The 1,153,433-nt window shown below is 41.2% G+C and overlaps 2 protein-coding genes across 9 annotated transcripts; one reads left to right on the top strand and one right to left on the bottom strand.

The window, feature by feature from the left end:
* The first annotated feature begins 126,139 nt into the window (after window positions 1–126,139).
* On the top strand, window positions 126,140–745,232 carry LOC140480791 (disco-interacting protein 2 homolog C). Of its 5 annotated transcripts, XM_072576180.1 has the most exons (40): window positions 126,140–126,399; window positions 288,230–288,373; window positions 509,070–509,141; window positions 522,356–522,466; window positions 524,753–524,878; window positions 539,323–539,535; window positions 547,964–548,095; window positions 559,222–559,341; window positions 561,574–561,771; window positions 568,117–568,208; window positions 576,596–576,706; window positions 587,111–587,185; window positions 596,525–596,648; window positions 599,339–599,448; window positions 600,657–600,759; window positions 608,737–608,801; window positions 609,962–610,055; window positions 610,324–610,443; window positions 613,162–613,276; window positions 614,226–614,365; window positions 620,716–620,852; window positions 625,743–625,951; window positions 627,146–627,260; window positions 628,351–628,552; window positions 629,225–629,334; window positions 634,460–634,540; window positions 643,937–644,060; window positions 644,371–644,492; window positions 655,628–655,739; window positions 666,188–666,297; window positions 671,083–671,181; window positions 675,991–676,121; window positions 683,754–683,922; window positions 686,010–686,180; window positions 715,671–715,732; window positions 728,930–728,987; window positions 737,684–737,758; window positions 739,615–739,789; window positions 740,652–740,775; window positions 743,753–745,232. In XM_072576180.1, the coding sequence occupies exons 1-40, from the start codon at window positions 126,315–126,317 to the stop codon at window positions 744,003–744,005; spliced, it is 4,989 nt and encodes a 1,662-aa protein (XP_072432281.1). In that variant the 5' UTR covers window positions 126,140–126,314; the 3' UTR covers window positions 744,006–745,232. The 5 variants fall into 5 exon arrangements, with proteins under 5 accessions (XP_072432281.1, XP_072432283.1, XP_072432282.1 ...); XM_072576182.1 differs by lacking the exon at window positions 671,083–671,181; XM_072576181.1 differs by lacking the exon at window positions 587,111–587,185 and having other exon boundaries at window positions 126,141–126,399.
* Window positions 745,233–767,384: 22,152 nt separating this feature from the next.
* Window positions 767,385–960,833, bottom strand: zmynd11 (zinc finger, MYND-type containing 11). 4 transcript variants are annotated; one of them, XM_072576188.1, is made up of 15 exons: window positions 960,638–960,833; window positions 874,047–874,182; window positions 862,155–862,314; window positions 859,650–859,811; window positions 852,904–852,981; window positions 841,780–841,872; window positions 840,948–841,035; window positions 831,306–831,361; window positions 830,127–830,204; window positions 824,799–824,917; window positions 816,548–816,755; window positions 802,256–802,324; window positions 797,965–798,237; window positions 786,403–786,588; window positions 767,385–768,837 (listed from the first exon to the last, which is right to left on the bottom strand). In XM_072576188.1, the coding sequence occupies exons 2-15, from the start codon at window positions 874,160–874,162 to the stop codon at window positions 768,715–768,717; spliced, it is 1,809 nt and encodes a 602-aa protein (XP_072432289.1). In that variant the 5' UTR covers window positions 874,163–874,182; window positions 960,638–960,833; the 3' UTR covers window positions 767,385–768,714. The 4 variants fall into 4 exon arrangements, with proteins under 4 accessions (XP_072432289.1, XP_072432288.1, XP_072432287.1 ...); XM_072576187.1 differs by lacking the exon at window positions 960,638–960,833 and adding an exon at window positions 959,816–959,835 and having other exon boundaries at window positions 802,256–802,321; XM_072576186.1 differs by lacking the exon at window positions 960,638–960,833 and adding an exon at window positions 959,816–959,835.
* Between the last annotated feature and the right edge of the window lie 192,600 nt (window positions 960,834–1,153,433).

Below are 1,153,433 nucleotides of genomic sequence, written 5' to 3' on the forward strand. Positions count from 1 at the left end.
TGGCACAATGCAATGTGGGGTGTTCTGTCCAATTCATCAATGGTATGAAGTTAGAATACTGTCTTTTTAAAACCAGTTTTCAAGCTACTTTTGTATAATGTTCAATGTTAAATGATGTATTCTAACAAGTCATTTTCCAGGTATTGTTCCTGTCAATTTGATGAAGTAATTCAATACTTGTATGGCCAGTAGTTGCAAACAAACATTTTGGGCATTTGCTCCATAGATTCAAATTAAGGAATGCTTAGATGCAATCAGCTAAACTTTATTATAACTACTACTTACCATATCTCTAATTGCTTCTTGAGTGTAATTCATCTAGTTATTTTTTTCATGTTTGTTTTTTTGCCTTTTGCCGAAACTTGCCCCATAGCTTCATTTCCCTTTGGTTCAAATAACTATTGCCTTTTTGTTCCTAATTCTGTCTAGTATCTTTTTTGATATTTGAATCCTTCAATGATCAGTTTTGTGAATTCACTTCAAACCTCAACTCTACCCTCCAAAGAAAACAAATTCATCTTTAGTCTTTCTGCAAATTGGATTGCTTATGGCTGAATTCATCATTGGTTGCCTGTCTCTGCTGGAATATCTTTCCTGTGACTTCTGATCAAAACTGCAAGTAGGACACAAAACAAATCAATGTCGCATTGCAACTTTCAACAATGTTAACAAGAATCTCCTTACAAATATCAAAGTGTGATTTGAGATGTTTGTGCTGGATAGTTGTATGATCTTGACTGTATGGTTAAATACCTTTGAATTTTTTCGGTGATTTTAAAATGGAATTATCATGTTAAATTTTGACGTGGAGTTTGGAGCCCTGCTGCCTGAATCCGACATTGGCTTGGATGCAAATAGAAGTTTCTAATGGGATGCAAAGGGTCTGGTCGGATGAAGATCTTCAGTGTCAGCAGAATCACAAATAAGTTGTTTGTTTTTCTGGGACAATGAGCTTGGCTGACAAATGACACCAGCATGGAGATTTGAAAGCTCTACCTAATCTGTCATGCCCAGCTTCAGGAAGCCCCAAGTAGAAAACTGAGTTGGAAGTATTGCGCTCTTTTCCTGGATGAACTAAGAAGCTGACTTTAATTGGAAGTTCCAAAAAAGCCACTAAGGAGTCCACATCTGTATAAAACAAGACATTGTGAAAAGCCACTTAAGTAATGAGTAGTTTTATTTGTTTATATCATAACTGTCCATCTGTTCTGTGAGTGGAACTGAGAACCTGTTTTGGGATAAAGCAGGGCGGATATTAATGTTATTTTCTCTGATTAAAATTGGGTAATAAATAGTTAAGCTTCTACAAAGCCGGTGTCTGGAAGTTAATTGCCAAGCCTCTAGTTATTCAAAAGTTTGATTAGACAATTGGAGTGACTATGAAGGGTCTTTGGTACAATTTTACAATGTCAACAGTACACCAACTGATTTTGGTTTGGCTGGTTGTCTCCATGTCATGCCATATTATCATCCATCTAGAGTTTTTTTTTAAAACCCATTGGCGGGGCTCGAACTGCAACTTTGAACTGATACCAGACTCCAGTCCCATGCTGATAGTAATTCAGTTTGAAGTTTGGTTCCCTATGTGTAATGTTATAAACTGAATTCTGCTTGGCTTGTTGTAGAAGCCAGGGTACTCACCCAGACCAATAGAAGGATGAAGGTCCATGGTTCATAAACCTAGAACACTGATCAACCAGTCTGCCACGCAAGTGTCTCAGCACTGTCATTTAACAGCTATAAAAGTGATATGCTTGTCACATTTTGTTTGACTGTATTGCAGTGTCAATTTGTGCAAAATTCATGATGTGGAATTATCCTAAACTCTGACCTGCCAAGTTGTGGGATGTTTTTCAACTGCATCCAAAGCATTGCTACGTAAACAATGAAGCGCACAACCTCAATGATACCTTTTAACATAAACGTGAGTTGACTTGCTACCCTATCTTCAAATAACCTTTTGATCATACTTCGATTTGGGTAGCAAGATATGCTGCTGAATACCAAGATATGAGTAAATATCATCTGCAAACTTAAAACTAATTGGATTCAGAGAACCACTGGCTGCCTTGATAACTGAGTAATCACCCATATATGGCTCAGGTCACTTAAAATCATGGACACAGCTTCGTTCAGCAAAACAATTTCTTAAAACTTGGATTAACTCAATTTCTGAGATTAACAATCCTCTCTCAATCCTCCCTGCATTTGATTTTGGTGGTGGGGGGGGGGGGGGGGGGTGGAGAGAAGAGAGAAAGAGGAAAAAGTACACATTCAAAAATAACCAGCAACAACTTGGATTTTCCCATCCCCACCTACCTTTTTATGATCTTATTTTCATAGAACTCTACAAAACCACTCTGGACAAATCTAACATCTCCCACTGTATAGCTCTGAAGAAAAGTGGAGGAGCTTAAAAGATATGCGGCCCAAAATGAATAGGGGTCTCTGACCCAAAATCTCGACCGCCTACTGGCAATTGCAAAGAGCTTGTGGGCAGCCCTCAACACTATATTGACTAAACCTGTAGTCTAAAAGTGAACATTTAATTCTGTAGTTGGCAGTGGCCAAGCCTTTGCCTAATTCTTTTTCACTCCTGGGATAGTGATGTTATGAGAGATGAACACTTATTGCCCATTTTCAATTTCTCTGGTGGTGAGTCACTGCAGTGATGTTCTGTAAGCTGTGAGGCAGGAAGTTCCAGGATTGGAATCCATTCAGAGGATTGGTGCTTTCCCAAGTCAAGGTGGTGTAATTTGAGGTAATAACTTGGAATGGTACTCCCATGTCTGGTTCTTGACTTTCTAGTAGGCCAAGGTAATTTATGGTGCTGTTTCAGGCACCTTGTTGACTTGTTGCCACTGTTTGGCAGGAGTGAATGTTGGGATTTGTGACCTTTCTAAAATTTGCACATTGCACTCTTGATGTTCAAGTAGACAAAGTATCAATAGAGCTAAAGTTCCAATGCAATACATTTTCTGATTTGATGCTCTTGAGCTCTCCTGGATAGGGTGCATTTCTATCCTATTGCTTGAACAATCAGTCTTCACGTTAGCTATATTCTCCTGTTGATTTGCATGGTCTACCAGTTTTCTAAATGGGAAAGATTTAAACAGATCTGACCTCCTGAGCTGGACATCCATCTGTCACTGCCTCTTCAGATTCAATGACCTTCCATTGTCCCAAGTTCAGAAATATCTTCCTGAAGAACAATAATGCTGGACTCAATGTTGCTTCTGTTTCTCTCTGCACAGATCCTACCAAACCTGAGTTTCTGCAACTTTGCTTTTGTTTTCGTGCTGCTACCAAGTCAGTCATAGAGAAATATACAACACTGAAACAGACCCTTTAGTTCAATCATTGATACTGGCCAGATAGTCTGAACTAGTCCCATTTGTCAGCACTTGGCCTATATATGTCTGAATCATTCCTAATTACCCATCCAGATGCCTCCTCTACCCTCTGTGAAAAAGTTGCCCTTTAGATCCATTTTTAAATATTACCCTCACCCTAAAATCTATGCCCTCTAGTTATGGCCTCCCCCACCTTTTAGGTAAAAGACCTTGTCTACATACTTACCTATTCATGCCTCTAATTTTATCAACCTCTATTGTGTCACCCCTCAGCCTCTGACACTGAAGGGAAATTAGCCCCAGTCTTCAGCTTCCCTATAACTGAAACCCTTCAACATTTGTAAATTTTTTTCTGAGCCCTTCCTAGTTTCATAGACCCGAATTGCACGCAGTATTCCAAACATGGCCTAACCAATGTCCTGTACAGCCGCAACATGGTCTTCCAAATCTGATACTCTGTGTACTGACCAATAAAGGAAAGCATACCAAATGCTACCTGCACTATTTTATCTACTTGTGACTCTACTTTCAAGAACTGAGCTTCCATTCCAAAGGCCTTTGTTCCACACCAGTCCTCAGGATCTTACCATTACATGTTTCAGTCCTGTCCTGATTTGCTTTGCTAAAATGCAGCATCTCCCATTGATCTAGACTAAACTCTTGCCACCATTTAGTCCATTGGCCCATTTGATCAAAGTCCCTTGTACTCTGAGGTAACCTTCTTCACTGTCTACTACACCTCTGATTTTGGTGTCCTCTGCAACTTAGTAATTATACCTTCTGTGTTCCATCAGTCATTTATGTAAATGACTAAAAGCAGTGGCCCCAGTGCTGATCGTGTTGCACATCACTCCTTGGGAAAGCAATTTCACCACCCTAATTCTGCAAAAATGTTTTTAAAAATGAGAAGTGGGGATTTTCTCACCATGTTTAGTACCATGTGTGACAACTTGGGCATGAACTATTTCAATATCCTAAACAAAAGACTTGGACAACATCTGGGCTTGGCCTAAAAAATTGCAAGTAACATGCAACACTAACACATATCAAAGAATAATGGTCTCCAGCAAGAGAATCTAACCATTGCCCTTTAGTTGTATCACACAAACCATTGCCCTTATTATCACAGAAATATGTCAACATTCTGGGGGTTGTCATTAACCAGAAATCAAAGTGGGCAAGCCACTACATTTACAAAAGTAGGTCAAAAATAGTGCAATGTGGCAAGTAAGTCCATTTCTGTCAATTGAATGCCTGTTTATCCATCATTTGCACAGTTAAACCTGTAATGGAATACTCTGCACGTGACTGGTTGAGTAAAGCCCAATGCTACACAGAATGTAGTATGCCACTGCATTCTATTCATCACCTTTCAACGTTCAATCCCTCTGCTCTTGATGTACAGTAGGTACCATTTACACAAAACACAACAGCATGTTCCATTTCACACTCTTTGCTGATTTGGAGCAACTGATGCCATTCCCTCATTGCTAAGTCAAAGTCCTTACTCCCTCCCAAATGCCATGGATGCAGCAGTTCCAAAAGGTAGCTCCCAATTATATCGATGGCTATTGCAGAAAGGCAACAATTGGCATTGTCAATGATACCCTCATCCCTTGAATGAATTAATGAAGAAGTCCGGTTCTCTTGCTGTTAAGCCATGACTGCAAGTGGAACTGTTCAGCCATGTTTGGCTGCACTCAGAGGCATCACTTCTGTGTTTCAGGGAGCAGCTTTACTTGCTGCTAGTTCAATAGATGTACTTTTATGGCATCGCTATTAAACTCTTACCTATCTACCAAGAGCAATTTTATTTATTGAATTTGAATTTATTGATACTTGTATTGAGGCATAGTGAAAAGCGTTGTCTTGCAAGCAATCAGAGAACAATACAGTGCAGAACTGCCCCATCGGTCCTCTATATGCTGACCTGTCAACTATTCTCAGCTGATCTCCTACGCTATCCCAATATCATCCATGTGCTTATCTAAGGATTGTTTAAATCTCAGTAATGTGGCTGAGTTGACTACATTAGCAGGTAGGGCATTTCACTCCCTTACCACACTCTGCATAAAGAACCTGCTTCTGACATCTGAATGTAGATTTCTCCAGCTTCCTCCTTTTTCCCCTCTTTTCCCCCCCCCCCCCCCCCCCCCCCCCCCACCTTCTCTCAGTCCCCGGGCTCAGCACTGCCCTCTTGACTTGCAATTATCTTCCCAGCCTCTCAGCCCCCACCCCTTCTCCGGCCTCTCCCCCTCACCACCTTCCACCTATTGTATTCCCAGCACCACCCCACCTTTTATCTCAGCCTGCCTGGAACACCAGCCTCATTCCTGAAGAAGGGCTTATGCCTGAAACATCAATTCTCTTGCTCCTCAGATGCTGCCTGGCCTGCTGTGTTTTTTCCAGCATCACATTTTTCAACTCTGACATCTGTCTTAAATCTACCACCCCTCAATTTGTAGTTATGCGCTCTCATACAAGTTGACGACATCATCCTTGGAAAAAGACTTTTACTGTCTACCCTATCTAATTTTTTGATCATCTTGTATGTCTCTATCAACTCTTTCTCTTCTTTCCCCCCCCCCCCCCCCCCCCCCTCTTAGCCACTGCCTTTCCAATGAGGACAGACCCAAGTCTCACGGCCTTCCCTCATAAGATCTCCCCTCCAGAACAGGCAACGTCCTGGTAAATCTCCTCTGCACCTTTTCCAATGCTTCGACCCCCTTCCTGTAAGGGGGTGACCAGAACTGTACACAATATTCCAAGTGTGACTGTACCAGCGTTTTGTATAGTTGCACCATGATATTGTGGTTCAGGAACTCGATCCCTCTACCAATGAAACCTAACACACTGTATGCTGCCTTAACAGCGCTATTCACCTGGGTGACGACTTTCAGAGATCAACGCACATGGACTCCAAAATCTCTCTGCACATCCACACTACCAAGAATCTTTCCACTGATCCAGTACTCTGCCTTTCTGTTCTTCCTAAAGTGCATCACCTCACATTTAGCTGCATTTGCCACCTCAGTCCAATTCTGCAGTTTATTCAAGTCCCCATGCAACCTGTAACATTCTTCCAAACTGCACTCCTCCACCGACTTTCGTGTCGTCTGCAAGTTTACTATTCAATCCACCTGTGCCTGTGTCTTAAGTCACTTATAAAAATGACAAACAGCAGTGGTCCCAAAATAAATCCTTGTGGCACACCACTAGTAACTGGACTCCAGACTGAATATTTTCCTTCAACCGCCACTTGCTGCCTTCTTTCAGAAAGCCAGTTTCTAATCCGGACAGATTGCTAAGTTAAGAAGCATATATTGTAAATAATAGGTAAACTGTGACAAAGACAAAAACAAAAACACAGGTACAGGCGAATGTTGAGAGTTGGTGAGTCCATTCAGTATTCTAACAACAGGAGGGGGGGGGGGAAACTTACAAAACCAGCTGGTGTGTGTTCAGGCTTCTATACCTTCTCCGTGGTAGAGGTTGTTTATATGAAAAAAAATTGCCAGGGAGGGATGCATCTTTGAGAATGCTGGCGGCCTTTTCTTGGCAGTGAGCCTGATAGATGGATTCTATAGATGGGAGGTTGGCCTTTGTGATTGTCCACTCTCTGTAACCATCTCCAATCTTGAATGGTACGGTTGCCATACCAAGTAGTGATCCATCCAGGCAATGCTCTGGCACACCTACAAAAGTTGGCAAGGTATTTGCCATCATGCCAAACTTCCTTAGCTGACTGAGGAAAAAGAGACATTGGGCTCTTGTAACCAGTGCATCCACATGAAGAGTCCAAGAAAGCTGCTTGTGGATGACCACTCTCAGGAGCTTGACACGCTCCATTAGTTCCACCTCTGCTGTTAATGTGTAGGGGGTATGAGTAACATCCTGCTGAAAGTCAAGAATGAGTTCCTTGGTTTTGTCGGTATTGAGAGCTATGTTGTTTGCAGTGCCCCCATTTTTCCGGGTCTTGCACCTCCTGTTTGTTTTGTCACCATCTGAGATTTGACGGTGGTGTCATTAGCGAACCTGTAAATGGCACTAATCTGGTATTTGGCGATGCAGTCATGGGTATACAGTGAGTACAGTAGGGGGCTGAGCACACACCCTGGGGGGTTCTAGTGTTGAGTGTTAGTGAGGATAAAATCTTGTCCCCAGTCCTCACCGATTTGTGTCTTGAGAGTCAGGAAACTGAGGAAACAGTTGCAGAGAATGGGGCTAAGAGCTTGCAACTTAAGTTCTTCAATGCAAGTTGTAAAGTGTAGCCATTTTTGTATGTAGCAAACATGACAATATGGTTCCACAAATAGGTGCTGATGATCTTGAAGAGAACTCCCCTGCTCTTTGCTAAGGAATTCTTTGCTTCTACCTCTAGAAATCGACAGAGCTTTGTTTTTTTTTAATATATATCTGACACCATAGCTAAAAGACACTGCTTTCAACCATGCAGCTTCAGTATTACTGTGCACACATCTCCAGAGAGGGACTTCAAACCAGCATTTTCTGAACGAGCATAATCACTGAGCTATAGTTAATATAGTCAGGAAATGTGCCCCTCAATTCTGACAAAACGTTGAACGAGTCGGTGGTTTAGTAAATGCTAGTTGTTTGGACTATTTTATCATCAGACAAAGGGCAGCAAGTGGAATAGTGTAACTTCAATAGTTCAGTTATCCTTTATTTGTTTTGTTTTCAGGTACACTTGGTTTATGCTAAGATCTTGTTGCTAATTGTCTCTCAGCCAAAAGTGCAATATTATTTTTTAAACTCAAACTTATATCCTAATCTGCTGGGGAATGGGTTCATACTATCTTTATGGATTGTATTAACAAAGGAAGCACACGGTGAGGTCATTGCATGAGAGAGAGAGAACCTGCACAGTTACTGCCTTTGCTGTTTGAATTCATGTATCGGACATCTGAGTACATCTGGGAAAATTAACCAAGTGAAATTCACAACTGATCTTGAAGGAACTGTTGGGCGAAGTTCACAACATCGAATCAGATAAGTTCATCGTTGTTTTAAGTGGCCTACAGAAAGTCTGCAGGAGGAAGTAGACTGGGTTCTTTCTTGATATGTTTTTGGAGATATGTCTCTTGATTAAACTTTAAAATATAAGCCATAACTATTAATTTAACCTGGGGCAGTGTTTGTAGAGGAATAAGACGGTGTTAATTTCTGGGTCTGTAGATTGTGAAGGAGCAAAAATGGCCTTTAATAGAGTGATATGTGCTTCTTGTCAGATATGAGTTGAAGGCTACTGTGGATTATATCTGCCATAAATGCTGTTGGCTGTGAATCTTATCAGATTAAATGGCTAGTTGGCGAGACAGTTAGAAACATTTGAGGAATTTGCAACAGCAACAGTATGTGATGGATGGCAGTTATCGGAGGGGGAGAAGAGGAATGTCTGAGTCACGTAGATGGGTTAACTCCAGGAGAGGTAGGCAGCTAGTGCAGGAGTCTTTTGTAGATCTACCCATTTCAAACAGGTATGCTGTTATTGCTGTTTTGGAAAATGTAGGGGGTGATGGATTCTCAGGGGAACATAGCACAAGCAGCCAAGTTTCTGGCATTGAGACTGGCTCTAATGCAATGAGGGGTATGTTGGGTTCCAAGGGATCACTTGTGTTAGGGGATTCTATAGTCAAGGTACAAACAAACATTTGTGGCCAGCAGCAAAAAAGCAGAAGGGTGTGTTGCTTCCCTGGTGCCAGGATCAAGGATGTCCCCAGAGAGGATGCAGTATGTTCTCACTGGGGAGAGGGGCCAACAAGAGGTAATTGTCCATATTGGAACCAACGACATAGGAAGGGAAAAGGTTGAGATTCTGAAGGGAGATTAGAGTTAGACAGGAATTTTAAAAGGAGGTCCTCCAGAGTAGTAATGTCTGGATTGCTCCCGGTGTTACAAGCTAGTGAGGGCAGGAATAGGAGGATAGAGCAGATGAATGCATGGCTGAGGAGCTGGTGTATGGGAGAAGGATTCACATTTTTGGATCATTAGAATCTCTTTTGGGATAGATGTGACCTGTACAAGAAGGACGAATTGTACCTAAATTGGAAGGGGACTAATCAACTGGCAGGGAAATTAGCGAGAGCTGCTCGCGAGGATTTAAACTAGTAAAGGGGGGAGGGAGCTGGGACCCAGGAGATAGTGAGGAAAGAGATCAATCTGAGACCGATACAGCTGAGAACAGAAGTGAGTCAAACAGTCAGGGACAGGGTAGGACTAAGAAATTAAACTGCATTTATTTTGATGCAAGGGTCCTAACAGGGAAGGCAGATGAACTCAGGGCATGGTTAGGGATATTGGACTGGGATATCATAGCAATTATAGAAACATGGCTCAGGAATGGGCAGGACTGGCAGCTTAATGTTCCAGGATACAAATCCTACAGGAAGGATGGGATGGGGGCTTGGCCTTTTTGGTAAGGGATAGCATCCCAGCTGTGCCGAGGGAGGATACTCCCGGAAATACATCCAGGGAAGTAATTTGGGTGGAACTGAGAAATTAGAAAGGGATGATAACCTTATTGGGATTATATTATAGATCCCCTAACAGTCAGGGAAATTGAGAAATAAACCTGTAAGGAGATCTCAGCTATCTGTAAGAATAATAGGGTAGTTATGGTAGAGGATTTTAACTTTCCAAACATCGACTGGGACTGCCACAGTGTTAAGGGTTTAGATGGAGAAGAATTTAAGTGTGTACAAGACAATTTTCTGATTCAGTATGTGGATGTACCTAGTAGAGAAGGTGCAAAACTTGACCTACTCTTGGGAAATAAGGCAGGGCAGGTGACTGAGGTGTCAGTGGGGGAGCACTTTGGGGCCAGCTACCACAGTTCTATTAGATTTAAAATCGTGATGGCAAAGGATGGGCCAGATGTAAAAGTTAATGTTCTTAATTGGAGAAAGGCCAATTTTGACGGTATAAGGCAAGAACTTTCAAAAGCTGATTGGGGACAGATATTCACAGGTAAAGGGATGGCTGGAAAATGGGAAGCATTCAGAAATGAAATAATGAGAATCCAGAGAAAGTATATTCCTGTTTGGGTGAAAGGAAAGTCTGATAGGTATAGGGAATGCTGGATGACTAAAGAAATTCCTTCCCAAGATCCACAAGCCTGACCACCCTGGCTGACCCATTGTCTCAGCATGCTCCTGCCCCACTGAACTCCTCTCTACCTACCTTGACACTGTCCTATCCCCCTAGTCCAGGAACTCCCCACATACGTTCGAGACACCACCCACGCCCTCCACCTCCTCCAAGACTTCCGTTTCCCCGGCCCCCAACGTCTTATCTTCACCATGAATATCCAATCCCTCTACACCTCCATTCGCCATGACCAGGGCTTCCAAGCCCTCCATTTTTTCCTCTCCAGATGTCCCCAACAGTACCCTTCCACTGACACACTCATTCGTTTGGCCGAACTGGTCCTCACCCTTAACAATTTCTCCTTTGAATCCTCCCACTTCCTCCAGACCAAAGGCGTAGCCATGGGCACACGTATGGGCCCCAGCTATGCCTGTCTCTTTGTTGGCTATGTAGAACAGTTGATCTTCCATAATTACACCGGCACCACTCCCCACCTCTTCCTCCGCTACATTGATGACTGCATTGGCGCCACCTCGTGCTCCCGCGAGGAGGTTGAGCATTTCATCAACTTCAACACATTCCACCCTGACCTTAAATTTACCTGGACTATCTCTGACACCTCGCTCCCCTTCCTGGACCTCTCCATCTCCATTAGTGACGACCGACTTGACACTGACATTTTTTTACAAACCCACTGACTCCCATAGCTACCTGGATTACACCTCTTCCCACCCTATCTCTTGCAAAAATGCCATCCCGTATTCCCAATTTCTCCGCCTCCGCCGTATCTGCTCCCAGGAGGACCAGTTCCACCATAGGACACACCAGATGGCCTCCTCCTTTAGAGACCGCAATTTCCCTTCCCACGTGGTTAAAGATGCCCTCCAACGCATCTCGTCGACATGCCGCACCTCCGCCATCAGACCCCACCCTTCCAACCGTAACAAGGACAGAACGCCCCTGGTGCTCACCTTCCACCCTACAAACCTTCGCATCAACCAAATCATCTACCGACATTTCCGCCACCTCCAAAAAGACCCCACCACCAGGGATATATTTCCCTCCCCACCCCTTTCCGCCTTCCGCAAAGACCGTTCCCTCTGTGACTACCTGGTCAGGTCCACACCCCCCTACGACCCACCCTCCCATCCTGGCACTTTCCCCTGCCACCGCAGGAACTGTAAAACCTGTGCCCACACCACCTCCCTCACCTCTATCCAAGGCCCTAAAGGAGCCTTCCACATCCATCAAAGTTTCACCTGCACATCCACCAATATCATTTATTGTATCCGTTGCTCCTGATGTGGTCTCCTCTACATTGGGGAGACTGGGCGCCTCCTAGCAGAGCGCTTTAGGGAACATCTCCGAGACACCCGCACCAATCAACCAAACCGCCCCATGGCCCAACATTTCAACTCCCCCTCCCACTCTGCCGAGGACATGAAGGTCCTGGGCCGCCTCCGCCGCCGCTCCCTCACCACCAGACGCCTGGAGGAAGAACGCCTCATCTTCCGCCTCGGAACACTTCAACCCCAGGGCATCAATGTGGACTTCAACAGCTTCCTCATTTCCCCTCCCCCCCCACCCCCCCACCTCATCCTAGTTTCAAACTTCCAGCTCAGTTACTGTCTCCTTGACTTGTCCGACTTGCCTATCTTCTTTTCCACCTATCCACTCCACCCTCTCCTCCTTGACCTATCACCTTCATCTCCTCCCCCACTCACCCAATGTACTCTATGCTACTCTGTCCCCACCCCCACCCTCCTCTAGCTTATCTCTCCATGCTTCAGGCTCACTGCCTTTATTCCTGATGAAGGGCGTTTGCCCGAAACGTCGATTTCGCTGCTCGTTGGATGCTGCCTGAACTGCTGTGCTCTTCCAGCACCACTAATCCAGTATTTGGTTTTCAGCATCTGCAGTCATTGTTTTTATCTTAAAGAAATTGAGGGTTTGGTTAAGATAAAGAAGGAAACCTATGTAAGGTATCAACAGGATAGATCGAGTGAATCTTCAGAAGAGTATAAAGGAAGTAGGAGTATACTTAAGAGGGAAATCAGGAGGCCAAAAAGGGGACATGAGATAGCTTTGGCAAATAGAATTAAGGAGAATCCAAAGGGTTTTTACAAATATATTAAGGACAAAAGGGCAACTAGGGAGAGAATAGGGCCTCTCAACAATCAGCAAGGCGGCCTTTGTATGGAGCTGCAGAAAATGGGGGCGATACTGAATGAGTATTTTGCATCAGTATATACTGTGGAAAAGGATATGGAAGATATAGACTGTAGGGAAATAGATGGTGACAGCTTGCAAAATGTCCAGATTAGAGGTGGAAATCTTGAAATGGTTAAAGGTGGATAAATCCCCAGGACCTGATCAGGTGGTCCTGAGAACTCCGTGGGAAGCTAGAGAAGTGATTGCTGGGCCTCTTGCTGAGATATTTGTATCATCGATAGTCACAGGTGAGGTGCCAGAAGACTGGAGGTTGGCTAACATGGTGCCACTGTACAAGAAGGGTGGTAAGGACAAGCCAGGCAATTATAGACCAGTGAGCCTGACGGTGGGCAAGTTGTTGGAGGGAATCCTGAGGGATAGGATGTATGTGTATTTGGAAAGGCAAGGACTGATTAGGGATAGTCAACATGGCTTTGTGCATGGGAAATCATGTCTCATAAACTTGATTGAGTTCGTTGAGGAAGTAACAAAGAGGATTGATGAGGGCCGAGCAGTAGATGTGATCTATATGGATTTCAGTAAGGCGTTCGACAAGGTTCCCCATGGGAGATTGATTAGCAAGGTTAGATCTCTTGGAATACAGGGAGAACTAGCCATTTGGATACAGAACTGGCTCAAAGGTAGAAGACCGAGTGGGTTTTGGAGGGTTGTTTTTCAGACTGGAGGCCTGTGACCAGTGGAGTGCCACAAGGATCGGTGCTGGATCCTCTACTTTTTGTCATTTACATGAATGATTTGGATGTGAGCATAAGAGGTACAGTTGGTAAATTTGCACAGATGACACCAAAATTGAAGGTGTAGTGGACAGAGTTATCTCTGATTACAACAGGATCTGGACCAGATGGGCCAATGGGCTGACAAGTGGCAAATGGAGTTTAATTCAGACAAATGTGAGATGCTGCATTTTGGGAAGGCAAATCTCAGTGGGATTTATATACTTAATGGAAAGGTCCTAGGGAGTGTTTCTGAACAAAGAGACCTTGGAGTGCAGGTTCATAGCTCCTTGAAAGTGGAGTCGCAGGGAGATAGGATAGTGAAGAAGGCATTTGATATGCTTTCCTTTATTGGTCAGAGTATTGAGTACAGGAGTTGGGAGGTCATGTTGTGGCTGTACAGGGCATTGGTTAGGCCACTGTTGGAATATTGCCTGCAATTCTAGTCTCCTTGCTATTGGAAAGATGTTGTGAAACTTGAAAGGGTTCAGGAAAGATTTAAAAGGATGTTGCCAGGGTTGGAGGATTTGAGCTATAGGGAGAGGCTGAACACGCTGGGGCTGTTTTCCCTGGAACGTTTGGAGGCTGAGGGGTGACCTTATAGAGGTTTACAAAATTGGGGGGCATCGATAGGGTAAATAGGCAAAGTCTTTTTCCAGAGGCCAGGGAGTCCAGAACTAGAGGGCATAGGTTTAGGGTGAGAGGAGAAAGATACAAAAGGGACCTAAGGGAAAACTTTTTCACGCAAAGGGTGCTATGTGTATGGAATGAGCTGCCAGAGGATGTGGTGGAGGCTGGTACAACTGCAACATTTAAGAGGCCTTTGGATGGGTATATGAATAGGAAGGGTTTGAAGGGCAATGGGCTGGGTGCTAGCAGGTGGGACTAGATTGGGCTGGGACATCTGGTCGGCATGGACGGGTTGGACCAAAGGATCTCTTTCCATGCTCTACATCTCTGACTAAGGTTTTGAAACTATTTTCATTGTCTCTGTGCTTATTCTTCTTTGTCTCCATTTGTTCCTGAACTTTACCACTTTACTTGTACTACAGGTCAGGAGTCTTAATGAGAGACTCAATTAAGCAATGTGGGGAATATGAATGATTTCCTTAGATTGTAAGAATAATTGAGATTATTGGAGGGGGATGACTTATTTTAGTTTCATTGTTTTTCTCTCCGATGCACCCCCTGCATCAAAAAGTCACTATATTGATTGTTTTGTGTTTTAGACGACTCATTTATAACCTGATTTGTGAGCCTTTGAAAAGTAGCTGGTATATCTTCATTTGAAGTGACTTTAATTTATATTGCTTGTAGGCCACCTGGTATTTTAAAAGTGAGATTCTTCACCTTGATCTGTTAGTGATATTTGCCAATAAAAATTAACAATAAAAATTAACAATAAAAATTAACAATAAAAATTAACAATAAAAATTAACAATAAAAATTAACAAAACCTATGATCAGTGCAAAACCAGTAGATTGAATTTGTATTGGCACCAAAATCTGACAAACTCCAACTATTATGACGCAGTACAAGGTTGGACACCAATATACTTGAACTATCAGGTGATGCAGGGCAAGGGCAACACCAATATTCATATGAACTACAAACATACTGCTTTTGTCATGTCCGTCAATTTGAAGTCTGTTATATTCGTGTTAACATTAGAGTTTTGTTTCTTCCTGTGTACTCGACTTTCTCTCGAATACTTTGATTTATTACAGGGCTGATAAAGACAAAAATTCTGCCTAAAAATGGTGCATTTGCTCGGTTAGTGAAACTTCCAGGTCATCTGAAAAATAGATAAAATAATGGGAGCACTCTTTCCATTTAGGGCCAACATGCATAGGGAAGCAGTATATTAGCCAGGAATGAGCGTGCTCACGGGCCAACATTTAGCGAGCAGTTGCAAGTATGTGTTTGGACCTACAAATATCGCAGTGAGCCCCTCAAATCTAGAGACTGGACAGCCCCATCTCTCAGCTCAATAGTTTTCATTCCTGACTTTAAGTCTGCAGGCTATTTTTGGAGGCAGCAGCTCTGACTCAAGTCTGTCTTTGGGAGTTGTAGGTTGGGTACCTCCTAACTGTTCAACATGGTGAGTCCTGCTGACTTGAGCCAATTAATCAAGGTATAATCTGGATGGAATTTGGTGATGGTTGGATGGAGTATTTCCCTGACCAACATCTTGTATATCTAAAGTATCTTGTCCCAACATGGTGGCTTATTAAAGCTTAATGACTTCTATCACGTGCTTAACAATAATCTGTGCTTCAGCAGTGCCACTCAGTTGCTGGTTGAAACATGGGCTTTTTTTTGTGAAATTCATTTGAGATCTTAACAAGGCTGCATTTGATTGTGTGCAACATCAAGGGGCCTGAGCGAAACTAGAGCTGGAGTGGGGGGAGAAAGGGACACTCTACTCTTGCCAATTTCCTGCCTTTTCTTCATAACCATGCATACTATTACTATCCAAATAATTGTTCAATGCCATCATGAATGCCTCAATTAAATATGCCTGTCCCACATTTTCCAGACAGTGCATTTCATACCCTAACTATTGGCTGAGAGAAATATGGTTTCCTGGCATCACATTCAAATGTTTACCCTCCCCTCCTTTTAAGAGCAGGAACAGCTTCTCTCTAGCTTCTGTCTAGTCTGCTCATGATTTTGAAAATGTCTGTCAAATCTCCTGTCAACTGCCTTCTCTCCAGGGAAACAGTCCAAACTTCGAGTCATAGAGATGTACAGCATGGAAACAGACCCTTTGGTCCAACCCGTCCATGCCGACCAGATATTCCAACCCAATCTAGCCCCACCTGCCAGTACCTGGCCCATATTCCTCCAAACCCTTCCCACTCATACACCCATCCAAATGCCTTTTAAATGTTGCAATTGTAACCAGCCTCCATCACTTCCTCTGGCAGCTCATTCCACACACTTACCACCCTCTGTGTGAAAATGTTGCCCATAGGTCCCTTTTTATATCTTTCTCCTCTCACCCTAAACCTATGCCCTCTAGTTCATGACTCCCTGACCCCAGGGAAAAGACTTTGCCTATTTACCCTATCTATGCCCCTCATAATTTTGTAAACCTCTATAAGGTCACCCCTCAGCCTCCGACGCTCCAGGGAAAACAGCCCCAGCCTGTTCAGCCTCTCCCTGCAGCTCAAATCCTCCAACCCTGGCAACATCCTTGTAAATCTTTTCCAAACCCTTTCAAGTTTCACGACATCTTTCTGATAGGAAAGAGACCAGAATTGCACGCAATATTTCAACAGTGGCCTAACCACTGTCCTGTATAGCCACAACATGACCTCCCAACTCCTATACTCGATACTTGGACCAATAAAGGAAAGAACACCAAAAGCCACCTTCACAATCCTATCTACCTGCGACTCCACTTTCAAGGCGCTATGAACCTGCACTCCAAGGTCTCTTTGTTCAGAAACACTCCCTTGCACCTTACCATTAAGTGTATACGTCCTGCTAAGGTTTGCTTTCCTGAAATACAGCACCTCACATTTATTTGAATTAAACTCCCATCTGCCATTTCTCAACCTACTGGCCCATCTGGTCAAGATCCTGTTGTAATCTGAGGTAACCACCTTCGCTGTCAACTACACCTCCAATATTGGTGTCATCTGCAAACTTACTAACTGTACCTCTTATGCTCGCATCCAAATCCTTTATGTTAATGACAAAAAGTAGAGGACCCAGCACCCATCCTTGTGGCACTCCACTGGTCACAAGCCACCAGTCTGTAAAACAACCCTCCACCATCACCCTCTGTCTTCTACCTTTTGAGCCAGTTATGTATCCAAATGGCTAGATCTCCCTGTATTCCGTGAGATCTAACCTTGCTAATCAGTCTCCCATGGGGAACCTTGTCAAACGCCTTACTGAGGTCCATGTAGATCACATCTACCGATCTGTCTTCATCAATCTTCTTTGTTACTTCCTCAAAAAATTCAATCCAGTTTGAGAGACATGATTTCCCATGCACAAAGCCATGTTGACTATCCCTCATCAGTCCTTGCCTTTCCAAATCCATGTACATCCTATCCCTCAGGATTTCCTCCAACCACTTGCCCACCACCAACATCAGGCTCACTGGTATATAGTTCCCTGGCTTGTACTTACCACCCTTCTTAAACAGTGGCACTACATTAGCTAACCGCCAGTCTTCCAGCACCTCACCTGTGACTATCAATAATACAAATGTCTCAGCAAGAGGATCAGCAATCACTTCTCCAGCTTCCCGCAGAGTTCTAGGGTACACCTGATCATGTCCTGGGGATTTATCCACCTTTAACCATTTCAAGACATCCAGCACTTCCTCTTCTGTAATCTGGACATTTTGCAAGATGTCACCATCTATTTCCCTATAGTCTATATCTTCCATAACCTTTTCCACAGTAAATACTGATGCAAAATACTCATTTAGTATCTCCCCCATTTTCTGCGGCTCCACAAACAGGCCATCTTGCTGATCTTTGCGGGGCCCTATTCTCTCTCTCATTAACCTTTTGTCCTTAATGTATTTGTAAAAGCTCTTTGGATTCTCCTTAATTCTATTTGCCAAAGCTATCTCATGTCCCCTTTTTGCCCTTCTGATTTCCCGCTTACGTATACTCCTACTTCCTTTATACTCTTCTAAGGATTCACTCGATCTATTCTGTCTATACTTTACATACTCCTTTTTTCTTAACCAAGCCCTCTTTAGTCATCCAGCATTCCCTATACCTATCGGCCTTTCCTTTCACCCCAACAGGAATATTCTTTCTCTGGATTCTTGTTATCTCATTTCTGAAGGCTTCCCATTTTCAGCTGTCCCTTTACCTGCGAACATCTGCGCCCAATCAGCTTTTGAAAGTTCTTGCCTGATACTGTCAAAATTGGTCTTTCTCCAATTTAGAACTTCAACTTTTAGATCTGGTCTATCCTTTTCCATCATTCATTTAAATCTAATAGAATTATGGTCACTGGCCCCCAAGTGCTCCCCCACTGACACCTCAGTCACCTGCCCTGCCTGCCTTCCCAAGAGTAGGTCAAGTTTTGCACCTTCTCTAGTAGGTACATCCACATACTGAATCAGAAATTTTTTGAACAAATTCCTCTCCATCTAAACCCTTAACACTGTGGCAGTCTCAGTCTATGTTTGGAAAGTTAAAATCCCCTACCATAACCACCCTATTATTCTTACAGATAGCTGAGATCTCCTTACAAGTTTGTTTCTCAATTTCCTTCTGACTGTTTTTGGGGCGGGGGGGGGGGGGGTGTCTATAATACAATCCCAGTAAGGTTGTCATCCCTTTCTAATTTTCAGTTCCACCCAAATAACTTCCCTGGATGTATTTCCAGGAATATCCTCCCTCAGCACAGCTGTAAACTTATCAAAAATGCCACTCCCCCTCTTCTCTTGCCTCCCTTTCTATCCTTCCTGTAGCATTTGTATCCTGGAACATTAAGCTGCCAGTCCTGCCCATCCCTGAGCCATGTTTCCGCAATTGCTATGATATCCCAGTCCCTGTTAGGCCCCTTGCATTGAAATAAATGCAGTTTAATTTATTGGTCCTACCTTGTCCCTGCCTGCCCTGACTGTTTGACTCATTTCTGTTCTCAACTGTACCCGTCTCAGATTGATCTCTTTTCTTCACTATCTCCCTGGGAGCACCCCCCGCCTCACCTTACTAGTTAAAATCCTCCCGAGCAGCTCCAGTAAATTTCCCTGCCTGTATATTTGTCCTCTTCAATTTTAGGTGCAATTTGTCCTTCTTGTACAGGTCACTTTTACCCCAAAGGTGATTCCAATGATCCAAATATGTGAATCCTTCTCCTGTACACCAGCTCCTCAGCCATGCATTCATCTGCTCTATCCTCCTGTTCCTGCCCTCACCAGCTTGTAGTACTGTATTACTACTCTCGAGGGCCTCCTTTTTAAATGTTTGCCGAACTCTGTCATCTCCCTTCAGAATCTCAACCTTTTGCCTTCCTATGTCATTGGTTCCAATGTGGACACTGACATCTTTCTGGCCCCTCTGAAACATCCTTGATCCTGGCTCCAGGGAAGCAACACACCATTCTGCTTTTTTGCTGCTGGCCACAGAAACATCTGTCTGTACCTCTGACGAGAGAATCCCCTAACACAATTGATCTCTTGGAACCCAACGTACCCCTCGTTGCATTAGAGCCAGTCTCAATACCAGAAACTTGGCTGTTCGTGCTACGTTCCCCTGAGAATCCATCACCCCCTACATTTTCCAAAACCGCATACCTGTTTGAAATGGGTATATCCACAAAAGACTCCTGCACTAGCTGCCTACCTCTCTTACCTTTCCTGGAGTTAACCCATGTATGTGACTCTGAGACCCCCCCCCCCCCACTTCCAATAACTGCCATCCATCACATACTGTTGCTGTTGCAAATTTCCCATTGCTTCTAACTGTCTCTCCAACTGATCCATTCGATCTGATAAGATTTCACAGCCAACAGCATTTATAACAGATATAATCCACAGTAATCCTTCAACTCTCTTTAAACTCCCACATCTGACAAGAAGTGCTACTTCACTCTATCCTCAACTGAAGTTTCTTATTCTTATACATTGCTTTTGCACACTCTCTCTCCTCAAAGCATCTTTCCTACAATTATATGCAATACTCCAGCAGAGGTCTAGCGAGTGTCCTGTACAAGTTCCACATCACCTCCCACTTCTTGTACTGTTTCTATTAGTAAATCTGAGAACATACTCCTCTTTAACTGCTCTCTTTGCCTGCCCTACCACCTTCATCCTGGCATGTGTGCATCTTCTGTCTGGTGCAAACATCCTTCCTGTAGTGTGGCAACCAGAACTGCACACAGACTCCAACTGTGGCCTAACATAATATACAGCTCCATCATAACCATCTTGTTCTTAGACAAGTGAGTGAATACAAGAATACCATATGCCTTTCAATAGTACTTATCTACCTGTCCTACTTCCTTCATCTATGGATGTGCACACCAAGGTCACTTGGATCCTCTGTACTTCCTAGCTCCTGACATCTGTTTGCTTGTTTTGTTAGTTCTCCCAAAATACGTCACCTCACTTTTCAGGATTAAATTTCATTTGCCATTGTTCAGCCATCTGCAAAGGAACCTCGATTTATCCGAAGGACAGAGGCAGGGTGTGTTTCATTCAGTTAATCAAATACTGGATAACATAGTTTAGCTGAGCATCGGGACCTTGTGACCTTGACAGATAATCCGATATTTGGATAATCAAGTTTCGGATAATTGAGGTTCCTCTATATTGCTTATTATTTTCAAGCCCTTGTTGCCTTTGAAATCTTCCAACTTCTCCATCCATTTAGTGTCGATGCACCCACAATTGTTAGGGAAAGAGATCAGTATTCTAATCCAAACACACTAAGAACTGTGACATATTTCTAAGTCAGTATAGTGAGTAGCTTAAAGGGGTAACTTACAGGTTGTGGCATTTCCATGTACCTGTTGCCCTTGTCCTTCGAGATTGTGTCTTTGGAAATTGCTGTCAAAGCCACTTGATGAATAATGCAGTGTACCTTGTAACACTGCCACTGTGTTAGTGCTGGAGGAAGTAAATGTTGTGAATGTAGTGCAAATCAAGGGCTGTTTTGTCCTGGATGGTGTCACCCTTATGTTGCTAGAACTGGATTCATCCAAGCAATTGGAGTATTCAGTCATACTCCTGACATGTGCTTGTCGATGGTGTAGACAGACTTTGAGAGGAGAAAGTGAGGACTGCAGATGCTGGAGATCAGAGCTGAAAATGTGTTGCTGGAAAAGTCCAGCAGGTCAGGCAGCATCCAAGGAACAGGAGAATCGACGTTTCAGGCATCAGCCCTTCTTCAGGGCTTTGGAGAGCCAGGTGAATTACTCACTGTACAATTCCTAGCCCTTGACCTACTCTGAGGCACAGCATTTATATAACAGGTCCAGTTCAGTTTTGTGGTCAATGGTAATGTCACAGATCATCTCAACCTTCTATCTCCACTTAATTTTCAAAGTGTGAATGGTATTTTGCCACTTGTTAGCTTAAGTTTGGATATTGTCCAGTCTTGTCACAGTTGGATGTGGATTGTTTCTTTTTCTGAGGAGTCACAAAGAACATTGCACAATGATCATTGAACATCCTCACTTCTGCCCTTATGATGGATGGAAGGTAATTGATGAAGCAGCTGAAAGTGATTGGGCCCAGTACACCATACTGAGGAACTCATCCAGAGATGTCCTGGAGCTGAGATGACTGACATCCAATAACTATAACCATCTTCCTCTGTGCCATGCATGGCTTCAACCAATGGAGAGTTTGCCCCAATTCTTCTTTTCTCCTCACCTCTGGAATTCATGTTTGAATAAAGACTAATGAAATCAGAAGCTGAGTGGTCCAAGCAGAACCCAAACTGGGTGTCAGTGAGCAGGTTATTGCAGAACATGTATTGCTTGAAAGCACTGTTGATGACCTTTTGCATCACTTTACTGAGTGTAGACTTCTGGGGAAATAATTGGCTCGGTTCAATTTGTCCTGCTTTTTGAGTACAGGACAGACCTGAGCAGTTTTCCACATTAAGGCGATGTCAGTATTGTAGCTGTACTGGAACAGTAGACAGATTCTGGTGCATAAGTTTCTCAGAACAATTGTTGAATGTTATTAGCCCCTTCGGTATCCCACTTCAGCCACTTCATGATTATCGCGTGCAGGGAATCAAATTAACTGAAGACTGGCATATGTGATGCTGAGGACCTATAGCAGAGGCAGGGATCATCTAGTTGGCACTTCTGGCTGAAGATTGATACAAAAGTAGTGAAGAATCGAACTCATTGATATGGATCTGTTTTGCACGTTGGCCAAATCAGAGAAGGGTTGGTTCCTTCCAGAGCATTACTTGGGTCTCTCTAATTGCAGGTCCAGTACCAACATGGTCATACTATCTCAGACAGGCATGCTTCGACCTCATCCACTATGCTTCGATGCATGTGCTATGGAATCCTGTTGACTATGAGCGAAGTATAATATGAGATTTGTGCGCACGGCCCACCCAAATGTCATGAAGCGGGGATTTGTTTTGGCATCAGGTCATGACAAACACCAGACATGGGATTTATGTGGAATTTTTCTTGTGGTTTGTCTGGTTGAACCAATCTTTTTGATCCTTATACCATGAGACGACTTACTCCCAAAGATACCCATTCTTCCTGAGAGAGTCTGTTTGCTGCAGCTGTCTTTCGTGATACCCTCACTCATTGTCACAACGCACTCCCGAAGGAAGTTCTATTATATTACGCTTTTTGCTATTGCGCAATGCAAGGGACAAGAAATAAATCGTTCATTTCTTTCATTCATCCGTCCATCATTATTTCAAAGAATGTCAGCGTACCAGTTGGATTTTTATTGTCAACGTTGCTGATATCTGCTTTTCACTTGCAATTTATTTGTTCTATTTGAATTTATATTCCTGACTTCCCCATGCCTCTGGTTCATTAATCTTGCCACCATACAGTACTGCCATGCTACTGTACTCCTTGCAGGTCATATTATTCTATCCTTTCTGGCAGAATGACAGAGTCCATCTCGCTGGAGGTAAAAAGCAGTCTGGGAAAGAAAGCATTACAAGGAATAGTGCACAGCTCCCCCACCCCCAACTGTAGCCACACACTCGAGGAAATCAACAATTAATAGAGCATCTAAAAATAGAGCGCTAATTATGGGTGACTTTAATCTTCCTGTTGATTGGGTTAATCAAATTGGAAAAGGTAGTTATGCTGACAAATTAAGATTACATTGGGGATAGTTTTCTAGATCACAACATCATTGAGCCAACCAGAGAACAGGATATCTTGGATCTGATAATGGGTAATGAGGCAGGTTTAGTAAATGACCTCCAAGTAAAAGATTCAAAGAAACAAAGGACAGCACAGCACAGAAACAGGCCTTTCGCTCACTAAGACTGTTCTAAACTAAGAACCTTTTGCCTCTACATGGTGCGTATCCCTCTGTTTCCTGTCTATTCTTATATCCATCATGATGCCTCTTTAATGTTGTTATTGTTATCACTGCCACCAAAATCTCTGGCAGCACATCTCAGGCACTATTCTTCTAAATTCCAAAGATTATAGTCCCAGTCTACTGAATCTCTCTTCATAACCCCCTCAACTCTGGAATCATGCACTGATATCCCCCAAGTCCCTTTGTGTTGCAGCTTTCTATACTTGTTCTCCATTTAAAACCATTCTCTTGTTCTCTTTTCCAAAATGAATCAACTTCCCAGGTTACACTCCATTTGCCAACTTTTTAAGCACTTATCAACATCTCTCACTTAAACAGTTTATATCCCTCTTGCAATTTCCCTGTGCACTTTTTTGTGTCATCTGCAAATTTGGCTACAAAGCATTCACTTCCTTCCTCCAAGTCATCAATGTATTGTAAACAGTTCCAGTCCCCACACTGATCCCTGTGGTACCTCACTAGTCACAGTTCATTCAGCCTGAAAAAGTTACCCTTAATGGCACTCAATATTACTTGCTCATAAGCTAATTCTCTAACATGCCAATATATTACCTTCAACATTGTGGGTTCTGATCTTCTAGCTTGACCTTTTCGTGATGTACCTTGTTGAATGTCTTCTGGAAGTCTAAATACAACACATTTATTGGTACCCCTCTATCCACTCTGGTTGAGACTTGTCAAAAAAAAACTGTAATACATTATTTCCCTTTCGTGAAGCCATGCTGACTGTGCTTGATTAGATGATTATTTTCCAGAAGTTCTCCAATGACTTCAATAATAAGTGATTCCAATATTTTTCCAACAATACATGTTCAATGAAATCGGCTGACTGGTTATCTGCTTCATTGTCTCCCTCCCTCTTTTAATAAGAGTGTCACATTGGCAGTTTTCCAATCCCCTGGGACATCTCCAGAATCCAATTTTTGAAAACTTACAACCAAAGTGTTCACTATCTGTGTTTCTACCTCTGAGTCATACAGCACTGAAACAGACCCTTTGGTCCAACTCATCTGCAGCAACCAGACATCTCAGCCTGATCTAGTCCCATTGGTCAATATTTGGCCCATATCCCTCTAAATCTTTCCTATTCATATACCCATCCAGGTGCCACTTAAATGTTGTAATTGTATCAGCCTCCACCACTTCCTTGGGCAGCTCATTGCATACATGCGCTACCTCCTGCGGGAAACCATTTTCACTTCAGTCCCTTTTACATCTTTCCCGTCTCACCTTAAACTATGCTATCTAGTTTTGCACCACCACCAACCCAGGGGAGAAAAGACCTTCGCTATTCACTTAGTCGGTCCAACCTGACCATGCCAATCAGATATCCCAACCCAATTTAATCCCACCTGCCAGCACCCAGTCCATATCTCTCCAAACCCTTCCTATTCATAAACCCATCCAAATGCCCTTCAAATGTTGCAATTGTACCAGCCTCCACCACATCCTCTGGTAGCTCATTCCATACACGTACCACTCTCTGCGTGAAAAAGTTGCCCCTTAGGTCTCTTTTATATCTTTCCCCTCTCACCCTAAATCTATGCCCTCTAGTTCTGGACTCCCCGACCCCAGGGAAAAGGCTTTGTCTATTTATCCTATCCATGCCCCTCATAATTTTGTAAACCCCTATAAGGTCACCCCTCAGCCTCCGACGCTCCAGGGAAAACAGCCCCAGCCGGTTCAGCCTCTCCCTGTAGTTCAGATCCTCCAACTCTGGCAACATCCTTGTAAATCTTTTCTGAACCACTTCAAGTTTCGCAACATCTTTCCCATAGGAAGGAGACCAGAATTGCACACAATATTCCAACAGTGGCCTAACCAATGTCCTGTACAGCTGCAACATGACCTCCCAACTCCTGTACTCAATATTCTGGCCAATAAAGGATCGCATACCAAAAGCCGCCTTCACTATCCTCTCTACCTGCAACTGCACTTTCAAGGAGCTATGAACCTGCACTCCAAGGTCTCTTTGTTCAGCAACACTCCTATTAAGTGTTTCAGTAGTGCTAAGATTTGCTTTCCCAAAATGCAGCACCTCTCATTTATCTGAATTAAACTCCATCTGCCACTTCTCAACCCATTGGCCTAGATCCTGTTGTAATCTGAGGGAACCCTCTTCGCTGTCCACTACACCTCCAATTTTGGTGTCATCTGCAAACTTACTAACTGTACCTCTTATGCTCACATCCAAATCATTTATGTAAATGACTAAAAGTAGAGGGCCCAGCACTGATCTTAGTGGCACTCCACTGGTCACAGGCCTCCAGTCTGAAAAACAACCCTCCACCACCACCCTCTGTCTTCTACCTTTGAGCCAGTTCTGTATCCAAATGGCTATTTCTCCCTGTATTCAATGAGATCTAACCTTGCTAATCAGTGTCCCATGGGGAACCTTGTCGAATGCCTTACTGAAGTCTATATAGATCACATCTACTGCTCTGCCCTCATCAATCATCTTTGTTACTTCTTCAAAAAGCTCAATCAAGTTTGTGAGACATGATTTCCCACGCACAAAGCCATGTTGACTATCCCTAATCAGTCCTTGCCTTTCCAAATACATGGACATCCTGTCCCTCAGAATTCTCTCCAACAACTTGTCCACCACAGACGTCAGGCTCTCTGGTCTATAGTTGCCTGGTTTGTCCTGACCACCCTTCTTGAACAGTGGCACCACGTTTGCCAACCTCCAGTCTTCCGGCACCTCTCCTGTGACTATCGATGCTATAAATATCTCAGCAAGACTCCCAGCAATCACTTCTCTAGTTTCCCACAGAGTTCTCGGGTACACCTGATCAGGTCCTGGGGATTTATCCACCTTTAACCATTTCAAGACATCCAGCACTTCCTCCTCTGTAATCTGGACATTTTGCAAGCTGTCACCATCTATTTCCCTACAGTCTATATCTTCCATATCTTTCCCACTGTAAATACTGATGCAAAATATTCATTTAGTATCTCTCCCATTTTCTGTGGCTCCACACAAAGGCAGCAATGCCTATGTTTGAGGGGCCCTATTCTCTCCCTAGTTACCCTTTTGTTCTTAACATATTTGTAAAAACCCTTTGGATTCTCATTAATTCTATTTGCCAAAGCTATTTCATGTCCCTGTTTTGTCCTCCTGATTTTCCCTCAAGTAAAGTCCTAGTTCCTTTATACTCTTCTAAGGATTCACTCAATCTATCCGATCTTTACTGACATATGCTTCCTTCTTTTTCTTCACCAAACCCTCAATTTCTTTAGTCATCCAGTTTTCCCTATAGCTACCAGCCTTCCCTTTCACCCAGACAGGAATATACTTTCTCTGGATTCTCGTTATCTCATTTCTGAAGGCTTCCCATTTTCCAGCTGTCCCTTTACCTGCGAACATCTGCCTCCAATCAGCTTTCAAAAGCTCTTGCCTAATACCATCACAGATGGCCTTTCTCCAATTTAGAACTTCAACTTTTAGATCTATGCTTTTCCATCACTATCTTAAAGCGAGTAGAATTATGATTGCTTGTCCCCAAGTGCTCCCTCACTGACATCTCAGTCACCTGCCCTGCCTTATTTCCCAAGAGTAGGTCAAGTTTTGCACCTTCTCTACTAGGTACATTCACATACTGAATCAGAAAATTGTCCTGTACACACTTAACAAATTCCTCTCCATCTAAACCCTTAACACTATGGCAGTCCCAGTCGATGTTTGGAAAGTTAAAATCCCCTACCATAACTACCCTATTATTCTTACAGATAGCTGAGATCTCCTTACAAGTTTGTTTCTCAATTTCCCTCTGACTATTAGGGGATCTATAATACAATCCCAATAAGGTGATCATCTCTTTCTTATTTCTCAGTTCCACCTAAATAGCTTCCCTGGCTGAATTTCTGGGAATATCCTCCCTCAGCACATCTGTAATGCTATCCCTTATCAAAAATGCCACTCCCCCTCTTCTCTTGCCTCCCTTTCTATCCTTCCTGTTGCATTTGTATCCTGGAACATTAAGCTGCCAGTCCTGCCCATCCCTGAGCCATGTTTCTGTAATTGCTATGATATCCCAGTCCCATGTTCCTAACCATGTCCTGAGTTCATCTGCCTTCCCCGTTAGGCCCCTTCCATTGAAATAAATGCAGTTTAATTTATTAGTCCTACCTTGTCCCTGCCTGCCCTGACTGTTTGACTCTCTTCTGTTCTCAGCTGTACCTGTCTCAGATCGATCTCTTTCCTCACTATCTCCCTGGGTCCCCCCTTACTAGTTTAAATCCTCCTGAGCAGTTCTAGCAAATTTCCCTGCCTGTATATTAGTCCCCTTCCAATTTAGGTGCAATCCCTCTTTCTTGTACAGGTCACTCTACCCCAAAAGAGATTCCAATGATCCAAAAATGTGGATCCTTCTCCCAGACACCAGCTCCTGAGCCATGCATTCATCTGCTCCATCCTCCTCTTCCTGCCCTCACTATCTCTTAGCACTGGGAGTATTCCAGATATTATTACCCTTGAGGACCTCCTTTTTAAATTTCTGCCTAACTCTCTGTAATCTCCCTTCAGAATCTCAACCTTTTCCCTTCCTATGACCTCCTGCTGGCCCCTCTTCCCCGTGAGAATATTCTGCACCCTCTCTGAGACATCCTTGATCCTGGCACCAGGGAAACAGCACACCATTCCACTTTTTCTCTGCTGGCTTCACAATGCAAAACGCATTACTTATCAGTAGTTTCTTATTTCACTTAGAATTAAGGAGAATCCAAAGGGTTTTTACAAATACATTAAGGACAAATGGGTAACTAGGGAGAGAATAGGGCCCCTCAAGGATCAGCAAGGCTGCCTTTGTTTGAAGCTGCAGAAAATGGAGATACTAAATGAGTATTTTGCATCAGTATATACTGTGGAAAAGGATATGGAAGATATAGACTGTAGGGAAATAGATGGTTCTGGATTAGTGGTGCTGGAAGAGCACAGCAGTTCAGGCAGCATCCAAGGAGCAGCAAAATCGACATTTCGGGCAAAAGCCAAACATTGATTTTACTGCTCCTTGGATGCTGCCTGAACTGCTGTGCACTTCCAGCACCACCAATCCAGAATCTGGTTTCCAGCATCTGCAGTCATTGTTTTTACCTGGTAAATGGTGATAGCTTGCAAAATGTCCAGATTACAGAGGAGGAAGTGCTAGATGTCTTGAAACGGGTAAAGGTGGATAAATCCCCAAGACCTGATCAGGTGTACCCGAGAACTCTGGGAAGCTAGAGAAGTGATTGCTGGGCCTCTTCCTGAGATATTTGTATCATTGATAGTCACAGGTGAGGTGACGCAAGGCTGGAGGTTGGCAAACATGGTGCCACTGTTTAAGAAGGGTGGTAAGGACAAGCCAGGGAACTATAGACCAGTGAGCCTGACCTCTGTGGTGGGCAAGTTGTTGGAGGGAATCCTGAGGGACAGGATGTACATGGATTTGGAAAGGCAAGGACTGATGAGATACAGTCAACATGGCTCTGTGCGTGGGAAATCATGTCTCACAAACTTGATTGAGTTTTTTGAAGAAGTAACAAAGAAGATTGAGGGCAGAGGAGTAGATGTGATCTATATGAACTTCAGTAAGGCGTTCGACAAGGTTCCCCATGGGAGACTGATTAGCAAGGTTAGATCTCATGGAATACAGGGAGAACTAGCCATTTGGAAACAGAACTGGCTCAAAGGTAGAAGACAGAGGGTGTGGTGGAGGGTTGTTTTACAGACTGAAGGCCTGTAACCAGTGGAGTGCCACAAGTATTGGTGCTGGGTCCACTTTTTGTCATTTACATAAATGATTTGGATGTGAGCATAAGAGGTACAGTTAGTAAGTTTGCACAGATGACGCCAAAATTGGAGGCATTGTGGACAGCGAAGAGGGTTACCCCAGATTACAACAAGATCTTGACCGGATGGGCCAATGGGCTGACAAGTGGCAAATGGAGTTTAATTCAGACAAATGCGAGGTGCTGCATTTTGGGAAAGTAAATCTTAGCAGGACTTGTACACTTAATGGTAAGGTCCGAGGGAGTGTTGCTGAACAAAGAGACCTTGGAGTGCAGGTTCATAGCTCCTTGAAAGTGGAGTCGCAAGTAGATAGGATAGTGAAGAAGGCGTTTGGTATGCTTTCCTTTGTTGGTCAGAGTATTGAATACAGGAGTTGGGAGGTCATATTGCGGCTGTACAGGACATTGGTTAGGCCACTGTTGGAATATTGTGTGCAATTCTAGTCTCCTTCCTATCAGAAAGATGTTGTGAAACTTGAAAGGGTTCAGAAAAGAGTTACAAGGATGTTGCCAGGGTTGGAGGATTTGAGCTATAGGAGAGGTTGAATAGGCTGGGGCTGTTTTTCCTGGAGCGTCAGAGGCTGAGGGGTGACCTGATAGAGGTTTACAAAAAATATGAGGGGCATGGATATGAGACAAAAATATGAGACCTATGGGGCAACCTTATCACGCAGAGGGTGGTGCGTGTATGGAATGAGCTGCCAGAGGATGTGGTGGAGGCTAGTACAATTGCAACATTTAAGCATTTGGATGGGTATATGAATAGAAAGGGTTTGGAGGGATATGGGCCGGGTGCTGGCAGGTGGGACTAGATTGGGTTGGGATATCTGGTCAGCATGGACAGGTTGGACCGAAGGGTCTGTTTCCATGCTGTATATCTCTAAAACTCTGACTTATGACTCTTTCTCCACCAATAGTGAAATGCTTTTTGTTTTTATTTTTTTCAGAAATTTGTATCTGAGCAGCTTATCTGATTTTATTGGAGGCACCTGTACCTAATTACAATGAGAAGATTTGTTTTGCAAGTAGTATATGCAAATCATAGAATAAAAGGACATACTGATCATTAGGATGCTTATTCAGAGCAAGGCATACAGGTTGCATTCCATGAGGTGCGCTAAGCAAGGTAAACATGATTTGATGTTAGAGAGCTCCATTCAGCAGTCTTATAACAGCAGGGAAGAAAATGTTCTTGAACTTATTGGTGCGTGTGTTTCTTTTCTTGTTTGTGCTTTTGTTTCTTCTGCCTGATAGAGGTTGAAAGAGAACAGATATTTCTGTGTATAATGCAGAAGATGCAGGATCAGTTTTTTCCAAAAAGAAAAAAATCCTAGGAGGAGGCATGGGTGGCAGTGGCTGACAAGGAAAGTTAAGAAACATATAAAGTTAAAAGAGAAAAAGTATAACATAGCAAAGATGAGTGGGAAAACGGAGGACTGGGAAGCTTTTAAAGAACAACAGAGGATTACTAAGAAGGAAATACGCAGAGAAAAAAATGAGGTACGAAGGTAAACTGGCCAAAAATATAAAGGAGGATGGTAAAAGCTTTTTTTAGGTATGTGAAAGGCAAAAAAATGGTTACGACTAAAATTGAGCCCTTGAAGACAGAAACAGGGGAATATATTACGGGGAACAAAGAAATGGCAGAAGAATTGAACTGGTACTTCAGATCTGTGTTCACTGGGGAAGACACAAGCAATCTCCCTGAGGTAACAGTGGCTGAAGGACCTGAACTGAAGGGAATTTATATTTGCCAGGAATTGGTGTTGGAGAGACTGTTAGGTCTGAAGGTCTACATCCCAGGGTACTAAAGGAGGTGGCTCGAGAAATTGTGGATGCGTTGGTGATTATTTTCCAGAGTTTGAGAGATTCGGGATCAGTTCCTGCGGATTGGAGGGTGGCTAATGTTGTACCACTTTTTAAGCAAGGTGGGAGAGAGAAAGCAGGAAATTATAGACCAGTTAGTCTGACTTCAGTGGTGGGAAAGATGCTGGAGTCTATTATTAAAGGATGAAATTACAACACATCTGGATAGTAGTAACAGGATAGGTCAGAGTCAGCATGGATTTATGAAGGGGAAATCATGCTTGACTAATCTTCTGGAATGTTTTGAGGATGTAACTCTGAAGATGGACGAGGGAGATCCAGTAGATGTAGTGTACCTTGACTTTCAGAAAGCTTTTGATAAAGTCCCACATAGGAGGTTAGTGAGCAAAATTAGGGCGCATGGTATTGGGGGCAAAGTACTAACTTGGATTGAAAGTTGATTGGCTGATAGGAAACAAAGAGTAGTGATAAACGGCTCCATTTCAGAATGGCAGGCAGTGACCAGTGGGGTACCGCAGGGATCAGTGCTGGGACCGCAGTTTTTTACAATATATATAAATGATGTAGAAAATGGTATTAGTAATAACATTAGCAAATTTGTTGATGATACTAAGTTGGATGGCAGGGTGAAATGTGATGAGGATGTTAGGAGAGTACAGGGTGACCTGAACAAGTTAGGTGAGTGGTCAGATGCATGGCAGATGCAGTTTAATGTGGATAAATGTATGGTTATCCACTTTGGTGGCAAGAACAGGAAGGCAGATTACGACCGAAATGGAATCAGTTTAGTTAAAGGGGCAATACAGAGAGATCTGGGTGTTATTGTACACCAGTCAATGAAGGTAAGCATGCAATTACAGCAGTTGGTGAAGAAGGCTAATAGCATGCTGGCCTTCATAACAAGAGGGATTGAGTATAGAAGCAAAGAGGTTCTTCTGCAGCTGTACAGGGCCCTGGTGAGATCACACCTGGAGTACTGTGTGCAGTTCTGGTCTCCAAATTTGAGGAAAGACATTCTGGCTATTGAGGGAGTGCAGCGTAGGTTCACGAGGTCAATTCCTGGAATGGCGGGATTAACTTACACTGAAAGACTGGAGCGACTGGGCTTGTATACCCTTGAGTTTAGAAGACAGAGGGGATCTGATTGGGACATATAAGATTATTAAAGGATTGGACACTCTGGAGGCAGGAAACATGTTTCCGCTGATGGGTGAGTGCCGAGCCAGAGGGCACAGCTTAAAAATACGCGGTAGACCATTTAGGACAGAGATGAGGAGAAACTTCTTCACCCAGAGAGTGGTGGCTGTGTGGAATGCTCTGCCCCAGAGGGTAGTGGAGGCCCAGTCTCTGGATTCGTTAAAGAAAGAGTTGGATAGAGCTCTCAAGGATAGTGGAATCAAGGGTTATGGAGATAAGGCAGGAACAGGATACTGATTTAAGGATGATCAGCCATGATCATATTGAATGGTGGTGCAGGCTCGAAGGGCAGAATGGCCTATTCCTGCACCTGTTGTCTATTGTCTATTATTGTTTATTACTGGGATGGGAGGGTGTTTGATAGTATTGGCAGTCTTTCTGCAGCAGCGAGAAATGTAAATGGAGACCCTGGATGGGAGGTTAGCTTCTGTGATGGTCTGGGTTGTGCACACTAGCTTCTGTCATTTCTTACAGTCCTGGACAGAGTAGTTGCCGTACCAGGCCATTATGCACAGATTGATCACAGTACTTTCTACTGTGCATCTGTCAAAGGTGGTGAGGGTCCTTATGGACATGCCGAATTTCCTAAGATGTCTGAGGATGAAGAGGTGTTGTTTGTCATATCTATTGGAGAGGTCCAGGACTGGTTATCTGTTATTGTCACGCTTGGGAACTTGACACTCTACCGTCTGAACCTCCGCTCTGTTGATGAAGATAAGGGTGTGTCCTCCTCCTTCCTGAATTCAATGATCCGTTCTTTTGTTTTGCTGACATTGAACGAGAGATATTATCATTGACACCAGGCACTCTATCTCCTTTTGTATTCTGATTCTTCATTGTTTGATATCCGTCCCACCACCATGGTGGTGGTGTCAGCAAACTTGGTGGTGTTCTAACGGAATTTGGCAACAGTCGTGGATGTGCAGAGAGTTCAGAGGGGGCTGCAAACACGCCCTTGGGATGCTGCAGTGTTGAGGGTTATCGTGGAAGAGGTATTGTTGCCTACTTCCACTGATTGCGGTCTATGGGTCAGGAAGCTGAGGATCAAGTTGCAGAGGGTAGAGTGGAGACCTGGGTCTTGGGGTTTGGCGATTAGTCTGGAAGGGATAGTGGTGCTGAAGGCAGAACTGTGTTCAATGAATAGGAGCCTGACATAAGCGTCCTTGTTATCCAGACGTTCCAGGGATGAATGTAGGGCTAGGTAAATGGACCTGTTTCATCAGGAGGCAAATTGCCGGGGATTGAGACTGGCTGGAGGCTCGAGTCCATGTAGGCCGTGACTAGCCTCTTCAAGCACTTCATGATTATAGAGGTCAGAGCCACTGGGCAGTAGTTGTTAAGGCACATTGCATATGTTTTCTTAGGTACCAGGATAGTGGTGGTGGTCTTGAAGCAGATGGAGACTTTGGATTGTAGCAAGGAGAGGTTGAAGGTATCAGCAAATACCTCCACCGGTTTGTCCACGCAGCATCTGGGTGCAGGGCCAGGGACTCAATCCAGGCCAGTCACTTTCCTCTGGTTTACACTCAGGAAGACCAATCTGACATTTGCAGCAGTGACAGAGGGAACAGGCAAGTTGGGGCTTGTCTGGATAGGTGACACCACACCACTGGCATTCTGCTCAAACTGAGTATAGAAAGCATTGAGCAGGATGCCTGTGGGAGGAATGTGTATTTGTCCACTTTTTTATTCTGTTTCATTTTGCATCCCGTTGTGTTGTGTCGACCTTGCCATGGGCAGTGGGTGTCCATATGGTTGGTGTGAGGCTCTAACTTTGTCCAGTACTGCCTCATGACATCTCTGGCCTTGCAGAGGTTCACATCTGGGTTTTCTGTATAGGTCTGGGTCATCCAAGTTGAATGCTGCATGCCTGGCCTTTGGTAGGCAGTGGATTTCCTGTTTTATCCAGAGGGTTGTAGTTGATGGAACATGTTCATCTTGGTGTCCAGTTACTAGCGGCGTACCACAAGGGTCGGTGTTGGGTCCATTGATGTGCGTCATTTTTATAAATGACCTGGATGAGGGCTTAGAAGGGTGGGTTAGTAAATTTGCAGACGACACTAAAGTCAGTGGAGTTGTGGATAGTGACGAAGGATGTTCAGTCTCTGGTGGGAGAGGAGACCTATTGGTGGTATTTTGGTAGTACCCTCCTGAGGGTGGCCTGGTTGAAGTCATTGGTCACGACGAATAAAGACTCAGGAAATTTCATCTCCAGAATGCTTTTGTTTTTGTAGTGGTATATATTTCATCCAGGTAAAAACAATGACTGCAGATGCTGGAAACCTGCTGTGCTCTTCCAGCACCACTAATCCAGAATATATTTCATCCAGGGCATTCCCCACATCCACATAGGGTAGTATAGTGGAGATGAACTCAGATTGGGGGGGTAGTAGGGACGGCATTTCGTTTAGATATTCTAGGTCTGGGGAGCAGTGGCTCACTGGGGTCACTGTGCCTGAGCACCAGGAGTGTTGATCAGGAGGCAGACTTCATTGCCCTTTACCTTACCTGAGGACGCTGCACAGTCAATGTGATGTATGGAGAATCCCTCAGCTTGCAAGGCATAGTCAGGTATAGCAGGAGTGAGCCATGTCTTTGTAAAAGAGCATGCAGTAGTCTCTCAGTTCCCTCTGGTAGGTAACCATGGTACTTTCAAAAGCATCTGCTGACTTCAGTATATCCCACATATCATCTTATATCCTGATGTCCAGCCAAAGAATGGGATTAGTAACATTTTTCTCCCTGATCCATTTCCATGAAAAGACAATCAAATTCCCAAATATGATGGTGCTAAATCAGAATTTGTAGCAAAAATCAAATTGCATGTTATTTGCAGTGGAGGAGCTCAATGCAAAGTAGATGAATGAAAAAAATGTGGTAAATCAGGGAGGAGATTGGATGTGAATAGCCATAGGGAAAAGGTTCTCTACAACAGCTGACTCACCCATTTGTTTTACAATTTTGAACTTCATGCTCTATGCCTTTTATTTTTGCGCTATTTTTATCTTGAAATATGGACAGTATTGGTTTTGAATGTCTCAACCTGATTTTGATGCTCCAGTTGTTAATAAAACAAAACAGATTACCTTTTTTGGAAATGAACTTTTCCTAAAAACCCTTCATGCAGTGGCACAGTGGCAATGGATTAAATTTTCCAATTGTGAGAGTAAAGCAGTTTCAAATTATGGTCATGGTGTCCAGGTTAGAATGGCACACAGTACACAGCTCTGCTGCTGTAGCTACTGGATCACCTGTGTATATTTAATCTTCGATATAGCCATGGTTATCAGTTGCTATGGCAATGTGCACTTTATCGTGCTTCACAGCATCAAGCTATCAGACGTTCAGTGACATTTACACTACAGCTTTAGCATTTGCACAAATAAGTTTTTGATTCTTACTGATGGCAAGAAAATGCAGTATGAATCCATACTAGGTTCCATTTGAACCTGGATTCACTTTTAGCTGGTGTTGATGTGATACAAAATGCTTTGTACTGGCATTGCAGTTGCTCTTGTTTGCTCACGCGATCATGACACATGGAAAAAATATGAAGTAAAAATAATTTAAAGTTGTTTCTACTTGCATTTATTTGTAGTTTGTGCAAGACTTGTCTCTCCCCAATGACACTTGCATTCACAATGTGGAAAGTCATTTTGGTCAAACTGATGGATATTTGTTTTTAATCATGTACAATCCATGTTTGTCACGTAGCTATTGCCCATCAATTCTGTTTAATTACTAAACATGTAATTTAACCAGTTGTTGGAGTTTGCATCTATTTAAGGCAGCAGGTCTTGCTGCACCCTGGTCCGTTGAGCTCTCAAGGAACTGGCTGGCCCCTAATCTGTGTTGAACTAACAAATTGTCAGCAAGGATAGCAGTAAGGATCTAAAATTGGGCACAAAAGAAAAATCTCCCAACAGTCTCTGACCTGGTTGCGATCCCACAGTGACTCCCCCTGCTGGAAAATGCACAATTGTTTGCTGTGATGACCTTCAAGGTACAACAGTCTGCAAATAGAATCAAAGAACACAGAAGATGGCCATTTGGCCCACAAATGCTTGTATTAACTCTTTGGAAGTATGTTCGACCTAGCCTTTCTCTTCATGAAACAGGGCAGCAATTCTTTTTCCTTGTTAAATACATAACCAGTTTCATTTTTGAAAGTTATGATTGTACTTGTTCAATATCCTTTCAGACACTTCATTCCAGATCATCATTTGCTCTATGAAAGGAGTGCTTTTCACTGGTTTTTCTGCTAATTAGTTTACATTTTGTCCTTCTGGTTGTCAACCATCTTGCATCAAAAGTATTTTATTTTTAAAAAGAATCTAAAACCTTCATAATTTGAATAAACATTGATTTACTGCCAACATGAATGGCATCTTGGCTGTTGAGCTCTGAAGAAGGTTTCTATTCCACAAAAAAGCAAGAAAATTAGTGAAAAAGATCAAGTGACTTGAATTGCATTTACAAAGTTTCTGATTCACAATCATGTCTGTATAAACAATATAATGTCGAATGATGCTCACCAGCTATCATGATGTAATACTTTTGTACGGTCCCATAGTATACAAATGAAACATGGCTCAGATCATACTGAAGAATTGTGAACTTTTGTTACAGTTCCTGGTATTCAATCACAGACAATTGCATATTTGGGCTCAAGCTAAGATATTCGTATGCACTGTAGAATGCATTTTTAAATTTGTTCGCAGGATGTGGACATCACTGGCTAGGCCAGATTTATTGACCATCCCTGATTGCCCTCATCCTCTGTTTCTATGCCCACCAGGCAGTTAAGAGTCAACCACATTACTTGGTCTGGAGTTGTGTAGGCCAGACTAAGTAGAGATGAACAATTTATTTAATGTCCTTTAATGTGAACCAGACTTTTTCTTTTACAACAGTCAACTTTTGTAACATGGTCGCACCTTTTAAATTTAACCATCTGCTATGGTTGGATTTGACCACACATCGCCAGAAAACTGGCCTAAGCATATGATGCTGCAAGAGGACAGAGTTCAGCAAGGTGAAGACTCTGTGCTTTAGACCATTAGGTTACATATCACCATTGAGTGATGACATCTTGTGACTGACCCTTAAAGACATTCTACATCCATTGCATGATTGTTTTTACTGTTCATTCAGGGGATGTTGGTGTCGCTGGTTGAATCGGTATTGTCCCTCACTGGTTGCTTTGAAGGTGGAGGTCAGCTATCTTGAAATGCAGCAGTCCATGCAGGTAAATCCACTTTGTTGTTGGGCAAGGAGTTCCAGGATATTAACCCAGCAACACTGAAGGATATATTTCCCATTGGGAATGATGTGCAGCTTGGAGAGGAACACTCAAGATCCTCAGATTGCTTTCCATTCCCATGCAGAGGATAAGAGCAGTTCATACCTGGGAACACCAACACATGCATGTTCCCCTCCCAAGCCACTCAATGTCATGACTTGGAAATGTATCACTTTTCCTTTGTTGTTACTAGATCAAAATCCTCCCTAACACCATTTAAGACCATAAGAAATAAGAACAGGAACAAATTATTCAGTCCCTTGAGTCTGCTCTGCCATTTAATAGGATCACAGCTGATCCAACATTCCTCAGGTCCACTTTCTTGCCCTTTTCCCATAACCCTTGATTCACCACCTCATCAAGAATTTATCTAGCTCTGCTCTCTGAGCCCAGTGGTTCAGTGGATAGCACTGCTGCCTCACAGCACTAGGGACACTGGTTCACTTCCAGCCTTCGGCAACTGTCTGTGTGGAGTTTGCACATTCTCCCTGGGTGCTCCGGTTTCCCCTCTCAGTCCCAAGATGTGCAGGTCAGGTGAATTGCCCATGCGAAATTGTCTATAATAATCAAGGATGTTTAGGTTGGGTGCATTAATCAAGGTTAAAAGTAGAGTAATAGGGTAGGGGAATAAGTTTGGATGGGATACTCTTTTTGGAGGGTCAATGTGGACTTGTTGGGCCGAAGGGCCTGTTTCCACATTGTAGAGATTCTAAGAGTTTCAAAGACATTTGGACCCTTTGAAGGAAGAGATTCCTCCTCATCTCAGTGTTAAATTGGCACACCTTTGTTCTGAGACTGCACCCCTGGTCCGAGACTGTCTCTCATGAGGGGGAGCATTCTCTAATCATTTACCCTGTTCAGTTCCTTAAGGAATGCTATATATTTCATAGAACATCGGCTTGTTCCATGATGTACTTTCCTTTTGGCCCACAATGCTGATGCCAAGGATTATTCCTAATCTAAAATAAAATAACCTAATTTACGCACCTCTCAATTCACTGCTGTCCATGTGCATGTCCAGCAGTCACTTAATTGTCCCTAATGACTCTGCTTCCACCACTACCACTGGCAATGCATTCACAACTCTATGTAAAAAACGTACCTCTAACATCTCCTCTATACCTTCCTCCTAACATCTTAAAACTATGACCTCTTGTGCCAGTCAATGCTGCTCTCAGGAAGTCTCTAGCTATTGTCTCTATCCATGCCTCTCGTTACCTTGTATGCCTCGATCAGGTCACCCCTCCCTCCTACTCTCCAGAGAGAAAGGTCCGAGCTTCGTTAACCTCTCTTCATAAGACAAGCCTTCCAGTCCAGGCAGCATTCTTTGCACCCTCTCCAAAGCCTCGTATTGTCCCTATAATAGGGTGATCAGAATTGGACACAATATTCCAAGTGTGGTCTCACCAGGGTTTTGTAGAGCTACAGCAAAACCTCGTGACTCTTAAACTCGATCCCCCTGTTAATGAAAGCCAAATGCTTTCTTAACAACCCTATCCACTTGGGTGGCAACTTTGAACGATCTATGAACTTGAACACCAAAATTCCTCTGTTCCTCCACACTGCCACGAATCCTGTCTTTAATCCTATATTCAGCAGTCAAGTTTGACCTTCCAAAATGCATCACTTCGCATTTTTCCAGGCTGAACTCCATCTGCCATTTCTCAGGCCAACCCTGCATCCTATCTGTCATGCTGCAGCCTGCAATAGCCCTCAATACTATCAATGGCACCTCCAGCCATTGTGTCATTGGCAAATTTGCTAACCCACCCCTCAACCTCCTCATCCAAGTCATTTTCAAAAAGTACAAAGAGCAGAGGCCCAAGAACAGAGCCCTGCGGGACACCACTCACCACTGACCTCTCGGCAGAATATCTTCCATCTACGATCACTGTCAGCCAACCTAATTCTGAATCCAGATAGCCAAATCTCCCTGTATCCCATAACTCCTGACTTTATGAATGAGCCTACCATGGGGAAACTTATAAAATGCCTTGCTGCAGTCCATGTACATCACATCTACTACTCTACCTTTGACCTGTCTCGTCACCTTCTCAAAGAATTCAATAAGATTTGTGAGGCGTGGCCTGCCCTTCACAAAGCGATGCTGACTGCCTTTAATCACACTGTTTTTCTAAATAGTCATAAATCCTATCTCTCAAAATTCTTTCCAAAACCTTGCTGACCACAGACGTAAGACTGACTTGTCTGTAATTGCCAGGGATTTCCCTATTACACTTCTATTCGCTTCCCTCCAATCCTCAGGTACAAAGGATTTCAATGAATTCTCTCATTCTTCTAAACCCCAGTGAGTAGAGTCCTAATCTTTTTACTTTTGCTCTCAAGATAATCCCTCCATACTCTGAATCATCCGAGTGAGCCTTCTCTGAGCTGACTCCTAAGCAATGATACATTACCTTAAATAAAGGGGCAAATTTTGGACTGCAGTGCTTCAGGAAAGCAGTTCAGCCACCATCTTCTCAAGGGCTACAGGAACGGGCAAAAATTTCTGGCCGGCCAGCCAGCGACACCTATGTCCCAGAAGTGAATGAATTAAAAACAAAAGATGGTGGTGTTCCCATGAATCTGCTCGTCTTTGTAGGTGGTGGTGTTTGTAACACTGCATCCCCCTTTTCCAAAGAAAAATTCCAAACCGATCTACCCTTATTGTTCGCACACCCTTATTGTTAGCACATCTCAATTCAATAATTATGCATCCATGTCAGAACGCTATTATTCAAACTTAAATTTAACTTCATAACATTACACTGAAGCTTTGATAAATTATCCTGATTGTTTGCGTACCCAGTTAGAGAGGTACATATTCTACTTGTTTGCCCTGGCCTGATGACCTTTCTTGCCACTGGTTTTTACTCAGCATCATTGCACACTCACCACCAATATCGTTTTCTTGCTCACTTTCTAAGCATGATTGACATGTCATATATCAATGTGAACTAGCTTCTGTTCCTTTGAAATGTAGCACCATGATCAGTAGTCACTTTGTTTGAGCTGTGCTGTTGAATATCTTACAATCCTTTGCTGATATCCAGTTATTAGTGACTCTCAGTTTCTGTTTGGTGGATAGTTATGGTGCTTCTCTACATGTTCACTGGTAATGCACCTATCTCATTCTCTTCTATTGGAAGAGAAAAATTCTGTTCCTCTTTCGTTCTCTCCACTGGATGGGTGTGGATTGAATCTCTGTGGATGGTTAAGATACTGAGATTTATGTCTGATAACTATTACAGCACAGGGATAGCATGCCAAACCAAATCAGCCTCACTATCACTGAATTCACAACACAGTGATTTTAAAAAGGTTCAATCACCTTCAAAGTTCCTCAATTCTTCCTAACCAGACTTTATTAATGACAAATCTTGGACACTAAATTTATAACTTAAAGTTAACAATTTATTATGAATTTTGTTTATTATAAATAATGTAGGCAGAGCACAGATGAATAACAGGGCAATCTAATTAATAACTTGCGATCTAAGCCCAATCTTTTAGAAGGCCCTGTTGTGGTGCAGTGGTACTGTCCCTACCATTGAATTGAGAGATTCAGCTTTAAGTCCCACCTGCTCCAGAGCTGTGTAATAGCACCTCTTAACAGGTTGATGAGGGAAATGGATTAAATAGAAAAGAAAGCTAAACCTTTTTATCACAAATCCTGCAGTCAATGACAGACAGAGTTATGGAATAATTTCTTAAAAGTAAAATAATCATAATTTGTCAGTTCAATAACCACCTCAATGAAATATCAGGCTTTCATTAAATCCTTGGATGATGGGTTTACAGAACTGTATATCTTGAATTTCAAAGTCACAAGTCAATGCAAACAGCTTCCACAGACCTCTGGTGACTGAATTTGTTTCTAAGAATCAGGGTTTTTTTTCTTCGATCTTTCAATAAGTTGACAACTGGAAAATAACAACAGAAGAAAATGAAAATTCCAGTCCTGTCCAGCTGCTTCCAAATTAAACTGCCTACAATCCAAACCCCAAGTCAGAGCTAGTTCATTCTTTATTTTCTCTTTTGTTCCCAATGTTCTCTGTGACTGGTTGGCCAACACCAGTCTTTTTTTTCATTGACCAGTTCAACATTCAACCAGCTCCTGTCCGAGTATAACAATATCTTGGTGTCAGTTCATCCATCGTGTCCTTAGAGCAGTTATTAACCTGCATCATCTCTCCAGGCCAGTTTCCAATAGCAACATCAGAGTTCTGTTCTTTTATTTAAACCAGCTGCTGATCAAAGTTCAATTCTCAACACCAACTGTCAGTTTCAAACCAAAAATTTAAAAAATGAAAGGAAAGTAATGTTGGCCTCAACTGAAGATATTATTAAAGGCATTGCACCTGAGCTACAAATAAGTTATTCATTCTGCTGCTCTTAAAAGTAATTTATTTGTGATTTGTGTTCAATGTTCCTTTAACCACTGTCTTTATTTCAAGTGTTTAATTACAGATATGTGGATGTTTGTCATTATTGAGAATAACAGAGCTGATAATTCCCTGTGCTTGCAATAAGCTTCCCAAAGAAAGAATATAATTTCCTGTCCCTTGTACTCTGATTTTTACTTAGCACTCAGAGAATATGTTCTATCATGTTATAAGATATTGGCTCAGTGGGTCTATCTAGGAATTAGCGACGTAACGTATGCTAGGATGGCCCCAGCATGAATCTCAATCTCTGCTGTTACATGATTTCAGCTATAATGTGATAGGAGCATTGAATGTTTCTTTTTGGCATCATACACCTCCAGAGGGGAAGATTCAGGCCTGAACATATTGAACATGTACATATGGATACCAGCCAAGGTTTAAACACAGTTTCATTGTGATACCAGTGGCGTAGTTTGCCACTCTAAGGTTTGCACAGAAGAATGTCCACTTGGGCAACCTGGAGCCAACAAGGAGTCAAGCACCTGATAGATCAGGCACAGAACCACTTTGCTGGTTTACTCATTTTCCTCCCCATCTTGAATGTTGAAGCCAATTGTAATATCTGTGTAGCCACTCCACTGAGACAAACTAACCCAGAATAAAACGAGGATTGAGCAAGGGAATGTTGTTTTCACACCTCAGCTGTTCACTGTCTTGAATTGCCAAAGCATTTCCAGCAAGAAGCAGTACTAGTGAATTAACATCCCACTCCCCAGTGGCAGAATGAGGCTGAGTCAATTTAATTTTATTTACCCATTTCTCTCCCAGTAGGGGAACATTAAAAACCAAGGATGGGCACAGGGTGGTAGGGTTCAGGGGATGGGAGTGATGTGGGCATTCTGATGGCTTGAGAGTAGTATAAGTAGCTCTAAGTATTTTAATTGCTGGTAGAGTTTTAATTACCTGCAATGACTTAACCAGCTTAACCTTCAAGAAGCTTACTCTGTTATTCTCATTCATTCACTATAGCAATGTTTCATTGAACAGCATTTTTAAATATTGATCAGGGAATTGATAAGAAATTTATTAGATCACTATTTAACCTAATCGTTGTTCAATAATGAGAATTTAAGCAGCACTTGAAATGGAAATTGTTATTCTTATAGTAAATGATGATGTAACTCATGTTAACTCCAAAAACAGGGACCAGAGAGAAAAATGTAAAGAGCAGAACTTCGACATTGCAAGAGAATTATTTTCAGCAACCTGTAAATATACAAATATAAATATTGTGTTGCAGTACTGAAGAGAATGGGATTGTCCTTTTTTTAATAAGGACAATTAAAGAGCACTGGAGATAAAGACTAGCAGCTTAGAAAAGGGAGCACCCTTGGAAGGTCTTGTGCGCATCCAATGTCCAAATATGCATCAGTATCTATCAAACCACAGTAAGGAACAACTGTAGTGTTGTGCTGAAGGGTCACCTGACCTGAAACATGAGCTCGACTTTCTCTCCACAGATGCTGATGACCTACTGAGTTTTTCCAATAATTTGATTTTGTTTCTGATTTCTAGCATCTGCAGTTCTTGTTCTTTGTGACCACAGAGATAGTTTAAAACATCTAAATAAAGTTCTTACACACACAGATATGACACCTAGTTTTTTTTTTTAAGTACAGTATGTCCACAGTAGAAGATATACAATGCTGACCTATTATCTGTGAGCCAACCGTACAGAGTATTTGTGACATTACAGTTTCAGATGTTCTCATGATAAGGTTATTAACCTGAAATGTAAACAGGCTCTATCTGCGGATGCTGCCTGACCTGAGGATTTTCAGCATTTGCAGTTTTTTTTTTATTGTTTCCATGTGAACCTGCATAAGTGAATTATTCAAATAGTGACCGATAACACTGTTCACTGCTAGAAAAGTACAATTTTTGTTCTGACTGAGAATAATTATTAAAGTCACATTATCACTAATGTAAATGCCGATTATAAATTATGCTCACTTGAATCATCATCTTTCCAGGTCATTGGTGGAGTCAAGTCATTATGCCTGATACACTCAGAATCACTTTCATCAGCTCTACTGAATGTATTTGAGGTCTAACAACAGAAGCAATAGAATCAAAACATTTATCCTTTAATAGCTAATCATACTCTGTAGTTTGAGTTAATGGAGATAGATAGTCAAAATATTTGCATTAGTTTCCTCCCATTGCATTCTTAATTTAAGAACAAAGCTGGAAAACCCAACAGGTCAGGCAGCGTTTGTGGAGAGAAAAGGTTCATATTTCAGGCCAATGATCTTTCGTCAGTGCTGAAGTGAAGTAGAAATATAAGAGGCTGTGATCTAGTGGAAACAGGGAATTGCAGGACGAATAAAGGAAAACATCAGTGATAGTGGAGATCACTGGAGATTAGCAAAAAAATTCCATGACATCACAGCCAAAAAATTCATATCAGGCATGATACAACAAAGGTAGTGTCTAAATGAGGAATGAAATGTTTCATAATTTGAATGAAACATGAAGGGATCAAGAAGAAAAAAAACCAAGACCAACTCAAAAAAACACAAAAAAAGGAACAACATAATTTGATAGAGGCAGAGGTTATAATCTAAAACTATTGACTCCAAAAGGATGTAGAGAGTCGTAGAGATGTACAGTTTAAAAAATAAGGTGATGTTCCTTGAACTTGTATTCAGATTCATTTGCACACTTGTAGCAGGCTATGGACAGAGTTGTGTTCTACAGACAACTAGTCCTATGCTTAGCATTCGCTTAATTCTATTTATTTAAAATTTCCCATTTTTTCCAATGCCTTATGTTCCAATGTGGAGATCGACACTCCTCTGATAACTAAATCCGAAGCACACAGAGAAGATCTCCTTGTTTCATACTCTGATAAAGAAGGGCGACAAGGGGTATAGTCTAGATTAGAGTAGTGCTAGAAAAGCACAGTAGGTCAGGCTTCATCAGGGCTTTTGCCCGAAACGTCGATTTTCCTGCTACTCGGCTGCTGCTTGACCTGCTGTACTTTTCCAGCACCAGACTCTGATCTCGAGCATCTGCAGTCCTCGCTTTAGCCTGACAAGGGGTATAACCTACCTCTCGACCTCTAATCTGTTACAAAGGTGTGGTTAAATGAAATCAAATCCTTTCACTCACTCTGCAACGAACAATAACAGGATTAGTGGTGCTGGAAGAGCACAGCAGTTCAGGCAGCATCCAACGAGCAGCGAAATCGACGTTTCGGGCAAAAGCCCTTCATCAGGAATGTCGATTTCGCTGCTCGTTGGATGCTGCCTGAACTGCTGTGCTCTTCCAGCACCACTAATCCAGTATTTGGTTTTCAGCATCTGCAGTCATTGTTTTTACCTTGTTGATTTTAATTAACAATAACAATATATTCAGCTCTAACAGTAAACAATTTGACAGAATTACGAACAAACCAGACAATTTTCCCCTAAGTACTACCTATACCCTAGCTAAACTAAATTCTACTGGAATGAATGCTGTTCAAATTAACACAAGTTTCACATGTACAAACCTAATTAATAAGAAAGCAATAAATTAAAACTTAGTCTAACAAAGTTCATACAGACTGGGTCCTTTGGAATATTCTTTTATCCTATCCAGCCTTTCTCCTCTGTCTCCTCCTGCTATCTTGCTCAGTCCAAAACATCATCTCAATCTGCTGAATTCTGGGGTCTGGGATATTAGTTGATTGCACCATTTTGGAAGTCTACGTTTTAGAAAGTCAAAACAGAGCAGGACATCTACACTTAATGTAAGATCCTGGGAGTGTTGCTGAACAAAGAGACCATGGAGTGCATGTTCATAGTTTCTTTAAAGTGGAGTCGCAGGTAGATAGGATAGTGAAGATGATGTTTGGTATGCTTTCCTTTATTGGTTGAAGATTGAGTATGGGAATTGGGAGGTCATGTTGTGGCTATACAGGGCATAGCTTTAGGGTTAGAGGGGAACGATTTAAAAGGTGTCACAAAGCTGGTCATTTTTTTCTCTAAAAGCTGTTCCTTCTCAAGGTTACCATGTCCTTGTTTTTTTCAGAGGGATTGTAAAAACAGTCTGGGCTCCGAGGCGACAGATGAAGGGGTCTATGAAGAGGCCTTTTTGTTTATACATAAACTGTTGACACTTTAGGCCAAAGCTTTTATGTTTTAGGAGTGACCTGTGCAATGAAATGGGAGTGATTTGTGTCAGTTCAGCAGTGGGCTGTGTGGAAACAGGCTGCGAGACTCTCTCTCTCTCTCTCTTTGTAAGCCTCTGTTTCAATGTTTAAGAGTCATGATGTGTAGATGCCAGTGTTGGACTGGGGTGTACAAAGTTAAAAATCACACAACACCAGGTTATAGTCCAACAGGTTTAATTGAAAGCACACTAGCTTTCGGAGCGTCGCTCCTTCATCAGGTGGTAGTGGAGGGTTCGATCGTAACACAGAATTTATCGCAAAAATTTGCAGTGTGATGTAACTGAAATTATACATTGAAAAATGCCTTGATTGTCTGTTGAGTCTTTCATCTGTTCAAACACCATGATAGTTTCACTTCTTTCATGTGTAAATCACAAAACCTTTTATATAAAAAAAGTTACATTCTCAGGTTAGCTGTAACAATGGGTGTTAGCTCGACAATATGTTGAAGATGTTAGCCCCCTGTGTTGTGTTTATGCCACGATGTTTAGCTTGATTCTAATCTAAAAGGTGAGATCAGAGTTTTACATGAATTCATGCAGTTTTTGAGCCAAGTACAATGTAACTGCAAGTACAAATTCACCCCACAAAATATGTGTGCTTGTGCGTCTTTGTCTGTCTGTGTGTGATGTCGGTCTGTCTGGGTTGGGGTTTGTTAGTGTGAGAGAGGGTGTGTGTGTGTAGTGAGTGTAGAGTGTCTTCAGTCTGTAAGGGGGTGCGTGTGTGTGTCTGTCTGGGCTGGGGGTTTGAGTGTGTCTGTGAGAGAGTCTGAATATGTATGTGCATAAGTGTAGAGTGGTCTAAAGTGAGTGTGTGTGTGTGTGTGTGTGTGTGTGTGTGTATGTAGTGTAATGGTGGTCATCTGTAATGTGACATGAACCCAAGGTCCCGGTTGAGGCCCTCCCTATGGGTATGGAACTTGGCTATCAGCCTTTGCTCGGCCACTTTTCGCTGCTGCATGTCCCGAAGTCTGCCTTGAAGGATGGTCACGCGAAGATCTGAGGTCGAATATTGGTCGGCACGGTGGCACAGTGGTTAGCACTGTTGTCTCACAGCGCCAGAGACCTGGGTTCAATTCCCGCCTCAGGCGACTGACTGTGTGGAGTTTGCACGTTCTCCCCGTGTCTGCGTGGGTTTCCTCCGGGTGCTCCGGTTTCCTCCCACAGTCCAAAGATGTGCAGGTCAGGTGAATTGGCCATCCTAAATTGCCCGTAGTGTAGGTAAGGGGTAGATGTAGGGGTATGGGTGGGTTGCACTTCGGCGGGGCGGTGTGGACTTGTTGGGCCGAAGGGCCTGTTTCCACACTGTAAGTAATCTAATCTAATCTAATCCTGGACCACTAAAATGTTCCCCAACTGGAAGGGAACCCTCCTGTCTGTTGATTATTGTGTGGTGCCCATTCATCCGTTGTCGTAGCCTTTGCTCGGTTTCCCCAATGTACCATGCCTCAGGGCATCCTTGCCTGCAATGTATAAGATGGACACCATTGGCTGAGTCACATGAGTAACTACCACGTACAAGGTGGGAGGTGTCCCCACATGTAATGGTGGTATCTATGTCCACACTCTGACACGTCTTCCAGCGCCTATCATGACAGGGTTGTATGGAGTTGTCCTGAGAACTGGGCAGCTTGTTATGAACAATGATTTGTTTGAGGTTTGGCAGTTGTTTAAAGGCAAGTAGTGGAGGTGTGGGGAAGGTCTTGGTGATGTGCTCATGCTCATTGATAATGTGTTGCAGGTCACGAAGCACATGGCACATTTTTCCAGCTCTGAACAACGAAGGGTACCCTGTTGGTTGCAGCACGTGTCTGCCTCCTGAGGAGGTAATTACGGTTCCTTGCTGTGGCATGTCGGAACTGGCGGTCTATGAGTTGAGCATCGTACCCCGTTCTTGCGAGGGCATCCCCGAGTACTTCCTAGTGCCCGTCACGTTCCTCCTCATCTGAGCAGATCCGGTGTATGCGTAGGGTTTGTCCATAGGGAATGGCTGTTTTAATATGTTTTGGGTGGAAGCTGGAGAAGTGTAGCATTGTGAGGTTGTCTGTGGGTTTGCGGTAGAGTGTGGTGCTGAGGTGTCCATCCTTGATGGAGATGCATATGTCCAAGAATGAGACAGATAGTCGAGAGTAGTCCATGGTGGGATGAAACTTGTTGATGTCACTGTGTAGTTTTATCAGTGACACCTCGCCATGGGTCCAGAGGAAGAAAATGTCGTCATTATACCTGGTGTATAATGTTGGTTGGAGATCCTGCATAGAGAAGAAGTCTTGTTCAAACCTGTGCATAAAAATGTTGGCATATTGGGGCGCAAATTTGGTCCCCATGGCTGTTTCATGTGTCTGGATGAAGAACTGGTTGTCAAAGGTGAAGATGTTGTGATCAAGGATAAGGTGGATGAGTTGTAGGATGGTGTTCGGAGATTGGCAGTTGTTGGTGTTGAGAACTAAGGCTGTTGCCACGATGCTGTGGGGGATGCTGGTGTAGAGTGCTGAAACATCCATTGTGATGAGGAATGTTCCTAGTTCAACTGGTCCACGGGTGCTGAGATTTTGTAAGAAATCAGTAATGTCGTAGCAGAAGATGGGGATCCCCTATACAATAGCATTCAAGATGTCTTCAACATAGCCGGAGAGATTCTCACACAGGGTCCCGTTGCCCGATATGATGGGACGTTCTGGTGTGTTGGCTTTGTGTACATTTGGAAAGCAGTAGAAGTCACCTACACGAGAAGTACGTGGCATGAGGGACCGTAGGGAACTCTGAAGGACTGGATCCAAAGTCCTGATCAGTGTGTTTAATTCACAGGTGTGTTCTTTGGTTGGATCAGCTGGTAGTTGCCTGTAGTGTTCCTGGTTGTTCAGTTGTCTGTACACTTCCTTGCAGTAATCTGTTCTATTCTGAATGACAATGGCTCCTCCTTTATCTGCTGGTTTGATGACAATGCTGTGATTGATTTTGACAACCTAGATGGCATTGCGTAGTGAATGGGTGATTTGCTCTACCTTGTGGGAAGGCTGATGAATCTGGCATTTATATATTTCCTGACGGTTTGAGCATACATGTCAAGGCCAGGGCAGCGGCCCTCCGGTGGGGTCCATGTTGCGACCTTCTTTGGTCGCTTCTCTACAGATCCGTATGATGACTGTTGCAGTTCATCAGTGGGCTCATTGGGATCACTGCTGGAACCTTGAAAGAATTCCCGGAGTCTGTCATGGTAGGCGCTGGAAGAAGTGTCAGAGTGTGGACATAGATACCACCATTACACGTGGGGACACCTCCCATCTTGTATGTGGCAGGTACTCACGTGACTCAGCCAACATTGTCTATCTTATACGTTGCAGGCAAGGATGCCCGGAGGCATGGTACATTCACCCCACAAGCGTATATGTATTTGTGTGTGTGTGTGTGTAGTGAGTGTAGAGTGTCTTATGTCTGTGAGGGTGTGTGTGTGTGTGTGTGTCTGTCTGTCTGTCTGTCTGGGCTGGGGGGTTGTGAGTGTCTGTGAGAGAGTGTATGTGTGTGTGCATGAGCGTAGAGTGGTCTAAGTCTCTGAGAAGATGCCGATGTGAATGTGGGAGTGTGTCTGTCTGTCTGTGTGTGTGTGTGTGTGTGTGGAGGAGGTGGGCAGAACTCTCTGCACGGTGCTTGCAAATTTCTTATTTCTCAGTTCACCCAAAGAACCTCCCAGGAATATCCTCCCTAATTTATTCCTAATCAAAAACAACCACCCCCACCTTCTGATAGCATTTGTATCCTGGAACATAATTCCCTTCAAATTCAGGCACAGTTCGTCCTTCTTGTACAGTTCACTTCACTCCAGTGATCCAAAAATGTGAATCCTTCTTCCCTGCACCAGCTCCTCAGCCATGCTTTCATCTGCTCTATTGTCCAATTCCTCCCCTCACTAGCTCGTAGCACTGGAAGTAATCCAGGTTTTACTACCTTTTGAGGACCCCCTTTTTAAATTCCTGTCTAACTCTCTGTAATCTCCCTTCAGAATCTCATCTTTTTCACTTCCTATGTCATTAGTTCCAATGTGTACAATGACCTGCTACTGGTCCCACTCCCCTTTGAGAACATTCTGCACCCTCTCTGAGACATCCTTGATCCTGACACCAGGGAAGCAACACACCATTCTGATTTTTCACTGCTGGCCGCAGAAATGTCTGTCTACATGACAATCGATTACTTGGAACCTGATGTACCCCTCATAGAGCCATTCTTGGTACCAGAAACTTGACTATTCATGCTACATTCCCCTGAGAGTCCATCGCGTACATTTTCCAAAACAGGCATACTTATTTGAAATTGGGATAGCCACAGGAGATTTGTACACTACCCCTCCTACCTTTCCTGGAGTTAACCCATCTCCCCGACTGTGTCTGCGGCTTTTCTCCCTTCCAATAACTGCCATCCATCACACCCCCTAACTCTTGTAAATTCCTTATGGTCTCTAACTGCTGCTCCAACTGATCCATGCGATCTGATAGGATTCACAACTAAACACACTTCCTGCAGACATAATCAGTAACATGGAAACTCTTCCTAAACTCCCACATCCGACAGGAAGAGCATATCACTCTCTACTAAAGGCCATCTTTGCTCCTTCACAATCTACAGACCCAGAAAATAGTACCGTCTCATTGTTCTATAAAAAAACACTGCTCCAGGCTAACTTAGTAATTTTAAAATTTCATCAGTTTAAAAGAGACATTGCAGTAAAACATTATAATCAACAAAGAACCCACTCCACTCACTACTATGGACTTACAGCAAGGTGACATGTAAAAACTATGCACTTGTCTGTTACTGTGCTGTGAGCTCTCCCACACAGTTTCGTCCAAGTTCAGCTGTGAATTTCACTGTTCGTTAATTTTTCCTAGATGCACTCTGATGACAGAGATACTTGAACTTAAATAGCAAAGGCAGTAAATGTGCAGATTCACTGCTGTGTCAGACAGCAGTGTCGGTTTCTTTTTCCTCTCAACCTTACCAACCATGTCGCAAAGATGTTACTACAATTGTTATGGGGGATTTCAACATGCAGGTAGACTGGGAGAATCAGGATGGTATTAGACCTCAAGAAAGAGACTTTGCGGAATGCCTCCGAGATGGATTCTTAGAACAGCTGGTGCTGGAGCCGACCAGGGAGAAGGCAATTCTGAATCTGGTATTGTGCAACAAACCAGAATTGATCAGGGACCTCAAAGTGAAGGAGCCATTGGGAAGTAGTGACCATAATACAATAAGCTTCAATCTGCAATTTGAGAGGGAGAGGGTACAATGGGAAGTGACAATATTTCTGTTGAATAAAGGGAACTATGGAGCTATGAGGGAGGAGCTGGCCAAAGTTCAATGGTGCAATACTTTAGCAGGAATGACAGTGGAGGAACAATGGCGGATATTTCTGTGTGGAATGCAGAAGATGCAGGATCAGTTCATTCCAAAAAGGAAGATCGATCCCAGGAGGTGGCATGGGATGCCGTGGCCTACGAGGGAAGTTAAGCAAAATATAAAGTTAAAGAGGAAAAAGTATAACATAGCAAAGATGAGTGGGAAAAAGGAGGACTGGGAAGCTTTTAAATAGCAACAGAGGATTACTAAGAAGGAAATATGCAGAGAAAAAATGAGGTACAAAGGTAAACTGGCCAAAAATATAAAGGAGGATAGTAAAAGCTTTTTTTAGGTATGTGAAAGGCAAAAAGATGGTTAAGACTATAATTGGGCCCTTGAAGACAAACGCAGGGGAATATATTACGGGGAACAAAGAAATGGCAGAAGAATTGAACTGGTATTTCAGATGGGGAAGACACAAGCAATCTCCCTGAGGTAACAGTGGCCGAAGGACCTGAACTGAAGGGAATTTCTATTTGCCAGGATTTGGTGTTGGAGAGACTGTTCGGTCTGAAGGTTGATAAGTCCCCGGGGCCTGATGGTGTACATCCCAGGGTACTGAAGGAGGTGACTCGAGAAATTGTGGATGCGTGGGTGATTATTTTCCAGAGTTCGATAGATTCAGGATCAGTTCCTGTGGATTGGAGGGTGACTAATGTTATACCACTTTTTAAAAAAGGTGGGAGAGAGAAAGCAGGAAATTATAGACCAGTTAGTCTGACCTCAGTGGTGGGAAAGATGCTGGAGTCAATTGTAAAGGATGAAATTACGACACATCTGGATAGTAGTAACAGGATAGGTCAGAGTCGGCATGGATTTATGAAGGGGAAATCATGCTTGACTAATCTTCTGGAATTTTTTGAGGATGTAACTTTGAAGATGGACGAGGGAGATCCAGTAGATGTAGTGTACCTGGATTTTCAGAAAGCTTTTGATAAAGTCCCACAGAGGAGGTTAGTGAGCAGAATTAGGGCGCATGGTATTGAGGGCAAAGTACTAACATGGATTGCAAGTTGGTTGGCTGACAGGAAACAAAGAGTAGTGATAAACGGCTCCATTTTGGAATGGCAGGCAGTGACCAGAGGGGTACCGCAGGGATCAGTGCTGGGACCACAGCTTTTACAATATATATTAATGATAGAAAAGATGGTATTAGTAAAAACATTAGCAAATTTGCTGATGATACTAAGCTGGGTGGCAGGGTGAAATATGAGGAGGATGTTAGGAGATTACAGGGTGACCTGCACAGGTTAGGTGAGTGGTCAGATGCATGGCAGATGCAGTTTAATGTGGATAAATGTATGGTTATCCACTTTGGTGGCAAGAACAGGAAGGCAGATTACTACCTAAATGGAATCAATTTAGTTAAAGGGGCAGTACAGAGAGATCTGGGCGTTCTTGTACACCAGTCAATGAGGGTAAGCATGCAATTACAGCAGGTAGTGAAGAAGGCTAATAGCATGCTGGCCTTCATAACAAGAGGGATTGAGTAAAGAAGCAAAGAGGTTCTGCTGCAGCTGTACAGAGCCCTGGTGAGATCACACCTGGAGTATTGTGTATAGTTCTGGTCTCCAAATTTGAGGAAAGACATTCTGGCTATTGAGGGAGTGCAGCGCAGGTTCACGAGGTCAATTCCTGGAGTGGTGGGACTACCTTACGCTGAAAGACTGGAGCGACTGGGCTTGTATACCCTTGAGTTTAGAAGACAGAGGGGATCTGATTGGGACATATAAGATTATTAAAGGATTGGACACTCTGGAGGCAGGAAACATGTTTCTGCTGATGGGTGAGTGCCAAACCAGAGGACACAGCTTAAAAATTTAGGACAGAGATGAGGAGAAACCTCTTCACCCAGAGAGTGGTGGCTGTGTGGAATGCTCTGCCCCAGAGGGCAGTGGAGGCCCAGTCTCTGGATTCATTTAAGAAAGAGTTGGATAGAGCTCTCAAGGATAGTGGAATCAAGGGTTATGGAGATAAGGCAGGAACAGGATACTGATTAAGGATGATCAGCCATGATCATATTGAATGGTGGTGCAGACTCGGAGGGCGGAATGGCCTACTCCTGCACCTATTGTCTATGTGGTCACTGCCTTTGTCAGTCTTCCTTATTTTAAAAGTGCCAATGTTTTGATCTTTTCCCCCCAAAGTTCCAAAACAATGCGACAACACATAAAATCAATAATTGTTGCTTCTGGAATTCGAGGCAATCACCTAAAATACCGTAAAAAAAGGAGCAGCTCTTACAGCCACAATTTTTCCTATCCACCATCTTGGATTACCCAGAATCCTCCTCTTTATAGTGGGATTGGTTTGAGGTAGTCAAAACCAACAGATTTGAATTTAATTGCCCTATAGTCTCCAAGTGCCTTTTTAAATTAATTGGCTGAATTTAAACTGTTGTCTGTTTAAAAATGCTGTTTGAGTCTACTAACTGAAAAGTCTTTTCACACACTTGTTTCAGTTTTGGGGCTCTCTGCACAGTGCAAATTTCCACACACAGACAAAGCACAATCTCTGAAAGGGACGATGCCATGCTTTCCCCCATTTTACAATTTTACCATCTTTACACACCAACTTTGTGACACTTAGCTTATCTGATGCAAATACTTTCTTCCACTATATGTAAACTTGAGTTCATCCAAAACTCTGCTGCTTTATCCTGACTTGCACCACTGACCTGCTCACTGTGCTACAGCTGCACAACATACATTATCATTTGTAATTTTAAAATAGAGAGAGATAAATTTTGCTTTCAGATCTTTGAAATTAAATAGAGTCATAGTGATGTACAGCATTGAAACAGACCCTTCGGTCCAACCCGTCCATGCCGATCAGATATCCCAACCCAATCTAGTCACACCTGCCAGCACCCGGCCCATATCCCTCCAAACCCTTCCTATTCATATACCCAAGCAAATGCCTCTTAAATGTTGCAATTGTACCAGCCTCCACCACATCCACTGACAGCTCATTCCATACACGTACCACCCTCTGTGTGAAAATGTTGCCCCTTAGGTCTCTTTTATATCTTTCCCCTCTCACCTTAAACCTATGCCCTATAGTTTTGGACTCCCCGACCCCAGGGAAAAGGCTTTGTCTCTTTATCCTATCCATGTTCCTCATAATTTTGTAAACCTCTATAAGGTCACCCCTCAGCCTCCGCGCTCCAGGGAAAACAGCCCCAGCCTGTTCAGCCTCTCCCTGTAGCTCAGATCCTCCAACCCTGGCAACATCATTGTAAATCTTTTCTGAACCCTTTCAAGTTTTGCAACATCTTTCTGATAGGAAGGAGACCAGAATTGCATGTAATATTCCAACAGTGGCCTAACCAATGTCCTGTACAGCCGCAGCATGACCTTCCAACTCCTGTACTCAATACTCTGACCAATAAAGGAAAGCTTACCAAACACCTCCTTCACTATCCTATCTTCCTGTGACTCCACTTTCAAGGAGCGATGAACCTGCACTCCAAGGTCTCTTTATTCAGCAACACTCCCTAGGACTTTACCATTAAGTGTATAAGCCCTGCTAAGATTTGCTTTCCCAAAATGCAGTACCTTGCATTTATCTGAATTAAACTCCATCTGCCAATTCTCAGCCCAGTGGCCATGTTTGTTTGTAATCTAATGTTTTCCACAAAATCCTGAATGAAATGTACATACTAAAAATGACTCCACACTGACTGGATGTTTTCAGGTTATTCAATAATCACTCAAAAAATGTTTCATGTTCAAAGTTCAAACTGAAGAAATAATGGGAGATGATGACATAATTCTAATGTCATAACTGGTCATCCAAAGGCCAGGGATAATACTGTAGGCATGAAGGATCAAATCGTAACTATAGCAGCTGCTGGGGTTTGAACACGATCAATGAATCTGGAATTGAAAGCTAATCCAAGCAATGGCCATAATGAATTGATCATCAATTGTTGTAAAAGCCCACCTAGTTCACTCATATTTGGGGGAAGGAAATCTATGTCCATACCTGGTGTGGCCTACATGTGACTTCAGGCCTACTCTTAATTGCTCTCAAATGGCCTGACAAGCCATTTAGTTCCTCGGCAATTAGGTATGGACAATATACATCAGTTTTACCAGTAAGAGTATGTCTGATAAAATAACGAAGGAACAAAAGAGATTTGAAATAAGTTCAATGACATAAAATGAAGAGCTGTGGTGGAAGATTTGTTTTTTTCTTCTTCTGGAGGAAGGTAAATACTGTAGTTCCTGGGGACAGGTGACTAGGGTTTCTGATATACAGGGACAATTTCAAAATTTGTGGTTGATGTAAAATGTTGGAAATGTGTGAACTGTGAGGAGGATGGTGATAAATTTAAGGAGGACATAGACAGGTTGGTGGACATGAGCTAATGGAAACTTAATACAGAGAGAATGATTTCATTATTTTTGTAGGAGGAACAAGAGGAGGCAATAATAAAGAGTAAATTCTGAAATGGATGCGGTGTCTGAGAGGTTATTGAAGGTGGAAGGGTAGGTTTAGGAAGAGGTTGATAAAACCTATGGGATTCTGGGATCCATAAATGAGGGCACAGTGTACATAGGCAAGGAGGCCATGATGTGGAGGAGCTGGTGTTGGACTGGGATGGGCAAAGTTTAAAAATTACACAACACCAGGTTATGGTTCAACAGGTTTATTTGGAAGCACTAGCTTTCGGAGCACTGCTCCTTCATCAGGTGGTTGTGAAGCAGGACCATAAAACACAGAATTTATAGCAAAATTTACTGCTAAAGAAGTTATTGCTATAAATTCTGTGTCTTATGGTCCTGCTTCACAACCACCTTAAGACGAAGCAGTGCTCTGAAAACTATTGCTTCTAAATAAACTGGTTGGATTATAACCTGGGGTTGTGTGATTTTTTTACAGTAAGTATTGAGGTTATAATAAGCCCATATAAACCACTCATTCTCTTCAACTAGAGTTCTATGTCCTGTTCTGGGAACCATACTTGAGGAAAGTCATTGGAAAGATGCAGAAAAGATTTGTTGAAGTTTTATCAATTTTATTCATGGGATGATGTATATTCTCTAAATATCTGAAGCGTCACAATAATCAGAGAGAACAGAGGATATATAAATATAACTGCACTTTAGGAACAGCACTGGCACAGTGGGCCAATAGCCTCCTTCAATGCCGTGACAAATCCATGTAGGTGTTGCTGAAAAAGTCAGAAATTGTTGCCCACTCTAATTGACCTCGAGTCGATCTGGAGTCATATTTAAGCAGACTTCTTTCCCTAAAGCACATTAACAAACCTGGTGTGTTTTTATGGCAATCAATAATGCTTTTATGATTACCATTAGATCAGCTTTTAATTCTTCATTTATTTATTCAATTTGAATTCCACGGTTTACTTTATGAAATTTGCACTTAAGTCCCCAGAACATTAGCTTGAGCTTTCGGATTATTAGCCCAGTGGCTGACCTTATCATTATGCGAGCACATCACTCTAGTTCCAGTGATCAGCTACTTTACAGATGGGAGAAACAGGGGCCGTTATCCCTGAAGGCTGAGAGGCTGCTTAACAAGGTTTCAAATCATGTGTGATTTGGTCGAAGTTGTAAGGGAGAAACTCTACACATTGGCAGAAGGGTCAAGAGTCAGAGGACAACATTTTAGAAGTGACAAACAAAAGAAACAACGGTGACATGATACCCTGGTGGTTAGGATTTGCACTGCACTCCTCAAGAGTTTTCACCATAGAATCCCTCCAATGTGAAAACAGACCATTTTGGCCCAGCAAGTCCACACTGACTCTCTAAAGAATATCCCACCCTGACTCATTCCCCCTGACTAATGCACCTAACCTACAATTCCTGAACATTATGGGCAATTTAGCATAGTCAATTCAAGTAACCTGCATATTATTAGACTGTGGGAGGAAACCCACGCAGACGCGTGGAGAATGTACAAACTCCACACAGACAGCCACCCAAAGGTGGCGCAGTGCTAACTACTGAGCCACTGTGTCTTCTTACATTAAGACTCAACTTGTGATGAGTTTTATGAATTCTTATATAATCAAGGTCTTTTAAAAGTGAGCTGGCTAAGCATCTGAAAAGCAAATGCACAGAAGTTACAAAGACAGGGGAGTATGACCAGCTGAATTGCTCTTGGAGAGATTTGACACAGACACAACAAGCTTAAAAGCCTCTTTGAGTGCCCTTACCAATATATGTTTCAATTTGGCTACTTCAATTTGACATGTAACAAAAAATTTAATATCTGTTCAGATATGGCATGACATACCTCCTTTAGCATGTGGGACTTGAAGCCAGACTTTAACTGTCCCAGAGGTAGGGATGCTACAACTTTGCCAATAAAGAATAAAGCCCTTTTTTATTTTTATTAAAATGTATTTCTAAATGTAACATACACACCAAAATCCATTCTACCAAGTCTACATAATTTTGCTGCTGGTTTTTCAAAAAATCAATGTAAAATATTAACTGTGTATCACTTTCTGCAGGTGCTACCTGACATTGAGTATTTTTGACATTTTCTGCTTTAATTTTCTTCCTCCTCATTACCTGCTGATTGAGTTTTGTGCCACCAGAAAATGTAATCATCTTGCCATTGAGTCCCTATTCTAAGTAATGGTCACTCTCGTACAACAGTACTGTTTACTTCCTAGCATGATAATTTTCCATTTATTATCATGCTGTTTTCTGTAAGTTCACAATCCATTTGGACAATTTATCTGCCTCATGAACCTTCACCTTCCTGACAAGTGTTATGCCTGAAATCATGTTAAATCTCTTTTGAAAGTGCAAGTTAGCTGTCATTTACTGCATTGATCTCATCATTGATTGCTTCCTATGATAACTTTAGATATTCATTGATAGCATCCAGTAAAATGCCATCAAGCATTTTCTTCACTTGATATTAAGCTGAGTGGTCTGTGACTATATAAATTGTGACTTCCTCCTTGTTTGAATAGTGTCAATATCTTTTTTTCAGTCTTCAGACACTACAGCATTTACAGAGCTGTGAACAAACTAGCCAATGCATCTTAATGTTCTTGTGGTTCCTTGCCATTACAGGAATTGATTTAGATGAATAGCAGAGATACGTTTTAAGAGGAATGAAGGTACGTATAATGTGGGAGGAAAGAATAAAATAATGAGTGGCTGCTGTGGGGGACATCATATTTGCCCATTTTTGGTTCTCACCACAAACACTGACAATGACCTCAGTTGTCTCCCTAGCCAGAGTCTCTGTTAGAGCTATAGAAGCAGGGAAAGGTTATAGCATAGAAAAGAGGCCATTTCAAACCATTTTGCCTGTGCTGGCTGAATAAACTAACTGCCCCTCTAATCACACTCTTCAGCACCCAGCCCAGAGGTTTGATGGTTTTAATGCTTCAAGTGTGGATCCAGGTTCCTTTGAAACAAATTGTGAGTTTCCACCTCAATCACAAACTGATCAATGCATTCCAGACACTTACCACCCTCTGGGTCAGAATGTTTTTCCTTGTGTCCCCACAATTCTTCCTTAAAACTGTGTCCCCCAGTGACTGACCTCTTTGCTGCAGGTCTTTCCTGTCCACAATGTTCACAACCCACATTATTTTGTACACCTCAATTAAGATACCCCTCAGCCTCCTTGGGATCTAAGGAATGTAGTATATTCAATATTTCCTCACAGCTGCAATTTTCAAGCCCTGGCCATGTTCTTGTAAATGTCCTCCATACTCCCTCCAGAAAAGTTATGTCATTTCTGTAATGTGTACACAACATCAGTTGTGCCCTAACCAGTGTCTTATATAGGACCTGTTTTGCACCCCTACAGTTGTATTCAGTTCTTTGCTAAGAGAAGAAAAGCATCCCAAATGTTTTCTTTAATGCCTTATCTATCTATCTATCCACCACTTTCATGAACTTGTGGGCATGCACTTGAAGGTCCCTCTCAATACCTCCCCATTTATGTGCTTTCCCTTGATTTCCCTGCCTAAATGCATTACAGTACCCTTTTCCAGATTGAATTCCATTTGCCTCAATTCTGCACATTTGAGATCATCCTGTAGTCAATAACCATCCGCTTCACTATCAAGACCTGACCAATTGTAGTGTCATTTGCAAATTGCTCAATCGTACCTCCCAGATTCAAGCCCAAACTATTAACATGCACAAACAGCAAGGGACCTAACACTCAAGCCTCTGGAAAACTGCTAGCAACTATTTTCTACTTGCAAAAAATGGGCATTGACTGTGACACTGTTTCCTGCCACTGAACCATGTTTTGGATCCAACTCACCAAATTTCCTTGTATCCCATGGGCTTTAATTTTTCTGACTAGTCTGCCATTTAGGACCTTGTCAATTGCCTTAACAAAATCTGAATAAAATAAAAGACCACATCCATTGCACTACCCTCACCAATCCTCATTGTTACTTCCTCAAAAAATTTACTGGTAAAATTTAGCAATCCTATTGCACAATAATATTGGTTCCAGTAACTTACCCGCCATCAATGTTAGATTTGACTGACCCATAACTATTTGGTCTATCTCTCGTACCTTGTCTAAATAACGTTACAACATTCGCAATCCTTTGGTGCTTCGCCTGTATCTCATGAGGATTGGAAAATGATCGTCAGGACATCCACTTATTCCGCTCTGCCTTCCTCTAACAGCCTGCGACATTTGCCCTTGGTGATTTATCACCCTTCAAGGAAAATAGTTCCTTCAGTACATCCCTTCTTGTTATTCTTAATTTATGTAATATTTCACACCTTTCACCCCTTTGAGCTAGAATATCTATACTGTCCCTCTCCTTTGTGAAGCTAGAGATAAACTATTCATTACAAAGTTAAAAATCACACAACACCAGGTTATAGTCCAACAGGTTTAATTGGAAGCACACTAGCTTTCGGAGCGACGCTCATTCATCAGGTGATAGTTATATTCATTACAAACACTGCCCGTATCTTCTGCATCCACACATTAGTTATCATATACACTGCTGATAGGATCTACCATCTTTGGATGTAACATCTTTGGATTTTTCTTAATTTTACTGATCAATGTTTTCTCGTACAGAACTTACCTCTTTTCACTTGCCTAAATTCCTTTCTGACTTAATCCCTGTACTTTGTATACCTCTCTGAGCCTTTTAAAGTTACTACTGTTTTTGATATCCTAGGGCATTTAGATTTTACCACTCTTTCTCTTTGTGGGAAAATGTCTATACTATCTGCATTGAACTTTAATTGTGAATATTTCTCCTACTGGTCACTGAGTTTCCTTCAAGTTGCTGTAACCAGTCCACCTTTCCCAAATTATCTCCCAGCTTTGCTTTAGTTTTCCAGCCATGTATTCAATCACTCAATTCTCCAAACAATATTCTCACCAGCATGTGGCACTGGGAGCAATCCTGAGATGACTGCTTTAGAGATCTTGCCTTTTCAGTCTCCTACCTATCTGACTTAAATTTGCTTTCAGGACTGCAACCCCATTCCAATCTCAAAATAAACCAGGATTGCATAGACTGCAACTTCTGGTTGGTTGCCCCCTCTCAGAAGAATGCTGCTTTATAACATCCATTACTCTTGCGGGGAAGAGGCAATATATCATCCTGAAGTCACATTGGCCACAGAAACACCTGTCAGATCCCCCAATTATAGAATTTCCCAACACTTTTGTTCTTCCATTCTTCATCCACTCCACCATCCTCCCATAGTTGAACCTCCCAGGATGTCATTGACTCCAACCCACTGTTGTCACCAAAATATCTAATAATTCCCAAACTTTAAAAAAATACAGAATTAAACCAGCCACTAATTAGTTAGCTTCTCCAAGTTTATGAACCCTTGAATTAAGACCGCTATAAATGCTGTTAAATTAACCTATACACAATCTTGCCATTCTGTTTGACTCTGAGCTGAGGTTTCGACTCCATATCATAAATGCCACCTACTTCTATCTCCATAAACTCAACTGTATCTGCCCCTGCTTCAATCCATTTGTTGAAGTCTTCATCCATATTTTGGTTACCTCCAGACTCTGCTATTCTAGTATCTTTCCTGACTGCCTCCAGTCCTCCGCCCTTCATGAATATCAGCTCACTCACAATTTTAAGCCTATCCTGCACCAAGTCTTAACTGTCCACCATCCAACTGTCCCCGCATTTGGTCCAATTTAAAATCCTCGTTATTGTGTTTAAATCTCTCCCAGCACTCACTCCTCCACAGTGCTACAACCCATAGGATTTTGTGTTCCTTGGAATCTAATTTCTTGTGCATTCTTACTCTCCACTGTACCTTACTAATGGCAGCTCAGTCCCACACTTATGAATTCTTTCCCTAAATGAATTCTTTCTGCAGTGAATATCTTACTATTCTTACTATTCTTAAGCCACTGCTGTTTGGTTTTTCCTAACCACTGCCATGGCTCTGTTGGTAACATTCTTGCCTGTAAGTCAAGATCAGAAATCACAGAACACCAGGTCATTGTCCAACAGGTTTATGTGAAATCACAAGCTTTCGGAGCATAGCCCCTTTGTCAGGTGAAGTGAGAAAGAAGCACACAGAGCACAGAGATCAAAAGATCATACAAATGTTGAGTGGAGTGTTGAATAATAATTCTCTGCAAGTGACTAAGAGTGTTAGACAGTGTGAGTAAGATGTTCAAGACCCAACTCAATGACTCGAGCACAATGATCTCATTTAGCACTTGTATTACTGAGACAGTGATGCACCACTGGGAGCATGCAATCTTCAGATGAGATGTTAAATTGAAGGTTCGTCTGCTTTCTTGGGAGCGTGTAACACATCTTGTGTTTTTCGTTCAGAAAAGAGTGGGGGAATTTTCTTCAGGATCCTAGACAATGTTTATTCCCAAATCAATCATAAAAACAGATTACCTGCTTGTTATCGCATTGCGATTTTTGGAAGTGTGCTGTGTCCAAATAATTTACAAAGTGCATTTCCTATACTTGCAACAATGAGTACATTTCAAAACTACTTCATTGGCTATAAGGTGCTTTGAGATTTCTTGAGATCTTGACAGTTTCATAAATTTTTTCCCGTTTGATGGCTTTTTCTTCTAACTCGGAGAAATATACAGTTTTTACGATTTTCTATAAAGTCATTAGTTATTAATGTTCTGGAATACAGTGAGGACAAAAGTAAAAACAGACAAATGGAACACATGCATAAGAAAATGGGAAGTCCTTTTCTCATTGTAAAGTTTGTGTTTGATGTGTTTGTGGAAACCTGTTAAGTGTGGATTGACCACAAAAGGCCTTTATTCCTGATGAAGGGTTTTTGCCCAAAACGTCGATTTCGAAGCTACTTGGATGCTGCCTGAACTGCTGTGCTCTTCTAGCACCACTAATCCAGAATCTGGTTTCCAGCATCTGCAGTCATTGTTTTTACCACACATTCTCTAGTAGCTGATTTGCTTTCCTTCTACTGAATTCAATAAAAAGAGATATCTGTGCTCTGTACAAAAGACAACAAGCTAGAATTTGATAGTTTTCCATTGTGCTGAAATAATAGTTCAGGTCTGGAACAAATTTAAAACCAAAGATTTTGCAAACACAAAACAAATAAAAACATTGGGCAAAATACATTCATATAGAAAATTATGGTTTTCTGTGCATGAATATCATTTATTTTAGCAGTTCAGCCTCTGGCAGAGATTTTCACTGAATACAAGCAATAACAATGTAGACTGCGTGCAAACATCTTGTATACAAATTGTAAATTAGAATGATTACATAGTTTAACTATTCAGTACTGAAAATTGTATTTCCATTTGGTGAAGCCTTTCACCAAATGTTTATTATAATGATCCTCTTTGTGCCTTTTTCCCAACTTGTAATCTGGCAAAAGTATCTAAACTCTGGCTCCACAGGAATTACTCCACGTGTCACATGTTTGGAACAAAACCATATTTCATCTTTGTTTATTGAATTTATTTTGTCCCACAGATGGAAACGAATTAAGGAAATATTCCATAAGATACAGAAATAACCAAGTTGGGGAAAAGTACAGATGCAAAGTCCAAGACCTAGCGCCTTCCACAATCTGTTAGACTGAGTCTTGCCTCGGCTAGTGTTATGAACCAGACCAAATCCTTGCAAAATAGATATTTTAAGAAGAGAGTCTAGACCCTAACTTTTTCTTATTCAAAGAAAATTGTAAGGCATTCCATTCCAGATACAATTTGGTCAAACTACTCAACATTAAGCAAAACACACTACAGTTAAAATACAGACAAAATAAAGGCATCGGCTTAACTGTAACTCTATCAAAATGTTTAACAAAATAATAGATATATTTACGACTAATTAACTGTTCCAATAATGGCAACATCCCATCAACAGTGTTGGCAAAGGCAAATTCAGTGAAATAAATTGTCTCACACATGCAATTCTGGCAGCAGAAAAAGAACCCCAGCTTTTGACTAAAGCAGAGAGGGAAATAAGAGCTCCCACATCCAGCTTCAAGGCCACAGCAACTGCTGAAAGCTAAAACTAGAAATGCTGGTTCTGTGGGAGCTTGGCCTCACCCATTCAGATTGTTTCTATTGTTCCAACTTTTAAAAAAGACCCAAGGCCTCACAAGCTGTTTACTCTTTTGTCTTTGAGCAGACCAAACAGCACCTCTGTCTCATCTTTTCTTCATTTAAAAAAAGGGCAAACTACACCTCTTCAAGTTATAGTATTATCTCACCAGCAGAGCACAAACACTTCCTTGATGTCCTCAGAAGCTATTTGTAACTAACCATACACCATGTCCTTACTGGTTTGGAGTACTGATGTGATCTCTACTCTGAGGTGCATGCAGTACAGGCAGCCATCTTACAAGCACTTCAATAAAGATACAATACAATGGCTACAACATTTCCTCTCCTGGTACAGTTGAAATGAAAGATAACATGAAACAGAACGGGCATCCTTTCCAGATGCAATAGCAAGTCTGAGACTATAATAGTTTTAATTAATCCGGAGAAGCTACGAGTGTCTGTACTGTTAGCACATCAGAATAGCAAGCAAGACCCAAGACTCACTGACGCTGGACATTGCAACAATTGAAATTAAAATCTTCAATGATGTTCATAATTACCCAATTATTCCTAACCAGACTTTATAAATAACAGATATCAGACACCAAGTTTATAGCCTAACCAGAAATTAACAATTCATTATTGATGCTGCAACTTTCGTAGAGCCAAGTTAAACACATAGAATGAGCTGCCAGAGGAAGTGATAGGGGAGTGGCACAATTACAACATTTAAAGGCATCTGGATGGTACATAAATAGGAAGGTCTTTAGAGACCAAATGCGAGCAAATGGGACTATATTATTTTGGGATATCTAGTCGGCATGGACGAGTTGGACTAAGGGGTCTGTTTCTGTGCTGTACGACTCTGTGACTGTATAATGTCACCTAATTAATGTCTATGATATAAATCTAATCTTCTTTGAGAGCAACTTCCACTCACACACAGGAAGACGGACACAGTTAAAGGATAAATTAAAAAGAAAATAAATTTACTCCGTGATGATCCCAAAATAAAACCTTCTCAGGTGAAGTTGCGGCTCTGTAATGGAATAATTCTCACTCCGAGAGAACAACTTAGTCTGAGAACCCATTACTCTAGTAAGACAAAACTCTGGAACTCAGATAACAAAGACTAAGCTAAAGCCACTTGTGTCAGCAGAAACAAGCTAAAGGTTTGGACTCATAACTCTGAACGTGCTAGAACAGATCTACGGTGTTTTGCAGGCCGCATGAGCAGAGGAACAGACAGCATGATGCAATGTCTCTGACTGCAGGACTACAAAGGAAACTTGATTCCAAGGTCAATAAACAAAAAGTTCATCTTGTCGGACACAACTAATAGAACTAAAGAAGTGTCTAAGGCAATAGCATAAATCTACAGAGGGTTAGCTGAACAGATTTTGAAATACAGCAAGAAAGTACTTCATTCCAACCAGCAACCATTGGAGAAAAATTACAAAGTCTTGTGATGTGCTATTAGACTCAAACACTTTAAAGAATATGTACGTAAATAATGGACTAAAGTGGGACTCACTAGAAAAACAAACAGTTATTAATGTATAAGAACTATTGTTTATATTGTGCATAACTTGGGTAACTCTTAGTTACAGATGTATGAAAATATGGTTTCGTTTGCTGTGAAAAGTGGGAGAGTTAGATTGAATTGTGATCTTGTACATATGGTCTTTCTGCTCCACCGTAGTCATGTGACCTTTTATCATGAGTACACACTGTAGGTAAATGTCTTGCAGGCACCTTAACAAATCATAGAATCCCTACAATGCAGAAAGAGGCTATTCAGCGCATTGAGTCTGCACTGATTCTCTGAAGAGCATCCCACCCAGACCTATCTCTACATCCCATCCCCGTAATCTGGCATGGGTTTTTACCATGTCTATCCCACATATCCTGCACATCCATAGATATGACGGACAATTTAGCATGGCCAATCCAGCTAATCTGCACATCTTTGGACTGTGGGAGAAAACTGAAGCACCCAGAGGAAACATACGCAGACATAGCGGGAAGGTGCAAACTCCACACAGACGGTTGCCCAAGACTGGAATTGAATCCGGGTCCCTGGTGCTGTGAGTCTGTGGTGCTAACCACAATGTACATCTCGCATTGTCCCGATTCAGACCTTCTGTCTTTGCCCTCTACTTGGGTTTCTTTTTTAGGGAGAATTTGAATAGAGCTGATTAAAAAGAGTTTCTGAAGGCAACTCTATCCATTGTTGTGTCAAGAGGATGAAGAGCACATGCTTCATTTGATAAGTTCCACTTCATGTAATAGATTTGGAGTTCGCCTTTGTATGGGAAAATGTGAAGCTAATCTGAGGCTTTCATTATTACTCTCCTATTTCACCTCTACAAAGGAGGTGGATTTAAGACAAACTAAACAGAACAAAGTCAGGGCTTGGAGTCTGGATTTAACCAAGTGGCTTCATTTCAGAGATATTGTAAAAACCCCAGACTCCAAAAAGTCTGAGAGTTTGAATAGATTCTAGGCCCATTTGTTTACAGCTAACAGACACTGCCTCAGGTAGAAAGCTTTCAAGTTAAAAAAAACTTATATAATAAAGGGGGAGCGGCCAGTTCAGCAGCGGTGTGTGTGTGAGAAGCTGCCATTGTCTCACCTCTCTAGCTTCAAGCCTGTAAGATTTTGTTTAGTTTTACCTTTTCGTGCCAAGGGATATTTATTGATATTGTTGCACATATTTTGAAACAGCATCATTAAGTCAGGATAGTCTGTTCAGTATTCAGATTGGATAAGTTATTTGGTATTCTGTTTTCTCTTCTTTGTGTTTCATTCAGTAATCTTGGAAATTAATTCTGCTTTTGTTTAAAACTAAGTAGTTGGACCAGCTAATTCTCTCCTGGAAAATCCACTGTACAGTTGCTTAAATCAAATAGCAAAGTTAGGGTCTGGGCTACCTTCATGAAATGTTTTGAGAGATCTGGCCTGGTCCTTACCCGCACCACTCTCTGCATGAAAATGTTACCCCTTAGCTCCCTTTTATATCTTTTCCCTCTCACCCTAAACCTATGCCCTCTAGTTCTGGACTCTCCCACCCTGGGAAAAGACTGTCTATATATCCTATCCATGCCCGTCATGAATTTTGAAACCTCTATAATGTAACCCCTCAGCCTCCGACACACGAGGGAAAACAACTCCAGCCTATTTAGCCTCTCCCTATACTGTAAATCCTCCAACCCTGGCAACATCCTTGCAAATCTTTTTCTGAACACTTTTTCAAGTTTCACAAGATCCTTCTGATAGGAAGGAGACCAGAATTGCATGCAATATTCCAACAGGGGCCTAACCAACATCCTGTACAGCTGCACCTTGACCTTCCAGCTCTGATACTCAAAGCTCTGACCAATAAAGGAAAGCATACCAAACGCCACCTTCACTGTCCTATAGGGAGCTATAGGGAGAGGCTGAATAGGCTGGGGCTATTTTTCCTGGAGCATCGAAGGCTGACGGGTGATGTCATAGAGGTTTATAAAATCATGAGGGCTTGGATAGAATAAATAGTCAAAGTCTTTTCCCTGATGTGGAGGAGTCCAGAACTAGAGGGCATAGGTTTTGGATGAGAGGGGCAAGATACAAAAGGGACCTAAGCAGCAATGTTTTCACACAGAGGGTGGTGCATGTATGAAATGAGCTGCCAGAGGAAGTGGTAGAGGCTGATACAATTGCAACATTACAAAGGCATCTGGATAGGTATATGAAGAGGAAGGGTTTAGGGGCATATGGGCCAAATGCTGGTGAATGGGACGACATTAGGTTGGGCTATCTGGTCAGCATGGACCAAAGGGTCTGTTTGCATGCTGTACATCTCTATGACTGTATTTCAGTTCTTGCAGAGTAGAATTTTGTCCTGTATGTAATATACATTATATACCTTGGAAAATATAAAAGAAGCTTTACAGAATTTAATGCAAAAACAATGCTAAACATGAAAGAATCTTTGAATTACCAGCATGAACAAAAATCTGGCCCAGGTGCAAGAAAATGCAACTATGACTATTTGCCCCCAGTTCGTATTGAGTTGTTTGTATTGTAAAATTAGTGTAATCAGGTAATTTTCCTGGGCAAGCTGTTAAATGAAATAGAATCCAGATGCCAAGATTATCGGCCCCAAATTGGACCTCAGCTGTCATAGCATCTGATTTGATATTTTCTCCAAGCTAACAGCAAACAACAAAATAAAATAATTAAAACAGTATGAAAAGACCAAAAAAAAAGCAACTAATTTACACCATTGTTAATTATTATTCTTTTGAAATCTTCAACTTTTAAAAATATTAACACATTAAGAAGAACATAGAACATAGAACATTACAGCGCAGTACAGGCCCTTCAGCTCTCAATGTTGCGCCGCCCTGTCATACTAATCTGAAGCCCATCCCACCTACACTATTCCATGTACATCCATATGCCTGTCCAATGATGACTTAAACTTGGCAAATCTACTACCGTTGCAGGCAAAGCATTCCATACCCTTACTACTCTCTGAGTAAAGAAATTACCTCTGACATCTGTCTTATACCTATCTCCCCTCACATTAAAGTTGTGTCCCCTCGTGTTTGCTGTCCCCATACTTAGAAAAAGGCTCTCCCTGTCCACCCTAACTAACCCTCTGATTATCTTTATGTCTCTATTAAGTAACCTCTCAATCTTCTTCTCTCTAACGAGAACAGCATCAAGGTCCTCAGCCTTTGGTCGTAAGACATTCCTTCCATACCAGGCAACATCCTAGTAAATCTCCTCTGCACCCTTTCCAAAGCTTCCACATCCTTCTTATAATGCGGTGACCAGAACTGTACACAATACTCCAAGTGTGGCCGTACCAGAGCTTTGTCCAGCTGCAGCATAACCTCCTGGTTCCGGAACTCAATCCCTCTATTAATAAAGGCCAAAATACTGTATGCCTTCTTAACAACTCTGTCAATCTGGGTGGCAACTTTCAGGAATCTGTGTACATGGACACCGAGATCTCTCTGCTCATCTACACTCCCAAGAATCTTACCATTTGCCCAGTACTTTGCATTCTGATTACTCCGTCCAAAGTGTATCACCTCACATTTGTCCACATTAAACTCCATTTGCCACCTCTCAGCCCAGCTCTGCATCCTATCTATGTCTCTCTGTAAATGGAACAATTCTCAGAGTTCCATTACTGAAACAAAATGTACAGTTCTGATGAAAGGTTGCAGACCTCAGACGTAAATTGTTTCTTTCTCCACTGATGCTGCCTGTCCTGCAAACTATTTCCAGCATTTTCAGTTTTTATTTTTAGATCAAGTATGTTTTTACAATCCATGTTTGCTTGCCTAGATCTAAAACCATCACATGGCTTCCTTTCTAATTTATCAGTTTACAATTTTCTCAAGCTTCAGAATACCAAGAACTCAGGCAGTGTCTAGAGTCCATTCCCTTCCAAGAAAGATTTCCACTTTCAGTCTGTAAGATATATCTGTCACCATACTCAAACTACCTGAGTGATTTTTAACATTTCCATTAACTGTTTATTGGACTCTGGGGCCATTTTAAAAATACAAAGCATCCCACCCAGACCCACAGCCCCTAAGCTATCCCTGTAACCCTGCATTTTCCAAGGTTAATTCACCTAAACTGCATATCCTTGAACATTAGGCAATTTATCATGGCCAATCAAGCTAAACTCCATGTTTTTGGATTATGGGAGGAAACTATAGCAACTGTAGAAACCCCACGCACATACGGGGAGAATGTACAAAGTCTACACAGACAGTCATTCGAAACTGGAATTGAATCTGGGTCTCTGGTACTGTAAGGCAGCAGTGTCATCCAATGAGCCACCATGCTGACCCCTCAAGTAAAACAGATCATTCAGCCATTTATCTCCCTGTTTGTACATGCACTTGAAGGATTGCAGCAGTTCAAGAAGGTAAGTCACCATAACCTTCACCAGGATAATTAGGGATGAGCAACAAATGCTGGCCTAGCCAATGATTCCCACATACCAAGAATGAATAATAAAAGAAATTACAGTTTTTGACAGACTATAGGTCGCATAATTTTGGTTGAAATTAAGCTGTCCACTAAGTTGAGAACAGAATAAACTTTAGAAAGCAGGACTTGATAAAATTGAACAAGAAAGAAACTCATGTTCATCTGTGGTAATTTGTTATCAAACCTTTGCTGTTCACATAATTAATCAATTATATGGAGAAGGCCATTTATTTTCATCATAGAATCCCTACAGTGTGAAAAGAGGCCATTCAGCCCACTGAGTCCACACTGACCAAGCGAAGAGCACCCCACCCATACTTAACCCCTACTCTATCCCTGTAACCCAACATTTCCCATGGTTAATCCACCTGCACATCTTTGGATTGTGGGAGGAAACCAGAGGCCCCACAAGAAAACCATGCAGACAGCTTCCCAATGGTAGATTCACCTGGGCCTTTGGCACTGTGAGGCAGCAGTACTAACCACTCAGCAACCTGGAATAAAAGATCATTTGCTAAAGATAAAGTATATGACAATTAAGTATAAAAGGCAGAATGAATTCAAAAGAAACAGGGCCAAGCCAGCATGTAGATTTTACAACCTTTCCCACCTATTGGAAAAGGAAATCTTAATTGTCACCACAGTGAAGAAATTGTCACAGCAGAAAGGTGTGCAGAAATTATTCACCATTCATCGAAAGTGAAAATCAATGTAATGGGTTCAAAATCAAATGCAGTTACTTACACAGATCATTAGTGAGGCTGCACTTGGAATGCTGTGTGCACTTTGGACATCCAATCTTCATAAGGACTTTGGTAAATTATTGAGGGTTTATTAAGTAAAGACAGATGATTCAAAGACTTGTAACTGTAATGTCCAATGAGTGGCCCAGTGAAAGGGACAATTTCTATGAATGAGAAAAAGGATTGAACAGAGGCATGATCCAAATTTCTTAAAAGGTGGAAGCAATGCATTGTTTCGATATAGGAGTAACTAAATCAATATTAATTATAAAATTGGCAACATTTTAAGACCAAAAATAGACGATATTTACACAAATTGGCAGATGTGCTTCCTGTATCAGAAAAATTGAAAAGTACTTCATTTGTCTATAAGACCTTTTGGGGCATGTGTTGAAGGAAGGTGTTTAGAAACTCAAGTCTTTGAGCCTCAATAAAGTGGCAAAGCAAGGCCATAAGATCATGAGGCCATAAGTCATAGGAGTGGAAGTAAGGCCATTCGGCCCATCAAGTCTGCTCCGCCATTTAATCATGGCTAATGGGCTTTTCAACGCTACTTACCTGCACTGTCCCCGTAGCCCTTAATGTCAGAGGCCACTTACCATTGACAATGAAGTAAGTCTTTCGAAGAAATCTAGTGATCTATCTGTTGAGAATTTTCACCTCCTTCACCATGCAGTGGTAGTGCAATTGATTGCAGTGGTCTTTACTGAAGATTCAAAGTATGCAGCTAAAGTGATGTCATCAGGCTATCCAAACAGTTAATTGCACGAAAGGAATTTCACAGATAGGCAACTGACAAAGGAGCAAAATACATTTTCAGAACTTTCACAAATAGCACTCTAAAGGTTGGGGCCAGCAAATGGGGTGAATTGAAACAAATATATTCCAAAAAAAAACTGCTTCAAAAATTCTTTTAAAAGACTAAGTGTAAGTGTAAATTCCTACTAATTCATCATTTATCAGAACTCCACAAATATTAAGATACTTTTACAAAGCCAATTTAGTTTTTTTGAAGATGTTTATTAATCACACCTCCACTAAAACCCAGTTACAACTAACCAAACAAGGTGTACTTTTCAAAAGATTTCAAATATCTTGGAGTGCAGGTCCATAGCTCCTTGAAAGTGGAATCACAGGTAGATAGGATAGTGAAGAAGGCGTTTGGTAAGCTTTCCTTTATTGGTCAGAGTATTGAGTACAGGAGTTGGAAGGTTATGCTGCGGCTGTACAGGACATTGGTTAGGCCACTGTTGGAATATTACGTGCAATTCTGGTCTCCTTCCTATCGGAAAGATGTTGCGAAACTTGAAAGGGTTCAGAAAAGATTTACAAGGATGTTGCCAGAGTTGGAGGATCTGAGCTACAGGGAGAGGCTGAACAGGCTGGGGCTGTTTTCCCTGGAGCGCAGAGGCTGAGGGGTGACCTTATTGAGGGTTACAAAATTATGAGGAACATGGATAGGATAAAGAGACAAAGCCTTTTCTCTGGAGTTGGGGAGTCCAGAACTAGAGGCCATAGGTTTAGGGTGAGAGGGGAAAGATATAAAAGAGACCTAAGGGGCAATTTTTTCATGCAGAGGGTGATACGTGTATGGAATGAGCTGCCAGAGGATGTGGTGGAGGTTGGTACAATCGCAACATTTAAGAGGCATTTGGATTGGTATATGAATAGGAAGGGTTTGGAGGGAGGTGGCAGGTGGGACTAGATTGGGTTGGGATATCTTGTCAGCATGGACGGGTTGGACCGAAGTATCTGTTTCCATGCTGTACATCTCTATGACTTTAAATAGCGATGCAGAAAGAGGAAATTGAATTTTTTTACCGATTGCTGCCTGGGGTTGCGGTTTTGGCGGGGGTGGGGGGAGCTAAACAGAGTCAGTGAGATCTGCAGCACAACTTGTGTCCACACCCTGAGCAACAGAATACAATTTCAGGATTTCTGAGTTGATCTATGTATGCCCAGCATCCTGTAGTCAGCAGTTCTCAGCTGGAATATTGTGAAAGGTTTTGGGCCCCTTAACTATAGAAAGGTATACTGGCATTGGGAGGCATTTCAGAGAACATTCACTAGGCAGATCCTTGTATGGAGGGACATTCTTATGAGGAAAAGTTGAGTAGATTGGGTCTGCATTCATTGGAGTTCAGAAGAATGAGAGATAGCTTTATTGGAATGTACAAGACTTGACTAGATTTATGCAGAGAGGTTGCTTGTCCCTTGAGGGAGAGATTAGAACCAGAAGGCATAATATCAATTAAGGGGTCACCCATTTAAAACAGAAATGAGGAGAAAGTTATCCTCTCAAAGGGTAGTGAATCTATAGAGGTATAGATTCTACCTCTAGTGGTTTATTACGTGTATTCAAGACTGAGATAGACAGATTTTGAATCAGTAAAGGAATCAAGGGTTGAAGGGAAAGGTGGAATATAGAAAGGTGGAATCAGGCTCTAAAGTTGTTGAACCTGATATTGAGTCACAGAGGCTGCAGGTTCCTAAGCAATAAATGGAATGTTATACATCAAGAGAAATCAGTTAATGTTTTAAGTCCAGTGACCCTTCTTCAGAACTGATGGTAGCTCGGAAACAGTTGGTATTTATACAGATGATAAAGAGAGGAGAGAGAAAATATTAGGTTGAGACAGACAGGTGGAAATAGAGCCCAAAGAAAAGAAAAACAGTTGGACAGAGGGAATGGTTAAAGATTAGTCTGGGGGAATGAGTGGCTGATATTGGGAGCTATTAGTAGCTGACAATGGGTTGTGTGTGATGCCAAGGCCTGGCATGTGGGGTTGGGAAGGATATGGCCTCAAGACCCAAAATTGTTGAACTCGACATTGGGTCCAGAAGGCTGTATAGTTCCCAAGCAGAAAATGAGGTGCTAATCTTCTAACTTCTGCTGTGCTTCATTGGAGCATTGTAGCAAGCCTGAGGCAGAGATGTTGGCCAGGGAACATGATGGTGTGTTGAAGTGGCAGGCAACTGGTCACATCTGCCAACTTTGATTTGGGGGCCTCTGAAAGGTCCAACTTGTTCCTCAACCGAGGATTCCCCAACTCCCTAGTTGACAGGTCCCTCGGCCAGGTCCAAACCATCTCACTTCAGCCCTTACTTCGGTCCAGACTGTCCATGATGACAGATATGCTAACTTAATCTCGTCCCATTTGCCAACACTTGGCCCATATCCCTCTAAATCAAGATTAGAGTGGTGCTGGAAAAGCAGCATCCAAGGAACAGGAAAATTGATGTTTTGGGCAAAAGCCCTTCATCAGGAAAGCCCATTGGCAGGCAACTGGAAGCTGATAGATAAATGTGTTCTTTGATGCGATCACCCAATCTACATTTTATGTCCGCAATGTAGAGGAAACCAAATTGCGAACAGTGAATGCGGTCGTCTAGGTTGAATGAAGTGCAGCTAAATCTGGAAGTATGCTTCACCTGGAAGTATATCTGGGCCTTGGATGGTGAGGAGGGAGGAGGTAAATGGGCAGGTGTTACACCTTCTGAGCTTGTGGAAGGTGTGGGGAGATGTTGGAAATAGCAGAGGAGTGAACCTGGGTTCCTGGAGGGAATGGTCCTTGCAGAATATTGATAAGGGATGGGAGGGTAATATGTGTCTGGTCATGGAGGAGATGGGAATGTTGGCTTACAATCCTTTGTATGTGGAGGCTGGTGAGGTGGCAAGTGAGGATTGGGAGAGGGAAGGGCAGAATTGAGGGAGACGAATCAAACAGGGCTAAGGTCTCTGACGACGATAGAGGGGAATTGTTGTTTGAGGAAATAGATGGACATTTCTGAAGTACTCCTGCACAAGATGGCATTGCCAGAACAGCTTATCTGATCGACTATGAATGGCAGTGCAGAATGATAGCTGAATGGCCCTAATTTTATCTTACATCAAATGGTCTTCTGGTTGCAGGAGAGTAATGACAGCGAATGTCGACAGTTTGCAGGTCAACTCCTATCACCCCTACAAATCTGACCCATTCTTTCTCTTATATTTCTCCTGCTCATTTAATTTGCAGATTCATTTCTGGCAGCTACTTCAGGTTCCAGGTTATGGATTTCCAGTATATCCTTTTGAGATTGCAGGTATTATGAGCTCTTTCCAACTGGATGGGTGTCCAACAGTGCTGAACAATTCTGCTTATGAGAAATTCTTCCTTCCCTGCAAAACTCACCGAAAACAACACACTCTTCTCATGTAACTTAAATTTTCCTTGTCTACATTCCAAATTCACCATCTCACAAAAGCAAAATAGAATGATCAAATTACACAAATAAGCCTGGGCTGAAGGACATTCAATGTATGCCTGCTGTTTCATCCACAAGGCCATAGTTCTCTTGTACAATCACTGCAGTGGAGACCCAGGCTATTCTCTACCACTTCAACTCTATAAGGGTCACTGTTGTGTATTAGCTTGACTCAGTGTTTGAATCTCACTCCCAGGGACATGCGTCTTATATGTTATCAATGCCATGGTATATCCAGGATTGGAATTGTCTCTTGAAGAACGCTGTTGGACACAAATATCTTTACACTGTTCCATTGTAGAAAGTCAGCATGCTGCTCCCTTACACTTTTTATCATAATTCTGTTCTTGCCGAGACCTTCAAATTAATTAAGAGACTTGAGGGACTGCGGGAAACATTCACTGTTGGTGAGCCTTTCTTTTTAACCTTTGAAATCTAGGATTTCTTTAGGTTTTTATTTGTTTCAGACAACGAACCGAGTATGTTAAAATAAAAGCACCTAATGTCTGGAAAATCACCAGGAAGTCAGCAATAATTGAGGCATTTCCAAGACTTCACTGGGACAGGAAGAGCTTTAAAAGGAACAAAATTGAAAGGGGGTTCTTACAATACAAACTTTCACAAGGGTTCAGAGTGCAATAATGAACCTAAGTCCCATGGTGGTTGCAAAGTTAAAATGACTTATACGGGTTGCTTTTAAAGTATTCCTGCATGATATTTTGTGATTGTGACTGTAAGGGACAAAAAAAAGTAAAGTAAGTCAGCAACTAGAGAAAGATTGTCCATATGTATAATTTTTAAAAAATTGTTTTTTAAATCAACCTGTAACAGAGATGTTATTACGCACCTCTAGAATAGATGGAACTTGAACCCAGGCTTCTTAGCTCAGAGGCAGGGACACTACCACGGTAGCACAGTGGCACGATGGCACAGTGGGAATGGCACAGTGGCACAGCTATTAGCACTGCTGCCTCACAGCGCCAGAGACCCGGGTTAAATTCCCTCCTCATGCGACTGACTGTGTGGAGTTTGCACATTCTCCCCGTGTCTGTGTGGGTTTCCTCCGGTTGCTCCGGTTTCCTCCCACAGTCCAAAAATGTGCAAGTCAGGTGAATTGGCCCTGCTAAATTGCCCGTGGTGTATGGGTCTGGGTGGGTTGCGCTTTGGCAGGTCAGCATGGACTAGTTGGGCCGAAGGGCCTGTTTCCACACTGTAAGTAACCTAATCTAACTACCACTGTGCCACAGTTGCCATTATAACCACTAACTTTATCTGCATTTCCTGATCCAAGTGAATCCCTGATTAATGCTCACCACTTCCATACAATAAAACACAGTTAACATACACTTCATTGGTTTTCTCTCTTGACATAAAAAATATTGAGTTAAATTACTTACAATAAAAATGTTAAAACAAATTTAATGAAAAACAAGAGATTGCAAGAGGCCCCCTACTTGGCCCATCAGTAATTTTTTTTTTCTGTTTACATACATTACGTTTTGCAAAGCAAGCTAATATTTTCCTTTCTCTCCAGCATTTGCTTCAAGCAGAATGCTTGGCAAATAGAATTCCATGGCCATTTCATCCACAAGAATCTACATATCAGCAGCCAAAGTAGCATCAGTGGTCCAAATGGAAGGGGGATGCGGATGCAAACATTCTTCCTCCATTTCCAGCTGATCCAGTTTTCACCAGTCGCAGTAAGAGGATGGGCATGACATGCATGAAGAATATCATTATGTCGTTATTAATGATTGACTATTTTCCACAACCTATCAGTAACTTAGTAGGAGGATCCTAAGTACATAGTCTGATTGACAGCTCAAAAAAGTTATTAAAAGATTAGCTGTTTTTGACATGGTGTTACAAATACAAATCTGTTTGCTTTTACAAACATATGAACAGGAGAGCAGCAGTGGGCTATTCCACCCCTCGTGACTGCTTCATTAATAGGATCATTGTTGACCTGATTGCTACCTTAAATCCATATTCCAACCTATTTCCAAAAACCTTTCAGCCTTGCCTTGATGAAAAAAACTATCCATTATTGCCTTAACTCGACTGAAAAGCTCTGCTTCGACTGCATTTTCAGGAAATGAGATCCAAAGACCCATAACCCTGTGTGAAAATATTTTGCCTTACCACTGTTTTAAATGGGTGACCATTTATATTTAATTTGTGACCCCTGGTTCTAGATTCTCTCAAAAGAGGAAATATCATCTCCACCTTGAACCAGTCAATAACCTTCAGGAAATTATGTATTTCAAAAACATTGCCTCTTACTCTTCTAAACTTCAACAGATACAAGCCCAGCTTGTCAAGTCTTTTTTCATATGGTGATCCGCCCTTCCAGATAATAGTCTAGTAAACATTTTCTGAACTGCTTCTAATGCCATTGAAGTCCTCAGGAAATCAACTGTACATTTTAACTGGAGATGTGATCTCACCAATGCTCTGTATAGTTTAAGCATAAGTTTCCTACACTGGTATTCAATTCCCCTTGAAACGAATGATAACTGTCTACTAGCTTTCCTAATTACTTGCATTAATATTATTCATTTGTGATTTATGCATGAGGAAACCCAGAGTTTTGCAATATCTCAACATTTAGATAACATGCTTCTTTTTCATCCTTCTTGTCAATATAAACAATTTCACATTTTTCCATTTGCCAGATCATGACCTACTCGTTTAACCTACCTGGATAATTTTGTATCTTCCTCATGTCCTCTTCACAACTTACTTTCCGACTTTATCTTTGTATCATTGGCAAATTTGGCAACCATATTTCCCATGACTTCATCCAAGTCGTATGTCTCGGTTGTAAACAATTCAGTGAAACTGAAGCAGAGAGACAGGTGACGCATCTGAATGAGACTCCGGATCAGTGGCAGTCAGGTTGAAAGAGCAGATAGAGTACAGAGGTGTCAGAGCAGACAGACCTGGGGTAGAGTAGCTTCAATAAAGTCTAGATAATTAGTACAACTAAATTTCTTCACTTGAGTTAAGGAGTTCCAGTTGTTTGTTTGACTTTTTTAGTCTATACTTAAGTAAGAGTAAAGATAAAGACTTCATTGTTATAAGTTGTAAGTTGTTGGAGGGGAATCTGATGGACAGGATTTACATGCATTTGAAAAGGCAAGGACTGATTAGTGATAGTCAACATGGCTTTGTGTGTGGGAAATAATGTCTAACTAACTTGATTGAGTTTTTTGCAGCGGTGACAAAGAAGATTGATGAAGGCAGAGTGATAGACATTGTCTACATGGACTTGTGCAAGGCGTTTGACAAAGCATGGCAGACTAGTTAGCAAGGTAACGCCACATAGATTAGAGAAAGCTAGCCAACTGGAGACAAAATTGGCTTGAAGGTAGGGGACAGAAGTTAATAGTAGTGGGTAATTTTTCACACTGGTGGACTGTGACCAGTGGTGTGCCATAAGGATTGGTGCTGGGTCCACTGCTTTTCATCATTTACATAAATGATTTGGATGTGAATATAGGAGTTATGGTTAGTAAATTTGCAGCTGACACCAAAATTGGTGGTGTAGTGGACAGTGAAGAAGGTTATCTCAGAACACAATGGAATCTTGATCAGATGGGCTGAGGAGTGACAAATGGCATTTAATTTAAATAAATATGAGGTGTTGCATTTTGGTAAGGCAAACCAGGCCAGGACTCATACAGTTAATGGTAGTGTACTGTGAAGTGTTAGTGAATAAAAGACTTAGGGGTGCAGGAATATAAGTTTCTTGAAAATGGAGTTGCAGCCAGACAGGGTGGTGAAGAAGGCATTTGGCATACTGCTTCCATTGGTCAGTGCATTTAGTATAACAGTCAAGACATCATATTGCAGCTGTAGAGGCTGTTAATGAGTCCACTTTTAGAACATTGCATTCAATCCTGGTCTCCCTGCTTTTGGACAGATGTGGTTAACCTTGAAAGAGTTCAGAAAAGATTGACAGGGACTTCGCTGGGATTGGAGGGTTTGAGCAATAAGGAGAGGCTGAATAGGCTGGGGCTTTTCACCCTGAAGTGTTGGAGGTTGAGGGGTGACTTTATAGAGGTATATAATATCATGAAAGGCATGGATAGGGTGAATAGCCAGACATTTTTCGCAGGACAGGCGAGACCAAAACCAGAGGGCATAGGTTTAAGGTAAGAGGGGAAAGATTTAAAAGGGACCTGACAGGCAACTTTTTCACACACAGGGTGGTGTACATATGAAACGAACTGCTGGAGGAGGTGGTAGAGGCTGGTACAGTTACAACATTGAAAAGGCACCTGGATGGGTACATGAATAAGAAGAGTGTAGAGGGATATGGGCAAATGCTGGTAAATGGATATCAGGTCGGCATAGACCGAAAGGACTGTTTCCATGCTGTGCAACTCTATGTCTTTATAAAAGCAAATGTCCATATTTGATTTTGTTAAGGCATCTTTGAGGAATCCAAGCTCATGATCTGCACATCTAGCACTATGTGGTAAATCCTAGACTCTCCTTGTGGCCTGGATACATTGTATGCAGTAGTGGCGTCTGGTGAGGGCAACTTAAGCTCCAGGTTTTGGAGCCTAAGCAGAAGCTGGGGACACTGCAGTGCATTCATGAGGCTGAGAGGTTCATGGATAGCATATTTCTGGACAAGATCGCCCTGTAGTTTAAGACAGTGCAAGCACAGAGGGAAAGGTGACTGGTAGACAGAAGGAGGAGATCAGGCGGTAGTGAGGAATCCTCAAGTGCATCTCACTTGCAAACCATTTTTCTGTCTTTGAAAAAGTCAGAGTGATGTTTCCTTTGTGCAGGCCATTCAGAAGCAAGACCATGGCACTGTGGGTGGCCCAGCTGCTTGGGAAAGGTTGCGGGAAAAGGAAGAAGTGTGGAAAGGTGATAGTGGTAGGGGATTAGATCATCAGACAGGCACTTGTGCAGCTGTAGGCGTGACTCCAAGATGGTCTGTTGGCTTTGGGGGTCAGGAACAAGATGTCATGGACCAGCTTCAGTACATTCTGAAGGTGATGAGTGAACAGCAATACCTTGGGTGCCTGACAAGCAAATCAGAGGGGAGAGAAGCTGAGATTCAATTAGAAGATACAACACTAGTGAATGAGTCCAGAAGCCAGAGATGAACTAGATAAGAAAGAGGTGAGTTTAGCAAAGCTAAATGGAATGTAGTTTCATGCAAGGAACCTGAGGAATGAAACAGGTGAGCTGAGGGCACAGATAGGCATTTGGGGGCTGTGATATCAAAACAGTGACTGAGACATTGTTGACAGATGGGGCGGATTGACAGGTCAACATTCCTGGTTATCCAGACAAGGTAGAGAGGGGTCGTTGCAAAGCTGAATCAAAAAATCAATTATAGCTGTGGGGAGAGATGATACCTTGGGAGAACTAGCCATTTGGTTACAGAACTGACTTGAAGGTAGAAGACAGAGGGTGGTGGTGGAAAGTTGCCTTTCAGACTGAAGGCCTGTGATCAGTGGTGTGCCACAAGAATCGATGCTGGGTCCACTGCTTTTCATCATTTATGTAAATATTTGGATGTGAAACTAAGAGGTATCATTAGTAAGTTCACAGAAGACATCAAAATTGGAGGTGTAGAGGACAGCAAAGATGGTTGCCTGAGATGAGCCAATGGGCTGAGGAGTGGCAGATGGCGTTTAATTTAGATAAATGTGAGGTGCTGCATTTTGGGAAAGCAGATCTTAGCAGGACTTATACACTCAATGGTAAGGTCCTGGGGATTGTTGCTGAACAAAAAGACCTTGGAGTGCAGGTTCATAGCTCCTTGAAAGTGGAGTCACAGGTTGGTAGGATAGTGAAGAAGGCGTTTCATGTGCTTTACTTTATTGGTCAGAGTATTGAGTACAGGAGTTGGGATGTCATGTTGTGGCTAAACAGGACATAGGTTAGGCCACTGTTGGAATATTTCATGCAATTCTGATCTCCCTCCTATCGGAAAGATGTTGTGAAACTTGAAAGGGTTCAGAAAAGATTTACAAGGATGTTGCCAGGGTTGGAGGATTTGAGCTATAGGGAGAGGTTGAATATGCTGGAGCTGTTTTCCCTGGAACATTGGAGGCTGAGGGGTGACCTTTTATAAAGTCATGAGGGGTGTGGATAAGGTAAGTGGACAAGGTCTTTTCCCTGGTGTGGGAGAGTCCAGAACTAAAGGGTATAGATTTAGGGTAAGAGGGGAAAACTTTAAATGGGACCTAAGGGGCAATGTTTGCATGCAGAGGGTGGTGCATGTATGGAATGAACTGCCAGAGGAAGTGGTGCAGGCTGGTACAATTACAACATTTAACAGGCATCTGAATGGGTATATGAATAGGAGGGGTTGAGAAGGATATGGGCCAAGTGCTGGCAAATAGGACTAGATTAGTTTAGGATAGTCGGCATGAACGCATTGGACCGAAGAATCTGTTTCCGTGCTGTACATCTCTATGACTGTATTTAAACTTCTGATGGGCAATTCCCATCTGCCTGGAACCCTCCAAAAAAGTCAGAATTTTGAACATCCCAATACACTTAAGCTTTGTAGATATGTAGGTAAAATCAGAGGACATATGGATAATTACATGAATAGGAAAGATTTGGAGGTAAATGGGCTAGGCGCAGGCAGGTGGGACTAGTTTAGTTTGGGATTATGGTCGGTATGGACTGGTTGGACCAAAGGGTCTGTTTCTGCACTGTCTGACTCTGTGAGTCTAAATGAGGCCATATGTGTATAAGTAAAATAAACCCAAAAGGGACAAACATGCTGTTGAGTGTGCATTATAGGACCCCAAACAGACAGGGATGAATACAGGATCAAATATGTACTTAAATTTCAGTGTAGTGTAAAAATAATAGTAATAGTGTGGGATTTCAATGATCCAAATATTAACTGGGATAGTTCTGGTGTGCAAGTTAGGGAGGGAGCAAAATTCTTAAATTACAGTGAGAGAACTATTTTTTGCTAGTATGTAGAAAGCCCAATAAGGGAGGAGGCAGTTCTGGATCGAATATTCAGAAATTAAACATGCCAGGTGGAAGGAGGACAGCTTTTTGGAAATCACAGCCATAACTCAGTTGGCTTTAGGTTGTAGAAAAAGATAATGATGGCTCAGCAATAAAATTTCTAAACTGAAGAAAGGCTAATTTTACGAAAGAGAAGATATGATTTAAAGTGAACTGGGATCAGCTACTTGCAGATAAAACTGTGTAGGATCAGTAGAAAGCATAAAAAAATGTAACGGTGAGAGTCGAGGGTGAATATGTTTCGACAAAGACTGGAAAACCATAGATGTCAAGATACATAAGAAATTAAGAAATAAAGAGAAGTTAATGATAGATATCAAGGGCTCAAAATGGTAGAGTTCCGAGAGGTGTATAAAAAGTACAGGGTGATCTTTAAAAAGAAAATCAGGAAAGCAAATCTAAGTATATAAAGAGCAAGAAAATAACTAGGGAAAGGGTAGGACCTATTAGAGATGAAGTGTGTGGGAATCCAGCATGACATGAGCACAGTTTGCAAAGACTACTTTCAATCAGTGTTTACAATGAATAAGACCAATGCAGGAACAGACATGAGGGTGGAGGATTGTGAAATATCAGAATAATTAAAGGTAGAGAGAGGATGTACTCATGGGCTCAGCAGCCTTAAAAGGAAAACCTTTGCAGACCAAGGTGAAATTTTGAAGGAGATATTGGGGCCCTGGAAATATCATTGTTAAAAAAAGAAGATATAGACAAGAAGTTACAGGCCAGTTAGTTTAACCTCATTGATGGGGAAATCATTACAAAGAATTCTGAGGGAGAATTTATTTGCATTTGGAAAGGCATGGATTAATTAGGGATAGTGAATATTGATTTGTTTAGTTAAGCTTGTGTTTGACAAATTTGATTGAATTAATTTGAAGAGATAACCAGGAGTGTTGATGAAGTGGGTCCCAGTATTGTCAGTCAAGGGCACAGTCCTTATGCATTGTTACGGTCAGTTATCAGATTGAAATTTTCATTGTCAGGGAACTGTCTGATTGTAGTCTCAGGAATAGGTAACTAACAACTGTAGACTAGCGTCATCAGTTAGGGGATGTGTATATCGTCATTTGAGGAGCAGCTGTAACAATAGTTAGGGGACTGGTCAGTAGTAAAGAGAGCTGCTTATTTAAGTTGGTCTGAGATCTGGAATGAATGCAGTTCTTGAGGTCTGTTCATTAATTATTAAGGAGCATGCAAGGTGGGGCAAGGGGGTCTTCAGGAGCAGTGGTGGACATCTGTGAAAAAGGGTGGGAGGACTCTATTTAGGTACCAATCTATGTCATCCTGCAGATCCGTCTCTGTAATGCGTACCATTTTATAATTATGTATTTGTACTTATGCTCTCAGTTCACTTGTTTTGTTCCAAATGCTGTATATATTCAGGTACAGTCAATCCTTCGATAATGCAGATCATAGAATCCCTACAGTGAGGAAACAGGCCATTCGGCCCAACAAGTCCATACCCACCCAGACCCATTCCTCTACCCTATTACTCCGCATTTACCCCTGACTAATGCATCCAACCTACACATTCCTGAACACTGTGGGCAATTTACCTAACCTGCATATCTTTTGGATTATGGGAGGAAACCAGAGCATTCGGAGGAAAGCCACACAGACATGGGGAGAACGTGCGGGAATTGAACATAAGTCACTGGCACTGTGAGGCAGCAATGCTAACCACTGAGCCACCGTGCTGCCCCGTGCCATTCTTGTGCAACCATTCTTGCATTATAGAAAAGTCATGCTTTAGAAACAGCACTCAAAACGTTGGTGCTGTAATCGCAATGCAGCCAATACACATCTTATAAGTTTGCGTTTTCGAAACAGCGCTCCAATTCGTCAATCACATTATAGTAAATTCACGGTGATGAAACGTGTGTTATAATAGAACAATCTGTACATAATCTGTAGTTTTCTCCTTTTTTTGTAGCCACTAATCTTATCTGTTGACTTACTCATAGATTTGTACTCGCTAAACCTTTTTTTCAGTCTGTTTATCATTTCCTGTATTAATAACTTTCACTTTGACCTTGTCTCTACTCTTTGATTTTCCATGTCTTCCAAATTTGATCCTGTGCTGATTGCTGCTCCTTTAACAAATTTAGGTTATTCTTGCTTCTTTTTCAGGAGGTCGTAACAACACAGATTCTGAAATGTCTGGGGTTGATCTACTTGAGAATGCATTCAAGTTTTAAAAAAATTGTACAATGAAAGGGGAGTGGCCAGTTCTCCAGCTCAGCTCTACTCTGGTTTGGTTTGGTTTGGTTTGGTTTGGTTTTAGCAGTCTGGCTATTCACTGAAAGCAGTCAGCTCAGTTTGAGTTTGGTCCAAAAAACAGCTATTAGAAGAAAGAGAGCATTCCATGCTGCCATCTCTCTTTCTCCCTTAAGATCCAGTGTTTGATTTTAACTTTTTTGCCAAGGGGTGTTTATGGGGATTGTTGCAGGAATTTGGAGCAGCATCATTAAGTTGGGATAATCTATTGTGTTTTCAGGTAGGTTAAGTTATTCAGTATTTTGTTCTATTTTGTTTGTGTTTCATTTGGTAATCTTGTAAATTAATTCTGTTTTGTTTTAAAACTAACTGGTTTGACCAGCTGCATCTCTCCTGGAATAGCCACTTACACCTGCTTAAAACAATTAGCGAAGTTACTGTCCGGGCTACTTTCTTGAGGGAGTCTGGCCTGGTCCATAACAATCCATTGTTCCCGCAAATTAACATCCTCTCTACATTCCTAGTTAAGCAAATCACAAGACCACAGCATGGTTAAGATGGGCAGTGTCCCAAAGGTACAACTCCCACTTTCCTCAGTACTGGTGCCAGTGCCACGAACTGAAACCCACTTCACCCACGTCAGTCTTTGAACAAAACATTCATCTCTTGAATCTGATTTGTTCAATGCCAATTTTCATGTGGCTCAGGTAGCAATCCAGAGATTATGATCTTTGAGGTGCTGCCTTTGAAGTTGGCACCTACCTCCTCATACTCACCACACAGAACTCTGCAAGTTCCTCTCCAGTCCTGAACAGTTCTCCCAAACCCTAACACCAGGCAGTCAACACAGCCAACTAAACACATGTTCTTTGCTGCAAAGAAGAGTGTCAATCCCTTTGACCCCTACCATCACTATATCCCTTTTTCTCCCCCACTTGAAACATAGAAATATAGAAAATAGGAGGAACAATTGGCCATTCAGCTTTTCAAGCCTGCTCCGCCATTCATTATGAGCAAGGCCGATCATCCAACTCAATCTCCTATTCCTGCTTTTACCCCATACCCTTGGATCCTTTTAGTCCCAAGTGCTATATCCAACTCCTTCATGAAATCAGACAATGATTTGGCCTCAACTGCCTTCTATGTTAATGAATTCTACAGGCCCACCTCTTGGAGTGAAGGAATTTCTCCTCCCCTCAGTCCTAAATGGTTTACCCTGTATCCTCAAACTGTGACCCCTGGTTCTGGACTCCCTGCCATTGGGAACATCCTTCCTGTCTTTACTCTACCTGGTCCTGTTAGAATTTTACAAGATTCTATGAAGTTCCCCTTCATTCTTCTGAACTACAGCGAATGGCCTACAGTACCACGGTGTCATGGTCAGTTCATAGATTCACCCTGAAGCATCTGCTGTCATCTAAACAAGCTGAACCTTTTAAACAATTGCAAAGGTTGACCCTCCTGTGTTCCTGCTCTCTGTGCTCCCTGGTCTACCTCACCTTAAGTCACATTCCGATATTTCTAAACACTGATCCAATCAGAAGACTACATCCTAAGATGTGTGACTGTCTCCTGGTACAAATAATCCAGGAATGCTCCCCCTTCCCTAATGTATTATGACATCTACATTCATCCTCCAGCTCATAAACTCTTAAACAAAGCTGCTCAAACTTCAAACACTTACTGCAAACCTGTTTTTCCTGGATAAAACTGGAATTCACAAGCTTCCTCATTTCTTCCATTGTAAACTACATGAAGATTCAAACAATTCAAGAATGCTTTCATAAATTGGTATTTGAAGAAAAAAATGAAAGCTGTAATAGATATTTTGAACTTTTTTCTATTTAATGTAAGCATGACTCTTGAGGATTGTGGATACTGGGTATAATAGCAGGAATTGCTGGAAAAGGTCACCAGGTCTGGCAGTATCTGTGGAGAGAAATCAGAGTTAACATTTGGGTTGAGTTCCTTACAAGGGTCATTTGACCCGAAACGTTAACTCTGATTTCTCTCTAAGGTACTTCCAGACCTGCTGAGCTTTTCCAGCAATTTTTTTTTCTCTGATTTACAGCATCTGCAGTTCTTTTGGTGGATACTGGGAAAATTGGCATGCAAGGTGTAAGGCAAAGGATGATGCATGGGTTGGCAATAAGTTGGAATGGGGGCTGCAGGGCACCGTGGGATGTATTGGGAGGGCATGAGTTGGTATAGATTTGGTATGGAGACTATAAAGGACAAGGAATACGGAGCTGGGGATGCATGACTTTACATAAGTTGGCATAGTGAATGGATTGTGTGGTGGTGGCAAGTGATCCAAATGATGAGGGTTTTATTTCACAAAACAACTGGGGCAGAGTTACAGAGAATTGATATGGGTCTTCTGCACAGATGTTTTACAGCGACTGCATTGCAGTACAGGAGTGCCGGTTTCAACTCCATCCTGCACCCGTCCACCCTCAGAACAAGCATCACTCTGGGAATCTGGAACATAGAGTTATTTACAGCACTGAAGGAGGCATTTGGCCCATCAGATCTATACAGGCACTCTGTACAGAAAATCAGCCAATCCAACACTCCTAACTGTATCGCTGCAGTCCTGCAAATTTATTTCCTTGAATGTCTTTCCAATCTATTTTTGAAATCATTATTTGTCTCTGCTTTACATCCTTGAGGGCAGCAAGTTTCACTTCCGTACCATTTGTTGCATACGAAAGGGATTTCTTAAGTATCCCTGAGTCTCTTAGCTAAATCCTTAAATTTACCTCTTCCAGTCCTTGTACTATCAGTTTTGCCTTGCCCATCTAATTCAGAACTGTCATAACTATACAAATACTTTGCAAATCTACTATCAATCTTCTTGCTCTGAGGAGAACAACCCCAGTTTCTCCATCCTAACTTTATAATTAAAAACAAGGAAGAGAGTAGCATAGTGATAATGTTACAGGATTAAATAGATCCAGACTAATTTTTGGGGATATAGGTTCAAATCCCAGAATTGCAGTTGATGGAAATGAAATTAATAATATCTGAATTGAAAACTAGTCTCAGTATTGGTAGCCACTTTGATTGGACTAAAAACCCATCTGGTTCACTAATATTCTTTAGTGAAGCAAATCTGCTGACCTCAACTACTTTGATAACTTTTAACTGCTATCTGAAATATCCCAACAAGTGTTATGAAGGTTCATAATATCTTATTCTTTGAGATCACGGTTCTAATGAGGAAGAAATGTATTTTCAGTTCAATTAAGATCTGACATTTTTTAAATGCCAAAAAATCATACTCAAAAACGATTTTCAAAAGAGCATTTACAAGAAGTCATGTGATTTTAGCCAAATGACCAGCAAACCACCTGGAAAGACAATTGTTAAAGTGTTTGCTGACTTGACCTTTACAATTCAGAGAGAAACAAGGAGTCAGAAGCAAGTTCTCGTGAGGGGAAGAGGTCCATAACAGCAGATGTGCTGTTATTAGTTGTCTCCAACCAGTCAACACAGAGGTAACGTCCTGGCATGCCAAAGGAGAGGTGGTGTCAGAGTGGTAATGTCTTTGGGCTGGTCATCCAGAATCTCAAGCTAACATTCTGGAGACGTGCATTCAAATCCTTGCAGGGCAGGTGGTGAAACGTGAATTCAGTACTAAAGGAAAAATGTTGTTGTAAAAATCACTGCTGAATTTCTGCTCAACGGTAAACCCCAGGATATTGATAGTGGGGGCTTCAGCCATGGTTACATTCTATTTTAAAGGAGAGACCTGTGTTGAAGGTAGCTTGCGAGGTTTGGAAGAGCTGTTAATAAATCATACACTATTCTAGGCTTCATTTTTAATTAGTTAAGTAAATGGCTGATTGGGCTAGCACTTATTGCCCATCCTTAGTTGCTCCTGAGAAGATGGTGGCACATGGTTTTCATGAATCACTGAAGTCCATTTGGTGTAGATAGACCCACAATGCCATTAGGGAGATAAATTTGAGTTCGTAACACTGAAGGAAGTCAGGATGGTGAGTGATTTGGAGGGGAACTTGCAGGTGATGGTGTTCCCATGTATCCGCTGTCATGCCAACTATAAGCAGTACATCTTGTCATACTGAGCATTGGTGGTGAAGGATGTGATGCCAATCAAGGTGCTTTGTCTTGACTGGTTATTGGAGCTGCATTTGGAATATTTCATCACAGCCGTGATATGATCCTTATAGATTGCAGACAGCAGTTGGAGAGTCAGGAAGAGTTTATTTTTCTGCAACATTCCTAGCCTGCCATCTGCCATATGGCCAGTCCAATCCAGTTTCAAAGGTAATACTATTGAATGTCAAGGGTTCATAATTAGATTCTCTCTTGTTGGAGATGGCAATTGCCTGGCATTTGTGTGGCATGAATGTTGTTTGCCACTTGTCAGTTTCAAACCTGGATATTGTCCAGGTCTTGCTGCACGCACATGTACTTTTCCAGTATCAGTACCCATAATGCTGGAGGGCAAACTCCTGCAGAAATATCCTGGAGTTGAGATGAGTGGCCTTCGACAACCACATTCATCTTCTTTTATGCCAGGTATACTTCTAAACAATGGAGCACTTTCCTCCAATTCTGTTTAATCCAGTTTTGCCAGGGCTCCTTGATGCCACATTCAGTCAAATGCAGCCTTGATGTCAAAGGCAGTCACTATCGTCTCCCTGATGGAATTCAGGTCTTTTGTCAATGAGTGAATCAAAACAGTGATACGGTCAAGCAGTAAGTAACCCTGGTGGACCCAAACTGAGCATCAGTGAGTAGGTTATTGCTAAAAAAGTACGGTTTGAAAGTATCTTTGATAATACCTTTCACCATTTTACTGATGAACAAGAGTAGACTGATGGGTAGTAATTCGCCAAATTGGGTCGGTCTTTTTTTTTGTATAGGACATATCTGGGCAACTTTCCATATTGTGCATAAGATCATAAGACATAGGAGTGGAAGTAAGGCCATTTGGCCTATTGATTCCACTCTGCCATTCAATCAGGGCTGAGGGGCATTTCAACTCTACTTACCCGCACTGTCCCCATAGCCCTTAATTCCTTGTAAGGTCAAGAATTTACCAATCTCTATCTTGAAGACATTTAACGTCCCAGCCTCCACTGCACTCCGTGGCAATGAATTCCACAGGCCAACCACACTCTGGCTGAAAAAAATGTCTCCTCATTTCCTTTCTAAACTGACCCCTCTGACCCCTCTACTTCTAATGCTGTGCCCATGGGTCCCAATCTCCCCACCTAATGGAAACAAATTTCCAGTGTCCACCCTTTCTAAGCTATGCATTACCTTGTAAGTTTCTATTAGATCTCCCCTTAACCTCCTAAACTCCAAAGAATACAATCCCAGGATCCTCAGCCATTCATCGTGTATGTTAGGCCTACCATTCCAGAGATCATCCATGTGAAACTCCGTTGGACACGCTCCAGTGCCAGTATGTCCTTCCTGAGGTGTGGGGCCCAAAATTGGATACAGTATTCTAAATGGGGCCTAACTAGAGCTTTATAATGTCTTAGAGGTACATCACTGCTTTTATATTCCAACCCTCTTGAGATAAATAACAGTATTCCATTTGCTTTCTTCACCACAGACTCAACCTGCAAGTCAACCTTCACAGAATCCTGGACTAGCACTCTCAGATCCCATTGTATTTTGGCTTCATGAATTTTCTTACCCCTTACTAAATCCATGCTGACTTGTTCCAAACTGACCCTGCCCTTCCAAGGATTTAGAAATCTCATCCTTAATGATGGATTCTAGAATTTTGTCTACATCCGAGGTTAGACGAATTGGCCTATAATTTCCATCTTTTGTCTTGATCCTTTCTTGAACAAGGGGGTTGCAACAGCAACTTTCTAATCATCTGGGACTTTCCCTGACTCCAGTGATTTTTGAAAGATCACAACCAACGCCTTCATTATTTCCTCAGCCACATCCCTCAGAACTCTCGGATGTAGCCCATCAGGGCCAGGAGATTTATCAATATTTAGACCTTCTAGCTTTTCTAGCACTCTTTTTTATAATAGCTATCATACCCAACTCTACCCCAGACTCTCTTTAATTGTTAAGATATTACTCATGTCTTCCCACTATGATGACTGACACAAATACTTATTAAGTTCTTCAGCTATTTCTTTATCTCCCAGCATTAGCCTTCCTGCATCAATTTGGAGTGGCCCAATTTCTACTTTTGCCTCTTGTTTGTTTCTTATGTATTGAAAGAAACTTTTACTATAATTTCTAATATTACTGGCTAGCTTACCTTCATATTTGATTCTCTCCTTTCTTATTTCTCTCTTTGTTATCCTGTGTTTGTTTTTGTAGTCTTCCCAATCTTCTGATTTCCCAGTGCTCTTGGCCACTTTATAGGCTCTCACTTTTTCTTTAATATATATCCTAACTTCCTTTGTCAGCCATGGCTGCCTAATTCTACCACCCCACGGATAATCTTTCTTTTCTTTGGGATGAACCTCTGTACTGTGTCCTGAATTATACCCAGAAACTCCTGCCATTGTTGCTCTACTGTCTTCTCCACTAGGCTCTGCTTCCAGTTGATTTTCGTGAGTTGCCTTTATTTAACTGTAACACAATCATATCCGATTTTGTCTTCTCTCTTTCAAACTGCAGACTAAACTCTGCCATATTATGATCGCTGCCTCCTAAGTGTTCCCTTACTTTAAGATCTTTTATAAAGTCTGGCTCATTACATAGCACTAAGTCCAGAATAGCTTGCTCCCTTGTCGGCTCCAACACAAGCTGTTCCAAAAAGCCATCTTGTAAGCATTCCATGAATTCCCTTTCATTGGATCCACTGGCGACATTATTCATTCAGTCCATTTGTATATTGAAGTCCCCCATGATCACCGTGACCTTGCCTTTCTGACATGCCCTAACTACTTCCTGCGCCCTGGTCCTGACCACTGCTGGGAGGTCTGTACATAACTCCCATTATGGTTATTTTGCCTTTGTGGTTCCTCATCTCCACCCACAGAGATTCCACATCATCTGAACCCATGTCGTTCAGTGCCATTTTATTTCATTTTTAACTAACAAGGCAACCCCACCCCCTCTGCCCATCTCCCTGTCTTTTCAATAAGTTGTAAATCCTTGGATGTTTAACTGCCAGTCCTGAACCCCTGCAAGCACATCTCTGTGTTGCTACCACATCATAATCATTCACGATAATTTGTATTGTTAATTCATCTACTTTGTTATGAATACCACCAGCATTCAAGTAAAGCACCTTAATGCTAACTTTCTTATCCTTTTCATTACCCAGCTGTTTTTTTATATATCAAATTGAGGAAATTGAATTGGATAAAGACTGGCAAAAGTGACTCCAGGGATCTCAGAGAAGACCGAGATGGATAATACTTTCCATATTTCTCACTGAAGACTCTTGCAAATGCTTCAGCCTTTGCCTTTGCACTGATATGATGACTCCTCATCCTTAAGCTTAGGAATATTTGTGGAGCCTCCTCCATCAGTGAGTTGCGTAATTCTCCACAACTATTCATACAAATCATAGAATCCCGACAGCATGGGAGCAGACCATTTGGCCCACTGAGTCCATACTGACCCTCCAAAGAGCACCCCACCCAGACTCACCCTCCCACCACCCTACCCTTGTAACCTTGCAATTCCCATGGCTGATCCATCTCGTCAGCATATCCCTGGACATATGGGTGATTTAGCATGGCAATCCACCTAATCTTCACATCTTTGGACTGTGGAAGGAAACCAGAGCACCCAGAGGAAACCCACGCAGACGTGGGGAGAATGTGCACTGAGCCACCATGCATCCATGAATGGATGTGGCAGGGCTTCATGGCTTACTTCTGATCTATTGTTTGAGGAATTACTCAGCCCAGTCTCAGTTGCACAAAAGTATTCCAATTTTGTAGCTTCACCATGTTGACAGCTCATTGCAAGGTACTCCTGGCGCTGCTTCTGGCATACCCTCTTCATTAAACCAGAAGTGATCCCTTGGATTGATGGTAATGGTAGAGTTGGGGATAGGCTGGGCCAAGTGTTTGTAGACCATGTTGAAGTACAGTTCTGCTTCTGCTGATGGTCCATGGCACCTCATAAATGAGAAGTCTGGAGTTGCGAGGTTTATTTGAAGTCTATCCCATTTAGCAAAGTGATATGCCACATAACACCTTCCAAAACCATCACCTCAATTATCTAGAAGGACAATATGAAGAGATCACTAGCTGAAATTTCCCTCCAAGCTACTTTCCATCCAGACTTGGGAAATATGTTGTTGTTCCTTCAGTGTTGCCAGTTGAAATTTTTGGAATTCCCTTCCTGATAGTACTTTGAGTCTACCTACTGTTGTCCCATTTCCCCACCTCGGTCAAAGCAAAATGCTCAGAGACACAGTATAGTTTTACCTCCATCTTTATTCAGGCACTGGAGGGAGAGAGAACAATCGTCCAAGTGCACAGAGACATGCACTCATGGTCTTTCTCAATGAACTAGTTAGTCATTTTACAGGGAGGAGCATCCTGATAAGGCAACATACATATTAATTGAGTGACCTTTACAATCAGCGAGCATCAATAATAAAGATAAAGCCATCTGCTGTTACACAATGAATAAGTGACTTCACATAATGAATACTTTTCACCTTGTTAAACTGACTTCACATAATGAATGCTTCCATTATTGTTAAATGGCTCTACATAATGACTGCTTTCTGCCTTGTTAACCCATTATCCTTGCCTCTCGCACCCCATTATTAACTGTCAGTTCTTATCTGATCTGAGTCATGCTCAGCTTAACCTCTTGTTTCGCAAAACTCAGAAATTAACTCTTTCCCTACCTGCACATACCCTATCCGCATTCTCATTTCCTCCTTTTATTATTTCATGATAACCACTAAGATGGCACTACCAGATTTCATAAGACTAACAGCCAATATTTAAGCAAGTTATTGATACACAGTTTACAATGATAACAAAAATTACTAGTTCATTACCGTAATTAGCGTTTGAAGAATCCTCCCATGTAGAAAAATATTCACCAGTAAAGTTCTTAAATCCACAGTCCTTACTGACCACTCCATCCCCATCAAGTTGAGTGGAAATGAGCCAGTTCTTCAAAATCTCCTTCAGAAAAATTCCAACCTGAAAACAAAATTCAGTCTGTTCTTGAATCACTCTTTGGAGAAATCTGATTTGTTGGATAAGGGTAGTAAATGCTTCACAAGACTGATGAGACTTCCATTCTTCCGGAGATGCTTTAGATGAAGGATACCAGCGCATCTGAGTATGCAGAGCAGCAGCTCCAACTGCAGGCTAGGTGAATGCAGCATTCTTCGCTGCTTCTGCTCCCGCTCTGTTGTTAAATATAACAAAGCCAACTGGCTGTTTTGATATTAGCTTGATCAGTGAATCTGCATATTCCTTAAATGGTCGAAAGACAAGGCAAAGCTCATGAGGTTGAATGTCTGTAGGATGGTCACTGACAAAAAGCATACTGACCTCCTCTTCACTGTTATTAGCTTTATTTTTCGTGCTCATGAATGGGAAGCTGATTGAATCCATTGGATCAGGTTGTGGAAGGATGGGCGGTGGTCCGAAGGCATGCTTTACCTGTGAATGGTGAAACTCGAGAGACGATGTTAGCTGCTGAAGGTATCTTTGCATTTCCTCTCTCATTCGTTCCTTGCCAAGGTGGTTATCAGTATGGAGACAGTCGCACATTTAACTACACTAAATTGTGTCTGCCTATTTCAACATTCTTTGAATTCTTGAAGTCTGTTACTCTGTTCAACTATTTATGACATTTTCAAGTTTTATACAGTCCATAAACTTCTAAATTGTACTGCCTGAACAATTCAGTCAATTATAAACAACAATCAGTGGTCCAAAAATCAAATCCTTGGGTACCTTATTCTGGTTATTCAAAAGTTATTTTCTTTTAACAAATTGATACTTGGCCTAGGATGCTCCGCTCAGGAACCCTCCAACCACACAGGATGAAGGTAGCTTTCTCCAGCTTCCTCATTTCCCCTCCCCCCACCTTATCTCAGTCCCAACCCCCGGATTCAGCACCGCCCTCTTGACCTGCAATCTTCTTCCCAACCTCTCCACCCCACCCCCTCTCTGGCCTATCACCCTCACCCTCACCCTCACCTCCTTCCACCTATCATATTCCCAGCACCCCTCCCCCAAATTCCCTCCCCCCTACCTTTTATCTCAGCCCTCTTGGCACACCAGCCTCATTCCTGAAGAAGGGCTTATGCCCGAAACGTCGATTCTCCTGCTCCTTGGATGCTGCCTGACCTGCTGTGTTTTTCCAGCACCATATTTTTCAACTAATGTGAAAGTTGTCAGAAAAAGTATTTCAAAAGTCTGGAACAGCAAGAAAACAACAAAATGTTTCCTGGGCTTTAGCAATTGAAGAAACAGTTTCAGTTCAGATTTAAATCTCAAATATTCGTGGGAAACATGCTGAATATTTTAAAATATATTCTCCACGTGCAACTTCCCAAATAAAACAGTCAAAATTATGGTGGCAACTTTGATAGAGATCAGCATCCTTTGAATTTGCAATATGAAGGGGGTCAATGAAGTCTTCACAATAATTAACAGAATTGAAATAACTCAGCCTCAAGTTTGAATATTCTCTTGAAAATCTTAACACAGTATCAAAATTAAAAATGCACTCTTCTTTTTGTGAACATTCAGCATTAAAAAGACAGCAGCAAAGATATCATAATACAATACTCTCATTTGGTTCAAGCATGACCACTGACCCAATTGTTCCTTTTTAAGTAGGCATTGTAGAATTTCAAACAAATCAGGGGCTCAAGGCACTCAATCAACTCGTTTTAAGGTTACAAGTTTGATAATTTTAAAAAGGACATAATGTTGTACAATTTCAATGTAAAAACAAAATCTGCCCCATTTCATAGCCCACAAAACACATTGAATTGAGATCCTGATTCAAACAAGGCAAAACCATTACTTAAAAGGATTTTCTGAATCAGGATTTTAACAAACTAAATTTTTAAACATCAACCTCAGCATGGCACAATTTACATTGAAACTTTTCCTTTTCAACCCAACTACTAGTGCAGCCTTAATTTCAGCATTTTTTTTGCATTCTTTCACTGAAATTACACTTATAGAAAGAGAAAGCTCTCACAGCGGACCACATGGCACCACAATCCAAGCCACTCTCTTCCTCCTGAACATCGACTCAGAGAGCCTCAAATTTCACCACTTGGGGACTTTAACCTTTTCTCACTTTATTCCTCAGGGAGGCTTGAACCCCAATTAAACAAAGAATGCTCAAATCCCAAATAAGCACAGAGAGCTTGAAGCTCACTTTAACACAGAAAACTCGAACCACAGCACAGTGCAGAGGACTTCAACCTCAACTCAACCCACCCAACAGACTTGAACTCCAGTACTGCGCAGAGGACTCGAACTTCAACCAAATTCACCCTAGGTGACTTTAACCCCAGTATCGTGCAGATGACTTGAACCTCAATCACAACTCTCCCACCCCAATGCAGCGCAGAGGACTCAAACCTCTGTCTGCCATCGCGCTTGCAAAACTGTATCTCTCGACTGAACTAATTACCATTTGAGAAATCCATAGAATAGAGCACGATTGGAGGAGGGGACTGTCTCTGGCACACGGAATATGGAGAGGGACCAAGGTTTAAAATCTTAACTTGTGGTCCCATCTATCTTGAGACACCAAAGTTCTGGGCAGTCGCTGGCACCACCTAATCATAACTATCCATTTGGATCCTGCCGACTACGCCAATATTTTTGTCCCGTTGCCTCCCCCTCCCCAGTCGAAGGAAAATGCTCAGAGATGCAGTATAGTTTTACCTCCTTCATTTTATTTTGGGCCCTGGAGGGAGTGAGAATAATTGCCCATGTGCACAGAGATATGAGTTCATGGGCTTTTCTGGAACAGCAGTTTCTCAATGAACTACATAGTCATTTTACAGGGAGGAGCATCCAGATAAGGCAATATACATATTAATTAGGTGACTGTTACAATCAGCAAGCATCAATAATAAAGATAAAGCCATCTGCTGTTACACAATGAATAACTGACTTCACATAATGCATACTTTTCACCTTGTTAAACTGACCTCACATACTGAATGCTTCCAATATTGTTAAATGGCTTTACATAATGACTGCTTTTCCATTGTTAACCCATTACCCTTGCCTCCAGCACCCCATTGTTAACTGATAGGAATATCAACAGGGACTAAGGTTTAAAATTTTAACTTGAGGGCCCATCTATCTTGAGGCACTGATGTTCTGGCAGCCGCTGGCACTGTCTAATCATAGCTATCCATTTTGATCCTGCCGACAATGCCAATATTGTGCCCCGTTGCCTCCCCCCTCCCCCCCTTTAGTCAAAGGAAAATGCTCAGAGACACAGTATAGTTTTAGCTCCTTCATCTTTATTCTGGGCCTGGAGGGAGTGAGAACAACACCCATGTGCACAGAGACATGAGTCCATGGTCTTCTCTGGAACAACAGTTTCTCTATGAACTGTAGAGTCATTTTACAGGGAGGAACATCCAGATAAGGCAACGTACATATTAATTAGGTAACAGTTACAATCAGCGAGCATTAACACTAAAGATTAAGCCACCTGCTATTTTGTAATGAATAACTGACTTCACATAATGAATACTTTTCACCTTGTTAAACTGACTTCACATACTGAATGCTTCAAATATTGTAAAATGGCTCTACATGATGACTGCTTATCCACACTGTTAACCCATTAGTCTTGTCTCCAGCACCCCATTGTTAACTGTCAGTTCTTATCTGATCTGAGCCATGCTTAGCTGAACCTCTTATTTCACAAAACTCAGAACATAACTCCTTCCCTGCCTGCTTATACCCTATACACATTCTCAGTACAGCACATGGACTGCAGCAATTCAAGAAAGCAGTTGACCATCACATTCTCAACAGCAACCAGGAATTGGCAATAAGTGCTCAACCAGCCAGCAATGCCCATGTTTCATGAGTGAACAAATAAAAACTGAGTGGAGGATATTCTGACTGTGAAGATGGGGAGGAAGCTATAGAGTGGAATCTCTGGTCAAGAGGATGAAGAAGGTTTGTGTTAGGATGAGATGTGAAGGCTCAGTTAGGGCGCTTGAGGGTTACAAGGTAGCCAGGAAAGACCTAAAGAGAGAGCTCAGAAGAGCCAGGAGGAGACATGAGAATTTATTGGTGGATAGGATCAGGGTAAACTCTAAGGCTTTCTATAGGTATTTAAGGAATAAAAGAATGACAAGAGTAAGATTAGAGCCAATCAAGGATTGTAGTGGGAAGTTGTGGTGTGGAGTCAGAGGAGATAGGGGAAGCACTAAATGAATATTTTTCAACAGTGTTCACTTCAGAAAACAACAATGTTGTCAAGGAGAATACTGAGATACAGGCTACTAGACTAGGTGGGATTGAGGTTCACAAGGAAGAGGTATTAGAAATTCTGCAGAGTGTGAAAATAGATAAGTCCCCTGGGCCGGATGGGATTTATCCTAGGATCCTCTGGGAAGCCAGGGAGGAGATTGCCGAGCCTTTGGCATTGATCTTTAAATTGTCATTGTCTACAGGAATAGTGCCAGAAGACTGGAGGATAGCAAGTGTGGTTCCCCTGTTCAAGAAGGGGAGTAGAGACAATCCTGGTAATTATAGACCAGTGAGCCTCACTTCAGTTGTTGGTAAAGTGTTGGAAAAGGTTATAAGAGATAGGATTTATAATCATCTAGAAAAGAATAATTTGATTAGGGATAGTCAGCACAGTTTTGTGAAGGGTAGGTCGTGCCTCACAAACCTTATTGAGTTCTTTGAGAAGGTGACCAAACAGGTAGATGAGAGTAAACCGGTTGATGTGGTGTATATGGATTTCAGCAAGGTGTTCGATAAGGTTCCCCACAGTAGGCTATTGTACAAAATGCAGAGGAATGGGATTGTGGGAGATATAGCAGTTTGGATCAGTAATTGGCTTGCTGGAAGAAGACAGAGGGGGGTGGTTGATGGGAAATGTTCATCCTGGAGTCCAGTTACCAGTGGAGTACCGCAAGGTCGGTGTTGGGTCCACTGCTGTTCATCATTTCTATAAACGACCTGGATGGGGGTGTAGAAGGGTGGGTTAGTAAATTTGCAGACGACACTAAGGTCAGTGGAGTTGTGGATAGTGACGAAGGATGTAGTAGGTTACAGAGAGACATAGATAAGCTGCAGAGCTGGGCTGATAGGTGGCAAATGGAGTTTAATGCAGACAAGTGTGAGGTGATACACTTTGGTCGGAGTACCCGGAATGCAAAGTACTGGGCTAATGGTAAGATTCTTGGTAGTGCAAATGAGCAGAGAGATCTCGGTATCCAGGTACACAGATCCTTGAAAGTTGCCACCCAGGTTGACAGGGTTGCCAAGAAGGCATACAGTGTTTTAGCTTTTATTAATAGAGGAATTGAGTTCTGGAACCATGAGGTTATGCTACAGCTGTACAAAACTCTAGTGCGGCAGCACTTGGAGTATTGTGTACATTTCTGGTCACCGCATTATAAGAAGGATGTAGAAGCTTTGGAAAGGGTGCAGAGGAAATTTACTAGGATGTTGCCTGGTATGGAGGGAAGGTAAAAACAATGACTGCAGATGCTGGAAACCAGATTCTGGATTAATGGTGCTGGAATAGCACAGCAGTTCAGGCAGCATCCGAGGAGCAGTAAAATCGATGTTTCAGGCAAAAGCCCTTCATCAGGAAGGGAAGGTCTTACGGGGAAAGGCTGAGGGACTTGTGGTTGTTTTCATTAGAGAAAAGAAGGTTGAGAGGTGACTTAATAGAGACATATAAGATAATCAGAGGGTTAGATAGGGTGGACTGGGAGAGCCTTTTTCCAAGAATGGTGATGGCAAGCACGAGGGGGCATAGCTTTAAATTGAGGGTTGATAGATATAGGACAGATGTCAGAGTAGTTTCTTTACTCAGAGAACACTTTGCCTGCAACGGTAGTAGATTCGCCAACTTTAAATGCATTTAAGTCGTCATTGGACAAGCAAATGGACATACATGGAATAGTGTAGGTTAGATGGGCTTCAGATTGGTATGACAGGTCAGCACAATATTGAGGGCCGAAGGGCCTGTACTGCGCTGTAAGGTTCTATGTTCTATGGGACTCTGTCTCCACAAGGTCTGTGTGGTGATCCCTCTTAACGATACTGTATTGGGCAGTTACAGTTGATTCATTTATTGTAAGTATATTTTGTTACAAAATACAGTGAAAAACGTTGTACAGTGTCGCCACTCTCGGGCACCATCTTAAAACACAGAAAAACAAACCAAAACATAGAATATAAAGACAGAAAATGAAGAAATAGAGCAAGTGTCCAACTTTATAGTCCTTCTTGTTAAGTGCTCCACCAGGGGCCAATGGGCTGGTGTGCCGCCACCACCGCTGGAATGAAAGTCACCAAACTTTTGCACCATTTCACCTCGATGTCCTCACCACTGTATAGTCTTCGCTGCACCTCACCAATGCAGACTCCACTGATGCTGCCAGGTTTCCTCACCTGCCCAAACTTGACTCCACCACCGCCGTGGGTCTGTTCTGATGCACTCACAACTGATGCCCCCAGCGTCTCACGCTGAGCCCAAACTCACCTCCACCACAACCTCCATCAATCTGTGCTGGAAACAGACGCCGCTGGGAACTCAAACTCACCTCCGCAGCAGCAGCCATGAGTTGGTGCTGAGACCACCTTGACGATGTAGAAACTGCTGAGAACACAAACCCGTCTGTGGCCCCGCCACAAGTCTGCGCTGCTGGGCCCACTCACCACCGTTGCTGTCACTGCACCCGAGCTCTTTACCACGAGCTAAGTAAATTAAGACAGAAGAGAAAACAAAACAAAGAAAGCAGACAGAGTGGATGAGCCTCGGTATCAGAAGCCCAACTCCACTACTATCTTATCGGAAGCAGTAGCAGACAGCAAGCAGATTGCTAAGGGTGAGGTCAAGTATGTTTTTACCTTTTTGTTGGTTTCTTCACCACCTGCCACAGACCCAGTTCAGCAGCTATGTCCTTCAGGACTTGACCAGCTTGATCAGTAGTGCTACTGTCGAGGCAATCTTGGTGATGTGCGCTGAAATTCCTCTGTGTCCTTGTGACTTGCAGTACTTTCTCCGAGGGATGTTTGATATGTTGAATTCGTTAACAGAGGGAGTCAGTAGGTAGTAATTGGCAGGAGATTTTCTTACCCACATTTGACCTGATGCCACAAAATTTTATGGGATCCAGAGTCAATGTTAAGGACTCCGGCGGCAACTCCATCCTGACTGTACACTGCATCGTCACGACTGCTCAGTTTGTCCACAAAGTGGTATAAGACATTCCCAGGAACGGTGATAACATTATCTGGTAGGATTGTAATATTGTAAGGTAGGATTCTGTAAGTATGACAATGTCAGGTTATTGTTTAACTAGGCTCTATTCCTGATGAAGGGCTTTTGCCCGAAACGTTGATTTTCCTGCTCCTGAACTGCTGTGTTTTTCCAGCACCACTCTAATCTAGAATCTGGTTTCCAGCATCTGCAGTTCTTATTTTTACCTATTGTTTAACTAGTCCATGAAGCAACTTTCACAATTTTGGCACCAGCATCCGAATATTATTTGGAGGGCTTTAACAGGACCATGCACGCTTTCATCATTTCCAGTCATGATTTGGAGATGCTGGTGTTGGACTGGGGTGTACAAAGTTAAAAATCACACAACACCAGGTTATAATCCAACAGGTTCAATTGGAAGCACATTAGCTTTTGGAGCGCCGCTCCTTCATCAGGTGATTGTGGAGGACACAATTGTAAGGCACAGAATTTATAGCAAAAATTTACAGTGTGATGTAACTGAAATTATATATTGAAAAATACCTTGATTGTCTGTTGAGTCTTTCATCTGTTTGAATACCATGATCGTTTCACTTCTTTCATGTGTAAATCACAAAATCTTTTTTAAAGGTTGCATTCTCAGGTTAACTGTAACAATTGGTGTTAGCTAGACAATATGTTGAAGGTGTTAGCCCCCTGTGTTCTCTGTCTATGCCATGATGTTTAGATTGATTCTAATCTAAAATGTGAGATTACAGAGTTTCACATGAACCCATGCAGTTTTTGAGCAAAATACAATGTAACTCTGCAAGTACAAATTCACCTCACAAAATATGTGTGTTCATGTGGGTCTCTGTGTTGTCTGTGTGTGTGTGTCTGTCTGGGTTGGGGGTTGTGAGTGTGAGAGAGAGTGTATGTGTGTGTGTAGTGAGTGTAGAGTGTCTTAAGTCTGTGAGGGGGTGCATGTGTGAGTGTGGGAGTGTGTGTGCGTGTCTGGGGTGGGGGGTTGTGAGTGTCTGTGAGAGCGAGTGTATATCTGTGTGCATGAGTGTAGAGTGGTCTAAGTCTCTGAGAGGATACCTATGTGAGTGTGGGAGTATGTGTGTCTGTAAGGGTGTGTGTGAGTGTCTGTGTGCATGTCTGTGTATATGTGTTTCCGTGTGTATGTGTGTGTATAGGAGTGCGTGTGTGTGTGTGTAGTGTAATGGTGGTCAAATGTAATGTGACATGAACCCAAGATCCCGGTTGAGGCCCTCCCTATGGGTACCGAACTTAGCTATCAGCCTCTGCTCGGCCACTTTTCGCTTCTGCCTGTCCCAAAGTCCGCCTTGGAGGATGGTCTCCCGAAGGTCAGAGGTTGAACATCCTAGACCACTGAAGTGTTCCCCAACTGGGAGGGAACACTTCTGTCTGTTGATTGTTGTGTGGTGCCCATTCATCGTAGCTCGGTTTCCCCAATATACCATGCCTCAGGGCATCCTTGCCTGCAATGTATAAGATAGACAACCTTGGCTGAGTCACATGAGTACCTGCCACGTACAAGGTGGGAAGTGTCCCCATGTGTAATGGTGGTATCCATGTCCACACTCTGACAGTCATGCAGCGCCTACCGTGACAGGGTTGTATGGAGTTGTCGTGAGAGCCGGGCAGCTTGCTACGAACAATGATCTGTTTGAGGTTTGGTGGTTGTATAAAGGGAAGTAGTGGACGTGTGAAGAAGGTCTTGGCGAGGTGCTCATCCTCATTTCCAGTGCCTTAGTTGACTCCAGGCAGTAGATCTGGTTTCATTCCTTTTCTTTAAACCAGCAGTTGATATAAGTGAATGGCTTGCTTGTCCATTTCAGAGGAGAAAGTGAGAACTGCAGATGCTGGAGATCAGAGCTGAAAATGTGTTGCTGGAAAAGGGCAGCAGATCAAGCAGCATCCAAGGAGCAGGAGAATCGACGTTTCGGGCAAGAGCCCTTCTTCAGGATTCCTGAAGAAGGGCTCATGCCCAAAACGTCAATTCTCCTGCTCCTTGGATGCTGCCTGACCTGTCCATTTCAGAGGGCAATTAAGAGTGAACCACATTGCTGTGGATTCGGAGGTACATGTAGGCAAGATTAAATAAGGACGGTTTTCCTCCACAAAGGAATATCAATGAACCATATGGTTTTTCACAACAATTGATAATGATTCATGGTAATCATTAGACATTTTACTCGAGGTATTTCTCAAATTCAAATTCTACCTTCTGCAAGGTGGGGTTCATACCTGGGTACTGAAAACATTTTCAAGATCTCTGGATTCTTTGCCCAGTAGTAATACACTATGGTATCACTTACCCCGGGATTAGTAGGACCTGATCAGGTATACCCTAGAACTCTGTGAGAGCCAGGAAAGTGATTCCTGGGCCCCTTGCTGAGATATTTGTATCGTTGATAGTCACAGATGAGATGTTGGAAGACTGGAGGTTGGCTAACGTAGTGCCACTATTTAAGAAAGGTGGTAAAGAAAAGCCAGGGAACTTTGGACCGGTGAGCCTGACATCGGTGGTGGGCAAGTTGTTGGAGAGAATCTTAAGGGACAGGGTTTACATGTATTTGGAAAGGCAAGGATTGATTTGCGATAGTCAGCATGGCTTTGTGCATGGGAAATCATGTCTCATGAACTTGATTGAGTTTTTTGAAGAAGTAATGAAGAGGACTGATGAGGGCAGAGCAGTGGATGTGATCTATGAGGACTTCAGTCAGGTGTTCAACAAGATTCCTCATGGTAGACAGGTTAGCAACATTAGACTCTTCTAGGAGAAAGTGAGGACTGCAGATGCTGGAGATCAGAGCTGAAAATGTGTTGCTGGAAAAGCGCAGCAGGTCAGGCAGCATCCAAGGACTTAATGGAGGGTTGCTTTCCAGACTGGAGGCTTGTGTTCAGTGGTGTGCCACAAGCGTTAGTGTTGGTTCCACTGCTTTTCGTCATTTATATAAAGGATTTGGATATGAATATAGGAGGCATAGTTGGTAAGTTTGCAGATGACACCAAAATTAGAGGTGTAGTGAACAGCAAAGAAGGTTACCTGAGAGTATAACGGGATCTTGATCAGATGGGCCAATGAGCCAAGGAGATAAATGTGAGATGTTGCATTTTGGAAAGAAAATCAGTATAGGACTTATACACTTAGTGGTAAGGTCCTGGAGAGTGTTGCTAAACAAAGATCTTGGAGCTCAGGTTCATAGTTCCTTGAAAGTGGAGTCACAGATAGATGTGATAGTGAAGGTGGCATTTGACATGCTTGCTGTGAATTGTCAGTGAATTGAGTATAGGAATTGGAAAGTCAGGTTGCAGCTATACAGGACATTGGTTCGGCCACTTTTGGAATATTGTGTACAATTCTAGTCTCCCTTCTATAGGAAGGATGTTGTGAAACTTGAAATGGTTCAGAAAAGATTTACAAGAATGTTGGCAGGGTTGGAGGATTTGAGCTACAGGGAGATGTTGAATAGGCTAGAGCTGTTTTCCCTAGAGCATCGGAGGCCTTATAGGGTGACCTTATAGAGATTTATAAAATCATGAGGGGCAAGGGAAATAGGATAAATAGACAAGATCTTTTCCCTGGGGTGGGGGAGTCCAGAACTGGACAGCATAAGTTTAGGGTGAGACGGGAAAGATTTAAAGGGAACCTAAGGGGCATGTTTTCATACAAAGAGTGGTGCATATGTGGAATGAGCTGCCAGAAGAAGTGATGGAAGCTGGCAGAATTAGAGCATTCAAAAGGCACCTGGATGGGTATATGAATCGGAAGGTTTTAGAGGGATATGGGCCAAGTCCTGGCAAGTGGGCCTGGATTAAATTAGGATACCTATTTGGCATGGATGAGTTGGAATGAAAGATCTGTTTTTATGCTGTTCATCTCTCTGATGATGACTCTGGTAGGCTATCCATATGATATCCTTACTGGGTAATCTGCAGATGCGCTGACTTTTCTAAAGCCTTTGCCTGTTCATGCTGCATGTTAAGTTTTACTTGTATTTTTCTCAAAGAATTTGATTCAAGAGCCTAGCTCTCTCACTGGAGATTATGTAATTCCTTACAAAATAACTTAATCTAGCAACTATACATAGAATTACAATTCTCTTTATTGACCCTAATTTGGCGTCATCACCAAAACTAAAGCAAGTTGCTTGTTAATACTCCTTAACTTTTGTCATCATTGCCAATTGGTGAATTAGCATAATACTTTAACCAAACTGTTCCACACCATGGCCTGTTCGCACTCATGCAAACCACTCAGCTTAAAGACTACAGAAGTGTGCACTGAGATTGATCTGAGGCCTTAGTTCTCATTGTGTGACAATGCCTTACATGCTACAGCTTTAAGTTCAGTCGCCAAAGTCTTACCAGATCATAGGGCTGCTCTCTCATCAGGTAGAGACAACTGGTGGTGATTTCCCCTGAGGGCTACCATAGCTGAGGTGAGGGGAGAGGTTGAGAAAGAGAATCCTTCATGGTAACCTCAGCTGATGTGGGAAAGTTCCAAAAAGCAGTATCTCTGATGTCCTCATAAACTCTGAAAGCTCAACTATGAAATCAATCAAACTGGCCAACTGAATATCACTCCATCACTCTGTAACCATTAGCAACTTGACTTTGTCAACAGGAAACTAAAGAACTGTGAGAAGTCAACTGTGAGAAGTCAACTGATTCCTCTCCTTTAGTTCAACATCTTGATTCACAAGAGATTTTTTTTGGTTTCATTAAGTTTGCCCATCTATCGTACCTCTGCAGAGCTGTCTCTCATCCTAACAGTGTAAGTTTGTGTGTATTTGGGATTAAGGGGATATCGTTTTATTTTGCACAGTATTTTAGTTGATAACCAGTTTTGCCATTTATTCTAAGATTTCATTTTGACTATAATAATTTTTTTTACTTTATTTGAGAAATAAACTTGCTGGATAACAGTAATACGGAGAAGCAAATTGACCATTTTGACAATCAATGAAACATTTAAACTTTTTGGTGCATATTGTGAACTATTCTTCCCAGCAGGGTTGTGATAATTGGTTTCTGGTAGATAGTTGGAAGACATCCGATTATCATCATGGTCAAACAATATGTAATTTTTTATGTGATTTTCCACAATGGCTATTTCGATTACAATTTTCTGACTAACTTTTTTAAACTTCTAACCTTGTTCTTGACACAACCATTGTCTGCTGCCATATTGCATTCTAGAAGGCCAATTGGTGAGGCAAATTCAGTCTTTATGGAATTTATAAGCATTTATTTACAGACTTACATATTACATACATGCACCTCCTAGCCCAAATAACCAGTTTCAGCCGATGTTTATAATAGGAGCACACATGAATTCCAATGAATGCCTTGCACTGTATACAAATAAATAGTTAAAAATCACACAACATCAGGTTATAGTCCAACAGGTTTATGTGGAAGCACTAGCTTTCAGACTGCTGCTCCTTCATCAGGTGATTGTGGAGAATAAGATTGTAAGACACAGAATTTATAGCAAAAATTTACAGTGTGATGTAACTGAGATTATATATCGAAAAAGACCTGGATTGTTTGTTAAGTCTCTCATCTTTTAGAATGACCATGTCGGTTTCAGTTCTTTCAACTGTAAATCGCAAAACCTTTTTTAAAAATTACATTCTCAAGTGAACTTTAACAATTATGTGTCTTACAGTCTTATTCTCCACAATGACCTGATAAAGGAGCACTACCCTAAGAGCTCGTGCTTCCAGACAAACCTGTTCAACTATAACCTGGTATTGTGTGATTTTTAACTTTGTACACCCCAGTCCAACACTGGCGTCGCCAAATCTAAATTACAAATAAATACACAATTAACAAAATGAGATTATTCTATTATTGATCTATTTGTTTCTGTGTATTATTGCTAGGTATAAATGAATCTAGAAAAGTAATTTTAAGTTATGTAATAATTGCCACTTAGTTGGTGAAGTTTCTGCCAAAGTCAATGGGAAAATATGCTGGTCACTCTTTATATTCACTAGGATTCAGACCCATCTATTTCTGTGAGCTGCAATCAAGCCATGAATCTGCAAAATAAGGTGGAGGAAAAAAGGCAACACTGTATCGGAGCTTATTTAGAAGATCACTTCGACATGATCCTTCCTTGCAATGACAAGGTGCTTCTTCACATCAGCCCCAATCTTTGACTACTTTCCACCTTTGTTCCTTCGTACAGCAGTCGTGTTTTAACTGAAAGCAATGTTCTCGTTCAGCTTTTCTATTCCACTTAGTATCACATAACTCGTTAAGCTATTTTTATTTGCTTTATTTTCGAAGGTTGAAGAATTTAAGTGACCTTCCTTTATAACTCAGTCATGTAGTATTAAGGGGCAGCCTTCTGCCCCTGTAATGCCTCCAGGGCTTGATTGTTTCCCTTGTTCTTTGGTGTTCAGAATGGATCACTCAAAATATGGGCTGATGAGAGCTTTTCAAAGGTTGAAACAGGACAGATTCAAATTGCGTTTTACTGATTTGAAATGCAGTTTAATGTTTTGTCAATCCCAGCTCAACACTCATATCCAAGTATTGATTTTATTACTACTCCTAAATCTCTATTTGCCCTTTCTGCAGTAATTTTTCTTTTTTGTTATTTTAGTAAATTCAATCTCCCTTTCTTTTGCAGTCTATTTATTAGAACATGCAACACTCGAGCTGATAATCTAGGTTAATATTCTGGTGCTTTTCCAAAGGAGTGTTGCATTGAAGTTGTGTTTGTCTCTTCAGTTGGACACCAAATGTCCCATGAAGTGAGTAATCAAAAAAAACCCAGAGTTCTGCTTTCACTTTCAGCCACCATTTTAATCTCAATCATCATCTATTATGTTGTCACCAAGCATATGTGACACAAAATGGATGATATCATGTGAGCTGTGTATTATACACAATGTCTGATGTTCAATTTCTTTACAGTCACCAGGTATCATGAGCAGCTGATCTGAGATCATCCCTTTTATGCTGTTGTCAGTGAGGAATTGCTATTCAATTAATTAGTAATTGCCCTTCTTGCTGTTTCTGTGACTTTGCCTTGTGCAAAAGATTGTTTTATTTGATCTACTGTTTTATGTACCATGCCTGAATGGTCTGCAAAGAAGAAGCTGTGCTTCAGTGTCCCAGTGGCATGCTTTAGAGTGATGTTCATGCAGCCATGTGTCTCATTGTATAGCATTTATATTTTGTTGCTATTCTGAGCTTTCTTATAAGGGTCATTAATTACAATTGCAGATTACAGCACTATTGGCCCAAGTCATCTGTTCATTCTATTTTGGTTTTCAATAAAGAAACATATGGATAACCACATGGTAAAGGCATACTTGATATGGATAACAGATATTATAACTTTTCTATTGGTCTGAACCTACTTGAGCATTCAATGAGCAGTACACCTTGTGTTCATGTTAATAATGGTGTTGATATAAGGTGCCCTGGGCTCAAGTAAATTTGTCTCCTATGCCTTATTTAGCTGGTATTGTCTTTTCACAGTGAAAATGATTGCAGATAAGGACAGTTTCAATGTGGAGTGCTGTTTGTCAGAGATGCTGTGGATATTTACTTCAGTTCCCAGGGACATGATATTCTAACAGTTATTTTCTACACTCATACAGAATTGCTGGCCAACATGGGAACATAGAGATGCATTTGCCACATGTGCCAAAAGCCATAAGGTGCTGTTACCAAAGAACTGATATGAGAACAGGCTCCTAACATTAGGCAAAGAATGTAAAGACAGTACCTTCCATTGTCTATTCTTGAAGAATGAAGCATGGAGCTACAAGATAGAGTCCACTGAAATTGAAAACTACATGGCCTTTTTTTTTCCAAGCTACAAATGATGTCTTTTCCATTTCAAAGCAAATTGCTTGTCAATCAATAGAGTAGAACTGGATGTTAAATTTTCTGTAAACTTTCAAAAACAGGACATTGGTTTTCCAAAGGTAAAGATCTTTGGTCATTTAAATCAGTCAAAGATAGGACAGGATAATTTCTCAGCACATTTTTCTACAGCTTTTAATGCTCTATAGACTTTTTTTCTAAGTGAAAGGTACTCTAACACATCTTAATACTTACATGGTCAATGTAAAATTTCATTTAACCTTTCAGAACAGAAGCCAATGATGAATCACTACAGTTTAATAAAACATCTACATTGCATTACAGCAGCTAACAGTGACGTTTGAAATTCTCAAAGCTTTCAACACTTAAATGTCCAAAGTTTGACAATTCCCCAGCAGGTTTTCCCTTGTGGTCATGAACTCTGAATAATGTAAGTTGCTGAGGGCTTCTAAAACACACATCAAGACACAAAAATAGCAGCATAGTGGAGGAAGAAATTCAAGACTGAAAACAAAAAATGCTGGAAACCACAGTGGATCAGGCAGAATCCATGGAGAGACATACAGCTAATGTTACAAAACCAGATGATTCTTCATCGGGGTTGACATGAAGTGTGGAGGGGGCAGCAATTATGCAATTGTGGGGGTGGGGGGTTGTGGAGTGATGTGGGAGAAAGGCTGCTGGTAGTGCAGATTAAGCCATTGGAATGTGAGAATGGCAGAACAATGGTGTGTCTAATTGCCAGACTGGAAAGAACAGACAAAACTGGGGTGGACAGGGGGGACAGAGGGCATGGTGACAGAGAATGAAACAAGTTAAAAGATAAGGAATGGGAATGGGTTCACAGATCTGATGGTGTTGAACTCAGTATTAAGTCCAGATAGTTGTAAAGTGTCTTGTCTGAGGATGAGATATTGTTCTTCCAATTTGCACTGTGATTCGCTGGAGCATGGCAGCACGCCGAGGATAGACACATGGGCATGCAAGCAGGACGCTGTGTTAAAATGACTGACGACAGGAAGGTCAGAGTCATGCTTCCACACGGACTGGAGGTGTTCTGAAAGTGGTCACACAGTTTGCACTTGGTTTCTCCAGTATAGTGGCGGTCACAGTGGATACATTGAATGCAATAGACCAGATTGGAGGAGGTACAGCTGAAATGCTGTTTCACCAAGAAAGATTGGTTAGGGCCTTGGATGGTGAGCATGGAGGAGGTGAAGGGACAGGTGTTGCACTTTCTGCAGTTAAATGAGAAGGTGCCATAGAAAGAGAGGATGGTGTTAGTGGTCAAGGAATTGACTGGGGTGTCCCAGAGGGAATGATGCCTGTGAAATGCAGACAGGGGAAGTGATGGGAAGATGTTTTTGGTGGTGGCATTCCACTGGGTTGTCTAACATGATGGAGAATTATCCTTGAAATGTGGAAGCTGGTGGGATGAAAAGTGAGGACCACTGGGACCTGACCATGCTGTTATGAGTGACAAGAGGGGGCAAGGACAGAGGCACGGGTGATAAGTTGGATGCAGCTGAGAGCATTGTCAACCACAGTGGTTGGCTAACCATGATTATGGAATAAAGATGCCATTTCAGTTGTTTTGGAAGGTGATATTATCTGAACAGATACAATGTAGGCGAAGGAACTGGGAGAATGGGATAGAATCCTTACAAGATGTGGAATGTAAAGAGCTGTGTTGAAGGTAACTGTGGGAGTCAGTGGCATTGTAGTGGATGGCAGTGGACAGTTTATTCTCTGAAATGGGGACAGAGAGATCAAGGACAGAAAGGGAGGTGTCGGAGAGGGACCATATGAAAGTTATAGAAGGGTGGGAAATTGGAGGCAAAATGAAAAAAATTTTCAAGAAATGAGTTGTGGGAGGGGCCCAGTGTAGGACTGGAACAAGGATTGTTCCACATACCTTATAAAGAGGCACCATGCAGATGCCCATCACCATTCCTTTAATTTAGCAGAAGTGAGATGAATTGAAAGAGAAATTGTTCAGTGAGAGAACAAGCTCAGCCAAGAGAAGAAGAGTGGTGGTGGATGGGGATTGGTCAGGAGTCTATTCGAGAAATTCAACAGTCTTGTATGCTTGGGGTTGCAACCCTTTCCAACCTGTGAAAAATTCCAAATTAAAACAGCACAGGGTCAAGAAGGCACTCAAAATTTACAACGGTTGCAAAATGTTTCCGACTCCGTTCTCGCTACCCTTAGTGGATGAAAAGCCAGCCCATTGGTATCTGTCATTTGCCTATGGTCAGCTGATCTTGCTGATAGTATTTTAGGGACAGGCAATAAATATTAGCCTAGCCCTGATGAAGCACATATCCCATGTGTGAATAAAAAAAATATCTGTGGTGGCTTTTAAGAATTGGGTAACATAAAAACTTAATGTATGCTATCTTTTACTTTTTACTTTATTGTCCATACAGAAAATTCCATTCCATTCCATTGCTTAGTGATTAAAATAAGCCTATAAGTAAATTATAACAATATAGAAAAAAAAGCATTCTTTCACAAGAAAGCAAACATTAATTAAAATATGAAATAAAGCTATTCTAATGCAATTAGAATAATCACTAGGTGAGTCCACTGTGGATCCTTACATCAGCTCTTGTTTAATGTTCTTACCTTTACATTTTCATGAATAACCAGACTGTGGGATAAATTGGTTCTCCCATGGAGCAGAGGAAATTAAGACAAATCTCTTCTGCTGTACCCAGTTATAAATGTTGACATCAATGTATGCAGGCTGTTAGGAGAAACACACAGAAGAAATGTATTTTAAAACAACAAGTGCATTTACCTGTTTTATTATAATGCTAAAGGTGGCCTTCCAGGAAATATAAGCCCCTGCCTGCTCACTGCATCCCAGATAGTGAATGAACCCAAATGTGCCTCAATGTATTATTGAAACATTGATGAAGGAAGGTCCAGAGACCTCAAATTAAAGGCATGGTGAAATGAAGAAAATAAGATCAAGTCATCTTTTCCATGCAATAAATGCTATAAATGTAAGTCATTGATGTTGTAAAATAGCTGATAAAAACATTTAGATTTGTGATTGGTAGACAAGAATTCTAATTGGATAAACTAGTGAATTCTAATTGGAATTTGCATTTGATACCCAAAGCTTGATCTAAGAGGACTGTAGATTTGATAGTTCCCCCCCAAATCAGGTTAATTTGATTTGGACTCTTGTCATCCAATAGAGAAATACACAGGCACATAAACAAATACAGCGCAAGGAGTAAGGCCTACAGTCTTCACCTTTTGAGGAGAGGACAGAAGGTCCACAAGAGTCCAGAGTTTGCTAAGACAGAGCACTGATATTACATGGCAATTGTAAGCTGATTGACTGGTGAATAACTGGAGTTACGGAGTGTATGTAAACTGCTGTGATTTAGAAAAATGTTTTCCAAAATTTTTTTTAAAACCTTAAAATGCTACCCATATAATTAATTAAAGGAGGTGGGATGGAAGAAAGTATTTATTTAATTCTTTATTCTATTCTCAAATTATAAGAATTATCAGATTGTTAAGACTTAAATTAGCACAGGAATTGGTCGTGAGAAGAGGCATTGATTTAATAATGAATGAAATCAATTAATTGCTTAATTAAGACATAACAAAGGAAACATAGCAAGTGATGTGTTGTGACTGCAGAATACATGCCAGTTCCTGGATGCCAGTTCGATCCATAGTAAACATAAATGCCATAATATTCTGCAACTTCTGGAACTTCACCTCAAGCATATTAGATGGGGGGCCAAGACGCAGACATTGACAAATTGAGGGGGGGGGGGTGTTGGTGGGGAAGAGGAGGTAGAGTCACCTAGATACTTTGCTCTGGAAGGTATTCACATCCCTTAAGTTAGGGTCTTTGGATTTGGTCAGAAGCAGGAAGGTGAGTCTGTGAATGCAACAGGTAAGGGGACTCAACATGCAGAAGACTTTGCAATTGCTCCAAAGGGTCTGGGGTTCTTACTGTCTTTATGGGTGAAAGCAGTGATGGCATAAGCAAAGGGACCATGACAACACAGCATTGAAAGCCATGTTGGTATTCAGGGATAGCACAGTCAGACAAATAAATGCAGTTCTTTGCCGCTGAGAGGAAGACTTTCAATGTCTGCCCAGTGCCAGGGTTTGGGATATCTGCTCTGGGTTGGCAAGGAATGTACAGTTGGCAGAGTGAGGAGAATGTGTTTGTGGTCCGTGTCAGAATCAACAACACAGGTAGAGTTAAGAAAGAGGTTCTCCTGAGGGAGAATTAGCAGCTTGAGTCTAAATTAAAAAGCAGCACCTTAAAAGTATTATTTTCAGGATTATTACCATCACTACAAGCAAATTAGCATGTGGTAAACACTCTCAGGGTGAAGTAATTTCTCCTCATTTCAGTCCTAAGTAGTTTACCCCAGGCTGTGACCCTAGTTCAGGACTCACCCACCATTGAGAACACCATTCCTACATCTACTCTGTCTAGTCATGTTAGAATTTTGTAGGTTTCTAGAAGATCTCCCCCCTCATTCTTCTGAACTTCAGTGAAGATAATACAACCGCTCCTCATACATCAGTCCAGCCATCCCAGCAATCAATCTGGTAAACCTATGCTGCATTCCACCTACATTAAGATCATCCTTCCTCAGGTACGGAGTACAAGACTGCACACAACATTCCAGGGTGGTCTCACCAACGACTTATATAATTGTAGCAAGACTGTACTCCTGTCCAGGTGGAGGGAAAGCTCTGTTAATTCAGAATAACTTTGTGCAATCAGGAGAAATAAGACCATAAGAAATAGGAAAAGGAGTATGCTGTTTGGCCCCTGCTCCACCATTCAATAGCCTCACGGCTAAACTGACATTCCTCATGACCACTTTTTTGCCCTTTACCTGATAAACCTCAGTTCCTCTACTGATCAAAAATTTATCTTAGCCTTAAACATACACAAGGTTTCAGTCCACAGCTCTCTGTAGCAAAAAAATTCCAAAGATTCACAACCCTCTGAGAGAAGAAATTCCTGCTCATCTTTGTCTTAAATTTGTGTCCCTTTATTCTGAGGCTATGCCCTTTGATCCTAGACTTCCATATACATCAGAGTTTTACCTGCACTTCCACATGTCATTTACTGTATTTGTTGCTCCCCATGCGGTCTCCTCTACTTGCAGAGCGCTTCAGAGAACATCTCCGGGACACCCACACCAACCAACCCCACCACCCTGTGGCTGAACACTTCAACTCCCCCTCCCACTCCATCAAGGACATGCAGGTCTTGGGCCTCCTCCATCGCTACTCCCTAACCATCCAATGCCTGGAGGGTAAACATAAGGGTAAACATCCTGTCAGTATTGACCCTGTCAAGCCCTTTAAGAATCCTCTATGTTTCAATGAGATAACTTCTCATTCTTCGAAATTGCAATGAGTCCCAACTTGTTCAACCTTTGTTCATGAGACAATCCCTCCATACCAGGGCTCATCCTGGTGAATCTTCTCTGAACTGCCTCTAATGAAATGATGTCTTCCTGAAAAAACTGCGCAGAGGCCAGTATCCAGTCGCCAACTCATCCATTATTTACTTGTGAGCAAAAGGGCCTCCCCATTTATCTCTCCACCCCGGAGGCTCCCTACCTCTATTCCTGATGAAGGGCATTTGCCTGAAATGTCGATTTTCCTGCTCCTCGGATGCTAACTGACCTGCTGTGCTTTTTCAGCACCATTCTGATCTAAACCCTCATTGTTTACTTGTGCACAGTACACTGGCTGTGGGCAGCCCATTCAGAGTCAGTCCCACGAACTGAGAAGATTCTAAATCCCCTGTTTATATTTTTTTAATGAGGAAATTCTAAATCTCCTGCTTTTTTTCTTGCAACCGCAAGAAATGCAAAACTTGCGCCCACACCTCCCCCCTTACTTCCCTCCAAGGCCCCAAGGGACACTTCCATATCTGCCACAAATTCACCTGCACCTCCACACACATCATCTATTGCATCCACTGCACCCGATGTGGCCTCCTCTATATAGGGGAGACAGGCTGCCTACTTGCGGAACGTTTCAGAGAACACCTCTGGGACAGCCGGACCAACCAACCCAACCACCCCGTAGCTCAACACTTCAACTCCCCCTCCCATTCCACCAAGGATATGCAGGTCCTTGGACTCCTCCATCGCCAGACCATAGCAACACGATGGTTGGAGGAAGAGCGCCTCATCTTCCGCCTAGGAACCCTCCAACCACAAGGGATGAACTCAGATTTCTCCAGTTTCCTCATTTCCCCTCCCCCCACCTTGTCTCAGTCAAATCCCTCGAACTCAGCACCGCCTTCCTAACCTGCAATCTTCTTCCTGACCTCTCCGCCCCCATCCCACTCTGGCCTATCACCCTCACCTTGACCTTCTTCCACCTATCGCATTTCCAACGCCCCTCCCCCAAGTCCCTCCTCCCTACCTTTTATCTTAGCCTGCTGGACACACTTTCCTCATTCCTGAAGAAGGGCTTATGCCCGAAATGTCGATTCTCCTGTTCCTTGGATGCTGTCTGACTTGCTGCGCTTTTCCAGCAACACATTTTCAGCACTGAACCCTGACCACTAGACATTGCTTTTTTTCTAGCATCTTTATCTTGGAACCCCCTGGATGACTCTGGTGGAGTTCAGCCAATGTCTGACATTGATCTTAATTGAGGACAATCACCCTTGGTCTCCATACTCAAATGCCGTTGTCTATGGTGATCTGGTCTTGCCATGTCAAGAAAGACCATAGAACATAGAACATTGAACACAGAACAGGCCCTTCGGCCCATGATGTTGTGCCGAGGATTATTCCTAATCTAATATAAAATAACCTAACATACGCACCCCTCAATTCACTGCTGTCCATGTGCATATCCAGCAGTCGCTTAAATGTCCCTAATGACTGCTTCCACCACTACTGCTGGCAACGCATTCCATGCATTCACAACTCTCTGCATAAAGAATCTACCTCTGATGTCTCCTCTATACCTTCCTCCTAACACCTTAAAACTATGACCCCTTGTGCCAGTCAATCCTGCCCTCGGGAAATGGCTCTGGCTATTGAGTCTATCCATGCCTCTCATTATTTTGTATACCCTGATCACGTCAACTCTCTTACTCCTTCTCTCCAGAGCGAAAAGTCCAAGTTTAGTCAACCTCTCTTCATAAGACAAGCCCTCCAGTCCAAGCAGCATCCTGATAAACCTTCTTTGCACCCTCTCCAAAGCCTCCATATCTTTCCTATAATACGGCGACCAGAACTGGACACAATATTCCAAGTGTGGTCTCACCAAGGACTTGTAGAGCTGTATTCTGATGAAGGGCTTTTGCCCGAAACGTCGATTTTCCTGCTCCTCAGATGCTGCCTGAACTGCTGTGCTTTTCCAGCATCACTCTAATCTCGAATCTGGTTTCCAGCATCTGCAGTCCTTGTTTTAACCTACCTCTAGAGCTGCAGCAAAACCTTGTGGCTCTTAAACACAATCCCTCTGTTAATGAAAGCCAAAACACCATGTGCTTTCTTAACAACCCTATCTACTTGGGTGGCAACTTTGAACACCAAGATCCCTCTGTTGGTGCCAATAATCCTGTCTTTAATCCTATATTCAGCATTTAAGTTTGACTTTCCAATATGCATCTCTTCGCATTTATCCAGGTTGAACTCCATCTGCCATTTCTCAGTCAAGCTCTGCATCCTGTCTAAGTCACACTGCAGCTGGCAATAGCCCTCAATATTATCAATGGCACCTCTAACCTTTGTGTCACTGGCAAAATTACTAACCCACCCCTCAACCTCCTCATCCAAGTCATTTATAAAAACTACAAAGCGCAGAGGCCTAAGAACAGAGTCCTGCGGTACACCACTCACCACTGACCTACAGGCAGAATACTTTCCATCTACAACCACTCTCTACCTTCTGTCAACCAACTAATTCTAATCCAGACAGCCAAATCTCCCTGTATCCCGTACCTCCTGACTTTATGAATGAGCCGAGCACACTTTTCAAATGTCTTGCTGAAGTCCAAATACACCATATTCAATGTTGTTCTTTGTCGACTTGTCTCATCACCTCCTCAATAAGATTTGTGAGGCATGACCTGCCCCTCACAAAGCCATGCTAAAGCCTTTAATCATGCTATGCTTTTCCAAATAGTCATAAATCCTGTCCCTCAGAAATATTTCCAAAACCTTGCTGACTACAGACGTAAGACTGACTGGTCTGTAATTGCCAGGGATTTCCCTATTACCCTTCTTGAAAAGAGGAATAACATTCACCTCCCTCCAATCCTCCGGTATGACTCCCGTGGAGAGTGCGGAAGCAAAGATCTTTGCCAGCGGCTTAGCAACCAAGGATAAATCTGGTCTGGCCCTGGGGATTTATCAATTTTAATATTTGCCAAAATTTCCAGCACATCAACTTCATCAATCTTGATCTGATCAAGCCTATTTCCCAGCTCCTCAAAGTTCTCATTCACAACAAGGTCCCTTTCCTTCGTGAAAACCAAAGCAAAAAACTCATTTACGGCTTCCCCTCTCTGCTCAGACTCCACGCACAAGTTCCCTCTGCTATCCCTGATTGACCCTACCTTCCCCCTGATCATTCTCCTATTCCTCACGTATGAGTAAAATGCTTTTGGGGTCTCCCTAATCCTTCCTGACAAGTCTTTTTTGTGCCCTATCCTGGCACTCCTCAGTCAATTTTTGAGCTCCTTTCTAGTAAGCCTGTAATCCTCTAAAGCTGTGCTAGACCCTTGCTTCCTCCACCTTACATAAGCTGCCTTCTTCCTTTTGATGAGAACTCCTCTGTTCTTGTCATCCAAGGGTCCTTAATCTTACCCCTTCTTACCTGTCTCTGAGGAACAAATTTGTGCATCACTCACAACAACTGATCCTTAAACAATCTCCACATGTCAGTTGTGCCCTTTCTGTTGAACAATTGCTCCTAATCTGTACTTCCCAACTCCTGTCTGATAGCATCATAATCTCCTTTTCCCCGATTAAATATCTTCCCTCGGTAACTGTTCCTTTCACTCTCCAAGGCTATGCTAAATGTGAGGTAGTTGTGATCACCATCACTAAAGTATTCTCCCACGGCGAGATCTGACACCTATCCTGGCTCGTTGCCGAGCACCAAATCCAAAATGGTCTCTTCCCTCGTCGGTCTTCTACATACTGAGTAAGGAAACCGTCCTGAACAGACCTGACAAAAACGGTTCCATCCAAACCATCTGCACTAAGGAAGCTCTAGTCAATAGTGGGAAAGTTGAAGTCACCCATAACAACAAACCTGCTACATCTGCATTTTTCCAAAATCTGCCGGCCTATGCGTTCTTTGATCTCCCTACTGCTATAAGGAGATCTGTAGAACATCCCCAACGAGGTGGCTGCACCCTTGCTGTTCCTAACTTCCACTCATACTGACTCAGTCATCAAACCTTCCTCGACAATCTTTGTTTCTGTAGTTGTGATGCATTTTCTGATTAGCAATGCAACACCCCCTCCTCTTTTTCCACCTTCCCTGTTCTTTTTAAACGTTCTAAACCTTGGAAGATCTAGCAACCATTTCTACCCCTGTGAAACCCATGTCTCCGTTATGGCCACAACATCATAGTCTCAAGAACTGATCCAAGGTCGAGAGTGTGGTGCTGGAAAAGCACAGCAGGTCAGGCAGCATCTGAGGAGCAGGAAAATTGATGTTTCAGGCAAACGCCCTTCATCAAGAATAAAGCTGTGAGCTGAGAGGGTGCTGAGATAAATGGGAGGGGGTGAGGCTGAGGGGAAGATAGCTGAGAGTGCAACAGTTAGATGGAGGGTGGGGGTAATGGTGATAGATTGGGAGAGGAGGGTGGAGCAGATAGGTGGGAGGGAAGATGGACAGGTAGGACAGATCATGAGGGCAGTGCCAAATTGGAAGGTTGGAACTGGGATAAGGTAGGGGGAGGGGAAATGAGGAAACTGGTGCAACCTCATCACCTCAGGGGATCTCCCACCCACAGTTTCCAACCTCACAGTTCAGGAACCCTGCACCACCTGGTTCTACCTCCTACCCAAGATCCACAAGCCTGACTACCCTGGCCGACCCATCATCTTGGCCTGCTCCTGCCCCGCTGAACTCATCTCCATGTACCTCGATACTGTCCTATCCCCCAGTCCAGGAACTCCCCACAAATGTTCAGGACATCACCCACATCCTCCACCTCCTCCAAGACTTTCATTTCCCTGGCCTCCAATGCCACACCTTCACCATGGACCTCCCTCTGCCATGACCAGAACCTCAAAGCGCTCCGTTTCTTCCTTTCCCGACGTCCCCACCAGTACCCTTCCACTGACACACTCATTCATTTGGCTAAACTGGTCCTCACCCTCAATAATTTCTCCTTTGTATCCTCCCGCTTCCTCCAGATGAAAGGGTTAGCCATGAACACCAACATGGGCCCTGTCTGTCTCTTTGTTGGTTACATGGAATAGTCCATCTTCCGCAGTTACACCGGTATCATTCCCCAGCTTTTCCTCCCCTGCACTGATGACTGTATTGGCGCCACTCATGCCCCCAAGAGGAGGTTGGAGAGTTCATCAACTTCACCAACACATTCCACCCCGATCTTAAGTACACCTGGACCATCTCAGACACCTCACTCCCCTTCCTGAACCTCTCCATCTCCAGCAACAGTGGCCAACTCAACACTGACACCTTCTCCAGCCCCACCAACTCCCACAGCTACCTGGACTACATCTCCTCCCACCCTGCCTCCTGTAAAAATGCCATCCCTTATTCCCAATTCCTCTGTCTCTGCTGCAACTGTTCCCAGGAGGACCATAGAACATTACAGCACAGTACAGGCCCTTCAGCCCTCGATGTTGCGCCGACCTGTCATACCAATCTGAAGCCCATCTAACCTACACTATTCCATGTACGTCTATATTCCTGTCCAATGATGACTTAAATGCACTTAAAGTTGGCGAATCTACTCCCGTTGCAGGCAAAGCATTCCATACCCTTACTACTCTCTGAGTAAAGAAACTACCTCTGACATCTGTCCTATATCTATCACCCCTCAATTTAAAGCTATGCCCCCTCGTGCTTACCGTCACCATATTTGGAAAAAGGCTCTCCCTGTCCACCCTATCTAACCCTCTGATTATCTTATATGTCTCTATTAAGTGACCTCTCAACCTTCTTCTCTCTAACGAAAACAGCCTCAAGTCCCTCAGCCTTCCCTTGTAAGACCTTCCCTCCATACCAGGCAACATCCTAGTAAATCTCCTCTACACCCTTTCCAAAGCTTCCACATCCTTCTTATAATGTGGTGACCAGAAGTGTACACAATACTCTAAGTGCGGCCACACCAGAGTTTTGTACAGCTGCAGCATAACCTCATGGTTCCTGAACTCGATCCCTCTATTAATAAAAGCTAAAACACTGTATGCCTTCTTAACAACCCTGTCAACCTGGGTGGCAACTTTCAAGGATCTGTGTACCTGAACACCGAGATCTCTCTGCTCGTCTACACTACCAAGAATCTTACCATTAGCCCAATACTTTGCATTCCGGTTACTCTGACCAAAGTGAATCACCTCGCATTTGTCCGCATTAAATTCCATTTGCCACCTCTCAGCCCAGCTCTGCAGCTTATCTATGTCTCTCTGTAACCTACAACATCATTCGTCACTATCCACAACTCCACCGACCTTAGTGTTGTCTGCAAATTTACTAATCCACCCTTCTATGTCCTCAGGATGAACATTTCCCATCAACCACCACCCTCTATCTTCTTTCAGCAAGCCAGTTACTGATCCAAACTGCTATATCTCCCACAATCCCATTCCTCTGCAGTTCCAACACAGAACACACCAGATGGCCTCCTTCTTTAAAGAACATAATTTCCCATCTCACATGGTTGATGATGCCCTCCAGCGCATCTTATATACTTCCCGCACCTCTGCCCTTGAACCCCACCCTTCCTCACCTACCACACCACTAACCTCCGTACACATTGCATCATCCTCTGCCATTCCGCCACCTACATACCGCCCCCACCACCAGAGATATATTTCCCTCCCCACCCCTATCCGCTTTCCATAAAGACCATTCTGTGACTCTCTTGTCAGGTCCACACGCCCCCCTCCCCCACCAACCCACCCTCCCCACCCGGCACATCCCCTGCCACCGCAGGAATTGCAAAAGCTGCGCCCACACCACCCCCCCCCCCCCTTCCCCTCACCTCCGTCCAAGGCCCCAAAGGAGCCTTCCACATCATCAGAGTTTTACCTGCGCTTCCACACATATCATTTACCATATCTGTTGCTCCCGATGCAGTCTCATCTACATTGGGGAGACAGGACGCCTACTTGCAGAGCGCTTCAGAGAACATCTCAGGGACACCCGCACCAACCAATCCCACCACCCCATGCCCCAACATGTCAACTCCCCCTCCCACTCTGCTGAGGAGATGCAGATCCTGGGCCTCCTCTATCGCCACTCCCTAACCACCCGACGCCTGGAGGAAGAGTGCCTCATCTTCCACCTCGGGACCCTCCAACCCCACGGCATCAATATGGATTTCACCAGTTTCCTCATTTCCCCTCCCCCCCCTTATCCCAGTTCCAACCCTCCATCTTGGCACCGCCCTCATGACCTGTCCTGCCTGTCAATCTTCCTTCCCACCTATCTGCTCCACCCTCCTCTCCGACCTATCACCTTTACCCCGACCTCCAGCTACCTATTGCATTCTCAGCTACCTTCCCCTCAGCCCCACCCTCTCCCATTTATCTCACCACCCCCTCAGCTCACAGCCTCATTCCTGATGAAGGGCTTTTGCCTGAAATGTTGATTCCCCTGCTCCTCGGATGCTGCTTGACCTGCTGTGCTTTTCCAGCACCACACTCTCGACTCTAATCTCCAGCATCTGCAGTCCTCACTTTCACCAGGTCCAGAAAGGTTTCAATCCTGGTTAGGATAGTTCTTATGTTTACCTTAGTTTCACTAGGACAGGATTCTTTGTGTCCACAGTCAGTGTATCAGTGATTGGAAGGGTGGCCAGGAAGCTTAAATTCAAAACAGAGTCTTCCGGGGAGGCACCCCCAGTGGTGTATCTGCCAGTGGGAGGTGGCTTGAGGCATCTTCATTAGCCACTTGGCTTCCTTGTACTTGTACACACTGAGAATAAGGGCCTAATGCTGAAATCCACCAGGAGCTATGGATTGCACTGTCTTGTCTTCCTTCAGTATCAAGCAGGTGTTTGTGATCTGTTACTATGAAAAAATCCTGTCTGTAAAAGTGCTGGTGGAACTTCCACACCCTGAAGATGTTTGCCAAACCTTCCTTCTCTTTCTAGGCATCAGCCAGTCTGGAAGCATACCTAAAACCAAGATCGAAACCTTTCTGGAGCTTTCCTCTCCATTGAACCACCAGTGAGCCAACACTACCCCGATACCATACAGGGAGGCATCTCATGTCAGCATTACCTCTTGCTTTGGAAGTTAGTGGGCCAACAACTTAGATGACGATAGCTGCTTTTTCACTTCCCTAAAGGCTACTTCTTGGATACACAACCATTTTCAAGGCTGACCCTTTTACAATAGCAGGTGTAAGGGTGCTAAGATGAAGGCCAGGTTATGTATGAATGTTCTGTAATAATCAACTAATCAAAGTAAACATGTATGTTCCGATAGTTGTGGGTGCCAGGGTTCCTTTGATTGCCCTCACTGTCTCTTCCAACAGGTGTAACTAAGTTTTGTCAACTCTGTAACCCAAGTAGATCACTTGGGGCACCTGGAACACACATTTTCCCTTCTCAAGCATACACCTGCCTCGGAGAAACATTTAAGCACTATATCCAAGTTCTCCAAGTGCTCTTTATTGATCTTCCCTGTCATTTGTACATTATCCAAATCAGTAGCAGTTTAGGGGTAACCCTTGTAAAATGCTCTCCATGGTCTGCTGGGAAAGGGTGCAGTCTTGTATATTGGTATAAACCCTTATGGGTAATAATTGTAGCATAGTTCTGGGACTCGTCATCCAGTCATAATTGTAGATCGGCATGACTCATGCCCAGTTTTGTAACAGAGACCCACATTGCTAACTTTGCATACAAGTCCTCTGTGCGAGGGACTTGTACTTGTCAAGCAGTGACAAGCAGTTTAACGTTTGCTGAAAATCCCCATAAACGCGAACTGAGCCAACAGACTTCTCATTTGGCACATCTCTGAAGGTGGGAACAGAGTTAATATTTCGAGTGCAGTAAGTATTTTTCAGAACTGGTCCTGTTAGTGACCTTTTGCAAAAACAAAGATTTGGCTATCTTTTTCAGTGCTCCAGTTGAACCATTGTACAGCACCGAAACATACCCTTCAGCCCATCCTGTCTATGCTGACCAACAAACACCAAACTACAATAATCCCATTTACCTGCACTTGGCCCAGGTTACCTGGCATTTTAAGTGCTTGTTCAGATACTTATAAAATGTTGTGAGAGTACTTGCCCCTACCAGCCTTCAGTATGTATCATATTTCTACCATCCTCTGGGTGAAAACTATTTTCCTTAGTCACCCTCCCCCCACCCACTGCACACCTTCCCCTCCCCCCAAAAAAAGAACACTGACTCCTCACTTTAAGCTTAGACCCTGCAGTCTCAGACACATCTGCCAAAGGGAAAAGATTCTCATGATCTTCCATGTCTATGCTTCTCATAATTCTGTATGCCCTCAATCAGATTTCCACTCCCCCACTTCCTCTAAACACATCTTTTTAAGGCAAAACAAACCCAGCCTATCCAGTCTGTCCTCATAACAGACTTTTCATTTCAGGTGAATCCTTCTCCACCCTCTCCAGTGTAATCATGTATGTGAAGATCTGCTTGATAGCTATCTGCATAGCAAACTAACTGATATCACTTATGATGTGGTCAGAAATGAGCCTGAACCATAACTGAGGACTTTAACATCCATAAGACGTGTTTTGTGTACTTTTGCATTTGGCCCCAGTTCCTGCTGCAACAGGTTATGGTAGCCAGTGACTGTTGGTCTGCTGAAGTACAGTTCCTCATTCATTGCTCCTCTATCATTTTAAGGTAAGACACCCTGTTGCAAAACTCCTACAGACTGTAAGGCATCATTTGCCCATTTTTGTATTATCGCAGGCCTGTGCATTAAGACTTGATGTTATTGCTTTTGCTGTAGCTGTCACTATGGTGATCTCAGCAACACTCACATTTGTATTGCTAAAGTCAAAGGTCAGCACCCCAACAGCAATTTAGTCTGAAAGACTTTCCAAGCTCAGCCACAGCAGACAAAAAATGGCTTTAAGTTCTCAATCAGGCAAAAATCTCTCTGCATACACTTACCTAAACACTGCTTAGGAATAATTTATATATCACAGCTTGGGGAAAGCTCCTCCAGTCTCTGTATCTTGCTTTGTTTTCTGGGAATATTTAAAAATTAGCAAATGAAGTTCACCCAAGCATCTATTTCCCAAACGGTTTATAATGTAAGTGGAGGACTCCTATTTTTAGATGCAGATACAATAGTAATATTTCAGAGGCATCTTCACAGATACATGACTAGGCAGGGAAAAGAAGGACACAGACTGTGCAGAGGCAAAAGGTTTTTAGTTTAGAAGGCCATCTTTTATTGGTGCTATCTTGAGGGTGGCATGGTGGCTCAATAGTTATCACTGCTGCCTCACAGTACCAGGGACCCAGGTTCAATTCCAGCCTTGGGTGACTGTCTGTGGGGAGTTTGCATGTTCTCCCTGTATCTGTGTGAGTTTCCTCTGGGTGCTCTGATTTCCTCCTATAGTCCAAAGATGTGAGGTTAGGTGGATTGGCCATAGAAATGTAGGGTCACAATTATGGGATGCTCTTTGGAGGTTCAGCGCAGACTCAGTGGGCCAAATGGTTTGCACTGTTGGAATTGTATGGTGGGCTGAAGTTCATGTGCTGTACTGTTCTTTGTTCTTAAATAACTTAATAAACTTGTGTAGTATTGAGGGCTGCCACTGATGTCAAAAGAGAACATTAGTCAAGATGGTAGCACTCATAGTTTGGTTGCCTTTCTGATATGGGATGTCCCATCATAAAATTGGTAGGAGAAATGCTGACTTTACACTCGAAAACCGATCTAGAAGCATTCTTTTTATCTTACTATTCTTTAATTTTCACACATATTGATAATGTTTTCTTCATACTATTTGTTTCACTCATGTAGCTATCTCTCTAAAGCAGATTTATTTTTTGTTGTCACCCCAAGCATGTTGAATATTTATTTTTTCACATTGCTAGTTGCTGCACGCAGTGTATTTTTCTTTACATTGTATATTGATTAGTTTCATATTGCACAATTTGTATCTTTCTCTTTCACACATTTCATCCAGTTTCTAAGACATAATGTTCCTCTTTGTCTTACACAGACATCTTGCATACTTCTCTGATACGGTATTGTGTCTTGCAGGGATAGTTTCCTTTATTGAGCCAGGTACACTGCATCATTTTTTCTAAGATGTATTGTTTCTCTTCCTTATGCTTTCTTAGAATCATGACGCATGTTTCTAAAAGAAATATCCCTTTTCAGTTTTCTTTATTCTTTCAAATAATCGTGTGCTACTGGCCAGCAGCATTTGTTGCTCATCCCTAATTGTGAAAAGCTCATGGTACGCTTTCTCTTTGATTCACTGCAGTCACGGGGGTAAATCCACACTGATGTTCAACATGGGATATAGTTTTTACCGTGAGATGTTGTTTTTTCTGTATTATGGAGAAATGTTGTATTACATGTTGTATTTTTTCTCTGAAATATTGTTTCTTATTGGTTTGGCTTTTCCTCAAAGCATATTACAAAATTCTTCATCTGACATGTATCTAATTCGCGAACACAATCCATTCGGTTGAAGTTCTCTTCCTGGGCGTGAAAGCTCAGTTAACTTAAAATATTGGGTAACATCTCTGTTAAATAATAGAACAACTGTTTCGTATGTTTCTAATTTCAGGGCCAGGGTACTTTTCTTTTGTCTCAGACGTACTGTACCTTTGTCGGCATACACACTGTATCTGTTCCCTCACAAAGTCACATAATCTCACGCGTATTTCGCCTTCACTGTTCACTGCTTCCTCCGTTTTACACAATGAATCTTTCTTCCTTAGGTATTCTGATCATTTTACCTCACAAGGCATGCACGTTTCATTTCTCTCGAAGAATTTTTTTTCGATTACCATTCTTTCACAGAGATTGTTTCAGCCTTTCTCAGATAAATTGTATCATTCTCTCACAAAGATGCACTGTATCATTCTCTCAGCCTGACAAATTGTATCACTCTCACACAGATTACAATGTATCATTGTCTCAAACCGATACATTGTATTTCTCCCACACAGATACACTATCTCCCTTTCCTCTCTCAGACATATTGTTTCTTTATGCTTCGCATTTTTCCCCCACTCTCTTCCTCCTCCTCTTTACCTTACGCTCGCTCGCTCGCTCCCTCCCTCTGGCGGCGGCCCCGGTGCGCTCGCTCCCAGCGCGCGCCGTGCTGTGCTCTCCTGGAGCGCGTGCCTGTGTTGTGGCCGCGCACCCTACTCAACCACCCCCCCTCCCCCTCTCTCTCCTAAACACAGACAGAGCAGACGCAGACATGGCGGTAGTGTGAAGCGGTGGAGATTCCCCCCTTCTGTATAATATCATGCATCTCCTACAGCCCTCTGCAAAGTGCTGAAGTGTGGCCTCGTCACTCGGACACAAAGAGAGAGAGAGAATGGCGGACCGCAGCATTGATAGTCTGCCTCTTCCTCTCGAGGTGAGGGCGAAGCTGGCCGAGCTGGATTTGGAATTATCCGAAGGTAAAAACGGATTTTTCCCCCTTCTCTGTCTCTCCACCCCCTCCCCGTACGTTTAATGGGGTTGCTTCCTATCTCCCTCCTTTTTCTCCCTCACCTCTTTTGTCAACACTCAGCTTCACTTGGATTTAAAAAAATGTTTGCTTTGCAATTTATTAATGAATCAGTGTTGCCTTTCAGCTGACACTTCATTTAGCGGTGAAGTCGAAGGAGGTGGAAAAATAATATCAGGGCTGGGTTTTGCTCTGTTCCTCGCTTAACGGTTCCACAGCAAAGCTTCTTTCCTTTGATTTGTTGAAGCTATTATTTCATTAGAATTTCTCCTTCCGATTTGGATTGGATAGGATAAGGCAACATTGATATCTTAAGAAAAAATTGTAATCGTGGCGTCGATGCATAATATTTCTCCCTTGGTGTGAATTATTTGTAACGATTTATGACTATCAATGTATTTGCCAAACTTGAAATTGTAGTATTAAAAAAAATCATTTGACTGGAGAGGCGTGTTAATCAAGTGTGAGTGTATGTTGAGTAATATATAACAAACAGATGTTCGGTTTAGGAATAGATCTCGCCAGCATATTGATGACAGATAGTATTATTTGAATGTAAAGGCAGGAGACGGCATATTCTAGTACTTCATCCTGACATGAAGGAAAGACTTGAAAGTGGGGAGATACTAATTAGTGTCAATGTGCTCTTTAAAGTCGATGTGGCATTGTGTTGGACTTGGTGCTGGCAATTGCAGTGTCAGTCTGTAACATCAGCGTGCACTGGAAGTTTTTGATTTTCAAATAAAAGCAGGGGAAGCAAAGTCCTCTCCCTTTTGTAGTCTGCTTTCCTGCTCATACTTGTCTGGACGTAACGTGACGCTTGTTTTATCCCGCAGTTTGGAACACACAAAAAGCCGTTTGAGCCCTTTTGAGAAAAATGTTATGACCCAGTGTCCTCTAGTTTTAAAAATGACGAGTGTCAAGTTCATCAGTATATACATTTTGGCTGTTCACACCACCCCAAAGTGCTGGGTTCCAGACAGGCAATCTATTTGGATGTCTGTTCATCTTTTAGAAAGAGGCAGATATTTTACCATGACCTTCCCTTAATAGCTTTGTGTATCATTTGAAAACTAGAATGAACAGAGCTGGCAGTCTGACAGGAGAGGAGCTTTGACCAGTTGCTAAAGGGTCAAGCTAAAGGCTGCGGAGTGATCGATCAAATTAACCCTTTCTCTCGTTTCTTTTCCATGAACCCAGATGTGCATCATTCTTTCGGTACGGCCAGATAGTCAAATTTCAGTAATCTTTGGCTATTGTTAATACAATCGTTTTGCGTGAATCTCGCTGGGTTAAGTTTTTTTTCTTGTATGGGGAGCGCAGCTCCATGTGTAACGAGATTTGTGATCGAGGAATGAGCTTTCAAACTGTTGACACTTTGGTAGTACTGTAAACGCACCGGATGTTTCTTTTTCTGTTGAAATCCGATACTTTTAACGACGGTGCGGTTCAAATCAAGGTGCAACGTTGTAATCACGCCTTTAGACTTTGTTCACATGCTGGTGTTAAAAGTGTGTGTTTGCTGCTTCTTGGCATGTCACTCAACAGTAATCATTGACAATAACTGTAGCAGTAAGTTTGCTTCAACCCTTTTATGGAGTGTGCAGTGTTGACATTGTATTGGTTGGACTAGTCCCAAGACTTGCAACTGAAACGCTTAACGGTCGAGGCTGAACACAACGAGGAAGTGAAGGAATACCAAATGCAGTACTTTTTTTCCCCTTGTAAACACGTAGTGATCTCATGATATGCTGCCGTTATTAATGACGTTCATTCTGCAGTCTGATTAACTGCCAATTTGAAATTGTCCATATGTGACCTCCACACTTCGTTTTTCCCCCACACTGCCGAGCATATTTAGAACGTTGTAGCAGCTTGAGAATCTTTGCCGGGACAGTTCTGCTCAGAAGAATGTTCTCTCGACTTTCTAGTAAAATTGAGCCAGTGATTTTTTTTTCTTGCCTTTTTTGGATTTTGTCTTTTGTAGCTGTTTTCTTTGAAATATTTCCGATGGAGAGAATTGTCCCGCCATAAATTGCATGTGCACGGTCTGTTGCCCGGTCGGTCCCTTACAATCAATCATGCACTTGCAAAAAATTAACGCTGTTATCATTTGTGTACTCGCGCCATTAAGAAGGATATTTTTTTAAAAAATCTGCAAAGGGGGATGTTATGTCGTGAAAAACATGTGCCTGCGAATAAAAATAGGTATTAGGATTGAGACTATCTGAAACAAGTTGGAATTTGGTCATTTCGAATCAGAACCACACCAGATTGGAGTTCAGAGAAAAATGACTTGCAAGCTTTGGTTTGACACTGATAAAGAGTTGATCCAGTGAAACAGCAATCCTGGATTGTTCAGATTTTCCACTGGACCACCTGCGTATTTTGTAATTAGAACAGTGCTAGAAATCTGGCAATATCTGTAGAGAAAGAGTTAGCGTTTTCTGATATAACTGTTCAAAACTGAAAACGTAATTGGACTTGGAATGTGAACTCTTTCTCTATCCACAGATGCCGTTAGGCTTGCTAAGTTTCTCCAGCGCTTTGTTTTTGTTTCCGATCTCCAGCATTTTGCTTTTACTTTTGCAATTTTTGTAAATCTACCAGGCCTTTAAACAGAAAAAGATGACATTAATGTAAATCCCACTTTTGTGGGAGACACTTCTGTCAGTACATGCATGTAGAAGTGCAGGAAGTGATCTCTGAAACAGGACAGTTTGAAAAGCAAGTCAGGTGAGGGCCAAGCAATACTAACCAGCTTCCATTTCATTCGTAACTCAAATACTGCTTCCAGACTGACATCTTTGCCCGTGAAATGTCATTCTTGTGTTGCAGTCTTGGTTGAGCAGATATACTGATAATCACAGATCTATTGCTATCTTTCCTGTCTCTTCCAAAAACGATCCAATCATGATAAACCATCACCAACAGCCATGTTACAAGGCCTACAAGTTTTTTCATAACAAGATAGTATTTGGAAATCAATAATGCTTCAATTTGTCATGCATACTGGCCAAAATCAGCTGTATTGACAATTTTGGCATTGTGTGCATGGTACACCAGCTGCCTCAGGCATTATTAGACACAGTGGGTTTTGACTTCGAGGAGCAGAGGTCAGTGATTTGAGGGGAATAATTTGTAGGTTCTGCAGGAGCAACAAACCCCCTTTTTAAAAATTGGTCATTCAATTGGGACTAGTGAGAAATAGGTGGAATAAAAACAGTATCTGTATGTAAGTGCCTTGTTGAGATTCAATGGATGTGTGATCATTGAAGAGTTGTGGAATATTGTAGTCGGCACAGAAAAAAAAGGTAGCTCACATGTTTACAGGCATTGATAATATAAACAGACAAGGTTTCTGAAACCTTACAGATTTATTACTATAACATTTCCTCTAATCTTTGAAAGCTTTCATGAAATAATATCAAAAGGAAGCCTACTATGTCTTTGTCATCAGTCATAAATGTACAATACCTAATTTAAAAAAATACATTGGGAGGAATCCAGGTAGGCAACTGCCTGTGTTGTAATATGTGTTCATTTGTGCACATTTGTCATTGTTGCTTTTTATATTAGTTGAAACCTGGTTTGATTTTATGAATGGAAAGGCATCTTGCTTGTCATCTTGTATTAAATTTATTCTGTCAGTGATCTTCAATGAAAAGCATAGGAAATTGCACTGAAATGAGGAGTCCCTGTTCTGTGGTTCCTTTACAGACTCATTTTTAATGTGTCAGATTTGCTGATTTCTTGTTTTTATTATCAGATGATGGGGACACTGATCATTCACAGAAACTGCACAGTAGAAGGAGAACAAGCAGAAAGTCTGTCTTCACCTTTCTCCCCCTTTCCTTTGGAAATTTCATTAACCAACAGCTTAGTTTTAATGTGTAGTTTACAAATGAGCTATTGTTTAAGTTACATGAATTAAGTTCAGCAATTGAAACAACCACCAAATTGACGAATCTGTCGGTAAATTCAATTCTGCAGCCAATCAGTGCATAAATAGAATTATGTTCACATGGATATAAATGAGATAAGCCTATTGTTTGAAATTCTGAAGTTTTTTGGTAAAAGTTTACTTTTCCATATTTTTAGGGAAAGAACTTGAACTTATCTAGTGCCCTTCACAATCTTTTATGGTGAATGTAATGCTTTTTGACATGTAGCCCATATTTTACAGTAGGAAATGCTACAGCCAATGTATACAGAGCAAGGATCCACAAATGGTAATCAAATAATCCAGTTTAAAATTGGTTGGAGGAAACCTGTTGGCTAGGACAATGGAAATAAGTACCTCACTTTAAAAAAAATAAGTTCCTTGGGTTCATTTATGTCCACCCAGCAGGGAATTGAAGACTCAGTATCATCCAAAAGAAGACACTCTTAAACCCTTCCTATGTACCCATCCAGATGCCTTTTGAATGTTTAATTGTACCAGCTGCCACTACTTTCCTTGCAGCTCATTCCGCACATGCAACACCCTCTGCGTGAAAACGTTGCCCTTTAGGATCCTTTTAATTCTTTCCCCTATCAGCTTAAACCTATGCTCTCTAGTTTTGCACTCTGCTACCCTGGGGGGAAAAAAGACCTTGGCTATTCACCCTATCCATGCCTCCCATGATTTTATAAACCTCTATAAGGTCACCCCTCAGCCTTCATCCAATCAATTTGTAGTGTTTTTTTATGGGTGGCACAGTGGTTAGTACTGGTGCCTCACAGCTCCAGAGAGTTTGCACGTTCTCCCCGTGTCTGTGTGGATTTCCTACAGGCGCTCCGGTTTCCTCCCACAGTCCAAAGATGTGCAGATGAGGTGAATTGGCCATGCTAAATTGCCCGTAGTGTTAGGAGAAGGGGTAAATGTAGGGGAATGGGTCTGGGTGGGTTGATCTTCAGAGGGTCGGTGTGGACTTGTTGGGCTGAAGGGCGTGTTTCCACACTGTAAGTAATGTAATCGTCTAATCTAATCTAAATAAAAGGGGCTATTTTTAAGTAACCTTTGTTTGTAGGCTCATTTTTTTTTCATTGTCAATACTGTGATGTAGAAATGGAATAATATACATAATTTGAAGACCTGTCCAGATCACTGAAACCTGATCAGCGGAAGAAGACCCTGCACCATCCTGGACCAACTGTCGAATAAATATAGGAAATTCACCTTGCACGATTATGCCTCAATAAATGAAAAAGGAATTAATTGAGTTCCTGAAAAGATTGCAATGTGAAACTAAAAATAATTGCAGGATATTTTCAAATTCTACTGTCAGCAGAGCCTGAATGTTTGAAAGTGAACATTTATAAGGATTGTTTTGAGGTGTTTGAAAGATATCCTATTTGAAAACCATACATGAATCATAGCATTTTTCTGTTTAATATTAGTTCAGTAGCTATCCTGTGTATTTGTCTCCCACCTCCTTTCGTAGAACTACAGTAATTTGAAAATAATCTGCCATGACTAAGGTGCTGGCTACTGAGTCACCACTTGTTGTTTTTCAGTGCTGGGGGCAAAAGAAAGTCATTATTGTACATTTTTCTGAACTTGACAGCCCGAAAACCATCTATTGTTTGGATGGCATAACTTAGAAGCAAAGGAAAGAATGAACTCTGCCTACTATGTGTGAAAGTCTACGATCTATTTTAGATATTTATTTGCTGCTCATTCATATATAATAAAATGATTGTTTGATTCATTGTTCAGAGGTTTGGGTCTTTGCAATGGGAGAAGCAAACCATCCATCTGGGGAAGTCCTTTGATGGTACTGTCTATTTAAAATCATTTTTATCAGTTGCATATGAAAACTTGAATCTACTTGCTCTGGTTTATTCCAGGCGGTCATAGGAATCATTGTTTCTTTTTGTCCCATGTGTAAATGTGTTTAAAATCTCAAGTAACCTTTTAGGTATTTAGTTTTTAATTGTTTTGTTAGTTTGTTCTTGTCTGCTCCTGCAGACAATTGCCTTGGTTTTTGTGGAGGAGTAACTTTTATATTGTCTAAAATGCATTCATAATTGTTCACTATAATGTAATATATACTGTTATTTTTCAGGTAATTAGTTGATTATCACTTAATCCGCTGCAGTGATTACATTGGAGTTACTAATCCCTCAATTTAGGCCACTTCACACAATAATTAAAAGAAGTATCATGATTGTACATAGCCTTCAAATGATAACCATTGACCTCCACCCCAACTAATCTCCACAGTATTTCTGTTTATCTCTCTTTTTTTAATCTGTCTCTTTCTCTCTTCCCTCACTTCCTCTGTTCCTCAGTTTTGATCTATCTTTCACTGTCTCATTCCCTTTTCTCTCATATTTTCCTTCTCCTTTCTTACTCCTACTCTTTCCCCCAATACCCCTCTCCCATTCACTTTTCTGATCCAGTCTGCTTTCTGTCCATCTATCTCTGTCCACTGGTAACTTGCTTCAGATGACTTGAGGCCTCAGTGGACACATACAGCATGCTGTTCAATCATAAGTGTTAGATTTTCTAGTGTGGCATTAATATATATGATTTAGGAGCAAGGTTAGGTTATTTGGCCCTTCAAACCTCCACTGCCATTCAGTAAGATTTCTTGATGTTCCAATTTCCTTTTTTCCATCCATTCCCAAAAATGTTCGCTTCTCCAGGTTAACAAGAATCTATTGACCTCTACCTTAAAAATATTCAAAGACTCCACCTCCACCACCTTCTGAGACAGGGTTGTAAAGTCTCTCAGCCATCTGTGAGGGGAAGAAAAAGATTCCTCATCTCTGATGTAAAAGAGTAGCCCTCAATTTTAAAGCAGTGTTGTCTTGTTCTTGTGTCACCCAAGAGACTAAACATCATTTCTATGTATACCTTGGGAAGACCATTTAGAATCTTTCTAAGCTTCAGTAAAACACACCTTCCTTCTCTGACCTCTGGTGAGAACACATCCAACCTGCCCAACCTTTATTCATAAGATACCCTGCTCATTCCAGGTATCCATCTGGTAAACCTCCTCTGAACTGCCTGTCCAGTGCATTTACATCTCTCACTGAACGAGACCAAAACTACACAGAAATTGATCTGGTCTCACCCTGTGTAACTGAAACACAGGATCCCCATTTCATTGTTTGATTTCTGTCATAATGAAGGCCAGCATCCTATTAACCTTCCTGTATACTAACCTTTTGTAGCTCATGCACCAGAACTCCTAAATACCTCTGCATCTTAGAATTCTGAAGTCATTCTCCACTTAAGTAATTTTCTCCTTTTATACTCTTTTTGATAAAGTGTACAACTTCACATCTTCCCACATTATACTCCATCTGCCATATTTCTGTTTCCTCATTTATCTATATCAATTTGCATTCTCGATATAGTATTGTCAAAATAATTATCCAACCTATCTTTGTCAACTGCAAATTTAACCACAAAACTTTCAATCCCCACACCTAAGCCACTGATATATAGTAAATTGTAAACTATTTAGCACCTCGTCACATACTGCCAACCTGAAACGCCCATTATGCACATTGTGTTTTTTGCTTGCCAGCTAGCTAATCTTCTATCCATGTTAATATGTTGCCCCCTATATTGCAGTTCTCTCAATAACCATTTCAGGAGCACCTTGTTAAATGCCTTCTGGAAATCCAAGTGCATCAATAGGTTCCCATTTATCCACAGCACATTATTCCTTCAGAGGATTCCGATAAATTGGTTAAACAGGATTTCCCTTTCACAAAATCACGCTGACTCATCCTGATTACCTTGAGTTATACGAAGTGTCCAGTTATAACTTCCTTAATTATCAATTCTAACAGCTTCCCCATGACTGGTCGCAAGTTTCCAGTTTCCTGCCACACTGCCTTATTGAATAGAAGTGTTATTGTGCTATTTTGTAGTCTGATGGATGCCTTCTTGGATCTTGGGGATTTTGGAAAATTAAATCAACATATCTGTGTCACTGGCAACCTTAATTTTAAGTCCATTAGGACTCTCAGATTAAATCAACATGCAGCTCTATCAGTTTGCTCAGTACTGCTTGTCTAGTGATTATAATTTCACCAACTTCTTTTTATAATTCACTCATGGGACTTGACATCTCTGATTGGGCCCATGTTTATTGCTCATCTCTAATTGCCCTTGAGAAGCTGCCTCTTTGAACTGCTGAAGGCAGACCCATAATGCCATCATGGAGAGAATTCCAGGATTTTGACCTAGCAATGGTGAAGGAATGGTGACATATTTTCAAGTCAGGATGGTGAGTGGCTCAGAGTGCAACTTGTAGTTGGTGGTATGTTTCCTTGTATGTGATCCCCTTGTCCTTTTAGATGGATAGGTCATGGTTTTGGAAGGTGTTGTATCAGGATCTTTTGTGAATTTCTGCAGTGCATCTTGCTTAGTAGCAACAGAGTGTACTATTTGTGTTGGCAACTGAATGGCACCACATCCACAAACATTCCGATGGGTCGCTTTGTTCTGGATGGTGTCAAGTTTGAGTGTTGGTGCTGCATTCATCCAAACAAGTGGAGAGTATTCCTGACATGTTCCTTGTAGATGGTGGACAACCTTTTTGGGAGTCAGATACTCGTTGTAGTATTCCTCGCCTCTGACCTGCGCTTGTAACAATTGTGTTTATGTGGCAAGTTCAATTGAGTTTCAGGTCAATGGTAAACCCAAGGTTGTTGATGGTGGAGAAATAAATGATGGTAATGCCATTGAGTTTCAAGTGGCAGAAGTTAGATTGTCTCTTATTGAAGATAGTAATTGCCTGGTATTTATGTAACATATTATCCAGGTTTGTTGTATTTGAACGAAGACTACTTCAGTCTCTGAGGAGTCGAGAGTGTGGTGCTGGAAAAGAACAGCAGGTCAGGCAGCGTCCGAGGAGCAGGAAAATCGATGTTTCAGGCAAAAGCCCTTCATCTGGTCCTGATGAAAGGCTTTTGCCTGAAACATCAATTTTCCTGCTCCTCTGACGCTGCCTGATCTGCTGTGCTTTTCCAGCACCACACTCGCAACTCTAATGTCCAGCATCTGCAGTCTTCATTTTTCATCTCAGTCTCTGAGGAGTCACAAATGGTGCTTAACATCCCCACTTCTGACTCTTAGATGGAGGGAAGGTCAATAATGAAACACCTGAAGACGGTTGGGCCTAGGGCTTTCCCTTCTGTCAACCACCTGATTTAAAAGTATTACCAAGATATTTTGTATTCTGTATGGCAAAGACAGAAACAAAATACTTATCCATTGTATCAGTCATTTCTTTATTATCTATTATTAATTCCTTATTCTCACCCACTCGAGACCCAACACTCACTCTATTTACTTTTTTATAGGTACATACTGAAATTTGTGCTGTTTATTTTTACATTTCTAGCTCAGTTTCTTATCCTGATTAACTTTTTAGTCATTCTCTTCCACTCTTTATATTCTGATCAGTCATTTGATCTGCTATTATATGCTTTTTCCTGAATTTTGATGTTCTTCAGTGTTTTTTAGCTCACTATGAATGGTGAGTCTTTCCCTTGGAATTTTTATTTATTATAGGAATATACCTATTCTGAGTATTCTGAAGTTTCCATTGAAGTTAGTGCCCCTCTACTAGTCTATTAGCTGAATATTTAATTTAATTTCATTTCAACTAGCTCACCTTTCCTGCCCACATAGTCATAGAGATGTACAGCTAGTTGACCTTTTTAAAGTTTACAATTGTTTTCTTTCGATTCCTGCTTTTTCCTTTCAAAGTACAGTGTGTTCTGCTGTAATGCGACAGCTGCTTTACTCTGTAACCTTACACTTTAGAAAATCACCCTGTGAAAGACCGCTACAGAAAGTTATTATACTGTTCAGTAGAAAGTTTGTGTTATCCAAATAACATCCACAATTTGTCAATCGCGTTATAGCCAATTGGTGTTCATAGAATCCCGACAATGTGGAAACAGGTCATTTGGCCCAATAAGTCCACACTGACCATCTGAAGAGTGTGCCACCCAGACACATTCCCCTACCCTATTACTCTACATTTCCCCTGACTAGTGCTCCTAACCTACACATCTGTCTACTATGGGCAATTTAGTATGACCAATCCCTAACCTGCACATCTTTGGACTGTGGGAGGAAACCGGAGCACCTGGAGGAAACCCATGTGACACGGAGAATGTGCAAACTCCACGCAGACAGTTGTCTAAAGTTGGAATCAAACTCGGGTCCTTGGCACCGTGAGGCAGCAGTGCTAACCACTGTGCCACCCTTATAATGCATGTTATACCAGAAAGAACTATAAACATAACGTTTCCATATTATGATCACTGCATTTTTACTTTGAAATCATTAATTAAGCCTGTCAGATTACACAATACCAAATCTAGTATACCTGCTCTTTGGTTGGTCCCAGAGCATGCTGCTGGAAGAAAATATCTTGAAGTCATTCTGTGAACTCCTCAGTGAGGCTACAATTACCACTTGGTTTGTTGCAGTTTATATATACATTCGAACCACCTTTAAGAATTATTGCAACCCTTTAACACAAGTACCCAGTATTTTGTTTATTCTGATTGTCCTACACTGTGATAACCATACAAAGGCCTGTAGGTTACTCCTTCAAGTGACTAGATTCCCCTGCTGATCCTCATCTTCATTCAAACAGGTTTTACATCCTGATCTCCTGAACCAAAATCACCTCTAAATTTTTCATCAATGCCATCTTTGTTGAGGCGTGCTGTCCCTCAACCCTGAGTGAGGTTGGGCATAATGGTGGTGTGAAGAGGTGCTATAACTGGTCATGCTATCTTTGGGGAGGGAAAAGCAAAAATGAGGGACAAGTGTTTTTTGTACCTGCTGGCAAGCATGATTTGGTCTGTTCTGTTCCTGCATTAGCCCGTTTGCTAATGCAGGAACTTGCTGGTGTCACCATCACATGCAACAATTTCATTGTTCTCCTGGCCAACCACTCATCTTCATAATGACTGTGCCTTTGGTTGAACAGGCATTTTGAATTTCCTCTTTTGAAACTCCTACTAGTCCATGGTTTCTTCCCCCTTTCAAGAACCATCTTAAAATTTACCTCTGACCATTTGGAGGTAAGTCGTATTTTTCACTACTATTGCATTTTGAGACACTCTTCTGTGTTAAAGCTGCCACATAAGTTTATGTTATTGGTGATGTCTGTTGATTATGAATAGTATTGTGTCTCAGTTGGGATCCTGATGTCAAATTGTGTCTCTCAGAATATCCATTCATACAGGATAGCAGATTGTTGACAACAGTCATTGAATTGTACCACACCAATTGCCTCTGCCTTCATTTGTGGCGATAAGAATATTGATAAAATCTATTCCATGGAGTGATTTTCGAACAGTGAATTCATGTTGGAATGGATATAAGTTGTACAGTGCTTGCATTTGTAATTTGTTGCTATGGAAATCCTTTCCTGAAATCACTGGCTCATCTTTTTTTTGTGTATTGATACCTGTGCTTATTTTAAGAGAGTATTGAATCTGCGATTAGATGTATTTGTAATTTACATGTCTTCATGAAGATTCAGGGCTTTTGTAACTGGTTTTGGGTGATTAATTATGGTCATATACGATGGGATCCACATAAGTTTGGTTTGGAGAATAAATCTAAAATTGATTTTAAATATAAATACATTTATTAATTCAGCAAAGTATTCCTGATAAAACAATTCAAATCACTCTTTTTGACAGTGATCTTATAGTAATTGAAAGTTCATTAGTACAGGACGATCAATGCAAATCCGTTAAAGTCAGGATAGGGATTTAAATTTAATTAAGCAAACTTCTTGAATTGTATCGTGGACAGTTGCACATCAGGTCACTCAATTTGGCATAGTAAGAAGGATCCCTTTTGACTTTGTACAATTTGGTTAAAAAGAAGGAAATATTGCATTGACTTTTGCACTCTAGTACATCAGTAAAAATTTTGTCAAACATCAGCAAATGCAATTGTGCAAATTCTGTAATGAGCTGCATGTTAACACTTGAATTTTAATTTGGATTCATGTGAATTAATAAAGTAAATTAAATTTGTAAAAAGTTTTGCAAGCAATATTAAAGATTCTTAACAGCTCACTGTAGATGAACATATGTTATGGTGTATTGAATCCCATTGTCTCAATTTTGTTTTCTCGCAGACCTGAGGTGGTCAAATTGCTAGTGTATGTCCTGGTTCAGAAGGCATTTTAGCAAGCTGGACCAAATCAAACTCACTAACATTTATTTGTAACACAGTAAAATTGAAATATTTTGATGACCCTCAAAACAGCAATTGTTTAAGAATAATCTGTTATTCTTAAAGTCTGTTCATTACCAGACTTTAAGAATAACCAATAGCAGACACACAATTTATAACTTAAATGGAAATTAATTAATAACACTAACTTTAGTAGAGCAAAGCTAAATAACAAGGTTCGTAACATATGATTAATATCCATGACTTAAACCCAGTCTTCTTTCATTGTAGCCTTCACACCCTCTCTCAGCCAGATAGATAGACACAGTTAAGGGCTAAATTGAAAGAAAATGAAAGTATTGCAATGTGCCTGTAAGCTTCTGCGTTCACAGCCCTCTGCCCTAAAAAAAACACCTCAGTCAAAACAATTCAATTTAGTGTTGGTCTTTATTTTTCACCATTTTATGTGATTGGCTGGCCAACACAGGCCTCCCTTTGACCATGCAACAGCAATCAGCTGTCAGTCCTTGATCATAGCACATCCTGGTACTGAAATGTCTGCAGTGTTCTTAGAGTAACTAACCTTCAGTTACCTTTCCAGTCCAGCTTCCGTATGAAAATATGTTAGTTTGCTTGTTTGTTGTTCTCCTTTTTGTTTAAATGAGGTGCTATTCAAAGTTCAATTATTAACTTCAGCTCACCGTTCCGAACCAAAAATGAGAAAAATAAAGAAAAATTAACTGTGGTGTTAACAGGGGTAAAAATAGTATATTTGTTGTTAAATTTGTTATTCAGTGAGCATCTTTCTGGAAACCTCACAGGTGGATATTAAGTGGGAGATGGGTAAGGCTGAGCTGCCTCCACAAGTGAACTGTTTGCCAGCATTTGTCTCTGTCTGTTTGGCTAATGGTTTCTTGGGATGAAATATAGGAGTACTGCAGGCATTTTGGAGCGTTTTTTAATGTGAGCTGCAACTTTCAAGGAAGGAGAGGAAAACTAATTAATTGAAGTGTAAAAGAAATGTTGAACATATTAATTGTTTTCAACAGTCTGCACCCTGTCCAGTCCTCCTGGCACAGAACGTGATCTCCATGTGTTGATTTCCTGCTGCCTGACAAGCTGCAGGTGGTATAGTTGCTGACCCTGAGTCTGTGTGGTTGAGGTGCTCAAACAGAGTGTGTATTGATTTATTGTAACAAAATGCTGTCAATTAAACACTGAAGTAGAGTCTTGATCTGAAACACCAACCGTGTTTACTTTGCAGATTTTGACTGGCAATCATCTATGATTAGAGCGTGTTCTGTGCTTATTGTTTGCAAGCTATTATTTTTAAGATTATATGCATTGCTAAGGTAAGGTTTTGTTTGATAATTCTGAGTAGATGTAAGTAATTTCACTTCTGTTTCTTTTTAAAAGTATGAATCAAATATGGAAAATTAAATAATCTATTAATCAGTTTGCAACTCTGTGTACTCATGTTAAAAAAGCTTTGGAGATTAAAATTTAAACTTGTATTTGCATAATTCACTTGCTTTTTGTAGGATTTGGATTTTTTTCAGGCCTACTAGAGATGGGTGGAAAGTCACATTCCTGGGTGGCAACTCAAGTACTAAAATGCTAACTAATCTCACACTGCCGATTTTAAAAATATAATCAGGCTAACCATATATTTAGATTAAATAAGGTATTTTTGTCAGAATTTGGCTGTCCCTTTTTATATTGCACATTGACCTTTGTGCTTCACATGTGTGGCACAGTTTTGATTTAACAAGATTTTTGACATTTTCATGGGAAACTATTAAGTTTAATTCCCTGTACACCCTCTCCTGAATGTACAATTGCAGCTATCTTCTTTTGTCTTGAATACATTGACCTTGCAGGTTGCCCTCTGTTATCTTACTTGAGGGCCAATCTTTACACTCAGTCCAGGTAGTTAATATACTTCTAAGCTACCTGAGTTTTACATTTAGAGTCGGTGTTGACATTTCTAGCAGCTCTGGTTGACACTGGAGGGAGATATCTTGAAAAGGAGTTTCAAGGATGACAAGAGTTAGAGATTCATATAGCGTGGAAATAGACCCTTTGGTCCAAACATTCCATGCTGACCATGTTCCCAAACTAAACTCGTTCCACCTGCTTGTGCTTGGCCCATATCCCTCCAAACCTTTCCTATTCATTAACTTATCAAATGTCTTTTAAACGTTGTAACTGTACCTGCATCCACCACTTTCTCTGGCAGTTCATTCCACACATGAGCCACTGCTTTTCTTTCCAAAAGTTGCCCCTCATGTCCTTTTTAAATCTTTCTCCTCTCACTTGCCTACCCTAGGGAAACAACCCCTGCCATTCACTTTCTTTATACCCCTCATGATTTCATAAACTCCAATAAGGTCACCCGGCAACCTTCTATGCTCCATTGAAAAACATCTCAAACTTTTCAGTCTATTCTTCTATCCCAAACACTCCATTACCAGCAATATCCTGGTAAATTTTTCAGAACCCTCCCAATATTAATAATATCCTTCCTATAACGAAGAACAACCAGATTCATAGTTAGTACTCCAAAAGATGCCTCACCAATATCCTGTACAACCTCAATGTGATATCCCAACTCCTACACTGAGTTCTGAGCGATGAAGGCAAGTGTGCTAAACGCCGCCTTAATCACCTTGCCATAATTTTCAAAGAATTATGTACCTGAACCCTTTGGACTCTATTTCACAACACTATCAAGGGCCCAGCCATTAATTGTACAAGTTCTGTTCTTGTTTGTATTATCAAAATGCACTATCTCATGTTGATCCAAATTAAACTCCTGGCACCCCCTCAGCCCATTGATCCAATTGATCAAGATCCCTTTGTAATCTTAGATAACCGTCTTCCCTGTCCACTATACCACCAACTTTGATGTCATCTGCAAACTTACTAACCATACCTCCTATATTTTCATCCAAATAATTTACATAAATGACAAACAAATTGATCCAGTACCAATCCCTGTTGTCACAGGCCTCCAGTCTGAAAAACAATCATCCATCACTACTGTCTCCTACCATCAAGCAAATTTTGAATCCAATTAGCAAGCTCACCCTGAATCCCGTATGATCTAACTTTACTAATTAGTCTACCATGAAGAATCTTGTCAAAAGCTTTACTAAAGTCCATGTAAAGAACATATACCACTCTGCCCTCATCAATCTTTTTGTTACTTCATTAAAAAGCTCACTCAAGTTTGAGACACAATTTTCCTTGCACAAAACCATGTTGACCATTTCTAATCATTACTTGCCTTTCCAAATATGTGTAAATCTTACCTTTTAGGATCATCTCCAACAACTCGCCTTTACCGATGTCAGACTGTCAGGTCTAGTTCCCCAGGCTTCTCTTTACTGCCTTTCTTAAACAATAGCACAACATTAGCCACCACAGGTCCTCTAATAAATCACTTGTGTTAATAGATGGTACAGATATATCTGCTAGGAGCCCCACAATTTTTTCCCACAGTGTCCTGGGATACACTTGATCAGATCCTGGAAATTTATCTTCATGTTTAAGATCTTGAGTACTTCCTCTTCCATATTGTGAATTGCTTTGCAAACATCAATATTTATTCTCCTGAGTTCTCTAGTCTCCATTTCTTTTGCAACAGTAAAAACTGACATGAAATATTCTTTTAATATCTCTCCCATTTCTAAGGTTGTCTGTCTTGTTGTTCCCTTGCTGTTAATGTATTTATAGAATCTTTTTTAGTTTATCTTTAACCTTATCTGCCAAGGCTATCTCAAATCTTCTCTTTGCCTTCCTGATTTCCTTCTTAAGAATGTCCCTCCTCTCTTTACACGCTTGAAGAAGTTCAGTTGATCCCAGTTGTTTATATCTAATATGTTTTTTTTTATTCTTGACTAAACTTTCATATGTTTATTCATCCATTGTTTCCTTCAGTATCATTCACTTGATATAAATTTTAGCATTAATGTTCTGTGTGGTTTTGCTGCACAATGTTCCTGGATGTTCTGACAAAGATTTTTGTATTTTGGTTACTGATTGCAAATATGTACTCAATATATGGAATAAAAAAACATTGTGGTTGATAGATCAATGCTGTAAAACAGTGCCTTTTCATATTGAGAGGGTTCAATGTTCTATCTCTGGAATGATCTGAGTTTTCTATCTGAGCTTTATCACTATCAATAAGGCTCAAGTTAGGATGTGTTGGAACAGTCTCCACTTGCCTGGATAAATGCAATTCGGACAGTACTTGAAGCTCAGCACCATCCAAGACCAGTTGCCTTCAGCATTCATTCTCTTCACAACTAATGGACTGTGCTTGCAACAACAGTTTGTAACTGTCTACAAGATGCACAGCAGCAACTTGCCAACATTTCTTTGACAATAGCTTTCAAATCCATGACCTTTACAACCTGGAACAAGTGCATAGGTACACCATCACTTACAAAGGTATTCTGAGTTACATGCCATCTTTATTTGGGAACGCATCACAATTCCTTAGCCTTTACTGGGTCAAAATCCTATTGTTTGCTAAACAGTGGTCCTGTGAAAAGCACTGTACGTACATTGCATGTGCTTCAGAAGTTCAAGGTGGCAATTCTGTCATCTTGTCAAGGGCTGGTTCAGGCAGGCAACTAATAATTGAACTCACTAATGATGCTGTGTGTATTCTTAGCTGAATATATGATGGCAATGGTATACCTTTAATTCAGGGAAATTCCTTTGCTTTATATCTTTATAAATGTGAATGTTTGGCTCAGTAAGTTGTAAGAACAGAAGTGGACATTCTCCCCATATATGTTGCTGTAATACAGCTTGCATGTTGTGACCTCTGACACTTTCTGCATATTCTGCATTAGGGGCATTTCGGTGAATAAACTACTGAGGTGCAAACATCAGAATTTTCTGTAGTTGTCATACTAAAGATTTTCAAATAATTTGCCAAGAGCATTGAACTGTGTAGCTAAATGCTTATGAATCCACTATTTGTGGTGTAACCATTTCACTTTATTACAATCAAAGGCAAGAGGTCACTTGTTGGAGTTGTGTTCATGCCCCCAACAGTAACCACATGGTAGGATAGAATATCAGGGAAGGAATAATGAATAATGGAAGCTTGTCAAAAGGGAACAGCAATTATCATGGGGGATTTTGACGTACATATACATTGGAAAAATCAGATTGATGGGAGGGACAAATGTTTAGAGGAGGAATTCATTGGAAGTTTTCACAACAATTTCTGAGAACAGCAGATTGTGGTACCATCCAGAAAGCAGGCAATATTGGACCCAGAACAATGTTATAAATTACTGACCTTTGTAGTAAAAGCTCCTCTGGGTGCCTGTGGCTGGATATTAAAAAAAAAACAAATAATTACTAAAAAAAAATACATGAGGGGAAAAAAGTAGAGTGAGAAAGCTGGCCAAAAATATAAAAACAGATCGTAAAGTTTTTTCAGCTATTTAAAATGAAGACTTAGTAAAAGAAGTGTTGGTCCATTAGCAAATGAGTCTAGGGAATTAGTAATGGAGGGTAAAGTAATGGCAGACAAATTGAACAGGTATGTTGCATCAGCCTTCAGAGAAACGATACAAGTAGCATCCCAGAAATAGCTGTACAATGAAAGGGAGGAGGAATTTAAAAGAAAATAGTACTACTGCCCTGGTAATTGTAATTAAGTAAATTTTTGGAACTGCAAGTTGATAAATTCCCAGGCCATGATGGATTTCATCCCATGGTCTTAAAAGAAATGAAATAGTCGATGCATTGGTTTTAATTTTCCAGAAAGGTTCCTTTTAGATTGGAAAATAGCTACTGTTACACTTTATCCAAAAAGGGAGTGGGGGAGAAATCAGGAGACTACAGACCAGTTAGCTAAATGTCTGTCATTAGGAAAATGTTGGGAGCTATTATTAAAGATGTTCTAATAGGATACTTGGATAAGTTCAAGGTTACCAGGCAGATGTCCATGTTTTTGTCAAGGGGAAATTGTGTTTAACTAATTTTGGGAGTTCTTTGAAGAAGTAGCTTGTGCTGCAGATGAAGGGAACTAGTGGATGTATTTAGATTTCCAAAAGGCATTTGATAAGGTGCCCCAACATTGGTTATTGCAGAAAATTACAGCTCATGGTATAGGGGCTAAAATGTTGGCACAGAGTGAAGATTAGCATGCTAACAGGAAGCAGAGAGTATGAATAACTGGGTGATTTGAAGGCAGATGGGATGTCATGAGTGGTATGCCACAGAGGCAGTGCTGGGACCTCAGTTCTTTGCAATGTACATAAATAATATGGATGAAGGGATCAAAGATATGGTAGCTAAATTTGCTGATGACATAGGTCAGAAAGTTGTGAAGAGGATTTAAGGACCCTATAAGGGGGAGCGAGATTGTGAAGGAGCAAAGATCTAGCAAATGAAGTAAAATATGGGAAAGTGTGAACTTTAACATGTTGACAAAGAATTTAATAAAGTGCATATCTAAATACAGAGGAACCTCAATTATCCAAACACCTTGGGCAGGGAGTAATTGTTTGGATAATCGAATGATTGGATAATTGAATGCCGGATAGCACAGTTTAGCCAAACGTTAGGACATGGCAATCTTGTCCGGATAATCTGAAATTTGGATAATTGAGGTGCCTCTGTAGTGAGAGATCATAAAGCTCTGTGATACAAGGGGATCTAGGTGTGCTAGTGTCTGAATTACGAAGGTTAATGTGCAGGTACAGCTAGTGATCAGGAAATCTTATAGAATGTCCTGTTTTATTAACTGTAAGAGTAGGCAGTAAGTACAACTGCTTCAGTTATACATATTGTGAGACCACATCTGGAGTAGTGTACAGTATTGGCCACTGTATTTAAAGATATTTGGGGTGGCATGGTGGCTCAGTAGTTGGCACTGCTGCCTCTTGGTGCCAGAGACCCAGATTTAATTCCTGCCTCAGGTGACTGTGTGGAGTTTGCACATTTTCCCTATATCTGCGTCGGTTCCCTCCTGGTGCTGTAGTTTCCTCTCAGTCCAAAGAAGTGCAGGTTAGGTGGATTGGCCATGCTAAATTGCTCATAATGTTCAGGGATGTGTAGGTTATGTGGATTAGCTACAGGAAATGCAGGCTAACAGGGATAGGGAAGATCTGGGTGGGATATTCTTCAAAAGATCAGTGTGGACTCGATGGGCCAAGTGGCTTGTGTTACAGACCAGGCCAAACCCCTTCAAAATATCTCAAGAAGGTAACTTAGACCCTACCTTTTTCTTATTTTAAAGGTAGATGTGAAGTGGATATTTGAGGGTGATGCAGCTAGTCAAAACCACTTGGCTTGAAACAAACAGAATTTATTTAAACACTACAGTTGAAACATGAACAACAGAAACCAGAATTTAGAATAACTTAACCATTTGAAAACTCAACTGACTCGATATCACAACCTAAGGAGCTGTTCCCATAAAAAACACTCCTTGGCAAAAGGTAAATTCAAACTCTGGTTCTTCCATGCAGGAGGAAACAACTTCCACAGAGATTTCAGAGAGAAAGCCACTCAGGAACCGTCTGCTGAAGCATGGAACCTTTCTCCACAGCAAAAGTTTCTCACTGTTGCAGCTAAACCAAACTAGAAAAAAACTGAATTGAGAGAACTGGCCACTCCCCTGCCTTTGTTCAACTAGGCTCTTGCCCAGACATTTAGGAACCTCTGTCTTTAAGAACTCTCTTGGGGAAAAGAAGGGCCAAAATAACCTTGTTAAAATGACAGCATCGTCACACCTGCTTCCAAACTATAGGGATTCTAAGTTGAAATTCTACATGTATATTAATACCATTGGAAGCAGTTCACAGAAAGTTTGCTGGATTTATTTCCTAATGAGGAAAGGCTAGACAGGTCAGTTTTGTATCCTCTGGCATTTAGAACAGTTGGAGGTGACTTAATTGAAACATAGGGGAATCTAGAGTTGGGGTCATAGTTTAAAAATAAGAGGTCACCTATTTAAAACAGGGAAACATTTTTCTCATGAAGGGTTGAGAGTCTTTGGGATTTCCTTTTTCAAAAGGTAGTGGATGCACATTGTGTAAGTATTTTTAAGGCAGGAAGTGATTCTTGATTCCCAAGGGGATACAAGCCTGTCCGGGGATATACAGGAATGTAGAGTTGAGGTTCAGGTCAGATCAGTCATGATCGTAATGGTTGAGTGGCCTACTCTTTTTCCTTTATCCTTGTGTGTATGTGTAATTCTGTGCAATATTTCAAATGCTTTTCTTCCCCTGTTTCTGAAAAACATATTGATGAAGACTGTTAAAAACTGAAGCTGCCTTCTGGTTAAAGTACAAATAGAATACACACTTCCACAGTGTATTTGTTAGTTAAAGTATAAATATCCTCTATCAACTTAAGGAAGGGTTAACTCTGATGTGAATTACTTTCCAATTAACTGACCTGTGTGTCATCATAGCTGCCACCATTCCTTTATTGCAATCCTTCAGAGTACACAGTTTAATCTTAACAAATCTGACATGGTTGACTCTCACTGTTTCTATTTTTCTTTAAATGGAGATTTTCTTTTCATTCCAGCTGTTGCCAGGGTACCCGGACTCTCCGTTCTAATGGCCAAGCAATTTGTTGCGATAGAATCTCTGAAAACAATGAATATCGGATTTCCCTTAGAGGCTGCATTTGATGACTTGCCTCGCAAAGTGGACTATTTTTGAAGTGTTTTCTGGAAAAAAAAGCTTTTCTGATCTTAAGCCAGAAGAACTTGGATTAGGGTATTTAAGGACTGAACTTCTAAGTAGCATGCAAACTATAGAGTGCTTTATTGGTAGAAGATGGGGGAAACGGTTACATGTTGTTTGTCTTCCATATGGTTATTTTCCTTGTCATGCATATTAGTCATTCTGTCTGAAAGGTCTGCTGTGTAAGAGATAGACAGCATCTGCCAAATTTGTCAGGCATCAACCGGCATGAGTCTCCCAATGAAGAAGCAGTTGGGGATTTATGGATTTTTATTTTAAACTTCAGATCTGATTTCTTGATTGGGTACCTCATTGTGCTTTTTTGGTAGAATTGGAATCCCTCTTTGATCTGCCAGCAGGTGTGTGAAGGTGGCCATTGAAGCTAAGTGAAACAAAACTGAATGATTAGCTGTCTGATGAAATGATTTAAATTGAGATTGAAAGTTTCCTTCCTTAGTTTTATTAACATTTATATGTCTGAAGTTACTTTAGCTGTTTGAAACCCCTGTGATGGGAGTTACTTAGCATGAACAAAATATGTGGCAAGCAACAGAAACTCTCCTCTGCGATAGAACAACTTGACTGTCACTGTTTCCCTTTGAACCACTGAAAAGGGAAGTTAAACTTGTATATTGATGGGAAAAAGGCATACTTTAGTTAAAGCTTTTTGTCACTGGTCAGTACATTTATTGGGATTCCTACAGTTCCACACACTGTAAGACTGGCCTTATTGGCATCCTCCTAGATCGGCTTTGAGCTGTTTCTTCACTATGCAGACTTGATGCTGAAGGATCAAGGCCATCCTGTGGGTTCATGACTACCCTTAAACAGATTTCTTGCTGTACATTGTGCAAAATCATGAAAAGCCTAAAGCAAGAGCTAATTGCTCTTGGAGCTGAAATTTGTCTAGGAATAACATGAGTAGTGTCTGCCACTAAGAATGTAGCCATCAAGGTGAAAAAGGTGTTCTGCCAATCACTTGAATTATGTGGTATATGAATTTCATTGCCAGTGTGATGACAGGCATGTAGGTTGCATGTCCCTAGCAATCATATTAGATATTATATCCCCTCAGTTCTTCACAACAAGCAAATTACTGACTATACGCCATCAGCTCCTGCTTGCAAAATCTGAAGCCCAAATTGCTGGATAATCCTGTGTGAGAGAAGAATTATACTGACAGTCAATTTACGATTGTCAGTCAGGGTCACAATGTGGTGTGTGTGCATGTGCTGGAAGCTAAACAGGTTAACACACAGGACATTTTTCGTTTCAGACAAAATATGTATATGCACACATCCTGTTTCCCTGTGACAAGAGGTGACAGCCAATCATTTGTTAATTTTTGAGGGCTGTTTGGGAGTTTTCTGTCCTATCGGAGTCAATCTGCCTTGTTAAAATTTAAACTGAGCCTGCTACTGTAATTATAACAATATTACAACTAATACTGTAATATTTACTGTATTAATCATAGGATTGATTAACGCTATCGATGCATTCTTCCTGGCACCTCTTCTACCAATCTTAGTAGTGTGGATGAGCAAAGAGATCTCTGTGTCCATGTACATAGATCCTAGAAAATTTCCACCCAGGTTAGTAGGGTTGTTAAGAAGGCATACAGTGTATTAGCTTTTATTGGTAGTGGGATTGAGTTTTGGAACCATGAGGTCATGTTGCAGCTGTACAAAACTCTGGTGTAACCTCACTTTGAGTATTGTGTATAGTTCTAGTTGCCGCATTATAGGAAGGATGTGGGAGCATTGGAAAGGGTGCAAAGGAGATTTACCAGGATGTTGCCTGGTATGGGTGGAAGGGCTAATGAGGAAAGACTGAGGGACTTGAGGCTGTTTTTGTCAGAGAGAAGAAGGTTGAGAGGTGACTTAATTAAGACATACAGATGATCAGAGAATTAGACAGGGTGGACAGTGAGAGCCATTTTCCTCGGATGGTGATGGTGAGCATGAGGTGACATAGCTTTAAATTAAGTGGGAATAGATACAGGACAGATGTCAGAGGAGGTTCTTTACTCATGGAGTAGTAAGAGTGTGGAATGCCCTGCCTGCAACAATAGGAGACTCACCAACTTTAAGGGCATTTAAATGGTCATTGGAAAAAGACATGGGTGATAATGGAATTGTGTAGGTTAGATAGGCTTCAGTTTGATTCCACAGGTCGGCACAATGTCAAGGGCCCCTGCACCATAATGTTTTGTTCTAATCTAATCAGAGTTCACTCATCTCAACAGTCTAAATGTATTCTCTCTTCCATACTGGAATTCTTGCAAATTATCCTGATGACTACAAGTCGAAATGCTTTGACAAAATATGTTCTTTTTCAGCAATACGTGACATCTATATTACTAAGCTTGTATGCCTGTCACATGTTGAATACCTACAACCTCCAGCCAAGCAATTGCCTCCTGTTGCCTTCATGATATCCATTATTGCACTTTGGGAGTGATTCTTTATAGATAGAGAGACGTAATGAGATGTTTTGTAATTTTTTGTTTCATTCTCTTCATTCTCACTCATTCTTGCCTGTCCTTGACTAGTCTGTATCATTCAGCAGCTACTACCAAAGGTTCGAGAGTAACCTCACACACAACAAAGAAAAAGTGCTTACTCTGGTTATGATGGTTGAGATGCCAGACTTCTGCATTGCATTGCAATTACCTGGCATTTCTTATAGAATATACAGTAATAAAACAATACAGTACAGCACAGGGACAAGCCCTTCAGCCACCAATCTGCACCCATTCCTATTTCATATTTAGACCCGGTATTTATTGCTCATATGCAGTTTCTATTTCTAATTGGCTCCTATTGATGTGAGTATCAAGATATGCCTTAAATGTGTTAATGTGCTTGCTTCCACCATCTCCACTGGCAATGCATTCCAGGAACCCACCACTCTTGTGTGAATAATTTTCCCAGCACTTCTTCCATACATTTTCCCCCTCTCATCTTCTGTGCCCTCTTGTACTTGCCCTTTCTACCCTGACTATAATCTCTGACTATCCACCCTATCTATAACCTGTCATAATTTGGTAGATCTCTATCGGGCTGCCCTTCAGCCTCCATCTTTCCAGTGAAAACAGTCCAGAGTTTATCCAACCTCTCCTCATAATTAAAGCCCTCCAGACCAGGCGAGATCATGGTCAACCTTCTCTTCACTCTCCAAAGCATCCATTTCCTTCTGGTAGTGTGTCAAGACCAGCTGTAGATTTTGCAAAATTTGTTCTGAGCACAATTTAAAACATAATTAGATTGGGTGGAAGGACTCAATTCAGTGATATGCTGAAATGGATGGAACAAATTCCAAGATACAATTATTCTTAATCTCCAGAGTTACAATCAAAGTTCGCCAGCTGTGATGAGCTTGTATATTTCAATGTACCATGCTGTCCAGAAGCCTGAGTATTCCTGTTGTGAAGATTGCACCTTTCATTCTGTGGCAGAAAAAATGTATAACTGAAGAAAAGCTACATGACAAAATAAATCTAATGCTTGTAATCCACTTACATAAGTTTGAATAGAACCCAGTTGATCTCCTAGCAACCTGCATATGAGCTATTATTGACTCTTTGAGAAAGCTGGGGATGACTACTGTGAAGAGTGTAACATTTTTACTTCATATATGTCACAGAAATGATGTGCTTCCAGAACTATACATGACTGAAATGTTTACCAAACAGCTTCCCTTGCTTTTTAGTTCTAATCCACATCTCAGCCACATTCCAGTTGGTAACATTCTCGCCACTGAGTTACAAGGTTCTGCATTCAAATCCCACTCGGGACTTGAGCAAAAAAGTCAAGGTTTTGTTTCTTTATCTGTTCATGGGATGAGTGCTTCACTGACGATGTCAGCTTTGGTTGCCCACCCCTAATTGCCCTTAAATTGAATGGTTTGGGAGGCCAGTTCACAGGCCAGGTAAGGATCAGCCACATTTCTGTGGATCTGGAGTCACGTAGGCAAGATTGCCAGATTAACTACTTGTTGCTCTACCAGAAGTGCTGCCTTTTGAAACAGACATTAAATTGAGACTTGGTCTGCTCCTTTGAGTAGATGCAATAGATCCCTGTTTTGAAGAAAAATATGGGAGTTATCCATCATCAAAGGCCTGCCCTATATCTTCCATTGAAAACCACAAGAACAGATTATTTGGTAATAATCGTGTTGGCTACTTGTGGGAGCTTTGTTTGTGCCAGTTGGCTGTCAGCTGTCTTCCATCCGAACAGTGACTACACTGCATTTAAAACTACTTTCTCTGTAAATTAAAGTAATAAGGTGTCTTGTGGTCATGAAAAGCTAGGTTAATTCCCCTATAAACAATAATCTGTATAAAGTTATTGAATATAACATATTTCTAGTGAATCAGTTTTGAGTTTTTTCAAAACATTGTGCTACATTTTTTATGTAATTCAGAAACTGGCCATTCTGTGTAACCAATCCATGCAGCATTTATGTTGCCACTTCAGCCTTGTCCCATCCATAAACACATCTATACTATTTATGCCAGCTACTTCCTATGGTAGTCTAGCTCTGCGTTTTCACCCCTGTCCAGATAATTAATTATTTTATGAATTTCCTGTTTAATTTTTCTCAGTGGTCTTTCTGCAATGATGATTTGGAGATACCGATGTTGGACTGGGTTGTACAAAGTTAAAAATCACACAACTCTAGTTGGCTGTCCTGTTATTCCTGTAATGATGCTTGTGATTTTCATCTTCCCCAGAAGTGAAAGTCATCTTATAATTTTGAAGGCCTTTTGTAGGCTGCCCTTTAGCCTGTTCATCTTTTCCTGATTGATATAGCCTCGTAGTTCTGGTGTCATCCTTGTAAATCATTTTTTCAACAACTTCAGTGCCTCTTTAGATATTTTAAACAACCAGTTCAGACACATTGTGATACACAACCCAAGCAGATGGGACTTGAAACTGGGCCTTTTGACACAGAGGTATGGAAACTACCACTGTACCATAAGGACCCCTCTGTTTCGGTAGCCTTTTTTCTAATAAGATGATCAAAAACTTGCACAGTACTGCAAGTTGATCTGACCAAGATTTGATGCAAGTTGACATAGCTTCTCTACTTTTACCATAAGTTATCTAATTTTGCTCAGCGTTTCCACCATTCCTTATTTCTCTGCTATTAAATTATGCATTCTCCAGCTTAAAGTCATGAATCTTCCAAAAAAAGACACAATCTGCAATAGTTTGGAACCAAGACACAGCTTTCAAGAGTAACTATTTGAAAGGCACTTCAATTTGTTCATACTAATTCAATGTGTTGCCCGTAAGTGAATGTGACTTTAGTAATGCAGATAATGAGACTGAACATTTTTATTGTACAGTGAGTTTGTTACCAGCATCAGCATGTTATTTTTGGTCATGCCCCTGACATTTCTTTTCGAAGTTGAAATGTAATTATGGTGAAAGGATGCAAGCTTTTTTTAATCCACTAATGAAAGCCTATTCTCAGTAAACTCACACTTCAAAGCTTTGTGTTCTTCATGGTTTCAATTATGCATCATTAATTATGGAATAAAACAGGCATTCTCCCATATTACATTAAAATTAATTTCATTTCTCAGATTATTGGGCTGTGCAAACACTCTTGCCATTCCTAAGAGCTTTGAGACTAACCAAATGATTTACAGAAGTTAAATGTTGTGAAATTTCCATGTTGATCAGTAGAAAACATTTTTATATTTTTCATCTTATTATTTTTGTGCTTGAAACTTCAGAAAGAATTCATCGAATACAAGATTATAATGAAGTTGCTGTAAAACAAAGGTTGTGCGCAACAAGATAAAATTCAAGATGTGGAGTAACATTCACTTGATTGGCACCTCATCTAACACCTTCAATATTTAATTCTCTCCATTTCTGAAGGACAGGGCAGCAGTGTGTACCGTCTACATGAAGCATTACAGCAACTTCTTAAGGCTCCTTTGTCAGCGTCATCCAAACACATGACATCTACTACCTATAAGAGCAACACCACCACCTGCAATTTTCCATCCAAGCCACACACTATTCTAACTTGGAAATATATTGCTAGTTATTCACTGTGGCTGGGCCAAAATCCTTCCAACAGTACTCTGGGTGTATGTGCATTACATGACACGTGGTTCTAGTGGGAAGCTCACTATCACCACCATCTTGAAGCAATTCGTGATAATTAATTAAATGCTTGCCAATGATAGTCACATTCCCAAGAATGCATTTTTAAAAATCTGCATTTTAGAAGGTAGTATTTGAGAATTATTTTTTCAAATTAGTTTGATCATTTCATTTGCTGAGGTGTGCATTACTTGGCTAATACATTTGTTTAATAACTTTAAAAATCAGAAGTCATAATGCATTGACAATTTGAGTAGAAAAACAATGCATGGAAGTCAAGAACAACTAAATCAGTGATAATGATGTATTTCATTGAAAGATGCAACATAAATGTAAATACCACCTGAGGAAAGCTGTCTTGAATTTGTGGTATTTTACATTTGTGAATGGTTCTTGAATGTTAACAACACAGTTGGGAAGAATCTATCTTCTTTGCAAATTCACTGTTCGTGTAGAGTGGCAGACAATGTCTTCTATTCTTGAGTAATTTGAAAAAAAAAGCACATGGGTAAACAGCTTCGCATATTTGCCAAGTACTGTTTTCATCAGAATTTTAACCACACATGTTAAAAACAGAAGCTTATCATAGAATATACACACACCTGTTGCCTGTGCATAAATTATATTGTTTCAACTAATATTGATGAGAGGAGTAGAATCCAGTAAAATTAAAAATCACACAACATCAGGTTATAGTCCCAACAGCTTTAATTGGAAGCATAGCTTTCGGAGCGCCACTCCTTCATCAGGTGGTTGTGCGCTCTGAAAGCTAGAACTTCCAATTAAACCTGTTGGACTATAACCTGGTGTTGTGTGATTTTTAACTTTGTACACCCCAGTCCAACACCGGCATCTCCAAATCATGACCAGTAAAATTAACCTTTCAGTATTGGAGTGGCAAAGCGAAAATGGTTACTTCTAACAATAAAAATGAGTGTAGATAGTGTTTTCGCTCTGTCTGCTGGCCTGTTTTGACATATCTCAAGATCAATCAACCAGATTTAAAACTACACTTGGCGAAGAGGATATTAAAGAACAGATTCACTTTTGGTGAAGATGCAGACATAGATTCACATTCTGGTAAGCTTTAAAGGATCCATTAATATTGGGTGATGGGCAAAAGTGGCTCAGTTATGTGGTGGAACTTATCACAGCCAAAATATGAAATTTCAGAACAGATCTTTGGATATGAATTAGCTTGATGCTCCTCCGCCAGGTGGAAGAACATAAAAGATTTTTTTTCAGCTTTTTATTTAAATAGCATCAACCAGTCAGGGAAAAGCTCTGAGGAGCTGCGTTTTTATATTAACTGCTGGAAAAATGGCAATGTATAGTAAAGTTTATAAGAGCTGTGGTTTTGTTCATCAATTTAATAATACTGTATTAAGACAGACAAAGATGAATTTCTTTTGTGAGGGTAGTAAATCTGTGAATTTCTTTACTATAGAAGGCTGTTGTATTCAAGTGTATTCAAGGCTGAGATAGATGTTTAATCAGTCAGGGAATTAAAAGTTATGGGGGAAAGATAAGAAAGTGGAGTTGAGGATTATGAGATTAACCATGATCTCACTGAATGTTGGAGCAAAATCAATGGATTTAATGGCCTATTTCTGCTCCTACAATTAATGGCCTTACGGAGTACTTTGAGAATTTGGTTTGAGCATGTTCATTGGAGGTGGTTGTATTGCTGTCATGACCAAAGTTTATTGAGAAGATGGTGATCAGCTGCCATCTTGAGATGTTAGTTTATCTGGTATAGGTAAACCCTTAGTGCTGCTCTGGGAGGAAGACCAGGAGTTTAATCTGGAAATGGCAAAAGGATGGTGATATACCATCCTGATGTAAAAATATGTGATTTGGTGGAAAACTTGGTAGTTGTCTTTCCACCAGATGGTTATTTTTCTTCTTCTATGTGGTAGTGATCATAAGTTTGGAAGGAGCCTTGGCAAACTGTTGAATTACATCCTCTAGTGGTACACAGTGCTGCCACCCCACAGTGGTGATGGGGGGAAATGACTGTTTAAAGGTTTTGATGGATCAGCATTGAACAGGCTGCTTAACTCTGGATTGTGTTGAGTTTCTTGAATATTCATGGAGCTGTGTTCCTTCTGAATATTCTGTCACACTTCTAATTTGCATCTTGTAGTTGTTGGAAAGGCTTTGTGGAATTAAGAGGTGACCTACATTCTAAGAATGCAGAGTCTTGGATGTGTCCCTGCACCCACACTATTTACCTGACTGATCCAGTTAACTCTCTGTTCAGCTGGGAGACACTGCACACAGAACAATCCAAATATTATATTGTTAATCTGAGACCTCAGCCGCCCTGCAGTCAGAAAGAAAGGATGGCAGTTCCATTGTTGGAAGGCAGTGCTGTTATATAAATAGGGTGCAAGGTAACATATGAACGTACAAAGAAGAAGGCACCTGCTGCATCAAGTCTGACCGCTGTAGGCAATGGGTTACCTCATAGCCCTGTTTGTTTCTCTTGCTCCACTCATCATGCTCGCTATCCTGCATTGTATTGAATGTCAGTTGCCCCAAGCTGTACCTTTGAAAGATTCTACTGGCATACAGTTCTTTTAATGGCAAAAATGGTCGTTATTGATGTACCTGCCAAACTGTCTGGAGAAAATCTGTACAGGCTAAGGAAGAACAGCAAAATCCTTTGTCATCTTGAATGGAGAGACCTGTGTATTTCAGTGCACAGTCTGGCAGAAGACTCTTCCTACAATAAACAGCTTCTTTGCTATTATTGGAGGTGGTGCCTTATTTTCTTTACAAGCTTGCTTTGGCAAATTGGCAGTGTAATTGTGTTGTGAATAAACTAATTACATCAACTGAGAAGTACAAACTTCAAGCTTACAATATCACGTACAGTGACTCTGTCCTAGGCAGTGCAAACATTTATTTAGATTGGATTTATATTTTTTGTATCATTTATGATTAGATTTAATTTTTAAAATGAAATTTGAAATCTAAATTGTGCATTGATCTTAATTTTTGCATTTTTGCGAATGGGGCATAGAATTCAGTTGACCGCAGTGACCATGATCTGAGATGATCTGACTCTTCTGCTTGATGGAAACGGTGCTGCCATATTAAGTGGAAACTAAATTCAACACACTGAATTATGTGATGAAGTTGGGAGGTGTTGGACAAGTGTCCCAGATGTCACTAATTCAATTGCCAACCTGAAATCCATCCTCATCCCACAAAGAAAAAAGGGCAGCATGGTGGCTCAGCACTGCTGCCTCATAGTGCCAAGGACCCAGGTTCGATTTTACCTTCTGGTGACTGTCATTGTGGAATGTGCACGTTCTACCTGTGTCTGCTTGGGTTTGCTCCCACAGTCCAAACGTATGCAGGTCAGTGCATGTCCAGGGCTGTGTGGGTTAGCCAAGGGAAATGCAGGGCTACAGTGATTGCATTGGGTCTGTGTGGGATGCTCTTCAGAGGGTCAGACTGGGCCTGATGAGCCGAATGGCCTGCTTCCACACTAGGGATTCTATGATTCTTTCTGTTTCTTTGTTTATGGGCATTACCATGAGTGCACCTAACGCTGACCACCATTTATAATGGAGTTGTGCTTAAACTGATTAGCCTGACTGGTTTAACAGCTGAAAATTATGTTTGCAATTTTAATTGTGTCAATTCCTTAAAAACTGAGAATAAAGTTCAAATGTGGCACTCAGCTTTTCAAAAATCTCATCATTATCCAGGTTATGAAGTATTTGTGCCTTTGCTTGCCTTTACCCACAATCAGCAGCAACATTCTTGCACAAAAGTCAATTTTCAATCATAAGTTGTTGACCTGCGTGAAAGAACAAAGCTCAAGGCCATCAAAATTAGATAATCACCAAGAAGTTGAACTGGGCATTCAGAAGAAATGTCCTTACTGAGAAAGTGATGAGAAACTATGAAAGGATTGTAATGAGACTTTGTGTGTTTTTACTTTTGTATATGGATATAAAACAGAAACTGTTTCTGCTTGGCGAAGATAAAGGGGGTACTATTGTCATAGGTATACAATATGGAATGAGGCCCTTCACTCCATCATGTCCATGCCGGTCATCAAGCATTCTATCTACTCTAATTCCATTTCCTAGCATGTGGCCCATAAATCTGTATGCTTTAGTTTTGTGTTCCAAGTGGTCATTGAGATGGTTCCTGCTTCTAACACACTTTCAGGCAGTGAGTTCCAGACATCCACCAGTCTCTGAGTGAAAATATTCTCCTCCATTCCCCTCTAAATTTCCTGCCCTTTGTGTTAAATCTGTATCCCTTGATAATTCCCTTCTCCTAAGGGGAAAGACTTATTCCTTGACAATATTTATGCACCTAATAATCTATGTCGATATCAATCAGATTCCTCCCCTTAGCCTTCTTTGCTCCATGGCAAACGATCTCAGCCTATTTTGTGTCTCTTCAAAGCTGAAATGCACCAGCTCAAGCAACACCCTGGTGGATCTCCTCTGTTTCATTTATTTTTCTGGGCTAAAAGCTTTCATCTTTCCTTTCTCACTTGTTCAACACTGTAACGTCGAATGTGTAGTTTAATGATTTAGGTCTTCTGTTCAAAACTCACTCCACAGATTCTATGGGTAATTTATTTTTGTATGTCTCTTGATTTGGGATTATTCTAGTGGTTAACCTTGGGGTGCATTCATATTTGTTTCACCCCATCATGATCCAAAGTGAGTGTGATATCGGTGGATGAACAAAGAGTAACTAGTTTTGTCAAAGAGATTTATCTGATATAATAAAGCTAATAACAGTGGATGCTGCAATTCTGAAACAGAAACTGAAATTGCTGGAGAAACTCAGCAGGTCTGGCAGCTTCCATGGAGAGAATGAGTTAACGTTTCGAACCCAATCATTCTCTTTCAGAATGAAAGTAGCTAGGAAAATATAGTACTGAAGACATGGGGATGGGAGGGAAGAAGGAGTGGAGAGAGAGAGAGAGAGAGAGAGAGAGAGAGAAAATGCTAATGGCAGTTAGACAAACAAAGAGATGGATGATAGTCTGCCAAGGAGAAAGAAAAGCTGGTAATGGGGACCAAGCTCATCGGCTTGGTTTTACATTAAGATTTGTCAGGGTGAAATGATGGAATGAGTTGCCATCAAATTATTCCATTCCAATGAAAACTGTCAAGTTCTTTAATGTTCAGAAAATCTGTCCCTACCAATAAGCATTTAATCTGATTTAAAGGCGCAGTCACTGTATTTGATTTAATCTGATTTAAAGGCGCAGTCACTGTATTTGATTTAATCTGATTTAAAGGCGCAGTCACTGTATTTGATTTGATCTGATTTAAAGGCGCAGTCACTGTATTTGCATGTATTTGAAAAGCTGTTTTACAGGAATTCATTTCCAAAATAGTGAACTTAGTGTATGATATGACATTTTACTGTAAAGATTTTTGAAACTGTCTTCTTGCAATGGCATTTATAGATTCCCAGCAACCTCTGTTGGTTTCATTTCTTTTCTTCACAGTTAACTATCTTTAAATTGTTCTTTTGCTGTTTACTGCCTTTGGTTTTCTTTTTTAAATTGATGAGTCACACCTTACTTTACTTGAAAATTTCTTGGAATGGGTCTAGCAGTCATCAAACAATTGTAGCTAAAATTGCATTTTCTTTTGTTTCCTGGAGAAACTGTGGATTAAAAATAATCTTTGTTCTTGTAAGAGATGTAGGTGTCACTGGCAAAACCATCATTTGTTACCAATCTCTAGTTGTGCTTGAACTGATTGGAAGTGGCTGACAGAGGCAGAGGGCAGTTATGACCAACCACATTGCTCTAGGTCTGGAGGTACATGTAGTTTGAACCAGGTAAGGAGAGTAGAACTTCCCATTAGTGGCTGAAAATCAATAGTGAACTAGATTATGCAACTTTATCAAATTCAAATTTCACCATCTGCCATAGTGGGATTTGAACCCTTTTCCACAAAACTTTAGCCCAAGTCTTTGAATTACTAGTCCAGTGACATTATCCACAACACCACACTCTCCTTTCTGTTGATTCCAATTGTACAATTTCATTTGAGATGAATACTCTCCTCTCATTCATGTCCTCTGTACCTGGTATTTTTACAGTTGCTCTAATGGCCTTGAGCTACTTTGCTCCTGCTGTGGATCCTTCCACTCCCACTTTTCCAGATCATCTCCATGTTGTTACTAAATGCACTAATCATGATTTTCCAGAAGTGGATCCTCTTCTGGATGTAGGTTTGCTCGCTGAACTGGAACGTTCATTTCCAGATGTTTCATCACCCTACTAAGTAACATCTTCAGCGGGCCTCTGGGCGAAGCACTGTTGATAATTCTTGCTTTCTATTTAGATGTTTGGGTTTATTTGGGTTGGTGATGTCATTTCCTGTGTTGTGACATGACCAACCCAAAGAAACCCAAGCAAATAAATAGAAAGCAGGAATTATCAGCAGTGCTTCACCTAAAGGCCCACTGACGATGTTATCTAGTAGCGTGACGAAACGTCTGGAAATGAACCTTCTAGCTCAGCAAGCAAACCTACAACCAGAACCTCAACCTGAGCTACAAATCTTCTCAAAACTTGCTATGGATCCTCGTACACCGTCAGTAGGCTTCCTTGACAATGGACTCTTGGAATAAATAGTCCATTTCAATTATTATTTGTATGTGCGTAGCCCATGTACGTATGTAGTTTTGTACAGGCAGAGTTGACCCAAGGTTAACTAATGAGAGTGTTCTTCTTGTAGCCACATTGTTAAAGTTAAATGAAATTCATCTAAGGCAGAAAACCAAGCTGAATAACACTGTTAAATTCCTGGTTTAAAATGCACTTTAAGCTTGGTGATGGTATGCTGTCATCTACTCAGACTGGAACATAGGTCTCCGCCAGTCTGTGAATCTTGTTTCCCTGGAGATACCTAACTCAAAAGCCACATACGTTTTGAATTGCATTATGTACTTAAATTAGAAACTCTCCAAGACCAGCTGCAAATTTGTTCGCAAGAAATAGTATGATCTCAGCCATGGTTGAACCCTTACTGTGTAACTGAAGAATGCATAAAGGATTGAAGGACATTGCTCAGAGTCTTCACAAGGGATAGCATTTAGTGCTATTTGAGGCTTGGTTGGAGCAGGTGAAAATACTGAATGATGAGTAAAGCAATTGTTTGACATTAATATAAATGTGAAGAACAAGTAATTGTGGTTTAGTTGTATGCTTCATTTATCTACACACTTTGAATCTTGATGCTTATGTCACTGAATTGGCAATATTCAGACCACTTACAGCTGGTTTAGCTAATTATGTAAATTCATAACGACAAGGTTTTTTGGTGTTATAGCGTTGTAAAATATTTCTATGGTATGATTTCCAAGCAATTGACTTCATAATTACACTGAAGCTTAAAGTATATTGGGTTTGTTATTTCTCATACCATAAGGAGAAATAGTAAGTCTTTATCAGTCATGGAAACTAAATCAGCAGGTATGGAATGTTGATTAATTTTGAGATAACTGCCCTCTTAATGAACTACAAAAATTGAAGTTACAATGCATGAAACACTCCAGGGTGCTTCACAGGAGCTTTATAAAATAAGAACATGATAAGCACTTAAGACACAGAAGCAGCAGCGGGCCATTCAGTCCATTAAAGCCTGTTCTGCCATTCAACAAAAATGATTGATTTGCCTCCTGCCTCAACAGTTCTTTCACGATAACTCCTTATTGATGTCAACTCCCTGATATTTCAAATATCTATCTTTTAATACTTTCATTGATCTAGCCTCCACAATTCTCTGGAGTGGAGAATTCCTGACATTCTGCGAGAAAAGAATTCCTTTGCATCTCAGTTTTAAATGAGTGTCCTCTTACTTTGTAACTAGTTTGAGATTCATGCACTAGTGGAAACATCTTCTCAGCATTAACCCTGTTAAGGCCTCTCAGAATCTTTGTACTGAGGAATTGTTCGGCATTCGATTATCCGGGTATTGGATTATCCAGCAAGATCGCAAGGTCCCGATGCTTAGCTAAACTATGTTATCTGGCATTCGATAATCCAGATTTCGATTAACCAAACAAAATTCTCCCCGCCAGTATCCTTTGGATAATCAAGGTTCCTCTGTATTTTTCAATATTATCACCCTCATTCTTCTAAAATCTAATCAGTAAAGTTCTAACCTGTTTAGTTCTTGATACATTAGCCTCTTCATCCCAAGAATCAGCTGAGTGAATCTCTTTTGTACTGCCTCCAATGTCAGTATATACTTTTTAAATATGAGGATTCAAACTCTACACACAATTCTAAGTAGGGCCTCACCAATACCCTGTACAGTTGCAACAAGACTTCTGTTCTTAATCTTCAATATTTGCCTTTGTAATTACTTGTAGCACCTGCAGACTAACTTTGTGCTACATGTGGATCCCTCTAAGCTGCAATCTTTTGGAATCTCTTTCCATGAAATACTAGTCTACCTTTTTTGATTCTTCCTACCAAAGTATGTGATTTATCACTGTGGTGTAATTAGGACATTACAAGTCCTAATTGACCAAAAGATTGATTAAAAATGTCTTAAAGATAGTGGTAACAGAACAGGGCTATGTAAACGGTTCAGATGTTAATTTTTTAAATTTCACCTTCTTTTCTAAGCAACCTGTTCCAAGATGTTATTACACATCTCTGGAGCAGGTGGGACTTGAACTCAGGCCTCCCACTCCAGGGGTAGGGACACTACCACTGCGCCATCAGAGTCCTTTACACATTATCCTTTTTAAGTGTAACCTCAGCATTAAGCTGGCAGTAATGCTATTTTTTAATTCAAATGAATAATATTGCAAGTTTTATTTAATCACAAGATGGACAATTTTGTATGTTGAGGACAGGTGAATAAAATGCTACGTATTAGAATTAATCTGATTTTTTTAAAATACATTGTGAACTTTCTTTAATTTTGTTTATTTAGCCTATTTTTCCAATCAGCCTGATTAGCTGATTTTTTTAATTTACAGGCAGTTTTAATAGAGTGAAGTCAGTTAGTTGTTTGGTTGAAGAATTTTTGACTCTGTTTGATGATTCACAAAGTGGAATGATTGTCTGTTTTGTAAATGCTGAAAATAAACTCTTCCACTTCTAAAGCAAATCCTAAATCCACTGTCTTGGAATATATCTGCTACTAACAGCTGCTAACTCATAGAGACACACCCACTCACCACACCACAAACCTATCCTTAATCAGCATCTTTAGATGACTGATTTTATCCAGTCAGTCTCTGGATTAAATCTCTGGAAGGCCGGAAGGTAACTTAATTAGGGGGTGTATCCAAACCCCACCACATTTCCGCCTTCACCAAGGAAAATCTCCCATCAGTTGAGGGCTTTAAGTGGCCAGTTTATGACCATTTAAGGGCTTGGGTCTTCTGCTGTTGGGATTAACCCAACTGTAGAAATGCCTGTGGCAGCATTTTTGAAAGCTGCTGCCCTGGAAACAGTTGTCACCTTGAAGTGGAGGAGAGCACCCTTGATCAAAGTCAGACAGTGGCTAGGTGAAGGATTGGACATATCCCACTGGTAGCTGCCACCCTCTCCCAGGCACCCTCAACCTGAGGGGCAAGTCCCTTCCCTTCCCTACACCTGTCTGCTTAGTGATCTTGAGACTCTGAGTGCACTACTGGCAGTAGCCATGGTCACCTTTGTTGTACTGCTAAGTGCAGGAGCTGGCTGCTCACTAGGAAGGATTTAAGCCTCCACAGACTTGACACCAGGGGAAGGCCTGCTAGTGGTCTGTCTGATTGCTGTGTGGTTTGGCTAGATTCCCTGGAAGAGCCAGTTAGGGACTCCTGCCAGCTCTTCAGCTGGATGATGAAATCACAGGTGCTTAACAGGATCCTGAACTAATCCATATGATACTTGTCCATTGTGGCACAGATGACCTCAGTAAAATGATAGTATAGCCAAGCAGTTTTGGGAGAGTTGGTCAAAGCTTCCAAGCCCAGTTAAGATCTTGCAATGACTGTTGGAATGGCCATAGGATGAAACCCAAGATTGCATGTATTTATACTTCTTGAGGTCAAAAAACCTGCTGAAATTTCTTTTTTGCTTTTGTATGATTAATAATTTTTGGTAAAGTATATAGAATCGTACCATAGCTAATAAATTTCAGAGGAAGGTAGCTAGTACAATGAATGCAAGGTGGAATGAGAAACCTCTTTAATCCAAATGTGATAGACTGGTATTGGGACAATCTGGGCAACTGTCTCCTGCAAATTTCAAGTCTACAAGTTGGAAGGAGAATAGGGATTCACTACATTGGTTGGACAGTGTAGGTCCTAATGTTGCATTAAGAAGAATGGTGAGGCTATTATCATTTACTATTATGGACTAAATTGGACAGCAACTTCCAACATTTTCTCATGCACTGGTAAAAGTTGACTTAAATTGTTTGTTTTAACTGAAATGCTCTGCTTCTCGTGAAGCCTTGCTCCACCAGAATCTCACTAAGAGGCCATGCATTTAAATAAGTGAAGGGCATGATGTTGCTTAATTACCCATTTGATATCCACTGAACACACCCAGAAAATATTGGTGCTTGTCTGTTCAAGTATAAACAACACAGAACACTTTTTTATGATTGTCGCATCTCATTCCTTCAGTTTTAATTTGCAAAAGTTCTTCGATAGTTGGTGGTCAGATTTTAAATGAAAGCAGGATGTTATGATGTTCAATGAAGGAGAAAGTGTCAGGGGGTCAATGTTTTTGTTTTCTACTAAGCAATTTGGAGTTGAACTGAATATTCCAACTTGCATTTCCTGGTTTTTCACACTGTGGACTGAAATGTCATTTCCAGAGTGCCACTTTATGCAGGTGCTACATTGGTGCACCAGGAACAGGTGTACCATGGACCATGACCTGCACAGCCTATGTGGGTTTATTCAGTGGTATTGGTGTGGTCTGTGCAGGTACTAATTGGTAGTGCTGCTTGCTGCCAGAAAATCAATGTAGTCTGTATAGCATCACTTCAAATTGGTGTTACACAAATGAAATTTTAGTTCTTGTGCCTTGGTGGTAGCGATTCTTCAGTCTGGTTGAAGAGCCACTTCATGACTTGCCCTGCTCTTAGTAGTTGTGGATCTCCTGTAGAGGGCATCATGTTATTTTGGACTTATAATTTCTGTCACATTAATGCAAAAGTCCACAAGGTTTGTGTGCAAGTAAAATGAGTGGAGATTGCTCTTTGTTTATGGCAAAATCCAAGCTGTAATTTCAGGAAAACTGTTCAAGGATGGTTCTCTCGAGGTCAGGGTTAGATGTGTTTTCTGAGGTTTCAGAGTTCACTGGAAGCAACGGACCATTTACCGCCTTCATATCTGATTAGCAGTAGGAAAATGAAATGTTATCTTTTGAGTCCTACATTTGGTTTAGGGAAGGTGTGGATTTGCAAATTGTTCTCAATCAAGAATGATAGATCTATGCCTAATTTTTAAAGCTGTGGGAAGAAATAAAACAGGAAATCGATGTTTGGCTTTGGAGTCCCTTTCGCAATGGATATGGCAATGTCATTTATTTACATCTCAGTGCATTGATAGACTTACTGATTTCCTTGAATTGGATCTTGTTCTCTGAAACAAAAAAAACCCAGACTGTGTGTTTTGTTTCAGATAATGGTGATGTTTTCCTGATGATTCTCCCAAGGTGATTGCTTTGAATTAGTTTCATTGAATGTTCTTTTGAATGTATTTAATTTGTTTTTGCTGTGTGACTTTGAGTCACACTGTGAAGCGTGAAATAAGATTATGGTATTTGGGCTATCGAACCCACTCTTTTCAGTACAGAACTTATTTAATCTGTAGACCAAGCTCTTTGCAAAGTTACTTGTTACTCTGTAGCAAAACTCCAACAATCTATCTATTGCCTCATCTCATGTTCCTTCATTAACAAATTGACTTTCTTGGCTTTACGTATCTGTATTGCCAGCAGTTCAAAGTCATCATTCAAAAACCATCATATTCACACATAGCATCTGTATCTATACTAATACCTTCTGGATTAGTGGTGCTGGAAGAGCACAGCAGTTCAGGCAGCATCCAAGTAGCTTCGAAATCGACGTTTCGGGCAAAAGTCCTTTTGCCCAAAACGTCGATTTCTAAGCTACTTGGATGCAGCCTGAACTGCTGTGCTCTTCCAGCATCACTAATCCAGAATCTGGTTTCCAGCATCTGCAGTCATTGTTTTTACCTCTATACCTACACCTGTAGACTCCAATCCAAGTCCAAAACATGTATTCATTTATAGCTTTTGCTATGAATCTTTTTATCACACCTGGAAAAGTCCTGTTGGTAACAAGGATCACAAAATTGTATAGTTTTAACATGTAGTGACATTGCCCTAGCCTAGCCTTCCAAGCCAATAATAAATTGCATGAAGTCAACTTAATATCTGCATCAATTTTTGTTCTTTGTTTCAAAATTGTTACACCAATTGAGTTGCATTTGTAAAGAAAATGGGAAGGTTAACATTCACAAGATAATTGCTTTCAGTCTTAATTCATCTGTCTATTCAGAAATGCCCTTCTTATTTCAACATATAATTGTTACTTAAGTGATCTCGGGGTTTTCACTTTTGGAAGTCTAACTGGAAGGGACGACCCTATGATTAAATAGACCTATTATGTAGTTGAAACCTGAGCCCTCTTGTCATATGATTGCAATTTACTTTGAAACAATAGCTCAGATTTACCTTTTCCATTGCCATAGCTATCTTATAAACCACTAACATCGCCTCTTTTTTCCCCTCTCCATCAAACTGGAAAGCTGTATTTTGTCGTCTTAAGCTTAACTCGAACCGCTCATACCAGAGGTTAACCTCATGACTTTCTCTGCCCCATTCTACATTTTTAATGTTTAATTTCTGTCTTGGTGAAGTATTTAACAAACTTCTTAAAATATGGTCTGAATAGGGCACGGTTTAGATTGATCGGATTTGTATTCCACTGTTTTTGTCATCTATTTCAATGGTTTGTTGATTGCTGGGATTGCATTTGGAGACTTTGAATGTCAAATGTACAAAGACTGCTAGCTCTCTTGACTTCTTTCTTAATTATTTAATGCAACTCTTGTGGAACATTCATCCAGTTTTCTTTACATTTGCAGTGCTTCACAATTATGGATGTTAAATTTAATCTCTCTCATACAAGTACATCAGGAGCTAGGATGACTTCCTTATGCTCTGATTCAATAGGTTCTGAAATGGCTGATAAATCTTTTGCATAGTCAACAGACTGCTCATGTAGAGCAGTTTGTGCTCGAATGATTGTGTGGATGTTTGAAAGTTTGAATGCCTTGACTTCACCTCCATCTTTCATCATGAAAACACTCTGTTCGGTGCTCTCCCAAATGAACCTTCTCCAGTTTGGCTGGTTATGAGTCACGGTCACCCATGAATGGGTGGATCTCCTTCACCACCCCAATGACGACTGGAGAATATTCCTAAAACGTGTCCACTAGCTTCTGAGGAGTCTCCTGCCATGAGTTCTGGGTATATGTTCTGGCTACTTCTGAGGGTTGTGGAATTCAGTGCCCCACAGTGCAATGGAGGCACAATCAATCAGCAGGTTCAAGAAAGAAGTAGATATGTTTCTGATGAAAAGCAGAATAAAGGGCTATGCGGAGCAGGCAGACAAGGGGAGCTGAGACCAGGATAAGATCAACCATAATCATGTTAAATGGCAGAATGGGCTCGAAGGGCTGAATTGCCTACCCCGTTCCTAATTCCTATGTTCCTCCTTTTGGAAAGTGCTTGAAATTCAGTGACAAGAAACAGAGTCCAACGGCAATATTCTCTCCCAAGCCAATGTTCCCAGCTTTGCAGTTCAACTCTGTTGATGGGGCATTCATCAGTACACCTGACACCAGGCTGTTGAAGCAAATTTTATTTAGGGTTGTGCCACTCACAAAAATGCTATGTCCAACATGCTGTAATTTCTGAGTTCCTGCCTTTGGGTTTTCTCAAAATTTTCTCTAAGTTTGTCTTATGTATACTCTTTTTTTTGTCTCTGAAAGGATGTGATGGAAATTAGGAGCAGTAATTATTTCAACATGGAACTTCGGCACCTGATTGTATCTCCCCTTACTTCCGTCCCGGCATAACCCATTTCACAAATATATCTTCGCAAATCCATTGTTCCTATCCCTCAGACAGTTTACTGTCCATTTCAGTATTTACCTTAAATTCTACTTTTTGATCTGTGATCTTCACTCTCATTTGTAACCACCAGTCTCTTCTTTCCCCTCTGGTCTCTTGCATAATAATATGCAAACCCTTTGGAATTGTCTCAAGTCAATATGTAATTGTGTACTTAAAAGCCTGAATCCACATTCTGATCAATTCCCATGAGCATGCTACTGTTAATCATGTGTAAATCAAGGTTAGTCCGATCACAACATTGTAATGGAAATGAACTCACAAAGGATTCCTTTCAGGGCAAGAAACATGAAGTTTGAAAAATTATTCAAGTGTATAAATAGTATTTTCTGACATGATGCCAATTTTATTCTTTATCTTTACTATTCTTGAAGCAAGAATTTTTGATTGTGCAGCAAAAAGTGCTAATTGATGTAATAGTGGCATCCAGCAATGCCTTCATTTAAAAACTAAGATTCCTATTGCACGTCTTTGCACCAATTTTTATTTTAAAAGAATGTACACTAAGTAGAATAGCACAACACAGAATGACCTGGACAATTTGTGTTGAGGTGCAGTCTGAGCCTTCAGATGTATTGAGCCAAGCATAGTAGAGTACAAAGTTTCCTTATAGATAAGGAATGTTCCAGACATTCAAATCTTACGACTGGCACGGTGGCACAGTGGTTAGCACTGCGCCTCATGGCGCTAGAGACACGGGTTCAATTCCTGCCTCAGGCGACTCTTTGTGTGGAGTTTGCACATTCTCCCCGTGTCTGCATGGGTTTCCTCTGAGTGCTCCGGTTTCCTCCCACAATACAAAAAATGTGCAGGTTAGGTGAATTGGCCATGCTAAATTGCCCGTAGTGTTAGGTGAAGGGGTAAATGTAGGGGAATGGCTCTGGGTGGGTTGCGCTTCGGCAGGTCAGTGTGGACTTGTTGGGCTGAAGGGCCTATTTCCACTCTGTAATCTAATCTTAAAAAAAAAACTAATCTTAAAAAAAAAATCCAATTTATTCATCTTTGCACTTGGAATTGGATCAGTATAGAATGTTGAGATACAACTGGAACAGATTTAATATTTTCATTTAAACATAAATGTGAAACTTCAGTAGTGTTGCAAGAGTCCAGATTTTGAAGAGGATTGATGTTGAAGAAGAGTTTAGGCATTATGGTCTATTGAACCTCAGACACTGTTTTGATAGCTCAGGTAGTTCTGTTTTTAATCCCAACTTTTTGCTCTTTTTCTGTATCTAATATAATCAACAGGGAAGAAATATATAAAAGTATAGAAATGGATAAAATTCTGCAGTTCCTCTGCCTATTCTAAAATCAAAACCTGACTATTGCCTATTTCATTTATTCTCCATTGAATTCTTCCACGAAGTTTGACTTCATTAACATTGCATTTTACACGGTCCCAACCCTTGTTATAAAGCAATTAAATCTAAACTGCCTCTTATCTTCCTTTAGAATTACATATGATATGTGCTGCAGTATCATGCCATTTAACCCAATCAATCCATGGAAGTGCTATGCTCCATTCGAGCCTCCTCCCATCTTTTTTCATCTAAATGTATGGTAGATTATGATAATAATCATACGTCCTCCCACCCTCATCTGCTTGATTAGTTTCTCCTTAAATGCATCTATACTATTTGCTTCACCTAGTCCCTGTAATAGAAAGTCCACATTCTTACCAATTTTTTTTTTGGAAGAAGATTATTCTGAATTCTCTTGAATTTCTTGGTGACTATCTTTTATGTTGTTCCCCTCAAGAGGAAACATTATCTCTGTTTGCACATTACTAACGTTGAAGAATCTTAAAGACCTTTATAATGTCATCTCTGAGCCATTTACACGAGGGAAGAAAACCAACCTGTTTAATCTTCTTCTGACGTACATTTATGCATTTCTGGTACACCCTTTTAATTTTTTTTCTGCACCATGTCCAATGCTTCTCTATCCATTTTTATTAATGGCAATTAATTTAGCAAGGAAATTCCAAACCTTGGATCTGTGGCAGGTGTGCACACAGTCAAACACAATGGATTGGGAATAAGGATTAGTATTTTTAAAATGAAGGCTTTGAGCTAAGGTGGGTCAGAGAACACTAGTTGGGACAAGTTGTGAGTTAGAATATGGACAACATTGACAACTTGCGTTTATGTAGCCTTTGACATGTGTCAACATGCTCCACAGGAGTGTAATTCGACAAAGGTTAACACCAAGCTAATGATGGAGGTATTGAATTAAGTGACCTAGGATTTGTCTACGAAATAGACTTTATGGAGAATTAAAATGAAGATGAGGAATCAAGTAGGCTAGTAATGGAGAAATGTGTAGAAGGAATTTCATTTCATCAACTGTGTTTGGGAAAGGTAAATTCATAATTGGTTGTTTTTGAAATGTTTAACTCATAATAGATTTTAGTTGTTCTAGTTATTCTATGCTTCTGGGAAACACTGCTACAAATTCATCATGTTTTAGTTTGGCAAGATAATATTCAAATTTAGTAGATTTAATTCAATTTATCAAACTGGCCAATTGAATAGTTATTTATTTGTGTCCAAAGTCCTTTCCTTATAACTAATATGGATTATCACTTATACTTTCAAGGGATCTTGTATATAAAAAAAGGCATTTTTTCTAACTGACTGCTAATGAATGTTCCATTGTATTTTACGCTGGAACGCAGACCCCAGCTATTTATATCATGAGGTATGTTGGCCCATAGGAAGCACTTAAGTGTTTGTTAAAATCACATTAAACTAATTTGTCATTTCATTTTGTGCTGGTAAAATTGCTGACAAAAAGACTGCAATGAAAGCTCACACTTTATTAAGCAAAAACAACACCTATTCATTGGTGTTCCCCAACCTGTTTTTATATTGCTAAGTTTACTCAATGGACACATTGTAGTTTCTGTAACCCAGTTCTTCTGTATTCCATAGCCACTTTAATGGTTAGTGAAAAATATATTATTCTAAGAAATTAGAAAGAAAATCCCTTTTGCATTGTGAAATAAATCATGGATAAGAAATTGGGCTGCAGAAAATTCACATGACTATTTAACAAACTGTAATCTAACTCAGTTTTTGCAGCCTTCCTCAAGCAATTGTGAACTATTTTTAATTAACCTGTTTGGACTTATTATGACACACGTCCAGAGCAGGTCAGACCTGGCCTCTGACCTTCCTATCCATAGGTAGAGACATTACTAATGCACCACAAGACCACCTTCTGCAAGTAATTATGTGTTGACATTTTAATTTAGCTGTTAAACAGAATCAAACTTCAGGTATGCTCTCAGGCATATTAACTAGGCCACCTTGTCATGGAATGACTTAATAAATAAATAATGTGGTAGTTTGATCAGTGAAGCTTGTAATTGTTCTATTATTTTTAAAAAGTTGTTTGTAATGTGAGCATTGCTGGATCATCCAAAGTTTATTACCCATCCCTAATTATCTTTCAGATGGTGACAGCTATATTTTTGAACTCCTGTCCATGTGATTACAGGTACATTGATTATCCTGTTAGGAAGACAGTTCCAAGGTTTTGACCTAGCGACAATGAAGGAATGATGATGTAGTTCTAACATGGTGAGTCGCTTACAGGGGGATCATGCAAGACATGGTGTTCCCATGCATTTGTCCCATGTCTAGCCAAGTAGAGGAGGATATGGGATTAGAAGGTAATGTTGAAGGAGTCTTAGTGAGTTACTGCAGTGCATCTTGAAGATGCTGCCATTGTGCATTAGTGGAGGAGAGAATAAATATTCCAGTTAGTGGTTGAGTGCAAATCAAGCAGGCTGCTTCATCCTGGATGGTGCTGAAGCGCATTCATCTATGCATATGAGGAGTGCTCCATCACACCCTTGACTTGTATCTTATAGATGATGGACAGGCATTGGACAGACAGGCGAGGTCTTACTCACAGATTTCCTAGCCATTGACCTGTTGTAGCTGCAATATTGACACGCTGGTCCAGTTCAGTTTCTGCTCAAGGATAACCCCAAGGATATTATTACTGGAGGAATGCAATGATGGTAAAACCATTGAATGACAAATGGGGATGGCTAGATTCTCTCTTGTTTACCTGGCATGTCAGTGCTGTGAATTTTACTTGTAACTTGTCAGCCTATGCCTAACTGTTGACCAGTTCAAGCAACATGCTGACATGGGCTGCTCCAATATCCATGATGCTGTAAATGGTCCTGACTATTTTCCACTTGAGAAACTTTGCAGTGATGTCCTGGAACTGTGTAGATTGACCTCCAGGAGCTATAGCCATTTACCTTTGTGTAGGTTTGACTCCCAATCAGTGTAGAGTTTCTCCTGATTCCTTTGGTTCTTGTTTGGCTTGGGCTCCTTGACGCCAAACTTAATTAAATGCTGCCTTGATTTCATGGTTAGTCATTCTCAACTCGCCTTTTTTGTTTAAATCCATGTTTAGACCAAGGTGTAAGTAAGGTCAGGAGCAGGAACCCAAACTGAGCGTCTGTAAGCAAATTATTGCTGAGTGAGTTCTGCGCAATAATGCTATTGGTGATTTCTTCCATCTTTTTCTTAAGGATTGTTCAGTGGTCACTCTTTCCTAAACTGTTCTGGATAAATGCAGCTACATCAGGCAGATTTATTTTTCCTTTCGTTCGTCCACCACTTCCCGTGGACCCAGTCTATGAACTGTAACCTTTAGGACTCGATCAGTCATGGTGCTGCTGAGCTGCTCTTCATGGTGGACGTTGAAATCCCCCATCCAGAATACAATCTCCTCTGTTGTCATCCTCCGTGCTTCCACTAAGTGACATCCAGTACGGAGCAGCAAAGGGTGGCAGTACGTAGTAGTCATCAGGAGGCTTTTCTTTGCCTATATTTGACCTGATGCCATATGATATCATGAGGTCATTGAGTCAGTGTTGACACCCACCTAACTCCCATGCATGCCATTGTGCCACCACATCTACCGTATCTGTCCTGTTAGTAGATGGCGAGCATCCAAGGGTGATAATGATGTTTTTGGGAGATGGTCTATAGGTACAATTGCATGCGTAGGACTATGTCAGGTGGTAGCTTGACTCTTCTGGGAGACTGCTCTCCCAGTTTTGGAACTAGATGTTAATGTTCTACCCTTTGCAGAATTGAGCTGAATATGCCATATGATCCCGATACATTGGTCAATGCCAGGTGCATTGCATTTAATACATCTGCATTTAATTATTTTTTGACATTCCTTGTTGATTTGATACAACTGAGTGGCCATTTCAGGGGGTAGTTCAAAGGCAACCACTTCGCTTTGGAATGAAGTCATGTTTAGGGTAGACCAGATTTTCTTCCCTGAAGGACATCAGACTCTTTTTATAATTTTAATGTTGGTTCGTAGGAAGAAAACTAGGCTCCACGTGATAACTTGTGATTTTTCTTCCCTCCACAGCTTCATTGTGGTTGTTAATCCCAAGGACAAAGGGCCAGGACAGATTACAGACACAATTTCATTAACATTTTTGGCTAGTTATATTGTTATTTTCCTAAAATTTGTGGACTTGGCTAATTCCTGAGCAATTTTTTATAAAATAAAATCCTGGTGCAGACGATTTTTTTTCTTTAGTCAACAGGAAGGAATAATTGTGTTCTTTTTCCTGTAGCCTTGGAAACGTAGACACTAAATGGCATACTTTAGTGCGATGCTTGTAGATAATTACTACTTTTGTGTGGCTCAGAGGTAACACGTTGGTCATTTGTCAAATTTCAAAGGCACTGCATTGTTAAAGCCGATTCCATAAAGGAATTGAATTACAGGCACTGTACCATTCATTTTCATTCGTACAGCATCTTTTTAAAAAATAATATGAAGCAATTGTTGCCCTATTTGTTCACGTATGATAAATGCATTGAAGCTGCATGTTTTAATTTGTAATTTTTATTCATGGAACTGATTATGTAGAGATTAACACCATTTGAGTGATCTCAACAAAAATGTATGAAAGCCAACAAAACAAAATGCACAATAAATATCCTGTCAAAACTGACATCCAGCACTGGCTGTACTGGAAAAATTACAGCTATGATTTCTTGTCTACCTACAGCCTTGCCGAGTTTTCCCAGAATAGTACATATTCTGGGCAGACACGTGGTAAGCTGAGCTGTTTGGGAACTTTAGTCAGCACAATGATACTGACTCTTTCTCCAGGATCAGTTGTCACATATTTTGATGGTTAAGTATAAAGAAAGTAATTTTGAAGGAAAAGAAATGATTCAGTATCTGACAATCTGAGATTGCTTTTGGGGGAAAAAAAAAGTCTGGTTAGTTTTGAGCCTTTCGATAATTGTTCCTTGCTGTACAGATTTCCAAATTGGACTAAATTTTAAGCAGGAGTAAAATTTAATGGATTGTGTTCTTTTCATTTTGCAGGACACAATGAAAATCAAACAAAAGGTTTTTTGTGTATAGGAAGGCAAAGGAAGAGAAATAGTTTTACTGTATTAATTTCTACTTTCCTATAATCTAAATTATATCCTGGAATACAGTTTTTAGTACAACTGTAGTCCAGTGGAGTGCTGGAAATGACGTACTGTCCTAACCACCCCTACAGAGGAATAAAGTACCCTTAAATTCTTTTGGTAATTTTAACTTGATCCCTAACTGGTGGACAAATGATAAGATCATGTCAGCCACCTGTTTTGAGAAGTCATCGGAAAGTTGAAAAAGGACAATGCTGAATATGGAAATAACCACATTAAGGCCTCATTTTTAATTGGTGCAATTACTCCAAATTTTTATTATTTTTCTTAATAGTGGATGTATAGTACACACAACCATCTTTGAGAGATCCTACAAAATAGTGGTTAGTCCTGTGTCTGTCAGACGCTTTGGACTCTGGTCTCCCACTGTGACTTGGCTGCATCTTGCTTGGCCATCGTAGTGTAGCCAATCATGTTGTTTATCTAACTTCTACCATACCAGTGGCATGTGGTAAAAGAGGGAGAGGTTCCCAGTCAGGCATGTGATGGGAAGAGTTTCTACAATCACTGTCCATACTTCAGACTAGAACATGCATGCACCTGGGCCTCTCTCTCTTATCTGTAGCACACTGTCATCACAGCTATTTTGTTTTAGTAACTATGTTGCATTATTGGGTGTGAGAATCAATGTCTGATCTCATACTGTTCTTTCTCACTCCAGAGCAGTTCAATGTGATGATTGAAGGAAAGTGGTCTCATTTGTTGGGCGGAACAAGTGCACCATGAAAAAATAGAAAATAAACAAATTCACTGTAAAAATGGAAATGGAAACTAGGGTTTATTTTCAAAAGGTACCTGCACCAATTGTTAGGATGAAGATGTAAAGGATCTAAGGATGGAAGGGTATCATGGGGAGATTAGGAAGAGAGTCATGTTGAGTTTAAATGCAAGCACAGTACAATTGGCCAAAAGGCCTGTTTCTGTGTAAGTTTTATGTAATTTTGTTTTGTAATAAGTTTATGGATACAATCGTGTTCTGAAGACGGGCCACAGGACCTGAAATGTTAACTGCACTTTCTATTCACAGATACCACCAGACCTGCTGAGTTAATCCTGCAATTTCTTATTTTGTTATGGATGCAGTTAATTATTTGGTATGGAGAATGTGCTGCAGATCGTTGCATTGAAATTTGTAAATAGTAATCCATATTAGAGTGGGAGTACTCCGTGATGGGACCTGCTTGGGTCTTGTGTGAGAACATGGTGGTATTTCTGTTAGGATAAGCCAGTGATGGTTACCTGTTGGAATTTAGCAGGAAACTAAACCTGTCCCGAAAGCATTTGCCTGTTGGGTTTCAGCTGAGTGGGTTTTGCAATTAATGAATGATGGTCCTCCCAGAATAGGCAACATATCTGTGTCCTTTAAATTCCATGTGAGGCCTGTGCATTACTTGTTCCAATTGGCAACTATCCCAGTTTTTATTTTTCCACATCTGGTAGGAAATTTGGATGAACCAAAAAAAAATGCATCTTCTTGATCCCAAGAATCAAGTCAGTGTGAGTCCGTGAGCAATGGAGAGTTCCTTACCTTGCCAGGAGCAAATTGAAAATTAATATAATTGGGTGCAGGCTGCAATATTTCTAGTGCCCTCACAGATCTTTACACAAAGAAAAAGGTGTTGAAAGCCATGATGAAGCTTTTTTTTTGCTCAGCACGTGTGATGCCATTCCTTGAAGCTGTTATCACAGATTCTGTCTGGTGATATCATCTCAGTGAGATGTCAGAATTGATTTTAATACCAAATTATTCCTGCAATCAAATTAACAGAAGTTTTGCTTTGCTTTCAATTGGTGCTTTATTCTGAATGCTAAAAAAACCCAGAATTTAAAATCAAATGTAGTGGCTGCTAATACAACATAAAATAAACAAGCTTCATGTTTTTGTTTTTGGTTGCAATAAATCTATGATTTTTTTCCCTCAAGTATATCGTGTAAATAATTTGCAATACATTTTCAAGGCAGCTGAGGCTTTTCATGCATAAATGTAGCTTTGAAAGAATGACTAACCTTTTTTTTAGAATTGATTGCTCACAAATATTTTTCTTTTGCAGCCGAGGGCTATGAATCTAAATATGGTTGGACGGTTGAACATTGCATGCATTTCTAGGCAAGCACATGGACAACAATGACTGAACTTTAAAGTTTTATTTGAAATGTTCTGCATGCCAGTCCTTGATATCTCACAGGAATTATGGGCAGGTCAGGCGGTGTAGCTACAGGGCAGCTCGCAATAGAATCTGTGACAGACCCTCATTAGTAGATCACAGTTTGTGCTTTGTTTAAGCCTGGTGGCAAAAGTACCATCTGCTAACAGTAAGTTCCAGATCAGCCAACAATCCAAAAACGTAATTTATTTTAATAGAAAGCTCTCAAACCTTTGAGCTTCAAACTCTTGAAAGTGAATGCTGTGTTCCTATGACTATTTGAAATGTTGTTGAAAAATGTGATGCTGGAAAAACACAGCAGGCCAGACAGCATCCGAGGAGCAGGAGAATCGACTTTTCGGGCATAAGCCCTTCTTCTGAAGCATCGATTCTCCTGCTTCTCGGATGCTGCCTGGCCTGTTGTGTTTTTCCAGCATCACATTTTTCAACTCTGGTCTCCAGCATCTGCAGTCCTCACTTTCTCCCTATTTGAAATGTTGACAAAGGAAGCAAATTATTAGGTACTGGACATGGACATTGTGGTCATGTCATAATTTAGGATTTATTTGTCACTATCTTAAGAGTGGTACTTTATAGTGCGACAGATAAGTGTTTTATCTGCTGTCGAGCTGAATCAGCACCTTCCTATGGATTGCTGCTACCTCCTCTAAGTGAAGTCATGTACAGAACCTATTTGGTCTAGTATGGTAGAGGAAAACCACCTCTTGCTCTAACTAGAAGAGAATCTTGTACAGAGTAAGTTTGTTGCATGTTAGCAACTAGTTATAGATTTCACTGAAATGATGGACACTGTTCAAGTGTCTATAAGGGGGACATGGATGGCATGACTAATTTCTTTGAAATCCTAAGCTGCTCTGCCCACAAGTCTAATTGGCATCATCTTAGTTGCTAAGGCACGCCTCAATGTTAACCCTTTCAGTCCTTTACACCTTTATGCACCGATGAGCATGCAGTATATTTCTTTGGTCTCCTGTGATCAGATTTCTTCTTTTCAGTTGCCCAAGTAATGGACAAAATTAGAAGGTGTTCACACAAAATAACACTAAGAAATGTGGTTGCGAGAAATCAGAAAATCAGAAAAATAGAAAATGCTGGAGTAACTCAGAAGTTTTGAGAAAGAGTCACCAGACTCAAAATGTTAACTCTGTACAAAAGTTGTCGGGACAGCTGTTTTTTCCAGCACTCTCTCTTTTTGTTTCAGATTTCCAGCATCTGTAACTCTGTGTTTATTGATACAGAGGGTGTCAGATGTCTGAAACTCTTAATGTACACGGCTGTGGACCAAGAAATAGAGAGCAAGAGTAACTGGTTGGACAATTGCTGGCTGGTGTGGATATGTTGAGCCAAATGGCTTTCTGTGGTGCTTTGAATTTCTATATTTCTCTGATACTTAGTGTTTTTCTGTCAAGAGTTAGGCATGCTTTATTTCCACAGAACTGCAGGTCCATAATTTATTTCCTCTTGCACAGTCACTAGATAATTGTATTAATACTACTTACTGTAAAATACATCATGGGCACCATAATCAATTCATAATATAAGGCATAGATTATTTGAATAAAGAGTTTGTGCATGGAGAAGCATAAATAGGTGTTGTAGCAAGTTTTTTTTCTTCATGCAGTTTTTCTCTATGAAATTTATTTAGTCTTGAACATTGTGATTCCATTACTCTGTGGATATATGATGCATTCTCCATTTGTGTTCAATGGAATAAATATTGAGTGTTTGTCCATGTATTTATTATGAGCAGTTGCAACCCGACAAAACCCACAAGGCAATGTTTGTTTTTATGTCTGTGTTTTAATGAGGACACCTTGACTAATAATTTTATATTCACTGCTTAAAATTGAAAAGCAGTTGAGGTATTGTGTCATGCGAACAGTACTGCACTCACTATTGTCCTATAAGATAATAAGAAATAGCAACACTAGCAGGGTTTTTGGCCAATTGAGCCTGCTTCACCATCCAATAGGATTGTGGCTGATCTAACACTCTTCACATCTAATTTCCTGTATATTCTCTAAAACCTTCTCTTCATCTCAACCTTAAATATACACAAAGACTGTGCCCCCATAACACTCTATGGCAAGGAATTCCAAAGACACTCAACCTTCCGAGAAAAAAATTCTTCACATCTCAGTCTTAAATTGGTGCCCCTTTATTCTGAGAATATGTCCTCTGGACTAGCCTGTCACATGAGGAAAAACATCTTTTCAGTATTTACCCTGCCCAGCTCCTTAGGAATCCTATATTCCTCAATGAGATCATGTGTCCTTTTTCTATTCCAATGAGTAGAGTCCCCACCTGTTAAATCTTTGCTCAGAAGATGATCCCTCCATACCGGGGATCATCCTAGTGAACCTTCTCTGAACTGCCTCCAATGGAATAATATCTTTGCTTAAATAAGGGGGCAAAATTGCTCAGAGTACTTCAGATGCGGTCTTACTAGCATCTTATACAGTCGCAGTGGGACTTGGAGTGGATGTCTGCAAGTAAACATTCTGACTCTTCCACATTTGCCTGGTAAACCTGTTCCTCCTCAGACACACTTCAACATTTGGCCAGAAAGAGTTCCACCCTTGGTCATCCTTCCTGCCCTGTGCAACATGAAATTCGATCTAATAATAATTATGGAGTGACATTGACAAAGGCTCCCCAAAGGGGTAAAGAAGAATACCTTGCCTGCTGCATATGTCTTATATACATTCAGGAATCTGAGGGCATGTATTGCTCACTCATCAAGAATTTAATTGGGAAGGGGTACTTGATTCTGGTGAGCAAGCCTTTTTAATTAATTTGCATGAAATGTAAATGAATGTTAAGGGTTACCTGGCCCATTGTGTCAGGACATTCGATCTGTCTTTAAAAGTCCAAGAATTTAATTGCAAAGTTCCATTCGACCCTTGGGATCCTGATTTTTTTGACCTCTTGTGTAATTAAGTTTCTCACCCACCTTGCTTTCAGCTGTCAGGAGCAACACAACATTAAATCCAATATTTTGAGTGTCTGTGATCTTTACTAACTGCTCCCAGTTCTGTGAAATTTCCTGCACAAGTGGAATCCAGAAGGACAGGAAGAAGAGCAGAAGGAATAATAGAGTTCTTGGTGTGGAGAGCAGGAAACATTAAATGACAATAGCTTTGGCATTGCAAGGCTAAAGGAAGTGTAATGGGACAATTAACTAAATAAAAGTTATCTAAAAAAAAATACTGTGGCACGTTAGATGAACATTAAGGAGCCAATAGAAGTGAGAGAAAAATATCAAGCTAGCAAAGAAACTCAAACATGAGGCCAGCGATTTTAGTTGAAAGTTATTGTACTCTGTGTTATGTCACTGCAAAGTGTTGAGTTGAAATGTGAGTTGCTGTTCCCTGAGCATCTACTGGGACTCACTCAAACACTATAGCAGGACAAGGAGAAAGAGGTCAGAGTTGGGAGCAAGGTGCCAAATTTAAAATGACACACAACTAGAAGCTCAGACTTATCCCTGTGGTGTAAATGGAGATGTTCTTCAAAGCAATGTTGTTTCACTGTGGATATCCAGTCATTCCCTCCCTCTTCAAATGGACTAAGATCCTTCTGTTTCTTCCATGAAATGAGGCCCAACTAATTCCCATTTACCTTCGCCATCTTGCCTGACTGAACTTGTTCTCTTGGCATCTATGTACCTTCAAATAAATCATCCATGTTTTTTGGGGGTAGGAGAGGAATAATAGAACACCTACGATGTGGAAGCAGATCATTCAACCCATTGAGTCCACACTAATCCTCCAAAGAGATCCCATTCCCCCTACCCTATCATGTAATTTAGCATGGCCAATCCACTAACAGGAAACCAGACTACCTGGAGGAAATCCACACAGACACGAGGAGAATGTGCAAACTCCACACAGACTCTCATCTGAGGCTAGAATTGAACTCAGGTCCCTGGTGCTGTGAGGCAGCAGTGCTAACCACTGAGCCACCCCAAATGAAGCTCGAAATAAAATTAACATATTCGTTTGTTGTAAAACTCATGGACCTGTGTGTATATAGTGCTGTATTTGCTCTGATCATTCAAAATTGACAATTTATAAAAGGTTGCAGAGAGTATTGCCCATGGGAAGACTGATGTTTGATTTGGCATTTTGTGGTCTACTGTAACCAGATTCCAATGAGTTAACATTTAGAGTGATGTGAATATTCAAAGACATGAATTCATACTTAAGTTATTTTTCATATTGTTTCAATAGCAATTATAAATTCAGGTTTTATACATGGACAAACTATTTCCCGTTTTGTTCACGAATATCTGCTTTGATTGCTGTCTCTCTCAAAAATCAGTCTGTTCGTACTGGCTTTCAGTCCATCCCTTTTAAAGTCAGTAAGGTATTTTATATTTTCATTCTCATATCAGTTATCTTTCCTGTTTGCATCCTATTTCAAACATCAGTTTTGATAACTGCCACAATGTTTTGTTATGTATTTGATTTACATCAGGTTAATCCCTGTGGTACATAATACAACAAGGAAAGAACGATGTTCACATGTTTAATCGTAAGCACAGTTTTATATTGCAGTGGTAGCCTATTCTCAGATGAGTGAATCATAGCCAAGAGTTCAGAACTTTGAGTAATCCTTTATCAATGACCCTAACAGCGTTCTCAAATTCAGCAATCTGTTCTTTGTCACTGATATTTTATGCAACAATTGGCTGTCTTTTCAAATACTTTAAGAACAATGTGCTCACTTTGTGTTTATGATTTGGCAAACTTGATTAAGGGTTTTCTGAAAAGCCCTTTTATTCTTGAGTAATGTGCTCATTTAAAAAAAACTTTTCAAACTGTATGCTGTACTCATGATGCATTCATAAATCTGACAATCGAACAAGAATATAGATTCCATTTTTTGTATTGGTAGTTGCTGTGGGAACAAGTTCCTTGAAATTTCAGGCAGTGTGATTGCCTTGTATGCCGTGCATAATTTTAAATCTTTCTAATATATTTTGCCTTTATTGGCATTATTTATTTTGGCATTATTCCACAAATCCCCACCATTTAAAAGATTGAAAAATCATTTTGTAAAAAATTTGCTTTTAAGCCAATTTGTGGTTCATCAATTATTTGGCAATGACAACTTGGAGTACTTTATTTGGGCATTAAAAACCATGCATTTTGTCTACTTGGTGATACTTAAAGCAGCAAGCAGCTGAAGAAGTTGATGAAAAAGTGGACTGTGATGGATTCCTGTATTGTTATTTGCCTGATGGAGATCTGCTGTAGCACTGCCTTCACTTCATGACTGTCAGCTAAAGTTAACTCAACCAAGCACATTGGAAATCTGACATTACTCATTAGGAGCACCAGGAGGACCAATATAATATCCACCTGAACCCACCCTAGGTTGCAGACCTGATGTTTGGCAAATTCCTGGAATTGACAGTGATGAATGAATATTCTGCCTTCAGTAGAACTGGAGGAGACCACTCTCCTGACGTTTTGTCATAATGAGTGTATAGGTAACAACAGTTACACTATTACATTGTGCTGGTGTGCACTGGCACAGGGTATAACAGGTGAGTGAGGTACCTATCTTTTTGAAACTTTATCCCTGTCACATTTTTCTCTTGACCTGCAGCATCAGAAACAGTTTGTACATCATCATTCATTTAAGATTGTAGGGCATGTTGAACTGCATCTGTGGTACATGACAGCACACTGCATGAATGTAATGTCAATTATAAACAAAGGTGTGGGTGGTTGCAGATAATATAAACCCTGGTTTGTGGACTTAAATACTCAATTTCCTTGATATTTAAACTTGGGGTGTAGGCATCACTGAGGCAGTGCTGTTTCTGCAAAGGTGGTTGTGAGTTGCTTTCTTGAATTGCTGCAGTCTGTGCATTGAATGTGTTTCCATAATGCTGTTAGGTACACATTTGCAGTATTTTGATTTTGTGATGGTGAAGTAACAGTGATGATGTATGTTCAAGCCAGGATGGGGTGTGAATTGATAGGGACTGTTAACAACTACTGTGCTGTAAGGCTGTTTCCAATACTCATTTCCAGTATTGTGGCAGTGGGACAAAATAGGTGTTATCTTTGGAGTAATTCATTACTATTTGGATTGGGTTTTGCTCTCAATTATTATTGACATGCTGGCCAATTACCTTGGGAGTAACTGTACATGTGCCACTATGAAAGAGCATATGTTCACACTGTGGAATGATTCAGTGAGCAGTGACAGATATACTGGGGTGAGCTTGCACTAAAGTGGATGCTGAAAATCTGAAAGAAATAGAAAATACTGGAAACACTTATCAGGTGGCATCTGTTGTGAGAGAAACATTTCATGTTAATGACCATTTGTCAGAAGTTCAGGTATTTCTACAAATCCCCCTCCCCGTTTTGATTGCATTCAATGTTCTGACCCATAATTTCTCAGATTCAGATTCCCAAATCAATGATGGTGGTGTTATGTCGAGCCATAAATGGATTGCCAACTGTTGTTGTGGTCTCCATTGTTGAGAGTACAGCTGCAGATACCACAATCCCATGGCAGTCTGCAAGGGAATGACCACCTTCCTTGCTATTTGATAGCTGTCTGGTTGCTATACTCATGCAAGCAAACATACTGTTTTTAGTTGTTTGATATAAAGGGTCAAATGCATTCTCATTTCAATAAGACAAATGGCAACAGGGAGGTCTGTGTCTTTCAGGTGCTAATCAATACATTTGGCTTCTGCAACTCAATTGAAATTTAATATTTTGATTGCCAAATTAGCACCAGTATTGGAGATTTCATCTTCTGAATGCTGTAATACTTAACAACATAAGAACCTCAGGCCATTAAGCCCCTTGAGCCAGCTCTGCCAGTCTAGATCATGGCTGATCATCCATTTCAGTGCCCTAGGCAAAAACAATGACTGCAGATGTTGGAAACCAGATTTTGGATTAGTGGTGCTGGAAGAGCACAGCAGTTCAGGCAGCATCTGAGGATGCTGCATTTCAGTGCCCTGTTCCAGTGCTATCTCTATAGACCCTGATGTCATTAGTAACTAGAAATCTATCAGTCTCTATTTTGAATGTACATCATGACTGAGCTTCCACCAATGTTCTGTCTCTTTTGGGAAGTTCTGTACATGTGGATGCGCATTGCCTCCGCTTTATGAATCCATTGGTCAAATCTGGCCCTTGACTTCTGCACAGCAGGAAGAAAAGATTCCACTGCCCTTTGGGGTAGAGAATCTCAAAAAGATTCACTACCTTCTGAGTGAAAAACTTCCTCTTCATGCCTTTTATTCTGACGCTGTGTCCCCCGGTCCCCTACTTTCCCGAGACAGGGGAAATATCCTAAATAAAAGCAAATTTTCGGAGGCTGAGGGGTGACCTTATAGGGGTTTACAAAATTATGAGGGGCATGGATAGGATAAATAGGCAAAGTCTTTTCCCTGGGGTTGGGGAGTCCAGAACTAGAGGGCACGAGTTTAGGGTGAGAGGGGAAAGAGATAAAAGAGACCTAAGGGGCAACTTTTTCACGCAGAGGGTGGTACATGTATGGGATGAGCTGCCAGAGGATTTGGTGGAGGCTGGTACAATTGCAACATTTAAAAGGCATTTGGATGGGTATATGATTAGGAAGGGTTTGGAGGGATATGGGCCGGGTGCTGGCAGGTGGGACTAGATTGGGTTGGGATATCTGGTCGGCATGGACGGGTTGGACTGAAGGGTCTGCTTCCATGCTGTACATCTCTATGACTCTATGCTGGAATCTGAAACCAAAAAAGAGAAAATGCTGGAAAATCTCAGCAAGTCTGACAGCATCTGTGAGGAGAGAAAAGAGCTGATGTTTCAAGTCTAACTGACCCTTTATCAAAGCTAAAAAAAGGAGAAATAGGGAGGTATTTATACGAGGCTGAGAGAAGGTGAGTCATGGCTCCAGAAGCAAAGGTAGCAATAAAGCGGTGATAATGACCGTGCATAGAGAGATTATAGGGAGATTAGGAGCTGTGAATGACCAAGGCTGAAGCCAGTGCCAAGTGACAAAGTATGTGGGGGGATGGGTGAATCAGAGGCAAAATGGAGAAGGGGTAGCAAAGGGGGAAGAGGAGAGGAAGAAGGTGATGAGAGAGTGGGGAGCGAGAGAAAGAGAGACAATAAAGAAATAAGAGGTACAGAATAGTGAAAAAAATTTTTAAAAATAAATAAAACAAATGAAATAAAATTACGGAGCAGAATGAAAACAGAGGGGTTGAGATGAGTTAATCATCTGAAGTTGTTGAATTCAATGTTGAGGCCGGCAGGCTGTAATGTGCCTAGTCGGAAGATGAGACGCTGTTCCTCCACACTTCAGGCTCTCTGCCTTTATTCCTGATGAAGGCTTTTGCCCGAAAGGTCGATTTTGCTGCTTCTTGGATGCTGCCTGAACTGCTGTGCTCTTCCAGCACCACTAATCCAAAAAATGCTGTTCCTCCTGTTTGCGTTGAGCTTCACTGGAACATTGCAGCAGGCCAAGGACAAACATGTGGGCATGGGAGCAGGATTGTGTGTTGAAGTGGCAAGCCACAGGAAGGTCTGGGACCTGATTGCGTATAGACCGAAGGGGCTCAGCAAAGAGATCACCCAGTCAGCGGTTTGTCTCTCTGATATAGAGGAGACCACATTGGGAGCAACGAATGCAATCGACCAAACTGAAAGAGGTACAAGTGAAACACTGCTTAATCTGAAATGAATGTTGGGGGCCTTGGATGGTGAGCATGGAAGAGGTAAAGGGGCAGGTGTTGCACCTTCTGCGATTGCATGGGAAAGTGCAGTGTGTGATGGGAGAGGTGTTAGGTGTGATGGGAAGATGCCATGTGTGATGGGAGAGGTGTTAGGTGTGATGGGAAGATGCCATGTGTGATGGGAGAGGTGTTAGGTGTGATGGGAAGATGCCATGTGTGATGGGAGAGGTGTTAGGTGTGATGGAGGAGTGGACTAGGTCGTCCCGGAGGGAACGATCTCTGCGGAATGCAGACGGGGGGGGGGGGGAAGGGAAGATGTGTTTAGTGGTGGCATCGTGTTGGAGTTGGCGAAAATGGCAGAAGATTATTCTTTGCATGTGAAGGCTGGTGGGGTGAAAGGTGAGAACAAGAGGGACCCTAACCTTGTTCTGGGAGGGGAGGGAGTAGGTGAGGGTCATGGCACGGGAGATGGACCGCACGCTGTCGAGAGCCCTGTCAACAACTGTAGGTTCTGCATCCTTCCGGTCGAGCTCTTTAAGAAACTTGTAAGTTTCCAAGAGATTGCCTGTCATTCTTCTAGGAAGTTCTCAGCCCTGTATAAAAGGAAGGATGTGCTGATGTTGTAGGGGATCCAGAGGATTACAAGAATGATCCTGAGGATGAAAGTCTTGTCATATGAGGAGTGGTTGAGGACTCTAGGTCTGTATTGGATGGAGTTTGAAGGATGAGGGCTGATCTCAGTGAAACTTACAGAATATAAAGAGGCCTGGTTAGAGAGGATGTGGAGATAGTTTCACTAGTAGGAGAGACTAGAACCCAAGGACAGCCTCAGAATGGAAGAACGGTCCTTTCGAACTGAGATGAAGAGGAATTTTGTCAGCCGGAGGAATGTGTGGAAAAGGCTATGGAGGCCAAGTCATTGAGTGTCTTTTAGACAGCAGGAAAATTGGGTTGAGAAACATATTAGCCATGACAGAATGGTGAAGCAGAGTCTGGGGGCTGAATGACCTAATTCTGCTCCCGTACCTTATGGTCTTATGGTTTAAACTCCAGAAGATACAGGCTCAGTCTCCACAGAAGGACCATAGAAAAGTCATAGCACAGAAAGAGGTAATTCAGTCCATTATGTCTGTGCTGGCTAAGTATAGAAACTGCCCATTCCAATTCTATTTTCCAACACCAGCTCCTTGCAGGTTACAGTGCTTCAGGCACAGATGCCTTCTAAATTGTTTCAGCATTTCCATTTCAGTGACTAAGCTGGGTAGAAGTGAGTTCCATACATTCATCACCCTCCGGCTGGTAAAATTTCTCCTCATTTCCCCTCTAATTCTTCTATGGATCACCAGAAGCCTGTGCTCCCTAATAATTGACTTCTCTGCAAGGGGTAACAGCAAGTCTTTGTTTGCCCTCTGCACATGCATATGTTCTCATCTCCCTGAATTTAATTCCATTTGCCACTTTTTCTTTTGCGTGCACTCTCTCTCAAATCATGGATATCATCCTGCAGGTCATAGCTATCCTCTTCACTGTCAATCACCTGGTGACTTTTTGCATTGTCTGAAAATTTCTCGATTGTGTATCTTCCATTTCAGTGTGAATCATTAACATATATCACAAACAGCAAAGGAACCCAAAACTGGGAATCTAGTTTCTACTTGCAAAAACATCCATTGACCATTATCTATTGTTTCCTGTCACGATGGCAGTTTTGGATCAAACTTGCCATGTTTACCTGTATCCAATGAATTTTAAATTTGCTTTCCATTTTATCTCATGGGACCTTGTCAAAAGCCTTACTAAATTCAACGTAGACCACATCCACTACTCCGCTTTCATCAATACTCCTTGCTATTTCCTTAAAAAAAATTAAATTACGTCATACAAACTTCCATTAGCAAAATCACGCTGACTATCGCTGCTTAATATGTACCTTTCCAAACAAGATCATGCCTTTCGGCACTAATCTTAGTAATTTATCCTCCGTGGTCTGATTTGCATGCCAATAATTATTTGGCTTATTCCTCGCAATTTTTTTAAACAGCGATAGAACTTTTGCAGACCCATGAGTGGATTGGGAAGAGTGATCCTCAAAGTAACCATTATTTATTATTTGACTTCCTTTAACAGGCTAGGTCCAATTCATCTGATCCTGCTGGTTTGTAGGATTGAAGTGAGAGAATGGAAAGTGTCAATGTCCAAATAGAACTGGGTGGCCTTGGTCATAACGCACTGAAGTCGAATGTGTGTGGTGCTGGAAAGGCACAGCAGGTCAGGCAGCATCTGAGGAGCAGGAGAATCGATGTTTTTGGCGCAAGCCCTTCATCAGGCATGAGGATTGAGGGCCAGGGGCCTGAGAGATAAATGGGAGGAACATCGGGTGGGGCGAAGGTAGCTGGGAATTTGATAGGTAAATGAAGGTGAGGGAGAAGGTGATAGGTTGGAGAGGAGGGTGGAGTGGCTAGGTGGGAAGGAAGATGAGCAGGTCAAGAGGGCGGTGACGAGTTGGAGGCTTGGGACTGCGATAAGGTGGGTGTGACAGTGGGGGAAATGAGGAAACGGCTTAAATCCACATTGATCCTGTGTGGTTGCAGGGTCCCAAGGTGGAAGATGAGGCATTCTTCCTCCAGGCATCGGGTGGTTAGGGTTTGGTGATGGAGGAGGCCCAGGACTTGTATGTCCTTGGTGAAGTGGGAGGGGGAGTTAAAGTATTCAGCCACGGGGCAGTGGAGTTGGTTGGTATGGGTGCCTCAGAGATGTTCTCTGAAATGATCTGCAAGTTGGTATCCTGTATCCTCCGATGTACAGGAGACTAAATTGGGTGCAACAGATACAATAGATGATGTGTGTGGAAGTATAGGTAAATTTCTTTTGGATGGGGAAGAATCCTTTGGGGTCTTGGATGGAGGTGAGGGGGGAGCTGTGGGCACAGGGCCCCCATAACTCACTGAAGACTTGTACAGAGGTACAGCAAGAAATTCAGAAGGCAAATAAAATGTTAGCCTATATCATTAGAGGATTTGAATGCAACAGCAAAGTGGTCTTGCTTCTGGTTCGTCCAGACTAGGAGTATTGTCATTTCTGGTCCCCTTGCCTGAAGGATTTACTTGTCAAAGTTAAAACAGCTGACTGATTCCTGGAATGGTGGGGAATTGTTCTATGATGAGAGATTGACAGCACTGGTGTGTGAGGTCACGAACATACAATGTGTCCCAGAGAAATACATCTGCAGGATGACTCAGCAACTGCACATGTTTCGAGCTCCACTTTTTGGAACTTCAGCAGCAGCTGGAGTCCTTTGATGTGCACGTGTGAAGCAAAGGAATAGATGGAGCATTTCGGAAAATTATCAGATCGCAGAGGTGAAGCGTAAAGGTAGCGAGAGAATTGGTAACTGCTGGGCAGTTTAAGAGAACCAGGCAGGCACTGCAGAAATCCAGATTTGTTTGCAAATTGGTCATTCTGCATGGGCAGCATGGTAGCATAATGATTAGCACTGTTGCCTCACAGTAGCAAGGATCCAGGTTTGATTCCAGCCTTGGGTGACTATCTCTGTAGCGTTTGCAAGTTCTCCCTGTGTCTGTCAGTTTCTGCCAGGTGTTCCAGTTTCCTCCCACAGTCCAAAGCCATGCAAATGAGGTGGATTGGTCACGCTAAATTGTCCCATAGTGTCCAGGGATGTGTAGGCTAGTTGGGTTAGCCACGGGAAATACAGGGTCATGGGGATAGGGTGGCGGACTCGGTCTGGGCAGTCTCAATAGGTCAAATGATCTCTATCTGCACTGTTAAGATTCTTTGTATAATGTGAGGACGATGATACCATGGGAGAGTGCAGCCAACAGCCAGTAACACATTGGTGCATATGTTAGAGGGTGAATTGTTCAAGCTTGAGCAAGACATCGAGAGAGAGGGAGTGGGGAGAGGGAAAAGTGTGATAAGGGGGTAAAAGAACAGTAGGGGACAGTGGCAAATGTTTCATATTCAGGGAATCAAGGCAAAAAGGTTTCTGTAGCTGTCGACACTACTCCAGGACCACATGTAGCCTCCTTGCTACCTGAGCAAAATCTGTTACAGAATGCTGCGGGTGATTCTTCTGGGAGAGGACAATTAGACAGAGGTCCACAATAGCAATAACGTAGGTAGGTATGGGGATGAGGACCTGAGAACAGATTACGGGAGGTCGGTAGGAGATTAAAAGACAGGACCTCTAAAGCAGTCGTCTCAGACCCCCAGTGCCACGTGTTAGTGAGCATAGAAATGGAGAATTAAGCAATTAAACAGTCGAAAACCTGGGGTCAGAAGGTGGACGTTAGATTTCTGTGGCATTGGGGCTGGTTCAGGAGAAGATAAGACTTGTACAAGCCAGATGATCTACACCCAAACAAGATCCTTAGAGAAATTTGCTCATGTTGGGAAGGGGTTCAACTAGATTGATGGCAGGGGGTGGCGGGGATGGGTACCTGATGACAAATTCAGAGCAGGAAACAGGAGGCAAAAAAATAGCAAGTGACTTTGAATACCATAAGCAGAAATTAGAAAACGTGCAGCTCATAAAGTTGGCACTTTAAAGGTTATGTATGTATATACTAGCTAAATAGCAAGTAAAGCTGAGGGCACGGAGAGATACATGGCCACGTGATTTCATTGCTATAATAGACACTTGATTCAAATAAAGCTAGGATTGCAGATTAACATCCCTGGTGTTTTCAGGCAGGATAGAGAAGGGAATTTAAAAAGGTGGGGGCAGTGGCAGTATTGATTAAAGAATTGATCACATGTATTAAGTGTGATGAGCTACTAATTGAAACATCAAATGGGCCCACAAGGATGATCTAAGGGGAAAACATTGGTAGCCACACTGCTAGGTGTGTACTACAAACCCTTTGTACAAGTCTTCACTGACATATAACCAAGGCCACCCAGTTCTGTTTGGGCATTGACACTTTCTATTCTCTCACTTCAATCCTCTTAACATAGTGGATTGCCTCACACTTAGCTACATTATATTCCATGCTCTTGTCCACTCATGGCCTGTCTGAATCTTCCTTGCATCCTCCTTAAACTCTCATTCACACCAAATTTTGTATTATCTACAAACATGGTATTATTACAGTTATCCCCACTTGTAGCCCATTGGTACAGGTTATGATCAGCTGGGGCCTAAGCACTGACTCTTGTGAGACTGATTAGTTGGGTATCACAACCTGAGAGTGACCCATTTTATCCCATCCTTGTTTTCTGCCTCAACCAATCCATCCTAATATGTCTCCAATCCTGTGCACTTTAAATTTATTTACAAACCTCCTACATGAGCCTTCCAAAAATGCAACTACATCACTAGTTCCCTCTCATCAACAATGTGAGTGAAATTCTCAAAAAAACTCTTATCAAGTTTGTCAAATGTGGTCCTTAATTGTGTGTTCTCTCTTCTTCCCTGTATCCTTAGACTGGAATCCCTAGTGATATTACATTTACATTTACTTTCAATCTACAGATATTAGATTAGATTAGATTCCCTACAGTGTGGAAACAGGCCCTTCGGCCCAAAATGTTCACACCGACCCTCTGAAGAGCAACCCACCCAGACCCATTCCCCTACATTCACCCCTGACTAATCCACCTCACACTATGGGCAATTTAGCATGGCCAATTCACCTAACCTGCACATCTTTGGACTGTGGGAGGAAACGGGAGCACCTGGAGGAAACCCACACAAACCCACCCACGGGGAGAATGTGCAAACTCCACATAGACAGTTGTCCGAGGCAGAAATTGAACCTGGGTCCCTGGTGCTGTGAGACAGCAGTGCTAACCACTGAGCCACCGTGCTGCCCCTAATAATCAAATGCACTTGTTCCCTGGCCGGGAATCGAACCCGGGCCGTGGCGGTGAAAGCACCGAATCCTAACCACTAGACCAGGGAATGTTATTGTTGTAGAATTAACAGAAGTTTTGAATGATGATCACTAATATATCCAATTTTTCTGTAACTATCTTTTTCGAGGTCATTTGGGTCCTAGGGATTTGTCAAGTTTAAGTCTCATTAATTTCGTCATGACTACTTTTTTTTAAACTAACCTTATTCTTCAATTCCCCACTTTCACTGGATCCTTCAATCTCAGTTATTTCAATTAATTATTTTTCTCTGTGAAGACACACACACAGTACTTATTTTATTTCACTTCTCTACCAGTTCTGTATTTATTATAATAAGTTCTTCTGTCTTTGCCTATAATGGACTCAGGTTTCTCTTTTGTACATAGGTATGTATAAAGCAAAATATTAAAAATCTGTGTTTAAGTTTCTTTCTTCATTACATTCATTACAATTCACTATAATTTTTTGCTCCTCCAATGCTGTATTCTAAAATTCTCCCAATCCTCAGGTTTACAACTTTTTACCAACTTTATTAGCCTCCATGTATAGGAACAATATCCTTCCTTTAATAAGGAGACCAAAACTGCACACTATACCAGTTCAAGTATCATGAAACCACTGTAGAATAGCTCCTGTATTCAAATCCTCTCACTATGCAAGCCATCTTAACATTTGCCTTCTGGACTGCCTGCTGCACCAACATGCTTACTTCAGTGACTGATGAACATTCCCCTATCTATCTCAGTTCATTACCATTCAGATAATACTCTGCCTTCCTGTTTTTGCTATAGAGGGGATGTAACGAAGTTCTGCCTGACTGATTACCGAGATGGTGGGACTGACCTATGAGGAAAGCTTGAAACAGTTAGGATTATATTCACTGGAGTCTACAACAATGATAGGTGATTTCATAAAAATGTATAAAATTCTAACAGGACTAGATAGGACACATCCCAAACCAGGGATTCCAGTCTAAGGATACAGGACTAAGATAAGAAGAGATTTATTTACCAGAGAGTGATGGGTCTGTGGAATTCACTACAGGAAGCAGTTGAGGCCAAAATATTTTCATTTCAAGAAGGAGTTGGATATAACTTGGGGCTAAAGGGGTCAAAGAATATGGGGGAAAGCAGGTATACACTATAGAGTTGGATGATCAGCCATGACCATAATGAGTGGTGAAGCAGGCTCAAAGGGCCAAGCGGCTGATTCCTTTTTCTGTTTTCTAGGTTTCTGTCTAAAAGGAAAATTTTTGTTTTGAAAACAGTGCATTAGTTACTTGAGCACTTGCCATTAGAAACCTTTTAATGTGGTTTTCTAATCCACAACAGCCAATTTCCTCTTCATACCCTCATAATAATCCAATTCATAGATTTAAACCTCTAGTTTCAAATATTCCTTCTCCTCTAAAGGTTCTTGAACAACAAATTGCAATTTAGCCCATTCTAATTACATAATATTAGATCTAAATTATTGTACACTATTCCTCAGTTGTCCAAGAGTGTGGTGCTGGAAAAGCACAGTTTGTCAGGTTGCCTGACCGACTGTGCTTTTCCAGCACCACGCTCTGATCTTCAGTATCTGCAGTCCTCACTTTCTCTTACTATTCCTCAGTAAATTGCTCCATCTTGAATAGATTTGAGGAGTTTTTTTTCCCTTATGGCTTTAGTACTTAGTAGATTTATCCAGTTTATATGTTGATTAAGTCATCCCTGAATATTGCACTCCCATTGTTACATACATCTCTAATTTGCTAATATAATACGGTGACCAGTCTACCAATAATGGCGGCCTCTTGCTTTTTCTTAATTCTGCCCAAATAGATTCTGTATATTGTTCCTTTAAAAGGTCTCTTGTGACAGTGGTAGGTTCTTTACCTCTGAGCCAGGAGGCCCATGTTCAAGTTCCATCTGCTCGAGAGATGTATCATATCTGAACAGGTTGGTTAGAAAATATCCATCCTATTCCGCTGATTGCAGATCCTCTCTCACTAATGCACTGAACCTGTCCCTTACTATCAACACTACCCCATTTTCCGTTGTGTATCCTTCCTAAATTTCATATCCAGATCTCGGGTTTGGTCATCGAGCAGCCATGTTTCTTGGAAAGTGCTGGAGAAACTCAGCAGGTCTGGCTCCATCTTTGGAAAGAGAAGCAGAATTAATGTTTTGAGTTCAGTATGGCTCTTCGGAACTGAAGATGCTGCCAGATGTGAGTTTCTCCACTACTGGGTTTGTATTTCAAATTGCCAGCAGCTGCAGGACTTTGCTTTTTGTTAACTGCTATTTACATTGTTCACATAATGAAGTCAGAAATTTCTCTCAGAACACTTATTAAGGCCATTAAAGTGCTCAAACGTTTTAAAAAAAAAACTTTAAAGTCACGTTGAGCAGAAGATGCATTTAAAAATGAAGTATTTGTGCCCACCAGAAATAAATGAAAAGTTTACACTTCATTGAAGATAATATTTGAATTTTGAAGAAGGATTAGTTTTCAAAATCTTCGAGGAGAAAGTGAGGACTGCAGATTCCTGAAGAAGGGCTGATGCCCGAAACGTCGATTCTCCTGTTCCTTGGATGCTGCCTGACCTGCTGCGCTTTTCCAGCAACACATTTTCAGCTTAGTTTTCAAAATGTTAACTCTATCACTATGGATCAAAGAAGAAAAAAAGAAAACTGCCCCACCACTGCAAGAATTGCAAAGGAAACAATGACAGTTGCTCGTTCCCATTATGAATGTTGATCAAGAGATATTCCAAGCAAATATTGAACATGCAGATTGGAATTGAAGGATCAAATGAAGCAATGATTTTCAAACAAAGGATGCCTGAAAATATCTACCTAGTGCAGCACCTCATCAATTGTAAGAATATTCTATGGAGCACAAAGCTCACAACAAAGGAACAATGCAGTTCAAAATCAACTCTATCATTTAAGTTTGTTTGAAACAGGAAAGCAACCTATAACTGATTACCAGATTCCCAAAGTCTAATCAGTTTATTGTCAGATTAAATTTGTATATTCTTTAATTCTCCCATCTCAAGATTCCTAAATATATTCTGAGGAAGGGTCACTCACCCCAAAACATTAATACTGATTTCTCTCCACAGATGCTGCCAGACCTTTTGAGCTTTTCCAGCAATTTGTTTTTGTTTCTAATGTCCAGCACCCACATTCTTTCAATTTTTGTTTCCAAAAAGCTTATTTATTGTGTGTAATGGGTGCACGCTTATGCTTTACAGAAACAAAACAAACTAAAAATCTCTCATGCTAGTTTCAATTTATTTTATCAATCTTTAACCCATCTTTTGGATGAAGTTGGGAATGAAAGTAAATGAATGATCATACTGTAAGTAATATCCTTTATCAAGTATTAACCTGCAAGAAGTGAACTTTGAAATCAGTCTAAATTTAACACATGCATGATTTACTTAGAGCTCAATGCATGACAAAACATACATGTCCTTGTATTTCTATTGCACAACTGATCAAGAAATTGCGAGTCTCACCTGGGAACAGTTGGCATAACTCATAAAAATAGATTAGATTCTTAAAGGTGATCTCAGTTAACTGAAGCTTCATATATTCAACGATTCTAAAATGGGTCTTGCTTATGGGAACCATCTTACTCAGCCAAGTCAGTGCAACCAACACCTGACTGTACAGGTAAACTGTCTAAAACAAAATTTATTTGTTTTCTGCAATTGAAATATTAAGGTAAAAACAACTAAAATGCATACAACTCTGCTATGTACTTTCCTTCAAAACATGAAGGGAAATACAAAGTTAAAAATCACACAACACCAGGTTATCGTCCAACAGGACTGTGAAGGAGCGTTGCTCTGAAAGCTAGTGTGCTTCCAATTAAACCTGTTGGATGATAACCTGGTGTTGTGTGATTTTTAACTTTGTACACCCTAGTCCAACACCGGCATCTCCAAATCATGAAGGGAAATAGGCATTCACGGCATGCACTCTTCCGAGAGGAACGCAAACCAACTAAACATGGTAAACATGCCATTAAATGATCCTTCGAGCAAGTAAGCTTGCGAATTGGCAATCATAACAAATTCTCTTTTTTTCCCAATCTGGAATGAAACAGCATTTTCATGGAATTAGTGAAACAAATGTTTGGCCCCTTCAGACAGAATGGCCAATCCTAATGCACCCTGGAGCAATGTTAATTTCACACCACTTAACTAAGTTGATAACCATTGTTAACTCCCAACTTTAGGTTATGCAGGCAGCTGTGCATTTCAGAAATTAGGAGCATTCAAGATGAGCACACAACACATTGGCAAAGCCTGATCTACAGACAGGACAAAGGAGCAGCTGGTGGATGAATTCCTGGAATTGAAAGAGTTGCTTTTTGGCTTTTCACGGGTCATTACTGCCAGGGCCTGTTGCCAAAGGTGGCAGACTGAGATCGCTGCAGTCTCCATTATCTCATGCATATGGAAGGTGGAGAAAAATTAGCAGCGTGACCGCAAGAAAGCAATCAAACTAAAGCAAAATGATTGCAGCAATTAACTTGATGACAACAACAACTTATATTTGCATAGTCTTTAACGTTATAAAACATCTCAAGGCATTATAAACCAAAGTACAATACTGATCCTTACAAGAAGATATTCAGCTCAATGGGAATAATTGTGGTCAAAGAGGTGAGGGGGGAAAGATTTAAAAGAGACCTTACAGGCAAGGTTTTCACACAGAGGATGGTGCGTGTAGGGAATGAGCTGCTAGAGGAATTGGTGGATGCTGGTACAATTTTAACATTTAAAAGGCCTCTGGATGGGTATATGATAGGAAGGGATTAGAAGGATATAGGCCAAGTGCTGGCAAATGGGACTAGATAAATGTAGGATATTTGGTTGGCATGGACAAATGGACAGAAGGGTTTGATTCCATGCCATACATCTCTATGAAGTTGATTTTAAGGAGGGTTTTGAAAAAAGAACAGAGAGTAGAGAAGCAGAAAGTTCTGAGAGGGAGTTCCACAATTTGGGGAAACTGTAGCCATTATATCAAGCGAGATCAGTCTCATCTAACTTGTTCCGGTGGAGAGGCAATTGAGGAAGACATGGTGTGGTCAACCACATCAAAGGTTGCAGCCCAGTCAAGAAGAATGTGAAAAGATTGTTGACCATTGTCACAGTTTGATTGAAATTCATCAGCTGTTTAGGTACTGTGGCAAAGACAACAAACTAATGGAGGGATACAAACAGAATTCTTGTAAAGATGGACATCATTTTGGGAACTGACACACATACTCTGACTTTGGAGAGGAAAGGAAAGTTGAAGATTGGCAGTAATTTGCATGTTGCAAGGTCAAGAGTCAGCATTTTTGAGCATGTGATGACAGCAAATTTAAAAGGAGACACTGCACCCAATGACAGAAAATGTAACAATAACAATGAACGTGATGACACTACAGGAACACTGGGTTGTGTAGAATCATAGAATCCCTACAGTGTGGAAACAGGCTATTTGGTCCAACATGTCCCTACTGACAGTCTGAAGAGTAACCCACCCAGACCCAGTCCCCTACACTACATTTCCCCTGACTAATGCACCTAACCCACACATCCCTGAACACCATGGGCAATTTAGCATGGCCAATCCATAGCCATCTTTGGACTTTGGGAAGAAACTGGAGTACCCGGAGGAAACCTACACAGACACGGGGAGAATGTGCAACCTCCACACAGACAGTTGCCCGAGGGTGGAATCGAGCTTGGATCTCTGGAGCTATGAGGCAGCAGTCTAACCACTGAGCCACCATGGGTTTTTTGTTTGGGCAGAATAGGGTCAAGGTAGCAGGAGATGGGCATTGTAGTCAGGATGAGGGGAGATAGGAGAGAAACGAACAAAAGACACTGGTATGAAAGGTTTGTCCCAGTGTCTCAATCAAAGGGAGGGATTCAGCAAAGTCAGCTGATTAGGAAGTCTCAATCAACTTGTTCATAAGCTCATCCTGGTTACTATTACATGCAGGGTTGAAGGAGACAGGGTAGAGGGATTTAATAGAAAAGTGATTACCCTTGCAATCCTGAATTTTTAAGAAATTGAGCAATTTTAGCATGAGAGGAGAATGGAACAGTAGTTTGAGATCCAGTTGGTTCCAACAACAGATGCCTTTGTTAGTTGGCCTCCATGTCCTTTGAAGTCTCTGTCCCTTGAATTTAATCAGGGCCACACCCTGAATGAACAAGGTGGGAGAGTGTAATGCTTTTACTGAAGATTAAGGCTTCAAAGTGAGGTTGTGGTTGAACCAACAAGAGCTACCGAAATAGTGTGGCGAATGGAGTGTTAAAGGTTAGATAGTTCAGGTTTTGAAAGCAAAGTTAGAAGTGATTTGGAGTTTGGTTTATTTCTGGGTGGACATGGAAGGAAGTAGAGTTTGGGTTTGGAGGGGAGGTGTAGATGGGAGTGATACAAAAGACTAACAAAGATGGCTTTATCTGAAGGAGAGTTGTCAGACCCAAAACTTGAACTCTGCTTTCTTTCCACAGATGCTGCCAGACCTACTAAGATTTTCCATCAATTGGTTTTGTTTCTGACATCTATGATCTGCAACTCTTTTTTTGTTTGTTTTTTGGCTTTATCTGTGATTGATATAAGACTGTATCAAGATGAACAGACTGGACTTGATTCCACTAAAGTTTTAGAAGACTTGATTTAAGTGTTTAAAATCCTGAATGGTTTTGATGAGGTGGGTGTGGAAAGGACTTTTTAGGACAGAGTTGACATTTTTTTTCCAAGGCACCAGAGGTAGGGTCACTGAATATTTTTAAGATAGATGAATGTATTCTGGTTAGGCAGGGGAATTGAGGGTTATTGGGGATAGATGGGGATGTGGAATTTGAAAACAAACAGATCAGCAAAGATCTTATTGACTTTGGGCTGGACAGTCTACTTCTCTTTCATTTTCTACATTTTTGTGTACATGAAATGGCAAGGTCATGGGGCTGCCCATGAATCTGGTGGGAACGTTAACATAGGAGAGATTTAGGAAGGGTAACGGGGAATTGAGCTTTGAGGAGACAGAATATGATGTGTTAAGATGGAGGTTGAAATCAGCAAGGAAAAGGAGATCCAGCTGAAGGTAGAAGCTAAGGAAGGGGAAAAAAAGTGAAAATATTTCAATGAAAAAATTAATTAACTTGGAAGAATACTTGGAAAAATGTTACTTTTTTTTTACTGTGGGATCCTGCTGCCATAATTGCATGGGAAACAACAATCAGATAGTGATATAATACATAGTACAACACATTAAGCATCAATTAAGTTTATTAATAAATAAAATTTGAGTTTTTACTAAATGTTACAAGCATAATACATGCTTTATGCTATACTTGAACACCACTGCAAACATCACCATCATAATCAAATTTACTGTGTGACAGTGTATGGAGATGTCCAAAATTAAAGATTAGATTAGTTGCCCTACAGTGTGGAAACAGGTCCACATTGACCCTCCGAAGAACAACACACCCAGACCCATTCCCCTACATTTACCCCTGACTAATGCACCTAACGCTACAGGTAATTTAGCATGGCCATTTCACCTGACCTGCACATCTTTGGACTGTGGGAGGAAATGGGAGCACCTGCAGGAAACCCACGCAGACACGGGGAGAATGCGCAAACTCCACACAGACAGTTGCCCAAGATGGGAATTGAACCCGGGTCCCTGGTGTTGTGAGGCTGCAGTGCTAACCACAGCCACCGTGCCAACATCTACAGTTTGTTTTTGTAAAAATTGCTGACTTAAAGTTGTAAAACCAGAGGGCATGAGGTTAAAGGTCTGACTTCCATAGTGTATTTTTTATTTCAATCTAGTAGTGAAAATATTGTTAAAAAGTCAGAGTTGACACAACATTTTCAGCACAGTAGGTGAATTGATTGTGCAAGTGGAAGTTGCAGAAATGGCTGGAGAAACTCAGCAGGGGAGGACAGAAAGCAGAATTACATTTGGTTCCAGTCAGCCACCTTCAAAATTGTCACTGTTCTGCAGAAGGGTAACTGGACCAAACTGATCATGCTGCTTCCTCTCCACAGATATTACCAGCCTGCTGAGTTCCTCCAGCAATTTCTGTTTTTGTTTCGGATTTCCAACCTCTACAGTTGTTTTTGGTTTAAAAAACATGTCACTGGTTTATGATGTTACAGTTTAGCAGGCATTGCTGATCAGAAGTGCTGGTCTCAGAATTCACACACAAATGATTGATGTTCTTATCTGTAAGGTTTGTTTTCCTTCAAAGAAATTGCTGACTTTAAGTTGTAAAACCAGAGGGCATGAGGTTAAAGGTCTGACTTCTACAATGTATTTTTTAATTTCAATCTAGTTTACATTTTTAAAAAAAGTCATGTACCTATTTCTTATCCAGCATCTCTAGTTAAGATAGCTAAAGAATCTCATTCCAACCTCCGCTAATGCTGCTGTTAAAAGGCCAAATACCTCTTTGTCAGTGCAAAGGGATTACATGACACATGGGGAAGTTCTTTGAAAAAATTCCATTGTTAGGAATTAGATATTGCTGGCGAGACCAACAGTTATCCTCACTTAACCTGAAGAAGGTGGCAGTGGGCAGCTGTCTTGAACTATTGTAGTCCGTTGTGATGAAGATTCGCCCACAGTGCTATCATGAAGGGAATATCAGCAATGAAGTTGCACCTTTCCACTTTTTTCACAGTGCTGTGTAACTGCACTGCATTGACAAATGGTTCCGTCAAGATTTCCTTGTTTGCTGTGTTGTGGGTTACATCAAATGAGTGATTTCCAGTAATGGAACAAGTGGTCTCTGGGAAACCTGAGTGATCTATTCTGTGGATAACGCCAGTCTTCAACTGAAGTGAGACATGTGTTTTAAAATCACTTGAGTTAACCTTGTATTTACTTGCTTTCTTTACAACGGTACAGAACTTCTCTTTCACCAGCAGTCTTACATTAACTTTGGGAAACGAAGTGATCTGTAGCGAGGGCTTCATTAGTGATCCACTGTGGTAGCTGATAAGACATCATGGTCAGCCTAAGGGCGCTTTACCCCTAATTTGCTTGCCTTGCAAAGAAGTGCTCAACCTTCATGCAGTGAATTTAATAGAGGTGCAGGAAGAAAAAAAAGTAGAAAACTAACCTTTTTTAATGGTACTGCACTGATCATATGGATCCTGTTTTAATTGCCTATTTCTGTGAGGTTAGTGGGAATTAGGTTCAGTGTCCTGGACATTAGAAGGTAGTGTGGGTGCAGGACACTAAGCAACCAGGGTTATAACTTGTCCTTTTCATGGGTCGTCCGTCAGGATTGAGGATGGCTTGCTTTCCCTCCGGTTCAATATACTGTATTCTGATAGCAGCTATCCATTGGCTGGGAAATGTGCATGTTTAATCCGGAGAAAATTCGGAGAGGATCTAGCTTTGACTAGATCCTCTTCCAAATGAGTTAGCCTATCAGTGCTTGCAGTGAGATGATATTTGAAAGATAGCTAATTAGCTGAAATATCGAAGTCCATCGTGCGACTGTAATCCACTGTTGGTCGTGGTCAATATTGGAACAGATATAAAAAAAGTGTACCTCTGGTAATTAATTATTTACACTTGCATACTTTGGCTCAAAGCCATCATAGTCTTTTTGATTTCTTTTCATTTGGATGATTTGGAAGACCTCATTGGACACAATAATTTTGGAAAGGTATGTTCAGTCCTTTAGAAGAAAGTGATAATTTCATCTGATTTTTCTGTTCCAGCATTGAAAGGGGCTCAAGTAATCCAGCAATAATAAAAATTACCTTACAATTGAATGTTGCTTAATACTTGCAGTCTAGGTAACAAGATCCTGTCCCTCAGGATTCCCTCCAACAACTTGCCCACCACTGAGGTCAGGCTCACCGGTCTTTAGTTCCCTGGCTTGTCTTTACCGCCCTTCTTAAACAGTGGCACCACGTTTGCCAATCTCCAGTCTTCCGGTACTTCACCTGTGACTATCGAAGATCATAAATACCTCAGCAAGAGGCCCAGCAATCATTTTTCTAGCTTCCCACAGAGTTCTCGGGTACACCTGATCAGGTCCTAGGGAGTTATCCACCTTTAACCGTTTCAAGACATCCAGCACTTCCTCCTCTGTAATCTGGACAATTTGCAAGATGTCGCCATCTATTTCCGTACAGTCTATATCTTCTATATTACTGTGGAAAAGGATATGGGAGATATAGACTGTAGGGAAATAGATGGTGACATCTTGCAAAATATCCAGATTACAGAGAAGGAAGTGCTGGATATCTTGAAACGGTTAAAAGTGGATAAGTCCCCAGGACCTGATCGGGTGTACCTGAGAACTCTGTGGGAAGCTAGAGAAGTGATTGCTGGGCCTCTTGCTGAGAGATTTGTATCTTTGATAGTCACAGGTGAGATGCTGGAAGACTGGAGGTTGGCAGACGTGGTGCCACTGTTTTAAAAAGGGTGGTAAGGACAAGCCAGGGAACTATAGACCAATGGGCCTGACCTCAGTGGTGGGCAAGTTGTTGGAGGGAATCCTGAGGGACAGGATGTACATGTATTTGGAAAGGCAAGAACTTTCGGGATAGTCAACATGGCTTTGTGCATGGGAAATCATGTCTCACAAACTTGATTGAGTTTTTTGAAGAAGTAACAAAGAAGATTGATGAGGGCAGAGCAGTAGATGTGATGTTTATGGACTTCAGTAAGGCATTTGACAAGGTTCCCCATGGGAGACTGATTAGCAAGGCTAGATCTCATGGAATACAGGGAGAACTAGCCATTTGGATCCAGAACTGGCTGAAAGTTAGAAGACAGAGGGTGGTGGTGGAGGGTTGTTTTTCAGACAGGAGGCCTGTGACCAGTGGAGTGCTACAGGATCAGTGCTGGGTCCTCTACTTTTTGTCATTTACATAAATGATTCAGATGCAAGCATAAGCGGTACAGTCAGTAAGTTTGCAGATGACACCAAAATTGAAGGTGTAGTGGACAGCGAAGAAGATTACCTCAGATTACAACTGGATCTTGACCAGATGGGCAATGGGCTGAGAAGTGGCAGATGGAGTTTAATTCAGATAAATGCGAGATGCTGTATTTTGGGAAAGCAAATCTTAGCAGGACTTATACACTTAATGGTCAGGTCCTAGGGAGTGTTGCTGAACAAAGAGACCTTGGAGTGCAGGTTCATAGCTCCTTGAAAGTGGAGTTGCAGGTAGATAGGATAGTGAAGAAGGCGTTTGGTATGCTTTCCTTTATTGGTCAGAGTATTGAGTACAGGAGTTAGGAGGTCATGTTGCAGTTGTACAGGATATTGGTTAAGCCACTGTTGGAATATTGCATGCAATTCCGGTCTCCTTCCTATCAGAAAGATGTTGTGAAACTTGAAAGGGTTCAGAAAAGATTTACAAGGATGTTGCCAGGGTTGGAGGATTTGAGCTACAGGGAGAGGCTGAACAGGCTTGGGGCTGTTTTCCCTGGAGCATCGGAGGCTGAGGGGTGACCTTATCGAGGTTTACAAAATTATGAGGAGCACGGAAATGATAAATAGGCAAAGTCTTTTCCCTGGGGTTGGGGAGTCCAGAACTCGAGGGCGTGAGTTTAGGGTGAGAGGGGAAAGAGATAAAAGAGACCTAAGGGGCAACTTTTTCACGCAGAGGGTGGTACATGTATGGGATGAGCTGCTAGAGGAAGTGATGGAGGCTGGTACAATTGCAACATTTAAGAGGCATTTGGATGGGTATATGAATAGGAAGGGTTTGGAGGGGTATGGGCCGGGTGCTGGCAGGTGGGACTAGATTAGGTTGGGATATCTGGTCGGCATGGATGGGTTGGACCGAAGGGTCTGTTTCCATGCTGTACATCTCTATTACTCTATGACGGTATAGTGGTAATATTAGAGTGGTGCTGGAAAAGCACAGCAGATTAGGCAGCATCCGAGGAGCAGGAAAATCGCCATTTTGGAATCCTGATGAAGGGCTTTTGCCGGAAGCATCGATTTTCCTGCTCCTTGGATGTTGCCTGATCTGTTGTGCTTTTCTAGCACGACTCTAATCGAGACTGATTTCCAGCAACTGCAGTCCTCCCTTTGGCCTATAGTGGTAATATCACTGTACTCGTAATCCAGAAAACTCAGGCTAAAGATTTGGAGATATGGTTCAAATCATACCATGGCAGCTTGTGGAATTTGAGTTGAGTAAAATGTGAAATTGAAAGCTAATTTCAGTAAAGGTGATTACCATCATCTATCCTAAAAACTGATCTGGTTTTGAAGAGGGAATCTGTCCTTCCCTTATGTGACTTGCATGTGATTCTAAACTCAGTGCAATGTAGTCGACTCAGAAATGCTTTCTGAAATTGCCACTCGGTTCAGGACACTTAGGGATGGGCAACAACTATAGCTTTTGCAGTGATGCCCGCATCCCAATAATGAATTGCAAAAAGGAACGAGACTGCCTACCTTTGACTGTACCGTGAAAGAATTTTAACTTTGAAACTCATTTTTGCTTTACTTTTAAAATCATAACGTGCAATATTTTTCATTTGGCGTTAAGAAAGGTTTCTGTGCAGTTAGTAACTGCAGTGGTCAAGAACCATTTCAGTGGATCTTTTGTTGTCTGGTATCCGTGTACAGGAGTGTAAATAATATGATGTCTGTTACATCTGCAGACAATAGGGAATATTCATTGACTAAACAGAGAATAATCATCCATGATGCAAACCTAATGCATCTAAATCCTTTAAATAATGACTGGATATATAAAAGGCCTTACTTTTTGAAAGTAATGTCAGGAACTAAATGCATTTAAATGCTATTGAGAATTCTTTTTATTCTTTGGATGTGGGAGTCATTTATTGCCCATCAATAATTACCCTTTGTGACAATGCTATTGCTTTAAGAGGTGTTTATTGTCCTTTTTCTTTGGAAAAGAGATTCTAAGACAGAGGTAGGAGCTATCTATGAATCCAATAAATTAAACAGCTTGTGAGACCTTGGGGTTTTTTTTCTAAGTTTGGAACCATGGAAACAGCCTGAATGGCTTAGGTGAAGTTACCACACAACCAGGATTTTTAGTTTTAGTTTCAGTAGCACTTGCTAGGGTCTAGAAATTGGGCTTGGGAGCTGTAGTAAATCTCTCCTTGCTGTGCTGTCTTGCACATGCTTTCCCTATCCCACACTGTCTCGCTCTGAGATTTTTTTTTTCTGCATGGTTTTTCCTCCTTGACTGGAGAATTGCTTGTGAGAAATCTATTTTCCTGAACTTGCTTTTGCCAAGGGTGTGTTTATGGAATAAAAACTGAAAGAATTGCAGATGTTGTAAATCGGAAGCAAAAGCAGAAAGTGCTGGAAAGGCTCAGCATGTCTGGCAGCATCTGTGGAGAGAAAGCAGAGTTAACGTTTCGGGTTCAGAACTGATGGTAGCTAGGAAAATGTCAGTTTTTATGCAGAAGTTAGGATGGGGTGGAGGGGTAAGGAGTAAGGACTCCATACCTCCTCTCACCAAGTTCACGTTGGCAGGTGGAATAGAAAAAGCAGAATATTACTTAAATGGAGAAAGACTGCAGAATTCCGAAATACAAAGAGATTTAGGTGTTCTGGTGCATGAGTCACAAAATGTTGCTTTAGCAGGGAAAGAAGGTGGAATGCTCTCCTATATTACAAGAGGAATCAAACATTAAGGAGGTTATGCTTCTGTTACACACGGCATTGCTGACCAAATTGCAAATACTGTGTGCGGTTTTGGTCTCATTATTTAAGGATGGACATAACTACATTGGAGGTGGTTCAGAGAAGGTTTACTAGATTGACACCTGTATACTGGATTAGTGGTGCTGGAAGAGCACAGCAGTTCAGGCAGCATCCAACGAGCAGTGAAATCGACGTTTCGGGCAAAAGCCCTTCATCAGGAATAAAGGCAGTGAGCCTGAAGCGTGGAGAGATAAGCTAGAGGAGGGTGGGGGTGGGGAGAGAGTAGCATAGAGTACAATGGGTGAGTGGGGGAGGAGATGAAGGTGATAGGTCAAGGAGGAGAGGGTGGAGTGGATAGGTGGAAAAGGAGCTAGGCAGGTCGGACAAGTCCGGACAAGTCAAGGAGACAGTGCTGAGCTGGAAGTTTGAAACTAGGATGAGGTGGGGGAAGGGGAAATGAGGAAGCTGTTGAAGTCCACATTGATGCCCTGGGGTTGAAGTGTTTCGAGGCGGAAGATGAGGCGTTCTTCCTCCAGGCGTCTGGTGGTGAGGGAGCGGCGGTGAAGGAGGCCCAGGACCTCCATGTCCTCGGCAGAGTGGGAGGGGGAGTTGAACTGTTGGGCCACAGGGCGGTTTGGTTGATTGGTGCGGGTGTCCTGGAGATGTTCCCTAAAGCGCTCTGCTAGGAGGCGCCCAGTCTCCCCAATGTAGAGGAGACCACATCGGGAGCAATGGATACAATAAATGATATTAGTGGATGTGCAGGTAAAACTTTGATGGATGTGGAAGGCTCCTTTAGGGCCTTGGATAGAGGTGAGGGAGGAGGTGTGGGCACAGGTTTAACAGTTCCTGCTGTGGCAGGGGAAAGTGCCAGGATGGGAGGGTGGGTGTAGGGGGGTGTGGACCTGACCAGGTAGTCATGGAGGGAACGGTCTTTGCGGAAGGCGGAAAGGGGTGGGGAGGGAAATTTATTCCTGATGAAGGGTTTTTGCCCGAAACGTCGATTTTGCTGCTCGTTGGATGCTGCCTGAACTACTGTGCTCTTCCAGCACCACTAATCCAGTATTTGGTTTCCAGCATCTCCAGTTATTGTTTTTACCTCCTAGATTGACACCTGTGCTGAGTAGGTTGTCTGAGGAAGATAGGTAGGTAAGCCTAGGCTTGTTTCTACCCAAGTTTAGAAGAGTAAGGGGTGACTTGACTATCATATATAAGATCCTGAATGGTCTTAATGAAGTGGAAGTGGGAGGGATGTTTCTTCTTGAATCAATGCAGAACTAATTGGCACAATTTAAAAATTTGGGCTGCCATTTCAAGAGAGAAATAGGAAGATATTTTTGCGGGTTGTGAGACTGGAACAGGAGAGTGTGGAGGTGGATTTATTTGAATATTTTAACAACACAAGTAGATAGTTTTTTTTTGTTAGCCAGGGAATCGAGAAGTTTTGGGAATAAATGCAAATGTGGAATTTGAAATACAAACCGATCAACCATGATCATATTGAATGGTTGAGCAGGTTCGAGGAGCCAAATAGTCTACTTTTCCCCATTTCCTACATTGGTGTGTTCATCTTGGAATTATGCTGTAGTAGGTTAATGTTGAATTTTTGCATTTATAGAGGTATCAATTTTTAAAAAATAAATCTTCTCTTGGATTCCTCCAACACTGCCCTCACCCTCTCTCATACTGACTTGCATACATCCTCGTATTTTCTGTTTTTTTACAAAAATGTATTATTTAAATGCCACATTTTAAAAAATTGATGCTGGGATCCTTGTGTGTGGCAATACATCATAGGAGGACCTATTTAGGTCCTGTTGATATTTTTAAAATCCCATACCTCGACATTTGTTATTTCGAATGGATGGATCATTTATTAGTCTGTTTCTCAGCAAAACCTATAATAACAGCCCCAGTCAAATGACATGTTAATTTTTCAAGTTCGAAGGCTCTTTTATTACTTTGGCCCTGATGTTATAGTGCTACTAGTACTGCATATGTTGGTAAGAAAATTCAAAAGCCATGTTATGTACCCTGTAGAGAATAATAGCTGGAGTCTGTGCAATTTAATCTTGTGGGTTATTTTGAGCATCAGATGCTCTGATTTAATTGCAGTAGGTTTATGCTGTCATTAGAACCACACAAATTAATACTGTGTAACTCACTATTATCTTCCATATATGTGCCTTCGGATGTGTTTCTGAGAATTTATGTGGGTGGTCTGCGTTTATAATGGGAAGACTTTTTTTTAAACTGATGCCAGTCACAGCTTTTTTCACACTTTAAATGCCTGGTAACATAACCTGTCAACAACAAGTTCATGCACATTAATCAAACTGCAGAAAAGTCTCATGACTCTGCTGTGGTACTCCCTCAGAATAATTCCTATGAGGCAGTTGGCTTATCCCTTGAAAGTTAAAGGGGATTTAAACTAACCTTATGTAATGTGTACAGTACAGCAAATTTCTGAAGTAAAGATGCTGAATCAGCTAAATGCAAATCAAATTAACCGAGAACATGGTGGATGAAAATGTACTGTCAACAAATTGAGTGTAAATTAGATTAAGAATTTTCCAGATGATTTCAGCTTTAAGTGTTGCACTTGGTGTTCTTTTGTAAAAAGCTAAATCATTAATTGGGCCAGATTTAGGTCCCTTTCCCAGTCTTAATTTACCTTCCTGCTAGCCCATGTCACCCTTAGTGGTGCACTATAGCTTGGCCTTTTTGTTAAAATTTTAATAACTGAATCCAAAATTGGGCTAGCCTTCATAAATCTTTACAATGATTCAAACATGCCTGCTGAAGTAAATTCCAGATGTCCTTCTGACTTAATAAGTATGCAGAGCTCATGAACCAATTGTATTCCTTGGATTGCTTCCCTTTGTGATGTGATGAGTTCCATTCTTGCAGTTTTGTTCCACTGATATCATAGTCATTATCTGTTTCACGATCTAGCTGAAGCTGTAATTGAGTTCTAAAGTTTGCACTTTTGCACCTTTGATCTTTAGAAGAGACTAATTGAGGGCCCTTCCCTCAAAAAACAAAATATGCTTTATGTGTGTAATTAATGTCTTGTATACAATGCATCACAGACTAAATTGTATATTATGCTGTTAGGTGGCACAACAGAGCAAGTTTTTCTAATTGGCTTGGCTAAGTACAATCTGTGAAATTAACAGTTCTGACTTGCGAGGCAAGAGGATCCTGCACAAAGCTAATCAATCATTCACAATTTTTCCCATCAACAATATGTGCTTCAGAAAGGAATTGGAGCTCACATTTATGTCATGTCTTGTACATCTTCACCTGCCATGATCCTAAGCTCTAAAATTTCCTCTCTCCATTTCTCTACCCTTCCTTGCTCTTTTAAGATAAAACTCTTAAAGTCTACTCTGCTGACAAGAGTTTCTGGTCATCTAACCTGATATCTTCTCATGTACTTGGTGTCAAATTACATTTAATTACATTTTTAAATTGCTTCAGAACATTTTACAACATGATTGATGTTATATAAATGACCATTATTAAGAGCAATTTTAGTAGGGGCAGAAGCCTAATTGCATAGTTTCAGAAGGAGTTCTCAGAAAGGTTGGGCACAGATTTGAAAGGATACAATTTACTCAGGGACTTGAGAGAGAGAAAGAATGCTGGAGGAAGGATGGGGAATTGAGAGCTTAATTTGTTTGAGAAGCTGGGGCAGTGATGACAAAATTCAATAAGTGGGCAACAGTTCCTATTTAATTCAGAAAACAAATTGTGTGATCAGCAATTTAGTGGAACGAATAGAAGTGGGTCTCATTGACTAGACCATTAAAAGTAAGAGGGGGTCTTGTAGCATGGTGGTCATGTCCCTGCCTTTAGGCTCAGAGATTCCAGGTTTAAATTTCACCTTAGGACTTTATTGTCATGTTGTCAGTCCTAATGTTGATAATGGACCTGAACAGCAATCTCTAAATCCTTCCCATATGCCTGTGATGAGTGGGAAGAGTGGGAGAGATTTCTGGTCAGCGAGAACTATTATACTACCTGCATCATAACAGCATCCCCTTGTATAAAAACTTCACATACTGAGGGACTGGCATGCATATGCGTACACATAGGCGTGTGCACACATGTGGATGCATTTAAGAAGACTTATAGTTCTGATGAAGAGTCACCAGACTTGAAACATTAACCCTGCTTTTTCCCCATAGGTGCTGCCAGACCTGCTGAGTTTCGCCAGCAATTTCTAGTTTTGTTTAAGACTTCAAGCATGACTTTGTTTTATTTTATTATTCAATTACTGCCCTGCCAGTCTGCTCTAGATTATCAGAGTGATGGAAGGGATCGTTGATAGAGCTATCAAGTGGTGCTTGCTTAGCAATAACACACTTGCATGTTCAGTTTGAGTTCAGCAAGGGAACTCAACTCCTGACCTCATTACAGCCTCTGTCAAAAATTGACAAAGGAGCTTGGCTGCAGAGGCAAGCTGAGAGTGATAGCATTCAACTGAGTGTGATGTAGAGAAACTGGAAGCAATGGTAATCAGGAATGGGTACATGGGATAAACTCTGCATTGATTGCAGCCATACTTAATACAAAAAGGTGCCTGTGGTATTTAGAGGTCAGTCATTTGTCCATCTTGAGCGGAATTTCTTAGGATAGTGTCCCAGACTCGAGCATCTTTAGCAGCTTTATCAGTCGGGATATCTGCAGATGATTGCACACTGTTCACACACACGTCTTAGTCACTGAAGCAACCTGTGTGCACGTGCAACAAGAACTGGTTAACATCCAGGTTTAGACTGATAAGTTGCTCGTAGCTTTCATGCCGCAGAAATACCCGCCAATGACCATCTTCAAGAAGAGAGAATCTAACCATCACACCTTGATATTCAATGATATTACCACCACAGTCCAATCTGATGTGACATCATTGACCAGAAGCTGGATCAACCATTATAGATATTGTTGCTCTAAGTTGTCAGAGCTTGGAATTCAGCACTGTGTAGCTCAATTTCTGCCTCCCAAATGCCCCTCCACAATTCACCACCTTCCATATTCACACCCTGTATGATATGCAAAGTCATATCTGCGTGTACCATCTACAAAGTACCCCACAATAACTCAACTCACCAAGGCTCCTTCAAACAGCACCTTCCAAACTCACGACCTCAATGGGAGGACCTTCACCTGGACATTTTTCTCCAACACACTCACCATCCTTATTTGGAATGATATTGCCATTCCTTCACTGTCACTGGGTCAGAATTCGATAACTGCTGCTTTTTCAAGATCGGGTGCACGAGACCTCCAGAACTGCAGCAGTTGAAGGAAGCAGCTTATAACCATCTTCTCCCAGGCAATAAATGCACAGTTAGCAATGCCCATATCCAATGAGTGCATTAAAGGTCTAGGTGGGAAGGTCTATGTTCATTTAAGAACAACTTAATGGCCTCAACCTTCCATGAGACCAATTCTCTGCCTTTGTGGCAGGAGAGCAAAGTGACTGCTTTCTATACCAGAACACAAGGTGAGGGGACATCCCAATTTTGGAGCACAGATGACAGCGGTTGCAGAAGGCCACTTCTATGCCATTGCCTCCGATTGGTCAGCAGCTAAAGTGTGGCAAAACCTCTTGGCGAAGAGGCAGAGAGAGGTCTGCAGTCATCAGTTAAGTGTCCTGCAAGGAGCTTGATCTGGGCACGCTGACTGGTGGGAATGAGGGCTACTGACCCACACTGAGTTCAAAATGAACAAAATCTTAGCCAGTGTGTGGAAATTAGCCAGTGATCGTAAATACTGAATTGTCTTTACATATGTACCTTGGGTGATTTAAGTATAATATGCCTAATCTTAGGCCACAGTTAAAATGAAAACTTGTTAATGTTTGAGTGGCATTGTAAAGCTACTGTCAAATTCATTTTTGTATTTAAGCGTCCTCATATTAAAATCAAACCTGAAGCATTGACAGATTATCTCTGGTAAAAGAGCCCATGTAATAACGTATGTAAAATAGACATTATCATGTTATAAATAGCTCTCTATGGAATGTAATTTTCAGTTGTAACATTTCTGTATCAAATCATCGTTGTTTCACAGGACAGAAATAATCTGTTATCTTTTGTAGTCCTCAATCAATATAATTTTGCCATTATTAACTGTCATTATCATTTTTTAAAAGCATATGTAATTTTTAAAAAGGCAGAAATTGTGAGCCAAAGACCACAGTTGAATTGTTGTTTTGATGACCTTCATCCTCCTCTAAAGATCTCTCTAGAGTTTAATGTGTTTTGAAGCTAGAGATTTAAATTACAGATAAATTACTGACTCATTGCCATTCTGACTCTAGATGATTTTGTCATCACTGAAAAATAATGAAGATAACTTACTATAAAACTTGATTGGTATTCCTGTAAATTAACTGTTACTATCCCTTTGGTAGTTTATTGTGCTTTGTTTTCTCTGCTTTTTGTTTTTGATCCTATAATTTCTTTGGCACTTTCCCACCCCTATCTCAACCTATCAATGAGTGGACACTATATAAATAATTTGGATGCAGGCATAGGTGGATGGGTCAGTAAGTTTGCAAATGACACTAAAGTTGGTGGAGTAATGGTCAGTGTGGAAGAATGTTGAAAGTTGCAGGGGGACTTGGATAAACTGCTGAATTGGGCTGAGAGGTGGCAAACTGAGTTCAATGCAGCTAAATGTGAGGTGATTCACTTTGGGAAGAATAACAGGAAGGCAGAATATTGGGTCAATGGAAAGATTCTTGGTAGTGTGGATGTGCAGAGGATTCCTGGAGTCCATGTACATAGATCCCTGAAAGTTTCCAACCAGGGTTGATAGTGCTGTGAAGAAGGCATACGGTGTGTTGGGTTTCATTGGTAGAGGGATTGAGGCCCGGAGCCACCATGTCATGCTTCAACTATACAAACGCTAGTGTGGCCGCACTTGGAATATTGTGAACAGTTCTGGTCACCCCATTACAGGAAGGATGTGGAAGCATTGGAAAAGGTGCAGAGGAGATTTACCAGGATGTTGCCTGGTCTGGAGGGAAGGTCTTATGAGGAAAGGCTGAGAGACTTGGGTCTGTTCTCATTGGAACAAAGAAGGCCAAGAGGGGATTTGATAGAAACATACAAGATGATCAGAGGATTAGATAGGGTAGACAGTGAAAGTCTTTTTCCGAGGATGATGATGTAGGCTTGTACGAGGGGGCATAGCTACAAAGAGATATGAAAGACTTTTTCCTAAGATGATGATGTCAGTTTGTACGAAGGGGCATAGCTACAAATTGAGGGGTGATAGATTTAAGACAGATGTCAGAGGCAGGTTCTTTATGCAGAGAGTGGTAAGGGCGTGGAATGTCTTACCTGCTATTGTAGTTAATTCAGCCACATTAGGGAGATTTATACAATCCTTGGATAAGCACATGGATGATGATGGGATAGTGTAGGGGGATGCGCTTAGAATAGTTGACAGGTCGGCGCAACATTGAGGGCCAAAGGGCCTGTTCTGTGTTGTATTGTTCTATGTTCTACATTCTAAGCCGGAAAGATCTGTGTAAGCAGCTTTTGTGTCATGTCGAGGTATGAAAGAGTTTGGGATGGTCTGTGTCTATGGTTGCTGTGTTCGTGGGAGCTCAGAGAATGAAGAATGCAGTACAGAGTTGGGGTTGCTGTTTGCCAACATAATTTTGTTGCGATTACCTTGCCTTTTCCTTTCCCTGCAATCTTTGCTGCCAATGCCGGTTGTTCACTTTCATCTATTATGTCATGACTTTTCACTTAGACTCACATCCTTCCCTCTTCTATCCACTTACTTCCCATGCAAGCTTTGACCCATCCCCAAGCCTGGTTTATCATGCTCATTCCTGAATCTCTCATCTCCTGCATTAATATGGAAGTAAAATATTGGAGATGCTGGAAAGCTAAAATAGAAAATCAAAATGCTGGAAATTCATGGCAAATTGCACAGCTACAGATACAGCCAAGTATTTTCTGTTTTTATCTCTCATCTGTTTATTTATCCAAAATAGGGGTGGGGGTTAAAGAGTGTTAGTTGTGATGCTCTGATAATGTCTTTGGATGAGACTAACTTAATAGACCATCGGCAAAATACATGTTTTTTTGAAGCTGTTCATCTTGCACTCAACAGGACAATTCACAAGAAGAATATAATGAGTGCAAAATGAAATGATTTGACAAACTGTGTTTTTGTCAGCAGTATCAAAGTTCTGTACTGCCAAATGGCTAACTAATCACAGAATTGCTCAATTATTATTATGCAGAAGGAGGCCATTTGGCCCAACATGACTGCACTGTCTGTCTGACCATTTTGATTTGGGTTTCAAACTCACTTCTTTTCATTCATAACCCTGCACATCACTTCCGTTTGTTTAATCATCCAGTGCATCAATTGAATTGGCTTCCACCACATCCCTAGTCAGTACATTGGGGCCCTGACTATTGACTGCTGAAAATATCATTTTTCTCATCCTGCTTTTACCAACTACTTTGCAACTGTGCACTCTGGTTCTCAATTCTGTTGCAAGCAGGAACAGTTTCTCCCTATCTGCTCAGTCTCGACTCCTTATTTTTAAGCAATGAACCCTAGTTTCAGTTCCTCCCATCTGAGGAAACACCCTTTCCACATCAATCCTTTCAAGACCATTCAGGAACTTGTATGTTTGAATTGGGTCACCTCTTTTTGTCTTAGGCTTCACTTGAATCTGGAATTTATCAAGCCTTTGCATCATAAGACAAATCATCCATTCTGGATATCAGTTCAGTCAACCTTCCATGAACTACTTCCACTCATGTTGAAAGCTTGATGCTGTACACTGTACTCCACATTGGTTCCACCAGTATCCTGTCAATGAAGCATAACCACCCTGTTACTATATTCAATTCCACTTGTAAAAATCAAGGGCATTCTATTTTATTTCCTAATTATTTGCTGTACCTGCTATTCATGCATTAAGGACTTTCAGAGTACGCTGCAACTCAAAGCTCTGGAACCTTTCACCATCTGGACAACATGCATCTTCTTTACTCTTCCTGCCAAAATAGATAGTTTCATATTTTCCCACAATATAGTACATTTGACAGGTTGTGGCTCGATTGTTTAACCTCTGCGAATCCACTTGTGTCCTTTTTTATTCATTCATTGGATGTGGGCATTTCTCGCTAGTCCAGCATTTATTCCCCACCCTAGTTGTCCTTGAGATAGTGGTGACGAACTGCCTTTTTGGAATGTCGCTGTCCATTTGACTCAGTGCTGTTAGTGAGAGAATCCTAGGATTTTGATGCAGAGACACTGAAGGAGCACAATACATTTCCAAGTCAGGATGGTGAGTGGCTTGGAGGACGACTTGCAAGTGGTGGTGTTCCTAGGCATCCGCTGCCTTCGTCCTTCTAGTTGGTAGTCGTCATGGGTTTGGAAAGTGCTGCCTGAGGAGTCTTGGTGAATTTTTACAGCTCATTTTGAAGATAGTACTCCCTGATAGTCAATGGTGGAGGAATGAGTGGTACCACTGCCACAAAGAATCAACTGGGCTGCTTTATCCTGGATCATGTCAAGCTGCTTGAGTGTTGTTTGAGCTTCGCTCATCTAAGCAAGTGGGGAGTATTTCAGCACACACCAGACTTGTGTAATGTAGATGGTGGGCAGGCTTTGGAGAGTCAGAAGATGAGGTACTCATTGCAAGATTCCTGGCCTCTAATCTGCTCTTATAGCCACAGTAATTGTATGTCTTATCCAGTCGAGTTTCTGTTCACAGTACTGTTCTTTTTTGTTTAGACATGGATGGTTGTGTCCTTTATTAGAATACATGTGTTCCGTGTATTCTAACCCATTGAAATATCTGCAACAGTATCTTTATCGATGGATCCCTTAACCTAATTTGCTTTAGCTGGCTCTGCTTTCATGCGTTCTTAATTCTCCTTTTATTTAATTTTAATATGCTATTCTTGGACCCACTCTTGACGCCTTCAAACTGATTATAAAATTCAATCAAGTTATGACCATTGTTATCTAGGCATGTGATAAGATTATTTAAAGCCCTCCTGTTATTTCACAATGCCTGTGTATAGTTGAAAATCACACAACACCCGGTTATAGTCCAACAGGTTTAATTGGAAGCACACTAACTTTCGGAGCGATGGGAGCGTCGCTCCGAAAGCTAGTGTGCTTCCAATTAAACCTGTTGGACTATAACGTGGTGTTGTGTGTATTTTAATTTTGTACACCCCAGTCCAACACTGGCATCTCCGAATCATGTGTATAGTTGGATCTCTATTTGGCTTCAGAACTTTTCTTTTCAAGAAACCATTTGAAAAATGTACTATGCAGGCCACATTTGCCTATCAGGTGATTAAAGTCCTCAATAAATGTCAACATATCTTTATGTTAAGCCTCCACCATTGCTTCTTTTATAATCAGTCCTACTGTGTGGTTATCACTGGGGGAGGGGTATCTGCACCACTCCCATAAATGACTTATGGCCGTTACCATGGCTCAACTCAATTCAAACTGCTTTTTGTCCTGGCCTTATGAGCATTGGTCGTGCGTCTCTATTTTGCTGATACTATCATTAATTAACACAGCCACTCCTTCATCTTTCTTTCATAGTTTTCTTGTCTGCATAAATCCTCATTAGTCTTCAACATTCAAGGACCAATATATATCGTCATGCAGCCTGAAAGAACAGTTGGGGCCTCAATATTAGGTCTTATCCAAAAGGTGATATCTCTGACAGTGAAGCAATCCCTCATTGTTACACTGGTGACAGCCTAGATTTTCAACTCTCATTTCTGGAGTGCCCCACATGAAAGAGAAGTGTGCTGCAGGAAAATAACTTGCTTACACTTCACATTAAAATAAAAAAAAGCACAGTTGTTGGTGCCAGAGACATTTTAAATTGATACTTGATTTTGATCTCTTAAGTAAACTGGTTTATCTTGTCAGCAGGTCTTTAATTGTCATTCATAGAATCATACAGTGCACAAGAGGCGCTTCAGCTCGTTGAGTCTGCACTGACAGGTGATAAACACCTGACACTCCCATTTACCACCATTTTGCCCATAGCCTTGAATGTTATGATGTGTCAAGTGTTCATCCAGGTACCTTTTTCAAGGATGTGAGGCAACTTTCCACTACCACCCCTGCAGGACCCACATTCCAGACTGTCACCACCTTCTGATTAAAAAAGGTATTCCTCACATCCCCCATCAAAACCTCCTGCCAATTGGACACCTTGAACCTGTGTCCAATCTGACCCTTCAACTCAGCAGAACAGCTGTTCCTTACCTACTCTGTCCACGCCCCTCATAATTTTGTACACCTCAAGATTGCCCCTAGATCTTCTCTGCCCCCATTAACAGAGCCCAAGACTACTCAACCTTTTCTCAAACTTGAACTTTTCATCTCATCCTGGCAAATCTTCTCTGCACCCCCTCCAGTGAAATTGCATCCTTCTTGTAAATGTCGTGACCAGAGGTGCACACAGTACTTAGTTGTGGTCTCACCAAATTTCTGTACAATTCCAACAGGACCTGCTTCCCTGCTTTTGTAATCTATGCCTCAATTGATAAAGGCAAGTGTCCCATATGCCTTTTTCATCACCTTACTAACATGCTCTTCCGCCTTCAAAGATCTGTGGACAAACATGCCCAAGTTCCCTCTGTTCTGCAAAACTTCCTAGTGTTATGCATTCATTGAATACTTTCTTGTCAAACATTCCTTCCAAAGTGTATCACCTCACACTTTTCAGGGTTGAATTCCATCTATCACTTATCTGCCCATTTGACCATCCTGTATATGTGTAGTAGCCAAAGACACTCAGCCTCACTGGTAACCATCCAACCAGTCCTTGTCTTCTGCAAATTTATTAATGAATGACAATAGTGGACCCCTATGGTACACCACTGGGTACTGGTTTCTAGTCAGTAAAGCAACCTTCTATCATCACCACTGTTTCCTGAGCCAATTTTGAATCCACTTTATCCAGTTACCCTATATCCCAAGTGTATTTGTTTTCTTGCTTAGTGTCCGATGAGAGACCTTGTCAAAGGCGTTGCTGAAATCCATATAAACTTGTGATGCATTGATCTTAATCATGGGGAAGTGAGTTGCTGAACTCTGACACTAATCCTGCTCCAGGGTCTGCTATAAATAGTTAAAGATAGCTGGACATTCCAATTTAAGTTCCAGCTGAAAGATGAAAAAATTGCAGTTGTTTTATTTATCATTCCAGGCCTCCCATAGTTACTAAATTATTCTTATATGGGTAATCCGAACATGCAAGGAGCCAAGTCATTTCAGGCAATTCTTGGAAACCACACAATGTCTGCTTCTAGGTGTAGGATTCAAGTGTGCAGTGAGCTTGTGCAGCTTATTTCCATTTCAGGAATTAAATAAAACCTGACAAATGTTGTTTTAAACCATTAATAACTTATGGTACTAGTTCGATTGAAGAGCGGTTGAGCAGTTTATAAGGAGCAGAATGTACACTTCCTGTCAGAATTTAGATGGAAGAGTGTGCTGAAAATGAAATGGTAGAAATCAATAGCATGGAAAAAGAGAAACTAAGTGTTAGAATTGGAAGGGAGAATGTTCATTGATGAGAGTGATGGGAGAGTTGAATATTTTGCCTGTGGTGCCAAAAAGATGCTAATAAGTAGTCATCTCGAAACAGAGGATGCGGCACGAAGCATGTGTTTTGAAATATTTATCATATTATGGAGTGCCTTAAAAATGAGAAGTAGGATTTTTGAAATTTGATTTGTTCATTCATTTGTAAGTCACTGGAGCTGGCTAAAAAGAACATCTTGACTTTGATGTGATTATGGGGCAGGGAAATGGGCCTGGAAAGTTACAAATTAATCCACGGATTTCTTTGCATGAATCTCACACATTACTCCTTGTATACCCAAGTGGGTGACAGCTTGAAGCACATCCATTTGAAAATTTGCACGACTTACCATAAGCTTAACTTGCAAAGAACTTCACTGTTATTGAAGAAACTAGAATGCTCTTCAGGCAGCAGAACTGCTTCATAGACCGATGTCTAAGCTTTGAGAGGGAGAGGGTACAATCGGAAGTGACAATTTTTCAGTTGAATAAAGGGAACTATGGAGCTATGAGGGACGAGCTGGCCAAAGTTCAATGGTGCAATACCTTAGCAGGGATGATAGTGGAGGAACAATGGCAGATATTTCTGTGTATAATGCAGAAGTTGCAGGATCAGTTCATTCCAAAAGGAAGAAAGATCCTAGGAGGAGGCATGGGTGGCCGTAGCTGACGAGGGAAGTTAAGAAACATATAAAGTTAAAAGAGAAAAAGTATAACATAGCAAAGATAAGTGGGAAAACGGAAGACTGGGAGCTTTTAAAGAACAACAGAGGATTACTAAGAGGGGAAATACGCAGAAAAAAAATGAGGTACGAAGGTAAACTGGCCAATAATATAAAGGAGAATAGTAAAAGCTTTTTTAGATACGTGAAAGGCAAAAAAATGGTTAAGACTAAAATTGGGCCCTTGAAGACAGAAACAGGGGAATATATTACGGGGCACGGTGGCACAGTGGTTAGCACTGCTGCCTCACAGCGCCAGAGACCCGGGTTCAATTCCCGCCTCAGGCGACTCTCTGTGTGGAGTTCGTGGGTTTCCTCCAGGTGCTCTGGTTTCCTCCCACAATCCAAAAATGTGCAGGTTAGGTGAATTGGCTATGCTTAATTGCCCGTAGTGTTAGGTGAAGGGGTAAACGTAGGAGTATGGGTCTTGGTGGTATACGCTTCGGCGGGTCGGTGTGGACTTGTTGGGCCGAAGGGCCTGTTTCCACACTGTAAGTAATCTAATCAAATTGAATTGGTACTTCAGATCTGTGTTCACTGGTGAAGACACGAGCAATCTCCCTGAGGTAACAGTGGCTGAAGGACCTGAACTGAAGGGAATTTATATTTGCCAGGAATTGGTGTTGGAGAGACTGTTAGGTCTGAAGGTTGATAAATCCCTGGGGCCTGATGGTGTACATCCCAGGGTACTGAAGGAGGTGGCTCGAGAAATTGTGGATGCGTTGGTGATTATTTTCCAGAGTTCAATAGATTTGGGATCAGTTCCTGCGGATTGGAGGGTGGCTAATGTGTTATACCACATTTTAAGAAAGGTGGGAGAGAGAAAGCAGGAAATTATAGACCAGTTAGTCTGACCTCAGTGGTGGGAAAGATGCTGGAGTCTATTATAAAGGATGAAATTATGACAAATCTGGATAGTAGTAACAGGATAGGTCAGAGTCAGCACGGATTTATGAAGGGGAAATCATGCTTGACTAATCTTCTGGAATTTTTTGAGGATGTAACTCTGAAGATGGATCAGGGAGATCCAGTAGATGTAGTATACCTGGACTTTCAGAAAGCTTTTGATAAAGTCCCACATAGGAGGTTAGTGAGCAGAATTAGGGCGCATGGTATTGGGGGCAAAGTACTAACATGGATTGCAAGTTGGTTGGCTGATAAGAAACAAAGAGTAGTGATAAACAGCTCCATTTTGGAATGGCAGGCAGTGACCAGTGAGGTACTGTAGGGATCAGTACTGGGACTGCAGCTTTTTACAATATATGTTAATGATATAGAAGATGGTATTAGTAATAACATGAGCAAATTTGCTGATGATACTAAGCTGGGTGACAGGGTGAAATGTGATGAGGATGTTAGGAGATTACAGGGTGACCTGGACAAGCTAGGTGAGTGGTCAGATGCATGGCAGATGCAGTTTAATGTGGATAAATGTATGGTTATCCACTTTGGTGGCAAGAACAGGAAGGCAGATTACTACCTAAATTGAATCAATTTAGTTAAAGGGGCAGTACAGAGAGATCTGGGCGTTCTTGTACACCAGTCAATGAAGGTAAGCATACAGGTACAGCAGGTAGTGAAGAAGGCTAATAGCATGCTGGCCTTCATAACAAGAGGGATTGAGTATAGAAGCAAAGAGGTTCTGTTGCAGCTGTACAGGGCCCTGGTGAGACCACACCTGGAGTATTGTGTGCAGTTCTGGTCTCCAAATTTGAGGAAAGACATTCTGGCTATTGAGGGAGTGCAGTGTAGGTTCACGAGGTCAATTCCTGGAATGGTGGGATTACCTTACGCTGAAAGACTGGAGCGACTGGGCTTGTATATCCTTGAGTTTAGAAGACTGAGAGGGGATCTGATTGAGACATATAAGATTATTAAAGGATTGGACACTCTGGAGGCAGGAAACATGTTTCCGCTGATGGGTGAGTGCCGAACCAGAGGACACAGCTTAAAAATACGGGGTAGACCATTCAGGACAGAGATGAGGAGAAACGTCTTCACCCAGAGAGTGGTGGCTGTGTGGAATGCTCTTCCCCAGAGGGTAGTGGAGGTCCAGTCTCTGGGTTCATTTAAGAAAGAGTTGGATAGAGCTCTCAAGGATAGTGGAATCAAGGGTTATGGAGATAAGGCAGGAACAGGATACTGATTAAGGATGATCAGCCATGGTCATATTGAATGGTGCAGGCTCGAAGGGCAGAATGGCCTACTTCTGCACCTATTGTCTATTGTCTATTATCTATTGTGTTAATCCAGTGTCCCTTCTCTCCTGATATACCAGTGGCTGGGTTAGATTGTGTCTTACTTTTCTCATGAAAAGCTTTGAGCCTCCATTCTGAGTCAAATTCTTGGGAATACTTGGTTACATCATTCCTGGAGATGATAAATGTTGGGTACAGTATCATCTGGAAAGAGGAGCTTCTCAATATCTTGTCAATACAATGAATCCAAGTTCCAGTTTTTATAACCTTGTCTGCTATTTGTCAAAGCAGGCAACTCAATTGCAAAGATGTAAGAATAAAAGAAATTGAATATTGGTAAGAACAATTCATAGCATATTTTAACAGCAAAGTGGTTTATGGATTGTAATAGTAACCTGCTGTGACTTTGTGTTAAGTTTAAAAAGAAATTTGAGTTTAGCATTGCTGTTTTGCTACAGCTAGGGCACATGTTTCTGCTGGTGCAGGTGTATACTTTCTTTTAGCTCAAGTTGTTATTAGTGGAGCCAGGGATTAAAATGAAGTTCCCTTACTCTGTGCATGATCTGCAGGAATATATCAGTAGCCATCATTTAATTCTCTTCTAAAGTGTATAATCAGTCTGTTTTCAAGTGATATCGTATTAGAGGTATAGAGCATGGAAACAGACCCTTTGGTCCAACTCATCCATGCTAACCAGATATCCTGACCTAATCTCAATTGGAGGTGTATTGGACAGCAAAGAAAGTTACCTCAGAGTACAATGGGATCTTGCTCAGATGGGCCAATGGGCTGAGGAGTGGCAGATGGAGTTTAATTCAGATAAATGTGAGATGCTGCATTTTGGAAAAGTGAATCAGACCAGGACATATACACCTTTTAATGGTAAGGTCCTGGGGTGTGTTGCTGAATAAAGACACCTTGGAGTACAGGTTCATAGCTCCTTGAAAGTGGAGTTGCAGGTGAATAGGGTAGTGAAGAAGGCATTTAGTATGCTTTATTTATTGAACAGAACATTAAGTATAGGAGTTGGGAGGTCATGTGGCAGCTGTACAGGAAATTGGTTAGGCCACTTTTGGAATATTGCATGCAATTCTGGTTTGCTACCTATTGGAAGGATGTTGTAAAACTTGAAAGGGTTCAGAAAAGATTTACAAGGATGTTGCCAGTGTTGTAGGATTTGAGGCATAGGGACAGAATGGTGCTGTTTTTCCTGGAGTGTTGGAGGCTGAGGGGTGACCTTAGAGTTTTATAAAATCACGGATAAGGTAAATAGACAATGTCTTTTCTCTTGGGTGGGGGAGTCCAGAACTATTTAGGGTGGGGAGGAAAAATTCAAAAGAGATCTAAGGTGCAACTTTTTCATACAGAGGGTGGTACGTGTATGGAATGAGCTGCAGAGGAAGTGGTGGAGGCTGGTACAATTGCAACATTTAAAAGACATCTGGATGAGTATATGAATAGGAATGTTTTAGAGGGATCTCTACTCTTGTAGAGATGTTGAAGTCTCACACATCCTTCTTAGAAAGTAGTGAGAGACTGATGCTGCCTCTACTTGGAAAGGCCTGCTGAAAAACGTTGCCATGAGGCAGTGGTGAGGCCGCCAGTGGGTCTTCCTGTGAAATCAAGCGCCTCTAGATGCAGAAGTCCTGCCCAGTGAGAGCTGCAAACTAATCAGAAACTGGCCACACCTGTTTAGTAACACCATGGAGGGGTGACATGGCTAATGGAGGAAGAGCCCTTTGAGAGAACCAGGATTGAAGAGGGCACAGAACAAAGCTAAGTGAATTTGATTGGCTTTGATTTTGGGTCCCTCATCCTTCAGGCTGCCCATAGCAATCATGCATGCTTCATGCCTGGTTATAGCTGTCTAATCCCAGCAATGATGGGCTTGAGACTTTTAAGTAGACCATAATTGGTCACTCAAAAGCCGCAATTGGTGGCAGGATGGGAAGATTGACCAAGGGGTGGCTATGCCTCCACTCCATCAAATGACATGACCTTCCTGCCTCAAAGTTCACCATCTCCATGAGCAGAATTTACCATCCTCTGTTGAGCTTTAAATTCGCCAGGTGTCAGTTTAAGTAGAACAGGTAAAGGAACAACGTGCTATATAAAGCCGTGAATTACACTTTTACTCTTCGCCTTTGGAATATAACATGATCTAATTTCCCACTCATTTGCTGCTTGTCAGATAGATGTCCACTTTTTACACTGAAATCCATTGCAGTATCTAGGGTAACTTTAAATGTAGATCTGTGTTGCTGATTGGGAAGTCGAAATGAGGTCTTAGGGCAGCAAGCATCCTGTAGCAACGTAATCTGTGTTATTTGACGTTAGAAGTATAACCAATGTTTAAGAATAGCATGGCTTTGCCTGACACTGAAATTAGTAGATGACCACTATATTTCACAACTGCTTTGTATCCTGTGATTTCTACTAGTTTATGAGCTCTGTTTGCCTCCTTTTAAAACTAACCCACTTGTACTTGCATCCATTTATGTGCTTTTTTTGTAGCTTTAAAAATTTTTCTTTATAAGGTCATATTTATAACCCATCCTTTGCCAACCATGTCCCAGTTGAAGGTACTCTTCTCTCTGTGTCAGAAAGTTGAACTCGAGACTCATTCCAAGGCTTGAGCAGTGAAATCAAAGGTGAAATTCCAATGATTCTCTTTGGCAAAAGGTACCATGCTATACTGTGAGAGGTGCCATGTTATCGATGAGATGTATCAAACTGGTGTTCTTGTGACTTCTGCTGATGAGTGCAACCCTTAAGTGCTGATCAAACAGTTGTAGGAAAAGGTGGGGAGAAGCAAGTGGAACAGAGGGGAAGATTGGAGGGATACTCAAGATCAAATGTGTCATCAAACAAAAGGGAGGAATAATGAATATGGAGTTTTTTTATTTGTTTTTCACACAATGTTGCTAGTGTTGTACAAAAGAATTCAATGATCTGGTGTTAAGGTATGCATGGTGCCATTTGCCACAGAGAATCACAAGATCCCTATACTGCAGGTAGAGGCCACTCAGCCCATCGAGTGCACCGATCCTGCAAACAGAAACCCACCATATGCCCAAAATCATGCATTTACTGTAACTAATCTAGCCTGCACATCCCTGGACACTGTAGGGCAATGTCGTATGGCCCATCCACCTAACCTGCGCACCTTGTGGACTGTGGGAGAAAACTGGAGCATCCAGAGAAAATCCACGGAGACATGGGGAGAACATAAAACTCCACACAGACAGTTGCCTGAGTGTGGAATCAAGCCTGAGTGTCTGGCATTGTGAGGCAGCAATGCTAACCACTGAGCCACCATACTGCCTGGATTGAATTGTCCCATTAGTGATTAAAATTGGTGATGAATGATCATGTAATCTAGTTACAACTCTTGATGAAAACTATAAATATCTGGTCTACTTGGCCAAACACAAAAATGTTGAAAGCAGTTTTTGACAAATTGACCGTACAGCAAGTGACTAATTATGCTTTTAGTGTATAAGATGCTTTGGCTTTAACCAAGCCACCAGGAATTGAATTCTAACTTGTGAATCAAAAACCACATCTCCCACGCGTAGTTAGTTTAAACTTAATTTGACATTTTTTAAAGGAAAGTTTGACTCCAGGACTTGGTGATTTAATGGATGAAAACATTGTCCGTTTGCCCAAGTTGCTAATAGTTTTATGAAATCCAAATGAACTGATTGTAGCCAAAATTAACTTAGTCCATACTACAATGCACAACAAAAAGTACTAAATCTATTGCCCCATTCAGAGTTCAGTTTGATCACATAGAATACTGGTGAAACGATCACACTGTGAAAGGGTGTGTATTCTTCCAAAGTTGGAAGTATGTATTTGGCACAGATTGTAAAAGAAACATCTGTAACTATGTTGGCTCTTATAACTCACCTGTAAGTACTTAAGTTTGAAAATGGATGTGGGAATAGAATCGTTCCCAACATGACAATTTAAAAATATATATCATTTAGCACAGTTTGTGAATGTGCTTTATCCCCTCGAGTTGAAACAAACCATTGGACCACACTCCAAAAGTCTTCCAAGAAGATACACATTGTTCATGACGGTATCGGTAAGAGTCCTTGTGGAGACAAAGTCCCACCTTTCTATTGAAAATAATTTCCATTGTGTTGTGTGGCACTATCACCGTGCTAAGTGAGACAGACATTGAACAGATATAGATTAGAGTGCTGCTGGAAAAGCACAGCAGGTCAGGCAGTATCTGAGGAGCAGGAAAATCAATGTTTCGGGCAAAAGCCTATTGAACAGATCTAGCAACTCAAGACTGGGCATCCATGAGGCACTGTGGGCCATCAACAGCAGCAAAATTGTACTCCAGCATGATCTGCAACCTTATGGCTTGGTTTATCCCCCACTCAACCATTACCATTGAGCCAGAAAAATCAACCTGGGTTCAATGGAGAGTGCAGGAGAACATGTCTGGAGTAACTCCAAGTATACCTGAAGATGCAGTGTCAACCTGCTGAGCTTCCCAAACTTGCATACCAAACAGCATGAAAAGCAAGTGATAGACAGAGCTGAGCGGTCCCATAATCAACGGTTCAGATCCAAACTGGTTTGACTATATGCATTTGGCTGACAAAGACTTTGCCATAGTACCATCAATCAGCCTTCACAGTATGACGCCAGAGGCTGTAGATAGCTTTACATATCTAAATTCCAAAATCACCAGCAATCTGTCAATTGATAATGAACTTAAGATGGGCATTGTGAACACTGCAGCTGTTAGATCCAAGCTGATTGTGAGAGGGTGGAAAAGCAGCAACCTGACTGAAAGCACCAAACTGTAAATCTACAAAACCTGCTTCCTCGGTCCCTACCTCTACACTGGTAAGACCAAGACAACATGTACCAGGCAACAGGAAAAGGCTGAACAGTTTCACTGTCTTTGATATATCGCTGGCATCTCTCGGCAGGGCAAGATCTCCTTCTGGAACTTAGTAGTTCCATCAACATAGCATTGCTGTGCTATGGCTATCTGCATTGGCTTGGCCATGTTCATCAAGTGGGTGGTGGTTGAATAAAGAGTCTCCGTGTGGCATATGGGTCAGCTGATCCTTGTTTCTTGGGTATCCAACCTCTGCAACAATTACAACTGCAAGTGAGAAGTTAAGATGACCAATATTGAAATTGACAATTGTGGTGTAGTTGACAACCACGATCTCACAGGCCTACCTCTTTGAGACGCTTTGGAAGAGAAGATCAGAGAAGAAATGCTCATTTGACCAGAAAGAGTGCTAAGAGAAAACAGTCTAGTGAATAATCTGTCCTCAGCTTATACTCTGACATTTACTGCAAAGGAAATGTTGAGCTTCTTAGCCACACCAGACAGTTCTTAGCACAGAGTTGTTCATTACAGCATGAACCATCATCTTCTGAGATTGAAGATTGTTGTGAAAGCCACAATTAATGGAAAACTGCATCCTTTCGCTCCTGTTTAAAATCTTTTCTGCTTGATTCTTGCTGGGTTAAGTGTTTGGGATGCATCCTCACATATTTTGACCTTCACACATGTTTTGTCAGAATGACAATTATTTTTATAATTTAATAGGGATGCCATTGGCACAAAATATTTGCAATTTAAGCATTATAACAAATGTTTTGTGCCTAAATAAGTTTGTATTACTTCAACATGTATCGCTATATATAAGTTCAGCTGTTGGGAATGGCTCTTCATACCAATTGCATTGCTGACATTCATGTTTCCAGCCAAGTGAAATAGTATTTACTGTATAAAAGAATTTAGTTTGTTGCCACAACAGCTGTAAACTGCTCAGCATAGTAAGAAGGATAGATAATTGTATTCCAGGTTAAAAATTGTACTAAAATTATGAATGTTACTGAGCAGCTTTGTGTTCACTCTACTTGGTTTTACCTTGAAACACCTTGTCTTGTTCAATATTTCAAATAGTAATGGTACTTTAAGGTTTTGCTTGGAGTAGCATAGTGCAACAGTTCTGTTTACCTGTTGAAGTCATTGATGGATTTGTCTTGCAAATTCTTTTTTTTTGGAAGATATAATTATGTGACATTTCAGTCAAAGTGCTTAAAGCTGTCTGATTTATTTTTCAGATTACTCAGCAATAGTTTCGGAAAGTTTTAGTTTCCCAGGCGTCAATTCCTCCCTGATTAAGTCATCCAGTCAATAAAAGTAAATTGGCCCATCTTCCATACCAACCTTTTTTTAACAAAATCTCAAAGCATCTCCTTTTGTATTTTCAATGGGATTCAAATAAAATGTTTTAAAAAGTCTGTGATATCTTCAAAACAAAACTTCAAATTGTGAAGAGCATAGGGAGATATGCTCTGTACTCAATGACAATAAATCGCTACCTTTTTTGTTTTGATAATGATTTCTTTTGCAGCCTTGATGGGCCAATAAAGTAAATGCCTGCATATTGTAATATATTTTACCTGCGAACAATTAGATCAAGATACTTGAGCCTAAAGCCCTAATATAAGCAGATTTTAGATTAGATTACTTACAGTGTGGAAACAGGCCCTTTGGCCCAACAAGTCCACACCAACCCTCTGAAAAGTAAGCCACCCAGACCCATTCCCCTACATTTACTCCTTGACCTAACACTACTGGCAATTTGGCATGGCCAATTCACCTAACTTGCACATTTTTGGACTGTGGGAGGAAACCGGAGCACCTGAAGGAAACCCATGCAGACACGGGGAGAATGTGCAAACTCCACACAGACAATTGCCTGAGGCAGGAATTGAACCCAGGTCTCTGGCGCTGTGAGGCAGCAGTGCTAACCACTGTGCCACCATGCTGCCCAGGTTGTGGAGATGCTGGGACCAAGTCAGAAGTCACATGACACCAGGTTATAGTCCATTTAATATCACAAGCTTTGGAGCACTGCTCCTTCACCAGGTGAATTCCAGGACTTCAGTTGATGAAGGAGCAGCACTTCAAAAGATTACGATATTAAATAAACCTGTTGGACCATAACTTGATGTTGTGTGACTTCTAAAATAAGCAGAATGACATCTCTGTTAAAGTTAAACATTTTATTCGGTTGTGCTCAGTATTTGCATGAATTTCAATGTATTTGCATTATGATGTAAATGCTAACCATTTTACATTTAGAAGCTAGACTGCTACAGTGATACAGTGTGATACAGTGGGAGTAAACCAAGGAGCTACCTTGAACTGAAAACATGTTCACACAATGAAGCTAGTTGGGGAAATACCTTGTGCATCCTTTGGCACTTAGTATATCTACCAAGTGATGCTCTTAATTGCTCACGACTAGGGATTCTGCTATTCAATTTTTAGTGAAAAGTTGATAATATTACAGAAGTAGATCCTCAGAATACCATCTAAAAGACTTGAACTCTCCAAAACCCAAAGCAGGGTTTGAGAAGCATAAATCAATAGTTCTGACAATCAGAGATTTAGTTTAATAGCATTTCTAATGCTCCATTTATTGTATAATGAATAACTCAACATTTAATTATTTAAAAAAAATCTTTTTGGCACTCTTGAATGCCAATGAATGCTTTGATTGGGCTGGTTGGCACTGATACTTTGCAGAAAGAATTCAGTGACGGAAGTAATTTTACTCTCAACCTCTGATTACATATTGGCTCCAGCAGCCTGCAGTTTTGAATTATTGGCTGAGAGAGATAAGACAATTGCAGACCTTTTGGCATCTATTCTAGTGCCCTTGGCACATGAGCTGTATTGCACAAGTTCATCGCATCCCATTCCATTGTGTATACCGAGCGGTTGGAATGAGAGTCAAAATCGTGTAAATATTGGTTCGGGTGTCTAAGATTTTATGCAGCCCAACTGTGCATTGGTAGTGAAAGGTTCTGCTTGTCTTTGTTTTAAATTGTATTAAGCAAAAAAAAGGGATTGCTTGGTGGTAGAATTAACTTTTAACTTTTAGCCAAATCTGATGCAATACAAAAGACAACCAAAGTGCTGAAGGAACTCAGTGGGTCTTGCTGCATCTATGGAGAGAGGAGCACAATGTTTCATGAATTTTAAAGTAATTTTTGCATCCATACTTTTATCATGTGATTGGCTTTCCACTCTGATTACGGAGTCTAAATGTAGATTCCAGTGCATTTAAAAATTGGGTTGAATGACAAAGCAAAGTCTGGATGCTGAAACTGAGTTGTTTGAGAACAGAGTCCTGCTGTCAAGCTCTTGAACCCCACTGCTGGGATCTAATGGAGGTCACATGACTGCACTGGAAATGGTCGTTGTGATTTTTTTTGGAATGACCAGAAGATGGGCTCACCATCGAATTCAAGGTGGTGGGCAGGCTGTAGAAGCTGTATGCCGATGAGAGGGTTTTAAGTTTGAAAACATGCAGCAAGTAGGGGAGAGCTTCCTCTGTTGGGAGGTGCCAGGCATGACCTGCCAGCGTTGGCTTACTGCTTCTGCTGCACCAGGGCAGGCAAGTAACTTGGAAGTCAACTGCAAAATTTAACTTTAAGTGGTGAAGTCAGCTATTTGCTACATGCAGGAAGGTGGCCGAGCCATTCCCATAACCCAGCTTCCAGGAACATGACCTGAAGGCTAGATGGAGACAGAGAATGACAAACAGGAATGAAATTCCATACCTCCTCCCATATCTGGTCCAGGCGGAGACTGGAAATAGAGCCAGTTATGTCTATATAGCATGGTGCACAATGCTATCTAATCTATTGGATGACTCTTCAGATTATTTTAGGCTGAATAACAGGCAGAAAATATCAAATTGACAAGCTGAATTATTCCCTTCTATATATTTATGTATTTTATTTTCATGAGGTATTTGCGTCAGGTGGAAGAGTACTTAAATGACCATACCTTATTGTCCTGGAGAGGATGGTGATGAGCTTCCATCTTGAACTATTACAATCCTTGGAGTGTAGGAACGCAGCTCAGGATATATACGTGAGTATTTTTGCTTCAAAGAAGTACATCAAAGGAGAGGACATTAGTTTGTATAAAAAGAGGACTTGAATTTATGTAGCACCTTTCAAAATCTCAAGCTGTCCTAAGGCTCTTCTTTATCACAGTTGGAAGTGTGGTGACTGTTATGTAGGTGTACAATTATCCATGAACTTGTTTTTCTCTCTATATCTGGACCAATTTCTTGTAGGCATCTTTTTTATTTATTTGTGGGGATGACTTGTGAAATATCTTGGTTAGTGGCTGAATTGCTTCAGAAGGTAACATGCATCTTCATTTCTTTGCCTTGCCTGTGCTCTCTTGCTAGCATATTAAAACACATTGTAGTTGTTGATTCTCTTAAGTTTTGGTCTTCTTGCTACATCATCCTACCAATGAATGGCAACTTGCCTTTGATGCTTTCAATATTAAATGGCTTGTTAGCATTATGTCTGGGCTTTTTGAGCTGGAGTAAATTTTACCTTTTAATGAAACATATGTTTTTGTTTTTGAATATTTCTCCCTGCAATATACAAATTAAGGCTCAAATTATTTGATGACTAAAATAGGAAATGAAGGAAAATAACACAACGTTGGAGTTGTAGATGGCAGGGTTTGAAATCTTGAATCAATGTTTAAGCTGTGCACAAGTTGACCTTACAATAACTCTGTTGCAGAGATGGGAGCAGAGTTCCTGTTCAAACGAAAGAATGTTAGGTTCAGGCTTGTTAAAAAGTTTCACCCGAATCACCTTTAAACTAGGAAGTTCATAAATGTTGCTGAATCCCTTACCCATGCTCCCATGCTATTTGTTCCTCTACATTTGAATATTCCAATGTGGAGTTAGACATCCCTCCATTTGCTAGAATTCTGCTACTCATGTCTGTCCCCCAATACCCCTGTGCTTGCTAACCTATACTCAGTCCTGACTAAACAGTGGCTTAGTTGTAAAAACTTTACCTTTATTTCAAATCTCTTTCTGTCACCCTTTCCTACTTCTGTAATATCCTGGAGTTGCTCGATATCCTGTTCTGTGCTGTTCTAACATCTCTGAATTTAATTGTTACATCGTTGGCAGCCTGTGGCTTCAGCTGCCAAGGCCTGAAGCTCTGGAATTCACTCTGTAAACCTTTCCATCCTCCTTTCCCCTCCACATGCCTTTCCTCAAGGTGCTCCTTCAAATTCACTGCCTTGACCAAATATTGGGCATCTGCCCTATCATTAATGACCCAACATTACCAGGTAGCTGAATGTCAATTGTTGTTTTATAATATCCAGTGAAGTGCTTTTGGATATTGTAATAAGTAAAACTGTTGTACTACTAAAGTAACAGTTGTCATAATTCATCATGGACAAGTTCAGCTCTATTCGTTTTTGACTTGATTCTGTAAATATTGAGGAATTATAATATTCTTTCGGCAACTGGATTTTATGATTTTTTTTCATGCCACATGTAGCCTTTGTTGACAGACCATTTATTGCCCATCAAAACTTGTCATTCAGAAGGTGCTGGATAGGTTGTTCCAAGATTTTGGTGCAGCGATGATGATGGCACCTCGGTATCGGTCCAAGTTGGGATATGGAGTAGTGCTTAGTGTTCCTTTACACCAGTTCCTGTCTTTCTAGTTAGTGGAATATCAGAGAGGCAGTAAGTACTTAATTAGAGTTAAAAATCACAATGCCAGGTTATAGTCGAAGAGGTTTATTTGGAAGTACAAGCTTTCGGAGCAAGATACCTGAAGAAGAAGCAGCGCTCCCAGTGCTTGTACTTCCAAATAAACCTCTTCGACTATAACCTGGCATTGTGATTTTTAACTTTGTCCACCCATGTCCAACACTGGCATCTCCACATCAAAGAGTCATAGAGATGTACCAGAATTGCATGCAATATTCCAGCAGTGAATAATTTATTTGAGGTGCACTCAGTACCTAAGGTACATGCAATATTCTCAGTAATGATTTTTTAGGAAAGCAGATGTGAATTACAAAATAAGTAAGCTTATTTAAATGTTGGTATAAATACCATTTTTAGGCCGAGTTTCCAAAAATCATTAATCAACCACGTTCATAGAATCAGAGTCATACAGCATGGAAACAAACCATTTAGTCCAACTAGTCCATGCTGACCATTTTCCCAAACTAAACTAGTTCCACCTGTCTGCTCTTCGCCCATACCTCTCCAAGCCTTTCCTATTCCCATACTTATCCAGGTGTCTTTTAAACTTGTAACTGTATGTGCATCCACCACTTCCTCTGGCAAACCATTCCATTTTCGAGCCACTCCGTGTTTCAAAAAAAAAAGTCCCTCATGTCCTTTTTAAATCTTTCTCCTCTCACCTTAAAAATACACCCTCTCATTTGGATCTAAAAAAAAGCTGCTAACACATGGCTGGCATTTTTGTTTGCTAACTCCTTTGCTTACAAATAATAAAGAGAAAATTGTTGGCTAGCAACAAAGTAGGTGGTAAGACTTGTCTCTCACCATTTAAAGTACATTGATATATTTCAGAAGTATCAGAAAAGACAGCATTATTTCAGGGATTTAGGTCAGCGAGAAATTTGTGAAGCTGAACTTGGAAAAAAGATCAGTAATGAAAGTAGAATTAAACTGCTTCAAACTGAGAAAATTCAAAATCTGAGGTACTCTTTGTGCAGCAAATGTACGGGAGGAGTGAATGGCCAAATCTAAGTTTTTAAAAACATTTTATTTGTCTTTATTTAGTGTGTTTAGGGACATTTTTGTGGGTAATTTCATAAAGGATTAAATCAAATTGTTAACATACATTTCCATATGTCTCTATCGTTATTCATATTATCAGAAACTTCCTGGCCTGTAATCGATGATTATTTAATAGTAAGCACAGTAAGATTTCAGATAGGCTTAGGAAAGTCAAATTTGAGTCAAAATATTTTAATATAATTGGCTTTTCCTTGAATTAACATGCATACTGCACCTTTTGCATCCGTCAAGTACTGCAAAGTCATGTATGTTTTGAAATTCAGTTCTTGTTGTGAAAGTGAACAGAACTTAAATGAGGGTTTCAAAATATATATGTTCTTCATGGGATGGAATCTCCAATTTTATTCTGTATTGAAAAAAATCATAAACACTTAAGGAGTGTAAGAACATAAGAATTTGAGCAATGGGATACTGATTTAGCTCCTCAGGCTTGCCCCAGTTCGTACCTTCTTATATTGTATAAGATCATCCTGATCTGTCCCAGGCCTTGTTTTCATGTGAGCTCCTCATAGCCCTCAAATCAATATTGAAAGATCTACTCACTTTGCTTTTTAAATACTTCCAGTGATCTACCCTCCACAACTCTCTGGCTTAGAGAATTTCAGTTGTTCACTAATCTCTGAAATAAAACTCACACTTAGTTTTAAATGAGTGTTCACTTATTCTGTAAGTATGTGCCCTTGTTCAAAATCCCCCTACTGGGGGAAACATCTTCTCAACATCAATCTCATCAATCAAACACACTCAAAATCTTGTGTCTTTCAATATGATCACCCCACCATCTTCTCAACTATAATGAATAAAGATCTATCCTATTTAGCCTTTCAGAATAAGTCATTCTCTTCATCCTAAAAATCAGCCTGGTGAATCTCTTTTTGAACTGCCTCCAATGTCGGTATGTCCTAGCTTAAATCCAGGAACAAAACTGCTTCAGAGTACTCCAGCCTCATCAATATTCTGTGAAGAGTCTCACTGTCTCTTGCCATTTCCCTGTTCCCCATTATCACTTCTCACGTCGCATCCTCCACAGCCACTTATACTATTTCTTTTTATACACTGAAACAATCTCTTGCTGTTTGTTTTTATATTTCTTGGCAATTTGCTATCATAAATTTTCTCACACTTTATTAGCTTTTTAGTCATCTGCTGCTGGTTTCTTTAAGAAAAACACCCAACGATCTGGCCAATAACTAGTTTTTGCTGTTTTATATGCCTTTGTTTTTGATTGGATTCTCTTCTCTTAACTGCTTTTGAAAGTCAGAGATGACTTATTTTTCTCATTGAGTCCTTTATAACTGGAATACATTTTCACTCATCATTATAAGGTATCTGCTTAATTATTTCCCATTGCTCATCTGTGATCCCTTAGTCTATTTTCCCAGTCTGCTTTAGACAACTCATTCTTCATACTCTGTAATTGCCTTTGCATAAGTTGAGACAGGTTTGAGACCTGCGTTGCTCTCCATCAAATTGAATTTGATATTCTGTCTTGTGATTGCTACTCCTTAGAGGATTCTTAACTTTAAAATCTCTTATTAATCCTATATTGTTGTCTATTACTAGATGTCAAATAGTCAATTCTTGGCAGGTCTGCAATTCACTGCTCGAAGAAACAATCCCTGATGCACTCTACAAATTTGTTTTCCATGTTACCTTTGCCCATCTGATTTGTCCAGGTTAATATGCAGTTGAAAATGACAGTTGTAGTCCTCTTCTTACACACATTCATTGGTTCCTGATTTATGCTCTTTTGGGAGCCTATGGACAACACCCACCTGTGACTTCTTTTCCTTTCTATTCCTTATTTAAACCCAAATTGATATCACATCATGATCTATTGCACTCCTATTACTACTCACCAACATACTGGTACTTTCCTTTATTAGCAACGATATCCTGCCTCTTTTCCTTTTTTATCTTTTTTATTCCAGAATACCCATGAATATTGAGTCCTGGTCACACCGCAGCTATGTCTTTGTAATAGCTATCGAGTCCTATTCATTTACTTCTATGTGTGTCGTGACCTTGTCGATCTCGTTATAAATGCTGCATGTTATTCAGATAAAATAGCCTTAAGGTTTGACTTTTTACTGTTATGACTTATTCTGGTTCTAATTTCTGCTGCACTCTTCTGCTTATATTTTCTGCCCTTTCCTGTCCCATGATGATTTTCCTTTGTCTGTTCATTGTCCTAAGCTTCCCGCTTGTATTTTTTTTCAGCTTGCTTTCAATTGAACCTTCCTCCTATTGCATTTGATTTTATATAAAGCCTAGTCTCACTGAAATATTTTTCAGTAGTTCACACAAATGCAATTATTAAATTGTACTTTAAGCAAATACAGAGGCCATTCTGTGATAATAGTGTTCTCTGTTTGTTTAACATCTCATTTGAAGGCCTGCGCCTCAGAATGTCTAACAATTACTTTGTATATTGCACTTTCATGTCAGCCTAGATAGTGCACTCAAATTGTTGGATTTAAACCTGCAGTCTTATAATTCAAAGGCAAAAATACTACCAATTGAGCCAAGTTGAGAAACCAGTGTAATTTTGAATTTGCGCCCAGTATTATCAACTTAATGTACAAAAATAATTATCCTTTGACAAACTGTAAGCACTACTTATTGTTATAACATGACATTTAAATGTGAGAGGATACATTAATTTATAATTGTGATTACTTTTAAATTAATGTATCCTCTCACATTTAAATGTCACGTTATAACAATAAGAAGTGCCTACAGTTTGTCAAAGGATGAATATTTTTGTACATTAAGTTGATCATATTCGGCCTAAATTCTAAATTACACTTGTTTCTCAACTTGACTCAATCAGTAGTATTCTTGCCTTTGAATTATAAGACTGCAGGTTTAAATCCAATACTTTGAGCACATTAATCACCATATATTGTCTGCAAAGACTTCATGTATAACAAAACTGGCTTTTTTATGTTGCTCAGCCTTTAGAAAAGTTCAACTTGCTCAAAAGAAATTTTGAGACTATGTCAGGCTTTCTGCAAATAGCTTTATAAAAAAAGCATTGATAACGGCAGCCAGCATGTTAAATCCCTTAAGCAACTGCCACCTCGTGCTCCCGTGAGGAGGTTCAGCAATTCATCAACTTCACCAACACATTCCACCCTGACCTTAAATTTACCTGGACCATCTCTGACATCTCCCTTCCCTTCCTGGACCTCTCCATCTCCATTAGTGACGACCGACTTGACACTGACATTTTTTACAAACCCACCGACTCCCACAGCTATCTGGATTACACCTCTTCCCACCCTATCTCTTGCAAAAATGCCATCCCGTACTCCCAATTTCTCTGCCTCCGCCGTATCTGTTCCCAAGAGGACCAGTTCCACCATAGAACACACCAGATGGCCTCCTCCTTTAGAGACCGCAATTTCCCTTCCCACGTGGTTAAAGATGCCCTCCAACGCATTGCATCCACATCCCGCATCCTCTGCCCTCAGACCCCACCCCTCCAACCGTATCAAGGACAGAACGCCCCTAGTGCTCACCTTCCACCCTACAAAACTTCGCATAAACCAAATCATCTGCCGACATTTCCACCACCTCCAAAAAGACCCCACCACCAGGGATATATTTCTCTCCCCACCCCTCTCTGCCTTCCGCAAACACCGTTCCCTCCGTGACTACCTGGTCAGGTCCACACCCCCCTACGACCCACCTTCCCATTCTGGCACTTTCCTCTGCCACCGCAGGAACTGTAAAACCTGTGCCCATACCACCTCCCTCACCTCTATCCAAGGCCCGAAAGGAGCCTTCCACATCCATCAAAGTTTTACCTGCACATCCACCAATATCATTTATTGTATCCGTTGCTCCTGATGCGGTCTCCTCTACATTGGGGAGACTGGGCGCCTCCTAGCACAGCGCTTTAGGGAACATCTCTGGGACGCCCACACCAATCAACCAAACCACCCCGTGGCCCAACATTTCAACTCCCCCTCCCACTCTGCCGAGGACATGGAGGTCCTGGGCCTCCTTCACCGCTGCTCCCTCACCACTATACGCCTGGAGGAAGAACGCCTTATCTTCCGCCTCGAAACACTTCAACCCCAGGGCATCAATGTGGACTTCAACAGTTTCCTCATTTCCCCTTCCCCCACCTCATCCTAGTTTCAAACTTCCAGTTCAGCACTGTCCCCTTGACTTGTCCGGACTTGTCCGACCTGCTTATCTCCTTTTCCACCGATCCACTCCACCCTCCCCTCCCTGACCTATCACCTTCTCCTCCCCCACTCACCCATTGTACTCTATGCTACTCTCTCCCCACCCTGACCCTCCTCTAGTATATCTCTCCAAGCTTCAGGATCACTGCCTTTATTCCTGATGAAGGGCTCTTGCCCGAAACGTCGATTTCGCTGCTTGTTAGATGCTGCCTGAACTGCTGTGCTCTTCCAGCACCACTAATCCAGAATTTGGTTTCCAGCATCTGCAGTTATTGTTTTTACCTGCACAACAAATCTGTTCATGTAGTTGAACCTCACTCTGTTACATGTGTCAGTATACCTCTCTGTTGAATATATAGGTTTAAACACCCTCAATCACTGAATGAATGTCTTGAAAATGATTATCTACCATTGAACATGCTGTGTTTCCCATAGCGATTATTGTAATGACACTTGTGACACTGATTCTCTACATATGGAAATATCTCAATGGCCATAAATGTTTGGACAGGAACAACAAATTGGCAGCATATGAGGTGCTGAAAATCGACGTTTCGGGCAAAAGCCCTTCATTGGTCTTTGGCACAAAACGTCGATTTTCCTGCTCCTTGGATGTTGTCTGACTACCTGTGATTTTCTAAAACCACACTCTTGAGTCTAAACTTCAGAATTTGCAGTCCTCACTTTTGCCTCGTAACAACAAAATGTCAATTCACAAATGTAACTAATTCTATAATATTTCTATAAACTATAAAAATAGTTTTTTTAATTTTAAAAGGAATATGAACATAAGTATATGTCAGCTATTTGCAGGATTAACTTCTTTGACTCCTGGAGCCTCCTTGAGCAAATTCATGGCTAATCTGTTTGTAACCTCAGCTACACATTGAATGTCAAAAACTATTCACTCCTTTTGCTCATCAAGAATCTATCTACCTGTCCCTTTTAAAAAAGAAAAACAGTTACTCTGCCTTTGCCTCTGGGGACAAAGAAGCTTCAAAGAATCATGACCCTCTAAAAGCAAAATAGTTTTCTTCCTCTCTACTGTAAATGGAAGACACTTTCTTCTTGCTCTCTGTCACCTGGTTTAAGTCTCTCTCCAAGAGGGCCAGTGACTTTTAAGGCTCCATCGTGGATCTTGCATATCTTGATCAGATCACATATCATCTTTGAAGCTCAGATAGATATCAGCCCAACCTGTCCAGCCATTCCTCCATTTCTGAATTGTTTAACCAATTTCGTTCTCCCTGTGAGAAAGTAATAAGTAATATGGCTTTCTCATTGATATTGCAAGGTGATTCAATGCCAGTGACTTGTATCTCAACTGTTGTCATTTTCTATAAACTAACAATTCTGGTTAAATTGAACACAAGCTCCCATAAACTGATTGAGCAGATAACCATTTTTGGTGATGCTCATCTTAAAGTAACCACAAAATTATTCAGGCATTATTCAGGTCAGTCCTTTGCAAAATCAATTTGAACACTGTCCAGATTTCTCAAATGGATTCTCAAATAGGACAAGTTCCAGAGAGAACAAAAGAAATGGTATACTGGTAACCATATCCTTGACAGGTTCTACTCTACTGTCTCCTGTTAGGGGCTATCTTGACTTGCAAGTGAGATGGCAGCCTTTCAGTGGTTGTGTGCATTGAGTTTAGATGATGTGCCTGCATAGCTGGGACAGCTGAATGGCTTCCAGTTTGTGGAGGCAGTGAGATTTGGGTGTATGAGGCTGGCAGCATTGGGTGATGGGGTGTGTTGAATATCAGGTTAAGATGTGAGAGCTCTAGTCTGAGTGTGTTGCTTGGTCGGCGATGTAACTGAGGTGCAATGAACAGTGAGTGGGGCTCATGATGTATGGGAGAAGTCATGTAAAGAAGCTCAAGGTGACTTTCCTGGTACCCACTCCTCCGTCTGTGAATCATTCTTGAGGATCCCCAGGTCACTCACTGGACCCCTCTTCTACCATGTAGATTCACCTCTCATGCCTTCAACATTGTCCTACCCTTCCAAAAAAGAACACTGGTGTGGTCAAATGTAACTTCATCATGATTACCAATCCCCATGCTCGTACTTTGGGAAAAATGTCATAGCCCATTTTTTTTTCAAGCCTGCAGAGCACTCCTGACTTTGCAAAGCAGATCACTTCGAGTCATGGAGTCATAGAGATGTACATCATGGAAAGTGAGCCTTCAGTCCAACCTGTCCATGCTGACTAGATATCCCAACTCAATCTAGTCCAACCTGTCAGCACCCAGCCCATATCCCTCCAAACCCTTCCTATTCAAATACCCATCCAAATGCCTCTTAAATGTTGCAATTGTACTGGCCTTCCCTACTTCCTCTGGCAGCTCATAACACACGTACCACCCGCTGCATGAAAATGTTGCCCCTTAGGTCACTTTTATATCTTTCCCCTCTCACCCTAAATCTATACCCTCTAGTTCTGGACTCCCCCACCCCAGAGAAAAGATTTTCTATTTATCCTATCCAAGCCCCTCATGATTTTGTAAACCTCTATAAGGCCACCACTCAGCCTCCAACAGTCCAGGGAAAACAGCCCCAGCCTGTTTGGCCTTTCCCAATAGCTGAAATCCTCCAACCCTGACAACATCCTTGTAAATCTTTTCTGAACCCTTTCAAGTTTCACAACATCCTTCCAATCGGACGAAGACCTGAATTGCATGCAATATTCCAAAAGTGGCCTAACCAATGTCCAGTACAGCCGCAACATGACCTCTCAACTCCTGTACTCAATACTCTGACCAATAAAGAGAAGCATACTAAATGCCGCCTTCACTATCCCATCTATTTGCGACTCCACTTTCAAGGCGCTATGAACCTGCACTCCAAGGTCTCTTTGTTCAGCATCCCGAGGGCCTTGCTGATAAGTGTATACGTCCTGCTAAGATTTGCTTTCCCGAAATGCAGCACCTCACATTTACTTGAATTAAACTCCATCTGCCACTTCTCAGCCCATTGTCCATCTCATCAAGATCCGGTTGTAATCTGAGGTAACCTTCTTTGCTGTCCACTACACCTCCCAATTTTGGTGTTAACAGCAAACTTACTAACTATATCTCTTATGCTTACATCCATATCATTTATATAAATGATGAAAAGTAGTGGACACAGCGGCGATCCATGTGGCACTCCACTGGTCACAGGCCTCCAGTCTGAAAAATAACCCTCCACCACCACCCTCTGTCTTCTACCTTTGAGTCAGTTCTGTATCCAGATGGCTCGTTCTCCCTGTATTCTGTGAGATCTAACCTTGCTATCTAGTCTCCCATGAGGAACCTTGTCGAACACCTTGCTGAAGTCCATATAGATCACGTCTACTGTTTTGCCCTCATCAGTCTTCTGTTACTTCTCCAAAAAACGGAATCAAGTTTGTGAGGCATGATTTCCCGTGCATAAAGCCATGTTGACTATCCCTAATCAGTCCTTGCCTTTCAAAATACATGTACATCCTCTCCCTCAGGGTTCCCTCCAACAACTTGCCCGCTACCGATGTTAGGCTCACTGGTCTATAGTTCCCTGACTTTCCCTTACCACCCTTCTTAAGCAGTGGCACCACATTAGCTAACCTCCAGTCCTCCGGCACCTCACCTGTGACTATCGATGATACAAATTTCTCAGCAAGAGGCCCAGCAAACACTTCTCTCGCTTCCCACAGAGTTCTCGGGTACACCTGATCAGGTCCTGGGGATTTATCCATCTTTGTGTTTCAAGACATCCAGCACTTTCTCTTCTGTAATATGGACATCTTTCAAGATGTCACCATTTATTTCCCAACATTCTATATCTTCCATGTCCTTTTCCACAGTAAATGCTAATGCAAAATACTCGTTTAGTATCTTCCCCCATTTTCTGCAGCTCCACACAATGGACGCATTGCTGATCTGTGAGGGGCCCTATTCTCTCCCTAGTTCTGTCGTTACTTTCCTTATCAACCTGTTCAGAGATGTCATTACACATGTCTGGACATGATAGAACTTGAACCTGGGCCTCCTAGCTCAAAGTAGGGATGCTACCACTGAACCACAAGAGACCTTCTTGTGGATCTGTTGTTGAAGTTGCCATTTTCTCAACTAGTGCTGAAGGAAGCCACCAGTTTTCAAGAAACAGTTGCACAATGCAAATGTGTTTTTAATTGGCTGACCCTACCTAAATAGCTGATTTTCATAACACATTTCAATCTGCCCCCTGCCAGTGCAAATGACGTCTCCAGGTCTTTCGTGTTAATTGGGCATTGAATAGAATTAATGTTTTGTCATAAGAACATGCTGGAAAAAGAAGTTATCTCTGGAAATCTGAGACAAGCATAGAAAATATTGGGAATGCTATGGGGAACTTTCACGTAAATGCTTCAAACTGAAACATTAACTTGGTTTCTCTGTCCACAGCTGCTATCTGAATTGTGTGTATTCCACGACACAATTATCTGTGTTGGATTATCAAGTAAATCAGTACATATAACAATATACAACTGAATTTATAATGATTTTAGATTTGTAATGATTTGTAATACTAAAGAAAAAAAAGTGCAGACAAGTTTGGGGATATTTGAAATTTGTAATCAAGATTTTTGAATGTTTTAAATTAATTAGTCAGTTCTCTTGCATGGTCATTTCCCCATATTGAGAGTGAGGAAGCTGAGAATGCAAATTTTTGTTTGTTTGGCTAATTTGAGTGTTACTGAGAGTCATAAAAAAGTTGAAACTCAGTTCAAAAGTTGAACCTGGGGTCCTGTTCTCTGACATCCATGCAGCCCTGCACCAAGCAAGGTCACAGAGTTTTAATTTAGAACACGAGTTTTTGCCTGACTTTCTCTTTTCATCCTTTCTGTCCTTTGGCCCCAGTGGCCCTGCATGGTCATTCCTGATATACTGAATGAAATCCATTAACTCGGCTTGCCAACGCTGATTAGAAATATTACTGGAGATTTATTCACAACTTCCTGTTGCTGACCACCCTAATACCATACTCTGCCCAATGTACGTGTCCTCATGACTCTGCTTCTGTTGGCACTTCACTACTTCGTTGGTCAGTCGCGTTTTATTTCCGACTCCAATATTTTTTTAAATGTCCAAGGAAAGTTTAATAAAAAAGCAAAAAAAGAGCAACATCACACGGCAATACCGAAGAACTACAAGCAGCAGAAGAAAAATATCTACGTAATGTTTTCAAGAAAAACACAATTCTTCCGATTCTTCAGAAACAAACGCAAGCAAGCAGACACAACGCAACTAAAAGCTATAGCCACATTACCGTACGTCAGAGACATATCAAAAATGGCTTCCCAACTACTCAGACCCTTGGTATCATGGTAGCCCACAACACACTTAAACAGCAACTAATGAACCTAAAATATCCATTAGATGCTACCAGCAAAACTAACGTCATTTACAAATTACCACGCAAGAACTATAAAACAAAAAACACGACATTGAACAAACAAGCAGGATGCATGAACACCAATGCGCCACCAAAAGACAAGACCCACTATCACTAGTTTCTGTATATACCTACAAAGAAGGACACCACTTTGACTGGGTCAACACACGTATTCTAGGACAGACAAAACAAAGACATGCAAGAGAATTCTTAGAGGCATGGCATTCTAACCAGAACTCCATCAACAAACACATCGACTTAGATCCCATCTACCTTCCCTTGGAAAAAAAGAACTGGAAGTGAAATCACCCGCTTTAAGAAACCAAGACCTATACATAGAGAGGTGGGACATCCCACCGGCGGCTCTCTCTGATGATGTTACCTAGTTATGGTGATGAAATGTCTGAAAACAAACCTTCCAGCTCAGTGAGCTAACTTAAATACTTTTAAAAAACAGTTTTTAAAAATAAAAATACTACTTTGGATGTTTATAATAGTTTTCTGGAGATAAATCTTGGAGATTTGAGGGTTGGAAATCCTACTGGAATCAGTAAATTAACCTGCTGCCTACATTTGGCTGAGATGATATGACAACATGTGGCCTTGTAAGCCATTATGTTTTTATGCTTAATTATATTCACAGTTAAGTGTTGCATTTATTTTGGTTGAATCAACAAGCCAAAAAAAGTGAGTGCATATTTCAAGATTAATCATGAAATAGAAATTCTGCTTTGTTTTTCCACTCCATGTGCAACAAAATAAATTATTATGATATAATTGCCATTCCAGAAACCATAGTTGCATTGTGCCCAGGACTGGGGAACTGAATATTCAAGGACATTCAAGGAAAGGGTGGTGGAGTTGCCCGAACAATATGAAATGGGAAAATGTGAGAATCTCCACTTTAGGAGAAAGAACAGATTTGCAGAGTAGTTAAGAACATAAGAACAAAGGGCAGAAGTAGGAAATTTAGCTCCTTGAGTCTGCTTCACCATTTAATACGCATTTGGCTGATCTCATCTTGGCCTAAGCTCCTCACTTTCCCCACATACCTTTAACCTGTTACTAATTATAAATCTGTCTATCTACTCAAAGGTGGCATGGTAGCTCAGTGGTTAGCGTTGCTGCCTCACAGCATCAGGGACTCTGGTTCGATTCCCACCTAAGGCGACTGTCTGTCAGTATGGAGTTTGCACATTCTCCCCGTGTCTGCGTGGGTTTCCTCCAGGTACTCTGGTTTCCTCCCACAATTCAAACGATGTGCATGTGAAGTGAATTGGCCATGCTAAACTGCCAAATCAGGGGTAAATATTGGGTAGGGGCATGGGTCTGGGTGGGTTACTCTTCGGAGGGTCGGTGTGGACTTGTTGGGCTATAGGACCTGTTTCCACACTGTAGGGAACCTAATCTAATCTAATCTCAAATTTATTGTGTCCTGCATCCACCTCACTCTAGGATAGTGAATTACATAGATTCATAGCCCTTTGAGATATATAAGTGTTCGTCATCTCTGATTTAAATCTGCTGCTTCTAAAACTATTACTTCTCACTCTGGATTGCCTCACATGAGGAAGCATCCTTTCGACTTTGTCAGTTCCCTTCAATGTCTGATATACCTCAATGAGATCTCCTCTCATTCTTTTCTGCTGCAGAGAATGTAAACCTAAACTGCTCAATCTATCTTCGTGGATGCCTATATGCTAGTTTTCTACAATTTGTACAAGGCCACCCAGATCCCTCTGCACTGAAGCAATCTGAAGTTCCTCTTCATTTAGGTAATTTGCCTTTGTATTCTTCCAACCAAAATGGATAACCTCTCACTTATCCATGTTAAACTTCATCTGCCAAATTTTGCTTCAGTCACCTAACCTATCCATATCCATTTGTAATTTATTTATTTATTGCAGTTTAGCTTCCCATGTATTTCAGTGTCATTTGCAAATTTGGATATAGTACCTTCGAAAATGGCGAGAGTTTGAAATGTGCAAAGGGACTTGGGTGTCCTTGTCAGTAGGTCACAGAAGGCTAACGTGATGGTGCACTAAATTGTGAGGAAGACTAGGGGAATGTTAATCCTTTATTGCATGAGGATTTGAGTGCAGGAGTAGTGAAGTCTTGTTCCAATTTTGTAGTTTCTTAACTAACCAACACCTGTGGAGTATTGTGTGCAGTTGTTGTCATCTTACCTCAGAAAATATATCATTGCCATAGAGGGAATACAATCAATGTTCACTGGAGTTATACCCAAAATGACAGGTCTGTCATGTGAAGCAAGATTGGGCACACTGGGTCTGTATTCTTTAGCATTTCAAATGAGAGATAATTTATTGAAATTGATAACATACTTAGTGATCTGCTTTTATTCACTTGTAGAATGTGGGCATTGCTGGCTGGACATTTGTTGCTCATCCCTAGTTGCCCTTGAAACTGGTGATGAGTTGCCTGGTTAAACAGCTGCAGTTCATGAGCTTTAGGTAGATCCACAATGCAGTTGGTTGGGAATTCCAGGAATTTGACCATGTCACACTGAAGGAACAGTGATATATTTCCAAGTTAGAGTGGTGAGTGGCTTGGAGGGGAGCTTGCTGGTACTGTTGTTGCCATGTATCTGTTGCCCTTGTCCTCCCACATCATGAATTTGGAAGGTGCTGTCGAAGGATCTTTAGTGAATATCTGCAGTGCATCTTGTAGGTGGCAAGTGTCTTGAGTGTTCTTGGAGTTGCACCCATCCAGGCAAGTGGAGGAGTATTCCGTCACCATTGCTAACTTGTGCGTTGTAGGTGGTGTACAGCCTTTAGGGAGTCAGCAGGTAAGTTATTTGCTGCAGGAGTCCTAGCCTCTGAGTTGCACTTGTAGCCATTGTAATTTTGTGCCCAATCCAGGTACGTTTCTGGTAAATGGTAGCCCCCAATCATGTTGTTCATGGGGGATTCGGTGATGGAAATGCTATTGAATGTCAAGGGGCAGTGGATAGATGTTTCTTATTGGAGATGGCCATTGTCTGGCATTTCAGTGGCGCAAATGTTACTCAGTTTTGTTTTGGGAGAAATGAGGACTGAAGTTGCTGGAGTTCAGAGCCAACGGTGTGGTGGCGGAAAAGCACTGCAGGTCAGGCAGTATCCTGATGAAGGGCTTATGCCTGAAACAGATTCTTCTGCGCCTCGGATATGGCCTGACCTGCTGTGCTTTTCCAGCAACACACTCTACTTAGTTTTCTTTTAGTCCAAGCCTAGGTATTGTCCAGGTCTTGTTGCATTTTGATATGTTTCAGTATCTAAAGAGTCGTGAATGGTTTGAGCATTGTGTAAACATTGGTGACCATTCCCCACGGGATAGGTGTAATTGAAATGTTTCCCCTGGTTGGGGAATCTAGAATTGGATGTGTAAATTAGAAAGAGGAGGGATGCCATTTAGGATCAAGATGAGAATTTTTCTTATATTTGGAGGTTGCAAACCTTTGGAATCCTCTCCCACAGAGGGTGTTGGAAGCTCAGTCTTTGAGAATATTTAGGGGTTAATATATGTTTATCAATGGCTAAAGGGTTATGCAGATAGTGTGGGTAAAAGGCAGTGACATATTTGACCAGCTATGATCATGTTAAATGGTGGACCAGACTCAACAGGATCAACGGCCTATTTCTGTTCCTGTTATATGTTGCTAGATTAGTCATTAGCTTCTCAAATGTAATGCAAATATGTTTTAATATTTCCTTTTAATTAAAGATTTCCCAGTATTTCTTTCGAAGTAATTCAGAGGGTGAGTGCAGAACACATCTTTTGATTGTCTGCTTTCCTTTTCTGTGTTTGTCTTTCATCTTCCTCTTGGTGCTGAGGGCTCTTCTGGAGGATATGACAATATGGGTTTAATCAATGCTCAGCTGCCTTGTGTGCCTGACAGCGTTTTGGGAATGAGCTTAGATGATGAGTAGTGTCAGGTTACTTTCGATACATTCTTGCTCAACCCGACCTCAGCTGACTTTTAGATTTTCTTTCAAATAGTTCTCAGGACTGTAAACACTGATTACTCACCTGCCTGGAAAATTCATATCAACTGCTGTTTTGGCAAAGCTAAGGAAACTCTGTGAGCCATGGAACCTAACCAAAGATCCTCTGTTCTGTATTGCTAAGAGTTGTGCAGCACAGTTTATCAAATTACTAAACTATTAGCATTTCTCAGGGTTGTGATTCTTCATCTGTTTCAATGCATAACCACTTGTGAAGTGGCGTTCCTCACTGCCTCCTATCTGTGTTTTGAGCAAAGCAATTTTGGCCACAATAAAAGGTTAGGCTTGCTTTGAAAAGATTGTGAAATTTAATTGGTCACAGATGCTTAACAACTTGCTTGTTTCTGGCAGAATGGACTGTGCCTTTGCCCTATGCACTCAGATGTGCTTATTGTGTGCAATGTAAATTTGAACCATATGTGAATGCTAAATAGGTCCAGCTATGCTTTAAGTTGTGTACAGTGCTGAGATGATTGACCACAACCAGCAGAATCTGTTTTGGACTGGTGGTTGCATGGACTGGTTGTTTAGACATAGTTTACCTATTAAAATATGGACCCCAGTATATTATTAAAATTGATCTTTCTCTGCACCTTCTCTGTAGCTGTAACACTATAGTCTGCATTCTGTTCTATTCCACTGATGTACTTATGTAAGGTATGATTTGACTGGACAGCATGCAAAACAATACTTTCCACTGTATCTCAGTACATGTGGTAATAATAAATCAAATCAAATACTGGTTTAGCTTTGTCAATTTTAATCTTCAATATTACGTATCAGACAATATTTATAAACTATGTAAATGCCCTTTGAATGTTCTACAATCTTGGATTTGGAATAGTGTTAGATCAACTATGAATCAAGATACGCATTCTACATCCCATCTCTTCATAAGCAGTCATTCAGAATCATAGTAGGTTAAGAGTGTTTACGTGATATTTTGTAAAGAAAGTTAACAATAAACTTAAATTCCATTGGGAAAGAATGGGCTTATTCAGGCTGAGTCAGCCTGGCTTTTTGTGGTGATGGTGTTGTTTCTCAAATTTGATTGAGTTTTATGAGGAAGTGACAAAGGTGATTGAGAGTAAGACATTGGATGTTGTCCATATGGACTTCACTAAATGATTTGACAAAGTCTTGTAGGTTGATCCAGATTAAACTACAGAGGATTCATGATTATTTGGTAACTTGGATGCAAAATTGGCTTGGTTGTAGAAGACAGTAGTTGTGGAGGGGTGTTTTTCTGACTGGAGGTCTATGGCCAGTGATTCCACTGGATCACTGCTGGGACCTCTGTCTGTAATATATATATAGGTCTAAATATTACATTTGGGGACAACATGAAAATTGATGGAGTTGTGGATAGAGAGGAAGGCTGTCAAAAGATATAGGAGATATAGATCAATTGGAGAATTGAGTGGAGAAATGATGGGTGGAGTTTAACCTGAAGAAGTGTCAGGTGATGTATTTTGGGAGGTCAAATACAAGAGAAAAGTACACTGTAAATGGCAGGACCCTTAGGAGTAATGATATATGCAGGGATCTTGGGGTGCAATTCCATAGCTCCCTAAAAGTGGTAAAATAGGCATACAGTATACTTGCTTTCATCGTTCGGGGGATTGAGTATAAAAGATGGCAATTGGTGTTGCAACTGTATAAAACTTTAGTTAGGCCACCTTGGGAATATTATGTGCAGTTCTGATCACGACACTATAGGAAGGGTAGGGGGGATTTGGAGAGGGTGCACAAGAGTCTTATCAGGTATGTAACCTGATTGGAGTGTATTAGTTATAAAGAGAGGTTGGATCAACTTGTTTTTGTTAGAGCGTCAGAAGCTGAGGCATGATCTGAGAGAAGTACATAAAATTGAGGGGCATGGGTAGGGTGGATAATTAGAGTCTAGATTAGAGTGGTGCTGGAAAAGCACAGCAGTTGAGGCAGCATCCGAGGAGCAGCAAAATTGACGTTTCGGGCAAAAGCCCTTCATCAGGAATACAGGCAGAGAGCCTGAAGGGTGGAGAGATAAGTGAGAGGAGGGTGGGGGTGGGGAGAAAGTAGCATAGAGTAGAGAGAGGAGGAAAACTTCTTCAAGGCAGGCATCTTTGCAAGAGGATTCGCAGTAGGGTTAAAATCAACTAGGTAAAAACAATGACTGTCGATGCTGGAAACCAGAGTCTAGATTAGAGTGGTGCTGGAAAAGCACGGCAGTTAGGAGTCTTTTTCCCAGTGTGGAAGTGGGAAATCTAGGGGGCATAGGTTTAAGGTGGAGGGAGAAAAGTTTAAAGCAGATGTGCGAGGCAGAGGGTGGTAAGTGCTTGGAGAAGGAGATATGATATCTATACTTAAGAGGCATTTAGACAGACACGTGAACAGGCTGGGAATAGAGGGCTATGAACCATGTGCAGGTAGATGGGATTAATTTAGAGTACCATCATGGTTGGCACAGCCATGGTGAGACAAAGGGCCTCTCCGTGTGTGTACTGGTCGCTGTTCTTTGTTTATTAAGTTATTTCTGAGGGTAGTATAAATGTATGACTAGCAATTAAAAAAAAAACTATCATTCTAGAGGGAAACAGTTTCATACAACTTCTCTCCACGGATGCTGCCAAACCTGCTGAGTTTCAACAGCAATTTCTATTTTTGTTTGTTTTCAGATTTATACCACACCTGTTGTGACCCAAGACTTTATTGAGCTGCTTCTGAATTATAGTTCCTATTATATGCAGGAAACATGACAGCAAGTTTGTACGCAACAAATTCATTAAAACAGAAATGCGATAATTATTTATTCTTCTGCTGTTGATCAAAGGTTGAGAAGGTTGAGAAGATTACAGGAGAGAAAACCCCTTGCTCTTTACATCTTTTAGGTTCACCTGTGAAGGCAGACAGGATCTTGTTTTAGTGACTCATCTTAAAGATGGCATCTCTGGGCCTACAGTCTTTTGCTAGTGGGACTTCAACCTGGAACCTCCTGACTTGGGTATGACTTAGTCCCCACCTAAGCCAAAACTGAAAGTTTAATTACTATTGTACAAATATTATGAAATTAACTTTTTCTATGCAAAATTTGTACCAAGACTTTTGTACCTGGATGCATCAGGAATACAATCTTCCTTGACTTGAGAATTTTTATTTTCTATTGTGTCATGCACAGGAAATCCGGTGCCTTATTCTGTACATTTATTCATGTTTTGGCACCATCTTTTGTGTTGTGTTCTTGAAAAATATGTAATATAATGTATTCAACTTTGTAGAAATCCAAAGTTTGCCAGTGATGAAGAAAACACATTGAAGATGTGTTGTTGATAATTGTAATAATAGTTGTAGCTAGTTTTTCAAATTCGATGAAGATTTGGATAATCTGCTGAACTGGAAATTAATAACAGTAGCTTTACCACCAGCAGGAGAAGCTTTGATTTAATTTGGTTACTGGGGTTATTACCTAAGTATAACCCACTTGGGTTGCTCTCAAATGCACCTGTGACATATGTTAATTGAACTAAGGCTGTGAAGTTGAGGTGGTGAATGGAGTGTCAAGTTTAAAGCCAGAAACATAAAATGTCTCTGCTCCAGTCTAATTATATCTAATAAGAGCCATGCAGTTTTAGTCACCTTATTTAAGGAAATATATTGTTTCATCGGAGGCAGTTCAGAGAACATTCATTAGGATGACCCTCCCAGTATAGATGATTGTCTTATGATCAAACGTTAAACTCACTATCCTGATTTGGAAATTTATGGCCCCTCCTTCAGTGTCACTGGGTCAAAATTCTGGAATTCCTTCCCTAATGGCATTGTGGGTTAACCTACAGCAGGTGGACTGCAGCGATTCAAGAAGGCAGCTCACCACCAAGGCCAACTCGGGACGGGCAATAAATGCTGGCCCAGCCAGTAATGTCTGCATGCCACAAAGTAATAAATAAAATAAAAAATAAAGTTGGTACTCTACTCACTGATGTTTAGAAGAGTGACAGGTGATCTCCTTGAAACATGTAGAATTTTTAAGAGGCTTGAAATAGTAAATGTTGAGAGGTTGTTTCTCCTCATTGATCAGTTTAGAATCAGACAGCATAGTTTGAGGATGAAGGGGTGCCAGTATCAGACTGAAACGTAGAGGAATATTTCCTCTGAAAGTTGAGTGCTTTTTGAACTCATTGCCATGGAGGGCTGTGGGACAGAGCCCTTGTGTTTATGTTTAGTGCTGAGATGTGCAGGTTCTTGACCATAGAGGAATTGAGGGTGATGTGGAAAATGCAGAAGAGTGGATGTGAGGAGCATTTGATTAAGTATGATCCATTGAATGGCTGAGCAGGCTTGAAGGGCTGAATGGCCTACTTCTGCCCCTATTTCTTGTCTTAAAGCATTAGTAGTATATGTGTTGATTCCATGGACTGGAATGCCAGGCCTCCTAAGTGATATGAAAAATGCCAGTTAAAGAAAAAAATGGCTAACTGAAAACTGGGTACTAAAAAGGAATGTCATGAAGTATCCTGAGTCATTACTCTCAAATTCCAAGATGCAATATACATTCTCTGCTTTTTAACACTTGTGTTAACATCACAAGTGTTTTCTACCATTCCTCAATTGAGCATTTTTGTTTTCATTGTCTGGCTGTCTGATTTCATTTCAAGTACAGTGTTCCACGTTGGGTTGACGGCAAGGATTTGTGCTTCATGTTTGCCAATGTATCCACATCCAGTAAGTGCTATTCCAAATGGTTGTTAGTTGTCATTATCCATGGCTGATTTGGAACAGCAGATCTGGCTAAGTGTTTGGTGACTCAGAATTGTGACTTCACATTTTTGAAAGCTGTTCTTGATGCCAATCTGCACGACTGTCCCCAGGGAATAACAATCTTACTGCAAACACTAGGTTAGCATACTAAGTATCCTGCAGCACAGTAACTGTCACCAGAATTGATACACTTCATTATTTCCTGAAAAGTCAAGGAAAACTGCTTTCATTCAATGATTCCAGAATCTCCAGCTTCCAAAACTTGTTTTTGTGAATATGTGGACCATTTTTATCTTGAGGGTTATAGCTATGATTTTGGTTTGTATCTAACTACCTTTAAAGTTTCTGTGATAACCAGCTCCATGCTGCTGCTGCTTCAAACAAGTACTTCTAGCTGATGTGCCCATGTTCCACTTCTGTCAAGATTGAAACTGACAATCAAAAATACCATTTGATTATCGCTGTATATTGGACAGCAATGCTATCGGAGTAAATCTAATAGCATCTGGCCTTTGCACATTTGTTAAAAGTGTGGGCCGATAACATTGCATTGTGGGAAAGCAGGCATCCAAAGCTTGCAGAATGGGCTGAACAACTCCATTCTGCTCCACAAGGTTTCTGTTTATTTTTAAAGATCTGTGTGAACATGACAGACAAGCGTCCACATGATGAACCATTGTGGAGGAAGTATAATTTTGAGTGTGTGAATTCAAGGTCGACGTAGGTGTAATGAAGTGAAATAAAGAGAGGAATGGAAAGATTGGATTCAGAAAAAGAGAGAATTGATGAAAGAAAACCAATGTTTTAAAGCTGCATTTTAAAATTTATCAGAGAGGTTGGACTGGGTAAAGAAGACTAATTACGTAAAACCAATGATTACATTTTAGTATCTTGTACCCTTTGATATAGCAATGCAGTTGGTTCTGATATAATGCAATATTTCAGTTCTCACACAGTCTTGCATCATAAGAAAAATGTGTAATTGCCGTGTCATTGAACAAATGGGACTGGAATTGTGTTATAGCCAAAACATTCAAGGAAATTTTTACATTCTGCAAATAATGATCTAACTTCTTTAACTGCATTAAAGCTGGTTCACATTGAAAAAACACTCATTATAGCAGAACAGACTAGTAGGAGTTTTTGATCTTTGTAATCTTACGTGGTAGGTTTTGTCAAATTTGAACATTAAAGTTCATGTTATGTCATCAATGTTGTTGCATTTTAGTAATGCAGGGTAGTGGTCTGTCAAATTTTTTTCTAAGTGACATTTTCATACTATCTTTGCAAGTTGTGAACAACATTCACTAGACGAAATAACTGAAAAATATTAACCTTATTGCTATCTTCAGGGAGTAATTTGAAACAACAAAAGTGCAGACAGATTGGAAAGTAGGAACATAACAGGAATGCATTTTTAAAAGGGTAATGAGAACATTAGGCAAGCGAGTTTAATGTGTGTTGTGGGTAAAGTGATGGAAGAAGAGATGAGCCTCACATCCAGATTGGTATGAAATTGGAGACAAGATGGGGGCTGGATTGAAGTGCAATGAGGTCACAGGAAATGTGAAACAATTTCAGCTATTTTTATTGAACAGATCATTTCAGCTTGGAATATTAATCTTTGGTAAGATGCTTGTGGTCCAAGCAATGAACACTTGAATGCAAAAGTATACATGTTAAAAATGCAATTCCATCTATGTAACTAGGGGAATGAAGATTGAATAGCTGCTCAAGAAAAAAATGGTTAAATTAGTTTGTTTATAATGAGGTACAGCACTGATTTCAATATTTTTCTTCCACCATTCTAAATGTTGCACTTTGGTAGCGAGGGGACATTTTCCATCAATCCATAAAGTAGACTCTTTCAAAGACTTGCAGTTTCTTAAATTTAGATTCAGATGCCCCTCAACGTCTTATTGTCTTGAGAAAAATCAAATTGACTTGTTCTAACTCATATAATAAATTTCTTATTTCCTACTAAAAACCATCTGAGGCAAGTTGGTGTGTGAGGTAGGTACAATATGGAGTTAGAATCCCAAAAGTTTCTTCAAGGCTGGGCAACATTGATTGAAAACCTTAGCAATATTGCTTTGTCACTCAGAGTTGCATGTAAATAAGGAAAAGCATGCAATTTTTATTCTGCAAATTGCATTCTTGTGAGATTTTATACCAGGAACGTCTGAACACCATCGAAGAAACAAATTAGCTGACAGGCAGCAACTATATCTTCATGAGTGCAACTCTTGACTCCACTTCTAAAGAATACATGACATTCATCTGGAGGAATTTATCAGGTTGTGTTTCCAAACATTTTCAATAAATGGGACACTATCTGTAAGCTCATGGCCTGGCATATTCCCTAACTCAAAACATTACCATCAAGTCACGGGATCAACCCTGGTTCAGTGGAGAGTGCAGAAGGGCATGCCAAGAGCAGCATTAGGCATGCCTAAAAATGTGGCGTTAACCTGATGAAGCTACCAAACAGGGCTACTTGCATGTCAAACAGCATAAGCAACAAGTGATAGACAGCAATGCAGTCCTGCAACCAATGATCTAAACTCTGCAGTCCTGTCACATCCAATCATGAATGGTAGTGGACAATTAAACTCCTCACTGGCTCCCAAAGATCTCCATCGTTAATGATAGAAGAGCCCAGCACATCAGTGCAAAAGATAAAGTGGAAAGCTTCCCTGTAACCTTTAGCCAGATGTGTCAAGTGGATGATTCATTGCGGCTTCCACAAGTCCCCAGCATCACAGATGTCAGTCCATAGCCAGTTTAATTCAGGTGGGAAACACTGGTTACTGCAAAGGCTATGGGCCCTGACAACGTTCCGGCAATACTACTGAAGACTAATGCTCTGGAACTTGCCACTCCCTGAGCCAAGCTGTTCCAAAACAGGACAAATCTAACCTGGCCAATTACCACCATAATCAGAGGACTTTTGATTATCTGTAAAGTGGTGGAAGGTGTCATCAACAGTGCTATCAAGCAGTACCTGCTCAGCAATAACTTGCTTAGTGACACCCAGTTTGGGTTCCACCAGGGCCACTCAGCACCTGACCTCATTACAGCCTTGATTGAAGAATTGACAAAAGAGCTGAATTCCAGAGGTGAGCACAGGCTCTGGGGGGGCCCCAGTGACCACCCTTGACTTCAAGGCTACATTCAATGGTGTATGGCATCAAGGACCATAAAACCGGAATCAGCAGGAATAAACAGACAAACCTGCTGTTGATTAGAGTCATTCCTGGCACATGAGAAGCTGGTTGTGGTGATTGGAGGTCAGTTATCTCAGGTTTTGGGTATCTCTGCCAGAGGCTTCTCAGGATAGTATGCTAAGCTCAGCCATCTCCAGCTATTTCAGAAATGGCCTTCTCTCCATCGTAAGGTCAGAAGGAGGGATGTTTGCTGATAATTGCATAACGTTCAGCACCATTCAGCACTGTCACTTCCTCCCATGGTGAAAAAATTGTTGCAGGAAGAATACTACACTTTAAATCAAATCTTCAGTTTGGATGAGGCATGTTTATACTGGAAGCGAATGCCATCCAGAACCTATATTTCTAAGAATGAAGCACACACTCCAGGTTTTAAGGTTGCAAAGGATCTTATGACTGTACATTTGAATGCCAAATCTTGTGGAAACTTAACGCTTAAGACTCTGGTGGTATACCACTCTGCCAACCCATGAGTCTTGAAAGGCTACATTAAGTCGAATCCAGGTGTTTGTTTCAGGTCAAGCAAATGCAGTTGGATGACAGGGCAAATTTTTTGTGACCTTATTGTTGATGCTTGAGGCTGATTTTAGAAATTATTGCAGCAGAAAAAAATTGGGTTTCCAAGATTCTCCACATTCTGGACAATGCACCAAGCCATCCTCCCACCATTAATGAGTTTTCTGAAAACATCGAAGTACTATTTCTACTTCCGAACACAACCCCTCTCATTCAGTCCATAGACCAGGTGCAATAGCAGCTTTTAAGGAAGATGGCAAAGCATAAAAAAATTAGTTACCTTGTTTAAGCCAGCCCCCAAGAAACAGTGTGGGGCCAATGAACCACAGCTATCCATTTCTGGACTAGATATTTTCTTTCATTGTAACCCTACATCCAGAACTGCACCTGAAAGTAATGATGATGCTGATGATGACCCTCACCCCCTGCCTTAATAGATGACTCAGCAAACTCAGAAATCCCTTCGTGTTAAATTTACTGTATTATTTCATTAAGCTGTGCGATTTTAAAAAAATTAAACTGTGCTAACGTTTGTGTTAGATAAACTATTAATTTTGGTTAGATTTTTTACTTGGTGCTCTGCTCCAACCCTGTTTTTTCCCATAGTCCCGGTTATTTCTATTGTGCGATTTCCATAACATGAGATCGCACAGGAACGCAACTACCATGTTATAGCAGAACAGATTGGAGTCCACTGATGTGAACCTTCCAATTTCAAGTGAATCTCTCACTTTGTTTTGTCAGTATTGACATTGGTATTCGCAGGCCATGATCAGCACATTGAAATATAGTTTTTTAAAATTACACTGCCTTTATGTTGGAGCGGATTCTTCACAACCTGAAATAAATGGATGAAAGGTGACAATGATGATTTAGTATTGTGTCACCTGTAGCAAATGTTGACATGCCCTGCATGATTGTAAGTGGCCAATTATCGATGGTTATTTTTTGGCCATCAGCGCTCTTGTCAAATGTTTATCACAAATTGAAGTGGCATAACACAATGACCTTCAACTCAGTTGCTAACTCCAACACTTTTTCTAAAAATAAAATGTTTTTTGGCCAATTTTCCTATCTCCTACTTTGTTGCATGGAGTTGAATCCTTGCTGGTGTTTATGCAAAGGCATTGTCTCATCTTCTGTGCCATTTTAACATGTTCTGATGAGCCTATATATTCAAAGATAGATTATTTGACAGGAGGCCAGCATTATGTTTGTGGACCATGTTGTTCTCCTTGAATATCATTGAGATTTGTTTATGAATTCATAACCTGGCATGGTCCTCCAATGTCACTATCAAGCCTGAGAATCAGCCCTAATTCAAAGGAGAATGCAGGGCATCATCACAGGAGCAGCTGAGGAAACAAACTCTTAGATCTGTCATGTCAGTTCACCATAAGATATCATGTTGGTTTCAATAAAATCACCTTTCACTCATGCCCTGCTGTGCCACATTCTATGTTCAACTCCAGAGAACGTGGATTCAAGTTCAAGAAGTTTGGTGCATCCCGCATGCCCTTAACCCAACACTTGCACAGCTGGCCTTGCCATCACATAGTCTGCTGTTAATCACCAACAGACCCCATTAACAGCTATTCACCCTCTTGGCCAGATCATTATCCACACCTTTGTCTGTCTAACTGGTGTTTCTCTATGGGCTCTATCTCCACTATCGTTTACTCCTTACCTCCTACCCTATTGTCTGCATATAAACCAACATTTTCATTGCTACCAGCCCTTCTGAGGAAGGGTCTCTGAACCTGAAATGTTAACTCTGATTGCTCTTCCAAACCTCCTTTCCAATTGGTTTAGTTCACTTGATTGGATGACTGGTTTGTGATGCAGAATGATGCCAACAGCATGGGTCTAATTCCTGCAAGGGCTGAAGTTACTGTTAAGGATTCCCCTTCTCAAACTCTCCCCTTGCCTGAGGCATAGTGACCTTCAGGTTAATCCACGTCCAGTTTTCTCTCTCTAATAAGAGAGAGGCCCAAGGTCCAGTAGGACTACGGTTTTATCTTTACAACATGTGATCTCAAGAACTGGATACATAACATCATACATTATCGTACAAATAGGCCAAAATAGTTCTTGGGCATGTTCTGCCATTCATTGAGATCATGGATACTCAGATTTTGGCTTCAGTACTGCATTCCTGGCTTTTCCTCAGCTAGCCATTGCCTTGTTGTTCAGGAATCTGTCTATTTCAATCTTAAATATGTTCAATATTGGTCTCCAAACTTTCTGTGCTGGAAAATTCCATAGGTGCGCTGCCATCAGTCTGAATCTTGAGCGCTTTAAGGATAGATCCCTCTATCAGGGGAAGCATGCATACAGGTAAAGCCCCTTCAGGAAGTTATAGTTATTTTAACTAATATATCCAGACATACTATGGTACATCTGAGACTGATTTGGATTTAAACTTGGACCTTCTAGCCCAGAGGCAGGGAAATATCAGAGCGCCACCAGACCCTCTGGTCAGGCTCTTGTTTGTTTCATCACCAGACATATCTGAAGATGAGTTGTCAATCTGGTGAAGCCACCAAACAGGACTAATTGCATGCCAAACAACAAAAGCAGCAAGTGATTGCCTGGCTCTGTCTATCTCACAACCAACAGATCAGATCTAAGCTCTGCAGTCCTGCCACATCTAGTCATGAATGGTGACGGATAATTAAACAAGTTGCTGGAGGAGAAGGCTGTACAAATATCCCCATCCTCAGCAATGGAAGAGCCCAGTAGAAAAGTGCAAATGATAAGGCTGAAGCTTTCGCAGCAATCACCAGGTAGGAGTGTCGAGTGGACGATCCAACTTTGCCTTCCCCAGTGTTTCTCAGCATTACAGATAAACCATCCTTAGTCAATTTGATTCATTCCATGTGATATCAAGAAACGGTTGGAGACACTGGATACTACAAATGCTACAAGCCCTGACAACATTCTGGCAATAGTACTGAAAACTTGTGCTCCAGAACTTGCCGTTCCCCTAGCCAAGTTGTTCCAGTACAGTTACCACACTGGCAGCTACCTGACAATGTGTAAAATTGTCCAAGTAAATCCTGTACCTAAAAAGCAGGGCAAATCCCACCCGGCCAGTTACTGACCCATCTGCCTACTCTCGATCATCAGCAAAGTGATAGAAGGTGTCCTCAACAGTGCTATTGAGCAGCACCTGGGCCACTCCGTTCCTGACATCGTTACATTCTTGGTTCAAACATTGACAAAAGTGCTGAATTCCAGAGGTGAGGTGAGAGTAATAGCATTTGACATGAAGGTTGCATTCGACTGTGGCATCATGGAGCCTGAGCAAAAATTGAATCATTGGGTATTGGGGGCAACCTCTCTGGTGGTTGAAGTTGTACCTGACACGCAGGAAGATACAAGGGCTTTTGCCTGAAACGTTGATTTCGCTGCTCGTTGGATGCTGCCTGAACTGCTGTGCTCTTCCAGCACCACTAATCCAGTATTTGATTTTCAGCATCTGCAGTCATTGTTTTTACCTACGCAGGAAGATAGTCATGGTTGTTGGTAGTCAGTCAACTCAGTTCCAGGATACTTCTGCAGGAGTTCTTCAGGATAGTGTCTGAGGCCCAACCATCTCCAGCTGCTTTATTAATAACCTTTCATCCATTATAAGGTCAGAAGAGAGGATGTTCACTGTGCAATGTTCAGCACTATTCATGACGACTCATGCTCAAGCGGTCTATGTTAAAATGCAACAAAGATCTGGACAATATCCAGGCTTGGGCTGTCAAGTAGTTAGCAACATTTGTGCCAGACAATAATCATCACCAAGAAGAAACACTCTAACCACCGCCCCTTGGCATTCAGCAGTATTACCATCACTGAATCCCCCACTATCCACAGTTATCATTGACTAAAAACTCAACTGGACTCACCACATAAACACAGTGGCTACAAGAGCAGGTCAGAAGCTAGGAATACTGTGTTGATTAATTCACCTCCTGACTCCCCAAAGCCTGTCCACCATCTACAAGGCACACGTCAAGAGTGTGATGGAATACTCCCTATTTGCTTGGATGAGTGCAGCCCTAACAACACTGAAGAAGCTTGACACCAGCTAGGACAAAGCAGCCCACTTGATTGGCACTGCATCCACAGGCATCAACTCCCTCCACCCACGTCACTCAGTAACAGCAGTATGTGCTGTCTACACGATGCACTGCAGAAATTCACCAAAGATCCTCAGACAGCACCTGCTAAACCCATGACCACTACTACTTCTATCAAGAAGGACAAGGGCACAGATGTAATGGACAACGACCTTCAAGTCTCCCTCACCATCCTGACTTGGAAATATATCGCCATTTCTTCACTTGTAATGGCATTGTGGGTCAACCCACAGCAGGTGGACTGCAGCAATTCCAGAAAGCAGCTTGCCACCACCTTCTCAAGGGCAACAAAAAAAGATTTCTTACTGTTCTAAACAGCAATGCGTATAGGCTCATACTTCTCGAATGATCCTTGACAATACCTTTATCACAGAAATCACTCTTGTGAATTTACTCTGAGTTATTTCCCATGGAAGTATTATATTCCATTTCGAGTGTGCACTGCCCAAAGGCAGGTCTTTAGCTCATTTTCCACTGTTTCATTCTGAGCTTGTTTTTTTTTTGACAGTTTTTGTCAGTCCTACTTTGCCATTGTCTTTCTCTTTCGAGGGTTGGGCAGGGGGTCAGGTCCGATGTTTATCTCAGCCAGATGAGAATTGAACCCCATTGTTGGTATTACTTGGAACCACATTCTACTTATCTCACCAGTTGAGCTAATCTTGACCCATAACATATCCTTCCTTAAATGAGGAAGCAGAATGTGTTCTACATATGGTCTCACCAGTTGTAACAAGATTGTACTTTTATTTTCTATCCCTCTTGTAGTATAAGTTGAAAGACTATTTTCACCCTTAATTGCTTTTTGTGTCCTAATAACTTTAGGTGATCCATGTGCAAGGATACTCAGCTCTATCTGTAACATGGGGTTCTGTAGACTCTCTCTCTGTTGGAAAAATAATTTACTTTACTGTTGTTTCCATCAAAAAATAGGTAATCTTACAATTTCCCACTTTATATTTCATCTGCCGAATTTTTGCCCACTCACTTAACCAATCTTGTTTCTTTGTCTTTACAGCTTAAATTCCTGTGTTATGAGATAGCTTTGGCAAATAGAATTAAGGAGAATCCAAAGGGTGTTTACAAATATATTAAGGACAAAAAGGTAACTAGGGAGAGAATAGGGCCCCTCAAAGATCAGCAAGGTGGCCTTTGTGTGGAGTTGCAGAAAATGGGGGAGATACTGATGCAAAATACTCATTTAGTATTTATTATGGAAAAGGATATGGAAGATATAGACTGTAGGGAAATAGATGGTGACATCTTGCAAAATGTCCAGATTACAGAGGAGGAAGTGCTGGATGTTTTGAAACTGTTAAAGGTGGATAAATCCCCAGGACCTGATCAGGTGTACCCGAGAACTCTGTGGGAAGCTAGGGAAGTGATTGCTGGGCCTCTTGCTGAGATATTTGTATCATCGATAGTCACAGGTGAGGTGCTGGAAGACTGGAGTTTGGCTAACGTGGTGCCACTGTTTAAGAAGGGTGGTAAGGACAAGCCAGGCAACTATAGACTAGCGAGCCTGACGTCAGTGGTGGGCAAGTTGTTGGAAGGAATCCTGAGGGACAGGATGTACATGTATTTGGAAAGGCAAGGACTGATTAGGGATAGTCAACATGGCTTTGTGCATGGGAAATCATGTCTCACAAACTTGATTGAGTTTTTTTGAAGAAGTAACAAAGATGATTGATGAGGGCAGAGCAGTAGATGTATATATGGACTTCAGTAAGGCGTTCGACAAGGTTCCCCATGGGAGACTGATTAACAAGGTTAGATCTCATGAAATACAGGGAGAACTAGCCATTTGGATACAGAACTGGCTCAAAGGTAGAAGACAGAGTGGAGGTGGAGGGTTGTTTTTCAAACTGGAGGCCTGTGACCAGTGGAGTGCCATAAGGATTGCTGCTGGGCCCTCTACTTTTTGTCATTTACATAAATGATTTGGATGTGAGCATAAGAGGTACAGTTAGTAAGTTTGCAGATGACACCAAAATTGGAGGTATAATGGACAGCGAAGAGGGTTACCTCAGATTACAAAAGGATCTTGACTAGATGGGCCAATGGGCTGAGAAGTGGCAGATGGAATTTAATTCAGATAAATGCGAGGTGCTGCATTTTAGGAAAGCAAATCTTAACAAGACTTATACACTTAATGATCAGGTCCTAGGGAGTGTTGCTGAACAAAGAGACCTTGGAGTGCAGGTTCATAGCTCCTTGAAAGTGGAGTCGCAGGTAGATAGGATAGTGAAGGCGGCGTGTGGTATGCTTTTCTTTATTGGTCAGAGTATTGAGTACAGGAGTTGGGAGGTCATGTTGCGGCTGTACAGGACATTGGTTAGGCCACTGTTGGAATATTGCGTGCAATTCCAGTCTCCTTCCTATCAGAAAGATGTTGTGAAACTTGAAATGGTTCAGAAAAGATTTACAAGGATGTTGCCAGGGTTGGAGGATTTGAGCTATAGGAGAGGCTAAACAGGCTGGGGCTGTTTTCCCTGGAACGTCGGAGGCTGAGGGGTGACCTTATAGAGGTTTACAAAATTATGAGGGGCATGGATAGGATAAATAGACAAAGTGTTTTCCTTGGGGTCAGGGAGTCCAGAACTAGAGGGAGTATGTTTAGGGTGAGAGGAGAAAGATATAAAAGAGACCCAAGGGACAACATTTTCACACAGAGGGTGGTACATGTATGGAATGAGCTGGGCAGAGGATGTGGTGAAGGCTGGTACAATTGCTGGTTCAAGAGACATTTGGATGGGTATATGAATAGGAAGGGTTTGGAGGGATATGGGCCAGGTGCTGGCAGGTGGGACTAGATTGTGTTGGGATATCTGGTCGGCATGGACAGGTTGGACTGAAGGGTCTGTTTCCATGCTGTACATCTCTGATTCTAAGTGACAAAGCTGATTGAGGGTAGAGCTATGGATGTTGTCTACATGAATTTTAGTAAGGCTAAAATTCCTCATGGTAGGCTCATCAAAAAAATTGAGATGCATGGGATCCATCGTTCCTTGGTCACGTGGATTTAGAATTGGTTTGCCCATAAATGGCAGAGGGTAGTAGTGGAAGAGTGCTTTTCTGGCTGGAGGTCTGTGACAAATGGTGTTCCACAGTATCCCACACTGGGATCTCTGCTGTTTTAGATATATAAATGACTTGGATGGAAATGTAGATGGGTAGGTTAGTAAGTGTGCAGATGATACAAAGATAGGTAGAGTTGTTGTGTAGAAGGTTGCCAAAGCATACAGCAGCATACAAATCAGTTGCATGTATGGATGGAGAAATGGCTGACATTTAATCTGAGTAAGTGTGAGGTGCTACACTTTGGGAGATCAAATGTTTATGAAAAGCATACAGATAATGGCAAAAGCCATTAATGTACAAAGGGATCTTTGGGTTCAAGTCCATAGCTTCCTGAAAGTGGACACTCAAGTTGATTGTGTAGTAAAGGAAGTGTATGGCATGCTTGCCTTTATTGGTCAGGGAATGGAGTACAAAGGTCAGGATGTCATGTTGCTGTTTTGTAAGACTTTGGTAAGGCCACACTTAGAAGTATTGTGTTCTGTTCTGGTCACCACATTACAGGAAGGATGTGGAGGACTTGGAGATGGTGCAGAAGAAGTTTACCAGGATGCTGCCTGGATTAGAGAGTATGAGCTATAAGGAGAGGCTAGAAAAACTCAGGTTGTTTTCTCTGGAACAACAGAGATTGAGGGGAGACTTTATAGAAGCCTGTAAAATTGAGATGCATAGAGAGGGTTGACAGTCAGAATTTTTTTCCCAGAGGTGAACTGTCTAATACTTGGAGGCTAGCATTTAATGAGAAGGGGAAATTTCAAAGAAGTTATGAGGGGCAAGGTAGTTTTAAAATGCAGAGTCTTAGGAGTTGGGAACATGCTGCTAGGGATAATGGTGGAGGCAGATATGTTAGGGGAGTTTAAGGGACTTTTAGATAAGCATGTGTATTATGTTGGGCATAATGCCGTAGGCCAAAGGACCCATCACTATGCTGTACTGTTCCATGTTCTATGTACGCAATAGTTGTCCGTGATCTTTACTGTTTCCTTCCTTCCAACTATTATTTCCTGGTCTCATTTCCCAATAAACCAGTGTTTATGTTAGCTACTTTTTTTCTTCCTTAGAACAAAGACTATGGGCTCTGACTATATCCTCGCTGTATTATTGAAGATAGGGGCTGCAAAACTAGCTGCACTCCTTGTAAATAACTTACAAAGTGGAACATTGCCCAGGTATATCTTGTCTACAAAATCTTGGACAAATCAAGTCTGACCAATTATTACGCCAGAACTTTACTTCAACAGAGCAGTTAGGAATGGGCAACGAATACTAGTCTAGCCAGCAATGTCCCCATCCCATGCTTGAGTAATTTTTTTATTCAACCATCAAAGTATTGGAAGTTATTGTTGAGTTTGTTACTATGCAGCACTAACCTGTCAATCAATGCTCAGTTTAGGTTCTAGCAAGAGCACTTGGCTTGATGCATCATTGATTTAAACATGGATCCAAGAAATGAATTCCAAAGGTACGATGAGTGTGGTTTCCTTGATGTGAACACAGTATGGCGTCAATTAGAATAAGGAGAAAAAATCTCCACTGGTTGGACTCATACCTAACAGAAAGGAAGCTGGTTGTATTTGATGAAGGTTAGTCATTTTAACCTCAGCACATTACAACACAAGTGCTGAGTCCACCCATAAATGATCATCTTACCATTGTAAGCTCAAAGGTGAGGATGCTTGCTGATGATTGATTGCTCTGTGTTCTATTGCATTCATAAGTTCTCAGATAATAAAGCAGGCTTTGCTTGCATTCAACAATACCTGATAAAATATTTAGGCTTGGGCTGATCATTGGCAAACAACATTTATACTGGAGAAATTGTGGGGCATGTCCACCTCCAATCTGAGAGAATATGACCACTTCCCTAGGACATTCAACAGTTGAAGCATTGCTGTATCTCTCACCATCAATATCCTCTGGATTACCTTTAAACTAAAACTGACATGAGTCACTATATAATACTGTAAAAGCACATTGGAGACTGGGGAATTCTGTGATAAATATTTCACCTCTTGATTCCTAACTTTTATTTTATAAAAAGCTTTGAGTTGTACTTCCCACCTGGCTGGGAACTGCTTTGACAACTCACATAAACTCACCATGGACAAAGCTGCCCTCTGGCACCCCATCCCTTATTGACAACATTCACTACCTCCACCAGAGGTGAACCAAGGCTGAATTGAATATGATTTATGTGAAGCTGTGTAGAAAACTAGCAACTATCCATCAATAGCATCTTCCAAATCTATGACCTCTATCTCCTGGAAGGAGCAGGTGCAGCACATACATTGGAATGCTACAATCCACATATATGTTTCCATGTCCTTATCCTGGATTGGACCTCAATCATTCTACCTTCACTGTTGCTGGCTCAAATTTGTAGAACTCCCCTTCTGACAGTATTCTGGGTGCATCTACCAAATTGATTACAGTGGTTCAAGAAGATGATTCACCATCACCTTCTCAAGACTTGTTAGTAATGGGCAATAAATGTTGACAATGCCAGAAAAATCTATATCCCGTGGTTGGAATAAATGAGTACTTTCCAATATTTCATGGTTCCGAGGCCGAAACTAATGCTGCAGTACAGGGTGCAAACTTCAGGGGGTCATATTGCTAGAGGCTTTATCACAAACCTCCCATGACCAGCTGTTCCGATCATTTTTCTGTACCAAGTGGAAAGTGAACAAACTCCAATTGGTGAGGTGATGTTGACTTCCAGTCAAAGAAATTCTCTAACTATTTTCAGTACTTTTAATACCTCTGTTGCTTAGTTGAAAAATAACATTTTAAAAAACTTTCAGTACTCAAGTTTTTTTCCTGGGGTGTTGGCAGTCGTTTCCTAAAGAATAACCTTTAATATAAGGAAATTGCTGGACAATCCTGGAGTGTTGGCTATTGCACTCCAGTGATTTTGCTCAAAGGTGACTTGGCATAATTGTGTTCAATTCTATTCACATTTGAGATTTCTGATAGAGGTGACAGGTTATTAATAGGATGTTAATAGGTTATTATAATGGTGTATCTGGCTGATTTCAGCTTCATTTCTTCTGCAGCTTAGAGTACTAAGACTAAATGCAATACATTTAACAACACCTTGGCTAAAGATGGTTAAAGAAAGCAAAAATCTGATTTTAGCATGAGAGCTTACTGATTGTTACAGATTAGTTTCGCTTTGTTTAGAACATTTATGAGCTGAGAGACTTAAAGGAGTGACAATGTACATAATATATTGAAACAAGGACCCAGTAGTTCACCAGTATATCTTTAATTGTGGTTTGTGAAGTTTTCTCTGTCAGGATAATTAAAGTTCTGTTTAGTTTGAATCTGAATTTGCATTGCAGTTTACCCACAGGCATTAACCTAATTGAAATGATTTTCCACTGGTACACTTACTTACAGTAAATAACTGATGAGCACCTGCAAGTTATAAATTGTGGAGGAACAAATGCCCCTTGTAATGGTGGGTATCTTGGTATAAACATATTCACAGCTAAAACTAAAACTGTATGGAGAGGGTGTCATTACTGGTAATATGGTTGATCATTTTGCAAACCTAAAGGTTTTATGCCCAGATGCTAAACATGTCAATGACTTTATGAATTCAGAAAGTTTAATTTGAAGTTGCAGAGTAGGCCTGATAATTCTAAAACTGATAAATACGCATCCTTGCATTACATAAATCTGTTAGTATCCTTTGAAAAGGAAGAAGCAATGAATAATATTAGCTTGTAAATTTACCTTGTATTTGTGTCAGTGGTTGCAAAACTTTTGCTAATGGTTTCTTGTTACCAAATACTTTCATGGCACATTGGGCATGATTAGAAGGCAATTTTCGATTAGCTTTGTTGACATTTGATAAGTTATCTTTCTTTGCATACAAATAACAAATGGAAGAGGTATTACTTGTGATAAGATTGCAATTGCAAACTGCCTGCACAGTAAATTTTTGACAGTATTCCAACTTGAAGAATTGGAAGCAAAGTCATAGCAGTTTTGACTGTACTAAAATAGACTTAAGATTGTGTAGGTTTTTTTTCTTTTAAATCTCTCCTGTTCTGAAGGGAATGAATCATGTTGATTTTATATTGATATCTGCCATCTTTTGCACTGCTGTCTGGGGTAGAGATTTCCAAAGGTTAGTGACCTAAAATTTCAAATGAAGTGGACCACTGATGACACTGCACCAAAGTCATGTAGGTTGGGAAAACCGTGTTTATTGAAGGAAACCCCTGGAATTTCCTAATATCCTACTGTAGGTTCCAGTAAATCTGATTTTAATGTGATGAGTAAACCTCTGGCTGAAATTATGAGATCAGATGGTAAAGCAGAAATTCTTTAAAACAGTTTGCTTAATTTATTCATTACATTGTATTAGAGAATATGATCTGCATTTGGAAAAGCTTGTTACTTTTCAGTCGGGAATCCCTAGTGTGGAAGCAGGCCATTCAGCCCATCAAGTACACAGTGATCCCACCCAGACCCACCCGCACATCTCCCTACCCTAGTCCTGTAACCCTGCATTTCCCATAGCTAATCTTAGCCTGCACATCCATTTACACCATGGGCAATTTAACATGGCCAGTCAACCTAGCCTGCACAACTTTGGACTGTGGGAGGAAGCCAGATCACCCGGAGGAAACCCATGCAGATGTGCGGACAATGTGCACAAATACCATAAGACTATAAGAAATAGAAGCAGGAGTAGGCCACTTGGCCCCTTGAGCCTGTACTGTACATCAACATGATGATGGCTGATTCAATACTCCTCACGTCCACTTTCCTGCACTATCCCTATAACCTTTGATTCTGGCCTTGATTGAGAATCTGCCTACCTAAGGCTTAGATATACATTAGAACTCTGTTCTACAACTGTGATGATGAACTCTAAAGGCACCCAACCCAAAGAGAAAAATTCCTCCTCGTTTCAGTCTTAAAATGGTGCCCCTTTATCCTCAGACAGTGCCCTTCTGTGAGATGAAACATCCTGCTAGTATTCACCTCCTAACATTACAGCACAGTGGCACAGTGGTTAGCATTGCTGCCTCACAGTGCCAGAGACCCGGGTTCAATTCCCACCTCAGGCGACTGACTGTGTAGAGTTTGCACATTCTCTCCATGTCTGCATGGGTTTCCTCCCACAGTCCAAAAATGTGCAGGTTAGGTGAATTGGCCATGGTAAATTGCCCGTAGTGTTAGGTGCAGGGGTAAATATAAGGGAATAGGTCTGGATTGGTGCGCTTTCGTAGGTCATTGTGGACTTGTTGGGCCGAAAGGCCTGTTTCCACACTGTAAGTAATCTACTAAGTCTCTTATGAATCCTAAATGTTTCAATGAGATCATCTCTCATTCTTAATTCCAATGAGTCGAGTCTCAAACTATTCAGCCTTTGCTTATAAGACAATCCCTCCATACCAGGGATCGTCCAAGTGAACCTTCTCTGAATGGTCTCCAAAAATCGCCCTTAAATAAGGGGACTAGAACTGCTCTTCAGATGTGGTCTCACCAGCACCTTGTACAGTCGCAGTAAGACTTCCCTACAATTATACTCCAGCCCTCTTGAAAAAGGAGCCAATATTCGATTAGCCTGCTACACCAGTATGTTATCTTTCTGTATTCCGTACATAAATACCCACAAGTCCCTTTGTGTTGCAACATTTTGCATTTTTTCTCCATTTAAATAATAATCTATTCTTTTGTTCTCCCTTTCAAAAATTTTCCTACTTTATTTTCCTGGATGTAGGTTTGCTCACTGAGTTGGAAGGTTCATGTTCAGATATTTCGCCACCATATTAGATAACATCTTCAGTTAGCTTCCACACGAAGCATTGCTGATGATTCCTGCTTTCTATTTATATGTTTGGGTTTCTTTTGGGGTGGTGATATCACTTCCTATGGTGATGTCATTTCCTGTTCTTTTTTCAGGGCTGGTAAATCAAATACAATTGGTGGTAAACTGGATCCAAATTACCACCCCCTGAGAAAAATAACAGGAAATGACATCACTGTGGGAATGACATCACCAACCCAAAGAAACCCAAACACACAATATAAAGCAGGAATCATCAGCAATGCTTCTTCTGGAGGCTCACTGAAGATGTTACCTCGTCTGGTGATGAAATGTCTGAACATGAACCTTCCAGCTCAGCAAGCAAACCTACATAAAGAACCTCAACCTGAGCTACAAATCTTCTCAAAACTCGCTAACTTTATTTTCCATTTGCTACTTTTTTTTGTCTGAGGTCATCCAGAACTCTATTGTCTTCATGCAATGTTTCATTAAGTCCCATTATTTGATAATTCCTGACCCATGACCACCAATAATTTTAAAGTTCTCATCTGTGTTTTCAAGATCTTGCTATAGCCTTGCCCTTCACTATGTCTGTAACTTCTTCCAGCATTACTACTCCCCTGAGATAATCTTCCAAGACTGACCTCTTGAGCATACTTGGTTTTAATTCTCCAGCACTGGGGTTGAAACTTCAGTCACCTGGGCCCTAAGTTCTAGAATTCCTTCTTTCATCCTCACTTACCGTGCCTCCCTCAATATGCTCTTTAAAACCTAACACTTTGACCAAATATTTGGCCATCTATCCTAGTCCTGATATTCCCTTTTGTAGTTCTGTGCAAAATCATACTTGGTATGTTGTTGTTTGCTAAATTAAACTCTCAATATAAATTTACATTTTACTTTTCATTGTCTCCGTTTTATCTCTGCTAGATTTTATTGTTGTGTAAAGTTTATAAACCAATAAGACTCTCCTTTCACCCACAACCACTCTCCTTACTTCCTCCTGTTATCACTTGATATTCCAGTCAATTGTCATGTTTAATAAATTGAGGCAGATTTTCTATTCCACACCACTTCAAGTTAGTGCCATTGAAATGTATTTATCTTTTATTTGTTAAGCATATCTGACAGGGAATTAGCCGGAAACACCCATAATTGGTGTAACCACTTTGTGACGCTTATTTTTATTCATCACCATCTTTCAACAGGTTCAGTAAAATAGTACAAGAGTTTTATCTGTTTCAAAGCTGCAAAGAAAGTAACAGATAGAGATTGACATTGTACAGGCAAGTTTTTAAAACATAAAATATACAATTTTATGGTTATCACTGTCCAAGCCTACAGAAAGGCAATGGCATAATGATAACGTCACTGATCTAATAATTCAAAACTCCAGGCTGGTGCCACGTGTTCGAAATCCACCAGGGCAGATGATGACATTTGAGTTCAACAAAATTTGAAATAAAAAGGTAGCCTAGTGTGACCATGGCAATTTAGTGTGTAAATCCACCTGGTTTATGAAATCCTTTCGGGAAAGAAATCTTGCCATCTTTACCCGGTCCATCTTGCATTTGAATGTAGGTTTGCTCGCTGAGCTGAAAGGTTCATTTCCAGACGTTTTGTTACCTTGCTAGGTAACATCTTCAATGAACTTCATGTGAAGCAATGCTGAAAGTTCCTGCTTTCTATTTGTATGTTTGGGTTTCTTTGAGTTGGTGATGTCTGGAAATGAACCTTCAGCTCAGCGAGCAAACCTACATCCGAAACCTCAACCTGAGCTACAAATCTTCTCAAAACTTGCTAAAATCTTACATTTGACTCCAGACCCACTCAATAATCTGAAACACAGTCTGGTTAACCCTGAACTGCCCCTTGGCATTAAGAATGGGTCATAATTGCTGTCTTAGTTAAGGTGCTGACATCTCATAAACCGTGCCTAATGATCCTTGAACTGAATGTGCACTTGTTAAGCTATTTCAGAGGGTTATTAAGGGTCAGCCACATGCTGTTATTCTGGAGTCACCTGTAGACAAGTTATAGAGAGAGGAAGAAGTAAAGTGGTAGGTGAAAGATGGGGATAGCACTGCCAGGAAGAGGGAGAAGAGGAAGCTATCAGGTCAGATTGAAGATGCAATGGTCTGAAACTTAAATGCACCGAGTTTTGAAGAAGAATGAAAGGAGGAGAATGAGAGGAGATAAGGAATAGTGATGAATCAGCATCATAGTGGACTGAAATAAAATTTGAGAAGCATAAAGTTTGTGGAAAGATGCATTGATTTCCATTGATCTATATTGGTGAAGTGGAGGAGATTAAGGCCAGTGAGAACGAAGGGTGCAACGAAGAATTCAGTTGACTTGTGACTGAAAGCCTAGGACCATACTTGCAGCTTGAACGGAGGTCACCCTACTTTAGGCTCACCCTATTTTGAGCCCTTAAGTAGTGTACTAAGTTGGAAGAAATACAAATAAATTGCTTTATCACAGACTGCTGGAGTGTTTGTGGTCCTTAATGGTTGGGAGGAGGAGATGAGAGGGCAGATGTTGTTGAATCGACTCACTTTCCCTGGAACATGCTGGGGGAACATTGTAGATGCTTGGAGTGATGAAAAAGTTGGATGATTATGGTATCACAGATGGAATGGCCCCATCAGAATGCTAACAGAATAGAGAGGAAGATGTGTTTTGTGGTGGTAGCCCTCTGGAATTGGCTGGAATACAGGTTATGGCAGAATAATTTTAACAAACTGGGAAAAACGTGTCTAAATAGCCCATTTGACCCCAAATATCTAAACTGTATTAATTCCATTGGCTGGCAGTTCTCCAGAATTTTTGTTTGAGTGACCATAATCTTTATACATTAGTATTTATAGATTACTATCAATAGTTAGTGTTAGCACATGATTTCCTTGAGGAGAACATTATAGCAAAACAGGATTTTTTTTTGAATGGAGAAAAGGTGAGAAATATATACATTCAGAGAGAGCTGGGTATTCTTTCACATGTATTTCAAGTTTGAATCACAAACAATGAGGAGGGCAAATATGTGTTCATTTATTTGTGGATTTGGGTAGAAGAAGCAGAAGTTAAAAATGTATAGGATATTTGTGAAACCACAATTGTCATATTGTTGTTTTCTTTTGCTTTTGCCTGAATTAAGGGGATACTTCCTCTAGAGAGAGAGAATACTCCAAAGGTTCTCTGTGTAGAGATCAAGTAGTGTTGAGCCTTTTTTGTTTATGTTTATCATTTTTGGTTTGGAGCTGAGTGCTGAAGGTGACTTTTGAATTGTGAGCAGCAACTTATTCTTTGTTTTAAAAAATAACAAAACTCATTTGTTTATAAAGCCAGGCCTGGAAGTTAATTGCAGATTGATTCTTGTTCAAAACACTGTATAGACCTATCAACTCTGGACATGCATAATGCTCAAACAGATGGCAGATGTTTGAATGTTAACAGAGGCTTCACAGGGAGGTTACTGCCAAGAAAATGTTGAAAAAAGAAACAGAAAGAGAAATCAAAGTTTACACTGGTTTGAACTTTTTTTTGTCAGAATGCTTGAGACTGCCAAGGATACTGGAAGGCAACCTCATTACTCTCTGGTTACCCTTTTATTATCAATTTATTAAAGTTCAGAGAACAGCATCTCAGTTAGAAGAATAAATGAATATTCCTTGGCACTTACTGGAAGCTATTTTTATTGACTGGTCTCTTCAGAAATCAAGCCTGCGCCTTGCTTAAGTGAACCGACCAGTTAAAGTGCCTTTACTTTTTTCTTTAGTTTTTTTCTTTAATAGTATCTTTCTGTTGAAAGATTATGTATAAATTAATTAGGTTGAATTTTTGTTAACCTTAACACTCCACTGTTAAAGCTTCTGTATTAATTATCAAATGTTAATTCTTTTTGTTCAAGCTATACAATCTGATAATGATTATTCACAAGGTCTTGTTAGGAGCCATTGGGGTGACCTTTCAAGTTGAATGTTTTAATTTTACAGTATTGTGAATACAGGGTAAGGATTTGATTTGTCTGTCTGTATTTGTGTAATAACACTAGACTTTGTCTGGGTTACCTGGAGATTAGACGAATGAGGAGTGACCCCTAATTGGAGCATGCATAATTCTTAAATGGCTTGACAGGGTAGGTGCTAAGAAAATATTTCCCTTAGCTTGGGAATCAAAAATGGGTTTAGAGTTTCAGAAAACCAGGTTGGCCATCTAGGACTGAGATGATGAAGTGGTTGTGAATTGTTAGCATTCTTTACACCAGAGAGAGGTGGATGATGCTGTCTTGCATATATTCAAGACTGTGATTGGTGGATTTTTTGCAACTAAGGGAAATGGAAGATGGGGTTGACGTGGAAGATGAAGTGTGATTTTCCTGACCTTGCTCCAACTCTTATTTATGTTCATGTTTCCATGCATATACTCATTCCTGCCTTCCTACAGTGATTCCAGATGGTGTTCAGCTGACTTGGTGTTGAATCTTTGGCCAACTTTCCATCTTGCTTATCCAGGATTGGTAACCAGTTCATGTCCTGGTTGATGTTAGGTGACAAATGATTGGACCTGGAGTATTTCCTACCTGCTTGGCTTACCGACTCGCCAGGTAAAATTGCTGCACAATGCTGCATTTTATGCATTTTTTTAATAGTCTGAAGTTTTGTGGATTTAACTCCTCATATTTAAGATTTTAAAAATTCATCCTATTGACCCACCTAGAATATTCACTCTTTCTAATACTGGTGCACAGAGGTAGCTGTTTGCAATTCAGCAGCTTACCAAGCCGGCAGCATCTTCCAAAACTGTGAGCAGAAGCACCTCGAGGATAGAGGACATTAGATGCGTAGGAAAACCACCACCTGCAAGGACTGTAACAAGCCACGGGATAGAATTAAGTTGCTATTTATTCATTGTCACCGGGTTTTTAAAAATCCCTGGAGCTATCTTCCTAACAGCATGGTGGCTCAGTGGTTAGCACTGCAGCCTCACAGCGCCAGGGACCTGGGTTTGATTCTTGCCTCAGGCCACTGTCTGTCTGTCTGTGTGGAGTTTGCACATTCTCCCTGTGTCTGCGTGGGTTTCCTCCGGATGCTCTGGTTTCCTCCCACAGTCCAAAGATGTGCAGATTAGGTGAATTGGCCATGCTAAATTGCCCCTAGTGTTCGGAATATTAGGGGTAAAATATAGGGTAGGCGCATGGGTCTGGGTGCGTTACTCTTTAGAGGGTCGGTATGGACCTGTTGGGCCGAAGGGCTTGTTTCCACACTGTGGGGCATCTAATCTAAATCAGATGGACTGCAGAGTTCAAGAAAGTGGCTCGCCACCTGCTATACAAGGGCAGTTGAGGATGGATAATGAATGCTGGCTTGGCCAGTTATGCTGTCATCCCATTATTCAATAAAAGAGCATCTTCCATTTGGGTTTTAAATTGAATCTTTTGGTGTAGCATCTTGCTTATTTTTGATTTTGTAGTTATGTTTTATTTAGTGTGAAGATGATAGATTTTGAGAAAGGAGGTATAGCTGTTACATTCATTTAAATGTCTTTAAAACCTGTTTTGGAGGGGATGAGATGTAAAGGCCATATATGCACATAGACACATTTGACTTGTGACAGAAAATGTTTGTGCTAAGATTTGGCATGAAAACCACATCGACGGAGAATGATGTTGCTGTCAGTGCAAAACAGCATGGATGGTGTCATTTGTGATAAATGTAACCAGTTATTTCTGTTTTAGTAGGGAAATTAATGCAATTCAAATCTGAAACAAAGATTCTGACAAAAGCAATTATAGTACTGACATTTAACTTCAGGGCGAAGTATGTTATTAGAAGCTGCAGTACTGTATATTCAATTCTGATTGTTGCTGAGGTACTAATTCCCAGACTAGAGCTATAATTTTAGTATAGGGAGAGATTGCATCTGAATGTTTACCAAGTTTATCTTATGAAGGATATGTGGTCTTACTTCACTCTCTAGACCTCGATAATAAAATATGTAAAAAAGCTCGAGTGGCTACATTAAATGTTGGTCCATTAGAGAGTGAGACTGGGGAAATAATAATGGGAAGCCAGGAAATGACGGTGTATGTGAATAAATACTTTGTATAATATGTACTATGCACAATATAATGCAGCAGTCTTTACAGTAGAAGGCACTAATGACATTCCATAAATACTAAATAATTAAGGGGCTAAAGTGGAGTATGGTTTTTAGTGATAAAAGTACCAGGAAAACTAATGGAACTAAAGGCTTATAAATCCCTTGAACCTGATGGGTTACATGCTTGGGATTTTAAACGATGTAGCTGCAAAGATAGAGGATGCACTGGTAATGATCTTTCAGGAATCCTTGGATTTGGATAAGTCGTAGAGGATTGGAAAACTGCGAATCTAACACCTTTATTCAGAAAGGAAAGCAGACAAAAATAAGTAATTATAGGCCAGTTAGCTTAACATTTGTCATAGGGAAAATGTTGGACTCTATAAAAAAGAATGTAAACGAGAGCTTTTAGAAAATCGATCTAATAGAATAGTGCCAGCATGGGTTCATGAAGAGGAAATCATGCCTGACATATTAATTAAAGTTCATTGAGGAGGCAACAACAGGATATGTAAACGGGGACCAGTAGATGTAATATACTCAGATTTCGAAAGGCATTTGATAAGATATCACACATAATTCTAGTTAATAGAAGCCTGTGGTGTTGGAGATAGCCAATTAGGATGGCACGTTGTCGCTTTAAATATAACGATGAGGCTGCATGAGTCACAGTTGCTCCACATTTGAAACTTGACTGTGGATAACCAGCAGACCTGAAGCAAGAACTGCCAAATGCAGTAGATGAGTAACTCTAAACTTGCCTGCTACATTTAGTGCACCTGCCTCAAATCCCTCTGACCCTTCAAAATCTAAGCCTCTCCGTGATTTCTCCCCAAAGCCTCTTTCAACCTCTTTTTCCCTCCCTTCAACAATCTCCCCTCAAGACCTGACAGCCACTCCCTCCCTGAAAACGAGGGATTGCAATTCCCTGAACCACCACCTGCTGCTTCCTCACCCTACCAGGGAGTACGGCCCTTCTTTATTTTACTGTCTCTACTGAAATACTTCCCATCATGCCTGGTGATCAGGTTGGCTCCTGGCTTGGAATCATTGTGATGTCATCAGCACACCATAAAGTTGACTTCACAGTGTGTAAGGGAACCACAATTATACTTCCCCATATCGTAATGATCCCCCTCCACTCCTGACAGGTCTAGTAAATTAAAATCCAGCTAATATATTTGTGCGTTATGTTTTTGTAGTTATGACAGTTGGTAAATATGGCATTGCAAGGTTCCCTGCCATTGGTAATCCAATTATGTCTTCAGAAACATCCATCAGCACTGCTGGACATATATGTAACGGAATGCCAGACTATTAATATCTTTTTGGAGTCTGTGCCTGCTTAATGGTACAAAACACTTATTTTGAACTTCTGTTGCAAATTTTTTAAGGATATTCTAACGAGTTCAGAGATGTTTAGATATAGGTTGATTTCCTGGTGGGATGCAATTCTTGTAGATTGAAATGTACAGTTTTGTCATTTCTCAAGTTTACAACGGATGGTTCCATTGGGAAATTCCCATCAGTTATCAAAGGGTAGCAAGCCAGCAAAAGTGAACTTTCTGTTTGTTATTGCAATTGATTAAGAGGTCTTCAGCCAGGATAGGAATCCATTTCTATAGATTGCTTGCTGAGTCTTTCAAACATTGATTAACATATTTGATTTATTGTAGAAAATACCCCTTCACCTTCCTAACTGGTCAAAGGATAATAACAAAGAAAGACGTGTTAATTGGTTGGTATACCAAATACTTTGGTTATCTGCTATACTAAATATGTTGGGACTTACAGGAGCAGCATTAAGTTAATTTCTCAAAGCTCTTCATTGCAAACTCATGATTAAAGATAATCTGAAAATTGGCCAGTATTTATAATGTTTATACTTTTGGAACAGAAAGAAAACTTATATGTAGCACCGAATTGTACATGCTCAAGTTATCATTGACTCCACATTTCTTAAAAAATAAATTAATGCTTTATAACTTGTGTTCTGTGATCTGTTAGTGTAGTAGTTTGGGACATGATGAGCTCGAGCATGTGATGGGGAGGCAGTTTTAAAACCAGTCTACATTGCAGTGTCAGAGCGGTTTGTTAATTGCTCTATGCAGTGTAGTTCTAAATATTTTAAATGCGGATGAGTTTGACAGAATTGTTGCAAAGCAGAAGGAGGCTCTTTACCCTATTGTGTCTATACCTGTTTACCAAACTAACATCTTAAGTGGCTTGGCCCTGTATACTCCTCATAATCCCACACGTTGTTCCTTTTCAATGAGCATCTAATTTCCTTTTCATTTCTTGAATAAATCTGCCTCAGTCTCATTTTTGGACAATGCCTCCTAGACCACATGCTGCGTGAAAAATATTTTCCTTGCAACAGTATTTCTTTTATTAAATACTTCAAATCTTCGCCTTCTTGTTCTCAATCTTTATAAGATTGGACACATTTTCTTACTATTCAATATGTCCAGACTACTCATGATTTTTAATATTTCAATTAGTTCTCCTTTCTGCCTTCCCTTCTCTAATGTGAACAATCCCAGATTTTCCAGTCTGCTTTCGTAATGGATGTTTCTCATCCCTGCACTGTATCCAATGCCATTGCATCCTATCTAAAGTGAGACACCCAGAACTAGATGCATTACTTAAGCTGAGACCAATCTGATATCTTAAGTTCAATGCTAAGCACCATTCAAAACTCCTTCGATACTGAAGTAATCTTTGTCCAAATGCAGTAAGACATGGACAGTATCCAGGTTTGGCTGACAAGTGGCAAGTAACATTCACATGACATTAGTGCCAGACAATGTCGTGCTCCAACAAGAGATTAATTCAGAGCCATTACCATTGCTAAATCCATCTCTACCAACATCCTGGCAGAAATTGACCAGAAATTGAACTGAAATATTAATAATTGAAATTGGACAATTTACATCTTGCGGCTGTAAGACCAGGTCGAGGGCTAGGAATACTGCAATAAATAACTAATTACCCGATTCTTGAAAGCCTGCTTACTATATACAAGTCAAGAGTGTAATGGAGTACTCATGACTTTCCTGGCTGAGTGCAGCTCCAGCAACACTCCAGAAGCTTGACACCATCCAGGGCATAGCAACCTGTTTGATTGACATTGACCACCATCCACTCCTTCCATCACCGACGCTCTGTATCAGCAGTGTGTACCATCTGCAAAATGATCTGCAGAAATTCATTGAGGCTCGCTAGGCAGCACCTTCAAACTCATGACAACTACCATCCAGAACACAAGGGAATGTCACAACCTGCAGGTTCCCTCCAAGCCACTTACCATCCTGACTTGGAAATACGTTGCCGTTCTGCTGGGTCATAACCATGGAAATGCCTCCCTAATAGCATTGTGGATCTACCCACACCACATTTAACTACAGTGGTTCAAGAAGATAGCTCATTCTCCAGGAAAAGTACGGATGGAAAATGTTTTCAGTGAAAACCATATCCAATGCACATTTCTTTTTAAAATAATGAAGGTCAAAAGCAGTAAATACATAAAATACTATGACTTTCAAGCCACCTGTCTGACTTGGACATCCATCATCCACATTTTCATTGCTGCTCGATCAAAATCTTGGAATTTTCCATGTAACTAATGAGAGAGAACTTCCACCACCCAGACTACATCAGTTCATAATGAAGACTCCCTATCATCACTACATTGTCAGCTGGGTGTGAGCACTAAATGGCTACTGACAGCCACATCCGGAGGAAGAATAATGCCATTGTGTCAGCAGATGAGTTGGATGAAGGTAGAACTGGTGATGGGAATTATAGCAGTTTATTTTACAGTGAACAGTCTGTCTGTGAACTACAGCAAGCAGAAACTGCATTACAGCCTCCCAGTTGAGAACATTTTTCCAGTAAAATGTCACGAGTGAGAACATGTAATATCTGCTTGGCTCTGCATTTGACTGAGTGCTTTGAAGTGGTTGAGACATTTTGATTCATTAAAAGTACTAGGTATACACAAGTTGTTCTAAGTCAACATCTTTGAAAGTCACTGAGTCAATCTCGGTCACTGAAAGCAGTGAGACCTCCAGGCAAGATTGAAAGGGAAGTACGCAATCAAGTCCATTTTGGCCAAGTGTAGTACTGTCATTATATACACCATAAAAATAAGGATAGCCATTAAAACTGACTCATTGCATAGCTACACTTTTCAATAAAATGAGTTTTGGAGAAGGAATCTAGAAAGAGACAGTGGTTTTTAAAAATGATTATCTAAGTATTCTTTGTAACAGTTTACTTGTCAACTAATTGTACCCAAATTGTGTCATTTTAAGCAGCCTTATCTATATTCAAGGTTGTTCATGTTCAAGTGGCTGCCTTAAAAGAAAGTTGTTTAAAATAGTGTTGGATCTTGCATAACACCTTTTGCTTGGTAATGAGAAAAGAAAAAAAGAACAAATTGTGCCAGCCACGTTTTTATATCTTATCATTTTCCTTTTGAAGGAAGGATTGTTTCGTAGTATTTGAATCGTACCAGAAAATCTGAAATCGGAGCTGTTCTTTTCTCTCTCATGAAGGAATTCTGATGTATTTTCTTGGCTTGTTTTCTGGTGACCCTCATCAATTTTTGAGACCTCCTAACATTTATCAGCATTCACCATGTGGAAGAAATGGATTGGGGTTTTTCCTTGAAATAAGTGTAACGACAAATATTAACTTTAATGTTTATTACATCGATTTCAAATATCTTCAGACTTTTTCATGACTTTACACAGAACACTTAAATTGTCACTTGAAAATCTTTGATTGCATTTATGTTAATTTATGTTTGAGTTTTTGTTTTGAAAAACAGATCTTAAATTATAGATGGAAATAAAGATCGATGTAATACATCAATCCATTGACCTGAACTTTGCATGAAGAATAATGATGAGCCTATCAGCACTTACTGTTGTTATGGAGTATACCAAATGGCAGCTCCTGGAGAGTTTTGTGCAATTAAATCTGGAAAGATGCTGTCTGATTTGCCTTGCAATCCTTCAAACCTGGTGACAGTGATACCTTGACAATGGTGAATGATGCTGCTGTACTTTCCTGTTAGCAATAACATGGGCCAGAAAGTGACCGTTTGTACATTCTGAATTTCAGGCAACAGGGGAGACTTGATGCGACTTGATTTCTGTCAATCTGTATGGGCCTGAAAATTTAACTTTACAAATGTGGATTCTCATTCCTTTAGTGTGTAGTTATGTATTCTTTCATGGGATTTGGGCATTACTGACTAGGCCAGCATTTGTTGCACTTCACTTTAATGTTGTGGTGAGCCAACCTCTTGAATTGCTGTTGTCTGTGTGCTGTAGACACATCCATACTGTTGTTAGTAAGAGAGTTCCAGGATTTTGACCCAGTGACTATGAAAGAATAGTAATATAACTCCAAGTCAAGATGATGTGTGGCTTGGAGGAGCACCTGCAGTAGTGTTATCCGGTATTCAAAAAGAATGGGTACCCAGTGAACCCAGTCTGCCGATTTCTCAGCAACAAACCCAAACAAGCAGACAAAACATGTCCAGAAACCCTAGCCACTCTCCCCGACATGAAAGACATCTTGGAAATGAATGCCAGACTACTCAGACCCCTTGGCATTATGGTAGCTCACAAACCCACCAACACAATAAAACAGCTGGCAATGAACTTGAAAGGCCATACACAGATAACAAGTAAAACTAATGTCATTTACAAAATATCGTGCAAGAACTGTAACAAACACGACATTGGACAAACCAGCAGAAAACTAGCCACCAGAATACATGAGCATCAACTAGCCACAAAACGACATGACCCTCTCTCACTAGTATCCTTGCAAACAGATAAGGAACAACACCACTTCGACTGTGGCAACACACCCATCTTAGGACAAGCGAAACAGAGACATGCAGAATTCTTGGAAGCATGGCATTCCAACCTGAACTCTATCAACAAACACATCGAGTTAGACCCCATCTACCACCTACTGGGAAAAAATGAACAGGAAATGACATCACCACAGGAAATGACATCACCAATCCAAAGAAACCCAAATACACAAAGCAGGAATCATATACAGTGTTTTGCCTGGAGGCCCATTGAAGATGTTACCTAGTAGGGTGACTAATTGTCTGGAAATGAATCATCCAGCTCAGTGAGCAAACCTACATCCAGAACCTCAATCTGAGCTACAAATCTTCTCAAAACTCACTAATTTGGTCTTTGTCCTTCTATGTGGTAGAAGATACAAATGGTGCTGAAATTTGGTGAATTTTTAAAAAAATTTTTAAAAATGAATTTATTCCATGCTGCTTTGCTTCTGTTATTTGTTTTCTGTATACGATTAAATATACTCATTTATATTTTCCTACATCTACATTATGAATTCCATCTGGTTGGAGAATCACGATGATGCTTCTTACATTCAATCATGCTACAAATCAACTCTAGGGGACACCATTCTCGGTTAGCAGCCTGGGAAATAGCTGTTCAAAGAATCTGTAAATCTTTAGTGTCCTTGCTATTGGATGCCAAATCCAGGTCACCAGTGAATGCTTTCATGTCATTTGCTGGGCAAGACAATAACGTTTACTGTTGTGGCCTCCCTCAACCAAACGATGCAGGTACAGATTGCACAGTTACTTTTGAGTGCTGGGGAGAGGTATGTAAAAGCAATGTAATTGCAAATTAAGGCTGTCTTTTCTACTGTGTAGAATGGTTGTATCAATTATGTTGAAGACTTTCTTAGGATCCAGTGAGAAAACCAAAACTGATGTTAGGATATTGAACCAATATTTTAACGGATTGACTCCTAAGTATATTTAATGAAATTCATCAATGTGGATAGCACTTAGATGAGCTAGATTGGTTTTCAGCAACAGCATTGTCCTGTAACCCACACAATGCAGTACCCTTTTGTTGCGTATACTAATATTAGTATGTTTGAGTGAAGCATGAAGGACAGAATGGACTCGTTGAGCTGAGTTGTCTGTGTCTGATGGATGTAATATTAAAACACATTATTAAACTAACAGCTTCCTCTTCAGTGAAGGAAACATGCAGCCACGTCTTTTTTTTTGTTATAGAAGTCACTACAATTATTGACATTTGATTATGTCATTTCACCGTTTCTAGCCACCTCTTTTTGGTAGTCTGTTCTCCATCCTCTCCTCCACCTCCTCCACCTCTTCTATCCCTTTCAATCCACCGCTAATCCCAGTGAGCGTGAACTGCTTCAATTTCTTTCTCCTGTAAAGATCGGAAAACCGTCACACTGGGGGAATCAAACCTACCTTTGGCAAACATATTGGTGTTATAATATGATGTTCCATTTCACTACCCTTAAAAGAATTTCTAATATTCTATTATATCCCCTTAGGACTGCAAGCTGATTAGTGTGTGATGGATCAAATGGATTTCATTAATTGTGCTCTGCTTCCCTTGTTTTCTTTATCACTGCCTTTCTCAGTATAGAGGATACTGCTTCACACTTGGAAACCGTCACTAATACCTATCGAGCTGTATGTTATGGTCATAGCTGTTTCCTTAAACAATCATGCCATTCAGCCCTTTCACATGTTGTAAGCCTTTATGATCTATGTGCTTGTAATTTGGATTGGATATTTTTCTATTCATAACTTGTAATAGACATTTATTCTTAATACTAACCTGGGCAATGTCATCTATCTTCTCTATCTCTTACTCCCATTGACCATACATTACACAGCCATAGGGAGCAACTGTTCCCATTCTATTTTCATTTGATATTTTTCTAGTCTGTCTGAGTCTTTTTTTCATGTTTTCTCTGGTATCTAGTTTGCATACAACCACTAGTTGAACAAAGAACACGTATTAATATTTTCACAATCGGAGTGTGCCTCAAAGCACTTTGTAACAGATGAAATTTACTTTGAAACAAAAACACTATTGTGATGTAGGCAAATGCAATTATAATATGTGAATAGAAAGTTTTCACAGATAACAACAAGATAGATTCTTAAAAGATCTTACTTTTTTGTTTATTCACCCATGGGACGTGGATGTTGCTGGCTGGACCAGCATTTATTGTCATCCCTAATTATTCTTGAGAAGGTGGTGGTGTGCTGCCTTCTCAAACTGTTTTCGACCATATCATACAGGTAAGCCCTCGACACTGATAGGGAGACACTTCCAGAATTTTGACCCACTGGAACTGAAGGAACAGCGATGTGTTCCCAAGTTAGGATGGTGAGTAACCTAGAGGGAAATTTGCAGGTAGTGGTGTTCCCATGTATCTGCTGTCCTCTTCCTTCTGGATGGTATTGGTCATGGAGTTTGGTGAATTACTGCATTAGATAGTAAACACTGCTGCTCCTGAGTGGTGGTGGTAAAGGGATTGAATGTGGTATGAATTAAGCTGGTTGTCTTGTTCTGATTTGTGTGGAACTTCTTGAATGTTGTTGGAGTTGCACTCATCGAGGCAAGTATTCTGTCATACTCCTGACTTGTAGATAATGAACAGGCATTTAGAAGTCAGGAAGTGAATTACTTGCTGCAGGATTCTTCAACTCAGAACAGCTGTTTTAGAAGCAGTATTCATATAGTTCGTCTAATTCAGCTTCTGGTCAATGGTAACCCTAAGAAGATACTTTGGGTCAGGATAGCTATTGGCTAATTCAAAATAAAAATTGTGCTGCTGTTATTTGAATAATACCACATGATGCTTTGTGTTCACCTGAAAAGGCAAGTGGGACATCAGTTTAGCATTTAGTGCCTGTCCCAACAGTACAGAAATTGTACTAGTCAGTACGAGATTAAATTGTCAGTTTCGGTTATGTGGTCAAATTAGACTTGGATACATGACAGTTCGAAGGATGATAATTAAAATAGGTCACACATTTCGCTTACAGTAGAATAGGAATTTTTATTGGGCTGTGACCTGATAGCTTGTGCCATGCTCCTGCAACATGACTTCAAGTCCCACCGTGACAACTTCCAAATTAATCTGGAATAAAAATTACTAGCATTTGTAATGGTGGGAATAAAGTTTTGGGAAAACTCGTGACAAACCTATCTGGTTCACTACTTTTTCTCTTAAGGATGCAAATCGGTTATCCTTACCTGGTCAAGCCTTTATGTCGGTGTTGATCCACTGACTCTGAAAAGCTATCTCAACTAGCCTGGAAAAGCTACACAGTTGTCTCCAGGTTAATTAGAGATGGACAATAAATTAAGCCTTGCTCATAAGGCTACATCCTATGATGTAATAAAATTTTATCGCTGAGCCAAGACTTTTACTTCAGTTCAGTGTATTGAATTCTTAACCCTTCCTTCTAAGCCCTGAACCTCAGAATATTTCAATGTTCCAGTATGATAACTTCATAAATTGTGACTAATCTCTTTTGGTGTAATGGTAAAAGGTCCTTTTTCATGTTCTGATGGACCCATTTTTTTCTTGGCTCTGGTTATCCTAAGATGATGATGTTAGTTTGTACAAAGGGGCATAACTACAAATTGAGGGGTGATAGATTTAAGATAGAGCAGGTTCTTTATGCAGAGAGTGGTAAGGGGGTGGAATGCCCTGCCTGCCAATGTAGTTAACTCAGCCACATTAGGGAAATTTAAACAATCCTTGGATAAGCACATGGATGATGATGGGATAGTTCGGGGGATGCGCTTAGATTAGTTCACAGGTCGATGCAACATCGAAGGCCAAATGGCCTTTTCTGTGTTGTATTTTTCGATGTTTTATGTTCTTATGCCTTCATTTAATACCCCTCGGTCATCAAAAAATGAAGTTTGAAGATTGTAATCTTGCCGTACTACTGATTTTCTTTTGTTTTAGAACTGTTGTAAATTGAATGCATGCAAGTCACAGAACTTAACTGCTCATGGCTCCTGTGTATTTTCTTCTTTCTCTGAATTTGTTTGAAGCACAGTGCATTCTCCAGCTGTTGACCATGAGTTAATATTTGCCAGTAGTTGAGATGAGATGACACATGGGCAGATGAGAAGGTCTGTTACTGGGACCATGGTTGAAAGTAGCAGCAGATTCTGCAGGGCAAGATGACAATTCTGAACTTTTTGTATTTTCAATGAATAATAGATAATTCTGAAGGCAGACTACCTTTAAACTTATATCCATGACAGATTTCCTGTTTGTGGTGTTACCACTGTCATCTGATTCTGAAATAAATGCACCCCCAAGGCTGACACCCATCACCAAGTCATCCATTATTTACTAATGAACAGCGCACTGGCTGTAGCTGGCCAGTTCAAAGTCAATCCTCAACTGAGGAGATTGTAATTTTCGGTCTCCTGGTTACATGGCTCCTATGTACGATCTAAATGCTGTCCCATGACCTTGTCCGTTCCCACATTTATGCCAATTAACTGTCTAACTATCATTGTTACTTTTAGGGCTAATGCATTATTAGCCATCCATTTTCAGGGTTGAACAATGCTTTGAAAATTTTTCTATCATGCAAGCGAACTATCCTTTTTGCGGTTTTCAACCTTCTTGTTCTAACTTTATGGAACCTCTTTAGTTGCCTTTCAGTTTTTTCTAATAATGATCAGTAGTAACAAGCAGCCTTATTAAGAGCTCAAGGTAACCGTATGCATCTGGGGAAGTACAAGAATGGTTCATGCAGTTTAAGTATTCATATTAGGTTTTCTCTATCTAGATGGATGCTCCAGTTAATAAGGGCTTTATGTTTAAGAAACTGTAGTTGGGAAAACAAAGTTAGGAAAATGAAGTTTCATGGCTGTACAAATTGATGAATAATATCAATATTATTGAGCCATATCAAAACATACATGCAAGTATTTCATTAATACAAAGAGCCCACCAGCCAACTCGTCTAATACTTGGGTTTTAAGATAGACAACAAACTGAAACTGGGGACAGGATAGCTTGTGGATCTTTGGCTCTCTAGTTCTGTCCAAGATCTTCGTTGGGCATTGCTGTCCATTTGCCATGTAAGGGTTTATTGACATAAGCTTGCTAGCCTATGTAAATGTTTTGGTGCATTAATTGATCAGCAGAAGTTAAGGCGGCACAGTGGTTCAGTCGTTAGCACTGCTGCCTCACAGCACCAGGGTCCCAGGTTCAATTCCAGCCTCTGGTGACTCTGTGTGGAGTTTGCACATTCTCCCTGTGTCTAAGTGGGTTTCCTCCGGGTGCTCCGGTTTCCTCCTACAGTCCAAAGATGTGCAGGTTAGGTGAATTGGCCATGCTAAATTGCCCATAGTGCTAGGTGCATTAGTCAGAGGGAAATGGGTCTGAGTGGGTTACTCTTCGGAAGGTTGGTGTGGACTGGTTGGGCTGAAGGGCCTGTTTCCACACTGTAGGCAATCTAATCTAATCTAATCATGTTTCACTTAAAATATTTTAAGTGCTTTTTTGGATTGTTAGGTTCACATACACTCTGAAATGGCAGGTTTTAGTCGCAATTTACAAAAAATACAAATTTAAAGCTGAAAACATGGCAAACTTGAAGCAGTTAGAGAAGTTGATGTTTTGAATAAGATGTCTTGGCACATCTAAGAATACATTCGCCACATTTTGATAGAGGGTTACTATCTTTAATTTTTAACTTCTCTTGACTTTTTTTTGCAGCCATAATTAGGTTTTGAATTATAGTTTAATTATTTTCCATTGTTGATTTAAAAAAAATATCCTTCAAATGAGCTCAGTGCCCTCAAGAAGCTCTCTGAAGTTAATGTGGGTGCTATTATTGCTTGGATGAACGCTTGGAGAATGAAGAGCAGGTGAGATGGGGAGGGGCTGCTCACAACAGGCAATAGCCAATAAATGGGGTGTACAATGCTGGAGTGGCTTTCTTGTAACCATCTCAAATGCACTTCCTCATGCAAGTTATGCTAAAACATTTCTGAATTCTGAAACAAAGCCCACTGCCTATTTCCTTTGTCAGTCCCTGTGAAAGTCACCCTCTGATAGCTAAATCCTTTGTCGCTTGACCAGCTAAATCAGTAGTCATTATACTGAGTTACTCTTGGCGATGGCCAAGAGTACATTCTGTGGTACCTTCTGTGACCTTGCTTCAAAAGTGATGTTCAGCATTAAAGAGTACTGGTTCATCAGCTGAGGGAGGGTGGTCGATGTGTAACCATCAGGAGGTTACCTTGCCTAAATTGACATTATGCCATGAGACATTGTGAACTCTGCAAATCACGTGGAGGACTCCTAAGGTCACTCCATCCTCGATGTATACTACTGAGCCACTGTGATGATGTTGGAAAGCAGTGATGCAGAGGCAGCGTAGACTTTTCTAAAAACAGAAGGAAAATTATGCTTGACAAATCTGTTGGAATGTTTTGAATTTGTAGCTGATAAGGGAGAACTGGAGAATGTGGTTTACTTGGATTTTCAGAAGGCATTTGATAAGATCCCACTTAAGTGATCAGCATATAAGATCAAAACACTTGGGAATTGGGGCATGTGTACAAACATGGATAGTGAACTGGCTGGCAGACAGGAAACAAAGAGTAGGAATAAACAAGTCATGAAGTCATACAGCATGGAAACAGACTCTTTGATTCAATCAGACATTCCGAACGTAATCCCAAACTAAACTGGTCATGCCTGCCTGCTCCTGGCCCATATCCCTCCAAATCTTTCCTATTCATATACTTATCTAAGTGTCTTTTAAATGTTGTAAGTGAGCCATTTCTGAGTGTCAGCCAGTGACCTGTGAGGTACTACAGAGATCAGTGCTTGGATCCTATTCACAATATATGTTCATGATTTATGATGATAATGAGGGAAATAAATGTAAGATCTTCAAATTTGCAGATAGCACAATTTGTAAACTATGAAGAGGCTGCGGGGATGCTTCACTGTGATTTGGGCAAGTTGAGTGGGCAGATGAAGTCTATTGCGGACAAGTAAGATTGTCCAATTTGGTAGCAAAAAGAGGAAGGTGGATTATTATCTGAATGACAATATATTGTGGAAAGGGAGAGGTGCATTGAACTTGTGTGTCCCTGTACACCAGTGGCTGAAGCATGCAGGCATAACAAGTGGTGAAGGATGTATGTTGGCCTTCATAGTGAGAGGATTCAAGTACAGAAGCAGGGATATCTTGCTGCAGTTGTATAGGCCTTGATGAGGTCACACCTTGGTGTGCAATTTGGTCTCCCTATCTGAGGAAGGATGCTCTTGCAATAGAGGGAGTGCAAAGATGGTTTACTAAACTAATTCCTGTGATAGCAAGACTGAAGAACAGTTGAATCAGTTAGGATTATATTCACTGGAGTTTAGAAGGTTGAGGGGTAATCTCATAATAGCTTAAAAAATTCTAGCAGGACCAGACAAGATAAATGCAGGACGAATGTTCCCAATGATCGGGTAATCCAGAACCGGGTCACGGTCTAAGGAACAAAAGCAGAAATTGCTGGAAAAGCTAAGCAGCTCTGGCAGCATCAATGTTTGGATCCACTGACCCTTGCTCAGAACCCTCAGACCTCTCAGTCTAAGGATATAGGGTAGGCTATTTAGACTGAGATAACCCAAAGAGTGAAATTCTTTACCACTGAAGGTGGTTGATGGCAAAAATTGAATGTTTCCAAGAAGGAATTAGATTATAATTCTTTAGGCTAAAATGATCAAAGTTTATGGAGCAAAAACATGGTACGGAATGGGAAGATCAGCCGTGATCTTGTTGAATGATAGAGAGGGCTCATCAGGCTGAAGGAACTATTCCTGTTCTTATTTTGTGTGTTTTTATATTGAATTGTGGAGTAGATGTGATGATAGTTCATAAGATATAGGAGCAGAATTAGGCCATTCAGCCCATTGAGTTTGCTCTGCCAATCGACAACAGCTGATATGTTCCTCACCCCCATTTTCCTGCAATCTCCTCATAACCCTTCAACCCATTAACAATTAAAAATCTGACTAACTCCTTAAATTTACTCACTGTGCCAGCATCAACTGCACTTTAGGGTAGCGAATTCCACAGATTCACGATTCTTTGGGAGAAGTTGTTTCTCCTCGCCTCTGTTTTAAATTTGCTACCCCTTATTCTAAGACTATGACCTCTGATCCTAGAATGCCCCACAAGAGGAAGTATCTGCTCCATACCTATTTTATCCACACCTTTCATCATCTTGAATACCTCAGTTTCATCTCCCCTCATTCTTTTAAATTCCAGCGAGTATAGGCCTAAGCTGGTCAATCTCTGTTCATACGACAAACCTCTCATCTCTGGGATCAATCTAGTGAACCTCCTCTGAACTGTCCCCAATGCTGTTACATCTTTCCTTCACACAATACTTCAAGTGCAGTCTCACCAATTTCTTGTATAGTTGCAATAACTCTTATTTACTTGTATATTCTATTCCTTTAGCTATAAAAGCCAACATCCCTGTTCCTTTCTTTATTATCTGCTATACCTGCACGCTAGTTTTCTATGGCTCAAGAACAAGGACACCCAAATTTCTCTGCATTGGAGCACCCTGAAGTCTCTTTCCCATTGAGATAATAGGTCGCCTTCCCATTTGTTCAACCAAAATGCATACCCTCACACTAATGATCCCTATGGTCTACTCCTGCTTCTTATTTCCTATTTTGTATATGATGATCTATCTTGCCAGTAGGATTTTGGCTGAAAAGTATGATTCTGTAAGGATGAATGCTTGATTGTTAAATTGAGCAACTGCCTTCCCAATTTTGGTACAAGTCCCTGGATGTACATGAGCAAGACTTTGAAAGGTTCACTGAGCTGGCTGTGCCGTTGTTCAAATCCAAAGTTGAGGTTGCTGAATGATGCTTGTACATTGTCTGCTTGCATAGCTTTTAGTTTGACATTTCCTGTGATGTAATACTGAGAAAAGCTTTTTTTCTTTAATCTAAATAAATAACTTGAAAAGTTGGACACTTGACTTTGAAGCTTAAAAATGGACACTATCTAAATGAAATGTAACAACATGGAACATTAAACTGGAATTATGTGTAATGTTGATATTGTTTAATGTATACCTGAAAAAGTTGACAGTGTGAAAAGTCTTGAAGTTCAGTTAGATCTTTAGACTAGAGTAATAGCATTATGTCATAGAGAGCTGTGGTTAGCAAGTCCCTATGCATCACTTCCTTGTTTGGAACTTGGGTGTCAAACTTGGATATGCAAATCTTTGAAGTTGTTATTTCTTTCATCCTGTGCGATTGAATGCATTTACTATTAAAACAATAATTGGAAGAAATGGTTGCAATAGAACTTTATGTCTACCACAGGAAGTGATGCAAAGGAATTTCCTAGGCACGTCTGCGAAGAAGCAAGGCACAATGGCATCGCCCTGTTATCCAAATATCCAAGTGAGCTGCACGCAATTACTGACAACACCTTTGTTCAACTAGATACAAAATCTAAATATAATGGTGAGTAACTCTTCAGCGTATCCAGAATTAGATGTAGGGAGGAATTGTCCTTCAGTGCTGTTTCTGTGTTCTTGATTTGATTTTTGTTTCTTTATGGTTTGTTTGCATATGCTTGTACGCTTGCTGTTTGCTATATACATTGTGTTGTCCTCATTTTGTAGTAGATTCTGTGTAACACCAGCACAAGCATTAGTCTTTGAGTCCATTCTCTGTCATCACGTTCTCAAGAGTTCAAAGTGCTTCATCTCCAAAAAGCATGCTATGTCTTGATGTTGTGTAATAGTAATGTGAAACTAAACCCGAGACAACACTTGTCGTTATTTTAATCAACTTGTTTGGACATGCTGTGAGACACCTCCCAGGACTTGAGCCTGGACCTTCTGGCTCAGAGGTAGGGACCACACCATTGCATCATAACACCTATTAGTTAACACGCATATGCTGTGTCAAAATGAAAGCAGTTAACAATAATATACTTATTAAGAATAATTGGGACTTTATTATACCTTATTAAAGTTTATCAATTATTAACTGGTTGAAAGAGTGCATTATTGTAGCACTGTTAAGTGATATATACAATATTATGATTCTAATACTTAAGTACTGCAACAGGCATTTTTCAACCGTGGGAAGGAGGCAGAAGATGAGAAATTACAGGGTGATTAGCCTGGCTGGTTAACTCCTTTATCTAACTAGCTCATCAGCTCCTCAAAGAATTCTAACAGATTTTTCAGGCATGACATCCCCTTGACAAAGCTGTGCTGAGTCAGTCCTATTTTACCATGCATTTCTAAGTACTCCTGCAATCTCAGCCTTAATGATGAACTCTTAAAATCTTACCAATGACCAAGGTCAGGCTAACTGTCCTATAGTTTCTTGTCTTCTGTCTCCTTATCTTCTTGAACAGGGGTGCTACATCAGCCATTTTCTAGTCCTCTGGATCATCCCTAACTCTAATGATTCCTGAAAAATCACTACCTCCACTATCTCCTCCAGAACTGTGAGGTATAGTCCATCTGATCCAGGTGATATATCCACACTAAGATCTTTCAGCTTGCCCAGTGCCCCCTCTTTGGTGATGCCCATGACACTTACCTCTGCCCCCTGACCCTCTGGAGGTTCTAGAATGCTGCTGGTATCTTCCACTGTGAAAACTGATGCAAATTACCTATTCAGTTCCTCTGCCATTTCTTTGTTCCCATTGCTATTTCCCCAACCTCATTTGGATCCAATGTCCACTCTTTTAGTTATCTTAAAAATAACTCTTGGAATCTTCTTTTATATTATAAGCTAGCTTACCTTGTATTTCATCATCTCCTCCCTTATTGTGTTTTAAGTACCCTCTGCTGGTTTTTAAAGGCTTCTGAATCATCTGGCTTCCCACTAATTTTCAAAACATTGTATACTTTTTAACTTTTATGCTGTCCCTGACTTTCCTTACCAGCCAGAAACTAAAGCTGCCACTTTGAAACTTCACAGCAGCAGTGGTGAAATGAAATCTGGATTGAAGACTGTTCTCAATAATGGTGACCATGAAATTGTTGTCACTTCTGGTTCCTGAATGTCCTTTGGGGGAATTACTTGGTGCAACTTTTGTGTATGGCTTCTGATCCACAGCACTGTGGTTGACGTTTAATTACTCTTCAAAATGTTCATCTTCCCTGTGATGGCTGTGCATTATGAAAGGATTAAAAAGAAACTTGAGTGTTAATTTTAATGGATTCAGATTCTAGCTCAGACAGCTGAATGATTAGAGGTTTGTGCTTATTCAATTCCTTTGACTATAGTGAGAAAGTCAACATAGTTGGGCCTGTGAACTAGGGAGGGTAGCAATCAGAAATAAAAAGAGAAAATGCAGAGTTAACATTTCAAAGTCAATATGATTCCCTATGCTTTCACATGGGAGCAGAAATCAGTTGAGTTCCTTATGGAATGCGTGTTTGTAATCTTTGTGTAAGGATATGTTTGGCTCAGTTCAGGCGCTATTGGGTTCAGTAACCTGTTCGCATTCATTCATTATTGTGGTTGAAACATGAAAGCCATTTGTGACAATATTCTGACAGTAGCAATTTTGGGAAAAGATGAAAGAGCACTCGAATTTTCTTAACACTGACAGCCTGAAGTTGGCAAAACACATGATAATTTCTGTGATAGCCATCTCAATAACGATTACAGATTTGTCACAGAATGGAGCTGCAAAGAATGGAGCTCGGGATAAATGAATAATAGACTGTTCTGTTGTCAAACATGTGATTGGAGAGTTGCCATGGACAACTTTCAGACCAAACTGTTGGTCAAGTGATGATTTACTTAAGTAAGTAACACTGTGGTGGTCTAGCCCATCAATTAGCAGGAATAAGATGCTAGACTGCCTTTCAGATAGATCTAAAACATCATATGGCACTATTTGAAAAAGAGCAGGGAAGGTTTTCTGGTGTCCTGGCCTATATTTACTTCTCAGGGAGCCCAAAGCAGAGGATTATCTAGAGATATGCCTGATGAATGTTTATAATTCCTGATGAAGGGCTTTTGCCCGAAATGTCTATTTTCCTGCTCCTTGGATGCTGCCTGACCTGCTGCGCTTTTCCAGCACCACTCTGATCTAGACCTTGCTGTGTGCTGATTTGTCTACATGGCAACAGTTATCAAACCAGAAAAATGCGTCAGTGGTTCTGAGGAGTTTTGTGATGCTCTAAGGGTGTGACAGGTGTTAGAGAAACGGCAAATTCTTTTCCTTTGAGTGGCAGATGCTCTGTCATTTCATGGTTCATTTTTATAAATTGAAGCATCTGTCCAGCACTAGTTGAGTGTGTTTTGTAACTTGGTGGCATCTGAAGATGATGAATAACCATTGGTGTATTTATTTTAGCTTGAGGGCTATGCTTATGTCTCTTGGTACATCAGTTAGAGACTGAACAGTACTTTATTGAATATGTGGAATTTTGTACAGATTTCCCTGCCAGTAATGAAATAGTGGTATCAAAGCTCAGTTGTCAGCAACAGTGACAATGAGTAAGAATACCATTCCACTTTCTCTGCCTCTTCAATTGGAAGCATCAAATGTTATATTAATGCTTGGAAATATTATTCCTACATTTGAGCGGCCTTTAAATGTTCCTGCATGTGAAACAACAACATTAGATGATTTGTCAGGTAGAATTTTCATCCTATGATAGGAGTCTTGTGTCGGTGACAATCTTAATCACTTTGCTGTTGTAGGGCATATGGTTTGAAGCAAGTGAGGTGGGTTATGTTAAGCGGTTATGTTCAAGCATCAGTGAACTAGAAGTGACACAGTTATTTCTACTTAGTGTAACATGGGAATCAGAGGCCGGCACCACCAATTGTGACAATTATAACGTTGTGACTTCTTCATGTCTGCATGGTATATGATCTCCTCAGAACTTATCAAGGCAGCTATACATCCCTGTTTTATCATTCAGTGAAAGAAACTGGCCAAGTCTTTTTAAGCTCTTGGCTTCTTTAGTTACGACTTGACTTAAAGTTAATTATTGTACCCCATGAGACATTCAGTGTGGTTACTTAATATTATCTCATTTATGAAAACAACATCTGTTTGTTTTCAATATATCATATATATGTCTTTTCGAAAATTTTCTCTAACACAACTTTTGTATAGCATTTTGCACATTCTTTGCATTTTGGAAGAAGCAACAAGATAAGTGTGTACTGAATGAATGGTAAGACACTAGGAAGCTCAGGAACAGAGGGATCTTGAGCTGTTCATTAAGAACGCAGTAGAGTAGTCAAGAAGGCATGCTGGATGCTTGCCTTTATCGGTTGTGGCTTAGATTATGAGAGCAGGGAAATTATGTTGGAGATGAACAAAACTTTGGTTAGGCCACAGCTGGAGTACTGAATGCCATTCTTGTCACCTCTTTTCTAGAAAGGAGGATTGTACTGGAGGAGATGCACAGGATATTCACAAGGATTTTGCCTGGGGTGGAGTGTTTTAATTATGAAAAGACCTGGATAGGCTTTTTCAAATAAAGAAGGCTGAGGCAGCACCTGATTGAGGTGTGTGATGATGCTGCTCCTTTAACAAGGTTATGCTTTCCTTGGATTTTTTTTTCAGAGTGGTTGTAAAAGAGACAGACTCTGAAAAGTCTGGGTTGCAAGATTTCAGGATCAGTTTGATTATAGCTGACAGAAACTGCTTCAGGCAAGAGGCCTTCAAGTTAAAAAAAAACTTTCACAATGAAAGGGGAGTGGCCAGTTCTCCCAGCTCAGCTTTTCTCTGGTTTGGTTTTTAGCAGTAGAATTGTCAAAAGCTGTTGGACCCAAAGATCAGCAGGTCCAGGCTGATCCTCCTTTCTCTCTGGCTTTTCTCATGTAAGACCTTGTTTGATTTTACCTTTTGTGCCAAGGAGTGTTTATGGGGATTGTTGCAAGTATTGGGAAAAGCATCGGTAACTTGGGATGATTTGTTGGGTTTTTGGGTAGGTTAAGTTATTCGGTGTTCTGTTCTCCTTTGTGTTTCATTCGATAATTTTGTAAATAAATTCCGTTTTGTTTAAAACTAAGTTGTTTGACCAGCTGGATCCTTCTTGGAATACCTGTGTTACACTTGCTTAAAACAACTGGCAAAGTTAGGGTCTGGACCACTTTCTTGAAATGTTTTGGGGGGGGTTTGGCCTGGTCCATAACAAGTGCATAGATGGATAGGAAGCAGCTGTTCCCTTGAGTTGAAGGGTCAACATGGAGGGAGCATAATTTTAAGTTGAAAGGCAGGACAATTAGAGGGAATTTGAGGAAGGATCTTTCACCTAGAGGGGAATGGGAATATGGAATACACTACTTGTGAGGGTAGCTGAGGTGAGAAGTCTCACAACTTTTTAAAAACTATGCTGATGAGCACGTGAAATGTCATAACATTTGGGACAATTGGCCGTGTGCTGGGAAGTGGAATTGTTGTAAAAAGGTTGGTTATAGACTCAATGGACTTTTGTGCTATCTGACTGTCTAACCCTTTGCATAATATTTTGCTCTTGAAATTAGGCCCAACTCAGCTGTGCAAAACTTTAACGCATGGGCAGAAGTTATGCATTGTTAAATTGAAGGCTGGTGAAAGGTATTGAAGAATGTGATTGTCGTTATGCTAAAATAAGCTGGTTTTAAGTAGTCACTCTTAATATTTAGACACATTGCCATGAAATGACATTCCAACTTCATTCTGTTTGTAATTCACATCATATGTGAATTGAATGGCTCATGAACTTTGCTCATTCTTTTACCATCCATTCATCAAATTTTTTGCTATTCAAGTCTTTTGCTTCTTTGCTTGTTTGTGTTCTTTCATTTTTAGGCAATTACTTTCCAGAAGATTTTTAAGATCCAGGAATTAAAATACAATAGTCGAGGGCACAATACCAAAGCTTGCTGACAAGAGATGGCCAGTAATGAACAGAATTGTGCAATATTGCACAGCAGCAAAGTCGTGAAGGGCGCTTTCATTGTTGATGTAGTTGATTGCAAAAAGCATATAGGTTGGAAGTACTGATGACCAGAATCGTTTCAGAGCTGAAGGATGAGTGGGGCTGGTTAGTTATAATGTTAGATTGGAAAGGCTATGATTGCTTATCTTGGATCAAAGGAATTAGAGGGGAAATTTGATATATCTATACAACAGTGTGGCAAGCTCAGATTAGGTAAACTTGAGGAAACACTTCCCATTGGATGATGTACAAGGATGAGAGGACACAGAATTACGATTTTGAGAAAGAGAGCTCTAGCAGACTGTGAGGAATAACAAGTATTAATGGCCGGGAACCTGCTGCCTGTGAGGGTGGTGAAAATGGAAACAATCAGTGATTTCAAAAGGAACATGGATGGGCATTTGAAGGAAATAAACTTCCTACAGGGATTGTATGGGATTGCTCACTAGGGAATCAACAAGGGTTTGATGGCTGACTGCTTCTTGTGTTGTAAATGGCAATTTGTAACTCTGTGACAAAATCTTACTGTGACAAAGTCTTGAGAGATGTAGGAAAGTGTTGATGTGCACATAAACCAACAATTAAACACTTACAGGTCACTTGTAAGTAGAGATTCCATGAAAAAGAATGTTAACTTTTTACCTTGAGACACAAACTATTAAAGTAAGGAGGTGATCTTGAATTTGTATAAAATCTTTGGTTGCAGTTGACTGCACATAATTTTGACAGCTCATTATGGAAAGTGTATAAAAGGAACTGAAAACATATGAGTTTGCTGCTACCAGAGACTGATGGCTTATGGTTCTGGTGAAAACTCTGGGATGTAAAGCTATTTTCATTGGAACTGAGAAAGTTAAGGGCATTGCATTGGAGAGACAATGAAGGATTATGACAAGAAAATAGTGATGAGGCTCATTTAGATCGCTCAGTTAATGCCCGCACTCATTTGACAAAATAGCAAGAGTTAAATTTTAAAGATCTTCACAGAATTGAATTTTAGAATTGAATTGAATTCACAGAATTTATTGAAATACTCTGGGCAGTTTTGGATGGCCTTTTATAGGATAGACGTTGAAGTTATCCATGTCAGATTGACAATTAAGGGAACAATGAATATGTGACTGAGGCAAAGGTCATTGCATATTTTCAAGTCAAATTGACAAATATTTGAAGCAACTGATGATGTAGTGCAAGGAAGAGGATTGTTGTAGGTCATAGAGTCAACAGGACTGGCCCAATGGGCTGAATGCCTATTTTATCTAATTCTGTCAGAAATATCTTGGTTATATTGGTCAACAGTTAACTAAAAAGGAAATTGCAATGTGGTCTTGAAGCTCTTCCCACTTTTAAGAACTGAGGTGGTTCTCGATAATTTCTTAGAAATTTTTGAACAATTTTTAACCCATAGGATTAATAGCTTAGTGATTTATTTTACGACATACTATTCTGAAGCAAGGTTATGAAATAGATTATAGAGAATTAAAACAGAATGCTGAAGAAAGATTCTTCCATTCAATCACTTCATCTTTCTGAGGCCCCTTTCAAAATTCGCAAAAATGTTTATTTTGCATTTTGCTCCTATCTTGGCTCTAGATCTTTATCTCTTTAACCACCGAAACATAAATTACATTTCTTTTTCTTTTTTAATGTTCATGGCAAGTCTCTATATTACATACATGTATAAAATTAGCAGCTGAAGAGGGAAGTATTTAGTTATTTGTTTGTATAAGCTTCTGTGGTTGATACCTGTCATGTTAAGAAAATATAGCCACACATTCAGATTAACATTACTAGTTGCTTGAACCATAAGCACACTGATACATGTTGTTATTCTTCTGGTTAAAATTCCATATTTTAAAAATTATTTTATTTCTTGGCTTAGCAATTAATGATGCATTTTAACCATAACAAGGGAGATTCTATATGCTAATTATCACAGTTTACCATTCTTGGGTACACTATATATAGGATAATAAGGACGTTTTAATTATGTTGTAAGATTATACCACGTTGGAGGATTGAGGTGGCAATTTTAACCATAAGCATGAAGATTTTTATTTAACGTCCTGAGTTGTGTTTTTGCTTTCCAATTCATATGTTCTAAGTATTTCTGTACCGTGGTATGCCAGCTTTTAAGTTTGATTTTTTTTGGCCTCTCTATAACAAACCAATTACATGAAGTCTTTCTCATTAAGTCATGGGAATAGGACATTGCCGACAAAGTCCATAATTTATTGCCATTCTGAATTCCCCTTGAGAAATTGGTGGTGAGCTGCCTTCTTGATCTGCTTGAGATTACATGGTATATGTTCCACCACAGTGCTGTTCGTGAGGGAGAGCTGTAATTTTGCAGGAGATATTTGGGTAGAAGTGCACAGATTGTTGGAGGTGATAAAACAGGTTGAGATGGTGGTTTCAAAGGTATATGAGATTCTGGGAATAATAAATAAGAGTCTTGGAGTGGCAAATCAAGGAAGTTTAGCAAAACTGTTACGGGAAATTAGTTCTGCTTCAAGTGGAGTAATGTATTAAATTTTGGGTACCACATTTTCAAACATTTGTGAAGGGTTAAGAGAAGATGCAACACTGAAAGACTTCGTTTCATGGATCGATTAGAGTGTGAGGGCTGTTTGCTTTGGAGAAGAGAAAAGTAACAGCATATTTGAAAGCAGTTTTCAATATCATGCAGGGCTTAGGTGGTGTAGGTAAGGAGAAATAGCCCACTGACAGAAGAATTTATAATCAGAGGACACCAATGTGAATTGATTGGCAAAAGAAGCAATGATGGTGTTAGGAAAAGTGCTTTTACACTGAGTGGTTAGGATGTGTAATGCCTCCACCACCTGATCGTGTGGTGGAGGCATTTTCATTTATGGCTTTTCAAAAACGTTGGATATGAATCTGAAGAATAAAACATAGGGCTGTAGGGATGGTGTGGATGTGTGGGATTATCAGAGATCCATCACGGCCATATTGGCCTGAGTGGCCACCTCCTGTGCTTTGAACGTTCTGTGTGAATAATCTCAGCCCCTAAGATAGGTCTTTCATTGCATTATTGCACCAGACAAATGAACTATCACTCAAAACCCAATGTGTCTGCCTGATTCCAGGTTACAGATCTTGGTACCTACCAAAGTGATTACTTAGTTGATAAAATCATAGAATCCCGACAGTGTGGAAGCAGGCCATGCAGCTCATTGGGTCCGCACTGACTCTCGGAAGAGCATCCCACCCAGACCTATCTCCCCCACCCTACCCCTGTAACCCTGCATTTCCAATGGCTAATCCATGTAGCCTGCACATCTTTGGTCAGTATGGGGCAATCTACCATGGTTAGTCCACCTAACTTGCACATCTTTGGACTGTGGGAGGAAACTGGAGCACCCGGAGGAAACCAGACACTGGGAGAATGTGCAAACTCCATGTAGATAGTCACCTGAGGCTGGAGTTGAACCTGGGTTCCTGGCGCTGTGAGGCAGTAGTGCTCACCACTGAGCCATCATGGTGAATTCTGAAATTCTAACACATGTCTCACCCATGGAGGACAGCCATTAATTAGTAACCAACAGAATATTTAAGTATGAATTTGTGCCTGCATTTGGTAGACTGTAGGTGCCTGGCACAACCTGATGAAGAGCAGAACTCATCATGGAATATCTTCACCATTTTCCTGATCATAGTGATACATTGGCGTTTGTTTGCTGATTGGATTAAGCCCTTGCTTCAAGTTGATGACCTGTATATTCAAAGGAAAGAACAAGTTTTGCATAGTGCCGTTCATGTCCCCAGACCATTCTAATGTGCTTCTCAGTCACTAAGTTATTGTTTAGACACAGGGATGACTCTAACATTTTTTGGTGAAGTGATTTGTGTTGAATTTTTTGGAGGGATTCACACCAGGAGCCCACTGACATTTCTTGCCCTATCTTAGCAAACCCACCTCATTGTCTACCTACTCCACCCCCATGGTGTTTCTCACATCTGATTCTATATTCTGTTTTCACACTAAATTGTCCATAGTGATAGGTGAATTAGTCAGGGGTAAATGTAGGGGAATGGCTCTGGGTGGGTTATTCTTCGGAGTGTCAGTGTGGACTTGTGCGGAAGGGCCTGTTTCCACACTGTAGGGATTCTAATCTAATTGTAATTCTCATCTCCAGCTCAACATGCACCATCCCCACAACAACTGATACCTATGCGTCACATTCTAAGGATATGGTGTAGGAGAAAGTGAGGACTCCAGATGCTGGAGATCAGAGTCATGCTGGAAAAGCACAGCAGGTCAGGCAACATCCGAGGAGCAGCAGAGTCGATATTTCTGGCATAAACCCTCCATCAGGAAGGGTGCAGGCCATTCAGGATTGAGATAAGAAGAAATAAGGGATGGCTGGAAAATGGGAAGCCTTCAGAAATGAGATAACGAGAATCCAGAGAAAGTGTCTTCCTGTTCGGGTGAAAGGAAAGGCTGGTAGGTATAGGGAATGCCGGATGATTAAAGAAATTGAGGGTTTGGTTAAGAAAAAGAAGGAAGCATATGTCAGGTGTAGACAGGATAGATCAAGTGAATCCTTAGATGAGTATAAAGGAAGTAGGAGTATATGTAAGAGGGAAGTCAGGAGACCAAAAAGGGGACATGAGATAGCTTTGGCAAATAGAATTAAGGAGAATCCCAAGGGTTTTTACAAATATATTAAGGACAAAAGTGTAACTAGAGAGAGAATAGGGCCCCTCAAAGATCAGCAAGGCGGCCTTTGTGTGGAGCCGCAGAAAATGGGGGAGATACTAAATGAGTATTTTGCATCAGTATTTACTGTGGAAAAGGATATGGAAGATATAGACAGTAGGGAAATAGATGGTGACATCTTGCAAAATGTCCATATTACAGAGGCGGAAGTGCTGGATGCCTTGAAACGGTTAAAGGTGGATAAATCCCCAGGACCTGATCAGGTGTACCCGAGAACTCTGTGGGAAGCTAGAGCAGTGATTGCTGGGCTGAGATTGCTGAGATATTTGCATCATCAGTAGTCACAGGTGAGGTGCTGGAAGACTGGAGGTTGGGCTAACGTGGTGCCACTGTTTAAGAAGGGTGGTAAGGACAAGCCAGGGAACTATAGACCAGTGAGCCTGATGTCAGTGGTGGGCAAGTTGTTGGAGGGAATCCTGAGGGACAGGGTGTACATGTATTTGGAAAGATAAGGACTGATCAGGGATAGTCAACATGGCTTTGTGTGTGGGAAATCATGTCTCACAAACTTGATTGAGTTTTTTGAGGAAGTAACAAAGAGGATTGATGAGGGCAGAGTGGTAGATGTGGTCTATATATGGGCTTCAGTAAGGCATTCAACAAGGTTCCTCATGGGAGATTGATTAGCAAGATTAGATCTCACGGAATATAGGGAGAACTAGCCATGTGGATACAGAACTGACTGAAAGGTAGAAGACAGAGGGTGGTGGTGGAGTGTTGTTTTTCAGACTGGAGGCTGTGACCAGTGGAGTGCCACAAGGATCGGTGCTGGGCCCTCTACTTTTTGTCATTTACATAAATGATTGGGATGCGAGCATAAGTGGTACAGTTAGTAAGTTTGCAGATGACATCAAAATTGGAGGTGTAGTGGACAGCCAAGAGGGTTACCTCAGATTACAACAGGATCTGGACCAGATGGGCCAATGGGCTGAGAAGTGGCAGATGGAGTTTAATTCAGATAAATGCGAGGTGCTCCATTTTGGGAAAGCAAATCTTAGCAGGACTTATACACTTAATGGTAAGGTCCTAGGGAGTGTTGCTGAACAAAGAGACCTTGGAGTGCAGGTTCTTAGCTCCTTGAAAGTGGAGTCGCAGGTAGATAGGATAGTGAAGGCGGCATTTGGTATGCTTTTCTTTATTGGTCAGAATATTGAGTATAGGAATTGGGTGGTCATGTTGTGGTTATACAGGACATTGGTTAGGCCACTGTTGCAATATTGTGTGCAATTCTGGTCTCCTTAATGGAAAGAAGTTGTGAAACTTGAAATGGTTCAGAAAAGATTTACAAGGCTGTTGCCAGGGTTGGAGGATTTGAGCTCTAGGGAGAGGTTGAACATGCTGGGGCTATTTTGCATGGAGCGTCAGGCTGAGCAGTGATCTTATAGAGGTTTACAAAATTATGAGGTGCATGGAAAGGATAAATAGACCAAGTCTTTTCACTTGAGTTGGGGAGTCCAGAACTAGAGGGCCAAGGTTTAGGGTGAGAGGGAAAAGATATAAGGTCCAGCCTTTCCACACACACTGTGGTACATGTATGGAATGAGCTGCCAGAGGATGTGATGGAGGCTGGTACAATTGCAACAACATTTAAGAGGCATTTGGATGGGTATATGATTAGGAAGGGTTTGGAGGGATATGGGCCAGGTGCTGGCAGGTGGGACTAGATTGAGTTGGGATATCTGGTCAGCATGGACAGGTTGGACCAGAAGGTTGTTTCCATGCTCTACATCTCTATGACGCTATGATTAAATATCTTCACCCAGGGAGTGGTAAACCTGTGAAATTCTCTGCTCCAGAAAGTGGTTATGGCCAAAGCATGGAATGCTTTCAATTCTCAGTTAGTTGTGGTTCTTGGGATTAAAGGGATCCAAAGGTATGGAGCAAAACTGGAACAGAGTACTGAACTGGATAGTCAGTCATGATCATATTGAACAGCAAAGCAAACTTGAAAGGCTGAATGGCCTATTCCTGTTTGTATTTTCTATGTTTCTATGTAAAGCATGAAAGATGTAGTGAGTTGCTTTAGACATTGAAATGGGTCTTGTTGGATTTCTTGTCTGATCCTACCACGTTGCTCAGACCCCTATGAGATTCACTGTGGTACTGCAGCCAAAACTGTCATCCACCTTGCAACAAGTGGAATATAAATTACTATTGTTTGTTTTGAGATTGTTGGTTGAGAGGCAACTGCAGAAAATGTGTAATAGCCAGCAGTCAAAGTGGCCTCTGTGCAGTGAAAACAGATAGTGTTTGAGGTTAGGAACTTCTCACCAGAGGCAAGACTGGGAGAAATTCTCTGTTGTTGATTTATGTGAGGAAATCTTTTTCTCTCCATTTGAAGTCCAAATTGGGTCTTGGTTTAACTTCTCTTTTCCTTATCTGTTCTTTTCCATCATAAGTAGACATGAAAGATCCCATTATGCTGTGCAAAATAAACCTCATGCGGGAACACACTTATTACTCATGTACTCCTAATTGCTCCCATGGCTGTGGTTTACTCTGGCGTCAATAACATGAAATAATCATCTTCTTTTATTCCCAAAACTCACCACCATCATGAGTGATGTATGGTACTGGGCAGGCTTCTTGTTGTGGGCGAATTGAATGTTTGCCACAAACCTTTGGCAGGAAAGCTGTTCTACCTGCTCTGCCTTTGAAACACTGTGTGTGTGTGTGTGTGTGTGTGTGTGTGTGTGTGTGTGTGTATATGCACTTATCAATTTGTGCTGCGATTCATTCCTCGTGATACTCCAGGGTAAGCAAAAGCTTTTACTTCACTTTTCAGCTCAGGATAAATGACAAGCCATTTGCTGCCAGTGAAGATGGTTGATGCCAGGAGAAACTGATTTGATTTTTAATGGCTTTGAACATGGTTTTCTGTGAGCAATAAAATAAACATGCTGCCCAACATGAAATACTGGCTGAAAACACAATGTCATGTGCAGTTTTATTCCCCCTTTTGGTGAGGTGGTATGCATTCAGTTAGCTCTGGGCTGAAAATAAAGGAACAAACAGCCTGATATTCCAGGAGTAAAGTGCAAGGGGGGTGAATCATGGGCTTTGTGGTAGGGTTTTGTTCACTGAGGTTGGAAGAATTTCAATTTGATCAAAATAGCTCATGTCTTCGCTTCATATGACTTGGGGCACCCTGTTACATCAGTGACAGTTCACAAAGGCCTCTTTCTAAAAAAAGGCCTGTGGTGGTTGTAAAGCAGGAAATGCTGAATTCTTTCTTTCATTGAGCCCAAATATTTGACCCAGTATGCCACAGATAAAAATTATATAAGAAGCGGTCAACTACTAACTATTGTCTGGACTACCCTTTTTTTTGCAGTATTTCTAAAATATGAGTGGCATCCATTGAAGTATCTAATCTACTGCAAGAGCTCGTTTTTCATCTCTGACTGTTAGGTTCACGTATACGTTGATACTTTGCGCGAGACCTTAAATCTTAAGCATTTTTGTGGCCATTTTGCAAAGCAGTTTTAGAGACGTCTACAAATCGCTGCCAATATGCAGGACTAAAAACTCTCAAGTTGCATAAAAATACCCTTGTGATATTCACAAAGCATTTTTTTATTCTGCTTTTTCACAGTGTTGGGTGACTGTTGTGATCCCAGCAGATAGCAACACTGCACAAGTCAGATCCCAGTATAAGGCCTTGCTTGATAGACCGTAGGTTTATGTTTTGTTTCATGCGGTGGTCAGTCACTGAACAGTATTCGTAAGAGGTTGTCAATGTATTTTTAACAAAAGAACATAAATATTTATTTCACACACCAGTCTTCTCTTCTGGAACTTCTCTTATTGGCTAAAAAGTGGAAGCACAGTTAACATTGCAGGACATTGGAGAGATGGACAAACATGTTAAACGTATGTGAATTCAAATGTGTTGACATTTTATTTAAACTGTGTGTTTTGCTTTGAAAAGAGATGGACACATAGCATTTTGCCTTATTCATCTTGCTTGCTATTAGGCAACCCTTTGGTTGTGGGAAATTATTATGCGGGATACTTGTGATGTGCCATTCTGCTATGTCATTATGACTATGACATACAGCTGCTGTGGTGCACTCATTTTATAACTAATTCCTTCAGTTAGTATGCAGTTGAATATGTAGTTTAAGGGGGAAAAAGCATCTGTTAAATGTACCAGTAAAGTGAGCGTAGAATGTAATAACCACATAAATCTAACTTGATTGAGTATTGAGAATAATGACTGATGTGATCAAGAATGGTTTTCCCTCAAAGATTGTGTCTTCACCTGGATTTGTTTCTATAGCAACCATTGATTTTCATTCTATTAAAGGCAATAGCAATAGATCTTTCTTTAACAGCAGGTGACATTAATAATGGGGTGCTTCCATTTTCAATGAGTTATTTGAAAATAGCAGGCATTGACTCCATAGGGCTAATAATTTTCTTGGGCTGAATGATGTTCAGAGTAATTTTTTAAAAATTGGCCCCTTCTAGAATATACACACATGTGAACTGTGTACCCCCGTCCAAATTCCATCATTAGTTTTTGAAATACCATCATAGAATGAGAGAACAACTAGCCTGACACTTAGTGATCTGTAAAAACATTGTTCTGCATATATAAGAAAATAGGGAATAAACCCCAAATTATTAATGTCTGAATATTTCCAACAGAGGGCACAGAAAAGTTTCAAAGATGCGCAAATGTTTCCATGAAGCATGATAGCATTGATGGAAATGACTGGAGGGACATAACAAAAGAAATAGGAGGAGGCCAGTCAGCCCCTTGAAAATGTTCTGACATTCAACAAGATTGTGGCTGATCAGACTTGACTAAGATTTCCTGTCTGAATTTTCTTTACTTTGATAATATTTGAAACCCTTGTCAGTCAAAAACCTGTTTATCCCAATCTTAATTATATTCAAGGACCGAGCTTTCATTACTTTCTCTGAAATCCAAAAACCCAACCATTGAGAGAGAGATTTCCTTGTAACACATAAACCTTGTTGATAGTCACTGAAAATAAGACAGTAGCATATGTGTCAAACTGCAGCATGGTGGTTCAGTGGTTAGCACTGCTGCCTCACAGTGCCAGGGACCCTGGTTCGAGTCCAGCATGGCTGACTTCTGTTGGAATTTGCACATTCTCCCTGTATCTGCATGGGTTTCCTTCAGGTGCTCCGGTTTCCTCCTACAGTCCAAAATTGTGCAGGTTAGGTCATAGAGTCATAGAGATGTACAACATGGAAACAGACTCTTCGGTCCAACCCGTCCATGCTGACCAGATCTCCTAACCCAATCTAGTCCCACCTGCCAGCACCCGGCCCATATATGTCCAAACCCTTCCTATTCACATACCCATCCAAATGCCTCTTAAATGTCGTAATTTTACCAGCCTCCACCACTTCCTCGAGCAGCTCATTTCATACATGTAGCACCCTCTCTGTGCAAAGGTTGCCCCTTAGGTCTCTTTTATATCTTTCCCCATTCACCTAAACCTATGCCCTCTAGTTCTGGACTCCCTGACCCCAGGGAAAAGACTTTGTCTATTATCCTTTCCATGCCCTTCATGATTATATAAACCTCTATAAGGTCACCCCTCAGCCTCCGACACTCCAGGGAAAACAGCCCCAGCCTGTTCAGCCTCTCCCTATAGCTGAAATCCTCCAACCCTGGCAAAATCCTTGTAAATCTTTTCTGAACCCTTTCTAGTTTCACAACATCTTTCTGATAGGAAGGAGGCCAGAATTGCATGGAATATTCCAACAGTGGCCTAACCATTGTCCTGTACAGCCGCAACATGACGTCCCAACTCCTGTACTCAATGCTCTGCGCAATCAAGGAAAGGATACCAAATGCCGCCTTCACTATCCTATCTACCTGCGACTCCACTTTCAAGGAGCTATGAACCTGCACTCTAAGGTCTCTTTGTTCAGCAACACTCCCTAGGACCTTACCATTAAGTGTATAAGTCCTGCTAAGATTTGCTTTCCCAAAATGCAGCACCTCGCATTTATCTGAATTAAACTCCATCTGCCAATTCTCAGCCCAGTGGCTCATCTGGTCAAGATCCTGTTGTAATCTGAGGTAACCTTCTTCACTGTCCACTACACCTCCAATTTTGGTGTCATCTGCAAACTTACTAACTCTTCCTCTTATGTTCACATCCAAATAATTGATATGAGTGATGAACAGAAGTGGACCTAGCACTGATCCTTGTGGCACTCTAATGGTCACAGGCCTCCAGTCTAAAAAACAACCCTCCACCACCACCCTCTGTCTTCTACCTTTGAGCCAGTTCTGTATCCAAATGGCTAGTTCTTCCTGTATTCCATGAGATCTAACCTTGCTAACCAGTCTCCCATGGGGAACCTTGTCAAATGCCTTACTGAAGTCCATATAGATCACATCTACATCTGCCCTCATCAATCCTCTGTTACTTCGTCAAAAAACTCAATCAATTTTGTGAGTCATGATTTCCCACGCACAAAGCCATGTTGACTATCACTAATCAGAACTTGCCTTTCTAAATACATGTACATCTTGTCCCTCCAGATTCCCTCCAATAACTTGCCCACTACCGACGTCAGGCTCACTGTTCTATAGTTCCCTGGCATTTCCTTACCACATTTCTTAAACAGTGGCACCATGCTCGCCAACCTCCAGTCTTCTGGCACCTCACCTGTGACTATCGATGATACAAACATTTAAGAAAGAGGCCCAGCAATCACTTCCCTAGCTTCCCACAGAGCTCTAGGGTACACCTGATCAGGTCCTGGGGATTTATCCACTTTTATGCATTTCAAGACATCCAGCACTTCCTACTCTGTAATGTGGACATTTTGCAAAGTGTCACCATCTATTTCCCTACATTCTTTATCTTCCATGTCCTTTTCCACAGTAAATACTGATGCAAATTACTTGTTTAGTATCTCCCCCATTTTCTGCGGCTCCACATAAAGGCCGCCTTGCTGATCTTTTTGGGGCCCTATTGTCTCTCTCGTTACCCTTTGCCCTTAATATAATTGTAAAAACTCTTTGGATTCTCCTTAATTCTATTTGCCAAAGCTATCTCATGTCCCCTTTTTGCCCTCCTAATTTCCCTCTTAAGTATATTCCTACTGCCTTTATACTCTTCTAAGGATTCACTCGAACTATCCTGTCTATGCCTGACATTTGGTTCCTTCTTTTTCTTAACCAAACCCTCAATTTCTTTAGTCATCCAGAATTCCCTGTACTTACCAGCCTTTCCTTTCACCCTAACAGAATCTACTTTCTCTGGACACTCGTTATCTTATTTCGGAAGGCTTCCTGTTTTCCAGGCGTCCATTTACCTGTGAACTTTTGCCGCCAATCAGCTTTTGAAAGTCTTTGCCTAATACATTTCTCAAATTTAGAACTTAAACTTTTAGATTGATCAAACTAAATTGTCCATTGTGTTCAGGGATGTGTAGGTTAGGTGCATGAGTTGGGGGAAAATGTAAAGTAATAGATTAGGGAAATGGTTCTGGGTGAGATACTTTTCTGATGGTCAATATGGACTTGTTGGGCCAAAAGGTCTGTTTCCACACTGTAGGAATTCTAAAATCTGTTCTAATGAAGTACATGTCACTGAGTCAAATGCCTTCATGACAAGACAGCTTTAGGGCAGAGGAGAGAAAAGAAAATAAGTCATGCAGTCTGGGTCTAAATACCATGAAGGATGTCCAGCCCATACACCCAAAGACTGATGGATTAGGAATTGGTCCATTCAGTCACATTGAGACCCAAGGCATAAACTCATGAACCTGCGTAGACACTGCCCTGAAGTCCTGAGGGACAGCTGCTGCTGCTGCTGCTGGAATATGAAGATATAGAAAAAGATATACAGAATGGTTGAAGCTAGATCAAATGTCCTTTACAGTTTCAAAGCTCTACCAAAAAAAATCAGTTGTAGAATTTGATATGGTGTTAAGAATACCTTGAATCCTAATCCAATGGTAAATTCTGAGTTGAAGTAATCAATAATCAATGTTAAATGGTGATAAAAATGGGCTAGCTCATTGAACTTGTCATCTGAACCATTGTACCTGGGACATTACGTGAATAAAAATTATTTTTGGAAATGGAATGAACATGGACTAATGTGGCTGTAGTATCACCTGACAACAGATTGAGGCAAGCTTTGTAGGCCCCATTTGCAATAAACAAAATGGTCTGTATTTGAAGGCTTTGAAACTAAGCAGTGACAAGAAATTCATTTCTCTTTATAATTCATACGTCTGAGATAATTTCACATGTTAGATGGTAAACATCTTTCTTGCTATTCAACCAGGCTGGAAAGACAACATAGCTATACTCCAGGATACACACTGAACTATTTTCAGCAGCAGAGCAGTGGATCAAATGGATTTGTAAACAAGAACTGGAAAATTTCTTACCTGTTTCTCTCATCGTGAGAAGCAGTTAAAAATAATTTTGGAAAACCACCATTCACCAATAACTGAAAGACACTGACAGCTTCTGCTATGTTGCAGATAGGAGTGAACAGTTGATCAACTGTGGGCTCAGGTTTAAAATCTAACGCTTCAAAGACTTTAAGAACTTTAAACTGCTTTGCTTTGATTTTCTCTTCCGTATCACTTTTCCTAAAAAAAACCTGTGTTTGTCTTTTTCATTATTTCTCTTGGAAAGTAATAAAATTCCCCTTTTTCACTTAAGGAAACCTTTTAATTGCCTCCTTCATTTTGATCTCATTAATTGTATCATCAATTGATGTGTGTAATATTTGTGTGCTGAAAACAAATTGTTGCAACCAGTGAGGGGAAAAAGAGAGGTGATTGCTAATCCTCACATACTTATAACAGTTTGTTCAAGTTTAATGTACTGTATATCCCATATGCTTTCTGCACTTGAGTTAATCTACTATCAACTGGTTTCTCAGTGTCTTAACCTCTGCATATCTGCCTTTCTATAGAATTGTTAGGAACTCTCCAATTTGGCTCCCTCAAATTTTGTCACATACTAAGTATCTACAGGTACTCATTGTAAAACAGTTTAAAGTAATGATTGATCAATTTCGTAAAATTTAGTGAGAACAAATCCCTAAATAATTGAGTGATGATATATCTGAGGAACAAGATCAAGGATGCCCTACCTTCAGTCTAGTTCAATGGTTTCTGAGATGTAGATGAGGGGTCCAGTGTGTGATTTGCAATCGTTACCACATGCAAGGGTGTTAGTGCTTGCAGGATCAAATTAATGCGTTTCCTGGAAATTTGTGGGCTGTCTCAACTTGACCTCTGTACATTCCTGATGAAGCCTCTCAATGTGTTTGATGTCTTCCTGAAAAAGGAGGTTTTGATCTTTCAGGTCAGTTTTTTCACATTGTTAAAGTATTTCTGCTGTACTGTCAAAGTAATAAGCAGCGTAGATAAAAGGCACCCCTTCTATATGGTGAACTTCGATTTTAAAGTATTTGAGAGGGTTCCAAATCGAAGATTACCATAAAATAAGAGCTGAGGGCATGCGGAATAACATAACAGCAAGGATAAAGCTAATCTGACAGGAAGAAGAGAGTAGGGATAAATGGGTCATATTTTAGATGGCAAGACACAGAAGTGCAACTATTTGCTATCGACAATAATAACTTGAGTTAAACAAGCCCCAGATAAATGGTTTCTAAATATGCTGACTTGATAGGACAGAGATAGGTAGGAGAATGACATATGAATTATCTACAAGGTATCTGCAAATGGATAGAGATCAGTTAAATGATTGGCAAAAAAATTAGTAGAAGGAGTATAATGTGGGAAAACGTATACTTTTTCTCTTGGACTGGAATACTATAAAAGCAACACATAAATTAAATGGAGAGATTACAGAAACTAGCAATTGGCTCAAAGGTAGAAGACAGAGAGTGGTGGTGGAGGGTTGCTTTTCAGACTGGAGGCCTGTGACCAGTGGTGTACCATAAGGATTGGTGCTGGGTCCACTGCTTTTCTTTATTTACATAAATGATTTGGATTTGAACATAAGAGGTGTAGTTAGTAAGTTTGCAGATGACAGCAAAATTGGAGATGTAGTGAACAGTGAGGAAAGTTACCTCAGGGTACAATGGGACCTTGGTCAGATGGGCTGAGGAGTGGCAAATGGAGTTTAATTCAGATAAATGCGAGGTGCTGCATTTTGGAAAGGCAAATCAGAGCATGACTGTACACTTAATGGTAAGGTCCTCGGTGTGTGGCTGAACAAAGAGACCTTGGAGTGCAGGTTCATAGTTCCTTGAAAGTGGAGGTGCAGGTCGATAGGAGAGTGAAAAAGGCATTTGGTTTGCTTTCCTTTCTTGGTCAGAGTATTGGGAGGTCATGTTGAGGGTGTAGAGGACATTGGTTAGGCCTCTTTTGGAATATTGTGCACAATTCTCGTCTCCTTCCTTTCAGAAGGATGTTGTGAAACTTGAAAAGATTCAGAAAAGATTTACAAAGGCGTTGCCAGCGCTGGAGGATTTGAACTATAGGGAGAGTTGAATAGGCTGGGGCTGTTTTCCCTGGAGTGTCGGAGGTTGAGAGGTGACCTTGTAATGGTTTATAAAATCATGAGGGGCATGGATAGGATAAATAGACATGGTCTTTTTCCTGGGGTGGGGAAGTCAGAACTAAAGGTTTAGGGTGTCAGGGGAAAGATTTACAAGGGCCCTAAGTGGCAACTTTTTCACACAGAGAGTGGTGTGTGTGTTCAAGAGAGGAAGTGGTGGATGCTGGTACAATTACAGCATTTAAAAGGCATTTGGATGGCTATATGAATAGGAGAGGTTTGGAGGGATATGGGCCAAGTGCTGGAAAATGGGTCTAGATCAGGTTAGGATATTTGGTCAGATTGGCCAAGTTGAACTGAAGGGTCTGTTTCTGTGCTGTACATCTCTATGACTCTATGATTCTAGAACTGAGCGAGTCTAAATATTTGGATAATTTGTTTTATTAAAAAAAATTGGTTTAATCTTTGTGCCAAAAACCAAAAAAAAATCTATGCTTGTTGATTTTCTTATCATGTACATGGTAACAATGTACCAGTTGCTTGCTCTGGTACAACTCCTTTATTCAAAAAAACAAAGACAGAAAACCCATCATGAGAAAATGGTGGAAGTTATTAAAGAAGTTATAGTAGGGTGCTTAGGTAAGTTCAAGATAATCAGTCAGAGTCAACGTGGTTTTGTGAAAGGGAAATCTGTTTAGTTTGTGACACATATTGTGGACAAAGGTGATAAAGATGGCTGTACTATACTTTGCCTTCCAGAAGGCATTTGATAAGTTGCCATATCAAAGGGCCATGTGGAAAATAAAAGTCATGGTGAAGGAGGCAAAAATATTAGCATGGATAGAAGATTACCTGACAAACAGTAAATAGAAAGTAGGCATACATTAGTCATTCTGGTTGGGCAAGACGTAATGAATGGTTTGCTACATGGGTAGATGCTGGGACTTGAATTGTTTATGATTTATCAAAGGGACTGAAGGTATGTTAGTCAAATTTGCTGATGACACTAAGGTGTAGAAAGTACATAGCTTACAAAGAAATATATTTAAATGCATGTACAAAGATTTGGCAAGCAGATTTTCATGTTGGAAAATGTAAAATTGTTTGTTTTGATAGGAACAATCTAAAAATGAACTATGCAGAGGGATCTGGACATCCTAGTGTATCAATTTCAAAAGGCTAGTATGCAGGGACAGTGAGTAATTAGTAAAGTCAACAGAATGGCATTTGCTTTGAGGGAAATTAAATGCAAAAGTAGGAAGCAATTATACAATGTATTAGTGAGATGATATTTTGAGTACTATGTACAGTATTGATCATCCTATTTAAAAAATGATGTAAGTGAGAAGCAGTTTAGAGAAGGTTTACCAATAGGAGGATTGAGCTGGCTGCCTTGAAGAAAAAGTTAGTCAGACTTGTCTTGTATTCACTAGAACATAGAAGAATAAGAGGTGACTCCGTTGAAACTTAGAAGGTCCTAAGGAGTCTTGAGAGGGTAGATGTGGAAAGGACCTCTTTCTCTTGCACAAAAGTCTAGAACTAGAGTTAGAAACAAAGTGTTGGAGAAATTAATTTTGCTGATCATTAAGGGTCTTTGGATCTCTTTTCCTAGAAGGATGATGGAAGCAAAATCCTCAAATATTTTTAAGGCGGAGGTAGATAATATTCTTGTAAAGCAAGTGGGTGGAGGTTTTTTGAGGGGAGGTTAAGGCGGTAAGATATAGAAGCAGAAGCTGGGTGTTTGACCCATCAAGCCTGCTCTGCCATTCAAAGAGATTAAAGCTGATCTGATAATGATCTGGCAATGGCCTAATGGTATCATTGCTGTACTGGTAATCGAGAAAACCAGGTAATGTTCTGGGAACCTGGCTTCAAATCCCTTCACGGCAGATGGTGAAATTTGAATTCAATATAAACCTGGAACTAAAAGTGTAATGCTGACTGTGAACCCATTATAAATGCTCAGAGAAACTCATCTGGTTCACTAATGTCCTTGAAGGAAGGAAGCTACCATCCTTATCTGGTCTGGCCTACATGTGACTCCAGACCCACAACAATGTAATTGACTCTTAACTACCCTCTGGTCAATTAGGGATGGGCAATAAATGCTGGCTAAGCCAGAGACTCCCTCATCCCATGAATTTAACAAAATAGATGCTCGAAGTTCTTTTAGCTATTCTGCTCCCATGATTTGGCCATTTTTTCAAAAAGTTAAATTTGCTGTGTTGCATTTCTTGGAAATTATTAATCATTAAGTCTGATAATTTTCAACAACTAAATTCAATAAGTGTTGGATCTGTTTTGGAGGCAGAAAGTCTAAATAGTTGGATAATTTGTTTTATTAAAAAATTTGATCTCTATTTTCATTTAATCTTTGTGCCAAAAAACCAAAAAAACTATGCTTGTTGATTTTCTTATCATGATTGTTTTCAAATGTTTTGCTAAGCTGATTGGATTTTCATACAGATTAAAAACATTTTAAAAAGTGCAAACACATCATATTTGTACAGTTGGTTACCTCAAGCCAATTCTCATTTCATAATAAATCTACAATTGAAAAGCAACTATTGGCTTAATGACTACTGTTAGGAAATTATTCCTTCCCGTCTTCACGTGTTGGTCAAAATAAATCCAACGAACAAGTTTTTGCTTCATCTGAAGTAAAAGTAGTTATACAATTTCCTCATTCACAATAATTAACGAGGATCTTGCCTCTAGCTTCCTGTTTGAACAACATGTATTGAAACAGGAATACAGGGTGTTTTGTCTGCAGTGATGGAAGTACTTCATCATTCAGAATGATCTGTTTTTGCCAATCTAAAAATAAACTTTCCCTTCAGTCTGTTGGCAAGTGGATCAGCTCGTTTTTTTGAAAGAGGGGCTGTCTCTTGGCTTTGTTTTCCCTTCCTTTTCAGAAAGTAGTGCAGATAATAAATAGCTAATGTTATTCTTTTTGGACAGTTCAGCTGATGATCTCCAGTTTAAGGTGAATTAATTTTCAGTTTCACCCACTCACCCACTCTCTCAATCACTCAATTGTCAAGGGTAATTTTACTCTTCTTTTAGTTCATGCAGTGGGTTCTGTTCTGTTCAAATGTTTCAGTCACATGACAAATTGGCAGGACAAAACTGTATGTTCTTCACTTGAAGATCAGTCCGTAGACTGTTATCAAAGAGGATAAGTATAGTATGTCTAATCTCAATGCTGCTGTAGACTGACTAATAAATCATATTCTGCTGAATTAACAGCTGTTTGACATTCCCTTTTAATGGTGCATATTGGGAGAGGCTGTGAAGTAGTTGTAATGTCATTGGACTAGTAACCCAGAACCCTAGGGTAATGTTCTGGAGGCATTGGTTCAAACCAGACCATGACAGATGGTGAATCTTGAATTGAATTGAATTAAAATATGGAATGAAAAGCTGGTCTGATGGTAACTGTGTTGATTGTCCTAAACCATGGCTTACTGATACCCTTTAGGGCAGGAAATCTGTCATCCTTAGCTGGTCTGGTCTACATGTAACTCCAGACCCACAGAACTGTTGACTTTTAACTGCCCTTTAGCCAATTAGGAATGGGTGATAAAGGCTGGCCTAGCCACCAATGCCCACAGCCCAAGAACAAAATAAATGTTAAGTTATATAGTATGGTTTGGACGTTGACAATACCAGCATTTTGCTCATCCTTAATTCCTTTTGAGAAGATGCAAGTCAGAGATCCATGTGGTGTAGATACACCCGCAATACTGTTATGAAAGGATTTCCAGTATTTTGAATACATGCTGAAAAACCACACAACATGCAGGCAGTCAATCTAGATAACATTTTATAAATTCTTACTTTAGAAATCGAACCAGTCTGACTCAATTCTGGGATACAGTCAAATTCTAACCTCACACCTTTAATACATTGTCTGAGCAGCGATGACACACTTCTGATAATAAAACTTTAAGTGACCTCGAGAATGTGACTTAAAACAAGTTCTAGATGAACCGAAACCTGTAACCCATTCTAAAAGTTGAAAGGCTTAACAACAACCTAAGTTTGTTCAATATATTATTTCAGTTGTATGACACTAATATTTTGCGATAAATTCTGTGTCTTATGATCCTGCCCCACTAGTTACCTGATGAAGGAGCAGCTCTCTGAAATCTAGTACTTTCCAATAAACCTGGTGGACCTGTTGTGTGATGTTTAACTTTTTCCATACCTTGTTCATGATTTGTAATGCACTGTTGGCTGAGTTGGCAAGTCACAGTTTTTAAGGATATACATTACAATCATGGTCTATCAGTGGTTCAGAGAATGAATGTTTAATGTGGTGTGTAGGATGTCAATCAAAAGGACTGTTTGGTCTTTGTCTTTGTTGACCATCTACCTGAGTGTTGTTGGAAACAAAAATAGAAGTCACTGGAAAAGCCCACCAGATCTGGCAGCATCTGTAAATAGAAGTCAAAGTTATCGTTGCAGGTCTGGTGTCCATTCCTTCAGAACTGATGGTAACTAGGAAAATGTCAGTTTATAAGCAGAAGAGAGGGTTGGGAGGTGGGGGGTAAGGAGTAAATGATTGGTAGTGTGACAAAGCTACTCCAAAACAAGGTTATGCTGTCCTTGGCTTTATTTTCAGAGGTTATAAACAACACAGACTACAAAAAGTCTAGGGCGTTGGATTTTAGTGCCAATTTGGTAATAACTGACAGATACTGCCTCAGGTAGAAGGCTTCCAAGTTTAAAAAAACTGACACAATGAAAGGCAATTTCGCCCAGCTCAGCTTTTCTCTGGTTTGGTTTTGGTTTTAGCAGTAGTTGGGAAAAAAAGCTGCTAGATGCAAAGAAGCAGGTCCAGGCTTACACTGTCTCTCTGACATCTCTCATGTAAGAACCTGTGTTTGATTTTATCTTTTGTGCCAAGGGATTTTTGTGGGGATTGTAAGTATTTGGAACAGCATTACGAAGTTGGGATGATCCTTTGCGGTTTCGGATAGGTTAAGTTATTTAGTATTCTGTTTTCTGTTGTTTGTGTTTCATTCAGTAATCTTGTAAATAACTTCTGTTTTGTTTAAAACTAAGTGGTTTGACCAGCTGGATCACTCCTGGAATACCCACTTTACTCCTGCTTAAAACAGCTCACAAAGTTAGGGTCTGGGCTACTGTTATGTAGGTGTATATTGTACCTTTGAGAGAGACTAAATGAGCAAGGCCTGACTGAAAGCACAGAGTGCTGAACAATGTAAAAATGTTTCAACCTAGTGTTACAAATAGCTGGAATTGCGTTGCCATGGAACAAAAACAAATTCAAAATTGGCCAATCAGTTTAAATTACACCCCAGATATCAAAATTGAATTTAGTGTTTTGATGTTGGGCACTTGGATACTGAGGACATAAATGGGCAGGGGTTATTATACCTGCAGCGGTTGCAGGGGAAGGTGCTTAGGAGTGGTGGGGGGGGGTGGTGCTGGGAGTGAAGAAAGAGTGGACCAGGGTGTCCTGGAGGGAATGGTCTCTGTGAAAGGCAAACAAGTGGGTGGAGAGGAGTATGTGTCTAGTGATGGCATCTTGCTAGGGTGGCGGAAATAACGGCTGATGATTTCTGGATGTAGATGCTGGTAGGATGGTGGGTAAGGACAAGGGCAACCCTATTGCTGTTGTGGGAGGGAAGAGAGGGGGTAAAGGCAGAAGTACGGGAGATGTGTCAGATCCAGTTGAGAGCTCTATCCACAACGGTGGCGGGGAGACCTTGGTTGAGGAAGAAGGTGGACATTTGGGAGACACCCTTGTCGCAGCCTTGTTGGAACATATGCGACAGAGACAGGAACTGGGAGAATGCGGTGGAGTCTTTACAGGAAACAGGGTACAAGGATGTATAATCCAGGTAGCTCTGAGGGTCCGGTGAGTTTATAGTGGATATTATAGCCAGTCTATCCTCAGAAATGGAAACTGAGATGTCAAGGAAGGGAGGAGTCAGAGATCGACCAACTGAAAGTGAGAGTGGGGTGGAAATTGGAAGTGAAATCGATGAACTTTTCCAATTCCAGAGAGAGGGAACTTGCACCAAAGATATCATTTGAAATATCAGAGAAAGCACATCGACCTGGACCCAATGTACCGACCACAGCAATGGACAGCTGGAACTAACAACCGGAAGTGGCAGGTTTAAACCACTACAAATGGCGGAGGAACGATCACAGAAGCGCGTCACAGGAGGCTCCCAAGCACTGAGGATGTCACCAAGACAGGGGACGAAACATCTGCAACACAAATTCCTAGCTCAGCGAACAGAACCACAACAACGAGCACCCGAGCTACAAATCTTCTCTCAAACTTTTATCAGAGAAAGAGTTTAGTAGAGGCCAGAATAGAACTGAAACAAGGAATGTTCCATGTACCCCAACACGAGACAGTTGTAACTGGGGCCCATGCAAGTACTCATGGCCATCCCTCTACACCTGAAGAAAATGAGCGTAGTTAAAAAGAGAAGTTGTCGAGAGGGAGGACGAGCTTGATGAAGTGGAGGAGGGTGGTAGTGGGTGGGGTCAGTTCAGGCCTTTGCTACAGGAAGAAGCGGTGAGTCATTCGATCATCCTGACATGGGATAGATGTGAAAAGGGATTGCGCATCCACAGCAAAGAGAAAGCGGCTAGAGCCTGCAAACTGGAAATTCCAAAATTGGCATCAGAGGAATCACGGACGTAAGTGGGCAGAGACTGGATGAGGGGAGAACCACCAAGTCGAAGTAAGAAGAGAGGAGTTTTGCGGGGTGGGAGCAGATTGAAACAATGGGCAATCCTGTTGTTGGATTTTCAGAAGGAGATAGAAGTGAGCTGTGGGGGGGGGGGGGGCTGGGGGACGATCAGCTTGGAGGCTGGAGGGGAAGTCACCAGATGAAATTAGGTCAGTGACTGTAGTTGATACAATAGCCTCATGTGCCATGGTCTCGGGGAAGATAGAAGGAGGTATCTGAGAGCTGGTGCTCAGCCTCTGCAATGTTGAGTTGTGTCTGCCAGACCACTAGAGCACCACCCTTATCTGCCAGCTTAATGACAAAATCTTGGTTAGATCTAAGCACATGGAATGCAGTCAGTTTGGAAGCAGATATGTTGGATTGGTAGAGGGGGACAGAAGTTGAAGCGACCGATGTCATGTCGACCATTCTCAGTGTACAGATTGAGGCCAAAGGGAGGGTTCAAGGTGGACAGAGAGGGGTATGGAGGTGAAGAGGACGGAGGAGCGGTTCGACATCACATTGTGCCTGAAATTCATTGATGCGGAAGCAGAGGAATAAAGCTGAGACCTTTGCAGAGTACAGAACATTCAGCATTGGAGAGCAGAAGATTAGGAGGGATGGTGAATACCTGACAGGAGGTGGGGTTGTGGGAGGAGATAAAGTCAGAGTGAAGAGGAGAGGAACAAGGTACCAGAGGGCCCATGGGTATTCCTGAGTAGTTGCATCCTGTGGGTCTTGATGTCTGAAAGGAAAAGAAAATGTTTCTTGTTAGTGCAGTGAATGAGCCGAGTGTTAAGACCATAAGACCATAAGACATAGGAGTGGAAGTAAGGCCATTCGGCCCATCGAGTCCACTCCGCCATTCAATCATGGCTGATGCGCATTTCAGCTCCACTTGCCAGCGTTCTCCCCGTAGCCCTTAATTCCTCTAGACAACAAGAACCTATCAGTCTCGGCCTTGAAGACATTTAGCGTCCCGGCTTCCACTGCACTCCGTGGCAATGAATTCCACAGGCCCACCACTCTCTGGCTGAAGAAATGTCTCCGCATTTCCGTTCTGAAATGACCCCCTCTAATTCTAAGGCTGTGTCCACGGGTCCTAGTCTCCTCGCCTAACAGAAACAATTTTCTAGCATCCACCTTTTCAAAGCCATGTATTATTTTGTACGTCTCTATTAGATCTCCCCTTAATCTTCTAAACTCCAACGAATACAATCCCAGTATCCTCAGCCGTTCCTCATATGCTAGACCTGTCATTCCAGGGATCATCCGTGTGAATCTCCGCTGGACACGTTCCAGTGCCAGTATGTCCTTCCTGAGGTGTGGGGACCAAAACTGGACACAGTACTCCAAATGGGGCCTAACCAGAGCTTTATAAAGTCTTAGTAGTACATCTCTGCTTTTATATTCCAACCCTCTTGAGATAAGAGACAACATTGCATTCGCTTTCTTAATCACAGACTCAACCTGCATGTTTACCTTTAGAGAATCCTCGACTAGCACTCCCAGATCCCTTTGTGCTTTGGCTTTATTAAGTTTCTCACCATTTAGAAAGTAGTCCATTCCTATATTCTTTTTGCCAAAGTGCAAGACCTCGCACTTGCTCACGTTAAATTCCATCAGCCATTTCCTGGACCACTCTCCCAACCTGTCTAGATCCTTCTGTAGCCTCCCCACTTCCTCAGTACTACCTGCCTGTCTACCTAACTTTGTATCATCGGCAAACTTCGCTAGAATGCCCCCGGTTCCCTCATCCAAATCATTAATATATAATGCGAACAGCTGTGGCCCCAGCACCGAACCCTGCGGGACACCGCTCGTCACCGGCTGCCATTCTGAAAAAGAACCTTTTATCCCAACTCTCTGCCTTCTGTTAGATAGCCAATCCTCAAACCATCCCAGCAGCTCACCTCGAACACCATGGGCCCTCACCTTGCTCAGCAGTCTCCCGTGTGGCACCTTATCAAAGGCCTTTTGAAAGTCCAGATAGACCACATCCACTGGGTTCCCCTGGTCTAACCTACTTGTTACCTCTTCAAAAAATTCCAACAGGTTTGTCAGGCATGACCTCCCTTTACTAAATCCAAGCAAGTGGGAAAACTCCATAACCCTCCTGACTTGAACTTTGAGAAGGCAGGTGACAAATGACTTGCCTCAGAATTCCAGCCTTTAACTTACTCGGTGTTTAGGTAGCTGGTCCAGTTAGATTTCGAATCCGTGGTTACCTCCACATTCTTTTGGTGCATACAGGCTTGTCTCCATATCTTGGGAGGGATGAATTTGCCTTGCAAAAGGTAAAACAAAAGTTAACAATTAACTCTTGCCAAATTTCACTGGACTTAAAATCTCCTGATGGTGAACGCCAGGGCTGCACTGTGGCTCAGTGGTTAGCGCTGCTGCCTCACAGCGCCAGAGACCTGAGTTCGATTCCATCCTCGGACAACTGTCTGTGTGGAGTTTGCGCATTCTCCATGTGTGTGCGTGGGTTTGCTCCCACAGTCCAAAGATGTGCAGGTTAGGTGGATTGGCCGTGCTAAATAAAGGATGTGCAAGCTATGAGGGTTAACCATGGGAAATGCAGGGTTACAGGGATAGGGTGGATCTAGGAGCGATGTTCTTTCGAGGGGCGATGTGGACTCGATGTATCATATGGCCTGCTTTCACACTGTAGGGATTCTATGAAAATAAAGCTTCACAGGATGAGGATAACTTTCTTCACTCAGAAGCTTATGAACTTTAGAACCTTGACCTCCAAAGGTTGCTGGTGCTCTGCCATTGAGCACATTCAAGGTTGAGACAAATAGGAATTTGGTGTCTCAGAAACCAAGGGACATTCCTTGCAGAAGATCGGAAACTGGATCAGTCACAATCACACTCGTCAGAACAGGTTCCAGAAATCATATACTATAGTGGCTTCAATTACATTTTTAACTGTGGAAATTAAAAATGTAACTGTGATACTTCTGTTGCGGAATTTCAAGACAAGATGGTCTTCTGCATTGTTGGAGAGGTCCATTGCTAACCAATTATCAGACTGAGTCTGAGTGTTGTCTGATTTTTGCTGCATTTGAATATGGACTGTTTCAGCATCTGATGTTGGAACTGCAAATTGAGAAATCATCTGTGATCATGCCGTTATAATCTGATCGTACTGTGGAGGAAAGATCATGAACGAAATAGCTGTAGTTGTTTGGTTTGGACCACTACCCTGAAGAACTCTTGAAAGAATGTTCAGAGGCTGAGACCATTGCCCTCTGACAACAACACCATTTAGGTACAGCCCTGGCCTTGGATTACTAATCCAGCCACATGACCCAAAAGTTACATTTCTTGATCTATGCTTTAGACTGTAAGACAACTGTATCGAATAAGATGTCATATGCTTTCCTGAAAGAAGATGAGGTTCCTCAGAGATGCAGTTATTTCCAAACTCCTGTTGAGTGGCTTGCAGATGAACTCTCCAGGGGCCGTGTCCATACGTAACGGCTGCTCTTTATAGATGCATATAGAACATTCATGTTCTGTTTTCTCTTACACTGATTTTAGCTTCCAGGATCGGCAGGTTTAAATAAAATCATGACTGTTGCCATTTATCATTGAACTACTTGTGAAAATTTTGAATATCATCTTAACATTTCTAAGCTATTTCTGTGGTTTTTCAATTTTGATTGCTGAGCTAAGGAGTGTCTTAGTATACTTTCTAAAATCTACACATCTTTGTATTTTTTAAAAATGTGTTATATAATGTACATGACTTTGCAAGCATATTAAGAGCATTGAATTTTATACATGTTGGTTATTTAAGCAGATGCTCAGCCATCTGTTAGTTTACCCCTAGAAAAACAGATGAGTAAATGAGAGGAGAAAATAAAATTCATTTGATTGGATTTGTCTATCAGCATTCTGATGATAAACATGTTATGCAATTAGGATTAAAATCTGGACATTTGCCTAATTCTGTAATCTAAATGGTGAAGGTGTGAAAGTTTTAAGGTTGATTGAATGGCCCAACTCGGGTCAAAGCCAAGACCTGGATTACATTCAGGTTTGAGCTGACAAGTGGCAAGTAACATTAGCCCCACACAAGTGCCAGGCAATGACTATATCCAAGAAAAGAGAATCCAACCATTGCCTCTTGTCATTCACTGGCATTATTATTGCTGAATCCCCTACAATCAATAGCCTGGGGTTACTGTTGATCAGAAACCCGAACTGGACTAGACATATAAATAGCATAGCTATAAAGAGCAGGTCAGAAACAAGGAGTTCCACAGCGAGTAACTCGTCTTTAGACTCTCTAAAGCCTGTCCATCATCTATATGGTACAAGTCAAAAATGTGATGGAATACTCCCCACTTGTCAGGATGAATGCATCTCCAACAACACTTAAGAAGCTTGATATCTTCCAGGGCAGATCAACCTGTTTGATTGGCATCACATCCACAAGCATCCACTCCTTCCACCTCTGACACTCTGTAGCAGCAGTTACCATCTACAAGATGCACTGCAGAAATTCCTTTCAAACCCATAACCACTTCCATGTAGAAGGACAGGGCAGCAGATACATGCAAATACTGCCACCGCAAGTTCCCTTCCAAGCCAGGCACCCTTCTGACTTGGAAATATAGTGCCATTCCTTCAGTGTCACTAGGTCAGGGTACAGGAACTCTTTCCCTAATGGTATTGTGGGTTTACCTATACCAAATTTACTGCAGGAGTTCAAGAAGGCAGCTCACTACCTCCTTCTTGAGGGGAAACTACATATGTCTAGCATATGAGGAACGGCTGAGGATACTGGGATTGTATTCGTTGGAGTTTAGAAGATTAAGGGGAGATCTAATAGAGACGTACAAAATAATACATGGCTTTGAAAAGGTGGATGCTAGAAAATTGTTTCTGTTAGGCGAGGAGACTAGGACCCGTGGACACAGCCTTAGAATTAGAGGGGGTCATTTCAGAACGGAAATGCGGAGACATTTCTTCAGCCAGAGAGTGGTGGGCCTGTGGAATTCATTGCCACGGAGTGCAGTGGAAGCCGGGACGCTAAATGTCTTCAAGGCCGAGATTGATAGGTTCTTGTTGTCTAGAGGAATTAAGGGCTACGGGGAGAACGCTGGCAAGTGGAGCTGAAATGCGCATCAGCCATGATTGAATGGCGGAGTGGACTCGATGGGCCGAATGGCCTTACTTCCACTCCTATGTCTTATGGTCTTATGGGCAATAAATGCTGGTCCAGCCAATTATACCCACATCTCATGAGTGAATTTGAAACTAGTACTAACCAATTCACATTTTAAATACTTTGTGTAAAGTTTCTCCCGAGTTCCTAATTGGACTTAATTGTGACTGACTTATATTTATATTCTTTTATTCTTTCCTGGGCTATGAGTATCAACTGGCAAAGTAAACATTTAATACTTGTATCTACCTGCCCTTAAACCAAGTGGTTTTATAGATTATTTCTGAGAATAGTTTAGAGTCAAACACATCGCTGAGATATTTTGGACTCATGTAGGCCAGACCGGGTAAGAATAGCAGATTTCCTTCTTCAAAAGACAGTGTTAAATTTGTGGCGTTTTGTTTTTCAACATTTGTTGATTGTCATTGCTGACCATGACTGATATTTGCTTTTTATTCCAAAGATAAATTGGTTTTAACTTCAATTCCACCAGCTGGTGTTCTGTGGTTTGAGCCCAAGTTGCCAGTGGTTTGAACTCAGGTTGCCAGAGGGAAGTCTGATTATTAATTCAGTAGCATATGCCACTATCTTCCCCTAAAATTAACAGAAATCACAAAGCTGTTAGTGTCAATGTATTGAAAAAAACCATTATTTTCTGCTTTTTTCAGCGCAATAAAAGCTGACTGTTTCCTTATAGGACCAGAAATATGATATGGTGAGTAGTACATCAACTACCATGAATACCATGTAGCCATTTCTTTCTTTTGGAAACAAAATTACAGCTAAATCTTCACAAATACAGGTAATTAAGTGGATGAAGAACTATGCAATTAGAGCAGGGAAAGAGTAACCTTTCCCACCTTCATTCCAGTGATACTGTGGAGATCATTGAGTGCTTGCAGTTTTGGGGAATCTGCCACAGATCCCATTTGCTGACAGTCTATGGGAGCTGTTCATTTGGCTGATCATTTGATTTGTTGATTTAGCAAGTAAGATTCATGAACTCAAGAACGGTGCAGAACCTTTGTCATCTAATTGTGATCATGAACTGTGGAATGATCTGTCATAAAACTAACTTTATCAGTTTAATCATGTCGGGCTTTTTGGTAGAACTGTTCAAGTAATCTAATCCAATTTCCCCCAATTACTGTGAATGTTTTCCCTTCCAATATTATTCTGATTTCCTTTTGATTATTCCTAATGGATCTGTATCCCCTTGGACAAAGTCAGAAGTCACATGACACCAGGTTGTAGTCCAACAAGTTTATTAGTGGGCGGCACGGTAGCACAGTGGTTAGCACTGCTGCCTCACGGCGCCAAAGACCCGGGTTCAATTCCCGCCTCAGGCGACTGACTGTGTGGAGTTTGCACATTCTCCCCGTGTCTGCGTGGGTTTCCTCCGGGTGCTCCGGTTTCCTCCCACAATCCAAAAAATGTGCAGGTTAGGTGAATTGGCCATGCTGAATTGCCCGTAGTGTTAGGTGAAGGGGTAAATGTAGGGGAATAGGTCTGGGTGAGTTGCGCTTCAGGGGGTCGGTGTGGACTTGTTGGGCTGAAGGGCCTGTTTCCACACTGTAAGTAATCTAATTTGAAGTCACAAGCTTTCATAGCTCCTTTGTCAGGTGAAGTCTTCATTTAAACTTGACAAATTTGTGGAAATATTCTGGATGGGTAGTTCTTCGAATATGTTTTAAGTTAGTTTCTTAGAACAACACACTCTAGAACTGACCAAAGAGCAGGTTAATTAGATTTGGTATTATGTGATGTTCAGATCTTAGAGCATCCATAGTTTTATTCAATTACATATTCATTTGATAGGGAACATTGTGTCTAAAACTAATATTTTAAACTTAAATAACAGTATGTATGGGCATTGTGGGTCCACCTACACATGTGGACAGCAGCAATTCAATGTCAGCTCGCCACCACCTCATAAAAGGCAACTAGAGATGGGTAATAAATGCTGGCCAGCGAAAGACACCCTTGTCCCATGAGTGAATTTAAAAAAAAGGAAGCTGAGCTATTTGCGGTGAACTGACACATTAGGCTAGAGGATAGATCAATATAAACACTGTGGCAGATATTTAACACAATACAAACATACAGCATAGGATCAAAAGTAGACCTTTGGCCCCTTTAGCCAATTCTGGTACTCAAAATCCTGAATGGTCTTGACAAGTTGAACATGGAAAGAATGTTTCCTGCTAAATTAGGGGACAATTATGGTGTCCAATGAAGAGATATTATTTCTGAGGCTTGTGTGACTCTGAGCTCTGCTTTGGAAGGGTCATTGAATATTTTTAAGACAGGTAATCGATTATTTTTAGGCCTGTGAATCAAAGATCATCAGGGATTGAAAGGAGTGTGGAATTTGAAACACAAACAGTTTAACCCAATAATTTTCCTAATTCAGTTATTCATATGTATTATGACAATTAGCAAAAAATACTAAAGGGAAAGCTATATTTAGTGTATGAAAGGAGAATGCTGATCATTTGTCAAGTAGACTCTGTTTTGTAGAGGAGTTGTCATGAAGAATGCACTAGTTAAATGACAGCTCAACACATTGTCTAGCAGTCCTTCACTCTCTGGCATGCACCACACTGACTTTCCATGTTATGTTCCCTTCTGTGTCATTCACTCTACATTGATAAACAAAAGCAGAACTTCTTTCCTCTACCTTTTCAATATGCGCTCAAGTGTTTAAAATCTTATTAAGCGGGCATTGGATAGGTATATGGAGGATAGTGGGTTAGTGTAGGTTAGGTGGGCTTTGATCGGCGCAACATCGAGGGCCGAAGGGCCTGTACTGCGCTGTATTGTTCTATGTTCTATGTAAACAGAACAGACTTCCATACCTGTGTGTGGCACAACTCAGGCTGCCAATGGAGCTCTAAAAGTGATGAAGCATGCTTTTCCTTTAATACACAAAATATAATTTCAATTTTCTTTAGCCATTAAACTACTTAATAATAGGGGGCTAAAAAAAAATTTTGTTGTCTACATAGAGTCATAGAGATGTACAGCATGGAAACAGTCCAACCCGTCCATGCTGACCAGATATCCCAACCCAATCTCGTCCCACCTTCCAGCACCTGGCCTATATCTCTCCAAACCCTTCCTATTCATATACTTATCCAAATGCCTCTTAAATGTTGCAATTGTATCAGCCTCTACCACTTCCTCTGGCAGCTCATTTCATACACGTACCACCCTCTGCGTGAGGATTTTGGCAGTTTCTTTTGACAAAGTCCCTCATGGCAGTCTGGTCCAGAAGTTCAAATCACATAGAATCCACGGTGATTTGGCAAGTTTGGATAAAGGTTTGGCTTGGCTTGGCTTGGCTTGGCCATAGAAGGCAGACGGTATTGTAGAGAGGTGTTTTTCTGACTGGATGTCTATGACCATTGGTGTTCCACAAGGATCAGGGCAGGGATCTCTGTTTGTAATATATATAAATTAGTTGAATGAAATTGTCAGTGGTATGATTAGTAAGTTTGCCGATGACATAAAAACTGGTGGAATTGAGGATAGTGCAGAAGCATATCAAAGGATGAAGCGTGATGTAGATTGGCATGCTGTTGGATGGAGAAATGGTAGATAGAGTTTAATCTAGCCAAGTGAGAGGTGATGCATTTTGAAAGGTCAAGTGCAAGAGGCAAGTGTACAGTAAATGCTCGGAGCTGTACATGGCTATACAGAGGGATTTTGGGTGCAAGTCCATTACTTCCAGAAAGTGGCAACACAAGTAGATAATGATAAAGAAGGCATATAACATGCTTGCCTTGATCAATCAGGGCATGGCATAAAAAAATTGGCAAGTCATTTGCAGCTGGCCAAGACTTTGGTCAGGCCACATAAGGAGTACTGTGTGCAATTCTAGTTGCTGCCCTATAGGAAGGATGTGGAAGCTTTGGAAAAGATGCAAAAAAGGTTTGCCAGGATGTTACCCAAATTGGAGTGAATTAGCAATAATAAGAAGTTCGATTGGAGGACCGCTTTTGCTAGAGTGTTGAAGGCTGAGAGCAATAGAAGTATATTAAGTTATGAGGGGTATGGATAGGGTGGATAGTCAGGGTCTCTTTCACCAGAGAGAAAATGTCACATATGAGGGGGCAGAGATTTTAAGGTGAGGGGAGATGTAAGAGGCACGTTCTTTACACAGAGGACAATAAGTGCCTGGAAAGAGCTGCCAGGGGAGGTGATAGAAGCAAATACAACAGTAAAGTTTAAAATAAAATTTCAGGTAGGTAGAGAATAGAAGGATACGGACCATGTGCGGGCAGACGGGATCAGTTTAGAATTGGTCGGCATAAGCATAAGTGGACCAAAGGGTTTGGTCATAGTCATAGAGTCGTGGGGATGTACAGCACAGAAACAGACCCATCAGTCCAACTTGTCCATGCCAACCAGATATTCCAACCCAATCTAGTCCCACCTGCCGGCACCTAGCCCATATCCCTCCAAACACTTCCTAATCATGTACTGATCCAGATACCTTTTAAATGTTGCAATTGTACTAGCCTCCACCACTTCCTCTGGCAGCTCATTCCATACATGCACCACCTTCTGCATGAAAAGGTTGTCCCTTAGGTCTCTCTTAAATGTTTCCTCTCTCACCCTAAATCTATGCCCTCTAGTTCTGGACTCCCCCATCCCAGGGAAAAGACTTTGTCTATTTGTCCTATCCATGCCCTTCATGGTTTTATAAACCTCTACAAGGTTATCCCTTAGCCTCCGGTGCTGCAGTGAAAACAGCCCCACCCCCAAGGGTGGCACGGTGGCTCAGTGATTAGCACTACTGCCTCACATTGCCAGAGACCCGGTGTTCAATTCCTGCCTTGGGTGACTGTGTAGAGTTTGCACATTCTCCCAGTGTCTGCATGGGTTTCCTTTGGGTGCTGCTGTTTCCTCCCACAATCCAAAGATGTGCAGGCCAGGTTAATTGGCCATGATAAATTGTCCCATAGCATTAGGTGCATTAGTCGGAGTGGAGAAAGGGTCTGAGTGGGTTACTCTTCGGAGGGTTGGTGTGGACCTGTTGGGCCGAAGGGCCTGTTTCTACACTGTAGGTAATATAACCTAATCCATTCAACCTCTCGTACAGCTCAAATCTTCCAACCTTGGCAACATCCTCATAAATCCTTTCTGAACCCTTTCAAGTTTCACAACACCAGAATTGCACACAATAGTCCAAAAGTGGCCCAACTAATTTCTTGTACAGCCGTAACATGACCTCTCAACTCCTGTACTCAACACTCTGACCAATAAAAGCAAGCATACCAAATGCCACCTTCTCTATCCTATCTACCTGTGACTCTACTTTCAAAGATCTATGAACCTGCACTCCAAGGTCTCTTTTTTTCTCTCAGCAACACTCTCCAGGACCTTACCTGTATATGGCCTGCTAAGATTTGCTTTCCCAAAAATGCAGCACCTCACATTTATCTAAATTAAACTCCATCTGTCATTCCTCAGCCCATTGGCTCATCTGGTCAAGGTCCCATTGTAGTCTGAGGTAACCACCTTTGCTGTCCACTACACTTCCAATCTTGGGGTCATTGGCAAACTTACTAACTGTACCTCTTATGCTCACATCCAAGTCATTTATATAAATGGCGAAAAGTAGTGGACCCAGCACCGATTCTATATTGTTTTATGTTCCATATTTACGTTATGTGGCTCCATGAAATTTTTATAACATTGAGACGGCTCAGAAGCAAAAATGGATGGTCTAAGCCACGGTATTGTCCGTGCTGAAAGTTTTATCAAAATGGTGCATGTGCAAAAATAAATGTGGTGCAACAAAAATCTGAATGGGGCTTTGTGATGCTGCTGCAAAGAATTTACCAAACTGCTTCTCATCTTGAGCAGAAGCAGTCATTGAAGGTAGAGCCCAGAAGTAGTTAGATTAGCCTACTATTATGGAAGCAATCTTTTATCATTATCTTACTTTTAAAAGAACTGTTCATCTGCTACTGTTACTTGGCTGCAATGTGTAGGTTTCGAGGAGAAAGTGAGGACTGCAGATGTTGGAGATCAGAGCTGAAAATGTATTGCTGGAAAAGCGCAGCAGGTCAGGCAGTATCCAAGGAACAGGAGAATCGACGTTTCGGGCATAAGCCCTTCTTAAGGAATGAGGAAAGTGTGTCCAGCAGGCTAAGATAAAAGGTAGGGAGGAGGGACTTAGGGAGAAGAAGGGCTCATGCCCAAAACGTCGATTCTCCTGCTCCTTGGATGCTGCCTGACCTGCTGCGCTTTTCCAGCAACACATTTTCTGCAATGTGTAGGTCAGAAACAAATAGAAAATCAATGCCATTCCACAGCAATAAGTAACTGAGTTCAATTTTTGATTTGGCAGTTGATTTTTGTTTTTTGATCAAGATTAAAAATTATAATCACTTTGTCTTAAAAGATAACATAAGCATTTGCAATAACATTAATAATTCCCTTCATGACTACTAGCAATTGATGGTTTGTGGAATGAAGGAATTAAAATCTGAAAAGCATATCATGTTGATACATGCCAGCTGACCATTTTGCTGTAAAAAATGCTTTTCTATAGTATGAGCTGAGCAAGCATTTTGATTCATTATTTGCAATTTAATTCGTATTATTGAAGGATGCTGAGCGAATGACCAATATTTAGCAATATCTATTTTCTAGAGCTTTAAAGTTCAGCAAAAAAAAGTGTATAATAAAGTCAGCATATGTTCTGCCAAGTCAAAGCCAATAGTGCAGATAAATACTTGAAAAAGAAAACAAACAGTAAAATGGCAGTGGAGTTAAGTTAAGTGGATAGTTCTTTCAAAGGGCTATTGAGGTGGTAGACGTTCTATCGTGGAGGATCTGATTAATTCATCTAAAAACGATCTTCCAGTAGTGCAGCAATCCTTCAGTAGTGCATTGGGAGTCTGGTTGAAGCCTAAGTCAGAAACTACTATGGCTGGGGAGGGGGAGTGGGGAATCATTTTGAGGCAGGCCAATTACACAGATTAGTGATAGACTTGAAGACTGAAAACATTTTAGAAACCGACAATGGATGACCAGAAACACAAGGGGGATATTAGAATCTGAGAGAAAACTAGCAAGAAATATAAAAACACTTGGCAAAGTATTCTGCAAATGCATTAAAAATAAGGTAAACTGACTATTGGTCCCTTAGAGAGTGAGATTAAAAAATTAATAATAATGAACAAGGAACTAGCAGAAGCATTAAATGTGTACTTAGTATCTGTTTTTACCGTAGAATTCACTAGGAACATTGTAAGAATAGTAGAAAATCAGGAGGCAAAAGAGAGGGAGGAACTTGAAGCATTAAAATGCCCTGGTGATTGGAAAACTGCAAATATGGTGCCTTTATTTAAGAAAGGAACATCTGCCATTGGAAAAATGCCAATTAATGACGAGGAAGTGGCAGAATCATAGTGAAGTCAGGCATAAATGACGTAGTATTTCACAAATCTATTGAGTTCTTTGAGGATGTAATGAGCAGAGTTAAGGGGTATCAGTGGATCTGTATTTTGGTTTCTAAAAGGTATTCAGTAGGATGTTAGCATAAAAAATTGCTACAAAGACAAAGGTTCATGGTTTTGGGGCTGACATATGGATGGAAAACTTGCTGGCAAACAGCAAGATAAAAGAATTGGGATAAATGGACAATTTCAGGGCAGGAAGCTAACTTGTGCAGTGCCACATGATCAGTGCTGGGCTGTCATCTATTCGTGATCTATTTTGTTGACATGTGTGGAGGGACACACTTCATTCTATTTATAAATGATACAAAGAGAGGTAGGAGAGCAAGTTGTGATGTGGGTACAAAGAATCTGCAAAATGTATAGATAGATTAAAGTTCAAAGTTTGTGAGAAGATTTGTAGCTCGGGTGCTCGTTGTTGTGGTTCTGTTTGCCGGGCTGGGAATTTGTGTTGCAGACGTTTTGTCCCCTGTCTAGGTGACATCCTCGGTGCTTGGGAGCCTCCTGTGAAGCGCTTCTGAGATGTTTCCTCCGGCATTTATAGTGGTTTGTACCTGCCGCTTCTGGTTGTCAGTTCCAGCTGTCCGCTGCAGAGGCCGGTATATTGGGTCCAGGTCGATGTGTTTGTTGATAGAATCTGTGGATGAGTGCCATGCCTCTAGGAATTCCCTGGCTGTTCTCTGTTTGGCTTGCCCTATAATAGTAGTGTTGTCCCAGTCGAACTCATGTTGCTTGTCATCCGCGTGTGTGGCTACTAAGGATAGCTGGTCATGTCGTTTCGTGGCTAGTTGGTGTTCATGGATATGGATCGTTAACTGTCTTCCTGTTTGTCCGATGTAGTGTTTTGTGCTGTCCTTGCATGCCTTCCTAGAGGCATGGCATTCATCCACAGATTCAATCAATAAGCACATCGACCTGGACCCAATGTACCGGCCACTGCAGCGGACAGCTGGAACTGACAACCGGAAGCGGCAGGTACAAACCACTATAAATGCTGGAGGAAACATCACAGAAGCGCTTTACAGGAGGCTCCCAAGCACCGAGGATGTCACCTAGACAGGGGACGAAACGTCTGCAACACAAATTCCCAGCTCGGCGAACAGAACCACAACATAGATTAAAGTGACTGGGCAAAGATTGGTAGATATAATGTAATGTGGGCAGAGGTGAAGTGTCCACTTTGAGAGGAAAAAATGTTATTTAAATGGCGAAAAACTTCAGAATGCTGCATTTCAGGGAGGCTGTACAATAGTGGTAATGTCACCTGTCTAGTAACCAGAACCACATGTTAATATTTTGAATCCCAATGTGGCAGACGGTGAAATTTGAAGTAAAAAGAAGACTAGAATAAAGAGCTAGCCAGTGCTGATCATGTAATCGCTGGTCTTTTGTTGTAAAAGTCCATTTGGTTAGGTTCAATAAGTCCAATACGTTTTAGAGAAGGAAATCTGTCATCCTTGCCTGGTCTGGCTCACATGTGACTCCAGATCCATGGCAATATGATTGACACTTAATTGCTGTTCGGCAATTGGGGATGGGCCTAGCTAGTGCTGCCTGTACATGAATGAAAAAAAAACTGTAGGGTGTCTGGGTCTCCTTGTTCAAAAATTGTGCAAGAGGTTACTGTGCAGATGCAGTAAATAAGTAGGAAGTCAGAGATTTTTGGTCTTGACTACAAAGGGTTGGAGTATAACACTTGTATAACTTACAGGCATTGATGGTGCCACGCTAGAGTATTCTGGGTCATTTTAGTCCCCTTATCTAAAGAAGGATCTACATTTTGGTGGTTCAAAGAAGAGTTCACTAGGATGAGTCCTGGGATGAAGTGGCTCTCTTGTAAGGGAAAGTTGACCAGATTGGATGTATATTCATTGAAATTTGGATGAATGAGTGGTGATCATATTGAAACATTTAGGCTTTGTGATGAAGGCTTTGTGGCACAATGTCGTGTCCCTACCTCTGAACCAGTAATTCCGTGTTCAGTCCTGCCTTCTCCAAGGTGTGTAATAACATTTTTGAACAGGTTAATTAAAAAGATCTGTAAAATTCTGTTGGATTTGCATTGGGAGATATTGAGAAGATAGTTCCCCTTGTGGGGGAGTGTAGAATGAAGGGATATTCCATTTATGATTGAGACGGTGAAGATTTTCTTCTGAGAGTTGTTAGTGTTTGGAATTCTCTTCCATTGGGTGCAGTGGAGACAGAGTCATTGAAAAGATCCATGGCTGAGTTAGACAGGTTTTTCATGTGCATATAAGTCCAGCATTATGCAGCCAGGCAACAAAGTGAATTTAAATTTGCAGTCGGATCACCCATGATCTTACTGATTGGCAGAGTAGGCCAGATGTGCCAAAATAATGCTGTTGATTGCAAAATTTAATTGTCGTGGAGGCAGTTCATGCATTCTGTACATAACAGGGTGTTTATGCAGTCCACAAGGGCAGGAAATGTATGTTGAGTGACTCAATTAAGTGGGATAGGAAATTTCAATTTCCTGACCAGCAACGATGAAGTCAGAGGATTCCCCTCGCTGTGAGCCTTATGTCCAATTAAAACAAAACATGAGGTGGAGATTTTTTTTCTCAGAGACAAGAGTCACTGGGAAGGGGAACCCACTCCCTTTCCAATGTGACCATTCTTGGCCTCCTCCATTGCCACACCGACCCAAACCGCAAATTGGAGGAACAACACCTCATCTTCGGCTGGGCAGCCTACAGCCTGGAGGACCCAACATTTTGGTTCTCCAATTTCAAATAACCTCCCTTCTGATCCCCTGACTCCCTTCCCAGCCCCTCCCCAGCCCCTCCCCCTGCCTTCCACTTCTTCCTCTCATTGGCCTACCAGGTCAAACCTCTGCTGGTCTTCATCTATTCTCACTCCACCACCCTGCCCCGGTTATCCCCTTTATCTGCAGCACCCCCCTACACCCACCCCCAGCCCTGAAGAAGGGTTCCAGCCAAAATGTCGACTTCCCCACCTCCTGATGCTGCCTGGCCTGCTGTGTTCTGCCTGTCTACTTTGGATTCCAGCATCTGGAATTTTTTTAATGTTTTAAATGTTCATATTAGAGCAAAACGTTTTAAAAATATTGTCTTACCTTCAGGAAAATGTCAGTGAAGCACAAAAATCTTGTTCACACTGTTCTCCAGTTTAAAAGTGATGTTCTTCCATTGGCTTTGAGCAATTTTTTAAAGTTTGCCTTTAACTTTATGGCACCAGGGTGAGGAAGTACCCTGTTGCATGGTGACTGAGGACTGGCTCGGGTGAATCAGTGGTGAAGAGATTTATGGAGTTGGGTTGTGGGCATGGAGGTGGAAAGTTGAAAGATCTGGCGGTGATAGGGACAGTCAATGAAAGTAAGAAAATGAGGTGGTGTTTGTACTGTCCAAATGTATGTCTATCTCAGTGTTGGCTGGCAGTGTCCTAACGGAGCTTTTGCATTCACTGAAACATTTCTATTATTCCAGCTGAGATTACTTTTGAATAATGTCCTTTGCAATGTATAGATCAGAATGCCAGCTGAGCTTGGAGGTTCATCCATGTCTGTCAGAGTGGTGAGTAAAAGACTGGACATGAGCACAAGCTAAAGTATAATATTGTTTATTCCACAATTGTCTTGAAACCATGAATGCACGCCAACCATGAAATGTGATTGTATATTTGGCTCTCTGACTAAGCTAATTTCAACAAGTAATTATGGTGCTCATGTGAATGAGGTGATACCACTGTAATGTTTATAAGGGAAATTTAACTTTGAAAAAACACCCATGTGATCTTTGTGGTCCCAAGTCTTGTGTCAGTAGCAACATAATTGAGCATGAAGGTTTTGGCTATGATGCAGAGCTTCCCTATTTGACAAGGAGGCTGTTTTATAGACTGCCCATAGGTGTAGCATTGTCAGCTGATGGTGGGTTTTACTAATGAAAAGCTTTCCTTCTGCTAAGCTGAATGTATTTTGCAGCTGGGAATTAGAATTTTAATTGTGGTTGCACAGGAAATGTTAGGAAGAGGGAAGGCAGAAATGCACATAGTCCTGGTCATGATGTCAGGAATAACAAAACAAATTCTTAACATTGCTACCTGCACCTATGCATCGCAAGATCCAGTGCAAAAGGAAATGAAGCAAAAAAAGAAGTGTTTCTCGTACATTACAGCAATGGCACCATGTGAACATCTGGTGCAACTTTGAGACCCTGTGTGTCTTCGAGGTGGAGTTTTAATTAGTTCTGTGACAAATTTCAATTTTGAAGCTCACATTAAGAATTGATTAAGGAATGAAAAAAAAATTTAGTCTTTACAGTTGAAGAAATAATGCAGATTAGTCAATTCATTTTTAAAAAGTCTGCACCAGCAGATGAACTTTTAAGTAGATTCATGATATTTAACTAGTAATGTTAAATTCTCCTTGCAAGTGAGTTTACTTTGAAGTAAAAGTATAATCAAAGTTGTGTTTTGTGTTCATAATGTATGGTGTTTCGAGCAGCTTTCACATAATCTTCAGTCTTTAGTTAATTTGATCTGATACTGAATCAAGTTTAGATCCTGGCTTATCTGCTAGTTTCTGGATATTACACACCCTTTTTATCTACAGGAAATGTTCCTGTAAGCAAAATATTTCCAGTGTAAAGTATTTGAACCTATTGTGGATCCCATAGCTTTGGATTGTAAATAGATCTGTGCTTATTACACATACATCACAGAAAAGCTGTTCCATGAATGGAATACACTGAACAGTTATTTCATGGAGTTCCAGATTTCTGCAAATATGCGTCCTCTCAGAGGATATATGATCAATTGATTGTTGTGTGCTTTGTCTGAACATGAACAAATGCTGAATTACCAAAGTAGCTAGCTTTGCTGTGAATTTGTTTGAATAAGTCAAGTTTATAAGCATCAAGGTTGGTCAAACTTTATTCAAATTCCAAAGTAACTGTTTGATTACCCACTTTATTATACCTTTTTTCTATCCCTTATAAAATGATAAATGCATATATTTCATTGTTAACTAACCAATTAGACAGTTTTAATCCTGTCAGCCAGAGATTTGTACTCCTAATTTTCCAAATCTATGGATTTCTTGGGCAAGTGGTCATTCATTAGCAAGTGAGGCTTCAAGTCTTCCGAAACATGCCTGATCTGTGTGATTAGTTTTGGTCAATTCTTTTTTCCATTTGAGAATTCCTGAATTTCATTGTCTTACATTTGTCATATTCCTTTGCTTCTGAAAAATATGTAGTTTGTTCAGAATTCAGCAACTTATTTAAACTCTTGTGCAATTAATTATGTTTTATTGTTTTAGCAATTGTTTAATAATCTTTACTGAATACCATTCAATAGTCATTGCATCAATATTGTACATAATTTTTTTTAGCAATAACATTTTTGTTGAAGCTTTTCATTATGTGCTTATCAGAATTCACAGTATCAATGTAAAGTGGCAATGCCTTGGACAATTGGTAGAGAAATTGCGTTCCTGAGTCCTGAGGTCATGTTGCAGTTGTATAAGACTCTGGTGCGGATGCATCTTGAGTATTGTGTGCAGTTTTGGTCGCCATACTATAGGAAGGATGTGGAGGCACTGGAACGGGTGCAGAGGAGGTTTACCAGGTTGTTGCCTGGTATGGTAGGAAGTTCGTATGAGGAAAGGCTGTGTCACTTGGGGCTGTTTTCATTGGAGAAAAGAAGGTTTAGGGGTGACTTGATAGAGGTGTACAAGATGATTAGGGGTTTAGATAGGGTTGGCCATGAGAACCTTTTTCCACGTATGGAGTCAGCTATTACGAGGGGGCATAGCTTTAAATTAAGGGGTGGTAGGTATAGGACAGATGTTAGGGCTAGATTCTTTACTCAGCGAGTCGTGAGTTCATGGAATGCCCTGCCAGTAGCAGTGGTGGACTCTCCCTCTTTATGGGCATTTAAACGGGCATTGGATAGACATATGGAGGATAGTGGGCTAGTGTAGGTTAGATGGGCTTGGATTGGCGCAACATCGAGGGCCAAAGGGCCTGTACTGCGCTGTATTTTTCTATGTTCTATGTAATTGGAGTTAACTGGTTTAAGTATAGCAGTTAACTGTCAAGCATCAAATAGATGCATTCTTTGTGGCAATACCTTATCAATGTGAGTTCACTTCCCAATTATTCAGCACTGCCTTCTCAGAGTATAGACATGTTGTTCCCTTTTACAGTTGTATTTTTGCAACATGTCTTAATGAGTTCAAGACAAAAAGTTTTGACAAAATGTATTTTTTCCAGCTTGAGTTCTGCACTAGGAAGTGACTATAAATGTGTTCATTGCATCAGTTGAGGTTAAGTACAGGCAGGTGGAGGGCATTGATTGAGTACAGGAGCTAGAACAGCTGAAACTGCTAAACAACAAACAAGGTTTTAATAAGTTTTAGAATTTTCAAATTGCCACTTCTGACCACTTGCCCAAGTAATCCATACATCTAGAAAGTTAGTAAAGGTTTCACTCTGCAATCAAATTTTACTTTGTTTTGTAATTCTCGTTTGAACATTTGATTTTTGTTCTAAAACCCCTTCAAACAGCTGCCTCTATTTAAATTTGGTTTTATTTGCTTAAAATGGTTTTAATTGTTTTGAAAAATGTATAAAGAGACACTTAGTGACATAGTTAGAAGCAGAAATAATGATTTCAAATCGAAATTGGATGGGTAATTGAGAGCAATAAACTTGCACGGCGATAGTGGTAAAAGAGGGATGAACTGACAGGATTGTTCCACAGAGAGCCAGCATGGACTTGATGGATGTAATAACCTCCTTTTGTGTCTTTATGATTGTGGTTTTCTGACTGTTGCAAATGTATGTTTCACCTATTACAGGTTCCACATGACCTAATTGTTTGTTTTTGTATTGTATTTGGCAGAAGATAAGTTGAATGTAGCATTCAAGTTAATGACTATAAAGGATCTATTTTAGCAATTAACATCACAGCTATTTTGATGCGAACAAAGGAGAAATCTATTTTATGATATTGTTGAAGTCTTCAAATAATGGAGTACAATTTGAAATGATTTTATAAATATAATTCAAAATTTGTCACTTTTAAACCAGAGGAAATCACTTAATTTGAATGACTGCAATCTAAAATCAAGTAGGATCTGTTTGTATTCATTTGAGAGCCTTTGTTAATACTGTTATGTTAATTCACTGAATTTATGACTTCTATTTCTCAAATTCAAGATAGCTACGTCAAAAACATTTTTTAAAACTGCCAACTGTTGACATTTTAAAATATTCTGCAAATCCTGTTTCATTTTTATTAATGTGTGTGAAAACCTGAATGCAAAAGCTCAGGGCCTTTTACACCCGGTGTTATTGTTGGTGAAAGAATATGATTTTGAATAACAGTGGATGATTAAATCAACCCTTTTTGATCAACCACAACTTCAAACTACCTGTTGTCTGAAAGGTCTGCTCATCCCTCCCTTCAGAAATACATCGAAAAATGTCTTTAATCGATTCATGCTGTCTACTGTTTCTTGATAACTTCTTGCATTCATTAATTTTTATGAATAAACACATCTTGTCTGGCTTCCTAGCATATAATATGTCTCTCGGTAATTAAATAGAATGTATACCAAAGCTGTTATCACAGAAAAATCCTTTAGTGAATTGTGTTTCTCCTGATACTAATAATCTTTACACTCCTAATTGTGTAGTCTTACAACAGGCGTCTATGTAGCTTTTAACTTGCCTTGTTCAATGGAATCATCTTAATAATACAGCAATACTGGTTCCATTTGATCTTGCCAAGGCACCAAGAGATGAAACTGCCACATTGTGGAAAGTCTTGTAAGTCAATTAAGTCACGCTCCTTCCTTGTGTCAGAGGTCTGATGACTATTGTACACAATGTTTGCAAATCAGCTGTTCAGAGTCTCCAGTAAGGTGTGTATCAAAATACATGTGTAAAACGTATTTCTAATAATATATGAAATAAAAGGGTTATTGCAATATATTAAAACTCAGCAGAAAATATTTTCCTAGGATTTTTTTCATATTTGCTCTCTTTAGTTTTATTTGCCTACGTAGGATTTAAAAGAAAATGTTGCAATTTCATAAACAGAGATCATAAGATATAGGAGTAGAATTAGGCTATTTCCCCCCATTGAGGTTTCTCTGCCATTTGATTGTGGCTGATATGTTTCTCAACCCCATTGTCCTGCCTTCTCCCTGTAACCTTTGATCTCCTCACTAATCAAGAACCTGTCTATCTTTGACTTCAATACACTCAGTTACTTGGCTCAGTAACAGTGCCTTCTGTGGTAATGAGTTCCAACGGTTCACCACACTCTGGCTGAAGATATTCCTCCCTGTCACAATTCCAAAGGGTTGTGCCTTCACTGAGACTCCGTCCTCTGTTCTTAATCTGTCCTACTAGTGGAAGCATCCTCTCCACATCCACTTCCCCAGCCCTCTCAGTATTCTCTAAGTTTCAATGAGATCTATTCCCTCTAACCCCAGTCCATCTTCAACCAGAAGTGCCAACTGAGTGATCCATGAGGTTCCTATTGTCATGCCTGTCAGACCTCAACTAATTTGATTCAGAGTCAGAACGGCAGAAGGTACCAGATACTGCAAAGCTTATATTCACTCACAAAGTGCCAGCAATAATCCTGAATCTAATCACTTGAATCTTCATTGATTGCCCAGCAAAATGACTCAGATATATTCTGCCCAAAAAAGTGGGACAAATCCAACTGGGCTAATTTACCATCCTCTCAGTCCTTGACATCAGGGCAGAATTTGGTTGAGTGTGTTAAAGAGCTGTGGCAACGTGGAGTCAATGGGCATCAGGAAAATTGTTGGAATCATATCTAGAACAAAGAAGATGGTTGTCGCTGTTGGAGGTCAATCACATAGGGCCCAGGGCATCTCTGCAAGAGTTCCTCAGGTTAGCATCCTTGGCCAACCTTAAGCTGCTTTATCGTAAGGTCATAAATGGGATGCTCACTTATGATTGCACAATGTTCAACACCATGTGTGACTATTGCGATATTGAAACAATCCATATTGTGGTGCAGCAAGACCTGGACAATATCTCGGTTTGGACCGATAAGTGCAAGTGTTATGCAGTGACTGTGTTCATCAAGAGAGAATCTAACCATTGCTCTTTAATATTCAGTAGTATTACCGTCACAGAATCTAGCACCACCAACGTCCTTGGAGTTGGCATTGGCCAGAAACTGAACTGGCGAATCATGTAAGTATTATGGCTCCAAGATAGGTCAGAAATTAAGAGTTCTGCACTGAGTAATTTGTGCTTGTCTCTCCAAAGCCTGTTTAACATCGATATGGCACAAGTCAGAAGTGGGGTGGAATACTCACCACTAGTCTGGATGAGTGCAGCTCGAACAACACTTGAAAAATTTGATACCATCTCAGTTTAAGCAGCCCGTTAGATTGAAACCCCATTAATTACCTTCATTATAACAACACAAAGCACTGCAGATCCTGGAAGTCTGAAACGAAAACAAAATTGCTGGAGAAATTCAACAGGCCTGGCAGTATCTGTGGTGAGAAAATAGTTGTTTCTGGTCTGGCCTGCAGGAGGGTCTGAAGAACAAAATCCTTGAACATTCTTGAATTGAGGTTGTTGATTAGTAAGGAGAACAGGGGTTGTGGGGAGAAGGTAGGAGAAAGGAGTTGAGAAACATAACACCATGATTGAATGGCACATCAGACTTGAAGGGCTGAATGGAAATGATAGAGTTGTGCAGCACGGAAGTAGACCCTTTGGTCCAATGCGTCCATGATAACCAAATTTCCTAAACTAAACCAGTCCTATTTACCTGCATTTTGTCCCATATGGTTTTGAACCTTTTCTATTCATGTACCTATCTAAATGTCTGTTAAATGTTGTAACTGTACCTGTATCTATCACCACCTCTGGTAGTTCATTCCACAAAAGAACCACCCTTCATGTGGGAAAAGTTGCTATTAGATCCTGTTTAAATCTTTCTTCTCTCACCTTAAAAGTATGCCCTCTAGTTTTGAACTCGCCTATCCTAGAGAAAGGTCTTTGTTCACCTTATTCATGTCCCTCAATTTTATAAACCTCGATAAGGTCACCTCTCAACCTCCTGTGCTCCAGTGAAAAAAAGGTCCCAGCATATCCAGCCTTTCCTTATAACTCAAACCCTCCACACTCAGTAATATCCTTGTAAATCATTTCTGCACCTCTCCAATTTAATTATATCCTTCCTGTAGCAAAGTTAAAAATGACACAACACCAGGTTATAGTCCAACAGGTTCATTTGAAAGTACAAACTTTTGGAGCACTGCTCCTTCAGGTAGCTACCTGAGGAAGGAGCAGCACTCTTCCTCCATTATATTCAATCTGCCAAATTTTTGCCCATTTGCTTAAGATGTCTTTATAACTCTGCAGACTTTGTCTTCCTCACCACTTTCCTTCCTACCTATTTTTGTGTCATCCACATATTTGGCTATAGTACATTGACTTTCCTCATTTGAGTCAATTATATTTTGTAAATAATTGTTGTCACAACACTAATTTCTGTGGTCCACCACTAGTTATAGGTTGCTATCCTGAAAATGGCCCCTTTATCCCACCTTGATTAGTAAACTGGTCCCCTCTCCAAGCCAATGTACTACCTCAACATCTAAAAGCATTTCAGTACAAAATTTAAAACATTGAAATAAGTTCAGTTCAGAAGGATATTGGATTTTTGCCTAGTCTTGAGTCTTTGTGGCCTACTGGTCACTGTCTCAATTTGAGATACTTGGAACATCTTTAAAGTATTGCAGAAGAAAATGTTCCAATATTCCAACATAAGCAAAGGATTTAATCCTGAAGAAACTGAGGCAATGAGGGTCAATCTTGATTGTGCCTCATAAAAGCCCCAAGTGAAGAAGGCATTTGGTATGCTTTCCTTTATTGGTCAGAGTATTGATTACTAGAGTTGGGAGGTCATGTTGCGGCCGTACAGGGTGTTTGCTAAGCCATTTTTGGAATATTGCGTGCAATTCTGGTCTCCTTCCTATCGGAAAGATGTTGTAAAACTTGAAAGGGTTCAGAAAAGATTTACAAGGATGTTGCCAGGGTTGGAGGATTTGAGCTATAGGGAGAGGTTGAATAGGTTAGGGCTGTTTTCCCTGGAGTGTCAGAGGCTGAGGGGTGACCTTATAGAGGTTTACAAAATCATGAGAGCATGGAAAGGATAAATAGGCAAAGTCTTTTCCTTGGGTTTGGGAGTCCAGAACTAGAGGGCATAGGTTTAGGATGAGAGGGGAAAGGTATAAAAGAGACCTAAGAGGCAACTTTTTCATGCAGAGGGTGGTACGGATATGGAATGAGCTGCCAGAGGAAGTGATGGAGGCTGGTACAATTACAACATTTAAGAGGCATTTGGATGGGTATATGAATAGGAAGGGTTTGGAGGGCAATGGGCTGGGTGCTGGCAGGTGGGACTAGATTGAGTTGGGATATCTAGTCGGCATGGATGAGTTGGACCGAAGAGTGTGTTTCCGTGCTGTACATCTCTGACTCTATGACTATGACAGTGATCCATGTGTTTTGGAAAACGAAAGGGGCTCCCACAGCACATAGGCAAATGATTTTGACAAAGAAGGCTCTGGCATGGTGATGTGATGCCAATGACACCTCTGTACATGCACGGATAATGGTTGCAACATTTGTCAGCCATCTTGACACTGGCTACATGGCATGTTTCCCTGTAAAATGTAAAGTATAATACTGCAATCTTGATAAAGTCATTGACCTTGCATTATCTCCCAAACACATCATTCTAGTACTTTACATCTAGAAATAGCTTTATTAGCGTACTGCACATATGTCTTTAAAGTAAGAGACTAAAGTAAAACACAAAAAATAATGCTATGTTCTTCAAAATTGTGTTGTCGGCTCTTTTCTGCCCCTCTGAGCATAAAGCATGTTTTCTTTGAAAAGTGGTTCTTCAATTTTTTCTCGATTGATTTTTGATTCTCAGTGCAACATTTTAATTTTAGTGACTACTGTTTTGGTTTTCTTTCTCACTAGCTTATTTATTAGGTGTCACGTGGTAACAATACAGTTTTTGTGTTGATACATGGAGTGTATTTTTAAAAGTTATTGTTTATTTGGAATCATTGTGGGTGTCACTAGCCAGGCCAGCATTTATTGCTCATCTCTAACTATCCAGAGGGTAATTTAGAGTTAACAACATTGTTGTGAATCTGGAGTTACACATTGGCCAGACCAAGTATGGACAGTGGATTTCCTTCCCTAAAGGACATTAGTGAGCCAGATTTTTATTGGTTTTCCTGACGATCAACAATGGATTTGTGGTCATGAGATCCTTAATTCCAGATTTTTATTGAATTCAAATTCCATCATCAGCTGTGGCGGGATTTGAACCCAGGTTCTCAGAACACTATCTAGGTCACTGGGATAACAGTCTAATGATAACACCAAGAGGGCATTGCCTACCCTTAGAAAATAAATTTCCCCTTTTGCTGTTGTAGATAGCAGGGATATGAATTCCTCATACACTCCAGTGCACTAATAATTGCATGAATAGAGCCAGAATTAGAAGAACTCCTCTTAAATACCTTTGTTATATTTAAAGCTTCAAAACACATAGGAAGCATTAATTTTCCAGATAATTTAAATAAGCACAAGACCACAAGCATAAGTTATCAAAAGATTTTCTCTCGAAAGACTAACACTTCTACATTCAAAAAGCCATTATTATTCCTCCATTTAAATATTTACAAATTTAACAACTGATGCACAGTTTTCATTACAATAGCATTCACTACGTTTTCCCCATATAGTAGCTCCTGAACTTATTAGTAAAGGACAATTCAATATTATTTGTAAGGAATCCATTATGTCGACAATTTCAAGTTTTTCTGTCTCCAAATTTTCTGAATATTGTTTTGTTGTTAGGCTTAAAACTATTGTCTTTCACTTTCAACTTCGCTTTCCTCCCTTACAGACTTACTTCCCCACGCTTGGAGCCTTCACCTCCCATATGTTTTTTTTAATAGCCTCCATCTCCCACACTTTTTGTAGCCATCTTATCTGACCCATTCCCTTGTTGTAGCCTTCTCCCCCACCCCTCCTTGCAAGTTGCTCCGATTCCAACCCCACCCATTTATTGGTGCCTTTCCCCACCCATCACCAAAAATACATGATCCGCGGCCCGCTTCAAGGGGCACACCTGTAGCTGCAGCAAAAGTCCTGCTAAAAGGCACAGCCCTTGGGTAAAAGATGGACCTGGCTCCCCAACAGCTTCCTCATTGTCAGCATTAATTGCTCACTGCCTCTGTGTTCACAGGCAGATTTTCTTGTGCTTGCTGCTGATAGATTCTTTCCTGCCAGGGCACAAAAACTGTTCCTCACTGATTCGCAGCAGGAGGGAAGAGGTTTGATGATGGTGGTGTGGGGTGGGGGTGGTTGGAGCCATCGCTGTGCAACCTCAATTTAATGCCACGTCTACGGAAGATGACAGTGCACCAGTCGCTCAATGGTGCGCTGTTTTGATCTGAGTGTTCAAACCATGAGTAAGTCTTGAAACCACAACATCTGACTCAGACTAGAATGCTGAGCCACGGGATGTTGGAGAGAGACAGAAAAATATCTTGAGCTGACACAGCAACTTTAAATGTGGGCAACTGTCCCGTGGAGTTTACTGAGCAAACTCTAGTGTTGCTAAAGCAGTAGGTACCTGAGGAAAGCTTGTTCGACAGCTACATTGTGCGAACTAATTGTAGCACTAACAGCTGAATATTGTATTTTCTCCTCTTCTCCCAGAACCACTAAACAAAATGCTTCATTTCATCTTGTCATTGAACTCCAGAGACATTGCAGACTGGTATGCATTCAGTATTGCTTCCACACCAGGAAGGTAAATACCAGACTCGTAATATTTATAAATCAATCAAAATCATGACAGATTGAAGTAGGGATTCTCTATTATATGTAATTGGCTGCTGAGGCCATTATGAACTAAAAGGCATTTTGAGCGTTACAGACAAGTTCATGTACTTAAGTTCAACATGGTAGTGTTCCATGTTCATTCTTAAAACATATCCACTGGGCAGTGTACAAGGTCTCCAATTCATCTATTGAAATACCTATATTTGGAAAAGAGACAAAAATCCCATTCAGCTTGGAAAAAGTTACACTTCAAAACAACTTCTGATTTGCCCAACTGATCATTCTTTTCATTGAAAACTATTTACCAAAATCAATCCTGTTGCTAAGTTTCAGAGGTTCATCACACAGTTGAGTACCCGCTTACTTTGTGATATCCTATTTCTCATTCTATTGAACAATCATCTCCAAAAAGATTGAGAGAGGATTTTTAACAACTTATTTGATGTCGATAGATGGATTGTTAACCTTATTATCGAACATAACTTCTTCTTTTGCCATACAATTTAAACAAAAAGCAATAAAACATAAATTTCAAAGCAATAAATCATGCTGAAATCTGCATCATACCAAACAAGGTTGATTTTCAAAGCTGACCAATAGTGACAAAATGATAAAAAAAAACTACAATGTTTAATCAGCTGTATAGGTGCAAAACAATCTAAAAATGCACTGAATCTTTTACCGTTTGCAGAATTTTAAAAAAATTCATGGGATATGGGCATCCCTGGCTAAACCGTCATTTATTGCCTATCCCTAATTGTTCAGAGGGCAGTAAGGAGTCAACCACATTACTCTGGGTCTGGAGTCACATGTTGGCTAGACCAGTTAAGGATGGCAGTTTCCATCTCTAAAAGACATTAGTGAACCAGATGTTTTTTTTCCAACAATCGACAATGGATTTATGTTCATCATTTAAACTCTTAATTCCAGATTTTTGTTTCTTATTAAATTCAAATTCCACCATCTGCCATAGTGATCTGATATTTCCCACATTTCTGATTTATGCAACATTGAGTTGTGCAGCTCCAAGGATCCTTCAGTGGTTGCATGTATCGATTCTATAATTGACAGGTGTATTTACAATAGATACATCAGTGGGGGTACCTTTACCACCTGAGATTGGTCCTAAGGCAGGGCTGCCAGATTGGGCCTTTGTGCCAGCTCTGCCCTTTGAGGCTCAGTTTGGCAAGGAGTTATCCAACCAAAGCACTTTTGGTGATGGACATTTCTTGTGTTCCCCACTTGAATTACATTCTGTGACCCTGATATCATTCGTAAAGCTTTCAAATTCCCAAATTCACCACAGTTCTCACAGCAAAGATACATCCCCATGAGGAAGAAAGATTTTGGGAAGTGGATACGCTGACCATGTATTTTAAAACTTAATCATGGGATGAGAGCATTACTGGCTAGGCCAGCATTTATTGCCCTGAAGGCAGTTAAGAATGAGCCACATTGCTGTGGGTTTTGGAGTCACATGTGGGAGAAACCAGGTAAGGATAGTAATTTCCTTCCCTAAAGACAATTGTTTTTCCAGCAATCGACATCATTAGACTCATAAAGCCAGATATTTATTGCATTCAAATTCCACCATCTGCCATCGCAGGATTTGAACCCAGATCCCCAGAACATTACCTGGGCCTCTGAATTAATAGTCCAGTGATAATACCACTTGGCCATTGCCTCCCATAAATGGTGAAAGAGTTTCAGTAAACCACAATGATATCCTCACATCCCAGATTGCGTCTCATATTATAATTGCACCTGCTATGTGAGAAATTTATGTGGTAGCTACTGATCCCCTTCATGGAAGTATGTGGCTCAGAAAGACTTTGTTAGATGTCTGAGAACAGATCACTTCACTGCTCCATAAAATGCAGTTGGCATGTGGCCAAGTGAAATGGACTGGGTAGAAAGGATTATGGACTTCATATCATCCATAAAAAAGACAACGCGCTGAACACATTATCATTAGTGTTAAAAGCCAGTTCATTCATTTTTTCTTCTGAAAAATACTTCCATACCTATCAACATTCTCTGTGAGGTTGAGTGGGCAGACTGCTTACTGATTTCTGTCTGCTTTTATCCTGTCAAGTGTCATTACAAATAGATCTCAGCCTCTTTCTTCCTACCAAGTGAGAAAGAATGCTTTCATTTGGAATACGTGAGCAAACTAAGGTCCATGTATTTATCTGTTATTTATAAAATGCTAATATCCAATGGTAAACTTGTGTCACAACTTCCATCCCCAGAAGAGTGTTAATTTTAGTAATCACCGACATTCTGGATTCTCTATTTAAAGAAGTTATCCAGAGTCATGCAGCACGAAAACAGACCTTTCTCTCCAACCAATCCATGCCGACCATAATGCCAAACTTAAAGTAGTTCCACCTCTCTGCACTTGGCCCATACGCCTCCAAACCTTTCCTATTACTGAACTTATCCAAATGTCTTTCAAACATTTTAACAATACTGGAAGTTCATTCTACAATAGAACTACTGTGAATAAAAAAAAGTTGCCCCTCTTTTATTTTTAAATCTTTCCCCACTCACCTTAAAGATAAGACCCAGTCTTGAAATCCCCCATCCTAGCGAAAAGGTACCTGCCATTTACATTATCTCAGAGAAAATGAGGACAGCAGATGCTGGAGATCAGAGCTGAAAAATGTGTTGCTGGAAAAGTGCAACAGGTCAGGCAGCATCCAAGGAGCAGGAGAATTGACATTTCGGGCATAAGCCCTTCTTCACGTTATCTATACCACTCATGTTTTTAAAAATGGCTGTAAAGTCACTCCATCACCTCATTCGCTCCAGTGAAAAAGGTTCCTGATGAAGGGCTTTGGCCTGAAATGTTGATTTTCTTGCTCCTTGGATGCTGCCTGACCTGCTGTGCTTTTTCAGCAACACACTTTCAACTCTGATCTCCAGACCTCGCTGTCTCCCTGAAAAAACATTCTAGCCTCTCCTTATAACACAAACCCTTCACTCCCTGCAACATCCTATCTTCTCTGAGCTCTCTTCAGCTTAATGATTTCCTTCCTGTTACAGAGCGATCAGAACTGGACACTACGCCAGAAGAGGCCATACCAATGTCCTCTTCAACCTCAATATGATGTTCCAACTCCTGTAGTAAAAGGTCTGAGCAATGAAGGCAAATGTGCTAAAGACCTTCTTAACCGCCCATGTGATGCAAACTTCAAAGAATTATGTACCTGAACTCTACAGGTGCCTCTGTTCTACAACACTGCCCAAGGTCCTACTTTTAATTGTATAAGTTCTGTCCTTGCCTGTTTTACCCAAAATGTAATATCCTGCATTTATCCAAATTAAACACCATCTGCCACTCCTTAACCCATTGACCCAATTGATCAAGATCTCGTAATCTTAGATAACCTTCACTGTCCACTATATAAATAATTTTGGTGTCATCTGAAAACTTACTAACCATGCCTTCTATGTTTTCATCTGAATCATTTCTATAAATGACAAACATTTATAAGTGGACCTAGCACCGATCCCTGTGGAGCTTGTATCAAGCCTCCAGTCCGAAAATCAACCCTCCGCCACCGTTCAGTCTTCTGGTAAGCCCATTTTGTATCCAATTGGCAAGTTTGCCCTGAATCCCATGTGATCTGTGGCGGCTCAATGGTTAGTACTGCTACCTCGCAGTGCCAGTGCCAGGGTTCGATTCCAGCCTTGGGTGACTGTCTGTGTGGCGTTTACATATTCTCCCTGTTTCTGCGCGGGTTTTCTCCCACAGTCCAAAGATGTGCGGGTCAGGTGAATTGGCCATGCTAAATTGCCCTTAGTGATTGGTGTATTAGTAGGGAGTAGGTGAATGGGTCTGGGTGTGTTACTTTTCGGAGGGTCGGTGTGGACTTGTTGGGCCGAAGGGCCTGTTTCCGCACTGTAGGGAATCTAATCTGATCTTGTTTTACTAATTAGTCCCTCATGTAGAACCTTGTCAAAGGTTTTATGAAAGTCCAATTAAACAATGTCTACCGTTCTGCTGTCATCAATTTTCTTGGTTAGTTCCTCAAACTCAATTAAGTTTATGAGACATTACGTCCCTCATGTACAACCATGCTGACTATCCCTAATCATTCCTTGCATATGCATATAAATCTGATCCAACAGAACCCACCACAGAAGTCAGACTCATCGTTTATAATTTCCAGGCTCCTCCTTGCACCCTTTCTTAAACAATGTCTTGGAGTGCTGGTGTTGGACTGCGATGGACAAAATTAAAAATCTCACAATACCAGGTTTTAGTTCAACAAGTTTATTTGGAAACCCTGGCTTTCAGGGCGCTGCTTCTTCATCAGGTGAACAACCACCTGATGAAGGAGCAGTGCTCCGAAAGCTCGTGCTTCCAATTAAACCTGTTGGACTATAACTTGGTGTTGTGTGATTTTTAACTTTTTTAAACAAAGGCAATCTGTAGTAATCTTGGCACCTCACCTGTAGTTATAGATGATGCAAATATTTCTGCAAGGGGCCCCAGAATTTCCTGTATAACTTCCCACAATGTCCCAAGATATACTAGATCAGGTCCAGGAGATTTATTTCCCTTTTATATTTCTTAAGACCTCCAGCCCTTCCTTTTCTGTAATGTGAACTGTTTTCAAACACCAACGTTTATTTCCATGAGTTCTCTAGGCTCCATTTCTTTCTCCACAGTAAAAACTGTTATTCATGATTTGTTAGCTCTGGTATAATGTTTGCTGATGATCTCCTCTTTGAAATTACAAACTAATTTAGCATATCTAAATGATGATATAGGAATTTCATATTACATCTAAACTGATAGTCACCATAATTCATTGCAGAGTTGTCAAGGTAATTTGCTCTAAACAAGAATTGCTTATTATGTATCAGTGCATTCTTACAGCACTGATTAACTTGATCGAGCCTGCAGGGTCACTTGTATAAAGCAAATTTTGTCGGTGAGTGGGACTTGATGCAGGGTAGCAATACAGAAAAAAAATTTGACAAGAGTATTGCTGAACCAATAATGTGAAGTTCAGTCAAACCTTCACAAAGTCAGCAGGTTTTAACCATTCGCAAGACTTTTGGAATAAATGTGTGTCCAAAGATTACTGCTTTTCCAATTTTGCTCGCAAAAGGGCAATTACTTTATTCTGCACAAAGAGCATTTTGGTACTCTGCAGTTCCATGGTCATTTATCTTCAATGAAATCTCATTCAGCTGCAAGATTCAGTGATGATGTGGCTGTTCAGAAACTTTGCAAGGCAAATGTCATTTGACAACTTTGAAAATGCACCACCATAGGAAAGATTCTTGGTGACATGTGAAGTTGTTGTGTTGGATTTGGGGTTTACAGTCATTCCTGGCCAATTCAAATGGGTCAATGGACTGAAAAATGGCAGATGGAATTCAATCTGCATTTTGGTACAACAAGCAATTTATACAATGAATGTTAAAAATCACACAACACCAGGTTATAGTCCAACAGGTTTAATTGGAAGCACACTAGCTTTTGGAGCGATGCTCCTTCATCAGGTGACTACCACTGGATGAAGGAGGGTCGCTCCGAAAGCTATTGTGGCTCCAACTAAACCTGTTGGACTATAACCTGGTGTTGTGTGATTTTTAACTTTGTACATGCTAGTCCAACGTCAGCATCTCCAAATCATGTATACAATTAATGGGAGGGTTTTGGGTTGTGTTGTAGAATGGAGTGACCAAAGGGTTTAGGTCATGTTCTTTGAAGTTCGTCTCACCTGGACGAGGAGTTAAACAGGCGTTTGGCATGGTTGCCTTCATTGCTCAGACCATTGAGTATAGAAGTTGGGAAGGCATGTTGAGATTTTACAGGATATTGGTGAGGCCTCTTCTGAGTACTGTGTCCAGTTCTGCTTGTCCTGTTGTAGGAAGGATTTTATTAAGCTGGAGGTGGTTCAGAAAAGGTTTTACAGGATGTTGCCAGAAGGTGGAGGGTTTGAGTTATAAGGAGCGGCTGGATAAGGCTGGGACATTTTTCCTCTGGAGCATAGGAGGTTGAGAGGTGACCTTAAAAGTTTATAAGGTATTGAGAGGTATAGATGGAGTTAATAGCAGTTGTCTTTTCCCCTGAATGGGGAATTTCAAGACTGGGGGGCACATTCAGGTGAGAGGAATGAAATTTTAAAAAGACATGAGAGCCAACTTTTTTATGCAGAGGGTGGTTTGCAAATGATGTTCCTGGGGAAGTGGTGGATGTGGATACAATTACAACGTATCCATCCAAATGTCTTTTACACATGAATTAGAAAAGTTTGGAGGGATATGGGTCAAGAGGAGGTGGGTGGGACTGGTTAGTTTGGGATTATGTTTGGCATGGACTGAAAGGGCTGTTTCCATGCTGTATGACACTCTGACCACATAATTCTCCACTATTTAATTATTGATTATATATTATAAACTGATTCCCAATGTGCAATCCACAAGTTAGGAAGTGTGATCACCTGACACTGCTACAGTACAAGTTAAATGAAAAGATTTTCTGCCTGGAAAGTGTTTTGCAAAGCTGTTCTAATTCATCAAATGTGTCTTTCAAGTGACTGTAGTTTTTTTTTGACGGACTTTCTCTTGTACCCAATCTTAGCCTTTCTAAATTGCCTGGCCATGGACTTTTTTTGGATTTGATTTATAATTGTCACAGGTACAGTGAAAAGTCTTGTTTTGTGAGGAGTACCGGCAGATGAGATCATACAAAGGGTAACAGAACAAAGCGAGGAATACAATGTTACGGCTGCAAAGAAGGTGCACAAATAGCAAGGTCAACATTAAATTTGAAGTTTGAGAGGTCCACTCAGAAATCTAATAACAGCAGGGAAGAAGCCGTTCTTGAATCTGTTGGTATAAGTGTTTAAGCTTTGTATCGTCTGTCTGACAGAAGAGGTTGGGAGAAATTATAACCAGAGCGGAAGGCTCTTTAATTATGTTGGTAAAAACAATGACTGCAGATGCTGGAATCCAGATTCTGGATTAGTGGTGCTGGAAGAGCACAGCAGTTCAGGCAGCATCCAAGTAGCTTCGAAATCGACGTTTCGGGCAAAAGCCCTTCATCCTGATGCTGCCTGAACTGCTGTGCTCTTCCAGCACCACTAATCCAGAATCTTTAATTATGTTGGCTACCTTTCAGAGATAGCGAGAAATATAGGTGGAATCAGTGGATGGAAGGTTGGCTTATGTGATGGACTGGGCTGTGTTCACAACCCCCTGTAGCTTCTAACGGTCCTGGGCAGAGCAGTTGCCGTACCAAGTCACGATGCATCTGGATAGAATGCTTTCTATGATGCATCTATAAAAATTGGTAAGAGTCTTTCTGGTCATGCCTTAGCCTCCTGAGGAAGTAGCGACATTGGTGTGCTTCCTTGACCATCACATCAAAGTGGGTGAACCAGGAGAGATTGCTGATGATCATCAGTCCTAGGAACTTGACGCTCCCAACCATGTCTACTCCATTGATGTAGATAGGGGCGTGCCCTTCTCTTTGCTTCCTGAAGTCAATAAACAGCTCTTTTGGTTTGCTGATGTTGAGGGAGAGATTGTTATCTTTACTCCATGTCACCAAGCACTCTATCTCTTTCCCGTATTCTGTCTCATCATTATTTGAGATCTAGCCTACAATGGTGTCGCCAGCAAATTTGTAGATGAAGCTAGGGCAAAATTTTGCCACACTATTGTGAGTGTACAGGGAGTACAGTAAGAGACTGAGTACACATCGATGTTAAAGGTAGTCTTTGAAGAGGTGCTGTTGCTTATTCTCACTGATTGCGGTCTGTGGATCAGGAAGTTGAGGATCCAGTTGCAGAGACCTAGGTGTCGGTTTGGAGATGAATTTGATTGGAATTATGGTGTTGAAGGTGGAGCTGTAGTCAATGAGCAGGAGCCTGATATAGGTATCATTGTATACAGATGTTCTAGGGATGAGTGTAGGACCGGGGCGATGGCATCTGCCATGGACCTGTTGCGACAGTAGATGAATTGCAAGGGATTGAGGCAGGCTAGAATTATGAGTTATGACTAACCTCTTGAAGCACTCCATAATTATGGAGGTCAGAGCCACCGGGCATTCTCATTGAGGCACACTGCTTGAGTTTCCTCTGGTATGAGGATGGTGATGGTCACTGATATAATAAAATTTAACAAAAGTAACAATTCAAACATTTTTGCAGTTTGGTGGCTGAACATCAAACCAGCACAAATTGTAAGGATCGACTGATTTTCAGTGTACTATATAAGGCTTCTTTTGAAGGAAAGAGTTAGAAAGGCACATGCATTCAGAAAAATTTCAGACCATGCATGTGGTATATTTACTTTGTTTTGCTGCCCTCTCTGCTGCCCTCATTACTAAGGAGGCTTAAATAAAAAAGTTGGTTCAAAATTGACTGCCCTCCCTGAACCCATGTGTTAATCCTTTCTCAGTGTAGCAAATGGTGCAAAGATAATGAGGTTGGGATGGAATTTTCTTTTACATTTCCATTTGCAAAATTAAGGACCGAAGATTGTTGTGACACGTTACTGTAACTTTTCAAGTTGTTTTTTGAGAAAATCTGACCAAGCTTGAAAGATTGTTGCATGTGTATACGTTGTATTTTAAAGACCCTGATTTGTTGAAATCCTATAGGGCAATTTGGTAGCCTCCAGTCGAGATCACTGTTGGAGCTGGACCTCAAAGTAAGTGGTGGGAGATTTTTCTGGACCATGGCCCCAGCAAGGGAGCTTGAGGGGTTGGGTTTTCGAAGCCAGGATTGGAAGGAAAAATGGCAGGGTGCCTCTAAGCTCAGGGATGAGTGGAAGCATTCATTGCTCTCAATTTCAAAGAGAAAATTCATTGACATCAGTACCAGACAGGCAGGCAACATGCTTGATTTTACAAGTTTCCCTCATGTTCAAATCTGCCAACACAAGAGTGTAACATTCAACCTGTGAGCCAACCATAAGACATAGGAGTGGAAGTAAGGCCATTCGGCCCATCGAGTCCACTCCGCCATTCAATCATGGCTGATGCGCATTTCAGCTCCACTTACCAGCATTCTCCCCGTAGCCCTTAATTCCTCTAGACAACAAGAACCTATCAATCTCGGCCTTGAAGACATTTAGCGTCCCGGCTTCCACTGCACTCCGTGGCAATGAATTCCACAGGCCCACCACTCTCTGGCTGAAGAAATGTCTCCGCATTTCTGTTCTGAAATGACCCCCTCTAATTCTAAGGCTGTGTCCACGGGTCCTAGTCTCCTCGCCTAACAGAAACAATTTCCTAGCATCCACCTTTTCAAAGCCATGTATTATTTTGTACGTCTCTATTCGATCTCCCCTTAATCTTCTAAACTCCAGCGAATACAATCCCAGTATCCTCAGCCGTTCCTCATATGCTAGACCTGTCATTCCAGGGATCATCTGTGTGAATCTCCGCTGGGCACGTTCCAGTGCCAGTATGTCCTTCCTGAGGTGTGGGGACCAAAACTGGACACAGTACTCCAAATGGGGCCTAACCAGAGCTTTATAAAGTCTTAGTAGTACATCTCTGCTTTTATACATCTCTGCTTTTATGGTACATATTTGAGAAAATTGTATTGGAAGTGTGCTTGGGAGCTAAACATTACTCTGTCTTGGAACTATATTGTCATTCCTTCACCAATCCTGGTCAAAATCCTTGAATTTCTACCCAAACAGCATCAGATTTTAGTGGGACACAAAATCAAGCTCAGACACTCAAAAGCAGAAAATTAGGTTACTATAGTTGTTGTGGTTGCTCAGTATTTAAATGTCCCCATTCATGCCTCTGAGCTCACTGAATCTGCTCCATTACTTAATGCAATCATGATTGGTCTGATAACATTCAACTTCACTTTACTGCCTTATTCCCATAACCCTTAATTTCCTTTCTGATTAAAACTCTATCTATCTCCACCTTAAATATTCTTAATGGCCTCACCTCTGTGGTAAGGAATTCCACAGATTGGCTACCCTTAGAGAGAAGAAACATCTTCCTCATCTGTAGGCTACCCCTTACTCTGAGATTATGCCTTCTTGTCCTAGCTTCTCCCACAATGGGAAACTACCTCTTCTCATCCACTCTAACCTATCACCATCACCCCCCACCTTCATCCACCTACCGCATTCTCAGCTACCTTCTCCCCCCTCCCCCCCCAGCCCCACCCCCTCCCATTTATCTGTCAGCCCCCTTGTTCCCCCCCACCCCCACCCCAACATTCCTTATGAGCTTATGCTCAAAACATCGACTCTCCTGCTCCTCGAATGCTGCCTAACCAGCTGTGCTTTTCCAGCACCACACGTTTTGACTCTGATCTCCAACATCTGCAGTCCTCGCTTTCTCCTCTTTGCATCCACCTTGTCAAGTCCCCTAAGAGTTTAGTATGTTGTAATATGGTCTTCTGTCAGTCTTCTTAACTCCAATGATACAGCCCCAACTTCTCATAAGAAATTCCCTCCATACCCGGGATCAACCGAGGGAACCTTCTCTGGACTTCCTTCAATGCCAATTTATCTTTCCTTAAATAAGGAAACAAGACTTTGCACATTACTCCAGCTGTGCTCTGACTCGTGCCTTTCACTGTTTTAACCAGATCTCCCTATTTTCATACTTCTTTCCTTTTGAAATAATGGTCAGCATTTCATTAGCCTTCCCTGTTACCCACTGAAATTGGATGCTACCATTTTGTGATTCGTGTATGAGGATACTCAAATCTCCTTGTGCTGCAGCTTTCCTCATTTAAGTGATATTAAGCTCTTCTACTAAACTCCATAAGCTCTCACTTTCCCACATAATATTGTATTTGCCAAGCTTTTTTGCCCTCTTACTTGACCTGTCTTATTCCACTGTAGAGTTATTGTGTCATCCTCACTACTTGCCATCCCCCTAACTTTTATGTTATCTGCATGCTTGGTGATGGTATATTCATTGTTGTCATTCAAATTATGAATATGTTATAAGTAGTTGTGACCCCACCCCTGTGAAACTCAACTAGTTACAGGTTGCTATCCATAAAATGCCCCTCAAATCCAAACCTGTCTTCTAATAGCCAATCCTTGATCCATGCTAATATATTACCACCAACTGCATAGGCCATTTTCTTATAAAGATGCTTTGTGCACAGTACCTTATGGGATACCATTTGGACATCCAAATACATTACATTAAAAAGAAACTGAAAATAACATCACCCACCTTAAGAAACCAAGACCTATAAATCGAGGGGTGGGACATACCACCAGCACTTCTCCGGAGAGACTCACTGATGATGTTACCTAGTATGGTGATGAAATGTTTGAAAACAAACCTTCAAACTCGGCGAGCTAACTTGCATACTTACATTACATCTATTAATTCTCCTTTATCTATCTTGCTTGTTAGCTTTTCAATGTAATGCAGTCATTACTCCGTGAAGCTGACTTTGGTTGATTATATAATGTATTTCTAAAATGCTCTGCTATAACCTCTTTAATAATAGACTGTAGCATTTTCCTAAAACCAAATGCTAAGCTTACTGGCCTATAGTCTGTCTCCCTATTTGTAAAAGAATGTTACGTTCACAGTTTTCCAATCCTCTTGGACTTTTCAGAGAATTATTGGATTCTGAAAGATTACTAGCAGTGAATCCACTATCTCTGTAGCTACTTTTAATATCATAGTGTGTAACCCATTAGATCCAGGGTAGTTATTGATCTGTAGGCCCATTATTTCCGTACTATTTCTTCTCCAGCAATATTTATCATGTTTTAGTTCCTCCCACTCCCCACGCCCCCATTAACTTTAACCTCTTGACTATTTTGTAATTTTGGAATGCCATTTGTCTACTCTATTGTAAGGTCTCATGCAAAACATTTCTTCAATTCTTCTGCCATTTCCTGGCATCCCATTATTATTTTCCCAGCCTTGTTCTCTAAGGACCTATGTTCACAGCTTCTTCATTTTTATTATCTATCATACATATATAAAAAAAGCTTTATTATCTGTTTTTATGTTACTTGCCTTCACAGTTTATTTTCTCTCTCTATTTTCTTTTGGTCATCCTTTGTTGGCTTTGAAAACTTTCTCCATTCTCTGACTTACCATCAAACTTTGCCACGTTTTGTTTTCAACTTGATGTTGTCTGGATTAACATGAATGGTTTATCCCCTTCCTAAAATCTATCTTCCTCACTAGGATATATCTTTGCTGTGAGAACTGTGGTGAATTTGGGAACTTGAAAGATTTACCAAAGATATCAGGGTCACAGAATATAATTTAGATGTGGGACATACCAAGTTTCCATCACCAGAAGTGGTTTGGCTGGATAAGTCCTGACCAAACTCTCTGATTCCCAAAGGACAGAGCTGGCACACTAGTCCTATGGCAGGGCTGCGAGATTTGGGAGATCTCAATTGGTGTAACTCCCACTGATGTACTTATCTTAAAAACATCTGTCATAGAATTGATAGCTGTAACCACTGCAGAATTCTTGCACAACTCCATCTTGTTGTATAAATCAGAAATGTGGAAAATATCAGATCTGGATGCATTTTTTAATTCATTCATGGGATGGGAATGTTGCTAACTAAGGCAGCATTTATTGTTAATCCCTAACTGGTATTGAGAAGATGGTTTTGAGCTGCCACCTTAAACTACTGAGGTTCACATGGGATAGTTACAGCATAATCAAGGAAGTTTCAAGGTTTTAATTAGAATTTCAGCAGCATCTCTATTTCTTAGGTTTGTTCTTTCTTGCCTGCCCACCTTTTTTTTTCTTATTTGTATTACATCTTCAGTTGTTAAGAAAGACCCCAAGTTATTGCTTTTTGTAATGTCTCCATGCATGCTGAATAAGTTTCTGTGTGTTTCCAACCTTTTGTTCCCCTCACTTGGGTCTCCCTTTGTCTGCCTCCACTTGATTTTTCTTTTAAGTAAAAGCAGCAAACAACATTTTAGAGTTTTATGTCACTCAGAGTTTGGTTGATTTTGATAATAACATAAGCAAGTGAAGGTTTCCATTTGATGCTGACTTAAGGAGGTTTTTGCATTTGGACTGATGCAGACATTTCAAGCATAATTGCCCTGCTACTTTTCTGATGGCTTGAAAGATGTGTTTAGTGCTAAAAGTTCATTCTGGCTGGGTAAGAGAAATTTGGCATGAAGCTTTCAACTAAGCACATTTGTGCTTTCTAGTTGTTTCAAATTAAACCCTGATAGCACGAAAGCATTTGTGAAGCCGTGGTTAAAAGTTCATTAAAATAGACAAAACGTTGTGAGCTGTTTTCCAGAATCTCCAGTTTAGCTCCCCATAAACACCACAATATTTTGTGAACATCTATTATATTACTTTGCCTCGGACAATTATTGTTCTTATGAAGAATTGTGCAAATTTTTTCGTCGAAAGTGGGAGCAGTTAATTAATCTAAGTTCACAGGTTACTATAATTTGTTTGTTTTTTTGGTGTAGTTCATTGGCAGGAGTACTATTTGTCTACACTCAAGTCAGTTGCAATTATGCTCTCAATATGTTGGTTAAGTGAAAGATTATTGAGAGAGGAAATTTAGCAATATGGACAGAATGATGAGTAAGTGATGGCATTTAAAGTTGCAAGTTTGTGAATTTAAATAAAATAAGTAGACTTTAGGGTCAGTGGGTGGAGTGATGTTGTTTTTGTGAGAGGAAACAATGTTTCAATCAAGAGGGATGGCACAGGGGCTCATTGGTTAGCACTGCTTGCTCACGGCGCAAAGTACCCAGCTTTGAGTCGACCTCGGATGAATGTCTGTGTGAAAGGTACACATTCTCTGAGTCTGCGTTGGTTTCCTTCAGATGCTCTGGTTTCCTCCCACAGTCCAAAGATATGCAGGTTATGTGGATTAGCCATGGAAAATGCAGGGATAGGATAGGGGGGTGGGTCTGGGCGGGATGCTCTTCGGAGAGTCAGTGTGGACTCAGTGGGCCGAATGGCCTGCCTCCACACTGTTGGAATTCTATGATTCTAAGTTGGGCAGAAAGAACATCACTCTTTGCTGAAGAGACGGAAAAAAAGAGTTTTAGTAACTTATTATAATACAGCTTAGAATGACAAATCGATGGCAAGTATAATTTGAAATGGAGAAGTGTGAGATGATATGTGACATTTGTGTGAAAAGGTGTGATGTTTTGTGAGGAAGAACAACGTTAATAAAAAGACACTGGCCAGTGTGGTGGGACAGGCTCATTTTTTAATTACAAGTAGATAAAGCTATTCATGGGACATAGAGTATGAGAAGTATAAATTAGTGATAAATTTGGGTACAGCATTAATTAGCCCTCAGCTAAATTACATGTCAACTTTCACACATCATATTCTAGAAAGGGTGTTCAAGAGTGATTATTCACCATGGTAATGTCAAGATTGTGAAACTGTATTCATGATGGGGTGTGGGGATTATATCTCTCAGAAAAAGAACACCCTTTGGACTCAACATTGAATCAACAATGTCAGACTGTAAGCTCTGCCTACCATTTTAATTTGTGTAGTTTTATCAAGTGCCAGTCTGTATCTTGGTTTCAGTTTTTGCTTCCACATATAGCCAGCCTTTGTTCTGCCATTCTTTACTACAACATTTTTTCTTAATTCATTCATGGCATGAGGGCATCATTGGCTGGGCCAGCATTTATTGCCCATCCTTTAATGGCCAGAGGGCAGTTAAAAGTCAACCACATTGCTGTGGTTCTGGAGTCACATTTGGCCAGAGCTGGTAAGGATGTTAGTTTCCTTCCTGAAAGGACATTGGTGATTTTTTCCTGACAATTGATAATGGTTATCATTAAACCTGTGTCCCCAGGGCATTACTTTGGTCACTGGATTAACAGCCCAACGATTACACCACTCCTGCAGTTATGACTCCCACTTTGATTTACTCATAACATCTTTGTTACTGAATGTTTCTTTCTGTCTAATCTCTTCCTGATCATGTATTTTGTACTATCAGCAAGATAAAACCCATCACATTTCCGCCTCTCTTCACTTCCTCGGAAAAATCATTGGAGTCCAAGGGTCAACTCTGTTCTTCTGTTTGCAGGTGCTTCTCGATCCACTGAGTTTTCAATTTTGTTTTTTATACCGTTTTGAATTGCTCTGTTAATGAGATGCTGAACGGATGGTGGACTGAATTAATGAGCTACTTGTGCTACAGTTTGATGCTACTTTGCTCCTGTGAAATAGCATTGAAACACAGAAGAGTTGTAGCTCAGAAGGAGGAAATGCAACACACCAATGATGCAATGGCCCTTTTGAAGGAATTAAAAACAGAAATTGCTGGGAAAACTCAACAGTTCTGACTGCATCTGTGGAGACAAAACAAAGCTAACATTTCAGGTCCAGTGCATCTTCAGAACTGATGGTAACTTAGAAGAGGTTGGTATACATACTTGAAAGTGGGGTGAGAGGGGGTAGGGAAGGAGTAAACTATAGGTGGTGATGGAGCCCAGAAGAAGCGATTGGGCAAAGGAATAGGTCAAGACCAGCCTGGAAGACTCCATCCATTCACCTAATTCTTCAATCTCTGTCTCATTTGTTCCAGTGATGCCAGTTTCTAAAACATTTCTTCCCTGAAATGTCCACATTGTTCCTCAACCAAGGATGCCTCGCCACTGTGGTTGACAGGGCTTTAGCTGTGTGCAACCCACGTCCTGCACTTATGCTCTCACCCCTTCTCTTCACTCCAAAAATACCAATAGGGTTCCCTTGATCCTCACTAAACACCCCACCAGCATTCACATCTAAAGCATTATTAGCCACTATTTATGCCACCTGCAGTGGTATGTAACCACTGGATACACATTGCTCTCCCTTCTGCAAGTACTGTTCCCTCTGGGACACCTTGGTCCACTCCCAACAACACCCCACACTCCCATACCACCTTCCCATGCAATTGCAGAATGTGCAACATCTGCCCACTTACTTCCTCCCTCCTCACTATCCAAGACCCCAGACACACCTTTCAAGCGAAGCAGTGATTTATTTGCACTTCACTCAATCTTGTTTACCATATTCGCCGTTCACAATGTGGTCTCCTCTATATTGAGGTGACAAAATGCAGGCTGGGTGACTGCTTCACAGAACACCTACGTTCCTTTCGCAAAAATGACCTTGAGCTTCCAGTTGCCTGTCATTTTACCACACCACTACCTTTCATGGGCAACATCTCTGTCTCAGGCTTGTTGCAATGCTCCAGCAAAATGAGGTGCAAGCTGAAAGAACAGCATCTCATTTTTCACTTGGGGACCAGCCAGCCTTCAGCACTCAATATTAAGTTCAATAATGTCCTTACCCCACACACCAGGCCTTGTCATCACATGGGCTGCTACCACAAACAACCCGTTGTCAGCTACCTTGGACTCCCTAAACAGCTATTCATTCTCCCAGGCTGACCTTTACCCATTCCTTTGTCTGCCCCAATTGCAGTTCTCTCTCTGTCTCTGGACTCCATCTCCACCTATTGTTTACTCCTTCCTCACCCCTTCTTTAGCATATATACTGACCTTTTGCTAGCTACAAGCAGTTCTAAAGAACGGTTGTTGGACTTGAAACATTAATTCTGCTTTGTCTCCACAGATTTGGCCAGACTTGCTGAGTTTTTCTCGCAGTTATTGTTTTTATTTCTGATTTCCAGCTTTTCTGTTCTTTGGTTTGTTTGAACGAACAGTCCACCTTATGGCACTCTGTTTCCTTCTCCATGTAGCCTTGCACATTCTTTTCAATTCAGTTCCCTCTTTGAACGCCTTGATCACGCCTGGCTCTAAAGCTCTCTGTGGCAGTGCCTTTCAATTCAATAACTACTCAGTTAATGAAAAACTTTCCCTCATGTCATCTTTACTTTCCTTTTTGGTGATAACTTTAAATCTGTGCCCTCTTGCTCTTGATTCTTCCATGAATATAAACATTTTTTTTTCCTATCTATTATGTCCAGATTTCTCATGATTTTGAATACCTTTATGAAATAATTTTGCAAGCTTTTTTTCCCCAAAGTAAACCGTTCTTCCTTCTCCAATCTATTTAGTCCATTATGACTTTCACCAATACTCACTACGACTTTGTCCGCATGCCTAATTGCACTGGGAATTATGTAGCCTGAGGTAAGAACTTTCCAGTAGTTAACACCAGAGAAGAGTCATTTCATTATTCACGTGTACAAATCTGGCTATTGTAGATGCAATTACACTGAAGCAAGCCCTTCCTGCTTTATAGGAGCCCATGGCTACAGCTAACTAAAACATGTTGTAATTAATGAGACTCATCACCCCTCCTCTTAAACCAATTATCATTTATTTTCTCCAGTTCTAGTAGTGCCTCAACTTAGCTGTTGTATTTGAAAAACAAATGTTTTATCGTATGAGTAAACAATCAATGGAATAATCATCTGGTGATCAGATTGCTTAGTTCCATCACCACAAAGGGTGGGTGACTTGATTCACACAGGCACAAAGTGGAAACATCCCAATTTGATTTTGAATGTGATTAATTCTTTGAGTAGGAAGCATGGCATCTTCCCTGCAGTTGACCAAGGGGGCCCTTGTGAATATAGTTATGTAAAATACTCATCCCAAACCAGCTTGTAAGCAGCAGGTACAGAATCTAGTTTAACACAGAAATGCTTCTGGTGGTGTAGGATTAGAAACTTTGGGTATGTGTCCTTTGTTGAAGTGTAAATACTTTGGGTATAATCTAAAATGAAAAGCTCACCTGAGTTGTTCAGAACTATTTTTTAAAGTATCACCCTACCTCAAGTCATAGAATCTATAGAATCCAGTTAATTATTTTCAGAATGGGAGAGTGGGTTGAAATATGGACTTGGCTTAAGTTGCTTTGTTTAGGAGGTCAACGACTTAAGTGTGAAGAATCTCTGAGTAAGTAGCTCTAACCAGATACTTGTATAAATGTGAAACAAAACTTGGACTATATTTTACCAAAGCAGAAAAGTTGCACCAGTGCTTTTCTTCTGAATGCTGTTTCATCTTTTGAATGCCTGTGAAACTTTGTGTTCAGAGACACAATTTTTTCAAGCAACACTATTCATATGTGTTAATGGTAAACATCAGACTTCTAACAAAGCCCAAGTCTTAGCCTGGCAACTAAACTGTTGTGAGGATATCTGGATAGCAATCAAGAGCAGGAAATTTGATGATCTTCACCATCTAATCTCTGGGTGTTGGAGACAATTGGAGCATCCCTACTGTCAATATGCTTGATTTACAACTTCTCTTCGACATGGGTAATCCCTCAGAATCAAGGTTGGCTGGTTCCTCTCTGGTTCGAAGGGTTCTGAGATGGTTGATATCTAATGATATCAATGCACATCTACAGACTCTGTAGGGTTGGAGATGAGGCTGGGCAAATGAGTTGTTTGGAGGTTTGTGCTCTCTCTCCAATGTCTCAACTTCATTTCTGTATGCTTCCCACTTCAATCTCTCACTGTGTTCAGTGTCTTCCTCAATAAACTTTCTCCATTTTGGAAGGTTACAAGCCAGAAATCTGTGATCTCTTTAGAAATGCTTTGAAGAGATTACTAAAGTGTTTTCCTGGTTCTTCTGCTGTAAACGATTGTTGTGTAAGGTAATGGCTCTGAAATGATTCAGTATGGAAGACTGTATTGAGTTTCATCCAATCTGTTGATGTCGTAAATTGGGAAAAAGCAGACCATGTTGGGTGAAAACATATATCTACAGGTCTCCCAAGAGTCTTAGTTAAACTGCCTAATATACTGAAGTTACTTGTAGCTCATTGTTACTGCAAGCTGGTAGTGGTTGACAAACTGAATAGAACAATTGTTTTGAGAGTTATATGTCAAGTACAGGAATGATTTATCCCATTCAGCGCAGTTGTTCTGAGTGATTAGCTTCGATTGCAATTAACCCGTGGGATGTGATCATTGCACTAAGGTGAAATGTTGGGTTATGGCACTTATGGTCCTAAAAGGAGTTAAAAGTCAGCCAAAAGGAGATGGGATTAAAAATGACAAGATTATGGGGAACAAAGGTTTTCCTCAACTTTGAGGTACTGGGTAAGAATTGTTTTTTTTTTGGGAACCTAATAGTACAGATTTCAACAGTGATGAAGAGAGCAGCGTGAATATGCAGCATTATCCATCTGTACCTTAGTAAGGTCAAGTGAAAGAAAATACATTTTGTTTTTCATTAACCAGTATGTAAAAGAATTTTAGACAAATGTAGATACAATGGTTGAAAGCAAGTGCCTGAGTAACAACTGCTGATGTGCTAGACTTAGTACCTGCCTAGTTGAATTACTTGCTGACGTTTTCTGTGTTGGATTATACATGAGGAATGACAAATTGGATGAGGCGCTGAAGGACTCTGAACAGTGGAGGAGCTATATTTCATCTTGATGCAGTCCAGTAGTTCCTCCCCGCCCCATACCCAAGGGGGATATGTTCCACGACCTACTGCGGAAACCTAAAACTGCAGATAGGAGCGAATCTATTCATTTCAATGGAAATCTACCTTCCCGGCAGCCTCCTGGTCCCTGGTTCCGGAAGGTTCCCTATAGTATGAACGGTCTGCGGATTCTGCGGATTCTGCGATTCTGCGGATACGGGGGTTAGGGTTGATTGGAGAAAATAAGAGAATATTTTATTGTAGTAGTATGTCAATGAGAGTTTTAATTATTATAATGCTAGCATTAAACACAAATAAGTACAAAATGCTCATGGCGATTTTCTGATCCTTGGTTATCTATAAAGTTCCTTGCTGCCTTTTCCAACAACCTTTTCCATAGGACTCCTATAAGAAGAATGCAGGAGTTTTCCTATTCCCATTAGATGTCAGTTTTGTTATTTTTTCATGACTGTATTAAATCTGCTCCCATCACCCTGCTATTCTGCGTTCTGGAAATGACACTGCAGTTTGAATCTGATCCGTGGAGTGAGCTAGAAAAGTGCAGTTGGTCCTGGACACTGTCAGTTTTCACAAGGGTCCCTGCTATCTGCCTGAAGCAGATAAGCTGCCAATCGAAAGCAATATTTTTTGGAATTAAGATTCTGAAACAGTGTTCCTCCAGCATGCTGTGATTCCATTGCATCATCAGCAGCTCATTCGGGAACTATTGCACTCGTGTGTGTGTGTGTGTTTTTAATCATGATGTGAAAATTTGTGCTGCTCTGAAATTTTCCCCAGGGATTGCCGAAATGAGGTTTGAGTGGAATTTTCATATCGGGGGTTTTCCAGGAACCCAGCCTGTTACAAAATGTCTGTTACAATAACACCTCTTGCTGAATTATCCAAATAAAAGGGAGTAATCCGAATGCATTAAAATTCCAGTGCTTACCTTTACAGAATCGTTTTACAAGTCTAACTGAATTGACTCCATTAGAATTTTCAAGCAGGCCACTAGATTTTTGTTAGGCATGTGCATTAGTTAATTCGCTAAACTAAAACCTATAGGCCTACATCCAATGTAATCTTTGTATCCTTTTAGATTTCAACCGAATTGTAGTATTTTCAGTCTGACTCATCAAATTGGTTCCCTGCACAAAGCCAGTGTTGCGTTTCAAGCAATGAATAAATATGCTCCTGAGTTACCATGTACCTGGCAGGTTCTGCTTCATTTCCAATTCCCTTTTTGTTCCAACTTGAAGAAGTCTTAAAGTGGTGGTTTTGATCTTGCAATAGTGCAAGTGACGGGGGGTGGGGGGAGGGGTTAAATTGGGTTTCTGAATTCAATACACCACTTTAAAAAGAGTTATTTGGTCTCCCATTTTGACTGTTGATTTTTAACCTGGTTACTTTTATTGTTTTACTTTTTGAACCTGTCCCAGGAAAGTGAAGTCCTAATTACATTGACGATACTGTGACATCATTACGAGACCCATGTCATTTTTAATTGCAGGTTGATGCATGCAACCCCCCCACCCCCCTACTCATGTGCAATGGACCCATTCTCTGAAAAATGAGAGTCCTTTTCTGGGCCCTATAAAACAGCTTGTGCAATGTCTAATAACCTGCGATGTATATGTTGCAGCACCTCAGGATGTAGGATGAGTCGAAAGCAGTTTCCTCCTCTCCACACTCCTCCAGCATGTGTACACTGAGCTTCTCTTGAAGTATAAACAAAGAATCATTTATAAATGCTATAGTTCATGTCGATGATAGGTATTTAAATGACTGGAAAATGTACATCCCTGCATGCTAATTTGCCTTTACATGTAAATAGGTTTTGTCTCCAGTGCAATCAGTACAAACATGGCTAATTAATTGTAAGACGATGTTAAAAACAATTTGTCTGGAGGTTGGAATAGTAATTAGTTCAACATGTCTGCACTTATGCTGCTCACCTCTCCCTTTCATATTTCTGAAACACTGATGGTTCACCAACTCTGATCCAATAAAGTTGTGGTTGGTCGAGAAAGGTTTCAAAAACTTTACATGTTGAATTCAGTGCTTATCGATGGAGTTTGGATACTGAAGTACATGATTATATTTTGATATTAGAATCCCTACAGTGTGGAAGCTGGCCATTTGGCCCATTGAGTTCACACCGACCTTCCAAAGAGCATCCCCTCCCCCTCCCTGTAACTCTGGATTTGCTATGGCTAATCCACCCAGACTGCACATCCCTGAACACTATGGGACCATTTACCAGGGCCAGCCCAACTAACCTGCACATCTTTGGACTGTGGGAGGAAGTCAGAGCACTCGGGGAAACCCATGCAGACACCGGGAGGATGTACAATCTCCACTGAGACAGTCATCCCAGGGTGGATTCAAACCGAGGTCCCTGGTACTGTGAGACAGCAATGCTAACCACTGAGCCACCTTGCCACAGTAGGCAATGTCCCAAGCTAGCTTTCAAAAGAGATATCTTTCCGAAATGACTATTTCCAAGGTATAATTGAAATTATTTCTCTGATTTGCCTATAGAGATTTTTCCTTATGAGCCATTTTGGTAGTGAACATTCTCACTGAAAAGCCAGTAAAATCACAAACATATGATTCTGCTCAGACTGTAATTGCCACTTGTTGCACAATAGTTTTGGACAATATATAGAACTTGTTTAGTTATTTTAAGGAGCCATCCATCAGAGAAATAATCTGACAAACTCTTCTAGACTCTCCAGAAATCATAATATATGTCCCTCTCAAGATTAAACAGCTGAAGCAAATATGAATTGTTTATTTGAAATGTTCTAGTTCTTAGTAGCTTTTAAATATTTGTGCTGTAATTATGAAACTTAACTTGTAAAAGCTCGAATATATATTCTTCCTGGAGACTTTGTAAATGACATGTTTCACTGCAGCATCCCAGAACTGGTGAACACATCATGGCAGACAATCGAGAGAGATGGCGATTTGAGCTCAAAAGTTAGGAATTTTTCAGGCAGGCATATCTCCTCACGCGCACTTGCTAATTGTGAGTTGATAGGAACCCTGGAAACTTGAACAGTCTTCCCCTCACTTGTTGAAGTATAATGATTATGAACTTAAGGATTGATGTTTTATCATTCATAAATCGGTCCTTCAACTAAGACTTAAATCCATTAAGTGCTATTTTGAATAAAACATTTATCGATGGACCAGGAATATTACTTTAATTGCATTTATTAGAAAGAAAACTCTTGCATTTATTTGGCAACCTTTGTAACCTTGGCCATCTCCAAACGTTTTACCAGTTCAGCATTACTGTTTTCAGAGTGGGCTGCTACTGTGCGAACTCGGGTGATAGATGTATCACACAAAGAGCGATGATCTGCTACTGGTTAATCTGTTTTGGTTCAGGAAGGAATATTCATCAAGATGCTGGGAAAATAATACTTATTGCGGGGAGCTCCCTTTTTTTGTCCAAAGGGTGCCATGTACTTTGAACTCAAATTGCCGTCTCTCTAGATTGTCCATCTGCCATGATGTGCTCACCATTTCTGGAATGCTGCAGTGAAACATGTTGTTTTACTATGTCCTCAGGAAGAATATATATCCACCTGAATAGAAAACAGGATCATCTGGAAAGAAGCATCTTTGCAAATTAGCATTCCTTTAGTTCTATTATGAAATATAGACCTGCATTTTTAAAATTTAAGCTCGAGAGATGGCTTGGAACTCTCATCCCTTTGACTTGTGTCTCAGTCCTACCAGAATTAATTTGATACATATTGATGCAAATATTAGCTGCGCTACAACAGTGTGGTATCAGCTTGTTCACTTATCTTTGGTAACATAGATGTAGTGTCATATCTAGATGATGAATGTGAGCTCACATAAAGATTATATGTCTCAATTTGTTTCTGTGCAAAGATATGAAGTGACAACTTCAGCTTCTGAAAAAATAAATAGCCCACTAGCACACATCCAGGTATTAATCCATGAAGCAAGAAATTGAACTTTAATAATCCATGATTTGTCTACTAACCTCTACTTTTCACCCAAGGTTTTGATAGGGTGATTGGCAAAAACCTGGAGAAATAAAAGCACCATTACGTAAGAGTGTGCTACTGATTTAGAGATTTTTCTTAAAAAAAGACCTGTAAATACAGGAAGTACATGGGAAAGGAAAAACAAATGTCTGCTAGCTCAGTCAACAAACTACCTGGAAACAAAATACTTACAATCCTGATTCATACAGTGTAAAATGAAGGATTTCTTTCTATAAGCTTCCTTGTGTTACACTGATTTATGGAACAAATAATTTTGGAGCATCACAACTTTAAATAATTATTTCTAATTTGATTAGACAAAAAGTACTATATTGGAAGGCACAGGCCAAAGATTACTGCTCCAGCAAACCTTCATTCTGCAATTACTGTATATAGAACCTGCAAAGACTATAAAACATTGGAACAAGAATGATAAATCACTTACTTATAAATTAATATTTCTAATTCATCTTTCAACCCTCTGTCATCCCCAAATATGCAAGTAATCCAAACTGCATTTCCAAGCTTACGTCAGTGTCACGGTCACCTTATTGGATTTGGAGGTAGGTGAGCACTTTGGCAATCTTCGAGGAGAGAGTGAGGACTGCAGATGCTGGAGATCAGAGCTGAATCATTCCTGAAGAAGGGCTGATGCCCGAAACGTCGATTCTCCTGTTCCTTGGATGCTGCCTGACCTGCTGCGCTTTTCCAGCAACACATTTTCAGCACTTTGGTAATAGTGACCATAATTCAGTAATGTTTACAATAACAATGGGTAGGGATAAGTACATACCGTAGGGAAAGATGTGAACAGTGGGGGTGGGCAGGAGGCAATTATGATGTGATTTAGGGTGCATAGGATGGGGAAAGAAACTGCAGGGGATGGACACTCTTGAAATGTGGGGCTTATTCAACGAATAGCTACTGCGGGTCCTTGATAAGTGTATATCTACCAGGCAGGGAGGTAGTTGTTGAGAGAAGGGGCCATGGTTTACTAATGAAGTTGAAGCTCTGGTTAAGAGGAAGAGGACGGCTTACGTGAGGATAAGGTGTGAAGGCTCAGACAGGAGGCTTGAGAGTTCTAAGTTAGCCAGAAAAGATCTAAACAGAGGGCTAAGAAGAACAAGGAGGGGACATGAGGAGTTGTTGGCGGATAGGATCAAGGAAAATCCTACAGGTACATCAGGAATAAAAGAATGATTAGAGTAAGATTAGGGCCAATCAAAGATGGTCATGGAGTGTTGTGTGTGGAATCTGAGGACCTAGGGGAAGCGTTTACTGAATACTTTTCGTCAGTATTCACATTGGAAAAGAGCAATATTAGTGAGAATACGGAGATACAGGTGTAAGATTAGATGGGATTGAGGTTGACAAAGAGGAGGTTTTAGCAATTTTGCAAGAACTGAAAATAGATAAGACCCCTGGCCCAATAGGATTTATCCTCATTCTCTGGGAAGCCAGGGAGGAGATTGCAGAGCCTTTGGCTTCATTCTTTGTCATCATTGTTGACAGGAGTAGTGCCAGAAGACTGAAGGTTAGCAAATGTTGCTCCCTTCTTTTAAGAAGGGGAGTTGGGACAGCCCTGGTAATTATAGACCACTGAGCCTTACTTGGGTTGTGGGTAAGGTGTTGGAAAAGGTTATAAGAGATAGGACTTATAATCATTTGGAAGAGAATAATTTGATTAGGGATAGTCAACATGGTTTTGTGAAGAATAGGTCATGCCTCATTAACCTTATTGAGTTCTTTGAGAAGGTGGATGAAGGTAAGGCGGTTGATGTGGTGTATATGGACTTCAATAAGGCATTTTATAAAGTTCTACAAGGTAGGCTATTGCACAAAATAAGGAGTTTCGGGATTGAGGGTGATTTAGTGGTTTGAATCAGAAATTGGCTAGCTGAAAGACGACAGAGGGTGGTGGTTGATGGGAAATGTTCATCCTGGAGCTCAGTTACTCTTGGTGTGTTGCAAGGATCTGTTTTGGGGCCACTGCTGTTTGTCAGAGCTGGGCTGAGAAGTGGCATATGGAGTTTAATACGGAAAAGTGTGAGGTAGTTCACTTCGGAAGAAGTAACCGGAATACAGAGTACTGGGCTAATGGTAAAATTCTTGGCAGTGTAGATGAACAGAGAGATTTCGGTGTCCTTGTGCATAAATCCCTGAAAGTTTCCACCCAGACTGATATGGTTGTTAAGAAAGCATATGGTATGTTGGCGTTTATTGTTCGGGGGTTTGAGGTTCAGAGCCACAAGGTCATGCTTCAGCTGTTCAAGACACTAGTAAGGCCACACCTGGAGTATTGCCTGCAGTTCTGGTCAACACATTATAGGAAGGATGTGGAAGCTTTGGAAAGAGTTCAGAGGACGTCTACTGGGATGTTGCCTGGTGTGGAAGGTAGGTCTTACAAGGAAAGGCTCAAGGAACTGAGGCTGTTTTCGTTGGTGAGAAGAAAGTTGAGAGGTGACTTAATCGAGACGTATAAGATAATCAGAGGGTTAGATAGGTGGGACAATGAGAGCCTTTTTCTTTGGATGGTGTAGGTTAACATGAGGGGACACAGCTTTAAATTGAGGGGTGATAGGTTTAGGACAGATATTCGAGGTAGTTTGTTGACTCAGAGTAGTAGAGGTGTGGAACAGCCTGCCTGCAGCAGTAGTAGACTTGCTGATGTTAAGGGCATTTAAATGGGCATTGGACATATGGATAATAATGGAGTGGTGTTGGTTCGATGGGCATCAGATAAATTTCATAGGTTGGCGCAACATTGAGGGCCGAAGAGCCTGTACTGCTCTGTAACGTTCTGTGTTCTATGATTTGATTGTAGCCTGCGCTGTTTGACTCATTTCTGTTATACTAAATAAAAGTATTGCTTTCCTCCAATAAGAGCACAATTTCTGTTCTGCTTCTTCATTGATGTACTGACAGTGTAAGCTGTCAGTATAGGGAAATCGCTTCAGAGAATTTGTATTCTGTCAGTTTCTGACAGGGCGCCTTGGCCTGTCAAGTTATCATAAATAGATTTTGGATCCAGTTGAGTATACTTGATAGAGCAAGTTTAACATTTTACTTCACTGCTGAGAACCGCTTAATTGGGAAAACTAAACTATGATACGAGGTTTGTTTAGCAAAGAAACTTTCTCATCTTTTTGAAGAATAGGCGAATGTTGCTAAACGTACTATGTGTTACACATGGGATTCATTGTGCAGATTGATGAGCAGAAGGTTCTCTTGGACAACAACTGGTTTTAAACACACATTAACTTGACTGTCATGAGAGGTGCAATACTATATTATAGTGGATGGGAGTGCTTCTTTTTGGGGTTAAAGCAGGAAGTTGCTATGAACTCATCTCCCCTATTTTATCTCTTGCTACTTTGATGGATTCCTGTCATGCGGTTTATGTTTTAAATAGATTGTATTTCCTTCATCCATCAATGTCATTGAGCATTTTGAAGAAGATCTTTAATATTAGAGTTTTATTCCTGACTAGGACGTGATTCTCTGAAAGCATAGGAAGTCAAAGATGATAAAGTAAGGGATTAGTGAGCACTGAATGACTAGTGACAGAATATAGTTAATAGAGAACATTTAGAAAAGAACATTCCAGTTGCTTTAAAGAGATCTGAATTTGTGACAGTTTGAATACTGACTTGACTGCCGGTCAGGTGAAGCAGTATTGATTTATAAGTGATGTGAAGATATTGCACATGTATTGTGAATTTGTTTCAGCTATATCCATTTATAACGGCTGTCTTCAAAATCGTATAATGTATTTGCATCTGTTTTTGGCATGTATAACAAGTTTACAACAAAAGTGCCTGGTTTTAGTTGAATAGAATGAGGTTCCAGGAGCTGAAGATGTATTTATGCCCGGGTGCTGACACTGTACACGTTTAACAAGAACTTCATGGAATCGTACAACACAGAAGGAGGCGATTTGGTACATTGTGTCTACGCTGATGCTTTGAAAGAGAAGTCCACTCATTCACCTGCTCTTTTCCTACATTTCTTTCCTTTTTAAGCATTTATCCAGTTCCTTTTTGAAAGTTACAACTGAATCTGCCTTGCCGGCTGTGTATTCTTATTCTGTGTATTCTCTGTGCATTTTTGAAAAGAAATTCTTTTCACCACCTGTGTGGCTATTCTACTTTATTCTACCTTAAAACTACACTCTTTGGTTACTTACTCTTCTGCTCGAGGCCATTTCTCCTCCTCTGCTCTGCCAAAATCCCTTCTGCAGAAATTCATTAAATATCCTTCAAACATGCTTGAAGGAGAGCCATCCCATTTTCTTCAGCCTCAGCTGCTGTAGCCAAAAGTCTCTGGTTTTGTACTAAACAGTCCAATTATTAGTTGATCTGTCCATTGTCTTTTACCAGATGGCTTCAAGTCCAGTATTTTGACTTCAGTCCACCTATCACAAAGCAGGCGCAGAGACACATGTATGAACACAATGAGACAGCTTAGTTTATTTAGTGGCATACTCAACTTTAGGTCAGAGTAATGAATGCTTTAAGTTATCTTGTTTTTCCTCAGCTGTCCTACCAAAACGTATCACTTCAAATTCATTTGGATTAAAATTTCATTCTCCAAGTAACTGACCATTTCACCAGACAGCTTATCGGAACATAGAAGAATACAGCGCAGTACAGACCCTTTGGCCCTCGATGTTGCACCGATCCAAGCCCACCTAACCTACACTAGCCCACTATCCTCTATATGCCTATCCAATGCCCGCTTAAATGCCCATAAAGAGGGAGAGTCCACCACTGCTACTGGCAGGGCATTCCATGAACTCACGACTCGCTGAGTAAAGATCCTACCCCTAACATCTGTCCTATACCTACCACCCCTTAATTCAAAGCTATGCCCCCTCGTAATAGCTGACTCCATACATGGAAAAAGGTTCTCATGGTCAACCCGGTCTAAACCCCTAATCATCTTGTACACCTCTATCAAGTCACCCCTAAACCTTCTTTTCTCCAATGAAAACAACCCAAGTGCCTCAGCCTTTCCTCATACGATCTTCCTACCATACCAGGCAACATCCTGGTAAACCTCTTCTGCACCCGTTCCAGTGCCTCCACATCCTTCCTATAGTATGGCGACCAAAACTGCACACAATACTCCAGATGCAGCCGCACCAGAGTCTTATACAACTGCAACATGACCTCAGGACTCCGGAACTCAATTCCTCTACCAATAAAAGCCAGTACGCCATATGCCTTCTTCACCGCACTATTTACCTGGGTGGCAACTTTCAAAGATCTGTGTACATGGACACCAAGATCCCTCTGCTCATCCACACTACCAAGTGTCCGACCATTAGCCCAGTACCCCATCTTTTTGTTACTCTTACCAAAGTGAATCACTTCACACTTACCTGCATTGAACTCCATTTGCCACCTTTCTGCCCAGCTCTGCAGCTTATCTATATCCGCTGTAACCTGCCACATCCTTCCTCACTGTCAACAACTCCACCGACTTTTGTATCATCCGCAAACTTGCTCACCCAACCTTCTAACCCCTCCTCCAGGTCATTTATAAAAATGACAAACAGCAATGGTCCCAAAACAGATCCTTGCGGAACACCACTAGTAACGGCACTCCAAGATGAACCTTTACTATCAGCTACTACCCTCTGTCTTCTTCCAGCCAGCCAATTCCTAATCCAAACCTCCAAGTCACTCTCAATGCCATACCTCCGTATGTCCTCTTGAACTCTGTCACTATCCTCTTCACTGTTCATATTATTGTCCTAGATGATAAACATATGATAAGGACGTGCACTTCACTGCAAACATTGCTACTTTTGATGAGCTCTTAAACCAAAGGCTCATCTGTTTGCTTCAAGGGATTTTCCTTGCCTTCTTCCAGTCTGAAAAGATAACCATGACTATTATAATTATCTCATAAAATGCCTACAGTCAATCTGGGTTTCATTTGCCTTATCAAACAAAAATTGGTTATGTGTTTGTTCATCACATTGCTGTTTGTGTTGTACTATTGCGTAGATCTTAGAAAGGCATCTCTAAGGCAGCTAAATGGCACCATGACATGTGATGTTCTGTTTTAAGAGGTCTCCATCCCATTCTCTGATCATTCAGCACTTATTTAGCCAGTTATTTAATTCAGTCAGTCATTTAGTTAACCAGTCAACAATGTACAGAATGTATTAGTAATCTAAGCAAGCATGAGACTCCAGTTGTATAAGTTTGAGATGTCATATTAGTAGGTTGATAAATTGTCACATACCTGCTTCACTGGGAATCCATACATTGTGTGGGTTAACTTTTAGAAAGCCGCATCATATCAGTTTGTATGATCTGACTGAGTAAAAAAGATACCATATTTGATTATGACAATATCAGTTTACACCAGTTTTGTGGTTAGAAGCAAATAGAAACTTAATGCACAGTGGAAGCAAAAGGTCATTCCATCTGTCACACCATCTCTGACCAGAGTCTTTTCCAATTTGCTGGCGTGGGGTAATATTACTGGACAAGTGATCCAGAGCCTGCACTAATGAGTTCAAAGTCCTACCGCAGCAGTCAAGAGAGTTTAAATTCAAATAAATTCAAATTTAAATTTAACTTCAACTAACTAACTAAATGGGAATAAATGCACATCTCAGCAATGGTGATCATGAAATGAACATTAAACTACTGGATTGCCCTAAACTAGTTCACTACATCCTACAGGGGAGGAAATCTGCAGTCTTTACTCAGTCTGACCTATATGTAAGTCCAGCTCCTCCACAATTTAATACACTTTGAGTAGAAAGTACGCTACTCAGTTCAACACTGTGACAGTGCTTTCACCACAAACTGCAATAGATCAAAACGGCAGCTCAACACCATATTCTCAAGCGCCCTCTGTCTAATATAAATGTTGACCTTGCCAGGGATGCTCATGTTCTCCAGAATGAATAAAAATGAAAAGCCAGGTTATCTCTTAGATTATCTATAACTAATAAAATATCTGATTTTTGAACCCAATGACTTTTTGTTGAAATGCAAGACTATAATTGGACTTCTGTACACATGACCACAGTGGAATTTTGCTTTTAATTTATGCAAGGCTTTAACGTCTGGGAAACATTTTTAAAAATTCGTTGGCGGGATGAGGGCATCACTAACTAGGTTCGCATTTATTGCCCATCCCAGAGGGTAATTGAGTCAACCAAACTGCTGTGTCTGGAGTCATGTAGTACAGACAAAGTAAGGATGGCGGTTTCCTTCTCTGAAGGACATTAGTGAACCAGATGGGTTTTTACAACAATTAAGAATGCATTTATAGTCATCATTAGACTTCTAATTCCAGATTCCACCATCTGCCATGATGGGTTTTGAACCTGGGTTCCCAGAATATTACCTGGGTCTCTGGATTGACAGTCACTAACAGTCAACTTCTTGTTCTACAGGTACAGTCAGATCAGTGGCTTTAGCTAAGCATTATGAAGGTAACATGTCTTTTACTGTCCAGATATTGTTGCACCATTTCCAAGTACCGTCCTCGGTCGGTTGCGTGTCTGGGATTCCCTGACAATGCAACATTTCAGAAATTTAGAAATTCGAAATTTAACATTTTGAACATTTTCTATTCAGTGAAATGTAAAGCTGAAATGATTTGCTGGAGATCATTCTCTCTTCAATGTACAGTGAAGTTGATGCATGTATCTTTTAATTAATATTTCTTTACTCTTTTGCGCTTTCCCACTTTCCCTGATTGCTGCTGCAAACAGGTGTTATACCGAGAGTTGTAGCCAAGTAGTAATAAAATATCAGTGCAGTGTTGGTGGATACCAACATTGGGCAGCCTGGGAGTTGGCCTGTGACACTTTTGGATTAGAACTAGGAGTATTGTTGTATCTTAATGCTCTGCCACCCAACCAAATGAAATGCGACTCTATGAAGGAAGTAATTTTGAGTTGCGAGTTTTCTCACTCGTCAGTAAATATCTCAAGTATCATAAGGCAATCTATAACACTAGACAACTTGGCACACGGTGACTTTTGTGCCATCCTGTCATTTGTCGATGTTTTCAACACCAGGACTATTGTTCAATAGCATTCCTTGACTTTTAGGTTTCTTTGCCTCATCAGAGTTTAGAAGAATTGACAGTGATCCAATGTACACATACCAGATGCTGTGGAGACTTGACAAGGTGGATGCGAGAGGATATTTGCCTTCATGGGAGACACTAGGATCTGAAAGAGTTGATTCTGAGGTGTGTTTTTAGTGCTGTCCAATATGACTTTGGGGAGCAAAGGGGAAGCTTTCCATATTAAATAGGGTTTAAATGTTTTAGTAGGGTCAGAGGTGGGGGCAAAAGAGGGGGGGGTGTGGCTTTGCTTGTCAAAGATAGTATTACAGCGGTGGAAAGGAAGATGGACGAAGATTTGCCATCTGAGGTAGTTTGGGTGGAGGTTAGGAATAGGAGAGGTGAGGTCACCCTGTTAGGAGTCTTTTACAGGCCTCCTAATAGTCCTCGAATCGTTGAAGAAAGGATTGCGAAGATGATTCAGGAGAAGAGCGACAGTAATAGGGTGATTGTTATGGGAGACTTTAACTTTCCTGATATTGATTGGGAAAGCTATAGCTCAAGTTCGTTAGATGGGTCAGTGTTTGTGCAATGTGTGCAGGAGAGTTTCCTGACACAATATGTAGATAAGCCAACAAGAGGTGAGGCCATACTGGATTTGGTTCTGGGTAACGAACCAGGCCAGGTATTAGAACTAGAGGTAGGTGAGCACTTTGGGGATAGTGACCACAATTCGGTGATTTTTACTCTCGTGATGGAGAGGGATAAGTGTGTACTACAAGGCAAGAGTTATAGCTGGGGGCAGGGAAATTATGATGCGTTGAGGCATGACTTAGGATGTGTGGATTGGAAAAGTAGATTCCAAGGCAAGAGCGTAATTGATATGTGGAACTTGTTCAAGGAGCAACTATTGAGTGTCCTTGATAAGTACGTACCTATCAGGCAGGGAGGAAAGGGTCGTGTGAGGGAGCCGTGGTTTAATAAGGAGTTGGAATCCCTTGTTAAATGGAAGAGGGCGGCCTTTGTAAAGATGAGGCGTGAAGGTTCAATAGGGGCAATTGAGAGTTATAAGGCAGCCCGGAAGGACCTGAAGAGAGAGCTAAGAGCAGCAAGGAGGGGACATGAAAGGTCCTTAGTTGGTAGGATTAGGGAAAACCCTAAGGCTTTCTATAGGTATGTTAGGAATAAAAGAATGACTAGGGAAGGAATAGGTCCAATCAAGGATAGTAATGGGAAGTTGCGTGTGGAGGCTGAAGAGATTGGGGAGGCGCTGAATGAATACTTTTCGTCAGTATTCACTCAGGAACAGGACATTGTTGTCGATATAAATACTGAGGCACGAATAAGTAGAATGGATGGCTTTGAGATATGTAGAGAAGAGGTGTTGGAAATTCTGGCAAGGGTGAAAATAGATAAGTCCCCTGGGCCTGATGGTATTTATCCTAGGATTCTCTGGGAAGCAAGGGAGGAGATTGCAGAGCCATTGGCCTTGATTTTTGTGTCCTCTTTGTCGACAGGAGTAGTGCCAGAGGACTGGAGGCTAGCAAACGTGGTTCCCTTGTTCAAGAAGGGGAGTAGGGATAATCCTAGTAACTATAGGCCAGTGAGTCTCACTTCTGTTGTGGGCAAAGTCTTAGAGAGAATTGTAAGGGATAGGATTTATGCACATCTGGATAAGAGTGATGTGATCAAGGATAGTCAGCATGGTTTTGTGAAGGGCAGGTCGTGCCTCACAAACCTTATTGAATTCTTTGAGAAGGTGACTAAGGAGGTAGATGAGGGGAAAGCGGTAGATGTGGTATATATGGATTTTAGTAAGGCGTTTGATAAGGTCCCCCATGGTAGGCTACTGTAGAAAATACAGAGATATGGCATTGAAGGTGAGTTGGAGGTTTGGATTAGGAATTGGCTCTCTGGAAGAAGACAGAGGGTAGTAGTTGATGGCAAAGGTTCATCTTGGATTGCCGTCACTAGCGGTGTTCCGCAAGGATCTGTTTTGGGACCATTGCTGTTTGTCATTTTTATAAATGGCCTGGAGGAAGGGTTAGAAGGTTGGGTGAGCAAGTTTGCAGATGATACGAAAGTCGGAGGAGTTGTAGACAGTGAGGAAGGATATGGCAGGTTACAGCGGGATATAGAGAAGCTGCAGAGCTGGGCAGAAAGGTGGCAAATGGAGTTCAATGTAGCTAAGTGTGAAGTGATTCACTTTGGTAAGAGTAATAAAAAGATGGATTACTGGGCTAATGGTAGACTACTTGGTAGTGTGGAAGAGCAGAGGGATCTTGGTGTCCATGTACACAGATCTCTGAAAGTTGCCACCCAGGTAAATAGTGCAGTGAAGAAGGCATATGGCGTACTGGCTTTTATTGGTAGAGGAATTGAGTTCCGGAGTCCTGAGGTCATGCTGCAGTTGTATAAGACTCTGGTGCGGCCGCATCTGGAATATTGTGTGCAGTTTTGGTCGCCATACTATAGGAAGGATGTGGAGGCACTGGAACGGGTGCAGAGGAAGTTTACCAGGATGTTGCCTGGTATGGTAGGAAAATCCTATGAGGAAAGGCTGAGGCACTTGGGGTTGTTTTCATTGGAGAAAAGAAGGTTTAGGGGTGATTTGATAGAGGTGTACAAGATGATTAGGGGGTTAGATCGGGTTGACAGTGAGAACCTTTTTCCACGTATGGAGTCAGCTATTACGAGGGGGCATAGCTTTAAATTAAGGGGGGGTAGATATAGGACTGATGTTAGGGGTAGGTTCTTCACTCAGCGAGTCGTAAGTTCATGGAATGCCCTGCCAGTAGCAGTAGTGGACTCTCCCTCTTTATGGGTATTTAAGCGGGCATTGGATAGGTATATGGAGGATAGTGGGTTAGTGTAGGTTAGGTGGGCTTTGATCGGCGCAACATCGAGGGCTGAAGGGCCTGTACTGCGCTGTATTCTTCTATGTTCTATGTTCTATTATAGGGAATCTAATCTAATATTGAAGGCTTGAGACCTAACATCAAGGTCACAATTTCAGTAATGATGCCTGTTAGTCCAATGTAGCCTGTACCTGATTTCTGCCATGCAGTAAATGATAGCTTGTTGTAAGACGACTGCCTCTTCTCATAGAACAGAGTAGTATCCCCATGGTGTAAATTGAGACCATTTGGCCCATTGGCTTTGCACTGATCCTCTGAAAAGCATTCTACCCTATCCCTATATTTACCATGGCTAAACCACCGAGCCTGCACATCTTTGAACTGTGGGAGGAAACAGAAGCACCCACTGGAAACCCACACAGATGCAGGGAGAACATGCAATCTCCACACTAACAATAACCCAAGGCTGGAATTGAACCCGGTTCCCTGGCGCTGTGAGGCAGTCATGTCAAATTTGCCACCGAGATTAGATGCATTGGTGGTTTTTTTTTCAAACATACCAGGCCATTTCCATATAAGTCTTTGACTCTCCAGTGAAACATATTCCAGCCAATCCAGCCTTTTCTTATAACTGTAGCGATGATGAAGGGATTTTGCCTGAAACATCGATTTTACTACTCTTCGGATGCTGCCTGAACTGCTGTCCTTTTCCAACACCACTAATCCAGAATTATAACTGTATCCTTTCAGTCTGGGTAGCATCCTGGAACAATCTTTTCAGGGCTCTCTCCAATTTAATGATATCCTTCCAAAGGATGGCAACCAAAACTGTACAAAGTACTCTAAAAGTGGCCTCACCAACATCCTATACAACCTCAGCATGATGTCCCAATTCCTAGACTCTCTGGTCTGATTCCTAAGTCTACTTAGCAGAAAGCAGGGTCAGAGACCAATGGAATGAACTCAATGAGATGGCTTCGTTTACTTATCTTTGGGTCAGAGTAGTGAACTCTTTAGTTTGTCTTGTTTCTTCTTAGTTATCCTACCAAAGTGTATCACTTCACATTTATTTGTATTTAATTTCATCCTCCAAGTGTCTGACCATTTCACTGGCTGTAGTGTTGAATGGAGTTTTCCTTGGAGTGTTGGAGGCTAAGGGGTGACCTTATAGAGGTTTATAAAATCATGAGGGGCATGGATAGGGTAAATAGACAAAGTCTTTTCCCTGGGGTTGGGGAGTCCAGAACTAGAGGGCATAGGTTTAGGGTGAGAGGGGAAAGATATAAAAGAGACCCAAGGGGCAACCTTTTCACACAGAGGGTGGTACGTGTGTTCAATGAGTTGTCAGAGGAAGTGGTGAAGTCTCGTACATTTGCAACATTTAAAAGACATCTGGATGGGTATATGAATAGGAAAGGTTTGAAGGGATATGGGCTGGCTGCTGGCAGGTGGAACTAGATTGGGTTGGGATATCTGGTCAGCATGGATGAGTTGGACCGAAGGGTCTGTTTCTGTGCTGTACATCTCTATGATTGTTTAAACAAGAAGTTACTATGAATTGAAGAGGATGGTGGCAACAAATCTATCACTTGGATCTTACATATGATGGGCTACAGTGAGGATTAGTCTTACAACATGGTGGCAGAGTCCATTTAGCTGCAGTATTCAAAATGTTGGGAGCTGTCGTGATTTGAAGATTTCTCTGGCCCAACTTTAAGAAGCCTGCTCAAAACAGACAGCAGGCGAAAGAGCCAAACACTCAAGTTTCCTGCAGAGAACCTGTGGCAAAAATCCCCAAGGGAGAATCTGGCATTGTATTTAAAAAAACTGGTTTTAAGACCTTGTGAGAGTGTGCAACGATGAGGATGAGCTAGGAACTCGATGGAGCAAAACTAATCACAACTAGACAGGTACAGATCACATTTGGTGCCAATCATCTGTAGATGCAGTCCTAGTCAAAGTTCAGCTGTTGAGTGAACTGGCACCGGAGGCTTTGAGAGTAAAGCGGAAATCCCTGGGGCAAGTGAAAACTTTGGGGGGAGCGGGGGAGAGGTGGTGGAGAGTTAAAGCACTGTTTACAACCTGAGAAACTGAGAACTGAAGTAGTTGTGACTTAGATGGAGTGTTGCCACTATAGTCAGTGCATGGCTACATTAAGGAAAACCATGGACCACAGAAAAGATTTAAAATGAGATTGCAGAGCTGGGAGTGTCACAAAGCTGGAATTAAGGCAATAATGGGGTACTTTGGAAGCATAAACAGACGAAGTCTTAAAGAAAAAGAATGTTATAAGGGTACAGAATAGATAAGATGTGTATTATTTAAACCATTGTCAAATGGAAAACATTTATCCAAACCACACATTGCAAATCATCAAGGAAGAATGGTTAAAGAGATGGGATTCATTTAGTAAAATGGTTAAGGAAACTGGAACTGTCGATTAAGTGTGATTAATGATTCATCCAGAGATGTTTTATAAAGTGTACAGATTCTCTATTTTACTCATTGACATTAGCAATGCAGGAAAAATTTCCAGTGCAGCAACTGTCATATAAAATTAAAGGCCATTAAAGCAAGGCAACTTAATAATTACATCAGGCAAATCTGGTATCTGAAATACTATTGCATGGAAGATCTTATTTCAGAGATGAGCCAAATAGAATGTGATTGTACCCCTTAGAGAAAATAATTTTAAAGATAGACAAAAACCTCAAAATGAGATATCAAATCCAGAAGCAGTACAAATTAAAATACTTTGATATACAATTAGTAGTATAGCTGATTCTTTTGTAATTTGCTAAGGTAAAAAAAAACTTTCTGAAGTACTGAAAACCTTTGCTAATTATTTTAACTTGAGAACAAATAAAATTATTTAAAGGGCATGAATTATAAAATAAAGTTCTGCATTCAGGGCAATCCACAATTGACCTTTAGTAGATAATGTGATTATTGGGGTTTTAGGGTCAGAATTTGAGACACATTTGCTGAACTTGTTGCTGAATCTTGGTCAAGTTTATTATAGTTAAAGAAGACTTGAATCTTGAGGAAGCAATTTTCTCACATCTTCTCACAAACTTTGAAGCAATTTAAATGGTGAGTGAAATTCAAATCTGGAAGCAGTGAATATCTACCTTATTCCAGCAGATGATTAAAACCATTCAGTTGTAAAGACACACAACTTCAGAACAGACATACGAGAAAACAGTGAGTAGAGTTGCAAACCTTCATTGTTAATGTTATGGAGTAAGAAAAACTCTCAGGTGCAAGCAATGCTCAGCTATTAAAAGCGAATTACCTATAAAACAATAGGACATTTTCAGAAACTGTGTGGGGAATAAAAGTAGGACACAATCTAAGGCAGCAAACGTCAAATAGCTACACTATCAGAGGTGTCATGATGTAGACCAGACTATAATAGAAATAAAGCCAAACATATTGAGGAGGCATGGTGGCTCAGTGGTTAGCACTGCTACCTCACAGTGCCATAGATCCAGGGTCAATTCCAGCCTCAGGCGACTGTCTATGTGGAGTTTGCACATTCTCCCGTTCTCGATGTGGGTTTCCACTCAGCTCCGTTTTCCTCCCGGAGTCCAAAGCTGTGCAGGTTAGGTGGCTTGGTCATACTAAATCACCCATAGTGTCCAGGGATGTGTAGGTTAGGTGGATTAGCCAGGAAATTCAGAGTTGCAGTGATACAGTCAGGAGTGGGTCTGGATGGGAGAGTCAGTGTGGACTTGAGATGAATGGTCTGCTTCCATGCTGTAGGGCTTCTGGGATATTCTGAAAATAAATAGGTGATCCAGAACTAGCCTTTTTACAAGAAGATATTTATGTCACAAGACATCTCATTATTGTCAACCTTGACAAGAAGCAATGATCACTATATTATCAGAAGGGGTACTGTTTACTTTAATACAAATACATGGTCCAGGAAGTAGAGCATTTGAAATGAAATGTATGCTTGAAGTAACTCTCTAAGATGAGGGGTGCTAAATAGTGTAGTACTGATATGTATTTCTTAATCAATAATTTTCGCTCTTGAGCATGAATGTGTTCAGTGCCTGAGTCATTTTCAAATGGTTGATGGAATCAAATTAGTTATCCCATAACTAGATGTTCCTTGAACAGAGGCTTCGGTTACTGAACAATTGGTCAGGGACAGTTGATAGAAGATTTCATTAGGCTTTCAAAACTAATGGCAGGACTCGAACAAAGGACAGAATCCATTGAGACAAGCTATAATCTTTTGGAATAAGACATTGTTCATAATGTTGGCAAGTCAGGATTGGCAGAAATGTTTTTAGTTGCTAAAACCAACTGATGTCAGACCTCAAGATTTAGCTAAGTTCATGAAGCAACAGATATGATGAGATAGCAAATGAGCAGTCCACCCCACTGGAGCTCATTGAATCCTCAACTGATGTAATTTGGACTGCAGTACAACTTGGTGAACAGACAGCCATGCTGGGCATCAGCCTCATTCAGATGCTGAGAAGACACTAGATGAAATAGAACACTTAATTCCGATATCTCGCTATGAAGAATCAGTACCGGTGACGTAGATCTTTCCAAGCAAGAAGAATCCCAAGTAGTAAGATTGAGGAAGTGAACATGTTGGCTTCATCAATAACGCATCCAACCTAATTAACAAGTTGAAGTAAAGAGTCTACACATTTCAACACAGATTGAGAATAAAAGGTTGCTCACTCAGATTGAAAATGTGGTGCGAACAACTCCATGGAAGACTCTACTATGTCAGAGAAATCAAATGTCCACAGATTCAGGACACAAGCAAGCAGAAATTGGCTGTCTGGCTCAGAGATCCAAGTTACTGCCAAAAAGAAAAAGAAAGGTCTGGTACAGAGATGCAGGATATTGCAAAGGGGGAGTTAGGCAACAGAACAGCCTCCCCCTGCAAAATAAATTCTTGAAGTTGAAGGTTTTTTAGCTATCACAGTGTGCAATATCCTGTTTCAGCAGGAATAGAATTGTTCGTGAAGGAAATACAAAAGACAAAAAGAGCTCCAGATTATTTCCCAAAATAATCAGGAAAGTAGAATTGAAGCTACAACCAGATCAGCCATGATCTCACCAAATGGCAGTCTGGCCCATGGGGCTAAGTGCTCCTCCCACTCATGTTTATACGTATGTATATAACATTTCTGTTATTAACAAGATGAATTACCATTTTGGCATTGGGATTAACACTTTCAAAACAAATGAGCACTTTGCTGTATATTTGCTCTTAGTCCAGATCAAGAATGGATTATTTCAAAATTGGTTGTTGATTTTGCAGAGTTTACACATCCTAATAGTAGTATTGCGTTGGTTTAGAGCATGAACATATATATTTTCAAATTGTACAAATGTTTTCAACGTCATATGTAAAAGCATTGCCTGAGAACTTCTATCTGTAGTCTTTCAGATTATTCTAAATGTTTGAGAGAAAGAAATATAATGGTTGATTTGTATTTATGTAGCACCTTCTATACCTCAGGAAGTCTTACATCACCTGACAGTGAATTTATCGTACATTTGAAGTGTACACCACTACAATACAAGAAATGCAATTAACCAATTCTTTGCATGCTTGCCTCTGAAAGTAGCAATGTAGTAATATTTGTATAGTCTGGTCCAATGGTATTGGTTGAGAGATGAACATTCAGCAGAATGTTGGAGAACTCTTCTTCAAAGTGCCATGTCCATCTAAGAGGATAGATGTCTGCTTCGCATCTTGTAAAAAAACAGGACCCCTTTTAACAGAGTGGCATATACTCACTGCTGCAACCTCGATTGCGTGTTCCAGTATCAGGCATGGGATTTGCATTCTGACTTCGGACAGATTTCTATCACTGTAACCTGTTTCAGATTTTTTTTCTCAACGTTGATAAACTGGTATTTTAATTGAAATAGTAAAATATGTTTTAAAAAATACTTGCTCTGTGATGCATGTGTAAAAGATTTGAAATGTACACTGCAAAATTTGACACAAATAGATTGCAAGAATTGATTGATCAATCTTGGTAGTAGAACCTTGTTTAACCTCAACTATAACTGCTTGGAATTCCATTACTGATCCAAAAAAAAGGTAAGATATATTTAAGGCTCAAGAACCAAGTACTTTTACTCCTTGCTAACCTGACTACCCAACTCTGGTTGAAATGGACATAACCTACACTAACAGTGTGTCCCTTTGGTTCCCATCTCAACAAAATAGTGGTTTGAAATTGTTCCAATTATTATGTCAACAATCATGTTGCCACAGAGTCAGATTTTGTTTAATTCCAATCACAATTAAATTGGGAGCATTGTTATGCTTTGGGTTAATGTTCATTATAATTTCGATTAAACCTGTGTGCACGCATTACAATTTGGCTGTTCCCAGACCTGGCGTCATGAAAGAAACATCAGTTAATTGAAAGTGAGAAACTTCCACCACTGTTTAATCATTATTGGTCCTTGGGTTGATGCTGCAATCTGTATGCACACAGCAAGAGCTCACAACAAATGATTTTGCGTTGTTTGAGGGAAAACTCAAGGCATTGAGGGTCACCCTGCCCCCTGAATAATGCCACTAAATCTTTTACATTCAGCTGGCCAAGCAGATATCGTCTTCATTTAACATTCGCATTGAAAGGTGAACCCCACCCCACCAGCAATGTTGTATCCCCCAGCACTATTCAGAATTATCAGCATACATCCTAGAATAGGAAAGAGATCCGTTGACTTTTGATTGTTGCAAAGAAAATTAGTGTGTGCACTGCTGTTCTCTAGTCCTCGTACTCTTTTGGTTGTAACATACATTTAAATGTTTTAGACAGTATTATGATCGTAATGAAAATGGACAATCAATGTTTAGCTTTCATTATTTAACTTTAATACCTAATGCTATAATAGATAAATATGTTCTTTGCTGAAACGGCTGCTGTTATAACTTCTTCAAGTCTAGGCAACCCACATGGAATACAAAATTGAAGCTTTTCAATAACTATTTTGTACACGAGGCACTGACACTCAGTGAAGTGACAAATAAAAAGCTTCTCTACACTTGCATGATAATTGACCATAACTGTGTGTACTGAAATATGAAAGAGTGCTTCCAATTGCCTATCTTAAAATTACACAGTGACAAGCAGCAGAATCTGAGCAAAAAAGAGAAAGCAATATGGAATGATAACAGCAAGGATACTGGAAACTCTTTGTTTGTCTGTCTGTCTCTCTCTCTCTCTCTCTCTCTCTCTCTCTCTCTCTCCCTCTCTCTCTCTATTTCAAGATCTGTAGCTAGTACTGTTACTCAACCCCAGATGATGGAAGAGCTTGCAACTTTAGAAGTAGGAAGAAGTTTAAAGTAATGATTGATGAAGAAGAGATATAGAACCAGGGAGTGAGAGCAGGTAAAATGTGCAGGTCGAAATGAAAAATTGTAGGCCGAATCAATAGGTATCAGCTTATTTTCACTTGTGAAACTGCAGCACACCAAAATGCAGGTGGCTTCATTCCATTTTTTTTTAACTATCCTAAAAGGAATAGTAGCTGGATCCCCAATGTACAGTGAGATTCCCAGGGAAAGGCACTTACTTAGGGATTCTATCTCCAGGCAGTAATACAGTCCTGGTCCTCTTGGAGAACTGGAGGCCAACTGGAAAATACCACTGATTCCATGATGAGCCTTTAATAATGTGGGTTGAAGGCCTACCACATCTGGATTACCATCTCCACTGCCCCCGAACCCCACTGAAGAAAACAATTTTGTGTCTGGCATGTGGGATGATGGAATACAGATCTGGGAAATCGACTAACTAACAGAAATGTATGGGCTGTGGCAGTTGGTGGAAATTGATTCCAATTTTAAAAAAAGTCTGGAATTAAGAGTCTATTAATGATCACGAGGCGATGGTGGATTGTCAGAAAAACTCATCTAGTTCATTAATATCCTTGCGGGAAGGATATCCACCTGGTCAGGCCTACATGTGACAGCAGACCCACAAGAATGCGGTTGACTCTTAACTGCCTTCTGGGGCATTTTATGATGTGTAATAAATGCTAGCCTGGCAGGTGATGCCCACATCCCATGAATGAATTTAAAAACCATAGGATCACATTTCATTCTCCTGAACTGCAATGAATACAGGTCAAGCCTGTGATATTTCTTCATAAAATAACCTCTTCATACCAGGAATTAGTCAGGTTCACCTTCTCTGATTCAACAGTCAATAAACGTAGTGCTGCATTGTCGACACACTGAAACAACAATGAATCAGTCATTAGTAATGTGAACCTTCTCTGCAGTGCTAAGACAGCCCTTCCTAGCATATGGACAACAGAGCTGGACACTGTCATTTGATAATGTAGTTTAAAGTTCAACAGCATTTCTCCTGATTGTTCTTAAAAAAAACAATGCTTATTTTGGTTTAAATCTAATAATTTCACAACTGGATGAAGTAGTATACAGACTGTAGCTTGTACATTTGGACTTCTAGATAATTTAATATGAAATCTTCAATTACTTTGCTTTCTGCCTCTTGTCCATATTGAAAATTATACTTAATTTTCATTGTTCTTTAAGTAAAGGTTCTTTGATCCGTAAAGTCAAGATAATCTAATTACTAACTTATCACTTATTATGTCATCCTCACACACTGAAGAAAATGCTGTATTATATTTGAACTGTATTTCTCCATTTCCTTGTTCAAATAGCCATTGAACACAAAAAGAATAAAAGCAAGAGTGTGTTCATTATGTGCGCTGACTGGAAAGTTTCACATCGCCAGGCATACAAGAGTAATGATATGAAACCATCAAACATTGCTATTGTTACCAAGAGTCCAGAGAGACATTTGCGCTGAGGTACAGTTAATAAACCCTGTACAGCATTGTGGAAGCACTGAAACAACACTGGCTCAGTAATTATGCATATGAAAGGGCAAATACTGATGTTGTACTGGAGTTCCACAGCGTACAGTCAGTTCTGCTATAATGCAGTAGTTCTGATCTTGTGCAATCCTGTGTTACAAGAAAATCACGTGATAACAGTATCAGTTAAACTAATGGGGTTGAAATCGTATTATAACCAATACACGCTTCGAGTTCATGCTTTAGAAACAGCATCCCCAATTCATCAATCGTGTTATAGCAAATTTGGGTTAACGAAACACACATTATAGCAGAGTGACCTCTACTGAAAGGAGTGCAGGCTTCACTGCTTAAAGTTCAAGTGAATATTTTCTATTGTTGAGAATGTTGAGGTAGAGCAGCAAAAGTTACATCCCTCAATCAAAGGACTGGGTGATGGTGATTTTTCTGGTATGCTGTGAAGCCACGACTTTGAAAAGGGTTGGCAAAATGGCAGCAACTCTACTTCAGATGCATTGGAATAATTGCTCTTCTGGAGAATATGCATGACTGTTTGAACAGATCAATGAGTACAATGCCAGAATCTAACCACACATCTTTGTTCTGTTATTTATTTCTATTACATTGATTGGGAATATATCTGCTCAGCTTTTGTTTTGCTGCAGTGGATTTTTGAATATTTGTGCCCAGAAACTACACTAGAAACTGTTGTCAGTAAGTGTAAAATCAGTTGTGTTTCTCTGACTGGGCAACAGAACTTTTTTGTTTTAAAGTTATTGTATAGTCCAGCAGGTCAGCTGCATTGTGTATTAATTTCTTAATGAAGTAAAATGGTTGTAAATAGCATGCAGGATTAGATTTCTGCACGTTAAAAAAAATTATTAGCTAACCCTTTGTACCATACTGAAGAAACCCAATTATTTTGCTTGAAAGGTACTTTTTGTTCATAGAGCATTTACGAAAATTGAAATTTGTTGATAATAGGCATAATTTGTATTCTGGAGTTTATGCCTTAGGGTTGTATAGAGTACCACCTGGGAATTGAAATCTGAAATAAAGCGACGCATCATGTTCTTTTGGTGTTTTATGTTCTTCAATGGAAGGAACTACTAATTGCACCTAATTAGTTGTAATAAAGCTCCAATTTAATAATATTTTATATTTTCCCTTAATGTGAAAATGGAAATTACCAGTTTTGGCAAAACAGCAATTCTTTTGCCTCTGAATCAGAAGGTTGTGGGTTTAAGTTCCATCTGGGGAGTTCAATATATTGTGCACACATGAGCCATAGTACAGTACTAAGAGAGGGTAGAAAAGCATATTAAAATGCTGTCAACTCTCTACGACTGTGAAAGGCTCTAGAAAAATTTTGTCTTTTTTCCTTCCTTTCTCACTTTTCCTCATACTACTTTCTTTCGAAGAAGGAAAATAAAAATGCAATTAATTTGTTTCCAAAAGGAAGTTCATGCAACATGTTACAGTTCTGCAGTAGACCAGTGTATGCATATCGTACATGACATCATGGAATGGTTACAACATGAAAGGGAAGCCATTGAACTGTCATGATATTATTTGCTATGGTGAGGAGCCACATTCCCCAATGTGGATGGACGACATATGGCTTTTGGTAAAGATGCAATGTCACATGAGGTTGGACGCATCAAGATCAGTAACTAAGTTGTAGTTTAAACTGTTAATAAACCTCTGTGAACTTTTGAAGTGAATCTACATTACATCTGTGTTACTTACAGATAACACAAGAACACAGGACAGTGCTTATTTTCCTCAAAAACAACTCCACTTGTTCTACTCCACCACCTCTTGACTCTATTGCCTACTTCATGTGGCTGGATTTTTTTTATCTTCAGATATTTATGCATTTCTCTTTGATTAAATGTGCCTCCACGTGACTATTGGGCAATATACTTGAGATCCTAACCTGCCATATTGTGACAGCCCACGTGCTTTTGGGGGATTAAAGCTACAATTTATTATGTTGGGGTCCATGAGCCTTTAAGAAATAGGTTTTGTTACAAGAGCTGATTTCTAATAAAGCACCTGTATGATCAGGTTGCCTGGGAAATAAACAACCAAGGGTCAATAAGGAAGTTAATTACAAGCGCATGTGGTTTTGCAGGCAGAGTTTGCTTTTAAAACAATTTGCATGGCAAGGTACATCTCTTTCCAAAAGAGTTTATTTGACATGTAGTGTGATGATTAAAAAAATTAAAGCTTCTTGTTAGCTGAAGGATTTCTAACAGTGAATTAGATTTTGAGGACAGCCAAGTCGAGAATGGGGAGGGAGTTCTAGGTACAAGACTCCAGAACTAAAGAATATTCGGACCAAGAGAGCTCTGATGTAAGGTGCCTATGTTTTATAAAATAAAAAAAAACTAGCTTTGCTAGTGTTAAACAACTTCAGGATAATTGAAGAAGATTTGGGAAATACATTGTCAGAAGAAAGCAGAAGTCACAAAACAATCTCAACTATTACATGATTCTTCTAAGCAGTTTCCAGATCAGTTGGTGAAATTTCCAAATTTTGATAAGTATCTGACCTGAGTTTTGGGCATGTTTTCCAAATAGAGAAGAGAATTTGAGTTAGGCTGTTCAATTTAGAAAATAAATAATTGAGTCCCTTATACTTTCAGTATTTTTAACGAAGTTAACTATATAAAATGATTATCAGCATATTTGTTCTTCGATTTTTATTTAGTGAAAATATTTTGTTTTAATCTGTAAAATCCAGTGGTTTCATTATTTCTGGATTTTGTTATCTAAAAATAAATAAGCATTTTAGTGGTCTCTGTTGAGATCATAACAATTGGTGGTCTCGCCTGTTTCTGAAAAAAAACACTTTTTGCTCATGTCACAGTTGCTCCCTTTTTCCAACACCTCAGATTAGTATTCTGTGTTTCTGGATCCTTCTGCCAAAGGGACACTTTTTTTTTTATTCACTCTGACTAGATCCTTCATAACAAGTTAATAGGGTAGTTAAGAAGGTATATATAACATTTGCCTTTGTCAATCATGGCATAGATTGCAGAAGCAGGGAGGTTTTGTTGGATCTGTTCAAACTTTAGTTAGGCCACAGCTGAAATATTGTGTGCAGATTGGTCATAACAATGTAGGAAGGATGTGATTGTCCCTGGGGGGTGCAGAGGAGATTCACCATGATATTGCACGGGGACTGAGTATTTTGGCGATGAAGAGATGCTGGATAAGAACAAAGAACAAAGAAAATTTACAGCCCAGGAACAGGCTCTTCCACCCTCCAAGCTTGAGCCGATCCAAATCTACTGTCGAAACCTGTCACCCAATTCCTAAGCATCTGTATCCCTCTGCTCCCCGCCTATTCATGCATCTGTCCAGATGCACCTTAAATGAATCTACCGTGCCTGCCTCTCCTACTTCTGCTGGCAACGCGTTCCAAGCACGTACCACCCTCTGTGTCAAGTACTTTCCGCGTGTATCCCCCTTAAACCTTTCCCCTCTCACCTTGACAGCGTTGACCTCTCATTATTGAATCCTTTACCCTTGGAAAAAGCTTATTGCCATCTACCCTGTCCATATCCTTCATGATTTTGTAAACCTCAATCAGGTTCCCCCTCAATCTCCTTTTTTCTAATGAAAACAATCCTAAGCTACTCAACCTCTCTTCATAGCTAGCACCTTCCATACCAGGCAACATCCTCATAAACCTTCTCTGCACCCTCTCCAAAGTGTCCACATCCATTTGGTAATGCGGCAACCAGAACTGTACACAGTATTCTAAATGCGGCCGAGCCCATGTCTCGTACAATTTTAACATGACCTGTCAGCTCTTATACTCAATACCCCATCTGCAGGCAAGCCTACCATATGCCTTCTTGACCACTCTATCCACCTCTGCAGCAACCTTCAGGGTACAATGGACCTGAACTCCCAGATCTCTCTGCTCATCAACTTATCCCAAGGCTCTTGCATTTACTGTATAATTTGCTCTAGAACTAGACTTCCCAAAATGCATCACCTCACATTTGCCTGGATTGAACTCCATCTGCCACTTCTCTGCCCAACTCTCCAGTCTATCTATATTCTCCTGTATTCTTTGACAGTCCCCATGCTTTCTGCTACTCCACCAATCTGTATGTCGTCTGCAAACTTGCTGATCATACCAACAGTGCCCTCTTCCAGATCATTTATGTATATCACAAACAACAGTGGTCCCAGCACTGATCCCTGTGGAACACCACTGGTCATCTTTCTCCATCTCGAGAAACTCCCTTCAACTACTACTACTGTCTCCTGCTGCTCAACCAGTTCTTTATCCATTATCCACCTTGCTACAACACCCTGCACACCATGTGACTTCATTTTCGCCATTAGTTTACCATGGGGAACCTTCTAAAACGCCTTACTAAAGTCCAAGTATATGACATCTACAGCCCTTCCTTCATCTATCGACTTGGGTCACTTCCTCCAAGAACTCCTTTAAGTTGGTAAGGCACAATCTTCCCACACAAAACCATGTTGCCTATCACTGATAAGCCCATTCTTTTCTAAATATAGATAGATTTTATCCCTCAGTATCTTCTCCAGCAACTTTCTCATCACTGACATCAGACTCACTGGTCTGTAGTTACTCGGAATATCCCTACCACCCTTCTTGTACAGGGGGACAATATGAGCAACCTTCCAGTCCTCTGGCACCTGTGTTTAAGGATACTACAAAGATAACTGTCAGGGCCTCAGCTATTTCCTCTCTCGCCTCCCTCAGCAACCTGGGATAGATCCCATCTGGTCTTGGGGCTTTGTCCACCTTAATAACCTCTAACATACCCAACACATCTTCCCTACTTATGTCAACGTGATCCAGAGTCATCAAACTTTTATCTCTAATCTCAACATTCATCATGTCCCTCTTCCCAATGAACACTGATGGAAAGATTAGGTTGATTTCTTTAGAGCAGAGAAAGCCAAGAGGGGATCTAATTGAGATGTATAAGGGGCATGGACACAGTGAATAACGCTCTTCCCTTAGTTGAAGGGTCACTAATGAAGGGCCATCATTTTAAGGTGAAAGGTAGGATGTTTAGAGGGGGTTTGCGGAAACTATTTTTCACCCAGAGGTGGGAATCTCGTATGCACCATCTGGGAGAGTAGTTGAGACTGGAAACCGCGTAATCTTTGAAAAATAAAGCACTTGGATGAGCACTTAAAATGGCATAACATTCAAGGATATGGGCCAAGTGCTGCAAAACTGGGCCAGCGAAGATTTAAAATAGCTTTTGTTAGTAGGGAATCGATGTGCTGAAGGGCCTTTTTGGTACTGTATGATTCAATGATTTTGAAATTACTCAGTTTTTTTTCCCCCTTATACATGTGCCCATTGAATTTCTTATCTCAACTGATGCCATTAGATAATACAGTATGGTATTCAGGGTATCTCGTTAAAAGAAGAAAAGGAAAGTCAGATTGCAAGCTTCTTGACCACCAGCAAGCAAATCAACAGCATTGAATTGGTTTAGGAAATTTTCTTTATTCATTCGCGGGAGTGATAAAGGCCGCCATTTATTCCCCTCCCAGAGGGCAGTTAAGAGTCAGCCATATTTCTGTGGGTCTAGAGTCACACGTAGGCCAGACCAGGAAACAATGACAGTTTCCTTCTCTAAAGGATATTAGTGAAGCAGATGGGTGTATTTCAGACAATCGGCAATGGATCCTTGGTTACCATTAGACTCTTAATTCACAGACTATGGGGAAGTTTAAAGAAAGGGAATAGGAGCAAAGGTGTTTCACTTAGAATGAATGAAACATGGGCAGCAAAACAGATTTATGTTGTTCAATTGGCAGCCATTTGGAGAATTGGTCAGTGTACTGGATTTCAAGTATCACAGTAGCCTTGCAATGAAGATCGCAGTGTTAAAATACAAAAGCTGAGGATATGGCAATATTGCAGAGATTGCTCTGAAAATTCCCTTATTCTGTATGCGTTTGTAGCGAGTTTTGAGATGATTTGTAGCTCAGGTTGAGGTTTGGGATGTAGGTTTGCTCACTGAGCTGAAAGGTTCATTTCCAGATGTTTCATTACCTTACTAGGTAACATTGTCAGTGGACCTCATGCGAAGCACTGCCGATAAGTCCTGCTTTCTATTTATATGTTTGGGTTTCTTTGGGTTGGTGATGTTATTTTCTGTGGTGAAGTCACTTCCTGTTCCTTTTCTCAGGGGGTGGTATATGAGGTCTAACTCGATGTGTTTGTTGATAGCGTTCCGGTTGGAATGCCATCCTTCTAGGAATTCCTGTGCGTGTCTTTGTTTGGCTTGTCCTCGGATGGATGTGTTGTCCCAGTCGAAGTGATGTCCTTCCTCATCCATATGTGAGAATACTAGTGAGAGAGGGTCATGTCTTTTTGTGGCTAGTTGGTGTTCGTGTCCTGGTGGCTAGTTTTCTGCCTGTTTGTCCTATGTGTGCTTATTTCTGGACATAACTCATATTTGAGCTAAAATTTTGCTTGAAAATCATTATTGCACCAGAGAGTGGTGGGATACATATCTATGCCTATAACTTTTCAAGCCCCCAAAGCCTGTCCACCATCTACAAGGCCCAAAGCAGGAAAATGCTGGAATACTTCCCACTAGGTTGGATGACTAAAGCTTCAACAACAGTCAAGCTTGGCACCATCAAGAGCAAAGCAGCCCACTCGATTGACATGACATCCATAAGCATTCTCTCCCTTCACCACTCATAGTCAGAAATTAACCTAGACTCCACAGAGAGCATCCTCCAAACCCTATGACCACTACCATTCAGCAGGAGAAGGGCAACACATGTGGGAAGACCATCACTTACAAGTGCCCCTCAAAGCCACATACAGGCCCAACTTGGAAATATATTAGGTGAAAGTGAGGACTGCAGACGTTGGAAATTAGAGTTAAGAGTGTGGTGCTGGAAAAGGGCTTTTGCCCGAAACGTTGATTTTCCTGCTCCTCGGATGCTGCCTGATCTGCTGTGTTTTTCCAGCATCCCACTCTTGGAAATATATTGCCATTCCATCACGAATATTGGGTCAAAAGTCTGGACCATTCCATCACGAATATTGGGTCAAAAGTCTGGAACTCCCTCATTAACAGCATTGTGGATCTACTGACACCAAGCAGACTGCAGTGATTCAAGAAAGCAGCTCATCACCACTTTCCCAAGGGGAACTAGGGGTGGACAATATATGCTAGTTAGCTAGTGATGCCTGCATTCCATCATCTTTTAAAAATTGTATTAATGCTCAGATTTTTGCACGGTATTTCTCTTTCTGTATATAAAACCGATTTTCCCCCTACATGGGGCTACCTTACCAGTCTTGGGTATGTTCACGTCTTGGATGGAGTAAATAAAAAGGAATTGGTAAACCACTAAACCTAATGTCAAATTGACCCCAATTCAGGAAACCATGAACAAAATCTTTAAAGTGAAGTACAGATTCTGGTGGGGGATTGCAGTAAGAGAATCTGCGGAAACCCCCCAGTGTAGAAAGGCTATTCTGCCCATTGAGTCTGCACTGACTCTCTGAAAAGGATCCCGCCTATAATCTCAGCCCCCCCCCCCCCCACCCCTCATCTATGTAATCCTACATTTACCATGGCTAATCCACCTAACCTGCACATTCCTGGATACTACAGGGCAATTTAGTAAGGCCAATCCTCCTAAACTGCACATCTTTGGACTGAGATGCTTTGAATGAATTTCAATGGATTTCAATATGCTGTGACTGAATCCTAAAAGGTCTACTCAATCTTTTACCCCTTAGCATTGACAAAGAACAAGGTGTTGCTTTAAAGTTTGTTTTTGTTCATTTATTTTAATGATTGACCTTGTTGACATCAGGGAAAAGTTTGTGGGTTTTAAGTAGAGCCTGATTCAGTTCCATGGAAACATGTTGATTAACATAATTAGGTGTGCGATATTTTCTCACTACATAACCCAACCAGCCTTGGAATGTTTCTTTTCTGAAATTTAATTGAAAGATGATTTCATTGCTCCTGGCAGTTTCCACCACACCTTCATCCATAAGTCATTCATCACTTAGAAAGTCTAGCAGCATATGTTCACATTTTGTTTTCACATGGCAGGGGCCTGACAGGTCAAGGCTGATCCTGTCCTCACCTGATTGGTGAACATAACAATCATGGAGGAGGAATCTCTGCACGTTAATTTCCTTCTCAACATGAAAGACTGCCAGTAATGTTATCTTCCACCTCTTCCCTATGCCTGAAACCAGTTATCAAAGACAAATGATAACATTTGTGATCTCCCTAATCAGTTCCTCAATGTGGCTGAATCCAAAATCATCATTTTTTCTTTTCACTGGTTTGATAATTTTATTTAATAATTCAGCTTCTTCAATCAAAGTAAAACAGACCCAAGAACACTTAATTCCACAATACACTACCTTAACTGTTGTAAAATAAGATTGCATTTTGTAGATTAGTTCAAATGTTTAATAGCAAGAAAATAATAGACTTTGCATCTGGAGAATGGTTTTTGTGATTTCAAGGCAACAGAAATCTCTTTTCAGCAAATTAGGTACATTTTGAAATGCTATCACTTCATGGGGACTTGACAAACTCCCTTAGACAGTAATAAAATAAATTACCAGATAATCTCTGCTGGCCATATTGGGTTGAGTGATACGCATTGACGAGGACATCAGCAAGAACAACCCTGCTCCTTTCAGTGGGAATTCACACTCGATTAAGAAGCGGAAAGGATCTTAGATCCCTGCCTCATCCTATGATGGCATTTGCATATACAGCACTTCTTCAGCACTATAATATGAGCATAAAGTTTGCATTTGAATCTGGGGTGTGTCCCATGATCTTCTAACTCAGAGGCATGGGTGACGTCATAGAACCACGATGACATGACCCCTCTTCTCAGTGACACACTACCTCCGGATAATGTGAGTAAGTACATTTGACACTGCAAAATTGTGTCTTAATGATTACTCACAGGCACTCCTTCTCACATGTACCATTTCATTACTTGCATGACAAAAGACGATGAGTTTACTGCGTTAATCAACAAATGTTAAAAGAGGGGACTAATAAGCTTTTTCCCTTCCTTTAACGGATAAACTGTGTTTCTTGTTGTTTCACATAAGAGTTTTCAGAACCAGTTTGCTATCTACCCAAAGCTCCAGCCTAACCTTTACTAGCCTGCTACTCTATACAGCTTTCCCTCTGCAGCTTGCTGTGATGATAACCTTTTACAGTCTACTCTGAACCAGAGGGCACAAGGATGTTGTTGCAGCAATACATTAATTTACTCTAAGCAATATCTCAAGTTAATATTGGTTATTATTAAAGGCAAACCCAAAATATTATGGCTGCTTAAAGTCCCATCCAGCTTGTGGAGTATTTCAAGTATTTTCTGTTTTCATTTTTGGGACAGCTAGTGGTTTATTGGAATGTTAGTGACATTGGTTTAATACCTGTGTTGGGGAAATTAGAAACCAGTTAAGTTTTTTTTGACAGTGGATGGTTGTATCCTGAGGCTTTTCAGGTTCATGAGATTTACACACATCCACTGCAGCCTGCTAGGCTTCATTAGGTTTAGACTGAATTCCTTTAACATTAAAATACAAGTTGCAGTTGTGCTGGATGCTCGTCATGTTACCTGGAGGCAGTGGAATTGAAAGTGAATTGCTTGGCTCCACCACCTCAAGGGGAATTGCAGATGGGCAATAAATGCTGATCTTGCCACCTGTATCCTCTGAATTATTTAATAGGTCAACACACGAGTGGAACTATTTGTTCTGAAAGGACTATTCACTTAATCGAAACTGCATTTGAAAACACCTGGATGAAGTGATGGGCTTCTCAAGTAAGGATATGATTAGCTCTTTGGGAGCTCTCATGGCACAATAGTAGTGCCCCCTACATCTGGACCAGGAAGCCTGGATTGAAGGCCCATCTCCTCCAGAGATGTGTAATAACCTCTCTGAACAGGTTGATTAAAAATTATCTGTAATTAGCTCTCTTATACATCACATAATCTTGACAGATATCTCAGCTGTTAAGGTCAGAGCCTTTCCTGGGTACATAAGAAGGGGGCATGCTGACTCAATGGTTAGCACTGCTAACTCTCACTGTGAGGGATTAGAGTTCAGTTCCAGCCTTGGGATACTGCAAACTCCACACCAATGTTCTGTCCGTGTCTGCATGAGTTTCTCCTTTTCTTCCCACAGTCCAAATATGTGCAGGTTACATGGATTTTCAATGCTACATTGTCTTATATTGTCCAGGGATCTGTAAATTAGCTAGATTAGTGATTATAAAAACAAGATTACAGAAATAGGTTGGGGGTCTGGGTTTGGGTAGGATTGCCTTTGGAGGGTTGGTGCAGACTCAGTGGGCTGAATGGCCTCTTTCCCCACTGTAGAGATTCGATGATTCTAGTCTGTGACATCACTTTGCCAGTGATGCTGGTTGTTAAATATTCATACATTTCCCAATCTAAGAGGATCTCAAATATACTTTGATTCCAACAGCAGGTATGCTTTTGAAAGCAATCGCAACAATATTTAGGATTCTACATTGAAACCTTTAATTTCAAGTAATTCTTTTTTGAGAACCTAACTCTTAAAATGAAAGGATTTTTCAAATACCCCAAATGTTCTAGCTTGCTCTGTTTTATTAATTTAACTTGTGTTGCAACTCCCTACTGTTTGTATGCAATGTGAAAAACAATTTATATTTATAAAGCACATTTCACATATGTTTATAGCCAATGCAGTATTTCACACAGCAAAATCTCTCAAACGTCAATGAAATAAATGAGCAGATAATCTGTTTTTAGTGACACTTGTTGAGGCATGTTAGGAAAAGGCACCTGGTGTTCTTCAACAAGTGCCATTTGTTCATTCGATGCTGATCCAGCCAGACAGAATTGAGCTACCATCTCATCCAAAAACCAAAAAGATTGCCTATTAATTTTTGAATTTTTGAGAAGTTGAATTTGATTAGTCCAAACTGATGGACAGATCCTTGGTTTAACCTCTAGCCTGAAAGGCGCCCTCAGGCGTGCATCACTATTCCAATTTGCGGTGGCATCAACTTACTAACTTGTGAGGTTGCAATGTTACCACTGAGTCAAAGCTCATAATTTGGTTTCTGTTTGAAAAAAAAGCGTTCTTTTAATAGTTAACGTAAACATGATAAGTTAATCTTCAAGACATGCATAAGGATTGATCGACTTATGACCAAGTAATGTTACAGGAAAAGAGGACGGAAGCATTATTTGGGATTGAAGTAGACTTAAGTGTCTGTGGGGGAAGCACTTCAATAAGAATAATTATCGTGTGGTGCAAGGAATCAAAGTTGAGGAGATGTGGTAAACCAGAGAGTAGAGACTAAGCAAGAAATAAGGGTATTAAAATGGGAAATGATAAACAGGATATGACAGTAAGTGTTGCTGAAAAAAGACGGATTTTGTAGAAGCTTTTTGTCTTGCGCTGATCAGGACAACACGCAAGAAATACCAAAATAATGGGGAAAAACATTTCTGTTGTTTAAGAGGTTCATGGATGTGGACTCGGGTAAGCAGAGGCTGCATTTTTGATGGTTGCTGTGGAAAATGCACCAGTTACTGAAGACGGGCAGTTAATTGCCAAGCTTTGTTTCAATTTTAAAATAAGCAAGTTGACTCTGCTTGCTTTAAACAGCTAACTTCACTGTTTTCTCAAAGTTACATGTAACTTTGTAGGTTAAGTGAGCAGGCAATGACTTGGCAGATGAAACATAATGTGGGAAAACGTGAAGTTGTGCACTTTATCAGGAAAAATAGAGGAGCTGATTATTACTTAATTGTAGAAAGACTGCAGAAAGCTACAGCACAGAGGAATTTGGAGTCCTTGTACAAAAACTTTAGCTAGTGTTCAGCAGGTAATATGGAAGGCAATTAGAATGTTGTCCGCTGCATCACAGGGAATGGATTATAAAAATAGGGAGGTCTTGTGAAGACAATAATTAAATGGCTCCATTAATGGCTCCATTAATTAAATGGCTCCTTTAATTAAATGAATTAAATGGCTCCATCCTATGCTCAGATTACTTTGAGATAGAAAAGTCGAATGTGTTCCCTTTTCTGGATATCCTAGTTGAGAAATTGATTGGGGTATGTAGTCTGCTGTGGTCTACTACAAGCCAACTTTCACTGGTGAGTATACAGAATGGGATTCCTACTAGTTTCATATGCAATAATATTGACTTTATCAACAACTTCAAAAATAGAGCCTGAGCTTGTTCACAGCACAAGCTTGATGCTGTAATAGGATGCATCAAAGTCAAGGACAATGACTACTCTGATCAGATCATTTCTTACTGTATGCCATGGAAAATCATGAATAGCCTTAGGCTGTCACTTTTGGTCTAGTAAAATACCCAAACTACCTGCAATTACCCCGGAATGTTGAGATATATCAACAGTTTGAGCAGGTGAAGTAATCTGTTTGACACTGTGACTGTGCAGTCGCAACGCAAGTGGATTTTACAGCAAACAATACTATACCAGTCGAAACCTAATATTTTAATAGGTCAACACATAATAGGAATTATGAGGGCATGAAAGCAGAGTTAACAAAAATGAAGTGGCAATTTGGTTTAAAGGATATGTCCATAATAATGCAGTGGCCCACATTAAGGGGATATTTCAGAACACACAAAATAGATAAATTTTAATGAGAGAGAAAAGCTTAAAGGGACAGATTCACCATCTGTGATAAACTGAAAAAGGAAAAGATGGTATGAAACTTGAGAAGAATAAGCAAATGATTATGTAAAGCAGGGTGGACAGAACATAAAAAAACAACAAAGATCGATGAAAACATCAGGACAGAAAACCAACTAAAAATACAAGAGTAGTAAAACTTTGTACAGATGTTTAATAAGGAAAGAGTTAAAGTGAGCATTCATCCTGTCAAAAGAGTATTATAGCCATACTAGCAGATGGCACAAGAATGGGTGGGAACACAAATAGTGAGGAGGGGGTTCTAGCCAGGTTAAGTGAGCAGGCAATGACTTGGCAGATGAAACATAATGTGGGAAAACGTGAAGTTGTGCACTTTATCAGGAAAAATAGAGGAGCTGATTATTACTTAATTGTAGAAAGACTGCAGAAAGCTACAGCACAGAGGAATTTGGAGTCCTTGTACAAAAACTTAGCTAGTGTTCAGCAGGTAATATGGAAGGCAATTAGAATGTTGTCCGCTGCATCACAGGGAATGGATTATAAAAATAGGGAGGTCTTGTGAAGACAATAATTTGACCACACCGGTGAACCATACTGTGAACAGTTTTGGTCCCTTATCTAAGGAAAGATATTAGAAATCATAGAATCATAGAGACATACAGCAGACAAACAGACCCTTCGGTCCAACTCATCCATGCCCACCAGATATCCTAAATAAATCAAGTCCCATTTGCCAGCATTTGGCCCACATCCTTCTAAACCCTTCCCATTCATATCCCCATCCAGATGCCTTTTAAATGTTGAAATTGTACCAGCCTCCACCACTTTTTCCTGCAGCTCATTCCAAGCATGCACCATCCTCTGCATGAAAATGTTGCCCATTAGGTCCCTTTTAAATCTTTCCCCTCTTACCTTAAACCTGTGCCCTCTCGTTTTGAACTTGCCTACCCCAGGGAAAACTCCTTGTCTATTTACCCTATCCATGCCCTTCATGATTTTATAAACCTCTATAAGGTCACCCTTCAGCCTCCGATGCTGTAGGGAAAATAACCCCAGTCTATTCAGCCTCTCCCTATAGCTCAAACCCTCCACCCTCGCAACATCCTTGAAAATCTTTTCTGAACCTGTTCAAGTTTCACAATATCCTTCCTATTGCAGAGGGATCAGAATTGCATGCAGTATTCCAACAGTGACCTTACCAATGTCCTTTACAGTTGCAACATGACCTCCCAACTCCTATAATAAAACCAGACAAAGTTGGAAATCTTCAACAGGTCACTACAATCCATTGAAAAACAGCTTCTAACATTTTAGATATTGGCTTTTCTCCAAAATGGTAAGTTTTTCCAGAAAGGAAGCACACAAAAGGGATAAAACATACATTGTCAAGTTACTATAAATGTCTGTGAAGTGATTGGTTGGAGGCATTTAATTGGTAGTAACATGAGGAGGACCAAAAGGATGCACAATGAGAAAAGTATGCAACTCCAAGATTAAACATACTGATGAGAGTGGGGGGAGCAGAATTGGTATGAAACAAGAATGGAATGAGGGAACATCCAAATAAAGAGCAGGAGGTTGTAATTGGCACTTCAAGTGGTTCTTCCATTAAGCAAGGTCATGGCTAATCTTACGGTAATAGCTAGTTTATGGATGACAAAAAAGTAGGTGGAATGGCAAGTGGTGAGGATGATACAAAGAGTCTGTAAAATGACATAGTTTTTGCCCACTTGCTTAACCTATGATGTGAGAAAATGTTAGCTTAGGCACTTTGACAGGAAGAATGGAGAGAGATGGCAGAAAGTTGTGGCACAGAGGGATTGGGGGTCCTCATGCATGAATCACAAAAAAACTATCATCCAACTTCACTGAGTAATAGGGAAAGGAAAATGGACTGTTGGCCTTTTTTTTGCCCAAAGAGAATTCAGTATGAAAGAAAGGAGGTCTTGTTAAAACTGTACAAAGCACTAGTCAGACCACAGCTGGAATGCTGTGAGCTGTTTTGAGCCCTTTATCTAAGGCAAGATATCCTAGCATTGACTGACCCCTAACTGCCATCTGAGCAACTAGGGATCGGCAATAAATACTGGTCCGGCTGGCAATGCTCAGGTCCCATGAATAAAATTAACAAAAGACATTTAGAAGGGACCTGGAAATTGTTTTTAAAAAAGTAGCTACTTTAATTTTGCATTAATTGAAAATATAAATAATGTGACTAATATGGGTCATTATTAAGCTAGAATCTCAATTGCTTGCACATTATGCATATAAATCACTATGTTTTGCAAATGAATATCTGATTGGAAATAATGGAGTCTGCCATTTGTTAGGCAAACAAGATGACCTACAGTAATTAAAATTTTTTGAATGAGATGACAATCTGTTATTAATAAAGCTAATTCCCATTCTAATAATAACATCTAAATTTCCATAAACAAAGCAGATCTAGAATTCAAAAGCCATCATTTCTTTAATCAATTCACTGTGATTAATTAATTAAGTGGAAACATCTCATGATTAACCAAAAGAAACTTGCAACAAATAGGTTAATTAATGCATCTTCAGAATTCTGAACAAGATGTTTCCCAAGAGTACTCCATTGATTGTTAGCTATTTGTTGACCTCTTCAGCAAATTTTATTCATGAATCATTACTCAGTGAGATTTTCAATAATTCTCCAAGATTGATATGAATGTTTTTTGAATATACCAATGGAAATGCTGGAAATTATTTCAATGAATTGAAGTTATTTGTGGTCCAAAATAATTTTTTTGGTTGAAGATCTAGTAACATATGTTTCAATGTTTATGCTACTGGATCAATAATCAAGAAACCTGAAAATTTGGAATCATATAAACTGGAAATTAAAGTCCAAATTCTACCATAACAATTGGGAATTTCCATTCATTATGTAAATCTTAGAAAAGTTGGTAACAATAATGGTGGGTAGGGAACTACCAGATGGTCAAAAGACAAACACACACTTTCCCCTTTAGGGAAGCAAATCTGTCTTTCTTACCTGACTCCAGAAAGGCAGCCATGTAATTGGCTACAAACAGCTCCCTTGAAGTAGCTAACCAACACACTCAGCCATATCAAAACTAGTTTGATGGACTGCAGTATTTTAAAAATAAAGAGACCCATCATCTACTTCTCAGGAGCAATTTGAGATCCAGACTGGCCTTGTTGATGATGTCCGAATCCTGTGAATGAGTTTTTAAATAAAAACAAATTTTTGGCTGTGAAGACACATCTGGTCTTCACAATGTTCATGTGGATTTCCACTTGGGAGGTGATCACAGCTTAACTTCAAGTTTCCAAATGAGTCTCATTTGTCTGCTGTCTTTGTTATGCAGTAGATCTATTTCCAACTCTTTATCTTTATGTATAGTCGGGGAAAGGCATAGTGGTTTTCATCTGATATTGTGAGTGATTGGCTGATGATCATTTATCCTCGACCATTTTCTTTTGTCAGCTGTGGATTACCATTACCTTCCAATCTCAGAGGCAAGTCCTAGATCTACCTCAGTTGGAATAAGAATCAAACCTTCACTGTTGCCATTATTCTGAATCACAGTTTGGGACCTGAAAGCAGTTTTGCAACCCTACAAAATAATAATATCAATTTATGTAAATGTTACGTATGTTAAAATGCCTTTTATGGCATAATAGGTAATTACAGACATATAATTTGGATTTATTTCCAAGTTTGTGATAAGGTACAGCTGAAACAACAATAGAAAATCTGGAAAACTCAGTTGGCCTGCCAGTATCTTTGTAGAGAGCAACAGAGTTGATGTTTTGAGCTTAATGACTCTTTGGAACTGGGGCCACTGAATTGCACTCAATATCCTAAATTGGAAGTAGGGCAAAGAGGGAAGTGAGGGAAAAAGAAATCACGTTTCACAAATCTATTCTCTACCTGCTTACAGTTCAGCGGTAATTGTGAGGCAGAAAAATCAGATAATGTACACGTTTCACAGAATTTTGGCAACCAAGTGCAGTAAACATACCCAAGAATTCTCTCCACCCCATGGAGGCAGGCTGTTTTGCACCTCCTCTCTCATTTAGAATTGTGTAAGAATACTGGGCATGGAAGTCATTTTGAAGCTATTCAAGTGGGATGCAGTGACTTATTGTTTTGAAAATAACACGTGATTAACGAATCTACATGTCGCTGTTTTTGTATGTATCTAAAAATGAAGGGCCCTGAACAACTCTACTTCTCAACTAGCCAATAAAACTGGCATAAAGTTGGTGTGTTTGTAATGATTGACTTGCAATGATCAATGCAGGGTGTGACGATGTTGCTCCTTTAACAAGGTTATATTGTCCTTGGTCTTTTTTCCAAAGGGTTGTAAAATGCAGAGGTTCCGATTTGTCTGGGATTAGGTCACTTTGATTATAGCTAACAGATACTGCCTAAGACAATAATCCGGGAAAAGGGTTTTGAGATTTTTTTAAAAACACTTGTAAAAGGAAAGGGGGTGGCCAGTTCTCCAGTTCAGGGATTTTTCCAGTTTGGTTTAATTTTTAACTGGGGAACTTAGAGAACATCTGTGACAATGAAAAGAGGTTCCATGCTGATTCTCTCTCTGACATCTCTCTTGTAAGAACCTGTTTGAATTTACCTTTTTACCAAGGGGTCTATTTGTGGGAAGTTGCAGGAAATTGGAATAGCATCATGAATCGATAGAGTCGGTAGGGTCTTCAGACTGGTTAATTCATTCTATATTCTGTTCTTTTTTGTTTGTATTTTATTTGGTACTCTGCAAATAAATTCTGTTTTGTTTAAAACTGAGTCATTTGACCAGCTGCACCACTCCTGGAGTATCAACCTTACATCTGCTTAAAACAACTAGAAAAATTAGATTCTGGGCTACCTTCTTGTGACATGTTTTGAGGGGGTCTGGCCTGGTCTGTAACAAGGGAAATGTCCTTTTTCAAGTTGAAAGCATAACCATCCCAATGCAGGATTCCATTAAATACCCAAAACAAATACTTTCAACTGAAAACCAGAAGTCCACTTTTACATACTAAAAAGCAGGAATTGGCACAACAGTAAATAACTTGAATGATCTTACTTCGATAACATTTTTCATGACTCAAAGCTTTGAAGCACTTCAGCAGTTAGTTTCTGTTGCAGTAAATGAAATGACAACCAATTTGCATACAGTAAGCTTCCATGTTGAGAAATTGACAGCTCTAATTTTTAAAAGATACTCATTAAGAAATTTGCCAGTCAGAGCAATAGAGATACCACCATACCTCCCTCCAAAATAATGTCAGAGGACTCTTATGCTCACCTGATAGAGCTCATATGTCAGGAAGCATGTACTGGCCTTGGACTGTGTTCAGAGGAGGTTCACGAGCATGGTCTAAGGAATAAAAAGCTGAACATATGAGGAATGTTTGAGGACGCTGGGTCTGTACTTGATGGAGTTTAGAAGGATGAGTGGGGGGGATCTTGTTGAAACTTACATAATACTTAATGGCCTGGACAGAGTAGATGTCAAGAAGATGTTTCCATTGGTAGGAGAGACAGGACCCAAGGCCACAGCCTTTTAGAACAGAGTTAAGGAGAAATGTCTTTAGCCAGATAGGGGTGAATCTATGGAAGTCATTGCCCCAGAAGTCTGTGGAGGTCAGTCCATTGAGTATATTTAAGAAGGAGATAGAGAGGTTCTAGATTGTAAAGGTGATCAAGGGTTACAGGGAGAATGGGGTTGAGAAACTTATCAGTCATGATTGAATGGCAGAGCAAACTTGATGGGCTGAATGACCTAATTTCTGGTTCCATGTCTTACGGTCTTATGGTCATACTGAAGTGCCATCAGTTGAACCATGACTGACTGACAGACCATGTTATAGCTTTACTGGAGCATTTTTCTGCAGTGTTGAAGACCCAGTGCTGTGTTGCCCATCCAGAAACTAGCTTTTCCTGACATAGATATTTCAGATGAATTTCTTTTAAATTAATTCATGGAATGTTGGCGTCATTGGCTGGGCCAGCATTTTCTCCCAGTCCCGAAAGAGTCAACCACAGTGCTGTTGGTCTGGAATCACAAGTAGGCACCAGTGTTTTTTCCCCCTAAAGGATATTAGTAAACCAAATGGGCTTTTCCAAGGATTAACATGATCATTGTTAGACTCTTATTTTAAAAAATTTTACTGAATACAAATTCCACCATCTGCCATGGCTGGATTTGAACCCATAGGATCCCCAGAACATTACCTGGGTTTCTCGAATAACACTCCAGCAATAATACAATGAGGCCATCATCTCCCTACTTTAGTCACTCTAGCTGGTGTATTAGATCTCGTGGTATTGGAACAATTCCAGCTGTATGAGAGTAAGGATCTAAAATGTCACCTATGAGCAACCTAAATGTTAAAGATTTTTACATATTTTCCCCAAGTTGCACATTCACTTCAGAGAACATAAGAACAGGATTAGGCCATCCAGCTCATTCACTCATTTCACCTGTCCCATGAATCTAGATCATGACTGATCACCTTGATGCCATTTCCTCTCACTCTCTCGATATCCCTTTGATTTCTGTCTTGAATCTGCTCAATGATTGAGCTTCCACAGCCCTTTGCAGTGGAGAATTTCAAATAATCCCCATGTTGAGTGAATAGACCTTTCATTTCAGACTTAAATAGCCTGGTCCTTAGTCCTGGGATTATATCCCCTGGGTCGAGAGTCACCAGCTAGAGGACACATCCAATTGATATCTACCCTGTCACACCCAGTTATTAAGTTTCTAAGGTTCAATGAGATTGCCTCTCTTTCTTCGAAACTTGAAGAGAACATTTATACAAATGATTGGGATGTGATCATAAGAGGTAAATATAGTAAGTTTGCAGCTGACACCAAAATTGGAGGTATAGTGGACAGTGAAGAAGATTTGATCCTGTTCCTTTGATGCTGCCTGACCTGCTGCGCTTTTCCAGCAACACATTTTTAAGCTCTGATCTCCAGCATCTGTAGTCCTCACTTTCTCCTAGTGAAGAAGGTTACCTCAGATTACAACAGGATCTTGATCAGATGGGTCAATGGGCTGAGAAGTGGCAAGATAGAGTTTAGTTTAGATAAATGTGAGGTGCTGCATTTTGGGAAAGCAGATCTTAGCAGGACTTATACACTCAATGGTAAGGTCCTGGGGATTGTTGCTGAACAAAGAGACCTTGGAGTGCAGGTTCATAGCTCCTTGAAAGTGGAGGCGCAAGTAGATAGGATAGTGAAGAAGGTGTTTGGTATGCTTTCCTTTATTGGTCAGAGTATTGAGTACAGGAGTTGGGAGGTCATGTTGCAGCTGTACAAGACATTGGTCAGGCCACTTTTGGAATATTGCATGCAATTCTGGTCTCCTTCCTATCGGAAAGATAATAGACAATAGACAATAGACAATAGATGCAGGAGTAGGCCATTCTGCCCTTCGAGCCTGCACCGCCATTCAATATGATCATGGCTGATCATTCCTAATCAGTATCCTGTTCCAGCCTTATCTCCATACCCCTTGACTCCACTATCTTTAAGAGCTCTATCCAATTCTTTCTTAAATGAATCCAGAGACTGGGCCTCCACTGCCCTCTGGGGCAGAGCATTCCACACAGCCACCACTCTCTGGGTGAAGTAGTTTCTCCTCATCTCTGTCCTAAATGGTCTAACCCGTATTTTTAAGTTGTGTCCTCTGGTTCGGCATTCCCCCATCAACGGAAATATGTTCCCTCCTGCCAGAGTGTCCAGTCCTTTCATAATCCTATACGTTTCAATCAGATCCCCTCTCAGTCTTCTAAACTCAAGGGTATACAAGCCCAGTCGCTTCAGTCTTTCCGTGTAAGGCAATCCTGCCATTCCAGGAATTGACCTCGTGAACCTACGCTGCACTCCCTCAATAGCCAGAATGTCTTTCCTCAAATTTGGAGACCAGAACTGTACACAGTACTCCAGGTGTGGTCTCACCAGGGCCCTGAACAGCTGCAGAAGCACCTCTTTGCTTCTATACTCAATCCCTCTTGTTATGAAGGCCAGCATGCTATTAGCCTTCTTCACGACCTGCTGTACCTGCATGCTTGCCTTCATTGACTGGTGGACAAGAACACCCAGATCTCTCTGAACAGCCCCTTTACCTAATTTGATACCATTGAGGTAGTAATCTGCCTTCCTGTTCTTGCCACCAAAGTGGATAACCAGACATTTATCCACATTAAACTGTATCTGCCATGCATCTGCCCACTCACCTAACTTGTCCAGGTCACCCTGTAATCCCCTAACATCCTCATCACATTTCACCCTACCACCTAGCTTTGTGTCATCAGCAAATTTGCTAATGTTATTGCTGATACCATCTTCTATATCATTTACATATATTGTAAAAAGCTGCGGTCCCAGCACGGATCCCTGCAGTACCCCACTGGTCACTGCCTGCCATTCCGAAATGGAGCCGTTAATCACTACCCTTTGTTTCCTATTAGCCAACCAATTCTCTATCCAATCTAGTACTTTGCCCCCAATCCCGTGCGCCCTAATTTTACTCACTAACCTCTTGTGTGGGACTTTATCAAAAGCTTTCTGAAAGTCTAGGTACACTACATCCACTGGATCTCCCTCGTCCATCTTCCGAGTTACATCCTCAAAAAATTCAAGAAGATTAGTCAAGCATGATTTCCCCTTCATAAATCCATGCTGACTCTGTCCTATCCTGTTACTATTATCCAGATGTGCCGTAATTTCATCCTTTATAATAGACTCCAGCATCTTTCCCACCACTGAGGTCAGACTAACTGGTCTATAATTTCCTGCTTTCTCCCGCCCACCCTTCTTAAAAAGTGGCACAACATTAACCGCCCTCCAATCCTCAGGAACCGACCCCGATTCTATTGAACTCTGGAAAATAATCACCAGCGCATCCACGATTTCCCGAGCCACCTCCTTCAGTACCCTGGGATGCAGGCCATCAGGTCCCGGAGACTTATCAACCTTCAGACCTAACAGTCTCTCCAACACCAAATCCTGGCAAATATAAATTCCCTTAAGTTCAGGTCCTTCAGCCACTGTTACCTCAGGGAGATTGCTTGTGTCTTCCCCAGTGAACACAGATGTTGTGAAACTTGAAAGGGTTCAGAAAAGATTTACAAGGATGTTGCCAGGGTTGGAGGATTTGAGCTTCAGGGAAAGGTTGAATAAGGTGGGGCTGTTTTCCCGGAGCATCAGAGGCTGAGGGGTGACCTTATAGATGTTTATAAAATCATGAGGGGCATGGATACGATAAATAGACAAAGTCTCTTCCTTGGGGTGGGGAGTCCAGAGAAGAGGGTATAGGTTTAGGGTGAGAGGGGAAGGATTTGAAAGAGACCTAAGGGGCAACTTTTTCACACAGAGGGTGGTACGTGTATGGAATGACCTGCCAGAGGAAGTGATGGAGGCTAATACAAGGGCAGCATTTAAAAGGCATCTGGATGGGTATATAAGTAGGAAGGTTTTGGAAAGAAATAGGCCAGGTCCTGGCAGGTGGGACTAGATTGGGTTGGGATATCTGGTCGGCATGGACAGGTTGGACCGAAGGGTCTGTTTCCATGCTGTACATCTCTATGACTCTATGAGAACATAGACCCAATTTCCTCACTCTCTCCTCAGAAGAAAATCCCACCATCCCAAGGATTAAACTAATGAACTTCTGTTGTACTTCTGTGGCAAGTATAATCTTCCTTAGATAAGGAGACGATACTGTAGACAATACTCGAGTTAAGATCTCATTAAGGCTTTCCACAACCGCAGCATGATACCTTTATTTCTGTGCTCAGATCCTCTTGAAATGAGTGCTTGCATATCAGTTGTTTTCCTAATTGCTTGCTGCTGCTGCTGTGTATCAGCTTTTTGTGATTAATGGACAGGGATACCAAATTCCTTCTGGACACATCCACTTCGCAACCTCTCATCATTTGTGAAATAGTCAGTCTTTTTGCTTTTTTTCTCTACAAAAATATACTGTATTCCATGTGTTCTGTTCTGGTCCATTTGCTAAGCCAGTTCAAGTCGTTTTGAAATTTCCTTACACCCTCCTCACAACTTGCATTCTCACTCAGTTTAGTGCCATCACCAAATTTGAAAATATTACTACTACAAATATTCCAAACTCCTTATCAACGAACTTTATATCGATTGCAAACATTTGTGACCTGAGCACTAACCCTTGCAGTAACCCATTGGTTACAGACTGTCATCTTGAGAATGATCAATTTGTTCCTACATGCTGCTTTATGTCAATTAACTAACTAAGTCTCGATCTATATTCCTGTACTTCCCCCAATCCCATGCACTCTAATTTTATTAACTACCTCCAGTGTGGAACCTTACCAAGAGCCTCTGATAATCTAAGTACAGACACATTCACTGGTTATCCTATGTGTATGCTAAGCGTTTCATTCTCAAAAAAGATCTTGTCAAACATGATTTTTCTTTCATAAATTCATGTTGAGAATGTCCAATTTTGTCATTTTTAAATGTTCATCCTCTATAATAAATTTTAACATTTTGTCTACTAGTTGCCAGCTAACTGGTGTGGTTCTCCACTCTTCTTCCCTTCTTATGTAGAGGCCTTACATTTCCTACCATTGATTCAGCAGGAACCTTTTCAGAATCAATAGAATATCAAAAGATGACCATCAATGCCCTCAGTATCTCTATTCTTCCTTCCTTCTGCACTCTGCGGTGAAACTCCTCTGATCCAGGAAATTTAATAGTCCTCAATCCAGCTATCTTTATCAGTGGCACCTCCTCATTAACACTAATTGCTCTGAGCTCTTCAATTACTGAAGTTCCTTAGTCACTGAGGTTTTCTTTCTGGGTGAATAGGCTACTCATTGAATTTTAAAAGTTACAGAAGTTGATGGTGCAGATTTGTGGCTGTCATGGGAAAATGAATGGGGTCGTGGAATATCATCCCAAAGCACAGCGAACGTCCCAGAAAATCCTACACAATAAAAATACAATGTGATTAATTCAGTGGCTAAACAAGCAGACCTAATTATAATTGAACAAAACCGTGGAATACAAAGTTCTAAACATTAGTAAAAGTTTTAAGATCTATTTTAATAAAAATGGAACTCAACCTATTCAGTTACCAGAAAGGAGTGTCGATAGTTATAACTAACAATTCTTTTAATTGGAAAATAAGTCAAAGATTAAAGTCCCATTGTAGACAGATCTGAAGCCCATTATTATTTCTATGATTTGTTGTGAAAGTGTACAGAAGTGAATGGGAAGGGGGGTCAAATCAAGACAACTTTAAGAGGTGCCTACAATAATTATACAAAAGGCAAAAACTTAATTATTTACATACTTAATAAGGTTTGGATACATCAGCTCTGTGAGTAAACTGATCAAACAATGCTAGAATTAGTTCTGCATAGTTTAGTAGATCATGACTGAAAATACAGACTATTACAAGGAAATTAACATTTCAAAAGCTAAGAAAACTAAAATACCCAGTGATTTAATAGCCACAGAGTTAATGCAATAATCTATTTCCATTGTGTATGTCAGTTAAGTGTTATGTTTGTGAGGAAGGGAAGGGCCAGATCACAGCACATGCATAGCAGCTGAAATATAATGGAGAGATGCAGGAAATTGTCAACTTTGATCAGGAAAACAGAAAAGCAGAATATTCCATGTGGGAGAGAAACTTAGTGTTTTTGCATGTGAGTCATCAGACTCATAAGCAGCGGTTTCCAGGTTATTACCACTTAGCCCATAAAATATTTTTCCTCACATTCCCATTGAGATTCCATCTCTTGCTCAAAGTCTTAATTCTGTGTTCCATAATACTTGTACTACCAGCTAATGAAAATAGCTTTCATAGCCCACATTATCTTAACCTGATCTAAACTTGTACACCTCTATCCAATGCTTCTTCAAATTCCTTTGTTCCAAGGACACCACGTGCAGCTAATATCTCTCTTGCCTGAAATGGATATTGATCGTCTGGCAACTGGATTCTGATCGGTAGAGGTTGTACCATGAAGAATGCACCAGGGAACAGTTAACTATCAAGGTGACTCTGAATGGGGAATGGCTGACCTTAAGCTTTGGTTTAGTTGAGGACAATGTGACACGTGGATTTGTTGTTTCTGTTTGCAAAGGACTGGACTGTGTATGACCAAATGAATATATGTGCCATCTGGCATCAGAGCATAAGATATAGGAGCAGAACAAGGCCACTTGTCCCATCAAGTCTGCTCTGCCATTTGATATGTTTGTGGCTGATATGTTTCTCACCTCAATTCACTTGCCTCTCCACGTATCCCTTGATCCTCTTATCAAACAAGGACCTATCTATCTCTGTCTTAAAGATATTCAATGAATTGGCCTCCACAGCCTTCTGCGGCAATGAATTCCACAGATTCACCACCAGTTGACTGAAGCAATTCCTTCTCTTTACTCTGAGGCTGTGCCTAGGGGTCCTAGTCTCTCTTACTAGTGAAAGCATATTCTCCAAATCAACTGTATCCAGGCTCCTCAATACTCTAAGTTTCTGTTAGGTCCCCTCATCATTCTAAATTCCAGCAAGTACAAATGCAGAGACCTGAACTGCTCCTCATAGGACAGTCCCTTAATTCTTTGGATCATTCTTTTAAGCCTCCTCTAGATCCTCTCCAAGGCCAGCACATCCTTCCTTGGATTCATGGCCCCAGCTGCTCTCAATATTCCAAATGTAGTCTGACCAGAGCCTTATACAGCCTCAGCAGTACATGCCTGATATTGTGTTCTCATGTTTTTGAAATGAATGTTAACATTGCATTTGCCTTCCTAACAAATAATCAGGAAGGCAAATGGAATGTTGGCTTTCATTGCTAGAGGGATTGAATTTAAGAGCAAGTGGGTTCTATTGCAAATGTTCAAGTTGTTGGTGTATTGTGCTCAGTTCTGGTCTCTACTTAAGGAAGGATGTACTGTCTTTGAAAGTGTTGCAGAAGAGGTTCACCAGGTTGATTCCAGAGATGAGAGGGTTACCTTATGGAGAGAGGTTGAGCAGCCTGGGACTGTACTCACTAGAATTTAGAAGAATGAGAGGGGATCTTATAGAAACATAAAGTTATAAAAGGGACAGAAAAAATTGAGGCAGGCAAGTTGTTTCCACAAGTGGGTGAGACAAAGATGAGGGAGAGTACATTTAGGATAGAGATGAAGAGGAATTGCTTTTCCCAGAGAGTAGTGAATCTATGTAATTCCCTGCCCAAGGAAGCAGTAGAGGCAGCTTCATTAAATGTATTCCACAGAAAGTTGGATGGGTTTTTGCATGGTAGGGGAATGAAGGGTTATGGGGATAATGCAGGTAGGCGGAGCTGAGACAATGGATAGATCAGCCATGATCTTAATGAATGGCAGAGCAGGCTTGATGAGCCAAATGGCCTACTCCTGCTTCTATTACTATGATGCTATGATAACTGCCAAGCAAACCTACACATTAATCTTAAGAAAATTTTGAAATAGGACTCATAAGTCCCTTTATGCTTTAGATTTCTGAAGCCTTTTCCATTGAGAAAATAGCGTATGCTTCTTCTTCCAACCAAAGTGCACAACCTCACATTATCCCACATTGTATTCCACCTGCGACTTCTTGGTCCACTCTCCTAGCCTGTCCAAGTCCTTTGGCAGCCTCCCTGCTTCTTTAAGTTTAGATCAGTGTGGTGCTGGAAAAGCACAGCAGGTCAGACAGCATCCGAGGAGCAGGAAAATCGACGTTTCAGGCAAAAGCCCTTCATCAGGAATGTTGCCTGACCTGCCGTGCTTTTCCAGCACTACTCTGATCTAAACTCTGGTTTCCAGCATCTGCAGTCCTCACTTTTGCCTCCCTGCTTCTTTAACACTACCTATCCTTCCAACTATCTTGAAGTTAGTTGCAAACTCAACACCAATGCCCTCCATTCCATCATCCAGAACAACACAAATGGGCCATGCTGTGAGCCAGACTTATCATCTTAAATTGGAGACGGTAGGGACTGCAGATGCTGGAAGCCAGAGTCAATACATGTGGAACTAGAGAAGGGTCCCAGCCTGAAACGTCAACTTTACTGCACCTCTGCTGCTGTCTGACCTGCTGTACTTCTCCAGCTCCACTTCTCTTATCAACATAAATTTGTTGTTTGCCTAATTATTAGCACAGTTGGGATTGTTTCACATGATTGTGTAATGATGGAATCACATCTAATGTTGGGCACTATATTCTGAATTTCTGTAAAAATGCAATGGTTGGGCACTATCTGTACTGTGCCTGTAGTGAACAGTGAATGGAATGTACTTTCTGGTAAGATATGCCTGTTGTTGGAATGTAATGCCCACATATCTGGCATCACACTTTCATTGAAATTCATATGTCACAATGTCCATTGGTGCAGTAAACAAAATATTCTTTTTGATGCAGAGTCCTGTTTGTGGGGAATATCAGTCATGTTGCTGCTACTTCAAAACATTTATGGGATATGGACATTTGCTGACTCTGAGACCATTTATTATTCATCCCGAATTGGGAAGGTGACATTGAGTTGCTGCCTTTAGCCACTGCAGTCCACATGGTGTATGTATATTTATAATGCTGTATGAGAAGGGGTTTGAGGATTTTGATCCATTGACAGTGAAGCAATGAGTTGGAATAGTGAGTGGTGTGGAGAAGCTTTTGATAGAGGTGGTTTTCACTTGCACATGTTGCCCTTGTCCCTTCTGGTGGTGCAGGTCATGGGTTTGGAAAGTGGTGTTGAAGGAGCCTTAGTAAGTTGTTGCAGCATTTGAATATCTGAGCCAGATCAGTTTCCAGACAATGATAACCCACAAAATGTTGACGGTGGGGGATTCACCAGAACACATGAAATGGGACCAGGAATACAACATTTATTACCTTTAAGCCAGCCCTGCCATTCTATAAAATCATAACTGGTCTGTTTCATGCCAGAGTAGAGAGTGTGGTGCTAGAGAAGCACAGCAGGTCAGGCAGCATTCGAGGAGCAGGAGAATCGACATTTCAGGCATAAACCCTTCAACATCGATTCCAAAACAAGTGTCAAACTAATTTATTTTTAAAGGCTTTCCTTGAAATGTTTTGACGACTAATTTGTTGGTTTTGGGGAGAGGTGGATTTTATGGTGCATCTAAAGAAGTTAATTTACTAGGACATTGCTTCCACAGAGAAACTGTACAGTTTTTTTTGCAAAAAGTTGCTAATATTTTTTAATATATTAAAGAAAATAAGTAAGCAGACAGCAGTTAGTGAGAGTAAGGAAGTCACAATGTTTAGATGATAAACAGCTGTAGTCTGGGAGAGAAGTGAAGGCACTACTATCAGCGTAAATTATGGCATTGCCAGCCCAGCTTCTTGAGTATTTGACAGCTTAATGGACCACACTGACTTGCAGCCAACCTCACTTACATTTGTCCTCTCATCCTCTAATTCTAATGATAGCAAGTAAGTAATCCTGGATCTTTCTGATCACTGCACATGTTTCCATAGGATGTTTGTGGTTTTACTTATGATGGTGACATGCACTCCATCCCCCCAACCCCTACCCCAGTCTTCTGCAGCTGCCACCAAACAAACACTTTTTTTTTGCTGTACAAAGGGCATGATGCAATTGAAAGGAGTGTTGAAAGGCATAGGGCACCATCACTGCCACTCTGCCCCTCCAACGCATATTGCTGATGAGTCCATCAGTATTATCTGTAGGAGAGAAGCAGTCTCTGATTGCAGGAGCAGCTTTCATGTATATGGGTGACATTACTTTCATTGGATGCCTGAAATTAAATACATCCTGTGCTCCCCTCTTCCATTGTACCTTGCTTTTGATGCAACTTGCTGTGTACAAGTTAACTGTTGCAGTTTGACAATACAAAGGTACTTCACATGTTCTAAAGCAACCTGGGTGTCATTGAGTCATGAAAGATGCTATATAAACATTTAGAGCCATAGAGCTGTACATTATGGAAACAAACTCTTTGGTCCAACTCATCCATGCTGACCAGATATCCTAAATTAATCCAGTCCCATTTGCCAGCATTTGGCCCATATCTCACTAAACTCTTCCTATTCATATACCCATCCAGATACCTTTTTAAATGTTGTAATTGTACCAGCCTCCACCTCTTCCTCATTCCATGCATGCACCATCCTCTGCATGAAAAAGATCCCCCTTAGGCCCCTTTTAAATCTTTTCCCTTTCATCTTAAACCTATGCCATCTCGTTTTGAACTCCCCGACCCTAGAAAAAGACCTTGGCTATTCACCATATCCTTATCCGTCATGATTTTATAAACCTCTATAAGGTCACCCCTCAGTCTCTGATGCTCCAAGGAAAACTGCCCCAGCCTATTCAGTCTCTCCCTACAGCTCAAATCCTCCAACCATGGCAACATCCTTGTAAAACTTTTCTGAACCCTTTCAAAGTTTCATTAACATCTTATAGCAGGGAGACCAGAATTGAATGCAATATTCCAAAAGTGGCCTAACCAACATCCTGTACAGCCGTGACATCACCTTATTTTTCTTTTTATGCACTAGCTAATCACTTGACCAGTGTACCCATACCCCCTGTCCTAAATGGATAGTTTATCCTTACTCTCAATTACAACAATCAGCAACAATGTTGACAACCCAGGAGCACAATTCTCCATGATAACAAATGGTAGCTTTCCAAATTCCTTCAGGTCCCTTGATAGATTATCACCCAAATCTTGAACAATGACTGAGCTTAATCTTGATTTTTCTAGTTTCATGCTGTTAATTATTGAAAGCCCTGATGTTGATCAAGAGATTGACAAGTGCTGCTGATTGCACCCATGCAAATCGGTTGTGCACTACTGAATCTGAAGAAGACATTTCAGAGATAACAAGTGAGGAACTGAATACGGAATGTGTCTGCAAATAATTTGATAAAGAGAACAGTTTTGAAAAACAGCTTTTAAAACAAGAGACATTCTAGTTTTCAGCTGAGCCTGCTTTAAGGATAAAGACATTCAGCATCAATAAACCATAAATTAGTTTATTTTAATTCATTCATTAACTGAAAGATTGAACTTTTAAAGTGGAGATGCTTTCCCATTTAGAGTTGTTATCGCTCTCTTGATTCACTTAGTGTACCATCTGCTTTTTTTTGAATGTGAACTTTTAAAAATAAATAATGTTTTACCCTTAGAAACAAACTCATTGTACAGAATTAAGCCATTTGGCCCATTGTGTTTATACTAGCTTAATCACAAATTAATTTCCTGCACCAGTTTTTCATCTTCCTCTACTTAAAATAATCACTTACCCATTCCTTTAATGATAGAATGTTCTCTGCCTTTCTACACTGGATAGAAAAATATGCCATGCCATTTAACAAATCTTTCAAAGTTCAGTGGATAATCGGGAATGCAAATGGAATGCTGGCCTGTATTTCAAAGGAGATAGAATATAAAAGAAAGGAGATTTTGTTAAAAATATATTAGATGCTACTTGGACAGTAGCTGGAATATTGTGAACAGCTTTGGGCTCCTTATCTAAGCAAAGACAGACCTGACAATGGAGTCGAATGAAGCTTCAGCAGGCTGCTTGCAGGTGTGAAAGGACTAGGAGAAGGTGAGGACTGCAGAAGTGGGAGATCAGAGTCGAGAGTTTGATGCTGGAAAAGCACAGCAGGTCAGACATCCCTGATGAAGGGCTTTATGCCTGAACCGTTGATTCTCTTGCTCCTTGGATGCTGCCTGACCTGATGTGCTTCTCTAGCACCACACTCTTGGTATGGAAGGACTGTCTTATAAGAAGAGATTGAGAAGTTGGGCCAGTATTAATGGAAATCTAGAAGAATTAGAGGCAACGTTATTGAAACACACAAGATTCTTAGAGGAGTTGACAGGGTAAGTGTGAAAAGGTTTCCCTTCGTCAGAAAGGCTTGGACCAGAGCGCATAATCTCCGAATAAGGGGTCACCCATATAAAACAGAGATGAGGAAGGATATCTTTTGTTGGAATGTAGTGGATCTGTAGAATTCTTTACTGCAAAGAGATGCAAGGGTGTGTTGTTAAATATATTCAAGGCTGAGACAGATATTTTAACCAGTAAAGGAATTAGGGACAAAGGGAAAAGATAGGAAAGTGGGGTAGGTGATTATCAGATCAACCATGATCTCATTGGTAGAACAAACTTGAAGAACTGAAAGGCCGACTTCTGCCCTTATGTTTTATGGTCAAATTACACTTTTTTTTGTGCTGACTTATCTCCTTACCATTTAGTAACCATTTAAATGAATGGCAATCTCACTGATGGCCCAATGAAGAATTAAATGAAATAGGTCAATGGTTGCACCACCAAACCACTCATGATGTTGAATATGTATCAAATAACCTACCCAAAGTCCATTCTTATTAACCTTATTAGTTCTACCTGATTAACATGAGTGCTTCTTCCTCGGTAATGTTCCACATGGACCACTGAGTTGAGGGAGATATTCAGAAGAATGATTCTTTGCTGATATTTGTCCTGATTCAATTATGGGTTCCAGATGCATTTTTTTGGACTCTGAGGATTTAGTTGTTTTAAATACCGTCACGCAAGCTAATCTTTATTTTAACTATACCTTTTTTTTCGAAGTTAAAAATCACACAACATCAGGTTATAGTCCAACAGGTTTAATTGGAAGCACACTAGCTTTCAGAGTGACGCTCCTTTATCAGGTGATAGTGGAGGGCTCGATCGTAACACAGAATTTAGAGCAAAAATTTGCAGTGTGATGTAACTGAAATTATATATTGAAAAATTGATTGTCTGTTAAGCCTTTCATCTGTTAGAATACAGTGATAGTTTCACTTCTTTCAAGTGTAAATCACAAAACCCTTTTTTAAAAGTTGCATTCTCGGGTTAGCTGTTAACAATGGTGATAGCTAGACAATATGTTGAAGGTGTTAGCCCCCTGTGTTCTCTGTCTATGACCTGATGTTTAGATTGATTCTAACCTAAAAAGTGAGATAACAAAGTTTTACATAAATTCATGCAGTTTTTGAGCTCAGAGTTCTACATGAATGTATGCAGTTTTTGAGCAAAGTGCAATGTAACTCTGCAAGTACAAATTCACCCCACAAAATATATGTGTGCATGTGGGTCTTTGCCTGTCTGTGTGTGTGTGTCTGAGAGTGCATGTGGGAATATCTGTGTGTGTGTGTGTGTAGTGCAATGGTGATCACCTGTAATGTGACATGAACCCAAGGTCCCAGTTGAGGCCCTCCCTATGGGTACCGAACTTAGCTATCAGCCTCTGCTCGGCCACTTTCCTCTGTTGTCTGTCCCAAAGTCCACCTTGGAGGATGGTCACCCGAAGGTCCTGGACCACTGAAGTGTTCCCCAACTGGGAGGGAACCCTCCTGTCTGTTGATTGTTGTGCGGTGCCCATTCATCCATTGTCGTAGCCTTTGCTTGGTTTCCCTAATGTACCATGCCTCCGGGCATCCTTGCCGCAACGTATAAGATAGACAACGTTGGCTGAGTCACATGAGTACCTGCCATGTGCAAGGTGGGAGGTGTTCCCACGTCTTGCAGCGTCCACCGTGACAGGGTTGTATGGAGTTGTCCTGAGAGCCGGGCAGTTTGCTACGAACAATGATCTGTTTGAGGTTTGGCGGTTGTTTAAAGGCAAGCAGTGGATGTGTGAGGAAGGTCTTCAATGCATTTCTCATGTTGCCTTTCTATATACCTTCCCCATAATGTTGTTCTTCTCTGCAAATATTTTGCTTATTTGTCACTAATTGCTGGAAGAACGTTTCTGATGACCACGGTTTGGGCAACAGTTAAAGGATATGGGGGGGTAACGCATTTAGGACTGAGATAAGGAGAAGTTTCTCTTTATTTAGAGAGTGTTGAGCCAGTGGAATTCTCCCCCACAGAAAGCAACTGAGGCCAAAACATTGAATATTTTTACGAGGAAGTTAGATATTGTTCTTGGGGCTACAGGGATTAAAGGGTGTGGGGAGAAAGTCGGAACAGGGTACTAAGTTGGATGATCAGATATGATCATATTGAATGGCAGAGCAGACTTAAAGAGCCAAATGTCAAGATTAGAGTGGTGCTGGAAAAACACAGCAGGTCAGGCTGCATCCGAGGAGCAGGAAAATCGATGTTTCGGGCAAAAGCTGTTCATCAAGATCTAATCTTGACTCTAATTTCCAGCATCTGCACTACCCACTTCTACCTCAAAGAGTCAAATGGCCTATTCAAAGATTCATAGCATCATAGAAACCCTACAGTGTGGAAGCAAACCATTTGACCCCTCGAGTCCACACCAATACACCCTCCTATTCTATTCCTGTATCCCTGCATTTCCCAACTAACCTACACATCCCTGGACACTATGGGCAATTTAGCATGACCAATCCACCTAACCTGCACATCTTTAGACTGTGGGAGGAAACCGGAGCAACTGGAGGAGTATGCTTCTATTTTCTATGAGGACCATTCTGTCCTGACTGTGTACCACAGCACCACCATCTCTGTGCGATGGAACATGCCCAGAGTCTGGAGCAGAGTGAATAAGAATGGAAAATGCAGAAAGCAGTCAGGAAGCCAGGCAGCATCAGGAGGACGGATGGATAGAGTGTGGGTGATCATGTTTCAACTGTGAAATTTTATGAGAATCCTTCAGATCCTCTTCAAAGGTAAAGTAGCTATACGCTTACCAGATCATGGAGGTGCTCTCTCACTAGAGAGATGTGACTGCAAGTGTTCAAACTGAGGGTCACCATACCTTAATTAATTTAATATTTACCATATAGACACTTTTAATTTTACACAATCTGAATTCATGTATGATGCAAATTCAACTACAAATTCAATTTTGAACTTTTAAATTGTGCATTTTTAGAAAACAATTTGGAGAAATGCCTTTTTATGTTGACAAGGTGTAAATTAATGTCTGGTCTTGTCCTTTCTTTTCCCTAAAGAAACATTAGGTTGAAGCTTTTTTTTGTGAATCCATGTTCATATGCTGAAGAAATTGGCATGAGCATTAACAACGGGATTGGTTCGGTCACAGCAGCAGGAAGAAAGTATAAGCATCTGAATCCCAAAAAATGTGTAATTTTTTGCAGCCAAATTGAGACTAACCCTTTCATGAAAGTTTATATACTGATGGTTGGCTCTGGCTTGTTGAGAGTTTCTCTGCGTATTTTGATTGGATACAGTTGTAGCATGGCATTTTCTTGTGGTCTGGCCAATTATTTTGGAAGAAATCTGCACTTCTCCCTTAAGGCAGGAGCCTCTTGAGGTAGTGAAGGATTGGGAAACCAAGTAAGACCGTGCCTTTAGAAATCAGAAATTGAGCTGAAGTTGTGGGGCAGCAGCCCACAGATGTTAAATTATTCTTGGACCTCCTTTTAATTGTGATCCATTCTGGGGTGATGACTTATTGACCATTGGTATCATCAAATATATCTTTATGGTTAATACATGGTTCATTTGTTTTCTCTCCATGTCTCTGATGTTAAGCAGGCAGGTGTTCAATTGGTCTCTAGCTTTGTGAGAGTTGAGCTCTTGTTGCTGTGGTGATCTGTCTTTCTCTGTGTACTTGTTAATGATGTGTAATTTAGCAATCCCTTAAAAAAAATCCTTTGGTCTGCTGGAGCTGAGTTTAGAAAATGGCTTTTGTTCATGAAATGTATTTTTACTAATTTCTATGTGACTCTACTATGCCCTTATGCTGTTAAAACTGTCCGGTATTATATGTGAGTGCAAAAATTTCTTTTCGAAGGCTTGAACACTAATTAAAACCAAAAGATACAAGCCAAGGGCTGTAAGTAGCTTTTGGTCTTTGAATGTTTGAATGCACATTTTTAAAAACTGCCCATCAGTTAGATGACCTTTAGGAACATGGAGGGTACCACTTGAGCATGCAAGATTATAGACACAGTACTTTGGAGGATGTCAAATCATGTTAAACTGGAGGGAAAAGCCAAGTCCCGATCCTCCCGAACCAGTCTCTCGTTCCCAGATGGTCGAATTCACTGCCTGCTGCCCCCATTTATCAGGCTGCCGAAATTGTCAAGTTGCCAGGCAACGCTGCCCAGGACAAGGAGGAAAGCTGCAACATTCCTCGCCACCTGCAGCTCACCAACCGCCACTGCTAGGAGCTCAGCAAACTCCTGGGGAGGGTAACCATCGCACCAAGTGATGACCTACCCAACACCCAGGCTGTAGCCCTGTCACCCCAGCAAGGTTTACGCCTGAAGAGGAGGCGAGATAATGGAAAATCAAAGCAGCGAAAGAAGATTATAGGATTTCTCAATCTCAGAAATAAACATCTTTCCATCATCTAAAATTTAAATTTTGTTTTTCAAACTCTGGCTGGTAACTTTGCAGAAAATTGCAGCTTTCAAAACATTTTTGTCCTTACTGGTTGATAATGTATTAAGTCTGCTCTGTTTTTGCAATTCATTTTTCTCCTCAATAAAACTGAATTTTGTTTTTGTAAATAAAGATTAAGATGCCCCTCAAACATTTGCTATCTCTTATGTACACCTCCTTGTGAAAATGTTAGATTGCATATCCGTTGTTTCTTGAACTTTTTCATGATCTCACAATGACTCATAACATTGGAAATCAAAGCTGCGATCCTGGTGAAGCCTCATTAATTGTTTTCTCAGGAGATGATGACTAATACATTTCCTTAGCTGATGTCACTGCCACAGTGCCACCCCCAGATTCTGTCATATTATGCTTGGTGTTAGCAGCATTTCTCCCCTTTATTATAGATTGTGCCTGAAGGTGCACAACAGCAATATCCCTTTGACTCAGAGGTTGGTCGTGACCATGAGTGGAAAAACATTGAAGTCTGAGGACTTTAGAACATAAATGCAGTTTAATTCTATAACCACATAGAATCTCAATGTTGTGGTCAATTTATCTTTGTTATCTTGCTTCTCTGGTATTTATTGCAAATACTGGAAAGCGTTTCATTTTGTTTGAATTGATCATGCGTTTATCTCGGTCTTGCTTTTTGTAATTGGTAATGGATGTGGAAGACAACTGGCAAGGTTAACATTTGTTGCCATTCCCTGTATGACTGACAGTTATTTCAGAGGGCGGTTAAGAGTCAGTCACATTGCAATGGTCTGGAGTCACCTGGAGACCAAGCAAGGATGGTAGATTTATTTCCATGATAGACCAGTTGGATTTTTATATTGATCTAGCTGTTTCACATTCACCATCATTGACACAAACTTTAAAAAAATGTAGTTCAATTTAGTTCTTCAATGATTTCAGTTGTCCAGCTGGCATGGATTTAGACTCCTGGTCACTAGATTATTAGTCCAGGCATCTATATTAGTAGTCCAGTGTTACAATCAAATGGAATGTCGACCTTCATTTTAAAAAGAATGGAGTATAAAAAAAATGGAGGTTCTGCCAAAACTATATGAGGCAGTAACTAGTCAGTCCACAGCTGGAATACTGTGAATAGTTTTGGGCCCTTTATCTAAAGAAGAGTGTACTGGCATTGAAGGCAATCCTGAAAGTTTTCCAAAGGCTGATACCAAGTGTGGAGGGACTGTCTTTGAGTTTTGAATAGATTGGGTCTGTAATCATTGGCATATAGCGGAATGGGAGACAACTTCACTGAAACGTAGAAGATCCTTAGCAAACTGAACAGGGTAGACATGGAAAAATTGTTTGCCCTGTGAGAAAATCTCGGACCTGAAGGCTTAATCTCAGGATAGTAGGTCAGCCATTTAAACCAGAGATGAGGAATTTATTCTCTGAGGGTACTGAATCAGTGGGATTTATTTTAACCAGGAAAGGCTGTTGAGGCTTGTGATGTATATTCAAGGGAGTCGGGGGTTATGGGGAAAAGGCAGGTAAGTGGAGTTGAGAATTATCACATCAACCATGATTTCATTGAATGGCAGAGCATGCTTGATGGTCTGAATAGTCTAATTCTATTCCTGTGTCTTAAGGTTTTATAACAACTGTGTTACTGTACGTTGAATTGTGAGCCAAAGATCCTGGATCTGCGATGAAATGAAATGGTGAGAAGTGTGCTGACAGCTAAAGACAGTAAGCTAGCATCAGTGCCAATGAATTAGAGAAGGCTGGCCTGCGAACCTGGTGTAACAGAAAATTGTCTGCTACTCTCTTTATGCAGTCAAGCAAATAGGTGGAGATGGTGCGCAGTGAGAGTTGTAATCCAGAGGCCGAAGCTAATGTTCTAGGGACAAGGTTTAGAATCTCACCATGGCAGATTTTGAAATTTGAACTTAACAAAAGTCTGGAATTAAAGCCGAGTCTAATAATGACCAAGTGACCATTGTTAATTGTGCTTAAAAAAAAACCATCTGATTCACTGATGTCATTTAGGAAGGGAAATCTGCCATCACTGCCAGGTCTGACCTACATGCGGGTCCAGATCCAATGTCATTGAGTCTTAACTGCCCTCTGAAAACTACTCAGTTCCAAGGCATTTAGGAATGGACAACAAATGCCAGCTTTGCCAATGATGCCTGCAGCCCTAAAAAAAACTGTTTTAAAAGGAAATCAGTGAGTGCAAATAGCAGGGACTAAGTGGGTATGGTTTCTTGCAATGTTTGAAGATACAGGCCATTCCATTATAACGCATGTTTCGTCAACATGAATTCACTGTAATGCGGTTGATGAATTGGGGACACTGTTTCAAAGCACGAACTTTTAAAACATGTGTTGGCTGTAATGCAATTACAGAGCCAACGCATTAAGAGCTGTGTAATTTTTTTTATAATGCGAGGTTGTACAAGAACACAACCATCTCATGTTATAGAAGAATTGACTATATTCCATCAAGGGGAGTGGGTGGGTGGGTGGTAGACAATTTCACAGTGGAATAGAGGTGGGCATATCAAGAATGAGGTATGTACGAAGTTTCTTAAGGCTACGTGTGTGAGGCAGTTTCACTGTGGCATAGGAAAGAGACTTAGGATGGAGCAGGAAGGCAATAGGAGTCAGTTAGGAAAAATATAAATAATGTTGCAAAATTTGAGGCTGGAAATGTCTCAAACTGGTCCCCCTGGTGTCACCTGGAGAATGATTAAGAAGGTCTCGAAGGTAAAGATACAATAGCATAAACAGCCTGAGAGATCAGCCATAAAGATCAAATTAGTTATTACTGATGAGCAGGAATTAAGCAACATGATGAGTCAAAACCAGTTAAGAATGTGCTCTGGGTACTAGTGACGCTGGCAAGGTCATATTGTTTTCCTATTTCTAGCTGCCTTTCATGAGTGGTTGAGTGCCTTGCTTTTGAATCTGTTCTGTTTATTTGTCAGACATTATTGTTAAAATTCTCATTGGAAATTCATTAAGGTATTGTGATTTTAGTGGCCTCTTTTTAAGATGCTCTTATAAAGTTTTATTTCCAATGAATATTTCCATAGATAAATAATAAATAAGCAATATTTAATGCAGCATAGTCATCGCCCAGTGAGGTCTTTGAGACCATGACTCTGGGTTTAAGAGCTCCATTAACAACAAACTGAGCTAGCCAGGAAATGCCTCCACAAATTCTTTCCAACTTGCATCAGCAGACTGTTACTTAAATTTGCAGTCACTATTTCAATGTTGTGTATCTGTGAAATATTGCAAATTTAACCAAGTTACCCCAATAATAAAGCAGAAATCTGAAGCAGCATTAGAAGCTCTGTAGCCACACTGATGCTAATGCCAGAAAACCGTCAAGTTTCAGGGTCAGTGGTGAGTAGATGTGTCAGAAGCCACTGCATTGCCATGAATGCCCTTGTCCAAATGTTCCTGACACTTTTCTGGTTACCAGCAGAAGTTGCATTGTTGAACATACACATCTCCTAAAGGATGGAATATGATCGTTAATATTTCAAGCCTCTTTTATCCTCATGTGGTGTGACATTTGTCTCTCTCCTGAAATGTTGTGCAATGAATCACAATTATGGTGCAGAAGGAAACTATTCAGCCCATTGTGTCTTCACTAGCTCTGCTACTTGATGCCAATATCTTGTCTTTTCCCCATATTTGTCACAGAAATTTGAGGGTGCATACATGAGGATCAGTGGTCGACACAACATCGTGGGCTAAAGGGCCTGTTCTGTGCTGTACTGTACTGTACTGTACTGTTCTATGTTCTATGTTCTATCTCCACACCATTACATTCCAAATAACAAATAAACATAGTCTAGAATGCCTTAATTGAACCTGCCTCAACCACATTTCCAGACAGTAACCTAACAACTTGTTGTGTGAAAAGGTTTTTCTCATATCAGCCTTGCTTCATTTACACATCTCTTTAAATCTATACCTTTTTGTTCTTGTTTCTTTTCCAAGTGGATGAAACCTCACCGTATGTACTCTACCCAGCCCATTCATGACATTCATGATTTTGAAACCTCACTGACATCTTCTCTCAGCTTCTCTCCATCGAGGACAGTCTCAACTCCTTCAATCTATCCTCATAGCTGAAGTTTCTTATAGTGTCATACAGTACGGAAACAGACACTTCAGTCTAACTCGCCCATGTCAACCAGACATCCTAATCTGACCTAGGTCCATTTGCCAGCATTTGACCCATATCCCTCTAAACTCTTCCAATTCATATACCCATCCAGATACCTTTTTTAAATGTTGTAATTGCACCTACCTCCATCATTTCATCTGACAGCTCATTCCATACACGCACCACCCTCTGGGTGAAACCTTCTTAAATCTTTTCCCTCTCACCTTAAACCTATCCCCTCTAAGTTTTTGATTCCTCCACCCTAGGAAAAAGACCTTGGATATTCACCCTAACCATGATTTTATAAACGTCTACAAGGTTACCCCTCTCTCTATAACTCAAACCGTCCAGTCTTAGCAACATCCTTGTAAAACTTTTCTGCACCCTCTCAAATTTAACAACTTCCTTCTTATAGAAGGGTGGTAGAATTATACACAATATTTTAGCATTGGCCTCACCAATGTCCGGAACATGACATCCCAATACCTAAAATTGGAACCGTTCTTGTAAATAATTCCTTCACACTCTTGCTAAAGCATTCACTTTCTTTCAATAATATAGCACCCACAAATTTATATAGTACTTCAACTGAGGTCTAACGAGTTTATTGAAATGAGCTTGTTCTTTTGAATCTTGAAAAATTCTAGGATATTTAAGCTGTCTTCCCCAAAGGTAATGAAACATCTACCTGGAACCTATAGTAATTGTTACCACAATGCTAAATTAACTCATTTACCCCCTTCCTGATGTCAGTGATCCCATTAAAAGCATGAATCATGGCATCCAACTTGAGCTCTTGTAACATGAACAGAAAATGTCTAGTCCTTATTTGCCTATCTAGAGCTCCTATAGTTAGTCCCCTTGGACAGAATTTGACACTTGTATCCAGTGTAATTATTAAAACCTAATAGTCCAATCTGCAGACCGGCTTTCTACAGTTTATAATTTCAGTATTTATGAAAAAAAAAGCACATGCTGTGAAAATGTTTTGTCTTGCACTTATCAGGACAGTTGCAAGAATGCCAAATTTTAAATGGGGCAATAATTCAATCTGACTGAGAAAAGAGTGTTGATTGGTGGCAAGCCAGCTGTGATTGGTTGAGGTTTGCTGTGAAGAATGTACCAGGGAACAATTGTCCCTTATGATTTTGTTTAATAAAAAAAGGGGTGCAATAGCTGAACATGCTAATTCTTCTTTGTTGGATGTAGACTTTGCTGGTATTTGTTGCCCATCCCTAATTGCTCTTGAACTGAGCAGTTTGCTCAATCATTTCAAAGGGAACTTTAGAGTCGACTGCATTGCGGTTGGTCTGGAATTACATATAGGTCAGACCAGGTAGGGCAGCAAATTCTTTTCTCTTAAGGTCATTAGTAAACAATATGCTTTTATGATGATGATAATTGTCATGGTCACCATCAGTTAGACTAGCTTTCATTTTCCAGAATTTATTAATTGAATTCAAATTCTGCCACATTTCCAGAAATTAAGCTCGGCTTCTAGATTAAGCCTAGTGAACTCCACTTGTCGTATGTCGTCATAAATTGGTTGTTGTCAATTGGGGTAATTATAAGCACACTCAGGATTTTCAGTAAGTGCTATCTAGTTGCCGAATCACATCTGGCATTACATTAATGCTAATAATACTATTAACAGAGGCCAGTTAATTTTTAATGAGGTGAGTAGCCATTGTCAGGAAGATTGTAATAGTATGCTGGCAATTTTACAGCCCTGTTTGATCCTGGTCCAGGTCTTGAAAGTGTCTGTTTTATGACTCCCACTCAAGACATTTGCCGTCATACCATTATTAAGCTTTTAAGGATTATGATGAGGTCTCTTGCAGATTCAAATATTTATAGCAGAATCCACAGAGCCCCTCAATTTACTTAGTCAAACATTTTCATCATACTTATGAAAGCAATGGCATTATTCTCTACATTTTTCTCAGATTTGTTTGGCAGCAAATTCTGTCTGAGAAGCCATGCTCTGTAGGACAATTTTATCGATCATGGGAAGTAGGTGATTCAGGATGATGTATTTCAGAATTTTTTCTGCTGTGGGAAAAAGGGAACTGTGTCGAATTTTCACATGATAATCTAACTCTGTTCTTGAATATAACCATAATTGTAGCATTCATGGAATTGGTCAGAGTTCTCCCTCCCAAATCTATAGGATCAGTGTGTAGGGCTTTGTTGTGCTCAGAGTTGTACTAGCTTTGAAAACCTTTGCTGGGATACATTTGAGGTTGCAGGCTTTATTGATTGTCATCCCTTTGATTGCTTGTTGCTGTTCTCACAGCGATGGTGGTTCACCGAAAGTTACTTCGGGATAGCCAGGAGGGTTTCAGATGTCACTATGGAATCATGGTTCACAAATCGTTGAAAATGTTCTTTCCAGTGTAGTTGGATAGCATTGTCATTCTTAAAAAGAGAACCACCATCCTGTGAGTGAAAAGAACGTTTTCAATGACCTTGATCTTTGACTTTGATCCTGGTGACTTCAAAATAAAAGCTTTGCTTATTGTGATGGTCATTATATTATTTGGTCTCTTGGACATTTTCTTTCCACCATAATGTCCTTGATTTTCTGGATTTGCCTATGGGCAACTATTTTGACCTCTTGGAATCCCACCATTTTGATTTCCAATTTTGGATTTTTCTGCCAGGCAGTGAAGCTGCAGTTCTCACTTTTGCCTCGTGAAGACTCAGTTTTGTTCAAGGAGGTCACCTAATTTGGCATAATTTTAGCTGAACCAGCATTGGTGATGACAATACTCAAACCGACTGATTTGGACAGATGGGTCTTGTTATAAGTGACTTTATATGATTTGGAATTGAGTTGATTATGGTGAAGATGTTCCTGTTTGGTCATGACCTACATCTGGAATACCTCCCTTTGGAGCTGAACCATCAATACTCCTTTTGGAATTTTGAAACTTGCAATTGCTTTGCAGAGCTGAATATTCATCAATGAATAGATTTGTCTGTGATCTGTCCAGAAGGGATCTATCCTCTGCATAGATAGAGGGCTACATACATTTCTTCAACTGTTGAAAAGAGCAATGTCATAAATCAATGGTGGCCCAGTGGTTAGCACTGCTGCCTCCCAGCACAAGGGACTTGGGTATGATTTCAGCCTTGGGCGACTGTCTGTGTGGAGTTTGCACATTCTCCCGTGCCTGCGTGGGTTTCCTCCGGGTGCTCTGGTTTCCTCCCACAATCCAAAGATATGAACGTTGAGTGAATTGGCTGTGCTAAGTTGCCCATAGTGTTCAGGGGTGTGTAGGCGAAATGCAGTAGTCAGGGGTAAATGTAGAGTAATAGGGTAGGGGAATGGGTCAAGGTGGGTTACTATTTGGAGAATTGGTATGGACTTGTTGGGCCAAATGGCCTATTTCCACACTGTAGGGATTCTATTCATTCAGAGCTTTGAGATAGGATTCATCCATGTGCTTTTGTGTTTATCCTTTTGGTGGAAGAGGGTGTTTGTTATAATGATGTTATGCTGATGCATTTTGTCAGCAGGGAGATGCAAGTTACATTAGCTTTCTCCACCCTTTTCCCAATGTTCTGGACATTGGAGTTATGGCCAGTCCTGAGGTTACAGATTCTGAGATGAAAGATCTTTTCCTTTTGGATGGCAGTGAGAATTTTATTAATGTTAATTGATGGATTTGATTTCTTGTCACGTGCACTTAAGTACAGTGAAAAGCTTTGTTTGTGAGCAGTGCAGGAACATCATAGTAAGCAAGGACATACAGATCATCTAGGTGAGAAAAACTTTGGCCAGAGTGACAGATACAGCTTACACCGCACAGGTTAGACAAGATCAACATTAACAAGATCAGCATTATTTGAAGTTAGACAGTCTATTTATCAGTGTAATATTGGCAGGGAAGAAGCTGTTCTTGAACCTGCCGATGCGTATGTTTAAGCTTCTGTATTTTCTGCATGATGGAAAAGGTAAGAGGAGAGCATTACCAGGGTGGGATGGGTCTTTGCTGCTGTTGATAGCCTTTCTGCAGCAACAAGATGTGTAAGTATAGTCCATGAATGGGAGGTTGGCTTCTGTGATGGTTTGGGCTGTTCACCCAACTTTATTATTTCTTATGGTGCTAGACAAAGCAATTGCTGTCCCAGGCCCTTATGTGCTTGGACAGTATGCTTTCTATGGTGCATCTATGAAAGTTGGTGAGAATGGTGAGTTCTCAGAGTAGAACATTCTTAAACATCCTCATTAGTTTCAAGGTTTGGGCATGAGCACTGATGTTGATGGTTTATTATTTGTGACTGAGTTATTTTGAAATGTCAACAGCCTTTCAATTATGCATTTGGGGACTTATGGCAGTGCAGCCAGTAACTCATTGGGGATGGCAGAAACAACTCTGAACTGAAAGGTTGGTGCCAGCCTTTCCAGTAGAAGGTATATCCTTGATCTTGTTTTCTCAACTGCTCCTCACCTTAAAAATCAGTCTCACTGAGGTAGCAATATCAGTTTGGTGTCTTAAGAGCTGCTGTGATACAATTACAATGCTTTAAGGAGCAATATAGCACAGGAACAGGCCCTTTTGCCCACTCAGACTGTGGCGATATGATGCCTTTTTAAACTTTCAAAAACTTTTTGCCTTTGTGTTGTCTGTATTCCTCTGTTCCCTACCTATTTATATAGCTCTCAAGACACCTCGAAAACACTGCTTTTATATCCACCTCCATCATCTCCTCTGGCAGCACAATCCAGGCATTTACCACCACTGTCCAAACATTCTGCGATTCACAGCTCCTTTAAACTTACCTGACGCCTATGTCCCCTTGTAATTGACATATCTACCCTGGGAAAAAATTCTGACTGCTCATTCTATCCATGTTTTGCATAATTTTACTTCCTTCCAAGCAGTCATTCCTTAGATTGTCTTTGAGATTATCATCGAGTTATAGAGTCAGATGTACAGCACGGAAACAGACCCTTCGGTCCAACCATGCCGACCAGATATCCCAACCCAATCTAGTCCCACCTGCCAGCACCCGGCCCATATCCTTCCAATTCCTTCCTATTCATATACCCATCCAAATGCCTCTTAAATGTTGCAATTATACCAGCCTCCACCACATCCTCTGGCAGCTCATTCCATACACGTATCACTCTCTGCATGAAAACGTTGCCCCTTAGGTCTTTTTTATATCTTTCTCCTCTCACCCTAAACCTATGTCCTCCAGTTCTGGACTCCCCGACCTGAGGGAAAAGACTTTGTCTATTTACCCTATCCATGCCCCTCATAGTTTTGTAAACCTCTATAAGGTCACCCCTCAGCCTTCGACGCTCCAGGGAAAACAACCCCAGCGTGTTCAGCCTCTCCCGAAAGCTGAAATCCTCCAACCCTGGCAACATTCTTGTAAATCTTTTCTGAACCCTTTCAAGTTTCACAACATCTTTCTGATAGAAAGGAGACCAGAATTGCATGCAATATTCCAACAGTGGCCTAACCAATGTCCTGTACAGCTGCAGCATGACCTCCCAACTCCTGTACTCAATACTCTGATCAATAAAGGACAGCATACCAAACGCCTTATTCACATTCCAATCTACCTGCGACTCCACTTTCAAGGAGCTATGAATCTGCACTTCAAGGTCTCTTTGTTCAGCAACATGCCCTGGGACCTTACCGTTAAGTGTAAAAGTCCTGCGAAGATTTGCTTTCCCAAAATGCAGCACATCGCATTTATCTGAATCAAACTCCATCTGCCACTTCTTAGCCCATTGACCCATCTGATCAAGGTTCTGTTGTAATCTGAGGTAACCCTCTTTGCTGTCCACTACACCTCCAATTTTGGTGTCATCTGCAAACTTACTAACTGTACCCATAATGCTCGCATCCCAATCATTTATGTAAATGACAAAAAGTAGAGGATCCAGCACCGATCCTTGTGGCACTCTACTGGTCACAGGCCTCCAGTCTGAAAAACAGCCTTCTACCACCACCCTCTGTCTTCTACCTATCAGCCAGTTCTGTATCCAAATGGCTAGTTCTCTCTGTATTCCATGAGATCTAACCTTGCTAACCAGTCTCCCATAGGAAACCTTGTTGAGCGCCTTACTGAAGTCCATATAGATCACATCTACTGCTCTGCCCTTATCAATCCTCTTTGTTACTTTGTCAAAAACCTCAATCAAGTTTGTGAGACATCATTTCCCATGCACAAAGCCATGTTGACTCTCCCTAATCAGTCCTTGCCTTTCCAAATACATGTACATCCTGTCCCTCAGGATTCCCTCCAACAACTTACCCACCACCGACTTCAGGCTCACTGGTTTATAGTTCCCTGACTTGTCCTTACCACCTTTCTTAAACAATGGCACCACATTAGCCAACCTCCAGTCTTCTGGCACCTCACCTGTGAGTATCGATGATACAAATATGTCAGCAAGAGGCCCAGCAATCATTTCTCTAGCTTCCCACAGAGTTCTAGGGTACACCGGATCAGATCCTGGGGATTTATCCACCTTTATGCATTTCAACACATGCAGCACTTGCTCCTCCTGTAAACTGGACAATTTGCAAGATGTCACCATCTATTTCCCTTCACTCTATATCTTCCATATCCTTTTCCACAGTAAATACTGATGCAAAATACTCATTCAGTATCTCCCCCATTTTCTGCAGCTCCACATAATGGCCACCTTGCTGATCTTTGAGGGGCCCTATTCTCTCCCTAATTACCCTTTTGTCCTTAATATATTTGTAAAAACCCTTTGGATTCTCCTTGATTCTATTTGCTCATGCTGTCTCATGTCCCGTTTTTGCCCTCCTGATTTCCCTCTTAAGTATACTCCTCCTTTTATTTATACTCTTCTAAGGATTCACCTGATCTATCCCGTCTATACCTTACATATGCTTCCTTCTTTTTCTTAAGCAAACCATCAATTTCTTTAGTCATCCAGCATTCCCTATACCTGCCAGCCTTTCCTTTCACCCGAACAGGACTATACTTTCTCTGGATTCTCGTTATCTCATTTCTGAAGACTTCCCATTTTCCAGCCGTCCCTTTACCTGCGAACATCTGCCCCCAATCAACTTTCGGATTTTTCTTGCCTAATACCGTCAAAATTGGTCTTTCTCCAATTTAGATCTTCAACTTTTAGATCTGGTCTATCCTTTTTCATCACTATTTTAAATCTGATGGAATTATGGTCGCTGGGCCCAGAGTGCTCCCCCACTGACATCTCAGTCACTTGCCCTGCCTTATTTCCCAAGAGTAGGTCAAGTTTTGCACCTTCTCTACTAGGTACATCCACATACTGAATCAGAAAATTTTCTTGTACACACTTTACAAATTCCTTTCCATCTAAACTCTTAACACTGTGGCAGTCCCAGTCGATGTTTGGAAAGTTAAAATCCCCTACCATAACCACCCTATTATTCTTACAGATAGCTGAGATCTCCTTACAAGTTTGTTTCTCAATTTCCCTCTGACTATTGGGGGGTCTATAATACAATTCCAATCAGGTGATCATCCCTTTCTTATTTCTCAGTTCCACCCAAATAACTTCCCTGGATGTATTTCCGGGAATATCCTCCCTCAGCACAGCTGTAATGCTATCCCTTATCAAAAATGCCACTCCCCCTCCTCTCTTGCCTCCCTTTCTATCCTTCCTGTCGCATTTGTTTCCTGGAATATTAAGCTGCCAGTCCTGCCCATCCCTGAACTATGTTTCTGTAATTGATATGATATCCCAGTCCCATGTTACTAACCATACCCTGAGTTCATCTGCCTTCCCTGTTAGGCCCCTTGCATTGAAATAAATGCAGTTTAATTTATTAGTCCTATCTTGTCCCTGCCTGCCCTGACTGTTTGACTCACTTCTGTTCTCAACTGTACCACTCTCAGATTGATCTCTTTTCTCACTATCTCCCTGGGTCCCACCCCCCCCCCCCCCCCCCCCCCCCCCACCACCTTCCAAGTTTAAGTCCTCCTGAGCATCTCGAGCAAATTTCCCTGCCAGTATATTCTTCCCCTTCCAATTTAGGTGCAATCCGTCCTTCTTGTACAGGTCACTTCTACCCCAAAAGAGATTCCAATGATCCAATAATGTGAATCCTTCTCCTGTACACTAGCTCCTGAGCCATGCATTCACCTGCTCTATCCACCTATTCCTGCCCTCACTAGCTCGTAGCACCGGGAGTAATCCAGATATTACTACTCTTGAGGACCTCCTTTTTAAATTCCTGCCTAACGCTCTGTAATCTCCTTTCAGAATCTCAACCTTTTCCCTTCCTATCTTTGGTTCCAATGTGGACAATGACCTCTTGCTGGCCTCTCTCCTCCGCGAGAACATTCTGCACCCTCTCTGAGACATCCTTGATCCTGGCACCAGGGAAGCAACACGGCATTCTGATTTTTCACTGCTGGCTACAAAAATGTCTGTCTGTACCTTGGACTAGAGAATCCCCGAACACAATTGATCTCTTGGTTTTCTAATGTTCAGAATTGTAAAATTTCTTTCCTTGACTACAAAGATGGTGATCTTTCAAGGTCTGTCTCCTCAGCCAGGAGGATGTGGGACAGCCTATTATTTGGCCATCTTATACCTTATTCTCCATCTGGGTTGAGTAGAAGGCATTCAGAAGAGCTCTGTGCAGTGACACCTTCTGCTGCCCAAAGCTATCTATGTCCCAATACAGGTCTCCCATGACCTGCATTCACTCATCACCTGTGTGCTGATCCCCTCTGGAGACTCCCAGGTTCAAAACTCTCTTGCCTTCACCCATGTTTTATCACGCCTTTAACACAAAGATGAGTTGTTTTTCTCAGAGATTTGTGAGTCCTTCAAACTCTTTTCCTCAAAAGGTGCTTGAGGCTCAGGTGGATTTTTGATACGCAGTGGGTTGGAATGTGGAGTAATCAAATCAACCGTGACCTTGACTGGCAGTGCAGGCCTGAAGGGCTGAGTCCTTCACCTAATCCATGTGTTCATGGAGAATTTGGGCATGGATCTGAGTAGAAGCTGAGAAGTGACTTTGTTTTACACGGGAATGAGGGGTGCCAGCATTGTTGACAGGGTCATTCTGATTTCGGTGATGTGTCAAACCTTGATGACCAGGATCTTCTTGCAGTTCTACAGCTTCCATCTGCCTTCTCAACTGGTGAGATGCAAAGTCTCCCTTTACCTATTCTGCTGTTGAGCACTATTTGGACTGTGTACTAAATGTAACCTTGCTGTCATGGGTACATGGAGCCCTGACAACATTGTTCAAGGGACTGCGAGATCCCACAAACCTCTCCTGCACATCGAGGTGAGGATCCACAGATGGTAATTAAACTTGGCTTGTCTAATAGATATGCCAGATGTTAAGCTGCACTTGAAGCATAGATTGTACTTCTAGTGATATGTTTAATTGCCTGAGTATTAGCACGGTCATGAGCTTTTTGGTGTTTGCAGTTTTCATTGCAGCACTGAGCATGCACCCTTCCTGTTTTGTGAATTAGAATTCTGAAGTCCTTCTGCTCAGCAATGATGGTGTATACATACCTCGATTAACCTAAGTGAAAATTGATCACAGGGCATTGGAAGACATCTGAAAATTACACATTCACACAACTGCCGTTCATATCCACTCAGACATTATCTATTGAACTCCTGGTAAATCATTTGTACAGTGATCTGCGAATTTCTGAACTGTGGTCACTGTTTCCCGCCTTCTCCCACCCACTCCTGCCCAAATGCCTTCATCCATACATGAATAAAGAATGCTTAAGTCTTCACAGTATAAATCTGCCCTCAAGAGGACACAAAGAACTACTTATGTTGTAAGTCTTTTATTGGAATTGATGTATAGTGTGGTTTGTAATGTTCTTTCCTCAGAATAAAGTGGATGATTTGGAAAGGAGAAGCATATACAATGGATTAAAGTAGTCAGGATTCATATCCACACATTGAAGCTTTAATTTGTTCCCACACTCTTCTGGGTGTCTGTACATTTTCTTATTACATATCAATTTCAGTGCACTCTTCTTTGTGTAGCAATTACTCTGATTTATCTTAAATGTTCTTGTACGTTTACCCTTTTTTTTGGTTTATTGTTATCATGCTACCTTCGTTAATCTGGTGATGTACAAGTGCACATCTGTCTGATTGGTAGCGCTTTAGAATCCTTCCTTGTTAACATAAATTGCTTTTTACTTGCATCAAATTGCAAGGAATAAATATATCTTTCTCATCTTTCATAATATAATTTTCTGGAGCAATCCCATTTGTGGAATCCAAGTTTATTAAGAAACACTAAAAGCTGTTTTGTTTTCTGTTGTGATGAGAAGAATCAATTATTATGGGGCAGAAAGCGGCCATTTGGTCCAACCTATCTGCACTGGCTCTTTTTGGAACATCATATCTTCGTATAGTTCTCCTGCCTTTTCCCTGTAATCCTGCACCATGTTTCTATTCAAATAATCATCTAATTCCCTCTCTACTGCCTCAATTGAAATTGCCTTTACCACACTTCCAGGTAGTACATTCCAGACCCTAACTATTCACTGTATGAAAAAGTTTTTCCTTGTTGCATTTTTTTTGTTTGCAAATAATCTTTCATTGGTGCTGTCTTGATGCTAATCCTTTCATAGTGGAAAACATCTCTCTCAATCTGTGCACACGTCCTTCATTATAAGTTCTTATCCAAGCCACTCACCATTCTGACTTGGAAACATATTGCTATTCATTCACTGTAGCTGGATCAAAATCCTGGAATTCCCTCCCTAATGGCATTGTGAGTCAGCAGTTCAAGAAGTCCAACTCGCCACCAACTTCTTGAGGGCAACTCTGGATGGGAATAAAATTGCTGGCCAGCCAACAACAGCCAGGTCCCATAAATTAATAGAAAAAATTGAAAACTCCTATCAAATTTCTTCTCTGCCTTCTCCTTTCCAAACAAAACAACATCAACGTCTTCAGGCTATCCTCGAAACTGAAGTGTTTCATCAATGGAATTATTGTTGTAAATCTCTTCTGCACTCTAACCAAAGCTCTTCAAGAATGGTGTTGCGACAAAGTCCTAGAACTCCCTCCCTGACGTCATTGTGAGTCTACCTATACCAAATGGACTGCAGTGGTTCAAAAAGGCAGCTTACCTTCTCAAGGACAACTAGGAACAGGCAATAAACGCTGGCCCAACCAGTGACACCCACATGCCATGAGTTAATTAAAAATAAGAACTGTACATCATGCTCCAGTTGAGATGTAACTGGTGTTTTATAAAAGTTATGTCCACCCTCCCTGCTCTTTTGTTCTGTGTCTGTTAATAAAGCTTCTGTTGTCCTATGCTGTATGTTTTACTAACTGCTCTCTTCACCTGTCCTGGCTCTGTTAATCCCTCTGTTTTTGTAGACAATTTACAGTAGTGGCCCTTACATTTTAATAGAGACAGTATAATTTAACATCTCTCACCTATCCACCAACTCCATCCATTTGTCATTGTCCCTTTGAAGTTCTACATTGTCCTTCTCACAGTTTGCAAAGCTTCCAGATTTTGTGTCATCAACAAAATTAGAAATTGTTCCCTGTATATCGGAAACTAGAATGATTTAGACAACAGGAAAAGCAAAGGTTCCAATACTGTCCCCGGGTAACTCCATTACAAGTCTTCCTCCAGTCTGAGAAGCATGTGGTTCTGATCACCGAGCCAATTTTGCATCCACATTGCTACTATCCATTTTATTCCAAAAGCCCTTATTTTGGCACATAACACGCTTGACAGCAATGTATCCAAATGACTTTTGAATGTCTGTGTCCACCAAATCAGCAGCTTTACACTCATCAACTCTCTCTCTTGTCTCTTCAAAGAATGCCACCAGGTTTGTTAAGTGTGGTTTTCCCTTATGAAATCCATGTTGGTTCATAATTAACTCACCTTTGTCATTGTGGATTGATAATCACTAATTGTTGTTTTGAAGAATTTCCGTGCAGTTGAAGTTAAACTGACTGATCTGTAATTTCTGGGCCTATTCTTAAACCCTTTTTGAACAAGGATTGATGGATTGTTGTCACATGTACAATGAGGTGCAATGAAAAGGATTGTTTTGTGTGCTATACTGGCCAATCGTACTATACAAAGTGCATCAGGGTAGTAGAACAGAGTGCAGAATACAGTGCTACAGCTGCACAGAAAGTGCAAAGAGAGAAAGAAAACATTTATCCCTTCAAAAATCTGATAACAGGTGGAGGAAGCTGTTCTTGAATTTGTCTGTACGTGTATTCAAACTTTTATATCTTCTGTCCAATGGAAGAGGGTGGAAGAGAGATGTTGTGAAACTTGAAAGGGTTCAGGAAAGATTTACAAGGATGTTGCCAGGGTTGGAGGATTTGAGCTATAGGGAGAGGCTGAACAGGCTGGGGCTGTTTTCCCTGGGGGGTCAGAGGCTGAGAGGTGATCTTAGAGGTTTACAAAATTATGAAGGGCATGGATAGGGTAAATCGGCAAAGTCTTTTCCCTGGGGTCAGGGAATCCAGAACTAGAGGGCATAGGTTTAAGCTGAGAGAAGAAAGACATAAAAGAGACCTAAGGGGCAACCTTTTCACGCAGAGGGTGGTATGTGTATGGAATGAGCTGCCAGAGGATGTGGTGCAGGCTGATACAATTGCAACATTTAATATGAATAGGAAGTGTTTGGAGGGATATGGGCCGGGTGCTGGCAGGTGGGACTAGATTGGGTTGGGATATCGAGTTGGCGTGGACCGAATGGTCTGTTTCCATGCTGTACATCTCTATGACACTAATCTTTGACAACGTTGGTTGCTTTTCCAAGGCAGCAGAAGTGATTGATGGAATCAATGGATAGAAGGCTGGCTTTGTGTGATGGACTAGGCTGTGTTCACGACTCTGTGTAATTTCTTATGATTGTGGGAACAGCAGTTGCGATACCAAGCCATGATGCATTCGGATAGAATGCTTTCTATTGTGCATCTATAAAAAGTGATAAGAATTCTCGTGGACGTGCCAAATTTCCTTCGTCTTCTGAGGAAGTAGAGACTTGATGTGCTTTCTTGACCATTGTGTTGACATGGGTGAACCAGACAGATTGTTGGTGATCATCATTCCCGGGAACTCGACGCTCTCAACCTTCTCCACCTTAGCACCATTGATACAGACGGGATGTACCCTCCACTCTGTGTCCTGAAGTCAGTTGTAATTATCTGGCACTATCCTGAATTTGAGGAGGATGTAAGATTTATTGCCAATCCCTCTGTAATTTCCACTTTCACTTCCTTCATTATCTTTAGATGCATTGCATGGTTTCTGGGTACCTTGTCAACTTCAAGTACTAACAGCTTATCCAGTATCTTTTCCTTATAAATTTTGATCCCCTCAAGTGACTATTATTTGCCTGCTATCACCATGCTCTGGGTAGCATCTTTATCTTCAATCAAGACAAATGCAAAGTATTAATTTAATATCTCAGCCATACCACCTCCTTCCAGGTGTAAATCCACTGTTTTTAATTGAATCATGGGATTTGAGCATCACTAGCTGGACCAGCATTTATTGCCCACCCCTGATTTGTCAGAGGACAGGGTTTGGAGTCATCAGCAGGCCAGACCAAGCATAGACAACAGATTTCTTTCTTGAGGGCCATTAGTGAACCGGATGGGTTTTTAAAAACAATCAATAATAATTGCTTGGTTGCCATCATACCGGCTTTACATTGGATTCAAATTTCACCATCTGCCATCATGGGATTTGAACCCGCGTTCCCAGCACGTTAACTTCATGCTCTGAATGACAAGTCTAGTGCCTTACCATTATGCCACTACCTACCCAGCTTCAGCTAATTGTCTCTGTGAGGAACTTAATTGAATGCTTTCCAGAGGTCCATAAAGATGACATCCATAGACATTCTCCTGTCCTCTGCTATAGTCACGTCTCCACAGAAATCCATGTCTGATCAGCTTGAATATTTCAAGATGTTCAGTTGCTTTCCTTAATCAGAGACTCGTAATTTCCTGACATGTTGCAATATCAGGAAAGTGGATCTATAACTCCGCAAATTATCTATCTTGAAATTTACGTGTGCATTTCTATTCATGAGATAAGATGTTTTGGACGATTTAAGCTTAGACATGTATCAATCCTTTATATCCAGCAAGCAATCCTATTCCAACCTCTGCCAATACATGACAACTGGTTGAGCTAGACGTGCACACTTAGACTGATAAGCTGAATGGAACTGTGACTGAAATGTGAACCTTTTTACACACTTTCACCTGGCAAGGGTAAAACGAAGAGCAGAAGTGAACATGTGGAGTGAATTTATGCATTTTTTCCTTCCTTCATTATTTTGGCCAAGTCAACTGGATGATGTAAATCATTTTTCTCATTGGTGCAGATTTTAATGATGTCAGGCTAACTCTTTTTTAGAAAACCAAGATTAGCAATCTGATTCTTTTGTGAAGAGGTACTTCTCTTTCTTAATGATTTACGCTGTGACACATAGCTGTCAGATCACATTTGGTGCAGTAGTTAGATCAGGACAATAATGTCATCATGTAATAATTCTACTATGATGGATTATAAAGAATGTTACTTTCTGAATTAAGCCCACTTTTTAGAGCTGCTTATTAAACTTTTGATTACACCTCTGTGAAATGCCATGGAAATGTTTTCAATGTGAAAGGTGCTATGTAAATGGAATTCCTTGTAAATGTTAAATCATTAAGGGCTTAGCTAATTGTTTTATCCCTAGGTGAACTGTTTTTCACGAATTGCTTGTGATTTTCACAATAGACATTAATTGGCTCTTAATTGCACACTTCTTTGCTTTGCAGAAATTTAGCAATTAGATTAAAATGGGAAGAATTAAATGTTTGACTGGGTCAAAATTAAGATGAATGGTCTTTGCAACTTGATGATCTAACCTTCAAGGTAGATACGAATGAAAAGTTTTTTCCCCTATAACAAATCTGTTGCTAATAACACAACATAGAACTTATATAAAAAAAATCAAGTGTTGGATTATTCAAAAAAACAAATTAGTGCAAATGTGCAAATTAAAATGTTGCAGCTTTGGTTACAGACTTGTAAATTATTAGAACCGAAAACAGTTTGAAGAGTTGTACACACAAGATTCTACCTGCCCTGCAATCTGGCTCCATTTCCATGTTGTACCAAAACTCACAGTTACTACTTCATATATCATTATATCTGAAGCAGAAATTGCAGATCTTTGGACCATTGAAAACATTTTGCCATTTGCTATTCTTTTTAGTGGCTTTTAATTACTGAAGAACAGATTAATTGGCAGGGCATGTTTTAGTGGGGTTCAGTTTTAGGGGCGACAGTGGTTAAGAAAATTTAGAGCTAACCACTCTTACTCATAAAGTATGAAAACAAAGTAAACTACCAGAAATTTGTAGTAGATTTTAAGTTTAACTGATGTGTTGGCATTTTGGTATTAAACATTTAAATTCTGTGGATGTTGAAAGTCTGATATAAAAACTGGAAATGGTTGGCAGAGCAGAGTTACATCAGGTCAATGATATTTCATAGAACCTTGTCTGCTTCTCAATCCCCATTTGTTATCTGACCTGCAGAGAATTTCTAGTGTTTATGTCGATATTTTATTTCCATTTCCTGCGTCTGCTCTCTGTGAAGAAATCAATTTGTGTGATTTGTTTTTGTCGAAGAAAAAGTGGAAGTTTTGTGCAGTTTTGAATACTTAGGTTGTTTAAAGATATTGCTGGAAAAGCGCAGCAGGTCAGGCAGCAACCAAGGAGAAGGAGAATCGAAGTTTCGGGCATGAGCACTTCTTCAGGAATGAGGAAAGTGTGGCCAGCAGGCTAACATAAAAGGTAGGGAGGAAGGACTTGGGGGAGGGGCGTTGGAAATGCGATAGGTGGAAAGAGGTCAAGGTGAGGGTGATAGGTCGGAGTGGGGGTGGAGGCAGAGAGGTCAGTAGATGATGTGTGTGGAGGTGCAGGTAAATTTGTGGCAGATATGGAAGGATCCCTTGGGGCCTTGGAGGGAAGTAAGGGGGGGGAGGTGTGGGCGCAAGTTTTGCATTTCTTGCAGTTGCAGGGGAAGGTGCCGGGAGTGGAGGTTGGTGGGGTGGTAGGTGAGGACCAGTGGGGTTCTGTAACTATTTCTATTGGTCCCCACTGGTCCTCACCTACCACCCCACCAACCTCCATATACATCGTGTCATCCGTCGTCATTTCCGCCACCACCAGGGATATATTTCCCTCCCCTCCCCGATCAGCGTTCCGAAAAGACCACTCCCTCAGTGACTCCCTCGTCAGGTCCACACCCCCCACCAACCCAACCTCCACTCCCGGCACCTTCCCCTGCAACTGCAAGAAATGCAAAACTTGCGCCCACACCTCCCCCCCCCCCCCCTTACTTCCCTCCAAGGCCCCAAGGGATCCTTCCATATCCGCCACAAATTTACCTGCACCTTCACACACATCATTTACTGCATCCGCTGCACCCGATGTGGCCTCCTCTATATTGGGGAGACAGGCTGCCTACTTGCGGAACGTTTCAGAGAACACCTCTGGGACACCTGGACCAATCAACCCAACCACCCTGTGGCTCAACACTTCAACTCCCCCTCCCACTCTAACAAGGACATGCAGGTCCTTGGACTCCTCCATCGCCAGACCATAGCAACATGACGGTTGGAGGAAGAGTGCCTCATCTTCCGTCTAGGAACCCTCCAACCACAAGGGATGAACTCGGTTTCTCCAGTTTCCTCACTTCCCCTCCCCCTACCTTGTCTCAGTCAAATCCCTCGAACTCAGCACCGCCTTCCTAACCTGCAATCTTCTTCCTGACCTCTCCGCCCCCACCCCACTCCGGCCTATCACCCTCACCTTGACCTCTTTCCACCTATCGCATTTCCAATGCCCCTCCCCCAAGTCCCTCCTCCCTACCTTTTATCTTAGCCTGCTAGACACTTTCCTCATTCCTGAACAAGGGCTCATGCCCGAAACATTGATTCTCCTGCTCCTTGGATGCTGCCTGACCTCCTGCGCTTTTCCAGCAACACATTTTCAGCTCTGATCTCCAGCATCTGCGGTCCTCACTTTCCCCTTGTTTAAAGATATATCAAAATGTAATCCATTGACAATGCCTGGAAGATGTTCCCCCTTTCATTGATTGGTTAAATCATAAATTTGCATATGGTCTGATAGTTCAACGAGGACCATAGTTCAAGGGATTTATCATCAGTCCAATGCATGTTCCTATATGTAATCTTTTGTTGGTATTCAAGCAGCTTTCAGTTAAGTTTGATGAAGGGGCCAAGCACAGATGTGCTGTATGCTGGAGTAATAGTGCAGGAGTAGAAATAGAAGCAATTGCCAGAGGCTCATCATTTCAAATGGATACGTAACTGCAATGATAACTCAACTAAGCTAGTCAATGCAGGAAAGGGATTTGAGGAGAATGATGTGATGAGTGACGTCAAAGACTGTAGACAGAATGAGGAAAGTTAATGCATCATGGTTACACTAATCAAGTTGAGTACTAATTTGAAGCAGTGAATGACGCAGTGAATGTTAATAAATGATGGCTTCTTCTCTCTGATTTGTCAGAGATTAGAGCTGCAAAGTAAGAATAAGAAACAAGTTGAAAACCAAGTTGGAAGCTCATAATCTTTGCCATGAAAATATTGCAATCTTCTGACATTAATAAGAACAGGAGTAGGCCATTCAACCCCTGAATCCTGTTCTGTCATTTAATGAGTTACTGGCTGATCTGTGTCCTGATTCCTATCTTTGGACCATATTTCTTAATACCTATTGTTCAAGAAAAATCTATCTGTATCAAATGTGGAACGAACATCTGATCTAACAAACTGCCATTTGTGGAAGCAAATTTCAAAATGCTGAACAATTTTGGGGTGTTGAAGTGCTTCCTGCCATCTCTGCTGAACAGTCTGGCCCGAACTCTCAGACTATGTCCCCTAGTTCTAGAATCACCAACCAGTGGAAATAGTTTGTTTTTACCTCCTGTGTATTTTTCTTTTCTGGATCTGAAGAGACATTTATGTTGAAGGTAAAGTGTTTTAACAGGCGTGCACATTTTTAAATGGGTTGCACTTATTCAAAATAGTTGGAATTATCTGACAATTCTTACACCAGTTAAATCTTCAGAAAAGCTTCTCAAACAAAAATTGTTCCAAATTCTTTTTTTGAAAGTTTGGAAAAAGCCAGGTTTTGCAAGTTGTCATTCTCATTCATGGTTAGGGGTGCAGTGGAGACCCTCTAGCTTACGCCTCTAGTTTGAAGATGAGCTTTGTTCATTTTTCTTCACTCGTGGGGCAGCACTTATTATTTATGTGAAAGTGGTGGTGAGCTGCAACTTGAACTGCTGCATTCTATGTGCTGTAGGTTGACCCACAGTGCCCTTTGGGAGCGAATTCCAGGAGTTTGACCTAGCAAAGTGATGGGATGGCAATACACTTCCAAGACTAGATGGTGAATGACTTGGAAGGGAGTTTTCAAGATGTGATGTTCCCATGTATCTGCTGCCTCTGTCCTTCTAGATAGAAGTGGCTGTTGGTTTGGTAGGTGTTGTCGATTATCTGCAGTGCATCTCGTAGATGGTCCACATTGTCAGTGGAGAAGGGAGAGGATTTTTATGAATGTGATGCCAATCAAAAGGCTTCTTTGCCCTTTGGTGGTGTTGAGCTTATTAAGTGTTGTTGAAGCTGCAACCATCCAGGAAAGTGGGGAGTATCCATCACACTCCTGACATGGTGCCTCATAGATTGTGGACAGTCTTTGGGAAGTCAGGGGTGAGTTACTTACTGCAGTATTCCTTACCTCTGACTAATGTGGCAAGTCCAGTTACATTACTGGTCAATGGTAACCCCCAGGATAACAGTAATGGTTGGTTCAATGATGGTAACACTGTTGAATGTCAAGTGATGGTGATTAGATTGGAGATGGTCATTGCCAGGTATTTATATGGCATGAATGTTACTTGCCACTTGTCAGCCCAAGCCGAGATATTATCTAGGTTTTGTTACATTTGAACAGTAATTTCAATGTGTTTAACAAGAATTTTAGAATTTATGTTTTGGTGAGTAATTGTCACAGTTAACTAATCATCTTAAATCTTAAAGTTACAGGGAGAAACATTGACTGCTAAGTAGATATTCCTGACCAATTGGCAAAATTTGAAACATAGAATCCCTACAGTGTGGAAACAGGCCATTTGGCCCAACACATCCACACCGATTCTCCAAAGAGCATTCCACCCAAACTAACCCTCATACCCTATCTCTGCACTTCCCATGGCTAATCTACCTAATCTACACACCTATGGACAATACAGGGCAATTTCCCATGGCCAATCCATCTAACCTGCACAGGAGACCTGAGCACTCTCAGAAACCCACACAGATACGAAGAATATGCAAACTCCACCTGAGGCTGGAATTGATTCTGGGTGCTGACACTGTGAGGCAGCATTGAGCCACCATGCCTGTTGCTGTTCAGTTGTCCCTTGCTCTTTAATTATTTGTTGCTCTTTTGCAATGTGTGTGAAAATACTATCTCTTAGCCTTTGTGATGGCATGTAGAAATATAACTAAGATGATAAGCATAGGCTAGTATTTAAGAGAGGATGGTGGAGTGAATTTGTTTTTCTTAATGTAAAAGACCTGCAGTGTGGACAAGGCTTTAATAATATGATCAAGTGTGACGTATCCATGGGATTGACTTGATGAGCTAAAAGGTTTTTCTTGTTCTGGATTTTATTTCTATATAATAAAGGAAGTTTATTTTATTCTTAAAATTAAAAAAAAAACTTTAGTTTGTCATGTGTATATGAAATGAAAGCTTATTTGCAATAGTATAGGAAAATGAAAAGTAGAAGATAGATCTATTTTACAGCAGTAGGAAACGTGCTTGTATCGACTGATATTATTCATTGCATGAACATGAATAATGAGTGGATTAAACAGTTGATTTTGCGCATTGTTTGGCTGAACAGCGATAAGCTCAGACTAAACATGTATGGGTAAGTAATTCAGCTGTGCAGTTAGAATGCCCAAATCTTCCTCTGGGAGCTGTGCTCTTCAGGAGGACTGCAAGATGTGGGAGCCTGGGGTTCCTTCGTATCATCATGCTGATTGGTGATGGAAAGGATTTTTGGCATAGTCCCAGTAAGCTAAGACTTGATATTGAGGCCATTAATTTTCTATCACTGCTGTGATGCTTCATCCTGTAAACCTCAGAGCTGTCAATCAACGAAGGCAGATGCCCACTGCAGACTGCAATAAAGCAAGCGAATGAGGACTATAATTTAGTGCTTCCAGTTGAGCAAATTAACCATCAGTAGAATAAAAGCTGGCGCACTGGGGAATTAAATGGTAAGAAGTAGCTATTTTGACTGGCAGCTAGATTTATAATGCAGATTTTATTTGTATTTCGAGCCTTGAAAAGTAGTTCAAAGACCAAAATGATGGTTAGGTGCTTATTTGAGCAGCAGACCATTCTGTGCACCTGTGGATTTCCTACGTGACGAATGGATGGTCGATATTCTAAGCCTTTTGAAAGCGAAAAGGGCTGGTTTCCATGGTGAAGCAGGCAATTTCACGAGCCTGTGAAAGGAGAACGATCAGTTGGAATTATCAATTCATATCAACATGCAAGCAAATGTTAATTAAAGTATAATGATTAGGTCACCAAAGAGATTACATAATTTCCCATTTTGGCAATAGGCTGTATTTTCTGAACGAATAGGTGGAACCTTAATGGGACATTGGGGGGCTTGCCTTCTGATAGAAAGCCAACAAGAGATCATTCCCGTTGCTGCTGCTTTTTGGGAGAGCCTGTCAAACCAGATTCCCAGCAATTAATGGCAACATCAACAGCAGGAGGTTCCTGGAATCCAGACACCCTGAGTTCATGTCCTACCCTACTGAGAGCTGCTGACCAATTAGCGGTCTTGTTCTTGTATTTAGGCGCATCACTTGTAAGGTAGTGGATGTTGCAGGGAGAACACGTTCTGAAGTCTACAGAGTGACAAGTCATAGAGTCATACGGTACAGAAATAGACCCTTTGGTGCAACCCATCCATGCTGACTGGGTGTCCTAAACTGAGCTAGTCCCATTTGCCTGTGATTGATACACATCCCTCAAAATCATTAAAATGACGGGAAGGGGGATTTTGCTGAGTTGAGGGTCACAGGGAGAAGCGTTGGATGATAAGTTAGCTGCATGGTTTTAGCTACTTGCATGCCACATGCCTGCCACTGGGTTGATATCAGTAGTTGCCAGTTGGGGATCACAATCACTGGTGGAATGGGAAGGTTGACCATGGCAATCCAATTTAGAATTTAATTCTGGTGGCGGTGGAAGGCCATGGGGGTTCACAGATGTCACTGTTCCATCTAATTACATTCCCTTTAAACCTCCATGCATGCTATCAACAAGATAGGAATAACGTGATCAAGGATAGTCAGCATTTTGTGAAGGGCAGATCGTGCCTCACAAACCTTATTGAATTCTTTGAGAAGGTGACTAAGGAGGTGGACGAGGGTAAAGCGGTAGATGTGGTGTATATGGATTTTAGTAAGGCATTTGATAAGGTTCCCCATGGTAGGCTACTGCAAAAAATGCGGAGGTATGGCATTGAAGGAGAGTTGGAGGTTTGGATGAGGAATTGGCTGGCTGGAAGAAGACAGAGGGTAGTAGTTGATGGTAAAGGTTCATCTTGAAGTGCAGTTACTAGCGGTGTTCCGCAAGGATCTGTTTTGGGACCATTGCTGTTTGTCATTTTCATAAATGACCTGGAGGAGGGGCTAGAAGGTTGGGTGAGCAAGTTTGCGGATGATACGAAAGTCGGTGGGGTTGTTGACAGTGGGGAAGGATGTGGCAAGTTACAGTGGGATATAGATAAGCTGCAGAGCTGGGCAGAAAGGTGGCAAATGGAGTTCAATGTAGGTAAACGTGAAGTGATTCACTTTGGTAAGAGTTACAAGAAGATGGGGTACTGGGTTAATGATCGGCTACTTGGTAGTGTGGATGAGCAGAGGGACCTTGGTGTCCATGTACACAGATCTCTGAAAGTTGCCACCCAGGTAAATAGTGCTGTGAAGAAGGCATATGGCGTACTGGCTTTTATTGGTAGAGGAATTGAGTTCCGGAGTCCTGAGGTCATGTTGCAGTTGTATAAGAATCTGGTGCAGCCGCATCTGGAGTATTGTGTGCAGTTTTGGTCGCCATACTATAGGAAGGATGTGGAGGCACTGGAACGGGTGCAGAGGAGGTTTACCAGGATGTTGCCTGGTATGGTAGGAAGATCGTATGAGGAAAGGCCGAGGCACTTGGGGCTTTTTTCATTGGAGAAAAGAAGGTTTAGGGGTGACTTGATAGAGGTGTACAAGATGATTAGAGGTTTAGATAGGGTTGACCGTGAGAAACTTTTTCCATGTATGGAGTCAGCTATTACAAGGGGGCATAGCTTTAAATTAAGGGGTGGTAGGTATAGGACAGATGTTAGGGCTAGATTCTTTACTCAGCGAGTCGTGAGTTCATGGAATGCCCTGCCAGTAGCAGTGGTGGACTTTCCCTCTTTATGGGCATTTAAACGGGCATTGGATAGGCATATGGAGGATAGTGGGCTTGTGTAGGTTAGGTGGGCTTGGATCAGCGCAACATCGAGGTCCAAAGGGCCTGTACTGCGCTGTATTTTTCTATGTTCTATGTTCTATCAAGTCAGAAGCTAGGAATTCTGTGGCAAGTTACTACCCTCTGACAATCATCTCCAGGGTTCAAATTATTCCTTTCAGTGATATTTTGGAGACTGCAAAAATTGAATACTTTCCACTTGCCTGAATGGGAGCAGCTTCAACAACACTTAAGAAGTTTGATAGCATGCAGGGCAAAGCAGCCCATTTGTTAGGCACCACATTGTCCTTTCAGGTGGCAGAAAACACAGGGGAACAAATGCATGGGAATATTTTCATCTGCAAGTTCTCCTCCAAGTCAATTGCTATCCTGGCTTGGAAATATATTGCTATTCATTGTTACAGGACCCAAAATCCTGGAACTCCTTTCCTGGTAGCATTGTGTGTATCTCTATGTACCAAGGACCGCATTGGTTCAAACTGGCAGTTCACCACCAGCTTCTTCCTGCCAATTAAAGATCCGTCATAAATGCTGGGCAGCCAGTTACACCTACATCCCATGAACAAATATGTATGTTTTGAAAATTAGGCTTAGATTCCAAGTATAAAGAAACACACATTGGTTCGCAAAAGGTGAGATTGATAATTTTGCTTTGCTATCAGATGCAAAATTGTAACACGGGAATTTGATAAATTAGCTTCATGAGAAGTAAATTCAGTACTTTAAGTTATTTAAGTGCCTCAACTGCATTAGCAACAAGTACACACACTCCATGCTTGTTTGAATTCCCACACATTATGTTGTTACCATTTATAGTAAAGATGCAAAATAAATTATGTTTCATTGGCAGCAGCAGCTACAGCTAACCCTGAGTATCAAAGGCTTTTGCTTTTTTTAAGTGTGACTCATTTCATGGCCTTGAATTGCAAAGCTGATTTTGAGAATTTTTGCTTCAATTTTTGCAGTCTCCAAAATATCACTGAAAGGAATAACTTAGTCTGCTACAATTGGACTCTTGTGTTGGAAATTCGAGCCAAACTGTACATTCTCCATAAAATATTACAGTAGCCAACAAATATCAAATTTTTCACTGGATTTATATTACTTATCCTCTTTCAAAATTGCATAATTTTCTTTTACTATACTTCGACATACATTGTTAATAATATTGGAGGATTTTTATCTGGTAAGAAATAATACATTATTTGGCTGAGAATTGTAGGTGTCTTCCAGAAGTTTATATCTTGCTCAGTTTGCAAGTTGCGAACAGAAGTTGAAAAACAAAAACCCCATGAATAGACAAGAAACCAAATAAGAAAGGAAGATAACTCTCCAATATTAACCCTTTTGCCAGACTTTAGGTCAAATACCTTTAGGTTCATTAATGATTAAGGGACAGCGAGGTGGCTCAGTGGTTAGCACTGTTTCCTCCCAGCACCAAGAACCCAGGTTCTGTTCCAGCCTTGGGTGGCTGTGGAGTGTGTATGTTCTCCCCGTAGCTTTGTGGGTTTCCACCAGGTGCTCCAGTTTCCTCTCAAAGTCCAAAGATATGCAGTTTAGGTGGATTGGGCATGCTCAATTGTTTCATAGTATAGTGTATCCAGAGTTGTGCAGGCTGCGTCAGTTAGCCATGGTTCTGGGGATAGTGTCAGGGGAAATGCTGTTCGCAGGGTTGTGCAGACAGGATGGGCCGAATTACCTTTACCCACATTATAGGAATTCAATGATTCCATAACGATTCTCTGAACTGGAAGGCCCAGGTTCAAGCTCCTCTATGGGATTTGTTGGCCACCAGAGTTTGAATGGCTCGGAGCAGGGTGTTATTCAGCCTGCAAAATCCTTCCATTGTTTCATAGCATTCTTCAAGGATGAAGAGAGTTTGAAGATATGCCAACCAACAGAACTATCTGTTTAATATTGTTGCACACAGAAGCCTGCCATTGTCACAAAAATACTTGCAGCATACCTTTCCACAAACCCAGTGATTCTCTAAGCGCTAAATTGTAAAGTTATGGGACTAGACCAATGAATCAATAGTTAGTTCAAATATCTGTTGATTTGGACCTGAAAAAAAGTGATTGTGGTAATTGTTGAATTCCTATTTTCACGTTTGTAATATTATCCGTCTTGACCTCAGCCTAAACCCAACTGCTGCTCAACCTGTCATTCTTGCCATTTTTACTCTGTCATGTCACCGTACTTTTGATTGGACTCCCATTTTTCACCATTTGTGGACTTGGAGAATTCTGCTGCCTATATCCTAAATTGCACTTTATGCAATAATCCTATGCATTGGCTCCCAGTACTGCAATGTTGGAAATTTAAAATTCTCATTCTTGTTTCCAAGTCACTTCAGGACTTTTCTATTCCTTATCTCTGTAATTCCACATAACCCTGATGGGACTCTCCCTGCCCCTAATAATCCCACCATAGCAGACAGGGTTTGAGTTGTCTAGACTGTTAGTTTAAGAACTTTCACCTTTTTGCCTCTCCATCTCCCCGGTCTCCTATTCAGAGTGCCTCTCAAAACTAACAAGGTTTTGATGTCCTAACATCTCCTTATGTGAGTTAACAAATTCTGTTGTTTGATGTTCCCTTGAGGCATTAATGGTTTTGCATAAATGTAAGTTTCTGTGAAAATTCATTTATTCATTGAGAAATTGCAAGATCTTGCATAGAACTTGCATAGTTCCAAGTTTGAATATTATGTGACCTGAGGGGTTCTCGTAGATCATGGTGTTCCCTTGTGCCTGCTGCCCTTGTCCTTCTAAATGATTGACGTCATCTGGTTGGAGGATGTTCTGCATCTTGTAAATAGCACATTCTGCTGCCACAATGTGTCAGTGGCAGAAGGAATGAATGTTCAAGGTGTTGGATGGATTGCCAAACAAGTGGTCACATTGCCTTGGATTTTATTGAGGTTCTGTGGTGAGTTATAGGTTCAGTTATGAGAAAAGATTGGAGATATTTAGGATTTGTTTCCTTCAATAGAAGAAGGCTAAGATGAGATTTCACAGAAGTTCTCAAAATGATCAGGTTTTTGGACAGTGAAGATAGGGAGAACCTGTTCCCACCACTAAGTGAATCAAGAACCAGATGACATAGTTTAAAAGTGTTTTCCAAAAAAAAAATGCAACAATAGGAAAACCTTGTTCACACAACAAGTACTTAGGATCTGGAATGCATTGGCTGGAACTGTGGTGAATGCAGATAAATTGAGGTATCCAAGAAGGCGTTGGATGTATATCTACATAAAAATAGTGTTCAGGCTACAGGGAAAAGATGGAAGATTTGGCACCAGGTTAAAATGTTCAGGCAGTCCATGCAGGCGTGATGAGCTGAATGGCTTCCTTCTCCACTATAACAGTTTGGTGATTTTGTGATGCTTGTGTTGTGAGTGATGCACTCCTCCAGACCAATGGAAAGTATTCCATCATAAACTTGTGCCTTTTCGAGCTGTTGAAAGGAACTTGGGGAATCATGTCAGTTGCTGTGCAGAATGCTCGGCTTGCTGACCTGTTTTTGTAGCCGTAGTGTTTAGCTGGCTGGCTCAGTCGAATTTCTGGTCAATGTTGACTTTCAAGATGGTGAGTGAGTCAATGATGACACTGAATGCTAACTGAAGCTTCTTAGACTGTACCTTGTGAAAGATGATCATTGCTTAGTACTTGTGTGATGTGAATGTTCCCTGTTGTATTTGATAGTCGTGCAATTGTCAGGCCAATCATTATTTTTAGGACCATTAGGGATGGCTAATAAATTGATTTGCAAAGGTTATTCACACTCCATTAATGGGAACAATTTGCATTTATGTAGTTCTTTTAACATAGTAAAAGCAACTCAAGATACTCATCAGGATCATTATAAGACAATTTGAGACTCTAAATCAATTTAAATCCAAGAGTGCAAGAACTGTCTTATAAAACCACTTAAAAGTTAGAAAATCTTTTTGTCAATGCTGAGTCATTTTAATAAAAGTTTTGAAAGAATCGTGTTTCATTGTGATATATGGTTGATTCATTGCCTAAGCTAGAATGTTAGAATTTCTGGAAAGCTCATGAGGCCAAGATCAATATCATGCTGCAATACATCACACAGTTAACTCAATTCACTGTCTGTGGCTCACTGTCCAATTCACACATGACAGAATTGATGGAGACAGCTGTTACCTCTGCTGCTGAATGACAGCATGAGTCATTATCTTCAGGAGACCAACAGGAGAGGAAAAAACAGTTCTTTTGTGAATAGATTACAAATTTTAATTGCAAAACAGATTGCACTGCAAAGGACAGTCATCAATATTTAGAAATCGACAGTGGAAATAATTTGGCTAATTCTAGTCATTATTTGAGTGAAAAAGAATTTTCAATGATATTGAAGGATTGTAGTTTGCAAATTACTTATTTAGTGTGGTGCTATTTTCTGAATACTGTTGAAACTTATAGTCGAAGTGTTTTCATGGTCACATTTTGGCAAGAATTGCTGATAACGGTGGTGTTCTGCGTATATATAAATTAAACTTTTCTGACACTTTTATGCAGAGTCCTATCAGTCGTAATGGTGGGAACATCTCCATTTTGGGAACTTGAGTCTGCACGATGCATTTGTCATTTGCACTTCACCAGCGTAAGCTAATTTACATGCTGCCGCTGGTCCCATCTGACTGAAGAAGGGTAGGGTGATGCCTCCGGTAAGAATCATTTCTGATCAAAGGAGCAACATCATATATCAGAAAAGCTCACTGGTTTTTGAATATTTAAGGCTGCACCAACCACAATGAAGAAGACTTGGGAGAACTACTCCCTGGTTCTCTCTGATTCACTTGGAGGTTATGCTAAAGAAAGTGAGGTGAGCTCTTTCTCGGATGAAATGGAGAGGATAGCCTTTCAAGCTATTCAGGTCTGGATGGAAATGGCAGAAGATCTCAGCAATTGGAGTGTGGGTCCCCCACCCCTGTCCCCCACCCCCGTCCCCAACAGAGAGTGTCTCAAGATGAGCTGTGACCTCAGGAAGGGGTCACAGGTGAATGACTGAATACTTTTAGGTGCCAATCTCTCCTTCGCAGTACACTTAGGTCAACACAGATTGCAGTTAAATTCATTCCTCTTTCTCCAGACAGCTGGACAAAATACCCTCCCGCTCTTATCCTATTGTTATCTCACTCTCTTAGCCACCCTTCCCAAATGGTGTCCTTCCTTACTGTACAAACAGGCCATTGCAAACACTGTCATGCTACTGCTTTCCTTCCATGCAAGAGAAGTGAGCACACAACTCCATGAAGGACAGGAAACACTGAGGTCATCCTCCCATGATGAGCATGTTAACAGCCATTGAGAGTGCTGGTTCACTCTTCTGCTGCGATGGAGACCATGTTCCAGGAAGTTAACATAGAACATCGAACATTACAGCGCAGTACACGCCCTTCGGCCCTCGATGTTACGCTGACCTGTCATACCAATCTGAAGCCCATCTAACCTACACTATTCCATGTACATCCATATGCTTGTCCAATGATGACTTAAATGCATTTAAAGTTGGCGAATCTACTACCGTTGCAGGCAAAGCATTCCATACCCTTACTACTCTCTGAGTAAAGAAACCACTTCTGACATCTGTCCTATATCTATCACCCCTCAATTTAAAGCTATGCCCCCTCGTGCTTGCCATCACCATATTTGGAAAAAGGCTCTCCCTGTCCACCCTACCTAACCCTCTGATTATCTTATATGTCTCTATTAAGTGACCTCTCAACCTTCTTCTCTCTAACAAAAACAGCCTCAAGTCCCTCAGCCTTTCCTCGTAAGACCTTCCCTCCATACCAGGCAACATCCTAGTAAATCTCCTCTGCACCCTTTCCAAAACTTCCACATCCTCCTTATAATGCGGTGACCAGAACTGTACACAATACTCCAAGTGCGGCCGCACCAGAGTTTTGTACAGCTGCAGCATAGCCTTGTGGTTCCGGAACTCGATCCCTCTATTAATAAAAGCTAAAACATTGTATGCCTTCTTAACAACCCTGTCAACCTGGATGGCAACTTTCATGGATCTGTGTACCTGGACACCGAGATCTCTCTGCTCATCTACATTACCAAGAATCTTACCATTAGCCCGGTACTTTGCATTCCGGTTACTCCGACCAAAGTGAATCACCTCACACTTGTCTGCATTAAACTTCATTTGCCACCGCTCAGCCCAGCTCTGCAGTTTACCTATGTATCTCTGTAACCTACAACATCCTTCGTCACTATCCACAATTCCACTGACCTTAGTGTTGTCTGCAAATTTACTAACCCACCCTTCTCTGCCCTCATCCAGGTCATTTATAAAAATGATGAACAGCAGTGGACCCAAACCCAACCCTTGTGGTACACCACTGGACTCCAGGATGAGCATTTCCCATCAACCACCACCCTCTGTCTTCTTTCAGCAAGCCAATTACTGATCCAAACTGCTATATCTCCCACAATCCCATTTCTCCTCATTTTGTACAATAGCCTACTGTGGGGAACCTTATCAAACACCTTGTTGAAATCCATATACGCTACATCAACCAGTTTACTCTCATCTACCTGTTTGGTCACCTTCTCAAAGAACTTTGCAGAAGGTTGCAGATGTCATTACCAATAAAAACATGAGTTTCCTAATGGATTTGATACCTTGTGCATATGAGCTGATCTTCTGCCTCAATACCTTTTGTGTGTGGGTATCACCTGCGTGGAACTGTGTCTCTGTGTCCATCTCCTTTGCTTGAGCAGGAACATGCGGCTGAGGAGAGTGTGGTTAGTGCTGCTGCTGGTGTTACAGCTGCTGCTGTTGGAAAAGTTAATGGTAATTCAGCCTCGAATCCTGACCCTCTCAGAGGTGGAAGATAGATTTGCATGTGTTGAAGGCTGGATATCTAAAAAGATGAAGTGCTTTTCAAGACATAAATCACCTGTCAAGCAGTGGAGTGCTTTCTGCAAGATCATGCCCTTTGAAAAGCAGTCTTCCATTGCCAAGGCTGAAGCTGTTTAGTTTAACTAATCAAAGCCTTCCAAGCTTGCCAGTTTCACTGAAGACGATTTTCTTATTGTGTACTTGATTGGATAACCCCAGGGTATTGTTGACAGATTAGCCAATAAGTTCCATGACTGGGAAATCCAGGCCGAGAGCACTTTACAATTGGCTTCTTTACAACCTGAACACCAACTGTTTTTTTTTAATAGATTCATGAGACTTAAACCCTTTTCCAAGAGAACAGTTACGAGCCAACCAAATTGCTGTGGGACCTGAATTACAGGTAGGCCAGACTGGATTAGGACAGCAAATCTCCGTCCCTCAAAGGCATTAGTGAACCACATGAGGTTTTTTTTCCTCTTTTGTTTTCTTCTCCAACAGATCTCCGAGTTGTCCCCACCCATTCTATGTTGTCGTCAGAAAAACTGGAAAAGGAATATGTTCCAGATTTTAAAGCTAATTTCTGTGAATTTTCTATTCCACTCACTACCTGCTTCCTCCCCCAAGCCTCACCCTCCTCCAAACCCACATCCAATTAATTGAGAAAATTTTCCTTCAGTATTAGTTTCAGAACTTGTGCTTTTAGTTAAAACCAAATGGTTTCTTGAATGAAAAGTCACACCCATTTGAAGATTAAAAATGAATTTAATAATTTTTTAAGAGAACGGATAAAATATTTTGCTGCTTGATGTACATTTTGATTATTCAACTGGAGAGTGCAGGGATATGCAGCCTTTCAGTTAACAATGCAATTTGTGAACCCCCCAATGGTCAAAAGGATAGTGATAATTATTTTAGGAGTCTTTCTCTATTGTGTTGCAAAACGTGTTTAGTTACTATACAAGGAATGAAATAATTATCAGAAGTTAATAGGACAGCAGTTTCAAAAAACCCAGTAGGACATAAGCGATGTACTTTGACCTAAAATGCATTAATAGTATGCACAGGCTGCTAGTAAATGAAATGTTGGTTTGCAGTGAGTTTGCTCTTCAATGAAATTAGTCATTGCCTGATCAGTGGGAAATTCTTGAAGAAGTTAGGGATCTACTGCACATGCTGGTCTTGTCAGGGACACATTCACCCTGTGAAAGAATAAAAAAGATATGAAACTAATACCACAGTTTTGAACAGAAGGTTTATGTGTTAGCATGGTTGAAATGAATTAAAGCACCTTTTTTTAAATATCTAATTGTGGAATCATAGTGAATTTTTTTGATGATGAGAAAGGAAACAAACACACCAGAGACCTTAAGTAAATAGTCCTCCATTTTTAAGTTATTTCCAACACTTCATATTCAGCCACTGCAATGTTGTGGAGCTGTACAGTTTGTTGTATTTTACTGAGTTGTGGCTGATGTTTAGCACTTTTTAAAATTCTCCTACATGTGTCAGCAGTGGCTTATTGCTAATGCTGTTGACTTTGAGTTGGAAGAGTGTTGTCGCACTCTGTAAGAGATTTGAGCATGTTGACACTGCAGTGCATGACTGAGAGATTGCTGCACTGCCTTCAGCCTGGCATTGTGAATGAGATTTTCATTTGATGCTGTTTCCATTTTCTCATGTTGATATAAAAGATTATATGCCATTCACTTGTAGAAGAACAAAAGAGTTCTGTCCAGTGGCGTGGACAGCATTAATTGCTCAAACGTCTTTCAAGCAGAACACTTAGTTATTAGAACATTGCTGTTTGTGAAATCCTACTGCAAATGAAATAATGCATTTCTTGCATTACTACAGTGCAAACACTTCAAAAGTAGTTCATCATCAGGATGTACTGTGGTTATGAAATATAAGTGCGAGTCTTTCTATCAACTATTACCTTGAGAAAAAGGCTCTAATTGGAAATACCTATCTTGTACAATTCTTAGTGCCTTCAACAGTCACTGGAACTTGTAACCAGTGTGAAAGAAGATGCAACTTCAAATTCTCAGCAGCAGAACCCTGACAACTGACTGGCATGGATGTATTGTACACGGGTGGAGGTTTGTTTGGATTGGGATTCTTGTATAAAGAAGATGAATAACTGTAACACACTTGAAGATTCAGAGGTTAATTTTTAGGCCTCGCTGAGATCAGTGTCTAGCAGGTGCTAAAAATAGGCCGGCCAACTGATGCGGCAGTTCTGAGGCTCCATTCCATCTGTGGGTTACTTTTTATTGGGGAGGAGGATGGGGGTGTGATTTGGCGCAGTGATAGTTCAGATACAGGTGGGTGTCCAGCATGACTCATAGTGATCAATTAAAGGAGGACAACTCAGGTTTTCTGGTCAACCTCTGGGGCTGTGTTTGCATTGGGAATGATTTGGAATATATTTGTGTAGTTGAGCCTTGAAGTAACAAAGGCTTAGCTGAGTGTTTGAGCAGCAGATGAGCTGAGGCACAACCAGATTTGGACAATGCTGCAAAAGTGGAAAGGGCAGCCTGAGGAATTAGCTCAGGTACATTGTCAAAAGCTAATCTTAGGTCAAGCTACAATTTCAGACTGTTGCCAGGAACAAAGAAGGTGCAATGACTTCAATCTTAGCTGTATTTCGTCAGAAGTAATTTGTACTGATTCTAGTGTTGTGTAAGTGAACTAGACCTGACTGTCATGTACATATATGTGAACAACAGATAAATTCAGGTGGATCTTTTGGTTTTTCACTTGAAAATAAAATAATTTTAATTGATACAAATTTTATTCTGTAACTGGTAAAGTTGCTTTAGAGATGTTTTTTGCGCTACATTATAAAGCACAATGCACGTACCTGATTAGCCCAATTTGACAACTTGAATTTAGAATCAAAGGAATGTAATGAGGTGAAATGAAACGCTAATGCACTTTCATGAAAAACATTGTCTAATTAATTAGGTAATCTCTGGCTGGAGTGCAAAGGCACAATAGCAGAAAGAGTCAGATTTCCTCAGCCCTTTCTTTCTCATTCAGACTTGCATCAGTTTTCCATGATGATAATGGATCTCATCAAGGCTTGAATTTTAATCAGTTGAGAAGTGACAGCCCTGGTTTCCCATTGTTTTCAGGCACAGCTGAAGGAATCTAAAACACAGGAGTGACCAGGTGCCCCCACAACTGGTGGTAAACTGAGAATGAAGGAGACATGGATAGAATCTTTCCTCCTCTTCCATCTCCTTGAATGAGCTAATAGCACTAGTTACATTGACCAGTAATAGAACATCGAAAAATACAGTGCGGTACATGCCCTTTGGCCCTCGATGTTGCGCCAATCCAAGCCCATCTAACCTACACTAGCCCACTATCCTCCATATGCCTATCCAATGTCCGTTTAAATGCCCATAAAGAGGGAGAGTCCACCACTGCTACTGGCAGGGCATTCCATGAACTCACGACTCGCTGAGTTAAGAATCTACCCCTAACATCTGCCCTATACCTACCACCCCTTAATTTAAAGCTATGCCCCCTCGTAATAGCTGACTCCATACGTGGAAAAAAGGTTCTCGTGGTCAACCCTATCTAAACCCCTAATCATCTTGTACATCTCTATCAAGTCACCCCTAAACCTTCTTTTCTCCAATGAAAACAGCCCCAAGTGCCTCAGCCTTTCCTCATATGATCTTCCTACCATACCAGGCAACATCCTGGTAAACCTCCTCTGCACCCGTTCCAGTGCCTCCACATCCTTCCAATAGTATGTCGACCAAAACTGCACACAATACTCCAGATGCGGCCGCACCAGAGTCTTATACAACTGCAACATGACCTCAGGACTCCGGAACTCAATTTCTCTACCAATTGTCCAAGGCATTGCCACTTTACATTGATACTGTGAATTCTGATAAGCACGTAATGAAAAGCTTCAACAAAAATGTTATTGCTAAAAAAAATTATGTACAATATTGATGCAGACCTGTTTATTCTTGCTGTGGAAGGGAGTTCACTGGAAACACACCAGATGAATCCCTCAGACAGTATGGTTATTTTATGAGGAGGAATTGAAGAAGCTGCGTCTGCATTCCCTAGAGTTTTGAAGAATAACAGGTGATCTTGTCTAAATCTACAAAATTCCTATTGGGCATGACAATGTGGGTATAGAATCACCTGACTAGTGATTCTAGACCCGTGGGACATAATCTCAGATGGGCAGACCATTTAAGGCTGAGATGAGTAGAGGACTGTGAAAGCTTAATCAAAAAGCCAGTTCAAGATAGAAATTGAAAGAAATTCTGGAGACAATTGATACCAAGGGTTATGGAGATAGTGAGGATTGTTGCTTTAGGAGAAGCCTGATGGGCTGATCAGATGTTCTTCTTCTTGTGTTCTGATGTTAGCTTTCCCAAAGTACATGGTGCGATGGGGAAGTTGTGATTCTATTTTAGGAGAGGTGAAGCACTAATCATCGTGTTTATTGTGTCTGTTAGAAACTATAGAGTAAACTTAGGATCAAATCAAAATCGTAAAGAAAAATGGAATAGATTCAATATTCAGCTTTACTGAGTGTTGTATAGCTAGTTAATTTAATTGACACACAACTTACACTGAGTGTGAAAAAGTTTGTGCGACTCACTCTCTCGGCGGAGCAGGTAACGGCTGTCTGATGGTGTTTAGTTTAAGTCGCGGTACAGTCCAGTTATTTTTTTAAATGGTTAAAATTTAAAGTTTTTTTTAAAATGCCTAGCGGACCCGGAAGCTGGTGTCGCGCTAGCTTACCTGGGAAGGTTTTTTTTTCTCTATAAAAGTGCGCAGGCGAGAAACGCGAGGCACTACAGGGGTAGAGCTTCCCGCCCGCCCTCCTCCTCTAACCTAATAATAAGACCCATTGTGGTAAGCAGGTAAGTGCTACATTTTGCTTGTTTGTTTCATTAGATCCAGTTTTCTTTTTAAAGTTTACCTTTTAGAGGGATGGCAGCGAAGGCAGTGCAATGTTCCTCTTGCAAGATGTTTGAGGTGAGGGAAGCCATTAGCGTCCCTGCTGATTACACTTGCGGGAAGTGCACCCATCTCCAGCTCCTCCAAGACCGTGTTAGGGAACTGGAGCTGGAGTTGGATGAACTACGGATCATTCGGGAGGCAGAGGGGGTCATAGATCAGAGCTTTAGGGAAGTAATTACTCCGAAAGTTATAGACAGATGGGTGACAGTGAGGGGGAGTGGGAGGAAGCAGCCAGTGCAGGGACCCCCTGCGGTCGTTCCCCTCAATAACAAGTATACAGTTTTGGATACTTGTGGGGGGGACGACTTACCAGGGGTAAGCAACGAGGTTCAGGCCTCTGGCACGGAGCCTGTCCCCGTTGCTCAGAAGGGAAGGGTGGTGAAAGGTAGAGCGATAGTTATTGGGGACTCAATAGTGAGGGGCACAGATAGGCGGTTTTGCAGGGGCAACAGAGACTCACGTTTGATATGTTGCCTCCCAGGTGCAAGGGTACGTGATGTCTCTGATCGTGTTTTCCGGGTCCTTAAGGGGGAGGGGGAGCAACCCCAGATCGTGGTCCACGTTGGCACCAACGACATAGGTAGGAAGAGGGGTGAGGATGTTAGGCAGGCTTTCAGGGAGCTAGGTTGGAAGCTCAGAGCTAGAACGAACAGAGTCATTGTCTTTGGTTTGTTACCCGTGCCACGTGATAGAGAGTCGAGGAATAGGGAGAGAGAACAGTTAAATGCGTGGCTACAGGGATGGTGCAGGAGGGAGGGATTCCGGTTTCTTGACAACTGGGGTTCTTTCTGGGGAAGGTGGGACCTCTATAAACAGGATGGTCTCCACCTGAACCTGAGGGGCACCAGCATCCTTGGGGGGAGGTTTGCTAGTGCTCTTTGGGAGGGTTTAAACTAGCTCTGCAGGGGCATGGGAACCTGGACTGTAGCTTTAGGGTACAGGACCTTGGGTGTAGGGAGGTTAGGAACAAGGCATCGATCTCGAAGGAGGGTGCCGGTAAACAGGAAGGTGGCTTGAAGTGTGTATACTTCAATGCCAGAAGTATAAGAAATAAGGTAGGTGAACTTGCAGCGTGGGTTGGTACCTGGGACTTCGATGTTGTGGCCATTACAGAGACGTGGGTAGAACAGGGACAGGAATGGCTATTGCAGGTTCCAGGGTTTAAATGTTTTAGTAGGGTCAGAGGTGGGGGTAAAAGAGGGGGAGGTGTGGCATTGCTTGTCAAGGATAGTATTACAGCGGTGGAAAGGACGATGGAGGAAGACTTGCCATCTGAGGTAGTTTGGGCTGAGGTTAGAAATAGGAAAGGTGAGGTCACCCTGTTAGGAGTTTTCTACAGGCTTCCTAATAGTCCGAGAGACGTAGAGGAAAGTATTGCAAGGATGATTCAGGAGAAGAGTGAAAGTAATAGGGTGGTTGTTATGGGGGACTTTAACTTCCCAGATATTGACTGGGAAAGCTATAGCTCAAGTTTGTTAGATGGGTCGGTGTTTGTCCAATGTGTGCAGGAGGGTTTCCTGACACAATATGTAGACAGGCCAACAAGAGGTGAGGCCATACTGGATTTGGTTCTAGGTAATGAACCAGGCCAGGTGTTAGACTTGGAGGTAGGTGAGCACTTTGGGGACAGTGACCACAACTCGGTGACTTTTACTTTAGTGATGGAGAGGGATAAGTGTGCACTGCAGGGCAGGAATTATAGCTGGGGGCAGGGGAATTATGATGCGATGAGGCATGACTTAGGATGTGTGGATTGGAAAAATAGGCTTCAAGGGAAGGGTGCAATCGATATGTGGAGCTTGTTCAAGGAGCAGCTATTTGGTGTCCTTGATAAGTATATACCAGTCAGGCAGGGAGGAAAGGGTCTTGTGAGGGAGCAGTGGTTTAATAAGGAATTGGAATCCCTTGTAAAAGGAAAGAGGGCAGCCTATGTGATGAGGCGTGAAGGTTCTGTTGGGGCAATTGAGAGTTATAAGGTAGCCAGGAAGGATCTGAAGAGAGAGCTAAGAGCAGCGAGAAGGGGGCATGAAAAGTCCTTGGTTGGTAGGATTAGGGAAAACCCTAAGGCTTTCTATAGGTATGTCAGGAATAAAAAGATGACTAGGGTAGGTATAGGTCCAGTCAAGGATAGTAGTGGGGAAGTTATGTGTGGAGGCAGAGGAGATCGGAGATACACTAAATCAATACTTTTCATCAGTATTCACTCAGGAACAGGACGTTGTTGCTGATGTGAATATTGAGTCACAAGTGATTAGAATGGATGGCTTTGAGGTATGTAAGGAAGAGGTCCGGGGAATACTGGAAAGGGTGAAAATAGATAAGTCCCCTGGGCCTGATGGCATTTATCCGAGGATCCTCTGGGAAGTTAGGGAGGAGATAGCGGAGCCATTGGCCTTGATTTTTATGTCGTCGTTGTCTACAGAAGTAGTGCCAGAAGATTGGAGGATAGCGAATGTGGTCCCCTTGTTCAAGAAGGGGAGCAGGGATAGCCCGAGTAACTATAGGCCAGTGAGTCTCACTTCTGTTGTGGGCAAAGTCTTAGAGAGAATTGTAAGGGATAGGATTTATGAACATCTGGATAGGAATAATGTGATCAAGGATAGTCAGCATGGTTTTGTGAAGGGCAGGTCGTGCCTCACAAACCTTATTGAGTTCTTTGAGAAGGTGACTAAGGAAGTGGACGAGGGTAAAGCAGTAGATGTGGTGTATATGGATTTTAGCAAGGCGTTCGATAAGGTACCCCATGGTAGGCTACTGCAAAAATTACGGAGGTATGGCATTGAGGGTGCATTTGAGGTTTGGATTAGGAATTGGCTGGCTGGAAGGAGATAGAGGGTAGTAGTTGATGGTAAAGGTTCATCTTGGAGTGCAGTTACTAGCGGTGTTCCACAAGGATCTGTTTTGGGACCATTGCTGTTTGTCATTTTTATAAATGACCTGGAGGAGGGGCTAGAAGGTTGGGTGAGCAAGTTTGCGGATGATATGAAAGTCGGGGGAGTGGTGGACAGCGAAGAAGGATGTGGCAGGTTACAGCGGGATATAGATAAGTTGCAGAGCTGGGCAGAAAGTTGGCAAATGGAGTTCAATGTAGGTAAGTGTGAAGTCATTCACTTTGGTAGGAGTAACAAAAAGATGGATTACTGGGCTAATGGTCGGCTACTTGGTAGTGTGGATGAGCAGAGGGATCTTAGTGTCCATGTACACAGATCTCTGAAAGTTGCCACCCAGGTAAATAGTGCTGTGAAGAAGGCATATGGCGTACTGGGCTTTATTGGTAGAGGAATTGAGTTCGAGTCCTGAGGTCATGTTGCAGTTGTATAAGACTCTGGTGTGGCCGCATCTGGAGTATTGTGTACAGTTTTGGTCGCCATACTATAGGAAGGATGTGGAGGCACTGGAACGGGTGTAGAGGAGGTTTACCAGGATGTTGCCTGGCATGGTAGGAAGATCATATGAGGAGAGGCTGAGGCACTTGGGGCTGTTCTCATTGGAGAAAAGAAGGTTTAGGGGCAATTTGATAGAGGTGTACAAGATGATTAGGGGTTTAGATAGGGTTGACAGTGAGAACCTTTTTCCGCGTATGGAGTCAGCTGTTACTAGGGGACACAGCTTTAAATTAAGGGGAGGTTGGTATAGGACAGATGTTAGGGGTAGATTCTTTACTCAGCGGGTTGTGAGTTCACGGAATGCCCTGCCAGTATCAGTGGTGGACTCTCCCTCTTTATGGTCATTCAAGCGGGCATTGGATAAGCATATGGAGGTTATTGGGCTAGTGTAGGTTAGGTAGACTTCGGTCGGCGCAACATCGAGGGCCGAAGGGCCTGTACTGCGCTGTATTTTTCTATGTTCTATGACTGTGTTAAATGCAGGTTACTGCCTCTGAAGTTAATTTACTTCCACAATAATATACAAGGCGGGGGGCCAAATCTTATACAATAAATGAAACATTATTTGGAAATCAATTTTAATTATTTTTTGTGGGTTTATCCTTCAAATTGATCTCCACCTTATTAAAATGTGCACTAATTGGAAATGTGATATCAACAGAAATATTGTTTCTTGCTCAGTTATTGAGCTTCAAAAGTTTTTGTTTTCTTTCCTGTTCAAGATCCCCAAGATGGATTGTAAATGAGAGAGACAAAATTGGTTAAAAAGGGAATTACAAGCAGCCTTTCCTGTTTCAGAGTATGGCAGTGCTGTGTCTTGACCAATTGGCGTAGTATATTCTCGATGCGCATTTGTTTTATTTAGACAAGTGTGGTAGGGAATGGGAACAGAGCAGTAGGTCAGCAAGTAAAATGGATTGAGGAGGAGTCCGAAATTAAGGCCAGTAAGGCTAAGAGAAAGAACAGACGGAGAGATTACTGAACACAGTGAGACTGACAATCTGAAATGTATTTGTTTCGATGTGAGGAGTACGACAGATAAGGCAGACAAACTTAGAGCTTGGGTTAGTGTATAAAACCATGATGTTGGAGCTATTACAGAGACTTAGTTGTGAGATGGACAAGACTGGCAGCTTAATGTTCCAAGATTTAGATGTTTCAGGCAAGATAGAGGGGTGTAAAAGAGGTGGCAGAGTTGTTACTGAATAGGCTGAATGTCACAGCTGTACTGAGGGAAGACACCTTGGAGAGCTCATCCAGTGAGGCCATATAGATACAGCTCAGAAATAGGTCAAGTGCAATCACTTTGAGGTTGTACTACAGGCCTCCCAACAGCCAGTGGAAGACAGAGGAATAGATATGTGGTCACACTTAGGAAAAATGTGAAAATGGTGGTGTTTCAATGGTGCTTGATTTTAACTTGCCATATGTTAACAGGGAATCCCTTAGCTCCAGGGGCTTGGATAGGGCTAGGTGTGTCCAGAAGGTAACATGTAAATAGTCTGAATGGTAAGGAGCCATATTAGACCTGGTATTGTGGAATAAGCATGCCCAAGTGATTGGCGCTTCAGTGGGGGAGTTTTTTGGGAACAGTGACCATCATTCTGTACGTTCAAAGTTTGGGAGAAGATTTGTAGCTCGGGTGCTCGTTGTTGTGGTTCTGTTCGCCGAGCTGGGAATTTGTCTTGCAAACGTTTCGTCCCCTGTCTAGGTGATATCCTCAGTGCTTGGGAGCCTCCTGTGAAGCGCTTCTGTGCTGTTTCTTCCGGCATTTATTGTGGCCTGTCTCTGCCGCTTCCGGTTGTCAGTTCGAGCTGTCCGCTGTAGTGGCCGGTATATTGGGTCCAGGTCGATGTGTTTGTTGATAAAGTCTGTGGATGAGTGCCACGCCTCTAGGAATTCCCTGGCTGTTCTCTGTTTGGCTTGCCCTATAATGGTAGCGTTGCCCTATAATGGTACGACAAGCAACATGAATTCGACTGGGACAACGCTACCATTATAGGGCAAGCCAAACAGAGAACAGCCAGGGAATTCCGAGAGGCATGGCACTCCTCCACAGACTTTATCAACAAACACATCGACCTGGACCCAATATATCGGCCACTACAGCGGACAGCTCGAACTGACAACCGGAAGCGGCAGAGACAGGCCACAATAAATGCCGGAAGAAACAGCACAGAAGCGCTTCACAGGAGGCTTCCAAGCACTGAGGATGTCACCTAGACAGGGGACGAAACGTTTGCAAGACAAATTCCCAGCTCGGCGAACAGAACCACAACATTCTGTACGTCTTAAATTACTGTGCGTAAGGATATGAGTACTCCTCAGGTGAAAGAACTAAATTGCAGGAAGGATAAAGACCACAATATCAAGAATCAGACAATGCCAGGTTATTGTCCAATAGGTTTACTTGAAGTCAGAAGCTGTCGGAGCATTGCCCTCTCATGTGTTCGTTAATAAAAACTTTGTATTGGTATTCACAAAGGAGAAGGGCGTGGTGGATGGTGAGCCTAAAGAGAGGTATGTTGATTTTGGGGTGATGTTGATATAAAAAAAAGTGTTGGGTGTTTTGAAAACATTAAGGTAGATAAGTCTCCAGGACTTGATGGGATCTATCCCAGAATACTGAGGGAGATGAGGGAGTAAATTGCTGGAGCTTTATACGAAATCTTTGTATCCATTTTAGTCAGAAGTGAGCTCCCAGAGGACTGAAGAATAACCAGTGTTGCTCCTTTGGAAGGGCAATAGGAAATTACAAGCTGTTGCGCCTTATGTCAGGGTAGGGTAATTATTGGAGAAGATTCTTAGGGACAAGATTTGCTCAGTTGGAAGTGAATGGACTTATTAGAGACAGCAGAGCGTGGCTTTGTGCAGGAGCAGTCAGGTCTCATAAACTTGATTGAGCTTCTTGAAGAAGTGACAAAGGCAATTGATGAGGGCAGAGCAGTGGATGTTGTTCATGTGGACTTTAGCAAAGCCTTTGACAAGGTCCCTCATGGCAAGCTGATACAGAAGGTGCTTTCACTTGGGATCTGTGCTGAGTTGATTAGATGGATACATAACTGGCTTCATTGCAGAAGATAAGAGTGGAAGGTTGTTTTTCAGACTGAAGATCTATGACCAGTGGTATTCTGTAGGGATCAGTGATGGGACTGCTATTGTTTGAATATCTATAAATGATTTGGAGGAGAATGCAGATGTCTTGATTAGTACGTTTGAAGATGATACTAAGATTGGAGAGCTGCGGATAGTGAGGATTGCCAGAGAATACACTTGGATATAAATACGCTGAAGACTTGGGAGAAATAGCAGATGTAATTTAATTCAGACAAATGCAAGATGATGCATTTTGCAAGATCTATGGCAGGAGGGAATTGTCTGGTAAACGGCAGAACCCTTAGATCACTCTGGATGTTAATGCTTCTATGTGAAGAAGTCCAAAGTTCCCTGAAAGTGGTAACACAAGTGGATCAGGTGGTCAAGAAGGTTTAGAGCATCTTTGCCTTCATCAGTTGGGGCATAGAGTATAAAAATTGACGAAGGCACGCTGTCGCTGTGCAGAACTTAATTTCGGCTACGTTTGCAAAACTGCGTATAGTTCTGGTGGCCATACTACCAGAAGAATGTGGAGGCTTGGGAGCGGATGCAGAAAAGGTTTGCAAGGATGTTGCCTGGTTTACAGTATATTAGCTGTGAGGAGGTATTGATTAACCTTGGTTTGTTTTCACTTGAACATCGGAGGCTGAGGGGAAACCTGGTAAAAGTTTACACATTCATGAGAAGCATGGATAGAATGGATAATCAGAGCCATTTTACCAAGATAGAAATGTCAATTATTAGGAGACGTAAGTTTAAGATACAAGGGGGTAAGTTTAAAGGAGATGTGAGAGTCAATGTTTTTACACAGAGGAAATGCAATGCCAGAGGAGGTGGTGGAGGCAGATACAACAGCAATGTTTAAGAAGCATCTTGACAGATACATGAACAAACAAGGAATAAAGAGATATGGACTACTTAGAAGCAAAAGGTTCTCAATTTAGAAAGGAATCATGTGTCAGCACAACTTTGGTGGACCGAAGAGCCTTTTCCTGTGCTGTACTGTTCTCTTTATCCTGTGAAATTACCCTGCACAAATGGTAGAGGTGAATATTGCAGGTCTGTGTCTGCTATATTGTATCCAGCTTAAAAGTTCTGTACAATACTGTATCACATGTACTGCTAATCAACATTCACGACATTAATACAAACCTCCAAATGTTTACGTGTAACTTACATTGCACCTGTAATTCACACCCATGTCACATTGACCTGAATAAGACAGTGTGGTACTGTGATATTCGGGAAAAAGTGTAAAACTGTGACTGTGGATTAAAGCAATTATTCAAATTATTGTTGTGTTATTGCCTTCAATCTTCTAGTTGAGGTATAGGTAGTGTTAACTACTTTGTGTGTTTGTTTAATGTGTTTTATTTACTTCATTGTGCGTTTGCTTAACTCGTCATGGGAATTTTAAAATAGTAAATGCAATTTCTAAGCCTATTACTTTACTGAATGGTGGTTGACTGACTCCTTCATGAAGATAACTGTTATACAGTAGGTTTACAGATTTCACTTCCAAATCTAAGAAGTGTTTTTTGGATTTTCACAAGAATAGGGCATGATCATGATGATATTGTGCAATGGAAATATTTACTGGGTCCTGAGGAAATCACATAGGGTCAACCAACTTGGGCTGTGTTTTTAAAATTAATTTAAGCATCACTGGCAAAACCTGTGAATTCGTTGGCTTTCAGAGGGTGTTAAACCACACCATGTGGGTCTGAAGTCACATGTAGACCAGACGAGGCAAGAATGGCAGATTTCCATCCATTACTGGACCAGATGAATTTTTACAATGGATCAACAGTGGTTACCATTTTATTATTCCAGATTTTATTGTATTTGGATTTCACATTCTGCCATGGTGAGTTTTCAACTCATGTCCCAGCCACTTAACCGAGCTCCCTGAATCACTTGTCCAATGGTATTTCCACCATACCACCATACTTGACACATTTATAAATATGCATTTGTAACTAAATAGTCTTAGTCCACTTTACAACTTATATATCACTTCTGAAATGACATTTCAATAGTTGCAGAATTTGCTGCATGTTTGATTGCAGGTAGAGTTGAAGGAGGGTGTTGATTGATTTGTTGTCAACTATTCCGAAAGAGAAGTGCTTTCCTCCAGCTGGATGATTTCTGAATTATTTATCATCATGTATAGCATTAGCTGAATTGCTCAAACAAGGCAAAGTAATGTCAAGTTTTATATTCAGATAGCCTCCTGACTTCAAGCTCACATTGACCAAATCTAATTGTATCACAGTCAACTGTAGATTGCAGTACTTTCTGGAAAGGAGTGCCAAGTTGGTGGATAATGTTTGATGCTTGAGATGTGATGATACTATGGCTTTCAGAGGTATATTTTGTCTTTTTTTTTAAATCACTGCAGGAGTTTTGTTTACTGCTTCATGAATGAGGCCTCATCCCTGATGAAGGGCTTATGCCCGAAACATCGATTCTCCTGCTTCTTGGTTGCTGCCTGACCTGTTGAGCTTTTCCGGCACCCCACTCGACTTAAATTTCTATGACACTGAGCATGATTTCAAGACAGCCCAAGGCATTCAAAGTGTAGTCACCAACATAATGTTGGAGATGTGGCAGCAGAGCCTCAAAGCAAGTCCAGCAAATACCAATAGATACAATTTACCTTTATATAGTGTATTTAACATGTGAAATGTCCTAAGGTGTCTCTTGGGAGCATTATGAAACAAGAGATCATACTGGGTCCAGCTGATGCAATGCCAGAAGACCAAAACCTTGGTTGAAGTGGTAAGTACCGTGATTTATTCATGAGATTTGATAACACGTGCCAAGATTCTTTCTTGTTGGCTTGTGCAAATATTCCTTGCACTCATCAATCCAAACCTGGATATTGTCTAAGTCTTGCTGTATATGGACACATGCTTTGATATCTGAGGAGTTGCAAAAAGTACTGAAAATAATGCAGTCATCAGCAAACTTCATCATTTCTGACCTGATGACAGGGGAATCATCATTCATGAAGCAGTAAACAAAACTCCTGCAGTGATGTCATCTGGCTGAGATTTTAAGAGTCTGCAAAAGGAGAAAGTGAAATAGAAAGGCAGAGAGCTCTAGGGATGGAATTCCAGCAGCCTACTCACAACTGAATAACCTTTTTATTAATTGGGTGATAAATATTAGACAGGTTACTGGGGAGAAATGCTCTATTGTTCTTTAAAATAGTCTATGATTATTCTATGTTTATCAGCAACCTGACAGTATTAGACCACGCACATTTTCCAACCAATTTGATGTTCCATTTGAGTGAAATACACCTGATTATCTTCATTCAGTGCAATTTTAATTAATTGATTTTGTGATTTGGCTTATTTACCCACCAGTGGTCTATTTTTCCTCTGCATTTACTGCAGCTAATTTTGAAACATTCTGCATCATTTATTGTAAGTCATTAGCAGTGCTTTAGGGATGTTGAAACCTTGTGGTCCAGATTAAATGGCTGCTTTTATTCTCTCTTAGCTTTTCTTACTTTTTAGGATTTTTTAAATTCCCCTTTCTCCATGCTTCACTTTGCCTCAGTTGTTTGGGAACAGAGGCAAATTCATTGAGCTCTAACAATAAAGTCCATTCTATTGTTGTGAACTTAAGTCTTGCAGCATTCGTGGTCTGAAAACTTATCGAAGGTTATTCCTAATACTGAGCGATGCTTAATAGAGACTTAGCATGATGATATTGATGTTTGTATAGCACCTAAAATTTAGCATTAATTTTAGCATTCTATTATAATCTGTACCTGTTGTGAGGTATTAGTGTGTCTATTAGTTATAATGATTGGATAAAAGACTATTTGGCTTTTGTGGGCAATGTTATGCAGGCTAGACTGATAACGGTAAGTCTTGGATTAGTAACATTTTTGGATGCAAACTTTTTGTCGTACGTCATTCTGTTCTATACTGCTATGTATCGTTCTGTTCTGTTCTGAATTTTCTAATTTAGGAGACTGTCATTTCAATTTAATTTCACATTTTTCTTTGCCAGCTGGCATATACTTGGTTCCTAGGCTGTTGTCCGTATTCTTTTTGAGCTTGTTATTCCTAAGCACATAAGATCAGTCTAATGTGATTTGCCCTCCAGTTTCTTTCAATGTAGACATGTCTATATCCTTCTTGACATCTCCTGCTGTTATCCCCAGTGATATCAAGAAAGAGCCATGGTTAATAATGCTGTATCATTGCTTTGAACTCCTTTCCGTTTCTTTTTCATTCCCTCTGTACTCTTGCAGTTAATTTCTCTGCACCTGCTGGACCTTCTTTCTTAATTTCTTCAGACTTCATTTCATTTACTGTTTCATAGCTCGAAATAGAAGCGTTCTGTTTATTTCATAAAACTTTGGTCTGTGTCAAATTTTACAGTTCTTGCTTCCAAATATTACGAACAGGGGAACTGTTTCCAAATGGAGTTCAGTTTGCCCTCAGATATTTTTCCTGACTGGAGAGAAGCTCGGTTCATGAAATGGAGTCTCAACTTTTTGTACTTATGTATTGTCTTTAACATAAAATAGGCCTAAGGTGATAAAGATCTTGGTTCTTTTAGAAGTACTGCCACTTAACGTTGCTAGAAGAGGAATGTTACCCTGGAACTTCAAGGAATGCTAATTGAGAAATATGTTGATTGGAAGTACTTAGCGAAGGTTTCTTAAAAGGATAGTGGCAGAGAAGCTGAGGAGGGACTCAAATTGTTCAAAGCTGTGTCATCAAAGTAAGTGGAGCTTCATGCTCAAGGCAGGGAAGTAAGGTTTTTCACAGAATCCCTACCGTGTGGGAGCAGACCATTTGACCCATCGAGTCTGCACTGATCCTGTGAAGAGCATTCAACCCAGACCCACCCCCTACCATGAAACCCTACATTTCCCTGTGACTAATGCACGTAGCTAGTGTATTCTTGGACAGTATGGGCAATTTAGCATGGCGCACCCCACACAGCCAGTCGCCCGAAAGTTGAATTGAACCTGGTCCTAGACGCTGTGAGGCAGCAGTGTTAACTACTGAGCCACTGTGCTGCTGAGTCACAGAAGATCCGTGGACAGAGGAGGATAGGCTGATGAAAAGTTGTGGAAACATCAAAAGGTTGAGAAATGAAATTTTTATTTTGTATGTTGGTTGAAGAGTAAGACATGCCTTTGATTTATTATCATTTCAAGAGTTGTTGAGGATAGAGTGACTTCATCTTGGGTTCCCTTATCCTTAATGACTTATGAAGTGTGAGCAAGGATACAGCACAGAGGCGAGCGGGCACAGGGTGGAGAAGAGTGAGCCCAGCGAGGAGGCGAGCGAGCCCAGGGCGGAGGCCAACGAGGAGGAGGAGGCGAGCGGGTCCAGCGTGGAGGAGGCGAACGAGCCCGGCGAGGGGGAGGCAAGCAAGCCCAGCATGGAGGCTGAGAGCGAGCTCGGCGAGGAGAGGGCGAGCGAGCCGAGTGAGCCCAGCGTGGAGGAGAGCGAGCCCAGGGCGGAGACGAGCGAGCCGAGCGAGCCCAGTGTGGAGACGAGTGAGGCCAGTTCTGGGGAGATTGAGCCTAGCACAGTGGAGATGGAACCCTTGTGAGGGGTGTGGACCCATCATGGCTAAATACTTAAGAAGGACTGTCATGTTGAACTTCTAACTTTATACTTTTATTTTTCTACTTTATTCGCAATAGGACTTTATAATTGAGCTTTCAACAATGTTTCTTTATTTTTCTAATTTGTTGCTAAGGTTTTGTACCCAGGTACCTTCATAGCTAAGATGGTAATGGGAGTGACGACATTATACACTTTTTACTGTATTCCTGTACTTGTGTACACATGGTAATAAAATCTAATTTCCCTGAATAAATGTACTGTTATAATGAATTCAGGGCATTCAAACTGCACAAAGCAGCTATTATCAATATACTTGCCTTGATGGAAGCTGTGAGTAATGGCCAGAAGGAGAACCTCAGGTGTGCAATGAACTGACAATGTTTCAGTCTAAAACTTCACCGGCAAAGGGTGCCACTGGCTGGAGACCTTTCGTAGGTCAAAAGATTTGCAGTAGCAATTAGTGTGGACAGAAATAGTGTGCAAGGGTATGGGCGAGAAGGTGGGAGATTGGCATGAGCTAGTAATACTCATTTGAAGAGATGGTGCAGGGCCGAATGGCTTCCTTCCGCACTCTAACAATTCTGTGAAATCATTCGAAAGTCCTGAAGAAGTTTACGTTTAAGACCTACCTGCTCCAGAGGTGTATCTTAACACATCGGAATAGGTTGAATAAAAGTATCTCTTGCAAGAAATTTTGTGCGGTGGAAGGTTAGAAGGTCAGCAAGCAGACGACAATTGTAAAACAGACAGAGGCGTACCATGCATCAGGATTTATTCATGGTGGAAAATGGCATTAGGCAAGCACTCTCAGTTGTGATATTTATTGTCACAAGCTTCAAGACCTGAAGGTCAGTTTGGTGCATTCAGTCTGGTTCTGATTCAGGTAGGATCAATGATAAGCAAATGGATTTTCTGTTGGGGAAACGAAAGACAGCTTTTACAATGTTGAAGTCCAGGACTCTGATCTCAGGGCAGGTCTTAAACACAAACTTTCTTCACTCCCAAACTCTGAGAGAGAGAAATCCACTTTAGGCAAAGCCCTTTTAAATGATATGGTGATTAATCTGAGACTGGGTTTTGAAAAGTATTTGGAAAACACTGGAGTATTTTTGATATTTTCTCATTTTTTAAATTCACTTTATGTGATGTGAGAATTGCTGGTTGGGCCAGCACTTATTCCTCATCCCTTGTCCTTGAGAAGGTGGTGGTGAGCTGCTCTCTTGAGCTGCTGGAGAGGTGATGGCCTAGTGGTATTATCACCAACTGTTAATGCAGACACCCCATAACGTTCTGGAGAACTGGGTTCTAGTCCCACCACCGCAACTGGTGGAATTTGAATTCGCTAAATATCTGGTATTAAGACTCTAATGATGACCATAAATCCATTGTTGATTGTCAGCAAAACTTAGCTGGTTCACTAATGCCCTTCAGGGGTGGAAACTGCCATCCTTACTTGGTCTGGCCTACATGTGAATCCAGAACCACAGCAATGTGTTTGACTCTTAACTGCTCACTGGGCAATTAGGGATGGGCAATAAATGCTGGTGAATAAAAAAGAATGCTGATTGAGAGAGCTGGAAGCCAGATCGAGCTAGGAATGTTTGGGAACTTAGAGAAGCTGACTCTACAGATGATATCACCGAGGAAGATAGGATATTGGTAAATGCAGCAGTGCCGTCCCAGGAAGGAAAAGAAGCTGTTGTTGATAATATGTTGCTAAGAAATACAAGTATTTATGGCTGGAAAAGGGAGGAGCGATATGTCATGGAATAAAATAGTCAACTTTGTTGAGTTCTGAAGAGTGTTGAATGTACGAATGTCCAAATATCTAACGATATCAATGATTTATGATATTATATGAAATTATTTCAGCAAATGAATGAAGTTGCGTTGGAGGTATTCAAATGAGGTGTCTTGAGGAAGGAGCACAGAACTAAGAGATGACAAATCCTTTGAGGATTTGAGAGGAATGGGAAGCTGAAAACTGGCCATAGCAAAAGAATTCCTTCATTTGTAATTTTTTGATTACAATTGCTTTGCAATCAAACAACCTCTTCAATGATGTGAACTTACAGTTGATTGTTTCACTGATGAATTGTGAATGTTGATTGTAGCTGCAAGCAGATGTAAAATATTTAATGCTATGCAATGATAAATACAGAGTAGATGGCAAGAAACTCTTCCCTTTGATGTAGGGATCAGTGACCAGGGGGCACAGATTCAATGGAAGGAGCAAGAGGTTTAGAGGGAGTGAGAGGAAACTGTTTTTCACTTGGAGGGTGGGGGAAGTTGGAACTCACTGCCTGGAAGGGTGGTGGAGGCAGAAACCTTCTTAACATTTAAGAAATATTTAGAAAAACACGAGCAATACCAAGGCATATACCAGGCTTTGGGCCAAATGCTGGAAAATGGGATTAAACTAGGCGATTGTTTTTGGTGCATGGACACAGTGGGCCAAAGGGCTTTTTTCAGTGCCATAGACCTCTATAACCCAGATCTCTTTTGAAGCACTATATTCTCCAGGTGCCTTGATTTAATATTCTTGACCAGAATAGCTAAGCTTAAACAACTTATCCAGTTGTTCGTTTAATTCTTATATTATGGAACCTTGCTACGTGCAGATTGATTGGTCCCACTTCCTACTTTTCAAAAGGCCATTCATTGTGAAGTGCTTTCAGTTGAACTGAGATTGAGAAAAGCATCATATGGATGTAAATTATTGCTTTCTTCCTTGCAAGCTTTTTTCTGAATGCCAAGTAGTTTCCTATTCATGTCTACCCTGATAAATTTACATCTTTTGGTACAGTAGTGTTTTAACATGGTTGACAATTAAGATCTATGTTTTATTTTTGATAGCCATCCATCACTGCCAGTGCTATGAGCTAGTGAGGGCAGGAATATGAGGATAGAGCAGATGAATGCATGGCTCAGGAGCTGGTGTATGGGACAAGGATTCACATTTTTGGATCATTGGAATCTCTTTTGGGGTAGAAGTGACCTGTACAAGAAGGACAGATTGCATCTAAATTGGAAGGGGACTAATATACTGGCAGGGAAATTTGCTAGAACTGCTTGGGAGGATTTAAACTAGGAAAGTGGGGGGATGGGACCCAGGGAGATAGTGAGGAAATAGATCAATCTGAGACGGGTACAGCTGAGAACAGAAGTGAGTCAAACAGTCAGGGCAGGCAAGGACAAGGTAGGACTAATAAATTAAACTGCACTTATTTCAATGCAAGGGGCCTAAGAGGGAAGGCAGGTGAACTCAGGGCATGGTTAGGAACTTGGGACTGGGATATCATAGCAATTACAGAAACATGGCTCAGGGACGGGCAGGACTAGCAGCTTAATGTTCCAGTATACAAATGCTACAGGAAGGATAGAAAGGGAGGCAAGAGAAGAGGGGGAGTGGCATTTTTGATAAGGGATAGCATTACAGCTGTGCTGAGGGAGGATATTCCCGGAAATACATCCAGGGAAGTTATTTAGGTGGAACTGAGAAATAAGAAAGGGATGATCACCTTATTGGAATTGTATTATAGACCCCCCCAATAGTCAGAGGGAAATTGAGAAACAAACTTGTAAGGAGATCTCAGCTATTTGTAAGAATAATAGGGTGGTTATGGTAGGGGATTTTAACTTTCCAAACATCGACTGGGACTGCCATAGTGTTAAAGGTTTAGATGGAGAGGAGTTTGTTAAGTGTGTACAAGACAATTTTCTGATTCAGTATGTGGATGTACCTACTGGAGAAGGTACAAAACTTGACCTACTTTTGGGAAATAAGGCAGGGCAGGTGACTGAGGTGTCAGTGGGGGAGCACTTTGGGGCCAGCGACCGTAATTCTAATCATTTTAAAATAGTGATGGAAAAGGATAGACCAGATCTAAAAGTTGAAGTTCTAAATTGGAGAAAGGCCAATTCTGACGGTATTAGGCAAGAACTTTCGAAAGCTGATTGGAGGCAGATGTTCGCAGGTAAAGGGACAGCTGGCAAATGGGATGCCTTCAGAAATGAGATAACAAGAACCCAGAGAAAGTATATTCCTGTCAGGGTGAAAGGGAAGGCTGGTAGGTATAGGGAATGCTGGATGACTAAAGAAATTGAGGGTTTGGTTAAGAAAAAGAAGGAAGCATATGTCAGATACAGACAGGATAGATCGAATGAATCCTTAGAAGAGTTTCAAGAAAGTAGGAGTATACTTAAGAGGGAAATCAGGAGGGCAAAAAGGGGACATGAGATATCTTTGGCAAATAGAATTAAGGAGAATCCAAAGGGTTTTTACAAATATATTAAGGACAAAAGGGTAACTAGGGAGAGTATAGGGCCCCTCAAAGATCGGCAAGGCGGCCTTTGTGTGGAGCCACAGAAAATGGGGGAGATACTAAATGAATATTTTGCATCAGTATTTACTGTGGAAAAGGATATGGAAGATATTGACTGTAGGGAAATAGATGGTGACATCTTGCAAAATGTCCAAATTACAGAGGAGGAAGTGCTGGATGTCTTGAAACGGTTAAAGGTGGATAAATGCCCAGGCCCTGATCAGGTGTACCCGAGAACTCTAGGAAGCTAGAGAAGTGATTGCTGGGCCTCTTGCTGAGATATTTGTATCATCGATAGTCACAGGTGAGGTGCCGGAGGACTGGCGGTTGGCAAGCGTGCCACTATTTAAGAAGGGCGGTAAAAACAAGCCAGGGAACTATAGACTGGTGAGCCTGACCTTGGTGGTGGGCAAGTTGTTGGAAGGAATCCTGAGGGACAGGATGTACATGTATTTAGAAAGGGAAGGACTGATTTGGGATAGTGAACATGGCTTTGTGCATGGGAAATCATGTCTCACAAACTTGATTGAGTTTTTTGAAGAAGTAACAAAGAAGATTGATGAGGGCACAGCAGTAGATGTGATCTCTATGAACTTCAGTAAGGCGCTTGACAAGGTTCCCCATGAGAGACTGATTAGCAAGGTTAGATCTCATGGAGTACAGGGAGAACTAGCCATTTGGATACAAAACTGGCTCAAAGGTAGAAGACAGAGGGTGGTGGTGGAGGGTTGTTTTTCAGACTGGAGGCCTGTGACAAGTGGAGTGCCACAAGGATCAGTGCTTGGACCCTCTACTTTTTGTCATTTACATAAATGATTTGGATGCGAGCATAAGAGGTACATTTAGTAAGTTTGCAGATGACACCAATATTGGAGGTGTAGTGGACAGCGAAAAGGATTACCTCCGATTACAACACGATCTGGACCAGATGGGCCAATGGGCTGAGAAGTGGCCGATGGAGTTTAATTCCAATAAATGCGAGGTGCTGCATTTTGGGAAAACAAATCTTAGCAGGACTTATACACTTAATGTTAAGGTCCTGGGGAGTGTTGCTGAACAAAGAGACCTTGGAGTGCAGGTTCGTAGCTCCTTGAAAGTGGATTCGCAGGGAGATGGGATAGTGAAGAAGGCGTTTGGTATGCTTTCCTTTATTGGTCAGAGTATTGAGTACAGGAGTTAGGAGGTCATGTTGCGGCTGTACAAGACATTGGTTAGGCCACTGTTGGAGTATTAGGTGCAATTCTGGTCTCCTTCCTATTGGAAAGATGTTGTGAAACTTGAAAGGGTTCAGAAAAAATTTACAATGATGTTGCCAGGGTTGGAGGATCTGAGCTACAGGGAGAGGCTGAACAGGCTGGGACTGTTTTCCCTGGAGCGTCGGAGGCTGAGAGATGACCTTACAGAGGTTTACAAAATTGAGGGACATGGATAGGATAAATAGACAAAGTCTTTTCCCTGGGGTCGGGGCGTCCAGAACTAGAGGGCATAGGTTTAGGGTGTGAGGGGAAAGATATAAAAGAGACCTAAAGGGCAACTTTTTCACGCAGAGGGTGGTACGTGTATAGAATGTCCTGCCAGAGGATGTGGTGGAGGCTGGTACAGTTGCAACATTTAAGAGGCATTTGGATGGGTATATGAATAGGAAGGGTTTGGAGGGATATGGGCCGGGCGCTGGCAGGTGGGACTAGATTGGGTTGTGATATCTGGTCGGCATGGAAGGGTTGGACCGAAGAGTCTGTTTCCATGCTATACATCTCTATGACTCTATCTATGACTCGTTCTCAAAAGACAATGTTTGATCAACAAGATTATTCAATTCCTTTGCCAGGCTGCATTTTTGTGAGTGGCTGAGGAATCTGAGAACTTTTATGGAGCAGAAGGAGGCTGTGCAACCACTCTGTCTGCACTGGTTTTCTGAACATTTAGTGACAATCTCCTGCCTTTCTCCATCATCATGAATATTGTTTTGAGTTAAATAATCACCTAATGGCCATTTGATTACCTCCATTGAACCTACCTCCACCACACTCACGGGCAGTGCATTCCATATTCTATGTACTTATTGAGAAAGAAAATCTTTCTCTTACCTCACATTTGCTTCTTTTGCAAAACATTTTTAAACTGTGCCCTCTCTCCCATTCTTGACTCATAAATGGTTGGCACTGTTGTAAGTCAGAGGATCAGATGATGAAAGCTTGAAACCTTTCAATATATCCCTTATGAATTCTTTCTGTGGAATGACACATCTTCATCTGTAACACTATCTTTATGTCGTGACTACCCTAATCCTGCTTGTTTCTGCTTGGGCATTGTGCACTTAGCATTTCTATACATGGTAGTGATTGACATATTTGTAAAATTCCTCGGTTTTCATATGCAAGTTTCATGGCGCAATCCTTTTTCTGGCCACTTTGGAGTTGAACATAAATCTTGGTTGTTGTCACTTATCATTGAAAACAAATTGCTCCTGCAGCATGTCTCTTTTTTTTGCTGCAAACTTGATGTTTTGTATTTTTCAACAAAAAGGCATTTTGCAAAGATCCTTCACCTTTGGTTTAATTTTTAAAATTGTTCGTATGTGAGACATTTTGCAATGGGTAATTAGTCTGTTAGATTTTCTTTCTGGGCTAACCTTATGATGATATTGACTGAGTTATATGAAATCTCGTGGTAAAACCGTTGACCATCGCTGGTCATTGTGCTGTACCCATTGCCGGAACAAGTTTGCTGTCTCATCTGGGATTTAAATTGCTTTATGTCTCTGTATTACTGCACAGTCAACCTGAGAAGTAACTCGTCTCTCCTCTTTATCAATCAATTACACTCCAAGGTGACATTTATATACCCTAACAACCATTCCAAATATTATTTGACATATCAGTTATGTTGACATGGCAATCTAGAATGTAAGAACGGAGCAGGAGAATCCCATTTTGCCTCAACTCTGCATTCTTGCCTATCCTGGATAACCTTGGTGCTATTGTTAAACAAGAATCCATCTATCTCTGCCTTGAAAATATTCAATTATTCTGCTTCCACCACACTCTAGGATAAGAGTTACAAATTCTCATGGCCCTTGAAAGAAAAATAAATATCCTAATCTCATACTTCAATGGGAGATCCCTTATTTTTGAACAGTGTTACCTCTCACAAGGAGAACCATCGTTTCAATGTCTACCTTGTTAAGTTCTTTCAGAATTATGCATGTTGAAAGTATGTATGCTATGACCTGTCTCACCTTCATATAGAATCATAGAATTCCTATAGTGTGGAGGCAGGTGATTTGGTCCATCAAATCCACACCGACCCTCCGAAGAGCATCCCACTCAGACCCACTTCTACCACCCCATTGCTGTAAACCTGCACCTTCCATGGCTAACCCACTTCGTCTGCACAACCCTGGACACAAGGGCAATTTAGCATAGCTGATTCACCTAACCTGCATATTTGAGACTGTGGGAGGAAACCAGACCATTCGGAGGAAACCTACGTACACTCTGGGAGAATGTGCAAACTCCATACAGGTGCCTGAGAATGGAATCAAGCCTGCATCCCCAGCACTGTGGTGCTAACCACTGAGCCACTACGCCGCCTGTGAAGTGTGAACTATTGGAGTTAAAGAATTGACTTTTCAAGGAGAAGTCCATTAAAGTGACTAGATGATTTATTTATTCACCCTCTGGTTCCCTTTCAGAATGCAAGAATGTTATTTTGTAAATTTGTGTGCTTAAACTCAAACTTATCAACTTCATGTGAGTTTTTTTTAAAAAATACATTTAAGTAAATATTTTAATTACATTTCACCATACTTTGAGGCTCTTGTTTTCCACCTGCAAATACTTTTTAATTATGTTAATTGAACTGGAAACTGTTTCTTCAGTTCAAGCAATTAGAAGTAATACAAGCAGTTAGAACAATTAATTTGTGACCCATGTTAAGTTTTTAAGATTTTAATTATAAGAACTAAGTCATTTCCAATTATAGTCTGAGTTTGAGAGCATCAATCTGAATGTTTAGGTAGTCCTGATTTGTTGCAATATCCATTTCACTTTCAAATAAATTTTCATAAGTTTTAAAGAGTTTATTTTATTTGTTACAACAATTGTAGAAGAAACAATTTTTAATAAAAGCAATAGTTTTTCAGTGTATCTACTTCAAGATGCCAGCTTGTGACACTGGTTAAGTGGGCATAGGTCTCTTGTTCTGTTGATTGAAGTTTCTCATTTGTCTTTGGTCTACCCTCTTCTGAGTCCAGCCCCTCAAGCTCATTAACCTTTGCTGACCACAATCTTTTGTGTCACATGATCAAAGGCATCTGGAATTCCAACTGGCTTCTTAGTGTATGAACAGATTGGACCTTTAATGCCTCTATGGTTCAGTGAGTAAAGCATCACACTTTTAATCAAAATAGGGCCCTCTTGTGTTGCAGAGATAGTGTCCTTGCCCTAGACCAGAGAGACCTCAGTTCAATTCCCACTTGCTCCAGAAGTGTGTAATAACATTCCTAAGCAGGTTGATTCGGAAAAATAGGTAAGCAGTTCGTTGTCAATTTTAAAATTAGCTCGGCACTGTTCTGACCAATTCCTCATTTGGTTTCTTCAAAAGTAATGGTCATCTTAAATGTGAAGTATACAGACATTAATTACAAGTTTAAACCAATAAAAAACATAGCTTTCTATCTCAAAAATTTTCATGGTTTTTAAACTTAACTTTTCTTTAGCTTGCGCCATAAATTAGCAATAAAAACATAAAACAATGACTTATTTTTCTCCCCCAAGCTTTATGGCTTTCTTCTTCCAGAAAGTGTTCTACAACTAACCACAATTAAACACAATATAATTTAATTCCTCACTTGCTTAGTAAAGTCAAAATTATTGATTATTGAATAGTACCTCAATCCTACAGCATGAGCATTTTTAATGAGTAATGGGAAGATAGGAGAAAAGTGATAATGTTATTTGAATAATAGGTTTGAATTGCACCATTGCAGATGGTGGACTTTGAACTCAACTAAGAAAATTTAGTATTAAAAGTTAATCCATAATCACCTTCGATTGTTCACTATCTGATTCACTAATGACCTTGAGGGAAGCAAATCCACTGGCTTTACCTGGGTGAACTTAAGTGTGACTCCAGTCCTTTATCAATGTCATTGACTTTGAGCAGTGACCTTCAGTTGTTGCTTGATTTTACTTTTAACAATATGATTTCAAGCTTAGTTTCACAGACAGAAAGAATAAGCATTTTTAAGTTGTGTGAAAGTGAGACAAAACACTTGAATCAACTGCAATTAGGTTCTTCTAGTGGTGAAGGCTTATATGTGTTGTGATTTCTATGTTTAACAAGTTGCACTTAAGTTTATAAGCAGTTAGAGGCAGCTTACAGCAGTGGAACCAGAAAATTGTCTTGTTTATTTTCTTCATTCTTTCATGGGGTGTGGGCTTTGCTCAGTGGGCCTGAATTTGAGCTCGTGAACTGAATGGCTTGTTAGGCCATTTCAGAGAGCAAATAAGAATCAACCTCAAGGCACGGAGTTAGATCCACAGCAAGCCAGGACAGATAAGGATGGCAGATTTCCTTCCCTAAAGGGCCTGAGTCTTTTCACAACAATTGCTGATAGTTTTGTAGTCACCTTTTCTGATACTAGCTTTCAGTTTCAAATTTATACATTAACTTCAATTGTAGGATTTGAACCCATGACCCCAGGCCATTAGCCTGGGTCTCTACTAGTCCATTGACAATAGCACTACGCCACTGTTTGATAAAACTCCAAGCTTATGACAGCTTGAGTCCTGGTCAGCACAAACATAGTACGCCTTAGGGCATGTATACATCGTTTTCTTGAAAGTTTCAAAATAATTTCCTTAAGCGCTGGGTTGACATTTTTGCTGTGATCTGTTTGAAATCTTAAACATTTTAAATGTGATTGAAAATAAAACAATGCATTGGTTATAATTGGTTGCAATGTATATCTTAATTCTTTAGTGGGCTAAAGGCTGAAATGAACTGCAGTTTATAATTGTTGTACAGTCTGACTCTCAGACTATTTAAACTATATACAAAATTAATGGTTTCCAGCAAAGACTGACTTCATGCTGAATAAATATAGAACTGCTAAAATGGGTATAGTTTCATGGAATTGTTTGCATATGTAGCATTACAGGGAATTCTCAGCAACATTTACATTTAGATGAAACAGCTCATGTTTTTATTTAGGTGCAACTAGATGGATGGAAACTTTATTTAGATTTTGTGCTGCATAGTGCAGTTTTGTTCTCAAAACATCTAGGTAGGTAAAAGCCCCAAAGGGAAAGATTATTAACCTGAACATTGAAATGTCTTTTAGTGGTGTTTCCACGTGAGAGTCTTCGTTGCTCTGATTTTGAAATTGGTGTGACATAAAAATGTCTGACTTATTAAATGAAGACCATTCAGGTTTAATAAAACATAAAGCAGTACAGCAGGTGTAAATAATTTATAGCTATAAGCTTGTGCCAGAATATTTTGCTGAGAATCAGTTAGAGCACGTGGAGCATATATTTTATTTGCTGAGCATCAAAATTGATCACCTTGCATGTTCATACACCCTGTAACAATCCTATTAGTTGTATCAGAACTAGATGGAACTGTCGATATGAAAGCCCGGCTAGAACAAGGGCAGCACCGTGGCTCAGTGGTTAGCACTGCTGCCTCTCAGTCGCCAGGGACCTGGATTTGATTTCACTCTCGAGTGACTGCATGGAGTTTGCATGTTTTCCCTGTGATGACGTGAATTTCCTTCAGGTGTTCTGGTTTCTTCCCACAGTCGAAAGATGTGCAGGTTAGGTGGATTGGCTATGCTAAATTGCCCTGTAGTGGCCAGGGATTTGCACAGAAGGTGAATTAACCTGGGGTAAAATAGGGGGTTATGGGGATAGGATTGTGGGCTGGGTCTCGATGGGATACTCATCAGAGGGTCGGTGTGGACCTGATGGGTCGGATGGCCTCTCTCCACACTGTAGGGATTCTATGAAGTGGGAGAAACAATTTAAAATAAGTGGTCTTTCATTTAAAATGGAGATGAGGATATTTTTCCTTTTACAGTTCAGAGTCTGGAGCACGCTTCCCACAGAATGGTGGAGGCAGAGACTTGGTGAAGGTAGATGGATTCTTGACCAGCAAGGTTCTCGTAGGCTTTCAAGGATGAGCAAAGCTGTGGAGTTGAGGCCGCAATCAGATTAGCAGTTATTTTGTAGAATAACAGCAGTTAATTTGCATGTTCATAAGAAACCAAGAAGGATCTCTGGTGGTGGTGGTGTTTGTTTTATTTTGTGACATTTACACTATTCTGATATGGGCAGTATTTATTGCCCCTGGTGACTCTCCTTCTTGAATACAGCCAAGCAACTTGCTGGAGGGTGAATAAGAATCAACCACATTGCTTTGAACTCAGAATGATGTGGGTCTGATTTGGTAAGGACTGCAGATATTTTTCTGTAAAGGACATTAATGAGCCAGGTGGATTTATAATGTAATCTGGCAGTATGATGGTTGCCATTATTGACCCTTGATTTTTAACTGCAGAATTTATTTATTGTATATGAATTATTCACCTGTCATGTAGGAGTTGAAACTCCTGTCTCTAGATCATTAGTCCAGGACAATGGATTACTCGTCCAGGACAATGGATTACTAGTCCAGAACACAGCCATTACGTCATCATATCTTTCCCTCCCACCATATAGTGTACACAGACTAGGAGCAGGAGGACTCAGTGTTTGAAGCCTGCTCTGCCATTCAACAAAGTTATTAATGATCAGATTACTTTCCGTTCCAGTGTACCTTTAATAGCCATTTACCCACTTAGTCATGAAGAGTCTATCCATCTTTGACTTAAAAATGTTCAAAGACTCTGCTTCCATTGCTTTAGGGGGGCACGGTGGCACAGTGGTTAGCACTGCTGCCTCACAGCGCCAGAGACCTGGGTTCAATTCCTGCCTCAAGCGACTGACTGTGTGGAGTTTGCACATTCTCCCCGTGTCTGCGTGGGTTTCCTCCGGTTTCCTCCCACAGTCCACATATGTGCAGGTCAGGTGAATTGGCCATGCTAAATTGTCCGTAGTGTTAGGTAAGGGGTAAATGTAAGGGTATGGGTGGTTTGCGCTTCGGCGGGTCAGTGTGGACTTGTTGGGCCGAAGGGCCTGTTTCCACACTGTAAAGTAATCTAATTGCCCTTTGAGATAGACAATTGCAAATATTCACTACTCACCATGAGGAAGAAATTTTTCCTCTGCTCGCTCTTAAATGAGTGACACCTTACTTGTTGCTACTTGACTCCTGGCTCCAGAATTCCTAACCAGAGGAAGCACCCTCTTCATATATGCCCTGCCAAGACTCCTCAGGATCTTGGATGTTTCAATCAAGTTTCCTCTTATCCTTCTGAAGTCCAATGGATACAAGCCTAACCTCTTCAACTTTCTTGTAAGACGCCTATTCCAGGTAAACCTTCTGTGAATTGCTTCCAGTGAATTTAAAGCCTTCCATAAATACAGAGGCCAATACTTTACACAGTACTCCATTGCTATGTATAAATGAAGAATAACCTGTTTTATATTCAATTTATATACTTTATATACAATTTTTATATTCAATTCCCCATGTGATAAATGATAACGTTCTATTAGCTTTCCAAAGTACATCCAGTAACTACATAATAACCATGCAGAAGGCCCAAATCCCTCTGCATCTGAGAGCTCTACAATTTCTCACCAGTTTTCTTTAATTCCTCCTGTCAAATTGGACAATTTCGCAGTTTCCCACATATACTCCATTTACCAGATTTTTACCCACTCACTTTTTTACTACCTATATTTTTTAGTTGCCTCCTTATGCTCTCTTCACAGCTTAACTTCCTATTCATTATCGTGTCATCAACAAATTTTGTTCACTATACCTTTTGGTCCCTCATCCAAGTTATTTTAATGACTTACAAAAAGCTGAAGACCCAGCACTGATCCTTGGGGCATACTACTTGTTACATCTTGCCAACCAGAAAATGTCCATTTATGCCTATTTTCCAATTACTGTTGGTAAACCAAATACAATCATCCGCCGACATTTCCGCCACCTCCAAACAGACCCCACCACAAGGGATATATTTCCCTCCCCACCCCTTTCCACCTTCCGCAAAGACCGTTCCCTCCATGACTACCTGGTCAGGTCCACGGCCCCCTACAACCCACCCTCCAATCCTGGCACTTTCCCCTGCCACCGCAGGAACTGTAAAACCTACGCCCACACCTCCTCCATCACCTCTATCCAAGGCCCTAAAGGAGCCTTCCACATCCATCAAAGTTTTACTTGCACATCCACTAATATCATTTATTGTATCTGTTGCTCCTGATGCGGTCTCCTCTACATTGGGGAGACGGGGCACCTCCTAGCAGAGCGCTTTAGGGAACATCTCCGGGACACCCGCACCAATCAACCTCACCGCCCCGTGGCCCAACATTTCAACTCCCCCTCCCACTCTGCCGAGGACATGGAGGTCCTGGGCCTCCTTCACCACCACTCCCTCACCACCAGACGCCTGGAGGAAGAATGCCTCATCTTCCGCCTCAGAACACTTCAACCCCAGTTTCCTCATTTCCCCTTCCCCCACCTTACCCTAGTTCCAAACTTCCCGCTCAGTAACTGTCCCCATGACTTGTCTGGACTTGTCCTACCTGCTTATCTCCTTTTCCACCTATCCACTCCACCCTCTCCTCCTTGACCTATCACCTTCATCCCCTTCCCCACTCACCCATTGCACTCTATGCTACTTTCTCCCCACCCCCACCCTCCTCTAGCTTATCTCTCCACGCTTCAGGCTCACTGCCTTTATTCCTGATGAAGGGCTTTTGCCCGAAACATCGATTTTGAAGCTCCTTGAATGCTGCCTGAACTGCTGTGCTCTTCCAGCACCACTAATCCAGAATCTGGTTTCCAGCATCTGCAGTTATTGTTTTTTACCTCAAATACCCACAGATGCTGCTATATTACGCCTACACTGTGAACTTTTATTTTCTGTAATGACATTTAATGTGGCACTTTATCAAATGCTTCTGAAAAGTTACAAACAGCACATCTATTTGTTCCCCTTTTTCCACTGATCTTACTACCTGAAAGAACTCCAGCTAATTGTTAAACTTTTGTTTTCCATAAACATTAGTGGCTCTCCTGATTATCTTGAATTTTTCTAAGTGCCCTGTCATAAGATCCTTAGTAATAGCTTATAACATCTCTCCAGTTTCAGATGTTAAGCAAACTGACCTGGACTTTTAAACTTTCTGTCTCCTTTTTGTGAATAAAGGAGTCACAGCTGCTATTTTTTAATCAAGTGGAATCTTCTTCGAATGTTGGGAATTTAGAAAATTAAACTTTGTGGCACCTTGACTATGATGCAATGAATTCATCCTATCTTGCTGCTCGGTGCCATGTCTATTACTATCTACGTTCTGGTTGGCTGCAGGATCTGCTGTTCCAAGAAACTATCCAGAAAACATTCTATGAACTCCGAGCAATGTTTCCTTTGCCCACCTTATACTTCAAATCCATGCATAGATTCACATTCCCCATGATATCATTATACCATTCTGACAGGCTCCCCATTATTTCCTCCTTTATGTTCCTTCTCACTGCGTGGATGCTGGCCAGAGGCATGTACACCACTCCCTCGTGAAGACTCTGTGTTATAGCATTCCAATTCTCATTCCATCCCTACCCATGTGTACGTTGCCTCAAGGCAGGTTATTTGCTTATGCTCTCTGGTGATGCTTCCCCCTGAAGCATAGAATGGGGTCAGGGCAAGGAGCCATTCCCTCACCAAAAGCAGGAATTGAACCCATATTGTTTGCATTGTTCTGAATTACACACATCCCATTGAGACAACTGACCTACCCAGCCCTTGCATGCATACCACAACCTTATGCCAGCTCCCAGTCTCCATGGGGAATTTTGATTATAACACCTTTACCTATAGAATAAATGAAAGCATTCTATGCATCAGTGATGATTTTCCATTTTTAGCACAACATTTTTTCCAATTTTGTTTTCAGTTTTTACTTGTGTGAATGATTAGGTCAAAGTAGAAAATTGGAGAGAGGCCACCAAGCATATATTTCAGACCTCTTTAATATTTAGATTTTTATGCAACATCATCATATGGAAAAATAAAGCCCATGTAACAATTACTGAAGTAACCATTAAGCTATTCTCTATGCTCAAACAGTAGCTCTTCCAAGCTTCAAAATATTCAAGATTGTGCTGATCGTGTCTGATAAAATTGAGGGCAAATTTGAGGGAAATTATCTGATTCTAGCTGGAAATTTTCTGCAATTCTAAACACGTTGCAGGAACATCCAAGATGACTTTGATTCCTGGTGTTCTGTAGAGTATTGATGACAGTAATATTGTCACTTGTGTATATGAAGTAGCATGACTTTGGCATTTTATTTAGAAGCCGGCTCAAATAATATTCTAAAACCCATGGACAGAGGACTTTTATAACAAGCAACAGCAAGAAACAGAGAGGAAAAAGTATTGCGGAAGTCTGTTTGTTTAATAGTACAGATTTAAATGGGAAAGTATGGAGCTGCTCACTTACTAGTGGGAAATTCCATCATAATGCCATCTAGAGGCACATATATATATGATGACTGTCAAGAAAGGGAGAAGTGATGGATAGTGTGGCAAAACTTACATATCACATATCAATGAGGTACTTTTGCTTGAAGTGAATAAATAAGAAAATTGAAAACGTGTGTACAGATGAAGTGATCTGTGTGTCAGCAAAACAATTTGTTTATTGTTTAGCAGTTATCATGTGTCTGTTCATCTTTGCAGTTGTCTGGGTAAACTGTTCATATTCATGGTCATGTTTGGCTGACGATAGGAGTTTATACCTATTTTCGTTGATGTGACTATCACTGGCAAGGCCAACATTTGTCATGCATTCCTAATTGCCTTTAAAGGTAGTGGTGAGTTATGTTCTTGAAACCCTGTAGTCCACCTGGTGTATGTGCACCCACAGTGTTATTAAGAAGAAAATTACCTGTTTTTTAGCCCCGAGACAGTGAAGGAATGACCATATCCTTCTAAGGCTCAGAGTTACATGAACTGCGAGGCGGCCTGCTCAAAAAGACATTGATCAGTTGGTGGAATGGGTGGATAGATGACAGATCAAGATCAATATGGAAAAGTGTAAGATATTACACTTCAGTGGAGAGACAGTAATAACAAAAGGTACTATTCTGAAGCATGTGCAGGAGCAGAGTAACCTGGGTATATATGTGCATGATAAAAACTGAAAGAACTGCAGATGCTATAAATCTAAAACAAAAACAGAAATTTCTGGAAAAACTCATCAGGTCTGTCAGCATCTGTGAAGAGAAATCAGAGTTAATGTTTTGGGTCCAGTAACCCTTCCTCAGAACTGGACCCGAAATGTTAAGTCTGATTTCTCTTCACAGCTGCTGCCAGACCAGCTGAGCTTTTCCTGCAATTTCTTTTTTTTTATTGTACATGTACCTAAGTCATGAAAGCTTGCAAGACAGAGGAAAAAAAAAAAGAGTTGTTTTTAAAAAAAACCTATAGTATTCTAGGTGTCATTAGTAGTGGCGTAGAGGACAAAGCAGGAGGTTATGCTATACTTATAAAGGACATTAGTTAGATCTCAGCAGGATTTCTGTGTACAAGTCTGAGAGCTACATTACAGGAAGGATGCATTGAAGTAAATTGGAGAGAGCACAGAAGTAGTTACAAGAAAGGTTCCAGGGATTAGAAATTTCTGTAATGAAGATACATTGGATGAGTTTAGACTGATTTGCTCATCAAGGAGAAAACTGAGAGAAGATTTGATCCAGGTTTTCAAAATCATGAAGGGTCTGGACAATGTGGATGGAAAGAGACTGTTCTCATTCGTACAAGGATTGTGAACCAGTGAGGACAATGCAGCAAGCTGTCCTAGCCTGGAGTGCACAACCTGGAAGTGTAGTGGAGGTGGGTTTATTTGAGATATTCAGGAAGGCTTTGGATGATTATTAAAGTAGAAAAGATGTACGGCTACGTTAAATAGGGATTGGCACTAAGTCATAATGCTCATAGTTCACTGTGCTTACGATGGGCTAAACAGCCTCCTGCATCCTAACAATTCAGTAGTATAGTTTTAAGTTAGAATGGAGTGTTGCTTTGAGGGAGACCTTGAGTGGTAGTGTTCCAATGTGTCGTCTGCCCTTGTCCTCCTGCATGGTGAAGGTTGTGGTTTGGAAGGTGGCATCAAAGAAGGCTTGATGGGTTGAAGTGTAACTTGCTGATAGTACACTGTATTGCCACGGTACATGAGTGTTGGAAGGAGTGAATGTTTGAAATCTAATTGAGTCTTTGGAAAGAATGCATATTATGTACAATTTAAGTTGTTAACAATTAATGTTAATCAAGCCCAAACTGGAACTGTGGACTAGACAATTATCTCTTATTAAAATATTATTTCTTGCAAACACTAAAATGATCTGGTTAAATGGAGAACAGGACTTGCTTGTTTTAACCGACTTAACAGGTAGGCTATCCAGTTAATATATTGTGAAATGCTGTATTGAACCTACAGTTCCTGCCAATATTGTCAACAGGTGTCTTTCCTGCAATTTATTTGGCAAGACAGAGGGTTGTGAATGGTCTACTGAACCAATAACCTCATGGGATCTGATGAAAAACGTTCCTGAAGAGCACTGCCAAAACTATTGAATGAATGGTCTACAGCGAGTGAAACGTTGTGACTTTTATCAGCATACTAAATCTAGGAATAGCTGAATCATGCTATTTTCCTGAAGGGGGTTTTATTCTTTTTAAGTCATCTGTCATCTAAAGTGATATTGACTTTGTTCATGAGATGAAGGAAGAATAGCCTGTCGGAGATGGTTCATAGCTAAAAGCAGCCTTTGTGGTGAGTGAGGGATCCCCTGGGATGAAAACAGAATGATAAAAGCATTGCAGTAGAGAGTGATTCAGTTAATTCCTGAAGAAGCCAGGAGCAACATGACATGAAGTCATTATTATTTGTTGTCTGAATGAATTAGTCAAGTTATTACTGACCAAATTTCAGCCCTTGCATTCATTTGTTTTTGGTGACAAAGCTAATTAAAAGAAAATTTGTACTATTTACGAAAGTTTTTCCGCTAATACTCTTTGGTCAATGTTGCAAGTAAGGAAATTAATTGCAAGAAAACATTGGAATGTGATGCTTAGTATGAGTTTCAAACCTGTGCAAAGCCACATTTGTAGACGGGTATAAAATGAAGATCCCAAAACAGAAATTGCTGGAAAATCTCAGCGGATCTAGCAGCATCAGTGGAGAGAAAGCAGGGTTGACAAAATTTATGTTTTGTTTCTGGTTTCCAGCATCTGCAATTCTTTTGGTTTTTAGCTTACAAAATAAAGATCACAGGTACACATTGGTGATACTAATCAGTTTGATTCATTCCCCAAATTGAAGGTTACTTTTTAAACATTCATTATCATTCAGTAGCTTCAAGCTGTTGGAATGATTTAATTGAAAGTCCAAAGATTGTTTTTTATTAGGGTGAGATTTTTAACTCCAGCTTTGTGTAACATTAGTAATAATCCTTCCATCTGGTAAAGTAAGTGCCCACTAATAGAAAATTAATTTTTATCCTTCTGTTTTGTGAATTGCCAAATAGTAATGAGAGATTTTTTTTTCTTGGCTAGTTCTGTTTTCCTGGCACATGGTGGCATAGTGGTAATAGAAACATAGAAAGTTGGTGCAGGAGTAGGCCATTTGGCCCTTTGAGCCTACACCACCATTCAATATGATGGAGGCTGATCATGTAATCTCAGCATCCAACTCCCACTTTCTCTCCATATCCACAACGGCCTCGTCCAGCTCCCTCTTAAATGTATCTGACAAACTGACCCCAACAACTTTCTGTGGTAGAGAATTCCACACCTCTGTGTGAAGAAATTCTTCCTCATCTCCATCCTGAATGGCTTACTCCTTATTCTTAGACTGTGTCCCTTTGTTCTGGACTTGCCCAACATCGGGAACATTCTTCCAGCATCTAGCCTGCCTAGTCCCATTAGGATTTGATACTTTTTTTGTGAGAGACATCCCTCATTCTTCTAAATTGCAGTGAGTACAAGCCCAATTGATCCAGTCTTTCTTCATGTTAGTCCTGATGAAGGGCTTTTGCCTGAAACGTCGATTTCGCTGCTCGTTGGATGCTGCCTGAACTGCTGTGCTCTTCCAGCACCACTAATCCAGTATTTGGTTTTCAGCATCTGCAGTCATTGTTTTTACCATTCAGGGAATCAGTCTAGTGAACCTTCGCTGGACTTGCTCAAGAGCAAAAATGCCCTTCCTCAGACTCTGAGACCAAAACTACACACAATACTCAAAGTATTAATGTTAAGTTAATGTTTTGGTTACATGAGTTCAAATCCTACCGTGGCAGATGGTGAAATTCAAATTTCAGTGAACAATTCGGACAAAAAGCCAACCTAATGGCAATTAGGTATTTGACGATTGTTGTGAAAATCCTCACGTGGATCTCAAGTGTTTGGGGGAAGAAAATCTGCAGTCCTTGCTTAACCTGGACTACTTGTGACTGCAGACCCACAGCAATGTGGTTGATTCTTAACTGCCCTCTGGCCAATGATGTCTGAACAAAATAATATTTAGAAATGATTTTTTTCATTAAATTTGTAAGAATGCACTACACATCATCTTGCTTTGAATATTGCCAAATATTGTATAACTTCATTTCAATACATATGTTCCACTCTTGGGTGCCATACTAGTCTTAATATTTCCAACATCTATTCCGTGTCAGACAAATGACCTGAAACATTTCAACTTAGAAATGACCAGAAGTGCTCCCTGTTCCATTCTGAGGAATCTCAGTACAGTTTCAATATTCTTGCTGTTCACATGTCAGACATACTGCTGAGTGGTTCTACAGTTTTGAGCCCCCATCAGTGGGGATGAAAGGTCTGAAACAATGACCTTTCCTTATTTTCCATTCAGCAGCTGCCCCAGACTTTAGTGTATCCTTCAGCATGTAGCCCTGGACCTTGAAATGTGTCACTTCATTGAGAAAGTGAGGACTGCAGATGCTGGAGACCAGAGTTGAAAAGTGTGGTGCTGGAAAAACACAGCAAGCCAGGCAGCATCTGAGGAGCAGGAGAATCGACGTTCCGGGCATAAGCCCTTCCTGAAGAAGGGCTTATGCCTGAACGTCGATTCTCCTGCTCCTCAGATGCTGCCTGGCCTGCTGTGTTTTTCCAGCACCACACTTTTCAACTCACTTCATTGAGGACAAGTCTTTGTACTGGGGAGAAAAAGAACTAAGGATGCTGAAAATCAGAAACAAAAATAGTCAGTACTGGAAAAATTCAGCCAATCTGGCAGCATGTGTGGAGAAAAAGCGGAGTTAACATTTCAGGTGCAGTTCTAAAGAAGTTGTCTCTGGACCTGAAACATTAACTCTGCTTTCTCTCCACAAATGCTAGGTCTGCAGACTTTCTCCAGCAATTTCTGATTTTGTTTCTCTGTACTCTGAGACCAGCACATTTAAGGCAGAGGAAGGAGCATCTCTCATCAAGTTGATTGTTCGCCAAGTGCCGTTTAGATTGGATTTCCTACAGTGTGGAAACAGGCCCTTCGGCCCAACAAGTCCACACCAAGTCTGAAGAATAACCCACCCAGACCCATTTCCCTCTGACTAATGCACCTAATGCTATGGGCAAATTAGAATGGCCAATTCACCTGACCTACACATCTTTGGACTGTGGGAGGAAACTGGAGCACCCAGAGGAAACCCATGCAGACATGGGGAGAATGTGCAAACTCCACACAGACAGTCACCCAAGGCTGGAATCGAACCTGGGTCCCTGGTGCTGTGAGACAGCAGTACTAACCACTGAGCCACCATGCTGCTCGTAATATTGGTCCTGGTGAGTGACCTTTTTGGTCATCAATAGCTTTCACTATGCTATTTGACAGGTTTGTCAGTCTGTTTGATGTACTTACGTTGAAGTTGGATAATTAGGAGGCAACAGATTTAGAATGTACTGCCTAGCAATGAACAACATTGAGTTTTTTTGATGGTTGTCATTAACTTGACCAGCTGCATAATTTGAGATCTTTGCTGTTGCTGGTTTCATTTTTTGATAAGATTTCAGATTCCACAAGTGACAATTGACCATAAGAACATAAGAAATCCTGAAGGACTACTACACTTGGAACATTGACCAACATTAATGCTGCCTGGCTTGCTGTGTTCTTCCAGCCTCCTGCTTCTCTACTAGGCCAATGGCTCCTCAAGTCTGCTCTGCCATTCAATAAGATCAGTGTTGTTCTTTTTGTGGACTCAGGTCCACTTACCTGCCCACTCACCATGGCCCTCAATTCCCATGCTGTAATTCACAATCCCTTGGGTGAAGAAGTTCCTCCTCAACTTAGTCCTGAATCTGTTCCCCCTTATTTTGAGGCTATGCCCCAAAGGTGTAGTTTCACCCATCAATGGAAACAACCTCCCTGCTTCTATCTTATCCATTCCCTCCATAATTTTATATGCTTCTATAAGACTCCCCCGTCCCCCATTTTTCTAAATTCCAATGAGCATAGTTCCATTCTACTCTATCTCTCCTCAATAGCCAACTCTCACAACTCTGGAATCAATCAAATGAACCTCCTCCACTGCCAGTACATCCTTTCTCAAATAAGGAGACCAAAACTGTACACATGACTCCAGGTGTAGTCTTAACAGCAATCGCCAGCGAGGTTGCAATACAACCTCTCTGATTTTCAACTCCATCCCTCTTGCAAGGAAGGACAATAATCCATTTGCCGCCTTAATCACCACTTGTTGAAAACCAACAATTTATGATTCATGCATAGGAACACCCGTGTCCTCTGTACAGCAGCATACTTCAATTTGATCATCTGATTCAACTACTAAAACTATCCAATAAAATTGATAATCTAACTAAACTGTGTCATTTTGTGGAAAGTCTAGTCTGCTGCTATTCCCCTCAATCTCAAAAGTTAAAGAGGGGGATTTTAGACATTTAGTTTACACTTTTAAAAAAAAATCATGGAATGTCAAGCCCAGCATTTACTGACTATCTCTAATTGCCAGAGGGCAGTTAAGAGTCAACCACTTTGCTGTGTGTCTGGAGTCACATGTCGGCCAGACCAAGTTAGGATCTGGCAGTCAAAGAAATGGTCATTTAATGCTGAATGCTGTCTCTAGTTTGATTTGTGTAAAATTCCGCAGTGCCTTGTGAATGGTAGTATTGTACAAAGCATTAAAAACATTGCCCTTTCCAATTCATTCCACAGAATTTTGTGATGTTTACAAAGGAGTTGAATAATCCATAGACGGATATGTTATTATATTTAATACAGTCAAATTATTTTGGAAACAAAAAGAGAAGTTGCTGGAAAAGCTCAGCAGGTCTGGCAGCATCTGTGGAGAGAAATCAGAGTTGATGTTTCCGATCCTTTGTCAGAGCTGATGGTAGCTTGTACAAAATTGGGTTTTGTGTACAAGATAAGGTCGGGGAGTAAATGATAGGTGGAGATAGAGTCCAAAGAGAGAAAAGAATGGTCGCACAGGCAAAGGAATGGTAAATGATCAGGCTAGGAAAATGAAAACTTGAATGGGGACTGTCAGTGGCTAACGATGGATTGTGTGTCGTAGCAGGCTGGGGTGTGGGGGTTTGCTGCATGATATCAGGATTAAGAGCAGAGACTGTGATGTACAGGGGATAGTTTCGCTGTAATCCCCGGGCCCGCTTGGCAATTTCCATCAAATTAAGTTATCATTGAAAATTGAAGTCTGACTTGAATCACTTTAATTTAAGTGGTTTCACTTATCGTGTGCTGCAAACAGAATGGATAATGATGAACCATGGGATATGACTCATAATTGAAGTCAGCCTATTGGTTGGATATCAGTTGTATCCCAAGATCTTTCTACCCTGTTTTTCTTGGACATTATGTGGTATTTTAAGTGAAAAATCCTGTAGATTGCATTTCTCTTGAATGGACTTGGGGAATCATTTAGGCGAAATATGCAAGCAAACCACAGTGTGATTGAATGTGATAAAGTACCAAAGTTGCTTTCCCCCTGCATGTTCCTGACTCTTTCACCATCATCAGCACACCCTGCCCGAACTATTTATGACTCATTGGAATACAGTTCCCGAACTGTTCTGTTATCCTTTTATGTCTGAGCCTGGATTGTGATTGCCAGCAGGCTACTTAGTAGTGAATTGGGTATTGTGACCATTGCTAACCAAATGCACTTAAATCAAGAGGAGTCAAGTGAGGAATAACAGGGGTAGAAACCTCTGCTGATTTTCTTTCCCCTTTGCTTGACTGTAGAATACTGCTTTGTTCTGGCAGTTTCTGGTAATGTGTTTTTTTCTGAGATATGTTAACTGAACGTGGGTTACAGATCAAGCCATGGAACCTTTCTAACCCAATATTTCTTTATTATTGTTATTATTTAAGAAACTTTGATAAAGAAGATATATTTCATGCCTTTGTTGGGAAATAATACCAGTGGACATTTGTCCTCAAATAAAATTGTAACTTAGGTTTAATTCTGGTTAGTGAAGTGGCATTATGATCACCCTAGCCATTAATAGTGGTGTCCAACAGAGAGAAATGTCCATTAAAATCAATACTGCAGGCTATATACTATTCAGAAATGTAACCAAAGACTCTCAGTTTAAACATAATCATTAAGGATTGCCCATCGGCAAATTGTGACATTCTGCATGTGAAGCAGTCTGAGCAGTGAATGATGCTATGCATAGAATCAAGTAAAAACATGATCCACTTAGCTAATATGACCTTTCTGTTAGAATTTTTTTAAATCTCTGGTAGCTGACAAAATAATGCTGAATCATCTTTAACAGGATGTCATTGCATCGGTATTGAAGACGTCTTAAACTGCACACAGAAGTTTATTGACCCTGTGGTGGTGTCAGAGCACCAATTGGAGCTATCGAGACTAATTCCATTTTTTTGATTGTTTTCTACTCCCTTCTATATTCTTCCTTTTCAACTATTTATTTGAATCCTTTTGAAGTAATGTGTGCATCAGTAAATACTTGTAATCCAGAAATCCATTTTTAATCAGTCTTTATGAAAAACATAATCATGTTTTTCTGTTCCTTCTTTGATGATCCTTAAGCTGTGTTTTTTTTCTTTGAAAACTGTGAATTCAATTTCTCACTGTTTAACCTCTGAAAACCTTTGATAATCTTCAAAATCTCTGTTATCACCTTTGTAATCTTCTGTTCTAACAAAAAGAAAGAGAAGTTTTTTTATTCAAGATTTTATCATGGCAACAATTTGTCATTTCTAGTATATTGGTGAATTTTGTATTCTTTGCATCTCTCAGCATCACTTATATATGAAGTGCTTAAAAATACAAGCAAAATTGTCTTTTGTTAAACTGGGATTTAACCAAAGTCTGTGGAAGTTCATGAACATTAAATAACATTTATGTTGCATGCATTTATATCTAAACTAATTTTTATGGCTTTTCTCAACTGCACTTTTATGTTTAGGGATCTATTAATGTGTAACAAAAGATCCCATGATTCCTTGAGAATCTACTAAGAATTTTACTGATTAGGCCATAATTCTTTTTCTCTTAACTTGTTCAATTACATCAAATCGTATTGATTGTTTACCTGCTCTTTGCTGACTTGGCTTTCTCCTGGAATTGTCAAACTTGTGACCATGCTTACAAATTAAGTAATATTGGTGTATTTCAGCATCATTACATGACTAGAGTCAATGAATGTGGTGCTGGAAAAGTACAGCTGGTCAGGCAGCATCCGAGGAGCAGGAGAATTGGTGTTTGAAGGGCTTTTGCCTGAAACATCAATTCTCCTGATCCTTGGATGCTGCGTGACCAGCTGTGCTTTTCCAGCACCACACTCTTCAATTCTAATCTCCAGCATCAGCAGTGCTCGCTTTCTCCATCATTACATAATTAGTCAGGAAGAAGAAAATTGAACGAGTGGTGATGATATGGGATCTATGTTGATGGAAGATGCATGATATTAAAAGGATTAGGGAAGAGATAGAAGCTGGCAACAGTTGTTGATGAGAGAAAGCAAGGAATAACTCCTTGATCGGCTAAGAAGCCATTTCATAAGCCAAGTTGTGGGAGAGCTTTTGAGTGGGGACTGCAAGAAGTTGGAGCAGTTGATTCTTGCTGTAATTTTAAGCTAACTAATTGCCTAATTGGTCTGTTGGCAATCAAAATGTCTTTGCCCTAAATCTTTTGCAATTGATCTTAGATTTATTTCTTCATATTAAGATGCACAACTAGCAATCCAGTACCATCCTCCCCTATTGAACCATTCCTGTAATCTCTGTTTTAATTCTGAAAGCTCCAATCTTTCATACACCATATCCTTTCCTTAAAGAACTTTCAAAGTTTTAATGGAGAAAATGATTGTTGTTTTCTGAGCAATGTTAAGAGCAAGCTTAAACTGTGCTAAGAATATGAGTTGTCTTTGAGCAATCATGTCATTCTAAGTAAATCTGTTTGAAAAAAATCCAAGGAAAATGTTAAAATATGAATTTCTATCGGTTTTGGTTGGTGTGTTAAAATCTCTTAAATTTAATTAAATCAAAGAACTAAATAGTTCTTGAGCTATCTCAACAGTTCCTGCCTCTACCACGCTTACATGCAGTGAGTTCCAGATACCCACAACCCTTTGGATGAAAAAAAACCTCACATCTTCTCTCAACCTCCTGCTCCTTATCTTAAAACGAAGCCCCTGGTTATTTTCCCTTGACTAAGGGAAAATGTTTCTCCCTATCTACCTCAGAACTTTGTCCTCAGAACTTTTTGTGCATCTCAATCAGGTCAGCTCTCGATCTTCTCTGATCTAAGGAAAACAACCCCAGCCTCTCTAATCTCTATTCATAGCTGAAATGTTCTAACCCGGAAAACATTCCAGTGAATTGTCTCTGCATCCTCTCTCATGCAATCACATCCTTCCTGTAGTATGGCGAAAAAATACAGCCCTGTGTGCAGAACTAATGCTCTATACAGCTCCATTATAACCTGCTTGGTCTTGAATTCAGTGCTTTGACTAATGAAGGCGAAAATCCCATATGCCGTCTTAGCCACCATATCTAACTGTCCTGCTGCCTTCAAGGATCTATGGGGACACACACCAAGATCCGACCATTCAATGTGTACTTCCTTACCAAGTTGGTCCTCCCAAAATGCATCCCCTGTCACTTCTCAGTATTAAATTTTATTTTGCTCTGTTCAGCTCATCTGACAAGCTCTTTATATAAATTAATTCATTAATTGTGGTGTTGTGAAAGACAGCAAAGATGTTTTAAGTAAAAGAAAATATATAAAAAACTGTCAGTTGCTTGATGTTTACAGTCCACTGTGTGCAGACACCAAACCAGGTTAAAAACACAAATATATGAAATATTTATGCACTGCCACTTTAATTCATTTGATCTTTACAAGCTCTTGTGCAGTAAAGTACCCTTTCAGTTAATTTGATACGAATAGATTTCCTAGCTGAATGATATCCAGAAGGAAAAAAAAGACAGACAGTGGAACTGAGGAGGCAGTTCCTTCACGTTGCCAAAGCCTCACAATGTTGGTTCAAAACATTCCCTTCCATGGTGATGTTTATTTGAATTTCTTTAGAGTTTGAAGTACAAAGATTGGATTAAGTATTTTCATGTAAGCTGTTATTACAATGTGGACTGAATTACCACAAGTGTGACTTGAAACTGACTTAATCACAGAATTTGAGAGAATTAGATAGAACACTTGAAGACAATTTCAAAAGAAAATTCAAAAGAGCAGAAAAATTAAAATGCAAAGCTAACACCAATAGTGTTATGATTTGGCTGGTCTTCTGCACTGAAATTAGTACTTTGATTAGAATCAGGATTAACTTGATTGCTTTGCAGTTCCCTCCCACGAGATTGCAAAGGATGGTTTTCAAATTGTACAGACTGTTCCTATAATTTAAGATACATAAACTGACTGGAATTATTCACATTTAATACGTTACTCTTTCTGAACCCTAAACAGAAAATCATGAGTGGAAACCTGAACGCATTTGTGCAACTAACATTTTTAAATCATAAAACAGTTAAATGAAAGAGTCTAGATTCCTGGATATCCTGCATGAGTTATGTCTTCGTGTGGCTTGTAACTACTTTAATTCTGGAATTGGAGTGATGTCTTCTGCATTGTGTTCTGCTCGGGACACTAGAAAATAGTTTTACTTCCGTACTACCACCTAGCACTATTATATTAGTACAGAGTTATTGAAAATATTATCTGCATAATTGCTTACAAGTTAGGCAAAACAGTATTGTTGATGCAGTCATTGCAATTTAAGATAAAAGGTATGTTACAACAAGTTGTTTCTCATTTGGTTGTCACATACTTACTTCTTTTTTAAAAAGACAATTGTCTTTTCAATTTTAAATTAATAAAAATTGAGCTCAGCAGTCCTTTTTTTATCATATTGTTTTGAAAACCCTTTTAAAGATTCTGCAGCGATTTTTAAATCAAACTATTCCATCTTTGCAAAAGATTTAATAACTTTAATGAATTGGACTTCACCTTTCATAGCATGTGTTATGATCCGATATAGATTCACAAATTCAAACAAACAAGTTTGTTGGATGTCTCCAACGAAAACCACAATGGACAAGATTTCATTTCTTCTTATAGTTTTCACTTAACAATTGCATCAAATCAACAAAAATGAACAATGAATTAATTTGCAAATCATAGTCGATATAAATTACAAATTCTGCATCAAAAAACAGATGCAACAAAGATGGACTTCATAGCTTTATCAGGCAGCCCATTCAACACCTTGAACAACAATTTCAGTCACAAAAACCTTTATGACTCTTATCTTCCTTGTGGAGAATATAAAATCATTTTCTTCATGGTTTTAGTGATGGATTCTCATCTAGCAGCAGCTCCCCTCAACCTAGGTTCTACAGGTTCAATCTTCAACTGACAGTTCAATCAGATCTTGTTGGAATGTAGTCTTTTATCTGGACCATCAACTTTGAGCTGACGCACTGTGTTGGTGATTCTGGTCAAACAGACACTTTAATATGACTGAAATGGTGGCAGCAACCTTGTTTTCCTTAAACAGATTTAGTCTGTGTTTTTTTTCCCAAATATGCCACCATTTACTCCTTGATAAAACATGGTCACATGGGCTATTTTCTGTGCCATGCTCCCTCCCCAATCTCAGGATTGTGGTTTATACGCAGTTTTTTCATGCAGTTTGGTATCCTGTTGGGCTTTCACAACTGAACCCTAAAAGTGCAGGTTCATCTTGAAGTCATGGGTGATTTCCTAAATGAGGCACTGTTATATTGCAGTAAATTGCCTGTCTAATTTCCTAGTCAAACTATTTTTCAAAACAATTCTGGAAAATTTGTGGCATGAAAATAGTAGACTGTATTTCTTCAGAGTAGGAAAATATTGTTGTTTTCATAGTCTAAACTAATAAGGATTAAAGACATAGTCCACATAAGTTACTTACAATGTGAAACCTCTGCATCATGATTATGACTGTACAATTTTGTCAGGAATCATGTGATTTCCAACAATAAACTTCCTTAATATTTGAGAGAAAATATCTTAGAGTGCCATGCTGGAGTTCTGATGTGTCTGACACTTTCCTTTGAGGACTGAGGATGTCACAAGTCTCCTTCAACAGCCCTTTCCAAACTCATGATGTGAGGTTCTTAACTGGGTCGTGTGTGAGTGATTTAGTTTGTAGCCCATCTTTCAATCATATAATTCCAATGTTGAGATTCCACAACCTTCATACACAACTATAATGCCTCTTGCTGTTTTGATATGAGCTAGTTTTAGCTTTGGCGGCACATTTGTGCTTATGTACTCACTAATTTGTAACTAGCAGGCCATTTTCAATGGATGTCAAGAAAGATATCCTTTGGGTTGAACTTGGCTGATGCTCAACTGAAAACTTTTACTGTAGTAATTTAAGAATCCAGTGCTCTAACAGCGTGGGAGGTTTGCTCTGTGGATTGTTGGACTAACTAGTGATCTGTGATTTATTTTGACTTCAAAATTACTTCGATGCAAGTAGAGATGAAAATGTGAGATCCCCCATGTGATTGAGAGCACTTCGCTGTCCCTGTTTCTTTCGGCCTGCATGTATATACTGTATTGCCTTACAGATGTTAGCGATTGTGTGACTATAGGTTTATTAGGTGATCGCATCAAGTGGATTCTAATTTGAATCTTGCTCTTGGATTTCTTGATGATCATTTGAGTGGGACCCAATGGTTGGTTTGTCCCCAATTTTTTTTTTCCTTACTCACATGAAGTCCCTTCTAACATGAAATAGTATTTGCCATTGTTTGCACATTGTTGAGACACTCTGGGATCTACATGCAGCTTGCAATTTGCCATTACCAGGAAAAAGTCAGCATGCAATTCAAAAACATTGCTAACATGTATATGAATGGTGGAATGGCAGTGATGAGGATCGTACAGAACTGTTGCTTTGTGAAAGCTGATGAACATGCCAGATACTCCAAATATGTCACAAAATACAATCTTAAGTTTGGTGTCTTTGAATGAGATTAGCATTTCTAAAATCTAGAGAAGCTTTGGTGGTTTGTTACTGTTTTAAATGAGAATATTTCCATTCCTAGGTTTGCTGAGAATAGGGCAGCCCTGACATTTCTTGAAGGTATTGTCTTGTGTCAGATACGGGTGCGCAATTGTCACTGTCACACAAGACAGTTTTCTGTGTTGGAAAGAGAGAGCCAAAATATACCCTGGTCAGCTGGCTTTATCTTGGCTGCATTATTTCATCCTTTTTGCTATGGTACTAATGCCTGGTGTGCTCTGTTTTAATAGTACACTCAGTTGTTGGTTTGTTTTCCAATAGCTGACAGGCATACAATACTTGGCGTGTAAGCACAGCTACAGTGGTAGTATGATTTGGACACATTTCAGCTCTACTTGTGAGACTGCTGTTGCTTTGGTTTCATGGCACATCAGCTTTGCACAGTGTTCAGAGGAGTTGAACTTTGAGTGTAGTTTTTGTTTGTCTCATTTTCGCTGGCTGTGGTTTCAGAGAACTGCAATGACTTTTCTGTCTTTCTACAGTACATTAGAGCATAGGTAGCTTGAGAGACATCTTTTGATGATCTGTGTTTTGGTTTCCCTTTTTACCAATTCAGTTTCACCAAAGTTGCATTTAGTACAATTTGTAAGGAGCATCCAGGAGGGTTTCTCGAGCAGTATGTACACAGACCAACTCCTGAAGAGGCCGTACTGGACGTGGTGTTGGGAAATGCACCTGCCCAGGTGGCTGAAGTAGGGCATGAGTTTGGGAATAATGCTCGCAATTCCATAAGTTTTGGAATACTCATGGACAAAGAACGAGAGTAGTCCTAAAGGAAGATGCTAAATTGGGGGAACGCCAACTATACTAAAACTCAGCAGGAGCTGGAGAATGTAGATTGGGAGCAGCTGTTAGAAGGGAAATCTACATTCGATATATGGGAGGCTTTTAAAGGGAGGGTGATAAGGGTTCAAGAGAGATGGCCTCCTGTGAAACTGAAGAATAGAAATGGCAAGATTAGGGAACCATGGGTGACAGGTGAAATTGTGAGATGGGCTAAGAGGAAAAAGGATGCGTGCATAAGGTCTAGGCAACTGAAGACAGATGAAGCCTTGGAAGAATATCGGGAATGTAGGACCAATTTGAAACAAGGAATTAAGACGGCTAAAAGGCGTCATGAGATATCCTAAGTGAGCAGGCTTAAGGAAAGATCCAAAGCCTTTTATTGATGTAAAAGGAACATGCGGGTAACTAGGGAAAGGGTTGGCCCACTCAAGGACAAAGGAGGAAAGATATACGGCAGTCAGAGAAAATGGATGAGATTCTTATCAAGTACTTCGCAACAGTATTCATCAAGGAGAGGGACATGGTGGATGTTGAGGTTAGGGATAGATCTTTAGTTATTCTAGGTCAATTTGACATAAGGAGGGAGGAAGTGCTGTGTATTCTAAAAGGCATTAAGGTGGACACGTCCTCAGATCCAGATGGAATCTATCCCAGGTTACTGAGAGAAGCGAGAGAGGAAATAGCTGAGGCTTTAACAGATATCTTTGCAGCATCCTCGAACACAGGAGAGGTCCCAGAGGACTCGAGAATTGCTAATGTTCCCTTGTTTAAGAAGGGTAGCGGGGATAATCCAGGTAATTACAGACCTGTGAGCCTGACGTCAGTGGTATGGAAGCTACTGGAGAAGATACTAAGGGATAGGATATATACTCATCTGGAAGAAAATGGGCTTATCAGTGATGGGAAGCATGGTTCTGTGAAGGGAAGGTCATGTCTTACAAACCTAACAGAATTCTTTGAAGGGGTGACAAAGTTGATTGATGAGGGAAGGGATGTAGATGTCATATACATGGACTTTATTAGTGCGTTCGATAAAGCTCCCCATGGTAGGCTGATAAAGAAGGTGAAGTTGCATGGGGTCCAGGGTGTTCTAGCTAGATGGATAGAGAACTGATTGGACAACAGGAGACAGGGAGTTGTAGTGGAAGGGTGCTTCTCAAAATGGTGACCTGTGACCAGTGGTATCCCACAGGGATTCGTGCTGGGACAACTGTTGTTTGTGATGTACATAAATGATTTGGAGGAATGTGTAGGTTGCCTCATTAGCGAGTTTGCAGATGGCACTAAGATTGGTGAAATAGCAAATGAAGGGTACTGTCAGAGAATACAGCAGAATATAGATAGATTGGAGAGTTGGGCAAAGAAATGGCAGATGGGGTTCAATCCGGGCAAATGCGAGGTGTTGCATTTTGGAAGATGCCATTCAAGAGTGAACTATACAGTAAATGGAAAAGTGCAGGGAAAAATTAATGTACAGAGAGATCTGGGTGTTCAGGTCCATTGTTTCCTGAAGGTAGCAACGCAGGTCAGTAGAGTCATCAAGAAGGCATACAGCTTGCTTTCCTTCATAGGATGGGGTATTGAGTCCAAGAGTTGATAGATCATGTTATAATCGTATAAGACTTTGTTTCGGCCACATTTGAAATACTGCATATAGTTCTGGTTGCCACATTACCAGAAGGATGTGAATGCTTTGGAGAGGGTGCAGAGGAGGTAGAGGAGGTTCACCAGGATGTTACCTGGTATGGAGGGTACTAGTTATGAGGAATGTTTGAGTAGATTAGGATTGTTTTCATGGGAAAGAAGAAGGTTGAGGGGAGACCTGATTGAGGCCTACAAAATCATGAGAGATGTAGACAGGGTGGATAGCAAGAAACTTTTTCCCAGAGTGGGGGACTCAATTACTAGGGGTCATGAGGTCAAAGTGAGAGGGGAAAACTTTAGGGGAGATATACGGGGGGATGTTCTTTACATACAGGGTGGTGGGTGCCTGGGATGCGTTGCCAGTGAAGGTAGTAGGGGTGGGAACAGTAGCATCATTTAAGATGTATCTAGATGAATGGGCAGGGAGCAAAGGGATACAGATAGTTAGAAAATAGGCAGCAGGGTTAGATAGAGAATGTGGATTGGCGCTGGCCTGCAGGGCTGAAGGGCCTGTTCCTCAGCTGTAAGGTTCTTTGTTCTTTGTATACTGTTGGTTATTTGGCTCATTGTTTCTTTTTCATTGCATGAAGCAAAGAGGATTGATGATCAGAACAGTGGATGTGATCCATATGGACTTCAGGAAAGTGTTTGACAAGGTTCCTCAAGGGAGACTGGTTAGCAAGGTTAGATCTCATGGAATACAGAGAGAACTAGCCAATTGGATACAGAACTGGCTCAAAGGTGGAAGACAGAGGGTGGTGGTGGAGGGTTGCTTTTCAGACTGGAGGCCTGTGACCAGTGGTGTGCCATAAGGATCTGTGCTGGGTCCACTACTTTTCATCATTTATATAAATAATTTGGACGTGAACATAGTTAGTAAGTTTGCAGATGACACCAAAATTGGAGGTGTAGTGGACAGTGAAGAAGGTTACCTCAGAGTATAATGGGATCTTGAACAGATAGGCCTATGAGCTGAGGAGTGGCCAATGGAGTTTAATGTAGGTAAATTTGTGGTGCTGCCTTTTGGGAAAGCAAATCAGAGCAGGACTTATACACTTAACAGTAAGGTCCTAGGGAGTGTTGCTGATGAAAGAGACCTTGGAGTGTAGATTCATAGTTCCTTGAAAGTGGAGTCGCAGATAGATAGGATAGTGAAGAAGGTGTTTGGTATGCTTTTCTTTATTGGTCAGAGCATTGAGTATAGGAGGTTTAGAGGTCATGTTGCAGCTGTACAGGGCATTGGTTTGGTCATTTTTGGAATATTGCGTGCAATTCTGGTCTCCTTCCTACTGGAAGGATGTTGTGAAATTTGAAAGGGTTTAGAAAAAATTTACAAGGTTGGAGGATTTGAGCTGTAGGGAGAGGCTAAATAGGCTGGGGGTGTTTTCCCTGGAGCATTGGAGGTTGAGGGGTGATCTTTTAAAGGCTTATAAAATCATTTAAAAGGCATTTGGATGGGTATATGAATCTGGAGGAATATGAGCCAGGTGCTGGCAAATGGGACTCGATTAGGTTAGGATATCTGGTCGGCATGGATGAGTTGAACTGAAGGGTCTGTTTCCGTGCTGTATATCTTGATGCCTCTGAGTGAAAATGATTGTTCTTTGTGTTATCATTTCCCTTGGATTAAGATAAGACATTGGCTCATCATCATTTTGCTCAGCTGTAGAGACAAAGTGTTTTTAGTTTAGAAAAGGATCTTGTGTCAGCGCAGTCATGGTGGGTAGAAGGGCCTGTTCCTGTGCAGTGCTGTTCTTTGTATGGGTTTTGAAAGCATCTTCTAATTCTTCACTGTCAAAGTGGAAAGTAATGCATTTTGCTATTAGTCCTATGAAATGGCACAAGCTGTCACTGCAGTAAATCACTTTAGCCATTCTTACTGGCGTGTGAACATAGAGGATGCTCCAGATGTACTTCATAAGGGGGTAAATTAGACATAAACACTGATGTCAAGAAATGATGAGACCTTTTGTGACACTGTCCTGCTTATTGAATCTGAGCATCTTATGTGCCTTTGAATACAGCCTAAGTGTTTCTTTCTGTAGCTTTCATCGCAGAATATTGTCTGCAACTTCAAATGGGAGTTGCTTTCAAAGGGTAGGGAAAACCCTTCAATAAGATTCATTTTGCACCGCATTCTTGTTACCAATGAGGAATTGGTCTTGGCCAAATATAAGATTCTTGTGACTTCCTCAAAACATTGCATGCAAGCCAGCATACAAAAATGGCTACTTTTATAACACAATCACGACCACGCTTTTTGTGCTACTACTTACAGCCCCACCTTCTGGTCTGATTCTGTATGGCAGTTTTCAATGAACACTCTAAATTGTTGAATCAAAATATTGCAACACTACGGAAAGCTCTGCCACCTAGAAGGAGAAGGACAACAGAAGATGGAAAAACAACCACCTACTTGTTCCCTTCCAAGGCCCACACTATCCTGACCTGAAACTAAATTGCAATTCCTTCATAGACAGTAGGTAAAGATCTTGGAACTCCCTCCCTAGAGATTATTCTCATGAACTTACACTACATGAAATGTGGCAGTTTTTCACCAAAAAGAGCTAGTGATGGACAATACTGTCATTGCAAGAACAACTAATAAAAAATCAGTAATTTTCCACAGCACAATTCATAATTGTTTATTTGGGGAAGGAGAAGGGAAATAGTGTAAATCATAGAGTTGTAGAGATGTACAGCACGGAAATAAACCCTTCAGTCCAACTTGTCCATGCTGACCTGACATCCTAACCTAGGAGAAACTGAGGACTGCAGATTAGAGTTGAGAGTGTGGTGCTGGAAAAGCACAGCAGGTCAGGCAGCAGCCGAGGAGCAGGAATGTCAACGTTTCGGGCAAATTCCTGATGAAGGGCTTTTGCCCGAAACATCGACTCTCCTTCTCCTTGGATGCTGCCTGACCTGCTGTGCTTTTCCAGGACCACACTGTCGGTTGATATCCTAACCTTATCTAGTCCCATTTAGTCATGGAGTCATAGTCATAGAGATGTACAGCATGGAAACAGACCCTTTGGTCCAACCTGTCCATGCCAACCAGATATCCCAACCCAATCTTGTCCCACCTGCCAGCATTTGGCCCATATCCCTGTTAACCTTTCCTATTCATATACCTGTCCAGATGCCTTATAAATGTTGTAATTGTATCAGCTTCCACCGTTTCCTCTGGAGATGGAGAAGTTAACATTTCAGGTATAACCCTGAAGAAGAGTTACACCTGAAACGTTGACTTCTCCACCTCCTGAGGCTGCCTGACTTGCTGTGTTTTTCCAGCCTCCTGCCTGTTTACTTTGGATTCCAGCAGCAGCAGTTTTTAGTCTTCACCACTTCACCTGGTAACTCATTCCATACACGCACCACCCTCTGCGTGAAAAAGTTGCATATAATGTCCCTTTAAAATCTCTTCCTTCTTACCTTAAACCTACGCCCTCTAATTTTGGACTCCCCCAACCCGGGGAAAAGACCTTGTCTATTTACCCTATCATGCCCCTCATGATTTTATAAACCACTATAAGGTCACCCCTCAGCCTCCAACACTCCAAGGAAAACAACCCCAGCCTACTCCTATCGCTCAAACCCTCCAACCCTTGCAACATCCTTTTATCTCTTTTCAAAACCCTTTCAAGTTTCAAAATATCCTTCCTATACCAGGGAGACCAGAATTGCACACAATATTCCAAAAGTGCCTAACCAATATCCTGCACAGCCATAACATGACCTCCCAACTCCTATACTCAATGCTCTGACCAATAAAGAAAAGCATACCAAAAGCTGCCTTCACTATCCTATCTAACTGCGACTCCACTTTCAAGGAGCTATGAACCTGCACTCCAAGACCTCTTTGTTCAGAAATACTCCCCAGGACCTTACTATTAAGTGTATAGGTCCTGCCCTGATTTGCCGTTCCAGAATGTAGCACATCACATTTCTCTAAATTAAACTCCATCTGCCAGTCCTCAACCCATTGTCCCACCTGATCAAAATGTTATTGTACTGTGAGGTAACCTTTTTTCTCTTTCCACTGCACCTCCAAGTTTGGTGTAATCTGCAAACTTACTAACCATACCTCCTACGTTCACATCCAATTCATTTGTATAAATGTCAAAAAGTTAGTGGACCCAGCACTGATCCTTGTGACACACCACTGGTCACAGGCCTCCAATCTGAAAAGCAACCCTCCACCACTACCTTCTGTCTCCTGTCTTTGAGCAAGTGCTATATCCAAATTGCTAGTTCTCCCTGTGTTCCATGTGGTCTCAACTTGCTAACCAGTCTGCCATGAGGAACCTTGTCGAATGCCTTACTGAAGTCTATATAGATCATAAATAAAGGTGCAGAGTGGAACACATCCGAAATGCTGTGCCCATGAATGCCTTATAATTATGTGGTGTATATATATTTCTATAAAACATATAGTGTCAAAAGATAGCACAGGTGGATCTGGAGAAGAAACAGATGATAAATAGTATGCTGACTGGATGACTTGACAGTAAATTCCTTGGGAGAACTAGCTGTGATCATTATTTTCATATTCACTAGCAATGGAAGTGCTAGTCATTTTCTGACACATTGGGTGTGATTTGAGCTATGAGACTCTAATTACCCACTAATGAAAGATGTGGAAAAATATTCAAATACTGAAAACTGAACAGAAAACAAAATGTTGGAAGTACGTAACTGGTCTATCTGCAACTGTTAGGAAAATATAAGTGTGAATATTTTGAACAAAGATCCTTTTGTGAAACCTGGTCTGATAAAAAGACCTTTGCTCAAAACATTAACCTAACGTTTCTCTTCTGATGCTGATGGAAGTGCTGTCTATTCCTAGAACTTTCTATACTTATTAAATAGAAAGGATTGAACCTGGTGGATAATTCATTTTGACAGCGATTACAGGTCCATAATTAATGCATAATTCATTGTTGATTACTTTAATAGAGGTGTCTATGTTATTCTGAAAAGCTGTTGATGACTGGGCAGCAAATCACGTGTGCCAGCCCAGTCCTACTGAAACCACTTGAACTGGGTTTCCTTTAGTGAAATGATCATTTACTTGGGCAAGAGTTTCAGAAGCCTCAGACCCAGGATGGTGTGATTTGATGAGAAGTGCCAAAGCAGCTGTTGTGATGGAAACATAACAAAATTTGTTGCAGTAATATATTCCCCGTGCTTTCATTTAATAATGGCTTGTTTTCTCTCATTTACAGGAGACATCACACAAAAAGGCTACGAGAAGAAGCGATCCAAATTGCTTGGGGCTTACCTACCACAACCTCCAGGTACACTTAGTCATCTAGAGAGAAAACATAACTATTTATGTAGCATGTGAAAAATGTTACCTGAAGCAAATAATAAGTTGTCTAGTTTTCAAAGAATGGATGTGCAAAGATTTCAATTCAAATTGTAAGTGTATTTGTTGTAATTTTAACAGTAGGTTTAGTATTTCCCAAAATGACTTGAGATTATGTTCTGTACATTAATGCTCTTCAGTTACCAAATTAATTGAGGGTTTAAAATAATAGGGAATGTGGATAGTGAACAGCTTGGAGGATATCCACATTATTTATCCTTGAGTGTCTTGAGGTTACAGCAGACTTGACTTGTGAATCATGGAGAAGTCAAAGGATTGCACATTCCATTTTACATGGATAAATTTCACCTAAAAGTCTTGCACTTTTGTGGAACAAGAATGTTTTTCTGTTAGTTTGAAGAATTTTAATTGAAATATTAAAAGAGCAGAAAGTTGGACTCCCTCTCTGTCATGTTTCTATGTTATTCTCACCACTCATCAGACCATGAAGCTGCATGTGTGCCAAACTAAAACAAAACTTGGATAATACCCAGACTTGGACTGAGAGGTACCAAGTAACATTGTGTCATTTAAGTGGTGAGTAACAAACTTCACCAGGTCAAGTCAAAAATCTTAACCGTCGCGAAGTAATCCACCATCAACTTGAGCTACATTGTTGAACACAAGATAACGGACCAGGAATCATGGCAACAGAAGAAACACCAGTCTTTCTCGTGGTCAAAACTGAGCAAAGTAAGGAGTAGCTCACCTTCTGCTCCCTTGAAGCTTATTGAGCATGTGTAATAGTCCATGATTCGCATCTGAATAAGGAGGTTGACACCTTAGGAGGCAGGCAGTACTTTTTTTTGCTTTTGCTATTGGACTCAGCATTCACTCTTTCTTGGAGTGGGAAAGAGGAGGACCGAGAGACAGTCACCGAAACCTACAAGAGGAGATGAACCTGTGTTTGTGAAATGGTGAGAGAGAGAGAATGGGGACAGCAGCTTCATAAAGAGCAAAGAGAGAGCAGTGTCAGCAAATTTGTGAACAGTGTGAGTGAGCAGGAATAGCAGGTTTATAAAGAGAAGAGCTGACCTCTATGAGAAGTTCAGCATTGGCAGGACATAAAAACTGTTGATAGAGAGCCCCTTCAACCTGTCTCGAACTGCCAGTTATAAAGTGCAACATCACAGGACTACAAGTAAGCAGTTGGTGGATATTTGTTTTGTGTCTGTCTTTTTGATTGGTCAATGTTTTTATTGATTAGGGAAGTAGTTTAAATCAAATGTTATTGCTGCTGAAGAGTGAGTAATTTACTTTAAAATATTTAGCATCTAATTTACTAAAATAGAATGAAGATGCCTAGGCAGGCGTTTGATGCATCTGTACTACATGGGAGCTGATGGACTTCAATGTGATACACAGTGACTGCCTCTGTAGCAATTGCTGGTTGCTCGATGAACTTTGCTTCATAGTTGATGAACTGAATACAAACTGTGGATGTTGTGATACAACAGGGAGGTGGCAAAAATGCTGTGTTTCAGAATGCAGTGACATTCCTAGGATTAAATACTTCAGATTTGGTTGATAGTCAGGGACACGAGTATGTGACAGCGGGTGAGAGAGGAGTGGAAATCCTAAATTTGGTTTTGGATGAACTTCAGTCCATGCCTTTGTCCAATCGGCAAAAGATTCTTTTCTTGGTGTGCAGGAGGACACAGACTGCAGGGAGGATGAGTGAACTGACTAAAGTAGTATGGTCAGAGCACCACTGAAGGGGTCAGGAAATAGAATTATAATAACAGGGGAAAGCATAGAGAAATCAATAATGTTCTCTGCAACAAAAACAGAACATCCTGATGGCTGTGTTGCCTACCTCGTGTCAAAGATCAGGACATCTCTTCTGGACTAGAGAGGAGCATGGAGTGGAAAAGGAAGGATCTAATTGCCATAGTCCTTGTTGGATTAAGAAGGAAGTTCTGCAGATGGAGAATGAGCTAAATTAAAAAGTAATAATCTCTAGATGCACATTGATGTAGGGTAAGTAGGATCAGAAAGACTCTAAAATTGATGTGGGAGAAATGGGCCCTGATTCATGGGACTCTGATAGCTAATACTGGGGAAAGATAGATTGGGGCTTATTTTGAACAATGACAGGACCAGTATCCTGGTGAATCGGATAACTAAGATTATTGATAGGGCTTTTAAACTGATTATTTCAGGGAGGATTCATTTGAAGAGAAGTTTCAAACATCAAAAAAAAAGTGAGCAGATTAATAAAGAGGTGAATGATAATTGAAGTGTGACAGGAGAGGGACAGAAAATATATACAGAGAAGAATGCAGAGAAATTAGAGCCAGAGTGATTAATGATTGTAAAATGTCAAAATTTAAGGCTCTTTATCTAAATGCATGCATGGATGAAATAATAGCACAAACAGAAATAAATTAATATGATTTGGTACAGGTGCACAATCTTTTATCTGAAACACTCAGGACCAGCTGGTTTTCAGAATTCGGAATTTTTCAAATTTCAGAATAAGTGACAGTTCAACGGTGAAATTTTTAAACATCTTACCGAACAGCAGACCTGCTGTGAGTAACGGGCCCTGAGACAGAATTGAGGCCTGCCAGTGCTGGGCCAAACCTACCTACGTTGCATCTGAGTGACACATATCGAGTGGCTGTAGAGTTGGGTTAACTGTTTGCATGCCAAACAACCCTGTTAATCAGGTAAAAACTTCACAAAAAACCTTCGGATTTTGGAACATTTCGGATAAAGGTTGTCTACTTGTAATATGGAGATTTGGTAGCAAGGTGACGAAGACCGAGACCTCAATATTTAAGGGTTTTTGGTGTTCTGGAAAAATAAGAGAAAAAAGAAAAGGAGTTTGGTTAGCTTTGTGTAAAAAAAAAAGTGATACATGTGCAATAAATTATAATATGGAATCAGTTGGTATGGAAATATGGAATAACAAAAGAAATAAATCATGAGCAGAAGTCATCTATTGACCCCCAAAGATTTGCTTCACTGTAGGACAGAGTGTGCTTCAGGAAATTATTCCAGCTTGCAGTGTCCTGGGTTCAACCATCTTCTGCTTCATTAGTGACTATTCCTTATCATAAGGTCAAAAGTGGGGATGTTTGCCAATGATTGCACAATGAAGGTCACATTCAGCATTTTTCGCAACTCCTCAGATACTGGAGCAGACCATGTTCAAATGCAGTAAAATCTGGACAGTTTCTAGGCTAGGGCTGAGAAGTGACAAGCTACATTCATAGCACGCTTTTACCAAGCATCTCCAATAGGAGGCAATCTTACCTGTGTCCCTTGATACTTAATGGTGTTACCATCACTGTCAACATCCTTGAGGTTACCATTAATCAGAAACTCAACTGCACTCACCACATAAACTCAGAGCAGGCCAGAGGCCGGGAGTACTGGGGCAAGTAACTCATCTCCCCAAAGCCATCTACAAAGCCTAAGTCAGGAATGTGATGGAATGTTCCCATTTGCCTGAATGGGTGCAGCTCCAACATCACTCAAGCTTGACACCAACCAGGTCAAAGTAGCCCTCTTGATTGGCACCACATCCAGAAGTATCCATTGCTTTTAACAGCAACGTTCTGCAGTAGCAATGTGTACTATCTACAGAATACACTGCAGGATTTCACAAATGATCCTTAGACAGCACCTTTCAAACCCCCAATCACTTCCACCTAAGTGGACAAGGGCAGTAGATGCATGAGAACACCAGCGCCTGCAAGCTCCCCACCAAGTTGCTCAGCATCCTGAATTGGAAATATTTCGCTGTTCCTTCAGTGTTGCTAGATCAAAACTCTGGAATTCCTTCCCAACGGGCACTGTAGGCTGCAGCATTTCAAGAAGGCAGCTCACCAGTACTTTTGCAACGGCAACTAGGGACTGACGATAAATGCTGGCCAGCCAGTGACACCCACGTTCCATGAGTAAATTCTTTTAAAAATCACCAAGTTTACTATGATGGTTGTAAGAACCATATTGGGATGAGTGGGATCAAGCCCTATTGCTCCATTAGCCAGCAGAAATGTTTAAATGACTCATTGAATCACCAAGATGGTTAATTTGCTTGATTGTGCCTGCTACGTAGGATGGAAAAAAACTCTCAGCAGATTTTCTCAATAAACAGAAAAACACTTATCAACAGCTCATTATTCAACCTTTCTCAACCATATTGACTACTTCTATGCAAATGAATGCTGTACCCCTTTAAATCCAAGTGCGCAAATGAGAGAGAGATCTCTACAATAATATCATATTATGTTAGCTCTAAGATAAAATAGAGCTAATTCTGAGCACCACCCATCCAAGATGGAATGATGGAATGAGGTGACTTTCTCACAGTTGAGAGTTATCGAAGATCCTTAATTTGGTAGTTAGCCATTCAGATCTGGGTCTTTGCTTGAGTTCAAGTTCCTCTTTTTAGCCTTTTCAAGGTGGTACTTTTCCACTCTCAGAGGGTACAAAGGGATAGACCTTTTTATGGCTTTCTGGAGGTCAGAGTCCAACAGCACCTTCTCAGGTCTATGACAAACTACAACTTAAAATTCCAAAGGCATTTGCTCAGAACCTTTCAATCCAAATGACCACAGTTTCAGTTCATCTCAGAAAAGTAACAAATTTAACTTCTCCAAAAGCCACATGACTTTTTGTAACCAGTAAGTGAACACCACATAGCTCCATTTTTGATGTTTTGAGCTCCAAAAATCCAAAAGAAAACTACTTGCTACATTCTCTGTGATACAGCAGTATCCAAACTTCTATTTTTCCCAGTTTGTATTAAAAAAAAGCATATTTGGCATCTTATTTCATTGCAACCTGTAGGAGGGTCAGAGTGGTAATGGTGCAGAAACATTTTCAGATTATCCATCCCAACTTGGACATATTCCTTCATTGCTGCCGAAGATGGATTCTAGAAATGGCAGGATTATGAACACCACAAGATCTGCAGTTCAATGAGGAATAGATTCTAGGTTAGAGTGGTGCTGGAAAAGCACAGCAATTCAGACAGCATCCAAGGAGCAGGAAAATCGACGATTTGGACAAAAACCTTTCATCAGGAATAATGGAATGAGGTGACTGATGAAACGTCGATTTTCCTGCTCCTCGGATGCTGTCTGAACTGCTGTGCTTTTCCAGCACCACTCTAATCTAGAATCTGGTTTCCAGCATCTACAGTCCTTGTTTTTACCCAGTTCAACGAGGAAGCCCACCCGTTCATGTTAATTGGGGATGGATGATAGATGCAGCCTTTAAAGTTTGGGGTTCCATTCCAAGAACAAATTTTAATTTTTTAAATAAAGGCTTGTTCCCTTTTGATTCTGGTTCGTAGAAACAATCCTCCAGGTCAAATCTTTCAGTTCTCGAATTAACAGCCTGTCTAACCAATGCACATACACTTTGCATAACAGACTCAAATGCAGCAGGTGCTATAGAGAGCTGAAGTGTGATGTTTTCACCATCTGTTTTATATGTGAAATTTAGAGCTGTTTAGGCCCTAGATCATGTGTAGAATTCGCAGCAAAAAAAATGGCTATTCGAACCACTGAAATCTTCTGGTGTTCATGCTCCACACGCACATCCTCTCGTCTTACCTCATTTAACAGTACAAACATGAACCTACACCCTAAACATGAACTTCTAATCCCCTTTACCTTTGTGTCCTATCTAGCTTTCTCTGAAGTGCACGCACACATGCCATTCACCTCATCTGCTCCATGCATTCATACACTCAAAATTTTAACCACAGATTGATTTTGTGTTCATGTATCAGCTACAATTACTTTGTAATGAAAAGCTTTCATTTTAAACTTTGCTTTTGACAGGGACTAATCTCAATGACATGGGGTGTGTACATTGGCACTGCTGATCTTGTTCTGCGCACTTAGATTCTTTAAATCATGGTTAGAGCTCAGGATGCAGCAGCATCAATAGTTGGCACTGATTAGCAGAAAGATTTATTTACCTTTAGAGCCAAGTTCAGAAATAAAATTGTTCAATGTTGGGTATCTTTAGGACATATAAACATAAAAATAAAAGCAGGAGTAGTCCATTTTTGATCAGATGGGCCAATGGGCTGAGAAGTGGCAGTTGGAGTTTAATTCAGATAACTACAAGGTGCTGCATTTTGGGAAAGCAAATCTTAGCAGGACTTGTACACTTAATGGTAATGTCCTAGAGAGTGTTGCTGAACAAAGAGACCTTGGAGTGCAGGTTCATAGCTCCTTGAAAGTGGAGTCGCAGGCAGATAGGATAGTGAAGGCATTTGGTATGCTTTCCTTTATTGGTCAGAGTATTGAGTACAGGAGTTGGGAGGTCATGTTGCAGCTGTACAGGTAATTGGTTAGGCCACTGTTGGAATATTGCATGCAATTTTGGTCTCCTTCCTATCGGAAAGATGTTGTGAAACTTGAAAGGGTACAGAAAAGATTTACAAGGATGTTGCCAGGGTTGGAGGATTAGAGCTATAGGGAGAGGCTGAACGGGCTGGGGCTGTTTTCCCTTGAGCGTCAGAGGCTGAGGAGTGACCTTATAGAGGTTTACAAAATTATGAGGGGCATGGATAGGATAAATAGGCAAAGTCTTTTCCCTGGGGTCGGGGAGTCCAGAACTAGTGGGCATAGGTTTAGGGTGAGAGGAGATAGAGATAAAAGAGACCTAAGGGGCAACCTTTTCACACGGAGGGTGGTACGTGTATGGAATGAGCTGCCAGAGGAAGTGGTGGAGGTTGGTACAATTGCAACATTTAAAAGGCATTTGGATGGGAAATGAATAGGAAGGGTTTGGAGGGATATGGGCCGGGTGCTGACAGGTGGGACTAGATTGGGTTGGGATATCTGGTCGGCATGGAAGGATTGGACTGAAGGGTCTGTTTCCGTGCTGTACATCTCTATGACTCTATTTGGCCTTTTAGGCCTGCTGTGCAATTCATTATGATCCTGGCTGATCATCTACTCAGTAGCCTGTTCCTGATTTTCCCTCTTATCCTTTGACCCCTTTAGCCCCCATGCTAACACCAGTTCTTGTTATTGAGATTGTACAATATTTTTTCCAGAACTACTTTCAATGGGAGCGAAATCCACACGTTTAACACTCTCTGAGAAACAATTTCTCCTCTTCTCAGTCCTAAATGGTTTGTCTAGCATCCTTTTAGATTGTGACCCCTGATTCTGGACTGTCCTGTCTTCGGGGACATCCTTCCTCCGTATATCCTTTCTTGGCCTGTTGGAATTCTATTTGTGTCTATGAGATTCCTCCCTCATTCTACTAAACTGATAAAATGTTTCTTCATACGTCACTCCTGCCATCCCAAGAATCAGTCTGGTAAATCTAATGAGCTCTCCGTGTATGAGAACATCCTTCCTAAGATAAGGAGACCAAAATTATGTGTAACACTCCAGGTGTGGTCTTAACAAGGCCCTGTACAATTCCAGCAAAAAACTCCCAGCTCTGATATTCAGACCTACCATAATACCCGCTGCAACTGATGCTTACTTTCAGTGACTGGTGTACACAGACACCCAGGTCATGTTGTACCGTCCCCCTTCTCAATTTATGACCAATCAGAGATTTGCCTTTCTGCTTTCATTACGAAAGTAGATAACTTCATATTTAACCAACTATGCTGCCTCTGTCATACATTTGTCCACTCATTCAGCCCCCTACCACTCTTTCACTGGCCAGATGTCCTTGGGCTGAGACCTGTCAGGCTACACAAGCTACATTATATTCTTGAATTTTTTTTCAAGGCTGAAGAGGGTAGATATTTGTTAAAAGCCGGTGGGGGTGAAAGGTGATTGGGATCATGGGAATGCAGATTTCAGTATGGTATGAGATCAGCCAAGGTGTCACTGAATAGCTGAATCACTGACAGGGGTCAAGTGGTCTACTCCACTTATTTGTAAGAATCTATCTGCCTATGTATACCTTAAAACTATTCAAAGATTCTGCTTCTACCAAGCTTTGAGGAAGAGTGTTTCAAATACTCTTAATTCTTTGTGAGAAAAATATTCTTCTTATCTCTTTATTAAATGCATGACCCCTTATTTTTAAGCAAGTGACCTTTCATTCTAGATTCTCCTCTGAGAGCAAATATCCTTTCCTCATCCAGTCTGTAAAGACCTTTCAGCATCCTGTATGTTTCAATCAATTCACCCCTGATTCTTCTAAATGCCAGTGGATGCAAAGCCTAGTCTGCTTAGCCTTCCATTATAAGGCAACGTTCTGTTTCAAGGTTTTGTTTTGTAGACTGTTGACACCTTATCCTCATGCACCGATGCGATCAACAGGTTAATAAAGGACGCAACAAAGAGTGACGGAGATGGATTCCATAAGCGGTTTCAAAAGCTGGATATATATTTGGACATGATGTACTTAGCAGGCTATAGAGATAGGACTGGAGAATGGGACAAGCTGGATAGCCTTTCAGGAGCTGGTATCGACACGGGTTGAACTGTACTGTGGAATTCTTGGATTCTTTTCATTTGCTTTCCGATCAAGCAGAACCTTCACCCAAACTGGAGATTTTTGGAAAATTAATACCAATGTCACTGCCAATATCAAATTAATATTAATTATCTCACTGAACACTTCTTTTGAGACCCGAGGATGAAGCCCATTAGGACTTAGAACTTGTTAGTCTGCAAATCAATAACTTGCTTAATACCACTTTGCTAGTGTTTTTAATTTTGAGTTCCTTCTTCCCTTCCATTTCCCGAATTACATCACTTTCTGGCATCTTACCAATATCATCGATGGTGAAGTTGGATGCAAAATGTCTAATCAATGCATCTGCCCTTCTTTATTTTTCATTATTAATTCCCCAGATTCACTTTATATAGGACTGTAATGGGCCAGGCCAAACCCTCTAAAACATTTTCAAGAAGGTAGCCTAGACCCTAACTTTCTCTTATTTTAAAGGTAGATATGAAATGGGTGTTCCAGGGTGATGCAGCTGGTCAAACCAGTCCTCCTTAAGCATAACAGAATTCATTTAAACACTACAATTGAAATATGAACAAAAGAAAATAGAATTTAGAATAACTTCACTATTTGAAAACCCAACTAACGCGATACCACAACTTAACTAAGGAGCTGTTCCGATTCCCCCAACATCCCACTAAACACACCACTTGGCACAAGGTAAATCAAACATTGACTTCTCTCCTGCCGTAAGAATCTATCAGTCAAGAATCATCTGCTGAAGCATGGAACCCTTTTTCCCACTGTAGCAGCTTCTGTATCTGCTACCAGCAGCTTCTCTGCTACAATTAAACCAAGCTAGAAAAAAAACTTGAAATGGGAGAACTAGCTACTCCCATGCCATTGTTAAACTAGGCCCTTTCCCAGACATTTCAGCACCTCTGTCTTTACAACCTCTCTTTAAAAAAAACCCAAGGACAAAATAACCTTGTTCAAGGAACAGCATTGTCATAAGGACTAATGCGCACTTTCTAAATTCTTTTTCTTTTTTTTCAGTAATCTCCAATTAGCCGTGTTTTTGTATTTCTAGCCAGCTTTCTCTCACATATTATTTTTCTTTCTTTAATAACCTTTTCAATCATTTTTTGCCTTTTTAAATATTAGTCCAATCTTCTGACCCACCACCCATCGTTGTGCAATTACATGCTTTTCCATTATATTTGATATTAGCTTTAGCTTTTAACTTAACCACAAAGGGAGGTACACCCCTTTTGGTTTTTCTTTCTTGTCGGAATGTAACTCTTTTGTGTGTTCATTTAATATCCTCTTAAATGACTGTTACTACATCTGTCATTGAGATAACCCTTAACCTAATTGGCTGGTTCAATTTGGTGAGCTCCACTTTAACACCCACGTAATCATCCTTATTTAAATTTAAAAACCAGCCTTGGACCCACTCTTCTGTTCCTCATTCTGAATATAAAATTCAAACATATTATGGTCACTGCTTGCATGTCAATTACACTTTAGTAATCCGGTCTAAACTGCACAGTCCCTCCAGTATTCCACGCGCAGTATTGGCAAGCCAACAGTGGCAATGACTTCCAGTTGTGAAAGCCACTGCTGCTCACAGGCCTTGGAGGCCCATGCAACTGCTAAGAAAATTAGACAGAATGGCGGTCAGGCCCCAATTTGTGTCATCTTGCAACCGTCTGTCTGCACTGTTAGTTTGTTTCACGTGCTGCGTGAATTTAGATACAGAGCCTTTTATTTTTGCCCTTATATTGGTTCGGTAATCCGTAGCTTTATCCGTTGATTTACTCTTAGATTTGTACTGTCTGTGCCTTCCTGTTACAATCTGTTTATGATTTTCAGTATAGCTGACTCATCACCACTACTCCTTGGGCAGTGAAGGCTATTGCAGTAAATGTCCACCTCCTGTGAAGGAATACAGAGAGAAAAAAAAACCTCAATTTGAATTTAGTTTGTTGGCCAAAAATTCAGAGTTCTTCATTTGAAATGTGATATGTTTTTGATCAGCATTTGCAGCGATTGTCTTGTACAATGTTTTATATTTGTCAAACTGCTAAATGAAATTCTCACTTTCTATGTTATGTTTCCCGGTTTATATAAATTTATTACTTCTCTGTCTCTCATACTGCAGTTGTACCTTATGACTTCCAGGCACTTCCTGATTCTCAAACACTTTATGACTTATGAATCACAGTCACTTTCATGCATCGTCATGTCATCGTGATGACTAATGGACACAAGTGTACATTTTACTAAAATAATAATGAGAGGTCATGACAATAAAATTATACAGTAAAGTTACTTAATGAATAATAAACCAGCTGGTGATGTTTGATTCAGTAACCCATGACCCCAGAGAGTAAATAAGTTGGGTTGTTCAGATGTTATAAAGCAATTTCTTATACATCATTCTCCAGATGTTATAATTGTGGTACAAACAAAGGGAAGATTTTCTCAATGTAATCCAGGTGCAAATTGCTCTCATTCTGATAAGTATCTTTTCCTTAAGTTTAAGCTAAAACATATTTGCATATTGCTGAACAACTACCTTAAATGAGCAGAACACACACTAGCTTTTAGAAAATAATATTTTCAAAGGTGAGTGTGTCAGCCCTTGACATTAAGGCCATATTTGATCAAGTGTCGCATCAAAGAACCCTCGCAAAATTAGAATCAATGGAAATCGGGGGGAAAGCTCCATACTGTTGAAGTCATACCTAGCACAAAGGTAGATAGTTGTGGTTGTTGGGGATCAGTCAACTCAGCTGCAGGACATCTCTGCAGGAGCTCATCAGGCTAGTGTCCTCGGCCCAGCCATCTCCAGCTGCTTATCAGTGAACTTCCCTCCGCCATAAGGTGAGAACTGTGGATGTTCACTAATGATTGCACACTGTTCAGCACCAGTCACAACTCCTCAGATACTGAAACAGTTCAAATGCAGCAGGATCGAAACAATATCCAGGCTTGGGCTGACAAGTGACAAGTAACACTCGCACCACAGAAATGCCAGGCAATGACCATCATCAATAAAAGACCATTTAATCACTGATGTCTTTTGATATTCAATGGTGTTACCTTTACTGAATCCCCACGAAACACATCCTGGAGGTTACTATTAAGCAGTAACTAAACTGGACTAGCAATATATATAGTGGCTGCAAGAGCAGGTCAAAGGTTAGATGCAGAAACTCAACAAGACTCCTTAGATGGCACCATTCAAACCCACGACCTTCAAGAAGGACAAGGCCAGTAGATGTATGGGTACACCACTGCCTGCAAGTTCTCCTTCAATCAACACACCATCCTGACTTGGAAATATATCATCATTCCTTCACTGTAGCTGGCCCAAAGTCCTGGAATTCCCTCCTCAGGGGTATAGTGGGGCAACCTACAGCACATGCACTCCAGTGGTTCAAGAAGGCAGCTCACCACTACCTTCTCAAGGCAGCTGTGGTCAGACAATAAATGATGGCCCAGCCAGTGACAATCACATCCCATGAATGATTAATAAAAAAAAATTAAGCTTATGTTAAAGAAGGGTAACTTGATGCAGTTTGGTTAATTATGAGAAAGGGTTTATCACAAAAATAAGTGTTTTGAGTCAGAATACCTGGGTTAACCTGTGAGTAACCTGAATTTCAAGAACTAAGAGTAACCTTGATAAACTAGACAAAACCATTTGTTCAATGTGTTGTGTCCAGTAATCAGTTTTTTTTTCCCTTAATCTTGTATGTGATGTTTGGCTTTCAGAGGGCTGTTCAGAGGGAACCACACTATTATGATCTGAAGTCACATGTAGGCCAGGCAAGATACAGTTGGCAGATTTGCTTCTGTACAGGTCATGAATAAACCTAGATTTTTTTTCTGACAATTGGTAGTGGTTACATAATCACCGTTAGGTCATCTTCTAAATTCTAGATTTTTATTGAATTCAAATTTCACTATCAGCCAAGGGGGATTTGAACACACATCTTCAGATTATTAGCCTGTGGTCTTGGATTGCTGGTCCACAGCTGTAGCATCACCACTTCTGAATCATTTTCTTAATAAATGGAAAACAAATGGTAAATTCAGAAAGGTTTAAAATGTGCTTGTTAAGGTCCTTGCAACCAAAAGGTGGTCTACAAACAAACATAATTAATGAAAGTTCATCATGGAGGTTTATTTACTCTGGGACTGTTGTGAGATTTGTGGGTATGGCCAGCTTCTAGTGCGCAGTTTTTTTTAAAAACTAGAACAAGAAAGTGTAAACCTGAATTGGACTTGACATAACATACGCTCGAAATCCTGTGACCTTTTTGCATTGGTTTGCTGACTCTGGAAGAATTATGTGAAAAGATAAAGCAATCTAGTGGAAACCTGAAGCCAATATATTAGTTTAGTGGAAATGTTATTTGTTGTTTTGATAATGCTGTACTATCTTTGCACATGTTTAAAGTTAAATTAGATGTGATACTCATGAATATTTTTTCTTGTTATGTGTTGATTTATCATCTTGATGGTAGTATGTTTTAATTTATATCAAGCTGGTCTCCTGGAAAGGACAATCTAATTTCCTTCTTAAGAAAACAACGAAGGTGTTATAATGTTTTTAAATGAGGAAACTGTGTTCTCTCACTGATGTTCATGAGAAGCACAATCGTCATCCTCTTACTGTTTATTGTTTTGAAGTATGTTACACTGAGCATTGTTTTTACTCCTTTGATGTAGGAGTGGAACCTTCACTACCACAAGAGCGTCGAACACCAGTCACACCGTCATCCTCCTCCAGATACCACCGTCGCCGGTCATCAGGGTCACGAGATGAACGTTACAGATCAGGTATGACAGTAGCTCAACTTTAATTATTTCCACATTACTAACTAGGTTTGTAATTCAAAGCAATGTTTTTTGCAGTTATGGAACCAACAAAATCTGTTATGAATGCTTCACACTATTGTGTTAATACCATATTGGTGGAAATTATTTCACTCTTTCCTTCTCCCAACACTGCTTAAGAGGTCCTTCCTTCAAGGTATTTGTATTTTCTGCAATGTTCTGTTATAATGATAACTCCAAGAATATTTGCAAGTAGCTCTGGGTGTTGTTACAGCTGTGACATCTCTTTTGTAGTTCTAAAATTATTCATTTGTGAGAACAAAGGTCCAGTTCAAGTTGTTGAAAATTCTGACAGCACTCCTATTCAAACTAAGAATTAAGGCTGTGTACTAAATTGCAAGTATAACATGTTAATACATTTCTTGGTGAGCCATCTGTTAATTAATTAACAACTTGCTTCCTCACATTTATGTTATAGCCTCCCACCCCTCTCCATTCCACACCCAAACGTAAATACCTTTCGCTATCTTCACTTTCATTTTCTCTGGGTATCTGCAAATATGACCATCTATTGCCATCCTATCTCTGTACTTTACTTTCTTGAGTTGTTGGATGAACAGGCTATGATGCTCTTTTCTTCAAATTAATTCTGTTACGTTGAGGGAGATGATAGGTAATTAAATGCTGCCATGTTAAATATCTGTTCACTTATTAACATAAGTAATATTACTCCTAACTGTTAGAAAATATATTGATCATTCACGATGGCCTCATAGAAACTTTTGAAGCTAAAAATATTTTACGTCTCACAATTATTTTTTGTGATCTGAAACCACTTTATGATTAAGACTTGCAATTCTTAGTAAACAAATTGTTTTAACAAAATTATATTTTTTGTTTGTCAGTCCTCTGAATAAGGAATATGTTCTAATGGTTAGTTTTCATAGAATTTCCATTATTTATAATTACCAAAATCCAGAGGTAGTTGGGAGAGTGGGTTGGGGAATCAGAAGGTTCTCTGAAAGGGCAGTCAGAAACCTTGAGAACTCCAGGAAGAATCAGAGACTTTGGGTAGAAGTTTAAGGGGGTGGGTGGACAGCTCACTCTCTGCTCAGCCTGACCCTTTTTCCAGGAATGATGTTCCAACAGTTGATGAAGGAGTCTGATTTGAAGCCATAAAACATATGGGCTAGCTCCAGTAGTGCAGTGTGAGGCTTCTGCCCCCATCTCCCTCTTATACCCAACTTACGGTTTTAATTGGCAAATTTCTTTATTTCCTTTAAAGTAAAGACAAGCAAAATATTGTTTCACTTCATCTGCTATTTCTGTAATGTCAATTATTAATTCCCTGTTTTCCCTATCAAGAGGATCATGTTACTGACACTCATGTTACTTACTGTTTTCCTTTTAAGTATCTATTAAAACATGAATGCCTTTTACTCACCCCATCCTCAATAGGAACATGGGCCTCAGGGAAAGTTGGGAACCTCATTTTAAGTGAGATGGGTACTGAGGATCTCAGCGATAGGGAAGTGGTCAGCAACCTCTTTGTGTGGAGGGCAGAATTGAGGGTGCTGGCTGGTAAGAAGCCTTACTTGGGGAGGGAATAATGATGAGTCCATGGTCAGAGGCCTTTGGATGCAGAGGTAGTCACCAGATACCTCAGGCAAAAAGGGTTGGGATTTGGGGTCTTTGGTGTGGGAGGTGGGGAGGATACTGTAGATATGGGACCGGAGGAGATGGGAGGGGGTGCTGATGTTGCCTTCAGAGGCATTGGAGATGGCTGGAAGATCTTGCTGGAAGAAGGGGGCTTACCCTGGTCACTAAATGACAGCTCAGAAATAGTTTAAATATTGCTTTACATTCAACGTCACTTGCAACCTATTATGTCCTGGGTTTTAATTGATAAATATGATCAGTTTGTAAAATTGAAACTAAATAATTAAACTTAATGAAAGAAGTAGTGTGATGCCTATTTTGTGTCATTTTGGTTATGTGAGAGGGACTTCTGAAGCTTGTTGGAAAAGTCACATATTAAATTATTTGTTGTAATGCAACTGTTGTTGAACCACCGTGTGTACAGTAGGGTTTTTCTTTATGAAGGGTCTCCCTGAGTAAATAATGATTAGGATCTGTTGTGGTGGTCGTAAATAATTTATGAACAAGAGGTTTGTCTTTAATAAGGATATTCCTCATGGGATTTCTGTGTGATGAGTTTCAAAAGTGGATATTTCTGTGGGTTTAAATTTCTGTGATAATATCTAAAACTTATATTCACCGCTTTCTCAGATGTTCACACAGAGGCAGTGCAAGCTGCTCTTGCCAAACATAAAGAGAGAAAAATGGCAGTTCCTATGCCATCGAAAAGACGGTCTCTGGTGGTGCAAACCTCAATGGATGCCTATACACCTCCAGGTAAATTAAAACAATCCCATTCCATTGAATTATGACCTAACATTGTATTGCTTATGCTGTGCATTTGTTTAGTAAAGTATATGCAATTCACAAAAAATAAATTGAATTTTAAAATTATTACACCACGAAGCTGCAGTTCTGATAATTGCCATAATTTTTCAGTATTTAGATGGTTCCTGCTGTTTTCACTTCCTTTAAATTTTTTGTCTTTCAAATGAGAGTAATGAAGTCATGAAAAGATTGAATTACCCAGAAAGCATGCAGTTGAATTTCTTACACTATGTTGTCATATGTCCGCTGTGTCCAAGAATGTACATGGAAAATCTCTGCATGCATACATTTGAAAAATTAATTTGAATTAAAACTGAAATTGGACTTTTTTCATTAACTTCAAACTGAAATAATGACAGCATCTTAGGAGCTCCTTCATGTTCTACACTAACAAAGGAAAACAGATGATTTGAAGTCATTTATTATGGAAACTTTCCAGATGTTTCTGAAATCATTTTCCACAAACCTGTCTATCGCACCATGCACAAAATAGGCGAATGTAATGAATTATCCAATTAATAATTGGTTAATTTCTTTTGTTTAAAATCTCTTTCATCCTCCCTTATAAACTTTTACCTGCACTGCCTCTACCACCTTCAGAGTGCACCATATCTGATTTGAGATGTGTATAATACTCCTTTGTGAACAGTTGAATTGATTTGCCCAGCAATTTGTTTTCATTCTCCCCATTTGACAGATCACTGGTGCTGTCTTTTAAAGCCTGGGCACAACATGGCATTGTTTAAGAAATAATTGTGTGCATGATGGCAAATGTGATCTTGCATCCTATTATTTTATGACGGAATGCACATTATTATATCAGTTCAACCTGTTCCAATCTCTTCCACAGCTATTTTTGGCATTTATTTGTGGAAGACTGGCACCTTAGTACCACGTCACAGGTAGTTCTGATGTGGACTGATGTACTTTGGGAGTTAACATTGAGATCTACTGAGCCCAGTTATTCCCTGCAATTTTGTTTTGATGAAGATTAAGTATAGTACATCCAAAAATGCAGATTATCATGTACATGAAATCTGAATCATGTGCTTATTTGATCACATAAAATCAATATTATAGGAAAACAGTGGCAGAACCCTTTAAGAAGTACAATCATGATCAGTCCCATAGTTTGTTGGAGTAGGGAGAGAGAATTATCTCTAGCCTCAACTCTTCTCCTCTTAAAGATTGAATCCCTCAACCATACATCTGCTTTTCTTCAGTTGATTATTTCTTGAATATGTTAATACATTTGTGTTGTCTGAGAGTTGTGCTTAAATCCTTCAAGATTGCCATCACCACCATCTCTACATACTGCCCAATTTTTACATTCCTTTTCTGTCTCAGATCCTCAAATGTCTTTTCCATCCAACTGTCTTGAATCCCTTCTGTGAGGATTTTGTTTCATCTCTAAAGACTGCATTTATCTAAGTTAATAATGGAATTCTTAACAACCTGCAAATGCATGTATTATTCCTCCCTCCATTCCTTGGCATCACCAAACCTTCTAATGTAATTAATCACCTTTTTCTCTGCCATTCTCACTTGGTTCTATTTATACCTCCATTAATCTGACTTGATTTAACCTCAGCAGATGATTAAGGCAATTCCTATTTTGCTAATCCATTTTAGGGGGAACAATACCAAACGAATTTTGAAGATATGAAAGATGCAATAGAGATGCAACTTTTTTAGACATATGGAAATGTATGCATGCACACACTTTTCATTTCAGGAACAATATACTTCAAAAACTAAGTAATTAAGATAAAGTAGAAAGCTATTAGGTTCTGGCAGTTTCTTCAGACATACGTTTTGTCAAAGGATTTGCCACTTGACAGATTATTGATTAACCTCTTACTCATTTCATGATTTGTCTCAAATAGTTGTGGCTATTTGTCCAGTATGCTCAGTCACTCTCATGGAATTTTCATTCCAAGGAGATAGGGGCCACCATCTACCAAAACAAGACAAAGGTAGTCACGGAGATTGGCAAATATAGTGGCAGGTCCCTTTAATTTCTTCTATGCCCCCTTCACCCTCAAGACTCCTCCATATGCCTAACAGCCCCTCCAAACCCTCATGTCCCTTGTGTTTTTCCTCCATGCTCCTCAATCTCTTTATTTCCACCATACATGCTCCATTCCTGTTTTTCCCACACCCATTAGTTACAGAAGTAACATACTCTGTATTGACACCTTTAAGTCTTTGAGATGCTATTGAAACTATCTAAATAAATTAATTGCCATTCAAAATACACTTGGTAGATATTTCCACACCATATGCTCATATGTTTATCAATAAAAATATTTATACACCTGTTGAGACAGACTTTAATGCACTTTATATCTCTTCATCATGTCCAAATAAATAATCAGTATTGACAAGCAGCTTCATAGAAAGAGAAACTTATTATCTGTCATAAAACTGTCAGTCAAACAAAATCTAGCAGCCCCTTCACAGCTGCATACATATTCCCCACAGGATTCAATCCATTAGTGGCACTAGGAGCATAGCCTGGCATAATGAAGCTATCAGGTAAAACAGATGGTCAGCGATCTGTTCAGGAATAAGACAGTAAATGCAATTGAATTTCACTAAGGGCTTTGTTACAGTTCCATTTGCAAGGCGGGTACTGAACATAGGAGATAGTGAGGACTGCAGATGCCGGAAAGTCAGAGTCGATAAAGTGTGGAGCTGGAAAAAGCACAGCAGATCAAGCAGCATCAGAGGATCAGGAGAGTCGACGTTACAGATCATGATCCCTAATGAAGGGTCCCAACCCGAAATGTCAAATCTCCTGCTCCTCTGATGCTGCTTGACCTGTGCTTTTTCCAGCTCTATCCTTTATCAGGTACTGAAAATAAACAAGTGGAAATCAATGGAGATTTTTTACATTGAACATATTGGTGGTTGCCAGATCCCAGAAAGCAGAGATTTGTTAACATTCTGAGAGAATGTTACCAGAGTTTTGCAACCTCTTTTGTTTAAAATCTTTATCAATAATCTTCCATTAAGTATTGCAAGCAGCTTGCAGATGATACAGAGGGAATGAAGATAGCAGGATCCACAGCTGAACAAGCCGAGCAACATGAAGGTTTAAATAAACTTGGGATTTGGACAGACAGGTGGCAGATGAAATTCAGCGAGTATGTTCCCACAAAAAGGAAAGGTTGAGAGGTAACAGAATTGCTGCTTTCAGGATTCCAGCAAAACAAAACTATGACGTGGTATTTCAGCCCATCCAGAACAGGAGAGCCAAGGAAAACAGTCTGCCTCCTGAAGGAGAATAAATTCAAAACTAATCTGCCAAAATAATATAGTGAACGAGTGCTCACACTATCAGGCAGACTCCCTAGGGAGTTGATAGAAGGAATTAGTTTTGATTTATTCAGTTGCAAATTAGATAGTTCTGTTTCGAAAAGTAATATGTTGGCATATGAGTAATTCGAGAGATGACAAATGGTAGGTGTTACATGCTCAAGAGGAACAGGTACCTTTGGATACATGGGTTTCCAAAGCTCCCTCTCACTGGTGTTTTCTTTACATCATTTACACTTCCCTTGTAGACTAATTAATAGAGATTTTGCTTTTAAATTGATCGAGATTTATTGCTATGATTAGTCAGTAGCTTCATTACCACTGAATCATGCAGCTACGATTTATGGGAGAAGGAACTGGATGAACCTGTGGTCTTTTATCATCCAGCAACTCCTTGATTTCTAAAGGGACTTAGCAGTGACACATAGCTCCACAGTATAGCATCCCTTATGCTGTAATATTCCTGTTGTTATAAAATAGCATATTCTGTGACTAACCATGAGGCAATGTCCTGGAAGATCCTTTAATTAAATTTAAAAGTTCTGAGAGCATCCATCACACTACAAAAGTGTTTTAAAAAGAAGAAACAAAGGCAATTATTTCATGCTGAGGCCAATTACACATTATTAGCTGTGGAAATTGAAGCTTGTAGATAAGCCTGGAGCTGGTAAGATACATCAATTAGAACCTTTAGCCTCGAAGGCCTGTTTAAACACAGGCTGTTCTTAGCATGGTCCTATATAACTTTCAGTCATAAATAAAATGTTATATCCAACTTACTGTGAGCAGTACCAATTATGATCTCTAACATAGTTGTCTTGATTTACTAATTTCCACATGCTGGTAATGGCTCAGAATTTGTTGCAGCTGATGATAATTTTTATAAGAGAGTCATTTAGCTCACAGACAGCTGGTTTGCAATGCAGAGTGAGGCCAACAGCACGAGTTCAATTCCTGTAATGACTGAGGTCACCATGAAAGACCTGCCTTCTCAATCTCTCCCCTCATCCGAGGCATGGTGCCCCTCAGATTGAACTCAATACTAGTTGTGCCTCTCTAAGGAGAATCCAACCCTATCATCCTCTGTGGTGTCTTTCCCTTTATTTGATGTTCATTCAGATGTGTCACTGCCAAATTCACACCACAAATTGCAATTAGAATATAGAAATATGCCACCAGAAGCCTTGTGGCAAATGTCTTGTACATAGCTATGGTGTGATATAGTAAAAAAGCAGTTTATAGAACAGTACAGCTCAGTACAGGCCCTTTGGCCCACGATGTTGTACTAATCTTTTGTTCTATTCTGAGATCAAACTAACCTACACTTTACTGTCATCCTTGTGCTTATCCAAGAGTCGTTGAAATGTCCCTCATGTATTTGACTCTACTACCACGGCTGACAGTGCATTCCACGCACCCATCACACACTGTGTAAAGAACCTACCTCTGACATCTCTCCTAAACCTCCCTCCAATCACCTTAAAATTATGCCCCCTCATTATAGCCACTTCCACCTTCGGAAAAAGACTCTGGCTATCCACACTAGAACATAGAACATAGAAAAATACAGCGCAGTACAGGCCCTTTGGCCCTCGATGTTGCGCCGATCCAAGCCCACCTAACCTACACTAGCCCACTATCCTCCATATGCCTATCCAATGCCCGTTTAAATGCCCATAAAGAGGGAGAGTCCACCACTGCAACTGGCAGGGCATTCCATGAACTCACGACTCGCTGAGTAAAGAATCTACCCCTAACATCTGTCCTATACCTACCACCCTTTAATTTAAAGCTATGCCCCTTCATAATAGCTGACTCCATACTTGTAAAAACGTTCTCATGGTCAACCCTATCTAAACCCCTCATCATCTTGTACACCTCTATCAAGTCACTCCTAAACCTTCTTTTCTCCAATGAAAACAACCCCAAGTGCCTCAGCCTTTCCTCATACGATCTTCCTACCATACCAGGCAACATCCTGGTAAACCTCCTCTGCACCCGTTCCAGTGCCTCCACATCCTTCCTATAGTATTTCGACCAAAACTGCACACAATACTCCAGATGCGACTGCACCAGAGTCTTATACAACTGCAACATGACCTCAGGACTCCGGAACTCAATTCCTCTAACAATAAAAGCCAGTATACCATATGCCTTCTTCACCGCACTATTTACCTGGGTGGCAACTTTCAGAGATCTGTGTACATGGACACCAAGATCCCTCTGCTCATCCACACTACCAAATATCCGACCATTAGCCCAGTACCCCATCTTCTTGTCACTCTTACCAAAGTGAATCACTTCACACTTACCTGCATTGAACTCCATTTGCCACCTTTCTGCCCAGCTCTGCAGCTTATCTATATCCCGCTGTAACCTGCCATATCCTTCCTCACTGTCAACAACTCTACCGACTTTCGTATCATCCGCAAACTTGCTCACCCAACCTTCTCGCCCCTCCTCCAGGTCATTTATAAAAATGACAAACAGCAATGGTCCCAAAACAGATCCTTGCGGAACACCGCTAGTAACTGCACTTCAAGATGAACCTTTACCATCAACTACTACCCTCTGTCTTCTTCAAGCCAGCCAATTCCTAATCCAAACCTCCAACTCACCCTCAATGCCATTTCTCTGTATTTTTTGCAGTAGCCTACCATGGGGAACCTTATCAAACGCCTTACTAAAATCCATACACACCACATCTACTGTTTTACCCTCGTCCCCCTCCTTAGTCACCTTCTCAAAGGATTCAATAAGGTTTGTGAGGCACGACCTGCCCTTTACAAAACCATGCTGACTATCCTTGATCACATTATTCTTATCCAGATGTGCATAAATCCTATCCCTTACAATTCTCTCTAAGACTTTGCCCACAACAGAAGTGAGACTCACAGGCCTATCGTTACTAGGGTTATCCCTACTTCCCTTCTTGAACAAGGGAACCACATTTGCTGTCCTCCAATCTTCTGGCACTATTCCTGTAGACAACGAGGACATAAAAATTAAGGCCAATGGCTCTGCAATCTCCTCCCTTGCTTCCCAGAGAATCCTAAGATAAATGCCATCAGGCCCAGGGGACTTATCTATTTTCACCCTTTCCAGAATTTCCAACACCTCTTCCCTACATACCTTAAACCCATCCATTCCAATTAATTGTGACTTAATATTCACATCGGCAACAATGTCCTGTTCCTGAGTGAATACTGACGAAAAGTATTCATTCAGTGTCTCCCCAATCTCTTCAGCCTCCACATGCAACTTCCCACTACTATTCCTACCCTCGACTGGACCTATTCCTACCCTCGTCGTTCTTTAATTCCTGATATACCTATAGAAAGCCTTTGGGTTTTCCCTAATCCTACCAACCAAGGACTTTTCATGTCCCCTCCTTGTTGCTCTTAGCTCTCTCTTTAGATTCTTCCTGGCTACCTTATATCTCTCAATCGCCCCAATTGAACCTTCACGCCTCATCTTTACATAGGCCGCCCTCTTTCCTTTAACAAGGGATTCCAATTCCTTATTAAACCATGGCTCCCTCAGACGACCCTTTCCTCCCTGCCTGACAGGTACATACTTATCAAGGACACTCAATAGTTGCTCCTTGAACAAGCTCCACATATCGATTGCACCCTTCCCTTGAAGCCTACTTTTCCAAGCCACGCATCCTAAGTCATGCCTCGCCGCATCATAATTCCCCTGCCCCCAGCTATAACTCTTGCCCTGCAGTGCACACTTATCCCTCTCCATCACCGAATTGTGGCCACTGTCCCCAAAGTGCTCACCAACCTCCAATTCTAACACCTGGCCTGGTTCGTTACCCAGAACCAAATCCACTATGGCCTCACCTCTTGTTGGCCTGTCTACATATTGTGTCAGGAAACCCTCCTGCACACATTGGACAAACACCGACCCATCTAACGTACTCAAGCCATAGCTTTCCCAGTCAATATCTGGAAAGTTAAAGCCCCCATAACAACCACCCTATTACTTTCACTCTTCTCCTGAATCATCCTTGCAATACTTTCCTCTACATTTCTAGGACTATTAGGAGGCCTGTAAAAAAAAAACTCCTAACAAGGTGACCTCACCTTTCCTATTCCTAACCTCAGCCCAAACTACCTCAGATGGCGAGTCTTCATCCATCGTCCTTTCCACCGCTGTAATACTATCTTTGACAAGCAATGCCACACCTCCCCCTCTTTTACCCCCACCTCTGACCCTACTAAAACATTTAAACCCTGGAACCTACAACAGCCATTCCTGTCCCTGCTCTACCCATGTCTCCGTAATAGCCACAACATCGAAATCCCAGGTATCAACCCACACTGCAAGTTCACCTACCTTATTTCGTATACTTCTCACACTGAAGTATTCACACTTCAAGCCACCTTCCTGTTTACAGGCACCCTCCTTTGAGATTGATGCCATGTTCCTAACCTCCCTACACTCCACGTCCTGCACCCTAAAGCTACAGTCTAGGTTCCCATGCCCCTGCAGAGTTAGTTTAAACCCCCCCCAAACAGCACTAGCAAACCCCCCCCTCCCCCAAGGATACTGGTACCCCTCAGGTTCAGGTGTAGACCATCCTGTTTATAGAGGTCCCACCTTCCCCAGAAAGAAGGCCAGTTATCCAGATAATTAATTGTGACTCAATATTCACATCGGCAACAATACCTCTCATCATCTTGTACACCTCTATCGAGTCACCTCTCATTCTTCTTTCAGGCTGGGGCTGTTTTCCCTGGAGCATCGGAGGCTGAGGGGTGACCTTATAGTGGTTTACAAAATTATGAGGGGCATGGATCGGATAAATAGACAAAGTCTTTTCCCTGGGGTCAAGGAGTCCAGAACTAGAGGGCTTAGGTTTAGGGTGAGAGGGGTAAGATATAAAAGAGATATAAGGGTCAACGTTTTCACACAGAGGGTGATATGTGTATGGAATGAGCTGCCAGAGGAAGTGGTGAAGGCTGATACAATTGCAACATTTAAGATGCATTTGGATGAGTATATGAATAGGAAGGTTTTGGACATATATGGGCCAGTGCTGGCAGGTGGGACTAGATTGGGTTGGGATATCTGGTTGGCATGGACGGGTTGGACCGAAGGGTCTGTTTCCATGCTGTACATCTCCATGATTCTTTGACTCAAAGAGAAAAGCCCTAGGTCCCTCAACCTTCCTTCATAAGACATGCCCTCCAGTCCATGCAGTATCCTGGTAAATCTTCTCTGCACCCTTTCTAAAGCAAACAAACCTTCTTAATAACCCTATCAACTTGGTTGGCAACTTTTGAGGGGCCTTTGGACATGGACCCCAAGATTACTCTGTTCCTCTACACTGCCAAGATTCCTGCCTTTAACCTTGTAAACTGCATTCAAATTTGACCTTCCAAAATGAATCACTTCACATTTTTCCAGGTTGAACTCCATCTGCCGCTTCTCAGTCCAGCTCTGCATCCTGCCAATGTCCCATTGCAACCTACAACAGCCCTCCACACTATCCACAACTTCACCAAACTTTGTGTTACATAGTATCATTTTCAAAAGGAAGTATGGACTAAAGGTTCCAGTGATATTAAGTAATTTTCTGCTGTGACATAGACGGTACTTTGCCTAGAGATTGTAAACATGGCCTATGGAAACAGTAGCAGGCAAGTGATATTCAGACTTTTCAATAAAAGTCAGGCTGTTTTTATGATAAGTAATCTCATGCTATTACTAATAGAAGAGCAAGGAATTCTTCTGTTGTCATTTTCAATTGTTATCCCAAAACCAATACTATGAGAAACAGGTTATCCTGTAATTTTATTTTTGTCCTTTAACGAGTGTTGGTGTCACTGGCTAGGCTAACAATAATTTCCCACTAGCTACCCTTAAGAAGTTAGGAGAAAGTGAGGACTGCAGATGCTGGAGATCAGAGCTGAAAAATGTGTTGCTGGAAAAGCGCAGTAGGTCAGGCAGCATCCAAGGAGCAGGAGAATCGACGTTTTGGCCATAAGCCCTTCTTCAGGAATGAGGAGGGTGTGCCAAGCAGGCTTAGATAAAAGGTAGGGAGGAGGGACTTGGGGGAGGGGCGTTGGGAATGCGATAGGTGGAAGGAGGTTAAGGTGAGGGTGATAGGCTGGAGAGGGGGTGGGGGCGGAGAGGTCGGGAAGAAGATTGCAGGTCAAGAAAGCTGTGCTAAGTCCATGGATTGGTGCTGAGATAAGGTGGGGGGAGGGGAAATGAGAAAGCTGGAGAAATCTGCATTCATCCCTTGTGGTTGGAGGGTTCCTAGGCGGAAGATGAGGCCTTAAGAAGTTGGTGGTAAACTGCTTTCTTGAACCCCTTTGTTGCACCCACAGTGCCTTTAGAGAATTGTGGGATTGTGATGCAGTGACTGTGAAGGAATGCCGATATAGTTCCAAGTCAGGGTGTTCTGTGGCTTGAAGGAGGTAGTAGAGGTGGAAGGTGGTATTGAAGGGTCCTTGTGAGTTACTGCAGTGCATCTTATTGGTAGCGTACGTTACTGCCACAGTGTATCACTGGTGGTGAGCGTGAACTCTTAAGATCTTAAAGGGGTGCTATTAAGCAGATTGCTTTGTCCTGAATTGTGCTGAGCTTTTTGTAAATATGTTTGCAGGATGTGGGCATTGCTGGCTTTGCCAGTGTTGATTATCCATCCCTACTTACCTTTGACAGTGTGATGGTATATTGACATCTTGCACTGCTGCAGTCCTTAGTGGATAGGTATGTTTGTAAGCAGGGAGTTCCAGATTTTAGTCCAGTGACAGTGAAAGAACAGAATGGTATGTGGCATTGGGGGGGGGGGGGAGGCAAAGGGTGTATCTGCTATGCATGTCCTTCTCGCTGTAGAGATTGCAGATCTAGAAGACAGTGTTGAAGGAGATTTAATGAGTTTCTGGAATGCATATTGTAGTTGGTGCACACTACTCCCATTGTCTGTCACTGGTGGGAAAACTGAATGTTGTAAGTGGTGGTTGGGGTGCCAGTCCAGTGGGAAGCTTTGTCCTGGATAGTACTGATCTTTCAAGGTTTTTGAGCTGTACCCCCATCCAAGCAAGTGGAGAGTATTCCAACTAACGTCTTTCTTGTAAATGATAGACAGGCTCTGGGGAGTCAAGATAAGAGTTATTTGCAGCAGGATTCTAACCTGCTCTTATGGCTACAATATTTAAATGGTTCACCTGTTTCAGTTTCTGGTCAATGATTCTGCCTGGAATGGAACCCTGCGAAATATCCGAAGTGGCGTTTTAGGTCTAAGATGATAGATCTCCACTAACCACATCCATCTCCCTTTGTGCATAGTATGAGTCTAACCAACAGAGAGTTTTCTTTTGTTTTCCATTCAGTCTGGTTTTGCGATGGCTCCTTGATCTCGCACTTGGTAAACTGCCAAATCAATATCAAGTGCTTTCACTCACAACTCGTTTTGAGAATTCAGCTCTTCTGTCCATGTTGAACTGAGAGGTCTGCAGCCATGAGGCTCTGGCAGAACACCAACAGTACATCATTTCTAGGTTATTGCAAAGCAAGTACCGCTTGATGATCCCTTTCATCACTGAACTATTTATCAATTGGATAATTGGCCAGGTTGGATATGTTCTGCTTTTTTTTGTGCACAGGATATATCTGGGCAATTTTCCTAGTTTTCAACGATATGCTAGTGTTGTAGCTGTAATGGAACAGTTTCTCAAAGAAAACAGCTAATTCTGGAGCACAAGGCTTCAATACTATTGCTGAAATGTTTGTAAGAGCCAATAGTCTTGGATGTATCCAGTGCCTCCTGTGTTTTCTGATATCATGTGGACTGAGTTGAATTGGCTGAAGACTGATATTAGTGATGCTGGGGACCTCAGAAGGAATCAGAGATAGGCCATGCAGTTGACACTTCTCGGCGAAGCCTTATATTTTACACTGATGGGTTGGGCTCCCTGATAATTGAGAGTGGAAATATTTGTGGAGCCTTTGACTTCTGTTAGTTGTTTGATTGTCCACCACCATTCATGACTGGATGAGCTCAGATGTGATCTTTTAGTTATGGGATTGCTTACCTCTCTTTTGTGCTGCTTCTGCTACATCACATGTTAATAATCCTGTGTTCTTGCAGCTCATTTAGCTCTTTCCAGTTATTCTCTGCTTTTTTTCTTCTAAGCAAACTGTTCAGAGATGTTATTACACATCTCTGGAGCAAGTAAGACCTGAACCCAGGCCTCCCATTCCAGAGGTAGGGACACCACCACAAGCAGGCCCCTCCAATTATTCTCAATTTTTTAAAAAACCTATTTTTCTAACTAACCTGTTCAGACATGTTTTTATTATATTCTTCTGGAGTAGGTGGGACTTCAACCCAGGCTTCATGGTCCAGGAGTAAGGAGACTGCCAATGTACCACAAGAGGCCCCCTATAATTATCCTCAGATGAACTAAGGACAATTCTATTCACCTGTCACATCGCACACAGCATGAATTGCGTAAAGTCAATGTGCAGGTGGTGCTTGCAAATCTGAAGACAAATGGTGAATTGGTCTTTGTTGCTGCAATTGTCTAAGGTTTTGATAAACTGGAGTAGTGTGTGGGGCTTTGGCCTCCGTACCTAAGGAAAGACATATCTGCCTCAGGATAAATTGAATATTCATGAGAAGGTTGTCCTGTGAAGGAAACCTTGAGTTGTATGAGCCTGCACGTTGTTGTTTTTAAGAATGAGGAGTTATTTGATTCAGACACACAAAGATTCTGGCAATGCTTTACAGGGTAAATACTGAAAGGATATTCCCCTTAGCTGGAGAATTTAGAACTTAGAGGCATTTCAGACTCAGATTAAACATTTCATAATTCAGCAGCTCATAAATCTTTGGAGGTGGATGCTCAGTCACTGAGAATGTTCAAGGTTGAGGTAGATACATTTTTTTGGACTGAATGGCCAGGATTTTCAAATGAGACACATTCGTGGTTCTGCAAACCTGAAGGTTAGCAATGGTTGCCCAGATGCTAGATTTTCAGTCTCATAGCAGAGTTGAGGTTGGGCTAATTTAGAAGTCAAAGTGCACAAGGACCCCAGAAATAGGAGGGCCCTTGACATGGAGGCAGACTGAGAAGAAGATCTGTTCAGGGCTCCAGCTCTCTGTCTAATATTTAAAAAGAAAGACCAAAATGTAAAGCCTTCTTCCAGGCCTCATCCCTCCCTTCAATCTCCCCAGCACGATCCACATGCCCATTCATACCACCCCACATCACCTCACACTCTTCATGCCCTCTATGCCAACCTATATCATATAACCAACCCACATGGCCTATCTTACCCTCCATGCCAACCTATGACTTTGCACCTATGTCATTGTAATTTATAAACCTGAATGCCAACTCATGCCCCCCATCCCTCACCATTTGTCCTTAAAGCTCCCATGCCAACTCATTCAGTATTCTAAATGCAATGTATGCAGAGTAAACCTGGTAAAGGAGTTCTGATCTTCGGGCATTTTGCATCAATAGTCAGGCTTTCTTTATAACAAATTGGAACATATTTGAAGACTGGGCCAAATTTTGAAACCAGTAGACAACTTATCATTTTTATTGCATTTGAACACAAGAAAAATTTGAATGTGGTTTCATCCAGAAATTGTTGTCCTGTGAGGAGGATGTTTTGCTAACGATTGAGTCTACAATAAAACAATATAATTTATTTTACAGTAACATATTGATTGTGTGGTAACTATACATTTATATGAAAACAGCACCGTAATTGAGTTTGGAGGGTTCATTGTAACAATATTTAAGTAGCTCTCCTATCTACACAGTTAGTTTTTCTGATTTTTATCCCTTGAATGTTGACAATTCACACAAAATCATTTGAACACTTGACAATTTCTAACACAATCCTGAAACTGACGATTCAATTGTAATTTTATTCCCCAGTCATTAGCCAGCTCACTTCAGGGCCATATTGCATTCCTCCTTACTCTGTTTAATTTTAATTTTAACAGATGTGCACAATAGGCCACAAAATTGATCAGAAAACAGTGATGATAAGCATTTGAATTGCGGTGGTACAATACAAATGGGAATGAATGAAAATCTGAGAGTTTGTGGGGGAGGAGAGTGTGCACACATTGTCCCTGAACCATCTGCACAAAGCGGTGCTCATTTTACAGAAGAGACAATACAACAGATCATTTTCTTTTTTAATCTAGTGTCTAGTGTACCTCCTTTTCAGTTGAAATATCAATACGCTGAAAAGGACTATCAGTTTAATTGAATTGATTCAAGGATTTAACTGTCCTTCGTTAACACTTTAAGAACTATAGTTCTATTGCTGCATATAATTCAACAATTCAACACTGTACATTAAAATTACTTTTGGATGATTGGTCTTGCATGCAACAAATTATAGTATTAAGATTGTAAATCCAGTGCCAAACTTGATCTCCAGCTTTGCTCTAACTGTGCAATGATTTTTGCATTAGTAAATTGCCTAAAACAGAATTGAGTCCCTCACCTTGATATGACCAGGCAAACCAGTTTCAATACAGACTGAGTTGGAGAATGACACTGTGATGGAATGCCTGAATTCAGAAATTTCCAACCACTTCTTCAATTCTACTTTATATCATGGCAAGAAAGAACGATAAAATAGTGGATATATTTATGCTTAGAATGCCTTAATTATGATTTTTCTTTAAGCAAGAAACTCAATATAAATTTTTCTTTCCAGGTTCTTGAAAATCTGCTAACCAAAAAATATCAAGATATGGAACTTCAGTTCATTCACATTGGAACCAGAAAAAACATGTCTTTTTTTCAAGATTTTTAAATACCCTGAACATTTCTACATGTATTAAACATTCATTACATATATTTAATGGTGTGTGGAAGAAAGCAAAAGCATTTCTAAAGTTGAAAAGGTTTCTCAGGAGTCAGAAGGTTTTTGATGATGGTTTCTTATTTGCATTCCAATGCACTAATGCAGTGCCTTCAACGAGTATAGAGATAAACAGGAGAAAGTAAACTGTGAACACAATGGAAACATTTTATAGAGAAGCTTTTGCAAATGATCTCATGTTTTTCCTTCTGTAGATACCTCATCTGGTTCAGAAGATGAGGGATCAGGGCAAGGTGATTCCCAAGGAACCCCCTCCTCCAGCCAAGGCAGTCTGAATATGGAACACTGGATAAGTCGAGCAATCCATGGGTCCACCACATCTTCTACCAACTCCTCCTCTTCTACACAGAGTGGTGGAAGTGGTGCTGCTAATGCACTGGCTGATGTCATGACACAAACGCACATCGGTTGGTACCAGTATCTATGTTCATGCAAGTTTCTTTATTTTTGTCACCTTTTGCAACATTGCTTGAAAAGGAATCCTTTGTACTTTGGCTTGTTTGACAAATAACCTAGGCCATTTCTTGATAATCAGTTGGATCGTGATCCTGAGTCCACTCAGTCTAAGTCCTCTTTGATGTATTTTGGAAAAGGTGAAGTCTCCAGATTAGATTTTCTTATGTCAACTTCCCAAACTGTTAAACTCTTCTGGACTGAATTTACATTGCAGTTTTCAAAAATGCACAAATTCTGCTCTCTCTTTCCATAACGATGTATGCTGTAATCTCTCCAGTTAAGAAATTGATTTGTTCTGAGACACCAGCTATCCAGGTAGCTTTTGAGCAAATCCAAGCATTCTTCAACCCAGTGGTGCCATTACAGTATGGTACTTTGGCAGCAGCAACATGGAAAACATACTATTTGGATAAATACTTTTCCTCACTGCATTGCAGTACTTTATCATCCTTTCATGTTTCTATTTGGTTAGATATTCTAAAATCACCTGTGGTACAATGGATTGCAACATCCATATATGACTTGGTCTCAAAGATTCTAGATTGGAGAGGTTGCAGTATATTAATATCTGAATTGCAATAAGGCTAATGGAAAAATTAAAATTTAACTGAGGTTTCTTTGCAAGTGCATATAAAAGCTATGAAACTCTTTTTGAAAAAAATTTGAAAGCTAACTTACATGGATTTTTTAATTGTGTAACACAGAATCCATTTGATTGGTTTGCTGGTTTTTAGTCAGGTATTTGATTGGTTTGCTGGTTTTTAGTCAGGTATTTGATTGGTTTGCTGGTTTTTAGTCAGGTATTTGATTGGTTTACTGGTTTTTAGTCAGGCATTTGAATTATTTTCTGTCAGAGGCAGAGGCAAGAAAAAGAAAGTAGATTTTCTAGATTGGAATCCATTCAGATGTTCAGAATCTCTGCATTTTCAGTATCTGTTCTACCTCCTCCATGAGGAGGATAATAGACAATAGGTGCAGGAGTAGGCCATTCTGCCCTTCGAGCCTGCACCACCATTCAATATGATCATGGCTGATCATCCTTAATCAGTATCCTGTTCCTGCCTTATCTCCATAACCCTTGATTCCACTATCCTTGAGAGCTCTATCCAACTCTTTCTTAAATGAATCCAGAGACTGGGCCTCCACTGCCCTCTGGGGCAGAGCATTCCACACAGCCACCACTCTCTGGGTGAAGAAGTTTCTCCTCATCTCTGTCCTAAATGGTCTACCCAGTATTTTTAAGCTGTGTCCTCTGGTTCGGCACTCACCCATCAGCGGAAACATGTTTCCTGCCTCCAGAGTGTCCAATCCTTTAATAATCTTATATGTCTCAATCAGATCCCCTCTCAGTCTTCTAAACTCAAGGGTATACAAGCCCAGTCGCTCCAGTCTTTCAGGGTAAGGTAGTCCCGCCATTCCAGGAATTGACCTCGTGTCACTAACAAACCAATCTTCCTTTCCCTAATCTTGCCACCTTCCCTTGCAGTCACAGAAGGAGTAACACTTGCCCTTTTACCTCTTCCTACCTCTTCCTACCTCTTTTACAGAACTCCAAATGCATGTTCAAAGTGAAGCAGTAAGTTACCTATTCGCCTTTCAGTCTGGTCTGCTGTATTTGCTGCTTACAGTGTGGTCTCCTCTACATTGACAGAACCCAAATGAAGATGGGGTGACTGTTTTACAGAACACAGCTGCTCTGACTCAAAGAATGACCCCGACTTTGCAGTTGCTTGCCATTTCAATATACCTTTTTATTCTGATGCCTAAAATTTTCAAACAAGTCCTGCTGCAGTGTTTCAGTAAAGCTCAAGTGGGTGGAGCAGTTCCTCATTTTCTGTTTAGGCATTTTACAACTTTCAGGACTCTGTATTGAGTTCAACAAATTTAGAGCATGAGCATTGTCTTCCATTTTGAACACATTATACCTCCTAACCCACCTCTGATTTATTTGCTTGGGTTTGGTGTCAGCAAAGCCAACCAATCTTAGATTACACACCATATCGTTAACACCGAATTAGAATTGAAACCTCTCCTTTACTGCCGTTCAGACTCCCTTTACCTTTTGCTCTGGACAACCTCACCATTTATTCTAATTGTTTTCACCTTTTTTTAACATCAAAAATATCATCATTTTCCAGCCTTGTTTAGTTCTGAAGAAGAGTCATACTGGAGTTGAAATGCTTCCCTCTAGAGAGATGCTACCAGACACGCTGAGTATCTCCATCACTGTCTGTTTTAATATGGCCTAATTTGTGATTGACCGAATGGTGCCAACCTCCCGGAAGTGAGATAGTCTTTGCAGCGTAGGCAGGAGTTGTGCATCAGAATGATGGAGAAGGCCTGATGCAGCTGACTGTGTGAATTATCTGAACAGTTCTGGTGGTGGAACCCTCTGAAAACATCTCCAACTCAGGATTAAAGTTAAAGACTTAATTGAACAGTTAGCCAGGGAAAATTGGAGGGACGAGATCTTGCTGTAACTCCTGGGTATCTATATAATTGAATTGCTGGGTGCACGACTAACACATTTGGTTTGGTTAAGAAAAAGAAGGAAGCATATGTCAGGTATATACTGGATAGATCGAGTGAATCCTTAGAAGAGTAAAAAGGATGTAGGAGTATACTTAAGAGGGAAACCAGGAGGGCAAAAAGGGGACATGAGATAGCTTTGGCAAATAGAATTAAGGAGAATCCAAAGGGTTTTTACAAATATATTAAGGATAAAAGGGTAACCAGGGAGAGAATAGGGCCCGCGCTGAAAATGTGTTGCTGGAAAAGCACAGCAGATCAGGCAGCATCCAAGGAGCAGGAGAATCGACGTTTCGGGCATGAGCCCTTCTTCAGTCTCCCAAGATGGTGACATCTTGCAAAATGTCCAGCTTACAGGGGAAGAAGTGCTGGAAGTCTTGAAACGGTTAAAGGTGGATAACTCCCCAGGACCTGATCAGGTGTATCCTAGAACCCTGTGGGAAGCCAGAGAAGTGATTGCTGGGCCTCTTGCTGAGATATTTGTATCATCGATATTCACAGGTGAGGTGCCGGAAGACTGGAGGTTGGCAAATGTGGTGCCACTGTTTAAGAAGGACAGTAAAGACAAGCCAGGGAACTATAGACCAGTGAGCCTGTCCTCAGTGGTGGGCAAGTTGTTGGAGGGAATCCTGAGGGACAGGATGTATATGTATTTGGAAAGGCAAGGACTGATTAGGAATAATCAACAGACTTTGTGCATGGGAAATCATGTTTCACAAACTTGATTGAGTTTTTTGAAGAAGTAACGAAGAAGATTGTTGAGGGCAGAGCAGTAGCTGTGATCTATATGGACTTCAGTAAGGTTCCCCATGGGAGACTGATTAGCAAGGTTAGATCTCATGGAATACAGGGAGAACTAGCCATTTGGATACAGAACTGGCTGAAAGGTCGAAGACAGAGGGTGGTGGTGGAGGGTTGTTTTTCAGACTGGAGGCCTGTGACCAGTAGAGCGCCACAAGGATCGGTGCTGGGTCCTCTACTTTTGTCATTTACATAAATGATTTGGATGCGAGCATAAGAGGTACAGTTAGTAAGTTTGTAAATGACACCAAAATTGGAGGTATAGTGGACAGTGAAGTGGGTTTCCTCAGATTACAACAGGATCTGGACCAGATGGGCCAATGGGCTGAGAAGTGACAGATAGAGTTTAATTCAGATAAATGCGAGGTGCTGCATTTTGGGAAAGCAAATCTTAGCAGGACTTATACACTTAATAGTAAGTGCAAGGTTTGTGAAGGTTTGTAGCTCAGGTTGAGGTTTAGGGTGTAGGTTTGCTCGCTGAGCTGTAGGTTTGATATCCAGACGTTTCATTACCTGGCTAGGTAACATCATCAGTGGCGACCTCCAAGTAAAGCGAAGCTGTTGTCTCCTGCTTTCTATTTATAGGTTTGTCCTGGATGGAGTTCCTGGGGTTTGTGGTGATGTCATTTCCTGTTAGTTTTCTGTGGGGTTGAGAGATGGTATCTAGATCTATGTGTTTGTTTATGGCATTGTAGTTGGAGTGCTAGGCCTCTAGGAATTCTCTGGCATGTCTCTGCAAAATTCCATGCAAGGACTGCCAAAAACACTACATAGGACAAACAGGAAGAAAGTTAGCCACCAGGATACACGAACACCAGCTAGCCACAAAAAGACACGACCTTCTCTCACTCATAGTCCTACACACGGATGAAAAAAAACACCATTTCGACTGGAACAACACATCTATCCTGGGACAGGCTAAGCAAAGACATGCCAGAGAATTCCTAGAGGCCTGGCACTCCAACCACAACGCCATAAACAAACACATAGATCTAGATACCATCTATCAACCCCTCAGAAAACAAACAGGAAATGACATCACCACAAACCCCAGGAACCCCATCCAGGACAAACATATAAATAGAAAGCAGGAGACAACAGCTTCGCTTCAATTGGAGGTCGCCACTGATGATGTTACCTAGCCAGGTAATGAAACGTCTGGATATTAAACCTACAGCTCAGCGAGCAAACCTACACCCTATACTTAATGGTAAGGTCCTAGGGAGTGTTGCTGAACAAAGAGACCTTGGAGTGCAGGTTCATAGCTCCTTGAAAGTGGAGTCACAGATAGATAGGATAGTGAAGAAGGCGTTTAGTATGCTTTCCTTTATTGGTCAGAGTATTGAGTACAGGAGTTGGGAGGTCATGTTGTGGCTGTACAAGACATTGGTTAGACCACTGTTGGAATATTGCGTGCAATTCTAGTCTCCTTCCTGTCGGAAAGATATTATGAAACTTGCAAGGGTTCAGAAAAGATTTACAAGGATTTGCCAGGGTTGGAGGATTTGAGCTATAGGGAGAGGCTGAACAGGGTGGGGCTGTTTTCCCTGGAGCGTTGGAGGCTGAGGTTTTATAGAGGTTTACAAAATTATGAGGGGCATGGATAGGATTAATAGACAAAGCCTTTTCCCTGGGGTTGGGGAGTCCAGAATTAGAGGGCATAGGTTTAGGGTGAGAGGGGAAAGATATAAAAAAGACCTAAGGGGCAACGTTTTCATGCAGAGAGTGATACGTGTATGGAATGAGCTGCCAGAGGATGTGGTGGAGGCTGGTACAATTGCAACATTTAAGAGGCATTTGGATGAGTATATGAATAGAAAGGGTTTGGAGGGATATGGGCCGGGTGCTGGCAGGTGGGACGAGATTGGGTTGGGATATCTGGTCGGCATGGACAGGTTGGCCTGAAGGGTCTGTTTCCGTGCTGTACATCTCTATGACTCTATGACATGCATATAAACACCCTCCATCCTGGGTGAAATAACCCAGTACATGTTGACACCTGATTTCACCTGCCCCTCACCTACTCAAGCTAATCCCTGACTTGCCACAAGACAGACTTGTTCCCAATCATTATCCCTGATGCCCTTGCCTCCACACTTTCGTTTTTGGCGCAACCCATTTTTTCCCTCTTCTGTCTCACACTCTTTCTTGCTGTCTTTCCCCAGCAAAAAGAAGTTTCTTAAAGGAGTGTAACTCAAACTCTGCAACATCTTAGGAAATAATTAAATGCTGTGGTGTTTTCTGCTCATGGAGAGTAACTGAAGATATGCCACATGACTTTGATCATCTGTAAATACCTTGCAATTCTGACTCCTAATGCTCCTTTGAAGTAGCTTCACCCATGATATTATATTGAAGGTATTAATTTAAATTGTTATTGTGCAAATCTTCCAAATAGGTGCCCTAGGACATGAGAAAAAATATACATGATGCATAATCTGTAACTTTATGCAGAATTGACAAAATACATGAAAAGTTAAAAAATAATATATTTAGGGATCCAATAATTTGAATACTGTGTGGGAATCGATTATTTGTGTTATTCTTTATGAATAAAATATAATGCGCGTAAAATATAAAATGCACATACCTGTTCAAGAGAGCTACATGTTTGTAAAAATTGATCAGTGAAAGGACATAATCACCAATAAATGAAGACAGACTACTGTCAGCCACTAAAGCATGAAGATGTACAGCTGTTTGTATCAGATTTAAGATTCTGGCTGAGTTGGAGGTTGTAAGGGTTATCCTTTGATACAACACTCTATTAACCAAGAAGGAAGATTAATGAGGTCCATGGTACTGTTGGTAGGCTTTACAGACTGCCAACCATTTGATCTAGATTTGTGTTTACATGATGTGCTTGCAGCAGCAATATTATAGTTTGCTGTACAAGGCCAGACAGACATTGATTTTGGTAGGCCACCACTACTTTGATCAATTGCGTTTAATATATTACATGTGCAAGTAATCCTAAAGAGTGAAATGGAGTGAGAAAATCATGGATTCTTTTGACCATTTCTTAAAAACAGACATGGACTGAAAATTATCTTTTTGCTTTCCTCATTGGCACTATATATAAAAATATTTGTACTCATTTGAGGAAAATGAAGAAACCTGCTGAAGCAACGGGTGTTACAATAGTTTTTGGCACATTCTGTTACTTGAAAGAATAAATGCTCTGATTTTTACTCTATTATTCTTGAATTACTCCAGTAATTCAAGCGAAGTAAGGAATATAGTCTTTCAAAGAGAAAATAAGACAGCCCATGGATTTTTAAAAGAAGTAATTGCAGTTGCTCCTGTGAGTAAAAATGTGAATCTGTTAACTTAGGTCTTTAATCATGTATTTAATTGAGACAATTGTTGTGTCCATCGCCAATTCAGCTTATTTTGTACACTTTTTAAAAGTTAAAACCAAACCTCTCCATTCTTCTACATCATTTGGAAGTGGGTTGCTCTTACACTGATTCCCTTGTTGGAATGCTCACACTCTTCCCAGGTGTTGATGTTGCACACATTTCAATATTCATTTTATAATTTGCACGTCACAAATCACTCAAGTTGCTTCCTGAAATAAAATCTGGTCAGTCATTTTTATTTCGAGGATCTAATGTGCAAAATAAGATTTAAACAATATTGGAAAGACAGAGTTTGCAAAGATATTTACACTTATCTGGAATATAAGTAAATGCAAATAACTGTGAAAGTGAGAATGTTGACATCCTGGAGAAGGAGGAGGCACCAATTCCTGCGGATAATTGTGTAACATCAACTGGCTATGAGGAATTGAGTCAAAATCACAGTGAATATTTTGCTGTAGCCTGACTGGCACCTTTCGGCTATTGAAAGAAATTGAGGAGGGCATAGTTAAGAATCTAAGCAAAGTGTTTCAATCCTTAATTCTGTAAATTGACGCATTGGATGTGAGTAGCCAGTGCTATGACCTTATTTAGGAAGTGAGGGACTGATGGCATGGCACTGTATAACCCTTACAGACATAAGTATTTGGAGCAGGAGTAGACCACTCAGTCCCTCAGATCCATTCCGCCATTCAGTATGATCATAGCTGACCCAATTGTTCTGTATTCCCACCAACCCTGATAACCTTTCACTTCCTTGCTTATCAAGAACCTATCAACTTCTGTAAACACTCTGCTCCCATTGCGTTTTGAAGAAGTACGTTCCAAAGATTCATGACCCTCTGTGAGGGGAAAAAAAATCCGTATCTGTAATCCAGATCCATCCATTGCCATAAGCAAGTTCTCAAAAATCAAAATGTAATTAGCAAGTATCTAGGAAAGTATAGATTAAATAAAGGCAAGTCATGTTCAGCATGCTTAATCTTTATTTTTTAATTTGCAAGATTGTTGGAATGTGTTAAAATTTCACATTTGATGACTTTTAGAAGCAGACACAGCTTATTATAATTCAGGTTTTCAGCAAGAAGAAATGTAGCAGTATGTATAAACAATTCTCCAGAAAAGAGAATGAGCTCTGGAACTTATTTTCCAATATTCTCTCTCTCTCTCTCTTTCCCTTCTTTAAGATATGACGTAAACAATCTCTTTATTCTGGGTGTTTTGTGAGTCTTTAGAGGGTTAGCATTTGTGAACATTATGGTCAAGAATCTTTAGCACAACTGCACACAATGGTTCAGAAATTGATTTGAAGGGCAAATAAGGAAGAAACATTTTGTCATGTGTACTTAACCGTATTACAAGTGACTTTAATATTCCTAATTGGTGGCCAGGCCACTGGTAAAGAAATTGATGGTCGTCAAAATTGACTTATGTTGGACAGCGACTAAGTTAAAAGCTTGAAAAGAGAGCAAAGTAAATCTGAATGTATTGATTATTTGACATTATATTGACTTTGTTGACCAGGTCATACATCTAACTTAAATTTTGGACATCGAAAATCCTTTAGGTGATGTAAGCACTTGGATGTTACTTACACAATCAAAGATTGTATCTTAAGGCAGTAATTCAAATATATAAGATGGCATATTTTTTCTTTACTCCATATATAATCTTTTCTTTCTCTTAGAAAACCACTCTGCACCTCCAGATATCACAACTTATACAACAGAGCACTCCATACAGGTTGAACGTCCCCAAGGATCGACACCAAGAGCAGTCCCAAAGTATGGAAATGCTGAACTAATGGAAACTGGTGATGGTAAGTTTGATACCAATCTCTCATTTCATGCAAAATCCATTAGTCAGTGTTCAACAACAATACATCTTTTTATACTTGGTGCTGAAACCCAAATTAGACATGAAAGTAGGGATTTAGATTAGATTAGATTCCCTACAGTGTGGAAACAGGCCCTTCAGCCCAACAAGTCCACACTGACCCTCTGAAGAGCAACCCACCCAGACCTATTCCCCTCTGACTAATGTACCTAGTACTATGGGCAATTTAGAATGGCCAATTGACCTAACTTGCACATCTTTGGACTGTGGGAGGAAACCCACGCAGACATAGGGAGAACATGCAAACTCCACACAGACAGTTGCCCGAGGTGGGAATTGAACCCCGGTATCTGGCGCTGTGAGGTAGCAGTGCTAACCACTGAGCCACCGTGCTGCCCTAAAATGCTTCACCAAGCAGAATAAACTGATATAAACTTCAAACCTCTATTAAGATATCCAGTTATTCCTGTGTGACTGATAATATTGTGGACACTTTTACAAGTAGAGTTTTCTATGTAGAAGTAATCCACCAGCACAATTTCACATGACATAAAATCCTGAAACAACTGATTGAAGCGATGCCATTATACACAGAATTTGTCTTACTGACTTCCATTGAATCGAAATCTGTTTGGAAATGATATGCACAGAGACAGGTATTGAATCGTGTCATGTAATACATTTTCAAGGTGGTGCAAATAACCATAGTTCCTGTCATTTAAAATCCTAATCTCAGATCTGTGATGACAAAGGTTTTTGTGCTGTTGGGGCTAGATAGGTAACAAAGAATTTTACAGGCCCCTGACGGTAGACTTGCAAGCAGTGGAGCAACTACAAGCTGCAAATACCAGGAAAATCACCTGGTGTTCTTCGAACACCTACCATCAGGTCCCAAGCTATCAGAAATTAAAAAGGGAGGTGGGTGAGGTCCCCTCCATGTCCAGTTGAGGACCAGACATTTCTTTCCTGGATGCAAACTTGAGATGGAGATCAGAGTGGAGGAGGAAGTCTGATTTGGCCTTGGGTTAAAAAAGTGGTAGATGGTCTCCATGACCAACCCTTTGACTAATTGGGTCACCCAGCCTGAAGGTTCCTAGTCTCCTTCCAACACGAGCTTTTCTGATACAATCCCACCCATTTCACAACACCATCCAGCAGCCCTGGCTCCTGTCCCTACACTGAGCTTCCCGTCCACATTGTATAGCTTTGCACCCGTTCCTAGAACTTAGCCTCATGGGGCTACATGTAGTCCCAGCACTGGCCACTGGCTCCAATGGTGCTCCAGTGGCAGATTTGCTGGTAGCTTCCTGAGGTAAGACTTGCTTCACACAGCATTAAGTGGCTGCAGAGCAGCTAACATTAATATTGCCTCGTGATGTTCTCATTAGTGTGGCAGAAAACCCTGCCATCCAAAAGAATCCTATGTGTAATGTGCCTTGAACATCTTTGTGACCCATTTCTGAAACAAATTGATGAAATCTCATGAGATGCCATGTTGGGTATTCATGAAGCACAATGAGGGAAAATGGTAAGGAATGCAGAAAATATAATTCTTTTTTCATCATTGATTCTGAGTATATGTTCATTTTTTTGATTAATTGCCTATACCAAGTTGTCCTGAGAAGCTGGTATTGGTTTGTGTTTCATAAGATCATAAGACATAAGAACAGAAGTAGATCCTTCAGATTGAGTCTGCTCCACTATTTGTTGAGATCATGAGTGGTCTGATAATCTTCAAATCCACTTTCCTGCCTTTTCCCCATAATCCTTGGTTCCCTTACCTGTTAACAATCTCAGTCTTGAACATACTTAACAATCGCCTCATTAACCCTTTGAGAGAAAGGATTCCACAAATGCAGTACTCTCTGAGAGAAGAAATGCCTCCTCATCCCTGACTTAAATTTGTGACTCCTTATTCTGAGATTATGGCCTCTGGTCCTAGATTTTCTCACAAGGGGAAAACCTCACAACCTCTCTGCATCTACCCTGTCAAAACTCCTAAGAATCTAATATATTTCAACAAGGTCACCTCTTAATCTCCTAAACTGTAACGAGTACAGGTCTAATCTACTCAACCTCTCCTTGTAAGACAGTCTCCCCAAACCTTTTATTAGCCTATTGAACCTTCTTTGGACTGCCACCAGTCCCAGTGTATCTTTCCTTAAATAAGAGGCCTAAAATCATTCACAGTATTCCAGCTGTGGTCTAACTAGTGCCTTGTATAGTTTTAGCAAAACAACCCTCCTTTTCAAATCCATTCCCTTTGAAATAAAGGTCAACATAGTTCTATTGCTGAAACTGTTCTTATATTGCAGTTAGGTAGCAAATTACAACATTTTGTCTCAGTAATAATGAAGGGAAAGTGATGTTGGGCAATATATTAGGATGAATTGAGAAATGCTTAACTGACAAGAAGCAGAGTAGGGATAAATTCAGCATTTTCAAATTGGCAAGCTCTAATGAGTGGAATGCATCAGTAATCAATGATGGAGCTTCAGTTATTCATTATCCATATTTATAACCGAAATGAAAGCATCAGGAGTAATCTATCTGCATTTGCTAAACCACAGAAATTTTCTGATGACAAAACTTAGTTGGGACAACAGTCTGTAAGCAGGATGCAAAGTGGCTGTAGAGAGATGACATACAGGTTAACTGATTGGGCAGTAAAGTGACAGAGTATAATGTGAGGAAATGTAAGTTTATTCAAATTGGTGGAAGAATAGTCTGCAGAGTAAAAGTGGTAAAGCAGAATTTTTTTTAATAGCTGATGTTCAGAGATATTGAGTCCTCATATAAACATTCAGCAAGCAATTAGAAAGGCAAATGGCCTGCAAGAGTAATGAAGTTTGCTTCATTTGTATGAAGCTTTTATGAAATTATCCAGCAGGTATTGTGCATTTTTGACCTCCTAGGCCTGGGACGTAAATATTTGATTTGGAGTCAGTGCAATGAGGATTTGTTGGGTTGATTCCTGGGATGAAGGTGTTGTATAATAAGATGTTGAGTAGATTGCTTCCTGCATACTCTGGAGATTAGCCAAATGGAAAGTGATCTTGTTGGAACTTACCATATTTTGAGGGGACTTGATATGTAGATGATGGGAGTTTGTAGAATTTCAAAATAAAGTCACTGTCTCAGGATGAGTGAATGACCATTTACTTGGAGATTGTGAATCTTTGAAATTCTCAACTGTCTGGTCTGTGGGTACTCAGACCTTGAAATATATTGAAGACTGAGAAACATAGATTTTTGTACTTCAGGGGAGTCTAGGGTATGGAGATTGAGCAAGAAAGTAAAATTGATGTCAAAAATCAGCTATAATTGCTGACTGACAGAACGGGCTCAAGGGGTGTATGGTCGTCCTCTGCTCCTAATCTTTATGTTTCATGTAACACACACTCACTGGTTATGTCCATGTCTCTGTATGTAAGTGCCCAGGAAATTCCAACCCGGTGTCCTTTTATGCTAGAGTAAAGTTCTAAATAACAAACTTTCAATGACTGATTTTTGCTCGGGGCACTAACAACAGTTCAATCAATCCTATCCTAAGAGCTAGCTAATTTGACCATGATTGCTTTTTCCTTCTGTGAAATGACAAGGTAACTGTTGATTGTGAAGTGATCTGAAACGTTTTACCCTATTTTGCATGTTGGATCGATGAATTCTTGCGCTGAAACAAACCAGAAAAACAAGAATTTTGCTGAATTTGTTCATTTTTTTTAAATAAAGCTAAATTACTTGCTGGTATGATTTTATTTTTAAAAACATGTTCAGCGCTTAACACCAAACCAGTAGTAATAATTCAAGATCCAGGGCTGTCAGTCATTCATTCATGCATGCTGGGCACAACCTTGTATGTGTTGTTCTGTTATTACTTTGCTCTGTTGATTGACCTCCTTTCAAAAACTAAGCATTTCATGTTGGAGAAAGGAAGGAGTGTGACAATCAAAAATCTCATAACAACTGGAGTCAAAATTCAGTGAATAGAATGCCCCATTTTGCTAGCTAGTTAAATGGGAGACAGCTTGCACACCACACTTTTAGGGAAAATAATAGGTCCCGATTGCAAGGGCCAACAAAACATGCGAATAAAAATCTGCTGATTAACAAGTTAACCGTTTTGACTTGGAGATGTCTGTAGTTGTAATTTCTAATATGTTGTGACTCTCTAATCATTGATTGTTTTTACGTGTGTGTGAGATAGAAGAAGCCAATTTTCCTTAATGTTAGTAGACTTCAATTTGAACTCTTGAGGAGCTAATAGAGCCCTCACTGCTTCACTGAATTGCACTGCGATCAATAAGGAACAGAATGTGTTCTGTGTAACAGCAATCTATTGCAATCCATTCCACTGCAGGTTTCTGGAACACTAAAGGTTTATTTTGTAGATATATGGTGAGAACTGTTTTATCATTGTTTAACTTCAGTCAAGTCCAAACTAATGTGAGCAAAGAGAGCTTGGAGTGCAGGTTCATAGTTCCTTGAAAGTGGAGTCACGGGTAGATAAGGTACTGAAGAAGCTGTTTGGTATGCTTTCCTTTATTGGTCAGGGCATTGAGTATAGGAGTTGGAAGGTCATGTCGCGACTGTACAGGATATTGTTAGGCCACTTTTGGAATATTGTGCACAATTCTGGGTCTCCCTCCTATAGGAAGGAGGTTGTGAAAGTTGAAAGGGTTCAGAAAAGATTTTCAAGGATGTTGCCAGGGTTGGAGGGTTTGAGCTATGGGGAGAGGCTGAATAGGCTGGGGTTGTTTTACCTTGCGCATCAGAGGCTGAGGGGTGACCTTATAGAGAGTTATAAAATCAGGAGGGAAATGGATAGGGTAAATAGACAAGATCTTTTCTGTGGGTTTGGGGGAGTTCAGAACTAGAGGGCATAGGTTTAGGGTGAGAAGAGAAAAATTTAAAATGGACCTAAGGGGCAATTTTTTTTACACACAGGGTGCTGTGTGTATATAATGAGCTGCCAAAGAAAGTGTTTGAGGCTGTTACAATTACAACATTTAAAAGGCATCTGGGTGGGTATATGAATAGGAAGCATTCAGAGGGATACGGGCCAAGTGCTGGCAAATGGGACTAGATTAATTTCGGCTATCTGGTTGGCATGGACGAGTTAGACTGAAGGGTCTGTTGCCGTGCTGTACAACTCAATGACTTTAATATGGCACTCCATTCAGTCTAGGTAATAAACTAGGCTTAAAATACCTTGAAAACTATGTAAATACTGGTGCACATTTTTTGTCTGGAAAATTTTAGAATACCATTTCTGCAGTGGATTTGAATAGAAGAATAAAATAGTTAATGGCACTAACACTATTTGTGAAAAATGGAAATAAGGGGCTAGCACTCAAAATAGAACAAAAACAGGAAATGTTGACGTTCCCACAGGGATATGGAACTAAGGCAAACAAAGTGCAAATCAGCCGTGACCTCATTGAGTGACAAAATGCTTGAGAGGCTGAGTGGCCTCCTCCTGTTCCTATGCTCCATTCTGTGAGACAGGAAACTTCCTGTAAAAATAGGAAAATAGGTTTTTCTTTCAGATGTTTCCAGTATCGGCAAAATTTCAATTCTTTGGAGCAATCAAAATTACACTCTGGAAATGATGGGCTGCATTGCTTCAGTGTTGCCTTTTTAAAATGTGAAAGTTGCAAGAGCCGTTTGTACAAGGACTCAAAAGGTTTTGTCAAGTGCAGAATGTCCTTCAAAGTGAACAGGAAAGGTCAACCAGCTCAACCTGCACATTATTTTTTAAATGGTCTCTTCATATCTATCTCACACTTTTACGAGCTATACTTGAGCTTCCTTTGCACATTATCAATAAAAATGTCATGTCCTTTAGGAATGTAATTGTGATGTTTTCATTTCAAGCTGGAAGGATAAAGCCACAACATGGCTCTTATTGCAAATTAGCGTAGCCACAAAATCAAATGATAATAGCACAACAGCACTCAGTGACTTCTTGGTGGGATAGACACTGCATCTTGTGCTGTTCATTAGGATGAATAAATGTTCCCGGAAATAATGTCCTTTTGTTTTGCCCAAAACAGACAAGTCCGTGAGAACACTGCTTTTGTGCTCCCACCAAGGGGTATCAATGTTTTGAATAATAAACTAATTGGTATGCACAGAGATCACAAGTAAATTCACATCACTAAAAGAAGTTGAGTTACCATTTGTATTGACATCGTCCATTTCCACATGAATCGTTCAGATCTCAATGGTTTTACATCAGAGTTTCAAAAAACCATTTGGTACTCGTGTCACAGTTGCCAGCTGTGTTTAATTTCAGTGTAATATCAATACAAATAACACATTCTTGCCAATATTTTATGTTACGCTGAAGCAATTATTTGCAGAGAAAATAATATTGCCTTATTGTTTTGCTTTCCACATCAAACTGTTTCAAGATATCTTCATATTGGGGGAAAAATACAGGCAAGGGTAAATCTCTGTTACTTACTTGTAGCAGAAAACAGATATTGCAAGGAAACTGTTGACTCACTTTACAGTTTAATTTGCAAACTTGAACCGGTATCTCAGAAGAATATTGATTATTGTTGTTCAGCATCCAGCAGATCTTAGTGTGAGCAATGAAAACATTTAAACAAAAGTATTAGTGCTAATTAATAACTTCGTGATTTACTTCTTTCTACTAAAGAAGAGCTTAGTACTTTTTTATTTCTGCTGTTCAGAGCTGCTCCTGTCCAGAGAGTTTTTTTTTAAACAAAATGCACGTGTTAATTATTCATGCATCAGAGATTATCAACATCGGCACAAAAGGTCTCTTACTTGATTATTGTAGAAAAGCAGCTGACATCCCACAGCAACTTGGCTCAAATTGGAAACACGGCATGTGGGAATTGTAGATTTTGTTGTTGCTCAATGTCGATATACCAACATTAATAAGCACAATTATTCTGTGTGATTTCATTGAGGTGGAGGCCAAGTCCAATTCAGTAACCATTCCTAAGTATACATGGCCAGACAAACTGGGAAGTATAAGGTCTTACAAATCTGAGAATTAGCCCCTTTTGTTCGGGAGAACTAAACAAGTGATGCCAGTATTCCGTTCCACTTTATACTGCAGTTTAGCCTCGGAACATTACAACAGTGCCCAATAGAGCAAATAGGACCAGTATCGACCACCATTGCTTTCCTGCATTCAGCTGCTTACATTTACTAGCATGTTTCATAGAATTGTGAGAGGACCACTGAATCCATTCAGCCTGTGCCAAGTCTTTCGAAGAGCAATCCTGTTAGTTTCTTTTCTGTGCTCCACAATGTTTTATCCTTCAATTATTTACCCAATTTCCATATTACTGAATCTGTATCTTACAACCCCATCATGGAGCATATTCCAAGTCCTAACCACTCATTACGTAAAAAGCTTTTCGTCATGTCATCTCTGTTTTTCTGGCCATTCTCAAAAACATCGGCTCTCTGTTTATCAAGCTTTCAGCGTTTTGGGACTATTTTCTATTCGCTGTATTAAAACTTTTCATGATTTTAATGACTTCTGCCAAATCTCCTCTTGCCTACTCCAGTCTATTCACATATAATTGATACCCCTCATCCCCGAAACCATTCCAGTAACTCTTTGTCATCCTCTCAAAAACCCTCATGTCCTTCCTAATATATGAATATTGTTGGCCTGAGGTAGAACTAAAATGTCATGAGTCTAACATAATTTTAACACATTGAGCAAGAACAAAGGTGAACATATGAATCTGTGGATTTTTGGGTATTCCGTAATGAGAAGGTATTTGATTCACTATGCTTAGAGTAAGCAGAAGAATGCATAGTAATGAAGCCAACTTGAACCTATTTCTATTAGAACAGAAAAGACCAGGAAAATATTTGTTAGAGTTTAAAATTCTGCTTTGTGCTCACATGATGTGAAAGGGCCTTAGGATACTTTGATCCGTAAGTGCCAGTCATTGGTAAGTAGTGAAACATGATTGGCTTTGGTTGGGAAGTCAGTGAACATCAGTTGAAAGAAGGTGAGCAGAGAGTTGGAGAAATCTCTTCATACAGAGTTGTTGGAGTATGGAATATTGTACTAGAGCAGTTATGGAAGAAATTATTACATAGTTAGAAGCAATGTAAATAAATATTTGAAACAAATGAAGACAGGGCAGTGGGGCAAGAGGGCAACATGGTGTTGACTTTGAGCTGCTTCAGCAAAATGTCAACATAAATTAATGACTTTTTGTATTTTAATCTTCCATGGTTCTAGGATACAAAGCCAAGCATTTTGAAACCCTTCATGTGCAGTGACAAACTTAGAAATATAGTCCCTCTTTTTCTTTTACAAGCAAACGAGGTGCCAATTTTGTGCTTGGCAAGACTCCAGAAAGTGCATTGAAGTGAATGAACAGCTCATCTGTTTTCTTCTAGAGTAGAGAAGTGACCTGTGTTTTGGAATAAGTTTCTGTTGTTCCAATAAAGGGAGAACTAGCCATTTGGATACAGAACTGTCTCAAAGGTAGAAGACAGTGTGGTGGTGGAAGGTTGTTTTTCAGACTGGAGGCCTGTGACCAGTGGTATGCCACAAGGATCGGTGCTGGGTCCTCTACTTTTTGTCATTTACATAAATGATTTGGATGCAAGCATAAGAGATACAGTTAGTAAATTTGCAGATGACAACAAAATTGGAGGTGTAGTGGATAGCGAAGAAGGTTACCTCAGATTACAACAGGATCTTGACCAGATGTGCCAATGGGCCAAGAAGTGGCAGATGGAGTTTAATTCAGATAAATGCGAGGTGCTGCATTTTGGGAAAGCAAACCTTAGCAGGACTTATGCACTTAATGGTAAGGTCCCAGGGAGTGTTGCTGAACAAAGAGACCTTGGCATGCAGGTTCATAGCTCCTTGAAAGTGGAGTTGCAGGTAGATAGGATAGTGAAGGCGGCATTTGGGTATGCTTTCTTTTATTGGTCAGAGTATTGAGTACAGGAGGTGGGAGGTCATGTTGTGGCTGTACAGGACATTGGTTTGACCACTGTTGGAATATTGCGTGCAATTCTGGTCTCCTGCCGATCAGAAAGATATCGTGAAACTTGAAAAGGTTCAGAAAAGATTTACAAGGATGTTGCCAGGGTTGGAGGATTAGAGCTATAGGGAGAGGTTGAACAGGGTGGGGCTGTTTTCCCTGGAGCGTCAGAGGCTGAGGGGTGACCTTTACAAAATTATGAGGGGCATGGATAGGATAAATAGGCAAAGTCTTTTCTCTGGGGTGGGGGAGTCCAGAACTAGAGGGCATCGGTTTAGGGTGAGAGAGAAAGATATAAAAGGACCTCGGGGCAACGTTTTCACACAGAGGGTGGTACGTGTATGGAATGAGCTGCCAGAGGATGTGGTGGAGCCTGGTACAATTGCAATATTTAAGAGGCATTTGGATGAGTATATGAATAGGAATATGAATATGAATTTGGACATATATGGGCCGGGAGCTGGCAGGTGGGACTAGATTGGGTTAGGATTTCTAATTGGCATGGATGGGTTGGACTGAAGGGTCTGTTTCCATGCTCTACATCTCTATGACTTGATATAATCAAGGCTTTGCAAAAACAAGCTAAGAAAGCTTTCTTCTAGGTATTGGTGTTTCATCTAATCAAAAGGGAAACAAAAATACAATATCTGACCTTTTAACCTATAAGCCTAAAGCACACAATGTACTTTGTCTCTTATCAAATTCATTCAGTGAAGACCAAAAAAAACAACGTTACTCTCCAGAAACACCTTCACTCTCTCACTGTTTTATGGCTACTAAAATACCTACAAGTTAGTTATTAAACCCCTTCAGAGAGACAGACCAAAATCAACTAGCCAATAGCTTACATCCAACTCAAAGAAATAATATTATAACTTAGATAAATCATACATCACATGGGGAATTGCAACTATTTAGCTACATTAATCAGATGTTCTCTGGATCATGCATACTATTCTCTATACATTATCAATCCCTGTTGGCCTGTCACTGATCAGAGCTAGTTTTCATACGGAGAGGGGACGTATAATGCAAACCACAATTGATCCACTTCTGGCTATTTGATTTGATATAAAGTGGGATTTGTGTCTCCTCTGGTAGCTCAAAAATTGTGTATAGTGAATAGTTATAAAGAACAAAAATATTTCAGGCATATTCCCCAGACTGGTGGTGATGATTACCTCCGTTATTGTTGTAAATATTCAGCTCGACACATGCAGTTGAATATCCGTTATTATGCACCGAGAAAGCTTATTTGAGGGGAACCAATAGGGCATTTTTCAACTGTGCATTAGTCTGGATAAGTGTCTCCAGAAGGTGAAGTAATGGTATGAAAGTGACAAGATTGCTCGCGCTGTATTCCCAATATTCCCAGTATTGTGGGCCTTCATGCCCACAATTCAAGTCTTAATCATATTGCTTCAGGATGTCATTGGGCAACCTGGGCTGATTGTTTCCTTTGTGCAGTATAACAAACCCGATCTTCGCTCCTGCACTTTCATGATAAAGGTTAAAGGTGAAAGTGTGCTGCTAGTTATAATGAATTGTAAGGCTTAGATCTTTTTTTCATTTAGTTTATGCAATGCGTTGTTCGCACTGAAATGAAAGGATGTCACTGTGAATTGATCCATCTTTCCGAACTAAACCTTCTTCCAAGTTTAGCATGCATTGCAAGATACAGTTTACTGATGATAAAGGCTAGCATTAAGCCAGTCCTGAAGTTGAATGTTAATATTTTATTGAGAAACTCCTGTTTATCCAAAGTTGCTGACTGACATCAATATGTGAGTGACCATGATTTTGGTAGAAATAATAGTTTTGGGTCAGTAAAATCAGCTTTCTTGGTACCAGCTGCTTTAGGTGTGAACCACACTCTTTCAATGTTTCAAATTGTTCAGTCGAATCACTGAAGAATAAAATGTTGTGTTCCAGTGTGGGGACATTGTTCGATTGACAATATCTTTATTTTTGAATTTTGCTTAGAACCATTAAGACCAGCTAAGTAATGAGGACTCTCACTACCAGCTCTGCAACTCTACCCATTTTCTGACAGCAGGACACTGTGTACATTAGTAATCCAATTTATTTATTGATCTCATTTGTGTAGGAGTACCAGTAAGCAGCCGAGTCTCTGCAAAGATCCAGCAGCTTGTAAACACCCTTAAGCGGCCGAAACGCCCTCCATTACGAGAATTCTTTGTTGATGATTTTGAAGAATTACTGGAAGGTAAACTTTGAGTATTGGGGTTTTATTCCAAACTGAATTTATTAAATATATAAATGTGCATAATGCATAATAAAATTCACATTAGAATTTGCATATGTTGGAAACAGCGCTATCCAAACATTTACAATACCATGCCCTTGCCTTCATCTATCATCCTGTCCTTGTGAACTTACATTGGCAGATGGTTCTCAAATCCACACATTCCTATCCTCATGTATCGATCCTTTCAGCACTTCACTCCTCCTTATCTCCCTACCTTCATTAGGCCCACTGATACTCCTGGCCTCCCACAACACTCTCTTTGACCAGAGCTGTTGTATCACCTCTCTCTCTTCACCACCATTGACAACTTGACCTGAAATCATCTGGATTAGAGTGGTGCTGGAAAAGCACAGCAGATCAGGCAGCGTCCAAGGAGCAGAAAAATTGACAGTTCAGGCAAAAACCCTTTATCAGGAATGAGGCTGGGAGCCCCAGGGGTGGAGAGATAAAATTGGGAGGGGGTGGGGATGGGGGTGAAGGTGATAGGTCGGAGAGGAGGGTGGAGCGGATAGGTGGGAATGAAGATAGACAGATAGGACAGGTCATGGGGACTGTGCTGAGCTGGAAGGTTGGAACTGGGCTAGCATCTGTAGTACCCCACTTCTGCCGAGCTGAAATCATCTAGAGCCCAGCTCTGGAACTCATTTCAACTCATCAGCTTCCATGAAATGTTTACAGCTCTCCTTTAGACCTACAACATTCACTAACCTTTGAGTGACCTGCCTTACCATCGCCTCCCTTGGTCCATTGTTCATTTATGCTGATTATGCTCAGTAGGTGAATGCACCACCTAGTGGGACTTTGAATTGCACATGTGGTATGGCTCCTTTGGATCATGTACCACATTTAGTTTTGAGAACTGACTTTCAGGAAAGGTATGTTAACTTCAGAGTGCACACAAAACACATTCAATGCAAAAATGCCAGTGTTAAAAGAATTAAATTGTGAAGACAGGCTGCATTAACATGGTTTGCATTCCCCTGAGTTTAGAATATTATGGGATGATCTACTTTAGGTGTCAACCTGATATGGTGTTTTGGTGGTGTTGATAGAGAGAACTATTGTCCCTATTAGCCAAAATCTAGATCAAGGAGTTAAAATTTCAGACTTGGAGCTCTGCCATTTGAATCAAATCAGGAAGCATTTTTATACCTGGAGATGGTAGATGTATAAAATCCAATGACAATTCCCAGTGCCAACCTGATTAGTTACTCCAACCTGTGTGGAATTTTACATGGGATGTACAGGCCTGTGGAGACCCAATAACAGACTAATTAATAGCTATTTAAGGGTCTTATCCCACCAACATTGGTATTTTAGCCCCTAGGCTCACCAGAGGTATCCCCCACCTCCATGAGCCTTCCCTTGGCCTTGTGAAGATGGCTGTCCACATTCCTCACCCCCTTTGCTAAGACCTTAAAACTCAGATGTATCTCGGCACCTTGGCCCAGTAATCCCAGCCATGGTCCAATGGTCAATAGCTCTCTAAGGTATAAACTTAATCCTGTGAAAGACGTAGAAAACCCATTTTCAATCAGCCATCACTGTTCTGAGTGATCAGGATTGGGTGGAATCCGCATTGACATTTTAGCTGATGTGGGAGTTGAGTGGAGTGTGGACTGAGGTGCCTCTTAAAACCAACCCCACAAAGTACAGTGTCCCTCTTTGAAAGTTCTTCAACAGAAAGGCCATTGGAATCACTGATTTTTGTAGAACAAAAATATAGAGGGATGTGGAGCAAATACTAGTAAATATTGAGGTATAGCTAAGCCATAATCTGATTGAGAATGACACACTCATATTTTTATGCTTCTGAGTTATGTCAGCCAAAGTCATAGAAGTATAGTGCATGGAAAAAGTGACGGAAGGGACATACTACAAATAACTTTAGCTATCTTCCCTGCACCTGCACACATCCCTGCACACAACCCACATATAAAGCAAGAATTGACCAGGGCTGACTCTATCTGAGTATGTCACACTGACTAAACCTGAAATCTCGCACGTAATGTTCCTTGATTTCCTAATGGGGAGGATAGTTTATCATCTAACCATCAGGATTGGCCATAGATAAAACATAATTTACTGATGGTAATGTTTTGAAGTCAAAACAAACTGTGTTTTGAAAACATACAAATGGCACTTAAAACTCCTCCAGCAGAAATATTGACACTCTCAATTCTATTGCAGTTCAACAGCCAGACCCTAACCAGCCAAGACCAGAGGGAGCACAAATGCTAGCCATCAGGGGAGAGCAGCTGGGAGTAGTAACGAACTGGCCGCCATCCCTGGAGGCAGCTCTTCAGCGCTGGGGTACCATTTCTCCAAAGGCACCTTGTTTGACCACCATGGATACAAATGGAAAACCACTTTATATCCTTACATACGGTATGTCTACCCCTTTTTTTTAGTCCAGACCATTTTGTTGAGTATCTCATTACCTGGAGTAACAAGGAAAGTAATAAGGGACATGGTGGAATAGTGTTCTGGTAAGTCAGAACCCTAGGCTAACATTCTGGAGAAGTGGGTTCGAATCCCACCACAGCAGATGGTGACATTTGAATTCAATAGAAGTCTGGACTATAAAACATGATGGCAGCCTTGGAAAGACTGTCAATTATTGTAAACACCCGTCTGGTTCACTGATGTCTTTACCTGGTCTGGCCTACATGTGATTCCAGACCCATAGTAACATAGTTGACTCTTAACTACCCTCTGGGCCTTAGAAATGGACAACAATACTGGCCTAACCAGTGATATCCACATTCCGTGAACATATTAAAAAGAAAGGCTGAAAAATCAGATTTGCTTGAAGTCTGCAATTTTCACCAAAGATGCAAGTCATCAGTTTTTGCCAGCTACATGGCTGTGATATTAAGTTCCTATAAAGTCGAAAAATTTCTGTAGTTATGCAAAGTGACTGTTACTCTATTCGAAGTGAAAGTGTTCACTGTTTTTCCGAAGCTGTGACATTATACACTGAGATTAATTTATACCTGTGGTGAGGACGATGAATCTGATGAAATATTGGCAGCAAAATAGGCCCTAATACAAACCACACAATGTTTCATTTAATGAAGCAGAGGTTGCACCAGATTTTGTATATAGTTGAGTTAAATTTTAAAATTCACAGATTTGGGCTCCTCTTGAGCTATGTGCTCAGAATTCCACAAAATATTGATCACTTTTGAAAATTAAACTTTTTCAAAGCATGTGCTATTTATTTTAAACTGATTTTTTTTACATTTATATCAGTTTTGTGCATCTTCTCCAGCTGCATGCACTAAGTTGACAAAATTTGAGTTGAACTAGGTTGTTCCATATGTTCTGTCCAGGGGCTCAATGCAGATTATAATAGCATTTCCCTGTCTGTATTTATCCCACATGATGTTTCAAGTGTTAGTTTTTAAAAAAAATACTCAGTTCCCAGGGGGGCTTTGAATCTTTGTGCCCTGCTCAAGAAGTATATTAAAAGGGCAAGTGAGTGCAAAGCTCTGAGCTGCAGAGGGATCTGAGTCTCCAAGTGCATGGATCGCAAAAGGTTAATACAGAGGTTAAGCATGTAATTAGGAAAACCAATAGAATGTTTTTGTTTATTGTGGGGGCAATTGAATACAAATGTAAGAAGGTTATGTTTCAGTTATATACGGCACTGGTGCAACCCGCTTTGGCGTGATATGTACAGTACTGTTCGCTTTATGGAAGGAACATAGAACATTTCAGCACAGTACAGGCCCTTCGGTCCTCAATGTTGTGCTGACCTGTGAAACCAATTTGATGTCAATGTGTTGGAAGAAATTCAGAGAGTTGGTTAACTAATGAGGAAGGGTTGGACATGCTAAGCTTTTTTCTCCTGGAGTTTGACGATAAGGAATGACTTGATTAAAACATAAAGGATTCTTTTGGAGGTCCAGTTATTTTGTATCTATCCTTCAAGGTGCTGAGTTGTTCTGTCCACAAGTCCATAGGATTTGACCATCATGAGCAACAAGTCAAATAGTGTAGGGAGCAAGCATGCCTACACATCACAAACCTGTTTACTTAAAGCAGAGGCAAGGCTAAAGATTGTCCAGTAGAGTTCCTTACAATTCCACTTGCTTCTGTCAGGACGGTGGCATTGAGCTCCTCTATCTGTGGTGTGGTAAGTGATTCTCCTAGTACAGACTTGTCATTCACCTATCAGTGAGCTACATGTGATATAGTTTGTTTTGGGCTAGTGGTGAGAATGTGAGATGGGAGAAGAAAGATGGTTAAAGCAATATATCTTGAGTGGGCAGAGAAAGAGAGAAAAATAATCAGTTAACTTAATTTTTCCTCACAGCGCGCCTGCCTACCTTGTGCTGAGAAAGCAGCAAACCTGATACAATACTTTGTCAAAACCCCCACTAGCTATTGGAAGCTTTGTATGGAAGTACAGAACTCTGATGGCAGAAGAAGGGAAAGAGAAAGAGCATTACTGAATTAGAGGAAAGCTAGTTATGATAACAGTGATGTTGAACATTTGATAAAATAAATAAAAAGTTAGGATCTGAATCTAGTCTTTTCCTTTCATGATCTACCTGGTACACTTACACCACACACTTATCTGTGTCCTTGAATGTCATTGATTATAAAGTTCATTGCTGGTTTAATTAATTGTGGTGTCTTTAATACGATACAAAAGAATTTGATTGTGTAATGCCCGAGTAGGATTGCTGACACCTTAGCCCCCTCATGACATTGTAATTAATAGTTACTTGCACATAAGGTTATTAACTTCAGCATCATTTGTATAAGTTGAGGCTGGTATTTAAAGGTGAGGTTATGTAGATAATGGTAAGAAGATATTTTATCATGGAAGTTTAATATTTGTTTAGCTCTTGGAACTGCTAGCTCTATTTGGACTCAAGTTGTGAAGATGAGGTTTGTTCTACGTAGAATATGGGTAATTATGACATTTTCAATGTACAATTAACATCCAATTGTTTGCAGCTATTTCTAGACTTCCTTGCGGATGAAGTAATCACTATGTCATGGTAAGGGAATAACAACAGGAGTGTGCAGAGCTGGTTTGAGGTTGCCAGATTTAAATTAGTCCTGGCCATGTTTTTGTGACATTGATTTCCTGAGTGATCTATCTTCTTTCTGACTCTTCTTCAAGAATGTGTTGTATGTTTTGTAAGAGAAATCTATCTAAATGTTATTACTCCAGGAGTTATTCAATAACAATTATGATTGAAAGGTTTTCTATGGGTAATGTGTGCAATTTAAAAATTTATTAATGGTTTTATTAAAATCAGTTAACAGATGACTGATCTTACTGAGTTAGAAAATACAAATTATTTCATTGGCAATTTTGCAGCCACGCAACATTTGGTAATATAACTTAAATTGTATATGTTTGTGTATGTGCATATAGTATATTTATAGGTATCTCTTAGTCCCTCTTTCTGGAAATTCCAGCACTTTCTACAATTTATTTAAACTCCTTCAATAAACCTGAATACGGTTTAGATGTTAGAGAATAATGCTCATAAATGATTTTTTTTTCATGATTAAGCACATGGAGCTAATTGTATGACATTAGTTTGTTGATGTCATTAAGTGACACAGTAATTGACTTCCATTTTGAGAATCTAATATGATGTATTATGTACAAAAGTGATTCAATGCACTCTCCTTTACAAATCTAACTTAGCAAATATTGCACTAACTTCAGTGACAGGACTGCAAAAGAAAGGCCTTATGCAAAGAACTGTCCAATATTCTTGTAATCATTGTATTATTCTTTCTCATTGAAGAAAGGCATCATCCAACATACAGCTGAATTTTAAATTAAAAATAGTGGTTGGTTTAGGTTGGGTGTGGCATTAAAGTCATAAAAATGTATTTCCTGACTGAGACACTGCCCCCTACCCTGAAACTGCACATTTCCAAAGCTCTGAAGCCAGAAGGTAGGTGTGATTACTCTCTGTAGGGAGATTGGTGAGAACTTTAAATATAATTACCAGCTATAAGCCTCACTGACCTGCTGCCAATCTTCCTTTTTATCTGCCGTTGGCCTACTTTCCTGAGCATAAAGAAATCCAGTGGTTTCACCAAAGCGTGGACTGTGGGGGTAAGTGCCTTTATACCACCTTCCTGGATGCAGGTGCCAACCTTTGCAGCTACCATAATTAGTGGGGATGTGGTGATGTACTGGTATTGCCATTGAACCAATGATCCAGAGAGCCAGACTAATGTTCTGGGAGCATAAGTTTGAATGCCGCCATGGCAAATGGTGAAACTAGCATTCAATAAAAGTCTGAAATGAAAAGTTGGTCTTATGAGAACCATGTGACCATTGCAGATTGTCTCACATAGCCCATCAGGTTCACTTAGGAAGATTATGGAAGGAAATTGGCCATCCTTACCTTGTCTGGTCTACTTCAGACTCCTGATAATGTACCTTTGAACTGCCGTCTGAAATAGCCTATCAAACCATTCAGTTCAAGGGCAGTTAGGGATAGGCAAAAAATACTGACTCAGCCACTGAAGTCCACATGCCATGAACAACCTTTTTTTAAATAAGCCCCCCTCCTCCCAACCTTCCCCTCTTGAGGCCTCCAAACTTTCCAACTGGCTGCTGTTTCCTCCACATGCTTCTCTCCCAGTGCTCCAATTCTCCTAACTACTAAAACCTCCAATGTCTGCCATTCTCCCCAAGGTTCAGCAGCCTGCCATTCAACCTCCTCCATTCCCTGTTTCTGACTTAGTTGCTTCTGGCTCCCCTACCTGACTGGAAGCTCAGCCCATCGAGCTTGGTCTGCAAGTGGGGAACTGATGACTGACTTCAGAGTTCTAGCTTCACAGCATTCTAAGAGAAAATGCTGAATTGCTTGTTCTCCGGGGCTGCTTCATTGACCCTCTCATTGCTGTTTTTGTAAGTGAAAGGTCTTCCCAACCGCTTACTTCAGGATGTTAAAAGGACTTTTCAATGTCTCTGGAAATTCATTTGGAGCACATAAGTTTCAAGATCTTCTGTGTGAGACTATTGATAAGCCCTTATATTGTCATTAACAGTTTAGTTATGGAGTGGGCACGCTGTAATGTCTCTGATCAGGAAAGGTGGAACATATTTACAGTATCTATTCAACTCTTGTTACTATTAATTAGTAAGGCCCCAACAAGACTATTGCGGCTATTTATGAAGACCACACTTTCGTAAAATGTCAAGGCATTCAAGAGGATACAAAGTGATTTGTTAGAATGGTTGCTGGGACAAGAGAATACAATTTGCTCAATAGAATGAAAGAACGAGTGCTGCTTTCCTTAGAGAAGAGAAAGCCATGAAGAAATTTGACAAAATTGTTTAACATCACAAATTGTTTTGACAGAGTAAATAAAGGAAACTGTTCAACAGAAAATAAGAGTGATATGAATGGTTCAGATTTGGATCTCAGACTGGCTGATTAGTGAGGATCCTGATGGGTCTGTTGGATTCTGGGTTAATAAGTGTGCACTTCCCTGAACCCAGCATCAATCATGTGACCATTGCATTAACACTACTGAGACCCATCTTGACTTGTTTGGAATGCCATTTTCATACAATGAGAAGTTGAAAGCAGCCATTGTGTTTCAATCTTTCCTTTTTACTGGTATGAACCATAGAGACAGGCAGTCTGCAACTCCATAGATTTTTGGCCATTCCTAAACAATGAGATGTGTGAAATCCACAGATGGCATTGAGGTGTCCTGATCTATGTCCACCTTTAATAAGTATTCATCAGAGACTTAATGTCGGCTGTCATCCAAATGCCATGAGTCACATGTTATGCAGCAGCTATCTTAACCGTTTCTGTGTGTCCAGTTTTTGGAAGTATTGGCTAAAAGTTCATGATGTGACATGACATGTCAGGAAGTGTTAAGTTTAATGGAGAGTCTGACCTTTTAGAACATAAAACATGCATTTTCTGAAAGCTTTTTGAAAGGACCTTGCCTAGCCCCTGAGTGAAGAGGATACTTTCAGTTCGAGAGTGTAATTTGTTAGATACATGATATGTAATCGGCTATGTGTTCTTTTGCAGCTTTACTTGATTGTTTTGAAGAGTTACAGAGGATTTCTAACAAGATTGGTTTTCCCCTTATTTCTGCCTCCTAGGAGATTGCATGGTTAATGAATGCGTCAGCAGTTACATTGTCAGACACTGCTGGATCAGCTCTGCGTGTAGGGCCTCATTTTGATTTCTTCCCTTTCATTCTATTTTAAGTGCAATTGGATAAGTATTTGAAAATGTTTATGCCATAAAAGGGTATACAGAAAAATGTTCAGGCTTTTTTAGTTCTTGTTGAGGAGTTTGCTCCTAGATAATGAACCAAGTGGTCTTCTGTTTTTTATATTTGGCTGATAAAGCCGGTAATTAAATAACTAGTCTGTGTCAATTTAAAGCAATGCATATGTTTTCAAAGGACAAGGTATTTTCTTCTTGTAAATGGAAAATCTGCTATTTCATGTATGTCGCTTTGAAAAGGAAGAATGCAAAGTCCTTTTCCTTTTCTGTAATGCTATTGCATGGTCTGCCAGTGTTCATGTGTGGCTTTAATGCTTTGAGTTTTTGATGTGGATTGCAAATTTATATTCCAGTTTTCTGTAGAGCAAAAACTTTTGGCAATTGATTTTAAATTGGCTAAAGAGGCACCAGCACAGGTTTATTTTTGGGTTTTTTTTCCCCTTTGAATAATCACAGTTATTGGCATTTTTTTTTTAACCAACAGGGAAGCTGTGGACAAGAAGTATGAAAGTGGCTTACAACATCCTCCATAAACTAGGCACCAAGCAAGAGCCAATGGTCAGACCTGGAGACAGGGTGAGCATGGAGCACACACTGTTTTAGAGCGCTTGAGAACTGAAAATGCTCTTCCTGGGTTGAATAAATCACTTTTAGAACACAGAACGTTGCAGCACAGTACTGGCCCTTCGGCCCTTGATGTTGCACTGATCTGTGAAACCAAACTGAAGCCCATCTAAACTACACTACTCAATTTTCGTCCATATATCTATCCAAAGACCATTTAAATGCCCTTAAAGTCAGTGAGTCTACTACTGCTGCAGGCAGTGCTTTCCATGCCCCTACTAATGTCTGAGTAAAGAAACTAACTCTGACATCTGTCCTATATCTATCACCCGTTAATTTAAAGCCATGTCCCCTCACGCTAGCCATTGCCATCCGAGGAAAAATGCTGTCACTGTCCACCCTATCTAACCCTCTGATGATCATATATGTCTCAATTAAGTTACCTCTCCACCCTCTTCTCTCCAACGAAAACAGCCTCAGGTCCCTCAGCCTTTTCTCATAAGACCTTCCCTCCATACCAGGCAACATCCGAGTAAATCTCCTCTGAACCCTTTCCAAAGCTTCCACATCCTTCCTATAATGCAGTGACCTGAACTATACGCAATACTCCAAATGCGGCTGCACCAGAGTTTTGTACAGCTGCAACATGACCTCATGGTTCCAAAACTCAATTCCTCTCCTAATAAAAGCTAACACACCATATGCCTTCATAACAACCCTATGAATCTGGATGGCAACTTTCAGGGATCTGTGTACATAGACACAGAGATCCCTCTGCTCATCTACACTACCAAGAATCTTACCATTAGCCCAGTACTCTTTATTCCTGTTGCTCCTTCCAAAATGAATCACCTCACATTTTTCTGCATGAAACTCCATTTACTTTAAGTACATTTAAGTCGTCACTGGACAAGCATATGGACGTACATGGAATAGTGTAGGTTAGATGGGCTTCAGATTGGTACGACAGGTCGGCGCAACATCGAGGGCCGAAGGGCCTGTACTGTGCTGTAATGTCCTATATGTTCTATTACCATCTCTCAGCCCAGCTCTGCAGCTTATCTATGTCCCTGTGTAACCTACAAAATCCTTCAGCACTATCCACAACTCTACTGACCTTCGTGTCATCTGCAAATTTACTAACCCATCCTTCTCTCATTCAGGTCGTTTATAAAAATAACAAACAGCAGTGTACCGAAAACAGATCTTTGCAGTACACTACTAGTAACTGAACTCCAGGATGAACATTTCCCATTAACCACCACCCTCTGTCTTCTTTCAACCTGCCAATTTCTGACCCAAACCACTAAATCACCCTCAATCCCATGCCTCCGTATGTTGTGCAATAGCCTACCATAGGGAACCTTATCAAATGTCTTACTGAAATCCATATGCACCACATCAACCGCTTTACCCTCATCCACCTGTTTGGTCATCTTCTCAAAGAACTCAATAAGTTTGTGAGGCATGACCTACCCTTCACAAAACCATGTTGAATATCCCTAATCAACTTATTCCTTTCTAGATGATTATAAATCCTATCTCTTATAATCTTTTCCAACACTTCACCCACAACCAGAGTAAGGTTCACTGCTCTATAATTACCAGGGTTGTCTCTACTCCCCTTATTAAACAGGGGACAACATTTGCTATCCTCCAGTCTTCTGGCACTATTCCTGTAGACATTGATGACAGAAAGATCAAAGCAAAAGGCTCGGCAATTTCCTCCCTGGCTTCCCAGAGAATCCTAGGATAAATCCCATCTGGTTCAGGGAGCTTATCTACTTTTACACTTTCCAGAATTGCTAACACCTCCTCCTTATGCAGCTCAATTCCATCTAGTCTAATAGCCTGTATTTCAGTATTCTTCTCGACAACATTGTTTTTTTTGTGTGAATACTGACGAAAAGTATTCATTTAGCGCTTCTCCTATGTTTTAGATTAGATTAGATTCCCTGCAGTATGGAAACAGGCCATTTGGCCTAACAAGTTCACACCTACCCTCCAAAGAGTAACCCATCCAGACCTATTTCCCTCTGACTAATGCATCCAACACTATGGGCAATTCGGCATGGCTAATTCACCTGGCCTGCACATATTTGAACTGTGGGAGGAAACCGGAACACCCAGAGCAAACCCAGAGGAGAATGTGAAAACTCCACACACAGAGTAACCCACAACTGGAATTGAATCTGGGTCTCTGGCGCTGTGAGGCAGCAGTGCTAACCACTGAGCCGCCGTGCCACCTAATTTCCGCTGACTCCATGCACAACTTCCCACTACTATCCTTGGTTGGCCCTAATCTTACCCTAGTCATTTTTTTATTCCTGATATACCTACAGAAAGCCTTCGATTTTCCTTGATCCTATCCGCCAACGACTTCTCATGTCCCCTCTTGGTTCTTCTTATCTCTTTAATTAGGTCTTTCCTGGCTAACCTGTGACTTTCAATTGTCTTAACTGAGCCTTCACATCTCATTCAAACATATGCCTCCTTCTTTCTCTTGACGAGCGATTCAACTTCCTTAGTAAAGCACAGCTCCCATGCATGACAACTTCCTCCCTGCCTGACAGGTACATATTTATCAAGGGCATGCAATAGCTGTTCCTTGAATAAACTCCACATTTCAATTGTGCCCATCGCCTGCAGTTTCCTTCCCCTCCTAAGCATCCTAACTCTTGCCTAATCACATCGTAATTGCCTTTCCCACAGCTATAACTTTTGCCCTGCGGTATATACCTATCCCTTTCGAACGCTACAGTAAACATAACCAAATTGTAGTCACTGTTACCAAAGTTCTCACCTACCTCCAAATCTAACACCTGGATGGGTTCATTACCCAGTACCAAATCTAATGTGCCCTCGTCCCTTGTTGACCTGTCTACATACTGTGTCAGGAAACCCTCCTGCATACATTGGACAAAAACTGACCCATTTCAAGTACTTGAACTATAGTATTCCCAGTCAATATTTGAAAAGTTAAAGTTCTCCATAACAACTACCCTGTCATTCTCGCTCCTATCGAAAATCATCTTTGCTCTCCTTTCCTCTACATCTCTGGAACTATTCGGAGGCCTATAGAAAACTCCCAACAGGGTGACCTCTCCCTTCCTGTTTCTAACTTCAACCCATACTACTTCAGTGGATGAGTCCTCAAATGTTCTTTCTGCAAATGTAATACTGTCCTTGATTAACAAAGCCACACCTCCCCCTCTTTTACCATCTTCATTGTTCTTACTGAAACATCTAAATCCCGGAACCTGCAACAACCATTCCTGTCCCTGCTCTACCATGTCTCTGAAAAGGCCACAACATCGAAATCCTGGGTACCAACCCATGCTGCAAAGTTCACCCACCTTATTCTGGATGCTCCTGGCGTTGAAGTAGACACACTTCAAACCAACTTCTTGCTTGCCGGTCCCCTTTTCAAACTCTCAATTATTAAATACATTTTATTTTCTGAATCCAGCCGTAGAATGAATTATGGAAATGTCCAAAATCCTGAAGTGTGTTTTAATGCCAGCATTTTAAGATTTTAAAGAGCTGACAACTTCAAACTCAGAAGATAGAAATTGACAATATTGAGATTAGCTCAAATCCTGCCAAGGCAGATGGTAGAATGCAATTTTTTCAAAACTTAGGAATTAAAAGTCTAATGATGATGATAAACATCTAATGAATTGTTAGATTTTCGTCTGCTTCACTAATGTGAAGGAATTCTTCAACCCACACCTGGTCTGACAACATGTGACTCCAAATCCACAGCAATGTGATTGATATTGAACTGCTCTCTCAAATGGCCTAGTAAGCTACTCAGTTGTATCAAACCACTGCAAGTCAAAAAAAAAAGAATGAGACTGAATGGATAATCTGTCACCAACTACAACAGTATCACACACACAAATATCCCTGTACTATTACCTGGTGCCTAGTACCAAATTTGGGACTCCCACCTCACAGCACCATCAAAACTACCTTCCACATTAGACTGCAGTGATTCAGCAGTTGCTTTTTCAAGGGCAACGAGGGACATTGCTAATCTAGGCAAGCAACAGCCTGACACAGTCAGACTCATGGATGGTACCCCACAAGCAATCTCAGATATCACCATCACTATCCTTGGATATGTCCCATCCCACTGGCAGGATAGGACCCTGAAGAGGTGGCTAGACAATGGTGTACAGTCAGGAGGGAGTTGTCCTGGGAGTCTTCAGCATTGACTTCAGACTCCATGAAGTTGCATGGGTTCAAGTCAAATGTGGAAAAGAAAGCCACCTGCTGTTTATCAAGTTACCTACAACTCTGCCTCCTCTGGGCTGATGAATCTGTATCCCTCCTTGTTGAACAACACATGGAAGGTACATTGGGGGTGGCAAGAGTACAGAATGTACTCTGGGTGTAGGACTTTAATGTCCATCACCAAGAATGGCTTGACAACACCACTACTGACGGAAGTGGTGAAATTCTAAAGGACATAGCTACTCAACTGGGTCTGCATCAAGTGGTGAGGAAACCCACAAAGGGAAAAATACGCTTGACCTCAACTTCACCAATCTGCTGGCTGAAGATGTATCTGTCCATGACAGAATCAGTAAAATAATGCGCACTCCTTGTAGAGACAATGTCCCTCATCCTATTGTTGTGTTGTGTTATCACTGTGCCAAATGGATAGTTTTCAAACAGGTTTTGTAACTCAAGACCAGGCATCCACAAAGCACTTTGGGCCATAATCAGCAGCAGAATTGTATTGCAATACAATCTGCATCCTCATGGCCTATCATGTCCCCAACTCTCCCATTACCATCAAGCAAAGGGATTAACCCTTGTGAAAATGAATCGTGTAAGAGGGCATGCCAAGCGCAGCATCAGGCATACTTGAAAATGAGGTGTCAACCTGATGCAGCTACAAAACATGACTACGTGCATAACAAACAGCATAGACATCAATTAATAAACAGGGCTAAGTGATCTCTCAACCAATGGATCAGATCTAAGAATAGTAGTTCTACGACATCCAGTCACAAATGGTGGTGGGCAACTAAACAACTCACTGGAGGAGGAGGCTCCGCAAATATCCCCATCCCTGATGATGGAGGAGCCCAGCAGTCACAACAAGCTTCAGCCAGAAGTGTTAAGTAGATGATCCACCTCAGCTACCAGTCTTCAGCCAATTTGAATCATTTCATGTCACATCACAAAATGGCTGGAGATACTGAATGCTGCAAAGGTTACAGTATTCCAGCAATAGTACTAAAGGTTTGTGTTTGGATTAGAGCACAGCAGGTCAGGCAGCATCCAAGGAGCAGGAAAATCGACGTTTTGGGCAAAAGCCCTTCATCAGGAATAGAGGCAGGGAGCCTGCAGGGTGGAGAGAGAAATGAGTGGAGGTGGGAAGAAAATAGCATAGAGTACATGAGGTGAATGGGGATGGGGATGGAGGTGATAGGTCAGGGAGGAGGGTGGGGGAAGGTAGCAAAGAGTACAATGGGTGAATGGTGGGGGGGGATGAAGGTGATAGGTCAGAGAGGAGGGTGGAGTGGATAGGTGGAAAGGAAGATAGACAGGAAGAGAAGTCATGGGGACGGTGCTGAGCTGGAAGGTTGGCATTGCGGTAAGGTGCGGGGAGGGGAAATGAGGAAACTGAAGTCCACATTGATGCTCTGGGGTTGAAGTGTTCCGAGGCGGAAGATGAGGCGTTCTTCCTCCAGGCGTCGGGTGGTGAGAGAGCGGTGGTGAAGGAGGCCCAGGACTTGCATGTCCTCGGCAGAGTGGGAGGGGGAGTTGAAATGTTGGGCCACAGGGCGGTGGGATTGATTGGTGCGGGTGTCCCGGAGATGTTCCCTAAAGCGCTCTGCTAGGAGGCGTCCAGTCTCCCCAATGTAGAGGAGACCGCATCGGGAGCAACGGATACAATAAATGATATTGGTGGATGTGCAAGTAAAACTTTGATGGATGTGGAAGGCTCCTTTAGGGCCTTGAATGGACGTGAAGGGGGAGGTGTGGGCGCAGGTTTTGCAATTCTTGCGGTGGCAGGGGAAGGTTCCAGGACGGGAGGGTGGGTTGTTGTGGGGCGTGGACCCGACCAGGTGGTCATGAACAGAATGGTCTTCGCAGAAAGCGGAAAGGAAATATATCTCTGGCGGTGGGGTCAATTTGGAGGTGGCAGAAATGTCAGCCAATGTAATTTATTGTATCCATTGCTCCCAATGTGGTCTCCTCTACGTTGGGGAGACTGGACGCCTCCTCGCAGAGCGCTTTAGGGAACATCTCTGGACACCCACACCAATCAACCACACCGCCCCATGGCCCAACATTTCAACTCCCCCTCCCACTCTGCTGAGGACATGGAGGTCCTGGGACGCCTCCACTGCCGCTTCCTCACCACCAGACGCCTGGAGGAAGAACGCCCTCGGAACACTTCAACCCCAGGGCATCAATATGGACTTCAGTTTCCTCATTTCCCCTTTTCCCCCACCTCACCCCAGTTCCAACCTTCCAGCTCAGCACTGTCCCCATGACCTATCCTACCTGCCAATCTTCCTTTCCACTTATCCATTCCACCCTCCTCTCTGACCTATCACCTCCACCCCCAACCCCACTCACCTATTGTACTCTGTGCTACTTTCTCCCCACCCCCCCCCCCCCCCCCCGCCCCCCTCATTTATCTCTCCACCCTGCAGGCTCCCTGCCTCTAGTCCTGATGAAGGGCTTTTGACCGAAACGTTGATTTTCCTGCTCTTTGGATGCTGCCTGACCTGCTGTGCTTTTCCGGCACCGCTCTAATCCTGGCCAAGCTCTTCCAGTACAGCCTCAATACTGGCATCTATCCAAGAATGTGAAAACTAGCCCAAGTGTGTTCTATGCACAAAAAACAGGACTTACACAATCCTGTCAATTATTTCTCCCTCAGTCTATTCTCAATCATCAGTAATGGGAGGTATCATCAACACTGCTGTCAAGCAGCACTTTGAATTCAACAAGTGAGATGAGAGTGACATCCCTTAACATCAAAGTTGCATTTAACAGTGTGTAACATCATGGAATTTTTCATAAAGACGATGTTGATAATTAAACAGCATTCCATTCCATTCCAAATTCAATAGATATTGAATTATATGTAAGCATTTAGGTCTGGATAACATTCATGCTTGGGATGATAACCAGCTTGTAATATTTGGCACTGCGCACATGCCAGGTAATAACCATTTCAATAAGAGAGTCCAATTACATTCCTGTGACATTTTGAATCCTTCACCATTAAAGTCCTCAGAGTTGCCATTGGCTAGAAACTCAACTGGATCACCAACATAAGCATCATGTTTATGAGACCCAGTTCAGAGTTTGGGTGTTCTGGGATGATTAGCTCACCTCCTGACCCTTATCAAACACATCGTACAGAGAAGTTCCATTTTCAGGAATGTGATGGATACATTCCTTTGCCTTGATGGCTGCAGCTGCTGCTACACTGACAAAACTTGGCGCTAATCAAAACAAAGTAGTCTGCTCAATCAATAGTAATCCATCACTTTAAAAGTCCATTCCCTCTCTTACTGTTAGATTGTGGCTGTGGTCTGAGCTTTGTATGGAATGCAGAAGTCAACTTAGCCGTTTGTCTTCACCAGCACCTCTGGAATAGATAAGTTCCAGCTTAATACCAAGAGCTTGACTATAACATTGCATTGAAGTTCCCTTCCAGTTGCAAATTATCTCAACTTGTGTATGCATCACTGTTTTTTCACTTGTCCTGTCCAAAACATTGCCACCCCCAACTTTCAGCACCATCAAAGTACCTTCCCCACTGGACTGCAGTGATTCAGGAGCTGCTTTCCCAAGGGCAGCTAGGGAAATGCTCATCTTGCCATGATACCTACATCTTGAGGTGTTATTGATTTGTAAAAGATGAGACATTAAACTGAAGTTCTAATTGCCAGTTTAGATGGTCAGGATAAAACTGTATTAGATATACTGTCATGGTTCAAAAGGGTGGATTCCCACATCTTCTTAAGGACATTTCGGAACAGACAACAAATGCTGGCATTGTCAGCCATTCTGACATCCCATGAAAATGTTTTTTAAAAATCTCATGACACTGTTCAAAGAATAGGTGTTCTCTGGTGTTTTAACAACATTTATCTCAAGCAGTATTGTAAACAAAATCACTTTCTGGTATAACAACACTGGTATACTTCATGATTATTTTGTTTATGCTGTGAATTGTTTTGGAGCATCAGGCACATGTAAGTTGCTTTTTAAATGAATACATTTTTACTCTTTTTCAATTCACATTTGCTTAAGCACATTTGAAACTATTTGGGTTAGGTTGTTAATCCATCTCTTTTCTTATCAGTAGGAGTTTTTATTTTATAGTATTTGAAAATGTCTTTATTGTTATCCTTTAGGTAGCACTTGTTTTTCCAAACAATGATCCTGCTGCTTTTATGGTTGCATTCTATGGTTGTCTGTTGGCAGAGGTAGTTCCTGTTCCTATTGAAGTACCCCTTACTAGAAAGGTAAGACTTGTATTTTGTAGAGTAAATCCGATTTATCTTTTGCTCATAATCATAGAAGTACTAACAAAAGCTGCCTTAAAATATGCTGAAATTAATTATCCAAGTCACTACTCATCAGTTGTCGGGAAGTTGATGAACTATTCTAACTTGAAGCACCTTTACCATTATTATTTTCCTCCAGTCATTAACCTCTCAGAGGTACTGGTTTGAGAGTGGTGAAAGCATGAAGTGTAGCTTTGTCAGCATTTATAAGGAGAAAAAATTGCTAAACCTTTTGAGTGTAAATATGTTTGTCAGAATTGGAAATGGAAAATGAAGCAAACTATTTAACAGAATGGACAAATTAAAACTCAGGTGGTGGATGAGGTGGGGAGTCCACCAGAAGTAAGATTTAAAGTGTATCCAGTGAGGTTCTGTTTAAAAACTTAAAAAGTGACGATAAATAATTGAAGACGTAGAAAAAGGGAAAGGATGAAAAGATGTTGAAATCAAGAACAGACTGGAAATGCAGGAAAACTGCAGAGAAAAAGTAATGCTGAAAACTGGCAACTTGCCACTAGATGACAAAACACAAAGAGACACGCTAACATCCTGAGTTCAGACTCTTTCCATTAGATCAGGCTATGTCTTACTCTGCTTTCACTGTTTCATTCTGTATGTTATTAACATTGTACATCTATTGTGAATTGTTGCACCTTTTACTGGCATTTCTGACAAGTTTATTATCAATTCCCAAATTTAATTCTCATGCTTCTAAGGATGATTTTCTTTTTCTGAATAAAATCAAAGTGTATAATGCATTACGCATTGTTGCAGGCCCCTGATTAAAAGTGAAAGTAACAAACCTTGAAAATCCATGAAGGAAGAAACTACTCCAGCCACTGGAATTCTGAAACATGTCTGGTCTAATCATTCTCCTATGACCGGTGTTCCTTAAAAACTGAAAATGTTTCGGCAAATCAATCTGCATCTGTAGAGAGAACAGCCAGCATAATGTCTGAAGTATAAATCCTTCATCAAGCCATTTGTCTGACCAAGGATTAGCAACTGGAAGATTAACTTGTCAGTTCAGTGCACAACACTTCTATATTTGAAGTTGGCAGAGAATAACGGAATGTTCTGTGTATGTTGGCAATAGTTGTCTGGAGGTTGAACTGTACACCACTGTGTTAAATTAATATCTTTTGGTGTCAACTTTACACTGTGGCTCAGTGGTTAGCACTGCTGCCTCACAGCGCCAGAGACGTGGGTTCAGTTCCCGCCTCAGGCGACTGACTGTGTGGAGTTTGCACGTTCCCCCCGTGTCTGCGTGGGTTTCCTCCAGGTGCTCCGGTTTCCTCCCACAGTCCAAAGATGTGCTGGGTCAGGTGAATTGACCATGCTAAATTGCCCATAGTGTTAGGTAAGGGGTACACATATAGGGGCATGGGTGGGTTGCGCTTCGGCGGGTCGGTGTGGACGTGTTGGGACGAAGGGCCTGTTTCCACACTGTCATGTAATCTAATCTAAAGCATAGGGACCCATGTTTGATTCCATCCTCGGGCAACTGTTTGTGAGGATTTTGTGTGGATTTCCTCCGGGTGGTCCAGTTTCCTCCCACAGTCCAAAGATGTGCAAGTTAGGTGTATTGGCCATGCTAAATGACCCCATAGTGTCCAGAGATGTGCATGCTAGGTGGGTTAGCCATGGGAAATGCAACGTTACAGGGATACAGTAGGGGAGTGGTTCTGGGTGGGATGTTCTTCGGAGGATCGGTGTGGTCATGATGGTCCGAACGACCTGCTTCCACATAGTAGGGATTCTAAGAATAGATATACAAAATAAATATCTGCTGTTTTCTCATTTTCTTCTTAATTTTCTTTTATTTTTGACAAATTAGCCCAGTCTGAAGATGGATCATTGAATCCGAAAAGTATATATGAACAATAAGTCCGGAAAATGTTCATGTAAAAACAAAGTTAAGCATCACTTGAGTTGAAGTGTGATATTTGCTCTTAAATTATTAAAAAGATACTTTTTTTTTGCATTGGGGACAGGAAATGGATGATTAAATGATATATAACGAACTAGCTGTGCACATTCTGAAAATCAACTCTCATGAATGAAGAAGAATTATGAATTTAAGAAAACTGTACTGTTCCAGCAGGGGCTGTACAATTCAACAGAGTTCTGAATACGATAACTTTTAATATGTCCACACACACACAGCTTAAACCAGTACTGCTTGCTCTGAACTTCTACTGACCACCACCTAATTTCTTTTCTTATTAATAGATATTACTGTAAAGCTATTGATGAATGTTTATTCTGGAACTTAATTTATTTTAAAGTTATAAAACTTTGCCTCATGTTTGGAGAGAAAAGCAGCCGTATTCTTATTATGTGAGCCCTGTGAATGTTGGAAAGGGGTGCATCAAACCTGAGACTGATCCTTTTGTACTAAACTCATGCACTTTCTGGCAGGAATCATTGAAACTACCTTTTCAGAATCCTATTTTGCACACCTCTTGGGATCCAGGGAGAACATTTCTAATTTCTTGCAGAATATGCGGCTTTTCTGAACTTTCCTTTCCTGCACAGCATGATCTTCACTCTTCATTTAACAGGAATGAGAGGATATTTAATACTGACCAACAAAATTAAAGTATGGACACAGTAGTGGATTGACAGGAGACCCAGAAAGTTTAAGGGACGATCAGGACCCTGATTGTGGAACCTAGCATTTTTCTTGGTTGAAACATGCTGGAACAAAATGTTACATCAAAAAAAAAGTTGATATAGTTTGAAACGAAGTATGGTTTTGGGCAAGAAATTCTGGTTTGTAGCCAAAATTGTTTTTAAAAATTAGATGACAGGCTACACTTATTTTAAAAGCAGGTTTTATTTTGGCTCAGAGCTACTGTAATTCAAAATAATTTAATCATCCAACAACATTGTTTTACATTCTGGCCAGATGCTTGGTTTCAAACCTACTAGCTGATGTGGATAACAGTAGTTCAGATTGGTTTACCTTTGCTACACAGACACAACGTAATGCTTGCTGCACTGTCAGGTCCTTGCTTTGTCGCATTACTGCTGGTATCAGTTTGTGAAAAATTTAGCTCTCAAAACTAAAACAACTAATCTGTCAAAGATTGGACCATAATTACACACCATCTGTTTCTCGCATATTGTTCATATCCCACTGGAATAAAAGTGTTATAAATACTTTATTAACTAATCTGGTCTAAAATAATGTCTGAAAATTATTCCATTCTAAATGTAACATGCAGTACTTTTAACTGTTGCACAAAATAACCAAAATAATCAAACAGAAAGAATCCCACTAAATCACATTTGCTCTGACTGTCTTGCTGTGCCTATGTGTTCGCAGTGGAGGTGTGCTTCATGCTTTCACAGTCCATGCATGCGTAACTCAGCATTGCTGTGTGATGGGTAACACGCAAGTGAGAAAGTACCTGACCCAGTACATGTTAAACAATGCATAAAAAGCAACTACATATGTATTCATCAGATACAATTGTGAAACACTGCAGATGCTGGAAATCTGAAATAAGAAAACAAAAAGGCTGTAAAATATTAGCAAGTCATGCCATGTCTCTGGCCAGGAACAGACACTTGAAGTTTCAGCTTGATGATTTTTTTTTCATCTGAACTGAAAAATAGACATAGAAATATCAGAGCTTGGATGTAGGTTTGCTCAGTGAGCTGGAAGGTATGTCTTTAGACGTTTCATCATCATACTAGGTAATATCTTCAGTGAGCTTCTGGATGAAGCACTGATGGTATAGCCTACTTTCTATTTCGATGTGTTTGGGTTTCCTTGGGTTGATAATGTCATTTCCTGACCTTTTTCTCAGGGAGTGGTAAATGGGATACACGTCAATGTGTTTGTTAATCGAGTTCTGTTTGGAATGCCATGCTTCTAGGAATTCTTGCACCTGTCTCTGTCACGACAATTCCTAGAAGCATGGCATTCCAGTCGGAATTCTATCAACAAACACATTGATTTGGATCCCATTTACCACCCCCTGAGAAAAAGAACAGGAAATGACTTTACCATAGGAAATGATGTCACCAACTCAAGGAAACCCAAACACATAAATAGAAAGTGGGCTATACCACAAGTATTTCATCCAGAGGCTCACTGAAGATGGTTACCGGGTATGGTGATGAAACGTCTGAAAATGAACCTTCCAGCTAAGCAAACAAACCTACATCCAAAACCTCAACCTGAGTTACAAATCTTCTCAAAACTCACTAATATCAGAGCTTCTTAGAATTAGAATTCTTGAATTTGGTTTTATTGTCACGTGTAATCAAGTACAGTAGTATTGTGAAATGTTTACAATGTCACCTCTCATGGTCCCATCTTGGGTACAGAGTACCTAGGTACAAGTCTTAGATACAAGAAGAGGAATAAAAGAGAAAAAAAAAAGCTGCATTACCTTACAGTGATTCATAGTATGAATTAGAAATAAGACATAGTTAAAAGGATAAACATTACGGTCAGAGAAACAGATTACAAATAAACATTACATTGCTTTTAAACTTGTGGAAAGGAGGAGGCAGGAAAAACAAAAGAGAAGATCTGTGATGGTTTGGATGTTAGGGTTGATTAAACTACAAGATTTCATGACGCAGCAGCCATAAAGAAGTGGTTTTATTTATATATATTATATAATATATAATATATATATATATATATATATACACACTAAAGCAACAAAGGCTGTTTACAAATGAAGCAATAATTGCTACATAAAACCTATCTGACAATATCTCATGAAAGTATAAAGAAAGAAACTAGACAAAGATCAATCCAGCAAATATAAAGGAAGAAAAACATGCACAACAAAAAGAGGTAGAGGTTAAGATCTAAAGTTGTTATAAAATTGAGCTGGAGAGTGCTGAGTCAAAAGGTAAGGTGTTTTTCCTCATGCTTACATTGTTAACTGGGACACTGTATAAGACTATGAACAGAAAGGTCAGCACAGTTGCAAGGTGGAGAATTAAAATGGAGAACAGCCAGGAGTGGATTGAGCAGAAGTGCTCTGCAAAGTGCTGATCCAATCTGCATCTGGTCTCTTCAGTGTAGAGCATCCATATCTACCGGGAATGAAGAACATAAATAGGACAGGAGAAACTGGTGGGATTAAATGGTGACAAACCCCTTGCAGCTGACAACCTACATCTTGAGGTTTTAAAATTGGTAGCTGCAGAGATAGTTGATGCTTTGGTTTTGATTTTCCAACACTGCTTAGATTCAAGAACATATCCAAAGGATTGGAAATCATGAAACTTAAACCTCCCATTTAAGAAAGTCAGAAGTGAACTATTGGGCAGTTAGCCTAGCATCAGTTTAACATAAAATGCTATAATCCTTTATTAGAAAGTTGTGACAGGGCACTTAGAAATTCATAAAATGTCTAAGCAGAGTGAAAATGAGCTAATTAACTGGAAATTGTGCTTGACAAATTGCTTTGAGCATGTGGCTACTCACATGGATAGTGGGGAACTATTTGGATTTTCCAAAATTATTTGAAAATGTGTCACTCAAAAGGCTATCGAGTCATAGTGATATAAAGCACGGAAACAAACCCTTCCATCCAACATGTCCATGCTGACCAGATATCCTAAACTAATCTAGTCCCATTTGCCTGTATTTGATCCATAATCCTCTAAACCCTTCCTATTCACATACCCGTCCAGATACCTTTTAAATGTTGTAATGGTACCAGCCTTCATCGCTTCCTTTGGCAGCTCATTCCATACACACAGCACCCTCTGCATGAAAAAGTTGTCCCTTAGATCCCCTTTAAATGTTTCCTCTCTCACCTTAAGCCTATGACCTATAGATTTGGACTCCTTCCCCATGGGCAAAAAGGCCTTTTTTATTTAGCTTATCCATGCCCCTCATGATTTTATAAACCTCACCCCTCAGCGTCTGACGCTGCAAGGAAAATATCCTCAGCCTATTCAGCTTCTCCCTATAGCTCAAACCCTCCAACCCTGGCAACGTCCTTGTAAATCTTTTCTGAACCCTTTCAAGTTTCACAACATCCTCCTATAATGGTGGGAACAGAATTGTATGCAGTATTCCAAAAGTCCCCAACCAATACCCTGTACAGCCACAAAGTGACCTCCCAACTCCTGAACTAAAGGAAAGCCTACCAAACACCCCCTTCATGATTGTGTCTACCTGTGACTCTATTTTCAAGGAACTATGAATCTGCACTCCAAGGTAGACAAAATTAGGGTGTGGGTTGAGGTCAGTATATTAGGATGGATTCAGGATTGGTTCATGTGAAGAAAACCGAGAACAGATAAATAGAACATTTTTGGGGTTGACAGGCTGCAAACTCGCAGGGGACCACAAGGATTGGTTCTTGGGCCTCAGCTATTTATAATCTATTTCACTGTCTTCAGTGAGAGAGTGAATGTGATATGTCCAGGTTCGTTGTTGTCATTAAGTTGGGAAGATGAAATAGTGAATAGTGACGTAAAAACATAGTGGAGAGATATTGGTGGGTTGGGTGACTAGGTAAGAACAGACCGATAGAATAGAATACAAAGTATGAAATAAAGTATTTGTTTTGAATGGAGAGAGACCAGGAAACAATTTCTTTCAGAAAGACCTGGATAGCCATGAACATAAATCACAGAAAGTTAACATACAGGATCAGCAAATGATCAGGAAGGCAGATGATATGTTAGCTTTTATAAAAAAGATACTGGAATGTAAGATTAAAGAAGGGCGGCACGGTGGCTCAGTGGTTAGCACTGCTGCCTCACAGCACCAGGGCCCCAGGTTCGATTCCAGCCTTGGGTGACTGTGTGGAGGTTGCACATTCTCCCTGTGTCTGCATGGGTTTCCCCCGGGTGCTCCGGTTTCCTCCCACATCCAAAGATGGGCAGGTCAGGTGAATTGGCCATGCTAAATTGCCCGTAGTGTTAGGTGCATTAGTCAGAGGGAAATGGGCCTGGGTGGGTTACTCTTCAGAGTGTTGGTGTGGTTGGGTCGAAGGGCCTGTTTCCACACTGTAGGGAACCTAATCTAATCTGAAAATAAAGTCTTATTGCAGCGTTAAAGGGCAGTGGTGAAGTCACACCTAGAGTTATGTGCAGTATTGGTCTCATTACCTAAGGAGGAACAAATTTTTCCTTCAGGGAATATAATATTGGGTCACCTGATTGGTTCCCAGAATGAGGATATTGTCCTGTGAAGAGGGATTGAACAGACCAGACATACATTCTTTTCACATCAGAAACATTGACTGATTTGATTGAAATATGAGAATTTCTAAGGGTACGGATAGAATGGATACTGAGAAGGTGTTTTCCTTGTTGGGAATCTTGAATACAAGGTCTCAAAGCAAGGATATTTTAGGATTGAGAAAAGGGAACAAAAACCTTCATAGAATGGATTGTCAATCTTTGGAATCCTCTAGAGCATTTTCAAGAGGATTTTCAATCACTGAACATTATAAAGATAGTGTTGATAGATTTTTTGGCTCGCAATGCAATTATGGAATGTGGAAGTTGAGAGATAGAGAATTAAGGTCAACACTGAGCAGAATCTCATTTAATGGTGGAGCTAGCTTGAAGAGCCACATGGTCTACATCACTTTCTACATGTTACGATCTAACAATCCACAAAGGCATTACCCAGTCTTAATGGGACTTTGCACTTAATTTTTGCCACCATTCTATTTGAAAAAAGTCCCATTTTCAAGGGGATGAGTCATAAAATAAAATAGGAAAACCACACCATTTCATTCTATAAGCAAAATATTTTGTGTGGGGTTAAGGAATACCTCAGGGACATACTACATGTTTTCTTGGGTAAAGCCAGAGTGTCAAATGGGGAATTGGAAAATAGTGGATGATGTAACAATTGTAGCAAATGCCGAATTATTAGGAATTAAAATATTAGGATTTTTTTGTTCAGTTTGATAACTGCCTCCTCACAGAGTAACAGAGTTGGATACATTTAATGCGATAAATGTGAGACTTCTGGATTAAGCATCTCTCAATCTTGACTGTTCCTAGATTCTTGCCTGGAGTAGAGAACTAGAAGACATGATTGGAGGCAAATCACAACTATTCTTAAAGTGTGAAATAACTGTAAACAAAAAATTAAATAATTTATGGACTTTCTTGCCATTTAAAGAAAAGACTATCACTTGCTCATTCAGGAAAGGGTAATGCGAATTAGGTATGGAGAGAGAAATGGAAAGAGATTTAGATGACTAAACAATCTGGATTGGTTGAATGGCATTTTATAATTTCAATAATCATGTGCTGTTTTCTTCCATAATGACACAATCACATTTTTTAGGTTACAAAGAATCTTGCATGGGCTTACAACTGTACTCACTTGTTCTTTGTGCCCAAATAAAGCTTATGAAATTTGATCTGTAATTAATTATTGACAGTATGTATTCAGATTTAAATTCTGGAACACAGGCATGGGCTATTTAGCTTATCAAGTTGCCATTGGATTTTTTTTTCTCAACAAGACTATCCAATCTAATCCCGGTTTCCTACTTTCTCCCCATATCTGAGTCTATTTTCAACTGACAATCTAACTTTTTTTGGAAAAGCAGCCATCAAATTTCCTTTACCAACGAAGGTCTTGATTAATCTTGAGTCTGTTGGTGGGCGGTAAGGAGAGGGGGTTTTGTTGGGGTAGAATTTGTGGGAATGTTGCATATCAGCAAATAGGCTTTAGACTCATTGGGCTAGAAAATCATCAGTGGGAGTTGCAGAGTGAATATAATGGGTGATGACTAATTTACTAATTATACACTCTGTCAAATTTACTTTTCCATTGAAATATCACCACTTGGGAGAATTGTTACTCAGATATGAGAGTTTCTTCACCCAGTCATGGAAACAGATAGTTCATGCATAGCTCAGTTTACCCATTTTTTAAATATTTTGGAATCTAAACACGATATCATGGAGGATTGGATTTATCACAATCTCACAATTTATTTTGTAGAAGGCATAAATCGCTGTAGGCCAATTATCTGTAGTATCATCATCAAATAACTAACCCATTATGATACTGATCCACTTTGTCACCCTTAGCTTTGCTTTAAACTGTCAGCTCACATGCTTGCTAATTACATGGAAATGAATAACCTGTGATGGTGTCTGTCCACCTTCAACACTTGCTAATAGCCAGAGTATATACTTGCTTTCAGTGCTAAACTACTAAAAATCAAAAGAAAATCCACGGCTCAGTTGTCATAATCATGAATATTTGTTTCCATTCATTAATACAATCCTATTTATTAAGATGCAGAGAAAACCCCTGGTTCCTAACTCCATTATCCAGTGTAAAAATTGTAAAATAGTCATGAACGCCCTCATTCAAATAATAAGTTTCTTTCTAGTTGTGATGGAGTCCAACTTTCTCTGTTGGTCATGATCCTTTTTATTATTTAGGTAGAGAAACTATATTGGTTGAATCCATCATGGGCTAATGTGTTCCTGAGCTCACTCCTGCAACTTGTCTGTTTCTAAGCTTCTTGCTTCCATTCACTGAGTATTCATACCATATCTCTGTCTCCACTTACCCTTCCTTCTGTTCTATCCATCTTCCCTTATCAGTTCTCAGAACCTCAAATTGACGATCTCTGCTCCCAATGCACTTCAACCACTATCTCCTTACCATCCTTAGATTCCAACATCATACCAATATCTTAAACCTAAGATTACACTCCCAGTTGGTGTCACCATGCCTGAACACTTACGTAAGACTACCTTGTCTCATATTACAATTTCTCTCCTAATGTTCTCACAGTCTATGACCCCTTTTGCAAACATATCCATTCTGCCCGGTGATTTTTGTATCCCAACCATAGTACATCTTTCTCCGAAACAAAACAGACTCCTCTCCTACTCTCATTCTTTTAAAACTTAACCTATATTTCCTAAACAACCTGTTCAGAGATGTTAATTTTCCCACTCTACCTTGACACAACATTCCACATTTGGTATCTCAGCATCTAGAATAAATTCTCCTCTCAAGTTAATTCCTCATCACCACATTCTCTGTCCTTACCCATGTTCCCAAATGCCCACTTCAACAATCTCAAGCTATATGGCCCAAACTACCAAACACACACGTGGTGTGTGCAACATGGGTCTCCTTCCATAGACCCTTTTTCTGTATCCTGGGATCTTTGTTTAAAAAAAAAAGGTAAGAGGCACAAGCAAATACACACAAACGTTGCAGTGAACGACACTGATTTGTACGTTTTATGCAAATAATTATGCAAACCCTAAAAACAAATGAATGCTCCCATCATTCTGTTCAGTTTAAAAAAAACACAAATTGACTTATTGGGACACCATCAGTCAGTGGCCCTGATAATGTATTGTACGTTACAGGAGATAAAGCAACGTTTCCTCCGACTCACTGTGAGCAACGCCATGGGAGATCTGCTAGCTTTAATAATAAAAATGGTATGTGTGTGCACATTTCTTGTCTGTCGCGTCACACTTTGTGTCACAACTATTTGACAAGTTATTCTAGTCAAAATCTCTTGTGGATGACTGGAGCAGATTCATGATTTGTTTTTAAAAGGAAAAAAAGAAAGCCAGTAAAGTAATTTGCGCTTAACATAAAATACCCCCACCAACAGAAAATGCTTTGATAATTGGGGATTTAGAATTTCTGTGGATGACAACATAATGCAATTCTTTATTCTAAACTTAAAAGGGGAAATCAGTTTTTTTTTAACCATATGTTTGTTTGCAAATTGAAATGCGATTAAACTCCTGATTGATGTTCACCCCACTAAATTAGTTTACCAAGTATTCAAAACTCCAACTGAAGTAGGGTTCTGTTTTGAAACTGTTCCTGAAAAAAGTTAACAGACTTTGAGTCTTATTGTTGTACTAACCCAGAGTGAAAGAAGGCAGCACAGTTTGTCAGCACAAATTTCAATTCTCTGTAAATTGTGGCATTGGTCTGGAGAGGAGTCAGTGCAACATCTTTGTTGGAGAAGAGAGCAAAGGATGAACAGAATACTCCTGAGCAATTCATTCAAATTAATTATGGGCAAATTCTTAGTATTCACCATTTAAGAGTTGACTGGAGAAGTGGAGACTGTTTTTCTTGAACAGAGAAGATAAGGAGGAAATTTAATGGAGATGTTTAAAATTGTGCAGTATTTTGAATGTAGGGAAAAACTGTATCCACCAGCAGAACGATTACTGACTAGAGGACTCTGTTTCAAGGTAATATGATGAGACATCTTTTTACCTATTGAGTTATTATGAGCTAAAATGCACCACCTGAAAATGTAGTGAAATTACCATCAATAGGGACTTGGACAAATATTTGAAGGGAAGACATTTACAAAGCTGTAGGATAAAAATCAAAGGAATAGATAAAACTGGATTTTCCATTTAAAAAGCTGACATGGACTAATGGGCCAAATACTGTCTTCCAAGGCTATAACTTTCATGTAGATATTTACTTAATTTGCCCATTAATTATGTGAAATAAACGAAGACATGGATCTATTAAAGATGAATATTATTTGACAAATGTAGATGTTTCTCTGTGAAAAGGTGGCATACTGAATAGATAAAGCAATTGCATCAGATGTGGTATATGTGCATTTTCAGAAGATGTTCAGAGAGGTGTGTCATGATAGATTAATTAGAAAGAAATATTGAAATACAATGGTGTGTTTGTACATTTTGAAAACAAAGTACATGGATTGTCAGATAGATCAAATTGTTGTTGTCTCTCAGGCCTTAGGTCAGTGTCTGCTTTCAGACTCAATTAGTACGTCATCTGGATTTGAGCATAGAGAAGGCAATCTCTTTGTCCGCTGATTATATAATAATAGTTTGACAAATAGTTTAAATAGCAAGGGGCATAAGTTAACAGAATGGACAATCTGTGTAGAATGCAACCTTATGTGACTAAGTGTTAAATTGTACAGGCAGCACAAGGAATTGGAGAAAACACACAGTGCAAGTTATCAAAGCTCTGGATGAACTGAGAGGCTAACTGTTCAAATACTTAATTTCCTGAAAGTGAGATTTCAGGTGGATAAAACCATTAAAAAAAGGCAATAGCAATTTTTACGAATAGGAAAATAAAGTGCAAGAGTTCATTATTAGATGAAATTACATAACAGATACAAACCATTCAGTACAAATGCAGTAACCTTTATCTCACCTGTCGATCTTTATTCCATTATTCTTCTTTTTGTCAACTGCATTCTTAACCTGTTCTTAAATGCTAACATGGGGATTGAAACTTAATTTTAGTGTAAGTGCATGTGCTTCATTGGAAATGTAAGCCAGTTCTGCGTAACTATATTTTTCAGTACTCTGTTCTAAATCCTGTGCCATTAAACTTATTATGGCCATGTTCTTTGCTCTGCTCTGAAACCTCTCAATCACTGAAAATCTAACTTTTCATAAATTTGAATGTTGGCATTAAATCATGTTAATAATTCATCTGTTTTAACAGATAACAGCCACCAAATTGTTCAATGTTATTTTTTGTCCTTTTATTTTCTCATACCAGGATACTACCAGTCTCCTAATCAATCTGTACAGTCCCCTCTTTAATACATTAATGTCGTTGTGATAGGGAGAACAAAAATTGCGTAGAATGCTTGAACCTCACATTTTTTTATGGGTTCAGATTTTTTTTAAGGCCTTATCCACTTGATGTGCTGCTTTTAATATTTTGTGAACATGAACCCCAAATCTCCTTTGTTGTTTTCTTTAGCTAGCTTTGTCCCATTTTGAAAGAATTAGATAATTGTTTAGAGCATTGTATGATATGGTAACAAAGCAGAATTAAACTAGTGCATGGAATTTTATAAATGGGATGTTGAAGCATTGGAAAGTATAAAGCATAGATTCATCAAGCTGATGGCATGGATGGGGAACTATAATTATGAGGAGAGACTAGAGATCATGGAACTATTTCCATTGGAGCTGAGGAAATTAAGAAGAAATGTAGTTGAGTTTGAAAAATTTCCTGGTTTTAACATGGAATGCTTTGTGAAGCGAAGGTGTGTAGTTAAGACCACACAGTTCAACTTTGAAGGGAAAATTGAACAAGTCTTGGGACTTGGGGCAGATATAAAGCTGTAGGATAAGAAAGCCATGAAATTAATTTTAAATGACTCTCGAAAGGATTAGCAGGCTGAATACCTGCATTGGTTCAATATTAGTTCAGCTGTCTTGGTCATATCAAAAAAACCGTAGCAACAAATTGATGATTAGGAACAGGAGTACACCAGCCAATCTATGCTGCCTAATCTACTATTAAATCACATTACTGGCAAGCTCTGCTTCAACCCCATTCACCACCTTGGAGTCATGTTTCTTCCTACCCTTTTCGAAGAAAAACTTATTGTTCTTATCATTGAATTTTTGAAAGACCACATATTCATAGTCCTTTGGTTTAGAGAATTCCAGATTTCCACATCTGTGTTTGCTGATTTTGTACCAAAGTGACCAAACTCTAAATTTAAGACTGTAATGCCTTGTCTGGATTCCCTTCTCCAGAGGAAATAATATCTTTCTTTATTGAAACCTTTTGACATTTTAAACATTTTGATGAAGTAATGGTGTGTTAATTCTCTGACTCCACCCTAACCTCAGGTCATCTGTTGAAATCTGCATGCATGCCTCTGTTACCTTTAGACATGAATGTTCTAATGCTGTTTTGGCTGGCCTCCCACCTTCCAAATCTTTGAGCTCATCCAAAGCTCCCTGTTCATATTCTAATCTGCAAAGTGTTCCATTTGCTGACTTGCATTGGCTCCCATTGTGGCAAAGCTTCAGGGTTAAAATTCTCCACCTTACGTTCAAACCCATCAGTGGTCTTACCCTTTATATTTCTGCAATTCCGTGTTGCTTGACAACCCTTTGATATCTCTGCTTCCCCTGGTCTATGTGCATCCTTGATTTTAATCATTTCACCATTGGCATCAGTAAATTCCTTCCCAACACTATGTCTCCTCTTCTTTTCCCTCTAAGACACTCTGATAAACCTACCTCTCTGACAAACTTTTGATCACCTGTCCTAATATCTCCTTATGGAGTTTGTGTCAAATCTTGTTTGATAACAATCCTAAAAAGTGCCTTGCAAAATTGTTATGCTAAATGCACGACAAATTTTATTTTCTAAAGCGAAGACAATATAAGTGAAGCTGACATAACCTGTCTCTCTAACTTGATTCCTTAAGCCCCAGTGTAATTCCCTTGAATCTGTATTGCACCACCTCCAAATCCATTATATCAATCTCAAGGTATGGTGTCCAAAGCACTCCAGGCTAGTTGAGATGAAACCTGATTGAGGGTCCATACAATTTAATCATGACTCTTTTCTCTATATATTCCAGCCTACTTAAACAAAGGGCAGATTTCAGATAACCTTGTCTTTTTTCTAACCTGACCACTAGGTTTTCTTTTCCTGGTATTTGTACATGACAACCCAAATTTCTGTCCCTGCACAATTTCTAATTTATAACCTATGAAAAGGTTGTTCGCCTTTCTTAGGTCTTGAACTCCATTTGTCATTCACTTTATGTGCTATACATCTTTGTAACTTCCTGCTCCCATCTTATTGTGTCACCAAACTTAATGTTATCTGCATACTTAGAAATATGTTGAGGCTTCAATGCACATCCCTTGGAAACAGAACTTGCAACATCCCACCATAATATGTTTCCTTTATCTCTATTCTCAGTCTCGCACATCATTATCTCTCCATATTTCCTTCATGTCATACCTTTTTGAATAAAACAATACATTGTCAAGCCTGTATGATACCATGGGTGATGGGCTATTAAGGTCATGCCTTGGATCCAGTGCAAGAGTCTCAAACACTCCCAAGTTTGTGACATACAACACTAGTTGATTGAAATACATATACATTACAGGAGCAACTCACTACTCGGCAGATTACGTATCAGGAAGAAGTAGCAGTTTTTTTTAAAGAAAAGAAAGAAGCAGCAATATGCTTGACTGTTTGATTGAAGTTTGCTTGAGGATGTACAACTTCACAGCAATTAGACATTATGGGAAAGACCATTTTAAGCACAGGTGCATGTTCATAGCATAATAATGCATTAATAAAAACATGATAGTTTACATCTATAGGCTATGTTCTGAATGCATTGGGACAATTTATAGGCATGTCAATTTGTTCAACCATGCAATCAAATTGGTGGATGCAATTTTATTTTCCAAAGTGAGAAATTTCTATTCTTGCATGAAGATAATAGTGTTCATATACGTCAAACTAGCAAATCTGAAATAGTTTTGCAGTTATCCAAATATTTTATAACATTTATTTTCCTGTTTTGATGCAGTCATTGTGCTGAATTTACTTCCCAGTTGAAGGTGTATGATGCGAGGGTTGGGATTTATGGAGTAAAATAGGTTCTTGAGGCTACCATGTTAAATTCACCGTCATCCTTCAAAAGGAAGTGTCAACACCCTTTCAAGGATGTTTGTCAAATAGAATCAATTGATGTGGCTAACCCTTGACCAGTTTCTCACTGTTCACAACAAATTATTATTCCCAATGTATAAATGCTGTCTACTTTAGCCAGCTCTGTTCAAATTAACGGGTTTCACTGGAAACGTGGATTTCCCAATAGGAAACAGTCCATTCCCATCTTATTAAAAAAAAGGTAGTAGATAAACGTTGGCAGAGCTTGAGTTTACCATTTGGAAAGAAGGCAGGATAGGGGAAGAGAGGTGGTTTTTGAGTTCCAATTTCACTTACTGATTAGAAGAGGGACTGACCTGGAAACTGGGAAATGCTGCTATACCTGGTTCAAAAGCTGAACCCACAGTCAAAAAGACATGCAGCGAACCTTGAAGATGATAAAACTGCCTGGGAGCAAAATGGAAGTGGATCTGCAAAGCTACATTGGCTGTCCTCGAGATGATATGGATAAAACAATGACTGACTTTGCTGCTGAAGTTGAGTAAGTATTTGGAAGAGTCTGGATTGCAGAGAACAGCATCAATTCACAACTTGGTAGGTTACATACAAGGGAGAAATAGCACTTTTACTTCTTAAAAACAAAGGAAGGCAGTAGCAATATGCAGGGCCGTTGGTTGTAGTTTGCTTCGGATGTGCTTTTTCACACCAGTTAGATCTTGTGATTTTACAGGGAAAGACTACTGTAAGCATAAGGAGGGAGGAGTTGCAGCAAGAGTCTCTCCTCTAAACTCATTTTGTCCACCCATCATGGTTTACAGATTCCAAAGGCTGGTGACTTATCCTCAGAAAACGCAGCTTCCTATTTAGAAAGGAAACCAAATGTTTGGTGAGAGCTTGCAGTTCTCTTCAATCTTGAGAGCAGCACTGACCATGTCACCATTAGCCTAAGTTTCAGTGCAACTCAATCTTCCAGATTACGTTCTTCATCACAATAACCTGACAGTATCCATTCATCAAGGTGGCCACAGGTGTGATCTGTTTGAGAGCACCATGCAATTCATATCCTTCCCAATGTTAACAGGCAAACAAAGATAGCTACTTAATTATACAGCCACAGGTTTCCACAGCCACAAGAGAAATTGATAGACACGTCACTTTCAAAGACCTGTATAACCTCCATAAATGTAATGTTTTATTAATGTGTATCTAGTGTGTGATACCTGTCATGTCATTCTGTTTGTCAATGCCAGAAAGCTACCATGGCATCTTCATGAGGTGACGATCCTCTGTACAAGTTCTCCTGCCTCGGATCAATGTATTGAACAGGACTGTATTCATAAATGGTAATCCTAATGAGGCTTTACTTGATGCAAGGGAAGCCAAATTCAATGACAGCCATGCAACTACAGGAAATAGAGTAGAAATTATGGATTTGGTGCCAAGTTAGATCTCGTGGTACCTTGCAGTACAGCGTAATGTGTTTTAGGAATCATTTTGGCTTGCCACATTTTACATCGAAAAAAACTTTTGTTCTTCCATGGTATATGCGCATTGTTAGCTACATTGGCATTATTTGCCTATCCGGAATTGTGCTGGATAAGGTGGTGATGAACTGCTGCCTTGAACTACACCCTTTGGAGATACCAGTGTGTAGGGAGGGTGATCCAGAATCTTGGCCCAGAGTCATTGAAGGAACAGCAGACCAGTTCCTAATCAGGGTTGTATATAGCTTGAACAGAACTTCCTGTCAGTGATATTCACCTATATTTGCTGCCTTTGGCGTCTGTAGGTGATAGACGTCATGGTGTTGGAAAGTGCTGATGGACAGTACCTGACAGGCTATTGCAATGCATCTTGTAGATAGTACACATTCCAGCCACTGTGGTTACAGAAGTGAATGTTGAAGGTGGTGAATGAGGTGCCAGTCAAGCGAGGTGCTTGGTCCTGGATGGTATTGAGCTTCATAAGTGTTGCTGAAGCTACACTCATCCAGGCAAGTGAACTGTATTCCAACACACTCCTGACTTGTGCCTTGTGGATGTTGGCAAGCTTTGGGAAGACAGGAGATGAGCTGTGTTGTTGCGTAGATCATGAGCTTGTTCCATTTGTTCACCATTTCAACCACATGAGTGTAAACAATCTCCACTTCCTTTACCAGATCAATACTGCCTAACCATAAGTTTTGAAGATTGAGCACCTTAAAATTTCATGATCCAAAAATTTTCATTCCTCCAGTCTCTATAGAGAAATGCCACTCAATGAGTGAACTTTATCTCTCACCAACAGCCCTTCATGCTCAGAACTTTACTTATTGAAAACCGTTCCAACGCATTTCACCTTGTTACTCTTGTGCATCCTTGTTTGCTTATGATTGTGAGCGTCCAGCACCATTGCAATGATTCAGATACTGAAGCAAGATCAGGACAACATCTAGGTTTGGTCTGAAATGTGGAAAGTAACATTTGCACCCCATAAATTCCAGGCAATGGCCATCTCCAACCAGGAGAATCTAGTCACCTCCCTTTGATATTCAGTGGTGTTTCCAGATTGAATCGCCCACATCTTGGGGGATACCATTGATCAGAAACTGAACTGGCCCAAGGAGAGGCATTGGCAATGCAGTGATGTCTGGTAATCTCATCGAGGCAGCTGATGGCATTTAAATTCAATGAAACAATGTGGAACGTAAAGCTATTCTTAGTGATGGTGCCATGCATAGGTCAGAAACTGGGAACTGTACAGTGAAACTCACCTCCTTGCTCCCCAAATTATGTCCACCATCTAAAAGCACAAGTCAGGAGTTTGATGGAATGCTATCTACCTGCCGGAATGGATGCAATTCCAATGGTATAAGAATCTCTACACCATCCGAGGCAAAATATTCAGATTAATTGGCATCCCACTTTAAACATTCAGTCCCTCCACCATCAATGCACAGTGGCAACAGTTTGCAACATCGCAAGGTTCAATACTACAATTCATCAAGGTTCCTTCAAAATTATCTTTCAAGTGTACACCACCCAGAAGAAGAATAAGGGCAACAAATGCATAGGGATACCATATAGCCACACACCATCCTGACTTTGAAATATATTGCCATTTCATCACAACCTTCCTTAACTGTGACTGTACCTGCACCCCAAGGACTACAGTTCAAGAAGCACCGATGGCCAGGGTAATTAGGGATGGGCAATAAATGGTGGCCTAGCTAGTGACACCAACATTCCATAATTGAATAAATAAAAAGTATTCCTCTTATTTTGATAGTTCTATTACTTATGATTGCACAAATGAGATGCCATGATATCCAATCTATTTTCACGTTTCTTAAACAATGATGGGGTTGGCAGGGAAGTGGCAACATTTGAGTTTTTGGATCCAGTAGCAGACTATCAGTGGAGGTGTTCAGTCACCATCAATTTGCCTGACCTTTCTCCTGTTGCCCATTCATTGTGATGTATGAACAGACAATCTGGTTAGTTAGCCTCAAAACTGAATTTTGTCTGGAATATAAAAGACAAACTAACAAAATGATTAGTATTTGGAATCGCTTTGCCCTATCCTTGAAAACTAGCATTTGTTCTGCAATAAATATGGTGAGTCACCAGATTTATTTTAAATAAAGAAAATACCTGAGTGTTTGCAGAGGCTCCCCTGAGCAGAAGTGAATTCCTCTGATCCCTTGGTGCTGAGAGATTAAAAGCACTATAGCTGAGGTGCAACATGCATGCTTTGAATGGTAATGGATGTGTATTGGTGAACTGCTGTGGCTTTCCTTGATCACACTTCTGAAGAACCCTTTTCTTGCCGGTGTGTGGCTGTTCATTTGATTGATGTAAGCTGCACAGACTGCCTTTACTGTGTTCCTGCACGTACCCATCTCTACCTCCCTACCTATCCCTTATTCCAGTCAGCAATCCACTTGAGAACTTGGGGACTCTTGTACGTGCATGAACTGTAAACCAATCAGAAGTATAGTCACTGTTCCAAATCTGAACTACACAGTAAACAAGGACCAGTGAGGCCTTTCATTGGTTTACTGATGAAATCACATGATAGGATTCCCATGCTGCTATTAGTCCGCCAACTGGAGAATTCAGCACAAAGACTTTGTAATTTACCCATCAATGCACGTGTGAGCTGAATGCACACAAAGCATTGGATATTTCATGACTCATGATTTTTATATGTAACTGCACACATTCAGTATTTGCAAGTGAATTTTTTTAACAGCCTTTTATTCTCCTCTCCCCCAAATAATTCATATTCTTTCCCCTTCCCGTTTAAACCCTGCCATTCCTAAAATTGTGGTTTTGAAACTTTAAAACCAGCAGCAGATAACAAATTTGTTTTTCTTCCACCAGGATGCTGGAAGCCAACAAATTGGTTTTCTATTGGGAAGTTGTGGTGTTACTGTAGCATTAACTAGCGATGCTTGTCATAAAGGTTTGCCTAAAAGCCCAACAGGGGAGATTCTACAATTTAAAGGTAATTGGTTTTCATGTTTTTTGTATCTCTGCATTTGTTTTCTTTTTTGCTGCACTTTATTGTAATTAATTACTTGGGGCAATTCTAGCTTAAGTTATTCCCATCTATTTCTGCAGTGATTTCAGTAGTCCATGCATAACAAATCGGATTTTCTTCAAAGCCCAGAGGTGTACTTTCCCCAATTTAGTATGATACTGTTCTTCTGTAAACCATAGCTGTTGGTTTTTATAACTCCCCTATTAGGAATGATAAGCAAATTATTAAATTGGATATGAAATTTGGCAACCACTAATGCATAGAAACTTGATAAAGGCATTTTAACATAAAATACGGAATTAATGCTATGAATTGTGTGTGAGCACCTCATGTAATCTTTTGTTTGTTTTTACCAGAGATGGTAACCTATTTAAAGGTTATTGTTGAAATAGTAGGCAGCTAAATTTCAAATGAATATACTTTGAGTGTTTGATAACATATTGGTATTTTGTTTGAAATTAGTGGAATGGTTTAGAACATTTTTGGGATCAAACTTCAAATCTACTCTAAACTCATGGGATCATTGTCTCTCCTTTGCTGCCAGAGACTTTTTCTCTCATCATTATTGTACACCAGGAGTGCACTTGCTAGCACTGTCTGCTGCCCGTGTATGTTACTCTTCCTTCCCGCTTCTTCCTGTTTTCTGAAGCAGACTCCAAAGTAATTCTGCACGACTATTACAACGTAATCTCTAAATTATATATTTTTTAATATAGTCTTTGACTTGTAACCTTTCAAACTTGCAAAAAGGCTATAACCACAGCCAATCAAAAGATTATTTAGCAATTGTTTAACTTCAAGTAATATATGAATTAAAAGTTGAGATAACTTAAATGGTTAAAATTTGTTTTTGAGTTCCTGTGGGTTCAAGATTTATTTCTGAAAGAATTTGTAGAAGGAAATTTTGTCTTAATTAAAGTGCAAAAATAATTATGGGAAAAACATTGCCATATTAGGCACTTCAGCATTCTATGAAATTTGATGGACTCAATTTTTGTTATAAAAAGAGTTGAGTTTTAAAATTTATTTAGATTTATAGTTCTTCTTAAAACTAAAGATTTTAATTAATAGTCTTAATTTTACTAAATGGTTCAAATCTAGAGAAGTACATAAACAAAAACAAAGGGGGCTCTTCTGATGCAGTGGTAGTATCCTTACTTTTGAGCCAGGCGGTCTGGGTGCAAGTCTGACCTGCACCAGGTGTAATCTCCGAACAAATTGATTAACAAATAGCCATAAATAGAACAATTTATTGACACTTGCTGTAGCTTTGCACAAATGCAAGAAATTTACTTCTAAAAGACCACTGGCTGAATCTTTGTATACTTAATGATCTGTCAGTGTGCTGGCAAGTACTTACTGCCCTAGAGGTAGTGGTAGTGTTGTTAGCCATCTCTTTGAATAAATGCTGCTCATGTGATCTAAGTGCACTCAAGGCTGTTGGGAAAGGATTTCCAGGTTTTTGACGCAATCACAGTGAAAGAACAGCTGTGCAGTTCCAAGTCACAGTGTCTTGGAGAGGAACCTTCAGTGGTGATGTTCGAAAATGTCTGTTCTCCTTGTCCTTCTCGATGGTACAGTTGTGGGTTTGGAAAATGCTGTGGAAGGAAACAAGTGGTTGTCATTCATTTTGGACATGGTGTTCTGTGCCAGAAATGGAGAAACTGAATGCCTAATGTGGGATATGAAGTGCCAGTCATGTGGGATGCTTTGTCTTGGATGATGTCGAGCTTCTTGAATGGAGATGCAACACTATTATCCAGGCAAATGGAGTGTATTCCATCACACTCCTGATTTGTGCTTTATCGATAGTAGACGTGCTTTGGTGATTGAGAAGGTTGGTTACTCACCACACTATTCACAGCCATTGATCTGCTATTGTAGCATTTATATTCCTAATCAAGTTCAGTTTCTGGTCAGTAGTAATCCCCAGGCTACTGTTAGCAGATGGTTTAATCATGGTAATACTTTTGAGAATGAAGGAATGGTAGTTAGATACTGTCTTATTTAAATGGCCTTTACCTCACAGTTGTAGCAAGTCACATTCACACCAGTCTTATCAACTGAAGTCTGAAGGTTGTTCAGTTCTTGCAATGGTCACAAGCTGCTTCAGGGATCTCCTGGGATTGAGATGATTGACATCCAATAATCGCAACTGTCTTTATGTCTGGTTTAAATCCAACCAGTGCAGAGTTTTCCCTCAGATTTCCATTTACTCCAAATCCATTGGACTTCAGAATGCTGCACTCAGTTAAAAGTTGCCTTTATGTCAATGGCATTCACTCTCATCTCACTCTTGAAATCAACTTTTTCATCTGAGCTTGGACCTGACTTCAGTGTAAGTGTGGAACCGAGTGGTCCTGATTGATTCTCTGTTTGAGTTCTATGTCAAGTTATCATTGTTGTAAGCCTGATTAATGACACTGTTGACTCCTTCTGTCACCTTGCTGAAGATCAAGAGTAGAATGATAGGAAGGCAATCAGCCAGATTGCGTTTGTCTTGCTTTTTTTGGAACAGTAGCTTATTAATATTAAGGGAACTTGTGATTTAAGACTCTGTCAAGGTTTGTATCACTGATAAAGTTTCTAGATCACTCCATTTGGGATAGCTCACTTCACCCTGCAATGAGTTGATTTACTTTTTGTCACTTTAGGTTGGCCACGGTTGCTGTGGTTTGTAACAGAATCTAAGCACCTATCTAAGCCACCCCGGGATTGGTTTCCTCATATCAAGGATGCAAATAATGACACTGCGTACATTGAGGTGAGAACAACTGCGGTGTTGAAACAAAATGTTTCCTAAATAATTGACTTGAGCAATAAATGTGCATCACGAGTTTCCATTTGTTTTGGCTTAAAACAGAATTAACTTTAATATCTTTAAGACTGTTGAAAATTATGTTTATATTAGTACGAATTGCAGACCCGGTCTTTGCCCTCAAGCTTAAAAAAGGGTAAGGACGGTAAAAGATATCACACTGCCGACTAAGTTATGGACTTAACCAACATTGTGAGCATGCTTACAGGCTTGACCTTTTCATTCTAGCCTGCTCTCCATGTGGATAACATTGCTTGGAGAAGGAGAGAAGCTGAGATTCCAGAAGCATGACTATTCAAATGAAACAAATGAGCCACCCTCACTTAAACACTTGATGATGAATTATTAGTGAAACCCATTTCAAGGTCTGACTTTCTTTGCATGAGAAAGGATGAAGCTGTCTCAGCAAACAAAACTCCTACTTTTTATTATGTCTCAGTGGAAAGACAATGATGTATTACTGAGCAGAATATCAGAGGTGGCAACAGTCACCATCAGTCACAATTAATTTAGAAATGTGAACCTCAAGTTTTAAAGTTTTAGAGAAAAATTGTCAAACAATTGTAACATCAGAAACATTCTCTTTTATTACCATCTCACACGTATAGGATGTTTTGAAACTTTCAGTGGAATGGGGCTGATTACTTTAGATTAAACTTCCTTTAAATCTTATGTAATTTTTTTTGTAATTAATCTTGCTTTTTCTACAATAACAACTTACATTTCCACAGTACCTTTAAGAGAACAAAATTAATGATATTTTATTGTAAGTTTAGGAAAACTTAAAATAAAACATTTTATTGCTGTATTCAGGTTCTGCTGTAAATGGAGTTGTAGAGAATTATATTTGATGTTCTCGGGATACTTTGGATACTGTTGATTATGATCTATACAGAAATATCACTAATAACGTAAAGAAAGATTAGTTTTTGGGATACCATACCAATAAGAGCCAAAAAACTGCAAACAGTATGCCATTGAATGCAACATTTCGATGTTTCTATTATGAGCTCCAACTGCTGAATTTATTGTTCTCAGCTCTTCTTATGTTGCTAAATGTATGGTAAAGTTATCTAGCAATGCATCCTCAAAGTACTTAGTATGATGTGAGCACTACCACTCCTTCAATTGTTTTGGTCTATTTTTATTATTAGTACAAGACATGTAAAGATGGCAGCGTGCTAGGTGTGACTGTGACACGAATTGCACTCTTGACTCATTGTCAGGCTTTGACTCAGGCCTGTGCATATACAGAAGGTAAGGTTTTCTTTGCTGTCTCATATTTATTACTCAAAATAAAATATTGGCTAGAATATATTTTGTCTTCTATAAGTAATGAGATAGTAATGTCTTTGCCATGAAATAGTGGACCTCTTAGATTTTGGTTGTTTCAATTTAAATTAGCATATTTATATATTGAAGGAAAATAACGTAAAGTTGTGCCTATCAGTTATGAGCTTCATAGCTTTTATAGATTTTGGTCACCATGTGTTCCTTTCACAATGCTCTATTTCCTTTTCTCCATTTACATTTCTTCTGTTTTCATTTCATTGTATGTATTCCAGTGTTTTTATTATTGTTTGTACACATACAATGAAAATAATCTCAAGTGGGGGAGGTGTATAGACACAGTGTGAAATGCCTGTTTGACTACTTCAGTCTGATGGGTTAAGCAGTGGGATATTGTTTTGAGTTCTGGTTTGTCATTAACACTAGCTGATATCAGGATCAGCTTTGATGTCCACACTGTTGATACCCTGTCAAGGCTTGCTCAGCTCACATAAAGTGTGGTGCCATTTGACCAGGTCAGCAGAGACCGTCTGGTTTTTCAAACAAGTAGGATAACCAAAATCCAGTGCCTTTAGGAAAGGAGGAGTGTAGACAAAATTGGCAAAATAAGAAACACTGAAAAAAACACAAGGCTTGATTGTGGAACCAAGAGATGATCTTGATTTGATTAAACTGCAGGCCAGCAGCAGATGCATTGACAGAGGTTCATAATGACTTGCTGATCCACTGTTTCCATTTGTACTTAAATCTGAAAATCTTGCTGAAGTGATTTGCTGTCTGAAAATAAATAAGCCCTCATGTAGAAATTATTTTTATAGATATTGCCATTCTTCAAGGTGATTTCAAAATGATATAGAACGTTAATGAATGAATCTATAAGATGTGTGTTAATTTCTGGTTCTACAAGATCAGATGCCATTTAACTACAATGTTGAAAGTCTTCTTTGGCATTGTAACATAATCTATGTTATACCTGTTAGTGTGGACTTTAAATCAAAAATGAATAGGAAATTGAAATGGAATGTCCTCTCTTGGGACTCTCCGTTCTCCCCTAATTGGAAGGATTAGGAGTTACCATGAAGCGTGTCTGCATGACATATATTGCAAACTTCTTTAGTTCAATTTTGTTCCTCTCTTGACTCAGTGGAGTTTGTTTAGTCCCTATTACTGTTAAACTTAATAAAATATTTACAGTCATCTGCCACTATATTTTCATGAAGAATGATGTACTGAGGTGTCAAAGCAATGTTGAATAATTCATGAATAATACAACTGGTCCAGTTATTTTATGTTTGTGCTTTATACTACTTCACAAGTGACCACCACACCTTAATGATGCATGAACACTTAGCCTCCCACATGAATCGATTTTGTCTGTAATTCAAGTTATTCGTAATTAAATCAAGAATACTTGCAAGGGTATCATATGAATAAAAATATACATTCGGAATAATGGTTGTCAGTGAATTAACTTATTTCAGGAAGCTGCCAATCACAGTGTATATTCTCTCAGCATTGACGTTACTCTGAATCATTACCCTCCAAACAAAATTTGAATCATCCCTAATAATTCAAAATAAATGAGCTAAATCTAGCTGAAGTACATGTGGCTACTAAAAATAAACTATGAATAGATAGTTTTGAGAAATTATGTTGATTAGAGTGCAAATCAAGTTTATCCATCAGATTCATGGTTGCTCTCTGGTATGTGCATAATTCAGTGAACTCAGAAAGGCAGTGCAATGCAATAAATTTATTTGGTGTGACTGGATTAGGGAGAGAAAGAGAAAACAGAGCTACTGCTTGTGATTATTACTCATTGACCCCTGCTGAAAGTGCACACGTGAAGGACAAATGAGGGCCTGCATTGCCTTTGTGGTAGATTGGCCTGCTAATAGTCATTATTGTGATTTGGACAGGAATACTGACACATTAAAGGGTATTGGACACTATACCTGAACAGGGAATTAACAGTTGGAGAAATCATAAATATAAATGTAATTCTCTTAATGGAAAGCCTTCTTCTAAAATTTTGTATCTTGATTGTGCCTCATGAAGGGGTGCTCACTGCAAGCAATTGGGTACTGGAGAAGTCTCTGGCTACATTACCAACCCTTGTCATGAAATTTGGGAAATTATATTCCTGTTAGGAGGCAGAGCACAACATATATTCACATTTAAATTTAGAGTTATGTTTTAATCTATATGTTCTACAGCTTTATCCTGGAATATCCCAGTTAAGGATTGACTGACAAAATGAGGAACATTCTTATGAAAGTTTCTTTTTTGAAGTATTATTTCTCAAATATCATGTCCAAAACATTTATGGCTCTATATGGGAGTAGTCCTCTCTGGCGGTTGTTGTGCTGGTATTGTTGAGTTCTTTTTCCTGAGGTCCTTACACACTTGATGCCACTGTAACATGCCAACTTCTGTGAACAACAACAAAAATTTATTAAGCACAGTACAGTACAAACTTTGGAGAAGCTCTGCACACTCCTCGCCATGCTTGCGAGGCGTGTCCAGGTGTCTGTCCCTGGACGATCCTTTAATACACACCTCATAGGGCTCATGACACGTGGCAAAAGCTCTCCCCGGACAAAGGAAACCGTCTTTCCTTCATACAAAATCTTAACATCACAGTTAGTAATGCCCACAAGACAACCCCCAGTCACTCCCTCACTGTCATATGCCACTCAAGATGCAATGCAGTGACCATCTCGCCTCCAGAGACCATGTAATGCAAATCATCCCTTAATGGTCAAATCTGTTGCAAATCGTTTTTTGTAACTATAGGGGAGTAGCAAATTCCAACTGTAATTTGTTTTAGATTAGATTACAGTGTGGAAACAGGCCCTTCGGCCCAACAAGTCCACACCGACCCGCCGAAGCGCAACCTACCCATACCCCTACATTTACCCCTTACCTAACACTACGGGAAATTTAGCATGGCCAATTCACCTGACCTGCACATCTTTGGACTGTGGGAAGAAACCGGAGCACCCGGAGGAAACCCACGCAGACATGGGGAGAACGTGCAAACTCCATACAGTCAGTCGCCTGAGGCGGGAATTGAATCCGGGTCTCTGGCGCTGTGAGGCAGCAGTGCTAACCACTGTGCCAGAAATCAATAATGTTCTTATTGATTTCTGGATGAAAGCGCAAATCATCCCTGAATGACAAGGAAATGGGAATGTAAACCTCCCACATTCTACCTATAAAACAAAGAAACACCACCTTACCCTGGGGCATTCAATTTCTTGCAGGTCAGCAGAGCAATTTAGCTCTTTAATGTTACATTCCCTCCTTATCATTCCATGGTACCCACCTAGTTGGCACTACCACCTTCTTCATAAGAATCTTACTGCTAGTTAAGCAAGTTATTGACACACAACATGCAATTATTATAACAGAAATTACTGGTCCGTGCAGTAGATAGAATTTGCAACATCCTCCCACATGTAAAAACTTCAGAGTGAAGTTCTTAAATCCACAGTCCCTAGTGACCACTCCATTCCCTTCAAGTTCAATGGGAATGAGCCAGTCATCTAAAATCTTCTTCAGTAAAGTCAAACCTGCAAACAAAATTCAGTCTGCCTTTGTACATAACTCCACTGAGAAATCTGAATTTCTTGGATAAGGTCAGTTAAATACTGAACAAAACTGACGAGACATTCTTTCAGAGCTGCTTCAGGTGGAGGATTACCAACATACCTGAGTGTGAAGTGCAGCTGCAGCAGCAGGCTTGGTGAACATAGCATTCTTTGATGCTTCTACTCCTGCTCTGCTGTCAAATGTAACAAAGCTAACTGGCTGTTGTGATGTTAGCTTGATCAGTGAACCATCATATCCCTTAAATGATTGAAAGAGAAGGTAAGGCTCTTTTAATGGTTTAATGTCCATAGGAAGGCCACTAACAAAAAGCATACAGACTTCCTCTTCACCGTTGTTAGCTGCTTCAATTTTCATGCTCATGACTGAGGAGCTGATTGAATCCGTTGGATCAGGTTGTGGAGCAGTGGGCGGTGGTCCAAAGATGTACTCTACCTGTGAATGGAGAAACTCTAGAAAAGATGTTAGCTGCTGAAAGTATCATTGCATTTTCTGCCTTATTCCCTCCTGGCCAAGTTGGTTATCAGTATGGAGACAGCCGCACTAAATTGTTTCTGCCAATTTCAACATTCTAAGTCATCTTGAAATCTGTTACTATGTTCACTATTTATGACATTATTAAGTTTTATACAATCCATAAACTCTGAAGTTTTATGGCCTAAACAATCCAGCCATTTATAAACAACAATCAATTGTCCTAAAATCAAATCCTCAGGCAATCTCATTCAGATTATTCAAAAATTATTTTCCTTTAACAAATGAATACTTGGCTAATGTGAAGGCTGTCAGGAAAATTATTTCCAAAATCTGGAACAGCAAGAAAACAACAAAATGTTTCCTGTGCTTTAGCCATTGAAAAGGTAATTGAAGTTCAGATTTAAATCTCAAATATTCTTGGGAAACAAATGCAGAATATATTAAAATATGTTCTCCAAATGAAACTTCCCAAATAAAACAGTCGCAATTACAGTGACAACTTTGGTAGAGATCAACATTCTTTGAATATGCAGTATGAAGGGGATCAATGAAGTCCTAACAATAATTGTCAGAACTGAAACAGCTCAGCCTCAAGTTCGAATATTCTCTGAAATCTTAACAAAACATCAGAATTAAAATTGCACTCTTTTTGTGAAAACTTTGCTTTAAAGACACAGCAAAAATATTTTAATATAATACTCTCATCTGACTGAGGTACAATCACTGACACAATTGTTTTTTTGAAACAGGCATTGTAGAAGTTCAAACAAGTCAGGGCTCAGGTCCTTCAATAAATTTGTTTTAAGGTTACAATTATCATAATTTTAAAAATGACCTAATGTTGTATAATATTAATGTAAAAACAAAATCTGCCCTATTGCAAAATCCACAAAACACATAGAATTGAGATCCTGATTCAAATAAGGCAAAACAGTTACTTAGAAAAATTTTCTGAGCCAGTACTTTAACAAACCAAAATATTTAAATATCAAACTATCTCAGTATGGTGCAATTTGCATTGAAACTCCCACTGACCCAACCTTAATTCCAGCATTTCTCATTTATTTTCACATCTTCTCAATGAAATTACACTGATAAAAAGAGAAAGCCCTCAGAGTGGACCACACAGCACTGCAGTCCATGCCACTCCCCTCCCCCCAGAAGAAAGACTCGCAGAGTCGAGTCCACAGCCCAGAAACTGATACACTCACAACAAAAACCCAGGCAAAGCTTCCCTGGTGGTTAAGGTACTTTACTGTAAGGATCCGAATGGACCGACTCCACTTTCTCCCCCTTTTACCAGAGAAGCTTTCTTGTTGATAAGTACTTTTAAGGGGAGGTGTTGGGGATAAGGGCAATAACTTTGAGAATTACTAAATTTTGTTTAGGTGTTTTTCTTTGTTGAAGTTCTGGATTTCTAACCGTTTCTTATGCACCGGAGCCCCAAACCTCATATATCTGATTAGATTAGATTCCCTACAGTGTGGAAACAGGCCCTTCGGCCCAACCAGTCCACACCGACCCTCCAAAGAGTAACCCACCCCGACCCATTTCCCTCTGACTAATGCACCTAGTACTATTGGCAATTTAGCATGGCCAATCCACCTGACCTGCACATCTTTGGACTGTGGGGAAAAAACCCATGCAGACACTGGGAGAATGTGCAAACTCCACACATGCGCCCGTGGGACCTGGGACCCTTGTGCTGTGAGGCAGCAGTGCTAACCACTGAGCCGCCCCAAATCTGTAGGATTTTAAACTCCTTTTTCCCGAGAGGGCTTTAACTCCTTTCTCCCTTTTCACGGGGACTCTGACCCCTTTTCTTACTCTATATGTCTGGGGACACTAACCCTGATTAAAAACACTGAGGGCTCTAACCTCGATTAAAACCCTGTAATGTATGATTCTGAAAGCGAACTTGTCATGCAAGTGTGTTAGTTACCTCAGAGATTCCATCACCACGGAGACCTAGGGGGCGAGGGGTTGACTGAGAGATAGGTTGAGAGAAATCAAGGTAAATCTTAACTCGCGGGCCCATCTGTCTCTCAAACCAGCACTCAGACAATCACTTATTCAGTCCACCTAGACACACTGTGTATGTTGGAATCCCACTGCTGCACCAAATGGTAAGTTCTTTTTCTCCTGAGGTTCTTACACACTCGATGCAACTGCAACATACCAACTTCTCTGAACAACAACCAAATTTATTAAGCACATTACAGTGTAAGCTTTGGAGAAACTCTGAACACTCCTTGCCATGCTTGCAAGGCATATCTAAGGGCCTCTCCCTGGAGGAATCTTTAACACACACCTCACAGGGCTTACGGGGCCGTGGCAATAGCTCTCTCTGAGCAAAGGAAACAGTCCTTCATTTATACAAAATCTTTATGTCACAGTTAGTAATGCCCACAAGACAACCCCAATTACTCCCTCACATGTCACTCAAGATACAATGCAGTGGCCACCTCAGCTCCAGAGACAATGTAATGCATATCACTCCTTAATGTTCAAATCTGTTGCAAATTGTTTTTTGTAACTATAGGGGAGCAGTCAAATTCCAACTGTAATGTTCTTATTGATTTCTGGATGAAAGCGCAAGTCATCCCTGAATGGCAACCTCCCACATTCCACCTATAAAACAAAGACATACCACCCTACCCCCGGGGCATTCAATTTCTTGCAGGTCAGCAATCTCGCAATATGTGGTATACTGATCCAGTCCAATTTATTTTGTTAGTCTCAATTGGTGAGGAAAGAGGGCCACTGCATTATTATTCTTATTGCCAGGCAAACAAAAGGCGCATGTCGTACTTGCTGCTCATGGATCATTCAGTGACTTTCCAAGTATCAATAGGTGCAAGAAACAGTAGAAGAGTCACTGCAAATATCCATGGTATCAGGCAGCATCTGGTCCAAAAAGAGTTACATTTCCATTCTAGAGGACCATCAGTCAGATTGAAGAAAGTTAGAAATGTATAAGTTTTCAACCCAATAGAAGAGTAGAGGGTGCTTGCTGTACAAGGCAAAGGAGATAATCATAGATAAATGCAATACTTTGCTTTATTAAAAAAAAGAAAGAACTGCAGATGCTGTAAATCAGAAACAATATCTGAAATTGCTGGAAAAGCTCAATAGGTCAGGCCGCATCTGTGGAGAGAAGGGTCACTTGACCTGAAATGTTAACTCTGATTTCTCTCCTCCGATGCTGCCAAACCTGCTGAGTTTTTCTGGCAACTTGTGTTTTTGTTGCAATATTTTGCTGTCAAGTTATATTGTTTAATTGGCTGCCACTTCTCTTCCAGGAATGCCTACACTTAAGAAGTTGGGCTCGTCTGTTCAAGGGGATTCCCATCTGCTGGCCTTCCTTTGATCTCCTTGCCCCATCCCTCTACTGCTTTAAAAACTTTGGCATTTCTTTTTCTCTCTTCAGTTCTGAAGGGCAAGGTCGTCTTCATGCGAAACATTAACTTGGTTTGTCTCTACAGATGCTGCCTGACTTGCATGATTTTTCAATTTTATGTTAAGTTTCCAACAATGATGGTATTTTACTTTTGTACTAGTGAGCAGAAACTGGATTACCCTTGCTTGTAATGGAATCATTTGAATCATATTCCCAGGTGATATGTGTTCAGCCTCACACATGAATGATGATCATTTCAGACGTCAAAGAACCTGTTGTCTCTGAATATATATCTCACTTCAGAAGAGGATGGGCAATGATACAAAATTAGAGGAAATGCAAATAACTAAGGCATAACATTAGGTTTGAAATGAAATTAGGAGGAGTGTATACTCTGCTTTTTTAAACTTTGAAATTATCACTATAACTGAGAAAGTCTTGTCTATCTTAAACAGCGGAAACCATAGTGAATGTATTGGATTTTAAGAAGGATGTTGGATTGTGGCATGGTATTCTTACGGTAAGATCTTTTCCCGCATATATTTCTTAATAAATAGCAAATCTAAGGTATAAAACTGCATTGAGATGATGCATTTATTGGAATGCTCCTGTCAACAGATTGTAGGGTTTTTCTGGCATACAAAATTATGAAAACCATAGTTTTTTCAGAATAGTAACAGTTCATTTGGTTCAACAAACCTGTGTTTTTTCCCTCCCCTGTATCTGTGTTCTGATCACGTTCTTCAATTTCACTTCTTTTCAAGAATCCTAATTTTCTAGGTTAGAAGTTTACCATAATCTGTCCACCACCTCCATAGGTCTTCAACTCTGCCACCTTCTCTTTTCCTGTCGGTGTTTCTTCTAACAAGAAGCTTATTTACAACAGATTTAAGTCCTATGTGCAAGATGCTATGACATTTAAATTTTCAGGCAATAAGTTTCATCCTTGAATTTATGTAAGTAACTTATAATTAAAATAGCAGAGTGTGCAAACTTGATGGACCAAATTTCCTCTTCCTGTGCTGTGGTGTTCCTGTGACCTGCAGGTTTGGTTTTCTCACTGCAAAACAATTGCTGTCATTTTTCTTTTCCTCCAGTCATTGCTGAAACTGAGCTACAGTTACTAGTTTGTGCATTACAAATTTTTATAGCTTCCTTTTATAATTTTCTTCAGAATTTCATAAGCAGCAATATTCAGTTGCTTTATTAAATTTAATTGGTAGTTTATAAAAAAGTTAAAATTCTCTCTATTTTTAAAAAGAAACAGATTTCAGTTGAGCTCTAGGCAGAAACACGATCATATGTCAATGACTGGTGTGTAAACTGAAGAAATGGCCAAGTGGATGTTTCATGCAAGTGGTGACTTTCTCACATGTTTCAGTAAATCCGTAGCATTTAAAAAAGGGAGGGATTTATCTGGAAAACAAGTACGTCATGTAGCTGCCAAAAGTGATCTGTTTTTGTCACTATATCACTCTACTGAATTATGCTGGTTAAATATTCTTAATTATTATAATTCTGAAGATAGTTTGCAAGTACTTAACATTTGTGCAGGGAAAGGTAGTTGAATATAATTGTTAATATGCATAATACATCAAAATGTATTTTAATTAAACAAAAATAGTTGCCTTCTATTTCCAAGTGCAGTATTTTCTTATTATATTTTACTTTCCTTCTTAGAGTGTTATGAACATGATGCATGTTATCAGTATTCCATATTCATTAATGAAGGTGAACCCCCTTTCATGGATACAGAAAGTCTATGCATATAAGGGTGAGTATTGATAATGCTTCAGAAGATATTGTTTAAGGCAAATGTATGATTGTTTAAATATTTCTCCAGTGTTTATTGATTAAGCATAATTATGCTTTTTAATTTTGATTGAATAAAGTATCATTACACACATTAATTTTGATTGTTCATGTAACAGATTTGCATTCTGATCAAATCTGAAAATGAGCATAAGAATGCTAAGATTTGGGTTTTATTTTAAAATTAAGGGTGAATTCGGAGAGAATGATTTAATGATATGTAATTCCAGCTAAAGTGGCATGTGTGAAGTCCAGGGACATGCATTGGGCCTTGGTTGCACACAGAGATCAGCGAGACATTAACCTCACCTCACTACGGATGCTAATAGTAGCAGATGGAGCTAATCCTTGTGAGTAACTATCTCTTCCACTAATCCTGTTGTTTTGAAACAAAAGGCAACGTAAATGTAAATAGCAACATTTTAACCCCAAACTAGTGTTTAAAGTAACAAAAGGGGCATTTTCCAGAAAAGTTCAGAGTAATCACCGCTGGTTTTCCCTTGTATGCAAATGAGAAATGCTAACAAAATATGCACTTAATGTAAAAATCTCTCATTAAAAAGAATGGCATCAACTCGCATTGTTTTACTTGTAATCTCTCAGGTGTGTTATTTCATAGAAACCTTTGCATTTTGACTGAAGACTATCGTCTACAATCTTAAAATCAAGTGATAATGTTGACAGGTTTTAGATCATCTGTGTCAATCCTTCCCAAGGGCCATGAGATAAAGCAATGTGTTTTCACACCTGGGTTCTCGGTCTACACCGATGGATTTGAAAGTCTTCACTATGGCAGTTGCAATTAACAAGTATACTAGGGGCATCTTCATTAGCAGAGTCCATAGTTTGGAGCAATTGACACAAAGTTAAATGTCTCATCAAAAGATGCCAACAGGATAAATGTGGGTGGAGTAGGAAAGTGTAGCAAGAGAAGTGATTCCGAGATTTAAGTTATTATATGTATTGGTTGCTTGCTGCATATTAAAACCAGAGATATCATGTAGAAAGGTTCAGTTTATTTTGCAGGCAGTGAATAGAAATACTAATTATTTGAGATTTCCACTAGCTGAATTGGTTATCTAGATTTCTGTGCATGTGGCAAACAAAGCTGCCTCCTGGAGATTAAAGTAAACATAATTTTCAAATTGATTTTTATTCTTTCATGGTATGTAGATGTCACTAGCAAAGCAAGCATTTTTTGCCCATCACTAATTGCCCTTGAACTGAGATGCTTATTAGACAATTTCAGAAAGCAGTTAAGAGTCTTGGCCTGGGCCTGGAGTCACATGTAGACCAGATCAGCTGAGGACTGCAAAGGGACTTTTCCTAAAAAACATTAATGGGCCAACAAATTGATTTTATTGGTATTACATCAACAAGTATTGACTTCCTCCACTACTGACACTCAGTAGCAGCAGTGTGTACTATCTACAAGATGCTCTGCAGTAATTCACCCAAAGATCCTGAGACAGCACTTTCCAAACCCATGACCACTTCCATCTAGAAGGACTAGGGTAGCAGATACATAGGAACACTTCACTTAAAGTTCCCCTCCAAGCCACTCACCATCCTAATTTGGAAATATGGTAGCTTGTTAGCAAGAATAATAGCAAATTACAGACCTTTAAATTAGAAATAAACGAATAAAGAGCAACAGCATCTTTCTCCTCAACACTAAATCCTCAAATTCCTAACTCAACATTCAGTAAATACCAGCAAAGGTAGGCAGGTAGTAGGATTGCAACTATGCAATTGCTACGATGTCATCTGTTTTTGATTCCCCTGCCTGACAACCCACTCCCAAGGCTCCCATAAACTCCCACACACAGCTTCTGCTAACTTAAGGAAAAATAGAAGTCAGCAATTAAAACAAAGATTATTTTGGTAACTATACCTGGCATTAATAAATTAATCATCATACTGGACAGCTACTGTTGACTCATGTCCTTTTCATATGTAGATTTGTGTTCTGATCTTTGGATGTAGTTAAAGTAAGGGCTTTGTTTTCATAGTGTTATGGACAGACCTCCCCCAGACCACCTGGATAATATTTTTGAAAGCACAATTTTTGGTTAAACTGGTCCATAGATATTTTGGCTGTGAAATGAGATCCATTTTATTTGCAACGCATTTTCAATGTGAAGAGGGAAACGGTTTTAAGTGAATTTCCCTGGAGTCCAGAACGAGAGAGCATAGATTTAGGATGAGAGGGGAAAGATGTAAAAGAGACCTAAGGGGCAAAATTTTCACACAGAGGGTGGTACGTGTATGGAATGAGCTGCCAGAGGAAGTGGTGGTGGCTGGTACAATTGCAACATTTAAGAGGCAGTTGGATGGGTATATGAATAGGAAGGGTTTGGAGGGATCTGGGCCGGGTGCTGGCATGTGGGACAAGATTGGGTTGGGATATCAGGTCGGCATGGACGGGTTGGACCGAAGGGTCGGTTTCTATGCTGTACATCTGTCTGACTCTGAGGTGTGGGCGTCATTGGCTAGGCCAGCATTTATTGCCCAGCGCACAGTTAAGAGACTTTCACATTACTGTGGGTCTGGAGTCACCTGTCAGCCAGACCAGATGAGGATGGTGAATTTCCCTCCCCAAAGGACATTAATGAACCAGATGGTTTTCCCCTGACGTTCAAAAATGGGTTCATGGTTATCATTTGACACATATTTCCAGATTATTTTGAATTCACATTCCACCATCTGCCATGGTGGAATTTGAACCGAGTCCCCAGAACATTACCTGGGTCTCTGGATTAATAGTCTAGCAATAATACCACTAGGCTATTATCTTCCCATTTGATGTGATGATGGCAATGCAAGAATTGTAACAAAAGCATTGTTACAATTCTTCTGTAATCCCAGTGGCTTCTGGGATTAATGTGCACATTTCAAAGTCTTTCAGTATCCTAGCTTCAAAAGTAATTTTTGTACAGTTCTTTAGCATTTACTTCTAACTTAGCAAAATGAAAAATAAATGAATGGAATGTGCATTGGGAGATTTAGAGTGGTCCTCAAATTTGAAAAAGAATATTCTAATATTTTGCAAATATTTTGTTCATTAGGGTCTATTTCTTCCTGTGACGCATTCCTTAATGTCTTCCAAAGCAAAGGATTGCGTCCAGAAGTAATCTGTCCTTGTGCCAGTTCTCCAGAAGCTTTGACTGTAGCAATTCGAAGGTATGGTGTGAGATTATTTGACTTACCACCTTTCTGGTGCTATAAAAAGGTGTCTTGATAAGTGATTGCAAGATGAACATGCAGTGGCAAGCCAATTCGGATATCAAAATGCATTGTAGTTAATAGTTAATCCTGTGAATAGCTTTCATCTTCATCCTGTCTGCTCCCAAACTGCTTTCTTAACTTCTAAATCTAAGGTGATCTGAACTGCAGATGCCTTCACAGTTGCTGTTAGTCTGGTCCCTGTTGGGCAAATGAGGAAATATTTCACAGTTGCCACCTTTGCTAGAAGAAAAATCAATATGATATGTGGTAAAGCTGAATGTCATATTTAATACTACTTTCCATGAAGTCCCACGAGGCAGAATTTGTTTCTCTACATGTTGTGATGACAACAATGGAAAAATTAGAAGCTGTACTGCTGCATTCAAACATCCAGGTATCAAAATTAAAAAGGAGACTTTCCAGTGAATAAATAAAATCGAGCAATTTTGTTTTGGAGAAGGAAATATTTATTTCCTTTGAGACACAGCACTCAGCACCTTAACTGCATTAAACCCAGACCTTGATGTCAGTACAGGGACTTTAATTAAAGAATATCTCCTGGTACTTAAAGAACAAAGAAAGTTTACAGTCCAGGTACAGGCCTTTTGGCCCTCCAAGCCTGAGCCAATCCAAATCCACTGTCTAAACCTGTCACCCAATTCCTAAGCATCTGTGTCCCTTTGGCTCCCCACCTACTCATGCATCTGTCCAGCTCCTCACCTTTGATTTAAACTCCAAACTTCTGAATTATGTGCCAAATGCTTGCTAAGTGATCTGTTTTGATTTGAAGTGGCAAACAGTTGTAGCACTACCAACTGGTTGTCAGTTCCTACATGAACAACATTCTTCTGTAAAGGTTTATTTAAAATTCCATTTAGGTTTAAAATGTGTGCATCTATTTTAGGCCAACAGATGATACCAACCAGCCACCTGGCCGAGGGGTGCTCTCTATGCACGGCTTGAGTTATGGGGTGATAAGAGTGGACTCTGAAGAAAAGCTGTCGGTCCTGACTGTGCAAGATGTTGGTCTGGTGATGCCTGGAGGTATAGCTTAACAAAATATGCTTCCTTTTCTTCCTATTGATCAACTCAACATGGGGGAAAAATTGCTCAGATTTAAATTAATTGTACTTTTTGTGAAGTTTTAAAAAAACTTTTATAATTTGGGGCTTCATTTTCTAATATGGGGGGAAAAGCCTTCATGTTGCCTAATGTTATTGTTAGGCCTTGGTACCTTGAGAAGATCCTTGTCTAAGAATATCTATGGTACTAATTTGGGAACCTTCCAATTGCTGATTTCCCTCTGTCTGGATCCCTCCAGAATTGGTCAAAACCATGCAAACTTGAGCTGTTTGCCTTTTACTCAGCCAGCTTCCTACACAGATTTACTTAGAGGTTTTCAAAGTTGATCCAAAGACTGCTGAGCAGTGAAGCTCCCAAGTAAATCCAGCCATTGGAGCAATATTCACCACTCCTTTCACTTTTGACAGCGCTGATCTATGCTCCCAACCACCCACCCATTACAGAACCATGGACAGTTCTCACACTCACTACATCCTCTCTAGAAATGCAGAACTGCTCACTCTCTCTCCCCCCCCCCTCCCAATCCAGGACAGTTCTCACCCACACAATGTTCTGTAGAGAAGCACAGACAATGCTCACCCTCCCTTCAGGAATATCTGCTTTTGATGCCCAAAGGGCTGTAGAGGGCAGAGAGTGAGCATTTTTGTGTGGTCAGAATGGAGATCATTGTAACGGGATGATTATGACCGAGCTTTGGTGTTGATCATTGCTGAGGAGGGTGGTAACTCAGTCAGTGTTTATACTAAACAAAGGAATGCAAACTGTAGGATCATGAATAATTGTTGAAATGCAACCTCGGGACATTAAACTTAACAGAATGTGGCATCTAGATCCATTTAGGAAAAGTGGTTGACTTTCCTCAACTAGCCAACACTAAAGGGAACAACTGGGCTTTGTGTTAGCATATACTCCATATTTCAGAAGGAGCTGTGATCAGAAGTGCAAGTGACAAATGAAAAGTTTGACCTCAACACAATCTGACAGCAATAGCCACCTCTGGAATGTCCTGACCTCAGTGTACATGAATCAAATTTAGCAAAATGGTTCAGCATCCTTGATCTTCTTGAAGACGAGTGCCTCTTTGATATAGTTCCAGATCATTTAATTTTGATGGCTGGATTTTCACTTATTTTAGCCAACAGGTTTTTTTTTGTGTAAGTACCTCTACCACAGCAAGATTCCACAAGCTGCACGTTAAGTCACTGACTTTCTTTTGTTGGTATTGTTGGAAGGCTCAGTGTTGACTAGAACACTCTGCAAAATCACGTGTCTCTTTCAAATGGAACATGGGACCACTTTTTTTGTAATGCCTATACATGCGTGTGGTGCTTCTGTTCAATGTTTGCTCGAAAAGGTAGCACTTCTGATAAAGGAACATACTCTAAATACTCCATTCAGGTGTGTTCAGATCATGGTATAGGATTTAGACCTAGATCCATGAGTCTTAGAATCTTAATCATTGCAAAATGTTGGATGTTCTGTAGGTCGTCTGTATCTTTTTGAAGGCATAGTACTCTCTTAGGTCTTGGCTTTCTTCCTATGCAGCTACCAATGAGTTGCACACTATTTTGACCTGCAATGGAAGGGTCTTAGGTTAGAGTGGTGTATTTGATTAGTCCTATTTTCTTTAATAGCCACTTTGCATTGGGGGGAATGATAATTACTTTTGCCTTTCCCACCTTTACTAATGGACATCAGTTTTCAGTACAAATTTGTTTCACGAATCAATCTTCATTACCTCATATTTGTCTATATTTAAAATCAACTCTGTAGGTTGTTCATTTAATTCATTCAGGTCTACCAATTTCAGTTAAATGAGTCATTTAGTCACATTATGTTAGAATTGTGTTACTGTATAATAGCTGAGCATCCTCATCCATATATTTAAGAATAATGGAGTCAGCAGGATATTCATTAGATACTCCGTATGCACTAATCCTTTTTAACATTGTCAAGTGGGTTTTTCTTCTGAATCCATTCTGAAGAAGAAGTTAATTATATCTGCACAGTAATCCTCATCTGCTCCTTAAAGGACACTTGATTTCAACTGCTTGAAAACAATGCTATAGGTTACTTACATCCTCTAATATATAGGACTCCATATAATATTCTCTTTCCTTGCTGTAAGATTGATACCTAATTTACAATTGACGACTTCCCGTTGCTTCAGACATTCTTGCAGATTTCTCGTGTATGTTTTCCATTGTCGCACACTGGCAAAACAGATAATCAGAGGTGAGACCAACACTACAGAAGCTATTGTGGCGTATTACTGGCTACTTTCTAATCTACTGACTTGATGGAGTGGATTACAGGGCATTGGTGGAGATACAACATCATTGGACATCGCACCAGTTGAGGAACTTTATTTGTTCACACAGTGCAATGGACTTTCCATCTTTGGGATTTCTGATTGATTGCACCTGTAGTACATTGTTATTAACGTACACAAAGAAAAGCAGTTACTCAGAGCAGGATAAGTCTTGATTCATCTAGTTGCATGTCCATTTGCAGATTCCTTTTCCTTTCTAACTTTGCTTCTTCAAAGTTCACTCTTTGTACTTTGGATCTGCTAGACAGATATTCCACATTGTCATTAGATTCTCCATGTGCAAAATTGAAAGCTGCTATTGTTCTATGAATATGTGTACATAATTAGCGGGCTGACTGGCTTCCACCATCATGACACAAGAGGAGTCCATTTGGCCCATCATGACTATGCCAGATTAAGATCACTTTCCAGCTCTTCACTCCTAATCCTGTAGCTATGACACTTCACTCTGCTGTAACAAAGTTCAATTGTTCTGGTAGCACACTCAAATGTTGTGAAGCTCTTCCTTAATGCATGGTTTATTGGTTTTGAAGAAACATTTTCACAACTGTATAGCATCGGAACATTGGTTCAGCCACTTTTAGAGTATTGCGTGCAATTCTGGTCTCCCTCCAATAGGAAGGATGTTGTGAAATTTGCAAGGGTTCCGAAGAGATTACCTGGGGTTGGAGGTTTTGAGCTATAGGGAGAGGCTGAATGGGCTGGGGCTGTTTTCCCTGGAACATTGGAGGCTGAGTGGTGACCTTATAGAGGTTTACAAAATTATGAGGGGCCTGGATAGGATAAATAGACAAGGGCTTTTCCCCACAGTGGAGGAGTCCAAACTGAGAAGGCATAGGTTTAGGGTAAGAGGGGAAAGATTTAAAAGAGACCTGAGGGGCAACTTTTTCATGCAGTGGGTGGTGTGTGTATAGTATGAGCTGCCAAAAGATGTTGTGGAGGCTGGTACAATTACAACATTTAAAAGGCATCTGGATGGGTATGTGAAGAGGAAGGATTTGGAGGGATATAGACCAAATGTTAGCAAAAGAGACTACATTAGTTTAGGATTGCTGGTCGGCATGGATGAGTTGGGCCAAATAGTCTGATTCCATGCTGAATAACTCTATGACTTTATGATTCTATCTTACTGGCTGCAACTTCCTGCAATCACATAACTGGAAGGTTTACATCTTACAGTTCTTAACATATGTCAAAATTATCCTGATACTTTCATAGTAGACTGAAAGATATATTTTACCCCCAGACCCCAGAGTGTGGACTTGGAAAAATTCCCAACTGGAAGTTGGGATCTTTTGAGGAAATGTTGGATAGGCTGGAATTGTATCACTGATATTCGGAGTATACGAGGTGATCTTACTGAAGCATGTGAGATCCTGAGGGGTCTTGACAGGGTTTACGCTGAATGGATGTTACCCCCTGCGGGAGGCACTAGAACCAGGGGCACAATTTTTTTTTTTAAATGTGATCTCCCAACTATGATGGAAGTGAGGAGATTTCTGTTGTTCTCAGAGTTGAGAGTTTTTGGAGCTCTGTTTCCCAAAGAACAGGACAGGAACAGGCCCTTTGGCCCACCAGGACTACACCAATGAACCTTTCTAAACTAAAATCCATTTGCGTCTACTTGGTCTGTATCCCTCTATTCCCTGCTAATTCAGATATCTGTCTAGATGCCTCTTAAACATTGCTGTTGTATCTGTTTTGGCCATCTTCTCTGGTAGCACATTCCAGTCATATACTCTCCTCAATGTAAAAAAATTTGCCTCTCACATCTCCTTTAAGCTTTCCCACTTTTATCTTAAACCTATGTCTCCTTGTAATTGACATTTCTACTCTGGGAAAAAGATTCTGGTTATCCATTCTATCATTGCCTCTTATAATTATGTAAACTTGGATCAGGTCACTTCTCGGCCTGTCTTCAAGTGAAAACAACTTGAATTTGTTCATCTCTACCCATAGCTAGTACTGTCCAATCCAGGCCACATCCTGGTTTCTGTACCCTCTCCAAAGGCTTCACATCCTGCTGGTAACGTGGTGACCAGAAATGTACAATGGTGTCCATCCTAAACTTCTATAGAGCTGCAACATGAGTGCCAATTTTTCTGCTCTGTGCCCTAACCAGTGAAGTCAAACATGCCAAACACGCCAAACACCACCTTGACCACTTTATCTAGTTGCGTTGGCACTTTCAAGGACTCTAGACCTGTACACCTAGATCCCTCTGTATGTTAATGCTTCTAAGGATTCTGTCATTTAATGTATGCACTTCCCACTTGCATTAGACTTTTCAAAATGCTTCATCTCGCATTTGTTCAAATTAAACTCCCATCTCCCATTTTTCTGCCAAAGTATCCAACATATCTCTATTCTGCTGTATCCTCTGGCAAATCCTCTTCACTGTCCAGGATTTGCTCCAATCTTTGTGCTGTCTCCAAACCTACCAATCAGATCACCTATATTCTCCTCCCAATCACTTATATGTTATTATAAACAACAGCACGGTCCCAACATCTATTCCTGTGGAACACCACTGGTATTCTCCAATCAGGAAAACACCCTTCCATCACTACTCTCTGTCTTCTGTGACTAATCAAGTTCTGTATCCATCGTACCAGCTCACTGTGGATCTCATGTGACTTCAATTTCTGTATCAGTTTGCCATGAGGGACCTGTCAAAGGCCTTGCTAAAGTCCATGTGGACAACATGCACTGCCCTGCCCTCATCAATCATCTTTGTCCCTTCCTTAAAAAACCTCAAGCAAGTTTGTGAGACGTGATCTACCTCACTCAAAATCATATTTTTCCAAATGTGAGTAAATCCTGCCCCTAAGAATCTTGTCCAATAATTTCCCAACTGCTGATGTAATGTTCACTGGCCTATAATTACCCAGATTATCCCTGTTACCTTTCTTAACCAAAAGAACAACATTGGCTATTCTTCTGTCCTGTGTGGCGAAAGAGGATACAAAGATTTCGTACAATGCCCCAGCAATATCTTTCCTCACCTCCTTCAGTCTCCTGGGATAGATCCCACCAGGTCCTGGGGAATTGTCTATCTTAATGCTTTTAAAAACACCCAGCACCACCTTTTCTAATATATCAATGTGCCCTAGAATATCAACAGACCCCCTCACTAAACTCATCGTCCATTCAAACCCTCTCCCTCTGCTGCAACAGTCAGTGCAAAATAAGAATTTTACTTTAATTTCCCAGATTTGAATCCTGTATCAGAACAGAGTTTAAAAACATCCTAACCCATTATTGTAAAACAAAGTATATTCTTTATATTATAAGCTAGTGAAATATTTCCATATTAACTTCTGTTGAGTAGTGAATCAGGATACCTCATTCATACAGTTTTCCAATTTATATTAATCGCTTTTCTCTTGTTAAAAAGAATCTGTGCTTTGGAAAACTGTGGGTTTATTTTCAAATAAGTATTTTTATGATATAACTTAAATGTATTTATCATATCATACCATTGATTTAATCATAAACTGTTTATATAATATGCAAAACCTTAAGTGATCTGAAAGATTTAACATAGATCATGTAAATATTGTAGTTTTAACTATAAGCTACTTCACTTCTAAATGGCCTCCAGGAGAAAGGGAGGACTGCAGATCAGAGTCGAGAATGTGGTGCTGGAAATGCACATTCCTGATGAAGGGCTTATGCCTGAAACATTGATTCTCCTGCTCCTCAGATCTGACTGACCAGTTGTGCTTTTCAAGTACCGCATTCTCGATTCTAAATAGCCTCTGCAGTATTGAAATAGTGAACTGTAGTTCAAAAAAGAAATCACCTTCGTATATTCCAAATGAAGATCTTGACTTGCTTTTTGATTTGTAAATTAAACGTTATTACTGGGTGCCATTGTTCTTAAATTAAATTAAGATGTACCAGTAAGGCTTGACCTGTAAATTTTAAATAAGTAATGTTGTTGAATTAAGGTTGTCATGTCTTATGTCTTCTTCAGGTGTGATGTGTGTTGTGAGACCAGAAGGAATTCCATTACTCTGTAGAACTGATGAAATAGGCGAACTTTGTGTGTGCTCCATTGCTGCAGGTACATCCTACTACGGTCTATCAGGAATGACGAAGAACACTTTTGAGGTACGCCGTGCGGATTCAGAGCATGGATCCACTTTATGTATTGTCAACAAAATGCATATTCTAATTATGAGAAAAAGAAAAAGAAATATTTTGTTAAAACATGCAGGCACTTTGCTTTTAAGTGGTCAAAAATTTAGTGAATTTTGAAATGTTATACACATGCAGTAAACAAAATCAAAACTTCTGAGAGTATGCATTGCAAATTGTAAAGAGCTAATCTCAGGCCAACTATGAAGATTGTGTTTGCAAACCTCTGTTGTTGAGTTTTAATCTTTGAAGAGGGTTGGTGAAGCATTTTCCAGCGTTTTTCTTTATTGGTTCCGTTATTTTTATTCCTTATTTTTGCATGTTCCAGGAGATCTCTCAGCTATTGTAAGCTTGGAGTATGTCTCCTCATGGTGTCTGAGCTGTCATATATTGAAAAGCCCTGTGGACCTGCTGCTTGGGTGTTTTCCGTCCATAAATTATTTTGAGCACTGGTTGTGAAAGCAAGCAGGCATGTCTGATGAAAAATAATTTTTAATTGTATTTGGTCACTGCAAGCTTTATTCATCTTTTAAAAAATATCTGAAACTATATCTAGTTTTACCCTAAATTTTTACAACATTCTTGAGAGAATGATTGAGATCTACCTCCAGTGGTTTGTAATTTAAATCTTTCACTGTGTTCAACTTTGGCACATTTAATGTTATCAAGCAGACCTCATATGGAAAAATAAGTGGAAATTTCTCACCTTCTGTCTGTATAGAGATGGGATCTTAATTGAATTTGTCCTACTTGTGCATCCCACTACAAGTTGTGAAACTGAGAATCATTATGGATATTTGGTCAAAATGTCTGCTCTTGATGATTCATTTTGATAATTTCCATAAAGAACACCTCCAGCAATGAGGATCTTTCCCGTCAAAACACAAATATTAACATGCATCCCATCTCAGAATTTGAGTAATCTTGTCATTGTCCCACCTCCTGCCTCAAAATATTCTTGTTTCCTAATATATTGACCAAAGGAACAAGTCCTCTCTTTACCACAGCAGTAAATAAACAGTAGTCAGCTTAATAGTGCCCTCATTAATTAAACTCTAAAATGTCCTGAAAATTAGCAACTTTAATAATTTCATCACTTAACATAACAGCAAGCAATCCAAAAATTTAAAAAAGCAAAAATCTTATTGAAATTTTATACAGCATGCTTTTCAAGTAGCTTGCATTGTACTCATGACTGAAATACTGCTACGACATCTGTTTGGTCTGGGCTGCTGTAATAGATTCCTTACAGACAAGGGGGTAGAGTTGCCATCTGCGGTTAGGCATAAACTATGTCTGAAATTGCACTAGTTTTGAGTTTCTTACTTGGGTTCCAGTTCAGACTAATTCACACATTGCTAAGTGGAAAATTTGCCATGAGACCGTTCAAAGGGTAGCCTTTTAGAATGTAACTTGTTAAAATAAATTTGTTTTTAAAATTGCTTCTTGATTTGTTTTTTTAGAGTTGTGCTTATATGTGGTTCAATTAATAAAACTAAAATTGGATTTATCAGAAAATAATAACTATTTTTAATCTCTATCTAGTCCACCATCTGAGAAACTCAATTTTAAACACTGTACATGATTTATGCAGAACCTTCCCTAGTTAGATTGATGTTCAGTATTTGATTTGTTTATTGAGAACATTTTAAAATAAACCTATCAATGTCCTTCCACCACAAGAAAGCTTGATTCTTGGAGCCTCCTGAAAAAAGCATAACAAAAACAGTAGAAACTTGCAATATTGGTTTATTTGATTTGGAGATTTAGTTGATGCAGTGGAAGGAGACCACGTTCTAGCAAGTCATCACTTTAAACAAGCATCACAAGTCCTGGAACATGATCTACACTGAATACAATTTGAGATAAAAATTACTTTGCACTGGTTTGGCCCATTTTTAAAAAATGTTACTTGAAAAGCAGAGCCAATGAACAGAAACTCCAGTATTACCTTCAGGATACTATTTTTTGGCATTTTGCTGTGTTCCTTTTCATTTTAGTTACTACTTTCTTGAGAGCAATTCAGAGTGAACAATGAAGTTCTGGATATAGGTTTGCTCACTGATCTGGAAAGTTCATTTTCAGACATTTCGTCACCATTACTACATAACATTGTTGTGGTTCTGTTCGCCGAGCTGGGAATTTGTCTTGCAAACGTTTCGTCCCCTGTCTAGGTGGCATCCTCAGTGCTTGGGAGCCTCCTGTGAAGCGCTTCTGTGCTGTTTCCTCCGGCATTTATTGTGGCCTGTCTCTGCCGCTTCCGGTTGTCAGTTCCAGCTGTCCGCTGTAGTGGCCGGTTTATTGGGTCCAGGTCGATGTGTTTGTTGATAGAGTCTGTGGATGAGTTCACCTCCATCAACAAAACACTAGCCAAAGAAACAATAGCCAACCTGCTGGACAGACATAACAGACAACAGGACGTTGAACCTATCAACAAAGACGGCATACTTAAACTACTGGACTTGTGCCTCACAACACACTTCACATTCAATAACCAAATACACGAACAAATCAACGGAACACCCATGGGCTCACTGATCTCTGGACTCATAGCAGAAGCAGTAATGCAAAGGTTAGAACAAACAGTCGGACCACAACTTCAACCCAGACTCTGGGTCAGATACGTGGATGACACCTTTGTAATAATTAAAAACACAGAAATAGAGAACACACACCAGATCATCAACGCCACACTCACAGGAATCCGATTCACTAGAGAGGAAGAAAAGGACAACCAACGCCCATTCCTAGAGGTGATGGTACAGAGAACACCAAACGGAGAATTCACCACAAAGGTTTACAGGAAAGCCACACACACAGACCAAGTCCTAAACTATGAAAGCAACCACCCCAACACACACAAACGAAGTTGCATCAGGACACTATTCAAAAGGGCCACAACACACTGCAGCACACCAGAACTATAAAAAGAGGAAGAGGAACACCTATACAAAGTATTCGCCAAAAACGGATACCCTCGCAATTTCATCAACAGATGCCTAAGGGAGAGACAACGGAACAAGGACATGCCGCAACCCAAAGGACTAGCCACACTACCATACATCAGGAGCATTTCTGAACTGACAGCCAGACTACTGCGACCACTAGGACTCATAACAGCACACAAACCAACAGCCACGCTCAGACAACAACTTACCAGAACAAAGGACCCAATACCCAACATGAGCAAAACCAATGTAGTGTACAAAATCCCATGCAAGGACTGCACAAAACACTACATCGGACAAACAGGAAGACAGTTAACGATCCGTATACACGAACACCAACTCGCCACGAAACGACATGACCAGCTATCCTTAGTAGCCACACACACAGACGACAAGCAACATGAATTCGACTGGGACAACACTACCATTATAAGGCAAGCCAAACAGAGAACAGCCAGGGAATTCCTAGAGGCATGGCACTCATCCACAGACTCTATCAACAAACACATCGACCTGGACCCAATATACCGGCCACTACAGCGGACAGCTCGAACTGACAACCGGAAGCGGCAGAGACAGGCCACAATAAATGCTGGAGGAAACAGCACAGAAGCACTTCACAGGAGGCTCCCAAGCACTGAGGATGTCACCTAGACAGGGGACGAAACGTTTGCAAGACAAATTCCCAGCTTGGCGAACAGAACCACAACAACGAGCACCCGAGCTACAAATCTTCTCCCAAACTTTGACTACACAACATCTTTAGTGAACCTCTGAACCGGTCTGGAGGCTCACTGAAAATGTTATCTAGTCGGGTGATGAAACGTCTGAAAATGAACCTTCCAGCTCAGTGAGCAAACCTACATCCAGAACCTCAACCTGAGCTACAAATCTTCTCAAAACTCACTAGAACAATGAAGTGAATAAATGGAAAAAGAAAGGTCGACAGCCACTTTTGTAGCTATTTCATTTTGCCTCAGTTTCCATTTCATTCCTTGCATTTTTTTTCTTTATTTATTCATGGGATGAGGCTGTCACTGGCCAAGCCAGTATTTATTGCCCATCCCTAATTGCCCAGAGGGCAGTTAAGAGTCAACCACGTTGCTGTGAGCCCAGAGTCACGTACAGGCCAGACCAGCTAATGATGGCAGTTTCCTTCTCTAAAGACCATTAGTGAATCTCCAAGTTATTTTTCTTGTAAGCGCCTTGCTTCTGGCTTTAAATCTCATTGAAGCACCCAACAGCATCATGGTTGGAATTTCTTTGGAGATTACAGGGTATTCCTAGACTTGTACATGAAAGCCAAGTTCTTATTGGTTTAGAGAGGCAGATACCTTGCAAATCATATAGCAATCATCTCAGGAACTGACCCTTGTTGGATGTATGTTCAGTGCCTTTGCTTCACAAGGAAGTCACAACACATCTGTGCTAGTTCTCATAGGCTGCAAACAATTTGCAACATCTCTTAGTTTTGGGGGGAAATCAACTTTGAAGTCATAGATGCATCAAGTAAACAATTGAGGCCCTTGTTTGCAAAGGGGTAGGTTATTAAGTAATTTCCTTGTGAAAAAGAGAAAATATCTCAACAGGACATTTCCCAAGTGGGTTGTCTTGTGTACATGGTGTAAAAGGTGTCAAGCATCTCTTGACAACTATTCCTAACCTGCAATTTGCACAGTCATTGACTGGAGAGAGTCCACTCAAATGTTAAACGAATTGACTGAAGTTTACAATAATATCAGTTTTTATCAATAAATGGACCTGTTTCAACTGTAACTGACGGTTCTTCTTTGTAACTAATTAGTTCTTATTAAAAACAGATGTTTCATTGTATAAAGTTCTTTATAGTTTTAGACATTAACTATGTAAGTAATTTCGACTTTATTTTTTTTCCCCACATTAACTCTGTCTTAAGATGTTCCCAATGATGAGCTCAGGAGCCCCTATCAGTGAATATCCATTTGTCAGAACTGGACTCTTGGGTTTTGTTGGCCCTGGCGGAATGGTCTTTGTTGTGGGAAAAATGGATGGCCTGATGGTGGTCAGTGGGAGGCGGCACAATGCAGATGACATTGTGGCAACAGCGCTTGCAGTGGAACCAATGAAGTTTGTCTACAGAGGAAGGTTTGTGTCTGCAATTGGCTTGCGAAAAATGCCAGAAACTCCAAAGTTAATAGTGCTAACAGTTTTCAATTATTCGTTGCCAAGGTTTTAAGCTTATGCTCAATCAACCTTTTTCCTATTTTTAAAATCTGACATTCATCATTTCAAAGTAGGTGCTTTATTACGGGTGCAAAATGTCCATAGAAAGAAAGATGGTCATTGGCCTGTAGCTTGAATTTAGAAATTTAGCTCTGTCATATTTACCTGTGGATAAAGTTACTTATACTTTCATGGGAGGAGTATTTGAAGAGTTGCCCTGAAAGGTTTGGTGTTCAGTATTGGGGTAGATGAGCCATAATACCTATCAGCAGTGGCATGGCAGATTTGCTAGTTTGTAACAAACATACTCCTTTAAAATAGGCATTGATTTGGTACTGTTGACTTTTTGTAATTGGAAGGGATGACAAGGATATGTTATTTCAATTGCTAAGTGTTTCTCACCATTGTTAAACTCTTAGTGTGGAATTCATTACATGCCAATTTTATGCTTCATTCTCATGGTTCTGTTCAATCTCTTTGATCAGACTAACTGTGCTTAACGCTTACTCTTAGGCATTTGTTATTCTCTGTGTTGTCTGCTATACACATCTGATCAAAATATTGCTTTCACGCCATTGTGAAAGAACAAAATCGTGAACAATAAAGCTAAACTAATAACATTTTATTTGAATTGTACGTTTGAGCTTTAATGCATGACAGATCCATCATTCAGAAAATGGCCGTATCTTGCACTTATGGAATATTTTGGCATTAAACAAGCTTATGTTATCAACTGTGTAAGGGTTCATTCATCAATGATTAAACAGATGAAGAAATATAGCAGGGAGCTTAGGTAAATAGTCAGTGATAATTCTCAGTAATTATGAATTAATTTGATAGTTAGCACAATTAAAAAGGATAATTGTATTAAGGCCAAGGATGCGAATTGTCAAATGTGTATATTATATCATACAAATTTAATTCAACTTTAACCAACCAAGGTGTGTTAACCTTGAAAAATTAGTATGTTATTGCAATAAATGAAAGGGCTGAAAGCTAAATTGAATGGAAGCTTGTTCTGAAGTTCAGTAATTTTGTAGTCGTAAAGTAACACTACTGTGATTTTTATTTTCAAGCTTATAGTTTGTTTTGATTCTGATCTCTGTCTGTTAACAGAATAGCTGTGTTTTCTATAAATGTTTTGCATGATGAGAGGATCGTAATCATTGCTGAACAGAGACCAGATTCTACTGAGGAAGATAGCTTTCAGTGGATGAGTAGAGTCCTTCAGGTAAAGATGAATGATCAGCAGAAGTGCACTTGATTAAAATGTGGAAAAAAGGTCACTGAGATTTTGACATTCAATTGAGAGCCGTTATTAGCTGGACATTGTGCGTATAGTATGAAGTTTATTATCACATCTAACAATCTTTGGAGAACCTATGAGGGTAGAACATTGGCTGAAGACAGAATTGGGATTGTCTCTTATGGCACCTATTAATGAATTACCCAACGACACTCCCTAATGCATGATTCAAAATTGCCCATTTAGGCAAAGTAATTCAGCTATTGTTGGTGCACATAGAATTTTCTGGGAAATTGAATTATTGCCTTTAGGTAAGTAGAGGGAAGAGGAGAAAATTGAAGGTAGATTTGTGCTTTCACAGAAGCTTGTAATCTCTTTACACATTACTATTTTACGCAGTCTTGTTCATCTATCAGATCATGTACAGAGTAGAATTATTTGAAAACAGGCTGGCAAAACTTTCCCATTGTAAAGGGCTGGGAATTTTTTTTTGATATTTCTCCTTGGATTTGTACTGATAAAGACTTCACCAACAGTATGGCGCTATGTTTGTTTTCATAAATATTACTTCTGTTTGGGGATGGAGATTTGGGGTGAGTGAAAAAATCATAGTTAAAATTGGCCAGTGCTCATCTCACAATCTGTGCCAATCACCAAATACAACCCTTAATACTCTTGCCACTATGATTAGGATCTTGAAATTTGCCATGTGTTTTTAATTCCATAGTTTATAGAAGATTGGAGTTTTGGAACTATTGATCTAAAAACCTTGTATGTATTTTTAGTCTAATGGACTTTTTAAAGCATGTGTGAAATGCTAATGTACAAACAAACCAAGACAGGGACAATTTTAATAATGATTTTGTATGAAAATACAATTGTATGTCACATGCATTCTTTTCATCATTTTATGTGCCAAATTCATTCAATGTGTGTTAATGCCGATTTTTATTATAAATAGATGAACATATCTGTCTCTGAAAAAAAATTAACATAGCAATGGATATATGATTATGTGCATGATAGTTGTGTGAGCAGATATATATTTGACCTTTCAAACAATCTTTTTTTAAAGGCCATTGATGGTATTCATCAAGTAGGTGTTTACTGTTTGGCTCTCGTACCCGCTAATACTCTTCCAAAAACTCCTCTTGGAGGCATACACCTCTCAGAAACCAAACAGTGCTTCTTAGAAGGTTCCCTCCACCCATGCAATGTGCTAATGTGTCCGCACACTTGTGTAACAAATCTGCCCAAGCCAAGGCAGAAACAGCCAGGTAAGGGTTTTCTCTTACAGAGACCCAATGTTGAACTATATGGTGTGTAAATAGCTGAATGACAAAATTCAAGGACTATCAAAGAATAATAATGCTGTAAAGGTCATTGGAGATAATCTTCTTTCTTTTGATTTGTTTATTTTTTGAGTTTGAAATTATATTATAACATTGAGAAAGCATGTTAAAGTAATTGTCTTTTCCCCAGGATGGGGGATTTCAAGACTAGGGGGCAACTTTTTCTGGTGAAAGGAGAGAGATTTTAAAAATTCATAAGAGGCAACTTTTTATACAGAGGGTGGTTCGCATGTGGAATAAACTTCTTGAGAATGTGATGAATGTGGGTACAATTACAATGTTTAAAAGACATTTGGATAGATACATGAATCGGGATATAGACCAGGAAGCAGGCAAGTGGGACTAGTTTAGTTTGGGATTACGTTCAGCATGGACTAGTTGGACTGAAGGGTCTGTTTCTGTGCTGTATGACTCTAAATGAGCGATTTCGAAGCTGTCTTTTTAATGTGTCTGTACATCAAATCAACCAGTAAAACAAAATTAAGCTAACTTAGAAGATTAATGTCAGAATCAAAGAGAGCAGTTTATAAACTGGTTGTCTTACTGACAGTTATGATTTACTGAAAATTACTTTGTGGAATTTCCTGCTCTCAACAGAGATCGGCCCTGCTTCTGTTATGGTTGGAAATCTGGTATCAGGAAAGAGGATTGCCCAAGCTAGTGGAAGGGATTTAGGACAAATTGAAGACAATGACCAAGGTAGAAAGGTGAGTATTATTGAGCTCCAGCACACTTTGAACAGACTAGCCTGCGGCAATCCATGACTTAAAGGTTCAGTGGGCTGATTTTTTTACCAGAGCCCTGGAGGTAATCTAGGGACTGGTCTGACCTGATAAGGTGAGAGGTGATGTGCCTGGTATTTTCCCACCGGCATGGACTGATGCTGATGGTCTGTCCTCCTGACAAAGGGCACATGCCCGGAAACGTTGATTCTCTTGCTCTTTGGATGCTGCCTGACCTGCTGTGCTTTTCTAGTGCCACACTTTTCGACTCCTTCACAGATGTTAATTGAGCCATTTAATGTGGAGGTGATCAGGGTGGGGAATTGGTGTACCTGTTTTGGTGGGATTGTCAGATAAATGCAGGCCATCTTTTAATGCATTCTGATAGCAGGAGGGCTTCTCTTTAGGCACACTTCTGTGTACAAGTGAAGCCCTGGTGACAATATCCACATGCCTGAAATGTCGCCTCTCCCTGCTCCTCAGATGCTGCCTGACCTGCTGTGCTTTTCCAGCACCACACTCTCAACTCTAATCTCCAGCTCCCATTCCTAGACAGCCAACTCCCATTCCTAGACGTGATGGTACAGAGAACACCGAACGGAGAATTCACCACAAAGGTTTACAGGAAAGCCACACACACAGACCAAGTCCTAAACTATGAAAGCAACCACCCCAACACACACAAATGAAGTTGCATCAAGACACTATTCAAAAGGGCCACAACACACTGCAGCACACCAGAACTGCAAAAAGAGGAAGAGGAACACCTATACAAGGTATTCGCCAAAAACGGATACCCTCGCAATTTCATCAACAGATGCCTAAGGGAAAGACAACGGAACAAGGACATGCCGCAACCCAAAGGACTAGCCACACTACCATACATCAGGAGCATTTCTGAACTGACAGCCAGACTACTGCGACCACTAGGACTCATAACAGCACACAAACCACAGCCACTCTCAGACAACAACTCACCAGAACGAAGGACCTGATACCCAGCATGAGCAAAACCAATGTAGTGTACAAAATCCTATGCAAGGACTGCACAAAACACTACATAGGACAAACAGAAAGACAGCTAACGATCCGTATCCATGAACACCAACTAGCCACGTAACGACACGACCAGCTATCCTTAGTAGCCACACACACAGACGACAAGCAACATGAATTCAACTGGGACAACACTACTATTATAGTGCAAGCCAAACAGAGAACAGTCAGGGAATTCCTAGAGGCATGGTACTCATCCACAGACTCTATCAACAAACACATCCACCTGGACCCAATATACCGGCCACTACAGCGGATAGCTGGAACTGACAACCGGAAGCGGCAGAGACAGGCCACTATAAATGCCGGAGGAAACAGCACAGAAGCGCTTCACAGGAGGCTTCCAAGCAATGAGGATGTCACCTAGACAGGGGACGAAACGTTTGCAAGATAAATTCCCAGCTCGGCGAACAGAACCACAACAACGAGCACCCGAGCCACAAATCTTCTCCCAAACTTCTAATCTCCAGCATCTGTAGTCCTCACTTTTGCCCAGTGGCAAATGTATTGTGTACCCTCACCACCTGGCACCCTTCCCTGTCTTTCAGGGGGCTGACTGACTAGGCCTGGCACTCCCAGACTTCTTTGACATGGTTGGGAGGGGCTACATTGTCCATTTCTGCACCTTCATGCATTAGGTGCAGCCCCACAAATGGCCACCACTCCTGGTGGAGCTGCTGAGCTATCGGCCTGCTGAGCTTTCAGGACGGCCGGACGCCATCTTCAGTAGGCATGGCCATTCCACCAACAGCCAGTTCATCGGCAAGTTTGGCCCTGGGTCCAGCTAACATAGCGTCTGCACCCACTTTGTAGCCATGAGCTGAGCCCTGCCACTACGCCTGAAATCCAGTAGACAAGGTGGAACTTGAACAAATTACAGACATTTTGACATTAATACATGCTTAAAACAAATCTGGAGCTGAAAGATCTGCAGCTGTTCTGATAGGGTCCTTCTGTGATCTTGATCTGGAGCAAAGACCAGAAATTCAGCCAGGTGAAAGTGAGATCTTTCTACTGGGAATACTGTAAAACTCTTTCAACAAATTCCAGTTTCTGAATAAAGAGGCTGTGGGGACATTTGCAGCACATTTCTCATGGGATAGACAGTTAGTCAAGGGATTCCAGCACATATCATGAACATATCTGGGCCCCCCGCTTGGTAGTTTTTGAGTCAAAACCTTACTGACCCCTTCATCCAGCCCTTGATATGATGTTGGAATGACCATCCCTTGACCCCATACTTGAGATCATTATCAGATGTCTCCAATGAATCATCCAGGCATTTGGGCCAAAGAAAGTGAGGACTGCAGATGCTGGAGATCAGAGTCGAGAGTGTAGTATTGAAAAAGAACAATAGGTCAGGCAGCATTGGAGGAGCAGAAGAATTGGCATCAGGAAGGGCTTAGGCCCGAAACATTGTTTCTCCTGCTCCTTGAATGCTGCCTGACCTACTGTGCTTTTACATTACCACACTCCCGACATTTGGACTAAGCGTTAAGCCTCCAGATGATTGGCTCTGATATGAAGATGTCAATTTTGTGATTAATGCAGGGTATCAACAAAAATCCTGATTGACTTTGGAAATCATTCCTTTCTAATTAAATTTGACTTATTCTGAAAATTATCTCTGCCAGGTATGATAATTCATTCATTACTTCTTAAAATAAGAATCAAACTTTTTTTTCTTTTTTATGTGCTTTGAGATCTTGTGAACATTGACGGAAAGGCCACACAAATCAAATGAGTATTGAAATCTATTGTGAACATTAATGGCACAAATGTAGTTACTTGGCTAGAGCAAGGGAAGCCACTGGACATATGGAAAGGTTTGGGAGATGGAGCGGAATATGCGACTTAAAGAAGGGCTGAAGAGATCACTGTCTCAAGCTACTAAATGAGGAGTTGTTCCTTTGCACTCATGACATTTGTTTGCATTTTTTCCATCTCCTTCACTCTGTTTTACTCTTTTGTTTTAGGAAGTTCGGTTTGCTCAGTTCAAACATTGAACAAGCTGAAGAAGAAATTTCTAAACTTGACTCTTTCTTTCCCTGTACCTTACTGGTCAAAGACAGTGCTGGAATGCAGATGTCTATTCTTCATTAAGTTGTATCTTTCTGGTTTCAGGATTAGAATCTATTTATTAAACTCAAATTAATCAAAAATAGATGTGCCAGAGATTTTCAGTTTCTGCAGTTGTGATTAGATTAGATTAGATTCCCTACAATGTGGAAATGGGCTTTTTGGCCCAACGGGTCCACACCGACTCTCCAAAGAGTAATCCACCCAGACACATTTCCCTCTGACTAATGCACCTAACACTATGGGCAAATTAGAATGGCCAATTCACCTGGCCTGCACATCTTTGGACTGTGGGAGGAAACAGGAGCACCCGGAGGAAACCCACACAGACACAGGAAGAATGTGCAAACTCCACAGAGACAGTCGCCCAAGGCTGGAATTGAACCTGGGACCCCGGTGCTGTGAGGCAGCAGTGCTAACTGCTGAGCTACCGTGCTGCTCCAGTGAGATTGCTTTGATTGAGCTTAGAAATTTAGGGCTGGACTTAACGATTTTCAGCCAAGTGGTAATGAGTTCAGAGGGGATCTCATAAATAATTCTCAAATTTTCAAACCTCACACTAAACATGTTGAGGCCTGTGCTTGGTGTCCATCTCTCTTATCACTGTTTAAATCCTGGGAGTCTTAAATGGATGTTGATTGCCTACTTAATCTCAAGGAGCCAGTTAAGGGGGTACAATTCTCAACAGGTTCAGGAGCAGAGGGACCTGGGTGGATGTGTGCACAGATGACTGAAGGTTAGGACAGGTGGAAAGCGCAGTTAATAAAGCACAGACTGTCCTCTGCTATGTTAATAAGGGCATGGAGTACAAGAGAGGTGATGTTGAACTCATATAAGACACTTGTTAGACCTCAACAGGAGTACAGTTCTGGGTGCCACATTATAGGAAACATATGACTGCATTGGTGAGAGTGCAAAAGCGATTTACAAGAATGCTTCCAGGAATGAGAATTATGAGGTTAAGTTGAAGAAGTTGAGATTGGCTCACCTTGGAGAGAAGAAGACTAAGATGAGATCTGACTAAGGTTTTCAAGATCATGAGTGGGCTGAATAGAGTAGATAGAAAGACGCTGCTTCTGCTCATGAAAGGAACAAGACCGAGAAGGCATACATTCAAACTGATGTGCAAGCGAAGCAAGGGTGATGAAAGAAAAATAACCTGATCGTGTAGCAAGTAATTAGGGTGGGGTGGGGGGAGTCCAGAACTAGCGGGCATAGGTTTAGGGTGAGAGGGGAAAGATACAAAAGAGACCTAAGGGGCAACTCTTTCATGCAGAGGGTGGTACATGTATGGAATGAGCTGCCAGAGGAAGTTGTGGAGGCTGGTACAATTGCAACATTTTAAAAGGCATTTGGAAGGGTATATGAATAGGAAGAGTTTGGAGAGATATAGACCAGGTGCTGACAGGTGGGACTAGATTGGGTTGGGATAACAGGTTGGCATGGACGGGTTGGACAGAAGGGTCTGTTTCCATGCTGTACATCTCTATGACTCTAGTAGGGCGTGGAATGCACTGCCTGGAAGTGTCCTGGAGGCAAATTCAATTAAGACATTGAAAAGTCCATTGGGTGATTATTTGGATAGCAGTAGTGTGGGAGAGTGTATGAAAAGGTAGGAAATTAACACGAGGTGATGATGGTTGTTTGAAAAATTGGTGCAGATACAATGGGCTAAATGGTCTCCTTCTGTACTGTGACAATTCTGTGATTCTGTTAAAGGGTCTTGATTGGCCCATAGAAAGGTAATCCACTTGATGCCCCCCCCACTGATGGTAAAATTACAGTGAGGGCAGAGTGAGCAACAGCGAGGGCAGGGTGAGCAACAGTGCCCAAGGCTTTAATGTATATCCTGGTAAAGAATTTTCACTTATTTGTACAATAAATCATGTAAGATTTTAAACATTGAAATGAAGTCATTTTCTACACTATCAGAATTGCGCTCTTTAAGCTCATAATGGTTATGTTTTTGTTTCAGTTTATGTTTCTTGCTGAAGTTCTTCAGTGGCGTGCACAAACTACTCCTGACCACGTGCTATTCACATTACTGAATTCTCGGGTGAGTAGAGTCTGGATAGTTTTGTACACCAGTGCACATGCATTTTATCATTTAATGTTGTTTTAATTTCAAAGCTTTGAATTTGTTAATGATTTGACCTGGATCATTTAATAGAGTTAAACTTGATTGTACTATGTTTATAGAACATCGAACAATACAACGCAGAACAGGCCCTTCAGCCCTCGATGTTGCGCCGACCTGTGAACTATTCTCAGCTCGTCCCCCTACACTATCTCAAAATCATCCATGTGCTTATCTAAGAATTGTTTAAATCTCCCTAATGTGGTTGAGTTGACTACATTAGCAGGTAGGGCATTCCATGCCCTCTGCCTAAAGAAAATGTTGACTTATGTTGGACTTAATCTTTAATTTTGGGTTTTGAACAGGACTGTTCTTACTTTTTTGGAGTTTTCAAGTAGACTCCGTACTACAGATTATTAAAGTGTCCAAATAAGTTTGAATGGTGGTGGGTGGCAGGCGGGAAAGTGGGGATGAGCCCTCAACTGGATTTTTATCAATGGCAGAGCAAATGGCTTGCTGCTGCTCCTTATTCTTGTGGATGAAATTTATCTTTGGCCAAAGCAACAAGTGAACAATAGGGCATAGTGACTAGGGAATAAAAAGCATCAGGTTGATTGTTGAACAATGTGAATATCTGCTGCTATTTCCGACTTCATGCCATTGAACATTATGGAACAACAAAATGGCCGACGACTGCAGTCATTCAGGTTTTTAATCTCTTGGTAATATAGTTTGTCTTTTAGGGAGATTAACAGTGGCCTGGGCAACTCATAAAATAAGGAAAAAATTAAGCTTTTGAGTTTGGTGCCCTGACATTGAATTTCATCTACCTTGAGTAAATTTCATCTTCCTTTCTATAGTCAACATACCATAAACCACTTCCTTATGGAAAAAATGTTAATTACTAGAAAAATTGGATTGTGTTTACATTGTTCTAAAACGTAATTATTTTTATTATTTGAGTTGTGATGATGGATCATATATCAATTATCTTGATATAATTGACTATAAGAAGGCTGTGATGTAGTTTCAAAAGAGCAGGCTTATCATCTTAGTGCCATTTGCAAAAGCATTTTCAAATCCAGAAGCAAAAGCATATTCTGTTTGAAATGATATAATGTGCATGTGCAGACATAGTAATGACAGTTCGTTTTCAGCAGTACATGCTGGGATTTCAGACACTACTGTGTTGCAATCTATTTTAAGTTCTCAGTGTGGCATTAAAACCATTAACTGGAAATTGGTTTCCTGCAGATTCTGCACTTTAGTATTAAATTGAAATGCCATTCATGGTATTTGATTTTAAAATAAGATTGATAAAACTCGGGAGCAGTGATCCTTTCTGTCAAAATTGGCTGTGTATTTTAGGCAGTAAGTCAAGCCAAAGGACACACACAAGCCTTCCACTGGCACTCCAACCTCCTTGGACACTGAAGGAAGACAGTTCTCTTGTCTGCCACATTCTGAGACATTTGCATTTTTCAAAATACATGTTTGAAAAAAAATTAATGACGAGTCTTTAAAATTTGACAGGTGCTCTCTTTTCTGTCTGTTGCAAACATAAGGGTTTTTTATTGCTTACCTACGGTTTTCAGTGTAAATTCGCTCACCGTCTGAAATATGGAGGTCACTTTGCAACCTGTTCTGAAATCTTTGGTGTTAAAGTGATTATGAAGCTACAGGGAGCAAGAGATGATTCTTTGGAATTTTGTGAGTGACATGTTCATTGATGTTGCATAGGTCTCTTTTAGAATCAGTATTTGAACACTGATATACAAGTAAGGAGATGGGCAAGTTGGCAGACATGCTTCCATGAATAAAAATCGAGTTTAATATGATGGAATCTCTATCCTCATGTACAAATCTCAAGAAAATTTCCTTGAATGTAGATTTGTGAAAAAAATAATTTTGTGGAACTAATTTTACAGCATCATCTAATAAAATTTATATTCATTAAAATTAAACTAAATACCTATTAAAAAGAAAATTTATTTAAGGTTACCTCTGAATTAGAACTGAAAGAACAAGGTATTGCTTAGGGCTATAGTTCACAACATTTTCAATATCAAGCCATATTTTAATGAGGCAAACAATTCCATGGCACACCCACTTTTGTCAGCTGGATTGATTTCTCACAAATGGGCTATTTACTTGAATTTACTATGGTTATGGACTGTTTAGAGAGGTTTACAACATGTTGCACGCAACAAGTTAAAGAAGGAACAAAAGTGTTTATGTTTCAAATCTACCAGCAAAGATACACCATCTTCAACTACAAGCACAGACACATTTTAAAAAGCTGTTCAACTCTGCAGATTTCCCATCTCCTGCGTAAGCGCGGTGACGATGTCAACCGATACTGCCTTCAGTGATAGACACTGTAGCTCCCGAGAAGTTTGCAGGCACAGAAGTGGCCTGAACGCTTGCGTACGGGACCACTGCATCCAGAGAATTTTGCAGCACGCTTCTCATCTCATTGCAGCACAGGAAGATGAAATAAACACTGTTGTCATCAACAGTGCTACCAACAGCACCTACTCAGGACCAACCTGCTCAGTGACGCCCAGCTTGGGTTCTACCAGGGTCACTCAGCTCCTGATCTCATTACAGCCTTGCTTCAAACATGGACCAAAAGAGCTGAATTCCAGAGGTTAGGTGAGAGTGATAGGCCTTGATGTCAAGGCTGTGTTTGACCAATTGTGGTGTCAATGGGTCCAAGCAAACTAGAGTCAATGGGAATCAGGGGGATAATTCTCTGCTGGTTGGAGTCATACCTGACATAAAGAAAGATGGTCATGATTGTTGGAGGTCAGTCAGCTCAGCTCCAGGACACCTCGACAGGGATTCCTCAGGGTGGTGTCCTAGGTCCAACCACTTCACCTGGAAGTACAAAAAAATTACAAATGAACATGTATCTAACAGCCCATTACATCTAAATAAATGTTTTTCACCATAAGTGACCTTGTCAAGATCCAGTTTTTCTGTTCAGTCCTCATACCTGGAAACATTCCTAACTTTGAAATCATTATCTGATCAGCTTCTGAAAAATGTTTTGCGATGTGTCTTTAACAAATTTTTGAGGCTGGGAATTTTATGTTTTAACTACCACTCAGATGCCAAGCATTTTGTGATTGATCTCTTTAATTCCTCCATTCATTTTACATTTGCGCCGTCTTGTTTGTAAGGGGCATTCAGTGATGGTAATGCCATTGAATGTAAAGTGACGATAATTAGGTTCTCTCTTAGTGATCGTCAGTGACTGTCACTCCTCTGGCGCAAATACTACTTGCCACCTCTCAGCCCTTCCTGCTTTTGGCCGCAATGTCAATTTTTCCTGCTCCTTGGATGCTGCCTGACCTGTTGTGCTTTCTCAGCACCACTCTGATCTTGACTCACGTCTTAGCCTGAGCCTGGATATTATGCAGAAGCAAAACCTGCAATTTCTGGAACAGCTCAGCAGGTCTGGCAGCATCCGTGAAGAGAAAGCAGACTTAATGCTTCGGATCAAGTGACCCCTCCTGCAGGCCTTGCTGCATTTGGGTATTGAGTGCTTCGATATCTGACTTCTGACCTTACAACGGAGGAAGATCATGGATGAAGCAGGTGAAGTGGTTGGACCTAGGACACCACCCTGAGGAATCCCTGTCGAGGTGTCCTGGAGCTGAGCTGACTGACCTCCAACAATCATGACCATCTTTCTTTATGTCAGGTATGACTCCAACCAGCAGAGAATTATCCCCCTGATTCCCATTGACTCTAGTTTGCTTGGACCCATTGACACCACAATTGGTCAAACACAGCCTTGACATCAAGGCCTATCACTCTCACCTAACCTCTGGAATTCAGCTCTTTTGGTCCATGTTTGAAGCAAGGCTGTAATGAGATCAGGAGCTGAGTGACCCTGGTAGAACCCAAGCTGGGCGTCACTGAGCAGGTTGGTCCTGAGTAGGTGCTGTTGGTAGCACTGTTGATGACACCTTCCATCAGTTTACTGATGTTCGAGAATGGACTGATGGGGCAGTAATTGGCCAGGTTGGATTTGTCCTGCTTTTTGTGTATCGGACTTACTTGGGCAATTTTACAAGTTGTGAAGCAAATGCCTGAGTTGTACATATATTGGAACAGCTTGGCTAGGGGCACAAATCTTCTACACTGTTAGTGGAATATGGTCGAGAGGGTGGTACTGGAAAAGCATAGCAGGTCAGGCAGCATCCGAGGAGCAGGAGAATCGAAGTTTCGGGCATAAGCCCTTCGTCAGGAAGGGTTTTTACCCGATGCTGCCTGACCCCCTGTTACTGGAATATGCTCAAGGCAGCGGCCGAGTCAAAGTGCACTGTGTGGACTCCTGCTCAGAGCTCACCTGCTCCATCCGCTTTTACTTTTCTTTCTTTCACTACTGGTTTTCCTTAGTTTAATCTGCTTACCTTCGCACTGCACAGGCTTGTACCTCATGTAAGGTAAGCAGATTAAACTAAAGGGGGTTGAGCCAGTGGGGGAGGGAGGGCAGGGGCAGGAGAAGGCAGCATGAGGCAGGAGCAGGGGCAGGAGTAGGGGCAGGCAGCACGAGGCGGGAGCAGGGGCAGGAGTAGGGGCCGGGAGCAGGGGCAGGGACAGGCAGCACTAGGCAGGAGCAGGCAGCATGAGGCAGGGGCAGGGGCAGGACCAGGGACAGGCAGCACGAGGCAGGGGCAGGCGCAGGCAGCACAAGGCAGGGACAGGAGCAGGCAGCACGGGGCATGGGCGGCACGGTGGCACAGTGGTTAGCACTGTTGCCTCACAGCGCCAGAGACCCAGGTTCAATTCCCACCTCAGGCGACTGTCTGTGTGGAGTTTGCGCATTCTCCTCGTATCTGCGTGAGTTTCCTCCAGGTGCTCCGGTTTCCTCCCACAGTCCAAAGATGTGCAGGCCAGGTGAATTGGCCATGCTAAATTGCCCGTAGTCTTAGGTGAAGGGGTAAATGTAGGAGTATGGGTCTTGGTGGTATACGCTTTGGCGGGTCGGTGTGGACCTGTTGGGCCGAAGGGCCTGTTTACACACTGTAAGTAATCTAATCTAATCTAATCTAATGTCCAGAGAGGAGCAGGCAGCACGAGGCAGGAGCAGGCAGCACGAGGCAGGGGCAAGAGCAGGCAGCATGAGGCAGAGGCAGGGGCAGGGGCAAGAGCTGGCGGCAGGGGCCGGCAGCACTGGGCAGGAGCAGGGGCAGAGAGCACGAGGCAGGAACAGGCAGTACAGGGCAGGAGCAGGGGTAGGCAGCATGAGGTATGGGCAGGGGCAGGCAGCACGGGGCTAGGGCAGGAGCACGCAGCACAGGGCAGGGGCAAGGGCTGGCGGCACGTGGCAGGAGCAGGGGAAGACAGCATGAGGTAGGAGCAGAGGCAGGCAGCATTGGGCAGGAGCGAGCAGGGGCAGGCAACACGAGGCGGGCAGGCAGCACGGGGCTGGGGCAGGGGCAGGCAGCACGCAGCACAGGGCGGGGCAAGGGCAGGAGGCAGGGGCAGGCAGCACAAGGCAGGAGGCAGGGGCAGACAGCATGAGGTAGGAGCAGAGGCAGGCAGCATTGGGCAGGAGCGAGCAGGGGCAGGCAGCACGGGGCAGGCAGGCAGCACGGGGCTGGGGCAGGGGCAGGCAGCACGAGGCAGGGGCAGGGGCAGGCAGCATGGGGCTGGGGCAGGGGCAGGAGCACGCAGCACAGGGCGGGGCAAGGGCAGGAGGCAGGGGCAGGCAGCACAAGGCAGGAGGCAGGGGCAGACAGCACGAGGCAGGAACAGGCAGCACGGGGCAGGCAGCACGGAGCAGGAGCAGGCAGCATGAGGCAGGGGCAGGGGCAGGCAGCACGGGGCGGGGCAAGGGCAGGAGGCAGGGGCAGGCAGCACGAGGCAGGGCAGGGGCAGGTAGCACAAGGCAGGGTAGGGGCAGGCAGCACGAGGCACGAGGCAGGGGCAGACAGCACGAGGCAGGAACAGGGGTAGCATGGGGCAGGAGCAGGGGCAGGCAGCACGAGGCAGGAGCACGCAGCACAGGGCAGGGGCAAGAGCTGGCGGCAGGGGCAGGCAGCACGAGGTAGGAGCAGGGGCCGGCAGCACGAAGCAGGGGCAAGGGGAGGCGGCAGGGGCAGGGGCAGGCAGCACGAGGCAGGGGCAGGCGCAGGGGCACCAGCACGGGGTAGGGGCAGGAGTGGGGCAGGCAGCACGAGGCAGGGGCAGGCTTTGAGGTGGTGACGTCGAGCCTGGAGTGGGGGAGGTGGGGCTGTTGTGAGGAGTGGAAGCTCAGCATGGCCAGGCACCTATGGACTGTGGTGTTGAACTGTTAACTGTGTTTCTTTGTTTTTCTGCTTTTAGTAAGGATTGTAATGTTTAACGTTTTAACCTTGTTTCTTTATTTTTCTGCTTTGTACCTAAGATTGCTCTGTAAGTGGCGACTTGTCAGTAAGTGTGAAAATAAACCTCATTTTAATTCTAAGAATGTCAGGACCCCATAGCCTTTGTACTGTCCAGTGCTTCCAATCATTCCTTGATCTCATCTGGAGTAAATCACATTAACTGAAGACTCGCACTGCAATGTTGGGGTTCTCTGGAGGAGGCCTAGAAGGATCTTCCACTGGACACTTCTGGCTGAAAGGTTTTGCAAATGCTGCAAAACCTTTTGCTGGGGATATTTGTGGAGCCTCCTCGACTCGACTTTACTTGTTTACCACCATTTAAGACTAGTTTGGGCAAAACTGCAGATCTTTGATCTGATCAGATCCATTGATTGTGTAGCTGTTTTGTCCAATTTTGAGCATAAAATAATATATTGATATCAAAAATAATGTACAGATAAAAAATGTTCTGTTATTTTGTTAAAAGGGGTGCAAGGAACAGAACAGTTTGGTCATATATGTGCAGAAATCAATCTATTTGCTTTACAACCCCTGAAGACACTTTAAACAAATGATGAGAAATTTAAAATTCCTGTTATCTATTGATAGGATAAATCCACAACATCCTACTGAGTAATCATATGATTTTACTTCCAACGTGTCAAAACTCAACCACTAACTGAATCCTATCTTAATGTATCGATCATGTTACACTCAAAAACAAAACTGAGTACAGTCAGTTAAACATTAAAAATGAACACCCCAACTGAACATTTCCTTTTCTACTTGGACATTGCCTGCAGTACGTTTTTAGCTACTTAACATGCTCTGGGACCAAATCAAAGTGCCACAGGTCTCAGGAATACACTTTTGTTCTTCTCAGTGGTCCTGCTATCCTTTCAAGGGCTTTCTTTCATTAACCTCGAGCTAAGTAAGCCTCCAACACTCCTCAATCATGTTATGATTGTGGACATTGTAACATAGCAGATGTTTCCCTTCACTGTCTTCGACCTCGGATATGCCTCTGATTTCTGAAAGCCCTTTTGCTTTGGGTCTACACCTGTGTTATGGATCTTAATGGGCTTTCTGTCTCTGCTTGTTCCTGGGATTATCCAAACAGAAATGCAAAGTAAACTAAACGTTTTGATTCTGGCACCCACATGGGTGGCACAGTGGTTAGCACTCCTGCCTCACAATGCCAGGGACCTGGGTTCAATTCCAGCCTCAGGTCGCTGTCTGTGTGCAGTTTGCCCATCCTCCCTGTTTCTCGTTGGGTTTCGTCTGGGTGCTCTGGTTTCCACCCACAGTCCATGCATGTGCAGGTTAGGTGGATTAGCTATGGGAAATATCAGTTATTGGGTGGGTTGAGGAGAGCTACTCTTTCGAGGATCAATGTGGACTTGATGGCACAAATGGTCTGCTTGGCAAAAGTGAGGACTGCAGATGCTGGAAATCAGAGTCTAGATTACAGTGGTGCTGGGAGAGCACAGGAGGTCAGGCAGCATCCAAGGAGCAGGAAATTCGAGGAACCCTGATGAAGGACTTTTGCCTGAAACGTTGATTTTCCTGCTCCTCGGATGCTGCCTGACCTGCTGTGCTTTTCCAGCTCCACTCTAATCTCGACTCTGAATGGCCTGCATCCACATTGTAGAGGTTCTATGATTCAATGAATACTCTATATCTCTAATAGAAATAATGATCCTTTCTCCTACTTCATATTTTTCTTCCAAGTGCTATTTAATTTCTTTTAATCTGTGAACTGCGCATACAATCTAAATTTATTATTGACTTAAGTCTCCCAAAATTCTTACCAAAATTTCAACAAGGGATCTTCTATTGTTTAAGTTTTCTTGTTTCCATTCCAAATCTTTTTGAATAGATATGAGTTACCTTTTCAGCTAAAGTGACCCCAGGTCTGTTTGAATTGTATTTATTTCACAGCAAGCTGTCAGTTTCAGTTTCTCAATCTGGAATTTCCATTTATCTCAAATTGAATACTTAAATCCCAACCTAAAAGTTACTACTTAAATGTTAGCATTTTTGTGAGCCAAGCTGGTGGTACAACTGGGGACTCCATTCCCAGAATGAAATCTGGATTGATACATTACATCTGTTGTTAGTTTGCATGGTGGTTAGTGATTGAGGCATAGTCACAACAGGTTACAGGTTTTTATAACAACAAAGCTCATTAAATGAAAGTAGAAATAATAAAAAAGCTAACCAATGTATTTAAAAATATAAGATTATATTATATGTTGTATAGAATATATAAATACACAGCAAAACAAAAATTCAACCTTTCTCTATCCAATATAGAGACTGGAATGCAAAGAATTTACATGGCTATTTCAAAATCCTTAAGTTTCTACCTTATTGACTCCTTACAGTTTCTTTACAGTGAACTGTGGAGATAATTTGATGAGTCATTTCCAAATCTGCCAACATGAATGGTTCGATCTGGGAGCCGAAACTTCCTCAGTTTTAATACTCTGCAGATTTCTGGTCAAGTTTTCCTGGTTTGAAAAATTCATATGTTAAACCTTCTGTTGAAGTGACATATTTGCTGAACTTCCCTGAATTCCTTCTCAGTAGGAAACTAAAAGTGTTTCTATATTCTACTTGGTATCTTCTGTACTGTGATCCTAGATTCCTTTGAACAGAAAGCAAAGTTATTGGCCTGATATGCTGACCCTACCTGTGTAAACCCAACAGGAGAAACACTTTTTCCATTTCAATCATAGAGGGCTGCAATCACTTGATTTTTGACAAATGCTGGATTTATTCACTGTTCTGGAAGGACTCTCTGACCTTGTTTTTTTACGAAAGAAAACTCTTCACAAAATCCATCTGGATCTATTTTGAAATGCAAATGACAAAAATTATATTCACGTATATGAACTTTTTAGCCTTCATCATAATATAACTCTTGAAATTAGATGATAGTAATAAGTGAGCTAATGATTTGAGCTGTCATGGAAGCAATCTAATTTTATCTTTCATGTTTGTTTATTAGGGTACAATAGCCAATTCATTAACATGCCTTCAGCTACATAAACGAGCTGAGAAAATAGCAGTTATGTTGATGGAGAGGGGGCACCTACAGGATGGAGATCATGTGGCTTTAGTTTATCCACCAGGTATGTTAATAGTGTAATCATTTTTCTTTTACTCTCAAATTCTTCATCCTCTCCTTTTCAACAAAGTTGCAACAATTGCAATGTGCAATTAACATTTGCCTTCTGATTAAAAGCAGTTCTGACATTTCTTCAACTGAAAAGCTGAGGGTTAAAGGAAATGCGCATAATTAATCTAAGCTTGGCATTTTAAAATGAATATGTGCCTTTTAAAGAAAATCTGATTACTTGGTTTGTTGTAAAACTTGTACATGGGGTTTTGCAATTCAAGGTTCAGACACTAAGATGAGGCATGTTTTCTCCTTTTATACAGGAATAGACTTAATTGCAGCATTTTATGGATGCCTGTATGCAGGCTGTGTGCCAATAACAGTCCGTCCTCCACACCCGCAGAATATTGCTACCACGTTACCCACAGTGAAGATGATTGTGGAGGTAGGGCAGGATTTAACCTTTTAGTATATTCTCTGTTTAAATTTTCACCCAATTATCTTTTTATTTGAACAAATTATCAATCTGTATTCCTGCTTTTCAAGTCCTATGACATATTTTGATTACTGGTACTTCATATTTTATATTGCCAAAATACTGTGTACAGTACTTCAAAATAATAAGATACTTCATATAAACTTATCAGCTAAAATCAAAAACAACGTTTTACTGAACCTAAATTAATTCTAATTTAGTTCTCAAATTTTATCTGACTTCAATGGAAAATGATTTGGGTGAAATGGTGCTGGTATGTCTGGAGACTGTGTCAAAAATAAATTCCTACTAAAAATGGTAACGTTGTTTGTAAGGTCCAGATCAGATATTCTGTTGCTTATAAAGGGGTACAGTAGCATAAGTATACATGATCAATTCACTGCATTTGTTCCACCCCCACTTTATTAAAATATGATACAATAAAGTATCATTTGTGCGACACTAAAGCCATGCAATTGCCATCTCAAACAAACGTGAATGTAATCCCCACCCCTTGACATTTAATGATATTACTGAATCCCTCATTGTTAACATTATGAGTTACCAATGACCAGAAACTGAACTGTAATAGCCGCATAAATGCTTTGGCTACAAGAGCAGCTCAGGGGTGGGGATTTGGTAGTGAGTTGCTCACTTGCTAACTCTTCAAAGCTTGTCCAACATCTGCACAGATTAGGAGTGTGAAGGAATACTGTCCAATGACATGGAATGGTGTAGCTTCAACAACATTAGAAGCTCGACACCATCCAAGACAAAGCGATCTGCTTGATTGGCACCATACCCACAGCCTTCCACACACACTTCATTCACCACAAAGAGGAGTAAACTTAAATTATGATTACTTTTCCTGTTCTAAGTCCGATGAGGTGTTGTTTGCTTCAAACCTTACCCTTACTTAAGTTGAAGATTGGTATCCAAGACCCATTTTCCGATTCTAATTTTGGAATTAGCAGATACCTTGATAATGAAATCAAAGAGCTTATTAACTGAACATCTGAACAGGGGAAGTGATCCACTGCTTTATCCACATCTCAGTGAAGACAGATTGCGGAAACAGGATTCAGGGCTGCGATCGATGTGCTGTCACTTATTACCATGCGTGGAATTTCAGAGTGCAGCCGCACAGCTTGGAGGGAATTTTAAAGACAGGAGAGGAGATGGGTTTGTGTGAGTGGAGAATTAGCCGGGCAAGACAATGGCCAAGTCACAGAGGTGTACTGCACGGAAACAGACCCTTCTGATCCAACTTGTTCATACCAACCAGGTTCCCTAAATGGAGCTAGTTCTATTTTCTTGTATTTGGCCCCTATCCTGTATCCCTTGGGCGGCATGGTGGCTCAGTGGTTAGTACTGCTGCCTCACAGCACCAGGGTCCCAGGTTTGATTCCAGCCTTGGGCGACTGTGTAGAGTTTGCACATTCTCCCCGTGTCTGCATGGGTTTCCTCTGGGTACTCCGGTTTCTGTCCACAGTCCAAAGATGTGCAGGTTAGGTGAATTGGCCATGCTCAATTGCCCATAGTGGTAGGAGCATTAGTCAGAGGGGAAATGGGTCTGGGTGGATTACCTTTTGGAGGGTTGGCCTGGACTGGTTGGGCCAAAGGTGGATTAGTGGTGCTGGAAGAGCACAGCAGTTCAGGCAGCATCCAACGAGCAGCGAAATCAACGTTTCGGGCAAAAGCCCTTAATCAGGAATAAAGGCAGTGAGCCTGAAGCATGGAGAGATAAGCTAGAGGAGGGTGGGGGTGGGGAGAGAGTAGCATAGAGGTAGCTGTCCAAATGCAGCTCTTTACATACACTTCCTTTGGCAGCTCTTTTCATACATGTACCACCCTCTGTGTGAAAATGCTGCTGCTCAGTTTAAATCCCCCCCCCCCCTCACTTTAAACCTGTGCCATCTGGTTTTGCACTCCCCTATCCTTGGAAAAAGAACTTAGCTATTCACCTTAATGAGTATGTCTGGGAATTTGGTTCAAAGTGGGAATTTGGAGCAGAGGGTCAAAGAGGTGCTTTAGTTCAGGTTTAGTGCAAGAAGTAAGAAGTTAAAAATCACACAACACCAGATTATAGTCCAACAGGTTTATTTGGAAGCACTAGCTTTCGGTGCGCAGTTCCTTCAGGTGATTGTGGAGCATAAGATTATAAGACACAGAATTTATAGCAAAAGTTTAGAGTGTGATGTAACTGAAATTATAAATTGAAAAAGACCCAGATTGTTTGTTAAATCTCTAATCTTTTAAAATGACCATATTGGTTTCAGTTCTTTCATATGTAAATCACAAAACTTGTTTTAAAAGTTACATTCTCAAGTGCACTTTAACAATTGGTGTCATGTCAGCCCGGATAACGTATTGAAGGTGTGAACTCCCTGTGAGGCTCTCTGCCAGAATGGTCAGATTGATTCTCATCTAAAAATGGATTTACAGAATCTTACATGGATTCATGCAGTTTTTGAGCAAGGTAAAATGTAATTCTGCAAGTACAAATTCACCCCACAAACTTATATATGTGTGTGTGTGTGTGTGTGTGCCACGCATATGGGTTTGTGGGTGAGGTGGGGTGTGTGTGTGTAAAGGGGTTTAAGTCTGTGAGAGGGTGTGTGTGGGAGTGTATGAGAGAGGGTCTGAATGTGTGTGTGTGTGTGTGTGTGTGTGTGTGTGTATAGTGCAATGGGGTCACCTGTAATGTGACATGAACCCAAAGTCCTGGTTGAGGCCATTCCCATGGGTACCGAACTTGGCTATCAGCCTCTGCTCGGCCACTTTTCACTGTTGCCTGTTCGAAGTCAGCCTTGGAGGATGATCATCTTGTCACAGAAAGATGTTGAGTTTGTGTTAGGCCTGTAGTTATTAGGTTTTTTTTAAGGCTGATCTTTACCCAATTTCCGTTCTCTCTCTCTGGGCTCCACCTCCACCTGTCTTTTATCACCCCGCCCCTACTAACCTTTTCCTTGCTACAATCAGTTCAGAAGAAGGGTCACTGGACCGGAAACATTATTCCTGCTTTCGTTGTACAGCTGCTGCCAGACCTGCTGTGTCTTGTCCAGCAATTTCTGTTTTAATTTCTGATTTCCAGCATCTGCAGTTCTTTGGGGTTTTTTTTTTGATTAGCTAAATAAGAGTCATGTGGAAAAGATGGTAAAATAGTGTTGAGAATGATCAGATTGACAATGTCTCATTGAATGGCAGAACAGACACGATTGTCCAAATTCCCTACTTTTGCTCTGCCATCTATGGCCCTATGGCCTGCTTGCCCTCAAAGTATGTGACCTGCTGAATTTAATTTCACAATTTCCTGTGTTGGGATTTGAACTCAGCATTTGAAGTTGTCAATCCTGTACTAATACAGTTATCCAGCCATTGTATAAGCTGGCCTATCAAATGTCTTTTAATTTGTAGACATGTGGGTTTCTGTGAATAAAATAGTTGCAGTGCTCTAGAGCAACCTTGTTGCCAAGCTGCTACTTAGCTCCTGTCTTGGGAAATCTATTGCTAGGAGTCATAGGACAGCTTGACTGTTCAGAAAACAAATCCCGATGACATAATGGGATACAATCTTAAATGTTAATTACAATGTTAATTGCTGACAAATGGAAACGGTCATTTGGATGCATAATAATCATGATCATGGTTTATTCAGTGATTTGGAAATGTGGTGACTGGAAATCATCTACTTAATTGACCGTGCCTTATTTTTCACTTATGAAATTTTCTCATTTATCTCTGACCTTCAGCTTCTCTGGTAGTATTAATTTGTGTCAGTACGAGTGCCTATGTTTATTATTAAACAGTGCTTTGGTACAATATAATATCCTTTCAATGCTCCAAGGTTGTATTTTATGGCCCATTTACATGACAGCAATGATGTCTCTGGTAGCTGTGACTTTGGTCATCGTGCCTAATGTGTTGGAGTTTGTACTGATGCTTGTGAAAAAGTAGAGAATGACCTTGTAAAGTAGTTTTAATCTGGTGTCGCAGCAGTGTAGTGGCCCCATGGTGAGGAGGTAATCTGCCACCACCATTCAAAGAAAGAAAAGACTTGTATTTGGAGTGCCATTGATGACTTCAGAATGCCTCAAAGGACTCTATAACTGACTAAAAGCGAACCAAGTGTGATATTGCAGGGAAAGCACCACACACATTGTGTGCAGCATGATTCTATTGAGATGATAACCAGCTAATCTGTTTTGGTGACATGTTGAGGGATAAATATTTGCCAACAGTGCTACCCTGCTCTCTTAGTGCAGTTAGATTTTTATCCCTAACTTCGAGGGTTAAAGAGGCAAAGCAGCATCTCTACCGGTGAATCCTTCTGTCAGTCTAATTTATAAGCCTAGACTGCCTGCTCACGTCACTGGACAGCAGTTTGAATCCACAACCGTCTGAGTGCTTCTACTGAACCACAGCTCATTCAGTCACCTTCCACTTAATGTCACTTTATTAATATGGTCATTCTACAAAGTTGATGTGTCCATTTGTCTGGTCAGCAAAAACAGTGCTACCAGTTAATGTGGGTTGAGAGCACTGCTTATGCATAAAAGGCAGGAGGCACTTTTCAGCTTGCTGATTCCTGTGAAACATAGAAATAGGAGCAGGAGTAGGCCATTCAGCCCTTCAAGCCTGCTGTATGATTCAATATGATGATGACTGATCATCCAACTCCATACCCTGTCCCTGCTTTCTCCCCATACCCTTTCATCCCTTTAACCTAAAGAATTTTATCTAACTCCTCCTTGAAACTATTCAGCCATAGAATTTTAGAATCCCTACAGTGCAGAAACAGGCCATTTGGCCCAACAAGTGCACAGTTACCCTCCGAAGAGTAACCCACCCAGTCCCATTCCCCTTCCCTATTACTCTACATTTACCACTAACTATTGCACCTAACTTACACATCCCTAAACACGATGGGCAATTTAGTATGGCCAATTCACCTAAATTACACACCTTTTGGATTGTGGGAGGAAATCGGAGCACCTGGGTGAATTGCAAACTCCACACTGACAGTCACTGATGCTGGAATTGAACCCAGGTCCCTGGTGCTGCAAGGCAGCAGTATTAACCACTGGGCCACTGTGCCACCCCAATGACACACACGACTGCAATCGTTCATCTTGTGAAAGAAAGTACAAGACTCCTTGTTAAAGATTACAGTGTCAGCCTTAATGTTTAATAATCTGTTACTCTGCTTAGAAACCCCAATCCTTAATAAGTTATTGTGCAGCAAAATGTGGGTTTGGCAATTACGCTGATTTTGAGGCGACTAAATCATGTTGTGCTTTGTGCATATTTTCATACAGTGTTGCCATAAGCAACCCACACAAAGGAATACATGCAGAATATCGAAAGGAAAAGTCTGGGGTTGTGCCAAAGGCTACTTGCGATTTACAATTCAAATGCATGTTTTCCTGGCACCTATTGATAGAATTTGTTGCCTAATTGGAATCTTTTCATTCTCTCCTAAAGTGCTATGTTGCTGTACCTCAAATTGAAATTACTTCAACTTGAATCTTTTGATTAATCAGAGTTTAGACTTCATTGTTCAAAAGTTTGGCGAAGATTGCCAGCATCATTGCACTTTTTGTGTGGCATCTGGGATATGGCTAAGAAAATAGACATTTGAAATCTCCCAGAGTGGATGGTTCAGTGGTTAGCACTGCTGCCTCACAGTGCCAGAGACCCAGGTTCGATTCCAGCCTCAAGCAACTGTCTGTATGCAGTTTACACATTCTCCCTGTGTCTGGGCGGGTATCCTCCCACAGTCTAAGGATGTGCAGGTTTGGTAGATTGACCGTGCTAAGTTGCCCATAGTGTCCAGGCATGTGCAGGCTAGGTGGATTAGTCATAGGAAATGCAGGGTTTCGGGGATGGGGTGGAATGATCTTTGAAGAGTCAGTGTGGAGTCAATGGTCTGAATGGCCTGCTTCCACACTGTAAGGATTCTATGATTCTATGAACAGTTCTTCCATTGTCACTAAAAAATGCAGGGTGGAAACTTTCCTGTTATTATTTCTGCTGACACATTACTGACTCGTTCCTTCTATTTTGTACAGAGACAGGGAAAAGGCAGAATGCTTCCCCTTGCAATAAACATTAAAAAGAAATTCATTTGATGGTATAACTTCCTTAAAAATCCTTTCCCTGAAACTTAGCTGCTTAATTAGAGCCATTTACAAAGATAGGTACTCAATAGGATATTATCAACTTCTGCATTGTGTGGTGCATTTTAATTGAGAAAGAGTGAAATGATTCTTTTTGAGCATGCCTGTGTTATTTAAAGCTTAACTGATCGGCTAAATTTGTTTATAAATGCATAATTAGTCTCTAATCATAATAGGCGTGCAGTTTCAATCTTGGATGTGTGATACTTGGCTGGAAATTAGAGAGGGAGCAGAAAGGGCTTGTTTGAAGTCAAAACCCATATAAATGTTTTTCCTGCAGGTACTGTTGAATTCAACCTGGTTAGTGTTTTGGAAAGTGGAGTTGTGAATTATTGGATTAGCCTTGATTTCTTTGAATGGTGGAGTGGATTCAGTGGGCCAAATGGCCAACCTCTCTTCCTATGTCTTATTGCATGTCTCTTTTTCCCTGACCAGAGCGACCTAGTTTGAGAGGTTGATTACTGTGACAGTACTAGGGCACAGCTGAGTTATCTCAGGAAGGGTGGGGTGGAGTGGATGAGAGGACAAGCAGAGCCAAAGATGGGAAAAGATTGGGAAGATTGAATGGCAAGGTCAAGCTGTCGGGATCGCAGCAAGAACATGGGAGATAATTTAGTAGGGTGATTTGGGGTTGGGGAAGCAGAGCAGATTTGGGAATGATGGGGAGGCCTGTGGGGAGAGGGAGTTTAGGATACAGTGTTATGGAGGCTGAGGCTGAGGTGAGAGGAGGTCAGGACACTGATTTTATAAGATTGGGAAAGGGGCTGCAAGAGGAACCCAATTACATCAGAAATTATTGGGTGGAACAAACTACTGGAATAGTACTTTCTATTCAGATCCGGCAGTGCCGTACAGTACAAACCTCAGTTTACCCAGAGGCCTTCCCTAAGGCCCAGAAAAAGGAAGTCCACTATGCTCCACCACTCTCCCCAGAATTGAGTTTGCAGTGTCGTTTGAATATAGAAACATATTACAGTGTATAAATTGCCAACCTACACCAGAGATGAATGGGCTCTTGCAGCATTTCGGTGGGAGAAGCACCAATGGGGGAGCCAGCAGCAAGGATTGGCTGGGTTTCTGTGTGTTGCCCCTTTCCATGCTGTGTCCATTGATCACGCACATAGTGCCTGCGAACAGATGATATCCCTACAACTTACCCACACCAGAAGACTTTGGCGATGTTTGCTGGGTGACCTGCCTGGATGCTGAGTCCACTGTCCAGCAGCAGTGGGTTGGCAGTGGCCCACGAAAGACCACAATTGGTCTCCACCCCAACCCCAACCACCACCCCTCTCTGGGCTGGGACATGAAATCCTGCTCTGGATTATACCAGATTGCTTCCGGGATACGTGGCTAAACTTCAAAACTGTGGGACTGTGAGCAAGAAATATAACAGGATTCATTTTTAATTCACACCATTGAAGGACGACTGAATAAATGCGGATGAGGGATGGAAGAATCTGTATTAGAATGAGGTTGAGCACCTCATTCTGCTTTACTGTTTTAAAGTGAGCTCTGAAAGGCCAGGTTTCCTGAGTCTGAGCAGCTACTAGGAGGTGAGGGCTATTGGATCCAGGGGATCCACCATTGATCCACCATGCCCCTCCCACGACCCTCGCCAATGGCCCTTACAATCTCCACCCTGCACCAAAATGTCACCTCTATACCCAACCAAAGGCAACCATCCCCCTCAGAGCATCTAACTCTTACTCCGCCCCACTTTACTTCCCAAGACGAAGATTCTCCCCTACCCTTCCAACCCCACAAGCCCTCATTTCCAAGGGGCAATGAGTGAGCAAACTCACTCATTTGCTCCTTCCATTAATTAAAGTTCCTGATCTTTCTCTCCAAGTTCCAAATCCCCCCATCTCTCCCCAATATAAGTCTCTGATAAATTACCCCCCCCCCCATTAATTTTATTCCACCCAGCTCCTGGTCCTGCTGAGGTTTTTGATACCTATTTCACTCACCCATGTCTCTAAGCCCTCCAATTTCCAAGGCCCCTCCCCAACCCCTGGTCCTTAATATCTCAGGTCTCCTATACCTAACCTGTCATCATCCTTCTGGATCAGGATCTGCATGCCACTCACTATCTGCTCCTCTGTTCCTTATAACTTGCGTTGTCCTATCTCCTGCAGCTTCTTGTCTCAACTCCATTCTTTGCACACAGATCTCGTCTTCTAGGATTGCAGCATTTTTGTTTAGGCCAGCTCCTTCTCCAGCTCCCAGCTGGTCTATGATATTGGATCAGGAAGGCATCGAGATTCCCGGCAGCATCATATGAAAACTACTTCCTCCCAAAAGACATTTGATTTCATTTTCTCAGTTCCTCAGGGGTTGATGGAAAAATCACTTTTTTAGACCTTGGAGTGCAGGTTCATAGCTCCTTGAAAGTGAAGTCGCAGGTAGATAGGATAGTGAAGAAGACATTTGGTATGCTTTCCTTTATTGGTCAGAGTACTGAGTACAGGAGTTGGGAGGTCATGTTGTGGCTGTACAGGACATTGGTTAGGCCACTGTTGGAATATTGCGTGCAATTCAGGTCTCCTTCCTATCGGAAAGATGTTGTGAAACTTGAAAGGGTTCAGAAAAGATTTACAAGGATGTTGCCAGGGTTGGAGGATTTAAACTATAGGGAGAGGCTGAACAGGTTGGGGCTGTTTTCCCCGGAGCATCGGAGGCTGAGGGGTGATCTTCTAGATGTTTACAAAATTATGAGGGGCATGGATAGGATAAATAGGCAAAGTCTTTTCCCTCAGGTCGGGGAGTCCAGAACTAGAGGGCATAGGTTTATGGTGTGAGGGGAACGATATAAAAGAGACCTAAGGGGGCAACTTTTTCATGCAGAGGGTGGTACGTGTATGGAATGAACTGCTGGAGGAAGTGGTGGAGGCTGGTACAATTGCAATATTTAAGAGGTATTTGGATATGAATAGGAAAGGTTTGGAGGGATATGGGCCGGGTACTGGCAGGTGGGACGAGATTGGGTTGGGATATCTGGTGGGTTGGACCAAAGGGTCTGTTTCCATGCTGTACATTTCTATGAGCAAGTGAGGACTGCAGATGCTGGAGATTAGAACTTAAAAATGTGTTGCTGGAAAAGCACAGCAGGTCAGGCAGCATCAAAGGAACAGGAGAATCGACGTTTCGGGCATAAGAAGGGCTTATGCCTGAAACATCGATTCTCCTGTTCCTTTGGTGCTGCCTGACCTGCTTCACTTTTCCAGCAACACATTTTTAAGTACATCTCTATGACCCAATGCATTAATAGTATTGATTTGTTTGTTAAAACCACTAAATTGGCTAGCTGAAAGAAGACAGAGGGTGGTGGTTGATGGAAAATGTTCATCCTGGAGTTCACTAGTGTGCAGCGAGGATCTGTTTTGGGGCCACTGCTGTTTGTCATTTTTATAAATGACCTGGATGAAGATGTAGAATGGTGGGTTAGAAAATTTGCGGATGACATTAAGGTCAGTGGAGTTGTGGGTAGTGTGTGAAGGATGTTATGGGTTACAGATGGACATTGATAAGATGCAGAGCTAGACTGAGAGATGGAAAATAGAGTTTAATGCAGAAAAGTGTGAGGTGATTCACTTTGGAAGGAGTAACAGGGATAAAGAATACTGGGCTAATGGTGAGATCCTTGGTAGTATGGATGGGCAAAGAGATCTTGATATCCATGTGCATAGATCTCTGAAAGTTGCCCCCAAGATTGATAGGATTGTTAAGAAAGCATATGGAAAGCTTTTATTGATAGAGGGATTGGGTTTCTGAGCCATGAGGTCATGTTGCAGCTGTATAAAACCCTGGTGTGGCTGCACCTGGAGTATTGTGTACAGTTCTAGCATTATAGGAAGGGTGTGGAAGCATTGAAAGGGTGCAGAGGAGATTTACCAGGATGTTGCCTGGTTTGGAGGGCAGGGCTTATGAGGAAAGGCTGAGGGACTTGAGGCTGTTTTCATTAGAGAGAAGGAGGTTGAGAGGTGACATAATTGAGACATACAGATGATCAGAGGATTAGACAGGGTGGACAGTGAGAGCCATTTTCCTCAGATGGTGATGGCTAGCATGAGGGGACATAGCTTTAAATTGAGGGGTGATCGATATAGGACAGATGACAGAGGTTGTTTCTTTACTCAGAGAGTAGTAAGAGTGTGGAATGCCCTGCCTGCAACAGTAGTAGACTCACCAACTTTAAGGGCATTTAAATGGTCATTGGATAAACATATGGATGAAAATGCAGTAGTGTAGGTTAGATGGGCTTCAGATCGATTTCACAGGTCAGCACAACATTGAAGACTGAAGGGCCCCTGCGCTGTAATGTTATATGAACTAAAGCTACATTGTGCAGAGTATAGGTGTATTCATTTATTTTGCTTTGTAACCAAAGAGTAAAATATATTTTTCACTTGTAATCATTCTTTTGTTCTCAAACTTTTTGTTCTATATATTTTATTTATATATATTTCTAAAATGCGTGTATGTGTTCACTCATTTAATCAGGGATAGAGTGATGACTTCATTTTGGATCTGTCATAGCTTACTAGGGTTTTTAATTTATAGTAAAAGGGAACATTGTCATTAAAATTCACTTGAATTATAAATGTGTTGTAAGGAAGGTAAACTGACTGCCTTACCAAATCGGATCAGTGTGACTCCAGTCTCCCATACAAACGCAATAAATTTTTAACTGCTCTCTGAAGCCACTCAGTACTCACAGCTATAATTAGGTAAACTAGGGTGTACTATGAATGCTCCCTTTACCAGCAATATCTGTATCTTGAGAGGATTTAGATTTTTAAAAAATTACCTTTTACATTTATCCCCCTCCAAATCTTCATTGCAAATGAACACACATTTGCTGTGATGAATCAATTTGGTCTTTCAAATGTGCATTGCTTAACTAATAGGTTCATTATTTTGCAGGTCAGCAGATCAGCATGCATAATGACATCGCAATTGGTAGTAAAACTTCTAAGGTCACGGGAAGCAGGAGCAGCAGTTGATGTAAGAACATGGCCTCCTGTTTTAGACACAGGTAGGAAATGTGGGTTCAGAAATTAAGTGCAAGAGGCAGTATTGCACTCTATTCCATCCTTGGTAGGTTGTTTTAAAAGAAAAACATCCAGTTTTATAGGCTTCCATCATGATGCATAAACATTCAGTGGTGCATTTTAAGAACCTGTTGGTAAAATGAAGACGCTGCATTGTCAGACATTAAATCAAATATTTATGAATCAAATGGAGCTTTATTTACAGGAGCCTAATGTATAGGAATGCCTATGTTATTTTTTCACGGTCCAATCCACTCATATTTTGCCATGAATCATTAGTACAAACTAATTGATTGTCTTAATTTTGTGTAACTGTTCAGAGTTGAAAGTATTTTAATGCCCTGTAAAGGTGTTAAATCATTTGAGAAAATATCAAGACAATGTATTAAAAACACATACAAGATGAGAAACAATCTTACATTAAGTTGAACATTTTACATTTTGGGTCAGGCATTATAATGCAATATTGTTGTGTTTGATATTTGAGAAACAAGGGTGATGGCCAAGACGTTTTGCAGTAGCAGTTAAGGAAAAAAGAAGTTTTAATTATTGAAAGCAATTTGGGAAAAAAATATGTTTATGGGACAGATGTCAATTTTGCAGTGCACTGCCATGTGTATTTATATAAAAATTGGCAATTGTTAGCCATACTTTATAATAACTCATTTTAGTTTGTTTCATTAGAGTTTAAAAGGGAATGGCAGTTTTTGATAGACTGAGAAGGTTATTTAATGGTTCATTGTGTCAGCCCGGGCTTCCCAAAATAGGGGTCATGAGCTGAAGAGCTGATACAGGCTAAAATTCTGTTGGCTTTAGCTCTGAGACTGGGATGGACAAAGTGGAGCTCCAACTGAGCGACAGGAGTGGTGCTTACGCTACTACAGGTCCCACCTCTGCAGCAGACTCTGCCACACCCCCACAGCCCCTATTTCCCCTGGATGTCCCACTTTTTCTATTTTCACACTGTCTTTTCATGACAATTTTCAAGCCTTCAAATGGGGGTCACACTCGGAAAGGTTTGGGAAGCTCTGGTGTAAAGTGTTTAAAGTCATACAAGAAAGTTTGGATGAATAACTATGATATTTAACTATGTGAAATTTATATCACAGCATCCATAGTGATTTAAGGATAAAATAAAGATTACAGTAGATTGCAAGATATATGATGATCCAATTTTTTTTGCACTAGAAATCATCTGTATACTCAGCAAACAAGTCAATCCTCCTCCTCTGCTAATAAATGGTACACTTGCACATTGGAGTCCACCTTAATTTTCACCTGAGAAATGTATGCTTCAATAATCATATAAAGGTCGCCAGCACCCTGGCAATGTTTTTCTACAACCTCTACCATCAGGGAGAAGGTACAGAAACCTGAACATACACACCAGCTGGTTTCAAAACAGTTTCTACCCTACTGTTGTTAGAATACTGAATGGGCTCATAAACTCTTAACATTCGCTTGTACCTATGTTTTTGTTTTTGCCACTGTTTACCTGTTATTTACTTATCTATACTCCTTAACTCTGTGATCTGCCTGTATTGCTCACAAGATAAAGCTTTTCACTGTGCCTTAGTACATGTGACAATAAATTCAGTTCAATTCAATTGGCAAGCGCAATCAAGCCAACAACTGCACGTGGTGATGAATGAACAAAAATGGATCTTTTAGCAAAAAGAATAAGGTACAAAGCTGCTTTCAAGCTAAAGTTAGTAACACTTGCTGTAGCAGGGGAATTCAGTATTGGTGAAAAGAGTGTAAGAAGAACAAAAAACCAAGAAAATTACAGCATAGTATCAGGCCTTTTGGCTCTCCAAGCCTGCGCCGATCCAAATCCTCTATCTAAATCTGTCACCTATTTTCTAAGGATCTGTATCCCTTTGCTCCCTGCCCATTGATGTATCTGTCTAGATACATCTTAAATGACACTAATGTGCCCACCTCTACCACCTCTGCTGGCAATGTGTTCCAGACGCTGACCGCCCTCTAAGTAAAGAACTTTCAAATCATATCTCCCCTAAACTTTTCCCCTCTCACCTTGAACTCGTGACCCCTAGTAATTGAGTCTGCCACTTTGGGGAAAAACTTTCTTGCTATGAATCCTGTATATATCTCTCATGATTTTGTAGACTTCAACCTCTGTCTTTCTAATGAAAATAATCCTAATCTATTTAGCCTGTCTTCATAGTTAGCACCCTCCATACCAGGCAACATCCTAGTGAACCTCCTCTGTACCCTCTTCAAATCATTCACATCCTTTTGGTAATGTGGTGACCAGAAGTGTATGCAGTATTCCAAATGTATGCAGTCTTGTACAACTGTAGCATGACCTGCCAACTTTTGTACTCAATACACCATCTGATGAAGGAAAGCATGCCACATGCCTTCTTGACCGCTCTATTGACCTGCGTTGCCACCTTCAAGGAATAATGGACCTGAACACCCAGATCTCTGTGTACATCAATTTTCCCCAGGACTTTTCCACTTACTGTATACTTCACTGTTGAATTGGATCTTCCAAAATGCATCACCTCACATTTGCCCAGATTAAACTCCAACTGCCATTTCTGTACCCAACTCTCCAATCTGTCTATAATTCTCTGACAGTTCCTTATACTATCTGCTACTCCACCAATCTTAGTGTCATCTGCAAACTTGCTAATCAGACCACCTATACCTTCCTCCAAGTCATTTATGTATATCACAAACACAGTGGTCCCAGCACAGATCCCTGTGAAACACCGGTGGTCACAATTCTACATTTTGAGAAACTCCCTTCCACCACTACTCTCTGTTTCCTATTGCCTAGCCAGTTCTTTATCCATCGAGCTATTACACCCTGGACCCATGCAACTTCAACTTTACCATCAGCCTATCATGGAGAACCTTATCAAATGCCTGACTGAAGCCCATATATATGATATCTATAGCCCTTTCCTCATCAATCAACTTTGTCACTTCCTCAAAGAATACTATTAATTTAGTAAGACATGACCTTCCCTGCACAAAGCCATATTTCCCATCACTGATAAGCCCATTTACTTCCAAATGGGAATAGATCCTATCACTCAATATCTTCTCTAGCAGCTTCCCTACCACTGACATCAGACTCACTGGTCTATAATTACCTGGATTATCCCTTCTTAAACAAGGGGACAACATTCACCATTCTCCAGTCCTCCAGGACCTCACCCATATTCAAGAATGCTGCAAAGGTATCTGTTAAGGCCCCAGCTATTTCCTCTCTCGCTTCTCTCTGTAACCTGGGATAGATCCCATCCTGACCTGGGGATTGTTCTCCTTAATGCCTTTCAGAATACCCAACACTTTCTCCCTTGTTATACTGACTTGACCTAGAATAATCAAACCTCTATCCCTAACCTCAACATCTGCCATGTCCCTCTTCTCAGTGAATACCAATGCAAAGTCCTCATTAAGAATCTCACCCATTCTTTTCTGACTCCATGCATAACTTTCCTCCTTTGTCCTTAAGTGGGCTAACCCTTTCTCAAGTTACCCTCTTGCCCCTTATACAGAGGAACCTTGATTATCCAGCATTCAATTATCCAAATATCAGATTATCCGGCAAGATTGCAATGTCCCACTGCTCGGCTAGACTATGTTATCAGCTATTTGATTATCCAGAATTTGATTAACCGAATGAAATACTCCCCGCCCGTGTCCTTCGGATAATAAAGGTTCCTCTGTATATGAATAAAAGGCTTTAGGATTTTCCTTAACCCCTTTTGCTGAAGATACCTCATGACCCCTTTTAGCCGCCTTAATTCCTCATTTCAGATTGGTCCGACATTCCCGATATTCTTCCAATGCTTCGTCTATCTTCAGCCGCCTATACCTTATGTATGCTTCCTTTTTCTTCTTAGCTAGTCTCACAATTTCACTATCATCCATGATTCCCTATTCTTGCCATTTCTATCCCTCATTTTCGGAGGAACATGTCTCTCCTGCAGTCTAATCAGCCTCTCTTTAAATACCTCCCATGTAAATGTGGATTTCCCTTCAAACAGCTGCTCCCAATCTACATTCTCCAGCTCCTGCTGAGTTTTGGTATAGTTGGCCTTCCCCCAATTTAGCATCTTCCTTTAGGACCACTCTCGTCTTTATCCATAAGTATTCTAAAACTTACGGAATTGTGATCACTATTCCCAAAGTAATTCCCTACTGAAACTTCAGCCACCTGGCCGGGCTCACTCCCCGACACCAGATCCAATATGGCCCCTTCCTAAGTTGAACTATTTACGTACTGCTCTAGAAAACTCTCCAGGATGCCATCTACAATTTCTGTTCCATCAAGACCTCTAACACTAAGTGAATCTCAGTCAATGTTTGGAAAATTAAAATGTCATATCACCCTGTTGCTCTGACATCTTTACATAATCTGTTTACATATTTTTACCTCTAACTCATGCTTGCTGTTGGGAGGCCCATAGTATAGCCCCAACATTGTTACCATACCCTTCCAATTTCTGAGCTCTGCCGATATTGCCTCACTGCTCGAGGCCTCCATGATGCCCTTCTTCAGCACAGATGTGATACCCTCATGATCTGAGAGTGTAAGAAGAAAGAATCCACCATAAAGGAGCTGCCCAACATCAAATGAGCTACAAAAACTGGCCTGACCTTGAGATTGTATTGGATGACCTTGTATTGCTATAGGTCCTTGAAAATAATCAGCATGGTTACATCGTCAGCAGAAATCGAATGCACATTGTTATGAAGATGTGGGTGTACTGTACCTTTTCAGAAAGTTAAAAGCTAACAGAACTACCTGACAGCATCATGTGTTCTCAACAAGATGCAATGCAGCATGTGGGGCCCCAGTTTATGTAGCTGATTGACTGGAGACAAAAACGTATTCAAATTAGGCCAATCAGTTTAAATTATACCTCCCAAAAAAACCAAACTCCAATCAAGTTTGAATTTAGTATATTGACAATATTAAAAACCAATGAAACAATCTGATGGTTTGGAGTATAAGACCGGGGAAAACTGAACAGTTGGATGCAGAACTCCAAAAAATAGCTCTCTTAAAGGTACTCTAATCGATCAGTCACCTGTGCAATAGAAATTCCTAAGAAGAAGACCAAGGAAGGGTAGATTTGATGTCTGGCTGGTTTTGAAAACTTGAATTTTTGGTAAACTTTAATTGAGGGTTTTATCGGACTAGTATTGTAGAAGGGGAGGATGAAAGGTTAGAGCAAGGAGTTGTAAATAGTTGTTAGTTAATTATTCTCTGGTATACTTTATACTATTAAGTGGTGGGTGGGGCGGCATGATGGCTCAGTGGTTACCACTGCAGCCATACAGCGCCAGGGACCTGGGTTCGATTCCTGCCTCAGGTGACTGTCTGTGTGAAGTTTGCGCATTCTCCCTGTGTCTGTTTGGGTTTCCTCTGGATGCTCCGGTTTCCTCCCACAATCCAAAGATGTGCTGGTCAGGTGAATTCACCATGCTAAATTGCCCATAGTGTTAGGTGCATTAGTCAGGGGTAAATATAGGATCAGGGAATGGTTCTGGGTGGGTTACTGTTCGGAGGGTCGGTGTGGACCTGTTGGGCTGAAGGGCCTGTTTCCATACTGTAGGGAATCTAATCTAATATAATCTTTAAGAAATAAAGTTGTTAATTTTTACTTTAAATAGTTCTTAGCTCTTGAATTTTCACAGATTGCCTGTACTGCATGGGATAAATCTTTTCTGTGTTGCTGGTTTAAATTAAGCAGGAGGATTTATCCTGTTTCGTAACAATATATTTGCACGTAGGGGGCCCAATCGAACTCTGAAACAGTCAAAGATTTCAGAGCAACACTTAGTTAGTATAACCACTTTAGAATCATAGAAGTCTCAGCCCCCTACCCTGTAACCCTGCATTTCCCATGGCTAATACCCCTAGTCGACACAACCCTGGACAGTATGGACAATTTAGCATGGCCAATCCACCGAACCTGCACATCTTTGAACTGCAGGGGGAAGACTGGAACACCTATGGGAAGATCGTGAAAACTCCATGCAGATAGTTGCCCAAAGCTGGGATTGAACCTTGTTCCCTGGGACTGAGACAGCAGTGCTAAGCACTGAGCCACCGTGCTGCCCCATGGAGCTGAAAGACCATGATTGCTCTCGACTACCAAATGATCTTTGCAAAAGCTAGCACTTGCCAGTGATTCATCAACAGATACTGGCAAAAACCCATTGTGTCATGTTGACAACATGAACAAAATGACGCAATTTGCCCAGCCATTGAATTGTGGAGTGGAAACTTTAGAAAATTATTTTAGTGAAACCCACAGGGTACAAGAATTCTAGAATGCACAGCCTTAGTAGCCTGAATGGATGATAGAACAAAACTCCCATGTTTAAAAATTGTTCCTGGTTTTTGTGCACTGTCCAAGACAGTGTTGAATAAATGAGGATGGAGTTGAGTTGTGGACTGATAATTCATGGAATATGTATCCCAGTAGCTGATGCAAATTATGGAACTTGTTTGTCAAGATTTGTGGTGTTGAAAAAGCACAGCAGGTCAGGCAACATCCGTGAAGCAGGAGAATCGGTGTTTCGGGCATAACCCCTTCATCAGGAATGAGCTTGTTAGTGCAGGGCATGCGTTGATCTTGTACAAATGAGGAAACCAAAAGACACTAATAGCGATATAACAGCCAAACTGCTTTAATATCTGGAGTGACCTAACATCCACAGTTAAATTTTGGATGTGTGCCTCAAGTTATTCAAGGATCATGTTTATGCGAAGTGAAATAGATTGGTCGATTGAGAGGAAATCTTCCCAAGGAGAGGAAAATATGCAAGAAATTTTGAGTCCAGTATGATGAGACTGGGATTCTGAAGAAGAGTCATTATCAAACTCAAAATGTTAGCTTGTTTTTTTCTGTCTACAGATGCTGCAAGACCTGCTGAGTTTCTCCTGCACTTCAAGCGTTTATTTCAGATCTCCAGCATCAACTGTATTTTGCGTTTATTTGGGTGGAAATGTGTGTGCTGCCCCACTCGGTCACTTTGCATTATTTTGTTATCAAGTTGCAGGATATTGCTGGTGCATAGGCCAGACAAAAAGTGCAGAATATTCAATTTAGTGGATGGAGAGGAAGATGATTTTTGTGGAGGGATGATTCTGAAAATGAAAATGCCAAATGCGAACCAGAGTGGCACCCTTACACTGATGTCATGGCCAAAGTAACTCCAACTGAATTTGATAAATTCTTTGTGACAGATGCCGAAGACATTGAATTGAATGGATTTTAACATTTTATTGGGTTTCAAGATATTCTTGCAGAATTACTTGTTTCAATGTAACCTGTCATATTAATTTATTGAATTTCCAGAGTTGGTTTATTTACTCACACCCCAAATGGCAATCAACTAAACTAACATCCAGCAATTCACATCTTATACTTACCATATAAGGTCACCCTTTGTTTTCACAAGGATATCTCAAGGGTTCAAAGTTCAACTTAAATAGCACAATCTGTGTTATTTATGTCTTGCATATCAACGTGGGAAAGGGAGCTGCAAGCCAATCTTTAAAAATCAGCAATTACTTAATCACTGGGCTTTGCCCAGTTCAATGTTCTTAAATTTGTGTGGCAATATTTTTTCTTCTGACATTTTTGAAATTTGATGTTATCAGTGTTAAAGAAATTACCCAATTGATGGTTTATTGGTAATTTTCTGTACCCATTTGAAAAATTGCAAAAGTCTACCAGACAGTTATTTAGAGAGTTAGAATTACCTCCACATGCAATAGATCAAGCCCATTGGTTATTGTAGGTCCTTGTTTTAAATTGCCCTGCTTAAAGTTGTTTCGTTTTAAAATGTTCTTATACCAGTTTCTCTGATTAATGTTGCAATTTATTTTTATTATGCTGTGTGTAATCATGAGACATCTCATTTAACATTGCTGTATTGTTGATGCAGTCATTGTCATTTTGGAGTGACCCCTGTCACTTCCTGAGATTCCCCTATTCACCTGTTCCCTTCTGGACCCTCCCCCAATTTAACCCTGACTCTCCCATTCACTGGAAAAGCGCAGCAGGTCAGGCAGCATCCAAGGAACAGGAGAATTGACGTTTCGGGCATAAGCCCTTCTTCAGGAAGAAGGGCTTATGCCCGAAACGTCGATTCTTCTGTTCCTTGGATGCTGCCTGACCTGCTGCACTTTTCCAGCAACACATTTTCAGCTCTGATCTCCAGCATCTGCAGTCCTCACTTTCTCCTCTCCCATTCACTGCCACCCTCCCACTTGTCGCCTTTCAACCTTATCCGCCCCATTTCCCCTAAAACCCTCGCCCTGATCTGACAGCTTTCTCTGGTTGCCATGTTACCTTACTTCTCCCTGAGTACATCTTGTCAATGAGGTCTTTCTCCAGTTCTCTTGACCGTGTTCCCTCTAAACTGCCAACCCACACAACATTCCACCCTGCCTCCACTGTGATCCACTGGCATTTATTGTTGACCAAGTCTCATCTGGGACTGTCATTTTTTATGTTTCAAATCTGCAGAAATCCTCCCTACCTCAAAAAAAAACACTTGACACCACTGCCCTTGCTAACTAATGTCCCATCTCCACTCTGTCTTTCATCCTTAAAGTCCTTGAACATTTGTCCATTCCTAAATCTGTGCCCTTCTTGCCATGATGTCCATGCTTGAATCCTTCAATTGAGTTTATACCCCTAGCACAGTACAGAAATGTCTCTTATCAAGTTACGAATGGTGTACTGCATATTTGTACTTTGTAAAGTAAGCACACCTTCCTTGTCTTTCCCAATCTGCCTGCAGCCTTTGATATGGTCTACCTCACCATCTGCTTCCAGCATCTCTGCCCTGTCGTACAATTGGGAGGAATTGCACTTCCAATTTTAGTCTAATAATAACATCATAGTACCACGTGCAATGGTTTTTCTTCCTGTTCCTGCACCGTTATCTCTGAGGAAGTGCTTGCCTTGGCTTCCTCTTATTTCTCGTCTCTAGACTACCTCTCACTGCCATCATCTGCAAGCACAGCTTTTGCTTTCATGAATGCTGACAGCACCCTAGTGCTCTCGCATGAACACTCCTTTCAACTCCTTCACTGTTCTTGAATTATCAGACCTCCTCATCTGAATCCAGTATTGGAGGTGAGTATACGTTTCCTCCAATTAAACAATGAATAATTAAACCACAAAACCATTGTCTTCCATCTATGCTGTAAGTTACATTCTCTAGCTACCTTTTCCATCCTTTTCCCTAACAAATACCTGAAACCAAATACATTTCTGCGTAATCTTGATTTCATATAAAACCACATATCTAAGCTATCACTTAAGACCATCTCCTTCCAACTCCATATCATTGACTAGCTTCACCCCGTCTCAGTTAATTTGTTGCTGGACCACTCATTCATGCCTTTGTTACCATTAGATTTAACAACTCCTAAGTACCTAAGTATTCTTAGCTGACCTCCCCACCTTCTGTCCTCAGTAAGCCTTAGACAGTGCTGTCCACTTTGGTATGATCCCAGCTGTTGATAGTACTGGACACTTTCCTGAATGCAATCTGGTTTGACAGAGGATATACTTAAACTTTAACATTTGGTTACTGTGCTGGTTCGTCATCAAAACATAATTCATACAAGGCTGGAAATGTTCTTGAACTAACAGATTTTCAGTTTATTAACAAAAAAAAGTATAGAAGACAATAAGAAATACCTTGACACAAAAAGGTTTCAATCTGTTTTCTCGTGCTATCCGTTAGAAAGTCTCATTTCCAGAGAAATATCACACCTATCTTAGCTTTTTAAATTTTTTTCTGAATTGACTCTTCCTGGTTTCTTTCACTTAAACTGTTGAATCTGTTTGTTTTATTTTTGGCAGTTCCTTTGAGTCCATTGAACTGAACATTTCACTGCTCTGTTGGTCCAGACTTCCTCAGTTCTAGCACCTTGAAAATATCTCTCTAGACTCACCTGGCCTAGAAATTCCATAGCCTAGAAACTGCATCTGCTGAGTTGGCTTGTTCTCCTTAACTGATCTGATGCCTCTGCTGGGAAAAGCTATTCTGCCTTCTGCACTGGTCTCTAAGACTTTGAACCTAATGCCTTGGCTGTCGACTTTTGTCAATTGTGCTCTTGCTTTATTAGCTTGAACATTCAGTAAAAATATGTTGTTGCTAACATCTTTGACCCTAAATGCCACATACGTACACCAGAATCTATTGTATTGTGTAGCTAAAATAGGATGTATAGAATGCAAAATACATTCTTCTACTTTCCAAACAGTGTATTGGAGTGATTTTGATGGATAGCTTGGTGGAGCCTGTTGGCCTTCTCAAATGGTATTCTCAAATGTTACTTTATTCCTTGCATTGCTGAATGACCACTCATATTCTGCGGTCCAGTCCCTTAAGTGTATTAATTTGTTTCCAGATGATTTGCCAAAGAGACGGCCTGCCCAGATTTATAAGCCCTCCAATCCTGACACTTTGGCTTACCTTGACTTTAGTGTATCTACGACAGGAATGCTGGCAGGAGTGAAGGTAAGATAACATTGAAGCTTTTGTCTCCTGTCTCATGAGTCTTTGTCTTTACAAAAAGTCACTTTCATTTGTATGAAACACCTTGTCTGCATACCAAAATAAATCTGCAGAATTATACTTGTAATGAGTGAAGTAAAGATAAGAACAAAGGGATGTAGACACAGAGCATCGTGAACATTTGTGGTTACTTGAATCCAAGTTAAGGCAGTTATCTGCAGTTTATATATATTTTGGATACAGTGGACCAAATCTGCTGCACTGTGATACAGGAGGCCGCAGGATCTGTGTGCCCACCCGCACATGCTGAATTGAGTTGTCTTAGAGAGGAAAGTTGCTTTCTAGAAGTCTTATCTTTCTGGCTGAGACACCAAAATCTGATCGCAAACTTCCAGGGGTTTTTCAGAGTGATGCTAATGGAAGCCTGGCTGCAGGTCTCCAGTTTTTCACCCTGCTGGTTTGTGATTTTGTGACAGTGAAGAAAGGTTTTTAAAAAAAGTGGGGGAGAGAATATTTATGTTTAATATCTGTTCTGTGCTCTCTGATATGTGCCGTGACGTGGATTTGAGTAGCTAAATAATACTGCATTTGTGTGGTGGCTAGCTTTAAGCTTTGTTTGTACAAATTAAGCTAAATTACACTGTACCATTTTGTATTTTTATTAGCTTCTTTATGACATAAAAACGATTCATCATTTTTTGTAGTCCATGTGATGAGCTTTCTGATTGGTGAACCATTTTGATTGTCTTGCATCTTTCAGGCTATTGTTAATCTTAATTATCATTGGACAACTTTGTAACATCTTGTAAACCGTTTTCTAACAAAATAGCTTTCTTTTGCTGGAGGTAATACTAAGTACTTATACACGTCCTACCAGAATGGTTCACTCATTACGTAATCACTGTCCCTCTGTAAATATCATTTTTAGAATTGCCTGTTTATAAAACCAAAACCAGACATGTTGCAGTGTAAAGGTAAGGGTTGACTTCACAAGATGAGTTCTGATGCTAAGATTGTTGATGATGAAAAATAATGTTTAAAAAAAGTTAACGTTTATGAAGTTTTTTTTTGTAAACTGAAAACTGATCTTTATTTTAAAAATTGGGCATTTGACACACTTTCCAAAATTCCACTCCAAAAAACGGTAAAGTTCCATCAAACTGGGGCAGGTGACATTTTCACAACATTGTTTATTCACCGAACCATATTATTTTAGATTTATTTTAAAAACTGAGCAGTTTGGTTTGGTGTTAATACCTCTGTGTTATTAAGACTATTGTCAACCCTTGCACTGGCATACTGCCTTGGTAACTGCTGAATAAACAATTAGATCATGAAATGCATTTTCTTTACACTGACTTGTTGGGTAATCAGATAGTAAAACAAAATGTGTGTGGCTTCGTACCAGTGCAACAATCTCTAAATAAGACTATGGTACGTATAAGACATATCTCGGCAGTGTAATTGATTTCTGAAATTCGGTTTTGAGACAACTTAGCATAATGTTTTAATTGTTATATTAGAATTTGTTAGAAGTTTTTTTTTAAATGACAGTGTTCAGTCACAAAATAATGCCAGTGTTAGTTTTAGGCCTAAAGATCTTAAAATACTTTTGTTTCAGAAGTATCTTTGCAAATTCATAAACATAGGATTTGTTATCTCTCTATTGTAAAGTATGTCAGCACACCGGTTTTGTAGACTTGTATTGCATGCAATGCATTTCCTTGTCTTTTTGTTATTATTTTTTAATGTTTGTGCTAAAGGTATTCATGAGCATTATTGTACCATTTATATGTTTCATCTGATTATTTTTAAAATTGAATAAATGATACTTTTAAATTTTATATAATGATCCACTGATGATCACTGCATGGTGTTGATCTAAATTTCACAGACCAGGAGTATTTCAAAATCTGATTGCAGTTTTATGCTAAGTTGCCTGGTCTCACCAGGGTCAGTGATGGGCTGTAACTGTTAACCTGTGTATCCATGAGTTATCATGGGAACAAAAATAAACCAATGGCAACTCCAGCTTATGTTGGCTTTTGAATGCCTTATACTGGAAAGTTTCTGGCTTATCCAGGTGAATCCATAATGAGGCTCAATTGGAACACAGCCAGAATTGAAAAGTGTGTCAGTACATACAATTTGTGTTCATAAAACAAAGATCGATGTCTTAATTATGTGTTAGCACATGTGAGACAGTGCCCGAGTATCAGCTGGCTACTCCGGTAAGAGGGAAAGAATAGCAGGAAGGAAACAAAAATATATTTTTTGTGTTACCAAGCTATGTGCAACAGCCTGTGGTTTGGGATGGTATGAGCTGGAACACTGTCACAGATTCCCTCTGGATCATTACATGATCAAAGAACCTTAAAAACAACAAAACTTTAAATTAATTTTGAATGTCCATCGGTCTAATTGGCAACAAGTCCACTATTTACTACTGGAGGTTTCAGAGCACTTTGACATTGTTCTTGCAATAAAATACTGGAAAACTAAACACAATTTGTTTTACAAGTTATTTAAATGATCTTTAAATTACTGTCTGTTGCTAACTTTATGTTTAGATGACTTCAAGGTGCTTATTGCAAAAGGAGCTTTCTCTCTGGAACTTTATCTTATGTTGATGGCTTTATTATTTTTGCCTGTGTTACAAGTTGAGAAAATAAGAAATCCATGTATATTTAAACTTTCAATATAGCTGTTAATAATATGAGAATTTCTCCCATTCTAGAAGTTGAAAGGCGTTTTCTTTGCATGAGTAGTATTAAGTTATTGTGTTAATCTTACCAAATTTTATATGTAAATTGTTCATTGTTTATTGTACTTGAAATGTTCCAGAAGGCATTAGTCTTTCACCTCTGTGATGTGGAATCAAATCTAGCCCAGCCCAATGAACTGAAAATCACTTTTGGTTGTAGGGTCATATCCATTCTGGGGATATTTTAGTCCAGATCTGAGTGGATATGGGCTTACATTACAATTTGGATCCAAATTGGCAATTTTACTTTAAGTAGGTACAGAATGACTGATTTAAGAACTGGAGAGATGTTGCAGTTGTGCAGTAAAGGCTTTACAATATGTTTGGTCTTGCTATATTATTGAAACAGAAAATTGGGTGCACTAGTCAAACAAGGGATATTTGGTGAGAGTGAAAGATGCTCCATTCTTCAGCAAGTATAATCCTGATTAAAATGAGTACAGTCAATGTGCGCACTCTTTAAAAGAAAAAAAACACACTCAATAACTTCCTATTCAAAACTTGTCATGTATAATCACTGCATGGTTATTTCTATGTGCAGTTTTTTTTCCCAATTTGATGCTAAGGTTAAGCTAATACAAAACATGACGTAAATAAAATGCAAGTCTCCTATTTGGAATTGTACAGTCTCTGATAGTCTTTCTGGATGGATATGCATACAAATTAGACTTCTCAAGCCTGCTCTACCATTTAGTAAGAGAATAGACTAAGATACAGTCATGTAATCCTGGAAACAGACCATTGTATTATAATGTTTTGTGTCATTTACTGCTTTAAAATTGAATGAGAGCTTCTTTGGCTTAATGATGACATTTCATGAGTTGGCTGGTTGTAATGTTGTAACACAATGATTAAAGGTATTGCAGTAATGTTGTTAGAATATTTGAATGCTAAATTGCTTTTAATTTCCTTCTTCATAACTGCTATATTTGTATGCCAGAATCTCCTAATAAAAATTTAAACTTGGTTAAATAAACTCAAATTTCCTATGATTTTCAAGCAAATGCTTGCAAACCAACCTATCAAACTTGTTCATTTATAGTTTTTTTCACTGTACATCTGTAAGTAATCTTATTTTGTATTAAATGTGATAATGATGCAAGAAAATGCATAAACTTTAAATGGAGAAAGGGTATGGATAAGAACTATTAATCTGAATTCAAGGCATAATTCTGATTAATAGTTCTTACCCATACTCTTTCAAATCATCTTACTGGAGTGTGAGAACAGATCACAACACAGGATTAAAGCTTTTCTATTAGCTTCCATTTTCCATTTGTTTGTCTTTTGCACTCTGGAGATTCGACCATGACTGCCACAACTTGATTCTCTCGTGAGCTTTAGTCATCGCTGTGCACATCTGACTTGCATTATTCATTAGTAGATTGGGTTCTCTCTCAGACTTGCAGAATGAAAGATTTTGCCTTTGACTGTTATTATATGATATGCATTCTGGCACAATATTTGAAATTGTGTTTATTCTAATTAACAGTAAAACTCAACAAGATATTCATTCATGTGAGGCACCATTTTTCGTTATTTAATTTCCCATGCCCTATCCTTGCCATTTATTTCATATTCAGAAGTTGTAGGAGAAATATAATAAGTCTTTTCACTAAGAACAGAAATTATTAAATTTTACGTTTCTTTTTTCATCCATGCTTTTCTACTTTTCCAACCTGTCTTTGAATGAGAGAATAGATCAATTTGGCCTATGTATATTTCCACAGACATTACTAATACCAACATTGATCAGTCTGCACGAAACATGCTTCAGTGTTATGCCGCCTCCCCTCCTACTGAATTCACCAAAGAAAATGATCATGTTAAACTTTAACAGTACTTTCTCTCCTAGGGAAAACCAGACTGTGAGTGTGAATAAAGAAACCTGGGATTGAAATTGGGTTGTCCCACTTGAGAAACTTAACATTTTTGCATTGCAGCTGATACAATTCCGTTGTGTAAAATGTAATGGATTTCTTATGTGCAGACTACTAAGAATTCTTAGTTTGAATTAAATGTAGAAAAACTACTGCTGGGAGGTTGAAGACTCTTACACAGGAGCACCTGGCATATATACACAAGCCTTGCCCTCTATTTCCATCAATCAGTTCACTCATAATGTGAGTCCTTTGATAGACTATTGCTATTTTTATTCATGAAAGCCGTCTCTCCTGCTATTATGAATGTTAGTCAAGTGCCCAAAGACCTGTTTGAGCCGTCTAATACTGTTCTCAAATGTTTGTTTTCATATTATTTGGATTTTATGAATATAATTGATTTTCTGTTGTTAACATTAAAGTAAATTAAATATGAAAAAATGTTTTTCTGCAAGCTAATTGCTAAACTACTTTACATGTTTCAAATTGTGTGTAGTTGATCATTTTTACTGCGTGCTAATTAGAAATCCTAAAATGTTAACATAATTTAGACAAATCTGAACTGGAGAAATGAATTAATTGAGAGAGCTGGGTCTCTGATCTATAATTGCAATATCTCTTAATTAGCATATTGAACAATCTTAAATTTAAATTGTCATGATTTTCCAGTCCAGAGTTTTCATTGTATTGCATTCAGAGGTTTACATTGAAATATGATTAATTTATGGTATCATCTACCAAATTGTAATTTTATACTGCACAGATTATGAGCATTCTGAATGATCTATAGAAAAACAATTTGTATTGCCAAAAATTCCTTTCCATGCACTTTCTAGTTCTATATCATCCATTTTAGGATGTCTACACCTGCCATTTATTAACTTGCATAGTACTATAGGATACATAGTTTAATTTTAAATTTCTAGCCCCAGATGAAAATCCTGCATGCATTTTTTGTGGTGATGATCAAGTTTTGAAATCAAATTTCTGGTTGCCAATAGTCAATTTAGAAGTCGACTGGAGCACGGCAGCTGAGCCAAAACTGTAGTTTAGCGTGAGGTCTTCAGGATCAATGGAATGGTTCACTTTACAAAACAATTTTAGTGCCCAAAAGACCAAATTTTCCTGACTTGTGTCCTGATTTTCAGTGCAAGCCCACATGCAATTCTCTCCCATTTGGGAAGCTAAGGCAACACCACCCACGCCCTCCACCTCCTCCAAGACTTCCATTTCCCCGGCCCCCAACGCCTCATCTTCACCGTGGATATCCAATCCCTCTACACCTCCATCCGCCATGACCAGGGCCTCCAAGCCCTCTGTTTTTTCCTCCCCAGACGTCCCCAACAGTACCCTTCCACCGACACTCTCATTCGTTTGACCGAACTGGTCCTCACCCTTATCAATTTCTCCTTCGAATCCTCCCACTTCCTCCAGACCAAAGGGGTAGCCATGAGCACCCGTATGGGCCCCAGCTATGCCTGTCTCTTTGTTGGCTACGTAGAACAGTTGATCTTCCGTAATTACACTGGCACCACTCCCCACCTCTTCCTCCGCTACATTGATGACTGAATTGGCGCCACCTCGTGCTCCCGCGAGGAGGTTGAACAATTCATCAACTTCACCAACACATTCCACCCTGACCTTAAATTTACCTGGACCATCTCTGACACCTCAGTCCCCTTCCTGGACCTCTCCATCTCCATTAATGACGACCGACTTGACACTGACATTTTTTACAAACCCACCGACTCCCACAGCTACCTGGATTACACCTCTTTCCACCCTACCTCTTGCAAAAATGCCATCCCGTACTCCCAATTCCTCCGCCTCTGCTGCATCTGCTCCCAGGAGGACCAGTTCCACCACAGAACACACCAGATGGCCTCCTCCTTTAGAGACCGCAATTTCCCTTCCCACGTGGTTAAAGATGCTATCCAACACATCTCGTCCACATCCCGCACCTCTGCCCTCAGACCCCACCCCTCCAACCGTAACCAGGACAGAACGCCCCTGGTGCTCACCTTCCACCCTACCAACCTTCACATAAACCAAATCATCCGCCGACATTTCCACCACCTCCAAAAAGACCCCACCACCAGGGATATATTTCCCTCCCCACCCCTTTCCGCCTTCCGCAAAGACCGTTCCCTCCGTGACTACCTGGTCAGGTCCACGCCCCCCTACAACCCACCCTCCCATCCTGGCACCTTCCCCTGTCTCTGCAGGAACTGTAAAACCTGCGCCCACACCACCTCCCTCACCTCTATCCAAGGCCCTAAAGGAGCCTTCCACATCAATCAAAGTTTTACCTGCACATCCACTAATATCATTTATTGTATCCGGTGCTCCTGATGCGGTCCCCTCTACATTGGGGAGACTGGGCGCCTCCTAGCAGAGCGCTTTAGGGAACATCTCCGGGACACCTGCACCAATCAACCACACTGCCCTGTGGCCCAACATTTCAACTCCCCCTCCCACTCTGCCGAGGACATGGAGGTCCTGGGCCTCCTTCACCGCCGCTCCCTCACCACCCGACACCTGGAGGAAGAACGCCTCATCTTCCGCCTCGGAACACTTCAACCCCAGGGCATCAATGTGGACTTCAACAGTTTCCTCATTTCCCCTTCCCCCACCTCACCCAGGTTCCAAACTTCCAGCTCAGCACTGTTCCCATGACTTGTTCAAACTTGTCCTTTTCCACCTATCCACTCCACCCTCTCCTCCCTGACGTATCACCTTCATCCCCTCCCCCACTCACCTATTGTACTCTATGCTACTTTCTCCCCACCCCCACCCTCCTCTAACTTATCTCTCCACACTTCAGGCTCTCTGCCTTTGTTCCTGATGAAGGGCTTTTGCCCGAAACGTGGATTTCGCTGCTCTTTGGATGCTGCCTGAACTGCTGTGCTCTTCTAGCACCACTAATCCAGAACTTTTTATTTTAAGTCATTCCTGGGATGTGAGCATTTCTGTCCGGGCCAGCATTTATTGCCCAACCCTAGTTTGCCTTCAGAAGGTGGTGGTGAGCTGAGTTAAGGCCTTAACAAAAGTTTCACTCAGCAGAGAGTTGGTTTGGCAATTCTGGCCTCTGACAATGCATGCTCAATCTTATGATGCATGATGATCAAATTCAGACAGATCATCAATTTTCAACAATCTTCAGCTGAGACCACGGACCGTACATTTGTTATCAAAGTGGATAGCTTGAGTTGTGAAACTTCTTGACCTGACAGATCAGCTTTCTTGCAAGGGCCCTCTTTGACCTAATCTCTTTTGCAAGTAGTCATAGGTACAAGAGTGTCATGTCTGTCAACCTGTAAGCAAATAATGGATGGTCATGGGTGGCCGATTACCAGGTCCAAGCTGATTAGAAGGCCCACCTCTATTCTCTGCAGCTTATCAATTTTGAACTGTGAGGCCCTCTAGCTCACACTCCATCATAACCTCCTATGCTTCTTCATGCTGCCTATTGTGTCTGTATGCCAATTGATACAACATACACACTGAGTACATCATCTCCATGCCAACTCATCCACCACCTGTACCTCTCCCTCCATAGTCACTCATATTCTTTTGCACCCCCATGGCTACCCACTCAGTACCCTTCATGGGCAGACCTCAGGAACCATGTGGAGAGGAGGAAAAAATATACATTTAGCAATTCAACACAGATCTCTTGCATACTTAATATTGAAACACCTCGCATTCTTGAAATCTGTCAAAGCTTTTACATCTCAAGTGTTCAATGTTTTGATGAAAAGAAAACAAAATTCTAACCAGCCACCCATCAATGGCAGTTAATCCTTTGATAGCCACTTTCAACTGTCAATCACAGTGTGACCTCGGAACCCCTGAAGTCCATAGTATCGTAGAATCCCTACAGTGCGTAGAGGTTGTCTGTTTGACCCGTCAAATCTGCACTGACCCTCCAAAGAGCATCCCACCCAGACTCAAACCCCACCCCCACCCAATTCCCTTAACCCCTACCCCCACCCAATTCCCTTAACCCGCATTAACCATGATTGATCCACGTAATGCGCACATCCCTGGACACTACGGGGCAATTTAGCATGGCCAATCCACCTAACTGGCACATTTTTGGACTGTCAGAGGAAACTGGAGCACCTGAAATGGGAGTATGTGCAAACTCCACACTGACCCAAGGCTGGAATTGAACCCAGGTCCCTGCACTGTGAGGCAGCAGTGTTAACCACTAAGCCACCTTACCTCCCATTAGTTACTTTTGAAACTCAGCCAAGCAATCATAATGACTTAATGACTATCCTTGGCAAATGCCAACAAAGAATTTGACCATTGTGTCTACGTTTTAATAACATTCTTGTCTAAACTGTGCCACAGAACCTGAGAATCAGACTTGCACTGAATTTGTTTTTTCCAAGTTTAAAGAGCAAGAAATTTTTTTCAAAAGCTTCAAATCATGTCACTTAAAGAAACACTATCCATTATCCAAGGGTTTCTATGTCCACTCTATCAGTTGTGATTCCCATGCTACCGGTTAAAGCCCTTGAAATAGCCAAAGTATTTGAATTCAGCACTAAGTTCACAAAACCCTGCTGAGTTTTGGCTCTTACCATTGTGAATCATGTCCCTGCTCCTATCTGGCAAAAAAATGGGATCTGTTAGAAATGGGAATAGGATATTTGCATCCAGGTCGTACCTGCAATTTTTAAAGATCTTCCAAGTTTTGAAAAATCCAGCCTGTGTTTCAGATAGCTGCAATCTGTGACTTTATAAAAATACAATTTGCAATTTGAAAATCATTCAGACTTGAGAGTTGTGCCAATTTTGCTATTTTGAGAGAACAGTACTGTGAGAAATACTAAGATAATTAATTCTGCAAGCTGTCTTTATATGTGCATTGGTCAATAATTTAAAAAAATTATGTTTTTTCCACATTGTCATAGTTTTTTTGTCTTTGTACTGTTGCTGTTGTGAGAGAAAGTCTAGATCAAATTGTTTAGTTATAGAGAAAAAAGTTTCAATCTTATGCGGATTTAGAATTTCTAACAAAACACTTCCTTTGCCCTGCAGATGTCCCATGCAGCAACTAGTGCCTTGTGTCGTTCGATAAAGCTGCAGTGCGAGCTTTACCCATCCCGAGAAGTAGCAATCTGCCTGGATCCCTACTGTGGTCTTGGATTTGTTCTTTGGTGCCTCTGTAGGTGAGGAACTGACATGATGAACTTTCTTCATGAGCACTCTTGCCTTTTTGTCCTGTGTTTCCAAAATCCTTGTTATGGTCTAAATAATAGAAACATACATAATGAATCTTGTGCCTTATCCTCCGTTGCTGACCAGATAATGCAAATCCAGCTGCTTGCTTCCCATTCAAAATAGTTGCACCATTCATTCAGTCCATAAAACAAATAAGATAGTGAAAAATCAATTGAAGCTATGATTACTGTTCTATTTTTTCTGACTTTTTCTGAGGTGCTGGTGGATAAGGGTTACTAATATGGTGGTGTTGTTTAAGGTAGTTAGGAAAAGTCAGGGACCTGTCGACTAGTGAGCCTGATGCCAGTGGTGGGTAAGTTGTTGCAGAAAACTCTGAGGGACAGGATTTGTATGCATTTGGAAAGGCAAGGACTGACTAGGGATTGTCAACATGGCTTTTTATGTGTGAAATTGTGTCTCACTAACTTGATTGAGTTTTTTTGAAGAGGTGACAAAGAAGATTGATGAAGGCAGAGTAGTAGATGTTGTCTGAATGGACTTCAGCAAGGCGTTCAACAAGGTTCTCCATTGTAGACTGGTTAGTAAGGTTAGATCATGTGGGATCCAGGGGCAGCTAGCCAGTTGGATACAAAATTGGCTTGAACACAGCGTTGTGCGATTTTTGATTTGATGGTAGGGGACAGAGGGTGATGGAGGGTTGTTTTTTGAACTGGAGGCCTGTGACCACTAGTGTGCAACAAGGATCAGTGCTGTGTCTACTGCTTTTCAATATTTATTGAAATAAATGATTTGGATGTGAATATAAGAGATATAATTAGTAAGTTTGAAGATGACACCAAAATTGATGGTGTAGTGGATAGTGAAGAGTACAACTAGACCTTGATTAGATGGATTAATGTGCGAAGGATTGGTGGATGCAATTCAGCTGAGATAAATGCATTGTGATAAGACAAACCAGGGCAGGACTTATACAGTTCACAGTAGAGTCCTGGCGAGTGTTGGTGAACAAAGAGACCTAGGGGTGGTGATGCATATTTCTTAAGTTAGAGTCGCAGCTAGACATGGTCGTGAAGAAGGCGTCTGGTCAGGGCATTGAGTATAGGGGTTAGAACATCATACTGCAGCTCTGCAGGACATTGTAAGGCCACTTTTACAATACTGCATTCAATTCTGATCTCCCTGCTCTTGGAAGGATGTTGTTAAACTTGAAAGGGTTCAGAAAAGATTTGCAAGAATGTTCCCAAGATTGGAGGGTTTGAACTATAGGGAGAGGCTGAGTAGGTTGGGGCTATTTTCCCTGGAGTGTTGGAGACTAAGGGATGACCTTAAAGAGATTTCTAACTTCATGAAGGGCATGGATAGGGTAAAGAGCCAAGATTCTTTTCCCAGGGTAGGTGAGTCCAAAACTAGAGAGCATTGATTTAAGGCAAGAGGAGAAAGTTTTAAAAGGGACTTGAGAGGAAACATTTTCATGCAGAGGAACATGTATGGAACAAGTAGCCAGAGGAGGTGGTAGAGGCGGGTACAATTACAACATTTAAAGCATGTTTGGATGGGTATATGAAGAGGAACTGTTTAGAGGGATCTGGGCCAAATGCTAGTGAATGAATTAGATCAGTTTTGGATATCTGGCTGGTGTAGACAAGTTGGATCGAAGGGTCTGCTTCTGTGCTGTCACAACTCTACAATACTATAATTCAAAATAAAACGTGTTTGACTAACTTCAATTAGATTTCCAAGTGCAAGATACCTTTGATTTGGCATGTAATTGGCAGCCTTTCAGGATCATTACCAAATGCCAGTCTCTGCCAGCTGATGAACGAGCATGTCTACACATGTCAGATTACACCCTTGGGAAGTAATGAGTGATCCTAGATAAATATCAGTTGGCACCAGGATATAAGCTTACAGAAGCTAGTTTCAGACATTGTTGATCCTACTATTTTTCATTCTAGAAATAATCAATTACGTGCAAACATAGGTAAATTGGTAACATGCAACTTTGTAGCTCAAATGCCAGGCCATTCATGCTATTTACAATTTGTTTCAAGCACAAGTTTGCAAGATTGAAATTAATGATCCCTTTTTTCAGTATAAATACACTTCCTCTGGAACAGAAATGTGTGGGTTCACTCTTTATTGCAGAAATTGAACGCAGAATTTCTGACACCATAAGAAAGCGCTGCAAAACTGGCAGCATTTACAAAGTGTCTCATTTACCTATTCAGGTAAAACTGGTAAGTCATGAGTTCATCAAACCAATAATCCATCCTCGATTACAGTCGGTTCTGATAGAGCGTGATAGTTCTATTCTAGTGCGATCTTGTGTTACAAGAAAATTCTGTAATAGCTCTGCCATTTAGACTAATAGGGCCAAAATCACATTATATCAAGTTTAATTGAATTTATTTATTGCCACGTGTACCAAGGCACAGTGAAAAGCTTTGTCCTACTAGCAATACAGGCAGATCACAGAGTAAGTAGCATAGGTAAGTAAATAATAAGTAAACAGCAGAAAAAAACAAAAGTTCACGTTCTACAAATAACGGTCTTAATTCTTCAATCGCATTACAGCCAATTCACGTTGAAGAAAAAAGCATTATAGCAGAACCGACTGTAATTCCACCATAACTGTTAAGAAAAATGAGAGATGATCTTACTGAAATGTTCTGAGGAGGCTTGACAGGGAAGTGGGTAAGAGGTTATTTCCCTAAACGGAGGAAATCTAGAACTGAGGGCTGCAGTTTAAAAAAATGGGGTCTCATTGTATGCTCTTGCCCCTCCTTATCTCTGTAATCTGTACTCTGTAACTGCACTGCACATTACGATATCTTTACAAATCTAATTCTGGTCACTTGTGCATTCCCATTCATAATTGCTGCACTTATTGGAGGCCATGACAGGTGTTGTAAGCTTTGGAATTCCCAATGCATATCTCTGTCCTTCTTACTTTACTTTGCTCCTTTAAAACACTTCTTAAGCCCTACCTGGCCATTTGATCTCGTATCTCCTTCTCTGGTTAAATATCATACTTGGATTTTTAATGCTTGTGTGAAGCGCTTTGGGATGGTTCATACATTTAAAGGAGCTATATTAAAATAAGTTGATGTATTAAATTCAGACGACCAAAAAGACAGACCTAAAGGAGCGCTGCTGTCAATACAGAGTGGCATAATCTCATGAGACTATTACTTATTGACTTTCCAGACAGATTGGAAATGCATATGGAGTAACAGATGGTTGGATTACATAAGGAAGATGAAGGCTGTCTCAATTAGGCTTAGGTGCACTCTTTATTGAACTAATGAGAAGGTTTTTTTATTTATTCACCAAATGTGATGTACAAAAATAATACAGGATATATGTAAAGTCAAGCTTTGACATTTTGAAGCTGTCTGTTGTCAATAGACTTCTTTGACATAATATTGATTTATTTGCTTGGTTGGAACCTTGCTTTTTTTTTAAAGGGGGAAAGGTGTTGCTCCAGATTTGTTTTGAATGGAACAGCTTTGTCAACAGGCTTGTGGCATCAATTTCATTAGCAAATATAGAATTGACTCACTAACAAGGTACCAAGTAACCAGTAACTAATGTTTTCTTGAACCAACTTCTAATTAATTCAGAAAACATAGAAAAGTAGAAGGTGGGAGCGGGAGTAGGCAATTCGACCCCTCGAGTCTGCTGTGCCATTCAATATGATTGTGGCTGATCATTGAGCTCAACACCTTAATCCCGCCCTCCTCCTGTTTCCATTGGTCCCTTTAACCACAAGAGCTATATCGACCTCCTTCTTGAAAACACAAGGTTTTGTCCTCAACCACTTTCTGTGATAGTGAATTCCCACAGGCTCACCATTGTCTAAGTGTAGAAATTTCTCCTCATCTCAGTCCTAAAAGGTTTACCCCTTACCTTAAAATAAGTATACTGCTTACAATTTTTTTGCCTTATAAATGTAAGCAGATGTTATCATCTGGCAATTCTATTAGAATGGCATGGTGATTCACTGCTGCCTCTCAATGCCATGTACCCAGGTTTGACTCCAGCCTTGTGCGACTGTCTGTGTGGAGTTTGCACATTCTCCCTGTCAGCATGCTCCGGTTTCCTCCCATAATCCAAAGGTTAGGTGGATTGGCCATTCTAAATTGCCCATTGTGTCCAAGGCTGTGCAGGCTAGGTGGATTAGCCATGGAAATGCAAGCTCACAGGGATAGGGCAAAGGGGTAGTCCTGGGTGAGATGATGTTTGAAGAGTTGGTGTGGACTCGATGGCCAAGTGGGCTGCCTACACGCTGTAGGGATTGTATGATTCTATGAGAATTTCAACAACCTTGCCATATAGGTAAGCAGCAAATAAATCACCCTGAATTGGGTTTGCAAAAAGTCAGCACATAAGTTGTTCAGCAAACATAAGCAGTGGTTAATAACAACCATGTCAGTGTACACTAACATTATTTGACTTGAGATGGGAAGTTAATTAACCGGACTTTCAAGCAAGTGTAACCAGAGATTGAAAAGGTTTAGGGACTTCACTGTCCTCCATTAGTAGCAAAACGATTTCTTCTGAAAACTGGATTTGTGTCCGTCAAATGATTTCAAGTATTTTCTTGCCAAGATAAAGATGCAAATAATATTTGTGAGCAGAATATATGTAGTAGCAGCTTTGCTTTAAATTAAATATAGTTGCCCTAAAAATATATTAATTCAAGAATAACATTTGAGTATTATTTAATTATTGTAATTTTTAAAAAATGTTTTTTTGAGTAAGGTACTTTAGAATATTTGGTAGTGAATGCAGCATTCAGGTGAGAAACAAAATTGTCAGCCCAACAAAGGGGGTTTTGGGCTCTTTGTGCTGTTGTTCATCTTTTTCTGTTACTTGATACAGGGAGAACTAAAATCTCATTTAATCTTCATTATTATTTCTATTGTTGTTTTATATTTGGGGTTGCAATGTAATTTCCTCAAATCCAGTTCTATCATAGCCTCCCTTATCCCATTCCTTTTTAAGTGAGTGTATAATCTCTGGCTGAACAGCCAATAGTTGCTTAATCATCATCACATATGGCACTCAAACTTCTCTTAATGTAAATGTTATTCTTATGTTCCTCTAATACTCCACAAGTCCAGTGAAAAGATTCCACTTTTTTAAGCTGTTGATAATTGTTGTATAAATTCCAGAGAAGGAGAAAGTGAGGACTGCAGATGCTGTAGATCAGAGCTGATAATGTGTTGCTAGAAAAGCGCAGGTCAGGCAGCATCCAAGGAGCAGGAGAGTCGACGCCCGAAATCCCTGAAGAAGGGCTCATGCCCGAAACATCGATTCTCCTGCTCCTTGGATGCTGCCTGACCTGCGCTTTTCTAGCAACACATTATCAGCTAAATTCCAGAGAAGACAAGCCTATATCTTTAAGACATTTATGTGATGTGTGTCTTTCCAGAATAAAAATAACCTCATCATCTTCCATGACTCTCTGCATGTCATGGAATCAGTATAGTGTGGTCAGTCAGTCGGCTATGTGTATTTACGGTACAGTAATGTCCAAAAATACAGGACATAAAAACTGTGTCTGAATCATACTTATTTTTTGGCCAAAGCTGAATCACATCACTTTTTATCGAGGGATTTCCACTGGGTTTTCTTGCTGTATTTTACTAAATTTGCCCCATTTACTCCCTACCATGTCCATATAGTGTCCCTCATATTCCCACCAGCCTCATCTTAACAAGTGGTGTTCCCAGAACAACTGACCACTGCCAGGATATCCCAGAATTAACTAGCATCCTTTGTGCAGTCTTTAAAAGCCAATTATACACTTGGACAAACAGTGTTAGTCTGGAGATCTCAGTGTGGGTCCTGAAATTTGCATGGCAGATGGGGAAATGGATGCCCTGCCGTGTGTGTTGGGCCCTGGAGATCCTGCTGGACAGCATGGTTCCCCTTCCCACAGGAACAGCACTAGAGGCCACAGGACCACACCATGCCAGCACACTGCGAGGTTACCATCCAAAATAAAGCAGTCTCAGTTGTCTAGAGGAACATTCAGCACTGTAGGAGGAAGGTCGAAGACCTTCTCCTCTTCAGTGTAAGTGCTATTACCATCATCTCTCTAATACCTCACACTCACTCTGTCTCTTGTTGTGCCCACCTCCCATCACGTCTCATGCTGCATCCACTCTCACTAATGCCTGCAGCACCCATTCTCACTTTCTGTCAACTATTCCAAGTTCCATTAGCACTAACCCTCTGTGCCCTTTGTGCTGTCTATTCACTGACACAGGACACCTTTCCACCTGCACCAGAAAAATTAACAGCTGTGTTACCCAATTTCATCTCCCTTAGCTCCATTTCTCTCTCTCTCTCTCTCTCTCTCTCTCTCTCTCTCTCTTTCTCTCATTCTTGGAGGAATGCAGCCCACAAGAGGGCAGAAAGACTGCAGATGGACGGTGGGCTGCTGGACATACACCTCCTTTCTCCTTATGTGGAAAGCATTCTGACTCTAACCATCCTGATACTTGACTAACCATGACTAAACCATGGATTGGAGGTTGCCATTGACTAAATGTTGTTTGCCATTAATAGGTAAATTACAGATTGCCATAGTCCTAGATGACCATATGGCGACATTGTCTGTCTGTCTGTCTGTCTGTCTGTCTCTCTCTCTCTCTCTCTCTGCTGGTGAAGGCTGACTGGTCTTCAAACGTTGGCTGTGTTTTTTTTCCCAGATAGATGCTGCCAGGCGTGCTGAGCTTTTCAAGCACTTTCTGTTTTTTCTATCAGATCTCCAGTTCTCTGCTTCATTATCCTGATGTTTCATTGTTGCAAATACGGTTACCACCTTACGTAATGAGTGTTCAGAATTGCAAATATGTTCCACTTGTGCCTAAATAAATATGAAACAAATTCAGCATTGATTTCTTATATTTAGCACTTAATGTCAAATCTAAACATAGTTTAGTCCCTTTATCTTCCTTTCTACATTTGCTTTCGCATTAAAATCTATCTTCCTGCATGTTTCATTTTCTGTCTGTCTTCCTTTCTGCTAAGTCGAATGTTTAGTGTATAAAGCCTGGTTTTCTTAATAGCTGAAAATGTGTTGCTGGAAAAGCGCAGCAGGTCAGGCAGCATCCAAGGAACAGGAGAATCGACGTTTCGGGCATAAGCCCTTCAGGAAGGCTTATGCCCGAAATGTCGATTCTCCTGCTCCTTGGATGCTGCCTGACCTGCTGCGCTTTTCCAGCAACACATTTTCAGCTCTGATCTCCAACATCTGCAGTCTTCACTTTCTCCTCGATGGTTTTCTTAATACCCAATTACTATTTTTTTCTTGTATTTTGTTCAACTGCATTGGTTAGCTATATTCCTTTCAGATAAAATATGTGCCAGAGTAGAATCCTGAGGCAGCTGTTTACCATTTACTCTCTGATTTGTGCCTCGAGCCAATCATTCCAATACCATGTGAGATAATTCTTATATGAAGTGGCAACTTATCAAATGCCTTCAGAAAATCTATGTGTATAATGTGAATCTCTTTATACACTCTGATTAAATTAAATTAGTCAAGTATGACCTATCTTTTTATGTGTTACAATGTTTTAATATCCAGGCTTCTTTCTTTTCAGTGTCTACTCAGGGCACCAGTCAATCCTCATCCCTCCTTCAGAACTGGAGATAAATCCTTCACTCTGGCTCCTGGCTGTCAGTCAGTATAAGGTTCGAGACACTTTCTGCTCGTACTCCGTTATGGAACTCTGCACAAAGGGGCTCGGCTCGCAAACTGAATCACTGAAGGTTAATTGCTTATATTTTTCTCATTACTAATCTCAATGCTTTGTTTTGATTCACAAATTCATTTAAACACTCTAATAACTTTGTTTAATTGTGCATTCTTGTGGGAATTTCATGAAAAAAGCTTATGAAAGTTGGCATAACATCTTCAAAGTATTGAAACGTTTACAAATTAAGTTAGCTGGTGAATGGAGTCAACCTTTTACTTAGGGATAGGTTAAATTTAAATGTTACTTGGTTTTAATGCACTACTTTCCAAATACAGCACAATAACATGGAACTGCTGCCCAACACCGATTTAGATGATAGCTGGGTGAGCTCCCTGGTCATGATATTTGGGCTCCCTGACCAGGTTCAGGGCTGCATGGTGCTAGAAATAGTAAGTAGCCAACATTGTTCATCACGGGTCCATCAAGTCAGTGGACGCCAGTTGAACTGCCTGGAGGTGACCACCCAGTGACAGATGGAGAGCTGATGTTCCAAGTAGGTCCACGTGTTCTCCCCACCCGCCTGTCTGGGGCAACCTCATTCTGCATTAGTGAGGGGCTTGCCACATTGCCCGCATTCTCTGCCCACACTTTCCCAGCCACCAACACTGTCTACTCCACCCATTAAATTTCAAAAATTGGAGAGGGAGAGAGATAAAGAGAACCTCCATTTTGAAACACCCATCTCAGTTCACTGACCATCTGTTTCATTTTGTTACACTGGCCAATGTTGAAGGCCTCTGACCATCCAGTGTTGCAAACCTCCCCTCTGATCATCAAGAGATCACCCTGGGGGTAAATCACAAAGAATTACTTTGTCTCTCAGTTCCTGACAGTGGAGTTGAGAAGCGTGTAGAGGAATTCTTGCCCCTGCCTTCACTGGAGCCCAGAATATGCTTGATGGAGCTTTGAAGCAACTGCAATGGTCTACTACACTGTGTATCTGGAAGGGAGTGCTTAGAAATTCAGGTTAGCATTTTTCCCAGACACCCACCAGGATTTTCCACTCCATTTAAGTTTATTTTTAATCAGCAGTCCCAATTGATGACCTGAACGTCATATTTCCAGGAGGGTACCCAAACATTGTTACCACCCATTCCACAAGGCCCAAAATTTACAGCTTGCATTATGGTGGTTTCCATAGTTACTAAAGGTCATCCCGGGTCAGGTATCAAAGATTCCATTTCACCAGCATTAGTCCAGCTGTGCAGTTAGCCAGGGTTATAGAAACAAATTTACTTATGATTTTTTCAAATACTCTGCAAGTGTGTTGTTTTTGTTGCCAAAGATACATAAATCCTCTTTAAAATGACTGATCAGGCTTATTTCTATTGACAGCAAGACTCATAATTGCAATTTGGCCTTGTTATTTATGTAGAATTGAAATTAGCTACATGTACTTAAGTAACAAATGCTCATGAAAGAACGGGAAATTGGCAAAACAATTGAAAGGTAAAAAGGGCAGGTTAATTATTTAACCTTTTCAAGCCCCCAGTGGTGTTATGCTATGGGCTATAATCGATTACGTTCATAAAATTGTTTCAACTGGCAGTAAATCAAAAAACGCACCAAATTATTCATTATAACTTTAAACGTACATTTTATTGGGGTATTTATGCAAGATTTCCTCCAGTAAAAAATGTTTCATCCATGATTAGAGTAATTTTTTGTCTTGGCTTACTGTAACTTTCCTAGTATTATTTTTACTGATGGAATAACTACAGAACATCCTCAACAAAACTGTGCTCCACCTGGATATAGTCTAGTTTCTAGCTGCTCTGATGGATTAGGGATGGGAATTAGTTACTGACCTTAGCATTGGTGCCCCAAGTGCTGAGTACAAATTTTACAAAAATCAAATCCACACTGATGGAAAGGCAGGAAGATATTGGAATGGCTGAAGATTTTAGGTCCCACAGACAGGGTAACAGTTACATTTTTAATTAAATTTTCTGTGGCCATGCTACTTAGAATGGCCAAATTGTCAAATTCCACAAAATTATCAACAAATGTTTATGACCAATTGTTCACCCTGGCATTTAAACATTTTACTACAATTAATTTTTTAAAAATATGTTTTGCCAATTTATTTTCTGTTTTTAGACAAGGGGATTGGATCTATCTCGTGTACGAACCTGTGTTGTTGTTGCAGAAGAGCGGCCAAGGATAGCTCTCACCCAGTCTTTTTCTAAGTTATTTAAGGACCTGAATCTTAATCCAAGAGCAGTTAGTACATCATTTGGCTGCAGAGTGAATCTTGCTATTTGCCTTCAGGTAGGAATTTACAGCTGGGAATATGTTTATCTTCATTACAGTTGTTGCTTAAGTATAAAAATAATGGATTTTTTTCTGTCTGTAATTAATTGGCTGGCTTTGTTTTGTTTTTTTTTCTTCATTTTATATTTATTTGTGTCTCTCTATGATATACAGCAATTGCATGCTTTATGCTTGCTGTTAACGTGCAAATTTTAAAAGGCATGAAACCTACATAATTGTGCATTGGTGTGTTCATGATTTTATAACTCTACTGCATCCACCCCCTGAGCTGTCTCATTTGATACAGCTGTAGCAGTTTGTAATATTTGTAGGAACGGCACTAAAGGAGTCTTTTTGTGATGCTTTAAAGATGGATATAGTGGATTTGTATATTAGAGGTAAAGGTAGATCAGTTGCCAGCCAGATTACAATTGTCAAGTATTTAAAATTGCTTATAATTGAGTCTGAAGTAACTTAGATAGTAACCTAGTTAAAGATTAGCTCTGAACACCTTTGCAACATGTCAATAGGAGTAATAGCTTGTGCAAGGGTGATTTGTTCGTAGAGTCTACCAATCGATGTCATTGAAGTAGGAACTTAATGTTGGGCGGCATGGTTGCTCAATGGTTAGCACTGCTGCCTCACAATAACAGGGACTCTGGTTCAGTTCCAGCCTCTGTGTGGGGTTTGCATGTTCCCGAGTGCTCTAGTTTCCTCTCACAGTCCAAAGATGTGCAGGTTAGATGGATTGGCTATGATAAATTGCTCATAGTGTCCAGGGTTGTTTAAGTTAGGTAGATTAGCTATGGGAAATGCAGGTTTATGGGGATAGGATGGGGGCGTGAGTCTGGGTAGGATGCTGTTTGGAGGAAGGGTGTGGACTCAGTGGGCCAAAGGCTTCCACAATGTAGGGATTCTATGATCTGGATGGAAGTAAATTTTTGTTTCCGTGAAAATGGTTTACAGGTATGGCAGAAAAATGTGATTTAGTTTTGTTATTGCAGGATGTAATTTTTTTTAACTTTTGGATTCAAATTTGGATCTATGTTGAACTGTATTTGTGCAAGTGCATTATTAACCAACAAATGATCAGCATATGCTAGTAAATCATAGATTGCGCAGAAGTATTTTGCATGTGGGGGATATTGTGTGAAAAATACTTTGGGAGTTCCATGCAAATCACGTTCAAGGAACACTACCATTTAGTTATATTTTGATATCATGGTAGCAAAATAAGCTGGTTTCCTGAGGTGATATGGAAAGTTATCTCTCAGCAATTCTATAGGACACAGTCAGTGTTTTCACTCAATGGTGAACTTCCCTTTCTACACTATATAAATCTATTTGCAACTGCAAATATGCTTATTAATGTGTTGTGTTTACAATTCTGTTTCTCATTCTGCAGGATATAAACCTGCGATGTGATAGCGGATTAAAACAATACTGGTTATTCTTTTATGCGTGCTTTTATTCACCTGTTGCTGTCCTTTACCAAGAGGGCTGTGTGATACAAGGTTATTTGAACAGCATTTTAAATTGAAAAGTTGTTAGGTTAGTTATCTTAAGTTCTTTCCCAAGACAAGTTAATATTTACAGCTTTCATATTAGCCTGGATTTAGCAGTCAGCAGAGAATGTACAGCAATAGTTATACATTGATCTTGGTTAAATTATACCAAAGTTCCATAAAGGAATTCTGATATTTGCTCAAGTGTTTGGGGAGGAATGGCAACCTTTAAACTAGACTGTAAGTGGGACTCCCACTTTCTATATTATGAAGTCCCACATCAGACATCTATTAGAGACTGGCAGCTTTGTGACAGAAGGGAGTGCTAATGGATCTATAATTTGGACACACATTTGGAGAATGTCACAGGGTATTGGGTTTGACCCAAAATGGCCAAATGATGAAGAGGGCAGCTGAGATTTGAGAGGCCTTGTAGTTGGAGGAGTTAAAAAGAAGTTAGAGTGCCCTCATGGAGGGCTTTAGGAGAGATTTGCTCATACCCACCATGCAAAGATACTTGCTGGAATAGATGCTTGGCATAAGCCTGTCCCATCACTGCTTGAATCCCAGTTTGGTTGGGGTAACAAGCTAACTATCTTTGAATCCATCAGCAGTATTAGAAAACAGTGTCTTGAAGTGGGAACAAACAGAGGAGTGCTGAAGGTGAGCATGGTGAACTGAATAGTAAAGCTAGGATTCATACAGAGCTTGCCATTTGGATACAAAATTGGCTCGACGGTCGGAGACAGAGGGTGGTGGTATAATAGACAGTGAAGAAGGTTATCTAAGAGTACAAGGGATCCTGATCAATAGGGGCAATGGGCTGAGGAGTGCCAGATGAAGTTTAATTTAGATAAGTGCGAAGGTTTGCATTTTGGTAAGACAAACAAGGGCAGGACTTACATAGTCAATGGTCGGGCCCTGGATAGTGTTGAAGAGCAGAGAAACCTAGGGATTCAGATGTGTAGTTCCTTGAAAGTGGCATCACAGGTAGAGTGGTAAAGAAGGCATTTAGCACACTAGCCTTCATTATTCAGATGATTGAGTCTAGGAGCTGGGATATCGTTACAGATGTACAGGACGTTATTAGACCACTTTTGGAGTATTGTGCACAGTTCTGGTCATCCTGCTGGAGGAAAGATATTATCAAATTGGAGAGGGTGCAGAAAAGATTTATTAAAATGTTACCAGGACTGGAGAGTTTGAGTTATAAGCAGAAGCTGGATAGGCTGGGACTTTGGATGTTGAGGGGTGACCTTATTGAGGTTTATAAAATTATGAGCGGCAAAGATAAGGTGACTAGCAAGGGTCTTTTCCCTAGTGCAGGGGAGTTTAAAACTAGAAAGCATAATTTTTAAGGTGAGAGGAGAAGAATATAAAGGGAACCTGAGGGCTAACGTTTTCACACAGATTAAGTGGTAGATGTGGGTACACTTACAATATTTGGACATGTTCAGGAATAGGAAAGATTTAGAGGGATATAGGCCAAATGCAGGCAAATGGGACTAGTTTAGTTTGGGAAACTTGATAGGTATGGATGAGTTGGACCAAAGAATCTATGCTGTATGACTCTATAACTCATTCGATCTAGCAATATCTATGGAGAGAGAAAGAGGGAGTTTATCTTTCGAAGCTAGTATGGCTCCTCCTCATATCTGAAGAAGTCATACTGATTCAAAATGTAACTCTGTTTCTGTCTCCACAGAGGCTGTCAGGCCTGCAGAGTTTCTCCAATTTTCTCAGTGTTTGTTTTGGATTTCCAGCATCTGCAATGTTTTGCTTTTATTCAAAGTCCTTAAGAGGAAATTTGGCATCTTTTTGAACAGGGCCAGCAACTCGATAACTAGTTAATCAGTCAGAATTAAAAATCCTCACTTTGGTCTGTGGAGTCTGAATCAGGAAGTTTAAGATAGAGTAGCTTATTATTTAAATGGAGAAAAGCTGCAGAAAACTGCAACACAAATGTGGGATTCTTGTGCACAACTCAGAAAACTAGTACACAAGTGCGGCAGATAATCAGGAAGGCTAATGGAATCTTTCCCCCTCAATATTAACATTTTCCAAATGTTTAGTGGGTATCTATCGTGTATTTTTTTATGCCACAACTCTGTGAGACATTAGTGTAGTGAAGGTTCTATATGAGCAAGGCCACTTGGATAACAATATCCCAGTTCTTATGCTTAACAGCACAAGTGCAAAAGCTGTAAGTTGCTGTCTGATTTACTCATTAATTTAATAATAGTGGGCACTGACAGCCTTCCATTAATTTTTAACATGAAGTCCACCTCAATATCTTCTTTTAGAAAATTATAGCACAATATGAAGTGAAGCTTTTTAAAGACCTAATTTCATACCATTTAGGAGCATTTAGATCAATAAAACTGATGATATCAAGCAAGTCTAGAAATTGCTTTCATAAAATAAATTTAATTGAAGTCTAAAATATACCAGACAGGGCAGAAGACAAGGCATATAAAGTTGTAAGGATCTATACCTTGAAATGAAGTAATAATAAAGTTCAGTTATTTGATGCTTTCTTCATGTACAAACAATTTGCATTCTTTTTTAATGGCCTGTATAGACTCATGTAGAATTGCAAATTTATGCCAGTTGTTCATTAAACAAAATAGCTTGTTTGGGTATAGAGTGACTATCAAACAACTACAGTTTTATCTTTATCATGGCATGTGACCAAATGGATTGAACGTCTTGGTCTCCATCTTACTTCTTACAGCATGACACATTGAGGGAAGCATGCCACAATAAGACCATAAGTCAAAGGAGCATAAGGAATCCATTCAGCCCATCAAATCTACTGTACCATTACATGAGATCCTAGCTGATCTGATAATCCTAAATTCCACTTTCTTGTCTTTTCTCTCTAGCCCTTATTCAAAATCTATCTCAGCCTGAATGTATTTAACATCCCAGCCTTGACATCCCGCTGTGGTAAAGAATTCCACAGATTCACTACACACTCAGTAAAGCCATTCCTCCTCCTATCTATCTTATTCTGAGATTATGCCCTCTGGTTCTAGATCCCCCCACAAATGGAAACATCCTTTGTATATCTACCATGTCACGCTCCCCCAAGAATCTTGTATGTTTCAATCAGGTTCCCTCTCATTCATCTAAATGAGTACAAACCCAACCAACTTAACCCCTCCTCTCTCAAAACCCAGTATCAGCTTAGTTGAACACTCTCTGGACTGCCTCCAATGCCAGTATATTGGGCCCTTAACCTCCAAAACTGTTCACTGTATTCTAGCCATTTCTGACTACATGAGATGCTAGCTGACTCGTCTACATTCCAAAATGCTGAACTTGAAACCAGCCACTCCAGTGCCCATGATTGTAACGTACACATGTTGATACCAGGTCCTGCAATAAAGATTCATTGAACTAAAGTCATAGAATCGTACAGCACAGAAACAGACCCTTTGGTCCGACTCATCCCCGTCGAACAGACATCCCAATCCGACTTAGTGCCATTGGCCTGCATTTGCTCCATATCCTGCTAAACCCTTCCTATTCATATTCCCATCCAGATATATTTTAAGTGTTGTAATTCTATCAGCCTCCACCACGTTGTCTGGAAGCTTATTCCATACATGCACCGCCCTCTGCCTACCAGTGGGACAGCATGTATTCTGGGATTTGGAGATAGTGAGAGCTGCAGATGCTGGAGAGTCAGAGTGGATAAAGAGTGGAACTGGAAAAAGCACAGTAGCTCCACTCTCTACCCACATATCCAGGAATAGTAATGGAGGTACAAAAACAGAGATTGTTGGAAAAGCTCAGCAGGTCTAGCAGTATCGGTGAAGAGAAATCAAAGCCAGCGTTTCAGTTCTGGTGACCCTTCCTCAGAACTGATGTTCGCTAGGAAAGTGTCAGTTTATATGCAGAAGATAGGGTGGAGGGAGGGGGGTAAGGAGTAAATGATAGGTGTGGATAGAGCCCAAAAAGAGAGAAGAACAATTGGACAGACAAAGGAGTCAATAACGATCTGGCTACGAGGGTAAATGGCTGCTAATGGATGCTGTTAGTGGCTAACAATGGATAGTGTATGATGGCAGACCATGTGATACCACGGCCTGTTGTGTGTAGGAGGGGGCTGGGACATGGGGGAGTTCAGGGCCTAAAATTATTGAACTTGTTATTGAGTCCAAAAGGCTGCAGGGTCCCAAGTGGAAAATGAGGTGCTGCTTCCCCAGCCCATGCTGAGCTTCACTAGAGGAGAAAGTGAGGACTGCAGATGCTGGAGATCAGAGCTGAAAATGTGTTGCTGGAAAAGCGCAGCAGGTCAGGCAGCATCCAAGGAACAGGAGAATCGACGTTCCTGAAGAAGGGCTTATGCCCGAAACGTCGATTCTCCTGTTCCTTGGATGCTGCCTGACCTGCTGCGCTTTTCCAGCAACACATTTCCAGCTCTGAGCTTCACGAGAGCATGGTAGTAAGCCTGAGACAGAGACAATGATGGTGGTGCCTGGAACATTGTCTGTCAGTTGTGATTCCTCCAGTATGACTAGATCAGGCTGTTGTTTGACTAGTCAGTGAGATATCTCTCTCCCAATTTTGGCACTAGTCCCCAGATATTAGGAAGGAGGACTTTGCAGGGTCAATAAGGTTGTTTCTGCCGTTTTCTTTTCCAGTGCTTGGACCAATGCCACTTGGTTTATCTGGTTTTATTTCTTTGTTGAGACTTTGTAACAATAGATACAATTGAACATAGAAAGTACAGCACAGTACAAGCCCTTTATCCCTCGATGTTATGCTGGTCTTTTATCCTACTCTTATACCTTCTTCCATGGCTCAGGACCACGTAACTATTTGAGTGGGTTGCTTGGCCATTTCAGAGAACATTTTGAGAGCTTGCTCTAGGTCTGGAGTCATATGTAGGCCAGACCAGGTGAGAAGAACAGATTTGCTTCTCTGAAGGATATTAGTGACCCAAATGGATTTTTTTAACCATTGAGTCTTTTAGAATTACATCGAGTCATAGAGTCTTAGAAATGTACAGCATATCATGGTGTGGGAAGAGAGCCGAACCATAGAATAAGCACGGCATAGCTTCTCCCATAGTAACTTAAGCTGATAGCTTGCTTGCACTTCTTGAATACTTAAGAGCAGTCGTGTTTATAATTTAGTTTCTTAGTAAGTTTATTTGAAGGAGATTAAATAATGCAGATTTTCCACTTTCGCCATTTTGAATGTAGGTAAGATTGTAGAAACTAAATTATGATGAAATAAAATTTAATAGTCTATGAGAAAAGTAGAAGAAAAAATAATGGAGTGCCTCGGGTCAGTGCTGGGCCCATTACAGTTTGTTATCTATATCAATGTTTTGGATGAGAATGTACAAGGCCTGATTAGTAAGTTTGCTGATCACACTAAAATTAGCAGTAACATGAACAGTGAAGAAGGTTATTAGAAATTGCAGTAGGGCCTTGATCAGCTGGGAAAGTTGTCCGAGAAATGGCAAATGGAGTTTAATATAGATAACTGTGAATTCTTGCATTTTGGAAAGTCAAATTAAAGTAGGATTTTTATTGTGAATGGTAGAGCTTTAAGGAGTGTAATTGAATAGAGGAATCTTTGAGTTCAGGTTCACCGTTCTCTGAAGCTGGGGTCACAGGTAGACAGGGCAGTGAAGAAGGTTTTTGGTACACACTAGCCTTCATCAGTCAGGGCATTGAGTATAGATGTTTGGAAATTATTTTGCAGTTATACAGGACATTGGTGAGGCCGCACTTGGAGTATTGTGTTAGAATGGTAACCTTGCTATAGGAAAGATGATATTAAACTGGAAAGTGTGCAAAAGAGATTTACAAGGATGGTCTGAGTTATAGGGAGAGGTTGGACAAGCTCAGGCATTTTTCTTTAGAGCATAGGAGACTGAGGGGGGAGCCTTACAGAGATGTACCAGATCATGAGAGGCACGGATTGGATTAATTCACTCAGTCTTTTACCAGGGTTGGGGAATTGACGGTTAGAGGGCATCAATTTAAAGCTAGAGGGGAAAAAAATAAAAAGGAATCTGAGGGGCAACTTTTTTTACACAGAGGATAGTACACATATGGAATGAGCTGCCAGCGGAAGTGGTTGAGGGGGGTACATTAACAACATTTAAAAGGTATTTGGACAAATTCATGGACAGGAAAGGATTAGAAGGATATGGGCCAAGTGCAGGGAAATGGGGTTAGCATGGGTGGGCATTTTGGTCAGCAAAGACCAGTTTGGGCCAGAGGGCCTGACTCCATGCTGTAGGGCTCTATGACTCGAAGAAAATATACAAGTATATCTTTCATGTGTCCTCACCCTGCACAGATTGTAAGTGAAAAGCTTTGTTTGCTCATGAAAAGAAAACAAGAGTGAGATGAAGAAAGTGGGTGAAGGTTTATGTGGATTCTGAACACTGGTAAACAGCCATTGAACCAACTGACTTGTTTCTTGTGTGATGTCAATGTAGTATTGCTGTATGCGTAAAAATGTGTCATTTATTTATCACTGTAATTTGCTGTCCTTTCCACAGCATTTGTATTCTTCTCGTCCTGATAATGTGTTCCTAACCACAGTTTAATTCTCTGGCTCACAGTCTAAAAATCTTGCTGTACCATTGTGTCTCATTGCTGGACTACATTAATCATTGTGCTTTAATAGTCTGCATACATTACTGTATGCATTCATTCCTTGCCTTTTCCTAAAGCACATCATTGTCTTTTGACACCAACTTAACCCTTTGACACCAATATAAAAGTAAAATACTGTGGACATTGGGAATTTGAAATACAAACAGAAAATGCTGAAACAATTAGTTTTTACATTCATATCTCAATGGAGGGATTGATTTATCATCAGAGGCGAAACAGTTTGGAATCTACTCACTTGAGCTTAGAGGAATGAGAGGTGATCTCATTGAAACATACCAGATTCTTAAGGTAAATGCTAAGAGGATGTTTCCTGTCATGGGAGAGTCTAGGACCACAGAGCATCGTCTCAGAATAGAGGCTATTGATGTGGAGAAGCCAATGTTGGACTGGCGTGGACAAAGTTAAAAATCACATGACACCAGGTTATAGTCCAACAGGTTTATTTGGAAGCATTAGCTTTCGGAGCACTGCTCCTTCATCAGGTAGCTGGCGAGTCAAGGATTATGGGAAAAAGGCAGGAAAAGTGGAATGATCCTGTTGAATGGCAGAGCAGGCTCGAATGGCCAACCAACCTACTCGTGTTCCTGTTTCTTATGGCCAAACTGTATATTGTCAGCATATTTGGCAAATATGTACAAGATCCCTTCATCCAGATCATTACCCAAGATTGTACATAGTTGAAGCCTGAGCACTAAGCCCTGTAGCACCCCACTTGTCTGAGTTTACAAACTAGAAGATGATCCTTTTATCCTGATATTGTGTTTTAGTGTATGCAGTTAGCATACAAACATGTGAGGCCCAAATAAATATCCAAATGATACTAATTTATTAATTGCAACATCATGAGCTCTTTTGATGTGGCACCATATTGAATGTCTTTTAGAAATCTAAATACACTAGCTCTATAAGTTCAAGTCATCCACCCTGCTTGCTACATCCTCAAAGAGCTCTGTCAAATTTATCAAATGTGACTTTCTTTTCAAAAACATGTTAATTCTGTTTGATTGTGTAATGATTTTCTAAATGTCCTGCTGGATGTTTTAATCAGCCTGTTAAGAGAATGTTATTACAAACCCGGACCTCCTGATCCATAGGTAGGGACACTGCTGCTCCACAAGAGCCCCACTAAACATCCTGCTACTGCTTATTATTGGGTTCCACCATTGTCCAGTGACAGATGGTAGGCTAATGCCCCCCCTACACAGTAACAACACCGAGGTGGAATGAGTGGAGAGTGTCAAGCTCCTGGGACTGGTCATCCACAACAAGCTTTCTTAGACTCTTCATGTGGATGCACTGGTTACAAAGGCCCAACAACATCTCTTTTTCCTCAGGCAGCTGAGGAGATTTAGCATGACGGCGAATACCCTTGCCACCTTTTATAGTTGTGCCAGTGAGAGCATTCTGTCTGGATGTATCACAACCTGGTATGGCAACTGGACCATTCAAGATTGGAGACAGTTACAGAGAGTGGTGAACTCAGCCCGGACCATCACAAAGGCCAACCTCTTGTCTATAGAATCCATCTACCCAGGCCCGTTGTCAAGGAAAGGCCGCCAGCATTCTCAAAGATCCACCCCACCCTGGCAATGTTTTTGTACAACCTCTACCTTCAGGAAGAAGGTACAGAAGCCTGCACACACACACGAGCAGGTTTCGAAACAGTTTCTACTCTCCTGTTGTTAGAATACTGAATGGGCTCACAAACTCTTAACATTCACCTGTACCCGTGTTTTCGTTTTTGCCACTGCTTACCTACTATTTACTCATCTATGCTACTTAACTATGTGACCTGCCTTTATTGCTCGCAAGACAAAGCTTTTCACTGTGCCTCGTTACACATGATAATGAATTCAATTCAATATAGCTTCCCATTTTTTGTCCCTCCCCTTGAATAGTTAGATTTGCAGTTTTCCAACCTTCTGGGTATTTTCCAGAATCTAGATTAAGTTCATGACCAATTTTGTGTACTGCTGCCGCCCTGAAGTTGCTTCTTTTAAGACCCTAGGATGCACATCATCAGTGCCAGTGGATTTGGCAACCTTTAGTCTCATGAATCAACTTAAGTACTTTTTTGGAGATACTGTTTAATGTTTCTCCTTCCCTTTTTCCCCTTGATTTCCTAATATACATGGGATGCATTTTATGTTTGTTAAGACAGATACAAAATACTTAAGAGTCATGGAGCCATGTAGCTTGGAAACATGCCCTTCGGCCCAACTTGCCAACTTTAAAGCAGTCCCATTTGCCTGTGTTCGTTCCATATCCCTCCATACCTATCCTATCCAATGTACCTGTCTAAATGTTTCTTAAATGGTGAAATTGTATTCGACTCTGGCTGTCTGTTCCAGACACTCACCACCCTGTGTGAATAAATGCTCTCTGGGCCATTTTGTATCTCTCCTCTTGCCTTAAAAGTCTTTGCCATTTTCCTGTTTCCCATGATTAACTCTCCATTCTCACCTTTGAACTAAAATTTACTTTGATTACGCTATCCCTCTTTATATATTTGTAGAATATTTTCCTGTCTATTTTCATATTGCTTGTTACTTTACTTTACTGTAATTTCTTCATTGTTTTTAGTCATCTTTGATGGTTACCAAGTATTTTCCCTATCTCTAACCTATCACTAATCTTCACAACAATCTATGCCTTTTCTTTCAATTTGATATCATCCTTAATTTTCCCAGTTAACCCCCACAAATGATTTATTTTCTTATGGAATCTTTCTTAATGGAACATATCTTGTGTATTTCTGAAACAAGAGACTCATTTTGCCAAAGCTTTCCATCTTGCGCTCATCAAGATACTCAGAAGCAATTTGTAGAAAACTGATATGTATGCTGAGGGAGAAGAGAATGCTCATTAGTTAGCAGGGGGAACGAGGGCCGAATGGCTATACAATTAATCCAGAGGTAATATTCTGGAGGACCAGGTTTGAATCCTGCTATGGCAGATGGTGAAATTGGATCAATACAAATCTGGAAATAAGAGGAATAAGGAAATAATGATCACAAAACAATTGTTAATTGTCAGAAAACCCCATCAGATGCACTAATGTCCTTCAGGGAAGAAAACTATCACTCTTACTTGGGCTGGGGTATATATGACTCAAGAGCCACAGCAATGTGGTTGACTCTTAACTGCCAACTGGACAATTAGGGAAGGCCAATAAATCCTGGCAGAGCTAGTGATGTTCACATCTGTGAATTAATTTTTAAAAAAATTGATATGCAGAGGCATCATCATAGAAACAGCACCAGTGAATGCTCATTGGCAGATTGCCAGCTTTGTGTAAACCAGGTATGTTGACTCTGGTTCAGGCATGGTATGTTGACACTGACTGGGCAAGGCCTTGTCTAAGAAATGAACCAGTGAATGAAAGTCATCTGTTTTGTTGAGTTGAAGCTGACATAGCTTGTGTACGTGTTCTTTCTGTCTGAAAACTCTTCAACTCAACCAAAGAGGTGACAGCTATTTCCTGCTTTATTTCTCAGCTTAATGCCTTGACCAATCAGAGTCAACCTGCCTGATTTAACTTTAAACTAAGTCTAGCAGTTAACCTTAAATCATGAATAACAGGTACATTCTCTAAGGTCATGTCTTTTCCAATTAGAGTCCATTTTGATCAATGGCGATGACTCTATGGTATTATCAGTAGACTAGGAAATGTTCTGGGGACCCGAGTTCAAATCCTACCACAGCTGGTGGTACAATTTTAATTCAATAAAAATCTGGAATGAAGAGTCTAACAGTGACCGTAAAACCATTGTTGATAGTTTGAACAACCCATCTAGTTCATTGATGTCCTTTAGGAAAGAAAACTGTTTACCCTGTCTGAACTAAATGTGGCTCCAGACCCATAACACTCTTGTTGACTCTTACCTGCCCTCTGTGCAATTAGGGGTGAGCAATAAATTCTGGGCCGAGCCAACAACTCTCACATCCTGTGGATGAATAAAAAAAAGATTTGTCAACAAATCAGCATTCTCCTCAAATTCAATATAAAAGTTGGCTTTACTCAAAAACTGGTGTTCATGTAAACAGTCCTGATAGGTGCCAGACAAAGATTTTGACAAGTGTCTTTTTTTTGCAGTGATAAAGTTCTATGCTACTAAATTATTTTTAGAATGGACCTTTATGAGACCTTTGAGATATTTTCATAAATAACTGTTTCTTCATAACTTTTATAAATGGCTTTACTTTAAGGCACTAGTTTCAGACTAAAATATCCCCTCCCCTCAATTTGAATGTATAGTGCTATTAGGTTATGATTACTCTTTACTGAGAGATTATTATTTTCACCTGCCTCTTAATTATTTCCAGGTCTAAACAACCTGGTTCCACAAAGAAATATTCTAAATAAATAAATAAATAAATTGTCGCTAAGGTTGCCTGTATCAATTTGGTGTGTTCAAGCAATCAGAGGATTAATACCATAAGGGCGGCACGGTGGCACAGTGGTTAGCACTGCTGCCTCACAGTGCCAGAGACGCGGGTTCAATTCCGGCTTGTCTGTGTGGAGTTTGCACATTCTCCCCGTGTCTGCGTGGGTTTCCTCCGGGTTCTCCGGTTTCCTTTCACTGTCCAAAAAATGTGCAGGTTAGGTGAGTTGGCCATGCTAAATTGCCTGTAGTGTTAGGTGAAGGGGTAAATGTAGGGAATGCGTCTGGGTGGGTTGCTCTTCGGAGGGTCGGTGTGGACTTGCCGGGCCAAAGTAATCTAATCTAAGAACTAATTGTTGCAGAACCATTTTTAAATAAATCCTGCTATTTCTTGATTTACACTTGTCATGCAATGTAGCCATTTCATAAACTCTCACTTGTAATTTTATTATCTTACTATTTCTTACCTCCACCCAAACTGATTCTGCTCATATCTTGAAATTCCAAACCAAAATAATTTCTCACTATTGTACGACTCTCATCCTTTATTAACAGCTACTCCATCTCATTTTCCCTTTTCACTCTTGGTTATTTTGCAACCACATCACTGTACTGATTATTATTCATGACCATTTATTTCTGTTTGTGCCATCAGTTCATCAATGTAATTTACCTTTTGCTGTTTACCATCCCCAGAGAGACATGCAAAATATTTTGCTGTCAAATCCACTTCATTAAGATAACCCAATAGTTTGTCTGGAAATTGTTGGCAAGACTAAGCAGCAATTCGTTACTTGGACAGAAACCTGTTATAATGGGAAATCACAATATGAAGATTTTGATCGTTCAATCCTTTGTTTAGCAGTTTAGCATTATAAAAATATTTCCTTTACCCTTTTAATGCTTAAGTTGGTTTTATGGCATTGGAGCAAAATATGTAATATAAACAATATTACGATTCTCAGAATCGAGAATGTTTTGAATTAAGTGCAGAAGGCATTAATTTCCGACTATTTTCCATTACAGACACAAGAGATATGAACTGACTGAGGAAATTGTTGAGCTTAATTCACCACAAAAATTGTAGTAGCATTTCTGCAATAATTGAAATGAGTTTCCAGTATCTTTAACAGCTATATTTTGCAGAGGTCCATTAATTTTGAGATTTTTCCATTTGCTTTTGTAAGGTCACCATCAGTACCCACCATGTTGCAAATTCTTACCTAATCATCTATGAAACATTGTTACAAATAACCTAAAATGCTACATGTATTCGTGAACACTGGTTAGGAATAGACTTCCAGTAACCTGCTGTACCAAAAATACGCACATACTTTAATAATGGCGAGACAATTTCAACAAGGAGTAGATGTGATCACCCTGCTGGGTCCTGGCCAAAATATATTCTGTAGTCAATATCACTAAAAAGCTGATGGTTGTTAATCTATTGCTGTCTGTGGAACCTTGCTGAGCACAAATTGATTGTCACGTTTCTTACATAAAGCAATGGTTGTTCTTGGAACTGCTTTGAGATGTCCTGGTGTTATGAGAGGTGTTTTCTAAATATGGGTTTGCTTTTGTTTGTTCTGTATTCTGTGTAAGAAACAAAAAAGTGCATTAATTTGCAGGTCATAGAGAATATAAAACATGCATCCATGATGTGCTTCTCGACCCCATTTCTACCATGCCTCCTGAATTAACCCCAGAAACTCCCGCCATTACTGCTCCACTGTCTTCCCTGCTGGGGTCCCCTTCCAATCAACTCTGGCCAGCTCCTCCTTCATGTCTTTGTGTTTAGCTTTACTCAACTGTAATACCGTTACATCTGATTCCATCTGCTCCCTCTCAAACTCATATTTCACTTACTGCCCCCGAGGGGTTCCTTCACTTTAGATCCCTCATCACACTTGCCTTCATCACATCAAACCCAAAGTTGTCTGCTCCCCAGTGGGCTGTACCACAAGCTGCTCAAAACAAATCTCGTAGGCTTTCCGTGAATTCCTTTTCTTGGTATCCACGACCAACCTTATTTTCCCAGTCCACCCGCAGTCCCCCATGTTTATTACAATCATGCATACAGTGTTAACATGAAAGAGATGGACTTCTACAGAAACTGGAGACAGTTTTGACTTTGCCTTCTCTTCAGCCAGTCTAAACCCAAACTGTCAGATGCGCCCTAAAATCACATAATGCAAGGTGCCGTGGCAATGGCCTGTTCTACCCAGAGAATTATGGCAGCTCTGATAATAAAGAAACTGCTCTGCAATAGTCTGGAGAAGGGAACTCAAGAAAAATCCTCAGTACATCTTTAAGACCAGCTCATAATCAGAAGAACTACAGAGCTGAATAGCTGCTGTGAAGGAAAAATCGCAGAGCAGATGGCTCCTGCAAAGTAATGACCAAGTCATCTGTAGGTCACAGAAAACTATTTTATAGCTAGTAATAGGGAAAATAAAATTCTAAGGTAAAAGAAGAGTTGTGAGAGCAGTAAAAGAATGCTACCGATCAAGGGGATAAATCTGGATCAGGGACTAATGGAAAGAAGCCAATGAATGGACACCCAGACTAAATTCAATTCCTTCAGGAAAAATAATGCCAAAACATTGGTTGGGAAGCAGATTTAAGAATTCCATCAAACATTTGGCAGTTTTCAACTATTTATTAAGCAAAAAATTAATCAACAAGTAAATTAAGAAAATTATTCAGTGAAAGGCTTAAAACATATAAATCGATTGAGAAAATCGGCAGTAAGAATTGCTTTTGGAATTTGACATCTCAGAGCTCTAGCAGTGAGGTTAGGTGAATCTTTATTATTTCAACGTTTTGGACAAGAAGCTCAAGAAAACGCTAGAAGCATGAAAAAAAACCTACAATGGAACCAAAGGAAAACAGTGTGAATCTGATTGTTTGGTGTCGAATTCTGTGTCTGGATTAGAGTGGTGCTGGAAAAGCACAGCAGTTCAGGCAGCATCCGAGGAGCAGGAAAATCGACGTTTTGGGCAAAAGCCCTTCATCAGATTTTCCTGCTCTTCGGATACTGCCTGAACTGCTGTGCTTTTCCAGCACCACTCTGATCTAGAATCTGGTTTCCAGCGTCTGCAATCATTGTTTTTACCTGGTCGAATTCTGTGTGAAAATACCTCAGACACAAAAATTCCATTTGAGTGACACAGGGCAGTCATCGTTGATGCAGTCAAAACAAGTCATTGAAACATACTGAATGAAACCATTTTGTTAAAATTCTATCCTCAGATCTGTTTGAAATCCTTCAGCCATCTTGGAAAAAGAATACCTTCCTGCATCTCTATGAAAATGCAATATTCTTAAAAGAAAATGGTCTTTACATTGAAAACAGCACTACATCAATAGAAATTTCAACAGCTATCTGGTTTAGTACTATAATAATTTTCTTAAAAACCACAAAGATCCAACAACAACTTTAGTGAACAGAGAACACAACATCAATCAAATAAACGTAATAGAAGGAGATTAAAATCTTCATAATCAACACCTTCCCAATCAACAAAATGAACAACAATCTCAAGAGCTCATCACCGATCAGACAATGAATCAAAATTCACTGTCACAAATCTTTCCATTCGAACTTTTAAGACTTTCAGATGCATTTGATAGATGAGCCTATTGGCAACTATGGTAATTACAATTTCTAAGATTTCAAACAACTTCAGCATTGGGTGCTAGAGTTGGTTAGCACACTTCTCTACTTAATGGAAAGAACATCAAATCATGTTTTACATTGACGAAGAATCAATGAGAATCAGGTTTCCTTCCACAGCCTCCTAACAGTTTTTGATCAATACTTCACTTAAGAATAAATAAGAAACTGATAAGATCATGCTTCAATAGAAGATATCAACTCCAAGGAAAATCTGTCAATTATTTCATTATGAATCACGGTATGCCATCTGAAACATGCAAATGTCGAAACATAAGAACTCATTTGTAACAGAATTATCATTGGTCTCTTCAACAAATGAGTCACTGAACTATTTCATTGAAACAGCATTGAACTCTAGACTGAGCAATGAAAACTGCGCTGGCTACAGAATCTAGAAAATTCTTATCATCATCATTATTATCATGATACAACAATCCATACCACGTGGAAACAGGTCATTCGGCCCAACAAATTCACACCGACCATCTGAAGAGCATCCCACCCAGATCCATCCTCCTACCCTATCCCTGTAACCCTACATTTCCGATAGCAAACACACCTAATCTCCACATCCCTAAACACTATGTGCAATTTTGCATGGCCAATCCGCCTAACTTGGACATATTTGGAAAGTTCAGTCTAATGCAAAACATTCTGTAGAGAGTAAACACATAGAACTGTGGATACTGGAAATCTGAAACAAAAACAGTGCTGGAGAAACACAGCAGGTCCGGCAGCATCTGTGGAGGTAAAAAAAGCAGAGTTAATGTCTCATGTCCAGTAACTGTTCTTCAGAACTTTTATTTGTTTTTGGTTCTGCAGAGAGTGTTAATCATCTAAAGCACAATAAAGCAGTTAACTCGAGGAAACAAACCTCTCATTGGAAAATATACTGTACGACACAGCGTCAATGCAAAGTCCAAAACAATCTAATGCTACTGTAGCTTTTTACATATCTGGTTCTAAAACTCCACATCAACAAAGAGAAAACTCTCCAGGCTCACTCCAAAAAATGTTTATGTAATACATCAGATCAATGAGAAACACCGGTCACTTCTGAAGATGTGTTGAGTCTGAAAAACACACCACGAGTATCAAAGCAAATCATTTCCAAGCTGGTATTTTTTCATTTGGTTAAGGGATTTCAGTCACCAGGTGAGGCCAGGTTTTATTGCTTAACCCTAATTGCCTAGAGGGCAGCTAAGAGCCAGCTGCATTTCTGTGGATCTGGAGTTGTATACAGGCCGAACCATTTAAGGATGGCAGAATTCCTTCCCTAAAGGAGATTAGTGAACTAGATGAATGTTTAGAACAAATGACAATAGCTATATGGTTACCATTAGTCAAGCATTTATTCCAGATTTTTGTTGAATTGAAAGTACTTCTATATGTTGACGTTGACTTTTCTTACCCTCCTGAAAACACAGATGAACTAAGTCTAAGACTTGGGGAGGTATGGGAAGGAAAAGGACAATCGAACAGTAAATTTTGTAAAAAGGAAAAATCAAAGTAACTCATTTGAGAAAGTATAAACATGTTAATTAAGGTTTATGATGTGAGAAAAAGATTAGGGAAGGATGTTGGATAAAGGTCTTAGGATCCTGGAGCAATGTTATTAATGATGTCATAGGGCTGCTTCTCCTCAGCACATAAAGCACAGTGTTAGTAGATTTAGATGATTGAAGAAAAAGAAATCATTGCAATGTCGATCATGGTCTCTGAACAATATAAGCTCTTAATCTGGAATTTCTCAGATTACTGTATATAGTGTTAATGCAATATTTAGCGTTCTACAGAAAATTAAAGAAGACAGTTTTTGACCTTGCTTTCTCTTTGTCTAGTCTGTCTTGAACCTAAACTCTCAGGTGTGGCTGTAAAGCCATGTGAAAGAAGAGTTTCCATCTTTGATTATACTTTATATTAATTCGTAGAAACATGCTACTAATAGCTGTTTTCTAATATGAAACAAATTTCCAATGCAGAGATAATGCTGTTCTAACGTAGTTGGAATGATTTGTTGTGTCACATTCTACGCCCAGGCTAATGAAGGCTAGCATCTCACATGCCTTCTTCGCCATCCTGTCTACCTGTGCTGATATCTTCAGGTAACTATGGATTTGTACACAGAGGTCCCTTTGTTCCTCAGTGCTTCCTAAGGACATACCAGTCATTGTGTGAATCCTGCATGTCCTTATGAGACCTCCTAAAATGCATCTTTTCACACCTAGCAGAATTAAATTTCATCTGCCAAGGCTTTGCTCAATTTACCAGCTGATCAATGGTAGATGTAGCCTGAAACTATCTTCCTCACCATCAAGAACAGCACTAATTTTTGTGGCATCTGCAAAATTACTAACTATACCTTCTGCATTCGCAGCCAAATCATTAATGTACATGAGAAACAGCAAGGGACCTAGCACCAATTCCTGTGATAAACCACTGGGTACAGGCTTCTAATCACAGAAGCAATCTCCAACTCCACCCTTTGCCGCTTATTTGCAAACCAATTTTTGATCCAGTTTGCTCACATATCTTGGATCCCATGGGCTCTTACCTTTGGATCCGCCTTCCATGTGGAATCTTATCAAAGGACTTACTGAAGTCCATGTAAACCACATCAACTGCACCACCCTCACCAATATGTTTAGTCAGCTTTTCAAAAAAATGTAATTAAATTAGACAGGATCTCCCTCTAATAAATCCATGCTGACTGTACGCGGTCAATCCCTTCCTTTCCAAATGTTGATTAATTCTGCCCCTCAGAATCTTTTTGCAATAATTTCCCCCATCACTGATGTCAGGCTAACTGGTCTGTAAGTACCAAAGTCAATCCCTGCCACCTTTCTTGAACAAAGGAATCACAGTAGCTATCCTCCAGTAATGTGGCACTTCATCTGTGGCCAACAAAGTATTAAATATCCTTACCAGCACCCCAGCGATCTCCTCCCTTGTCTCCCATGTACACACCTTGTCTCCTGGCAGTCATCTACGAACAGCTCTTCTCGTAGGAGGGTCTGATCAGACTGCTAATGAAACAACAATTCACTTTTCTAAAGTTCCTCTAACATAACAGGGCAATCTCTTTTACATTGCTCACATAAGCATCTGAAGTTCAGATCTGAGTTGCATGATGAGCCATGATCACATTGAATTGTGGAGCAGGCTCAAAGGGCCAAATGGCTAATTCTTGTTCCTATCTTCTGTCACATAAGACACTTTCACAAACTGGTCATTAGTTTGAAACTTTGAAATCATTCACATCAGTTAATATGAAATGGAAATTTATTGCAGATGATTTATTGATTCTAATTTCAAAATGCTGTTTTAGTTTTATTTTGTCAGGATATTTTATTTGGGCATCTTCAGGGAAACGATCAAGTATTTTGCTGCAGCATGATTTTGCAACCCGCTGAGGCTGCTTTTCAGGAAATGTCACAGATATGTCACTGTGAAGCTTCACAAATGCAGCTTTTAAATGTGAAAAACAAAGAAGTGAGTTCAAGTACTTGAAAGGTGTTGTTCATTTATCGCAGTGCATATTGTCTTGGTTCACTGTTTTTTCCAATCCTGTGGTTTGCCATATCGATGCTGGTAAAACCCCCCCATGATTGTGCTTTCTTTCAGTTAAATGGATTTTTCCCATCCCATTATTTCAATAGCAGCAATTGTCAACAGGATTAGCATAGCTTTGCAATAAAATTTCTCCCCTGCACTGTTGGTTCATCCCTGTAAATGAGAGTGGTGCTCGGTCCTCTGTTACAATTATCTATTAATACTGAAAACCACACAGAAGCAGCGGCCATTATCCTTCAATCCTAATCCTGATCTATATCTGATGTCATCAATGTGTTACTTGATTGTCTTAATATTCTACATTTGTTCTGTGAATAATATGTTGAACTAGACCATAAAAACTTGCAAGCAATACTGATTCCTAGTCCCACTTCTCCAGTGGTCATGGCAAAGTTTGAATTTAGAAAGAGCAAGGACACTTGATGAATTTATATATATTGTAACTATCCCACAGGTGAAGAAACTACCTGAGAGTGTCAGCTTGCTCCAAAAAAGCCTATTTAATTTTAAGAAGCCTTAGCTATGCAATGAATGTTCCAGATTTTTTAAGGATCTCCAAAATATATACTTACCCACTGAAGGGTATATAACATGATAGGGTTCATTTTAGCTTTGAGAAAAATGAGCCAATTTGTTAATTTTAAAATTTTATGAATAAAAATTAACACAGTACACTTTAAGTGGATATGTAAACATCTATGTCAAAAGCTATCAAAAACATATTGCCATCTCTAGTAGAGTCAACTGAATATTATTTATAACTGTTCAAGAGTATTCAGGAGTATCTAATGGAATAATACCTTAATACCATTTATAATATCTTAAAGCCCTGAGTAAGTAAGATGCTTTCTCCTGTTGGGAAAAAAAACCTTTTAACAATTATCTGAAGGTCAGAAATCTTCAGTGAAAGAGTCTTAATTTTATATTTTTTTGATTACATCACTTTTGCAAATGTGGATATGAACCCTCAGTATACATTCCTCTCACCGTCAGTTGATGTTGTAACGTTTAAAATTATTCCTTAATTATTCTGTGAAGATTTCTTTCCGAAGTTGTTTGATATATGTTATAACTATTATACAAAGATTTATTTTTCTGTCTCCCTGATTCTTTTAAGACATAAAATAATATTTTGTTTATGGTTCATTAGTAAATGTAAGTCCCAATTTTCTCTGTCTTTAGTTAAGCTCATAGTTTGGTTTTGACGTGAATATTGTTAGATCTTTGAAAGCTACGGATATTCAATTGCCATCTCTTATCAGTTGGAATCTTCCGTTTTAATGATTTTAATATCTCTCCAATAGTAAACATTTTATTTTCAGGCCAAGATGTCCCCTACCAGGCTTTCTTAACTTCAAAGTGAACATTGTTGCCTTTCTTCCTCGCTTAGATAGTGTCTTTATTATTGATAACTTGTGCTACATATTTCTTTATACTTAAATGGTTTTTAATGTCTATATGTATCCTACCTAATTAGTAATATTTATAATCAGATAGCATTATAATATTGCTAATTATATCAGTATCAGACTATATTGTTTAGTATCAGAACGAGTCAGCCAGGCCTAGCTTACTAAAAACAAGACTGACTCACATGAACATGTGAAGATTTTTGAGAAAAAGTTTAAGTGGTGCAGATAGCTACCTTGCTTCAAAACTAGTACACGCGCACTCCACAGTCTGGGGAATAAAAAAGTATTTATTCTTTATGGGTTAAGTGCGTTACCAGAAAGGGCAGCATTTGTCGACCATCACTAATTGCTCTTGATCAGAGAGTCACTGAGCCATTTCTGAGGGCAGTTAAGAGCTGACTGTTATCGCTGTGATTCTGGAGTTATATCTGTGCCAAACTAGCCAAAGAATGTAGATTTTATTCTCTAAAAGACATTCGTGAACCAGATAGCATTTAATGACAAACAATGGTAGTTTCCTGATCACCATTATGAGACTAGCTTTTAATTCCAACATTTTATATTAGTAATTGAATTCAAATTTTATGCAATGCCTTGGTAGGTTTTGAATCTATGTTCACTGAGCATTAACTCGGATCACTGGATTACTGTTTCAGTGTTGTTACCGTTCTTCCACCATTCCTCATCTTTCTGCAGAGAGTTATTTTAAGGGCACTTTAAATGTCAGTTAATCATAGGATTATTCATAGATTATCCTAAATCTCATTCTGTAGACAAAGATATTTTACACTTGCAAAAGCAGTTGGCAATAGGGTGCCTTTCTGGATCAGTTGTGGCTGGTTGAAGAAAGTAAGGTCTGTTTTGAAACCTTCAGGATCCCTTCCATGAGTGGGGAAGATGACTTCTAGTGGGTTGTCAGCTTGCGCATTTGATGAGAGGATTTCCAGAGAAAGAGACACAATCAAAGGGCTGTTGCTCTTATGACATATTATTTAGGCTCTCTGATTGTCAGGTTTCAAAATTCAGCAACTTTATTCCACCCACAAACTAGGTCAAGTGTTCTCTGTGAAAGTGTTATAGACTTGCAAATGCGCCATATGGTCCCCTGTGGTGTTGTCTTTGCAAGGTGTTCTTTCCAAAAGATCAAGCAACATGTATGCCCCTCAGTTATTTTGAATTAACAACCAGATCACACTTCTTCATATTAATATGTTAAAATAATATTGCTGGCACCAATTACTTCAATAGAAAATGATCCCAGTAACCAGGTTGGTTTTAAACTGTGCCCTCTTGAAAATCTATTCTCATTTTTCATAAATCCAACTTCATGAAGCATCAGGATTGTGAAGTCATCAGTCACTTGCTTTAGAGTAAATGCAAAGGGAGCAGATTAGTAGGTCAGGTTTCTGTTATGTGGAGGTGAAGGTTTATTTGTATGTGGTATTTTAAATATATGAGGATTGATTGTTGTGATTCCATTGCATTTATATATCAATAATTGTGTTCCACACAATCTCATGAATGACAGAATCACACTTCAAAATTTCACTCAATGCCCATTAAAATCATTTCAGATTTTAGTTACTTTTTAATATAGATACAAATTATTGATTGTACGAAGGCACTGTGTTCTGCATCGTGTATTTTAACAGCTGCTGACAAATTACTGGTTGGAATCCAAATTATTTTTACAGAATGAATCTCCAGGTGATTAATATTTTGCATTGTTGTGAAGCGTTGGACCTAAACTAGTAGCTGACAATGTTCCACTAATTTCATTCTGTAGCACCTGAAGCAACAAATTACACAAGGATTACACAGTAGGTATTTTCAGCTCTTTTCAGTTCCAACAGTACTGAAGAAAACTTCACTTTAGCACAGTTATTGATGGAATTCATTTCCACAGGAGGAAGTTTATGGCTTAATCAGTCCAAACTCTAAGAAAAAGTAGAATGAAAATATGGTTATTGAGGTTATCAAATTCTGTCTTTCCATTTCCCCCATGGTATCCGACTATGTAATGTACAGTGTGATACCTGCCTGATTTCCTGGGAGTTGACAAATTGACATTGGCTCTGACATTGCCCACGGTGGCCCTGTTATTAACACAGGGCTGTGAAGAGAGCTGGTTGAGTGGTTATAGGATTTCCAATTGGGAAATTTAGAGATACAGGCAATCACGTTGCTGCTGATGAGAGATATCTTCCAAATCTATTCAATAAGTTTTCTGTCTGACAGCTAACTTGATTCATAGCCTAGCAGGAATGCAAGTAAAGAGTAGGCGCCAGGTAAATAGTAAAGGATAGGAGCATGAATGTTGGTAATTGGAGTGAGAGGGTTGAGATTTTGTGGGGTCGATGATCACTGTAGGATGGGAGGAGTCAGACCTAAGTCTTTGGAACACTGTCCTTGAATACTTTTAGGGCAGAGCTTGACAGATACTTGTTAAGCAAGGGGTTGCAAGTTTATAGGGAGAGGCAGGTTTGTGGATTTAGGTTTACCCAATCAGCCATGGTCTCATTGAATGGTGCAGCAGACGAGAGGAGCTGAATGGTCTATGTTTACTGCTAATTCAGATTTTCATGTGTAAAATCCTTTCCATTGATCCAAAGCAGTCTGAAAGGGAGTAAGTATGATGAATTAGAAACAATCAGCTCTTCAAAGGAATCATCTTAATCTTTAATTTTGAGTTTGTTAAAAAATTATCATGAAGTTCTCATAAAAGCTATAATATCACATAGACAATCATAATAATTGTTTATAGATTGAGAACATCAATTATCTTTAATATCAATCTGGCATCCACTGATATTAATATGTATAAGCACTGATGATTGTCATAAAAATCCATCATTAATTTTGTTGAGGGATAGAAATTTGTCATCTTAACCTGGTCTGACTCCAGACTTGCAACAATTTGGTTGATTCTTAACTGGGCTTTGGATAATTATGAATTTTATGAGTTATTCATTGTCACATATATCTAGAAAGATGCAGTGAAAAGTTTTTTGTCATGACAAGCCAGTGTAATAAAAGAATAAGAAGAAATTACATCAATAGAATCCATTGGGATGGGCACTAAATGCTGACCTAGCCAGTGACACGCCTATCCCGTTAACACATTATATGATCCTAAAAGCTCAATTAAAGCCACATAAATAAAAGCATTCGATATCATAAAACAGCAACTTTATAAATGTACCATTTTGGCCTTTGAAGCTGGATATTTGTGCAAACACTACCCTGAACCCCTGCCTCATACACCCATACACCCGTGCGCGTGCACACATTATGTACGTGCGGGTAGATGCACATTAAAGGTCTTCATAGCAATGTTGAAGAAATTGTACATTGTAGTATTAGAAAACAATGATGATATATGCTGTAATCTGGTAGTAGGTGATTTTAGACTTGTGGTTGCTCACACCGTGAATTAGTGATCTTAACTGTGTGACTACAGGGAAGAAAGTTAAAATTGAGGAGAGAGACTGCATCACCTAATTCTCTTTCAGCCAGGTCTTCACTGGCAAAGCTTGGGGAGCAGGTACAGCACCTATTTCTTGAATGAAGGAAATCCATAAGATAAAAATTGAGGTTTTATTGGAGGTTTCATCTTTAAAATCCAATTTAAAAGAAAATAATATTTATTGGTCCAGCAAAGATGTTAATAGTTTTGTAATTTTGATTGAACAAAACTCAGAATTTTTAAAAAATTGTGACTGAAACCTCATTTTTTATATCATGAGTTTGTTAGCTGTTGCTTTAAATTGTTCCTTAATTTGTATGACGAAAATTTTACCATGTCATTTTTACAATTTTTTTTCTTCTAAGTGTGTTAATAGTAAAATTGTAGCTAACTTTGCAAAGGTTTGTCTATTTTGACATTGTTTTTCTCCCCCTCTTTTGACCCTTGTTTAATACATTTGCTTCCGTAAACCCCACTCCCATTTATTTTTGTCTGACTTTGTTTGCCTTCCTCTTCTCCTCACCTTACAATTCCTGCTGCCATAGCCTCACCGGCTGGGGAAGCTGGCCGAGCAGGTAGGGGATTTTCATGTTCCCTATTTACCCAACAGTCAGCTTCCAAAAGCAGGTCAGACTAGAACTGAGTCTGGAGATCTGGGATGTTAGGTCTGTATTATTTCAAGTGCTCTCTATCTCGGTGGACACCCAACAGTGCCAGGATTTCATAAATAAGTGAGTTTTAAAAGATGTTACTTGACACTTGAATCTTTCATTTTAATGTTCCTCATTCAGCATAAAAATGCTGAGGTAACAAACTGATTATTTGCACCAGTTAGAAAGTTGTCTTTGGGATGTCCAATGTCTCGTGTTCATGTGAATTTGTTTTTCCACCATTTTATTTTCTTATTCTGGCTTTCCATCCATGTGACAATGAAGGAAAAGTTAGCTGAATGATCTCCCCACTCAGCACTAGTCTGTTACACTGCTGAATTTTCACAAAAGTTGATTGAGAAAAACAAAACACTGGTGTCTGAATAAGATGGTAAATTCTGTGTTGTAATTTTTTAGCCTTTTTTGTTAGACTGGGACTAACCAGCATGCCTGAGTCTTGCGTGGCGTTTTGTGGAGGGATGGTGTGACAGTAACGTACTGGCTGACTTTCAGATAGGTGAAGAGAGTTTGGGATCAAAGTACTCTGGAGTCTCAAATCTGTCAACAGGAAATTTAAACTGTGGTGAAATTTGAGCTCAGTTATCAATGCATATTATTCAATGCTTTGCCAAAAAAAGTCAAAGGAAGGTAACTTTTCATATGAAGAAATGTGTAGAATAGAATAGAAATATGTTGTCACATACTTTTCCAGTGAAAATCTTGATAAGTCGCCTCATCATGGTGCCTATATCAATGGCAGAGTCAAACATTATGATAAAAAAAAGTAAAATTAAGACAAAAGTGCATCACAGTTCAGTTAATGACTCCTGCACTCAGGGAAAGCTGATTAGGAAACAATGGAATACCCTGAATATATATCCGGTACCATATTAACCTAAATGTGACATTTACTTGTGTAGGGTTTGCACCTTCTTGCGTAATGATTGTGTTTTCTTCTTCATGTAGTTGCCACAGTTTTGCCACATACCTTGTGCTGTTAACTTAAGAGGAGCTGGGGACTGATAATCCATGTAGTTAGCGTTTCTTAAAATAACTTTCCATCGGAAAGTTAAATCTCCAGCTATTCATCACATCTTCAAGTGGAACCAAGACACTGGCAGCAAATCCTTTCAGGCAAAAGAAAGAACGAGAATGTTGGTCAAGACTGGGATTTGAACAATGACCTCAAATCCCAGCTGGCTTCTGGAACTGATCTAACGCATTTGATAATTTATACTTGTTTTATGGGATGATCTTAATGCCGGGCGTTAGAACACTTTCACATACACTCATATCCAGCATTCAATTTTTTCTGGGTCAGCTGTGAAGTAAAGTTGTGTCTATCTGACCTCAACAATGCACCTTAGCCCTAAACTCAAAAGACTGTCGTGTGCAAAGCTTCTGATTTCTTATACCATTTTCCATTGTAATGTTGTGTGTTGTTGCCAGTTATTGGTGAAATGGCAACAGCTTTTACTTATTGTGAAAATGTATCCAAGTTGAAAGGTTTTCAAGTACAGCCCCTTTATTATGTCGTAAGCAGAGAGATTTCAATACTGTCACTCTAGGCTAGATGAGCCCTGGGTTTGGTGGGGTAAGACTGTGATGCACCTGACTTGATCCCATCAATCAATTTAATACATCAGTACCAATTTTGTTTTTAAGTGGGCCACTTTTAAAACCTAAATGACAAAACTTCCAAAATCTACATCCTGCAGAAAGAAGACAGTGGTATAATTCAAAATTTTGTTCAGACATCATGAAAAATCTAGTGTCTAGAAGCTAATGTGGTAGAAATTCTGAATTCATGACGTCGATGTCACTTCTAGTTCATGATTAAAGTTGCAAAAAAAACCTGGTAAATGACAACAATGTGTGGAAGTAGATGTTGGGAGGTGGTATGAGTCTTTGATTCCATTGTTAAACTGCTCTTCAGGGAACACTTTCAATCACTTGTTCTTGTAATCTGGAGTTATAATCAGGACAAGCGGTACATGAAGTGTGCTTTAACAGGAAATCAAAGAGGTCTTATGTTGCCAACTGAGGGCTTGTGGAAGTATTGGGGGGAGGGGGAGACAGACAGACGGACAGACCAGAATTAAAATCCAGAGCTTTGCATGAGTATATGTGGACGTTTGTGTAAAGTGGTAGCCTCTCTCAGTGAGGTTGCTGATAATAGTGGAAGGCTGAGGAGATGCTCTGAATGAGAGTCCACAGGCCGCATGAGCGTAAGACACAGAAGAGTATACTAGGCTCTCAAATAAAACTAATAACAATGAAGAGAAATTTTAGCATTACTGGATTGCACAAAGCTTCATAGAAGTTTGGTTGGTAGGAGGAAATTGCAGTGATCTATCTGGGAAAGTCACAGTGGACTCCACTGTACTTTCAACTTTTACTCAGTCCTCTCTTTAAATTGTTCCCAATCATGCAATGAGCAGAAACTAACAAGTTGAAATACCTCTGTGTTTTAGATCAGTTAACCTCCCATAACACCACAGTGTGTCCTGGATGTTGCAGTGTTTTGTTAAGAAAATAGAGAACTTATAAATAATATCATACGAATGATTGTTGAAACACACACACCCTCAATCCTAAATAGAAGTTGAACAACTGTTCATGTGAATGGACTGCACACTTACACACCCACCCTCAGAAGTGCATGTGCACACACTCATTATGGGTTTGTAAACTTGCCACGTATTTGTTATAGAGGGAGAACAGCAATGATTCGCCAGACTGATTCCTGGGAAGACAGGACTTTTCTATGATGAATTTGAGGAAAACGGGCCTGTATTTTCAGGTTGAAAAATGGTCCAGTTGAAGCATAAAAAATAGTTACAGGACTCGACAGGGCAGATGCAGGAAAGGTGTTTTCTCTGGCTGGAGTATCCAGAACCAGGAGACAGTGTCAGAATTAGGGGCAGGCCATTGTGGTTTGAGCTGAGAAGAAGGATCTTCATTCAGAAGGTCCTGAATTTTTGGAATTCTGTACCTCAACAGGATGGAAAGTCAGTCCTTGAGATGACTGGATATTAAAAAATTCAAAGGGTGGGAAGTAATGCAGGAAAATGGCACTGAGGTGGAAAACCAACCATGATCTAGTTGAATGTTGGAGTAGGTTTGTGGGACTGAATGGCCTACCAATACTCATATTCCCTTGTTTCTGTGGAAACAAATACATTTTCACCTCAGTTGATATTTTAACACTTTTAATCACTTAGTTTGTTAATTTCTCAAATGGCTTAAAATAATTTCAATATAGCCCTATGTAATTTGGATGGCATTATTATTAGCATGTATTAGCAATTTGTTAAAAGGTATTCTTGATTGGGCTTGAGCATAATCCTATAATTGAACCAAATAAAGTGTTGAGGAATGGTTTTAAAACCTTAGAAAGCAACTGGAAAGTAAAAGTCTTCAAATTCACAGAAGCACATTGAAACCACCATGACACACATTAATGACACTAATTATTACTTTTGACTAAAGGGTAAATTTAGTGTTCAATATAACTTTGCTGTTTGACTACTAAAGGATCCACTTATGGTAACTGATTCCTATCGTACAGTAGACTTTATGCGCAAAGAGTAAGAATACTTATCCTTGTTATACCTCCCAACCCCTATACTGTTTTGTGGTATTCTAAATTGAGCTTCAAAGGACCTCCTTTCGTTCCTGCTATTGCATGTTGAGCAAACCTTCAGTGGATCTCGCTGCAGTAGTAAGCTTGGCTGCTGCTTTTGGCAATATTGCTATGTATTTATTCAACTGTGTTAAAATATTTATTACATAATTTTCTTGCATGAATTTGGTTGATTGCTTTTGTTAGAGTGTAGTTTTAGCTCTGTTTGCATAGTTTCCGTGTTATCATTTTTGCAGAAAATTACAAAAACATGAACACTTTTGCATAATGGTAAGTACTAACTGTAAATGAACAACTAATTGCATTTTACTGCAAGATACTTTAAGATATTAAGTATGCTTTTAAACCTGTAAAACTAAATTAATGGAAGTTATGCAGTTGTGACTATCAGTTTAAATGAATTAATAGAGGACCCTGATGGTTTAAAACTACAATGCAGAAATTTCAACTAATCATTTGAGACAGACTGATTTAATTATGAAGAGATACATTGCTCCTTTTTCAATGCTTATTTCCTAACCACTTGATGCTGTTGATTTCAGGGTACATCAGGACCAGATCCCACAACTGTTTATGTGGATATGAGAGCGCTAAGGCATGACAGGTAATTGAAGCAGACATTACTCTTTTCAAACTTGGAAGAGGCAGTAAATGTCTCTTTTGTACCATTTGTGCTACAGTCGATTTGAATTGAAAAATACTGCACAATGTGTATCTATTTAAGGCTGTGTGCTAAAGCAATCTGCTTTATTCATATTAAGGCAACATGTGTTATGTAAAACCTGTTAAAGCATTTTCCAATCTAGTGTAACAGTACAAATATATTACATTCATTGCAGTTTTATGCAGGAGTTTTACCATCTTTCACCCTTGTATATCTTATCAAGAAACCTAAAGACAAACAAAAGACTAACTAGCATTTATTTTCCTTGTAAGAGAAAAAATTCTTAACTTTTGGGAAACACATGTTTTGCTACATTCTACAGTTTGATTGATTCCTTGAAATAGCCAGAATTCAAAAAAGTTGCCAAGCCTTGATGAAATATAATTTTAATATTTCAGTCTGAACTCTAGATATGGAGAGATTATGTGAATTGTCCATTCCTGCCTATCCATCAGTATCCTCAAATGGACATAGTGAAGCTATGGAACCTGTCCTGATCCATTGGTTGTGTGAGCTCTTAATTCTGCCCATAGCTTATTTTTTATGTTCATTGTTCATCATAGCAAAGTGGTTTATTACAATGGTCAGAATCTACATTTTATTTGGCTCTATGCAAGAACCTGTTTTCATTTAGCACTAGAATCATAAAACATGAAAGTCTAAACCCTACATTATGCTTTGCTGAAATATATGGTGCAAGAGCCAAGTGAGAAACCGTTGCAAGGAATAATCTGGATATGGAATCAGTGGAGAGTAGATCAACTAAACTGGATAACAAGGATCTTGGGGATGATGGTGAGCAACCATATCACCGGCTAGACCCAGTTGAGAAGGAAGAGAAGGGAAAGCTTACCTTTTTCAGAGTCATGCTAGATGTAATTTGTAACTTTTGAGAGTTATTTCACTCCTGTGTAAAACTGGCAAATTTGAGCATGTAGTTCAGGAAAGATGGAGCAGATTTGGGAGGTGACCAAAACACAAAGGAAACACTGCCTGATGCCAGATTCCTGATGAAGGGCTTATGCCCAAAACGTTGATTCTCCTGATCCTCCTGACTGGCTGTGCTTTTCCAGCACCACACTCTTGATTCTGATCTCCAACATCTGCAGTCCTCACTTTCTCCAGATTCAGGAAGTAGGAATAATCTTTGCAGATGGAATATCAGTTTGGAAAATGTAGAGTTATGAAGTTTGGCATAAGCTTGTTCAAAACTTTGAGGTATCTGAGCAGAGTACATAGAAAGAAACTGTTCACGCTGGTGTGGGGATTGAGAACAGGTGGGCACAGAGTTAAGGGGAATAGCAAAAGAACAAATGGGAACATGGGGACAAATCTTTTATCGTGATCTGGAATGCACTGTTTGAGCATGTGCTGATGGCAGATTCAGTTAGAGCATTCAAATGGAACTGGATCATTATCTGAAATGAAAGTATTTACAGGGCTACAAACAAAAAGGTAGGGAAGTTGGGTGCATTGAGTTATTCTTGCAGAGAGAGGATGGACTGACTGGCACTCTTTTGAGCTGCAACCATCACTGTCCCTGTGATTCTAAGTATAAAAATATAAGTAGTATCACACCCTGCTGCTTGATGCTTTCATTATGTACTGTTTGATCTGCTCAGTTTTGATGGGATTGAATTTTTATGTTTGGTTTTCAGTGTTCAGCTAGTTGAATTTTAAAATGTGGTTGCAACAGAGCGATGTTTATATCCAATGCATATTCGTCAATTTGAATTTTTGATGGTATTGTATAGAAATGTTTTATTTCTCGTCAATAGTCAGCATTTGTTCCGGTAAGCATCGTCAATCACTGTTCAAAACATGGAAAATATAAAATTCTTCAAGTTGTTTGAACTAAAAATAAAACATAATCTTTTTGTGAGCAGCAGCACCTGTCAATTTGTCAATGGATGACAAAAATTACCTTTCCTTTAAATTGCGTTTTTAACTTTGAACATTATGACCTACTGACATTTAATAGTTTGCAGCAATCACATGGTTGTATACTTAACAGTGTCTTTCCAAGTAGCCACTTCTTAAATAATATGTCTATTATCTCTGGAGTCAGCATCAGGATTGACAGAATCTCTTTTTTTCATGAACTTCCCCTTTCCTATCACTCATCTATTTAGTGGTTTAACCTTGCTTATTTTACTGCTTCAGTTGTGGAAAGATGTCTGGAATCTGTGCACATTTTTAAATGAAGCAAAACAGTAGCCATATCATTAATCCTTAAATGATTTTGTAGAGAGTTTTAAGGTATAAATATGCTTGTAAATACCAAAAATTTAACTATTGTGCATCAGAACGTTTGGGAAGTGAGTTTGACAGCACGCAGGAGAATCAAGAGTGTGGTGCTGGAAAAACACAGCATCCGAGGAGCGGGCGAATCACATTTCGGGCATAAGCCCTTCATCAGAACTGCAGGAGATTCATGTCCTCTGGTTCCCAGAAGCTAGAATTCATCACTCCCTTTTAAACTCAAAATGCTGGGGCTTCATTAACCTATTGTAGGACTGTCCATGTGACTACTGAACTGATCCTTGGTACCTTAACATCCCACTGCAGTGAAGCCCTCAACCACAACTCCCTGGATGTAACTTGTTGTAACAATTATTCCTAATCCTTGACAAACAATATAACAATAAAGTACCATTTATGGGGAGGCAAACGCCTGGTGGTATTATTGGTGGACTGTTAACCCACACACTGAACTAATGTTCTAGTACCAGGGATCAAATCCTGCTATTGCAGGTGGTGAAATTTGAATTCAGTAAGAAACCTGCAACTAAGAGTTTAATGTTGACCATGAATGCATTGCCGATTGTCGGAAGAACCCATCTAGTACTATATATGTCATTTAAGGATGGAAACAGTCATCCTCCAGATGCACAGTTGACTCTTAATTGCTTTCTTGGAAAATAGGGGTGGACAATAAATACTGACCTAGCCAATGCACCCACATCCTGTGAATGAATATTAAAAAAAAATTATGAACTGAATCTTCTTGCCACTGCACCCCCTTTTTAACTAGCTTCACCTTGGAGCTCTGTTTCTGGTCTGAACTTTGTGATTTGAGCCTGTTTAGAAAAATGGAGCACGGTGGCACAGTGGTTAGCACTGCTGCCTCACAGCACCAGAGACCCGGGTTCAATTCCCGTCTCAGGCAAATGTCTGTGTGGAGTTTGCACATTCTCCCAGTGTCTGCGTGGGTTTCCTCTGGGTGCTCCAGTTTCCTCCCACAGTCCAAAAATGTGCAGGTTAGGTGAATTGGCCATGCTAAATTGCCCGTAGTGTTAGGTGAAGGGGTAAATGTAGGGAAATGGGTCTGGGTGGGTGGCTCTTCCGAGTGTCGGTGTGGACTTCTTGGGCCGAACGGCCTGTTTCCACACTGTAAGTAATCTAATCTAATGTCGGGTAATGGACTATTGGAAGTTTAAAATTCCCAGGTAGTTACCACGCTGTTGGTGTATCCAGAACAGAGAGCACCTGTCAGGGGATATCTGGTCTCTGATCATTTGGAGACTAGCAAGTTTGGGCCATTGCTTCCATATTTCTATAGATGCAACATCGAGGGCTGAAGGGCCTGTACTGCACTGTAATGTTCTATGTTCCAATCTTGTCTTTTTTTTAATACCACATCTAACACCAGAAAAGTAACACACAGGCATTTATAAATGAAGTAAATACTTTTGGATAATAAAACAAAGAACTGCGGATGCTGGAGATCTGGAAAAAAAACAGAAATCACTTGTGAAACTCGATCGGTTTGGCAGCATCTGAGGAGAAAGTAGAGGTAACATTTTGAGTCCAATAATGTTTCACCAGACTCAAAACATTAAGTTTGCAATCTACTCACATATTTTTAAATTCAATCACAGGACGGGGGCATCGCTGGGTAGGCTAGTATTGTTTACCCATCTCAAATTGCCCCAAGGGTAATTAAGAGTCAACCATATTGCTGTGGGTCTGGAGTCACATGTAGGCCAGACCAGGTAAGGGTAGCAGTTTCCTTATCTAAAGGGCATTACTGAACTAGATGAGTTTTTCTAGCTGACGAATGTTAGCCTCTTAATTCCAGATTTGTTGAACTTCTATTGCACCATCTGTCATAGTGGGAGTCGAACCTAGGTCTTTAGAATATTATCTGGGTCCCTGGATTAACAGTCCAGTGATAATACGACTCGGCCATCACCTTTCCCTAAAGATATGTTGCAAACCTGCTGAGTTTCACCAGCAATGTATGTTTTTATTGTGAATGCTTTTGGAGTCTGTTGTAAGGTCCTTTCTTTTCACAAAATGTTATTCATGATTTTGCTGAGCTAGGGGAATTTTATGCTTCAATGATGTGGGTGTTGCTGCTGTTTGTGTCTGAGTTGAGCATGATGTTATTAATGCCGTGTCGCTTGCATGTGATGCTGGTGATTTTGCTCTCCTTGGTGGTGATGCTGTTGATATTGTTTCTCCAGTGATGCCAAGCCTGGTCATCAATTGTCTTGGTTGGCTGTGTCATTGAATAATGACATTGCTCCATTAAGACCATGTGGTAGCCAAATACTATGGGCATTAAAGCATCCCATGCTCAGGCACCTAGTGCTCCTCAAAGTAATGTTCAGGACTTGGAACATGAGGATCCCCATGACAACTGCAGCAGCAATAGACATGAATGTTATACTAAAACTAAGCATTCCACTCACTTGCCTCAAACATCACCCGCCCCACCTGTTAGAATGTGTGGATGCAGCACTGCACAGTTCAGTCACTTCAGGATCCACATCTCCACAGGGGAAGAAAATCATCCGCAATCCCACGCAACTGCCAAAGAAGAATGCAGCAGGTGATGATCAAGTCTGCTTTTACAGACCAGGTATAGGTCAAATACAGATTTTTTCACTTCTCATTGGTTTGCCAGTTCCAGTCTCAGTGATAGGTGACCTTGGAGTCCCTACTTCAACAATAATTTTTGTTAGGTTCCAGGTTTTCATGACTGGCTCCTGTGCATATACAGTTCATACATTTTCATCATTTCAAGAGAGAATTGGTATTCTTGTTAAAGTGTTGCATTCCTCCTATCTATGCACCACTGAACTGTTGTCTTACCTCCACCTGGTCACTTTTTAAGTAGTAACTTGCTTAGTTTTTCTTCTATTCAACAACTTTTGGATGATTTCATGTGGGCCTTGAGAGACATAGATTGGTATGAAAATTAGGCATGATTTATGTCTTTGGCATTTTGTTTGGGTCCTTTTTGTCACCTGGACATGTATTTCTATACACCTGTGTCCCCTTGGGTGGTGTGGTAATGAGATAATGATGAATGTGTAATGGTCAGCAAATTCCTTCAATCATCTAGAGAGTTCCATTGTCACAATTTACTCTTTCAGGAATCCCTTGCTCAGTGAGCAGATGCAGGACTGCTGAAGTGATTGGTATAGGATTTCAATCTTTCACTTTTTGGAACTTTGAATTGTCTTGGGCAACCACAAGTTTTAATTGTGGATGAATAAACAGAATGTTGTGGTCTGAGTGGTACTTCAGTATCCCCTGTGTGTTTCTACACTTCTGGCATATATTGCATATTGGCATCTTTATTTGGATGTCTTTTTAGATACCTGTCCAGTAATATAGCTAATCCAGCTCTGTGTTTACCCTTCTTCATTCCTACATAGCCAATATTTTTCTTCTCAGGAAGTTCTTCTGAGTCACATTTTCCTATGATCCAGATCAAGTGAACAGAATGCAGCCTTCTTAGAGAGATTTCATCTGTAATTGACCAATATGCTGTGGTGTCTTATCAAGCCATCCCTGGATTACTTGCTGAGGCATGTACCACTCGTCAAAGTGATCAAGACCTGGAACACTAGGACCCCCACCACAAAACCAGCAGCAATAGATGTGACTATTGTACAAAATCTAAAAGCATTCTACTCGCCTCAAACATCAATGCGTTACTGAGTTGAATGATTAGCCATGATCATATTGAATGGCCTGCTCTTATTTTCTGTGTTATTTGCTGGAACCCACTCTAAGGCCAAAAGTAGATTCAGGAATTTGTGTAATCCAAATGGCGTGCTGAATACAGTCAACAGTAAAGATGCTTCATCAAGCTTCAAGAACCAGTAACCATATCTGGAATAAAGCTTGCTGAACTATGCCAGTGCTGGCATGATCTCTTATAGTGTTGATCCACTTTGTTGCTTGATTGAGATCTTTGGAACCCAGATATCCTTAACTGTCCACTTGATTCCTCTGTAACCACAATGTAATTTTCCCAATCTATAGTTTCTGTGACTGTTATTTCTTTCCTTTCTGTCCACTTCTTCATGCTGTCTTTCAGGCTCTCTTTTGTTTTAGTTGTACTGACATTTCACATGGGGGCTGAAACACTTCTCACCACTAGGTCACTGGTCATATGACACCCTAAATCTTCAAAGTGTACAATAACCTCATGAATGCTCACAGTGATTGATTCATATATCAATCTCATCATGTGTTTCATCCAAGTTATCTTTAGTTCTGATTGGAGAGCAATTTTCAATGGGTGTATTATCTTCCTTCATCCTCCTTCACCACATGGTTTAATGAGATAATCCACATTGTTTCACAATCGCTTAACCCCAGTATAGTGGGACAGTCATTTCATTGATGGAGAACATACAGTTAATATAGTTTCCTGTACATAAACATAAAAAAAATGTGGATGCTGGAAATCAGATTGTGCTCACTTAATCTAGTCTACCATATTCATTGCTCTTAATGTAGTCTCCTCAACACTGAGGATGAAAAAATGCTGACAAGGCGAACGTTTTGCAGAACACCTACATTCTGTCCACTGAAATAATTCTGACTTCCCTGTTGCCTGTCACTTCATCACATTACCCTGTTCCCTGCCCAACATTTCTGGCTTGCTGCAATGCTCCAGCAAAGTTCAACATAACCTGTAAGAACATTTTCCGCTTGGGAACTCTACAGCCTTCAGGACTCTATCTGAAGTTCAATAATTTTAGGGCCTGACCACCTTCTCCTGTGTCCTTACCCCACACATGAGGCCTTGTCTTTGCATGGACTGGTCCCCATTAGCAGCTTTGATTGCCCCAGTTTCTCTGCTCAACTGTTCTTCTCTTTCCCTGGGCTTCATCTCCATCTATTGATTACTCCTTTCCACCCCCACCCCAAATCCCATCCCATTTTCAGCACATCTACCAAACCTTTTCCTAGCCGCAACCAGTTCTGAAAAAGAGCCTATGACTCTAGGACTCTAGGACTGTATGATTCTATCATAGGACTCTATGACTGTATCAGTGCAGGGAAATGGGGTTAGCATTGATAGACATTTTGGTCAGTATGGACCAGTTTGGGCCAAAGGGTGTAGAACTCTGACTCTAAGAGTCACTGGAACTGAAATGTTAACTCTGATTTCATCTTACATCTTGCCAGACCTGCTGAGTTTTCCCAGCTATTTCTGTTTGTTCATATTTTCCTTTGTATTGTTCTTATCTGACAAATCTCAGATTAAGTGTATGGATTTAGAAACAGAACATTACTGCGCAGTTGTTGGGCCAACCTGTGAAACCAATCTAAAGTATATCTATCCTATACTATTCCATTTTTATCCAATTGTTTATCCAATGACCATTTAAATGCCCTTAAAATTGGCAAGTCTACTACTGTTGCAGGCAGTGTGTTCCATGCCCTTACTACTCTCGGAGTAAAGAAACTACCCCTAATATCTATCCTATATTTCTCACCCCTCAATTTAAAGCTTTATCCCCTCATGCTTTTTCCTCATTCCTCTATCTGAGGAAAAAGGCTCTCACTATCCACCCTTTCTAACCCTCTGATTATCTTACATGTCTCAATTAAGTCACCTCTCAACTTTCTTCTCTCTAACAAACACAGCCTCAAGTCCCTCAGCCTTTCCTCATAAGAGCTTCCCTCCATACCAGGCAACATCCTGATAAATCTCCTCTGAACCCTTTCCAAAGCTTCCCCATCCTTCCTATTAAGTGGTGACTTGAACTGAATGCAATATCCCAAGTGCGGCCAGACCAGAGTTTTGTACAGCTGCAGCATGACCTCATGGCTCTGAAACTCAATCCTTCTACCAGTAGAAGCTAACACACTGTATGCCTATCAACCTGGGTGGAAACTTTCAGGGATCTATGTACATGGACACCAAGATCTCTCTGCTCATATACATTACCAAGAACCTTACCATTGGTCCAGTGCTCTTTATTCCTGTTGCTCCTTCCAAAGTGAATCACCTCACACTTTTCTGCATCAAACTCCCATTTGCCACCTCTCAGCCCAGCTCTGCAGCTTATCTATGTCCATCTGTAACCTGCAACATCCTTCAGCACTATCCACAACTCCACCGACCTTAGTACTATCCACAAATTTATTAACCCATCCTTCTACATCCTCATCTACATCATTTACAAAAATGACAAAGAGCGGTGGACACTAAACAGATCCTTGCTGTACACCACTAGTAACTGAACTCCAGGATGAATATTTCCCATTAACCACTATCCTCTGTCTTTTTTCAGCTAGCCAATTTCTGATCCAAACTGCTAAATCACCCTCAATCCCATGCTTTTGTACTTTGTGCAATTGTCTACTATGGGGAAACCTTTATCAAACACTTTACTGAAATCCATATACACCACATCAACTGCTTTACCCTCATCCACATGTTTGGTCACCATCTCAAGGAACTCAATAAGGTTAGTGAGGCACGACCTACCCTTCACAAAACCATGCTGACTATCCCTAATCAACTTATTCCTATCAAGATGATTATAAATTCTATCTCTTATAATCTTTTCCAACACTTTACCCACAACCAAAGTAAGGCTCACTGGCCTATAATTACCAGAGTTGTCTCTACTTCCCATCTTGAACAAGGGGACAACATTTGCTATCCTCCAGTCTTCTATTCAACTATTCCTGTAGATGTTTAGCGTGATGTTACTCACTTTCAGAGCACTTTGCTCGAGGACAGTTTTTGTTCATATTTTCAGGAAATATCTTCTGGTGCAGTCCAAGTAGAATGATGCTGCATTTCAAGTTTCAGATTCTTCTGGGGAATTATTTCTCAGCTCCGTTCTGATCTGAAGAGTTGTAGGATTTTATTTCCTCTGAGGGCCCCTGTATTCAGACATTTTGTGAGGTATGCTTCCTGTGCCTATTGTGTTCTCAAATTCATTGTCAGCTTTGGATGTTTTGGTTTTGCCTTCTTTTCGTTTGTCCTGTTGTCTGGCTCTGATAACTCAATTACCATCTATTTTTCCCTTGGTCTGCAAGTCTTCTGCCTGTGATGGCCATCCACAGCTCTTGCACATCTTTTTCTCTATTGGATGTGCATTTGTTTCTTACAGTTTCACTGCATCAACCCTCCTCCCTTTCTTGTGATTAAACTGAAGGTAATTTTAGAGTAGTCACTGTCCACATCTGTCTATTCATAGCTTTGTGTGCTCCAGCATTGTCTACAATGACAGTAAGAGTTTGTCCTTTTCAATCATATCATTTTTTAAACTCCGTGCACGTTGCTCCAATTGAGCTGACCTATCAGTCATTCATCTGTCTCCTTAAATTTGCATTTCCTAGCTGCACTTTACAGTCTGATGAAGAAATTGCCAACAGATTCACCTGGCTTTGCCTCAGGTTTTGAAATTCATACAGGGTCATAGAGATGTACAGCATGGAAACAGACCTTTCGGTCCAACTCGATTTCCCAACGTAATCTAGTCCCATTTGCCAGCACTTTGCCAGTATCCCTCTAAATCTATCCTATTCATATACCCATCTGGATGCCTTTTAAATATTGTAATTGTACCCGACTCCACCACTTCCTCTCGCAGCTTATTCCATACACACCCCACCCTCTGCATGAAAAGGTTGCCCCTTAGGTCCCTTTTAAGTTTTTCCCCTCTCACCCTAACCCTGTACCCTCTAGTTCTGGACTCCCCCACCCCAGGGAAAAACTTTGTATATTTACCCTATCCATGCCCCTCATGATTTTATAAACCTCTACAAGGCCACCCCTCAGCCTCCAATGCTCCAGGGAAAACAGCCCCAGTCTGTTCATTCTCTCCCTACAGCTTAAACCTGTGAATCTGATGATTTGACTTTGGTGAGAAATATATGCTGAAATTTTCAAAAAAACATTTTGGGTTATTGTTTTCCTTGGTCACCTTCCAGCTATTAAACATATTTAACCCTTTCTCACCTGCCCACAAAGGATGCAGATAGTGCTTTCCTTTTTCACAGCTGTCTTTCAGAAAGCTATGAAATGCCAATCTGCATTTCTGCTTTAACATCTCAAATACCTCTCCAACTTCCTCTTTTGTTCCAACCTATAACTGTGCATTAATTGTTCCACCAGCCTTCGTTTGGTTTTTCTCATGATTCACTCTGTTTTCTTGCTCTTTCTGGCACTAATTCGGGTTGTTTTTTTTCTCTCAATCTAATCCAACATTAAATCTGTCTGAAATGTTTTGCTTACTCACCAACACCTGCTGAGCCCATGTTGTGTCTTCTGGTTCTCAGAAGTTTAAAATATTCACAGTTTTGACTCAGAATGCTTGAGCTTCCCTGAATGTATTATTTGCAACTCTGCATGTAGCTGCCGAACTGATTCCCTTGCAGAATTGTTAGAGCACAGAAGGCCATTCAGCCCATCATGACTGCTCTGGGTCTTTAAAATGAGCATCATTACCTAATGCCAATCTCCTGTATTTTCCCCATGCCGTTGTAACTCACTCGATCCACATAATCACACAATGTCGTCTTGAATGTCTTAATTGAACCTGTCCACTTTCCCAGACCATGCATTCTATACCATAACTACTTTCTGCATGAAACAGTTTGTTCTGTTTCTTCTTCTGCATGTTATTTTAAATCTATGCTGTCTTGTTCTTATTTCTTTGAGTGGAAACAGTTGCCTCCATATGTACTCTAACAAGCTTGCTCATAATTTTGAAAACCTCTACCTAATCTCCTCTCAGCTACCTTCTCGCAAAGGGGAATAATCCCAACTCCCTCAATCTTTTCTTATAACTGATGGTTCTCATTCCTGGATCAATTCTTGTAAGTCACCCCTGCGCTGTTTCTAATGCATTCACATCTTTCCTATAATATGGCACCCATAAGCAGAAATGCAGATTGGTTGTATACATTTTTGATCAACATTTAACTACAAGTAAATGTGGCACCCCAGATATACATCTGTATGCCTTTAACATATAATCCTCACAATATAACTCAATTGTAGTGAAATTTGAGGGATCTAGGAGTGGACTGCATAAAAACATTGGCCAGCCAAAGAAAGGAATACAGAGAAATGTGGGTGACAGAATGTAGGGAAACTTGGAAAGCCAGGGAATAGCTGCAAAGAAAAAATGAAAATTGTAGATTCGATTGGAAGAAAAACATTTGGAAATTGGGTAGCAGACTGCTGAAAAACATACAGGCAATGGGACAGATTGCAATGGGTATTACAGTGGATTGCACCAAAACCTTAAGGAACTGAGGAACAGTGGATTTTCAGGTAGAGGTGAATGTGTGACAATACTTAGAAGTATGAAAATGAATAAAGCTCTGTTGTGTATTTGATCACATCCAGCCAGACTGCACTGTAAAGATCAATACAAACAAACAGACAGGCTTACTCTAGGGCAAGTGCAATAAGTCAATTAACTGAACTGTGCAGTGTGGGGAGCAAGGTTTTAAATAATCTCTGCTACTTAAATTGTATAGATCACTGCCGAACAAAGAATTGTTATTGATGTTTGCCAGTGCACAGAGTCTGACTGAAGTGTAGTTACAGAGTCATAGAGATGTACAGCACGGAAACAGACTATTTGGACCAACTTGTCCATCCTGACCAGATTTCCTAACCTAATCTTATCCCATATCCCTCTAAACCCTTCCTATTCATATATCCATCCAGATGCCTTTTAAATGCTGTAATTGTACCAGCCTAAACCACCACCTCTGACAGCTCATTCCATACACACACCAACCTCTCTTAATGCTTAAAGACAAACAATTGCACAGTATATTTAACCAAGGACAAAATACTTGATTTAAATGTGCTCTGAAAATTACAGCTTCACCATAAAGGTGGCTGCATTTAGATTTTAGGCTTGAGTAACTCGTGCCATTCTCAGTATGAAAATCTGAGTTGTAATTTAGTGCAGAACCCCGACTTGAATGATGGTGCAATCGATTGAAAATATAACTGGGTACAGTGAGTGGGTGGGGCAGATTAGGAATTTCAAATTAGTTCCCAACAGCTGATAGGTTATTTGCTATTTACATTTATTATTTAATTTTTTTAAAAAATGTAATTATTTCTTTTTAATTTCTAATTAGATAATGATTACACTAAATAGTCAACTTTGGTTGATAGCTGGCTGTTGTATTAACGACTGATGAGTTATCTTGAAAAGAATGATGAACTCTGAAGCAGTTTTATAAGAATGGATCTTGCGTGATTGCATACCAAAGTTTTAGAAAAAATGGGAAATTTGATGTGATAAAAGGTAACATGGAGGTTGATAAATAACTGAAGAGCTTTAGTTTTGTTTAGTTGCTTTTCCTGATACTGGTTTAAAAATAGATTATGTGAACGTTTGTTTTCTTCAACATCATGGGGATCGGGTCCGGAATTCCAACAGAGGGATTGGGTCCCCGAGCCATGAAATGGACTAAGCTGGACTTAGGTTTAAAAAAGAGAATTTAAGACAATCTTTTTTATTATGTTATCGTGGGAAGACTGTTATTCTGAACTTTGTATTTCTTTTCTTTTAATTTATTACTATGATTTTGCACTTCTGAAGATCTGTAATGCTAGACTTTCTATTTTATTTCTGTAAATGTCTGTACTCAAGAATCCGTACCTGGGTACCTCTGCATCGAAGTTGGCATTGTAAGTGGTGACATGTCAGCTTTTCACTGTACTCTTCTGAGTACGTGTGACAATAAAGCTAATTCTAATTCTATTCCATCTTTTCAGGAAACCTTTTTAAACAATGTTGAATGTATTTCTGATGGGTTAAAGTGTTGTAAAACATGGGCATAGCTATTTAGAACAAACAAGACATTGATTTTTAACCCCTTATTTGCTTACAGGGTCCGTTTAGTGGAAAGAGGATCTCCTCACAGTCTGCCACTAATGGAGTCTGGCAAAGTGAGTAGCACAACCTGCAATGTTAAACTGAAGATCAAAAGTCAAATATTTAATGTCTACTTTCAGTTTTGTGTTTTTTATTGCAACAATTTATTAAAATTTATTCTCACCAAGTTGAAGAATGTATCCACAGGAGGAATAAAATATTTGACAACTTGCAACTTTCATTGGTTTATAAACCTTCCGGGATTAAGTATGGAGATAAACTGAAAAGTGAAGACCCTGAATGAGGCAAACATTCATGGGTGCACCTCTTATACATTTAGAATATTGACCCGCTTTATGTGCGAGGTTACCAATTCAAATTATTTTTCTGCAGTTTAGATATTTTCTAATCAAACATGGCCAGAGATGTTCTTGCACTTCTCTGGAACAGGTGGAACTTGAATCCAGGCCTCCTGGCTCAGTGTTAGGGACACTACCACTGCAGCACATGAGGTCCCTTTTCTGTTTTTTACTGGTAATAAGAAAGGGAATAGCAGTGCATTCACTCATCAATCACTGAAACAGTTTTTTTTCCAATCAGTCTGTCCAGGCAGATATATATTATGACATGCCTCTGGTACAGGTGGGACTTGAATCTGGATCTCTTGGCTCAGAGGAAGAGACATTATCACTGTACCAGAAGAGGGCCCTTTTTCTGCTATTTATTCTTAACTATGACAGACTGAATTGAAATTACTACAAATTGATGTCATGTGAAACTGATGCTGTTGGCAGACCAATCTTCAGTCAATCAGTCTTGGCTAGGTTGAGCTGGGGCTGAAAGAAGTATTTTTGGCAGCTTCTCGAAGCAGTCTTCCAATGACCTCAGTGTGGAACACCAACAACCTGTTTTCATTATTTATTGGCTTTGAATGTGCGAGTCATATTTTCTCCCACTTGTGTGGTGTTGTAATGTACTCTAGAGAATAAAAGACCAATTTTTTTCAATTTCTCATCATAAAACAATCCTTTCCTTTTTGAGGGCCTATCTAATCAGTGTTTACTGCTTCCAATGAACTTTTATAACTTTCCTTAAATAAAGAGATCAAAATTGAGCATTGTATTTCAGGCATTGTCTTGCCATGGCTCTGTAGAGTTGTAGCAAGACTTTTTTATTCCTGTAATCCAATCTCTTCGCAGTGCTATTTGCTTTCCTCCTTGCTTGCTGGACCTGTAAGTGAGCTTATTGTGCTCCTTGTAAAAGTACACTCAAGTCTGTCTGACCATCAGCGTTTACAAGTTTCATGCTTTTTAAGCCAAAACTTGTACTTTTCTATACTTCAAAAGTGAATAATGTCATACATTCTGGTGTTATGCTTCATCTGCCATCTTGGCAATTCATTAAACATGATCTCTTTGCAACTTCTCCATGTTCCCCTTACAGATTATATTCCCATCTAATTTTCTGCCAAAAGCAAACTTGGTTATATTATTCTCTGGTTTGTCACCGGAATCATTCATATAGAATAGCGAATAGTTAAGGCTTCAGTAACAACTGTTGTGACACTTTCAATACTTACAATTTGAAAATGCCCCATTTATCCCTCCTATTTACTGTCCATTAAACAAGCCTCTATCCATGCTAATATATCCATGAACACTTACTTTATGCATTTTTACATCACCTTAATAAATGCCCTTTGGAAACAAATGTATATGGATGTAAGTTTGCTCACTAAGCTGGAAGGTTTTGTTTTCAGACGTTTCATCACCATACTAGGTAACATAATCAGTGAGCCTCCGGTGAAGCACTCGGGGTGGTAAATGGGATCCAAGTCAGTGTGTTTGTTGATAGAGTTCCAGTTGGAACCATCCTAGGACAAGCCAAACAGAGACACACACAAGAATTCATAGAAGCATGGTACTCCAGCCAGAACGCTATCAATAAAAAATTGACTTAGATCCCATTTACCATCCCCTGAGAAAAAGAACAGGAAAAGATATCACTACAGGAAGTGACATCACCAACCCAAGGTAACCTAAATACATTAATAAAAAGCGGGCCATATCCACCACTGTTTTACTGGAGGCTCACTGATGATGTTACCTAATATGGTGATGAAACATCTGAAAATGAACCTTCCAGTTCAGTGAGTAAACTTACATCCAGAACATCAACCTGAGCTACAAATCTTCTCAAAACTCACCAACAAATTTATATCATGTCTTCCAGTGCCTTGTTACTGATTCGATGAGTCCTATTTTTGATTCATTCATGAGATAAGGGCATCACTGGCTAGGCCAGCATTTAATGCCCAAAGGGAAGTTAAGAATCAACCACATTGCTGTGGGCCAGGAGTCTTATTTAGGCCAGACCGGGTAAGGCTGGCAGAACATTTGTTTTTAGCAGATTGGTTTTTCCAGCAATTGACAGTGGATTCACTTCATTAGACTGTAAATTCCAGATATTTTTTATTCGATTCAAATTCCACCATCTGCCATCTGGGTCTCTGGATTACCAGTCCAGTGATAATGCCACTAGGGCATCGCCTTCCCCCAATATCCTCAAAAAAATGCCAATACGTTTGTCAGACAGGAATTCCCTTTCATAAAGCAATGTTGCTTTGTTGTAACCATGCTACGTTCTTGTAAGTGCATTGTTAAAAGTTCCTTAGTGAACCGATAATAGGATAATGGATCTGTAGTTCCCTACTTGCTCTTTCCCTCATATCTGTGTTAGATTTGCTGATTTTCAAACTTTTGGGAGATCATACGAACTGCACCCACTATCATTGTTGAGAATCGTAGGAAATAGGGATTGGATCAGATTTGTTGGACTTCAGTCTATTGAGTTTTTAATAGTTTTTTTCTGCTGATATTAATTCTAATTTGGGAGCCAGAATAGAATATTGGAAAGTAATCCCAGGGTGCAAGAAATGAAGGAGATAGCTCTCAAGTAGAAATTAGCAAGCTAATAGTTGGAGTCGGAGTATGGAGGAAAGTTTAAAAAGTTGAAATCAGTGTTACACTGCATGTACATGAATGCATGGAGTATAGTTCATAAGACTGAAAAAATACAAGCACAGACTGCCTGTGGAGTTGTGATGTTGTGACAATAATGGAGAACTGGCTCTAGGATGGACAAATTGAGATGTTAGATATTCCTGGTTCCGGTGTCTTCAGAAAGTAAAGATGGAGTGATATTTTTGGTGAAAGAGTGCAGAGAAAGACAGCACCTTAGAGGGTTCAAGCACAGAATCGATCAGACCAGAGCTAAGCAATAAGAAGGGTCCAGTTAAATTGCTCACTGCAATATGTAGACCACCAGCTAAAAAGATTTGGAGGAACAAATCTTGAAGACGATAACAGAGAGGTGGAAACATCAGAAAGTATTTATAACTAGTGGTTACCAGAATAGTGGTAAAGGGGCAGTGAGGGACAAGCATTTCTAGATTGTGTTGAGGAGAATTTCCTACAGTAGTATGTGCCAAGCCCCCACTTCTTGGGAATGAGATGGGCCAAGTAAATCAAGTGACAGTGGGCAAACATAAAAAGGGGGCAGTCATCATAAGGTTTAGAATGACAGTTGGAAACAACATTGGTCAATCCTGAGTAAGAATAACCAACTGGTGCAGAGTGGGATAATGATGGCATAAGACTACTGCAAGTGGAGCTATAACCCAGAGACCCACGATAATGTAATATTCTGGGAACTCTGGTTTGAAACCCACTGCAACAGCAGGTGAGTGAAGGAAAACTACTGTCCTTACCTGTCTGGCTTACATTTGTCTCCAGACCCAGAATAATATTGTTTACTCTTAACTCTCCTCTGAAAGAGACCATCGAGCCATTCAGCTAAAAAGTCTAAAAACAAAGGAATGAAACTGGCTGGACCACACATCAACCTGAGCGCCAAGAATAACAACTACAAAACCCGCCCCTGTCAATCCTGCCATGTCCTTCTAAGCACCATCTGGAGATCATTGCCAAAATTGGGAGAGCTGCCTCTCAATCTCATCATCCAACAGCCTGACATGGTCGTACTCTCAGAATCACACACTATTTCAGACAGCACCATCACCATCCCTTGGTATATCTTGCCACACTGGCGTGGCAGACCCAGAAGGGTTGCTGGAATAGTGGTATATAGTCAGGATGGAGTTCCAAGCATTGACAGGAGTAATATCCCAATAATTAAAGGGAGTCAGGAGGCTGAGTTGAGTATGGTTATCATTACAAAAGAGATAGTGCTAGAAAAGCTAAAAAGTCTTAAAAATGATAAATCTCCTGGCCCCGATGGGATACACCCTAGAGTTCTGAGAGAGGTGGCTGAGGAAATAGCGGAGGCATTGGTTGAGATCTTTCAAGAGTCACTGGAGTCACGGAAAGTCCCGGATGATTGGAAAATCGCGGTTGTAACCCCATTGTTCAAGAAAGGATCAAAACAATAGATGGAAAATTATAGGCCAATTAGCCCAACCTCGGTTGTTGGTAAAATTCTAGAATCCATTTTTAAGGATGAGGTTTCTAAATTCTTAGAAGAGCAGAGTCTGATTAGAACAAGTCAACATGGATTTACTAAGGGGAGGTCATGCCTGACAAACCTGTTGGTATTCTTTGAAGAGGTGACAAGTAGGTTAGACCAAGGAAACCCAGTGGATGTGGTCTATCTAGACTTCCAAAAGGCCTTTGATAAGGTGCCACACGGGAGGCTGCTGATCAAGGTGAGGGCCCATGGTGTTTTAGGTGAGCTACAGGGATGGATTGAGGATTGGCTGTCTGACAGAAGGCAGAGAGTTGGGATAAAATGTTTTTTTTCAGAATGGCAGCCGGTGACGAGCGGTGTCCCGCAGGGTTCAGTGTTGGGGCCACTACTGTTCGCATTATATATTAATGATCTGGATGAAGGGACTGGGGGCATTCTAGCGAAGTTTGCCGATGATACGAAGATAGGTGGTCAGGCAGGTAGTACTGAGGAAGTGGGGAGGCTGCAGAAAGATCTAGACAGTTTGGGACAGTGGTCCAGGAAATGGCTGATGGAATTCAACGTGAACAAATACGAGGTCTTGCACTTTGGCAAAAGAATAAAAGCACAGACTACTTTCTAAACGGTGAGAAAATTCATAAAGCCAAAGTACAAAGGGATCTGGGAGTGCTAGTCGAGGATTCTCTAAAGGTCAACATGCAGGTTGAGTCTGTGATTAAGAAAGCGAATGCAATGTTGTCACTTATCTCAAGAGGGTTGGAATATAAAAGCACCATTGTGCTACTGAGACTTTATAAAGCTCTGGTTAGGCCCCATTTGGAGTACTGTGTCCAGTTTTGGTCCCCACACCTCAGGAAGGACATACTGGCACTGGAACGTGTCCAGTGGAGATTCACACGGATGATCCCTGGAATGGTAGGCCTAACACATGAAGAATGGCTGAGGATCCTGGGATTGTATTCATTGGAGTTTAGAAGATTATGGGGAGACTTAATAGAGACGTACAAAATACATGGCTTAGAAAGGGTGGATGCTAGGAAATTGTTTCCATTAGGTGAGGAGACGAGGACCCGTGGACACAGCCTTAGAATTAGATGGGGTAAATTCAGAACAGAAATGCGGAGACATTTCTTCAGCCAGAGAGTGGTGGGCCTGTGGTATTCATTGCCACAGAGTGCAGTGGAGGCCGGGATGCTAAATGTCTTCAAGGCAGAGATTGATAGATTCTTGTTGTCTCGGGGAATTAAGGGCTACGGGGAGAATGCGGGTAAGTGGAGTTGAAGTGCCCAGCAGTCATGATTGAATGGCGGAGTGGACTCAATGGGCCAAATGGCCTTACTTCCACTCCTATGTCTTATGGTCTTATGGATTTTGGACCCCATGGCATCAGGTTGAATGGGGACAAGGAAGCTTCTTGCTGATTTCTGTGCACCTGGGAAATATATATATGACCTCACCTTACCAGTTATCACCCCATCAGTCTACTCTTGGTCATTTGTAAACTGACAGAGGTGTCCTCAACAGTGCTATCAAGCAGAACCTGCTTCACAATAACCTGCTCAGTGGGTTCTGTCAGGGCCTCTGAGCTCTTGGTCTCATTACAGCTGTGGTTTAAACATGGACAAAAGTGCTGAATTACAGAGGTGGAGTGAGAGTGACAGTCGTTGACATCAAGGCTGTATTCAACTGTGTGTGGCATTTAGGAGCACTTGCAAAATTAGAATCAATGGGAATTGGGAAGAAAATTCCCCAATGTTTGGAGGCATACCGAGCATAAAGAAAAATGGTGATGGTTGTTGGAGGCTAATGATCTCAGCCCCAGGACATCTCTGTAGGAGTTCCTTAGAGTAATATCCTAGGCCCAATCAATTTCAGCTGCTTCATCAATGAACATTCCTCCGTCATGACATCAGAAGTGGCTAATGATTGCACAATGTTCCACACCATTCACAATCCTTATCTCAGTCCCAAATGATCAGCCCTTATGAAACCTGAAGTAGTTCAAAAAAAGCAGGACCTATTTAATATCCAAGCTTGAACTGACAAGAGGCAGGAACATTTGCACCACACAAGTGCCAGGCAATGACTATTTCCCACAAAACAGAATTTAACCATCACTCTTTGACACTCAGTGATATTACCATCACAGAATTCTTCACTATCAACATCCAGGGGTGATCATTGCCCAGAAACGCAACTTGACCAGCCATATAAATACACTGGTTACAAGAACAGGTCAGAAGCAAGGAATACTGCACCAAGTAACTCACCTCCTGACTTCCCAAAGCCTGTTCACCATCTGCAAGCCAGAAGTACGGTGGAATACTCACCACTTGCCTGAATGAGTGCGGCTCCAACAATATTGAAGAAGCTTGACACGATCCAGAACAAAGTAGCCCACTTGATTGGTACCACATGCATTTCCTCTTCTCCCAATGCTCAGTAACAGTGCTGTGTACCATCTCCTAGATGCATTGTAGAAATTCACAAAGGCTCCTTAGATGGCACCTTGCAAACCCATGATCACTACCTTCTGGAGAGATAAAGGCAGCAGATACATGGGAACACCAGACCTACAAATTCCCTCCAAGCCAGTCACTATGCTGTATTGGAAATGTATCGCTATTCCTTCAGTGTCACTTGGTCAAAGCCCTGGAATTCTTTCCCCGACAGCATTGCAGGTGTACCTACACCAAATGGACTCCACTGGTTCAAACAAAGCAGCTGACCATCACCACTCAAGGGGAACTAGGATTAAGCAATAAATACTGGCCCAACCAACAAATTATACACCCCGTGAATGAAATGAAAAAGAACAAAAGAGAAAGGGGCAATAACAAAACTGGGATAGGTAGAAAGGGTCACTGGACCCAAAGGATAGGAAATGTCCATGCTTTTGTCCTACCTCCAACACCTTGGGCTCTATCTTAATAAGTAAGCTCATTCTTCCAGAACAGAAGCGGAGCTGAAACGTTAACTCTGATTTCTCTTCACTGTTGCTGCCAGACCCGCTGAGCTTTTACAGCAACTTCTGTTTTTATTTCTGATTTACAGCATCCGCAGTTGTTTCAGTTTTTACTCTTAGGATACCTTTCTTCTCCATTACAAATTTATTACTTGAGTTCAAATTTCACCTTCTGTCCTATGTGGGTTTCAAACTCTGGTTGTTAGCATTGTCGGGGTGGGTCTTTGGATTACTAGCCACCATTTCCCCCATGAAGTCATCGTGACTATTTAACTTATCCATCAAAATTAAGTTGTATACTTCTCCATTATAATTAAAATTTCGCCACCTCAAAAGTTTAATATCTACGCAATCAAAGCTTTTCCCTCGAAGTGGCAATCTGTAACAATGTAAGTGGGGTTTTTAATACATACTTTGTCCTTCCCTATAGTGAATACAGGTACAATGTCGATATGGAAATTGGGGGGGGGGTGGGGAGGAGCAGTGTTACATATTAACCAATCAGCATGAGAGGGAGGAGGTATTCGTGGTTTCAGCAGGCTTAAAAGAGAATGCTTCCCCAGGCCCAGATGACATGTATCCAAGGAGGTAACAGGGACTTTATTATTAATTTTCAAATGCCTCCTCCCTATAGGAGAGGTGCCAGAGGACTGGAGGACAGCTCATATGGTACCATTATTGAAGAAAAGTGGCAGGGCTAAAGCAGGAATCTACAGGCCAGTGAGTCTAACATTTGCGGGAGGGAAATCTATTAGAAAACATTCCGAGGAGCAGAATTAATCTCTACTTATCGAGGGAAGGATTACTCAAGGGTAGTCCACATATCAAAGAAATGCAACAAATTTAAGATAAGTCTAAGGCAGAGTGTTAGGGAATCCCTCTCTTTATCCTTTAAAATCTCCCTCATGTGGTCTAACTGCACAACATCAGAAGTTTGAATTCTGGATTACAGTAGTGCTGGAAAAGCACAGCAGGTCAGGTAGCATCCTAGGAGCAGGAAAATCGATGTTTTGGGCAAAAGCCCTTCATCAGGAATAGAGGCATGGAGCCTCCAGGGTGCATTGAATCAATGCACGTGTTACCAATTCATCAACCCCACGGAAGAATCTTCCACAGTTTACCCTTACACAACTAGGCATTATTTTGTAAACATCTGATTGATCTAACTTAGCTCTTGTGCCAATCAAAACAGTCCCAAAGCTCCATATAATTCTGGTACATCTTTATTGTATGTACAGTTGTGGCCATGATAAATTCATACTCTGTAATAACCTTGCTTTGCACTTGGTGATATTGAATCATTGTGTATTGCCTCAACAGATCCTACCTGGAGTGAGGATAATCATTGCCAATCCTGAAACAAAAGGGCCACTGGGTGACTCACACCTTGGAGAGGTAAATCATAAAAAATGATTCTTCAGTTTATAAACCCTGCCCATTCTTCCTTTTGAGTGTTTCAAGTGAACCTGCTTCCACCACACATTGATCCATATCCCCTCCCACAACAGCCCTTTGCTCACTTGACCATGCGACCCCCCCCACCAAGTCTTGCATCTACCTCCATTCGCCCACTTACCACCCACTACTTCTTTACTCACCCATCCTGAGTCATTTATTCAGTCACTCACTTTCAGTGACCGGTTAGACACTCTCACACAGTCACCCAAGCCATCCATTCACTCCCATTGATCTTTCACTCTCTAATCATGCACCCGCCCATTCCCAAAACCCTCACTCTCTCACTCCCCCATCACTCGGTCCCCGTAACTCGCTCCTCCATCAACCACTCCCCCGTCACTCACCCCCTCACTAACTCTACCCCGTCACTCACTCCCCTGTCATTCGCTCCCCTATCACTCACTGTCACCCCACGCAATCCCCTCAGTCACTTCACCCCTGTCACTCATTCACTAACTTCCTAGGCATTCACTCATTCACTACTTGCGCCTTGTCTCTTGCTCACTCTCCCCTTCCTCCCCCTCCAGCTCTCACTCGCTCAAGTCACTAACTCACCACCCAATTACTCAACTAGCCTATCACTCACTCACTTCATTCAACCCCCCGTCACTCAGAACCATCCCCCACCCCCACCACCCCACCACCATGACTCAGTTGCTGACCAAAAGCCCCATTTAGTCACTCACTTATTCACTCACTCACCCCACCTACTACCTGCCAATGGCCCACTTAATTCAGCGATGGTCCACATGACTCCCTCCCTCCTAATATGTTTTTTCAGTGTCAGTCCTGATTTAATCTTGTGATGTTCTGCTTTATTATACTGAAGGCTCTGTGAAGGTAAAGGTTGAAGTATATATATTAAGTTTGATGGTTTTTGAACTAACACATTTTATAAGTCTCAGTACTGCCCCCTTTGTCCATAGCTATAAATACAGTCATTTACATTGTATAGTGAGGAATGATCGCTGGGCGAAGATGGATATACACACCTGTGCAAAATTCTTCATATTACTGTAAACCTGAGACATTCCCCCTCCACACTGAAATGTCTACTTGAATGTGATGACTCACAATCTTAGTTTCTCCTCAAACGTACTTCCTTACAATATTAGAGCAGAAGTTGGCCATTTAGCCCATTGAGTCTGCTCCATCATGGAATGAGGTCACGGATAGAGTCATGGAGATGTACAGGATGAAACAGACCCTTCGGTCCAACTTTGCCCATGCCGATGAGATATCCCAACCCAATCTAGTCCCAGCTGTCAGCACCTGGCCCATATCCCTCCAAACCTTTCCTATTCCTATTCCCTGGCTCCTTGTTTCTTCTGCTCTGTTTTGGGTTTTGCTTTCTTATTTTACTCTCTCTTGACATTGTTCCAATTCCCACTATGATATCAACATCACGGGTAGGAGAAATCCAGAATGTTATTTAATACACAAATGACAGACACTGAATTTAACACGAATCTACTGATCTCTGCAAATGTCTTTTTAATGTTCTGTCTTTTGTTGCAACCAAACTCCATTCAATTCCACTCATCTTTCACTGAACTGTAGATTTTTCATAAATGATTGTGTTAATCTTGGTTGCAGTTTATTGACTTCCTCCAAAGTTCTTCATCTTATTCACTGTTGCTATGTCTCCATCCTTACCAACTTGTATAATGTGGTGAGGTACTTCACAGTTAGCTGTTCATTTCATTGCTGTTATTGAATGATGAGTTGCAAAGTAAAGTATTTTGTCGAGCTTTGACAAAGCGGTGATTCATGTCATTTTTTCAAATGAACAGATATGGGTTCACAGTGCTCATAATGCTAGTGGATATTTCACCATTTATGGAGATGAATCACTTCAATCCGACCACTTTAACTCTCGCCTGAGCTTTGGAGACACGCAAACTGTATGGGCCCGAACAGGTTACTTGGGATTTCTTAGACGAACTGACCTTACTGATGCAAATGGAGGTAAGGACGAGAATGCAGAATACAAGTAATACTGCATTGGAGCTTGCTTTTTAAGTCTCTTTTAAGGTGCAAAGGGAGAGACATACAAGGGTTCATGGGGGCACTTTTTTCACACAGAGGGCGATGAATGTCTGGGGAGCGGGCTGCCTGAGGTAGTGGTGGAAGTGAGTACAGTTTTGTAACTTATAAAACATTTGGACAGGTACATGGTTTGGGATAGGTATGGAGGGATATAGACCAAATGATGACCTTATAGAGGTTTGTAAAATCATGAGAGGAATGGATAGGATAGATAGACAATGCATTTTCCCTGGGGAGGGGGAGTCCAGAACTAGAGGGCATAGGTTTAGGGTGAGAGGGGAAAGATATAAAAGGGAACTAATGTGCAACTTTTTCACGCAGGGGGTAGTGCATATATGGAATGAGCAGCCAGAGGATGTGGTGGAGGCTGGTACAATTGCAACATTTAAAAGGTATTTGGGTGGGTAGATGAATAGGAGGGGTTTAGTGTTGGTAAATGAGACTAGATTAGGTTAGGATATCTGGTGGGTATGGGTGGGTTGGACCAGAGGGTCTCTTTCCGTGCAGCACATCCCTATGACTCTAAATGGGACTAGAATAATTGTGAAAACTGGGTGGCATGGGCAAGTTGGGCCGAAGGGCCTGTTTCCATTCTGTAGACCTTTGTGACAATGACTCTTATTGGAGATGAGAGATAATACCTCCATTCCCTGTTTTTTTTGTTTCCTGACCTTGCATTTTTATTCAGGAAACTCACAAGTTTTGTTATCAATGTAAGAGCATTTTCATAATTTGAAATTCAAATGGGTTTTGATGAAGTGTGTAATTTCTGTTTTGTTAGAGCGACATGATGCACTGTATGTTGTTGGTGCCTTGGATGAAGCAATGGAGTTACGAGGAATGAGATACCACCCCATTGACATTGAAACATCTGTGATTCGTTCCCACAAGAGCATCACTGAGTGGTAGGTGTTGCTACATTTGCTGAGCCATTCTCTCTCATTTTCTTCTCAAAACAAGAAAAAGATGGTTCTGTAAATCATGGAGTTAGCTCCTTCATTTCATAACTCAAATTATTCTGTTGGGATATTAATGACTATTTTTAAAGAGCAAAGAACAATACAACACGGGAACAGGCCCTTCGGCCCTCCTTACCTTGAACCTGTGTCCCCTAGTAATTGATCCCTCCACCCCAGGAAAAAGCCTCATACTTTTCATTCTATCCATGCCAATCACAATCTTATAAACTTCTATCAGGCCACCCCTCAACTTGCTGCGTTCCAGTGAAAACAAACCCAGTCTATCCAACCATTCTTCATAGCTAAAATCCCTCATACCAGGCAACATCCTGGTAAACCTTTTTTGTACCCTCTCCAAATCCTTCTGGTAGTGTAGTGACCAGAATTGTACACAATATTCCAGTGTGGCCTAACTGAAGTTCTATAAAGCTGCAGCATAACTTGCTGATCCTTGTACTCAATGCCCCTTCCAATGAAGGCAAGCCTACCATTGGCCTGTTTTACCACGTTATCTAACTGCACTGTCACCTTCAGTGATCTGTGGACCTGCATATCCAGATCCTTCTACATATCAGTACTTCTAAGGGTTCTGCCATTCACTGTATAATTTCTATCTGTACTTGAACTTCCAAAATGTATCACCTCACATTTGTCCGGATTAAAATCCATAATTTTTGCATTCATTTTAATTCTTGCAGTCAGTTTATTCAGTAATGGCTGTTTAGTTTTCTGAGATTACAGTGAGGCTCATCTTCCTGCTAAAGGAGTGTATCAGTTAAATATAAATTTTTCAATATTTTACTATTTACACAATTTATTCAGTAATCTAAGATGGCGCCATCTTAGTGGCAACATTATCCACTTCTCACTGTACTTCGGTACAAGGAACAGCATATTAAATAAAACTAAATGAATGCAGAATTTTAATGAGACTGCCAGGCAAATCTTCACTATTTCCTCTTTTCTTTCTTCATAAAAAAATAAAAAATCTGTTCTTTGCCCAAAGAATAAGGATTATATTTAGGGCTTTCGACCTGAAGGTAGCAAGCATTTTACATTTATATGCAGGGAAAGAAAATCTATAAAACCCTGGGGATTTAAGTCAGAAATTGCAAATTTGGACAATAAGTAATAAATGCGAAGTTCACAGTGACAGAAAAAGCAAGAAATGTAATGCTGAGAAAAATAGCAACAATTGAATGGAATTATCACATATATATGAGGAGAAATTGCATATATGATTTAATAAAGTCTGTGTACTGCAGTGGAAGATGTGGGCAGAGTTTCATGGGGGAGGGCATTGGTGAGGACACATCCATGTAGATTTGGGCTGGAAAGACAGGGACTTTTTTTTTACTGGAGTGTAAGAGATCAGGAGTGACCTTATAGTGATTTGTATAATCTTGAGAGGTATAGGTATGGTGAATGACAAGGTTCTTTTCCCTAAGGTGGAGGAGTTCAAAACTAGGGGGCATATTTTCAAGGTCAGGTAGAAAGATATAAGAAGAATATGAATGGTAACTTTTTTACACCGAGAGTGGTTCTTGTGTAGAACGGCCTAACCCTGCGAATGAATTTAATAAAAGTGAAGAGAGCTAGCAAGGAGAATCTAAGTGCAGGAGAACTCATTGAGGATGCAGTGTGCGTGAGACAGAAATGTGAAGGGAAGATTTCACCAAGAAAGTCACCAGAAGCTTTGAAGTTGGGTATTGATGACCTTAAGAAAGAAGGAGGAATGTTTGGAAATGATTGACGTGCTTGGAATTGAATGGAAGACAGTAGTAACAGAGAAGATCTGAATATATAAGTTAGAAGTATGAGAAGGTGATTAGCAGTGAGAGAGTCTGAGTGTGTTCAGCAGAACTGTTAATATTGTTGAGAGGAGTGACATCCTGTTCGTAGTGAAAAATTTAGTTACACATGTAGTTAGGGTGACCTTGATGAAGAAAAATAATTTACAGTTCAGAAACTAGGCTTTCATTGGCTCCAGATGAGGTCCTCTATGGGGCTGCTGCTATTGGGATGAGAGTGGAAGAGTAGTTGGGTCTATGATGAATAAATGCTATCTGACATTTGTAGTGAACTGAGACAGTGAATGAGGGAATGCTAAAGAGGAAGAAATATATTTGCAGGCTTGAGGAACAACACCCTGTTTTTTGACTCCACTCTGAAGCTTTCTGGACTCTACATTGAGTTCACTTACTTTAAGGCAAGACCTCTGCATCTGTCTTATTTTGTCTTTCTTTTTCTTCTTTGTTTTGCTAGGTTCTGGTGTTTTTTAAATCCCATCACACTGCGTTCAGAAAGCTTTTTTTCAGATTAGATTAGATTAGATTACTACAGTGTGGAAACCGGCTCTTCGGCCCAACAAGTTCACACTGACCCGCCGAAGCACAACCCACCCAGACCCATTCCCCTACATTTACCCCTTCACCTAACACTACGGGCAATTTAGCATGGCCAATTCACCTAACCTGCACATCTTTGGACTGTGGGAGGAAACCGGAGCACCCGGAGGAAACCCACACAGACACGGGGAGAACGTGCAAACTCCACACAGTCAATCGCCTGCTGCAGTTCATTCCTCACAGCTTTTGTTACGTCATCACTTCCATAGCCACTCTTGGGGGCTGTCGCATCACACGATCTTTAATCTTTCATCTCTGGCCTTCACCCTACTATGATCTTCTCTCTTGGTTTTCTTGCCACCATTCCTCTTTCTACTGGCTTCAAAACACTACAAACATTGACCCTCTTTCTGTCCACAATAGCTACCTGACCTGCTGAGATTTCCCAACTTAGACACACCTGTTGACCAGTGTTAAAATGTGACCAGTTTGTTTCATTTAAATAAGACATACATTTTGTTTCATTCCAAATACTCTGCTTCCTTAACATTTCTCCCAAATCTCATTTTCCTCAGTGCGGTGTTTACCTGGACAAATCTTTTGGTGGTGGTGGTGGAGCTGGACGGATCAGAACAAGAGGCTTTGGACCTTGTTCCTTTGGTCACTAATGTGGTTCTGGAGGAACATTACCTAATTGTGGGAGTAGTGGTTGTGGTTGATGTTGGAGTGATCCCAATCAACTCTCGTGGAGAAAAACAGCGTATGCATTTAAGGGATGGATTTTTGGCCGACCAACTAGATCCTATCTATGTGGCCTACAATATGTAGCCTCCTGTTCTAAGGCTTCGGTTAACAATGTGTATGTACATATGTAAAGAGAACTCTTGGTGTTCACCACAAAGTGTGCAGAAACCAATAGACAGTACTTGTTCCACACAGGGACTTTCTGCACTTGCAAGCACTCTTAACTCGCCACAAAGATGTGAAACTAATTCTTTGTACCACAGACGTTTAATAGGCAAAGACAATGATAAGTACACAACCCTTTGAAAGTCAAAAGCCCCATTCTGGAGCCTATTTCTTGCTTGTTGGTTGATTAACTGCTTTTGAAGTAAGTGTACTATCTGCGCTCTGTATTTTTAAGTTATATCAGCTGAAGTTGCTTACGTTTTTTAATCTGCCCTCTAAGGGGGTGCTTTTTATGTATTCACATACTGTGGCAAAAAGCAAGTATTTTAGATTGTCGATTCTTGAGATTTGGTCAAAAATTGTCAAAACGTTGTAAACAAGGAACCTTCTATCTAGAACTGATTGGCTGAGGACATTCTGCCCCCTCCTTTTTTTTTCTTATGTCTAGTATTAGGAGGTTCAAGAGTAATGTCCACCCTGTCAACACCATCTGCACTGACATCATGAGGTCCCTCTCAAAGCAGGGCTCAGAAACCCAGAAATGTAGTCGGGAGGAGGTATCTGCTACCAAATAATGTGGGTGTCTATTGTTGGTGTAGCCACTGATGGGGTCTCAATAATGTTTTCGCTTGTGTGATGATATCATTGTACTACAAACAGGAGGAAAAGAAATACTGAGTAACTTCATATCATGTAATTATGTACAAAACAGTTTTAATTTATTTTGTTCTCTTTAGAAGTATATTAAGAGAAAGACATTTGCGAATGTTTTCCTCTTTTAAGTGTTTGCTAAAAAGAAGCAAAGTGTTGCGTTATTTTATGTGGATAGCTTCACATCAGCACACTATATTCGAGGTAACTCATCAGATTTATGGTTTTACCAATGGAAGAGATGTTGAAAATCCAGTAATTCTTACTTGCATGGTGTCCCAGTTTTGAAATGAACAATGGTCATGTTATTCACCCAGCCCTCATCAGAGGTGTAGTATCTCAGTGTGTGAAGTGACCCGCAAGCAACTTCCATCAGAAGATTCCAACTTGGGGAAAAAAAAGTCAATGGACATCTTTATGCTTGTGAATTAACTGAGGTTTAAAAGTGCACTAAAAAAAATTGGAAAAAAAATCAATAAAAAAAATTGTATTGTGCCAGATTGCCTGGTGTTCATTGATAACTTTGTGTTGGCATGTGCACACTTCCACTGTTAGACTCTCAGCATGTGGCAGGTTAAACAGAGTAGATTGTGTGTTTTCTAAGATGTGTGCATGCGTAATGCTCCAGTGTGACTTCAGATTACAAACTGACAGCTATTAATGATCGTTTCAAACTTTTTACTGCTGCTAATTGTGTTTATAGTAAAGCTTTTTCTTAACTTGTAATGGGTTTGTAAGAATTGAAAATGAAACAAAACATCTAGCTGCAAAAGAGCCGTTTTGCCAGTAAATTCACTTTGAAATATTGAGTTAAGATGTAGGATGTAAGAAACTAATGTACAAGAATAAGTGTTAATTTTTACAGTTAAAATTTTTGCAATGATATATTTTACATTAAAATGTCAAGTTTTTAAATTTTTTTCTGATAGGGTGCAGTGTACTCAGAAAATTGGTGACTAACAGCTTTTCTCCACGTTTGTTACAGTCTCATTCCCCATCTCTGTGTAGGTCATTTGTCATTTTTCAACACCACCTTCCATTTATTTCTAGTTGAGAAGTGAAGAGACTGTGGTTTGCAGTTCATTTCTCTCTGCCTTTGATAACGTTGCTTTGCGGTTGACTAGTGGAAGACTGATCAACGACATTTCATTTTTTCTGTTCACCTAAGCTGAAAAACATTCGAAATGATATGGCACCACTACAGCAGCGTCACTGAAGACCAACAGGATACTCGTCAGATTAGAATGATGGGCAACCTTTGAGCTGTCCAGTCAGGTTTAAAACAGTCCGCGTTGGGCTGCCTTAATGAATGAGTGAGCTGTTGGGATATTGACTACCTTCCAGTGTATGCAAATAACGTTCGCCATGAATGAGGAAGTAGACAGTTTAGCAGTGTTAATAATGCTGCTTTTCTTTTACTCAAACCTAAATCCATGCTCTTAACCTAGCACGTTACCTCTAAGGTTTATATAATATTTTCAAAGCCAGGTATGTTATGTCCTCTGCTGCCTGCCATTTGTAAAGAGAGTCTAACATTTACTATTTGTAGTAAAGTAGGTTTCTTGTTTCGTTGTGGGAGTGGAAGAAGCAACCATCCAGAGTCCAACTAGACTCAGCAATAAAGAAGGCGTGTCCTTTATTAGAAAACGTGCTATAGATAAACCATGCATTAGAATGTATAGAAACAGTTTGTCTTGTGACCTAGTGCTTTGAAGTAAAACAAAACCATGTAATCCAACTCGATGCACATGCACAAAAAAGGAAAGTACATGAAGATCATATACTGTCAAAACAAATCAAAAACAGGATCAGATTCCTCATGGTGCTTGTTATTATTATTAATCCTGCTTGACACTTTACCCAAGGGAAGACTGTCCCTTTATCAGTTGAATGTTAGCAGTGTTGAGTCGCATAGGTTGCTGAATGGTAAGAGAATTTCATGTACTCAACCAATCACAATGGATTTTACTGTGCAAAGGACAGCAATCTTTCTTGTATGTTAAAACCACCAGTTCGCTTTGTACATGTGATAACGCCTGTTTTATATTCAAATGAACAAATAAAAGCTTTTATTTTTGTTGCTCTGAAAACACATCATCTGTCTTCATTCAGTGTAAATACTTCCCTAATAATGCCCTTAGACAACTAACTCTCCTGCTGTAGCCTTCGGTTTGCACCCTCTTTGAGATTAGATAAGATTCTTTTCACAAAAATGAAAATAGTTGCTATTTTGGTTCTATTTCATTAATGAGAGAATAGCAGTTTTTGATCTAGGATACCAAATATTAGGAGTTGGTATGATACAGTATTTAAAAAAAAACAGTATATGACATGTACAATTGGGAAAAGCCTGTGGCCAATCTGACTGGTTTGAAAGCTAATATTGCAATCACCCAATTCTTCAAATGTCTGTACATTAAGGATGCTATAAATACAGGTAGTCATCGATCAGTTCATCTATTTTTCTACGAATCCTGAATACAGAGAATAATAGTTTTGAGTTCATAAAAACCAAAGGAACTACAGATGCTTTAAATTGGAAACAAAAACAGAAATTGCTGGAAAAGCTCAGCAGATCTAGCAGCATCTGTGGAGAGAATTCGGAGTTCACATTTCAGGTTGAGTGACCCTTCATCAGAAGTGTTAACTCTGATTTCTCTCCACAGATGCTGAAAGACCTGTTGAGCTTTTCCAGCAATTTTTGTTTTTATATCTTTGGAGTTCTGAGTGAATAACATTCCAGGATTTTTGACCTTTCCTCATTACTTGGATGCTTTTTGAATTTTTTGTCTTTTAAAGCACAGACACCAATGACGACATGTCCTTTCTATAATATAGTGAGCAAAATTGTACATAATACTCCAGGCCTTATGATCTGGTGCCTTGTATCAATCCTTGGTTTATTTATGTAGCTTTATCTCACACTATCTGGAAACATTTCTAAGAATAGATGTACTTAATGCTTGGTTTAAACATTCACAAATGCCCAAAAAATGTTGATTTGTTTCTCTGATTCTTTGGTTTATGTTCCCATTGTTTGTTCCCCTTCTCTGGACTTATTGTATTTCTCCCCAAGATCTCCATTATATTTCCTCTTGATTGATTTCCATTAATTAATAACAGAAATAGGAATTGCTGAAGAAACACGGTGGGCCTGGCAGCATCTATGGAGAGAAAGCAGAGCTAACGTTTCGGGTCCAGTGACTTTGAGTTCTCAAGATGGGTAATCCTGAGAAGTGAAACTAAACTGATTGCCTGGTCTGCCTTAAGCTGCCTCAGTGTATCAGTAACCACCTGAACCAAAATTTACATTTCATTTAGTACTTTCTTCCCTTGAATATCAGTCTGTGCAAAATGGTATCTTTGTATACTAGCTATGACTCATTTAGAATATTTGCCATTCTTTCTCTGCTATTTTATCAACTTTTAGGAGCTTTCAATAGATCAGCATACCCTTTCTCACCTGCTTTCTGAATGTAATTTATAGAAATGCTTTGTTTCTTTCAGTATTTCCTACTGTCTTAAATTTGTTTACTATTTCGGCTCTACTGACCTGTTTCTTGATTTCTGAGAATTAACATTACAGAGATTTCTTGAACTGAAATTCAATATAAATAAAAGCTCAATTTGCTGTTAATGACAATAATTTAAAGTAGTTATAGCTTTTAGGAGTTGGGCAATACTGAAGTTGTATTTATTACTGTGAGGCAGTGATAAAGTTGAAAACTACAGAGAGCATTACAATTCGTATTTATGGGTTAATCCTGTAAATTAAATTGGTCAGAGATGAAAACTCTTTCCTAGGAGATGGTGATCAGTTGGGTTTTAGTGACGAATAACAATTTGATAGGTTTTTTTTGTGCGAGCCTCCAAAGAGCTAAAATTATTAAACTCCATTGCAAACCGTGCCATTCTTTTGAACAATTAATCTCTGGATTGCTTGTCTAGGATGATCATCACTATGCTGTTGTTCTGTAAGCAACACTTGTTAAGTCAAGTCAGATTATTTGGCATTTGTAAGCTATATTTGCAGAATTGATATTGTACAATTAACATCTTTGAAATACAATAAAATTGTTTTTTAAAAATATTCCTCAGATACTGAAGCAATCCATTTTCAAATGGAACTGGACAATATCCAGGTTTGGGCTGACAAATGGCAAGTAACATTTGCACTGCACAAATACCAGGCAATGACCATCTCTAATAAGTGTGAATCTAACCACCGCCACTTGACAATCAATGGTGTTACTATCACTGAATCCCACACTGTCAACATCCTGGGAGTTACCACTGGACTCACCACACAAACGCATGTCAGAAGCTAGGAATACTACAGCAAGTAACTCACCTCGTGGCTACCCAAAGCCTGTTCATCATCTTCAAAGCATGGAGTAGGAATGTGGTGGAATATTTCTCATTTACTTGGATGGGTGCAGCTCCAACAACACTCAAGAAGCTTAACGCCATCCAGGATAAAGCAGCCTGCTTGATTGCCACCACATCCACAAATATCAACTCGCTGCAGCAGTGTGTACTATCAACAAGTTGCACTACAGAAATTCACTAAAGATCTTAGACACCACTTTTCAAACCCACAACCACTTCCATGACAAGGGCAGCAGATACATGAAACCCCACCACCTGCAAGTTCCCCTCCAAGCCACTCACCATCCTGATTCAAAAATATATCACTGTTTCTTAACTTTTACTGGGTCAAAATCCAGGAATTCACTCCTTAATGCCACTGTGAGTTAACCTACTGCACATGGATTGCAGCGGTTCAAGAAGGCAGCTCACCACCTCCTTTTCAAGGGCAACTAAGGATGGCAATGCCCACACCCCATGAATGAGTAAACAACAGTTCTGTGGGTATATATTGGCATGTCATGTTACTTTGATTACCTCCCTGCTCAACTCCTATATACATGCTGTCTTCTCCTGGTCCTTGTGTTTGCTCTCAACGTTATAACCCCCTTTCCTCAGGTGCCAGCACAGTCTCTGCATGTAATCAAAACTGAGTTACTCAAGACAAAAAACATCCACACTTGATCAATCCACCCACCATTGTACTCCAAACACAAAAAGACTCTCTTGTTAACCTAAAACATATCAATGCTGCCCCATTCCACTTCCACATTTTGCAAAACAGATTGTCTCCCATTCTTCACTTTGCTTCTGCTGTTAGAATTGACCCTACTCTAGACCAGTCAAGCATGATATTCCCTGTAGCTATTATCTCAGTTTGATGTCCCTCAAAGTGCTCCACCACCTACAATACTGCAAGGTTTGTAGCTCAGGTTGAGGTTTAGGGTGTAGGTTTGCTCGCTGAGCTGTAGGTTTGATATCCAGACGTTTCATTACCTGGCTAGGTAACATCATCAGTGGCGACCTCCAAGTGAAGCGAAGCTGTTGTCTCCTGCTTTCTATTTATAGGTTTGTCCTGGATGGGGTTCCTGGGGTTTGTGGTGATGTCATTTCCTGTTCATTTTCTGCAGGGTTGATAGATGGCATCTAGATCTATGTGTTTGTTTATGGCGTTGTGGTTGGAGTGCCAGGCCTCTAGGAATTCTCTGGCATGTCTTTGCTTTGCCTGTCCCAGGATAGATGTGTTGTCCCAGTCGAATTGGTGAACGGATACTCAAAAAATACAGTCTGCAGATTCCTCAAGAACAAACCACGACAAGCAGACCACAGCCAGAAACCCTAACCACCTTACCATACATCAAAGAAGTTTCAGAAATGACAGCCAGACTACTAAGACCCCTCGGAATCCTAGTAGCGCACAAAACCACCAACACACTCAAACAAAAACTAACAAACTTAAAAGACCCAGTACAACCCATGGACAAAACCAATGTTATCTACAAAGTTCCATGGAAAAACTGCCACAAACACTACGTAGGACAAACAAGAAGAAAGTTAGCCACCAGGATACATGAACACCAGCTAGCCACAAAAAGACACGGCCCTCTCTCCCTCGTAGCCCTACACATGGATGAAACAAACCACCATTTTGACTGGGACAACACATCTATCCTGGGACAGGCTAAGCAAAGACATGCCAGAGAATTCCTAGAGGCCTGGCACTCCAACCACAACGCCATAAACGAACACATAAATCTAGATACCATCTATCAACCCCACTGAAAACGAACAGGAAATGACATCACCACAAACCCCAGGAACCCCATCCAGGACAAACATATAAATAGAAAGCAGGAGACAACAGCTTCGCTTCACTTGGAGGTTGCCACTGATGATGTTACCTAGCCAGGTAATGAAACGTCTGGATATCAAACCTACAGCTCAGCGAGCAAACCTACACCCTAAACCTACAATACTTGCTATGATTCAAGATGCCCTCTCTCTCCATTCCTCTACTCTCCTCTATGACACTAATCTCTTTTCTATCTGCTTCACTCCAATAAACACATATAGACTACAACTGTTCTTCCAATCCATCAGCACTGGTCCTGAGTGCGTTCCAATGGCTCTCTCCTCCTCCTCATCTTCACCTCCCATCTTCCAACCTCAGTACTTTCCTAAAACTTAGTCTCATTTATTCTGCTGCACAGTCCCAAACAAACATTTCTGCATTCCCCAGGCTTATTTTCCTTTGTTTCTCCAAGTTTAAAATGTATCTTCTTTTTCAGGTTTTTAATTGGTAAGGGAATTGACTGTTAAGAGGGAGAAGGCAGGAAAGTGGGGTCGAAGGATTTAAGGTCAGCCGTTGAATGGTTGAGCAGACTCAATGGGCTGAATGGCCTACCTATATATGTTATAGTCTGTGTCATATCCTTACAGATCATTGACCCATTTGATTACATCACGTGTGGTCTGTTCTACACAGTGGGTTAAAACAATAACTGCAGATGCTGGAAACCAGATTCTGGATTAGTGGTGCTGGAAGAGCACAGCAGTTCAGGCAGCATTCAAGGACCAGCGAAATCGACGTTTTGGGCAAAGTCCCTTCAGGAATAAAGGCAGTGAGCCTGAAGCGTGGAGAGATAAGCTAGAGGAGGGTGGGGGTGGAGAGAAAGTAGCATAGAGTACAATGGGTGAGTGGGGGAGGGGATGAAGGTGATAGGTCAGGGAGGAGATGGTGGAGTGGATAGGTGGAAAAGGAGATAGGCAAGAAGGACAAGTCTGGACAAGTCATGGGGACAGTGCTGAGCTGGAAGTTTGGAACTAGGGTGAGGTGGGGGAAGGGGAAATGAGGAAACTGTTGAAGTCCATATTGATGCCCTGGGGTTGAAGTGTTCCGAGGCGGAAGATGAGGCGTTCTTCCTCCAGGCGTCTGGTGGTGAGGGAGTGGCTGTGAAGGAGGCCCAGGACCTCCATGTCCTCGGCAGAGTGGGAGGGGGAGTTGAAATGTTGGGCCACGGGGCGGTGTGGTTGATTGGTGCGGGTGTCCCGGAGATGTTCCCTAAAGTGCTCTGCTAGGAGGCGCCCAGTCTCCCCAATGTCGAGGAGACCGCATCGGGAGCAACGGATACAATAAATGATATTAGTGGATGTGCAAGTAAAACTTTGGATGTGGAAGGCTCCTTTAGGGCCTTGGATAGATGTGAGGGAGGAGGTGTGGGTGCAGGTTTTACAGTTCCTGTGGTGGCAGGGGAAAGTGCCAGGATGGGAGGGTGGGTTGTTTGGGGGCTGGACCTGACCAGGTAGTCATGGAGGGAACGGTCTTTGCAGAAGGCGGAAAGGGGTGGGGAGGGAAATATATCCCTGGTAGTGGGGTCTGTTTGGAGGTGGCGGAAATGTCGGCGGATGATTTGGTTTATGCGAAGGTTGGTAGGGTGTAAGGTGAGCACCAGGGGCGTTCTGTCCTTGTTACGGTTGGAGGGGTGGGGTCTGAGGGTGGAGGTGCAGGATGTGGACGAGATGCATTGGAGGGCATCTTTAACCACGTGGGAAGGGAAATTGCGGTGTCTAAAGAAGGAGGCCATCTGGTGTGTTCTGTGGTGGAACTGATCCTCCTGGGAGCAGATACGGCGGAGGCGGAGGAATTGGGAATACGGGATGGCATTTTTGCAAGAGGTAGGATGGGAAGAGGTGTAATCCAGGTAGCTGTGGGAGAATCTACAAAATCTAAAATCTTCTCTCATTACATTCTAGGAATATATAAATTATATAAATCGAGCATCACTGTTCAATGCCAATTCCAAATTTCCAGCCAATTTCTAATGGTAGAAGATTTAGTAAATGTTTTGTTGTAATCATTTTTCACATCTTGCAGCTCCAAACTGAATTGAATATTGAATAAAATTGCTCTAACAGTGCCCATGTAAATACTTTTGACTGCTGTCAGTAGTGACAGTATTAAGGACTTCAGGTAATGGCCCTACTTCAGGTAAAGCTTCCCTCTTGAGCTTTCGACATATTGTGACACTTGAAAAAATTTGTCTTGTAATCACTCATATGGTCAGCGTGCTGATTGCATTATTTCCTGGTAGTCAATTCACAGTATTACTGCACAATTATTAACACTGCTCATAATTGGAAACTGCAGAAGACCATTCAAAGACTTGATTATGGTCAAAGAGTGTGGTGCTGGAAAAGCACAGCTGGTCAGGCAGCATCTGAGGAGCAGGAGAATCAACGTTTTAGGCATAAGCCCTTCATCAGGAATGAGGCTTGATCATGGTTTGTATGTACTATTGTGCTGGAATGTACACAAATCTCTTGTTCTGTAAAATTATATAAATCTTATTTAAACATTTAAAGCCAGATGTTGCAACTGACCTAGTTCTATTTACCACACCGATTCGTCTTGGCTTTAATTAACTATGCCTGGGAAGCTTTTGGCATAAAGTGTTCCACAACCCTTTTCATTTCCAACACCCAAATGAGGTCTAATCCTAAATTTAAGGTTATGCCCAACATTCCCTACATTCTACGCATCAACCGGAAAGTCCCTATGCAGCTTACACACGTTTGCCCCTTTCAGTTACTGCATAGAACATAGAAAAATACAGCGCAGTACAGGCCCTTTGGCCCTCGATGTTGCGCCGATCCAAGCCCACCTAACCTACACTAGCCCACTATCCTCCATATGTCTATCCAATGCCCGTTTAAATGCCCATAAAGAGGGAGAGTCCACCACTGTTACTGGCAGGGCATTCCATGAACTCACAACTCGCTGAGTAAAGAATCTACCCCTAACATCTGTCCTATACCTACCACCCCTTAATTTAAAGCTATGCCCCCTCATAATAGCTGACTCCATACGTGGAAAAAGGTTCTCATGGTCAGCCCTATCTAAACCCCTCATCATCTTGTACACCTTCATCAAGTCACTCCTAAACCTTCTTTTCTCCAATGAAAACAGCCCCAAGTGCCTCAGCCTTTCCTCATACGATCTTCCTACCATACCAGGCAACATCCTGGTAAACCTCCTCTGCACCCGTTCCAGTGCCTCCACATCCTTCCTATAGTATGGCGACCAAAACTGCACACAATACTCCAGATGAGGCCTCACCAGAGTCTTATACAACTGCAACAGGACCTCAGGACTCCGGAACTCAATTCCTCTACCAATAAAAGCCAGTACGCCATATACCACCTTCACAGCACTATTTACCTGGGTGGCAACTTTCAGAGATCTGTGTACATGGACACCAAGATCCCTCTGCTCATCCACACTACCAAGTGTCCGACCATTAGCCCAGTACCCCATCTTCTTGTTAATCTTACCAAAGTGAATCACTTCACACTTACCTACATTGAACTCCATTTGCCACCTTTCTGCCCAGCTCTGCAGCTTATCTATATCCCACTGTAACCTGCCACATCCTTCCTCACTGTCAACAACTCCACCGACTTTCGTATCATCCGCAAACTTGCTCCCCCAACTTTCTAGCCCCTCCTCCAGGTCATTTATAAAAATGACAAACAGCAATGTTCCCAAAACAGATCCTTGCGGAACACCGCTAGTAACTGCACTTCAAGATGAACCTTTACCATCAACTACTACCCTCTGTCTTCTTCCAGCCAGCCAATTCCCAATCCAAACCTCCAGCTCACCCTCAATGCCATACCTCTGTATTTTTTGCAGTAGCCTACCATGGGGAACCTTATCAAACGTCTTACTAAAATCCATATGCACCACATCTACCATTTTACCCTCGTCCACCTCCTTATTCACCTTCTCAAAGAATTCAATAAGGTTTGTGAGGCACAATCTGCCCTTCACAAAACCATCCTGACTATCCTTGATCACATTATTCCTATCCAGATGTTCATAAATCCTATCCCTTACAATTCTCTCTCAGACTTTGCCCACAACAGAAGTGAGACTCACCGGCCTATAGTTACTAGGGTTATCCCTACTCCCCTTCTTGAACAAGGGAACCACATTTGCTACTATCCAGTCTTCTGGCACTATTCCTGTAGACAACGAGGACATAAAAATCAAGGCCAATGGCTCTGCAATCTCCTCCCTTGCTTCCCAGAGAATCCTAGGATAAATGCCATCAGGCCCAGGGGACTTATCTATTTTCACCCTTTCCAGAATTTCCAACACCTCTTCCCTACATACCTCAAATTCTAATTAATTGTGACTCAATATTCACATCGGCAACAATGTCCTGTTCCTGAGTGAATACTGACGAAAAGTGTTCATTCAGTGTCTCCCCAATCTCTCCAGCCTCCACACGCAATTTTCCACTACTATCCTTGACTGGACCTATTCCTACCCTCGTCGTTCTTTTATTCCTGATATACCCATAGAAAGCCTTTGGGTTTTCCCTAATCCTACCAACCAAGGACTTTTCATGTCCCCTCCTTGCTGCTCTTAGCTCTCTCTTTAGATCCTTCCTGGCTACCTTATAATTCTCAATCGCCCCAATTGAACCTTCATGCCTCATCTTTACATAGGCCGCCCTCTTCCCTTTAACAAGGGATTCCAATTCCTTATTAAACCACGGCTCCCTTACACAACCCTTTCCTCCCCGCCTGACAGGTACATACTTATCAAGGACACTCAATAGTTGCTCCTTGAACAAGCTCCACATATCGATTGCACCCTTCCCTTGAAGCCTACTTTTCCAAGCCACGCATCCTAAGTCATGCCTCACCGCATCATAATTTCCCTGACCCCAGCTATAACTCTTGCCCTACAGTGCACACTTCTCCCTCTCCATCACTGGAGTAAAAGTCACCGAGTTGTGGTCACTGTCCCCAAAGTGCTCACCTACCTCCAATTCTAACACCTGGCCTGGTTCGTTACCCAGAACCAAATCCAGTATGGCCTCTCACCTTCATCCCCTCCCCCACTCACCCATTTTACTCTATGCTACTTTCTCCCCACCCCCACCCTCCTCTAGCTTATCTCTCCACGCTTCAGGCTCACTGCCTTTATTCCTGATTAAGGGCTTTTGCCCGAAACGTCGATTTCGAAGCTACTTGGATGCTGCCTGAACTGCTGTGCTCTTCCAGCACCACTAATCCAGAATCTGGTTTCCAGCATCTGCAGTCATTGTTTTCACCTCTTGTTGGCCTGTCTACATATTGTGTCAGGAAACCCTCCTGCACACATTGGACAAACACCAACCCATCTAACGTACTCGAGCTATAGCTTTCCCAGTCAATATCTGGAAGGTTAAAGCACCCTATTACAACCACCCTATTACTTTCACTCTTCTCCTGAATCATCCTCACAATCCTTTCTTCTCTAAAGCGCTCTGCTAGGAGGTGCCCAGTCTCCCCAACGTAGAGGAGACTTCATCGGGAGCAACGGATAGTCCCACAGCTACCTGGACTACACCTCTTCCCACCCTCAGACCCCACACCTCCAACCATAACAAGGACAGAATGCCCCTGGTGCTCACCTTCCATCCTACCAACCTTCGCATGAACCAAATCATCCGCCGACATTTCCGCCACCTCCAAAAAGACCCCACCACCAGGGATATATTTCCCTCCCCACCCCTTTCCGCCTTCCGCAAGGACCGTTCCCTCCGTGACTACCTGGTCAGGTCCACACCCCCCTACAACCCACCCTCCCATCCTGGCACTTTCCCCTGTCACCGCAGGAACTGTAAAACCTGAGCCCACACCTCCTCCCTCACCTCTATCCAATGCCCTAAAGGAGCCTTCCACATCCAAAGTTTTACTTGCACATCCACTAATATCATTTATTGTATCCGTTGCTCCCGATGCGGTCTCCTCTACATTGGGGAGACTGGGCGCCTCCTAGCAGAGTACTTTAGGGAACATCTCCGGGACACCCGCACCAATCAACCACACCGCCCCGTGGCCCAACATTTCAACTCCCCCTCCCACTCTGCCGAGGACATGGAAGTCCTGGGCCTCCTTCACCGCCCCTCCCCAGACGTCTGGAGGAAGAACGCCTCATCTTCCGCCTCGGAACACTTCAACCCCAGGGCATCAATGTGGACTTCAACAGTTTCCTCATTTCCCCTTCCCCCACCTCACCCTAGTTCCAAACTTCCAGCTCAGCACTGTCCCCTTGACTTGTCCGGACTTGTCCGACCTGCCTATCTCCTTTTCCACCTATCCACTCCACCCTCTCCTCCCTGACCTATCACCTTCATCCCCTCCCCCACTCACCCATTGTACTCTATGCTACTCTCTCCCCACCCCCACCCTCCTCTAGCTTATCTCTCCACGCTTCAGGCTCTCTGCGTTTATTCCTGATGAAGGGCTTTTGCCCAAAACATCGATTTCACTGCTCCTTGGATGCTGCCTGAACTGCTGTGCTTTTCCAGCACCACTAATCCAGAATCTACACAGTGGGGTTTGATTGAAATTCATGAATTGCGCTTACACCCAGGTCTCTGCAGATTGGTCATCCCACCACCGCTAGGCTATGGTATCTACAAGGTAGAGGATTACAGAAAGTCAGGATTGACACTGCAGTAAGATTTTGCCAATGTATAGAATTTGTGATCTGTAATGGATAATTTTAACAACCTGTTCAGAGATTTTTACGGCACACCGAAGTAATAAAATCATGCAGACTGCTGTCTACCTTTGTGCTGATTACATAAGACATCAGCTTTGCTTTGCCAGTATTTTAAAGCTTTTTTGTTCCCAGGAGAGCTGTATTTTCAGGGCCATTGAATTGTCATTTAAATAAAAATTGGAGTAGCAGGATCTCTCTTATATAAAAGGAAGAAAAAGAGTTAGAGTACTCTTTGCTTTAGTACATGTCTGTAAATTTTAACTTTACTTGTATTTGTAATTGTAATCATTTTTGTTAAATACTGTCAGTTCTGCCATAACTCATTCTCATGCAATCCCATGTTTATAAGAAAATTGTGTAATAGCAGCACCTTTTAAACAAATGGGGCTGGAATCATACTATAACCAACACATGCTTTAAAACTTAGAAACAGTGTCCCCAAATCATCAACCGTGTTAAAGCAAATGCATGTTAATGAAATGTGCATTATAACAGAACGACCTGTAAATCAGTCTTAGAAAATTTCTTCTGAACAAAAAGTAATTAGCTCTGTCTTGCTGGCCAATGCCCTAGCTACAGATCTGTATGGCTTTCTTCATAAACAGAAACTGGGTGCCACGGTGGTTCAGTGGTTAGTATGGCTGCCTCACAGCACCAGGTACCCGGGTTCAATTCCAGCCTTGGGCGACTGTCTGTGTGGAGTTTGCACATTCTATCTGGGTTCCTGTCAGGTGGCCAGCACTTGACCCATATCTCTCTCAATCCTTCCTATTCATATACCCATCCAGAATGTTGCAATTGTACCAGCCTCCACCACTTCCTTGGCAGCTCATTCCATACATGTACCACCCTCTGCGTGAAAATGTTGTCCCTATGTTTCTTTTATATTTTTTCCCTCTCACCCTAAACCTATGCCCTCTAGTTCTGGACTCCCACATCTCAGGGAAATGACCTTGTCTATTTATCCTCCATTCCCCTCATGATTTTATAACCTCTATAACGTTGTCCCTCAGCCTCTGACCCTCCAGGGAAAACAGCCCCAAGCCTGTTCGGCCTCTCCCAATAGCTCAAATCCTCCAACCCTGGCAACATCCTTGTAAATCTTTCTTGAACCCTGTCAAGTTTCTTCTGATAGGAGGGAAACCAGAATGGCCCAACCAATGTCCTGTACAGCAGCAATATGACCTCCCAACTCCTATCTCTGACCAATGCTCTGACCAAAAAAGGAAAGCATACCAAACACCTTCTTCACTATCCTATCTACCTGTGACTCTACTTTCAAGGAGCTATGAACCGGCACTCCAAGGTTATATTTACTCATATTCTTATTAAATATTTGGGCAATATTATTAGACTTAAACAATGTCAGCAGTCCTCTGATAGTTGGGACAATTATTTCATGTCTTGTTCTCATGATGATGAATGTTTGACTGACATTGAGTTTGAATCAGCAATTTACAGTAGATTGTTTTCCCAGTTGACAATGTAGTGAACGAACACTCCCTAGGACCTTACCATTAAGTGTATATGTCCTGCTCTGATTTGCATTTCCAGAATGCAGCACCTTGCATTTATTTAAATTAAATTTCACCTTGTCTCAACATTGGGACCAAATTGTCTATGCATCAACTCAACTGGCAGCTTACTGCTGCCCAGCAGGAAAGTTGCACAGTTAGGGGGGATTATAGCTTGTTAAATACCTTATGAATGCCACGACTCACCTCATTAATTTGCACTTTGACAAAAATATCTGAGCTTTAGCCTATTGTGAGTTGGTGCTGATTTATTCAAAGAGCAGCACAGTTCATGCTTCAAGTCTGTGTCATGCTTCAAGTCATCTAATTGAGATGAATGATGAGATATTTAGATCTCCAGTTCGCCATTACAGTGATATTGTTGAGTGTATTTCTGGAAGGTAACACTAACATGCTGACGGCAAGATGCAACAGTTACATTGTCTCCTTGCCTGATTACTTTGGGGCATTGCACACAGGTTTAAGTGTGCCAAAAAAAATCCCAGCAATAGATGTTGAAAAGTATTTTAACTTAATTTCTTTAATTCCTCTTGAAAACAAAATGTTTTGCAGTACAATGCAAGAGATTATGGAATTATTAAAACAGTTTTCACTTAAATATGGTGCACTGACTGTATCACAGAAATTTATCACAATGAACATTGTAGCATTCAATTTGCAATTTGCACAATACTGTGTCAAAGTGGTTTCAAATCAGAACACATTAACACAAAGATTTGATAGAGTTGCATCTATTTCCATTGAAGGACAGGATTGCTACTCCTGCATTGCAAGTCAGTTCATTTTTTTAAATCCCTGAAATAAAGGCTACAATAAACCTGGCAAATTGGTTACAGATGGCCATGATTGATTAAGTATTGAATATATCAACAAGTTGAATAGAATCCGTTCTGAGGAAGAATCACTAGACCCGAAACGTTAATTCTGATTTTTCTCTGCAGGTGCTGCTAGACCTGCTGAGCTTCCGGCAATTTCTGCTTTTTGTTTCTGATTTCCAGCATCTGCAGTTCTTTATTTTAATTAGTACATAATATGCTGACAGTGACATGTAACCGTTATTATAATTGTAATCTTTTTAATTTATTGATATATTCACTATTATGCCAACTATGTTGTGTTGAAACCGAGTTTTGCAGCTAAACCATACACTCATGGCAAAGTACTGAGTACCAATCTCCATCTGGTCACATCACCAGCATGCACTAACAACCCACTGCTCTTCTTTCCCCATATTTCTCAGCATCTCACGTGTTCACAACATCTGTTATTTGTATAGATCGAGTGTTAGGAGTTCACCTCCTCGTTGCATTGAGGTCTTCCAAATTTTTCCTGAATATTTTCTGATCTCCTCCCCCAAGTAGTTGCATTTTCCACAGAAACATTCCACCTCCAGCCTTCAAGTCTCTGACGGAAACTTATTTGTATATGAGCAAACTGCTGAAGATCTGAAATAAAAACAGAAAGTGCTAGAGAAACTCAGCAGGTCTAACTCTATCTGTGGAGAGTGAAATAGAGTTACATTCTGAGAAACTAGGGGATGTCAATGGTCCTTCTAAGGCTATGGTGACAATAAAGAACAAATGAAATATTGATCCTGTGTGGGGGAAATGTCCTGAGGGGGATATGAAGCATAACTAAACAACATGAGAAAACATTTCTCATTTCCTTGAGAAAGTAAATGCTTGGCATAATGGAAAAAGGAAAATAGATTCATAGGATGGAGTTCTCAAAGATTAAGGCTGTCATAGTTTCCCTCTTCATTCTGCTATTTAGTGTGTGTGTACTTAATGATTTGTATCCACTTAAGTCCAGATTTGATGCAGCAGAACAGCTGCACCAACATGCGGTCTCTCTGACCAATGAATCAGTTCTAAGCTCTGCAGTCCTGCCATGTCCAGGGATGAATGGGAATGGACAATTAAACAGCTCACAGAAGGACGAGGAAGTACCACAGGTATCCCCATTCTCAACAAGGGAGAGCTCAGTGCAAAAGACCGTGCAACCATCTTCAATCAGAAGTGTCATTTGGATGATCCATTGTAGCATCCTCCTCAGGTCCCCACAGAAGCTAATATTCAACCATTTCACTTCATTCCATGTATAGCAAGGAAGAGCTGAAGTACTGGACTCTGGAAAAAGCAATGAGTCTATGAAATGTTTGAGGTTCTTTTACAATTTTAAAGCCTAAGTCAAATATAATTAGAGTTTGAGTGAATTAATCTAAATATTTACTAGTTCTGGCTATTTCCAAAAACCAATCAAAAACAAGTATGTTGTTAAACATTTTACAGAATTTATTTATCACAGTAAGTAGAAAAGAAATAATATTTAGTAAAAGTAATGTTTGTTGAGTTGATCCACTGCAGGATGCCAGTTTGTGACACTGGTTGACTGGCAGAGGTCTCTTGTTCTGCTTTCTGAAGTTCCTCTTCTGTCTTTGAATGTTCTTCTTGTGCGTTGAATCACAAAACAAACCTCTCCCTTATTCAGCCATGAATAGCTGGACATGATCACAAACACCCTGCCATTGAATTGCTTTCTCAGTGCATGAACAGTTCATGGATTTGCTCAACATTTCTGATTGGCCACTTTAAAAATCATGGTTCTCTTAGTGACAATACTTCCAATTGTCTCCTGCTATGCCAATCTTTTTGTGAGATTTTATAATGACTTGTCCCTTCTAGCTTAGCAACTCCACAGTTCTGGACCAAAATGGCATGGCACCAATGAGCAGTTTGAGTCAGCTTTGTGTATATTGTATTATAGTCCAAGATTATCATCCCAAATCATACACCAACATCACAGGACTACAGATTCAACACAGAACCTAACTCTTACCATCCACACACACACACGCATGATGTGTGTGTGTGTGTGTGTTTGGGATAAGAAAAAAAAAAGACTCCCAACACCCCTCCGCCTGTCCACCATCTATAAGGAACAAGTCAGGTGTGTGATAGAATACTCCCCTCTTGTCTGGATGAGTGCAGCTCCAACAACACTCAAGAAGCTTAACACCATCCAGGACAAAGCAGCCCACTTGATTGGCACCACCTACACTACTGACACTTAGTGGCAGCACTGTCTACTATCTAAAAGATGTGCTGCACTCACTCACCAGGCTCTTCCGACAGAACCTTCTAAATGTCAAGACCTGGTATAAGGGTTAGCAGATTCACGGGGAAGTTGCTGCCTGGACATTCTCATCGAAGCTACACACCATCCTGACATGGATTACAATATCTTCACTGCTGCCAAGCAAAAGTCCTGGGACTGCCTTCACCGTGTGGACTGCAGCAGTACAGAAGCTGGCTCAGCACCTCTTTCCCCAAGGCCAGTTCACAACCAGCAATGCCCACATCCTAAAAGCAAATTTTTAAACAAACTTCTTTTACTCTACCTTCCTTGTTCAACAGTTTGCTAAAATGGCAAGCAATGTTTTTTTTCCCGATTTATCCCTTATAATTCAGCAAACACTATTACTTGATGATAATGCTGGAAGCTCATTTGCTTATCACCCTGAAAATTGCTGCCCAGAACGTTACCGTCCCGAACTGTTGAATCATGACTCATTCTCACTTTGCTTTAAGGTATCAGCTCTGATCTTGTTTTCTATATAGGTCGATAATATTTTGCTACACACTAGTGCAATGCTCTTTCCCTAAAATGTATTGGAGGAGAAAGTGAGGACTGCAGATGCTGTAGATCAGAGCTGAAAGAGTGTTGCTGGAAAAGCGCAGCAGGTTAGGCAGCATCCAAGGAACAGGAGAATCAACGTTTCGGGCATAAGCCCTTCCTAAAATGTATTGCATAGTACAGCATGTTTATCTTTGAATAGATTGGTAGTTGCGGTTGGGGGGTTATGCCTGAAGTTATAGAGAATGATCTATAAGAGAAGTGATAAAGCGATAAAGAGCAGCAGAGAAGTTTGAGGAGAGACTGGCAGATAACATTAGATCCCCCCTTTGTCATATAAATATTAAAAAGTTGGCAAAAGGAGTAGGGCTCATTATTTATATAGGAGTGTCTGAGATATTGAGACTTGCCCGCACAGTTGATATCCATGGAATAAAGGTGGTTGAGTGACAAAATAGACATCAGGAATGCAGGACACCATTCCAAATTTGCAGCTAACAGAATCTTGGAAATATTATGAAATGTGAGGGGACTAGTGAATCGTCAAGGGAAGGAGTTAGTGAAATGCACTGGTACAGAGCAGCTGAAATTTAATGCAGCCAAGTATTAAATGATGAATTTGGACACAAAGAATGATAATATAAAGGATATAATTACCTGTTCAGGTATGATTTGGAGATGCTGGTGTTGGACTGGAGTGTACAAAGTTAAAAATCACACAACACCAGGTTATAGTCCAACAGGTTTAATTGGAAGCACACTAGCATTTGGAGCAATTAAACCTGTTGGACTATAACCTGGTGTTGTGTGATTTTTAACTCTGTTCAGGAACGTTCTGACACTGCCAAGGCCCAGAAGTAGTGGCACTTTGCCAGTGGATAAGGAAGGGTCTGCTTGAATCAGACAGTCAATGGGCTGGTGCCCTGGATCTGGAGATATTCACAAATTGGGAAAGGTCAGAGAAAACACTGAAGCCAAGGATCCTGTACACTGAGGGGCCGAGAGAATATACTCAAGGAAACGATGATAACCCTATTGGAAACACTGGTTCAACTTCAAATGGAGATGGTTTTACAACTGTTGGATGCCATACTTTAAGAAAGAATGAAGGCAGAGATAAACTGTGCAAGAACGGTTCAAGAGGTAAGGTATTTCAATTATGCGGATCAATGGATAAAATTTAACTTCAACAGAAGTCTGGAATTTTAAAAAATGTTAATGGTGTCAATAAAATCTGTTTCACAGGATCATAGAATCCCTAGACTGTGGAAAGAGGTCATTTGGCCCACCAAGTCTGCACCAACCCTCAGAAGAGCATCCCACTTAGACCCAACCCACACTGCCCAAACTTATCACTGTAACTCCACTTTTTTTTAAAAACCATAGCCAATCCACGTAACCTGTACATCTTTGGACTGTGGGAGGAAACCGGGGCACAGGGACTGCACGGCACCCTATGCAGATACAGAGAAAATATGCAAAGTCCATATTGTCACTCAAGGCTGTAATCAAACCAGAGTCCTTAGTGCTGCTAACCACTGTGCCACCTAATGTTCTTTCAGGAGACCACCTGCCAACCTTAATTGCTCTAGCTTATATGTGACACTTTAAAAAGAGGCTGAATTGGTTGGGGCTATTTTCCCTGGAGCGTCGGAGGCTGAGGGGTGGGTGGTCTTACAGAGATTTGTAAAATCATGAGGGGCGTGGGTAGAATGAATAGTCAAAGTCTTTTTCCCAGGGTAGGGAGTCCAAATCTAGAGGGCACAGGTTTAAAGTTAGAGAAGAGAGATTTAAAAGGAATCTGAGGGGCAACTTTTCATGCAGAGGGTGGTGCATATATGGAATGGACTGACAGAGGAAGTGATGGAAGCTGATACAATTACAACATTTAAAAGGATCTGGATGGGTACATGAACGGTAAGGGTTTAGAGGGATATTGGCCAAATGCTGGCAAACGGGACTAGATTAACTCAGGACATCTAGGTCAGCATGGAGGCATTGGATCGAAGTGCCTGTTTCCGTGCTGTATACCCGCAGCAATCTATCTGGTAAGATTTTAGGGATGGGTAAAATATGCTGGCAAAGCCAGTGGCGCCCATAACACCAAAACAAATTAATGGAAATAGTTTGTGGATAGATTGGCAAAAGGGCTGTTTTCCTCAGAAAAAAGGTTGTGTTTTGATTTGGTCAATTGTTCCAAATCACCCACAACGAGAATTTGTTTACAATGTTCAAATTGCCAAGAATCAGAGGACAAGATGTGGAGAATTGATTAAAGAACCAGGGGATATACAAGATCTAGTAAGTCATTAGGTTCTGAAATATACTGGCTGAGAGCACAGAAGAAGCAGTTTCCATGTGGGCCTAGTTCTTGAGGCAGTCACCAGCATGATGGATCAAATGGCCTGCTCCAGTCTGTAACCATTTTGTGATTCCATGTTTTGTTTAAGACTTCGCCTCATCTTAGTAAACTTAGCTACTTCTCCTAATTATAAAAAATACATGATTGTCCCTTCTCACCTTTTCATTCACTTCCTGACCTTATTTTAGTATTTGTCTTTGATTTAAGGAATGATTATTGTTCGCATTAGACCATTAAATGCAGAAGTAAGCCAATGGCGTTTTGAGCCTACTCTACCATTCCATGGCTAATCATCCACCCCCTGTTCCCTTCTTTCCAAACCCTTGATCCCTTTAGCCCTTAGGAATCCTCTTGAAAACATTCAAAGTTTTGATCTCAACTGCTTTCTGCGGCAAAGAACTCCACCGAAACACCACTCACTGGGTGAAGAAATTTCTCAACTCAATCCTAAATGGCCCACCCTGTATCCTTTGACTGTGACCCTGGTTCAAGGCTGGTCAAGTAACTCCCCACTCCATTTTCCTGCCTTCTCCCTAAAACCCTTGATTCATATCTTGGCCTTGAATACAGCTAAGGACCAAGGCTTGACAGCTTACAGGAAAGAATTCCACAGATCCACTACCATCTGAGGGAAGAAAGTTGTCCTCATCTCTGTATTAAGTGGATGATCCTTTACTTGGTGTTTGTAACTTTAATTCTGTACTCTAATAAGTGGAAACAACCTCCCCGCATTAACCCTGTCAAATTCCCAAAGAATTTTATGCTTCAATAAGATAGTCTCTCATTGTTCTAAACACCAATTAGTACCTCCCTACTTTGAAACTTTATTCCCTTTGAAATAAACAGCAACATTGTACTTTACTTCCCCATTATCCATTTAACCAGGATGCTAATGTTTTGAGATTCATGTACAAAGACCCCTAAACCCTCTACGATGCAGCATTCTGAAATCTCCCTCCATTTAAACAATATTCTGTTCTTCTGCTTTTCCTGCCAAAGTGCAAAACCTCTCACTTGCCCAGATTATATTTCATTGGATTATTGCTCTGCAGGCACTTTATGTCATCCTCACTACTCACTTTCCCACCTATTTTGTTTCATCAGCAAACTCAGTGATGGTACATACGCTTGTCATTCAAGTCATTAAGATATATTGCCCATAATTGTGGCCCCAGTGCAGTTTTCTGTGGCACATCCACAGCTCCAGGCTGCCATCCTGAAAATGCCTTCATTCCAACACAGTCTTCCATTAGTTAGCCAATTCTCTATCCCAATCTTGCTATCAACTCTAGATGGTCAAGAACAATTTTTGAAGATGCATTATAGTGATTTAGTTAATTCTACACCGCTGGTATTTGACACATTGCAAATATGCATTATACTGCCACATATACCAGAATCCAGAAATGGTAGGATGCAGATTGGACTCTCAAATCACAAAGGAAATGTAGACAAATAGCAGAATGACAGGTTTTTGAAAAATATTCTACTCCTAACCACTGACTCGATCCCTCTCCTGCATAACAGTCTGCATTCAGCCAACCTGTTCACAATCTTAGTGCCTGATTCAATCCTGTGATGATACTTCCAGCTCACGTTTGTGCTCTTGATAAAGACAGCTCATTTCCACGTTTGTAACATGGCCTGATTACACTCCATGATGGTGAGTGACATAGTATTATCTCTATACTCAATAACAGCCAGTGTCAGAACTGCCAGATGTGGGGCATTTGAAGGAGACAGGGAAGGAGAAGCATAAATGGGATAAAGGTAAGCAAACACTGAATGAAAACAAGCCCGTTCTGCACACTTCGATTGAGAACAAAACTAAAAGGTGGGCAGTGCAATGCAAAATAAATATGAGGAGCATTTCAGGGTGGGCTAGCACAACTGAGATGGAAAATGACATCTTGAATTCTTTAGAATCAGCCACAGAAATCAAAAGCCAATTGATAAAAGTTTTTAAACACAAATGACAAAGACTTGGAGAGTTTTTCAAACTGTGGACAAGAAGGTTGACAGTAATTTGCTTGAATAGTACATGGATCAACATCTAAACACGTTGTTCAGTTATAAATCGAAACAGCCCCACCTCTCCAGATGGGGAGACGACATTGCATCAGTCCTTGCCAATTATTTTTATTTTATATATTTATATATAAATAAACACCAAAAGTTAAACATTCAAAGTACATCTCTGAAATACATTTATTGCCCAATGTAAACACAGATGATTTAATATATTGCCAGTAAGAAAAACTTACAAAAAAGCCCAGGATTTGCCATGTCCTAATTTAACTGCCATGTGATGCCACACTAAAATGAGTAAATGTGCAGAGTGGCTAAACCTTACGTGATGGAGTTACAAATGGCAACTGTATTTAGCTATGAATTGATTTTAATGCTTCATCTAAAACAATCCAAAGCAGGTCAATTTAGTGATAATTTAAAACAAAATCAGGCCACAGTCATGTTTAACAGAGTGTTTATACTGCATAATTTGAAGAAGGTGCAATGCTGTTACCAAGACATGAAAACAGAACAGTCAAAGTTACACGTGTCTTACTTTCATGCAGCTACGAGTAAAAGATTTAAACAGCCTTTGGAATGATTCTATATTTAAATTATTTTCCGTTTTCTGCAATACCACGAAACAGTTACTGGTATGTGTTTTGTACCAGACACGCAGCAAGGTACAGACCCATCACAATCACAATGCCTTTATAAATGGATTGACATGCAGATACATCATTCTGTCTAAGGTGACAAGGACTGTAAGCAAACAGGCAGCAATAGCTAATTACAATCCAAAACCTAAGAGCTGCTGGAAAAAAAACTAAGTGCTTCATTTTATTTTATACAATTCAACTGCAAGACAGACAACTGCACAGATATTCAGTGAACACTGGTGCAGAAAGCAAAATTCACTGTAATTTTTCTGTTCATACCTACTGGTACATAAAGGTAGTATTTGGCAATTTTACATGCGTGTGGACTCATTTGGGTTAGGAAGAAAAGAAATGTGCAAATTACAAAACCAGAACTAAATGTTCATTCCATCTCTAAGGTCCAGCTCATTAGAAATCCCATTTCCCTGCTTTAATACATGATCAACATTCATTTTTATTAATAAAAGTAGCATACGTAAGAAAAATATAAAAAAGCAGAGTTGGGAAATATTAACAGTTATTTTTTTTAAAGCAGGTTTATTACCTGCTGTGTCAACCCTGTCCCGAAGTATTGATCACATGACCACTGATGTAAAAGAAGTTAAAAAACACACAAAAAAGTATCTGGTTAAAATCAACACAGACTGACTTGGTTCGGCTAACTGGTAGGTGGGCGATGGTTGGGGGAGGGGGCGAGAGAGGAAACTAAGCTTTGTAGATTAAAATGCTGGTGCAAATGGGAAGCAAGATTCACAGAAATGTGGCTCCAAACTAAAACCAGCACTTTCTGTGAGAAGGAAGCTATCTCTGTTTCTTAGTATGGCTGTTGTGGAGGAGAGAACTTTCATCTTTTCCGACGGCAGGTTCGTTTGTGCTCAGCATGCCAGTGCTCTTGCTGACATTTGATGGAGCAGTAAGAGGTGTTCCAGCAGCAGTGATACATTGCTTCTTCTTCACAGTTGTAGCACTAGAGAGAGGGGAAAAAAAACAAGATTACATGCAATTCCTGGAGAATTTCAGGCAACAATTTCAGTTGAAAGTAAACATACAGGAAGTGCCTAAACCCTCTCTTCTAGCACATGTTAAATTATGGCTGAATTGTAAACAGAAAACTGCAACTCCAGGCCATTTTGTTTCTGATAACAATTAAAAGTTTGCTCAATTTGAAAAGTTAATTTTATATCAAACTTTTCAACTTCCAGTAGGCTATGACATCACGATGCTCCAGAATAATATCTACTAGACATGAACTAGACATCTACTAGACATGAGAATAGGAATTCTAGAATTTACACCTGAATTTGATCAATGAAAGTTAAAGAGTTTACAATGATTGATAAAAATAACATCTTAAAGATGTTTCAAGATAAGTTACCACCACCAGAGGGCTCTGCTGAATGACTTCTATGCGAATACACTGAAGATATGCAAGAAGACATTAATACATTTCAAACACTGTTTAAATGAAAGCATATTTGAGTCAGCAATTTTCTAAAGTTGGAAACCTGAACTTCATTACAGCCATAAATGAGTCATTGCTGAACGAAAAGTATGAGAGAGAAACAGTTGAGCGTAGTTCTGTGCTTGGCTCATTTGCTCTACTCCTAAGTAAACTCAAAATGACAAACGATATTTGGCCAAATGCTTCCCTTTCAAAATGGTTCAGCACTTCTCTTTAGATTAACTTTGTGAACGGGAGTCAACAGCTGGTTCTATGACCGATTTTCTGCAGCATAAGTCTTTAAAGGAGACAGATGTGCATTGATATAATAGTCTTAATATCCTCCTAATATCCCAAATGCTTCAGAGCCGAATAAATACAGACTTGTTTTATTCATAAACTCAGAAACCTACATACAGTGCCCAACAAACATCAGCCATTTCAATGTGATCCTTGGGACTATTTTTGCATCCAGCTGAATGGTCAGGCAGAGCCTCAATTTAACATCTCGGTTGAATACTATAGTATCAACAATGCAGCAATCCTTCAAACTGCCATGGTTTAACCCATAGAATGATACAGCACAGAAGGATCGCATACAACCCTGATAATGTGCCTGATAATTCCCTCCTTCACAGTTATTCACCTCTCTTCTGGAAGTTATTATTGAAGCCTATCAGGTAGTGTAACAAGATCGAAACTTACTATGTAAAAAATGGGTCCCTTGATCTCATTTCTGATTGCTATCCTGTCTGGCAGTGGAAACAGTTTCTTACTTGATCTATCAAATCCTTCCTCTTTTTTGAATACTTCTGTTATGTTACCCCTTGCCTTTCGGTGCTCTAAGGAAAACAACCTAACTTCTCTCATCCTGCTTCGCCTATAGATCTCGTCTCTGTCCTCCAAAACCTCGACATTCCTCATTGATTTTCATGCACCGAACTAGACATAAAAATCCCCGACACCTAACTAGGTGTGCACAAAGGTTTAGCATAACATCTGCGCTTTTATATCTTAAGCCACGTCAATGTCAAATGATTTTTCAACAACATTTGTGCATTAAGTTACAGTGATGCACTTGTGGTAGAATCAGTTAATTTTGATACTTCATACTTTATACTTGTGGATTCAGATATTGAATTTGTCCACAAGTACAGCCACAATAAAGCGGGCAGAGTAGTGAAATCTAGGACACCTTTATAACACTTTCACACATCTCTAGGTTGACAAAGTATAATTAAAACAAGACTTTAAATGCATTTTCAGTTATTTCAAAACAACATTACAAATAAAATCAACTACTTTGCAAAAACAAAATGCATACAGGTTGCTATAGGTGATGTATTGTGAAGGTTCATAACATATCGTTGCAGAACTTTGGTTCAAAAGTAGAGGAAAAATGAATTTTAGTTTTGTATTGTGAATATCTAGCCTTTGTTTAAGGTCAGAAAGTCATTTTGAATTTCGAGTTCAAAACAGCATTTAGAAAAGTTTGAGAGATTTCAGCGAAATACCCAGTAAGGCACCCAGGGAAATAATTGCAAAGATGTTCACTTGACTTCAGTTTGATGACCACCAGAGCGAAGGGACCATAAGCGGGTTCAGGCAGAGTAAGGGGGCCCTTACAGAGCTGCTATTATCAGCAGTCTCTAAACAGTCAGGGAGAAATCCTGAGACCTTTACAGGTTAAGAAGAAGAAATCATCAGAAGCAGAAGGCCGTGGGTGTCAAAGAAGAAGGTATCCTACATGGTCATTGAAAACATGAATCTCGGAAACTCCTGTAAGCGGAAATGAGTTGTGTTAGCAGCTTTTAAAGGTCTTGAAGATAGACATTAACTGAAGGAAATAGCATGAGGTTCTTGTGGTGCAGTGACCGAGTACAGTGAAAATTCTGGGTCAGGAGGCTTGGGTCAAATCCCACTCACTCCAAAGGCATGTAATAACATCTGAGATGGATTATCTGAGAAAATATCAAAAAGCAAATAGTAAATGCCCATCAATTTGCTGAAAGGAATCGGTTGACAGCTACGCCAGCTGAGCAAGATTTACCTGAAGATAGCAGGGACTTTCCATTGAGGTATGAGAGTCTGTAACAGCACTAAATGCTGGGGTAAAGAAGATGAAAATTTCTTCCGATGATTGTAAACTGGTGGTCCTAATAATTCTTGTCTAACATAATACAGTTTGTGTTTTCCTTTTGTTAAACGTATATTGACAGCCTCTCATGAATATGCCGAGTGATTAATTAATTAAAAAAACTTAGGGTCTACCATGTGAGGTTTCGCTCTGGATTGTGACCTCTCCAATGTTATCAGCTGAGATTATAATAAAATGGGAGCTTGTCTCGGATAAATCATCCATGATCTCAAAGGACCATTGAAAGTATGCCGAACTTTGAAGACCATGATTAGACCTATTATCCAGAATGTCCTAGTGCTTGCAATAAAGGAATGCACTTTTTAGTGCTTGCCATTGGGGATGCTCATAATGAGGTCACAGAATTCAGTCCTTTTGAGCTGATATACTTGCTCCATGATATGAGAGAATACCTTGAATTGATTAAAATAAACTGCACATCAGTATTCACCAGGAGTAAGACATAGATGATAGTAAGATGATGGTAGGGAGGGGTCTGTTAATATTCTAGGGCATGGTTAGAGTGGTGCTGGAAAAGCACAGCAGGTCAGGCAGCATTTAAGGAGCAGGAAAATCGACGTTTCGGGCAAAAGCCCTTCATCAGAAATTGATGAAGGGCTTTTGCCCGACACATCAATTTTCCTGCTCCTCGGATGCTGCCTGACCTGCTGTACTTTTCCAGCACTACTCTAATCTTGAGTGTAATCTCCAGCATCTGCAGGACCCACTTTTGCTTAATGATCTAGGTACATGTCAAGATTAAGAGGTCATGTTAGGTGTCTTGAAAAACATTAAGCTCGATAAGTCCCAGGGCCTGTTGGGATCTATCCCAACATATTGATGGAGTCAATGTAGGAGATTGCTGGGGTGTTCACAGAGATATTTAGCCTCAGGCAAGGTCCTGGAAAACTGAAGAATAGCCAATGTTGTCCTTTTGTTCAAGAAGGACATGTCTAATCCAGGAAATTATGGGCCAGTGAGCCTCTCAACAGTGGTAGGGCAATTATTGGAGAAGATTCTTATAGACAGGATTTACTCACATTTGGAATATAATGGACTTATTAGGAATAGTCAGCATGACTGCGCGGGAGTGGTCAGTGGATGTTATCTATATGGACTTTACTAAAGCATCTGACAAGGTGGGTGCAAAACTGGCTCAGTCTTAGAAGACAGAGGGTAATTGTGAAGGGGTGTTTTTCTGACTAGAGGTCTGTGACCAGTGGTGTTCTGCAAGGATCAGTGCTGGGATCTCTTATTTATGTGTAATGATGTGGATGAAAATTTAGGTGGTCTAGTTAGTAAGTCTGTAGACAACACAAAAATTGGAAGAGTTATAGATAGTGAGGAAGGTTGTCATAGGATACAGCAAGATGAAGCTCATTTGAAAAGTTGGGCAGAGAAATGGCAGACGGAGTTTGATCTGGACAAGTGTGAGGTGATGCATTTTGGAAGGTCAAATGTAAGAGGAAAGTATACAGTAAATGGCAGGAAGTTTAGGAGCATTTATATACAGAAGGACCTTGGGGTGCAAGTCCATAGTTCCCTACAAGTGGCAACACAAATGGAGAAGTTGGTAAAGACAGTTTATGGCATGCGTGCTTTCATCAGTCAAGGCAGTGAGTATAAAATCTGGAAAGCCATGTTGCAGCTGTATAAAACATTACTTAGCTGAAAATGTGTTGCTGGAAAAGCGCAGCAGGTCAGGCAGCATCCAAGGAACAGGAGAATCGACGTTTCGGGCTGCGCTTTTCCAGCAACACATTTTCAGCTCTGATCTCCAGTATCTGCAGTCCTCACTTTCTCCTAAAACATTACTTAGGCCATTTTTGAAGTACTATGTGCAGTTCTAATCCCCACACTATAGGAAGAATGTAGAGGCTTTGAAGAGGGTGCAGAAGAGGTTTACCAGGATGTTGCCGGAATTGAAGTGCATTGGATATAAGGAGAGGTTGGACAAACTTGGGAATGTTTTCATGAGAGGGTCGGAAGCAGTGAAGGGCAATCTGATAGAAGTATACAAAATTATGAACAGCATGGACAGGGTGGATAGTGAGTCTTTCCCCCCCAGAGTGGAAATGTAAAACACTAAGGGGAATAGGTTTAAGGTGAGAGTGGGAAAGTGTAAAAGGAGATGCGCAAGACACTGCCAGGGGAGGTGGTATAAGTAGATATAATAGCAACATTTAACAGGCATTTAACCAGACAATTGAACATGTAGAAAATAAAGGGATATGGCTATGAGCAGACAAATGGATTAGTTTTCAATGACATGACATCATGGTCAGCATAAACGTGGTGGACTGAAGGGTTTGTTTATGTCCTGTATTGTGCTACACTCAAAGCGCAGAGACTATAAAACCCAGTAAAAGGTAGCTAGAGTGAGGGAAAAGAACAAGTTCATTATAGAAGGTGATGGCATTGGAACCAGATAGTTCATAACAGTGAACAGAAGTTTGCTAACAACACAGTAACATTCAAATCCCAGTGTCAGGCAATGGCCATCTCCAATGACAGAATCTAATCAGTGTCCCTCAACATTCAATGGCATTAGTGCCACTGAATCACCCACCAACATCTGGAGGACTCACCACTCACCAAATACTCAACTGAATCAGTCATATAAATACTGTGGCTTGAAGACCTGGTCAGAAGCTAGGAATCCTGCAGTGAGGAATTCACCCCTTGGCTGTCCAAAGCCTACCCATGATCTACAAGATACAAGTTGTTTAACTGGACTTTAGTAAACCCTTTGATAAGGGTCCCCATAGTAGACTAATTAGTAAAGTTATATCACATGGGATTCTGGGTGAACTTGCTAATTGGATACAAAATTGGCTTTACAGGAGGGGACAGAGTGTGTTGGTGAAGACTGGTACTGGGTTCAGTTTTGTTTGTCATTTATATGAATGATTTGGATGATAACATAGGAGGATTAATTAGTAAGTTTGTGGATGAACACCAAAATTAGCAGTATAGTGGACAGTGAAAAAGATTATCTAAGATTACAAAGATCTTGATCAATTTGGTCAATGGGCTGAGGAGAGGAGACAGTTTTATTTAGTAAATACAAGGTATTGCATTTTGGTAAAACAAATAAGGACAGGACCCATACAATGAATGGTAGGGCCCTGAGTAGTGTAGAGAGACAGAGGGGTTCAGGTACATAATTGTTTGAAATTTGCACCATAGGTAAACAGGGTGGTTAAGGTGGCGTTTAGCATGCTTGCCTTAATTGTTCAGACCATAGAATGTCATGTTGAGATAGTACAAGATGGTGGTGAGGCCTCTTCTGGTGTATTGCATGCTGTTCTGTTTGCCCTGTTATAGGAAGGATAATATTAAACTGGAGAGTTCAGAAAGATTTATCAGGATCTAACTGGGAAAGGAGGGGTTGAGTTATAAAGAGTCTGGATGGTGTCACAGACGTGTACAGCACGAAAACAGATCCTTTGGTCCAAGTCGTCTATGCCGACCAGATATTCTAAATTAATCTAATCTCATTTGCCAGCAGTTGGCCCATATTTCTCTAAACCCTTTCTATTCATATACCCATCCAGATGAGTTTTAAATGTTGTAATTGTACCAGCTCCATCATTTCCTCTGGCAGCTCATTCCATACATGCACCACCCTCTGTGTGAAAAAGTTGCCATTTTAGGCCCCTTTTAAATCTTTCCCCTCTCACCCTAAACCTATGCCCTCTAGCTCTGACTCCCCCACCCTAGGGAAGATATCTTATTTATTTATCCTAGCCAAGCCCCTCATGATTTTACAAACTCTATAAGGCCACCCTCAGCCTCCGATGCTACAGGGAAAACAGCCCCAGCCTATTCAGCCTCTCCCTATAGCTCAAACCCTCCAAGGATAGCTACATTCTTGTGAATCTTTTCTGAACCCTTTCAAGTATCACAACATTCTTCCAGTAGGAGGGAGATCAGAATTGCACACAACATTCCAAAGTGGCCTAACCAAACATCCTGTACAACCACAACATGACCTCCAACATCCTATACTCAATGCTCTGACCAATAAAGGAAAGCATACCAAACGCCTTCCTCATTATCCTATCTGGAACTTTTTCACTAGAGCATAGGAGGTTGAGGGGTGACCTTATAGAAGTTCATAAAAATCATAAGGGACATAGATAAGGTAAATAGTAAAGGTCTTTTCTGTAAGGTGGGGGCAAAAGTGAGGACTGCAGATGCTGAAGGTCAAAGTTGAGAGTGTGGTGCTGGAAAAGCACAGCAGGTCAGGCAGCATCTGACGATCAGGAGAGTTGACATTTCTGGCAAAAGCCCTTTGGGCTTATGCCCAAAACGTCGATTCTCCTGCTCCTTGGATGCTGCCTGACCTGCTGTGCTTTTCCAGCACCACACTCTCAATGGCATATTTTTTAAGGTCAGAGGAGAAAGATTTAAAAAGAACATTGGGGCAATTTTTTTTTTTTTTACACAGCATGTTTAGTTTTTGTATGAACTGCCAGAGGAAGGGGTGGATGCAGGTATAGTTACAATGTTTAAAAGATAGTTGAGTATGTACATGAATAATAAAAGTTTGTGGGGGGGGAAAAAAGAGGTAGAATATGGGCCAAACACAAGTGGGTGGAACAAGCTTAGTTTAGGTACATGGTCACTGTGAACAAGTTGGGCCAATGGGTCTGTTTCCAAGCTGTATCACACTGTGCCTCTGTAAGAAGTTTGACATCATCCACTACCTTAACACTGACTCCCTTCATCACCAACATTCCCACCAAACTGCATAGAACTCATAACTGTGTGAGCAATGCTTCGATGTTCCACTCTCAGCAATTGGCCATACACGTTGGTACATAGGTTGCAACTTTGCTTTCTGTTTCTGCATGTCACTGCCATTCTAAGTTCTCAGAGGTTCGCATAGCCAGTAAGGAAATCGGAAAGAATATTGCTCACCACAAGAAGTGGATCTAAAAAGATGCATTGCAGGAACTCACCAAAGCACTTTCAAAACCTACAATCTTTCTTTCAAGTCAATAGCCATCCCGACTCAGAATTAAGTCATTGCCTTTCACTGCTACTTGTCTCAAAGGCATTGTGGATGTTTTTAAACCCCAAGGACTACAGCATTTCAATAAAAACAGTTCACCACCATTTTTTCTAACATAAATATGGATGGGAATATGTTGAGAGGATTGGTCAAGCATTCATTACAAAAATTGTTTTATTATATGGACACTGGCAAGTTGTAGTCACCAAGATGGCCAAAGAGGTATCAGCTTTTGTCAACCCAGATGGACTTGATCAACACAAAACTATGTTGTTTGAAATGGAAAGTGCAGCAACAACCTGTAAATGATTAACCAACAAAGTCATTGAAGGATTCTGTATTGTATATATTGATAGTTTGGTCATATTCAGGCAAACATGGAAGGCAAACATTTTCCAGCAATTGCACCAATTTTTTGATTGTTTTGAAAGAGCTAATTGTGTTATAAATTTGGCCAAAATTTGCTAGAGCAAAGCTTACTTGGAGAGGCAGATAAACATTTGCAGCATTTAGGCGAGTGGATTCTGTCAGACATTTGTTCCAGATTTCTCTCCCTTAACAGGTTTGTTAAAGAAAAGCAAGAAATTTGAATTGACAGAGGAACGTCACAGCGTTTTTCACAGCTTGAAGGCTGTACTGAATTCTGCATCAGTCTCAGAAGCACTGAATTATGATAAAGCCATTAAAATGGGCTTTTAATGCCAGCTAGATCAGAGTGGTGCTGGGAAAGCACAGCAGGTCAGGCAGCATCCAAGGAGCAGCAAAAGCCCTTCATCAGGAATATGTTCGTGCAGTTTTGTTACAGGTCAAAGTTTGCTCCAAGATGGTGTTGGAGTAGGGCTCCTGAGCTCGGGGCTGTTCTGCTCTGCCTTTTTTTTGCTTGCTTTTCTCTTTTACTTATTTATTGTGAAGAGTTCAGATAGCATTGGTGATGGCGATTTATCTCGGTGGGGTGGGGTGGGAGCTGGGGAGAGCTGGGACCTGAGGATTGGCGATTTTGTCGCTGTTTGGGTCAGGTGCTGGCAGTAGTAGAATGACATCACGGTGACATCAATAAGGTGGGCTGCCTGAGAGATGTGACTCCAATGTTAGTCGAACACAGGTGGTAGGGAGGTGGTGGTGGAGGTGAATCAGCCCAGCGGCGAAAGAATTTGCCGATCCTCAGGTGTCACCAATTTTATTTGGGTCTAGCAGCGAGGTGGTGGCAATTCTGAATGGTTCAAAAATCGAACTTGGAATTCCCTTTAAGCTATTACTTTCCAGTTTTGTCTTATTCTTAAACTATCAAAATGGCTGTATCGTGGCAACTATTGAAAGCTTTTCACTGTATCTTATTGTTCTTCTCACTGTAAAACACACATGACAATAAATCATCCATTCATTCCAGTTTGGATCAGTTATTTTCCTTCAAAGTTGAATTTGGGCAAGCAGAAATATTTAATGGAAGAACAGATTTTGAGTTTGATGCTGGCTACTCAATGTTTGAAGTTTACACATCCAATAACTTTGCAGAGATTAAAGTAAACAAAGAACTGCGGATGCTGGAGATCCAAACAAAATCAAGAAGTGCTCGAGAAACTGAAGCATCTGCAGAAAGAAAAAAAGGGTTATAGTTTCCAGTCCAGAACCCCAGTTCTGATTTGACTTTTAGTTCTCATTTTTCAGTTCCATGAAAACCTAACATCAATATTCTGCTTCAAGACCCATGTTTGCAACTAATAAATTAATAAGAAAAATGATCAAACTAAGAAGCATTTGGCACAAGTACTGATCATTCAACAAAGACACTCTAAACACAGCTGTTAGGTATGGAGGGATTCATAGGATTTTACCCAATGACAATGTAGAAACAGTGCAATATGGCCAAAATCAGGACGATTTGGATCTTGGAAGGAAACTTGGACATGCTGGTTTTCACAAGCACCTGTTTTTCTTGGTGCCAGAGCCCACGGGTTTGGAAGATACTGCAAAAGAGGCCTTTGAAACTTGCTCAAGTGTTCCAGTATATTGTGGAGACTACAGCCAAGGCATGTTGGTAGTGGTAGCGTAAATATTTAACATACTGGATGAGGTGCCAATTAAGCAGAATGTATGAATTGGTGGCAAGTTTCTGAATATTGGTGCAGTTGCGCTCAACTAGGGAATTAGTAATCTAACACATCCAAGGTGTTGTGTGGTGCAGTGGTACTATCCTGACCTCTGGACAATGGGGCCTGTGTTGAAGTCCCACCTCCTTCAAAGGTGTGTCATAGCATCCGTGAACAGGTCGATTTAAAATATTATTCCAGCACACCCATGCCTTGTGCCTCATAGGCAATAGAAAGATTTTGAGGGGTGATGGGACAACCACTTATGAGAAAGTGCAGTTTCTAGCTTTGCCCAACAGCCATGGTATTTATGTAGCAGGGAAAACGGAACCTTTGGTCAATGTTGAATCATTGGATGTTCCTAGTTGGAGACTTGGTGATAATGATATTAAGGAGAGGTGGATTGACTTAATCTTGTTGGAGATGATCACAGTGTGGCTTTTGTGCAATTTGAATGTTACTTGCTATTGCTCAGCACATGCCTGAGTGCTTCTCAGGTCTTTCTCATGTAGACAAGGACTGCCTTTTAAATATATTATTCATTCTCGAAGATGAGGTCATTACTGGCAAGACTATCTGTGGCTGGCAGAGAAGGTGATGGTGCACAACTGCATTGGTTTGTTAAGGCTATTCAGAGGCAGTTTACAATCAAACACATTGGACAATCTGTGACTTGAGTCACAAAACAATGTTGGAAGGCTTTCTTACCTGAAAGGACAGCAGTAAAAAAGTTGGGCTTTTACAAAATCTGACAACTTCATGAGTATCTCTGATCATATCAACATCCTCATCTCTAACAAATCAAATCTCAAACTACCTTCATTTTACTGCAGTTGATGAAAGTTGGTCCAGGGTATACCTGCTCCAATACCCTCAGGTTGGGATTTTGATGTCTACCAATCAAAAGCACTGTCGCTTTTCTCGGGTATACATTCAACCTTTAGAGAGGGATGTCCCAGATTTGCTCCAACTCCTTGGTGCCACATTTGGTTGTGTGCTGTCTTGCTGCCAAGTGTCACTCTTATCTGATCAATTCAGCTCATGCCCAGAACAAAGCTCTAACAGTCTGAAGCCAGGAAGTTCTGATAGAACATCAGTGACCTCTACCCCTACAAGAACAAGGGCAACAAATGAATGGGAACACTACTGAACACAAACTTCCTTTCAAGCCACACACCTCTGTTGACTTGGAACTATATTATTTCTTCAGTGTTGCTGGGTCAAAATCCTGGGACTATCTTCCTAACAGCACTATGAGTGGAACAAAATGCCAAGGATTTCAGTGTGCAAAAAGGCAGCTCACTTCCACCTTCTTAGAGTTATGGATGGGCAATAAATAGTGTCCTAGTCAATAACACACACACACCCCAAGAACAAATTTGAAAAAAGAATCACTCAATAGCACTCTTAGTAACTCTAACCACCCATCACTCTCATGTTAACTAACAAGTCTCATAAATTAGTCATGAGTCAGGTTCTTTCTTACTGATTATTGCAGATTTGGAATATCAAAAGGAATGCACATATTGATAACCTTTTGAAATACAAATATATTGAGTAGGGATCAAAGAACAAGATGGATTTCACAAAAAAAGCATCTTACTCTTTAATGACACAACGAAACTCGTATAAATAAATTATTTTCCAAAGAAAAGATTGACCTATTTTCCTAATCAATCTCTTTAGAAATGGGACTTGAACCTGGGTTTCTTGGTCAATGGGTAAGGACACTACCACTGTACCACAAGAGGGCCCCCTTGCTTTATATTAATTTCTGATTGTACTTTGGTCAAAAAATACTTCAATAAACAACTCTACTCTCTAAGTCTTATAGAGTGATTGCCCTTCTTCAAATTAACAGATCTGCAAGAACTACAGAAGAAAACTCAGGCTTTTAATCTGCAAAACAATGACAACATTTCTCTTTAAAATGGAGTACGAAATGATTTCATTTATGTTACACATCCCACTCCACTAACCTTCCCCATACTGAACTTGAATTGCATGGCTGGTCCAGGTTAGTTTATTGCTCAGGATGCCGATAGTGGGGGATTCCATAATGGCATGTCAGAGAATGTCACAGGCTGGTGGTTAGATAGTCTCTTATTGAAGATGATCACTGCCTGCCATTTGCCTGGTGCAAACGTTACTTGCCATTTGCTGAGGTGACTGACCAACATACACAATCAGCTTTCTTTGTGAAAAGCATGACTCCAAAAAGCACAGTATTCACCCTTGATTCCTGTTGTGCTAGGGCTCCCTGATGACACTCACTTCAAATGCAGTCACTCTCACCTCACCTCTGGAAATCAGCTCCTTTGTGCATGTTTGGACAGAGGTTGTAATGAGGTCAGGAGCTGAGTGGCTCTTGGGGATCCCAAACTGAGTGTCACCGAGCAGATTATTGCTGACTGGCTGCTGTTTAATAACACTGTTAATGACACCATCTATCACTTCACTAGTGATCAAATTAGCCATATTGAATTCGTCCTTTTTTGTGTACAGGATATACCAGGGAAATTTACCACATTGTTGGGTAGATATCAGTGTTGGAGTTGCACTGAACAGCTTGGCAAGGATGTGGTAAGTTATGAAGCACAAAACTTTAATATGATTAATGAAATGCTTTTAGGGCACAAAAACTTTGCAGTATTCAGTATCTCCAGCCAATTCTCACTAAACTGCCTAATGCAAATGCATCTGCCCACAATGATATTGGTAAGAGTGACCACTACACAGTTCTTGTGAGGAACAAGCCTTGTCTTTCACATGGAGAGCTCTGCATTGTATTATGTGGTACTATCATCATGCTAAATGGGACAGACTTCAAACAGACTGAGTGATTTAAATAGCCATCCGTGAAGCGAGATGAGCCATCAGCAGCAGCTGAATAGTACACCCTCACAGTTTGCAACCTCATGGTGAGTGTATTCCCCACTCACCCATTCCTCTCAAGCTAGAAGTGTAACCATTGTGCAAAGGAGAGTGCAGGAAGGCATAGTTTACCTAAGTAAACTAGTTTACCTAAAAATGAGGTGTCAACTTGAGGGGCTACCAAACAGGGCTGTGTGCCAAACAGCAAAAGCAAGAAGAGGTAGAATGAGTTGAGGGTTTCTAACCAACAGATCAGGTTCGAGCTCTGCCGCATCCTGTCATAATTGTGATGAGCAAGTAAACAAATCACTGGAGGTGGTGGTACCACAATCATCCCTACCATCAATAATGGGAAGCTCAGCACATAGTGCAAAAGATGATGCTGAAACATTCACAATAATCTTCAGGCAATAGTGCTGAGAATGCTAACCTCCTCGGGAGGGCCTCGGCATCATGGATGCCAGCTTCAGCCAATTCGATTCATATTGCGTGATATCTGAAGGTTACCACAACCTGGCTGATGACAAATGCAAAATATATTCAACTATTTTGTTGTTTTTCATTTCAATAATGTTGGAAATCATTGTCAAAAAAACTCTTTGATTAATATAAAATGGTATGTTTAGCAAATGATATTTTAAGTCTGACTCTAGGTAAATAAACAAAAATAATTTTAAGTCACTTTTACTGGATTGTTAGTCACCAAATATTATTTGATTGGCAGTCCTAGGCACTGATTTAATTGAAGCTAACTAATGGAAACTATAATGAAAATAGTGGAAATGCAAAAAGTTTAGAAAGAGGAGGGGAGTGCTTATCACAGATTTAATATATATCAGAGTTAAATCTTAAGGATTGGCGAATAGTTAGATTTAACTTCCAAGTCAATTTCACAAAATAAAGACATGTCCTTCAAATGATCCTTTGCTTTACAAAATCATTTGCATTACTTTCAAAGGGATGCTGAGAAGAAAAGTCCTTTTCTTGGGATCATGTTATGAATAAATGTTATTGCATATGATTGGAGTCAAAAGCATTTAAAAATTAAAATCCTTTTATGTACATCTTCTGGCAGAACAGCATCAACAATATTCTTCTATTCTCAATTCTAATTTAGAAACAGCAGCAGGCTATTCAGCCCCTCGGGCCTGTTCTACCATCGAATGAGATCATGGCTGATCTGTGACCTAACTCTATAATACCTACCTTTGGCCCATATCCCTTGATAAGTACGCTAAACAAAAAATGTATTTATCTCAGATTTAAGATTAACAACTGATCTAGCATCAACTGCCATTTGTGGAAGTGTGTTCCAAATCTCGACCACATTTTGTGTGTAGAAGTGCTTTTTGATATCTTTCCTGAATCTTGTAATTTTTAGACTATGCCCCCAGTTCTAGAATCTTCAACCAGTAGAAATAGTGGAGAGATTCTTAGAAACTACCATGACCATCAGAACACAAAGAGACTCCATGCAACTAATAACAGTCCCCAGACTGTCTAAAAACCTTTTGAAAGGCAAGATTGGGATTGCTTTACATTTCATTAGTAAGCACAAGGAATACAATTTTGAAGAGCAAAAAAAGTTACCCAGAATCATCATTCTACCTTCTACAATATGATAGGATCTAAAGGGTTCTATTAGTTTCCTCCATTACAAGATTTGGAAGAGGTTGTGGTAAAGTGGCAATGTCACTGGGCTAACAATCGAGAAGTGCAGGATAATTTTATGGAGGCGTGTTCAAATCCCACCATGGTAGAAGTAAAAATGTGAATTCAAAAAAAATGTGGAACAAAATGGTAGCTTATTGGTGACCGTGTAACCATTATCCATTGTTGTAAAAAAATCACCTAGTGTTAAAGGGAAGCAAGTCTGCATCCAGACCCGTAGAATGTGATTGACTTTTAATTACCCTCTGGGTAATTAAGGATGGACAAATGTTTGTCCAGCCAGCAACACACAGATCCCATAATGGAATGAATATAGTCTAATTCCACAAAACTATCATGGATCATCTGCAATTAGACTTACCAGACTCTTGCCCCCAAAGATTTGTAAGTCAGTTCTATATAAACATTCTATTCATTACTAACTCAAATTAGAACACAGAACATTAACATTACAGCGCAGCACAAGTCCTTCGGCCCTCGATGTTGCCCCGACCTGTCATACCAATCTGAAGCCCATCCCACCTACACTATTCCAGGTACGTCCATATGCCTCTCTAATGTCGACTTAAATATACTTAAAGTTGGCGAATCTACTACCGTTGCAGGCAAAGCATTCCATACCCTTACTACTCTCTGAGTAAAGAAACTATCTCTGACATCTGTCCTATATCTATTACCCCTCAATTTAAAGCTATGTCCCCTCGTGCTCACCGTCACCATTCTTGGAAAAAGGCTCTCCCTGTCCACCCTATCTAACCCTCTGATTATCTTATATGTCTCTATTAAGTCACCTCTCAACCTTCTTCACTCTAACGAAAACAGCCTCAAGTCCCTCAGCCTTTCCTCATAAGACATTCCTTCCATATCAGGCAACATCCTAGTAAATCTCCTCTGCACCCTTTCCAAAGCTTCCACATCCTTCTTATAATGCGGTGACCAGAACTGTGTACAATACTCCCAAGTGCGGCCACACCAGAGTTTTGTACAGCTGTAGCATAACCTCATGGTTCCAGAACTCAATCCCTCGATTAATAAAAGCTAAAACACTGTATGCCTTCTTAACAACCCTGTCAACCTGGGTGGCAACTTTCAAGGATCTGTGTACCTGGACACCGAGATCGCTCTGCTCATCTACATTACCAAGAATCTTACCATTAGCCCAGTACTTTGCATTCCGGTTACTCCGACCAAAGAGAATCACCTCACATTTGTCCGCATTAAACTCCATTTACCACTTCAGCCCAGCTCTGCAGCTTATCTATGTCTCTCTGTAACCTACTACATCCTTCGTCACTATCCACAACTCCAGCGACCTTAAGTGTCGTCTGCTAATTTACTAACTCACCCTTCTGCGCCCTCATCCAGGTCATTTATAAAAATGACGAACAGCAGTGGACCCAACACCAACCCTTGCGGTACACCACTAGTAACTGGACACCAGGATGAACATTTCCCATCAACCACCACCCTCTGTCTTCTTTCAGCAAGCCAATTACTGATCCAAACTGCTTTATTTCCTACAATCCCATTCCTCCTCATTTTGTACAATAGCCTACTGTGGGGAACCTTATCGAACACCTTGCTGAAATCCATATACACTACATCAACCGGTTTACTCTCATCTACCTGTTTGGTCACTTTCTCAAAGAACTCAATAAGGTTTATGAGGCACGACCTACCCTTCACAAAACTGTGCTGACTATCCCTAATCAAATTTTTCTTTTCTAGATGATCATAAATCCTATCTCTTATAGCCTTTTCCAACACTTTACCAACAACTGAAGTCAGGCTCACTGGTCTCTAATTACCAGGATTGTCTCTACTCCCCTTCTTGAACAGGGGAACCACATTTGCTATCCTCCAGTCTTCTGGCACTACTCCTGTAGACAATGACAACTTAAAGATTAATGCCAAAGGCTCGGCAATCTCCTCCCTGGCTTCCCAGAGGATCCTAGGATAAATCCCATCCGGCCCAGGGGACTTATCTATTTTCACACACTGCAGGATTTCTAATACCTCTTCCCTGTGAATCTCAATCACACCTAGTCTAGTAGCCTGTATCTTTGTAATCTCCTCAAAAACTATGCCATTTTCTAGAGTGAATACTGTTGAAAAATATTCATTAAGTGCTTCCCCTATCTCCTCTGACTCCACACACAACTTCCCACTATTATCCTTGATCAGCCCTAATCTTACTCTTGTCATTCTTTTATTCTTTTATTGTACAAATTTGAATGCTCTTTATGTCCTACAGCGATTTGGGTTAGTTCATGTATAATTTCAATTCCCATGGAGACCAGATCCAAGCAATGTTTCAATAAACATTAAAACAAAATGCTGTGAAACATCCTAATTAAGGACCCAGTGTTGCTTTAGAAGCAAAGAGGTCCTTCTGCAGCTGTACAGGGTCCTGGTGAGACCACACCTGGAGTACTGTGTGCAGTTCTGGTCTCCAAATTTGAGGAAAGACATTCTGACTATTGAGGGAGTGCAGCGTAGGTTCACGAGGTCAATTCCTGGAATGGTGGGATTACCTTACGCTGAAAGACTGGAGCGACTGAGCTTGTATACCCTTGAGTTTAGAAGACTGAGAGGGGATCTGATTGAGACATATAAGATTACTAAAGGATTGGACACTCTGGCGGCAGGAAACATGTTTCCGCTGATGGGTGAGTGCCGAACCAGAGGACACAGCTTAAAAATATGGGGTAGACCATTTAGGACAGAGATGAGGAGAAACTTCTTCACCAAAGAGTGGTGGCTGTGTGGAATGCTCTTCCCCAGAGGGCAGTGGAGGCCCAGTCTCTGGATTCATTTAAGCAAGAGTTGGATAGAGCTCTCAAGGATAGTGGAATCAAGGGTTATGGAGATAAGGCAGGAACAGGATACTGATTAAGGATGATCAGCCATGATCATATTGAATGGTGGTGCAGGCCCGAAGGGCAGAATGGCCTACTCCTGCACCTATTGTCTATACATACCGAGAGACTTTTGCCCATTGAGGGACACCCTAAAACCAGAGGGGATAATCTCAGAGTAGTAGATCTGCAGAATTCTTTACTGAGATGAGCAATATTACAGTTCACATCAAATAATTTCAAATAAATTCCTGCACTTAGCCCTGTAGTATCTTTTGATGTATAAGTAATGATTTTGTACGAAAACAATGAAAATAACGAACAGTGCAAATTTGCTTAACTGACCTATCAAGTTAGTTTTTTAAATTATTAATTCAATTAAAAAAGTCAGCTGTTCAAGCACCTTGATATAACCGATGTCTTCAGAATAATTTTCTTACTCACCCATTGCTTCTTTTTGGTCTGGGAGATGAACTGCTTGTGCTGTGTGGCCAGTTTTTTAATCTCTTCCATGAATTCCTCTTTGCATTTTTCCTTCACTTGCTTACACTTTCTATCCATCTCAGCCTGCATGTTGACAACAGCTTTGTTCACTGCCTGACGTTTTTCCTCCTCCATTTCAGTGCGCAACTACAGACATTTTAAGAAGAAAATGTAAGCATGTTCAATATACAACACTATACTTAAGGAACATCTTACCAGACAAAACTTGACCAGGTCAGTCTTAAGCCTCAAAATTTAATATTATATCTCTAATTGATTAGAAAATCATTCTTTGGAACTGGCCCACAAATCACACTTATAGAGTCGTAGAGATGTATAGCATGGAAACAGACTCTTTGGTCCAACCCGTCCATGCCGACTAGATATCCCAAACCAATCTAGTCCCACCTGCCAGCACCCGGCCCATATCCCTCCAAACCCTTCCTATTTATATACCCAGCCAAATGCCTCTTAAAATGTTGCAATTGTACCAGCCTCCACCACATCTTCTGGCAGCTCATTCCATACACGTACCACCCTCTGTGTGGAAACGTTACCCCTTAGATATCTTTTATATCTTTCCCCTCACACCCTAAACCTATGCCCTCTAGTTCTGGACTCCCTGACCCCAGAGAAAAGACTTTGCCTACTTATCCTATCCATGCCCCTCATAATTTTGTAAACCTCTATAAGATCTCCCCTCAGCCTCCGACGCTCCAGGGAAAACAGCCCCAGCCTGTTCAGCCTCTCCCTGTAGCTCAGATCCTCCAACCCTGGCAACATCCTTGTAAATCTTTTCTGAACCCTTTCAAGTTTCACAACATCTTTCCGATAGGAAGGAGACCAGAATTGCACACAATATTCCAACAGCGGCCTAACCAATGTCCTGTACAGCCGCAACATGACCTTCCAACTCCTGTTCTCAATACTCTGACCAATAAAGGAAAGCATACCAAACGCCTTCTTCACTATCCTATCTACCTGTGATTCCACTTTCAAGGAGCTATGAACCTGCACTCCAAGGTCTCTTTATTCAGCAACACTCTCTAGGACCTTACTATTAAGTGTATAAGTCCTGCTAAGATTTGCTTTCCCAAAATGCAGCACCTTGCATTTATCTGAATTAAACTCCATCTGCCACTTCTCAGCCCATTGGCCCATCTGGTCATCCTGTTGTAATCTGAGGTAACCCTCTTCGCTGTTGATCAACATTAAAACCAGTTCCCAAAAAGGAGGACAGCTGGGATGTAACAGGATCATTCCAATAATAAGAAATAATAGTTAAAATAAATTACATAGGGATAACAGTTATTTCAATATTACATAAAACAGAAATTGCTGGAGAAGCTCAGCAAGTCTGGCAGTATCTATGGACAGGATGCAAGAGTTAACTTTTGAGTCCAATGACTCTTCAGACCATAAGACAGAGGAGCAAAAGATGACCATTTAGCCCATCAAGTCTTCCCGCCCTCCCCCAATTCGATTATGACTGATATGTTTCTCACCCCCATTCTCCTGCCTTCTCCCAGGAACCCTTGAATCCGTTACTAATCAAGAACCAACTCCACCTTGAGATACATTCAAATGACTTAGCCTCCACAGCCACCTGTAGCAATGAGTTCTACAGATTAATCACCCTCTGGCTGAAGACATTCCTCCTCATTTGAATTCTAAAAGTTTGTCCCTTTGCTTTGTGCAGTCAGGTCCTGGTGGAAACATCTTCTCCATATCCACTCTTTACAGGTCCCTCAGTATCCTATAATTTTCATCATAGTCCCCCCCCATCCTTCTACATTCTCTTGAGTCCAGACTCAGAGTAGTCAACCACCCCTGATATGGTAAGCCCATCATCACCAGGGTGTTTCTTGTAAATCTCCACTGGAACCGTTCCAACATCAGCACATCCTTCCTTAGATATGGTTCCCAAAACTGCTCACAATATTCCAAATACGATGTGACCAACGTCTTATCCAGCCTCGGCAGCACATCTCTGCTCCTGTAGTTTAGCCCGCTTCAAATGAATGCTAACCTTCCATTTGCTTTCCTAACAGCCAACTAAACCAGCACATTAACCTTCAGAGAATCTGAACTAGGACTCCCAAGTCCCTTTGTGCTTCAAATTTCCCCATTCAGAAAACAGTCTCACGTTTCTATTCACACTTCTATCGCTGTTTAATGCTCTGACACAACATGTAAAATGTCTGTCTCGTCCTTTTCCTTATTTTCTCTCATATTCACAATTTTAACATATTTTCCTTTTTTTTATTCATGTGAGTATCAATGGCTTGGTCAGCATTTATTGCCCATTCCCAATTTCTCACCATTGCAGTTTTGGGTGTTGGGGGTTCCATGCTGCTGTTAGGAAAGGTGTTTCAGGGTTTTGGTTAGCGACAGTGAAGGAACTAGTAAAGGAGATTAGTGGGAAGCCTTTAAAAACTAGCAAAGGATTACTAAAAAAAAAGCAGTGCAGGGGGATGATGAAATAAGAGCGCAAGCTAGTAATAAAAAAAACTCTTGTATCTTATTTTGTAAGATATCTAAAAGATAAGAGATGCAAGAGTGAACTTTGGACTGCCACTTTTGGAATACTGTGTGCAATTTTGGTCTCCCTGCTACAGGAAGGAGGCTGTGAAATTTGAAACTTGTGAAACAGAATAGATTTACAAGAATGCTGCTAGGGTTGGAGGGTTTGATCTATAGGGAGAGGCTGAATCGGCTGGGGCTATTTTTACTGGAGCATCAGAGGCTGAAGGGTGACTTTGTAGAGGTTTCCAGGGCAGAAGTGACAAACATGAGGGGTCATAGTTTTAAGCTGGTTGGAGGAAAGTATAGAGGGGATGTCAGAGGCGGGTTCTTTACACAGAGTTGTGAGAGCATGGAATGCGTTGCCAGCAGCAGTTGTGGAGGCAGGGTCATTGGGGACATTTAAGAGACCCCTCGACATGCATATGGTCACAGAAATTTGAGGGTGCATACATGAGGATCAGTGGTCAGCACAACATCGTGGGCTGAAGGGCCTGTTCTGTGCTGTGCTGTACTGTTCTATGTTCTATAACATCATAAGGAGCATGGACAGGATAAATAGACAAGGTCTTCTCCCTGTCATGGGTGAGTCTAGAACTAGAAGGCATAGAGTTATGGTGAGAGGGAAAACATTTAAAAGGGATCTAAGTGGAAACGTTTTCACACAGAGGGTAGCACATGTATGGAATGAGCTGCCAGAGGGAATAATGGTGGAAGCTGGTACAATTACAACATTTAAAAGGTACCTGGATGGGTATATGAATAGGAAGGGTTTAGAGGGATATGGGCCAAATGCTGGCAAATGAAACAAGACTAATTTAGGATATCTAGATGGTATGGACAACTTGGACAGAAAGGTCTGTTCCGATGCTTTACAGCTCTATGAATCTACTGGAAAATGAAGGTGGAGAACTAGTAATAGAGAACAAAGAAATGGGAGAGAAAGTGAATAGGTAGTTTGCATCAGTTCTCACAGTGGAAGACACAAGTAACATGCTAGAATTTTAAGAGAGTCAGGGGCAGTGGTGAGTATAGTGGCCATGACTAAGGAGAAGGTTCTAGGGAAGCTGAAAGGTTTAAAGGTGGTGATCTATCAGGAATCATGGAGTCAGGGAGAGTCCCAGAGGACTGAAAAATGACTAATGCAAGACTCCTGCTTAAGAATGGAGGGAGGCAGAAGACAGGAGTGTTTGGAAGTGTATGGTCAAATAGGGCTGAGCCAACATGGATTCGTCAAGGGGAGGTCACGTCTGATAAACCTGTTAGAATTCTTTCAGAAGGCAATGAGCAAGTTCAACAAAGGGCAGCCAGTGGATATGATAGATTTGGATTTCCAGAAGGCCATACAGGAGGCAGCTAAGCAAGAGCCCATAGTGTTCTGGGCATAGACAGAGAATTGGCTTACTGGCAGAAGGCAGAGATTTGGGATAAAGGGATCATTTTCAGGATGGCAGCCAGTGACGAGTGGAGTTTCAGAGGGGTCCATGTTGGGACCACAACTTTCACGTTAGACATTAACAATCAAGATGCAGGAACTGAGGGCATTGATGACACAAAGACAGATGAAGGGGCAGATGGTGTTGAGGAAGTGGGGAAGCTGCATCAGGATTTGAACAGACTAGGAGATTGGGCAAAGTAGCAGCAGATGGAATATACTGTGGGCAAGTGAAGGTTTTGGACTTTGGTAGAAAGAATAGAGGCACAGACTAATTTCTAAACAAGGAGGCCTCAGAAATGTGAAGCACAAACATTATGGTTGACTTCTTTTAGCTGGAAACAGGATAATCAAAATGATTCAAGCTATTCTGATTGAATGCAACTAATTACATGCTTATTTAAAGGATAAATTCAAAAATACAGTAATGCCGTTACAGGTGTTGTGTTTTTCTGTGTGCCATAAACATATAGCCATATGTCAAGAAATGGTAAAGCAATACATGGGTTCTTTCCATGATGATAATACTATCTACAGATAAGAGTGAACTTGGAAGGTGAGCACATATATCTGACCTCAACAACAGCTGCTGTACATAGAGTTCAAGTCACTGGACCATATCATATCCTGTTAGTGGGTAATCATTGACAGCACCACAAATTATGCTCCTTTAAAAGGTATGCGTATATCACAAAAAAAACTACTAGATATCACTCTTGATTAGTGAAATGAGAGATTTGAAACTTCACTGTTCCAATAAAACTTAGCCACTCTACATGTTTCCAACATACTGATCTGACAAAAATAAGCAATGGGTTTTAAAATAAAACTTGACAAATTAAACATTAAAGTACCTCTAAGTTAAAATGAACTTTAAAACATACCTTATGCATTATTTTGCTCAGAAAACATTTCACCAAAATAACAGCATGTCCCTCCTAGTCAGAAGAATGTAGATTTAAGACCCAACCCAGAACTTTAACACAAAATCAAGGTCAGCCCTCCAGAACAAACTGAGGAGACTGCTGCATTATCAGAAGTGCCGACTTTTAGACGAGCTGTTAAATCCAAAGGCTAACTACCTTCTTTGGTGGGTTTAAAAGAAGAGGGAGTTATGCCCAGTTTCCTGGACAATATTTAACTCTTAGCTGATGAATAACTACCCTTCCACATTGACAACCACTCAGAAGAAGCAGTATAGATAGCAAGAACACAATGTCATCTGTGTTGGAGACTTCAATGTCCATTAGGAGAAAGTGAGGACTGCAGATGCTGGAGATCAGAGCTGAAAAATGTGTTGCTGGAAAAGCGCAGCAGGTCAGGCAGCATCCAAGGAGCAGGAGAATTGACATTTTGGGCATAAGCCCTTCTTCAGGAATGAGGAAGGTGTGCCAAGTAGGCTAAGATAAAAGGTAGGGAGGAGGGACTTGGAGGGGCATTGGGAATGTGATAGGTGGAAGGAGGTTAAGGTGAGGGTGATAGGCCAGAGAGGGGGTGGGTGGGTGGGTGGGGAGGTCGGGAAGATGATTGCAGGTCAAGAAGGCGGTGCTGAGTCCAAGGGTTGGGACTGAGATAAGGTGGGGGAGGGGAAATGAGGAAGCTGGAGAAATCTGCATTCATCCCTTGTGGTTGGAGGATTCCTAGGCGGAAGATGAGGCACTCTTCCTCCAGGCATCATGTTGCCATGGTCTGGCGATGGAGGCGGCCAAGGACCTGCGTGTCCTTGGTGCAGTGGGAGGGGGAGTTAAAGTGTTCAGCCACGAGGTGGTTGGGTTGGTTGGTGCGGGTGTCCCAGAGGTGTTCTCTGAAACGTTCTGCAAGTAGGGGGCCTGTCTCCCCAATGTAGAGGAGGTCACATCGGGTGCAGCGGATGCAGTAAATGATGGGCGTGGAGGTGCAGATGAATTTGTGACGGATATGGAAGGATCCATTGGGGCCTTGGAGGGAAGTGAGGGGGGAGGTGTGGGCACAAGTTTTGCATTTCTTGCGGTTGCAGGGGAAGGTGCTGGGAGTGGAGATTAGGTTGGTGGAGGGTGTGGACCTGACGAGGGAGTCGCGGAGGGAGTGGTATTTCCGGAACACAGATGGGGGTGGGGGGGAAATATATCCTTGGTGGTGGGGTCTGTTTGGAGGTGGCGGAAATGACAAAGGATGATACGATGTATCTGGAGGTTGGTGGGGTGGTAGGTGAGGACCAGTGGGGTTCTGTCCTGGTGGCGATTGGAGGGGCGGGGTTCAAGGACGGAGGAGCAGGAAGTGGAGGAGATGCGGTGGAGAGCATCGTCAACCATATCTGAGGGGAAGTTGCAGTCTTTGAAGAAGGAGGCCATCTGGGTTGTTCGGTATTGGAATTGGTCCTCCTGGGAGCAGATGCGGCGGAGGTGAAAGAATTGGGAATATGGGATGGCGTTTTTACAGGGGGCAGGGTGGGAGGAGGTGTAATCTAGGTAGCTGTGGGAGTCGGTCGGTTTATAGTAAATGTCCATGTTGAGTTGGCTGCCCGAGAGAGAAATGGAGAGGTCTAGGAAGGGGAGGGAGGAGTCTGAGATGGTCCAGGTAAATTGAGGTCGGGGTGGAAGATGCGGCGTTCCGGAAAAACCACTCCCTCCCGACTCCCTCATCAGGTCCATACCCCCCACCAAACCAAACTCCACTCCCGGCACCTTCCCCTGCAACTGCAAGAAATGCAAAACTTGCGCCCACACCTCCCCCTCACTTCCCTCCAAGGCCCCAACAGATCCTTCCATATCCGTCACAAATTCACCTGCACCTCCACACACATCATTTACTGCATCCGCTGCACCCGATGTGGCCTCCTCTACACTGGGGAGACAGGCCGCCTACTTGCAGAAGGTTTCAGAGAACACCTCTGGGACATCCGCACCAACCAACCCAACCACCCCGTGGCTGAACCTTTTAACTCCCCCTCCCACTCCGCCAAGGACATGCAGGTCCTTGGCTCCTCCATCACCAGACCATGGCAACACGACATCTGGAGGAAGAGCGCCTCATCTTCCGCCTCGGAACCCTCCAACCACAAGGGATGAATGCAGATTTCTCCAGCTTCCTTATTTCCCCTCCCCCCACCTTATTTCAGTCCCAACACTCGGACTCAGCACCGCCTTCTTGACCTGCAATCTTCTTCCCAACCTTTCCGCCCCCACCCCCTCTCCAGCCTATCACCCTCACCTTAACCTCCTTCCACCTATCGCATTCCCAACGCCCCTCCAAGTCCTTCCTCTCTACTTTTTATCTTAGCCTGCTTGGCACACCTTCCTCATTCCTGAAGAAGGGCTTATGCCCGAAACGTCGATTGTCCTGCTCCTTGGATGCTGCCTGCCCTGCTGCGCTTTTCCAGCAACACATTTTTCAACTTCAATGTCCATACCAAGAACGGATTGCCAACATTCTGACCGAGTCCTGAAGGATGGACTGACAAACTGGTTCAGCAGCAAATAATGACACAACTAACATAAGTGAAAAAACACCTTCATCTCCAACTCACCAATCTACCTACTGCATGGAGGCAAAGTTCCATCCACATTAAGTGCACCTCCAAATGTCATCTAGCAACCACTGTGTAACATGGGAGACATTCATCCATGTATGTCCATGAGGTGCTTGTGGGTTATCACCATTAGCAAGATAAAATTTATCTCACTTAGCATCAAACCAGATCAATCCTGACGAAATATGGAGATTAGTAGAGCATGCCAAAATCTCACCTTGGCACAACACAAGACTACATGAATGTTGAATGTAAGTAGCATGGAGAGACAGTAAGCAAACCCACTACCGATGGAGTTCTAAAGAAAAGTCATCCTAGATCGAAACATTAATCGTTTTTCTCTTGGTAAGTTTCCACAGCCTTCTGCATGTTCACTTCATTACTAAGAATTGGATCAAAGATTTGCAGTCCTGTTATGACTGGCCATAAATGGTTGCAGATAATTAAAATACTTAGGAGAGAGGGTGTCTACATAGCATTCGCAGCTGATTTTCTCCTGAGGTTCTGTCTATCATGGAAGCAAGTTTCCAGCCAATTCGGTTCAATCCAATGTGATATCAGCCATTGAATGCATTGGATAATGCCCTGGGGGCACTGGTTCAGATCTCACCATGGCAGCTGGTAGAATTTAAATTCAATTAAAATCTGAAATTAAAAAGCCAGTCTCAGGAATGGTAACTATTGCCAACTGTTATAAAGCCCCATATGGTGCAATAGCATCCTTTAGGGAAGGAAATCTGTCATCCTTTCCTAAATGTTATTCAACAATGTGGTTGACTCTTAACAGCCCTCTAAAATATCTAGCATGAAGGAAGATAGTTGTGGTTGTTGGAGGCCAGTCATCTCATTTGGAGGACAGCTCTGCAGGAACTCCTCAAGGTAGTGTCCTCGATTCAAGGGTGTTGGGGCAGCAAGGTGGCTAAGTGGTTAGCAGGGACTCAAGTTCAATTCCACCCTCGGGTGACTTGTCTGCATGAAGTTTGCATGTTCTCCCCACGTCTGCATGGGTTTCTTCTGGGTGCTATAGTTTCCTCCCAAAGTCCAGAGATATGCACATTACGTAAATTGGCCATGCTAAATTGCCCACAATGTCCAGGGATATGTGAGTTAGGTGAATTAGTCATGGAAAATGCAGGGTTATGGGTATAGGGTGAAGGAGTGGGTCTGGGTGAGATGCTCCTCGGATGGTCAGTGAGGAGTCAATGGGCTAAATGGCCTGCTTCTGCACTGTACGGATTCCATGGTCTCATTTGCTTCATCAAAGACCTTTCTTCCTTAATAAGGTCTTAAGTGGGAATGCTTACAATTGATTGCACAATATTCAGCACCATTCACAATTCTTCAGATACTGAAGCAGTCCAAGTTCATATAGAACAATACTAGGATATTATCCAGGTTTGAAGTGAAAAATAGCCAGTAACATTCAGGCCACACCAGTGCCGGGCAGTGACCATCTCTAACAAGAGAGAAACTAATCATTGCCCATTAACATTCAATGGTATTACCATCACCGCATCCCCAAAAATCATCATCCTGGGGTCACCATTAACCAGATTCTGAGCTGAACAAGCCACATAAATACAGTGGCTACAAGAGTAGACCAGAGATTAGGAATCAACTTGTCGCCTCACTGCTCAAAGCTCGCCCATCATCTACAAGCACAATTTAGAAATGGGATGGAATACTTCCCACGTGCCTGGATGAATTTAGCTATGACAGTACTTGACACCATCCTGCACAAAGCAGTCAACTGAGTGGCACCTCAGTCCCTTCACTCCCTCCACCACTGTTGCTACAGCACGTACTATAAGATGCACTGCAAACATTCACCAACGGTCCTGAGACAGCAACTGCTACCTCAACTAATACCAACTAGAAGGCCAAGAGCAAGAGATACACAGAAGCACTATCACCTTCAAGTGCCCCTGCAAGCCCCTCACCATCCTGACTTGGAAATACATCACATTTAGATTACTTACAGTGTGGAAACAGACCCTTCGGCCCAACAAGTCCACACCGACCCGCTGAAGCGCAACCCACCCAGACCCATTCCCCTACATTTACCCCTTCACCTAACAGTACGTGAAATTTGACTCTGCCAATTCACCTAACCTGCACATTTTTGGACTATGGGAGGAAACCGGAACTCCCGGAGGAAACCCACGCAGACACGGGGAGAATGTACAAACTCCACACAGAGAGTCGCCTGAGGCGGGAATTGAACCTGGGTCCCTGGCGCTGTGAGGCAGCAGTGTTAACCACTGTGCCACCGTGCCGCCCACTGTTCCTTCAGCGTCCTTGGGTCAAAGTCCTGAAACTCCCTCCCTAACAGCACTCTGGGTCTATCTATGCCAAATGGATTACAGCAGTTCAAGAAAGTGGATCAATACCACCACCTTCTCAAGGACAACTAAGGATAGATAACAACTGCTAGCTTAGTCAGCAACCCCCATATCCCACAAATATTTTTCTTTTAGAAGGCCAAGCAAAGCACTCAGTTCAAGAGCAATTAGGAATAGGCACAGAATTTGGCCTTACCAATGATGCAACATAAAGAAAATGAGAATGAAGAACAAAAAAACTAAACTAATGAAAACAAGAGGAAAACTCCCTAATAGCTAGAATCATGACTAATATTAAGGAAGACAATGATGGTTGTTGAATTATTCCCATTGCAAGACATTGCAACAGGACTTCATCCAGCCAGCATCCTACTCCTTTAGCCTTCTCTGCCATTTTCTCAGGTCAATAATGATCAGACTATAAGCTCAAAGGCATACTCAATGCTTCCTGTGCTTATTGAGATCATATCCATATCTGCCTTAAAAATATTCAAAGACTTCACCACCCTTTAAGTTGAAAATTCCAGACTCCTAACCCTCTGTGTCAAAATTAGTTCCCTGGACCTCTGTTTTAAATAGCAATACCTAGTCATAGATTTGCTTTTAAGTGGAATTATTCTCTCTCCATCTACCGTGTCAAGGTACCTCAGGATCTTACCTGCTTTAATCAAGTCACCCTTGGTCTTCTAAACTTCAGCAGATACAAGCCTAGCCTGTCCAACCTTCCTCCTAGGGCAACCTGTCATTTGAGGTATTAGTCTGGTAAACTTCACTGGGAACACTCATCTATGGCATGATTTCAAACATGACCTACTATTACTAAAAGATTTTGGAACAGAAGAGGAACTTGTTAGTACTTCAGAATGTGGCACCTTGAATGTCTAAGGCATTATCAGAAAGTGAAGACTGCAGATGCTGGAGATTAGAGTCGAGAGTGTGGTGCTGGAAAAGCACAGCAGGTCAGGCACCATCAGAGTTCCCGATGAAGGGCCAAAACGTTGACCCTCCCGCTCCTCAGATGTCTAAGGCATTACCAAGTCATTCGTATATTGGAAAGATACAAATTCCTCCCCTACCAAATCTCAGTCAAGTTAATTAAAACCCAAAGATACATTTTCTTTTGATCTCAAGGAGAATGGGGGAAAAAAGTTCTATACATCCTCACCTTTTGAGCTCTATTGTCACATATGATATTTAATATGAATCAGCTAAATGTGCAATTTTTGTTTTAAAAACTTTCGGACCTCAGTTTACATCAGATGTAGCAACACATTGAAATAATATTTAGAAATATTTGTAATCTCTGAATAACACTAACTTATATGTGTACAGTGCCTTTTAATATACTGAAATGCTCAAAGTGCTTCTCAGAGTTCAGTGAGCCACCCAGAGTTGTTGCCTGACCTGCTGAGTATACTTCCAGCATTATGCATTTGTATTTCATGTTTCAAACATCTGCAATATTTTGCGTTTGTAAGTCAATGATAAAACTAGGTCAAACAGGCCATTTTAAGGATGCCTTAAGAGCAGGGAAGTGAAGTAGAAAGGTAGAAAGATTTAGGGAGACTGTTGCAGAACTTAGAGCTTAGGCAACTAAAGGCATAGCCACCAATGGGTGACTGATTAAATTAAGATAAGCAACAGGCAATCAAAATTTGACCAGCACAGAAATATCAGAGAAGGTATAGAAGGTTTGAGCCAAAACTGATCTGTACCTTTTCCAGTGCTTCTCTTACAACTCGTTCAGTCTCCCGTTTTTGCTCTGCTTTCATACGCTCCTTAAAATCGTTGAATATTTTGGTGTACTTTTCATGGCACATATTCTGACAGGGGATGTCATTATTAGTCTGGGTGCTCCGATGTAACATTCTTGGTGAGGAGGCACTTAACTTCTTTGTTTGCGTTGCAATTGAAACCTTCTCGGTTTGGGGTGGCACTGAAGGTATTTCCTGGCTTGAACTGACCGCCTCAATTTCTGGTTCTGGTTCCTGAGAACAAGGGAAAAACACAGACTGTAAGATTTGAGTATGTTTTCCCTTCCCACTTCCATCACGCAGCCAAAATTCTCAGCACACTCAACAAAACATATCACAAGGCAAGATACTAGCTTGATTTAGACCTGTGGTCTGCAAGTTTGTTAACACAATTTATTGGCAACACAATAACTAGATTATGGTAGACAGCTTTTTTAGCTTTCTGCATACATCAGATGGGAGGTCATGCTCCTCCTTTGTGTTAGCCATGGAAAGATTCTGATACCGTTCAATTTCCTAGTTTACATTTTTTGAACAGCACATATAACTCACTAACTGATTAATAGCCTCTCACAATAAGGTTCAAGTTCAAATACAGCCAGCTGACCATTCTGATAAGGATTATTATAGTACTGAGCTTTTACAAAGCAATTAACCATGAGAATTTTAGTGTATTTAAACAATATACAAAATTACTTTGATCTCAAATTAGATTTTACTTTATTATGCTGAAACTCTGTTCATACTGAATTACAAGCTGAGACAAGGTAGAAAACAATTGCACACAGGACCATTTAGAAAGGCTATGACAAGGAACAACACAAGACAATTACACAGAATTAAACATAATGGAAGTATTGGGAATTCAATTATGACCGAGAAGATGGGTGTCATGGTAATGTCACAAAACTTGCAATGCAGAGAGCCAGGCTAATGTTCTGGAAGACAGGTTGAAATCCCATCACTGCGGCTAGTGGAATTTAAATGCAATGATAAATTAAGAATTGACAGTAGTGGAATTGTCAATAGTAGTAGTAATGATGAAATTAGCATTTACAGTTGAAAAGCCCCATCTGTTTTATTAACGTCTTTTAGGGAAAGAAATCTACTATCCTTACTTAGTCTCACCTGCATATGACTCCAGACTGACATCAATGTGAATAACTGAACTGGCCTTGGAGCTGATTGAGCAAGCTACCTGGCTCAAGGGATAGGCATAAAATGCTTGCCTTGCACAGTCACATCCCATGAACAAACAGTAGAAAAGTAAATGTGACAGCACATTTTGGGTAAATTATACTTTAAATGAAGGAAAGTTAAAACAAAGGAATTTGGAACGCAGGTTCACATGATATGAAAAGCAGCACTGCAGGTAGGTACAACCACAAAAAAATTAACAGCTTGAATTCAAAGTATATTAGACTAACTGTGTGAGGTACTAGTTAAGCCAACAGTTAGAACACTAATAGTAGCTTTAGTCTCAACATTATGGAGAGGATCTTGATGCAACAAAGTAGGGATTCTCAGACTGAGGGACATGGCAAACTCCAAGGCAGCTATACACTTATTTCTGACTGCTACAAGAGCCCTAGCGAAATGCTGTGCTCCTTGCTATGGGAAAGGTGTTGTTAAACTTTAAAGAGTTCAGCAAACATTTACAAGGATGTTGCCAGAGTTGGATGGTTTGAGTTACAGGAAGAGGCTGAATAAGCAGGAGCTATTTTCCCTGGAACATCAGCGGCTATGGGGTGATCTTGTACAGATTTATAAAACCACGAGGGCCATGTAGATACTGAATACTTGAGGTCTTTTCTGGTGGTGGTGGTTGCGGGTGGGGGGGGGAAGCAGGTGGAGTCAAACTGGAGGGAAATGATTTACAAGGGACCCATGGGGCTTCTTTTTCATGCAGAGAATGGTGCGTGTATGGAGCAAACTGCCAGAGGAAGTGGTGGAGGCCAGTACAAATACAACATTTAAAAAGGCATCTGGACGGGTATATCAATAGGAAGGATGTAGAGGGATATGGGCCAAATGCTGGCAAATGGGACTAGATTAATTTAGGATTTCTGGTTGACAAGGACAAATTGGACTGAAGGGTTTGTTTCCATGCCGTGCATCTCTGTTTATCCACAACCAAAGGTCACAGTCTGAGGATTTGGCATGGACCATGTAGGATGGAGATGAGGAGACATTTTTTACCCAATGAGTGGTGAGCCTGTGAAATTCATTGCCACAGGAAGTAGTTGATACCAAAACATTGAATGTATTCAAGAGGCTGCTGGATATATTGGGAGAACGGGACCAAAGATTATAGGAAGAAAGCAGGAGTAGGCTATTGAGTTGGAAGATCAGCCATGATCGTGAGGAATGGCATAGCAGACAAAACAGGCTGAACTGCTTCCTCCTGCTCCTATCTTCTGTGTTTCTATGACTCTAAGTGGAAATCTGAAATGAAAATAGAGAATGCTGGAGTAACTCAACAGCTCTACCAGCATCTGGAGAAAGAAAAAGTTAATATTTTTGAGTCCAATATGACTTCTTTGGAAATGGAGACACAGTAGAAAAATAATGGGTTTTGTACTGTAGAAAATGGTGAAGGAAGGAAGGGTTGGGGAAGATTAGAGACCGAAGGAGATTAGGGTTCTCAAGTGTCACAGAACAAAAGAAAAAAGAAGTGATGATAATTGTTGAGAAGTGGAATAGGTCCAGAGCACATGCATTTAATGGCAGAATGCAAATTACAAAATTAATAAAATGTTTGATGGGGAAAATAAAACTGGAGATTGTATTCATGGCCTTAAGCCACTGAACTCAATGTTAAGTCCAGAAGGCTGTAAAGGCTCTTCCTTTAACCTGAGTTGGGTGTTACTGAAGCAAACCTAGGACAGAAACCTGAGCATGAGAGCAAGATAGTGTATTAAAACAGCAAGTGTCATACCGGAGGTTTGAGCGGAGATATTCTATAAAGCGTTAACTTAGACGAGGTTCAGTGTCCCTAGCATAGAGGAAACTACTTTGTGAGCAATGAACATAATCATCGTGGAAGCAGGCCATTCAGATCATCAAGTCCACACTGACCCTTCAAACAGCATTCCAACCAGACCCATTCCTTGATCCTATGCTTGTAACTCTGCATTTCCCATGGCCAACCCACCTAGCCTTCACAGCCCTTGACACTGTTGCCAATTTAGCACAGCTAATCCACCTACCCTGCACATCCATTTACTTAATTCATTGAGTGTATTTGAGGAAACCGGAGCACCTAGGGGAAATCCATGCAGACAATGGGAGTATGTGCAAACTTCACACAGAGACAGTCACCTGAAGGTGGAATCAAACCTGAGTCCCTGGCACTGTGAGGTAGCAGTGCTAACCACTGAGCTATCGTGCTGCCCAGTGTACTTTTCTACATTATATATATTACACACTAGATTCAAAGTAGTGCAAATAAATTGCTGCTTCACCTGGAAGATGTGTTTGGGACCAAGAGAAATGAGAATTTAAAAAGGGTAAATATTGTATTTCTGTGATTACAATGGGATGATGACATGGGAAGTGACTAAAGTGTTAAGAGTGATAGAGAATGGACCAGAGGGTGATGGAGGGAACAATTCCTTTGAATGCTGACAGGGATGAAAAGGAATAGATATAAAAGATATGTTGAATGTTGGAGCTGTTGTCTTAAAATAAATGTAATTAAAGAATAATTTGATAGCTATGAAGGAATGAGACAGAGTAGACAGAAATAAATTATTTCCCAATGACTGAAGGATATGGAACAAGGAGTCATGAATACAAGATAACATTTAAGCTATTTAAGACAGAAAACAAATGAAACATTTTTGTTTAGAAGGATGTGGAGTAACCACTATGCTCCACTTAATGATTAAAGCAGAAACCCTGTCAAAATTAACTAAGTTAGGTAAGGGGATAAAACAGTGAAATGGAGAGGGTGAAATAAAAGAGATTTAGGGACAAATTAGGTTGTGACTACTGCTTGCATTGAGAATAACCAAAAAGAACCAGTGTAGTAAAACAGCTTATAAGCATACAATTGCTACAAAATTTCTATATAACTGGTTTGCTCAACCTCCCAGTGAACTATTTCATATTAGTGAACATAACGACTGCATTTAAAGCACAGAACATAGAACAGTATACTAAACATTTACATGACTTTCAACATTCCAAAATATTCTGGCGAATGGAAGATAAAATTACAGCTTCTCATTATGTCTTTGGTTAAGCTTACTTCATCTTTGGCGTCCGAATGTTGATTCCGTCTGGATTTCTTGTTCTTGGGTTCTTGTGTGCTTTTCTGCTGTAACATGCACCATACATTAAGTGTTGCACTAAGATTGACAGTAACATTGCAGCTTATTGTTTTGAAAGTGTAGTAAAAAAGATTTTTTGCAATAAAAACTATGTTTCTCGCTTTCATTCCTCTTTACGATGAAGCTATACTCAAAGTGGGGGGGGGGGGGTGCTAATCCAACTTTGGTTTTTATGCACTAGCACAGCATTTTGGCATATTATTCCATCTAATTTATTTTAAGAATATGAGATACCATCACAAAACAGATCTTCTGATAGCCATGCTTAGTAATATAAAGGGTTTTTACTCAAAAGACCATTTCACAAAGGCCTCCAAGATTATCAGGATAGAAATAGTGTGCACGCGTATTGGGGGGGGGGGGGGGGAGGACATTCGCACTACGTAATGATGCTCCTTTGAAAAGTCAGTGCAGGCATATGGGCCCAATGGCATACCTTGCACTGTAACAATTCTGCAAACACAGCACTGGAAATCATAAGAATTGAGACATATTGTTTGTTTATAGAGGTTAGTTAACATATAAATTATACCATCATGCTCATAAAACCACAGTTTGTTAAATCACAACTTTGGGTTCAGTGTCAACAATGCAGCAGACATTTTGATTTAAATATTCTGCAATTCTATGCATTGTTTAGTAGCAAGGTTGGAAGGTTTGATGGGGCTTTTTTTTCTATATTGGGAGGAGTGCAGTCAGTTGACATTTTTAATGTCAGTTTCAGCAATGCAATTTGGTGATAAAAAAAACAGAACTCAAACATATTTGACCATAATCTTAGCTCATAAATCTGCAATTCAGTAACCCACAGAATCCAAACTCTTAATTTGCTTAGACGACGATCACTGGCTTCCTAAAAGCAAATAGTTGTTTAAGACTGTAAGCATTGTGACATTTTTGTATGGTTAAAGAATCTACAAAATCCAAAATCTTCTCGCATTACATTCTAGGAATATATAAATTATATAAATCGAGCATCACTGTTCAATGCCAATTCCAAATTTCCAGCCAATTTCTAATGGTAGAAGATTTAGTAAATGTTTTGTTGTAATCATTTTTCACATCTTGCAGCTCCAAACTGAATTGAATATTGAATAAAATTGCTCTAACAGTGCCCATGTAAATACTTTTGACTGCTGTCAGTAGTGACAGTATTAAGGACTTCAGGTAATGGCCCTACTTCAGGTAAAGCTTCCCTCTTGAGCTTTCGACATATTGTGACACTTGAAAAAATTTGTCTTGTAATCACTCATATGGTCAGCGTGCTGATTGCATTATTTCCTGGTAGTCAATTCACAGTATTACTGCACAATTATTAACACTGCTCATAATTGGAAACTGCAGAAGACCATTCAAAGACTTGATTATGGTCAAAGAGTGTGGTGCTGGAAAAGCACAGCTGGTCAGGCAGCATCTGAGGAGCAGGAGAATCAACGTTTTAGGCATAAGCCCTTCATCAGGAATGAGGCTTGATCATGGTTTGTATGTACTATTGTGCTGGAATGTACACAAATCTCTTGTTCTGTAAAATTATATAAATCTTATTTAAACATTTAAAGCCAGATGTTGCAACTGACCTAGTTCTATTTACCACACCGATTCATCTTGGCTTTACAACCTTTAATTAACTATGCCTGGGAAGCTTTTGGCATAAAGTGTTCCACAACCCTTTTCATTTCCATCACCCAAATGAAGTCTAATCCTAAATTTAAGGTTATGCCCAACATCCCCTACATTCTACGCATCAACCGGAAAGTCCCTATGCAGCTTACACACGTTTGCCCCTTTCAGTTACTGCATAGAACATAGAAAAATGCAGCGCAGTACAGGCCCTTTGGCCCTCGATGTTGCGCCGATCCAAGCCCACCTAACCTACACTAGCCCACTATCCTCCATAAGCCGATCCAATGCCCATTTAAATGCCCATAAAGAGGGAGAGTCCACTACTGCTACTGGCAGGGCATTCCATGAACTAATGACTCGCTGAGTAAAGAATCTACCCCTAACATCTGTCCTATACCTACCACCCCTTAATTTAAAGCTATGCCCCCTCGTAATAGCTGACTCCATACGTGGAAAAAGGTTCTCATGGTCAACCCTATCTAAACCCCTAATCATCTTGTACACCTCTATCAAGTCACCCCTAAACCTCCTTTTCTCCAATGAAAACAGCCCCAAGTGCCTCAGCCTTTCCTCATACGATCTTCCTACCATACCAGGCAACATCCTGGTAAACCTCCTCTGCACCCGTTCCAGTGCCTCCACAACCTTCCTATAGTATGGCGACCAAAACTGCACACAATACTCCAGATGCGGCCGCACCAGAGTCTTATACAACTGCAACAGGACCTCAGGACTCCGGAACTCAATTCCTCTAACAATAAAAGCCAGTATGCCATATGCCTTCTTCACAGCACTATTTACCTGGGTGGCAACTTTCAGAGATCTGTGTACATGGACACCAAGATCCCTCTGCTCATCCACACTACCAAGTATCCGACCATTAGCCCAGTACCTCATCTTCTTGTTACTCTTACCAAAGTGAATCACTTCACGCTTACCTACATTGAACTCCATTTGCCACCTTTCTGCCCAGCTCTGCAGCTTATCTACATGCCGCTGTAACCTGCCACATCCTTCCTCACTGTCAACAACTCCACCGACTTTCGTATCATCCGCAAACTTGCTCACCCAACCTTCTAGCCCCTCCTCCAGGTCATTTATAAAAATGACAAACAGCAATGGTCCCAAAACAGATCCTTGCGGAACACCGCTAGTAACTGCACTTCAAGATGAACCTTTACCATCAGCTACTACCCTCTGTCTTCTTCCAGCCAGCCAATTCCTAATCCAAACCTCCAACTCACCCTCAATGCCATACCTCTGTATTTTTTTGCAGTAGTCTACCATGGGGAACCTTATCAAACGCCTTACTAAAATCCATATATACCACATCTACTGTTTTACCCTCGTCCACCTCTTTAGTCACCTTCTCAAAGAATTCAATATGGTTTGTGAGGCACGACCTGCCCTTCACAAAACCATCCTGACTATCCTTGATCACATTATTCCTATCCAGATGTTCATAAATCCTATCCCTTACAATTCTCTCTAAGACATTGCCCACAACAGAAGTGAGACTCACCGGCCTATAGTTACTAGGGTTATCCCTACTCCCCTTCTTGAACAAGGGAACCATATTTGCTATCCTCCAATCTTCTGGCACTATTCCTGTAGACAACGAGGACATAAAAATTAAGGCCAATGGCTCTGCAATCTCCTCCCTTGCTTCCCAGAGAATCCTAGGATAAATGCCATCAGGCCCAGGGGACTTATCTATTTTCACCCTTTCCAGAATTTCCAAAACCTCTTCCCTACATATCTCAAAGCCATCCATTCTAATTGTGACTCAATATTCACATTGGCAACAATGTCCTGTTCCTGAGTGAATACTGACGAAAAGTATTCATTCAGTGTCTCCCCAATCTCTTCAGCCTCCACACGCAACTTCCCACTACTATCCTTGACTGGACCTATTCCTACCCTAGTCATTCTTTTATTCCTGACATACCTATAGAAAGCATTTGGGTTTTCCCTAATCCTACCAACCAAGGACTTTTCATGTCCCCTCCTTGCTGCTCTTAGCTCTCTCTTTAGATCCTTCCTGGCTACCTTATAACTCTCAATCGCCCCAATTGAACCTTCACGCCTCATCTTTACATAGGCCGCCCTCTTCCCTTTAACAAGGGATTCCAATTCCTTATTAAACCACGGCTCCCTTACACAACCCTTGCCTCCCTGCCTGACAGGTACATACTTATCAAGGACACTCAATAGTTGCTCCTTGAACAAGCTCCACATATCGATTGCACCCTTCCCTTGAAGCCTACTTTTCCAAGCCACGCATCCTAAGTCATGCCTCACCGTATCATACTTTCCCTGCCCCCAGCTATAACTCTTGTCCTGCAGTGCACACTTATCCCTCTCCATCACTAGAGTAAAAGTCAACGAATTGTGGTCACTGTCCCCAAAGTGTTCATCTACCTCCAATTCTAACACCTGGCCTGGTTCATTACCCAGAACCAAATCCAGTATGGCCTCACCTCTTGTTGGCCTGTCTACATATTGTGTCAGGAAACCCTCCTGCACACATTGGACAAACACCGACCCATCTAACATACTCGAGCTATAGCTTTCCCAGTCAATATCTGGAAAGTTAAAGACCCCATAACAACCACCCTATTACTTTCACTCTTCTCCTGAATCATCCTTGCAATCCTTTCTTCTACGTCTCTAGGACTATTAGGAGGCCTGTAGAAAACTCTTAACCTGAGCAAAACAAGTTAAAGGGCCAGACTTTTAAATAAATCATCCATGCACTCTTAATGAATTAGACTCAATGTGGTTTTCTTCCCTCGCTCTAAACTCCTTTACGAGAGGTAATAATCTCTATCTGTAGTAAATACTTTTACCAAATTTAATAATCCATGAAATTTTCTATACCTGAGGCAACACATGTCTAGTCTATTTATTAGATTTATATAACTTAAGACGTCTGTGCCACTATCTGGAAAGTCTGTATTATACCTCCTCGAAGGCCAATGTCTTTTCTTACATACAGTGCTCAGAACACAGTGCAAAAAAGTACAAAGGTGACATAAAATATTTATCTACCAGTTCCCAGTACAATAACTGGTAATTCTGTGGAGAAGTTAATTAAACTATATCAGCATTATTCATTTGGCTCATGATGATCCTATAAACTCTCAATGATTTTTCTGTCTTTCAATCATTCATCTGTATGAAACTGGGGACGCAATGACCTAGTGACATTATCGCTGGACGGTTAATCCAGAGGCTCAGGTTCGAATCCTGCCACGGCAGACAGTGGAATATGAATTCAGTAAATATCTGGAATTAAGGAGTAGAATGATGACCATAAATCCATTGTCTATTGTCAGAAAAATAGATCTAGTTCACTAATGTCCTTTAGGGGAGGAAACTGATTCCCGATGCATCGCAACTTGTTGACTCTTAACTGGGCAATTCGGGACTGGCGATAAATGCTGGCCGAGCCAATGACACCCTCATCCCATGAATCAATAAATTTTAAAAATTATGCAGTTTAATCTAGGAGTTCTGTTTTATAGAAGAATATTATGCTATTATTTTTTCTAGTTTATCATTATGTGCATTTTCAGATGTTTATGATTTCAAAGTTCTACAAACAAGAGTCAGGTCAGTAGACAGTGAAGTATGTTTGCCAGGTATAGGTCTATCCTGACTAAAGGGAACTGATGAGCAGAAACCAGGATCTCCTGATGTAGAATGAGGAGCAGCAGTGGTCAATCATCCTTGCTGTCAGATATCTTATTGCAGCCAAACCCAGTTGCTCACATATAAATAAGTACAGTTGATTTCAGCTTAACTTGACCACTTTTAGGATCGCTGGGAGGCTGAGGTTCAAGTTCCATCTACTCTACAGGTGAGTAATAATATCACTGAACAGGTTGATTAGATAAATACGTTAAAAAGTTTAAGTCCGCTTCATATTATTTTCTTGGTTAACAAGGTCCAGGCACTATTTTGTGCCAAAACACTTGGTCAAAGAAGCAGTTTTGTAATCACCATAAATTTACAACCTACAAAAGCACACACATGAACTAATTTAAAATTACTGCGAATTAACAACCAGTTAGAAAGAAGTAACTGAACAAGCAGTGAACCTCAAATACGTTGAAGAATAAGTAATCAGTCAAATAGTTATTAGCACCATCAGATACAGGTGCAGAATTAGGCCATTCGACCCACTGAGTCTGGTCCATATTTAATCATGGTTGATATGTTTTTCAATCCAATTCTCCTGCCTTCTCCGCGATTCTCTCATAAATCAAGAACCTAAATATCTCTATCTGGGAATATACTAACATCTAAGTTTTTATGTGTTAATTTGGATTACTTACTTACTTAGATTACTTACAGTGTGGAAACAGGCCCTTTGGCCCAACAAGTCCACACCGCCCCGCCGAAGCGCAACCCACCCATGCCCCTACATCTACCCCTTACCTAACACTACGGACCATTTAGCATGGCCAATTCACCTGACCAATTCATCTTTGGAGTGTGGGAGGAAACCGGAGCACCCGGAGGAAACCCACGCAGACACGGGGAGAATGTGCAAACTCCACACAGAGTCGCCTGAGGCGGGAATTGAACCCGGGTCTCTGGCGCTGTGAGGCAGCAGTGCTAACCACTGTGCCACCATGCCGCCCAAATTGCTACTGTAAGCTTGTGGAAAAGGGAGCAATCCTTCGTCCTTGAAAGATTATGCATGGCAATATAGAAATCTGCACAAATGCAGATAAGGGAAATATGAAAAATTTTACTGATGTGCAGAACTGGATAAGGTATGCAGATGGCTAAATCCAATTTATTTAATTCAGGTCTGTCAATTGACCGATTCACTACTTACAACAGACTTGATGAGCATGAGGTTGTGCAAAAGTTTAAAACGGAGGCTATGAAAATAATCTTTGCTAATTAGTCATGAGAGAGAGAGACAGACAGACACATTTGTCATAAGAGTTAATGAGTGCTCCCTGGGGCAGAATTTCAGGGACATCACAGTTAGTGAAGGAACCCAAGGTTGATTTACAATTCTACCTGGCTTGAATACTTCATTAAAATCAAGTATTTTTATGCATTTGATAAGTAGACCTTTTTCCTTTAAAATATACCTTTTCCCTTTAAAAGGTACTTAATTTTAACATTTAATAGCTAGAGATCTGTTCTCTCTTTAATTGGCTTCTGTAAGGTTTGGACACTGTAAGGACCGAGAGCGGTGGCAGAGAGAGCGAGAGGGTGGGAAAGGTAAAACAAAATAAAGAAATACATCTTGGATATCAGAAACAAAAACAAAAATTGCTGGAGAAACTCAGCAGATTTGGCAGTATCTTTAGGGAGAAAGCAGAGTTAATGTTTCAGCTCCAGTGACTCTTCATCAGATAGTGGCAGGACAGGTCACAAGAGAAGTTGAGTAAGTGATATGAGGGCCAAGAGTAGGGGAGAACGGGTAGTCTATGCTGAAAGCAATCCTTTTTGTGACAGGACTAAGATGTCGGGTGGGTAAGAAAACACAGAAAGACATAATCAGGCTCTAAAGTAATTGAACTCGATGTTGAGTCTTTGAGGCTGCAGAATCCCTAAGCGAAAGATGACATGCCGTTCTTCTAACTCCTGTTGAGGCTTGCCTAGCATTGCAACAGGCCTGAGACAGAAACGTTGGCACAGGAACATGGTGGTGTGTTGAAGTGATAAACAACTGGAAGCTCAGGGTCATTTTTTACAGGCAGAATGTAGGTGTTCTGTAAAACGGTCAGCCAGTCTGTTTTCAGTCTCCTCAGTGCAGAGGAAACCATATTCTGAGCAGCATTTCTTGGTCTTATGACAAGGGTTGCTTTCAGTACAGGCAAAAGTGAGGACTGCAGATGCTGGAAACCAGAGTCTAGATTAGTGTGGTGCTGGAAAAGCACAGCAGGTCAGGCAGTATCCAAGGAGCAGGAAAATTGACGTTTCAGGCAGTGGACCTTCATCAGGAATTCCTGTTGAAGGGCTTATGCCTGAAACATCGATTTTCCTGCTCCACGGATGCTGTCTGACCTGCTGTGCTTTTCCAAAACCACTCTAATCTAGACTCGGATTTCAGTACTGAAAATGTGTTGCTGGAAAAGCGCAGCAGTTCAGGCAGCATCCAAGGAGCAGGAGAATCAACGTTTCGGGCATGAACCCTTCTTCAGGAAAGAAGGGCTCCTGCTCGAAACATCGATTCTCCTGCTCCTTGGATGCTGCCTGACCTGCTGCACTTTTCCAGCAACACATTTTCAGCTCTGATTTCCAGCATCTGCAGTCCTCACTTTCTCCTCGGATTTCAGTACAGCCTACCCTTTCTCTCCAACTCTTAACTCTCATTATCACTGACTCAACTTCTCTTCTCTCTTGGCCTAATATTAATAACCCCTTGTCTGCCTACCCCTTTTATATCTCTGTCTCCACCTCCGTTCACTGCTAACCCCATTCCCCTGCCAACCCCACCTTCAGCATAAATACCATCTTTTCCCAACTGTTATCAGTTCTGAAGAGTGACCAGACTTGAATTGTTCTTTCTCCCCAGAGAAATGGGCTTTCTCCCCAGAGATGTTGCCAGGCCTGATGATGTTTCGGTTTGGGTTTGAGATAGAACTAAGTGTTGCCCAACGCATGTAAAGTTTGACTTCAAGGCTTAGGCATGGTGGGGGAGAGAAAGGCGGCGAATGAGAGACAGATAGGGCAGACAGGAGACAGTGGGCGGGAGAGCGGACAAGGGACAGGGCAGACGGGCGGACGGGGGACAGGGTGGGCAGACGAGAGACAGGCCGGGCGGGCGCGAAAGAGACAGCGAGGGGCACACAGACAGCGAGGGGCACACAGACAGCGAGGGGCACACAGACAGCGAGGGGCACACAGACAGCGAGGGGCACACAGACAGCGAGGGGCACACAGACAGCGAGGGGCACACAGACAGCGAGGGGCACACAGACAGACAGAGATGTTGCAAGGGGCATTAGATGATAAAAGAGAGATTTATGGAGGATTCCACAGCAACATGAAAACAAGAAGGATTAATCCTTGCTGGCAATATTCTGCCTATGATGTGATGAGCCAGATAGGCCACAGTAAATCAAAGGAAGGATAACTCAGTTAAACAGGACGAAGTAGGAGGTAGCTAGAGGATAGTTTTTGAATTCTGAAAGAAAAAATGTTTAGAGCCAGACTTGTAGCCATATTTCTAGTAATGGCAGAATGACAGGCAAAGTAGCATCATGATTTCGGATATAAACAGTAATTTATTTTCTGTTATTAAAGTCATGAAAGACGAATACAGCAAGACCACAAGATATAGGAGCAGAAGTAGGCCATTTAGTCCATCAAGTCAACTCTGCTACTTCAGATCATGGCTGATTTGATAATCTTCAACGCCATTTTTTGCCATACCCTCATTACCCTTGATTCCCATACTGATTAGAAATTTATCAATTTCAGCCTTGAATATACTTAGTGGCCCAGCTTCATCAGCTCTCTAGGGTAAAGAATTCCACAGATACAGAGAAGAAATTCCTCATCTGTCTTATGTGAGCAACCTCTCCATATCTGGGATCAACCCATTGAAAATTCTTTGGACTGCCTCCAAATTCCAGTTTATGCCCTCTGGCTCCAGACTCTTCTCCCATCTACCCTGTTAAGTCCCCCTAAGAATTCTACGTTTCAATAAGGGCTCCTCTAATTCTTCTAGAGTCAAACAGGTTCAAGCCAAATCGACCTAACCTCTTCTCATAAGAAAAGCCCTCTACATCTGGGATTAACCCATTGAAAATTCTTTGGACTGCCTCCAATTCCAGTACATTTTTTCTTAGATAAGGGGATGAAACTTCATAGGCTTTCAATGTGAAATGACTCTTGTTTTGTTCCCTATTTTTGTACTCCATTTTCTTTTATATAACAGTCAACATTCCACTTACCTTCTCTGTTCCCACTGAACTTAGATGCATAAATCACAAAAAGTCAGCTTTAAGATCCCAAATCCCTCTGTGTTGAGGTTTTCTGCAGTCATTGAAGTCTACAGCATGGAAATAGGCTCTTTGACCCAACTTGCCCATGTCACCCAGTTCTCACAATTTAAACCAGTGCCATTTGCCTGCGTATGGTCCTACATCAATGAGCTCTCCCCTCATCATCCTAAACTCCTTTGAGTACAGACCCAAAGTCCTCAACTGCTCCTCATATGACAAGCCCTTCAATCCCTGGATTATTCCTGTGAACCTCCTTTGGACCCTATCCAACACCAGCATATTCTTCCTTCGATATGGGACTCAAATTGCTCAAAATATTCCAAATGCAGTCTGACCAAAGCCTTGTACAGCCTCAGCAGTACATCTCTGCTCTGTCATAGAATCATAGAGGTACAGCATGGAAACAGACCCTTTTGTCCAACTTGTCCCATATCCCTCTAAACCCTTCTGATTCATGTATCCATCCAGATGTCTTTTAAATGCTGTAATTGTACCAGCCTCCACCACTTCCTCGGTCAGCTCATTCGATACACGCACCATTCTTTGCATGAAAAGGTTGCCCCTTGGGTCTCTTTTAAAACTTTCCTATCTCACCCTAAACCTATGCCGTCTAGTCTAACCCAGGGAAAAGACCTTGTCTATTTACCTTATCCATGCCCCTCATGATACCACTCAGCTTCTGACACTCCAGGGAAAATAACCTGATCTTTAGGACCTCACCATTAATTGTGCAAGTCCTGCCCTGATTTGCCTTTCCAAGGTGCAGTACCTCACATTTATTGAAATTAAACTCCATCTGGTTCACCTCAGCCCATTGGCCCATCTGATCAAGATCCCATTGTACTCTGAGATAACTTTCTTCGCTGTCCACTGCACCTCCAATTTTGATGTCAACTGCAAACTTACTAACTTTACCTCCTATGTTCACATCCAAATCATTTATATAAACAATGGAACGCAGTGGACCAAGAACGGAACCTTGTCACAGGCCTCCAGTCTGAAAAGCAACCTTTCACCCTGTCTTCTACCTTCAAGCCAATTCTGTATCCAAATGGCTTGCGCTCCCTATATTCCATGTGAGCTAACCTTGCTAACCAGTCTATCATGAGAAACCTTGTTAAAAACCTTACTGAAGCCCAAATAGATCAATTGTCTTTGTGTATTCGAACTCTTTTGAAATTAATGCTAACACTGCATTTGCCTTCCTAACTGCCAACTGATGTTAAACTTAAGAGAATCCCAAACAAGGGTTCCAAAGTCCCTTTCTGCTTCAGATTTCCGAAACCATTCTCCATTTAGAAAATAGTCTACTGCTCTGTTCTTTGGACCAAATTTGATAATCTCACACTTTCCCACACTATCTTCCATCTCCCACTTTTTTTTTTAGCCTAAGTCCTTCGGCAGCCTCCCTAATTACTCAACATTATCCATCCCTCCATTTACCATTGTGCCATTTGCAAACTGAGAAATAATGCCCTTAGTTCTTTCATCCAGAAGGTAAATGCTTTATCATCAATAGTTGTGGTCCCAACAATGAACCTTACTGAACTCCACTAGTTGCCCTTGAGTAGTGGGGAGCTGCCTTTTTGAACCACAGCAGTCCATTTGCTGTGGGCAGTCCTAAAATACTATTAGGCAAGGAGTTCCTCTATTTTACCCAATGACATTAAAGGAACGGCCATATATTTCTGAGTCAGGATGGCAACTGACATAGAGGAGAACTCATTGGTGGTGATGTTCCAGTGTTTCTGCTGCTCTTGTTCTTCTAGGTGGTAGTTGGTGTGGATTTGGAACCTGCTGGCTAAATAACTTTAGTGAATTTCTGCAGCACTCTTGGAGATAATGCAGATGATGGACTGAATCGCTATAGATGTGATGCCAATCAAGCTGGCTGCTGTGTTCCTGGATGGTGTTAAACTAGAGACCTGTATTTATTTGGCAGGTGGGAAGTATTCCATCACACTCCTGATCTATGCCTTAAGGATCATCAGGCTTGGGAGTCAGAAGATTAGTTATTTGCTGCAGGATTCTTAGCTTCTTCTTTACTCTTGTAGCCGTTTGCATAGCTAGCCCCTCAGTTTATGGTCACTGGTAACTGCATTATCTTGATAGTGGGGGGCGCACAACGATGATGCCATTGAATATCAAGGGGCAATGATTAGATTCATCCTGACTGGATATGGTCATTGCCTGGCACTTAGATGGCATAAATACTACTCACCAATCGTCAGTCTGAACCTGGATACTATCTAGGTCCTGCTGTATCTGGATATGGCTTGCTTCAGTATCTCAGGAATTGTGAACATTGACGAATGCATATTGCTCCATTTCTGATCTTTTGATGGAGACATCATCATTGATGAAACAGGCGAAACTGACTGGCCTAGGAAACTACCCTGAGGAACACTCACAGAGATGTCCTTGAACTGAAATGACTAACTGCCAATAACCACAACCATTTGCCTTTGTGCCAGGCATATTTCAATCAGAGGGGTTTCCCCAATTCCCATCGATTCCCGTTTTGCTGGGGGTCCTGGATGTCAAGCAAATCTGGCCTTGCACCTCACTCCTGGAATTCAACTCTTTTGTCTTGTGTGAACCGATGTTGCAATGAGGTCAAGAGTTGGGTGACCCTATTAGAAGCTGAATTGGAGTGTCAGTGAACTGTGCTACTTGTTAGCATTTTTGATGACATCTTCTATCACTTTACTAATGATTCAGAGTAGACTGATAGGGCAGTAATTGGATGGGATGTATTTATCCTTTTGTGTGTACAGGACGTACTTGGGCAATGTTTCAAATTATCGTGTAGATGCCAATGTTGTAGCTGTATTGGAAGAGTACAATATTGGCTGTATTGGCTAGGGTACAATAAACTCTGGAGCACAGGTTTTCAGTACTTTTGTTGAAATGTTGTCAGGACCCGTAATCTTTGCAGTTTCTCGTGCCTCCTTGCCGATTATGAAGTTCGGCACAGAAGTTGTACAGTTTCACCAAGTTGACACAGCTTTACACATATGCCAAGTGCTGTTGCTCCTACACTCCTCATTGAGCCACACATACCTCACGGCATGACAGGAATAGTGGAATGATGGATACGCCAGGCTATGAGATTAAAGATTGCACTGGGAGTAAAACTCTCCTGCTAATGGCCTAGAGCATCTCAGTCTTGAATGGCTCTACCTGTTTAAAGTCTATCCTATTTCACATGATACTGCCACAACACATCAGAGATTATTCTCAACATGAATATGTTACCTTTCCTCCAAATGAACTGTGTAGTCACTCTTACCAATACTGGCATGGACTGATGGATGCGCAGCTGGCAGATTGGTCAAGGTGAGATCAAGTATGTTCTTCCCTCATCAGTTCCGTCTCTACCTGTTGCAGACCTTGTCTAGCAATTGGCCCTTTTAGGACTCGACCAGCTCGATCAATAGCGATGCTGCTGAATTACTCTAGGAGTCAGACATTGAAGTCCCTCACCCAGAGTACATTTTGTACCCTTGTGACTTTAAGTGCTTCCTCCAATTGGTGTTCAACATAGAGGAGCACAAGATAATCCAACGGAGGGGAATGGTAGGTTGTAATCAGCAGGTGGTTCTCTTGCCATGTTTCCCCTGATACATGAGGCATTCTGGGGTTCGGACTTGATGTTGAAGACACCCAGGGCAACACTCTATCAACTCTGCACCTCTGTGCTAGCATCTCTGTTGGGTCTGTCCTGCTGGTGGGGCAGGACATATTCGGGAATGGTGATGGTGTTGTCTGGGACGATTAAGAAATGATTCCGTTATGACTATATGGCTTGATTAGTTTGTGAGACAGCTCTTCCAGTGTTGGCACTAGCCTTAAAATGTTATTGAGGCCTTTGCAGGGTTGTCAAGGCTGCAGTTGTTGCTGTCGTTTCCAGTGCCTTGAATGCCAAATGTTCTGCCCAGTTTAATTCCTTTTTTGAATTAGCAGTTGATAAAAATTGAGTAGTTTACGAGTAAAGAATTGGATATTGGACCTATATCCCTGGAGTTTTGAAGAATGAGGGGAGATTGCAGGAAATTTATATAATTTTTACAGTGCATGAAAGGCTGGATGTAGATGAGGTGTTTTCCCTTGCTGGAAAGCAAAACCAGGGACATAATCTTTGGATAAGGGGCAGGCCGTTAAGATTAATTTGAGGAATTTCTTCACTCAGAGGGTGGTGAATCTTTGGAATTCTCTACCTCAGAGGGCTGTGGAAGCTCAATCAATCATTGTGCACTTGCAATACATTATTCAATAGATTTTTGGAGACTAATGACATCAACAAATACAGAGATAGTGCAGGAAACAGGCCTTGAGGCTCATGAGCAGCCATGATGTAACTGAATGGCTGAACAGTTTCAATGATTGAATGCCTACTCCTGTTCCCATATTTCTCAGCTCTTAAACATCCTACTTGCTGAGTAGAGACAATGAATCAAGCATGAGTTCTTTCCTGGCCTGCAAAGGCTTGTTTCCATGCTATCAATAAACAATAATTGATAGTAGCTTGCAGGCTTCAGAAAACTTCCAAGACAAAGTGAATATATCAACAAAAAAATTAATGAATTGGCACTTTAAACATACCTGCTCATTACTTGTGGAAGAGATACTGGACTCTGCTTCTTCTTCCATTTTATCCTCTGCTTTACTCTTCCAGAACCTGCCGTCACGGACAAAACGCTGGTGCAGTTCAAGCTCATCGCAGGCTTTCTTCCAACCCAGACTTCGTTTTACTGCCAGCTGATGAACATTAACAGTAATGTCCTGGATATTCTCTGATGGAATCCATGCTCTGTAACCAAAAGGTTAATCTTTTATTTAACTAGCAAAGTACTGAACTAAACTTTAAATCTTCATTGGATCTTATTTTATGTATTTAAACAAAGACCTTTTCATAACGTTTGCATCAGTAGCTTCCCAAATAATAAGCATCAATCAGAAGCAACTGATTGCAGCACAGCAAGCCATAAAGGATAAATTAAATCAAAATTTACACAATTGTACTCCGAGGCCTCTCAATTTTTGATTACAAAGTAAGAGTCAGCTAGTTCACATTTAAACTTTGTTCAATGGAATGCACTGAAAATTGGATAAAATCACATCATTATAACTTTATCTGCCTGTTCACTGTATTTAGTGGAATAGGGATATAACATTTATTAGTTTATAAACATATCACAATTACATTTTAATGAAAATTCTCTAAATGTAGATGACGTAAGGCAATTTTATTTTTTTTTAGATGATTCCCACCCTGGTTTTCCCAAGCAAAGAAATACTACATTGGTTTGTGGTAAGGAACTACCTGCCAAGCCAATGTTTTCCCATGGTCCAATGCATGCCCCAATAATTTCATTTCAAAAATGATATTTAACTGTGTTTGAGCGTCTGAATAACAAACAGGACTCTAGTTGAAGTGGTCCTGCACAGACTCTCAAGTCAGAAACTGCAAGCATTAATCCAGATCTGCCTCAGGATACAAACTGTTCCTATGTAGCATCAGCAGTTCAATTATAATAGATTTAACATACACTGAAGTGCACACATTCTTGTAGTACAGCTCCATTTAGGATTTTACAACAAAATCCAAACTCATTCTGACATTAGATTTGAATTCAAGGCAGCAAACTAATAATTAGTAATGACCTTCAACACAAAATACTTTTGGCAAAGCAATAAAACTATTTGCTCTGACAGGCAAGACTGAGCTACCTGGGGAATTTGTAATTTCTTTTTATTCATTAGCTGAAACTGATATCTGTTTATTCCAGTATAGTTTAAATAGAATTAACAAATGAAGCAGATGAAAATTAGCAACTGGAAACAGCTAAGTAGCTTAGAAAGAAATGAATGGAAATAGTCTAGTCAACTTCATTCAATAAGACAGCGTTTTAGGTTTTCCAGGCTAAAGATGCTTAGTCATCAACTAATAAGCTCTCATCTGTTCAAGTGGTTCAATCTGATCAAGTTTTTACTACATTGAAACAACCAAGGGAATTACTTCATGTTACAGGTTACATTCTCACATGCATCACATAATACAACCTATCGTCAAAGCTGTAATATTACACTCCATGGCATAATGCCAATGCAATAACCAACAAACGCAAAGGATAGAGGCTTTGAATAAACATGACTGTTGAAGTTGAACTAGGGAAAGTAAACTTTCTAGTAGTCTAAACAAAGTAACTCTGTTAGTAGAAACACCATGGAAAAATTTTGTACAGAATAATGACATTAACACCAATTCCTCAAGCACGAATGGATCTGCATAACCAAGGGCATCATACAAACATAAAAATTAGGAGCAGTAGGCCTTTCAGCCTCTCTTGCTTGCTCTATAATCAACAAGACTGGTTTGATCAACTGCACACTTTCATCTATTTCAACAACTATTGACTCCATTGTTCATAAAGACTTTTTCTACTTCTGCATTCTATTACCTTGCTTCCACCTTTCTCCAAGAAGTTCCAAAGATTCACAACTCAGAAAAATAATTCCTCACTTTTATCATAAATGGGACACACGTTATCTTTGAACTGTGCCGTCCTGTTTTTACATTCCAACACTGCAACCCCCCACCCACTGCCCGCAATAAACAGTCAATTTGCCATCCTAATCACTTGCGGTTCCTGCATAGTAACACTGAGACTTACACACACCCTGATCTCTTTGTTCCTCAGTCTTCTGCAATCTCTCCCCTTTTAAACAATGTGACGTTTTTCTATACTTCAGGCCAAAGTGGCTTAAAATTCACATTTTCACACATTATACGTCATTCCTACATCTTTGTCCATTCATTTAACCTAACTATATCCATTTGCAAACTATGTCCTCTTCCTATGTACCTTTGTATCATCAGGAAGGTTAGCAACTATGCAAGCCCCATCATCCATTAATGATATGAAGTGTAAATGATGGATGCCCCCAACTATCCAGTTGTAATACCTGCCAACTCAACAGTACAGATTTATACCTACCCTCTGTTTCCTATTAGCCAACCTAATCATGCCAATGTGTTATCCTCTACACTATGAGCTCTTACTTTGCATAGTAACTTTGATGTAACATTATCAAATGCCTTCTGGAAATTTAAGTACATCACACCTCTTTGAAGTAAAAAAAAATTTGGATAAAGAACTCTAATAAATTATTGAAACACAAAATCATGTTGACTCTGATTGCACTAAGATTGTCTAAGTGCCCTTCTATAGCCTCCTTAATAATACAGTAATAGAGATAAACAGCACAGAAACAGACCCTTCAGTCCAACCCGTCCATGCCAACCAGATATCCCAACCCAATCTAGTCCCACCTGCCAGCACCTGGCCCATATCCCTCTGAAACCTTCCTATTCATATACCCATCCAGGTGCCTCTTAAATGTTGCAATTGTACCAGCCTCCACCACTTCCTCTGGTAGCTCATTCCATTCATGCACTACCCTCTGCATGAAAACGTTGCCCTTCAAGTCTCTTTTATATCTTTCCCCTCTCACCCTAAACTTATGTCCTCTAGTTCTAGACTCCCCCACCCCAGGGAAAAGATTTTGTCTATTTATCCTATCCATGCCCCTCATAATTTTGTAAAGTCACCCCTCAGCATCTGATGCGACAGGAAAACAGCCCCAGCTTGTTCAGCCTCTCCCTAAAGCTCAAATCCTCCAACCCTGGCAACATCCTTGCAAATCGTTTCTGAACCCTTTCTAATAGATAAATTTCACTAAAACTGATGTTGAGCTAACCAGCTTACAATTTCCTGTGTTGTGGTCTCCTTTCTTTTTTGAATACACGATTCACATTTGCTGTTTTGGAAAATTAAAGCCATCTTGCTCCCATTCACTTTCTAATTTACAATTATTTTAAACACTGCTCTACAGTGAAGCCAGAGCAAAGTGTTTGTTCAATTCATCCGTTATTGCTTCATTTTCCATTATTAAATTCTCAGATTTTAAGTGAAAACTCGAAATGACAGTAAAAGGGTCCTGATAAATGTGAAAAATGAATCAGGAAGTGGATGATATCAGCTTGGGAGAACAGGCAATTAGCAGTGCTTTTTATGAAGTTGATAAGAGCTTTATATCCTTTGGCGGAGTAGATTTGATTAGATTAATCAACTTAAAGTTAATAATCCTAACCCTCCTTTTTGCTACTGTGGTGCAAAGTGACTGAACACGACATTTTTTCAAAGAAAGTACTTGCATCCTTTATAATTATATAATGACAGAAAAAAATAAAATGCCTAATTAAACCATTCATGATGCCCAAATTTGGTGTCAGCCAAAGTTAGTTCACAAGGATCCAATTTCTGCAAGTGGCAACTAAATAAATCCTCAACTGTCAATACCAGACACCGTACCAGATGAGTAAAATACTTCCCAATTTTGCCTTGCCTAACAATTCTTTTGCACATGGAAGCAGTTTAAAATATTATATTCTGTAGTTATGAATAACAGATTTGGATATAACAGATATACATTATACACTCTGATTCAAGACTCAGCAAGCAGCCACCAGCATAACACTTACTTTTCACTGGGTACCTGTTTCTGAAAAGCTACCATCCAAAATATGGATTACTAAAGTTTGAAACAGAAAATGCTGAAAATGAAACAGTCAATCTGAAATGTCAACCTTTTCTCTCCACAGATGCTGAGACCTACTGAGTTTTTCCAACATTTTTTGCCCTGTTGTTTACTTCTAATTTTCAGTCCCTTATTGTGAAGTCATTGTGTACGTCACATTCTGCTGACTTATTAAATTGGAAACTTCCCTTCAACCTGCTTCCTACTAGCAAGAAAATTAAAAACTACTCCGACAAATCAGCAATCTTTATCAACATAATATCTATCATTGGAGCAACATTATCTATTTTTACGCTTTTCAAGTACATCTTAATGGTTGGTTCACAAACACAAATCTGTGATAATAAATAATAAGTTCAATCCCATTGAACTGGTGGTGGTGGTGGGGGCGGGCGGGGGCGGAGGTTTCAGCAATGCTGCAGGTCCCTTACTCACAAGTGTGTGTCTGCTCAGAAATAAACTCTGAGACGGAGAGAGGGAGCAAGGCAGGTAGAGCAAGGAAAAAGGAAACTTCAGAAAACTCCAAGCCCCAGAGAAGCATTGAATCAATTAATCGAATAATCAATTATCCGAACAAAATATTGCCCATCTCATTCAGGTAATCGAGGTTCCTCTGTATTTACTACCACCACCACCACCCCCCCATTCCTTGTATTTGTAACCTCAAATATCAGTGACTAAACTGCTCTCTATCTCTTTCTCTCCCTTTTTTCTGCATTTTTCACATGCATCCTTCATTTTTCACCTTCACTTTCCTTTTACAAGAATCTAACAATTGCATTCTGCCTACCTTCAGGTAGAGTTCGAATTTTTCATGCACCTTCACTATCTCACTATTTTCTCAAACAGTGGTTTTGCCCATCTGTTCCCAGTTGGATTTTGGAAATCTTGGTATTTGTAATTGCACTCTGTGCTATTATTGGTGATGTTAGAATAATGAATCCTCTCTGACTGCCTGAACTAATTTCTTCCCCTGTCCAAAATCCATGTCATACAGTCTGAACAATATTTCTACTACTGGCAATATTTCTTTCTTTGCTCGCAATTTAGTTTTTTATTCCTTCACTTGGGAATAAGATCTCCGAATTTGTGCATTGATGGATCTGAACTGCTATCGCTACCTGGACGATCACAAAGTTGTGCACTACAAATACAAACCATTACTTTGACAGAGGTGACCACAATGAGAATTCCTTACTTGTCAGAGTGCGCCAAAATTTTCTCTTTTATAGGCATCATAGTTGTACTGCAGGGAGTGACTTACCCATCTCATATACTTTTTTTTAATACTTGCAAAGCGCCCAGCTGTCTCTCCCAACTCACTGCTCATCATCATCAACGTGAAATGTCAAATTTGTCTCTTTCTACAGGTTCATCGAGACATTCTCTGATTTTTGGATAGATTCCCAGCTTCAATAGCATTAGACTTTGTACGAGGTAAGGTGTAGTTCGCTCCAAGCAGTCTATAGGATGAAAAGCAGCTGCTCTTGCATACAGTGGAGCTCCTTTCAGCTCTTTCACAATGTTGCATCAACATAGATCGGTTCCTTCACAATTAAACCAACTATGGCACATTTCTTGCTTCATAGACTTGACCTCCTCAAATAATAGATTTCTGAGATTCCAGATTATTCTGTCATTATACATTAGGATTCATTATTCTAACATCACCAATAATAGCACAGAGTGCAATTACAAATACCAAGATTTCCAAAATCCAACTGAGAACAGATGAAGTGTTGATCATGGAGATTTTAACCTGTAACATTACTGCCCCTGGAGGAGGTCATATCTTAGAGCATCCAATGTATTTAAAATGGACTAAAGTAAATCATTCCACTCAAATTCAAGATGCTATGAATTATTTAAAAATTTACATTTATGAGTTTAAGACACACATTTTAAATTATTTTTGATCCATGGCTCATCAAACAATTTTGAAAGTATCGTCTTACTTCAAAGTGAAAACTATGGGGATAGGTTGGAAGTTCTACCGTAAATTTGTAATGAAAAACCTGCAAGATTAATCACTAACTTTGTTTCACAGCTAGCATATCAAGTATCAGTAGAATGATATTCTACAACTCAAGGAATAATTCCAATCTACAGTAACTGTAAATCTATTGCGTGCTTTTGCTACGGTTCTTCACTTTGGCGAAAAGATAATAAAGAAAAGTAGGTGCAAAACATTTGGGCAGCTACACACATTAATAAGTTCTCAGCTCAACTCAATCTCCCTTTCCTGCCTGCACCCCAATATCCCCATATCCCTCATCACCAAAAATATGACTAATTCAGTCTTGAATATACTTAGTAACCTAACTTGCTCTGCTCTCTAGGGTTGAGAATTTCAAGATGATCCAAAAAAGAAAGTTGCCATCACAGTCTTAAATCAAAACACTTCTTTCTGAAATTATACCTAGTTCAAGCTTCCCTTATGATATGCATCTCAGCATGTCCCATGCCAAGTCCCCTCAGAATCATGTAATTTTCAATAAAATCACCTCTCAATCTTCTAAACTTTAACAAGAGTAGGCTTGACATTTGATCACAAGACCTATATCCCAGGAACCAAGCAAAGGAACCTTCACCTGAACTGCCTTAAGCACAAGTAAATGACTGTCTAAACGAGAAGGCAAAACAGTTTTTCAGTACTCAAGGTGTGCTCACCACACTTTGCATCATCATAGCAAGATTTTACTACTCTTGAACTTCACTCCTTTGCAAATAAAATGCATTTAATATTCAATTAAAAACAGAAAAAGCTGCAGGAAGTTAGCAGGTCTGGAAGCATCTGTGGAAAGAGAAACAGAGTTAACACTTTGAATCCTACATAACTCGTTTTTAAGGCTTGAAATCATGTTGGACTTGAAATGCCAATTCTCTTTCTCTCTCTCCAGATAATGCCAGATCTGTTGAGCTTCTACAGCATTTCTTCTTTTATTTCAGATTTCCAGCATTTGCAGACTGCTTTTATTGCACAGTTAATAAACATATAAATAGAAAGCAGGAATTTTCAGCATTGGTTCGCCTGAGGCCCACTGAAAATGTTACCTAGCAGGGTAACGAAACGTCTGGAAATGAACCTTGCAGCTCAGCGAGCAAACCTTTGTCATAACAAAATGGAACAAATTAGAGGAAACGTACAACACCATTAACAATATCCTGGCAGGTGTAAAATTCATAAAAGAGGAGGGGAATGACAACAGACTTCCATTCCTAAACGTGACAGTTGAACGTACAGTTAACGGAGAGCTTCAAACCAGATTCTACAGAAAAATAACAAACACAAACCAAATGCTTAACTTCAGAAGCAACCATCCCAACACCCACAAAAAGAGCTGCATCAAGACATTATTTCAATGAGCTACATCACACTGCAGTACCCAAAAACTACAACAAGCAGAAGAAAATACCTATACAACATTTTCAAGAAAAAGTGATACCCAATAAACACAATCCACCGATTCCTCAGAAACAATCCCAAACAAGCAGACACAAGGCAACCAAAAACTATACCCACATTACTTTTCATCAAAGATGCATCCGAAATGACTTCCAGACTAGTCAGATCCCTTGGCATCATGGTAGCCCACAAACCTACTAACACACTTAAAACAGACTAATGAAACTAATGGATCCATTAGGTACTACCAGCAAATCTAACATCATTTACAAGATACCATGCAGGGACTGTAAAACAAGCAGGAACCTTGTTGGGCAAACAAGCAGGAACCTTGCCACCAGGATACACGAACACCAACTAGCCACCAAAAGACACGATCTAATATCACTAGTTTTCATCCATACAGACAAAGGAGGACTCCACTTTGACTGGGGCAATACACACACCGTAGGGCAGGCGAAACAAAGACACGCACAAAAATTCTTAGAGGCATGACATTCTAACCAGAACTCCATCAATGAACATATCGATTTAAATCCTATCTACCTTCCCTTGGAAAAAAAACCGGAATTGACATCACCCACCTTAAGAAACCAAGATCTATAAAGAGAGAGGCAGGACATACCACCAGCGCTTCACTGATTATATTACCTAGTATGGTGATGAAATGTCTGAAAACAAATCTTCCAGCTCAGTGAGCTAACTTACATAATAAAATAGGAATTAATACTGTTTGGGAAATAAATAGTCAAGCCTACAAATGAAATACAGAACATTTAATTAGTTGCATACATATTTATTTATTTCAAATTAACACTAGCTATACAAAACTAAGAAGTGTCGTACCTCTGATGATGATGTCCAAAGAAGCGCACATCCACCTGATTGTCTTGGCGTTGCATGACTTTGGCAGGCCAAAACCCAAATCCTTTCATTCGGGCCCACACTAGCTCATGATTGGGAACCTGAGGTGTAAAGGAAATTTCAAAAATGTAATATTTGTTTCAACTTAACAGTCAATTCGTTTGAAACTTATAATTTCACCAAGGGTTATATTGCTCAGAGAATTTCTTTTTAACTATCTTAAAGCAAATCTCTAAAGAGAGAACATTTTATGCAATTTTGCATAGTCACATGCTTGATCCCAGCGCTGCTACTCATAGGTCACAATTTGATCTAAGAGGAGAACTTTACAGTCACTTAACAAATGCAAATACAAAAAAGTAAGATCTCTCCACAGCTTCCATTAAAAGATCATTATCATACGTTTAAGTCACCTGCATGCTACCAAGGTTTGGATAAGCAAAGGCTTCTCTAAGCTGAAGATCAAACAAACTCTTTGGTTGCAAAGAACTAAGTCCTGCGCCATCAGTCTCAGTGGCTGCCATGTCAAGTTAAACTGGGATGCACATATCGCTGACATCCTAACCAAATCAGGACTGAGTTTCCTCACTCACATCCACAATTTAACATATTTCTCCTTCTGCCTTTTTCACTATTGCCTCTTTATTTCCTATCTTGCCACTGCAATTGTATTCTTTAGTTTTAAACTAATAAATAAAATATATAAAAATTTTACTCAATTTTTATTAAATATATTTTCCTTTTGTTTTCCTGTTAATCAGTACGTCTTATCCAGTGATGTTAAAACTCTTGATGCTTCTTAAGACCTATCAAGCCTTTTTTTTTAAAAAAAAGAGGCAGGAACAACTTCTTCTTTACTTTTAAATGGCCTTGACTTTGCAGAAAACCTGATTTACAGTACAACTCCAAAGTAACTCACCTCCTGACTTCTTAAAGTCTGCCCATCATTTATAAGGCACAATCTGAAGTGTGAAGGAATAACCCCCCCCCCCCCCCCTCACCCCCGTCCTTCCCTGGATAAGTGTAGTACCAACAACACTAAATGAATTTGGCACCATCCAGAGTGAGGCAGCCTACTTCATTGACATTACATCTATCACTGTAAAATATCATTCCTTCCACTGGTAGCAGTGTGCACACTATGTACAGGATGCACTACATCAATTCACCAAGACTCCTTCACAGTACGTTCCAAACCCAAGACATCTACCAGCTAGATGAACAAGTGTAGATGTATTAGATCACCACCACCTGCAGGTATCTTCCTGCCCACACCACACACCTGACTTGGAACATCCCAGTGAACAAAACAACAAAACAAAATACAAATACTGAAGATTCATGCCCTTGTGTCAAAGGCAGAATAGATAAAATCAGTGATCTTTGAATACATCCCAAACAATGACTACGAACAGATATATATCCTCATCATTTACTGCAAATTATCAACAAAAAATAATCAGTAAATTTTGATAATTGGTCCATAAGTTAAATTCCTTCCCTCACACTTCAATGAGAAAAATCTTTGTCCATAACATGTTGGAAGTGCAAGCTAATAATGATGGAGCTGGGACCAACTGTTATTAACCTGTAACATTTAAACACTGAGAAAGAAGATGGGGATGACAGAAGGAAACAGAACAACTTCGAGAAAGAAAGAGATAGATTGGGCTAAGAAAGGATGAAAAAATAAATAGAAAGAAGCTATAAAATTTTAAAATTGTTAAACCACCAAGAACAATTAATATTTACAGAGTTGAGATTCCACAGTATCCCCCCCTAGCAAGTCCACACTGACTCTCCGATGAGCATCCCACCCAGACCCACCTTACTGCATTTCCCATGGCTAATCTAGCTAATCTATACATTCCTAGACACTATGGGCAATTTAGCATGGCAAATCCACCTAACCTAACAATTCTAAATTTCTGTCAGTACTTTAATTTATTGTTATTGTGCAAATGCAGACATTGCTCGAAATTCATGGAAAGGCTGATGGTCAGTTCTCTTCTTTCCCTCAATTAAGAAATGGACCTATCCACACATCAGATCCATACCACTGTTGTTCCTTCCTTCTATTCCATTTAATATAGGGGTTGTCAACCTTTTTGCTTCCGAGGTTCAGCTGAAACTGCACCCCCCACCCCCAACATACCCATTTCCATGATACAAGTATTTACAGACCTCTTAATAACATTACAGAAACATCCTTTATATATTACATTTGATACACAAGTAAACATTTACAACTTTTGTTTTACTTACTTAATATAAAATTGTTTGGCGCTGAGCACCAAAGTCAATGCCAGTGCTGGAAATACTCAGCAGGTCAAGCAACATTTGGGCAGAGAATGAGACAAAGTTAACATCTTAAGGCCAATGGTCCTTCAGCAGAAATGGTCAGTCATCAAGCTGAAGTGTTAACTTCAGTTCTCTCTCCATCTGCTGAGTGTTTTCCAATATTTTCTTTCTTTCAGTTCAAATTTCTAGTATCTGCGGTGTTTTGTTTGATTGCATGCAAGACGCTAAAGCTGCAATAGTCTCTCAGCAAGAACAATTGCACAGACACTAATTAGACATCAAGATATCTCAATATTCTGGAGATGATTCATACTGGACTTCAAATGTTAATTCTGTTTCTCTGAAGTTGCCAGAACTGCTAAGTTTCTCCAGCATTCTCTGTGCTTGTTTCCGATTTTCACCATCTGCAATATTTTGCTTTTATTACGTTTTCCATGTTGTCGATGAGGGAAATGCTTTGACAGCTTCCTCAAAACTATTTGAATGATTTGTCTACCCTTCGGAATTCCTAGAATGAGGGCCAGATGTATGGAATCCTCACATGTGCAAACATTTGGCAGCTTCTTCTAAATTCAGAGGATGTGGGTATTACTAGCTGGATCAACATTTATTAACCATCTGTAGTTGCCTTTGAGAAGATGGTTGTGAGCTGCCTTCCTGAACTGCCGTAGCCCATGTATTATAGGTAGGCCCACTGCCATGAAGGAGGCAGATCGAGGAGTTTGACCCAGCGATACTGAAGGAACAGAGATATATTTTTAAGTCAGGCTGATAAGTGGTTTGGAGGGGAACTACAATTGGTCATCGTCCCATCTATTTGCTGTCCTGTCCTTCTGGATGGTAGAAATTGAGTTTTGAAGGTGCTGACTGAGGATCTTTGGTGACTTTCTGCAGTGTATCTTGTCGATAGTACACACTGCTGCTACTGAGTGTCAGTGATGGAGGGATTGGATGCTTGTAGATGTAGTGCCAAGCAAGTATGCTGCTTTGTCCTGGATGGTGTCAAGCTTGAGTGCTGTTGGGGCCCCAATCATCCAGGCAAGTGGGGAGTATTCCACACACTCCAGACTTGTGCTTTATAATGGTGGACCGACTTTGGGGCGTCAGAAGGTGAACTATCCACAGCAGTATTCTGACCTGATCTTGCAGTCCATGTGTTTACGTGGCGAGTTCAGTTACGTTTCAGGTTAATCACATTGATAGAGGGAATTTCGGTGATGTTAAGGTCATTGAACATTGGGGGAAATATTGGATTCTCAAATTGCTTATTGCCCGGCACTTGTGGTACGAATGTTAATTGCCACTCGTCAGACAAACCTGAATGTTGTGCAAGCCCATTTGGAAACCGGCTGATTCAGTACTCTTAGGGATATGAACTTTGGACAGTCAGTGAATGTCAGCATTTCAGACCTTAAAATCCTTATGATGGAGGGAAGATGAAGCAGCTGAAAATGGTTAGGCCTTGTAAACAGACTTTAAGGACAAGCTGGAATCCAGTTGGGGTCGCAGATCTTTCTTGTTTTTCATCCATTTGATTGCTTGCAAAAGCTCACAACTGACAGGTGGTTTAATCATGGATCCTCCACAGTAATGGGAGACAGACTGGACAGCATCAACTGCCACTGTGGATTCATACTTGAAAGGCTGTCAAAAGCATTCTTTCCAGCATTAATGAATAGCACTAGCATCCTTAAAATGAAACACCATTCTCTGAGTGAAAGGGATTTTGCTTTAACCATTTAATATTGATATTTTGGAAATGATAGTTTTGAAAAAGCTTCACGTCATGACAGTCAACATATTATTGGATCGGTCAGCCTTACGTTTCTTATCCCATCATCTTGTTCTTTCAGATCTGACTCTGGACATCAGTCTTTGGCTAGTGGAATGCTTCCTTCCTGATTTAAGATCTTGGATTTTTCTGCCAGGTAATGAAGATTGCACATTTTTATTCTGGAAAGTTATGTACTTTAGTATCATTATTTGCATCAAATGTGGTCTTGATGATGATGACAGTCAAGCCTATTTGATCCCACCATTCTGGAATTAAGTTTGATAAGTGAATATTTTCTAAACTGGCAGTGACATGCATTTGAAAATTCCTCTCTTTGGCAGGGCTGCTTTAAGGCTGAGTCAGTGGTCTATCTTCTCTTAGATTTTTCATCCATAAGTTTTCAAAGGCACAAAAGGTATTAGCAAGTGTATTATGTATAATCCTGTTTAACATTTTAGTGACAATTTTTATATCGCACTTATAAATTTTTGGCAATTAAAATACAACTTGAGAGATCATTTTGAATATTGTATATAGGAAATTATTTTTAATTTTTATTGAAATATCACTTGCATTAAAAAATGGCAAAGAACACTGCCCTTCTGGTTGTGTGGTATTCATTTGATGAGGGTATATGAGGTATAAGGCTGTTTTTTCTCAAATAAACAAACTAATGCATAGGCAGCAAGATTCCAGCAGGTGTGAATCCATGAAACAACACAAATATTTATACTCTCAATCAGAAAAATCACACAAGGCAGCATGCATAGGGATGCACTGACCTTGGCATTTAAATACACAATCACAACATGTCACAGATTAAATCTATGGTCCATTCAACTCTAACTTGAGTGTGAATTTTATCACAGACAAAGAGAAACAAAGAAAATAAGAGTTAAAGGGATGCAATGCTCCCATATATAATTAATTGGATGTGTGAATTCAGTTGCAACTTAATGTAGGCTCTCCTGCAAATGTGTTCAGAGTTTAGAACAGGTTAGCACTCTCATTCGAGTGCAAGAAATTGAAAATGTTGCATGATGGGAGTAGCACATACTTTTTTGACTTTGAACGCAAGTCCCATTTTTGGGTAGCATAGAATGAGTTTGACCAGAACCACAATGTGTTTAAATTATTCAGTAATGACAAAAGTAGGAATATGGTCCATTCTCCAACACTGATATGTCACAATGAGAATGTAAATTTCAAAAATAGGAATTTATTTACACACTTACACAAGGATAGCAGAACCAGTTCTCAGGTCGTGAATTGGACAAGTAGAAACAGTTCTTGCACAGCTGAAGTTCTGCCAACTAGAAGACAAAATGAAGTGCTAGCAGCAGGTGAAATGAAGTTGATTTAAATTTGAAACACAATCAATTTGCATTTAGAGTTCCTGAAATGTTACATTTCCTTGTCATACTTAGATTATTAATAAATTAATTGCTCCTTACAAACACTCTCCATCTTCCAAACAGCATCGAAAATGATTTTGCAGTATTTTTTGTATCGGATCACAAATTTAAAAAGTTTACAAGAAAATAAAAAAGCTGAAGGAAACCTTCTTATATTGCTAAAAAGAAATCTTTTGCCAAAATGTAGAGCACTTATCGGGAGAAATGTAAAAGTGGCAACTTCCAAATGATCCACACTACAGGAAGAATAGATGTCATTTGTTGGCAAGTTGGTTTTTGGCTGAGACGTTGCCATGGAAAAAGTAATGGGAATTAATAGGTTCCCCAAACTCCCAGCTAATACAAAATAAAAGCACAAGACTCAAATATATTCCACCTGTTTGCAGAAAACAGGACCCTATGCCTGAAATGATGCAATTTCTAGCCAGCGTAAAGGAGACTGAATACCTTAAACTCATGGTTAGTTTAGCTGGTAGCACACTTGTAACTGTTCAACAAGTATTGCCCACAGAATTGCATCTAACAGGAGATGGTTTCTTTCAGATTTTGCATGTGCAAGCTGGTGGAGTACAGTCTGTACTCTGTAGTTACTAGGTTTTACTGGGTGTAGAACCTGCAGATTCTTCAATGATTTTAAAGTAAGTCAAGTTGGCATATTCTGGAGATTAAGCTGTGTTGAAGCAAATGCCAATAGGTACTCACCTAAATCTACCTGTACTTAGTGTGGAATGCATACAATTTAAAATGGCTCTAATATAAACAATGCTGTGGCTGCACTGGGAATAGATGAGGCATGATGAGAACCATTCTAGTTAAAAGATTCCAGAGTCAATCTAAAACTATATTTTTTACATTACTATAGCAAGCACCAATACTGGCTCCTAAGGTTTAGTGGCTGCATTGTATAACCACTTCTGATAGAGGTGGCTCTAACTGTAGCTATTGAGTTTGACTAGTAAGTTGTAGCATTGGTAATTGACTTTAGATTTCATAGCTTACCTCATGGCAAGTGTCTTTAAAAAGAGCCCTGGCTACTTCTGCCTGGTCACTATCAGCTGCCAAAAAAAAAGAATGATGTAACTAAAAAATAATTACACCATCAACTATTGAAAGATAGAAGCGAGACATTATTTACTATAACGTACAAGTGATAGGAGGGAACGTGGTTGCAAAATATTAATCAGGATGAAACAGCCATATCTCAATGGTAGCATGCCTATCTCAGAATCAGAAAAATCTTGGGTTCAAGCCTCACTTGAGCTCTCAAGCAGATATTTCAGTGGAAAACTGAATTTTATACAGTCATATAGCATGAAATGAGACCCATTGGTCAGAATTAAAAGAACTATCTTAGTGCCCTGGCTAATATTTCTCCTTCAGTAACAACACCGAAAGCAGATAACTCATGTGCAAATTGGTTGTAGTCCCGTACATGACCAGTTATTACATTTTAAATGTAATTAATTGTCTTAAAGTGCATTGGAACATCCCAAAGCTCTCTCGTCTTTTTAAAAAAGTAGTCAGATTTTGAAATGACGATACAAACTTGATGCAAATGCCTTAATGCACAGAAAAAAAACCAGGAATTCTTACTAAAATGGGAAATCAAAATATGATTGCAGTAACAAACATAGCAGCATATGGCACAGCAAATGTAATAAGCAACTAAATGATGGGTACTAAACTTTCAACATCTTTGGGAAAGTGTGAAGGAAAAGAGAGAAGAGTTAGAGGCTTAAAGCCTGCTGCAGAATAAGTTAGGAACCAAACTGATTTATTATGGATTGAGTGCAGAGATAGGTGATCAGTCACAGTGAAATTATAAAAGCCATCTAACAAAAGAAAGGAAATGGAAATTAAATTTCTAGATTTAGAGGTGCGAACAGTTATAATTAAAACTGAAAAGGTACTACAGTATCTTAGCAGACTCAATAAGTACTTCTAATCAATAGAATACAACAGTAAACTGCCAAAAATGAGAGAAAAATCCACAATTTAAAGGCCATGTGGAGAAAATTGAAAAGATTGTGCACCACTGCCAGGAATCGGAATCTGAGAGATGAATTTATGAAAGCATAACAGTGCTAGTGCTAATCTAGAAAATTAATTTTAAAAATTACAGGGAGGAACAGGGTTCAAACTGAAAAGATATGATATTTAGATCAAAATTGGGAAATTCTTGTTAACATGAAGCAAGATTAACTGGTGGGATTAATTTAAAGGTACAGTAATGAATGCCGAAATCTTGAAATAATTCAAGAAACAAGTGGATACTACAATTGGATGATGTTGGTGCATTATAACTGGATGACGTTCCACTATAATTATTGTGTGTACAGCCAAGTCTACTTAGGTATAATGCAAATATTTATTTTCAAATCTGCTAATGAAGATCATACATGCTGCTATTCTTCTCATAATAAACATCTACATAATGTTTTCCCTGACACACTTCTGTCCCAATGATCTATTTGTAATGCTCTGTATTGTAAAATGAAGGTGCAAGTGCAGATTGATTATGGATTTAAAATTGAAAAGACTCAGGATGATGAAACTACTTGTAGTTCAATCCTCATTGCTGCTGAGAGCTTTTCAAAAGGATTAGATGATCTGATTCAAAGTAGAAAGAAACTGTTTTCTGCAGAGTACCCTTAAGTGTACCTGCTTAGGACATTTGATGGGGTGAAGCTTATGAATCCATGACTGTGTGTTTGATTTAGCTACAAGGAATTAACAAAAATATCAGTCAAGATGCTCTAAACACTGGTTTCACGAACAGACAGCTGCTGGCAAAACTGGTCAATTTTCCTTTGCTTCACTAATTTCTTGCAGAGCACACAAAGTGCAGTTCCATTAGTAGAATCCATGGTTCTGATTTGATTTGAATATTATTGTCACATGTACTTAGATACAGTGAAAAGTTTTGTTTGGTGTGCAGTACAGGCAGTTCATACCATAAAAATGTACAGAGCGAAAAATACGTGATAGCTGCAGAGAAGATGCACAAACAGCAGGATTAACATCAACTTTATAATTTGAGGGGTCCATTCAGAAGTCTAATAAAAGCAGGGAAGAAGCTGTTCTTGAATCTGTTGGTACACTTGTTTAAGCTTTTGCATTTTCTGCCCAGTGGAAGAGGTTGAAAGAGATTATAACTGGGGTGGGTAAACTGGTTGGAACAAATATCCTGATGAATTGAATAACTCACACAGTAAATAGGGCTTTAATAAAGGGACAGGTGGCAACATTCTTGAGGGATAAATTTAACCATAGTAAGTGAAACATCAATACTCCAAAGCATAGCATTTTAGATAACAAGAAACAGGAAGGAAAAATGGGAGTAAGGAGGCGCAGGTTCAAATCCCATTCTGACAGCTGATGGAATTAAAATTCAATCAATAAATCCAGAATATGAAAACTAGTTTCAGTAATGACGACCTTGGAATGATAACTGATTGCTGTAATAGCCTATCTGGTTCACTAATGTCCTTTAAAGAAGGAAATCTGCTTTCCCTGCCTGGTCTGATCTATATTCAACTCCAGACTCTCAGCAGTGTGGCTGATTCTGAACCGCCTCTTAACAAGTCATTCAGTTCTAAGGAAATTAAGGGTGATAAATAAATTGCACAAAAGCATTTAAAACACAATTCTGGGGTGTTTGGTATGGTTGTGGAAGTACATAGGTGACTGCTACTACTCTCCACCTGAATGATTCTACTGCAAATAGGAAAGAACCCTCAAGACAAGACTGAATTTTGAAATGAGCTGCTGGTTCATGATTTCTCTGCATTTTCACTCTACCTCAAACATGGCCTTGCTTTTGAAGAAGATCACACCATTTTTGGATTGGTTGTGTCAGGCACAAAATCAAAGTGAAGCCTTCAAAGTTTGCTTTGCAGCACTCCCTTTGACTATAATGAAAACACACTCAAGGTCTGCTTAACAGATACACTCTGGCAAACAAGAGGCAGCATCCAGAAAATAAAATAGATACAGGAGCAGAATTAAGCCATTCAGCCCATTGAATCATGGCTGATATGTTTTTCAACCCTGTTCTCCTGGTTTTTCCCCATAACCCTCAATCCCCTTACCAATCAAAAACCTATCCATCCGTCTAAAAGACACTAAATTACTTGACCGCCCCAGCCCTCTGAGGCAATGGGTTCCAGAGTCACGACTCTCTGGCTGAAGAAACTCCTCCTCATCTCAATTCTGAAGGGTTTCCCCTTCACCCTGAGTTTGTGCTTCCTTGGATCCCAGTCTCTCCCATTAGTGGAAACGTCGCAAGGTCCACTCTATCCAGGGCTCTCAGTATCCTGCAAGTTTCAATCAAATCCCCCTCTATCAAGTACAAGCCTCAAGTCCTCAACCATTCCTCTTATGACGAGCCCAAAATACCCAAGATCATTCTTGTAAAACTCCTCTGGGTTCCCTCCAACTCCACCACATCTTTCCTCAGATACCGGGCCCAAAACTGCTCACAATGTTCCAAATGTGGTCTGACCAGATCTTTATATAACCTCAGCAGTACATTTCTGAATGGGTGCAAACTGACAGTGGAGAAGGTTCAGCACGACCTGGATGCTCCTGTGCAACCTAGTCACAAAGTAAGCATTCACAAGTGCAGTAAGCAGTAAAGGAGGCAGGTTGTATGTTGGCCTTCATTGCAAGAGGATTTTATGTTTTGCTGCAATTATACAGGGCATTGGTGAGGCCATACCTGAAATACTGGGCGCAGTTTTAGCCTCCTTATCTGAGGAAGAATTTCTTGCTCTTTAGGGAGTGCAGCATAGGTTTACCAAATTGAATCCTGGGATGGCAGGACTAATGTACGAACAGAGATTGGGTTGATTAGGATCGTATTCAGTGTGTTTAGAAGAATGAGGGGGAATCATAAAAACCTATTAAATTCTCACAAGACTAGACAGGTTAGATGTAAGGGATTAGAGGTGCTGGAAGAGCACAGCAGTTCAGGCAGCATCCAAGTAGCTTCGAAATCGATGTTTCGGGCAAAAGCCCTTCATCAGGAATAAAGGCAGTGAGCCTGAAGCGTGGAGAGATAAGCGAGAGGAGGGTGGAGGTGGCGAGAAAGTAGCATAGAGTACAATGGGTGAGTGGGGGAGGGGATGAAGGTGATAGGTCAAGGAGGAGAGGGTGGAGTGGATAGGTGGAAAAGAAGATAGGCAAGTAGGACAAGTCCGGACAAGTCAAGGGGACAGTTACTGAGCTGGAAGTTTAGAACTAGGGTGAGGTGGGGAAAGGGGAAATGAGGAAACTGTTGAAGTCCACATTGATGCCTTGGGGTTGAAGTATTCCGAGGCGGAAGATGAGGCGTTCTTCCTCCAGGTGTCTGGTGGTGAGGGAGCGGCGGTGAAGGAGGCCCAGGACCTCCATGTCCTCGGCAGAGTAAGAGGGGGAGTTGAAATGTTGGGCCACAGGGCGGTGTGGTTGATTGGTGCGGGTGTCCCGGAGATGTCCCCTAAAGCGCTCTGCTAGGAGGCGCCCAGTCTCCCCAATGTAGAGGAGACCGCATCGGGAGCAACGGATACAATAAATGATATTAGTGGATGTGCAAGTAAAACTTTGATGGATGTGGAAGGCTCCTTTAGGGCCTTGGATAGAGGTGAGGGCGCAGGTTTTACAGTTCCTGCGATGGCAGGGGAAAGTGCCAGGATTGGAGGGTGGGTTGTTTGGGGGCGTGGACCTGACCAGGTAATCGCGGAGGGAACGGTCTTTGCGGAAGACGGAAAGGGGTGGAGAGGGAAATATATCCCTGGTAGTGGAGTCTGTTTGGAGGTGGCGGAAATGTCAGCAGATGATTTGGTTTATGCGAAGGTTGGTAGGGTGGAAGGTGAGCACCAGGGGCGTCCTGTCCTTGTTATGGTTGGAGGGGTGGGGTCTGAGGGCGGAGGTGCGGGATGGAGACGAGATGCGTTGGAGGGCATCTTTAACAACGTGGGAAGGGAAATTGCGGTCTCTAAAGAAGGAGGCCATCTGGTGTGTTCTGTGGTGGAACTGGTCCTCCTGGGAGCAGATCCGGCGGAGGCGGAGGAATTGGGAATACGGGATGACATTTTTGCAAGGCCCCACCCCTCCAACCGTAACAAAGACAGAACGCCCCTGGTGCTCACCTTCCACCCTACCAACCTTCGCATAAACCAAATCATCCACCGACATTTCTGCCACCTCTAAACAGACCCCACTACCAGGGATATATTTCCCTCCCGACCCCTTTCCGCCTTCCGCAAAGACCATTCCCTCCGTGACTACCTGGTCAGGTCCACGCCGCCAAACAACCCACCCTCCCATCCTGGCGCTTTCCCCTGCCACCGCAGGAACTGTCAAACCTACGCCCACACCTCCTCCCTCACCTCTATCCAAGGCCCTAAAGGTGCCTTCCACATCCATCAAAGTTTTACTTGCACATCCACTAATATCATTTATTGTATCCGTTGCTCCCGATGCGGTCTCCTCTACATTGGGGAGACTGGGCGCCTCCTAGCAGAGTACTTTAGGGAACATCTCCGGGACACCCGTACCAATCAACCACACCGCCCCGTGGCCCAACATTTCAACTCCCCCTCCCACTCTGCCGAGGAGATGGAGGTCCTGGGCCTCCTTCACCCCGCTCCCTCACCACCAGACGCCTGGAGGAAGAACGCCTCATCTTCCGCCTCGGAATACTTCAACCCCAAGGCATCAATGTGGATTTCAACAGTTTCCTCATTTCCCCTTCACCCACCTCACCCTAGTTCTAAACTTCCAGCTCAGTAATAGTCACCATGACTTATCCGGACTTGTCCTACTTGTCTATCTTCTTTTCCACCTATCCACTCCACCCCCTCCTCCTTGACCGATCACCTTCATCCCCTCCCCCACTCACCCATTGTATTCTGTGCTACTTTCTCCCCACCCCCACCCTCCTCTAGCTTATCTCTCCACGCTTCAGGCTCACTTGCCTTTATTCCTGATGAAGGGCTTTTGCCCGAAACGTCGATTTCGAAGAAACTTGGATGCTGCCTGAACTGCTGTGCTCTTCCAGCACCACTAATCCAGAATCTGGTTTCCAGCATCTGCAGTCATTGTTTCTACCGAGGTTAGATGGAAGAAGGATGTTCCCAGTGGTGGGGGAGTCCAGAACCAGTGGTCATAGTTTAAGGATAAGGGGTAAATCTTTTCGGACTGGAGACAAGGAGAAATTTCTTCACCCAAACAATGGTGAGCCATTTTTTTAAAAAATCATTCATGCAATGCGGGCATCAATGGCCGGGCCAACATTTTTTGCCCATCCCTAATTGCCCAGTTGGCAGTTTAGAATCAACTACATTGTTGTGGGTCTGGAGTTACATGAAGGCTTGGCTAGGTAACAATGACAGATTTCCAAAGATTTGGAGATGCCGGTGTTGGACTGGGGTGTACAAAGTTAAAAATCACACAACACCAGGTTATAGTCCAACAGGTTTAATTGGAAGCACACGAGCTTTCGGAGCGACGCTCCTTCATCAGGTGATAGTGGAGGGTTCGATCGTAACACAGAATTTATAGCAAAAATTTGCAGTGTGATATAACTGAAATTATACATTGAAAAACTGATTGTCTGTTAAGCCTTTCATGTGTTAGAATACAGTGATAGTTTCACTTCTTTCATGTGTAAATCACAAAACCTTTTTATTTTAAAAAGTTGCTTTCTCGGGTTAGCTGTTACAATGGTGATAGTGAGACAATATGTTGAAGGTGTTAGCCCCCTGTGTTCTCTGTCTATGACCTGATGTTTAGATTGATTCTAATCTAAAAAGTGAGATAACAGAGTTTTACATAAATTCATGCAGTTTTTGAGCTCAGAGTTCTACATGAATGTATGCAGTTTTTGAGCAAAGTGCAATGCAACTCTGAAAGTACAAATTCACCCACAAAATGTGTGTGTGCATTTGGGTCTTTGTCTGTGTGTGTGTGTGTGTGTGTGTGTGTGTGTGTGTCTGTCTCGGGTGGGGGTTGGGAGTGTGAGAAAGTGTGTGTGTGTGAAAGGACATTCATGAACGAAATGGGTCTTTCTGACAATCGACAATGGACTCATGGTCATATTAGACCCTTACTTCCAGATTCTTTACTGAATTCAAATTTGACCATCTGCCATGGTGAATTTGAACCTGAGCCCCCAGAATATTAGCTGAATTTCTGAAATAATAATCCAGTGATAATACTACTAGGCCATTGCCTCCCCCAGACTGTGACATTAACCACCATAGAAAATGGTTGAGGCTGAAACATGGTGCGTTTTCACGAAGGAGATAGATATAGCTCTTGTGGCCAAAGGCATTAAGGTATTTTGAGGGAGGATGATTAGGTTATTGGGCGCAATGGTCAGCCATGATCATAATAAATGGCAGAACAGGCTTGAGGGGTTGAATGGCCTACTTCTGTTCGTATCTTCTTTGTTTCTATCAAAGAAAATTGTGTAACTGTAGCCTTTAATGATCCAAACAGTGCAAAAATAGCGCAAGATGACAGTTAAAGCATATTTTTGTACACGTTCGTCAGACCAAGGATATACAAAAATGTTGAAAAGATTACAATATTGTCAACTGCATAACCAAAATAAAAAAGTTCTCAGGATGAATTTACAATTGCTCTGGTAAATGCTTGCTGATGATAAAGAAAGAAAAAGACATCACAGCTCCCCATAATGATTCTCTTTACAAAAGCCAGGAGAAGAATCACAAGCCCCATGCCTCCAACTTCCAACTCCTAGGTCAACAGTGTTTGGCTGTTTAGTATCTTTAACTTCAACCGTCTCTCTGACATCCACACAACAACCTCATAATCATAATATTGTGCTAAATAATTGCTTCTCATCTTGCCTTCCTAAAGATTACTCTAAGAATGACATGCACAGTATAATAATATTTATTTTATACTATTTTATTAATTACATCATTTCCTTTTAGGTATTGCCACATTTTAATGCATTAATGCGTTGATGCTTTTCGAACATTAGAAGGCATATGTTTATTTGGAGGGGTGTGTATTGATTAAATAGGAGAGGGCCTTAGTGGCATCCACATTTTGTTATCTGTGGGAAGTCTGAATCCCTGTCCCTTATGGATAATGAGGACCGAGTGCTCCCCCTGAAGTTTAAAGAATGAAAGGTAATTTCACTGAAATGTATATAATTCTGAAAGGGTTCAACACAGAAGATATCACAAAAATGTTTTCCCTAGCTGGAGAACATAGAACACAGGGTAAATTTTAGAATAAGAGATTGATCTCTTAGGTCTGTGATGAGGAAAAATAAAAGTCACACAATACGTTATGAATCTTGGGAATTATCTATCTCAGAAATCCACGAATGTTCAGTTGAGTACATTCCACAGTCCCACATTGTCCTTATATTCCCAATTCCTTAGGAATCCATTGAATTCGGTCTTGAATGCTCCTCAACTAACAGAAACAACCTCTCAGCGGCTACCTCGTTAAGCCCATTCAGAACCTTGTTTGTTTTTGTTACATGGCCTCTCATCTCCCAAACTTTAGAGAATATAGACCCAACTTATTCAACCTTTCATCATAGGAAAACCTTAACATTCTAGGGACGAATCTAAAATATCTTCAGTGTCCTTAAATATGGAGACGGTATTTCACACAGTATTCCAAATGCGCTATTCCTAAAGCCCTGTACAACTGTAGTAAAATGTCTTTATTCCTGCACACCAACCCTCTTGCAAAAAGGTCAATGTGCCATTAGCCTTATACATGAGTTGGAACAACAGTAGGTCAATCAGCACTTCAAGTCTGTTCTACCATTCAATAAGATCATTGTTGATCTGATTTTATTCTCAATGCTACATTAATGTACATCCCTAACTACCTTTCATCTCCTTTACAATCAAGAAGTTCTCTCTTCCTTCAAAACATTTAAAGATTCTGTATCCGTTGCTTTCTGAGGAAGTGAATTCCAAAGACTCAACCCTCAGAAAAAATATGTTTCCTCAGGTGTTTTAAATAAGCAGCTCCCCCTTTTTAAATGTTAACCCCCTACCTCTAGATTCACTCACCAGAGGAAACATCCTTTCCGCATCCACCCAGTGAAGCTCCCTTAGGATTTTACGCTTCAATAAAGTCACTTCTGACTCTTCTAAATTCCAGAGGATACAGACCTAGCCTGCCTAGCTTTCCTCATAAGGCAAATCTGCTCTTTCCAGGTATTATTGCATTCTTGATTGCTTGCTGTACTGCCTGTTACCAATCTGAGTTCCTTTTTTGATGATTTTCAAGTTCCTCTGAACATCAACATTTACAATATCATACCTTATAACAAATATTCTGCGTTTTGTTTCTACCACCAAAGTGATTAATTTTACATTCATAATGTTATATTCTGTCTGCCAACTCCTTGCTCACTCACTTAAACAATGTCAGTTTGCAGCCTGTTCTCTTCAGACCTTATATTTTCACCTGGCTTTTGCCATCAGCAAACTTATACAATTACTGTCTCTTTGTCCAAGACATTAGCACAGATTTAGATATGAAATAATTATCCAATGGCATAGCATATTAGCATGGCAGCTGCCTGAATTGCCAGTCTAATAGCATGCCTTTGCTCAAATAAATAAAAACCAGATTAAGTAATAATAATAATCTTACCTCCATAGAATAGTATAGTGTTGTGAAGAAGCAACTGGGCATCAGATTTAAACTCATCAAAACTTCTGTATTTGTTTTCATTCAGTTTCTGTGAAGGAAATTGGAACAATGTTACAAATTCTTTGAGCACTAAATCTCACTGCAAGATCATTAGTTTAATAGAACTAATTACTCAATATCTGTTTTATTTTGAAGGATTTTATTGAATGCGATTTTTATTACCAATTTGAGAAAATACATTCCAAAAATGTAGAACTGAGCATTTAACTTCATTGTTTATACAATTTTATAAGTTTTAAAATTTACTTTATATTGGGAGGCCTCATAACTCAGTGACACCAAAGTCAGAACACCAATGACAACTGTTTGCATTCATCATAAAATGATATGGCACAGAAGGTGGCCAGTTGGTTCTTCATGCCTTGATGATTCTTTTGAGATATCCAATTAATTCCATTTCCTTTGCACTTTACACACAGCACCACATTTGTGACTTCTTCAGGTATTTATTTAATTGCCTTTTGAAAACTGAGCCAACTTGCATTACCTTAAGAGCAGTACATTTGCAGAAAGTGATGTTGCTGTCACTGCCTATTTTGTCAATTAGCTTAAATTTGCACCTACCATTTACCAACACTTCTGTTACTGAAAAAGGCATTTTCAAATTTTCCCTTTATCTTCTCTATTTGAAGGAAAATGACAGCACTTTTCCTCTGTTTTTCTACCCATCTGGAATCTTCCATCCTTGGTACATTAAATTTCCAATAGATATGGACTTAATATAATAAATGCTCAATTGCAAAAGGTTTAACTATGCCGGTTCTTTACTTACCTCTTGTATGCTGGCAACGTCTATAGGCGTGTGCACCAATCTCCTGTACATTGGATGCTTGCTCTCCTTTCCCTTTTTACCGAGTTCTGAGGCCTGCAAAAATATTTTGTACGCATGTAAAACCGAAATTAAAAACTTCAACAGTCAGTCGTTTGCCTGAGACACATACTTGCTAATGCAGTACCAATTTTTACTGCAGGAGACGTAGAATATAGAAGTTGAGACGCAATAGTGAATCAACATAAAATCTTTGTATAAACACAGCTAGCTTTATAATCCACACTACAGGAAAGATATTGAGCTCGTATAAAGGGCTCACAAACAGCTCACTAATATGGGAGATTAACTGCAAGCGACTTAGAGTCAGAGAGAGAGTCAGAGTTCGACAGCATGGAGACAGGCCCTTTGGCACATAGTGGTCCATGCCAACCAAAATATCCACCCACGCTAACCCCATTTTCCTGCAATTGGCCCATATCCTTCTAAACCTTTCCCCCCACCCCCAACGCCCCCACCCCAGCCAACCACTTTCACTAGCAGTTCATTCCATATGCATACCACGCTCTCGGTGTAAAAAAACGTTGCCCCTCAGGTTCCCTTTTATTCTTTTCTCTCTAATCTTAAACTGATGTCTTATAGCCCTCAATTCTCCAACCCTGGGAAAAAGGCGGAGTGCATTCACCCTATCCATACCTCTCACAATCTTATACAGTTCTCTCAGGTCCCCCTTTAGTTGCCTGTGCTCTCAAGAAACAAGTCCTAGCTGGTCCAACCTCTCCCTTCGGCTCAGACCATTAAGTCCTAACAACATCCTTGCAAATTTTTTCTGAACTCCTTCCAGTTTAATAACATTCTTCCTATAGCAAGGTGACCAAAACTGAATACAATACTCCAAGTCCGGCCTCACCAACATCCTGTATAACTACAACATAACTTCCCAACTTCTATACTCAATGCCCTAACTGATGAAGGCCAGTGTGCCAAAAGCCTTCTTTATTGCCCTGTCTACCAGTGACTCCACTTGAACTCTAAGGTCCTTCTGTTCCATTACACTCCTTAAGGCCCTACACAAAACTCCTACCTCAATTTGACTTTCCAAAATGCAAGACCTCACACATATCTATATTAAACTCCATTTGCCATTTCTCATTCCACTCCTCCGGGTGATCAAGGTCCTGCTGCAATTTCTGACAATGTCCCTCACTGTCCACATTACCTCCTATTTTAGTGTCATTCGCAAATTTACTAATCATGCCTTGTACACTCTCTTCAAACCAGTGATATAGATAACAAACAGCAATGGACCCAGTACCGAGTCCTGAGGCACTTGAATAGTCACAGGCCTCCAGTTCAACAAGCATCCTTCCACTATTACTCTTTGCTTCCTACCATCAAGCCAATTGTGTATCCAACTTGTCAGCTCCCCCTGGATTCCATGCAATCTAACCTTCCAGAACAGCCCACCATGTGGAATGTTATCAAAGGCCTTACTGAAGTCCATATAGACTACATCTACTGCCCTGCCTTAGTCAACCTTCCTGGCTTAGGAGAGAGAGGAGAGAAAGAGAATTTTCTTCACACCGGATTTGTGAGGCTATACACCAGTGGCATTTTGATTGAAACAGAGACAATGTCAACATTTAAGAATAGGTTAGATCAGCAATCAAACAATAAAGAGAGCAGGGCAGGCATGAGATCAAGACTCTGGCTGGAAGATAAACACTAAAAATGCACTAATTAGGCTAATCATTCTGTTTCCCAGCTGCATTTTCTATGTAATTCTACGTAACTTGGGATCCAGTTTCCTATGCATATCCCTATTTGACTAGATTCAAATACATTTCCTCCAAAAGCTATAAATGGACTTTTCACTTTAAAAAAATAAATTTGACATGAAGTAATGAAAAGATCAAAAAGGTTTTTGGTAAATGGTTACTCAGAAAACATGCAATATCCTTGTACATTGAAGCACATATTTTCAAGTGGCAATAAAATCCCATCTCAATCTCAATAACATCTAAAAGAAAAGTAATCTTGAACTTAATTGAACACAAATTTCTGGTGCAAACATTCATTCAATATTGAATTTCTGACATCTAATTGAAGATATATTAAGGCACTGCAAAACTAAGACTACAATGTTTTTTAGATTTTACATAAGTTAAAAGGTGATCTAAGTTTTTAACAAACAATTTAAAACTAATCCAACTACTCTCTTCCAATATTCCTCTATTTCATTTGTGCTATTACTTTCTCCTTTCAAACTAAAAGTCAACAATTTCTGCCTTAATTATTATTTGCAAATTAAATTCCATGCTAACTGCTGGTTATCAAGCTCTCTTTTTTAATTGTACTTCTGGCTCCTGAAGTGACAATTTTAAGTTGATTGCATCTTATCACCAACTCCTCAGGAGTAGTCTTCCCCTATTCACCTTCATCAGAGTTTTTTTAAAATTAAATCTTTCAGCTTTCTCTGCTCTGATGGCTATACTTTCAAACTCTCAATTCCCTCAGTATCACCAAAGCTGGATCCTGTTGTTATAAATTTCACTTTTGTCTTTCATTACAAGATTGACTGCATGGTTTTGAAAAAAAATGTTGAAAATTAAAACTTTACAACATAACCCACAAGCTTTTTTTTTGGGAATCTAATTTGATGCACAAGTCAATGACCTAGAGTAGCTCACCAGCCAAAGGCAAAGGTGTTCAGATTTGAACCAGCAGAATGATAACCTTAAAAAAGGTACAGTTTTTTTTTAAATGAAGGTCTCATCATTTCTCAACTTCAAAAGCAAGATATTTCATGTTGCCATCACTGTACCCTTCAATTTAAAAAGTTTAGAAACTTCTTTATACAGCGTGAGGTTTTGCACTTGCTAAATGTTTTTGGAAAGCAAACACATTTCTGCCAAACATTATACCTAATTTGGAATTCACAAATATTTGTTATTCACAGAAACCATGTTCAAAATGGCAACTTCCGACAAATGCAAGTTTTATGATGCCTGGGATAACTGATTGCATAGCATTCTTAAATCGGCTCAGGTTTATCTAAATATTAAGGACTATTTGCACAATGTTTCAGAGGGTGCTGGGGTAGAGAAAGAGCGCTCCCTTTTCTTACCTAATTCTGAAGTCCCTTTTTAAATAAACCTTTATTACTTTGAAGAATAAATCTTACTTTTATCGCCTTCCCCATAAGTTTTATTGCAACATCTGAGTTCAATATGCACCAGTGTGTAGATCAGTCACATAAAAATGATCGATGGGCAAGCACCTCGAATGGCTCAAAATAAATTAAATTCATTTTCGTTCTTGCAACCATGATTGACTTGAGATTTAGTACATAATAAACAAAATAAAATAAATAATTAGAAGGCCCAAAGGCCAATTTCTAGGACTGAAACATGATATAAAACTATGTTGTATAAATAAAGCCAAACAGTGACTATATCAACTAACTTAATGATGCTATTGCAACATTCAGATCCGAAGTTTGTCAAGCGAGATTAAAAACACTAAATCTCAAGAGGCAACAAAGTTTAATTGGGGAAAACAAAAGGAGTGGAGAACCATCATAACAGTACTAATAAATATGCCATCAAACTTTCATTACCACTTAATCAAAAATTTGGACACAGACACCAAAGTATTTTACTTACTGTTGTTAAACATTAAATATTTTTAAGATTACAAGCAATAAAATTTGACTTTGAAACTCTGGATAATTATTTTAAAAGACCCAGCAGGCCAAACAAAATCTTTTTCATCAGTTAAAGGCAAGTTTACAATAAGATCAAATTCTTCAGATTGCAGGTTTTTGGGTGAAACGAACGAAAGACTTTATTTTGGATAGCAGCATTATGTTCAAAGCAACCTGTTTGGCTAAGAAAATATGTGCAATATTGAAGCTTTGAAATGGAATAAAACTTTATTTTAGAAACAAAAACAGAAGTTGTTGGAAAAGCGCAGCAGGTGAAAAGAAATGAAAGTTAACGTTTTGGGTCCAGTGACCCTTCCTCAGAAAAGTAGGATATTCTTCCACAATTCTAAATGGCCAGCCTCTTATTCTGAGGCTTAGTCTCTTTATTCCAGGCCCTGCAAACAGGGGGAAATATTTCTGCTGCCACCAGAATTGTACATAAGACTCAATGGCAGTTTCAATAAGGTTCTATACAATTTAAGCAAGACTTTTTAAAACCAGTACTTAAATCCTCTTTGATTGCGTTACTTTTAATCCAATGACGTCAATGACGTATGGTCTTATTCAATGAGATCTGGCTGATCTAACATTCCTTAACTTCACTTTCTTGTCTTTTCCCTATAAACTGCTTTTCCCTAACTGATTAAAAATGTATTCATCCCAGCTTTGAACATACTTAACCCTAGCTGACTCAGCCTTGACAGCTCTTTGTTATAAAGAATTCCACAAGTTCAGAAAAAAAACGCTCATCTGTTTTAAATAGGTTCTTAATCTGATGTTATGCCATCTAATCTCAGACTATGCCACAACGGAAACAATTTCTCCACATCTATGCTGTCAAGTCCCCTAAGAATCTTCAATGTTTCAATAAGGTCATCTCTTATTCTTCTAAATTCTAACGAGTGCAAGTCCAATCTACTCAAACTCTCCACATAAGACTGTCTCTCGAAACACATCAGTTCAATGAACTGTATGTATGTGGACTGCCTCTAATGCCAGTTTTATTTCCTTAGACAAGGAGGCCCAAACTGTTCACAGTATTACAGCTATGGTTTGACTAGTGTCTTTATGTAGTTTTGGCAAAACCTCTCTACTTTCATGCTAGATTCCTTTTGAAGACCAACATTCCATTTGCCTTCCCTTTACCCATTGAACATGAATGCCAGCTTTGAGAGATTCATAGGCGAAGACTCCCAAATCCTACTGTTTGGTAGCCTTCTGCAGTCTTTCTTCAAATAATATATATCACTTCTATTCTTCCTGCCAAAATGCCACCACCTCATATTTTCCCATATTATATTCCATCTGCCAATTTTGCCCACTTGCTCAACCTATTTATATTCCTCTGCAGCCTCCTTGTGTCATCCTCACTACTTACCTTCCCACAAATTCCCCAAGGCTGCCTACTCATTTGTTGTGGACGCTTCCCCAGCTGCACCAAACGCAACAGCAATGCCGACCATTTTCATCTCCATTAATGCTCTTCATCTCTCATTCCAAAAGGAAACAACAACACACAATAGGGCATAAAGTGGAGAAGGGTGATGGGGTTGCTCGACTTTTAGCTCCTTGCCTCTTATGAGAGAATCCTGAATCTGACCCCCAAATGACTGACTAAGAGACCAACACTGTTATTGGAGGCTGCTCTTGACTTTCTATGCTGACTGTTCCCTCTGACAAAAGACTACCCCTTTTGACTATACTACGGCTTGCTAACAACCACAACAAGCTTTATGCCTTTGAGTCTACACTGAATGGCAAGTTGAGACAGAAGTAACGTGAGCCTGGATGCTGTGGCTGAGAGGGCAATGTACAAAAAGGGAAGGTAACGATACTGTAACCATCTACCAAGCTAGTGCAAGCACTATGACAATGAGTGAAGAGCCTGGAGTCCTTGCAGTACCGTTTAACTGAGTTTCTTGTGTGGCCCCAAAGGCAACTCACCTCTGCGTGTGTCAAAAGCACAATGCTGGAGCAAGATTCTCCTGCCATCAAGTTTGAGCCAGCAAATGTGGCAAGGTCTTTCTGCCACACATCTCGTCATAACCCAGCCTGCACAGACCCCCATAAAGATTCTGCCCATAGGAAATGTTTAGTTTCTCTCACATTTCCTTATTCCCCATTCTAAATTGTCCACTCAGTCTGCAAAGGACCCATATTTTCTAATATGTTTCTTTTGATGTCTGATCTAATAATACTCCATTTCCTGCCTTTTGCACAAAACCTTGGTTCCCTCATTGATTAAAAATCTGTCTTCTCCACCTTGAACATACTTAGCAACCCAACTTGTACAGACCTCCGAAGTAAATAATCCAGCAGATTAATCAGCCTCAGGAGAAAATCCTCCTCATCTGTGTCTCAAATGGGCAATTCCCTGCTCTGAGATTATACCATCTGGTCCAATACTCTTCCACAAGGAGTAACAATCTCTCTGCATCTATCTTGTCAAGCCCCTAAAGAATCCCCGTATGTTTCAATAAGGCTACCTCTCATTCTCCTGAACTCCAATGAGATCAAGCTCAACCTATTCAATTTCTCCTAAGAAAGTCAATCCGTACCCAGAATCAATTTAATTCCTCTTCTCTGGACTGCCGTCAATGCCAGTACAGAACCACCTCGGTTATCCGAACATTGATTATCCAAGTTTTGGATTATCTGGACAATTTCAAGGTCCCAATGCTTGGGTAAACTGTGTTATCCAAACATTCAATTATCCGCACAAAATGCTCCCAATGTATGTCGTTCGATAGTCGATAGTCCTGTGGATGACAGGAGAAATCGTACGACTAGCCGATGACAGGAGAAATCGTACGACTAGCCGATGACAGGAGAAATCGTACGACTAGCCGATGACAGGAGAAATCGTACGACTAGCCGATGACAGGAGAAATCGTACGACTAGCCGATGACAGGAGAAATCGTACGACTAGCCGATGACAGGAGAAATCGTACGACTAGCCGATGACAGGAGAAATCGTACGACTAGCCAAGAGGAAAAGGGAAGTGTACATAGGTCCAGGCAGCTAACAGAACGGGTCTTGGAGGAATATCAGGAGAGTAGGACCAGTCTTAAACTAGGAATCAAGCGGGCTAAATGGGGTCATGAAATAGCTTTACCGAGCAGAATTAAGGAGAATCCCAAAGCCTTTTATTCTTTTATAAAAAGCTAGTGGGTAACTAGAGAAAGGATTGGTCCATTAAAGGTATGGAAGGAGGGCTGTGCATTGAAACTGAGAGAATGGGAGAGATTCTGAATCATTACTTCGCATCAGTGTTCACTGAGAAGAACATGGTGAATGGTGAGACTAGAATAGATTTGCTTACTCTGGATCACATTGAGATAAGTAGGGAAGATGTGTTGGGTAGGCTAAAGGATATTAAGGTGGACAAATCCTCAGGACCGGATGGCATCTATCCCAGGTTGCTGAGGGAGGTGAGAGGGGAAATAGCTGGGGCCCTGACAGATATCTTTGTAGCATCCTTAAACACAGGTCAGGTGCCCAAGGACTGGAGGGTTACTCATGTTGCCCCCCTGTAAAAGAAGAGTAGTAGGGATATTCCGGGTAACTACAGACTAGTGAGTCTGATGTCAGTGGTGGGAACGTTGCTGGAGAAGGTACTGAGGGATAGGATCCATTTATATTTAGAAAAGAATGGGCTTATCAGCGATAGGCAACATGGTTTAGTGTGGGGGAGATCGAGCCGTATCAACTTAATAGAGTTCTTTGAGGAAGCAACCAAGTTGCTAGATGAAGGAAAGGCTGTAGATGACATATACATGGACTTTGGTATGACATTTGATAAGGTTTCCCATGGTAAACTAATAGAGAAGGTGAAGTTACATGGTATGCAGGGTGTTCTAGCTTTGATAAGGAACTGGTTGAGAAACAGGAGACAGAGAGTAGTAGTTGAAGGGAGTTTCTTGAAATGGAGAAAAATGACCAGGGGTGTTCCACAGAGATCAATGCTGGGGCCACTGCAGTTTGTGATATACACAAATGATCTGGAAGAGGGCACTGTTGGTACGATCAACAAGTTTGCAGATGGCACACAGATTGGTGGAGTAGCAGAAAGCAGAGGCAACTGTCAAAAAATACAAGAGAATACCAACAGACTGGAGAGTTGGACGGAGAAGTGGAAGGTTGGAGTTCAATTCGGGCAAATGTATGGTGATGCATTTTGGGAAGTCTAATTCTCGAGCGAATCTCCAGTAAACGGAAGAGTCTTGGGAAAAGTTGATGAGCAGACAGATCAAGGAGTTCAGGTCTATTGTACCCTGAAGGTTGCTGCACAGGTGGATAGAGTGCTCAAGAAGGCATATGGTATGCTTGCCTTCAGTGGACAGGGTATTGAGTGTAAGAGCTGGTAGGTCATGTTAAAATTGTACAAGACTTTGGTTCTGCTGCATTTAGAATACTGCTTTCAGTTCTGGTCGCCACATTACCAAAAGGATGTGGACACTTTGGAGAGGGTGCAGAGAATGTTTACAAGGATGTTGCCTGGTGTGGAAGATGCTAGCTATGAAGAGAGGTTGACTAGGTTAGGTTTGTTTCCATTAGAAAAAAGGAGATTGAGGGGGGACCTGATTGAGGTTTACAAAATCATGAAGGATATAGACAGGGTAGATAGAGATAAGCTTTTTCCCAGAGTGAAGGATTCAATAATGAGAGGTCACGCTTTTAAGGTGAGAGGTGAAAAGTTTAAGGGGGATACATGCGGCAAGTACTTTACACATAGGGTGGTAGGTGCCTGGAACGCATTGCCAGCAGAGGTTGTAGAGGCAGGCACACTAGATTCATTTAAGATGCGTCTGGACAGATGCATTAGTAGGTGGGGCGCAGAGAGATTCGGCTGCTTAGGAATTGAGTGACAGGTTTAGACAGAAGATGTGGATCGGCTCAGGCTTGGAGGGCTGAAGGGCCTGTTCCTGGGCTGTAAATTTTCTTTGTTCTTTGAGGTTGCCCTGTATATCTCTCTTTACATAAGGGTACAAAAACTATTCACAATATTCCATCTGTGGTCCGACCAGTGCCTTTACCGAAATCTTCCTTGGGTTCAACTCTATCTTTGGGTGACTGTGTGTGGAGCTTGCACCTTCTCTCCATGCCTACTTAGGTTTCCTCCAGGTGCTCCAGTTTCCTCCCATAGTCCAACGATGTGCAGGTTAGGTGGATTAGCCATGGAAAATGCAGGGTCACAGGGATAGGGTAGGGAGTGGGTTCTATGATTCTATGAAAATTACCCACAGTACTCCAGACATGGTCTCAGCGGTATCTTTTGCATTTTCAGTAAGATCTACCTATTCTTACACTCCAATTGCCTTGAAATAATACCAACATTCCATTAGCCTTCCAGATTACCTGCTTCAGCTGTGTGCTAGCTTTCTGTGTTTGCGCATAAGTAACCACAAGTCCCTTTGTGTTGCAGCCTTCTGCAGTTTAATAACATTATTCTTTTGCTCACCCTTCCAAAAGAACAACTTCACATTTTCCCACATTACACTCCATTTGCCACTTTTTTTTAAACCACAAGCTTAACTTATCAGTACCTCTCTGCAAAATATTTGTATGCCTCTTGTAAACTTGTCTTTTCACCTATTTTTGAGTTGTGTGTAAATTTGGCCACAGTGCATTCACTTCTTTCCTCCAAGCCATCCCGGCACTCATCCCTTTGGAACTGCAATGGTCACAAGTCACCAACCTGAAAAAGAACACCTTATCCCCATTTGCTGTTTCTTGCCCTTAAGCTAATGTGTTATCTACGCCAATATACCACTTCCAACACAGTGAGTTGCTATCTTATGTCACAACATTTTGTGAGATACCTTGTCAAACACCTTCTGGAAGTCCAAATATAATACCGATTCACCTCTATCCACTCTGGTTGAGACTTCCTCGAAAAAGTCTGATAAACTAGACATGATTTCCCTTTCACAAAGCCATGGTGACTTTGTTTGATTAGATTGTGATTTTCCAAATATTCTCTTTTACTTCCTTAATAACGGATTCCAATACTTTACCAACAACTTTTGCTCGGCTAATTGGCCTAATACCTACTTTTTGCCTTCCTCCCTTTTTGAGCAGGGGTGTCACATTGGCAGTTTTCCAATTCTCTGGTACTCCACCAGAAAACAAAGATTTTAGGGGAAATTACAACCAACGCATCCACTATCTCTGCAGGTATCTCGTTCAGGATGCAAGTCATCAGAGCCAAAGGACTTATCTACTTTTACTTCCATTAGTTTCTCTAGTGATAATTTTATTTCTTGTTTCAGGAAACTAAGAAAAAATTGCAAAACTAGAAGAAATTAAAAAACAACGAAAGCAGGAATTCCAACCTCTAATGATACTTCAAGGTGATAGTTTAGTGGTATTATCGCTGGACTGTTAATCCACAAACCCAGGTAATGTTCTGAGTACTCAGGTTCAAATCCAGCCAAGGCAGATTATGGAATTTTAATTCAGTGAAAAATCTAGAATTAAGAGTCTAATGATGATCATGAGTCCATTGCCGATTGTCAGGAAGGAAACCTGTGTGGGATGAAACCTGGTCTGGCCTACACGTGACTCCAGACCCACCGCAATGAGGCTGACCCTTAACTGTGCTCTGGGCAATTAGGGATGGACCCTAAATACCGGCCTGCTCAATGATGACCTCATCTCATGAATGAATTTAAAAGACTTCAGTAAATTCCTCAGATAGTATAGCTTGGCATCTTCTGCTAACATGATTTGGAATATAAAGTTCCAATTTGCATTTACTACTAACCTTGCAAAAACGATCGTAGGAACTTTCATCTCCAAAAGTGGTTACCTTATTACAGATATACTGTTGCTGAAACAATGCCTGACTTGTAAGAAACATTAACTGCAAAATCATTTGTTGTTTAATCCCTTCATTTTATTTAAAATAAATTTTATAGTACCTGGCTAAAAAAAAAGTGGACTGCAACTTTCAAAATAAAAGTGTCAAAGACGTAAAATGATACTTCATCGAAACAAAAAAAAGTTCACATCTAACTTGAGGAAATTATAATTAATAGGACAATTATTGTCCATTGTATTGCGATCTGAATTCATATAAAGTAAATTTAAAACAACTGTAACAACTCAATGTGTGATAACCATTGTGAAATATCTAGCAGAAATAAAAAGCATAATTAAGGGCACTGGTGACATTCGAAATACAGTTGAAGGCCATGTTGAGCGAGCAGAAATGAAATATACAAACCTCCATCAGTTAAATGGTATTCTTTGGGTTTCTATTTTTCCTTCATGTAATTTATAATAATTTATAATAATTTAATGTAATTTATAATACATCAAAAAGGAACAATACCAGTCGCATAAACTAATGCACGGTTAACTTATTGCAGTTTGGAAACCACAGATCTGTATTTCTTTCTTAAAACAGATACTCACCCTCTCCTTCATGCGAGAAACAATGTAACCCAAATATCGGCCCATAGCTTGCTTGGTTGTGTTCTTCTTTTTCATGCTCTGTTAGGAATAGCAGTTAAATTAGTCAACTATTGCTCACTGACCAACCTACTGTAACAATTAGCAAAGTAACTCAGACACTTATTTTCAGCCACTTGGCATCTCCAAAGATACATGTGATATCACATGTTAGGTCTATTTGATTTACAACACTGACAGATAATTTTTCAAAGCATATTACGCAACATAATTAAATCTGAAAGAAAGTGTGCCAGAAAGTCTATTCAAGATAATGAAGAAAATATAGAATTATTGAACATAGGAAACCATTGGCCAAGCACCATGAAAGCCATCAACTATTATTCAGAATATCCTTTCAAGGCTCATTTTGAAGTGGTTTGTAAACACCTACACCGTCAACAAGATTAGCCACTGACCACAAGATTTTCCAGAACTCCTCTGTTGCACATATTCCAGACCAAATCTTATTCATATTTGTTGCACAGATCTGCACTGATTTCCAGTACCAGAACACTACCAATTTTAAAGTTGCATGTTTGTGTTCAAGTCCCTTCATGGTCTTATCTGTCCATGACCCTGCAATGTTTTACAGTCACAAGTGCTATGTATTCCTCTAATTCTGGTGGCTTCGACAGTTCCATCTTCCAAGTGATGATTGTTGTTACGCTCAATGTAAAGAATTCTCTCAAATCTCTTGCTCTCCATTTGAAACCTTCCTTAACAACTATTCTGTTCACCTTTTGGATACCCTGATTTAGAAATTCATCACCATTCCTTCAGTGTTGCAGGCTCGAAATCCTGGAACTCCATCCCTAACAGCACTTTGGGTTTACCTGCTCCAATTGGACTGCAGTGAGAATGCAGTTTATCACTACCTTTTTAAAGGCATCTAAGGATGGGCAACAAATACTGGCCCAGTCAGTGATGCCCAGACCTCAAGAATGAATAAAAAAGCAGCCAAAGACTTCTTTGGCTTCACGCTGTTATTTGATACTATTTCTTTAAAACTACTAGGGATCTTCATCCACCATGTTCAAAACTTTAATATAAATGCAAGTTATTATTGTTATAGTCATTCCTCTGTATCCACAAGGGCTCCGTTCTTGAGAAGTCTTATGAATGACTATGTTTGTGATTGCGGAGCGCGTTAAAAATCACGCATATGATATTGTCCACGGATGTTGATTTCTGTTGTTATTTATTTTTTGACGTGACTTGGCAACTTCACGATTTGTGATTTCATGGATACAGGAGATTTACTGTACATTGAAACAGGGTTTTACTTTGAAGACTGTGGTAGACAATAGTGTAACATTCAGTTCTCATTACATTCTTTTATAAAATAGAACTCTCTTTGCAATGCACATCATAACTCAGCAGATGCTTTACTGGACAGTAAAGTAATGCCAAACAATGTAATTGCACCAAATAAAAAGACAATAAATGTAAGTTTTGAAACAATGGAAATGTTCAGTACAAATCATGATAATTATATAACAAACTTGACATGAATACGAGGTACGTAGTTACTCTGGGGATACATGAAAGTGGTATATTTCTCACATAATTATAAAACAAATTAAGTACCCATTTACAAAAATGAAATAAAAATGTATGCGAGTTCACAATAAGCTTAGATTTTACTGTTATCTTAGCTACTTGACCATTTCAAAAGATTCCATGTCATTTACAAAGTCTTAAGAGCTTTCAGCAGTAATGAGATCTCAATTTTTCTGCATAGGTTTATGTAACTTAGCCTTCAATCTGTTATAAAAGCAACATGAGTGTATTTTTGCAATATTAGATAAGATTAGATTCCCTCCAGTACGGAAACGGCCCTTTGGCCCATCAAGTTCACACCAACCCTCTGAAGAGTAACCCACCCAGACCCATTTCCCTCTGACTAATGCATCTAACACTATGGGTAATTTAGCATGGCCAATTCACCTGGCCTGCATACCTTTGGACTGTGGGAGGAAACCGGAGCACCCTGAAAAAACCCATGCAGACACAGGGACAATGTGCACACTCCACACAGACAGTCACCCAAGGCTGGAATCGAGCCTGGGTCCCTGGCGCTGTGAGGCTGCAGTGCTTACCACTGAGCCGCTGTGCTGCCCAATTACTTCAAAGTTTTCAACTGTTCGAATGGCAAAAGAATAAAGGTACTCCTTTTAGAATTCCATTCAAATCTCCAGCCCCATACTGTTCCCGATGCTTCTCTGTCGAAACTCATCTCTTGTGTAGCCCTTCATTTGCATCTTTGCTACAGCAAAGAAACTAACAGCCAAATACCTTACTCCTCCCAAGTCCTATTTTAACTTGAGACTTAACTATTTTAATGCATTCCTGACTGTGCAAACTTAAGGCCAGCCAAAATTCTGATACCACACATCTCAATCCACATCAAAACCATTCCCATACTAGCCCTGAATTACAAGCCTTTGGCCATGTGATCAAACATTTCACGTGGCTTGATGCCATACTTTGTATTACAATGCGCCGATGAAGTGTTTTGGTAGGTTTCAGAACTTGAAATGTGCTATAGAAATGTAAACTGCTGTTGCAGCCATTCCATAATTTCAGAAAATTTGAAGACCAGTCCTCTCCTCTCAAAACTGATCGCTGTTGACGGTAGAGATTTAAATAACATATTTTGCTGTCAAAATGCGGACAAAAAATGATGTGCCTACAAAAACTAAGCCACTGTACATTAATACAATGGGATCACAAATCAACTGAAATCCTGAAATAAATCTAAAAATATTGTCCAAGAGGCATAGAAATAAAATAGAATCATACACCCTTGTAACTCTCAATTCTTTCATACTGGAATAGATCGTCATATAGGAGCAAAATTAGGCCATCTGGCCAGTGGGTCTGCTCTATCATTCAATCATGGCTATGTTTCTCAATCCTATTCTTGTCTTCTCCCCATAACCCTTGATCCTCTTACAATCTAAAACCACACTGTCATAAATACACTCACTGACTTGGCCTCCACAGCCTTCTGCTAATTGTTTCATGCAGTCACCATCTGTGGTTGAAAAATTCCTCATCTCAGTTCTGAAGAGCCGCCCCTTCTCACTGAGACTGTGTGCTCAAGTCCTAGTTTCTCCCACTAATGGAAACATCGTCTCCACATCCACTCTCTCCCAGCCTCTTGAATTCTGTAAGTTTCAATGATATCCCCCTCCTCATTTTTCTAAACTCCATCAAGTATAGACAGAATGCTCAACTGCCCCTTACACGACAAGCATTTAATTCCTGAAATATTTTCTGTGAGCAGTTAAAAAGGGAGCTTGACAAAAGATGGGGAATTATAGACCAGTTAGCTTAACCTCTATAGTGGGGAAGATGCTGGAGTCTATTATCAAGGAAGAAATAGCAAGGCACTTGATAAAAATTGTCCCATTGGGCAGACACAGCATGGATTCACGAAAGGTAGGTCATGCCAAACGATTCTTTTGGAATTCTATAAAGACATTATAAGCACCATGGACAATGGGGACCCAGTGGATGTGATGTACCTAGATTTCCAAAAGGCCTTTGACAAGGTGCCACACAATAGGCTGCTGCATAAGATAAGGATGCATTTCGTTACGGGTAAAGTATTAGCATGGATAGAGGATTGGTTGACTAACAGGAAACAAAGTGTGGGGATAAACGAATGTTATTCTGGTTGGCAATCAGTAACTAGTTGTGTGCCTCAGGATCAGTGTTGCGACCGCAATTATTCACAATTTATATAGAGGATTTGGAGTTGGGGACCACATGTAGTGTGTCAAAGTTTGCAAATGGCGCTAAGCTAAATGGCAGAGCAAAATGTGCCAAGAACTGAAAGTTTGCAGAGGTCTCTAAGTTTACAGAGGAATATAGATATTTTAAGTGAGTGGGCAAAGGTCTGGCAGATGGAATACAATGTTAATAAATGTGAAGTCATCCATTTTGGTAGGAGTAACAGTAAAAAGGATTACTACTTGAATGGTAAAAAGTTGCAGCATGCTGCTATGCAGAGAGACCGGAGTGTCCTTGTGCATGAATCACAGAAGGTTGGTCTGCAGGTACAACAAGTAATTAAGGCGGCAATTGGAATTTTGTTCTTCATTGCTAAAGGGATTGAGTTTAAAAGCAGGGAGGTTATTTTGCAGCTGTACAGGGTGCTAGTAAGCCACACCTGGAGTAGTGCGTGCAGTTTTGGCCTCCTTACTTGCGAAAGGATGTACTGGCACTAGAGGGGTGCAGAGGTGGTTTACTAGGTTGATTCTGGAGTTGAGGGGTTGGTTTATGAGAAGAGACTGGGATTATATTCATTGCAATTTAAAAGAATGAGGAGGGTTTGTACAGAAATATATAAAATTTGAAGGGAATAGATAAGATAGAAGTGGAGAGGATGTTTCCACTGGCAGGTGAAACTCGGACAAGACGGCATAGCCTCAAAATTAGGGGAACAGATTTAGGACTGAGTTGAGATGGAACATCTTCACCTAGAGGGTTGTAAGTCTATGGAATTCCTTGCCAATGAAGTAGTTGATGCTACTTCAGTAAACGTTTTTAAAGCTAAGATAGATTTTCAAAAAAAAAAGAGGATTTAAGGGACACGGTGAGAGCACAGGTAAGTGGAGCTGAGTCCACGAAAAGATGAGCCATGACCTTATTTAATGGCAGAGCAGGCTTGAAGGGCCAGGTGGCCTACTCCTGCTCCTCGTTCTTATGTTCTTATGAACCTCCTCTGGACCCCTTTCAATCAATGTATCCTTCCTTAAGATATAGGCCCAAAATTGCTCTCAATATTCCAAATGCGGTCTGATTGTCAGTACATCCCTGTTCTTATATATTTTAAGAGGACTAAAATACATGAAAATATATTTTAAATTAAGGGCTTTACAAATTAAACAGTATCCAGTTTGTAGTTTTAAGTACGGACAGGAAGCCTGATTTACAGGCCGAGACTATTGGTCTGGGGACATGTGATTCAAACCTCATAACAGTTGCTAAGGAATTCAAATTCAATTTGTTGATAAATTCAATTAATTAATAAATATGAAACCAAAAGTTAGTCTCAGTACTGATAACCATGAAAATCCACATTCTAATATTTGAATTCTCTTCACGATCCATTGCCTCATCCGTACAACCAGATGTTCTGTTCTTCTAATTTCGTCTCTTCTGTATCTTACACTTCATCTGCCATTGCTTTCACCACCCAGAATCCTCAAACAAACATTTCTCCACCAGCACACTTTTAACTCTGTACTTCTTTTAAGATCCTCCTTAAATGCAAACCTAACAATAAATACAAAAATACAGTAACTGTCACTCTGGAAAAAGTGCTCTGGAAATTATCACTGAATCACCATTTATCTTCAGTGTGGTAGGGTTGTTTTATGGGGAGACTGCAGGTAGGATGGGATTGCTTTCGCTGGAATTTCAAAGAATGAAAATTAACCTCAATGAAACATGCAAGATTCTTAAAAGGCTTGATAGGCAGAGAGATTGTTTTCCTGTTTGGTAGTGGTCCTGAGGGCATCATTTCAAAATATGAAATAACACACTTAAGTCAGAGATGGGGAGAAATTTCTTCTCTCTCAGGGCAGTGATTCTGTGAAATTCCTCACTTTAAATCAAGATTTTGGTCACCACTGCTAATGTCCTCCTTTAGCTCAGAGTCCATTCCTCACAATCCCATCCTCTTTAATCCTTGCAAAGTGTACTTGCACTGTTTTCTTCAATGAAGATGCAATAAACAGAAATTGCAAAAACTTTGAAAATGACATGAGTCAACACCATTTTCATAAAACATGTTCTTCACTATTTGATAGATCCATGGCTTGGAACTGCACAACTCTGAAGCCAAGAAATGTACTTTCCTCCGCAGTCTGTCAAACTATAAACAATCACTAGATGGAGACTGGCTCTGCAGAACACAAACTGCTTAGGATTCCTGTTTTCCTACATGGGCTACTTGCTTTTATTGCATCCTGCCTATGAGTGAGAAAGGGATGTTTAACTATCCATCCAGATATGAAACGAATTATTTGATTTTGGAACTACAAGCAAGGTCAGATTGCTAATTATTTCCTATACATGAAATGAATAGTAGCATTTCCAGTCAAGACAACTGGCACACCTTTTTATCCAAAATATAATACCCGAAGAAATTAATATAGCTGCATCAATTTGTTTTGAATTCAGGATACAAACAACATTAAGTCATTAGTATATTAATTTTTTTCTCCCCTCGTGAAGTCATTTTATCCACTCTAGTTGTCTTATTCAGCAAACAAGAGAAGCAAAGTAATGAACATTTCTACTAATGTCATTAATGCCACTCAAGTGTTTCCACCACGAATGGAACATAGGATTTATTCTCAAAATTGCCAATCAACCACACCAGTCTTCATCAACGGAGGATACGGCAATCAAATTCTCACCCCCTCAGCAGACCACTGTTCTCAATTTAAAGCGATAGAACACAGAACATAGAATATTACAGAGCAGTACAGGCCCTTTGGCTCTCAATAAAGCAAATCTATTTCTATACAATTGTCAACGTGATACCAAACATAAGTGAAACATTAAAATAAACTTGATTCTGAATACATGTTATATGATAAACCTGTCCTTTGGATTAAAATTGCAAATCAGAAATGTTTTACATTTATACTTTAAATAATTGAAATTTAAAGAAACACAATTGCACATACCTTACACACTTGGCACTGCCAATGTGAACTGCTGTCTTGCGGCCTGAATTCATCAGGGAGACATTTCGGGTGGTAAACACGAAAGCAAGAATCACAAGTTAGGATCTCTCCTGCGATGTGACACTCCATGCAATACCAATCATGACTTTCTACATTCCAATCCTAAAATGGAAAGAAAGACAAACAAACAATTTACTGTCACCAGGCTAATGTTAACCCATTGCCAAGAACAATTGTGTGCTTCAATAATGAACAGCAGCACATTTGGGGAACAGGGTGGAAGCCAGTGATAAGGTGGAGCCTTCAAATAAAAATCATTACAACATTTGAAATAGCATATAAAAGTGTTAGCCACCAAACATCACTTGACTGTAACATTTTACATTGTCACTGAGGAAGCATTCAGATGCTGAAACACTTAACTTCTACCAAAATCAATATTAGCATTGAAAGGTTGATGTGATTCCTGAATTTGAATTGGAGTTCATCACATCTTTAAACAGACTTCCATTTTTCCTAAACTTTTATTGGACTATCTGGCAGTAAAATTCAATTCAGGAATAGTTCTGATTACCACCATTAAGAGGCAGTAACAAAATTACTCTAAAAGCAGCATACTTGATTACTCTACATTTAAAACAGTGTTTTGAAAGTAGATTTCTAAAATGTAGTTTTAGAAGGTTTGAAAAGCAAAAGGGTCAACCATATCAGTATCTAAGAACACGGTGCATGTGTCTGGCATACCCACCACTTTTTGTCTTGTTGACCAAACACTGACTCTATCTGCTTCCACGTGCATTATTTTGATCACTGGATTCCAAATGTCACCTATATTAGCGATCAGCTGCAGGAATATTAGCTCTCCCTCATTGAAATGGGAAGTTTACAAAGTTCCCAAGAAGTTAAATGCAAACAAAGTCCTTTTAAAACTTGGGTCGTAACAAGCTGTAGTTATACTGCACCTTGTGAAAAATCCAAGCAGTACGCAACAAAATTGGTTCATAAATCTAGCTTCTTCAATGCTGCAAGTCAGGTCAGCATCAGGAAATTGCTTTCTATTGAAGCAAAAGCACTGGGCTGCCAGATGAATAACTGCAATCATTCATCCTTCAAAGCTTTTTTTTTGCAAATTTAAACAAGGTAAAGAAAGAAACAAAAGGAAATGACTCACTTAAGAGCAAATAATATTTTATGCAAATTTTATTACTGTTAGATTTAAAACATTATAAAGTCAGGAACAGTAAAAATGCATACTATTCAGTTTGCAAACCATCACACAATGCAACTTGCACCAAAGTGAGTCAATTACTGTTTGTTGCCTTTGAAACACAATTTTCCCATGTGTTTTTAAAGATATTTAACTTTTATCTTTCTGCCAGAAACATATGAAACTATTTGACTATTTGCCAAGCAGGCATTTTCCTGGCCAATGCTGGGAGCAATGACTGGAAATTCTACCCATGCGGCAAGTAGTTAAATAACATAATATATCTGGAATGTATATCTACAAATTTAGGGTCTTACAGACAATATCCTGATGTTCTACATCATCCATTTATGTTTATTTGTTAATGTTAATTAACAAATCTATTTTAAGAGCAATCATTTAAAATCAAAATTACAGGTGCGCTCCAACAATTAAACAATTAACATGGTCATCAAGTCCAGACTCTGTCAAATTTGCTAAGTTACTTATCCAAAGCTTTGCAGAACACAGAAGCCTTTCAAATTGCCCAGCAGTGATTATTTGTTAGAGACAAAATTATGTTAACTATTAGCAGTCAAGCTCCACCCTACTGTCCACAGAGATAAACATTATACCACAGATTCTTATAGTCCTCTTCTATATTGCATTCTTTTGAAGCTGAAACAAAAATAAATCAGCAAAAAAGCAAACAAAATGGACTTGGAAAGGCGGTGGTAAATGTCATGCAATTTCTAACCCTATCAGTGTCAAACAACTTCTTACTTGGAGCTAAAACTGGGGCTAAACAATATTTAAAGCAGTAGTATACTACAAGTTTAAGTTTTGGCAAAAAGGATGTTTTTGTTTTAAATATATAACCAAGGATACATTTAATAAAGTGCTTCATATTTTGTTGACCAATAAAAGTTGAATTTAGGTCAATATTTCTAAACGCTCAACTATTGCGCGATGTGCATTTTAGAAGTTGTCTTGAACACTGAAATCAGAATTTCCATGGATATGCCTACAGCACTATTAACCATTCTTGCAGGCTTACTTGGATCGTAAAATCACATACGACATCACAGGATGATGCACTTCAGATGACCTAAAGAGAGTAGGCACAGTCTAAGTAACCATTCAGAACTATTTCTGTGTTACCATACTTGCTGATTTTACACCAGATAATTGTATAAGTAATGCCCTTCCAGAAGAGGATTCTTAAAGATACAGCCATACTGTAATATAATGCAGCAAAAGGTTCTAATAGCCACTAAATTGAATATATGTGGCCATTTCTAAATAATCACGATGCTTACAATCTCATCCCCTGGCAGCCAATATCCTTCCTGTTCGATGCCTGCCTTTGAACCTTTGCAGCCCACAGTCAGTGTTTCAACAATCAGGCCATCTTTTACCGCAAGGCCCAGTTGTCGATTGGTGTCCTTTGGATGCATACTGTGAAGGCGAGACATGAACCTTCGGGAGAAACCACAGAGATCACAGCAATTAAATATCACTGTTAAATCAAACAGGAATGTCTAATTAAAGAATGACTAAATGAGGATGATAAATTTAAACAAATTTATCTATTTGTTTCTCAATATTCTGTGAATGAAATGTTCCATTGTCTAGTCAACAAGGTAAAAAGCAATGTGCCAAATGTATACATTGCCAACTACAGAGCAAAGTTTGACTAATTTCCAGAACTTCAATTGTAACTTAAATGCCTTACAAATGGCAAAGCAAAAAAACAAAGTAGGATGCAATTAATTAGTTGCAGATTCCCACGATGGCTGTAATCAGCAATTTTGTTGAAAACATTGTGAAAACAGGAATTATTTAGAGTAATTATTAGCTGCTTATATTTAGATTTGGTTTCTCAGTTAACACTAAAATTGTAACTATTGGGGTCAGAAATTGAAACTATAATCCAACTGTAATTAATGAAAACAGGCACAGATTATATTTGATTACAGCACCTAGTTTAAAAACACTTCTACACTTGCAATGCACACAGAAGTGTGAAGTGGTTCATTTTGGTAGAAAGAGCAAGGACAACATTCTCAAGTTAAGGGTATGATTCTTAAACAGGTACAGAAACAAAAGGGCATTGCCTGAGAGTGCGATGGAGATAAATTCAAAACAGTCCTTCAAATGAGAACTGGACAATTGGTGGGTGAGAAAATAATTTGTAGGACTATAGGAAAATGTTGGGGGAAGTGGAACTGTGTGAGATGCCATCGCAGAGAGCTAAAATTGATGCAAGGGCCAAATTTGCTATATTTATTCCATGTCTCCATACAAAGCAAATATGGTTTAACTTGGTACATCAAGCACAACAGAAACAGTTAATACTAATATTTTTTACAAAATTTCATTTTCCTAAAATTTCACTTCATGGCAACACTACAGAAGTACAAGTAAGGAGAGGGACGGAGAGTTGCCCTGTTGATAAGGGAGGACATAATAATGGTGCTTAGACAGGATTTTCTTAAGGGGTTATCAAATGAGGCCATATGGTTAGAACTTTGAGACAAGAAGGGATTGGTCACTTTGCTGGAACTGTATTAAAGACCCCCAAATAGCCAGCTGGTATGAGAGGAGCAGATATGTAGAGAGATTTCAGACACCTGTAGAAATAATAGGCTAGTACTGGTTGGAGATTTTAATTTCCCCTGTAGTGACTAGGCCACCCAGAGGGTAAAAGGGCTGGACTGGGTGGAATTTGTCAACCATGCACTAAGAAAGTTTCCTAAATCTAATGCAGAGGACTGTGAAGAGAAAAGCTGACAGGTTTAGGATCCCTGGGTGATGAGGGATATTGAGGCTCTGGTCAGGAAAAAGACCATAAGACACAGGAGTGGAAGTAAGGCCAATCATGGCTGATGGGCATTTCAACTTCACTTACTGTACTCTCCCCGTATCCCTTAATTCCTAGCGAGATCAAGAATTTATCAATCTCTGCCTTGAAGACACTTAACATTCTAGCCTCCACTGCGCTCTGTGGCAATGAATTCCACAGACCCACCACACTCTGGCTGAAGAAATGCCTCCTCATTTCTATTCTAAATTGACCCCCTCTAATTCTAATGTTGTGCCCACGGGTCCGAGTCTCCCTGCTTAATGGAAACAACTTCTCAGCATCCACCCTTGCTAAGCCATGCATTACCTGGTAAGTTTCTACTAGACCTCCCCTCAACCTTCTAAACTCTTAATGAATACAATCCCAGGATCCTCAGCCATATGTTGGGCCTACCATTTCAGGGATCATCCATGTGAATCTCCGCTGGACACGCTCCAGTGCCAATATGTCCCTCCTGAGGTGTGGGGACCAAAATTGGACACAGTATTCTAAATGAGGCCTAACTAGAACTTTATAAAGTCTCAGAAGTACATCGCTGCTTTAATATTCCAACCCTCGAGATAAATGACAAGGTTGCATTTGCTTTTTTAATCACGGACTCAACCTGCAAGTCAACCTTTACAGAATTCTGGACTAGCACTCCCTGATCGTTGTGTACTTCGGTTTTATGAATTTTCTCACTGTTTAGAAAATAGTCCATGCCTGGTTTTTTTCCCCAAAGTGTAAGACCTCGCATTTGCTCACATTAAATTTCATCAGCCATTCCTTGGACCACTCTCCTAAACTGTTTAAATCTTTCTGCAGCCTCGCCACCTCCTCAGAACTATCTGCCTGTCCACCTAACTTCGTATCACCTGCAAATGTTGCCAGAATGCCCTCAGTCCCTTCAACCAGATCACTAATATATAAAGTGAACAGCTGTGGCCCTAACACTGAATCCTGCGGGACACCACTTGTCACCAGCTGTCATTCCGAAAAAGAACCTTTTATCCCAACTCTCTGCCTTCTGTCAGACAGCCAATTGGCGCCAGTAGCTCACCTCAAACACCATGGGCCCCTCACCTTGCTCAGCAGCCTCCCATGAGACACCTTATCAAAGGCCTTTTGGAAATATATAGATAGATGACACCCACTGGGTTTCCCTGGTTCAACCTACTTGTTACCTCTTCAAGGAATTCTAATAGGTTTGTCAGGCACAACCTCCCCTTACTAAATCATGCTGATCTGTTCTAATCCAATTCTACACTTCCAAGAATTTATAAATCTCATCCTTAACGATGGATTCTAGAATTTTACCAACAACTGAGGTTAGGCTAATTGGCCTATAATTTTCCATCCTTTGTTTTGATCCTTACTTGAATAAGGGGGTTACAACAACGATTTTCCAATCATCTGGGACTTTGCCTGACTCCAGTGACCTTTGATAGATCATAACCAACACCTCCGCTATTTCCTCAGCCACCTCCCTCAGAACTTTAAAATACAGCCCATTAGGGCCAGGAGATTTACCAATTTTTAGACCTTTTAGCTTTTCTAGCACTTTCTCTTTTGTAATGGCTACCATACTCAAGTCTGCCCCAGACTCTCCTTAATTGTTGGGATATTACTTATGTCTTCCACTGTGAAGACGGATGCAAAGTACTTATTATGTTCTTCAACTATTTCCTTATCTCCCATCACTAGCCTTCTAGCATCAATTTAGAGCAGCCCAATGTCTATTTTGCCTCTCATTTTGTTTCTTATGTATTGCAAGAAACTTTTACTCTCATTTCTAATATTACTGGCTAGTCTATCTTCATGTTTGATCCTCTCCTTCGTTATTTCTCTCTTTGTTATCCTCTGTTTGTTTTTGCAACCTTCCCAATCTTCTGATTTTCCAGTGTTCTTGGCCACTTTATGGGTTCTCTTTTTCTTTTGACACATTTCCTGACTTCCTTTTTCAGCCATGGCCATCTAAAACACACCCTCCCCCACCCTACCGTTTATAATCTTTCTTTTCTTTGGGATGAACCTCAATACTGTGTCCTCAATTACATCCAGAAATTTCTGCCATTGTTGCTCTACTATCTTCCCTGCTAGGCTCTGCTTCCAGTCGACTTTGATCAGTTCCAAAAGAAGAGGGCATACATTGGGTTTAAGCTATCGGACTCAAGTGAATCCCTAGATGACTATAAAAAGTGTAGGAGCACATTTAAGAGGGAAATCAGAACAGCAAAAAGAGGGGATGAGAAGGACCTGGCAGATAAGGTTAAAAATAATCCCAAGAGATTCTATTGCTACATTAAAAATAAGAGGGTGGCTAGGAAGAGAATAAGTTCCCTTGTAGATCAACATGGCCGTCTATGTGTGGAGCCACGGGAGATGGGGGAGATTTGTAATGAATATTTCTCCTCAATGTTTACTGAGGAGAGAATCATGGATGCTAAGGAAATAAGAGAAACAAGTGGGAATATTTTGGACCGCATACATATTACCAGAGAGGTGTTAGCAGCCTTAAAGCGCATTAAGGTAGATACATTCCCTGCACCTGATCAAGTCCATTCTCAGACATTATGGGAGGCTAGGGAGGAAATTGCAGAGGCCCTTGCAGAGATTTTTGCTTTACCTTTAGCCACTTCTGAAGTTCCGGAAGACTGGACACTGGCTAATGTTGTTCCAATGTTTAGATTAGATTAGATTAGATTACTTACAGTGTGGAAACAGGCCCTTCAGCCCAACAAGTCCACACCGACCCACCGAAGCGCAACTCACCCAGACCCATTCCCCTACATCTAACACTACGGGCAAATTAGCATGGTCAATTCACCTCACCTGAACATTTCTGGACTGTGGGAGGAAACCGGAGCACCCGGAGGAAACCCACGCAGACACAGGGCGAATGTGCAAGCTCCATACAGTCAGTTGCCTGAGGCAGGAAATGAACCCGGGTCTCTGGCGCTGTGAGGCAGCAGTGCTAACCACTGTGCCACCCGCAAGAAAGGTAGCAAAGACAAGCCAGGGAACTACAAGCCAGTGAGCGTGACATCAATAGTAGGCAAATTGTTGAAGAGGACACTGATGGACAGGATCGACCAACATTTGGATTGTCAAGGTCTGATTAGGATAGTCAGCATGGACGTGCACACGGAAAGTCATGTCAGACAAACCTTTACAGCTTTTCGAAGTGGTACTAAGAGGATAGATGAGGGTTGGGGAAATGGATGTTGCCTATACGGACTTTAATAAAACCTCTGACAAGGTACCGCAGGCAGGCTAATATGAAGGTTAGGTCGTATGGGATTCAGGGAGAGCCAGCTAATTAGATTTTAAAAATGGCTCAATGGAAAGAAACAGAGTGTGATGGTTGAAGGTTGTTTCTCGGTCTGGTGGCCTGTGACTATTGGTGTGCCACAGGGATCAGTGCTGCAACTTTTGTTATTTACATAAATGATCTTGATGTGAATGTACAAGGTATGATTAGTAAGTTTGCAGATGCTACAAAATTAGTAGGTATCAGAAATTAAAGGGATCTTGATCAGATAGGGAAGTGGGCTGAGGATTGGCAAATGCAATTCAATACAGACAGGTGAGAAGTGTTGCACTTTGGAAAGTCAAACCAAGGTAGGACTTAATTGGTAAGATCCTGAGGAGCGTTGTGGAACAGAGGGACCTAGGAGTACATGTACATAGTTTGAAAGCAGCATCACAGGTAGACAGGGTGGTGAAGATGACATTTAGCATGCTGGCCTTCATTGGTCGAGACACTGAGTATAGGAGTTGGGGAGTTATGTTACTGTTGTATAAATCATTGGGGAGGCCACTCTTTGGAGCATTGTGTACAGTTTTGGTCACCCTGTTATAGATAAGACATAGTTAAACTGGAAACAGTACAAAAAAAGATTTACAAGGATGCTGCCAGGACTATTAGGCCTGAGTTATAGGGAGAGGTTGGCCAGGATTAGACTTTACTTATTGGAATGTAGAATGAGAGACGATCTTATTGAGGTATATAAAGTCATGAGGGGTATTGATGGGATGAATGCAAATAGTCTTTTTCCCATGGATGGGGAATTGAAAACCAGAGGGCATAGGTTTAAGGTGAGAGGGGAAAGATTTAAGGAGGGCCTGAGGGGCAACTTTGTCACGCAGAGAGTGGTGCATATATGGAATGGGCTGCTAGAGAAAATGGTTGAGACAAGTACAATAATAACAGTTTAAAAACATTTGGATAGGTACATGGATGGGAAGGGTTGAGAGGGATATGGACCAAATGCGGGCAATTGGGACTAGCTGAGTGGTTGCCATAGTCAGCATGGACCATTTTGGGCCAAAGGGCCTATTTCCATGCCGTATTACTTAATGACGTTTGCCCAAATCAAAAGGTTTACGGTCTCAACTGTCTCTCTGTGGAGTTGAGCATACCATATGGGCTATTACAAGTACAGTATTGTTGAAGTGGCACATGGCCTGATGAGACACAAATCCAAGAGCTTTTCCTCTTAGATTCCCTAGCCAATACAGATTTTACAACCAACATCACAAGTTATATATCATAATTCTGTCAGTTGGAAACTGGCTTCATGCTTATCACATTACTTCAGTAATTATAATGCAGAAGTACATTATTGCTTGCAAAGAGCTTTGGGACATTCTGAAGTCATCTTCGGGACCACGCAAATTCATGTCGATCTTTATTAATATGAATAAGAGAAATGCTTTCTGAGAACTGCTGTTAAAGTAATAGTAGGGATGGCTTAAAGGGAAATACACCCCACAAGTCAATACTTGAAAATAAATGGAGTATGTCAGACCAGTGCTTGTCTGGAGTATATTTCTTCCTAATTATTGCCAACCCTTCTATATTTATTGGATAATGATAAGAAACTTCATAGGAAAAATGGAAGGTGAGAAATGCCCTTTAAAAACTGGATTTCAACTGGAAAGGTAACCTGGCAGAGTTGATTGGAAAAAAAATACTGGGAAGCATAACAAAACAGGTTTGCTGAAAATGCAGGTGAAAGCCAGAGAATACAAATCATTTAATAAACTAGGGAGACAGAGTTCAGCATTGAGAAAGAATTTGTCTAGTCTAGAGGAGCTGTTTAGAAACAGACGAGCATGTTTCTGGTTATGGAATAAAATAAATGTCGACGGGGGAACATGGACAAGGCAAACGATAGATTGAGATTCATCAAAAGTAGTTAAGTTTTGCTGAAAAGAAAATTTAGTGGAAAATACAAACTTGCAAAACATTAAGCAAAATGTATATTTTGGGGTTGGTCATATTTCAGGTGCCAAGAGAAAACTGAGATTGAGCTGAACAGTTTCAACAGTGATAAAACAGCTGCCAAAGTGAAGGGATTCGTGCAGGTGTTTATGGAAAGAAAGGAATCTGCTGAAATTCCAAAATAAGGTCATAAAACAGCATTTCATAGTGGATAGGCGCTGTGACAATGATGGAAACTCTCCAAACACTGGTGTATTTCACCTGAGTCTAGATAGGAGAAAAACGAGTGCTGTAAACGTATTGCACCACTGAAAATGACTTATGTAAATAAGCCCCTCTAAAAGAAGTTGCTTTCTCAAAAAGAAACAAACTGAGGCAAATCTCATGCGTGCTTTACAGAAACTTTTTTTCCAGAATCCAAGGGTTGTGATCTACTGTAAAGTTATTATAGCCACTTCTTACTCCCATATTCACCTAGCTCATACCAATTGACCAATTACAGTGTTCTTATATTTCTTGCCAACTTCCTGAAGTGTGTTTGAACATCATAAAGCATATAAAATTGCATTAGAAAGAAAGGATTTGAATTCACCAATATTGTTCACATCAACTAAATTCTCAATTCTGCATACATATGTGCAAAACATCTGAGCACAACATCCAATGTTATCTGTAAACACATGGAAGGTGGTGGTCGGAGAAATCAGATTCAGGAAGTTAAACAGGATATTAAGCAAATAATTATGCTTTCATTCTCAGAACATGCAAAACTCAACATTAAAAGTTCAGAGTTACTGCACTATTCTTCATCATGTTGTAGTACAAATACATTCAATAACAAATCAAATTTCACTTTAAAATCAAACATTTGAACTATAGTTATATAACATTTTTTTTGAACGTGCGTCATTTACAAAGAAAACTTCAGTTGTTGGTAATTACAAAGTAGCAGATCACTCAGGTTCAACCAGTCAGAAATTTGTGAATCTCACACAGGTTTGTTATAAGTTTCAAAAGCAAGAGCATCAGTAGCCAGCTCAGGCAAATTACCTTTTCAGCCACAGTTCACCCATTCATAAGCTTGCTCTCTAAAAATCTCTTTACATTCAAGTATCTCATTCTTTTAGCCATTTTGTTAATCAGCAACTCTAAGTCTACTCCCAACACTTGCACGATGACCTCCCTTTATGAAGTAGTCCAAGACATTTCACTACAGGCTGGATTTTGTGGTCACTGAGCTCAAACAAAGCTAACCATACAGATAACTGTGGTGTGAACTTCCCCTTTCACTGACACAGTTTGTTTCAGCCATTCAGGAATAGTGATAGTATCAAGTAAACATAGTCAAACTGAAGTATTTTCAGACAGCAAACTGGGAAGCAAATGCCAAAAATCCTTCACTTTTAGTTTTACATTTTACAAATAGTGAAATACATAATTGGAACACAAGATTAAAAAAGAAGCTAAGATACCACATACAAGCTTTTTAAAAACGTGGATTTTACTGTAATAGAGAAATGTGATGTCCACCCAACTATAAATTTACCCTTTAAGGGCAAACATAACTTCTTTACAGTAATTAGGAACTTGGCACACCATTAGAACCTAGTAACACCTATTTCAACAAGGTAGAATCTTTTCAAAGGTTTTATTGACAGACAAAAAGGCAAAGGTGGAAATTATCATTACAATGATTTCCAATTAATTGCAGTCTTGAGGAGCAAAACAGTGCATCTTTTAGAGAATCAGTGGCACACATTTCTGGATTATTATGTCTAATTATGCATGTGAAGATTCCAGAAGTTGCTGTCAGTCTCAAAGGAGGACGAGGAACTATTTAGGGCGGCACGGTGGCACAGTGGTTAGCACTGCTGCCTCACAGCGCCAGAGACCTGGGTTCAATTCCCGCCTCAGGCAACTGACTGTGTGGTGTTTGCACGTTCTCCCCGTGTCTGTGTGGGTTTCCTCCGGGTGCTCCAGTTTCCTCCCACAGTCCAAAAATGTGCAGGTCAGGTGAATTGGCCATGCTAAATTGCCCATAGTGTTAGGTAAGGGGTAAATGTAGGGGTATGGGTGGGTTGCGCTTCGGCGGGTCAGTGTGGACTTGTTGGGCCGAAGGGCCTGTTTCCACACTGTAAGTAATCTAATCTATTTTGTTGTCTTTATTACTGCAAAATCCATGTCAATGTTCATAAGATAATGCAAATTGTATTTCCGGTTGCAATTCAGTAATAAGCATATTATAGTTTTTAATAACACAATTTAGCTTTGCTCCACATACTTGACAAAACATCTCCAACTCTAATTACAGTTTCCCAATAAAATGTAATTCCGAGAGCTACAGCATATTGTCGCTTGAGGCTGGATAGCGGAATTTAACAGGCAGTCTTTACTCAGAGTAGTAAGGGTATGGAATGCTTTGCCTGCATCGGTAGTAGATGCGCCAAGTGCATTTAAGTCGTCATTGGACAGGCAAATGGACATACATGGAATAGTGTAGGTGGGATTAGTATGACAGGGCGGCGCAACATCGAGGGCTGAAGGGCCTGTACTGCACTGTAATGTTCTGTGTTCTATGTAAGTCAGAAAAAAAATGTTCTATTATTTGAAGACAAGAATTCAAAAATAATTAGCATCTACTGGACTTTAATGTCGTTCAAAGTTAAACATTTCTAATTATTGTCACATGACAAACCAATGTGCAGTGCTCTGAATGATGAAAAATAGTCACAAGCAAACAGGAGTCATACCTATTTGCAAATTAGTACCCTCGAACCCAGACCAAGAGTTGGCGGGCTCCCTGTTCTCAGTTACACACTGACAATCTGCAGATCTGCTCTAAAATGATTCAAGTTTCTTAAGTTCCATTCACACTTCTATACTTAATTTTTTGACCAAATCAAGTTAAATAAAGACTGCTGAACTTGCTGCCTAAAAAGTTGCAAGTTTGAACTTTGACTTGGGACAATGAATTCCATCAAGTTTGTGTCAACATCACCAATACCACATAGCATTGACTTCTATAACATTTGAGAAAATTTCAGAAGCAGATGACCTGTTAAATGCTGTTACAAACTTATGGCCTGACCTCCTCCTGTGGTTTTTCAATTATTAAACTTATCCTTCCAGCCCAACTAAGAACCTCAAATAAATATTGCAACACTGTGCTTTGAGGGACAGAGGCAGCTTAACAATAGTTCAGTTTCAACAACTTAACTTGCTTGTCTGCTTAAGGAAGATAATGACATTCACAATTGTACTTTGCCTATTAACTGAAATTCCAAATGACAGACAAGGCATGTCTATGACTAATGACGAGGGAGAAGTACAACATGTTCCACTGAGTTGTGTATGTTGGGGCAGCAGCAACAAAAGAAAGCCAGCTTATACATGTGATGCCCCAATAGCATTTATTTCATATCTATCTGAAAAAAAATTATTCTGTATATTTCCAGTATAAGCTGAATACAGATAGCCACTTGAAGGACTATGAAGATTAAGCAGGAGAATAAGACTGATTCGTTAGCTCTACACAGCCAGCATGGATTCAATGGGCTTCTGTGCCATAAATATCTATGATAATTATATATGAAGGCTGCAGGAATGGAGAGAAAATATAGCAACTACGAAATGATTTGACTAGGATTTGTTTTTAATAAATACTACTACCTGAAACAAAGTGATAAATATCATTACAATTCTCTGCTCCCTAAAGGTGACAAGAGGGTGAGGCAAAAAGGATAAAATTGGATGAACTGATCCTGTGGAAAAACTCACCCCCTTGTCACACTTCACTAACTGCTAGGCAAGAAGGACTTTATATACTAAAACATAGGATAAAAGGAAGGAAATTACACTAAGCATTTGGCCTTAGTTTTCTGTAAAGCATTTTAATTTATTGATTAATAAATTGATCCTGGAAGATAAATTTCCCTGCCATTTATGGAAGAACAAATTTTAAATGGGTGACTTGGACTTTTCCAACAACTAATCCCTTAAGAGGTCAATTAGTGACCTCAATCTGCCAGCTACCTAATCACCTGCTCTTTAGCAGGTGAGAAAGGCACGAGGAAACCTGCCTGCTGTGCCAAGATTTGGACACCTGTACTGCTCCAATGTAAGGGCAAAAGCACAGATGCGAAGCATGGCATTGGGCTCTGAAAGTCATCGACTGCCCTTGACTCTAAACGCATGCCGTGCTCGAACCTAAACAACCCAAACCTGTGAGAAGTAGCAGAACTAATTTCTTGCAGCTGAATCTTGTGAATAGGAAGCATGGGATGGTGGACATTAAGACCCAGAAGCTACTAGCCTTTGGCTAAGTTTTGGGTTAAGTATTGAGACCTATGATTCACCAATAAAATCAGTGGCGCTCACTGGCCAGCTCTTAATGAGCTGCTTGGTTGATAGTACGACTTATTTATCAGCAATGGTTTAGCCGTTATCCAACATGCTGTCCTCACACGAGAAAAAAAAATTGGGAAAATTCCACCATGATCAAAATACCAAAGCAATTGACAGCAGCACAGAACAGCACGTAAAGTGGTCATCCTCTAAAAGTAACTTAAAAAATGAACAGGAACAAGAATGAAAATAAAGTATAGCACATAGTATATGCATGTGCTTTTTGAAACATTACAACCTTTTAGATAATTAACATTGTTTTAGTTACTTGGTTTAAAATTTGCTCTTCTATAAATAGCAGGGAAACTATCTTGTTGAATCAATTTATTAATCAATTAATTACAATGCTTTACAATCAACTAAGGCCAAATGTACACGACAGTTTTCTTGTTTTTATGTTATGTCTTGGTGTATAAAGTCCTGGATACTTTTTGAAAACAGTCATTAATATTTGCTTTCCCATCTTCTAATATTTATTCAAGTACGTTTTCGTTTAGACATTGTAGTGGTTTGTAAGGCTCTGTACTGTGATTTTGTCTAAGTGCCTCATATTTACAAAGGCTAAAATGAAATATTAACTATCGGGTTAATTCCCACTTATCATCAAGCTAGCAAATATTCAAAAATAATCTGGCTAAATTATATATAAATGTAATTTTTTCCCAAGAAAAAGCTCCACTTAGCTAAAATTGCCCAACACTACTTAAAATTTCAGTTTTTAAACTGAGGACATACTTTGTTATCCTGTCCAAGTTTGCAATTTGCTTCTGATTACGGATGACTTCAATAGCATTCCAGAGTCGCTGGACCACTTGGGAGTCTGACAGCCTCCTTTTTGTTAGGCGAACCATGGTCTTATCTAGCCTGTGAGCTGCATTAGAAGAATAAAGAAAACAGGGTTAATCAATAGATGTAATGCCCATCACAAACTCTGCTTGCTCATTTATTCAGCTTTAGAAAGAAAAGTTTAAGATAAGGACCTTTTCGGCTTATTTTCCCTTTGTTTAAATAAAGATAAAAAACCAAACTTCTCAATGCCAGTTTTTGTGCTTATGGCACTGTTACATTTTGAGAAAGCAAGAAAATGCGCAGCGGGCAAGTAAATGGGATACAGAAAGGAAAGAAATTAGAATGAAAACAAAGATTTTTGCGTGCACATCAAAATTAATCAAAAAAAAACCTCCCTTGCATGCAGAATAACCAAATTATAGTAATGAGATCAACTTTGAAATCTGAAACACTGGATGCCATTAATTACTGAAATATAACAAGATCACTGTCCAAAACTCAATTTATAAAGTTTATTCGTGATTTATCAGTGGAACATACCCTCCTCCAAATTCCACGCACCATCCCCTAATTGTCTCTCCCCATTAATCAAATCAACACTTACACGAAGGTACATTTGAGCAATGCCCAATTACAAGGTGGTTTCCACTTTACAAATGATTAAGTGGAATGTTGACTCGTTAATCTAAGTATCCTAATCAGTACTCATAATTACAACGAAGATATCTAATACATAGTTTTCATTTAACAAAGAGATTAGATAGCAAAAAAAAGTGCTGCAGATGCAACAAACCTGAAATAAAAACACAGAATACTAGAAATACTCAGTAGGTCAGGTGCCATCTGCAGGAAGGGAAACAAGAGTTAACATTTCAGGCCAATAATCTTCCATTGACCTGAAACACCAACTCTTTTTTTAAAAAGATATCAGTGTGATTTGAAAAAATATTCAGCCCATGTATCACCCTAAATTCTTTCTTCTGCTCTTCCAATACATGTTTTTATCATGCAATTCATTCTTACAACAACTGGATTTACATAGCATCTACACAGATGACATCACAAAACGTTCCACATGAAAAAAAAACTTCAATCCTTTGAGAAGGAGTCAAGATTACAGCACAACTGGTCAAAGAGGTCTGTTTCCAGGTGACGTTTAAGGACCAAGCAAGAAGAGGTGGTTAAGGAAGAAACACTATTAAAAAGGACGAAGTTGCTGCATGTTCAGCAACATTCACAGAACTGAGAACATACAGAAGACCAGAACCTAGTGGGCGACACGGTAGCACAGTGGTAAGCACTGCTGCCTCACAGCGCCAGAAACCCGGGTTCAATTCCCACCTCAGGCGACTCTCTGTGTGGAGTTTGCACATTCTCCACCGGGTTTCCTCCGGGTGCTCTGGTTTCCTCCCACAATCCAAAAATGTGCAGGTTAGGTGAATTGGCCATGCTAAATTGCCCGTAGTGTTAGGTGAAGGGGTAAATGTAGGAGTATGGGTTTGGGTGGTATACGCTTCGGCGGGTCGGTGTGGACTTGTTGGGCCGAAGGGCCTGTTTCCACACTGTAAGTAATCTAATCTAATCTAGTATCAAAGGACGTGGGAAATAACTTCAGGCTTGCAAAGGAGAAGCAGAGACAAGGTGAATGCTTTGACATGGAGTCAATACAGATCAAAGGATGTACTTGGGTGGGTTGTACATCGGCGAGTCGGTGTGGACATGTTGGGCTGAAGGGTCTGTTTCCACACTGTAAGTAATCTAATCTAATCTGCAGGGGATAGAATCATGGAGTCATAGAGATGTACAGCATGGAAACAGACCCTTCGGTCCAAACCGTCCATGCCAACCAGATAGTCCCTCCAAACTCTTCCTATTCATATACCCATCCAAATGCCTCTTAAATGTTGCAATTGTACCAGCCTCCACCACTTCCTCTGGCAGCTCATTCCATACATGTACCACCCTCTGTGTGAAAAAGTTGCCCCGTAGGTCTCTTTTATATCTTTCCCCTCTCACCCTAAACCTATGCCCTCTAGTTCTGGATTCCCCGATCCCAAAAAAAAGACTTTGCCTATTTATCCTATCCATGCCCCTCATAATTTTGTAAACCTCTATAAGGTCACCCCTCAGCATCCAACACTCCAGGGAAAACAGCCCTAGCCTGTTCAACCTCTTCCTATAGCTCAAATCCTCCAACCCTGGCAACAGAAGTAAGGAAATCTGTGAGATATGGAAAGATTGTCATCAGATTGGACAAAAAAGTAGATAAGGACTTCTGTGACAGTGGAGAAGTGAGACAATTGGTAATGTTGTAAAAATTCATGTATTAGAAACTTCACAAGACGCCAGTGTTTCAGGCAGACCGACTGACCTCTGCACTCAGTAAGAATGAATGAGAAATTAGTGTCTGTAAACCAACTTAGGGTTGATGTAGTGAAATACCCTAAATGTGGGAGTTCCTTCGACAGCTCTCAAGCCTGTTACAAAAGTCAATAAGATTGCGATTGAACTTTGACGTTAACTCCAATTTTGTGCCTTACCCCACCAGTGCCCCAAAATGCATTACATCAGTACTTCTACATTTACATGATCTAGCCACTTTAGAATTTTACATTTAATTGAGATCATCTCTAATTCTGAAGTCCAGAGAGTACAAGCTCAATCTCTCATGATAAACTTCATTCTAGAAATCAATCTAGTAAACCATTTTATAAATCCACAACGCTAACATATTTTTCCTTAGATTTTTTACAAAGGACTCTAAGCATAGTCCCCCTAAGGCCCTATGTTATATAGCATGTTTCTTTTAGTATTCTACTCTAATCCCTTGTAAGATAGGATGGAATACAACTACCTTTTTTCTAATCTCTGCAACTTTGTGATTTATGTAAAAGAACACCAACCCCTCTGATTACCAATATCTGCCTTTTAAGCAATTCTCTGCTTTTCTATCCTTCCTTAAAAAGTGGATAATTTTGTACTTTCCTGCATGATACTCTAACTAATATCTTCTGGCCCAATTGCTTTATCAGCCCATATCTCTTGACAGTCTCTTCATGTTTTGCTTCATCTCTCACTAGCTTTCTATTGCCAACAAACATGAATGTTACAATGATTTGTCTTATCTAAGTCATTAATTGTATATAACTGAGGCTCAACACTGATCCAGGTGGTGTCCATTAATTACCATATGCCAACCAGAGAACAGAAAATTAATTGTGATCCTCTGTTTTAACCAATTCTCACCAATGTTAATACATCACCCAATCCAGAGTCCTAGCCTTGTGCAACAACTTTGTTTGCCACTTTATCAGATACAGTGAGACACTACATATACTAATCTGCAAATTTTCCTTCATCAACTCTGATTCCATGTTCTCAAAGAATTCAAGTACATCTGTCAAACGTGCTTTCTTTTATTCATCCATGGGACATGAGCATTGCTTGCAAGAATAGAATTTATGCCTATCTTTAATTGCCCTCAAAAAAGTGGCTGAACAGAGACTGATAGCTAAGTTCGATACCCATAGGGAGGGCCTCAACCGGGACCTTTGGTTCATGTCACATTACAGGTGACGACCATTGCACTATACACACACACAGGCATTCCTATACACACATACACACGGACGCACACACACACATTCCCACATTCTCACATGCACCTCCTCACAGACTTAAGACACTCTGCACTCACGACACACACACACACACACACACACACTTTCTCTCACTCACAACACCCAACCCAGACAGACAGACAGACACACACACACACACACAAAGACCCACATGCACACATATATTTTGTGGGGTGAATTTGTGCTTGCAGGGTTACATTGTACTTTGCTCAAAAACTGCATGCATTCATGTAGAACTCTGAGCTCAAAAACTGCATGAATTTATGTAAAACACCGTTATCTCACTTTTTAGATTAGAATCAATCTAAACATCAAGTCATAGACAGAGAACACAGGGGGCTAACACCTTCAACATATTGTCTAGCTATCACCATTGTTAACAGCTAACCCGAGAATGCAACTTTTAAAAAAAAATTGTGATTTACACATGAAAGAAGTGAAACTATCACTATATTCTAACAGATGAAAGGCTTAACAGACAATCAATTTTTCAATGCATAATTTCAGTCACATCACACTGTAAAGTTTTGCTATAAATTCTGCGTTAGGATTGAGCTCTCCACTATCACCTGATGAAGGAGCGTCGCTCCGAAAGCTAGTGTGCTTCCAATTAAACCTGTTGGACTATAACCTGGTGTTGTGTGATTTTTATCATGTGTTAGGTTACCTCTTAGTATTTTAGCAAGTACAACAGACCTAACTTTTCTGACTTACGTTAATAACTGAACTTCCTCTTCCTTGGTAACATTTTAGTAAACCTACTCAATGCTATTTCTCAGACCTTTGCATCTTACTAAGTGACTCTCAGAATTTCTTTATATCCAGAAGAGTCTCAAGTTATAGCAAAATCCCTTTGTTTTTATGCCTCCATTTATAATTAGTCATGTAATCATACGTGTGTTATAGTATGTTATCAACTTGCCATACTAACTTTAAGGACTTTTGTATAGGGACATTAAGATCTCCCCACACAGCTACACTTGTCAAAATTGTGCCATTTGAAATGTATTGAATCTCCATGCTAATCCTTGCAAAATTCATTCATTTTACACATTTCCACATCACTGATGTTGTCTATTTCACCATCCTGTTAACATTATCTCAATGTTTATAATTATCTCCTTCACTATCTATGTACAATCTGCAAGCCTAAGTTACTTGTCGTCAAATGATGATATCAGGAGTTTACTTCATAAGGTTACTTGCAGAAGAGATGAAGCTGAAAAGAATAAGACAAAATAAGAATGTGATATGCCTATACTGCCATTTGAATATAAAGTGACCTCCTGCTTTATTTTCTGATAGTTATAATAAAGTAATCATATGGTCTTTATTGTGAGGTCAATTACTAAACAGCCCCGGACAAAGAAGCATGCAAGAAAAAAAGTCAAGACTGAAACGGCTTATTGTTTCAGGCACACTTTGTAAATGATTATGGAATGAATGCTGTTTGGTCATGCTGTTGAGTATTGCAGATTAATTGCCATATAAAATTAAGCATCCTTGAGATAAATGTCAGAAGCCAATATCTTGGGCTGAATGTCAAGATGGTTTTGGGGTAAGTGGCCACTCTCAACCTGATATTTCTCTTAAAGTGCAGATCTACAGGCATAAAGGTTAAGATGAAAATTTTCTTTTCAGCGAAGGCCCCCTCTACATTATCCAAGTCAAGCAAGTTTTTACATTGGCTGCACTCAGCAGTTTCCCTGACATCAGCACTTACTTTGGAACTTCTTCACTGGACAACAGAATAAAAGCATCCCTTTGTCTGCCTCCCAGATGTAGTTGGTTTCTCCACACACCAATGATTAGATCCCTTCACAACCAAATCGGAGCATCTACTGTAGCCTCCGAAGTTTTTGATCAAAGCCAGGAAGGTTCTGTTTGTCTAGATCATAAACAGCTTTAAAAAGGGGGCATAAATAAGGTTATTTCTTTCATTCTGCACTTCCATATGCAGTATATTGTAAAATTGATGATGGCAGAGCTCCAAGTATGATGTTCAAATGTGTAAATAGAGGTCACTCAATACTCGATTGTACATGATAAAATCAATTGAGTTAACATTTTATAGTTTTCAAAAATACATCTCCAGATCATATGGCCGCAGACCGCAGTTTGGGGGGGGTGGAGGTGGGGTGGGGGGTGGAGTTGAGGGTGGGGGGAGGAATTGGGTGCCAAACCTTTAGATATGACCCTCTGCCATCTAACTGTGTGGGGCAAGACTGACAAGTTGGTCTTTATCTACTGGTCTACTTCATAAGAGGAAAATAATTGGAATAGACTCTCTGATGACAACAGTGGTGAAGGTTGATATGTCCTCCACTGCTGCACTTGAGGACCCAGCGGAAGTCTCGACAGCAAACAAACCTCCTGGCCAATTACAGTGTGTCAATGTGCTGACACTGAGCTCAAGGCTTGAGACGTGGGTTAGATATATCTAGAATTGTTGTACTGTTAAGTGTCTGGAATAACTTGGTGATAAATAGCATATCTCAATACTGCACTTCCCCCTTGCTGTCAACACCCTGGCCTAATTCTAACACTTCGTTGCGGACCTGACAATCCACCCACTTAGGGGACTTGTCCTCTCCACTATTGTTTTTGATTCTTTTCCATAGCAGCTCTGTTGAAACACCTTCAATAATGTTAGGGTTGCAGCAGCTCAGAGAAGTAGGCCTTGTTGGAAGCATTTATAAAAAAAAGTTAGGGTACAGCAATCTTCTCATTCAGTGGCAATAAGTACCAGAACTAGATCTGGGCCACGAATTCAGAAGGAATTAGTTCTGGAGTAATAGGATCGTGGATTAAAGCATCAGTAGACCATGACAACTGCTGCTTTTAATCAGATTTAGGCTCTTGGTATGAACTGACAACTGGTATATTTGGTTGCATAAATGACTTAAAATCTCACACCTAGGATTTGCCCAATGCTCACATGCCAAGAGTAACATATGCTCCTCATTACAAAGTTCGACATACAAAAACCTGGTTTTTATTGTATCTGAAAACTGACATAACTGAGTCACGCATGACGTCTCAATTTAATGTTATTGGGAAATAAAAACCATGCTTTGCAGCCAGCTGTGCTTTCCTATCAGAAACTAATGGCACAATGTCTTTTCACCTTATCTGAAAAGATTTTCTGCCATTGGTTTCTAATAACAAAACTGTGCCTAATTTAATGTCAGCAAAGGAAGTTAATTCGCAATTAAGATTTCATAATTGCAAGAATCCACCAATTCATAATTCCCATTTCTGAAAGGTAGTAAATTAATGTTTAGATTTGCCTCAGAATTTCAGTATCAAATGACAGTTCTTTTATGAATATGTTTACTCTTAATGAATAAACAGTTATATCCTGCATATCAGAAGAGTCCCTTTGTGACAGCATTGTCCATTTGCCACTCCTATCTTAGTTAACTCTGCTGCTAAAATCCTCATCCACGCTTCTGACACCTCCAAATTTCAATGGTGTGTATGCAACAGCTACAGGAAAGAGTAATCCCATTCACAGCCTTCTGAGACTCTTTCTGTTATACTAGATTTTGGCTGACACATGATTCAGCTCCATTTGTCTTTGCTTCAGCTCCCTAAATGCCCTAACCCCAAAATAATACAACATTTAAGGATAAAAAGCCGAGTCTTGAAAATTTCAGCTGATCAAAAATCCCCAGAGTTCAAATCTTCCACTAACCTGGATGAACAATAGCTTCAAATGGCTTTGATCTAACTTTAAGATCATGCTCTCATGTTCTTGATTTCATGCGAATGCAAAACAAACCGATGTAAAGTGCCATAGAACATAGAAGAATACAGAGCAGTACAGGCCCTTCAGCCCTCGATGTTGCGCCGATCAAAGCCCACCTAATCTACACTAACCCACTATCCTCCATATACCTATCCAATGCCCGCTTAAATACCCATAAAGAGGGAGAGTCCACTACTGCTACTGGCAGGGCATTCCATGAACTTACGACTCGCTGAGTGAAGAACCTACCCCTAACATCAGTCCTATATCTACCCCCCCTTAATTTAAAGCTATGCCCCCTTGTAATAGCTGACTCCATACGTGGAAAAAGGTTCTCACTGTCAACCCTATCTAACCCCCTAATCATCTTGTACACCTCTATCAAATCACCCCTAAACCTTCTTTTCTCCAATGAAAACAACCCCAAGTGCCTCAGCCTTTCCTCATAGGATTTTCCTACCATACCAGGCAACATCCTGGTAAACTTCCTCTGCACCCGTTCCAGTGCCTCCACATCCTTCCTATAGTATGGCGACCAAAACTGCACACAATATTCCAGATGCGGCCGCACCAGAGTCTTATACAACTGCAGCATGACCTCAGGACTCCGGAACTCAATTCCTCTACCAATAAAAGCCAGTACGCCATATGCCTTCTTCACTGCACTATTTACCTGGGTGGCAACTTTCAGAGATCTGTGTACATGGACACCAAGATCCCTCTGCTCTTCCACACTACCAAGTAGTCTACCATTAGCCCAGTAATCCATCTTTTTATTACTCTTATCAAAGTGAATTACTTCACACTTAGCTACATTGAACTCCATTTGCCACCTTTCTGCCCAGCTCTGCAGCTTCTCTATATCCCGCTGTAACCTGCCATATCCTTCCTCACTGTCTACAACTCCTCCGACTTTCGTATCATCCGCAAACTTGCTCACCCAACCTTCTAACCCTTCCTCCAGGTCATTTATAAAAATGACAAACAGCAATGGTCCCAAAACAGATCCTTGCGGAACACCGCTAGTGACGGCACTCCAAGATGAACCTTTGCCATTAACTACTACCCTCTGTCTTCTTCCAGAGAGCCAATTCCTAATCCAAACCTCCAACTCACCCTCAATGCCATATCTCTGTATTTTCTGCAGTAGCCTACCATGGGGGACCTTATCAAACGCCTTACTAAAATCCATATATACCACATCTACCGCTTTCCCCTCATCTACCTCCTTCGTCACCTTCTCAAAGAATTCAATAAGGTTTGTGAGGCATGACCTGCCCTTCACAAAACCATGCTGACTATCCTTGATCACATCATTCTTATCCAGATGTGCATAAATCCTATCCCTTACAATTCTCTCTAAGACTTTGCCCACAACAGAAGTGAGACTCACTGGCCTATAGTTACTAGGATTATCCCTACTCCCCTTCTTGAACAAGGGAACCACGTTTGCTAGCCTCCAGTCCTCTGGCACTACTCCTGTCGACAAAGAGGACACAAAAATCAAGGCCAATGGCTCTGCAATCTCCTCCCTTGCTTCCCAGAGAATCCTAGGATAAATGCCATCAGGCCCAGGGGACTTATCTATTTTCACCCTTGCCAGAATTTCCAACACCTCTTCTCTACATATCTCAAAGCCATCCATTCTACTTATTCGTGCCTCAGTATTCATATCGACAACAATGTCCTGTTCCTGAGTGAATACTGACGAAAAGTATTCATTCAGCACCTCCCCAATCTCTTCAGCCTCCACATGCAACTTCCCATTACTATCCTTGATTGGACCTATTCCTTCCCTAGTCATTCTTTTATTCCTAACATACCTATACAAAGCCTTAGGGTTTTCCCTAATCCTACCAACTAAGGACCTTTCATGTCCCCTCCTTGCTGCTCTTAGCTCTCTCTTCAGGTCCTTCCTGGCTACCTTATAACTCTCAATCACCCCAATTGAACCTTCACGCCTCATCTTTACAAAGGCCGCCCTCTTCCATTTAACAAGGGATTCCAATTCCTTATTAAACCACGGCTCCCTCACACGACCCTTTCCTCCCTGCCTGATAGGTACGTACTTATCAAGGACACTCAATAGTTGCTCCTTGAACAAGTTCCACATATCAATTACGCTCTTGCCTTGGAATCTACTTTTCCAATCCACACATCCTAAGTCATGCCTCAACGCATCATAATTTCCCTGCCCCCAGCTATAACTCTTGCCCTGTAGTACACACTTATCCCTCTCCATCACTAGAGTAAAAATCACCGAATTGTGGTCACTGTCCCCAAAGTGCTCACCTACCTCTCGTTCTGATACCTGGCCTGGTTCGTTACCCAGAACCAAATCCAGTATGGCCTCACCTCTTGTTGGCTTATCTACATATTGTGTCAGGAAACTCTCCTGCACACATTGCACAAACACTGACCCATCTAACGAACTTGAGCTATAGCTTTCCCAATCAATATCAGGAAAGTTAAAGTCTCCCATAACAATCACCCTATTACTGTCACTCTTCTCCTGAATCATCTTCGCAATCCTTTCTTCAACGATTCTAGGACTATTAGGAGGCCTGTAAAAGACTCCTAACAGGGTGACCTCACCTCTCCTATTCCTAACCTCAACCCAAACTACCTCAGATGGCAAATCTTCGTCCATCTTCCTTTCCACCGCTGTAATACTATCTTTGACAAGCAAAGCCACACCCCCCCCTCTTTTGCCCCCACCTCTGACCCTACTAAAACATTTAAACCCTGGAACCTGCAACAGCCAATCCTGTCCCTGATCTAGCCATGTCTCCGTAATAGCCACAACATCGAAGTCCCAGGTACCAACCCACGCTGCGAGTTCACCTACCTTATTTCGTATACTTCTGGCATTAAAGTATACACACTTCAAGCCACTCTTCTGTTTACAGGCACCCTCCTTTAAGATTGATGCCATATTCCTAACCTCCCTACACTCCAGGTCCTGCACCCTAAAGCTACAGTCTGGGTTCCCATGCCCCTGCAGAGTTAGTTTAAACCCCCCCCAAGAGCACTAGCAAACCTCCCCCCAAGGATACTGGTGCCCCTCAGGTTCAGGTGCAGACCATCCTGTTTATAGAGGTCCCACCTTCCCCAGAAAGAACCCCAGTTATCCAAGTACCGAAATCCCTCCCTCCTGCACCATCCCTGTAGCCACGCATTTAACTCTTCTCTCTCCCTATTCCTCGACTCTCTATCACGTGGCACGGGTAACAAACCAGAGACAACAACTCTGTTCGTTCTAACTCTGAGCTTCCAACCTAGCTCCCTAAAAGCCTGTCTAACATCCTCAGCATGTAACATTGTGCTTTGAGCTGTCACCATTCTATTAAACTTGCGCAGCAGGCCCTTCAAAGCCAACGTATACTTTGCGATACAGTTCTAACTTAAAATAGTACATCAGGTGCATGCTGAAATAAGCTCTGCATAACAGATGCATAACTTTTGTATTGCGAATGGGGTCAACATTCACTTTGTGTTTTTGTTTACTTCTTATACATCTACAAACATCCAAATCCCTTTCCTCCTCTACGATTCCTTGCCTTCGAAAAGGTTCTGGATTTGCTTTTCTTGGAACTAATGTAGATGAATTCGAACTTCATTTGCCACAATATTGCTAATGAATCTCGTTTATGTTATTCCCTGTATGCTCCCAAGCACACAAAAAGTGCATCCTAACACAGTTGTGAGAAAATTTGGCTATTAAAACTCTCTCTTCACCCAAGTCAGTGATATGAATAGGTAAAGCTCTAATAAAGATCTCTGGAGCATAGCATTTCATTACATCCCACCAATCATATCTCTTATGCATCTAAGCAAAGTGTTTTTCAGCTTTTGTTGAGTCCAGCTATTAAAACTGTGTGCCTGACACCTCACAATATTGAGGGAGAAAGAAAACACAACCAGGGAAGCAAACAGGCAAATCTGAAGAAAGAATTTCTTCCTGTGCCAACAACAAACAATGGCAACAGGAGTTTAGTTAAAAATCACACAACACCAGGTTACAGTCCAACAGCTTGATTTGGAAGTACAAGCTTTTGGAACCACTGCTCCTTCATCAGGTAGCTGGTGGAGCAGGATCATGGAACACAGAATTTATCGCAAAAGATCAGTGTCATACAACTGAGTTTAGATAATACTTCCAGATGCATTCTTTTCAGCAAAAAAAAAGTTGACATCTCTCAGCTCACTTATACAAACCACCTTTGTTTTTTTGTATTACAGATCTGCACACATCTGCTTTCTACATACAAGGTGGTCCACAATCCAAAAGCAAAATTCCTGTTGCAAACGTATGCCCAGTTTTACTAACATTACTGTGAATTCCACCCCAAAAACTTAAATGGGGCAAATTTACACATATAACTGTTTACAAACACTTGTAAGCATGACAAAACATGTACCTTAAAAGAACACTGTGCAGAAACAGATCTATGCTTCTTTTAAGTAATTAAGTTGAGCACTCAAATTCACTGATCAAAGGCTTGAAAGTAGCCACATTTTGTGGCCAGTGTAATTAATCAAAATTCTTCTGAATTCAATTTGGAAGCATCAGGTGCTGTTTTCTTTCCAGGAACAATTACAATTCTGGGAGGCTTTCAAGGACAACATAACTAACCATGGATGGAGATTGCAGAGTTGTTACAAACATTATATCCTAGACGACATTGTCCATTAACAGTCAGTAGCTAAATTTTTCAAAATCCTTCAAATAGCCATAGAAGACGTCAAAGGAATACCAAAAAACTTCAACTTCAATAATTTTATACTTGATAATGAAATTTAAATAAATAAGTGGGTGCCAAGGTAGTCAGCAAGAGTTTTAGGGAGAGGCTTTAGCATTGATTCATTTACTAACCTTTCTACAAGCTTTATTTAACACATTTGAAAAATAAATAGCAAGCTCCAGCAACAGTTCAACAGCAAATTCAATTCCAGATTTGAAAAGACCAGGTGCAGTCTTCCACATAAGCGTGCAGCACAAACATGATTAAAAAAGATATAAGGCTCTCATCAAGTTAGCAAGTTACTGGATTAGTGGTGCTGGAAGAGCACAGCAGTTCAGGCAGCATCCAACGAACAGCGAAATCAACGTTTCGGGCAAAAGCCCTTCATCAGGAATAAGACGATTTCGCTGCTCGTTGGATGCTGCCTGAACTGCTGTGCTCTTCCAGCACCACTAATCCAGCATTTGATTTTCAGCATCTGCAGTCATTGTTTTTACCAAGTTAGCAAGTTAACCTAGTCATCTAGTGCAATTTTGAAACAACACACGTCATTTCCTCTAACTGATTTCACATGACTTACCTGAATATTATGTTAAAACAATAGCCTTTAATTTCATTGCTTAAAAAAATGCAGTGCTCAGTATTGTGGTACAGGTACCACTTTCAATTCAGTGGAGCTACAACAAAATGCAGTGACCAATATGTATAAATCAAGTTCGAATACATTAACAAAAAGTTTCAGCCCAAAATATTTAATTTCCAAGAAAACCCCCACTGCTGTCATGTGAATACAGCTTGATGGTCGCATTTGAATGTAATCGGAACTTGATTCTTCAGCAACATGAGACATAATAGCTTCACTGTAGCATTTGTCACTGTCTCATCAAGCAGAAGGTGGGGCCTAATGATTAGGAGCCACCCCTAGCAGTTTTGTTTTATTTATATTTATTGAAGGTGAATAAAAGGTTTGAAAATACCACTTTAAAACCAGAACAGAACACTACCCTGGGTAATGTTTATCCTTCAAATCTACTAAAACAAATTATCTGCTTATTACAATCTTGCTGGTTCGGGAACATTGCAAATAGGTTGGTGAGATAACCAGCACTCCTCAAACATTCCAGAAGATTCCCCTGGCCTCGGAAACTACTCAAACTCCATTAGCCATGCGGCTGATGCAGCTGCCACCCCCACGCTGATTGATAATGTCACTTCCGCCCCATCGTGTCTACCCCCCTCCCCCACTCCAACCTCTCACCCTCACAACACGCAGACCTCCAATCCCAACCTCACCATCAAGCCAGCAGATAAAGGGGGTGCAGTGGTAGTCTGGCGCACTGACCTCTACACCGCTGAAGCCAAACGCCAACTCGAGGACACCACTTCCTACTGCCCCCTCAACAATGACCTCACCAAACCATCATCTCCCAGACCATACAGAACCTTATCACCTCAGGAGATCTCCCACCCACAGCTTCCAACCTCATAGTCCGGGAACCCCGCACTGCCCGGTTCTACCTCCTTCCCAAGATCCACAAGCCTGACCACCCTGGCCGACCCAGTGTCTCAACATGCTCCTGCCCCACTGAACTCATCTCTACCTATCTTGAGCTGAAAATGTGTTGCTGGAAAAGCGCTGCAGGTCAGACAGCATCAAAGGAGAAGGAGAATTGACGTTTCCGGCATAAGCCCTTCTACCCTATGCCCGAAACGTCGATTCTCCTTCTCCTTTAATGCTGTCTGACCTGCTGCACTTTTCCAGCAACACATTTTTAAGCTCTGATCCCCAGCATCTGCAGTCCTCACTTTCTCCTAGTCCAGTCTTTGGTCATATTAGATTTGCTAGTACTTTATCCGCGAAGATAGTGATTGTTGTAATTTCATCCCGCCTTGTCAGTGGAGAAGCAATGGAAATTCAGGCTGTGCAAGAGATCAGAAATGGATAAGTGCAGAGGCGTGAAATGCATATTGGTCTGAAAGAGGCTACAGAAGTGAGGAGGAATGAGGCCATTTAAATAAGGAAGATTTTAAAACTGAGTAGACAGGCAATGTAGATAATCAAACACAATGGTAATAGTGAAATAAACCTGATGGGATTTAAGACAGTTAGATGTGAGATGAATGCAAGTTCATATATGGTGGAAGATGGGGAGCCAGATAAATGGAACATTTCAGTAGTCTAGACCAGAGATATTAAAAACATTGAGAGATGGCTGAAGCAGATGAGCTGAGGCAGGATCAGAGGCAGAACAATGTTATGTAGTTGGAAATAGCGCCACTATCTCCAAATCTGCATATGTAGTCAAAAAAACATTTCAAAATGAAACTCAAACTAAAGGTCTGAGGAGTCTGGCTTTGTTTCAGACAGGGAAGGATGGACCCTATGGTCTCAAAACAAAGTTTATGGACTGGGACAAAGGACAATGGTATCAGTCTTTCCTGAAAGTTAAACCCCTAACAATATTAGTGCCAACACAGATCAGAACTCTTAGGCATCTCAGTGTACAAGTTAAAAAAGCATCATAATTACAAATCAAATTCAAGCCAATTGAACCAAATATATTTTCAGCAAAAAAAGCAGTCGGTCAGAATGCTCATATTGATCTAAAAACAAATTCTTAGCTCTAATGGTAAATGTCAAGACAGCTGCCAAGATTTAGAAAGGCTTCACCAGAATCTTTGAAGTGAAGAAAGGGTTAATTTTTGGAGCTTCTCATTGGGGGTTAAAAATGAGTGTTAAGACCCCCCCCAAAAAAGAGTATACAACATCCAGTAAAAAAACCCACTTTGGATCAGCTGAAATGCTTTTTTCTTATTCTGAGAGGCAACCCAATCTAATCCATGATGAAGCAAAGGAAGTTCCTATTTGCATGAAGTACTCATCCACCCTGCCTGTTACCTCACCTACATGCTATTAGTTTCTCATTGCTGCATGTCTTTTCAATGGTCCCTGCAATTGAGGTTGAAACCTTTGTTATGTTTTGCATCATCTGAAGCATTAACAAATAAAATATCATTGCTTCATTTTGATATTTAACTTTAGAATATAATCTTGTGATCCACCTAGTATTTTGATGTTCAGCATTTATCTCAGTAAAAGCGGGACACAATTAACTGGTAGGCCATAACAAGAAATCACTCACAAAAGAAGAAATCACTCAAAAAAGTAATCACAAATAGCAAATGCATAAAATCAAATTTAAACCAAAAAGGGTTAAGATTTTAAAATAACTGTCATTGTATTCAAGGCTGTACATCGCAAATGTTCAGGTGACTACTAATACCAAGTTGCATTTACATTCCACCATTAATGCAGTAATTCCTTTCAAGGTGCATGAACATTACTAGACAAAATTTAACACTAAACACACAAAACATGATATTAGGACAGTTGACTAAAGCTTAAATCATAAAATTGGTTTCAGTAAAAATCTTAAAGGAGGAGAGCAGTGGAGAAGATTGACAAGTAGGACAGTTCAAGAGAACAGTGCCGAGTTGGAAGGATGGATCAGGGATAAGATGGGGGTAGAAGAAATGAGGAAATTAGCAAAATCAACACTGATCCCGGGTGGTTGGAGGGTCCCAAGGCAAATGAGGCGCTCTTCCTCTAGGCATCGGATGGCTAGAGCTTGGTGATGGAGGCGGCCCAGGACCTTTTTGGGGGGGGGGGGGGGGGTCGCAGACACACACGCTAAACAACCCCTCTGCCCATTTTAACTCACCTCCCCACTCCGCCAAGGGCATGGAAGTCCTGGGTCTCCTCCACCACCAGCACCTGCACTCCTCACTTCCTCTCAAGTACATGGGTAGGAAAAGTTTAGAGGGAAGTGGGCCAAAAGCAGGCAGGTAAGACTGGTCCAGTTTAGGAAACCTGGTCGACATGGACAAGTTGACTAATGGCCGTGTTTCCATGCTACGACTCAATTGTACAGTCCATGGCAGAGTTGCTGAAGGCACAGTCACAAAGATACAACAATGAAAATTCAGGTTGTGCAGGAGGTCAGGATTGGAACAGGACTGAATTTTTGGGCTAGATTATATTGAGATGATAGAGAGGGAGCTTGCTGGGTAATTTGAAAACAAAAGCTAGAGTTAAAAACTCTAGTAGAACCCATCGTAGTAATGTTAGGATTCCAGTCGGGATCGATGGATTCCGGCTTTAGGCTCTGGGAATCTAGAGGAGTTTCCTGTTTGGGAGATTTATTTGATGGTGAGGTCATGATATCTTTTGAGCAGCTGAGCCAGAAAAATGAACTATCTAGAAGTAAGCTCTTTCGTTACTTTCAGATTAGTGACTTTTTACAGATAAAAACTACATTAATGGTTAGTCCCTATAAGTTGGATGTGGAGAGGAGAGTACTTCTGTCCACTGGTACTCTCTCGATCAGCACCCTCTATCATTTATTAAGAGGTAGTGTCTCAAAAGACATTGAACAGCTGTGCGGAATATGGAATCAAGAATTGAGGGTGGACATCTTGTCAGAAGCGTGGGAGGATACTTGGGAGAATGTAAGGAAGATTTCCATTCGCAATAGGAAGCAGGCTACGCAATTGAAGGTACTCCACAAGGCTTATTTGGCACCAGAGCAGCTTGAGAGATTTAAGACAAGAACGCTCCTAATGTGCCCCAAATGTAAAACAGATACAGAGGAACCTCGATTATCCGAAATTCAATTATCCAAATATTGGATTATCCAGAGATCTCGAGGTCTCAATAGTAACATTATATCCAAGACATATTCCCAACACCAATTGTGTCTTTTATTTACAGTGATTACTGAAATGCTGCCAAGAACAGTCCTGGACTGATGGAAGCCCAAATGACCTACTGCCTGTGCTCCCTCTCTCTCCTACACACTTACCCTGGAGTTCTACACAGGCGTATATCCTAAATCCCCCTTCCCCAGATAATCTCTCCAACATTGTCCTGTACAGGGCAAAGGTGGAACCTGTCAAAAAGGTGCAGTAAAAATTTGTGTGTGGCTGTGTGCGTATATATGTGTGTGTGTGCGCGCGTGTGTGTGTCTCTGTGCACGAGCACTACTTGGAAAGACTCTCCCCTCACCAAGAAAAAATGCGGCAGCGGCAGCAGCAGTCTTGTTGTTGGTGTCCAGTCCAGCTGCCCCAGAGAGGGGACACACACCGGGAGGGTTGGGGGGAATGCACCGGTGGCGGGGGCTGGTGCAGATGGGGTTGGGGAGGAAGGGGACAGTGTTGGACGAGTTTGGGGGCGGAGGGGGAGCAGTGTTGGACAGGGCTGTAGGGCTGACGAAGGGTTCGATGTTGGATGGGGTTGGGGGAAGAGGGCCTGGTTTGGGGGGGCGGGGGGGAAGGGGGGGGTTGGCTTTGGTCGGGGTTGGGGGCAGGCGGGGGGCAGTTTTGGTTGAGATTGGGCGAGTGGGCAGGGGCTTGCGTAGGGTGTGCTGTGCACCTCCTGAACGGGGAATGTACTTAACAGAAAACTCTGAGCCCCAGAGGAAAGGCATTGAATCAATTAACCGAATAATCAATTAACCGAACAAAATAGTGCCCGCCCATCTCATTCGGATAATTGATGTTCCTTCTGTTTTGGTATTTTTACTCATTGTTTGTAGTCATGCCACAAGCTCCATAGGTATTGGGGCACTATACTGAGTGTTTTGAAAGGGGTCTTGGGAACCGAGGTCAAGGTAGAGTCCAGTGTCCCTCCTCTTGGGTTTGCTGAATCTCACCTCGTTGGACGCCCATGGGAAGAAACTATTTAATATTCTTTCATTTTGTGCGAGGAAGAACATTCTGATGAGCTGAGTGCCGAAAAATCCCCCGGACTGTTGCAGTGGCGTAGATTAGTAATGGAACACAAGCCCCTGGACTTCCTTACAGGTATGGCGCACCAGAAAACTGAACTTTTTTTTATAGGATGTAGCAGCCCTTTTTGAACTATATAGATGCAGATTTGCCAGCTATATTGTTCAGGGCCATTGAGTAGCCATGAGGACTGTGTCTGGCAGGCCGGGGGCTAGGAGGAATTCCAAATAATTACGGGTATGCCAACGGATCTCCCGGAGATGGGGAGTTTTGGTAGGATTGCACAGCATGTTGTAACTTAATTTAATTTAGTTTGCCTTGGTTCAATTCTGTTTAATTTAGTTTCTTTTTTTTGATTTAGTTATTTATTGACTTGTAGTTTATGTAGGTTTTTCCTTTCTCTTTATTCACTTTTTTCTTCTCAATTGTTTGTGGAGTAGAGTAGTAGTTTGTTTACTGTTAGCGTTGTATTAAGATTGTTATACTATTTTGTAGTAATTCTTTAATTTTGTCAAAAAACTTCAAAATCTTTTTCTCAATAAAAATATTTATGAGAAAAACTTAGAGGAGAAAAGTTTGAGGTAAAGTCTATGGAGGTCAGTGTGGACGGCATTTGGATAGTCAAATCTAGAGATAACAAAAGTATAGATGAGCTGAGGTAAGGACGGTGAGCAATGGGTGATGTCAGCAGTCCTGATGACAAGATGATACAGTTTCTCAATAAAGTTTAAAACTGTCATCATCCTTCCTGAGATAAGGGAACCAAAAACTGCATGCAGTACTCCAGGTGTGGTCTCACCAAAACCTGTACTTAAATCGTCTTGCTATAAAGGCCAACATACTGCTTACCTTCTTCATCATTTGCCGCATCTTCTTGCTTCCTTTCAGTGACTAGTGCATGAGGACACCCAAGTTTTGGTGCACCTTGCAATGCATTAATCTACTGTCAGATAATAACCTGCCTTCCTGCTTTTGCTACTGAAATGAATAACCTCACATTTACAAATCAGTTCCCTGCATTAAGACCCCAAGGTGAGAAATCAATGGGCCATGGAAATTTATTCACCTTTTATTTAACCAAGTTGGAAGCCAATCCAAGCTTCCCAAATAATAAAAAGAAAATGGCATATGCAATACCTGTGTAAGAATAATTAGCAACTAGGAGAGAGAAAAATCAAAAAGGTAAAGTGGAAAGAAAAGAAAAATGAACATTGAAATATGAAAATATTAGATGTGCAGTCTTATACTTTCAAATTCAAAGTAGCTGTCTTGAATTGAAAATAATAACAATCTTGGTGGGAGAAATAGTCAGCTGACTCTTAAGTCAATGCTGTTTGTTCTGTGGTTTGTGACTTAATCGGAACTCTGAGTGGAAGATATACTGAATGAAAACAAACAATGGAATGTATTACAATACACAAACTTGCACTAATTTTTACAGAAATCAAACAAATAATTTATTTTGAACTAAATGGAATTGTTATTCAACTTTTGGAAATCTGACATAGCACTGTTCATGAAATGTGTGTTTGACAAGGAGATCAAGAATGAACTATTGCAGTGGCACTCTGAAGTGATGGGAATTATACATTTTGTATTGAACTTTCCATAAGGTGAAACTATGAAACAATATAATTAACAATTCAGAGAAAATAAAAATTGTAAACGGTGCAAATTTAGAAAGTGGTAGTGCTTTAAAGGCAATCCAGTCACAATCCACAAAAAAACTCTTAACATACATGGTGTAAAACTTTCACTGACAATTTGTTACTGACAATTCTGACGAAGGGGTCACTAGACTTAAAACATTAACTCTGCTTTTCTATCCACAAATGCTGTTTAAGTTTCTCCAGCACTTTCTATTTTGGTTCAGTTTTACAGCATCCACAGCTCTTTGTTTTTATTTTAGAGTGATAAAATATTTAAGTGAAAAAATAAACAAAATGAAGTAAAATCCATGAATCGTTAAAAAGAGAACAACTTCTATTTCTAGATATATTCTTTTATCAGGCTTGAGCACCACTGACAAGACCAGCCTTTTTATCCATCCTTAACTGTGCTCAGAAAGGTGGTGGTGAGCTGCATTCTTGAACCACTGAAGTCCATCTAATGTAGTTTTTTCATCTCTCTGGGAATCAATAGATATTGAAAACACAGGAAAAATGGGTGATGTAGCTGAATGGCAATCATAACCATTTTGATTGACAGGAAATGTTCTGAACTGGCAATATGGTCTATTTGAATGCCTATTGTTAGATTTTCATTACTCTCTTTTTACCATGGTAACTTTTCAAGTTTTATCATATTTTCTGAATTGCCTGCTACTGAAATTAATCCAAGGGCATTGTTATGGACCAGACCCCTGCAAATATATCAAGGAGATAGCCTAGACTCTAACTCTTATCTTACTTAAAGGCAAGCATAAGGTCTAGATGTAATTGTACTGGTCAGTTACAAGACTTAAAGCAAAGCACACTTTATTCTCACCCCATAATTAAAATACAACTAAAAGAAAGAATTAGTATAAGCATAACTCTATTGGAAAACCTAACAGAATAATAGATTTTTTAAACTAATAAACAGCAACTGTTCCAATACAATAATATCCCATAAACACACCCTTGGCAAAGGCAAATTCTGTAAAACAGATTGTGTCACATGTGATGTTTATCTCATCAGAAGGAAAGAACATCAATAGAAAATTCTAGCACAGAAAGAGAACTCAAATGTTTTGCTACAGCAGGGAGAAATGTATGGAAGCTTCAAAACCCCAGCAACTGCTGAAAGCTAAACTAAAATGCTGCTTCTGTGGGAGCCTGACTCCACCCATTCATGCTGTCTTTATTGCTCCAATTTAAAAAAAACCCAAGACCTCATCAGCTGTTTATTGCCTTGAAATAGACAGCTCTCCCTTTGGAAAAAAAAATCAGATCAAAATTCACCTCTTAAAGCCATAGTATCATCATAGCATTCACATCCAGACTGCGGTGGAAGATATTCTGCTTTTTAAATTCCAACTCAGTAAGTTACATGAAAGCACTGTTGGAAAGCCAAGGTAGAAACATTTCTGAAGACTGCATTACATCAAGTTTTTTAACCCCATTCTGCCATGCTAGTCTGTCTCCAGCCTCAGTTGCTTGTTGATTGAAACAACCACACCCCACACCCTGGCTAAACTCATTACAACTCTTGTCCTCATCATAAAGACCCTTTTAAAACATAATCCTGCTTTAAATCGTCTTCCTTCATCCTCCTCTGTTCTACTCCTATTTTCATCCTTTGTGAAGCAACTTTAGCAAGTTTTATTACATTAATGTGCATGCTTCAATGACCTTCCCACCATCCTACAGTCAGACGTGGAGATGTTCATGGATGTTTGGATAATATTAAGCATTATTTACAACTCCTCTGAAACTGAAGTACTCCAGGTCTAAATGTAATGAGACATGGACAGTACTCAGGTTTGGGATGACAAGTAACATTCATGCTATACAAGTGCCAGGAAATGACAATACCTAATAAGAGAGAATTTAACTGTCACTCTTTGACATTTATGCCATTACCATCACTAAACCCCAGGACTAAACAAAATACTGGAGGTCACCATAGACTAGAAATTGAACTGGGGTAGCCATATAGACTATAAGACAGGAGCAGAGTTCGGCCATTCAGCCCATTGAGTCTGCTCTGCCACTTGATCATGGCTGATGTGTTTCTCAACTCCATGCCCCTGCCTTCTCCAACCTTCACTTCCCCCACCCCATAACACTTAATCCCTTTAATAACCAAGAACCCATCTACCTCTACCTTAAACACACACAATGACTTGGCTTCCACAAGCACAGAGTGCAAAATCGCTCATGCGGAAGGCCAGTCATCCCTGGATGATTCTTATAAATCTCCTCTGGAACTCCCTCCAACAACAGCATATCTTTAGATTCTGGGCCCAAAACCGCTCACAATATTCCAAACGCAGACTGACCAGAGTCTTAAAACAGCCTCAACAGTACATTTCTCCCCCTCATGAAATAAATGCTGACATCGCATTTGCTTTTCTAATTGCCAACTGAATCTGCACTTAACCTTAAGAAAATCCTAAACTAGGACTCTCAAGTCCCTCTCTGCTTCAGATTTCCAAAGTCTTTTGCCATTTAGTCTATGCCTCTATTCTTCCTACCAAAGTGCATAATCTCATACTTTACCACACTATATTCCATCTGTCACTTCTTCAGTCACTTTCCTAGCCTGTCCAAGTCCTTCTGCAGCATCTGCTCAATACTACTTGTTCTTCCACCTATTTTTGCATCATCTGCAAACAGAGCGACAATGCTTTCAGTTCCTTCATCCAGACCATGAATAGTTGTTTTTCCAACACAGACCCCTAAGATATTCCACTAGTCACTGACTCCCATTCTGAAAAGACCTTTTATTCCTTCTGTCTGCCTTCTACCAGTCAACTAATCCTCCATCCATGCCAGCACCTTGCACCTAACACCATGGGCTTGTCTTGTTTAGTAGCCTCCTGTACAGCACCTTGTCAAAGGCTTTACGGAAATCCAAACAAATCACATCCACTGGCTCTCCTTTGACTACCTTGCTCATGCCTCCTCAAGGAATTCTAAGGGGTTCATCAGGCATGCGATACTGACTGAGCTCTACATCTGGGAACCTCCCCGAGTCCAGTGATTCTTCTTTTATATTACTATTTAGTTTATTCCCATGTGCCAGCTTCGCCCCTCCTCCTCCCCCACCTCCTTCTTCCAAGTAAAGGTAACTCAACTAGAAGGATGTAGTGAAACTTGAAAGGATTAAGAAAAGATTTACAAGAATGTTGCCAGGGTTGGAGGGTTTGAGTTATAGGGAGAGGTTGAACAGACGGAGTATTTTCCATAGAGTGTCAGAGTGATCTTACTGAGGTTTATAAAATCACAGGGGCATTTATGTGTAGTCGGGGGGGGGGTGGTATGCACACGCACGCACATGGAGGTAATTGGAGTCCTGACCTACAGGGCATAGGTTTAGGGTGAGAGTGGATGTATTTAAAAGGGACCCCAGGGACAATTTTTTCAAATCTCTACTATTTATCATTCTTCTATTACACTGTAACTTGCATGTTTTGCACTTCTTTTGCACTTTATGCAGTGTACAATTGTGTAGTTTGTGCTGTCCATGGAGCGCCCTCGGCCCTGGAGGAACGCTGTCTTATTTTTACTGTATTAGTTGTATATGGCAGAAATGACGAATAAAAAGCTATTCTACTCTTTCTATTCTCTTCTATATGAATAGGAAGGACTCAGAGGAATATGGGGCCAAGTGCTGGCAAATGGAACTAGATTAGTTTAGGATATCTGGAGGGCATGCATGAGTTGGACTGAAGAGTCTGTTTCCATGCTGTACAACTCTATGACCCTAATTGTAAGATTGTTACATCTGATTCCAGGTTCTCCCTTTCAAAGTGCAGCGTGAATTCTATCTTATTATGAACACTGCTCCCTAGGAGTTCCTTCACCTTAAACTCCCTAGTCTTGAATTACCTGATCGCTCATGGGCTCTATCACAAGTTGCTCAAAAAATCGACCTTGTAAACATTCCACAAATTCCTTTTTTTCTGCTACCACCTTGACCAAGTCCACCAGTCCACCATGATTATTGTAACCGTACATGCCTTTTCTATCTCCTGATTTATTTTCTTCCCCACATCCTTATTACTGCTAGGAGGTTGTATACAATTCTCAAAGACATTTTTCCTTCACAGTTCCTCAACACTATCCACACAGATTCTACACCATCTGACTCTATATCACAGAGTCATAGAAATGGACAGCACGGAAACCTTCGTTGGAACTCATCCATGCCAACCAGATATCCCAACCTAATCCAGTCCCATTTCTCAGCACCTAAACCCTTCCTATTTATTCACCCATCCAAATGCTTTTTAAATGTTGCAATTGTACCAGCACCCACCACTTCCTCTGGCAGCTCATTCCATAAATGCACCACCCTCTGCGTGAAAACGTCACCCCTTAGTTCCCTTTTAAATCTTTCCCCTCTCACCCTAAACCTATGCCCTCTAGTTCTGGACTCCCCCACCCCAGTGAAAAGACTTTACCAGGTCCATGCCCCTCCTGATTTAATAAATCTCTATAAGGTCACCCCTCAGCCTACTCAGCCTCTCCTTATAGCTCAAATCCTCCAACCCTAGCAACATCCTTGTAAACCTTTTCTGAATCGTTTCAAGTTTCACAACATACTTCCTACAGACCAGAATTGCACACAATATTCTAAGATGCCCTATACAGCTGCAACACGACCTTACCATTAAGTGTATAAGTCCGATCCTGATTTGCCTTTCCAAAATGCAGCACCTCACATTCATCAAAATTAAACTCCATCTGGCACTCCTCAGTCCACTGGCCCATCTGATCAAGATCCCAATACTCTCCGGTAACCACCTTCACTGTCCACTACACCTCCAATTTTGGTGTCATCTGCAAACTTACTAAACTACATCTCCTAGGTTTACATCCAAATCATTAATATATGTGACGAAAAACAGTGGACCCAGCACCAACCCTTGCGACACACCACTGGTCACAGGCCTCCAGTCTAAAAAGCAACCCTCTTAAACAGACACACTGTCTTCTCCCTTGAAACCAGTTCTGTATCCAAATATCTAGTTCTCCCTGTATTCCATGTGATCTAACCTTGCTATTCACTCTACCATGAGGAATCTTGTCGAATGCCTTACTGAAGTCCATATAGATCACATCCACCACTCTGCCCTTATTTATTGTCTTCGTTAGTTCTTCAAAAAATTCAGTCAAGTTTGTGACTCAATTTGCCACACACAAAGCCATGTCGACTATTGCTAATCAGCCCTTGCCTTTCCAAATACATGTAAATCCTGTCCCTCAGGATTCCCTTCAACATCTTGCCCACCACTGATGGCAGGCTCACCAGTCTATATTGCCCTGGCTTTTCCTTACCTCCTCTCATAAATAGTGGCACCAGGTTAGACAACCTCTAGGCTTCCGGTACCTCACCTGTGACTATCGATAATCCAAATATCTCAGCAATGGACACAGCAATCACTTCCCTAGCTTCCTACAGAGTTCTACATCTGATCAGTCCTGGGGATTTATCCACCTTTATGTATTTCAAGACATCCAGCACCACCTCCTCTGTTAGAAGGACATTTTTCAAGATGTCATCATCTATTTTCCCCATATACTTGTTCTGGAAACTTTAATAACCCTGCTGAGCCCTCCCCCAGTTTAAAGTATTTCCATAATTTCCCATGCAACTGAACCCATCACGCACCACTGCTTAGTTTAAAGCCCTAGTTATACAAGTACTGTGGCTACAAGAGCAGGTTGGAGGCTAGGAAGCTGACAATGAGTAACTTACCTCCTAATTCACCAAAGCCAGTAAACCATTTACAAAGTACAAGTAAGGAGTATAATGGATTACTCCCCACATGACTCAATGAATGCAGCTCCAACAACAGTTACTCCCTCCACCACAAATACACTGTTGTAGCATGTACCTTTTACAAGAAACGCTGGTGAAATTCACCATAACTCATTAGACAGCACCTTTCAAACTCATGTCCACTCCCACCTAGAAGGGCAAAGGCAGCAGATACATGAGAGCACCACCAGCTGCAAGACTCTCTCCAAGCCACTCACCATCCTGACTTAGCAATATATCACCACTTCTCGAGTCTTGCTGGATCCAAATCCTGGAGCTCCCTCCCGAATAGCATTGTAGGCACCTACACCAAGTGCATTACAGCACTTCCATAAGGGAGCGCTCCACTGCCTTCTTAAGGATAATTAACACTGATCCAGCCAGGGCGGCCGTCATCCCGTGATTTTTTTTAAAAACCTAAACAGCTGTTGAACATAACCTCTACTAAGATTTGCACGACACATATACAGAGGTTCCTGATTTACTAATGCACAACTTACAAACCCTCACACTTACAAACAAGATCCCATATTACAATTAATCATGAAGATCATATTGAACACGATTTGAGAATGAAATACAGTATAAGTTCTGCACTTGCACATAATCTAAGTTCGCCTCAACTGTGTGGTTTTGTTTCATCATTAACAAAAGATTACGATGCTAAGTTTGACCAATAGCAACACTCAACTGTTTTACCAAGATGCTTAGAAATTAACTTCCAAGTATGTAAGCTTTAACTGCCTTTAAACAAATTTTATTTTTACTTGAAGCAATGAATCAATAGAGACCAGAAAATGTGGACAATAGGATACAACAGACGATACTGTAGGGGAAGGCCTTGGACAGATTTGTACAATACCTTTTAAATACAATCTGTTCAGCCACGGGTAGCCATTGTAGGTTAGTAAAGACAAGGATGATGAGTGAGATGATCATGTGCTTCAAGTAAGGCATAATACACATCAGTTTAATGCACTCTGACATTTCAGGAAAGAGAACAGTAAAAAGTGCAAAAAAAAGGCACAAAAATATTGGGGAAGAAAAAGAAACACCTAGTAAAACCAAGTCATTCTGTAAACAAATAGATAAACCCAAGGCTGGAAACAAAAAGGTCCAGAACCAAATCTGAAGTACAGCTGAAATGGATCAGTTACAAGTATCCAAATTGACTAAAGGAAAGAATTAGAAAACAGTCAAAAAGGACCAAAGCATAAGGTGAAGAAAAGGCAAATTGGCAAGTAAAAGTCTGACAAATTTGTCAATGAAGGTCAGGATAGCGCAGTTGGTGTCACTCCATATTACAAATCAGCCAACTAATCAACTGTGCTAACCAACATAGTCAAGAATTGATTTAATAAAAACAGTAATGATAGTTCCACAGCAACATCCTAAGGCAAGGTGAAGGGGTCAAAAACAGAGATAGAAGATACAGTCTTTATACAAAGAAGGTACAGAGATGTAAGCACTGCTCAAGGTCAAGTAGATGTTCAGACCATGAATTATTAACGGGATACTGTAATGTTAAAAGCTTAAACCGTACTCTGTGGACATTAATGTAATATTAAAGGGTTAAAGTGCACTGTCTTTGGGTGGGGACGACAGCCAAGAAAGAATGCAGATGACTATCCATTGTAATTTACACTTCATTTAGACATTGCTATTGTCAAGTTAAACTATTAATTCAATTTCTTCTATTCAGAAATGCTTTCTGGCCAGAGGTATGTTGCACCTGCATTGTCTTGGAATCAGTGAGCCAGGAAATCACCTGCATAACAGTTCCCCAGGATGAGGACATTAGCATTAGCTCTGAAGATGATCTCATTCTGCTATTGTACCTGGGGTAACATGTAACTGTGAGTGACAGGAGGTTGTCGTGAGTGGCATGTGACTGTCAGGAGGTGGCCAGAGCATCTGTAAACATTGCAACTGACCTGTACAAAGGGAATTAGATTCCCTACAGTGCGGAAACAGGCCCTTCGGCCCAACCAGTCTACACAGATCCTCCGACGAGTAACCTACCCAGACCCATTTCCTTCTGACTAATTGACCTAACACTATGGGGAAATTTAGCATGGCCAATTCACCTGACTTGCTGGAGGAAACCGGAGCCCCCAGCAGAAACCAATGCAGACACAGGGAGAACGTGCAAACTCCATACAGACAGTCACTCGAGGCTGGAATCGAACCCTAGTTCCGGGCGCTGTGAGGCAGCAGTGCTAGCCTCTGAGCCACCGTGCTGCCCCTTGAGGGGATTAAGAAAAAGGGTGGTTTAGGGAAGAACTTTCAGAGCTCAAAGCCAAGACAGCTGAAGGCACACTAACAGTGGAATGAAAAGAGTAGAGTATGCATCAGAATCCAGAGTTGGAGGGATCTGAGGTTCTGAATGATTGCAGCACTGAAAGTAGGGGGTGAGTATCTGAATGGATTTCACAAGAGAATAAGAATAAGAATTTTTAAATTGAGGGGTGAATGAACTAGGAGCTAATATAGGTCAACAAACAGAAGGCCTTACTTTGTTAAGCAGAACTTGGTGCAAGCTAGAATACAGACAGACAGACAGATTTGAGAGCTTAAGTATATGAAAAACGGAAGAGAGAAGGCTACCAGGAATAGAAGGTAACTAAAGCACAGACAAGGATATCGACAGCTGAGACAGGAGCAGAAACAGAATGAGGCAGTTTTGAATGGACATGACATAGACTTACAAACTCAGCTTTGAGTCAAGTGGGATGGTCACCAAGATTCTGTGCAGACTATTTCAGCCAAAGACAGCATCCAGGGAAAGAGGAAAAAAAATCAGTGGCAAGGAAACAGTTTGTGGTAGGATAAGAACTGGCTTTGGTCATTTTAAGGTTTAGTTAGGAAAACATGCAACTCATCCCAGACATCCCCTCCAAATCAACACTAGAAATGGAGGAGTCAAGGGCGTGAGGTGGGTGCTGCTGCAGAGCAGCACCATGCAAATGAGAAACAGGAGGGGGCAAACAGAGATAAAAGAATTATGGACAAACCAACTTCTTAATACAAATAGGAGTAAAAGCACATGCAAGTCAGGATCAGCTACCAGCAACAAGTAAAACGGTAGCCTAGATTTCAAAACTACAGGCAAGATATACTCAATTTAATTTATGAGGCCACAACACCCAGCAGAAACTTAAGTCTATATTTTAATTCTGGAATATTATGCATACTTGACAGACTATTTAATACCAGTGCATGTATAACACATGTAAATCATTATGTGCTTGCTTTGTTCAATGCCTTGCTTTGGCCTGACTTTGCATGCCTGTGAAGAGGGTCAAAGGAGGTCACCTGGCTTGTACAAGCTTTAATACACTTTAACTTTGCAGAAGTTTCTGTGTTGCAGTTGCATCAAGTGTGTAAGAACCTCGGGAAAAGAATTTAATGCAATCGGGGCAAAGGTGCAGCTTTTGTTGAAAAGCTTCAGTTTAAGTGGAGGACGTTGTAGCTCAAAGACCGGATGCCAGATAATCAATATGATAACATGGATGCAGTGGGAGGTGCAAGGAGAGATGATGCTACAAGACAGATTGGGTACAGTACTCTGAAACAAGTGGCGGACCTGCTCGCTCTTCAAATCCTCTCCATCACCTCGAACATTCAGATTGTCAGGAATCTGGTGGAACACTTGCCACTTGCCTGGATGAGCACAGATACAAAGGACAATGTAGAAGTGAACTTCAGTCAATTTGGTGATTGACACCATTGGCCTCAACATTGTCCCAATGCTCTCACTAGTGCAGAGGACGTATTACAATTAACCAGGGTTAATTGAACAGGATCTCTTTCGATTGCCTCTACCACCAAAATCACAACAGCAATGTCATACAAATACCTCAGCATTTTCCTTCAAGCCTGACACCGGATCACATCAGCATTTGCTCCGTGTTATTAGATCAATATCTCGGAATTCCCATCAGCTAATATTGACGGGAGAACAATCAGTGGAAACATAACAGTAGCTTAAGGTGTCCTACAACCATAGTTGCAAGACTATGGATGCAGTTGCTCACATAACTAAAGCAGAAGAGACCCAATGCAATTTTTACAATGATTTAATCACAGACTCACAACTGTGTTAATTTTGAAAATAACATCATTCACATTTTTAGTTTCCTGTCAGGTTTGACAGCCTTAATGTAGGCCCTTACAGTCCTGAAGAAGGGTTTATGCCAGAAACGTCGATTCCCCTGCTCCTTGGATGCTGCCTGACCTGCTGCGTTTTTCCAGCAACACATTTTTCAGCCCTTACAGTCTGTAGACAGTCACTGAACCAGGTAATGACCACCACTTCAGGAAATTAACACCAAGTCAACTGTCAGTTCTTGAGATAACAGGTCAAAAACTCCAACCAGAATTTTACTTCAACAGAGTCATAGAGATGTACAGCATGGAAACAGACCCTTCAGTCCAACTCGTCTATGCCAACCTGATGTCCCAATCCAATCTAGTTCCACCTGCCAGCACCCGGCCCATATCCCTCCAAATCCTTCCTATCCATAAACCCATCCAGATGCTTTTTAAATGTTGCAATTGTAACAGCCTCCACCACTTCCTCTGACAGCCCAGTCCACAGACGCACCACCCTCTGCATGAAAAAAGTTGCCCCTGAGGTCTCTTTTATATCTTTCCCCTCTCACCCTAAACCTATGCCCCCTAGTTCTGGACTCCACACCCCAGGAAAAAGACTTTGGCTATTTACCCAATCCATGCCCCTCATGATTTTGTAAACCTCTGTAAGGTCACCCCTCAGCTGCAGGGAAAATAGCCCCAGCCTATTCAACCTCTCCCTATAGCTCAAATCCTCCAACCCTGGCAACATCCTTGTAAGTCTTTTCTGAACCCATTCAAACCTCACAACATCCTTCTAATAGGAAGGAGACCAGAACTGCACGCAATATTCTAACAGTGGCCTAACCAATGTCCTGTACAGCCGCAACATGACCTCCCAACTCCTGTACTCAATACTCTGACCAATAAAGGAAAGCATACCAAATGCCTTCTTCACTAAGCTATCTACCTGCAACTCTACTTTCAAGGAGCTATGAACCTGCACTCCAAGGTCTCTTAGTTCAGCTACATTTCCTAGGACCTTACCATTAAGTGGATAAGTCCTGCTAAGATTTGCTTTCCCAAAATGCAGCACCTCACATTTATCTACATTAAACTCCATCTGCCACTCCTCAGCCCATTGGCTCATCTGATCAAGATCCTGCTGTAATCAGAGGTAACCTTCTTTGCTGCCCACTACACCTCCAACTTTGATGTCATCTGCAAACTTACTAACTATACCTCTTAAGCTCACATCCAAACCAGCACTGATCCTTGTGACACGCCACTGGTCACAGACCTCCAATCTGAAAAACGACCCTCCACCACTATCCTGTGTCTTCTACCTTCAAGCCAGTTCTGTATCCAAGTGGCTAGTTCTCCCTGTATTCCATGAGATCTAACCTTGCTAACCTGTCTCCCATGGGGAACCTTGTCCAACACCTTACTGAAGTCCATATAGATCATGTATTCTGCTCTGCCCTCATCAACCCTCTTTATTACTTCTTCCAAGAACTCAGTCAAATTTCTGAGACATGATTTCCCACGCACAAAGCAATACTCCAAACAATTTTCATAGTCTGTCGCATAAACAATACCTGCTGCATCTGACAGCATGTGCAAGTCCAACATGACATAAATATGCAAAGACATATAGGGAAAGAATGCTGTAGCATTATATTTAAATACGAAATGACTGGATAATTCATGTCCTGTTTAGAAGCATTAAAATGGCACTGTAAAGATCTGGTAGTCTGCTGCTTAGCCTTTATTGTTCAAACAATCAAAAAAAGCTTACCAGAAATCAAAACTAGTAGAGAGAGAAAATTATCATGCATGTTTCAAATGTGTGGAGCTCAGTTTTCCTATTTTAACTACAAGGCGGCAATGAAACCTTATTTGTCCACTTGCATAGCTTTCAGCACGATACGTAAAGTGCTATCACATAAAATGGACGTCATGAGCCTGTACTGAAATAGATAGCCCTGTGGTTAGTTTCACATAACTTGGTGGAGAAACGCAACATAATTGGATTAACTACAACAACAGGGAGTAAACAGCAGTGTCTTTCTACTAGTACTGCACATCTGATTTTAGACATTACTTGTGACATTTGTAACTATTCTTTTATTCGTGAAGCATGAAAAAACGATTTGGTTTAGCCCAGCAGAAATAAAAGATAGAAATCAACCTTCCCATAGCTCTTTCAAGGCTTGAAATATCATGCAGGTAGTTTCCTCTCAAATTAGAGCTCTGGTTATACAAAGCATGAATGATGTTGTAGATGAGATAAAGAGGTGGAAGAGTTGCATTACTGAATAGGGAGAATATCAGCTGTACTGAGGAAGGCCATCTTGAATGGCTCAGCCAACAAGGCCATATGGGTAGAACTCAGGAATAGGAAGGGTGCAATCACTTTCATGGGATTATAACTACAGGCGTCCCAACAACTAGCAGTTCATAGAGGAACAAATATGTGGACATATTATGGAAAAATGTAAAAACAACTGGATTGATATATTAGGTGATTTTAATTTCCTCTATATTCTCTAGGACTCCCTTACTGCTAGGGGCTTAGATGGGGTGGGGAATGGGGTAATTTATTTGGTGCTTCCAGAAGGATTTCTAGAAGCAATATACATATACTCCAGGGAGGGAAATGGCCAAATTATACCTGGTATTGTAGATTGAGCCCAATCTAGTGATCGAAGTTTCAATGGGGAAGCATTTTAGGAACAGTGACCATAATTCTGTAAGTTTTATGTTACTAATGGATAATGATAAGAGTAGTCCTTGGGTGAAAGTACTAAACTGGGGAAGGAAAACTACCATAATATTAGGCAGGAATTGGGAAGTACAGTTTGGTGGTGGTGGTTGGGGGGGCGGGGGTGACTCTTTGAGGGTAAATCCACATCTGTCATGTGGAAATCTTTTAAAGAGAGTTGATTAGTGTTCAAAATCAGTGTGTTCCTGTGAAAAATTGAAGGATAAGGATGGCAAGATTTGGGAACCTTGGAGAAAAAGAGAAACTGTTAAGTTAGTGAAAAAGAAAAAGGCATACATAAGGTTTAGGAAACTGAAGACAGAGCCCTCAAACAATATTTGGTGACACAATGCTCCAGTGATTAACACTGCTACCTCAGTGCCAGGGACCCAGGCTCGATTCCAGCCTTGGATGACTGTCTTTGTGGAGTTTGCATATTCTCTCCATGTCTGTGTGGGTTTCCACCGGATGCTCTGGTTCTGTCCCTCAGTCCAAAGGCTGACCAGGTTAGGTGGATTGGTCATGTTAAACTGCCCTAGAGTGTCCAGGGATGTGCAGTTTAGATGGATTAGCCATGGGAAATGTGGGGTTAATGGGGTAGGATAGTGGGTTGGATGCGTGTGGGATGCTCTTCAGAGGATAGTGCAGACTTGATGAACTAAATGGCTTATTTCTGCTCTGTAGGGATTCTATGACTCACGCAAACAGGATTATGGAAGATCCCAAGGTATTTCATACATACAGATATGAGTATAGGTAGGGAAAGGGTAGATCTGCTCGAGAACAAGAAGGGAATTTATGCAAGAAGCCAGAGGAAGTGGATGAGGTCCTCTTGGTCCAGAGGTAGGGATACTGTCACTATGCCATAAGAGGGCCCAAATCCAAGCACAAAGTGCAATGCTTCCTCATTGTATGAAAGTAACCATAAAATCATCTATTCTCATAAAAGTCTGAGTCAATCCACCATTTAGATTTTAACCAAGTGTGCCTCATCAAGGAATCTCAGAAATTCTTCAAACATCCGCCTTGAAAACTTATTTCACTATGGCTTCAGCAGACTCACAAATCCAAATTATCCAACGCAGTCAAATTGTTAGTCATAATAATTGACTATTAACTGCTAATCCAGAGATTTAAAAATACTTACATGCAAGCTTTGCAATTAAATATTTTGTATTACTAAAAAGGCAAAGTGCAAATTACAACTAATTTCTCGGTAAAGTCCCATTCACATTTCGCTTTTTAACTCCTCCAAACGCCAAACTATGGACCATTATAAAATTAAAGAATTATTCTGCAAGTGCCAATGTGTTTACTTCTGAAATGCACAGACATTAAATACCAACTGTAACAAAAACAGAATTTGCTGGGAAAATTCAGCTGGTCTTACAAGCATCTGTGTAGAGAAAGCAGAGTTAACATTTCAGGTCCAGTGACCCTTCTTCAGAACGAAAATACCAAGTGCATTCTTCTGTGCATAAACCAGTTCTCTTTACGCTGAATTAACCTCAGGCAGGTTGAGCTTGGGCAGAAGTCACAAAATTTGCTTACATGCAGCTGATCAGAATAAGAATCCAACCTGCTAATGAGATCATCAAAAGGGCATAGTTTAGATTAGATTAGATTAGATTAGATTAGATTAGATTACTTACAGTGTGGAAACAGGCCCTTCGGCCCAACAAGTCCACACCGCCCCGCCGAAGCGTAACCCACCCATACCCCTACATCTGCATCTGCATCTACATCTACCCCTTACCTAACACTACGGGCAATTTAGCATGGCCAATTCACCTGACCTGCACATCTTTGGACTGTGGGAGGAAACCGGAGCACCCGGAGGAAACCCACGCAGACACGGGGAGAACGTGCAAACTCCACACAGTTCGTCGCCTGAGGCGGGAATTGAACCCGGGTCTCCGGCGCTGCGAGGCAGCAGTGCTAACCACTGTGCCACCGTGCACTCATCTATTTTCTTCCACTGACAGCATTTCGGTCCACAGTTAAGTGGAAACTACCGCACCAAGAAATGATTTCGAACCTGCAAAGGCTCCACCAGCTCAATCTGCCAGCAATTAGGTATAGTTACAGTGTTAGTGTATTCAGAAGATAATGGAATGTTAAATACAACGTTAAAGAAGCAGAATAACTGTCACCAGGGATTAAATCATTAAACAATTTAGAAAACGTACAATCATCCTTTCAGACAGTTCCATTCTGTTCCTCCCAATTGGGTAAAGAAACAGTAAGTCAGTGACTCCAAGGAGTAGCAAACATAAAAGTCAATGATCATTTCACTGGAGGTGTGGATAAAGATTAACATCAGTCTATTAATGGCCATGGAATCTGATTTCTTAGCGGGGTTCTAGATTCCACGTACAGTAGCACTATGCTATTGTCTGACTTAGAAGTCACATGACACCAGGTTATAGTCCAACAAGTTTATTTTAAATCACAAGTTTTCGGAGCACGACTGCTGCGTCAGGTGAAGTGGAGGGAAGCACACCTCCTTCCACGAGGACCTATCCCTTCAACAGTCCTTGGTTAGCACCACTCTCCCCACCAACACCCCCCCAAAACCCCCAGGTACCTTCCCCTGCAACTTGACAGGATACAAAACCTGCTGGTACATCATACACCCCACCTCACCTCTATCCAGGTCCCCAAAAAGTCCTTCCAGGTGAGACAGAAGTTCACCTGCCTCTCCTCCAACCTAGTTTGCTGCATCAGGTACTCTTGATGTGATCTTCTCTACATCAGAAAACCAAACATAATCTTAGAGAACAGTTCGCTGAGCATCTCAGCTGGGCCCACTGGGGCCGAGCTGACCTCCCATTCATCACCCTTGACCTCCTCCATTTCCACAATGGACCAAACCGCAAATTGGAGGAACAACACCTCATCTGCCACCTGGTCAGAGTTCTCCAATTTCAAATTGACTCCATTCCCAGTCTCTCCTCCTCCTCCCTGCCACCAACCACATTCATTCCTCCCATTGACCAACCAGGTCGAACCCTCCACCTGTCTTCATCTATCCCCACTTCACCACCCTGCCCCCTCCATCCCCTTTATGTGCAGCTCCCCCTACGCCCATCCCCCGTCCTAAAGAAGAGTTACACCCAAAACGTTGACTGCTCTACCTCCTGATGCTGCCTGGCATGCTGTGCTCTACTAGCCTTCTGTCTGTCTACTTTGAATTTCAGTACCTGCAGTTTTTTTGTCCCTTGACCTTGGTTCAAACATGGACAAAAGAGCTGAATTCCAGAGGGGAGGTAAGAGTGACAGCCCTCGATATCAAGGTCACACATGCAACATTAAAGAGCCCTAGCAAATAGGAATCAGGTGTAGAACTGGTTGCAGGCAATGGAGATCAGCCATGTCACCTCTGGGACATTGGTGCAGGAACTCAAGTTGGTGTCCTTGATCAAATCATCTGCTATAATGACTTTCCCTCTATCATAAGATCAGAAGTGGGAGGTTTGCCCATAATTTTGTAATGATCAGCACCACCTGACTTCTCAGATGCTGAAGCAGTCCATGACCAAATGCAAGGAGGCCTGGACAATATCCAGGTTTGTGCTGAGATGTGGAAAGTGACATTTATGCCACACAAGTGCCACGCAATTACCATCACCTTGAGTAGAGAATCTAGCCATCACTCCTTGCCATTTAGTATTACAATTGCTGAATCCTCCACTATCATCATTGAGGCTCCCACTGAACAGGCGGCAGTGCTATTTATCCATTTATGGTTAATTATACAGCTTCTACTTTTACAGGCTATTACTACCATAGACAGGCATTTGATACATGTGCTGAATGTTAACACAAGGTCAATCCCAGTACTTCTGCTTGCTTATTGGTAGTGTTGGACAGTACGAGGCTGGGCGCCAAATCCAAGGGTTGAAAGATTTGTGACCCCATGTTAAAGATTATGACCATCCTCAAGTACCATGATTCCTGGTGCCTAAGCACACAAAATAGAGCTACTCGTGGATCTTTCGAGAAAGACAGCTAAGAATTTTCTTTGCTAATATTCAATTTTATATCTGGTATTCAACTGTGCATTAATTTCTCTACAGAATCAAAACTCAAACTGTCTTTGTATCTGAAAGAAGACTAGTTATGTTCATTTGTTTTTGTAAGATTTGAGGGAACCACTCAAATTGTTTTTGGTAAAAGGAATAGTCCAATTGGGTGGATGAGTACGTAGCCCCCCCCAGCAAATTAACAGATAGACTAAAAGACAACTGAAGAAATCTGGTGACCTATACAGTCTGTCTTGCCTTATACCTTTCACCCTTGACTAACTGGAACATAAATACAGGGTAATATAGTTTACTGTGTGAAGGACAGTGACAATGTTGATCCCTGGTTTGACAAAATTGTACAATGTCCCTGATGGCAAAAGAATCAGATAGTGCATGTGAAATCTGTTTGAAAAACCAGCCAGTCACCATGATTTGGAATCTGGAAGGTTGGTGGCATGCAAGTAAACACAATAGTAAGTTTCAAGAGGAAACTGTACTTCTACCCAAAAAGTGCAGATTACAGCAGGGTTGAGGGATTTCGTAGCAGTTCTTTCAAAAAGCCAGCACAGGCAGCTTGGACAAATGGAATTTTTTTTTGTCCAATCATAAAGAGATTACACACGAGCAGATGTTCAGTATATCTTAAAGAAGGATTCAAATATGGGAAAAAAATGGCCATGCAAAATGTTAAAGACAAAAACCAATCTTGGGGGAAACCAGCACTCAAATTTTACCCTTATGTTAGTTGTGTCAGAGAAGGTATACCATTTTGCTCTATATAAATAAAAGGGTGAAAGAGTAACAAAATGAAAATAGCAGTATGTAATGTATTTATTTTACCACAAAATGGGGTGGCACAGTGGCTGCAGTCAGTACAGCTGCCTCACCCAGGGAGGGACCCAGGTTCAATTCCAGCCTTGTGCCACTGTCTATGTAGAGTTTCGTCCCACAGTCCAAAGATGTGCAGGTGAGGTGGACTGGCCATGCTAAATTGCCCATTGTGTCCAGGAACGTATAGATCAGGTGGATGAGCCATGGGAAATGCAGGGTTACAGGGATAGGGTAAGGGGGAGGATCTGGGTGGGATGCTCTTCAGAGAAAGTGAGGACTGGAGATCAGTATCAAAAAGTGTGGTGCTGTAAAAGCACTGCCCATCCGGCAACATCTGAGGAGGAGAGTCGACGTTTCAAGCATAAGCTCTTCATCAGGAATAACTCGTCCTAATGAAGAGCTTATGCTCAAAACATCAACTCTCCTGCTCCTCGGATACTGCCTCAACACCAGCTGTTTTTATAGTCAGTATGACTTGTAGGGCTGAATGGTTTGTTTCCATACTCAGGGATTCCTATTCTATTAAAAACGCCTTTACAGAAGCAAATTTGTAAACACGCTGCTTCTGCAAGTATGCAATAGGAAAATCATATCAGTGAAGTTTTGATGATGCCTACTTTTGGTAAAGTTGATCTACCAACTATATAAGGAATAAAAGGCTGCTTTCCACCCCTCACATTGTCAGAGAAAACGTACATGCTCATTTTGGAAACAGCCTGTTGCAAAGCCTAAACACCCACTGCATAAAAGTATTTCACGTTGCTTCCGATTCCTTTGTTAATATCTTTAAGTATATTTCCTTTGGTTGTTAACACTTGAGATATTGAAAATATTTTATATTTTTATTCTACCTAACTTCTAACCTACAATAAAAACAACAGTAAAGCTGGTGGACACAGACAGTAGTGACTGTGGAGCTAAAGAGGGGAAGTTCTGTAGGAAAGACAGTACAAATATGAACGAATACACACTCTGCCTTGCAGAAGGTTACAACCACAGATAAGAGCTGAGACTGAGGCAGAATCAAAGAAGAAATTAATTCAGTTTGATCAAGAAATGAAGCTAGCTGTTTCACTCTGCTATTATGCAACAGTAAGATGAGTGGTGATTGTCACTAACAAGAAACTAAAGGACTTTGTGCCCACACACAAATGATACTAAATGAATATTTTGCATCAGTATTTAGTGTGGAAAAGGATATGGAAGATATAGACTGTAGGGAAATAGATGGTGACATCTTGCAAAATGTCCAGATTACAGAGGAGGAAGTGCTGGATGTCTTGAAACGGGTAAAGGTGAATAAATCCCCAGGACCTGATCAGGTGTACCTGAGAACTCTGTGGGAAGCTAGAGAAGTGATTGCTGGGCCTCTTGCTGAGATATTTGTATCATCAATAGTCACAGGTGAAGTGCCGGAAGACTGGAGGTTGGCAAACGTGGTGCCACTGTTTAAGAAGGGCAGTAAAGGCAAGACAGGGAACTATAGACCGGTGAGCCTGACCTCGGTGGTGGGCAAGTTGTTGGAGGGAATCCTGAGGGATAGGATGTACATGTATTTGGAAAGGCAAGGACTGATTAGGGATAGTCAACATGGCTTTGTGCATGGGAAATCATGTCTCATAAACTTGATTGAGTTTTTTGAAGAAGTAACAAAGAAGATTGATGAGGGCAGAGCAGTAGATGTGATCTATATGGACTTCAGTTAGGCTTTCGACAAGGTTCCCCATGGGAGACTGATTAGCAAGGTTAGATCTCACGGAATACAGGGAGAATTAGCCATTTGGATACAGAACTCAAAGGTAGAAGACAGAGGGTGGTGGTGGAGGGTTGTTTTTCAGACTGGAGGCCTGTGACTAATGGAGTGCCACAAGGATCGGTGCTGGGTCCTCTACTTTTTGTCATTTACACAAATGATTTGATGTGAGCATAAGAGGTACAGTTAGTAAGTTTGCAGATGACACCAAAATTGGAGGTGTAGTGGACAGCAAAGAGGGTTACCTCAGATTACAACAGGATCTGGACCAGATGGGCCAATGGGTTGAGAAGTGGCAGATGGAGTTTAATTCAGATAAGTGTGAGGTGCTGCAGTTTGTGAAAGCAAATCTTAGCATGACTTATACACTTAATGGTAAGGTCCTAGGGAGTTTTGCTGAACAAAGAGACCTTGGAGTGCACGTTCATAGCTCCTTGAAAGTGGAGTCACAAGTAGATAGGATAGTGAAGGCGGCGTTTGGTATGCTTTCCTTTATTAGTCAGAGTATTGAGTACAGGAGTTGGGAGGTCATGTTACAGCTGCACAGGGCATTGGTTAGGCCACTGTTGGAATATTGCGTGCAATTCTGGTCTCCTTCCTATTGGAAAGATGTTGTGAAACTTGAAAAGGTTCAGAAAAGGTTTACAATGATGTTGCCAGGGTTGGAGGATTTGAGCTATAGGAGAGGTTGAATAGGCTGGGGCTGTTTTCCCTGGAGCATCGGAGGCTGAGGGATGGCCTGATAGAGGTTTACAAAATTATGAGGGGCATGGATAGGATAAATAGGCAAAGTCTTTTCCCTGGGGTCGAGGAGTCCAGAACTAGAGGTTTAGAGTGAGGGGGAAAGATGTAAAAGAGACCGAAGGGGCAACGCTTTCACGCAGAGGGTGGTACGTGTATGGAATGAACCGCCAGAGGATGTGGTGGAGGCTGGTACAATTGCAACATTTAAGAGGCATTTGGATGAGTATATGAATAGAAAGGATTTGGAGGGATATAGGCCGGGTGCTGGCAGGTGGGACTAGATTGGGTTGGGATATCTGGTCGGCATAGACGGGTTGGACCAAAGGGTCTGTTTCTGTGCTGTACATCTCTATGACTCTATGGTAAACGAATTTCAGTGCTGTGATAACAGGAATGTCAGCCTACATCCAAAACACTGGTGGATCATACCAAACAGTATAGTACTTAGGCTGTTCACAACAAACAAGTTACTGACTGTACCCAACCAGCCTACACGTGTAAACAAATGTTAAACATTAGACTCGATTTCTGCAATTTGCTTGATAATTCCATGTGCAAAGAATTACGCTTATGATTAATTTAGGATGGTCAATCAGTTCAGTGTAACGTACTTGCATGAACATAAGCTACATAATATTAATACATAGAGGCTGTCCTTTGCAGACAGAAAGAACAAACATGTTGCCTGTTTCTACTCGACAAAATTGATGACAGGTACTGATTCATTTCTCAGAGCAATGCTCTGATCAATCACAGTCAACTTACCTGGTTTAAAATTTAAACATGCTTGGCAGTTCATTGTTAATAATTATTAGATTAGATTCCCTACAGTGTGGAAACAAGCCCTTCAGCCCAACAAGTCCACACCGACCCTCCGAAGAGTAACCCACCCAAACCCCTTTTCCCTCTGACTAACGCACGTAATTGGCAAGTTAGCATGGCCAATTCACCTAACCTGCACATCTTTGGACTGTGGGAGGAAACCCGAGCAACCTGAGGAAACCCACGCAGACACTAGGAGAATATGCAAACTCCCACACAGAAAATTGCCTAAGGTTGGAATCGATCCTGGGTCCCTAGTGCCTTGAGGCAGCAGTGCTAACCACTGAGCCACCGTGCCGCCCGCGAATTAATTAATTGGTGCGTTTTCCATGGCATTCCATCTAGCACTGTCCACTTGCCAAAAACTCAGCATCTTCCTCTTATGCAGTATGTTCGTTTTGTTGGTCTTCATCTTGAAATGATTTTCTTCTAAATTGTCCTGACAATTCAAACCAAAACGTTTTGACAAATGTGTCTTTTTCAGCAACACATGGGCTCTGGACTACCAAATTACTGTTTGTAATTTAGACAGAAGCTACATTCTGTGGAAATAAGAAGAGGCATACTCTAGATAGCTGTTGAAGGTTTGGTGGGGAATTTTGATCTGGAAAGCTTTGGCTCAACTAAACAACAGAGACAGGTTATGATTAGATGAACTCAGAAACACAAACTGGGTGAGTGAGCACACAGGTGGGCAAATGCACTCAGAAATACACCAACACCATTGGAAAATGAAATACAAAATCTATGCAAAATCACCACATACAATAAATTTAAATAGAATCCAACTCACCTATGCTTCATGACATAATATGGCTGTGATGGAAACCTCTGAATCTTAAAATCTACAGCACTCAAAGCTGTTATTTGATAGTTAGCTAGCTTTGGCAAACAACTTCAAAACTTTAATATTTTAATTTTAACAAGAATTCTGCTCATGACCTCTCACACAGCTCAAAGTGGAAATTTTGATCTTAGAACTGAATACATGATTGAATTTACAATATTTCCTCAAGACAATTAATTATGACAAAATTTCATTCCAAACTTGGCAATCACAGTTAGTTCCATAATAGCTTTCTGCACCCCTCCAAACAACTTACTATACCTCCCAAGAGGGTCATCTGTGATCCTGAATAGAAAGCACATCTTACCCTTTATCCGAGTCATTCAAGTCTATAGTGAAAAGCTGAGGTCCAAGCAGAGATCCCTGAAACATACCAGTTATCAGATCAAACCATTTGATTGTGATTTTATCCCCATCTCAGAATCAATGACAGACCATCTCACAAGATTCCCTTCAATTCCATGAAACCTGATGTTTGATAATAATTGCTTGTGTAACAGTATAAAAGCGTATTTGTACTTTGTCTACTCCTTTTGGCTGTCAGTGATCACAGCATTTAGCTACCCTAACCAAGCTTGCAATTCCATCCTTTTTAATCTATCAAATGTTCAGACACTTTTGCTAACTCTCCCACTATAGTTCAATGTTCATTATTGTTATTTCTTTCTTTATAGCATATTGGGATGTTTTCTGTAATTAAAGACTCCCCACAACTATAACTACATGTTATGACTTGCATTTAGATAGTGTTTTAAACATGATATAATGCCCCACAGAGGCATTAGAAAACAAAATAGGACTCTTACAAAGGCTTCAAATTTAATATTTTTGTGAACTAAAAGAGGTGATTGAAAAAACATTGGAACGCTTTTTAACAAGACATTTTTTAATAGTTATGTGTCTCATGATAACTGCTCATCTGTGGAAGAATATTTGTCTGGATTTATGATTACCAGATTGCAGTTTCTGCTTAAGACGCTGTTTGTAGAAGACAGGGAGAGGTCTGCTGAAAGAAATAAGTTTCTCAACTAAACCCTCCTACTTCTGGAAAATAACCAATGTTGAGAGTTCAGTTTGATCCACCTGCTCTCACATAAGATGACTGAAAGAAGTTCATAAGTATTTCCTGAATGACTGCAGGTGCAAAGGTTCCCAGCACATGTCCAGCAGCATCTGTGTTTGTGCACCAGAATGACAGGCTAATGACCATCTAAATGTCTCAAAAATTAACCTTTCTGCCTTGGAGAACCTCAATGCGATGGCCAAAAATCTTTTTTTTAAGTGAATCGCTGCAGAGATAAATCTATACTTTTGTCTTTATCTACTGTGGCCGTGTTACCACTTATATTTTCAGATTACACTGAGTCTGTTGACTAGTTTTGCACCTTTGGTAAATCACTTCAATGAAGCACTCATTTTCTGCTTATTAAAGAAACCTGGTGAATGGTGGTAGGCCATTTGGGAATTTGAAAATAAAGAAGAGAATTTTAAAATTGAGGAATTCTCTATGGAGAAGTCAATGTTGATCTGTGAGGGGAGGACATAAAATTAGTGAATGGCCTTTGAAGACATGACAGGAGCAACAAACCTTCAGATGATCTTAAGTTATGGAGGGTAGTGTTGCTAGCAATTCTAAATTTTCTCAAACATTCGAAATGAGAAGAAACTTGGGAAGTTTGCCCTAAAAGGTCAATTAGATGGAAGAGTATGTGCGTTTAAATTTAGTGTTGTAACTCAGCAGGATGACACAAAACGTCTGGATCAAGTCCTGTTAAAAACAGATATGCTGCATCAGATTGGATCATTGTTCATTGGTCAGCAGATCAAAGTGGAATTGATCATAGGGTTTTACTCTGTAAACATCATACTAATGATTGTAAAAAGCTGCAAGGAAATAGCCTACTTATGCAGCTTGACCTAGAGGTCAAGGTTGGTTAAAATCAAGAGATAAGCCTCTTTCCAGACAAAGCAAGTAGATGCCCTAATGAGTGAAAGGTCAAACAACCATGATTGATGTGACATACTGGTCATGTTTCCTGGTGGAAAAATAATCAAATGCTGAAGACTGGACAATGTCAATGATTGAGTAGGCTGCATGCATGGAAAAGTATCAAAGAATGCCTCAGAGTGCTAGCTAGATGTCTCAGAAACAGGAGTAATCTATCCAAAGACAGGAGGTTGGGATGGAGCTGGCTAAACTGGCTGTTTCATTATGATTCTCGAATAAGTACACATAAACCAGGTCACTAAAACTACCTGATGTCACAAGCAGTGTGGCCAGCATCCAGGTTCCTGTGGACTGGGCTGATCCACTCTGTCCGCTTTTTTCACCTTTTGTTTTGGAAGGCAGTAGGAAGTTGGCGATGTTGGGGTCCGGCAATAGCTGGCGAGCCTGGAGTGGGACGCTCCACAATGACAGCAAGGCAGCTGATGAACCTGAGGCAGTGGCATAGAGAAGGAGGTTTGCAGAGAGGTGAGGTAGAGGAGGGATGTTTCAGGTGGCAATTGCAGCTCCTTGTGGCCACTGCGGCAGCGGCCCATGGTAGTATGCTTTGGTATCATCAGTGGTATGACCCAGGATTCCTTTGGTGGCTTTTGCAATGTCTTCCTTCCCAAGTTTGGTGGCAGATCAAAAGACTGGTCCTTGGGGCAAGTTCTTTCATCCATTGTAAGGTTGGAAATGGGAATGATTGAACAATATTTGCCACTATTTGTGACGCCAGATACGAAAGCAGTGCATGACCAAATAGCAAGGCCGACCCCAATATCCAGGTATGGACTGATGAAGAAAATAACGTTAACACCACATAAGTGCCAAACAATGACCATATCTGATAGAGACAATCTAACCATCGTTCCTCGGCGTTCAATGGCATTACCATCCTTAAATCCCCCATTATCAACATCTTGGGGGGAGGGGTTATGACTGACCCGGACTGGACTAGCCTAGCCATATAAATCCTGTGGGTACAAGGGCAGGGAATACTGCCATGAGATACTCACCTCCTGTCTTTCCAAAGTCTGTCCACTATCTGTAAGGCACAAGTTAGGATGTGATGGAATACTCCCCCACTTGCGTGGATAAACGCAGCTCTAGCAACACTCGAGAAGTTTGACACCATTGAGAACAAAGCAGTCACTTGATTTGTACCCTATCCACAAACATTCACTCTCTCCATTATCAACATGAAAGAACATGTGTGTATACCACCTACAAAATGCACTGCAGAAATTCACAAGGCTCCTTATGGAGCACTTCCAAACCCACAATTACCATCTACCAAAGTCTAGTCTTAAATTTCCTTTCTCACCCTGCCCAAACCAACTTTTAAGACACAGCCTATTTTCTTTACTTGCCAATTTTCTTCCTTTCTGAATGAATTGACAGTATTTGGGTACTGCTTCATTTCTACCCCAAGTGGCTCTTGGTCATTCATAAATCTTGCTGATTTGCTGCTTCATTTGTCCGAGGATGATAAATCAGGAGTGAGCTAAAGGCATATTCTATTAGATTTCATAAATTCTGCAAATTGAAAAAAATCTGTTAATGTTGGCACTGTGGGTTATAAGTACCTTCAGCCCAAGCAGATAAATTTTAATCTGGATTGGTTACTGTACTCTTGATCATATAGCAAAAAGTTTTGGACTTTTTGGAAACATGGCATAATGATAATATCAGTGCTCTAGTAATCCAGAACCCCAAGCTAATGTTCTGGGGAAATGGGACCAAATCCCACCATGGCAAATTCATTTTCTGAATTCAAAAGAATTTTGAAATAAAAGGCTAACTGGCAACTACCTAACCAGCGTCTATTGTCTTGAAAACCCATTTGGTTCACTAATGTCTTTTAGGGAAGGAAATCTGCCAACCTTCCTGGTTTGGCCTGTATTTGACTACAGACTCTCAACAGTATAGGTAACTCTTAACTGCCCTCTGGACAATTAGGGATAGGTAATAAGCGACACCCTCATCCCTTGAATGAATAAATAAAAAATCATGTAGTTTAATCTCGTAGTCCTGTTTATCTAAGACTGTTATCCTACTATTTTTTCTAGTTTATCAATATTTGCACTTTCAGATGTTTATGGTTTCAAAGTCCTACAAACAAGAGTCAGGTCAGTAGACAGTGAAATATGTTTCCCATGGTGTCTTCGGATACACATCTACCCCAATTTGGGAAGTGACGAGCAGAAACCAGGGGTCTCCTGATGTAGGACGAGAAGGAGCAGAGGCCAGTCATTCTTATTGTCAGATATCTTGATGCATTCAACTAGGTGGCTCACATATAAATAAGTACAGCTGATTTTAGTTTAACCTGACCACTTTTAGGACCGCTTCATGGACTGGGAGGCCTGGATTCAAATTCCACCTGCTCCAGAGGTGTGTATTAATATCCCTGAATAGGTTGCTTAGATAAACTGGTTAAAAAAATTAGGACTGCTTCATATTATTTTCATGGTAGTAGGTTAACAAGGTCAAAGCACCATTTTGTGCCAACATGGGGCCAAAGAAGCCATTTTGTAATCACCATAAACTGACTTCCAATAATCAAAACCCCCTCAATGTACATTTCCAACTGCTTTGATACATTTACCATAGAACTGATCTCAGTACACTGCATGAGCAGAATGCAATGAGGCCTGGTATGGCAACTGCTCTGCCGAGGACCGCAGGAAACTACAGAAGGTTGTGTGCTCATCATGGACGCCAACCTCCCATCCATGGCCACCGCTTATACTTCTTGTAGCCGTGACAAGGCTGCCAACATTAAGGACCACCTCCCCCCCCGCCCCCAGGTAATGCTCTCCTGCAACCTCTTCCGTCGGGCAGAACCCACCCACGAACGAACCCACCCACCCACGAACGAACCCACCCACCCACGAACCCAGGTTCAAGAACAGCTTCTTCTCTGCCTTATTAGACTGATGAATGGACTCTCTAACTTCAAATAACGTTGATTTTGTTAATGTGATCTTGCTTTGCGCACCTCCTGACCAGTGTAATCAGTAAGTCTCGCTCCAAGCAGTAAGTCTCCGCCCATGTTTGCTATGATCTACCTGTACTGTTCACAAAACAAAACATTTCACTGTACTAAGGTACACACGATATAATGAATCAAATCAAAAAACGCTGGACCAAGTAAAAATGAAAAAAAGAAAAAGAATTCAAGAAAAATACAACTAGGAACAATATATATGAAAGTTTAGAAAACATGTGAGACTGTTCATTTTCAGCATTGCCGGTTACACATGTAGTATCAGAAATATAAAAAAATGAAATGACATTTTGATAATTAAAATCTAGTACTATATTAAACTGAAATCTTGACTGGGGTAAATCTTAATATTTGGACATCTCTGAATATCCACGGTCAGAAGACAACAGGCTAACATTTTTTGCAGCTAAAACAAAATGGCCTAACTGTAAATAGCAGGGTTCTGGACATCATATATGTGTGTTTTATATATATATTATATATATCAAAGTAAGAATACTGGCTCTCAAGGTTAGGAGCAGAGCAACATGGGGGAAGAAACAGATCATCTAAGTCAACAAGCCTGCTTCAGCAATCTAGATCATGGGTGATTATCTACCTCAATACCATATTCCTGTGCTATCTCCACATCAATGGATGCCAATGAACTAGAAATCTTTTAATCTGTCTTGACGTTACTTAAAGGATAAGATTCATTAGCTCTCTGGGGTACAGAATTTCAGAGATTCATCACCCTCCAAGGTTTTAGTTTGCAGAAATAACACCGGCAAGGCTATCGATATTAAGAGATCACTGAGATAACAACGATGGTACCACACATGCACAGTTGAAAGCAGAAAGTTACTGTTAGAGACATACCACTCTTCTACAAGATGCAGTGTGACAGCCTTCCCCGAAAGACATGGTACCAATTAGGACTATAACAGCACTAATTTTCCACATTTGCCCACAGGTTTGACATTAAGTACAGTTGAAAATGTTAGACCTGGTGTATTCAGGAATGAGCGTATTTTTAAAATGGCAAAAAGTGTTAATTGCTTCTAAACAATTTCACCAGTCCTAAAAAAATTAGTTTTACAAATGCAGAATGTCGCTCCCTCAGAAGAAAACAATTTGAATTTGAAATCTTTTCTTAAAATTTTTTAAAAATCTCTTCTTTAACCTGATCTGTGTCCCATTCTTTAAGCTAATTATAGAGCTCAAAATAAAGTAAATTCATTTTTCCTTCTTAATACTTCCTGGTTTTGACTAAGCATGTCTCAGTTAAGATTGATGCGGAGGTGTTGGTGTTGGATTGGGGTGAGCAAAGTTAAGGATCACACAACACTAAGTTATAGTCCAACAGGTTTATTTGGAAGTACTACTCCTTCATCAGGGAACTAGTGGGGCAGGATCATAAGACACAGAATTTATAGCAAAAGGTCATAGTGTCATGCAACTGATACGAAATATTGAACAAACCTAGGTTGCTGCCAAGTCTTTCATCTTTTAGAATGGGTTGCAGATATCGATTCATTAATCTCAGAACTTCTTTCAAGATATCAATTTATTAATACGTAAATCTTAGAACTTCTTTCAAGATTTGAAAGAAGTTCTAAGATTTACGTATTAATAAATCGATACCTGCAACCCATTCTAAAAGAAGACCTGGCAGCAATCTAGTTTTGTTCAATATACTGCTTCAGTTGCATGACACTATGACCTTTTTGCAATAAATTCTGTATCTTATGATCCTGTCCCACTAGTTACCTGATGAAGGAGCAACACTCCGAAAGCTAGTACTTCCAAATAAACCTGTTGGATTATAACCTAGTGTTGTTTGATTTTTAACTCAGTTAGGATTGTTCAATCTAACTGATTGAAGAGGCTGGTTGTTTCTTGTCCTTGTCATGGTGTCATCAATTCCCTGTTCAGGGTGCATTAGCAGAAATCTAAACTAAGAAGCCTGCTAAATCTCAGTAGAAAATTAACAATGAGGAGAACTGCGGTTCCTTTGTCACTGACATTCCTGGACATTCTTTTCTCCAGCTAGGAACAGACGTAAAGCTATAAATAACATTGAAAATAAAAGACAGAACACATTTATTGCTGTAGCCTTCTTTCAACTGCATAACAAAAGCAAAAAATAAGCTATATACTTGATTTAGGCAAAGGCTTGTAGTAACATTTTCTTCCTACCAAAAATTCCGCATTTTGCAGCTTACTTATACACACAGAATTAAGGAGCCAACCTGATCTATTTACTAAACTGAAAATACCTTACCAAACAAAAAAGGAAATGCTCAGCAAATTCTTTGCTATTTGGTGATTATAATTGATTTTCAGCTCCATGTTCAGTTTCACTCCTGATATCCCTTGATATCTCAAAATATCAAAAACCTACCCTTGAATACGTTCAATAATAGAGTAGAGAATTCCAAATAATTCACAGGTGAGAGTGAAGAAATTGGGCTGAAGACTTAGATAAGCTCTATACCCCAAGGCCACATCAGTGTTCAAGATTTCCCCATCTAGTGGAAATAACCTCAAAGTCTCTCACATTCATTCTGGTATGCTTCAACAAAACCACTCCCTATTGCTAAACACCACAGACCTTGACCTCCGTCGCTTATCGTGTCCCTCTGATCCAGGGACAAATTCATAAGGCTCAGAAATCACAGCAAAGAAAGAGGCTAGTCAAGCCATCATGTCCACATCAGTATTAATTCAATTTCTTGGGTATGGCAATGCAAGTGAATATTTAAATACTGTGTAAATGTCACAAGAATTTCTGATTTAACCACCCCTTCAGGCAGTGAATTCCAGACAGTCTCCACCCTTCTGGATGAAAAGAATTCTCAACTCTCCTTTTTGCTATCTACTTCTTATCTTAAATCTATACCCCCTGGCATTCACCTCTCTACTAATAGAAAAAGTTCCTTCCTGTTCATCCTATCTCTGCCCCTCTTAATTTTATAACCCTCTCTCATGTCCACTGTGAATCTTTCCCAATCCAAGGAAAACAATCCTATCTTTCCTCCTAGTCATAGAGATGTACAGCATGGAAACTGACCCTTCGGTCCAACCTGTCCATGCTGACCAGATATCCCAACCCAATCTAGTCCCACCTGCCAGCACCCGGTCCGTATCCCTCCAAACCCTTCCTATTCATATACCCAACCAAATGCCTCTTAAATGTTGCAATTACATAGAACATAGAACATAGAACAATACAGCACAGAACAGGCCCTTCGGCCCACGATGTTGTGCCGAACTTCTATCCTAGATTAAGCACCCATCCATGTACCTATCCAAATGCCGCTTAAAGGTCGCCAATGAATCTGACTCTACCACTCCCTCGGGCAGCGCATTCCATGCCCCCACCACTCTCTGGGTAAAGAACCCACCCCTGACATCTCCCCTATACCTTCCACCCTTCACCTTAAATTTATGTCCCCTTGTAACACTCTGTTGTACCCGGGGAAAAAGTTTCTGACTGTCTACTCTATCTATTCCGCTGATCATCTTATAAACCTCTATCAAGTCACCCCTCATCCTTCGCCGTTCCAACGAGAAAAGGCCGAGAACTCTCAACCTATCCTCGTACGACCTACTCTCCATTCCAGGCAACATCCTGGTAAATCTTCTCTGCACCCTCTCCAAAGCTTCCACATCTTTCCTAAAGTGAGGCGACCAGAACTGCACACAGTACTCCAAATGTGGCCTAACCAAAGTCCTGTACAGCTGCAACATCACCTCACGACTCTTGAATTCAATCCCTCTGCTAATGAACGATAATACTCCATAGGCCTTCTTACAAACTCTATCCACCTGAGTGGCAACCTTCAAAGATCTATGTACATAGACCCCAAGATCCCTCTGTTCCTCCACCTGACCAAGAACCCTACCATTAACCCTGTACCAGCCTCCACCACATCCTCTGGCAGTTCATTCCATACATGTACCACCCTCTGTGTGAAAATGTTGCCCCGTAGGTCTCTTTTATATCTTTTCCCTCTCACCCTAAATCTATGCCCTCTAGTTCTGGACTCCCAACACCAGGGAAAAGACTGTGTCTATTTATACTATCCATGCCCCTCATAATTTTGCAAACCTTTATAAGGTCACCCCTCAGCCTCCAACGTTCCAGGTAAAACAACCCCAGCCTGTTCAGCCTCTCCCCATAGCTCAAATCCTCCAACCCTGGCAACATCCTTGTAAATCCTTTCTGAACCCTTTCAAGTTTCACAACATTTTTCCGACTCTCCAGGCAAGGCTGCAACCTAGTAAATCTCCCCTGCACCTTTTCCAGTGCGAACATCCCTCCTATAATATAGTGGGCCAGAACAGCATGAAGTACTCCAGTGTGGCCTAAAATTAAGTGAACCATGCCATGTTCTTCAGTGAACCTGGAGATAAAAACCACAGACAATACCTCCGGCTTAGTCTCACCTAAACCCTTAAATAACTGGGGCGAAACAAGGATGTGCCATGAAACCGACCTTTACTCCTCCTTCACTATGATACTGTACCTCAATGCAAACAAATGACCAATATACATGAAGATAAATGACAGAATAGATGGGGAACTGTTCAACCTTTGCTGTCTTTAATCTAAATGGCAAATCATTGCAACTTTCAGGAAAAAGAAATTTACACTTTATAACGATGCTAACGTAAAGAACCGATAAGGATAAGATGGACCGAATGGTTCCCATCTGCACCATGAAACTTCTGTTATTGTACTTCAGAATGCAGTACTCGCTCAGAAACTGAACTCTAGATCATTCTTGATTCACTGTCTGAAGGATATGATAAAATAAGCTTTTAGCTGAGCATCTGGAAAACACACGTCCTGTTCCAACGAGCTGCCACACATCAAGCAGACTGGCTCAGTGCCTAGCACTCCTGCCTCACAGAGCCAGGGACCCAGGTTCGATTCCAGCCTTGGGCGACTGTCTGCACATTCTCGCTGTATCTATGTGGGTTTCCTCTGGGTACTGCAGTTTCCTTCCTCAGTCCGAAGGTGTGTAGGTTAGATAGACTGGTAATGCTGAATAGTGTCAGGGATGTACAGGCTCGGTGGATTAGCTAGGTGAAATGTAGGACAAGGATAGGGTAGAGAGTTTGTGCCTGAGTGGTATGCTCTTCAGAAGGTCGGTGTGAACTCAATGGGTCAAATGGTCTACTTCCACATTGTGAGGATTCTATGACCACTTAACCCCCCATTAATTAAGATCAATAGCAAATTCCTAGAGAATATGAATCATTTTCCATATCTCGAGGAGCTACCTCTTGACAGAAGCAAGACGATCAAATTCGCAATGTCTCAACTAGGTCAGCTCAGCCTTTGACTGACTTGAGAAAGTACCTGAAGGTAGGGACTTCATATCCAAAGCAGCAGTGATCCCATGACCCAGCAACACTGCATATACAGTTCCAAAAGTTGTTCAGGGTTGTGTGAGATTTCTAAGAGAATTCGCAGCGGATAGAGCTCCCTTGCATTTGCTGCTCTTGTTTTCTAGGTAGTAAAGGTTGTAGATTGGGGGTTGTTTTCGACAGAGCTTTGGCAAGTTGCTCAATTTATCTTGCAGGTGGTGGTATTCCCAAAGGCATGCTGGGCTTCACATTCGCTCTGCTTCCTCATCCTGTTAATTGTTTAATTGTGTATCATCACTCAAGTATAGATGTGGCAGAGCTTCAAAACTTTGATCTAATCCACTGCGTCAGATTGTGGAATCACTCATCTCTGTCAATACCATGCTGCTTCCAATATTTTGCATGCAAGGCATGTAGCTTTACTACAATGGCACCCATTTTAGGGATGCCAGATACTACTACTTGTACGCTCTCCTAAATCAAATTAAACCAGAGATATAACCATAAGACATAAGAGCAGAAGTAGGCCATTAAAAGGCATTTGGTACACATGCCTTCATTGATCAGCACCCTGAGTATAGGAATTGAAATGTCATGTTGCAGCTGTACTAAGCATTTAGAGTATTGAGTTCAATTCCTGTTAAAGGAAGGATTTTGTTAAACTTAAAAGGATTCAGAAAAATTTATAAGAATGTTGCTGGGATTGGAAGATTTAAGCTATACAGAGAGGCTGAATAGGCTGGCGCTGTTTTTCCTGAAGCATCATAGGCTGAGGGATGACCTTAAAGAGGTTTATAAAATCATAAGGGATGTGGGTAGTGTGAATAGCTAGGGTCTTCTTCCCAGGTTAGGGGAATCCAAAACTAGTCGGCACAGGTTTAAGGTGATAGAGGAAAGATTTAGAAGGAACCGGAGGGGCAATCTTTTCACGCAGAGGGTGGTGCACATATGGAATGAACTGCCAGAGGTGGTGGAGGAGGTGGGTATAATTATAACATTTAAAAGGCATCTGGATGGGTACATGAATAGAAAGGGTTTAAAAAGGGATATGGGCAAAGTGCTGGCAAATAAGACTCGATCAGTTTAGAATATCTGGTCAGTGTGGACGAGTTGGACCAAAGGGTCTATTTCCACGCTGTATAACTCTATGACTCAGCCCATCGAGTCTTCTCCACCAATGACATCCTGGATGATCTGATAATCCTTAACTCCATTTTCCTGCCATTGCTCCATAACCCTTGGCTGCTTTATTTAATTAAAAATCTGTTGATCTCAGCCTTGAGTATGCTTAATGACCTAAACTCTACAGTCCTCTGAAGTAAACAATTCCACATATTCACTACCATCAGAGAAGAAATCCCTCTTATCTCTGTCTTAAATGTGCAACCCCTTATTCTGAGCTGATGCTCTCTGGTCCTGGATTCATCCACAAGGAGAAACAATCGTTCCACATCTATCCTGTCATGCCTCTTAAGAATCTTGAATGTTTCAATAAGGTCACCCCTTGTTCCTTGGTATTTCAACGAGTACAAGCGCAATCTACTCAACCTCGTGAACATTCTCTGGATGCCTTCAAAGCCAGCTTGTTTCCTTAGATGATGATCCCAAAACTGTTCACAGGATTCTAGTATGTTCCAACTCGTGCCTTGTATATTTTTAGCAAAATCTCCCTCTTATTTATTCAGTTCCCTTTGAAATAAAGGCCAATATGCTATTTGCCTTTCCTATTACCTGCTGAACTCAGATGATTCATACACAGGGACTCAGAAATCCCCCGTTCTGTACTTTTCTACAGTCCTTCTCCATTTAAATAATATTCAGCTCCTCTTCATCTTGTCAAAGTGCATAATCTCATATTTCCCCACATTATAGTCGATCTTAAAAGTTTCTGTCCACTCATTTAGCCTGTCTACATCTCTCACCAGACCATCATCCTCACTAATGCTTTCCCACTCACTTTTGTGTCATCTGTAAGCTTGGCTATAGTACAGCCATTTTCTTCATCCAAGTAATTTATATATATTGTCAATAACAGTGGTCCTAGTTTGCCCTGACTTGAAACTAAAGATAGAGTCAGAGATATGCTCAGCCATGCAATAACACAATGTAGTTAAATATAATTCCACTGCTTTTATTCCTCAAGCTTGCCCAGTTGTTTTGCATGATGGTAGGATGACAAAACATAGTAGAGAGAGTGTAGCCATCTAATAAATGTAGTGCCAAAAGAGAAAATGCTGGAAAATCTCAGCAGGTCTGGCAGCATCTGTAAGGAGAGAAAAGAGCTGACGTTTCGAGTCTAACTGACCCTTTGTCAAAGCTTTGACAAAAGGTCAATTAGACTCGAAACGTCAGCTCTTTTCTCTCCTTACAGATGCTACCAGACCTGCTGAGATTTTCCAGCATTTTCTCTTTTGGTTTCAGATTCCAGCATCCGCAGTAATTTGCTTTTATTAATAAATTTGTTGAATGCTATTTATCTTTTGGAAAACCATGCCAAATCTGTTCGGTCGTCCTATGTGCGAGACATGGCAGAATAATTCCTCCACAGTCACAATCAAAATACAAAGAGTCCTTTCCTAATAGCACCAGTCTATCTTCACCCAATAAACTACAGCTGTTTAAGATAGCAGCTTGTCAGCACCTTCAAAAGAATTAGGCAGAAGTAATAAATGTTGGCATTGCTGAGAAATAAATTTCTTGTACAGAAAAAACAACTCAGGAATATTCAGCATATTCTTCAAATTGAAGGACAAAATTCTTAAATACATTCACTAGATAAACAATATAAAGTGAAATCCAGAACACTGGCAATATTGAAAAAGCAGGCATGTGTTGCACCTACAAAAGCAGCTGCTTTAATTTTCACTCTTTAGTATAGCATCCACATTGTTGTCCTGAATAAGTAAATTATTGCGAAAGCATTGTCAGACAAGGACAAAAAAATTGCTCTGATATTATACATGATAAAATCAGCAATGATGGCTTGACTATATGAGTGTTGCTGACAGCTATCCACCATGACTGATTAACTTTTCAGCTTGCCATATTCTCCATGATCCCCAATAAGGAGAAAATGAAACATGAACATTATTTCAAATACAAACAACATCTAGATAAATTCATATTTACATAGAAACAGAAAATAGGTACAGGAGTTGATCATTCAGCCTTTTGGGCCTATTCCAATATACAATAAGATCATGGTTGATCATCAAAATCTGTACCCTGTTCCCGCTTTTGCTTCATAACTTTTGATCGCTTTAACCCTAAGAACTAAATCTAGCTCTTTAAAAACATTCAATGCTTTGGCCTAAACCATTTTGTGTGGCAGAGAATTCCTAAGGGTCACCACTCTCTAGATGAAGAAATTTCCCAACTCAGTCCTAAACATAGATCTTTAAACTGTGACATATGGTTCTGGACTCCCTTCAGGAACATTTTTTGTGCATCTACCCTGTATAGTCCTGTCAGAGCTTAGTTACAGTTTATGCTAACATCACAAGTCTCCCATTCTGAAAATTAATGATGAATGAATGATCAGATAAAATTGAGATAAAAGCAGATAAATATTTACCAAAGTTTTGCTAATAATGTACATTCATAATTATCTAAATGCTTATCAATGTTTAATGCTGCATTTTCTACATATATATCTAATGTTTTCCAAACTTAAAATTCATAATCACAAGATAGGAAGCTGATTCATAAGGGCAAAGTATTTCTCCTTTCTACTAATCTCTTGTTTTTTAAATAGACAGTAAGGTTAAAGTTACTGTCAAGTAATTAAAGTTATAGTAGTAACTTTAAGGTATGGCAAGACAGATCAGCCAAGTGGAATACCCATCCTGCGGCATGTATGGTTCTCATGACCTAGACTAGCCTTAGTGCAGAAATTGTCACGAGCCACACAGCTTGAGATCTGGATTTCAGAGTACAAGCAATGGCTATAGTCACTTAGGTGCATCTAAGAGGCACAAAACTAAACAGATAATATGTTCAGAGTGGTCACAATGAAACTTAGGGGCAAGAAGGTATTTAAGGAATGGGTGATTGACAGGCTGGCCAAGCGAAACAGGCAGGGAGTGCAGGAATCTCCTGGGAAGCTTCTGATGGTGGAGGATCCTTGAAAGGAGTGCAGCAACAGCCAAACCCCTGACAGCATTGGTATGCCAGCTAAACAGGAGATGAGGAAGAAGAGCAAAAGACCAACAGTGGTAGGGTATTCTTTAGTTAGGGGACAGGCATTTCAATGGCCAATGTTACGAAAGAACAGTTTATCATCTTCCTGGTGCAAGGGATGTCACAGAACAGCTTCAGGACCCTCTTCTGGGGAGGAACAGCCAGAGGCTGTGATCCATATTGGTATTGAAAAAAAACACAGGCTGAAATGGGGACATGGTCCTACAATCAGAATTTAGGGAGTTGGGAAGAAAATTAGTATAACTTCCGGATTGCTCCCATTGTCACATGCAAGTGACCACTGAAATAGAATAAGATGGATGACTGGCAAGATAGTGCACGAGGCAGGGCTTTCGATTCCAGGGGTGCAAAACTTGCAAGGGTTCAGAAAAGATTTACAAGGATGCTGTAAGTTTGAGGGTTTGAGCTATCGGGCAAGACTGAGGAGGTTGGGGTTGTTGTCCCTGGAGTATCGGAGGTTGAGGGATGACCTCAGAGAGGTTGAAAAATCATGAGGGCCGTGGATAAGGTAAATAGACAAGGTTTTTTCCCTGGACTGTCCAGAACTAGACAGCATAAGTTTAGGGTGGAGGGGAAATATTTAAACGAGACCAAAAGGGGCAACTTTTTCACGCAGAGGGTGCTGCCATGGAATGAGCTGCAAGAGGAAGTGGTGGAGGTTGGTACAATTGCAACATTTAAAAGGCATCTGGATGGATATATGAATAGGAAGGATTTAGAGGGATATGGGCCAAGTGCTGACAAATGGGACTAGATTAGGTTAGGATATCCAGTTGGCATAGTCGAGTTGGATCGACAGGTCTGTTTCCGTGTGGTACATATCTATGACTGTACTGGAACTGGATTGGAGGAAGATGACACCAGTAAAATCAGAGGGTTGCATCCAGCCTTCTCTCTAATTTTCTAGTGCATGGCAGCAACTTCCAAAATTGGAAGCCAACATTGCAATTAGCATTAGCACGTTGATTAACATTAGCATGCAACTTAAAAGGAATGTTGATTGCATCTGCATTATAGCCAGGAGTGAGTTCCTTGTGGGTGTATTGCTAATGCTGTGGGATGGTTTGAACAGCAGGAACATGGAAACGAGGAGAAAAAATATTAAAAAGTAATACCAAGCTACACAAAATGCTGGGAGAGATATATAGCATTGAAATAGAGAAAAGTAAGTTAATTTGGAATGAAAGTGAAGGAGAAAGTATTGGAATTTAATTCAGGGTTACACAGCATGCGTTATGCATATGAATACACAGGGTGTTAGCTAATAAGACTGGGGATTTAAAGGCAGAGGTTGCCACAGGTGTGGTGATAATGGAGACCTAGCTTAAGGTAGAGCAGATCTGAGTATTAAATATTCCTAGTGACAAAATATTCAGAAGGCCAGAAAGGAATAAAAGGAAGAAGGGTTGCATTTTTGGTATGAGAAAGCAAGAGGATTTAAGCACAGAATTGATTTGGCTAGAGTTAAGGAATAAGAAGGTCGCAATTACTTTGCCCAATGTAATATATGCATGACCGTTTAGTAAGAAGGATACAGAGAAACAAATCTGCAAGGAAACTCTCCAGAGGGGTGTAAATATGACAGAGTAGTTATAGTTGTGGAATTCAATTACCCAAATATAGACTACGATTGGAGCACAAAAAGGAGATTTAAATTTAGAAGCAAAAACCGTGACTTGGATGTTAACTGACCACTTTGCATCTGTCTTTACCTAGGAGGAAATGCTGGCCAAGTCATGTTGAACAAAGGAAGAAACTCAATCATTGGAAGAGTTTAAAATGAATAAGTAGGTGATACTCATTAGTTGTCGGTGCATAAGGTTGATAAAGCACTGGGTCTGGATGATATGCGTCCAAGGACACTGAAGGAAGGGTGAATGAAAATTGCAGAGGCACTTTAGTCTTCCCTAGATTCAAGAGTGGTGCTGGACGATTTCAGAATTGCAATAATTCCCAAGTATTTAGGATAAAATTAATATCCACATGGGAAAATGTGGAATGAATCAGAAGATTCAGCAACAATTTGTTAAGGGAAAATCATGGCTAACTAAATTGCTGAGTTTTGTTTTAAAAGAGATCGAGAAGTTTGAAGGAGGGAAAGGTATTGTTGTGGTGCAATTGGACTTTCAACAGTGGTGCAGTGCCACAAACAGACCTGAGAGGAAAGTTATAGGTAATGGAACAAAAGGGCAGTAGCAACGCAGATGCAATATTGCCTAAAGGTACGGAACAGAGGATATTGGTAAATGAGTGTTTTTCTGGCTGGAATAAGATTTGTAGTAGAGTCTGCCAAGGGCTGGTATTGGGACCAGATTCATTATATATTTAAATTAACAAGATCTTGGTGTGCTGGGGACAATTTCAAGGTTTGCGGACAACATAAAACCTGTGAGGATTGTAAAATGCAAAGAACAATGTAGAACTTCAAAGGATACCTTGGCGGAGTGGGTGGATAAATGGCAGATGAAGTTCAATGTGGGAAAGTGTGAGATGATCTGTTTCTTACAAACAACTTTGAAAGACAGTATAAAATGAAGAAAACTATTCTAAAGGATGTGAACCTGCACAGAGACCAAATACTCAAGTCATTTAATGTTGGCAGGACAGGCAACAAAAGCAGTTAATAAAGCTGGTATTCTAGGTTTTATAAATTTGTACAGATGTCACCTTTCTTTTAATAAAACCTTAAGTTATCTCAGGAATGTGACGAAAGTAGTTCTGGGGTTTACGTATTAAATGAATTGAAACCTGCAATCCATTTTTAAAGAAAAATGAATTAACAGCAATCCAGGTTTGTTCAATATATCGCACCAGTGTATGACACTATGATCTTTAGGTATAAATTGTGTCTACTATGATCCTACTCCACTAACTACCTAATGAAGGAGCAGTACTCCAAAAGCTTATACTTCCAAATAAACCTTTTGGACTATAACCTGGTGTCATGTGATAATTAACATATAATACAAAAGCAGTGAGGTAATGATGAACTTATAAGACACACTAGAATGATTCCAGGAATGAGACAATTCCTTTACAGAATTAAGAAAAACTGCAGGCACTGGACCATTTTTCTTGGAGAGAAGGCCAAGAGGTGATTGAAATTTTCAAATTCATGGGAGTCTGGACAGACTGGATGGAGAGAAACTGTTCTAAACTGTGATAAGCTAATCTAAAACCAGAAGGCACAGCTTCAAAGTGTTTTGCAAGTTAAGAGACTAAAAGGTGACAACAAGTCCTTTTCACACAGTGAGTAGTATGGGTATGGAACACACTGCCTGAAAGAATGGCAAAGTAAATTTAACTGAGACATTCAAGAAAATATTAGATTGTGATTTAAATAAAAATGATGAGCAGGGTTACAGAGAAAAGGCAGGAAAATGGAACCAAGTTAAAATGCTGGTGCAGATACAATGGGCTGAATAGCTGTCTCCTGCACCATAACAATTTTGGGAAAATTTAAATGAAACTATATTTAGACTTTCAATCTGGTAAAATACTTAGACATGAAAGGGTTAAACTTAGACTTTTTAATAATTCACTTTGAAAATTGGAATGGCTGAATATTGGAATGGCTCAGAAGAACCAGGAGGAGACATGAGAAGTTGTTGGCAGATAGGATCAGGGTAAACCCTAAAGCTTTCTATAGGTATTTAAGGAATAAAAGAATGACGAGAGTTACATTAGAGCCAATCAAGGCTTGTAGTGGGAAGTTGTGTGTGGAGTCAGAGGAGATAGGGGAAGCACTTAATGAATATTTTTCAACAGTATTCACTCTCGAAAATGACAATGTTGTTGAGGTGAATACTGAGATACAAGCTACTAGACTAGGTGTGATTGAGGTTCACAAGGAAGAGGAATTAGAAATCCTGCAGAGTGTGAAAATAGATAGGTCCCCTGCGCCGGATGGGATTTATCCTAGGATCCTCTGGGAAGCCAGGGAGGAGATTGCCAAGCATTTGGCATTGATCTGAAAATCGTCATTGTCTACAGGAATAGTGCCAGAAGACTGGAGGATAGCAAATGTGGTTCCCCTGTTCAAGAAGGGGAGTAGAGACAACCCAGGTAATTATAGACCAGTGAGCCTTACTTCAATTGTTGGTAAAGTGCTGGAAAAGGTTATAAGAGATAGGATTTATAATAATCTAGAAAAGAATAATTTGATTAGGGATAGTCAGCACGGTTTTGTGACGGGTAGGTCGTGCCTCATAAACCTTATTGAGTTCTTTGAGAATGTGACCAAACAGGTACATGAGAGTAAACCGGTTGATGTGGTGTATATGGATTTCAGCAAGGCGTTCAATAAGATTCCCCACAGTAGACTATTGTACAAAATGCAGAAGAATGGGATTGTGGGAGATATAGCAGTTTGGATCAGTAATTGGCTTGCTGAAAGAAGACAGAGGATGGTGGTTGATGGGAAATGCTCATCCTGGAGTCCAGTTACCAGTGGTGTACCACAAGGGTTGGTGTTGGGTCCACTGCTATTCATCATTTTTATAAATGACCTGGATGAGGGAGCAGAAGGGTGGATTAGTAAATTTGCAGACGACACTAAGGTTGTTGGAGTTGTGGACAGTGACGAAGGATATTGTAGGTTACAGAGAGACATAGATAAGCTGCAGAGCTGGGCTGAGGTGGCAAATGGAATTTAATGCGGACAAGTGTGAGCTGATTCACTTTGGTCGGAGTAACCGGAATGCAAAGTACTGGGCTAATGATAAGATTCTTGGTAGTGTAGATGAGCAGAGAGATCTCGGTGTCCAGGTACACAGATCCTTGAAAGTTGCCACCCAGGTTGACAGGGTTGCCAAGAAGGCATAGTGTTTTAGCTTTTATTAATAGAGAGATCGAGTTCCGGAACCATGAGGTTATGCTACAGCTGTACAAAACTCTGGTGCAGCCGCACTAGGAGTATTGTGTACAGTTCTGGTCACCACATTATAAGAATGATGTGGAAGCTTTGGAAAGAGTGCAGAGGAGATTTACTAGGATGTTGCCTGGTATGGAGGGAAGGTCTTACGAGGAATGGCTGAGGGACTTGAGGCTGTTTTCATTAGAGTGAAGAAGGTTGAGAGATGACTTAATACAGACATATAAGATAATCAGAGGGTTAGACAGGGTGGACTGGGAAAGCCTTTTTCCAAGTATGGTGACGGCAAGCATGAGGGGGCATAGCTTTAAATTGAGGGGTGATAGATATAGGACAGATGTCAAAGGTAGTTTCTTTACTCAGAGTAGTAAGGGTATGGAATGCTTTGCCTCCAACTGTAGTAGATTCGCCAACTTTAAGTACATTTAAGTCGTCATTAGACAAGCATATGGACATACATGGAATAGTGTAGGTGGGATGGGCTTCAGATTGGTATGACATGTTGGCGCAACATCAAGGGCCAAAGGTCTGTACTGCGTTGTAATGTTCTATGTTCTAATACTTCAACATCCTAAGAAGCTGCTCTGAAGCTCTTTTCAGTTTGACAACAATACAATACACAAAACCAATTTTGCAATAATGCCAAAAGGACAGACATGTTAGAGTGCAATACTTCTGTTTCTATACTGACACAATCAACTTTCAGTGTTACTAGAACAGGAAGAGACTGAGCGTGAAAAAACAAACAGGAAATGAGTATCGTCTCAGTTAACATCTGCATCTAGTTTTTTTTTAAGAACATATACCACAAGAAGAACAAAGGCTATTTAGCTATCACATTTGTTTTATTATTTAGTAGCACTAACTAAAGGCATACTTGCATCATTTCATTCTTCACAAGACAAAGCACAAAGGCTAAAGAAAATGCTAATGATCTTGAATCTTCCAAAAGCTTCAAGCATGACAATATTGGTGAACAAGCAAATGTACTAACCAACTTTGCCAGTTTTGAAAACTGAATGTATTTAACTGAAAACACTGTATTTAAACTTGTAACTTGGAAACCCCTTGGAGGTTTATTTTTACAAGTCGCATTGTATGTAACGGTAGTATTAACAAGGTTGCACCAAAATAATCTGTTCACCAAACAGGATTTCTCATTTGACAGATGACTGATGATTTTCAGCCAGTAATTATTATAGCATTAATAAATTCATGCAAACAACTTTACTCAATTGTAATTTATTTCTGTAAACTGCATACTGTACACTCATTATTTCGGAGTCATTGAACAAAACAGTATCTGATGCCTGGTCAGTATGAGCTTCTGGTTTTCTGTAACAGTCAGTTGTGCTAATATAGGAAAACAATGAGTTGGAGCCTTTACTAACAGTAAATACCTGGATTTTAGATATTATTAAAAGTGTTTTGAGGATTTCCCACAATCCATATCAGATACCTGTTCCTCACTTTGGTTACAACAGCCTTCACCATCTGATTGTGTTCTGTGGAAAAGTGCAGGATTCTGTAAAATCTTAATGCTAGGACTTGATCAAGAATTCCTCAACAAGTATTTCATAACAAAAACGTTGACTGACATATGAAACCACAAAAAAGGGGAAAGGGTTAAAATATGTAGCTTTTTAAGCACTGATGAGAAGGCTATAATCAACAAGGCATTAATACTGGTTAACGTGACATACTGTGCTGCAGAGGCAATCTGCCAATGGATACTGAGCATATTAACCCAGCAGACAACTTCACTGCAACTCACAAAGGTTGCAGTATCAATGAAGAATGTGAATCAACCAGGGTAAAGTTCAGACCTTTGTAGCCATGGGTTCTTCTGGTTTTGACTATGCCTTGGTGGAGATGGTGATCAGGATGACAGGCTGGAGTGGGGTCAAATTAGCATTGTTTTTGGTGCTGTTTTGATTGTTGAAGTCTCCAACCAAGAAAGTAAAAGTCATTCAGGGAATCTTGCTGTGTCCTTTGGTGGATTTCAAAAGATTACAAAAACATTTGTGTTTAGCAGAAAGGTTGGTCAGTAATTTACTGAACTCACATTAGAACTCCAGCAGACTATAGGTGCAACATGATCCTTGGACTTTGCTTGGTGTTGAGACTTATCAGGCAAAGCTTTATTTAAAAAAAGTGACATCTTAGCTCAGACAATGCATTAAAGGTGTGAGGTTAGAGTGTGTATGTATTCCAATCTTGAGTCAGACTGCTTCTATTTCCAAAGTAGGAATTTATAAAACATCACATGGATTGACTGCTAACAGATCGTGTGCTTTTTGAACAAAATAGAATGTATCTGCAAATACAATTCTGCAAATGCAAATTCACCCCACAGACTTATATGCGTGCGTGCATGCATGCACGAGAGAGAGAGGGAGAGAGAGAGTGTGTGCGTATGTGTGCTTGATAAAGTGTGCACCTGAGTGTGATAGAGTATATGCCTGTGAGATGGTGTGCGCATGAGTGAGTGTGTGGGGGAGGTGTATGTGTGTGTGCCTGAGAGAGAGCATGTGCATGAGAGATGATCTACGGCGTATGTAAGAATGTGTGCGCGTATGTGTGCTTGTATGTGAATGCATATGTGAGAGCATATAGTGTAGTGGAGTCACCTGCAGTGTGACATGAACCCCAGTTGAGGCCATCCCTCATGGGTTCTGAACTTGGTTATCAGCTTCTGCTCAGCCACTCTGCATTGTTGCATATTCCAAAGTCCACCTTGGATCGCCTGAAGATCCAAGGCCAAATGTCACAAAAACATTTGTGTTTAGCAGAAAGGTTAACGGTCAGCAATTTACTGAACTCACATTAGAAATGTGCAACATGATCCTTGGACTTTGCTTGGTGTTGAGACTTATCAGGCAAAGCTTTATTTAAAAAAAAGTGACATCTCAGCTCAGACAATGCATTAAAGGTGTGAGGTTAGAGTGTGTATGTATTCCAATCTTGAGTCAGACTGCTTCTATTTCCAAAGCCGAATGTACAGAAGTGGTCCCCGACTGGGAGGGAACATCCCTCTCTGGCAATTCTTGTGTGGTGTTCATTCATCTGTTGTCACAGCGATTGCTTTGTCTCACCAATGTACCATGCCTCAGGGCATCCTTGCCTGCAGAGTATGAGATATACAACATTGGCTGAGTCACAGGAGTACCTGCTGCGTACATGGTGGGTGGTGTTCCCACATGTAATAGTAGTATCCATGTCGACACTCTAACACATCTTGTAGTGGTTTCCATGACAGAGTTGTATTGCGTTGTGGGCAATGTAGTCCTTGAAGATATTCCTGATGAAGGGCTTTTGCCCGAAATGTCAATTTTACTGCTCCTCGGATGCTGCCTGAACTGCTGTGCTCTTCCAGCACCACTAATCCAGAATCTTGTTTTTACCCTGAAGGCTGAGCATTTTGCCATGAACAATGGTCTATTTCAGGTTTCACGGTTGTGTAAAGGCAAACAGTGGAGGCGTAGGGAGGTCTTGGCGAGTTGCTCATTCCCATCGATAATGTGTTGCAGGCTGCAAAGAACATGATGTAGCTTCTCTGCTCCCAGGAAGTACTGGACAACCAAGGGTACCCTATCGGTCGCATCCTCTGTCGGTCTCTTGAGGAGGTCAGCACAGTTCAACGCTGTGACACTGGCAATCAATGAGCCGAGCATCATATTCTGTTCTTATGAAGGTGCTCTTCAGTGTTCCTCCTCATCTGAACAGATCCTGTGTATGTGTAGGGCTTGTCTGTAGGGGATGGCTGTTTTAATATGTTTAGCTTGGGAGCTAGAGAAGTGCAGCGTTTTGAGATTATCTGTAGGTTTGCAGTAGAGTGAGGTACTGAGGTGCCTATCCTTAATGGAGATGCATGTGCCCAAGAATGAGACACTATGACACTCTGATCTTTGCTATAAATTCTGTGTCCTATGACCCTGCTCCACTAGCTACCTAACGAGAGCTTGTACTTTAACCTTGTGTTGTACAATTTTTAACTAAGTTTATGCTTGATATTTTTAGCCTAATGATAACTAATTAGAGATTGTGAGCGTTGAGATTATGATCAGCACAATAACAATACTAAAATGCTAAAAACATTAGTTTCGAACCAACACTGTAGGATCCGTTTCCAAATAAATTCCTCAAATGACAGACAATAGTAGTACAGAACAGGAACAGGCAATTCTGGATTTAGCAATGTGTAATTAGGCAGACTTGATAAGAGAGTTTAAGGAGAAGGAACCCTTAGCAGGTAGTAGGCATAATATTATAAAATTTACTCTGCAATTTGAGAGGGAGAAGCTGGAATCAGATGTAATAGTATTACAGTTGAATAAAGACAACTACAGAGGCATGAGGGAGGAGCTGCCCAGAATTGACTGGGAGAGGAGCCTAGCAGAAAATACAGTAAAACTGCAATAGCAGGGATTTCTGGGAGTAATTCAGGAAACATAACAAAAATCCATCCTTAGGAAAAAGAAGCATGGTACAGGGAGGATGAGGTAACCATGGCTGACAGTGGAAGTCAGCAATAGCATAAAAGCAAAAGAGAAAGCATATAATGCAGCAAAGTGCAGTGGGAAGCCAGTGGATTAAGAAGCCTAAAAAGACCAACAGACGACAATTAAGAAGAAATAAGGAGGGAGAAGAATAAATATAAGTGCAAGCGATTCAGTAATATAAAAGATGACTGCAAAAGTTTCCTTAGATATGTAAAGGGCAACAGAGAGGCAAAAGTTGACACTGGGCCACTGGAAAATGGCGCTGCAGAAGTAGAACAAAGGAATGGTGGAAGAGCTGAACAAGAACTCTGTCAATCTGCACGTTGGAAGACATGACTAACATCCCAAAAATTCAAGACAGTCAGGGAACAGAGGTGAGTATGGTGGCCAACACCAAGGAGAAGGGGGGAAAAAAACAAAGATCTGAATGTGGATAAATTACCTGGAGCAGATGGACTACACCCCACAGTTCTGAAGAAGATAGCTGAAGAGATAGTGGAGGCATTAGTGGTGATTTTTCAAGAAACACTGGAGTCAGGGACAGTCCCAGAGGACTGGAAAATCACTACTGTAACTGCCCTGTTTAAAAAGGAGTAAGGCAAAAGACAGGAAATTACAGGCTGATTAGCCTGACATCAGTCGTTGGTAAGATTTTGAATTGCACTGGGAAAGATAAAATTTCTAAATACTCGAAAGTCCATGGTAAAAGAGGGCAAAGTCAGCATGGTTTCCTCAAGGGGAGGTCATGTTTGACAAATCTCAAAGAATTGTTTGAAGTGGTAACAAGCTAGTTAGACAAAGGAGAACCAAAGGATGTTATCTGCATGGACTTCCAGAAGGCCTCTAACAGGTGCCACACAAGAGGCTGCTGAGTATGATAAGAGTCCATGGTATTAGAAGCAAGGTACTAACATGGATAGAAGATTGGCTATCTGACAGAAAGCAGAGAGTGGAGATAAAATGGCCCTTCTCAGGATGGTAGCCAAAGACTAGTGTGTTCCACAAGGGTCAGTGATGGGGCCGCAACTTTTCATTTTATACATTAATGATCTAAGTGAAGGAACGGAGGGCATTCTGGCTAGGTTTGCAGGTGATACAAAGATAGGTGGAGGGACACGTAGTATTGAGGTAGCAGGGAGGCTGCAAAAGGATTTAGACAGGTTAGGAGAGTGGGCAAACAAGTAGCACATGGAATATAACGAGGGAAAGTGTGAGGTCATGCAGTTTGGTAGGAAGGTTAGAGGAACAGATTATTTTCTAAATGGGGAAAAAATTCAGAAATCTGAAATACAAAGGGACTTGGGAGTCCTAGTCCAGGATTCTCTTAAGGTTAATTTGCAGGGTCAGTTGGTTGTTAGGAAGGCAGATACAATATTTGCATTTACTTCAACAGGACCAGAATATAAACACAGGCATGTACTTCTGTGGCTCTAAAAGGTTCTGGTCAGACTACATTTAGAATATTATGAGCAATTTTGGGCGCCATATCTCAGGTAGGATGTACTGGCCCTGGAGCAGATCCAGAGGAGGTTCATGAGAATGATCGCAGGAATGAAAGATTTAACATATGAGAAACGTTTGAGGACTCTGGGTCTATACTCAATGGAGTTTAGAAGGATGAGGAGGGATCCAACTGAAACTTACAGAATACTGGAAGATCTGGATACAGTGGACATTGGGAAGATGTTTCCGTGAGGAGATACTAGGACCCAAGGGCACAACCTTCGAGTAAATATATAGAATATAGAATATAGAACAATACAACACAGAATGAAAGACCCTTGAAAATGGAGAGGAGAAGAAATTGGTGAATCCATGGAATTCATTGCCACAAAGGCTGTGGAGGCCAGGTCATTGAGTATACTTAAGACAGAGGTAGAAAATTCTTAATTATCAAGGGAACCAAAGGTGACAGGGAGAAGGCAAGAGCATAGGGTTGAGAAACCTATCAGCCATGACTAAATGGTGGAGCAGACTGGATGAGCCAAATGGCCTAGTTTCTGCTCCTATGTCTTATGGTCTTACTTGTAGCAGGGTGCACACACATTTTGTGGATCTGCACTTAGTTGGGTGTACATATACCTTTTATCATATATTGCCCATGAGGTGGCAGCTGAGACTGTCACAGACTAATGCTGTGGAATTGAAAGCCTGCTATCAGCTGAAACAAAAATAAATCATACTGCTCAAATTAAGATACAGTGAGAGATTTGAACATTGAATACCATAGTGACAACTATACCCTATAGTCTAAATGTAAAAGGGCCTGGTGCATTTAAAGCTACTTGACAATTTACAAATGGCCATGGTTTCAAATTGCAGCTTGTGTCTGTTAAAATCCAAGTTACAGGTAGTTTGGGATAATGTACATTTCAGCAGCGCAACTTGGCTATAACATCACTGAAGAATTAGCAAACAGAATTTGAGAACGCTTACTTCCATTGGCAATAGCGTGATTCCGGTGGGGATCAGTTCACGCGCTTTGCTCTGCACATGCACGATGTCCGTGCCAAAATCTCTGTGCTGTTCTGCACGTGTCGATGTCCGTGCTGTTCCGTGGATGCGCGACATTGGTGCCAGACTTTGTGCCATTCTGCGCATGCACTGATGTCAGCTGCCGACAGAGCAGCTTTCTGTGAGAGGTAATGTACAGAGTACAGCTTTCTTATATTTTTTTTTAAATGTACTGCATTAAATTTACTTTTGTTTCATTAATAAATACAATTCAACCTTCATTCAGGCTGTGCTATACTTCGCATTAGGCTTTTGGGTGATTTTTGAGTAACTGTGAGTGATATTTTTTGTTGGCCTGCCCCTAACCCCACTTTTCCCATGGGTCCCATGATTTCTATTACGTGATTTTCTATTAAGCGAGGTTTTGCCAGAACGCAACTACAGCATTATAGGAGAACTACCTGTATTTGGAACTGTCAGTTATGTGCTTTTCTTTGGAGTGTCCATTTGTACAAGGATCACTATACAAGTGATCTATTAAAACACCAGCGCACATCTCAATTTCTCAAAATTAATTTTAATCTGGCAGAAATTACATAGTCAAAAGAAAAATGCTAACTCAAATTGCCCCTGCGTACCATCTGGCAAAAGGCAATATGATACTGGCAGACACTTAGAAACACAGTTGCCATCTCTGTCTCCCTCTCTCGCTCTATGATCAATGCATGATACCACAAAATAGGAAAGTGAAGAACTTCAAAAAAAAATAAAGATCATTTCCTGACTGCATAATAATACGTTCATTTATTGCATTTGCTAGTGATTTCATTCAGAAATTTGAGCTAATTAGATTTTATATTTTATGCCTACACAAGTCAATGTTACATTTTCCTTGAGGCTTCTTGATCAACAAAGCAAAAGGAAAAATCTGAAATCTGTACATGCATCATGAAAACAGGCAAGAATAATGCATTCAGGTACAGATGCAATTCCACCTGCTCTCCACCTTGTGGCTGTTCCAGTACTCACCCCTTTAAAGCTGGTTAAAGAGTGGCCAGAACAGAAGCAAAAGGGAGGAAACATATGGTAATTTGCTATCAGAATCGAGCATGGAACTTCGCTGTATCTATAATGGTAGCAGCATAACATTTAAAATTAAAATTCAGGGTATATGAAAAAAACCCTTCAGCTGCTCCATGTTTTAAAAAAATCTGATGTGTGGAATTCACAACAAGTATTTGAGCTGATTAGTAGAAATGCATTTAAGCAGTAGCTAGCTATATAAAAGAGGGAGACAAGATAAAGGTTTTGTTGATAGGTTAAAGTGAAATGAAAGAAGGTTTGAATGCCAGCATACAGCAGTTCACCTGAGAGGTAAAAACAATGACTGCAGATGCCAGTTCACCTGAGAGGTCTGCTTCAGTGTTAAATTGTTCAGGACCTTTGGATTCTCAAAATGCTTTTCAACTATAGTTAGTGTTATGATCTGGGAAATACAGCAGTCAGTTTGGGCACAGCAAGTTTCCACAACAGCAATGTTGTACTGACCAGATAATCAGTTATGGAATTCACATTGTTCAGAATACTGGGAAAAGCTGCCCACTTTTCTTTAAGTACAGCAAACCTTTTATTAACTACTGTATTTGATCAAATATTGTTGGCTGATCAAGGGGTTCACATAATGCATGGGGTATACACGTCACTGTTTACTTTGTTCACAGATTAAATCACAAATAATTTCATACAGCTTTGCTTTAAACAAAACTTACCAGCGGAGAGCCTCCTCACTCGCACTCTTAACTGACTATTCAGACATCACTGAGATCGCAATAAGAAACTTCTGGTATTTCAGGTATACATTTTTTCCCACTTTATCAAGAGTGCCAGTTCATAAGGTGCCAGTTAAAACAAAGCTATAATATTGTGAAATCTCTTATTCCCACCTGAGCAGACAGATGGGATTTCAGTTTAACAACTCAGCTGAGAGATGGAACTTCCATCAGTTCAGTGCTGTCTCAGTACTGCAGTGGAGCATCAACCTAGAATTTAGCCTGGTTTTAAGCTTAATCAGCCAAGAGTTACTATAGTAACCACAAAAGGTTGACAGGATGGCAACAGCGGTATCATGTCACGTAGTGTGCCTAGTTAGTATGAAATGCCATAAAAACAAAACTAAGCTTACGGGAAATTGAAATTTCACTCTGGTGCTGGTTTCACATGACAAGGTTCCAGCAAAGGGAAAGCCAAAATTACTTCAACTTGATAACATTTAAAATGTAACTGGCATTTTGTCAGCAACGGAAGTTACAGCAGTTACATGCCATGTAAAGAGCTCCACTTCACAGGACTTGTTGGCATGAGCAGCTTTATAGCAGTCTTCAGCACACCAGTGTGCCTCAGGCACTGTTTGCTATTTTCGTTTTTTGCTATGGTCTCAATTTCTGTGGAATGTTAAGCATGGTTTTAAATTAATTGCCTAATACGCATGCACCATTAGTTGAAGTGTCACATACATGTGAGAATTCTCGAGTGAGGTTTCCACGTGTGAATAGGACATTCTGTTGGTATGAAAATATTATTTGAAGCCAGTGATGAAAAGTCAGAAATGACAAACAACGTCACAAATTTCTTCCCATTACATTAATATAATTGATTTAAAATGGGAGCAAAACCACTTAGTTTTTTTATATTACTTTACTAATAGATAATGTAATGGTAGAATTATTAATATATACGTTGATTTCCCCATCTGTTAGCCAGGTTAATTTCACCACTCAATGACCTTACTACTTTTACATAACAGTACAAAAGATAAGCAATAAAGCTGTCAATCACAAGGTCACTTGCAAGCATAGCTCTTGTCTTCAAATTGCCACCCGCTGGTTTACTGAAACAGAGTTCTGGAAAAAAATTGTTTTTCTAGACCCCATATATTTCCCTTGTCAATGGGAATAGCCAGCTGTGAATGGCAAAGGACCTTTTTTTTCTGTGCAGAGCACCTTTCTTTTCCAATCTCAAGAGTACTTGTTGCATTTTAATGAATCCACTGTATCAAAGCAGCAAATGTTTGAATACAGAAAAGTGCTCTTACAAATTGATGTGGACTGAATGTTGCAGCTTGGAAATGTATATTCACAATAAGATATTTCAGTCTCACAAGAATATTGGAATAAATCTTTGAAATATAAATGCGGTTTGTCCTACAATTCAGAAACTTAAGGACAAACGCCAGATTTCAAACACATTTATTTCAAGAATATCACCTTTAAATATTCCTACTATTTGAGTTACATATCTTCACTCCTTTCCTCAATTTTGCTGATGCCCCGAACTATGCATCTTGGACCTTCACCCCGAAAGTTTAAACAAACAATTTAAACTAAACATGCTATGTGCTAATTTCAATTCCTCTGCACATGTAGTGACTCCTCCAAACCAAACCATCAAATGAAAGAGGTGTCTTGAATTTCTGACATACATGTGTCTAGAGACATATGTAATCTAGGCATAAATCAATTTTGTGATTTATATTTGGGATGTGGACTATCTGAGCAACTAAAAAACTCCAAATCCCTCCATTCTTCTACTAATTGAATTTTCTAAAAACTGCAATCTCTGAGGCTTGTTTAAATTTACAACCAGATTTCATGCTCAGGAAGGAAAAGTCACTTCTCTAGTGTTCTTTTGCATTTTTAAAATTTATCTTCACTGAGAACTGGAATGTTTCGATCAAAGCATTTGTTTTGCATATGTCACGTTAAAAATCAAAATGCTTCCACAATTGCAGGTTCATAAACATGTCTACCAAATGTGCATGAATAAGTTGAAATTTTAATATTCATATTTAAAGTGGGAACATACGATGAATTTGAGGCTTACCTCCAGCCCCAGTTGTGCACACTAATTCATGCTCTTTTGTATATTTGGATGTATCGTGATAATGTGGGCAGATTTGGCATCACAATGAGTACATGTTCTGGGTTCATCCAATGCAGGAACCTCCAGGCAGTATGGTTAAGGAAATCCTCTAACTTTGGAAATCCAGCACTTAAATTGCACAAAATAAACACATGCATTACAGAATTGCTGCCAAAGACAATAAATGGCAAACACCAGTTATGGTCTTAGTCAAAAAATCGTGGGCACAGTTCCCATCTCAATATTGACTAAACACATCACCGCTATTATCCTGACCACCTTTGTGCTACTAGATTAATGCTAAGCTAAGCTAACAGAAACGATGGTCAGTTAGTTAGACAGCTGGTTTGCAATGCAGAGTAATGGCAATAAAGCTGAGGTTACCATGAAGGACTCTTCTGCTCAACTTCTCCCCTCACCCGAGGTATTGGTGGCCCTCAGTTTGAACCACCATCAGTCGTCTTTCTCTCTACTGAGAAGCAGGACTTTTTAAGATATAAATTCATACTAAAACTATGATCAGAGTCTACACTCAAATGTAGTGTTGCTAGGTGGGTTGCTAAAGCCAGGCATCCTCTGCCCGCTCAGGTAGATGCAAAAGATTCCATTTTAAACAACATGAGTTGCGCTCCTCTATAGCCTGTCCAATAATTATCCCTCAGTCTACATCTAACTAGAGATTACATGGTCATTAAAATCTCATTGGGAGATTTCTCATCTTTCTTGGCTTTTACAATTAGTATGGATCAGATTGATGCCAGCAGCACAGGTTTCAATTCATAATCTAGCTGAGGTGGACTCAGGCCTGCCCCATAGTAAAAGATCACAGAATTTACAAAGCTTTTGTGATTAATCACCAAGGACCTGCCTTCAGTAGAGAACTGAAGAAGATTACTTTGCTGCCCATTGGACCCCACTGAACATAAATAGCTGCTACATTTCTCACATTATGACAGTGACTGCATGTCAAAAGTGCTTCGCGAGGTAATGAATAGTGCTATAAAAGCAAGTTCCTACTTTTCACTTATGTGGAGAAAAGGAGAGGTCTCTGAGCATTGATGATCCAGGGGAGGAAAATATACAGTCCAGCAGTTTTTTAATTAATCACTCCATTTAAAATCTATTCAATAGCCCCTTAATTTTTTTAAATCAACCTCTCCTTCCCAAAGCAGTCCATCCGCAAGTCTGTCAACTTCATTTGCGAAGTATTTAAATTTAAACTGTCCCAGCACCTTCTATCTTACTCTCATCTGCAGAATGTGGCAATCCCAAACACATAATGAAAAACAATTTATAAATTTATTTATCATTTTTGGTTTCCTTTTATCAAAACAAAAAACCCCAAGTTCTTCAAGCTCACCCTTCAGAATCAGTTTGGGTTTTTTCCTCCATATTCTTCAGTGCCCAGATGAAGACTGTATATGGTCAACTGCTTTCTGATTCAAGGATAATACTTACTCGGTCACAAATTTGTCATGAATCCTAATGTATAAATGCAAAAGCTGACACCTGGTGCAGGATAATCCACAAGTACTGGAATCTGGAGTAGAGGATTTGCTTCCTTTTTTTGTCCTCTGCCATCTGGTTCATCATTGAGACACAGCAACTTGAAGCTTGATGCAGCTTGGTGGACCAGTTGACAACATTTTGAACAATTGGTAGTAAGCTTCTCCCAATCAATAACATCAACACTGCTACACTTCAAGGACAGTATCAGATTTCTTTGACCTCCCCTGGAATGTGGATCATAGAACAGTGAAGAGAACAAGACTGGGCAGAAGAGACACTTTTTAACCATGTGGAAACACTGTAAAGTCTAAGTTTATTTTGTTGGAAGTTTTGCCCAAGCGCTTCTACAACTACCTTCAAGGAAGCCACTGATGTTTATTTGATAGTCCTCCCACTGAATCTCAGAATCTAAAGAGGTTCCAGTTGCAGGGTCTTCACTGAATCCATAGGATTTAGTGAAGACACTGATACCGAAATCCAGTTAGCTCTCTTTCATGCGACTAACACACAGTTCAGTTCAAACTGCAGTACAGAAGTGGGGTAACTTGAAGTCTTTGTTGTCAAATATTCACTGTAGTTTGTGTAAGGCTGAGCTGATCCATCATTGGAGATCCGAGTCAATAGTGGCTTTAGCAAGAGTGGGCCTGCCAAGATTTTGGAAATGCTTAACATATTGCAGAGTCCCCTTCGACATATGTGGGGTAAGGGATGGGAGGGAACATCTGGCGGACTAAGCTGATATGTGCTTTGTTATGGCACTATTCAAGGATAGACTACATTCTTTCTCTACAGAATCAAAGAGATCGACGGATACTTGAAAATCTGGTGCAGATGGACCAACACAGGAGTCAATACATCACCATATACCAATGGTAATCATTTAGTTTTAGCATGAGGCAATTGAGGTTAAAGAATTTTCAAATACAGATGATACTTAATATTCACACCAGAGGGCAGGTGATCTTTGATCAAGTTAATGATCACCATCAGGAAGAGTAAATCAGGGACATCGGTCTTGCTTGATCTTAGTCTGGATTCTGAAGGCATCTGTTTGACACAATCCATAAAGTTGTAGAGGTATCATGAAGTACTTGCAGGATCGTGAAGGAGTTTCTTGGCCACCCAAAATTTTGGTGAACAATTCAGAGAGTTAAATGTTTTGGTCAGATGGACAGGTGGTGACGTTTTCAGCACTTTTACTTGAATTTTCTGGTTTGGTTTTGCCACTGTGGAAACTCATCTCCCTGGGATTTGTAATTTTTCCCTCTACCACGTGTCATACACTGTCCTTAAAATTTCCACCCAAATTCTGATCTTAATGATGTGTGTATCCATTACTGGACAAAAATACACAGCTCCAGTTCTCTAATCCACAACTACTAAGTTTGCATTTCTGATTCTGGTGTTCCTATCTTAGTTTGTATTTGATCACAATACATATCATCTACTGCCATCAGTACACCTTTCCATCATATCCTGTTCACCTCTTCTTCATTACTTTGAAAACCTACATAAGCCATTTTGACATCTGCAAATTTAGCTTTTGTTTTTCTTCACAGGCCCATCTATAAACACTATGTACACTGGGCCCAGCACTGACCCATTTTGTAGCTGCCCCTTATCATATCAACAATTTCACCACGGCCTCCACTCTTTCTCTGGTTTAGGCACTTTTTAAAAATGCTGCAGCCTTGCCTACTACTCCATACATTCCAACCTTGTGGGTTTATTGTTCAAGTGACATGGCATCAAAATCCAAAACCAATGAAGACCAAATTAAGGTGACTGGCTAATGAAATGATGAGGAAAACTTTTTTTTCCCTGATATGCAAGGAGGCAAACTCACCTGTGGTTTTTAAACCAGAATTAAATAACCACCTGAAGAGAGAAAAAAATTCAATGCGGTGAGGAAAAGTAGAGGAATAGAGCTATTGCGGAGCTCTTCTTGGTTGCTAGCTCAATAGACAAAATGGCTGACTCTCTATGTTATTACCATTTTGTGAGTTTATAAAAACTAAATAGACTACTTTGAGAGCATTTTCATTTTCTGAAAGCATTTTTAAAATTCATTCATGGGTTGAGACTTGACCAGTTTTATTGCCCATTCTTAACTGCACCTTAAATAACGTAGTTCACATGATTTAATATTAGAAAGAGTTCCAGGATTTGTATTAAGCAATGAAGAAATGGCAATAGAGCTCCAAGTCAGGATAGTGCATGAATTGGAGAGGAATTTTCAGGTGGGGATACTTTTCTATGTCTGCAACCCTTGACCTTCTAAGTGGTAGATGTCACAGGTCTGGAAGCACTGTTGCAACATTTCTGTGCATTGATGGTGGAGGAAATTAATTTTAAGCTGATAGATAAGGAGTCAAGCGAACAGACTGCTTTTTCATGGCCTGGGTGGTGTTGAGTTTCACTGGAGCTGCAGTTTTCCAGGTAAATGGAGAGTATTCCATCATTGTTGCTTGGAGATGGAATGATTTTGAGGAGTGAGATAGCAAGTTACAGACTGAATTTCTCACCTGCTCTTGTAGCAGTATTTCCTCAATCATAATTTCTTTAAAAATAATTCCAGTATAAGCACTGTGCAAAAACTCACTCCCTTCAATCCACGTGGACTCACTTTTGCCATACACTTATACCCAAGTGCCTCTTTTAGAGGTGTGTTGCAATATTGTACTGAAAACAGATGTTCGGCTGATTGGTCCCATATTTCCCCCAGGCTGTTCATATTGTCTTGGGGTCTCAGTAGCGACTTTCCAATCCTCAGTAACAATACTCAACATGCAATTAATTTCCTAAAAATAGTGGCTACAATCAGACTAATTTTTTTGTACCTCTTAAGAACTTTTGTATGAAGGCTGCTTGTCCATTGATGATAATCCTTGTTAGCATTTCTTTCAACTACAAAAATACCAAATCTTTGCGGAGTCAATATTGAATGAAAGCAGGAAAAAAAATCATTTGGTCAGGGTGTGAGAACAATGCAGAAATAGTTCTCAAATTCAAAGCAACTATTCTCAAAAGATTTGAAATAGTTTCCTTCTTTCAGCAACAACAGATTAATGTCAAATAGGATTTTTTTTACTTTGCCAGGTCAATACATCTGTAAATTTTAGAGCTTGCTTGAATTATTTTTAATCAAACTTCATTAAGTCAGCTTTGTCCAGTCATACAATTTCACCCACTTTACTTTGTTTTAAATGCACCTTCTCAGTTTTCTTTTACATTTTGGCAGCCTTGTTTACAGTGGAAACTTTATCTCAGAGTGAACACAGACTGGGTAATAAAACCTCCAGTGTAAACCACTGTTGTCCTTAGAAGCTGGGAGCCAGAGATTTTCCACTCCCTACTGCGCTGTAAATCAGTACCTATTTCAGGGCCTCCTCTTAATTATGTGCATGTGATTCAAGTTTAGCATTAATGGCAGTGAATCTCAGCTGTCCACATCACAACCACTATAATTCTTAACACATCACATGAAACCCCAACTTTCACCTACTGTTTTTTCTGAATAAACGGGCAGCTATTTTAACTTCAAGTTGACAATAAATACTTCAAGAGTCAAACAAAATCTCCAATCCACAGTAGCAGAAGCTGCTCAGGCTCTTAGACTATCAATCAGACTTTTGTTTTAATATCTTGGATATCAAAGAGTTAAAAAGTAAGACAGAAAAGAAACTGACAACTATGGCTACAAATATGAAACAGCAAATAATGGCAATGAATTAGTAGACAAGTTCAGGAAAACTATTTTTAAAATTACTTATTATTTCAGGTTACATGTGGCTTTCTGGGCTAAAATGGTAGATCCACCCCAGGGCACTGCTGATTTTTTAAGTGAATAATAGTATACATGATGAAAGTGAAGAAAGTGTGCTGGAATGGAGTTAGGTAGAAAGTTCAATTTACATAAGATAAACCATGCTAAGCACAATAAATTGATAGGGAGTCAGAGACGGTGGGATAATGAAATGTACAACACAATCATTTTTTTAATAGGGATTGCTGTTGGAAATAGAAGGGAAGCCACAACACAAACCTGGTTGCTGACAGTGGATCATGTACTCTAGTACAGAAAAAAACTGCAACCTAGTACGCCCACGTACATGATCCACAATTCACAATGTTGGATCATACGGGATTGGGGTAATTTATTAGTTTCAGATAGATGACTGGCTGATGGACAGAACACAGAGTCTGGATAAATGTTTATTTTCCTGGATGGCAAGATGTAACTAGTGCCACAGGGTTTGATCCTTGAACCCTAGCTATTCACAATCTACATTAACGACTTGGATACTAGGATAGAAGGCTCGATAACCGAATTGGCAGACGACACAAAAATAGGTGGGATGCAAATTGCAATGAGGAAATAAGAAACTTACAAATGGATACAGATAGATTAGGAGATTGGGCCAAAATGTGGCAGATGGAATTTAACTGGATAAGTGTGAGGTCATGCATTTTTTCAAAAAAATTGGAAGACAACCTATCATCTAAATGGGGAAGAGACTTCGTGGTGCTCTGATGCAGAGGGATCTTGTTACCCAAGTTCATGAGTCACAGAAAACTAGCATGCAGGTGCAGCAGATAATAAGAAAGCAAATGGAATGCTGGCTTTTATAGCTAAGAGAATAGAATATAAAGGTAAGGAAGTTTGGTATGCTTTCCTTTATTGGTCAGAGTATTGAGTATAGGAGTTGGAAGGTCATGTTGCGGCTGTACAGGACATTGGTTAGGCCACTGTTGGAATATTGCGTGCAATTCTGGTCTCCTTCCTATCAGAAAGATGTTGTGAAACTTGAAAGGGTTCAGAAAAGATTTACAAGGATGTTGCCAGGGTTGGTGGACCTGAGCTATGGGAAAAGGCTGAACAGGCTGGGGCTGTTTTCCCTGGAGCATCGGAGGCTGAGGGGTGACCTTATAGAGGTTTACAAAATTATGAGGGTCACAGATAGGATTAATAGACAGTCTTTTCCCTGGGGTCGGGCAGTTCAGAACTAGGGGGCATAGGTTTAGGGTGAGAGGGGAAAGATATAAAAGAGACCTAAGGGGCAACTTTTTCACGCAGAAGGTGGTACGTGCATGGAATGAGCTGCCAGAGGATGTGGTGGAGGCTGTTACAACTGAAACACTTAAGAGGCATTTGGATGGGTATATGAATAGGAAGGGTTTGGAGGGATATGGGCCAAATGCTGGCAGGTGGAACTAGATTGGTTTGGGATATCTGGTCAGCATGGATGGTTTGGACCGAAGGGTCTGTTTCCATGCTGTACATCTCTATAACTCTATGTGTTGTTGCAACTATACAAGGTATTGGTGGGACTGGACCCGGACTACTCTGCATAGTTTTGAACATAGAACAGTACAGCACAGTACAGGCCCTTCGGCCCACAATGTTGTGCTGAGTATTTATCTTAGTCTAAGATCAACCTATCCTACACACCCCTCAATTTATTGCTGTCCATGTGCTTGTCTAAAAATCACTTACATGTTCCTAATGCCTCTGACTCTACTACCACCACTGGCAGTGCATTCCATGCACCCACCACTCTCAGTGTAAAGAACCTACCTCTGACACTTCCCCTGTACCTTTCTCCAATCACCTTAAAAGTATGACCACTCATGACAGCCATTTCTGCCCTAGGGAAAAGTCTCTGGATGTCTACTCAATCTATGCTTCCCATTATCTTGTACACCTCTGTCAAGTCACTCCTCTTCCTTCTTCTTTCCAGTATGAAAAGCCTGAACTCACTTAAAGTCTCTTCATAAGATAAGTCCTCCAATCCATGAAGCATCCTGATAAATCTCCTCTGCACCCTCTCTAAAGCCTCTACATTTTTTCTGGGTGTCAAGTTTAAGGGATCTATGTACATGGACCCCAAGGTCCCACTGTTCCTCCAGACCACCAAGAATCCTGTCTTTAACCCAGTATTCAGCATTCAAATTCGACCTTCCAGAATGAATCACTTCACATTTATCCAGGTTGAACATGATCTGCCACTTCTCAGCCTAGCTCTGCATCCTGTCAATGTCATGCAACAGCCCTCAACATTATCTACAACACCAGTGACCTCTGCCATCAGTAAACTTACTAACCCATCCTTTCACTTCTTCATCCAAGTAATTTATAAAAACTACAAAGAACAGATCCCTGCGGGACACCACTGGTCACCGACCTCTGGGCAGTTTTGGTCCCAGTATTCGAGGAAAGACGTAGTGGCACTGGAGGCAGTTCAGAGGAGGTTCACTAGATTGATCCAGAGATGAGGGGTTTGCTGTATGAAGAGAGATTGAACAGTTTAGGCCCATACTCTCTGGAATTTAGAAGGATTAGGTCAAATCGAGGTATTCAAGATGATAAAAAGGAATGGATAAAACAGAACAGATGGTTCCTCTTGTGGGGCATTCCAGGAGGAGAAGTCCCAAACTTAGGATAAAGGGTAGCAAGTTTAAAACAGATATAAGGACAAACTTCTCCCAAAGGGTTGTGAATCTGTGGAATTTGCTACCCCAAAGTGCGGTGGATGCTGGGACAGTTAGTAAATTTAAGGAGGAGTTAGACAGATTTTTAATTGGTAATGGGTTGAAGGGTTATAGAAGGCAGGAAAATCGGGGTGAGGAGCATATCAGTCATGATCAAATGGCAGCGCAGAGGTCATGGGCTGAAAAGCCTAATTCTGCTCCTATTTCTTATGAATTTATGAACTTATAATCTAAGCAGGGGTTAGACAGTGAGAAATGCGAAGGGAATTAATTTACTCTGCTGATCTGTAAGAAATTGGATGCCGCTTGGGGGGTGGGGGGGGGGGGGGGTTGGGGGAGTTGATATGTTTCTCTATCTTGTAGGTACAATGTAAAACATTTGCGTTACCATCACTTATTATTCAAAGTTAATTTACATTATCACTGTTCAGAATCAATAAAGATACTGCAGTAAAAAAAGTTTCCACCAGATCTTGCCATCAGGCAATGATCTAAATTACATTATCTCCAGAAACAATCAGGTCACTGCATTGTCTTGAGTGGCATATGACTATAGGTTGTCTTATGGGCATTACTGATGGTGATGTAAATGGATAAACTGTTCTCTTGTTCAGAGAGCTTCTCTTGACACGCTTCACAATCATTGCGAAGAGTGTTAAGTGATCCTCCAAAGCTTGTACTTGCTTAACAAATTTTGACTGTTCACAGGGGTTGGCGTATTGCAGAACCTCAAGAAAAAAATAACCTAAGGGGTAATCTAGCGTCACCTGATGCCCCCAAAACTGGCAATCACTGCACCCATGACCAAGCAAGTCAGTGTTGCATTAAAAATATGCAAGTTAAATAAAATGGCAACTTGACATGAGCAATTTATGCAGTAGAGTTTGCAATTAAAAGCTGACAGGAAAGCCTCAAGTCCAAATTTGAAATTAAAAGTATGAATCAAAAATGGTGGCATGGGATGCAAGGCTAACATGGTCAGGCACTGAACTTTACACACAAGTAAATCAATGACAAGGTCCACAGCTCTTAAATCAATGCACGCAGAACAGAGATCGATTTATTCAAGTGACTCACCCCAAGAAACTAGACTAACATATCAAAAATAGACTTCTCAAACCCACTTGGTCTCTAGACTTTCCTGTGGTAGGGTAGACAGCATTTGGGACATCTGAGAAACATATAGGGTTAACAAGTGAACAATTGGGAAGACTAGCTCTCATCAGGATAGGCAGACAAAGACGCAGAGACCTATGAAACACTTAGTGAATAGGACACGGCAAAACAAAAACATGGGCTAGGGAAACAAAATCATTGTTGCAACTTATTCCCAGTCAAATCAACTTCAAAAGAAAGGTGGTGGTGGTGGTGTTGGAGGTGGAGGGGCAGAGAGAAGAAGAAATATTCAACACATATTATACAACCACCTGTATTTATGTATGCCTTTACAGTTATAAAACATCCTATGGCATTCCACAGGACCATCAAACAAAACTCAACACCAAGCCACATAAGACAATATGAGGGCAGCTGACCAAAAGCCTGGCCAGAGAAATAGATCTGAAGATTTTTAAAGGATGGAGTGAGGGAGGTAGATGAAAAAGTTGAGGAAGAGAATTCTACAAAGAGGACAAAGAACTCATGCCCTATCTAATGCCTCAACTGAATCTGCCTCCACTACACTTCCAGGCAGTGTATTCCCACACTACTCACCGTGAGAAAGATTTTTCTCACCGCACATTTTTTCCTTTTGCAAGCACTTCAAAACTGTGCCTTCTGGTTCTCAATCCTTGCACAAGCAGGAACAGGCTCTCCCAATTTACTCTGTCTTGGGCCCTAATAGAACTATCAAATCTCCCCTCCTCCTCTCCAAGAATAATCCCAACATTTCCAATATTTGTGGATCCAACAATGAACAACCTTTCTCCAATGCACTCTCAACTTTCCTAAAGTGTGGCACCCACAATTGTTAAAAATCACAACACCAAGTTACAGTCCAGCAGGTTTATTTGGAAGTACAAGCTTTTGGAGCGCTGCTCCTTCGTCAGGTAACTAATGGAGCAGGATCATACGACACAGGATTTAGAGTAAAAGATCAAAGTGTCATACAACTGATGCAATGATTTTTAACTTGTACTTCTCAACTAATACCAGTTTTAAAAAAACAGATCACTTGGCCAGTTATCTCAGTACTGTTTGGTGGGCCTGACTGCATCCGATTACAATGCTGTATTTTCTGAAACCAAGGGGTGACGCTGTCCAAGCTGACTGCTCACCTAAAAACAAGTTTCAATTTAGTTTATGACTTGAAATTAGTCAAAACTGGCAAACTTGAATGTATTCTGTTCATGAAATATTCATATTCTTGTACCAACATCCCTATCTTCATCACTATAATGTCATAGTTTCCTCCCCACCATCCAGTTTTCAAACACCCCACTCCTATATGCAGATTGAATTATTTATCTCCACAGTTTAATTCAACCATTTGGGAAGCTTTGTCCCAATGAGGATTACTATACATTCTTTAATTTTCTACTGCCTGTCTTTCATTTATGTGGAAGTTCTATGATGAAGTAGACATAATTGCCTAAAATTTACCACTTCTAGGCTAATCACTATAGAATCCTACGAAAATAAATTGATTTATTCAGTTTGTAAACAAGTGAATTTTAGAGTAATGTTTGTTTTGGACTTTTGTATAGCAAAATATGCAAGACTAGCCACATCCCTGCCTGCCATTAAGCTGAAGGGTGGGTATACACACACACACGCCCCTACTGTTTCATGAGTTGTGTAATCACAATTCAGTTCACAGGCTGTTCATCTTACTGCATCCATCATTTAAAACTAGCATAAACAATTATCCCAGAATTTGTGGATGCAAAATATGTTTCTCAAAATAAAATATCCTAAATATAATTTTTAAAAAAGTAATTCCAGAACCTTTTGTTATTTTCAGAGAGTGGACAGGTGTGTCACCCCAAGCACATGTTCCTGCTGGGGTGAGCACTACGTTCAACAACATATTGGCTGGACACAAACTATCCAAATAATTAGATGGTGTCTGATATATAGCTAAATCAGTGTCACACCTCACCAAGAACCTAGCTTGGCAAAATTTCCTAAAACTGCCAATAATGCAGCGTTCGCTCAGAATATGCTACAAGTCTTTTAAAAAGAACCTTAAACACAAAAGATACTTATATATACAATCCTGAGTAGATGACAAGTAACTAATATCATTGGCATCACCTCCCCTAATATTTGAGTTTTAATGGATTCAGATCATCTCAAAAACTAAGATCAAATTTCAGAATCTTTTCTGACCTCATTACATTTAATTTCATACAGTTTTCCCGTAAAGTTAAATAAGAATTGCCTCTCTTTTCACAATGGATTCCTCTGCCTTTTGATTGGGTTCTTATCTTCACTTCTTCAACTTACAAAACCGCTGGTTTCATAATGTAATTTGCCTTTATTAAAGTTATGATTCTCAAGCAGTGTATTATTGGATATATTCTTTGCCATCTTTTTCTAAACTAAAAATCTACATCAGTGCGTGATCAAAATTATAGATCCACTTTTTAAGATTTGGAGCCAAAATACCTTGGAAATATCCAATTCAAAATACTGAGATATGGCATTTAGTAAGTGTAGCATGCTTGAGAGAAGGACTCTTGTGGTGCAGAGGTAGTGCCATTATCAATGCACCAGGAGACCCAGGTTCAATTCCCACCTGCTTCAGGGAGTGTGTAATAACATCCCTGAACAGGTGGAATACAAAATATCTAGCATGCCTGAGAGGAATAGGTTGATTTCCTAATACCCTCCAGCACTGGGGTTTTCCTTGTCTCATGTTGGGGCCTGTCAAAGATTAATTGAAAGGGAGACTGATTGCTCTGTCTCATACAGCAATTGTTGTATCCTGCAAACAGGAAGGTGATAGAAACTAGATGAGACTTGCTCTTTTCTTATCCTGCAATTCCTAAGTGCGTAAAATAGATGATTAAAATCAGAAATTATCTTCTGAATTTTTAAAATGTGAACATTTATCAATATTGTTGGCAATATTTAAGGAAAGCTAATTCAATCGTAACTACTATGGAGAGATCTGTACTGTAAGACTGATTCTTAATATGGTCATTAAATGTTGAGTCCAGGTGAGCATACATTCAGTGCAAGAAACATGAGAAGACAGATTTGTGGCACCACCTGTTACACTTGATGCTCTCAGCAGGGTCACCTCTCATGAAAGGCTTACCTATGTGCATTTGCAATAATTCTCACACAAGAATGGCTGGTGACAATAGATGAGAGATGGGTAAAGCAGGGGCACTTGATATACAGCTCTTGCTAGCATATAATATAATTTGGTATCAATATAAAGCAACTACTTGAGAAGAATGGAGATTACACTATTAATTTCAAAATGAATGAATTAAACTGTACTCAAGTTAGGCAATGGCCGATTGCAAAACCCACCTATAACAACAACTACTTTTATTTAAGACAGGCCTTTAACACAGGAAAACAACCAAGTGCTTCACAGGAGTGCAATCAGACAAAAATTGATACCAGACCAAATAAGGTGATAATAAGTCAGGTGTCTAAACTTATAAACACACGAGTCAAAGAGATCCTTGAAGCAGCCTCTTATACCGTAGTGGTAGTGCCCCTGCCCTCGGATCATGAGACCTAGATTCAAGTTCCAACTGCTCCAGAGGTGTGTAACAACAACAGCTGGTTGATTAGAATAATAGGTTAAAGGAACCTTTAGATTAGATTCCTTACAGTGTGGAAACAGGCCCTTCGGCCCAACCAGTCCACACCGACCCTCCGACGAGTAACCCACCCAGACCCATTTCCTTCTGACTAACTGACCTAACATTATGGGGAAATTTAGCATGGCCAATTCACCTGACCTGCACATCTTTGGACTGTGGGAGGAAACCAGAGCACCCAGCAGAAACCAATGCAGAAACAGGGAGAACGTGCAATCTCCACACAGAGAGTCGCTCGAGGCTGGAATCGAACCCCAGTTCTGGGCGCTGTGAGGCAGCAGTGCTAACCACTGAGCCACCGTGCTGCCCCTTGAGATTGAGAAAGAAGGGTGGTTTAAGGCGCACTAACAGTGGAATGAAAAGAGTAAAGTATGCATCGGAATCCAGAGTTGGAGGGATCTGAGGTTCTGAATGATTGCAGCACTGAAGGTGGGGGGGGTGAGCATCTGAATGGATTTCACAAGAGAATAAGAATTTTTAAATTGAGGGGTGAATGAACTAGGAGCTAATATAGGTCAACAAACAGAGGGCCTTACTTTGTTAAGCAGAACTTGGTGCAGGCTAGAATACAGACAGACAGATTTGAGAGCTTAAGTATATGAAAAATGGAAGAGAAAAGGCTACCAGGAATAGAAGGTAACTAAAGCACAGACAAGGATATCGACAGCTGAGACAGGAGCAGAAACAGAATGGGGCAGTTTTGAATGGACATGACATAGACTTACAAACTCAGCTTTGAGTCAAGTGGGATGATCAACAAGATTCTGTGCAGACTATTTCAGCCCAAAGCAGCATCCAGGGAAAGAGGAAAAAAACCAATGGCAAGGAAAGAGTTTGTGGTAGGATAAGAACTGGCTTTGGTCATTTTAAGGTTTAGTTAGGAAAACATGCAACTCATCCCAGACATCCCCTCCAAATCAACACTAGAAATGGAGGAGTCAAGGGCGTGAGGTGGGTGCTGCCTACATACATTTGAAACTTGACAGGTGATGCTGCAGAGTAGCACCATGCAAATGAGAAACAGGAGGGGGCAAACAGAGATAAAAGAATTATGAACAAACCAACTTAATACAAATATGATTAAAAGCACATGCAAGTCAGGATCAGCTACCAGCAACAAGTAAAACAGTAGCCTAGATTTCAAAACTACAGGCAAGATATACTCAATTTAATTTATGAGGCCACAACACCCAGCAGAAACTTAAGTCTATATTTTAATTCTGGAATACTATGCACGCTTGACAGACTATTTAATACCAGTGCATGTATAACACATGTAAAGCATTATGGATTTTCAAACACATATGCAAGTATCAACTGCTTGTTGTAAAATTGCCAGTCGTTTCCAAAACCTAAAGTGTTAGCACTTGCCTTTATCAAAAGTGCAACGTCGGCCATTGATTTTTCTTAAAGAAAAACAAGCTCTCAGAGAAAATTCCTGACCCCGGCTCTCAAAATTGCAGCACCAGTTAGACCGAGACATTAGGAAAAAGTGAAGTGAAAAAATGTGTTATGGTAAAGGAGCAATTTGAAATGCAATGTCTGCCCCCACATAACTGTGGAGATGAATAGAGTCACCAGGGCTAAACTGTTGATTTAAAGGAGGGCCAGCTCTATGAAACTATATGGTTAATGTTCAAGGGGCAACCATCCATCATAGCCCAGACAGAGAGAAAAAAAGTGTGTAAACCCTGTTAATGGTCACATCTCCCAAGGTTTTACTCTGACTTCACCCACCCATCAAAATGGGAATGGGGGGGGGAGAGAGACAATCCTCACCAACATCTCCCTCTCCCCTAACAATAAAAAAAAACACTGGTCTCCCGTCAAGTTGGGCTTTGCCGAGAAGAGTGTGTTTGGCGGCGGCGTCAGGAGGAGGACATTAAACCTCGGCCACAGGGTCTGAAGTGAAATAAATAAAACAAAGGGGGGGGGGGGGGGGGGTAAGGCCGGCTCGGCCTAGCCGCCGCCTGCAGCCTCTCCCCGGCTTTGGGAGTGAACACCACTCGCCGACACCCTCCTCCTTCACTCCCCGAAAGGCGAAGCCTCCCACCTCCCCACCCCAATCCCCGACAGCCGGGCCGCCATGTTCCCCGGTCTCCGTCCCCCCACCCGCCCGCCTCACCGAGCGAGTTCCCCGGCTCCCACACACCCCCCCCCCCCGTCCCCTCCCCTCAACCCGGCCCCGCTTACCTCCGCCAGTCTCTTCACTCCCCTAACCCCCCCCACCCCCGACGATCCGCCTGGTAACCAGGCCGCTGTGGAGTTTCCTTTCCTCCCGCGCCCCCTGTGCCCGGTGCGGCGTTGGCAGGGCCTGTCAGTGTCGGGCTCGAGCTCGGGCTCCACTCGCTTCCCCCTCGGACTCGGCTCCACATCAACAACAGGAGCCCGTCCGTCCGTCCGCCAGCCCGCGCGCCCCTCAGCGGCAGAGCTCAGAACAGCAGCAGGTTTCCCCACGCCCCTCACCCTCAGCACTCACTCACTCACTCACTCTCCTCCTCCTCCTCCATCACCACCACTTTCACACTCCTCTCTTCCTTCTCCCCCATCGCCATCACTTTCACATTCCTCTCCTCATTTCTATGACTCTCCTCTTACTTCTCCATCTCTACCACTTTTACACTCTTCTCCTCCTTTCCCTGACTCTTCTCCTCCATCACCCCCATTTTTACACTCTTCTCCTCCTTTCCATGACTCACCTCCTCCTCTGTTATCACCACTTTTAAACCCTTCTCCTCCTTTCCATGACTCTCCTCCTCCTTCACGTTTACCCTCCTGTCCTCCATCCCATGTGTCCCCTTGCTCTCCTCCTTCAGCACCAACCCCTCACTTTCCTCCACTATCACCCTCTCCTCCTTCTCTCCCCATCATCCCACCCTCTCCTCCCCCTCCTCCATCACTCTCTCCCCATCCACCTCCACTATCAACTTCACGTCATTCCCCTCCACATCATCATAATCACCCTCCCCTCCTTGGTCAGAATGCTTGCAGCAGGTTGATTTTTGGACTGGGGACCAGTGTAGGCAGTCAGCGGTTTGCAAGCCTCTGTGTGGAAGCACCCTCCATTGATCTACTGCAGGCCCTTTATAAAAGACTCAGTGTTTATCTTTTTTAACTTTAATGCTTATTTTTCTAACATCTGATGAATAACTATATGGTAATGTAACGTTTTATCTCATCTATATCTGAGAATTGTACCTAGGTACTTTGTAACTAAGATGGCACCATGTAGGGCAACATTGTAAACTTTTCAGTGCACTCCTGTACACTGAATAATAAACCTATTCTAATTTCCACATCACCCTCTCTCCTTCACCTCCACCACTATCACCCTCTCTCCTCCTCTTCCACCACTATCGCCTCTCTCTTCCTCCACCACTATCATCCTCTGTCCTCCTCCACTTCTGCTACTATCACCCTCTTCCTTGATCACTGTCACCTTCTCTCCTCTCCACTTCCAGCACCATCACCCTCTCTCCTCCTCCAACACCATCATTCTCTCTCCTCCAACACCATCACACTCTCTCCATTCCCTCTAGCATCACCTGTCTCCACTAAACCTCCTCTACCATCACCCTCTTGCCTCCTCAACCTCTCCATCATCAGCTCGTCTCTCATCCACCATCACTCTCTCACTTCTTCCTCCTTCACTATCATCCTCCCACTTCCTCCTCCTACTCCACCATCTCTGTTCTGACTGTGCACTTACCTCTTTTTCTTACACCACCACCGTCTCTCCTTCTCCACTGTCACACTCTCTCCTTCATAACCACCATCACCCTTGCTGCTCCTCAACTGCTTCCAGCACCTCTCATCTCCTCAAACATCTCCATCAACACACTCTTTCTTCCTCCTCCTCCACCACCACCAAACACACTGATCTGTCTCCAATACCAAACAGACTAGTCCCTCTCCATCACTGACAACACTGATCCCTCTCCTCTACCAAACACACTGATCCTTCTCAATCTCCAAACACATTGATCCCTCTCCATCACCAGACACAGTGATCCCTCTCCTCCACCACCACGACAGATTTCTTACACAAACTCAGCACCTGCAGACCAGTTGATGCAGGAACATTCCTTGTCACAATGGACTTTTTGGCACTCTAAATCAGCATCCCCCATCGCTACAACTAACTCTTCATCCAGACACACGGAATCAAATAGAGACCAAATATGCACCCCAAAATGCCAACATTTTCATCCATGAGTTTGAGCAAGACGTCTTTGCTGCACAGGACCTCCAACCAGCATTATACACCAGTTACATCAATGACATTTTCTTTCTTTGGACTCAAGGTGAGGAATCACTGAAATTACTACATAGTGATATCAACGTGTTTCATCCCACTACCAGACTTATCATGGACTACTCTTCAGAATCAGTCTCATTCTTAGGCACACACATATCCTTCAAGGACAAACACGATGGACACCAAACCTCATAAGAACGGGATACAATGCTCAACTCATCAATCGCCAGTTCCAATGTGCCAGAGTGGAAAACTGCAATATGACCTCCTCAGAGGATATGACATAGGATATGACCAGTAGAGTACCCCTTGTCACCCAGTACTTCCCCAGAGCAAAGAAATTACACCATCTTCATAGCCTTCAACATGTCATCGATGTTAATGAACATCTCACCAAAATCATCCCTACACCTCCACTTCTTATCTTCAAACAACTGCCAAACCTTAAAAAGACCATAATTCACAGCAAACTACCCAACCTTCAGGGCAACGTCAACCACAACACCATACAACCCTGCATGGCAATCTCTGCAAAACATGTCAGATCATCAACATGGATGTCACCATCACAAGGTTCACCCCACCATCATACACCCCCCACCAAGTACACAGCAGATATTCATGTGACTCAGCCAATGTTGTCTATCTCATACTCTGCAGGCAAAGATGCCCCAAGGTATGATATATTGGCAAGACCATGCAGATGCTACTACAACGGATGAATGGGTATCATGTAACAATTACCAGAAGGAATGTTCCCTTCCTGTTGGGGAACACTTCAGCAGTCAAGGACACTCAGCTTTCAATAAGCATCCTCCAAGTCAGCCATCGAGATACACAATAACACAGAATCGCCGAGCAGAAACTGATAACCAAGTTCCATACCCATGAAGACAGCCTCAACTGTGACCTTGGGTTCATGTTGCTCTACATGAGACCCCAGCACACTTCTATATCTGTAAAACCTTCCGGACTGTCCTGTTTTTTTTAGATTAGATTACTTACAGTGTGGAAACAGGCCCTTTGCCCAACAAGTCCACACCGACCCGCTGAAGCGCAACCCACCCAGACCTATTCCCCTACATTTACCCCTTCACCTAACACTACGGGCAATTTAGCATGGCCAATTCACCTAACCTGCACATTTTTGGACTGTGGGAGGAAACCGGAGCACCCAGAGGAAACCCACGCAGACACGGGGAGAATGTGCACACTCCACACAGTCAGTCGCCTGAGGCAGGAATTGAACCTGGGTCTCTGGCGCTGTGAGGCAGCAGTGCTAACCACTGTGCCACCCACATGGTGATGCAATCATCATGATAAATTGTTATGAGCTGTCTACCCTAATTAGTTTATACAGTTTTGAATTACTTGTTACTTTGGTATATGATCCTTACACACAGTCATTTGGTTTGTCTCCAGAAGCAACTTATTTTTTTTTGTAATTGTCTCTCTGCCTCATTTAATTGGATTCTAGGACATCCATTTGCTTGTCATTCAACTGTTGACACTTTACTCACACCATCTGACACTCTTAGATTAGATTTAGACATCTATTATTCGACCTGTCGATGCTCAGCTCACATCATTTGTTTGATCTTTTGATCTCTCTGCCCATTGATGTCTCTGCTTGTAATTTCTGTGCCTGTGTGCCTCTCTCTCACTTCACCCAATGAAGGGGCAATGCACAGAAAGCTTGTGATTTCAAATAAACTTCTTAGACTATATCTTACTGCTATCTGACTTCTGACTTGACCTCCACAAAACGCACTGATCCCTCTTTTTTCTTACATCACCTCCTCCTCCTCCCTCTCCAATCTCTCACCCTTATTTTCACTTCCCTTTCTCGAGAACATTATGCTAGGATTATAACTGCAGTTACAGTATCACTGTGCCAGCAATATACAATGTAAATATTCACATGTTGCTATTAATCTCAGCAGGGACCATCTAACAGCGGTAAAACCCAGAAGATAATCATCAGAGCTATGATAGATCAGATCAGGTGTAATTTTCCAAATCCAGAACTAATTATTTTAAAGTCATACAGCATGGAAACAGACTCTTCTGTTGAACTCATCCATGCTAAAAATGCTTTTAGGTTAGATTATCTACAGTGTGAAACAGGCCCTTCAGCCCAACAAGTCCACACCACCCCTCTGAAGAGAAACCCACCCCAACCCATTCCCCCCTGACTATTTCACCTAACATTACAGGCAATTTAGCATGTCCAATTCACCTGGCCTGCACATCTTTGGACTGTCGGAGGAAACCGGAGCACGCAGAGGAAACCCATGCAGACACGGGGAGAATGTGCAAACTCCACACAGACAGTGTCCCAAGGCTGGAATTGAACCTGAGTTCCTGGTGGTGTGAGGCAGCAGTGCTAACCACTGTGCCACCATGCCACCCCATTCACCTGCACTTGGCACAGATCTCTCTAAACCTTTCCTATTCATGTATCTGTCCAAATGTCTTTCAAACATTGTAACTGTACCTGCACCTACCACTTCATTTGGCAGATCATTCCACGTACTAACCACTCTCTGTGTGAAAAAGTTCTCCAGGTCACTTCTGAACCTTTCTCCTCTTCTCTTAAAAAATATGCCCTCTTGTTTTGAACTGCACTACCCAAGGGAAAAGACCTTTGCTATTCACCTTATCTATGCCCCTCATGATTTTATGAACCTCTATAAGGTCGTCCCGAACTTCCTAAGCTTCAGTGAAAAAAGTCCCAGCCTATCCAACCTCTCTTTATAGCTCAAACTGTGTAGTCCTGGCAACCGCTTGGTGAATCATTTCTGAATCCTCTCCAATTTAGTAATATATTTCCTGATGAAGGGCTTATGCCCAAGATGTTGACTCTCCTGCTCCTCAGATGCTGCCTGACCTGCTGTGCTTTTGACTCTCATCAGCAGTCCTCACTTTCTCCATATCCTTCCTATAGCAGGGTGATCAGAACTGTACACAATACTCCAGAAGTGGCCTCACCAACATTCAGTACAACTTCAACATGGCACCACATCTCCTATACTCAGTGGTCTGAGCAATGAAGGCAAGCGTACTAATTGCCTTCATCACCCTGTCTATCTGTGATGCAACTTTCAAAGGATCATGTACCTGAACGCCTTTGTTTCTCTGTTCGACAACACTACCCAGGGCCCTACCATTTACTACATAAGTCTTGCTCATGTTTATTTTACCAAAATGCAATGCCTCACATTTATCCAGATTAAATATCATCTGTCACTCAACCCTTTGACCTAATTGATCAAGACCCCGTTTGTTATCCTGGTTAACCTTCACTATCCACTATATCACCAGTTTGGTTTAAACAGATACTTGCAAAAAGGATTGTGATGCCATCCCTCTATTGGTTGTTGAGGGATCAGGTTTTGCATCTCTATGGCTAGACAATATTAACTAGACTTTGCAATTGGAGGGTGTCCTCTAAGAAGACACAAATCAGATGACCAGCGGGTATGAACTGTTTCATTATCTTAAAGATTGTGAATAGAACTGGTCATTGGTTTAGAAAGTGCTGTTTAAGGAGTTTTGGTGAATTCTGCAGCTCATTTTGTAGATTTTACTCACTGCTGTTACTAAGAGTCATAGCGGATGGATTGGATGTGGTGGCAATCAAGTAGGTTGCTATGTCCTTTTCAAATTGGGTCATTTTCAAATTCAGGATTAGAATGGTGCCGGAAAAGCACAGCAGTTCAGGCAGCATCCGAGGAGCAGGAAAATCGACGTTTTGGGCAAAAGCCGTTCATCAGGAATACAGGCATAGTGCCTGAAGGGTGGAGAGATAAATGAGAGGAGGGTGGGGGCGGGGAGAAAGTAGCATAGAGTACAATAGGTGATTGGGGGTGGGGATGAAGATGGTAGGTCAGGGAGGAGGGTAGAGGGAGGTAGCAAAGAGTACAATGGGTGAATGGGGGTGGGATGAAGGTAATAGGTCAGAGAGGAGGGTGGAGTGGATAGGTGGACATGGTTGAAGAGCTTCAGGGCAGAGGAAATGACCTGGGAGTTGCAGTGGGAGAGGGACTACCTGAGATTCTTGTAGAGAGAGGAGGAAAACTTCTTCAAGGCAGGTTTTACCTCATTTTCAAATTGGCAGGCAGTAACCAGTGGGATGCCACAGGGATCAGTGCTAGGACCCCAACTCTTCACAATATATAGTAGTGATTTGGATGAGGGAACAAAATGTAACATCTCAAAGTTTGCAAATGATACCAAGGATGCAGAGATCCTTCAGCAAGATCTGGACAGGTTGGGTGAGTGAACAATGATTGGCAGATGCAGTACAATTTGGATAGATGCAAAGTTATTTACTTTGGAAGCAAAAACAAGAAGGTAGATTACTACCTGAATGGCTGTAAATTGGTAGAGGGGAGTATGCAGCAGGACCTGGGTGTCGTTGTGCACCAGTCGCTGAAGGTACAGGTGCATGCAAGTGCAGCAGGTGGTAAAGAAGACAAATGGTCTGTTGGCCTTCATTGTAAGAGCTTTCGAGTACAGGAGCAAGGATGGGTTGTTACACTTCTACAGGGCCTTGGTGAGGCCACACCTAGAATATTGTGTGCAGTTTTGGTCTCCTTTTCTAGGAAGGAGGGAGTGCAGCAAAGGTTTACCAGGCTGATTCTGGGGATAGTGGGACTGACGTATGAGGAGAGACTGACTAAGTTAGGATTGTTTTCGCTGGAGTTCAGGCGAATGAGGGGGAGAATCCTTTGAGACTTATAAAATTCCAACAGGACTAGACAGGGTAGATGCAGGGAGGATGTTTCCAATTGTGGGTGCATCCAGAACCAGGAGTCACAGTCTGAGGATTCGGTGTGGACCACTTAGGACTGTGATGAGGCGACATTTTTTAACCCAATGAGTGGTGAGCCTGTGAAATTCATTACCACATGAAGCAGTTGATGCCAAAACATTGAATGTACTCAAGAGGCGGCTAGGTGTGGCACTTGAGGCAAATGGGATCAAAGGTTATGGGAAGAAAGCAGGATGAGGCTATTGAGTTGGGCGATCAGCCATGATCATGAGAAATAGCACTGCAGGCTCAAATGGCCTCCTCCTGCTCCTATCTTCTGTGTTTCTATGTTTGTCCTGGATGGTGTCAAGCTTAGAGTCATAGAGATGTACAGCATGGAAACAGACCCTTCGGTACAACCCATCCATGCTGACCAGATATCCCAATCTAATCCCACCTGCCAGCACCCGGCCCATATCCCTCCAAAACCTTCCTATTCATATACCCATCCAAATGCCTTTTATATATTGCAATTGTACTAGCCTCCACCACTTCCTCTGGCAGCTCATTCCATACATGTACCACCCTCTGCATGAAAACGTTGCTCCTTAAGTCTCTTTTATATCTTTCCTCTCTCACCCTAAACCTATACCTTCTAGTTCTGGACTCCCCCACCCCAGGGAAAAGATTTTGTCTATTTATCCTATCCATGTCCCTCATGATTTTATAAGCCACTATAAGGTCACCACTCAGCCTCTGACGCTTCAGGCAAAACAATCCTAGCCTATTTAGACTCTCCCCATAGCTCAAATCCTCCAACCCTGGCAATATCCTTATAAATCTTTTCTGAACCCGTTCAAGTTTCACAACATCTTTCCGATAGGAAGGAGATCAGAATTGCATGCAATATTCCAACAGTAGCCTAACCAATGTCCTGTACAGCCGCAACACGATCACCCAACTCCTGTACTCAATTCTCTGACCAATAAAGGAAAGCATGACAAACGCCTTCTTCACTATCCTACCTACCAGTGACTCCACTTTCAAGGAGATATGATCCTGCACTCCAAGGTCTCTTTGTTCAGTAACACTCCCAAGGGCCTTATCATTAAGTGTGTAAGTCCTGCTAAGATTTGCTTTCCCAAGATGCAGCACCTCACATTTATCTACATTAAACTCCATCTGCCACTTCTCAGCCCATTGGCCCATCTGGTCAAAATCCCATTGTAATCCAAGGTAACCTTCTTTGCTGTCCACTACACCTCCAATTTTGGTGTTATAGCGTCATAGAGACGTACAACATGGAAACAGACCCTTCGGTCCAACCCGTCCATGCCGACCAGATATCCCAACCCAATCTAGTCCCACTTGCCACATCCGGCCCATATCCCTCCAAACCCTTCCTATTCATATACCTATCCAAATGCCTCTTAAATGTTGCAATTGTACCAGCCTCCACCACATCCTCTGGCAGCTCATTCCATACATGTACCACCCTCTGCGTGAAAAAGTTGCTCCTTAGGTCTCTTTTATATCTTTTCCCTCTCACCCTAAACCTATGCCTCTAGTTCTGGACTCCCCGACCCCAGGAAAAAACTTTCCCAAAATGCAGCACCTCACATTTATCTGAATTAAACTCCATCTGCCACTTCTCAGCCCATTGGCACATCTGGTCAAGATCCTGTTGTAATCTGAGGTAACCCCCTTTGCTGTCCACTACACCTCCAATTTTGGTGTCATCTGCAAATGTTACTAACTGTACCTCTTATGCTCGCATCCAAATCATTTATCTAAATGACAAAAAGTAGAGGACCCAGCACCGATCCTTGTGGCACTCCACTGGTCACAGGCCTCCAGTCTGAAAAACAACCCTCCATCACCACTCTCTGTCTTCTACCTTTGAGCCAGTTCTGTATCCAAATGGTTAGTTCTCCATGAGATCTAACCTTGCTAATCAGTCTCCCATGGCGAACCTTGTCGATCGCCTTACTGAAGTCCATATAGATCACATCCACCGCTCTGCCCTCATCAATCTTCTTTGTTACTTCTTCAAAAAACTCAATCAAGTTTGTGAGACATGATTTCCCATGCATAAAGCCGTGTTGACTATCCCTAATCAGTCCTTGCTTATCTAATACATGTATATCCTGTTCCTCAGAATTCCCTCCAACAATTTGCCCACATTCAATTTCAGCCTCACTGGTCTATAGTACCCTGGCTTGTCCTAACCACCTTTCTTAAACAGTGGCACCACGTTAGCCAACCTCCAGTCTTCCGACAACCCACCTGTGACCTTGAGTGTTGTTGGAGTTGCACCCATCCAGACTGTAGGGGTATTCCATCACACTCCCGACTTGTGCCTTGATGTCTGAGCTAGCTCTTGAGTACAATTCTTCAGCACTGCAATTAGAATGCAGCTGGGACCCGTGGGGTTTGTTGGATCCAGCACCTCAAAGTTTCTTAATAAAATTTATTTTATTCATTCATAGGATGTGAGCATGTTTGGCTGGCCAGCACTTACCGCCCATCCCTAGTTGGCCTTGAGAAGGTAGTGAGCTGCTTACTTGAACCACTGAAGACCACTTAGTGCAGGCACTAGAATCAGGGATGGTCCCAGAGGCTGGTGACAAGTGGTGTTCTACAGAGCTCAGTGTTTGGGCCACAACTTTCTCCTTTATATATTAACGACTTAGGTGAAGGAACTGAGGGCATTCTGGCTAATTTTGCAGATGATACAAAGATAGGTAGAGGGACAGGTGGCATTGAGGAGGTGGGGAGGGTGCAGAAGCATTTGGACAGGTTAGGAGAGTGGACAAAGAAGTGACAGATGGAGTACAACGTGGGACAGTGTGAGGTCACTTTGGTAGGAAAGATACAGGGATGGTCTTTTTTCTAAATGGGGAGAAAATGGGGAAGCATAAAGCGCAAAAAAGACTTGGGAGTTCTCGTCCAGAATTCTATCAAGGTAAACTTGCAGATTGAGTCAGTTAGTTAGGAAGACAAATGCAATAATGGCATTTATTTTGAGAGGACTTGAATATAAAAGCAGGGATGTACTTCTGAGGCTGTGTAAGACTCTGATCAAACCACATTTGGAGTGTTGTGTGCAGTTTTGGGACCCATATCTCAGGAAAGATGTACTGGCCCGGAAGTGTGTTCAGAGGAGGTTCATGAGAATGGTGCCAGGAATAAAAAGCTTAACGTATGAGGAATGTTTGAGGACTCTGGGTCTATACTAAATGGAGTTTAGAAGGATGCGGGGGATCCAATTGAAACTTACTGAATACTGAATGGCCTGGACAGAGTGAAGGTTAGGAAGATGTTTCCATTGATAAGAGAGACTAGGACCTGAGGGAACAGCTTTAGAGGAAAGCGAAGACCTTTTAGAATGGAGATAAGGAGAAACTTCTTCAGCCAGAGAGTGGTGAATCTATGGATTTCATTGCCACAGAAGGCTGTGGAGGCCAGGTCATTGAGTATATTTAAGACTGAGATAGATAGATTCTTGATTATCAAGAGGATCAAGGGTTATGGGAGAAAGCAGGCAAATGGGGTTGAAAAACCTATCAGCCATGATTGATTGGCAGAGCTTACTTGATGGGCTGAATGGCCTAATTTCTGCTTGTGTGTTTTATGGTCTTATAGTGTTCCTCACCTCTGACCTGCTGTTGTAGCCATTGTATTTACATCACAAGTCAATTTCAGTTTCTGGTAACCCCAAAAATGTTGATAGTGATGAATTCAGTGAAAGTAACACCATTAAATGTCAAAGAGTGATGGTTAGATTGACTCTTATTGGAGACGATTGTTACCTAGCACGTATGTGACACAATATTACTTTACACTTTTCAGCACAAGCCTGGATATCTTGTTGCATTTGAATGTGGACTGCTTCAGTTTCTGAGGAACTGCAAATGGTGCTGAATATTGTGCAATCATTGGTGAACATCCCCAATTCTGACCTTATTGTGGAGGAAATGTCATTGATGAAGCAGCTTTTGATGGTCGGGCCTAGGACATACACTACCCTGAGGAACTCCTGCAGAGATGTTCTGGAACTGAGATGACTGACCTTCAATAACCACAGTCATCCTTCTATGTGCCAGGTATGACTCTAACCAGCAGAGTTTGTCCACTCAATCTCAATGACTCCAGTTTTGTGAGGGCTTCTTGATGCCAGACTCGGTTGAATGTGGCCTTGAGGTCAAGGGCTGTCAGTCTCACCTCATCTCTGGAATTCAGCACTTTTGTCCATGTTTGAACCAAGGCTGTAATAAGATTAGGAGCTGGGTGGCCCTGGCGGGTCTCAGGCTGGGCATCACCGAGCAGGTTATTGCTGAGCAGATAGCACTGTTGATGACACCTTCCATCTTTTTACTTATGATCGAGCGTAGACTGATGGAGCTGTAATTGGCTGGGTTGGATTTAACCTACTTTTTATGTGCAGGACATACCTGGGCAATTTTCATCTTGTCAAATCCAGTGTTGTAATTGTACTGGTACAGCTTGGCTAGGGGTACGATCTGTTCTGGAACACAAGTCTTTGGTACTATTGCTGAAATGTTGGAGTGAATCAAACTGGCTGAAGCCATATTAGTTGGCTATTAGTTTAAAATTAAACAGTGTTGTAACTGATAGTGGTTTTGGGGGGAAGTGGTGAAAGCAAATAACAAGAACTGGGGAAAACAGAATACTTGACCCCAGAATTCACAATGCTACCTGCCATTGGGATTGAAGTGCTCTTGTTAATGTGTGCAGATATCAGATCAAGACAAACATATGGGACATATGTTTGGTGAAAATGAATACAAAAGATGAATATCTACTTCTAGTCAAGCTTGACGTTAGATTGTGAATAGCAGACCAAGCCCTAGAGGTGAGGTCACTATGTGTCAATTTTGGTTTCACACATTGCAGACCTATTGACAGTAAGACATGGATCTAGCAACATTTGTGGTGTATCAAACAGTAAAATAGTAGCTGCAGGAAATTTCAGCAACAGAACGGTGAGGCTACTGATGCTACAGAACTGCAGCGAGGAAAGAGTTTCCATGATAGATAAAGTTGCTTAGACCTAAGTAAGGATATAGCACTCGGCTCTAATATGTAACAATCAATAACCCATTGCTACCATTGCACAGAGGAACCATCATACACTCAACTCCAACTCCACAAATCAATTACAGCTGATTTGTGAATTCATCTGAATGATAAAGCTTTAAGGAAAAGTAAAATTATTAACTTGTGACTTCAAAATTTGGATTTTCATGTTTAGGGAATCAGTTTCAGAGAGAATAACTCATGACTCATGCCATACAGTAATGTGTGAACTTGGTTTCTTGCATAAACTTAATTGTTGTTCCTGAAGCATACTACAGTGTGTTAAACAGGTTTTTATTGTCTCTGGGCACCATTTGGTCAAGTACCTGAGAAGAACTGTCTTGACACTATTCACAGGTTGAATTGCTGAAGATGTTTTAAACATGTTTCCGTGCTGTGCATCTCGATGATTCTATGTTCCTTATTTTGTTGGGAGTATCATGAGAACTAAGGCTAGAGCAGCACGGTGGCTCAGTGACTAACGCTGCTGCCTCACAGCACCAGGGACCCAGGTTTGAATCCAGCCATGGGCGACTGTTTATGTGGAGTTTGCACATTCTCCCGGTGTTTGCATGGGTTTCCTCCGGGTGCTGTGCATCTGTATGATTCTATATTCTTTGGGAGTATTATGAAAACTGAGGCTAGGGTGGCATGGTGGCTCAGTGGTTAGCACTGCTGCCTCACAGCACCAGGGACCCGGCTTCAAGCGACTGTCTGTGTGGAGTTTGCACATTCTCCCTATGTCTGCATGGGTTTCCTCTGGGTGCTCCAGTCTCCTCCCACAGTCCAAAGATATGCAGGTCGGGTGAATTGGCCAAGCTAAATTGCCCATAGTGTATAAGGATGTGTAGGTTGGGGCACTAGTCAGGGGGCATGCAGAGTAATAAGGTAAGGGAATGGGTCTGAGGGTCGGAGGGTCGGTTGAACTTATTGGGCCTATTTCTACACTGGCCTGTTTCAACACTGTTGGGATTCTATGAACTAGCAACAAGGTTCTGCATATGAAAAGCAAGCCACCACATTAAGAAACAGAATCTTAAAGGTAATGATCTCTGGATTATTACTTGAACCACATGCAAATTGGCATATGGTAAACAAGGCTAGGGAGATAATTTTTTTTATTTATTTGCAAGATGAGGGCATCACTGGCTAGGCCAGTATTTATTGCCCAACCTTTATTGTCTGGCAGCAGTTAAATGTCATCCACGTTACTGTGGGTCTGGAGTCTCATGTAGGCTGGACCAAGAAAGGATGACAATTTGTAGGAGCAAATTACTGCAGGTGCTGGAATCTTCTTTCCTGAAAGGACATTAGTGAACCAGATGGGTTTTTCTAAAAATTGGCATAGATTTATGGTCATCATTAGATTCTTAATTCCAGATTTTTACTGAATTCAACTTTCACCAGCAACCTTCAAACCCAGGTCCCCAGAATGCTGTCTGGGTTAGCAGGCCAGTGATATTACCACTAGACTGTTATTTCCCCTGGGTGTGGCTGAAAGCCAGATGTGGGAGAAGTGGGTTCCTGTTTTTGGGACACTGGCCGTGGATGGCGTCATGGAAGCAGGTGGGGGTCCGGAGTGGCACCAGAGTGGGGTTCTAGTGGTGTATGGTGAGCTGGCCGGTGAGCCCAGATGGCAGCATTGCGGGGTTCGAGGGATTGAGCCTGGTACAAGGGAGGGATCGAGCCCAGCATGGGGGAGGGATCGAGCCCAGCATGGGGGTGGGATCCAGCCCTTGTGGGGAAATCTTAGCATGAAGTGACTGCAGGCCTATTGCTAAAGAAGGACTGTATTTTGGAACTTTTAACCTTATTGTATATTTACTACTTTATGTCAAGAACTGCAATGTTGAACTTTTAACTTATTTCTTTATCTTTTCTCCTTTTTACTTAACATTTTGTATCTAGGTACCTTGTACCTAAGTAGGCACTGTGAATGGCGACATTGTAAAATTTTCACTGTACTCCTGTATCCCTGTACTTGAGTACATATGACAGTTAAACGTAATTCCTAAGGGAAATAGAGTGAGTTTGAAACGAAATAGTGGGAGCAAGAGCCTAAATTTATCTAATTTTATCGCTGATATTCTCCTAACTCTATACTCTCTGTTCCTTCCTTTCATTGCCTGTATTTCACTACCCACACTCATTCCTTCCTTTGTTGCCTTGTTCCCTCTTTTTTGATTGAGCACAAGGCTACAAGGCCATAATACAGAGGAGCAGGATTAGGCTATTCAGTCCATCGAGTCTGTTCCGCCATTCGATCATGGCTGATATGTTTCTCAATCCAGTTCTCCTGCCTTCTCTCCTTAACCCTTGAACTCCTTATTGATCAATAAACTATCTATCTTTGTCTTAAATATGCTCAATGACTTGACCTCCACATCCCTGTGTGGCAATGAATTCCACAGAATCACTGCCTATGGCTGAAGAAATTCTTCCTCATCTCAGTTCTAAAGGGTCGTCCCTTCACTGTGAGGCTGTGCTCTCTGACTAGTTCTCCACGTCCACACTGTTCAGGCCTCTCAGTATTCTGTAAGCTCCAAGCAGATCCCATCCCTAAACTCCATAGTAGTACAGACCCAGAGTCCTCAAGTTCTTCTCATATGACAAGCACTTCATCCCTGGGATCATTCTTGTAAACCTCCTCTGGACACCTTTCAACGCCATAATATTCCACATGGGGTCTGACCAGAATCTTATATAGCCTTAGCAGTGTAAATCTGCTCTTGTAATCTAGTCCTCTTGAAAGGAATGCTAACATTGCATTTGCCTTCCCAAACTGCCAAGTGAACCTGCATGATAATGTTAAGAGAATCCTGAACTAGGATTCTAAAGTCCCTTTGTGCTTCATATTCTGAAACCTTTCCCCATTCAGAAATGCCTCTAATATCTTGACCAAAGTGCATAAGTTTACACTTTCCCACATTGTATTCCATCTGCCACTTCTTCACCCACTCTCCTAATCTATCCAAGTCCTTCTGCAGCCTCCCAGCTTCCTCAACACAACGTGTCCCTCCATGTGTCTTAGTGTCATCTCCAAACTTGACAATAATGCCTTCAGTTGCTTTATCCAGACTGTTAGTATATATTTGAATAGTTGTGTTATTTTCTGGTGACCAAGTTGTAGCAAGTGATGTGTCACAGTGCTGGGGCCTTAACATTTTGCCATTTATGCAAATACTTTTTAGGGTAGGGGAAGAATGTATGGTTGCTAAATTTGCTGATGACACAAAGATAAGAGGAAAGTAAGTTGCAAAAATGGACATGAGGAAGCCACAAAGAGATATAAGTAAGTAAAGTAAGTGGGCAAAGATATGCCAAATGTAATATAATGTGAGAAAATGTGCGATAATCTATTTTAGCTGTCAGATTAAAGAATGATTGGAAATGCTGGTGTTGGACTGGGAAAGTTAAAAATCGTACAACACCAGGTTATAATCCAACAGGCTTATTTGGAAGCACTAGCTTTTGAAGCGCTGCTCCTTCATCAGATGGTTGTGGAGTGTAAGATCATAAGACACAGAATTTATTGCAAAAGTTTACAATGTGATGTAACTGAAATTATATATTGAGAAAGACCCAGATTGTTTGTTAAGTCTCTCATCTTTTAGAATGAACAGGTTGGTTTCAGTTCTTTCGTGTGTAAATCACGGAACTTTTTTTAAAGTTACATTCTCAAGTGAACTTTAACAATTGGTGCCAAGTTGGCCCAGATAATGCATTTAAGGTGTGAGCTGCCCTGGGTGAGGCTGTCTGAGCCACAATGGTCAGACTGATTCAAATCTAAAAACAGGTTTACAGAATCTTACATGGATTCATGCAGTTTTTAACCAAAATCAAATGTAATTCTGCAAGTACAAATTCACCACTCAAACTTATATGTGTGTGTGCACATGTGAGTGTGTGTGTGGGTGTGGGGTGGAGGTTATGAGTGTCTATGAGAGAGTGCGTGTATGTGTGTGAGTGTGAGCGTGAAGAGGTATATGTCTGTGAGAGGGTGCTTGTGTGCATGTGAGTGTATGTGTAAGCGTATGAGAGAGAGCCTGTGTGAGTGTACGGATCTGTAGGAGTGTGTGTGTGTGTGTCTGTAAGAGTGTGTGTGTGTCGGAGTGTCTGTCTGTGTGTGTATATAGTGCAATGTGGTCACCTGTAGTGACGTGAACCCAAGGTCACGGTTGAGGCCATCCCCATGGGTACCAAACTTGGCTATCAGCCTCTGCTCGGCCACTTTGTGTTATTGTCTGTCCCGAAGTCCACCTTGGAGGATGGTCACTTGAAGGTCCGGGGCTGAATGTCCCGGACTGCTGAAGTGTTCTCCAACTGGTAGGAAAACTCCTGTCTGTTGATTATTGTTCAGTGTCCATTCATCTGTTGCCATAGCCTCTGCTCAGTCTAGCCAATGTACCATGCCTCAGGGCATCTTTGCCTGTAGCATATGAGATAGACAACGTTGGCTGAGTCACACGAGTACCTGCCACGTATATGGTGAGAGGCAATCACAGACTTATACCTCTTTACACTCACATACACACACTCTCTCACAGACATTCCAAACATGCCCCCATCACAAACACACATACACACACACACACACACACATAAATTTGTGGGGTGAATTTGTATTTGCAGAATTACATTTTATTTTGCTCAAAAGCTGCATGAATCCATGTAAGATTCTGTAAATCCATTTTTTAGATTTGAATCAGTCTGAACATTGTGGCACAGACAGTCTCTCACAGGACACCTCAAACCTTAAATGCATTATCTGGGCCGACATGACACCAATTGTTAAGGTTCACTTGAGAATGTAACTTTAAAAAAGTTCTGCAATTTACGTATGAAAGAACTGAAACCAACATGTTCATTCTAAAAGATGAGAGACTTAACAAACAATCTGGGTCTTTTTCAATATATAATTTCAGTTACATCACATTATAAACTTTTGCTATAAATTCTGTGTTTTACAATCTTATACTCCACAAACACCTGATGAAGGAGCAGCACTTAAAAAGCTAGTGCTTCCATATAAACCTGCTGGACTATAACCTGGTGTTGTGTGATTTTTAGGATTAAAGAGTAGAAGCGTATTATCTAAATGGCAAGAGTTTGCAGAGGTCTGAGGTGTGATTAAGACAAGGATGAGAATATTTTTCTCTCTAAAAATTGTGAATCATTAGAATGCTGTTCCTGCAAACTTGGTGAAAACAGAGTCTTCAAATATTTTTTATTTAGTGGTAGCTGGGTTCCTGTTAACCAGAAGATGAAAGGTTATTGGGTGTGGACAGGAACGTAACTAGATCAGCCATGTTCCTGGGCAGCACAATTGGTCACAGTGCCAGGGACCTGGATTCGACTCCACCCTCAGATGCCTGGCTATGTTGGGTTTGCAGAATTTCCCTGTGTCTGCATGGGTTTCCTCCGGGTGCTCTAGTTTCCTCCCACAGTCCAAAGATGTGCAGGTTAGGTGATTGGCCATGGTAAATTGCTTGTAGTGTCCAAGGATGTGCAGGCTAGGTGGGTAAGCCACGGAAAATGCAGGGTTACAGGGATAGGGCAAGGGGATGGGTTTGTGTGGGATGCTTTTCGGAGGGGCAGTGTGAACTCGATGGGCCGAATGGCATGTTTCCATATAATCATATTATATGCTTCCATATAATCATAATTCTATAATTATATTGAGTCGCAGAGCAGGCTCAAGGAACCAAAGAGCTTACTATTGCTCTGAATTTGTTATTTCAAAATTAATCTAATTAGATTAATTAAGAACGTGTACTTCCATTATGCTCATCCTGTGCAGAGAAAAAGAAATTTGAGGTGTTTTACAGAGTGGAGGAAAAGGCCGATCAATCAGGTGACTAGGGGAAAGAAAGGAAAGAAGTTTGGTTGGAGCTGACACCATGATTGAGGAAATAAGTTTGACAAGGATTTTGAAAGGCTGGGAGAGGAGGATTGCACTCAGATTAAGGTGCGCTTTTTGGAAACTCCACATCAACAAAAAAAATCAGAAGAAATGTATACTGAAAATTAAGTGTATTTGTCTACATTTCCTGTATATCAGGTAGCATATATTTTATATGTATTTACAGATATGGGTAGAGTATACAAATGAGTAAAAAAGCATTGAGTATGCATGACAGGAGATTTTAGGTTAAGAGAACTGTATGTGTCACATGATATTCCATCCTTTGATTATAATGTTATGGGAGGCAAAAGGGAGGACTGCAGATGTTGGAAACCAGAGTTTAGATTAGAGTGGTGCTGGAAAAGCACAACAGGTCAGGCAGCATCCGAGGAGCAGGAAAATTGACATTTCAGGCAAAAGCCCAATACCTCTGACACCTCCCTCCCCTTCCTGGACCTATCCATTTCCATTAATGACGACTGACTTGATACTGATATTTTTTACAAATCCCACAGCTACCTGGATTACAACTCTTCCCACCCTACCTCCTGCAAAAATGCCATCCCGTTTTCCCAATTCCTCTACCTCCACCGTATCTGCTCCCAGGAGGACCAGTTCTACCACCGAACACACCAGATGGCCTCCTTCTTTAGAGACCGAAATTTCCCTTCCCACGTAGTTGAAGATGCCCTCCAACACATCTCGTCCACATCCTACACCTCCACCCTCAAACCCCACCCCTCCAACCGTAACAAGGACAGAACCCCCCCGGTCCCCACTTTCCACCCTACCAACCTTTGCATAAGCCACATCATCCGACGATATTTCCACCACCTCCAAATGGACCCCACCACCAGAGATATATTTCCCTATCCACCCTTTTCTGCTTACTGCAAAGACTGTTCCCTCCGTGACTACCTGGTCAGGTCCACGTCCCCCTACAACCCACCCTCTCATCCTGGCACATTCCCCTGCCACCACAGGAATTGCAAAACCTGCGCCCACACCTCCTTCCTCACCTCCATCCAAGGCCCTAAAGGAGCCTTCCACATCCATCATAGTTTTACCTGCACATCCACCAATGTCATTTATTGTATCCATTGCTCCCACTGCGGCCTCCTCTACATTGGGGAGACTGGACATCTCCTCGCAGAGTGCGTTAGAGAACATCTCTGGGACGCCTGCACCAATCAACCCCACCGCTTCGCGGCCCAACATTTCAACTCCCCCTCCCACTCTGCTGAGGACATGCAGGTCCTAGGCCTCCTCCATCACCACTCCCTCACCACCTGATGTCTGGAGGAAGAATGCCTCATCTTCTGCCTCGGAACACTTCAATCCCAGGGCATCAATGTGGACTTCACCAGTTTCCTCATTTCCCTTTCCCCCACTTTACCCCAATTCCAACCTTCCAGCTCAGCACTGTCCTCATGACCTGTCCTACCTGCCAATCTCCCTTCCCACCTATCCGCTCCACCTATCTGACCTATTACCTCCATCCACACCCCCATTCACCTATTGTACTCTATGCTATCTTCTCCCCAGCCACCCCTCCACCCCATTTATCTCTCCACCCTGGAGGCTCCCTGCCTCCATTCCTGATGAAGGGCTTTTGCCCAAAACATTGATTTTCCTGCTCCTCGGATGCTCTTTAATGTTATGATGTATGGCTGGAGTGTTAATTTATAAAATCTATTCCATACTGGTATCTAAGTTCCTGTTTGATACTATTTACTGAAATTCTTATCACATCTTACGCATCATGTCATCCTGAATGAAAACATTCATAGCTTTGATCTAAGAAACAGAATTTGTGTTCCAAGTGCTAAACCACTGCTAAGACTAAGTGGAAGATCGCTGTCTTTATCATTTGGGTGTTGAGTATCACTTGGGAGAAGTGCCGTAACAGATCTCTTCTAATACCTCTTTCATTGAACGTAATCGAAGAAAATTCTAACAAATGCTATGTGGGATACATCAGTGCCCTGTCAGATTTACTCTCTACTCTGTGTCCCATTGACATTTGACGTCCAGGAAATAAAGCAATAAAGTTCGTGTTCTTTCTATAGTTGTGATCCCCCTCACTAGTGGCAGGAGGGCCCTTTCCATGAGTCAGGAGGGTGTTCTTGCTATCAGAGGTTCCTTAAAAACCATTTGTACAGCATGGTATTATCAGTAAATCGGCTTCATTGTCACTTAGTCATTTCTGTGCACCTCGACAAACATCAATGATGAAAGTTATCTCTTCAAGATGCCCAAGGTTTGCATCTGGCAGGTTCTTGAGCATAGTCAAAAAGTGTGGCACAGGCAAAGCCCAGCCAGTCAGGCAGCATCTGAGGAGCAGGACAGTTGAGTTTCAAGGAGGAACAGCAAAGAGGATTGGGGACTTCAGTAGGATAGAAGAGTTCAGGAACAGTTAGAGGAAACAGAAGCAACACCAAGGACAAGCTCTATATTAAATGCTGAACTTCCATGGCACCTTCACATTTTAAATTCAAGGTAAAGTGAAGATTATAAGACTGTAAGGTCAATAGACATAGATGCAGAATTTAGGCTATTCATCCCACTAAGTCTGCTCCGCCATTTAATCATGGCTGATAAGTTTCTCAACCCCATTCTCCCGCTTTCTCCCAATAAGCCCTGATCCCCTTGATACTCAAGAATCTATCTATCTCAGTCTTAAATATACTCAATGACCTGGCCTCCACAGCATTCTTTGGCAATGAATTGCAGAGATTCACCACCCTCTGGCTAAAGAAGTTTCTTCTTATCTCTATTCTAAAAGGTCTTCCCTTTACTGTAAGGCTGTGCCATTGGGTCCTACTCTGTCCTACCAATAGAAACGTCTTCCTAACATCCATGCTGTCCAGGCCACTCAGTATTCTGTACATTTCAATTAGACCCCACACCCCCATTCCTCTAAACTCCATTGAGTATAAACCTGGATTCCTCAAACATTTCTTATATGTTAAGCTTTCCGTTCCTGGGCTCATTCTCATTGAGGAGAATGGAGAGAAAAATTAATGAGGTGGAAAGAAGTTAGAAATTGTTACTGTCCGGGAGTGATTTTGTGAAGTTAGTATTAGCATTATAAAGACTCAATTGTTTTCAAAACTGTATATTTTGTTTTTGCATTTCTTGTTTCTTCAAAGGTGTCATGACAGCCTCAATTTGTTTAGCAGGCATTGATTGTTTGAAAAGTTATGTCCTCAATGAACACCTGCCTATTGCTGTTGAATTTTGTGGATTAATGACTGCATCAAGGAGCACTGTGACACTGCAATTCAAAAACCTCTGTCTTGCACATCAAACGCTTCGTCACTTCTGGCTCCCCCACTACTTCTCATACAACCATAGGATCCATTTAGTGTGGAAGCAGGTTATTCACCCCATCAAGTCCACACTGACCCTTCGAAGAGCATCCCATCAAGATCTACACCCCCAACCTATCCCTGTAACCCTATATTTCCCATGGCTAACTCACTTAGCCTGCACATCCCTGAACACTATGGGTAATTTAATGTGGCCAATCTACTTAACCTGCACACCTTTGGACTGTGGGAGGAAGCCCACGCAGATTTGGGGAGAATGTGCAAACGCCACATAGACAGCCACCTGAGGTTGGAATCTAACCCAGTAGACCTAGTTATCTCAAGATTCCTGTGAACCTGCACCATTTGAACTTTAGATCCAGCTCATCTGATCCCAAACTGATCTCCCCATTGTCACTCCCCATTACTGTTGCCACAACAGTTAGTTTCCGAAATAGACCTCACCCATCTAGGGCTTATGCCCGAAATGTCGATTCTCCTGTTCCTTGGATGTTGCCTGACCTGCTGCACTTTTCCAACAACACATTTTTAAACTCTGATCTCCAGCATCTGTAGTCCTCATGTTCTCACCCATCTAATCTCAAATTAAGTAAGGGGAATGGAGTCAGTTTGAAAATACAATATAATCATTGATATAGTGAAGTTACTAATATCTTTTCTTCTGTTTCTCAGTCTCCATGTGAAACATTCTTGAATAAAGGGACAAACAATATTCTAATCCATAGAATCATAGAATCCCCACAGCATGAAAACAGGCCGGTCTGCTTAACAAGTCCACACCAACCCTCCAAAGAGCATCTCATGCAGACCCATCCCTCTACCATATCCCTGTAGCCCTGCATTTCCCATGGCTAATGCACCTAACCTACACATCCCTGAACACTATGGGCAATTTAGCATGGCCAAGCTACCTAACCTGCACATCTTTGGACAGTGGGAGGAAACCGGAGCACCCAGCAGAAACCAATGCAGACACAGGGAGAACGTGTAAACTCCACACAGACATTCGCTCGAGTCTGGAATCAAACCCCAGTTCCTGGTGCTATGAGGCATCAGTGCTAACCACTGAGCCACCGTACCACCCTTAAATTTACTTTTTCAGCTGTATTGACATATAATAGGATTTCCCTGGATTCTAGTAAATTGTTTTACATATTTTACACCAAATCATAGATTTGAACATATAAGGTGCTTAAATCTCCTGTTCCCTTTTTTATATACTCTAGACCATGATAACCCATGATATGGTGCAATGTTATATGGATTTGATGATTTCACGTGTTTAGTTTTCATATTTAAGGATTGTTACAAAAACAAAATTGTGGGAGAAACTCAGCAGAGTTAAATTTCGGGTTCTGTGATCCTTCTTCAGAACCGGAGTCTCTGGATTTGAAAGGATATCTCTGCTTTCTCTTCACAGTTGCTGCCAGACCTGCTGAGTTTCTCCAGCAATTTCAAGTTCTTTTCCAGATTTCCAGCATCTGCAGTTCTTTGCTTTATTTAAGGACTGGTTATATTCATATTGGAGGCAGTACAGGTAAAATTCTTTAGATTGGCTCCCTGTTGTCCGATAGTGATGAATAAGTAAATTGGGCCCCATTCTCTGCAGTTAAACATAGAACATGGAATAGCAGGGCATGAGTGAAAGATGATTTCATTGAAACCAGCATGATTCTTAAGGTGAATTGACGTAGTAAATCGTAGTGTTTGTTTCCTCAGTTGGGGAATCGAGAATATGGGTTGGAGCTGGGGGTCATAGCCCCATGTTAAGGGGTGTATCATTGGGACTGAGATGAGAAGAAATGTCTTCACTCAGAGATTTGTAAATCATTGGAATTCTTGACGCTAGAAGATTGTGGATCCTCTATCATTGAATATGTTTAAGGTTGAAACAGTGGTATGATAACCTCGTTTGTAAATCAATTCTTTTAGAAAATAACTTATGGTTTTAAGACTTGATGTTTTAACTATGATGTGGAGGTGCCACAGTTGGACTGGGGTGGACAAAGTTAAAACTCACACAACACCAGATTATAGTCCAACAGGTTTATTTGGAAGTACTAGCTTTTGGAGTGCTGCTCCTTTATCAGGTAGCTGTGGAGCAGAATCATAAGACACTGCTTCACAACTATCTGATTAAGTAGCAGCGCTCCAAAAGCTAGTTCTTCCAAATTTTGTGATTTTCAACTTTGTTTAAACTATAAAAGTGGAGTAATTTGATTGAGAAACGAAGAGAGCCTGAAATAACTACAATTCAATCAAGCCTGGAGTTAATTACAGACAAAAGTTAACTTGTGTGTCTGTCACAAAATCACAGTTCATAGTGAAAACATGAGCAACGAATGATCTATTTCTAAGCTTTCATAGATGAGGAGGCCTTGGGGAGAAGGTGATTATATCCATTAACAATATAAGCTATTTGTATGAGTAGCAGACTCAAAAACATTATGCTGATGATAAAATAATTTATTTGCATTTCTGTTTACATCACCTCACATCATGCCACTGTGTCACTGAGGTAGTGACTTAGGGATGAGCTTTCATTTTAAGGCTTTTTTAAAATTTAATTTCTCTGTGCGTCTTTACTGACAGAAGCAAATAGTTAAGGTTGGGTTTCATGAGGGAAAAGCAGCTGGATAATTAGCTTTAACTTGCAACTAGTGGAAGAAATCTACAGTGGCCCTCACAGAGTTTGTGGCAGAAAGTAATTTGTATGAATAGCTTGCTTGGAAATAACTGTGCAGAAGTGAAGGAAGTCTGAGGTAAAGCAAAATATTTATGTCTGAAGCCAGGACAAGGAATTGAAGAGTCCACAGTTCATGACAACCAAAAGAACTGCTGATGCTATAATTCAGAAACAAAAACAGAAGTTGCTGGAAAAGCAAGGAAGGGTGACCGGACCTGAAATGTTATTTCTGATTGCTCTTCACTGATGCTGACAGACCTGCTGAGCTTTTCCAGCAACTTCTGTTTTTGTTGCCATGGATCTTGAGGTCTGTCAAGAAAATTGGAGTGATTCAGCAGAATATGATGGAAGAACCTGTACAAAATTTGTACCTTGAGGAATAGCTGAAAATGAAAGTAAATTCTGGAGGATTAGTGCATCTTTTTTGGGTTGGTCCCAGAAAAAGTGAATGAGTCTTCAAGATTTAGAACAAAGAACAAAGAAAATTTACAGCCCAGGAACAGGCCCTTCAGCCCTCCAAGCCTGAGCCGATCCAAATCTACTGTCTAAACCTATTGCCCAATTCCTAAGCATCTGTATCCCTCTGCTCCCAATGTACTCATGCATCTGGCCAGATGCACCTTAAATGAATCTATTGTGCCTGCCTCTACCACCTCTGCTGGCAATGCATTCCAGACGCCCACCACCCTCTGTGTGAAGTACTTGCCGCGTGTATCCCCCTTAAACTTTCACCTCTCACCTTGAAAGCGTGACCTCTCGTTATTGAATCCTTCACCCTGGGAGAAAGCTTATCTCTATCTACTCTTTCTATACCCTTCATTATTTTGTAAACCTCAATCAGGTCCTCCTCAATCTCCTTTTTTCTAATGAAAACAAACCTAACCTACTCAACCTCTCTTCATAGCTAATACCTTCCATACCAGGCAACATCCTCGTAAACCTTCTCTGCACCCTCCCCAAAGCGTCCACATCCTTTTGGTAAAGTGGCGACCAGAACTGTACACAGTATTCTAAATGCGGCCGAACCAATGTCTTGTACAATTTTAACATGACTTGCCAGCTCTTATACTCAATGCCCCGTCCGATGAAGGCAAGCATACCATATACCTTCTTGACCACTCTATCCATCTGTGCTGCGCTGCAACTTTCAAGGTACAATGGACCTGCGCTCCCAGATCTCTCTTTAGGGAAACAAGTGAACTCTTGAGAGGAAGTAAAGAATAAAATCAAAGTTATAGCGTAAATTCTTTAAAGTTATTGCATTAAGTTAATCATGCTTACTTTGTTTTTTATATCAAATAAAATTTGAAATAGGAATAAGAAAAGGCTAGAAAAACTCAGCAGGTCAGGCTGTAACTGTGGCGAGAAGCAGAGTTTACATTTTGGAGTTCTGAAGAAGAGACATGTTGCACTCAAAACATTAATTCTGTTTCTCTTCTCACACATTCTGTCAGATCTGCTAAGATATTCCAGTATGTTCTGTTTTTGTTTCCAATCTTCAGCGTCAATAATACTTTGCTTTTACTTAGAACCTTTCAGGTCGATAATCCTGCACTCTGATTTTAGTTTTCATCAAACATCATTGACCTAAAACATTGTCCAGAATCTTATAGGATGTTGAACAATGTGAGATATGGCGAGATGTGTGGCAGATTCAGGTGAAAACTGTGATGAGACCCATCTTGACACAAAGAGCATTACACTCCATCTTTCATGCCATTCACCAGTGGAAGGCAAGATTGTCAATAGGCAGTGGCAAGATACCAATTGATGGTTATTATTCTTTGTTAAATGCCTTGTGAACTCCATGATTCACCTCATTAATATTCAGGTTCCCATTTTACCAAACTTGCCAAACTAGCTCAGTGCCAGAAAAACTTGGCAAAGAAACTAGAGCAAGTACCTGTTGGATTAAACTCCCCACCCGCTGAACAACATCCATGTGGGAAACCAAACTCCAACATCCTCAGGTCACCATACATGGATGCTGGCCACATGTACTCCACCTCCATGGATATTGGCATCTGACATGCACTAGCCTCCAAGTACCATTACTGTATATCTTCAATTCACTTACTACATTGACAAACACAACGTATTCATGTGAAATCCCTTTCTCAGATTTTTTTTATGGTAAACCTGATTGAAAGCAATTAGATAAAGCCAACTTTTTGGTAACCTTGAATTTCCAGTAGAATTCTATGTTTCTGTGTTAAAGGATCATGGCCCGAAGATAAACACATCAAGGCCAATACACGATGCAGCACTGTGGAAAGGCTATACTGTTGGATGCATTAGCTATCAGTTAGGAAATTAAACCAAGACCAATTGGCCTCTGAAATGGATGTTTGAATGCTATGCCAATATCTGAAAGAGAACAAAGAGAATGTCTCAAAGGATGAGGCATGATTTAACCCTCAACCAACATCAATGAAAACTGATCATTTTGTTACTTACCTGTCATTTGCAGGACCTGCTGTGTAGAAGGTTTCTGCTGAAATTACAACATGACAAAAGTGCCCACATTTTAAAGTGATTAGTTCCTTGTGGAAAAAAATTGAGGTTCTGAAAGGAACTATATTGATTCAAGTCCTCTTGTTTTTGATAGCCAAACTATTTATTTTGCCTATGCACTAATAGGCAAATGTTTAGCTTTATTCAATTACAGAATGTGGGCATTGCTGGCTGGCCAGCATTTATTGCCCCATCCCCAGATACCCTTGAGAAGGTGATGGTGAGCTGCCTTCTTGAACCACTGCAGTCCATTTGTGGTAGGTTCACTCACAATTTTGTTAGGAAGGACATTCCAAAATTTTGACGCAGCAACACGGAGGGAATGGCAATATGTTTTAAAGTCTTGTGAGTGGTTTGGAGGGAAATTTGTAAGTGGTAGCATTCCCACATATCAGCTGCCCTTCTTTTAGATGGAAGTGGTCATAGGGATACTTGGTGAATTTCTGCAGTGCAGTATAGACTGAGTGGATGTTTATAGATGTGATGCCAATCAAGTGGGGCTACTTTGTCCTGGATGGTATGAAGTTTTGACCCAGACAAGTGGGGAGTATTCCATTGCGCTCCTGACTTGTGCCTTGTAGATGGTGGACAGGCTTTGGGGAGTCAGGAGAGGAGTTACTTGCTGCAAGATTCATAATCTCTGACCTGCTCTTGTAGCCACAGTACTAGCCCAGTTCAGTTTCTGGTCAACTGTAAGCCCCAGGATGTTGATTGTTGGGCATTCAGTGGTGGTAATTCTATTGAAAGTCAAGGGACAATAGTTAAATTCTCTCTTATTGGAGATGGTCATTGTCCAACACTTGCATGGCAGTATATTACTTGCCACATTTCAGCCCAAGCCTGGACACGGTTGTGGTTTTGCTGCATTTGGGCTTTGACTGCTTCAGTATCTGAGGAGCCGCAAATGCTGCTGAACATTATGCAGTTATCATTTATCCATGTTTGGACTGTGATGAGGTCAGGAGCTGAGTGGCCCAGGTGGAACCCAAACTGGGCATCACTGAGCAGGTTATTGCTGCTGCTTCCATCACTATACTGATAATCAAGAGTAGACTGATGGGGTGGTAATGGGCTGGATTAAACATGTCCTTCTTTTGTTTACTTGTTTATTTTTGATCTGCTGTATTATATCAAATCAGTACTGATGCTTAACCAATATGTAAGTTATATTTTTTTGAGGAGCAGGATTTGATAAATGATAGGCTAGATTTACTGATCCTGCATTTTCCAACGATAGCCACATTTAAGGAGGTTGCAAGTTGAAAATAGACCACTACATTGTGACAACAGTCATCCCATTTATAAACTCTCAAGCACACCTATTCGCTGAAAATGCAGGTTTGGTGACTTAGTCCTTAGGTTGCCAGCAAAGCGCGCAATGTTTTCCATTCAATTTTGGTGTACTCACCTGGAAAGCAGTTGCTGAATGATGATATTATAGCCAAACTTTACTCATTCTTACATTTATTTACAACATGAAACACCCAATGCACGTGTTTCTTGCTTCAACCTCACCACAGTTTTAATTAGTGTCTTTTTAACTGCTTAAATGAAACCTCAATTAATGGTCCCCACTTACAAGTAATTAAAGGCAACTGTTAACACTGGCCAAAAAATAATTTCTAGTACTTATAAGTACAGACGCCAATGGAATTTATTTCTCTCAAAGGATAATGTTTCTTTTGGTAGAATTTGTGGCAATTGCGTTAAAAAGGAAGGCCTGAATTGTGCTTTAAATGTTAAAACTGCAGTGAGCAAAACAACAGTATTTGTTTATACTGGGTCACAAGCTAAATTTCAGCACTGTGTTAGCATTGCATCAAGGATTGCAATCAAAAAAGAAACTTTCAATCATTCCTCAAATAAAAATTGATAATAGCCATTCAGGACATTTGTTTCTCTGAACTGAATCCCTCAGGACTCAATGTGTAGTTCCACAAGCATACAGTGTTTAAAAATGTTTGATTTTCAGTTGCAGGAACCGTAATATGCTTTTTATTTTATATGTTAATATCTGCGGAAGCTATATTTCTTGCTAGGGTAAGAGTGTCATCTGAAGCAGTGGCGCATGAAAAGGACAGCAAGGTGTTTGCTGAGCTGTGCTTTATAAGCATTAATATTAGAGATGACAAGTAGTACAGTTTCCATACATATTAATGCATTATAAATCATAATAATGCATTTTTATGCCTTTGCTGAGGATATTTTGAGCTGCCATCCTTTTCTAGTAGCAACATATAAAATTTAATTTCATTGAAATGACATTGAACATCCCATTTATGATCTTTGCTATGTTTCCCACCTATTATCATAAGCTAAGATTGGATTATACAATTAGACCTTTGGGATAGAGGTTGGAGAATCCATGCTCTTAAGTAAAAGGCCATAACTTTTATGTTACGGATTTTGTCTCAGGGTAGAACTTTTATCAGAGTAAATTAAATAGATCAATACATTTTAAATCCATAAACACACTCATCAGATGTTGATGAACAGTTTAAATTTTGTTTATTACAAAAGACATGGTATGCATGGAATTTCATAATTATTCAAGATGCTGTTTGTGAGCATTCCTTTAGACCTGAAACAACAGTTTACAAACTATTAGCAACTTTAACATTGACAAATGTCCTGAGCTGCTTTGCAAAGGATTATCATCCTTTCTCTTATCTGAAAATGGACAGCAAGCCAAAGCAACACCTATTGGGAGGCATGATGGAAAACGTGGGTCAAAGAGCTGTTTTTTAAGGAGAGTTTTAAAGGAGATAATGGAGGTAAAGAGGTTTAGCAAGGGATTAAAGCTTACAGAGCTAAATTGATGAGGGAATGACAGCTCATGCTGAAGTAAAAATAGATGTAGTGGTGGGGGAGGGGTGGGGGGGGCAGAGTGCTTTAGAATGCAATTGTTGGTATGAGCAGGTTGTAGAGTTGGGATAGAATTAGAGTGCTGAGATAGACTGGAGGATTGCTGGTGTAAATAGACAGCTAGAGGGCTAAAATCTGACTTATTAGGCAATGATGACAATGACACCGATGACAGCAATTTGGGTTGAAAATGATGTATAAAGGCAGACAGGTATTGAGGGGTTTCAATGATATGCAACTGAAGGTACAGGCACCAATGGTAGAGCAATTACAGTAAGAAAAGAGCAAGAGGCATGAATTAAAAATACAATATCTCAGAGGGAACAAAAACAGAAATTGCTAGAGAAACTCAGCAGGTCCAGTAGTATCTATGGAGAGAAAGCAGAATTAACACGGCGGGTCCAATGGCCCTACTTCAGCATCTTCTGAAGGTTTTGGAGTGGAAAACATTCCAGAGATGCGAAGGGATAAGACCATGGTGCCGCTTGAAAATGAGGAAGGGAGTTTTTAAATGAAATCATTGCTTGACCAGAAGCCAATATAGGACAGAAAACCCAAGGAAACCCCAGGGAGATTGAATTTGCAGTAAGTTAAGGACATGGGTGCAATATTTTGGATTACAGCACATTTATGATGTGGGAGGGAACTGAAGCATGTGGTGGAAACAGGGGGAACATGCAGAAAACAAAAACCCATTGCTGCAGACTTTGTAGAAATTCAAATAGCTGTAAACTCACCTTAAACCTCTGCCCTGTACTGGATCACTTCATATCAATCTTGGAGGTCAGTGGAACAAGTGGATAGGGACTTTGATTGTTCCAATTTCCTATCGGCAATCTGGGAGAGTGATTGGCAGTTGTGCAGGGGAAATGTCACATGCTCGTGTTTGATCCCTCACCAGCCACACATTACCAGCTGGAGTCGATAGACTCAGCACGAACTAAAGAGAAGCAGATTGCAGTCAGGCCACAGTCTGGAACAGCTCAGAGTCTCCAGACACAATCATAAGGGAAACATCACTGTTCCAAGAGAACCCTTGGGCACGGTATTGGCACACTAGAAAGAGAACGTCCAAACGCCATGTGCTGACCACTTGTGTGTAAAACATCATTCACTCTGTTCATAAATGAATTCATCAGCTTTTCCAGATTTGTGAGTTAGGTGTATGTTCTCTATTTATTGAAACATTTTACACCTCAGCCATGCTTCTTGTTTCTAAGTGTAAACTTTAATGTTAGCTACCATTACTTTCACCCTCTTTGCTTCTCTTAGTTGCTCTATTACCTTCATTTTGAACACTGTATATGCAGGTTGGTTCTCAATTGTATTTATTACCTGGAACCTGTCATAAGCACGTCTTTTCTTCTTTAGTTCAATTTCCATCTCCTTCATTATCCAGGAAGTTGTGGATTTGTTTGTCCCACCTTTCTCTTTGGACCACAACCTCTGACTGTTTTCCTTTTCCCCAGAAGAATGTAGCAGCTGTTCAGTGGCATCCCTGAGCCTAACACCTAAGAGGCACCAAATCACCCAGAAGTTATGTTGATGACTACAGGAAGTGCTTTGAAACTTGGAGCTTAAGGTTGTTCAGCCAGTGGCACTTCCTGCCCAGAGACTCACTGAGGTCTCAACTAGTGTTCACAAATAATGTCCCACATGGTACTGGATAGACATTGTATCTGGCCAAACTGCCCTATTAAACTTTAGCTTATACTCTGAAATTATTTTACTTACTGAACTTTAATTACCTTAACTTCCTTCAATCTTAACATTGAAATGTAATTATCTGGTTTGGCCAAGTTTTACCTTAAATTATAATCTTTTTACCTTACCTACAAAAACTTTAATTACTTAACTTACTTTAACCTTAATCATCATTGGCCATGCCTTCAGCTACCTAGGTCTGAAACTTTGAATTTTTTATAATGTATTTTTGTGGGATGTGGGTGTTGTTGGCTGGCCAATGCTTATTGCCCATCCCTAGCTGCCCTTGAGAAGGGGGTGGTGAGCTGCCTTCTTGAACCACTGCAGTCCACCTGCTGTGGGTTGACCCACAATGCTCTTAGGGAAGGAATTCTAGGATTTTGACCTAGCGACAGTAAAGGCACGGTGATATATTTCCAAGTCAGATGGTAAGTAGCTTGAAGGGGAACCTGAAGGTGGTATTGTTCCATATATCTGCTGCCCTTGTCCTTCTAGATGGAAGTGGTCCTAGGTTTGGAAGGTGCTATCTAAGGATCTTTGATGAATTTCTGGAGTGCATTTTGTAGGTAGTAAAACTGCAGCTACTGAGCATTGGTGGTGGAGGAAATGGATGCTTGTGGATGTGGGGTCAATCAAGCGAGCTGCTTTATCCTGGATGATATCAAGCTTTGTGAGTGTTGTTGGAAATGCACCCAACTAGGCAAGTGGGGAGTATTCCATCATACTCCTGACTTGTGCCTTGTCGATAGTGGACAGGCTTTGGGAGTCAGGAGGTGAGGTACTTGCTGCAGTATTCCAAGTCTCTGACCTGCTCTCATAGCCACTGTGTTTATGTGGTAAGTCCAGTTTAGTCTTTGGTCAACAGAAACCCCCAGCAAATTTCCTTAATAAACCTGTCCATCTCTCTGCTGCTCTCTACTCCTTTAAGTGACTTCTCAGGAATTACCTTTTGACCAAATGTTTAGTCATTTGATTTAATATCTCTTCAAATCATTTTCAGTTGCAGTTAACAATCACACAGTGCCAGGTTATAGTCCAACAGGCTTATTTGGAAAACTCCTGACTGTCCTGATATTTACATAGGCATATCAACAGCTATGTGTTTAATAGCTCACTAACCACATTGCCATCAGATGGGTAAGGGTATGCACATTTGTGCACAGTATGTACACACTCCAATGCAAATATACACTTCACCCATGCACTAGAATATAGAATAATGAATTGTGTTCCAGTGAAGCAAAAGATGGTTAAGAAAATAAAGTGATATCAAATTATAGATTCATACAGTACAGAGGAGGCTCTTCAGCCCATCGATTTGCTGTGATGAGAAACTATTCTAAATCTACACTAGTCCCACTTTCCAAAATTCGACCCGTAGTCTTGAATGTTTTGGCACTACAAATGCTCAAACAAATTGTTTAAAATGAGACAAAAGTAACACAATTAAATAACTGGAAGGGAATGTGAGAATTGTGCCGTGAAAAGGAAGGCTGTCTTGTGAGAAAGAATGGCTCAGTGCTTGGTGTTGTGTTGTGTTGGCCTGGTGGGACAGTCTGTTCCCTGGGTTCTCCTTTCCTGGCTGCTGGATCTTGTCCCATTTGGTCAGTATTGACATTTCCTATTTCACTGTCACTTCATGCCTTCTGAAATGCCCCTCATTGACTCACACGTTCTCTGTGTCTCATAAATATCTTTATTTTCTTTCATAATTTTCCTTTTTATTGCATCATGTGTGTAACGCTGCAGCCATTCAACCATCTCCTTCCTTTCATTGAAGTCTTTTTCAAGCCATACAAAATCGTCTCTCATATAATTACACAGCATAACTGTTCATGTTTGTGTGTGCATGTGTGTCTGTATGTGCGTATCTTTGTGTGCGTGCATGCATGTCTGTGTGCATGTGCATGCAAGTCTGTGTGTGCATGCATGTATGTGTGTGTATGTTTATGTGCACATGTATGTATGTTAATGTGTGTGTACACGTGCATTTGTGTCTGTGTGTGCATGTGTGTCTGTGTGTGTGCATGTGCATATGTGTGTGTGCATGCATTGCATGTGTGTCTGTGTGTGCACGTGTGTATCTGAAAATGCATGTGTGTCTGTGTATGTACATGTGTGTATGCGCATGTGTCTGTGCATGTATGTGTGCACCTGTGTGTGCGCATCTATCTGTGTGTGTGCTTGTGTATGTGCATATGTATGTGCTCCGGTTTCCTCCCACATTCATAGTCATGATGTAATCCAAAATATTGCTGCCTGAGTGCATGTGTGTGTACACAATTGTACATGTACGTGTGTATCTATGCGCATGTGTGTGTGTGCATGTGTGCATTTATGTGTGTGTGTATGTTTTGCATGTGTGTGTGGATTTGCGTGTGTAAATGGTGTTTCTCTCTAATTCTTTCCAAATCCTGATGAAGAATCTATATCCAAAACGCTAACTTATCTCTCTTTTAGTTATTTGGTTGTACAGAACTTGAGTATTACTGCCAAAAGACTATATTTGTCAAACCTTTTTGTCTGGTGCTCATCAGGATATCTCACAAGTATACAAAATCGAGGGGAAAACCAATTATTTATACTGCATGAGAGGAGTGTGCTGATTGGTTGGCAAGTGGATTCTGATTGGTTGAGACATTGCAATAACGAATGTACCTCAAACTTGGATTAACAGTCAGGCTTTGATTAAGCTTATCAATCTTATTCTGCAATTAATGTTTTACTTCAGGGCTAAGCCTTTAACCAAGCCAATTTAAGAGAAAAATTGTGTTGTTAACCATCACCGAATCCCCCACTGTCCTGGGGACAAAAAATGACCAGAAGTTGCACTGGGCTAGCTATATAAATACAGTGGCTACAAGAGCAAGGTCAGAAGTTAGGAACCCTGCAATGAGAAATTCACTTCCTGATTCCCCAAATACTGCCCACCATCTACAAGACACAAGTCAGCAGTGTGATAGAATAATCTCCACTTGCCTGGATGAATGTGGATGCAAAAATAAAGAAGAAGCTTGACACCTCCAGGACAAAGCACCCCATATCCACATTCAGACCTTCCACCACCAATGCTCAGGAGCAGCAGTGTGCACTATCTACAAGATGCACTGTGAGAAATTCACAAAGCTCTTCGACAGCAACTTCCAAATCCATGATTACTATCATCTTGAAGGACAAGAGCAGCAGATACATGGGAACACCATCTGCAAATTCCCCCCCAAGGCACTCAGCAGCCTGACTTAGAATTATATCACTGTTCCATCAGTGTCATTTGGTTAAAATCCTGTAACTCCCTTGTTCATGGCATTGTGGGTGTAGTTTCAAGGATATGAATGTTGGAGTGCAAGAAGACATGAAGAGAACTGGCTAGATTGGAAGGAAGGGTCACTCGACCTGAAATATTAACTCTGATTTCTCTACACAGTTGCTGCCAGATTTGCTGAGCTTTTCCAGCAATTTCTTTTTGTGTTTCTGGTGGAGTTGTATTGTTTCAGTGTAATGCCACGGCATCAAATGCTTTCTTCAAAGAGGTTATGCATAGGTAAGGAAGAAAGAGTGACACATGGATCTTGGGAGACTCCAGAAGCCATTGTAAAATGACAATTTCCACGTCCAGAAAAGCTATTTCCAGACGAGTTCACAAAGAAATTCCTCCTGAGTATGGGTGAAATGGTATCAGTGCTGCTGGGGAGACAGAAATCAAAGTGGAGAGATTCAAAAAGGGACAGATGGGGGGAGACACATTAAAGAGCTTTGGATACATGTGGGGTGTTAGAAATCTTGTAGCTATTAGTGAGGACAGCTGGGATGAGGATAGGTTTTATGAGTGGGAGACTGATGACAGATTTTTGAAAGAGAAACTGTGCTTGAGGGAAGAAATCATTGGCAATATCAACGAAATAAAGACCAGGAAACTGAATTGTTGGCAAAAAGAGGACTGTTCATTGTAGTCATCTGGGCTGAACCCACCACCAGAGTTGCCAAAGAAAAATATAGGCATCCTTATTGGCTGCCATGACTTTAGGGCATGCTGGAATGTGAAAGGTACTAGATGAATTCACATTCTTTTATCCAGGTAAGACTGGTGCCCATTCAGACAGAGGGTTCAAATGCAGGTCTTGTGAAGCCAGATGAAAACTAGATGGATGGCTATAAATGCTGGCCCAGCCAGTGATGCCGCAGCCTGCGAGTAAATACATTTTTTATTGGCAATTGCAAAGATTGGCTGCTGGCAGACCCTCTTTTTAGATCATCTCACCATCTCCTTTATTAGGTGATGTAGCCTTATGCAATGTTCCTCTCCTTGGAGGAGCAAGAAGAGGAAATAATTGAATGGTTTGTTGCTGGAGAGATACTTGCCCCTTTACATTCATGTGAAAATAGAAATTAGGAGCAGAAGTAAACCATTTGCTCTTGAAGCCTCTTCCAAAATTCAGTACGATTACGGCTGATCTGTTCGTGTTCTGAATTCCACATGTCTATCTACCATCTCCCTGTCACCTCCACACTTAAGTGCTTGACACGAAACTCCATAAGTGACTTCCTCAATTCTCCAGCAATTACATTAGTTTGCATGGTCAATTAAAGACCACTGAGGCCTTGACTTATTGCCTCTCTAATATGGTTAGTGTCCCAACTGGGACACCATGGTGAACCAGCTACTGAGCAAACATGGCAGGTAAGGGAGTGTCCTGTGAAAACCACTGCCTTGCTCTTGCTCCGATCTTGCTGGCGTCTCCTTGGAAATGAAAACATAGAACAGTGCAGCACAGGAACATGCCCTGTGGTCCACCATGCCTGTGCTAATCATGATGCCGTTCTCAACTAATCCCATCCGCATGCACATGGTCTGTATCCATCCATTCCCTGCCTGCTCATGTGTCTAAAAGATAGAAAACACTTAACTTCTTGCCAAGTGGTTGATTCTGACAAGTCGAACATAATATCAAAAGATGCTGCCTTTGATTGATTGGCATGTCAAGGACTGTGATGATGATTTTTAATTAACCTGTTTAGGCATGTTATTACACACCTCTGGAGCAGGTGGGATCCGAACTTGGGAATCCTGGCCCAGAGGTAGGAGCACTACCCCTGTGACTCAAGAGCCCATGACACGAACAAAGTTTTGTTCCCTAAGTGAGAATCGAACCCTGGTTACAATAATGGAAACATCAAATCCTAACCACAAGAACAATAGGGAATTTCAAACCCTGTGATAGGGTGAGATACCTACCTTGCATCACCTGTTGACTTTTAAAGAGCTGAGTGACACCTGATTGGGTGAGCTATCTCACGGGAGGGGCACATATGTTAGTCACCATCTGACATGTTCACCCCCCCTGCTTAGAATTAACATACGAAAGTTCTGTCCATTGTAACATTAACATCTTCTTAGATTAAAGGGAAGACCTTTTAGAATGGTGATAAGGAGAAACTTGTTCAGCCAGAGAGTAGTTAATCGATGGAATTCACTGCCATAGAAGGCTGTGGAGGCCAGGTCATTGAGTATATTTAAAAGTGAGATAGAGAGATTCTTGAGTATCAAGGAGTACGGGGAGAAGGTGGGAGAGTAGGGATAAGAAACTTATCAGCCATGATTGATTGGCAGAGCAGACTCGATGGGCTGAATGGCCTAACTTCTGCTCCTGTGTCTTATGGTCATATCTGCATGTGGGTTGAATTTTTTTTGTAGAGTTTATTTTCTTTACAAAGTTAGGATAGCTGCATACTGCTAAATCTTCTAATCAGGAATCTATAAATATGATGTTTCTGTTATTCTCTGATACATAAATCTCCCCTCCTCTGTTTCTAAAATGGGGTCATATGCACATTATGATCAGCCAGTCTGCTTGCATTCCTCTACCCACATGTCAATCAATCCTCCTCCACCCTCAATAATCTATACCCACTCCTTCTGGCAGGGCAGCCAGCCAAACGTTCGTAGAGATACCATCATTAATCAGTAGCTCCTTTAGTTTGGCAACAGAAATATTGTTAAGGAGATGCTTGATGTTATTTAGGGCATGAGCAGAAAGTTCTTTTTATGATTCAATAGTGAATGCCTTCAGAGTATTTGGCTTTAATGTGAGCTACTTTTGCAGAACCAGTATGTTGTCACTTTACAATGTAAAATCTTTGATCAATCGTCTTAGATGAGTAACAGGCTCCTCTTGGTCATTCATGTTAATGACGCTGTGTTTCAAAGTAAGCTTCTAAGTCTTTTTCTTGGCATTTCCTTTGCACTCCCCAGAACATTGGCCACCTGAGAGTCAAGGAACAGGACCTAGTCGGGAAATACTTTTCAGCCATCCAGACACAGCATCAGAGTTGAGTTTGAAGGAGTTTTGAGCGAATTCTTGTGAGGTTAGACTCAAGAAGAACCCTGTTGTGGTTCTGTTCGCTGAGCTGGGAATTTGTGTTGCAGACGTTTCGTCCCCTGTCTAGGTGACATCCTCAGTGCTTGGGAGCCTCCTGTGAAGCGCTTCTGTGATCTTTCCTCTGGCATTTATAGTGATTTGTATCTGCTGCTTCCGATTGTCAGTTCCAGCTGTCTGTTGCAGTGGTCGGTATATTGGGTCCAGGTCGATGTGCTCATTGATTGAATCTGTGGATGAGTGCCATGCCTCTAGGAATTCCCTAGCTGTTCTCTGTTTGGCTTGTCCTATAATAGTAGTGTTGTCCCAGTCAAATTCATGTTGCTTGTCATCTGCATGTGTGGCTACTAAGGATAGCTGGTCGTGTCGTTTTGTGGCTAGTTGGTGTTCATGGATGCGGATCATTAGCTGTCTTCCTGTTTGTCCAATGTAGTGTTTTGTGCAGTCCTTGCATGGGACTTTGTACACTACATTGGTTTTGCTCATGCCCTAAATAACATCAAGCATCTCCTTAACAATATTTCTGTTGCCAAACGAAAAGAGCTACTGATTAATGATGGTATCTCTACGAACATTTGGCTGGCTGCCCTGCAACAAGGAGTGGGTATAGAGTATTGAGGGTGGAGGACGATTGATTGACATGTGGGTAGAGGAGTGCAAAACCAATGTAGTGTACAAAATCCCATGCAAGGACTGCACAAAACACTACATAGGACAAACAGGAAGACAGCTAACGATCCGCATCCATGAACACCAACTAGCCACGAAACGACACGACCAGCTATCCTTAGTAGCCACACACACAGATGACAAGTAACATGAATTTGACTGGGACAACACTACTATTATAGGACAAGCCAAACAGAGAACAGCCAGGGAATTCCTAGAGGCATGGCACTCATCCACAGATTCAATCAATAAGCACATCGACCCGGATCCAATATACCGCCACTGCAGCGGACAGCTGGAACTGACAACCGGAAGCAGCAGATTCAAACCACTACAAATGCTGGAGGAAAGATCACAGAAGTGCTTCACAGGAGGGTCCCAAGCACTGAGGATGTCACCTAGACAGGGGACGAAACATCTGCAACACAAATTCCCAGCTCGGTGAACAGAACCACAACAACGAGCACCCGAGCTACAAATCTTCTCCCAAACTTTGATCAAGAAGAACACTATTTGAGGGCGCTACATTTAAATCTGGAGAATATGACAGAGATACAGCTGGTGGAATCTCGGTAGCATTCTTATGTGTCATTGGAGCACAGTCCCAGTCGAACTGGAGTACAGGAGTCTAGTGATGGAAATGGCTCTGTATCCGAGGACTTTGGTAGCTTGAGGAAATCTTTGTAGTTTGTAGCAAACTGCTGGTCTACCCGGCCCAATACAGTGGCACTGGCACAATATAAATCCACCTTAAAAAGACAAATGACATCACCCCAGCTATAGAAGTGGAATGAATGTTAATAATTCTAGAGGTAATTTTTAATACAGTTCCTTTACTCAATGCTACATTTATCTACAGAATAGATCTAAGGCGTAGTGTTTGATGTATAATTCCTTTGTTCTTGTTCCCAGTGCACATGAATTCCAAGGCCTTTATCTAATGGTTCTTGAAAAATGTTTACTTTCTCCATAAATACTTAAACAGTTTCATAGTTGAGCATGGATTTACAATTAAATAACTCCATCCAACACAAGCAAGTATCTTACATTATAGAGATGAAAGTTTTCGGGGCAGGATGCTCTTCTGGAAAATATGTGGGGAAAATTCTCTTATGCCTGTATTGGAAGGGAGTTGAGGCAAATGAGTCAACATTAATATAAGTGACTGCATTTTACATTGTCTTTCCATGAATGTGAAAGTTTGTGCCATTTGTTCACAAGCATTTTATGAAAGCTAATGGCACCTCTTTAATTGAACAATAAATATTGCAATAATTTCCACAATGATCTATCAATTGCACCACTCCCATTATTTGAATTCCAATTTTATATCAAGGATAAAATTCAGGGACATTTCATTTGCCATTTATTGAGTATACAATAGTTCCTTTGAAATCAATCCTTTTTATGCACGGTTAGTGTAAATTAAGAAATTCTGAAATACACTTTTGAATTATAAACATATAACATATAAAGCAATTTGCTGTAGAGTATAAATAAATATTTAACTTGTGTTTTCTTCGAGTGAATTCATATGAACTTTTTTCAAATTCAATGAATGCCTTTCACAAACTCAAACATCCTGTTACTGCTTTTCATTGATATTGTGGTCAAATCCAAAACATGTCTTACACATTAATGGTAGGGCCTTAGGTAGTGTCGTAAAGCAGAGGGACCTAGGGGTTCAAGTACATAATTCATTGAAGTTTGCATCACATAGAGACAGGGTGGTTAAGAAGGTGTTTAGCACGCTAGCCTTCATTGCTCAATCCTTTGAGTATCGGAGTTGGGATGAAAATGTGTTGCTGGAAAAGTGCAGCAGGTCAGGCAGCATCCAAGAAACAGGAGAATCGACGTTTCAGGCATCAGCTGATGAAGGGCTGATCAGAAGAAGGGCTGATGCCCGAAACGTCAATTCTCCTGCTCCTTGGATGCTGCCTGACCTGCTGCGTTTTTCCAGCAACACATTTTCAGCTCTAATCTCCAGCATCTGCAGTCCTCACTTTCTCCTATAGGAGTTGGGATGTCATGTTGAGGTTGTACAGGATATTGACGAGGCCTCTTCTGGAGTAATGTGTCCAGTTTTGGTTGCTCAGTTATAGCAAGGATATTATTAAGCTCAAGAGGGTTCAGAGGAGAATTACCAGGGTGTTGCCGAGTATGGAAAGTTTGAGTTATAAAGAAAGCCTGGAGAGGCTGTGACCTTTTTCACTGGAGTGTAGGACTTTGAGAGGTGACCTGATAGAAGTTTATAAAATCATGAGGGGTATAGTGAGAGATTTTTGGGAAGATTTGTAATTCAGGTTGATGATATGGATGTTAATTAGCTTACTGAGCTGGAAGGTTTGTTTTCAGACGTTTCATCACCATGACTAGGTAACATAATCAGTGAGAGCCTCTGGTGAAGTGCTGGTGGTATGTCCCACCTCTCTCTTTATAGGTCTTGGTTTCTTAAGATGGGTGTCATTTCCAGTTCGTTTTTTCCAGGGAAGGTAGAATACAGTCTAAGTCAATGTGTTTATTGATGGAGTTCCACTCAGAATGCCAAGCCTCTAGGAATCCTTGTGCATGTCTTTGTTTTGCTTGTCCTAGGATGTGTGTGTTGTCCCAGTCAAAGTGGTGTCCTTCTTTGTCGATATATATAGAAACTAGTGATAGTGGGTTGTGTCTTTTGGTGGCCAGTTGGTGTTCATGTATCCTGGTGGCAAGTTTCCTGCTAGTTTGTCCGATATAGTGTTTTTACAGTTCTTGCATGGTATTTTGTAAATGACATTAGTTTTGCTGGTAGTATCTCAGGAATCCTTTAGATTCATTAGTCGCTGTTTAAGCGTGTGGTAGGTTTGTGGGCTACCGTGATTCCAAGGGGTCTGAGTAGTCTGGAAGTCATTTCTGATATGTCTATGATGTAAGGTAATATGGCTATAGTTTTTGGCTCCGTTGTGTGGGTTTGGGTTTGTTTCTGTGGAATTGGCGGATTGTGTTTATTGGGTACCCGTTTTTCTTGAAAACGTTGTATAGATATTTTTCTTCTGCTGTTTGTAGTTCTTGGGTACTGCAGTGTGACGTAGCTCATTGAAATCGTGTCTTGATGCAGCTCCTTATAGATAGAGTTAATGGTAGGTGTCTTTTCCGTAGAATGGGGCATTTTAAGACCGGGGGCATATTTTTAAGGTAAGAGAAGAGAGATTTTAAAAAGACATGAGAAGCAATTATTTTTCCCCACTGAGGTTGCTTCACATGTGGAATGAACTTCCTGAGGAAGTGGTGGATGTGGGCACAATTACAACCTTTAAAAGGCACTTGGATAGGTACGTGAATAGGAAAGGTTTGGAGGGATATGGGCCAATAGCGGGCAGGTGGGACTAGTTTAGTTTAGGATTATGTTGGGCATGGACTGGTTGGACCAAAGGGTCTGTTTTTCGTGCTGTATGATTTTATGACTCTAACCTACAGAGTAGTATCTCAGATTTGTATTTTCTTTCCTTTCACTACAATAAGTATTTTAGTTATTGCGTAGAGTATATATGCTCCTCTGAAATATAAACTCCAGTCCGCACCTGTTGGGCTGCACATCGTGTGTCTTTGTTATAGACGCCATATAACTTGACAAATCACCTGATAATCACATTCATAGCATGGTAGAATTGACACTAATCTTTGCACAGGAATTAAAATCTAGACTAAAGTCTCCTCTATCTGTCAGTTCTCAGGGAGTCATGATTTGGTGATGCCAGTATTCGAGTGGGGTGTACAAAGTTAAAAATCACACAACACCAGGTGATAGTTCAACAGCGTTATTTGCAAGCACTAGCTTTTGGAGCGTTGCTCCTTCATCAGGTGGTTGTGTTTAAAGGGAGGTGAGTGTGAGATCAGTTTGGATGGTCGCACTGAAAGACTTTTCATATTTTCACATAAAGTTTGGTATTTTCAGGTGGGAAGTAAGACACATTTTTCTGACTCTGGAGGGCTTTTTGTTGACATTGTATTATTTTTATTCATTCACAGGATGAGGGCATTTCTGGCTAGACCAGCAATTACTGCCCATCCCAGAGGATAGTTAAGAATCAACCACATTGCTGTGGGTCTGGAGTCACATGTAATCCAGCTGAAAATGTGTTGGTGGAAAAGCGCAGCAGGTCAGGCAGCATCCAAGGAGCAGGAGAATCGACGTTTCGGGCATGAGCCCTTCTTCAGGAATGAGGAATCACCGCACCACACATATTAGTATTCATATGTACAAGGTCAGCATAATAATATGTGCTATATATTGTGTTACCTTGAATCATTCCTGAAGAAGGGCTCATGCCCGAAACGTCGATTCTCCTGTTCCTCGGATGCTGCCTGACCTGCTGCGCCTTTCCAGCAACACATTTTCAGCTCTGATCTCCAGCATCTGCAGTCCTCACTTTCACATGTAATCCAGACCAGATAAGGATGGCAGTTTCCTTCCCTAAGGGACATTAGTGAACCAAATGTTTTTTTTTCCTGACAATCAACATGGTCATCATTAGGCTCATAATTTTAGATTTTTAAAAAAAGTTCAAATTCCACCATTTGCTGTGGTGGGTTTTGAAGTCAGGTCCCATGGCAGATGGTAAACAATCCAGCGACAATACCACTAGACCTCCCTTGAATGTCTCATGGAATTTGTATGCCTCAAGTGCATTCTGTTCCATCTTTGAAGATTTTCCCAGGGTTGATGGTTACAGCATAAACTTTCTTTCTTCATTTATTCATGCATACGGATGTTCCTGGCTGGTCCAGCATTTATTGCACATCCTTAATTGCCCCTTGAACTGATTGGCTTTCAGATGATAGTTAAAAGTCAACTACATAGTAGTGGATTTACAGATCAGACCAGGTTAAGATGGCGGATCTACCTTCCTAAAAGGACGTTAGTGAATCAAATGGGTTTTTGTGACAATGGTTGCATGTTCACCGTTAAAATAATCTTAATTTAAAATTTTCAATGAATTCGAATGTCAACATCTGAAATGGGGGAGGTGAATGTATATCCCCAGACATTACCATAGGGTTTTAGATTTCTAGTCCATTACCGTTATCACCAAAGCATTGCCTCCACGCACATATTAGTATTCATATGTACAAGGTCAGCATAATAATATGTGCTATATATTGTGTTACCTTGAATCTAAATGTGTTTAATCAAGCGGGTAAGGACTGGGAAGATCAGGTCTAGCTGCATAAAAGTATTTAATATAAGCTGAGAAAAAGCAATCTGAAATGGTTAATGCTTGTTTTCTATTGTGTGAAGAAGGCAGATACTGCCCATTACATAAACACAGAGTTAACTAAGGAGAAAAATAACAAATTTGCAATATACAAAAGTAACAATTTCCAGATTTTTAGGTGATGCACATTTAAATGATACCGAGATGCTTATTAAAATCTCAGGACTGCATCCTAAAATTAACGCAAAAATGCACAAGAATTTACAATAAAATCGTAAGTGCTGGAAGAACTCAACAGGTCAGGCTGCACCTTTGGTGACAGAATCAGAGTTAATCCCAAATGGCGTCTTCCCATGCTATCACAGAAGGTGTAACACTTGTCCTATTGCCTCTTCTTTCCTCATTGTCCAGGGCTCCAAACACACCCTACTGGTGTCACAGCACAATACTTTAACTTCTTTCAATCTAGTCTACTGCACTCACTGCTCACAGTGTGGTCTCCTTTACACTCGCAAGACTAAATGCAGACTAAGTGACCGCTTTGCAGCACACTTAAACTCTGTCTGGAAGAACAACCTTGAACCTCCAGTTACCTACCACTTCAATTTATACCATGTACGTGTAACCATTGTCATAAATACCCATTTGGTTCACGAATGTCCCTTAGGAAAGGAAATCTGCCATCTTTAGTTGGTCTGACCTATACCACTCTTTCTGTCATGGTCACATTTCTGGCTCAGGCCTATTGCAGTTTTCTGATCAAACTCAACGCAAGTAGAGGAAGACTGTCTAATTTTCCACTTGATGTGGAGGTACCGGTGTTGGACTGGGGTATATAAAGTTAAAAATCACATAACACCAAGTTATACTTCAACAGGTTTATTTGGAAGCACTAGCTTTCAGAACACTGCTCCTTCATTAGGTAGCTTTGGAAGAGGATCATAAAACGCAGAATTTATAACAAAAAATTACAGTGTCATACAACTGAAATGATATTTTAAACAAACCTAGATTGCTGTTAAGTTTTCCATCTTTTACAGTGGGTTGCAGGTTTCAGTTCATTAATATGTAAATCCCAGAACTTATTTTAAGTCACATCCTCAAGATAGCTTAAGGTTTTATATAAAAAGGTGACATCTCATTTCAGACAATGAACTAAAGGTGTGAGGTTAGAGTCTGTCTATATCCCAATCTTGAGTCAGACTGGTTCAATTTCCAAATTAGGAATTTATAAAATATTACTTGGATTGACTGCCTGCAGATTGCATGCTTTTTGAGCAAAATAGAATGTATCTTCAAATATAATTCTTCAAATGCAAATTCACCCCATAGCCTTATATGTGTATGTGCGCTCATGAGAGGGAGAGTGTGAGTGTGTTCATGTGAGTGTGGGTGCACGAGAGAGAGTGTTTGTTTGCATCTGTGTATGTCTGGTAAAATGTTGACATGAGTGTGATGGAGTATAAGCCTGTGAGAGGGTATGTGCATGGGTATGAGTGTGGGGGGGCGCATGTTTGTGTGTGTGTGAGAGATCCTGCGTGAGTGTCTGAGTATGTAAGCGTGTGTGTGTGAGTGTGTGAGAGAGTCAGTGTATAGTGAGTGTATAGTGTAGTGGGGTCACCTGTAGTGACGTGAACCCAAGGTCCTGGTTGAGGCCATCCTCACGGGTCCGGAACTTGGCTATCAGCCTCTGCCCGGTCACTCTGCTCTGTCGCGTATCCCGAAATCCACCTTGGAGGACAGTCACCCGAAGATTGAGGCTGATTGAGACCGCTGAAGTGTTCCCCGACTGGGAGGGAACACCCCTGTCTGGTGATTGTTGCGCAGTGTCCATTCATCCATTGTTGTAATGTCTGCTTGCTCTCGCCAATGTACCATGTCTTAGGCCATCCTTGCCTGCAGTATATGATATAGACAACGTTGGCTGAGTCACACGAGTACCCAACGTGTACATGGTGGGAGGTGTCCCCATGTGTAATGGTGGTATCCATGTCAACACTCTGACATGTGTTGCAACACCATACAACACTGTGCAACCCTGTCATGGCAACCACTGCAAGACGTGTCAACAGAGATCTTGGGGTCACACTACAGGTGACCCCACTACACCATACACTCTCACTCACACACATATGCACACACTCTTACACTCTCACATACACACTCACGTAAACACACACACACACACACCCCTCACACTCACGCCCATGCACACAGCCTCTCACAGGCATATACTACATCACACTCACGCACACTTTATCAAGCATACACACATGCAAACACACACACTCTCACATGCACTCACACTCACTAGCACACACTCACATAGACACACTCACTCTCTCTCTCTCTGACATGAATATATCCACACATATAGTCTACAGTGTGAATCTGCATTTGCAGAATTATATTTGCAGATACATTCTATTTTGCTCAAAAAACGTGTAATCTGCAGGCAGTCAATCCATGTAATATTTTATAAATTCCTACTTTGGAAATAGAACCAGTCTGACTCAAGATTGGGATACAGGCAGACTCTAACCTCACACCTTTAATGCATTGCCTGAGCTGAGATGTCACTTTTTTTTATAAAACCTTAAGTTATTTCGAGAATGTGACTTAAAAGAAGTTCTGAGATTTCCATATTAATGAATCGAAACCTGCAGTCCGTTCTTAAAGATGAAAGACTTAACAGCAATCTAGGTTTGTTCAATATATCATTTCAGTTGCATGACACTGTAATCTTTTGCTATAAATTCTGTGTTTTATGATATTCTTCCAAAGCTACCTGATGAAGGAGCAGCACTCTGAAAGCTAATGCTTCCAAATAATCCAGTTGGACTATAACCTGATGTTGTGTGATTTTTAATTTTCCACTTATACAGCCTTCTAGACCCAACACTGAGTTCATTAATTTTAGAGCATGAACACTGAACTCGATTTTGATTGCACCCAACCGCTGACCCATCTTGTTTGCATGGGTTCGTTCTCATTTTTAACCACCCACAGCTTTAAATAAGACCTATTTTGTATCAAAATCTGTCCCTTACTACCATTAGCACTACCTTTGCTTTTCGCTGTGAGCACTCTCGCCATATGTTCAACTTGCTCTTCCTTCAACTTTTCCAACAACACAAATAGCATCATTTTCAAACCCCGTTCAGTTCCAAGAAGAATCATTGGCCTTGAAATGCTAACTCTATTTCTCTCTCTGTAAATGCTGTTCGACCTCCCAAGTTTCTCCAGCTTTATTTTAGGTTGCCAATAATTGTAGTAGTTTGAGTTTCCACGTTAACCAATGACCTGATTTGTTTTCAAAACCAAAGAATTTTGATTGATTGAACTGTGTTACTTAACTCTTTCATTTCTGTACCCAAAGTGTAATTTAATGCAATATAGTCATGGAACTGGCTGATGAATCAGACATAATAACATAATTTATCATTTTTAACACAGCAGTTTAGAAACGTTAAGTGGTTTTCCAATTATCAGCACCACTTAAGAGACATGCATCAATTCAGTTAATTTAAGAATTTAAGTAATTAAGTGAATGATATTCATTTTACCTCATTACTGTTATGCTTTTACTGATTTGTGGTCCCCATTTAGAATGATTGTGCTCTACTAAATTAACTTATGAATGAATTGAGCTGGCATCTTCATATGCTGTCAATACGTGAACATTGGTTACTCCAGTGTGTGCAGGAACATACAACACTGCAAGGACCTTAGGGACAGAAATAAGCCAGTTAGTCTCCTCTGCGATTCAATGAGATTGTGACTGATCTGTGACCCAACTCCTGCTTTTTCCCAATATCCCCGAGTGTTGTTAGTTCATGAAGATCTACCAATCTCTAATTTAATATTAGCAATCAACCCAATACCAACCATATTTGGAAGTGTGTGCAATTGAGACTGTGCAATATTGCTTACCCCAAACATGAGGAGGTAATTGTGCTGAGATAGGTGAGCTTTTGTTGCAAAATCAATACCTGCAAGGTTCAATTGTTGAGTATGACTGTTAGCTCATTGACTTGATGGCTAGTGTCTCTTTCAGAATAATGCCAAAAGCACAGGTTCAATTTCTGTTCTGGCTGAGATAGACTTGGGATCTGCCTCTTTGCCTTGGCCAAAGGCAATGGCAAACATGCATTGACAAGACTGCCAAGGAAAATATCTCGGGATGAGGCAGGCAATTAGCCAGGGACCTTTTTAATATTTGTTATTATTTCACAGAACATGGGCATCACTGATTAAACAAAATGTATTGCCCATCACAAACCTACCTAACAATGGAGAAGATGGTGGTGAGCTTCCTTCCTGAACTGTTGCAGTCTCTGCAGGATGGTACACCTGTAGGGTTAGTAGGAAGGGAGTTTCATCACTTAGATGCAGTTCAATGACGGAACAGTGAAATAGTTCCAAGACAGGATTGCATATGACTTGAAGGGGAACTTGCAGGTACTGGTGTTCCTAGGCATTTTCTGTTCCCATCCTTTTAGATGATGGAGGTCATGCAAGTGGTGTCAAATGAACCTTGGTAAGTTGCTGCATTGCATGCTGTAAATGATACACACTGCTGCCACTGTGTTTGTTGGAAATATTAAAGGTGGTGCATTGGGTGCAAGACAAATGACTGCTTTGTCCTGGATGATGTTGAGTTTTTTAGGATTGTTGGAGTCTTACTCATCCAAGCATATGTACAGTTCTCCGTTAGAATCCTGATAGGTTCCTTGGAGATAGTTGACAGGCTTTGGGAAGTCACGAGGTGAGTTAGTTTCTTCAAAGTTCCCAGTCTCTAATCTAAATTTGACCTCCAATTGCCAGTATACACTTAACAAACTCAACTCAGATGTGACCAGACATCAGAATGTAAATAATTACAGTAGGTACTAGAACTAATTTTGAAGTGGTTAAATGTAAAATGAAATCTTGTCGCTGGCATATTGCTTTGGTTAGTTCAGTTTCTGTTCAATGGTAACCTCCATGATGTTAATGTTGAGGGTTCAGTGGTAGTAATGCCATTTAGTTTCAGATGGAGGTGGTTAGATTCTCTCTTGTTTGAGATGGTCTGTACCTGGCACTTGTTTGGTGCAAATTTTATTTGCTTCATTAACATCGCAAAAACACGATATTGTCAAGACTTGCTGCAATTGGACATGGACTGTTTCAGTATCTGAGGAGTCAAGAGTGGTGCTGAACATTGTGCAATCATCAGCAAACATTCCCAGGTCTAACCTTGTGAAGGTCATTGATGAAGCAGCTGAAGGTGGTTGGGCTTAGGATACTATCCTGAGGAACCCCTGCAGAAATGTCCTGGACCTCCAACACCCATGCCCATCTTCCAATGTGCCAGATATGACTCCCACCGGGAAGATTTTGCCCCCGATACCCACTGACTGAAGTTTCACTAGAGTTCCTTCATGTCATACACAATCAAATACTGCTTTAACATCAATGGCAATCACTCTCACCTCCCTTCTAGAATTCAGCTCTTTTGTCCATGTTTGAATTAAGATTGCAGTAAGGCAAGGGGAGATGGTATTGTTGCTGGACTTGTAATCTGAGATCCAAGCAATTTTCTGGGGATCCAGGTTTGAATGCCACTATGATAGATAGTGGATTTAAAATATAAGCAGAGGCTATTGTGGCACAGTGGTAATGTTCCTATCACTGGATCAGGAGGCTGGGGTTCGGGTCCTACCTGCACCAGATGTGAGTAATAATGTTGTTGAACAGGTTGATTGAAAAATATTTATAATGAGACAAGAACTGAGTGGCCCTGATACATAAATGTCGGTGAGCAGGTTTAGATTAGATTACTTACAGTGTGGAAACAGGCCCTTCGGCCCAACAAGTCCACACCGCCCCGCCGAAGCGCAACCCACCCATACCCCTACATCTACCCCTTACCTAACACTACGGGCAATTTAGCATAGCCAATTCACCTGACCTGCACATCTTTGGACTGTGGGAGGAAACCGGAGCACCCGGAGGAAACCCACGCAGACACGTGGAGAATGTGCAAACTCCACACAGTCAATCGCCTGAGGCGGGAATTGAACCCGGGTCTCTGGCACTGTGAGGCAGCAGTGCTAACCACTGTGCCACCATGCCGCCGTTATTCTTGTGCACGTACTTTTTATTCATTCATGAGATGAGGGTGTTGTTAGCTAGGTCAGCATTTATTTCCCATCCCTAATTGCCCAGAAGGCAGTTAAGAGTCAACCACATTGTTGTGGGTCTGGAGTCACATGTAGGCCAGACCAGGAAAGGATGGCAGTTTCCGTCCCTGAGGGACATTAGTCAACCAGATGGGTTTTTCTAACAATCAGCAATCAATTCATGGTCATCACTTGATCCTTAAATTCCAGATTTTTGTTGAATTCAAATTTCACCAGCTGCCATGGAGGGATAGGAACCTGTGTCCCCAGAAAATGACTTGGGTCTCTGGATTAACAAAGTAAAAACAATGACTGCAGATGCTGGGTGGGGGTGGGGAGAAAGTAGCATAGAGTACAATGGGTGAGTGGGGGAGGGGATGAAGGTGATAGGTCAGGGAGGATAGGGTGGAGTGGATAGGTGGAAAAGGAGCTAGGCAGGTCGGACAAGTCCGGACAAGTCAAGGAGACAGTGCTGAGCTGGAAGTTTGAAACTAGGATGAGGTGGGGGAAGGGGAAATGAGGAAGCTGTTGAAGTCCACATTGATGCCCTGGGGTTGAAGTGTTCTGAGGCGGAAGATGAGGCGTTCTTCCTCCAGGCGTCTGGTGGTGAGGGAGCGGCGGTGAAGGAGGCCCAGGACCTCCATGTCCTCGGCAGAGTGGGAGGGGGGGTTGAAATGTTGGGCCGCGGGGCGGTTTGGTTGATTGGTGCGGGTGTCTCGGAGATGTTCCCTAAAGCGCTCTGCTAGGAGGTGCCCAGTCTTCCCAATGTAGAGGAGACCGCATTGGGAGCAACGGATACAATAAATGATATTAGTGGATGTGCAAGTAAAACTTTGATGGATGTGGAAGGCTCCTTTAGGGCCTTGGATAGAGGTGAGGGAGGAGGCGTGGGCACAGGTTTTACAGTTCCTGCGGTGGCAGGGGAAAGTGCCAGAATGGGAGGGTGGGTCGTAGGGGGGTGTGGACCTGACCAGGTAGTCACGGAGGGAACGGTCTTTGCGGAAGGTGGAAAGGGGTGGGGAGGGAAATATATCCTATGGTTGTGGGGTCTTTTTGGAGGTGGCGGAAATGTCGGCGGATGATTTGGTTTATGCGAAGGTTTGTAGGGTGGAAGGTGAGCACCAGGGGCGTTCTGTCCTTGTTACGGTTGGAGGGGTGGGGTCTGAGGGCAGAGGTGCGGGATGTGGACGAGATGCGTTGGAGGGCATATTTAACCATGTGGGAAGGGAAATTGCGGTCTCTAAAGAAGGAGGCCATCTGGTGTGTTCTATGGTGGAACTGGTCCTCCTGGGACCAGATATGGTGGAGGCGGAGGAATTGGGAATACGGGGTGGCATTTTTGCAAGAGATAGGGTGGGAAGAGGTGTAATCCAGGTAGCTGTGGGAGTCGGTGGGTTTGTAAAAAATGTCAGTGTCAAGTCGGTCGTCACTAATGGAGATGGAGAGGTCCAGGAAGGGGAGCGAGGTGTCAGAGATGGTCCAGGCAAATTTAAGGTCAGGGTGGAATGTGTTGGTGAAGTTGATGAATTGCTCAACCTCCCCGTGGGAGCACGAGGTGGCGCCAATTCAGTCATCAATGTAGCGGAGGAAGAGGTGGGGAGTGGTGCTGGTGTAATTACGGAAGATCAACTGTTCTACTTAGCCAAAAAAGAGACAGGCATAGCTGGGGCCCATACGTGTGCCCATGGCTACGCCTTTGGTCTGGAGGAAATGGGAGGATTCAAAGGAGAAATTGTTAAGGGTGAGGACCAGTTTGGCCAAACGAATGAGAGTGTCAGTGGAAGGGTACTGTTGGGGACGTCTGGAGAGGAAAAAACGGAGGGCTTGGAGGCCCTGGTCATGGCGGATGGAGGTGTAGAGGGATTGGATATCCATGGTGAAGATGAGGCATTGGGGGCCGGGAAAACGGAAGTCTTGGAGGAGGTGGAGGGCATGGGTGGTGTCTCGAACGTATGTGGGGAGTTCCTGGACTAGGGGGGATAGGACAGTGTCAAGGTAGGTAGAGATGAGTTCAGTGGGGCAGGAGCATGCTGAGACAATGGGTCGCCCAGGGTGGTCAGGCTTGTGGATCTTGGGAAGGAGGTAGAACCGGGCAGTGCGGGGTTCCCGGACTATGAGGTTGGAAGCTGTGGGTGGGAGATCTCCTGAGGTGATGAGGTTCTGTATGGTCTAGGAGATGATGGTTTGGTGATGGGGGGTGGGGTCATGGTCGAGGGGGCAGTAGGAAGAGGTGTCCTCGAGTTGGCATTTGGCTTCAGCGGTGTAGAGGTCAGTGCGCCAGTCTACCACTGCACTCCCTTTATCCACTGGCTTAATGGTGAGGTTGGGATTAGAGCAGAGGGATTGGAGGGCTGCGCAGTGCAGAGATAATGCTGCTAGGTCATCACCTCCCCTACTGCACTGATATCACTGTTAATGACAGTTTCCATCACTTTACTGATGACTGAGAGTCGACAGATGGGGCAGTCATTGGCCAGTTTGGATTTGCCCTGCGTGCAGGGTAATTTTCCACATGGATGCCAGTGTGTAACAGTTCCGGAACAGTTTGTCTAAGGGACATAGCTAATTCTGGAGCACATTTCTTCAGTGCTACTGTTGGACAGTTGTCAGAGCAGTGAATCAAACTGGGTTAATGACTGGCACCTATAGTGTTGGGGACTCAGAAGGAGGCTGTGATAAATCATCTACTCGGCACGTTTGAGCTGAAGGTTGTTGCAAAAGCTTCAGCATTGTCTTTTTGCACTGCTTTGCTGGGCTCTCCCACTGTTGAGGAATGGGATTTTTGTGCAGGCTCTACCTCCTGTTAGTTGTTTAATTCTCCACCATCATTCAAAGCTGCATGTGTCATGATTTCAGAACTTGGAATTGGTTCGTTGGTTATGGACTATTTAATTCTGTCTATTGCATGCTACTTATGCTGTTTGGTATGTAAGTAGTCCTGAGTTGTCACTTCTCCAGGGTTATACCTCATTTTTAGATCTGTCTGGCACTACCTCTATCATGACTTTCTGCATTTCTCTTTGAACCAGGATTGTTCATCTAGTTTGATGATAATGGTAGAGTGGGGATATGCTGAACCATGAGGTTACAGATTGTGGTTAAATACCAATCTGTTACTGCTTCATAGATGAGCAGTGTAAGTTATTAGGTTTGTTCAAAACTGTTTAATTTAGTTACCACAGTGGTAGTGCCATACACCACAATAAAAGGTGTCCCCAAGGCAAAGGTCGATTTGGTCTCCACAAGGACTACACAGTGATCACTCTTACCAATAGTATCATGGACAGATACATTTCTAACAGGTTATTTGGTGTGGTTGCATTAATATAAGCTGTTGTATAATTCCCTTACTGCCTGCCCCTACCCAGTCGAGCAGCTTTGACCTTTAGGACTTGACTTGTTTGATCAGTAGGTGGAGCTGCTGAGCCACTCTTCATGGTGGACATTGAGGTATCCCACCACAGTCATGGCACATTTCCTGGCCTTGCTACCCTCTGTGTGTTCTGTCACAACCAGGCAATGTACTCACAGAATGTATTCAGATTAAACATTGTGTATATACATAGATGCCAGATATAGGGGATACCCAGAGACCTGATCATGTGCGCATACCCACAAAAATTCTTTTTATTTACTAAAGATCCTTGATACCTTTGTTTATTTTTTTACCATTCATTCCCTTGGAAGTGGCAAAGCATAAAAATAAAAATGAAGCTAATCCAGTTGGTTCTGCCTGTCCCCATCCTGTCTCAGGTGGAATGACAGATGTGAAAGTGTGTTTATCACTGTGTCACCTCGATTGCCTGATAAAAGGGGTCAGGTCTCAAGTGGTTAAGATCAGACAGCTGGAAGTCAGGTCAACATACCCACCTCCAAAACTGTGACCCTGAGAGAGACACACAGGAGTGCCACTTTGGTGGTGATTACCTATTGAGAGCAAATTATAATTTTAATCATCCCTACTGTTTCTGTGCTGTACATTTCTATGACTCTATGACTCTGCTGCTGACTAATGCCTAATTAAATAATCTGATTCTTTTTGTACAGTATAAGATGAACAGAGAGACTCTGATCTGCTGAATCAAAGTTAAATTGAGATTTCATTTTACGTTTAACTGCTTCTAAATTGGTTCTAGTGCTTAAAAGTCCCTTAGGGGGTATTGCTTTACTTACTGTAATTATTTACAATATGATGCCCAGTCAATTCTGAATTTGGCAAGCATATATTAGCAATTGGAGGTCAGATTTATGTGGATGTTAGTTTACTTCAGCCGCTGATGGCTTGTGTAATTTATTTGAAATGCGCATTATTAATAAAATGCATTTTATTCAAAACTGATATGTTGGATACATGACTGCCCAGAAATCTGCATTGTTGACAGATACAAGAAAGAAATACTGTGGAGGCTGGAAAGTTGAAATAAAATCAGGAAAATGTTGGAAGTGCTCATCAAGTCATTTAGTATCTGTGAAGGAACAGGATAAATGTTTCATATTGGTGATCTCTCATCAGACCTGGAAAAACATTGGGAGATGAAATAGATTTTGATTAAGACTTATAAAAATTTATAAAATCATGACGGTACAGATAGGGTTAATGGTAATTGTCATTTTCTTGGGATGGCGGATTTCAAGTCTAGAGGGCACATTTTTACAGTGAGAGGAGAGAGATTTTAAAAAGACATTTGGGCAATTTTTTTATGCAGAGGGTGGTTCACATGTGGAACGGACTTCCTGGGGAAGTGGTGGATGTGGGCACAATTACAACATTTAAAAGACTTTGGATAAGTGCATGAATAGGAAAGGTTTGGAGGGATATGGGCCAGGAGCAGATTTAGGTGGGACTGATTTAGTTTGAGATTATGTTCAGTGTGGACTGGTTGGACCAAAGGGTCCATTTCCATGCTGTATGACTCTCTGACTCTGTGATAGAGGCAGGGGAAGTATGGAGAATGGAATGAGAATAAAAGAGGAAATTTGTGATTAGAGATTAAGTGATGAAAAAGATGATGGTTCAAGGCAGAAGAGAATGGGAACAGTACAATTAAAGGAGTCTAAAAAAAAAGGGAGCAGACTTGCAAGATGATTAGCATTTTTAGAGGGAGGTGATTTGCTGAACTGCTTCCAGGTTGAGAGGTTCTTCATTTTTTGATTCTTGACTAGAACTTAGTTATTTTTATTAATTCATTTTTTTTCTAATCTGATCAGCTTCGCCTTTTACTCTGAACTCTCATTATTGTACTTATGAAGGCCTCCCACTTGTCAGTCATCCCTTTACCTGCAAACAGTCTACTCCAATTAAGTTTTGAAATGCTGTTCTTTTTGATGATAACTAGATGCTAGCCTTAATGAGCAACTTCGACTTCCAACTGCTCCAAGTAGTTCTGTCATATAGCCAGATCACATGCTTATTGTTCACTTCAAGTTGTAAACAAAAAGCCATTTGGATGGACATCAAGTGGTGTTCAGGTCATATATGTCATCTGGTGCTTTGCTAAGTGCATTTAGATAGGCAGGTGATACAGCCAAAGATCCTTTTCTTTATCTCCATTAAAGTAACAGTAAATTTCTGTATGTTCCAAATGTTCCAGGCCATTTCACTGCAACAAAAGCCAAATCTTGTCCTAACCTGCAAGTCTGGTGTGCACTTTCCATGAAGAAGCAGAGTGGGAACCCAGGCTGATTTTCCATATCAAGGGAAGTATTCTGACAACCACTCTGCTAGCGGTGAAAGGTTAAATTCCTTTTAATCTTGCTTTCAGACCTGACAAAACTCAGGTTTCTTTGTTCAAACTTTTATTCATGCATGTATGGGAGATGTGCCGATCCAAGATGGTGCACAGCTCAAATTTTATTGCACAAGTTGGTAATTTTATTCTATTTCAATAGATAATAAGTTTCCACTCAAAAGTTTACACATTTACTCACCCATATCTCTCTCCAAAGTGTTCACATAATTTACATTCCAGATTAGTACACTATATTATCCAATCATATTCAAAAAAGTATGTGATTATATTATCCAATTAGACCATTACATGTTACATCTTCTAACTGTAAGTACATACTTCTGATGATTAGAAAAACCTATATTCTCCTTTATGCTTCTTTCAGTGGTTATATGTTATAATGATTAGAAAAAGGATAGAACAGTAGATCATATAGTAGCCATGGTTTTAATTCTCACCCAGTAACTGTGCAAGTTGGGGCCTATGGCAACTATTTACACCTCCAGATGGTGAGGACATTTTAACAGTAAGCCTCATTTCCATCTGCCCCACATCTGTCACCCAAATCTAGGGAAAACGAGGGAAAGAAGTTTACTGTTACTTTAATGGAGACAAAGAAAAGGAACTATGGCTGGCTGAAGCATGATTTTGGATGGGATGAGGTGAAGGGATAGTCCATTGCTGTCATTGAATTGCAGTAAAGAAGGCATTGCAGTGGGGGAGAGTAGGTGAAGCTCAGTGAGGGGCACGTCCAAGGTTTCCTGTGACCATTAGAACAGGAACATAGAACAATACAGCGCAGAACAGGCCCTTTGGCCATCAATGTTGCGTCGACCTGTGAACTAATCTAAGCTCATCCCCCTACACTATCCCATCATCATCCATGTGCATTTCCAAGGATTGCTTATATCTCCCTAATGTGGCTGAGTTGACTACATTGGCAGGTAGGGCATTCCACCCCCTTACCACTCTCTGAGTAAAGAACCTGCCTCTGACATCTGTCTTAAATCTACCACCCCTCAATTTGTAGTTATGCCCCCTCGTACAAGCTGATGTCATCATCCTAGGAAAAAGACTTTCACTGTCTATCCTATCTAATTCACTGATCATCTTGTATGTTTCTATCAAATCCTCCCTTAGCTGCCGCCATTCCAATGAGAACAGACACAAGTCTCTCAGCCTTTCCTCATAAGACCTTCCCTCCAGACCAGGCAACATCCTGGTAAATCTCCTTTGCATCTTTTCCAATGCTTCCACATCCTTCCTGTAATGGGGCGACCAGAACTGGACAATATTCCAAGTGTGGCCGTACTAGCGTTTTGTATAGTTACAGCATGACATTACGGCTCCGGAACTCAATCCCTCTACCGATGAAACCTCACACACTGTCTGCCTTCTTAACAGCACTATCAACCTGGGTAGCAACGTTCAGGGATCTATGTACATGGACTCCAAGATGCCTCTCTGCATCCACACTACCAACAATCTTTCCATTGAGCCAGTACTCTGCCTTCCTGTTATTCTTCCCAAAATGCATCACCTCACATTTAGCTGCATTGAATGCCATTTGCTACCTCTCAGCCCAATTCTGCAGTTTATCCAAGTCCCCCTGCAAGCTGCAACATTCTTCCACACTGTCCACTACTCCACCAACTTTAGTGTCATCTGCAAACTTACTGACCCATCCACCTCGGCCTGCGTCCAAGTCATTTATAAAAATAACAAACACCAGTGGTCCCAAAACAGATCCTTGTGGCACACCACTAGTATCTGGACTCCAGGCTGAATATTTTCCATCAACCACCACTCGCTGCCTTCTTCCAGAAAGCCAGTTTCTAATCCAAACTGCTAGATCACCCTCAATGTTATGCCTCTGCATTTTCTCCAACAGCCTACCATGTGGAACCTTATCAAAGGCTTCACTGAAGTCCATGTATACCACGTCAACTGCCCTACCCTCATCTACATGCTTGGTCACCTTCTCAAAAAACTCAATGAGGTTTGTGAGACACGACCTGGCCTTGACGAAACCATGTTAACTATCTGAAATCAAATTGTTGCTTGTTAGATGAATATTAATCTTATCTGTTATAATCCTTCCTAAAACCTTTCCTAAAATAGAAGTAAGGCACAATTGTCTATAATTACCTGGGTCATCTCTACTGCCCTTCTTGAACAAGGGCACAACATTTTCAATCCTCCAGTCCTCTGGTACTAAACCTGTAGACATTGATGATTCAAATATCAAAGTCAAAGTCTCCACTATCTCCTCCCTAGCTTCCCAGAGAATCCTCGGATAAATCCCATCTGGCTCAGGGGACTTGTCCACTTTCACTCCTTCTAGAATTGATAACACCTCTTTGTAACTAACTTCGATCCTTTCTAGTCTAATAGCTCGTATCTCATTCTTCTTCTCTACAATATGCTCCTTTTCCTGAGTGAAAACCGATGAGATATGTTCATTTAGTACCTCTCTGATCCCCACAGTGTCCACACTCAACTTCCCACTTCTATCTTTAACAGGCCCTATTCCTACCCTAGTCATCCTTTTATTCCTCACATACCAATAGAAAGCTTTAGGGTTCTCCTTTATTCTACCTGCTAAAAACAGCTTATGTCCTCTCTTTGCTCTTCATAACTCTTTCTTTAAATCCTTCCCAGTTAATCTGTAACTCTCCATTGCCTCATCTGAACCATCTTGTCTCATCAACACATAAGCCCCCTTCTTCCGCTTAACAAGAGATGCAATTTCTGTAGTAAACCAGAGTTCCCTTACCTTATCACTTCCTCCCTGCCTGACAGGGACATACTTACCAAGGGCATGCAATATCTGTCCTTAAACCAGCTCCATATTTCCATTGTCTGCATCTACTGCATTTTGCTACCCCATTCTATGCATCCTAATTCTTGCCTAATCACATTATAATTACCCTTGCCCCATTGATAACTCTTGCCCTGTGGCATGTACCTATCCCTGTCCATCGCTAAACTAAACATAAGTGAATTATAGTCACTCTCTCCAAAGTGCTCACCTACAACTAAATCAAACACCTGGCCTGGTTCATTACCAAGCACCAGATCCAGTGTGGCCTCCCCTCTTGTCGGCCCTTCGATGTACTGTGTCAGAAAACCCTCCTGCAAATATTCAACAAAAACTGATCCATCTGATGATCTGATGTACTAGAGTTATAGCATTTTCCAATCAATGTTCGGGAAGTTAAAGTCTGACCACCTTACTGAATCATACTGACCACCCTGTTTCTTTCACTCCTACCCAGAATCATTTTGCCAATCGTCTCCTCTACTACCTGGAACTCTGTGGAGGCCTATAAAAACCTCCAAGCAGTGTGACCTCTCCTCTCCTGTTTTCTAACCTCAGCTCATAGTACCTCAGTAGACGAGTCCTCGTCAAATTTATGCTCAGGCCCCAGTCTTAAAGAAGATCCGATAAAGCTTTCCAGCAGCGATCATTCTTCCCTACTCACAACAACTGATTAAAAAGCCAAACTAGTTTTCAAAGCGGAAAGGTTTGTGGAATCACAGTAAACTATAGATGAAAATACAATCTTGTGGATGCTGGAAATCTGAATTAAAAGCAGAAAATTCGGGAAATATCCACCAGATCACACACACCTTTGGGAAAAGATACAAAGTTAATGAGGGGAGATTTAAGCAGCAACAATGTTTAGATGTGGGTGGGGGTGGTTCAAAGTGAGGCAACAGTCAGGACATACTGATGCTAACCTTTTGCGTCTGCATGTTAGGCTGTAAAAGAATGAACCAAACCCACAATCCCCACTCCCAGAAGAGGTGGTTTGTTCATGTCAGTTTGTTTGTTATAGAGTTATAGTGATGTACACATGGAAACAGACCCTTTGGTCCAACTCGTCCATGTCGACCAGATATCCCAACCCAATCTAGTCCCACTTGTCAGCACCCTGCCCATATCCCTCCAAATCCTTCCTATTCCTACAGCCATCCAGATGCCTTTTAAATGTTGAAATTGTACCAGCCTCCACCACTTCCTTTGGCAGTTCATTCCATACACGCGCTACCCTCTGTGTGAAAATGTTGCCCCTTAGGCCTCTTTTATATCTTTCCCCTCTCACCCTAAACCTATGCCCTCTAGTTCTGAACTCACCCACCCCAGGGAAAAGACTTTGTCTATTGATCCTATCCATGCCCCTCATGATTTTATACACTTACTTTATGTAAAGTGATATTAACAGGGCTTTTGCAATTTAACTGCAGGTACATGGCTTTCCCAGGCTCCCTGGAACTTGCCTGGAAAGTAAGATGGGAACATAACATGATTAGGGGGTTAGATAGGGTTGACAGTGAGAACCTTTTTCCACGTATGGAGTCAGCTATTACAAGGGGGCATAGCTTTAAATTAAGGGGGGGTAGATATAGGACTGATGTTAGGGGTAGGTTCTTCACTCAGCGAGTCGTAAGTTCATGGAATGCCCTGCCAGTAGCAGTGGTGGACTCTCCCTCTTTATGGGTATTTAAGCGGGCATTGGATAGGTATATAGAGGATAGTGGGTTAGTGTAGGTTAGGTGGGCTTTGATCGGCGCAACATCGAGGGCCGAAGGGCCTGTACTGCGCTGTATTCTTCTATGTTCTATGTTCTATAACAGCAGTTGTGAGACCTGAAGACATGACAGGCAATGTCTATGTGCATTGGGAGCTCATACTGTGCGTCTGTTTCTGTGAACAATTTTGTTCACACTACAGATATAAATAAAAAGCTTGCATTTATTCATAACTATTAGACCTCTCAAAGTACTTTACTGTACAGGCAATGAAGTACTTTTTTAAGTGTGATCCCTGTTGTAATGCAGCCACTGTATAATGTAATCAGCAAATATGCAATGTGCAGACTCCCACAAACTGTCGTGTGTTAATGATCAGATAATCTGTCTTGTGACTTTGCTTGATGGACATCTATTGGCCAGGACACTGGGACTAACTACCACCTCAGCTGCCTTCCAATCTCTGCCTTCACTCTTCAAAATTCAGAGGCGGATGTGATACCAACTGGTACAGTTTCAATCCTGTATATCTGATCTCCACCTTGGAGCAGTGATTTATCAGATTAATCTGGGTGCTGTTTATGTTGGTTTTTTTTGGGCCTCAGATGAGGACCAAGATGAACACCCGTATCAACAGCAGCTCAAGCAGCGAAGGCCTCTGCCCCACACAGAGAAGGAGCTCGGGGCATCCAGGTACCGGTTAATCTTCCTCAGCTTGTCAGAGTATCTCAGGAGGCTTGGATTTTCCATTCAGTTATCCTGCTGGAACTAAACATTACAGAATTACAGAATTGTTACAGCACAGAAGGAGCCTGTTCAGCCCATTGTGCCTGTACTGGTTTGATTACCTCAGGCCAATCTCCTGCCTTTTCCCCCTGCACACCTTTTCTATCCAAATAATTATCCAATGCCATTTTGAGTGTCTCAGTTGAACCTGCCTCCATTACATATCCAGGCAGTGCATTCCAAACCCTAACCACTCGCTGATTGTAAAAGCTTTCTCTCATATTGCGTGGTTTACATGTCCCTTCAAATCTATGCCACATCGTTATTTTATCTTTAAGAGCAGGAACAACTTCTCCCTATGTACTCTGTCTAGTCCACTCATTCTCTAAAAAACTTCGATTAGATCTCCTCTCAGCCTTCTTCTCTCCCAGGAAAACACTCTTCTTCAACCTAGCCTCTTAACTGAAGCTTCTCATTCCTGGAACCATTCTTGTAGATCACTTCGACACTCTCTCCAAAGTTGTTCAAAGACACCGCTCCTCTCAATGGCTTTGCCACTGGCCAGCTTCCACGACCACAATGGAGACATCCTGCAGTCTGCTGCCCACAGTTCTGTATAAGAAATGACTGAAGGCTGGTCAGCTGAACAGGAAGGTTTTTGATATTTCCAGAAAGCCTTTGACAAGGTGCTGCACTGGAGGCATCCGAATAAGATAAGAGCCCAATGTGTAAGGAGCAAGGTACTCGCGTGGACAGAGGATTGGCTGACTGGCAGAAGGCAGAGAGTGGGGATAAAGGGGTCTTTTTCAGGATGACAGCTAGTGACTACTGGAGTTCCACAGGAGTCAGTGTTGACACCATAACTATACATGTTATACATTAACTTATTGGATGAAGGAACTGAGGGCTGGGTTTCCAGGTTTGCAGATGACACAAAGCTAGGTGGAGGGAAAAATAGTGTCGAGGAAGTGGGGAGGCTGAAGAAGTACTTGGATAGGCTAGGAGTGTGGGCAAAGAAGTGGCAGATGGAATACAATGTGGAAAAGTGTGAGTTTATACAGTTTAGTAGGAAGAATAGACTATTTTCCAAATGGGGAAAGGCTTCAGAAATCTGAAGCACAAAGGGACTTGGGAGTCTAAGGTCAGGATTCTCTTAAGGTTAATATGCAGGTTCAGTTGGCACTTAGAAAGACAAATACAATGTTAGTATTCATTTCAAGAGAGCTAGAATACAAGAGCAGGGATGTACTGCTAAAGCTGTAAAGACTCTAGTCAGGCTGCATTTGGAATATTGTGAGTAGTTTTGGGCTCTGTGCCAAAGGAAGGATGTACTGGCCTGGGGGAGGGGGTGTCCAGACGCCATCTACTGGAATGATCCCAAGGATGAAGGGCTTTCATGTGAGGAGTGGTTGAGGATTGTGAGTCAGCACTCGATAGAGTTTAGAAGGATGAAGGGGAATCGCATTGAAACTTATAGGATACTGACAAGCTTGGATAGAGTGAACGTGAAGATGTTTCTATGATTAGGAGAAACTGGGACCCAAGGGCACAGGGTTAGAGCGAAGGAACAACCCTTTAGAACTGAGATGAGGAGGAATTCCTACAGCCAGAGGGTGGTAACTCTGTAGAATTCATTGCTCCAGTAGACTGTGGAAACCAAGTCATTGAGTGTATGTAATACAGAGATAGATAGATAGATAGATAGATAGATAGATAGATAGATAGATAGATAGATAGATAGATAGATAGATAGATAGATAGATAGATAGATAGATAGATAGATGGATGGATGGATGGATAGATTCTTGGTAAGTAAGGAGATCTAGGGTTACAGGGAGAAGGCAGGATAATGGGGTTGAGAAACATCAGCCGCGATTGAATGACAGATCAGATTCAAAGGCTGAATGGCCTAAACTTTGCTTCTAGATCTAATGGTCTTATGGTCTAAGTGGTGCAGATGTAATTGTAACAAAAGAAGAGCTCAGAGTCATAGAGTCATAGAGATGTACAGCATGGAAACAGACCCTTCGTTCCAACCCGTCCATGCTGACCAGATATCCCAGCCGAATCTAGTCCCACCTGCCCGCACCCAGCCCATATCCCTCCATACACTCCCTATTCATATACCCATACAAATGCCTCTTAAATATTGCAATTGGACCAGCCTCCACCACATCCTCTGGCAGCTCATTCCATACACGTATCACCCTCTGCATGAAAAGGTTGCCCCTTAGGTCTCTTTTATATCTTTCCCCTCTCACTCTTAACCTATGCCTCTAGTTCTGGACACCCCGACCCCAGGGAAATGACTTTGTCTATTTATCCTTTCCATGCCCCTCATAATTTTGTAAACCTCTATAAGGTCACCCCTCAACCTCCGATGCTCCAGGGAAAACAGCCCCAGCCTGTTCAGCCTCTTCCTGTAGCTCAGATCCTCCAACCCTGGCAACAACCTTGTAAATCATTTCTGAACCCTTTCAAGTTTCACAACATCTTTCCAATAGGAAGGAGACCAGAATTGCATGCAATATTCCAACAGTGGCCTAACCAATGTCCTGTACAGCTGCAACATGACCTCCCAACTCCTGTACTCAGTACTCTGACCAATAAAGGAAAGCATACCAAACGCCTTCTTCACTACCTGCGACTCCACTTTCAAGGAGCTATGAACCTACACTCCAAGGTCTCTTTGTTCAGCAACACTCCCTAGGACCTTACCATTAAGTGTACAAGTCCTGCTGAGATTTGCTTTCCCAAAATGCAGCACCTCACATTTATCTGAATTAAACTCCATCTGCCACTTCTCAGCCCATTGGCCCATCTGGTCCAGATCCAGTTGTAATCTGAGGTAACCCTCTTTGCTCTCCACTACACCTCCAATTTTGGTGTCATCTGCAAACTTGCTAACTGTACCTCTAATGCTCGAATCCAAATCATTTATGTAAATGACAAAAAGTAGAGGGCCCCGCACCGATCCTTGTGGCACTCCACTGGTCACAGGCCTCCAGTCTGAAAAACAACCCTCCACCACCACCCTCTGTCTTCTTTCTTTGAGCCATTCTGTATCCAAATGGCTAGTTCTCCCTGTATTCCATAAGATCTAACCTTGCTAATCAGTGTCCCATGGGGAACCTTGTCGAACACCTTACTGAAGTCCATATAGATCACATATACTGCTCTACCCTCATCAATCTTCTTTGTTACTTCTTCAAAAAACTCAATCAATTTTGTGAGACATGGTTTCCCATGCACAAAGCCATGTTGACTATCCCGAATCAGTCCTTACCTTTCCAAATACATGTACATCCTGTCTCTCAGGATTCCCTCCAACAACATGCCCATCACCGAGGTCAGGCTCACCGGTCTATAGTTCCCTGGCTTGTCTTTACCGCCTTTCTTAAACAGTAGCACCACGTTTGCCAACCTCCAGTCTTCCGGCACCTCACCTGTGACTATCGATGATACAAATACCTCAGCAAGAGGCCCAGCAAACACTTCTCTAGCTTCCCACAGAGTTCTCGGGTACACCTGATCAGGTCCTGGGGATTTATCCACCTTTAACCGTTTCAAGACATCCAGCACTTCCTCCTCTGTAATCTGGACATTTTGCAAGATGTCACCATCTATTTCCCTACAGTCTATATATTCCATATCCTTTTCCACACTAAATACTAATGCAAAATATTCATTTAGTCATGCCAAGCTTGAAGTTTGTTAAGAGTGTAAGAGGGTGATGTTGAGAACTTTGCTCAGAACAAATTGCTCAAAATCAAAGAGGGAAATATCAGATGATGGCTCCACCAAAGGACGGGCTTGGGCACAATAGGCTGAATGATCTTCTTTCATGTTATATCATATCAGTCTATGATTCCCAGTTATTCAGAAGAAAATGAACTCACTTTGAATGACTACCAGCTGATAAGCAACATGGTTAACTTAGTGAATTGAGTGCAATAAAATTCTATATAAATACTGCTCACTGATAAGTTTAGAATGAGCTGATTAACAGTGATAGAGGTGGTGACCTAAGCAAGAGTGCTTATGAGCTTGGTGAAGCCTGGCAACAGTGACTGGAAATGGCGATAAGAAACTAACTGATGCATGTCAATGCTGTAACCTAATGCAAAACATTGCATAAAGATTAACATCGATCGAAATTTAGCTGGATTGTGTTTCTTTGTATTTTTGAATAACGTTGTGTTATTGCTTTAACTACTTACCAATGTTAAGATTTGCACACACATATGCCTTTCACATTAAAATCAGCCAAATCACACAATGAATTGTTTCTGTCGGTGCAATGACTGTTGCTGCACGGGCAAATGCTGCTGCAATATCAAATGATCAATGCTGACCAAGATAATTTTGTATCTTTTTTTGCCAAATCAGAGTACTATTTATATATAGATTTGACTGTAAATAAACTATTTGCTGAATTCAATAACTTACCAACAAGCATATGATGTGACCTTTGTAATCCCACATTCTTCTCTTTGTAAACCTGAGGTCATCCAAAACATGCAACACGTTCCATCCACTTCTCCCTGACCTACTTTAACTCCTGATTAAACAACATTTCAATTTCAAAATTGTCTCCCGTGTTTTCAAGTTCCTATCTCTGTAACCTCACCAGCCTTGCAACCTCCCAAGTTACCTATGCTTCCATAAATTTAGTTTCCCGAGCATTCCCAATTTTAAATGCTCTATCATTGGTGACAATACCTTCAGTTATGAGGCACCTATGTTCTTGAACTCATTCCCTAAGCTCCTCTGCCTCTCTGTCTCCTTCCTTTTCCTCCTTTAAGACAGTCCATAGCCCTATCCATTTGACCAAGCTTTGGCCATTGGCCCTGATACTGCTTCATGTGACTGTTTAAATTTTGTTTTATAACACTCCTGTGAAAAGCCTTTGACCATTTTATATTAATAGTACTGTATAAATACAATGACCCAAACAGGAAATGCTGGAAATACTCAGCTGATCTGACAACATGTCTGGAGAGAAAAACAAAGTCAAAATTTCACAGAATTGCAGAATCACTGAAGAGTTTTTGCACAGAAGGAAGCCATTTGGCCCATTATGTCTGTACCAGCTCTTCAAACGAGCAACATTCCCGAGCACAGATCTCTTGCTTTTTCCTCATCCCCTTGCACATTATTTCAGTCCAGACAATCATCCAATGCCCTCTTGAATGCCTCAATTGAATCCGTCTCCACTGCAGTTTCAGGCCGTGCATTTCACCATGCATCACACGTAGGCCATTCTGCTTTTTGTAGGGATAGGATATTAATGTTGTAGTTCAATGAAATATTCCAATGGTGATCCTGAAGTAGGCTGGGTTATCACTGTGCCAGTCTCTCTGCCACGAGGAAGGCGTGAGGAAGCCCTCAGCCTTGTGAGATACCTGCAAGTGGAGGATGTGATGGCATGTTCATTGAACTTGGATTCCAACTGAAGGGGTTGAGTTATCATGGCAATCAGTTCCTGTCGCTACCTCTCCAAATGCTGGGAGGATCACCTGATAGGATGCTGTGTCATGTTGTGATTAAAAGAACGAGGGAGAAGCACTTAAATAAGGCGATGAGTCTGTTCAGATCAATAACACTCTGGTGGAAATGATAATCCCGATTCCAAAGCTAGGAGCTGTCTCCAACACTCCATAACTCTGTTGATGACTGAACAGCTAAGTCAGTTCATTAAGTTGGATCCTGGAGGCGTAGATCTCTTAATAAATGTGGGGAATCCTCCCAGCACAGTCCAGAAAACATTGGAAGATGGAGTTTTTATATGTATTGTGGTTCTGAGTGCAGAGTTAGTTTACAAATGCTGCATGTTGACAAGCTGAGTGTGATAGTGTAGCAGTTCCCTTAGACAGACTTCAGGATCTTTCAACCTCTGTTCTGGCAAACTAAGCTGAGGCTCTCTACACCAAGTAAGACATCTGTGTGTGGGGAGAGTAAGTACATGAAATTCTGTCTGCATTGACATTTTAACTGTGTGGATTCTCAGGAGCCTTATTGCAAAATCTTAAACATGCAATTGGTTTTGCAGGTGTTATATGTAAGAATCTGCCCTCAAATAAAAGCAACATATTGCAGGTGCTGGAAATCTGAAACAGGCACCGAAAATACTGGACAAACTCAGCAGGTCTGTCAGTGTCTGTGGGGAGAGAAACTGAACTGTCTGTGTTCTGAAGAAGAGTCATATTAGACTTGACATTTTAATGCTGTTTCTCTCTCCACAGATGCTAACAGACCTCGTGAGCTTCTCAACATCTTCTGTTTTTGCATTGGCTTGATTTGATTTGATTTATTTGTTGTCATGTGTGTTTTGTTACAATATACAGTGTAAAGTGTTACATAGTGTTGCCATTCTCCAGCGCTGTCATAAAACGCAAAAGAAAACAGAATATAAAAGCAGAGAAATGAAGAAGTGAAGGAAGTGTCCAACTTGAGGGTCCTTCTTGTTACATGGGCCTAATGGCCAGGCACAAGTCCTCTTTACCAAATCACCGCTGCTGAAACAGAAGTTGCCCATCTTTGGCACCATCTCACCTTCACTGACATCTCTCGCCATTATCAATCTTCTCTGGACCTCACCAATGCTGCCATGTACCATTCGTTTTTCCTTTTACTATAAGGCTGTTTCCTTTGTTGTATTTGAACAAGTTTGGAATTTCGTTATCACCTTTGACTTGCACTTTCTACCATTTAAGAGAATTTTAAAAGCTGAAGGCTCAGTATTTGAACTGGAAATTGAGGAGATGAACCTTTTGTTTGATAACAATGAATAAGTTACAGGACTGATTGAGTGGCAAAGCAGGAGTACCCATTCTCTGTTTTATGTATTATCTTTTCAAGAGTTGCATTCTATTGCTGGGCTGGATACTGGAACCTTTTACAGTTATGGTAACATACTGACTTTTTTCTGTTCGAGTGATTCAATTTGCAGAATTTGATACTTTCCACTGTGTGTCCACTCTTAAATGGAACAAAATGCTGGATTGCTAGTCTCCAGATCCACTTGGACCATGTCACTGAAGAGCAAAGGTGATACTTTGATTTCAAGTGATTGTTCTTGTGGTTGGGTCACTCCATGTTCTCTCCTTTTTTCTGTAATCTCCTCCGGCCCTACAATCCTCAAAGAAATTTGTTTTTCAAACTCCAGCCTCCCCGGGTCTCTGACATCCTTCAATCACGAAGAGGAGCCATGCTTTCAATAAACTCTGGACTTCCCTTCTTAAACCTTGCCCCATTCCACATCTCCTTCTTCCTTTCAAACACTCCTTTAACATTGTATCCTTGAATTATCACCCAGTAGCTCCTTTTGTGACTCAGTGTCAACTTTAGTTTGTTTAACAAGGTTATAGGTGCAATACAAATAGCAAACTTGGACTCAGTAGCAGGGAAGCCAGAACCAAGAAAAACACATACTGGTTGTGAAATGGATAGAACTATTCAGGTTTTCTCACCCTGACTTTGAGAATATTCTGGACGGAAGGAGTCCTGAAACAGCCGTTCTCCTTTGGTATATCTTCTGATTATATCTTTATTATGTGGTATTATACTTTTGTTTTACATAGACTATCAGGAATACTTTGAACCAGAAAGTATCCATGTGCATGCCAATGATATAATCACATTTACTGTTTTAAAAGTTAATATTTTACCAACCTCCTTTTTATTCAATGCTACAAAGCAGTAACATTGATGGAAATAATCAATTGTGTTTTGTGATCCGTAAAATAGAGGAAATATTCCCACAGTGTTCGAGAGCAGTACTGGTTATTAAACAGTAAAGTGCCTGTTCAGTAATTAACAGACTATTTCTAGGGCTACTGCTCCTTTGTAGTTTGGTTCACCATCTGCAGATATGTGTATTGCTGGTTTATCGGGAAGACAGAGAGAGAGAGAGAGAGAGAGAGGAAAAGCTCTCAGTAGAGGAGGAATGGTCTGTAATTTTGCACGGAGAGCCCCAGATCAACTTCTGATAGCTGTGCCCAACTGTATAAAGACTTTAACTACTGCTATCAAATCAAAGCAATGCAATTTACTTCCCAAATCTTTGATTTTTTTATGACAAACTTACATTTAGGGCCAGAGGGTGTCATTTATTACATAGAGGAAGGCCAGGCAGCCCATTTAATCTATGCTGGTTAGTTGTAGAATACTCCAGCCAGTTCCATTCTTCCACTCTATCCCCTATAGACCTGCAAATTTATTTCCTCTAAATGCCCATCCAATTTTCCTTTGTAATCATTGACTATTTTTGCTCCTGACACTCTCATTGGCATCAAAATCCTATTACCTGCCCTCGACCTCTTCATTTCCAACTGCCGCCGGGACATTAACCGCCTCAACCTGTCTACTCCCCTCCCCCACTCCAACCTCTCACCCTCACAACGCACAGCCCTCCAATCCCTCTGCTCCAATCCCAACCTCACCATCAAGCCAGCAGATAAAGGGGGCGCAGTGGTAGTCTGGCGCACTGACGTCTACACTGCTGAAGCCAAACGCCAACTCGAGTACACCTCTTCCTACCGCCCCCCCATCATCAAACCATCATCTCCCAGACCATATAGAACCTCATCACCTCAGGAGATCTCCCACCCACAGCTTCCAACCTCATAGTCCAGGAACACCCCACTGCCCAGTTCTCCTCCTTCCCAAGATCCACAAGCTTGACCACCCTAGCCGACCGATTGTCTCAGCATGCTCCTGCCCCACTGAACTCATCTCTACCTACCTCGACACTGTCCTATCCCCCCTAGTCCAGGAACTCCCCACATACATTCAAGACACCACCCATGCCCTCCACCTCCTCCAAGACTTCCGTTTCCCAGGCCCCCAAAACCTCATCTTCACCATGGATATCCAATCCCTCTACACCTCCATCAGCCATGACCAGGGCCTCCAAGCCCTCCATTTTTTCCTCTCCAGACATCCCCAACAGTACCCTTCCACCGACATTTTCATTCATTTGGCTGAACTGGTCCTCACCCTTATCAATTTCTCCTTTGAATCCTCCCACTTCCTCCAGACCAAAGGAGTAGCCATGGGCACACGTATGGGCCCCAGCTATGCCTGTCTCTTTGTTGGCTATGTAGAACAGTTGATCTTCCGTAATTACACCGGCACCACTCCCCATTTCTTCCTCCGCTACATTGATGATTGCATTGGCGCCACCTCGTGCTCCCGTGAGGAGGTCGAGCAATTCATCAACTTCACCAACACATTCCACCCTGACCTTAAATTTACCTGGACCATCTCTGACACCTCCCTCCCCTTCCTGGACCTCTCCATCTCCATTAATGATGACCGACTTGACACTGACATTTTTTACAAACCCACCGACTCCCACAGCTACCTGGATTACACCTCTTCCCACCCTACCTCTTCCAAAAAATGCCATCCCGTATTCCCAATTTCTCCGCCTCCGCCGTATCTGCTCCCAGGAGGATCAGTTCCACCACAGAACACACCAGATGGCCTCCTTCTTTCGAGACCGCAATTTCCCTTCCACGTGGTTAAAGATGCCCTCCAACGCATCTCGTCCACATCCCGCACCTCTGCCCTCAGACCCCACCCCTCCAACCGTAACAAGGACAGAACGCCCCTGGTGCTCACCTTCTACTTTCGCATAAACCAAATCATCTGCCGACATTTCCGCCACCTCCAAACAGACCCCACCACCAGGAATATATTTCCCTCCCCACCCCTTTCCGTCTTCCGCTATGACCGTTCCCTCCGTGACTACCTGGTCAGGTCCACGCCCACCCTCCCATCCTGGCACTTTCCCCTGCCACCGCAGGAACTGTAAAACCTGCGCCCCCACCTCTATCCAAGGCCTTAAAGGAGTCTTCCACATCCATCAAAGTTTTACCTGCACATCCACTAATATCATTTATTGTATCCGTTACTCCCGATGTGGTCTCCTCTACATTGGGGAGACTGGGCGCCTCCTAGCAGAGCACTTTAGGGAACATCTCCAGGACACCCGCACCAATCAACCACACCACCCCGTGGTTTCAACTCCCCCTCCCACTCTGCCGAGGACATGGAGGTCCTGAGCCTCCTTCACCGCCGCTCCCTCACCACCAGACGCCTGGAGGAAGAACGCCTCATCTTCCGCCTCAGAACACTTCAACCCCAGGGCATCAATGTGGACTTCAACAGTTTCCTCATTCCCCCTTCCCCCACCTCACCCTAGTTCTAAACTTCCAGCTCAGCACTGTCCCCATGACTTGTCCGGACTTGTCCTACCTGCCTATCTCCTTTTCCACCTATCCACTCCACCCTATCCTCCCTGACCTATCACCTTCATCCCCTCCCCCACTCACCCATTGTACTCTATGCTACTTTCTCCCCACCCCCACCCTCCTCTAGCTTATCTCTCCACGCTTCAGGCTCATTGCCTTTATTCCTGATGAAGGGCTTTTGCTCAAAACATCAATTTCGAAGCTCCTTGGATGCTGCCTGAACTGCTGTGGTCTTCCAGCACCACTAATCCAGAATCCATCAAAATCCAGGTCATTCCCTCTCGCTGTATAAAAAAGGTTTTCTTTCTTTCACATTTCTTCTATATCTCTTACTCAAAATCTTCAATCTCTTTCTGCTTTGTCCATCAGCTCATGGGAATATATTTCCCTGTCCACCTTATTGAAGCCTGCCAAAATCTTTCACACTATCAAATCTCCCCTCTTAATTTGATGAGAATGGCGATGGCTTCTCCAACTTACCCTGTAATCAGAATTTCCCATTCTAGAAAAGATGTTCATAAATTTCCTTTGCAACCTCTCAAATCCTTCCAAATATGTGATGCCCAGAACTGGATGCAATCCTCTAGTTATGACCTCACCAGGACTTCATAAAGGTTCAATCTAATGTTCCTGCTGTTGTACCCAATGACGCCAGTCATGAAGCCCAAGATCCCATTTGGTTTTCTAACTACTATCCTACCTCCTTCAAAGATCTATATCCTCCCAGGTGCTTCTGTTCCTGCACATTATTTTGAACTACGCTGTTTAGCCTGTATTTCCTCATCCAGTCCCTTCTGCCAAAATACATCATCACCTCACCCTTTGCAGCGTTGCATTTGTACATTAAACATGAGCACTTTGCTGACTTCCCTGACCTCTGCTGCAAATTGCTTTCAGTGGGGAAACAGAGATCATTCAAAACAGATGAGCTGAAACTTGGGCCCAGATATTCTGATGGAAAGACAGTTGTTGAAGCAGCGCAGACAGAAGTTGTACATTTGTGAGCCTTTGGAATTCCAATGCAGCTGATTCCCTTGGAATTACCCTGGATATTGGCACTGTTGATGCGCAAATTGCCCCATGTCTGGGAATCTCTGAGTTGTCCTTGAGTTCGGGTTGCAGATTTTGGAGGGTTCTGCGCAACTGAGCTTAATAACTATTCAGTTGCTCCTAACAATGAGATTCCACCTACAGTTTTGATCCTGAATGATCTTTTTCATTGTTCTGTCACTTATAAATGGAAATGATAGTGCATTTAATTTGTCTTGTGTTCTTATGGAAAGGGGGATGTTTGGACAAATGCACCAGCACGTTTGACACTTGTAGTTTACCAAATCAATGTGACCTCAGCTGTGACTTTCTCCTACTTTAGAAGTAGGAATCATTGAAACGTATTACCTGAAACACGGTTCCCTGTATTCAATTCCATCTGCTGCTGTCTCGCTATTCTACTAGCCATTGTCCTCTTGCAGACCATTTGTATCATGCTCACTGTTTAAATCAAAGCAAAATACTGCATTGCTGGAAATTTGAAACATGTGCAGAGAATGCTGGAGAAACTCATCTATGGAGAACCAGACTTAACAGAGTTAGGGCCACACTGTGCCTCAGTGGTTAGTATTGCTGCTTCACAGCATCAGGGATCCAGGTTTGATTCCAGGCTTGGGTGACTGGAAGTTTGCACATTCTCCCTGTGTCTGTATGGGCTTCTGCTGGATGCCCTGGATTCCTCCCTAAACTTAAAAGAATTCAGAAAAGATTTACAAAAACCTTGCCAGGTTTGAGGTATAGGGAAAGGCTAAATAGGCTGGGGCTGTTTTCCCTGGAGGATCGGAGGCTGAGGGGTGACCTGATAGAGATTTATAAAATCATGAGGGGCATGGATAAGGTGAATAGCCAACGTCTTTTTCCCGGAGTAGGGGAGTCCAAAACTAGATGACGTAGGTTTAAGGTGAGAGGGGAAAGATTTTAAAAGGACCTAAGGGGCAACTTTTTCACACAGAGGGTGGTGTGTGTATGGAATGAGGTGCCAGAGGAAGTGGTAGAGGCTGGTTACAACATTTAAAAGGCATCAAAAAGGATGGGTATATGAATGGGAAGGGTTTAGAGGGATATGGGCCAAATGCTAGCAAATGGGACCAGATTGGTTTAGGATATCTGTTCGGCATGGACAAGTTGGACCAAAGGATCTGTTTCCATGTTGCATAACTCTATGATTCTACATGCAGGTTAAGTGGATTGGCAATGGGAAATGTGGGGTCATTGAGATAGGGTAGGTTGCTGGGAATGGGTGGGATGGTCTTCAGATGGTTGGTGCAGAACTTGATGGCCTCTTTCTGCACTGTGGGGATTCTATGAATATTTTGAGTCCAGTATGATTCCTCCTCAGAGTTGAAAAGTGTTGGAAAATAATAAGAACAAAGAACAATACAATACAGGAAGAGGCCCTTCAGACCTCCAAGCCTGCGTCGACACATTTTGCCCTTCCATAATAAAACTGTCTTCACTTACAGGATCCATATCCCTCTATTCCCTTCTTATTCATGTATTCATTCAGGTGCTTCTTGAACGCTGCTATTGTGTCTGTTTCCACCACCTCCTCTGGCAGTGTGTTCCAGGCACTCACCAGCCTTTGTGTGAAAAGTCTGCCTCACACATCTCTTGTAAACTCCCCCCGGCACCTTGAACCTGTGTCCTTAGTATTTGATCCCTCCAACCTGGGAAAAAGCTCATACCTTCCATTCTATCCATGCCAATCACAATCTTATAAATTTCTATCAGGTCGCCCCTCAACCTCCTGCGTTCCAGTGAAAACAAACCCAATCTATTCAACTGTTCTTCACGGCTAAAATCCCCCATACCAGGCAACATCCTGGTAAACCGTTTCTGTACCCTCTACAAAACATGCACATCCTTCTCGTAGAGTGGTGACCAGAACTGTACACAATATTCCAAATGTGGCCTAACTAAAGTTCGTAAAAACTGAAGCATAACTTGTCTATCCACATACTCAATTCAACTTCCAACGATGGCAAGCATGCCATAGGCCTTTTTTTACTACCTTATCTGTCTTTGCTGCCACCTTCTGTGATCTGTGAACCTGCATACCCAGATCCTCTGTGTATTAATACTCCTAAGGGTTCTGCCATTGCCTGTGTAATTTCCACCTGGTCAGAAGTCAGATGACACCAGGGTTAGGGTCCAAAAGGTTTTTTGGAAATCACAAGCTTTTGGAGTTCAGCCCCTTTGACAGGTAAAGTGGCAGTGACTGTCATCTGACTTGCCCACCCTAGTCCTACACCTCCACATCCACATTATAATTTTCACCCATACTTGACCTTCAAAAATGTATCACCTCATATTTGTCTGCAATTTTTGATGTATTTTTGACAGACACCAAGGAAGAAGAAAAGCGGAGACGGTGTGGAGCCCCAATACAAAACATGGGCGGCACGGTGGCACAGTGGTTAGCACTGCTGCCTCACAGCACCAGAGACCCAGGTTCAATTCCCGGTCAGGTGAATAACTGTGTGGAGTTTGCACATTCTCCCCGTGGCTGTGTGGGTTTCCTCTGGGTGTTCCGGTTTCCTCCCACAGTCCAAAAATGTGCAGGTCAGGTGAATTGGCCGTGCTAAATTGCCCATAGTGTTAGGTGAAGCGGTAAATGTAGGGGAATGGGTCTGGGTGGGTTGCGCATCGGCGGGTCAGTGTGGACTTGTTGGGCCGAAGGGCCTGTTTCCACACTGTAAGTAATCTAATCAAAGGGATTAATAATGATGGTGAAAGATGAAAAGATATGTAAAATGTATGTAAATTAGGGGGTGAAAGGGAGAGAATAGTTCTTCTCTGCTAAGAGCACAAGACACAAACAAGGCAACGCTGTGGGAGGAGAGGTTGGAGGCAGACTATAGAGAACATAATTAAAATGTGGAACAGAGATCATGTGATCAGTTTATGAAGTAATGGAATCCAATGTTGAGAACTCAAGGCTGTAAAGCAGAAAATGGGCTGTTGTTCCTCAAGCTTACATCGTGTGTGGTGCAAGGCTGGGACAGAAATGTTAGCATGAGAGAAAGAGGGTTTATTGAAATGGCAAGCAATTGGCAAGTCAGAGATATTTCTACAGACAGAGCAGAAGTGTTCATCAAAGTGATCACCCTGTCTGGGTCTGATCTCGCCAATGTAAAGAGACCACATTGTAAACAGTGAATGCAATAGAATAGTCTGCAAAGTTTAGATGAAATTAAACTTGGAAGAATTGTAAATCATGAAGAGAAAAGTATGGAACTCTGAAAGGACATTGACACGTTGGTGGAGTGGGCGGATGGGGTGCAATGTGGAGAAGTGTGAGGTGATGGACTTTGGCAGGAATAACATTGGAATTCAGTGTAAAACAGTCTAAGGTTGGGGGCAGGAGCAGAGGAAGCTGGTGGATACATGCACAGATCATTGAAGGTTCCTCCAAATTTATTTATTCATTTTGTAAAACTTTGATTTTTTTATAATGTATTTTTGTGGGATGTGGGTGTTGTTGGCTGGCCAATGTTTATTGCCCATCCCTAGTTGCCCTTGAGAAGGTGGTGGTGAGCTGCTTTCTTGAATCACTGCAGTCCACCTGCTGTGGGTTGACCCACAATGCCATTGGGAAGAGATTTTGACCCAGTGACAGTGAATGAACGGTGATATATTTCCAAGTCAGGATGGTGAGTGGCTTGGAGGGAAATTTGAAGGTGGTGGCATTCCCATATACGTGCTGCCCTTGTCCTTCTAGATGGAAGTGATTGTGGGTTTAGAAGGTGCTATCTGAGGAACTTTGGTGAATTTCTGCAGAGCATCTTGTAGATAGTACACACTGCTGCTACTGAGCGTTGGTGGTGGAGGGACTGGGGGTGAAGAATGCTGTGGTTTGAAGGTAGCTGTTCTTGATTTATCCCAACCTCTTCAAATGCCAGTGAATTTCCTCACATTCTTTGCTTTTAATAGTTTCCTCAGCACCGAGATTAGGCTGACTGGCCTGCAGTTTTGTGGTACCTCCTCCTCCAGTAAGTTGTTTAATTGTTCACCACCATTTCTGACTGGATGTGGCAGGACTGCAGAGTTTAAAACTGATCTGTTGGTTGAGGGATTGCTTAGCTCTGACTATCACTTACTGTTGATGCTGTTTGGCATGCAAGTAGTCCTGCTTGGTGGTTTCCCAGGTTGACACCTCATCTTCAGGTATGCCTGGTGTTACTCCTGGCATGCCCTCATGCGCTCTCCAATGAACCAGGATTGATTTCCTGACTTGATGGTAATGGTTGAGTGGGGGATCTGCCAAGCCATGAGATTACAAATTGTGCTGGAGTATAATTCTGCTTCTGTTGATTGCCCACAGCTTCTCATGGATGCCCAGTCTTGAGTTACTAGATCTGTTCAAAGTCTGTCTAATTCAGCACAGTGATAGTGCCGCACAGCACAATGGAGGTTATTCTCTTTGTGAAGGTGGGACTTCATCTACACAAGGACTGTGCAGTGGACACTTTTACTGATACTGTCATGGACAGATGCATCTGCAGCTGGCAGGTTGGTAAGGATGAGATCAAGTATGTTTTTTCCATCTTATTATTTCTCTCACCACCTGCTGCAGTTCCAGTCCGATAGCTATGTCCATTAGGACCCAACCAGTTTGATCAGTATTACTGCTGCTGAGCCACTCTTAGTGGTAGTCATTGAAATCCTCTGTCCTGAGTACATGTTGTGCCCTTGCCATCCTCAGTGCTTCCTCCAAGTGTGGTTCTACATGGAGGAGTACCGATAATCAGCAGGAAGTTTCCTTGCCCATGTTTAACCTGAAGCCTTGAGATTTCATGGGGTTCAGAGTCAATGTTGAGGACTCCCAGGGCAATTCCCTCTGAACTGTGTCCCACTGTTCCGCCACATCTGCTGGGTCTGTCCTGTTGGTGAGACAGGACATATCCAGGGATGGTGAGGGTGATGGTGGTGTCTGGGACATTGTCTGTAAGGTATGATTCCATGAGTATGACTGTTGAAAAATGTGTTGCTGGAAAAGCGCAGCAGGTCAGGCAGCATCCAAGGAGCAGGAGAATCGACGTTTCGGGCATAAGCCCTTCTTCAGGAATGAGGAGGGTGTGCCAAGCAGGTTAAGATAAAAGGTAGGGAGGAGGGACTTGGGGGAGGGGCGTTGGGAATGCGATAGGTGGAAGGAGGTTAAGGTGAGGGTGATAGGCTGGAAAGGGGGTGGAGGCAGAGAGGTCGGGAAGAAGATTGCAGGTCAAGAAGGCGGTGTTGAGTCCGAGGGTTGGGTTTGAGATAAGGTGGGGGGAGGGGAAATGAGGAAGCTGGAGAAATCTGCATTCATCCCGTGTGGTTGGAGAGTTCCTAGGCGGAAGATGAGGCGCTCTTCCTCCAGGTGTCGTGTTGCCATGGTCTGGCGGTGGAGGAGGCCAAGGACCTGCATGTCCTTGGCAGAGTTGGAGGGGGCATTAAAGTGTTCAACCACGGGGCGGTTGGGTTGGTTGGTGCGGGTGTCCCAGAGGTGTTCTCTGAAACGTTCCGCAAGTAGGCGGCCTGTCTCCCCAATGTAGAGGAGGCCACATCGGGTGCAGCGGATGCAGTAAATGATGTGTGTGGAGGTGCAGGTGAATTTGTGACTGATATGGAAGGATCCCTTGGGGCCTTGGAGGGAAATGAGGGGGGAGGTGTGGGCACAAGTTTTGCATTCCTTGCGGTTGCAGGGGAAGGTGCTGGGAGTGGAGGTTGGGTTGGTGGGGGTTGTGGACCTGATGAGGGAGTCGTGGAGGAAGTGGTCTTTCTGGAACGCTTATAGGGGAGGGGAGGGAAATATATCCCTGGTGGTGGGGTCTGTTTGAAGGTGGCAGAAATGACGAAGGATGGTACGATGTATCTGGAGGTTGGTGGGGTGGTAGGTGAGGACGAGTGGGGTTCTGTCCTGGTGGTGATTGGAGGGGTGAGGTTCAAGGGCAGAGGAGCAGGAAGTGGAGGAGATGCAGTGGAGAGCATCGTCGATCACGTCTGAGGGGAAATCGCAGTGTTTGAAGAAGGAGGACATCTGGGTTGTTCCGTATTGGAATTGGTCCACCTGGGAGCAGATGCGGCGGAGGCGAAGGAATTGGGAATATGGGATGGCGTTTTTACAGGGGGCAGGGTGGGAGGAGGTGTAATCTAGGTAGCTGTGGGAGTTGGTCGGTTTATAATAAATGTCCATGTTTAGTCGGTCGCCGGAGTTAGAAATGGAGAGGTCTAGGAAGGGGAGGGAAGAATCTGAGACGGTCCAGGTAAATTTGAGGTCGGGGTGGAAGGTGTTAGTAAGGTGGATGAACTGTTCGACCTCCTCGTGGGAGCACGAGATAGCGCCGATACAGCAATCGATGTAGCGGAGGAAAAGTTGGGGGGGTGGTGCCAGTGTAGCTGCGGAAGATGGACTGTTCCACACATCCTACGAAGAGTCAGGCATAGCTGGGGCCCATGCGGGTGGCCATGGCTACTCCTTTGGTTTGGAGGAAGTGGGAGGATTGGGAAGAGAAGTTGTTCAGAGTGAGGACCAGTTCAGTCAGTCGAAGGAGGGTGTCAGTGGAAGGGTACTGGTTGGTACAGCGGGAAAGGAAGAAGCGGAGGGCTTTGAGGCCTTCGTGGTGGGAGATGGAATTGTATAGGGACTGGATGTCCATGGTGAAGATAAGGCGTTGGGGGCCAGGGAAGCAAAAATCATGGAGGAGGTGGAGGGTGTGGGTGGTTTCCCGAACGTAGGTGGGGAGTTCTTGGACTAAGGGGAACAGGACCGTGTCAAGGTATGTAGAGATGAGTTCGGTGGGGCAGGAGCAGGCTGAGACAATGGGTCGGCCAGGGCAGTCAGATTTGTGGATTTTGGGCAGGAGGTAGAAACGGGCGGTGCGGGGTTGTGGGACTATGAGGTTGGAGGCGGTGGGATGGGAGATCCCCTGAGGTGATGAGCTTATGGATGGTCTGGGAGATGATGATTTGGTGGTGGGAGGTGGGGTCATGGTCAAGGAGGCAGTAGGAGGAGGTGTCCGCGAGCTGGGGTATAGCCTCAGCAGTGTAAAAATCGGTGCACCAAACTACCACCGCGCCTCCCTTGTCTGCCGGTTTGATAGTGAGGTTGGGGTTGGAGCGGAGGGCATGGAGGGCTGCATGTTGTGAGGGTGAGAGGTTGGAGTGGGTGAGAGGGGTGGACTTGAGGCAGTCAATGTCGCAGCGGCAGTTGCCTATGAAGAGATCGATGGCGGGTAAGAGGCCAGAACGGGGTGTCCAGGTGGATGGGGTGTGTTGGAGGCAGGAGAAGGGGTCATCAGAGGGTGGGCGAGAATCCTGGTTGAAGAAGTAGGCGCGGAGGCGAAGGCGGCGGAAGAAATGCTCGATGTCTCGCCGCGTGTCGAAACCGTTAATCCGAGAGCATATGGGGAGGAAGGTGAGGCCTCTGCTGAGGACTGATCGTTCATCCTCAGAGAGGGGGACCTGCAGTCAGCCCTACCCCAGCTCAGGACAACACTCTCACAGACCTGTAAAGGTCCTCCACTGTTCTTCATCCACAGAAGGATCCATACACTAAACAAACAGTTCTTCCTAGCCATATCAGAAATTAAAGACAGTAAGTACCAAAAACTTTCATGTACTTACCCCCACACTCCGGATTCCTCAACCATTCCAGTATCTTACTTCGGCTTCTGGAACCGCTTGGGCACCATTACCCACGCAGCCACTGCAGCAACCACCGTCACGAACCATGACATCACTTCCGCCTCCACCGACCATGCAGCTTCCGCGATCGCCACCCAGACAACCGCCTCCACAATCACCGACAGATTCGCGGCCTCCGCGGGGTCCACAACTATTGGGTACAATACCGTTTCTGCCGTAGCCACAGCCACTTCCGCCCCCAGAGTTGCCATCGCCACATCTACTTCCGCCCCCAGTGACGTCACTCACATGCACAACGACCATGCCGCATGCGTCTCCGCCCCCCCACGCTGATCTCTGCCTCCACGCCTAACCCCACCCCCACATCTAACCCCGCCCCCACACTGATATCCGCCCCCGCGCTGATCTCCACCCCCACGCCCAACTCTGCCCCCGCACCTATCTCTGCCCCACGCCGATCTCTGCCCTCACACCTAACCCTGCCTCCACTCCCAGCTCCAGCACCACACCAGGTCCTAGCTCCCAGCACAGCTACCTAGATTACACCTCCTCCCACCCTGCCCCTGGTAAAAACGCCATCCCATATCCCTAATTCCTTCCCCATCCGCCGCATCTGCTCCCAGGAGGACCAATTCCAATACGGAACAACCCAGATGGCCTCCTTCTTCAAACACTGCAATTTCCCCTCAGACATGGTTGATGATGCCCTCCACCGCATCTCCTCCACTTCCTGCTCCTCCGCCCTTGAACCTCGCCCCTCCAATCGCCACCAGGACAGAACCCTACCGGTCCTCACCTACCACCCCACCAACCTCCAGATACATCGTACCATCCTTCGTCATTTCTGCCACCTCCAAACAGACCCCACCACCAAGAATATATTTCCCTCCCCTCCTCTATCAGTGTTCCGGAAAGACCACTCCCTCTGCGACTCCCTCGTCAGGTCCACACCCCCCACCAACCCAATCTCCACTCCCGGCACCTTCCCCTGCAACCGCAAGAAATGCAAAACTTGTGCCCACACCTCCCCCATCACTTCCCTCCAAGGCCCCAACAGATCCTTCCATATCCATCACAAATTCACCCCACCTCCACACACATCATTTACTGCATCCGCTGCACCCGATGTGGCTTCCTCTACATTGGGGAGACAGGCCGCCTACTTGCAGAACATTACAGAAAACACCTCTGGGACACCCAGACCAACCAACCCAACCGCCCCGTGGCTGAACACTTTAACTCCCCCTCCCACTCCACCAAGGACATGCAGGTCCTTGACCTCCTCCACCGCCAGACCATTGCAACATGACGCCTGGAGGAAGAGCACCTCATCTTCCACCTAGGAACCCTCCAACCACAAGGGATGAATGCAGATTTCTCCAGATTTCCATTTTCCCCTCCCCCCACCTTATCTCAGTCCCAACCCTCGGACTCAGCACCACCTTTTTGACCTGCAATCTTCTTCCTGACCTCTCCGGCCTATCACCCTCACCTTAACCTCTTTCCAGCTATCGCATTCCCAACGCCCCTCTCCCAAGTCCCTTCTCCTTACCTTTTCTCTTAGCCTGCTTGGCACACCTTCCTCATTCCTGAAGAAGGGCTTATGGCCGAAATGTCGATTCTCCTGCTCCTTGGATGCTGCCTGACCTGCTGCGCTTTTCGATCAACACATTTTTCAGCTCTGATCTCCAGCATCTGCAGTCCTCACTTTCTCCTCCATGAGTATGACTGTGTCAGGCTGTTGCCTCACTCGTCTGTGAGACAGCTCTCCCAATTTGGCACTAGCCGCCAGATGTTAGTGAGGAGGACTTTGTAGGATCAGCCGGGCTGTTTCTGGCATCGTCAGTTCCTGTGCCTTGGTCAATGCTGGGTGGTCCATGCTATTTCATTTCTTTGAGACTTTGCAGTGTTTGGTCCAATTGAATGGCCTGCAAGGCATTTCAATGGGCAATTAAGAGTCAACCACATTGCTGTGGGTCTGGAGTCACACGTAGGCCAGACCAGGTCAAGATGGCAGATTTCCTTCCCTGAAGGACATTAGTGAACCAAATGGGTTTTTCTGACCATTAACAACAGCTTCATGGTGATCAGTAGATTTTAGACTCCAGGTTTTGTGTTTATTGAATTCAAATTCCAACATCTGCTGTGATGGGTTTCAAACCTGGGTCCCCAGAACCTTATCTGGATAAATAGTCTAGCGTTAATACCACTCGGTCATTGCCTTCCCTTATGTGACAGGACAGGGAGAGAGAGCAATTAATAAAGCACACAGTGTTCTCAGCTTGATTGATAGGGACATTGAGTACAAGAGCAGGGAGGTGATGTAGAATTTGTACAAGACACTTGTTAGACCTGAACTGGAGTATTGTGCACAGCTGTGGACACCACATTATGGAAACACAATGGAAAGTGTACAGAAATGATTCCAGAATAGTTTTAGGAATGCGAACCTTCGGTACTGCAGGCAGATTGAAGATGTTGGGACTGCTCTCCTTGGAGAGAAGAAATCTGAGAGGAGTTTTGATTGAGGTATTCAAAATCATGACCATCTGGGCAAAATAAAAAGGGAAAAGCTCTTTATCCTCATCAAATGAACATAAACGGGAAGAGATAGATTTAAGGTGATGTGCAATAAAGGCAAGGATGAAATGATTTTCTTTCACTCAGCAAGTAGTTAAGGTATGGAATGTAGTAGGAGAAAGTGAGGACTGCAGATGCTGGAGATCAGAGCTGAAAGTATGTTGCTGCTGCACTTTTCCAGCAACACATTTTTAGCTATGGAATATAGTGCCTGGAAATATGGTGCGGGCAGGTTTGGTTGAGGCTCTCAAAAGGACATTGGGTGATTATTTGGATAGAAATAAAGTGCAAAGATGTGTGGAAAAAGCAGAAGATTGACACTCTCAGCAATGATGTTCATCTGACGAGTCAGTGTTAACATGGTGGGCCAAATGGCTTCCTTCTGTGCTGTAATAATTCTGTGACTGAGTGATCCAATTTAAGAGCTTCCCTTATTGGTATCTTCACCCACTCTGGACCCCTCAGCCCTAAATAAATACATAACTAGGCAATATTGGTGGCATCACAAATATCATATCTGACTTGGAAACACCTCCTCCTCTCAATTTCCTCCTTACCCTGTTAGAACATAGAACATAGAACATAAAACAGTATAGCACAATACAGGACCCTTTGGCCCTTGATGTAGTGCCGATCTTTTATCCTGCTTTAAGATCAATCTAACCTACGTACCTTTCATTGTACAATCTTCCATGTGCCTATCCGAGGGTGGTTTTAAATGTCCCTAATGTATCTGACTATATTACCATGGCTGACAATGCATTCCATGCACCCACCACTCTCTGTGTAAAGAACCTTCCCCTGACGTATCCCCTAAAACTTCCTCTAATCATCTTAAAATAATGCCCCCTCGTGATAGCTATTTCTACCCTGGGAAAAAGTCTCTGGCTACCCACTCTATCTATCCTCTCATTATCTTGTACATCTTTATCAAGTCACCTCTCATCCTTTTTCGTTCCAATGAGAAAAGCCCCAGCTCCCTCAACCTCTCTTCATAAGACAAGCCCTCCAGTCCAGGCAGCATCCTGGTAAATCTCCTCTGCACCCTCTCTAAAGCTTCCACATCCTTCCTATAATGAGGTGACCAGAACTGAACATAATATTCCAGGTCTGGTCTAACCAGGGCTTTATAGAGCTGCAGCATAACTTTACAGCTCTTAAAACTCAATCCCCCTGCTAATGAAAGCCAACACACTGTACACATTCTTAACAGCCCTATCAACTTGCGTAGCATCTTTGAGGGATCTATGGACATGGACCCCAAGATTCCTCTGTCCCTCCACGCTGCTAAGAATCCTGCCTTTAATCCTGTAATCTGCATTCAAATTCAACATTCCAAAGTGAACCACTTCACATTTTTCCAGGTTGAACTCCATCTGCACCTTAGCAGCCCAGTTCTGCATCCTTTCAATGTCCTGTTGCAACCTATAACAACACACTCCCCACAGACGATCCACCATTCCATCACTCCACCAACCTTCATGTCATTGGCAAACTTACTAACCCAGCCTTTCACTTAGTCATCCATTTATAAAAATCACAAAGCGCAGAGGTCCCAGAACCTATCCCTGTGGAACACCACTGTTCACCGAGCTCCAGGCTGAATACTTTCCATCTACTATCACTCTCTGTCTTCTGTGGGCCAGCCAATTCTGTATCCAGACAGCCAGATTTCCCTGTATCCCATGCCTCCTTACTTTCTGAATAAACCTACAATGGGGAACCTTATCAAACGCCTTGCTAAAATCCTTGTATATCACTTCCATTGCGCTACCTTCATCAATGCATTTTGTCACATCCTCGAAGAATTCAATAAGGCTTTTGAGGCATGACCTGCCCCTCACAAAGCCATGCTGACTATCTCTAATCAAGCTATAGTTTTCCAAGTAATCATAAATTTTGTCTCTCAAAGTCCTCTCCAATAATTTACCTACCACAGACATAAGACTGACTGGTCTGTAATTCTCAGGATTATCCTTATTCCCTTTCTTAAACAAGGGAATAGCATTTGCTGCCCTCCAAACATTTGGCATTACTCCAGTGAACAGTGAGGACATAAAGATCATTGCCCAAAGGTGCAACAATGTATTCTCTTTTTTCCTGTAGTAACCTTTGATATACCCCGTCTGGCCCAGGGGACTTATCTACCTTTATGTTTTTCAAAGTTTTCAGCACATCGTCGTTCTTAACGTCAACCTGTTTGAGGATATCAGCCTGTTTCATGCTGTCCTTACAAGTGTCAAGGTCCCTCTCAGTAGTGAATACTGAAGCAAAGTATTCATTAAGGATCTTCCCTACCTCCTCCGACTCCAGGCACAAGTTCCCTCCACTATCCCTGATCAGCCCTACCCTCCCTCTAGCCATCCTCTTGTTCCTCATGTAAATGTAGAATGCCTTGGGATTTTCCTTAATACTACCCGCTACAGCTTTTTCATGCCCCCTCCTAATTCCATTCTTTAGTTCCTTCTTAGTTACCTTGTAACCCGCTAGAGTTCTGTCTGATTCTTGTCTCCTCAACCTTCAGTAAGCTTCCTCCTTCCCCTTGCCTCGATGTTCCACATCCCTTGTCACCCAAGATTCCTACACCCTACCATCCTCCTTGCCTCAGTGGGACATACCTGTCCAGCACTACCAGCAAAAGCTTCCTAAACATTTCTGTCGTACATTTCCCTGAGAACATCTGTTCCCAATTTAGTTGCCCCAGATCCTGCCTAATAGCATTGTAATTCCCCCCCCCCCAACTAAATACTTACCCATACCATTTGCTTCTATCCCGCTCCATGACAATAGTAAAGGTCAGGGAGTTGTGATCAATATCACCAAGAGATCTGACACCTGGCCTGGTTCATTGCCAAGCGCCAAATCCAATATGGTCTCACATTTAGTTGGCCTATCTACATTTTGAGCCAGGAATCCTTCCTGGACAACCTGACAAAAATGGCTCCATCCAAACGATTTGAACTAAGGAGGTTCCAATCAATATTAGGGAAGTTAAAGTCACCCATGGCAACAACCCTGTTGCTGCTGCATCTTTCCAAAATCTGCTTCCCAATTTGCTCCCCCGTGTCTCTGTTGCTATTGCTAGGGTTTGTACAGTCAACTTTTCACTTCAAATGGTTATTTCCTCCCTCCTCTCCCAGTGGTCCCCGATTCTGAATCACCGTCCATCCGACCAATTAGCTTACCCCTCCCAGTCATCACTGCCCACCCATCAGCATCCCAACTGTCTCATCCCTATCATTTCATCTACCTCCAAAAGGACCCACCTTCCCACCATCCCCATACGTACCTTCAAACTGCTGCCAGTAATGCAGAGGCCTAACATTTAAAGCACTTCAACCTGTGTGTTGTCTACAAAGTGAACTGGTGTCTGTAGCCATCCAATCCACGATGGTGGCAGAGTAGCAGGGCTGAATGTGGGCTCTTGCCTGGGGCTCATCCACTCCTGCATACTTTCTTTCACTTTGTCATTTCGTTTTACTTCTGCTGTTTTTCTTTGAATTAGAATTCAAATTCCTACAGTGTGGAAACAGGCCCTTCAGCCCAACAAGTCCACACCGCCCCTCTGAAGAGTATCCCACTCAGACCCATTACCCGACATTTCCCCTGACTAGTGCACCTAACCTACACATCCATGAATACCATTCGCAATTTAGCATGGCCAATTCACCTAAACTGCACATCTTTGGATTGTGGGAGGAAACCGGAGCACCCGGAGAAAACCCATGCAGACACGAGGAGAATGTGCAAACTCCACACACACAGTCGCCCGAGGCTAGAATCGAACCTGAGTCCCTGGCATTGTGAGGCAGCAGTGCTAACCACTGAGCCACTGTGCGCCCCTAGCCACTGTGCCACCATTTTCATTTTTCTTTTCTTTGGAGGCTTTTGCAGCAGATTATTTGTCAAATTCAATGCGGCAGCTGGAGCAGGCCGTGCACAGCATGATGGCTCCTCATGGCTGTTGGTGGTGGTGTTGGTGGTGGCAGCGGCAGCAAGGTTGCTCTCCCAGTGTTTGGAGCTGGCAGAAGTGGCACACTTTTCAAGATGGCGGAGCCAGCAAGGAGGAGGAGGAGAGCAGCCAGAGGAGGAGTCTTAGTGAGACAGTGGCATAGTCTAGCAATGAAGCCAGGGGCTCATGATTGCAGTAGGCCCAAAGAGGGACCTCCTGGCATTGACGAAGCAGCAATGGAGCCAGAGACTCCTGGTTGCGGGGTGAGTGTGGGTTCAGCATGGGTCCTGGCATTGGCATCAACAGCAGCTTCAGGAGGTAGATCACCTAAAGAGTGCCAACACCTATGTTGGTACATCTGGCGCAGATTGAGGCAAGGTGTTGGTGGAGGGGTGGCAACATGGGTGTCGTTGGTGAGCTCAGGACTCTCTTTCAGTTTTATCTTCTTTCCTTTTCACTTTTAAACTATTCAAAATGGCGCCGGAGTGTGGCAACTATTGAAGCCTTTCACTGTATTTTACTGTATTATCAGGATAAAATGCAAGTGATAGTGAATAGATCATTAATTCATTTAGTGTAAGTTAAAACAGGTGTAATATAGCTTGTGCCTTGCGCCCACCCTCTGTCGGCCAGGGTTCACTTCTCTGCCCAGTTTGTGCAGTCAGATCAGTGCTGCACAACTTCAACACCCACTTTGGAATGTAAAAACGAGCCAGGACAGGTGACTGGGCATTCTTGGCTCCACAATAACTATTGCATTTGCTTTGCAAATTGAGGGTAACACAGTTATGCTCCCAGAAATAATTATTATGCAGCACAGAGCTAGTCTCAGCCACAGAGTCCCACCAGTACGGAGGCAGGCCATCTAACCGATTGAGTCCACATTTGCCCTCCAAAGAAATGGCCCATCTCACTCTAAACCTTCGACCTCCGCTGATGTATTGTGTACTGTTCTGGGTGCCACACTACAGGAAGGCTGTAAGTGCATTTCAGAAAGTGCAGAAGATGTTTATATATATCATTCCACTTTAGTAATGAGGAAAGATTGAAGAGGTAGGGTCCGTTTCCTTAGAGAGGAGATTTGATAGAAACATAGAATCCCTCCCACTCAGCCCATTGAATCTGCACTGACCCTCCAAAGTACATCCCACCCTATCCCCACAACCGCACGTTTCCCATGGCCAATCCATAAAACCTGCACATATTTAGATTCTGGGAGAAAACCGGAGCACCTGGAGGAAACATAGATAGATGAGGGACAGGAATGGCTGTTGGAGGTTCCGGGTTACAGATGTTTCAGTAAGATTAGGGAGGGTGGTAAAAAAGGAGGGGGGGTTGCATTGCTAATTAGAAATAGTATAACGGCTGCAGAAAGGAAGTTCGAGGGGGATCTGCCTTTGGAGATAGTATGGGCTGAAGTCAGAAATAGGAAAGGTGCAGTCACCTTGTTGGGTGTTTATTATAGGCCCCCCAATAGCAGCAGAGATGTGGAGAAACAGATTGGGAAACAGATTTTGGAAAGGTGCAGAAGCCACAGGGTCGTAGTCATGGGCGACTTCAACTTCCCAAATATTGATTGGAAGCTCTTTAGATCAAGTAGATTGGATGGGGCGGTGTTTGTGCAGTGTGTTCAGGAAGCTTTTCTAACTCAGTATGTAGATTGTCCAACCAGAGGGGAGGCCATATTGGATTTGGTACTTGGTAATGAACCAGGACAAGTGATGGGCTTGTTAGTGGGTGAACATTTTGGTGATGGTGACCACAATTCTGTGACTTTCACCTTGGTTATGGAGAGAGATAGGTGCGCACAACAAGGTAGATTTTACAATTGGGGGAAGGGAAATTACGATGCTGTAAGACAGGATTTGAGGAGCATAAGTTGGGAGCATTGGCTGTCAGGGAAGGATGTGGTGGAAATGTGGAACTTTTTCAAGGAGCAGATATGACGTGTCCTTGATATGTATGTACCTATCAGGCAGGAAACAAATGGTTGTGTGAGGGAGCCTTGGTTGACGAGGGAGGTTGAATGTCTAGTAAAGAGGAAGAAGGAGGCTTATATAAGGTTGAGGAAACAGGGTTCAGACAGAGCAGTGGAGGGATACAGGATAGCCAGAAGGGACCTGAAGAAAGGGATTAGGAGAGCTAAGAGAGGGCATGAAAAATCCTTGGCGGATAGGATCAAGGATAACCCCAAGGCATTTTATGCATATGTGAGAAACCTGAGAATGACGAGAACGAGGGTAGGTCCGATCAAGGACAGTAGTGGGAGACTGTGTATTGAGTCGGAAGAAATAGGAGAGGTCTTGAACAAGTACTTCTCTTCAGTATTTACGAACGAGAGGGACCGTATTGTTGAAGAGGAGAGTGTGAAACGGACTGGTAAGCTAGAAGAGATACTTGTTAGGAAGGAAGATGTGTTGGACATTTTGAACAACTTGAGGATAGACAAGTCCCCCGGGCCTGACGGGATATATCCTAGGATTATGTGGGAAGCAAGAGAGGAAATTGCGTACCGTTGGCAATGATCTTCTCGTCTTCACTGTCAACGGGGGTGGTACCAGGGGACTGGAGAGTAGCGAATGTTGTGCCCCTGTTCAAAAAAGGGAATTGGGATAACCCCGGGAATTACAGGCCAGTTAGTCTTACTTCTGTGGTAGGCAAAGTAATGGAAAGGGTACTGAGGGATAGGATTTATGAGTATCTGGAAGGACACTGCTTGATTAGGGACAGCCAGCACGGATTTGTGAAGGGTAGGTCTTGCCTTACAAGTCTTATTGAATTCTTCGAGGACGTGACTAAGCATGTGGATGAGGGTAGAGCAGTGGATGTAGTGTACATGGATTTTAGTAAGGCCTTTGCTAAGGTTCCCCATGGTAGGCTTATGTGGAAAGTCAGGAGGCATGGGATAGAGGGAAATTTGGCCAATTGGATAGAAAACTGGCTAACCGGTCGAAGTCAGAGAGTGGTGGTAGATGGTAAATATTCAGCCTGGAGCCCAGTTACAAGTGGAGTTCAGCAGGGATCAGTTCTGGGTCCTCTGCTGTTTGTAATTTTTATTAATGACTTGGATGAGGGAGTCGAAGGGTGGGTCAGTAAATTCGCAGATGATACGAAGATAGGTGGAGTTGTGGACAGTGAGGAGGGCATTTGTTGTTTGCAAAGGGACTTAGATATGATGCAGAGCTGGGCTGAGGAGTGGCAGATGGAGTTCAACCCTGCCAAGTGTGAGGTTGTCCATTTTGGAAGAGCAAATAAGAATGCAGAACACAGGGTTAATGGTAGGGTTCTTAGTCAGGTGGAGGAACAGAGGGATCTTGGGGTCTATGTACATAGATCTTTGAAAGTTGCCACTCAGGTGGATAGAGTTTGTAAGAAGGCCTATGGTGTATTATCGTTCATTAGCAGAGGGATTGAATTCAAGAGTCGTGAAGTGATGTTGCAGCTGTACAGGACTTTGGTTAGGCCACATTTGGAGTACTGTGTGCAGTTCTGGTTGCCTCACTTTAGGAAAGATGTGGAAGCTTTGGAGAGGGTGCAGAGAAGATTTACCAGGATGTTGCCTGGAATGGAGAATAGGTCGTATGAGGATAGGTTGAGAGTTCTCGGCCTTTTCTCTTTGGAACGGCGAAGGATGAGGGGTGACTTGATAGAGGTTTATAAGATGATCAGAGGAATAGATAGAGTAGACAGTCAGAAACTTTTCCCCCGGGTACAACAGAGTGTTACAAGGGGACATAAATTTAAGGTGAAGGGTGGAAGGTATAGGGGAGATATCAGGGGTGGGTTCTTTACCCAGAGAGTGGTGGGGGCATGGAATGCGCTGCCCGTGGGAGTGGTAGAGTCAGAATCATTGGCGACCTTTAAGCGGCATTTGGATAGGTACATGGATGGGTGCTTAATCTAGGATAGAAATTCGGCACAACATCGTGGGCCGAAGGGCCTGTTCTGTGCTGTATTGTTCTATGTTCTATGTTCTATGTTCTATGTTCTATGAAACCCATGCAGACATGGGCAGAATGTGCAAACACGACACAGACAACCATCCAAGGATGGAATCAAGGTCCCTGGTGCTGTGACACAACAGTGTTAACCACTGTTAGCAGTGCTAACCACTGAACCACCATGTTGTCCCATGCTGATGTAAACTGAAAGATACTAGCATAAGTTTAATTGTCTTGATCATAAGATTCAGATTTGTGGGTCATTGGGACCAGTTCTGGGGAAGGCGGGACTATTACAAATTGGATGGTCTACACCTGAACCAGACTGGAACTAATGTCCTGGGAGGAGTTTTTGAACTAATGTGGCAGGGGGCTGGGAACCAGAAGAGAAGACTAATAGACAGTGAAGTGGAAACTAGAGAATATAAAGATTATGAAGTTAGCATTACCAAGTGGAAGAGTAGGCAGAGAGCAGTTGAACGCATAAGAACTGATGGCCTAAAGTGCATATACTTTAATGTAAGGAGTATAGTGGATAAGCAGATGAACTTAGGGGTTGGATTGGTGCCTGGGAGTATGATGTTATTGCAATCAAAGAGACTTGGTTGAAGGAACGGCATGATTGGCAACTAAATGTTCCAGGATATAGATGCTTCAGACAGGACAGGAAGGGAAGTAAAAGTGGGGGAGGAGTTGCACTGCTGGTCAGGGATGATACTACGGTTGTGCTAAAGGAGGACAGTATGGAGGGCTTGAACAGTGAGGCATTATGGGTGGAGCTGAGAAATAAGAAGGGTGCAGTTACGTTGTTGGGGCTGTATTACAGGCCTCCCAACAGTGAGCGTGAGGTAGAAGAACAAATGGGAAAACAGGTAAGACGTAGAGGCAACAGTGTGGTGGTGATGGGAGATGTTAATTTTCCCAACATTGGCTGGGATACACTTAGTGTCAGAGGTATGGATGGGGCAGAATTTGTAAGGAGCATCCAGGAAAGTTTTCGAGAGCAGTATGTCAATAGTCCGACGGGAAGGGGCTATCTTGGACCTGGTGTTGGGGAATGAGTCAGGCCAGGTTATAGAAGTTGTGGTGGGGTATTTCTTTGGGAATAGTGACTACAATTCTGTATGTTTTAGACTACTCAGAGACAAAGATGAGAGCGGTCCTAAGGGAAGAGTACTAACCGGCCAATTATATCAAAATTTGGCAGGATCTGGGAAATGTGGATTAGGAGCAGCTATTTGAAGGGAAGTCCACATTTGATGTATGGGAAGCTTTCAAAGATAGGTTGAAGATAGTGCAGGATAGGCATGTCCCTTTGAAAACAAGGGATAGGAAGGAACTGTGGATGACAGGAGAATTTGTGTGACTAGCCAAGAGGAAAAGGGAAACTAGCGTAAGGTCTGGGCAGCTAAGAACAGAACGGGCCTTGGAGGAATATCAGGAGAGTAGGACCAATCTTAAACAAGGAATCAAGTGGGATAAAAGGGGTTATGAAATAGCTTTAGCGAGCAGAATTAAGGAGAATCCCAAGGCCTTTTATTCATATATAAGAAGCAAGAGGGTAACTAGAGAAAGGGTTGGTCCACTAAAGGATAAGGAAGGAAGGTTGTGTGTCAAACCTGAGAAAATGGGTGAGATTCTGAATGATTACTTTGCATCAGTGTTCACTGCGGAACGGGAGGTAATAAATGCTGAGATTAGAGATAGAAATTTGTTTACTCTGGATCATGTTGACATAAGGAGGGAAGATGTGTTGGGTAGGCTAAAGGATATTAAGGTGGACAAACCCCCAGGACCGGATGGGACCTATCCCAGGTTACTGAGGGAGGTGAGAGAGGAAATAGCTGGGGCCCTGACAGGTATCTTTGTAGCATCCTTAAACACAGGTGAGGTGCTGGAGGACTGGAAGGTTGCTATTGTTGTTCCCTTGTACAAGAAGGGTAGTAGGGATATTCCAGGTAACGCTGCTGGAAAAGCGCTTTTCCAGCAACAAATTTTCAGCTCTGATATCCAGCATCTGCAGTCCTCACTTTCTCCTCGAAGATATTCCAGGTAACTACAGACCAATGTTGAGAAAGTTACTGGAGAAGATACTGAGGGATAAAATCTATTTATATTTGGAAAAGAATGGACTTATCAGTGATAGGCAACATGGTTTTGTGCAGGGGAGATCGTGCCTTACCAACTTAATAGAGTTCTTTGAGGATGTGACCAAGTTGATAGATGAAGGAAGGTCATATACATGGACTTTAGTAAGGTGTTTGATAAGGTTCCCCATGGTAAACTAATGGAGAAAATGAAGTCACATGGTGTGCAGGGTGTTCTAGCTAGGTGGATTAAGAACTGGTTGAGCAACCGGAGACAGAGAGTAGTAGTTGAAGGGAGTTTCTTGAAATGGAGAAAGATGACCAGTGGTGTTCCACAGGGGTCAGTGTTGGGGCCACTGTTGTTTGTAATATACATAAATGAACTGGAAGAGGGCATTGGTGGTCTGATCAGTAAGCATAAGAGTCTGTCAAAGAATACAGGAGAATATAGATAGACTGGAGAGTTGGGCAGAGAAGTGACAGATGGAGTTCAATTCGGGCAAATGTGAGGTGATGCATTTTGGGAAATCTAATTCTAGAATGAACTATACAGTAAACAGAAGAGCCTTGGGAAAAGTTGATGAGCAGAGAGATCTGGGAGTGCAGGTCCATCGTACCCTGAAGGTGGCTGCACAGGTGGATAGAGTGGTCAAGAAGGCATATAGTATGCTTACCTTCATCAGATTGGGTATTGAGTATAAGAGTTGGCAGGTCATGTTAAAATTGTACAAGACTTTGGTTCGGCTGCATTTAGAATACTATGTACAGTTCTGGTGGCCACATTACCAAAAGGATGTGGACACTTTGGAGAGGGTGCAGAGAAGGATTATGAGGATGTTGCCTGGTATGGAAGGTACTAGCTATGAAGAGAGATTGAGTAGGTTAGGTTTGTTTTCACTAGAAAAAAGGAGATTGAGGAGGGACCTGATTGAGGTCTACCAAACCATGAAGGGTATAGATTGGGTGGATGGAGACAAGCTTTTTCCCAGGGTGAAGGATTCAATAACGAGAGGTCACGCGTTCAAGGTGAGAGGTGAAAGGTTTAAGGGGGATACACACGGAAAGTGCTTCACACAGAGGGTGGTGGGTGCCTGGAACACATTGCCAGCAGAGGTAGTACAGGCAGGCACGGTAGATTCATTTCAGATGCATGAGTGCATGGGGAGCAGAGGAATACAGATCCTTTGGAATTGGACGACAGGGTTTAGACTGTAGATTCGGATCGGCTCAGGCTTGGAGGGCCGAAGGGCCTGTTCCTGAGCTGTAAATTTTCTTTGTTCTTTGTTCATAATAAACCTTGTGTAGCTCTGACCTTTGTGTACCTCTTACATCCTGTTGCTGCGAACTCTTTCTTTGAGGTCTGAATGTCTATTTTTCTCTTTCTCTCAAGTTATCTCTTGTTGGTCCTGGTTTGTCTTGATACCTTTTGGTCTAGCTACACAATACTTTGTTATGCTTAATATCAATGCCTTTGTTGGTCATAATCTCTCCTTTGTTGTCATGATTTGCTTATGGGTCTTTGACAGAAATGCAAAGCAGCCAACACCCGAACACGTTATCCAAGTCATGTGGATGAGCCCTCAGACTCACAGAACTCAAGTCAGACAGGGTGCAGATCTGAATTTACTTTCCACTCTGATTGCTGATGTGTGTTACAATATGTGCTGACATGCAGCACAGTTCATCAGCTTCAGAAAACTCAATTACAACCAGTTCCATCAAATCAAAAATTTTATCTTGTAATCATATGGGTGGCATGGTGGCTCAGTAATTAGCACTGCTGCCTCACAGCACCAGGGTCCCAGGTTCAATTCCAGCCTCAGGTGACAGTCTGTGTGGAGTTTGCACATTCTCCCCATGTCTGCGTGGGTTTCCTCCCACAATCCAAAGATGTGCAGGTCAGGTGAATTGGCCATGATAAATTGACCATAGTGTTAGGCGCATTAGTCAGGGGTAAATGTAGGGGGATGGGTCTGGGTGGGTTGCTCTTCGGAGGGTTGGTGTGGACATGTTGGGCCGAAGGGCCTGTTTCCACACTGTAGGGAATCTTATCTAATAAATAATGGAGACACCGTAGTTTCATTCTATTATTGGAATGGCATTGCAAAGTTTACAAACAAAGATCAGAAGTGACCCCATGTGAATGGCATGAACCTGTAGCAGATATTCCCTGATCAGGAAAATGGGCATCATTGTGAAATTACACATGTTCCTTCCAAATGGAACCATAACTCAAGATTTCCTGATGGAATCGAAGATCACAGAATTCCTGGGAAATGCTGTATTTCGTAGCAAAAATAATGTAGTTGGCTTTTTGGCTTGAAAACTTCACTCTACTTCACAGCTGGCAGTTCCTTTAACCTGAAAAAAAAATAGCTCAAGTTAATTTAGCTCAGTCTGGCCATTTTATCACTCATTCAAAGTTATAATTACGTTGACTCAATAGGCACAAAAAAGTGGCATATTATGATCACAATCATTAAATCCCTACAATGTGGAAGCAGGCCATTCAGAGCAAACCAATCCTACAAATAACATCCCATCCATACCCACTCCATCCCTGTAACCCTGCATTTCCCATGACTAACCCACCCACCTCTGGACACTACAGGCAATTTAGCAGGGCCAGTCTACCTAACTTGGATTTTGGGAGGAAACCGGAGCTCCCGGGGAAACCCACACAAACACAGGGAGAGCATGTAAGCTCCATGTAGACAGTGACACAAGGATGGAATTAAACCTGGGTTCCTGGCGCCATGAGGCAGTAGTGCTAACCACCAAGACACTGTGCCACCCACCGTGGGAGGTTTTGATAGCCTGCTGTTTAGAGACAGAGGAAATGGTTGTGTCTGGGGGAGGAATGAATTAACTGTTTGAGAAACTTGGTCAAGAGATGAGGGAGAGAGACTGGTGAAAACATTTGAAGCAAACACAAACTCCACGTTTCCAGAATGTCTGCGAAGCGACATTCAAAATCTAGTCAGGTCAGTCAGCAACTTTCATTCATCAGAGATGGCTAACTTTCCAATTTTACAAAGTGAGAGACAGGAAATTGTACATTGATAAAGAATTACAGAGTGACCTTGTTCAATACCCATCTGCATGGTATGGGCCCATATGAAGCAACAGACTTTAAAATGAGTTAAAATCTCATCACCTTAAATGTAATGCCAACTGGCTAATACTAGGCCCCAGGTTTTGACTAGTTTTTCCAAACAATATTCTCACATTCTCTGATCCTGCCACAACTCAGCTGCTACTGAAACACTCAACCATTATAATTGTTACCAACATTGATTCCTGATTTGATAATGCCTAAATTTTAATATTCTTGTTTTCAAATGACTTCATTTTTCTATCCCTCTATCTCTGAACTCCCTCCATATGTAAAACCCTCTACGATCACTGTCACTCCTCCAATCTTGCCCACTTGCTGTTACAATATAGAGATTATAAAGTTGTTGTGATTTGGTACAGCGTCTGTAATTTAATATAAAGTGACAAAATGTGACCCTGGGAGAAGATTTAGGAATCTATTCTTGAGGATTAAGGGTAGGTTGTTGGAGGGGATTCCGAGGGACAGGATCTACATGTATTCGGAAAGGAAGGACTGTTTAGGGATAGTCAACATGGCTCTGTGCATGGGAAGTTGTGTCTCATGCACTTGATTGTTTTCCCTTTTTTGAAGAAGTGACAAAGAAGATTGATGAAGGCAGAGTGGTGGATACAGTTCCATATGGATTTCAGCAAGGCATTCGACAAGGTTCCACATGGTAGGCTGGTTAGCAAGGTAAGATCACATGGAATCCAGGGGACCCTTTGGTCCGACTGTCCATGCAAAATTGGATACAAAATTGGCTTGAGGGTAGGAGACAAGAGGGTGGTGATGGAGAGTTGTTTTTCAGACTGAAGGCCTGTGACCAATGGTGTTGTCATGTATATAAATGCTCTGGCTGTGAATATGGGAGGAAGAGTTAATAAGTTTGTGGATGACATGAAAATTGGTGGTAAAACTGGCAGTAAACAAGGTTATCTCAGAGTACAACGGGACCATGATCAAATGAGCTGAGGAGTGACAGATGGAGTTTAACTTCGATAAATGGGAGGTACTGTATTTTGGAAAGGCAAATCAGGATAGGACTTAAACACTTAATGGTAAGGTTCTGGGGAGTGTTGCTGAACAAAGGGACACTGGAGTGCAGGTTCATAATTATTTGAAAGCAGAATTGCAGGTAGATAGGATTGTGAAGAAGGTGTTTGGTATGCTTTCCTTTATTGGTCAGTGCATTGAGTATAGAATGGCATGTTGTGGCTGTATAGGGCATTGGTTTGGCCACTTTTGGAATACTGCATTCAATTCTTGTCTCCCTGTATAGGAAGGATGTTGTGAACTTGATAGGGTTTAGGAAAGATTTACAAGGACGTTGCTGGAATTGGAGGGTTTGAGTGATATGAAGAGGCTGAATAGGCTGGGGCTGTTTTCCCTGGAGTGTCGGCAGTTGAAAGATGGCCTTAGATACAGTTTTATAAAGTCATAACAGGCATGGATAGAGTGAATAGCCAAGGTCTTTTCCCGGGGTTGTGGGAGTCCAAAGCTAGAGGGCACAGTTTTAAGATGAAAAAGAGATCTAAAGGGCAACTTTTTCATGCAGAGTGGTTGGTAATGGAAGGAGCTGCCAATGGATCTGGTGGAGTCTGGTACAATTATAACATTTAAAAGGCATCTGGATGGGTGTATGAATAGGAAGGGTTTAGAGGGATCTGGGCCCAAAATTAGACAAATGGGACCTGGTTAATTTAGGATATCTGGTCAGCATGGGCGGTAGGACCATCTCTATAACTCTGAGGGCTGCAGGTTGGTGGGATGGGGAGGATTGGAAATTGTGAAAGGGGGAAATATGGTATTTGTAAGGTGGGGAATAGGTAAAGCATGGGTGGATAAGATGGGGGGTGTGGGGGAGTTGCCCATGGCCAAGAATGCCATGGTTTGAAGGTTCTTGATTTATCCCTACCTCTTCAAATGCAGGTGAATTCTGTCTCTCAGGTCCTTTGCTTTCAATAGTTTCCCAGCACCGAGACTAAGCTGACTGGCCTGTAGTTTCCTGCTTCATCCCTTGCTCCCTTCTTGTATAATGGTACTACAATGGCTAGCCCCCAGTCCTCTGGCACTTCTCCTGTGGCCAGAGAGGGATCAAAAATATTTGCAAGTGCCCTTATTATTTCCATCCTTGCCTCCCTCATCAGCCTGGGATACAACTCATCCAGTCCTAGTGATTTATTTGCTTTTAAGCTTTCCAGACTATTTAAAACCTCCTCCCTGGCCATGCTAACTTCTTTAATTGTATCACAGAGTTCTCTCTGATTTCCAAACCTTTATCATCCCTCTCACTAGTAAATACTGACACAAAATATTCATTTAGAACTCGATCTACATCCGCAAACTACTATGGTGGTTCTTAATTGTGTACTCCTGACCTCGTTATCCTTTTTATCGTTAGTGTAACTGCCAAACAATTTAAGAGTTTATTTTATTTTGCCTGTTAGTTTCCTTTCACATCTCCTTTTAGCTCTCCTAATCTTGTTTTCATGTTCCCTCTTGCATAATGTATCCTCCTCTCGGACTGCTGCTACACTAAGCCTGTGATATCTGCCATAAACCTCCCTTTGTTTTTAATCCAATGCTTTTATCCCTCAATATCCAGAGGATTCGACAATCCCACCGGTTTTCTTTATTGGAACATGTTGGTCCGATACTCTTCATATTTCTTTCTTGAATACATCCCACTATTCTGAGACAGATTTATGTGAAAGTATCAGCTCTCAGTCCACTCTGGCCATGTGACTGTGCTAACTAGCAAGGCAGGGCAAGGCAGGGCAGGGATGATGTGAGCATGCAGGTAGGTGTTAAGTGAGCAAGCACAGAGCCCAATTGAGCAGCTGTGAGATGCAGTCTGGTTCTATCTGTGAACTGGATGCTGTGCCTCCCTCTTCACAGTGTCCTTGCTGCAACCTTGCAAAGCTGTAAGAAAATAAAATAATTAGAATTAGATTCATTGTCACATGTATGCAAATGACTACAGTAAAAAGTTTGCAAGTCGCCAGATATTGCACCAGCTTAAGTACCAAGGTACCTAGGTACAGAAATCTTAAGTACAAATACTTCAGCAAAAAAATTAGGAAAATAAAGAATTAAGAGTTCAGAATAACAGTCCCTCTAACCCAGACCATGCCAGGCTTTATCTTGAGGCCAGGAGTTCAGATCCACACTGAGGCTGGGAGGTCGGGTCCACACTGAGGCTGGGAGGTCGGGTCCACACTGAGGCTGGGAGGTCGGGTCCACACTGAGGCCGGGAGGTCGGGTCCACACTGAGGCCGGGAGGTCGGGTCCACACTGAGGCCGGGAGGTCGGGTCCACACTGAGACCGGGAGGTCAGGTCCACACTGAGACCGGGAGGTCGGGTCCACACTGAGACTGGGAGGTCGGGTCCACACTGAGACCGGGAGGTTGGGTCCACACTGAGACTGGGAGGTTGGGTCCACACTGAGACCGGGAGGTCGGGTCCACACTGAGGCTGGGAGGTCGGGTCCAAACTGAGGCCAGGTGGTCGGGTCAACGCTGAGGCCGGGAGGTCGGGTCCAAACTGAGGCCAGGTGGTCGGGTCAACGCTGAGGCCGGGAGGTCGGGTCCAAACTGAGGCCAGGTGGTCGGGTCAACGCTGAGGCCGGGAGGCCGGGTCCAAACTGATGCCGGGAGTTCGGGTCCAGCTGAGGCCAGGAGGCCGGATCCACACAGAGGCCGGGCTTTGAGTCCACACTGAGACCGGAAGGTCGGGTCCACACTGAGGCCAGGAGATCCGGTCCACACTGAGGCCGGGAGGTCGGGTCCACACTGAGGCCGGGCTTTGAGTCCACACTGAGGCCGGGAGGCCGGGTCCACACTGAGGCTGGGGGGTCGGGTCCACACTGAGACCGGGAGGTTGGGTCCACACTGAGGCCGGGAGGTCGGGTCCACACTGAGGCCGGGAGGTCGGGTCCACACTGAGGCTGGGGGGTCGGGTCCACACTGTGGCCGGGAGGTTGGGTCCACACTGAGGCCGGGCTTTGAGTCCACACTGAGGCCGGGAGGCTGGGCTTTGAGTCCACACTGAGGCCGGGAGGTCGGGTCCACTCTGAGGCTGGGAGGTCGGGTCCACGCTGAGGCCGGGCTTTGAGTCCACACTGAGGCCGGGAGGCTGGGCTTTGAGTCCACACTGAGGCCGGGAGGTCGGGTCCACACTGAGGCCGGGAGGTCGGGTCCATGCTGAGGCCAGGCTTTGAGTCCACACTGAGGCCGGGAGTCTGGGCTTTGAGTCCACACTGAGGCCGGGAGGTTGGGTCCACGCTGAGGCCGGGGGATTGGGTCCACACTGAGGCCGGGGGGTCGTGTCCACACTGAGGCCGGGGGGTCGTGTCCACGCTGAGGCCGGGGGGTCGGGTCCACGCTGAGGCCGGGGGGTCGGGTCCACGCTGAGGCCGGGGGGTCGGGTCCACGCTGAGGCCGGGGGGTCGGGTCCACGCTGAGGCCGGGGGGTCGGGTCCACGCTGAGGCCGGGGGGTCGGGTCCACGCTGAGGCCGGGGGGTCGGGTCCACGCTGAGGCCGGGGGGTCGGGTCCACGCTGAGGCCGGGGGGTCGGGTCCACGCTGAGGCCGGGGGGTCGGGTCCACGCTGAGGCCGGGGGGTCGGGTCCACGCTGAGGCCGGGGGGTCGTGTCCACACTGAGGCCGGGGGGTCGGGTCCACACTGAGGCCGGGAATCTGCACCATCTTTCACCCCAGATATTGCCAACACTGACCGAGGATGGGAGGTAAACAAAAAAGAAAACAAAACGCGAGAAAAGAGAAAGAGAGAAAAGAAATGGATGGAGTGGATGATGTCTGGCTCAGGAGTCCTACTCCTTGATGTAATAAGGAACTGCAGATACTTGAGATCGGAAAGAAAAACAGAAATTGTTGCTGAAACTCTGTCAGCATCTGTGGAGAGAATACAGTTCGAGTCTGGTGTCACTTGGAGTTCTGTTGAAAAATTGTGTTTGTTTTAGATTTCCAGCATCTGCTATACATTGCTTTTACTTTAATTGTATTATAAGGTTAAGATAAGTGATGGAACATGATGAATCCTAGGAGGGTTAATTAGAATGGGTTGAGAACAGATTGGGATGAACGGTTGGCAGGAAAGACTGTGATGGAACAATGGAGGGGGAAGGCCCTCTAAAGACTGGATTGTTTCGATTCCGTCAAGATACATGCCCAAAAAGAAGAAAGGCAGTGTAACAAAAGTCACAGCTTCCAAGATGAGGATGAAAGAGAAATGGAACAAAATGAAATATATGTAGGACAGATGTGAGGCTGATGAGAACCAGGCTGAAAATGGAAAATTCCGAGGGGAAGTGAGAAAGGAAATAAGAGGCAAAGATAGGATATCAGAAGAAAATGGAAACTAATGGAATCCAGAAGTTTTCCATAGGCATGGAAACAATACCAGGCTGGTGAGTGGAGACATGCGGCCAGCTAATGATTTTTAGAGGATCTCAGTGTAAAAACAGACATGTGGCTGAAATAATGAATGAAGACTTTACATCTGTCTTTACCAAGAAGAAGGTATTTCTGCTGTCAGAGTGCAAGAGGAGCCAGTTGTGATATTGGATAGACTAAAAATCAATAAAGTGGAGGTATTGTATTGGCTGGCTGTATATAAAGTTGGTATTATGATTAGGACTTGATGGGATGTAACAGTAGGTTCTGAGGGATATGAAGATGGACATTGTGAAGGTACCAGGCATAATCTCCCCATCTTTCTTAGACACAGGAACAGTGACAGAGGGCTAGAGGATTGCAAATATTTTCGCCCAGTCGAAAATGGATAAATCCAGCAACTACAAACCCATCTGTTTAAGATGGCAAAAGTCTTCAGTAACAATATTCTGGATCAAAGTTGATAGTCACTTGGACATGTATGGATTAATTGAAGGAAGCTAGCTCAGTTTTGTTTTAAAATGACTTATATTGAATCAAATTAATTGTTCTTTTTAGAGGTAACTATAAAAGGACTGAGGAGCTAATGTGGTTGACATGACCTATCTGGACTTCCAACGGTGTTTTACAAAGAACCATGTCAAAAATTCGTCAGGCAAGCTGAAGGCTATTCAACAAATAAGATGGTGGCCATATAATGCAGCTTCATTGGCTGTTGTGGTGCAGTGGTAGTGTCTCTACCACTGGGTCAGAAGGTCTGCACTCAAGTCCAAATTGAACAGGTTATTAAAAAAATCTACAGTGCTGGCTGAGCAGCAGGAAATAAAGAACGACTATTAGTGGACAATTGATTGTTGACTGGGGTAAGGCAGAGAGTGGATTTTCCAAGGATCTGGCCCTAAGACCTCTCCATTCTTAATTTCCATTAATGATCTTGACTTGGCTGTACAGGGGACAATTACAATGACACAAAGTCTGGAGGTATTGTAAAAGTGAAGAGAATTGTTATTGACTTCAAGAGAACGTAGGCTGTTCGAAAAGAAATTTAATGCAGAGGAATATGAATTGGCACATCTGCTAGGAGGAACAAAGAGAGACAATGTTGAACAAAGGGTACAGTTTGAAAGGGGTACAGTACAGGAGTAGACACCTGGACATTTTACGTGCTGAATGTAGTTCATATCTCTCATTTATACAAGTGAGGTTCAAATGAATCTTCTGTCTAATATTTAAAGAATAGTTTAGGCCAGTTAGTTAATTAATTAACTAATTTCAGCTGTTCTCCAGAAGTACCTTGTTTTCCCTACCCAAGCCTGGGAGAGAATTAAAACATAAAACAGGAAATTTAAGTTAAATGCTATTGCAGGCAAACTGTACTAGATTTTTCAAAAGAGATTATATTTGAAAATATAAAAGATATCCACCATCTTACTCATCAAACTATCACCCCATGATGTTCAATGGCATTACAATCACTGAATTCACCCACAATCAATATCCTGGAGTTAATATTGACCAGAAACATAACTGGATTAGCCACATAAATAGTGTGGCTGCAAGAGCAGACCATAAGCTCGGAATACCACAGCAAATAACACTCTTCCTGATTCCCCAAAGTCAGCCTACCATCTACAAGTCACAAATTAGCAGCATGATGGAATCGTCTCGATTTGCCCGTATGAGTGCAGCTCCAATAATACTCAAGAAGCTTGACACCATCCAGAACAAATCAGCTCACATAATTGGTATGACATCTCCCACTTTCATTTGTCTGCCCTTCAGCACTGATGCGCAGTGGCAGCAATATGTATGATCTGCAAGATGCATTGTAGCAACTCATCCAAACTCCCTTCACAGCAGATTCCAAAACTGTGAGCTCTACCATCTACAAGGACAAAAGTAGCAGATACATTTCCCTCTAAGCCACTCACCATCCTGACTTGGAAAGGTATGATTATGATTAGATTCCCTACAGTGCGGAAACAGGCCCTTCGATCCAACAAGTCCACACCAACCCTCTGAAGAGTAACCCACCCAGACCCATTCCCCTACTCATGCACATTTCACCATGGGCAATTTAACTTGGGCCAATCCACGTAACCTGCACAACTTTGGAGTGTTGGAGGAAACTGGAGCACCCGGAGGAAACCCATGCAGACACGGGGAGAATGTACAAACTCCACACAGACAGTCTGCCCCAGGCTGGGATTGAAACCGGGTCCGTAGCGTTGCGAGGCAGCAGTGCTAACCACTGAGCCACCATGCCGTTTCACTATCACTAGGTCAAAATCATAATAGTCCCTCTCTAACAGCAATGTGGGTGTACCTACAGCAAATGGACTGCACAAGTTCAATTAGGCAACTCACCACTTCCTTCTTAAAGGTAACTAAAGATGGACAATAAATGCTGGCCAGCCAATGATGCTCACATCCTGTGATGGTTTTCTTAAAGTTTCAAAATGACAGAATAGGTTCAAGGAGATACCTATTTCCATATTCTTAGTTGCGTGTGGAAAGCAGTTTGTCTATTTAACTCCAGGTGTTATTATTTCAGTCTCTAACACAAGTTGAATTAATTTGTGGATATTAGAAAAGAGCCAGAGTTGAGTTTAAAAATATCTGTGTAAACATCAAAAGGTGCTGATTCTTTATCCCTTCTCTGTGCATTCAGTCTTATAATTGATTATTGTTCACTACAGATGTGAGGATCAAAGTTAAAAGAAGCATCAATACTCAAACAATTCACTGAAGCACACCTTTGAGACACCACAGGGAATATAGTAACTCAGAGACACATCAGTACAATCTTTAACCATATAAGCTGTGCATTCAGGCATTCAGTGAGTCAGCCAATTAAACAAGCCTATCTGTGCTGGTTGAAAAAAATGCTTTATCTTTAAAACAAAAATTCTCAAACATGGTGAGCTTTCTAAGGACCAATTAGATATTTCAAGATTTAAGCCTCAAAATCGAACCTAAAATATTGGGTAAGGACAAACCAAAGGTATTCTTTATCTAGGCCTTTAGCAGGATTAGGCCTATTCCCACCTCCACCTCCATCCCCTTAGATTCCAAATCTCCTTCCCTCTGTCCCTGGCACTTCAATACTCTACCCACTCCCCAGATCACATAACCTCAGATTTTCCTCTTTGTACCTCCAGGCACCTCCTCAACACCCATAACTCCAAGGCCTGTGGCCTTACCTGGGGTCAAGTCTGACTAGCTGTTTGACCTGTTATCTTGTGTTGCCTCAACTCCTCACCTTTGATCAAATCCACTTCACTGGGGACCACAGCAGTGTTGAAGGTGGTTCAGTTCCTTATTAATCCTCTCCGCTCTTTGCTGCCTATAAGTGCAATCTATTGCATACTTTCAATGGAATGCAGGTATAACTGTTGGACAGGTAGGCTACTATTTGAGATTAGATCTGGAGTGGGAGTGGTGGGTGTTGACTAATTTGCCATGGCTAATGTCAAGAAAGCTCAGCTTATCTCAAATCAACAATAGAAACATAACAGCAGCAGTATGCCATTCAGCCCCTCAAACCTGCTCTGCCATTCATTATGATCATGCAATTCAGTAAGCCCTCTCCCACTCCTATAAGGAAGAAATTGGAAGATATGGAAGGGACAAGGAAAGGGGCTAGCATCTCCCCAGGACACATACCACACAAACAACAACAGGAATCAGACTATCTTTGCACCTTTAATATTGTCTGAAGAATAGGCTTTGATCAATGATCTTGAAGACCCAGAAGCTAACTGCCACTGATGATTGGTCAGGGCACCACAGTTGATACCAATGAGCTTATTGGTCAGCTCTCATCAAGTTGATTCTAGAACCAAGGATCACAGTCTAAAAGCCCAGGGTAGACCATTTAGGGCTGAGATGAGGAGAAATTTCTTCACCCAGACTGGTGAGTCTGTGGAATTCACTGACTCAGAGCTAACCATGCCTATCTCATGGACGACAGCAAAGAATCTTTGGAATGGTGGGCTATAGAGATAAGAAAAGGAATAAAAAAAGGCAAACTGCACAGTGGTCTCATCAAGGTATATTGCAAACAGCATCCAATTCCATTCGCCAAGACACATGGCAGACAATTCCATTGCTCCCTTCTTACCTCATCTGTGCAGCTTCTGTAAACCTGACTCAGTCCAAAACTCATAAATTGTCCTGTACATCCACTTGCTTCCAAATTCCTCTATGATCTTACAACTCCCATTATCTGTCATTTCCTCCGGCTCCTCTAATTTGGCCTCTTGTATATCCCTCCTCTTTATCCTTCCAATTCTGCTAACTGTGCATTCAGTTTGAAAGTTCTGGAATTCATCCCCTCTATCTCTCTCTACTCTTCTCTCCTCCTATAAGACATTTCTAAAAATCAACCTTTTTAACCAAACTTTGGTCATTTGTGGTAACGATCGGGATTTTAGCAACCTGAAGTGAACAGGCTACGAAATGTTGGGAATCTGGTTCAGAATGGATCCTCGGGTGGCATGGTGGCTCAGTGATTAGTACTGCTGCCTCACAGTGCCAGGGACCCAGGTTCGATTCCCTCCTCGGGCGACTGTCTGTGTGGAGTTTGCACATTCTGCCCGTGTCTGTGTGGGTTTCCTCCGAGTGCTCTGGTTTCCTCCCACAATCCAAAGATGTGCAGGTCAGGTGAATTGGCCGTGCTAAATTGTCCATAGTGTTTAGGGTAAATGTAGAGGAATGGGTCTGGGTGGGTTACTCTCCTGGGGGGTCGGTGTTGGGCTGAAGGGTCTGTTTCCATACTGTAGGTAATCTAATCTCTACATAGTGCCATCATTAGGGCAATTGACCAATGCTGGGACTAGGTGTGAAGAGGCTATTTGCCCTAAAGATTCAGGCAGCAGAGCTGGGTAAGAAATGGTGTATGATGGGCCAGTAGACATTTTGCAACTGGTAGGGCAGCACCCAGCAGCTAACTGGAGGTGACATTGCAGGGACAGCCCCAGGAGATAAGTCCTCACGTGGCAAAGAAGGAGCATTGGTCAGGGATGGTGGAACAGACATCCCTTCTGACCTCTGAAGGAATTTCTTCTCCTATCCTCGGCACTCCTGCATACATCAGCAGCAGTGGTTCTCTATTTCAATGGTAATGTCAAAGCTGCCAGCCCTGTGACAAGGAAGCTCCTTGGATGCTGCCTGAACTGCTGTGCTCTTCCAGCACCACTAATCCAGAATCTGGTTTCCAGCATCTGCAGTCACTGTTTTTACAGAAGCATGAGGGGACCACTCACATGCCTCATTTGGACCGTATGCCTACAGGCAGCCATTAAACGATGAACTTGTCTTACAGATCCTGGTGTCACCCCGTGTGGACTGAGGAACTCCTTCTTCATCCCAGTGTTGGGGTCCTATAACATGGTCAGCCAGCTGGACCTCAAAGAATATGAGTTCCCTGATTGGGGCTGTTAATCTGGTGCAATCAGGGAGCCCTGTCTGACATAAAAGGATGAATGTCAGGATATTGAGACCTGGAATGTCTGACTCAGTAAGAGACAGTGCTACTGTCAAAGGCTATGCATTTGTAAATAAAAGATGGTTGGCGATGGGATGCTGGCCATTGAAGTGTTATCTCAGATCCTGAAACTCTCTGGAAAACAGAGCCCAAATGGTATCTCACTCTATGGCTTGGCACCTCGCTTCACCTGAGAATGCTCCTGTGAAATACCTCACTAGGTTTGACTGAATTAACCAACACTATATAATGCAAGGTGTTACAGTTCAGGCACTGGAGGCAGCTCAGAGCAGAGACATGAAGCTAACCTCTAGTGTCAAAGTTCTGACTTCCCAGTAAGGACTGCAAGTATTTTATTGGGAATTCTGCATAAATAGGTCTTTTTGCTCAGGAACACTCCCCAGGACCTTACCATTAAGTGTATAGTTCCTCCCCTGACTTGCCTTCCCAAAATACAGCACCTCACATTTAAATAAATTAAACTCTATCTACTACTCCTTGGCCCGTTAGACCATCTGATCAAGGCCCTGCTGTACTCTCAGGTAACCTTCTTCACTAACCACTACCCCTCCAATTTTGGTGTCATCTGCAAACTTACTAATTATACCTCCTATGGTCATATCCAAATCGTCTATTTAAATGATGAAAAGCAGTGGATCCTTGTGGCATACCACTGGTCACAGGACTCCAGAGTGCAGGTTCATAGTTTCTTGAAAGTGGAGTCACAGGTGGATAGGATAGTGAAGAAGACGTTTAAAAGGTTTTCCTTTATTGATCAGAGAATTTGGTGTAAGAGTTGGGAGGTCATGTTGATGCTGTATGGGACATTGGTTAGGCCACTTTGCAATATTATGTGCAGTACTGGTCTCCCTCCTATAGGAAGGATGTTGTGAAACTTGAAAGTGTTTAGAAAAGATTTACAAGGGTGTTGCCAGGATTGGAGGGTTTGAGTATAAGGAGAGGCTGAATTGGTTGGAGCTGTTTTCCCTGGAGTGTCGAAGGCTGAGGGGTGACCTGATAGAGGTTTATAAAATTATGAGGGGCATGGATAGGGTAAATAGACAAGGTCCTTTCCCTGGGGTGGGGGAGTCCAGAACTAGAGGGTGTAGGTTTAGGGTAAGAGGAGAAAGATATAAAAGAGACCTAAGGGGCAACTTTTCACGCAGAGGAATGAGCTACAAGAGGAAGTGGTGGAGGCTGGTACAATTGCAACATTTAAAAGGCATCTGGATGGGTATATGAATCGGAAGGGTTCAGAGGGATATGGGCCAAGTGCTGGCAAATGGGACTAGATTAATTTAGGTTGTCTGGTCAGTATGTATGAGTTGGACTGAAGGGTCTGTTTCTATACTATACATAGCTCTGACTCTATGACTCTATAAACAGAATTTATCCTGAACATTGATCGATTTTACAATGGCTAGTTGGAAGGAGCTTTCAAAGAAGTTAGTGGTGTTTGGACATTTTTAACTGGAAAGGGAGGTAATCCGAGACGTGACTTTCAAGATGTTCACTTGGTAGTACCAGAAATGAAAAGCGTAAATCCAGAACAATAAGGTGAGTAGGGCAAAGGGATATATATTTAAACTAATGAAATAATTTTGAGCATGAGCTTTACCATGCAGCAAGTGATTAAGTTTCAATGGACCTCAGGAGAGGAGCCTAAAGTCCTGGATATATTTAAGGAACAATTAGATTGTGTAGGAGGGGGACTAAAGAATGAGTCAGGATGGATGAACTCACCATCCCAAATTATCTTGCGCTTTGTGGTCCTCAGGGATGTCATTACACATCAAGACATGTGTTCACGTGCCTTGTGTAAATTATTGCGAAGCGCGTACATTGTCTCTTCCTGAAACAAAGGTCAATTAACTACTAAATCAGATCAAACAAGATAATTGATGACAAAGTGGGAATTCAGTGCTTAAAGCTTCAGATTATCAGATAAACAGCTTTTAATTCCGAGTACACAGCTGCTGAAGTGTGCCTGCCTGACCACCTGGTGTTTATGTGACGTGCAGTTTGTGGATCAGATTGTCATTGTGACATTTCAGGGATAAACATTACCAACGGTATCCAGCAGTCCCCAGCTGATACCCAGAGACTCCTGTTTGAAGTCTGGTGTTGTTAACCGTGCTTAAAAATGTGTTGCTGGAAAAGCGCAGCAGGTCAGGCAGCATCAAAGGAACAGGAGAATCGACGTTGTTAACTGTGCCTAATTTCATACTCCAATATGGTACACCTGCATAGTCACACTTCAAATGATCCATAAAGTCCATTGAATCTAAATAAACAGAACTGTGAGTGTATGAAGTGGATTGGCAAGGATGGATTAAGGAACCTAAGTAAAAGGATTGATGGTGCATAGACTATGGTTCATATTTAAAGAATGTGTACATGAATTCCATAAAAGAGGAAATGTGGTTCAATTACAGTTTACAAAATAAATTAGAGACAGTTTTAGATCTAAAGATGAGACATATAAAATTGTCAGAGCAAAAACAGGAAATCTGAGGACTGGGAGCATAATAGAACTCAGCAAAAGAGGACAAAACATTTCATCAAGAGGGGAAATTACAAGAGGAGAATAAAATTGCAAGGAACTGACTGTAAACGCATCTATGAAACTGTGAAGAGAAAACGATTAACAGAAACAAATGTAGTTCCTTAAAGTCAGAAGCTGGGGAAATTATAATGGGGAATCAAAGAAATAGCAGAAGAATTGAATGCATAATTTGATTCTGTCTTCACAAAAGTGGATAAATAGTCTCCTAGATATATTACAGAACAAAGGTCAAGTGAATACATTTTTTAAAAGCCCAAGGGGTATGGGGAGAATGGGGGAATAGAGTTAGAGGATCAGCTGTGGTCATATTGAATGGTGGAGCAAATTAAAGCACTGAATGGTCTATTCCTGCTCCTAGTTTCTACGTTTCTATTGCAACATTGCTTCTTACCATCACTCATTCCCAACTGTAAACCAATATCATCATCAGCAAACACTTGCTAACAAATGTGATTGTCCATCTCAGAAATTCCATGGCACTGGTCATGGGGTCTGTCGGTCCTTGTGTGGCTAAATGATACCAGCCAAGACTATATGAAATGTTGGAGTAGGTTTAAGTGGCTTAAATCCTACTCCTGCTTCTAGTTCTGTTCTATTGTAAAGTTTCTTGTCCAGTTGTTGAAACTTTGATTTTTTTGTCAGCAAACTTCTGCATTCACTTAACGCTATTTCTTTATTTAATGTTCCTTTGAGACACTTAAACTTACTGCTAACACAGCTCACTTAGCTCTTAACGTAGGTTCCTTAAATTCATCTTGCAGAGCCTTCTGCTCCTGGGGATTTTCTCTTCCCAATTTCAAGCTTCTCTGAATCAATTCTGTTCTGATAATTTTGAACTTGCACAGCCGCTGCTCGAGAACTTATCTCTCTGAAAGAAATCTGTGCTCTGCCTTGCTTTCTGGATGGTTCTTTCTTTCTGTCTCCTTGCATCATAGGATACCTGGTTACTAAGCAATAGCAGATTTTTCTCCTCTGATTTTGTTTCTACTGCAGTGAACTACTCCATGGTTTTAAAGACCTGCATTAATGTATGTATAAAAGATCAGCCAACTAAACGCCACTCAGAATTCAAAACTTAAACTGAAACTGTGTCTCCCAGTCATAAAACAGTCAAAATAGAAATATAAATCAAACTTAAAATTATATGTGGCTCTTTGAGTTTCGAACTCAAGTTTCCAAATAATATAAACACCTCATTTTTTATTTTTCTTTGCTTTGTAAATCCAGGATCCCCTGTATATGAAAAACAGACTGACGTGGACACGAGGGATCATTTCCCTTTTCTTCTTCAAAATGGTGACATGAGAGATTTGCATACATCTGAAAGGGTGGCTAGGGCTTCAGTTTAACATCTCATTTGGACAATGGCACCATTGATGATGTGGCACTTTCTCAGTTTGGAACTGAAGTGACAGCTTTGATTTTCTGCTCAAGTTCTCGAGTGAGACTTGAAGCCAGAACCAACTAGGAGAAAGTGAGGACAGCAGCTGTTGGAAATCAGAGCTGAAAAATGTGTTGCAGGAAAAGCGCAGTAGGTCAGGCAGCATCCAAGGAGCAGGAGAATCGACGTTTCGGGCATAAATCCTTCTTCAGGATTGAGGAGGGTGTGCCGGGCAGGCTAAGATAAAAGATAGGGAGGAGGGACTTGGGAGAGGGGCGTTGGGAATGCGATAGAAGGAGGTTAAGGTGAGGGCGATAGGCCGGAGAGGGGGTGGGGGCAGAGAGGTGGCAATTGGAGGGCCCAGGTTCAAGGGCAGAGGAGCGGGAAGTGGAGGAGATGCAGTGGAGAGCATCGTCAACCACGTCTGAGGGGAAATTGCGGTGTTTGAAGGAGGAGGCCATCTGGGTTGTTCGGTATTGGAATTGGTCCTCCTGGGAGCAGATGCGGCGGCCACCAGGACAGAACCCCACTGGTCCTCACCTACCACCCCACCAACCTCCAGATACATTGTATCATCCTTCGTCATTTCCGCCACCTCCAAACAGACCCCACCACCAAGGATATATTTCCCTCCCCTCCCCATCAGCGTTCCCTCCGCGACTCCCTCGTCAGGTCCACACCCCCCACCAACCCAACCTCCACTCCCGGGCACCTTCCCCTGCAACCGCAAGAAATGCAAAACTTGTGCCCACACCTCCCCCCTCACTTCCCTCCAAGGCCCCAAGGGATCCTTCCATATCCGTCACAAATTTACCTGCACCTCCACGCCTATCATTTACTGCATCCGCTGCACCCGATGTGGCCTCCTCTACATTGGGGATACAGGCCGCCTACTTGCGGAATGTTTCAGAGAACACCTCTGGGACACCCGCACCCAACAAACCAACCACCCCGTGGCTGAACACTTTAACTCTCCCTCCCACTCCGCCAAGGACATGCAGGTCCTTGGCCTCCTCCATCGCCAGACCATGGCAACACGACGCCTGGAGGAAGAACGCCTCATCTTCCGCCTAGGAACCCTCCAACCACAAGGGATGAATGCAGATTTCTCCAGCTTTCTCATTTCCCGTCCCCCCACCTTGTCTCAGTCCCAACCCTCGGACCCAGCACCGCCTTCTTGACCTACAATCTTCTTCCCGATCTCTCCACCCCCACCCCCCTCCGGCCTACCACCATCACCTTAACCTCCTTCCACCCATCGCATTCCCAACGCCCCTCCCCCAAGTCTCTCCTCCCTACCTTTTATCTTAGCCTGCTTGGCACACCCTCCTCATTCCTGAAGAAGGGCTTATGCCCGAAACGTCGATTCTCCTGCTCTTTGGATGCTGCCTGACCTGCTGCGCTTTTCCAGCAACACATTTTTCAGCTTTGAAGCCAGAACCTGCTGATTCAGAGGTAAGTGTACTCCCAGTTGAACCACACCAAACAACATCAAATCACGTGAAAATTAAATCATTTAAAGAAATGGGCGTGATTGTTCTCAATTTCCAGATTGCATTAATTAATACAAATTCAGAAAAGCTCAATCATTATAGAAAGCTAGAGGGCGGGTATAATCTAGTTTCATCAGGGTGATACCATGGCTAATTAACTATAGATGCAAGAAGAGACTTGAAATACTGGGAAAACTCAAAAGATTTATGAGAATTGCATTTTAAAAAATCAGAATCTTTTTGGGGTAAATAGGAAAAAAAGGTTCTTTTAGTTGAAGGGTGAGGTTAATGATGTTGTCAATTTAAATCTATTAGACAAAAAAACCCAGTGAGGACCAGTTACCTTAATTGTCCTAATATATAACAATTGTCACAGAGAGTGGCGAAGGCAGCATTTATTCCAATTTTGATGAGAAAAGAGGATATGTTTTGAAGCAAAAGATATGTGGTCACATAGCAGGGGGCTACAAAATTAATAATGTACTGTGCTAACAATGATGCAGCATACAAATGATGGGCCAAATGGACCTATTCTATGTTGTGACCTTTAATTATTCATCAGAGTGAGTATCACATATTATTTTCACATCACTAATATGATAATGCCTTTAACTATTCTGGCTTTTTTTATTTTTGTGTTGTAACCTGAAAATAATATTGTCACTGCTGAAATGCTTTCAGGATATTTAGAAGACACAATTGCAAGGAACATTCCTGCCAGCTTTTTGTTTAAGACTTAGACTTGCTCGTGTGCAAGCAAGCCAGGAATTTCTGTTGTCCTGTTGACAATTTTAATTACATTTAAATATCCTGTAATGTGTCACAGATGGAGCAGGTTACCATCTCCCTGTTTGCTTACTTATTTTGTTCTACCTCTCCTGCAAATTTGATTCAAATGAAGGGAGTTGGACATCATGACCAGCCTCCTCAGATCCTGTCAGTGCTGCTCCTGGTGTGTTGATGAAGTGCAGAGAACTGTCCTGGCATCTTTTCTGAACTTGGTCCAAATCAACACAGTGATGATCCATGAATAGAGCAGAGGAACAGGGGAAGCCTTATGCGCTGACAGGATTAACTAGAGGCTACAGTAAGTAACTTCATATCCCAGAGGAAGATGGAAAATTAAAGGAGCTAACAGGTAGTTGGTTAGCTCGCCATGCTGCTGGGTTATTGTACAGACTTTTTGTGACCACGCAGGGTAATGTTATCAGTGTGACTTCAGTAAAGAGCTGTTGATCCATCCTGCTTGGTTTTTATGTGGGTCTGGTCTGTTGGGGTAATGCCACTTCCAAGTCCTCTCTGCAGCAGTTTCTATACTGGGTATATCTCTGTGTTTGTTGATGGCCTTTTTGGTAGAAAACCAGGCTTCCAAGAGCTCTCTTGTCTTTCTCTGGTTGGCTTGTCCTAGAATGCTTATGTTGCCATAGGCGAATTGATGGCCCTCTTGGTTTATGTGTATGGAGATGAGGGACAGTGAATCATGTCATTTAGTTGCCAATTGGTGTTCACAAAGTCAGATGGCTCATATTCTTCCTGTTTGTGGGATGTAGTGCTTGTTGTAGTTGTTTCATTTTCTGGGACTTGATTTGCAGTACAACAAGTGTTATGAAGATGTGAATTTAGTGTACCTTTAAGAAAGTTAAAAGCTAGCAGAACTACCTGAGAGCACCAAGTGTTCTGAACAAGATATAATGTAACCTTTAGGTCCAGCAGTTAGTGTAGTTGGTTGCCCGGAAACAAAAACAAATTTGTATTCTGGGTGTAGGTTTGCTCACTGAGCTGGAAGGTTCATTTTCAGATGTTTCGTCACCATACTAGATAACATCTTCAGTGAGCCTCCAGACGAAGCACTGCTGATGATTTCTGCTTTCTATTTATAATGTTTGGGTTTCTTTGGGTTGGTGATGTCATTTCCTGTGGTGATGTCGTGTCCTGTTCTTTTTCTCAGGGGATGGTAAATGGGGTCAAAGTCAAGGTCAATGTGTTTGTTGATAGAGTTCCGGTTGGAATGCCACGCTTCTAGGAATTCTTGTGCGTGTCTTTGTTTTGCTTGTCCTAGGATACATGTGTTGTCCCAATCGAAGTAGCGTCCTTTCTTATCTGTATGTAATGATATTAGTGAAAGTGGGTTATGTCATTTTGTGGCTAGTTGGTGTTCATGTATCCTGGTGGCTAATTTTCTGCCTGTTTGTCCAATGTAATGTTTGTTACAGTTCTTGCACGATATTTTGTAAATGACATCAGTTTTGTTTGTTGTCTGTATAGGATCTTTCAAGTTCATTAGTTGCAGTTTTAGTGTGTTGGTGGGTTTATGTGCTACCATGATGCTAAGGAGTCTGAGTAGTCTGGCGGTCATTTCCGAGATGTCTTTGATGTAGGGGAGAGTGGCTAGGGTTTCTGGACGTGTTTTGTCTGCTTGTTTGGGTTTGTTGCTGAGATATCGGCGGACTGTGTTCATTGGGTACCCATTCTTTTTGAATAAACTGTACAGGTGATTTTCCTCTGCTCTGCGTGGTTCTCCTGTGCTGCAGTGTGTGGTGCTCATTGAAATAATTTCTGATGCAGCTTCGTTTGTGGGTGTTGGGATGATTGCTGCTGTAGTTCAATATTTGGTCCGTATGTGTTGTTTTCCTGTAGATGCTCGTTTGAAGTTCCCCGTTGGCTGTTCGCCTCTACTGTGAATAGCAGTTTGTTATTGTTTTCATCCTCTCTCGTGAATTTTATGCCGTAAAAGGTATTATTGATGGTCTTGAAGGTTTCCTCTAATTTGTTTCGTTTAGTGATAACAAAGGTGTGATCCATGTAGCAGACCCAAAGTTTGGGTTGGATGGTTGGCAGAGCTGTTTGTTCGAGTCTCTGCATTACTGCCTCTGCTAAGAACCCTGATATTGGAGATCCCATGGATGTTCTGTTGGTTTGTCTGTAGGTTTTGTTGTTGAAAGTGAAGTGGGTGGTAAGGCATGGGTCCATTAGCTTGGCGATACTGCCCTTGCTGATGAAGTTGGTGGTGTTTGGTCTATGTGTCTTTGGTTCTTCTAATAGTGTAGTCAGTGTTTGCTTGGCCAGGTGGATGTTGATTGATGTGAACAGGGCTGTTACATCGAAGGAGACCATTATTTCATCCTCTATCTTGGTGTCTTCAGGTAGTCTTGGATGGAGTGGATGGAGCAGCGAGAATCTTCTACTAAGTGCTTTAGTCTTTGGTGTAGCTCCTTGGCCGATCTGTAAGTTGGTGTTCTAGGTAGCGAGACTATGGGTCTTCACCACACACTACAGCACAGAGGAACTTCGCAGAGCAGAGGAAAATCACCTATACAGTGTATTAAAAAACAATGGGTACCCAATAAATACAGACCGCCCATTTCTCAGCAACAAACTCAAACAAGCAGACAAAACATGTCCAGAAACCCTAGACACTCTGCCCTATATCAAAGACATCTCGGAAATGACTGCCAGACTACTCAGACACCTTGGCATCATGGTAGCCCACAAACCCACCAACACACTAAAACAGCAGCTAATGAACTTGAAAGACCCTATACAGACAGCAAGCAAAACTAATGTCATTTACAAAATACTGTGCAAGAACTGTAACAAACATTACATTGGACAAACAGGCAGAAAATTAGCCACCAGGATACGTGGACACCAACTAGCCACAAAATGACATGACCCTCTCTCATTAGTATCCTTACATACAGACAAGGAAGGACACCACTTCGACTGGGACAACACATCCATCTTAGGACAAGCCAAACAGAGACACGCAGGAGAATTCCTAGAAGCATGGCATTCCAACCAGAACTCTATCAACAAACACATTGACTTCGACCCCATTTACCATCCCCTGAGAAAAAGGAAAAAGAATGGGAAATAACATCACCACAGGAAATGACATCACCAACCCAAGGAAACCCAAACACATAAATAGAAGGCAGGAATCATCACCCACCCAAAAAAACCAAACTACAATCAAGTTTGAATTTAGTGAATTGATAATATTAATAGCCAATGACACAATGCTTTGGGAGTATAAGACAGGGAAAAATTGAACAGTTGGGAGAGAACTGCCAAAAGACCAACACATGTAGGCTGCTATTCAGAACTCTCCGAGAGGTACCTGTCTAGAGAAAGGGTTTGCACAGAGAAAAACATCAATACCGACCTGGAGAGCAAATCTACAGAGGAAGATAAAGAGAAGATTCGACCACTGGCTGGTTTTGAAATTTGAATTTTTCAATAAATCTAAATTGGGGTTTTATTGGAATAGTATTATAGAAGGGAAAATAAAAGATAGGTTCAAGGAAGGAGTTGTAAATAGTTGTTATCTCTGTTATGTTTTAAGAAATAAAGTAGTTAACTTTTACTTTAAGTAGTTCTTGCCCCCTCAAACTTTCACAGATTACTGCATGGGATAAGTCTTTTCTGTGTTCGTGGTTTACATTAAGCAGGAAGGCTTTATCTTATGACGTGACAGTTTACATTAAGGAGGAAGGGTTACCCCGTGACTTAACGTTTTACATTAAACAGGAGGGTTTACCCCGTGACTTAACGGTTTGGGGGGATTGTCCAGAAGGAAAGGAGAAATGAAGGAATCAGTGTCATTGCAAATGCCCTTTTCCTTTGAGTGATTATAACTATTATGGTTGTTTAACAATTAAAACTAGTGAATATAAAAAAAAACTGTTACGTCACAGGGTAAACCGTCCTGCTTAATTTAAACCAGCAACACAGAATACTGTATGGGATAAATTCTTCTCTGAAAATTAAAGAGGCCAAGAACAATTTAAAGTAAAGATTAACTACTTTATTTCTTAAAGTATAATAGAGAATAATTAACTGGCAACTACTTACAACTCCTTCCTCTAATGTTTTACTTTCCCTTCTATAACTCTAGTCCGATAAACCCCCGATTATGATTTACCGAAAAATTCAAGTTACAAAACCAGCCAGCGACTGAATCTTCTCTTTATACCTTCCATGGTAGATTTGCTCTCCAGGTCAGTGTTGATGCTTTTCTCTATGCAAACTCCTTCTCTAGACAGGTACCTCTCAGAGTTCTGATTAGTAGCCTACATCTGTTGGTCTATTGGCGTTCTTTCCCAACTGTTCAATTTTTCCTGGTCTTATACTCCCAAAGCATTGGATTGTCATTGGTTTTTAATATTGTCAATATACTAAATTCAAACTTGATTGGAGTTTGGTATTTTTTGGGGTATAATTTAAACTGTTTGGGCTAATTCAAATTTGTTTTTGTCTCCAGGCAACCAGCTACCCTCACTGCTGGACCAAAAGATTACATTGTGTCTTATTCAGATCATTTGATGCTGTCAGGTAGTACTGCTGGCTTTTAACTTTCTTAAAGGTACAGTACACCCATATCTTCATAAATATGAAAATATACAAATAACGTAAATATACAAATAAGAGCATTTACATAATCTTGACTATCTTCTAAGCAATTAAAAAGAGGCAGCAATGCCCACATCCCATGAATGAATTTTTAAATCTTTTATAATTGGCTCTAGCACTTTTCCAACTACCAATGTCTAGTTAGCTGGTCTATAATCCTCTGCTTTCTCTCTACCTCCATTTTTAAATACTGAGATTACGTTAGTTAGCTTCCAAACCATAGGATCAGTTGTGGAGTCAATTGGAGTCAGTTGTGGGAGGAAACCGGAGTACCTGGAGGAAACCCACACAGACACGGGGAGAATGTGCAAACCCCACACAGTCAGTTGCCTGAGGCGGGAATTGAACCCAGGTCTCTGGCGCTGTGATGCAGCAGTGCTAACCACTGTGCCACCAGTAAGTGTTTAATTTGTCTATCTTCGCTTTGTTCCCCATTATAACGGCCCCTATGTCCGGCTGTAAGGGACCTACATATGACTTCAATTTTTTTTCTCTTTAAATACCTCTAGGAGCTTTAAAAATCAGACTGTATGTTCCCCACAAGCTTGTTCTCATATTGTAGTATTCCCTTTTAATTAATCCTTTTGACCTCTTCTGCTGAACTATTGTCATTTGCAAGTTTACTGATCTTTCCTTTTGGAACCTTCCGGCATCCTAGATATTGGAGTTAAAATCAACTGAGCTTCAAACTGCTGATATTTGATGGCTATCCTTCCTCCCTCCACTTGCCTGTCTGACTCCAACTCTCAGATCAAATCCCTTTGGTACACTGTTTGTTCTTTGGTGCTTGTTCAAAAGCATTGTTTGTGCTTAGAGTTGTCTCTTTTCTCTCTCATTGAATGTGTATGAATACAGGAGGTGTTGGTCAGTAAGTTTGCAGGTGACACCAAAATTGATGGCGTACTGGACAGTGGAGAAGGCTACCTCAGACTACAACGGGACCTTGCTTAGATGGATGGAGGAGCAGCAAATGGAATTTAATTTAGATAAAATGGGAGGTGTTGGATTTTGGAAAGGCAAACTTGACAGGACACAGATACTTAATGATAGAGTCCTAAGGAGTGCTACTGAGCAAAGAGACCTTGGAGTCCGGGTTCATAGTTCCTTATAGGTGTAGCCACAGGTAGACAGGATAGTGAAGGTGGCATTTGGTACGCTTGCCTTTGTTGGTCAGTGCATTGATTATAGTACTTGGGATGTCACATTGCAGCTGTACAGGACATTTGTGAGGCCACTTTTGGAATACTGCATTCAGTTCTGGTCTCCATGCTATAGGGAACATGTTGTTAAACTTGAAAGGGTGCATGAAAGACTTACAAGGACATTGCTGGGATTGGAGGTTTTGAGCTATAGGGAGAGGCTGAATAGGCTGGGGCTATTTTCCCTGGAGCATCAGAGGCTGAAGGGTGACCTTATAGGAATTTATAAAATCATGAAGGGCATGGATTGAGTGGATAGTAAAGATCTCTTTCCCAGGGCAGGGGAGTCCAAAACTAGAGGGCATAGATTTAAGGTGAGAGGGGAAAGATTTAAAAAGGATCTCCGGGGCAAATCTTTCACTCAGAGGGTGCCATGTGTATGGAATGAGCTGCCAGAGGAAATGGTAGAGGTTAGTACAATTACTAAATTTGAAAAGCATCTGAGTGGGGGTATATGAATAGGAAGGGTTTAAGAGGTATATGGGCCAAATGCTGACAAATGGGGCTAGATTAATGTTGGATATTTGGTCGGCGTGGATGAGTTGGACTGGACAGTCTATTTCTGTGCTGTATAACTCTATGGCTCTAATGTATATATTGTAGTTTCTAAAATTTATTGACTGATGGCACTGGAGATACAGAATTTGAAAATGAGCCTTTATTTCACAGACCTCATCTTACGCTCACCCATACAAACTTCCAACTACTTAGAATTGTGGTTTATTATATACATCTTCATTTCATTCCTAGTCATCTCCCTTGACACATCAGCAGCCATTGTTAACAAAACCCAAAGTCTGTTGCTTATGTTTTTGGAAACAACAGATGAACATGAATGTGATTTCCAACACTGAGGATCATATATCTATCTCTCTGAATAACCAGCTGTTTTGTTATTCTCTATTGTAACCTGACTGTACTTCCATTGAATTCAACACAGAACAAGTGAAGATTACTTTCTAAAGAAAACATGAAATATCAAAGGTAGAAAGCAAAGCAAAATACTGCAGGTGCCAGTAATCTGAAGCAAACAGAATGCTAGAGAAACTCAATAGGTCTGGCAGCATCTGTGGAGAGAGAGAGAGTGAAAAACAGACTTACATTGTTCAAATCCAATAGAACTCTATTGACAGTAAAATTCATATTTGACAATAGAGTAAAACACAGTTGTAAATTGATTGCCCACTACACACTCCTATCAATTTCTCTTGAAATGAAAGTTACGTAGGCAGAGTTTATAACTGGTGGTGAGTCACTTCCACAAGCTTAGTGTTATTGCTGGTGGTGAATTAAACTTCACCACATCCTCCTCACATGACCACTACCCACCCTGATAGTGTGGTATTTTTAGGTACTGACAAACAGTGAATACATTAGGTCCCCATTTTAGGTTTTCCCATTTTAAGGCATCCACTTTAATGTTGGCCATATTCACTGGAATAACTGCACAGATGTTGCTATCCCATCACCAAGTCACCCTTTATTTACTTGTGCACAGTACATTGGTTGTGGCCTTCCAGCTCGGAGTCAGTCCCCTGAACGGAGTAGATTCTAAATCCTGTGGTTATATTTTATTAAACAGTACAGTTTACAAACAATTAACATTAACAGCTGTATACATAGAAACAGCAATTTACAAGGGAGAGGAGTAGAAAAACTAGACCCTAAACCCTACTGTTCAACAAGTTTTCAGGGAAATGAGGACAAACATCAAATCCCACTTTCAGTCATCACAAAAACAGCAATTACAAATACATACAAGACACTCCAATTAGATAAGAAACTGTGCATAGAATACAGACCCCGCCTCCCACATAGCAATCATTATCATGAACAGTTCTCTTTGAAACTGAGAGTCCATTCCAGGAATGGAGTCCACTCCAGTAGACAAAGTGCATTGTCAGAAATAGAGTTCACTCCAATCTGCAAAGTCCGTTGCCAGAAACAATCCACAATCAAGAGCAGAGTCCACTCCTGAAGGCAGCAAATGCACACTCCACAGCACCCCACAACATGTTCAGTCTCCATAGACGCCTGGCCCATCCATAGACAACCAGGCCCACTCTCAGGAATACAATACATTGTAAAGGTGCAGTTAACTCACAGGGGTTTGGTCCACTCTCAAAGGCAGAATCCACTCCCAAACTCCAGGATGCAGCAAAACTTCAACTCCCTGCACTCACAGGTTTTCAGTCTTTACAGAGGCCTAGTCCACGAACAAAGGGCCAGGTTTACCCACAGGACCAGCTCATTTGGAATGGTGCATCTCCTCATAGGGGCACATCCCAAACACTAAAAAAAAAGTGAAGACATATACAAAAAACAAAGAAAACCAGAATGCAAGGGCTAAGCCCTGCCATAAAATCGACATTGTCCTTTTCTCAATGTAAAAAGAGAAAAGAGTAACAAGTTTTGATAAAATTTGTAGCTCAGGTTGAGGTTCTGGATGTAGGTTTGCTTGCTGAGCTGGAAGGTTCATTTTCAGACATTTCATTACCATACGAGGTAACATCATCAGTGAGCCTCCGAATGAAGCACTGGAGTGGTGTAGCCCGCTTTCTATTTATATGTTTGGGTTTCCTCACATTGGTGATGTAATTTCCTATGGTGATATCTTTTTCTCAGGGGTTGGTAAATGGGATCCAAGTCAATGTGTTTGATAGAGTTCTGGTTGGCTTGGATCCCATTTACCACCCCTGAGAAAAAGAATGGGAAATGACATCACCATAGGAAATGATGTCATCACAGGAAATGGAATCACCAACCCAAGGAAACTCAAACATATAAATAGAAAGCAAGCTAAACCACCAGTGCTTCATTTGGAGGTTCACAGAAGATGTTACCTACGTGGTAATGAAACATCTGAAAGTGAACCTTCCAGCTCAGCGAGCAAACCTACATCCAGAAAAGAGTAGCACACAGGCTGTAACCAGCCAGTGAAACAACAGTTCCCGAATGAGAACTGAAACACATTGACTGGGTAAATCCGGCAGTTTGGACATCAGTCCTCTATAAAAGGGCAACCAGTTAATAAACTGGCTATATAATTCGACCAGTTCAGGAATCAGGTTTCTCCCCCCACTAAAAAAGCAGGAACACACAGACTGTGATCCAGCCAGCACAGAGTCAGCTCCCTAAACTGAAGAGATTCTAAATCTCCTTGTTATATTGGTCAGCCAGGGCTCCCTGATTGGCCCAGGTAAACAACCATGAACAAGGACCTCATAGTCAACAGGATCCACTTGGTTCCAAGCAAAGCATTCACCTTCAGTGTTAAGACTTTTATTTTGACACCAGTGGGTAACCCTGACACAGGGTCACATGACCTGGTTGGCAACATTATGGTGCCCTTCTCTCTGTTCCTAACCCTTGTGGTTGCTGCCAACCCTCCCTCTCACAAATTCAACCTCTGGCTGCATCTCTGCCTTGTACTTTTCTGCAGCCTAAACCCACCTCTTCCTTGCTTCCGTTGCTCATTTTGCTGGTCTTCACTTCAGGAGAGGGTAGCAGCAAGCAGGAGAGCAGCAGTTTCAGCGAGAAGGAGGGTAAAGGGGCACAAAGTGAGTCTAGCAAGAGTTTGATAAATAGAATCAGCGATGACTCATTGAGCCAGCGAAACAATGAGCTGGAGATGTGGCAATATGGAAAGGCGGTGAGCTGTGCAAGCAGAGAGAAAAATCCTGAGAGTTAGAGCTGGAGAGGTAGCGGAGACAGGGAGACAGCAAGATGGAAAGGCAGAGACACAGAGAGACAGTGATACAGAGAGTCAGAGCCGGAGAGGCAGAGACACAGAGAGACAGTGATACAGAGTCAGAGCTGGAGAGGCAGAGACACAGAGAGACAGTGATACAGAGTCAGAGCCGGAGAGGCAGAGACACAGAGAGACAGTGATACAGAGAGTCAGAGCTGGAGAGGCAGAGACACAGAGAGACAGAGATACAGAGTCAGAGCCGGAGAGGCAGAGACACAGAGAGACAGAGAGGTAGTAAGCCTCTTTAAAAAGTGGGAACTATGCTTTATCTAATTTTAAATTGTTTCATACTATTCATGTTGCGTTACAGAGAATAAAATGGTTTTAAAGAAAAGATGTAACAAGGACCTAAAGTAGCTGCAATGATCAAATGGCTGTAGATCGAGGCACATTTCAGAACACTCTAATAAATTAAGGTGTCAGCACTGAAATTATTATTTTTATGGAAAGACATTGAAAACAGACTGCTGTGTGTCTTCAAACATTCCCATCCCCTTTTTTAATTCACAGGTGTATGATAATTCCACAGACTGAGAGAACTGTGAGCTAGCTTGGAAAACAATGGGGTGAGACTCTAGTGTGCACGTTGTTCTACATTACAAAGTTGCTTTTAAGCAGTAGCACACAGAAAGTAAAAGTGGATTATTTTCATTCATTCATGGGATGTGAGTGTCGCTGGCTGGCCAGCATTTATTGCCCATCCCTATCTGCCCTTGAGAAGGTGGTGGTGAGCTGCCTTCTTGAATCGCTGCAGTCCACATGTTATAGGTTGACCCACAATACCATTAGGGAGGGCATTCCAGGATTTTGACCCAGCAACAGTGAAGGAACTTCCAAGTCAGAATGATAAATATTTTGGAGGAGAACTTGCAGGTGGTGATATTCCCATGTATCTGCAGCCCCTATCTTCTAGATGGAACGGTCATGGGTTTGGAACGTGCTATCTGAGGATCTTTGATAATTTCTGCAGTACATCTTATAGATAGTACACACTGCTGCTACTGAGTGATGTGGGTGGAGGGAGTAGATGCTTGTGGATGCAGTGCCAATCAAGTAGGCTGCTTTGTCCTGGATGGTGTCAAGCTTCTTGAGTCTTGTTGGGGCTGCTTCCCTCCAAGCAAGTAGGGGTATTCCATCACACTCCTGATTTGTGCCTTGTAGTTGGTGGACAGGCTCTGGGGAGTCAGGAACTGGATTACTTGCCTCAGTATACTTAGCATCTGTGCTGCTGTTGTAGCCATTATGTTTATGTGATGAGTCCAATTAAGATTCTTGTCTATGATAACCCCCAGGATGTTGATAGTGGGGTATTCAGTGATGATACTACCATTGACTATCAAGGAGCAGTAGTTAGATTGTCTCTTATGAGTGATGGTCATACCCTGGCATTTATGTAGCACAAACTTTACTTGCCATTTGTTAGCCTAAGGCTGGATGTTGCCGATATCTTGTTGAGGTCGGGCATGGATTGCTTCAGTATGTGAAGAGTCGCGAATGGTGCTGAACATTGTGCAAACATCAGCAAACATCCCTTCAGACCTTATGATGAAGGGAAGGTCATTGATGAAGCAGCTGAAGATGGTTGGGCCTAAGACACTACCCTGAGGAACCTCTGCAGAAATGCCTTGGAGCTGAGATGACTGACCTCCAACAACCACGTCCATCGTCCAATGTCTCAGGTATGACTCCAACCAGAAGAGAGTTTGCCCCCGATACTCATTGATTCCAGCTTTGCTAGGGCTCCGTGATGCCACATTTGGTCAAATGCAGCCTTGATGTTAAGGGCTGTCACTCTCACCTCACCTCTAGAATTCAGCTCGTTTGTCCATGTTTGAAGCAAGGCTGTAATGAGGTCAGGAGCTGAGTGCCCCTGGTAGAACCCAAACTGGGTGTCACTGAGCAGATTGATGCTGAGCAGGTGCTGCTTGATAGCACTGTTGATGACACCTTCCATCACTTTACTGATGATCGAGAGTAGACTGATTGGGTGGTAATTGGCTAGGTTGGATTTGTTCTGTTTTTTATGTACAGGACATATTTGGGCAATTTTCCACATTGTTGGGTAGATGCTAGTGCTGTAACTGTACTGGGACAGCTTGGCTAGGGGAGCTGCAAGTCCTGAAACACAAGTCATTGAGTCACAGAGTTGTACAATATGGAAACAGGCCTTTGGTCCAACTTGTCCATGCTGATAAAATATCCTAAATTAATCTAGTCCCATTTGTGAGCATTTGGCCCATATCCCTCTAAACTCTTCCTATTCATATACCCAGGAGAAAGTGAGGGCCGCAGATGCTGAAGAATCAGAGTCAAAAAGTGTGGCACTTGAAAAGCACAGCAGCTCAGGCAGCATCCGAGGAGCAGGAAAATCAACGTTTCGGACATAGGAGATGGTGATGGGTGTGGGGGGAAGGTAGGTGGGAAGGAGATAGGTGGGACCTGCATCCATAGATCCCTTTGTTCGGCAACACTCCTCAAGAACTTACTATTAGATCTTTAGAATTTTGCCAAATTATTGTCAGGGCCCATAGCCTCTACATTAATGATTGCCTCCAACGGTTTCCTCCTATTACATGAAGTGAAATGAGTTGTCTAAAGACTGCTATCTGTGATTCTGGGGACCGCTGGAGGAGGTATTGGAGGTCTTATAGAACATTACAGCGCAGTACAGACCCTTTAGGCCCTCGATGTTACACCGACCTGTGGAACCAATCTGAAGCTCATCTAACCCACTGTATTCCATTCTCATCCATATGCCTATCCATTGACCATTTAATTGCCCTTAAAGTTGGCAAGTCTACTACTGCTGCAGGCAGTAGTTCCACACCCCTACTACTCTCTGAGTAAAGAAACTACCTCTGACATCTGTCCTATATCTATCACCCCTCAATTTAAAGCTACATCCCCTCATGCTAGTCATCAGCATCCAAGGAAAAAGGCTTTCACTGTCCACCCTATGTAACCCTCTGATTATTGTATATGTCTCAATCAAGTCACCTCTCAACCTTTTTCTCTCTAATCCAGAACTAGAGGGCATAGGTTTTTGGGTGAGAGGGGAAAGATATAAAAGAGACTTAAGGGGCAACTTTTACAGACAGAAGGTGGTACGTATATGGAATGAGCTGCCAGAGGAAATGGTGGAAGCTGATACAATTGCAATATTTAAGCGGCATTTGGATTGGTATATGAATAGGAAGGGTTTAGAAGGATATGGGCCAAGTGCTGGAAGGTGGGACTAGATTGGGTTGGGATATCTGGTCAGCATGGATGGGTAGGACTGAAGGGTCTGTTTTTAGGCTGTACATCTCTATGACTCTATAAAACATGCACAAGTCTCTCAGCCTTTCCTCATAAGTCCTTCCTTCTATACCAACATCCTATTAAATCTCCTCTGAACCCTTTCCAAAGCTTCCACATCTTTTTTATAATGCAGTGACCAGAACTGTATACAATACTCCAAGGCCACACCAAGACTTTGTATAACTGCATCATGACCTTGTGGCTCTGAAACTCAATCCCTTTACCAATAAAAGCTAACAGAACATATGCCTTCTTAACAACCCTATCAACCTGGGTAGAAACTTTCAGGGATGTATGTACAGGGACACCAATATCTCTCTGGTCATCTACACTACTAAGAATCTTACCATTAGCCCAGTACTGTGTATTCCTGTTGCTCCTTCCAAAGTGAATCACCTCACACTTTTACACATTAAACCCCATTTGCCACCTCTCAGCCCAGCTCTGCAGCTTATCTATGTCCCTGTGTAACCTACAACATCCTTCAACATGGTCCACAACTTCACCTCCTTAGTGTTATCTGCAAATTTACTAACCCATCCTTCTCCACCATCATCTTGGTCATTTATAAAAATGACAAACAGCAGTGGACCCAAAACAGATCCTTGCAGTACACCCCTTGTAACTGAACTCCAGGATGAACATTTCCCATCAACCACCACCCTCTATCTTCTGTCAGCTAGCTAATTTCTGATCCAAACCACTCAGTCATCCTCAATCCCATGCCTCCGTATTTTGTGCAATAGCCTACCATGGGGAACGTTATCAAACACCTTAATGAAAACTATATACTCCATATCAACCACTTTACCCTCATCCACCTGTTTGGTCAGCTTCTCAAAGAACTCAATAAGGTTTGTGAGGCATGACCTACCTTCAAAAAACCATGTTGACTATCCCTAATCTATTCATTCCTCACTAGATTATTATAAACTCTATCTCTTATAACCTTTTCCAACACTTTACCCAAAACCGAAGTGAGGCTCACTGTTCTATAATTACCATGGTTGTCTCTACTCCCCTTCTTGAACAAGGGGACAATATTTGCTATCCTCCAGTCTTCTGGCACTATTCTTGTAGACAATGATGACATAAAGATCAAAGCCCAAGGCTCTGCAATCTCCTCCCTGGCTTTCCAGAGAATCCTAGGATAAATCCCATCCAGCCCAGAAGGCTTATCTATTTTAACACTTTCCAGAATTGCTGACACCTCTTCCTTGTGAACCTCAATCCCATCTACTCTAGTAGCCTGTAGCTCAGTATTCTCCTTAACAACATTGTCCTTTTCCAGTGTGAATACTGAAGAAAATATTCATTTAGCACTTTCCCTAACTCCTCTGACTCCACACAACTTCCCACTACTCACGTTGATTGGCCCTAATCTTTCTCTAGTCATTCTTTTATTCCTGATATACCTATAGAAAGCTTTAAGGTTTTCCTTGATCCTATCTGCCAATGACTTCTCATATTCCCTCCAGCTCTTCTTAGCTCTCTCTTTAGGTCTTTCTGGCTAACTTGTAATTCTCAAGCGCCCCAACTGACCCTTTGTGTCTCATCCTAACATAAGCTGCCACCTTCCTCTTGACAAGAAATTCGACGTCTTTAGTAAACCATGGTTCCCTCGCTCAACCACTTCATCCTCCCTGACAGGTACATACTTACTAAGGAGACGCAGTAGCTATTTCTTGAACAAGTTCCACATTTCAATTGTGCCCATCCCCTGCAGTTTCCTTCCCATCCTATGCATCCTTAATCTTGCCTAATTGCTTCATAATTTCTCCCAGCAATAACTCTTGCCCTGCGTTATATACCTATACCTTTTCATCGTTAAAGTAAATATAACTGAATTGTGGTCACTATCACCAAACTGCTCACCTACATCCAAATCTAACGCCTGGCCAGGTTCATTACCCAGTACCACATCCAATGTGGCCTTGCCTCTTGTTGGCTTGTCTACATACTGTGTCAGGAAACAATCCTGCACACATTGGACAAAAACTGACCCATCCAAAGTACTTAAACTATAGCATTTCCAGTCAATATTTGGAAAGTTAAAGCCCCCATAACAAGTACCCTGTTACTCTCGCTCCTATCCAGAATTATCTTTGGTATCCTTTAAGCAAGAACTGAAAATCTCTCTCTCTCATTTTGCCTGTTTCTCCCAACATCTTCAAAACAGCACCAAGTAAAAAAGCAAATTCAGAAAACAACCATTCACCATGAACTTAAAAATACTTCCAGATTTTACCACTGCTGAGGACACTTCCTGTGATCTCAGGTTAATAATCACAATCTTAAAGACTGAAAAGACTTCTTAACTTTTAGACCCCATGTCTGTAACAGACACTTTCTCTTTAAACTTATTACCTGTGTTTGTGTTTGTTTTGTCTGTGGTTTGTGCTTTTTTTCTCTCAGAGTTAGTAGGCAATAAAATTCATTTTTCTTTCTCTCAAGCAAGGCTTTTAATTGGTTCCTTCCCTTACTAGTAAGCTATGTTTGAATTGAAGTGTGATAGCTCAATGCTTGGGGAAAAAAAATTCAATTGAACAAGAGGGAATTATAAAGAGGAGAGTAAATTCCTCCTCCTCACCTAGTCATAACAATTATTGGGCTGAGCTGTAATGGTTCCCCCAGGTGAGAGAAAGAAATAGGGTGGGGAAAATTAATTGTTCCTTCAAAAACTGGTTCTGCAAAAGGATTTCCTTCAGTCTCTAATGTCAGCAGTGCTAAGATATTCACATTTGAATGTAATGTTTTCTCACAGCAGAATGAAGTAACTCAACACTTTGTTCTTGGAGAAATATAGAGTGTAGCTTGACTCTTAGATGTGGGGTTCCACCCAAATGCCAGTAACAGAAATTGCAAAACCGATGTTGCAAACCATTGAGGGGGAAGTGAGGAGTGACTCCGATAAATTAAACTGGAGCAGGAGAGATTAGAATTAGAATCCCAAGAGACAAAAGAAGAAAGGAAATTTTAGGAATGGAAAGAAAAAAAAGAGACCAGGAAAGGAAAGAATTAAGCGAATTCTATGAAAGAGAGAGTGAAAGGGAGTTCCAATTAAGATAGCTCAAGCTGAGAAAAAAGACTGAATGTGGTTCTGGTGGCGAAACCACATCTAACTCAAATTTGATTTTGATTTTATTATCACGAGTATTTTACAGTAAGAATGCAATAAAACACAGCAACAATCTTTCATTTGTCACAATGAAATGGTGCAATTTTGAATAATTTAAGAATAAGGAAAAAAAAGAAAGAAATACCTTGAAGAGTACCCATCAGTTAGTCCTGACCAGCTCAGCACTGTCAACACCATTTATACTACTATCTCTCCGCCACCATGTCTCTGCTCGGAGAAAGTGAGCACTGCAGATGCTAGGGATCAGAGTGTGTGGTGCTGGAAAAGCACAGCAGGTCAGGCAGCATCTGAGGAGCAGGAAGATCGACATTTCAGGCATAAGCCCTTCATTCCTGATGCTGCCTGACCAGCTGTGCTTTTCCAGCACCACACACTAGACATCACCTCTCTGCTGCCTACTTAAGGGCTGAAATATTCACATTTGCCTATTTAATGCCTATGTTCGTCCATTTAATCCCTTCTATATCTTTTCAAAATTTAGCAAAGCAATTAAAATTGCCAGTCCAGTAGTGGACCCCACTCTTAAGGGACATGTTCATTGACAAAGCTCACAATATTTCCTCCCTTTTACCTGAGCGAAGTGCCAGTGGTATGGAAACAGAAAAAGGAGCTGCTTTCTGTGCATATCACTTCGTACCTGAGATGTACAGGTAAAAATTCCGTACCCACATGTAATGGCCTGATCATTCTTGCCTAGAATTTGAATGGATTAAACACCTTGCTTTGGACTTCTGGGTATAAGCATTTAAAATTGAGGCACTTACAAAACCCCACTGTCAGATAATTCTCCTTTGAGCAGTTCAGAAACACAATTCTCTTCCCGATTTGGATGTAGGTAGAGGATCAGAAGTATGCAGGGCCCAGACAGGCTGCTTTCTCACAGCCGACTATGAGTTAAATCAATGATGTCTGGGCCTGATGTCTGATGTCTGGGATAGACACCCTGAGACAGGCTGGAGAGGAAACTGAAGCGAATTGTTCTGAAGAAGACTTGAAACATTAACTCTGTTTCTCTTTTCACAGATGCTACTAGACCTGCTGAGTTTCACCAGCACTTTCTGTTTTCACTTTAAACTTCCCACAAACTTGGCAGCAGCAAAGGATCCTGGTCCAGTGACGATTTGTAAAGATTGAAATTCAGTGTGGTTAAGTTCGTATATCAACACTCAATACATTTGTGTTACATTCCAAAACTCCCCATTTAATATAGGTTAACATAAAGAGGTTAACAACTTTATAAAAATGGCAAGTGCAGGAACTTTACTTCATGTGATCACAAATGGACTGTACCTAACATTTCAAGTGTCAGCATGGCTCAGTGGTAACACTCTGAGTTCAGAAGATTGTGTGCCTTGAAGAAATGGAGAATGCAACAATAGTGTTGCATTCCAGGTGGGCTTCCACACAAATAGGGAATCAGGAATAAAAACCTTGGCTGATTAATGCTAGGTGTGTTAGCCAAAAGTAGAGTCAAGCTGCCACATGTACTAAATTGGAATGAATGAGGAGCTATGATGGTGATTAAGTTTTGATCATGCACTGCACAGTGAGACACTGGATTGAGGGAACATTGGACAGGCCTGTGGTGTGTCAAAGTATCAGAAATCTATTTCCTACATAAATCCCAGACCATGATATGGGACAGCACAAGGAATAACAATATAGAGTCACATATTTGGGGCAACACATTTAAGAAGCCCTGTCTTTTATTTCTATACTCTATACCTCATCCTGGATTCCTCTCTCGTGGGTGGATTTGTGTCAGAGAGTTCTGAACACTGACCAAAGCACTGATTGCCTGCACAATTCCTCTCACAACCATTATTAGCTGTGGAGGACAATATGTATGGGTAATGATGACGACAGCGGAGAAGACAGCGTTTGGACTCTTGAGATCAGGGCTCGTCCATTCCATCCTCTTTTCTTTTCTTTTCCCTATTTTTCTCGTCCTTTCTTCTCTTCGTTGCAGTTGTTTAGTTTTTTTTTTAACTAACCTTTTGGACAGAGAACAGTCTTGGAGGCAGTGGCAGCAACAGCATCAGAGTCCGGCGTCTGGAGTGTGCCAGCGGCTGTGGCCCGTGGCACTTTAACAGATGACAGAGGTGTGGCCAACAAGCTCAGTCCAGTACGGTACAAGTGTGTCCTTGTGGGGTGTGGCCCAGTGCAAGGGAGAGCAATCTCTTGTGGGGAAAACCCAGTGCAGAATGACCACCAGCCCATGGCTAAAGAAGCACTGTAATTGTTGAACTTTTAACCATATTTATTTATTTTACTAAGAAGAACTGTAATGTTGAACTTTTAATTTATTTTTTAGCTGTCTAATTTGTACCTACGATTTTGTCGCTAGATACCTTAGTACCTAATATGGCACAGGGAATGCTGACATTGTAAACTTTTCACTGTACTCCTATATCCCTGTATTCGAGTACATGTGACAGTAAAACCTAATTCTAAGGTCAGGAAGCCATCATCCATTCTATTACCACTACTGGTGCGAAGCGTCTTATAAACATTTGAAATACAGCATTATGCTCCATCATGGACAATAATTTCAAAAGCATTAACCTGTGTTTTTAAAGTTAAACAGGTCAAATAAAAGTGCATCAACATAGTGTAACACAATTCTAGCATGTAAAGGGAGAAACACAGTCAAACGGTGACGTTGTCTGAGAAATTGGTTTCGAACTTGGAAATGTTTTTCTGTCATTCACATATTGAAGATATCCCTCTAACAAATTCCTTCAATCAGTGTGTCTGAGCGGCTGACTCCATCGTGTTCCTGCTGAGTACCCTCTGTAGTATTATCCTGCAGCATGTTTAGCGATCGATGCCAGCAACAGATCTCTGAACGCCCGCTGAGTGAAGTGGGATTCTGAGCTCCCTCAGACCAAGCTGCCAGCCTTAAAAGTGTTTATTCTTTTATAGAATGTGGGCATTAACAGCAAGGCCAGCTTGTCTTACCCAATCCTAATTGCTCTTGAATTGAGTGGCTTTTCAGGGGGCAGTTAAGAGTCTGTGGGTCACATATGTTATGAACCAGTCCAAACCCTTCAAAACATTCCCAAAAGGTAGCCCAGATCCTAACTTTGATAGTTGTTTTAACCAAGTGTGAAGTGGATTTTCAGGGAGTGATCCAGCTGGTCAAACTACTTAGTGTTAAATAAAACAGAATTTATTTTCAAGATTACTGAATGCAACACAAAGAACAGAAAACAGAATACCGAATAACTTGTCCTATCTGAAAACCCAACAGACTATCTCAACTTAATGATGCTATTTCAAATACTTGCAACAATCCCCATAAACACCCCTTTGGCATAAAAGGAAAAATCAAACACAGGATCTTACAGGAGAGATGTCAGAGAGAGAAGACCAGCCTGGACCTGCTTCTTTGAGTCCAGCAGCCTTTCTTTCACACTATTGCTAAAAAAAAACAAACCAGAGAAGAGCTCAGCTGGGAGAACTGGCCACCCCCCTTTCATTGTACAAGTTTTAAAAAAACTTGAAAGCCTTCTTCCTGAGGCAGTCTCTGTCAGCCATTATCAATTTGGCCCTAAAACCCTTCACCGCTCGACTTTCAGAGTCCTAGTAATACCAACCCAAAGAAACCCAAGCAAATAAATAGAAAGCAGGAATTTTCAGCAGTGCTTCGCCTGAGGCCCATTGAAGATGTTATCTAGTCGGGTGAAGAAACGTCTGGAAATGAACCTTCCAGCTCAGTGAGCAAATCTACATCCAAAACCTCAACCTAAGCTCCAAATCTTCTCAAACATCACGATGTACCTTCTAGACTTTTATTGTCTAAATTTAAATACTGCTAACTGCCAAAATGGAATATGAATCCACATCTGTAGAACTGTTGTCTGAGGTGCTAGATTATTAGTGCAATGACATTAATGCTACACTACCATCTCGCAAATGTATGCATGTGGTTAGACCAGACCTTTGAATGTTGTTGGGACAGTTGAGGTTGTACAGGATGTTGGTGAGGCCTCTTCTCGAGTAATGTGTCCAGTTCTGGTTGCCCTGTTATGGGAAGGATATTATTAAACTGAAAAGAACTGAAAAGGTTCAGAAAAGATTTACCATCATGTTGCTGGAAATGGAGGGTTTGAGTTACAAGGAGAGAGTAGATACACTGAGACTTTTTACACAGGAACATAGGAGCTTGAGAGGTGACTTTATAGAGGTTTATAAAATTATGAGGGGCATAGATAAGACAAATAGCAAAGGTCTTTTCCCCAGAGTGGGGGATTTCAAGATTAGGGGGCATATTCTTAAGGTGAGGGGAGAAAGATTTAAAAATGACATGAGGGGCAATGTTTTTTACACATACAGTGGTTAGTGTGAGGAATGAACCACCAGAGGAAGTGTCAGATGCAGGTAGAGTTTTTTACAATATGTTTCATCCATGGTATGTGGGCATTGCTGACTGACCAGCGATTGGCCAAATACAGGCAGATGAGGTTAGTTTAGTTTGGGAACATGATTGGCATCAACTAGTTGGACCAAAGGGTCTGTTTCCATGCTGTATGACTCGATGACCAACTCCCTCAGGGCATATCAAGAAGATAGTCTAGACCCTAACTTTTTCTTATTTAAGGTAAGTGTAAGGTATTGCATTCCAGATGTGTTTTAATTGGTCAAACTACTAGGCATTAAGAAAAATAAACTTTATTATTATACCTGGTTTACAACAAATTTCACCAGTTTCCTCACTTCCCCTCCTCCCACCTTATCCCAGAACCAACCCTCCATCTCTGCACCTCCCTCTTGAACTGTCCTCCATGTCAATCCTCCTTCCCACCTATCCACTCCACTGTCTCTCCAACCTATCACCTTCTCCCCCACCTTCATCTACCTATCGCATTCCCAGCTATCTTTCCCCCAGTCCCAACCCCCTCCCATTCATCTCTCAGCTTTCTTGGACCACAAGCCTCATTCCTTATGAAGGGCTTATGTTTGAAACATCGATTTTCCTGCTCCTCGAATCCTGCCTGACTGGCTGTGCTTTTCTAGCACTACACTCTTCGAGCATCTGCAATCCTCACTTTCACCTCATTGCACAGTCAGCAGATTCCCTGCACTTGGGCAACTTCACAAATAAGAAGGACAAAATGATATGAATGAAGTCACTCTGAAATCACTCTAAGTTATCTATCCAAGAATTACATGTGCTGTGCATTAGAACCACCCAAATCCCAGGCTAGTGTGCTGTGAATGTGATATCTACACTTCAATAGATCTTACCTGAGAATTATAAACACACGTATTTATACCTCCCTGAGATCCTGGAGCAGAATCAAACAGTCCAGCTCTTGCTGATGTCATTACAATATGTTACAATATCTGCTGAAGCTCATTACTCAAGGTAATTCAGAAACATCTGCACCATTGCCTCGGGGAAATTATTTTGGAATTAAGAAAGTATATTTCTAAAGCTGAGTATAAATTGCCTAAACCCAAATATCTAATAGAGACATTTTCATAATCTTTAATATTCAGCCATTCTTGCTGAAAAATAATCTTTTCTGGACCTTTGCATTGGCTTCACTAAAAGTTCCAAAAAAAGTGGATAATGTTCTAATTGGCTTGGAGCAAGATCATCCAAAGATTTGCCCTGGTGAATTTAGATTAAATGCTACTTTAGGAAATGTGTTCTAAGTTACTGTGATGCTACTTAATATTCCTGGATTCAGCCCCAACTATCCTGCATCTGGAGTCTTGGAGTCTACATATGCTGCTGGAATTTTAATGTTACATATGTCTGAATGATGGCAGCTTCCATTATTCTTAAGTTAAGAAAACACTCTGGTTATACTTGCTGTTTTTGCCCAACAAAATAAATAATTCTCATGCCAATTGCAATCAAAGGCTTTGGTGATAGTTTCTGATCATGAAGACATTTGGTCCTTGGGTCAAAATGGCTTTTTTCCCTCAATTTATGAATTTTTTATTTGTTGATTTCCATACATGTTCAGTACATTTTTCATTATCTTGGCTAGAAATGCCATTTAACTTTAACCCATTGTAAGGTGTGTTAGTGAGATTTCCACTGATCCTACAACAAGGGATAAACACAAGAGGCCTGAGGGCGTTTCTGACCTCTGTTTCACCTTACCCAAGCTTACAACTGGGAGAAAGTTTATACTTGTTCTCCGTTAAATTGTATCTAAATTTTCATCCAAATTAATGCTTGTTTTGTGGTGGTGGTTGTTTAGATCTTGGAAATATTCTAATTGACATGCCAGTTATGCATGTAACAGGAGTTTTATTTGCAACTGCTTTTAAGACATCTGCTCTCCCATGCTCCCAGCTTTGTCCTTTCAGTTTGAATTCAATTTCTCAAGTAACAAGACCCAGTCTGGGCTAACTATACACAGTGACCAGTCAACAGACAAATCAAACAGTAAAGAATTGACTACTGAAGTGGCAAATTGTCTCAAAGTACCACATAATTTAATTTGTAAAATCTGGTAACTTCACGAAAACCTAACTAAGAAAGTTGCTGAATTGCTGAAAGATCATTTGTTCAGTAATGATCTTCAGGAAAGGTAACTAATACCAGTACAAATCTATAAAAAAAGCAAAAAAACTGCAGAGACTGGAAATCAGAAATAATCAGAAGCTGTGAGTAGTGAGGCATTGTGGGTGGAGCTGAGAAATAAGAAGGGTGCAGTTACATTGTTGGGGCTGTATTACAGGCCTCCCACCAATGAGTGTGAGGTAGAAGAACAAATAGGTAAACAGATTATGGAAAGATGTAGAGGCAATAGGGTAGTGGTGATGGGAGATTTTAATTTTCCCAACATTGACTTGGGATGCACTTAGCGTCAGAGGTCTGGATGGAGTAGAATTTGTAAAAAATGTCCAGGAGAGTTTTCTAGAGCAGTATGTCAATAGTCCAATGAGGGAAGGGGCCATATTGGACCTGTTACTGGGAACGAGCCAGGACAAGTGGTAGACATTGCCGTGAGGGATTTCGTTGGGAACAGTAACCACAATTCTGTAAGTTTTAGAATACTCGTAGATAAAGAAGAGAGTGGTCCTAAAGGAAGAGTACTAAACTGGGCCAAGGCCAAATATATAAGAATTAGGCAGGAGCTCAGAAATGTGGATTGGACACAGGTATTTGGAGTGAAGCCCATATTTGAGATGTGGGAGGCTTTCAAAGATAGGTTAAAGATAGTGCAGGATAGGCATGTACTGTTGAAGGCAAAGGATAGGAAGGGCAAGATTCATGAACTATGGATGACAGGAGAAATTGTACAACTAGCTAAGAGAAAAGGGAAGCATACATAGGTCTAGGCAGCTAAGAACAGAACGGGCCCTGGAGGAATATCGGAAGAGTAGGACAAGTCTTAAATGAGGAATCAAACAGGCTAAAAGAGATCATGAAATAGCTTTAGCGAGCAGAATTAAGGAGAATCCCAAAACATTTTATTCTTATATAAGAAGCAAGCAGGTAACTAGACAAAGGATTGGTCCACTAAAGGATAACGAAGGAAGGCTGTGTGTCGAACATGAGAGAATGGGTGAGATTCTGAATGATTACTTTACATCAGTGTTCACTAGGAAAGGAACATGAATCTTGAGATTAGAGATAGAAGTTTGATTAGTCTGGATCACATTGACATAAGTAGGGAAGATGTGTTGGGTAGCTAGAGGTTATTAAGGTGGACAAATCCCCAGGACCGGATGGGATCTTTTTTTTAGATTAGATTACTTACAGTGCGGAAACAGGCCCTTCGGCCCAACAAGTCCACACCGCCCCGCCGAAGCGTAACCCACCCATACCCCTACATTTACATCTACCCCTTACCTAACACTATGGGCAATTTAGCATGGCCAGTTCACCTGGCCGGCACATCTTTGGACTGTGGGAGGAAACCGGAGCACCCGGAGGAAACCCACGCCGACACGGGGAGAACGTGCAAACTCCACACAGTCAGTCGCCTGAGGCGGGAATTGAACCCGGGTCTCAGCGCTGTGAGGCAGCAGTGCTAACCACTGTGCCACCGTGCCGCCCACAGGTTGCTGAGGGAGGTGAGAGAGGAAATAGCTGGGGCCCTGACAGATATCTTTGTGGCATCCTTAAACACAGGTGAGGTGCCAGAGGACTGGAAGGTTGCTCATGTTGTCCCCCCGTACAAGATGGTAGTAGGGATATTCCAGGTAGCTACAGACCAGTGGGCCTGACGTCAGTGGTGGGAAAGTTGCTGGAGAGGGTACTGAGGAATAGGATCTATTTATATTTAGAAAAGAATGGGCTTATCAGTGATAGGCAACGTGGTTTTGTGTGGGGGAGATCGTGCCATACCAATTTAATAGAGTTCTTCGAGGAAGTGACCAAGTTGATAGATGAAAGTAGGGCTGTTGATGTCATATACATGGACTTTAGTAAGGTGTTTGATAAGGTTCCCCATGGTAAACTAATAGAGAAAGTAAAGTCACATGGTGTGCAGGGTGTTCTAGCTAGATGGATAAAGAACTGGTTGACCAACAGGAGGCAGAGAGTATTGGTTGAAGGGAGTTTCTCAAAATGGAGAAAGGTGACCAGTGGTGTTCCGCAGGGCTCAGTGCTGGGGCCACTGTTGTTTGTAATATACTGAAGAGGGCAGTGTTGGTATGAGCAGCAAGTTTGCAGATGACACGAAGATTGGTGGACTAGCAGAAAGCATGAGGGACAGTCAGAGAATACAGGAGGATGTAGATAAACTGGAGAGTTGGGCAGAAAAGTGGCAAATGGATTTCAATCCAGACAAATGTGAGGTGATGCATTTAGACAAGACTAATTCTAGAGTGAAGTATACAATGAATGAAATAGCCATGGGAAAAGTTGATGGGCAGAGAGATCTGGGAGTGCAGGTCCATTGTACCCTGAAGGTTGCTGCACAGGTGGATAGAGTGGTCAAGTAGGCATATAATATGCTTGCCTTCATTGGACGGGATATTGAGTATAAGAGCTGGAAAGTCATGTTAAAATTGTACAGGACATTGGTTCGGCCGCATTTCGAATACTGTGTACAGTCTGGTCACCACATTACCAAAAGGATGTGAACACTTTGGATAGGGTGCAGAGAAGGTTTAAAAGGATGTTGCCTGGTATGGAAGGTGCTAGCTATAAAGAGAGGTTGAGTAGGTTAGGTTTATTTTCATTAGAAAAAAGGAGATTGAGGGGTGACCTGATTGATGTTTACAAAATCATGAAGGGTATAGACAGGGTGGATAGAGACAAGCTTTTTCCCAGGCTGAAGGATTCCATAACGAGAGGTCATGCTTTCAAGGTGCTGAAAGGTTTAAGGGGGATACACGCGGCAAGTACTTTACACAGAAAGTGGTGGCCATCTGGAATGCATTGCCAGCAGAGGTGGTAGAGGCAGGCATGGTAGATTCTTTTAAGATGCGTCTGGACAGATGCATGAGTAGATGGGGAGCAGAGGGATACAGATGCTTAGGAATTGACTGACAGGTTTAGACAGTACATTCAGATTGGCTCAGGCTTGGTGGGCCGAAGGGCCTGTTCCTGGGCTGTAAATTTTCTTTGTTCTTTGTTCTTTCTTTGACAACGGGTCACTGGACCTGAAATGTTAACTTTGATTTCTCTCCACAAATGCTGCCAGACCTGTTGAACTTTTCCAGCAATTTCTGCTTTTGTTCCAATACAGACCTCTGTCTGATTCCAGGCCCACACCATATCATGGACACTCAGGACAGTGCGAGGTGGGGTATAAATCGTGCCGTTTCAGAAAATTACAGCCAAAGAACAAATAGCACGACAGTGTGTTGCTACAAAATATTAATGTTACTTTACTCCTTTGCTGATCTAAACAATTAACTGTACTTTGCATTTGACACCAGTGGGATTTTCTCTACAGTTATGCTATGACCTATCAGCTGTGGCCCAATTGGTGGTAATCTCTCTTCTGAGCCAGAAAGCTCTGGATACAAGTCAAGATCCAGAGACCATGAACATGTCTCGACAGTCACTTCAGTGCAATACTTAAGGAGTGCTTCGTTGGTGGAGGGGCCATCATTTGCTTGAGATACTAAACTGAGGACTGATACCACATCTCACAAGGATGAATCCATTGTAAATGCTTCATTGTAAATCTGATTTGATAGTAGATAGCTAATTATAATGTATGCATCCCATTCAGCAGAGGCTAGAGATAGTCTTCAAATTTTCTGATCATTAGCGGTGAGGCATCTTGATTGCCCCTGGTTGTCACTGAGAAAAGACATGTCCACCTGTGCTGACTTGCACTCTGTGCATTAGTCAAAACCTCCATCCTTTTTTTCCTGTATGGGGCTGGATCAATCCAGCCAGCTGCAGGTAACTTTCTGCATAAATTATGTGCAGGCCGCCAGATAGTTTTAGACCAAAAGAGCTGTTGACATCAACAGACGTTTTGAATATGGGCAGTCTTCCTGAGCATGTTTTTGTTGTTGAGGATAAGTGGTGAATAGGGAAAAAACATATCAGCTTTGCAGCACAATGTAATACAGGACACCAGGCAAGGTTCCCCATTTCATTGAAATATAATTATTAGCTCGTGACTACCTTCTTTCATAACTTGAGATATAAATTGTCAGAAACTGGGGTGTTATCAGATTTCCGTTTCATAATTTCTCAATCATTATTTTTTAATAATACTAATTTCCTTCAATTCCGCCGCACCAATAGAATCATGCTTCCCTAAAACTATGAAAAATTGATTTGTGTTTTCTTCTGTGAAAACAGAACATAAGTAACTATTTAATTGCTCTTCCATTTCCTTGTTTTAAGACCTACATTTGTCTTCCCTAATCTTTTTCATTTGATGTATTTATAGAAGGACTTACAGCCCACATTTATGTTTCTGACAAGTTTACTCTCATGCTCTATTTTTCCCCTTTTAATGAAGCTCTTAGACATCATTGGTTATTAAGTCCCAATCCTCAGGCTTCCTACTTTTACTGGCAACTTTACATGACTCCTCTTTGGAATTAGTGCTACCCTTAAATTCTTCCCTTAACCTGTTTGGGTCACTTTTCCTATTGTATTTTTGCACTAGAAAGGAATGTATAATTCTAACAATGCACGCGACCATGAGACATAGCAACATTTAGCTCTCTGATAAACTAGTCTCTGTGAACAATAAATGATGTAAACACGAATAAAGTAAAGCCACTGCAATGTGAAGTATTTGTAAGTGAAATTTAATTGTGAAAAATACTCACGCCACCTCTGTATGCTCAAGTCTTTTGTCAATGCCAATGTAGTTGGACAGGAAAGTTATGGCTGTGATGCAGAACCCTCCCTGTTTGATCAGGAGACAGTTGAATAACTTGCCTGTCGATGCAACATTGGGTCAGTTGATTCACCTGTGAAAACCTTCCTGACATTAAATTGATTATGACTTACATATACAGCACTTACACTTGGAATTTTAATTATAAACCCCTGGAAAATGGCATAAAGAGAGAAAGAAGAAGTATATGCAATTTTAGTTACAATAATGGAAATGACACACTATTGAAAAAATCCAACACTATATTTTATATTCAGCTGACATTTGAAGTGGAGCTGAATTAATGTTTACTCAGGATCTTATTGAAGGAGTGCCGCACTGTCAGAAATGTCATCTTTCTGTGTCAAATTAGTTGTTTATTTTAAATATTTACTGTGAATTCCTGCAGGACAAATTTCTCTTCAACTCGGTGACAGCTTTCTTATCTCTGAATCAGAGAAGTGTTGGTTTAAGATTTAGCCCCAGACTTCAGTCTTACAACTGGGTTGACACCTCAGGTTCGTAGTTTTGGAATATAGTCTCAGTTGTAATGTAGACAGCAGTCAACCTGCACACAGCAAGACCCACAATTACTAACTGATTGTGATCAGATAATCAGTTTTAGAGATATTGGTTGATGGATATATATCAGGCAAACTTCAGCTCCTCTGCTTTGAAATGCCTTATACAGGGTGGACAGAGCTGCAGGTTAGCACCTGAACTGGACTGAATGAAGGCACTTCTGAGTGCAGCACTCCCTCAGTACTATGCTGGGTATCATTAATTCAGTTGGAGGATGAGGGGATGTCAGTTATTATGGATGGCAGGTTTGTGATGCAGAGTGACGCCAACAGCATGGGTTCAAATCCCTCTATGGCTGAGGTTACCATGGAGGAGACTCCTTCTCAACCTCTCCCCTTGCCTGAGGTGCAGTGACTTTTAGGCTAAACCTCCACGAGTCTGATCTCTTTAATGAGGGAGCAGCCCTCTGGTCTGGTAGGGCGATGGTGAATTTACCTTTAATTCAGAACTATTTCAGTTAACAGTAATGCAATCTTGATTAGAGCTGCCTACCCATTGGGTTCCATCTTGTAGCCAAAGTCATCTCATCCAGATGTAAACTAGCAAGGGTCAGTCATTACAGTAATATCTCAATGAATGCTAAAATGGAAAACAGCCCTGTGTTTGTAACAAAGGATAAAACTCATTTCAAACAGGTAGTTTATGCTGGGGAGCAAGCTGGAATTTTTTTTTGATTTATTCATTCACTGGATCAGAGTGTCACTGGCAAGGCAGCATTTCCTATCTCTCCCTAATTGCCCAGAGGGCAGTTAAGAGCCAATCAGATTGTTGTGGGTTTGGAGTCACATGTAGGCCAGACCAGGTAAGGATGGCAGTTTCCTTCTCTAAAAGATATTAGTTAACCAGATGGGTTTATTCCACAATTGGCAATGGATTCATGGTCATCATTAGACTCTAACTTCCAGATTTAAAACAAAAATCGAATTCAAATTCCACCATGGCAGGATTTTAACCCAGATTCCAAGAACGTTATCTGGGTCTGTGGATTAATTGTCATCACCTAACTGTAATTGAGATGATAACAGCTGAGATGAGGCAATGACATTTTGCAGAACTGTAAAATGAATTAATTTTGAAAGAATAAATGACAATTTTTACACGTTTCTTTAATGGCATAGAATCTTCGTCAAGGTTTTAATTTTTAATTGTGGTATAACATTGTAGTAAACAACTTTTTCTACTTACATTAATTATCTATCACCATATGCCACTGGCAAATGGTCTTTTAACCTGATGAAATGACAAATGCATTCTGGCAAAGAGTTTTTAAAAAGATATTTAATCCTTTGAGACCTATAGTTGGAGCCTGCAAGGAATAAATCTGAATAGTTTAATTAGCATATAACATCACATTGAGAATAAAACCATCAGATAGATTTGATTCATTTCTGAAAATTTTCTAGAGTTAAAACAATCCTTTGGAATTGAGAAAATAAGATTGTTGCATCTTTCCAGAATAACAACCAAAAGCAATTGCATCTGAAATATTTGATTCCAAAATGTTGCCTAACATTATCTGCTTGCATCAGTTTATGTTATAATATTTAATATTTGTTCTCAGCTCATGCACAGCATTATTCAAATGACAGAGGTGTTAAAAAGAATAAACAAACCATATACTGACAAATGTATATAGTAATTACTTGGGAGGTCATGTTGAACTGTACAGCACATTGTTCAGGCCACTTTTAGAATAATGCATGCAATTCTGGTCTCCCTGCTGTAGGATGGATATGGTGTAACTTGAAAGGGTTCAAAACAAATTTAAAAGAATGTTGATAGGGTTGGAGGGTTTGAGGTATAGGGAGAGGATGAATAAGCTGGGGCTATTTTCCCTGGAATGTTGGAGGCTGAAGGGTGACCTTACTGAAATTTATAAACTCATGAGGGCCATGGATAGAGTGAATAGCCAAGGTCTTTTCTCCAGGGTAGGGGAGTCCAAAACTAGAAGGCATAAGTTAAAGGTGAGAGGGAAAATATTTAAAAGGGATCTAAGGGGCAACAATTTACGTAGAAGGTGGCACATGTATAGAATGAGCTGCCATAGGAAGTAGTAGAAGCTGGTATAATTAAAACATTTAAAAGGCAGCTGGAGAGTATATGAATAGGAAGGGTTTAAGAGGGAGATGGGCCGGGTGCTGGCAAATGGGACTAGATTAATGAAGAGTTGAACCAAAGAGTCTGTTACTGTGCTGTGCATCTCTCAGAATTTATGACTCTAGATTGGGTTGGGATGTCTGGTCAGCATGGACAGGTTGGACCGAAGGGTCTGTTTCCATGCTGTACATCTCTATGACTATGACTATGACTATGACTAAACTAAGATTCTGTTATGGAATTTAATTAACTTGTTTAATCATTAACACTCAGATTGTGGCCTAGCTAAGGCTTTATGCAATTGTAAAAAAAACTCCTCCCTTATTTAATTAATTAAATATTTAATTGGGACATGATCAATTCTCTTCGTCAAAATATCAACCTCAACCAAGTCATTTTCCTCATCTTTAGGGGTTCCTCAGGTTCGAGGATGACATTTTTCCACTCCATCTTTGTGGGGGCCTCAGGTAATTAACCAATCCAATGCTCTATCCACACACCCTCATGCAGAGAGCAAGGGGTGGCCGATGGAAAACTTGGGTTTTCACATACTCCAGTCTCTGTTTGCATATGGCCTCTTTATGGGACTGTCAGAACGTTTGGCGCTATCGCGGGCGCTTCTTCTTCAGCTATGGCCATCTTGGCAAGTTCCCACAAATTGTTGGCCCTGTGACATTTTTCAGGGAAGCTTTGAAGATGAACTTGAAACACTCCCTCTGTTTTTCCAATAGCCACTTGCTGTGACAGCGCTCAAAGAGTTCATTTTGGAAGTTTTATGTCAGGCATGTGGTCAATGAGATCGCCCAATGCAGCTGATTCACTGTAACTAGTGTCTTAATGCGGGGGGTGTCAGCCTGAGAGGGAGCACTGATTCTGGTGTGCCTGTGGGACCCTTGTGAGAACTCAGCTGGAATACTGCGCATAGTTCGGTGCCATAAAGTTGAAAGGATGAGGACACATTGGCAAGAGTGCAGACACGGTTTACAACAGTTTGAGGAATGAGGAACTTCAGTTTTGAGGATAGATTGACAATGTTGGGACTATTGCCCTTGGAAAAAAACAAGACCAAGAGAAGATCTGACAAAGGTTTTCAAATCATGGATAGAAGCTGTTCAGGTGTAGGAACAAGAATGAGTGATGTGTGGTGGGAGCAAGTTGTTAGAGGGCACTTGTCTGTCGGATGTTTAACCAAGAACCCATTCTGTCATCAGCCTTTCTGTGTGTACCAGGCACTTACCACTTGTGCAAAAAACCTGCCTCGCATATCTCCTTTAAACTTTCCCCCCTCACCTTAAAGCTATGCCCCCTAGTATTTGACATTTCTACCCTGGGAAAAAGACTTTGACTATCCACCCTTACCATGACTCTCATAACTGTATGTACAATTATGTGTGACCACTATTGATGTGGCCATGAGTGAGACATAGATAGAGCACGGTCAGGAATGTATGTTGCAGGTTCCAGGGTTTACATCTTTCATTAAGATCATGGAAGGTGGTAAAAGAGGGGGAGGTGTGGCTTTGTTAGTCAAGGAAGGTATAACGGTGGCTGAAAGAATATTTGATGAGGTCTCGTATACTGAGGTGATATGGGCTGAGGTTAGAAACAGGAGAGGAGAGGTAACACTACTAGGAGTATTTTTATATACCTCTGCAAGTTCCAGGGATGTGGAGAAGAGGATTGGCAAATTGATTCTGGGCAGGAGTGAAAGGAACAGGGTGGCCATTATGGGGGTCTTTAACTTCCCCAACATTGACTGGAAATGCTATAACTTTAGTACATCGGATGGATCAGTTTTTGTCGAAAGTGTGCAGGAGGGTTTCCTGACGCAGTGAATGAAAGGGCCGACAAGAGTGGGGGCCACACTGGATCTGGTACTTGGTAATGAACCAGGCCACGTGTTTGATTTAGTGAAAGATGAGCACTTTGGAGAAAGTGACCATAATTTGTTTATGATTTGGAGATACCGGTGTTGGACTGGGGTGTCCAAAGTTAAAAATCACACAATACCAGGTTATGGTTACGTTTAGTTTAGCAATGGAAAGGGATAGGTACATGCCACAAGGCAAGAGCTATCAATGGGGGAAGGGCAATTATAATGTGATTAGGCATGACTCAGGAGGTATAGAATGGGGCAGCAAAATGCAGGGGATGGGGACAATAGGAATGTGGAGCAGTTTAAGGTTTGAGGAACAGTTATTGCATGTCTTTGATATGTATGCCCCTGTCAGGCAAGAAGGAAGTGATAAGGTAAGGGAAACGTGATTTACTAAAGAAATTGCATCTCTTGTTAAGCGGAAGAGGGAGGTTTATGAGATGGTTCAGATGAGGTGATCGAGAGTTACAGAGTAGCTAGGAAGGATTTAAAGAGAGAGTTAAGAAGAGCAAGGAGGGGACATGAGTAGAAGTTTAGCAGGTAACATAAAGGAGAATCCTAATGCTTTCTACAATTATGTGAGGAATAAAAGGATAACGAGAGTAGGAATAGAGCCAGTCAAAGACAGAAGTGGGAAGTTGTGTATGGACCCTGTAGAGATCAGAGAGGTGCTAAACAAATATTTCTCATGTTTTCACTCATGGAAAGGGGAATATTGTAGAGGAAAGACTATTAGACTTGAATGGATTGAGGCTAGTAAGGAGGAGGGGATTATCAAATTCTAGAAGGTGTGAAAGTAAATAAGCCCCCTGGACTGAATGGGATTTTGCCGAGAATTCTCTGGGAAGCGAGGAAGAAGATGGCTGACCGTCTGGCCTTGATCTTTGAGTCGTCATTATCTACAGGTTTAGTACCAGAGAACTGGAGGATTGCAAATGTTGTGCCCTTGTTCAAGAAGGGCAGTAGATATAACCCAGGTAATTATAGACCAGTGAGCCTTATGTCTGTTGTGGGAAAAGTTTTGGAAAGGATTATATGAGATAGGATTTCTAATCATCTAGAAAGTAACAACTTGATTGAAAATAGTCAACATGGATTCGTCAAGGGCAGGTTGTCTCTCACAAACCTCACTGAGTTTTTTGAGAATGTGAACCAAGCATGTAGATGAGGGTAGGGTAGTTGACGTGGTGTACATGGACTTCAGCAAAGCCTTTGATAAGGTTCCACACAGTAAGCTACTGAAGAAGATGTGGTGACATGGGATTGAAGGTGATTTAGCAGTTTGGATTAGAAACTGGCTTTCTGTAAGAAGGCAATGAGTAGTAGTTGATAGAAAATATTCCGCCTGGAGTCTGGTTATTAGTGGTGTGCCACAAGGATCTGTTTTGGGACCATTGCTGTTTATTTTTATAAACGACTTGGACGCAGGCATAGGTGGATTGATTCGTATGTTTGCAGATGACACTAAAGCCGGTGGAGTGGTGAACAGTGTGGAAGAATGTTGCAGGTTGCAGGGGACTTGGATAAACTGCAGAATTGGGCTGAGAGGCGGCAAATGGAGTTCAATGCAGCGAAATGTGAGGTGATTCACTTTGGGAAGAATACCAGGACGGCAGAATACTGGGTCAATGGAAAGAGTCTTGGTAGTGTGGATGTGCAGAGGGATTTTGGTGTCCATGTAAATAGATCCCTGAAAGTTGCCACCCAGGTTGATAGTGCTGTTAAGAAGGCATACAGTGTGTTAGGTTTTATTGGTAGAGGGATTGAGTTCCAGAGCCATGATGTCATGCTGCAACTGTACAAAATGCTAGTGCAGCCTCACTTGGAATATTGTGTACAGTACTGGTCACACCATTAGTGGGTGGCACGGGGGCACAGTGGTTAGCACTGCTGCGTCACAGCGCCTGAGACCCGGTTCAATTCCTGCCTTAGGCGACTGACTGTGTGGAGTTTGCACGTTCTCCCCGTGTCTGCGTAGGTTTCCTCCGGGTGCTCCGGTTTCCTCCCACAGTCCAAAGATGTGCAGGTATAGGTGAATTGGCCATGCTAAATTGCCCATAGTGTTCAGTAAGGGGTAAATGTAGGGGCATGGGTGGGTTGTGCTTCGGAGGGTCGGTGTGGACTTGTTGGGCCGAAGGGCCTGTTTCCATACTGTAATGTAATGTAATCTAATCTATTCATTACAGGAAAGATGTGGAAGCATTGAAAAAGGTGCAGAGGAGATTTACCAGGATGTTGCCTGGTCTGAAGCGAAAGTCTTATGAGGAAAGGCTGAGGGAATTGGGTCTGTTCTCGTTGGATAGAAGAAGGCTCAGAGGTGATTTAATACACGATGATCAGAGGATTAGATAGGGTGGACAGTGGGAGTCTTTTTCCTAGGATGATGACATCTGCTTGTATGAGGGGCCATAGCTGCAAATTGAGGAGTGATAGATTTAAGACAGATGTCAGAGGCAGGTTCTTCACTCAGAGTGTGGTATGGGCATGGAATGCCTTGCCTGCCAATGTAGTTAACTCAGCCACATTCGGGGAATTTAAACAGTCCTTGGATAAGCACATGGATGATGATGGGATAGCGTAGGGTGATGGGCTTAGATTAGTTCACAGGTTGGCACAACATTGAGGGCCAAAGGGCCCGTTCTGCTCTGCATTGTTCTATGTTCTATACTTCCATAAGATCGACTCTCAGCTACTGACACTCTAGCAAAAACAATCTAAGTGTGCCCAGCTCTCCCTGTAGCTAATACACCCCCATTCAGGCAATATTTGCACCCTCTCCAAACCCTCCACATCCTTTCTGTAATGTGCAACCAGAACTGCATTCAATACTCCAAATGTGGCCTTCATAGTCCTTCTCAGCTGACAGAGTCAAAGGGCTTTGTGAACCAATAAAAGCTGTGGATAGAGGTTGCTGCTATCTTGCTGTGAAGATCAGGTCCAGTGTGTCTCTTGGTGATGAGGAGGAGCTCTTTAGCCATGGGGAGGAGTTTAATGAGGTGGATCTTTGCAAACCTTCCTTGTGATGAACATCAGGGGTCCCCTCTGCAGATGCTGCAATTGGACTTGACTCCTTTTCTTGATGATGGTCACAACTAAGTCATCTCAGAGATCCCCTTGCATGCTGTCCTCCTTCCAGATTAGGGAGATAAGGTCCAGCACCCGTGTGAAGCGTGCCCCTCCACTGTATCTTCTTCGATGACAACTTCTTCAGAGGGAGGTGGGATTCAGGATTTGATGCTGCAGCTGCAGTTCTGAAACCTGTTTATATGCCAATGCTTTAGGAGGAACAAAAGACCTGGAGGAACACCTGTTGATCCAATGCCACTTGCACTTACTGCCACAAAGTAATCAGAATTAATGGAAATTTGTAGAAACTAGAAGTATTTTATTGATTTATTGCTATTATATGTAATAAATTGATGCACTTCTTTCACAAAATAATGTAAGTAAATTTATTAAACAATGCCAGAAATAAAAATGTAGATATTTTCATATTCGGAGCATCAATAATACAAGATAGCCCACTTATGTAAAGCATACTAAACTGTGTTCCAAAGTTGTTGCTAAAGAGATAGCAAGTTGAAGTCTTTGGTTGTACACTCATCAGGATTATAATCTCAAGAAAACCAACTTTAGAAAAGAAAGAACAACCTACACAGCAGGAGAATCTAAAATCATCACAATAAGCTTGATAGAAGTTTATGAAATTATAAAGGATTATCAGTCAGAATATTTTTCCCAGAGTTGAAATATCTAATACTAGGGGGCATGCACTTAAGGTCAGAAGGGGAAAAGTTCAGAGGAATTGGGGAGGGCTAGTTTTTTTTACACAGAGAGTGGTAGGTGTTCAAAGTTTGGGAGAAGATTTGTAGCTCGGGTGTTCGTTGTTGTGGTTCTGTTCGCCGAGCTGGGAATTTGTCTTGCAAATGTTTCGTCCCTTGTCTAGGTGACATCCTCAGTGCTTGGGAGCCTCCTGTGAAGCACTTCTGTGCTTTTTCCTCCGGCATTTATTGTGGCCTGTCTCTGCCGCTTCCGGTTGTCAGTTCCAGCTGTCCACTGGAGTGGCCGGTATATTGGGTCCAGGTCGATGTGTTTGTTGATAGAGTCTGTGGATGAGTGCCATGCCTCTAGGAATTCCCTGGCTGTTCTCTGTTTGGCTTGCCTTATAATGGTAGTGTTGTCCCAGTCGAATTCATGTTGCTTGTCGTCTGTGTGTGTGACTACTAAGAATAGCTGGTCGTGTCGTTTCGTGGCTAGTTGGTGTTCGTGTATACGGATTGTTAGCTGTCTTCCTGTTTGTCCGATGTAGTGTTTTGTGCAGTCCTTGCATGGGATTTTGTACACTACATTAGTTTTGCTCATGTTGGGTATTGGGTCCTTTGTTCTAGTGAGTTGTTGTCTGAGAGTGCCTGTTGGTTTGTGTGCTGTTATGAGTCCTAGTGGTCGCAGTAGTCTGGCTGTCAGTTCCGAAATGCTCCTGGTATATGGTAGTGTGGCTAGTCCTTTGGGTTGCAGCATGTCCTCGTTCCATTGTCCCTCCCTTAGGCATCTGTTGATGAAATTGCGAGGGTATCCGTTTTTGGCGAATACCTTGTATAGGTGTTCCTCTTCCTCTTTTTGTAGTTCTGGTGTGCTGCAGTGTGTTGTGGCCCTTTTGAATAGTGTCCTGATGCAACTTCGTTTGTGTGTGTTGGGGTGGCTGCTTTCATAGTTTAGGACTTGGTCTGTGTGTGTGGCTTTCCTGTAAACCTTTGTGGTGAATTCTCCGTTCGGTGTTCTCTGTACCATCACGTCTAGGAATGGAAGTTGGTTGTCCTGGAATGTGGTAGGTGCCTGGAATGCCGTGCCAGGGGTATTGGTGGAGGCAGATATGATAGGGGTGTTCAAGGGGCTTTTAGCTAGCCACATGAGTAAGCAAGGAATAGAGGGATATGGACAATGGGCAGGCAGAAGGAATTGTTCTAATTTGGCGTCATGTTTGATACAACATTGTGCACCAAAGGGCTTGTTCCTGTATTGTACTGTTCTATGTTCAATTTCAGTCTGTTGAGAAACTAATACATACATTTCTATTAATCAACATCTACCTTGCTTCGAAAGCTGTACTGTTGTTGCTGACATTTATTATGATTTGTGCCACACATGCATGAGTTGGGCTGGTTGAATAACATCACACAAGTGATGGGAGAGTTTTGGTCTGTCCTGTTGCATGGCCCAGACTGTATCACAGCAGAGATGCACGTGTTAGGCCAGCCAGCAGGGCCCCAATGAACTGCCAGTGAAGAATGACCCCATGCTTTGAGAAGCACTGCTCGAGTTTGGGATGGGAGTGAGCTTCTAATGAACCAAATGCCTGGATTTCTGACGTGCTACAGAAACGTTTCATGTACTGTAAACCCTATTCTGCACTGCCACCCTGTGGATTTCCAAAGAAGTTTCCCATCAAAGCAGGCCACGTTTACAAGGGAGAATATAATTCGAATGCTGGGATTTGAGTGAAAGTGACAGGCATTCTACCATACAAACACCAATCACACCATCACCAACAGGGGTAACATGCACTGCAAGTAAATGTTGACACTTTTAATATGGGGCTTAGCCTGAGATCAAAGGTTCAAGTTCCTTTCTGATTGAATATTGAGCCAGAATGTGTGTTTTTCTTCAAATGTAACTGATCTACAATTACCTGGTTCATCGCTTTCTTCTTTTGGAACAGACGCAGAGTTTTTCCAGCTCAGTGGTGACACGAGCAGCCTGGGGAAATCCCCCAAAATGGCAGCAGTTCAGATCCCCTTGTGGCCTCATCACTTTCTGGCTTTCTCTGGGACAGGGTGTGAGTTTCATGCAGTCTGGCGAGAAGTCAATTGAAGCAACTCGGAAAATGAGTTGTGCCCCTAATTCCCAACGATGTACGTTGATCACACAGCAGCATCCATGAAGGGAGAAACAGAGTTGCATTCTGAGTCCATTAGGATACTTCTCCAGAGCGGTCTGAACGCTCGATCTGGAGAGAGTGAGTACGCACCCAGAACTTCTCACTGGGTGCAAGTGAGCTGAAATGGGGCAAAGGGAGGAATTAAGCCAGAAATTGCTGGGAAAGGTCAGCAGCCCTGGCAGCATCGGCAGAGAGAAAGCCGAGTTAATGGTTCAGGTCCAATGACTCTTGTTCAGAACTACAGAGCCTCTTGAGGAAGGGTCACTGAACCCAAAACGTTAACTCTGATTTCTCTCCACAGATATTGCTGACCTTTTCCAGCAATTTCTGGTTTGGTTGCTGATTTCCAGCATCCCCGGTTCCTTGGTTTTGTTTTTGCTTAGGGCGAAGGGAGAGGCTGACAAGTCTGTGCTGAACCACCTGGTGGGTCCTTCAGTCTCAATTCACTTATTTTGTTGGGGTCAACTACATTCTGAAATGGCTTCAAAACAACTCAGGTACCTCTGAGGGTCGTCTCACCCAACTGCTTGTGAAATATTGTTGTGAAGTGTGGTCCACATCGTCAGAAGCTGCTTGCACAATTGCCTGGGTATCTGTACTCAGGAGCCAGAGCAAACAGAGACAGCCTTTTCCACAACCACTTGCATATCTGGAGGGACCAGAGGGAATGGGTCCAGTGCTGCACCTCACAGGAGGCCATACCCTCAGTGCAGGATATACAGACCAAGGGTCAGTGTCCTCAAGGTCGGCAGACAGAACAGCCTCCAAAAGCTCTGAAGGCAGCTGCTTGCAAAGCTCTGCAGCCTCTTGGCTGAAGGTCTCCATTGAAGAGGAGCAGTGACTTCCCCAGTGCCAAGGTGAGCACACGCTTCAAATTCTTCACTCTGGTCTGTACAGGGCTCCGCTGTTGACATGTAAGGTCTTGCACTCTGCAGCCCATAACTTTGGCACCTTCCTTTCTGAGAGATTCCAGTTTCAGTAACTTTGAGATGGAGCGGGTCAGTCAGCTTTGCCTTCCTTACACGCTACCCACAAGTTGGCCCAAGGTTGTATTCCACACAGTAATACAGGTGTAATCCAAACAGACAGGACTTTCCTTCATAGCGTTATAGAGTCATAGAGATGTACAGGATGGAAACAATTCTTTGGTCCAACTCCTCCATACCGACCAGACATCCTAACCTAATTTAGTCCCATTTGTCAGCATTTGGCCCATATCCCTCTAGACCCTTCCTATTTATATACCTATTTAGGTGTCTTTTCAATGTTGTAATTGTACCAGCCTCTCCCACTTCCTCTGGCAGCTTATTCCATACACATACCACTGCCTGCATCAAAACATTGCCCCTTAGGTCCCTTTTAAATCTCTCCCATCTTACCTTAAACCTATGCTCTCTAGTTTTGGACTGCTTTAACCCTGAGGAAAATACATTGATTATTCATCCTATCCATGCCCCTAATGATTTTATAAACCTCTATAAGGTCATCCCTCAGCCTCTGAAACACAAGGGGAAACAGCCCCAACCGATTCAGCCTCTCTCCAACCCTCCAACACGCAATATCCTTGTAAATCTTTTCTAAACCCTTTCAAGTTTCATAACATCTTTTCTATAGCAGGGTGACCAGAATGGAATGCAGTATTCCAAAAGTGGCCAAACTAATGTTCTGAGCAGCCATAATGTGACTTCCCAACTCATATACTGAATGCACTGACCAATAATGGCAAGCATACCAAACATCTTCTTCACTACCCTTTCCACCTGTGACTCCACTTTCAAAGAACAATGACTCTGCGCTCCCAAGGTCTCTTTGTTAGGCAACACTTTATAGGACCTTACCATTGAGTGTATAGGTCCTGTCCCATTTGCCTTTCCAAAATACAGCACCTCACATTTATCTAAATTGAACTCCATCTGTCACTTCTTGGCCCATTTGTCCATGTGATTGAGGTCCCAACTGTACTCTGAGGTAGCCTTCTTTGTTGTCCACTACACCACCAATTTTGGTGCCATTCAGAAACCTACGAACCGTACCTCCTATGTTCATATCCAAATTGTTTATAAAAATGAAAGAAAGCAGTGGTCCCAGGAACACGGCTGGTCATAGGCCTCCAGTCTGAAAAGCAACACTCCACCATCGCCCTCTGTCTTCTACCTTCCTACCCATTTCATATCCAAATAACTGCTACTCCCTGTATTCTATGTGATCTAACTTTGCTAACCAGTCTACCATGTGGAACTTTGCCAAATGCTTCACTGAAGTCCAAAGAGACAATGTCCACTGCTCTGCCTTTATCAATTTTCTTCATCATTTCTTCAAAAAGCTTAATCAAGTTAGGGAGATAAAATTTCCCACATATACAAAGCCATGTTGACTATCCCAAAAATAGACCTTGCCTTTCCAAATGCCTGTAAATACTGTCCCTCAGGATTCCCTCCAAAAACTTAACCACCACTGACATCAGGCTTATCAGTCTACAGTTCCCTTGCTTTTCCTTACCGACTTTATCAAATAATGGCACAGCATTAGCCAACCTCCACTCTTCCTGCACCTCACCTGTGGCTATTGATGATACAAATATCTCAGTCAGAAGACATCCTATTCCTTCAAGGGCTTTTTCTCCTCCTGAAGGATAACACACAGTGACCTCAGTGATGAACCAGTAAGACCCCACCATTGGTGCACAGTAGAGCACTCAGGCTGTAACTGAGGCTGCAATACAGCAAGCCTTTGGCTTGGTCAAAATAAGTTTTTTATGCCTTGACACCAGCAAGTGTGCCTGGGAATGTTGTGTGTGCAAGAGATGGCACTGCAGAGAGTTGCCCCAGCATGATGGAGTAGAATCACATGCCATCCTCAGCAGAAGAGGAGGAAGAGGACAATGCTAAAGTCCCATTTGTGCCCATAGCCATGGGCTGCTGCTGGAGAAGATGGCAAAGGCGGGAGATTGGTATTCCACCCCAACTGGAATTTCTGACATAAAGTGAGAGAAGAATCCATTATCCCATGGACACGAATAGACACCCGGCCCCAACATAAAACACATAGGGTCCAAATACATTGCAGAGGGATTGATAAGGGGACTGCCATGGGGTGAGTGATTACCTCAACTCCTACCCTACGTGTTTTGGGTATGAGCTGAGGTTAACTTGTGAAAGGATTTAAATTTGATGAACCCATCAAGGTACTGAGACTAGTTTAGAAGTGTTGTACTGGGGAATGAAGAGACTTGTTTAAATGAACATGAAGTTTCTGGCTGAGCCAAACCCCCTGTCTGGGTGGCATTGCAACTTTACAGTCGAGGGTATGGTGCTGGAAAAGCACAGCAGGTCAGGCAGCATCCGAGGAGCAGGAGAGTCGACGTTTCGGGTAAAAGCCCTTCATCAGGAAGCCCTTCTTTATTTTTGCCTATTCCAACATTACAGCAGAACTGAGATTATTAAAAAGTCTGAGATTTGGGTCATTACTATAACAATGACACAGGGTGCCTACCATCATGTACTCTAATGAAGAAATGGAAGCTGTCACAACCAGATGGCCCAGACAACAGCCATGTTGATGACTATAAGTGATATAGCCACATTTTAGTGATCTTAGTCTGGAGGGACTTGCAGTCACTACGAAGGGTTAGGAACAGCCAGTCCTGGCTTGTGGATCTAAAATTCCCTTCAGTAGGACTGAGGTGTGGAGGATTGTAATTTATCAATCGAATCTGAGGAGAATTGGGGCTCAAAGTTCAAAATTATTTAAGGCTAACAACCAAATCCAAGGGGTTTGGGTCTGAATTGCGTGAGTTTTCGATAGAAATGTGAATTTATTTCCTGTATTTTCTCAGTAAAGATTGTTTCTAGTAAGTCATGGGTGACTCTACGTGTTTTGAGTAGGAGCTGAGGTTAATTTGTGAAAGGATTTAAATTTGATGAACCCATCAAGGTGCTGAGACTAGTTTAGAAGTGTTGTACTGGGGAATGAAGAGACTTGTTTAAATGAACATGAAGTTTCTGGCTGAGCCAAACCCCCTGTCTGGGTGATATTGTTTTCTCTATAAAATTCTAAATTCCAAGAACCATTGTCAGGGAGCAGCAGGAACCGTTGTGAAATGGGAGACCCCATGGTCACCGTCCCTATCCCAATCTTCCCCTTACAGCACCAACGTGCTCTACCTGCTCATGGAGAAAGCTGTCGCTGAACGTGGAATTCAGACACTAAGGTGATCAACGCCCTATAAACTGGCAGCCACAGTGTACATGCCATGCTCATGAGCTAATGTGCACCTGATGGCCTGTCATATCTGATTGTCCAGGAGCTTGACCACTCTCTTGTGGGAGCTTTCATCAGCACAATTGACTGAAACAACAATGCTGTTTTGTTGGAGAGGGATTCCTTCATTAACAAATCCCCTGGACAGATATACACACCATTTCCCCTCACTGCTTCACAAATGCTTGATTAGTTCACACACTCCAAGGTCTAATGTCTATGTCCAGTTGAGCAGAGTGTCCTGTGCTCTCTGTTAGGGATGCTCCAATGCCATCCCTGTCTCCATGACCTTCTCCAGCTCACCCCACTAAGGGCTATTCTGTCTGAGTACCTGCAACTGCTGATGAAAGGTGAGCAAAGTCATGTGATGGCGCACCTTCAGCGCACTGAACCTCCTTTGACGACTCAGAAAAATAGAAAATGGGAGCAGTAGGGGACCATTCAGCCCATTGAACCTACTCCATTATTCAATGTGATCATAGGTCATCCTCAATCTCAATGCTGCATTCTTGCTTTCTCTCCATAACTCGTGATGTTTTAATATCAAAAAAATTATCAATACCATTCCAAAGATGTATCAATTTCTTTTCAAGGCTGAAGCTTGATCCGCTCCATTGACTCCAGTGATACAACTGTGGAGGTGAAAGACCTGACTTACTGAGGGACTTGGAATAAAATATCAAGGCTGTACAGTGTGGATCATTGTTCATGAGGGAACTAATCAAAATTTTGAAAAAACTACTTCTAAAATGAACCAACGTAAAACACAAATAAGAGGAGACTTTCCTGCATGCCCACAGGGAGCGCTCATACTACCCCCTAACCCCTCCATGGTTCCTTCTAGCTGAAGCCACGCCGCAAACCCAGACAAAACAAAGTGAAATAAATTACACACGTCTTACAACAAGAAAATTAAAAGTGGGCATTTAACCTGTTCCCATCCATACTTTGACCCTAGGCAAAAACCCCAAACTCCACCGTTCACCCCCACTTCCCCTCCCCCCCATCCTATACTAGGAGAGAAATAAAAAGGAATGATAGAATAAAAAAAGATAATGGGAGGGGAGAAGGAAGGGAGAGGGATAGAAAGAGACAGGGAGATAAAAAAGGGCGACGCCTACATTTTAAAAAGACAAAACCTGGTAAACCAGGCAAACTACAGAGAAAAAAAAGGGAACACAATTGTCCATATTATTTGGGCCAGCCAGTCTATTTTAAGGAGTCCAGGAAGTCCTTTGCCTTTTCCAATGAGTCAAAATTAAACAGGGACCCTCCATGGCTGAAACATAATATTGCCGATAATCTTACAAAGTACTGAATATTCAAGGACCTCAGCCTCATTTTTACCTCATTAAAGGTACCTTCCTCTTGCGGATCGTGGCTGCAGAAAAGTCTTGGCAAAATGTAATTTGTGATCCTTTGTAAACAAAAGCCTGTGGATCCTTCCCCTGTGCTCTAGAAGCTTCCAGCACTATTTGCTTGTCTCTACAGTGCTGGAGTTGCACTAGGACCAGGCGACTCTGGTCCAACCCAGGCCTGTGCACTGTGACTCAGTGGGCCCGCTCGACCTGCATACAGCCTGCCCCGACTTCCAGCTTCAAAACCTGCTGGAGCTATTGCTCCAAGAGACTGACAAGATGACCTTCTTCCTGTTCCAGCAGCCCAACCAGGCAGATGTTCTTCTGATGGCCTTGATTTTTGAGGTCATCGACCTGCTCAACTAAGGCCCGTACCTGCCGTTCCAGGGCCTGGACCCGACCCCTGAGGATTCCACCGAACGTGCTGCCTGAGATGCTGGATCTCCTGGTCATGCTTCTGCAATGTTGCTGAGATCAGTTCCAGCCTGGTCCTGGTGTCCTTCATCACTGAATCGATTCTTTCTCGGAGTTTCATGAACTCCAAGAGCAGGTTCTGCTCCACAGGTAAGTCCCCTGGGACGTTCACGGAAGCTGACGCCACAGTTGCGGGTGTGTCTGTTGCTACAGGGGAGTGCCCTGCTGGTCGTGATCCTCACGGTCCTTTTCCCTTAGTCATTTTTTGTTTCTTTAAAAAAAGCACTGAAACTAATATATATATATAGCAGTTCTGGGGATCTAAAACCAGCGATTTGTACCATAATGGATAAGAAAGGGAAGGTGAATGCAGCACTTTGTCTGGGTTCTGGTGCAGAGCTCAGCAGGGCAGACCTACTGGATCGCCACCATCTTGGATCTCTGCTTTTACGTAGAATGACTTTATGATATTGAAAGACAGGTCAGGCACTTTCTTCTGAGAAATAAAAATAGCCACCTTAAATTTAAGAGAATTATGTATTTTTTAATCTCTTAATTGGCTAAAGGACTGAATTTCTTCATTATATTTTATTGGATGACTATAACTGACACTGTCACACTCATACAGAATGTACCAGAATGCGAAGCTACATTATCTAATCTAGGAAGTAAAATTAGTCTCTGTGGAAAAAAGATTGAAGTTCTATTTAGAAATATTGCAAATTATTCAATAATAATGAGGGGCCTTGAGCTAATTTTACTTTCTGGGTTCTCACATGCGATTATGTATATAATGAAGCACATTTTTAATGACTATTAGTCAGTGTTGAAATAAATGAGTCAAAATGCTAATTAGATACTTTTTCTGGTTCTCTAGAAATAGGTATATCCAGATGTTAATTGCATAAATATTCATAAATTAAAGGTTGTGCATATTTTCACCTATAGATGCTGCCTTTACCTCAATACTCAGCAGTTCATGTAAAATTGATTATCCCTGGCCCTAAATATCACAAACAAAGTAAACTTTTCAGTGCTGAAGATGATAATACAGGACTGTATCCGTATCAACATGTAGTATTCCTGCAGCGACAGAATTTGAATTGGAGCAAGTAAGTAGGAAGACAAATGAAAAGTTTGTCTTTATTGCAAGGATGGTAAACTATAGGAGTTGGGGCCCTGCCCACCACCCTTCCTCTGGGTTAGCAGGCTCCCTAGAGATCCAGACCTGAGTTCTTGGGCCCTGATGTACCTCCATGTCCTGGGCCCCACTTTTACAGGTAGTGCCATGAAGTAGAAGCAAGTCTATGGGGTCAATTCCAGTTTTTTCCTGTGCAGGCATATGTAATGACCTGAGAGAAATGCAATCATGCAAGAAAACCCACCCCAGCCCTCAGCCAATGTATTTTCATCTTTTATGCCCATCTCCACATTTAGTCTCAGAGAAACAAAATTCCATCTAATGTTGGAAGTGGTGGATGTGGTGCCAATCAAGCAGGCTGCTTTGTCCTGTGTGGTTGTTGGAGTTACACCCTTCCTGGCAAGTGGGGAGTATTCCATTACACTCCTGACTTCTGCTTTGCAGATGGGGGAGAGGCTTTGAAGAAACAGGAGCTGAGTTACTCAACACAGAAAGCCAAGCCTCTGACCTGCTCTTGTAACCATTATAGTGATGTGATATAAATATGTCACTTCTAATATAAGTTGTGGCAACTGTGCTGTTGATTCAGAAAGGTGAAAGCTCCTCAAAGCACCAGTAGGCAAAATAGACAGCAATGGGTTGAAGTGAGTAAAACAGGAAGTGTGGATGTTGGCAGAATGAGTTATGTTTTTAACCTGAAGTTTAGATGTGGAAAATATATGCTTTTTTGTTGAAAAATGATTTTTAATAGGATATCATGAAACTGAGCTTCCATTATTCCATGTAGACTGTGAGTTAACAAAAGGCTTGGTAGATATGATTTGTCATATTCAATAATACTGCGAGAAACTTACATGGATAGCAACAGAGTAAAGTATTTAAGCAATAATAGATAGCTCATGGGAATGGATAATAAATGAATTCCCCAAAAGTTGCATCAGAGATATGAGTTGCTGAGTGTTACTAAGTTCCCATGATGTAATGGCAGTGAGTAACAGTCACACAAATGAGCCCACTGTGTCTGGACCACAAGCATTCTCGTTCCATCATTATGTCAGAAATAGCTTTGAAAATGGAAAGTAAATCAAACAAGTTGAGAAAAATGTAAGGCTTACCTATCTGCTGCTATTTGTCTGTTGCTTCTGGTGGTTTTATGTCTCTGAATAAAACTTGATTCATAGTTTGTAATGTGTAATTTGTGGAAAGTATTTTGCTCGTTTATCAGAGGATTTGGAATACTGTATATGTTTCATGCTCTTTCATAACAGAGGCATTTACTTTTCACTCCCAGCATTCCTCCCTGCTATAACATCTCTAAGGTCCCATTCCTTTCTATTCCAGTTAGCTCTTAGAGTCACAGAGACAAAAAAAAAACTGCTGATGTTGGAATCCAAAGTAGAAAGACAGGAGGCTGGAAGAACACAGCAAGCCAGGCGGCATCAGGAGGGACAGGCAGGAGGATGGAAGAACACGGCAAGCCAGGCGGCATCAGGAGGGACAGGCAGGAGGATGGAAGAACATGGCAAGCCAGGCAGCATCAGGAGGGACAGGCAGGAGGATGGAAGAACACAGCAAGCCAGGCGGCATCAGGAGGGACAGGCAGGAGGCTGGAAGAACACGGCAAGCCAGGCGGCATCAGGAGGGACAGGCAGGAGGATGGAAGAACATGGCAAGCCAGGCAGCATCAGGAGGGACAGGCAGGAGGATGGAAGAACATGGCAAGCCAGGCAGCATCAGGAGGGACAGGCTGAAGGCTGGAAGGAGGTGGTGAAGTCGATGTTTCGGGTGTTATCCTTCCCTGCCCAATCCTGAAAAAGGGTTCCACCTGAAACATTGATTTCTCCACCCCCTGATGCTGCCTGGCTTGCTGTGTCCTTAGAGTCATTGAGACATGCAGCACAGAAACTGACCCTTCGGTCCAAGCAGTTCATGTTGACCATAATCCCAAACTAAACTAGTCCCACCTGCCTGCATTTAGCCCCATCCCTTCAAATTTTTTTTATTCTTGAAATTATTTAAATGCCTCTTAAACATTGTAACTGTGAGAAAGTGAGGACTGCAGATGCTGGAGATCAGAGCTGAAAAATGTGTTGCTGAAAAAGCGCAGCAGGTCAGGCAGCATCCAAGGAGCAGGAGAATCGACGATTCAGGCATAAGCCCTTCTTCAGGAACGTCGATTCTCCTACTCCTTGGATGCTGCCTGACCTGCTGTGCTTTTCCAGCAACACATTTTTCAACATTGTAACTGTACCTACATCCATCACTTCCTCTGGAAGTTCACTCCACACGTGAACCACATTCTGTGTAAAAAAAATTGCCCTTCAATGATTTTTAAAATCTATCTTCTCACCTTAAAAATACATCGTCTAGTCTTGAAATCCCCCACCCTAGAGAAGACACCAGCCATTCAACTTATCCATGCCCCTTTATAAACCTCTATAACGTCACCCCCTCAAACTCCTCCGAGTCCCAGCCTATCCAGCCTCTCCTTATAACTCAAACCCTCCATTCTAAGCAACATTCCGGTAAATCTCTTTTGAATCCTTTCCAGCTAAATACTATCCTTCCTATAAAGGGCAATCAGAACTTGGCACAGTACTCCAGAAGAGATCTCACCAATGTCTTTTTTTGTTACAAACTGGAGCCAACCCCTTCACTTCTATAACGTACTTTATTAATTCTAATTCAACCTCTGTGTCATAGCCTAGATGAATTGCCAAATCTTGCTACTTATGTTATACAACAATTGGTGATGTAATGGTACCATAATTTGATTGGTCAGTGTCTTGATGGTATCATGAATCCAAATCCCACCACAGCACCATTATATCCCATTATATCCCACCGCCTCCACATACCCACTTCTTTAAAAGAGACACAAATTCCTCAACATTCAATGAAATCATATCAGCATCAGCAACAGCTCCCCATTTGTTAAGCGGCCAGTTGATGGGATTTCTGCATTGTCACATCACACACCAAAATCTGACTGAATAGATCTTTGTTTCTCTAATTTAATGTTCACTGAAACATTAGCTCACCTAAGTCTATTATCTGGACAGCACAGCCAGCTTGATTAGCACTACATCCACAAAATTCCACTCCCTTTAGCAATGACACTCAGTAGCAACAATATGCACCATCTACAATACAGAACTTTGCAAAAGCTCCTTCGATGGCACCTTCCAAACCCAAATCAGTTCCATCTAGAAGGTCAAGGGCAGCAGATCCAGAGGAACAATACCATCTGCAAGTTCCCCTCCAAGCCACTCACCATCCAGACTTGGAAATATATCGCCGGTCCTTCAGTATCACTGTGTCAAAATCAAAGCTACCTACAGTAAATAGCCAGTGTTCAAGAAGACAGCTCAACACCACCTTCTCAAGGACAACAAGGGACAGGCAATAAATGCTGGCCAATCAGCGAACTTCCATATTCCATGGGTGAATTAAGAAAAATGTTCTTAACTTTATATTGGAAATTTTTTTGTGACATTACTGAAGGACAGCAATTCAATTAATCTTGAAATATTAAATATTTGGAAGGACAGGGTTTCTGTCAAATCTTGCATGTATCCTCATAAATTTCTTAAATGGTCCTTTTTTCTGCAGTCAGTTACATTTTATTTGATATTATGATTGTGTTTCCATAATTAGACTCATATCAAATTTGCTGCAATAAAACATTCAAATGTAAATGTTTAGACTTGATGCTGAATAGTGAATCAGTTTCTCAAGGTTGTTCTGACTAAGTACAATAATGGCCATTTTATATTTATATAACACCTCAAACATAACATATCAAGGTGCTTGTAAAACATATTAGGTCAGCTAACTAAATGTTTGGTTGAAGAGGTGGGGGAGGGTGGGGGGGGGTGGGTGGGGTGGGGGAGGTGGGGTGCCTTAAAGGGGGAAAGTGAAGTAAAGGGCTAGAGAGGTGTAGGGAGGAAATTGCAGAACTAAGAGGTGAGAACAAAGGTGAATGATGTAGTATTAGCATTGGGCATTGTTTCAACATGGCGATGAACACTTTTGCTAATTAAACCAAACACCCAGAAAAGCTCACCTCGCCTCGTGATCTGTTAAAAGTGTGAGTGACAGAGAACCTCCCAACTTCCACTATTTAAAAAAAACAATTTATTCTTTAACTCTAAAAGTGAATATTAAACAACAGTTATTTACAACTGTAAGCCTCTTTTCTCATAATTGCTTGTTATCTGCCTCCAAATCTATAACAATATACTGTTTGAATAAACATCCCTATTAAAATTGCATCAACTTAATTTTCAAAACCATCCAGTGGCTGTGGTTTCCGGTGTCTGTCTTCCTCTGGTTGTAGATCTCCCTGGATCTTCTTTGGTCTTTGGCTGCAAAGATGTTTTCTATGAAAAGGTACCTTTGATAGAGAGTATTTGGTTGGCTTTATTCTAACAATGGCAATACTTTTGGTATAGAGTATTTGACAGGCTTTACTCTAACAATGGCAGTTGGTCACTCTGTCTGGCTAACTCTCAAAATGCTGGCTTTTTTTATACCCCAAACATCGGATTGTTTCAATGGTTCAATGTTGTTAAAAACAATAACATGTGTTACGACACGGGGTAAACCCCCCCCCCCCCCCGCTAAATTTAATCCAGCAACACAGAAAAGATTTAGCTCATGCAGTAATCTGTGAAAATTCAAGAGGCCAAGAACTAGTTAAAGTAAAAGTTACAACTTTATTTCTTAAAGTATAACAGAGAATAATTAACTAACAACTATTCACAGCTCCTTCCTCTAACCTATCTTTTACCTTCTCTTTGTACAATACTAGTCCAATAAAACTCACCCAATTAAGATTTACCAAAAAATCAAGTTTTCAAAACCAGTCAGCTGTTGAATCTTCTATTTTGATCTTTCAATGTCTTCTTTTCTTCTTCTTAGGGATTATGCTTCACAGGTCACAGATCGATAAAGGTACCTTTAAGAGAGCTATTCTCTGGGCAGTATGCAGATATCGTTGGTTTGGCAGTTCTCCATCCAACTGTTCAATCTTTCCCTGTTTTATACCCCCAAAGTTTCGGCTTTTAATTTGTCAATATACTAAATTCAAACTTGATTGGAATTTGGTATTTTTGAGGGTTTAATTTAAACTGATTAGCTTAATTCAAACCTTTTTTGTCATTTCCAGGCAACCAGCTAATCTAGCTTTTGACCCAGTGTTATATTGTTAACGTATCCAGAACTCTTGGTGATGTCAGGTAGTTCTGCTAGGTTTTAACTCCCTTAAAGTATAGTACACCCATATCTTCATAGCCCTTGATTGGGGATTGGGTTTTAGTATCCTGGGGCATAATTTAGACTGATTGGTTAGATTTGAATGGTGGTCAAACTAACTGAGGTATGTAGTTTACAGTCAAATGTTATACATCTTCAATTTTCCAGTCCACTCTGAGACTGCTAGTCAGTCACGTAACAGGTGCCTGCAAGCTTTCAGTGCAAAACAGCTTTCACTCTCTCTTAAAGGTACAGTACACTCCTTCAACTTCATAACAGTGTGTGCAAAAGTCCAGAAATAGAGAAGGAGGGCTAAGCAAATGAATGTCATTACAGGGATAGGGAGATGAGAGATCATGGAGGGATTTGTAAAGAAGAATGAGAACATTAAAAATTAAAACATTTCTTGACAGTGAGCTCAAGGAAGACAGGGAAGTGAGACTTGCTGTGAGTTAAGACACAGGGAAAGCAGTTTTGGATTAGTTTATAGAGGGTAGAATGTGGGATACTCATAAGGAAAAGCCAACTCCAGAGGTTACAAATCGGGGTTTCAACAATGGATGAATTATGATAGCACAAAGTTGGGTGATATTATGGGTTGAAAATAGATGGTTTTATGGTGGCATGACCATGGAGTTAGAGGTTCCTCTCAGGATGACATGCACCACAAGGTTGAGGGTAGTCTGCCTTACTCTGAGAATGTTGCCTGGAGAAAAGGAATAAGGGCAGTATCTATTGAATAAGGTTTTGCAATGGGGATTGAAAACAACAGCCACAACCTTCCCAGCAGTTAGAGAACAAGACCACAAGAAATAGGAGCAGAAATTAGGCCATTCGGTCCACTGAATCTGCTCCACCTGGCTGACAAGTTTCTCAACCCCATTCTGCTGCTTTCTCACCCTAACCTTTGATTCCCTTGGCAATCAAAAACCGACCTAACTCAGTCTTAAATATACTTAATAATTGGAGGAACTGTCAGGATTGGATGCTGGATAAACAGTTTGATCATCTTGAGGCTGAATAATGATGGGTTTGCACATGTTGCCAAAACATAGAACATAAGGTCTTAAAACAGAAGCCATTAGGTCCATTAAGGCTTCTCTACCTTTCAATAAGGTCATAGCTAATGTAAATGTGGCCTTGATGTTACTTTCTTGCCTGTCTCCCATGCTGTGACCTTAGATGATTGACATTGAGTTATCCAACACTTTGTCCGTAGCCTTATATCGGCGAAAGTGAGTACTGCAGACGCTGGAGATTAAAGTTGAGAGCGTGGTGCTAGAAAAGCACAGCAGGTCAGGCAGCATCCGAAGAGCAGGAAAATTGACGTTTCGGGTAAAAGTCCTTCATCAGGATATTTTCCAGCACCACACTCTTGACCATAACCTTAAATGCCTTGGCATCACAAGTATACAGCGAAATGCTCCTTAAGGGCAATGAGGGTTTCTGCCTCTATAGCCCTTACAGGCAGTGAGTTCCAGTTCCCAGCATCTACTGGATTTGTAATCCTGGGCAACTCATATCCTGAAGTAAGACCTCAAGTTTTTTTTTATCAATGAGTCTGCCTCCGAACATGTTGACAAGAGGGTGCCAATGTACTCTTACAGGTGACCAATCAACAAGAGTAGGCCACTCAGCCCTTCAAATCTGCACCACCATTCCAATGACTTTTCAGCAAGGGAATTCGGAGAAAATGTTTTCCACATTTCTGATTTAAATAAGCAACCCTTTATTTTAAACCTTTATTTTAGTTCTAGATTTTTCTACAAGAGGATACCTCCTTTCAACATCCACCTCAGGATCTTATATATTTCAATTCGATCACCTCTGACTCTCTTAAGAAAAGAGCAACAGCTTTTACGCAAAAGAAAAACACAAACTATGTTACGCTATACAAGAATTATTGAAACACTTTCACGACAACTATCATAAAGAAAGATTTTAATCTTTTACCTTATAGCCACCTACACATCATTAAGGGTCACCATGTCCCTATACTTAATCTCTGCTTAGCCGATGTGACTGTTATCAATTTCTTGGCACCATATTGCAACATTCACTCAATGCTATTTTCTTTAGTTAATGTCTCTATCTAAGATTCCAAAATAAGCTTCCAGCTCCCTTACCATTTAACATATGATCATTGAACCCATGTCTTTAGTAGCCCCTTGTTTTATGAGGGATAACTTTTGTTTGGCTAATGACCTAGAGTTTTTCAAAAATGTAACAAGCAAAATGGATAATGGGGATCCTGTTGATGTAATAAATTTGTATTTCTGATGGAACACGAAATTTAATAAAAATAAGGTCACATGGGGTTGGGGCTGTTTATTGGTTTGGATAGACCATTAGCCAATGAACAGAAAGCAGAGAGTCAGGATAATGCCTGCATCTTCACCTTTGCTGGTTGGTGTGGGTGGGGGTAGGTAGGTGCCACAGGGATTGGTCCATGGGCCCCAATTACTTAAAATCTAAGTGGGCGGCACGGTGGCACAGTGGTTAGCACTGCTGCCTCACAGCGCCTGAGACCCAGGTTCAATTCCCGCCTCAGGCGACTGACTGTGTGGAGTTTGCACGTTCTCCCCGTGTCTGCGTGGGTTTCCTCCGGGTGCTCCGGTTTCCTCCCACAGTCCAAAGATGTGCAGGCCAGGTGAATTGGCCATGCTAAATTGCCCATAGTGTTAGGTAAGGGGTAAATGTAGATGTAGGGGTATGGGTGGGTTACGCTTCGGCGGGGCGGTGTGGACTTGTTGGGCCGAAGGGCCTGTTTCCACACTGTAAGTAATCTAATCTAGTAAGTAATCTAATCTAATCTAATCTTAATGACTTGTTTGTGGAGATGAAAGTAAAATAGTCAAGACAGTAAGGTGCAAAAAAGAAATAAGAAATTTGCAAGTGGATGTAGATGGGTTAAATGTAAATGGATGTAAATGGGGTCTAATATGAATATATGTGAGACTATCAATGTTTTTCAGAGAAATCGAAAGGCAACCCATTCTCAAAATGAAGAGAAACATTAGCGAGTTTTGGTACAGAGGCCACTGCACTCAACTGTGGGGACGAGGACACAGTACTCAAATTGGGGTGGAGCCACTACATGGGGATTGGGGACAGGGCTGCTGTACATGATTGGGGTGGGACCACGATCTTTGGATTGGGAGCAAAGGCACTTTACACAGATCAGGGCGGGATGATTATACACAGATTAGAGACAGGGCCACTGTGTACGAATTGGGGTCAGGGCCACTCTACTCAGATTGGGGGTGGGGCATTGTGCTTGGATTGGGGCACTCCACTGTACTCAGATTGGGGGTGGGACCCTGTATCTGGATTGGGGATGGAACACAGTATTCAGATTAGGGGTGGGGCACTGTACTCGGCTTGGGGGTGGGACACTGTATTGGATTGGGTGTGGGACCATTGTACTTGGATTGAGGATAGGACCACTGTACTTGGATTGGGGATGGGGCCACTGCACCTGGATTGGGAGTGGGGCACTGTACATGTATTAGGAGTGGGACATTGTACTCAGATTCGGTTTGGGACACTGCACTTGGATTAGGGGTGGAACACTGTACGTTGATTGTGGGTGGGACCACTGTACTTGGATTCGGAGTGGGACACCGTACTCGGATTTGGGGTGGGACACTATATTGAATTGGGTGTGGGACCATTGTACTTGGATTGGGGATGGGACCACTGTACCTGGATTGGAAATAGGACTACTGTATTTGGATTGGGAGTGGGGCACTGTACGTCGATTGGGGGTGGGACACTGTACTCGGATTGGGAGTGGAACACTGTACTTTGATTGTGGGTGGGACCACTGTACTTGGATTTGGGGTGGGACCACTGTACTTGGATTGGGGTGGGACACCATACTCAGATTGGGGGTGGACCATTGTACTTGGATTGGGGATGGGACCACTGTACCTGGATTGGAGGTAGGACTACTGTACTCGGATTGGGAATGGAACACTGTACTTTGATTGTGGGTAGGACCATTGTACTTGGCTTGGGGGTGGGACCACTGTACCTGGATTGGGGGTAGGACACTGTACTTGGATTGGGAGTGGGGCACTGTACTTGGTTTGGGAGTGGGACCACTGTACCCGGATTGGGAGTTGGGCGCTGTATTGGATATGGGCCGGTCCTCTGTACTCAGTTGGAGGCAGGGCTGTTGTACTCAGATTGGGGCAGGGCTACTCTACTCAGATTGGGGGCCATGGCCACCTTCTTTGCATTAGATAGGGCACTGTTTTCTGATTGATGGTGGGGCCAATATATCCAGACTGAGGGTGGGACCACTGTAGTCAGGTCAGGTATGTGCAAGTTAAGTTGGGCCCGGATGCCTGAGTTGTGGTCAGGGTTCTGAATGAATGCTTTGTCTCTGTCTTTACAAAGGAGAGTGAAGATGCAGGCATAATAGTTAAAAAGGAAGAATATTAAATATTAGATACAATGAACAGAACACAAGCAGAAGTGTTGCAGGGACTGACATTCTTGATTTGTATGAATCATTTGTAGTCCAGGTTGTTAAAGGAAGCCAGGGAGGAAAAAGCTCAGAGAGTCATTTTCCTGTCCTCACGAGGTACAGGTGAATACAGGATTGGGGGCCATCCAAACATTCTACCATTGTTTAAAAAGCATGCAAGAAAAAGGCCAAATAATTATAGGTCTGTACGTCTGACTTTGGCTGTGGTCCAATGATTAAAATCAGTTCTGAGATGCTAAGCTGCCATTTGGAAAGGAGAAAGTGAGGAGTGCAGATGCTGGAGACCAGAGTTGAAAAATGTGGTGCTGGAAAAACACAGCAGGCCAGACAGCATCTGAGAAGCAGGAGAAATGACGTTTCGGGCATAAGCCCTTCTTCAGGAAAGCCATGGTTTAGTTTGGGATAGTCAGTGCAGTTTTGTTAAGGGACTGTTAACTATTTTTGAGGCAGTGGATTGATGAGGATAATGGAGTGGATGCTGTCTATATGGATTATGGTAAGACATCTGACAAGGTCACATGTGGCTGACTGATCAGAAAATACAGTGTGGTGCTGGAAAAGCACAGCAGGTCAGGCAGCATTCGAGGAGCAGGAAAATCGATGTTCCATGCATAAGCCTGTCATTAGGAATGGCTGAATTCCTGATGAAGGGCTTATGCCCAAAAAGTCAATTCTCCGGCTCCTCGGATGCTGCCTGACCTGCTGTGCTTTTCCAGCACCACACTCTCGACTCTGATCTCCAGCATCTGCAGCCCTCACTTTCGCTGACTGGTCAGGAACGTAAAGACCGTGGGATGCAGGGCAGGTGGCAAATTGGATCTTAAATTGACTCAACAGCAGGGAACAAAAGTTAATGGGCAATTAATGTTTTTTGTGAATGAAAAGCAATTTCCAGTGATGTCTCATAGAGCTCAGCAGTTGTTCCCTTTCTCTTTGTGATATACAATAATGATTTGGGCACATCTATGGCAGGCATGATTGGGAAATTTGCAGTTTACAGAAATATTGGCCTTGTAATTGATAGGGAAGGGGCTGACTGTCAACTCAAGGTTGATATGAATGTGCTTGATTGAGCGGACAGAAGTTATCAAAGTTAATTCAGTCTGAAGAGGTATGAGGAAATGTATATGGAGAGGGCAACAAAGTGAGGGAGTACACAGTAAACAGGAGAGTATGGTGAGGAATACAGGAAGTGAGATGCCATGGGGATAGGGTGGCACTGCTCCCTTGTATTGGAAAGCCAGGGGCTCACCATTTAAAAATCACGAGTTACCCATTTCAACACAAATGAGGCAATCTCTTTTTTTTCTAAGAGGCTATGGAACTCTGTTTCTGAAAATTCATGACGAGGAGGTGTCAGTGTTGGACTGGGGTGGACAAAGTTAAAAATCACACAATACCAGGTTATAGTTTAGGGTGTAGGTTTGCTCGCTGAGCTGTAGGTTTGATATCCAGACGTTTCATTACCTGGCTAGGTAACATCATCAGTGGCGACCTCCAAGTGAAGCAAAGCTGTTGTCTCCTGCTTTCTATTTATATGTTTGAACTGGATGGGGTTCCTGGGGTTTGTGGTGATGTCATTTCCTGTTTGTTTTCTGAGGGGTTGATAGATGGCATCTAGATCTATGTGCTTGTTTATGGCATTGTGGTTGGAGTGCCAGGCCTCTAGGAATTCTCTGGAATGTCTTTGCTTAGCCTGTCCCAGGATAGATGTGTTGTCCCAGTCGAAATGGTGGTTTTTTTCATCTGTGTGTATGAAAACCACCATTTTGACTGGGACAACACATCTATCCTGGGACAGGCTAAACAAAGACATGCCAGAGAATTCCTAGAGGCCTGGCACTCCAACCACAACACCATAAACAACCGCATAGATCTAGATGCCATCTATCAACCCCTCAGAAAATGAACAGGAAATGACATCACCACAAACCCCAGGAACCCCATCCAGGACAAACATATAAATAGAAAGCAGGAGACAACATCTTCGCTTCACTTGGAGGTTGCCACTGATGATGTTACCTAGCCAGGTAATGAAACGTCTGGATATCAAACCTACAGCTCAGCGAGCAAACCTACACCCTAAACCTCAACCTGAGCTACAAACCTTCACAGATTATAGTCCACAACCACCTGATGAAGGAGCAGCACTCCGAAAGCTAATGCTTCTGAATAAACCTGGTGGACTATAACCTGGGTGTTGTGTGATTTTTAACTCCTTGAAAATGTGTTTGTCGCAAGGTCCTTGAATGTTTTTAAAGCAAAGGAAAACAGATTCTTGTTAAGCAAGGCGGTGAAAGTTCCAAATTTGTATGTTCACATGTCCGCAGGACAGGTAGATAAGGTGGTAAAAAGGTAAATGGAAGCTTTCCTTTATTGGATGAGGTGAACAGTGCAAAAGTGGGTATATAATGTTTTTGGTTAGGCCACAGTTGGAATTTAGTGTACAGTTCTGGTCAGTAAATTAAAGGAAGGACATAATTATTATGGAGAGAATACAGAGGAGATTTGCAAGATTGTCATCAGAGACTGAAAGTTGTATCAATGAGGAAAGATTGGCTAGGCTAAGGCTGCTTTCCCTAGCAGAGAGCAGGCCGAGGGACAATTTCAAATGAGGATCCTAATTTGCGTAGACAGGGTAAATATGCTCCCCGTAGCAGATAGCTTAATTATAAATAAAAACATAATGGGCTGGAGAAATTTAGCAGATCTGACAGAGTCAGTGGAGAGGGAAACAGAATCCTGTTTTGAATCCTGTGTGACATCTCTTCAAACTCCGAAGAAAAACTTCAAAGAAGAGACACGCTGAACTTGAAATGATTTCAGATTTCCTGCATCCACATTATTCATCTTTTCTCAGGAGAGCCCAATGATTGCGAGCACAGATTTAACTGGTAAACCTGTCGGGGACCTGTGGAAAAGCCTTTTCCATTTGCTGCCTTATTTGGTGGCAGATGTGGAAAACTTATTCAGAAGTTACTTGGATCTGCATTTGGAGTGCTATAATCTCCAAAGCTATAGAGAAGGTGCCGGACGTGGGATTAGAATGTGGGCTAGTTCTTTTCTTTCAATAGGTACAGAAACGGTGGGCTGCCTGGCCATTTTCGGTGTCATACTTTTCTATGGTTTCAATAAACAGTTACCATCACTTTTTATACAACCAAACTCCACTTTTCGAAGCCTTTTCCTATCATGCTATGACTTCTGCACATACTACGCGGTCAATCTAAGAGGTTCCTCAATAGAATATCACTAGAGGGAAGCTAATATTTGGTTAACAAATCTACACCAAAAGTGGAGCTAAAAAAATTAATGGCACAATTTTATTTTCCATATACTGGTATAATAAACTTTTCACAGAAAGGTGACAAAACTAACATTTGAATGAAATAATTTAATAATTCACTGTCATCTGTTGGCTTGTGCAAGTTGTTGTGTCTATTTTGTGAGCATGCAGCCAAGTCAAAGAATTTGTTAAAAATAATGCATTTTCTACCGTCTCTGTGTGGACTGCAACAATTCGAGGTAATTCAAAAGCGAATTGAAAATATCTCCTCCTAGAAATTCTTATTACAAATGTCAACCTTCACCAATGTGAGGAGTATTGGTATCATTCTTCTGTTACAAACTCCTACTGTTATAACATTAACTTGAATTTATATAGCACTTTTAATGGATAAAGAAAATTTCAAGGTGCTTCACTGAGAAGTAGCCAAAGGAAGATTTGATCTGAAAATGTGAATGAAATATATAATATTCTGAGGAATGTTGACAGGGTGGATGTGGAGAGAATATTTCCTCTTGGGTAAAAAAAAACAGAACTAGGTGAGGGTGGGCCCTGGCAGGGGGTATCATAGTTTAACTATTTAGGCTTGTCTAACAAAAACAGAGGTGAGTGCCATTTTATTTCTCTCTGATGGTTGTGATTCTTTTGAGGTCTCTTCCTGGAGACATAGTTGTAGCAGAATTCTTAAATATTTTCAAGACAGACCTGGTTTATAATTTAGAAAAATGAGAGATGATCTCACAGAAAGATTTCAGATTCTTATGGGGCTTGAAACGATAAATGCTGCGAAAATGATTCCCCTCATGGGATAGCCTAGGATCGGAGAGCATAGTCTCAGAATACAGAATAGGATTGAATAGCCTTTATTGCCACATGCTCTCGAAGGAGTGCAGTGAAGAGCTCGTAATGCAGCCTCTCTTAGGTACAGGGCACCTAGGTACAGATACTACATAGAGTCATAGAGATGTACAGCAGCACGGAAACAGACCATTCGGTCCAACTCGTCCTTGCTAACTAGATATCCTAACACAATCTGATCCCATTTGCCAGCACTTGGCCCATATCCCTTTAAACCCTTCATTTTCATATGTCTATCCAGATGCCTTTTAAATGTTGTCATTGTACCAGCCTCCACCACTTCCTCTGGCAGCTCATTCCTTACACACGCTACTATCTGGGGGAATTGGTTTAGCTCAGTTGGCTGGATTGTTGGTTTACAGAGCAGTCTGATGCCAACAGCGTGGGTTCAATTCCCCTCATCAGTTTGAGGTTACCATGAAGGACTTTCCTTCTCAACCTCTTTCCTTGCCTGAGGTCTGGTGACCCTCAGGTTCAATCACCACCAGTCACTTCTTGCTAATAAGAGAGTAGCCCCTATGGTCTGGGGTAAGACTATGGCGACACAACATGGCAACTACCCTCTGTGTGAAAAAGTTGCCCCTTTGGTCCCTTTTATCACTTTCCCCTCTCACCCTATGCACAATAGTTCTGGACATCCCCATCACAGGTAAAATACCTTGTCTGTAGGTCCTATCCATGCCCCTCATAATTTTATAAACCTCAGCTGCTGATGCTCCAGGGAAAACAACCTATTCGGCCTCTCCCAAGAGCTCAATTCTCCACGCCCACTCCATCTAGGCTGCCCAGTACTCTGTAAGCTTCAACAAGATCCCTCTCCCCATCCCTCCAAACTCCACCAAACGCAAACCCAGAGTCTTCAACCGCTCCCCACACGACAAGTCCTTCATCCATGGGAACCCGCTCTGGGCCCCCTCCCCCCGCTGCCCTACAGATCCGAACCCCCAAAACAAGCGAGATAAACAGTCCCACCATCTCTCCCCAGTCGGCCTGAGACGATCCACTCCTGCCCGGAGCCAGCCATACAGGAGAGGAACAGGAAGACAGGAAGACAGAACCAACCCATGCAGAATGACTGTGTGCGTTATAAAACCCCGATGTCACTTTCCTGCAACCACTGGAAACAGATGACCAGAGCAAGAGCAGGCACAGTGACGGGCTTGGCTCCCCAACCCATCCCTCCGCCCTCTACCTCAGCGAGCCAACCCAACCCCACCCCACTCCAACGTGTCACCAACTTGGTGCCCAACTCAGACCGAGTCTACACCCCCTCCACAATCAGCCACTTGCAAGTTGAAGCCTCTGCCCATCCTGGTCCCATGGGCAAACCACAAGTTCCCCTCATCTGGCTGCCCACTGAGAAATCCCTTGAACAACCAAGTTCCAAAACCAGAAAAATAAGACCCCCACACCCCCCCCCACGAAAGGAAGCAAGCCCAGACCGTCATCCCAACCCGGTGACCCATGTGCAAGCTAGCCACTGCTCCAAACAGCAGCATCCATCTCCAGAAGTGTCCAGGGCCAATGGATTGATCCATTGCCCACACACATCCTGAGAAACAGTGAAACATTCCGAATCCTGTGCTCCACAGGCAGACCGCATCGCACGGAATATGCCAGGGCAGCAGAACAGAATGCAGAACCCAATGCCACAGTCACAGAGAAAGCACAGAGAGAGAGAGAGGGAGATCAGAATTATCACCTGGGAGACCTGTTCAAAAGTCTGACAACAACAGGGAGAGGCTGTTCACACATAGATTCAAACTTTCATATAATCCAGATACACCCAGCTGGAATGGGGAGCAGAGCAATTGCAGACTGAGTCCCAGATATGAGTCACAGCCGGAGCTGGGGGGGTAGAGTGGGTCACGTCCAGAACGGAGAGCACAGTGAACATAGGCCATGTCTCGGAAGCAAGTCGCACTTCAAATGGTGAGCGGAGCGAGTCCTGAAAGTGAGCAATCACAGGTTGCGTCCTGCAGAGTGACTGTGGCGCAGAGTGAGGGGCTCCAATTTATGACTGAAATGAAGAGGAGGTTCCTCTCTCAGAGGGTGGTGAGTCTTTGCAACTCCTTGCCACAGAGTGCCGTAGGGGCAGAGTCCTTGTGTGTATATAAGGATGGAAGAGTTAGATTTTTGATCAGTTTGTGCATCAAGGCAGAAAAGAAGATGTGAGGATTGTCAGATCAGCCATGATCCTATGGACTGGTGGAGCAGGCTTGAGGGCCGACCCTTGGACACATTTCTCATGTTGAGATAAATCCTTCTTCAGCAATGGGGTGAAAGGTTATCCAGGTGGGTAAATGGATTTGAGATTACAATCAGATCAGCCATCATCATAATCTTGGTAGTACAGGCTGAAAGGACTGAAAGGCCTCTGTGCCCTAGTTCTAGGCTTTAATGAAGAGGAGACTAAAGTTTAGTGAGAGCTGTGGGTTTTAAGGAGGTTAGAGATTTAGAAAAACAATGTTGGAAAAACTTTCGAATGCTGAAGGACCAGACAGCTGTAAACAGCCACCAATGTGTGTACGTGTGTGTGTGCGTATGTGTGTGTCTGTGTGTGTGCATGTGGGATTGGGGGGGGAGCAGGTGTTTGGTTGCTGTTGAAGTAGGTAGTTGATGTTTAACGGTGAATGCTGGAGCGAGGTGGAGCCCTTGGAGGGGTATGGATGGTGACCAATAACATTGGTTGGCAGGTTTGCTGGGTGGGGAGCAAGTGTAGGATAGAATTCAGGGAATAGAGTTTTGGATGAGGTTAGAAGTATGGAGACATGACAAATTCATAATAGATAGTTGAAAATGGAAGAGGTTGGCGTAAATTTGACATGCACCCGAACTGATATTGGTTCTTTCATCATGTAATGGCATGGTGGCTCAGTGGTTAGCACTGCTGCCTCACAGCATCAGGGACCTGGGTTTGATTCCACCTTCGGGCAACAGTTTGTGTGGTGCTAGCTCATTCTCCCCATGTCGGTGTGGGTTTCCTCCCGGTGCTCCAGTTTCCTCACAGAGCCCAAAGATGTGCTGGTTAGGTGGATTGGCCACGCTAAATTGCCCATAGTGTCCAGGGATGTGTAGGCTGGGTGGGTTAGCCTTGGGAAATGCAGGGTTACAGGGATAGGATGGGGTGTGGGCCTTGGTGGGATGTTCTTTGGAGGGTCGATATGTACTTGATGGGTTGAATGGCCTGCTTTCACACTGTAAGTATTCTATGCTTCTGTGGTCATGCATACATCAATTTGAACAAACTAAGTTCAAGTGTTTCAGCAAGGTCGATGAGTCTCTGAAACCCGTGTGAATTATGACCGGTCACTGAGTTCATAAACTAGGGAAAGTCTGCTATGAAGTCAACACCTCTTGTTTGCTCAGTTTAAAAGATCTTGCCAACTTTAAATGTCAAGATTAGATGCAGCGTGATGCATTAAACTTGGTTATAATCCAACGAATGGCGATAGGGCTCTGTCCTTCAAAGATGAGTGACCAGTACGTTGAATAGCATTGTCAAGTCATTCAGACTTGTTAAGAGTACTTTATTCAGAGAAAAACAGTTCCTCTCCATGTTAAGCAGTATTGAGAATCAGATGTTGATTTGTCAGCTAAACCCTGGAGTTTGTTGAAGCTGTTGAAGATTCAGATAAAAAAAGAAGTTAGCGGAATTCTTTGGTTGACTGGTCAGCTATTATCAGCAGTTGAGCGATATCAGATCGAGCAGTGTGTGCTGTACATCCCAGCAGCTGTGCAGTCATATAATTCAAAAGCGTTAATTTATTTCTAAACATTTGTTGACATAGCTGTGCAAAGCAATTGTATTATGAATAGTTGGCTGAGCTTCAAAACTAATAATTCAACTGAGTAAGACTTGTTGACACAGCTGTTAAAAACACAGTGAACTGTGCTTTGCGACAGTGTTATGAGCTTCTAAGAGGATTATGCTTTGGATGTGGATTGTGTATGACTATAATTATCTTGACAGCTTAATGGTCGTGTAATTGAATTAATATTGTTTTGAAAATGCATATATTTTCTTTACCGTTTAATGAGATTTCAAGAGGAATGATCTTTTTCAAGAAGGGTTTGAATTGATATTTGTTTATTTTAAGTTTCATGAGGAGCTTAAGTGATTTCCTTGTGTTATTAGTGGACTCGTGAGTTTTATACACGGAATACTTGGTGAGTGGATATTGGGGAACCAAAAGACCATAAGACATAGGAGTGGAAGTAGGCCATTCAGCCCATCAAGTCTGCTCCACAATTTAGTGGGATCGTGGCTGATCTGATAGTCGTCAGCTCCAAAATCCTGTCTCTTCCCTATCACTCTTGATTCACTTACTAATTAAAAATCTAGTTTATCTCAGTCTTGATAGCCCTCTATGAAAAGGAATTCCACATATTCACTACTCTCTGAGAGACAAATTCCTCCCCATCACTGGGTTAAATTTGTATCTCCTTAATCTTTCCTGGTTCATTCCCCAAAGAATCTTGTATGTTTCAGTGCCCATCTGACTCAACCCCTTCTTATAAGACAATCCCTCAATACCTGGTATCAGTCAGTGAACCTCCTCTGGACTTTATAAAGATTTATAAAATCATGAGGGACATGGATAGGGTGAGTGTTTTTATCCCAGGTTGCGCAAGTCCAAAACAAGAGAGCTTAGGTTTAAGGTGAGAGGGGAAAGATTTAAAAGGGACCTAAGGGGCTACTTTTTCATGCAGAGGGTGGTGTGTGTATGGAATGAGCTGCCAGAGAAAGAGATAGAGGTTGGTACAATTGCAACATTTAAAAGACATCTGGATGGGTATATGAATAGGAAATATCTAAAGGGACATGGGCCAACTGCTGGCAAATTGGACTAGATTAATTTAGGTAATCTGTTTGGCATGGTCACATTAGATCAAAGGGTCTGTTTCTGTGCTATACATCTCTATGATGATACCAGTATATCTTTCCTTAGATAATGAGCCCAAAACTGTTCATATTATTCCAGCCATGGTCTTTCAAGTGACTTTTAGAACAAATATAGAAATTATTGGAGAAACTCAGATCTGGCAGCATCTATGGAGACAAAGCAGAGTTAATGTTTAAGTCTGGTGACTTTTCATCAGAACTAATAGCAGCTAGGAAAGGGAGTTCTTTCTGCTGATGACAAGTTTAGAGGTGATGTGAATGGAGTAGGCAGATGAAAGGATTATTGATAGTGGGTCAGGATAGTAGAGAAGCTGAATAAGTGATATTGAGAGCTGAGGGCAGAAGACAATGGGTAGCGATGAAAGCTGCCCATATCATATTATGAAAAGACTAAGGATGGGTGAGAATGGGTCAGTTGTGCTGGAAGCAACCCATTACAAGACTAAGGCATGGGGGGTGGGTAAAAGCATAGACTCGACAAATGTTTTAGTTTTGACCCTCTACAACCCCACCTCAATGAACTTCCGGCACAACATGATTTGAACTCTTCTTCTGTCGCCATTGCTTCTGTGCCCATTTCTTTGGAAAAGAGTACTTTCCCCATCCCACAGATCCCTTTGCCCATCTCCAAACTCTCCCTCCACTTGGAGCCGTCCCTCTGGCCTTTTCCCTGCACTCAATCTATTCATTGTGTAGCTGTCACTTTGGTTACGTTAAGCTTTCTGCTCCCCCCACCGCCCTCATTCATTCCAATCTATCTCCCTCTGAACTGATTACACGCTGTACCCAGATCTAAGCCTGCAGATAAGGGTGGTGCTGTTATAGTCTGGCGGACTGACCTCTACACTGCAGCTCTCAGGCACATCCTCCTAGCTCCCTCTGGGGCGTATTGAGCCTTGGGCTATTGTATCCAAAACTGTCACCAACCTCACCTGGGGTAATCTCACCTCCAACTCATAGTTCCCCAATCCTACACAGCTTGCTTTTACCTTCGACCTACAATCCACAAACAGGACTGTCCAGGCAGACGAATTGTTTCTGCCTACTCCTGCCCCACGGAACTCATCTCTTCCGCCCTCAACTCGTTTTTGTTTTTCTCCCCGTGCCCAATCCCTTCCCACCTAATCCGCGATTCCTCTGGAACTTTAGGTCAGTTTCAGAGTTTCCACTTTGTGGGCTCCAACCAGCCATCCTTTTACACCTCCATTTCCCATCTCAGGGCTCTCTGCTTCTTCCTGCAAAAGGACCTGCACCATCCCCATCCACCGTCTGGCAGAGCTCATCATCACTCTGAACAATTTCCCATTATCTCCTCTCACTTCCTTTGGGTCAGGTGAGTGGCCATGGGTTTCCTCATGGGCCCAAGCTGTGACTGCCTCTTCGTGGGGAACGTGGAGCATTGCTTGTTCCAGTCCAACTCCAGCTTCTTCTTTTTAATATATTTTTCTAATCAACCTGTTCATGTTATTACACACATGTGGAGCAGGTGGGAGTTGAATCTGGGCCTCTCAGTCCAGCGGTAGGGACACTGCCACTGCTTTGCCTTCCCAGCCCCCACTGACAACATTTTCTCTGCTACATTAGTGACATCATCGGCGCCTCTTCCCTCTCTCATCCAAAATTGGAAACATTTGCCAATTTCGCTTCCAATTTCCACCCCAATCTCACCTTCACCTGTTCCATCTCTGACTCCTTCCTTCCCTTCCCCAACAGCTCCGATTCTACTTCTGGGAATAGGCCAGCCACCGATTTTTCCGACAAGCCCAGTCACTCCCTGGGCTATATATCCTGCTGGTTTAGTGGTGCTGGAAGAGCATAGCAGTTCAGACAGCATCCGAGGAGCAGTAAAATCGACATTTCAGGCAAAAGCCCTTCATCAGGAATAAAGGCAGTGAGCCTGAAGCGTGGAGAGATAAGCTAGAGGAGGGTGGGGGTGGGGAGAAAGCAGCATAGAGTACAATGGGTGAGTGGGGGAGGGGATGAACACACCACAGAACACACCAGATGGCCTCCTTCTTTAGAGACCACAATTTCCATTCCCACGTGGTTAAAGATGCCCTCCAATGCATCTCGTCCAAATCCACACCTCCGCCCTCAGACTCCACCCCTCCCGTAACAAGGACAGAATGCCCCTGGTGCTCACCTTCCACCCTACCAACCTTTGCATAAACCAAATCATCCGCCGACATTTCCGCCACCTCCAAAAAGACCCCACCACCAGGGATATATTTCCCTTCCCACCCCTTTCCGCCTTCTGCAAAGACCGTTTCCTCCGTGACTACCTGGTCAGGTCCACGCCCCCCTACAACCCACCCTCCCATCCTGGCACTTTCCCCTGCCACCGCAGGAACTGTAAAACCTGCGCCCACACCTCCTCCCTCACCTCCATCCAAGGCCTTAAAAGAGCCTTCCACATCCTTCAAAGTTTTACCTGCGCATCCACTAATATCATTTATTGTATCCATTGCTCCCGGTGCGGTCTCCTCTACACTGGGGAGACTGGGCGCCTCCTAGCAGAATGCTTTAGGGAACATCTCTGGGACACCCGCACCAATCAACCACACTGCCCCGTGGCCCAACATTCCAACTCCCCCTCCCACTCTGCCGAGGACATGGAGGTCCTGGGCCTCCTTCATCACCGCTTCCTCACCACCAGACGCTGGAGGAAGAACGCCTCATCTTCTGCCTCGGAACACTTCAACCCCAGGGCATCAATGTGGACTTCAACAGTTTCCTCATTTCCCCTTCCCCCATCTCATCCTAGTTCCAAAGTTCCAGCTCAGTACTGTCCCCATGACTTGTCCTACCTGCCTATCTTCTTTTCCACCTATCCACTCCACCCTCCCCCCGCCCCCGACCTATCAGCTTCATCCCCTCCCCCACTCACCTATTGTACTCTATGCTACTTTCTCCCTACCCCCACCCTCCTCTAGCTTATCTCTCCACATTTCTGGGTCTCTTCCTTTATTCCTGATGAAGGGCTTTTGCCCGAAAAGTCGATTTTACTGCTCCTCGGATGCTGCCTGAACTGCTGTGCTCTTCCAGCACCATTAATCCAGAATCTGGTTTCCAGCATCTGCACTCATTGTTTTTACCTATAGATCCTGCTTCCTGTAAGGACTCCATTCCATTCTCCCAGTTTCTCTGTCTCTGCTGCAGCTGTTCTGATGATGCCAGTTTCTGTGGATGAGGGGGACCTTCAGAAATACCCACCTTTTTCCTCAAGCAAGGATTCCCCATTACCACCAGCTCCCATGGCCATGTTTGATCCATCTCCTGTACTCTGCCCTCATGCCTCCTCTTCCGTCCCCTTCTGATGGGGTCCTCCCAGTCATCAATTTCCACCCTCACCAACGTCCAAATGTTTGTAAGCCGCCATTTCCATTACCCTCAGCAGGATGCCACGTATTCCCTTCCCCTCCTTTGTCAGCATTCTATGAAGACCATTCCATCTGGGACTCACTGGTCCACTCCTCCTCCACTCCCAATATCACCTCATACCCTCTATGGCACCTTCCCACAGAAGGTGCAACACATGTCTGTTTATCTCCTCCCTCCTCACCATCCAAGGCGCCAGGACGATTTAATTCACACAACCGAGTCTACTGTATTCGTTGCTCACAATGTGGTCTCCTGTACAATGGGGAACTGAAATGCAGACTGGATGACTGCTTTGCAGAATATCTCCATTCTATCTACAAAAATGATCCAAGCTTCCACTTGCGTACCACATCAGCACACCACCATCTTCCCATGCCAATGTTCCTGTTGCAGGTCTGCTGCTGAGTTCCAGTGACCCTCAGCGCAAGCTTGAGATACAACATTGCATTTTCCACTTGGGGGCCCTCCCTAGGACTTGACATCAAGTTCAATAACTTTAGAGCCTAATTCCATCCTTCCATGTTTCCTACCCACCTCTACACCTGGTCCTGTTATGACATGCATTGCTTTTCAGGACCAGCCATTCCCATCCACTCTTTGTCCTCATTACCACTAATTCAGCTTCCCTTCTGTCCTGACCTACTATCAATAATCCCCCGGTCTGCCTATCCCTTCTACATCACTCTACCTCTAGGCTCTGTGTCCACCTATCCATTCACCTCTCCCCTCTACTCCCCAACCCCGTCTTCAGCATAAATACCACATTTTCCTCACTGCTGTCAGATCTGATGAACAGTCACCGGACTCAAAACATTAACTCTGCTTTCTCCCCACAGACGCTGCCAGACCTGCTGAGTTTCTGCAGCAGTTTCTGTTTTTGTTTCATTTTAGTGCCATTTAGCATAATCTCTCTACCTTTATGCACCATTCCATTTGAAGTAAAGGCTGACATTTTACAAGGCTTCCCTAGTACCTACTGAACTTGGATGCTAGCTTTTTGTGATTCATGGATGAAGTCTCCCAAATCCATCCGGCCTGTAGCTTCCTGCAGTCTTTCTTCACTTAGATAATACACAACTCCTCTATTCATCCTAGCAAAGTGCATAACCTCATATTTTCCCACATTATCCCTCATCTGCCAAGTTTTTGTCCATCCCCATAACCTGTCTGTTTCCCTCTGCAGACTCCTTGTGCTATCCTCCTCACTTGCCTTCCCATCCTTTGTTTTTGTGTCATCCACAAAGGTGGCTACTGTGCATTCACTTTCCACATCTAAGTTATTGATACAATTGTAAATAATTGTGGCCCCAACACTGATTCCTGTGGCAGTCCACTGCTTACAGGTTTCCATCTGAAAATGCTCCCCTTATCCCAACCCACTCTCATACGCTCACACATACACTCCCCCACACACCCTCTGACAGACTTATACCCCTTAAACTCACACTCACACACATACACACACTCTCTCACAGACACTCATAAACCAACCCCCCCCCCCCCCACCTCCCCCACACACACGCACACATACACATATAAATTTGTGGGGTGAATTTGTACTTGCAGAATTACATTTAACTCTGCTTAAAAACGCCATGAATCCATGTAAGATTCTGTAAATCCGTTTTTTAGATTAGAATCAGTCTGACCATTGTGGGACAGACAGCCTCATACAAGGAAACTCACACCTTCAATACATTATCTGGGTCAACATGACACCAAATTGTTAAAGTTCACTTGAGAATGTAACTTTTCTAAAAAAAGTTTTGTGATTTACATGTGGAAGAACTGAAACCAACATATTCATTCTAAAAGGTAAGAGACTTAACAAACAATCCAGGTCTTTTTCAATATATAATTTCAGTTACATCACACTGTAAACTTTTTCTATAAATTCTGTGTCTTACAATCTTATTCTCCACAACCACCTGATGAAGGAGTGGCTCTCTGAAAGCTAGTGTGCTTCCAAATAAACCTTTTGGACTATAACCTGGTATTGTGTGATTTTTAACTTTGAACACCCCAGTCCAATACTGGCATTACCAAATCATGTTTTAGTTCAGCAGAGGGAAGTTCACAAACAGGGGAGTGAACTTTCACAGGCTTCATCAAACAAAACTATTTGATGGGATAGTAAGAGACACTATGTTCTGGAGTCCTTTGGCTCACGTTCCTGCATTGTGTGATCTCATGTCACAGTGACTTAGCTTATCCTGTACATGCTCTGTAGGTACGCTTTCAGTAAAGGCATCAAGTAACTTTTGACAGAATTGAACTTGTTGTCTTTATTTGTATACCACCCTTACATTTTATCCCTTTTAATTCAGGTCAGTGGAATTTGAACTCTTCATCTCTGCTATGGTTTTTTCATGGAGCCACTGTATCCATTTTGGCACCCAAAAATGTGAATTCTTCAGGAACTAGATTTCAGAAACAAATCTCTTGCAGAAAGTAGGAATTTGAATTAGTGGATATTTCGAATTGAGTGTTTTTGAATTAAATGGACTGGACAAACTCCCATGGTATAAATCTGGTATCAGAACCTGAACTGAACATGCAATGAAAGAAATATCTCCTAGATTACACCAATGACTAGACTTTGAAAGTACTTAATTGGCTGTGAAGCACTTTAGTGTGTGTGGAGATCGTGAAGGTGCTCTATAAATGCAATATTCCTTTCTCCCTAAGGGAGTAACTCACTCTTACTGAACATCTATAACTTCCATCACTTTACACTTCACATGAATTAATTTGTGAACTATCATAACTGTGAATAATAATGGAAAAGTAATGGTTGATAATTGCAACACGATAATGCCCTAATTTAAACAGTTAAACACAGTTCCTATAATTACACCAAACATACAAATGAAACCGTTCTGTAGTGGTGGTAATCATAATAATGTGAATTCAGCAAACACTGTCTCTTCGCTGATTTTAATAGAAGTAGAGCTAATTGTTCTAACGAGGGATGTGGTACAGCCATGCAAATGTTACAGGAAATGTTCAAGGAAGCGACTGAATTTACATTTATCATAAGTTTCTGTACTGACCTAAAATGGCTGCTAGTGTCATCTGTTCACAAACTGAGGCAAGCTTAGTTAAACCAATGTGAGGCATAAATATTTGATTGCACTGAAATCACCATTTCATGCAAAGATAGTGAACCAGGCAATTAATCAACATAAAAGAATTTATATCTCTTGCTTAACTCACACTTACATGATAAATGCACATATTGGGAGATGAAAGGCAACCTGTGTAGTATTCAGTTGGGAAAGACAATGGATCAGAATCAGGAATGTACAAATGGGCCTTTATCAACAGTTGCTTTGAGTAACAAAGCAGAGAGAAAAATTCATAGATTCCCTACAGTGTGGAAACAAGCCATTTAGCCCATCAAGTCCACATTGACCCTCCAAAGAGCATCCCACCCAGACCTTCTCCCACCCTTTCCCTACATTTCTCAAAGCTAACCAACCTAGTCTGGACATCCCTGGGCAATTCAGCATTGCCAATCCACTTAAACTGCACATCAGTGGTCTATGGGAGGAAACCAGAGCACCTGGAGGCAACCCGCACAGACATGGGGAGCATGTACAAACTCCACACGGACAGTCACCCACAGGTCACTTGCCACTTGCCAGCAAAAGCCAAATGTTGAAAAATTGAATGAAGCTGAGACTCTCATTCTCTCCATGTTTCCCTTAACTTCATTTCCCTGTGAAAAAGCAATATCATTCACTGAGCACTCAAGACTGCAAACTTTATTTCTGCTGCAGAATATGGTCATCAATTAAATAACTGGCCTGAGGTCTAAAACCTAACAACTCAAGCAGTTTAAGGACCTTTCAAACAAAAAGGACTGTGGAGCTCATTGTTCTGTATATATTAGGCACTGCATCTTTTCTAAACGTATTTTGCATCAGTATTTACATTGGAAAAGGTTATGGAAGATATAGACTGTAGGGAAATAGATGGTGACATCTTGCAAAATGTCCAGATTACAGAGGAGGAAGTGCTGGATGTCTTGAAACGGTTGAAAGTGGATAAATTCCTAGGACTTGATCAGGTGTACCCGAGAACTCTGTGGGAAGCTAGAGAAGTGATTGCTGGAACTCTTGCTGAGATATTTGTATCATTGAGAGTCACAGGTGAGGTGCCGGAAGACTGGAGGTTGGCAAACGTGGTGCCACTGTTTAAGAAGGGCGGTCAAGACAAGCCAGGGAACTCTAGACCGGTGAGCCTGGCCTCGGTGGTGGGCAAGTTGTTGGAGGGAATCCTGAGGGACAGGATGTACATGTATTTGGAAAGACAAGGACTGATTCGGGATAGTCAACATGGCTTTGTGCATGGGAAGCCATGTCTCACAAACTTGATTGAGTTTTTTGAAGAAGTAACAAAGGAGATTGATGAGGGCAGAGCAGTATATGTGATCTATATGGACTTCAGTTAGGCGTTCGACAAGGTTCCCCATGGGAGACTGATTAGCAAAGTTAGATGTCATGGAATACATGAAGAACGAGCCATTTGGATACAGAACTGGCTCAAAGGTTAGAAGACAGAGGGTGGTGGTGGATGGTTGTTTTTTCAGACTGAAGCCTGTGACCAGTGGAGTGCCACAAGGATCGGTGCTGGGTCCTCTACTTTTTGTCATTTGCATAAATGATTTGGATGCGTGCAGAAGAGGTACAGTTAGTAAGTTTGCAGATGACACAAAAATTAGAGGTGTAGTGGACAGCGAAGATGGTTACCTCAGATTACAACAGGATCTGGACCAGATGGGCCAATGGGCTGAGAAGTGGCAGATGAAGTTTAATTCAGATAAATGCGAGGTGCTGCATTTTGGGAAAGCAAATCTTAGGACTCATACACTTAATGGTAAGGTCCTAGGGAGTGTTGCAGAACCAAGAGACCTTGGAGTGCACGTTCATAGTTCCTTGAAAGTGGAGTCGCAGGTAGATAGGATAGTGAAGAAGGCGTTTGGTATGCTTTCCTTTATTGATCAGAGTATTGAGTACAGGAGTTGGGAGGTCATGTTGCAGCTGTACAGGACATTGGTTAGGCCACTGTTGGAATATTGCGTGCAATTCTGGTCTCCTTCCTGTTGGAAAGATGTTGTGAAACTTGAAAGGATTCAGAAAAGATTTACAAGGATGTTGCCAGGATTGGAGGATCTGAGCTACAGGGAGAGGCTGAACAGGCTGGGGCTGTTTTTCTTGGAGCGTCGGAGGCTGAGGAGGTTTACAAAATTATGAGGGGTATGGATAGGATAAATAGACAAAGTCTTTTCCCTGGGATTGGGGAGTCTAGAACTAGAAGACATAGGTTTAGGGTGAGAGGGGAAAGATATAAAAGAGACCTACGGGCAACTTTTTCACACAGAGGGTGGTATGTGTATGGAATGAGCTGCCAGAGGAAGTGGTGGTGGCTGGTACAATTGCAACATTTAAGAGGCATTTGGATGGGTATATGAATAGGAAGGGTTTGGAGGGATATGGGCCAGGTGCTGGACTAGATTGGGTTGGGATATCTGGTCGGCATGGACAGGTTGGACTGAAGGATCTGTTTCCATGCTGTACATCTCTATGATTCTATATTACCTGTGTTTGTGTATGAGTTTGATATCACATTTTTAGTATTTTTCTCAGGATTTGTAAGTAATAAAACTTCTCTTTCTTACATTCAAGAAAATGTTGTGATTTGCCTCCTTCGCTTTGATTAAATTAAAGATATTTGGTTGAAGTGTAACAGTAGTGGCTAGCATTTAATGAACAGATTTATTGTGACCGACTAAATGGGGATTAAAAGAAGTAAGCCAATCGCCACCCTCACATGGTCGTCACACAGTAAAAATAAAATTTTGAGCACTCTTTCATCAAATGTAGGCATTGCTAACTGGACTAGCATTTGCTGCACATCAATCATTGCCCTTATGAAGGCTGCTTTCTTGACCGCTGTAGACCTTGGGTGTAGTACTCAGTGCTGTTAGGTAGGGACTTTACAATTTTGACCCAGCGAAAGAAATGATGAGGCAAAAGTGAGAACTGCAGATGCTGGAGATTAGAGCCATGAGACTGGTGCTGGAAAAGCACAGCCAATCAGGCAGCATCCGAGGAGCAGGAAAATCGATGCTTTGGGCAAAGGTCCTTCATTAGGAATGAGGTTGGGAGTCGGGGGGGTGGAGAAATAAATGGGCGTGGGGTGTAGCTGAGAGTGCAATCGATGGATGGGGGTGGGGATGGAGGTGATAGGTCAGAGAGGAGGGTGGAGCGGACAGGGTGGGAAGGATGATGGACAGATGGGACAGATCATGACAGCGGTGCTGAGCTGGACGGTTGGAACTGGGGATAAGGTGGGGGCGGGGAAATGAGGAAACTGGTGAAATTCACATTGATGCCATGGGGTTGGAGGGTCCCGAGGTGAAAGATGAGGTTATCGTTCAGGATGGAATGTGGTTTAGAGGGGAATTTTCTGGAGATAGCATTCCCATAGATGATAGTGTTCTGGTCGGAATTGTGGGTTTGGAAGAGACTGTCAAGGAAGCCTTGGCGTGTTGCTGCAGTTCATCTTCCAAATACAATGCACACCACTGCCTTTGTGTGTGATGGTTGGAGGGTCAGAAGTCACATGACACCAGGTTACAGTGCAACATGTTTGTTTGAAATCACCATCTTTCAGAGCATTGCTCCTTTGTCAGGTAACTTTATCACTTCACCTGACGAAAGAGCAGCGCTTTGAAAGCTTGTGATTTCAAATAAACTCTGTTGGACAATAACCTGGTGTGTTGTGACTTCTGACCTTGTCCACCCCAGCACCTCCACATCATTGTTGGAGGGAGTGAATGTTTATGGATATGGTCCCAAACAAGCAGGCTGCTTTGTCCTGGATGATATAAAACATCTTGGGTGTTGTAGGAGCTGCCCTCATTCAGGCAAGTGGGGAGTATTCCATGACACCCTTGACTTGATTCTTGTCGGTGGTGGACAGGATTTGCGAATATAGAAGAGAATTTACTTGCCATAGAATTGCTAGCTTCCAACCAGCTTTTGTTGTTACAGTTTATGTACGGCTGGTCCAGTTCAGTTACTAGGAGAAAGTGAGAGCCGCAGAGGCTGGAGATCAGAGTCGAAATGTGTGGCGCTGGAAAAGCACAGCAGGTCAGGCAGCATCCGAGGAGCAGGAAAGTCGACATTTTGGGCATAAGCCCTTCGTCAGGAATATTGATGAAGGGCTTATGCCTGAAACATCAACTCTCCTGCTTCTCAGATGCCGCCCAGACTGCTGTGCTTTTCCAGCGCCACATTTTTTGACTCCAGTTCAATTACTGTCAATAGTAATCCCGAGGATGTTGATAGTGAGACATTTAGCAATGTCATTGATATTGAATGTCAAGGGAAGACAGTTAGATTTTCTTACATTTGTGCTGGTCATTGCCTGGTACTTGTGTAATACAATTGTTACTTATCAGCAAAAATCTAATGTTGTTCAGGTTTTGCTCCAAATAGACATGGCTGCTTCAGTAGCTGAGGAGTCACAAATGGCACTGAACATATTGCAATCACCAGCAAACATTGCATCTTAAACCCTATGATGGAGAGAAAGCTATCAATGGTTGAGCCTAGGACTCTAACCTGAGGAACTCCTGCATTGATGTCCTTGGACTGAGATGATTGATCTCCAACTATCACATCCATCTTCCTTTGTACTAAGTATGATTTCAATCAGTGGAGAATTTTATCTCTGCTTTCCTTTGTACAATCGTGCTGGAGCTCCTTGATACCATTCACTCTCATTTTTGTTGCATGATGCCGTCATGAAATAATTGTTGAACCACATATTGTTGGAAATATGTATTTATTTTTATGGACTTTGTGAGAAATAGAAGATATGAAACTTTCTGGACTTTTTAAAATTAATTCAATTTGAAAAGGTTTTTACCTTGAGTCTTTTTTTGGAAAATGAGGACAACGATTGTGTTGTGTGTTATCTTCAGTTTACAGCAACTGAATTGATTTTTGGATAAAAAGACAAGTGCAAATTTCCGTGGGCTGCCATTTTTGAGCCAAATGTCAGCAATCGTGCAGGGCATGTCTGGATTGACAATGCCGCCCATTTAAGCATTGGCCTTTTAAAGTTGGCACTGATGTTGCCATTAGAGATGCCAGCAAAAGGGAAGGCGATGACCTAGTGGTATCATTGCCAGACTGTTAATCCAAATAATGTTTTCAGGACCTTGGTTCAAATCCCGTCACAACAGATGGTAGAATGTGAATTCAATGAAAAAAGTCTGGAATTAAGAACTTATCAATCACTATGAAGTCATTGTTGATTGTTGGAAAAATCTATCTGGCTTTTCAGGGAAGGCAATCTGCTATCCTCACAGAATCATACTTTACAGATAATGTCCCAGACACCAACCTCACCATCCCTGGATATGTCCTGTCTCACCAGCAGGACAGACCCAGCAGAGGTGGCAGCACAGTGGGACACAGTCAGGAGGGAGTTGCCCTGGGAGTCCTCAACATTGACTCTGGACCCCATGAAGTCTCATGGCTTCAAGTTAAACATGGGCAAGAAAACCTCCTGCTGATCACCACATACCGTCCTCCCCAACTGATGAATCGGTACTCCTCCACGTAGAACCACACTTGGAGAAAGCACTGAGGATGGCAAGGGCACAACATGTATTGTGGGTGGGGCCTTTTAATGTCCATCACTAAGAGTGGCTCGGCAGTAGTAATGCTGATCGAGCGGTCGGGCCGTAAAGGACATAACTGCAAGATTATGTCTGCCGGGGGTGATAAGGGAACCGACAAGAGGGAAAAACATACTTGATCACATCTTTACCAATCTGTTGGCCACAGATGCACCTGACCATGACAACATCAGTAAGAACCACTGCACAGTCCTTGTGGAGGCAAAGTTCCACCTTCACTTTGAGAATAACTTCCATTTTGTTGCGTGGCACTATCTCTGTGCTAAATGGGACAGACTTTAAATCCATCTAGCAACTCAAGACTGGGCATCCATGAGGGGCTGTGGGTCATCAACAGGGGCTGAATTGTACTCTAGCACAATCTGTAACCTCATGGCCTGGCTTATCCCTCACTCAACCATTACCATCAAACCAGGGTCAACCCTGGTTCAATGGAGAGTGCACCAGGCATACCTGAAAATGAGGTGTCAACCTGGTGAAGCCATCAAACAGGACTACTTACATGTCAAACAGCAACTAATAGATGGAGTTAAGCAATCCCACAACCAACGGATCAGATCTAAGCTCTGCAGTCCTGCCACATCCAGTTCTGCATGGGAGTGGACAATTAAATAACTCACTGGAGGAGGAAATTCCACAAATATCCCCATCCTCAATAACGGAAAAGCCCAGCACATCAGTGCAAAAGACAAAGCTGAAGCTTTCACAATAATCTTCAGCCAAAAGTGCCGAATGGATGATCTATCTCGGCCTCCTCCAATGGTTCCCAGCATCACAGGTACCAGTCTTCAGCTAATTCAATTTACTCCACATGACACTAGATACTGCTCAGGCTATGTGCCCTGATAACATTCCTGCATTATCTCAGTCCCAACCCCCAGATTCAGTGTCGCCCTCTTGACCTGCAATCTTCTCTGCCCCACCCCCTCTCCGGCCTATCACCCTCACCCTCACCTCCTTCCACCTATCGTATTCCCAGTGCCCCTCCCCCAAATTCCCTCCCCCCTACCCTTTATCTCAGCCCGCCTGGCACACCAGCCTCATTCCTGAAGAAGGGCTTATGCCCGAAACGTTGATTCTTCTGCTCCTCGGATGCTGCTTGGCCTGCTGTGTTTTTCCAGCATCACATTTTTCAACTCTGGTCTCCAGCATCTGCAGTCCTCACTTTCTCCTAACATTCCTGCAATAGTGTTAAGACTTGTGCTCCAGAACTTGCCGCTCCCCCAGCCAGGCTCCTCCAGTACTGTTCCAACACTGAAATCTAACCGACAATGTGGAAAATTGCCCAAATATGTCCTGTATAAAAAAAAGCAGGACAAATCCAACTTGACCATTACTGCCCCATCAGTCTACTCGTGATCATCAGTAAAGTGATGGAAGGTGTCATCAACAGAGCTATGAAGCAGCACCTGCTCAGTTATAACCTGCTCAGTTTGGATTCCGCCAGAGCCACACAGCTCCTGATCTCATTAGGTCAGGGGTCAAACATGGACAAAAGAGCTGAATTCCAGAGGTGAGGTGAGAATGACAGCCCTTGACATCAAAGCAGCATTCGATAGAGCGTGGCATCAAGGAGCCCTAGCAAAACTGGAGTCAATGGATATCGGGTAAAAGTCTCCTGTGGTTGGAGTCATACCTGACACATATGAAGATGGTCATGGTTGTTTGAGGTCAATCATTTCAGCTTTAGGACATCTCTGCAGGAGCGGCTCAGGGTAGTGTCCATGGCCCAACCATCTTCAGCTGCTTCATCATTGACCTTCCCTCCATCATAAGGTCAGAAGTGGAGATGTTTACTGATGATTGCATAAGGTTCAGCATTATTTGCAACTCCTCAAATACTGAAGCAGTCTGTATCCAATTGCAACATGATCTGGATAATATCCAGGTTTGGGCTGACAAGCAGCAAGTAACATTTGTGCCAAACAAATGTCAGGCTATGACCATTAAGAGTCAATCTAATCACCCCCCTTGACATCCAATAGTGTTACTATCACTGACTCCCCCACTATTAACATCCTGGGAGTTATCATTGATCAAAAAACCACTTGGACTCTTCACATAAATGTAATGGTTACAAGAGCAGGTCAGAAGCTAGGAATACTACAGCAAGTAACTCACCTCTTAACCCCCCAAAGCTAACTACAGGGCAGAAGTCAGGTGTGTGATGGAAAACTCCCCACTTGCCTGGATGAGTGTGGCCCCAACAACACACAAGAAGCTTGACACCATCCAGGTCAAAGCAGCCTGCTTGACGTGCGCTGCTTCCACAAGCATCCACTCCCTCCATCACTGTCTGTCAGTAGCAGCATTGTATACCATCTACAAGATGCTCTGCAGAAATTGACCAAAGTTCCTCAGACAGCACCTTCCAAACCCATGACCATTTCCATCTAGAAGGATAATAACAGCAGATATATGTCAACCCCACCACCTTCAAATTCCCCTGAAAGCCATTCACCATCCTGACGTATTGCCATTCCTTCACTGTCACTGGGTCAAAATCCTGGAACTCCTTCCCTAATAACACCATTGGTCAACCTACAGCGGGTGGATTGTAGCAGTTCAAGAAGATAGCTTACCACCACCTTCTCAAGGGCAACTAGGGACGGGTAGTAAATGTTGGGCCAGTCAGGGACACCCTTATCCCACACAATGAATAAATTTTAAAAATCGAGCATTTCTCAGTTGAAGGGAATTGCTCTGGGAATAACACATAGTTGATGGTGCTAGAATCACACAAGGGAACCAATAAGGATGGGGTAAGTAATTAATTTTCTTATTTCATTTATAGGATGAGGGCATCACTGGCTAGAACAGCACTTCTTGCCAGTCCCTAATTGCCCAGAGGGCAGTTAAGAGCCAATCACATTGTTGTGGGTTTGGAGTCACATGTCAGCCAGACCAGGTAAGGATGGCAGTTTCCTTCTCTAAAGGACATTAATGAATCAGATGTGGTTTTCAACTATCGACAATGGATTCATGGTCATCACTAGACTTGTAATTCCCAGAGTTTTAATTAATTGGTTTAGTGAGATACAACTAGAAACCTTACTGGTTTCACAGTGAGAAGCTTCTGTAAAAAATCAGCATAACTGACACTTAGCCAAAAAGATGTAAGATTTAGACCAAATGTCTATCATACCAATGAAATTTGTACCTGTATGCTACTTGCAATGAACTTCAAATTGTTTCACACAAGAACCTATTCTTGTCAGATTGTTCAGTTGTCAGTTGGCTTCTTCCTGTTTCCACAGTCGGCAAAACAGGCCCCATGTCTCTCAACCTAAAAGGAGGCTGTTGGCAAGAACTCTTCCCTGAACATGACCAAGAGTCCAGCTAACTCAAAGAATATGATGCACAGTGGATTAATCATACAAAACAGAGCCAGCAATGGACATTGTTCCTTCGGACAGCACACCAAGAGATGTAATTGAGAACATTCGTTTGAAATGTCTATTCTGACTTCCGAATGCTGGTCCACGATCACTAGTGATGTAGTTCGCGGTGATTCTCAGAGTTGCAAGGACATTGCCAGCAGATCACACACCTCATGTAAAACACTAAACATCTACGGAAAGCAACAGACAGAAAATCAGCAGATGAAATCTCCACTGCAATGTATTAATACATTGAGGTCAATTCTGATATCAAATAACACAAGAGAGAAAATGCTAGAGAATCTCAGTAGGTCTGGCAGCAGAAGGAGAGAAAAGAGCTGACGTTTCGAGTCTAACTGACCCTTTGTCAAAGCTTTGACACAATTCCACCAAAGAAGACATTTGGCTTTGCACTGTTTCTTTAGACAAGTACACCTAATCATTCATGACCATATCATGAAGACAATTACAAAGTGTTCATCGCCATTATAAAGTTTACCAAAGAAAATGGTTTTAAATGGAATGTGCCATAAAGTTGATCTTCCCTTTCTGTTATACCCATAGTATCCAACAGAGGGAAGCTTTACATTACTAAAAGCACAAGAAATTTCTGCTGTATCACCTCCCTCACAAAATCTTTGTAAATTTGTTAACAAACCATTGAATTTGTAATATAAAATATCTTCCAATTATTCAAATATATTGGCTCTGACATTATAATTAAGATTATTTATATTACTGGATTTCTTTGCCTGTGTATTTCTTTTTCAATTAATAGGTTTTATCAAGTTAATTCTTCAAAGTTGTGAAAATGGGTTTTCAGAGAAAAGAAATTTTGAGGCCAGCAGTGTCAAAATCAACCTTCCTTATATCTGCCATAAGAGAGGTCAGAGGCAGCAGACAGTTTCTGTGAACAAAATCCATTTGTGAAAATCTCCTCCATGAATAGGGTGGCACACGACATGAGACAACTGAAAGTGTACAACAACAATGTTGGGAGAGTTAGAAAGCACTAGAGTACAAATAGTCTAGAGTTGCATGGAATCAGAGTAGGAAGAAATGCAATCAGGTCATTTTTTTTTCTTTATTCTTTCAGACAGGAATTGTTGGCAAGGCCAAATAGGGTGATAGAATCATATTGCACCGAAACAGACCCTTTGGTCCAACTTGTCCACACCATTCAGACATCCCAATCTGCCCTAGTCCCAATTGTCAGAATTTGGTCTATATCCTTCTAAACCTTCCTCTTCATGTACCAATCCAGATGACATTGAAATGTAATTGTACCAAACTCCACCACCTCCTCTGGCAGCTTGTTGCAATAACACACCACGCTCTGTGTGAAAAAGGTACGCCTTAGGTCCCTTTGAAGTTTTTCTGCTCTTACCTTAACTTACACTGCTGAGTTTTGGGCTCCCCCATCTGAGGAAAATGACCTTGGCTATTCGCACCATCCATGCCCCCTTATGGCGAATGGTTTGTTTGGCCAATTTTCATGAAGTTCTGCCATTTCTGATTTTTCTTTT

This window comes from Chiloscyllium punctatum, chromosome 8 (genome assembly GCF_047496795.1).
Source record: "Chiloscyllium punctatum isolate Juve2018m chromosome 8, sChiPun1.3, whole genome shotgun sequence".
NCBI lineage: Eukaryota > Metazoa > Chordata > Chondrichthyes > Orectolobiformes > Hemiscylliidae > Chiloscyllium > Chiloscyllium punctatum.

Coding starts and splice junctions, on each gene's coding strand:
- LOC140480791 (XM_072576180.1), top strand. CDS start 126,315: ATGGCGGACCGCAGCATTGATAGTCTGCCTCTTCCTCTCGAGGTGAGG. Junction 596,649..599,338: donor GGAGATTCTACAATTTAAAG/GTAATTGGTTTT, acceptor TTGTCACTTTAG/GTTGGCCACGGTTGCTGTGG. Junction 628,553..629,224: donor GCCAAGGCAGAAACAGCCAG/GTAAGGGTTTTC, acceptor TGCTCTCAACAG/AGATCGGCCCTGCTTCTGTT.
- zmynd11 (XM_072576188.1), bottom strand. CDS start 874,162: ATGGTTCGCCTAACAAAAAGGAGGCTGTCAGACTCCCAAGTGGTCCAG. Junction 859,812..862,154: donor GGCTGCCAGGGGATGAGATT/GTAAGCATCGTG, acceptor TTTCCATTTTAG/GATTGGAATGTAGAAAGTCA. Junction 831,362..840,947: donor CACTATACTATTCTATGGAG/GTAAGATTATTA, acceptor TTTTTTTGGCAG/CTGATAGTGACCAGGCAGAA.